Below are 1,153,433 nucleotides of genomic sequence, written 5' to 3' on the forward strand. Positions count from 1 at the left end.
AGTCAAGTCTTTATTTTCAGTTTCTACAAATAAGGCACAATTAAAGCAAAGTATTTTTATATCCAGTTATTTCTTTTTTATCTTTTGAGCAAAATAAGTCTAAACACTAGTAGTATGCAATCTTGCATTAAACCAACTACCATCATTATGTGTTAGGAATGCTTTTAAATCCACTTTAGTCTGAGATAATGTTAAAAAATGTTTGTCCAAAATAATTTAATTGTATGTAGGGGAATTCCAAAATATATGGCCTAGCACAATGAAAATGCAATTATTTTAAATATGACTTTGTTTGAATTTTTTATATGTCTTGTTTATCATTTTACAGTATTTTGGGAGTTTGTTGGTTATATTCTGTGTGGAATTGGCCAGTGGTGTTTGGACTTACGAACCAGATAATGTGGTGAGTCTCTGTTTTTTTATTTCAAAATATCATATTTTTCATTCTTATTGTGTAAAACCTTGGATCAAGTAAATTATTTGATGTGCATCTATGCTTTTTGTAGCAGCTGCAACATATAAAAAAGTGTTGGATTGAGACTGTTAAGGGAATGCTGCCACATGGCTGCCATTGTAGATTGTTGATAGCAAACTTCATTTTATACCTATGTTTTAATTACATATGATGAATGTTATTTTGTTATTAAATATATCACAAAATACATTTATTGAAAGACTGTAAAATAAAAACACTGAAATATACTGAGCAGTTACTGTAGAATTAGATTCAATTTTCTGCACTGCATATTCAGCACACATTTGTTTTGAATTGTTGCTATGGATGAAAGCATGTGGGGGAAGTAGAGATGGTACAACTGTTGTTGTCTAATATTTTCAGTCAATGCAACCTTCTCACATGCGTAAAACAAGAGATAAGAGTCAAAAATCAGATAATCAGATTGCATTTAATCAAATAACATTCTTATGCCTGCTTAACCCATTCTAGTTATGTTGCTAATAAAATATAAAGTATGTAGAAAAAGGGATCTTTCTTCACATAACACATGTCCTTGTTTGATTTGTAAAGCTCTTTGTGAAGGTGAGCATGTTATATAAAATAAAGATAGATGGATATATAGAGAGAAGCAATAAATCAATCCATACATTCTTCCATTCATATATTCATTTTCCAAATCATGTTTACAATAGGGCGGCACGGTGGCGCAGTGGGGTAGCGCTGCTGCCTCGCAGTTGGGAGATCTGGGGACCTGGGTTCGATTCCCAGGGTCCTCCCTGCGTGGAGTTTGCATGTTCTCCCCGTGTCTGCGTGGGTTTCCTCCGGGTGCTCTGCTTTCCTCCCACATTCCAAAGACATGCTGGTTAGGTGGATTGGCGATTCTAAATTGGCCCTAGTGTGTGCTTGGTGTGTGGGGTGTGTTTGTGTGTGTCCTGCGGTGGGTTGGGCACCCTGCCCAGGATTGTTTCCTGCCTTGTGCCCTGTGTTGGCTGGGATTGGCTCCAGCAGACCCCCGTGACCCTGTGTTTTGGATTCAGCGGGTTGGAAAATGGATGGATGTTTACAATGTTTTAGAGTTACAGGACTTGGAGCTGGTGCCAGAAGCATTGGGCACAGGGCAGAAATCAACCCAGGATGAAGTACTTGTCCATAGCCGGGCTTACTCCCTGACAAATTCACTCTTACTCAGTCTGGACCAGTCCAGAGAAGGCAATATAACACATACATTTCTGGGCTGTGATTGGGAAATGGAGTACCCAAGAAGATGTTCACACAGCCAAGACGATGATATGTAAATTCCATACAAACAGTGACCGAACATGGTATTCAAATCCAGTTATAACCCAGGACTGTGGAGCAATGTAGTAGCAGAATGAAAGGTCTGCTGTAGTAATTGCATTAGTGCAGGTGATGCCAGAAAATTTCTTAAATTTATAAAAAAAACTCTGTCCTTGGAGTCAGCTTGACTCTATGGAGGCAATATTTGAAAAGGAACACTTAATAAAAGACTGGCCATCATAGACAGTCACACTCACTGTGTCTGTGTCGTAATGTCTAAACAGAGAAGTATCTTTGTGATAGTTCGGGTCAGCTCCATGCTTCCACTTCGGCTTTGGGAGCCTCTTGAACCCGACACCATCAATAGTCATGACTGGATGAGTCAGTGGATGAGGACAAACACATGAGTGTAAAAAGTGCTTTAGTACTTTTATTAAATATTCAAAATCAATCAGTGTACAAATAATAATGCAGTGTGTCCTTCCATAAATAAATAATCCTTTAAAGTGAACTGTGGAAGCTTAAATGCAAGAAAATATTCCCTAAACATGAGGTTAAAAACACAGGCAAGAATGTTCTTCAAAATATACAGTCCCTGGTGCTCCCTTTTAAAACTGACGCCTCTCCGGCTTAACCATGGAGAGATATCAACCAACAGAAGCAGACACCCTTTAGTCTGTGTCCCTGTTGCCCGATTCATGACTACCACGGGGAGCCACCAGGTCCTGCTCTGCTCTGCACTTACCGCTGCTATAGAACTCCACCTGGCGAAAGGACACTCCTGAATGTAATGATCACTCCTGCTCCCTAGTCTCTCAACAGGTGTGATCCCCAAGCCCCATCCAGTGCGCTGGCCATTTGCTTCTCTCTGGGGGTCCATTCCCATCCGCCTGCTTCCCTCTCGAAACACCAGCTCAGTCTCACTCCTGTCTGTCTCTCTGTCTCATTAATCTCTGATCTTCTCTCTTTGTTCTCCTTTCCTGGATCATTCTCTCTTTTCTTTTCTTTTCTCTTTTTCTCCGGATGACTTTTTTTCCCACGGTCCTCCTCTTTTTGCTCTGGGTCATTCTTTGTCTCAATTGTTCGCACCACAAGAAGCTGAAGAAGCAATTAAAACATACTGCATCCTCACGTGCAGGTGTATCTCACCCCAATCACTCAACAAACTCCCTACAGTTGCATGAGTACGCACACCCGCAGAGAATAAGCCAGCCAATCAATCATTTACTTTTTAAAAAACGGGCTCCTGATTATCAAGCTGCAGACCTGTCATACCGCAATCTTCAGCAACACACTGTCCCAAATACACTGCTGCTCGGGAGCGTTACTTGAGGTAATTTTTTCTAGCAGCCTTTAGCTATAATAAAACCTTCTCCTTGGGATCAATAAAGTTTCTAAACTAATCTAATTTAATCTTACTTTTTAAAATAATAGTTAAAGTCCATTCATCTGGAGTATTCTAACCTGTTAATCCAGTTCAGGATGGTGGGGAGCTGAAGCGTATGCCAGCAGCAATGGATGCAAGGAAGGCACACAACCCTGGATGGGGTGCCCATTCTCCATTAAAATGATAATTATTTATTTCTTGGTTTGACTGCAATCGAATATCTTTGCTGCAGAATGATTTTTTTTAAATGTTTATTCTTATTAATTATGTATTCATCAGTTCAATAGATAGAAACTGTTTTTGATCCGGTAAAGGCACTGTTAATGAAGTGTGGTGCAATACCCATCTTTTGATGCATTTGTCAATATTTGGAAATAGAGAAATTATTATGAATGCATTCATCACTCAGGATATAATTTGAAGGTACTTTTATTCTGCTTAATGTCAATATTTGAAAATATTTCCCCTAAGCCAGCACTCTTTCAGGCACTATGTAATGTTTTCTCTATGGAATGGGAGTAAACTCCCTTGGGAAAATATTGCCTCTGCTGCTGAAATTGATTTGCTTTTCATTAAATTAAACACTGAACCACTCACTCATTGCAGTTGCTCTCCTGTTTGTTTGATAAAACACTATTTTTAATTATTCATCCATCTATCTTCTCTACATACTTTCTGTTTTTTCAAGGTCACAGGCAGAGTAGAATTGGCTGAAACTGGAGTGAATGTTTCCTCATCTGTTGGAATACTCAGTGCAGAGCCACACTCAATCACACATGCTAGACAAATTTAGAGACACCAATTAAGTTAACATCCATTTTTTTCAAGTATGAAGAAACTGTAGTACTCTGAGAAAAACTGACAAAGACATATTTTCCTTGTTAAAGGGAAGTTGACAGTGTTGACAGCCAGCCCATTATCTGCCCACTCTACTTGTTGGCCAATTCACTTTCAGTCACTGCGTTAAAAGATCCAAATAAGTAATAATAAGATATAAATAAGGTATAACGTGTTCATTTATATATACATTATATAATTTATATATAACATAACTTGAGTTTTGACCTGTAATTAAAGAAATGTAACATTTTGAAATCTTCAGGGGTTGTTGACCATGTGCATGAAAGCGAGAAAATAAAATATGAGTGAAAGGTTCCATAACAAGCAAGACACCGCCACTATTAAAGAACATATTTACTATGACATCAGTTCACTGCTCAGTTATGTAATTTAAACAATCTAAAGTAAAGCCATAGCATATAAAATACATTTCTATAATGACAGTTTAACAAAGATAATTGTTGCTTTGAAACTGTGGCGCAGTGTCGATTTTAAATAAATAATTGCACCCTGTGTTTTCTCTATGGCTCTAAGTGGGTGTGAAAGTGTGTAAATGTGCTTAGCTCTGTGGTTAGCCGAGGCACTGTCTGACCACGCTGCATTCACACAACTGCAGAGGTGGGCAGATCAAGCAGGAGCATCCATGTGGCTGTGTAGGTAGCGGTTATAGGACAATAAAAGTTGAAAACAACAAGAAATACAAATTAATAACATATCAAAATGAAGCAAAAGCTTCAAAAACTAAAAATGCATTGTTGACAATGTACAACATTCTTCTGACATAATTAAACTGATAATTAAGATGGTTATAGATATAAGAAAAATGAATTGAAGAATGACAGAGGAGTTAACCGATACCAAACAGGACATAAAACATAAAGTGAAATACCAGACAAATGCCAGACTGTATGTTTTTTAAAGTGACACTAAAATAAAAATGCTTGAGTCTCAACTCAAAGATGCAAAAAACACGTTAACAACTTGCAGAGTGAAGAGAAGATGATAAAATGCCAAAGATGAAAGTATGACTGCCATGTAAAATGAATATAAAACACTTCAGGATAAATTAAGGAATTTGTAAGAGACAGCAAAAATAAAGGACATTCTTGGAAGGTTTGGAATGTGGAAATCTAAGGACATTTATTTGGTTTTACTTAGCTTATTAATTACCTGGTAAATGCTTTCTGAGGACTATCATTAAATTTGAAGAAAATAGCATATTATTACATGTTACAGAGATTAATATTTTCTCTTCAGTTTTCTGTTTTCTCTTTAAGTGTTGTCTTTTCTTTAATTTATTGTTCTGGGTGGATATTAGTAGAATTTTTTGAATGAGGTGTATAATAGTTTGGTTCAAAATAGTAAACCAAGATTATGTTATTTTGTCATGTTTACCTTCTTCTCTTCACATTGTGTTGCTTCTCTTTATTGTTTGCATGATTATTTTTATCTTTTGATGATTTACTTGAAATTTTTGTAATGATTTGTATATATTGTTATTTTAAGCAACTTATATTCTCTACTGTCTGTATGTTTTGGCCATGCCATATTTTATTTTTTCTTTTTGTGATTAACTGTTTATTTAACAAAGTCAAAAAGAAATCAACATGTCAAAATGAGAATAAACCCAAATAGTGTCCCTCATTCACCCCTTTCACCTCATCTGATGTCCTGTATCATACTACAGTAGCATCAGTAGCACCAACTGACCACACTAGTGCACTTGACTAAGGATTGACTGCATTAAAAGTCTGCATATAACAGACTTAACTCTAGAATTAGCAGAATCCCAGTTGTGAATATAGTCACTGAATGCTCTGTTAATTTGAGATCTAGACATCATGAGAAGAATCAGGCTATCAAAGGTAAACAGTCAGCATAATTAGATTAGGGGTCTTTTAGAGGCAAGCAGAAGTTTAGCAGCTGTTGTGCTTTAGGACAAAGTGGGCATAACACATTTTGCTAGAGGTTTTAGTGGCACAAAAGGCGTGTTAAGACAGCAGATTTAACAGCAATGCAGAAATTCAGCTGTGTCCATGTGAAGGTGCGAGTCCTGCTTCACACTCCTTCTTCTAGATTTGGGAGTCCTCAAACCCAACACCGTCGGTAATGTAACGAGATAAGCTGTTCTAATGGGGACAAATCAAACTGAGCAAGGGGATGGTGCAAAAGGTGCAAGTACTTTTATTCAATAAAACAAATCCAAACAATAGTGTCCAACTAAAGTGCAGTGCATCAGAGTTCCATAAATAAATAATCCATAAAATAAGTTAAAAAAAAATCCAAATGTTTAAAACAAGACTAAAACATGAGAATAAAAACCTGAAGCAGTCATTGGGGCCACACCAGCTAAACACAACTCCTTTCCAGTCTTTCCAGCTCACCCAAGGCTTCCTCAGCTCGAGAGACTTCAGCCGCTGCGGTCCTCACACTACCGGCCCCCGTCTTGGCTTCCTCCGCCGGTGTCTGCCAGACTGCTCGGGGTTGGTTGTCCTCCTGTCTTCCTTCTCATACACGCAGTCATCCCTCAGATCCCTAGGGAGTACTCCACCTTGATCAAGCCCACTCCTCACATGCAGTGGGTGCAATCCGTCCCTCGAGCGCCAATCCTTCGCTCCACACGGGACCCCTGACCATGTTGACCTCTCTCATAAGCTAGCTGGCTCGTCTGCTCACTTTCACTGCCCCAATGCTGCACTCTTACTCTCTAAGCCTTTCATCCCTTTTTCTTTTTTGTCCTCTTTCTCCCTTTTTTCCTCGTCCTATGCAAGCCCATACTTATACAGCTCTGTGGGTGCAGCTGCTCAATCACGCGCCAGAGGAAGCCAATGAAGCAATTGAGAAAGATCGCACCCTCACATGCAGGTGTGACTCGCCCCAGTTACCTCATCAACTCCCCATGGCTGCACAATCATGCCCACAAAGACTGACACGGCCCAATGGATTATTTAAAAAACTGACCTTTCATTTCAAGCTGCGGACCCGCTATATCACATTCCACCCCTTCTGCATTCCTGCATAAATGGATGAACTGCAGCTTGAAGCCAACCCTTTGGTCAGCTCCATACTTCATCTCATAACAAAGGTGCACATCAGAATTGACACCTTTACAGAGACTCCTGAAGACAAGAAAGCACACAAAAGGACGTTTATTTTAGGCTTGTAACCACTAATTGAACTATGACTAGATGTGATTAACAAAACTACACACTAATAAACAGGGGCTGGATATGTAACTGGAAGGAACTTTGATCCAATCACCAGAGGTTACACTTTCCTTCAAAACTAGCTGCATTCATCTCTTCCGTTCTCTTTGAGGAACTGAAAACTGATGAGCTGCTCTCTTTGGGTTGAGAAGCCATCCACTCTCTGTGGATTAAAAAGCTCACAAATTTTCTTTGGCCTGGAAGCCATAGAGCCTTTGAGTTGGACAACCTGTACTAGCTCTAGGATCCACACTACCAAGCCAAGCTCTGTGCTCAGTGACTAAGCCCTGTCTGACAAGACTGAGAAGCTGCATTACTTCAAGAAGGGAACAGCAAAGAGTCTAACAGTGATCTGAGGAAGGCAGCATCACACCATGGACAAAGGACCAGGAGACAAAGAGAAAGAGTGCACTCCAAAAGAAGAAGAGTCCTCCACTTGAACTTGCATCAACCCTGCTTAATTCCACACAGCATCGGACATCATCCTTGAAGCCTGGCATCGTAACACTGTTTATCTGTGCCAAGATAAATTAGAACTCTAAATTGCCAGTAAATAGCTAGCCTCTTCTGTGTTATGGGTTGTCTGTCTTGTATGTGTTGCATCCTATTTTCTTTGTAAATGTGTGTGTATTTATATGTGTATATACAGTATATGTGTATATATAACTGTATATATACAGTTATATTTCTATAATCCTTGTGTTTATCAATAAATTGAATTATTCTATTTCTTAAAACAATTGATATATTTGATATAAGTCTAACAGCTGGAGATCTCCTTACAGATAAAGGTAAGGAAGATAAAGTGGTGCCTTACCAAATTACTAGCATTGTCAAAGTCAAAATGGATAATAAATTAACTAATTGATTAACATCAATCAATTATTTTTCCCACATCCATACACCATTGTTCTACATTTATTTGGAGTCCCTGGGTGGGCAGAGACCTCCTTCACTCAGTTTTGCTACAGTAATTTGGCTTCCCTGGGTGGGAGGTGAAAGTGCCCAGACAGTAAAGAAATACCATATTTCATAGCATGTTAGAGAACAGGGTGTCTGAAGTGTTTGATCTTAACCTTGTTTAGGGAGGGAAAGAAGGAAAAGACAACAAGTTATACAGCATCTTATTCAATAGCGTGTCATTGCGAGATTTTGTTAAATGTTTTTTTGTGACATTTTTTAGCTGTGGACAAAGCAGAATTTTGCTGGAAAAAAAAAAATAAAACTTAAAAAGTTTTTTTTTCTGTTTCAAAAGATGATTTGAGAAAAATAAACATGATATATTAGTGGGGGCTGATTGAGAATCCAAGTTGTGCCCTTTGCAGAAGACCAGCAAGTCTCAAGCACACACTTTTAACTTGCCAGTCAAACCTTATGGATGGGAAGATTAGGTGGAAGCATGATGAGATCCTTGGCTGAAGTGGCAGTGGGCCTAGAGGAAGAGAGGAAGAAGAGTCGAAATAACATCAAACTAAAGGGGCCCTGCTTTATCAGATTTGCAAAACTAGACGAAAGCAAGCTCTAGCACAACATTAACCGCCACTGGAGTCCTGGCATCAGCAGCTGATTGAGAAATGAGAGTGAATCTCCCATAGGAGATTAGCAGCTCAATGCTCAGGCCAGATATAGTAGTATGGTCTAAACAAACTTGTGGCTAACATTACCAAATAAGCAGAGTTAGCATTGAGGTGGCTGTAGCTGACGTGCAATGAATACTGGAAAGAACACTCAGCAGAGAGGAGATACATAGAGTTGAATGGCTGTGATTGCTGTCAAGCACCCTGGAGGTGTTGTGGGCTTAAACAACTGAAACATCTGGGAAGGAGGGTGCCCACCTGATGACCCTCAGAAAGTTCCAATGGCCCACACTACAAAGCTCTGCCAAGAAGCAAACTTGGTTGCTTGCCATCCATCTCATGTAAGATACAATCAACTTCCCTGCTAATGAGATTGTAGTGTTGAACCCATTGTATTGTAGATATTATATATTATGTTTTAAGATTGAATATTTAAAGTCTGAATCCTAAACATACTATGAGAGGAAAAATGTTTCCACATCTAAATTCCCTATGTTCATTTAAAGAGTACAGTAAAAATAAATTTCAGTCAAAAAGAGTTTAGATTGTTCAAAAGTAAAAATTCTGAATCACAAAGCAATCACCTTGATAGCTGCTAGGATAATTGGAGACCCTTAAGGGCACTATATTATTGTGGTAGGAAAACTAAAAACTAAAATAATTCTGGTTAATGTATTTTCTCCAAATTCAGATGATAAGGAATTACTAGCTAGAAGGTTTATATTAAATCTCAGTATGAGTTCTCAATAAGTATTTAATGGCAGGTGATATATATCATGTGTTAAAATTAGATTAAGTTACAGCATGAAGTCAGCAATTGTAACTGCAGCAACTAAAATGGGGATTTTGCAGTGTTGTATTTTTCATTTTTGCCCTTTTTATTCAGTTCCATATTGATTTGGATTATTTGACAATTTTTTGTTGCTTTTTTCATTGATTTTTTGTGTCACTATTTTGTTTCCCAGGCATTGACACTTTGAATTTTTTGTTTGTTGGAAACAGCTCACTGTTGCTACCACATACTAGCTGAAGGTTGCATAGTGGGACATCAGAGGTGTATTGTCTGTGTTGTTTCTGTTATTCAAAAGATTTTGCAGTGTGCTGTTCTGTTTTTGTTTCAGAGTTTTTAATTTATTAACTTTTTTTGCCACAATTTGCACTTCATGGTTTAATTTGATACTTTTGGTTTTGATTTATTCCTGGTTTGATTCTTAGATGTTATTATTACAACATCACTTTTTTGTGATCTGGTCCAGATCAATCTTTTTTGCAGTCCCTCCTGAAAAAAATCCACATTTTATTAAGAATCATCATTTTTTCAGACCTATGTAGATTTCTGTACCTATACTTTAGACAGCATTCCTCTTTTTGCTGGTAATTTGTTCGGCCACCTGTAGGTAAAGGCAGATTTAATTTGCAATAAAACAATGAGACATAGACAAAAAGCCAGTCCATGTTCAATACCAAAAGATCAATAACTTGTGATGTCTAAATTCAAACACTAAACCAAAATTCTTTGCCAGGAAAGCACGAACAGAATTGTCTAGAAAAACAAGTAAAGAAAAAACCTCACTGACAAGTCTTACCAAATTTTATCTACGGTCTCAGACATCTGGGAACTATGCAACGCTGACCTTTATACCTTTGACCCGATGATGTCACATGCTACACACTTCCAGTTGACCTTGCCTGCAGCCATCAACAAAAATTCCTCAAAATGTTGGTGCCCAGAGGAAAACAAACTGCCATTGTAGGAGATTACTAAAATTTTTAATATAATTAAAAAAAAACAGTTCATCGAATACAAATAAAAAATGTCAGAAATAGATTCCTTGAGGCTCAAAACCCCACTACAACTTTTGATAAGAGCCCAAGGAAAATTCAGAAAAAATTAAATAAAGTAGCTGATGTTAACATACCCCAAGTCAAGTCAATTTTATTGTCATGTGTATGTCATAATTAACTATTTATTTTATTGATAACGACTTTTTGACTTTGCTTAAATATGAAGCTATTGTTAGTTTGGACCCCTGATTCTAATATTTTTGAAGTTAATTCATTACACTCTACTATTACTACTGTCTCATTAATATTAGTCAATTAGTGAAGACTTATGATTCTACACAAACTGATATTTTAAAGAGACAAAAGCACCCTCAGTGTTTGTGCTGAGGGTACAAATCTTTCAATATGCCTCACAAAAAATAAATTGCAAATTAGAAGGATGCCAGTACTAATTGCTGAGATTTCTAAATCACCTAATGATATGCTGAATAAAAATGATGCCTTTACAAACGGTACATAATCTTTTGACCACAAGAGAAACAAAGCAAGTAATATGTTAATCACATTAATCTTTTTCGGAAAATTGTTCCTCTCTAACGCAAGATGCTTGCTGCACCGTGCGCGACCTTCGATGAAATAATTTATTGCAGCAGTACTGTCTCTTTCAAATGTACTAACCCTCAATTGCTGCCCTTCCTTTTCTTTCTCCAAGTGCCCAATTACCATACAATCAGCTCTGTAATAGACATTAAGCCATCTGCAAGCTTAGAATGCCGATTCTTCAAAACCTTTAAGGAACATTGAAATATCTTCGTAGTACGTTTAATTATTCTATCCATCTATCCTTCCAGTGTCGTGCCAGCCCCAGCAAGAATACATCACGAGGCAGGAACAATCTATGAATGGGGCACCAGCTCCTTGCTAGCGCTGTGACACCGTGTCCTCACATGTTTAATTATTAACAATATAGATTATTTAAATGATGTTAACATTTTATGTGTATAAATGATATCGTCATCATATGTAAATACGCGCTTTGTAAAGTGGCTCAGGTTGTGCAATATTATAACTGTATCGCAAGTTTACAGTGAGGTAATTGTACTTATAAGTACAAAGCGTTCTACAAGGAGCACTTGATGAACTGATTGAGTGCATTTATAGTTCTTGGGATGAAACTGTTTCTGAACCGCAAGGTCTGTACAGGAAAGGCTCTGAAGCATTTGCTGTATGGGAGCAGTTCAAATAGACAGCATGGCCGAGGCAGCGTGTGCTTGATGCTGTATACTGATAATTCTTTTTCTGATCAGCTGCTGTAGAGCTGTGATTCCACACTCAGATACAGTGATATAAATACTCTGAATGGTATAGTGAGAGTAATATGGAAAAAGATGATCCGCTGTGGCAACCCCTAACGGGAGCAGCTGAAAGAAGAAGAAGAAGGTGCATTCTGGTATTTGGAATAGTTTGGCCATTCCGTGAACTATTATATCGTTACAGGTTAATTACAATCAGATGCCTTAAACTAATAAACAATATGCGGTTAATTTCAGTGTATATGATAAAGCCGCATCAGGGATGTGGATCTAAAAAAGAAAGGGAAACCACACAGGAACAGTAGCACTGCTTTGACACTGGGTGCCGTCAGTTTGGAATACCGAGCAGAGAACGCCAAGGACTTAGCTGGCGTGAAAATGTGTGTGGCTTTGTGCCAAGTTTAGTTTTTATACATCGCGATGTGAGCGTGGAAACAGGCATACGCAACATTTTTGTACGTACACACTGTTTATACATGAGGCCCCTGAAATGCAAGAATGGATGTATGTTAACAAATGAAATGAAATTGACCAGACAAAACACAAAATATCTTGGGTTCATACTGTCTGCAATGAAAAAAGCCAAAGTAAATTTAAGAATCACTGCATTTTTGTTTTTTTTAAATTTGAAATTTTCATAATGTTCCAACTTTTTCTGGATTGGGGTTGTATAGTATTATAAGTAGGCAATAGGAGCTTTGTTGAAAAGAGAAAAAGACAGATAAAGAAAAAGTAAAATAAATTATGCAACTCTCTGGTTTATTAGGCACTTAGATTAGGCAGGGTCAGTTTCCGACAGGATGACAAACTAGGCTGTCATAAAAAAAAGTTTGATTACTCATATATTTAGTAATATTTACTAATATATTTGAATATAGGTTAAAAGTCCACTTGTTTCATGCACATTTGTATTTTTGGTCTTTTTATATTTATACTATTTTTTCTTATAGTTCATTTGTAAAGCATGAAGTGCTTATGACTTTGTGAACTTTGGCTTAAAAGATGCACATGAAACTCGAACAAATCTGACACTTGAAAACACAGTCATCACAAAAATGTGTAAAAAGTGACATGATCAAAGAGAAGATGGAGCTGACAACGATTCATACAACCAGTAATGCACATTAGAAACCCTGACAAATTCACTTGAGAAACATGTTAAGTACAGTGACTAATACAGTATATATTTTTTTTTGAAGCTACAGTTCTTTATGCTCTTAGGTGCCAGAAAATATAATGTCACTGATTATATATAAATTGAGCATTTATGATTTCCACAACTGAGTGTATTAAATGGTGCATTTTAAAGATTTATTTAGCAAATGCTTTTATTTATAGCAATTTAAAATGAGTTTATCAGGAGACTACTACATTAACAAAAAATACAGAGGAAATGTCTAAGCAAAGTACAAAAAGAATAGGTAGTGAATTTGAGTGTGACCCAAAAACACAATCAAAAAATTCAAACATTTTTACAGTGTGCTCCATTCAAGATATCTTAACAAACATTGAATATTCTAGACAGCGTTCTTAAGATACTCCCTGTAGCTGCTTACATCCATACCAAGTAAAGAGGCAAAGAGAAGTGATCATGAGGGGTTGGTTTACAGAACCATATTGTGCTTGGTATTTTGAGTTACTGTATGTACGTGGGGAAGCTATCTGCACTAAATAGTCAGAAACTGACTTCTAGTGTTAGTTTGTTAATTCTTTACATACTGTACTTCCTTTGGTCATCCCTCCTTTGACTTTTAAGCTATAAAATCCTGATCTATCTATCTATCTATCTATCTATCTATCTATCTATCTATCTATCTATCTATCTATCTATCTATCTATCTATCTATCTATCTATCTATCTATCTATATACTGCATATGTAGGTATATCACTACATATATATATATATATATATATATATACTGTATATATATATACTGTATATATATGTATATAGTACAGTATGTACATCCATCCATCCATCCATTATCCAACCCGCTATATCCTAACTACAGGGTCACGGGGGTCTGCTGGAGCCAAGGCAAGGCAGGAAACAAACCCTGGGCAGGGCGCCAGCCCACCGCAGAGTATGTACATATATTGGTATTTTTTTTCCTCTTTTGGAAGATGCACAGAGGTGTCACCAAACTTTTAAACACAGCTGGTTAAGGGGATAACAAAATGTAGGCTCAGTGTCACACACAAATAGTTCCTTCTGGATTAAAAAATACATAACATCATAAGTAATACAAGTGAGTAACTGGGTATCATTGTAAACCATAGCAGTGTTATTATTTTTAGAATGTTTTTCTTAATTAATTTTCACAAAATAAACTAACAAAAATACCTATCATTTTTGTTTGCTCATTACTTACAGGTCCCTGTACAAAGGTCTGATATGATTAGTTTAAAGTCTCGAATGCACAGCTATGGCTTACCCCGCTACCAGTGGTTAACACATGCGTGGAACTTTTTTCAGAAGGAGGTAAGCAGAAATGTGTGTTGCAAAATGTTTCTCTATTAATGTCTATCAATCCATTTATTGAGGCCTGCAACTGTGCAGTGACGTGTAATATAAATAGTGAAAACATTAATTTCATTCATTCATTTTTCCATATGTGTATTTTCAAACTCTTCATCTTCATCTAAATGATTATGTTCACTTCACTAAACACTTAACCACTTGCCACGTAAATAACTATATTCTCTGACATGTGTACAAATATTGCCTGTTTTCATTTTACACAGCAGAATAATTATAACTCAGCTGGCACTGTACGATCAAGAATCAGTGAAGGTCTTAGGCTTTTGAACCCACTGGACATCCATTATTTTTTGTGACAGAGTGCTCCATATGCTTACTGTTCATTTGAGCCCCTACAGATAAAGCCTGGAACTTACAGTAAATACATCTAAACAAACGTGCCAGCCATGTTAGAATCGTCTCTAAAGTCACATGTACTACAGGAAATCAGCAGTTGTTGTAATTGGTGCCCTTAACATTTACATAAAGTTTATTTATTATTATGTACCTTATCTGAAAAGGTTACTTTTTATCAAAATAATGCTGTCCAGAGTGTACAAGCTGTGTTTTGTGAGTAACCAACAGCTCTTATTTTAATATTTTCAGTTCAAGTGCTGTGGAGTTTTATACTTCACAGACTGGCTGGAAATGACAGAGATGGAGTGGCCCCCTGACTCATGCTGCATGAAGGAATTCCCTGGGTGTGCCAGACAGGCGCACCTTGAGGACCTCAGTGACCTCTATCAAGAGGTAAGTTAATGCAAAACTGCAGAATGAACAACTTAGAAAAAGTAGGTTATCTCTGAGTTATTACCCTGTGGGCACAGGACATCTAAAAAGTAATCGTCATCTAAATTCTGTAACTAAACTGTCCTCCCCAAGAGCAGCTTTAATAGGGGAGTTAAGTGTAAAATAGCAATTCCAGCTAAACTCGTCTTATCTCCAGGGATATTTCTTTAGTCCCAATGTAAGAACAGATTAATGTCTGTGGATATTTCTAATAAGATTAAGCTATCTTCTCAAATTACACACATCTGAATTTGCACTTGCTTGTGTCTTTTTAATTGATTCAGAGCTTTGTTTAAATCTCTCAGTAGGTTTGACATATCTTAGGTAAATGTTCACTTTTCAGAATATAGCATCGTGCTACCCTCTTTTTTTCTTAAAATGACTGTGCCTCCTTGAGAATGTCTTGGTAAAAAGCTGGAGGAGAATTTAAATTAGTGTTGATGTTACTTAGTTTTTGTTGGCCATAAAGAACAAAAAAGTGAGGATTGTAAAACTCTTTGAAAAATATTGGTTTTCTATATTGATTTCATAAAATGTTCTCCTTTGTGAAATATTTACATTCAAAGAAAAATCTGATGCTAAAACAATAAATCCAATTTTAACTCTTTCAATTTTACTTTAGTCAAAAATTCAAAAATATTGAATTCTAAAGCAAGCAGTCTGGTAAAATGCAATACAGCTGTGATATGAAACAGTTATGTGTAAAATGACTTCAGTAATCACAAAAATATTAATTAGAAAGTCATAAAAATTTGGTTCACCAGTAGTGCCCAGTGTGGTTCTTCTTTTCCAACACAGGTTGTGCTGTGATCAGCTACTGCAGAATGACATCAAAGTGACCTAACCAAACCAACTGCATTTATCTCTCTACTAGAATAGATTCCATTGGCTTCTTGCTTGATACCATCTCACCTTTAAAACTCAGCTGCTGTTTTAGCAACCTTGCAATTCCAACAACTGCTCCAACCTGTCATCACTGGTTCCCTCATACTAACCAGCCTGACACATGTATTTTTATAATTTGTTTGAATATTTAGTGTTGGTTTTGTCAATGATATCACCAGCTTCCTTGTAGTAGCAGAAGGATCTTTAAGCTTAAATAAATTAAGAAAATTAAGAAAAAAGCTAGAACTTTTTTTCATCTTCAAGTTTTTTTTCCCTTTCAGTTTTAGCATACTGTATTTCTTATTTAGTGTTTGATATTTTCCTATTGCTGATTATGAGTTTCTCTACCTTATTTTTTATAATCTCTGCTACTCATAGATCATACATCATAATAGATCGCATTAAGTATATATGAAAGATCTATACAGTAATGAAACACTAAAGCCTACCATCTCACTATTCCAGTGACTCAGTGTGTAGCTTTTGGTCAGCACTCATTAAGCACCAGGTAATAATCTCTTTCACACATGCAGGCTATCCCACTGATCTGCTTTTATAATTCCGATTTAGTTACATGTGTCAACAAATACGGGTCCAGGATTTCAGAAAAGTTGACCTGGCAGTTTCCTGTGCCAAGAGATAGCATAACTCTAATAGAACTTATTGATTGGCATGTGTGTAAAAAAAACAGAAAACAAACAAAAAAACAAAAAAGATGGATAAAATGTAAGAGTGTCCTCATTTAAGATGTGCAAATGCCCATTTGAGTAAAGAGTAAAACATGATGGATATGGTGTGATGATGAATGTAATTCTTGCTCTTATGTTAGTATTTTGAAATAGGGAGGTTCCATCCAAGCCTAAGAAATAAAATTAAGCCCACTTACCACCTAACCCTGCCATGTATTTCCTTCAGAACTCTTGTTTTCCACTTGTGAAGAAGCGGTTAATGTGAGTCAGAGGGGTGTGTAGTGCTCAGCGCATATCTTGTAGACACTCGGTTTAGTGAAAGTAGTAATATATGTCATTCTATACTCATCCTCTTTAATAAAACCCCTATGTGCATCCAGTGTCCGTGTGTGTGTGTCTTCTGGTGAAGTGCGCATGCGCGGGGCATGGTACGATGCTTCAAAGGCTGCCTGACGCGTCACACAAGACAGAGAGGGCAGGAGCTATAAAATATCGCGCGGGCCGATCCAATCGGATTTCAGTAAATGAGGTAAGACCTAAAACATAAAACACGAAAAATCCAATCGAGTACTGAGACGCGGAGACCAGCTTCCCCAAAGAGGTGGGATTAGTGTTTGTTGTTGTGCAAGCGTTCACTCTGAGGATGTCAGATTTGCAATTAAGAAGCATGGCCCGGTAAAGTGTAAAGTGTCAGTCGTTGAAGGGGTTTTTCCTAAACATACGATTTTTCATGATATTACAATACGATGACTTTTAAAAGTAGATTTATTTTCGCACACATTACAACAGTTGCAGGGACGCATATTACGGACAGTAAAGCCAGTATTACTGTCAGAGAAAATTACAGGCATTTTATGGAAAAAAATTAAAGAGGTAAAATATCCCTTGCCATTTAATATAGACTGTTCCTACTAATGTTTATGGACTACTGTTCTAGCGGCCATTATTGTAACGGGCTTAATGACTAGTTGTTTTATATTTAAATTTGTTTTTTTAGTGCCTGATAAATAGTGTGATTTATTCCTCAAACACATTTTTATGATTCAAACACATGATATAAAATAAAATATAAAATAATAAAAATGAGGTCAGCATTTGAGCATTGTGGCCTCTTGCCAATTAAGAGGCCACTAAACTTTTCTGATACCCACCTCCTTCCATGGCAAGAGAGGATCATGTATCAACATCATAAAGCTGGAAAGGGCAAATCTTAGTAAATCATTATGATGGTTAACTTTTGAATGTCCCGGGTTGCATGGTCACATAAAGTACTTAATCTCTAGCCTGATGACCATTTTCCACTATGTGTTTAACGATATAAGCGGACTCTTGATGTAAATTCATAAATCTGTAAATTTATAGTTGAAGAGTGCCCAGTAGTCTGCTTTGGATATATTTCAGGTGGACAACAATACCTGGTGGGTGGCATAGTGACTGAGTGGCTAGCACTGCCTCATTATGGATTCACTATCCTGAGTTCAAATTCTGCACCTAGCTTCTATACGTGTGGAAATTTTGTATTTGCCTTTTATTCAGAATAATCCTGTTTCCTTCCCACATTCCTAAAGATGATTATATGACTGTAGCTGAATTGGTTGACTCTAAATTGGCTCTGCGTGGGTCTGTGCACAGGTGGGCACTGTACAAGGCTAGATTGTGTGTTGAGCCAGATGTTGCTGGTATAGCTTCCAGTCCCTTGCAACATTTCTTAAAGTTGGTTTGAAAATGTTAGGTTATATATTAACAATACAGACTGTAAGTGTAAGCAATACATGGAAGAATGTGTAACTCCAGCCATGTTTCTGGATTAGATCAGCTTCTATCAGCCACAACCTGACTAGGAAAAGGAGGTAGAATCTGAGAACTGGCCCATCCATACTGGACAGCACAGTGATAGTTCAGATGCATGATGCAGCAATCTACATGGCATTTATGTGACACAATAGAGGTTTATCACAAAGCAGAACAAAGAAGGGGTAGGTTACACTTTTTTTAGAAAGTCTAAAGTTATACAGTCTGACAATTAAAGATAGATAGATAGATAGACAGACATACAGTCAAATGGTAAGGTTAAAATCAATTAAAGAGACAAACGTAAGTATTCTACAATGAAAAAGTGAATATTGGAATGTAAACGTCCTTTCTCTTGTCTCTTGTATGACAGCTTTGTAAATTCACAATCAAAGGGTGTCTATTCAGTTATCCTTAAATAACGATTCTGTATTAGAAACAGGGCCCATGTAGACAAAGAACTCTGTCATGACTGGCTGCAACAGACACAAAACTGACCTGCTTTCGCTTATGTAAGTGTCCATCACATATCCAACTTTTTCCCTGGAGGGAGGGGGGACATTCGCCACTTGAAGGTTTTATGGAACATTACTTTAACATTTATTTGTCTTCCTAAAATTAAACTTTTCTTAAACAATTGCTTTGTGGCTAGTTAACTGTGTAAGTTGAGGTATGACAGATGTGTTGAAAATAATAAAAGAGAAATATATGTAATACTAGCTGTTATGTTAACATAAAATCTTACTCGGTTAGAAAAATAATGCAAAAGTTTGTTATATAAGAAATATTAAAACATGAAAATAAATGCCTAGTGAAATGGTACACAATAGTACATTACAAACATTCTACAAAAGACTCATGTAATTTCTTTTGGAGAGTAGGAAAAAAAGCATGAGTATCGATAGTGTATTTAAATGACTTTATAAGCTGACTACAAAAACACCACCTTTCTTAGACAACAATATTAAAGTGAGGGAGTGTCACGATAGCACATTGGTTAACTCATGGATATACTTGGTCATTTATTTTGTAGACATTCTTCCTGTGTCTATATAATTTTGTTTCAATCTATTCTGACTTTCCCCTCATATCCCCAAAGTTTTGTGCTAAGATATTAAGTCATTCTAAATTTGCCTCTCATTGTGCTCGTAGGCTTTAGTCCCTTACTTTCCAGAACTGAATTATGAGAGTTTAATAATGTATATATGTACTGTATGTATGTACTGCAGGAAGGGAGAGATGAAGGAAGAACACAAAACACAAAAAAACAAAAACAATGCCTAAACGACAAAACCTGCTGCCCCTGACTAACAGGATTTAAACTTTTATCTACTTGCTGGAGTGGTTTGCCACTTGTCCACTGCATTACTCCTCAAAGGGTCCCTTTCAGGGAGCACTCTTTAAACCATACTCATATTTTATTTCCAGCTAAGCTCCAGAATCACTTTTAAGGTCAGATTAAACCCTTATTCTTCCTTGAGGGGCACCAGGTCATAGTTTCCTATAGTGGCCCTGCAATCCTGAGCCTTCTATTATGCCTCCAACACAATTATCAAGCCTTTTACGTTAACATAGGAACCACAAATTAATATACATTGCCATTTAGGGCAACGTGCATTGTAGTGGTCAGCAGGTGTTGTCTATTTGTCGTTTACTTCTTGATCTCATTCTCTTTTCAAGGATACGGTCAAGCACATCTAGTTTGTCTGCTAGCAGCTCTGCAGCTAATATGCTGATGTTCCTCCCTAATTTGCTTCCAGGCATCTGCAGTGTTTTTCTTATTACCGGCTTGATACTGTTTTCTAGAGGTCCTGCATGGAACTACCCATAATCTGTGCCATCTTGGTGGTGCCCTTGCCCCTAATAAAATCCCTCCAGCCAGTCAATCCCCTCCTTGTATTTGTATGTAGATGATACATATCATTATTATAACATTTTACTTCTGAAAGCACACTAAATCTTAAATTTATTTACGTTTTACTATACTTAACCTGATTTGAATCTATCAATTTCTGGTTAATGTTTGAACATTAGAACAATCTAGACCAGAATAGGCCATTTAGCCCAACAAAGCTTGCCAGTCCTATCCACTTAATTCTTTCTAAAAAAAACATCTAGTCGAGTTTTGAAAGTCCCTAAAGTCTACCACACTACTTAGTAACTTATTTCAAGTGTCTATGGTTAAGTCCTGGTTTATTGATATAAGTCTTCAAAGAAGCTGTTGATCCACCTGGTAGGGTGTCATCTGCATGTTAATTTTACATAATTTGCATAATGAGAATATTTAGTTGTCATTATAGAAACAGTTCCCTGAAATTGCATTGATCATCTGTCTTTCCTTGGGCAGAATCAAATCCTCACATTTCCTCCCCATCTACAAGCCACACACTGTCCATTATAAGTTGCTTGTTATCATTATTTAGTGTCTGTAGACTCCCAGTGCTTCCTCTGCTTGGGAAATGCATTCCAGAAATTGTTGACCTTAACCTTTGAAATGAGATTTCCTCCCAGAGTACATAAGCATTGGCTGTGCATTGTTAAGCACATAGATTTTTTTTGGGCACCCAGTTTACATTTGTCATACTGAAATGCCAGTGTTGAAATCATCTCAAGCACACACGCAACCCATCAGTGTCACTCCCACAAATTAATGTGCAGCAGCTTTATAAAGAACTTGGCTAATGCTTTGGGATATGTCCGCCTGTGCCATAGCTTGCATACACATCATTTCTTGAAGTGTGCAAACAGTAATTGTTTCCCATAATTAATAATTAGCATGTCACTGGGTTGTGTACTTTAAATAATTATGCACACATGTATCTAATATATTTTGCTATATTTTTACAGATTTAGGTTATATTGTATAAAAATATTTTAACTTATACTGGGAATTTGAGACACAATACTAGCCACAGAGCTCGTAAAAATCTAGAGAGAAACAAGAAAACTAGACTAGAACTGAAGGCCTAGACATTGTCAGAGTTTCTGTTAACTGAGGTAAAGACTGTGGAGAAGGGGCACATATAGTACTGCATCCTTTAATGGGGAAATGTAAATCATTTTTAAATGATAAGAAGGGCAACTTTGACACTGGTGTTCTACTTGTCTCTATGGGAAGTAACTGAGTAATCCAGCCTTTGAACTCTTCCACTACAGCTTAGCTGGGCATACAGATCCTGAGTAAAAGAAATTTGCCTTGTTCCTTTGGTTTAGAGTCTGATGTTTAATAATGTTAGTGGTGTGCCTTCATCGATTTATTGCTTGAAGCATTGAAATTCCTCTTGAGCGGTATTTTCTTGTAGTTTTGCAGTCCACTGTCTGTTTTGAAGCGTGTGTAGCTGTGTCTTTGAGCCAACATTAGACCATGAGATAAAGGTAAAAGAATCTATTTTTCAGGCAGCATGTGTCCCACTCTACAAAGCACACAGCTAATGACTTCAACCTTAGCTTAAAATGTGATGATGTAGTGTCATTGTTCTTTCTCAGACTTTATCTTGACATTCTAAGTCCTTCGATAATAGACTTGAAATGCATTAAGTATCATAAATCAAGAGAGGACATGCTCTGTCATTTCTGGTCCAGAGTCTAGACAAATCCAAATGTAAATCCTGTTTTATAGAGATGGTGACAATGGAAATTCAAAAGCTGCAATCAAGCTCCAGCCTCATTGGGCCATATGTTTTGGGCGTGCACCAAATTAACATCATTCTGAACAAAAATCTTTGCATGCCTATCGGACAGCCTTGGTGTCACAATCACTACTATCCCATTAACAGCAGTGTTTGATGTTTTCCTGGGTGGGCTTAAAGTGGAGAAAGACAAAAAACTGTAATTGTCTCTAACTCTCACCTAGAATGTAGACTTGTCTTGCTCAACTCTAAGAATCCTGCCCCACCTCTTTTTAGTCAGTGGTTAACTGATGTCCTATACTATCTGAAATTGGAAAATATCAGATTCTTGCTTAGAGGATGTGTTTGAAACTTTTTTAAAGTATGGAAGGATCTAATCAATAACATTTTAAGACACCCTTCCTTCCTTGCTGCTTTTAAAGATTTGCCCTGGTTGTTAGCTCTCAAGTTTGATTTGATTGTATGGAATGATATTTGCTTGAAATAAATCAATTAAAAAAAAAGCTGTATTCATACATGTGACGATGTGGGTTCTGCTCCATGCTCCCCTCGTTGGTCTGGGAGCCCTTGAACCCAACATCGTCGGTAATGTCACCGATGAGCTAGACAGTGAGGCAATAACAATGAGTAAGGGGATGATGGTACAAAAGTGTGCAAAGTGCTTTTGTTAAAAGAATAATTCAAATCAAATCAGTGTTCAAAGTAAAGTGCAACAGTGCATTACTTCCAAATCTTCAATAAATAAATAATCCATAAAAAGAAATGTGTGGAGGTTAAAATACACAAAAACAATCCTTTAAAACGAGGTTAAAACGTTCATCAGGAAGCAGTCTTTAAAAACAAATGACAAGCCTGGTGCTTCTTTCCTGTTAGTGTTAGAGTTAGTGTTAGCATCTCACCTGCTTCTCCCATGTGGGCCCTGCAACAGGCGAGACGCTCTCAATGCAGCTGACCTTCTGCCTACTCCTCCTGCTACTACTGTCAGTCGCCTTTCCGATCCTTGGCTCCGGTCGGCTCCCCCTGACAGTGACCTGGGAATTCCTCCAACGGCCAAGGCTCTCACGTGGAGGACACCATATCCCAAATCCTGACTCCCACTGCCATCCGCAGCCTCATGCGGAGAATCATCCACCTCTGGTCACTCCCGTCCTTCCTGAAACAAACTCTGCGGGAGCGACAACTTCTACGCCCTGGGTGTTGGCCTAACACCCAGGCTGCCAGCTCAGCTGCCGCAAGCCTGTTCTCGCTGTTCTCGCCTGTTCACTCACTCTCTCGTACCAGCGCACTCTCTCTCTCTTTTGCTTGCTTGCTTGCTTCCTTCATTCCTTCCTTCTGTAACCTCCATCTTTCTTTCTTACTCCTCATTCTCTTTTTCTCACTCCCTCATTCTCTTTTTCTTTTTTCCTTCTAACCGTCTTGGGCTTCTCTATATATGCAGAGAGGACATGGCAGCTGCAGCACATTAGCCCCAGAAACAATCACGGATGTGGGCAGTTCCTTTACCTGTGCACTTAGGTGTGAAACGCCCACACTGCAGATCGCCCTGAGACCTGCTACAGCCACCATGCCCCCCCACTAAGCCGCGAGCGTGGTGATTATTTATTTAAAAACAAACTGGCCTTTGCTAAAGGAGCTGTGGACCCATAACACCACAGTACATTAACATTGTTTCACCATTAGTGACAGGCCTGATGTGAAGGAGAATCTAGTCAGAACATGGAGGTCATAAAATGCCCTGGCAGAGACTCAAATGGTATTGGCTACACTTGTGTCCCTACTTGTGAAACTGTAGTGTTTTATCCTGCAGTTATGTAGGATACCACAAGGGGTGTAGTACATTTTCCTGGATGGACATTTGACCCATTATGTAGCATGATTGGTTGATCCAGTGTGCAAGCAGTGGATGGTAGAAATAACCTTGGGAGTAGCCTTGGGGGTAATTTAAAATTGAAAGATGCTGGGGATAGTGTTGTAAAGGGCAAGGGTTCTCAAGACTGTAGTGGGCAAGAAACCAGGGGTTTTGTTTGGCCCTTATTAGAATATTGGCACGTGGGATGACATAGATACCTCTTGCTGCTTGAGGGAGCTCTGCAAGAATGATCCCAAGAATGGTCAAGGTCATTTCTGACCCTAAGATTTATCCTAGGGACATGCCAGAAAGCAGTTTCTAGCCAAAACCTAAAATCTCAATTTAGCCAGTTGAGCTCTAAACTTAGAGTTGGGTGATAGAAGCACAAACACTTGATTGATGGTGAGAATAGAGGCCAGAGATGGTGTTGAAGAGAGTAGTATGGAAAGTGAGGAAGAGGAGTTCTTGTGCAATACTTTTGGTCAGAAAATGCATAAGGCATCACACCTTTTAGACAGTGGTGCAAATCATGTGTAAGTAGACCCAGAAGAGCGGCAGTTTGTGTTCCTTTGCTTATTTTTTGTAGTGTATCTCTTACTATTCTATCCGTCCCTAGTGTAATTTGTTTTCATAATAAACATGCTGTAGCACCAACCCAGTGCTTGCCAGTGCCTACTAAATGTATTTTTGCTTTTTACATTGCTGTTTTAGCTAGTTCACTGTCTTTAGAAGGATAGCTAACTGTTGTACCTCTAGTTTGAATTCATACATATGTCTTTGGAAAGCTTGTCATTCTTATATCCTCCCCTGCAGCTGGCTCTGAAGCTGCTCATTTGCATATTGTAACCCTCCCCCAGGCTGATGTAGCTTCTCAGTAGTACCTTTTTTTGTATTTCATTGGTATTATATGGATTCATGGATGAACACCCCCTTACTGACCACACTGACAAAATCAGTAATAATCTTTATTACACTGTAAATGTTCTATAAAGTACATTTATAATAGAATAATTTGGTACATTACTGACATTTATATCAGCCCTGTCTTTTCTAACTAATGCATTCATAACCACTAATGTCTGAATCTAAACAATGAATACCTATAGTCATATACTGTATCTTTTATGTTAATGTACTTGCTGTGCATTTATAAATATGCACATATATGCTCACTTTGTCTATACTGTAAGTACCTCCAATGGATTTGTGCAAGTAAAAGCCTAGGATGGTTAGCCTCATATTAGCAGGGCTTCTTTTAAAGCTATTTTACAATGAGACACACTTATAATTCTCTTGACATTTTGCATTCTCAATATTTATTGCATGCAGTTGTCTCCCTGAAGGATTCTGTTTAAGGAAATAATAAGAGTGTTCCATTTCTGACACTCTGAACTATGCAAGCTTTCAATAAACTAAAATGTGAACTGCCTGACAATATAGCATATTATTTAGAGCGTATTCTTTTGAGAAATTCTTCTTAATGGGAGCATATAATCTTCTGTGCGATATAATTATCGTTTTATATACTTCAGTATTATGATGGTTTGCCCCCATAGATTTACCAAGTGGCTCACAAGCCAGTAAATCATCTTCATTTATTTGGATGTGTCATCTCTGCTGAATAATGCACAAGAAGAGATGAACAAAGGCAAAGGTACATGTACTCAATACAATCAAACAATGATGCATAGCCCTTTCTGAGGCATACCTGATACACTTTGAAGGTGAAGGTGCTTTGTTTGTTCACAGTACAGATAAGAAAAATTAGCATTTCTTTACCACCCATAGATTAGATCCTCCTGCAGCATTCTCCTACTCCTTAGAATAACATGAGAAAGCACTTGAATTAAACTAAAGTGTAATTGAATTCAATTGAAAACTTGTTGTGTAATCTATTTACTTGGAGTATCACTTGGTATTTCAGCCATTCATATACAAATAGGAATATCCCAATAAAGCAAAATATATAATACTTACTGTCACTGCACCATTAAAAAGCACAATAACAATGTTTGCCTCCCTGTCTGATTTTGATTGTTACATATTTGTCTGATGGCAAGGTGAGTTACAAAATCAGTCCTCACTAAAAGTGTCTACTCGGGTGATTTTGTGTGATTGGAGCTCAGGCAGGTCAAGTGATTTGCTCAGGGCAACATAGTGAGTTGGAGATAGGGGTTGAGATGGCAGCCTCGTGGATAAAGTTTTAATGGCATACCACTCCTTGACACCAGCATCTGTTGCGGCCAATTTAATTTTTATCAGCTAAGCCAAACTGATTTTGGAAAATGAAACATTTTTTAGGCATTTCACTTGTTTTTCCTTAAAAAACACACAAACAGCTGAAGAGCTATAAAAGAAAGCCTGACCTTATTATGAAGGAACATGAGACCTGTGTGGTTTCCACTGCTGTGAAATAATATATTAGTGTATTACTGTGTGACTTTGTGGCAAATTCCCTGACATTGCAGGTACTTTTGGTTTTTGATTGGCTTATGTGTTGATAGCAATGTTTTAAAACATGACGTATTGTTCATTTTCATGTTTCTGTCCTCACATCGCTTTTGAGTTATTGGCTATAGAAACCAAATACACAATGCATTGTAATTTGACTCATTTATCTTCCTCTGGTAACTGTAATTTTCAGCAATGTAATCTCTTAGTAAGTCAAATGCTCAGCTGCAAACACCTCACAGAATGCAACTCCACAAGACCTTTGCACGAGTTTTACTTCAGATATTCCATTTGATCTGACAGACTCATTAAAGTGCTATCATGGCAACTGAACTGTCTGCTAGAGCGGTAATGCTTAATTATTTATAACTGCAGTGCATTTGATTTATTTGTAATGTGTTTTTGTTACTGTAAATAGAGTAAATATATTTTAGTAGATGTATTACCAGACTACAACAGTGATGGCACTGTATAAAATCTGTAAAGCTTGTACCTTCAGACTTTCTTGATCGTGCTCTAGTCTTACAAATGGTCCAAATTTATAAAAGCATTTTCTTGACCCAGGACAGTTGAAGGATAGGATATATAATGTCATTGTTTTGTCCCTGTATACTGCAATTGTGTTTCTCTGTTTATATGAGATGCTGCTCTGCTGGGCCCTTGAGCAAGGCCCTTAACCTTCAATTGCTCCAGGGGCGCTGTACATTGGCTGACCTTGCACTCTGACCCCAAGGGGTATGAGAAAAACCAAGTGATTTCCTTCAGGATTAATAAAATATAATAAAATAAAAATTAATAAAAAATATTGCAACATTATGTTGTTTTAATATTATGTTTGTTGGTTTCGATTACTTTTGTAATCATTGTACATCATTCTGAACTCGTAAGTGAAGTGTAAGTAATGCCAATAAATTGAGAATTTAAATAATTAAATACAGTTTTGTCTTTTTCAAAGTGCAACTTAATGTACCCATCCATCTGATTTCTTAACCTGCTTACTCCAAAACTGGAGCAACAAAAACCCATCCAGGCACAAGGAGTAATCCACAAAGACAGATTCTGGGATAATAATCTCTCCATGTCTCTGGAGCTTTGAGACAGCAATACCAACCACTGCTTCACTGTGCTGCTCCAGAAAGCTGACTTTATATGACTACTGATGTGGATTCAGCTTCTAAGAGTATCTTTTCAGTAACTGCCCCATTTATTCTATTATTTTTTATTTATCTGCCTCTCTTCAACCTGCTGTGCAGTGTTTAATGCTCCTGCCACACAGCTCCAGAGTCGTGGTTTTGAATCCCTGTATGGGTACTGCCAAAATGGTATTTGTATACTGTCTACATGGGATTTTATCAGACATTCTAAAGTTGTGCTTTTTTGGTTACAGTAAACTGACTGTGTGTGGGTTTTTGCATGACTGATCACTGGACTTGCAGCCTGACCAGGGTTGGTCAGAAAACTGGATGAATGGATTTTCTTTGTGTCATCTGATGGATTTGTTGATTATTTAATACCAGTAACAGCGCACTGCATGATAACGTGCAGTGAATACACTTGACTTAAGCATTCATAGTTTTCGTTCTCTTTCTCTGTACGTTTAGCATTCGTTCACTCAGAGGTTGATGCACTTGCTGTTTCCTGAGCAGCTCTTCTTTCCTCAACCCTAGTGGCCCGCTTTTTCTCTTATTGTGTCAGCATCTTTTCGCATTAAAACTGATTAAGTCAGTGTTTGTGTTGGAATTACTTAGTACGTTTTCTTTAATTTTTCACTTAAGATGGCACTTAAGTCTTCAATCTGCCTCAAGAAGGATTTAAGATATGAAGAGGTAGGGGAAGTGAAGGCGACGGTGGTAGAGATGAAAACGGCGCCTATACACATGCGCCACACAACTGCCCTGCTGTCCGCTCAGTAATACAATACAATAAAATAAAAAAAAATATAAAGAGGAATAACCTTGGAGGTCAATTATCACCTTGAAAGCGACTAGTAGAGGTCACGTAGTATAGGTGTACCAAATTTCAGATCAATAAGTCAAACGGTTTGCAAGCTACAGGTAATTTTAAATCCTGGACAGACAAATGAACAGCCATGGTAGCGTATTATATATAAAGATTGTTTAGTACAAACTGTTTAAATTTAGTATGCAAGTTTAGTAAGTCTGAAATACATGCCGGGTGCTTTGTTGTCCATTAAAAAAAATTTGGCAAATATTTTATAGCTATAGTAAGCAAGTAAGTAAGTAAATTTTATTTATGTAGCACTTCTCAAGAAGAAATGTCACAAAGTGCTTTACACACATCGCAGACACTAACACAAAAGCAAGTTAATAAATTACAACCAGGACTAAAATGCATAAACATACACAATAAAACTTAGTAACTTACAAAAGCAAGCTTAAGCAAATTAAAACAATGAATATACATACACAAACACAATAAAACTTGAAAACACACAAAATCAAGCTTGAACAAATTAAGACCTGGAAAAAAAGACATACACAGTAAAACCCAGTAATGTTACGCAAAGGTGAGCTTGAACAAATGGATCTTAAGCTTGTTTTTGAAAATGCTACATTGTCTATTGATCTCACATCTACAGGAAGAGAGTTCCAGAATTTAGGGGCCACAACTGCAAATGCACATTGTCATTTAGTTTTACGTTTGGTGCGTGGCACAGCTAACAAACCATGATCAGAAGACCTCAAAGACCTGTGGAAGTGATATAAGGCATCAGTAGCTCAGTAATATAGGTAGGACTTTGACCATTTAGGCCTCTGAAAGTGAGAACCAGGATTTTAAAATGAACTCTGATTTTCATGGGAAGCCAGTGCAAAGGAATAAGGATGGGTGGGATGTGAGCTCTTTTATGGTAACAAAAATCTGTTGTAGTGAAATTCTTTACAAGGGAGTATCTCCCTCTCTACGCTTTGCACATTATATGATTCCTAATCCAAGAAGGTGTCAAACTTAACTACTGCAGTTGCTGGATCTCATTACTTTGAGGATGTCAGATTACCAAATAGGAATCTCAGGGGGTGACGAGTTACATAACTCCGTGCAGACTTTTCAGCATTAAAAATTTCCAAATTATCTCAAATGCACCACATTTTCAAAGCAAATAACATACTGCTCAACAATGATTCAACAAATACAAGATATCAGACAGATGACCCTCTCTTCTGTTTTGTGGTCTAAAACAGGGGTAGGCAATATTGGTCCTGGAGTGCCGCAATGGCTGCAGGTTTCCGTTCCAAGCCATTTGCTTAGTTAAAAACCAATCCTTGCCAATCTCAGACCTCTTTTAATTTCATGGCTTGTTAGTCTACAATGTTAGGTTCATATATTGTTGATTTTTTCGGTTTCCAAGGAAATCATTTAAATGATTTGAATCCTAAAACAGATCATTTTCAATCTGTCATTTTCAATCTGTCACATTTTTCTCTTATTTGTTTTATTAAATTAGATGCATGATGAACACACATATGTGTAAACAGAAACAAGTTAGAATGAGAACTGCTGGCTCCTTTGTGATTTGCATCTTATTGCTAATAAGGAGCCATTAAAAACAGTGATAGCAGCTGTTTAAGACTGAAATAGGTAATTAAGGGTGGGGAACCTTAACAAGCAAGACCACTAAAATGAAGCATAATTGACTTCTCATTAAAAAATTGGGGTCAAACAAAAACCTACACCATTGCAGGACCTCCAGGACCGACATTGGTTCTCCATCTAACTTGTTTCCATTTACTTGTTAACTGTGTGTGTTCATCATGCACTATATGGTTTAATAAAACACTTAGGAGAAAAATGTGACAAACTGAAAATGTAGGCTTCAAATCATTTAGATGATATCCTTGGAAAGGAAAACAATCTATGATACAAGAACCTAACATTGCAGACTAACAAGCCATAAAATTAAATAAGGTCTGAGACTGACAAGGGTTGGTCTCTAATTAAGCAATTGGGTTGGAATGAAATCCTACAGCCACTACGGCCCTCTAGCACTGACATTTCCTACCTCTGACCTAAAGTAACTCACAAAATAACATCCATCTGAGCTCCCAAGGTCTCCAATGTCCTACTATTTACTACCGTACATGGTGTTTTATTCTACATATCTATACTTCTCTGCCTAAAGAATAACTTTCAAATGTTTTTCAAGATTTACCCTTAACCGATTCCTATCTGCACATGAGTTCTTTCTGAAGAGTTAATTTTAAAATAACACCTGGAATCCACCGTTCTAATTCCCTTAATAGTTTTGAACACTCCATTGCTTTAAGTAAAGGATTCAGCTCTTTTAATCTGATCAATTTTGCTGCTGTCCACACAGTGTACTTTAATCTCCCACTTGTCTTAGTCTGATCACTAGCCTTTCGTGTGGTACAATATCAAAAGATTTTTGAAAATCAGGATAATTGATATCATATGCAACTCTACAGTCAAATGCCTTTGCTGGTTTGTCATAGAATCTGAGCCTGTTAGTGGAACACAATTACTACCATTTACAAATCTGTTGAGTGTTCTGAAATACTTGCAGTTCAACCCTGAATTCCTGGCTCAATTGTTAAAAGAAAATGCCTAGTGCAAGTGAGATGTAAAATTCCTAGTGGTTTGTTATCTCATCTATTTCTAAAATTATGGCTTAAGTGTGTTTTGATTTGATATCAGCACAATTTTCAAATTGCAGATATCATGGAATATACTATATGCTGTAGTCATCAACAGCGGAAAGACACCTTTTTGAAACTCTCTGATTGCTTTCCTCTTCTTAATTGCAATGATTAACTACTTCAATCAAAACTCCTCACTGAGATTTACATATATAAATACGAATGTCCTCATCGTGCAGTACTAGCTTACTGTAAGTGTTGCTAGCCATTATGGTAAGAAGTTAGTACTGTATAAGTAAAAAAAACAATGTGGAATTTGCCATGCAGTGGTGCCTGGGACTAGTTATAGAGTTCAAAATTATGTTTTTGTGACATTTTGGTTTAAAGTGACCCCAAATTCTCTATAGTGCAGTGCTGTGAATGTACATAGATTTCATTTAAATGTTTTATTGGAAGGTCAGTTTTTTTTTCAATATTTTCATTTCTTTTTTTAAAATTAGAAATGAATTCCATGTTTAATTGATAATTCATGATCATTTCTAATGCATACAGTGATCTTAAAAACAAACTGTTGAAGAATGTCTTTGGGAGTATTCGGGTCAGAGTGTGAAAGGCATTGTGGTGTACGTAACATTAATATTTAATTGTATTGCCCAGTGGATTTAAGTATACAGACTACATTTTTTCCATAATTTAATTTACCTTGAGAAGTGTTTTGCTGAAATGTATGCTTTCAAATTGACAGGAGTCTTTTCTAACAAGCACCAGATAGGTCTCAGAGGAAACTATTAACTCAGGTGTGAGACTTGCAGGAGGAAGTGAGGTTGCCCTTCATGACAAGCACTTTAAAATTCATCTAAAACACAGTGTGATGAATGTAGTGTTCATCAAAGTTATTAAGATAATAAAGGCACCGGAGACTGACAGGGTTGGGTTTAGCACTAGACATTATTGTATGGTAACCTGACAAGAATTGCTAATTGTTTTTGGAAAGAGAAGTTTATGTATCTATTTTTGAGTCACAGTGAAAAAATGTTTTACTTTTATTTATAATACAAGTCACAACTGCATAAATAGAAAATATGCTGGCCTAATGTGGTAGAATTTTACATAAGGTCCACATTTTTGCACATTGTTAAATTATTGGAGAATCTAGTTTATAGTTTATTTTTAAAAAGTTCCAAATTAACATTGTAACAAAACATCAGCTAACCCTTGTATCTGCCTAAACCTTAACTGAAATCCAGTCCTCTTGGTGTCAGATCTACAAGTTGTTATGCACACAAGTTGCTTACCAAGCTGAGCAAAAGAAGAACTAGTTTGAAATTTCCAACACTGTTGTTTTCTGAGGGTTCAGTGCTCTTGTAGTGTAACTGGTTTTCATGTTCAATACAGTTAAACTCCACACCACCAAATCAGCTAAATGTTCAGTTATCAACAAACAGTATCATCTTTTCTGATTCCAAATGAGACATAGTACCTTCTTAGCACCAACCCCAGCTTGTCTCTCACCTCGGCACAAATCCTTATGCTGTGTTTAAGACCTTTTTTGCAAACTACAAATAAGAATATATGAAAGATTTAGAAAAAGTGGTCATTTAGGCTATGATAGCTTGCTAATCTCCATTTACTCGTCTTTTGCAAGCGGTTTGGAAAATGGATGGATGGATGGATAAAGTCAAGGTTTAAAGGATCCCAAAGTACTATTTACTAGACTGCCAGATATCACATTCTATTGACTTATGATCATCTGTGTAAAGAAAATCTGTCTAATACAGAGAGAGAATGTGTCCTTTATATTCAAGTGACTAATTAACTAAACTAGAGAAGTGCAGTTAACAGTGCAGTTACAATAGATCATTGAAACTTTAAAACAACTGAGATGAGAAAAAGCCATTCAGCCCAACAGTCTTATCCATCCTATTCACCTTGATTGTCTAAAATAACATCTTGCAGAGTTTTAAAGGTCCTTAAAATCTCACTCTCTACCACACTTCTTGGTAATTTAATCCATGGTTCTTTGTATGAAGAAAAACTTCTCCAACATTTGTGCTAAATTTGCTTTTACCAAGTTTCCAACCATGTCTCTGTGTTCTTGTTGAAGAATTTATTTTAAAGTAGCAGCTGGGATCCACTTTATTAATTCCCTTCATAACTGTAAACACTTTGATCATGTCTCCTCATAATCTCTGTTTGCTTAAACTGAAAAGATTCTGCTCCTTCAATCTTTTGTAATAGCTCTTAGTTTCAGAATCAGCCTAGTCGCTCTTCTCTGAACTTCCATGAGCACTGCTTTATCTGTTTTTGTAATATGGAGACCAAACCTGTACACAGTACTCCATGTGAGGCCTCATTAGTGCCTTATATAACTTAAGAGTAACCTACCTTTACCTGTAGGAGCATCATAAACTAGACATCCACTATTAAGGATATGGATTGTGTACATTTTTGATAAATCAGAATTCTTGATTTTACCATTTGACTGTGAAGTTTAACTTACATTTCTTCTTATTTGTTATAATGTCTTATAATTACTAAATTATTTTCGGAGTTTCCCACGTATAGTTAGGTAAAGGTATATCATTTGTTACTGAGCATCATACAGATTGATGATAGTGTTGTAGTTAAGGTTCAGTTTTGATGGTTAAACTGAAACACTTTTAAATGATCTTTATCTGCAGAACTCATTAATCATTTGGAATTTTTTATTTTACATAGTAGGATGAGATTCTCCTGTTTACATATAATCTGTGTAAAAAATGTTAGTATGCTCTGTTGCAGATGTCTGGTTTTTCTACTTAAATTCCTTTTTTTGTCTTCTTCTGCAGGAGTTCCACACATTTTTCATATAGCTTGACCAACAATTCCTATCAGTAGCTGCCAAAGGCTGTTGTTTTCTCATCCAACTTGTACTAATGTTCTAATATTTAAATAGACAATTGTGGTCCTAGGAATGTTACTTTTTCGGACAGGGCAATCCTTGGTAGGAATTACATTATAATTTCTATACCATACTTAATTGAAAGGTAGTTTAGCTTTGTGGTGCTCCTGTAATGCTCCTTCAGTCTTTGTGTTTAATACCTAACTTACTCTCATATACGTTTGTTTTACATTACACAAGTGTTAAAACTATGATAAATTAGTTCATCTACTGTTTTCTTGATTTTATTTTGCATTTGCGCTATATATTTTTAACTCATCACTGTTGACCAATTTATTTACATTAAAGAAAATGGAAAGCAGTCCTGATTGATTCCCTAAAAGACAGATGTCAAGTTAACACATCTTATGCAACCATATTTTTTGCAAGTACTGTCAATCTTCCACTTGCTGTTGCACATTTAGACATTTAAACAATCTATATTTTGAAAAATGTCAAAAAGGAAAGCTTCTCTGTCTGTTACAGTCTTACTCATGTCATTAATTTTAAAATGTTAAGGCTTGAGATGCAGTGTTTGATTTGCCAATGGAAATGCACAGGGATGTGCAGCCAATTCAGAATAAATCAAGTGCACTAATCACACCACATGTCAATTTGTAGAAAAGTGGTGAAGGTGAAGTAGTTTATATACAAGCTTAAGATTTATAGAATGCTGTTTACTGTTCATATTTTGCTAATAAAACAATAACAGCATAAGAAAGGTGACAAATGTATGGACTATTAAGCCTATGGCATAAAGTTCCTGTATCCTTTCACATTCAAATTTCATTGCATTTAACTTGAGAAGTGTGATAGAACATCTATTTTAAATGATAATCATGAAATGAGAATTCACATTTTAATATGGCCATTTTAAAATTCTGTGAAGAAAATACATATATTTTTCCATTGCTCTGTACTGAAACTGAACATAAACTGAACCCTGTTTGATGCAAGATGTCTGGTCATCCTCCCTGTCATGCTGTACAGCTTTGATTACTGGCATTTTAGTCAACTCTCACCAGTAGCCCAACAGTGTAATGTTGTACCAAACTGCAATGTAGTGATATGAAAGTTCCCATGGATAACAACAATGAACAAAATCAATTAAAGAAAAAATGTTACATTATAAAAAAACTACTGGGTATAAATCTAGGGATATTATGCTAAAACATTATGATGTACTACTGAGGCCGCATTTGAAATATAGTGTGCTGTTGTGGTCATACTGAGCGGTGATGAGATGGACAACCAAGTCTAACGTCCCTGGAATAAAAGATGTGGACTTCTCTGACAGGCTAAGGGAATTATACCTTGCTACAGTAGTCCTGGATAAGGCTGCATGGTGACCTGATACAAAATTATAAAATGCATCAATAAAATTATTTAAGCAGAATTGTTCCAATTTAATACTGAATTATGTTCTCCAGGACATGTTTGAAGATTATAGGATGTGCAGTCAAGATGATGTCAGGATCACTTCTTCACATAAAAGATTGTTGAAATATGAAAAAAAAATTCTCAGTCATGTAGATAAGATTCTTTAAAAATGACCTAAAAATGAGGTTTGGCTATTGATTAACTAGAAGTGATAACATTTTTGAGATGCTTGGGGGCTATTGCTCTTTTTGGCCCTGTCAATTAAGTTACTGGTGTATCTGCTCTTCAGAAGTGTGATGAGGACCAATAACCAACAAATATCTTTATGTAAGACTCCCATAACACTTGGTGGATGGATGAGTGCTAGTGTAGGGCCACACACTTTCTTTTACTTTTTCTATATATATCTTCTAAAAGCTGCTCATAAATATTTTAATCCTCTTGCCTTTCATCAAAGGTTGAAAATCACAGTAAGGCCTTGGAACAGCAAGGGGCATCTTTTATTCCAGTATGTACAGGGCAGGTATCAAAGAAGTAAAGCTTGCATCATAATCATTAAAGAAAAGCAGTAAATGGTGACCAAATATAGTTCACAAAAAATCATCCAATAGGTTGCTTAAAATAGCACCAGCTTTCAAAACCCAAGGTAGAACTAAAAGTGCTCATGTGTCTGCATATGTGCACACTTGAGCAAAGGTATGCAAAGAGCACTTACGGTTCAAAAGGCCTGCCCAAGCAACCCAGAAAAGGCCAGCAGCACCAGAAACAGAAAATTTCACATACTCTTTTACATAAGAAATATTTTTCTTTCACACAAGAAATATTTTTCTAAATAAGAAATTTCATTGAGCGAAAAAAGGAAAATTGGAAGAATTTGATTATGTTGTCATGGTTGAGTTTACTTTGAAGATTATAACAATCTGTTAAATTGCTGAGGCAATTTTTCTACTTATTTAATTATGTATAAAATGGCCATCTTGGTTCTTGAAGACATACTCCACCCAAAAGTATTTTTTTATATGTTACTTATCCCATGTAGTTTGTAGTGATGGCTGAACAGATTTCGTCCATTGTTAAGAGCTGCTTTTTTCAGCTTAGACTGCTTACTAGAGTCAAACCATTTCTGGGGCACTCTGATTTGAAGAAGGTATGCCATGCTTTTATTATATCGCGCCTCGATTATTGTAATTCACTTTATTCTGGTATCAGTAAATTTCATCTTTCTCGGCTACAGATGGTTCAGAATGCTGCTGCTCGTTTTCTTACTGGGTCTCAGAAAGTTGTGTCCATTACTCAAATTCTAGCCTCGCTTCATTGGCTCCCAGTTGAATTTAGGATTCATTTTAAAATTTTACTTTTGGTTTATAAGTTGCTAAATGGTGTTGCCCCATCCTATCTGGCCGAGTTGCTGGTTCCATATGTACACCAGTCTGCTCTTTACGTTCCTCTCAACAATAATTGTTGGTTGTGCCAAAGTCTAAGATGAAGACAAGGAGTGATTGTGCCTTTTGTCGTACTAGCACCAAACTTATGGAATGAAATTAGGTTAGCTTCTTCAACTCAAATGTCTAAATCAAGACTTAAAACAGACTTGTTTTCGTTTGCTTTTAACTGTATATGAGTAACTCTGGTATCAATTTTATTAATAATTTGTTAATTTTTTCATATCCATTATTTTTCTGTAAATTATTTACCTTCTCATCGGTTCTTTTAACTTATTTGTTTTAGTATTTATGTCATTTTTGTCCTTTGTTTGTTTACTGATTTATTATTGATATTTTTTGATTTTGTTGTATAGCACTTTGGTTTACACTTATGGTGTTTTAAAATTGTGCTTTATAAATAAACTAGCAAAATACCCGCGCTTCGCAGCGGAGAAGTAGTGTGTTAAAGAGGTTATGTAAACATATATATACATAAACATATATACTTATATACATATGTACATATACACATATGTACATATATACATATATATATATATATACATATAGACATCCACATATATATACATATATCAACATATATATACACATACATATACACACATACATACATACACACATATATATATATATATATATATATATATATATATATATATATATATATATAAATATATACTGTATATACACATACAGACACATATATATATATATATATATATATATATATATAGCAAAATACCCACGGTTTGCAGCGGAGAAGTAGTGTGTTAAAGAGGTTATGTAACCATATAGCTACGCAAACCCAGGAAGACATGGAATCGTTTAAATCAAGTATCATTACATCTTCCTTTCTTAAAGAGAAGTAAGGCAGTACTTATAAGCTTACATATTTATATATAGACATATATATATATATATATATATATATATATATATATATATCTATATCCGAAGCCGTGCAAGCACACTCTTTTGAGAATGCAACGTATAGTTGTACAGAAGAAAAGCAATGTTGCCTCAAATGAATGGCAACCTTTTGTAGGTCTATGAAGTTAATTTAAACTTTAGGTTTACGCGGTGCTTTCTTTCCGAAGTACCTGCACTCATGAATATGTCTGTATGTGTCAGTCGGTCAAATCCACGCGCTTCGCACCGGCGAAGTACCGCTTTTAAATTTTTATTAAGAAGAAAATAAAACGTTTTTAAATTGAGGGAAAATATACAAATAACAGTTTGTTAAGGATCATTTTTTTTGTGAAGCTGCCTTTACTCGAGTGATCACTTCGAGCTGAGTTGGTGGCCAAGTGTAAGCGTTACCTGGAAGTAAGCACCCATACAATCAGATTGTGAATCAGACTACGAATGCCGTGAATGTAATTACACACTCACTGCACTTGCTTACGGTAATCGAACCTCAGACGTCAGCGCTACAGGGGCTTAGCAGCGGTGAAGTATTGGTTTTAAATTTTAATTAAGAACAAAAGAAAACCTCAGAGGTTCGATTCCCGAAAGGGAGTGAAGTGAGTGTCCGGCTACCTACCAGGTAAAGCTTATGGTCGGACAGCAAGTGACGTAACATCAGCCACGGTGCCTTCAGTTGTGAGAAGCAGATCATAGAATTGATATTTTTTGATTTTGTTGTATAGCACTTTGGTTTACACTTATGGTGTTTTAAAATTGTGCTTTATAAATAAATTTTGATTTGATTTTGATTTTGAACAAAACTTTGAATGTCATGTTTTCATGCAAAACAGAGAGAAAACTGTTTACTGTGTAAAAGAACCCAATGGTGACAAACAATGTGAAAAATGTCCATGAAAAAAAGAAAAAAAAATCTTGTGTTACTTGTGTCTCATAATCCACATGGCTGTTATCCAGTCAAGATGGATAAGATGAATTTGGCCAGCAAGAAACAGTAGTTATCTTAAAGACTCTGTTTAATGTGTGTTTTAGCATGATGCCAGCGAAGTAACAGATTCATGATGGAAGAGTAGTTCAACTTGATGCATTCCATGTCAGCTACACCACCTACTTTTTAAGGCTGCCCATGCTTCTGCCACTTACCTGACTAATGACTTAATTGTTGTATGTGGACAGAAAATGCGTTTTCATTGTCAGTCACGCTGAATGTGATTGCTTTCCATTTCCCACCAACTCTCAATGTGATCTGTGTGATTTATCACCAACATGTTTAAATCCATATTTTTAGTGTGGTCAGGTGTCATGATACATGTTAATGCGGGTGTAAATTAATATGCTTTGCTTTAAATATTCTCTTACGTACCCCGACTGCTGCTCTCATTCAATTGTATGTGCTGATGTAATTTTTTCACTCCATGGCTATTGGTTGCTTTCCTAGCCAGCCATAATGTCCAAGAAGAGAAAAGCTGGCAAAGAGGAAAGGCATGAAGCAGAATATACAATTGTGATGAGCAGAAAGATAACCATTTATCTTGTTTGTTAAGAAAATATGACGGTAGGTGTTTGTTGACATATCCCGGCCTCCATTGGTTATAGAGTGTTATTTTGGGCCCTTAATAAAACTGATTTGACACCTTAGTCTAGCTTGTGTGTTGTTTTTAGATATAAAATATCCAAATGGCAAAAAAGACTCTTTCAAAAGTGCATTGCTAATTTATGTAAGACGGTAATAGAAACTATAAATAACTGTTCTAATCAGAGACTCTAATATACAAATAATGTTCTGTTAGCAAGTGAGCAAATGTGCTCTTCTCATGAAATTATTCTTGATTGTCAGTTGCTATGGTATTTGCCAAGCAATAATAGTAATCTTCTCTGCAAAGTCAATTTTCATAATACGACAGTAATTTTCATAATTTACAGATTTCCAGGTGAAAACTAGAAAGTTATAAGCAGTTTTAACTGGGTGTTATGCAGTCTGTCAAAATACATAAAATGTATTAATACGTTAAAAGTGCAATTTGTGCAAATAATCTCACATTGTAACAACTTACCTAAGGTAAAGTTTTGGGTCACATTAAAAATTGAATTTACTTATTACAATTAATACTAATTGCAAACAAAAATTATCAAATGAATAATGAATGAATGACATGAATTTTTATTTTTCAGTTTGAATATTATTTTAGGGCGGCACGGTGGCGCAGTGGGTAGCGCTGCTGCCTCGCAGTTGTGAGACCTGGGGACCTGGGTTCGCTTCCCGGGTCCTCCCTGCGTGGAGTTTGCATGTTCTCCCCGTGTCTGCGTGGGTTTCCTCCGGGCGCTCCGGTTTCCTCCCACAGTCCAAAGACATGCAGGTTAGGTGGATTGGCGATTCTAAATTGGCCCTAGTGTGTGTGTGTGTGTGTGGGTGTGTTTGTGTGTGTCATGCGGTGGGTTGGCACCCTGCCCAGGATTGGTTCCTGCCTTGTGCCCTGTGTTGGCTGGAATTGGCTCCAGCAGACCCCCGTGACCCTGTGTTCGGATTCAGCGGGTTGGAAAATGGATGGATGAATATTATTTTAATTAATAGTGGAAATATCTGGTATAGTATAATTAATATATTATTTTTTAGTTAGTATGGAATGTTTGTACTTTCCCCTCGTTTCTCATTTTTCCCTGAATCTTCCAAAAAGGACAGCTCACCACACTCTTGGCCTAGTTTATACATTGTGTGGCCCCAAAAAGCTGTATCTTCCTGGCCATCTGATCAGCTTTTGTACCCACCAATACCCAATGTTTGCCATTTAAATTCTGATACATAAAGAATTACATTTCCAATTATGGTCAAAGAATTACAGCATTCTGCTGCTTCTGAGAAATAAGGCTGTTGATAAATTGACTGAAGTTGAAATAACTAATAATATTAATTTAATTTACTAGTTATATTACAGATCCCATACAATATTTAAAGGGTTTGATATTTGTTTAAATTTTGAGTTATAGTTCATGTAGTAGCAGGATGCAAAGTTTTATGGTGAAATAGGAAAAATTGGAGGCTTCAGGATGGTTTTCAGTGTTCTATCAAGCATGGCTACTTTCTTCAGAGTTCGGTATTGTACAATTGGTGGCACCCTCTTCTGCCTGTTCTGCCAAGTTAAAAAAGGAAGGTCAGTCAGGCTTTAAGTGAGAAATGGGTAAGTAGAAAATTAATAGTATGGATTTGAGCTCATAGACCAAAAATACTAATTGCACGGAATAGGGGCCTATGGCTGGGAAATTAGGCGCCAGTTTTAAATAAATAAATGACTAATTTTGCTGGCTCGATTTCCGTGGGTGTGCATGCTCATGCAGCTGCAGGAGGTTGGTGAGGTAATTGGTGCGAGATGCACCTACACCTGAGGGTGTGGTCTCTCAATTGTTTCATCAGCTATCTGTGGTGTGTGATTGAGGTGCTGTGCCCACTGAGGCATATAAGGGAAAGGCAGCATGAGAAAAAGGGGAAAAGATGAAAGGAGGAAGGATACACTGGCTAGTGAGAGAGAAGAGAGAAGAGAAAAGCAGGAGGTTAAAAGAAGAGGAACATAATAAAAAGAGAAAGAGAGCACCCATGCTGAACTGAGTTATGTAGGTGGATGGATATGAATTGCGGGGCTGTAGGAGACACAGGCTGAGGAAAATGCGAACCTACTGAGTGTTTGCCTGAGAGTGAGAGCAGCCGATATGCGGTGTTCCCACAGATGCCGAGGGACTATTGATGGGAGACGTGTGCAGCTGAGTGTAGTGCCCCGGGATTGCCGAAGGCTGGGTATTGGGAACCTGATCAAGGATACAAAGGTTCACCGTACACCAAGTAAGAAGGAAGGATTTGGGCTCACTTTTTTTAATGGACTATCTGTAGTTTTAACCTCAGATTTAAATGGATTATCACCTTCACCTTTGTCCTCACAGGTGGTGCAGTGGTAGTGCTGCTGCTTTGCAGTAAGGAGACTGTGGAAGATTGTGGGTTCGCTTCCCGGTTCCTCCCTGTGTGGATAGCGCTTTGAGTACTAAGAAAAGCGCTATATAAATGTAATGAATTATTATTATTATTCACCCTGTTTTTATTGGATTATTTATTTATTGAAGAATGTAGAGCCCTGCATTTTTGCACCTTTTTGCACTTTTGTGCACCTACCCCTTCCCTTGTGTGAGTGTCCTCATCTGCTGGCTCATCCCTCAGGTACGTTATGGGCAAAAGCAGGTTCAAGAGACTCCTTAGAGTAACTGGGAAAGTGGAGCCGACCTGCACATTCACAAACAGCAGTAAGATCAAAATCATTACACAGAAAGCACACAGTCAGTAAACATGCAAAATTCTAGCAGCTTCAAAAGATTTTTGAAATAATTAAACAAGCACACAAGGTTTTTATTTTAAATTCAAAAGCATGGGCATCAGAACTGATGCACCACCAACCATGCCAAAAATGTTAAAATGAAAACGTGAGGATGCCAGGTGCATAATGATAAATTATTATAACATTGCCAAAATGTAAGATTAAGGTAAAAAAAAAAAAAAAAAATAAAGCAAAATTACAAACACTCTGAATTATGAAACTGTTATTGATGACTGCGATAAAAAAACAAATTATTTTTATTAACTCAAAAAAAAAACTTGGAAAGGAATACATTTTAAGAAATACAGAGAAACAGATGGTTTTGATAAGGTAAATCTAAAAAAGCAAGGTCTTCCTTAAACATTTTGAAATAAAAACATAAATGACAAGTGTCAAGCGAATCCTTTTATAGAATGCTATGTGAATCTTATATTTTGATTTAATATTTAGAGATCTGTATTTCATTTATTAGAATATTAGAACAATTTTGACAAGGAAAAGTGATTCAGACCCACAAAGCTTACCAACTGTATTCACCAAATTTTTCTAGAAAAACATTTTTAAGTTCTGAAAGTGTTATGAACTAAAGAGTTCCCAAGCTCACGAAGTCCCGAAAATACTCAAATGCCCACTAAGGGGGTAGAACCATTGAAACCCAGCTAGTCACAGGAAGGGCAAAGAAGAATCTTTATATATAAAAGATTTATTTTTCAAAAAATGGTAGAAAAAGCAAAAGAAAACAAGTTCCAATCAAAAATCTAAAAAGATTAAAAAAACTCCAGAAGAATCACAAAAAGCACAGAAAAAAACACAAGAGAAACTTCACAACACCCTGAGCTCAGAAGCATGTACTATCAAATACTAGATTTTGTTATATTGAAAATAAAAAGGAATCAAATATAAAAGTCTATGGGGAGTCATAATATGCCATCTTTCTTTTTATTCAGAGAAACTATGCAAATGCTCAAACTGCCTTTATACAATATGCAGATCACACCTGACAGTGAAGAACTATTTGCCAAAAATTAATGAAGTTCTCTTTCATGCATTTTTGTAAGAATATGTTCCCTCTGAGCCCAGATTATACACATGCTTACTATTCAGAGTGATGAACTGATAACAATAAAAGACTACTTTCAACATGTCAACAGTCATTGTTGATGACATAAGACAAAAAATGAAAAAAGAATACAAAAAAACTAGACTGCAAAAACTTACTTTGCTCACTTTTTTTTCTTTTGTAGACAGTCTGAAAAGAAAAGAACATTTTAATAATTACTATCTGGCTCTTTTTTGAGATATCAAGAAATTGAAATGTTGAAAAAGAAATTGAAATGATTATTATACTTAAAGACAGAGAATTTTGCAGGACAAGTCATGAATGTTTTCTATAAGCCTTACTTAGTATGAGGGCGTAATCTTAATCCAGCCATTATGGTGTACTTGCATTTCAATGATTGCTTGACTGCAACTCTTTAACAGCTTTGGGTTGATGCTTACTTTTAAAAACACTAGTTAAAATAAACCTTTTCTGATTAATGCTGGGGGCCACATAGTGGTAAAGCATTTAAGGCTCTGCTACAACTCACCTGCAAACTGGGTTTGAATGCTGGCCCAGCTATGAAACATTTTGAAACTCTTCCCTTCTATATGCAATTTTCTCCAGATACTCCAGCTTATTTCCCACATCCCAAAGATGTGCAGGTTAGGTGGACTGGCAACATTAAGCTGGCCTAGTTTGAGTGAATGTGACTGTGTTTGAGTGGGCCCTGTGACCCTTGGAACTAGTGCTAGATCTTGGGTTGATGTTTGCCTGATGGTGCTGGAATAGATTTAGGCTTTCTTGACCTCAAATTAGACTACTTTAAAAATGATTGTTGGGTGGATGGATGGATGGATGCATCAGATGCTTGGGGTGGTTTTCACAAATGAGAAGATAAGTTGTTAAACTGAGTAGCTTTATAATCAGAGGTGCTTTCAAAAAGCAGGATTGTCTTAAGGCCACATCATATTTCACAACTGTTTCAGTCGTTGACTTCTTTTGCATGATCTTAGTGAGCTGGGCATAGTTGTGGCATGATCCCATAAACAGAAGTTATGTAGTATGATGTACCCAGTGACTCTTGTCCAACAAGCCTGTGACTAGTGCCAACCACATTAAAAAGGAAGCACAATGCTTATAATGTAGTGATGAGGAATAAGGAACATGGGTATTTTGGAACTTGCAAATAGGAAGCATCTGTTCTGACTAGAAACTGATTAATTTGACATCGTCTTTAGCTAAACCAGTTGTCATCCAGGTGATACACCTTAGCATGTAAAGGTAAAACTATTCATACCCAAATCACTTTCTCTCCAGAGAAGTGGAACCACATGAAAGTGATATTTAATGATAGATGATATTTTACATGAAAGGTGTGAAGCAGCACAAGTGACTGAATTTTCAGGGTCATTAAAGTGTCAGTAATTCTTCAGTGTTAAGTAAGAATTTTGAAATCTGTTCCACTTTACATGTGTTAAAGACCGCATGAATAATTAGGGTGTCCAGTTTGCTCCAGAAGAATACGGTAATTGTGCCTACAAAGAGCCTTTTTATTTTCAGCTGGAAAAAGATTCATTTTATAGATGGCTGATTGTGACAACGTGCACAATTCATTTTGGCATTAAACAACTGTTTGTTTTGTTGCATTTAAACATGGAATACTAGAGTCATCAAGCAGCTTTAGACAGTGGAAGAAACTGGGAAGCCCAGGCGGAAATATACATTCTTGTGGCTTGTAGCTAATCCTACTCTGCTAGAAGACAGGAATCAGCTGTGAATTGCATACAGTAACGGTTCACTTACCAAAGGCTAATGTAGGACCAACAGTTAACATTACATCTTTGTGTTTAGACTGAGGAAGGAAAGCCCTGAAGAAAAAACAGTAAGCAAAGGAAAAACAGTCCCACAGAAGGTCAGTTTCACTTGGAATGGAAAAGGGTGCTACCCATTCACTTAAATGTTGATTTATTTATTTTAACTCATGTTATATTCAGTAACACATCTTTTCCATAGATACAAATTTGAAAATTGAATTTGATTGGCAAGCTGCCATTTTATAGAGACAAACCTTCATTGAGCAATGTTTCTGGTGCTAGTCACCTCAGTGTTATCACAGTAAAACAATCAAAGGAAGCTACAGTTCCATGTTTCTTTAACACCACTGTGATCTTGTCAGCTGGAAATAGTAGCAGCCTCTTGTGACAGCTAAGCAAACTGCTACCACTTTTATTTGTTGTCTTGGATGCTGTCCCAGCTGCTAGTAAAAAATGTAGAATACCAGTTTGCCAGAGACTTTTCTAAAATAATAATTACATTTACTGGCCATCGGCTTACCTCCTACAAACATTTTTACTTTTAAAGATTTAAAGTATACAAAGGAGTTATTTTTGGTATCAGAATAACAAGTACATTAACCTGTTTGCCTTTAATATGAATTCACCGAAGATCAAATAATCAACATGTGATGGGTGCAAAAATAATATTAATTGATAAAAAAAATATGTATTTCATTAAATGTAAACTTGCTGAAGAGCTGTACTATAAACAATAAATTTGCTGGCACAGTTGCCACCATTGACTGAGTAAACTTTGAGAAAAGGTTATTATTTTTGCTGTAACTATAGAACTATAAATTTATTTATATTTGCTTGCATTGATTTGATGATTAAAAATATCAAGTGAAGGCAATCATTAAACATGAAATGGAAGAGACAAAAAATGTTAAACTTAAAATAAGCTTGCCAGATGTAATAATTTGGTTACTTTTAAACATAGTTGTTAGCATATGTGAGCCATGATTAAATTCCAGTTCAGTGGCCATGTAAAGGCTAATTAAACAATCTAATGCTACACAGATCATTAGCATTCGATTCAGTGAAAGTTTTTCGGCTTATGGGAAACATTAAGGGCTCCCCTTCTAAAGCTGCAAAATATAAAACTGAAAGCTAAAAGCATATACATGCTAGTTCCTCAGAAAAAAAGTTTCTTAGATGCAATACTTGCCTATAGATAGTAATGGCAACAATTTAAAGTGTCCATTTGTATAGATAGATAGATAGATAGATAGATAGATAGATAGATAGATAGATAGATAGATAGATAGATAGATAGATAGATAGATAGATAGATAGATAGATAGATAGATAGATAGATAGATAGATAGATAACACTGGTCTGCAATAAAATATTTTTTATTTGCTACTGAGAACTTCAGACCAGCTCTTTATTAAGTTTTTTACATTGATTTCATACATGAAATCAGAATTAAGCTAGCACGTCAGATTTTTGAGATACAGTACACATCATTGCTGTTTTGACACTTTTAAATATCAATATAAAATTTCAACACATTATCTGGAATTTGATCTATATCCCACCAAAATTGTTTTGATGTATTTATTCTGAAAACAAACCAGAAGATGATACCAGAGATACTTTAAAACAGATTTATGTCAATTTAAATCAATATAAAAGTGAGGTCAGCATGCTCAAAAGGTTTTGAGGCAATTGCTCTTGCACCTGTACTGCACTGTCTCCTTGCAAGAACCAACAGTAGTCATGCACGGAGTAAATTTTCCCTGATATCAGTTTTCCATCACCTTTATATCTTGATGAAATCTTTCCCCGTGCTCATTGCTGACATTGCTTAGATTTGGTTGAAAAAAGTCGAGATGAGAATATAAAAAATGCGTCTTCAGTGACATTCTGGCTCCCATAAGCTAATATACGTTCAGCATATTCTCCACAAGCTCAGCATAATTCTCTGCTCTGTGACTGTCAAGTAAATCCTGGACAACCTGCACGAATGAGGTTGCTTATTCAGTTGGCTTCAGTTTCCTTTTGAACTCATCATCAAGCATCAGTTCATGGACTTCAGGACCAACAAAAACACCTTCCTTAATTTTGGCTTCACTTTTCTTGAGACCAAACTTATTTCTTAAATGCTGAAATGCATCACTTTTACTGTCTAGTCAACCTAGTTGTCTAAGACCTGGAACATTATAACTAAAAAATGGGACGTGCGGGATGAAAATACTCTTCAGATTTGGAGTCAGCAAGTGAAATTTGTTAAAGTACAGGTGAAAGACTCCCAGTAGCAAAATGCTTGTTGACCACTGTAATCAAAAAGAGAAATTGTATTATTATAGCAGTCAGATAACATACAGTACCTGTACATACATTCTTCAGTCAGTAAAATTTAATTGTAACAATGTAGCCAATCCCAGCAGCATGGGGCACAAGGCAGTTCTCTAGAGTCCTGGAGAGGATATCAGTCCAACACTGAAAGTTCAAATCAGACAAATTACATAAAATATTTTCATAATCTACTTAATTAGCATATTAAATCTACTAAAATAGCAGGTAAATATTCTAAAGGAAAGGGAGATTAAATATTCTGAGGAAATGGGTCCTTAGCTTGCCACTTTAATGAAGAAGTGCTCTGGCATGCTTTTATTACCTTTCTTTCAGATTACTGCACATCAATTCAATCCCAACTGGTTGAAAACACAACTGTTCTCCTGTAATACATTTAGTTCAGTCACCCTATAATTCTTTTATTATGCTCCAAGTAGCAGGCAAGGGGAAGCTGGGAAGGCAGTTTTAGAGTTAAAGACATCTTTAATTGACTTCATTGCTGAACACAGGAGGCATGGCGAGCTAATAAAATCAGAGTAATCTGAAGTTGTTATGCTGCCATTAATTGCAAAGCAGGAAAGATGGAAGTAGAAAACTGGCTGACAGAAGCCCATTGGAATTGGGAAGAAGGCAACATACTATCTGCTGAAGAGCTGTCAATGAATTTTAAACAATGTGGCCCTATATACTGTAGAGGCCACATGTTAGAAATGAGTGGTCAAAGTGATCAGACAGATAGATTGATTGGTCCCCAAGGACAAATTTACTAGCTTCAGCATCAACATATAACCCATAGTCATTGGGCAAAAAAATAAAAAAATACTATATGTACAGCATGTATCCGATGTGTCCTTAAAGAAGTACTGATATTATGCCAGTGTGTACACTGTAACTTGCTAATGTGGAGATGAATATGATGGAAAAAGGACTTTCAGATGGATCCCCAGGTATTTATATGGCTGCGTATAGTTCAAAAATGAATTAATGGGCAGATACTACTTTGCTGTATTTATGTTAATGAATGTTAGTGAGTTGCTTCATTTCATACTTTCTCCTCATGATGATGGGAGGCAGGGTCCTTGGCATACCTGGAGTGCCTATTAACATGCTTGATTGCTTAGTCTGTATTGTGTTTTTGTTTCTTTTTAGAAAACTGTTTACTTGTGATTATGCATAATTTTCAGAAAATGCTCCTGCTATAAATTAGGATTGCAATACAGCCAGAAATGCTAAAAGCTCTCAGTAGTGTTGTGGTGTCTTCCTTAACATGTCTCTTCTATATTATGTATAAAACATTTGATGGTGTATCAGTATTTGAAGGACTAGGGTGATGATTACCATTTCTGAAAATGGAGGACAAGTGGGAGTGTCCCAGGTACTTGGAGATCACACTCATAATCCTCCCTTGAAGAGCAGTCAAATATAAGATTTAACAGAAAAAAATAGGATTCCACCTCAACTGTGGATCAGTGAAAAAGCTATAGCTACAGTCCATCCAGAAAGTATTCACAGCGCATCACTTTTTCCACCTTTTGTTATGTTACAGCCTTATTCCAAAATGGATTAAATTCATTTTTTTCCTCAGAATTCTGCACACAACACCCCATAATGACAACGTGAAAAAAGTTTACTTGAGGTTTTTGCAAATTTATTAAAAATAAAAAAAACTGAGAAATCACATGTACATAAGTATTCATAGCCTTTGCTCAATACTTTGTCGATGCCCCTTTGGCAGCAATTACAGCCTCAAGTCTTGTTGAATATGATGCCACAAGCTTGGCACACCTATCCTTGGCCAGTTTCGCCCATTCCTCTTTGCAGCACCTCTCAAGCTCCATCAGGTTGGATGGGAAGCGTCGGTGCACGGCCATTTTAAGATCTCTCCAGAGATGTTCAATCGGATTCAAGTCTGGGCTCTGGCTGGGCCACTCAAGGACATTAACAGAGTTGTCCTGAAGCCACTCCTTTGATATCTTGGCTGTGTGCTTAGGGTCGTTACCCTGCTGAAAGATGAACCGTCACCCCAGTCTGAGGTCAAGAGCGCTCTGGAGCAGGTTTTCATCCAGCATGTCTCTGTACATTGCTACAGTCATCTTTCCCTTTATCATGACTAGTCTCCCAGTTCCTGCCACTGAAAAACATCCCCACAGCATGATGCTGCCACCACCATGCTTCACTGTAGGGATGGTGCCAGGTTTCCTCCAAACGTGACGCCTGGCATTCACACCAAAGAGTTCAATCTTTGTCTCATCAGACCAGAGAATTTTCTTTCTCATGGTCTGAGAGTCCTTCAGGTGCCTTTTGGCAAACTCCAGGCGGGCTGCCATGTGCCTTTTACTAAGGAGTGGCTTCCGTCTGGCCACTCTACCATACAGGCCTGATTGGTGGATTGCTGCAGAGATGGTTGTCCTTCTGGAAGGTTCTCCTCTCTCCACAGAGGACCTCTGGAGCTCTGACAGAGTGACCATCGGGTTCTTGGTCACCTCCCTGACTAAGGCCCTTTTCCCCCGATCGCTCAGTTTAGATAGCCAGCTCTAGGAAGAGTCCTGGTGGTTTTGAACTTCTTCCACTTACGGATGATGGAGGCCACTGTGCTCATTGGGACCTTTCAATCCTGTCTCGGAGGTCTACAGGCAATTCCTTTGACTTCATACTTGGTTTGTGCTCTGACATGAACTGTCTATATAAGGTCCCACAGTTGACAGTTCATGGCAGAGCACAAACCAAGCATGAAGTCGAAGGAATTGTCTGTAGACCTCAAAGACAGGATTGTCTCGAGGCACAAATCTGGGGAAGGTTACAGAAAAATTTCTGCTGCTTTGAAGGTCCCAATGAGCACAGTGGCCTCCATTATCCATAAGTGGAAGAAGTTCGAAACCACCAGGACTCTTCCTAGAGCTGGCCGGCCATCTAAACTGAGCGATCGGGGGAGAAGGGCCTTAGTCAGGGAGGTGACCAAGAACCCGATGGTCATTCTGTCAGAGCTCCAGAGGTCCTCTGTGGAGAGAGGAGAACCTTCCAGAAGGACAACCATCTCTGCAGCAATCCACCAATCAGGCCTGCATGGTAGAGTGGCCAGATGGAAGCCACTCCTTAGTAAAAGGTACATGGCAGCCCGCCTGGAGTTTGCCAAAAGGCACCTGAAGGACTCAACAGACCATGAGAAAGAAAATTCTCTGGTCTGATGAGACAAAGATTGAACTCTTTGGTGTGAATGCCAGGCGTTACGTTTGGAGGAAACCAGGCACCATCCCTACAGTGAAGCATGGTCGTGGCAGCATCATGCTGTGGGGATGTTTTTCAGTGGCAGGAACTGGGAGACTAGTCATGATAAAGGGAAAGATGACTGTAGCAATGTACAGAGACATCCTGGATGAAAACCTGCTCCAAAGCGCTCTTGACCTCAGACTGGGGCGACGGTTCATCTTTCAGCAGGACAACGACCCTAAGCACACAGCCAATATATCAAAGAAGTGGCTTCAGGACAACTCTGTGAATGTTCTTGAGTGGCCCAGCCAGAGCCCAGAGTTGAATCTGATTGAACATCTCTGGAGAGATCTTAAAATGGCTGCGCACCGACGCTTCCCATCCAACCTGATGGAGCTTGAGAAGTACTGCAAAGAGGAATGGGCAAAACTGGCCAAGGATAGGTGTGCCAAGCTTATGGCATCATATTCAAAAAGACTTGAGGCTGTAATTGCTGCCAAAGGTGCATCGACAAAGTATTGAGCAAAGGCTGTGAATACTTGTGTACATGTGATTTCTCAGTGTTTTTATTTTTAATAAATTTGCAAAAACTCTCAAGTAAACTTTTTTCATGTTGTCATTATGGGGTGTTGTGTGCAGAATTCTGAGGAAAAAAATGAATTCAATCCATTTTGGAATAAGGCTGTAACATAACAAAATGTGGAAAAAGTGATGTGCTGTGAATACTTTCCGGATGCACTGTAAATATTATAATAAAAGAGAAAAAAAGTTGTGTGCGCAAATAAAAAAAAAGTTCAATAATATAAATTCCTGTGCAGCATTAAAATTGAGATATGGCTAGCTGACAAAAAAGTGAAAAATAAAACTTCTGTTAATAGCATTTCTTGAGAAAATAAATTCTTGGGGATCCACAATTCATTTATAGAGGCAAAGTCATAATTTTACTGACCTAGACCAACTGACCACTGACAACACTCTGCCTTGGATGGCAATCTCATTTGCTCCCACTATTTCCTGGACAGGGACAGCAGTTTGACAAAATACTGGCATCTGAGAGTAGAAGAGGGTTGATAATAGTTCATAACAAATTGTCAAGTGTTTATTTTATAGATTACCTGCCACGTAAAGACTGTTTGAAGAAAAGGAAAATATGCAAGCCTTGGGATATCATTGTTTTTATCGTCATGCATTTAAGACAATCTTAAGACAATTTTATAAGACAATCTTGATAGTTGGGTTTAAGCTATTTTTTTCAATCAAACTTGTTTCATGTTGTCTGTAATATATAGAGAATTACAGTAAAAAACAATTGGGTAAGGTTTCTGTGCACACCTAGTGCTCAGTTTGTATGTCCTTTGTGGTAGATCCCACTGCCCAATAGTAATGTTATAGCTTTTGCTATAAAACATTTTATTCTGAGTGTTCATCTATACATGTGATAAAGAGTGGATCTTTTATTCTTACTTTCACAGGGATGTGGGCCTAAAATGTTCAGCTTCATAAGAGGAACAAAGCAAGTCCAAGTCCTGCGTTTCCTGGGCATCTCGATAGGTGTCTCTCAAATCCTTGCTATGATTCTCACGGTGACTTTGCTTTGGGCTCTTTATTATGATAGAAGAGCTCAACAAATGGAGCAGATTATGCCATTCAGTAGTGATGCTTCTCAACACCTGCCCTGCCATTCAACAGAACTGCTTAAACCCAGCCTATCAAGAACCTTTGAACACGGGATGGCTCCTAACAACTTCAGCACCCAGTTTGAAATGCAGCAGCTTTCATAATGCAAAAACAACTAACGTTGTGTATTTTACATTTGCAAAAATGCAAGGTTATCCGTGAAGGTTAGTAAACCTGATGACATTTCTGCTCTCGGAGTTATGTTTTAATATTGCAACCATCTGGTGATGCAAGTTCTGTTCTGGTAATTGCACCCTTATTTAAAAACAAATGAAGAAACACTAATTAGAAACAACAAAATGATTAATTTTTATGCTTGTACCCATACATAATGATTATCATATGTCCTTTTTGTAAATAATCCTAGGTGTCTAATAGCTTTTTTAACCTTTTAAAGTTCTAGTATTTATTTAAGCTGTGGTTTTAAGTTTTAAAAATGTGTGTATAGTTATCATATTGCATAATTATTTTGCGGTTATAACAGGCAGCACATTGATGTGAGTGCTACTGTATCCATCTGACATTTCTTGGACTGCATTGCCAGCTAGACTCTCTGCTATGAAGACTTTGCATGTTCTCTCTTTGTTCTGATGGATTTTTTCCATCTGTCTAAATCATGCTGGTTAGGGGATGTTGAGTGTGAATGTGTGGGTCCTGAATTTGAGTAGCATCCAGTTCCAGGTGATCTCCTGCCTTATCAAGTCTTTTTTCAATTAGCGATTAAACGCAGCTTAAAGAAAACAAAAGAATATACATCATGGCAATAACTGTGTTAGGTTTGGCTGCTTCTGTAATTAAAATATCAATTGTGTTACTAGTATTGGTGATTGTTAGAACTAGCCAGAGCCTGGTTATTTATTTGGCCAATTACTTTAAATATAAAGTGATATTTCACACAAAACAAGGACAATCACCCGGTATCTCTTTTTTCAAACTGAAGCAGCATATGTATGTACATTCACAACAACAGGCTGGCATTTTCATTCTGATGTGTTCCTACCTCATGCCCTTTGTTCTTGAGATGAGCTCCAGCTTTCTGTGGATACAAACAGGATTTAAGAGGATCACAAAGTGAATGAAGGAGATGCTGACAATCACTGTATACAGTTCTGTTTGTATCTCATTTTAGTGAGCTAGGTTTGGTCACAAGGTTCTGGCACCTCATAAAATTACATTGTTCTTTATTTCCTGTATGAGATTTGCATAAATCATCAATTAAAAAAACACTGTTTTGCTGGAACATTAATTTAATATTAATTTTAATTTTACATAATGGAAAATGAAAGGAAGCACTTGAAACATTTCTTTGTATCATGTGGTGTTCCTGTGCCATATTTCTTTTCCAATAAATATCTTACAAATGCAAGGACTAATGCTACCTTAGTAAACAATCACAACAGGAAAGCAAGAGAAAAATTATTTAAATATCTTTATTTTGTATTTATTTTTTGAATGTACTGTAAGTTTCATTTAAAATATATTTTATTGTTTTGAGGGGTATTTTGGTATGAGAAATTCATGTTGTGTACTTTTGATTGTATTTTCTAATAAGGATTGTTTTAAACATTGTATAATTATAATGTTAAAAAATTTAATGATTACATTTAAGGCAATTAAATATTGTGAAAATCATCAAAGATATATTTTTCTTTATGCATATTGGTATCAAGGGACAGAATTGTTTTTAATTTTTTTTATGTCTTAGCTACTTTTAATGTAATGAAAATTATACCAGCATATAAGGGTTCATGTTTTAAATGCAAGATCAAAACATTTGCATCCCATAATTTGTTCTCCTCTTCTCAGGGTGCAGTGAACTCAGTACTGAGTCACAAATGAAAAACAAATGTCTTAGGTGTAAATAAGCTGAATGAGAATGTTTGTTGCGTTCTTACTTTGACAGTACCTTATTTTATCAAAGTAAATATTTAATCATCATGTGACATAATCTTGACTATTAAATACTTTTTAAAAATGTAAATAAATATAATTTGCTAATTATCTGATATGGTATTTTTAGGCCCATTTTTAAAATGGTTCCTAGTAATGTGTCAATACTCAAGGTGTCAAATATCAGAGGAAGGAGATTGTAAGCATCTATCTATCTATCTATCTATCTATCTATCTATCTATCTATCTATCTATCTATCTATCTATCTATCTATCTATCTATCTATCTATCTATCTATCTATCTATCTATCTTCAATACGATACATAAATAATTGAGATGTTATAAATTATATAACACTTTTTTACTAATTGATACATTTATTAAATTGTTGTTCCCAACCCACTTATTCCAATTCAGAGCTGCTGTAGCTTTAACATATTCGAACAATAGATGAAGCAACCTAGGCAGGGTATCAGTCCATTATAGAGCACACTCATTCATACCTAAGTAGTCACCACACAGTCTAACCTCTTTATTTGTGATATGTCGACAATAATCAGAAATTGTGTAGAAAACAAGTATGCAAAGCTAGAATGTGACTCCAGAAACTCTTGATCTATGAGATGGCAGTGATTAACACTGCACCTATATAATGCATATCTAAATGATTTATCCATTTAGAATTTTGTAAGTTTCTTAGTCAGTAAATATTTTACAGTATATGCATACACATCTGATAGTAAACCTCACAGACAAAGCATAAAGCAATTTTATCCATATTTCCGAGTGTCTAGTCTTTTTTTTATCATCATCTAACCTTAAAAGAGGCTTGGGGTCACCTAGGTGCTTCATGACAAATGAGACAAACACTGTTTGGTCTCTTGGTTAGTGGTATTGTCCTTGTTGCTGCTCTCCAGTGAAGTCCCTCTTTGCCCATCATCTTTATGACTGTTGAATCAGGAATACTAAACTTTCCTGAAGAATAATCTTGTAATCTTGCAATTTTGTCATGCTGGCCTCACCTGGGAAGATTCTGTACTATGTGTGGGGACCTAATTGAGGTCTTCAAAATCCTCAAAGTCATTAATAAAGTAAATCTAGCAAATTCTTTCAGTTTCAGGGTGAATCACATACTCAAGGACACCAGTGGAAATTAAGGGGATGTGCATTTAAAACTGAAGGCAGGAAGCACATCTTTATGCAAAGAGTTGTGGAACTCTGGAACAAACTACAGAGACATGCAGTTGAAGCAGAAACCCTGACAACCTTTAAGACGACTTTGGAAAAGATGTTGGGACAGTTTAACCGTTAGCTAAATAAACAAGCTTGAATGTTCTCCTCTCAATTGTCAGATTTCTTATGTTCCATTCCAGATGTTTTGTATTTGTAGATTGTCACTCTTCATCAGTGAAAAGAGCGATGTTTTACATGAAACTTTCTATTTCCTCAACTTGTTTTCATATTGCACACTTCAGTTCTGTTTTTTAATAGTTATATGTAGTTTATTTAGCTTTAGATATAGTTTTTCACTATATTTAAAAATGCTAAGCTGAGGAAGCCATTGCCTATACAAAGAAAGGTTGACTTCAGAACTGAAGAGAGTTGAAAAGTCACACGAAATGTTGTAAGATTAAGAACCGCTTTGGCTGAAACTCTTGTCCATCTCACAAAATATTTTCCACTAATAATATAAATATCGTATGGTTGAAAGCACAGTGGTGCCACACCTTAGCAGTGCTGCTACACAACTGCAGGAGACTGGGTTAGAGTCACAGCCTGGTCACTGTTTTGGGTTTGTATATTATCCTGTTGGTTGGGAGGGTGTTTCTCTAGGCATTCTGGTTTTCCTTTCACGTTCCAAAGACGTGATAGTTCGGTTAAATATTAACAACAGATTGTGAGTTAGTGGTCCTTGCAGGAGGCTGGCATCCTATTTAGGGTTGGTTCCTGCCTTGTGTCTGGTTCTGCTGGGCTAGGCTCTGGTCCCTGCAACCCTGAAGTGGATTAAGTGGTTTAAAAGAGGGAGGGAATGATGGATGGATAATAAATTGTTGTATGGAGTATTGTAAGTTACCTAAATCACACTTGATGATGGGTAAACAGACAGACTTCCTTAATGGGATAAGCAGAATGTAACTAGAGCAAAAGGTTTACATTTGGGAATCCGTGGCTTTTTCTATTCCTATAGAATCAACATTTCTGCAGAGTACTACATCAGTGTCTTATGATTTAAGTTGTGACAGCCTTATTTGTTTTACAAGTATAAAAAATGTTTTAAATCCTAGTAATGACTGTATGCTGGGAGAGTTCTAGCTTGATTAGACATACAGTTTTAGAGTAGGTTCTTTGCATGATACATTTCCATTTGAATTAAAGAAGGATCATATATGAGCAGTCATGGCGCTCATATTGGTGCTACAACCTCAAAGCTCCAGGAGACATAGCTCAATCACAGTAAGGAGTTTACTCACTGTGCTTTGTCTGCAGAGATTTTACTCTGGGTGCTCATATTTTCCTTTCTATTAAGTTAATTACTGGCTCCAAATTGACCTGGTGGGAGTGAGGTGTGGAATGAAATGGCCACCTATGCAGTGCTGGCTTCTGTTTTGGCTTCTGATTGTTAAGTCTACCAAAGGAAAGATCAGATTTTTAGAATAACAGAGGTGACCAAGAGAATAGATGTCAAATAATGCCAGCCAAAAGTTTGTAACCTTATCTACCATTAAGCCTAACAGTTAAACCAAAGCCAGAAAAGGGTCTAAAGCACTAACAGTGAATAATAACAACCATCACACAACAAACACTTTAGGTTTATCTGCAAACCCAAATGATTGGGAAGAGCATGGTGTCGACATTTTATCCTTTTGTGGTAATACCTCAGCACCTTATACTTCAGAGGGTTGTGGTATACTGTAGCAAAACTATAGCAACTAATGCATAAAATAGTGTAATCTAAGAATCAAACATGGTGTTAGTAAAAGTTGCAAACTATTAGAAAATGATTTTCAATCAGAAAATCGATGCCAAAATTAGGTTCAATGACCCCCCACAATATATTTTGATATAAAATGTAACTAACAGAGCTCATAAAATGAGAAAATAATTTAAAACATCCAAATTATAATACTGATGCTCTTGGAATAAACTTTGAGCTCCTACTACTCTAATACTAAATTAGGCAATTCAAAAAATGGATCAACACATGGTGCCATAGGTTAATGACTTTAAAAGTACATTACATAAGGTGATATGGCTGATAAATCAAGTATGGTGCAGTGTCACATTGAACTGTATATCTGCCTGAAATCTTCCATCAACCAATCTGGTCTTTATGAGCTAAAAGGCAAGTTCATTGTTAGGAGTTACACTGGACTCACAGGAGGAAGTAGTACAAAAGAGGTCACTAAGGAAGCTGCTGACTATTCTGGAAAATGACATTCACCCCATAATGGAGCATCTTACTTCAGGGATGCACTTTCACTTCTGGTTAAATTAATACATTCAGAGGAGTGGTTAATGTCCAGAAGAGGCAAAGTCTCTCTATAATTGTCGACCTATGTCCTTCTCTGCTTAAGGAAAACATGCTAGCAGGTATGTACTCTAACCTTAAATTAAATAGCTTTGCTCGTTATGCTCCAGCCACTTCGCATCTCTGCTACTCGCCTATGTGGATTTCACTTCCACCAAACAACAAATCTTTTAATTCTCAGGGATACGCCTCTTCATTGGGAAGAAAAACTACTTTTCCCTGATGGCAACACAAATTAGATGATTTACAAGTCTCCGACTTAAAGTTTAAATCCAAACAATACATTCAATCTCTTTTCGCTGTTCCATTATTTCACCAAGTAATATTTTCCATTTGTTTGCACTAATGTGATCTTTACTATCATTTTTTTGAGACTTTCGAATTTTAGTACTTTCATTATCTCTAACCTGCCCTGCATGTGTATCGCGCCAACGTTTTTGAATTCTTTACAACGTCTTTGTCTTTTATTTCCAGCCCTGGGCGCGGTTAAATCTCTTGGCACAAAGTCTCGTCTCACGGGACATGAAAGTATCTCTCTAAAAAAGTCATGTCTCATCCCAGGATTTTTTATTATAATAGAGAGATATTGTGCTACACACAGTATTATAGTACAACCATTTTGTGACCTCACCAAGATATGTTTAAAAGTGAATAGCAAATTTGCTTCCTTCCATTTGCTTGTGTGCTTTATACAGTATGGCTTATGGCAAAGTCATAAATTCTATGTTTGTTAGCTAGTAACTAAGCTGTCCTAATATCTCATTCAAGTTATCAAGGCTTCTGCTCCAGCTACATGAATTTGTAATTTAATTACAGATTCCCCTTTGTGTAATGATATGTTTTCTGGATTCTTCAGTACACTTCTTAATGTTCACCGGTTTCCTTGAGTATTTCATTCATTATTTAACTGAAAGAATGCTCCTGGGTCAAAGCGTTGATAAACACACAGGCCATACATTACCATGCAGTAGCCAGTTTGAAGGACTGCCAAGGATAGAAATTCAGTTTTATTTGAAAAGATCACATCTGGTACACAAAGGGATACCAGCTAACAAAAAGAGCTTCCTGTTTTATTACTTGTATTTTATTACCACAGCAATGCTTATCCTCGTCATCTTCTAATTAAATAGTAAACTGAGGTCACTGTCGATAACCTTTTGCCTCCTGATGTTGGGTGGAGGTTCTCCAGCTTTCTCTGGCACCCATTTAAGCCAACCTGTAACAACCCATATCTGTTATGATTTTAACTTTTCAAAATCTTGACTTTCTCTGAAACAGACCAATAATTACTGTAGAATGTTCGACCATTAGTTATTGTCTTTTCTGAACAGATCAATAACAACTTGTTCACAAATAACAATAAAGTAAGTGAAAACATTCAGTTTTCCTTTGATTTGGGCCCCTGACACAGGCTGCTCTGTTTGTGACAGAATATTTCAAATATATTTTAAGCCTGTTCTGTTAATGAGAACTGAATTAATTTAATATTTAAGTCAAGACGTTTCCAAACTGGGTGTTGATAAGTGTGCAGCTAGAGAGGTTTCATGAAGGAAATCCCTAATTTGTTTTAAATTTCAATTTCATCTTTAAATATAAAACAAACAAATCTGACATAGGGCTGTGGTATTAAGATTCAAATATTCATATTAAAAATACGCATTTATATGAACATAGCTTAAATATTCATGATGCTGTATATACATTTGTATATCATGGGAGTTGGAGTTTGGTGCAGATCTGCTAGGATCCGTGGCTGCCGCCAGGGAGTGCTGTAGCTGCTGCTGAGCCCTACAGAGCAGCTCTTCCACCACACCTGGAAGTACTGCTGGAAATAGGTCATCAAGGACCTGGAGCACTTCTGGGTGCAATATGAAAGGAGCCAGGAGCCACTACCCCGGGAGCCAGAGTCGAGAGGAGGGAGACAAAGCTTGCCTGGAGGAGTGGAGGAGAAAAAAGGAATAAGAGGAAAAGAATTGTGTTGTGCTGTGTGCTGGGGACTGTGTTTGGCTTGTGGGAAATGGGGGAAGGCGTTTCCCACAAGAGAAAAAAGAAAATAAATATTGTGTGTGCTTTGAAGCTGTGTCCTATGCCTGTCTATGTCGGGTTTAGCCTTTACAATATTTATATATATATTTAATTTACTGCGGTGGGCTGGTGCCCTGCCCAGGGTTTGTTTCCTGCCTTGCGCCCTGTGTTGGCTAGGATTGGCTCCAGCAGACCCCCGTGGCCCTGTAGTTAGGATATAGTGGGTTGAATAATGGATGGATGGATATTTAATTTACATGATTTAATGTACAAGATGGGCGGCACGGTGGCGCAGTGGTAGCGCTGCTGCCTTGGAGTTAGGAGACCTGGGTTCGCTTCCCGGGTCTTCCCTGCATTGTGTTTGCATGTTCTCCCCGTGTCTGCATGGGTTTCCTCCGGGTGCTCCGGTTTCCTCCCACAGTCCAAAGTTATGCAGGTTAGGTGCATTGGTGATCCTAAATTGTCCCATGTGTGTGCTTTGTGTGTGTGTGTGCCCTGCGGTGAGCTGGTGCCCAGCCCGGGGTTTGTTTCCTGCCTTGTGCCCTGTGTTGGCTGGGATTGGCTCCAGCAGACCCCTGTGACCCTGTAATTAGGATATTACGGGTTGGATACTGGATGGATGGATGTACAAGAGCTACTTTTCCTATAAACAATGTCTTCCATGTTGCCATAAAAATCCTAAAGAAAAAAATATGTAGTTTTCATCTACAAGGTTTCCAGTGAAAGCATGCAGATTTTTTTATACCATTTTCTTTATTTATCAGGACATTATTTATGTTAGTATTGTGCTATGTGAACTATTATTATAAAGGAACATCATTAAAAAAGAGACCTTAGTAAAGAAACTCAGGAAAATACACAGAAGAAATACATTTCATTTACAGTACAGATGCACTATACACAGATCAGCAACAGTTATTTCACAATCAAAAGCAGTAAAAATCGGCATCTACCTAAACAGTGAAACATTGTGTCCTAAAAATATGGGGTTTATTTTAATACAAAGAAAGGGGATAGAAAAAGCCATTTTAAGCAATTTACAAAAAGCTTTACTACTCTTAGACTATATAAAATGCATGGGCCAAGGCATTTGATGGGTAATTTTGAGAACTGACCTGTGTCACAATCAAGGGAATAGAAAGGGGTGGCAATTTTTCAACTTATCTGACTGGAAGACATCAAACAGCTTCTCAATCACTGTCATCATTTTGTGTTTGGTCAGTAGCATTGTTAAACAGCCAACTGAATATATTTAATCCAAAATATATGTTGTGGGAATATGAATCCCTGTCGACCCCTGAACCCGCAGACAACACGTTCTGACACCAGGTAAAATATTAGAATTAATTTTAATTCTTCCAATAATGTGCACAAAGCACCTCCTCCTCCACAATACACAAAATACTCAATAATAAATTAATAAACAATCACAAATCCTCCACTCCACCCAGCAGCTCTGTCGCATTCCCTCCCAACTCCGGCTCTCACGACTACTGGGGTTTCCCACAGTCCTTTTATATTTCTTGACCCGGGAAAGTGCTTCTGTCCCTCAGTCCATGTGATTTCATAGCACTTCTGGGTCAGATGAAAACATCTTCTTTTCTTCAGCCAGGAAGTACTTCATTCCTTCCGTCCCCGTGATTAGGGAGTACTTCCGGGCTATAATAAAAACATTCTTGCCTCCCTGCTTTGTCCCCTGGCGGCCCCCACGGTATCCAGCAGGGCTGTGAATCCAAATTCCATTGTCCATGATGCCCTGCTGGAATTCGGGCCACCTTCATGTTTCAGGGAAGACTCCATCTGGCGGTGTGGGAGTATTGGCCAGGATAAACTGCCAGCCATATATCACAATATATATATTGGATTAAATATTTTCAGTATTGTATATATGCTCAGCACTGCGGTGGGTTGGCACCCTGCCCAGGATTGTTTCCTGCCTTGTGCCCTGTGTTGGCTGGGATTGGCTCCAGCAGACCCCCGTGACCCTGTGTTCGGATTCAGCGGGTTGGAAAATGGATGGATATATGCTCAGCATGATTGGAAAGCATTATACGATGGTGTACCTCATTTCTTCCACTATTTGTTACTTCAGAATTCATTATTATTTTGCTCTTCTCTTAAATCTATGTAAAATAAGAACAGCAGGGAATTTAGTTTTTATGTATTTTCTCAGCAACACACTGATATTTGATGAAAAGACGGTAAGTTGTGTAATAGGAATGCTTGAGCTCTTGGGCTAGTCAATGAATCCAAGTTCAGACCCAGAAGCCTGAGAACAGCCAGTTCATGCACCTGTTTTCATAGCTACATTTTCTATATCCAATGTAGCAAGGAGCCGAAGCGGCCTCAGCAAACACACAGTAAGAGAGGAAGACTCCAACTAAAAATCAAAAATGCTGTCTAATCACATTGAGGCAGCAATCATTGCAGCATATGAAACCTTCATGTTGATCCATCAATTTTCATTTAATAATGTTCCATCTTTACAGTGCACAGGATCACTCTCTATGCACATCCTCCCTACTACTCTTTAACACTCAGCCTTGTCTTGCTTTACTCACTGCAATAATAAAGAATTACAGAGCCAAATCAGCCTGATCAGTGACTACCTACACAATAAAATCAACAGTGCAAAACATACAGTTACATCCTATCTATCTATCTATCTATCTATCTATCTATCTATCTATCTATCTATCTATCTATCTATCTATCTATCTATCTATCTATCTATCTATATACATTTTAACTGTAAGTTTAAAAACAGTGACTTTCCCATGTAGATGTTTCATTTAAATTTGCAATATTCCCTTTCAACAGTTCCATATGACTTTCATTATAAAACATAACTTATTTTCTGCTGTTATAGCTATCTTTTTAAAGGAAATCGCCCCCTCCTGTAATTTAACCTCATATCCCAATACTGAAAAAGCAATCCCTTAGTTGTACCCTAAAAAAATCAAGCTGCAAAATGGTAGAGTTGCATAGATGACCTATATGTTTGAATTGTAGAAAATTGTCCAAAAATATTGAAAACTGTTTTGAAGAAAGGATTCTTTCCATGAATATTAAATAAATGATTGTATTTAATTATCTTAAATTATTTTTAATTATCTTATTAATTATTTTTTTATTAAAAAAAAAATTATAATACAGACTATGTATTGTGACCCATTGGACAGAATTACAGGAGCCACTTCAAAATGTTGGGGCACCAACTGGGTGTCCCTGTTTAACTGATACAAAGTAAGAAATAATAACTGTACTTGATGGCACTAATGACAGAAAATCACAGCATGTTGGCCAAGTCAACAAAAAAGAGTTCTTCTTATGGAGGGACAGATTTTTCAAAGAAGCTTACAACAGGCCCAGTTCAGGTCCAAAAAGCAGACAACTGAAAACAGCAGACATTGGGTTTTTATAGAGTCCAAACCAAAGTGCCAGTCCAGTTCTGAGTGCTGCATTTGGGACATTTGCCTGGTGGTTTCTCAGGGCTGCAGGTGTAAAGTGGGAGATGGTTAGCATGAGTGCCCCATCCCATCCCATCCCATCCCATTGTGGTACCACTTATCTCAGCAGTTCAAGGAAGGTTATGCAAGACAATATGTTTATGCTTTTTTCCACATTTAGAAAGGTTAATATATTTGTCTATGTTAATTAATGTTGTCTTATTTTAATTTCTTATTTTGTCTTTTATTTTTCTTCTCTTCATTATGTAAAGCACTTTGAGCTACTTTTTGTATGAAAATGTGCTATATAAATAAATGTTGTTGTTGTTGTTACAGTTTTGATTTAAGCCTGAGCTGTGGCAGTGTCCTTCTTTTCTTTTTAACTTTCAATGGGAACAAAGTATTGAGTAAAATTTGTAACTGTGTTCTTTGTATTGTTTATTGTGAACTGTATTGGTAGTTGCCTTGTAATGGCACAGCACTTAAAAATTACACTCTGAAACTGGGTTGTTGGGCAGGAGTATGGGGGTGTTTTGGGACAGGGCCTGGAGTCTATCTTGGCAGCACTGGTTTCAAGGCCGGAATCTGCACTAAATAGGGTGCCACTTGATCACAAACCCACTCAGACACACATCTACTGTATACTCACACTAGGCCAATTTGAATTCACCAATCAAACATGCACTCTTTGGGATGTTGAGAGATAAGTAGAATACCTGGGGAAAATCAAACCCACTATGCTGGATATATACTGTAGTCAGTGCCCTCCATAGATTATAGCATAGTGGTTTATTCTTGCTGTAGGTGGTTAAGAGCCTTGGTCTGGATCACACAGAGAATTGGCGGGAGGGCTGATCTGGCACATTACAAAAATGCTAGCCAGTAGGCCACACATTAAAGAGCAATCTAACATCACCAAGTGAATCAAATTACTGTCACACCATGTATATATCTTCTTATGGCCTGAGTAAAAAGCCTTCAACACAAACAAAATCTGACAAAGTTGTACATTCCTTTTTCTAAAGAGCTGTACTGTAAACAATCAAATAGTAGAGTATGTCATTTCAGTTCCAAACAAGTAAAAGGTGCTATACTTAACGGTCACCGAATCCATTTCTCATGGTTTAATGATTGTGTTTGGTAATATTGTGTTATTCTTGCAAATAAAGGCCCCAGCATGTGGCAACAGGCTTCATTACATTTCACAAACACCATCTAATGAGTGAGACATCAAATGAAATGAAATGAAGTGGCACCATAATCACAAGCCAGGCTTTTGAAAATAAGTAAGTAAAGATATTACAAGCTAAATTAAATGTAACATAGTAAAACACAAGTAGTTCGACTATATTGAAATGGAAGTCATTTTTTGTTAATAGATTAACTGTATGAAATTGTGTGATGCATGATTTCAATTTTATCATATATGCAGAAACATACATGCATACGCACACACATATACAGTATATATATTGTGACAGATTGAGGGTCTCCGTGACCCCTTGAACCCTCAGACTAGACGTCAGACACCAGGTAAAAGTCCAAATAATGATTTATTAATAATAATAATTGTGCACAAAGCACCCTCCTCTCCACAATACTCAATAATAATAGCAATAACAATAATCCTCCACACTCCCAGACGCTTTGCCACCCTTCCTCCCAGCTCAGCTCAGTGTACTGGGCTTCCCAGAGTCCTTTTATACACCCTGACCCGGAGGTGTTCCCATTCAACAGTCCACAGTTCCTTTTCCCTTCCGGGTCAGGGTAAACAGTCCTTTTCTTCAACCCGGGAGCACATCGTTTCTTCCTGTCACGTGACCGTGACGTACTCCCGGGTTATAGGGCACATGCGAGCCTACGAGCCCCCCTACAGCGACGCCTGGTGGCCCCCAAGGTATCCAGCAGGGCTGTGTATAAAAACTACATAGTCCATGAGGCCCTGCTGGAACTCGGGGCATGTCCACGCTGCTGGGAGAGCTCCTCCTGGCGGCCTGGGGGTGAGGGCCGGAGTAGAAAGCCGGCAATATATATATATATACTGTATACATATGTATATATGTGTGTGTTATTTTTTAACATATTTTATATGTCATGTAGATAGTTGCGTCATATTACATTGCAAGTTCGTTTTTATTCAATCAATATTTGTTTTAAATAGCACTGTGTTACAAAGACAAAAAACAACAATTATCTTCCTAAGAAGACATTGTACAATAGATTTTTATTAACCCTAAAGAGAAATTTACTTGAAGTGCACACAAAAATCACAAAAAGCAAATGAATCACCCATCCAAATATCCATCTTTATTTAATGTAAATATCCTTTTACTGCAAGCACTGTCAACATGTGTTGTACAAATCAATTAATACTACATAAAGTCTGAATGTTTTCTACAACTAAAACAAGCATAAGTGGGCTTGACGGAATCCTCTGTAGGCTCCTGGTATGTCTTTTTGTAATCTTATTAAGTGGACACTATTAACATGCTTATCACGTCACTCCTTCTGACCTCTTGAGGATGCCTGTCATTCTGTCTTCCAGTGAGGTAATGGAATTAGTAGGAAATGTGTCCTTTCAGAGAAAACTGAAATGCATGTTAAGTAAAAGCACAAGTGTTTAAACTAGTTTTACAGAATGATGTCAGAGGTCACACTATTGTTTAACAGCAATCTGAATGCCCACTGGAAATAACTTTGCAGGTGGCATTGGCAATAGAAATCATTTTTGAACACTCTGCTTCTAAATACAGAAATGAATAATAGGTCACCAAAGTTAAATTACAGAGCCATATTCCCAAGTGACACAGTTATTCTTAAATGATTGACAGCTTGAGTGCAAACATTCCTTCAGTTGACATTGGGAAGCAATGTTACTATATAATTTTTCTTAGTTTTTTTCAATGAAAGAATATGATATAGCAGCTGATAGCTTCAGTTATATAATTTCACAAGCAGATATGGACAAAAAAGGCATTATTACTGTTAATAAATCATAATAGCCAAATGTGAATGTATCATATGTATACATAGACATTATTGCATGTAAGGACAAGATACTAAATAATGTAATGTAAAAGATTGTATTTGTGTGTATATCTATTATATAAAAAAATCCTGGGATGAGACGAGACTTTTTAGTCTGGGATGAGACATGACTTTTTCAGAGAGATACTTTCACGCCCTGCGAGACGAGACTTTGTGCCAAGAGATTTAACCACAACTGGGGCCAGAAATAAAAGCCAAAGAGAAGGACAACTGCTGTACAGGCTTTTAAACGTTTGAAGCACCATGCAAGATGCAGATCACGCAACACGGCAGTAGCAGCAAGCCAGAAGCAGAACGAGCAAAGAGGAGGTACAAAAAAAAACTATATTTGTTTCCCATTGTATCACCGTTTAAGAGGGGATTTCGGAGGAGCGACGGTGTCTCCTTGGGGTGCGCTCAGCTCAGCTCAGAGACATGAAGTGGCTGGCACGTAGTGCAGGCCGGGGGGTTGGCAAGCGAAGCGAGCAGGGGGGTACCCCCGGTATTCATATATACCTCATATATTTAGGTAGCAGAACACTGTTGCCAAGTGTAAGGAATGCAAGACAGCCTATAATTTGACTAAGAAAATTAATCTTCTCATAGTTTAGTGTTGCACTCAACAGGGTTTGCCAAAAAAATACTGTGTCTTTCTGGCCTTGAAACTTTATCAATGCTTTCATGACTTTGGAAATGTTTTCCTGACTAGAAGTCACCTAAGCAGGAGTGTTATAAACCTATTTCCACTAAGTATATAGTTTAAGAATGACTTGGGATAAGAGTTCACTGATGAGAGGAAGAGAGACCGGAATTGTGAATGAAAGAAAGAGATGGGAGATGAAGACCAACATGCTATTGCTGCTCCTGGAGTATGTGAATTTCCCCTTGTGGTGTTTAGAAGTGAGGAGGTGACTGAGCCTTCTTGCCTTTTGTATAGTGGCTCAAGATCCATTTAGGAACCCACAGAGAGTGAGCAGAATTTATCATATTGTCTGTTTAGCTTGTGGTTTTCAGTATCCTCAAATTTCTATGTTATCCAAACAAATCAACCACTTTTTTCCACTTTTCACAGTCTGGGAGTACTTTGTAAAAATCTTAAGACACCCTAGATTTTATTTTTCTGCAATTGTGTTTTTGGTGTTTGTTTTTTGACTTTTTCATTAATGTATCAGTAGAAAAGAGACAACTTTGGATTTGCAAACATTAATAATAAAGAAAATAAATGCTGCAGAAAAAAATTGTTTAAAAAGGAACATATTAAATAAAAAACTTCAAATCATCAATTCTTACACCATGTCAGAAGTAAGCATACAAGACACAAGGTGGTCATCCTGCATTAGCACAGTCTCACCCAAGCAGAAACACCATGACAGATAGCTTCAAGGTCTTCTGTCAAAGCCTTTTTGAAGAAACACAAAGAGGACTAGGAACACAACAATTGGCCATGGAAGCTGAGTACAGGAGATGATAGATACGTTGTACTACTGATGTTCCAAGAACTTCAGCAATGCTATCAGCTCTGAACTCACAGAAACCACTAGAACCAAGGAGTACCCTTCTATAGCCCTGAGGACTGTTTTCAGAATTGGTCAACATGAAGAAGCTTCTGCCAAAATGCTTCTCAAAATGGGAAAAAAAATGAGAGACTCATCTACACAAAAACTCAAGAACTGAAGTGCTGAACAATAGCAGCATGTGCCCTGGATTGCGGAGTCAAACTTTGACATTTTTGTTTCAAACAGCAAGCATTTGGTTCAATAAATGAGTTGAAAGGTGTTATATGGTGGGTTGTCAGCAGCCAACAGTGAATAAAGTGGAGGTTCCCTGCATGGCTGGAGGTAATCTGGTCAGAATTAATTAATGGTATTGTCAGTGCTGAGAAGTGTAAGCATTTTCTGGTCCAACACACAACAACACTAGGGATGCATCTAATGGGTAACCGCTTCAATATACAGCAGGCAAGTGACTGCAAACACAAAACCAAGATTATAAATGGTAAACTGGACTGGTCTGACAACACGCGGTGAAGGGTCAGAGCAGACTGTACTTCTTGAGGAGACTCAGGTCTTTTGATGTATGCAGCAAGCTGCTGGAAAGTTATATCAGTCCATAGTAGCCAGTATATTGTTCTATGCTGCAGTCTCCTGGAGAAGAAATTGGAGTTCAAAAGATGCACAATGCCTAAACAAAATTATTAAGAAAGCCCGGTGAACCCTGGAAGTTGTTGTGGGAAAGAAGATCCCTCTATGGTCTGCTCTCTTGAAGTGCTTTTTAGTCACAGGCTCATATACCTCCACGTTGTGCCATGAAACGCCTCTGGAAGTCTTTTTGGCCCAACGCTATCAGTCAATTCAATGCTCCCTCCTGATGCCCCAAACTAAATGCTGATAATCTTTAAATTAATTTTGTAATTTCTGCATAATATATAATTATCTATTTATTTATTAATTGATTGATTTTATTATTTGTCCTGTGAGTTTGTACCTTTGTTTTTATATTTCTGCTGCTGTAGGTATCTAACTTCCTTTTGGGATTAATAAAGTATGTAATCTGATCTAATCTTATCTAATCTAATCAAGGACTATTTTAAGCAAAAAATAACAAGGAGTTCTGCAACAGGTCACATGGCCTCTACAGGCCTCACCTTGACCTCAACATCATCGAGGCTGTTTGGGATTATTTGCCAGAGACAAAAGGAAGCAACACACCTAAAGTCTGCAGAAGAATTGGACAAATTCTCTATGGGGCTTGGAACAAAATTCTAGCTGATTAATTATTAACTATAATTATTAATTATAATTTAGTTCATGACAGAATATACAGTTTTAAAGACAATAGGTGATCACACCAAATATTGATTTGAATTAGTATGTTTACTGTTTATTGTTCTTTAAAGTAATTTTGATGCAGTGTTTTGATTATTTTTGAAAGCATCTTTGCATTATAGATTTTTCTTTAAGGACCTCAAACATTTTTGCATAGTGCTCTGTGTTTACGGTTTATTCATTTCTGAAGCCATATATTAAATATTATGCCAATCTTCTGACCCATTATAAGGACATGCCACTATTGGAGAAAGAACAATAAAAAAACTGCTGAGCTTATTCTATATGATATGATTAAAAATTGAAAGAGCCGAATCTTTTCAACCTACACAAATGTAGATTAAGGAAAGGCATGGGAAAACAATGATGATGAGTGTAAGTTGGGTGCATATTGTGACAAACAGACACATAGACACACTGTGTTGTCAAGAAAAACACTTTTACTCCTTTCTTTATATTGCTTATGCATACAGCTAACGCAGATAACCACTACAAATGTCACTATTCAAATGAAGTCTTCCTCTTTTGTCCCGATAACAAGAATGCACACACCAGTCACCATCAGTTAGTAGTGGTAGGGAATCCGAACCCCTCCCAACTTCAACAGAACACTCTCATTACCAAACAGTATTAAAACAAACTGTTTAAAGATGAAAATCAAACAAATTATAATGAAAAGTCTAGTTATTAGATGCACACTGCAGAGCATCCTGGGATGTTTTAGGTTGTTACGTTATCAGCTGTTTCTTTCATATAAGGTTTTCAGCAAGGACCCACGCACACGTTAGAGATAACAAGATGTATTTGGCAGAGTGGTCTGTTCTCTTCAGTTAATACACCAGTGGCACCAGTGTGATTCTTTGAGTTAAGGCCATTTTAAATATATATGCTGTTATAATAGTGTAGTATGTCATTATGTAACTTTGTAAAGTATTTTATGTTTGTGTGAAATGATAATCTCAGGAACATCCTGTATGTTGTAACTTTACAAAAGAAAATGCATGGTGAATGTCAACTCTGTATGAAATACAGTGAGCTAAATGCCAAAGCATTGGACATTAACAGCAGAGCTAAATATTATTTCATGCCATAAGCAAATGGAATTAACTTGCTTAGGAACATACAGTGAGCCCCGGTTAGAGATGTGCAACTGCATGTTTTCAACTCAGCCTGTGAATATACTGCCTTAATTTAAAAGTCAAAAATTTTGTTTTAGACAGATGATGGATTATAGTGAGTTTTAAAACAAGTTATACCCTTGAGAAGAATCATTCAATAAGTGGATTTTGTGACTTTTTTTTTGCATAAATAGTTGATAGCCGTTCTCCCTCACCAGCTCCAGAATGTGATTAAATTCCCAGCCTAGACACTGCACTTGAGGAGTTTGCATATTTTCCTAGTATATACAGTACATGTGTTTACTCAGTGAATTCCTGCATTCTCCAAAATATCAATGTTTTTCAAATTAAGTTAATTGACGATTCTTATTTGACCCTCCATATGTGAACCTATGTGGTCTGTGTCCCATTTGGATTACATGATTTCAATGACATAAGAACAGCTGAGGTAATGTAAGAATATTAAGAATATTCTTACTTCAAAAAAGCTCTCTGTTTTGAGTTTAACAAAAAAGGTCCACTTTTGTATATATTTATAATGTTGTGATTCAGGAGATTCGAAAATCATGGATTTTGTTAATGTATTTTTTTTTGGTTGTTTTCAAAAGATAGGCTGTAGGAAGAGCTTTTAAAATAGAGTGGATAAAGTTAAATATCTAGGATCATTGGTAGCCAGAAATGGAAAACTAGATGCAGAGATAAGCCACAGCATGGATGGAACAAATAGAAGAAGGTACAGTATCAGGAGTATTGTGTGATAGAAGAAATAAGGCAAAGGTTAAAGGCAAGGTTCTTAAGACAGTGGTAAGACCAGCAATGGTGTATGGATCTGAGACATGGGCAGTAATGGGAGTGCAGGAGAAGAACTTAGATGTGGCTGAAATGAGAATGTTGAGCTGGAGATGTGGAGTTGCAGAAAAAGGACAGAATAAGAAATGAGACAATCAGAGGTATAATAAAAGTGGGAGAGACATCTAATAACGTGCAATAAAGTAGGACATGTAATGAGGAGAGACAAAGAATATGCTGGCAAAAGTGTGATGGGAACGGTAGTACAGGGGAAGACAAAATGATGAAGGCCAAAGCAGAGTGGATGGATACAGTAAATGAAGAGCTGAAGGAAAGGAGACAGACTAGCAAGGAGGTGTAGGACTGAGATCTTAGGAGAAGGTTGATCAAGCACATCAACCTCACACAAAAGTGGGGAAAAGGTGAAGAAGAAGAAGAAAAAGAAGAGGAAGTAGAAGAAGAAGAACTCCTTTTGGAATTATTTGTCCAAGTTACATTGGTTATTCTTTTTTAGTTATTTTCATACTGACAGTTTGTTAACTGTGGGCGCCATCATATTTTTTTCATTGCTGCTGCCAAGTTATTGTTAACAATAGTGCTCCATTTCAACCATGTGCCAACAGAAAGTTGTGATGCATGATAACATCACTCAGAAAGAATTTAAGATGGCAGTTCACTAGTATTGACCCTTTTGCTAGAAGTAAAACCACTTTAAGGAGTTAGGTGTTTGCATTTATATTTTGTCTACTAGATAATATTTTGGCTCAGTATACTCCATGTTTTTTGCCTTTTGTCTCCTGAGCTTTTCTTCATATTTTTGTGGTAAATTCTACTTTGGCAAATATAAAGATGTTGAAAGGAAAAACAAACACAAAATCTGACAGCATCTTTTCACGTATTACTGCAAAGTGCCATTTACACAATTGCTAGAAACTGCTGTTAAATTCTTGGCATTCTTCTCACCTTAGACTTTTTCACATATTGTTTTGTTACAGCTTGAAATTTACACTTGTTTCATTTTCATTTTCTACTGTAAGATGCAGAACCTAGTACACACATATGAGGCATAGTGGTTGGTGGAGTTAAAAATAAAACCTGAAAGGTGTTAATTGGTTAAGTATTACCAAAGATATTTATAAAAATAACTCCTATCAGGATAGGCAGTCTAAAGCTGGTGTGTATTTCATTATTCACTCATATGGTCTGTTGCATTAACCCTGGCCATTTTTTTTTACATTTTTGTTCCATCTGTTAATCTTTTTAAGTGTTGACTGAGTTCTTCATATTTACCAGTACAGTCTAGCAATGGATGAAAAATTAGTGGAAAGTAGAACTGAGATATTTTTACCCTACCCACAACTCATTTAATGATTGTTTAATTTGTATTTGCATTTTGTTAATTTAGCTCTTAGGAACCTCTTTAGAGCCGCACTTGCAGGCTGTATGGTGGGTTTGATTTCTAGGATTGTTGCTTTTTACACCAAATACTAACTGAATACCTTTCTGTCTGAGAAATACAGACTAATGGATGGAGCAGATCTAAAGTCATTTCACAGCACTGAACTACAATTAAAACAAAGCATTAAGGATACATTGTGCCTTAATTTACATGCATTTTTCTTACAAATCTGTGAAAAAAATCTTCATAAACATGAATAAAGTCTATATATTAATTATGAAGATTATTATCTGCCAAAATGTTGCTGTAAATTTAAAGTGGGAAATAAAAATATTGTGTTTAGACCAGGTACGATCAGAGACTGCAATTTTTTATTTGAGATTAGACCCAGTTTTGGAGTTACAATTAAAGGAAATGGTTATAAGAATATGTTGTGAATACCACCACTTACACCACCATCACCACCCCTCTAATGCTTGTTTGATATTGCAGTATTTTATGACACTTGTCCCTCTGATAATTCCATATTTATATTCAAAGTTAGACTCACTGAATTATCCTCCACTTTTCATGAAAATTCATGCAGCTGGCTTTGGATAATGTCAGAACAGATATAAAACCTATCATATGTACAAACAGTTGCTAACTCAGCTCATTTTACATAGATTACATAATTATAAAAATGCATTAAATTAAGTTTGAGACTAGCAAACTAGAGATTCTTCAAATGTACCTCTTTTATATCTTTAATTTTTCATTTGCTCTAAACTAAATTTTTTCTGTTACTCCGTTTTGGTCATTTGGGACACTAGACATCAGGGAAATATCCATCCATCCATTTTCCAACCCGCTGAATCCGAACACAGGGTCACGGGGGTCTGCTGGAGCCAATCCCAGCCAACACAGGGCACAAGGCAGGGAACCAATCCTGGGCAGGGTGCCAACCCACCGCAGGACCAGGGAAATATCACATTTAGGTATTTTGTTTTTATTATTTAACTACAAGGAAAAATAATTTTTAATGTTATGTTTTAAGTTGTGGGCGGCATGGTGGCACAGTGGTAGCATTGCTGCCTCGCAGTTAGGAGACCTGGGTTCGCTTCTCAAGTCCTCCCTGCGTGGAGTTTGCATGTTCTCCCCATGTCTGTGTGGGTTTCCTCCAGTTTCCTCCCACAGTCCAAAGACATGCAGGTTAGGTATATTGGCGATTCTAAATTGTCCCTTGTGTGTGTGCCCTGTGGTGGGCTGTCGCCCTGCCCGGGGTTTGTTTCCTGCCTTGCGCCCTGTGTTGGCTGGGATTGGCTCCAGCAGACCCCCGTGACCCTGTAGTTAGGATATAGCAGGTTGGATAATGGATGGATGGATGTTTGAAGTTTGTTGCACCCCCATTTTGTTTGGTGCTTCAACGTGTAATGCTGGTATTGTCGATTTGCACTGTACTGTTGCTAGAGAAGATACTTCCAAGAGGCTTGATGCACCACATCACTAATGGAACGCTTTATAACTTTTCCTGCATTTAGTAGTGTCTTTTAGTTGTCAACCCTTAGCTACTCTTCTTGAATGTCTAGGTTCTTGTAATAGTGTGTGTTTTAGTTTTCAACTTTTGGAAATTCTCATGTTAATTTTGTCTATGTTTGAGTGCTAAGGTTTTGGCAACATTTTCTTCGATTCCTGATATTGACTCTCATGATGGTTTCTTTGATATACGCCAAACTCCCAGTCTGGTTCACCACATACTAGTGGGTGACCACATTCACTCTTGAAGGTAATTCAGGATGACCTGCAGGAGATAAAAAAACAGGTGGACAAAGCCTATGGTGCAGTTCAGCAGATTATTCTGGATAGCACGACTAGCACAGGACACTTGTGTCACAGAGACATAAATATTGTTCTTGTTATTATGTAATTTCCATATCATCCTCCTCAAGGCAAGTATGTAAACTTAATTTGTTGCTATTATGTACACACTTTAGGATGGCACAGTACTAAATTCAAATCTCGCACTTGGTCATTGTCTATGTGCAGTTTGCGTCGTTTCTCAGTATCTGCAAATTCCTGTCACATTCTCAAAGACATGATGTTGAGATTAACTGGTGACTCTAAATTGATCACAGTGTGGGTGCATACATGAGTGTACCCTTGGATGGAATGGTCTGCAGCTCAGGGTTGGTTCCTCCCAGTGAGCTTGTTGCTACCAGGATAGGCTCTAGCACCATCAGCAACTCCAAACTGGATTTTATCAGGGTCAGAAAACAGAAATTGATATTACGTTATGTTATACACGTGATTGGAAAGCAGGTGATGTGAGGTCGAGAAATGATCTGAAAATGTTGTTAAGCATTCACTAGCATTTCTATGCACATCATCTATATGCCAGTTTCCAACCTATTCTAATCTTATCTCGTGCAATAAAGTGAATAGAATCCGCCAGTGTCTGATTAAAGTGATTAATAAGATTTTCTTTTGAATACTTCTGTCTCTAAAAGATGGCAAAGTCAGGCAAGACATTCATAGCAAATGCTAGCATGACCTTCTAAGTGACACAAATGGGTTATACAAATCTCAGAAAAAGTTCAATATTAATGCCACCACCACCAAAAACCTACATGTCATCCTATCAAAAGCAGCTATGTTAAAGCAGCACTGGTCAGTGAAGACACTAAGTAACTTTAGAGTACAAGAACCTACCCTAACCCTAGCAATGACCCTAATAATAACTCCTTCATCCATATATGCATACTTTTTTGTAAAGTTTATCCAGTTCAGGGTTCAGAGATCAATGCCCATCTTAACAACATTGGATATATAGTATGGTGGGACACAACCATGAACAGGGCATCAATTAACCAAGACAGCATCCTTTAATTAATAATAATTCTCCTGATGTGTTTGAAAATCTGTGCAAGGAGCTTTCATACACAGGAATGGTTGCTTGTAGGACAAAACCCTTCTCTCTCACATTTCAAACAGAAATTTGTGTTTTTCTATTATACAGCAGATTTGTATTTACATGCATGTGCTTGAAAAATTGGCAATGAACAGTGAAAGAAAACAAAAGCCCTGTATAGACATGGAGAGAACATGTAAATTCTACATAGTTATTTAACAACAAAAAAAAAGGCCTGCATAAAAATGAGGCAATAAGGACTCTTTCTGGAAAAAAAAATACATGGAAAATTTCCTTACCCATCACTGAGACAGAAAGATCTGATGTTAGAAGAAAGTTCAACTACAGTTAAGTACAAAGTTACTGGTTCACTGATGTTGCTATGCATGATGGAAGTGCCATCAACTGTGGCAATGGACAGGGCAAGGAAAAAAAAAATCAGGACAAATATTAATGTGAGTTGATACAAAAGGGAGAATGTGCAAAGCCCACATAGAGGGGGGTCTAAAATCTTACCATGCCAGGCTTGGAATGCCTACAGTATTTAAGACATTTAATTTTTTTAAGTGGTGGTCCACAGTGAATACTCTCTTCAAAGCACAAAGTAAGTTGTATAAATAAAAATGCAATTTGCTTTGTCTAAACATCATGTTTTGACAAAGTAAACTTAGAACAATTCCGGTCACACTAAGAAAGATGTAATGAATAATATTGTTTATTCATGCTTTACTTTTTAATTCTCGTTTGAAAGGTCCATTGTAATTTAAAACTAATAATATACACTGCTACACCACTTCCAAGGATAGAGCAATTTAATGTAAGGAAAAATAGACAGTTCTTTGATCGTAAGGAAACCTAAAATACAGTACACCATAATGGATGACAGACAGAGCATGATCTAAACCTTTAAACTGCTGTCATGGCACAGATGTAAAGCTGTAAGTGCATTCAGCAGTGATAAACATATTATTAGAAACATGACAGTACAATTAGCAAACAGACTAAATATGAATTAACCCATGTTGTGCCGCTAACATTGCATTCATGTAATGGCAAAAACACAGGAAAAACTCTCCTTTGCACATGAAGATGATAAGAGTGTGGATTAAAAGTTAAAAAAAAAAATAGAGAGAAGCTCTTAACCACCCACTGGCAGATCTATGAAATCTCACAAGTACAGCTGTTCAGTTTTTGGCAAAGCCTAATGATGTTTCCATATTCGAAAATGATGCACATCACAATCTGTGTGACCTTACAGCAGAAAAGAAACATTTAATGGAGCAAATCCTTCACACACACACACACACACACACACACAGAGAGGCAAATGAATCATAACTGAGACTGCTAGAAAGAAACGAAACTAAGGAACAGTTACTTGGAGAAAAATTACATACAATTTTCCAAGCTACAGTTTGCTTCATGATTTCTCTTATTTATTAAGTGACTCTTTATGCCAGCATGGGACTAATGTGTAGAGTATGAAACAGAATGGCTAGTTAAAGAAAATGGAAACATATTCATTTGATGTTATTTTTGTTTTGTATAAGGAAAAACTATAATGATTTTCTGCTGACAAATAACATAACCTGGTAATTTACTTGCATGAGCTGTACATTATTTACATGAGTAACTCTCCTTAAACAAAATGGATGGTTAGTCGGCCAATGTTTTCACTGGACCATCTTATAACATTTTAACATAACTTTATAAACAAAAAACAATACTATTGCAGCTTCACAGGTTTTAAATAACTGGTGCCAAGAAATTAAAAGAATTTGTTGCAGATTAAGTGAACATTATTGGTACAATAAACAACTTTTTAAAATTTCCAATGTTGGATGGATATTGACACTCTACAAAACATACATCGAGATAAACAATAAGCCAAAAAACACAACAGGACACATAGTCTGTAATAAAACAGAACCCAATACAGCATTTTAGCTCCACACACTTTTCCAGTTCCATGTTATTTTAATTTTTCTAGTAGTTTTGAATGTCCTCAATGGAAATTTAAAGGAGGTAAAGGAGACAATGTGTGAATGAATACAGGTTTGCTGGAGGAGCAGCGACCAGCCCAGCTGTATATTTGAAACTGGGTAGATTATATCACTTGACTGGCTTAAGAAGGTTTTAGATTTCGCCAGGAAGATCTGGAAAATGTTGTTGAAGATAAGGTGGCCTGGCCTGTCCAACTCGTCAAGAACAGTAGATCAAAAGTGATGCGAAAGTTTAAGCAGCTTTCCTGTGGGCTTCAGAGAGGCAGCTGCATAGAAGTAATGCAAGAAAAGAATTAAAACTGAGAAAACAAAGGCCTGACTAGGCCTGAACAAGATGTGCTGTGCTGGTTAAGTTGCTGGGGGGTCATCTTTCCATTGAAATTTCCTTCTGTTAATGGAACATTTTGGTAAAGTTTGGGTAATGATGGCTGAGGGCACAAACATTATATGGAAACTTAATGAAGTTTTATTCATCAATAAACAATTATTAAAAATGGATTTAGGGGCACAACATGATTTTGCACAACACCAGAAAACACTTTTACTTTTTCATACCAAGATTTGTAACTATGAAACTAGATGTCCAGGCAGTGAATTTGAACCTTTAAGTTTTGATTTCATCTAATTTTGAAAACACTAGGTAGATAGCAATCGTCAAGCTACTATGCTCTCAGCTAAATAGTCAATATCTCATCTGTGGTTTTTATCTCAGTAAATCCAACGAAAGGTTCCACTGCAGTAGAATAAACAGAAAATAATTAGAAAGCAAGATATGTTAATCAGTAAAGCTTACACAGAAATTAATCTTTTCACTTATAATACAAAAAGCGCATGACGGGGAGGGAACTTTACAACCAGTGGTATTAACTTTAAATGATTTAGGTCAGGGGTAGGCAATGTCGGTCCTGGAGAGCCGCAGTATGTGCAGGTTTTTGTTCCAACCCAGTTCCTTAACGAGAACTCAATTATTGCTGATGAAGCACATATTGCTTAAGTGACATTTTAATGCTTCATTTTAGTGGTCTCGCTTGTTAAGGTTCTCCAACCTTAATTGCTTATTTCAATCTTAAACTGCTGCATTCAGTGTTTTAATTGCTCCTTATTAGCAATAAGATGTAAAAGACAAAGCAGCCAGCAGTTCTCCAGCTAGCTTTTTTCCAATTACATCTGTGTGTGTTCATCATGCACGGTTTGATTTAATAAAACACTTAATAGAAAAATGTGACAGACTGAAAATGATCTGTTTTAGGCTTCAAATCATTTGGTTGATATCCTTTGAAAGGAAAAAAATCTACGATATAAAAGCCTTACATTGCACAGACTAACAAGCCATAAAATTAAATAAGGTCTGAGATTGGCAATGATTGGTTTCTAATTAAGCAATTGGGTTGGAATGAAAACCTGTAGCCACTGCGGCTCACCAGGACCGACATTGCCTACCCCTGTTTTACATCTTATTGCTAATAAGGAGCAATTAAAACACTGAATGCAGCAGTTTAAGATTGAAATAAGCAATTAAGGTTGGAGAACCTTAACAAGCGAGACCACTAAAATGAAGCATTAAAATGTCACTTAAGCAATATGTGCTTCATCAGCAATAATTGAGTTCTCGTTAAGGAACTGGGTTGGAACAAAAACCTGCACATACTGTGGCACTCCAGGACCGACGTTGCCTACCCCTGATTTAGGTGAACTGCTATTGTTCATCCAGTCAAGGGAAAAATAAAAATAATCCCATAGGCTCTTTTTTAATGATCACATATTATAACATAAATCACTGCTTGTCCTGAAAAACAATAGAAAGAGAATATGATTTTTTTTTTTTTTTTTACTGTTTGGAACAGAACACATTTACAGTACATGCAGAAGTTACTTTTTGTGGTTTTGCCTCACCCTAGCTGTTTGACTCAATACTTCAGCTTCAACAAACAGCAGACATTAAAACATACAATTGTTTCACTCCATTTTCTTTGACACCAACTGAATTGGTTATCTTTTGAAAAGGTGTGTTGGCAAACATTTGAAGACAATCCAATACAAAAATGGAAAACTGGTGCCACTTCATTGAGATGTTCCCCCATTTAGAAATGAAGGGGCCAAAATGTATTTTAAAAAGTATCGGGTAGCTTTCAGCTTGGTTTTCTGAGAACTACTGAATGTAAGAATTACATATATACAACATGAAAAAAGTGCACCCAAGCCAGTAACAATAAACCTTAATAGAATTTGATAATGGCACAAAATAGCTTATCATCAAACCTTGATGGATCATGTCTTTCTAGAAGGAGTTACTCTCTCAGGTTCCATACACAAAGCACACACAAGGGTGCTCATTGCTGTAAAGTCCAAGAGTGTGCTAAATGGTTCACTTTATCTGATGATTACCATTGTAGACATTTTAAAACCTTACACTTGTTTTCCTAATTTACATTGGCTTTACTAATGCTTTTGTTACTTAAGACTTGATCCTTGTAAGTGCAGTTAACATAAAAGCAGAAAGCTTCATTGTTCACATTTTTTCAGATATGGAGAACTTGTTTTAACTACAGAGATGTTACCTCTTAGACATAAATGAAACAAATTAAAATTTTAACAGACAAATATTTACTTTCTAAATAAATTAACTCTCCACCTGGACAAGCATTTTCTAAATAAAAAGTCTTAGCATCTTCCTCACTTCTTCAACCAACCTTTCCACTGTCACATTAAAACTGGACAGAACCAGAGCATTGGTAAGCTTAGAGTCCTTGCTGTGCACCAATGACTAAGTTTATAAAGCGGACACTTTTACAATGTTGCTCTGGGAATAGTCTGGAGACTGTGATGTGTCCTCTTCAGGCGTGGTCACGGGAGGAGTTGGAATGCTAATTATTGCTGCCGTGACATACGGCTGGTCACAGTTTAACTGGGCTGTGTCTTCAATCTTCGCGTTCAAACTGGATCGACTAGAAGATAAAAAGAGAACCACTTGTAATTGTATGAAACGCTAGCGATCTGTACAGGTTATTTTCTCTACATGTTCATGGTTTGCAAGAGGCTACAGGAAAAAGACCCCTCCCCTTTCTCCCTATAAACAGAGACCATACTATGTGATGTATGCTTATTATCAGAAGCCAAACAGCAGCCATCTTGATATTGAAAATCATTACTAGGTATTTTTTTAACCTCTTTTACATTTCTGGGGCATTATATGTCAAGAAAGTGTAATTAGTTCACTATCTACTCCTCTTGATTGTGATCTGATTTTTAAGAACATCACATTTGCCTCTAGAAATCCCTGTCAACACGCATAATTCAGATTTGTGCATGGCCCGTATTTCACTCCCCGTAAATGTTTCGCTATGGGCCTTTCTAATGGTAACATTTGTTTTCGTTGTTCTTCTAAACCCACAGATTTGTTTTTACATATGCACTGGGAATGTCCTAAACTTTGTAGAACTGTGTTTCAGTTTCTTTCTTCTGTCCTCTTCCATAATATCCCATTTACGCCTCAAGTTTTCCTTCTCTTGGATCTTTCTGCTCTTTCTCTTTCCAGAAGAGACCTGGGATGAAAACAAGTGGACTATATGTAAAAAGGAGGTAATGATTAAGCTGAGAATTAAACCTAGATGTCTGAAACTGTGAGGACATTAATCATGATGTATTTTGAAAAATACTCCGTTTAGAAGGCATCACCACTTTAGGCAGTTGTGGCTATAATGTGACAGCTTGATGTTACAGGGTGCAATTCCAAAGGTTGCACTGTTTGACATTATTTCAGGGATGCATATATTCCCTAAAACTGTTTTTCATTAGTACTTAGTGTAAAAATTTCTAGTTTAGAAATTTTGTTTTTGACCTTTTATTTATGCATTGCCTCCAACAAATGATGCTTTATCGTTTTGGTATCAAGCACCTACTTTGTTTTCTGGATAATTTCATGTCCTGGTTCAATCTTCCCTCCAGGTGCCTGCCAAATTTCACACTGTGGCAGTATACCAAAGAGGAAAATTGTATCATGAAAATAAATAAAAATGAAAATAGTAGTAAAAATTAATAAAAAGTATAAAATAGACAAATAATTACAATTAGAGCACAATCCACCAAGTCTACATTTGGAATATTATGTGCACTTCCAGTCTGCTGTTCATAGATGAACAATCAAGTGCATCCCTAAAAGACTAAAGTGTATGTTCTACTGTGACAGACTAAGGCAATAAAACTTCTCTATACTTAAGAAGAGAAGGCTGCATGGGGACCTAATCCAGGTTTTCAATATTCTCCAAGGCTTTGATAATGGTGATGTAAGAGAATCCTTTCATTGAAGTAATGACTCATGTACTTGAGCGCCCAGATCTATTACACATTTTCATACACAGGATGTAGCTCAAAGTTCTTAACTAGATGTCAAAGAAATTCAGATGCAAAGAGAAAACAAATTAAATAACTAATGCACACTTAATATAGGATAATATAATTAATAGAAAAGTATAGTCGTTATATAGAAATGGTCTTTATGTTTGTAATAATGTGAACAATAAAGTCAGATGGCCAAGAAGACAGGAAAAAAAACTCCCTAGACTGAACTGAATGGGTACCTCACTGGCACAAAAATTAAGATTCTTTACGCCAATGGCATGATCCTCAAATAAAAAAGCTTTTCCATAACTTCCCAGTTGCTTGAGGCTATTTTATGCAGTCGGAGGTTACGGCATGCCAGCGTCTCTTTTGTTCTTCTAAAAAGATCAGTAGCAGCAGCCTAGGTAGGCAATGACTTCAACCCATCATCAACATAAAAGTCACTTTCAATAAAATCGTATTCCATCTGTGCTGTAATCCTGTTCTTCATCTTGAGCAGCAAGTTGAAGGCCATAGATAGCTACAGCTGGGGAAGGAATGTTGCCAAAGTTATTCACTTTCATTCTATAGTCAATGACTTGTTTATTGGGATTGTTGTCTTCATACCAAAAGAACCACAAGATGTTTTTGTCTTCACGTGTAATGACAAAACAATGAACATTTGTTGTATATCTGCCATGAAAGCAACAGTGTCCTTTCAGAAGTGGACAAGCACTTCATGAAGGCTGTTGTTTAGATAGGGGGCTATCAATAAGACATCATTCAAAGAAACTCTACCACATCAAGCATTTGGATCAAAGACCATTCTGATTTGGTTAGATTTCTTTTGATGGTAAACTCCAAAAATGGACAAGTACCAACACTCTCCATCCTTCCTTAGTGGAAGTGCTACCACATATGCTTTTATCCATTCTGCAATGTTTTCTCCATAAACGGGTTGAAGTGATTCTTTATCTCAGGTTTTGAGTTGAAGGATCGATGTAATGCCCTTAAGTGGCCCAAAACTTGAGCTTCTGCTATTGAGAAGACATTGTCTTTGCAGCTTAAATGGCAAAAGAACCACCCAGCTGTTCTGTCCATCTCTGTGAATATTATCTCTGCGCAAAGTTGCTGTCTTGTCATCATCCTTTGTCCTTCTAAATGCAGTGTATTCTAGATTATCTCCCATTTTCTCAAAGGTAAGTCTCTCTGCATGCAATGCAGTATGAAGGCTTGTTGGGAAAATAAATCATGTTGGAGTACAGGAAGCAGTTCACTACACAAATTTTTGTCAGAATCTAGAACAAATAACCAAGTGGATATTTCTTGCCATTATTCAGACATTCACTAGAAATATACATGCTTTACTGAAAACAGGGCAGATGGCCTTAGAAGCATATGTCTCGTGTTAAAGTGTGATATTAGTTCAAAATACTCATAAAAGACCAATTTGATCCATCTTTATTGCCAATTTATAAAGGTGAACCTCCTATTATATTTAGTACTCGGTTTTCTGCTCATATACTGCAATCCCTCATAAGTATTTTACTCATGGAATAACAACAATTGAAAGGGAAAATTTACTGCAATCAGATAACAGCAGTGATAGAGTAAATTGTATTATAAATGTTACCAGCAATGGCTTCCAGATGTAGGGTAGTGTCTCTTTTAGTTTATTACATTGATATGCATTTTATATCTGAGGAAACATTAGTGGTGTGTCAACTGGGGTTGCATTGACAAGAGTCATTACTTTCTGGATGCAACAGCAACCCTGAAGAGTGGATGTGCTATCTTGGAGTTAGAAGAAGGATAGTAGAAGTTGTTTTAGGCAGTGGGTTCAATGACAGTGTGGGCTAAATTCTCTAACTCTGTGTGAGTTTAACAAAAATATTTTTGCAGTACCAGAGTAACAGCATGTGAGGTGCTATTGATTTCCTGCTGTGATAGACTAAAGTTCAGGTACTGGTATCATGAAAGAGCCACAGACTGATGTATAACGTAAAATTAACTTGTACCCAGGGCTGTACTGGTTAAAATAACTTCTGGCTGCACAGGATAATGGCGAATGTACTTTACTGGTGATTTCAATTTAATTTATGGTTTAGCTTCTTGGATATTCTCTCATATTCTACAGTCACTGTGTCTGAATGAAAAATGTTTTGAAATAGAAGTGTTTTAAAATGTTCTTTATGTATTATGGCTTTTTTATAAATAATCTATGTACTTTTAAATTTCATTAAAAAAATACATCAAAGAGAAAGCACCCTGTGTATCAATTTCATTCCTAACTAGATGCATACTAAACTTGGTGAGAATGTTGATGCAAATGCAACTCCATTTCATTGTTGTTTTTACTCAGGATCTGGATCTATACATCAATACACCCAATGTGAGACAATTAGGGCAAAAATGAGATACCAGAGGATTGAGTAAAAAAACTCCTTACAGCACAATATGTAAAAAATGTCTTTTTTTCACCTGCATTATTATCATTCTTTAATTTAATATTATTTATTGTATCAGTATGCTGCTGCTGGAAAATGTGAATTTCCCATTGGGATTAATAAAGTATCTATCTATCTATCTATCTATCTATCTATCTATCTATCTATCTATCTATCTATCTATCTATCTATCTATCTATCTATCTATCTATCTAAATATGATGGTTAGCATAAACAAACCAAATCAAAGTCTGAGGGAAAATTCAGAATAAAGTGAAAAATTGTCATTGTTGAAGGAAAAATACATTTCCTTCATATTTATGTTAAAAGTATAAATTGTTGACTTTCCTCTATGCTATCATGAAATTTAAATTTATAAATTTAGAAGCATCATAATTAATTTTATTAAGGGTTCTTAGTGTTTATCCATTATGTTCCTCGCAGTAGACTTGCTCAGAAATGGGCAGTGACCTTAATGCTTTCTGAAGGGTTACAAAGTGAATACTGGCTCCAGCCATTAGAGGGGCATTGTAAAACAAGCCTTTTACTCATAATTATTACAAAAAGCAGGTAAAGCTTTAACTAAAAAGAAAGAAACAAACAAAGGAAAGAAGAACCGCATGGTAATTGGGAGTACACTGAAATCTTACCCTGGTAATCCCAACCAGTAATCACAGACAGCGGCCACTTTTAATGAGCCATACATACACACTTATACATACAACAAATAGTTGTTACATTATGCAAATTAAGGAAATATCATGCCACAAAGCAGTTCACTAATCTACCACTGTCTAGCACTGCACTAGTTAGGTAAAACAGTATTAAGCAGTATTAGGTTATATCAAGTGTAAAAAGGTTTTCCACTACAATTTCTGTCATTTTGTGCTGTACACTGTCACATTATTTAGCATAACTAAGACCAAGTCAAGCAATAACACTTCTATGGGGCTCTTATTATTTTCTATGAAAGTCTACTTCAGTATACCATAGAAACATCTGACAAAAGATCTAAAAACACTAAAGCGGCAAACTTTGTGAAAATTAAAATTTGTGTCATTCTCAAAACTTTTGGCCACGGCTCTAGTGTTTAGGAAATATGCACTAACATCAAACAGGATGTGAGTATGCTTGAAGATATCAATGACAACAGTGCTGGTATCTGTACCTAGGAACCCAGAGAACAGTGACTCTTGACAAATGTGCCAATTAAATAAACTTTTAACTAAATTCAAGCAGATAAATATCACAGCTTTTTGTCTTCCCACAAGGGACACTTTTGTTAAATATAAAGTTCTGCTTCTTCAAAAGAGGCCAATGTTACATTATTATTTGGGTTAGTTAATAAATTTTTCTTTCCTAAGTCACTGGGCTTTGTGAGGGAGTAAAAAAAACTTTGGCATATATTTAAAATATATTTAAAATTTCCTACATTGTCCCCAATGCTGATAAAGATACATCTCACATCAGATTACACTTTTGATTCTTCTGTGCAAACATGCTGTTAACTGCTTGTTATACTAAACTCAGTTTCTAAAATAGTAGCAAATATTCTCTAAATGCTTGATGGTGCTGTACTCTAACAGCAAAACCTGTTTCAAGACTTTAAAAAGAGTATTTAAGAAATTTTTAACAATTAAGTAGTAGAACAAGATTACCTATTAGACAAAGGTGGCCTCTCCCGGATCTGTATAGTGCTGAGCTCTTGCACACTTCCAGGACGGCTGCCAGACATGTTTGAGTTTGGAAGGCGGAAGGTCTTTTTGTTCCTTCGAGAGCAGCAAGTTGCTGTGAGACCGTGCTGAGAAGAAATTGATGAACTCCTGGATCCTGACTGGTTCACAGTAGAGACCTCCATGCAGCTCATCTCATATGTCTGTTCATCCACAAATTCATGATTCTGATTTGATAAAACAGAAAGAAGCAAGTAATCAGTCAGTAGAAAGTAAAATGCATTCATTTATCACTGCACTGTCCTACAAAACATGGGAATAGGAAAATTTGAAATTGAAATTAAAGACGATGTCATGAAATGACAGTGAATAGTGTCACACAGTAAATCAGTGGTGGGGAATGATCTGACAATCTTTGAGTTTAAAGTTCAATTACTTGACCACAAGATTCCATAGCCTAGTCCACAGGTGTCGAACTCCGGTCCTCGAGGGCCACAGTGGCTGCATGTTTTCATTCTAACCATCTTCATTAGTGAGCCGTTTTTACTGCTAATTAACTTCTTTTGCTTTAGTTTTTATTAACTTGACTCGGGCTCCTAAATTGTCTCTTTTTCCTTAATTAGTAGCCAAACAAGCCACCATATGACCAGCTCACCTGTGCCCATCACACAATATCTGAAAATAAAGAAAGGTGAAGGTCTCAGTAAGGTTGATCTTTCAGGTCACCAAAACATGTTGACGATGTTCTTAGAAAAAACAAAAAAAAAAATCGACAAATTTGGAAATTTCTGCTGTGGCAGAATGAGAGCAGCAACAAGCCATTGAATTGAATAACGAGCTTAATTAACAGAAAGAATCAGCTTCTCATTAAGAGACTGGTTGGAGTGAAATTGGTTGGAGTTTGAAATCCCAGTTTAGCTGGCCATCTGTTGGCTCGTTTCACGTTTCATTTCTGTTTGGCTGCCATTTAATGAAGAAGCAAATCAATTCAGAGGACTGAACCCTTAAAAACAGGGCTATTAAAATGAAGGGAAAAGGAGTTAATTAGCAGTGAAAACTGGTCGCTGATTAGGAAAAGGGTTAGAATGAAAACCTGTAGCCACTGCGGCCCTCCAGGCCTGGAGTTCGACACCCCTGGCCTAGTCCATGCAATTTCAGCAAGCTAAGAAGTCTTCAGACCATGGTGGGACTTTGTTATACATGAAAAAAAAATTAAGTACTATCACAATATATAAATTTTCTAGCAATTTTCAAATGAAGATTTAATTTCTATAAGAGGCAATCTCAGCTTACATGGAGGCCATCATGTAGTTTGACATTCCTAGCAACTCAGTCAGACCAATCAGTGACCCTCCTTTTGTCTTAACTTGAGCTCTTGTATGTGAGGAAGCCGATAACCAATAAGTACTCAACCGGAATTACAATGCAAACAATACAGCAGTGAGATAAAAAGGAGAGTGCGTGTTTTGGACCACATAACCAGAAGACAGACCCGACTGTCTGATGCCTCATGCTTTTTGTATCACAACAGAATTCAAAAAGGAAAATAAAAGGGCAGAGACTGCGGCTGAATTTGCCTTACCTGGAAAGCCTTTCTACAGGCAACTGTTCTGTTATAGAGCACACTATTGGCTGTCAGAAAGTGGCAAGCTTGTCATATTTTGGAAATGTGATTCATTGCTGACATGTCATCTTGGAGCGGCCTTCTCAAGGTGATACAATAAACAATTTCAATCATCAAGTTTGACATCCCCTCTGACTAGAAGTCGTGTAATGGCCTACCAGTTTTTCCCAAATACTAGGAGGTCCAGTCATCTCAGCCTTTAATGAAACTCACACCCAATTATTGTAAGTTTCAATTCTATATAGTAATTGGCCAATTTTTGGGAACACAAAAAAACTTTCCTTAAAAAATATATTAGAAATATTTTACAAGTTGTACTTAAAATTGTATAAGCAGCTGACTGATTGTTTCAAAAACTTTTTTTATTGCACACAATGCCAAAAGATTTTTTTCCTCCTCTGTGCCTCTAGAGTAAATCTAGTTGTTATTTAAGCTGTTTGTTTTCAGAGGCTGTGTAGAAAAATGACCCATTAAGAAGGACTTTTAGTTGTATACACTCTGGAATAGATGTGAATTGAAGAGAGGTAAAGCTTTTAGGTAAAGATTTGACCAAATAACAGTTGTTTGCTTCTTGGATGAGTGGCTATCAAAGTGAAAGGCTTTTAACAATGCAGAAGGCCACAAAATACATTTCTGAAAAAGAGATTATTCCAGGAGAAGTGTTTAAATGCACTAACTTGTTAAAGTGACAACAGAAAAGCCTTACTTAAGGCAAAACTGAAGCTCTTATTCTGGTGGGGGTTTGTGGTCCACTGGGAGACAAGAAAAAATGAATGAAATTTATAAAAACAATGAAATGCAAAATATTAAACATGATACCAATACTGAAACATTTATAAATATTCAATACAAAAAACAAGCTCAAAAACAAAACAGTGGCACACTGGGAAGGCAATACCAGTGTGCTTTGCACATCAAATAGCGCTGTAACTGAAACAATTAGCTGCAAAGAACTCAAAACATCAGTGGGAGAAATTTTATAGGTAAATGTGGAATCCTGCATCAAGCCACATTGCAGTACTTGACAAGGCAATATGATTTTGCATTTAGAATAAAAATGAGTCAAAGCTAAATGAAAATTCCCTGTATAAGCCACACAAACACAAAAGAACCTTGCCAAAGGAAATCACTGCTTGGAAGTTTGGCCTTGATCTGTTCCCATAACAAACTTGCTGATTTGATCAGGAAGTATGCTGAAATGTAAAATGACAGCACTGCCTTACTGAAAAATGAATGAAGCAAAACCAAAAGTGATTTACAGCAGTTTGTTTTAGCTGTCATTTACAGTATGTCTCATACAGTAGTTGACAAGTAAGCTTGCCCAGTTGATTGAGAACAAGCTCTTATTTTTGCATTTTAGTTTCCTATATACAAATCAGCATCTAATATGCTATCCATGTCAGACATTTTAATATAACCCTAATCCTAACCCTGCATAACCCAACCCTTAAGTACAGTATACTGTATATAATACAAAGACAATAATGTGATGACTTCAGGTTTTCAAAGGATTTAATATAAACATGTCAGGAATACATGTACATGACATGATCATTTTCAGAGTATGTTTCTCATTGTGTGTAAAGATACAGTAATAATAATAAGAGAAAGGAGAAGAGCACATCATAGTGTTGATCAATTCTTGGTGCTAGCACCAAAAGGATATACTCAAGGACAGAATTAGATAGCTAGATACCTGCACTGGTCAATGCACTGGTATTATCACTATAATCACCAGCCTAAAAAGGCTGTCAAGACGGAGTACGCCACCATTATGTGCAACATAGTTGTAAATATCTATTGTACAATTGGAGCCAACAAACTGGAAATCATTCTCCATGACTAGAGCAAGAAGCCATTGTCTACAAATTGATGTAACCATTCCAGATGATTTGAATGTCTCAGTCAAATACAAAGACCTGTGGAACTTAAAGGCTAATGTGATTCTGAATGTAATCGGAGCACTTGGAACTGCTTGACTAGGTCTCCAAAAATATCTTGATGAACTGCCTGGTAAAGGCAGTACATGTGATTCTCTGAGTTACTTACATTGCTGAACTGAGCTTTCTCCTCAAGACTTTTGATTTTTGGATATTGTTTTTGGGGTTGACAAAACATTGGTTTGACTTCCTGGTTAAGAATCTTGACTGTGTCTATCTTCTGGTCCTTTTCATTTAGAATTTTCCACTAGTTACACAGACCTCGGTTTGTTTCCCAGTCCAGTCTCTGTCTATGCATAGCTTGCACATCCTCCTGTTTCTCCAAATAACCTGGTTTTCCTCCGACGTTCCAAACACAGACATATTGAGTTATTCAGTGGTGCCAGTTTAAAAATCGTGCCAGTTTAAGTGAAACGTGATGTTGTGTGTGTGTGTTGGTGGAACCTATGATGGACTGGTATCACATATGAGGTTGTTTCTTGCCTTGCAGCCAGTTCTGATGGCATAGGGGTTCCATTAGCATAACTATAGAATGGAAAAGAATGGGTTCAAGAAATGGACGGATGGATTAGCTGCAATGTTTGTGATACACATAACACCAATTTCTCCACTAGTGAAAAACTGAAAAATGTATGGAGTATTTGTTCTTACTCTTCTGTTTTATGTTATTTTACCCACTTTATTTTCTTCCTTACCATTTTACATCTATCCATTCATCTTTTTCTCTACTAGCTTTTATCTTCCTCAGGATCATGAAGAACATCCATCGATTCCATTATCCAACCCTCTATATCCTAACTACAGGGTCACTGGGGTCTGCTGGAGCCAATCCCAGCCAACACAGGGCGCAAGGCAGGAAATAAACCCTGGGCAGGGCACCAGCCCACCGCACTTGGCGCGCACACACACACACACACCCACACACCAAGCACACACTAGGGACAATTTAGAATCGCCAATGCACCTAACCTGCATGTCTTTGGACTGTGGGAGGAAACCGGAGTACCCGGAGGAAACCCACGCAGACATGGGGAGAACATGCAAACTCCACGCAGGGAGGACCCAGGAAGCGAACCCGGGTCTCATGAAGAACAAGACCTTAAATTATCAACAACTAGCAAAATACCCGCGCTTCGCAGCGGAGAAGTAGTGCGTTAAAGAGGGAATGAAAAAAAAAAGGAAACATTTTAAAAATAACGTAACATGATTGTCAATGTAATTGTGTTGTCATTGTTATGAGTGTTGCTGTGTTTTATATATATAAAATACACACACACACATATAAACATATATATACATATACATATACACATATATATACATATCTACATATATATATATATATATATATATATATATATATATATATATATATATATATATATATATATATACATATACACATCCACATTTCAACATATATATATATACACATATATACACACACACACGCTTTATGGGTGATGATTGTTTTAGTCTTTTTATCTTTATTTTATTTTATTGTAGAATCAACTCCTATCTGCGCACAGCAGGGCAGCCGTGGGCGGATGCCTATGGTGTATTCACTCCATGTTATCGTGCATTGCGCTGTCAGTGTTATTTTGATAAAAGAATTTGAACAACATATAAGAAGCGTATAAATTATTAAACAGTAAAACATTAACATTTAAGAAGTAAAGTTACATGAAGTACTACTGCAGTGCCTTCGGGTATACCTCATTTTTTGTTTGCCCATTACATGCTTAAATGTATAAATTTTTTGGTGCACCTACCCGAGAACACGCGACATATAACCGAGCGTGGGAGAAGCATGGATTTTAAACACGCGTTGAGTTCATCTGCTGGTCTCCCTCGTGGAATAACTGGTAATGTTTGACTAAAATCTACAGCGAGTAAAACGACATTACCTCCTATTTTTTTTTTTACGATCTCTGAGATCTTGCTTTTTTCGGTTCAAGGCTTCATAAGCTCTTTTATGTTGTATGGTGTACTTATCCCAAACCATCATCTTTGAATGTTGCAAGACTTTCGCCTTGTATGTAGATCGGGGTAATTACATTCATTGCATTCCTAGTCTGAATCACAATCTGATTGTATGGGTGGTTACCTGGCACTGTAGGGTTGCCACCCGTCCTTTAAAATACGGAATCGTGCCGCGTTTGAGAATGAAATTGCGCGTCCCGTTTTGAATCAATACTGGACGGGATTTATCCCGTATTTTTTTTATCATTTTTTTTTTAAAGCAGCGTCTCATGCAAATCATCCCACACGCATTTTATGAAGATGCCTCCTTTCCTACTTTGGATTGGTAATACTTGATGTCATCGTTAGTTTGATTGGTGTTTTTAACTGTCCAGTGAGGAGGGCGTGTCTTTTAAGTACAGTCTGCAAAGTGTTGGCACTGAGATGTGGCGTCAGCGCCATAGTTGAAGCCCCTAACGTTGCGGTCAGCAAGTCGGCTAACATCCGCCATGTGCCGTCTTTCAGTTGCGAGAAGCAGATCATAGAATGGTTGAAACTGTTGCCCCTAACGTTGCGCCACGGCGTGTGGTTAGTTTATACCTCGTGTCTTCTCATTAAACTTTTATCTCGCGAATATGTTATTGCAATCCGCAGCGGGAGCGTTTTTATAAACTTAATTGAAACTTACGTTTTACACCGTGCTTTGTTTCCCTTATGAACATGCTTGTATGCTTAACTCGCTCCGTTCTCAATTGTTTAATTAATTTTTTGCTCTTCGCTGTTTGCGGCTGTTCCTCCATTTCCCCCTACTTCGTTCTTTTATCTCGCAAATATGTTATTGCAATCCTTAACGGGAGCGTTTCAATAAACTGATTGAAAATAGTTTTGCATTTACCTTTTTAGTAAAAGGCGAGCTTTTAAGCCTGAGAAATCACCCCGTAAATGCACACGTTTAATTGGACATGTGTTAATATGTATGGTTACACAGTATTAAAAGACAGTGAACAACGTCAGTTACCTTTCTTCCCGCGTTTGATAAAAGGTGAGCTTTTAAGCCTGAGAAATCACCCCGTAAATGCACACGTTTAATTGCACATGTGTTAATATGTATGCTTACACAGTATTAAAAGACAGTCAAAAATTAACGTCATTTACCTTCGTTCCCGCGTGTGACTCGTGCTGTAAATGTCTTCCTTGTTTTTAGTTCACGTGATTACGTAGGAGGCGTGATGACGCGATACGTGACTCCGCCTCCTCCATTACAGTGTATGGACAAAAAATATGTTCCAGTTATGACCATTACGCTTTGAATTTCGAAATGAAACCTGCCTAACTTTTGTAAGTAAGTTGTAAGGAATGAGCCTGCCAAATTTCAGCCTTCCACCTACACGGGAAGTTGGAGAATTAGTGATGAGTGAGTCAGTGAGTGAGTGAGTCAGTCAGTGAGGGCTTTGCCTTTTATTATTATAGATTAGTACCATTCACAGAGCAGCTCTAAATTGGACACTAGAATATATTGCAGCCTTGTCCATTCTCATATTATTAAATGTTTCATCTTTTAGGGCTTGTTTTCAGGCATATTATATACATAATCAAATTGATTACAACCTGCCCGAAGAAGGGGCCTGAGTTACCTCAAAAGTTTGTATATTGCAGTTGGTTCAGTTAGCCAATAAAACGTGTCATTTTGCTTGCATCCATAATGGCTAACACAGCACAACACCCTACTACTACTACTACTACTACAGGGCTTGTTTTTGAATTTTAGCAGTATTCCTACTACCATTTAGTTTCTCTTATATGATATTAAGTTTTTAAACAACTTCCCTTTCCACTGAAATGAACTTATTTGATAACACTTTGTAATGCTACACTGATATTCCAGTGTCAGCTCCCAAAGCTCTGCCTGTGATTCTTTCAGACAAAGAGAAAATGTAAAACATTATTTCATTCATCTTTATTCTTTTTCATGTCATTTTATCATAAATAATGCAGAACAAATTGTGCTTCTTCTTTATTGTAACCATCTTTTGCATGATTTAAAAGAACACTGTTTTTTTCCTCTTTAAATCTCCTGTTTGATTTATTTTATGATAAAACCCTTTTTTTCCCCAAAATATCCACAAGATTCTTTTTAGTAAAACATTTGTTTATTTGTATACTAAGACGGCCTGTTGTAGTTTCAGGTCTTCTTGTTCTAGCTTTATATACAATACACCTGAATTAAGGACAGAATCCCAGTGTTTTTCTCTCATTCAAGCAACCCCTAGTTGATCATCATCAGGGGAGGCTGGGACAATATCTGCCTAGCCTGATGCACACTAGGCCTCACAAAAGATGTTCTTTGCTTCAAATTACTATTCTTTTAAAACTCTTGTTCTCAGAGTCCATTAAGCCAGTTACTCACCAATTTTCTGAATGCACCTTTTCATTTTTACGCAGTCAAAGTCTAAATTATATAACACCATTCTCAAAGTCATTTAATACAACTCAGAATTGTTGTATAGCTGTCACAAGCAAGAAATTTTCAGCAAGGCTGAAATCTTCACACTGAAATTTTAGCTGAGGAACTTGAACTTTCAATTAAGTAAGCAGAAGGTCATTCAGTTGGGCTAAAGGGAACTCGCTCTTCCTGCAAGTGAGAAAGAGGGCTTCTAACTTTTACTGCATCTTTGAGGGTATCATATTGCTCAGTGACAGGCTCTCTCTCAACTTCACTGCCAGACCAGCTACACTCGCCTCTCCCCTGAGTGATCATGGACAACACCCCAAATATAACTGGCAAGAAATTGCTCAGAACTCCACACTTCTCAATCTCTTGTCCTCACACCCAGAGCATATCTGCAAACCTGGACCTGCAAGTTAGTAAGCCGCAGCATATCCAGTTGAGCTCAATGGGATTCCCTTACACTCGCTGGAGTCTCAGCCCAACTGCTTGTGTGAGGAGAGGTTTCTGTATATGGTCAATAACTGGAAGCATGATTTGAAAACAAGACAAATTATCCATGAACCCACAGATCTTAATCAATGCAGTACTATGTCACATACTCTGGTCTGAAAAATGTTAATATAAACTCCAATGCAGGAAAATTTTCTTTCTTGAAAGGGATTACATATATGTAGCATCTATGATTTCACTCACTTATAGTGTCATAATACAGCCTTCCATTTTTTACAGAGTAGGTAATTTGCATTCAACAGGAACTAAAACATGTTCTACTTTTACTACTTACTTCCATCCATCCATCCATTGTCCAACACGCTGAATCCGAACACAGGGTCACGGGGGTTTAAATACAAATAGTAATCTGTTAAAAAATATTATGCATAATCTCTAAATTGCATTAATTTAAAAATAAAATTCTACAAAACAAAAGTGGATAACAACTGATTGTTTAAAGTGATGAAAGGTATTAATCAAGATAGTCTAAAATATAAATGTATTCATTTGTTTTCTGAATGTTCATCTTCCATTACAGGCACAAGGGAGGCAAGAGTCCACCTAAGCAGAATTAGGTATGAGGCAGACACCAGTCTTAATTGTAGGCCACACTCATGTGACTTTACCCAACCACGGACACTTAAATGTCAATCATTTACCTAATATGCAGTCTTTGGGATGTCGGAGAGAACTGTAGTACCCAGAGTAAAACCAAACTGACAGAACAAGCAAGATCCACAGAGACTATGTCTGGTGGCACTTTAACCTACAGCAGTGCTGTCACAACATCATAATATCAAAAAATGGACAAATATGTATATATTCAAATACCTTAAAAATGAGTGGGTCTTTTTAAAGATATTAAAGAAGTGAACTCATACTTCTTAGTGGATATTTCATTAACCTACTGCAGTTCATATAGTTAACTTACCATATTTTTAAAATGTATGAGCATTACTTTATCACCTCAGTCAAAAATGTTGTATAGGGGTCAGTTTTCAGTGGAAGCAAAACATTTAATGATGAAAGGTGGAAAATCTATACCATGTGTAAGTGGTAAGCATTTACAGTATATGAAAATGACCAAGTTTATAAATTACATTTTTAGAAAAATTCAACAGAAAATGAATTAAGGTGATAATTACTATTGACTATCGTCCACTGCTAAAAATGTATTTGTATAAATGTATAATAGCTAAATATAGTTAATACTGTATAATTTATTTTTTATGGTGTGTGGGATGATTTTCTTCACCCCGCTGCCCACAATTAGATGGGTGTTTTAGAAACATGGACAAAGTAGGTTATTTCAGTGGTCACTTCACCATAGTCTTAGTTGAATAATATTTAGTAAAACTTGAGGTTTGGAATCTGTCCTAAAGCATGTAGGATTTTACAGAGGACAGTACTTCCAGCAATCATGGGGTGCTATATATCTCATGTCCATTCAAATGATTTACAGTATATGATTTAATGTAAATTGCGAAATATTCTTGTCTTTTAAATCTAGGTTTTATAGTGACAATCTGTTGCATCAGTGTTTGTGAAATTTTATAGATGGCTTTTTGATACCGTTAGACATTGAACACTTAATCCAAAATTCTTTTGTCAGGAGATGGAAAGTAATGCCATCCACCTAAGAAATTGTTTTTGGTGGTATTTGTGATAACAGCTACATTCTGTTTGATCTTGATTTTTTAAAATTTGTGTAAAATGCCATCCTTTTGCCACCCACTACTCTAGCTATTCACTTACAATTTTACAAAAAAGATATATCAAAGGGTAGTATCCCAGGCAAAGTAGAATAAAGAAAGAAATCTGCTTACCGTTGTTTTCTCCAGGCAGTGGAGTAAATGATGATGCTGTCTTTCAAAGGAAGAGCTTGTTTTGCTAACCAAAGCCTGTCCTGCTTCCTTTGATGCCTTTGAATATATGAGGAAACAATAAGAAACAATAAATAATTGGCATAATATAATATTTCTGCAGTTTATGATACGGGAAGACTCCAACTTTAAGGCTTGATTGATCAGTGAAATGTATGACCGTGTATGATGATAACAGATTCTAAATGGTCGATGCACTATAATACTAGAAAATATTTTTTAAAGCTATAAAACTCTCTTGATGTACAAATGACTATATGCAGTTTTAGGAATCCATATATCCATTCATTAACTCTCCAAAGTAGGAATCCAAACATTTTTTTGTTTTTTAAGCTTTCAGGACTAATTTATATTTTAAAATTTACTGATGTAGCATGACTGAACAGATTACCACATAAGTGTGCCAAGCAAGTCATTGGTCAGACAGAGAGTCTTATACGTATTTGCAAGCAAGATAATGAATGATATATACAATGCCTATTTCCAATTATTTTCCTCAGCAATGAAAACCTTTAATAATGCACTAGTGTTGGCTATAAACATTATTATGAGTTCCTTTCAGGTTCATCAACAAAGAATTTTTTGCAGACATGCAGTATAAAAAAGTAATGAGTTTTAAATTGTATAGTACAAGAACCACAGAAATATGTTTGAGATTTTTTCAACACATAAGAAAAAAGAAAGAAATAATGGAAAGAAACAGGAAACTGTCTTTAGAGAAATAGAAATGATGTAAGACAGCTGGAAGAGATGAAGGTTCCTTCTTGATCAGGGTTTTCCACTCCTTGCTCCACTGTTTGTCAGCATGCATTGTTTGGAGTGGGAAATAGCAAATGAACTACTCTTTTCACCCTACTGAAAGCAGGGCTTCTTTTTTATGAGGAGAACATCCACAAGGCTAAGACATGCAAGATCTGAAATCCAAGAATGTTTTGCTGGGTGTTTATTGGTTCTCGGAATGGAAACCAAAAGCGTTACAGGAAGGGAGAGTAAAGCAGTAAGGCCGCATGCGTTGCTGTACATAACACTATTGACTGAAATGTCCGAGAATCCTTCAAAAGTCACATGCAGCAGCTTACTGTGTCCACAAGCAGAGATTCCTCTATCAAGTGTGACCATTACCTGCTCAAGTGAATCGCTCAGCAAGCCATTGCGTTTGCTTTGAATATAAGCATTAGCACTTCCACTCTTCGCCACTCGAATTCTAGCAAGTCTGGCTTTCTGTTTGGAAAACACATGCCATTTAGCTTTCTATTCTCTTTACTACTGAAGTCTTCTTCATTTTTACCCAGAACAAATATTTTCAAAGTTAAACAATTAAATCACAGCGATTTCCTTTGATTTGAAGGCGAGGCTCACCCCAACAGTTTTTAATCCTTTCAAAATAATTTCAAATTAGATTAATTAGCCCTGATAGACACAACAGAATTTAAAATAATAACAAAAATGTATATTGTATAGACAGAGGCACAGAAAATGTCAAAAGTAGATTTCAGGCCATGTTTCCAAAGCGTTTTAAGGCAACAGCAATTTTTTTGACTGAGGTCTAGTGAAATAACCTTGTCAGCATTGTTCCACTTTAATCTGACTGTGTCATTTTCTGTCCATATTGTTGTAGACATTCATTGCTCCAGTATTTCCAGCTATGATAACCAGTCCGAGAAAAAGAATGAATAATTGCATGTCTTCTCATCTTAGTGGCTGTGCTTGCAGTAAAAAGAAATGTCACCCCTCATTTTAGAAATATGTGGAAGGTTGTTGTTCTTGATAAAGTTAAATGCCATTATTATTGTTAGAAGTATTCTACTGTAGATTGAGTTGTTCATATTAAATTATGTGCATATTTTACCACATACAACTTTCTTTGTAGTTTCTCCCCCACTTTTATAGTATGTTTTTCTCTGTGTGTGTGTGTGTTTGTGGTCATTCCCAGTTTGATGGACTTAAGATGTTGCTTATGGTCAGTCCAACAATTTTTTTAATTAAGCAAAGGAACATTTGTTATTATGCTCAGATGTGTTATGAGTAACATCATTACCAAGTAATTTGGTATCCTTATTTATTTACTTTAAATTATTTAGTCAAGAACTATTATATATTTAAGCCATAAATTTAAATATACAGCATTAAATTCACTATACTCTATACAAATATAGTTCACGAACATCTCAGTACACGTACAACTCAGTTTACGACCAAAAAGTTTGCCAAACTTTTGCCACGGTTCACAACCACACACTCGGTATACGAACAAGCCAGTTTCCCTTTCGGTTTGTGCGCGCCGATGATTTCCGCACGTGTTGCATTGTTCTCTGTGCGTGCGTGCTTTCGCTGTGAAGTGTTTGTGCTCTATTTCATTTCCCTTCTGGTTCGTACGCGCCGATTGCTGTATTTAAGCAGGTGTTCAGCCTCTCCCTGTTCATTGTTCTCAGTGAGACGTGCGTGCTTTACCTGTGAACTCTTTGTGCTCTACAGTATTTCGTGTGCTTTTGCAGTTAACCATGGCTTCTAAACAAGTGAAGAGTGATGAGAATTATTGAGACTTAATTATGAGAAGTGTTGCAATGTTACTTTTCTCTTTTTTGAAATGTTCATTTTTTTCCCTGTGCTTAAAACTCATTTAAAAAGAGTGTTTACAGCGATCAGGTTGTAATGCTATTAGCTTGAACTCCTGTAATGTTGCTTTCTTGGTTGGCTTTTAAATAAAGTTCAGATTTGTTCAAATGTTCCTTTTTTTCCCCCTGTGCTTAAAACTCATTTAAAAAGTGTTTATACAGCGATCGGATTGTAAGGCTATAGCGTGAACTGCTGCAATGTTGGGGGAGCGGTGTCACGTGCTGCTGAGAGAGAGCGAGCCTGCGCTGCAGCTGAGCAGGGAGCCTGGGTGTTTGTGTCAGTGTTATTCAATGTTTTTACATTAGTTTACTGTTACACTGTGCATTCTATGGTGTAATTAACTATATTTATGCTTAAAAATCTTTAAAAAAATATATTTACATACAGTTCGTATGGTCTGGAACGGATTAATTGTATTTACATACAATCCTATGGGGGGAAATTGCTTCGGTTCATGACCAAATTGGTTTACGACCAGAGGTTTGGAACGAATTATGGTCGTGAACTGAGGTTCCACTGAACCAATAATGACCCTATCAACCCATTTTTTTAAGTCCTGATACAATATGTATATTTTGGTTAGCTGGAGTACAACTCATATTATTAATACTTGCCGACAGCTATCTATTTGCACCCAGTACCATTCGACATCTCTAGGAATGAGTTGTTACTGTGGTTAGCACTTTAAATTTACTTGCTGAAAAAGAGAAGAAAAAGGCTACTAAGTATATGTTATCCAGACCTACCAAATCTACAAAGCTGGAAAACAGCAGTGGAAACATGGCTTTGTACTCTGTGGTGACAAGGAATGTAAATCAGATCCTTGACCCTGAGTCACTGTAATTCTCACCTGCTTGACACTTGCCAAAGCAAAAAAATCATTATTAAATCATTTGGATAAAAGAAGGCAGTTAATAATATGTTAAAGGCATTACCCTTCACAAAGCAGCTTGAACGTAATGTATCACAAAGTGGATTTATCCTAGCAGTCAAAGTATCTTAATGTATTACACAAATGAAATATTTCAGGCATCTGGCTTCTTCATTAAATAAATGATAGCAAAAGCAAACTTAAGACATGAAACTATTTTTAATCTAATTACTTTAATTATTCTTCTAAGGTTAAATTTAATTTGTCATACAAAACAGGTAAGAGCATACAAGTAGTTTTCAACATGTCACAAATAAAATTTATTGAACATTACATGCAACATAATTTAAATTGCCATACAACTTACTGGAGAATCAAATTCCCACTACAGAGGAAAACACAGCTCATTGCTTAATTTTTTGGATTACTTTAGTTAAGCCCCTAAGCGGACACGTTGACTGTACAAGAGCTGACACTGCCAATTTACACTTTTAATGTTAGTAAAACCAAACGAAAAAATGCACAGAAAAGCCTTAAAACATTTAAATATTGTTTTCATAAAGATGGTGCCTTCACTGGAACATGACATCTATGAAGTATAGGTTGACATTTTCTAGATAGCTTCTACCTCACTGCTGTCATTTTAATACTCTCCTTAAATGGGAACCATAGCCTGTTTGGCCTGGTAATGCGATTTTTATAAGAAGGCATGAGGGAAAAATAATGTGACTTTGTAATTGGATGATAATTTATAATGCAACCTTGGGTTATCTGTATTGGGGGTTACCTGTAACAGTGATGAAAATTAGCCAGGGTTATTGTCATGGGTAAGGGAATTGCTAGTAGCACAATCTTATTGTCCTGGGAGTGAGAATGAATTAGGGTCAATTATTCTGGAGGTGTGAGTTATCATATGTTAAGTGCTTCAGGTGTGGTGATTAATCCGCAAATTAGAATGTCACAGAAAGTTAGCTTGATTTTACTGGAAGGGATTTATGGCTTACTGGTGACATATTTCATTGGGAGGGAGGATTATTCAGAACTAACTCTTTTGTATCTGTGAGTTAGCATAGTTTATCTGTCTTATGAACAAATTAAAAGGACCCCCATGGGAGACAGAAAAAAAAACTTCTGGTCTAAATAAAGCAACAATGAAAATGATCCTAGGTTTATTTTCTATAAAGTGAGGATTGGAATACTCTTATGTTCCAGGAGTAAAGACTAATCAAGGCTAACTTTAATGATGCTGTGATTTAAAGGAGAACTGCTTTTAATGGAGAAAAAATATTCTATGCTAAAAGTTTAGTGGTAAAAGTAATAAGTTAACTGTCAAAGCAGGATATAACTAATGGTGGTAAATACCTGACTGGATATATAATAAAATGTAGTAACGAATTAAATGCAATAAAATTGCTTTGTCAGTCAGTCTGCTCTTACTGTCAGAATTTTAGCTTTCCCTGGACTAACAAGTAAAAATTACCCTGAGAATTAAAATTTGCTTTCTAGCTCCGGATCAAGGTTTTAAAACCGTACAAAATTAGGACAATGTTTGATGAAGATGTTTACCGCTTCTTGTATTATATAATGTTGGATTTACACATATCCCAGGTCACCTTACTACACAGATAGGACTAGATTACACACTGATAAACTCACAATGATTTTCTGCATTACATCATTAGTGTATGAACTGATTTTGCTTACCTGGAAGACACCTAATACACCCACCATACCTCAAAGGGAAGTGCAGTCAGTCATTTTCTAACCTGCTTTGTCCTGAACAGGGTGGTGGGAGTCTGCTGGAACCTATCCCAGCCAGCACAGGGTGTAAGGCAGGAATAACCCTGGACAGAGTGCCAGTCCATCGCAGGGTGAACACAAACACACATGCCAACTACACACCAGGGCCAATTTAGTATCATCAATCTATGTAACCTGCATGTCTTTGGACTGTGTGAGGAAACCAGAGAATCTGGAAGAAACCCACACAGACACAGGGAGAACATGCAAACTCCACACAGGGAGGACCTGAGACGCGAACCCTCGTCTCCTTATCGGGAGACAGCAGCGCTACCACTGCATCACCGTGCAGCCCTCATGATGTCTTATATTATTTTAAAATTAAAAAATCTAATTTTATTTTGGAAGAACAGTGCTGAGTGCTTCCAGAATTTAGTAAGAATTAATGTTATTCTATAATTAGTCTGCTGGGCTCCTGCCTTTGTTTCTGTTTTACTCCCAGTGCTATAATGTATAAGAGGAACTATTTAATAGTGGGTCGTTCTTTTCAAATGATTCTACAAACTGGGTTAGGTTAGGGGTTTATGATTCAATGCATTTTAAATCTCTCTTTGAAATGTTGCAATGATTCTACTAATGATTGGACTGTGCTTTATATATTGTAATTTGACCTTTATAACATTGTGTACCTGATTGCTTGGTTATACAGTATAACCCTTTAATTGTGGTACATATATTTTGAAACTTAATAAAAATGTGCTGTGGTGGGCTAGAGCCCTGCCCGGGGTTTGTTTGCTGGGATTGGCTCCAGTAGACCCCCGTGACCCTGTAGTTAGGATATAGTGGGTTGGATAATGGATGGATGGAATAAAAATGTGAGAGTGAATTAAAATTAACACAGTCTTATTGTTTGGGGAGTAATTTATCACTCAGTGATGGTAAGAAGCCTCAAGGTAGTTTACGTAGAAAATCTAAATTCTTCTTGCTCTAGGAGAGACAACCTATCAGAGCTTACTGTAAAAGGATATATGGAGAATGCAGGTCTGCCTCCTGTCTTCTAATCAAGCAACCATTATTCTATTTATCATTCTTCTATTTATTTAGTTGAATATTGCAAAATTTTATAAAGTATGGCTTTACTGTATAATATAACTGTTAAAGAATTCCTTTATATGTCTGGAGCAAACTGATTAATTCAGGGCTCAAAGGTAGGATCTGGTGTAATGGTTTTGTGGAATTATTCAAGGTCCGTGTACTGCAAGTGTGAGAAACCATGTGGGATGACTCAAAAGGGCTTAGAGTAAGTAACTGTAGTTATGTTGGAAGAAAGGTGCAAAATAAAGTAAACGTAAGGAGGAAATGTAGTCAAGGTTCTTGTGCTGCCAGGGCACTCCACTGGATTATGATAGTTAACTTAAGATTTAGTAAAATGGCACTAGAAATTATTCAAATGTGTTTAAAATTATGGTAAGAAGATTGCAGAATTTACCACCTCAGGGATGAGAGAGCAATGTCATGCTTTAGTATTAGTGGCATGGTAAAGAAATTTAAGTTAATGAACTGTAACATTTTTTAAATTACAAAATATAAAAAAATATGATAAATTGCATGCTTTATTAAAGTCAACAAGTAAAGAATTAAAGTGTGAAGATGGTCTAGTGAGGTTTTTAAGCTGTCTTTGTATCCTTTAAGGCTGAACTCTTCACACAATGCATTGTTGGATGTTTTCATTGAAAAGGCTGGTCAAATGTTTTAATATTCATTTAAGTTATAAAAAATTAAATTAACTAATCTTTTAATATCCATGTAAATTATCCAAAATTCAATTAACTAATCTTTTAATATCCATTTAAATGATCCAAAATTAAACTAACTGCATGTGTTATTATTCACTTAAACATTGTATTTTCCTTTGCTCGATTTTAAGATATCTGCCCTGCTTCCATTAGATTTTTTTAAGATTTAGATCTTTCTGGTATCTTTTTTTTCCTAAGACACAGTTAACTTAACTCAAAAAGCAGACTGTTGTTTTTGAAAGTGCTTTCTCCTGGTTTTGCATTTATCTCCCAGGATCCTGGCAGGGATATATATTCTTTCTCTTTGAAAAACCCCTTGTGAACTTTAGGGAAGAACTGTGCTAAATTAGAAGCTAGGAGCAAACTCTGACTTATCATATAATATTGAGTTCAAAAATAAAATATTGGAAACTTCTGTGGAAGAGACAAAATGTCAAGGGGGATTTTTTTCCTGGGTGCAAAATGTAAAGAGACCCCACTATTATACTGGCAATTGCAGTCTGTCATAATAAATGTTCTATAAAGCAAAAGCTTAACATTGATAAAATCCTTCAGTGACTTTGAGAATAAAGCCATTCTACACTCTACTGTATAACTCATGACAGGTTGAAAATTCCGTTAACCAAGACAGAGTAGTTTAGGGCATTTTAAGAGTAATGAAGAGAATTTCAATAAATAAAGAAATATAATTATAGTTTCCATAGATAATATTTTACCAAAGAGAGACCGACAAGCCATTTTTATATGATTCCAGGTTTTGGAGGTGTGTAAAGTACATTAAAATGATTGATGAAATTTTTTGTTGAAGGCAGCAAGCAATGATGCACAGCCTGAATGAAATCTTTTAGTAAATTGTAGCAGATGTCTCCTGACAGGCATACATATCTCATTTTTATCTAATGAGCTAGTGTTATTTCATGAAAGTGCCAGAAATAAAATAAATAAAGTGTTATACAGAAATGTCCATGTAAAGTATAGATCTACCTTGGCACAATAAAACGCAAAATGATGATTTGTGCATTTCATTGGTTTTGCAAGCCTTAAAGGGAAAATTTATAAAGCACAAAAGACATTCAAGAGAAAGCATTTGGGTACAAAAATTAATTTTTAGATTTTCATATATATATCTATAATATTTCATAATATATATATGTTCACATAGTTTTTTGCATCTTACAAACAGTTTATAAAAGCATTATATTAATTTTTCTGCTGATAAGATGTTTACAAAACTCAGAAAGCAAAATAAGAATACTTTTTAAACATTGTTAGTTTTTATAGCAGCTTTCAAATGATCTAATCTGCATAAATTTTGACACCTTTGTGGTGTTGATTCATGAACTCATTGTCACTTAATGATTTACATCCTATTTTGTATGCTTAAATGCCTTACTTAGTACCAGAAGCTAAACTTCCTGAAATCTGACAAATCCTGAAAAAAGAAAGCCATACTTTATTCTGTCAAGGGAAAAATCAATTTATAGCATCTCTCTTTTTTCTCAGACAATCTGACGTTATTCCAAATGCCTTAGTAAACAGCATATTTCAGCTTATTTTATGAAGGATCTTCTGTGTTAAAGCTAATATTCTTATACCTTTCTAGTCTCTGTCTCCAAGAAAGAGAGCCTAAAATGAAAACAAAACTTATATTTGTTTGGGGAAAACTGTTTTTGTGTGTATGCTTTAACCTAAAATATATGTTCAGCTGCATTCTTTTTTTAAATGGTGTTGCATAAAGTTAAACACTTTATACATTAACTATATCCATTCACTCTCACCAGGTATACCTGAAGATCAAAATCTAAATCTTAAAGACAATGTTTCTATTCAGTTCTTATGCTAGGTGTTTGAATGTTTTTCAATATCCCATAACAAAGTAAAGACCACACTTTGTGCACAAAAGAGAGAGGAAGGCAGACATACCTTCTGAGCCTTGCGTTTGTCGGCTCTTTGATTCTGATGATATATTCGACTGAAGTTGGAGACAATAACAGGAACTGGCAAGGCAATAACTAAGACGCCACTCAGAGAGCAGATTGAGCCAAAAATCTTTCCTGCTATCGTCTTGGGCACCATATCACCATACCTGAAAAAAAGAGTGAAAAAGGAGACTTTAGGATGTAAACTGGAACCTTCAAAATATAAATTGTATATCAGTGCTGATCTGTATATAGCCAATCATTATTTTTTAATGCAACATATTTTACTTTAATATTACATACATTATAATGTACTTGCATTAGTATTCATTTTCTACACAACTTCAAACAAATTTTGGGAAGTTAAAACAATAATTTAAAAAAACATGATTATTAAGTTTATTGTAATGCTATATAAATGTAATGAATTATTATTATTATTATTTCTTTCTTATTGTTACAATATCAAGCTGCTTTATATTCCAGTCAATACAAATATACAAAAACAGACATTAAATGAGTAAAAATGAATCTCAGTATACAAACACAGTGCAGTACATTAGATAAAACATTTAAAACAGCATTCATGTATGAACATACATTGTAGCAATTGTATTGAATGGAGGTATTAATTCTCGATGATAAGACCAGAATAGCATTCTGAAGTATAAATAATGTCCAATAGAGGGCAAAATCAAGCCACTTAAATGATCTGAAAGCTAAATGTGATCTAAGCAACAGCCTGACTTGCCTTTTTTAGGATAGTTGCCTTTTTATTATTAAATTCATTTTTATTCCTGAAATTCAGTTTCTTCAAGCTGTCTACAATAGTTATACCTGAAAATACTTGAATGCCACTTTCACTTACCTTGTACATATAGAGTCATTATCGATTCTTGTGTTGTATATAACTTTTGTGTGTATGCATGCAGTTCATACATAACAGAAAGTGTGGTGTAGTTTTTAAAGACTCGCAACAGTAGGGCAATGCCAACAAGTGGCACAATAATCTGGAAGGTTGCTGGTTCAAATCCCATTACTGCCAGAAGGGATCCTACTCTGTTGAGTCATTGAGCAAAGCTCTTAACCTGAAAATTGCTCCAGGGGCACTGAACAATTGCTGACACTGAGCCCTGATCTCAAAACATATAAAATCAAAATAAATCAAATCAAATAAAAAAAACAGATCATCTAAAAACTACATCATACACTGACTGTAATATATATATACAGGTAAAATTCCTTTACAACGAACTGCCAGGGACCTAAAAAATATTTTGTTGTAATGAAAATGTAATTGTAATGAGATTCTGTATTTGTCACTATAGTGCTTTCTTTAACTTGCGTCCAGGCGTTTGCAACCATTTCAATAGCTTCTTTCAGGTTAATTTTCATCTCCTCCTGTCTACAAGTTATGCTGATGAGAATTTTTCTCAGCATTTCCTTGTGATAATACACTTTCAGGGTGCGAATGATGCCTAAATCCAATGGCTGAAGCACTGCTGTGCAACTGGGTGGGAGGAATTCAACACGAACATTATCTAAATGCGGAAGCATGTTGTGGGCAGCACAGTTAACAATCAGAAACCGAATCATCCTTTTCTTCTTCTTCATATTGTGAGGTTTTTGAACTTTTTTGGGATCATCCCCAGACCGATTGCTGCGTCTGTGGAAGATTGTTTGTCTGTTGCCGAGGCAGGGCAACAGCAGGCTCACAGAGCTGCAGTGAAGTGCCACAGAAGCGAATCCTTAAAGAGCAAGGTCGCGCTATAAGTCCCTGTCTTACACCCCAAAACACGAGGCTGAGTCTTAGTACTTTAGCAAAACCAACTTCATTCAGCTTGAAACAGAAAAAGCATTGTTATTTATTGTAGTGGGATCTGCCACTATCCTATACACAGACACAGCAGTCAGGCAGGGATGTGGCTAGGTTAGTGGCCAAGTAATACTGTTCTTTGCATTTACAGTGTTCCTTGCATCACCCATCGAGATCTTTTCTGTATGCATCGGTGAAGAGCCACAGCAGAGCTGTGAGCCTGCTGTTGCCCCGGCAACAGATAAACAGTATTCCACAGACGAGGTGATCACACTTCGGGATGCTTTTCGGCATGTCGTCCAGTTGGGGGAGGTCCCTAGAGAGTTTAGAAACCTCACATTTTCTTGAATGAGTGCTGCATTAATAGGAATGTTTCTTGAACGAGCATCACTGATCCACATAAAAACGGCTTTTTCTGCATCTTCAAATACAGCAGTTCGCATACATTTACAATCTGAGATTTTTCTTCTTTTTTTTGCTCAGTCTTTCAAGAAAGTTGACAGTGTCCATTGTGAAATTCAGAATTCACCAGCAATGTCTTTTTTCTTTTTGCTGCAATCGAGAGCTGCAAAAATGTAAACTTTTTTTTTTCTAATATGAACTGTTATCGTTTTTTTGTGTCTGCCATTTCTATAGGAGGGTGACAATGAGTTAAATTCCAATGGATGTTTTTCAAATGTTGATGAGCAATAAGCAAAAGGTATCACTGAAAACCACAGAAAACAAAAACAGCAAAAAAAAAAAAAACAGTACAAGGAAAGTTTGAAGAAAGAAACATTTTTTTTACAATGTTTCTGTTTGGGGATCGTTGTGCGCAACTGAGCTGCGACCACAGAACTGACTGTTTTGTGGATGATTCATTCAGGCATTTCAAGGTTTTTTGGGCACTTTTGTTGTAATGAAAGTATCTGCTGAATGAGATTTCTTTAGACTCGTGTCATATGGGGAAACTGTCGGGACCATAAAAATACTTCACTGTAATGAAATTTTCATTGTAAAGATATTTGTTGTAACATTATTGCATATAATTCAGTTAATTCATTTAACTCATGAAAAGGACACTGGTAATATAAAGTAATGACGTGAAACAAGTATATTCACATGGAGAAAAGAAAATCACCACCTCTATGTGACAGCAATCACCAAAACTCTCTTGAAAAACAATTATTTCTTCAACTTCTTCAATAGTTTTTAAACAATTCAATAACTTCAATAACTTTAGTTTTAGGTTTGAAGGAAAAAGTCGCTACCATTAGTAAAACATTTAGAAACCTTGAAAGAAAATCTTGTGAACTGATGCATTTAAAAAAAGAACCAATCAGACTTTAATTATGCAAAACCACAGCAAAAGTGTTGGTATAACTGGTTAACTGTTTTTTACATTATGACCAGGCATGGCTATAACACAGAATTGTAAGATTTAGGCACATAATATGGCAAGTTCTCATTTGTATTTAGGTTGGTGTCCTGAGCTGGTCACACTGTGAGACCTCAAAGCTAAGATATTAAGCTACAGTTTGCTCCACTCATTAAACTGATATAATCAATCATAGTGGAAAATTGGAGGTGACATTTTTATCTGCTGAAAAAATGAAAAGTACAAATGAGTGAGAGAACTGAAATTATATGAAATCCCAAAGCCATTCGTGATGTGACTAATTGATGAATCCAAACGGGCTTCGTCAAGGTGTGTCGTGTGACAGACTGCCATTCTGTGCCGAATGGAGAGCCACTGACTGACTCTGTCATAGATAAAGTAATTTCAAGAAAATAGATTAAGTATGGGCCGAAGATGGTAAACATAGATTTAGGTACTCTGGTGAATAAATATCATCAAAAGGCACAATTTTGCTATTTTGTTAAGAAAAGATCATTCCAAATATCATTTGAGGAAGCAGATTATTTCCCAGAATATTTCATATACAAATTTTACATGATAATAAAAAAATGACACCTGCTGTGACTAAAATTGCAGTAGGTGGCAGTGTCAGACAATTCTAGTAACATCAGCAAAGGACAGTGAGAATGATTTGCAAATCTGAAAACACAATTTCTTGAAAAGTCTGCACTACCTTTTAAACAACCCTGATGGCACAAAAAAACAGATTTTAAAAATGTCTTGTTGGGAACACTATAAAGTTTTTAAAATAGGAAAATGAAAACAATTGGTAAAATACTAATTTTTATTTGAAAATGTGTGATCTTTCAGAAGTTGTCATCAAATTGCATTGTTTTGGAATAACATATCTCTACATTTACATATAGATCCATTTTAAAAATATAATATCTATATACACATTCTGAAAAATCTATATATTGCATTTTGAAAAACAGCATCGCCATTGGCTATAGAAAAAAATGAGCTTCACTTTATTCAACAATAGCTTGACTCCACTGGTTAATTTGCCTTAATTTTTTTTTTGCACTTTCCTTTTTGTTTTTTTAACTTCAAAAAGTGCATAATGTTGATCATAGATTGATATTAAAAGTTAACTACCATATGGAATTGGACAACAGTGTTAGCTTTTTCAAAAATACAAGATTTTGCACTGATAAAATAATGTAGTGCAATCAGTTTATCTCATACTAGCCGCCCCTGGTGCCTCCGCCCATGTAGTAGTGAAACAGGACAAACTTCCTGTTTGTCAATAAACAAAAGGTATTGCTAACGAAGTCAAGGCAAGGTACACTCCAAAACGCAGAGGTTGACTGACTCTCCACTCCTGATGTTGGGCTTCCCCCTCCCCTTGGCCCGCAGCCTCTGTCTCGGATTAGTGTGAATGTATTGTTCCTGCAAGCGAACTACGATTCTTAGCACAATGAGAGAAGTCGCAAAATCAACTAGAATGTTCAAGCAAATTATAGAAAAAAAAAAAGAGATCTAGACCTGTTAAGTAGTTCTCTCGTTCACAAGCTAAGAGGATGTAAATTACGCTCCATTTGTGAGTGCTGATGAAATCATGGGCAGCAGCACGCTGGCTGATGGGAATTGTAGTGCCAATTTCACAAAGTTACAGATAAGATGAAGGCATCCATCCATCCATCCATTTTCCAACCCGCTGAATCCGAACACAGGGTCACGGGGGTCTGCTGGAGCCAATCCCAGCCAACACAGGGCACAAGGCAGGGAACCAATCCTGGGCAGGGTGCCAACCCACCGCAGAAGATGAAGGCATGGTGGGGTTAAATATATTAAATACTTTTCTTACTGGATCAGTTGACTGTGCTCACAGCCACAGTGCTTGGCAAGCACTTGCTAAATGTGTCTTCTTTGAACTTTGCCGAACTTTCCTCCTTTCACTTCACTTCTACAGACAGCTTTCATTTACATAAAATGGCACGCCCCATTTTTCCATCAGATCTCTGTCAGTGCTGTGATGAAACAGGGGATTCATTGCATTAGAATGTGCCACTCACTAGAGCATTATTAATGACAAATATTAATAAATAAAAAAACATGTAGGTTAATTTTGTATTTTATACAATGCCCTAAAATTTTAATCAAAACTGTCAAAGCATTTTTGAGATTTTATGGTAGTTATTTTTCCTATTGTGAGTTTTTTTTATATATCAAAACTAATCACGCCGCTCGAGTTTTAAGCACAGGGAAAAAAATGAACATTTGAAAAATCCGTAATTTAATACCACCAAGAAAAGTAACATTGCAACAATGCACGCTACGAACCAACATACAATTGTCCGTGACTGAAAACTGGAGGACCGTCTCTCTCTCGTGTGTGTGTGTGTGTGTGCGTGGGCGTGTGTGTGCGTGCGTGTGTCTTTCTCGTGTGTGTGTGTGTGTGTGTGTGTGTGTGTGTGTGCATGTGTCTTTCTCGTGTGTGTGTGTGTGTGTGTGCATGCATGTGCGTGTCTGTCTCTCATTCTCTCGTGTGTGTGTGTGTGTCCCTCTCTCTCTCGCGCGCGCGCGCGTGCATGTGTCTGTCTGTGTCTCTCTAACGCTGCACAGGGAATGCACAGGGAGAGACTGAACACGTGCGGAAATCATCGGCGCGCACAAACCGAAAGGGAAACTGGCTTGTTCCTATACCGAGTGTGTGGTCGTGCACAGAGGCAATAGTTTGGGGATTTGTACGTGTTCAGAGATGTTCATGAACTGAGGTTCCACTGTATTAGGCTTGTAATATGTAAAATTATAACATAGTTTGACGTTTAATACACCTCCCATTATCCAACATTTTCGCTTATCTGACGTACTGCCGGCCCGTTTATGTCGGATAAGCGAGACTCTCTCTCTCTCTCTCTCTCTCTCTTCTCTCTCTCTCTCTCTATATATATATATATATATATATATATATATTTATTTATTTATTTATATATATGTATACGGTATATATAGTATATACACAGGTCAAACATCCCTAATCTGAAATGCTCCAAAATCTGAAACAGAAACCACCATTGTCCATTATAACAATGGTGTAGGGGTCAATATAAGGTTTGACAGGACTAGCAGCTATGTTCATAAAAACATGAATTACAAAATATATTCATTCAATGGTAACAATTTGTCACAACCCATCAAAAGGAGGTAAAAAGGACTACCGTGATGAGAGTTGATAACAAAATGTCACAGGAGATGCAGATTTCAGTATTTAAATCACTGAAGTTAGTAAATGTGCCTATGGACAGCACTGGAAGCACAGACAAGTCTGCACAGCATCCACCTTCTGACTGCACATCTAAACAAATAACTAAAGGAAGTTAACATTATTGTTTATTTGGAAAAGCAAATACATCATGCCAGAATATAGCTGCACTATGTTAACACATAGTATACACAGACCACAATGCTTATCTAAACTGTTCTTGATGCTGTTATGCAATATAGTGATGCAAATATAGTTGTAGTTGGTGTCTCTGAAGTTATTTAGAGCCCTTGAAAATTTGTCAGAAGGCATCAACACCTCTTCGCTGATAGGGGAGAATTTCTAACTCCATACCTAACAAAGTTAAGACACTATTGCACTTTTGACAGTGAGGGATGGACGGAATGGGTAGGAGGACAATCATTTCACTTTTGTCTGTCTTGTTGCAAAATATGCCCCCCAGCTGATCTGACTGCCTCTTCAAGATGTGCAGAACATAAGCTGTCTGGTAGACCTACTTTTTGTATTTCCCTGTATTTTTGAATCCACACAGTATTTCCATTCATTTATCAATAGGGATTAAGAGTACTGGAACACCAGGGGCTACTAAGTGGAGTTCAAGCCTGTCCTGCAGCTATCCTTAAGCACAATAAGTATCTGGGGATTGGCTACAAGGGATCACAGGAGGAAATTTAAAACCAACTCAGGCCCAAAGTGTCATTGAGTATTGGGTACTGGGTAAAGTTAGTGAAGGGTTGGTTGGTGGAAAGAAATGCAACAGGCTGACGGAAATATAGAGAGGAACTGACGAGGGATGTAGTGGCTTCATGTGGTACTGAAGAGATGGGCAAGTGAGTAAGACACTTCCCTGCACAGATTTTTAAGCTAATTTAGGAGAGCCCAGATACAGTAAATGTGACCTTTCTTGTTTTGTTGCATCTTTATGTTTCTTTCTCCTTATTTATTTCCCCCCACCATGCACTTTAATTTGTGTAATAAATGCAACAATTGAGATATTCTAGAATATTGGTCATTATTTTGGGTGTGGAGTGACACCTAGGTGTCTCTTTCTCTCCATTCATCTACATACTATTAAACATGTTATATGTTTATTAGTATGTAGTTAATTGGTATACTTATAAATATGTATAAGTATATATTATCTATAAGTACTGTATATATAATAAATATATACACATAACATGTGTATACAGCATGTAAAACAGTAAGTATTTGCATATCTCTTTGTCAAGCATGACTGCAATTTCAGGAGCACAAGTGGTAAAATGAAAATGTGATTGTTTGGCCTTATTGAAATATGGCTTTTGCCAGCATAATTAGAAAACAAATGAAAGTCATTCAAGTGCATCCTCAAGTGCTGGCATGAATATTTTTATAACCATATGATTAATATCTTCAAGGGTCAGGCCTGTCCTCATATTGATTATATACAAATTCATTGTCTTTCACCGCCCTAGGTCCAACAATTTATTCTTCATCCTGGCTTACAAAGCTGGCACTTGCACATCAGATAATGACTTAATTGCCCCCTTACCCCCTTCAACTTAGTGTGTTTCTGGATTAATTCTCACAGATGTTTTAAAAATTCACTTGTTTTAAATTTTCAGTGATGTCTTCCCTTGATAAAAAAATTATTTCACCCCTTTAGGTGAGAAAGTAAGAAAATGCCTTTGAGCAATCCTCTAATTTGCTTTCCTGTTGGTAATTTTACACTGCTGTTTGTCATTCGGTATTAAATATGACAGCAACCTAATTTACCTCACAACGTATGCAGTTTTCCGTTAATGCCTCAGGCTGTTTTAAAGAATGCATTTTTGTTCATGCCATTCTCTGTAAAAGCTATTTCTTTAAATAATTAAGGTGAGTAGAGAGGCTGATTTGTTGGTTGCATAACTTAAATAAGAAACAAATACAAATCAAAGACCCTTTGGTTTAGTGTTGTCTTACACGGTCACTACTACAGCTACTGTCTCCAGCTACATGTAAAGTTTTCTATAACACCCAGCAAGCAACAAGTGACCTATTTGCTAATCATCCATTGTTTAATGTGGCTTAAATGAAATTCTCACAGAGTCAATGCATTATAACCAATGTGCCTTTTTAAAGTCTGGAAGATACTGTAGCACTAGTGCATTCAAGCCAAGTGCAATATGATTACTTGGAATATACAATTAAGCTTAAAGGCAATTACAAGAACTACCTTGCATTTGCTGAATTTTTTCATTCATCAAATTCAGTTTTACATGAACTTCTAGAACCCCTGTACCAACAAGATGCTGCTCTTGACCCTTCTAACGACTAAACTCAACTGCTGTGAATCATTGGTTTAACATCCAATACCCGTAAGAATATTTTAATTCTGGTAATTAGGTGGTTTCACATGTTCTGAAAAATTATAGTAATACAAATATGGAGGTATACTGGTAGAAGAACAGCTCTGCAGTGGCCTATTTCTAATTAAAGCTTAGGGGGGTTCTGCTCAGTATCGTTAATTTGGATTTAAGTGCAATATATGAATAAAGTGAGCATATAGCTGTTATTTATTTCTATACTTAAAAAAGCTATTTGTCAATGGGGCAATGGCAAATGTATTAATATCACTGCCATGCTGGCACTTTAGACAAACAGCATGGGATGTCTCTTTTTAACATCAAGATGTCTGTCCATATGGTCTGAAACTACAATGTTATTAGGAAACAGAGAGGAGGATCAAACACTTTAGTAAAAACGCTGTCAACATACTGAAAATTCTCAAAAGTAATACATGGTTGCAATTATTATTCATCTATAAAGAATATGTGGGCAATACATTTAAAAATTAGAGGCCATATGGTTTGAAGCAAATCTAAATAATTTTAACCTATTTAGAATAATTACAGTTACAAATGCAATTCATATGAAAAATGATAACGTAACCAGTTTAACCCAATACAAGGCAGGAAGCAACTGTGGGCAGAATGCCAGTCCATTGCAGGGCTTAGCCAAGATGTCATTCACATTCATAAGGACACAAGTCCAATTTTGAGTCATCAGTTAGCCCGACATACACTTCTTGGAGGATACAGGAGGAAACACCAGCAGACATGCAGAGAGCATGCAAACTGAACACAGAGGACAACTGGAACTGAGATAAATACCCAGGTGACTTGGACATATAAGGCACCAGTGTTCATTAATCTGTGAAAACTAATGTTCAAAACTATTTAATTAATTTGGATATAGAGCTCTTCTCATTGCAAAGCTCAGAACTGTAATCTGTACATATTTACTAATTCACTTTTAGTTATTGATTTATTTCTTTACTATTCACTTTTAATTTTCATTCATTCACTTATTCTCCTTTTGCTTGGCTTAGTGTGGGTCACTTTGCAAATATACTGAGCTGGCTGGTCCAGAACACCCTGTGTTCAAATGTGGTGATCATGGCATATACTTAATGCTACGTCATGCATGCGCTTAAGGATGCTGTTGCTACGCAAGCAGTGTATTGTCTATACTTGCGCACATACTTTAATTAAATCTGGAGGATTCCACCAGGCGGTACTGTGAGATATCATAACAGTGAGAAAACAACGTCTAGTTTCCTGTGTTGTGAATTAAGGGACAAAGATGTTAAAAATAAAATAGTTTGCATTCTGATGCCGCTGCGAAGGTGCAAAAACAAAAAAAAAAAAGATGGCATAGTATATGAAACCTAAATTATTGCGTCATTAAGATGGGGAATATGTTATGCTTGTATTGCCTATGTGAGAAATGGATGAAGAAAAGCACATTTGCATGTCAGCATTTAATTTTGATGATTTGCTTCACTGCATCAAACCATTCATCAAACATGGAAGCATGCAGATTGATCCTGTTGGAGCTGCAATGTGGCTTGCCGTCACATGTTGATAGTAAACAATGACATCACATACAAAAACTTAATCACACACGCCACCCATATTTTTACCGGTACTGTAACTTGCATATAACGTCATGTTAATTTTTGATGACATGCTCTGAGGACACATCAGAACAACGCTGGGAGCATGTGGCAGCCATGATGTTTGCACTTAAGCGTTCTGAACGTGAGGTATAAACCAGCCCTATTGGCTGAACACTAAAATCTCACTCTGGTACTGTGGAGCATATAATAAGTTACTGTAGGCATGTGGAATGTTATCACATAGGATAGGTACGTCTTAATTAGACAAATTGCATCATACATGGTTACACAATCTGAAAACAAAAGTCACGATGGTTTGCACTTCTGACAAACATCACACATAAAAAACAGTTTTCATGTCACATTTGGAGCAGTAAACAGTAATGATGGCTATTTCATTATACAGATGAGATACTTACACGTTGCGGAAAAATTCACCACTCTGCCACAGAGTAGCACCATACCTCTAGTTTGTTAAGAAAATAGAAGGCAGAAGCAGGTAATTTTGAGTATAAAGCAGTATTTTCCATAAAAACTGGCAGTCTGTGTCACTTTATCACTATCCACCATTACACTATTCAGTATTGCTGAGACCAAGATAAGCAGTAATGGCAGTATGTGGCTAATCCTTGTAATTTTTCTTTGAAAAGTCAATGCTGTACTCTTCCTTGAATTTTCTATTGAGACTTGCCAAAGGACATGCTACCCTTCCCTGCTGGATGGGCTGCTACCACTCAAGCACTCCACCCAGCCTGTGAAGAGCTCAGAAAATTCTGCCTTCATTCAGTACCTGTGTATACCAGTTGGTGTAGGGCTGTCTGTTGGCTGTTACAGTACTTTCTTGCAAACCCAGTCATTTGTAATTTATAAACCCATAGCATGTTTTTAAAATGTATTTTCAGGGACACCCCTCTCAGCAATAATTCTGATTTTCAAACTTTCAGGAGGTCCAGTAGGGTTAATTAAGGCTGTCAGACCCTCCAGGATTCCCTCTATTTGGTAATTTAACCCAGTCCCTAAAATAAGTTTCTATGTTCTCCTGAGGTATTCCCAGAAGCTTTCAGACCTAATGAGAGGAGATGTGATCGCTTCAGTGAGTAGGCACGTGTTATCTATTATGTCTGTCAGCCTAAGTAAATGGTGATGTATGTTAGAGTATGTTTGTGGCAACACAAGAGCAAAAAGCAAAACTCCAGTTCACAAAAGACAAAATAAATCTGAGTAGACTCAGGGCTCATTGGGTAAAGCAAATTCAAGACAGAACTGATCTAAGTCAATTGGCCACCCACTTCCTTTCAAAGTAGATCTGATCTACAGTAGGTCAACTGTTGATTCACTTTCTCTTTGTGTATGGTACAACATACAGACAACTTGCAAAACTGTGCAGAGATGTACACCCTCTTTAGATTAAAATCCAAGATTAGCAAAGAGAACGATTCAAAGCAGCATTGCTCCTCTCATAAACAAATCTGCTAATCATAAAACCAGTTACCATTGGACTGAAAACTACTTTTTTAACCCACTGTGTTACTTGGACAATTAGTGGGACATACATAAGGAAAGATGTAAAGAACAAAATAACCTTTTACAGATCTTTTGACTTGAGCAGGTAGATTGGCCCTTAGAGATTTTCTTAGATAAACAAGCAGACATTCGAAGACTTAATATATTTTCAGTATGAAGTTTTGTTCAAAGGATATCCCTGTTCTAATGGCCCAAACAGTCAACTGCATATAAATATAAACTTTAGCCCCTAAAAATCAGGTTTACCCAAAAATAACTCAGTCCCAAGAATTGTCAGGAATATAAAAGGATCGTCTTTTTAGGGATTTCTGAATACATAAAATTAATTATTAAATACATTTTCTTATCTGGGTCTTTTTCAGGTTTTTTAAAATAATTTCTGTCTTGGCGGACCACTGTTTTTCTTTACCTATGTGTGCCACCATTTTGACCTGTATTGCTTGTGGTTCCTATGCATGCTGCTGCCATGTGATGACAAAGAGGTCACACCTCGTGATGTCACTAGTGTGATGGTATAAATGATGACATTGCACATCTCCTATTATCCAAGACCCTTGATTTGTAATAGCTTTGTGGCATCAAAGTTTGCTGTTATTTTCGGCTTTGATTCTTGCTAACGGATTGATTTAGGTGCACTAAATTGTTTTGACATCCCAGTCTCTAAACACTGCTTCATATTTTTCCACAGACAAGGAAAAGACAGATGAGTATGACTTTATGGACCTTTGCAGTGTACCTCAAATAGTATCGTACTCAAGAGCTCAAGAGCAGACTATGTAGTACAATATTAAGAGGTGATGATCCTCAGGTCTAAGTGCTTTTGCAGTGAACAGTGGAACAAGTTCAATACCAACTTTAATTTAGTTGCTGGTAGGCATGTTTTTACTTTGTAATTGAACTCAGTTTATTCAGCTGGCTGTCTAATTGCAAGTTAACAATGAATGTCTTGCCGTCTTTCACTTAATGACATGCCACTACACATTGTTCTCGATTTCAAGGGACAGAGCACAGGGAAAAGTTTGTCCTCAAATAAACTTATCAAAACATAATTCCAAACATTAAACTACATTAGATTGGCTGCCATTATTGTAAACATTATTCACTTCAAGTGTATGAAAAGGCATAGATATCCCTATATGGAGTGAAATGACTGCAAGAGGTACTCATTAGTGGAATCATATCTGAAGCATAACTGTCTCACTCTAACTCATGGACAGATCTACCATCAGGGTGACTTGGGTGCGTGCCCTGGAGCTCTGGCTGCCAAGGGCCCTCAGTATATTTGAGAAAAAAAAGTAATGCATGCATTTTACTGTTTCAATAGTGTCTTACGCTATTCCATGCAACACATGCACACAGTTACTTGTACATTATATTGATTCCTCTGCAATGTACAAGTGACTGCTTGTTTAAAGTATAAAGGAGAACCATTCCCCCTGCTCATTTTATATTAAATGTTATATCCATAGATTGTAAAAATATTAATCTGACACCCTGAGTCCTCTGGGTATCTTAATATGTGTTGCTATAACTCATGTTCAAATTATGTAGATAATACAGAAGATTTAATAATTGTCATTCACTATGCACACAGCTTTTCCTAATAGCCCAATTAATCCAACAGTCACCAAAGTGTATAAAATCCCTAGTTAGAGATGGGATAGTATTCATAAAGAATGTTTCATTACAGCACAAACTTCACAGTAGAGCCGAAGTTCTATGTAATACGAAGGATGTTCAAAAAGTTTCTATGCTTTTATATTTTCGTTGGAAACGGTGAAGGCAGGAGGAGTAATAATTGGACAAAATTGCATCGCAAACGAAGGTGATAATGTAGAAAAGTGATGTCATTTGTTTTTGAAATTCTTAATAAATAGAGTTAAAAAAAGTGTGGAAACTTTTTGAACGTCATTCATTAATCTTACAGGAGATCTCATTTCAGATTTGGAGGACATCCTCAAAGATGTCTCAACAACAATCTGAAGGAGTACAGTTTGGAAAAAATCAGCATGCACTTTCTGAGTCAGTGGCCAAGTAATTTAATTATGGACACCAACTTTGTGTCTTTTTACTGAAAATTAATGGTTAAACTGTATGTTAAGCCATATTTTTCTATTACTTATATTATGCAATATGAATATTTCCATGCATTGCTTGTCTTTGTCTGTAGCACTAAGTTAAATATATTTGAATCTGAATGAAATAAATTTCAGTATTTCACTCCAAATATAATTATAAAATTGATATCCATTTTTTTAATGGAATATTTGTGCTTTTTCATGTCTGTAACGGTCTCTTTTCTGATGCATGCTGAATTAATTTTGTAATATTACCAACTGCTCATGAGGTAGTATAGTGTACAACTTTGTTACCCGTCTCCAACTCCAAGAAGTACATTACAACACTACGTAGTCTTAGTCTTTGTCCACAGCAGCTGAGTCTGCACACTGCAACAGCTCTATACCCAACAGCACCAAACAAGATCAGCACGGGATCATCCTAGTTAATAGCACATTGCAGCTGACCCTATGATTATAGCTATAACCTACCCACAGTGATCACTACAGTTCAGACATCATTCCCAAGTAGTGTGCAGCTTTATACATATTATGGTGTGGTTTCAATAGATACTTTGCCCAATGCTTTCTGCAGACCACCAATTCCCATTACCTAACAACTTTGGGAAACTCTCAACCTATCGCCATCAGTTGTGGTAGATTCGGATGACTTACTCCTTCGGATTCCTGTGTTTACAGTTCTCAGGTGACTTGGGCTTGTTGCAGTGATACTACACTAAGGGAGGTAGAAACACGAGTTCCTTGACACTGAGATGGCTGAATAATGTTCTTTCTGCACTCTGTTGCTGATTATTTACATTGTATATTGCATATAACAATGGAATATGATGCCACTAATCATATTTCCTCTTTATTAGGATGGATATATCTGTTTTTGTTTTGCTCAGAGAAGAAATGCAAATTAGGATTCATCTGTACTGGTTATAAGTGACAAGACTAGAAACCTTCAATGAGGTGTTCAAACATATACTTCTAATTCTAATTCTGACACTGGATGGCATTACAAAGGAAGGCTTAACGATTATAATGTTATACTTTATATATTACTTTCATATGCAGTATTTCAAAGGCTCTTTGATGTTATCATTTAAGCGAAAAGTATATAGTATGCCATCCTTTGAATTATCCTACTGTAGAGTTTTCTGTTCTTTTCAAGAAGGTGTAAGCAGGAGTATAAAAAAAATAGCTCTTTTATTTGAAAACCCTTCTAAGGACAATAAAAAGTGACTAACAATCACACACATCTTGTCAGGAAATGCAGGTGCATCAGAAATTACATATGAGAAAAACAACAAGGTAACTCTAAAAACCAATGTAATGTCCCTCAGCCTACTGTCTTCAGACATAAATGCACCTCTCATCAAATACATAAGCAAAATGCATTATGAAAACTGGTACAAAAGAAACAACAAGAAGAATATTGAAAAAATACCAGTATAGTAATTACATGTTTGTATGTGTGGGTTTTTGTTAGTTTTTTTATCATTTGAAATTAATTTGTGGGAGTTGCTAACCTTTTTTGTTTGTTTTCAAAGTTTATTTTTTGTATTTTGTTTTGATCCATTCTTTTGTTTATGTGACTTGGGAAACATGTGACATGCCCATGATTGGAACATTTGTGATGTGCAAAGTAATGATGCTGGAAGTGTCCTTGGTTGGATAAACTTTAAAGATTTTTAGCAGTAGCTTGACTGCAACTCAAGTAGCTCACGGACTAGGTTTTGTTAAGGTTTGGGGTCTCCTTCTGACTTTGACTTTGATTTTTGGTTTGCCCCTCTGATGTATTCACTTTTGTTTCTTTTTGAACTCTGGGATTTGATTTTCCCTGGTTCTAACTACTTTTTTCATCTGATGTTATTATCTCCTGGTCATTTCTTGTATCTCACAATAATATTTAGAGACCAGGGGCCTCATGTATAAACGGTGCATACGCACAAAAATCTTGTGTAAGCCCATTTCCACGCTCACATCGCGATGTTTAAAACCTAAACTTGGTGTAAAGCCACGCACATTTCCACGTGGCGTAAGCAAGTTCTCCACTCGGTTTTGCAAACTGCCGGCACCCAGCGTCAAAGCAGTGCTTTTGTTCCAGTGTGGTTTCCCTTTCTTTTTCAGATCCACATCCCTGACACGGCTTTATCATATACACTGAAATTAACCGCATATTGTTTATTAGTTTAAGGCATCTGATTGTAATTAACCTGTAACAATATAATGGTCCACGGAATGGCCAAACTATTCCAAATACCATAGCTGCTTTACTGTTGTTACTCTCACTGCACCTTCTTCTTCTTCTTTCAGCTGCTCCCATTAGGGGTTGCCACAGTGGATCATCTTTTTCCATATTACTCCCACTGCACCACTCGGAGTATTTATATCACTGTATTTGAGTGTGGAATCACAGCTCTGTAGCATCTGATCGGAAAGAGAATTATCGGTATACAGCATCTAGCACACGCTGCCTCAGCCATGCTGCCTATTTGAACTGCTCCCATACGACAAACGCTTCAGAGCCTTTCCTGTACTGACCTCGCGGTTCAGAAACAGTTTAATTCCAAGAAGTATAAATGCAATCAATCAGTCCATCAAGTGCTCCTTGTAGAACTGTTTGTACTTATTAGTACAATTACCTCACTGTAAACTTGCGATACAGTTATAATTTTGCACAACCTGAGCCACTTAACGCGTATTTACATATGATGACGATATCATTTTTAGAATGAAATGCAGCAAAATATACTTATTACATTGTACAGATAAAATGTTAACATCATTTAAATAATCTATATTGTTAATAATTAAACATGTGAGGACACGGTGTAGCAGCGCTAGCAATGAGCTGGCGCCCATTCAGGGATTATTCCTGCCTCTCGTTGTATTCTCTGGCGTGACACTAGAAGGATAGATGAATAGAATAATTAATCATGTACTACGAAGATATTTCAATGTTCCTTAAAAGTTTTCAACAATTGGACCTCTAAGCTTACAGATGGCTTAACGTCTATTACTGAGCTGATTGTGTGGCGATTGGGTACTTGGAGAAAGAAAAGAAAGGACAGGAACTGGGGGTTAGTATGTTTAAAAGAGACAGTACTGCTGCAATAAATTATTTCATCGAAGGTAGCACATGGTGCAGCAAGGATCTTGCATGTGGCAGGAACAATCTCTAAACGAGGCACAACTTCATCACTATCACTGCACCACCGTGTTCCCATGTTTAATACATGCTTTAATTCCTATCATCATGAAAATAATATCAAGTATACATCTCAGTATTTAAATTATTCAGAGAGCTGTAATATCATGAATGTAATGGATGCTGTGTCCTGTCGGAGGAAGAGAAAGCCCGTTTAAGAAGCACGTAGTGATTCACACACATAGAGCACATAGAAGAACACATATAAAACAAAGCATTTGCTGTGCTACTTTAGTTATGATGGTATTTGAGAAACTAGTAAATGAAACAATTTTAAAATGAAGTTTATGATGATCTACTTTAATGACAAAATAAACTACATGATTAAAGTGGAAATTTCGAGATTAAAGTTTTTTTTTTTTTCTTTTCTCAGTACACTAATAAGCTTTCATATGACACTCAGACGGTAGGCTACAACTCGCCTTTTCACAGCGACTTTGATATCTGACAACTTTTTTATTTCAGGCACTGTGCGACTTTGTGAACTTGAGTTTGAGTTTCTCCGACACTCTATGTCACTCGATCAACTTCCTTTTGTTGTTTACACCACTGTTTAAACCAACAAATAGTACGTTTTTCCTTGCCTCCACTTGGTATTCGCTGAAATTCTTCTATTTTCCCTGTGCTTTTGCAGAACACTGAGCTTAAGCGCTATTTATATTGATTTGCATATTCAAAGAGGCGTAATTCTGGGAGGAGTTGGGGAGTGGTAACATGCACGTGCACGTGCACATGCATTACTTTTCACGCTGACCGGGATTTATGTAGCGGAAGAACGTGGAAGTTGCCGAACGCAGATTTATGCCTCTGGATTTTTTTGTGCATATGCACATTTCCGCTTTTGTCCATACACCATGTTTCAGTGTGAATTCTACGCACAGCGTTATGCATAAGGCCCCATGTCTCACAACAACCAGAAACTAACCATCTGATATGTAGATGGTTTCTACCTTATAATCGTGTGCCAGAATATTATTTTTACAACCCATAGTTTAATTTACAATGCAGATTAGCACAAAACACATTACAAAGCACAAACATTTTTTTTAATGTTTTGTAAGGAAAGAACAAAATGTTGATATACACCAATGATTACTTATTGTTGTTTGAACTGTTGTCAGAACTAATCAAATTAACTGCAAACTGTCTTTTTGAAAAAATGTCTCAATTCTGGATTTCCCAGCCACATGTTCTTTGCCACTTGCACATTGTATTGGAAGCTCATCTCACTGTACATTGTCAGTTCTTATACAGTAATGAGACAATAATCATGGCAAGTCTGGTATCAAAAACTTGGAGACAGATTATAGGAATGAGTCTTATCTGGTTCAAAGCACAGTAGCAATAATTCAATCCTTTTTGTCTTACCTTGATGGATTCTAACAACCATTGTTCCTAAATCTTTTTGTTTGCTATTGACAAGAATTATTAAACTTAAAGGGAGTTTGATGCACAGCAGCTGTTTTAGCTCGGTTCCAATAAAGGCCTGCACTTTGTCAATATATACAGTATTGTACTGGTAGGGTGAGCTCTCATTCACAGACAGCACTTTTGGAATTTAGGTGATGTTTTGATTCAGTGCTGACTGGAGGATTACTGAAAATAAATTTGTAGTTGATGTTCCTGCTTTTAGGATATTAGTAAGCTAAAGTAAGCCAGTTATATTTATGGCCATCATCATTCCACAAACTGAGTTATGATGAAAACGGTGGGATGAAAAGAGGATAAAACAACACTAGGAAAAATCTGGGGGCCTGAGAAGGGTGACAATCTGGAATGTGGGTTTTTAAATACTGTGAATTGGCTGCATGATAGCAGAGAATGATAGAATCTGGTAACAGGAGAGGTTTTAAAAATGCTGTTGTGAGACCACTAGGGGGTAGTCTGCCATGTAAGTGTGCTTTATCCCAGACCCATGTAATACCCCAGAACACTAGATGGCACGTGGCAATTGCCAAGTACATCTAGTCCAGTACCTGAAGGAAGAGTGAGGACAGGGGGTAAATGCCAGAGGTAAAAAACCTCCAGTGTAGCGGTAGGCCTAGGGCAGCAACCTTAAGGTTCACTCCGCATTTCCACACCTCTCGGCCTATCCCTTAGTTATGGGGGCTTTAACAGGCTTGGCTGCTTGTTGTAAGCTTGAAGCCCTTGTTGTCCTGTGCTTCACATCCTTAGTACTGTTTGAACTTTCAAAGAGGCACCCGCAGAACTTCTGAGACCAGAAAAAATAAAAATAAAAGCCAAATTTATGTTAAAAGTCAGATTTATTTAACTACATAATAAACTACAATAAAACATGACTAAACAAATGTAATTAAAAAATGTAACAAGCTAATTTATTTCCTATCTGAAGTATAACCTCTATAAAACAGTTAAAGAATGAGTGAAAAAGATACAAAAAGGACACAAAAATTTCATCCTTCTTGTCCATCTTCAAAATGGAATGCCTGCCTCAATCAGTCTTCTAGCTAAAATTCTGAACAAAAGTGTTTTTTTTTTAATTTCTAAATAATTTTACCCTGAAAAGAGCATTCTGTTCTTGATTCTCTAATTGCCTTTAGTAATTTCTTCCTTTTTTGATTATTCTTAAATTTATATTAACACACAAAAAACACAAGAAATACAGAAAATTTCTTTATAATTAACCTTTTTCCTGACATTCTCCTGCTTGTTATCCTAATTTTAGTTACAATTAACCAACAATCTCAAGCTTATAATTATTCTCAAAACCGTGTCAATTTATTATTTAATGAAATATTTTGGAACAGAGAGCTTTGCCTTTGACACATCACAGTTCAAAAGTTCATTTAAACTAAATGCCACAGAAGAGGATAATATCCCTGTGGTTTTACAGCCTTGCCCAAACCATTTGTTAGATATTTTTCTCAATTTTTTCAGCTTGGCTTTCTTGCACATTTTTTATTTTAATCTGTTTAATTGAACTGTCTATAATCAGGTCCTCCAACTTGCAGGGAAAACTTGAGGGTTGGTGGCAGGATTGGCACTCCAGCCACTTTAAAAAAACCTCACACTCTTTCACTCCATTCAAACTAGTGTGGTGCTAAGGTGTCACCCGTTGCATGGCTGCGCTCAGGTCTTAATGTGGGACCCTGAGGTGGTTCATCGTGTGGTGGGTACGACAATGTGCTGTATCAGTGCATGCTCCCAACCTCTGTCTCTACTTGAACAATCAAATGTTCACACTTTAACTTGTTATTTAGATCTTGCATATCATCATTCCATTCTGGACTTGAATTGGTTCTTGGCTAAGCTTTTACTAGCGGAACAAGGTTGTTTATTTTCTTATTTTTTGGCTTCTACAAAGCACACAGTCCCAAAAGGAATCTAAATGGACCACACTGTTGTTATAACAGGGCTGGCAGCTGAGGAAACTGATCCTTTAAGGGCAGAGAAAGCCTCAGGGCTGTAAACACTAGTAGACAATAAAGAAAGCTGTAATCTGTTGTTCCAAGAACAAAAAAAAATGTTATTACATGTAACAGAAACCTGTAAATATCAAAACATCTATATGAATAACAGTAGAAAAGGTATGACTAGAAATGCAGATTTTTTACAGTTACCAACACACAGCCTGACATTGCAATCAGGACAGTTGAAGCGTGTTTCTTTGCACACTTTTCTTATGATATTTTTTTCTGTTGCTTTTTCCTAAGAGTGTACAATGTTAGTTCCTGATCCGCATGGTCGATACACCACTACCACAGTGCAAGGCTTTGTGACTTCCACATTTGCCCTGACACGAAAATTGACAGTTGCTGCATTGTGAACAGTGCTTAGTTGTCCCTGCACTTGATTGCAATAATTTTGCCTTTTTTGTCATGCAGCTACTGTTGCATCATACAGCCACTGTGCATATCACAGTGGTTTGGTCATACAGTGCAGGATGCATCACTTCACTTCTTCTGTTCTGTGTATTGTATTGTATTGACCCCCTTCTTTTGACACCCACTGCACACCCAACCTACCTGGAAAGGGGTCGCTCTCTGAACTGCCTTTCCCAAGGTTTCTTCCATTTTTCCCTACTAGGTTTTTTTGGGAGTTTTTCCCTGTCTTCTTAGAGAGTCAAGGCTGGGGGGCTGTCAAGAGGCAGGTCCTGTTAAAGCCCATTGCGGCACTTCCTGTGTGATTTTGGGCTATACAAAAATAAACTGTATTGTATTGTATTCACTTCCTGATTCAACATCTGCTTAACGTTTACATCATCCTTGCTACTGCTCAACTGACACAACGGTTCAGTTTCATTTTGTTCTAAAACTGCCTTTAGGGATTTTTGTTTTCCACTGTTTATTTAATTGGAGGCTTCACCCAGCTCACGAATATTGATGAGTTAACCCAGAGTGACAAAACATATAGAAATACTCATGATTTTTTGCAGCATGATGTTATTTTATCCACTAGATGGCAGCAGAATATTGCCACAAGCATTATTAAGGTTTAAAAATTTAAAGTGGACTGTTACACATCACCCAGAGTCTAACTTGTGGTTAACCATAATTGCATAGAATTCAGAGCCCAAGACATGCTCAGAGTTAACTCCATGAAGGTTAAAGCGACCCTATGGTCGGAAGCTCATTGAAACTGTAACTGGGAGGAGAGTTGTTGACAAAGGCTCAGCTAATGGGAGGAAGACAGGCCATAATCTAATATCTAAGAGAGGAAGTTACAAGGGGAATGATTTGGCAAAGGACTGGAGAGGGACAAAGAGGGAAGTTAAACTGCTATATAGGTAGGTATTCAAAACCTGTTTTATCAGGCCAAGAGAGGCAGTTTTGTTTCATTTATGTTTGTTTTACTGCCTGGGATCATCCAAGTCTCTTCTGGGTTTTGATAAAGGTGCCATTTCATTTACTTTTGCCTCATGGACTTTGCCTGTGTGTGGAAGATGGCCACATGAATCCCTTTCTATCATAAGACTCGTGTTTCTTCCCCATTGGCTTTTCTAATCAGCTGCTCCCAAGAACCCTCTTAAGTCAAACTGATATATTTAATCAGTCGGTATTTGGTATGGTACAGTTTGATCTGCTTTACATGTTATAAAAACTGTAGTGGGCCATTTTAGAGAGATTGAGACAATATTATTTTTGGATAAGTCTGGAACCCTTGAACCTGAGAACTTATATTTTCCAGATCTGACAAAGGGGCCACATTGCCAGCAAAGTGACTGCCACAGTTTTTTACACCATAAGTTACATGTTCATGCTCAGTTTAAGTTTTCAGAGTATATTTTATTTAACATTTATTAATTTATATCATTCCTCATTTTCACTTCTATAATAATAATTTGCAAAGTTTGACAGTTTCTACACTAAATTATATTCTTCAGAATGTAACAGCAGTGCAGGAATGAAGTATTAGGAGGCTTTTTTACTTCTTTGGTTCCCTAGGCTATAGTGCAAGCTTATCAATTACTATATAAATTAGAAACCATTGGTCACTGTCCAAAGCTGAGATATCTAGCCCCCGGATCTGAACTTCTAGCTGTGAAATGAAATGGAAACAATTTATTTAGTCACAAAGCAGCTGTATATGATGTGGCTCTAATTTCCCTTGTTGAATTATAATAAAATAATAGCTGTAAGACCTTGAGCTTTAATTAAGCTGAATTTTCTACAATCAAACGCTCTTTAGATCAATTTTAATCCCTAACAACAGTCTACATGACAGTTTTTTGGCCTCATTAATTGCACAGTCACTGATTCTCAGGTCAAATGAAAAAAATGATCAACTTTGGCCTGATGCTTCACTTAACACGTGTTAAGCCTGTAATTATTAAAAACACATTGCAACAAACATAGTCAGAATTTAACAGGGAAATCAGGCAGCTTTCACTACTGAAATCTGTTTAGCTCTCTCTGAACATTATCTACAAATTTTACTTTTCTCTTTTGTCTGCTCTTAATCAGAAACACAACCTGAAGGTCCTGGTGATGCCCCTCTATTGGGTCACTCTAACAGGAGGAAATAAATCCTTACATTGTACAACGTGATTCAGCACTGTTTATCACAAATGGTTGCTTTGTATTTTGACATCAGATTTTTTACACCCTGTATATAACAGAGAGTCATTATTTTTTAAATGTTTGACCCAATGAAGATATTCGTCTGAAGATCTGAAGGAAAACTGCTTGACTAAGGAGGTGGTGCAGGACCAATGAGAAGGTTGATAAAAAACATCAACCCTGCATAGAACTGGGAAAAGATGAAGTGAAAGGTGAAGAAGAGGAACAATTCTGTACTAGTTTGTTGTTAGCACACATGGATATTTTAGAGCAAAGGACTGGCACCCTGACTAGATGTGTGGTACCATTAAACTACTTTCATTTGTATCAAATACAGACCACCCTTATCAAACAGACAGCCAGATAGATAGATAGATAGATAGATAGATAGATAGATAGATAGATAGATAGATAGATAGATAGATAGATAGATAGATAGATAGATAGATAGATAGATAGATAGATAGATAGATAGATAGATAGATAGATAGATAGATAGATAGATAGATAGAACGTTATTTGTCCCAATGGCAAAACCTGGCTATTTACAGAAGCTCAATAAATAAATACATCTGCTTTTGCAAAGTATGACATAAACATGGAACAAATTAGTTTTGAAATATGTTGTCATTTAGTCCCTACCTAACTAAAAATTCGAATCACAGGCTTAAATTACATTGTGCCTCTTTGATCTGAAAGATGTTTTCCCATCTGAACAGTATATTCCATATGGGATGAGATGATCAGTGAAGCCATTCAAGGATCAGTGCCAGGACTACTACTTTTAACAATTTATATTAATAAAACAGAATCATTCTGGTTACATTTACCTGTGCTGCCAAAATTTTAAGATGTGGCTGTAAAATAGTTTAGAAGGAGCAGAACAGTACTTTAAACTGGGAAAACAACTTGTAAATGTGACTTAATTTAAGTCAATGCAAAGTGCAAAATACATAATGGGTGGTACTGGCCTAAATGAAGCAGCCTCTGGAAAGGATTTAGGTTTTATGGTGATGCAATATTTTTATTTAAAAAGCAATGTATATAAGTAGAATGCAAATTATGAAAAGTATCATTAAAGCTGGTTCATCAGAATTCATTCAGTTGAACAGTAAATAATATACCTGAGGACACAGACAGAAAGTAAAAGGAAGCTCATTCAACACAGAAACTAGGAAGAACTTCTTCACACAAATTCACTGTGAGAATCTTGCTCAAACTCCTTAGTCTTAAAGTTAAAGCGGAGATCCCAACATCATTTATAAACTGGTTTGGTTGAGGTATTGGGACAAGTAGGTTATTAGATTACTAGATGCACTTGTTCTCCATTCTTTTGTTAAATTTCATGTGGTGCTATATTTTTCTTTCAAACAGTATTGGCTACAAAGTAGAAGAGTAATAAGTTTAAATTAAATATTGATAAACACCGCAACCAATATTGTTTGCTTTAAATCAACATTTACACTATAACACATTGCACAGCTCAGTGTAATATTGTGCTTTCAGGGTAGTCAATCACACAAGAGGGAATAGACATGCTTGAAGCATTGTGCAATTAGATAATAAGTTAGCTCATCTTCTCACTTTGTAATGCTGTGCTGAAACAAAGAAGCGATAAAGTAAAAGTATCAGATGTGACAAAAAATTGACAAGCCATTCTTGTTTAACCCGAGTTAAAATATAAATAAATAAATAATGCACTGTATTTAGTATATGTGAAGATAATTTTTCTGGTAATTACTTTCTGCTTTTCTCATAATTTAAGACTTATGCTTATCCACATGTGTATTTCTCTCTATCTTGCTACTCTGATTTTTCCTAAAGAGTTGTCTGAGAAGCATTCTGCACATAGAAAGCTCGGAGGCTTTCATCAACCGTAAAGATTACTTTACATTAGGGCTCTGAATAGCAAAGTGGTTTGCTTTCCAATCTTCATTTACTTGTGATTTATTGTGCTGTTTGTACTTTAACAAGGGTTCTTTTTCATTTTTTTAATGCTGTAATTGTAAGGCTTTGATTAAAGTAATTAGTCATGATGGCGATTAAAATACATAAAAAATACAATAAATAAAGTGACCACTGTCTTATACTTTAGGAAAAAAGTCAAACACAGTAATTCTTTCAGTCATTTTCTAAACCTGCTTTTCCCTTTAAAGAAGGAATTTGTCCTTCATGAGACACCTATCCAATACAGGGCAGTGGCAACAGGGCCATCTTAACAGCATTATAGGCTTCCAGGCAAAGCAGTGCACTTGGGCCCCTACCTACACAACCACTCAGCAAGTCACAACATACATAGATTAGCATGGGGCCCCTATGCTTGTGAGGCCCCCGGGCAACTGCCCAATGTGCCCATGCATTAAGATGGCCCTGAGTGGCACACGTTTACTTTAGAACTAATTAATCTAACTTGGTGGCACACTGGGTGGTGATCCAAGATTCTGGGTTGGAATCCCATGTCTGGGCACTGTGCGTGTATCATTTGCGTGTTCTGTCTGGGCCTGTGTGGGGTTTTCCTCCATGTACTTTTTCTTAACTCCCACATTCCTAATGCGTTGCAGTTTAGATTAATGGCTGATTTCTAACTGACTCTACAGTATGTGAAGTGCTTGTGCGAGTTGGTCCTGCGATGAACTTGTACAGTCTCCTGACTTGAATCTAGTGCTGCTAGCAGATGTTTTGGACCCCCATGACAGTAAATTGGATTAAATAAGTCTTAGAATGTTATGTGAATTAACTTAAATTGCAGTTTTTTGGGATGTGCAAGGAAATTCAAGTGTACTATTGGAAAGCCAGCAGATTCTTTGCAGATAGTAAATTGAGCAGGACTTGAACTCAGAAGTTGTGAAGCTATATCCTTAATCATTATTCTAATCCATAGCAAATCCCTTTCTACTTAATGTAATACCAGAGTGGTCGTTTAGAATGAGGTTGTACAAGTTTAACCAAAATACCCAGCAGATAAATAGAACAGAGATAAAATAAGGTTTAAGTCTGTTAGTTTTAAACATGATAACGTAACAATGCATTTATTTTCTTGTAAAGAGCATTTCTTAAAATATGATTATATATGTACAAGATGCTTACCACCTGCATAAATCATTTAACAGTGTGGGTGATGGGTGTGTGCATGAGCGCAGGCCCTGTGATGGACTGGCACCCTACTCAGGATTGTTTTGTGCTCCCTTTACAAGGTTAGGTTAGGTTCTGTCCCTGTGACTCTGATGCATTACTATAAGCTTAAAATGATCAAATATATAGAGAAAGCCTACAGTAAATTTCCTTTTTTATATAACCTTGTATTACAGTCTCTAAGATCACTGAATGTGAAAAATATACACCTTTTATTTAATACGAAGATTGTATGTAAGATGTGCAGACAGCACTGACACATTATATCACAAATGCAAGTTCAATAACATTCCCTTTATTGTTGTAAATATATATTTCAAAATAATTTGACACATGTAAGTAAAACTGAATAAATATTTGAGTTTAACAAACAGTAAATTATTTTCTGGTTGTACAAATTATTTTTATTTTCTTAAGAAAAGATGGTAGTCTTTCACAGCTTTTCCTCCTGTGGGTGAAGATGTAAAATAATGGGTTTTCTGTCAATTGCAAACAATATCTAATCTAACCTGCCCATTACTTTATTACATTAGAATGAGTAATAAAATAACAGAGGAGTGTTCTTCTGAAAAATTGGATTTTTCATGTCGAGTAACATGTTTGTCATACATATTTGTGAAATTGTCAATATGAATTTACTGTGCCAACTGCATTCTTTATCACTCTGTTCTTTGGCAGGGTGAAATTGATTGGGAAACAGACAACAATAAAATTTGTTTTTTATATAACAAGCAAAATATAATTTATAAACCGCTGACATCCCTCTAATATGAAGAGAATTTATTTTGTTTACTCTTCTACTGATAGTTGAGAATAATTTGAAACTTAAAACAGTTGGCAAGGGGGTTTTGATCTGTACCTACAAATGAGTTTTTATTGCCCTTTTTGAACTTTTTCATTGATGATTTGTAATAGAATTCATCAGCCTAGAAAATCTTTTCATCATCTCAGTGTGGTGTCTTATCTTAAGATGTATGGGTGTGATTTTTGTGTGCAGCCTATAATCAGCAGTTCATTGCTTCATATTATAATAATGCTGACATGGCTGTTTGACGAGAAAGAAAGAATTCATTCATACTCCTTCCTGAATCTACAGCAGCTTTACACAATTAGAAATTTATATGATTGATTATAGCATAGCACTCATTTAAAAAAACAAAACAAAGACACTACTTCAGTGCAGATGTAGTGGAGGGGCGACACAAACATAACAAAATGGGTGTGAAGATTTGAAAAAGTCTAAGACGCAGGCCTGGACCTTCACCAACATTCTCAGTTGTATAAACCCTGCAAAATACTCATAAAATATGCACTCTTCAGATGTCCAACTCCCGAGTCTTAACTATAAAGACCGAGGGTGGTCCTTCAGCAATGACATCACGATGGTCCTGCCTCTTGGTGTTCCACCCACAAAACAAAAGGAACATCCATCCATCCATCCATTTTCCAACCCGCTGAATCCGAACACAGGGTCACGGGGGTCTGCTGGAGCCAATCCCAGCCAACACAGGGCACAAGGCAGGAAACAATCCTGGGCAGGGCGCCAACCCACCGCAGGACACACACAAACACACCCACACACCAAGCACACACTAGGGCCAATTTAGAATCGCCAATCCACCTAACCTGCATGTCTTTGGACTGTGGGAGGAAACCGGAGCGCCCGGAGGAAACCCACGCAGACACGGGGAGAACATGCAAACTCCACGCAGGGAGGACCCGGGAATCGAACCCAGGTCCCCAGATCTCCCAACTGCGAGGCAGCAGCGCTACCCACTGCGCCACCGTGCCGCCCCAAAAGGAACATTTACACTTAAATATAAAATACATTAAAAATAATTAATAATACATGAATTACACAGAAACAAGAACAATATTGTAATTCAAAAACAATAAAAACAACAGTGCATATAAATCCTGGCTGTTACACAATAACATGATCCAAATGGCAGAATAAACAAGTTATCTATTGTTAGCCACTCTATATCTATTTTCCTTCTGTTTTCCATTACTTATTGGCAACACAGGGAACAATGCTTGAATCATCCTTAGATGGTGCACCTTCCAAACATTGGGTACACTCACCCACTTATCTGTCCATTTTATGAACCTATTAAATTCAGGTTCAGAATGCTAGTGGCCAGAGACTTAACCTGGCAATATAACAAAGAAGGCATTAGGTGTTCCTGGATCTGAAGCCTATTTATTGCAGGCTCACTCACTAACATACATGTTTAGTGTTGACACTTTATATAATTCACATATGTTTGTGATTTTAGAGAAAGATTAGTTCTGATAAAACTAACTCAGACACTTGAACAACACATAATCTCCACACAGACAGTGATGAGACCAGGATTCAGACTCAACTGTGAGGTAGCAGCTCTAGCAACTGTATCACTAAGCCCCAGTGAACAGCTGTAATGCCGTTATAAATATTATAATATGGGTTTAGAAACATTAAATTGACGATGTCAAAACTAAGAACAAATTGTGAGTTTAACTAGGAAATTTGTTGTAATCCCTCAGATATATAGTGTTGCTCAGATGAGCTACATAGCTCAATTTACTTTAGAAGACTCAACACATTCACTGTTTCATAAATTTTCAAAGCTCCCCTAAGGGAGGTGCTACAGAATACAGAGTGCAAAGACCATTTGAGTCTTTTATTCCATCATTTTATCTGAACTCTTGACAAGTCTTACTAAGCTGTATGAAATTTATAACTGGGCTAGCTGCTGAAGCTCCATTATAGTGGGTATGATTACATGTTGTATCAAGCTTAATCTCTTATTACTGTAAACGTTACTCTATACTGCTTTTCTTTTCATTCTAACACTTTAAAGGCTGTGGAGAGTAAAGTTTTCACTTTTCTATTGTTCTCCACCTAAGTGCAGTTGAACTCAGGTTGTTTTTGAATATACAGGGTGAGTCAAAATTATGTTAACACTAATGGATTATTTTTATCTCGACCACACCTTTCCAGGTCGATGGATAGGTTGTGGTGGACCATTGCCATGGCCTCCACACTCCCCTGATTTGACAGCCTGTGATTTGTGGTTATGGGGTATGGTGAAGGAGCGCATGTATAGCAGGAAAGTTCATGATATCAATGACCTGAAGGACAAAATACGGACTGTGGTATCACCTATTCCCCACGAAGTGTGTGCCCAGGCTTTAAATGGTACTATTGCTCGTTGGTTTTTGTGTGTTGAACATGATGGTGAACAGGCTGAGACATTCCTGTAAATCATCTTGCACATATGAAGTATATTTTGTGAATAAATTGTTTCCGCCATTCAAATATTAACATAATTTTGACTCACCCTGTATATTAGGGCTGCATGGTAGTGCAATGATTGGTGATGCTGCTTCCTGAATTCAAAATATTGTGTTCAAATCTCACACTCGGTTGTTGTCTTTGTGGATTTTCCATGTCATTTCCATGTCCGTGTGGGGTTATTTTTGAGGTGTTCCACCTCTTAATATCCCCAAAGACGTGTTCTTACTTAGTGTGTGTGAGAGGGCCTTGTCATGTCCAGGGTTGATTCCTGCCTTGTTCTGCAATAGGCTCCAGTCAGTCACCATCTTCGACTTTTTTTGGATTCACAGAAATGGGTTTACTTTACATAAGGATTTTTTTTTTCTGTAGAACGTGTTGATTTAAGTTTGAATGTTTCATTACAAATATATTGCAAAATTCTGTCTGGATAGGCAGATATAAAAATGAACTGAAGGATGACTATGCCACTTCCTTTAGTGTGAATTTACAAAAACTGTTTTGCATTGAATACTGTAAGAGTACTTCTGTGGTACTAAAACATGGACACAATCTAGTCAAGTACAGTGGCAGCGGTTGAAAAAAATTTGGGTGGGGGCACAGTTTTTGGGGGTGGGACAAACTGGAGCAGCACTTATCTATTTAATAGTGCCTTTCACACCTATCTATCTGGTAAACTTCATAGTGTCAATGGACATCTTGTTCTATCCTGTACCAGACCCCCACAAAACAAATTCAGGCTAAAATGTATTATACCCTTTCCACCATGCTTCCCAATCTGATGCCAGCTTTTCCATTTCTACTGTGTTCCAAAACTTCAGTCTGTGACATCCACAGTATTTTAATTCTTCCTATAACTTGCTGCATACGTAGATGTGCAAAGGAACAGGTACACCTGCCACCCATAGTTTATAATACACCTTTCTCTAAATTGCCCAATTCTCTGCTAAATTGCCCAGTTCCCCATTCTGCCAAAACCCACACCATAATGTCTGCTAGCCCACTTCCATAATCTTCCAATAACGTGGACTTCTGTCTGTCCTATAACACAACCATAGCATAAGTTGAATCCAAATCTTATTCTGCCTCTGCTAATAAAGTGTCCAGCCCTTGGCCATTTCCACTCTATTCCATAAATCCACATCATACAATCACTAGGTCTCTGATTTTCCTCAAGTCTTACATCCCAGTTTATAATTTAGCACACCCACAGAGTCATCCATCCATCCATTTTCCAACCCGCTCAATCCAAACACAGGGTCACGGGGGTCTGCTGGAGCCAATCCCAGCCAACACAGGGCACAAGGCAGGAATCAATCCCGGGCAGGGTGCCAACCCACCGCAGCCCACAGAGTCATTCCCACCCTAATTTTATTCTACACTTCCTACCAGTCTGCCCAGTCCTATGCAGATCTGCCAGGCTTACCTCACTTGTGCACAAATTCACATTGTAAGATCCACAGACACCCAAATCTTAAAGCATAACTCACCAACCAAACTGTCTTGTACTAGCATTTATAGTAAACATACTTAAATATTTACTTCAATGACAACCAACAGAAATGAACACAGTCTTTGAAGATCTGGCAATGTGGGCTCCATGAACTTTAGGGACCTTCAAATTGTAACTTGATATGGAGAATCTAGGTGAATAGGACTGGTGAACTTGTTGGGCTGAATGGCCTTTTCTCATCATCCACCCATCCATCAAACCCGCTTTATCTTGAAGCAGGGTCACGAGGGGGTAGAGCCTATCCCAGAAAGTACAGGCATGAGGCAGGAACAATCCCTGAACACAGCACATCCCAAGGTAAACATTCACACACACACACTTAGTCTTAGCCCTGTGGAGGAAACTAGATCACCCAGAAGAAACTCATACAGACATGGGGAACACATGCAAACTCTAGACAGGGAGGATCTGAAATATGAAACCAGTTGCTCTAAAGTTCTAATAGTATGACGGATACAAAGGAAAGCAGGAGAAACAAGTATGAACAGACTCCAATAGAGGGCAGCATTTCCTCCATTTCTTTGTAAGAAGCTCAGACCAGTGTCAGGTAAGGCAATCTAGATATAAAGTGAATATTCAGGAGCACTCAGTACTGCAATTTAGTACTGCCCAATGTATAAATCTGCATAATCCACCACTAGACGGATAGCCTAACACTGTCTGTTTTATATTTATGTGTACTATTCTTTTTATTTCCTTTTGTTCTTGTCTTTCAAAGTTATATTAGTAACACCATGGTCAGTCTAATGGAGCCTCTGACCCTCGGGCTCCTAACAAGCCCCATGCTGGAGGCAATAACATCTCTCAGTTCTTAAGAGGTCTTTCCTTGGATTTCTTAATACAGGGCTTATGGACACCTTATAGCTGTGAGGACAAAGTAGGCCATGATAAGGAGATGTATTCTGGTGCTCTTTATACTGTATATAAAGCCAGTTTTGACCCTAGAACATAAAAATCAGAGGGTTTTTAAAGTTCAGAAGTGAGCACTCCTAGGTGGTAAGGTGAAAGAGAGATAGGGGAAATGAAAGCTGAGACAGAGAAGTGTTTAATGTGTTACAAATATTGGAAAATAGACTAGCCACTAGATTTGGTAGGTAGTGTCACCAATATGTTTAGATATGCTCTTAAAGGAAGCAGGATTTCAGTTCTTTTCTACTTATTTTGTATTTTTGATACTCCTTTTCTTCATCCGTGCTTGTGTGCTTATTTGTCTAATAGACACAATGCCTTTTCTGTTCATTTTTGGCCTTTTCAGTACTATTTTGGGTTTGATGACTGCTTCCTCTATTGCATTATTGCATAAGCTGGACATTACTTTTGCTCATTACACGGCTTGTAAAAATAAAGAAGTAGAATGCTATGGTGTTTGTATAACTTCTGGACAATCCTGTTGGGTAATTCTTTGGGCTACAAATTGAAAAAAAAAAGCTTAAACCAGTTTTGCACATCAAGCTTGCATAAGAGATTATGAGAAATGGGTGGATGAGTGAATGCTAGGATAATTGCATATTATAAATTACTTTCATTCAGGCTAAGAGAGGCCATCCATTTCTAAGGATTAGCGAAGTAATTAATGACATCTCTGCAAGGAGCTACTGTCCCTATTTTTCATATTTTTAATTTGAAATAATTACATTTCATGAGTACATCTGTATAGGTTTGTGTCTAAACATTTAGAAGCATATACAGTACAATTAGCAGTAGTTCAAATCTTTACACATTACCTCTGCCTGAACACTTTTATTGATTAAAGCAGTTATCCATAGATAGAAGATGTCTGCTACTGCTCTGTGTTGGGATCTAGATTAAAATATTGAAACTACTACTACTATTGCTTTAGTAAAGTAAGTAATAATTATATTATGCATGTCCACACAAACATATATATATATATATATATATATATATATATATACACACATATATATATATATATATATATATATATATATATATATATATATATATATATACATATATATATATATATTAGTGGACCACCAGGGGGCGTACCTCTCCCCAACCCCGATACAGACAGGCTGAGACACAAGTCTTGCCAAATAGCACACCTTTAATTTAAGTGGGGAACCGTTTTTCTTTTGTCCCCTCAGTACACAACACAGTACAAAGCACCAAATAACACACAGTCCTTTCTTCTTCTTTCCTTCTCTCAGTCTCCATTCCTCCTCCCACAAGCTTTGTCCTCCACCTCCTGACTCTGGCTCCTCCATTTTTACAGCACCCCCTGGCAGCACCCACGGTACCCAACAGGGCTGAGATAAAGAACTCCAAGTCCCATAGTGCCCTGTGGGAATCTGGGGCTCTGCTATAATCCAAGGGAGCTGCCATCTAGTGTTTTGGGGGATGCAGTGCCCTAAAGAGGCTGCCTTCCCCCATCCTTCCACTTCTTTGGCGTCCAAGCTGGGTTGGGCTGCCAGCTGTTTGTTACAATATACGAGGGATGTTCAAAAAGTTTCTGTACTTTTTTTTAACTCTGTTTATTAAGAATTTCAAAAACAAATTACGAGCACTTTTCTACATAGTCACCTTCCCTTGCGGTCCAATATTCCCAGATATATGATATATATATGGTATGATGGTATGTGTGTAGGATAACAAACCATTCATAAATGGGCACCAGGAGCTTATTCCAGCAGCATCAAGCATATACAGCTATCAGCAACACTATGATGGGATGCCACTCCATCATAGGGGTCATACACATATCCACAGTCACAGTCATGAAGGCCCAATTTGTAAATCTTCTTAACCTAATATGCATATGTTTTGGGATGTGGGAAGAAAACCAAAGTACCTGGACAAAAACAATGCAGGCACAGGAAAATATATAAGCTCAACACATCCATTGTATAGGCATGGAATAATAATAAAGGCAGCAGTGCTAACCTGTGTGCCACCATGTCACCCAACTATATGCTATATATAATATCCATACTATAAGAATCTGAAAACATACATTTTTCTTTGGGTATGTCCATGTCAAATCATGATTTCATTTTTGTGGACCCTTTAATTGGATCAGTTTTAACCCACATGTTATCCTCTCTTTTAAATTCTTCACAAATGTCTCACTTTATATTTCATATCTAATGAACATTGCACACTGAACTGCATAATTATTTGCTATGTCACAAAACATTTCCTACTGCAAAGCTCTGTGCTATTTTAACTGTGAAAGATGACTGACCAGATGCTTTGCGTTTCTGTGAAATACTGTGTAAGCAGGCTACTGTCCAGCAGGTCTGACTGTATCATTTATCACTACAATCTATTGGTGAGGTGTCCATTTCTCAAGAGCAAATGCAACCTTCAGGCATCATTTAAATGTTTAAGTGCCACATATGCATTTGATGCAGTTCATTTTAAACATTGTAGAATTTTATAATAGGAGGCATTATGCTTTTTGGGTAATTGTCTACATTTAGTATAACTAATGAACTAATTATTAACATTAAACTCTCAAACCCACTTAATACCATTTAGAGTTATTAGAGGGATGAAACTATAATTATTAGTATAATAATAATTATTAAATAATATCCATCCATCCATCCATTTTCCAACCCGCTGAATCCGAACACAGGGTCACAGGGGTCTGCTGGAGCCAATCCCAGCCAACACAGGGCACAAGGCAGGGAACCAGTCTCGGGCAGGGCGCCAACCCACCGCAGTTAATAAATAATATTTAATATTTTAATAATTAAATAATATTAAACCTATTCATTGATTTATCTGTCTTACCCTGAAGTGATAGGTGTGTTACAGGGCACCTATACAAGCATTCATACAGGCTTAAATACCAACTCTCGCGCTGAGTCATTTTAACATGTAAAATGACCCTGAAAACAAGTCATTGGGCAGCTGGGCAGACAATAAGGCGTGCTATCATATCATACACAAAGGAGAGATTCACAGCTCTAAACCTAGAGGCTTGTCTTGGTGTCATGTCCCAACTGCTGCCACTGGCAAAATAGAATGCAAGACAAAATAATTTCTATATTCTGCAAACGTAAATTATAGTCCTTTTACTGAATGCAAATATTGCCTGCATAAATGATACCACATCATTTCATTACATTGTGTTCACATAAATGCATAGCTGGCAAACTGGGGGACATAATGCTTTTATTATCTAGTGGACTGATTTATCCAGTATGGCATATCTATGTTTATCACATTTTTATGCATATGCATTAGTATCAATACATTTTTCAAATTTAAACATTGGCAATACATGATGGGAAGTATACCGTGCCGTAAATGTAATTAATAAGTTTGTCACTTTGATTTATAGTTTAAATAGCTATGCAGACATGTATGTGTTTTTGCTGTGTTTACACATAGATTTAGCTTTTATGCATATATATATTTTATCTTCAATTAATCATTGCAGACACTTTGAGCTGAGAGACATTCTGATACAAACTATAAAAAAAGACAGAGCTAAAGATCATGAACACAATCTTTTATATAACTAAGAATATTCTGATTACAGAAAGAAGAAGAGGGAAGAATGGCATTGTTGGAATAATTTCTGCTTATGATATCTGAATAAGATGTGTCATGCATATGAGCTTTGTGATTACCCTACAGGGACCAATTTACGTGGACACGAGGGCAACAGGATAGAGGGTTGCATCTTTTATCTAAGCAATTGCCATTCATTTTCTCAGATCAGAAGAAGTCTTGCCCAGAGACTAATGTCATTTCTGGTCTCACCTTATGCCTTCCCTTCTGGTAAAGTCAGGATAAAAAGTATTGAATACAAGATGTTAGCATTTAATTGGCAATGCTCTTAAGGAACGCTAGGTCATATCACGCTGCTTATGTGATGCATTAAACATCTCATGTGTGTACTTAAAGCAACTTAGAAAAAAACTTCCTTTAAACAGAGTTTTACCTGCTATGACTCCAACCTTTTTTCATCTCCTTTTAATCTTTCATTATAGATGATTAAAGAGCTACCAAGACATCCTGCCACTTGCTGTCTTTGTCACTCTATGTTTTGACATCACAGTGCTATGCCCAGAATTTCCTCTAGCCTTCGGATATCTTTCCGCATGGCCAAAAGGGCACAGCTGAAGAGCCACACACTCAAAACTTGACAAGAAACCTGCCCATGACCCTGTAGTACCAGAGACTATTGTTCTGATAATAAGTATAATGACGTGACCCTTATCCATATGGCTGCTTGAGTTGTTAAATCAGCATTAAAATCAAGTGCTATTAATTCTTTAATGCTTGAGTGTTTTGTTCTTTTCCACCTATTTGGAGCTGTGTGTTTGTGTCTGTGGGCAGGAAATAGACTGAGATATAAGAACCAGATTTTAGTGAAATATAAACAAGTATGGTTTTCTATTCCTATTTCACTCCTGTTCATCTCACTTCATTATCTTCATAAAGGGCACAGCTAACGTTCATGCTTAAGTTCTGGGAGCTGCATATTATATATTCCTGCTGAGAACAGCAAGGTTTAATATCAACTTATGTGCCATTGTGAAAAAGGCTTATTCTTACAGAAAGTTTTTTTTTGTCTTTCAGATTTTTTGAAGTGTCCATACTTTCATGGGTTATGTTACTACACAGCCCAAAACTGGTGTGTAAATGCACATTTTGTTTCATTCTGGGGCTAGCTGGTAATTATATCAATCTCATTTAAAGAAATCCACAAAGGGAGAAATCATTCATTAATGATACCCATGACACAAGTCAATTCCCTTGAGGAGCAGGATGTACAACACTCACAAAAGCAGCAGCAGTGACAACATACAGCACTAGAACATGAACAGAGATGTCGCAGGTTCAAGTTACTTTGCCACATTACAAAGAATAGTGCATTAAAAAAATAAAAATAGCCGGCAGCAACAAAAGATGTTATTCTGCCAGAAGGCTAAAGAGAGAAATGATTAAAAAATAATGAACTAGGAGATGAATCATAGTTAAAAAGCCAGAGATGGATTACTTACTAAAAAGAATTGAATTCAGCTATTAAAGCCAAAATGAAATCCAAAAGACATAGTCAAAAGGGTAATTTAAAGAATTCAAAAACAAAAATACAAAAAGAAACATACAAAAGTTCTTTGTTTTTCATCATAACATCATATGCTGTGACATTTAAAACCATATCCCCTGGCAACTATGAGAGACATCAGGTACTCTTAACATTGTGGTGGTGTCCAAAAAAAAGGATTTGTAGAAGCTGTGAAACACAGTGCCAATACAAATGGTCAAAAGACTGAGCAAAAACCCAAAAATCAAAAATAATCAAAAAAGAAAAAAACACAAGAGAAATCACCATCTGTCTAGCGTATTCAATGAACTTCAAAGAACAGAAAAATCTTTATAGGGCTGATGGCAGTCCCCAGTGGCAATGGAGACCTCCCACAAAACAAAAGGAACACAGCAGAACAAACATTCACATATAAAAAGTAAGTAACCTGCACTGTTAATATAAAAAACAAACAAAACAGACAAAAATGAAACATCTGAACCAAGCTGGGGTGAAGCCCTGTTTGAAATATAATAGGCCTATAAGAACAAGTAGGCTGAATTGTTCCTTGCTATTTCCTGACAGACCGCACATAAAGGGTTAAGGTGGGCCCTCACATCTCCTCAGCCATCAGCATCAGCACTGGCTCTCCTCATGGGTGTGTGCTGAGCACCCTGCTCTTCACGCTGTACACACATGACTGCGCTCCCACCCACCACAGCAACACCATCGTCAAATTTGCAGACGACACCACTGTGGTGGGGCTTATCTCTGGGGAGGATGAATCCACCTACAGGGACGAAGTGGAACGACTGACAGTGTGGTGCACTGACAACAACCTTCTCCTGAACACAAGTAAGACCAAGGAGCTCGTTGTGGACTTCAGGAAATAGAAACAGACATCAAACCACTCTGCAGCAGAGGAGACTGTGTGGAGAAGGTGTCAGACTTCCACTTCCTGGGAGTCCACATCATGGAAGACCTGTCCTGGGGTGTGAACACAACTGAGCTGGCGAAGAAGGCTCAGAAGAGACTTTATTTTCTGGGAGTCCTCAGGAAAAAATAGCATCCCCCAAAAACTGCTGGTGTCCTTCTATCGCTGCTCTATCGAGAGTATCCTGTGCTACTGCCTCTGCGTGTGGTTTTCCAGCTGCACAACAGCGCAGAGGAAAACACTTCAGCAGATCTTAAAGACTGCTCAGCAGGTCATCAGCTGTTTTTTACCCTCTCTGAATGAACTGCACAGCTCTCAGGAAAGCGGAAAACATCTTAAAGACTCCTCACACCCCGCTCATGACATGTTCCAACGGTTGCCATTAGGCAAAAGATATAGGAGCATCAAAACAAAGACTAATAGACTGAATAACAGTTTCTACCCTGTTGCTATTAGGGCACTGAATGCCACCTAATCACCTCCAATGCAGCAGTGTAATAGATGACATCTTGTGCAATAGTGTTTCATGTGCAATTAAGGTCTTATGTTGAATGTTTGTGTTCTACCTCATTTCTTCTTATCCTTTCTTATCCTTTTTTTAATAATATTTTATTTATATTTTGACACCACAGGGACTGCACCTAATTTCGTTGCATTTGTTTGAATTCTGTATTAAACACTCCATATACTGTACCTATTGCAGGAAAGGTTCATTACACTCAAAATACACTTTTAAAATGTAAAAATCATAGCAGATAATGGATCTCACACTGTTCTACTGTAAGTACTAAGGTAAACAACTTTAGGACTTCCATTAACCGGTTCAAGATAATATAAAATGAAACTTACTGGATCATAATCAACATTATTGTAGGAATATATTTATTCCATGGTTTATGCTAATTTTGTATTTAATTGTGATTTTTGTTAAATTTGTATGATATCATTGTTTATCATGTCTATAATTTATTATGATTGGGTTGGGTTCTGCTAATTGTGTATCTATGTTTGTCTTAATGTTCTCTTCTCTTATGTCCCTTGCATTTTTTGGCGGGGCCACCCTAATGTCACTGTTGTTGAAACCTTACTCGACTCTATATTCTGCCATGGAAGAGGCCGCAACAGCGGCTGATTTAAGTTTGTTGGAGGCTACAAGTATTACTGTTTTACACTAGAATTTTCTGCTTAACTTTGATTATTTGCTCTATTATTGGTATTTTGAATATTGGGTTCTGTTGTCTTCTATGCAACTCCTTTTGCTGTTTTGAACCATTTTTTTGGGGGGGGGGGGGTTTATAAATAAATATACTGTATTAGTTTATAAAGATCTGTATTGGATTATCTATACAAGACATAGTATTTCATGGTTTCTCACTCTTGTCAGGTGTTTTGAACACTATTTTTTGGGCCTAGACAGGCTGAAGGTTGCTGATAGTAGTTGGGACTGAATACTTTCTGGGCTGGCCAGTGAAGTTCCTGGCCTGATTTTATGGTCTTTTTGGAGGCCTCATCACCACTTTCGTCATGATCCTGTATGTCCATTAAACTCAAAAGAGGTGTAGTAGTCAAAAGCAAAAGCCAAATAGCACTATACCATAGGTCTTCCCAAACAGCATGGCCCCAAACACAAGCTCACATGGCCAATAGTAGGGCTAAGGCTTTAAAGTCCACAATTTCACAAGGAAATCTGTAAAAAAAAAACAAAAAAAAAAACCTCTTGCGCAAGAAAACAAAATAGAGTTCCTTTAATATTTAAAGATTTAATCAGAATTCAAAAAACAAGTTCCAACCACACTACCTTTGAATAAAAGCCAAAGGTCAAAAAACAAGGAAACCCAGTAGCAAAATGCAAAAATTAAAAGCCAAAGAACAGGAGAGTACATCACTGCTGAAGCAGTCGTTTCAGAGCCTTATGGGCTGTCCCCTAGCTACAGCGTCAGCTAGTCCCACCACCTAAGGCTACATATAAAGAATACAAGAAACATTATTTAAAGGAATAGACACAACAAAATAATTAAAATGTTAAACAATACATACAACAAACAAAAGGAAACAAAAGTAAAATCAAAAATATTTACAAAAAAATAACAGAAAATAACAAATTGACATTGAGATGAAAGCACGGCTGTACACTGTGGAGGATTGCCGGCTTTCCAGTCCAGCCCTCACCCCCAGGCCGCTAGGAGGAGCCCTCCGGACAGCATATTGGTGCCCCGAGTTCCAGCAGGGCCTCATGGACCTTGTAGTTTCTGTACACAGCCCTGCTGGATACCTTGGGGGCCGCCAGGAGTCGCTGTAAAGGGGCTAGTGGGCTCTTGCATGCCCTGTAACCCGGGAGTGCGTCACAGTCACGTGACTGGAGGAAGCGACGTGCTCCCGGGATGAAGAAGAGGACTGTTTGCCCTGACCCAGAAGGAAATGGACTTGTGGGTTGTGCTTGGAACCACTTCCGGGTCAGGAGCTATAAAAGGACTAAGGAAAGCCCAGAACACTGAGCTGAGCTGGGAGGTAGGAGGGCGAAGTGTCTGGGAGTGGAGGATTGTGTTTATAGAGAAGAGTTATTGAATATATGAGTGTAGTGTGGAGAGTGCTTGGTGCACTGTACAATAGAAAAATAAAATATTGTTGTACTTTCACCTGGTCTCAAGAGTGGTACCTGAGGGTTCAAGAGGTGGACAAACGCTATATCTGCTACAACACACAGTTTAAAGGTGTCAGATAAAGAATGTATTTGTTCCAGTATGTAACTTGTTGTATTATTTATATATAAAAATAATTTGTTTGTTCTAGTATGTGACTTGCTGTATTATTTATACATAAAAAAAGAATTTGTTTGTTATAGTATGTAACTTGTTTTATTATTTATATATAATATATTCATCCATTTTTACACTTAATTAATCTAACTAAATGATCGCATGAGCCTATCCTGCCATCAGTCGGTGCAAAATAAATTCATTGGCTCCTGCCTTATGCCCAATACTGTCTTCATGAGCCATGACCCCTACAACCCTGAATTAGATGAAGCAGGTAAAAATATGGATGGAGCTCTAGTTATAGGATGGTAACAACAATTAGGGGGTGAATGGCATTTAAATGGGTCAAGGATAATGCACTTGTTTTTATAATATACAGTACATATGTCAAGGAATATGCAAATTGATCAGATAGATTAATAGAAAATTTCATTAGCAAGAAAACTACAATAAGATTAATAATGTGAATTAGGGCAGGAGAGGTCAGTAATTTTGCTGTCTGTTAGGAGGAATTACCACCCCTTTCCTTCCCCAGGATGGATAAATATGTCATTATTCATTTTCAAGTAATGTTACAAACCAGTGGTGCTAAATTTTAGGTCAGGCGTCTATGATGGTCCCCAAGTTAATATGCAATAATTAAACAAAAATGTTAAATACAGCATGCTGACATGGAGAATGTGAGCCTTTAAGATAAGGCTCATTTTCTAAATGGAGTTCGGGCACAACTTGAGTCTCAATTCACAGAAGCCATCAATTTCACTGACATGCTAGCGAAAAGTATGAATGGTTAGCAAATTAATGATTATGTTCTCTGGCTGGAATAAAGATTAAAAATTGATTAAGGCACAATGAGTATCGACTGGCTCAGAAATTCAGAAAATAATGTTAGTTAAGATATTCAGAGTGACCTTGCCTTAGGAGAATTTTCATTTAAGCAAGTCACTCGAAAAGCCATAAGTAAAAAATTGGCTGATAGGAAGAAAAACAAAGACCCCTTGGAAACAAAAATCAAGTCAGACATCCGCCATTCAGGTTACCTAAGGAAGTAAAGAATTCACTTGGTGATGTTGTTGAAAGTAGCTATTTATAGTGACTTGTACAGTAAATCAAAACAGTAATAACAGCATTATCAACAGTGAGAATTATCACAGTTTTGATGATTCAGTAGAATTAAGAGGAGAATCAGATAATAAATAGTCAAACTTTTTTAAACAATCCTTTTCCTTATTTGTGCTATATTTTTTAGTAGCTTTATACTTTGGTCTTTTAATATGACCTTTAGGGGTCAGAGTACAGGGTCAGCCATTGTACGTTACCCCTGGAGCAATTTTCAGGTTAAGGGCCTTACTCAACAGAGTAGGATCCTTTCCAGCAGTAACAGGATTTGAACTGGCAACCTTCTAGCTATTAGCATAGATCCTTAGCCACAGAGCCACCACTCTGCCCTTATCTCATATACTTTGGCACACAATAATCAGGTCACAATTATGTTGTTTTTTCTACTGTTGGATCAGTACTAAAATATTGACTTTAATATCATGAGTAGCTTTTGGATGACAATATCAGACTCTCCCCCACCCCATCTCACTCTAGCCTACCCGATAAACCTCTCCATCGCATGCTTCCCTGTTGTGCCACATAACCATCCAACTACTTGCCTTACTGTGCTGCACTCTTTGTAAATACAAGCAGCATTTCACCTTTAAAAAAGAAAGGTGAAGTGGTACAGTGTGTCAATGAGCAAGGTCAGGGAGGTGTGGGTTTTGTCCCCTGTGGAGTCTTCAGCACATTGGAAGAACAAATAGCTGAGCACAAGGTCTTTGAAAAGTACCATTTACTTCCAGTATCAAAATACTGTTACCATACCATTTCAAAAATTGTTTTTTTTTTTGTATTTCTTCAGTACCAGTATAGCATATTATTCTCATTTCTTCATATAATTAATTGCCAAGGGATCACAGGTTTGGTTTGTTTCATTAGTATTTTACCATCTTCATCCTTTTTTTCAAGTTTATTACCTTTTCTCTATATTTCTGTAAATAATAAAGTTCTGCCTTTTGCAAATAACACTCATAATAAATTAGTAGACATAAAAAATGTAATAAGATTAAAATCTTAACCTGAATTTGGTAACTGCCACAATAACACATATTTGTAAGAAAATTAAATAACCATAATTGATTCAATAACTTCTTTGCATCTTCACATGAGACCCAGATGGAAAAGTTAACAAACTATGATGCACATTATAATTTTAAAATCCATATGTTATACCAAATGCTTAGAAAATACCTATGTATAAAGTCAAGTGATTGTTGGATCCCACTAAAACTTTGCATCATTACAAGACAAATTTTAGCAACTTTTAATTTAGAGTTTGCTCTACAAATCCAGATTTGGTACATATCACCAAAATTATGTTCTGTGATTATAAAATGATTCACTCCCCTTTGACATTTTTTGTTATTTATAGCACTGAATCTAACACCGGGATGGCAGCAATGAGACAGACTCACCAAACATAGTTAAAAACCTGAATCGGGCGTCTTTATTACAAATTAGCAGTGCTGCAACCTAACACGTCTATTGTTGTTTAGGCGACAGGAAGTGCCTGCCAAAATAACAAATTCCAAATCGTAGCAATGTCACACTCACTGATTCTCTCACTCTTTAACACGCTTATTCCAAAGAAGAAAGTTATTTTTCATACTGGCTCCCACATATCCTTTTTTCGGTTGCAGACTCTGCCCGCCTTCCTTCGTATCTCTAAAGGTTCTCTGAAGAGCTTTCACCTCACCTGACTGCCTCACCTCTGTCAATCCAGTCCTCAGCACCACCCACCACTCCACCCCAACTGCTACACTATTAATAAAACACTTTACAGTTTTACAGATAGCCACATACCATTTTATATTGTCCATAAATACAACAAAGAAAGTAATTTATTTGAGAAACAATATTTATTCCAGAATTTTTCATTGGGGCCTTTCATTGGGAATTGGGGCCTAAATTGTTCTTAGTGTATGCTTGGTATGTGGATGTGTGTGTGCCCTCCGGCGGGCTGGCGCCCTGCCTGGGGATTTGTTCCGATGTTGCACCATGTGTTGTCTGGGATTGGCTCCAGCAGACCCCTGTCACCCTGTGTTAGGATATAGCGGGTTGGATAATGGCTGACTGACTGACAATGGGATTGGGGTGGCAGTGTAGCACAGTGGTAGCGCTGCTGCCTCGCATTAAGGAGACCAGGGTTAGCGTCCTGGGTCCTCCGTGCATAGAGTTTGCATGTTCTCCTCTGGGTTTCCTCTTGGTGCTCTGGTTTCCTGCCACTGTCCAAAGACAAACCAGTTAGGTGGATTGGCGATAGTAAATTGGCCCTAATGTGTGTGTGTGTTATGTGAGTGTGTGTTCGACCTGTGATGGACTGGTGTCCTGTCCAGGGTTTGCTTCTGCTTTGCACCCTATGCTAGCTGGGATTAGTCCCAGAACTTCCCGCAGCCCTTTTCAGGACCAAGCAGGTTAGACAATGACTGACTGACAATAAGATGGACAACATACATCGGATGGTAAAAAACTGATGGGGGTGGTACTGCCTACATTCTGGATGGAATTATTTCAAGACTACAGAGATAGTGACTGGCAGAATACAACAGGAATCTCCTGTTCAGAACAAGTTGGTCCCTGCTGTACAGGGCTTTGGACAAACTACCTAACTGGTCAGTAAGCCATTGAAAAGCAAGCTAAGGATCGTGGCTTCAGTTTTTATAGGACTAGTAGGTACAAGCCAGTCTTTCCAACATGGGTTTTTAGCACTTTAATTTACTCTTACTTGCAAGTATTGACTTTGATCATTCTAATAGCTCTACAGGGTGTCCCTAACCCTGAAACTAATTAGAAGTTATTATCCAAAAGTGATTGCTGCATGATGCTTAAAAGCCCATTCGAGGCAAGAGAGGTGAGACAAAGTGAGGTATGTAGTAAGGTCAGGGACTTGAAGAAAAGGGAATAGAAGTGCAATGTGGAGTATGTTGTAGTGTTACGAAAGTGAAAAATGGATCAGGGATTCTTAACTTTTATATAAGGCAACTGAGCTGCTTAGAAAAGCCCAGGTATCAAGCTAGGTGGTTTGTGCTTACTTTGTACTTTTGTCTACCTTCCACTTGTTCTCTGTTTTGTGTTCAATTATTTCAAATAAAGGCACCTTTTAAAACTTAACTTTCATTTCGGGTTCATGATGATAGAGGGAAATAAGAGGATCTGTGTTTCATTGTGTTGCTTATGTTTTTGTATGCTGAGCTCTCTGAAGTGAAACTTTGTAGATCTAGTCCTTGATTAGTCTTGAAATAGACCTGTGTGACTCATTTCTTAAGGTGTTTAAATCTTCCTGAACATTAGGATACTATATCACCAGTCTTACTATAATTGACCTAGATGCTTGTTTTTTTTTTTAAGTATTACTTTGTACAAGGTTCTTGCTAGCTGACATAGCCTTTCTGACCAAAATTGTACCCCTTACCTTAAAAATTTTGTATTGAACTAATACATCCAGGCCTTCATAGAAATAGTTAGTCCAATAATTTTTGAAAGTAAGACCCAATCGTAACTGTAATGATTGGTATTTCACCTGAAAGTGTGAGCTAATTTTAAAGGTGGAAAAACAGACATTTGGAGGTGGTACATGAAATTATCTTGCTGAGACTGTTTCAATTGGCATGGCACTGAAAGCCAAACTCATCTGAAAATCTGTGAGCTTTGCCAATAGGAATGACAAAAGTCTTATGCCTAAAATTATTATATAATTATTTATATAAGCGCCTCAAACATGGGAAAGGTGCTATATAAATAACATGTACTATTATTATTATTATAGCATTAAAAGTGGCCAGTTTTACAGGACAGAGGAAAACTAAATGAAATCTTAGATGAATCGTTCTCAGATGAATGACAGACTTAGAATCCTCAGGTCATATTTCACATATTCAGGCTGGATAAATAAGCTTTTGGTGATGAAAAGATGAAAACAAACTTAAAAGGGTAAAAGAAATAATCAGGCAACACAAATATGAAACAAGATAAACAACACCACAACATGTGGCACCCTTTAGAGAGTAACAATGATTACATGTTTTACAACTGTCTTCTCTCAGCAAATCAAAACACAGAAGTGAGAGTCTGTTGAGAGCCATAAGGAAAATAATGAGACTTCAACACACATTTAAACAGGACATCTATATGAGGGTGGGAGAAAACAGGAGTAATAAGAGTAAAAGCCATATATAAATATGGAGGGAATGTGCAAACTCTGCACAGACTGGGTCTGACTAGTGAAAGAAAATACATAGAAATAAATAACAAGTGGCCAAAAAAGCAAAAAGGACAAGCAGATTTCAAACATCAAAACAGGTAAACAGCTAAAGACATCTGATTAGACTAAATTACACATGTGCAAATATATAAACAATAACTGAACATAATACCATAAATTAGCTTAATGTTAAAATAAAGCAATACAGAATAAAGCACCAGTGATTTTGGCCCACTTTGGCAATTTTATAATATGAGTGATTTTCATTTTCACAAAATCCTGCCCCATAGAATGAGAAAAACACCCTTAAAGTAGTCTTAAATTCATCCAGCTAGACTCTCTACAGAGCTGAAAATTTACTGCTGAGTAGGATTTAGTGTTCACTTTTAATTTAACTGCAATTGTGACCTTTAATTGCAGATTTCAGCATAGCCTTTAGGTAAGCTTGAGGAGATCAGAAAATGAAACACAGGGCTTAATATTCATTACTAATCATGACAGAATTCAGAATGTCAATGCCATTACAGCGATTACAGCATACGGTAATTAGCAAAACTCAGAAATTATACACACTGTGTATGCAAGGGAACTGCATTTTGCTTGTATTTGCTTTCACATTTGTGTGTAGGTCATACAGCAAATGTTGCACTTTACAATGCTTTTGATTGCAAATTAGAAATAGACTTTAGAGAATCAATTAAAGGAAACAAGTTTTAACAAGAAAATGATGTTAAGAAAAAAACAAAACAAATGAACCTGAAAAGAGAGAAGAATTATGAGAGTTAGCTTCCTGAACTTCTTGTGGTTTCACACTTCAGACAATAACTATTTAGATAAGAATTAAAAACAGGAGTTTATTTCCAATTAATACATTGATTGTAATGTAGCCAACCTTCAAATTTAGAAACTTTATAAATCTACTGTATAACTCTATTCTCTTAGTTGGTAAATCCAATACAAAGAAGGCTGGAGCTGCTCCCGACTTCAGCACTATTAGTCTTGTACCAAAGAACCAGTCCTGGAAGCAGCACCAGTTTATCAAAGGTCACGAGCAACCAGAACAGACAAGCAGAATGTCGAGGAATAAAGGAGGGGCCATGGTGAGAGATTTCAACATGGGAGAACCACAATAAGGGAGCCAAAGAATGCAGTGGAAAAAAGTCAGGTAACGTCACAGCAAAGTAGTGTTCTGCTACAGTTCACAAGGCAGGAATATTATTATGGAAAAGGATCAAGGACATGGAAGAGACAAAATTTGCAGCTAAAATAGAAAAGAAAAGGTCACAACCAGAGTGTCAAACAATCGTGCATCTAAACTTTACAGATTGAGAATCTGTAATTTATCCCATCAAGCATAAGGCGTGAGGTAGGAACAAAGTGGTATCCCTAAATTCTCATTCTAACATAGAAACATTACAAAGTATCCACGATCTTGGACAACATCATATCTTGAGCCACGCCCCCTAGCAACAAATTAGTGTCATAGCAACAACACCACAAAATGATGACACCTGCTAGAAAACAAAATCAAAATACAATTAATGAAACTTAAAGAAGAATAGTCTTCAAAAACAAAAGTAAATATAAACTGGTTTTGTTTTAAAGACATTTAAAACCATATTTAAATTTTTTAAAGGACAAGAAAATGTTTTAAATGAATTATAACCAGCGGTTGTCTTTTAATAGCCCTTAAGTGATTGCAGGCCTAATGACAACAGACCCAAATCTAACACGAAAGGTAATAACACATTTTCGTAAACTGTTAAGTTGAACAAAGCAATTTAAGAGCAGTTAAATTGAAAGAGTCTTGGGTGTCTGTTCAGAAATTTCAATTGCCAACCAACTGCATCAAAACAGTATAACTAGAGAAAAATGGGATGGCACCACCTATTATAAATATGCATACAATAGTAACCTGGCAGCCATGGCTGTCTCTAGGGCTGAAGTAAACCCAGAGCAAGTTAGGCATCATACGCGTACTGTATTGATGCGATTTTCTTTTGTGGAGCGGAGTAGTACTTAGGAGAGAAAACAGCTATGCAAGTGACCAGCACAAGTGTTGCTAATACCATCAATACCTTCAGGTGTCTCACTAGCATCTGTGTTGTTGACATCACCACCTATGTGCTTCTCTTCTTTGTGCCTGGTTTTTACAACAAACCTTTCAAAAGACCCTCTATGAGCTAGATTGGCATTTTCCCTCTTTTGTTTCCTTCTTCTTTTCTTGCACTCACAGTAATGGGAAGCCAAGCAAAAATTACACTTTTTATTGGCTAACTGAACAGATTACAATATGCAAGGTTTTGAGGCAGCTCAGGCCCTTTCTTCACAATAGTAATTTGTTCCTATATCTGTTTGTGCGTTCCATTTTTCCTGAGCTACTTAGGTTTTGCTGCATTCTGCAATAACTTTTAACTAGAAACTGAAGTGCCTCCAGTTTTGAATAATGCAACTACCCTTCCACTTTTTTAGATTTCCTAAGAATTTTGTGTGTGGCTTTATTAAAATATTTAAACATGCATTAATATTTTATTCACATTTAATAAGGGATTGCAGATTGCAGAGACCCGTTGTTTGCACCATCTTTCAATTTTACTGGAGTTGACTGTCCCATATGGATAAAAATGATGCCAGGAAGGTGTTCATGTATCCATTTTATGCCTTCCTAACTAATAAAAGTTACAAGTTCACCTTTGGAAAATGAAGACATACTGTACATAGCAGCTACCAATTCATATTTAAATAGTGTTGGTTAAAATATGATTTTTTCCAAGAACAACAAGGTGCACATGCCATCAAATAAATAAAAGCAGCCTTTGCCACACAGCCAATGCAGAGCTTCTGTTTTCAGCAGCATAATAAATGAAATGAAGACGCCAAGATACCTAGAGTTCATCAGAGGGCAACACAATACACAACAGCTCAAAACAATCAACGAGATTTATTTCTGTAATATGCAAGGCTGGGAGAAGCAACCATGTAAAGTATAACAAGCACAGAAGAGGCTTCAGCATGATCAGTATTTGGCTGGAGTCCACAGAGGATGCATGTTAAGGTTATATCTTTTTCTGTTGCTGTGAGTCTATAAACAACTGTGGAAAGACTGAAGCCTACTGCTAACAGCATGTCCAAAGGTAAATTACCCAAGTGATTTCAGCCTGACTGAAAGTTAAACCGCAAAAGATGTAGCTGCTCTTGTAGTGAAGACAAGTTTCAATGCTGCATAAGATGTAAAAAAACAATCCTTTAAAAAATTGATTTGTTTTATATAACATGTAGTCTGATATAGTTAATAATATAAGAGGTGTGTATGTAACTCAGGGTTAATGTGTCTGGATTTCTTAGTTCAACTTTAATTCTACAGTAACTAGAGGTTTTCATTGCTGTCATTCTATTTTCATAGCTGAAATCCTTACTTTATTTTCTCAATGTCTGATTCAATAAACAATCATGATCTATCAAGAGAAACACAAAATATGTTACTTCACTTTTTTTGACATTGTATTTTTTCTATATTCTTTATAAAACCCATACTCTAAACACTAATGTTCTAACACTAACTTGTTCCCTAGATCCAGTGCCAACAAAACTAGTAAAAAGTGCAATGAATGTTCTTGCAGCGCCTATTCTAAACATTATCAGTAGTTCATTATTGCATGGCACAGTACCTGATACACTAAAAGTGTCAGTCATTAAACCATTACTTAAAAAGTCAGACCTAGACCCACACATACTAAATAATTATAGGCCTATTTCAAATCTACCGTTTCTCTCTAAAATACTAGAAAAAGTAGTCACCAATCAGCTTCAGTCACACCTTACGCATTACAATTTATTTGAGAAATTCCAGTCTGGTTTTCGCAATGGTCATAGTACAGAAACGGCACTAACGAGGGTTGTAAACGACATTCTGATATCCTCTGATGAAGGAAACTCCACTGTAATTATGTTGCTTGGACTTAAGTGCAGCATTTGACACCATTGACCATTCTATTTTACTACTCAGGCTAGAAAATGATGTTGGGCTTACAGGCACCGTGCTCGCTTGGTTTAGTTCTTATTTATCAAATTGATTCCAATATGTACAGAAATGTGCTGACAGTACTCCATCATTATACACAGAAGTTCAATATGGTGTCCCGCAGGGCTCAGTACTGGGACCTTTACTGTTTTCACTTTACATGCTTCCACTGGGATCTATCATTAGGAAACATAATGTTAATTTTCACTCGTATGCAGATGACACCCAGTTATACCTTTCATTTAAATCAGATGAAGTTTCTCCGATGTTGTCTTTAATTAGTTGTGTTAGCGAATTAAAGGAGTGGATGAATGAGAACTACTTGTCTTTAAATACAGATAAAACAGAGATGTTAATTGTTGGAGGGAATGACACTGATCATAACAATATTTTGTCAGCATTTAACTCAGTTGGAATCCCAATTAATTTTACTGAATCAGCCCGCAATCTAGGAGTTATCTTTGACTCTAGCATGTCATTTAAAGCGCATATTACAAAGTTGTCCAAACATGCTTCTTCCATCTTAAAAATGTTAGGAAATTAAGGTGCTTTCTAAATAAACAGGATTCTGAGAAATTAATTCATGCATTTATCTCTAGTAGGATTGACTACTGCAATGCGGTGTTCACTGGATGTTCAAACTGTTCTTTATACAGCCTCCAGTTAATCCAAAATGCGGCTGCAAGAATTATTACAAGAACAAGCAAATACGAACACATAACTCCAGTTCTTAAATTCTTACACTGGCTCCCGGTTAAGTTTAGGGCAGATTTCAAAATCCTTCTTTTAACATATAAAGCATTAAATGGCCGAGTTCCAGCTTACTTGTCTGAACTTATCATGACTTACAAACCAGAGCGCACATTAAGATCTCAAGATGCTGGTCTGCTTATGGTTCCAAGGATTAATAAAATAACAATGGGAGGTTGAGCTTTTAGATACAGGGCCCCTAAACTGTGGAATGGTCTGCGTGCTTCTATAAGAGATGCCCCTTCGGTCTCAGCTTTTAAATACCGGCTGAAGACTCACTACTTCAGTTTAGCATATCCTGACTAGAGCTGCTGATTAACTGTACATACTGCATCTCTGTTGTTAGTCATTAGCACTAAAACATAAGTAACATGATAGTTAGAATTGGATACTAACCTTCACCTATTCTGTTTCTCTTCTCGGTACTCAAATGTGGCACTTGGTGCCACGGCCCACCTGCCAAGTTGTTTTGCCTGCCTAAGGTAAAGTCATCCCTGATGGAGGATCACAGGAATCGTGAGAAAGAGGGGTCCTTTCATCGGATTGGCTGGCCCAACAGTGTTTCAGCTGTGGAATGGCCAAATGGGGGAGGCAGCTTGATGGATGAGGTCTCCAGGAGTCTAAAATTATCCAAATCTTATTATGTGATATCATCTACTGTTAAATTCTGCTCCGTACTTCTAAAAAATTATTATTTTTTATTGAGGATTTGTTCTGTTCTGTGTATTGTATTGTATTGACCCCCTTCTTTTGACACCCACTGCACGCCCAACCTACCTGGAAAGGGGCCTCTCTTTGAACTGCCTTTCCCAAGGTTTCTTCCATTTTTCCCTACTAGGTTTTTTTGGGAGTTTTTCCTTGTCTTCTTAGAGAGTCAAGGCTGGGGGGCTATCAAGAGGCAGGGCCTGTTAAAGCCCATTGCGGCACTTCCTGTGTGATTTTGGGCTATACAAAAATAAACTGTATAATGTCAGAGGGGGACATTTTTCTTGTACACTGGGTGGTTCCATTAGGCACCCATCATTGGGACTGGGGGTGAGAAGTTAAAAGGCAAATTTCCTGGGCAATCCCGTTACTAATTGTTATCATGGCTGTCTGCAGGATGTAGGTATTTGCTGTCTTGCAAAGGAATCACCGCTTTGAAGTTTTTGGCTGGTTGAGTATACAAACAATACAAAGTTGTGATAACAGAACTGCTCCTTCCTTGGAGGATGTTTGTATTTACCTGACTTGGAAATTAACATGTTTGACAATATTGGTTTCTAATCAGCAGATCTGTACTCATTAATGGTTGGTAACAATACATTTTGTTAACTTGTATTTTCATTAATTGTTAAACCCAGGAAATTTAGATGTGCCATTGTTTAAACCGATTGTCCAGGACTGACAACAGCAGAGACTGAAGGAGATTTAAACTCTTGGGCAGGAGAATGCAGGAGAGGGACGGTCCACTGAGAACGCTGCCAAGACACTCTGACAGAGCACAGGGGCTCGTAGGCAGACAAGGGTACCTGGCTGGCACGACGTGAGGCACAAGGACGGCAACACTTACTTCCAGGGAGGAAGAGACAGCTCCACAAGGAGACGCAGGTTGTGGGTCCAGCGAGAGAGGGAAGCTGCATGAAAGGATCAAGCAAAGCTGGTAGATGAGAAATGAGGTGTGCCTAGGTCACAGCAACACAAGGAGCCCAGAGTGGAAAAAAAGGAACAATGAAGAGACGCTGACAGGCATTCAATGATTTGAGAAAACTTCTGTTGGGAAACGAGTGTCCGGTGATCAGAGTGCATCTCTGGACAGTTAAATGATAAATTTTTGGGGTAACACAGTGCGTAAACTGGACTCTGTACCACTAAAGGTTGTATTCTCCAATTCTTGTTTTTAACTGACTTTTGGAGTGTGGACTGTGTGCTTTCCTTTTTTAAAAAAAAGGAATTTCGTACCTGATATTATTTTTTTATGTTTGTTTGTTTTTAATTTTCTTTATTATCTTGTGTAATAGAAGTTACTTTTTCTTTTCCTGAAATTACTGTTGTGTCTTTCATTGTGTGTTTACTCACCGCCCAATTTAAAGAACCATGTGTGCTATTTTCTGTAAATCTCAAGAGTTCCCAGTCTCTTAATAAAACTGGGTGGCGTAGTCGGATATTTTAATGGCGTCTAAGATAGATTACCTGTAAGTGTGACCAGACACCTGTCACACTAATGTTAAAAATGGAAATTTAGTAAGAACAGTTTATCTTACAGAACTTTGACACACATATACTCTGCCAACCAGAAGAAAGACTACAGCCATACACTGCACAACAAAGTTTTTTGCTTCTTGAACACTGTTGGGTGTTTCTTATAGATTTTTGGGTGCTGACCATGAATATCACATCAAAATTTACCCATCGTGTACCATTCCAGATAAATCTTCAGTTTTGCCATGATTTTTTCTTATATTTGTATCCAAACATTTTCGCTCCTGTAAGTGACTTATCAACGACGGTTTGTGCAGCCTGGGCATGTCTAGGCATAGACTCGGGCCAGGTTGGAAGCTGTTCTGTGGAAGCTGACATCTTGGGCAGGTCTGAACGAGCTTGACGCTGTCTCAGCATGCTATAAAGGTGGCTTGCATACACCGATCCTGCTCATTTGGTTAATATAGATAGTCAGTGTGTATGTATAGTATCAGAATAATAAAGTGTAGTATCTGTAGCAATATAACAGTAAGTAAGCTTGTTGCTATAGACGTTTTGGTGTTGAGCGATATGTCTCGTCAATGTCGTAACAGCCGTGATACATTCTGCTATATTTGTGGTGAATATACACTTCTGCCTCAGAGACTAAGGATGACTGCTGTTGTGAAGAAAGCTTATCATCTGTATTTCGGCTGCAAAATTGGTGATCAAGACAAGGAATGGGCAACTCACATTTGCTGTGCGACATGTGCTGTCAGTCTGAGAGCCTGTCTCAGAGGCACTCAAAAGACGATGCAGTTTGTTGTTCCGGTGATATTGCAAGAACAGAAAGACCATGTGATGGACTGCTACTTCTGTTTGACTAATGTGTCTGGTTTCTCTGCCAAAAACAAGAAGTCAATTGAATATCCTAACCTGCCTTTAGCAATGAGACCCATACCACAAGACAACAGTCTTCCAATTCTGAAACCACCAGAGGATTGCACCTTAGACGAACCAGATGAAGAAACTGCAGTGAAGGTTACTGACAGTAACATTGATCCGGATTTTGAACCGTGCTCATTGTGTGATTCACATCTGATAACACAGTCCGAATTGAACAATTTGGTCAGAGATTTCGATCTGTCTACATTCTAACCACAAACTACATTCAGCTGGTAGACAAACTTCTCAAAGCATACAAAACAATGAAGTGCAACATATCACTCAAGATTCATTTCCTCCACTCACACTTGGACTTCTTCCCCACAAATCTTGATGCGGTCAGTGATGAACACGGTGAAAAGTTTCACCAGGACATTGCTACGATGGAGAAATGATACCAGGGCAACTGGAATCCATCAATGCTTGCTGACTACTATTGGACACTGCAACGTGATGCACCAGACATTGAATACAAAAGAAAATCAGGAGCAAAACACTTTTAATTCTGTTGAATTTAATAGCTTATGTGAAACATAAACGTGACTAAATACGTTATTGTCAGTAAACATATAAATCTATATAATCTATTTCTCAGAGTTCCTACGTGATGCAGTGAAACCAAAGTTATATTTGTGCATACCCAGTAGGTACCTGCCACAATCAGCAAAAACTTATCAGGAAGCAAGACTTTTCAATAAAATTGTTGTGCAGCGAGATGTGTAACTGGCACTTAGTAGTCATAAGATGACACCATGGAGAAAATTATAATAATAATACAAGTAACTATACAAAAAGTTTTCTACTCCTTTTCAAAATCATACCAAGCTATTTCAAAACAAACTCTTAACATATACTTGGTCATCCATCCATCCATTAACCAACCCACTATATCCTAACTACAGGGTCACGGGGCGGTCTGCCGGAGCCAATCCCTGCCAACACAGGGCGCAAGGCAGGATACAAACCCTGGGCAGGGTGCCAGCCCACCGTAATACTTGGTCATCTCGAATAATTTTATCATCTTCAGGTTAGTTACAGAGTATTAAAATCAGGGTATACAGCCAGAACCAAATACTGAGAAAGTTACTGGTTGAAAAGAATCCTATCAAGGCCAGAATGCTATGATTTCTCTTTTCAGTGTGAACGTTAAACATATCAAGAAAACATATGTACTGGAGAAAATGCTAACTAAATCCACCTTAATGAAAGTATAAGTGCCTGTGTATCTGTGTGTCTATCCTGTTGCTATGTATCTTTCATTCCAACATATGGCATAGCACAAATATTTGTAGTAATAGAATGCATTATTATGCATTGCATTTGTCATTCCAACATATGGTGCATCACAAATATTTGTAGTAACACATTTTATTACTACAAATGCTTGTGATGTACCATCTCAGAATGAAAAATGAAATGTATTTAATTACTACACGCATTACAAAATACATTACATTGGATAATTCACTATAAACATTAATGGCAAGTTCTACATTGATTACTTAGATTTCAAACATATAATAACATAAGAGGTTTACCAAATTATAATACACTATTTATTTTGTTTGTTTTATTTGGTACAGTATCTCATTCAGATATTTTTTTAAATTGTCCAGGACTCTGCTTCAGCTACATAACTGAATTATTTAGTTCAGATTCCCATGAACCTTTCTATGAAGAAAAGCCTTCTGGATTTGTGAACACACTACCCCTTAATTTCCAGTGGTGTCCTTAAGTGCATGATTGAGTATTTTTCTGAATTAACCTTTGGAATACATGCTCATTAGTTCATTTAGTTGGCTGCTCTTTGCTGTAATTGATGAAGTTTGGTGAAAAACATTCTTTTTTTATGTGTGAATAAGTGTCAATTGACAAAAGTGCATGAGAAATACCATAAAACATAATTCTGAAAAATGCTATATAAAAGCTAGTGATTATCTCAACTGAATTCAGCTGCAGCTTAAATTAGATACACTATAGTATTGCTGTTGTGATCATCCAGATGAAGCAGGGGATCAAAGAAGAAATTTCAGGAAGAGGGAGACCAGGCAATGGTAGGGAAAAAGGAACAGACTGGGGCAAGAGTTAAACATATGGTCAAAGTTAAAGTTGTAGTCTGACACTGATGCTGTTTGATACTGTCAAGTATGGCATTCTACTACCCAGAATGGAGAACATGCTGGACATTGCTGACACTGCCCTCCAGTGGTTTAAGTCCTATCTGACTGATAGGCAGGACCAGCTCAGTGCCAGACACACAACGAGTTCCTTTCAGCCCAATTTCTCTTCTTTATCTACATGGTTTCCTTTAACCATATTGTTTCTAGCTTTGGACTTATCAATTATATGCGGATGACACTCAGATCTATTGCAGTATTAAACGTGAAAGTTTATCAGACTTTTCTCAGCTAACATCTTGCCTCAAAAAAAAAATAAAATGGAAATCTATACAACAAATCTATACTCAAAAAGTTGAGCTCCTTCTCAATCACCCTTGGCGATGACACCATCGGACCTTCTTCTTCTGTTAGGAAACTGGGTGCCATTTTTGATTCCTCCCTTTTTAATTCCATCCTCATTCATCACATTAAGAAACTTTCTTATTTCCATCTTTGTAACATATCCTGTGCTCACTTGTTTGTCTACTTTTCCAATGCTGAGAAGCTAATTGATACTTTTATTACATCCTCACTACTGTAACTTCCAACTGGCAAGTGCACCTTCTAATCTGTTATTGCAGCTCCAACTGGTTCAGAACTCTGCTGCAAGAGTCCTTACACAGACTCACAATAGCAAACACATAACACCCACCTTCGTCTGTCTTCACTGGCTCCCACAGTCTTATAGGACTGAATATAAAATTCAGTCACTGACCTATAAAGATTTAAATGGCCTTGCATTGAACTACATCAGCAACCTCCACCATCACTGTGCTCCTGTCCACTGACAAATGTCCACTAATGCTGGCAATCTCATTGTGCCTAAAACTACCCTGCACTCTGCAGGTGACAGGGCCTTTAGCTCTTCAGCACCCAGACCTTGGAATGAACTGCCTAAATTAATGAGATCAGCTGACTCAATTCATTCTTATAAAACACAACTTAAAACTCATCTGTTCAGGAAGGTATTTAACAACTCATCCGGATATTCTGAATTTTCTTTCACTTTAACCTTTCTGTCGAGATTATTATGTTATTTCAACAAAGTATACAGCAATTAAAAAGTAAGAGAAGCAATATGGGGGAAAAGGTATGCATCAGAAATAGAAAAGTGAGGAAGATATAGAATGATTCATTAATAGAAAGAAAGAAAGAAAGAAAGAAAGAAAGAAAGAAAGAAAGAAAGAAAGAAAGAAAGAAAGAAAGAAAGAAAGAAAGAACAGTTAAAAGTTATCAGAAATCAAACAGAAAACAATGAAAAACAGTCTCTCTTTCAGAACAGAAAGGACACTTATCACAAACCATAGGATCAATGAGACACACAAATGAGTTCATGGCAATGATCCCATGCAGTATCCTCCATTGCAGATCACCAGTCCTCTTTTATTCAATGGTGGCCTGTACAGACTGACCCAGACTGGACTGTAATTCCCTAATCCCCACAGTCTAAACCTCCAGGGTGTGTCTAGAGTTTTCCTCAGCCGACTTTGATGTCTCACCTGGACACACAGTATTTTAAAATCCAGCATGCATTCCATCTTCAGTTTGGAATCTTGAATTAACTAAAAGGTTTGGGAATGCACAAAGTGGCTCAGAAGTGTCCATATTCTCAAAATAGTCTTTCAGCATTTCTTTATCCACTTTTGGGAAGCCTGAAATAATTAGTCATAGCATTTTTTCAGCAGTACACGAAGAGTACAGCTTCAAGTCCTCCGTTCAGGAGGCAATTATTCAGCCACTTAGATGCTTGATTTGCAAAATGACAGAATTCAACATTTGTTGTTACATGGACAAAAAGTCTGTTGGGAGATAACTGAGTATGGGCATTTGTAAAACCCAGTACAGTGTAAGGTAATCTTCCTCAGAGCTTGCTGTTGTCAGCATCTTAAAAGACTCTGGTAATATTTTGGAAAACTGGCCAAAAAAAGAAGGGAACTGTCCATCAAAAACAGGGCTGTAAAGCTCCCACTTGATGAAGTAAACTACAAGCCAAAGGTGTCGAAAACAGCAGCCTATTACTATAAAGAAGCTTTTGCAAAGTCTGCATCTGAATTACAGATTTTGCGACTTTGAATGTCAATCAGTCATTGACCTCTCTTGTTCCTTGGAAGATAAAGAATGCTCCACCTTAGTCAGTGCTTTCCATTCCAAAAAAAGTTCAATGATTCCCTCTATACATCGGATATCATATCCTGAGGGGCTCCTAGACAAGCAAGTCTATGCCACAGAGCAGACATTTCCAGGTTATTAAAAATGAGGACACGGCCCCTGTAAGACAGTTGAGGAAATAACAAGGTCCATTGATTTAAATGATTCTTTACATTGCCTGTTGCTCCCTCCAAGTTTTTTTTCTCACTAGCTTCATCACCCAAATAAACACCAAGGTACTTAATACCCCCTCTTGTCCATCTCATTCCCCTGGTAGCTGGGGTTTCACAGTTTTCTGTATCTCCCCCACCCCCCACCCAAACAGTACTACAGAGCTCTTATTGCAGTTGAACTTAGCAGATGAGAGTTTCTGGAAATCTTCTAAGACAGATACCAATCTATCCTCATCTTCAGCGTTTCTGAGGATGACCATAATGTCATCTGCATAGGTGGAGATCTTCAGAGGTGCAGAACACTGAAGGACAGACAGCCCCCTATTGTCTTACTAAGTTTAACCAGCAGTGGCTTGATTGCCAGGGAGTACAACATCCTGGAAATAGAGCAACCTTGTCTAATCCCCCTTGTTACTTTAAATGGAGTGCTTAGGCCACCATTGATCTTTAGTAGACTCTGAATGTCACTGTAGAGTACTTTCACCATTTTAATAAAATCAGGGGGAAAGCCAAATCCTTCCATTACTTTCCATAAATAGTGATGCTCCTCTCTATCAAATGCCTTCTTCTCTTTATCTAAAGAGATTAGTCCGCCATGCAACCCAAACAGCTTACAGACTTCAAATATATCTCTTATAAAAAGATGCTATCATAAATGGATCTGTGTGGTACACAATAGCTTTGATCTGGATGAATCACATGCACCAACACCTCTTTGACTCTGTTAGCCAGTATTTTAGAGAAAATCTCATAGTCCATACAGAATAAAGATACAGGTCTCCAATTCTTAATTCCATACAGATCCCATTTCTTTGGAACAAGTGCAATGACTGTGTGACGCTATAGCTTCACCGTGACGTTAATACACTATAGTACAGATAGATACTGGGGCAAGACTCTCAATAAGTTTTAGGTATGAACCGCAATGAGCAATATACCAGCGAGTTTACAATGGAAAAAAAGAAAAAAAGTTTTCTTACTTTAACAATATTTTTGGACTTAACCATCAGGTCATTTGTTTTGTGTTTTGTTTTTTTTTTTTTTCTGATGTTCCACCATATATTTCAGGTGCAAGCCTTGCGCGTAACATACCACTTTTACTGACTGGTGTTTTAAAAGTGGTGCCGAAGCTAAACGCAGTCATGGATGCCTAGGAAGGTCAAAAGACAGCTATAGGAGGAGTCCAAGTTGGATTAGTAGTATACGTGTACCGTAATGTTTATGTTTGTATCTTAGTAACCTCAAGGTTAGGTATAAATGGTTTTGTTGTTTTGTTGTTTAGTATTTTATTATGTATATTTTGTTGTTGGATATTTTGATTTATACTTGAAGTGTAGGATTTCCCCGGCAGGCCTGAAATGGTATCTCCCTATGTTTAGGCAATCCAACCCTGGTAATGGAAAAAGCTTTTTAAGTGCAGTTATGGCCGCAAGAGGGGGACCAATCGGTCGGAGAGAATTAAGGAGGGTGAGGTAGTGCGAGGCACGGCAGACTTAATAGGTGCCTGGTGGCTGAGCTGCTGGTTGATGTAAAGGAGTGTGTTAGGCTCCTGAGGACCAAAAACGGCTCCTGGGATTTTTTTTTTAAGGAGTTGTACTTTTGACTGAACAGAGTCCAGTTTGGTTTTATTTTAAGGCTGCTGATGCCCTTACATGGACTGAAATTGACTGTATATATATATATATATATATATATATATATATATATATATATATATATATATATATATATATATATATATATATATATATTAGGGTTATTTTTTGTCTTCTTTTTTTTTCTTCATAATTAGATTTTGTCTTATCACAGGATTATTTATATGTTTTTTGTGCATCCTTTTACATCAGCAACTGTTTTTTTTCTCTATCGTGAAATAATAAAATTACCTTTTTTTTTGAACATCTGCCTCTCTTGTGCCTCTCTTATTACCCCCTCAGTCCTGGTCGGTCCCAAACTACTAGCAGGCCATCTGGTTTAGTAGACGGCTTGTGACAGACTGCTCTTCTACAACTTAGAAACAGCATTTCCTGCTCCAAACCTTCCTGAAGAACAGCTAACAGTTCATGTCCCAGTAATTCCCAAAACATTTCATAGAAACCAACTGACAAGCCTTATATTCCTTTTGCTTTCCCACGATTCAAGGTCTTCATGGCTTTTGTGAGCTCTTGTAAGGTTATATTACTTTTAACATGGACTGTTTTAGCTCTGGAATTTTAAGCAGTTCTGAAAGGAAATCCAAATTGTCATTTATCACCTCTGTTAACTCACTTGAGTAGAGTGGAGAGTAAAACTCCACAGCCCCAGCAATGATCTGGTTTATTCCTCTCAGTTCTTGACCAGATAATGAGCATAGGCAATGAATCATCTGGCTCTGACCCTGTTTTCCTTTCAGGCCAAAAAAAAATCTTGTGGGAGCATCACATTCAATCTCTACTTGAAAATGATATCTTACTAAAGCCCCCTGAACTTTATAATCTATCAGCTGCACCAATGCAGCTTTTTTTCAGGATTTCAAAGTATTAGTCTACATCATTTAAAGCCTCATCAAAGGTTTTTTTTTTTTGTTCTTTATTTAGCCTTATACAATTTCTTGTATTAGGAATTTGCTTAGTTTTTGCATACCCCTTGGGGTCAGAGTGCAGGGTCAGCCATTGTACAGCGCCCCTGGAGCAATTACTGGTTAAGGGTCTTGCTGAAGGGCCCAGCAGAGTAGGATTTCTTTTGGCAGTGACAGGGATTTGAACCGGCAACCTTCTGGATACCAGCACAGATCCTTAGCCTCAGAGCCACCAATCTGCCCCTGACAAGTCACCCTCCTCTCCACTATCAAAGCAGACAATTCTTCTGCATCCTGCTTGGCGGATGTCTCTGTTACACTGCGCTTCTTAGACACAACCTGCTCCTCAGTATTTCAATGCCTTTTCATGACTTTAGGGACTTCAATATTGCCACTGTGTTCCACAAGTTGCATTTCTGTATCTCACCATATACTCCCAACCTTTAATTCATTGTCATTCTCAAGTACGTCTGTAATTTAAACATTGCCATCTTCTTCCCTAAAGATTTCATCCCCATCTCCATTTACACTGTTGCTACTGTTATCACTCTGCTCAAATCCATTTTGAACCAAAACACCATTAGACATTCACCAAGGTTCATCCTGCTGTGAACCAGATGAATTTTTTTCTTTGTCTACTGTTACATCTCTTTCTATCTCAGGATCAGTGTCCACTCTTGGGCAGCTGTGAGTGATGCATCCAGTGCTACCACATTTTAAACATTTCATAGGTTCCAAAGAAGCAAAGATAACATATTCATAGCCATCTATTTTTAAACTTTAGAGTTATGTTTATCTCTTCATTTACTTCCTTCGGAATCATTAACACTTGTCTACAAAGACACAACGTGTTTCAGCTGAGGAGCTTTACATCCAATAGGGATTCTTTTTATCAAAGACAAAAGCTGTCTGTAATGAGAAAACTCCTTTTCCAGACTTCATTAGATAGAAACAATGGGACACTGGACACTGAACAGCAAGCCAACTCAGGTGTCAGTTTTACACTATTCCGTCTTATATAACCTTTTGGAATTCATAATTCCAAAGAGGGCCACCCACAGGGAAGGCCATACTGGCCATCCTCGGTGTACACCAATCACCAAAAAAGCAACTGACAGAAAACTACAGTAAGAAAATACAGTAAAGATGGACAACCCTTCAAAAACTCCCTTTCACTCTCCCATTCCTCTCACAAAATTCCACCCACTCATCACTCTCACAAGAAAGAAAGAAAGAAAGAAAGAAAGAAAGAAAGAAAGAAAGAAAGAAAGAAAGAAAGAAAGAAAGAAAGAAAGAAAGAAAGAAAGAAAGAGCCGACTACAAGGAAAAGCAAAGTTATGTTAAACAGTCAGAAGATAGCAGAGACAGAAACTTTATTGGAAAAGGTCCAGGGAAGAGTTAGTAGACTGCAGGATGTGAGCTATGAAGAAGAGGTGAATGAGATAAATTCTGTAATGATAAAAGAAACTTGATAGGTGTTTAAAATGATGATTTAATTTTACTGTTTACTATTTTATTGTAGTTTAATGCTTTCTGTATGACCAAATAAAACCTATAATTTGTCAGAAAATATTTCTTCAGAGTACTGTACATATAGAAGGTTAACTGGAAATGTATTTGAAAGTAGCACCATGAACACTTACTTTTAGATAGATAGATAGATAGATAGATAGATAGATAGATAGATAGATAGATAGATAGATAGATAGATAGATAGATAGATAGATAGATAGATAGATAGATAGATAGATAGATAGATAGATACTTTATTAATCCCAAGGGGAAATTCACTGGATTCAGTTTTATTTTCGGTATATTTGAGTATGAGAAATTGACAAACTTGCTTTGGCACCTTTTCCTACCTACATATAGTATATTCCCAAACTCACTTAATCCAAAGGCTCTAAATCTCTACAGAATGTCAGGTCATTGCAGGGCCTAGTCACACTGCAGACAAGGCCAGTTTGGAGCTGTGAATTAAACTAACACGTGTGAGTGGAAAAAAGGTATACCTGAAGAAAACTCACATGCACAAAGACTGGGATGGCTTCAAATGCAGGATGCTTGATGTGTAAAGTAACATCTCTAACCACCATGCAATTTCCCTAACATACAGTATTATCTATTAAGTATGACACCCACACAGTCAAATCCATTCTCTCTGCTCCAATTTAGTGTCACCAGTCAACTTCAGAAGTATCTCCGACTTTTACAAAGGGAATTTTAAATTGCAGCTTTTTGTGATTATGCATAGTTAAAGCCATTCTATTTTCAATAGCACCATCAGCCAATTAAGCAGAAAATCCTGTAAAAAAAAGCTTCTTTGTAACTAATAGAATAACCTAACTTCACCAATGCACTTTATTGTATGCAGAGGTACCAGATTTAGATGTTTGCTGTAACATGAGGCAAAGTCTTGGAGTTCTTTATGAGGAAAGATCTGATGGGAAGGCTTTTGATTATGTGGTTGTTAATTTCTATACAGATTTAAATGTTATAAAGGATGTAGTAATGACCCTCATTTGCATTCTCCACCATCGTGTAACACTTCAGTACTTTCCAGTGCCATAATAAACAAGAATTATTTATCATGTCTTTACCTTCTGCAAATTGGCAAAATTGAAGTGGTGATGCCTATTTCATATGTTGTTGTTCAGATCATTTTATGTTTTAAATGTAAAGACACCATAGACATTTACATTTCTCTGTTCAGTGAATTCACACACTGGGGAAGCAGCAACATAGCCCTAAAGTTTGAAGTGTCAACACTTTACAGTGCTTGAATGCCACTCTGATTCTGATCTACAATACTGTCTGTGACATATTTGCTTGCATTGCCTTCTGGCTTCCTTGAAAATACCAAGTGAACATTGATAGTCTTTTGACTTTGATTTGAATATAACCATTGCTGGGAAAGGCTTTCGCTCCCCATGTCCCTGTATCAGATAGATCAAATAGTAAGTCATTGGATTATTGCTTATCCTGATTGGAAATTGTTCTTTTTTGCTGAAGACACTATCGTAAACTGGAATGAACAACATCAAGACAGACACAACAGGCACAAAAAGTAGAGGAGAAACACAAGGAAAGGGATAAATCAGGGAAAAATTAGAAATGAACACACGGAGTGTGATGTTGGCCACTAGCAGCTCTGAAAAAATTATCTTTATATTCTTCTCTTCCTCTCAAAATGATTCAATTTGCCAGCTACAAAAGTCTGACTCTGAGGGCCACAAGGTGGACAAACATACTCATCTGACAGTTGCACCCAAATTATCAACTGACATATAAATGGCGTGTAAATGGTATGTTGTTTAAAGTTCCTGAGAGTCATGCACCAGTAGGCATAAATGGTGTGGGCTGTTTGACTTTTCTCACTGCTTCTTTTTATTAACTGTTCAAAGAGGAGAGCATATGTGAAAAAGAAGTCCAGTGTACTTGTGAAGTATGAAAAAAAGATTACAATTAAAGCTGAAAAAACTGAAAGAAGGAAGAGGTTGGGTTAGGTAGACCCTTATGCTACTGAAAGGTTTTCTAATGGCAGCAAAAGTTTATGATTGATCATACTGAAAGCACCACTAAGGTCAAGTGAAATAAGCAAGGAAGAACTGCCAGTTTCTGTACTGTGATATTATACAGCAGATTGCAGTGGCTCAAAAATATTATTAACTTGAAAATTGTACAGATTAAATATTAACCACACTTTTAAGAACCTTGATATAAAAAAAAGTTAAAAGACGAGTCTGGACTCTGCTAATTAGCATGAAAAGTAGGCTTTGTTAAAGAAGTTCAATAACCTCGTATCATTAAGAACAATACCCATGCTGGAACTGTTAATTATTTTTGTTATTATGAGCCTAAGGTCAAACAGATATGATTAACTAAAAAGAAGCAAGTCAAAAGCAGAAATCATAGAGTTTGCTCTGAAAAGATAATACCTTGCTCTTCAGCTAAAGTTTAAGTAATTGAAAAGTAGTACAGAGTAACTATTTTCAATTTTCAGAGAATAAATATATTAATTTTGTATACAAAGGACACCTCAATGGCTCCAGTATCACATATTCCCCAATCTGTTTAAAGAATAATAGAACTTAACAGTAAACCTGTATCTGCTGTAGTCATGGAAAACAGATAGTTCAAATACTGCTGAGATAAATGAGTAAACAGTACCATCTTGTTTTTACAAGAGTGAGATGATTTGAAAGATTAAACTGTGTATTATATTGCTTTGGCAAATTTGTCAGATTTGATCGTTAGTTGTTCTCTTTTTACAAAATAAGGTGGAAATTACATGTTTAAAACACAGGACATAAAGGGTGATTTAGGATGTTCAAAACAGAAAAAAAAAGTATAAAAAACAAAATTGAGGTAATTAGAATGTCCATATGTACAGTGTGTGCCACCACATTCACATTTCTTGCCATCCACAGCTTTCTAGTATTTCACAAATGCACTGGAAAACTGTCTCTACAGATAATATAAATGTTAAAACGTCGAAGGAGTAGAAATGTGTCTTCAGTTATTAGTATAAATCCCAGCTGCTCAGCCACAACAGATTTAAAAAGTACTTGGATGTGAAGGTACCAAAAAAGAAACTGATAGATATTATAAAGCAGGTATTCAAGATAACAGCAAAAATCAGCTGCGGGACTCAACATTTCAAAATTGAGCATTTGACTGAAGTTTCATTTAGTGAATGGATTAACTCTTGGGGGGCATATTTTTATGGGATGTTTATGTTAAAAATACATTTCTTATTGTTAAAAGATTCATTCCACAAACATGATTTGTTGTTTAAGGAGTGGAAATTTAAAAATAAGGAATTATCATTCGTACCCGCATCTGTGGATTTTTGTTGGGATTACGAGATCTGTATAATGTTCATGCCATTTTCCTTAAAGCCAGGAGCAAGCATTGTACTTAAGCCTGTGAGAGAAGACCACCTGACCAGTGTTCTTCCTACTTCCTAAAAATGTGTCTGTAAAATTAATTGGTCCCATGAGAATGCATGCATTGGTTTGATTAGGCACTGCAACATATATTGAACATAATGCTGTTGTGATTGGCTTAGAGTTCAGGAATTGGATTAGCTGAGACTGAGAGTATTATGTCATGTTATTATTTGTGCTTTCTAGTGCTCAGGAACATATATGGTGCAGAAAGACTCAAACCATGAAGATGTTTAAGGACCCAGTTGTTGAAAATGACAGAAGGTAGGAAGAAATACAAGAAATAAAAAATGAAATATACTTATAATGTGAAATATTAAAATATTTTAATTTGTGTGAGAAGTAGAAGCTAAAATACACACAAGTCCCTCCTAACTGGACTCCAAGCAGGCTAACAGAGAACAAAAAAAAAAATCCACCACTGTGTATAGTTTAAAAGTCATACATATGGACTGGATCATTCAATGATCTTAATTAATTTGCCAAATTTGTATATCTTTGGGATGTGGTGGAGTGAGGAAAACAGGATTACTTAAAGAAAACCAAGTGGATACACAGAGAACATACAAAAGGAACAGGAACAGTGACTGGCCAAGAACCAAATGTACAGTAGGCCTCTGTCATTCAACACTGCTAACTATGATTCACTCATATAGATGTGAACCCAACTTTATATATATATACATACAGTATATAGTGCATTTTACAGAGTACACCAAAGGAATGGGTAAACAAAAATGTTTCAAATAAAAACAAATACTATTTAATTGCATGATTGATATCCAGGTGTCATTTATTTTATATAAACAGTACAATAACATGCTTTACTTTGAAGTTTTAGTAAGCTTGGAATTCTTTTTTTTTTTAAATTATACCTTTTGAAACTTTTTATGATATAAGTGTTTTTGACATTATAGTGTTTAAGGCTTGGAGCAAGAGGGTTGTGTAGTACTACAAAATAACATCAGGGCATCAGAAAAAAAACTAAGGACTGTATACTGTCTTATAGAGAGATAGCAATTTTTTTTTAGGAGAGAGGACTGAGAGGTAAGTGTACTTAAACACTGGGCCAAAGTCACAACCATGAATTCTAACAGTACTGCCATCAAACCCTGAGCCCTAACCAAAAGTTGAAGTCTTAAAGCCGGAAGGAAATGTTGAGAATCCAAATAAATCTTAACTAGAAAGTATTTATAAAAAAGTTTGTCCAAATTTCAGATAATTATGATTGTTACGCATATGCAGATCTTTATACAGTCACTCTGGTGATGTCACACATAGTACATCCCCGTGATCTTCTGGGAAAGGTCACCATGAAAACAAATAACACGAAAGTACACAAAATGGTGGCACTCACAACAAAATAAAATGGTGATGCAATATAACAGTAAATAAAATTTCAAGTTTATACAGTGACTTTATAAGGGAAAAATGATACTATTGAATTCCAAGGGTATGAAAACCTTCAACTGGATGTATACCTTGTGATGCCCAAGGGCACGTACAGCTGCCCTAACCCCAACAAAGACAGGCAGGATACTAATTCTAGTCCACACAGCACATGGTTTATTTACATTTGCACTCCAAAACACAAGGTAAAGCACAGTTCCTTCTTTCAGCCAGTCCTTCCGCCTTCACTCCTCCTTACGAACTCTGTCCACTTCCTCCCGACTCAGCCATTGAGTGGTGGTGATTGGCTCCTTTCATAGGACACCCGGAGTCCAGGTGCCCAACAAACTTCTCTTCTGGGTGTGGCAGAAGTGGTGCCAAATTGGGCCCTGCAAGCATCCAGGCACCCCCTGGCAATGGCCACGGGCGCCAGCAGGTTTGAGCTTCCATGCTCATGACCCATGGCTCCATTAGAAACCAAGGGGGCTGCCCTCTACCGGTCAGGGGGAGAAACAGTCTTGAAAATAGTCTCTCCCCTGGTCCTTCCATGGTTGGGGCATCCCGGCCGTCCGCCACAACCTTTAATTAGTAAAAATTAAAGAACTTACCAGATCATAAAAGACTGATTCAAAATATAACAAGAAAGAACATGGTAACATCAGTCTTTTCCCTAAAATCAATGCAGTACGTGAATTAATATAGATAAAAACACACACTAGTTTTGGTTTTGTCAATAAACAACAATAAGAATACACAAATACATGACATTAAAGACACAATTCAAGACATTGCAGAATTCTAGCTGTAATATTGTTAAGTGATAAAAACATACACAAAGCCTTCAAAACCCCCAAATATTTGCAAAGAGTTAATAGATAACCTAACCAAGAAAAGAGTATCAAATATAATAAAGAAAATTATGTGAGGCCAAACCATTCCCTCTACCAGTATTACCAAAAGCCATTTCTCATTAATGTACAAAGCACATAATACTTCATGAATAAAGGTGACAGAATTAAGCTAAATCCCCTACATCTGACACACATTTGTAAAAGAACTAGAAGAAATATGACAGCTGTTCGAAACCCTGCTGCGTAGGTGGGAATTCATTGCTCAAGTCACATTATTATTAAAAAATGTGGTGCTACTTCAGATAAACACAGAAGGACTGTTGCATGAATATATATGTAGTTATTCACATCAACTTGTAGTTTTTCCTTTATTTCTCTTGAACTTTCTTTAACGATATGAGATGTCTACTTTTTCACCATTAAGTGAAATGACTATTTTTAAATGGATTTGGTTATTGAGCAGCTTAAGGGAAGAGGACTTAGTGCTGCAGCCTCTCAGCTCCAGGAAAATGGATTTACATCTTGGTCCAATCAGTGTCTGAGTTCATGTTCTTCTCGTGTAGGATTTTCCCTTTACATCTCAAAGATACAGTCTCAAACTGGGTTACTTCAATGAAGGCTGGCAAGGATTTTGGGAAAGAGGGGTGATTTGGGGTAGCGCAGCCTGTTCCAACTACATTGTGCACAAGGCAGAACCAGAGCACCAGCATAACACTGAGCTCACTTGTTTGCAATCACACTTATACTCAAAACTCTTTGGGGATGTGGGAGTAAAACCCGGGTAGACATGGAAAGAACATGCAGAGTCCACCTTGACAATGAACAGATGGAAGATTCAAACCTAGGATGCTGGATCCATGAATCATTGTCAGTAAACACTGTGTCACCGTACTACCCTATCCAAAAAGATTTAACAGTTAAGTTCTGCTCACACTACATTAATATGGTGTTTTGTACTGCCTCATACCTACTAATATATCTCATTTTCTCTTCTTGTAAATTATATCACCTTCGTTTGACTATTAATAACCCAATTATCTTAAGAGCACATTTATAATTTTGAAACACCGCAAAGTCATTGCTACCTTTAACAATAAATGATAGCCAGCCCTCCATGTTAATTTATATAAACATAAACCATAGGGACAACACACAGTGAGTCAAACTGCCCATTTGGGGCATAGAAAGCACTTGGCAGCGTAGACATATTGCATTTTATGCGAGGTCTATCCCCTCATATTTCAGAACTAGCATTCTAAATGTGACATGCTTCTGTACGTATACAGTATAAATAATGTTGATTCAGCTTAAGTCACCATGAATTAACGTCACAGGATATTCAATAAGGCAATTGAGAGCATCATTTTCCTGCAATGCCAGAAATTTTTTGATAGTATAATCTGTGAGAGACACTGTAAAAGATAAAGATCCACACATTAAGCACTTCCTTAACGTAGTTCAGGGTTGTTGGGATAAAATAAAGATGGCTTGAATAATTCTGAAGAACTGCTAAATATTGCTTAATTTTTACACAAAAAAATTAGTAAAAGCGAATGATGTCTTTTGTGTAGTTGGAATACTAATATTTTCTTATTTATCACTTGATACAGGGCTGCCATGAAAGGATTTGAGTGTCTCTTTTAGAAGTTCACTGCCTCCCAATTCGACAAAGAAGTGATGCGATGACAAGGGGACACAACCTTTAATGTCAAAATGGTGTTTTAAATGTGTAAAGTAATCGACTTATACTAATAATGCACACTGTAGCTACTGTAGTCTGTGTCTAGTGGATGAACTGCATGATATTTAGTTATTAGTTTCTTAATCTGTAGGATGCATTTGTTCAAAATTTCTTATTGTTGTATTTTGATTTTTAGATTCTGGAGGTGCTAATGCATATTAAAATGTACAATTTTAGCTCTTATGAGGGTCGACTGGCTTTCATTTAAGAGCCTGTCTTTTTAAAATGGTAATTCCTCTGGCTAACATTCACAAATTCTGTCCGCAAGTGAATACATTCTGCTCTCTCCTGACGTATTCACTGAAGAAAGGCAGCGTATCCCAGATGGGCTTTTCTTTAGGCTGCATGAAGGCAGAAGTATCACATCGGGAGGTTTAACATTGTTAAGCAGTGCAATGAGGATAAAATCAAAAAACTCATACCTTTCAAATAGAGAGGATCTGCCATTATGAGCCTGGGGATTAAGGGTATCATCTTAGCTTGCTGATGGTTTCTGAAGCACTTACACATGATATGAATACCAAAGTAGATCAAAAGGAGATTTTCACACATCAGCTTGCTTTGTTTGCTTGAATTAATAAACTAGTTTGGTAGCCAGAAGGAGGTTCTTCATCAGGAAGTGGGCTCAAACATACACTTCCTGCCATCCAGTGTTCTGTACTAATGTGAGACCATGCTAATCAGTAACAAATCAAACTGCTTCTTTACTTAGGAAAGACTTGAGCAAACAAACGGGAAGCCATGTGTAAACCTAGAAGGCTCTTAAGAGTAGGCCTGCTTGTGGAATAAGGATACATCAGTTGCAATAAATCATAGCCTGTAGCATGTTTGGAAAGCTGTGGAAGTACCCGCCTAATTATGCATCTCTAAAGATTTCATCTTTAAGGGCACCAGGAATTCAAATAGTGTCTCCACATCCCCAAATTTCCCTAGAGCATTGAGCATTTGTGTTCAGAGCTGAACTACATAGTAGCAGTTCGTGCCGTACTGTATGAATATAAATAACTCCCAGGTTGAAAAATGGACTGATGTAATTTTTGTTTTGAGACACACAATCTAATAAAAAAGGAGTAATCCATTCTTTTCATTTCCCATGATTTCCTTTGCTGGCAGCAGTACAATGATAGTGCCTCACTGCTCCAGCTTTCATATTCTGGCCTTCTCACTGTAGTACCTCAATTTTCTGTTGCATTCCAAAGATGTGTAAGTCAACTTGAGTAGTGACTCCAAATCATGTGTGGAGATTAGCAGTTATCTGGTCAGTTATCTTTGCCTACACTACAAAATCCTTAATTGGAATAAGCTAGTTCCGAAAATTAATGGGATTAACCTGACAGAATTGTTAAAGTGAGTCCTTATTTCTCATACTGAAGTGTATTCTAAAGTAGAATGCAGTGTAATTAGAGTTTGGGTATAGATTAACAACTTCTTTAATTAAATTCTCCACATTTGGAAGTACTTATGTTTCAGGGTAGACAAGTCTAAAACTTGAAGAATATATACAAAATATTACAAATTGCAAGAAACCACCCCCCACATATTTCAGTAAATTACCAGCTGGCTGACAATTTGAATAAATTTTACTGCAGGTTTGATAAGCCTCAAAACACAAACAACATTATCTCCAGCCCTCTCAGCGACTCCCCCCACCAACACATTCTCCAAGTCAACCTGCATTAAATATCTCTGAAGAGGATGTGTGTCAACTCTTCAAAGGACAGCAAGCTAAGAAATAACAGGTCCAGATGGGGTCTCACCCTCCTGTTTAAAAATCTGTGCTGATCAACTGGCCACTGTCTTCACTTGGATTTTCAACAAATCATTAGTACTGTGTGAAGTTCCTTTATATTTCCAACAAGCACCAATCATACCAGTCCGCAAAATATCCAGTAAAACAGGACTGAATGACTACAGGCCAGTTGATTTGACATCTGTGGTCATGAAGACCTTTGAGAGCTGGTGTTAGCTCACCTAAAGGACATCGCAGCTCCCTTGTTGGATCCCCTGCGTTTTGCTTATCAAGAGAACTGGTCAGTGGACAATGCAGTCAACATGGGTCTGCACTACATCCTGCAACATCTTCACAACCCAGGAACATATGCAAGGATTCTGTTCGTGGACTTCAGCTCCTCATTCAATACAATAATCCCAGAACTCCTCCATTCCAAACTCACCCAGCTTTCCCTCTCTGCCTTCACCTGTCAATGGATCACTAATTTCCTGATCAAAAGAAAACAGCAGGTGAAATTGGGAAAACTCACATCTAGCTATCACACAATCAACACGTGCACCCCTCAGGGATGTGTGCTTTCCCCACTGCTCTTCTCCCTGTACACTAATGACTGCACCTCTAAAGACCCCTCTGTTAACATTATCAAATGTGCAGACGACACAACCATCATTGGGCTCATCAGGAATGGTGATGAGTTTGCGTACTGACGGGAGGCTGAGCAGCTGGTCCTTTGGTGTAGTCAGGGAAATCTGGAGTTAATACTCTCAAAACTGCATAGATGACAGTGGACTGTAGGAGAGGTCCCACAATATTATCCCCCCTCTCCATACTTATTACTGCTTCGACAGTTGTGGAAAACTTCACGTTTCTGGGATCCAGAATCTCTCTAGACTTGAAATGGGACTCCAATGTAGGGTCCATCATAAAAAGGACACAACAGCGAATGTACTTCCTGTGACAGCTGAGGAAGTTCAACCTTCCACAGGAACTGCTGATTCAGTACACAGCAGTCATTGAGTCTGTTCTTAGCTCATCCATCACAATGTGGTTTGGATCAGTGACTAAACACAACAAAAACAGGCTGCAACAAATAGTCAGGTCTGCTGAAAATATCATTGGTGCCAGTCTGCCCACCTTACAGGACCTGAACTATTCCAGAGTCATGAAACAGGCAGGGAAAGTCATCACTAACCCCTCACATCCAGGCCACAACCTTTTTGAACCTCTTCCATCAGCCAGACGTTTAATATACACCTAAACAAGCAATTCACTTCAATTCAATTCTTTATTGTCATGTTTACAAGTACAAGTACCATGTACAATGAAATGCTTGCTTACATGTGCCCCCGCAGACTGTGAACATAGACAAAAAACACACAATGAATATAAATAAGTAAATAAATAAAACCAGAATCCTAGTAATAAATACAGGGTGGTCTAGATCTAATTATTCAATTATTACATTGCATTGCATTAAAAGTTGCATAGTTAGATCTGGACCACCTTATAGAGACAATGGCAGAAGTATATGTGCAGGTAGCAGTGGAGGTGACACAAGGTTACCAATTGTTCATGAGTCTGATTGCAGTTGGGTAGAAACTGTTCCTGAACCTGGAGTTGCGCGTCCGAATGGACTTTAGTCGCATCCCAGATGGGAGGAGGGTGAAAAGTGACAGTGCAGGGTGGCTGGGGTCCCGCCTGATACAGTTCACTTTCCTGAGACAGCATGTAGTGTGGATGTCATGGATCCACCTCTCTTTGTCCCCAGAGGAGACCAACCGATCAGCATGGTGGATAGAGAAGCCGTCTGGCTGGACAGCCAAATCCGGTGTGCAGGCGGTGAGCCATGTTTTCGTGAAGCAGAAAACACAACAGTCACGTAGATCTCGCTGGAAACGAAGTCTACCATGGAGATTGTCTAGTTTGTTGTCCAGAGACTGGGCATTGGCCAGGAAAATGCTAGGTAGTGGAAGTCGCAATCCTCTGCGTTTCATCCTCGCTTGGATTCTGGCACGCCGGCCACGTTTTCGCCTCCGCGTCCTCCGGACATGGTTGGGTGGGTCGCGTCCGCCACCTTGGTCTCGAGTTATTGTGGCGAGCAGACCCTGGTCGATAACTTCAAAGGTAGCAACTGGTGCCTTTGTTGCTCCAGTGTTTACCAATGTTGTATGGTCGTACTTAATAAAACTGAGACCACGCAGTACAAACAGCGACAATAACAAAAATACAGACACAAAAATGAAAAGTCTGCGAGGAGTGTCTGGCGCCATTATGTCAGATATAAGAACAATTTTTCTACAAAGGACATCTAACTCATAAATAGTTACTTCAGCTTAATCTGTCTGAACACTGCACCCCAGGCCTCCTAGGGTCTTACAATACTGTTTACATATTGTTAATACTTGTTTTTCAGTATTTATTTCAATATATATTTACATTCTCCATCTTGTCTTTTATATGTGTGTATGATGAGAATGTAATTTATACTTGGAGAGACATCAAAACTGGAGTTAGATTCCTTGTATATGTGCATACTTAGCAAATAAATGTGATTCTGAATTCTGATTTCATTTGACCACATCTTTATCTCTTTTCAACACGTTACTATTTAATACAGATATATTCAGTTCAGTTTCAGCAGTTTTTATATAAAAAATAAAAATGTTTTGATGACATCTACCTAATTTATGTCCAGCACACAAAAATGTTTACAGGTTGTCTTTGTCAGATATAAAGTCTGTATCCACATCGACTTCATGGTGAATATGAAACAAAGGCCATGGACTTTGATGGAAGGTAACATATAGCAGGTTCTGACAATTGTTTGAAAAATAAATTAATTTGTTTGTGATAAATGGAAAATATTTGTATGTTATATGCTAAAATTAAAAAAAAAAACAATAAAAACTGTCTAGAATAGAAATGCATTCTTAAATGAAGGGAAAACAAGTTGCTTGCTGCCAGTCAGGAACTAAAATCAGTAAAGAGTTTCTATGGTAGGTTGAAATGCAATTGCTATTCTTTTCTTCTTTTGTAAACTTTAGTTTAGCCAGAGTTTCAGCTAACAAAATTTGTCCTTCTTATTTTCTTGCAAGAAATTTATAAACCTTAGGTAAACTGTAAGGTATGCCCTTTCAACGGATTTTGAAAACAACTCCATTGTGCCTCTAGATACTAGCAACTCTTCTGCACAGTGTGCACTGTAAACATGACTAAATAAATAAATAAACAGGTACATGAGTACACAGATAGGTAGATAAATAAATAAATATGTTCATAAAGAAGAAAGGGCATTGCAAGACGTTTGCAACCTGACATTTCAGGAGGAGTTGATGTGACCTTAACCTTTAAATTCAGGCCCTCATCTAAATGAATCTGCCATGTCAGTTCCAGTGCTGGTGAACTTCCTCATTCAAGTGATACAGCAAGCAGAAGCTGGGAATTGCTTTACTTTCTTATAAAAGTGGGCAAGGTAACTAAAAGTGTGTGGAAGTGTCTTTTGCCAATGATTTTATAAAATTTGCCGGGAGGTTGAAAATATTTAGCAATAAGATTTATATGACCCTGAATATTTTTTTCTGGATCTTGGACCCTCTAATCTCTGAAGAATTACTAATATATATGCACGAAAGCCAGCAATATATGATAATGTATATTTCTTTGACTATCTCGTATTATTTTGCCAAATGTTCATACTAGAAGATAAGTAAATACAGGTTTCTATTGTCAAGGTCAGCACCTTTTTTGATTTAAAGAAAAGAATGCTAGAGTTATGCTGTCAGGTCAGGTGATAGTATTATTTTGTATGCTGATGGTAGTGTTCACAATCTTCACATTCAGTTACAGTAAAGATCTGTTCACAAACAGTTTTATATGCTCAAAATATATTCAGCAGCACATTATTTAGGTATTTTTAATTTCAACGTTTATTATTACTTTGAAACTACCTGTATAGCTCTTTTTTTGTTTTCCTTCCCTCTGATGTGAACTACCCATAGTCCATAGATCAACAATTAATTAATAACTGATCAATTTTGGGTTCCGTTTAAGTTAATCAGTATTCCTGTCTGTTTAAACAAATCGCTGAGCATGTGCACTCATTGCATCATTAGTAATTTATAAAAATGGTACTGGCATTTTACCTAAGAACCAGGCACACCACTCCGCATCTGAACTCAAAAAAGGATTGATTACCTTTATCCATTATGGCCATATGAAGGTTTTATCTGTAAATATGTGGCAGCAGGGAGGACCAGTATGAATAGTACAAAAGGCAGTAAACGCAAAAGCAGTCAGACGATCTCTGGCAGAAGATGTTTTTATTTTACAGAGGTGTTAATTATTTCTGAAGAACAGTAATATTGCATTGCATTGCAAGTCAAGGCTTCTTTAGGAAGAATAAGGAATCAAAACACTTGATTATAAATCTAAACTGACACATTCAGGTGCACAACTGTCGCCATTCAGGTTTGGTTCCTACATTGTACTTTTACTTCTTACATGCTTCTTGGAAAAAAATGGGTTCACAAAAGGAGATGAGATAGATGGACTAAAACAAGCAAAGCTTGGTGTGATCAATTTTTAATATTAACAGTTGCGACGCAGCCAAGGATCTTGCAGAAATGTAAGACACAGTAGAGCTAACACTCGAAAATAACAACAAATTGTCCACTGGGTTAGTCTGATGTTCATTTGAAAAGGTTCTAGAGATTCAATAAGACAGTGATGCAGCCCCAGTAGTGTTTCAGCAGCCATAAAGGCCAAGCTGGTGATATATTGTTACTTGTTATTATGAGACTGTGCTGTCAAGGGATTTTATGCTCATTTTGTGTGATTTGTTGGTATTTCCTTGTGTGTGTCCTTTCTCCAATCTGATTCTTCCCACTGATGCCTAGTCAGAAATCTAAGAACATGAACTGATTTTTCACTGTTAGAATATTATTTAATTGCCTCATACTCTTATTCTTACTGAGTATCTCCATTATAAAACATTACAAATAAGGCATTAAAGAGTCTCTTTATTAGCAAATTTAGCTCTGCCGTGAGCACAGATGATGTATCTATCATGAGTGAGAGAGCACAGCCTACAAACATATGAGCAGAGTATCTGTTTGTGTCACTGTAGTCAAATTACTGTCTCATTGATGTGGTAACACATCACTTACTTTGGATGACTTATCCATTAACAACAACAACAACATTTATTTATATAGCACATTTTCATACAAAAGATGTAGCTCAAAGTGCTTTACAGGATAAAGAAACAGGAAAAAAGACAAAATATAAAAATAAAATTAGGCAATACTAATCAACATAGAATAAAAGTAAGGTACAATGGCAAGGGAGGACAGAATAAACAAAAAAAAACTCCAGACGGCTGGAGGTAAAAACAAAATCTGCAGGGGTTCCGAAGCCACAAGACCACCCAGCCCCCTCTAGGCATTCTACCTAACATAAATTATCTCAATCAGTCCTCATGGTTTTCATGGTTTTAACTGAGAAAATGTCCCCAGTTCAAGAGAGTATGCCAGCTGCGGGAAACCCGGGCATCATAGTCAGAAAAAGATTCCAGCTAGAGTGAGGGAAATGCCTGCATTAGAAATGTTATGTTGGACGGCACAGCTTCTTTCTCCCTACATCAACCCTTCGCACTGAGCTTAAATCATATTTCTACAGATTTTTGGACTCCTATACATGTATTCCAGATGTGAGAAGTAGAACATTAGAACACTTTAGACAAGAACAGGCCATTCAACCCCAACAAAGCGTACCAGTGCTATTCACTTAACTGTGCTAAAATGGTATTTTCCTGATATCCATTTCCTTTACCTGCTGAATCTAATTTTTCATGTGAAGGATTGGTGTTCTGAGTCAGTTTGGTTTCTGCCTTGTGCCCATTGCTCTTAGGATACGTTCCAGATTCCATGAATCTGAACTAAATTAAATGACTTTCTCAATGAATAGATGAATAAATGGCCTAGTTCAGTTTTTGCAAAGAACTGGGTGCAAAGACAGAACCAATCCCAAATGATGTGCTAGTTCATTTTCTATTGGAAGAATAACAAATGAGCAGAGTTTTAATATATGGAAAAAGTATGCAAAGCAGCAAGGAGGGTGCAGATTGCTAATTCACTTTTACTTAATTTTGAAACTGGTAGTGTATGTATCATTGTAAACAGAATCCTCCATTACCTCTATCCAACATTTTTTTCACTTCTCTCTTCCACCCATGCTTTTGTCATCTCAGTTTTCATGGTCTTCATAACTGGAAAGCACACTAGCTGAACATAATGATTTTAAAGTATTTGTCTTTTAACAAGAAATTCCACCATTTGATGTTCTACAAGATGGCGCCGACTGGTGTGGCTGGCCGTCAGCTTGTCTTGCTAATCTATGTTTTAACTTCGTTTTTATGTGTTAGTTTATCTCAACGGCCACTGTCCTATGATCGTGATTTTTTACTTAACATATTTTCTTGCTTGTTTTCCTCTCAATTTTCATCTTCTGATGGGATATTACGTGAACCTACACCTTTGTTTTATTCATCTTCTGACTTCTTCACCTGGACGCCGGTGTTCACTTGTATCAGTGAGCTGAATGCCTCTTGGAGACTCAAACGCACCCGCCGCTGCCGTGGAAGAAGAGCCGGTATTGCTGTTAAACAATGCCGACTCACATCCCAGAGCTTGGATTCCCGATGCCTGCAAGTCGTCTATGACCCATCTTCTCCTGCACAGGACTCCATCCCTGGTCCTTGGGCGCTGGATGCTGGATTTAATTTCTCCATTTCAAGGTGGCCTCACTCCTCCTCGGTGTGCTCTCGGGGAGTAAACGCTGCTAATCTTCGCACGCTCACCCGTGCTCGTCCCGCAGCAAGCTCTTCTACTTCTATCAAGGCTGCTCTTTTGAAATTGAGATCAGTGTCTAATAAAACTTTTATTCTGCAAGACTTTATTTTCTCAAATAAATTGGATTTCTTTTTCATCACAGAGACCTGGATTGTAAATGGTGACTCTTCATGTTTTACTGACTTGGTACCATCAGGTTATTCATTTTTAAACTCTCCTCGGCTGACTCGTCACAGTGGGGGTATTGCCACTGTTTTTAATGTTCTTGTGTCGGAGCCTTACAAGGGGTCCATTTAGTAGCTACGAACTGCAACTTTCGAAGTGTGCAGCTCTATTTCTTTGTTGTTTGCTGTGGTTTATAGACCTCCTGTAATTAATGATATCTTCATTTCTGAATTCTCTGATCTCCTGGCACAAAGTATTTATTGTTGGTGATTTTAACATTCACATTTGTTGTCAATCAAAACCTTTGGTTAATGACTTTTTATCACTATTGGACTCATTTGATTTTATCCAGCATATTAATAAGCCAACTCACTCTCTCGGTCACACCCTTGATCTCGTTCTTACACCAGATATTTCAGTTAATAATATTGATTTATGCAATGTTTCTTTTACTGATCACTTTTCTATAATGGTGGATTTGAATATTACTGTTGATGTTCCTACTACTAGTTGTGCTCCACACTGTTCTCATTTTTTAAATTCTTCTATTATATCCGATTCTAAAACCATATTCTCTAGTCTTGATGTACATGTCCAATATGATGGTATCAATGATTCTGTTTTAGAAATTAATTCTTCTTGTAAAATGGTTTTAGACTCAATTGCTCCGCTCAAGATACGCTGTAATAAAGGAAGACCTGCTCCCTGGCTAAATGAAACTATGCGACCACTACGCTGCGCCTGTCGAACTGCGGAACGGCATTGGAAAAAAGATGGACTGATTGTTTCTAGACAGATTTTTAGGACTTCTCTATTCAACTTCCAGGTTGCAGTTAAGAAAGCTAAACATGATTTCTTTGCTGATTTAGTATCCCATCATTCTAAGAATTCTAGGGTCTTATTTAATTCAATTAATGCGGCCATTCACCCTCATTTTGTGATGGGATTAAACAGTATTGTTCTTTCATGTCAGCAGTTTCTTTTATTCTTTGTCAGTAAAATTGATACAATCTGCTATGGTATTGTTCCAACTGGCTATGAACTTCCTACTGTTAATCATGGCATTGTCTTGGAATCTTTTGATCTTGTCTCACATTCACAGTTAAAAAATACTATTGCCACCCTTAAACCTACTCTCAGTTCTCTTGATATTATACCACCACGCCTCTTAGTGGAAGCCTTTGATGTTTTGGGTCCACCTTTACTAGCCATTATCAATGATTCTATTAGTGAGGGGGTTGTGCCCTCATTTTTTAAACATGCTATGGTGCGTCCCTGTCTAAAAAAGGCAGAATTAGATCCTGGAGTTTTAGCCAATTTTCGCCTGATTTCCCAATAGCCATTTCTGGCTAAAATATTAGAAAAAAATATTTATAATCAATTGGTTGATCACCTTAATTTCAATAATTTATTGGAGATCTACCAATCTGGCTTTTCCTCCTTGAGCTGTCCACAGCCTTTGATGCCCTATACCTATAAATACCTGGGAGTGCAGCTGGATGATAAATTAGACTGGAATGCCAATACTGATGCTCTGTGTAAGAAAGGACAGAGCCGGTTATACTTCCTTAGAAGGTTGGTGTCCTTCAATATCTGCAATAAGATGCTGCAGATGTTCTATCAGACGGTTGTGGCAAGCGCCCTCTTCTACGCGGTGGTGTGCTGGGGAGGCAGCATTAAGAAGAAAGATGCCTCACACCTGGACAAACTGGTGAGGAAGGCAGGCTCTATTGTTGGCATGGAGCTGGACAGCTTGATATCTGTGGCAGAGTGACGGGCGCTAAGCAGGCTCCTATCAATTATGGAGAATCCACTGCATCCACTAAACAGTGTCATCTCCAGACAGAAGAGCAGCTTCAGCAACAGACTGCTGTCACTGTCCTGCTCCACTGACAGACTGAGGAGATCGTTCCTCCCCCAAACTATGCGACTCTTCAATTCCACCCAGGTAAACGTTAACATCATACAAAGTTATTGTCTTTGTCTTTTTTTACCTGTATTATTATCAATCTTTAATTTAATATTTTTTTTTGTATCAGTATGCTGCTGCTGTAGTATGTGAATTTCCCCTTGGGATTAATAAAGTACCTATCTATTGACCATGAGACATTGCTGTTGCAGCTTGAACATCTTGTTGAGCTTAAAGGGGCTGCTCTTAACTGGTTCAGGTCATATCTAATTGGTAGACACTTTTCAGTGACTTTAAATTCCTCTTTTTCATCTACTGCTCCTCTTAAATGTGGTGTTCCTCAGGGATCCATTTTGGGTCCCGTTTTATTCTCTATATACCTTCACCCTATTGGAGCTATTTTACCCTATTGGAACTATTTTCATACACAGGTTTATATTCCCGTCTGCAACTCTTCAATGAATCAACTGCACAACTGTCTTTTTGAACTAAGATCCTGGATGGCTAATAATTTTCTTGATGTGAATCAAAATAAAACAGAGGTGCTTATAGTGGGTCCATCAGCTAAAGCCCAAATTGGTCTTGGACTTCTCGGCTCTTTCTCTGTCTTTTGAAAACCTCAAGTCCGCAATCTTGGTGTTATCTTTGACCGTAACCTCTCTTTTGAGAAACAGATTAATTCTGTAGTTAAGAGTTGCTTTTTCCAGCTTTGTCTTTTAGGTAAGATCAAACCTTTTATATCTTCTAGGGATCTTGAGAAACCTACTCATGCGTTTATTTTTTCTCGCCTCGATTACTGCAACTCGCTGTATTCTGGGATTAGCAAATCCCTGATACGCAGGTTACAGTTGGTCCAGAATGCTGCCGCTCGCTTTCTGGTTGGGGAAAGAAAGTCTGATTTTGTTTCTCCAATATTAGCTTCTTTACACAGACTGTCTGTCAGTTTTTGAATTGATTTTAAAATCTTGTTGCTAGTTTTAAATCTTTACATGGGCTTGCTCCTGCCTATTTATCTGAATTGTGTGCTTTACACCAGCCATCTAGAGTGATTAGATCTTCTGGTCAGTTGTCTCTTGTTGTCCCTCATACCAAGTGTAAAACTAAGGGGGACAGGGCTTTTGCAGCTGTTGCTCCTCGCCTGTGGAACTCTTTACCTCATTACATAAAGGAGTCGTCTACAATTGAACTATTCAAAACAAGATTAAAGACTCATTTCTATTCACTTGGTTTCCGTGACCTTCAGTAATACTGATGGTTTCCTCATTGTGATTATGTAACTTTACTTCTATTTATTTTATTTCTATTTATGTTATTTATGTTAATTGTATATTTTTTTCTTCTTTTATTGTAAAGCACTTTAGCCACAGCATTCCTATGTTGTTTTAAATGTGCTCTATAAATAAATTGACATTGACATTTCAATTTACTTCAGTTCTGTTTATTTTTGTGCTGTGCTCCTCACTGAGTGCAGTTTTAAGGCACTGTAACAAGTTCACGGGTAAAATGCAGTTATTACTTTAGAAATTAAAAATTACACTTAGGTTCAGCCAATCAGTATGTAAGGTTTCTGCTTTTTTTAATGATCACTGCAACATCCAAGATTATTGTTAATGATCTTGGAAAAAGAGCAAAACAAACTAAACCAAACAGTCCAACTTCTACCCTTCTTTCCACAAGCTGTACAGGGTCAAGCCCGGTTCACTTCACTTAGGCTATCAGGATCTTGAGATTACTCTGTTGTTAACTCAGCTTCCATTTGTGTTGCAGTTTTTCGATTTAATCTCTGGCTGGATGTATTGCTCCTCAGCTGAGAATCCTCACATCTTAATTTTTATTTACCAATAGAAATATTAAATATTGATTTTTGCCAAGGCATGTTATTGATTCATTAGTCAATTACAGCTGCTTGAAACACTTTTCATATGCTTATGCATTGCTCTCTTTGACAAAGGACAAGTTTTAGATGTGAAGTAGCTTGCAAGTGGCCTCTCAAATAAATAAATAAACACAAACATTTCCAATAATCTCATGCACCAAGGATCTATTTATGTTTATTCAAGATGCAATGAAAAAGCACTAAGGAACAAAAAGCTTTGATAAATGAACAAAGATGGCAAGGGAAGGTGAATAATATACTAATACCAAATTATGTCTGGATTGAAATTGCTAGAAATGTCAATATTACACATTACAATTTTTCTTCAGCTATTCAAGTTATCCATTAGTAAAATAACCAGGCAATAAAAAAAAGTCCACACAGACTTAAAGCCTCTTATCATCACGTTTGTCATCAGTGTGTGGGACTCCTTGAGTACAGCAAGTGCATCACAGAGATTCTGGCCTACCACACTACAGATTATAAATCAACTGAACTGAAATCAGATGACAATACAAGACAGTAATTAAGCACTGCTTCTTAAATGGGGGCACATTATTACGTGTGCTACTGAATCCCCTGCACGCCTTCACACTGACACACAGATAATCCTCTAGCTGGATAATTCCACCATGAATATTCAAGAGTCCTTTGCAGATGCATGGGGCTCTGCTGCGTACGTCTATCTGTTAGAGTGAATAAGTGATAAATCTGCTGAGTTCATCTGTCAGCTCTGACAAAGGAGCCCTGTCTCTATTTTCCGTTGAAGTGATTTTCTTGTAGTTTTCTGTCTTCACTAGCAGGGATTACTGGGAAACACTGTCACATACAAATTTCAGGAATGCTACAGCTGCTATGAGCAAATCTCTTCATGACCAGAGACTGTGCAGTAACAGAAATGTTACTTGCAGCTTTCCACGAATGAGACAGATCCGTACATGTTTCAGTATATAAAACTGATGCCAGCAATCAGTAAGCTTTCAGATGCATCCTTTTACTTTGTGTAAGATATAAACGGACTCTGGAAAACATGTTGTTTAAGGAAGTGTAAACTCTTTGAAATTCATTGCTTGAAAAATAATAACATGTTGCACATTGTTGGCCTTTCACTAGGTTTCTCGTTTCATGGGATAGAATGCCAAGGTTAACAGGAATAGATGCAGCCATATACATGCATGCTCAACTGATTCTCATTCATAAGATTTAAGCAGAATATGTGATTAAAAACATCCACCCGTTTGGGTCTGGCTGGATAGATATGCTGCCTCCGAATGCCTTCACATTTGCCGTCTTGACAGTACAGAAGCCTTTAACTGCAGTGCATCCTCTAACATAGAATGTCTCAATGGGATGTTTTAGTCATCATCGAGATAGTAGCACTCACACATGCCCCCAAGTCTAAAGCTGCCAGCTCCAGCTCATTCTTTCCGTCTGCTCTGTCACAGACTCCAACGGAAAGCCTCAGGTCCTTTGCTGTGTGTAACTAACTGATCTGTGATAACTGTGGAATGAAAGCGTTCACTAACTTGAATGGGTGATGCCTTCTGTTTGTCCTGAGGGAACTGTGAATCTTGCATCACTTCCATTGCATCTGGCTCTTATGCTGCTTTTTATCTCTGAGTCAATCGATTAAAAAACACAAAAAAAAGAAAATGCAAGGGTAGATGTGGACATGTCATTTGCAGGCTGTTAGCTTGTGTATGGAAATGGAGAACGAGAAGAAGGGAAGCACTGTTGGGAAAGTTTGCATGTGATCATAACTGCTCTCTGTGTTTTATAGTGGGCGACATACATATAGCATCACTCCACATTCTGCCTCCAGGATGACGGAGAATGTCTGGTTAAACATGAGAAATTAAAGTTCAAATATTGTTACTGCATGTCATAATTATTAGGTTTGAGTTCATGTTTCTTTTCTTATTCAGTCTTGTAAAATGTACTCTTTTAAAAACTTGGAGGAGCAGCCAGGAGGGAAAACGTGTTATTAAAGGATTTCTTAGAAGATTCATATCAATTTGAACAGATGTAATTTATCTAATGCACTGGGACTGTTTTGGAACACTATCTGAACATTTTTATGGCTAAGACAGCAACATATTATTACTACAATGAACATTATTGTAGGTAGGTGTAGTATTGAAAAAATGAGTCTGAACTTGCCAGGCAGAAGTGTACACAAGGGTACTAAAAATAATTTTTGATGTTTTTAATGTCATCCACCTGGATGATATGCCGGCAGCCATTTTTGCTCCAATACATTCATCACACATTAGCTGTAAGGAGGTGAAGGGGTGAGAGAGAGTTAGCCAGTTAGAATCAGGGGCCAGAATGGACAAGGCAATGAACATTAGAAACTCCCTGTGCTTTTCAAAAGATGTCCAGGTATCATTTTTGACCACAAGGAGTCAGGATTTCTGTTTTATATCTCATCTGAAAGAGTACCATTTATACAGAACAGTGTCCCCATCACTCCACTGGGGCTTGGAAATCCACATAAACAACACAGGGTAAGCACACCCTGATGGCCTCAACAACATCTCCTCTAGATGTCTTTTTGAGTGTTGTGTTGTGAACTCCAAATTTCTCTTACTGTTCAAACAAACCATTTTATGATTATGAGAAATCTCAATTGTTTTTGTGTGCCCTAACAAAAGACTGATTTTCCAACTAGTTAGGCTGTCATTAGGTCAGTGGTTCCCAAAGTGTGGGTCATGAAACCATGGGGGGACTCGCAATAAAGAACTGGGGGGGGTTGTGACAAGATTTCAAAAATAAAAAAAATGCCTTATTAAGGTGTTTATTAACGCCTCATTATAAAAGAAGCATGGTGTTCAAGTATGAACTGGTGTCCTATCTATTGATTCAATTCGACAGTCTTAAGCCGGAGCAAGCCGAAGGACTTGCACCAAGTTTAATTATTGTTTGAGATGGAAACATTTGCACCAAAATTTGATTGTTATGCTGTATCTACTAGGCTGGCATCATGCTGGACAAGATGGCTAGCATCATTTGACTTGTTCGCAGATGGCAAAGGACTAATTTTAACAGATAATGTATCAGATACGACAAAACAATGAAGAAGGGTATTAGTTTTGCACCATGTGGGTCTGGATGTGCAGGATGTATTTTCTACATTGGAAAATACCGGTGAGCTCGCGGATTGCAACAGTGCATTAGCTGCATTAAACACTTACTTCACGCCCCACATAAACACGGCTTTTACAAGACAAGCTTTCTACCAGCAGACACAAAAGAAATGTGAGACCATTCAACAGTTTGTTATGTGGCTCAGGTAAGCAGCTAAAGACTTTGGTTTCAAGGGTGACAGAGACAATCAAATGATATTAAGCAAGTTTACTTCAGAATGCGTACAGAGAATTGCTAGAAGAGGGCTCATGCTAACATGGTCACTTGAGATAGCAGCACAGTGTGAGCTAAATTAAATTTTCCATGAGTTCTTGAATGCACTGGAAGGGATCAAATGTCTTTTTGTCAATTGAAGTCAACCAGAAAAAATAATAATGATAATAATAATAATAACAATATCTTCTGCCATGTTGTGTATTCTTCTTTGGATCACATTATTGGAGAAAGGTTTTGTTTTGAGCTTGCCAGCCTCTTTTTCACCAAGCATTATTTGCACCATATCAACAGCAGTAGGTAAAATCAAATTTTTACCAGTTGTAGGTGGCTTACTGGCTTTTGCAATGCAAAATGCAACTCAATAACGTGCTAGTAATGCTTCTTCATAAGTAGTGGTTGCCAAAGTAAAAATTGCTTGCTCCTTGTGAAGGTAGCTTAGCTATTTTTCAAAGAATTCCACAGGCTTGTCTTTTTTGTCTGACTGTTTGGTATTTAAATGTTGAAGTAGCTTTGAAGGCTTCATACTTTTTTTCGACAGCAATTCTCAACAAACTACACACTAGGGTTTATTGGAAATAACAGTAAAACCATATCTGAGATATTCATCGCTGTACAATCTATTTTACTTTGTATTCTTGTCACTACCAGATGTAGAAGGCTCCAATGATCTTTTTAAAAATGTATCTGTCTTTAACAAAATGAGTATACTGTAGTTTGTACATATAATTGATATTGTATTTGTCACTCAACAACACATCTTGGAAATAATGCTTATATAAATAAAGTTGAAATGAAATTCCAGAAGACTTCAATACTATTGAGCAACGATGCAGCAATTAAAAATAATTAGCACACACTTTCATGAACATGGTGGAAGGTCCAGGAAACATGAAGAACAAAGACAAATAAATTGCACTACTGGGTAACAGATGGCACCAGCATTTCTATTATTTGATAACTATTTTACTGACGGTCAGCTGCTGTTTGTTTACGAATAGGGTTGAGTATGGTAGTAGGGAGGTCTCAAACAAAATTCTTGCCCAAAAGTGGGCTATACCATAAAAAAAGTTTGGGAACCACTGACCTAATCAAAATTTCCACCCTTCAATAGATGTCATAGATGCAGCTATATTGTGAGCTTGACCTATGTTTACTGTTCAGAATCATAAAAATATCTCCAGGCTATTACAAGACCAGCCATCCTGTGCCCCAGTCATAACATCAGAATCTCACACTTCCTTCTTACTACTAATGCCATTTCAAGTCCTTCACTCATTGCCTGTGCGGTCTCATTTTCCATGAGACATTTGGGTTCTCAGCTGCCTACTATGCCACTAAGGATATTTGTTAATCAATTTCAGTGCTTGTTAATGTAGTTCTAGGGTGTTGTACCGTGTTAGCCATTATGAATGTAGAGAAAAGTCAAGCAAAATTACATCTTTTATTGGCTAACTAAAAAGATTACAATATGCAAGCTTTCGAGGCAACTCAGGCCCCTTCTTCATTCACATTTTGTATGCCTCCACCTTTTTCTCCTTTCTTACTATTTTCCCTTCTTCTGCTCTCAGTACAGAGACAGGCACAAACCAAATGACTAATTAAAGAAACTCGCATTACACCCTCACCCCTCAGGAGCCCTGCCTCTTAGAGTACTGTTTGTCTGGTTTTAATAGAATAAACATGACAAGCTTACTTGATGCATTAAAGTAAATAAAAAATAAATTAATAAATGTATGCTGTCAGAGCCTGGAACACTATAAGAATTGCAGTCCACTGAGACATATTTATTTCTAATTAAAATCTAATTAACCTAATTTGAGTCCTGTCTTTTCAGTGGTAATCATACATTTCAAATCTAAATATACTAAAGCACTAAGTAAAATTGTCAGCATTACGAGAAATAATTGGTTGGCCACAAATTGAGTAATTAGATCTTAACTGTTTAACTGGGGATGTGCTCTCGTAGTGGCCCTTTCAACCCAGAATACTGTAAAAGAGGTCAAACTATACCAAATTGTATACTTATTGAAATAAATGATTAAATAATAATTTAATCTTCTCTTTTATTTTGTGCTTTAGTAATAAAAATGAGTAATTTGTATGCCTACATGAGCACTAGAGCTTGTCTACCAGGTGGAGTGACTTATCCATGCACCCACCACTCTAGTAGTCCCAAACACTACTACTTCTTTTTCTGTGACTGTCACTACCCTGCTCCCCCATCTAACTTCCAACTGCCCCAGCTCCTCCTTACACTTTATACTCAAAGGATTCTGCTCTTAGGTTGCTTTAAACTGCCTTCAGAAGTGGGTATATAAAGGACATTGTGGGGACATGACCACTGCACACCTGAGCCTACAGCTCTTGAACCGGTCCTCATAGACTCTTTATCACCCTTCTCACTTGTAATGGCAACACAGTCCCATTGCCTGCAGTCACTGATGTGGGATAAAGGGAAACATTTGTCCTCCAGCCTGCCTTTCACATTCCCACCTTTTAAAGGATAACATGACCCGCATCCCTAGTTGGAATTATGTACTGTCCTAACCTAGTATCTGTCAATTTTGCTCTCCTTTCTAGCCACCCTTCATGGCTTCTTTTCCTCTCTCTGTCTTTCTGTGATTCTGTCAACCATGGATTACTTGCCCTGAAGTGTCTTGGTGAAACATTGTTCTTGCCTGAGTATGTTGTAATGTAATCTTGCTTGTATTGGTGTCCCTACCCTTTTGTTTTGGGGCACCTAATAAATGTATAAGACTAGCAGTGTTAAATGTTGCTTTTAATGCATAATGCTTTATGCATTGTCTGTATTTGTTTTCATTGTTGTCAGTATTGTGCTACTGTAACTAGTCTGTGGGAGACATTTAAGTAGGAATTTCATTGTACTGTGTACAATGATTGTACACTTGACAGTAAATTCAAACTTGAACTTAGTGTAGCATAATGAAATACATTGTTGCTGTCAGTTCATTGTTCTCTTTTAGTGCCTCACACAATTCTGTACCTCAGCATGACTACAGTTACAAGCTCATAGTTATGCTTTCAGATTTGTATATATTTTATAATTTTATATTTGCATATCCAAATTAAAATTTGCATGAGCTTTGCCTATTTTACAAATAGGCCAATTAATACTGTACATTTATTTATATAAGAATAACATGAAAAAAGATTTGACAACTCCATCTCGTTATTTGGATAAAAAAATGATCAATTATCAAAATGCATTCAGTCATTTTGTATAAATAATGACAGTACATCTGGTAGGACTGGACAGGTTTTTCTCAAGCTTCATTTACTTTTGTAGAAAGAAATGTTTTATTTTTTAACATTTTAAATTAATGAATCCACACTTAAGTTTAATGACTATGAACATTTTAAATTGATGAATCCATAGCTAAGTTTAATAACTATGACTATGTGTTTGACTATCGACATTAAATAAATCTTCTGTATTTTATTTATTACTATTATTAATAATATTCAGATTTTGAGTTTTTACCAATCCATCTTTAATCATTTTTTATCTATCGATCTATCTATCTATCTATGGCTTTGAAAAGTATACATATTACCAAAATTATTCTTTTGGATGATTATCTATGGCTGTCTAAAGAATGGGATGAGAAATTACCTGTTTTTCAACTTGCAACTCAGACATCTTTCCAGTGGTGATGAATATGTGGACAGTGCAGTGACTGAGTACCATTGCTCATTTCCAAGGCTGTTCACTGTTTATTTCAAGTTTGCATTTTTCAACCACCTGCAGATGTAGAGAGTAGGATGACTGTCTCTGTAATCTCATATGAGTGCGTGGTCGTGTGCACAATTGTGCCCTCTGTTGCACTGCAATCTTATCTAGGAATGATTTTTACCTTAGACCTAATTGTCCTGGGATGGGCTCCAGCTCATCATAACTCTATACTCAGGGAGGCTTAGAAAATGGGTGAATGAATCATAATTTCATAAGGGCAATGTGGGCAAAAGAAAAGAAAAGAAAAAAAAAAGAAAATGAAGATGACTATTGCAAGAAATGCCAAATAGCAGAATACAGCCTCACAGGCTAAAGAATTGTGGGGGGGCGGGGGGAGAGCTAAGTTAATGGAAATTAAGGGGTGTCCTTCTCTCTTAAATTTCTCATGCAGAGACTCACTTCAGAAGGATGCATTCAAGCTTGAGATCTGACCAGTGCTGAAATACCAAAGGCAGTCAGATTCATGTTACCATAGTGACATTATCACTATACACATTTCACGGTGATATTTATACTAGCGTATATTTCATGTCAGACCACCAAATTAAATTTAATAGCAGAAAGCAAGTGATTAATGCTATCTATAAAGGCAAATCAGACAGAATCAGCAGGTTGTTTTTTCTTCACATCAAAGTAATATGTGCTCTTGTACTTTATTTTGAAGTGTTTTCTTTCATAGGAATGCTGTTCAAAGTAAAGCAGCTTCTAGAATTTAGGTATCATTAATTGCTTTATATATATATATATATATATATATATATATATATATATATACATATATATATATATATATATATATATATATATATATATATATATATTGTGAGGGACAGCTGGCAGCTGAACCCAGACAACACACCCAGGATGCTAGATGGCAACTTCCCTGCAGCTTAGCAGTGCCCCAGATTCCCGCAGGGCACTATGGGAGATGGAGTTCGGCTTCATAGCCCTGCTGGGTACCATGGGTGCCGCCAGGGAACACTGCAAGGAGACACAGGGATTTCTGTTTCCAATATAGCCCAGAAGTACTCCCAAGTCATGGAGACAGAAGGACAGAAGTACTTCCAGGCTGAAAAAAGATGTAATTCTCCATCTGACCCGGAAGTGCTGACAAGTCACATGAACAGAAGAGGAGAAGCACTTCCGGGTCAAGAACTATATAAAGGACTAGTAGAGACCCAGCAAGAGAGCCAGAGTTGGGAGGGAGTGTGACAGAGCTGCTGGGAGGAGAGTAGGAGAATTATTGTGTTATTATTGTCTTTGTATGGTGGCAAAGGTGTTTTGAGGCACCACTATATTTAAACAGAAGGAATAAAAGATACTTTTGGTGCTTTTATCTGGTGTCTTGGGCATTTGTCTATTGGGTTTGAGGAGTGACAGCGCCCTCTAGTGTCACAATATATTTATATATATTTTTATATATATATATATATATATATATATATGTGTGTGTGTGTTAGAATGGAAGTGATATGGTTTGCATATTTGTAGCTAGAGATCCACAAAGGGAGAAAATGAGGAAAATGAGTCACGTATCTTAAAATAGTATTTTATTCCTAAGTTTTCGACAATCTGCCAGGTGTCATCATCAGAGGAAAATGATTAGACACATAGGAATCAAAGGCAATATATAGCCTGTGAAGGGTGTGGATAGAGAGGGAGGTTGTAAAGGATGGGTAAATTAGTAAAGTGGGGTTTGGAAGGTGTTGGTCATAAAGTCTTTTTTTTATTATTTAGATGTTGTTCTTTTTAAGCGTGCATATGCTGGGTTCAAATCCAACTGTCTGTCTGCCCAGAATTCTACGGCCTCCCAAAAATCCACAAGACCCCTTTAAAACTCAGACCTGTGATCAACCTAACAGGTGGACCAACTTACAACTTATCTAAAAGACTTTTCCATATCCTCAAACATTTAACATACAACTCAGAACGTCTAAATACTTTAAAAGACTTGCTATGACCAACACCTTTCAAACCACCCCCCCTACTTTCAACCTCCCTCTCCATCCCCACCCTTCACCAGCTATATATTGCCTTTAATTCCTGCATGTCTAATCATTTTCCTCTGATGATGACACCTGGCAGATTGTCGAAATCTTATGAATAAAAAGCTATTTTAAGATATGTGATTCATTTTCTCTCTAGCTACATATATATATATATATATATATATATATATATATATATATATATATATATATATATATATATATATATGATGGTTCATTTTGCAATATAAATGTTTAAAGCACTTGAATTATATTTTTGACCCATATTGGGTATTGATAAATTTTTTAAAAGACTTGAATACTATTATTAGCATAGTTGGTACATTGTTAATTTATCTTACAGTTACTAAAGCATGCACAGATTAAAACTGTGAAATCTGAATGAATAAACCCCACAGACTGCATAGAGTGTGCTGCTACAAATTCCATACAAATGTATTAATATGTCAGTCTACATGCATGTTGTAATATAGATAGGACTATACTGTATTTGTGCATGTTATCAGCTGATTTGGCTTTGTCCTCTTCAGTTTGATTAGGCAAATTTCTTACCGTTAACAATGACTGCAGGTTCATGCTAATGCTGCATGAAAAGGAAGAGTGAAAAATATAATAAACTGATCCGTTGGAATACGTACTGTTCGATTTTGAGCTCTGTTTCCCAAAGGGATTTTTCAGTTCTGTTTTGAAGAGAAGTGATGTTTTTCTTCAAATCACTTGTTCACTTTCTGTTAATGTTAATGTATTTCTGACCTCTTTATTGAAGACAGCTGATCACAAAGTGAGTGAACATATGCTCAGTGCAGGCCAGGCTCCAACAGCACATACGCTCCATTGAGATTTAAGTGCCACACTTAAAGTTGATAGTGACACACCTTTCAAAGAAATATTTAATAATAAAAGAAAAATATGTATGTTACACAAAAATTCATCAACTTGACATCTATTTTTGTAACCTGAATAACCTGTCCCAGGGTCTTAAGTCACTATTACGTAATTATGCATAGCAGTAACTCAGTCAAATCTATATGAGGTGAACATTGGACTCAGCATATGAAGGAGGACAAATTCAAGTGAATTGAGTCTCCATATGATGTCTGATGTTTTAAGGGAATGTAAGATATTCTGCAATGGATTAGACAAAGTCAGAGGTGGGTGATTCCCAATATTTGGGGTAAATTAAATTGTAAGCAGTGTTGACGTGTGGAAAAGGTGACTAGGTCTATAGGGTTTGGGACACACAGATGTTGAACTGGCCTATGGCATAAGTTGATTTATGTGTTGGTTTTATGTAAGACGTTCATGGAGAGGTTTGGCATAGAGAATCAAGAAAATCAAACCATTTAATTAACAAGAATGACACCTTAGCTGGTGCTGTTAATTTGAGACCATATGGTGCCAGACTTGGAGGTGATGGGCATTGGCTATATTAAAATTTCTTTTATTAAAGTAATGAAAATAGCAATATTTGACCAAAAATGTATGCTGCTTTCTAATAGAGTGCAAATTAAAATCCAGAATTGTATCACTTGACAAAGTTTCACCCAGGCTTGATTCAAAGCTGAGAACCTTTTGTACTGAAAACCACGATACACGAGATGTTTGAAAGTGATAATCTGTTGGAACAAGAGGATATGGAAATGAATACAAGGAGTGTTGCATTACAGTAGGGACTGGAATACCTCCATCCTACCTTTAATAAATGAATATGTACTTATATAACAAGGCTGATGAGTATGACACCTATTCTGTATTAAGTGAAGGCAATGCAACCTGTTTGCAGTTAAAAGCCTTAATGGCTACTTGAACTAAGTGTATTCTCCTTTAGTTCATCCAACTAAGGAGTAGCTTGTCATGCTCCAAGGGATGGGTCGGACCTGAGCTCTCAGGTTAAGGGTACAATCCATACAAAATTAACATTATTACATTGGCACTGTGATTTCCCTCACTCCGCAATGAATGCCAAAATTTGCCAAGGTAGTATATGAAAAGGCTCATTCGTATTAGCTTGTTAATAAAATGAAAGTGACATCACTTGAACCACGAATACACAGGTACTACACTGGCTTCAGTGAACGAACAACAGGTTTTCACATTCTAGGGATTTAAATTTAAAAAAGGTGGGAGTGCTTTCTGTGCAAGTTCTCTTTTAGATGAACCATCAAATCAGCTTGCTTTGGCAGACCATGGGGAGACAGGATCTCAGTACCGGAGGTGAAATGAGTAGGAGCAAAGGAATTTATATTGCATGTACACCCATTTCAGATATTTAGCCAGTTAACTTCTCTTGGTCTTCCCACTGATTTTAAAAAATTAAGATGTCAAGCTTGGTTTTGTATAAGGATAAAATCCCAACAGTGAACAATACAAATAATACATTCATCAGTATTTGAATATGGCAAACCCTGAACTGTGAAAACCGGAGTTGACTTCATACATTGTGGAAATAAGGAAAATGTACAGTAGTGAGTTGTGTTAAATAAAAAATAAGGAACTAAAAACAATTATGGGTGTTACTACGATCAGTATGCTGTATATCTCAATAACTGGTTGAGAGACAGTAGAACAAGATAATGATAAATGAAATATTAAGTTTGAAGGAAGAATAAGTAGGTACAGAAAGAGAGAGTGAGTGACAGGAGACCAAGGACAGGATAAAAGTTATGTACGAATATCATTACTTAATCAACTATGCAGTATTTGATTGCTGCATGCATGTTTCCAGGAGAACATTTGCTGCACTCACCAGCTGTGAGTCAGTGGTATTTCATTCAAAACATAATGTACGTTTTAACAATTGCACATTTAAAAAGGCGACATTTAAAAATGCTTGCTTTTATATTTTCTAAAATGACTAAGATTGAGTAATGAATGGCTGGTCTTTTCTTTAATAAACTGTTTCATCCATTAGGCACACTAGAGGGCGCTCTTTCATTAAAATACTTCAATTGTGAAACAAATGTGTCATAAAAGCTTCTTAAATCTGCTGAAAAGCTGGCACCAGATATTGGATTACATAAAATATATATATTTATATAATTCTCTTTTAAATGTATTGTCATTAGTTAGATACTATGGCAGGCATTGTAGAAATTATAAATTACTGAAAAGTACCCAGAAAAACAGAGTCAACTTCTTAATCTGCATTAAGTTTGCAAGGGTTATGGTCTATGTGGTTCAAAGTCACAAGACTTCTATCCATCCATTCATCCATCCATCCATCCATCCCAATGAAGCCATTTAAGGACTGTGGGGCGCCAGAGCACCAGTCCGCAGTAGTTCACCAAGAGTGCTACAACACATATGATTTCACTTTCCCTTCCCGCTTATTTCTTTAGTCACAAGGCTACAGCACCCAAACCATTTCTAGGAAATCTGTTGTATTCATGTTATGTCCGACAGTATACCTACCTGTCTTTATTCAACACTGCTTGAAGAAAGCTCCTGGTTTAAAATACAGTAGTGGTTGTTATTTGGTGCCTTTAACTGGCACCTGACAATCTGGAAATGTCATCTGGAAAAGAATTTTTAATTTTGCCAAAGTTATTTTACACAATTAAACAAGACAGCATAAAGCTGCAGCTTAGCATACCAGTGTGTGTTGTAGTCAACAGATCATACCAAAATCAGACAAAAGGCTTGATTTTTACATTCATTATTATAGACATTATGTATCAAATGAAAACACATACACAGTTGGTAGATGAGTACAAGCAACACCTGAGTCCATTCATTACCATAATTTAATTATTTAAAAAAATTTAAATAAATAATGATGTGCATATTGTGGGACAAAGTCAGAAGATCATGTCAGATTCATGCCTGCACAATTGCCTATTAGAACTGTAAATGAATAATTATGGAGCTGAACTTAAAAACCACAAGACCACAAGTTCATCTCTTACTAGCTTTATTTGCTTTAAATGTTTCAGGGCGAGTCACCCCAGAGACATGGCTGGAACAAAGTGGATGGGTGCCTAATCTGAAGGAGATTTAAACCTAAGTAAAATGAGAGATAGCCTCAGTCCAACTCAGGGAGTGTCACCCTCCATATCGGAGTAGAAGGTCCGGCAAGGGGTTTGGTGTTGGTCTGGCTGGATTACTTCTAGAAGGTGCTAACCCTGTATACATATTATTGAAGATCTAATCAAGTGAAATCCCTGAGAGCTTTTCCTCCAATGAACCAATACTAAATGGACTAATTTCTCAGAAAATGCAACAGACAAAGATACCCTTCCTCCAGGAGCAGTTTTTGAGATCCTCCTGAGAAATAAACAGATATTCCCAAGAAAGTTGAGACCTGTACGGTAAATGTATTAGTAAGTGCTGCGTCTAAGGTTAGGTCTTCTTTCAGACTTCAAGTTTTCTTGTATTGGCCATGTGTGGTACAACCTCTACTACCGACACCAACTCCTCTTGAGCTGGACAAGCAGAGATTCTATTTTAGTTTCTTCTGTACTGTTCACAGGAACACACACATTAATTTTTGTTTTAAAAGTTGAAAGGGATCTTTTCTCCTTTGTTCAACCCTCACTGAAAATTTACAACCTCTGTTCCCCAGCAAGGACAGGAATATATTAGAGACAGAGTGGTATAATTAGTTCTAAAATCACTGGTTGCCATTTTCTTTCATTTATCCAGAGTGAAACATGTCATTTTCATTTCCTAACCCACTTTATCCAGACCAGGGTCATGGGGGCTGCTGGAACCTATCCTAGCTAGGACAGGGCGCAAGACAGGAACAAGAGCTGGACAGGGTGGCAGTCCATCACAGGGCAACCACACACACTAGGGCCAATTTACAGTTGTCAGATCACCTAACCTGCAGTCTTTAGACAGTGGGAGGAAACCAGAGCACCTGGAGGAAATCCACACAGACATGGAAAAAACATGAAAACTCCATGCAGGGAGGACTCAGGGTGTGACCCTTGGTCCCCTTACAGTGAGGCAGCAGTGCTGCCATGTTTCACCATGCCATCCAGATTGAAACATAAAGCCTTGATTTCTTTTCAGACTCATCACACCCTACATACCCTCTGTATGAGCTTTATCAAACCATATTAATTACAACAAATTGTTATAGCAATAAAGGATTTACAATACTTCCGATCTAAACGGACAGTCATGGCAATCACAAATGCTTCTCAAAAATCCCTATTATTTCCACCTCCTGGAGTATTAATATGAGCCCCTGACATCAAGATCTATGGTTTATATTCTGACCACTGGCATAACAATAGTTACAAATATGTCTGCTACCCTGTGCTGCATTACTACAGTGGCCTCATACACAATGTGTGCATCATACATTGTACTAAGAAAGTAGGTGAGACTTTATGTTGATTTTAAAAGAGACATAGCTTTTAATCTTCTTTCTGTATTGCAGCATGTGCCATGTTCATTAATCAAGAACAAGTGCTGTTGTTATTTGAAAGCACAAACATGAGCTAGTGTGCCTTATAGCTTTGTTTTTCATGTTTTATAAGGAGCATAAGGGATATGTCTATAGAAGCAATGCTCCTTGTCTGGAACACAAAATGCCATCACTTATTAGTTCTTGGATGTCAACATTTTACCTTCTGTACAATCTAAAAAAGAAAGACATTTTAGTAACTATGCTCCTTCATCACAACTTATTAAAAGAAAATGCAAAGGTTCTTGATTCAAGCAGAGAAAATCCAAGCTGAGAAAGGAGGTTAAAAAGCCTTATAGTGCCGTTTGTTCCAATGACTCAATAGATACACTTTGAAGCAGTCTATAGAATGCATGAAGCAAAGACAATGAGACTAGAGGACCATGATGTTAACCCACCAGTCAGTGTAAACCTGGTAGGTGTTATAGTTTTGTGTGTCTGATTGTGTTTTAAATTCTTTGTTCACTCTTTGCTCGATTATTTTTGTTCTTAAAAGCTTAGACATGTCTATCACCTAGTAGGCCAAGAGGAGAGGGGTATAGACATGCCCTGTGTAGGTGGCACACAGGAAGGACAGGCATACCAACAAGGGATTGGGAAGATACCTTACCCAGATGGGAGGCCCCAAATAGGCAGAAAGGCTTCCTGACCAAGAGAAGGAAGGATATCGCACCTGGACAAGGCTTCCCTGATGGATGGGCGGACATCCCAGCCAGAAGAAAAGGTGGTTCCTTACCCAGGCAGGAAGTCTCAAACATATGGACAAGCATTCCAACGGGACATGTGTGTGGCACCTTCCCTGGCCGGGATAAAAAAGGAGAGCAGGGAAGTACTGTCTCTGGGGGGTGTTTATTCCCCCCAAACTCTAGATGGCAGTGGCCCATTTGGGAACCAGTGGGGAATGCCTGCTGCTGGGGTCCATGGCTGCCACAAGAGGGCAATGCAGGGAGATGCACTGCCTGTTATGTGGGACTTCCATGTGACCTGGAAGTGCTTCCTACAGGCAACAGCCAAGGCCCCCGGAAGTATTCCCAGGTCCTCAATAAAAGAGACCGCACTGCCTTGTCCAGGTGAGTCGGATCTTGGAGGAGAATGAGAGCAGTGCGGTGGGGAAAGGAGAAGTGATTGGAAGAGAGATCACTTATGCTTTGCTACTTTTTTTTGCTATTTTTTGGAGGTATTTGTGCAATAAACAACTGTTTGTTTGAACCCGGGACTGCCTTGGTGTGTTTGTGTTGAGGTTTGGGTGCCTTAACACCTGATATAGAAGACATAAACCACATTGTGATATTTTTATAAAATTTGTGGTTAAATGAACTACATAATTAAGAATGTTTTCACAATTTTTTTCACTGGAAAGTTCTACTAAAAATGTTTAATATGCTATCTTTGTGTAGCAGATTTGGAAGTAATTGACCTCTGCATAAAAGATCCTTCTTTAACTTACTGTGTGCAAACACTGAAATACCTCATGAAAATAATGAGAAATTAACTTTTTTCTCTCTCATTGGTGTCACCTGAGACTAGTTTATGTAAAAGGTCCAGATGTGTATTAAGTCAGCGCAATCTGTTTGTGATAAGCAGGAGTTATCTCAGATTGGCAGTCTGTCATCCAGCTTCAGCCAGGTGCTCTTCTACAATGTCATATCATTTCTACTTATGTAGATATTTCTATTTATAGCTGCATAATGATAAACAGCATGAATGAAATCAATGAGTATGAATACTTATTTGTGTTCTTTTCATTTTGTGGATACATCTGCATTGATTTTTTTTTGCCACAAATGAAGATTAATCCCTAATTGGAATTCAAATCTCTTCTCTGGGCAATGAGAAGTGGTTTTCTCTCATGTTAATTAATAATTTAAGTGGAGAATGTTTAAGTGCCCATTTATATAAAATAAAAAGACCCAAATTAATAAAATGAATGGCCTTTATATGTGGAGTTATGCTTTTGAAGATAGTACATGCACAAATGGCTGATGAGAATAACCACTTTCCACTGTTCTGTTTTGTTATGAAAGTCTCGCATCTTTTATTCCAATTTCAACACACTTTCTCTCATATGCAGGGCTTAAAACAATAGACAGCAGCTTAAGTACCTCGCACAAACAGAGTACACAGTGAGCCGGAAAGCAACAAAGCTTAGAGCTCAAATAACACCTATTGCTAAGAAAAAAATAGGCAGCAAATGATACTAAGCCAGACTGAGAGAAACACCACCACAAAGGATTCACTTACTCTAGGCTCAAGTTTAACAGAAATATGGATATTTTCTAGGGGAAAATGGAAATGTAAAATGTGAAAAATTGAAACATTTGACATGGTTATGTGTCTCCAGCCAAGAAGATATAGCACATACTGTGAACCAAGGGTGTGTTGATACAGACAGAAAGGAAGAGCATACAATGTGAGTGAAAGTCAGACAGGGAAGGAAAAGCTATTTAATGTTGCTGTCATGTCCAGCAGGCAGAAATAAAATATATATTATGATGTACTGGACTTGGCACAAAGAACAATAGGGGCACAATAAGGAAACAGCGTGTAGTGGAATAGTGGCAGAGAAGATCCTAACACTAGTCCAAGAATAAACAAAAAACACATAAAAAGACTATATATATGAATCTGCAAGAGGTTTATTAATTTATGTGTTCCTAGAAAGACAGATATGAGTGCCTGTCTGTAATAACCAGCCTCTAATAGACTATTATACCACCAAATAAAAGGAAAAAGGTAAAGCATAACACACAGATATACACTGTATGATGTAAAATGATAAGAAAAATACTGTAGGAGAAAGTTGGAACTCTGTCATTAGACAAGGAGAAAAGCAAGGGTGTGTTGTTCAGGATAATATAACAACTGACCCAGTTTTGGTCATCATAGTCATTTTTATTTCAAGGAGAATGGAAAAAGTAAATAGAGAGCAGAAACGCAGTGGGGTTAAGGTGTTCCTGGCAGAAAAGGAAAACAACAACTATATGAGTCGCTGTGCAACCGCTAAATCCTTCCCCAGTTTCCCTTCAACACTGACCCCTCTAAGGTCTGTGGTTGACTTTGAGGGGCTTCAAAAATGTTGTGAAAACAGAACTGATGGGGCCACTGTGAGATTACAAACATTTTTATACTCATGCATCATAATAGCTCTGCACTTGGTTATATGTCCCACAGCATCCTACAACTAAAAGAGGAACGCCATACCTGGTTCACCCAGCTAGCCCAAGCATTGCAGAACATGAGTCTTCACCAGACAGCCAAACATTTCTGATAATGGTTGCTACAAGGCAGATAGGATTTAAAACAGGGACCAGAAAAAGAATTGTGAGTCAGAAACCAAGCCAATTACGTAAACAGAAAATTCAGTTGATCTTTCATCAAATCAAAAACATAACCCTAAATTGTAGACAAAGTCCAAAGTCAATGATTATTTTAACCAGGAAAAAAAAACACCAGGCTGACCTTATAAACCATCACTACAGTGTTGTAATGTACCTGCAAAACGCAAGATGGTGATGGAAAAAGATGCAAATACATTTTAACTCCCTGAAAATTAAACTGAAACTTGACTTAAACTGAAACGGAAAAAGATGTGTCAGGAATGTGCAAAGCCATGGAAGTACATACTCCTGATGTTGTAATCGCACCTTAAAAATAATGCCGTGTAAATAATTGTCTATTTTGACACATACTGTAGATTTTGACAGCCAAAACTTTGGATTAATGAATTAGCTAAATGCAAAAACACACTCACAGATAAACTCAGGAGCATCTAGAACAGGGGTAGGCAACGTCGGTCCTGGAGTGCCACAGTATGTGCAGGTTTTTGTTCCAACCCAGTTCCTTAATGAGAACTCAATTATTGCTGATGAAGCACATATTGCTTAAGTGACATTTTAATACTTCATTTTAGTGGTCTCGCTTGTTAAGGTTCTCCAACCTTAATTGCTTATTTCAATCTTAAACTGCTGCAGTCAGTGTTTTAATTGCTCCTTATTAGCAATAAGATGTAAAACAGGGGTAGGCAATGTCAGTCCTGGTGAGCCGCAGTGGCTACAGGTTTTCATTCAACCCAATTGCTTAATTAGAAACCAATCATTGCCAATCTCAGACCTTATTTAATTGTATGGCTTGTTAGTCTGTGCAATGTAAGGCTTTTATATCATAGATTTTTTTCCTTTCCAAGGATATCATCCAAATGATTTGAAGCCTAAACAGATCATTTTCAGTCTGTCACATTTTTCTATTAAGTGTTTTATTAAATCAAACAGTGCATGATGAACACACACAGATGTAATTGGAAAAAAGCTAGCTGGAGAACTGCTGGCTGCTTTGTCTTTTACATCTTATTGCTAATAAGGAGCAATTAAAACACTGAATGCAGCAGTTTAAGATTGAAATAAGCAATTAAGGTTGGAGAACCTTAACAAGCGAGACCACTAAAATGAAGCATTAAAATGTCACTTAAGCAATATGTGCTTCATCAGCAATAATTGAGTTCTCGTTAAGGAACTGGGTTGGAACAAAAACCTGCATATACTATGGCACTCCAGGACCGACGTTGCCTACCCCTGATCTAGAAGACCTGAAGAAAGTAATCTAGGATGACATTATAATAAAACTAGCAAAACTGACTGTTTCACCCAAGTGTGTGCTAGATCAGGATATCTGGACATCAAGCTGTCCCTGGAATAATGTAAGATAATACCATTCAACAAAATAGTTGAACATTATCAATGAATCTATGACCCTTTTGACATTATATCCACAGAAAAGTTCCAATAGAAAACTAAGAAGATGAATAAACACCATAACAGGGTTCCAGTTATTATGGGTGACATTTTGGTCAAAGGATGAAAGTGTAATTTGGCGGAAACTTTTGCCTTGAATTCAATTCAGCTCAGACAGTGCACCATCCCACCATTGAAGTCATTTATTTTGGTAATTTTAAGTTCATTTGCATAAATGAAAAAGGACCTGTTGACATTGTTATTTGTGTGTGTTCTTGTGAAACAACTCTGCTCTCAGTGCACTGCATTTGTTCAAATTTGGTAAATATCAATTTTTGTTGAGATATCTCAAATAGAGCGCACTATATACATTTTCAGAATTTCAAAAACTCCAATTTACAAAGCACTGGCAAATTCTTAAAACAGAGAAAATATCCTGGGCGATTTCAGTTACTGATTAATTTACTTGGTCAAATTTACTTTGAGAATGGTTGCTTCAGTTTGTTGATTTCCCTCTTTCCTCCAATAACCACTCCTGAAGACAAGACAAATCTCCAATACAAGCTGTTGAAATAGCAGCAGAATGTACCATCCCTACCGCTAATTGTGCATGACTGAGCGGAATTCAACATAGATTTTTAACCCTCTATTGGAGACTTTTTCCAAAATTCCATGTTTAAGAAGTACAAACCACAGTTAGACCCTCCACAACCAACAACTAGCAATGGTATGTCAATTTTCACATCACCTAATTGGTCTCTGGTGTCTATGAAAGCTTTTTAGCCACCACAAAACCAATTTGACTCTTTTTTACTACAACATATTATACAATGCTACTTTAAGTTTTTTCTTATCTACTCCACTAATACATGTAATTCCACTCTATTACCATCCATCCATTGTCCAACCTGCTGAATCCGAACACAGGGTCACGGGGGTCTGCTGGAGCCAATCCCAGCCAACACTGGGCACAAGGCAGGAACCAATCCTGGGCAGGGTGCCAACCCATCGCAGGACACACACAAACACACCCACACACCAAGCACACACTAGGGCCAATTTAGAATTGCCAATCCACCTAACTTGCATGTCTTGGACTGTGGGAGGAAACTGGAGCGCCCGGAGGAAACCCATGCAGACATGGGGAGAACATGCCAACTCCACGCAGGGAGGACCCAGGAAGCGAATCCAGGTCTCCTAACTGCGAGGCAGCAGCGCTACCACTGCACCACCGTGCCGCCACTCTATTACCAATATTTTTTTAATTTGATTCATTGTTAGAAAAATATGTAGTAGAAGTAGTAGAAAATATAACATGAAGTACATAAAAAAAAAATTAATAGTGCTCCAACTTTCAAAACATTTATTGGTCGCCAAACACCACTGAATGTTACACTACACGTACATTTTCCAAGTTGTTTGATATGATCAAACCAGAGTTGATGATTTTGCGTCTCTGTGTTGCGAAGAGACATTTGACGACAAGGAAGAATAAGAATGAACACCTGATATGACAAGCTAATTGCTAAAGATTGTTCTGAGGCTACCCTTGGTCTATTCTCACTAAAGGTTCAGGTAACTTTTTTAGCATAACCAGCATGGACACAACATTCAAAAGTATGAAAGATTTGATTACTAATAAAACAGGTATGGTGCTAGCCTTCTTGACTAAAGGAGCTAAAGCTCTAGATAAATGCATGGTTATATCAACTAGGTGTTTTTCTCTAAAGGATGATAATATGGCACTCATTATATTGTTTTCAAGATATCATAACAAACAAAAACATAAACATAGGTTATTTTGTTTGGCCATAAAAATTGTCACAGAAGATCCATCACAAGTACATCTGTTTTTTGTGGATGTCACCTATGACCCAGTTGTGATTTCACTGCAGTATGGTCATGGAAGGTCCAAGTAATAATTCTTGATTTGTGATCTTATGGTTATCCATAAACTGAGTAGGGGTATTCATCCTGTAAATCCATTAGCAGACTAAGAAAACAGAGCTGGTGAAGGAACTGACATACTGGCAGCTTTGAAAGAAATTTGAGGAGTTATTGAAAATAATACAACATTTTGAGAAACCATACAATGCAGCTACCCTGAGAAGAGCAGGAAATGCCCTCAAAGTGTTACTAGAATTCTAGTATCCCAGGCAAAAAAACAGTCTTCAAACATTAGAAAATGAATCATTCCAGCTTTGTTCACACACATTAACCCTTTACAATCCCATGTAAATAAAGACTCAGCAACATAATATTCTTTTCTGGGTTGTGTAGACACAGGGAGTGATTGGAAAATTCTGTTTTAAATGTGAGATCTGTAACACTAAATGACCTATTGTAAATCACAATGTCCCAAATGTAACATGGTAAATAATAGCACCAAATCTGTTTATATGGAATATCTTAGAGACCCAACACTTATTTAATATAAGATTTGAATTCATTAGTCACTTGATTTGGCTTACAAGAAACTCTCATATCAGACAAAGGCAAACACATCAAATGAGTTTATGATTTTACTCAGTGAATGGGAATTAACATTCAAAGTAGCAATCTTGATGGCAAATATTTTCAGATTGTGAAGTCAAAGAAAACGTCACACTAAACCAAAAACAAAATAACCTTAGTGTTGCAGAATACTAAGTCATCACCAAGGTATTTGCCTACAAGGACTAAACTAGAAATGAGGAAGCACATGGAATTATGTAACAGAAAGAGCAACATAAAAAATGAGATTGACACAGACAAACAGACAGACAGACAGACAGACAGACAGACAGACAGATACTTTATTAATCTCAAGGGGAAATTCACATACTCCAGCAGCAGCATACTGATAAAAAACAATATTAAATTAAAGAGTGATAAAAATGCAGGTAAAACAGATAATAACTGTATAATGTTAATGTTTACCCCCCGGGTGGAATTGAAGAGTCGCATAGTGTAGGGGAGGAATGATCTCCTCAGTCTGTCAGTGGAGCAGGACATTGACAGCAGTCTGTCGCTGAAGCTGCTCCTCTGTCTGGAGATGACACTGTTTAGTGGATGCAGTGGATTCTCCATAATTGATAGGAGCCTGCTCAGTGCCCGTTGCTCTGCCACAGATGTCAAACTGTCCAGCTCCATGCCTACAATAGAGCCTGCCTTCCTCACCAGTTTGTCCAGGCGTGAGGCGTCCCTCTTCTTTATGCTGCCTCCCCAGCACACCACCGCGTAGAAGAGGGCACTCGCCACAACCGTCTGATAGAACATCTGCAGCATCTTATTGTAGATGTTGAAGCACACCAGTCTTCTAAGGAAGTATAGTCGGCTCTGTCTTCTCTTGCACAGAGCATCAGTATTGGCAGTCCAGTCCAATTTATCATCCAGCTGCACTCCCAGGTATTTATAGGTCTTCACCCTCTGCACACAGTCACCTCTGATGATCATGGGGTCCAGGAGGGGCTTGGGTCGTCTAAAATCCACCACTTGTTCCTTGGTTTTGCTGGTGTTCAGGTGTAGGTGGTTTGAGTCGCACCATTTAACAAAGTCCTTGATTAGGTTCCTATACTCCTCCTCCTGCCCACTCCTGATGCAGCCCACGATTGCAGCATCATCAGCTAACTTTTGCACGTGGCAGGACTCCGAGTTGTATTGGAAGTCCGATGCATATAGGCTGAACAGGACCAGAGAAAGTACATTCCCCTGCGGCGCTCCTGTGTTGCTGACCGCAATGTCAGACCTGCAGTTCCCGAGACGCACATACTGAGGTCTGTTTGTAAGATAGTCCACGATCCATGCCACCAGGTATGAATCTACTCCCATCTCTGTCAGCTTGTCCCTAAGGAGCAGAGGTTGGATGGTGTTGAAAGCGCTAGAGAAGTCCAGAAACATAATTCTCACTGCCTCTGTCCAAGTAGGAGAGGGATCGGTGTAGCATGTAGATGATGGCATCCTCCGTTCCCACCTTCTCTCCTGGTATGCGAACTGCAGAGGGTCGAGGGTGTGGCAGACCTGTGGCCTCAGGTGGTGAAGCAGCAGCTGCTCATGGTCTTCATCACATGTGACGTCAGAACGACAGGCCGGAAGTCATTCAGCTCACTAGGACGTGATACCTTTGGGACTGGGGTGATGCAAGATGTTTTCCAAAGCCTGGGGACTCTCACCTGTTCCAGGCTCAGGTTGAAGATACACTGTAGAGGACTCCCCAGCTCAAGCGCACAGGCCTTCAGCAGTCGTGGCGATACTCCATCTGGACCCAATGCTTTGCTGGCACAAAGTCTCCTCAGCTCTCTGTTTACCTGGGCTGCTGTAATTGTGGGTGGGGGGGGGGGGGGGACTCTCTCCTATGCTGGTATCAGTAGAAGGATGGGTGGAGGGTGCAGTACTCCGAGATGAGAGTGGGTTAGGGTGGTGGTCAAACCTGTTAAAGAAGTTGTTCATCAGGTTTGCTTTCTCCCTATCTCTCTCAATGGAGGCACCCTGCTTCAAGCTGCAGCCAGTGATGATCTTCATCCCATCCCACACTTCCTTCATGGTGTTATTCTGCAACTTCTGCTCCAGCATTCTCCTGTACTGCTCCTTCGCCGCCCTTATCTGGACTCGGAGTTCCTTCTGCATGCGCTTGAGCTCATGCTGATCACCGCCTTTAAAAACCCTTTTCTTCTGGTTCAAAAGGCCCTTGATGTCACTTGTAATCCATGGCTTGTTGTTAGCATAGCAGCGTACTGTTCTTACTGGAACTACAATGTCCATACAGAAGTTGATGTAGTCAGTAGTGCAGTCAACAACCTCCTCAATGTTCTCACTATATGATCCCTGCAGGATATCCCAGTCCGAAGTTCCAAAGCAGTCTCTCAGAGTCTGCTCTGCCTCAGGGGACCACTTCCTGAATGAGCGTGTGGTTGTAGGTAGCTCCCTCACTCTTGGTTTGTAGTGAGGCTGAAGCAGAACCAGGTTATGATCTGCTTTCCCAAGCGCAGGCAGCAGGGTGGCGCTGTATGCGTCTTTAACATTTGCATTCAGTAGGTCAATAGTCTTATTTCCCCGGGTGTTACAATCCTTATACTGGGAGAAGGTAGGTAATGTTTTGTCCAGCATCACATGGTTAAAATCTCCAGCAATTAGCACAAGCACCTCGGGGTGCTGCGTTTGCAGTTTAGTAACAGCAGAATGGGTCACTCGCTATCTCCATGTCTGCCCGAGGAGGAATGAAAACAACAACAACAATGACGTGTCCAAACTCTCTGGGCAAGTAATAGGGACGCAAACTTACAGCCCACAGTTCGATGTTCCTGCAGCAAGTGGAGATTTTTACGTTTACATGTCCAGAGTTGCACCATCTTGTATTCACATAGAGAGCAAGTCCTCCTCCTTTCTGCTTCCTGCAGGTATTTGCATCTCTGTCTGCTCTAACTGTGCTAAACCCGGGTAGCTCCACGTTAGTATCTGGGATATTAGTTGTTAGCCACGTTTCACAAAAGCACAACAAACTGCATTCTCTGTAGGTCCTGACATTTTTCACCAGCGCGGCCAGTTCATCGATCTTATTTGGTAGCGAGTTCACATTTCCCAGGATCACAAAAGGCACCGAAGGCTTGTAACGCCATTTTCTCGCAAGCCGCCTCGCCTTTAGCTTAGCTCCGGCTCTGCTGCCACAATACCGCCTTCTTACCTCATCAGGTAAATAGGGAACCACACCGGCACGGGCATTTGTTCTCAGCGCTTGAAGTTGACTACCTGAATAGACGAGTCTCGGCGTGTAAAAATCCATGTCCAAGTATTAAAAAGTAGTAAAAAGTGTCCAGGGAATGAGTCCACATAAAAGAAAGTGGTAGGAGTGATCAGTGAAATAGATAAAATAGATAAAAAGGTAGAAAGATAAAGTCATACACGAAGCTACTGGAAAGGCTGCCACTCGCGGCAGCACCTGAGTCATCTGAGACATTTAAGTGAAACCAATTTTGCAGCTATATGAAGGAGAAATAATCTATAGTGACATGATATTGAAACCCAGAAGATAATATACATCTGAAATTGATCAGAGATCATATTTTGTGTACATTACCAAAGGACTGGCAGGTACAAGCGCTATCTGCTCAGCACCAATAACAAGCAACAATACACAATATGACCGAGGGCTATATGGAGTACATAGCTACTGTACCACACACTCCTGAGCAGTCACAACACACATCTTGACATAGTATTTCAGATCAATTATAAACTGAACTCTGCACAACATGGCCAATTGCAGCTCTCATAATATCATTGTTCTTTTCTCTACAGTACAATCAGGTGAATTATAATGCAGATTAAAAGAGATTCATTACATAGAAGGCAAAATAGTTTAATTTATGCATTTGTTTCTCTAACCCAATAAATAGGCAATACTGGCAAACTTGTGCCCCAGAACTTGATAGATCTAGTAAGAAAACGGATCTAAGTACTGTATATATGCAGAGCAGCCACATAATGGTTAGCAGTTCAAAGGAACTGGGCTAAAAACCCAGCCCAGTGACTTTCTGTGTGGAATTCCCCCTGTGTTGGGATATATTTCCTCAGGTTTGCTACTAGATCCCAAAGACATGCATGTTAGGTTCATCGTCATGGCTTTAAATTGGCCTGGTGGTGGTGAGTGTGGCTTTGTATGTTGAGTTTGCTCACCAGTAGATTGGCACCTTGACAAGGGTTGAGATAGGCCGCACCTCCAAAAAAATAAATAGACTGATTAAATACAGAAGTGGATACTGAAGCACCTTTAAACCTGTAGATTCTGAGCCACAGTATCTGCTGGCTTGCCACTTGTGGAAAACACTTTTCTGAATAAGCCTCCCATAAGTCAAATCTTGTTTCTTTTTAATAATATTGGGCTTGCTACTGTATAGTAAAATGCTTTTGGGGTCCTCTCTGTAACATGCAGCCTTCCATAAATGGCAGCTCATTAGCACTGCTATAAATTATTTCCAATAAAGGGTCTTTAAAAATCTAGCACACAGTTGACTCTGCTATTAGCAGCGGCCTCTGAGACAGATAGTTAGTTGTAAGGGGTTTTCAGAAGTGAGATTCCACTAGAGGTAGGGTGAAAATAAAGCAGGGCTAAAAATACACTGTGTTATTCGGCAGGCAGTGAAAAACAGTGCATAATAAGTTCAGTTGCACGCCTTCGTTTCTAAAGAGCCATTAATATCTTCATGCTGCTGTACTGCAGTGAATACAGCAAGATTAAGATCCAGAATTCATAGATGGAAATATGATGTTAATCAATTTCAGATCATAAAAAGAAAATGGAAATTATTCTAAAATATTTAATTACAATACTCAGAAGGTATAATCTCAGGGGTTTTTGCTCTGAAACGATGTATAAAAAAATATTCTGCAAGACTAGTAATAGAAGGCGTAGGGGAATTGTTACTGCTAGACGAAAAGAAGGGAGAAATGAAGTAATGCAAATTTATTCTGTGCTGTCATGTCATGCATTAATAAGATCTTAAAATAGCTACATGTAAAATCATTTAACTGTCCAGAAAAGGAAGACAAAACACCACAGAGTAGCAAATATTATCAAGTTTACAATTCACTTTGTAATAGCCTGTTCTGCAAAGTTCAAAAGTCACTATGGTTTATCTGAACATCAAATGTAACAAGCATTGATCGCATTTTATCTCATTTCAAATGCTAAATAATTGAATGATTATCCAGTACGTCTGTATGTGTAACCTGTGTTGTACAGTGTCATCAATTGGAACTGAATACATTTTTATTTAGGACATTAAAAGCAATCAGTGAGTTGTACAAAAGCTGCCATTATATCTCTCCTTTTTAGCATTTAATACATGAATACAAGTAATATTCAGTAAAATGCTCTAAACAAAATATTGTCTTCAATCAAATAGTTACTAATAACAATTTTAAGGATGGCCAAGCATATCTGCCCTTATTTTAAGAACAATAATAATAATTAATAATAATTATTGCAAATATCTTTCCCAACAGTGCAAATCTATTAACAAAAATATTTTTTCCACATTTGTTGTAAGGTGTTTTATATCTCTGTTATATCCCATTATATCTTTATAACCTAGACACCTTTAAATTATGTCTCTATTGAGGGGATGGAGCAAAAAAAAAAAAAACCCTCATCTAGTGTGTTATGCTTAACACCCAACCTGACACTTGTCACATAATCAAGTAGGTGTAAGGGAAACAAATAAGAGCAGAGAAAGGAGGATGGCGGTGTAACAGATTGCCTTTGGTTCAGTCAAAGTTCAGATTCATTGTTTGATATTCATAATGCCGGGGCCGTTGTTTCAGCTATTCCACCACTTAATGTTTAGTGGAATTAACTAATTAGACGATATATGCTAATAAGGCTCTTAGTATTTCTACGCCGCTAATAAAAGAGCTGTTCACAGCTGCATTTAAAGAAGTAGATCTTCAAAATCCTAGATACAGGACTCATGTTCTGTGTTAATCATTTTGTATTTTTCAATTGAAACAAATTAACTCACAAACACAACATACTCTGTTTCCCTTAGGGAGATAAAGCCTTGTTAAAAATATTGGTTCCTAATCTTCTCACGGGATATGAATTGTAAAGCAGAATTGACTTTTTCTGTTGATCTTAATAACCTGGGAAAGAGCTCTTCTTGTTGCGTTTGCAATTCCATTCGTTCGCAAAATTGTTTACTCCAATTGAGTGAGAAAATTATATGTAAAATTGGAAAGGAGAAACTGTTAATCCATGACAAAAACAAGTTGTGTATTATTAAGAAAGCTAAACCTATCCATTCATTTTCTGAGTCTGCATTATCCAGTTGAGAGTTATTTGGAAGACAGAGCCTGGCAGTTAACTGTGGATGGGGTACCAGGATATTATCACATTCACAAAAAAGGCCAGTATGAGGTTATGAGTGCAACATGTCTGAATATATTTGTGATGTGGGTGGAAACTTTCATGGAAAGGATGTGGAAGCTTCTCAAAGACTCAGCTATCAAACAATGATCCTCTGTGCCATGAGGTAATAGCACTGTGACACACAGACTTAGAAAACCACAAGCCTTAAGTTGTCCAATTACCTACATTTTATACACATAACCTACACATTAAAAAACATACTTTAGGTATACAGAATTAATAGAATTAAAACATGTCATTCAGCTGCTTTTACCTTGAATTGGATTAAGTGGGTGTGAGAATGTAAGCGTTTACATAATCTTTCTATGGTGCACATATTCTCATCACAAACTGGAGATTTGTTGGCCACATTAATGATCAATGATCAAGCTGAAGTAACAAAGCATTTTGCATATCAAGGTACATGCACAACAATGATAAAACATTTCCAGTGACTGTAGTGATAGAAAAGATAGGACTTGCAGCTCCCATGGTATCTTGTCAAACACTACAGTCCACATATGTGCATTGGTAGCTGCATCAGAAGCTAAAAGCAAACAACTAGGCAGCAGATGTGTGCAAATGATACAGACATGGGAATCAATCCAATTAGGTTATTGTATCCATCATTCTCTGCTCCTCCAAGGAATATATTATTTTTCAAAGTAAATAGCAAGGCAGTACTATAGCTGATATTGATAACTGTCATCATCTTCAACATCAAAAAGTATAATTTAATGTAAATGAAACCTAAATATATAAAATATTTACAGCACAGATGTCTCTCAACCCAGGCAGACTAGTCTTGAATTTTGGCCAGGCACTACCTGTGTGAATTTTGCATGTTTTCTCCCAGATATTCTGTATTCTGGTCCTCTCACATGCCAAGGATTTGCACGTTAGATAAATTTCACTTGGGGTTGACATGGTGTATGCTCTACAATATACTGGAACTCCATTCAGATGGTTTCTACCTTTCTCCTAAAGTTGATAGGATAACTCAGTTGTCCCCAAGGCTAAGATTTGGATTAAGCAGGTCTGAGGACAGAAGGAGAGTAACATTTAGGAATGCTTTTAAAAAGCATCTGGATTAAATATTGGGACAACTTAGTTATTGGGTAAACAAATATTCATAAGGTTCATAAATTAGCAAAAGTCTATAATAACCCTTCCACTTTTCTCTGTTTTGGTTTGACATGGTAATAGACTTACTTTCACAAACAACCCTGACACGTTTGTTGAAATAAACAACATAATACAATTTATTTATAGCATAAGGATAATAGAAGATGGATATATGCAAGTATATATAGTATATATATTGTCACAAACTCCACAAAGAGCCATAGCAAGGTTTGGGGCAGCCGCCCGTATATTTGGTTTCCTGGCTACAAATTGCAAGTAAATGATAGCACTGATGAGCACAAACTGGAGTCCAAAACACAACTGAGGGAATAGAGGTGGAGGCTTTTAAAGGTCAGGGCAGGAAGTGATGTCAAAGGGTCCGGGATCGGAAAGGTCTTCAGCCATAGGCTCGAGCCCGGACGTGACATCAAGAGGGCCAGAGCTGGCAAGGCCTTCCTCTATAGGTCTGGACCCAGAAGTGACGTCAACAAGGCCAGGTGGAACTTCCCGTGAATGGTCTGCAGGAAAGCGAGAAGAAGAGTCAGTGAACTCTGCCACATCCCAGTCAGATTCGGAATTGCCCTCACTCAAGCCCTTTAGCTGCCTCCCATGTGCACGTGTGTGACAATATATAAGTATATACTGTATGTATATCAATATATAGATGAATGACAATAACACGCAATACAAAACATAAAATTACAAAAGCTTAGTTACTTAAAACATAGCTTAGAACGTTTTTTCTCTCAAACAGAGAAAGGAACATAGCTTATGAATTGTGGTCTTTCAATTCTTGTGTTCAAGATGGAAATGTTTTTTGCTAGTTAGTAAGCTTCTTGTGTTCTCTCTCTCTCTCTCTGTGCGTGTGTGTGTGTGAGTGTGTGGATGTAAGATGCTGCTTAGCACATTCTGACTGAATTTAGGATGTGAAAATCATAATAGCCAGAACTTATCTTTCACAAGGTCATTGCCTTTCAGATACAGTTACACTAGTATCATGATACATTAGCTGGCTTTGTCCTATCTATTAAATTACAAATAATGGATTTTGGAATTAAACTAGTAGTTATGGTTTGATGTGAGCAATGCTTTTTTCCTTTCCTGGTCAGCTTTCTTCAGAAACATGAAAGAATCTTCGGCACATTTCTTTGTTCAGGAGCTCTTCTACTTCTTTGCCTTTGGTCAAACCTTCTGTTTGTGGGAGGTACTACAGCTACTATTCAGGGGTTTTACACTCACGGTATCCTTGGTTGCTAGTAAAGTTATGCCCGTTGGGTCAGTTGGTGATCAGTCAGCTCCCATCGTTAGTAAACCAAGTGCATGGTTTTACATAAGGTTCGTCACTCTTGCTTGTGCACTTGCTATTCCTCAGCATCGTTGGACAACCTCATCTAAGGGCTCGTTTATACTTCACACTCAGAACCCGTATGTGCACACATCATGGCTGCCACGCGTTCCCAGCGTTCATTTGACGCATCCTCTGAGCAGATCCTCAGAAACGAACGCGACACGTGCGTGAGTTGCAGTACCAGCAAAATGTAGGGGGGCACAGTGTGATAAAAGTTGGAATGTGATGTCAGAGTCTCTGTTTACTATCTACATGTGACAGAAAGCCTCTATGCGGATCCTACGGGATTGATGTGGGCGCTTCGATGTTTGATGAATGTTTCGATGTGGTGAAGCAAAATGCCGACATACAGATGAATTCATGGTGCTTTTATATTCAAGCATCAAATATTCCCGATCGTAATGACACGATACATCTTAAAAGTCTCACAAACCATCTTTTGTGCTGTCTTTTTTTTTTGCAACTTCACAACAGCAACATATTGTACAGCGCTGTATTTGAGCCACAGATAAAAAAAAATTAAGGACATGGTGAAAAGGTGTATTTTGTGATTAAAGTGGAACTTTCGGCTTTAATCTCAAAATGTCCACTTAACCTTGTAGTTTACTTTATCAACCAGTCTGTTTATAGTGCTAACTATGATAGCGAGGATAATGTAAATAGTAAGGTGGAAAAATTTAATACTAAGGTGAGAGCTGCTGTTGACATAGTTGCACCTGAAAAGACAGTTAAAAAATCTTCTAGCATTGTTATACCATGGAAGACCCAAAGAGTGTCTGATTTAAAGGGAACATGCCGTAGAGCTGAACGTAAATAGAGAAAAACTAAACTAACTATCCACTATGACATATCCATCCATCCATTTTCCAACCCGCTGAATCCGAACACAGGGTCACGGGGGTCTGCTGGAGCCAATCCCAGCCAACACAGGGCACAAGGCAGGAAACAATCCTGGGCAGGGTGCCAACCCACCGCAGGACACACACAAACACACCCACACACCAAGCACACACTAGGGCCAATTTAGAATTGCCAATCCACCTAACCTGCATGTCTTTGGAATGTGGGAGGAAACCGGAGTGCCCGGAGGAAACCCACGCAGACACGGGGAGAACATGCAAACTCCACGCAGGGAGGACCCGGGAATCGAACCCAGGTCCCCAGATCTCCCAACTGCGAGGCAGCAGCGCTACCCACTGCGCCACCGTGCCGCCCACTATGACATATTGAAGGTTAAAATAACAGAATACAATAAAACAGTCTGTCTTGAGAGGTGCTGCTATTTTTCTAAGATTATAAATAACAATACTAGTAATCCCAGAGTCTTATTCTCTACAATTGATCGTCTGCTAAACCCAGGTAACTCAAAGGAATGCCTCCAAAATACTTCCAGTGAAACTTGTGAGGCTATTGCTGTATTTTTCAATCAAAAAATTAATGATATTAGAAATAATATAGTATATCTCCCCAACACTGCAGATTCTCTTAAGCCCCAATACTCCGTTATAAACAAATTAAATTCTTTCACCAGGATAGATTTACCTGATTTACATAAAATTATTTCTCAACTGAGACCCTCCACCTGCGACTTTGACATAATACCAAGAAGTTTTTTCAAAGAAGTATTGGGCGTGCTAATTGATAGTATTCTTGACATAGTAAACTTGTCATTAGATACGGGGGTCTTCCCAGACTATCTTAAGACTGCTGTAGTTAAACCCCTACTCAAGAAAAATAATCTTGACCCCTTTGGTTTTGAAAATTTTAGACCTATTTCTAACCTGCCTTTCTTAAGTAAAATTCTAGAGAAAGCAGTCATTATGCAGCTAACTGACCACCTCAATAAACATGCTATTCTTGATAAGTTTCATTTGGGTTTTAGAACAAATCACAGTACAGAAACTGCACTCGTTAAAGAAGTAAATGACTTACGGGTAAATGCAGACAGAGGCCATTTATCTGTTCTCATCCTCTTAGATTTGAGTGCCACATTTGACACCATTGATCACAATATTCTTAGAAATCGCCTTAGTCAATGGGTGGGCCTCTCTGGCAGTGTCTTAATTTGGTTTGAATCCTACCTGGCAGGTAGAAAATTCTTTGTTAGTTATGGTAATTACAACTCAAAGACACATGATATTCTATATGGTTTTCCACAAGGCTCTATCCTGGGTCCACTGTTCTTTTCGATCTACATGCTTCCGTTAGGTCAGATTATCTCAGGGCATAATGTGAGTTACCACAGCTATGCTGATGACACGCAGCTGTATTTATCAATAGCACCTGATGACCCCGACTCTGTTGTTTCACTAACACAATGTCCTACTTGTGTTTCTAAATGGATGAATAGTAATTTTCTCAAGCTAAATAAAGAGAAAACAGAAATTTTAGTGATTGGCAATAATGGCTATAATGAGGTTATTAGAAATAAACTTGATGCATTAGGATTAAAAGTCAAGACAGAGGTAAAGAATTTAGGGGTAACTTTTGACTGTAACCTGAATTTTAAATCGCATGTTAATCAGATTACTAGGACAGCATTTTTTCACTTAAGAAACATAGCAAAAGTTAGACCTCTTATATCATTTAAAGATGCTGAGAAATTAGTTCATGCTTTTGTTTTCAGTCGACTAGATTACTGTAACACATTCCTCTCAGGACTACCCAAAAAAGACATCAATCGTTTGCAATTAGTGCAGAATGCAGCTGCTAGAATCATAACGAGGAAAAGAAAATCCAAGCACATTTCTCCAGTTTTGATGTCACTACACTGGTTACCTGTGTCATTCAGAATTGACTTTAAAATACTGCTTATGGTTTACAAAGCCTTAAATAATCTCGCTCCATCTTATATATCGGAATGTCTGACACCTTATATTCCAAATCGTAACCTTAGATCCTCAAATTAGTGTCTGCTTAGAATTTCAAGAGCTAAACTTAAAAGAAGTGGTGAGGTAGCCTTCTGCTGTTATGCACCTAAAATCTGGAATAGCCTGCCAATAGGAATTCGCCAGGCTAGTACAGTGGAGCACTTTAAAAAATTGCTAAAAACTCATTACTTTAACATGGCTTTCTCATAACTTCATTTCAATTTAATCCTGATGCTCTGTATATTCAATCAATTATCATAACTATTCACGGTGGCTCTAAAATCTGTGCTAACCCCTACTCTCTCTTCTGTTTTTTTTTCCCGGCTTTCTGTGGTGGTGACCAGTGCCACCACCATCTACTCAAAGCACCATGATGTTCCTACATTGATGGATTAAAAACCAGAAGTCTACATGACCATCATCATCAAGTCCTTCCATGAGAACCCTAAATACAAAGAGGACTGTTCATTTATGTTAGGTAGAATGCCCAGAGGGAGCTGGGCGGTCTCATGGTCTGGAACCCCTGCAGATTTTATTTTTTTTCTTCAGCCGTCTGGAGTTTTTTTGTTTTTTCTGTCCTCCCTGGCCATCGGACCTTACTCTTATTCTATGTTAATTAGTGTTGTCTTATTTTAATTCTTACTTTGTCTTTTTTCTTCATCATGCAAAGCACTTTGAGCTACATTATTTGTATGAAAATGTGCTATACAAATAAATGTTGTTGTTGTTGTTCATCATTAAAGCAGACCGTCGTAAACATCATCCTAGTTTTTAATCGCTACGAGCTTCTTGGACTTCCTCCTAACCTGACAGCAGCGGCCAGCAGCAATAGATCACCACACAGAACACATTAAATGTATAATATTCCAACTCTCTGCAAATTTAGAATCTTTAGATTTATACATGATATCACTTTCATGATAAAATGCATTAAAGTATGTATGCTAAATTTTACGAAAATCGTTAATTTAGTTTAAATAATGAACACTGTTAATAATTACACACATGGGGGTGACACGGTGGAGGAGCGGTAATGCTGCTGTCTTGCAGGGAGTCACGTCGCTGATATTCCCTGCCTGGAGTTTACATGTTTTCCTGCTGGGTTTCCACAATGTGCTCCAGTTTCCTTCCAAAGATATGCAGATTTGGTGACACTAAAATGACGCTAGTGTATGTAAGTGCTTGTATTCACCTTGCGATGAGCTGATGCCCTGTCTAGGGATTGTTTAGGGATTCGTGCCCAATACTAGCTGGAATGGGCAAATTCCTGGATTGATGGATTTAATCATTAAACATCCTTTTCAGAGATATTGCGGCAAGGTGTCATCGGAATTTAATGGGTGTTCCAGGAAATTCACAACACAGTGAAGCTGAACCTGTTCTCACCGTGATGATATTTCGCACTGCCACCTGGTGTATTCTTCCAGATTTACGTAAAGTATGCACGCAAGTATAAACAGGAAAAACCCTTTCGTAGCAAGAGTGTCTTCTGCAGCATGCATCATGTCACGTGAAGTATAAACCCGGCCTAACTCCGTTACAGACAAGTATTCCTCCTTTCCAGTCCAGCAAAGATGTTCTTTGGAGTAAAGGGATGTCTTCAACCTCTGTTGCAGCCACTCCTTATACAGTAAGTTATGGGTTCTGGCCATTAAATGTAAAAGTTACTTTCAAGCTGAGCTGTAGCTTGATGAGAAGGGCAAACATTAGGGTAATTAAAGGGTTTTTAAGAAAGGAAGGAATAGAAGATTTGCCAATGGTTTCCTGCGGTGCACATGAGCCCATACATTTGGTTGACCATTGGTGCAAAAAGTTCTGTCCATCAATGTTACTTATCCTTGAGTTACATGCCTTTGTTTGAACTTACCCTGGAATTCATTCTTTTATCAGATAAGTCACGAAGCTGCATTCTGGTGAAGAGCCTCGCTTTTAAGCTAGGACCTGTGTTCTAGCCATTGCAAAAGAATGGATGTCAGTCTGTTCTACAATGATCTCCTCTTATATCTGAAAACATACTGATGCTCAGACTTGTGGCAAGTTCTTAGTGTCCTCTTCTTCTTATTTATTTTTTCCTGTGCCTATTGACGCATACGTTTCTTTGTCCAGTTCTTCTGTGAACTGTTTCTGCTCTTACAGCCTCTACCTGTTACTTACTAAATTTATGCTTTCTCCAATTATCTGTCTAAAATTCCAGATCCATATAAAATTCTTCAACAATCAAGACTCTTTGTCTGATCATTGAGATAATTCCCCTACACTGGTAGATGACCAATGGATGGTATTTGCAGGGCATTATTGCTGAAAACCATCTCAAACAACTTACAGAAGAAATATAAAGTTTCTAAATCTGTATTCTGATATATGTTCATCTTATGAAAAATGATTGATAATAATTTATCTTATGAGAAACAGGTTGATGAATATAATTCCATTGTCCAAAATATTCTTGTATCAGAGGATTATGGATGCCAAATAGAAAAGATTATGTCAGATATCTTCAAAGTCAAATGAAATATCCTGGGATAAGTTCCACCTCCTTGCAACCTTGAACTAGACAGGTACACTAGAAAGAAAGGATTATTATACAGCTCTATATCATCTATCAATATGTCACTCATACTCAAATTGGACAGTATAACCAAACAAGGATGAAAGCTCCTCAGCACAGGGATTAAAGTAAAGAAGAAATAAAGTATATCGCAACTGAGGAAGGGTGTGAAAAATAAAGTGTAACTATTGTGTTAAATTGTTCTAAGGTTCTGTCTCTTCTGTAAAATGAATTGTCTTGCTTCAAGGTTTAATTTTAACTTTGCTGGCTGGAAAGAACTTTTGACAAAGCTAAATGTTAGCTATTTATTTTCGAAAAACAAGCACTTGGCCCCTGTGAGTTGGCTCTGAATTTTATTGTATATAAGATCTCCACCAATTATTTCTTATTCTATAAATATAGACTGATTGAACATAGAAGCAGAACATCATTTATTAAAAAAATATAATATAAGGACCTAACATAATTTCAGTAGTATGAAAAATATTACAAGGTCACATGTCACACATTAAGTTACAATAAAAGCCTTTGTGAAGGTTTGATCATTTAAAGTAATTGCTGAGACATTCTTAATGGAGGATGCTTACAATAAATTGCTAACAGTTTTTTTTCTCTGTGAAAAGAGTTACAATAGGAGTTATAATATAAAACCTAAGCCACATTTGGATTTAATGTCTCTTTTCCAGGATTATGATTGTGATCGAGTTTGAATTCTGGAAGCTTTTTTGTATCATAATTCTAACTTGACACAGTAGTTATTACAGCAACACACACAACAGCTCATACAAAAATATTCTGGTCTCAGGAGCAAAGCCCACCTTCAGCTTTCTTTTCTTCCTTTTTATCTGTTTATCAGCATGCAATTCATGTGCTCTGTTCTATACTTTAACACGTTCCTTTGAAACCATGTCTCAGCTGGAGCAGTACACTGTAAATGTTTTCTGTCTCTGGTAATTCTAGATATCCACAGAAGCACAGGATGTATTTAAACAGTCCATCATTTACAGCTGCAGTGATCAGTAGCTTAAGGAAATGAAAAACTTTCTTTCACTGTATTTTATAAAAAGTCAGACCAGAATTATAAGTACTGTAAATCATGTAGCAATATTAACTGAAATATAGTACGAAATATTCATGTATGGTGCTGGTTGTTGATATCTATCATTTAATTTACCAGATTTATATAGGTTATAGTATGATTTTTAAATTCTAGCAATACAAAATAATCTAGATTCACATTCTCCCATAAAATACAGTTAAACATGTGTAATAGATGTTCTGCAATTCTGTAGTATATCCATCCATCTATTTTCTGAACCTTTTTTTTGCCATCACAGGTTTCCAAGGAGCCAGATGTTCTCCTTCCAGCTTCAGGTGTAAAGCAAGAAATGACCCTGTGAAGGGTGTCAGTCTGTCTCAGGGCCAGTTTAGAGTCACTAATAAATGACTTTTCTGGAGATCATTGTAAATCCTAGTTTATTAACGATGAAAACAAAAATGCTCAAAAACTGCTGTGTTATGAGTGAAGCAGTTGTAAATCAAACAATTTATGGAACCAGTTCACTTGTAAATTCCTTCTTTGTTGAAAACCTACCACATTGACACTCCGTTCATTCATGTTGCTTTTCATAATCATTTGCTCCCTGTGACCTTCATCCTACATGCTAGGATGCATAGCGAGAAAGCATACTCAAGAAGTAGTGCTAGCAATTTGTCGTCCCTTTTTTGATTCAATTACTGGAAAGAAACTGTTTATAATGGCATTCGAGTGAATAAAAGTACTGTGAAAAGCAATGTGTCCGTTTGTAACACATTCTAATCAAAAGAAATAGGCATTGAACTGAGACTTAGAGACACTGTAGCTCTTTTTTTCTTAGAAAAACAATAAAATTGAAACCATTAGATTTTGAGTTGATAAGGCTTCTAGTGGTGGGTTATGGGTTAACATTAAATGGATGAGATACAGACAGCAGGCTTAGAAGAGTGGACAAAAAAACAATTAAATTTTGATTGTTAGGGCTTCAACCTCTTCAGTTTAAAACATTTGTATTTGTCCGTGACACACTTTACACTCAAGTGACAGGTGGTGAAAACAACTGCTCTTTGTTTCATTTGGCAAATAATACATGATTACGCTTTCCCATTTACAAATTGTAAAAGATAACATCTGATAAGAATTCAAAAGTGCAGAGTACGAAATAGATTTACTTGGGAAAGTGGTGAACTGCTAATGCAACTAATAACTAGAACAGGGAGCAAAGTGTTTTATTTTTCCATTTCTCCCTGCATAAAGTATATGTATAATTTATAATGTGTGATTATATAGTCTAGCTGAGTTAATGAGATCTTCAGCTATAAGAGCTACAGTATATTCTGTCCACGGTGTGCCTAGTTTATTGTAGAAGGCTAGAATGAGAAATCAAACCAGCTCACAATGTGGCCTTGGTTATCTGGCCTGAGGGAAGGTCAATCTGAATCTCGGAATGTGGATGCACAATGAACTCTATATTGTTTTACATAGTGCAAACAACAAATGAAGGGATATCTGGTAGAAACAAACGTTTGAGGAAAACTATTGTGACAAAGTATAAAAAGAACAACACAATTTAATAATGGTCAAATCTCACTTGTTAGGGAAGATAATTCTTTTTATAAACACTTACAGACTCGTCATTGCGGGCAGGCCTTGTTATGCCCACCTGTTTAGCCACGCAATGTAAAAGTGACATGTTATGATCGTTAAAAGAAGAGATAATGTACAAGCTAAAAGCAAACAGTGTCAAAGCAAGAAAAATACTGGGTGTCAAATTTAAACATTAACCAAAAATCAAAAATCAAAAAAGAAAGCCACAGTCAAAAAACAGAATTTGAAACTAAAGTGAAAAGAGTAAGTATCAAAGAGCTGTTAAGAATTTCATCCACAATTTTGGATAAATAAAATAGTGCAACACAGGCTTATAAATTAAAGCAGTGATGATGTGGCTTGGCTTCCAGGATGTGCTCTCAAGAAACAGACACCTGCATCACAATAACAGCAAAAAATAAAAAAATATGCCAGTGGAACAAAAATTTACAAGACAAAACACTAACAAACAAGGAAAACAGCCAATTCAAACTATACCAACTAAACAATAACTCTGATGTTAAAAACACCAATACAACTGAATTTTTTTTGAATAACAGGCACTCTTAGACCTAGTGAATATGATTATGTTTCATATACAGATTAGCTGGTTAGTTAATGCAGGTGGTAATGGAACGTTGCCTTATGTTGCTCATATGTGTGTATTGTCACGCATGTGCGTTTGTGGATCATTCTCTGGGCTCATCTGAGGTATGTCCTATCACCCCAGGTCGAGAGGGGGTGCTGGTGCTAACTAGATCCTCTCTGTTGCCTCAACAGTACCAAGACGACGACCATTGAGGGCATTTAACTCCGCTCCTTCTGGTCCTCCACATATAAATCATGAATCCACTGGAAGGAAGTATCACTCTCTGAAAAGAGCACACCATGGGACAGAGCTCATATCTCATGACTAATCTAAACTCTGTTACAAAGCCTCACAGTTTCATTTGATTTCTGTTGACTTTTCTGTTACATTTTGAGTCACAGAGCACCTAATGTGTTTTTTTTTTTTGTGATTAAACAAGGATGACCTGGTTGGTGTGCCAACATTTCTTCTGTAGACTTGTCGCTTCTCACTCAACCACAGTATGTTCAAAGTTGTCAATGTAGATCACTAATAATTACCAAGCTGACATCATTTATGAAAAACTATGGTATGGGTATTAAAAATTGTTTACATTTCACCCTGCTACTTTAATAATAAATGAGATTGAACTATGCCATTAAAGTGGAAGAGCCAAACACTAATGGTGACATAAAGAAGTCAACAAGTGGTAAGAGAAGGGCATTCATTCCCATTAACCCCGAGCAAGGTGACAAGAAGATTCAGGCTGAAAAATGTGTGTCAAATTCATTCACTGTGGATGTAACCAAATTATACTGGAAAAATACTGCAGGAGCTGCATGCAAGGGAAGTTATTATTTTCCTCTGTCTCTCAATCTTTCTTTCTCCTTCTACTTTGCTACTTGTGTGTGTGTGTGTGTGTGTCCTCCCAGTCATTCATCTTCAACCATACAGGTATAAACTTAACCATTTGCAGTTATGAGTTCAAATGCTTTAATAATGTATTAATTTATTATTATTCAATATTTTAATTTATATTGACTAGTCACCTCCAATTAAATGCTAAAGCCCAACAACAGGCATGATCCCTTTTCCTTTACAAAAAAACCTGTTTTGATTGGCCTTGTGGTCTGGCACAATATTAGCAACATCTTGAGATGTGCCAAGGTGTGCCACTGTGATAATATATGCAAGGAGACTATCAGATATCTTAACCAACTTACCCTGCTGCTGTTTTTTTGATATTTTAGCCTCTTCTTTTAATTGTAATCAGCAACACACTGTCATAATTTGTTATGATTTTCGGCCCTTAAATGGCGCCATTTTTTAATTCCACTTTTAGGTCCACACCCAGGATTTCTAGGAGTGTGGTCTCTGAGGTCGTAACCCTTATGTAATCAACGCAACGGGATAAAAGGACGGCTTTGAGTTCAAGTCATTATCTGATACCAAAATGCTGAAGAACTCAAAGTTGTCCTTTTATCCCGTCTCATCGATTACACAAGGATCACAACCTGAGAGACCATACCCATATCAATTCTGGAAGCAGACCTAATCATGAAATTAAACAATGGTGGTGTTTGAGGGTGCAAAATCATACCAAATCATGACACAAACATAAGCAATTCAGGTCTAGGTAGGAACTGGCAACTTGAAATCTTTAAAAATTGAGAGCCTTCCTTGTTATAGATAAGTGGTAGTGAGCAGCGGCACCACATGTAGCAATTTTAAATACTACAACATTGCATTCACAAGTAAAATAGAGGGTATATCATATTGATCATACTGATACTGATACCTGGTGCTGAAACAAGAGCTAAACCCTTAGATGAATCTCTCCTTTGAGCTGTCTTTTGCATCATTCTTGCCTATAGATATGAGCATTAGGTAGTGACCTAAAGAAAATGAACATGAATACAAGCAGCTAAAATTACTTTAGTCTGAAAGGTTGTGGCTCAACAGTGAAGACTTTCAAATGGGGCTACTGCCATACTCTGAAGACAGCAGTTTGAGGTGGCTTGGGTTTCTCCTGAGGATGGCCTTTTGTTGACTGCCACAGACACTGAACACACCCACTGAAAGCGTAATTCTTCCAGCAGATCTTGGCTATCTTTCAATTTATTTGAGTATCCCTGAAGGAACCAGATGTGACTGTACAGGTGAGTAGAGTCAACCCAGCTTAGTCTATCTACGGAAAGTGGGAAATAAAAAGAGATTGGACGCAGAATAGACTGAAGTGGAGCATGAACATGTCCTCTACGGGAGATAGAAGGGGTAAAATTAAGAAAGAATCTAAAATTATGCTTTTTTAAAAATTTGGAGAGTTGGAAACATAAACACCTTTAAAAACACTGATAATATCCTATAAACTAGTGTAAGAAAAACATGTATTTGTTTATACAGAAAGTACAGAAAATGAGGCAATTGTCAATCATATGTATCGCCTCATAAAAACTGTTCAGCACACTTTAATGCCAAAAAAATTTTCAATCAAATGTATGCATTCAGCCAAGCAGAAATGAAACCATTGAAATACTTTTCTTGCAGATGTAATCTATCTTTATACAGCTTACCCTAACATATTTCAGCATTGTTCAGTTTCAGGAAAAGACCCAGGCTTTTGTAGGATAAGGTAAGATGAACACACAGCATAGTGTTACATTCAGTGTGAAACATTTGCTTAAACATTTCTATTTCTGTTGTTACAAGGTTTCATAATGTGGTTTTACAGAGGAATCCTCACATAAATTACTTCAGTGAGGGGTGGAGGGGGAGTTTATTAAATGTAAAAGGACGTAAAACATTGTAAAGTATGATATTGTCCATTAATGCTGGAGAAGCAGTTCTAGAAATCAAGCTTGAAGAAAGGAGTATGTAGACTTGAGTTAAATGTTAGCGAGGATCTATGAAATTAAAAAGAAGGTTCATCAAAAGTTGAGTAGTGAGGAAAGAAACAGCAGCATTAGCTGTATGAAAGGATTTTAATGGCCTCAAGTAGGTAAATGACATATGCATGTAAACTTAATAAATCCTACAGCCACCCCGCTGTCTGCGCTTGGGAAAGCAGATCATAACCTGGTTCTGCTTCAGCCTCACTACAAACCAAGAGTGAGGGTCCTAACTACAACCACACGCTCATTCAGGAAGTGGTCCCCTGAGGCAGAGCTGGCTCTGTGAGACTGCTTTGGAACTACAGACTGGGATATCCTGCAGGGATCACATAGTGAGAACATTGAGGAGGTTGTTGACTGCACTACTGACTACATCAACTTCTGTATGGACATTGTAGTTCCAGTAAGAACAGTACGCTGCTATGCTAACAACAAGCCATGGATTACAAGTGACATCAAGGGCCTTTTGAACCAGAAGAAAAGGGCTTTTAAAGGCGGTGATCAGCATGAGCTCAAGCGAGTGCAGAAGGAACTCCGAGTCCAGCTCAGGGCAGCGAAGGAGCAGTACAGGAGCAAGCTGGAGCAGAAGTTGCAGAATAACAGCATGAAAGAAGTGTGGGATGGGATGAAGATCATCACTGGCTGCAGCTTGAAGCGGGGTGCTACTATCGAGATAGATGTGAAGAGAGCAAACCAAATGAACAACTTCTTTAACAGGTTTGACCACCCAAACCCACTCTCACTCTCACCTCAGAGTACTGCATCCTCCATCCATCCTTCTGCTGATACCAGCATAGGAGAGACATCCCCACCCACAATTACAGCAGCGCAGGTGAGCAGAGAGCTGAGGACACTTTGTGCCAGCAAAGCAGCGGGTCCAGATGGAGTATCGCACGACTGCTGAAGGCCTGTGCATTGGAGCTGGGGAGTCCTCTACAGCGCATCTTCAACCTCAGCCTGGAACAGGGGAGGGTCCCAAGGCTTTGGAAAACATCTTGTATCACCCCAGTCCCAAAGGTATCACATCCTAGTTAGCTGAATGACTTCCGGCCTGTCGCTCTGATGTCACATGTGATGAAGACCATGGAAAGGCTGCTGCTTCACCACCTATGGCCACAGGTCTGCCACGCCCTCGACCCTCTACAGTTTGCATATCAGGAGAAGGTGGGAGCAGAGAATGCCATCATCTATATGCTACACCGATCACTCTACCACTTGGACAGAGGCAGTTGTGCTGTAAGAATTATGTTTCTAGACTTCTGTAGCGTCTTCAACACCATCCAACCTCTGCTCCTTAGGGACAAGCTGACAGAGATGGGAGTAGATTCATATCTGGTGGCATGGATCGTGGACTATCTTACAAACAGACCTCAGTATGTGCGTCTCGGGAATTGCAGGTCTGACATTGTGGTCAGCAACACAGGAGCGCCGCAGGGGACTGTACTTTCTCCGGTCCTGTTCAGCCTATATACATCGGACTTCCAATACAACTCGGAGTCCTGCCACATGCAAAAGTTTGCTGACGACACTGCTATTGTGGGCTGCATCAAGAGTGGGCAGGAGGAGGAGTATAGGAACCTCATCAAGGACTTTGTTAAATGGCGCGACTCAAACCACCTACACCTGAACACCAGCAAAACCAAGGAAATGGTGGTGGATTTTAGGAGACCCAGGCCCGTCATGGACCCCGTGATCATCAGAGGTGACTGTGTGCAGATGGTGCAGACCTATAAATACCTGGGAGTGCAGCTGTATGATAAATTGGACTGGACTGCCAATACTGATTCTCTGTGCAAGAAAGGACAGAGCCGACTATACTTCCTTAGAAGGCTGGCGTCTTTCAACATCTGCAATAAGATGCTGCAGATATTCTATCAGATGGTTGTGGCGAGTGCCCTCTTCTACACGGTGGTGTGCTGGGGAGGCAGCATTAAGAAGAAGGACGCCTGGACAAACTGTTGAGGAAGGCAGGCTGTATTGTAGGCATAGAGCTGGACAGTTTGACATCCGTGGCAGAGCAACGGGCACTCAGCAGGCTCCTATCAATTATGGAGAATCCACGGCATCCACTAAACAGGATCATCTCCAGACAGAGGAGCAGCTTCAGCAACAGACTGCTGTCAATGTCCTGCTCCACTGCAAGACTGAGGAGATCGTTCCTCCCCCACACTATGCGACTCTTCAAGTACACCCGGGGGGATGTTGGGGGTAAACGTTAACATTATTCAAAGTGTCTGTTTTTACCTGCATTTTTATTACTCTTTAATTAAATATTGTTTTTGTATCAGTATGCTGCTGCTGGAGTATGTGAATTTCCCCTTGGGATTAATAAAGTATCTATCTATCTATCTATCTATCTATCTAGTATATACCTTTTAAAGATAAGGCCTGACAAGAATAAAAATTAATGGAAATGTATTTGGATTGGGAGTGCAACAAAACAGGTAGTGCTGTTAGAATAAACGTACCAAAGAAAAGTGCAGTCTAGTAAGTTACTGTTGGGTGGCCATGTAAAAATTAAAAAAAAATAGCATTATTCTTTACAGAAGAATGTCTGAGAAAGGAAGCCTGTTATTTTTAAAATATTTTATAAAGCATGCCTAAAAATTGTCTCTGTATTGAAGTCAGTCAAGTGTATGTTCTTTCGATTGTCAAACGTGGTAGCTCTCAGGTACATTACTTAACATGTACACTGTACCTACTACATCAGGTTCTGTCTGTCTTTTATCAGCCATTATCTATGCATCTATTCAGACAGCTCAAATAATGAGTCAGTTTAAATGTGCTGTTCAAAGGCAAAGGGAGCTGCAACTTCTAACATTAGCTTATGAATCATGAATAAAACATAAAACTGAAACTAGATTCTCCACCTATCACTAAAGAAACCTTTTTTTAAAGACAGAGAGAGCTAAAGCTGACTATACAGTTTTTCATGCATTGTTCATTTTCCAATTTTTCACTAACATGTAAAGGCGAAGTTTCTGCATTGCAGTAATGTATTTATTGGTAAAGCTGTTAGTGCAAACCCTTTACGTTGTCCAGAAGCAGAATTAAATGGCACCAGTGAGTAATTTAAAAAATAATGCTTTTTATTTGTAAAAAAAAAATAAATAAATAAAATAAGTGATAGAAATGGAAAAAAATCACAGCAAAGCAATCATCTATTTGTGGCTATGTTTCATGCCTACCATTGTAGGTGCCAGTTTCCTTGAATTTCAGGCATTAAGCTGCCCAAAACATTGTTTTTATAGTTTGTGTTTGGACCCTGCTAGCATATAAATGATAAATTTTCTGCACGCCTCTGAGTTGCCTGGATTTTAATTGTGGCAGAGGTTTACCAAAAACAGCATGTGATGTAAAGCCCTAAAAGAGGGTAGTGCCAATCTGAAAACGATAGCAGCAGAAGATGCCTTATTGTGAAGCCTACATATGCTAGCAGTTTTTCTACAGTTGTAACTCAAAATGATAACAGAATGATTTGATCGCCTATTATTACAAATTATTTTTTGTAGTAATTACTTATAATCTTTGAATATACATTTAAATAACCTCCCTCTTAGCTTGATTTTACAGACTCATAATCACTGCTGGGTCAAGGTCTTTTTGTTTTATTTTCCTTGTGGGGTTGAGTTCATGCTAACATTCTGGCTGAGGAATGAACTTTTTATCTTATTGCCCTTGTTTTATTACCCTGTCTGGGTAATAAGGTTCCTAATTTCATTATACCTGCTAGTTAAAGAGCTTCATATCATGCCATCTCAACCAGGAAATTAACTTGTATTTTATGGACATTAAATGTTTGCTTTTCAACTGTTATGACTTATGTTTGCCATGTCTGAAAGCCACATCTTAAAGAGGGGTCTGTGCAGCTGAGGAGCCACCTTCAACCTTCCTATTAGACTGAGCAGCATAGATCCTTAAGAGTAGCATTGTGTTTTGTAGAGGAAATAATGTTGTAACCACGATTTGGATATTTCTGGTTTTTGATTATACAGTATTTGCTCAGTATTGTGGATATTCTAAAAGATACTTGTGCTCTTGTTCATCATGTTTTCTTTGGCATTTTGAACTTAGCATTCCCATTGACTTTGATTTTGGCATTCCCCTTTAATTAGTCCCATTGATAATCTTCACTTTCAGTTTCTGACCTTTGCTTTGACTTTTAACAACAACACATTTCCTGGTCCTCCTCTATAATATATTGTCTCCACCCCTACACAGCAGTTTCAAAACGTTGCCAAATAAGTTTTTAGTACTGTTTGAATGCTTTCTTTATACCTCATTATGATCCTTCAAGAGCAGGAATGATAGGTATTTCTAAGTCAAAATTGAGAGTAAAATGAAGTTATAGACTGACAACATCACAGATAATATAATAGGAAGGTTTATCTTGCAAGTAAGCAGGACATGGATTTACGTGGCAGCATCATATGTGGTGAGATTGCTACTTAAATCAAATAGATGGTTGATAATTTTTATGAATCATACCTTTTTTGAGGCAGCATCATGTTATAGTAGTTAGCACTACTGCTTCACAAATTCAGCATCCTGGTTTGAATTCAAATTCTCAACTGATCCTGTGTTAGCTATAGGCCCTTTAATGGACCAGTATGTTGTCCATTGATGCCACTTGCTTTATGCTCGATATCATAGGGGTAGACTCCAGCTCCACACAACCTTGAATTTACTTGAGTGAGTTTGACAGTTTTATAAGTTTAATTGATTCTGTCCTTAAGCAGGTAACTTAAAAAGATCAACATAAATAACAATTTTTAAAACTCTAACAATTATGGCAAAAGTTAGTGACTTACTAAGAGTCACTGAAGACGGATCCTGCTAAAGCATTGTTTAAAGTATAATCCAACTACACAATACCAAACAGATACCACAGCCCTATGAGTTCTTGGGATGAAACAGTTTCTGAACTGCGAAGTCTGTACAAGAAAGGCTCTGAAGCATTTGTCAAGTGGGAGAATTTCAAATAGACTGTGCGCATGGCTGAGGCAGCGTGTGCTAGAAGCTTTATCCCGATATTTCTCCCTGCTCTTGACATAATTTGCCGTAGAGCTTTCCGATCAGCTGCTGTATAGCTGTGATTCCACAGTGGGTTAAAATGTCTTAAACTAAAAAACGATATGCAGTTAATTTCAGTGTATTTGATAAAGCCACATCAGGGATGTGAATCTAAAAAATAAAGGGAAACCACACAGGAGCACTGCTTTGACGCTGGGTGCCACCAGTTTGCAAAACCGAGCCAAAAACTTGTGTATGTGAGAATGTGTGTGGCTTTACACCAGGTTTAGTTTTTATACATCGCGATGAGAGCATGGAAACAGGCATACGCAACATACTCTAAACAGAAGTATGGGCCAGAACACCACACAGACATAAACACAATAATCAATCAAAGTAAAACTGAGTCATTGGATGGTTGTAAATTGATATTCTGAAAATCTTTATTACATTTGTGGTCAATTGTGCTTCTCAAGTAATTAGACTTTTCCTTTTCAACAAAATCCAGATGACCTTCTCCAATACTGTTGTGACCAATAATGAAGCCAATGATGGAACTGATGCACAAAACTGAAGAAATAAAACAAAGTGAAGAATAACAAAATGTAATTCATAGAATAATGACTACATAGAAATATGAATAATCCAATTTACAATCTGATGTGTCTAGGATATGACCATCTTGCATAACAGGTGAGAATTTAATGAAGTGTGGAATGAAGTGAAAACATCATATCTTGTTCCAATATGTCTATTCCTCATACCAACATTTGTTGCACTTGGTGAACAAATATATTCAAAATACAAAACTATTAGTTCAGTACTTACAATAGACTGGCATCCTGTTTATGGTAGTTTTCTGGTTTTCTGCCTTGCTGGGATAGGCTCTGGCCCCTCATAACCCTAACCTGGGTTAAGTGGGTTTGAGAATGACATAACATTTCTGTAGAGCAAAATCTTCTGCATTGATCAGTCTCTTCTAGGATTTTGCAATGTTAATAGCAGAACATTGTTTCATTTAGATTGAACTATCATGTCCAACAGATTCACATTCTGATGCATAAAGACATGCAAACATCACCCCAAAAGTTGATGGAAAATTTCAAGGACTCCTGAAATGTTTAAATCTGTTGATAATTTGACAATTAAATTTTAATTCTATGACAATACTATGGGGTAAATCAGAATCTTTATTGACTGGCATACCTAGGCAATGCTTTCAATGATTTGTGCACACAAAAAATCAGGTGGTTTTGGCTTCCAAGTAGTTATGAATTTAATATGGTTAATAAAGTAGTGCTATTAGTTGTTCATGCATTCAACTGTGAAATAATAGTTTTTTTTCATGAATGTATAAAATGCCTCTCTGCTTCATTCCTTCAAATAAAGTTTATGTCATACACACTAGACAAAAATGTTTGCTATCCTCAGCTAATATTATGTGTGCTACAAGTAACCAATGGTAGAAGCATAAGGTGGGGAAAGTTACCATTCATTTTCTAAATGCAGCAAAAACATAAAGTATATCAAAAATAGACTTGATAGGTTTGTATTTTGTCTGACTGCTTGCAACTTTAATTCTAAAATTGTACAGTTAAATAGATTAGTATTTCAAACACAAAATCAAGGCTTCCAAATTTCTCCCCACAAGCACATATTAATCAGGGGTAAAATGATTGCAAAATGGATCAGATTTATAGTTCAGCATTTGAAATAAAAAACACTACATGATTATTGTATTACTGGGCAATACAAGGGAATACAGTGAGAAGGGGGTATTCGATTTCATGTTGCTTTAATGTGCATTTGTATTAATGAGCTCATTAATGAGATGTTATTCCCCAGGCTTAAAGAATAATCAAATCGAGCATGTAAGGAAACATGTTTCATCAGTCTCTGATGTTGGCTTTCCAGAGTACATTCACTGCTTGCAGCTGGGTCATCAAATTATGCATTGCAATTCAGATCAGTCATTACAAAAATTGATTTGAGGCAATGACTGTTTTTTATAGTTCTTACTTCTGAGTTTCAATATTTTGTACCTGGCCAAAGCAAATGGTAAGATATATTTTTCATCTCTATTAACTGCTCACACAAACAACTGCTTAATCTTGAATAATTTGTAATACATAAGTGCCTAGGCAACCATACCTGTTTCACAGATGAAAGGTTCAGTGTGGATAGGGTGAAAGCTCAGTAGTAGACCACTCACATATAAGAGTTTTTATTTTCATTGCTGTGTATTTATCCAAAAACAAGTAGATTACTGAATATGCATAAAAGCCTTGGGAACGTTAGTTACATTTTTAAAAAAATCCTTTTTATGTATTGGAGAAGCCCATAGCATGCCCCCTATTATGGATATAATAAACTTGGGGTTGTTGTCCTTGTAGAACTTTTTTTTTTTCTTTTCATTTCCTTATCCAGCTGAAAAAGTTTTACAACTGAAGGATGGAAGGAGACTCTCCTGGGGCCATGTTTACCCTCAAAAAAATAGGTGATACCATCTTTCTGGTGGATCTCCCATGTGCACATCTGCAAGGCTGCCTGGCAGCTATTTTCCCAATGGGCACACCTGATGGGTAGCTTGGGTGCCACCAGGAAAAACTGATGGGAGAGAACTTCTCCAATTTAAGAGGGTTCCACAAGACCCAGAAGTGCTTCCTTGGTGCAATGCTGTGGCAACAGAAGTACTCCCGTGTCTGGGATAAAAGAAGCCACACCACCTCAACCAGGCGAGTCGGAGTCAGAAGAAGAGGAGGACAATGCTCACTTGGGAGGAGTACAGGAGAAAGGAAAAAAGACAAATTGTATTGTAATTGTGCATGGTGGATTGTAGAAGAAGCCTGTTTTAAATTGTGCCTGTATGGTTGTGTCTGGTACACAACAAATAGATAGATATATAGGGTCTTAGGACCACAAGGCTTCTCGATCGGGACATGCCCCACAAAATCTTTTAAGTATTGCCTACACACTGGTCTCATTTGATAACATTCCTGTTTTATATCTGTTATTGTCTTTTATATATGTATAAAACAGACACCGAAATAAAAGCACCAGAGAGTTTTTATTCGTGGGAAACTCTTCCCACAAACGCAATAAGCAAAGCACACAGCAATATTTTATTTTCTTCTTTGTCTTTCTCTCTCTCTCTGCCTCCTCCACTCCTGGCAAGCTTTGTCCTCCACCTTCTGACTCTGGCTCCTGGAATTGAGGTAGGCAGCTCCTTTTATCTACCCCCCTGGAAGTATTAATAAAGTTTATACATTTAAGTGAAATGCTTATTAGGTGATGATAAGGGGTCTAAATCATTTTTTAGTTTTTTTTTCTGTTAAGTCATTGTTCGACTTAAGTCATTCCTTTTGTAACTAATTACTGACGTAGGATGAGATTTTACTGTATTGGTAATTAAAACCTGCTTAAATGTAAATATACCTGCACTTAAAGGTTTTAATCATTTTTAATCATTAATTACACTACAGCTTTTTTACTATTAAAGTATGCATTTACTATATTTATACAGGTTTTTTAAATTTAAAATTAAAATTACCATTTTAATAATCCAGTACTTCTTTCTTACCAAAACCTATACTATATGACACACAGCAACAAATAATAAACATAGTACAAATCTTTAAAATAGCCAGAAAAGTATCAAATGTTCATGAGTTGTTTATCAAGAACACACAAGACTATATGCTTAACAGGTTTATAAGTAAAAGACACATTTTGTTGTTAAGCTAACAACATTATTGTTAACTAAGCAGCAATTTCAAATTCATCATTATCTTTTCTTTTCTTTTTCCAATTTAAAACCTGAGGTACTTAAAACAAGTCTGTCCAAACTCAGATGGTATCCATTTTAATTGAAGGACAAGATAAACAGATCTGAATTCATTAAACTAGTTTTTCTTGCCGTCTGTTTAACTGCATGGGATGACTTCTCCAGTTCCTATTTCTCAGATTATTACTCCACTTTCATTAATGTACAATATCCGCAAGATCAGACCTTATCTGACAAATTATCTGACAAACTGAAATAAGTGGATAGTACTGGCGAGCTTTGTTGGGCTGAATGGCCTGTTCTCGTCTAGAGTGTTCTAATGTTCTAATTATGCCACACAGCTTCTGTTCCAGGCTTTGGTGTTGTCGCATCTGGACTACTGCAACTCATTCTGACTGGAGTACCCACTTGTGCTATCAAGCCGCTCCTTGACTCTTTTCCTGTGTAGTGCCTTGTTGGTGAAATGGGCTAGCCACTTCCATTCATACTGCTGGATCTTTCAGTGCATTTGAGAAGCAATTGAAGACCCATCTGTTCTATGAATATCTGTCTAATTGATATAAGAAAAAATAAAAACTATGCTCTATGATCTTTTATATTGTTGGTTAATTTGTTGTTTAAGTTTAATCACTTTATCTATTATAATATATGATTGTAAATTATTAGTTATTACACCTTCTCACTTGTGGCAATCAACTTTTGTTACCTGTCCTATTACGCTTGCTGAACAAACAGATCCTAGCCTAATGTTGCTTGATTATGTTTACTTCTGTTGTAAGTCACTTTGGATAAAAGTATCTGCCAAGCAAATAAATGTAAATGTATGTAAAGGTAAGTACTTCTGGTGTTCCATACACGTGGTCCAAAAGCACTTCCAGGTGAGGCGGAAGCCCATGAAGTAGAGCTCCCCAGTCCCTTTAGCACCCCCGGCAGCACCCATGGGACCTAATAGGACTGAGCTGACAAACTCCAAGTCCTATGATACTCTGTTGGAATCCATGGTGCTGCTGCAACCCAGGGGGGCTGCCCTCTAGTGTTCTGGGTGAGATAGTGTCCTGTGCATGCAGTCTCCCCTTGTCCTTCTATCTTGAGGGTGTCCTAGCCGGGTAAAGATCCCAGCTGTCCCTCACAGTATATATATATATATATATATATATATATTGTCACGCACGCGCGATTAGGGAGCCGCGGAACGACCTAAACTGTTGCGCGAAGACATATACCAGACGGGAATGGCGGAGTACTAACCTTTCTCTATTTATTTCCAAACAGAAAGAAAGACACAACACCGCCATGAACGTCTGAACATGGAATCTCAACACGCCACTTCCGCCTTCCCTCTGTCGCCTCCCAATGACGTCAGCAGTCCCATCATCCATCTCGGTTCCTTCCCAGCAGCGCTTCATCCATTTCCGGTCCCTCCCTCATAAATGTTCCCCCCGTCCGCCAGGATGGCGAACGGTGTTATGATAATTGTATTGAACATATTATTTGATCGCACTTTTCCCACAGTATACGGGGCCGGAAAACCCCAAACCTTTTTTGACTATTTGTGTCTTTTTTACAGTGGCGTAGTCGGCAGGAGAGAAAGGTTGTCCGAACATGACAGAAGGACAGGACCTAAATGAAGTGCTGACCGGGATGGCTGCCCAAATTCAGAATCTTCGGATCGCACACGCAGAAACAACGAGGGAGCTTGAAGCAACTAAGGCAAGGCTGACAACGGCAGAAGCGGTAAGACTGGAGCCCTCCAGACCTCCGCCTCCTCCGATGGTACCGTTGTCCGATGCCGACGATATGGAGTCTTACCTCGGCATATTTGAGAGGACCGCCTCTCGCAACCAGTGGCCGCGGGCGGAGTGGGCGTCCATTTTGGCTCCGTACCTGAAGGGTGCTGCGCAGCGGGCCTATTATGATCTCCCCGAGGAGGAGGCCGCAGATTACGACCTCCTAAATCCAGAGATCCTTAGTCGCTACGGCATCACTACGGACCAGCAGGCGAGTGAATGGTGAACCTGGCAGTTCAACCCCGACCACCCTGCCCGAGCCCAGGCTTTCGAGTTCTGGAGCAAGATGGGGCGTTGGTTAAGACCAGAAGGTCCCCAGGCATGAAAAGTCGTAGAGCAGGTGGCTTGTGAGGGCTTAGTAAACGCTATGCCGGGATATCTTGCCCAGCAGGTCCGTAGACACCCTTACAAAGACATGAAAGGACTCTTGGAGGTCCTGGAGCGTCAACTTGCGGTTCACCGAGCCGGGGGATCGGAAAAGTCGGCTCGTGGCGCCCGACAGGGACGGTCCAGTCACTCCGAGCCCACACGTCGCGCGGCGGAAGCACCGCAGAAAGCCAAGGACAGACCCGGGCCACCGCGCTGTTTCAAGTGCGGGGACCTCGGTCACCTGTTGTCTGCCTGCCCGTTGTATCAGCCACTCCAGGAGCCAATGGACTGCACTTGGGCCACCACCGAAAGGTACTGTGCTCTGTCAAACCCTCTGGCTATTCCAAATACGGGAGTGGTTTTAGTAAATGGTCATTCTGTGCTTGCATTGTTTGATTCCGGCAGTAACATTACCATTGTTGCTCGCCGTTATGTTTTACCACAACAATGGCGATACCAGTACGTTAGTGTAACTTGTGTACACGGGGAGACCAAGTCTTATAAGTCCGCAAAGTGTTTTCTGTCATGGAATGGTGGCTTGTCTCGATTAACGGTCGCAGTGTTACCCGAGCCACCTTTTCCTGTCATTTTGGGACACGACTGGTCCAATAGCAACAGCGGGAAACAATTAACCACTCCTAGGGCTAAGTTGGGTCTTGTTATGGGTACGCGAAGCACCACCCCCGCGGCTCCCAGGCCGTGCACACGGGCGACCGCCGTAAATAACAGTGACCGGGGGGAAGAGTCTCTAGCGTCGGACCCCGACCCGGAAGAAGATCCGGGCGAGGGCACGAGCCAAAGAGTCTGCAGAGCTCCCGTACATGCGGACCCAATAGACTCTATGATCAATCAGTTCCGGTCTACCCCCGCGTCATTTAAAAGGGAGCAATGGAATGATGATTCCCTAAAAAACGCCCGGAATGCAATTGTTTCAATAAATGACCATTTGTCTGATGATTCCTTGCCACCGGAGCCCTACTTTGTATTAGAACATGATCTGTTGTATCGAGTTGCGAGTCACGAAGGTGGAGCGCGGAAGTTATTGTTAGTGCCGCGAACCTTCCGGCGGGAGGTTTGCGAACTGGCACACTCCCACCTCCTGGGCGCCCATTTGGGAACCGAAAAAACGCTGGAGAGAATTAAACAGCGGTTTTATTGGCCAGGAATAAATGAGGAGGTCCGACGTTTCTGTCAGTCCTGCCCGGAGTGTCAGATCCGTCAGATTCCTAGGAGGGACCGTGCTCCTTTAGTTCCTATTCCCCTTATTGATGTTTCCTTCGAGAGGATCGGTGTTGATCTGGTAGGTCCCCTAGAACCTTCGACCCGTGGCCAAAAATACATATTGGTCATGGTAGATTACGCAACTCGATACCCAGAAGCGGTACCCTTACGGTCCGCTACTTCCAAGAATATCGCACGGGAATTAGTCAGGCTCTTTGCCCGAGTGGGAATACCTAAAGAAGTCCTCACGGATCAAGGTACTCCCTTTACTTCGGATACATTCAGGGAGGTTGCTAAATTACTGAAAATCAAACATCTGAGGACGTCGGTTTATCACCCGCAAACCGATGGCTTAGTGGAGCGGTTTAATCAGACACTTAAACAGATGTTACGTAAGGTAGTCAGCGCGGACGGTCGGAACTGGGACGAGCTTTTGCCCTTCGTGCTCTTTGCTTACCGGGAAGTCCCACAGGCCTCCACGGGTTTCTCCCCCTTTGAACTCTTATATGGACGTCAGCCCCGGGGGCTTTTAGATATATTAAAAGAAGGCTGGGAGGAGGAGGCTCTGCCTGGCTGTAATGTTTTGGAGTACATCGCGCAAATGCGCGATAGAATGAACAAAATCCGACCCATCCTAAAAGATCACATGACCCGTGCTCAAGCAACGCAAGCCCGGTCCTATAATAAAAATGCTGTCCTCCGGGAATTTCGCCCCGGAGACCGCGTAATGGTACTCGTACCCACATCCCATTCTAAATTGCTGGCCCATTGGCAGGGTCCCTATGAGGTAAAGGAGCGGAAAGGGCTGGTGGATTATTTGGTGAAACAACCAAATCGTAGACCTGCCGAGAGAGTGTACCACGTGAACTTGTTAAAGCCGTGGAGAGATAGGAACGAGGCTCCACCCTCCGGTACCGCCCTCTCCCTTTGCGCAAGTAAACTCACACTTAACCTCGGACCTGACTTAACCCCATCACAACGGCTGGAGCTGGAACATGCTATCCATGCCGTCCCCGAAGTGGTTAGCGAGGTACCTGGCCGTACTTCATTGATTGAGCACGATATTGTTACTGACCCGGGGGTGATAGTCAGGGAGAGACCCTATCGCCTCCTGGAAGCAAAGAGGACGGAAGTGGAATTGGAAATCCAAAGGATGCTGGACATGAATATTATTGAGGAAAGCTATAGTCCCTGGTCCAGTCCTATCGTCCTCGTATCTAAGCCGGACGGGTCCTGGAGGTTCTGCAACGACTTCAGGCGTCTGAACCAAGTCTCTAAGTTCGATGCCTACCCTATGCCCCGAGCGGACGATCTCTTGGAGCGCCTGGGGAGGGCACAATACTTGACTACCTTGGACATGACAAAAGGGTACTGGCAAATTCCCCTAACGGCATCCGCCAGAGAGAAAACAGCATTCAGTTCCCCTAGTGGACATTGGCAGTATAAGGTCCTCCCATTCGGGTTGCACGGGGCACCTGCTACGTTCCAGCGTCTGGTGGACAGAGTGCTACGACCCCATCAATCCTATTGTGCCGCCTACTTGGATGACGTAGTCATTTATTCCGGCACCTGGGAGGAGCATATACTGCAGGTGTATGCTGTTCTTGCCACACTAGCGAAAGCCGGCCTCCGCATTAACCCCCGTAAGTGTTACTTTGGCTTAAGGGAGGCCAAATATTTAGGCTACCTAGTTGGGCGGGGACAGGTGAAACCCCAATGCTCCAAAATAAAAGACATCTTAGAATGGCCCCGTCCGATGACCAAGAAACAGGTGCAGGCTTTCTTAGGGTTGGCGGGGTATTACCGCCGGTTTGTTCCCCATTTCTCTGAAAAGGCAGCATCCTTGACTGATCTGACAAAGAAAGGGTCTCCTGTCTATGTGGTATGGAACCAGAAAGCAGAACTGGCATTCAGTGACTTGAAAAAGGCCCTGACGTCGGCACCTATATTACACACCCCTGATTTCTCTTTACCTTTTCTTCTCCAGACCGACGCTTCGGACACAGGCCTGGGTGCAGTGTCGACGGTGCCGAACACCCCGTGTTTTACCTGAGCCGGAAACTGTTGGACCGAGAGACCCGGTACGCGGCGGTTGAGAGGGAGGCCTTGGCCATTAAGTGGGCGGTGACTCATCTGCGGTACTACCTGCTGGGTCGTGAGTTCACTCTGGTAACGGACCATGCCGCGCTGCAGTGGATGGCCCTGCACAAGGAGTCGAACCCTCGTGTCACCAGGTGGTTTTTGGACCTGCAGCCATACAAGTTTACCGTTACTTATCGCCGGGGTCCCCTTCAGGCCAATGCTGATGCCCTCTCCCGGGTTCACGACCTCTCGGTTCGGTCCACCCGACCCGGTGGGTCTGGGCTGAGGGGGGGGTCATGTCACGCACGCGCGATTAGGGAGCTGCGGAACGACCTAAACTGTTGCGCGAAGACATATACCAGACGGGAATGGCGGAGTACTAACCTTTCTCTATTTATTTCCAACAGAAAGAAAGACACAACACCGCCATGAACGTCTAAACATGGAATCTCAACACGCCACTTCCGCCTTCCCTCTGTCGCCTCCCAATGACGTCAGCAGTCCCATCATCCATCTCGGTTCCTTCCCAGCAGCGCTTCATCCATTTCCGGTCCCTCCCTCATAAATGTTCCCCCCGTCCGCCAGGATGGCGAACGGTGTTATGATAATTGTATTGAACATATTATTTGATCGCACTTTTCCCACAGTATACGGGGCCGGAAAACCCCAAACCTTTTTTGACTATTTGTGTCTTTTTTACAGTGGCGTAGTCGGCAGGAGAGAAAGGTTGTCCGAACATGACAGAAGGACAGGACCTAAATGAAGTGCTGACCGGGATGGCTGCCCAAATTCAGAATCTTCGGATCGCACACGCAGAAACAACGAGGGAGCTTGAAGCAACTAAGGCAAGGCTGACAACGGCAGAAGCGGTAAGACTGGAGCCCTCCAGACCTCCGCCTCCTCCGATGGTACCGTTGTCCGATGCCGACGATATGGAGTCTTACCTCGGCATATTTGAGAGGACCGCCTCTCGCAACCAGTGGCCGCGGGCGGAGTGGGCGTCCATTTTGGCTCCGTACCTGAAGGGTGCTGCGCAGCGGGCCTATTATGATCTCCCCGAGGAGGAGGCCGCAGATTACGACCTCCTAAATCCAGAGATCCTTAGTCGCTACGGCATCACTACGGACCAGCAGGCGAGTGAATGGCGAACCTGGCAGTTCAACCCCGACCACCCTGCCCGAGCCCAGGCTTTCGAGTTCTGGAGCAAGATGGGGCGTTGGTTAAGACCAGAAGGTCCCCAGGCATGAAAAGTCGTAGAGCAGGTGGCTTGTGAGGGCTTAGTAAACGCTATGCCGGGATATCTTGCCCAGCAGGTCCGTAGACACCCTTACAAAGACATGAAAGGACTCTTGGAGGTCCTGGAGCGTCAACTTGCGGTTCACCGAGCCGGGGGATCGGAAAAGTCGGCTCGTGGCGCCCGACAGGGACGGTCCAGTCACTCCGAGCCCACACGTCGCGCGGCGGAAGCACCGCAGAAAGCCAAGGACAGACCCGGGCCACCGCGCTGTTTCAAGTGCGGGGACCTCGGTCACCTGTTGTCTGCCTGCCCGTTGTATCAGCCACTCCAGGAGCCAATGGACTGCACTTGGGCCACCACCGAAAGGTACTGTGCTCTGTCAAACCCTCTGGCTATTCCAAATACGGGAGTGGTTTTAGTAAATGGTCATTCTGTGCTTGCATTGTTTGATTCCGGCAGTAACATTACCATTGTTGCTCGCCGTTATGTTTTACCACAACAATGGCGATACCAGTACGTTAGTGTAACTTGTGTACACGGGGAGACCAAGTCTTATAAGTCCGCAAAGTGTTTTCTGTCATGGAATGGTGGCTTGTCTCGATTAACGGTCGCAGTGTTACCCGAGCCACCTTTTCCTGTCATTTTGGGACACGACTGGTCCAATAGCAACAGCGGGAAACAATTAACCACTCCTAGGGCTAAGTTGGGTCTTGTTATGGGTACGCGAAGCACCACCCCCGCGGCTCCCAGGCCGTGCACACGGGCGACCGCCGTAAATAACAGTGACCGGGGGGAAGAGTCTCTAGCGTCGGACCCCGACCCGGAAGAAGATCCGGGCGAGGGCACGAGCCAAAGAGTCTGCAGAGCTCCCGTACATGCGGACCCAATAGACTCTATGATCAATCAGTTCCGGTCTACCCCCGCGTCATTTAAAAGGGAGCAATGGAATGATGATTCCCTAAAAAACGCCCGGAATGCAATTGTTTCAATAAATGACCATTTGTCTGATGATTCCTTGCCACCGGAGCCCTACTTTGTATTAGAACATGATCTGTTGTATCGAGTTGCGAGTCACGAAGGTGGAGCGCGGAAGTTATTGTTAGTGCCGCGAACCTTCCGGCGGGAGGTTTGCGAACTGGCACACTCCCACCTCCTGGGCGCCCATTTGGGAACCGAAAAAACGCTGGAGAGAATTAAACAGCGGTTTTATTGGCCAGGAATAAATGAGGAGGTCCGACGTTTCTGTCAGTCCTGCCCGGAGTGTCAGATCCGTCAGATTCCTAGGAGGGGACCGTGCTCCTTTAGTTCCTATTCCCCTTATTGATGTTTCCTTCGAGAGGATCGGTGTTGATCTGGTAGGTCCCCTAGAACCTTCGACCCGTGGCCAAAAATACATATTGGTCATGGTAGATTACGCAACTCGATACCCAGAAGCGGTACCCTTACGGTCCGCTACTTCCAAGAATATCGCACGGGAATTAGTCAGGCTCTTTGCCCGAGTGGGAATACCTAAAGAAGTCCTCACGGATCAAGGTACTCCCTTTACTTCGGATACATTCAGGGAGGTTGCTAAATTACTGAAAATCAAACATCTGAGGACGTCGGTTTATCACCCGCAAACCGATGGCTTAGTGGAGCGGTTTAATCAGACACTTAAACAGATGTTACGTAAGGTAGTCAGCGCGGACGGTCGGAACTGGGACGAGCTTTTGCCCTTCGTGCTCTTTGCTTACCGGGAAGTCCCACAGGCCTCCACGGGTTTCTCCCCCTTTGAACTCTTATATGGACGTCAGCCCCGGGGGCTTTTAGATATATTAAAAGAAGGCTGGGAGGAGGAGGCTCTGCCTGGCTGTAATGTTTTGGAGTACATCGCGCAAATGCGCGATAGAATGAACAAAATCCGACCCATCCTAAAAGATCACATGACCCGTGCTCAAGCAACGCAAGCCCGGTCCTATAATAAAAATGCTGTCCTCCGGGAATTTCGCCCCGGAGACCGCGTAATGGTACTCGTACCCACATCCCATTCTAAATTGCTGGCCCATTGGCAGGGTCCCTATGAGGTAAAGGAGCGGAAAGGGCTGGTGGATTATTTGGTGAAACAACCAAATCGTAGACCTGCCGAGAGAGTGTACCACGTGAACTTGTTAAAGCCGTGGAGAGATAGGAACGAGGCTCCACCCTCCGGTACCGCCCTCTCCCTTTGCGCAAGTAAACTCACACTTAACCTCGGACCTGACTTAACCCCATCACAACGGCTGGAGCTGGAACATGCTATCCATGCCGTCCCCGAAGTGGTTAGCGAGGTACCTGGCCGTACTTCATTGATTGAGCACGATATTGTTACTGACCCGGGGGTGATAGTCAGGGAGAGACCCTATCGCCTCCTGGAAGCAAAGAGGACGGAAGTGGAATTGGAAATCCAAAGGATGCTGGACATGAATATTATTGAGGAAAGCTATAGTCCCTGGTCCAGTCCTATCGTCCTCGTATCTAAGCCGGACGGGTCCTGGAGGTTCTGCAACGACTTCAGGCGTCTGAACCAAGTCTCTAAGTTCGATGCCTACCCTATGCCCCGAGTGGACGATCTCTTGGAGCGCCTGGGGAGGGCACAATACTTGACTACCTTGGACATGACAAAAGGGTACTGGCAAATTCCCCTAACGGCATCCGCCAGAGAGAAAACAGCATTCAGTTCCCCTAGTGGACATTGGCAGTATAAGGTCCTCCCATTCGGGTTGCACGGGGCACCTGCTACGTTCCAGCGTCTGGTGGACAGAGTGCTACGACCCCATCAATCCTATTGTGCCGCCTACTTGGATGACGTAGTCATTTATTCCGGCACCTGGGAGGAGCATATACTGCAGGTGTATGCTGTTCTTGCCACACTAGCGAAAGCCGGCCTCCGCATTAACCCCCGTAAGTGTTACTTTGGCTTAAGGGAGGCCAAATATTTAGGCTACCTAGTTGGGCGGGGACAGGTGAAACCCCAATGCTCCAAAATAAAAGACATCTTAGAATGGCCCCGTCCGATGACCAAGAAACAGGTGCAGGCTTTCTTAGGGTTGACGGGGTATTACCGCCGGTTTGTTCCCCGTTTCTCTGAAAAGGCAGCATCCTTGACTGATCTGACAAAGAAAGGGTCTCCTGTCTATGTGGTATGGAACCAGAAAGCAGAACTGGCATTCAGTGACTTGAAAAAGGCCCTGACGTCGGCACCTATATTACACACCCCTGATTTCTCTTTACCTTTTCTTCTCCAGACCGACGCTTCGGACACAGGCCTGGGTGCAGTGTCGACGGTGCCGAACACCCCGTGTTTTACCTGAGCCGGAAACTGTTGGACCGAGAGACCCGGTACGCGGCGGTTGAGAGGGAGGCCTTGGCCATTAAGTGGGCGGTGACTCATCTGCGGTACTACCTGCTGGGTCGTGAGTTCACTCTGGTAACGGACCATGCCGCGCTGCAGTGGATGGCCCTGCACAAGGAGTCGAACCCTCGTGTCACCAGGTGGTTTTTGGACCTGCAGCCATACAAGTTTACCGTTACTTATCGCCGGGGTCCCCTTCAGGCCAATGCTGATGCCCTCTCCCGGGTTCACGACCTCTCGGTTCGGTCCACCCGACCCGGTGGGTCTGGGCTGAGGGGGGGGTCATGTCACGCACGCGCGATTAGGGAGCTGCGGAACGACCTAAACTGTTGCGCGAAGACATATACCAGACGGGAATGGCGGAGTACTAACCTTTCTCTATTTATTTCCAACAGAAAGAAAGACACAACACCGCCATGAACGTCTAAACATGGAATCTCAACACGCCACTTCCGCCTTCCCTCTGTCGCCTCCCAATGACGTCAGCAGTCCCATCATCCATCTCGGTTCCTTCCCAGCAGCGCTTCATCCATTTCCGGTCCCTCCCTCATAAATGTTCCCCCCGTCCGCCAGGATGGCGAACGGTGTTATGATAATTGTATTGAACATATTATTTGATCGCACTTTTCCCACAGTATACGGGGCCGGAAAACCCCAAACCTTTTTTGACTATTTGTGTCTTTTTTACAATATATATATATATATAGATAGATAGATATATATAGTATATATAGATTTTTAATTTAACTAATTACTGTATGTATAATATAATAAGATCATATATAATAAATGCCATAACATTATGACATTTTGCTAGAGTATGTTACACTTTCTATAATACTAGTTTATTTTTAAAGTTATTTCCATTTAGCCATATAATGCTTAATATTAATGTTATTCTATTTAGTCTTATACTTCCTTTTCTATTTCAATATATTTCTTATTCTTTACTCTTTTTTTCATAATCTGAGTAGTGAACCAGGTTGAGATTTCACTGCACATTGTATCTATATAACTGTGTATGTGACAAATACATTTTGAACTGAATTGAACTTAAATTTAAATAGATACTGTAGATACATGGTATTAAGAGTGTGATCATTATCCTCACAAAAGTGGTGTTGGAAAATGATGAAAGTACTGCTCGTTTCTTTGCTCCTCCTTATCCAGTACACTGCTGACCTGAAAGAAGCGCTTCAACCCTGGCCTGTTTCTGCTCATAAAAGGGGTTGCCTTTCCTCTCCTTTTGAAGAGACATGCGTTCTAAGAAGACTGACAAGACAAAGGCTATTTGCCATACTGGCTGCAAACAGTCTGCTAACATTGCCTGCAGAAACATCGTTATTAAAAAGAATTTCCCAACGGTGCCACCACTTTTTGTTCACTTTTTCTATTTATTCATAATTTATTTAAAATGCATAGATAATGTACTTAAATTAGATCATGAAAGGTGCTATATAACAAAAATGGAATGGTTCCTGAAGCTTATGTATACCAATTTTGTTCACATGGCTTTTTTCCTAAACCACTACATACTGTATTTATGTACATAAGGAGTATACATGTTTAAATAGTGTTAGATAAATTAATTAAATTAGTTTTAATTTTAAAGTGTTAGGTTAATTACTAACTCTAAAAGGGCTTAGTCCCTGTGAAGACATAGAACCACAGGGAAGAATTCAATTTCAGAAACTCTGCTCTGACACCATGGCTCATAAAGACTACTAGTTAAATTAGGAGCATCAGGGACTGAAAAATATTAAAAAATGAATATTTAACAAGATGAAAGGAATACGTTAGAAGCTTGGCAGCATGGCTGATATCACAATTAATGATACTCCTCTGCATGCCTGAAAAGAAGGAGCAGAGAAAAACTATTAGAGATCTTTAAATTCTTTAAAGGTGTGAAGAAAATATGCTCTTTAGGAAACTGGAAACTGCAGAAAGTGAAATGGAGTTAAGGACAAGGAACCACAAATACGGTCCAAGCTGGAAAAGAAGCCATCTGTTTGTCAGTGACTCTTAGATGTTTTTCCCATTAAAAACCAAAATGTCTTTTTCTCACATACAGTACGGGGCTGGCTCGATGCTGGGGCAAGAGGGGGCAATGCCTCCTTAAACAAACATCCTGCCCCCTTAAATCAAACTTTTAGAAGTTGAGAAAGAAAATAATAGATTACCCACAAACTGAATATGGACAACATTTACTACAGTAGCTGAAAAATCACTGAAAAAGGCACAAATGAAATGATAGGTTTCACCTCTTGTTCGCTCTTTCCCTCTGTGCTCTGTTTGTGCGCAGGCTCACACAGCACTCGGCAGAGATCCCCCACTCACCCTCCCCCCCAGCTAAACATCCAATCACTGTTAGTATGCAAATGACCCGGTATCAGGCTTCTCAGTAGGCAGGGCAGAGCAAAATGAGCTGCGCAACAGCGGGAGGCTTTGAGGAAGCAGCAGATCTCTGTCGTCAAAATCATAGCGACTCATGAGATAATTAACAACAACTAAAAAAATACATCTATACATCTATAGTTGTACAGTCAATGGGGGTCTGGTCCATTGTTCTTCTCACAGTTTCAGTCTGGTACAGAAGTGTTTCTTTCCCGATCCCACAAGCACCACTGTGAGCCTGTCTGTCTGTCAGACCCCGACACAAAGCCCCATCCCAGCTTTCAACTCTGCACTCAACAGTTTTCTCGTTTCATATACTGATGTAATCACAGCGATTTTAGTAAAGCTTATTCACTTTCCACCCCAGCTTCCAGCAGCTCACAAAGAGAAAGATAATGCTGTGAGATACATCCTTTTTTCTAAGCGTTTAAAAAGTGTGGTGCTGCTCCTGCCTGTACCAATAGCAGTAGCAATGATGCTGCTGCTGTTACATCAGAGACAGCAGCTAGTGTGTCTACTCCTGTTACATCAACAGGCACTGCTTCTCCTGTACCTCTGCCAACACTTGCTGCCCCAAAGCAACCCGCTCAGCTACCCAGTGACTTAAATGGCAATACACCATCCCAGCTAATACTGGGTAGTTACCCCAAACGTGTATTTGGTGGTACAACATTAAGATCATTCAATCCTGCCTGGTACTGCATACGGCCATGGCTGGAGTACTCTGTTGTGCGGGAAGCATGCTTCTGTTTCCCCTGTCGGAAATATGGCAGCACTGTTAATGAGAGGGATGTAGTTTTTACCTTAACTGATTTTAACAACTGGAAAGCAGAACTTGATCGAGACAAGGGGCTACAGAGGCATGTGTCCAGCCACAACCATGTGCATGCTTCAACCATCTGGACTGAGCATAAAAGCAGAGAGGCCACAGGGGGGACTGTGGATTCAATGTTGGTTGGTAAAACACAACTTGGAATATACCTTAGAGAAGGACGAGAAGCTAGTAAGTATTGCTAAGGGTATCCCAAAACATGCAAAATACACATTGTGGGATATGGCCGGCCATTCATCCCGGCCAATACCCCCAGGCCGCTAGGTGGAGCCCTCCCTGTAGCGTGGAAGTGCCCCGAATTAGGGACAGTGGACTTTTAATTCACAGCCCTGCTGGATACCATGGGGGCCGCCAGAGGACACTGCAAGGAGGAGTAAGGACTATTTTCCCTACACCCCGGACGTACGTCCCAGTCACATGGGCAGAAGAAATGATGTGCTTCTGGGATGAAAAAGAAGAGTTTTGATCTGACCCGGAAGTGCTAAGAAGTCACATGGACTGAGGGTTCAGAAGCACTTCAGGGTCAAGGACTAAAAAAGGACTATGGGAAACCCCAGAAGAGGAGCTGAGTTGGGAGGCAGGGTGGCTAAGCGTCTGGGAGAGTGGAGGATTGTATTGATTATTGATTAGTGTATTATTGTGGATTTATTGAGTATTGTGGAGAGGAGAGCGCTTTGTGCACTTATTTATAATAATATATATTATTATTGGACTTTGATCTGGTGTCTGACGTGGTGTCTGAGGGTTCAAGGGAGCGAGAGAGCCCTAATCTGTCACAATTGGCGTAGTCTCGGCAGGATTCTCTGGCCGTCGGTTTGGCAGAGGACCTGTATTTAAAAAATTTACTGTGGACAGAACCCTAAGAAGGCAGCGTCACAACAGGCAGAGAAAAACCGCTGAACCTCACCTTTACCAAGGACATCATGGGGAAGAAAAAATTTAAGCAGAGCGGCAGCCCAAGTGGAGGTCCTGTGTTCAATATCGCCTATGCTCAAGACGAGTCATGGAGCGGCTACGTGTCTCGGGAGAAACATCCGGAAGAGGACGACTTCAATGAGGTATGTGCCAGGGAAGCGTTTGAAAACCTTTCTAAAATAACACATTTTGTCCCGTGCACATACCTCCCAAATGTCCATCCAGAGGCTCTGCGGAAGGCAGAAGAACATCCTGAAGACGGTTGTGTGCTCTCGTTAAGGCAGACAAACAAAACCAAGGACTTCCGCATGTCGGGTGCCAGCAAGGGACACGTGACCCATCCCGAAGGTTTGTGGGAAGGAGGAGGTCTGCGTCCGACTGCTTATGGCTTCACCCAGGAAAAGATGGACTTGGTTTTTCCGAAGGGGAAAGGGGAGGTGAGCGAAGCACCGCTGTCCCTACAAAAAGGTAAGGAGGTCCGGGAAATGACTGATCGGTCCATCAATAAATTAAGACAGACGGATCGCAGTCAGCCGAAAGTGGCACCATGAACCTCCGGAAGGAACTCTAAATCCCAGGCTCCCTTGCGGAACCCATCAGAGCACGTGCCAGGATCGGGCATGCTCATTGGCTCCCAGCCGGAGGGTAAGGCTAGTGATCTCCTGAGCATACCTCCGGCTGAATTAAATAACTTTTTGGATGTGTGTGAGCTGGAGAAGTTGCTTCAGCCCGTGCACAGTTTTTTGCAGATTGTCACTACAATAAAGAAGATCGTGGAGGAGCTGGGAGCAGCGGCTGAAGCACCGTTGAAAAAGGTAGACGAGTACCTACGGCTATTTAGTCGGGAGCCTCCTGTCATGATAAATGCGGTGGTACAGGTGAGTTCAACCGATACCGTATATAATGAAATAGGGGCGCAGTGTGAACCGGGCCCGCGATTACTTAGTAGCAGGTGCCAAGTCACCATGAGCCCTACAAGAGAGGCGGAAACGTGGACCGGGTGCTTGGTGGAAGGGTTGATCGAGCCGGAGCAACTAAATAGTACTGTCTACCGGAGCGACGTGACCCTGAAGACACCAACACCGGTCATATATAAATCAAAGGGGATTCAGACAATAAAGGGGCTTTCTCATACACATAGAGAGACCCAAACTGTGGATAAGCCCCAGATTAAACAGGAGATCCCAAAAATGAAGCGCGGATCTCCTGACAAAATAGAAAAGAGAACTGGTAAATCAGAGGCGGCCATAGAACCCTCCTTGGCAGGAAAAGGGGTGGAGCCAGAGTTTCCTAGGTGTTTCCAGTCTCACAGAGGGATACAAACGGGAGGGCAACGGCTATGCTACTACTGCCGCCGGCCGGGCCATGTATGGCGAAGTTGTCCTCGGAGGACAGGGGATCAGAGGGGATCCCTATACAACGTTCCCCCTAGGTTCTCCGGGGAGTCTTTACAACGTAGCCAAGGCCCGACCCATGGATCCTCCTGGAGGAAGACGTTCCTCACGGGGCTGGACGCTCCACCCCACTGGGCTTCACTGAGGGGAGGGAACTGTGGGATATGGCTGGGAAATTCATCCTGGCCAATACCCCCAGGCCTCTAGGTGGAGCCCTCCCTGTAGCGTGGAAGTGCCCCGAATGCCAGCAGGGAATTATGGACAGTGGACTTTTAATTCACAGCCCTGCTGGATACCATGGGGGCCGCCAGAGGACACTGCAGGGAGGAGTAAGGAGTATTTTCCCTACACCCCAGAAGTATGTCCCAGTCACATGGGCAGAAGAAATCACGTGCTTCCGGGATGAAAAAGAAGAGTTTTGATCTGACCTGGAAGTGCTAAGAAGTCACATGGACTGAGGGTTCAGAAGCACTTCAGGGTCAAGGACTATAAAGGACTATGGGAAACCCCAGAAGAGGAGCTGAGTTGGGAGGCAGGGTGGCTAAGCATCTGGGAGAGTGGAGGATTATATTGATTATTGATTAGTGTATTATTGTGGATTTATTGAGTATTGTGGAGAGGAGGGTGCTTTGTGCACTTATTTATAATAATAAATATTATTATTGGACTTTTATCTGGTGTCTGATGTGGTGTCTGAGGGTTCAAGGGAGCGAGAGAGCCCTAATCTGTCACAACATCTAAGGATATCCAAAATGAAATTATCCAAACACTGGCTGACATGATGCTTGGAGAGGTCAGGAAAAAATATGAAAGTGCTGATTCTGCAGGGTTTTGCCTCAAAAGTGATGGGACCAGGGATAGGTGCAATGTGGAAAATTTGTCTGTGATAATACCGTTTGTCAGAAATTCCATGCTAGAGGAGCATCTTATTGGGTTGCTTGACTTGCAACAGCTTGATGCAGAGTACATCATCTCTGAGATACTGTTACACCTTTCTGATGCTGGCTACAGTGCTGACAGTATACTTAGCCAGTGTTATGATGGGGCTTCGGTGATGAGTGGGGTTGGAGGTAGTGTACAAGCTCTGCTCCAAAAGAGGCTTGACAGATATGTCCCATACATCCACTGCTACAACCTCCAACGGCACTTAGTTATTGTGCATGCCATGCAGAGTGAGCTGTGTGCAAAAAGAATTTTTAACTTATCTAGTTCACTCTACAACTTTTTTCACCACCATTATGTGCTCAATAAACATGATGCACCTTGTCTAAAAAGGCTGCTTGAGATCAGATGGACAAGCCACTATGAGGAGACAAGGTGCACTGTGGACAATCAAGAACAAGTCCTTAGTATCCTATCTGAGATGACAGAGGATGATGATGCTGCAGTTGACCTGTGTACCGAGGCATCAGGCTTGCTATGCCAAATTAAGAGGCATCACTGCTTTGAGATTGGAAAGTTCCTAGTGCGGGTGCTTGGTGTCTTGAAACCAGCAAATGCTATTCTACAGTCTCAGTCAGTTGATCTGTGCAGTGCTTCTGAGGTTGTTAGTGCAGCACTGGACTCCTTAAAAAACATCTGTGAGGATGACTGTTGGGGAGTGTCATCTCCTGCTGAGGATGAGTCACATCCAACAAAGGAGAACAAAGAGCAAACACTTGGGTCAAAGTGTTGTGCTCTCAACTTTGGGCCGTACAGACTCTGGTGACCCTACCATTTCCCCCCAGTAGTCTCTGAAAAGATCCCTGCTCAACATCCTTGACAGGGCCATTTCAGAAATGGAAACTAGATTTTCACACAAGAATATTGACCTGATGAGAGCCATATCTAGTCTTGCACCCAAATCTAGCGCATTTCTAGATCCCACCCTGTTGCACCCTCTGGCTGTGATGGCTGGCACTGTAGCATGTGTTGTAAGTCTGAAAAATGAAGTTCTTGTGGCAAAACAGATGCTACTCAAAAAATGTTCAAAGGAAACAGACCTGTCCACTGTGTGTAAACTCCTGCAGGAGTACAAGGAAGCCTTTCCTGAGGTGCATAAATTATATGTAACAGCCCTGGTCATTGGTGTGTCTTCAGCATCATGTGAGAGTTCCTTCTCCACTTTGTCACGGGTCCTAACCCCCTATCGTCGCACCATGTTACATAAAAGAAAGAAGAATTTGGTGATCTTGACCCATGAGAAGTCCATAAAAAATAACTTGGATATGGATGAATTTGTAAGAGTTTTTGCAAAGGGAAACAGGAGACTGTTGTTGTAGAGTGGATTGAGGAGAAAGGAGAGTGGAGCTGTTCAGTTGCAAACAGAGAGTTCAGTTGCTTGCAAAACAAACAAGCTTAAAACAAGACAAAAAAGAAGAAAAAAGTTTGTGTTCTGTTCTAAATCTGTTGTGTTCTACAAATTAGTTTGAGAATTGTAGGAAAAGACATAGTGAATTGTTGTTTTTTTTAATTACTATGCCAACCCTTTTTAGTTTTGTAAATATTGGCTATATTGAGAGGTCTTATTTTAATCTTACTTTATTTTGCAAATTTATTTGAGAATTAGGCCATCCAATTATGATACATTTTATGTTGTTGGTTGTAAAGATCTGGATGGATATTTTATTTTATTTTTTTATTCTATTTTTCAGTTTTATTTTTCAAGACTTGGTGAATTGATTTTTTTTTTATAACTTGGCCTACCCTTTTTAGTTTTGTTAATACTGGCAATAGTGAGAAGTGTTATTGTTGGGTTTGAATATATTTAATATAGGCCATCCAATTAAGGTAAATGTCATGCTTTTAGTTGTTATAATCTGATGAGGAAGATTTTATTTTATTTTTTGTTGTTTTATTGTTCAGTTTTCCTCCTGAGGGATTGCCACCTTATTATGGTCAGGGGGTTTGTGTGCCTCAGTGACCCCAAGAGCTAGACCAGCAGAAGCTTAGCCTTCAGGTGGGACACCCAAGTTAGACAGGTCTTAGGGTAGAGGCCTGACAAAGTGCAATCCAATTACATGACAAAAACAGTTATCCAGAGCACCCCTACCCCACCCATTTCCCGCACCCGTCGCCATCATGTGCCCCCTTCACATTTCTGTTTGCCCCCTCATATATGCCTGTCTAGAACCGGCCCAGATACAGTACATGTTTCTGGCAGGTGCAGCACAATTAGTTGCTGAAAGCATAATCTGGATTTTACTAAGATAAAATGTAGTAAGTCTGCATGGACTAAATGGCTTTTCCTAACCTAACCAATATATGTGCTTTTTCTTTTCTGCATTTTGTATTCAAAGAGTTTCATTTGTAATAGCATTCACTCAATCACTTGATGGCAAGTACAACTCTAATAAATCAAGCAGTCCAAGCCTTCTGCTTTATATACTCAAAATATGCATGTTCGCATTAATGAATACAATCTCCACACAGTCAGCATTTGTCACTCTTTTCTGCTTGATGCTTAGCTTAAGCACTAAGAATAAACACCAATAATCATCTAGAAGTCAAACAATCTATCATAGATTCCACTGTGGCCTAGTTACCAAGTACAGGTCTATTTAGCATCCTGAATGCTACTCTACCCTTGGTATGTGGCGACACAAGTCACAAAGTGTTACAACTGTGAAATCCTATGACATTTTGCAGTGATTTTATGATTCAGGAAGTTGAAAATTAAAGTTAATGCCAATTATATTAAAAATAAAACTAAACATGATTGTATCTGTTATGAATTTACTGTAAAGGCTTAATTTTATATAACTTTCATGACACTGATTAACTTAAAACTGAATTACAAGATTCAAGTGGCACTAGATACAGCTTCAAGATCAAGATTCAAATCCCATCCTGTCTTTCTGGAGTTTGCATGTTCTCCCCAGCTCTGTGTTTCTATTTGTTTCCCCAGTAGATGCTTCTTATAACCTGTAATCCAAAAACTTGTATGTTAGGTTAATTATCAGAGTATAAAAAAACTGAAAATGAAAAATATTGTCTGAAAAGGGAAGCATGGGGTAAATCGGTTTAAAACACTTATTATTCTGAAGCAGTAGAGTGTAAGATGTTCATTTTCCATTTAAAGTGAATTAAAAAATAAAACCCTCAGGTAGATGTCCATCCGCCTCCAGCCACCTTTTACCACAACTTCACGCTATAACTTTTACCAAGAGAGGTAACTCCAAATTATTAATTTAATACTCCAGTCCAACTTAACAGAGATCTTGCTGCTCAATCCAATCAGTGCTGGGAAAATGGCCAAGCATAACGACTTGTTTTTCCTTAGGTAAATATAAAAATGCATTTATTGTTTGTAGTCTTCAATTATATTTTGAAGGTTGCCTCTGAACTCTAATGAAATAAGCAATGGATTGCACAATGAATGATAATGAGTACTCAAGTGAAGATGAGTGAATAGATCAAAAGGAAAAGGTGGATGCCTGTATCCCAACTGAGTCCTAACTGGAATTGCAAATAAGGTACATTCTTTGTACTGTCCTTGAGAAATACCTTTTGCAATTTTATGGAAGGAAAATCATTTTAATTCATATATTTCTGATATGTTGTTTCAAAGCCAAATAAAAAAAAGTAAACAAATCATTTTATTCAACAACTTTTTAAATAGTTTTATTATTATAAATATAAATTAATGTTAGAAGGTGCTGTTGAACCATTTGCAAGCCCAAATAATATTACCAAGGAGGCAATAAGTATAAAACAAGTAGTGATGTTATTATAAAGAACTGATTAAACAACGGGGGAACACAAAGTACAAAATAAACAGGAAAACAGCAAAGTCCTAATGCCCCAGTGGGCTTACCTATACATATGAATGTCTCCAACTACAATGTGGAATGACTGTCCCGCTTTTTCTCTGTTATATTACAGCCAGGGTGTATTCTCTGGTTTATATTTATTTTGTGCTTTATTTTCATTTTTGACTTATTCTTCTTAATGCTGTGGTGATATTTCTGTTTTGTGGGTGGAAACCCAAAAGGTAGGCCCACCCTGATGTTGAGTCCTTCCTGTAGTTTTATATATTGGTCAGAAAAGAAGATTCAGGGTTGATTCATTTTATGTGTCTTGTTGTGTAAGTATTGCTTTTCATTTGGATTTACCTTTTTTTCTACTCTGTCTTTGTATTTTTGGTAACTTATTGTGTATTGGAACTTGTTTCCTTTGAATTGCACACTTTGTTCATTTTGCTAATTTGATATTTTTCTCTATTTTGATAATGGACTCTTAATTTATGAAGAAAAGTCGCTGTCTTTTGTTTACAAGTCCCTTGTAAGGCATGTTCTGGGGCTTTATTGTATTTTTTTATTTTTAAGTTTTACAGCAAACATTTCATTTTTTAGGTTTATGTAGCCTACACCCTGCAGGTAGCAGTTTGGGGACTGGCTGCCTTGGGGAAAGCCTCTTATGGGCTTCTTTTTATGGCTTATAATGGAGGATGAAACCCTTCCTCCATTTTTGGAAATACAGATCATAACATCAACTAGTACTCAATAACATTTTGTTTACTTTACTTCACAGAAATAAAAAAAAAATCTTCCTTCCAACACTGAATCAGCATCTCAATCCACATTTAACATGTCATGTACTGAAAGTTGTGATCTTTCACTAGCTTGTTTCAAAGCAAATGCATTATCAACATCAAGTTTACCTTTATTGCATCATCTTATAACACCACTGTTTTACGAATTTGACAAATGTAGGCCACACTTGCCACTTGAAGACTACTGTTCATACCACTATTAGGAATCCAACTACTAAACAAAGTTCTTTCCAACATCCTAATCACACAATCTGCAATGCTATGTATACTTAGCCTCAGCACTTCCTATTCCGTGTCATACTAGCAAACCATTTTCATTTTATTACATTCTTCAATATCTTATTACAATTGTCACCAGCACCAATTGTCACCAAACAGCAGAGCAAGCTCTTTCTTCTGAGGAGACTTTATTAGTTTAACGTGGGTGGTGACATCCTTCACATATTCTACAGTTCTGTGATGGCCAGTATGATTTGCTGTGCTGTGGTGTGCTGGTCCAGTAACATCACTTTAAGAGAGGCCCATCGAATGAACAAGCTAATTAAAAGGGCTGGCTTAGTTATGGGACACACTCTGGAACCCCTGGCGGTCGCAGCGAAGGAGAGAATTAAAACAATACTTAGTGGCATCATAAACAATGCTGCACATCCTGTCTCTGACACCGAGGACTTTTAGCCAGCAAATTATTTAGCAAAACTCTACTGGGGCTCCTTCATACCAACAGAAATATGCCTACATAATGCCTCACTGGCTCTGTGACTGCCAAGTCAGAAGTTTTCTTTGTTTTTAATCTTCTTCCTTTCTAGTTATTTTAATTTGTGTACGGATCATACTGTCTGTCTGTCTATTTATCTGTAGCTTTAAAAAGTATAGATGTTATCAAAATTCAAAATCTATTTAATCAGTGTCTGCAAAAAAGCCAAACTTTTCCAAGGGAAAATATAAAACTAGCAACAGACTCAGAAAGGAATCCTTAAGTGCGACAAACAAGAGAAAGACAAATTTGGCTGGTTAACTAATAGCTAAGCTGAATCAAAATCTTATCCAAATATTTTTAAAGTTATCAAAGCTTTTACTTGATCAACATTACTCAAGGATTTCAGATTGTCCTGAACTTTTGTGAGAAGAAGCACTTCCTTTACATTTTCTTTTAATTTCCCCTCTTCTTCTTGAATTCTAGGTTCACAGTTCTGCTGACAGAATTCTGCTGGATAAATCATACTTATCCCTTTGACCACTTTTAATACCCGTATAAGGACTCCATGTAGACTTATAGTATCTGCTCAACACTAAAAAGGTTCCTTAGCCTGACAGTGTAAGACAGGACCTTTAATTGAGGGGTATATTTTTTGTTCTTTACTAGACAGCTTCTTGAACTGCTATATATTTTTTTGCATGGTGGCCAAAAATGTCACAATCTTACGAGCTAATTATAGCATATGTGCTTAAATCTAATTATTTCTTCCATCTGTTTACTATGTAATCAAACACTAAGGTCTGTGTGTCCGGTATCTCTGAGCAATCTGATTGGCCAGTTTGACTTTAGTATAATTGGTCAGTTTGGCTTTGATGATGCGACAAAACAGAAAGCGCAAGTGTGAGATGCACAAGGAGAAGTAAAAGCCTATACGGCATACTGAAAGAGTCGCCTTCAAAGACAGCAAATATAAAAATGAACTGGAGATGAGAAAGGTGCCTCGAAAATAATAACAGATCCTGAGAAGTTGACTTTACAGGAACACACATTATTTACTTCATAATTTTCATTATCTTTGTCTATTGTTCTATTTATCATTCATGCTTCATGATCTTCTTACATTGTCATCAATTAAGATATTTACTACTCATCAACACATTATTTTCAAACTTCTGCTTCACATTGGAACTGATAAATGATGGCATCAAGTAATCATTTGGCATCCCCATTTATGACAAACAAAATATGTTTCTGTTAATATGCAAGCTGAATGTGAAAGAGTACATCTTGTAGGCTGATCTGGCAATTGGATGAACCTTGAATTCAGCACTAGTAATGTATATATATATAATGCTTTATTAATGCTGTAATCTTGACCTGAGTGAAGTAGCCAAAAATTTTCTTTATTACAGCATAAGGTAATGTTGCCATGCCATGACATTTATGATAATTACAGTATATTCATCCAAAAGTGTTGAAAGTACACTAATCAATCTTCACAATAACAATGAAGCCCTTCAGTGACCTAAGTAATCAACGTATAACTTGTTGCTTCAGCTTTTAGAACAAGGGCCCAGAAGGACATTTATTAGTGTTTCATTTTTATCACATTCTGTTGTCTAAAATTTCATTACAGTAGAGCCTAAAAAATATAGATAGATAGATAGATAGATAGATAGATAGATAGATAGATAGATAGATAGATAGATAGATAGATAGATAGATAGATAGATAGATAGATAGATAGATATCCCATTTGAATTAAGTCCAAGGAAGACTCTGTTATTCATTTCCTTCAAATCATGATTGATATCACTGACAATGACATTTTATATTTTTTTTCAGAATGCACACAACATACCACAACTAAATGAGATATACTCTAACAAGAAGACAGTACTATTCTACATTCAGGATAATGTTTTAGACTACTTAAAATGTTTTTTTTAGTTTGTTCAAATACATTCTTTTAACATTTTAATGAAAGAATTCCAAAGACAGTTAATCACCATTTGCTAGTGAATGCAAATTAGATAATACATGGTGGACACACAAAAGGATTCTCTTCTCACTTTTGAAAGCACATTACTTGCAGGAGTCTGACGGTCTGTTAGACAGCAGAGATAAAGGAAACCTGGCACTGGGGTGGTCTGGCATGGCGACAAAGCGTGTGCAATTCCAAAGAGAGGGTTTTAGGAATTAGGTGTCCTGCAGTAATGGATTGTATACAAAAGCTCATTTACACAAAGTGGTCTTCAGGGTTCAACTGATTACACTGATCTCACTTTAAATGTCCTACAGACTATGCCAATTACACATTTCCAATACAAATAATTTGTAATATATCTCATATAGTGAAGCATTAGTTATTTTAGCATTTTTGGTTGTGTGTGTTCATTATAGAGGAACTGCTTAAATTGACTTGAAATGAAATAGAAGGGCAAAATCTTATGAAAAGCAGAGTCAGCTTCTAGTTTATATGAAACACCCTTGCACTCCAGTTGGCTTTCTCAGAAAAGCAGAACTCATCTGAGTTTGATTTGCTTGTAAGAATAAAGGCATAAAGGAGCAGTCAAATCAAACAAATGCTGAGTTAATGGCAGGAATTGACCTCGTAAGGTGGAAGAGTCATGTTGCTTCAGGGAATAGGACCTATTGAATTAAATGAAGAAGACTGAGTATAAGTAGTTGTCGCTGGTCAACAGTTTTTTGTTTTTTGTCATAATACCAACTGGCCCTCACGTTCAACTGTTTACATGTCAGTATTTCAGTTTAGTCACCACTTAACCTAGTAGACACATTTTTGTAAGATGAAAGAAAAATAAAAGGGACTCATGGAGGATGTGTGCCTAGGCTGATATTCAAACTAAGTTTTAGAAGCTTAGATGTATGTATATCATGTATGCACATTCATAAGTAGACTCCAAAACCCATTTAATCCAATTTGGGATTGTGAGGGTTCAGAGAATTTCCCAGAAGAAACAAGCAAAAAAGAAGAATACTCCAGACCAACAGTTCAACACAGAACAGATATGTGGACACCTACACTTATTAACTATGTGTTCAACCTGAAGACACCAGAAAAACTAACATCCACCTTTTTTGAAAAGAAAAATCCAGGTACCTCCACAAAGACATTCATATGCAGATTGCTGGATTTGTGATCCATCAGCATTAAAAACTGTGCCCATAACCACCTTACAATATTACCAATAAAGAGTGAATTATTATGTATATTATTTTTCACAAAGTTGACTATAGCCGAGTGCCTTGCAAAGAACATAAGACAACTTGCAAAACAGCATTACCAAGACCCAAAGTATATACAATGAAAAAAGGGAAATTATCAAACATTGGAAAGGGGCAAAAGAAGTAGAAATTAACTACTACTTAACTCACATAGTAGCAGCATGGCACTAAGTGTGGCTTGACAGTACAGTCAAATCAGCATTTGTACAGTAGAAAAAAGAGTCGGTTAGTATAGATAAGTAAATAAACACAGATATAATAGGACAGCGAAAAGGTGACAGTGACTTACGATTACTCCAAGGGAGAGAGTGAAAGTGAAGCTGTCAACAGTCAACAAACAAGATTCCGCATGTTTGCTTTGAATTAATATTTTGGATTGCCTGTCTTTGACTGTTTGCCTAATTCATTGCTCCTCAGTGCCTTCCTACGTGCAAGTTTCAATGTGCTCATAAGTTGCTCCCTTTGCATTTAAAATTTTTCAATTTGAAAATAAGTGTATTTCAAAAATGGATGGCTGTAATTGAAGTTTGAGATCATAATTGGTATGCATAATAGCATCTGAGTAAATGGCAATTACTGAGCATCTATTATTATGTATTTAAAATGCAAGCCTCTTATAATGATGATTAACATTAGTCAATGTTTATATGGGGATCTGTGGTGAAGCAGCTTAAATATGAAAATCTGCAGATTTGATAAAAGAAGCAGTACTGCCAAATTGTAACACAATCCAGATAACTTAAGGGACCTGATGTCTTATTGAATATGCTAATACAGGCCCAAAGGCACCGTAATGTTGCATCCAAGGAAAACGAAAATGGGGCATATTTATGATAATATTCTTTAGACACCACATTAAAAATTACTCTGTCAGACTTTCAGAAGAAGCATTTGAAATCCTTGACTGAAATGATTCCAGAAATATCTTGTTATTGATACCATTTATGCCAAAAGTAACCAAAACTAAAAAAAAAGTCTGCTGTTGTCTCATTGGCTTCTAAATAATTGAGTACTAAATGATCCTGCATCGCTAATAAACAAAGCAGTTCTATTAAGATATTCCTAAATGACTCCAATAACTAGAAACATAGATTTATTCTGTTGTTTCAAAATATGCTAAATGGAATTATTGTTCCTTAAAATTTGTATTGCATAGTTTCACAATTTTCCTCACTGTCAGAAGTTGTATTGAAATGGTAACATTTAGAGCAGCACCATAACCTCCATTTCGTCTGGATTAGCATAAATGCAATCAACTCTAATAAAATTCAAGTAATGTCATAAATTCAGACTAAAATAATAATGACATTTATTCCAAAATCTTCAGGAGACTTTATTTGTGTGAGTTTGGGCTATACAAAAATAAACTGTATTGTATTGTATATCAATATGTATTTGGTACTTGGTGCACCATGTTTAAATATGTATATCCCTGTTATGCTTTGTCTTCGACTGTAATCCACATGTGTTCTTTCCTAATTTCTAAAAGATATCTTTCCAAGATTTCATTGTTGTTTAGTGAATTCTAAAAAAAATAATAAAACCTTGCATAAGCAAAATTTCCAACAGGAAAAAAACAAAAAATGTACCAATGGTTTTCAATACTTGTTAATGAACACTGTTGGTTACTTTTGAGTTTTTATTTCATTTTTGATATATAGGGAATATTCATGCTATTTGTTATAAGGAAAAATATTAGTTCTTTGCTTGAAACATTGTAGTTCATAAAACAACAAAAACAGCAAACACAGCAATTATAATAGTAATAACTAGCCAACCCACGGCGTAGTACGGCCATGCAACACCACGCACAGAATCGAGAAAGAGCTATCAATCTGTCAATCCTCTCCGTATCCGGGCAGGGTGAGGTTTCCTGTGTTGAGTCAAATTAAGCAAGATTTGTGTGTGGTGAGTTGTTGCGTCCAGGCACATGAGCAGGCACTGCGAATGCCTTGAGAGTGTGGGTGGACGCGTGCCGAGGAATAATGAGTATCTATATATCTTCTTAGATATAGACTGCGTCTGATAGTTGTGATGGTTTTACACTCCAGTACATTGCGGTGAACGCTGGTAACAGGTGGGCAGGTGTATTAGAGTTGGTGCTCTTAGAGTTGGTGGGCGTGTCTCTCTATCGGTTCGAGTTGTTGGGCAGTGCTCTGTCGTTTGTATCCCACGGTCGGACGACTTGGTAGATTATATATGGAAATGCAGCCGAAACCGAAAAGAATAATGAAAAGTCAACGTGGTTTAGTGGTGCATGCGTACTGTAGCAGAGACGAAAGCGAGTTGGTTAGTTGTTGCGTCCGGGCATATGAGCAGGCACTGTGAATGCCTTGAGAGTGTGGGTGAACGCGTGCTCGAGTTGGTGGGCTGGGCTTTGTGAGTTGACTGACATGGCTATTTTTTGCGTATCCCATGGTTGTCTTCCGGCAGTGTGAATGCCTCAAGAGACAGGGCATCCTTGTTTGGTGAGTTGTTGCAGTTTGTGAGTTAAACGCTGCGATGGTTTCACACGTTTGGTGAGTTGTTGCAGTGTGTGAGTTAAAAGCTGCGATGGGTTTACACGCTGGTAACAGTCAGGCGGGCGGGCAGGCGTTCTCGTCCCATGGTCTTAGAGTTGGTGGGCGTGGCTCTGTGAGTTGTCGGCGTATCCCATCGTCTTAGCGTTGGCGGACTAAGAGTGGTTTATTTATTGTGCGTATCCTATGTTTTACACGCTGCATACAGCGATTCACATGCGCGATAAACATGCCTCTTCATAGATGGTCCTGCCGCATCCACCCTCGTTCTCGAAGCATACACACCGCCTGATCATGCACCCACTCGCAAGAGCAACTCATAGAGACCCGCCCACCAACTCTAAGACCATGGCGTGTAAAACAGTTTGCGATGGTGGACGCGGTCGTGCGTTGTAACCGAAAAGAATAAAAGTCAACGTGGCTCAGAGGTGCATGTGGACTGTAGCAGAGACAAATGCGAATGACGCCGTGTTTTGTGAGTTGCTGCGTCCGAGTTGGTGGGCGTGGCTCTGCGAGTTTTCATCATATCCAATGGTCTTAGAGTTGGTGGGCGTGGCTCCGTCCTGCGTGCTTTCATGGGTGTCTTGCTTGCGCTGGCGGCGGCTTAGTGAATTATATATATAGATAATAATACAGGTGCAGTAAAATAAAACAAAATGACCAAAACAACATGAATGCATTCCTAAAGATTGATTTAAACCAAAATATAAGGGTTGTCCAAATGGTCTCACATTAAAGCATATGTTTCATCTTGACAAACATTTTCTTTCATTGTTTTTTTTACCATATTTGAATTGGTTAACAACACTCTTCTTGTTAGTTGTTAGATCACTAAAAAGTTCTTTATAGCCACCTTTTCATTTGACGTGCAATGAGTGGATGGTGATATTGTGCTTGTTGCATACTGTATGTTGTTGTGGACACAGTAAACAGGACTCATAGGCTAGAATTTAATGATGAATATTCTATTATAAGTGGATGGAAGTTTATGATTTTATTAGAATAGTCCGTTTATTTTAAGAACCTAAATTAAATGCATATGTTTATGGGACATGTTTTTGTAAGAGTTTGATTTTGCTGTCACGGTTATAAGTTAAGCTGATAACCTCAGCCTTTATAAGTAGCATGTAGCAGTGTACAGACTCAAATGCACCTGACACAGACATTTAAATTTAATTTTACTATTCTGACTTTTCTCCAACTTCGTTCTGGAACTGAAGGGCCAACTGACCCAACGCCTAAAGGCCCCACATAGATGGTGCCTACAGACATGAATAATTCCCTAGTGTAGTAAGGAATGGTGGCACCAGGCATTCATAGATGTACTGTATTTTGTGAAGCACAGCTTTTGTCAGTCACTAGTGTATACTGTATAGTCTGTACATACTATACCATATTTGTGTGTTGTTTCACTGTAGTAAACCACTTGCAGCTACTCTAATGGCACATCTTCATCGTAATATCTACTTGTAATTGTCAACTCTGATACAATCCTTTCCACCCATTTTATCTATTTATGTGGCTCAAATTAAAGCTGTAAGTATTAGTAAATGTTCAAGATATTTCTTCTGTAGTTCACCGCTTTTTGAGTCTGTTTTAATGATAATGTAAATTATATTTTATATAGTATGGGGCTAAATGATTTTTATAATATTTTGGATGGTTATATACTTTACGCATAGTAATTCCTACCATACAGGGACATGCAGTCAGGGGAGGGAGGTGAGGCAGAGCCTCACTTGTCATCATGAAAAAAAAAAAAAAAACTAATAATGATAACATAAAATAAATTTGTACACTGGTTTGTGCTATAAATTTGTTTTCTGTATGATTCCAATAATTTTGTATATTTTTTTAGTCAAAATCGCTGACTTTGCGCATTTTCTGTTCAAATATAGTGGAGAAATGCGAGGTGCGGCAGTGACGAGCTGAGCCTTACCTCGGACTGCACTCTCCCTCAAACTGGGTTGATGCATGAAATTGGCGCGTGCCTGTTGCCTTCTCTCTCTGTATGTTGCCAATACAATGTTTGCAGTCATGTTTATTATATACCCTGACTTTCTACAGTATGGCTAATATCTTTAATGAATGTGTGTAACATATTTAGTCTTGCTGATTGGACATAAAACCACAGTGAAAAGGCACAAGGTAAGGCAGACAATACCGTGCCGCACTGAAGGGGGTACATGTGAGCCCAACGGGTGCTTGTTGCTGCTGTTCTTCTACACAGAGGCTCTAGGCGCCAATAAGTTAGTGATATCAGAAAGTCAAGTACACCACAGCGGTCTGTTTATTTTTAATTTTTATTCCAACTGACTGCCAAAATGGAAAATTAAGACTTCTAAAGCTAAAGGAAAATAAGGAGGACTTTTACAAGAAAGTGGTGGGATTTTCATGGAGAAGGATAGGCGCATGGACTTCATTTACAAATAAAGGTAAGACCATAAATGGTTTTCAATTTTATAAAAAATGGGAATCAGACTAAGAAAAAAACTATTTAAAAACTAAATTTTGACCTTAAATAAAATATTCTTTTGTTTTTCTTGTTGTCATGTTGTTGAACAGTTTGTATTAAAGTTGATTTAAGCATCAGAATTAAAAGCTATCAAAAACAACTAAATATTTCAATTAGGGTCAAAACTGAAATCTGTTTTTGTACACCACTCTATACTTTCACTTGTATTGAATGATTGTGAATTGTGAGGTTGCAACGGTAAATTTAGAACACACGGAGAGTGCAGAGTAAACACCCTTTTTCCACTGTCTCTTGCCACTATAAATGTAACATTCTTTCTTAGCCAAATATGCGCCTTACCTATGTGAGTGTAAAGAATGCTGATGAGATATGAAACATAACCAGTAGTCAATGTGCATGCTGGCTGACAACTGAAAAGTGAATAAGCTGCTCTTTGGGGTTCATGTATTTGTAACTCTGACTCTAAAGGAGTCACCAGCCATGAACTTTACCGCACGTTACTGCTGCCATACAATGTGTACTCTATAAGTTCAGTCCTTTTAAATAACTGATGAAAGGAGCATTCTGTGCATGATTATTATAGAACAAGAGTAGATCAAGTGAAATGTTTGACTCCACTGATGTAGGATTAAGTATAATAGTACACATTTTCTTATTCTGAATCTGTAAATATCAATGTTTAGCTATGTGACTCTTTATTCAAAGTTATAAAAAAATTTCTATTCTAAAAAATGGAAACAGTTATTCTATTTTATTGAGCCCTATTAACAAGATGCAAAGATGATTGAATTACACTATTGAATGCAAAGCTTATTGGAGTAATTAAAACAACACAACACACCCATCCTTCCATTATTCAATCTGTGTATCCAGTTCAGAATAAAAAAGACACTGACAAACACCAGGAAGACCTGGGAGGTATGCATGAGAAATGTTAATAGCCACTGTCAATGGAGGTTATGCTCTCAGGTCATGGAGAGCAGGTGCCTATTCTGGTTGGATTGTCAGTCCATTGGATACATACTCTTGCACACACTAATGCCAGTTTAGAATTGACAATCAATTTGACAGCATGTCTTGGAATACTATGGAAATCAGAAAGAAAATCCACATGATGATGAAGAGTACAAAGAGAGATGGCAACACAGCTTGGACTGGAACCAAAAGTAAATGATTTCCCCAAATTGTTGATAAAGATATTTTACCTTAAAATTAACTAATTTTTAAATTAGAGTATATTTCCATAAACAACAAGAATAATGCTGGGGCTTTTGGTGTCTGTTCTATTTGGCATATTATATGTTTTCTTTTGGCATTATACAAATTTGCAACACTACTTTAAACAGAGTGCTTGGCATTCACATCTGCAATTTTGTACACAAATTCTACACCATTTCAGGTATGAAATTGCACATAATTCTCTGAATGTTTCCTGTTTGTTAAAATTAACTGTATTCAAAATGCATATGGGCAGGGGAGGCTGCTGGGTAAAGAGCACAGACAGCATGTTTTTAATGTACTCTTCATTAGCAGCAGCCTTTCAATCTCTGTAATTAAATTCTTATTTATGAAGCATGCATGTTTTGTTTTTTCCTTACAAATGTGATATATTGAATTTATTAATAATGTATTTGGCCATTTCAATTCATATATTGTATTAAAATGTTCCCACCTTTATGTAAAAATTCATTAATCTCAGAATATATGGAATATAATGATGCAGTATTGCCAATTACTCTAGTGAGCAAGGTTTATGTATTCGCTTATTTCTAGGGACACAGCCATTGCCAAAACATCAATTTCACCTCAGTTTGAGTATTTACTTACCATTTTATCTTGTCAGTTATATTGAATGTTTCAGCAGTATTTAGTTATCAACAGAAAGGAAAAAAATAAATAAATAAGATGCAGAGCACATTCTTTATTAGACCGGAAACCTGAATAGCAGGGTAGAGCCCTCTGCTGAAGTTGGATCCAGAGCATTAATCTTTTTGATTGTTTCAATCTGCAGGACTGTAGATTAACATTGATTAGTCTGCAGGCAGTATCTTCTGTTCAGCTTTTTTATTTCATCTTAAGCTGGCACTCTTGCTTATTTCTACATCATCACAGAGAATAAATTAATTTATGATAAGCTAGATGCATTGATCGACACATTCTGCTTACGCACACCTCTAGCTCTCCATGAGGCAAGGCTAGTCACACAATGTTAAGTGGGGGACAATTGTTTATCTAAATGATTTGTTTGAGATTTATGATGAAGCATTTTCGTGAACTGTCATATACAATTCAACCTTTCAATGCTCAGGCTCATGACAGTATGCTCGTAAACTAATTGCAGTATGATCGTCTCTTTTAAAGAGGGAGCTATCATAACTGCCAGGCCATTAAATGACTGTGTTAATTATTTTGGTCCGCATCCCAGCAGTAGAAAGGAACACTCACAATTGCAAAAGACTTAATGTACATTTAGTTGAAAAAGATTGAGAGTTTACAGCACATATTCCAATTCTCATTAAAATGGAGTTAATTAAGCCTGGCATACATGAGACCTCAGTAAAATTGCTCTGGTATTACAATCTGGCTCACTAATTAAATTGTTTTTATTTCTAAATGTTTCATTTGTGTGTGTGTGTGTGTGTGTGTGTGTGTGTGTGTGTGTGTGTGTGTGTGTGTGTTTGTCTAGATCAATGTCATTGATTTTCATTTTAATTGTTATTAACAATGAAGAAAAGGTTGATGTAAAATACACTGTGGAGTGATTTTTTTGTTACTTTCCCCTTAACCTTTTCTGAAGCCATCTTCTGGGAATTGTAAAACACGAACAAGTGAACCCATGTAGTTGTATATAAGGAGTGTGTCACAAGTTTGTATCCCACCTCTTATTAGCCAACCAACCATAGCTGAGTCACTTGGCCTATCTACTCTCTAGTCTTTGCTGTCCTCTGTGATTCTAGACTTCCAGACTTATTTTCTAAGTATTCAAATGAGCTAGTGGTTAGGGGTCTAAAACCATTTAAGGAATCAAGTGTTAAGTAAACCTTACCTTAAAGCACTAGCAAAAGTAATGCAAAACAATTAACCTTGGGCAGACTTATCATACACTTTCTAAAATACTTTTCCATATCCAGTGCTACCAACAGAATATCAACCAAAGCACTGGTTGTATGTTACAAAGTGGTAATAGATACATTCACTAGCTTCTGGAGGGGTTCCCAGTGCATCTTCATTCAGGTTTCTGCCTTACTGTTTCTCCTGTGTCCTCATGCGCTCCAAGGCAGTGAATTAGCACTCTGTCACAGATGTTACTGCAAAATAATTGAGGCTGCGGGATATCACCTCTTCATAAACTCTTAAAAATAAAGGTGCCAAAGTAGTTCTTCAGATTGATGCCACTACTGCATACACAAACTAAGTTCAGGTTTTCCTGATCTGCTAGGTAGCCCACTATACATTACAAGATGTCTGTTTTGTCCACATGTAAGGAACCTTTTCAAAGCCCAAAGAAACAATTTCTAATGCAAAGAACCCTTTCCAGAATTAATTGACTGCTTGTCCAGCAATGGTTATACGAGGAACCACAAAATCCTTTTATTTTAAGATTGTAACCCCAGGAATACTTCTACTACTACTCAGAACACATAAAAGAGGCACAAATCAGTCCTTGGAGTAAACTCGTCACTTATTGCTACTGGTGACTTCTATAACAGAGAAAGTATAAATCTGACCCTATGCAAAGTATATTAATCTCTTTAACAACTTCAATTCAACCTCACAGGTACCAAATAGATAAAGAGTTTGGTAATCTTATTATCAAGCCATTTCCTTTTCCTGTTTGTTCACCTTGACGAGCACTTATCATTTTTGATTCTTCAGGCACAAATACACCTTGTTTGCTTTTGGCCTTTTATTTTGCTGACCATGACTATTTGATTTACATTTACTTATTTGGCTAACGCCTTTATCCAAGGTGACTTACAACATCTATGATACAATTGGTTATATTTCTTTTGGTTTTCCAATTGGAGCACAGGCAGGTTAAGTGACGTGCTTATTGTCACACAGTGTCAGTAGTGGGATTTAAACCCACAACCCCAAAGCTTTAACCACTACAGCACTCTGCCTGTCTAGTCTAAGATTGAAGTTAATGATATTGATCCAGCTGTTATGTTATGGTGTAAAGCACAGGTCACTAATAATCGAACCCAGACCCGGAACAGACATAGCACTGAGTTTTATTTAGTTTTGGCAGAGATTACATTTTTACCGGCAACTCTTTTGTGATAGTGTGTCTACACCGCTACTCAGTGAAAGGGACCTCCTACGTGTCTCTGATTGGCCAGTACTTGTTGCCTTCGTGGGTTCGAATTGATTGGGTTTAAGCATGAAGACTGATATTGGTCAAAGTGAAGGTAAGAAAGTCAGCCAATCACAGGCAGAATAGGGCGGGCCTTCACTGAATAGAGGAGCGGAAAACCTGCATTCTGAGTGAAAACAGCTGGCACTCTTGTGGCAGCGGCAGTGACATGGAGAGAAAAATATACAGGAGTGAGAAGACTAGACAGAGAAAACCGGCGAAGCATTCAGTGTGCCATGGCTTTTGCTAAATGGCGAAATCTCGACAATGAAAACCGGGCTTTTAATCCGGAATGGACCGAGGCGTTTATATTCATATTTTCCGTAGGAATCTTGAACCCGCTGTGTCTCATCTGCTCTGAGACAGTGGCAGTGGTTAAAAGCGGGAATGTGAAACACCACTATGAAACTAAGCACAAAATTACATTTGAGAAAAGTTACCCACAAAATTTGCCAGTTAGGCTACAGAAAATAAGTGATCTTAAAGCCAACTAACGATCGGTCAACGAGGATTTTAACACATTCACGTACTGGCCAACAACTCGCTAACGAGTCTTCCCTCAGAGATGCGTGGATTTTGGGACGTCACAAAAAAACATTCAGTGATGACAATCTTCACACATGCATGAGGATGGCACTGACACCATTCCAGCCCAGATTTAAAATCCTGGCAAACCAAGCAAGAGCTCATTTCTCTCACTGAACAAGAGAAAGTAGGGAGTGGGATACGAAGAAAAGGAGGGGAAGATAGGTTCAGTTATTTAAAGATGTTCAGATTTACTGTGAAACTGGTTATGCCTGTTCAGTTGTACAAATATTAAAAACTCATATATTCTTATTTTTATGAGGCCGTCTTTTTTTGTTGAAACGTTAAAACTTTTTCTTCTTATTATTAGCATTATTATGAAAGTACTTATTATTTATACAGTAATTCTCAGTAGAATGTCAGATTTACCTTGCTTTATCTTTTATTATTTATTTTTTCTTATTGTATTGTATGTAGTCCTCCAGAGTCCAGAGTTGCACTGAAAATAAATATTGTTGAAATGGCATTGAAATTTCTTCATTTGATTTGAGTCATTGACTTCACACAGTGCAGATGTTGATACAATGGCAATGCTACTTCAAAATATATAAATTAATTGTAATGTAAAAATTATAATGCAACTTAAACATGATGATGCTGCGGACCTGTACATGAGGAAATTTCCTCTATCTGGACCTCCTTAAATCATAATTGACTACCCCTGGTGTAAAGGGTAAAGGAAGCTGATTTCCCCAGCATTCTGGGAAATCCTGGCAACTGCTTTAGCAGTGGATACCCTGCTGAATTTTCAAGTTACTATTAAAGGCAGAAGACCTAACAATTATGAATGAAAGGACTTGTCTATATGTAGGATTAATCTGCACATTTACATGACAGTGATTGAGAAGGACTATTCTTACATTTGTTTTAGTCAGGACCCCAGTCATTATTACTCCTGTGTTTTAAACTGCCTCACGTTTGACTGACATCCTTACGTTTATTATTGGGATCACAAAGTGCCATAGTGGTTAGTGCTGCTGCTTCAAGGATGAAGCTTGTTGGGTTTGAATCCCATGACCAGTTGTTGTTCATTTATGGTGTGTATGTTCTCCCTGTGTGTGGACTTTCCTAAAAGAATTCTAATTTTCCTCCTACATTGGCAAAATCATGCCAGTTGGAATGACTGCGGAGACTCTAGATTCCAAACAGGCTAACTATGACTATGGGTGTGCATGTGTGTGTATGTGTGAATGGGCCTTGAAGTAAGGTGTTTTCCAGTCCAGGGCTTTTCCCAGCCTTGCAGCATTATTTTTATTTATTTATTTTGATATAATCTTTCCTTAGGTATTGCATTTATTCATGAGGTGAATCAGTGTCCCATTCAAAAAGATTTGTGTTTTGTGTCCATAGTCTAGAACTTAGGGTCTGCCATACTGAAGTACTCCTCCACCAAAGAGAAAATGCAGTTTGCTAAGTGAACACATCAATAAATCTGTTTATTCCAGACAATAAAATGAGTTTATGAAGGTCAGCAACCAATCATTAAATATATTGTATGTGACATGCACCCACATAGGTCATCAAAAGTGCAAAGTCTCGGTTTATTAGATACCAGTGATGCAATTACGTTTTCCTTTCAAATCTCCTATCTATCGATGTAATAGTTTTTAATTGCTGCTGCATCTGAATTAAATAGCTTTCTTTAACAATGCTCCTATTGGCATTTTCAATTATTCTTCTTTATGTGTGCACTTGTATTTTGAATTAGGTCTTTTAATTTCAAGAATGACTTTTATTGTAGCATTCTTCCTGTTAAGCTATCGAAGGAAATGACTTGCCGTCTCATTTGACTCCCTACAAAAGCGGACACTTGACCCTTAATAGTTCTTAGACTTGCAATAACTTTAGGCTACTGACTGAATAGCTCTATGTAATGTATAATGTACACAAACACAAGTAAATGAATAACACTGTCGCTCTCAAGGTGTGCCTACCGTATTACTGAGTCTCTGTTTAATAGGTGGGTTGTATTTCCCACTTTCCCACATCAAGTACTTTAAATTAATTTCACTTGCAAGCAAATTTCTTTGTTTTTTCCCCCCAGAAGTTTAGAAGACAGGAACACATATTTGAACCAGTGGTGTGGAAAGTTCAGTAAGGATCTTATCATGTAAGGTGATTTGTGTTTTCAATTAAAAAAAATGAATTATGAATTTCTAGTTTATAATGGTGCAGACAGAGTGGAGACATGTTGAATGTTGGTTAGACATACGTGTTTTACAAGATTACAATACTACTATGTCTTCTGTGGCTGCTGCTGATATGATTGCTATGACTGTTACTTCTACTACAACGACTATTACTTTACCAAATTGCTTGACTCACAACATCAAGTAAATTTTCCAAAATTTTCTCCTGACTCCACACTTAGCCTCTGCAGATGGGATATTTTTAAAGTCCATCAAAATAATTTTCAGCCAAGCCTTGGAATTAGTTATGTGCCCTGGGGAGACCTTATTTTTATAACTGGGACACTAATCTAGAGCTTCCTCAAAGTGTTTCCTGGTATCCCGGCACTTAGAAGCCCTCCATTTCCTGTTGCTGGCAGATTCTCCAAGTAAGCCCAACATCATTCCTGCACTTTTAGAAAGACAGTATGGCCATATGCTTTCTTTTTCGTACCAGTGTGCTCTCATAGTGGCCCAGAAGTGTAGCTACTTCTGGAATTTTCTTTTTTGCTTCTTGCTCTGTCACCTGCCCTCTAGTTTCTGGAAGGAATACTGCTTGCTCCTATGTCTTCCACCAGATTATTTCTCACTTTGTATGTGGCCTTGTCTGTATATCTTCAATCACTACCTACCGTTTGGCTCTGTCATGCTCCTACCTTGTATGGGACCGCACTGCTTGTAGTTCTCCTGTTCACCAGAACAAAAGAACAAAATAATTCTCTAATATGGCCTGTTATGAAGTAGAGTGAAGATGTGTTTTAACATACTAGTGACTAGCATCACATCCTAAGTTGTTTTCTGTCTTTTACCCAGGGCTGTCAGTACATGTCCCAGCAACCCAGGTAATGTTAATGGAACAACCAGATTAAGAAAAAAATTGACTTAAAATTTTAAATCAAATAAATGATAAAATTTGAATAACAATAACCAATTATACCACAATAGTGTCATTGTTATATATTTCAACAGTAAAAGATGATGATAACAGATTATTAAATGTTTTTATATTTAAGATATAGCTCATAAACCCATACTGTTCAACAGACAAAATAATGATATAGTGCAATAAACATGAAATTGCACAATATGGAAATATTCTATTAAAAATATATATATTTCAGTTTTTAGTTTTACTTTCAAAATGGAACACTACAACAATGACAGTGTGAATGACTGTCCTTAGCTGATTCAAGATTGGTTATCATTCTGATGTACTATTTTCTGTAATTCTCTAACACTTTCTGTGTCTGTTCATTTCATTCCTCTGAACCGAGGAAACATATTAGCATTGCTGTATCAAACAATATAACATTCATTGCTAATATTAACAATTAAACAGTCTGAATATATGTACTGTATATATAGTACATGTATCTATATACAGTAATCCCTCGCTACTTCGCGGTTCACTTTTCGCGGATTCACGACTTCGCGGGTTTTTAAATATAGCAGTAGTATTTCCTAGTCTAAGAACAACAAAACAAGTTCGGTGACTAAGTGCGTTGTAACACGGGCTGTGATTGTTACATGGGAGGGAGACGACAAATCACAGCTTCCCGCTTTCTAATCGGGCCTGTGATTGGTGCTTTGACTGATGCCTAGATCCCACAGTATCTCCCCTTAGGAGAGGCGTTAGGCAAGTGTAATTGAATAGCGGCGCTGCAAGTTTAGTTTCTTTTCAATAAAGTCAGGTGTTAGGCAAGTGTCATTGAATAGCGGTGCTGCAAGTTTAGTTTCTTTTCAATAAAGTCAGGTGTTAGGCAAGTGTTATTGATATATAAATGTATATATGATGTACAGTGGTGTGAAAAACTATTTGCCCCCTTCCTGATTTCTTATTCTTTTGCATGTTTGTCACACAAAATGTTTCTGATCATCAAACACATTTAACCATTAGTCAAATATAACACAAGTAAACACAAAATGCAGTTTGTAAATGGTGGTTTTTATTATTTAGGGAGAAAAAAAAATCCAAACCTACATGGCCCTGTGTGAAAAAGTAATTGCCCCCTGAGCCTAATAACTGGTTGGGCTACCCTTAGCAGCAATAACTGCAATCAAGCGTTTGCGATAACTTGCAATGAGTCTTTTACAGCGCTCTGGAGGAATTTTGGCCCACTCATCTTTGCAAAATTGTTGTAATTCAGCTTTATTTGAGGGTTTTTCTAGCATGAACCGCCTTTTTAAGGTCATGCCATAGCATCTCAATTGGATTCAGGTCAGGACTTTGACTAGGCCACTCTAAAGTCTTCATTTTGTTTTTCTTCAGCCATTCAGAGGTGGATTTGCTGGTGTGTTTTGGGTCATTGTCCTGTTGCAGCACCCAAGATCGCTTCAGCTTGAGTTGATGAACAGATGGCCGGACATTCTCCTTCAGGATTTTTTGGTAGACAGTAGAATTCATGGTTCCATCTATCACAGCAAGCCTTCCAGGTCCTGAAGCAGCAAAACAACCCCAGACCATCACACTACCACCACCATATTTTACTGTTGGTATGATGTTCTTTTTCTGAAATGCTGTGTTCCTTTTACGCCAGATGTAACGGGACATTTGCCTTCCAAAAAGTTCAACTTTTGACTCATCAGTCCACAAGGTATTTTCCCAAAAGTCTTGGCAATCATTGAGATGTTTCTTAGCAAAATTGAGACGAGCCCTAATGTTCTTTTTGCTTAACAGTGGTTTGCGTCTTGGAAATCTGCCATGCAGGCCGTTTTTGCCCAGTCTCTTTCTTATGGTGGAGTCGTGCACACTGACCTTAATTGAGGCAAGTGAGGCCTGCAGTTCTTTAGACGTTGTCCTGGGGTCTTTTGTGACCTCTCGGATGAGTCGTCTCTGCGCTCTTGGGGTAATTTTGGTCGGCCGGCCACTCCTGGGAAGGTTCACCACTGTTCCATGTTTTTGCCATTTGTGGATAATGGCTCTCACTGTGGTTCACTGGAGTCCCAAAGCTTTAGAAATGGCTTTATAACCTTTACCAGACTGATAGATCTCAATTACTTCTGTTCTCATTTGTTCCTGAATTTCTTTGGATCTTGGCATGATGTCTAGCTTTTGAGGTGCTTTTGGTCTACTTCTCTGTGTCAGGCAGCTCCTATTTAAGTGATTTCTTGATTGAAACAGGTGTGGCAGTAATCAGGCCTGGGGGTGGCTACGGAAATTGAACTCAGGTGTGATACACCACAGTTAGGTTATTTTTTAACAAGGGGGCAATTACTTTTTCACACAGGGCCATGTAGGTTTGGATTTTTTTTTCTCCCTAAATAATAAAAACCACCATTTACAAACTGCATTTTGTGTTTACTTGTGTTATATTTGACTAATGGTTAAATGTGTTTGATGATCAGAAACATTTTGTGTGACAAACATGCAAAAGAATAAGAAATCAGGAAGGGGGCAAATAGTTTTTCACACCACTGTATATAAAATCCCTATATGCGTCCAGGTGTCCGTGTGTGGGTGTCTTCTGATGAAGTGCGCATGCGCGATATTACTGTCAGAGAAAGTTAGAGGCGTTTTACGGAAATACAAACCAGTATTACTGCGAGAGGAAATTAAATGTACACAATACAGTGACGCATATTACAGCCACATACAAGCCAGTATTACTGGCAGAGGAGATTAAAGGCATATTACCGACGCGCACGCCTGTATTACCGCCAGAGAAAATTAAAGGTATATTACGGACGTACAAGCCAGCGGACGTACAAGACAGTATCCTTCAATAAGGGCACGCACAGGCATCCTTCAATAAGGGCGCGCACAAAAAGGAGCGCCTCAAAAAGGCGACCTCAATTGGGCGCAGCGAATAAAGGTGCGCGTAAATAAAGATCTGCACCTTTGTTGCTCTTCACATATTCCAGAGCCATTTGAACTAAATTATCTATGAACGCCTTTATTCACCGCACTCAATTGAGGTCGCCCTTTTGAAGCTCGCCTTTTTGTGCGTGCCCTTATTGAATAGAGCCGTACAAGACAGTATTACTGTCACAGAAAATTAAAGACACACAATACACGGCGGCAGCCCACGAAGAACGGTCAGCTCAGTAAGTAAACATCAACAAAAGAAAGGCTGAAAGAAAGAAAAATACGACCAACAAAAAGAATGAGGTCAAAGTCCCTTGCCATTTAATATAGACTGTTTCTACTAATGTTTATGCACTACTGTTCTAGCGCCCATTATTGTAATGGGCTAAATGACTAGTATAAAGTACATATATACACTGTATATATACCCGCACAGTTATATAACTATGTTGTATTTAATCTATAAAACTTCCCAAAGATAAAATACATTTAAACAAATTTCTTTTATTTACAATTTAATATATTTTTATATTTCCATCATCATTCGAATCTCACTTTTTTAAAAATGAATGTACACAATTTGATAAGTATTTATAATAAATCTTTTGAGGTTCAGTGGAAACATGTATGCTCAGTGGCCAAGAATAATTCTTCATTCATTCACTGAGAATTACAACAGATGAAAGAAAATTGATTTCTGTATTATTTTTTCCCCAACTGCTTCTCTATCATACAGCTGAGTTGCAAATGATGCATGAAACATTTAAATATTCATGAAATAGACCAATTGCATTGGTAAAGACAAGCTTCTGCGGTATAAAAAAAAAATTCTGTTTCTATCCAGCTACTTGATTTCAGCTGCAACACCAAGCAAGTAGACCAATCCAATCAATCCAATCCAATGAAAAATGAAGAAGAAGAAAAAAACAATCCACACTTAAGTTGATGTGGCTTAATTGCTTCTCATTTCCTACTAAATATAACATAACAATCTTAAATTTATTTATGTTGCAAAGCATCTTTAAAAGGGATTGTGTTAGTGAAATTAAAGGAAAGTTGAAGGAAGGGTGATGACCAAACACAAAGGTCCAGGCAAACTCAGTCTAATAGATAGATAGATAGATAGATAGATAGATAGATAGATAGATAGATAGATAGATAGATAGATAGATAGATAGATAGATAGATAGATAGATAGATAGATAGATAGATAGATAGATAGATAGATACTTTATTAATCCCAATGGGAAATTCACATTTTCCAGCAGCAGCATACTGATACAATAAATAATATTAAATTAAAGAATGATAATAATGCAGGTGAAAAAAAGACAATAACTTTGTATAATGTTAAATGTTAACGTTTACCCCCCCGGGTGGAATTGAAGAGTTGCATAGTTTGGGGGAGGAACGATCTCTTCAATCTGTCAGTGGAGCAGGACAGTGACAGCAGTCTGTCGCTGAAGCTGCTCTTCTGTCTGGAGATGATACTATTTAGTGGATGCAGTGGATTCTCCATAATTGATAGGAGCCTGCTGAGCGCCCTTCGATCTGCCACAGATGTTAAACTGTCCAGCTCCATGCCAACAATAGAGCCTGCCTTCCTCACCAGTTTGTCCAGGCATGAGGCGTCTTTCCTCTTAATGCTGCTTCCCCAGCACACCACCGCGTAGAAGAGGGCGCTCGCCACAACTGTCTGATAGAACATCTGCAGCATCTTATTGCAGATGTTGAAGGACGCCAGCCTTCTAAAGAAGTATAGTTGGCTCTGTCCTTTCTTGCACAGCGCATCAGTATTGGCAGTCCAGTCTAATTTATCATCCAGCTGCACTCCCAGATATTTATAGGTCTGCACCATCTGCACACAGGCAAAGGTCAAGATACCAAAAATGTATAAGTGCATGAGAAAAGACAGCTGTCAAATTTTAGAGGTCAATTAAAAACATTGTTGAAAAGGTCAAAATGAGACTAGAACATAAACTATGAGAAGGTGAGGTTTAGCCACATGCTACCGGGTCCTTCCGAGGAGACTCTTGAATCCGCTACCGCCAATAATGTACCTGAGGGACACTCACACAAAGCAAGGGGTAAACACATAAAAGTGCAAAAGTGCTAATTTGATCTTGTCTCACTTTCACAGTTAAAAAAAGTACTATTGACACCCTTAAACCAACTCTCAGTCCTCTTGATATTGTACCACCACGCCTCTTAGTGGAAGCCTTTGATATTTTGGGTCCATCATTACTAGCCATTATCAATGGTTCTATTAGTGAGGGAGTTGTGCCCTCATTTTTTAAACATGCTGCGGAGCATCCCTGTCTAAAAAAGGCTGAATTAGATCCTGGAGTTATAGCCAATTTTCGCCTGATTTCCCAATTGCCATTTCTGGCTAAAATATTAGAAAGAATTATTTATAATCAATTGGTTGATCACCTTAACTCCAATAATTTATTTGAGATCTACCAATCTGGCTTTAGGCGTTATCATGGTGTTGAGACGGCCCTCCTGAAAGTATTCAATGACATCTCTATTATTACTGACTCGGGTGGCGCTACAGTCCTTGTCCTCCTTGACCTGTCCGCTGCCTTTGACACTATTGACCATGAGACATTGCTGTTGCGGCTTGACCATCTTGTTGGGCTTAAAGGGGCTGCTCTTAACTGGTTCAGGTCATATCTAATTGGTAGACACTTTTCAGTGACTTTAAATTCCTCTTTTTCATCTACTGCTCCTCTTAAATGTGGTGTTCTTCAGGGATCCATTTTGGGTCCTATTTTATTCTCTATATACCTTCACCCTATTGGAGCTATTTTTAGGAAATTTAACATTTCTTTTCACTGTTATGCTGATGATACACAGGTTTATATTCCCATCTGCAACTCTGCAATGAATCAACTGCACAGCTGTCTTTTTGAACTAAGAGCATGAATGGCTAATAATTTTCTTTATCTGAATCAAAATAAAACGGAGGTGCTTATAGTGGGTCCATCAGCTAAAGCCCAAATTGGTCTTGGACTTCTTGGCTCTTTCTCTGTCTTTTGCAAACCTCAAGTCCGCAATCTTGGTGTTATCTTTGACAGCAACCTCTCTTTTGAGAAACAGATTAATTCTGTAGTTAAGAGTTGCCTTTTCCAGCTTCGTCTTTTAGGTAAGATCAAGCCTTTTATATCTTCTAGGGATCTTGAGAAACCTACTCATGCTTTTATCTTCTCGCCTTGATTACTGCAACTCGCTGTATTCTGGGATTAGCAAATCCCTGATACGCAGGTTACAGTTGGTCCAGAATGCTGCCGCTCGCTTTCTGGTTGGGGCAAGAAAATCTGATTCTGTTTCTCCAATATTAGCTTTTTTACACTGGCTGCCTGTCAGTTTTTGAATTGATTTTAAAATCTTGTTGCTAATTTTTAAATCTTTACATGGGCTTGCTCCTGCCTATTTGTCTGAATTGTGTGCTTTACACCAGCCATCTAGAGTGCTTAGATCTTCTGGTCAGTTGTCTCTTGTTGTCCCCCATACGAAGTGTAAAACTAAGGGGGACAGGGCTTTTGCAGCTGCTGCTCCTCACCTGTGGAATTCTTTACCTCATTACATAAAGGAGTCGTCTACAATTTTCCTCATTGTGATTATGTAACCTTAATTCTATTTATTATTTATTTTATTCATATTCATTTATTTTATTTTTATTTATGTTAATTGTATGTTTTTTCTTCTATTATTGCAAAGCACTTTGGCCACAGGATTCCTATGTTGTTTTAAATGTGCTATATAAATAAATTGACATTGACATAATAAAAATGAACGGTGTCTAAGTGGAGATTAAAAACAGTTCAACAAAGGTTTAAAAATAATCAGAGACCACTCCTTTAAAACTCCCAAAAGCAGTGCTACCTTCTGTCACAGGTGGCTGGGGGTGATACCCAGCAGGGATGCCCAGAAGGGCTTACGCCTCCCCCAGACCAAGTGGGGGCAACCTTCTTGGTGGCTTTGGGGACCACAGGAACAGAGCTTGGAAGCTCAACCCTGTAGGGGCCCGTGGTCAATGCCAGGAGGCGCCCCAATGCCTTGGGAGCCCTGGACCTCAGCACTTCCGCCACACTTGTAAGTGCTGGGGGGAAGAGAATCGGGGACACCCGGAGTTTTTCCGGGTGTGCAGCCGGCACTTCCGCCACACTGGGGAGTGCCTGCAGAAGATTGTCAGGAGGCACCTGTAGCACATCGGGGTGACTATAAAAGGGGTCGCCTCCCTCCATTTGATGCCCGGAGTCAGGTGGAAGAAGACGGAGCTCGGAGGAGAGGAGTGGAGGCGGTCAAGAGAAGAGAAAGGCATTGTGTTGAGGGCCTGGACTTTGGGGTGATTGGTGCTGCGGCACTGGGTTGTGTGTGTCATACTTGTACATATGGTTGTAAATAAACGTGTGTTGGGTGACAAAACGATATCTTCTTTTGAAAGTGTGGGAAAGAGCCTGGACACAGACAGGCAGACATCACCTCAGCATACCCTATATAGGATATGGCCACTGAGGAGATGTCCAACAGTCAGGTGAAATCATTAATTACTTCATAGGCCCGAGTCCCTATTGAGCCATGGCTCCCAGCGGGGCTCCCAATCCGAGCCTCCACATGTTCCCCTCTGCCAGTCCCTTTCCTCGTGTTGGCTCACCCTTATATGCCTTTGTGGGTGCAGTGTTTAAATCACACACCACAGGAAGCTGATGAAGCAATTGAGACAAACCGCACTCTCAAGTGCAGGTGGCCTCACCCTGATTACGCCTGCAGCTACGTGAGCATGCACACCCATGGAGATCGAGGCGACCATTCAATTATTTATTTATTTAAAAATTGGCCACCTTTTTCTGAGCCGCGGACCCACTATACCACAAACTGTCCTAACAAATATTTTCAAAAAGCAGTTGCAGTATGCATGGAATGTCCAAAAGACTGGAAGCAACTAATTCAGCATCTCCATCGTTTATAGGTGGGATGTAATGACACAACATGCTACATGACTCATGTGTCATGAGAGGGACAGTGGGCACAGTAACACTAAATAATGAAAACCATGAACAATGACCTGAATATTATGTCACCCATAAAACAAAATGGTTTTGAGGAAATGTCAGCAAACAAAATATTAAAAATGAATAATAACCTTAATAAGTTTATAGATATGTGAAAAAAATGAAACTGCATTCAAACCAACCAAAACTCATGACAGTTTAATCCAATACATGGTCATGGAGCCCAAAGCCTATCTCTGCAGCATAGGTCTGAAAGGCATGAACTAACCTTGGACAGGGTATAAGTTGTTCTCAGGGCCCTACCATGCATGCAGGGCAATTTGAGAAATACCTGTGAACCTAACATGCCAGTCTTTGAGACGTGGGAAGAGAACTGCAGTAACGAATGAAAAAACATACAAAATGAAAAGACACAAACTACACTTACAGCAACTGAGAGTGAGCTTTGAGCCCAGGATGCTGGATCTGTGAAGTTGTACAGTAGTTCTAATCACTAACAACATGGTGTACTAATTATTTACATTTCTCTATTTAAATATATATATATATATATTTACACACATTCAGCTGATCAGTCAGTGATCTTAATCATTTTATTATTTTTATTTTAGTGTGCATCATCAGGTAATCAGTTAATAAGATGCCAACACTGCAGATGTTGCACAAAAATACTAGCCAATATGGTAATATTATCATACTGCTATGAATAAATAGCTAACTAAATGTAGTTGTAGATATTGGGTGACTGATAAAAGAAACACAGCGATAATTAAACATGAAAAGGACTTGCATTATTGCTCTCTCTTATTTGTTCGATACAACACGCTACCCTTGTTGGAGGTCACTACTTCTTCGGGCATCAGTCCATGCACAGCTTAAAAGAAAATGGAAGTATGATCATTGTGACTTTTAGAACATTGCATGTGTGGTTATTTGGTTAACTCTTTTATTGTAATGCATATACAGTATTTTGAAACTAAATAAAAAAAGAAGTTTGATAGTTTCAGTAAAAAAAAAACCAAACAACTGTTTTAGATATGCTTGGCACCTTTTTCTTGCATTGCTTTAAAAAGTAAAATTAAAAATTTAAACAATTAAAGCATTTGCAATTAATGTGCTTACATTGCTATCACATAGGCCAGTGGTCACTAGTGTGAAAATTTATAACAATATAGATAAGAGAAGTCAATAAGTCAGCCCCATAAATTTGGTTTTAGAATTAACTCTGAAGGAGTGATCAGTTGGTCGGTTTGAAGTATAAATACCCTTTATTATATCAAAAAAGTAATTAATGTAGATAAAGTTGAACACGAGTAGTAGGGCAATGTTCAGACAATATGCAAGGTGCATACCAAAAATGTCAGGTCATAATGCTCATTTACCAAAGTGAAGCTTACTGAAAGCTCTGTTATGGTGAGGAATACATTTTCTTAACATAGTTGAAATCAAAAGTCCTCCTTAACAAAGTAAACACATTTATCCTGTTGGGCTAGCAACAGAAACTTTCAGGATGACAAAGCCCTGATCTAAAGTTAATTCATAATTTTGGTGGCAAACCATATACACTAGCACTTCCTTTCACAGATGTCAAAGCCATGCATGGAAGATTTTGGTGTGGTGATTTTCTTCACCTTCATCAAAACACCAAATGGTGGAAATTCTAATGGAAGAATAAAGTTACACCCTTATAATACAAATCCTGAATTTTTAAGAATCTATGCCAAGTTCTACAGAAACTGTTCTGGCAGCACAATGCCAATGACAATTCATCAATGCCACGGGAAGTGGCACTGGCTCTCCATGGCCATGAACTGGAGGGATATATGGGCAAATGTTTCCTTTTTATGTTATCCATACATTACCACAATAGAGTTGCATAAACAAGATTGTTAATAGGGAATGTGACAAATCAGAATGCTCTTATCATGTATTATTATTTTAAAAAGATTTACATGATAGGTTATATAAAGTTTGGGAGAAGCTATTGTAAAAGAATATTCTATGAAATCCAGTATGGTCACTAAATTATGCCACCATTACATTTTCAACAAACATATAGTTTATGCCTTTGACAGTCCTGAAGCCTGTTAATTAACTAGATTGCAAGTCTATAATTAAAGATGGTTGATGAACCATGCAGTCTAAGAATTTTACTAATTAATGATTTATCATATGGATTTAGGCCGCTTTCACGTTTAATTATTCAATTCAAAAGAAGTGATAAAATAAAATATAGTTAAAATAATAGCAAAATAACAGCACAATAGCAATAAGACCAAAATGAAACAGCATTAAAAAGGCAAGCAGTAGGATTCATGGTGATAACCTTAGCCAGGTAAAAATGTGAGGGTTTGAAACCAAAAAATAAAGTAAAAACTCAGGAAATAATTAATTCATCCATTTATCTATTTATTTCCTTGTCCATTTTGGAATTGCAGGGGCTGGAGCCTACTCCAATAACATTTGTCAGCCCTGAATAGGACATCAAAATTTCAAAGGAATCACTCATGGACTCAGCCACACTGTTTTATATCCCAGTCACCAATTAACCTGGGATGTGGGAAGAAACCCGGAGTACCAGGAGAACAATCCATGTAGACACAAGTCAAGTCAAGTCAAGTTGGGGAGCATGCACTGGTACAGTGCGTTGCTGCACCCACTACACAATGAAACAACTCGGGATCCCAGCTGACAACCCCCCCCAGGCAGAAACGCGGTGCGGTCCAGTCCCACCCTACGGAAATGACCCTCTATCTGCCGCAGCCAGGTGTTACGTGGGCGACCCCTTGGCCTGGTCCAGCCACTCAAGTCCCCAACAATGAGGATCTTATGAGCTGAATCACCCTCAGGGAAACGCGCCACATGGCCGTAGTGCCATAACTGACACTCCCGAATGAGGCACATTACCTGCATTGTGAGGGACTCCATGAGCAACCACTCATTCAACACAAAGTCAAACCAACAGTACTCAAGGATTTTCCAGAGAGATACAGTGCCAAAGGAGTCCAGTCTTCTTCTCAGGTCACTGGAAAGTGTCCATGTCTTGCAACCATATAGCAAGACATGAAGCACTAGGACTCTAAAGACTTGGACCTTTGTCCTTTTGCATAGATATCAGAAGCACCACACACCCCTTTCCAGCGACCTCATGACCCCCCATGCTCTCTCAATCTGTCTACTGACTTCATAGGATGAGTCACCAGAGACATGAATATCACTTCCAAGGTAAGTAAACCCCTCAACTAGGTTGACACTCTCCACAAACAGACGCACTGCTGATGGCTGTGCCCAAGAGGTCATTAAAGGCCTGGATCTTGGCTTTTATCCAGGACACTCGCAAGCCCAGACACTCAGACTCCTCACTCAGTCTCTCGAGTGCCCCGATCAGAGCCTCCATTGACTCCGCGAAGATCACAACATCGTCAGCAAAGTCAAGATCCTTGAATCTTTCTTCACTAACAGATGCCCCACAGCCGCTGGACCCCACGACCTTGCCCAACACCCAGTCCATACAAGCATTGAACAGAGCAGGAGCAAGAACACACCCCTGACAAACCATAGAATCAACTGGGAAAAACGTAGAGGTTCTGCCTCCACTGTGCACAGTACTCACAGTACCAGTGCCATGATATCCAGCAATCTCGAGGGGATCCCACGAACCCTCAGGATGTCCCACAGGGCAGCTCGATCAACTGACTCGAATGCTTTAAGAAAATTGACAAAGGCTGCAAATAAAAACTCTGCCAATATTTGTGTTTGTGCTCCATGAGAACCCTCAGTGCTAGGATGTGGTCGATGGTAGACTTCTTAGGCGTAAAACCAGACTGTTCCGGTGAGCAAGTGATCACGGATCCTATTGAGGACGACCCTAGCAAGGACCTTACCCGGCACCAAGAGCAGTATTATCCCCCTGTAGCTGCTGCAATCCAGGTGATCACCTTTCCCTTTCCAGATAGGGACGACAAGTCCTATTTTCCTGTCAGTTGGGATGATGCCAGTCTCCCAAATGGAAGCAAAGATTGCTTGCAATGCCAGGAGGACAGCCTTACCACCTGCCTGGAGAAGTTCACCACGGATACCACAGATCCCTGCAGCCTTTCCTCCCCTCAGCTGGTTCACCACGTGTGCAATCTCAGTGAGATTGGGTGGTTCACAGCTAATTGGAGGATCGGCCTCAAGGGCCGTGGACCCAGAGCGATTCGCAGCTCCTGACCTTTTGCAAAGTCAAGGAACATGGAGACTGTGCAAACTTCACCGAGACAGGACCTAAGAGCTGTGAGACAGAAGTGCTAACCCTGTGCCAGAAATAATCTTTGTATTATTTTCTGCAGCTAGATTCTGTTCAGAAATAGTACACTATGCCATGATAGTAGGCAAATAGGGGCAGGTTATTTACCTAATTTACATAGAAAAACACAAAATGTACTAGTGTGCCATTTATTGTAATGGAGAATACCTGACATAAAAAAACAGATCTTGAGATGTAGTATGGATGATTAAAAGTCACAAACACACTTAGAGAGACATAAGGGATGATGAGTGCAATTCCTTCTTTCAAAGCAATCATTAAACAGACAACTTCAATCAAATATGTAACTAATATTATACCTTAAATTGCAGAACATCCCTTTTTCATTATATGTGCAATCCAAGTGTTGATAGTTCTATCACTTTAAAGATTAGGTTGATAAATCACAATCCACTGGGTTTAATGACATCCAACAAAATACTCTTCTGCATGTCTAGTAGCTTCAGCAGCAGGATGTCAACAGAAATGTTTAATGTGGTTAGTATTTTGATGATTGCTGCTTAAGGCTTATGAGAAAATACTGGGTCTTCAAATTAGCATGTAAGATGTTAATTTAAAAAAAAACAAAAGACACAATATTTTAATTCATTTCATAGTTTCATAAAAAACTCAATTGTTATACTCTTATCTATATATTTATATATTTCACTTTATATATATATATATATATATGTATGCATATATAATTAAATTAGTATATATATATATCTATATAAATAAAGTCCACATGGCACTATCCATTATGCAGCTTAAAAATGTATCAGCATACTTTTCCAAGTGATGGGCATTACTTAATTTAGCAGATGAGTAGTTTAATTATTTATTTATTTGGTTTTTTATCTTTAAATCAAAACCATTAAAAGATAAATAGCAAAAGCACAAAGAAACTGTAATTCACTTCTTGCCATTTACATTTTGCAGACAACAATGTGCCCATAATTAATAGAAATATAAATGAAACACAGTGCCTTTGACAGTATCGTAATAACTGACATCCAAGATAAGTGGGTTCAACGTTGTTTTTGGATCAGACTAACTGTGCTATCTAATCCACTTTCCATTTCTCGCTCCATGTAGCAGAGGATGAAGCCTGAAATAGGCGAATATCGAGTCATCCAGCATATTATACTTGTTAACAAGGAGCCAAACTAAAATAGATCTCAAAGCCTCACAAAATACAATAAAGGTGTGCTTAATTTATAAACATCACTTTGACAACAAACAGCAATTTAATAAGTTTTAGGAGGAAATAAATTAAGTACTGTGCTAAAATTAAATTTAATTAAATTAAAGGCCCAGCTCTGTGCAGTGACTGCAGGAAAAAATATTCAGGTTTAAAGCTGTTTAATTTAAAGATCAAAAAGGGCTATGAATTTACAAAATATGATTGGTTTCAATTTATTAGTTGTTTAACTATGTATTTGATTTGATAGAAGGACATTTTCTCTGTACAATGCCTATAATTGGTATTATTATAGCAATGAGACTTCTAACTTTGCAAATCATTATGCAGTGCAGCGTCTCTGTATAAATGTCATTATCATTTTACTGCTTTCCTTATCCCTCTTGAGCTCTAAAATGACAGTTAAATTGTTATCTTTCCATTGCAACTTTGGTTTATTTAGAAATAATTGCAATATAGATCTGAAATCTTTACATTGTTCTTTCAGTGTCAGATACCTTTTTACACTGTTATAAGTGAGTCGGAGCAACATTAGGTCACCCTTATAATCAGACATGGCATGGTCTAATCTAACAAGCTGTAGATATGACCATTTGTGCAAACTTTACAATAGCATTCTGTCCTTGTTTTCATTTTTTTCCTGAGGAAAGAACTACACTTGTAAATAATGGAAACAGAAATAGGGGTTAATGTCACCTTTGTAATTCCTGTCCTATGCACACCTCCTGGTTACCTTTAATGTAAGGTGCCTACCCCTCACATTTCATTGGCAGCACTTTTCCCACTGTGTGTTGTGTCATTGACTCTGTGGGTTGCTGAGTGCACTCATTGCATTGATGTATACTTAGTGATGGGATGCATTGATTCAGTTGAATTCAGTGACAATAAGAGCCTCATTCAGTTTAACAGTACAGTACTAACTCCGTGTAGCCTTAGCCACACCTACATATTTTCACCATTATTACTTAAATACCATACCATTTTCGATCTCTGCTTAATCTTATGCAGGGTCATGGGGGGCTGAAATCTATCCCAGCAAGGACTGAGCGCAATCCCCTAACAAGACACCAGTCAATCGCTGGGGAACACACTAACGCACACACACCCACTCGGGCCAATTTAGCACTGCCAATCCACCTAACTTGCATGTCATATATTAAACTAAAACCTTGTAGTTTATTACTAGTTTTATGTAAAAAAATATCATTGAATTCAACTTCCAATTATTCTATATGTAAAGGTCAAAAGCATGGCTTAAATAAAAGACTAGTTAAGTTAACTAAAGTGTAATTCATTTACTTTTCTAAAATGCACTCTGAAAGTCTCACATATGCCATGATTTCTTCTATGTATTCAAAACTGACATTACATATTTCATTACTGATTTTAAGTATTCAGAATGTGACGTGTTTATGCATTTAGATATTCACTATATTATATTACATTATATTTTATTATATTATATTATATTTTGTCACACATGAAGAATACGACCTAGCAGTAACATGGGGGAAGGATACGAGTAAGGCACAGCTATCTAATAACCTTCTATTGCTAACAATTTTATCTTTTGTCTTAGCAACTTTGAGAGATGTTGTGATGCAGCACTAAGTGTTGTTATCTCAGCTTCAGAAATATGGGTTCAAATCTCAGAAAATGTGTGAATGTTTTACTTTCTACCTGTGTTCACATGGGATTTCCATGGGTACCCCAATGTATTTAAATATCATAATGCTATCCATTCATTGTACCTCATATACAGTATTATATATTGAACTTTCTATTATCGTTGTTATCTCAATATCAATGTAAAGAGAATTAATAGAGCATTTAATGGTAAAAGAGAGCTCAATATAGAACCATACATAAATATGTGCAACATGTAGTGTCATGTATGATGTACTGTATGACAGTTCCAATGTTAAATGACAGCAGGAAAACAATCATAAATAATGTGAAAAAAATATTTTAAACAATTTATATGACCTTTCTGTGCCTTCCTGGACTCTCTGTACTGTTATTTTATGTGTTCACCAGGGTGTTAAGCATGTTTCATCTATGAAGAAATAGGGAGATTAACATTTTTATTTAAAAAAACTGAGATTAAGAGGTGACATGATAGAAGTGTTAAAATTATGAAAGGAATTCCTAGTGTGAATTCCAGCTTTTGCTTTAAAATAAATTCTTCAGAATGGAACATATAAGCAAAATGGAAACTACGGGCATATTTTGTAGTAAGTTCAAAATGTGTTTTGTTCACAAACAGAACAATAGATACATGTACTGTTTCCTAGTCCATAGTATTTTGTGGATCTTCAGATGTTATCATGGCCAGAGTAGAGATTGGTGAGATATATTGAGCTAAATGACATGTTATTGTCAACTCTTTCTTATGCTCCTGTTTGACTATAATGATGATTTCACTCCTATTAGTTAGCTAGTGAACTAGTGATGGAGTAACAGTCAAAGCAGGCTAGATAAATATCATAGCTGGACTGGACTCAATTAGCTAATAAACATAACTGATACAAATAAATGTATTCAAATGATACCAGAAAATGTACTGCAATTATTTATTGTTTCTGAAAACATCCCAAAATCACACCCACAATTTCATTTGAAAAGATATGCCAACAGATTAATAATTCATGAAAAACTCTTTCCCTTTCATACAGAATATCAAACACCGGTTTTGCTGACTGCCTCAAAAAAAGCAGACCCCAATGCATGCTGATGCGCCCTGCTTGTTGTAGATTACACACAGGGAAATCAAAAGCTAGAAACCTAAAAGAATGCGGTTTACTGACCGAAACACTCATGGAGGTTAATGGCAAACAACTGAACATTAGGCGCAACATTGCAAAATGATGCCACCCGACGGAAATCATTTGACCATGCTTATCTTTATTTATAACACATTCATTAAAATTAGAAGAGTGGAAATTAACAGGAAATCTTCAAAGACTTGCAATCTAAATAATAGAATTCAAATCAATTTTACATTTATTTTAAGGAGCCTTGCATTTTTATGACAGGGCTCAGTATATTGCAGTATTATGACATAGTTTGCCATAAAATTATGCACTTTGTTCTGACACTAATTTAGACTACAATTTATTCATTTGTTCATTCCCCAAACTTGCTTATTTAAGCAGCATTAGATGCATGGCAAGAAATAACATTCAATAGGAAGTCAGTATGCATTCTTTAATGGATAGCTTTACTTAACGGTATAATGAATAAATATTCTTCATTTACAGTTATTTAAGTTTTAGTAATGTGGCATAGTTGATACAGAAACTCTAAGCCACTTTTTTTTTTTTTTACAGCTGGAGCACAAGAACCCGGCCACAGGGGATGCACAAGCTAGTGTGTTTCTTCATGTCGGTCTCAAGACTAGATAAATGGGGTGGGTTACGTCAGGAAGGGCATCCGGTGTAAAATTTTGCCAGATCAATATGCAGACAAAAATACAGATTTCCATACCGAATTGGTAGAGGCCCGAGTTAACAATGGCCACCATCAGTACTGTTAGCCAACATGGTGTTGGTGGAAATTGGGCTGCTGTTGGCAGAAGAAGAGGGGGAAAGCGCGTTCAGGGACAGGGGGAGAAGATGAAGGTAAAGAGAGTGGAAGTGAAGGTAGGAACTTTGTATGACTGGTAATGGGAAAGTTAGCTGATGTCATGGAGTGAAGGAAGGTTAATATATAGTGCGTGCAAGAGGCCAGGTGTATTGTAGGTGGGTTCAAATTGTCCTACCATGGTGTGGATGGGAAAATAAATGGGGTAGGGGTTATCCTGAAGGAACAGCATGCCAGAAGTCCACATGACCATCATCATCAAGTTCTTACATGAGAACCCTGAATACAATGAGGACTGATTAAGGTTATTTATGTTAGGTAGAATGCCTAGAAGGGGCTGGGCGGTCTTGTGGCCTGGAACCCCTGCAGATTTTTTTTTTCTCCAGCTGTCTGGAGTTTTATTTTGTTTTTTCTGTCCTCCCTGGCCATCGGACCTTACTTTTATTCTATGTTAATTAGTGTTCCCTTATTTTAATTCTTATTTATTTAGTCTTTTTTCTCTTTCTTCATCATGTAAAGCACTTTGAGCTTCATTATTTGTATGAAAATGTGCTATATAAATAAATGTTGTTGTTGTTTTGGAGATGAAAAGAGTGTCGGCCAGAGTGATGATTATGAAGCTGGAAACTGAAGGTTTGATGATGAATGTTGTTAGTGCATATGCCCCACAAGATGAGTGTGAAATAGATGAGAAAGAAGATTTCTAGAGTGAGTTGGATGAAGTGGTGGAGAGTGTACCCAATGGAGAAAGAGTGGTGATGGGAGTGGATTTCAGTGGACATATTGGTGAAAGGAACAAAAGGGATGAGAATGCAATGGATAGGTATGGTGTTAAGGAGAGGAATGAAGAAGGTCGGATGATAGTGGATTTTACAAAAATGATGGACATGGCCATGGTGAATACTCAAATTAAGAAGAAGGAGGAACATAGGGCGATGTACAAGAATGGAGGAAGATGCACACAGGTAGATTATATCCTTTGCCAGAGGGTCAATCTGAAGGAGATTGAAGACTGCAAAGTGGTGGCAGGGGAAAGTGTTGTTAGGCAGCATAGAATGGAGGTCTGTAAGATGACGTTGGATATCAAGAAGAGGAGGAGAGTGAGGGCACATCCATGGATCAAATGGTGGACGTTGGAAAAGGAAAACTGTAAAGCAGAGCTCACTGAGAAGGTAAGCTAGGCAATGGGTGGCAGTGAAGAGTTACCAGATAGCTAGGCAACTACAGCAGAAGTGGTAAGAGAGATAGCTAGAAGAGTGCTTAGTGTGACATCTGGACAGAGGAGGGAAGACAAAGAAAGATGGTGGTGGAATGGGGAAGTACAAAGAAGTATATAGAGGATGAAGTTGGCAAAGATGAAGTGAGATAGTCAGAGAGATGCAGAAAGTAGATAGGAATACAAGAAGATAAGGCGTAAGGTGAAGAGAGAAGTGACAAAGACAAAAGAAAAGGGTATGGTGAGTGGTGTGAGAGGTTAGACGCTAAGGAGGGAGAAATGGACCTGTACCAATTGGACATTAGAGGGTCTGCTCAGATTGGACTGTTGGGAGACAAAGTCAGAGAGGAGAGTTTGCGTTGGTTTGCAAATGTGCAGAGGAGAGATGCTGGGCATATTGGGAAAAGGATACTAAGGATAGAGCTGCCAGGCAAGAGGAAAAGAGTAAGGCCTAAGTGAAGGTTTACAGGTGTAGTGAGAGAGGGCATGCAAGTGATGGATGTAACAGAGCTAGATGTAGAGGACAGGAAGATATGGAAGAAGATGATCCTCTGTGACAACCCCTAACGGGAGCAGATGAAAGAAGAAGGAGAAGAATACAGTTGGGGCACAGGCAGATTCAAGGAGTTGCTCTGTGTCACTTCCTGTGTGACACCAAGCAAGTCACTTAACTCATATAAGCTGCGGTTGTTAAAAAATGTGTTAACAGTTCTGTTGTGTATCTGGACATTGACATGTAAAGTGCCTATGTGTGGTATTGGCAATAGAAAGGTGCTATATAAAATAAAAAAACTGTTTGCTTGTATTGCATTGTCACCAAACTACTGTGCACTGTTCATAGCACAATGGGATACTAAATAAAGTGGAACATTACACTCTCCTTGGAACGCAGTAAAGATGAATGTCACACAGCAGGCTATAAAAAAATGGGCCAGGAAAAGGTTAATGTTGTATCCTGAGAATGGCACAAAAGCCTTTTCATAGGGAACCACATGAAAGGTACTCTATATTTATTATGGCGCATGCAGAAATCTTCAAAGGGAAATAGTGTTTTACAAACCTGTGATGAAGTGAACAAAGTAATACCTACTGTATGACTGTATAGTCAGTGCATTTACCTTCTAATGGTAGCTTCTTGTTCTGTTAATGACTTTCGTTATTTAAAGTGCATAATTTAATATTTATTATGTATATATTGCCCCTAATATTGCCTGAAGTGGGTTATTCTACATCATTCTTTAAAAGCCTAGCATTAACTGTGACAGAGTGTCAGAGAGAAACATCATTAGCTATTCTGTGCAAAACTTGTGTATTGTCCACTATGTGGACTTTCATGTTGCACTAAAAGATTATGATCTGAAATATCACCAACACAGGTTCTATATACATATATTACAGAAGACAGTAACCTTGCAGGAAGATGATCTCATTTTTTCTAGGTAATATAATCTTCCCTGTGTTATATTTGTGGACATTCTAAGAGGTGTAAAAGCACCAAAAAAAGGGCTGCCTGTCTTATCCTTTCATTCAGAGACACATGTCCCTTCCTCGTTTTAATTCACCCTGGTTAAAATATACAATGCATAATATATTATGATGGAGCTAGCTGTGAGCAAAGGTTGAACAGCATGGTGTTTGCTTAGTACAAATGCAAACATGTAGGGGGATAGTGGGATAAAAACACTTTGAAACAATAAAATAAAAAAATACATAAAAAGCATTTCTTCTAGTTAGATTTACCATTGTACTTATATTGACAGGGCCAATGTCTTTTTTTCTGCACCTTATTCTTTTGTAAGTCTGGTTTTCTGTCAGTTTCTCCTGAATCTGCTAAAAAATTCTCTAATATTTGCAATAGCAGACAAGGATCAAACATTGTTTATACAGACTGACTCCCTGGGACTGCTGATTTTAGTCAGTTTCAGCAGCAGGTGACCATGCATTTTCTTGTAGGAATCCCATATGCATCCTACTGCACACAGAAAGGGATTTTGATTTGATTTATATGATACTGAATAATAATGCAGGGGAAATTGATATTTCTTTTGAAACTTACAACACAGCTATATCTCTACAATTTGAGCTCAGCAGTCTTACAAAAATAGGAAATACATGTTAAATTAACAGGTGGTTGGTGCTCCTATAGAGTCAGAGGTTCAGCTATGGGCCCAATGACTGTTTTTAAGGGTGTAAAATCTTCTTGCATCTGTGTTAGTTCTTGCATTTCATAGATATGTATGCTAGGTTAATCAATGACGCAGAACTGGTCCCATGTTTGTCAGTGCTGTCTGTCTCTCTAAGCCTGACACTATTGGTATAGACTCACACACACAGAACCCTGCAATAGAAGAGTGGATTAAAAAAAGTTGAAAACATTGAAATGTATTTTAGCAGTTAAATTGAGTTAAAGCACAGTGATCCATTTGTTTTCTTAATTTGCTTTTCCAGTCTCACAATGTCACACACACAATGTGTTAATTTATAGTTGATAAATCCCCCAACATTTGCTGTTTTTGATTATGAGAAGAAATTGAATAACTTGAGAAACCCCACAAAAACACAGAAGAAAGTATTTTTTTTTCCAAAGAGGGAATTCAATGTGACATTCATGCCTGGCCTATCACCGCCAGATCAGCCACTGGTTTCATCAGCATTCACAGCAGTGGGCTCTTTAAAATATCCTGTTTGAGGTTAATAAAGTAAATCTAATGCATCATGGTCAGAGTCTATAATCTAAAGTGAGTTAGTCCGCTTCAAAAATCATGTGTGATCAATAGGGTACAATGAAAGGGCACTCCCAACACTCAAAATAATGCCAAGAAAGCAAAAAGAAGTTAATTAACCAAAAAAGAATAATAAACAGAATGTCATGGAATAGAGGGACAAAAGATACAAGATATAAAAAGAAGCAAATAAATGGCCTCTCTGGGCCTTCCTACCATAGACCAAATCAGTCTGTTGGATAGGATGGCTGATCCACTTCCTACTTTTAACTTATTTTCCTTCCACTTGTCTCAGTTTCTGTTGTCATCTGGGCACTTGCCAATAACTCTCTCCAACTCCACACACGCACCTACTACAGATAGATAGATAGATAGATAGATAGATAGATAGATAGATAGATAGATAGATAGATAGATAGATAGATAGATAGATAGATAGATAGATAGATAGATAGATAGATAGATAGATAGATAGATAGATAGATAGATAGATAGATAGATAGATAGATAGATAGATAGATAGATAGATAGATAGATAGATAGATAATTTCTCCCCAGGTGGAAATTTGGCCAGCAATATCAGAAGAACATCTTTCATGATAAGGAGTAGCCATTGGAATTCCAGTGACCATTATCCTAGCACTCCCACTACCAGCCCCGGGTGTACCAGGAACTCTGAACATCTGCTCCTACTTACATGTAAAGGCTAGGAGATTTCCAGGTCACTTGTCCACTACAGTGGATCGCATTGAAAATAAAAGGCCTCCCTACTACCACTTATCTAAAATGAGGTCTCCCAACATATTACTTTTCATCCCCTACTAATCCAATTGATTCAAGCAATGGTGTTTTCTGTTACATCATATGAATGTGAGAGTTGGATAGTGTTAAAGCATGAGAGGAGAACTGATGCTTTTGAACTGTGGTTTTGGCAAAGAGTGTTATGCATACCATGGACTACCCGAAGAACAAATCAATCAGTTTTAGAAGGTGATACAACCAAAAATGTCTTTGGAAACTCAAATGCCCAGCCTTTGACTGTGATACTTTGGGCATACTATACCATGCAGAGAGAATGATCATTAGAGAAGGACATCATGCTTGGGAAGGTTGAATGACAGTAGAAAAGAGGAAGACCAGCATTCAGATTGATTGACGCAATAACAGCAGATGCGTGAATTGCACTATCCTGGTCAGCCGTTTCATGGAAGACCAGACCAAAAATTTTTCTAAAGAGCTATCCATGAGGTTGTTGACTCAGCATAAATGTTTGACTCAACATAAATTTGATGGCAATTATCTAGGTAATGCCTAAGAAATACCTGAATAATACTGCAGTAATGCACCTGGTTTAGACATCGTAGTTCAACTGGGATTGAGCAGCCTAGGATTCCTTTCCTGAATGGTGTAACAATGCCTGTAATCAGAACCAAACCAGGTCCTCCTGCATTCCTAATTAAATTTTATATATATATTTTTTTGCTCTTAATCACTTAAATTTCAAATCGTAGACCACATGCAAACTAAGTGTCAAGCTATAATTAAATATTACACTTCCCAAGCTGCTCTAAATACTGTTGGAACATTTTTGTTTGTGACTTAAAAAGCACAACACTTTCTGTGACCTTTCTGTGCTACTTTCATGAGCTTTTTATGCACAATGTACATCTATCTAGTCATAGGCCACATCCTTTCCTATTTGATAAATTAAATGCTGAGGAGTTTTCCGATCTGAAAAGCCCTTTTTATGGCCCTCCAAATAGTTATTCCAGAAATTCCCATTCATTATACACAAGCATGGTTCATTGCTTCTTTTGAGCTCTGCCAAGACAATGTTGGAATACAAGTCTTCCAATAGCTGAAAATATTCACAAATGTAAGCATTTTCCTTCTTAAAATGTTGTCAAAATTATTATTTGTAGCTATTCATCAATTTATTTTTCTTGCAAATTATGCACACCAATTGTATTTTGGTAGTTCACCAACTGACCAACACTGTGAAGAAAAGCAGCCCATCCATAAATAATGATATTGACATGTATGTCTGTCTCACTAGTTCACTTTTGCAGGATGGTGGACATAGATAAACGTGTGTTTGTGTGTACTGTACGTCTTTCTGGTTCTGAAGCTGTTAAACAGGATCAAATCCTTACAAACTTGCATCTCAGACTGAGATCATATAGAAATATTTTATTTCAGACATTAAAGAGAGATGTGTCCTGTAGCAGATCTTCATTTCTAATTATGTATGATGTTTCAAAAGTAGGTTCCATTCACCTCCCAAGGAAACACTCGATAAAGGTAATTGATGCCATAAGAAATTATTGAACAGTGAACACTGACAGTGAAGAACAATTCAGAAAATAATAAAAGAAATGTGAACAAGTAGATGAGAATAATGAAATTAATGAGTTGGTCCAGCTAAACATACTTGTCAATAGGTGAGCAGACCCCTCAGAAAGACAAGGAGACCATTTAAATAATTAAAACTACAGTGGTCTAAGCAGTTTTTCTTTTGTATTTGTATTGTGGGGCACTGTGCACTATTACATTTCTCATTTCTTGCAATCTGTACAATGCATACAAACACATTTAAATAAACAAAGGAGACCATTGGAATATATTTGCCTGCCACAATGACAAATATGCAATGTTGTCATATATGTACGTACGTGGTAAATGTATTTAAGAAAAAGCACAAGTAGTAAAAAAAAAAAAAATGAAGGAATGTTTTTTCCATTTATTAAATGAATTCTGTGGCACACTGTTCCAGATCAATACAGTTTGATGACTTTCCAAGCCTTAAATTATCAAGACAAAATTAAACTTGTCCTTCTCTGTGTCCCAAATAATAATATAGCTTGACTCTGTTGCTCTCTCATTTTTTGTAGCCTTTTCATTTCTATCATGAATAGCCTTATGAAAAATATAAAAGCCACAACTGACAGGGTAGCAGTGTAAAGCTGAAAACTGTGATACCAAGTTTGGAAAAGAACCCAAGGAATGATACCATTGGTTGTATACATTTTTTTTCATCGTTTACACGTGCTGCTGTTGTTATAAATTAAGAAATCCTCTAAACTACTAAGTAGTCAAATTTCACCTGAAAAATGTAAAACCACCATAGCCCTTGTAAAAGCAAGTATGAGGTAAAAATGTAATTTACATAGGATGGATTATAGAGAGAGAATAAGCAACACAGACCCAAAAGCAAGAGACAGAATGACAGTCAAAACACATACAGAGAAAGTTACCGGGGACATTAAGGGAATGTGCTGTAAGTGGCAAAAAGGATTAGAAGACAATCTCTATCTGTTTATGGGGATGACATCTCAACAGTATAAAATTTTAAACTAAATATATTTGTGTTTTGATTTTTTTTAAAGCTATGCCGATATCCATCCATCCATCCATTATCCAACCCGCTATATCCTAACCACAGGGTCACGGGGGTTTGCTGGAGCCAATCCCAGCCAATACTGGGCACAAGGCAGGAAACAAACACCGGGCAGGGCGCGCACACACTAGGGACAATTTATAATCACCAATACACGTAACCTGCATGTCTTTGGACTGTGGGAGAAAAACCGGAGTACCCGAAGGAAACCCACACAGACACGGGGAGAATACGCAGGGAGGACCTGGGAAGCGAACCCGGGTTTCCTAACTGCAAGGCAGCAGCGCTACCCACTACGCCACCCTATGCAGAGGGGGAAATATAATAAAACTGCACATAACTCAAGAACTGATCTTATCAGGAGATAAAAGGAGAATGAAGTGAAAGGAATACAAAATGTTTGACCATAAGGAATGAAATGCCAGGAGACATCAAAAATGTCACATAGTGTGTCAAGATCCTGACATGACCATGAAGAGTATCACCCAATCCTGGGAGCTTCTTTGTTAAGAATAGGAGTCTGGGAATACTAGGTCTGACAAGAACCTTGGTGCCACACGAAACAATGATGTGTCTGAAGTGCAGAGAAAGTAAGAGGATTGAATTTACAGAGGTGGGCCTTAATTTTTATGGAGAAAAAAAGGAAGGGGAAATAGGAAGCAAATGGAGGCTAAGTTAAGCTCAATAGGGAGCCAAGAAAGCAGATTAGAAGGAGGGACAGTTACTAATTAATATGCAGGGTAAAAATTCAGCAGTATAACTCTAAATGAGGCAAAATCCACCACTTCCTCACAGCTGCCTTGCTCGAGCATATAATATACTACCGTGGCTGTCCATTTGTCCGTCCAGGATTTTAAATCACCTGTAGCTCACAAACTGTTTGATCTTTTGAGCTGAAGTTTGGAACACAAATTCTACTTGATGTCTAATTTCCGCTTTCGGGGTGATGATTGACCTCCAAGGTTTTTCCTCTTTTTATTTTTATTTTATTTTATTGTAGAATCAACTCTTCCCCTACCTCTTCATATCTTAAGTCATTCTTAAGTCTTCAATCTACCTCAAGGTGCCACCTTAAGTGAAAAATTAAGAAAAACGTACTAAAAAAATTGCAACACAAACATTGACTTAATCAGTTTTAACGCGAAAAGATGCCAACGAAAGAAGAGAAGAAGCGGCCACTAGGGTGGAAAAAAGAAGAGCTGCTCAGGAAGAAGCAAGTGCATCAGCCTGTGAGCAAACGAATGCTAAACATACAGAGAAAGTATGAAAACTGTGTCTAGTTCAAGTCAAGTGTATTCACTGTACGTTATTGTGCAGTGCGCCTTTACTGGTGTGTATATATATATATATATATATTGTAGAAGATCAGCCTAGCTACAGACAGACACACAGACTCAGAAGTCCCATAACACACACTTTTATTTTGCTCCTTGTCTCTACAGCACACAATACTCTAATCAGCCACAATCACTCAGTCCTTTTTGCTTTTACTTTGGTGTGGCAGAAGTGCTGCATGGGCACCTGGAAGCACTCCGGGTGTACCTGGTCCCTGTTTTGGCAGCACTTCCTGCTGCAGTCCATGTCTCCGGAACTATCCAGGCACTCTTTGGCGGCCGGACATGGACCCCTACATGGTTGAGCTTCCAAGCTCCGTAGCCCCCATGCAATCTAGGGGGGCTGCCCTCTTGCATCCTGGGGAAGGAATTGCCCCTCTCCCGGTCCTTTGCTTCTCCAGGCGTCCCGGTCACCTGTCACAATATATATATTATATACACATACAACTGTAATATATCCTGATCTTGATGACTGGTTTAATCCTAAGAAAGGTGCACAATAAATCCCATGTATTATACCTTACACTTTTATTATTTGACCAGTAATTGTGCTATAATCTGGAAACAATGTATAAACTGGCCCTCAAGAGTTACATTTGTACATCCAAGACTTCGTTGGTTTTTTTTTTTGTTTTTTTTGTTGGTCAATCTAATTGAGATGGTTCATAATTAGTCTTGGACATGAAGAATTACTATGTGAAATCCTGGCACCTCTCAACTGTCAACACAAAAAACATTAAACATCACTAAGACTAAGAAAAATCAACAGCCATGGAGGGTTACCATTCTCTACATTTTCTCTAATGCCTACAATATGAATGTCATTTCTTCTGTTGTCTGTCTGTCAGATGATGGAGCTAAATCTATATTCTTGTTGCTGTAAGGCTTCTTACTTTTTATTCTAGCACTGAGACCTTCCCTCAACACCCATTCCATAAATCTGTTTCCACCAGTATTTCACAATATTTGAAGAGTCCAGGTTTTCAAAACATTCAGTTTATGATGGTTCACCATACTAATATTGCACTCCAAAAGCATTTTGCCATGGGTCCCTTCTGCTATGCGAGTATGTGAGATACTTTTTTTTTTTTTTTTACATGTTTTAGGAAAACCTCAAGTCTCAGTTTTCTGGATGCCTACTGCTAATTTTTTCTTGACTTACTCCACCAAATTGTACATTAATTGAACCTAATGTCCTCTACCTAACTTTCATCTAGCAGAAGTTGTTTTGTCTAGCGAAAATAGTTGCAAAGCTATCTTTAGCTTCTCTCCTGAAATACAATGTCCCTATCTCTTTTACATCTTGGTCAGCTTTATTTTTCAGCCTTATTCTTCTGAATCTCTCAGCAGAGTTAATCAATGGGTTATCTTTTTCATATATTACAGAATGGAGAATGGTCTACCCTAATGCAACTTCTTTGAAATCAGATGGCCTCTGATGGCAATCATTTTCTGTTTCTCTCTTCCTGTTCTCGGTTGCCTTTCCCTTCTAAGTTTTCCTCAGACAATTATCCTTTTACCTCTTTCAACAAGGCAAAGTTTGAAAGAGAGGTGGAGTATGGGTGGGGGTGAGTTTACCATTAATTGTTACCACAGCTTCTGGTGACCTTTTTTATTTTATAAGAAACCTGCTGACTATTGTATATGAATGTCAAAAAAAAAAAAAGCTAGCACTGAAATCTGTCTCTCAAGTGCTTTGCTCTGCTTATTGTGAGGTTCAGTTTCTTTGCAGTTCTTCTTTGTTAGTCTTTAACTTCATTTTATACTGTTTTTGGGTACCAAGCTGCTGAGCATCCAGAACCTTGTTCTGACAAAAACTACTTCTTGTTTTCAAAAAAATGTGCCATGTTAGAAGTGGCACCATTGGTACAATGAGCTTGCATCGCTAATCTACTTCTGAATGGGACCTCTACACTGAAGATGACGTAGGTAGTCCTAAGAAAAATGTTCATAGACAGTTGAATATGGATACTGGGAGGAAATAACTATCCAAAACATTTTATAACAAGCAGCCTCAGAGCGCCATCTTAGCACACATCCATCAGCTGCCACAAATTCCATGATAATCCATATTTTCTATTGTAATATCCCAAAGCTAATACAGGACTTTATAATGACAGAAGTCTAGTCTTGTCTCACTGTATTCCAAATGCATTAGACAGCGTTGCCAGCAGTTCCATTAGACAAAGACACTGAGCTATAGTTACATCAATGAATGAAATGTTGCCAGCATGAACTGTGACGCTCCACAAGAGGTTTAGATATTAGAGAGTCAGTTTACATGTGCACATTTTCAGCCATTTCATCTCCAGGCAACTTTAGTGAACATTTTCTGTACAGTGCTGGTGGGTAAACCATTTTTTTTATAAATTAGAATTAATTTCTCAAATTCAAATTAATAACTCCACCTCACTGCTTTATATATGTGTATTTCTGGTTTACACAGCTAAAATGTTAACTGCACTGCACATATGACAATGAGACACAGAGTCCACAATAGCTGTTTCAGTTTGCAGAGTAATTAAACTAAAATATAGTTTTTTACAATTTGCTAGAGCTACAGTGGCTGCTGGGTTTCCTTCCAATCAATTTCCTAATCGGAAGCAAATTTTTGTTGTTAACTTTATTGCATGCTAGCACTCCCATTCTGCTGCATCACTTTTTTCTGGTAATGTAAAGAGCGTCGTCACATCATTTTAAGAGTTAACATCTCTCTGTCCTTCACTGTTTTCTGTTATTGCTTTCCATATTTTTATTTAAACAGATACTTGTTATGAACATGCACAGATGCAAACAGAACCAAGGGAGCTAGCTGCTTTGCTGTTGATCCCCTTGTTATTTGCATCTCATTGTAAATTGGCAGCTAGATAAAAAAGAGAAGCAATTAAACACACTGAATGCAGCTGTTTAAGAGTTAGAGAAACAATTATGTATTCTGTATCTTAAGCAAGAGAACTAAGTGAAGCCAAAAAAAATCATGTTCTACAGAATTAGAAGCAATAATAAAAATTATTATTTATTTAGCAGATACCTATATACAAGGTGGCTTATAAAGCAAGTTATATAACACATACTAGAATGCTTAGAAGATTCAAGCATCAATAGCAACAGAGAACAAGATAAAAAAAAACAGCAATATAATTTTACCTGCAACCGGAGTAAGACAAAAATCAGTTTCCTAAACTTTTTATCAGAATAACATCAGCTATCCTGTGGAAAAGAAATGAAGCAGTTTCAAAATATTTAATTAGATAAAAGCCAAGCAAAATGACACCTTTTATTGGCTAACTAAAAAGATTATAATATGCAAGCTTTCGAGGCAACTCAGGCCCCTTCTTCAGGCAAGATGTAATGATTACATGTAAATGATTACATCTTGCCTGAAGAAGGGACCTGAGTTGCCTCGAAAGCTTGCATATTGTCATCTTTTTAGTTAGCCAATAAAAGGTGTCATTTTGCTTGGCTTTTCTCTACATTCATAATGGCTAACACGGTACAACACCCTAGTACTAAAAATATTTAATTAAAAGAGCATTTTTAAAAAGATGGCTAAACATGAGTAAATTGAGAGCTGTTTGAATAACCAAAGGAAGATCATTCCAGAACTTTGGTGCAAGAATGGAGAAGTTTTGTCCAGTCTTGACACATCTGGCAAGAGGAGGAGCAGGCAGCAGACAGGCAAAGGCAGAATGGAGACTTGTTGAAGGGGTATGTGGAGTGGTGGCTTTGAGGCTAGGGATCTGCATTGGCAATCAGAAGGTTGCCAGTTCAAATCCTGTAAATGCCAAAAGGGACTTTGCTCTGTTGGGCCCTTGAGCAAAGCCCTTAACCTGCAATTGCTGAGCGCTTTGAGTAGTGAGAAAAGCGCTATACAAATGCAAAGAATTATTATTATGTGGGGAGACCAAAGTCTGGAGATATCATTCAGGAAACTGTAAGTAATTAAAACAGTACTTGTTTTTAATAAAGAAACTAAACAGACTAAAATCTGTGACCACCATGACTGCCCAGGAACTGAGCATAACACTATGGCTTTAAAGTATCATCTGAGAATGTGTTTCTTATGATGAAACTTTTGAGATCTGAGACAGTTTGTTCACTAATAAATTAAACTTTAACCAACAAGGGTTTGGCTTTAAATACCTACCACCACCTCACTTAATGACCTTGAGCAATTTCCTTATTGTGTGAAAAATATATATTTACTTGTATATGTTGACAACAGTAATGTATCCTTGTCTTGTTAACTGCTTTAACCCTAAGAAAGGCACACATTAAATAACATATTATTCTCTTAATATTCAATGCCTGTGCAAATAATAAAACATTTGTCAAAACAATATTTTTTACTTCTAAAACTTATAGAGGCAATGTATAATTACTGTAAGAACAGTATATACACATTGGCTTGGGATTTAATTCATTCAGAATGGCTATCAATTTCTTGCCTCACATGTGGAGAACTCCTGGAGCCTTTCATTCTTCAAATGCCCACCCGTAAAATGTCTGAAGCACTGAGAACACTATGAGGGTCATTACTTTACACACTATGGTATCGACATTTTTATGTACAACTGCCATCTCAGAACTGCACACCTAAATAACATTTAGGAAGAGAGCAGTTACCACTCACAAATAGCTTGTTAAATAAAGTTTTAAATATATCAGTCAATTCAACTTACAATGCAGTGAAATGCAGTTGAGTCAATTTCAGTGGGTTAATGTCAGCAGAAACTTTAGCTTATATTTAAATAGTATCTGTGTTACCTGGCCTATTGGCTATAGTGGTGTTGGTTCATTAGATGTATCAAAGGTTCTATGTAAATGAATGATTTTCTGCATACAATATTTGTTACTTCTTTACCTGTGGTTAATATTATTTGTTCATGGGAGCTCCTTGCTCTTTTATATGCCACATACAATTGTCTAGGAGTAAAAAATTTGTGTCCAAGATCAGTTCCTGATTTTTCTACTGACTGACTTTAGCTTTAGTTGATGGTCATTGGAAAACACAATTTTACAGGAAAGTGTATTATTTTTAAATCAAATAAGGTAATTAGGAATAATGGGAATTTGGGGTATACTATAGATACAATTTCACCCTGTAGCACATCCAGTCAACATGGTAACTTTAATTGCATTCATCCAATCACTTTTGTCAACATATGAGCAGTGTGTGTTACTGACAAATGAGTGTCATTAATATGTGACCTAAACTGTAGAACTTGGTATTAAATAATTGAGTAAAAGCTTTTGTGTACATTGAAGAGTTAAAGAGCAGCAACCAAGCATAGAGCCTTGAGGAGCACTACTAGTTACAGAGAACAGTAATATAGATTCCCCATTAAAGAAAGGTAACATGACCAGACATACAGACACATTCAGATATAACACATTGCCGCTCTTCCAGCATACTGTAGCTTACCAAGCAGTTCAAAGTTAATAGTGTCAAAGAGCAGAAAGATTAGGGAGCACAAATGCAAAAAGGTGAACCAATACCATCATTTATGTGGTGGTCATTCATGATGCACTTCAAATCCCAGAGTTCACTTGATTTCTTTGCCTATTTTGGAACAGAACAGAAAACTTTTATATACTGTGAGTCAGACGCCCATGATGATTTGTATCATATGCTCACTAATTTTCATAGTTTAACTCTCAGATATTTTGAGATCATTCAATCTGTTTATAGACTTGATAATGAGATCATCACATTTTGATTTCCTGCTCTTTATTTTGACATTTTACCATCTTATTTTTACTATCTTCATATTTATTGCCCTTTCTTCTTGTTTCATGTTCTGTCCCAATACACAGGAGGATATGTAGTCTCCATTAAATCTGGTCCAGTCTGCTTTTGCACTCCAGCCTTCATAGTACAGGACTCCTGAAAATTGATCTATATGGAGGAAATCAAAATAACTGGATCCATTACCTCGGAAGCAGGATATGTTGAACTGCCTGTTTTTAAGGACCTTCAATCCCTTATACACTAAGCTCAATGCTTTGACTTCATCCCCTAATATATTTTTTATTCACTTATTTACCTAACCTCATATCATCAGATACAAAGAACAAGGACCAACCCTGGATCAGACAGCACACATTTGCACATCCCTGTTCTCACTTAAACCAACTTAGTATAGTTACATCTTATCTTTGAGTACTACAGCATGTCTCTCACTTTTCAAAGATGTGCATATTGGAAACACTGATGCCTCTGCACTGGCCCTGTGTGAGTGTGACTGTTGGTGAGTGCACGAATGAGCTCTGTGATGGACTGGCATCCCATTCAGGGTTGGATCCGGCATTGTTCCCCGAAATTTGTAGATTATATTCTCTTAATTGTTCCTTGTAAACTGAATCTCAATGTCTAGGTACACTGAAATTTTTCAGTTAATAACCTTTGCACCTTTCAGATAGTCATGGATCACTATTTCAATAACTGATGTACAGTATGCTTTGAGCCTGTTCTGTATTATTTATTATTTGCTGTTGTCAAGCTTCTACAACTTTTTCACAAAAATGACCATTCACATATTATATATTTTAAATTCTCTGTTTTTTGCTTTAAATGCAAAAGTACATCATTTAATTTTCCTCAAAACAACATGTAAATGACTTCAATCTGAGCCTTTCCAGTCAGGATCTTAAGTTCACGAGAGTAAAGTTTCAAACCATGATGAAACTGTACATACTTGTAAATGCTGACACTGGATCACCTACTGTGCATATTTATATTTGGCATCATTGACTGTGACCTCCTGCTGATGACTATAAATAACTGGAACCTGCTGACTGGAAAGTGCTCCTTTTGAATGTGTTCCCACCTTTCTAGACATATTTCCCATTTTCTTTGGAGGAAAAAGTTATTTTCTTCTCCTTGACATGCCAAAAACTTCTCAGCTTGGCCCTCTTTAATTGAGTGCCTCCTGCCTCCTCAATCACTAGCTTGATATCATCTTTAATAATAATGATAATTAAACTTTACACTAAAGTGAGAGCAATAGTGAACAGATAATATCTAAGGAAACACCCTACATATTTTAGTGATGTTAATACTTGAATACTCTATAAAGTTGAACAACTTCTTGTAACTACTTCAGAATAATTTAAGAACTTCATTTCATTCGCTGTAAACCTTATTATCTTCCAGCTACCCACATGCAGTTATTTCCCCAGCTTTGCAATTCTTAGTAGTAACTTGAACTAGACTTTTTTTATCTTGGCTCTAGTTAAAATTAAATTCCATTAAATATTACATTTCCATGGCCCCATGGTTCAAACAGTCCCTCTCATCTCAGATGCGGAAATAATATTAATTGGTCTCAAACTGCTTCTGCAGAAATAATATTAATTGCTCTCAAAATATTTTTGCACTTCTCCCCACCAAAATTATTAAAAGACTTCAGCTGATTCTATACTTTGCAAATGGTAGCACCACATACCCTCATTGTTGGTAGTTAAGCCCATCTATCTATACCCAAGCACAAAGAACCAGACCTATTCCACATAGTGTCTTATCAGAATATCAGTCTAGTTCTTTATAGGATATACATTTACCCACACATCCACACTCCATTTCATTTTACAGATATCCATCAGGCTAACCAGCACATCTTTGAGATGTTTTAGGAAATCACAATGCCCAAAGAGAAAAACAGCAAAGAGAACTTATAATCTTCATTCACACTTTGCCCAGGCCAAGAGTCACACCTACCTGCACTACTCTATACACATTTAATGAACTGACACTTTTTATTTATTTTTTGACATGTGTGTCTTTGTTGGTATTGTACTACTGTTAACTGTTCTGAGGAAACATACAGTACAATTAAGAATTCATTGTACTATGCATACATGACAATAAGCTTGAATTTGAAAATTGACTTGTAGAAAACCTAAGCAGTTTGGAAAAAGCTTTTTCTGAAAGGTGCTATAAAAAACTATGCTTCAGTAAGATTTTCCCAAAGATATGGTTACTCTTTTTAAAATTAAGCTTTTTTTAATCAGTTAGTCGTGAAAATTATGTGTGATGATATAAGATGAATAATAGGAGGTAAAACCAAACAAAAAGCGACAAACGGGCTAGTGAGCCGGCGTGTGAACTATAGGGCATACCATACATACTTTTATTAACAATGATACTGAGGACAGTTGCCAAGGAAACTGACAATCCAATTGAGTTTTATAGCATCTAGTGATAAACTGAAGCACTAAACTCACCCCGGTTTTTCAATTACATCTAAAATAAAAATCAATTATCTATTACCATAAGATTTCCTTCAGTAAAGAAAACATGCATAATCAGACAAAGCCGTTCTAAGCATAGAAGGTAGTGGGATATATGTTTTAAAGCATTATCATTAAAACTAAATGTGACAAAAAAAACATATTGTCATCCAAATATGTAATATATATAGTGTAAAATATATATAGTGTGTTCCTTATTATCCATAACATTTGTAAACAAAGCAACAAAACAAATTAAATGGTGGGTGAAGTCAAAGTGACACAGTAAATTCACTAAGTGATCAAGTGCAGTTCCTGGGTCTTAGTTAATTAAAAATTTCCTTTTCTCAGGCAGTAAAGACCTGGCACAGTTCATCAAGTGACAAAGCCAGGAGTCTTCTGAAAATGTGTTCATGAGATTATCTGTCATTAAGAACTAATGAAGTTGGTAAATCATTTTAGAATAAATGTGCTTTGCAGTTGCTCTGGTGGTTTAGGTCATATGAGGTTGGAACTAATCCAGGGTGCATGTCTTTAATTAGGCAAGATTTGATTAAATCCATCAATGTCAACACACATTATTTTTTAGCATGTTCCACTATCTTGTCATATTACAAATGTAACTTTTGCAAAGCTCTTCCCAACAAAACGCAGATTTTCAGGTGGTGATGTGTAGGAAATTCTACAGATTTATCCTGGCTTGGCCTTCAAAAGATCATGCTTTCAGAAAATAATACGTCAATCACATACCGAAGAACGTTAACAAGATGGTGAAATTCACCAATCATCTCTATTAATTGATTGTGTATTGCTTCTTTGAATGTCGACTTAACAAACTTTACTACACCTGCTAGTTTCAAGCAGCAAAATGATATACTATATCATTGAACTCTTTTAAATTAAACAAGCTTTGCTCGCTATCAGTGCACAGGTATATTCCAACACAGTCAAATCTCTGGTCTTGAGATTTATTTATAGCTATAGCAAATTCTAAAACTACTGGAAATTGTTGTCTACGTAAGATGAATGGTAATCTGCTTACTGAATATCACCAGTATCTAACTTAATACATGGAAGGAATACGACTTCTTCTGCATGATCACCAGCCATGATTTTGTCAGCAGTTGTTTATGTCAATGTTTATGCAGTTTTACAGTTTGCAAGTGTGTGCCATTACATTGGCTTTATTTGTCAACTGCTAACACACAACTGAACTACTGTTCTTAGCGGAGCAGATGTAAATGACTTGTTTTGTTTGACATATGAATGTTAAATTGGTTGTATTGACGTGAGAGTATCATTGTTATATTCTCCTAATGAAGATGAAAAAATTATATATAGAAGTATACTATATGACATACAGTTTTGAAGAAAAATGAGCATTGCATGAAAACGTCACATGAAAACATTGCACGATTTTGGTAATCTTTTTATATACAGTGCTGTGCAAAAGTTTTAGGCAGGTGGGAAAAAATGCTATAAACAAAGAATGCTTTCAAAAATGGAAGTGTTAATCATTTATTTTTATCAATCAACAAAACGCAGTGAATGAACAAAAGAGAAATCTAAATCAAATCAATATTTGGTGTGACCACCCTTTGCCTTCAGAACAGCATCAATTCTTCTAGGTACACTTGCACACAGTTTTTGAAGGAACTCAGCTGGTAGGTTGTTCCAAACATCTTGGAGAACTAACCACAGATCTTCTGTGGATGTAGGCTTCCTCACATCCTTCTGTCTCTTCATGTAATCCCAGACACACTCGATGATGTTGTGATCAGGGCTCTGTGGGGGCCATACCATCACTTCCAGGACTTCTTGTTCTTCTTTACGTTGAAGATAGTTCTTAATGACTTTGTCTGTATGTTTGGGGTCATTGTCCTGCTGCACAATAAATTTGGGGCCAATCATACGCCTCCCTGATGGTATTGCATGATGGAAAATTATCTGCCTGTATTTCTCAGCATTGAGAACACCATTAATCCTGACCAAATCTCCAACTCCATTTGCAGAAATGCAGCCCCAAACGTTCAAGGAACCTCCACCATGCTTCACTGTTGCCTGCAGACACTCATTATTGTACCACTCTCCAGCCCTTCGACGAACAAACTGCCTTCTGCTACAGCCAAATATTTCAAATTTTGACTCATCAGTCCAGAGCACCTGCTGCCGTTTTTCTGCACCCCAGTTCCTATGTTTTCGTGCATACTTGAGTCACTTGGCCTTGTTTCCACGTCAGAGGTATAGCTTTTTGGCTGCAACTCTTCCATGAAGACCACTTCTGGCCAGACTTCTCCGGACAGTAGATGGGTGTACCTGGGTCCCACTGGTTTCTGCCAGTTCTGAGCTGATGGCACTGCTGGACATCTTCCGATTTTGAAGGGTAATAAGCTTGACGTGTCTTTTATCTGCTGCACTAAGTTTTCTTGGCTGACCACTGCGTCTACGATCCTCAATGTTGCCCGTTTCTTTGGGCTTCTTCAAAAGAGCTTGAACAGCTAATCTTGAAACCCCAGTCTGCTTTGAAATCTTTGTCTGGGAGAGACCTTGCTGATGCAGTATAATTACCTTGTGTCTTGTTGCTGTGCTCAATCTTGCCATGACATGAATCTGTCTTCCACAACCTCACCTTGGTAGCAGAGTTTGGCTGTTCCTCACCCAGTTTTAACCCTCCTACACAGCTGTTTCTGTTTCAATTAATGACTGTGTTTCAACCTGTGTGTGACATTGATGATCATTAGCAACTGTTTGGTATAATTGGTTGATCATACACCTGACTAGAATCCTACAAAATCCCTGACTTTGTGCAAGTGTACCTATAAGAATTGATGCTGGTTTGAAGGCAAAAGGTAGTAACACCAAATATTGATTTGATTTAGATTTTTCTTTTGTACGCTCACTTTGCATTTTGTAAATTGGTAACAATAAACAATCATTATTTATATTTCTGAAACCATTCTTTGTTTACAGCATTTTTTCACACCTGCCTAAAACTTTTGCACAGTACTGTATGTAGCATAGATTAGCTATATGTTAGTGGAAAAATCAATCATGAATTAAGCACTTTTACACAGTGAAGCATGGATAATTATTTTATGCTTACTGTATATATTGCATTAATTGTACCTTCAAAAATGTAATAGTATTGAAAACTTTGAGTACAGCTATTACTGGAATATAACAGTGTTTGACATGCAAGCCTGTTACAATACCATCTCCTGACTGCTCTTACGAAAACCAGTTGACCCATGGTCAAAAGAACAGCATGAGAAAAGTATAGTTATGGAAACTGAGTGGTGTGGAACTACATTAGACTTGGTAGCAACAAAACAAAAATACAAGCCTGAGTCACACTGTATGTATAAGGGATGAACATCTTGCTTCTGGAAAATATAATATATGAATAGTTTTGGGGAATGATACTTTTAAAAATAGCATAGTTACCTTACTCATTACTTACAAAAAAGTAACTAAATATGTTATATAGTTACTTATTATAAAACAAAACACTTTAGAAAAAGTGCTTTTCTTTTCTATTACCTTTTCCTCTTTTGTCTGAAAAACTTCACATTTGATTGGCCAGCATTTATTAAATTTTAAGCCCAGATATGAACCTTCATGAAACTGGCCAGAAACACAACCAAATGTGATAATTTTCTTGTATGTTATAAGTACATTTAGTCCTTCATGTGCTGTGAAGTAAATAACATACTTCCCCTTTTTTCATCCTTACCCCTAGACCCCAAAGATACATTGTGTAAATACAGGGTGGTCCAGATCTAACTATGCAATTATTGCATTACATTGCATTAAATGTTGCATAGTTAGATCTGGACCACCCTATACTGGCTACTGCACCACCCAGTCACAGTGTTTCAAAATATCTGTAGAAAATAACTGGATTAAAACTAAACAAATAATTATTAGATTTCTATTAGTGGATTGAAAGCAGCATACACTTTTCTGATTGGATGAGCCCTGCAGAGAACCAGTATACCATCCACCATGTTTGCTTCTGGCTTTACACACCATCCTGCTATAGTAATCATTGGCCCCCAATGACCCTAAACTGGGAAGATTAAAATTTACCCTCAGCACATGCAGAATAAAATGTAAACATAACTTATGTTCAGTTCTTTTGACTTTATTACACTCTATGCAGCACATAAAATCTTTGTGAAAAACGGCAATACTTTTGCAAAATAACACATTATTTTCTTTTTTTGGAGTAGTGGGAATAAACATCTGTAGTAATGTACTAATGTATTTTTTAAAAGTATTTTTGCTTCAATAAATTAAACATTGGATTGTTATTTATTTCTTTAAAAAGTAATCTGACAACGTAACGCACGTTACTTTTAACACGTTACCCCCAACACTGTATACAGGTATATACTGTAAATGAACAAATTAATTCCATGCATTCCACATTATACCATTTTGCTTATACAGATTAACTATATCATTTAATTGGGTACTTTAAATTGGCTCCATATAAGTAAGTGCATGGGTCTGTTTAAGTGTGCCCTGCAATGAACTAGCATCCCATTCAGAGTTGGTTCCAGCCTTGCACCCAGTGATCCCTGTAAAGGTGCTGGTGACTCTACACTAGATAACTCGATTAGTAACTGGATAGAGTGATTACACTGTTCATCCATCAATCTATCCAATACATAGTTTTACATAATAGAAGTACCAATAGTTACAATAAAAACTAAATGAAGAAGTCCTTGCCAGAAACTCTTTCTCAGTTCTTAAATACTGTAGGGCTCAGACCTGCCATGTGCCCCCAGCAAACCAAAATCTATGTATAAAAGGTATTTCAGCAATCCAAGAGGACATTATGCATTTAACATATAATGTAATTAAAATATAAGGCTACTGTGGTGACTTAAGGAGCTATTATTGCAATTAAAGGTCGAACTCTAATGAAAGGACTATGCCATTTTCATAAAAGTCTGTTTCTGCAAGCCTTTCAATAGTGGGACCTCAAATACTTCACATGTTTAATCATCAGTGCACTAACCAAATACTTAATAACCTCTTTTCTTTTAAAAAATTCTAAAGTTGACTTTACTGTTTTGGAACTGTTGGTGCTCTGAAGGCATTGTCACAAAAACACTTTTATGAAATTTTCCCAAATTTGGCGTGCACGTGTGAACACAGAGACATCAACCAGCTCTCAAACATAGGTACATATGAACCTCAGGAATAGAATCCCTAAATGTACATTACAAGTTGGAGGCTATTTGAAGCAGTTCCCTGTTCTTTATCTATTAAAATGGTTGCGAGATGCCAAACATCTTGTTACTGAACATACTACAATATCCAAAGTTTGCCATTTCCCCAAAGCTACAGACAATCCTGAAACTTGGGTTAGAGGTCTCTGTGGTTTTTACTTAATCCAATTTCTGGCTGTTCCTACCAAAGTTCCATCCCACTCTCGACCATATTCACAATTTCCCCTCATAAAGGCGCTTGACTTGGTCGTGTACAGTAGCCAAGATAGATTTTTAAATCAGTAGAATCTGCAAGGAATGAAACATTGTATGGGTGTGAGTGAATCTGTTTATGGCTGTTTGTTGTTCATAATACAATCAATGGAGGCTTATTCCTATAATTTTCAAAACATCAATAGATAGAATAAGAGGCAAACAGTATTATTCATTTTCAGTAATTTTTTCAGGAGATCATTTACACTATGACTACATTACTTTTATTTATTTGGTCAATGCCTTTATCCAAAGCAACTTACAATGTTTGAGATACAATTGGTTACATTTCCTTTTTCCATTTGGGGCACAGGTGGAAGAAGCAACTTGCTCAGGGTTACACAGTGTCAGTGGGGGGTTTGAACCCACTACCTCAGAGTGTAAAGTCAAAAACCTTAACCACTTCTCCACACTCCAATTAACCCAATTAATTAATTAATGATCTGAATAAAGTCCATTTTAGTTCCATCCATCCATCCATCCATCCATCCTCTTCCGCTTATCTGAGGTCAGGTCGCGGGGGCAGCAGCTTGAGCAGAGATGCCCAGACTTCCCTCTCCCCGGCCACTTCTTCTAGCTCTTCTGGGAGAATCCCAAGGCGTTCCCAGGCCAGCCGGAAGACATAGTCCCTCCAGCGTGTTCTGGGTCTTCCCCAGGGCCTCCTCCCGGTTGGACGTGCCCAGAACACCTCACCAGGGAGGCATCCAGGAGGCATCCTGATCAGATGCCCGAGCCACCTCATCTGTCTCCTCTTGATGCGGAGGAGCAGCGGCTCTACTCTGAGCCCCTCCCGGATGACTGAGATTCTCACCCTATCTTTAAGGGAGAGCTCAGACACCCTGCGGAGGAAACTCATTTCAGCTGCTTGTATTCGTGATCTCGTTCTTTCGGTCACTACCCATAGCTCATAACCATAGGTGAGGGTAGGAACATAGATCGACTGGTAAATTGAGAGCTTTGCCTTATGGCTCAGCTCCTTTTTCACCACGACAGACCGATGCAGAGCCCACATCACTGCAGATGCCGCACCGATCCGCCTGTCAATCTCACGCTCGATTCTTCCCTCACTCGTGAACAAGACCCCGAGATACTTGAACTCCTTCACTTGAGGTAGGATCTCGCTCCCAACCCTGAGAGGGCACTCCACCCTTTTCCGGCTGAGGACCATGGTCTCGGATTTGGAGGTGCTGATTCCCATCCCAGCCACTTCACACTCAGCTGTGAACCGATCCAGAGAGAGCTGAAGATTACGGCCTGATGAAGCAAACAGGACAACATCATCTGCAAAAAGCAGTGACCCAATCCTGAGTCCACCAAACCGGACCCCCTCAACACCCTGGCTGTGCCTAGAAATTCTGTCCATAAAAGTTATGAACAGAATCGATGACAAAGGGCAGCCCTGGCAAAGTCCAACTCTCACTGGAAATGGGTTCGACTTACTACCGGCAATGCGGACCAAGCTCTGACACCGATCGTACAGGGACTGAACAGGCCTTATCAGGGGGTCCGGTACCCCATACTCTCAGAGTACCCCCCACAGGATTCCCCGAGGGACACGGTCGAACGCCTTTTCCAAGTCCACAAAACACATGTAGACTGGTTGGGCGAACTCCCATGCACCCTCCAGGACTCTGCTAAGGGTGTAGAGCTGGTCCACTGTTCCGTGACCAGGGCGAATTTATATTTATTATCATATAATTTATATATGTGTTATAGTAGGTTTTGTTATTAACTTTAATGTCACTGTTCTCTGTGCCCACTGTTATGGCCTCATTCATACAGGCAGACCAAGTATGGTACACAGGGGCACAGCATCTTCATTTAGAATTGCAGAGCCAAGCACAGGACTAGAGAGCCAAAGACAACTGGAGAATTGAATAGTCAGCCTAAAGACAGACTAGTATATTTCTGTCTTCTGTCAGCACACTATCCTTGTTGGGAGAATGAGAACTGTATGTAGGCATTGTGCTATTCCTGTATTTTTGAAGGTGGGATTTGAGTCCTTTCCTGTCCTTGCTTGGATCCAGAGAGGGAGCCTGCACATGGAGCAACCAGAATATAAGGATGGACCTACGGCCAACACTTTGAAGCTGCCGCGCGGAAGATTATGTCTTCCGTCCGAGATCGGGCGGAAGATTATGTCTTCCATCTGGTGAAAATCCTTTCAGCGTGGAAAACGAAAGATGGCAGACTGCTTTGATCAAGACACTCACATGCTTGATAGTCTGTCATAAGCTTCCCGTTTATGATATCCACATGAAACCGTCAATAAAGAGCTAAATTATCCTTTATGCTTCTTGTGTAATCTTGTAACCGTCATATTGCATGAGGGGTGGGGATAATACCTTTTTTATTTTATAATTATTTAAATTCAGGTTAATTAAAACGCCGCAATTCAAAAGAACACATTTCCAGAGAGCTAATGCCTCTTAAGGAAACAATATGGAACCATTTTAGTTCCACACTGCAAAACCTTGAGTTAGGCCCTATGAAATTTCCAGCTCATGTGGTTATATTCCATAATAAACATTTTAAAGTCTTTGGTCTGATTGTTGCAATACATTACTTCTACTTAGTTGTTTTATGTGACCACTAGTTGATGATTACACTTAGAAGCAATGTTCTGCAGTTGTATCATATGTGCCAGTTTTGCAGACCTAATTGCTACTTTTTCCACCATGGATAAAAGTTGTTTGCACAAGGTTATTATCAGTGATGAAGCCTCAATCATACTCAGACCTGCATTTAACAAATCTTAAGTAGACCAGCCTCCCATGGAAATCCTAATGTTCCTAGTAAAAATGGATCTCAAAATTAATTTTATGTCCTTGTTATAATATCCACATGAAAATATGGTGCTACACATTTGCAGAACAATTGTCAAAGTCAAATATTGTTTCTACACAAATATGAATGTTCATATTATAAAATAAAAACACTGTTGGCATGAAGCACAATATTTTTACTGTAAAGCATTTTAAACAAGTAGTTTTCTAGTGTGCTGAAAATTACTATTTGCATTAAGCGTACAAAACTACAAAAATTAAAGGATTAAGTGTCACAGTGTGAGATGGGTCTGATTGTAAAGTGGTAAAGTATTTCTTTTTTTCTGACCTAAATTAGCTTTACACGGTACCTGACATACAAAACTAATGCACCAACAACAGAAAAATAGAATGTGCATAGTCCACAAAGCGATTAGACTGGGATTTGAATAAATATTCCTATATTACATTATCACCTCCTGGAAAGGTGGAAAAGTCCTGCTAAAAACCAAAGCCCTTTCAAAATACAGACAGTGTAGATAGTGAAAAAAGAAAGAGAAACATTAGTGAGCGAAAGAGAGGGTAGATTTAGCTTGATTTCTAATTGTGGCTTACACTCCCAAAATTAAAACAGCTAAAAGAAGGCTATAGAATAGTACAATTTCATGTCACATAAAGGTCATTGACACTCTTTTCAGTAGAGAAGGAGGCACATCTTTCTAAATCTGACCAGAAGGGATGAATTGTTGGTCTTTAGGTGAGTTTTAAGTGTTTTAAGATTATATTAACACAAGAAAATGTGCCTATCTAACTAAACATGTGTTTGTCATCTCTCTATTGGTTGTAATCAGACAAATTGCCAATCTAATTTCTTAAGTGACCACAGGTACCCCTCCTGTACATATCAGAAAAAATGGAGTGAATTCCACATTCTTTCCTTTATTGGAATTCTTTGATGGGGGACTTTTTCTGTTCCCATCCACTGTTTCCCTACCAATAACTACTTAACCCACATAGCCTTGCATTCCATAACACAAGGCAAAGTCACCGTATAAACCAGATATATTATGTTGCAACTGGTGATACTGTGTAACTCTAAATTACTGCAAAAAAGTATTTCCAATCCCATAGAACACCAGGCCATTTATTTGTGCAGTAACCCTATCTACTTTATTTCTTGTAAAATGTGTGCAGTGATTTACTATATATGTGAAATATGGAGATGGTTTGTATACTGCTTTGGGGAGCACATCATAGCTTCCAGGATCAAACATTAAAACACTTCTTTAAGTCTATTTTGGCATATTTCTCTTTAACAAAGAAACACTGATCTGCCTCTGTGTGCAGGTGTCACAGTGAAAAAAACAGAACCTTTTTATACACACTGAAAGTCTTACTAATCTTTTAACCCATGACCACCTTTTGTATCCATTATGAACATCTAGCCTTTTCACAAACTCTGAATTTGTTTCCTTCCCTTACTTCACTTCTCTCTTACCTCTCTTACCTTATGTCTCCAATAAGCTACTCTCTGTCAACTGGAATATGGAAACATTGTTTCCCTAACTTTTTGAGTTTATCTTTCAATGCAGAATGCAGTATATTTTCCTTTTGCAGATGAACACTGGCAAAGCACTTCTCTAACTCATTTCGAAAAGATCACATCTTTGAAGTGTTTTATTTATTATAGTAAACACTGTGAAACCTTGATTATTCACAGCTATACGAGAGAGGGATTTGCTTGTTAAAGAAAATTCAAGCTTAATCAAGAGCAGTTTGTGATTTGATGAGTGTTTTTATCATATATGTCAAGTGATATTCATCCATTCAGTTGATGAAAGGAGTATCACCACAGTAACTCAGTTACTCTTAACTGAAAAATCCATCATAGTTAGAAAAATGACACTACTGATCAAGGTACCAGGATCAATCGATCACTTTGAAAAGAGGTTATTTATGTCCATCGGTCCTAAAATAAGTGAACTAGTAGGCACCTTTTGAGCCTAATGGAAGGAATAGCCTGTTTATTATCCTTTGTTCTATTCTTGTATTATCCTTTATTGTATTGTAGTATTAGTAGCAGTATTGTCAGATTTACTGAAATTCGTACTTACAGTACATGTCAGACCATCTATTCTTGGTAATCATGATTATCCTTTACTCTTTGTTCTATTGTATTCATGATTAAAACAACTTATTAGCAATGCACATTTAGGCACACACTTAAGGCTGTACACAATGAAAATAAGCATTTTATCCAGAAATTATTCCACTCCATTATGCAATGTATTTGTTTATCCCTAAATTTTGCAAAAATGAACACATTTTGTTAATATTGCACATTTGACTGAAGCTTTTAGCCAAGGTAACTTTTAATTACTTCTTATTTTTTTTGTAGGTAGGTGGGCAAAATATCATGCTCAGAGCCACACAGCAAATCAGAGGCAGAAACTGAACTAACAATTGTGCCTTAAATCCAAGTGCTTTACAAAATAAATCCCATTATATATCCGCTTTGGCTTTTTCTCTTATTTTTGCCGTATTTTTTTTCAGTTCATTAATTACCTTCATCCAGGCCTTTTGAGTGATGTCCTTCAGACTAACTAGTTAATGCCCGAAGGTTATGAGCTACAAAACCAGAAGAAGAAAGTTACTTTGTTAAGAAGTGTAGTATAAGCCCCTTTACTTAAAGTTATTCTCAGACGTGTTTGTAGTTGTTGGCCACCCTTGACCTGACACTGAAATAAGGAGGACAGAAAATGGATGGATGGAAAGGGTCTTTATCAGGAAAGTTGTCACTGGATGTCTAAATCTCACAGAGCATTTTTATTTGTTCGTTACCAGTTGAATTATTCTCACTGCACTCATTTCATTTTGTAGTTCGCAAAGTTTCAATAGGCAGCTATACCACCCTGATTAGTACACAAAAATACTTTATGCCCACCTCAATGCGGCTCACAAAAGACACTATATAGTTTCAAAGCTGCATGAGCTATTATTGTTCAACACCAATATGACCAAAGATATTATACACTGTGTAGCTCTGCATTTATTTAGTATGTCAGAAAATAAAATATAGCTGAAAAAACTGTAGACCAAATATGAAATTGTATTTTATATGAATATAAATTTGGGTTAAATTGCATACTGTATATACAGTACTTGCGTTTAAGTCGGGGCTTGATTTTACTGTATAATTTCCGGTATTTTATAATGTTGGTCGTATAAGTCAAATGTGGAAAACTCACTCTATTGGTCCAAGAGATTATGATATGCTAACGCCCACCTGAGAGAGAAACCCTGGAGCACACTGCCTTTTTTTCTATGTATTGTGCCTATGTGACCACACGGTAATACCTGAACTATTCCGAAGAGACGTTTGGGCTGCTTTGTGTTTTTTGTATCTCACACCCTCATTCACCTTTATCGTAAGAGCATCCCTTATCTACGATGGAGTGTTTGATCAGAAGAAAATATGAAGCTGGTTTTAAATTAAAAGCCATAGAAGTGGCAAAAGAAATTGGTAACTGCACTGCTGCAATAAAATTCGATGTGTCTGAGAAACTGGTGCAAGATTGGAGGAAGCAAGAAGATGTAAAAAAAAAAAAAAAATCAAGGGTCACATTTTTGAACGGGTGTATAAGTCGGGGTCTGATTTTGTGATTGATTTTTCAGGTTTCAAGACCCGACTTATATGCAAGTATATATGGTAATTAAAATGAAACAATACTTCTTTAACGAATGTATTTAGCATTTTAATAAATTAAGAATTTTTGTAGCATTTTACTTAATTAAAATATTGTTATTTAACTTGCAATAATGAAACTTTTTTAGTTGGGGACGCATGTATAGCACCTTAAAACAACTCCTGTTACAAACAGATAAAATGCAAAACTCTACAAATAGCATTTAGTTTATTCACCTTTGGCACCTTTACCATCATTATGAGTGCAAAACTTCTCATAAGCTGTGATCAGAGATGCACTGAGTACAGCAGGCTAACTTTGACAATAAAAAGTGTGAGCTGGGATAGGATCTGACTCCCTACAGCCACAGTGAAAATTCCAAAAGAATAAAAAACCTCCTTGATATTTTAGCCTATGCAGCAGTTGAAACAAATTTTACTGTATATTACTGTAGTTATCAATGTATTAAAACTATGTTAGTAAGCTAACAAACAAAATGAATTTCCATATACTTGCATTCCCTAAAATGTTTTTAATTGATTCCCATAATAAAGACAATAGAGAAATTTGTTTCACTGTTAAAGTAAAGAATGGATGAAAAAGTCAATTCATTCATCATCAAACACAATGGAACATGAGAGGTGAAGTTTAGAAATCAAAATTTTATATAGCTCCTTTCATATCAAGTACCTAATAAGATCTTTATTGTTACCGGTGGTTCATGATAATAATATATGTATAGTTAACCACTCAGAGTTACTTTTCAGTTTACCTTCCTAATGTTCCCAATACTGGAGTGAGGCAGGAATTCAGAGTCTGAAATGGCTTAAGGTACGAGTATAAGAATTAGGTGAAATCAAGAGTGGGATCTCAAAGAGAGCAGCGAAAGTATTTAGTTAACAGATTAAAGATAACATTGACTTGGGAGGTTCAGAATGAAGTGCATTGAGCATGGGAAAGGAGCTCTATAAGTAATATGTATTATTATTATTTAACTTTCACTTTAACATTTAGTGTTTATAAAGTTTTACACATAGGATGTCTACACACTGGAGCTGAAAAGTGCATCTTAATAGAAATAAATTTAATATATATTGTGTAATTCTGACTGCTTGGACCAATCAGCATTATAGAAGTATTATAAACACTTAATTTTAAATGTAATTTATTTTTCAGATTATCTTTAAAAACAGAAAACTGTTGAATTGCCCTGGCTAGGGTTAGATTAAGTTATGTAGAATTTTATTTTCTCACTAGTCATTTAGCCCGTTACAATAACGGGCGCTAGAACAGTAGTGCATAAACATTAGTAGGAACAGTCTATATTAAATGGCAAGGGACTTTGACCTCATTCATTTTGTTGGTCGTATTTTTCTTTCTTTCAGCCTTTCTTTTGTTGATGTTTACTTGCTGAGCTGACCGTTCTTCGTGGGCTGCCGCCGTGTATTGTGTGTCTTTAATTTTCTGTGACAGTAATACTGTCTTGTACGGCTCTATTCAATAAGGGCGCGTAGATAATTTAGTTCAAATGGCTCTGGAATATGTGAAGAGCAACAGGTGCAGATCTTTATTTACGCGCGCCTTTATTCGCTGCGCCCAATTGAGGTCGTCCTTTTGAGGCTCGCCTTTTTGTGCGCGCCCTTATTGAAGGATGCCTGTGCGCCCCCTTATTGAAAGATACCGTCTTGTACGTCCGCTGGCTTGTACGTCCGTAATATATGTCCGTACGTCCGTAATATACCTTTAATTTTCTCTGGCGGTAATACAGGCGTGCGCGTCGGTAATATGCCTTTAACCTCCTCTGCCAGTAATACTGGCTTGTATGTGGCTGTAATATGCGTCTCTGTACTGTGTACCTTTAATTTCCTCTCGCAGTAATGCTGGTTTGTATTTCCATAAAACGCCTCTAACTTTCTCTGACAGTAATATCTCGCATAGCACCGTGCCCTGCGCATGCGCACTTCACCAGAAGACACCCACACACGGACACCTGGACGCACATAGGCATTTTATATATATAGATTATTTGCCACAGAAAGTCCTAACAGAGAGATTAAAGCTTTAGAAGTTATAACAAACATGTTGAGAAGCATGGGATAATGGGGGAATAATAAATTATTGCTGTAGTACTGACAAAAGAAGAAAAAGTGAGAGTGTAAAACTATTTTGAATGAATGACTTAAAAACAGCATTTCCTTTGGATAGGAAAAATGTAGGGCAGGTTTAGGACAGAGGGCTGGTGAAACTATGTCACAGAGTCAGTTATTAACTGCTCAGATGATCTCTCTAGACAGGTTGGAAAATTATCTTGCAACAGAAAGAACTTATTTTTAGCTCCCAACCTGTCCATTAGATCTGAGCTCACAGATGTTTCTGAAAAGTGCTCCCCTTTCCTACTATCAACACCAGGATTATGCTATGTGTGAGTTCTTTGCCTGTTGTGATGTTGTTGCCAGTTTTAGTGACAGCCATTAGGCAGTCATGATGTGTCCTAATAACTAAAACACTGGACTTTGAGCCGGTTCAGTGCCTGCTACGACTTTTTGTGTACAGTCTGTGCTTTAATATATGCAAATAGCTTAAGTATACAGTATATCTCTTTACTGTTAAAACACATAGAAACAGTGATAGGCAGACACTTCACATAATCAGCCATATTTATATTTCATGATGTTTATTTCCTCATCTCATTTTTTTACCTGTCAATCCTCATTTCTGCCAGTTCTTCACAACTTTGACTAAAATTACAACAGTAAAAAGTTTGTTGATATTTTTTGAATTGTATTTAGGTATTTGTCATAAAATATATGAACACAACTTTTCCATATGTATAGTTCTATCTCATTTCATAGCCCAGATTTTGTATCTTTGGTCATGCAGAAGGTGGGACATTTAGATTCAAGCAGGTGGACGGACAAACAAAATAAGTCTATAGACATTTTGGAGGTAAAAAGGCTGACCTCTCATTCATACACACAGAGCTCCTACTGTAAATGTGATGCCATGAGTGGTGTTCTGAGATGTGACCTTATCATACCAGTCTTGCACAAGACTTTCACAGAGAAATTTGAACAAGATGTCCTCTAGCTTCTAATCATGCACAGTTTTTAAGGTATTAATAAATTCATAAGGATCCTATTATATAATCTCATTAGAAGATAAACCATGCCTTAAATGAAACTTATCACTGAAAGTTTTTTTTTAATAAAACCATTTTTAAAGAAAGTTGAAAGAAGATAAAAGATGCCACTAGATTCATTAATGACCCTGAAACTATCTTTGTATGTGTAATTGAAGGGGTGTTAGTGTGCCATGTTATTAACTGACAACTTGTTCTGGCTTGTGCTTGATGCCACCATAATAGGTTTTAGCCTACTAATAAAGTGGATACATGAATGTGTGAGTCGGCCCTGCAGTGGTCTGCTGTCATAATGAAAGGGTCAAACAAAGGCATTTTATTAAATAAATAAAGGGAGTGAGTGAGTTAGGGGAGAACAGAAAGTTAAAACAAAGAGACCACTTTCAATGCTCTGTCTATCTGTTTCTTTCTTGTCTCTCCCTCTCTCTCTGTCTCTCTCACTTCTTATCCCATGTATGTACAGCTGCTCCCATTTGAAGTGTCCAATTCCATGGGTCATTTGCACAGAGCTCCTCCAGGCAGCCCTCATTATCCCTGTCAGGCTCTTGGCCCTTAATCCAGGGGCTATAATACAGCCAGCCTTCTTCTGCTGCCCAAATAATGCAAGTTTGGAATGTGTGATCCTTTTTCACACACTCCCCACTATCCTCCTAATATGGGGCCTTTCCCCTATTATAAAGTGTGTGGAACAGTTATTGTCAGAACTTTATCTTTCTTTGGCCTCCTTGCTGGGGCAAGATAACTTTGGCCAATTCCAGGATTATCAATTTTAGCTCCAACCACCCATCTATTACAAGTTTTAAAGCAGAACTTTACTTTTAAAATTGTACATAAGAGACATAGTTGGAAGAGGATAATAATACCAGACTCTTTACTCTAGGAAGAATTTTGCAACAATGAACTCAAGACACGCAATTGAAGTAAATTAAAGCAGACAAATGCCAAGTGATTGCTGTTGTTATGTCATTTTTATTAAGCTACGTTAACATTCATACTCTAATCAGATAAGATGCAAACTTCTCATTTAAAGTGGAAGCTTTCAGTACTGGATGCTACATTTCAAGAGAGCTATAAGATATGCAGGGCCTCACAATTTTATTTTCCTCCACCCATGCACAACACCACTTCTCTTATTGATTTGCAGTACTTAAAGAGCTGACACTGTTTCAAGCTACTTTGTTAAACATAACAGATCAATATCTCTGCTAAAGAGGCAGCATGAGCTAAAGAGAAGAAAAGCCATGCTTAATGCTGAATTTTATATCAGGTCATAGCAAACCCAACTGTGTTGCAAGACATATTAGACTTAATTGAAGGATCCCGCATATGTTGCACATCTCTATGCTGGAGGTTATATGAAGAAATATGTAGAATAATTATATACTCTATTTCAAAACTGAAAGAGACATTTGTAAAAAAAAAGAAATGTATATATTATATATATAATAATTTAAAAACTTTTTAAAGTCACAGTCTTAGTGTTTTTAACAAGCTGAGCTTAACATAACAAATGAGTTTGGAATTAAGATCACTAACATTCAAAAGCAGCAACTGAGCAGCATTAATATGATTTCAAAAGACTTCTTTACCTTATTAAGACATTTACCTCCATCTGTTGAACGCGCTATGGCTTTGTTTTTATACTTTAATCAAAATAAGTGAATAACCTTAACAAACCAACTGTAAAAGGCCATCAGTTCATCCATTACTGAAGCTGTAGATTCTAGGTCAGGATCACAGAAGGCAGAGCCTATAGTAGGAGAATCAGGCACAAGGTAAGAACTAACCATAGACAGGATGGCAGTCCATTGCCAGGCGTACTGATGCTCACTGATATGGGCCCATGATACTTTCATGAACATTTACATGACCAAGGGCTATAACAGGGGTTATCAACATTCTACTCCTATCTACATTCCTAGAATTTCACAGAATGATGGAGGTGGCACACAATATTAGCATCACCTAGCTGCCTTCTGTTTAGGATGATATATATATATATATATATATATATATATATATATATATATATATATATATATATATATATATATATATATATTCTCACACACGTGCAAGTAGGAGGCAGCTGAAGTGCTTAAGTAATGGTAATACCACATCCAACCAGGGGGCAGCGGGGTGCACAAACTGTCTTTCTCAGTTCCCTGAATACCGTTCCCGAGAAATCCTGCCAAGTTCCAGTACCTCAGAAGATGTCACTTCCGGGCCCCTCAATGATGCAACTTCCGGGTCCGGGGCCCTCGATGATGTCACTTCCTATATGGGCCTTTAAAGCCGCCACCAAGAAATCAGTTCTGTTTTGGACTCAGTATTGCGAACATCTCTATCAATTCAAAAACCTTTTGCAGCCAGGGATATTATACGGGTGGCTGCCCCAAACCTTTTTATGATGTCTGGTCTGTCTTTTTATCACAATATTATATATATATATATATATATATAAAACACTCATTTACAAAGGCAAAGAGCATTATTAAAAGCCTCAGCCATTGTGCACAACTGTATTTGTCTCTCTTTTGCATTCAGTCATTAAAAAGAGTGTCCTCTGGAGCCACAACCCTTTATCAATATTAAAGGTTTCATCATTTTGCTAAAAAATTGGAATCCATTTTACAAACTGAGGCATTACATTTTCTTGATTGGCTATTTTTCTTCATTATATTAGATACATTTTGTAGGCAATGTGGTGTGTGACAACTGCATTAACCTCCTGACCAAAAAAAAGTCCACTTTTGCCTTTCATAAACTTATGCTATTTCCTCTCATATATAACCTAAGAAAATTACTTAGCCAAGGGACAGGAAAATTATCTTCTCATCCCATTAGAGAATTTCACACACTAAACGTGTCATAATTTTGCTAAACAAATTGGACACCCTTTTACAATCTAAGACACTATAATTTCCTGATTGGCTGCTTTTTGTGCATTGCATTGGCTCTGTTATATGCACTATTGTGGGTGTGGCTATAGGCAAATTATAACCAACCCATGGCCTATGCAATTTATTGTGTTGTTCTTGGCCTGTCATTTCCATCTAGAAAACCACCACACTATTTCCACAGTGAAATGCTGAAGAATATCCTTCTTAAAGAGTTTGTAAACCTGCCAGAGGGCATCTTACTGAGACAAGTGCACTGGATCCAGCCCTGAGGCAGAGTCTTTACATTGCCTGCAAGCAAATTTAAAATGATTAGCAGGATGGATATGGCTCATAGGTCAAATATTGTGCTCAACTGACTTAGACTAATATCAAAACAAAATTACATTAAAACAAACTTTAAAAGTTTTAAATGAACTAGATGAAAATAATCAAAGAGGAAGGTCAAAAAAGGTAACAGGATAAGATAAAGAACCCAACAGATAAAAGCCTGTAACCTGGTCTTTCACAGATGACTTCAACACATGCACATTTCTACTTCATCTATAAGCTCCAATGGCCTACACAGAAAGCATGATTTCTCTCTTTATGAGAGGAGAGAGAAAATTCCTTTTTAGATGTTTACCAAGTATTCCTATGGTTGACTTAAGGTGTGACATCTAAATAGTTTCTGTTGTAACTGAAATGTTTAAGCATGCAGATTAGTTAAAGGATCAGGTTAGTCCATTCTCCCAGATATTAGATGCCAGCTTTATGAAACCTCTGAGCTTGTTTTTGGTGGCCTTAATACCTCATTTAGAGCTTCTTCAATTCTGTTCAGCAGCCATGTCACATTTTCTCCATTTTTATTATGAGTACCATTAAACTATTTGTGGGGCTACCATGTTAGGAAAAGCTCTGATGGTAGAATAGAATGACAATCTGTTTCATCAGTGGTGTGGGGCTTTGTCAACTTCCTTAGCATTATGTTTACCCCAGAAAAATAAGTAAAAAATGTTATTTTTATAACCAGATGTATATGTATATATTGATATGTACATGTATAACAGAAAGATGTACATATCAACAAAAATACAGTAGGAAAGGTATGTCTTGTGTCCGTGGCTGCATTGATGCAGATTTTGTGGGATATGTTTTGAAACAGTCACCCATCTACAGATCGACGTTGCAATTGGGTGTGTTTGTTTGCACACTTTTTTTTATATTTTTTTTGTTGATTGTACATTAGAGGGTAGAATGACAGTACCATGTCCACACAATGGACAAGCCTGTTGTGTTAATGTAGGCGACCTCAGTGCAATGCTAAGTTTCTCCCACATTTCCCCTGACTTGAACAACAGTTGCTGCATTGTGAAGTTGTTAGGGGACTATTGTCGCTCTTGTCCTTCCACATGAGACAAAATGAACAGGCATGAGATTTATTGCACAGAGAGGATAGAAAATGTTTGAAGAAAACAGTGGAGCAATAAATCTGTATGGTGTTACTCCCTTGTGCTGAAGTAAAAAAAAAAAAAAGTTTGTTAAAAGCTTCAGAGCCTTTGATCATTGGCATTAGATTATGTGGAGTTAATTAGTTTCCTTAGAAAAAAAAAACCTCTGCGTCATATTTTGTGAAAAAATAAAACCCAATTAAAAAAACAAATGAACATTTAGTGTATTTAGTCCACATCAACTGTAAAAGTGCTTCAGATCATCTTGGCTCATGCTTATTGCTTACAGATGATGACTCCTGGCTTGCCTTAATTCCATCTGATATCTTGTCATCCAGACATAACTTATGCAGTAGGTTAATTTACCATATGTTGCATTTGGGATTTAACTTTATCAAATATAATATCATTTTTAGAAATGTGTTTAAATGAAAATCATAGAAAATGAGACACAGACTGCAAAAATCGCTCTTCTCAAGTGTTTTGTAATTACGTAAATATTTTAATAGCCTTGCAAAAGCTGCTATTTCCACTTCAGACCACAAAGCCACAAAGCACAGCAGCCAGATCAATAGACACAGACTTTATACATGGCTCTCTGCGGGCCAGCTTCCGAAAACAGAGCCAGACTTCCTTCTCTCTGTGGAATGACAGATGTGATTATTGTATTAAATAAATTACATCTTTTGTACGCCAGGTGTCAGTAATAATATATGGGATCATAACTTGTCTAATCTTTCTTTCTTCTTTATGCACTCAGTATGTTGAAACAGAAAAAAAGAATAAAAAAAACAGACAACAAAGCTCAAAACATTAAGGTAAACAACTTGCACAGCTGGGAAAGAAACTGCAAGAAGATAGTATTACATTCAGTACTTACGAGCACAGATTTAATTGAATAAACTAACATTTTACTCATGCTACTGGAAATCTATAAATATCCCTTTTATTGGTTTTGCAGCATACTTGCTGCTAAGAGGAATAAGCTACAGCATTGTGCACAAAGGATATGCCACACAAATGAACCCAAATTGGGTTGTTTATCACAAATTCATTATGGAATGAAGCTTTGTAAAGCTGTAACAAACAATTTTGGCATTAAGTGATTCTAAAGAGGTAACTGTACTTGTGGGTAACTTTTACATATCTTTATTTGCATTTCAAAGGGAAATATATTGTTTCGGATTGCAATGTTTATCTGTCCACCTTAAAACATAAGTGTTATGGTGACAGTGATACAGGTGCATTAATCACATTATAAAGTCTAATAAATCAATAGCAATTGGTATGACTGGGATGGTTAATGCCTTCAGTCAGTTGCTGCTTGCATAGGCTTAGAAATACAGTCAGAGAATATAATTTATGGAGTAATAATTATGTTTTTGTAAGTGGTGTTGGATAAAGGTGTCATTCAAATAAACCCTAGCATAACTATATTTCACGTGAACACAGTTCTTTAAGCTACACACTGAAAATAGTGAAGACCTGGATAAAAACACATATTCATGTTGAATATTTATAGAAATAAAAGAGATGCGAGACTTTGTTTGGACATGTGCAGGAGAGAGATGCTGGGTATATTGGGAGAAGGATGCTAAGGATATAGCTGCCAGGCAAGAGGAAAAATGGAAGGCCTATGAGAAGGTTTATGGATGCGGTGAGTGAGGACAGGATTGTGATGGGTGTAACAGTGTAAGATGCAGAGGACAGAAAGATATGGAAGAAGATGACCCGCTGTGGTAATGCCTAACAGGAGCAGCTGGAAGAAGAAGAAGAACTAAATCAGATATACTAATATATAGTTACATTCACAATTAGTTTTGTGTCAAAACAAGAAGACAGAAACTGTGATGTGTAACGTTTATCAAAACTAGAACCAAGGAACAATTTGCTTCTCCAAAGTAAGGGCTACAATTGGTGGGTGCAAGTCTAAACTCTTGCAACAGCTCTTGATGCATCGTGGCCTGCATTTTTACAGGAGACAAAAGATATTCAATCCCAAGGCATGTTGAGTCAACATTGTGTAACTTCTGCTGAAAGTTTGTAAATGTCTCACAGAAGCTGTGGAGCAGACTGCAGCTAGAATCCAAAAATGTCAAACACTGGAGCCAGGTCCAGGAACATGATCGACTAGGGTAGGTTATTTATGCCTTGTAAGCATTTGTGGAAGATATGATTGGGCATTGCCCTGTTGACAATCACCCAAGACAGGCCTACTGTGAAATGTTTTTAACTTGGAGGAAGGAATTGTTTAATCTATGGTTGTGTTTTTAAACTATCCCAGCTCACAGGAGAAGTAACCCTTTTTTTGCTGGCAATGGTGCTGTACACCATAATACCTACTATGCTGGCTATGCACCATTCAAGAATGCTATCTGATTACCAGATGCCAGTGCCCAGAGGTTAAGACTGTTGGAACTTGACAGTAGTCCAGATGCAACTGGTAATAGCATGGGATCAATGGTATATTGAAATCTCATCTCTGCATCTCTTTGCCCCATGGTCTGAAATACTAATATACAATTAATCATTCCTGATGGTGCATTTTTTGGCCATTCACATAATACAGTCCACTTATTGTCAATTCGGAGTCTCTCCTATAATTTCATGGTTAGCATTATCTTACTGTCACATCAATAAAGGCCTGATGCAATAGGTTGGTCACCCAAGCTCTTGAAATCTATGAATTCAGTGACTTTATAATTTACTAATTTATTTGTACTACTGATGAATGTGTCATCACCACATTTTTTTATTTTTTTTGCTGTAACCGCAGTAAATTCAGTAGTCATATAAGCATCTGATGGACATCTAAATACAACCCTGTCTATTTTCCCCCTTCTTATGACATGGCCAAAACACGGCAAACTAATACATTTACCTTTAAATTTGTGGTATTTTAGGTTCCTTATATATTCTCTTGCTTACCATTGTAACATTTGGAAATGCAGAAATAAATAAACAGAAAGAAAATCTATCCATCCATTGTTTCATAATCTTCTTATTTCAGTTTTGGTTAATGTGGCCTATAACAATAGTATCAGGCACATGGAAAGAACCAATTGAGTATAAGTCTATCATGGAGCATGCTCACAAACAGCTTTACTCAATCATGCTAGAACAGTTGTGCTTTGCTTATGAATGTAGTGCATAAGTCTCTGGGATGAGTGATCAGAAACAAAATAACTGGAGAAAATCCATATACTCAATGGCTGGCCAAAATTTTCAACCCAAACTGCTGCAGCCATGAGACAGCAACTCCACCAAGATAAATAGGTACACCTTTTTCATGCATTCATAGAAAATTAAACACATTCACAAGGTTTATGTGCAAAAATTGCAAAGGAACTTTAAAATATATTCGGCAAATTCAAGAGACACTCCAGTCCTTTGTAGCTATTTCTTATGTTAAACCAGTTCTAGCTTTGTATTCTATTTAAACGCACTGATATAACAAATTATATCAAGAATATCTCACAAAACCGAAATCCCAAATAAAACATGATGACAAAATGCAGACTTTCCCCAAACAGAGTTTTTTTTAAGTTAAACAAACACACACTATCATTAAGGGTGCTGTTCTGAGTCTTGCCTCCTCATGTTTATAGTAGACTATCTCCTGTCTTCATGTAAACATTTATTGGTCTCTTTGAAATTATAATATAATTTTGTTTATTTTACTCTATCCTTAATTCTAATGTGCCTGTTTCCCTTCCATCCTCATCTGCTCTTTTATTCTCTATCTATGCTCATCTTGCAGACTGACCTGTATGCATCTGCTCTCTTATGTGCCAACAAGGTAGACTTCTTTACTTTATCATTTGCCTTGGTTGCTTTTTTCTGCTTTGGAGAGAATAAAAAGACTACATCTGTGAAAGAAATCCATTGCAATCTAATGTGTAGAATCACTGGTGGCCAAGGAAACTACCTTACCTTTGGGATGAAGTGGGAACTTCTTCATTGAAGACAAACTTGAACTCTGAGCCAAGAGCAACAGAACTTGCTGCGCCAACAAACCATTTGATTATGATGCCGTAGTGTTGTTAATCTTATGATGCCACCTGTTACATTTACCTTTACCATATAACACTTACTCCACAAACATTATGATTCAGAGTCATACATTAAGACTCTGTATCCAAAATAAATCAATAGATTTCTACTATATGTTGACCCAAACTTTGACTGTGAACACATTATCAAGGAGGAGATACCTAAAACTTCGTACACCCGATCACACAATAGGGGCGCTTAACCCAATCTTTCATAAAGTTTACTTACTTGTTTTATGTTTAGTGTGTGTTTACTACCTGAAATGTGCAGCCAGCATTTATGTTTCCACATATGAGCCTGATAATATTTGTTAAAAAACTGATAACCCACTATAAATAAAACTGAGTAAAGTAGAAGATTGGAGATTTGGTTATAAGTAACAATATTAATTTCAAAAATTCTTTCATTACATTGCCTTTATGTGGCTAGGATACCATCAAAATGCACAACAAACAACTGCACTCTAAGAGCTGTTTATCTGTTCAATGCCACCCCAACATCATTTTTCAGGATGTGGATCACAGTGTCCATTATTACAGATATGAATGACCCACAGTCCCCTAATGTAAACAGCATAGCTGAGTGTCATGGTGGTGCAGTGGTCATGAATATCTACAGTACTGCTGTTTTTAGGATTTAATCTCTTATGTTGAAATAAAGCACCCAATTTTTGTCATTAAAGTTTTCCCAGTTTCTTTGTGTCTATGAGTATTTTCTTCTGGACATGCTGATTTATCTGTCACTTCAAAACCAGATACTGTATATCTTAAATGATCTAGCAACTCAGAACTGGCCCTGTGCTTGAGTATGCATGAGTGGGAACTGATATGTACTTGGGTCCAGCTCAGAATTGGTTTCTTGATTGTGCTCAGCGCTGGCACTCAGCGCTGGTGTTAGGTGTAATGTGGTATTATCTAAAGTAATAAAAAATGTGAATAGAGTCAAATAAAACAATAACACTGTGAATTTTATAGCTAGGTTCATTTATAAATTTGACATTTTGTCTTAGGACCTGTAAAAAGGTCCAGTGCTCCACAAATGTAAAGCAGTCAAAAAAGATATCTATCATTAATTTCCAAGAGTTAGTGCAGTTTACTTGACAAAAACAACATTGTAAATTTTTGTTTCAGCTGCAAATTTAAAACAAAATACATGGTACAATATTATAATTCTTGACAATCCAGGGCTATTTTGATCATCATTTACTGGTACATGTACAGTATAATCCTATCTTATATATAAACGTCTATGCGTGGAAGTGTGTTTGTGTCTGTCTGAAGCATGAAGCTCAAAGAAAGTGACTCTGTTGCGAAAGTGAAACCCGGAGAAAAAAAGAGAGAAACTCACTTAGCCGATAATACACAAGAGAGGCAAAACAAAACCTCCTAGGAGAGAGAAACTCGCTTAGCAGCTAATGCACAACCTATGCATTTGATTGATTGAAGTGCCAGAATCCATGATTTCTAGGAGCCCGGGCTTTTTACAGCTAGTGTTGTATAAGAATATTATCTTATTTGACTTCTTTTTACTGAAAAAATGAAAGAAATAATGGTTTGGATTGGGCAAACCATTAAGCAGAGAGGCTGCCTGATTCAAGTGCTGCCAAAGAAGAACTATAAAATCCACGTTAGCCACACACAGTCACAGCTAGTCACCTATAGTGACGGATCAAGTTGTCCTCTATAATGAGTTAAAAACCCCTAAAAAACTTTGGTTTCTATCATCAGATCTCTCTGTGCTTGTGCAGTTTACTGTTACTGTGTTTATTATTATGTTTTATATATATTGCATTATTTTATAGTGGAGTTAAACAAAACAGCCCTTTCTTTAAAATTTATGACTCATATTCAAAGAGCTTCAACAAGACACTTGATGACAAAAATGAGTGAATATAGCTAAGCAGCATAAATTCTGTTACACATTTGTGGAATTTAGCAGACAGTATGATTATAGTGTACTCTAGCTCTCCTAACAAAGCGTGAAGTAACAGTGCTAAATGTGCACATTTGCTATAATGTTCTTAACTAGGAGAAGAATGCTTTTGCTATTACAGTTTGTAAAGACAGTTGAGATACTGGTGAATCTTTTGGTGTTATTGTGTTGTTCATTTATTTTTTTAAATATATAGCCTACAATGGTAATTTTTTTCTCCAGCTTACAGTAATTAGTTAATTTAGATTGCCCTGTGCTGCTTTCATAATGGGAGCTCTCCCTCAGGATACAATCAGAAATTTCTCTCGAAGCTTGATGCCCTGTTGTTTGTATACAGCCACAGTTTATTGACTGTCAAGTTGCACTGCTGTTCCCTGATTAGAGAACTAAATAATATGCTCTGCTAGTTCATGGATGCTACCTTTGGGATTTTTCAATGTCCTAAGAATAAAATATTTAACAAAAACTACATGTTACATAATGTTTAGGACCTGAAAATTGACTTGTATAATACAGCATTGCAAAATGTAACTAAACAATACCCATCCATCCATCCATTATCCAACCCATTATATCCTAACTACAGGGTCACAGGGGTCTACTGGAGCCAATCCCAGCCAACACAGGGAGCAAGGCAGGAAACAAACCCCGGGCAGGGCGCCAGCCCACCACAGGGCACACACACCCACACACACACCAAGCACACACTAGGGACAATTTAGGATTGCCAATGCACCTAACCTGCATGCCTTTGGACTGTGGGAGGAAACTGGAGCACCCGGAGGAAACCCACGCAGACATGGGGAGAACATGCAAACTCCATGCAGGGAGGACCCGGGAAGCAAACCCAGGTCTCCTAACTGTGGGGCAGCAGCGCTACCACTGCGCCACCGTGCCACCTAAACAATACCCTTAATTCATAAATAAAAATGTGATCAGAATGCTCTTTTAATTTGTCCAACAGAGAAGCTAAAGTCTTTGTCCATCATCAATGAGATGTATATCTGTAATTTTTCATACTTATGCATACGGATGCCACCTCAAATTTCAGCTGACAGATTGGCATGTTGTGCTAATGTATTCAAAGCAAACAAACCAAAATGAAAATTTTGATTTTATTTAAAGTAGTACCTTTTCACATCAAATAGCAACCCATTGTATTACAAAGGAAGGACTGCACAAACTGTCAGTGCAGTCAGTAGTAAACCATGAAATTAAAATAAAATAAAAACAAAAAATAAAATAAAAACATGCACAGCAAAATTACATTACAGTTTTACTCCATTTGAAGTACAAGAGTCATGAATTTTAATAAGTATTCCAAACTGCAGCCAAATAGGGTTATCAAAGGTCATTAAGGCCAATTGATAAGTATTAAGTACACGGTCAAAATTATTTACATTCAAATAAGTAACCTTTAATTTATAACACACATTTGTGTAGTAAATGCCATCCAAAGGAACGATGCAGAACTACAGTACAATTGCTTAGAACTGGAGCATAGCTGAGAGACATGAGTCAGAGGTGGGGTTTGAACAAGTGGTCTTGTGGTTTAAAGGCCAAAGCTTTAGCTGCTAGGCCACTCAGCATTCAAAACCCATCTGTGGTCATCTGAATTATTTAGCAGAGGATATTAATCTAGCATAATAAACTGAAAATGATAGTGCAATTAAATATGGTTTTAAAATGTACTTCTCATTATTATACACCATTCATCCATCCACTGTTGAATACACTTATACCAGTTTAGGGTCATGGAAAGTATTATATATCTATAGCATAAATACTTACATTATTTTAGTGCTGTTTATTAGGCAACATCATCCAAAAATGTGTACCAATATATCTGGCTGATAAATAACATTGAGTACCAATTGAATACTGAGTAGAGTTTTGGGAAGAACGTGCAGAAGCATCAATGATAAAAATAGAGTAATTGATTTGTTAGCATTACTGTTTTTCATACTACATCCTGAACAACATCCATATAGCCATGTTTTTTAGTGTTTTGTTTGCAGGGAGTCAATACTTATTTTGGCTCAAATAAGAACACTTAACTTGCTTTTAAATTACACTGCACCTGCTACCAATAAATTATATAATCTACCAGGAAGGGACCTAATGTGATTCGAAACCAGCCCCAGACTAGACTGCTCGACATGCACAACTTCAGGATTATGAGAGACACCCCTAAGAAAACCAAAACAATCAAAAACAGAACAAGCAATCTACAGAAAACTATGAGGTATAAGGCACTATGCTTCCTTACTTCTTTCTGATAAAGGTTTGTGTTTTAAAAGGACATGTGCATATTCTTTCTTTTTATGGTAAGTAGAAAAAAAATGCAAAACTGGAGATACCATACAAAATTAATTCACATAATGAACAACTGCAGAATTGAAACTCAAGACATTATCTGTGTGGTAGTGTCAGTAATTGGCAAATTGGTAAATCATAATTGTTTTATTTTACAGCTGAGATTTCTTTGAGAGCACATTGAATAGTGTTGCTTCCTCACAGGCCCAGAATCCAGTCTGCTCACTGTATGTGTGCAGTTTTCATATTCTTATCATGTCCATGTGGGTTTTCTGCAGGTGTTTCAGACATGATTGCTAACTCTAAATTGCCATTGTGTCTGTGTGTTCTCTTGTGGACTGCCAATCCCCCCACCCCACAACCCCTGTCGTTTCCAACATTCATGACACTCACAGAATGAATAAATGGATGGGCATTTCATAGAAATCATTTTCTCTAAGCTCTGTCTTAATACATTTGCAATACTGTAGTTCAAAAGACATCAAACATTATATTAAAAATAACGAGAAAGGAGTAAATTCAGTACATTTGACAAGTAAGAGTACATTGAGTAGGTAAGGACAGATATAGACGAGGATAACATAGAACCAGAAAATTAAATGTCACAGTTAAAGAATGAGAATGTCAATGTTTAATACACAGCAGAGGAGATACGTACATGTTTAAAGTGGATTTCAATACAGGAACCAAAAATAAGTATAAAAAGACAGAAAAACGTGTTTTATGTTAATATTATGTACAGAAATAAATATGTATGGCATAACGTACTATTCCAGTAAAATGTTTTCTCTTTTTAACAGAGTAGCTGCTGTGCTGAAAAAATATAAAATTATTAAACCTAGCAAACATATTGTCCATAAAAGAGATAAAATTAGAATTACTTCTGTGAGATCTTCCCAGAAATATTCAAGGAGCTATATTTTGTTTGGATATCTTAGTTAATGTACATGCAATACTGCAAGAAAGGTGAAAATAGTTTCTTTCGATTGTCAGACTGAGATGGTGACTATGGTCACCTGCCCATTTTTACAAAAAAGCAGACTGCTGTATTAAATGATCATCATCCTTAGCTTTCTAAGGTAAACCTAAGCTAGCATAATCCCAAGCAGGCAGAGGAAAGATGACACGAGATTGTTACCTATCCAATGAATTTCCAAAATTGCTTATCTAAAATATGGCTACTGAGGCTGGAAGCCTAAGTCATTATTATCAGAAACAACAAGGGGGCAACTCTGGATGGGAAGCCAGTCCATCATTGGGGAAGTTATTGCATATACTCACACTCATTTCTGTTGGGATAATTTAGAACCTCTAATCATGCTAACACATACAGTATATCTTAGGGAAATTTCAGGAAAGCCAAGATATCTGAAGAAAAGTCATGTAGACACAGAAAAACGTGAGATGAAAAATTCTAATAAAAATTGTGACTGTGAAGATTTTAGTAAAAGAGTAAAATGTTAGACAAGTTATTAATACAATGCGTGGCTATTATAGTCTGTAAATATGGGTTACAAATACATATATATATTATGGCTGATGGCCAGGGCCCTTACCTGGTCGGGATGCCTCCATAAAGAAAGGACTGAGGAAAGAGATCTTGCACAGGGTATTATCTCCCACATAACGCTACATTGTAAAAATGAAATCTATGATTATTTAGCTTACTTTAAGAAATCTTGTCAAGTAAATTTTGCTTACACTATTGGCAGATTATTTTTTTGCTAAATAAAAGCAAAACAAGTCCCATCTTGTTTTTGAACATCCGGCGCCGCCGTGAGTGGCAGCCTTTTCAGCAGCTCCGTGTATGACTGTATATGTATGTGTACTTTTCTACTTTTATTTTTCTATTTTTATTTATTGATCACTCCTATTACTTTATTTTATGTGGATTCCTTCCCTGGACACACTTACTTTTACAACGTGGGCATGGATTTTTACACGCCGAGACTCGCCTATTCAAGTACTCAACTTCGAGCGCTGAGAACAAATGCCAGTGCCGGTGTGGTTCCATATTTACCCGACGAGGTAAGAAGGCGGTATCGTGGCAGCAGAGCCGGCACTAAGCTAAAAATGAAGCGGCTTGCGAGAAAGTGGCGTTTCAAGCCTTCGGTGCCTTGTGTGATTCTGGGGAATGTGAACTCAATCTCAAATAAGATCGACGAACTGGCTGCGCTGGTGAAAAATGTCAGGACCTACAGAGAATGCAGTTTGTTGTGTTTTTGCGAAACCTGGCTAAATAACACCATCCCAGATGCCAACGTGGAGCTACCCGGGTTTAGCACAGTTAGAGCGGACAGAGATGCAAGTACCTGTGGGAAGCACAAAGGAGGAGGACTCGCTCTCTATGTTAATACACGGTGGTGTAACTCTGGACATGTTAACGTCAAAATCTCCACTTGCTGCAGGGATATCGAACTGTTGGCCATAAGTTTACGTCCCTACTACTTGCCCAGAGAGTTTGGACATGTCATTGTTGTCATCGTGTACATCCCTCCTCGGGCGGACGTGGAGTCAGCGAGTGACATCATCCATTCTGCTGTTGCTAAGTTACAAACGCAGCACCCTGAGGCGCTTGTGCTAATCGCTGGAAACTTTAACCATGTGACGCTGGACAAAACATTACCTGCATTCACCCAGTATGTGAAAATAAGGGGGGAAATAAGACTATTGATTTACTGTATGCAAACGTTAAAGATGCATACAGTGCCACCCCGCTGCCTGCGCTTGGGAAAGCAGATCATAACCTGGTTCTGCTTCAGCCTCACTATAAACCAAAAGTGAGAGTCCTACCTGTAACCACACGATCATTCAGGAAGTGGACCCTGGAGGCTGAGAATGCTCTGAGAGAATGTTTTGGAACTACAGACTGGGATATCCTGCAGGGATCTCATAGTGAGAACATTGAGGAAGTTGTTGACTGCACTACTGACTACATCAACTTCTGTATGGACATTGTAGTTCCAGTAAGAACTGTACGCTGCTATGCTAACAACAAGCCATGGATTACAAGTGACATCAAGGGCCTTTTGAACCAGAAGAAAAGGGCTTTTAAAGACGGTGATCAGCATGAGCTCAAGCGCGTGCAGAAGGAACTCCGAGTCCAGCTCAGGGTGGCGAAGGAGCAGTACAGGAGAATGCTGGAGCAGAAGTTGCAGAATAACAGCATGAAGGAAGTGTGGGATGGGATGAAGATCATCACTGGCTGCAGCTCGAAGCGGGGTACCACCATCGAGAGAGACGGGAAGAGAGCAAACCAAATGAACAACTTCTTTAACAGGTTTGACCACCCTAACCCACTCTCACTTTCACCTCGGTGTATTGCACCCTCCACACATCCTTCTGCTGATACCAGCATAGGAAAGACATCCCCACCCATAATTACAACAGCCCAAGTGAGCAGAGAGCTGAGGAGACTTCGTGCCAGCAGAGCAGCGGGTCCAGATGGAGTATCGCCACGACTGCTGAAGGTCTGTGCATCGGAGCTGGGGGGTCCTCTACAGCGCATCTTCAACCTAAGCCTGGAACAGGGGAGAGTCCCGAGGCTTTGGAAAACATCTTGTATCACCCCAGTCCCAAAGGTATCACGTCCTAGTGAGCTGAATGACTTTCGGCCTGTTGCTCTGACATCACATGTGATGAAGACCATGGAGAGGCTGCTGCTTCACCACCTTAGGCCACAGGTTCAACACGCCCTTGACCCTCTGCAGTTTGCATATCAGGAGAAGGTGGGAGCGGAGGATGCCATCATCTATATGCTACACCGATCCCTCTCTCACTTGGACAGAGGCAGTGGTGCTGTAAGAATTATGTTTCTAGACTTCTCTAGCGCCTTCAACACAATCCAACCTCTGCTCCTTAGGGACAAGCTGACAGAGATGGGATTAGATTCATACCTAGTGGCATGGATCGTGGACTATCTTAAAGACAGACCTCAGTATGTGCGTCTTGGGAACTGCACGTCTGACATTGTGGTCAGCAACACAGGAGCGCCACAGGGGACTGTACTTTCTCCGGTCCTGTTCAGCCTATATACATCGGACTTCCAATACAACTCGGAGTCCTGCCATGTGCAAAAGTTCGCTGATGACACTGCTATCGTGGGCTGCATCAGGAATGGGCTGGAGGAGGAGTATAGGAACCTCATCAAGGACTTTGTTAAATGGTGCGACTCAAACCACCTACACCTGAACACCAGCAAAACCAAGGAGCTGGTGGTGGATTTTAGGAGGCCCAGACCCCTCATAGACCCAGTGATCATCAAAGGTGACTGTGTGCAGATGGTGCAGACCTATAAATATCTGGGAGTGCAGCTGGATGATAAATTAGACTGGACTGCCAATACTGATGCTCTGTGCAAGAAAGGACAGAGCCGGTTATACTACCTTAGAAGGCTGGCGTCCTTCAACATCTGCAATAAGATGCTGCAGATGTTCTATCAGACAGTTGTGGCGAGCGCCCTCTTCTACGCAGTGGTGTGCTGGGGAGGCAGCATTAAGAGGAAAGACACCTCACGCCTGGACAAACTGGTAAGGAAGGCAAGCTCTATTGTTGGCATGGAGCTGGACAGTTTAACATCTGTGGCAGAGCAACGGGCACTCAGCAGGCTCCTATCAATTATGGAGAATCCACTGCATCCACTAAATAATGTCATCTCCAGACAGAAGAGCAGCTTCAGCGACAGACTGCTGTCACTGTCCTGCTCCACTGACAGATTGAGGAGATCGTTCCTCCCCCAAACTATGCGACTCTTTAATTCCACCCGGGGGGGTAAACGTTAACATTTAACATTATACATAGTTATTGTCTGTTTTTCACCTGCATTATTATCATTCTTTAATTTAATATTATTTATTGTATCAGCATGCTGCTGCTGAAGAATGTGAATTTCCCATTGGGATTAATAAAGTATCTATCTATCTATCTATCTATCTATCTATCTATCTATCTATCTATCTAAAGTTATTTTTGTCTACATTTTGCATATGCATTTTTTACAGTATAAATGGCAGCCCTCCTGGGTTGCAGCAGCTCCTCGGATTATCACACAGCTACATGGGAGTTGGAGTTCGGTACAAGCCTGTTGGGGTCCATGGGCGTCACCAGGGTGTGCTGCAGAGACAGCAGAGCCATACTTTGTTGGGGTTCTGCCTCACCCGGAAATGCTTCTGGACCACGCTGACAGGCCACTGGAAGTACTCCCAGGTGCAAGATAAAAGAAGCCCGCTGCCACTGCTCCAGGAGCAAGAGTCTGGTGGGAGCAGACAAAGCTTGCTGGATGATGAATGGAGGATGAACCAGAGAGAAGGAGAGACAGAGACAGAAAGAAAGACAGAGAAAAATAACATATACACATAAACATACATACATATGTATACACACACACGCACCCACACACACAAATATATATTATGACCGGTGACGCTTGGTAGCTGGTCTGCTGCATATTCCTACCGCGTAACACCTGCAGCAGCACTCTGACACTCTATTAGTTGCTCACTGACTCTCTGTTAAACAGTAAACCAATGGCAAAGAAACACAGCTGCCCTTCAAAAAACTCCCTCTTAAACAGTATCTCAATGGGAAACAAGCACACTCTTAACTGGCCCTCTCCAGGATCAGCTGCAGGTTTGCAGGCTTGCTGCAAAATGATATTTAGAACATCTGAAAACTGAGCCACAACCAGCCAATTGCTCACTCTCCTGTCCTCTCTACTCCAAACTGTGCCTGCCCCACCTGCTGAATGAAGAAGACTTTGTGTTCTTTTAATCTGAAGAAGGGAGCTAGAGCAGGATGATTGTCTGTGTCGCTGTTTGTAACCTGTGTGCTTGTGTGCTGAAGAAAAACTCCTATTTTCAATAAAGCCTTGAGACTGTTCCTGCCTAGTCACAATAACGTTATTTTTCCTTGGAAACCTGGTCTCATCTTCCTGTCTGTTGTAAAACTCTGAAACCCAAGCTTGACAAGTGGTACCAGAAGTGGATCCTTAACAGCCACAGTACATTCAGCCTCACCACGTTCCTCTTTCATATGACCCAGAGGATGTGCCTTCAAGGGTTCTAGGCCCTAACTGTCCCAGGGATGTGATTGAGAAGATGACTGTTTTGGATGACCCTGTTTCCTTTTTCGCTTTCAACGCTCAGCCACATCGATATGCTGGGACAGGCGAGACTGGGCTGCCATTGTTGCCCTTTTTTGACCAGGGATGCTCTGAAGATTATGCAAAACCTCCCTCTTGAGAGACTTGATGATCATGATTTCCTGAAATAGCATGGCCTTCTTTATACTGCTATGAGTTCACTTGTCAAGGGGGTATAATTCTAGCTGTGACAGAGGCTGGGGGCAGTGGGGCTACCGTAGTCTGGCTCCTACTCCTCTCCAACCATCCCATCCCTGTCTGACAGCCAATTGTCAGAGCTTCTTACTTCATCTTCAGCCTCCGGCTCGTCCATTCTTTATCTCGGAGCAACTTATGATGCCAGCCAGTTTTCCGGTCTCTCAAGTTCAAGCCCAGGATCCTGGAGTCACTGGTGGGGACCGTCAGACTGGTGCACTGGGAGAAAGCTGCCATTGTGGAAATTCCACAGCTGGGACCGAGTGAAGTTGCTTCTACTGTGACCAGACTGGATATGGGGATAGGGAATGTTGCCTCTCACCTGCTCAGTCTGTGGAGATCAGTTTTGCCAAGGTGTGTTGCTCTCAGATCCCCTCTAAACCCTTGAGAAAAGATAACATTAGGGCCTCTATTGGTTTGGCTGGATGCGAGTTTCCTGCTCCTGCTGGACTCTGGTAGTGACCTCTGCGTAATCCGACACTACTTGCTTCGGGAAATTCCCTGCACATTTGCTGTGTTCTTGGAGATATTAAGGAATACTAGATTGTGTTACTTCCTCTGAAATATAAGGGAAGGAACTTTTGAGTTTGGATTGCCATGTTGGACTTCTCACCCTGGCCTCTTTATTAGAAAGGGAGGGGCTTGTAGCTGGCAGTGTCAGTCAGGAAACCAGGTTGGAAATTGAACCCGATTTTTCCAGTGTGGATTGGGAGGACAATCCCTCACCAGATTTTCTGAGATAGCTAGTTGGTTCTTTACAACAGGCACTTCCTTCTTCAGCCTCCTCAGATAAAGCTCCTGCTTCTGGCCCTCAGAAAGCATTGGCTAGCACACAGACAGAGTTTGTACGCTTGCAACAAGCTGTCAGCAGCTTAGAGTTTGTATTTAAACAAGCACATGTTACGGATGATTGGTATATAAGGGGCAGGAGGTCCCAAGTTTCAAAACTCTGTACTTTTTAGTTAAGAACAGCTTAACTATGCACAAAGCATACAATTATTCAACTAAAAATTATATATTGAGCACATCTGTCTTGCTTAAAATTGTCCAAAATGTTTCCAGGGCAAGATCCAACCTGCGAATGCTGCAATCAAGTTCCAGCCTCACTGGGTCACATGTTTTGGGCCTGCACCAAATTAACATCATTTTGGACCAAAATCTTTAAATGCCTTTCAGACAGCCTCTGTGTCACAATCCCTCCTAACCCATTAACAGCTGTGTTTGGTGTCCTTCTAGATGGGCTTAAAGTGGAGAAGGACAAACAAACTGTGATTGCCTTTACTACACTATTGGCACGTAGACTAATCTTGCTCAACTGGAAGAATCCTAACTCTCCCCTTTTAAGTCAGTGGGTAACTGATGTTATATATTATTTGAAATTGGAAAAAATAAAATTCTCACTTAGAGGATCTGTGCAGAAATTTTTCAAAACCTGGCAGGATCTAATCAATAACATTTTAGAATAAGCTTTTAAAGCACTGAGGAAGCAGATTCTCTTCAAATTCTCTTTTTTTTTCTTCTCCATTTATCTATATTCACTTATTAATTTATCTATTTACTTATTTTTACTAGGTTTAAGTTTTATTCTGTTGCCCATGCTGTCTTTCTCAGGGGTGGGGGTTGATTTGTTTTCAATCCTATTTTTGTAAAATTTATCTATTTGTATGGAATGTTGTGTGATTTCAATAAAATTTAAAAAAAAAATGAACAGCTTCCTATATCGGGTAATTTTCAATTGCATAGAGGGTGGTCTGATTGAGCAGTTGGTGGTCTGTATTTTTCAAAGAGAGGAAGTATTGAAAATCGCTCAATCACATGTCCTGTGAAGTCAAACTAGGGATCTTGTCTCAAAATGGTTTTACTGGCTGAATATGTGCAGAGATATGGAGCAGTTCTGTAAGTCTTGACCTGACTGTAATGTCATCTCCACTCATAGACCGTCTAGGGTTTCTCTTTCACTGATGCATTTTTTGGACGTCCCTTTTGAGAAAGTTGGCTGGGACATTGTTGGTCCTCTTCTGAAGACTATGAATGACTATCAGTATATACTCATGTTGGTTGATTACACAACAAGATATCATGAACTGGCAGCTTATAGATAGAGTTCAGGTCTTTTCCTTAGAACAGAATCCTGTAGCCTTTTCAGCTTTTCTAAATAGCATTGTTGGGTGACTGTTGGTTCCTGATCAATAAGTTCATGATGGAGTATACGGCCATTCCAGGAATTAAATTGTCACATGTCCTATGCAGTCTCTTGTTCTGTGGATTCCAGTGTCCAAAGTTAAAGGGGACAAGGGGAAGGAGATAGAGGCTCCACGTCAGCTTATTCATCCTTTGCTTTCATCCACAGCTAGGAAGATATTGAATAATTGGAGGACACATAACATCATCAGGCCTTTGCCTCCACTTCCACCACATCTTTCAAAAAATAGTGCAGCACCAGGAATAGGTCCTCATTTTGGGAAGCACAGGCAAAAGATACATTAGGTATCATTAAATCCTGTGTAGTGAACTGCAAAAAGGAAAGTGCAGCAAGACTGATTGTAATTAAGGGGCCACATTGTTAAGTAGAACTTTTCAAAACAACAAAGAAATGATTGTTTTAAGATATGAGGAATATCCACAATCTTGGACAACTGGGGAAAATGGAAAACTGACCTTTACACCGTTGTAATGATAACATCATGCATTACACACTCCTGGTTACCCTTAGCAAATGTCACCAATGAACACCAGGAAATGTAGGTATGCACCAAAAAAAATGATAGTATGACAGTAAACACAATACATTTTTAATATTGTTAAAAACAACTCAAAAAGAAAAAAAGAAAAAATAATTTCAAAACCATATCATGACATCCTATTCTCTAATCATATAAAGAGACTAAAAAATCTTCAATAAATAGAGCTGCAAGTGGTACCCCAACCCTTTTAACATGTTCTCTTGTCTTCTGGCCACAGGGTGTTTACAATATTACATAGGAATCACAAGCAGGTTAAGTGGTTTTTAGTGGGTCATAAAATTCGGAATGGACCTACAACATTATGCTTTAAAGTCCTCTGCTAGATGTTGGGATGCTTCAATAACTGTAAGTGGTAACCTCCCATTGAATTCTGAATTTATTTGCCATGTAAATGTGTGTAGGAGATGTGTTGTATACATTCTATGTCTGAGTGTAATTCACCAATGTAATTAAATTTATAAAACCAATACAAAAATACAGTACAATGCCCTATCTACTATGTCTTTGCATTTATGAAGTTTGGTGTCACTGCAGTGAATGGTGATCCCGGTTTAAAGAGATAATATAGATACAATAATGATCTCTTAATTGAAATATACAGTGAAACAGCAGGTAATATTACCACCTCAGAATGTGAGGATATTGGCTAAAGAGCTGAAGCGAAGACCGTGAGTCCCTAAAAGACTACATTGTAGTTAAATTAGTTTATTCAGAAATTACAGCAAAAAAAAAAAAAAATCAACGAACTTTAATAGAAAAATAATGAAGCAAAATTGGGCCAACAAGAAACATAAACCAGAAGTCAAAAAATACAGAAAAGACAGGCAAAAGGTCCACAATACTAAAAACCAAAATCCAAGAATTACAGTATTTATAAGGCAAAAAGGACAACCAATACAGAGGGAAAACTAAAGAAAGGCAGCAACTAAGCCCAGCTCTGAATTCAGCATTAAATAAAATGAGCACATGCTTAGGGCATCAAGGAAAGGTGGGCACCGTAGAGTTTTTTTCCCTACCTGCCCTTAATTCTGTCATCGCCACATTCCACTTAAGCTGAATTTTTTGTAATAATTCTTATTTGCTGTGCTCAAGATTAATATGCATTGTTAAAAAAATGTTTTATTTAGCATGGTGAAGAACTAAAGTTTAAAGGTTTGGTAAAAGGATGCTGTCAGATATCAAACTTGTTTCCATCTCATGGTGGAAGAGTATTACTTCTGTCGAGTGTAAGCCCAGCTGGACAGGTCTGGGTAGCAGTTAACTAATCTGCTTATTTGTGTAATGGACCCTAAGGCTCTATTTTATCTCTTTTACTGATTTTTCACATAGATAAGGCAACTTTTAATCTCTTATTTTATCTTCAACAGTTATTGAGTCTTAATGTCTTGTCACTAAAGCAATGGAAAGGCCAAGAGTGCACCATTGTTGGGCTGTGCTTAGGGCATCAGTTGGCCTTAATATGTGCCTGATTAAGTCAAAGTTGCTACCAACAATACACAACAATGTTACAAAAAGGCCAAAAAATAAAAACAGCACAGATACAAAAATATTATAAATAGGTAAACAGGCCAAATAGCAGAATACAAATATACTATCTTACTTTAACACATGAAAACAGAAAATTTCAGACAAGGGAAGTGAACAACAAAGAGAACAAATGTAATGCCCCAGCAGTAAGTGTAAAACTGTAAAAGAGGAGCTCAAATGGCAGACCCATTAGCTACACACCTCCGTAAATAGGAGGTCCACAGGCACAACATAAGGAATGGGGAGCGAGAAGAAAAGTAAAACAGAATAATTACAATCAATCAAAGAAAATGACAAAATCATTAACAATTAATTAAAAATAATTGGACACTAGAAGAAGGTAATTAATAAAAGGAATTACATTAAGAAAAGTAATAAAATAAGTTATAAAGGAAAAAAATGACATATACAATAGATTCCATGTACTAGGTCTGATTTCTGTGCCCGTTTTTTTTTTTTTTTTTTTTTTATCTGTATAGAATGTGCACATTTTCCTGACTGTATGGGTTTTCCTCTGGGTACTCTGATTTTCCTCTTAATTCCATGCTGGCCAAGTGAGAGCACAGCTATGAGTGAGTAGGCCTTGTGATGGACTTTTGCGCTGTCCACGGTGGTGTCTTGCCTTGGATTCAGTGCTGCTGAGATGTGCTTTGGCTTCTTTGCAAATCTGAGCAGGATTAAGCAGGTTTGAAAATGTCATGTTACGTTAATTGAAATATAAAGGAGATGCTATATGCAAAAAAGGGTCTCCCAATTAAAATATTCAGAGGCTGAGACAGCTGAAAGTATGATATTACTTTTGATGTCACGCAAAGATAAGAGATTATCATTTTTCTTCAAGATTTTGGTGTTTAATTGGAGGATTAATGCTCTGTCTTATTGTGTAGTCACATTACCATTTCAAGGCAGCCAATACAATTTACTGCAGAAAAATCAAACACCAGGGTGTTTACTGAATGGATACTATTACAGCTTGTATAAGTAAGAGTTTCACATTTCATGGGCAAGGGATTAGTCCAGTGTATTCAGTTATCTATTGGAGATGTGCCTGGAGGCAGTGGCAGATGTTGGCGGTGTTTGCTTATTTATATATAAGCATGGCACTTAGCATCCATCATACAGGTTTAAAACACAAAGGAGATTTAGGAATTGAATTGTTTATAATATTTTAGTCTTTCAATGAGAAAGTAATAAAGTCCTAAAACAGATGAAAACTAGCAATGTGCCCAAAGAGTAGATAAAGTGAATTTCTATCATTCTGTTAGTATTTTGAAATTATACCTCTGTAAGAAGCCAGATGTGAATGTGTTTTCCACATCAGTCACTGGCAAGTGGAATATGCTTAATAAACCCATGAGATATTAATAGATGTGTGTAAGCATTTTACAAGGCCTTCACAAGCTATTAAAACTGGAACAAAGGTGGGGGTGTAACCTGCTCCTGATCACCACTTTTGGAAGAGCTGGAGTTTCAAAAAGGTGATCTGATTAAAAATAGCAAAAATATATATATAAATAAATAAAAGACTAGAAGAAAGGAGAAGCCAAATGGGGATGAGCTTTACTGTCTTTACCAAATGACCTGTTAATAAACTCTTGGGGACTGCCAAGAAGCAATGCCTCAAGAAAAGAGAAAAAGGGTTTGAAGAACAGTTTTGGGCCTTCAAGTAAGTTGTGGGTACAGTTAAATCAGTACAACTCTTTATTTTCTGGAACTTGTGGAAGCTTTAGGAAGCCCAGGTCATCGCAATGCAGAACATAATAATTGGGGTGACATGGTGGCAGAAGTTAACACCCATTCCTTAGCTCCAGAATTCTGGATTTGAACCCTGGCTTTGTCACTGTCTGTGTGGAAACTGCACATTCTCATATCTCTTTGTCTCTAGGTATTCTTCAATATCCGAAATACCTGAATTTTGGGAAGACTGACACCTGTAAATTGTTTGAGTGTACTCTACAGTGGACTAGAATTATTTCCAGGGCTTGTTCCTGCTTTACAAGCAGTGCTGCTACGATCTGTCCCAGCTTCCAGCAAATCTAAGATTAGATTAAACAGGTTTAGAGAAAATATAAATGGATAGATTAGCTTGTTAAAAAAAGGTGACCAAAAAGGGACATGTAAATAGCTCTGATTAATACCACACACTGTATCATTTTGGGTGGTTTAGTAGGAAATTAACATGCAGTGACACAAGCATCATTAGGGTATAAAAAAACAGCCAAAAATACAGACTCCACATGAACAGAATGCATTCATTGCTAGCGCAAATTGCCAGGCTAAGGTTAGAAATGAAACCAGAGACTCAAAAATGTTTATCATGTAGTTTGGGAGATAGCCAAGAGTAAAAACACTTTCCAGGGGAATATTTGATCATTTAGGATAAGCCATTTCTTATTCGTTATCAAAGTACTATTTCATTATTGGCAGTATTTTATCAGTATGTGATAGTATGGGTCTAATGCATGAATAATTGTGTAATTATCTTCTCATTATAAGTAAAACACTTTGACCCAAGTTCAAGTTCAAGTGTGCTTATTACTCTTTTTGTAAGAGATCCTTCTAATTAAGGTATTATTTTTAATTAGTTTGGATTATTTCAGCAATTATTACATGTAGTAGTATGACCTCAGTGTGAAGTACACAGTCAGCTGGAGGGTTAGGCGAATGTATTGGACTATTTAAAAAAAGATAAACCATAAGACTAATTATGGTAAACTACCCTTCTTAAATAGCAAAATGTTTGATTCAATGAACCTGAGGTCTTGGTAACTAATAGTTATTATCTTTGCTTTTTGTCTTAGATTAATCTGAATCTTTTTTTTTATGTTTATTGGTTTTGATTTTTGTTACTGTATGTGTTTATACATTTTAGAAGTTTTCACTTTTCTTGAGTACACAGTATGTATCAACCACAATGAGTAAGTCATGGAGGAACTATTATTGGTTAAGTACAAAAGCAGCCCTCTGGCATTTATATTTACAGAATCATGCCACAGTCTGAAAAGGCCCTATCACTGCCTGCTGCCTGGGTCATGGAGATATATCACCAAAATAACAAAACAAGTTCATCTTCAGCCTGCTTATTTTTTTTATGTTTCTTCCACTCTCACTCCTCTCTTTTGCATGTTACACCCCTTTCCCAAACTGCCAATTGCTCCTGGCGCTTATGTACCTCTATTTAGCATGCACACTATCACGTCTTCCTATAGAGATGTGCCATTTACCCGCACAACAGGGTGGATCTCATCCCTGTTCTTCCTTCTACTTCCTAATTCTTCACATATGTCTGCATCATAATTAGTGATGAGCAAACCCTGCTGAAGCTGTTTGCCCTCAAGTTCGGCAAAACATTTGGGAACTGTGCTGCACTGAAGTCAAATGAAAAGAGAAACTGAACTAATTCTGAGTTAATTATAATGGTGCAATGGTCTTTAAAGTGTTCCTGATGGCTATGGAAATGTTTTATGCTGGACCAATTATTGTAGCCCTTACAGCTGAGCTGTGAGGTAGCAGTGCTAACCAGAGCACCACCATGCACCCAGGAGACAAAATCAATAGAATTAAACAGGATACATGTATTTACCAAGGCTTCACCCCTACAGATTTGATAGCACCTCACTCAAACTGAAATGTATGGTTTGGTTTTTTTTTCCCGTTGATTTTGTTCATTCACTGTCATTGCTACCAAATAAGCACAACACTAATGCATGTTGATTCTTCACTCCTTCCTGTTTTCATCAACCGCACAGCTGTCTGGGTAATATTATTAAAGGGGTAGGCTCACATCTTACACACAGGCAACACACAAGTCCATACAAAAAGAAATTAGTTTTAAAACACAAATATACTGAAATATTTCTAGTTTCCTTCTGCATGTGCATTTTGTGTTTAAACGTAATTGCAAGTTTTGCACTAATTTTTAGCCCACTACTAGGATAGTGTTATATTCTCAGGGGCTGTTCCATTCAACATTGTCTGCTGCAGCTCTATGGTGTGATGCTAGCCTCACAAAGCATCATGGGGTGCTGGGAAAAAAAGTCTAAGCCAGAAGCACAGCAGTTTTCCAGGAAAATATTTGGCTGACAAAGTCATTAGTGAACACAGCATATTCATTGCACAAAAAACTTTGGTGAATTTCACCCTGCAACGTTAAATACAGTATACTTTTTCTCTTCTGTCAAATTAAATATATTTTATTTCCTTTATGATAATTATGCAGCTTTATAATACTTATGGTCATTGGGAGCTGTGAACCTGTCTTGGAACCAACCCTGAATAAGATGCCAATCAAGTCTAGAATTTCAAATGACTTTGCACAATACAGTCAATACTAGCAGTGATCAATGAAAGTATTTAAAATATTTCATCCATCTGTCTTCTTATCCCCCACATTATATAGTATCAAGCCTGGTAATGTGACCAGTCCATCATAGGGTACATTCACTCATAATGAGCCATTTAAGAATAGATTTAAATTAACCTCTCATAACATCTCTGAACTGTCTCTGAAAAAAAAAACAAAGTCTTCAAAAGAATATGCTGTAAAAATGAAGAAGCATGCAAACATAATGGGTATGAGGCAGCAACGCACACCTACTGTGTCACCTTAAACAGTTCTCAGTTATGGTTATTTCCAAAGTAGAAAGCATACATGTAAGCTGACTGAGAAAATGACACAGAGTAACCAATGGCATGTACAGTATGTTGTATATACTTAGTTTTTAATGTTAAATGCAACTCTTAATAAAGCTTAAAGGAATTATTTCCTCTGGAATGTCTTGTGTGTTTAAATGCTTTTAAAGTAATTTTTATAAACATTTTCATAAAGCCTTTTTCCTTTAAGATGGTAGGTTATTTGCTCTTTGCTCAGATTTTGTAAACACACAGTACACCATAAAAAAATATTTATTAAGATCAGACGAAATGCAAAATCAAACCTTCAAGGTCTGCACTAAAATAATTTATTTAGTTAAATCATTGGTTGAATGAATAGTATTATTTTAGCATCATTCACCCTCAATGTTAAACTCAGCCTCAATAAGTTAAAACTGTTTTAACGTTGTATCAATTTGTACAGTATGTAGTAACTTTTAAATTTTCAGTCAATGTCTTCCAGAGTGTTATGTTTAATTGGATTGTTTACTAGATTGATTAAGTATTTAATATTACAATCATTAGCACAATCTCTGAAGAATAGCACGGATCCCAGGAGATTGAAGAATTCCCATGCATTTAATCAGTGTTATTGAGGTTTTGATTAAATTGTAACACCAGACCCTGCTATTAACTTACATGGCTGCCAAAACTAACTATCCAGAATACCTGCGAGTACTGCTTACACTGTTTAAATCCAGATCTGTTCCACCAGTTGTAACATTAAAATTAAATTTGAATCTCATCCTTTTTTCTTGCTCCACTAACTTCATGAAAGGAGCAGCTTTCCTTGTTTGAAATTAAGTCTCTATTTCTCAGTTCTATGTTCATGATATTTCTTGCTCATCCATGTATGTTTCAGAGCTACAATCTTGTTGTAACTCGTTTTACAGTTTCTTTTTTTTGTACTGCTTGTTTCATAATTTATTTTTTTATTTTGCAATATACACTAATGATTGATTGATATCTGTTTTCTATACTAATGCATCTATGTGTTTTTTAAATGTTCATACGCACATGCTACACTTTTGATAATGAATCTGTGAATTTTTTTTCTTTTTGTTATCACAAGGATGCCATATAAATGTGGAAGACATGTTTTCTTAAGTCGAAATCTTTGCCATTTCATAGTGGACGTATTCGGGTAAGTTTTAAGGCTTTTTTATTTAGCTATAGACCCTGTGTATCCTTTACTTTCATTGTAAGCTGCAAGAATGGATAGGGCATTTTAAAATTCATAAATTCACTTTAGAGCACAATTTTATGTGGCAAATTAATATGTACAGTATAATAATTACAAAAAAATAACTCACTTGAAAAATACTAAATTTATCCTTTAAGACCCTACTTGAAAATGAGCTATAATAGTCTTATTGAAAGGTCAAATAAACTGTCAAAAAATGATAAAGTTAAATTGTTTTCAGTGATATAACTACACAGTGGTTCTTGGAAAAGGACTATAAGAAATATACAGTATATAACATTGCCATTCCCAGAGTGCAGTGCTGATAGAATTTCCTCTTAAAAATAGAATGAACAGGTCCAGAAAATGGTTAAATGAACTAATCTGTATGGGCTTTCTTCCCATATTCCCAAAGACATGCTAGTTGGGGTCAATGGTGACTCCAAACTGGTCCAGTTGTAATTGTAAGTACAAGTGGAGAAGTGTGCGTAAGTGGGCCTTGTGATGAACTGGCACCCTGTCTTGGCCCAGTTCTTGCCTTGTGACCAATGCTAGAAGGATTACGCTAGGTGACAACTTTGTATTATTAAATATATAAACTTATAACAACATGAAATAAGAAATAAAGTGTGATTGAGTATTAATTAACCTACAGTATGTTACGTCTCCATTTGACAAATTAGCCTTTAACATATATATGAATCTTTTTCACAGATTTAAACAGATTCACTGAATAATTCCTTACATGTTCTCTACTTGTTACGCTACATGGTGTTGTTCTTTTAATTAACCAGGATCACTTTGGCTAAGTGTTTCTACTAGATAAGTAAATGTAAATGCAAATTTAGATCTTCATGGGTGGCAACATAAATAGGAAGAAAATCACTGCTGGGAAAAAAGCGATTTGCAGTTCATCACTATATGCCACACTTACTGTGATATAAGACATTTCATGTCCAAATGAACTTACTCAAAATCAATTCTACTCTTATCTGGTAGTACTTACTCTTTAAATTTCTGTCATCTAAGTTTCTGTCTCTAGTGACCCTCTGCATGACTGAAACTGAGCAAATCATAATTTATCACTGGTAGTTAGATTGCTTTCAAAACTTACTGTGAATTCTGGTTTACCTGCACATTCTAGTCGTTTATTTTGTAATAGCAATCAGAATTGCTATTACAACAGCCACAAAAAGAGTCTCATGTAATATGCCAAAACTAAACAGACATTAAATCTCTGGAGTGTACAAACATTTATACATTAAGGCAGACCTTCTGGATTTAAAAATGGATATACTGGAGCAACAACTGTGTTATTAGTATTGTACATGTTATTTCCTTTACCCTTGGGATAGCTGCTAAACTAAAATACTAGGTATGTCCCCTCATAATTTTGAAATTTAGATCACTTAAACTTAAATGGGGTTATTAGGTACATAGCGTACAATGTCAAGTAAATAGCCAAGAGAGGTTATTGAACTTTATGATGCACTTGTGAAGAAACATCTGAAACATTGCGTGCAATTTTCATTGAAAAATTACTAAAAATCTTTAAATAGTGCTAGAGAACATCTAAAGAAGAGCAATTAGATATATTCATAGACTGTGGCTACAAGGAAAAGGCTGAAAAAATTGAAAATTTTTGGTTTAAGGAAACAGATTAAAGAGGACAATGTTCTGAATTATAAAGGAAATTAGTATTGTAGATACCAGTAGCAAACTAATGCATTTTAATTTAAAATTAGTTCTTCAGCAAGAACATTGATAGAAGTAGGTTGACAATAAATTTTGCACAAACACTGTGACACTTTTCTTCACACGGCATACTGTACAGTATGTGTAATAAATTACCATGTAGTACGGATGGGACTTTCAAATGTCAACTTGATAATGTTTGGCAAAAGTCAGGTGTAGAGGGATTAACAAGATTTGATGGGCTGAATGACCTGATGTCATCAAAATATTCTGATAATCTTAAAGTCCTAAATCTAAAATTTAAATTCTTTAAATCCTTTAAAGTCTTAGATTACCTGTCTGACTGTCTGATTCACAAAGGGCAATGCCAAAAAGTACTCTAGGACTGCTATGGGGATGTTATTCTCATTAAATCTAAGCATGAAAATTATATTAATAACACTATTATACTAGCAGTGCAGATTTAGTTATGTGTGTTTTTTCTGCTATCAAGTAAGTCAGACTACTTAAGAAAAAGTTGTTAGAAAAATCTAACCTTCCATCACTATAGTGTCCCCTGGTTTAATGATTGCTTGCTTCTTTGCTGATACTATCTTCACTGCTAGACTTTCTGTAATCCACTAAAGATTGTGGTTTTCGTACACAGAAATCATTGAAATTGAGGTGGCAAGGTGGTATTGAAGACAACACTACTGCCTCATAGTTTCAAAATCCCAGGTTCAAATCCCTGTATTTGGATTTGAGAATTGAGCAGAGTGTCCTACTGTGATATCCATCCATGCTAGGATTATGTATTGTTGCCAGGATGGACTCTATCCTCCTGCAAATCAGGATTGAATGAAGCTGGAACAGATTCCTAAAGAGCATTTTTCTGAACAGTGAAATATAATTTATGTTCACTTAATTTTTGTAAGCCTTCCAAATAATAATAATACAGTAGTAGTAATACTGTAGTAATAATAATTCAAAAATGGCTTGAGTATGCGTAAGATAGGATCTCTTCACTGCAGAAAGCACTCTTTTATTACAGTAAAAAAGTCCCAAAATGGATATAATCTGACTTTGTAAAAATTTCTGTTACTACTGCATATGAAAATTAAACATCAAACATAGTAATAAGGTTTTTGTACTGAGATTTATAAGTTTTCTAACTCATAAAGTTAGGGCTAAATGTAACTAATAAAGTCCAGAATAAAATTACAAATGGTATACAAAATAGTGTGATTTCATGAAATTTCCTTAGCTAAAACTGTCCAGTCCAACAAAAGGTAGCATCTGAGCATATAATAAATAATCAGATGATTAATTTGTTAATGATCTTTTCTCAAATGAAGTATATTTTTTTCTATTAACCATATAAACACAATAAAGTTTCTTTCGAACATCCACAGCATGAACCATGAAATCGTGTGTAGCAGACCCTGCAAACCTAGCTAATGTTATTTCTTTTTCTTTTAATAGAAAGCCAATACTTTTTAGATTTTTGTTAGACATTTTTTTCAGCTGGAAAATATATAGAGCTGTATACTTTGTGTGTGGAAAGAACTATGACATTAATAACAATTGCATCTTCCACATCTAACCCTAATTTCCCCACTCTTTTCCTTAACAGCACTGCTGGCTACCAAATCTGAATCAATTGTAATTTAGATGTTCTAATTACAACCTTAAAATATGGCCTTTTCACTTATATGGTCACTTTCATGTGACACTGCATACAATATTGAAGGTCTGACTTCAGCATAACCTCTCCAGAGATCTGTTGCATACCAAGATATATAGTGTAATATACAACTGTATTTGTTTTTGTTATTTTAGCAAAGTGTTTAGCTATAGTCAGTGTTTATAACAATACAGGATTTCTTTAACTATACTCAAACAATTTGAGGTATATCCTTTAACTTTGTCATTTAGTCTGAACAACTGTTCGCCAATTAAAATTGTATGAAAAATGATGGCAGTGAAAAGGTAGGTTCAATAGGAGTGTTGTAAGTTGCCATCTTTAAATGTAACTGTCTAATTCTCATTGGCATGTCTGACAGCTCTCCAGTTACAACTAAACCATCTTTGCCTGCAGTCTGGCTTTGTATCTGAATAGTTTGCCAAATATTTAACTCATTACTGCTCCATATAAAATGTTCTTGTGTGTAGAGTATAAAGTAGTAATCTGTCACTCAAAATGTTATATTTTTGGTCTTCATATAATTACACACAATTACACATTATGTTTTGCTTTACATTAATATTTCATATAATGTTCCTTCACCTCCATACAGTCAATGCAAATGTTGTAGACTAGAAATTAATTGATCTAAGTTAAAATTCAGATATGAAGCTAAAGGTTCTGAATGCCATTATTGTGTTAGACTGAAATTATTTTAAAATGGAGTGTTCTTTATTCCTATATTCCTTGGCAACTATCCATCCATCCATTTTCCAACCCGCTGAATCCGAACACAGGGTCACGGGGGTCTGCTGGAGCCAATCCCAGCCAACACAGGGCACAAGGCAGGGAACCAATCCCAGGCAGGGTGCCAACCCACCGCAGGACACACACAAACACACCCACACACCAAGCACACACTAGGGCCAATTTAGTATCACCAATCCACCTAACCAGCATGTCTTTGGACTGTGGGAGGAAACCGGAGCGCCCGGAGGAAACCCACGCAGACACGGGGAGAACATGCAAACTCCACGCAGGGTGGACCCGGGAAGCGAACCTGGGTCTCCTAACTGCGAGGCAGCAGCGCTACCACTGCGCCACCGTGCCGCCCTTCCTTGGCAACTACCAAGGTTATAATGCTGTTAATTTTCATTTTTTTTCCTCAAACTGATAAAAAATATACCATTTCTTTGTTCTACAGTATGTCATTTCAGTTGCCATTTCTGATGCTTTATACTGGGAATGAAACCGAATTCCTTAACAAGACTGTTGATGTACTCCTTTGTTAATAAGTCTTGAATTTATCCTCATCCAAATCTGATCAAGCTTTCTGTGAGTTTCTTTCTGCACACTAAACCCTTTTGATATCTTTAATGATTGCAAGCTCTACATGCATTATTTAAACACTTATGTTTTCTTAACTCTGTACTGAGTTCATGCATGGTTTGCCTAATTATTGCACAGAGAATGGAATGCATCCCATACAGCATATGCTTTACCGTCCCACCTTTTTTTGGAATGTGTTGCATGCCTGAAATGCAGGAATGGATGTATATTAACAAATGAAAGGAAGTTGACCAGACAAAACATGAAACATTTTGTGTTCATACTGTTTGCAATGAAATGAAAAGTCAATCACTGCAGTTTATTTTTTATTTGCATTTTCCATACCATCTCAACTTTTTCTGATTTGGGGTTTTAGATAATGAGAGTAAAAATGGATTGATGCAGCCATTAAAATTTATCTTTGCATGTTCTGACAATTTTGCATTTTATCCAGCAGCTTAAAACACCTTAATGAATTTACGTAATATACTGTAATTTAAAATCCTAATTAACTTGCTTTTGACACATTTGTCTAAATTACCTGTTGTATGCAAAATACATAAAACAAAATGCACAAATTATTTCTTTGCATATAAATGCTACTGAGGATTTGTATTTAGAATGACATCTTTTGTCCTTTTGTTGTACTTTACTTTGTATTTTATTTGTACTATACTATATTTCTAATGGGGTGGGGGGAGGATAGAAAACTTTTAAATTGAAATGCACTTTGTAAGAATAAATTGAGCTGAACTGAGTTGAATTCAATTTCTTAACTAAGAAAAATCCCTCATCCTTTGTGCATACAAACAACCTGCATTCTGCTTTATACTTGTATATGACAGAAGCTGTAAATAAATGTGCTTCGTGCATTCATTCATTGTTTGCTTTTGTAAAAATCAAATGCAATGACAGCTGCTTATATTCACTGCACAATACTTATTGAATGGACACTAAACACCCAGAGATGATTGGGTTTTGACTGCTAATAGTTAATGACTAATATGGAACAAGTAGAAAAAATCCAACTGAAAAGTTCAGTTATTGTAGACTAATACTCATTTTCAACTTTCATTTACATGATTGAAATCAGTATCTTTTTTCTTACACAGATCTGCTGTTAAAAGTATAATTAATTATGGTTCATCATTGAAATCTCTCGTAAGATTCACTATTTGCATTTGGAATATGGAAGAACAATACTTTATTTTACATGTTTTATTTCACTTGGAGAGAATAGATGTTGATATCTTAATAGGCTGCATTTTTTAAAAGGTGAACTTTGATGTTCTAGGGCTAAAGTTGTTTGTTGGTTGTGTGTTTGATTAATAATAAGTTGTTTAATAATATATGTGTTTACCTTTACTTTAATAATAATGTTCAATCAATTTAAGAGTGCATATTTTGAAATATCCCTGTTATTGCTGTGTTACAAGCATAGATGAGTAAGACAAACACACGATGTTCACCTATTCATTTGAATAAACGGTCTTCAAGCAAAGAGCCTATTGCAGTGAACGCAAGTTGCCCATAGAATGGGTTAAAACATTTCTCAGGTAAGGTTTGATACAATAATTTACTAAATGTAGTCAAAGTATATGTATTGTACAGTGCTATGCTGTTGGTAAGAACAAATATTTTATATTTTAAGTAAGGATTTAAAGTTAATACATATTTTGTTAGTACACAGTACCACATGTCTGGTGGAAGAAGTGTCAAAATGTGACACCATACAGACAGCTAATAACAGCCAAAAGAATCATAATGGGACTCAGAGTGTATTATTCTGATAGGGAAAGTACATCTAAGTATCTTTTGTGTATATAACAACACAGGTAAAACAAGTTTTTATGCCTCTGAGAATTACAGTGTTGCATACTGCATATGGTGTTCATGACATAGTCTGCAAGATACAGTAAATGCAGTAATCATTCATGCCTTAAGCATATGTTACCAGGACTGAAAGCTGAATTGGGATGCAAATATAGAAGCCATACATAAAAAAGTCCAGAGTCGGGTATTGCCTGAGGCAGCTCAGGTAATTTGTTAGCGAAGGAACATTTCTGCATATGTTCCTTCAATTCTGCATATGTTTTGTCAAGCTGAGGCTGCAGGTGTACTTACTGATGCAGCAGTATGTTGGAGCACTAGTACGAGAATAAGAGATATACTTAACACTTTACCTGTCAATCTGTCTACCTGTCTAACTGGTAAAGTTTGTAGTTCTATTGTCTTCTCAACCTGTCTTACATATGCATTTGTTTTAGTTGTCTCTAGGCACGGTCAAAAATCAATGATGAAATCCGTTGAAGATCAATTGAATGTTGCATTTGAAAGTAGCTATAAAAACAGAGTTAATTAATTTACATGATTTTAAGAGAATACAGTAGGCTCTAATTAATGTTCTAGCAAAAATAAAACATTTACAGAACTCAGGATATGATTTTTCTGAATGGAAATAAAATGTACAAATGTTGACACTCAGTTTTGTCATTTTTTGGTTTAAACCTTTGAAACAGTAGCTTTAATTAAACATTTATTGCAGTTGAAGGCAAGAATGAGCAAGTTGCTTTTAACTATTTGCTGGCCACAAGCCTTTTCCACAAATAATGTATACTTCTATACTCTAAGCTAAGCTGGCCTTTACTAAGGGATAGCCATTGAAATCCCTCTTTCAGGACAGCAGGGTATGTCAATAATCACTTCTAGAGCTTCAAGTGTCCTATATAATCCAAGAGCTACAGGCAATCACAAACTCTGGTGATCCCTACAACGATAACATGGATGAACCCTCCACCAAATAAGCATACAGGCATCCATAGGATGATCTAGACTGCATGTCCTTCTGAGTTTTAGTCTGCTGCCATCTAAACATCTGGCAGCATGCTGTTGTCTTCCTCACAGTTCTCCACAACCTTTCTGTTCTTCTGGGGAATTCCTTTCTATGAAGTCCTTTTCAGTCACAGAACCTGCTGCTCCTTTTGCACTGTTGGTTTCAGTGCCACTGCCTAAATGACACATCTCAAATCCTTCCTTTAATCTTCTTCATGTTCATGTTTTTACTGTTACTGGTATGTCTTCTGGGCAATTAATTACAAGAAAATATCTAAAAAAAATGAACAAAATTTAATTTTTACACCAATGCTAATGGAATGAAAATAGTGTATGTGTCAAAATGAATAAACTGAAAGTATTTCTGAAATATGACGATCAATGATTTTTTTTTTTTTTAAGAACTCAAGCCAAAAATAAAGATTAATATCCGGATGTGTTATAGAGCTTCAGAAACTACAACTCTAAATGCACTGTTCTGAACTAAATATAAAAGAGAGTTTAAAATAAATTAGATTTGTAAAATCTTTCTTAGATTCCCCACCTCCTCTGTCATATAATATACCACTAATCCCATTCATTTTCTTCTTTAATACTTCAAAGGCACAAAGCATGCCTTCTTTACTTGTCTAGTCCTGTATATCCAATTAGAGTTAACTTTTTTATTCATTTTCTTTATGTTAGCACATCACGCATCCTAAAGCTGACTATATGCTAAAGGAATTACTGTATCTCACAGCGGTAATAAAACATGTATGTCTTTGGTCACTAATCTTGTTTGCAACATACATTAATATTTCAATGGGGGATAAGCAGATAGTTTATTGAATAAGGAAATGGACTTCGGCTGTTACATTTTTAAATCTAAAACACTGTTAAGGGATATTTCTCCAGTTTTATAAATAACAGTACCTGTATTTGCTGTATTGGACTGTGACACAATATTTTATGAGAAAGATGATTTCATTACTTTTACATTGTTTAAAAACAGAAAATAGCACATACAGTTCTATAGATGTATGTATCTTATTTTCTAAAAATACAGCTGGAATTAATATAAAATAATGTAGCTCTGATGTTTCAGCTTTAGTGGGTTACTGTATCTACTGAATTGTATAATATCCAGGTACCTAATTGCATATATTATTGAACTGTTAAAATGGTAATGTAAAAATAGTTCTGAAACAAATTCTACTGTATAACAAATGTCCTTTGAAGAAAATGGCCATTGTTATTTAATTACATTTGCATAAGAATATGTAACCATATCAAGGGATTACTTGTGTACTAAGCTGCTGTTGACTAGTCCTGAAACTAATTCCTTTATTTTTAAGTCAGTGTACTTCAAAACAGGCATCTGACCCTCTAGCCAGAAATATCACTTCACAGGAAAATTAAGCCTGTTTTTGAAAATCAGGAGATGACATTTTATACTAGTAAATCTTCCAGAAATCACATATAACCAAAACATTCTGATCACTAGTAATATCATATGAAGACTAGTTATAAAGAAAGCGTAGGCAACATCATTTCATTATATGGATTGTGAAAACACTAAATTTCAAAATAATTATCAAATGTTTCCTTGTCTTATGTGAACTGTTAATGTTGCCATTTCAGTTTAAACTAAACTGTTTCTTCCAGTCCAAGATGTTTCTATCACATTTTTGCTGGAGCAATTTTTATTATATTTGAATTTTTGATTTATTTCTTACAACTACAAGGTTGATCAAGTCTATTCACAAATTGAAAATTGATGAGAAAAATGTACAGATAGCCTCCTACAGTATGACCTCTACTTAAGATTCAAGCACACTATAGACATGATATTTAAAGCCTCTAACATTATTACCAAAGCTAATACCATTGATGGACCTAAGAGTGTAAACAAATATTATTTAAAATTTGTCTGCAACATTGTTCCATCAGAATGCATGCATAGTCAGGATCTAATACATAGTTTTCTAAGTGAATCTACCATTACAAGACTCCAAATACAAATAATAACTATATTGGATTAATTATCTAAAATCATTTGTGTTATAAAATTAATTCTAAACAGAAACTTGGCTGAATTTTATTTATAAAGATATATTAAAATATTACAACGTATGCTATAAATGATAAGAAAGATGTTAGTATGAAAATATTATGAAACATATTGCAGCTAGCTTGAATTCCTTAAAAAACGAAAAGTAAACTTAATCATTAATAAGTAAGATACAAAAAAAAACACCCATTTCTTTCTTCAATACTTTAATCAAAGCTCTGGGAAAGGCACTCGGTACCTGTCTTGATGTTCTTCAGTGATTTTGATAGATAGATAGATAGATAGATAGATAGATAGATAGATAGATAGATAGATAGATAGATAGATAGATAGATAGATAGATAGATAGATAGATAGATAGATAGATAGATAGATAGATAGATAGATAGATAGATAGATAGATAGATAGATAGATAGATAGATAGATAGATAGATAGATAGATAGATAGATAGATAGATAGATCTTATTGTTTAAGAGTTCTAAGTTCTAGAATGGCTTGGCTCTTTCAGAATTTCTCTTAGCTAACTATGCACAGAACATGTAGGAAAAGGATTCTGGCATGAACTTTACAATTTATCAGTCTGAACCTACACTGGTTACTTTGAAAATGAAGTCTAGTATCTCTCTCCATAAGAGCTTTAATGTGTGACCAGTTAACTAAAAATTGTTGCAATAACAAACATTCAGTGGTTCAAAATTCATTGCAAACCTACTACCAATGTGGTTGCAGTTTTTTATTTGCCATCATTACCTGAGTCTTATGAGAGCAATTCCTTTGGTTCTGTCTAATTCCTAGACATTTTTTTTAACAAACCCAAGAAGTCATATTGTGCACTTCTTTGTGAAAATGCTTGGGTTAGTTAGATTAAAAGAATATACCACCTTCATATTTAGTGTTTTCATGCAGAACGCAGATATAAAAATATTCTAATATAGTACAAGTCTATGATGACCAACAATATCAAAACCTCCATGAGAAAAATCTCACATTACTTGTGTCATGTAATCCACATGTGAAGGCATCCAGTTGTATGGTCACAACAACAAAACACCTGTATTTTTACTAAAATGTTGTTAAGTTAGTCGCTTCCAGAAAACATTCTTGTGAACTAAAATGGAACGTGCTCAGATGCAAACAAGCATTTGAATTCATGTCCTGAAATTACAGTATTTAGCAGCAGTCTGTGAAACTGTATGGGTGAATTGAACCTTTGCTTGTTGAAGCATTTCAGATTTGCACAATCCCAAAACATAGTCTCTTTTTGATAATGTTTTACTTACTTTTTTTACTTTTAATTGTAAATTGTACACATCTCTCAGTGAAGTTTGCAATGTTACTATCATGTGTAGCACAATGTTAGCCAGTGTGTATTTTCTGGAAGTGAGTTATGTAACAATATTGTAGTAAAAATACACATGTTTGGGACATTGTGAGTATATGAATGGTTGACTTGATTATGTGGATTATATGGCGCGAGTAGCAGATTTTTTAATAGACACTTTGACATTGTTTGCTGTTGTCCAGCATTGATTTTTTATCTCAGTACTGCATGAAAATTATTATGATTTTCAGTATTTATACATCTTTTGTATTTTTGAATTCCTGGTCACAAATATGTGTACTTGTTTGTTGACTCTGAAATTGTGGTGAGGTTTTGGGCTTTGAAAGATTTCTCTGATTCCCTGTTTTGACCTTGGCATGTTTTTGACAATTGCATCTTCTGGTCATTTTTATTTTTTGTCCTTTGGGCAGAACAGGACATTTTCATATTGTTTGTTCTTGCCTAACGTTGGTCAGTATTGACTTATGTAGCATCAGAAACTTTTATTAATCTCTGCATTGCATGAAAACATGAGATTAAAATTTTTTCTAGAACATCACAACAGACTACATGGGGTAAGTAGCATATAAAAAATGCAAACTTTAGGTGGCATTTTCCTTTAAATATAAATCAATATCTAAATGTCTTATTGATTTTGTTTTGCCGAAATCAGCACATTTTATACAAAGCTCATGACATTTTGTATTCTTAATGTGACATTAGCCAAGGCAATAGATCTCTCTGAAATATACTTGTTGATCACTGTACCAGAGAATGGCAACATATGGTGGCATGCAAGTAAGAATTTCACCACACTATCAACAGGACAATACTGCTGCATTGGCCCCATATTGCTTATGTTGTTGCATACCTCAAAAATACCTCAGAACAACACTTATTCCCCCAGCAGCTGTATGGAACATGTTAAAAAAGGCCAGGCCACACATTAACTCTAGAAAGGCTAATGGGCTTAGAGACACTAAATTTCTAGTGTATATAGTGGGCCTATAAAAGGTTAAAACTGAAAATCTCCAGGATAGATGCCATTAACAAATACCTCGGCCAATGACCAAAAGGCAAATTTAGGCTTTTTTGGCCCTTGCTGGTTACTATCGGAGATTAGTAAAACACTTGTCTGAAAGAGTAGTACTGAGTCAGATTGTTAACAGAGAAGGAAACTCTTGGACCAAAAAATGAGGTATGTTACTGTGGAAGGAGAATTCCTAACAATTTAGTGGACTATAATTCATGTTAGGTCCTAACTGTTAGTTTGAGAGTTCACCTTGGAAATCAATCATTATCTGCTGCAATGGATGGCAGCCCATAAGGAAGAGAATGCCTCCAGGTGGTTTTTAAACAGTCAGTTCCATACATTTCTGAGAGGAAAACTGGAAAGGGACACTCTAAAGCATGGGTGCCCACACTTTTTCGGCTTGGAGCTACTCTTAAAATGACCAGGTCGAAATGATCTACCTACATTAAAAATGCTATATATATATATATATATATATATATATATATATATATACTGTACAGTGATCCCTCGCTATATCGCGCTTCGACTTTTTAAATGTAAGCATATCTAAATATATATCACGGATTTTTTGCTGGTTCGCGGATTTCTGCGGACAATGGGTCTTTTAATTTATGGTACATGCTTCCTCAGTTGGTTTGCCCAGTTGATTTCATACAAGGGACGCTATTGGCAGATGGCTGAGAAGCTACCCAACCAGAGCACGTACTACGTATTAAATAAAACTCTTTAACGATATACGATATGCTTCCCACACAGTGCTTCGCATACTTGAAAGCCTGAACAGCACGTATTGATTTTGGATTGTTTGCTTTTCTCTGTCTCTCTCACTGTCTCTGACATACTCTGCTCCTGACGGAGAGGGTGTGAGCAGAGGGGCTGTTTGCACACTGGCCTAGAGGATACGGACGCTCCTCTAAAAAATGCTGAAAGACTACCTTCACATTGCTCCCTTCCTTGCAGCTGCTTTGTCTGGCGGTGTTTCGCATACTTAAAACCCCGAACAGCCCTATTGATTTTTGATTGTTTGCTTTTTTCTCTCTCTCTGACATTCTCTGCTCCTGACGCGCACTCCTTTGAAGAGGAAGATATGTTTGCATTCTTTTAATTGTGAGACGGAACTGTCATCTCTGTCTTGTCATGGAGCACAGTTTAAAATTTTGACTAAAGGGTGTAATTTCATGTCTAGAGGGCTCTAATAATGTTAAAAAAACGTATTTAGAAGGCCGTAAACAGGTTTTATATGCTCTAACTGCGAAAATATTCGATTTATAAATAAAGAATCCTACTTCGCGGAAATTCATTTATCGCGGTAGAGTCTGGAACTTATTAACCGTGATAAATGAGGGATTACTGTATATATATATATATATATATATATATATATATATATATATATATATATATATACATATATATACATACTAAGTATACTTTATACAAAAAATATATATTGTCGTACCTTGCATAACTGAATAACCTTTATGGCACAATAACAATTCAATACATTTATGGTCACTACAGTATTTAGATTTAATAATCTTCATGTGGGAAAAGGCTGACTCGCATAAATAAGTAGAGCCGAATAATGCAGCCAAGGAAGTAGCACATTTCCTCATGTTTGGGTACTTTTCCTCTGTGAGTAAGTTCCAAAACTGTCCAAGAGCCCCAAACTTCAGCTGAATGTCATCCTGTTGTGTCAAATTCTCATCCTCCACTGTAGAGGAGTTTTAGGTGAAACAGTGTTGCAATTTTTGATGCGGGTGAATCACCCTCAACATCTCCCCTAAACGGATAGCACATAAATGTAGCGATTGGCTCAAGTAAAGCTGAGTCTTGAAACTGTCAAAGTTTTGACACTGTCCTTTTTTTTCAGCTTTCATATTCTGTATCTGGCTCTGCATGTGTTTCGCACCTATGTTTTTTTTTTTTCAGTCTTTTGAATTCCAGTTTTCATTATCTCGAACCTCCTCTGCATGTGTTTGGCCCCTTTGGTTTGTAACCTCTTTATGACATTGTACTTTGTTTTCTACTCTTTGTCTTTTATTTCTGACCTCGCTTTATACTGCTTTTTTTTTTTAATGACACCTGGCCCGTGGTGATTATTTTCCGTTTTTTGAGTAATAATTTCCATTTGTTTGCGCTCCTGCGATCTTTACTTTCTTTTTTTTATACTTTGTAATTGTCCTACTTTCATATTCTTTAACTTTCTCCACATGTGTATCACGCCAACTTTTTTTTTTTTGAGCCTTTCGAATTCCACTGCTTTCATAATCTCTAACCTGCTCTGCATGTGTATAGCGCCAACGTCCGGATTAGTATAAGGGGCCAAACAGGCCATAAATCATATATTTCTGTGTGTAATCTATTGGTTTATGTGTGAACACTATTGGTTTATGAATATTTACTATCGGTTTGCGCGCATGCTTAATTGGTTTGCGTGCGTAAAATACTGATTTCATTCATATGAACTATATTGGTTCGTGTCCGCATATTATCGGTTTGTGTGTGAACTATATCCGTTTGTACGTGCATACCACTGGTTTGCATATGAACTATATTGATTTGCGTGTGTATATTACTGGTTCCAGTACGTTTGTTATTGGTTTGTAGATCATGTGAACAACCAATATAGTTCACATGCAGAACCAACATAGGGTGCGCACTCATAACCAATATGTTTCATACGCAAAACCAACATAGTGCACACATACAACCAATAGTGTTCAAGCACAAAATCGACAGGTTACCCACATGAAACCAGTATAAGACATGCATGAAACCAATATAGTGCATACGCAAATCCATTGTTAGACCGACACAGAACGCAAGCCAATATAGTTCATATGCAAACCGATAACATGCAAGCATAAACCAATGCAATTCACTCATAAACCAATAACAAATCATACTGGAACCAGTGATATACACACGCAAATCAATATAGTTCATATGCAAACCAGTGGTATGCACATACAAACGGATACAGTTCACGTACAAACCGATAATATACGGACACGAACCAATATAGTTCATATGAATGAAACCAGTATTGCACGTACGCAAACCAATTAAGTATGCATGCAAACCGATAGTAAATATTCATAAACCAATAGTGTTCACACATAAACCAATAAACCACATAAACACACAGAAATATATGATTTATGGCCTGTTTGGCCCCTCATAGATTAGACGTGCTTTTTTTTCCAACTCAGTTTCGTAGTTTTTATGAACAGTTCGAAAGTGCCTTTCCACTTTTTTCCTTCTTTGGAATAGCAATGATAGATTGACAGATCAGACAAATGCACTTTGATTGTGACATTGTGAGAAAAAAAATCCTCTTCCAATTCCACATCCAGCCCATACCCTTCCCAAACAATTCTTTTTTTTAAATCCCTCCTTTAGTCGATATAAATTGGAAGGCTAACTAGATCACAGCCAGAGTATTGCAGTAGCTTGGGTGTTTGATCGTGTGTGCGGGATGACCAGTGTGTTAGAAGAAAAGATGTCAGACTAGCCGCCCTGTATGTCAATCAAGTGACAAATGCCATAGGGAGGATATATGATAGACTAATGTTTAAAAAAAAATTTTTTTGAAAGCAACGCGATCTGCCTGCACTACCTTTGCGATCTACCAGTCGATCGTGATCGACGCATTGGGCACCCCTGCTCTACAGCAATACAGGTATACTCTTTTACATTCAGAGCATTGTAGCCTACCATGCTCTGAGCTTTAGAATAAAACTGCGGGGCGCTATCAGATCTATGAGTATAGAAAATACCCTGCAGGGGTCAGGGACCAATTAAAAGGGGACTTGGGGAACGATTTTGGTATTATACCTTAGCCTACCATTTTATCTCTTCTGACTCAAGTCAAGAAAATCCAGACCTGGTTCGCAACTGCTATAGTAATTTTCTGGTAAGTCATGATGCCCTTATTGGTTATCTCATCACCTCTTATTGTCTATTGTCTTTTGTCTTATTGTCATTTTGATTCTTTGTTTCACAACTACAGCTAGATTTTTTTCCTAGAAATCTACAACTTCCTTTTCTTGTAGCCAAAATGTAGAGGAGGTTTAATTCAGCTTTAGCTTTTCAGGATTTAGCCTATGTTGTCAGTACTGGGCACAAGACAGCCCTAGACACCAGTATGATCTTATCACAGGACAGGACACACTTATGCAATCATCCACATGACCTGATCTACAATTAACCTAATCTGCACATTTGAGAATAAAGGAAGATGACCAGAATACCTGAAGGAAAACCCATGTAGACATGGGTACCGCATTCAGTCACTACATAGACATTAACCAAGCACAGGATTCTCACTGAATGCTGGATCCATAAGTGGCTGCATTACCCCTCTGCACTACTGTGCTATCCATTTACATTAGCTATAGCAAAGTAATGCATGAACTTCCACCAGCTCTATGATGGTTCAAGTAGATTAGCTATATTACGATTAAAAAATATTTTTAGATTCACATCACATCACAATGATGCTTTTCTAGAAACATAGTTTGCTGCATAGAATGTGCTGTGCTCTACATAAATACTTCATACTACAACACATTAAAATGTTAAAATGTCCCAGTTGAGCATTACTACTTTTTTATAGCCTCTATTTTTTCATTGAAGATGCCATTCTATAGTGTATTACACAACCGTTATACCACAATTTGAAAATAAATATAATCTGGCATTTGAATTACAGCCAGTTTAAGTGAGGTGGGAATTAAACAAGGGTTCTTATAGATTCAGTTCTAACTCCTTAATCAATAGATGAGACCTTGTGCCTCAGTCTTCCTCCCAATGTATCATATATTTGCAACAAGAAAACCCCTGTGGTGGCATAAATGGGACATTGGCAGTAGGTTAAGTCTAAACATGTCATATTTTTATAGCTGTAGATTTTATAACATTATGATTCCAAACAAAACTAAAACTGGCTTACTTCCTTTGCAAGAGACAAGCTGTTGTAGGGAGCTGTTCCAGTCAGAACATAATAACTAGACAATGCCTATGTAATCCCTCATTCTCATGAGCTCCAGCCAGGCTGTCTACTGATGCACTTTAGTTTTCCTTCCACACACACCTCACTTTATTTCCATCCATTTTTCTGAAATCCGGAGTCCTTGAGACTCTTTTTTAAGCATTGCCAGGTAAAGCACTGTTTTAGTTTATCTTGATTTTCCATGTGAGTCCAACTTCAGGGCGTTCACTTTAAAGCACTTTTGAGGAATGAAAGCAGCATTGAGACACAATCAAGCACAACATTTACGACAGAAGTTAAGGTTAGGAAAGGCTGACAATCAAAGGGACCCTTTTTGTAACATCCACAGAAAAGTTTGGAAGTATGGTCCAATTCAATTTTCCAAAAACATTCTGGAGGCATTGATTCTACTTGTTTTTTATTCATCTCAAGTTATTTTACAGTATGGTATTGAAATCAGTTTAAAATCTATAAATATGCATTATACTGTAGACAGTGTTTTACATTTCATAGTACTTTCAAACAGCCCAGAGTTGATCTAAGAATGAGATTCACAAAGATGAAAAAACAAAAGTTAGCTTTTACAGAAATTCTGTACCTTTTTGTTAACCAGCTATTTGTTCACCTCGAGCAGAGATGTTAAGAAAGACACAGAAAAAGCAGAAGGTTCAATTATATTTTTAGAATTTAGATTATATCTTATAGAGACAAATCCCTGGCAAAAACAACAACATGCCCTAACACTAACCCTAACCATGCCCTTGTTTTAAGTAATATCAGGAAAGATATTACATTTCTGATATTTTAAAAATTGAACACATTTTTAAAACACCAATGAACATTAAACTGTATGTATTTATATATTTTGAAATATATAAATTAAAAATCCTCAAGTATTTATTCTATGGATCGCAATGTATTACGTTTTGTACAGCCTTCAAAAAGCCCTGTGAAAATCTAAGAAATGGATCCCTAAAAATTAAAAACAAGTCATCCATTCTATAGAAATTCTGCACTTTTTCATTTACTGAGTTATTGTTCACCTCCCAAAGGAGTTAAGAAAGACATCAATGTAAAAATTACAGAAAAGCTATCAGGGGCAACAAATTTAGATTCTGGCAAACTGCTATTTCACAATTGGAAACTGCCAGCAATTGGTGCTCCTCTCTTGATATAACATTTGTGTGAGGAAACTGAAAATGATTCCAACTGAATAAGCAACCAGACAGTCCAGGATTACTGTTTGTCTGCTTACTTCTCAAGCTTTATAATGCAAAAATACACAAGCAACTGTACATTTTTAAATGCATAATGTATTGTGGAAAGGTAAAATAGGAAAGAAAATGTTTCTGTGAATGAAGAAAAGTAAATCTCTGAACTACATTACTGCAATTGTCTCTGTAACAATGAGGCTTAGACTCTTGTGGAAAGCTGTACAAAGTGTTAAAGACATCAGCACAAACAGTCTTCCACAAGATATGCTGCTCTGCATATTTTTCATTATTTCCTCCTCTAATATATCTGTCCTGTTGAAATGATGAAAATATAATATGCTAGAATTGTTTTTCCAATTTTTCTAATGGAAATGTCAGGGCAAGACTTTGATTAACTTTAGCAAGGCTATTTGATGATAGCTCTTTAATATTACATCATTGAACAATTTTTCTCATTAAAAAAAACCAAATGATTCCAGGCATGAAAAGTTTTAAAATTATTTTCACTTGACAGGATCATAGGAATTTCTAATTGAAAGTTGTAAAATGCACAATATTCTATATAATTACATGTCATAACAAATAACCAGATGAAATGGGGGAAAATATCTTCCATAGATGGTCGGGTAAGTGTTCATCTTCCTCTAAATTAAATCACCGGTGCTACACACTGCATTTTGGTGAGTGATAAATGGTATAACGTGGGGTTTGATGTTTAACCAACATAGATAATGAATGACTCTAATTACATAATTTCTGTTCAGACATTTTGATAAAATCCGATTGAGCAACATTTTCCCATTTTGATGTAATTTACCTTCATTTAAGGGGTAGCCTGTCCTGAATTATTAAGAGATTTCAGTTTAATTATTACTTAAATTAGGTGTAAATGGTTGAGCTCGACCTCAGTAATACTTTCTGTCACAAGGTGGCAGTAATGTCAGGTCTGTTTCTGACTGACTTGAATGATGCAATGCAGGAATGCATATTTATTTTCTAAATGGTCAGAAAAAATAATTTTTTGTATTGCATGGTCCTGATTAAATGCAAGATTCACTTCTACTCACCTCCAGACTATTGAGTACCCTTATATTGTATTTCCATATACATGCTCCAGAATTTATCCTCCCGTTGAGCTACTTCCATGTGTCATTGGTTGTGGATTAAGAAAAAAGGACTGCAGTGTTGATAGACTGCTGCCCCCTACTGTCTATTCCTGCTATTGAACAGTACTTTCTGAGAACAGCATGCCGTGTATCATTGTGATCCTGGCAGGACTTCAATGCTATTCTTAAGTGTCTTAAACTGGGAAATTTTAAAATAATTATATTAACTCTGAGCAAAGGCTGCAGAAGGCTTCTTGTTGTGAGGTTCTGTACATTCTTTAAGCATTTGTGGTATTGTTTTAGAAGTTAATTTAGGTTTTGTTTTAGGTGTAGTGTTGTTTTTAGTGAATAACTAACTTATCATACACTTCTCGCTATTGTTACACATCCTTTGTAGTAGCCCATTTGGCTCCGAGCATGTGTTGACTTCCTAGTATTGGTGACAATTTTATATAAGAATTGGGATTAGTAATGTTCCTTCTATAAACTTTTAATTAAGAAAGGAAACACCTTTTTCTTTCAGTGTTAATTAAGAAAGGAAACACATTTTACCACCAGTTTTAAAATGTCATATTGTTTCATGCATGGACTGGTAAAAAATAATAGCCTGCTATGCCATGGTTTGAAGAACCTTCACACATTCTATGATATTTCCTCTATTTTAAAACATCTTCAGTAATCTGGAAATCTGGAAGTATTAAAATATTTTGACCAAGATATGGCATGTTAAGTTTATATTGCACAACAAAAAATGTATCAAAGAAACTGTAGGTGACTAGACACATTACTTCACTGAGTGAGAATTCCAGGCAACTCACTTTCATTTTGTGAAAGTGTAGTGAATCTCAGCTATCATTTTGCAAATGTGACTTTGTGATTGGCCAGACTAATGAAAGCAATTTCTCTCCCCAGTTTGACACTCTACATGAGTATAATTTAAGATGATTTTCCAGCTGCTTTGAGCATATACCATAGAGGCATACAATTCCACAATACTGACATATGATCTGCTGGGCTGCAGACAAATGATAATGGAAAGCTGCATGTTGTACCAGATGTAATAAACTACCGTGAAGAAGAGCTGTACATTTCTAAACAGTTTCTTCTTTAACTGTGCATTTATTATTAAATAAAAATTGATCTCTGATCACTAGAGATGTGATCAGGTCTGATAAAAACATCTACCATTAGAAATTAACAACAATAATAATACAAATATTTGAAACAGTTTCAAAACTTGCTAACAGGTATTCTTTAAATGATAATATCATAGCACCTGCTGTGTTGACATTATCACTGCACACATTATACAGTTTTATGTTTGTGAAAACTTGATGTGTCCTATTTCTTTAATTTGAATTAGTGATGCTAGATTTAAATAACTGTGTGGACAGCTGGCGTTTCAGTTAGGCCGGGACATCCCTCAACAGAGAAAAGGAGAAAAAGTAGCCTTTTCAGGGCACTGCATTCCCCAGGGCATTAGATGGCAGCTTCCCTGGATGGAAACGGTTCCCCAGATTCCCTCAGGGCATCATGGGACATGGAGTCCATTTCGTCAGCCCTGTTGGATGCCATGGGTGAGCCAGGGGGAGCTCACCAAGAACCTGGGGACTATTATTGGTACAACAATCCGGAAGTACTTCGGAGTCATGAGGACGGAAGCCGCAGTACTTCCAGGATACTTGAAGATTGAGGATATGGCGTTTGACCTAGAGAAGGAATACTTCCGGGTCATGGACTATAAAAGGACTCTGGGAATACCAGCAAGCGGAGCCGGAGTTGGGTGGTAGAGGAACGGAGCTGCTGGGAGTGGAGGATTTGTGTTATTATGATTATTGATTATTATTGTATTATTGGAAGAATTGTGGAGTGTGCACTGCTTTGTGCACTATAACTGAAGAATATTACTAAAGAAATTATTCTTGGTGTTTTAAACGTGTGTCTTGGACGTCTGTCTGGTGAGTTTAACTGGCAACAGCGCCTCTAGCGTCCACAATACATACTTTGAAAATAGAAGCCCAAAAAATAGAATATAAATGGAAAATAGCAAAGTTGCAGTTGTTCCAGTTGCATAGGCCAGAAATTATTAACAAGTATAAGAAAGCACTTTCTATTTTTTCTATTCAGGACTCCAATATTTGTCAGATTAAAACATAAACCATACACAAGATCTATGTAAAGCAATAGCTAAATTTGAAAAGCTCATTCAAGGCTGGCTCCTGTCTTACACTTGATGCTACCAGGAAAGGCTCTGGTCCCCTTGACTCTCGAATACATTAAGTAAGCAAGATAGTGCATATCCAGCCATGTTTGGCTAACCTACCGAAAAAGTATCTAACTAGATGACAGTATTTCACTTGATTTAAATAACAAAAAGTGTATGGATGTCTTTAACAGATTAGTTTGATAGCCACATTTCCGTCGTCTTCGATTCTGCATCATGTGCCACTTCTTCCAGGTTTCTTCCCCTTGCTCCTCTATCACCATATCTATTTTCTCTATCACCACTTTTTGGTCTTCCTGCTCTTTTACTTCCGACTGGAAACCATTCTTTCACTCTTATTGCTGTCCTTGAATCATCCCTGCACCATACATTTTCAATGTCTGACATTATTGGATCCTTGAATGTCTCGCCTTACCCTTCCCACCCAATTGATTTCTAAAATTACTTCCTTTACCTACCCCATAAGACTCACTTATAGTTGTTACTGAATATAATTATAACATCTTTACTGAATGGCATTGGTTGCAAACTAGAATTAGCTGGTTAATCGGCAGGGGATAGTAAGTATAAATATAAGAACAACACTCCACATGCAGTCTGTACTGGGACCATATTTGAAGTAATTTATATTAATGTCATATAGTCACACTTAGTGGGTAAACTTGGGTGATGTTTCATAGAGTTGAATGAATACCAAATACTGAGAAGACAGTAAAAAAAAGACCAAGACAATCTTTAAAAATGAGACAACTCTTGAAAAATATAGTCCAAAGTAGACAGTTTCAAAGTGATACTTATGGATAAAAAATGTTAATTTTTAAAACAAATTGGTAAAACTACCAACCAGAAGAAAACCTCTAAAGGTGTTTATGGATTTATGTTAATGGAACAACGTATTCATCCAAACAATGTACACAGGAAACTAAGATAAACAAAATACAATATATTACATCAAAAGTTCAGGAGTGACATGTGCACAGTGTTTTAGGACTACTGTGTGTAGTTGAGGTTATCACATGACAAAATAAATAGCAGGAGTAGACGCTGTGCAAATAAGATCAACCAAGTAAGTATATCAATGGACTAAAGCTCATCCAAGTTTGACAAACTAAAAGAACTAACTAAACCGCTTTAAGCCCAAACTAAGAAATATTTACAGGGGCTTAATCTAGGTCCACAAAGGTCTAACAGGCAATGATGACCCATCAGAATTCTTTTATTTAAAAAAGGAATCATATACTATTTAAATTACATGGGAATACCTTCAAGATGGACCCCCTTGTTCATGCAAAGGGATTAGGGAATCTGGACTAAACTACCTGCATACCTAAAGCATAAATGTTGATAATGTTTAAATGTTATCTGAATGAGAATTTGGGACAGCTAAGCTATCAGTTACTCAAATAAGCATAAAGGGGTATCCTCTTATGAGTACAGTTTCTTGATTTTTTTTCCATGTTAAATGGAGACATACTCATTTATTTATATTTTTCTTGGTATATTTGTAACTTTGTGACATGTAAACAACTTCTATCCCTGAAATATTTTAACTTCATTCCTAGAAATTCCATAAAGACAAACTAGAAATAAGAAACAGTTGTGTATCTCATATTTCTTCAAATCTATAAAAGCTGCTCTTGTTAAGGTTTTGAAAATGCACCATTGTCATTTCTATTGCATAAAAGTATTCTGGAACCTTGTTATTATGTCGATGGAAGTCAATTTTAAACAGATAGGTCAATCGTGCAGGTCACTGCTTCACGATTCTGTTTAGAAATGAAAGATGGGTTTAATTTCACTTGACAGAAAGAAGAAGACTTCATGGGTATGGTGTATGGAAAACAGGAGATCTCCACAGTTAGCAACTTTTCAACCTTATCCAATGTTATTCTTAGAAAATATTTCCCTTGCCTTCAGTTTAATTGCATTCCCAGTTTTAGAAGCTGAGGTAGTAAGCTAAAAGATGTAATTAGATTTTAAGAGCTGTTTGCTCACTGAGCTTCAGGGGCAAAAAGTCTGCCCTTTCACAGCTTTACTATTAAATTTGCTTTCACTTCACTTCTGAGAAATCCCTATTAGGTCTAGTTTAATAACTCACATGTCCATGAGCCATTGTCAAACAGGCTACTGTTTTATTTTTACTTATTTTTTCATCTTTAACATGTGCATTTGTGTTAATGTACTAATGTTTCATGAGTTTAGATTTTTGGCAAATGCTTTTGCTGACACATTCCCATTAGGTGCTTTTTAAGATGAGCATAGTGCTTAATGGATAACCTACACAATAGGAATCGGACTTAAAAAGCAGGAGTGCTTCCAAGTACAGATGCCTCCTGCATTGAATGCAGAAAGCCAAAAGTGTCTAGTAACATTATTACAAGAATAGGGTCCAACATGAAAAGGACGTGTTTAATTTAATTCAATGTAATGCTGCCATGTATTGAGCTGAAGTGTATTTTATGTTTTATTGTTTTTGAGTTGTTATATGTTTTATTTTCATGTATTTTTCTGTTATGTCTATAATTACATACTGTCTCATTAAATATGAGCCTGGTTGACAGGTGACTCCGCCTCATGAGGCTCCATCCACATGTGACCAGGAGCATGCTCACATTTAAAGAGAGAGAGGAGGTTAGGAGCACGTGCTGATACAGCACATTGCTGCACCCACCACATGACAAACCAACTCAGGATCCCAGATTAGGACCCGAGTACAGTCATGCAATGGGTGATACCTCAGCACCACACTAGTTCAGATGGAATGGAACCAGTGTGAGGATTTTTATGGTGGCTGGAGTGCCAATTCTGCCACCATCCCCCAGGTTTTTCCCTGCAGGTTGGGAAGAGGTTTAAAGAGACAGTATGTAATTATAAACATAACAGAAAATACATGCAAATAAAACACATAACACCTCAGAAACAACATAAACAACAATAAAACATAAAATACAAATAACTTCAGCCAAATGTGTTCTTCGACATCACTTTTCTCACAAGAATGGTTCAGAAAACATAATTACAAATAGAACAGAAAATCTAAATAATAAGCATATTTCAGCAAACATATTTTTAAATTAACAGAACACAAAAACCTGGATATCTGCACGTACATTGGTCCACAAAAATGGACAATTTTCTAAATAGAACTAAAAAAGGCGCTAAAAATGGTATTGGAAAAAGCAAACGTTATCAAAGGGAGAGTGTATTGCTATGGACTCACACCATGAACAATCTCAGTTTCAAGATTTGCTCAGTGGTGAACTACCAGTGGTCAACCGTAACCCACAATGCTTAGATCAGAACTGATCTCCTTACAGTGTGTGCTAATTGGAGAGCTCCTTGTCTCAGCCTTGCAGAAGCTGCTTCTGAACACTGCAAGCACAGCACTTCCTGGTGATGTCAGCCAATCTCTCTCTCTTCTTTAGCTCCCACCTTTTCTGTGCAACACTACCTCCATAGGTGGAAAAAAAATCAAGATAACAATGTTTCAGGGAATATTAAACATGGATGAATCCACGAGTAAACTCATGGCTGAGGAAACCCACGACAACTAACTGTCCAAAGCAAATCAGTTATTTGGTAATTATGTGCTAGTGCCAATACATGTAATATAATTTATACAATAGTCTGGTGCGAGAGATGCTTTGTTCTGTGGCCTGGAGGAATTGCTTGGCCACAATACTGGTGACACAGTTACCACAGCAGTAGAACTAAAGAACAGGAAAAGTCCAGGAACAGGCAGACATTCACCGATCAGCCACAACATTAAAACCACCTGCCTAATAATGTGTGGTCTCCCTCCCTCCCTCTGCCAAAACAGCTCTGACCTGATGAGGCATTGATTCCACAAGACCTCTGAAGCTGTCCTGTGGTATCTGGCACCAACGTGTTAGTAGCAGATTCTTTAAATACATGTAAGTTTCAAGGTGGGACCTTCATGGATCAGACTTGTTCTTCAAGCATACCCACATATGCTCAATTGGATTGAGGCCTGGATAATTCGGAGGCCAACATAACACTGTGAACTCTTTGTCATGTTCCTCAAACCATTACTGAACAAATTTTGCAATGTAGCAAGCCACATTATCCTGCTAAAAGAGACCACTGCCATCAGGGAATTCCATTGCCATAAAACGGTGTAAATGGTCTGCAACAATTGTATGTAGGTGGTATTGTCAAAGTAACATTCACATGAATGCCAGGACCCAGGTTCTCCTAGCAAAGCATTGCCCAGAGCATCACACTGGCTCTGCTGGCTTCCCTGTTCCCAAGGTCAATTGTGCACAGACACCCGGCCATCCCCATGATCTGAAAGAAAATGGGATTCATCAGACCAGGCCACTTTCTCTCATTGCTCCATGGTCCAGTTCTGATACTCATGTGCCCATTGTAGGCGGTGGACAGGGATCAGCATGGGCACTATGACTACACAGCCTCGTACACTGTGTTTTGATACCTATAGTTTTTCAGTAGTTTGTGCTATAGTAGGTCTTTTGTGGCATTGGACCAGACAGGCTAGCCTTTGCACCCCACTCACATCAATGAACCTTGTGTGCCCATGACCCTGTTGACCATTTGCCAGTCATCCTTCCTTGGACCAATTTTGGTAGGTACTAACCATTGCATACCATGAACATCCCACAAGACTTGTTGTTTTGGAGCTGCTCTGACCCAGTCATCTAGTCACCACAACACAGCCCTCATCATGGTCATTCAGATACTTACATTTGTCCATTTTTCCTGCTTCCAACACATTATCTATCTATCTATCTATCTACCTTCAAGAACTGAGGCATCACTTGCTTCCTTATATATTCCACACCTTGAGAGTTGATACTATAACAAGATAATCAATTTTATTCACTTAACCTGTCATTGTTTTTAAAGCTATGGCTGATCAGTGTAGGATCAAGTAATGACAGACATGGGTAAAAGAAGTAAAGGTTCAGTAAGCGGGTATACCGTAGAAACAAAACACAAAAAGCAATTAAGAAAGCAATTCAAAGCAGGAATAATATCTACAAACAATCAAAATTAAATACAGAATCACTAGACAAATAAAGTTGTAATATGATAGGATAGCAACCTTTTGGGACTAGAATAACACCATGAAGGCCCAATGTTAAAAAAAAATAATAATAATAATTTGTATAGGTTTATACGATTGTTATTGTCTTATATTCAGAGTACAGTGAAATTCTTAATTGAATGTGTTAATCAACATGCAACACAGCACCACTGTTTGGCACCATCATTAGAAAGAAGAACTAACTTACCATAAAAGTTATGTTTTTCTTATCTGAAATATGTTATCTGTCATTATAAAAATTGGTTGTATTGAAAATCTTTAATGTCATTGTTTCTAAGATGACACTGTGTGGCTGATGTGAGTGGTTCTGTAACATTGCACACTGCACATACTTGTGAGGGTTAATTTCACAGAGAAAAAAGAAAAAATGTGGATTCTGTAATGAACATGTCACATTCTCTTATGAGCAGTAAATATGCATAAGGGATGGCAAAACTGTGTAGTGGTTAATGCTGCTGCCATCTCACAGCTCTGGAGACCTGAATCTTGACACAGGCCCTATCTGTGTGGAGTCTGCTTTCTCCAAGCAGTCTAATTGTCCTCCCTGATGCAAAGGATGCATCTTAGATTAATTGAGTCATTTTATAACCGCCAATCTTAGGATGGAACTGATATTTAGTTTGAGATTGAGATTGTCTAATAGGCTTCTGTTTCAAAAAAGCTGAAATTAAGCTGATTTAATATCAAATAAATAATAAAATACTCATCATATCTATTTCTCTCTTTACCCTGACTCCTTCATCCTTCACATTCAGGCTTCAATCTTTACTCTCTTCCCACCTCAAGACTTAAAGTGACTCTCTCAGTGATGCTGTTTTAAACTGAGCTCACTTATGGCCAAGAACCACTTCTGTCGTTGAGCACTCTTCTAATTTTAATATTGGGACAGCAGGTTAAAACTTTGTTTCTGCAATCATTGGTCTTTAGTTGTTCTTAAAGGGAGCATTCATGCTGAATCCACTGTTAAAGCGACAATATAACCCCCCATCCTGCTTGGGACTGAGTGTGCCGTGCTACCCAAGAGGTCCTACCACCAGGTCCTTACTCTTTTGTCTGGCTTCTTTATGGCTTTCTTTCTGGCTTCATTCTTTCTTGGTCAACTTTCCTCATGAGGCATATAGAGAAATAATATTTACACCCAGGCTACAACTTCCTCTCTTGTCTGTACTGCTACCCCTAAATATTGTTCTTCCTGGACACCTAGCACAAAGCATATTGCTCTCTAGAAGCTTCTATATTTGCTGATGCCAGTGTAGTTTTCTCTTTTCCACGTACTACTTGAACACTAGTCATGGCTTGATCAAACATAGATGGATCGATCGCCTAAGCAGGGGTGTCTGATGATGAAAGACTCAAAATACCTTATGACCTCAAATTTACATCACTGTTAATGTGTTTATGTTCATTATGACATGTATTCCTAAAAAACACAAGTGAATTCCGCTTGTTCTTTCCCAGTCTAGTTATGCTCTTGCTTGTGGCAATTTCATGCCAAGTAAGAACCTCTTTATAGTAACAAACTAAAAAAATCAACTATGACAAATACACAAGGGAAAAAAAAATAATTCCAAAAGCCATCTAAAATAATGAGACCAATTAAATTCAAAGAAATATTGCTATCAAAATATTGCTGTCAAAAAAAGGTGCAAACAGAGACAAACAGGTGTCTCCCAAGGACTTTGCTTTACAAATTAACTTCACCCACCTTATTGTCCGGCTTGTGAATGTTATTTGTAGGTTCTAAAACTATCAATTTTGGCATCATTTTGAGTTTGTTGTGTTTACTTATTTTTCTTCTTGCACTGGTGACATCACATTGCTTCCATTTTTGTGAGGTTGTTTTCATTTCAGCTGTTTTCTTTCTTGTGCCTTGATCAGCCTGTTTTAGTGACATGACCCTGACCTTATGGCATCATTTACTCAAATATGTTAAAAAAACAGAGCTCTCTCGTTATCCTAGTTTTCGGATCTTCAAGACAAAGTGTGACTATGTGGTCACGTTAGGGAATTTATTTATGGTTAATTAAAACAGTCCTTTTTATCTCCCATTAACACTCAGACTCAGTCTGTCCCTTACAATAGGGCTTGAGCACTGCAGCATTTGTAAAAGTTCTCTGTTTCCAATTAGCTTATGGGAAGTAAAATTTGTGATTTTTGTGCATGTATATATTTTGCCTCTTTAAGCCAGTCTTGTTTTGGATTTTTAGTATTTTTTGTGACTGTGACTACAAGCTTGCTCTTTCTGAAAAATCTGACTCTCAATCTCTGTTTCTGCTACGGTTCCCATTTTTGCAATTTTCCAGATCACTCACTCAAACCTGCTCAATAACATGTTTGTCACACAGACCAGAATACTTCATACAGTATAATGTTGATATGCCCTCCAACCTCAAAGCTGGCTTTCTGCCTGGTGCTATATGCTGGTTGCTTGGCATGTCTTCAGTGAGTGGCTGGCCTGTGTAAGAGAATTGTCAGTTTTTACACTACTTAGTCTGATAACTGTGATGTTTGAGCATTAGTTCAAGGAACAAGACTAAACAGCTGTGCAACTTAGAAGTGCTAAATTTAGCCATGGAAAGGCAAATTCATCAAGAACAGTCCACTAAGAAAACTACAGAGCATGATATCTGAGGTAGGTTTTTGTGCACAAACCAATCATTCCTTCAACTTATATGTATTTATAACTATGGCAATGCAAAGGGCACAGGTAATAGACTAACTGCCATAATTCACACCTTCTTTTTTCACTTGCTGTTTATTTGTAATAATGAAATTTCTTCAACTCGATAGTGACGTTTCTCCAGCTTTTTGTGCCACCCATGTTAATGACCTCTTGTATTAGTTTTTATCACTATGATTTGCATTCATTTGTACGACATATGTTTTAGCCGATTTCTGATCTCTGTAACTGTGCAACACTCAAGTCATTCTAGTATTCTATTTCAGTTAAAGGTCACATCATAGCAGTAGGCCAACAAGTGGTAACAGATTTCTATTTCTGACAGGACTAAAATCTCCAGCAGTAAAATGGGTGGTGTTTATTAAAGGAAGTTCACTCACCTGATTTGTCACTTCAGAGAGTGAAGAATTCTATCCTACTTATCCATCCTCTCAACACTGGACCTGCTAAATTCATTTCAGGCTCATAGAGACCTGTGCGTGGTGCAAGGCAGGAAGCAAACTTAAACAATTTTGCAGTGGTATATGGTACATTTTTTTTGGAGAGGCTTAAGTGCTCTCATCCCCTTATGAAGTAAAATCCATCTGCATTAGCACATTTACAGATTTCTTTTTTTAACTCCTTAAGTGGATGTAGACTTTTAATCTTAGAAATGTATGGACTAGCTTTGACTAAGCAATGAAGAATGTATCATTTAAAGAACCATGATAGGTATTAACAAACATTCAAACAACATGAAACTTTATATTGTGGTCTCATAAGACATCATCTATAATCAGCATTTGTATGCTGGAAAGATACCAGAATTGCCTTCACCCCCTGAATCCACTCTCATGATCTTGAATTGGACTATACAGGTTTGATCATCTGCTCTGCTATGTTAACTTATATTGTTTAACTAAATATCTTTGTATTTGCTGTATTTCTTAACAAAGTCATACGAGAATCAGAAACTGATGAGCAAACTGTTGATGTTAAATAGACTAGTAAAATTAAAAGTAACCCCGGTAAGATAAATAAGGTAACTATAAGAAGCATGATATTTGGTATAAATGTCTAACTGGAATACAACTAAACTAATCACTCCCCAGAGTATGCATTCATATTAATATTTTGCATACCTTGAGCACATATTAAAAAAAGAAATGTTTAGTTTAATATGTGTTATGCCACAGGCTTTTGGCACAAGAATAAAAAAGGCAACTGGCAGGACACTAGGATTCAGGCATTTGGTTCTCTTTGTATCCTACTGTTCTTCAAGAAAAATGAATCATATATGGAGTACTGAGTATATATATATATATATATATATATATATATATATATATATATATATATATATATATAGTCTTTACTATTTTAAGACTTTCATTATTTGGTCATTTTGGAAGCTGAGCTATGAGATTTAAGCAGTATTAAACCTCAGCAAAATCATCAAAGGTGTTCTGTATTTTACATTTGTTTTAGATTGTTTTTATAATGCAAAATTATTTTTAAATCAGATTTGTTTTCCTCAGGTAGATGTTAGGCAGCATATCTGGATCTTCTTTAAGGAATAGACAGTTCCCCAGGAAAGTATAGTACTGGTTGCTTTTTGTTCATTTAGTGCTAAGAATCAGGATATTTTTAATTGCATTTTTAGAATTCTTTTGCCAGGGTTTGGTTCCTTGCAGTACCTTGCACTTTACACTACTTGGGGAAAGTTTGATTCCATGCAATTGTAAAAACTGGATTATACAGTAAATGGATGCATGAATTATTGTGTTAACTGTGTTGTTTTCTGTTACTTAGTGTAATATTTGTTTCATGTTGCTATTGTTTTTGTGTATTATATTCTTTCCATTGCTTGTGATACAAGCTCAACTATGAGTACGTAAATTACACTCACACTTTGTGCAGGCCTGTCTTGTTTGATTGCTGAAACAGGCAACGATTTTTTTGTTGCATGCTGACAGTGATTTTTAAATAAATAGATTAGCAGTGAGTATTTATGTAATTTTTTTTTTTTTTTTTTTAATTATTTTAGCTTTCTACCCATTGCTGTTACGGATCACTGCTTGTTAAGTTAATTAGCAGCTCAAATTGGTCCAATAGGAGACAGTGACACTGTGTGTTTCATTATATGAATGCAGAAAGTAGATAAAAAGATGATTTCATTTTTGAAGGGAAATATTGTTTGAATTGTACAGTATGTGACTAGATATGTGTGTATTTAAAACTAATGATTTTTAATTGATATTTGCAAGGTTGTTTTCTTTTCTTGTTTTGTTAGGCAGAAATTAAATTCAGTGCTCTTAATGACATATTTTTTAGAAGCTGTAAATATGCTGAAAGAGTGAAAATCAGTTATAAAATAAATTTATATGAGGCATAGCCTAAACAATATCTGTGTGAAATTGGAAAAGACGTGCAACGTATGGTTGCATGGACTTTCTTTAGATTTTTCAGTTTCCTCACATTTCATGTTTGTTAGCTTGAGAGGTGATTATAAATCGGTCTAGTAAGAGCGGGAGTGTGTGACTGTGAATGTCCACAGCAGTTAACTGGTGCCCATTCCATCTTTGGCTCTTACCTTGCACCACAATGGGCTCAAAATGTATGTCAAGCTATTTTGGAAAATCTAGATCAAGATGCTTATTTTTTCTTATTTATTTTGTGCAACTTCATTATTCTGTTGTTCTAAACTAAGCTATGGGACTTCCCTGACCCAAGACTATTTTAGGAAAGACCTACTTTTATCATTTTATTGATAGTACCCTTTGAAGTAAAAAAAAAATGGAAATGGTATAAGGCTTTTCTTGTTTATTTGAAATAGTTATGGAAGATCCTCTTTTTTAACTAGTCCTGACTTGAGAGGTTCCATTTTTAGGTGTGTGAGTATGTGTGCTATCTGCATATGCCACTACTGCCTCTCTGGGAGTTATGCTAACTAAACTAATAGCAGATATTTTATCACTTACACAGCAGCCACCTTAGAAGCAATTGGAGCATTCATTCAAAAATGAATTCTTGATGATAAAGAGGTTTTCTAACAACTATGTATTTGATTTTTATTATTAACTTGTTGCTTCTGGTCCTTTAAGTAAATAAGCTGTACATTTACAGAATGTTCCTAAACATGCATCTAACAGCAATTAAGAACAAGCCAAAGCATAAACCAGAACAAAATGCCTATAAAGGAAACCATCCATGCAACTAAACATTCTAATGTTATATTTAAAAATGTAGATGTTAATAGAAAGAGAAAATCTTTTAAATTGTGTATTAAACTGTAAACTACAGAGACTTGCATTTTAACTGTAATACAATTATGAGTACAATTGTTATTTCAACCTCATATGGAGCACCTGATAAAACCCCACTGACATAATATTATAATTTTTATAAGATAAACTCTTTCCTTCAACTCCTTAATGGAAAAACCAAGTTCAGTAAGTGGAATGAAGAATAATAATTTCTGGCACACCTGCTTTTTATATCCTTTCCCTAATTCTAGTAAAATCTTTTCCTTTAAAACTTGTTCAAATTAAATGTGACCGCTCCTCATTATTATGAATAGGACACATGTATGCAAATTAAAACACATTAAAATTGAATTATGGTATATAATAATGTATAAAAAGATGACCCTTTTTACAGGAAAAAAACATCAGTAGTACAAACATCATCTGCTTTGGTGATTATGTTAATTAGTGATTCATATCCACAACATGTTAATTGTCATCATTATCACTTCCCCAACATTAGCTGTGATTATGTAGGCATAACAGATAGCTGTTTAGGAGATGTCTCGGGCAAATGCTTATGCATAGTGGAAAATGATAAACTAACATTCTCAACAAACATTACAAAATTTACCAGACATTTTAAATCTTTAAAACTTGCCTTATTGAAAAAAATTGTGCTACTGCTTTATATATTATAATAATGCAGTAAATGGTGGCATGATGGTGTTATAAAACACAGTTTCCACTTTACACACTTTGATCCATTTTTCTGTACTGGGATGGGGCACCTTCGATTATACATATATAATGTGGTTCCTTGCCCAGAAGGAAGGCTGTAATGGAAGGACAGAACTTTGTCCCTTTGACTGGGATGAATTTTGGATCCTTACTGGAACAGGAGGTTGTATCGGAACGTTGAAGATGGAATGGCGTAATGACTGGGATGGGTGCTGGTTCCACACCAGGACTGGACACCTCCTACGAAGAACAGAAGATGTTTGTGGACCGGGAGAATGTGTTCTCCTAGTACACATGGTGACAGCATCCCACCGGGGGAAACACCAAACGACTACCCACAGGGCAGGTTGGGAATTGTAGTCCCGTGGGAGCATCCTGCTGGGGTTCTTGGGGGCTGCCAGGTAGTGCTGCCGGGGAACCTTGTCTCTTCTTTGATAACCAGATAACCTAGAAGTACTTCCAAGATGCAATGTTGTGGAGGCAAAAGTACTAGCAGGTCCAGCATTAAGGGAGCGAGTCTTCTCCTATAATGTAGTCAGAGCTGGTTAGAGAGTGGATATGTCTATGTGGGAGGTGTGGAAGGTGATAAAAAAACATTATTTTATTGTACTATTGTGAAAGAGGTTATGGAAGTCTGTGAAAGTACTGTAAAATAAAAAAAACATCTTGTGTTTGAACTCAGAACTCGGCCATGTAGTTGTGTCTCAGGTTTAGGAGCTCAGTGTTGCCTCCCAACTGGCCACAATCACAATAAAAATGTAAAAATAATTTGTTACTCCAGCATTTCTTTTCTTTAGTACTGTACACAAATAGCTTGAATTATGTATGGCTTATTCAACATGGTGGAATGGCAAAAGAGTTTCCTCCTTACACAGGCCAACATTCCTAATTTTTATGTGGAGCATTCACTTTCTTAGTCAGTTCCTGTGAGTTTTCTCTACTTTCCTCCTGCTATTATCTCAGTTTGAATAGTGTGCCTCTGTATGTCTGCTTCTGAGTACTCTGATAGGCTCCTATTTTCTGCTCTGCTACTGTGAAGTGATGGCCCAATATTTTTTTTCTGTGCAAAGCAATGTACAACTTTGGTAGTCTTCTATTTGTAATAAATGTAGAGAAAAGCCAAGCAAAATGACACCTTTTATTGGCTAACTAAAAAGATTACAATATGCAAGCTTTCGAGGCAACTCAGGCCCCTTCTTCAGGCAAGATGTAATACAGAAACTGGAGTTCCCTATGTTTATATACACACTCTAGGACAAGAAACAACATTGGTAAATCTTTAAATGAGAAATTTTAAATGTAAAAAATTAATAGATTCATTCAGGCTAGGGTTAATTTAACAAGAGAGAGAAGAACAATGTATGGTCAAGATCTCTGGATAAGATAACTGTCCAACAAAGTCTTTTGAAGTTTTGTAATGAGTTTTTTCAAAACAATGTAGATCTGTAGACAGGTTGTCTGTCATTCTGAGAGATGTAAACAATCCTCATATCTGACCATAAAACTCTTGTCTCTATTCAACCCATGTTGTAATGTATTAAATTTTAGCAGATGGATGGATGAGGTGTCCTAATTCTCACTACTGACAAATCATGTGTCTCTAACCAAATTTCTAAATTAAGCTTGTTGAAAAAGATGGCGAACTCCCTTCATTCACTTAACCCATTCAAGGTTACAAGGAGCAAAACCTTCAGGGAGTCAACTTTCAGTGGTATAGAGATGTTAAATTTTGATGTATGATATACAGATGTATAAAACTGAATTGCAACACTTAGAATCAGGATTAAACTGAAGTCAGATCAGTTCAAGGACTGCCTTGACATTTGCATTGTGTGCACAAAAAAACACTGATCAAGGTAAATGGTTTTTTCATGTTTAGTAAGAGCAAGATTTCATAATCACTATAAATGAGGTGTAGAAATAAGGCTTCTACATAATGGCGTTCAAGGCTGAAAACTATTTTCACAGAGGTTAAATTCTTTGTTTAAAACTAGGTTATACGAAAGGCACTACATTAACTCTTCTGCAGTTTAATGGTAGATTGCAAACTACTTTAGTTCAGTGGATTCCTCTGAGTAGACTGGTTTTCCTTCCCATAAACCCAAACATGTTCTGGTTAAGTTAACTGATGATTCTAAATTGGCTTCTATTAACTGTGAGCTGTGATGGAATGACAGACTGTCTAAAGCTGTTTTCTGCCTTGTACTCACTGCTGTTGGGGTGGGCTCTGGTCCCTCTTGAATCTGAATTAGATTAAGCAGGTTTGAGAATGTTATTTTACCTATTAATCAATACATGTATTTATTTTTTATTAATGTTTCAGTACCCAACAAACATTTTTATTAGTAAACAAAACACAGTAGCTATATTGTGCACAATGAAGGTACAATATATTTGTTGCTATTTACCAGAGCAAAGTATGACTAGTGACAAATGCCCCAGAAGCCAAGAATTACCCGATTATAAGGGAGTTGTTACTTTTCCTTGTGAGAACGTTTTCTGTGCAAGTCAATCAGCTTTATGCAGATGTCTCATTAAGAAACAAGTGTATCCATCAGGAGAGCAGAAATTCATACAAGTCCCATGGGCTAACTAGCAGCAAAGAGATAAATTGCTGGAGTTCCCAGTGCTGTTTCTGCCACAAATCATCCACATGTGGTAACTAAAACTGTTTCTACAATCTGCTTCAGGGCTTTATGAAGTATAAAGCACATTCACAGAAAGACAGTGTACGTCACTTTGGATTTGATATGTCACATCACACAATTACTTTTTTCTTATCTCAGACACATGACATTACTCCCACATAATACCCTCCTCTGCACTTTCAAATTTTGAAAATATGCAACATACTGGGTAATCACTGATAAGAGTATTTTGCATTTGATTTATTTTTGTTTTATATTCTCTAAAATTACACATTAAACATTTCTTGCATAAGGAATCCAGTTCCAAAAAATGAACTGTTCTGTTCTCTTCACTCTGAAGCTACTGATTTATGTGCTTTACTTTTTATGTTTAGCTTTTTTAGCAAATTATTTATTCCAACATTCTATTATACTTGATTTAATCATCTTTGTATTATTTAACCCAAAACTGTATTATGTTAGTTTTGGAACATAATGTACAACATCTGCAAGATCAGACCTTATCTGACAGAGTATGCAGTACAGCTTCTGGTCTAGGCTTTGGTCTTGTCGCGTCTGGACTACTGCAGCTTGCTTCTGGCAGGAGTACCCACTTGTGCTATCAAGCCACTGAAGACAGTCCAGAATGAGGCGGCCCATTTTGTATTTAACCAGCCGAGATGGGCACATGTCACTCCTCTCTTCAGGTCGCTACAGTGGCTCCCACTAGCAGCACACATTAAGTTCAAATCCCTGATGCTTGCATACAGAATAGTCAGTGGGTCAAGCACATGAGTATATGGAGACACTGATGAAGTGCTATGATCCTTTTCACCTACTCAGTTCTACAGCGTATGGAACAGCATCTGGTGATGCTGCCTCTATGTGGTTTCAAGTCTCAGTTCAGACCTGTGTAGTTCCCAATTTGTGGAACGGGCTACCCACCTCCATCCGAATTGCTGACTCCCTCAATGCATTTAAGAAGCAATTGAAGATATAGGTGTATATGTATGTATATATATATATATATATATATATATATATATATATATATACATATACAGTTATATGAAAAAGTTTGGGAACCCCTCTTAATCCTTTGAATTTTTGTTTATCATTGGCTGAGCTTTCAAAGTAGCAACTTTCCTTTAATATATGACATGCCTTATGGAAACAGTAGTATTTCAGCAGTGACATTAAGTTTATTGGATTAACAGAAAATATACAATATGCATCATAATAAAATTAGACAGGTGCATAAAGTTGGGCACCCCAACAGAGATATTACACCAATACTTAGTTGAGCCTCCTTTTGCAAATATAACAGCCTCTAGATGCCTCCTATAGCCTTTGATGAGTGTCTGGATTCTGGATGGAGGTATTTTTGACCATTCTTCAATACAAAATCTCTCCAGTTCAGTTAAATTTGATGGCTGCCGAGCATGGACAGCCTGCTTCAAATCATCCCATAGATTTTCAATGATATTCAAGTCAGGGGACTGTGACAACCATTCCAGAACATTGTATTTCTCCCTCTGCATAAATGCCTTTGTAGATTTCGAACTGTGTTTTGGGTCATTGTCTTGTTGGAATATCCAACCCCTGCATAACTTCAACTTTGTGACTGATGCTTGCACATTTTCCTGAAGAATTTGTTGATATTGGGTTGAATTCATCCGACTCTCGACTTTAACAAGGGTCCCAGTCCCTGAACTAGCCACACAGCATGATGGAATCTCCACCAAATTTGACAGTAGGTAGCAGGTTTTTTTCTTGGAATGCGTTGTTCTTCTTCCGCCATGTAAAGTGCTTTTTGTTATGACCAAATAACTCAATTTTTATCTCATCAGTCCAAAGCACTTTGTTCCAAAATGAATCTGGCTTATCTAAATGAGTACTTGCATACAACAAGTGACTCTGCGGCATGAGTGCAGAAAGGGCTTCTTTCTCATCACCCTGCCATACAGATGGTCTTTGTGCAAATTGCGCTGAATTGTAGACCGATGTACAGATACACCATCTGCAGCAAGATGTTCTTGCAGGCCTTTGGAGGTGATCTGTGGGTTGTCTGTAACCATTCCTGCACATATGCCGCTCCTGTATTTTGTTGGCCTGCCAGACCTGGGTTTAACAGCAACTGTGCCTGTGGCCTTCCATTTCCTGATTACATTCCTTACAGTTGAAACAGCCAGTTTAAACCTCTGAGGTAGCTTTTTGTAGCCTTCCCCTAAACCATAATACTGAACAATCTTTGTTTTCAGATCTTTTGAGAGTTGCTTTGAGGATCCCATGCTGTCACTCTTAAGAGGAGAGTCAAAGGGAAGCACAACTTGCAATTGACCACCTTAAATACCTTTTCTCATGATTGGACACACCTGTCTATGAAGTTCAAGGCTTAACGAGCTAATCCAACCAATTTGGTGTTGCAGGTAATCAGTATTGAGCAGTTACATACATTAAAATCAGCAAAATTACAAGGGGACCTACATTTTTGCACAGCCAGTTTTTCACATTTGATTATTTTTCTTTCAACTAAATACTGCTTCACTAAAAATCTTTGTTCAGAAAACACCCCAGTACTCAGATGTTCCTAGGAAATGAAAGACATACCACTGTTATCTTTTTTGTTAAAAGTAGAGTAAATTATTATGCAGGCTGGGAGGGGTTCCCAAACTTTTTCATATACTATATATACTATAGGGTGGCAGGTGGCGCAGTGGATAGCGCTGCTGCCTCGCAGTTGGGAGACCTGGGGACCCGGGTTCGCTTCCCGGGTCCACCCTGCGTGGAGTTTGCATGTTCTCCCCGTGTCTGCGTGGGTTTCCTCCGGGCGCTCCGGTTTCCTCCCACAGTCCAAAGACATGCAGGTTAGGTGGATTGGCAATTCTAAATTGGCTCTAGTGTGTGCTTGGTGTGTGGGTGTGTTTGTGTGTGTCCTGCGGTGGGTTGGCACCCTGCCCGGGATTGGTTCCTGCCTTGTGCCCTGTGTTGGCTGGGATTGGCTCCAGCAGACCCCCATGACTCTGTGTTCGGATTCAGCGGGTTGGAAAATGGATGGATATATATATATTTCTTTATTGGGCTGAACCATGAAAAATACTGGTGGCTATGGGAGTGTTTTTTCTAACAAAAGCTGCTTGACTGAAATCTGGTACTTAGAAGAATACTGTATATCATTCCTACTGGGAACGATCCAAAGCTTGTAGCCAAAAGCCCAGTGGAGAAGCTGAAACATAAAATGGTTGATGTTCTCTAGTGATTTAGTCAGAGCCATAATTTTATTCCAAGGGAAAATCTGTAGGAGAATTTGGCAGTTATTCTACACCTGCAGTACCCTTCGATTTTGAAACACATTTTGTAATTATGGAAAAAGAATGGGTAAAACCTTCACTGTCTACATATGCAATTGTGGCAGGTGCATTTGTCAAAATTATTAATGAGGGTGAATACATACGGATTCAATTTTTATCATTTTCTTTTCACATTGATATTAACATTTTCACATTGCTCAATGGCACAAAAATACCCCTTAGCTACTGTACATACATTAAGATTCCATGTTGTACTACTGAACCCTTTCAATAATTCCTAACAAAATAAATACTTTATATAAAAATTGCACAGGTAGATATTTTCAGGGGCAGCTGATCCACATATACCCTTCAGAATAAATTTTACCTCCAAACACACTTTTACACATTTACATATTCTTTCTCTTGATAGTAATTTTTTTTCCCCCATCACACCTCACTAGTGGGTATAACTGGAGAACATTTTAAAACAAGTCATGGAGGTTAGGGGGGTTTATCAAAAAGCCTGAAGGTTTTATTGGATATTAACCATATTGGACTCCATTACACCCTGGATGCTTATCTTTAATTTAAAATGTTTAACGCCTGAGGTTGTGTTTCACAAGCAGAACACTTCATGTTTTCTTGCTATGGCATACCAGATAGGAAGATTGTGCACACCATATATCGGTATATAGCAACTGCAGCTACAACTGCTAGTCATTCTGACAGTGCCATGTTGCTCTGTTTCACATGTGTCCAGTTTTCATTATTGAGTTGTGACTAAACTATGTTTCTACACATGTGTTGCTATGTTGACCCTTCCAAAATCTTAAAAAACCCAGAGCTGACCACTAAATTAGAGAAAAGATATTAAATCTTTCACACTTATTTCACCCATGATGCCCCATTTATTTTGTTATCTATATCAACAAGAGTGGTACTTTTATATTAATCAAGTTACAGTAGCTTGTAAGACACTGAAACTTGCTAATAGTCTAATATTACATCTAAAACATATTAATCGGAGATCATTTCATAGTTTGAAACATGAAAATTTAAAAATGCCTTAAATGGGAAATCAAAAACATATTTCTTTTACAAAGTAAAAAACCTGTAAATGACTGAGGTGTATATGGATCTTCAAGATCCAGAGGAGTCAGTTATGCTTCTTTTTAACAAATACAGGACGTGAAAAGCATTAGAGATGTGGACTCTGAGTGAACAAATTTGGAGGAGAAGACGATTTAATATCCCTTTTCACACATGTAGGCTGTACCAGGAATTTAGCGATAAATTGCTAGGTTGAGGGTATAGATGATCAAAGCCAGAATCAAAAAATCTCAAGAAACAGAAGCCTGCAATTTCCCAGGTGAAAGGATAGTATACAGTAATTCACTGGAATTTAGTAAGCTTGCATATGTGGGAACAATCCATATAATAGTTAATACTGACAAATGTCAAAAGAGATTGAGTGGTGATGTGTAAAGGTCTACAACAAGCTTAATCTTTCTCTACATGTTTATTTGTTTAGCAAGTTTTACTACTTGACAGGTGTTCAGAAATTAGTTTCTACAAGGGACCTCCTCTCTAACTGATGAGAAAACATTTGAGTCAAGTTGTAAAAGACAAAGTACACATTAGGTATCTGAAGGAAAATGAGCTTTATTAAACTTTTGGGAATATGAAAAAGAGAAGAATATGTCTGCATGTATGGTGTTAACATGACTCAATTATTTCTGTTCCCCATGTCACCCACTGCACTCGGGACCCAATCCAGGTGGTTTGTTGTGTGGTGGTTGCAGCAATGTGCTATCAGTGCATGCTCCCAACCTTCTCCTCCATCCAGATAAATGTTTATGTCAAAAATGCATCTTTGTGGTCATAGTAGATTTTTCTATAGAATACTTGTCTATAAAGTAGGTGCAGTATAATAAGAAGATCTTTCAGCTGTTGCTGTACAATGGCTGGCTTTAGTCAAAGCAACTGTGATGTTCATGTTTGGGGGCATCTGGCTGATTACTAAATTGCCTGAACTGTGAGGTCGAAATAATTTCAGTAAATTGCTGGGATGGTCAAATCTTTGAATTTTTAGGGTCTTATGTTTGAAAGGATCTATTAGGTTTCCCGTGTGTAATTAATGCAATATTTAAGAGGGATGGAAAGAGGTTCTAGAAAGAAGCGAAAATGATGATTACAGTGTGAGAGGTGCAACCACAATGCTGCAAAACTAGACTGGGTGTAAGAAGATACATTTTGTGTGTGCCATTTGAGGGGTGTTCAACAGATGAATGATGAGAGGATGTGATCCCTGGGTACAGTCAAAATAAGGAGGGTGGGCTTATAGTACTTCAGAATCTTTGAATATTCCACAAGAAAGACCAATTTAGATTATAATCTATGTGTTTTAATCTGTGTGTTTAAATTAATAAGCAGCCAATAATATACAAACAACCTGATATCTTCAGGATAATCATTTTTGATATTTGTGATTTTCAGAGCAATGAACCAATCTGTTTTAAACCAAGTAAGATGTTTTAGAGAGGAAAGACAAACTGTATATTTTGGCCAGAAAATATTCCTGTTTACCTGACGTTTCATTTCATGTCTTTTCTACCTCTGGCTTATTAGCCCTAATATTTTGAATGAAAAATAAAAACATTAGATACAACTTTTAACTGCTTGCATTGTGCAAATAACTCTTTATAAGCCAATTTGTGCATTTAACCGTGTGTTATTTATAGCTGCCCATGTATTTTCACTGTAAATGCACCAAAAGGAGATTTTATAGACAAAGGAGGATTTTTGACTCAGAAGCATATCAATCAATATATCAATCTATAAATCAATTATCCTTCACTGAGCCTTTATTTCATCACATGGTTAGACTGTGTCTATCCCAATAGCATTGGGAACCAGTCAAGAAACAGCCCTGAAAGTGATTTTCATATAGTATACGACATAACCACGCACAAATATCCACTCAAACCAGGAATATTTACAGTACATATAAAACTGACATAAAGGTCTTTGGGATGGATAGGAAACTGAGAAACACAAAGAAAAATTGTGGCGATTTTTCATCAAATCTGCTGGCATTGGTGTGTTTTCATTGTGATTTTTCTGTGCTTGGGTGAATTTCTGGATAGTTTTACCACTGTGCTACTATTCTTTGGGTTTATGTATAGGAACGTTTAGTCTCTGGATTGCCTTTTGATTTTTTAGACAACTCCTTTCCCGTTGTGCTCTTTGGAGCTTGTTTTGTGCTACAAATCATTTTTGTAAAGATAAATCTTTTTATTTACAATGATTTTACGTTGCCCTTTTTGCCTTTTTGTGACCAGCTGGGATTTGATGGTTGGACTTATTGTGCCAAAGAACCCCAGGTAGACACAACTTTCTAGTCATATTTGAGATGCTGGGGGTGTTCTAGTAGTATGATCCCATCCCCATTTTGACAATTATGATCACAATTTTGATGATTGCAATTCCAAAGATGCATTTGATACAGGAAAGACATTTGAAGCTCTACAGTGCTCTCAGAGTGAATCTCGTCAATCTCTTCTGCAGCAATCAAGGGAAAAGGTGTTTTTATTTAGAAGAGTCTGCTTTTTATTGTTTCACTCTATTAGGCAACGTTTAGTTTGATTATGTTAAGTTATCGGATGTCCATCCATCCATTATTCAACCTGCTATATCCGAACTAAAGGGTGACAGGGGTCTGCTGGAGCCAATCCCAGCCAACACAAAAACAAACCCCGGGCAGGGTGCCAGCCCACCACATAAGTTATCAGATGTGATTTAGTTAATGACAACAGTAAATTATTTTTTCAAAAACTACCTGTTCACATTGTTCTGTTAACATCTTTGTTTTTAATCTGGGCCAGGTTTGCATATTTTTTCCTATGTTTATAAGTTTCTACCCAATAAAACAGGGTATCCAGAATAAGTGGAAACACTAAAGTACTCTAGTGTCAGGCTGCAGGTAGGTACCTTACAAACCAATGAATAGAAAGCTTGACCTTGATGTTGCATAGTACATTTTGGAATAGAATTATTACCCCAATCATTACATCTTGCCTGAAGAAGGGGCCTGAGTTGCCTCGAAAGCTTGCATATTGTAATCTTTCTAGTTAGCCAATAAAAGGTGTCATTTTGCTTGGCTTTTCTCTACATTCATAATGGCTAACACGGTACAACACCCTAGTACTACCTGCATATGCATATTTATTTATTTAAACAGTTTTAGGGTTAGCCAGATTTCCCCCAGGGACGAATATCTATCTATCTATCTATCTATCTATCTATCTATCTATCTATCTATCTATCTATCTATCTATCTATCTATCTAATCTAAATTAAACAACATAACTTCACTAAGCTAAAAAATCAATATCCAAAAGCTCAAATGCTGTTAATATTATATTGCTCTGCACTAAATCTACAGCATGATATTATTCTTAAAATGTGCAGATACATGCTCATCTCTGGTTAAATGCAGAACATCTTATATCATAATTATAAGGAGGAGTAAGAGTGGAACAGGCCACAGAAACATTAGGCGATTTGATAGCAGCATCCTAATATCAGCAGTAGGCAATGTCTGCGTGTGTCAGTCTGGCCAAAAAAACAAAGAACATACTGTAAGAAAAGCTGTGGGCTGCTGCCTACAGTATGCTGCACCCAACCTGCCACTAAGCTGTTAGTTTTTTTATTTTTAGCCTCATGTCTGCATTATTGTCCCACACAGCCGTTACAGTGCTGAATAATTGAGATAAATGTTTTCTGAATATTATTTTCAAGCAAATCAGTACCTATAATTTATGGAACACTGCCTTGAACAAGTTCCAATTGGACTGACAGATACGGGAGAATTTTTGCATTGATATGAATGTTAAAAAGAAAAAGTACTTTAGCAGCAAAATGACAGAGATGAATGTGATAGGTAGCTTAGCTCTACCTTATTTATTTATTACCAATGAACGACAATGACTAGCAAAGGCCTGGGGATTTTTTTTTTTTTTAAATGATTATCTCTAGACATGCAGGAGCTTCAGATCTTACTTTCATGAAAGCAATTTACACTGCTGCTCAGTGATGACTAGAGCTGTCATGTAGCCAAGGAGCAGAAGGCCTCGAGACCTCGGGTTAAGCAATAGTTCTCTAAACAGCAGGTGATTATCGTGAAATCCAGAGGAAAAAGTATTAAACATTTCTGCAGCTACTTTATTATTCTAGTAAGTATCATATCTGTGAAAATGTGAAAAAAACAAAATTATTTCATGGTATTTATTACGTAATTTGTTCAATGCACACAGTGAAGCAATATGTTGTTGTGGTTAGTATTTCTGGTTCATGCCACAAGACACATGGTTTCAGTTCTCGTTCTGTATAATATCTGTATGGAGTTGTCACACAACTCATGGAGGAACATGACAGTCATCCCAAGAGTGAATTCAGTCAACAATATAAAAGTATAGGAAGGCTCTGCAGTTTCAGACTGAATGTACCCCACCAGACTAGCAGCGGCCTCATAACTGAAGTGGTCCATGATTCAATACTACCTGCTGTGCCACTCTCTAAGTTTAATTATGGTTGTTTTAAATATAATTCATGTCTTCAGGAGTTGTAGGATTATAGTAACCATCAAGAATAAGGAAGAAATAGATCTAAGGCTCTTTTTGTTACTTTTTCTGCAGGGTCTATGCTTCACTAATAAATTAAAACCAAATAGCAATGGCTGTGAATTAATTTTATTTTGTTGCATTTTATTGAGTTTGTTTTTTAATTGGAAGCCTTAGAATTCACTCAAAAACGCAAAACAAAAAAACTTGGTTGCTTAGCTTTCTGTAGTTACACAAATCAATTGTGTAAGACAGGGTCAGTAGGAAAGACAGAAATGTCAAAAAGATCTCATTTGAGAAATAACCAATGTATTAAGCTTTACAGCTGCTTATTCTTTTCTAAGCTGTTAGCTGCCAGTCTGAATTATGATGGCCATTAAAGACTCAGAGGCTGATTTTGACAGTAGCATCTTTCTTTCGTTCTTTGTGGAAACCTGAACAAACCTGAAGGCACCTTTTCATTATGTGGAAGTGCACTGTCTGCCACAAAAAAGCCAGCCTTAGAATCACTATTGTAATCTGACAAAAATAACAATAGTAGAGTGGACAGATTATATTTAAAAGTAATTAATGTCCTTAACAACACTTCTTACATTAGTACATGGGACAATATAGTAATACATTGCATTGGCATGTACCTGTAATTAAATTGTCCCTTTAAATGCGTATAAATAAAAAACTGGCTGCTGTTTATGCCATGCTTTGAGCTATGTTTAATGTGTTTGAAATAATATGGAAATTTTTACCTCGCTGATTGTCAGAAAAAAACAAAACTATCCAATTTCCACTACATAGTAGCTTTCCCTGGCTAAGTAGTATTACATGACTGCAGAGGCAGAAAGAGCATCAAGGCATGGCTGCAGATATGCTTGCAATAGGAATTCGATTTCCTCATTAACGGAAATAAGACAACAAGAAGAATTAGTGCTGGAGTCTCAAACTGCAGTCCTTGATTGCTGCAGGGTCTTCTGGTTTACATTTTAGCTGACACTCTCCATTACCTTAATTGGGGAATGCATTTTGTCAGTTGCATACCACTCATATTGTTTCATGCTTTTAGAGTTGATAGCTTTTTAAAATCGTTTTAAGAACAGATTCCAGTTTTAAAAACAAATCTCAGGCACAACAAAAAACTAAATGTGAACAATTTAATGAGTACCAGAAAATTAATTTACATGCCCAACCTTCACATAATCTTAAAAATTCCTTCAACTACCTGGGATATGAGGCAGTTTTGTTTCATCTAATTATCAATTCATTCATTTATATATTTTCCTAAATCTACTTTTTCTAATACATTATAGTGGGAATCCAGAATCACTCCAGACAGCACTAAGTATAAGATAGGAACAAATTATAGAAGGGATACCAGCCACTCTGTACAGCAATATGTCTCTAAATATATTTTTCAAAATTTAAATCTATCATTTTAATAATTTTAAAAGTTTACTTTTCTACTAAAATCACTATTTAAGTTGCTATTGCAGATAAGCAAGGGAAAATTAGTTTCTTATTCAACTACCAGATCTTTGTGGCATAAGCCTCAATCCAATCAGTCACAAAAAAGCAGCACAGTAAAATTTATTTGGTTTGGCCTTCATGATAATGCAGTATACAGAAAGAGCTTGGACTGCTTACACAAGCTGTTCAGTTTTACCAAATGCATATATGAACATATTTTACGTCATTAAAGGACACTCACGTCCAATGACCTGAGGTCTGCGTTCTCTCACTGTGTAATGTGATGAGAGATTAATGCTGATAAATAAGATGATAATTACAAGATGGCTATAATGTTCATCAATCCATTCACTAAGCCCAGGATGGATTCCTGCAGTTAAAGCTTGACTTTTTATTTTATTTTTATATAGCATTCTTCAATGAGTACAGGCTAAGACTGCATGCAGAAATCCACAATTATAATGTATTAATGGCAAATTGCTGAACCATATGACATTTAGGTACATTAAACATACTATAAAATAGAACTATACTTGACTCACATAAACAAATCATGACAAATCAATGTCTATTGTGATGCCCAATCTGACACAGACAGGCAGGACACAGGTTTAGCACAGAACACACGCTTTTATTTACAACTGGGGAGCACTTCTCTCTGCTCCCCAGAGCACAACACAGTACATAAAGCACCAACACAGTCCCTTTGCCGCCATCTTCAGTCCTCCACAAAGGCTTTGTCCCCTTCTTCCCAACTCTGGCCATTGGATGATGGCAACTGGCCTCTTTTTATAGGGCACCCAGAAGGAATCCAGGTGCCCAACAAGCTTCTTCTGGCAGCAATTCCGGGTGTGGCAGAAATGCTGCCAAATAGCGAACCACAAATGCCCACGTGCCCCCTGGCAGTGGCCATTGGCCTCAACAGGGTTGAGTTTCTATGCTCATGACCCATGGCCCCACTGGAAACCAAGGGGGCTGCCCTTTGTCAGTCCAGTGGAGAAGCCACTGGAAGAATTCTCTACCCTGGGCTTCCATAATCAGGGCGTCCCAGCCGGGTAAATACCCCGAACATCTGCCACACTATTAATATTACAATTGAAATATGACCAATTTGCAATAGAAGAGAGGAAAACAAAAATTTCACTTGACCATATTCATAGAGAAAATAAACCTTGGAGTCCTCTGTCTGTTATAACAAATACTGATACAATCTCAGGTATAGTCACATTTCTGGTTACTTATGCAAACTTACTTTTGTGCCACAAAATCACAAGTACATGTTAGACAGTATTAATAAAAGATTAAATCCTTTCATCATTGAAAATGAGTTGTTTTACAAGAGCAAACTGATTAAAGCTGGGAAGGGATACATTTTGTACATTGCTGCACACATTTGGAAGAAAGCTTAAGGGCTCAACTGACAAATTCTACTCTGAGCAACAGGTTTGCACTATATCTTACTCCCTCCACATTTCTCCCCTCTGTAGATAAGAAGATTGATGGCTGAAAGACTTATGACATCACTTCTGGTTTCCAATCTTCTGGACCCGCCCCATCCACTTGCTCTGCCTCATTACTGGCTCCACTGCCATCTGGAAGCATTCAGTTGAAGACTCATTTTTTCAGAATCTCTTTATATAAATATATAGATAAATATTATACATATATTGTATATTGTCAAGCTGCCTCCTCATAGAATTCTAGAATTTTGATAAAACGTGATCTCCCTCTTATGGAACCGATGCTGACTGTTGAGTAAAATTCCTGTTCTTGCCATGTGTTGCTCAATCTTATCTTATAATTAATAATTCCTTCCATTAATTTACATCTGATGTACGTTAAGCTTACTGGCCTATAGCTGCTTGGATCTGCCTGGTCACCCTTTTTATTTAACAAGATAATATTTGCCATTTTCCAGTCCTTCAGAATTTCCCCAGTGTGCAGTGACTTCCTAAAAATATGCATCAAGGATTTATATATGTACTCGCTAACCAACTTGAAGGTAAATATTACCTGGTCCTGGTAATTTGTTTGATTTCAGCCTATTTAATATAAGCAGTATTTCTCCCCATACAATTTCCAAATCCCTCAGTACCTCCACAATAGTCCCTTTTACCACTGCAAGGATATCTTCCTTCTTGACACGTAAAGACCTCAGAAAAATGTGAGTTGAAAGCATCTGCTATTTCATTGTCTGTATTTTTAAATTTCCCTTTATTATTCCTGATGCACTTCACCATCTCCTTGACTGTTCTTTTACTACTAAAATACTGAAAGAATCCGTTCGAATTGTCTATTACATTATCTGCTATATTACTCTCTAACTGCCATTTAGCCTTCCTAATATCCTTCTTAATGGTTGCCCTCATGTTCATATATGCCCTATGATTCACATTGGAGTTTTCAATGTTATACATCTTATACAGCTGTTTTTGTCTTTTGCAGTTTCATTTTCACCTATTTATAAACCCACTGAGATGTTTTTTTCCTACTAATTCCAAATTTTGGTATGTACCTCTCCTGTTTTATATGCAAAATGTTTAAGACCAGTTCCACTAGTCCTTGACTGTCTCCACACTTAAAAGCTATGCTCCTTAGACTTGGCCGCATTTCCTCAAAATTTGCCCTACCAAAGTTAAACTTTGGGCAGTCTGTAACACACTCCTAAAATAAGGCCTCTTTCCCTAATGCTTTCCAGACAAAGCCACATGTCCTCACTAAGATGGGGCTTATCGACCATCTGAAGATAGACTGCATTTAAATTCGGTTTGAAACCCACAGGTCGTGCAAATGCTCTTAGTTGTCTGAAAAGCACTCCATGTTAGTGTGTTAGAGAGAGGATGTGTGGCATTGTTCATAATGGTACTCAGTATTTATATACATATTTATATACATATACATATATATATATATATATACAATATATACACATACACATATACATATATATATATATATATATATATATATATATATACACATACACATATACATATATATATATATATATATACACATACACATATACATATATATATATATATATATATATATATATATATATATATATACACATACACATATATATATATATATATATATACACATACACATATATATATATATATATATATACACATATACATATATATATATACACATACATATATATATACACATACATATATATATATATATATATATATATATATATATATATATATATATATATATATATATATATATATATATATATATATACACATACACATATACATATACATACACACATATATATATCCATCAATTATCCAACCCACTATATCCTAACTACAGGGTCACGGGGGTCTGCTGGAGCCAATCCCAGCCAACACAGGGCGCAAGGCAGGAAACAAACCCCAGGCAGGGTGTCAGCCCACTGCAGGACACACACACACACCAAGCGCACACTAGGGACAATTTAGAATTGCCAATGCACCTAACCTGCATGTCTTTGGACTGTGGGAGGAAACCGGAGTACCCGGAGGAAACCCACACAGACATTGGGAGAACATGCAAACTCCACGCAGGAAGGACCTGGGAAGCGAACCCGGTTCTCCTAACTGCGAGGCAGCAGCGCTACCCACTGGGCCATATATATATATATATAGTGTAAGAAGGATGCTATATAGCGCCCAACCCAACACAGATTCACATGGGAGGCACGGGTAAAATAAATAAATTGTTTATTATTCTTCAGCTGGAGGGCACGTCTTCCCCGTAATCCCTCCAGCCACAACACAGTCCCAAACACAGTACAGTTAAACACAACAAGTCAACACACTCTTCTCCTTTTATCACCACTCCTACCTGGCAACCTCGTCTTCTTCCTCCCAATTCTGGCCGCTGAGTGGTGGTCGCTGGCTCCCTTTTATTGGGTACTCGGAAGTGCTCGAGGTGCTTGATTGGCGACATCCAGCTGCACTTCCAGGAAAGAGAAACCAGTGCCCAAAAGGGGACAAGCAGCTCCTGCTGCAGCACCCCCTGGCGACGCCTGCAGAACCCCACAGAGCTGCACAGAACTCCAACCCCCATGAAGCCCTTGGGGAGTCCGAGGCACCACTACAACCCAGGGAGGCTGCCATCTAGCGTCCAGGGGGAGATACTGGGCTTCCCACCCTTGTCCCCCTGGCAGATGTGGTGAAGGGGTGTCCCAGCCAGGCATGGACCCTGGCCATCTGTATATATAATATATATATATATATATGTTTATGTAGTAAATTACTAAGTACAGTACACCTTCAAATCTCCATTTATTTCAGAAACAGCAGGACAGTAGAAAAAAATAGCCATGCTGGGCTGAACGCCCAGTATAAGTTAAAAATTCTGTTATGCTCATAATTTAGTGAGGATGGCTCAACAGTTGAAATATTGTATTTTTATGTAAATACATTTTCAAGCCTTCTAATCTAATTTCAGGGTGGCAGGTGGGCTGAAGTCTCTCCAGTGCAAGGCAGGAAACAGCCCTGGACAATGTGGAATTGCACAGTATGTAATTAACTTTCCCTTTTGTTACTTTTGTCGATGTACACTGATAAAGATCACCACAAATTACTATGTGTTCTAGTTCTCATTTGCAGTCTGATGTTCTTCTTACTGAACTGATGTGCAAAATTGTATTGTGTGTTTGACCCACGAGTGTCCCAAAATAAAAAATACCAAATATAGAAAATGTTCTCTGTCATTCGGAGTATATGAAAAGGCCCTGGAAACTTGCATACTGTATTTAATAGGAAACCCTGCAGACACTGGGGGCTTACAAACCCAACTAATGCCAAGAAGGCATAAAAAATATAACAAAAGAGTGTTGGTTAACACAATTGGCATGCTAGAAAGGGGGAACTCAAAGTACAAAATAAACCAAAGTAAAGAATAAATCTGCTGCTCTTCTATGGGTCTGACTAACAGTTTTAAATCTCATGTCTACCAAATCAAATGCCTCACACACTTACCCTCTAATGTTCCTACTGAAATTATTCCTTTATTTACCCCTAACACATTTCTTTCCACAGTTCTAGCCTCGATTAACACTTAACCACAAGTCAAATTTTTGACTCGCACTTCTCCTAACTGCAAAGAATCTCAGCTTTTGTTATCTTAATAACTCGCTTCACTCGCCCAACCCGAGGCGCACTTCACGCTCACCACTTCGCATCTCTGCTGCTCGTGTTGTGAAGGGGGGGGCTGAACGCACGCTAAGGTGATGCGGAGGGATCAGCTGCTGGCTTGCAGCTGCTGCTACCAAGCTGTGTGTTCTGCATGTTGCGCTGCGCATTAATCATTTAACAGCCTGTACAGCAGCTGTCCTTTAAGCCAGCTGCTGCTTGTGCCGTGCTGCATGATCTGCATGTCGTGCTGCACGTCGATCATTTAAAAGCCTGTAGAGAAGCTGCTGCTGCTGTGCTGCGTGATCTGCATGTTGAGCTGCGCGACGATCATTTAAAAGCCTGTACAGAAGCTGCTGCTGTCATGCTGCATGATCTGCATGTCATGCTGCGCGTCGATCATTTAAAAGCCTGTACAGAAGCTGCTGCTGCCATGCTGCATGATCTGCATGTCATGCTGTGTGTCGATCATTTAAAAGCCTGTACAGCAGCTGTCCTTTTATCTCACTTCCTTGTCTCGCGGGACGTTAAAGTGTTTCCGAGAAATTGTTTGTAAGTAGGGTGTGACGTGCAAGTAGTCTCGCGGGACTTCAAAGTGTCTCTCCGAGATGCTCACGTCTCGACCCAAGATTTTTTTATATAATAGATAGATTACTTTGATTCATTTTTGAAATTATATCATTTTCTTCGGGTTGTTTGTACATTTTATCATTATTCTGATGACATCGTATTGTTTTTTGGCTTTGCAATCTGGAATTGTTTTTTGGTCACATGATTAGGAAGTCAAATGACACATTTTGTTATCACTCCCATCCAATTTAAGATGGCATTAGATATCCAAGATTTAGGATTCCTTCCAAACTACAGCTTTTTTTTTGTTGGAATGAGGGTGAAGGATTTTGAGCATTCTTAAACTTAGAACATTTTTGCAATATACAGTATATTTTTAATCCCTGTGGACATTTCAGGGTGACTACAGCACTGACTTCAAGGTTAATGGCCTTTTGACCAAGAGTTCTTTTTAAGCCCCAGTGCTAATGGAGACATTTCTGATCCCCTTGGAGACACTTCAGGGCCAGAGACCAGCCTGCCCTTGATGAGGGCTACCAAATCAAAGCACCCTATAGTGCAGTCTGTTGTCCTTGCAGCTTCATAGGGCTCTGTACATAATATATAGCACAAGTTAAGACTCTCTCCTGCCCCAAATTGCACTGAATGTCACAACCCACATTTCAACTATGATTAAAGTACATAAATGCACAGAATTGTTCCCAGTATATTCTCCATCCACAGTATAAGACACAATGATGGTGCTGAAAGTAAATTGTTAATTTCATGCTTAAGAGTGAAAGAAGGTAAATATGGCTGGGGGATGATGTGACACATATGTAAATTATGGGTAACTACTTCACATGTATCCTACATTGTTGCAAAGCCAGCTTTTTTATTCTTATTCCTACACTGGATTGATGAATATAATTCCTAAAATTTCTGTCTCATCTCTCATTTGATAATCCATTTTTTTCCATCTTGTTCTGTGTTTTTATGTCTGTAGTATTTAATGGAGAAACATGCTGCTCAGCAAACTCATTGTGACCCTTCTGGCAAAGCATTTGCTGTGATTTAATATAAAGACCCACCTCTGTGGACCATGTTGTAGAAAAAAGAGAGTCAGGCACTGTAGCCGATTCCAGTAATTCATCTGAACTAGAAAACTGGCATAAGTTGAAGATGAGGCGCACTTTGATGCAACATGAAAGTGAAACCTGGACTCAGGAACTCATAAAGAAACCCAGTGCTACTTGTTTAAATTAAAGACCCAACTTGGATGTGCCTTTCATAGAAAAAAAATCTTTACATTTTGTAACTGCATTGAAGATGTGGTTATGCTGTTTGCTGGGTAAAATGCACTTGCCTTCGATGAACATGTTCAGCATTTTTTAGTATTATGTACTTTAACAAAATTAATTTCTATTTTGGGCAAATGAAAACAAGAATAATTATTTGTTCTGTTGCTTGCCAACAAAGTTTGATGGCAATGATGGGTTGTACATTCTGATAACATTATAGCCCAATTTAATTTAAACAAAAGCTTCACAGAAGCCACCATAAATGTTTTATTGCCCATTTCTTTTTATATAGAATTGAACTTTGACCATTGCAATAAAAACAGAAGACTGAATAAACACCACAATCCTCACCAGGAAAGGTGGTTTCAGAAAATGGGATGAGCGAGAATAAAGTTGTTTTATGATCTGAAAAATGTATAGTTTAGTTGGGCTGGATTCCACAGTCTTTGGCACAGTTGTTAGTACTGCAGCCTCACAGCATCCCAAGTTCAAATCCCATACTTTGGTTGCTGACTATATGGTGTTTGCACAATCTCCCCATGTCTTGTTCTTTCCTCCAAGTTCTTCAGTTTTCCTCTCACATTCCAAAGACGTGCCTTACATTAGAGAAGCTAAATTGGCTCCATGTGCGTGTGGGTATGGATGTAAATGTGTTCTGCGATGGACTAGCATCCAGTTGACTCCTGTGTTGTGACCAGGTCATTCTGAAAAGGCTTTGAACCCTATAACTGTAAACTGAATTAAACTTATTAAAAATGTTATGCTATACTTTCAGAAGTTTCTTATTTTGTTTAGATAACATCTATGGATAACTTTAATTTCTGTTTACTAATCTAGGTTGTAATTGCAGACAAATTCTGAATTTCTCAATTAAAATTTCTATCTTGTTATTGTATAAAGGATAAAAAAATCAAAGTTATGTATAACATTCCAAACTTCCACACTATCTTAGAGACAGCAGTTAACACAGAAAGAACATACAAGCTCCACATTTGTAATGGACCAGTTGAGGCTTCAAACTCACAGCCACAAACCAACAGCACTTTTCATTTCATTACTGTGCATCTCTAGAATATGTTTTAAAGGAATGGCTCAACACATTTACAGCAAAAAACAAAGATCATAATATAGATTTATAAAGTTTTCCTTGGTAAATACAAGTTGTTTGACCCAGTGATTGCAATTGGGATTGGGCGCAAAAACACTAGATGGATTTATTAATATTTCATTCTTAGCATGTCTGTGGGTGAGCTCAGGGAAGCAAGGCGACAATATTATTTGTCCAGAATTGCTTTATACTGGTCGAATAACAAAATATGGCAATGAACTGCATTTTTTTTTTATTTTTGTGTCATTCTCTAAGGGTGTGTTTAATGGAGCAGAGGCCAGACCATTCTGACAAATCAGCAGGATGTTTCCTGCAGATGCTGCACTACTGCCAGTATGTCTGCTCTGTATGCATGATGTTCTTTTCCTGTGATTTGTTTATTTCAACATATATTGTATGGTCTTTTTAATAACAATCAAGGTATCAATTCTCCAGTCTTTTATATGATTCCTCCAAAGCTATTTCACTCTTAGATTACTGTAATTTGCACACATTTTACAGTAGCATTATTGTCAAATTCACAGGCACAGAAAGTATACCAAAGAATTGTCAGCAAAGCTCAGAAGAAACAGGAATTCCCAAGCTAAACAAAATTTCAAGCCACTGGCAACAAAATAAATAAAATAAAAATAGATAAAACACTGATCTGATGAAGTGTTTAAACGTAGGATACACTTTCTCAGTTTCTGTCAGCCTTACCTAGAGCACCACTGCTCATTTCAGGTTAACTGTGAGATCAGAGATCAAAATCCATTTCATACTCTGTTTAGTAGAGTAACATAGTAATGGAACTGAGCACATTCAGATGGCCCTCAACTGGAGCTGAAGTGGGGACCTTTGGCTTTCCAATCAAGCATTCAGCACACTAAGTTAAAAAAAAAAAAACAGACTGCTCTCTGCTTCATTAGTAAAAATAAATAGACTGGCCGGCACTGCTCTGTGTGCTGCATCATCAAGAACTGCAATCTGATCTCATAACTTGTGAAAACTTTCCTAAAGACAAACACACCTGAAAGCCTTTAAAGCACACCCAGCTGACACAATGCTTTCTTTTTAAGTGCCCATGGTACGTTGGTTTCTCTGTTGCTGTTAAAAGAGACTTTGATACCTAACGAATTAAAAATGTATAAAAGCTGATTGATGCAAGGATTTTAAAATTATTTATTTAAACAGATTCATGATGCACTTATGAAGAACAATGAAACATGATGCTTTTAAAATAGTTCAGTTTTTCCAATTCAATCAGCCACAAGTCTTTTCTGCTGACTTTTAATTAGAAATCATTAGCTTTACCTGAAGTAGCTTCAGATTCTTTGCATAATTCATAAATTTAGAAAACGCTGGCACAAGACATGCATGTAATGTTGCAATTCAAAACAAATTAATTTAAAAGTCAACAGAAAGATACCAAAAAAAGAAAACTGTGAATTTTCCTTTTATGTTTAATGCACAAAACAGCCATTCCGTAAAGTCGAGGAGCTAGAATGTTTGTGTCTCTAAAGCAAATAATTATGCTAACTAAGTGAAGCAATGTATTGTGTTGGACAGAGATCTTTTATTTTAATTTTTTTTACTAAATAATACATATTTATTGCTAAATGCAAAAATGATTTATTGTCCCATCAATTTTTATAATTTTGCGTTTCATTACTTGCTTCAGGAAGCCAATGTTTAACTAACACCATCAAGTGAAAGACAACACTGGATGGGTTAACACTCCATTGAAAGGTACACTCAAACACATACTGGTATAATTTAGTAAGGTCAAATAGCTTAATTTGCATCTTTCTGAGATGTAGGAAAACAACAGACTACCAGTATATTGTGGCCACTAGGGGAGGGTGCACCAGCACTCAAACTCCTGACTCTGACTTACTTTATGCCCTGCTTAACCATTCATCCATCCATCCATTCATTTTCCAACCCGCTGAATCCGAACACAGGGTCATGGGGGTCTGCTGGAGCCAATCCCAGCCAACACAGGGCACAAGGCAGGAACCAATCCCGGGCAGGGTGCCAACCCACCGCAGGACACACACAAACACCAAGCACACACTAGGGCCAATTTAGAATTGCCAATCCACCTAACCTGCATGTCTTTGGACTGTGGGAGGAAACCGGAGCGCCCGGAGGAAACCCACGCAGACACGGGGAGAACATGCAAACTCCACGCAGGGAGGACCCGGGAAGCGAACCCGGGTCACCAGGTCTCCCAACTGCGAGGCAGCAGTGCTACCCACTGCGCCACCATGCCGCCCCTTAACCATTCATTTCTTCTGAAAGATTGACAAAACCTCTTTCACTATGCACCTCATAGCAGTCACTATAGATGTTAATATTTGTTAAATAATGTTTTTTGATCTACGGTGGGTTGGCACCCTGCCCGGGATTGGTTCCTGCCTTGTGCCCTGTGTTGGCTGGGATTGGCTCCAGCAGAACCCCATGACCCTGTGTTCGGATTCAGCGGGTTAGATAATGGATCAATGGATGGATGTTTTTTGACTGATTATTTAAATAAAGCATATCTTATATTTTCTTGGAGCAACATATGATCCATATACAAATACTTTGCTCCATTATGCTCTGGCATTGTCCCTATTTTTGTTGTGTCCCTGTTCCTTTGACCCATTTTTGTTAATTAATTCCAATTTAGTGTGGACCCTAATGGGACTGGAACTCTACTTGCTCTGTTTTCCTCAGTTGCTGGTGCAATTAGTAGCAAAGCCACCTGAAAGAGATCCACAAACCAGCCTGACCACAGCTCTTTTCTGTTGCATTGCTGTTGGTCCTCTTCTCCATATCCTCCTCTTTCTCCCTCTATCTCTCTCTCTCTGATCTATGTAGGTGAATGGTTGTTATATATTATGTGGTTTAGTTTTTCTTTAACTTTTAAATGATTCCATACTGGTTTATTTTCTCTGGATTCGTGTTTCTCTGTTGTGACTTCTGGGCCCACAAAAACTCAAAGACAGGCCTGAAAATATAAGGTAGGCTTCAAAATACAAAGTAAATCTGGCTCTGAAAATCTTGGCCTGGCCTTTGGCTTGAATGCTCAAAAAGGATGAAGTCTATAATTCTCAGAAAGGAGGAGTGGAACCAAAACAATCCAGTCTCAATTAACTAAACAGTAATCCTTTAATAAACATTATTTGAAGAAAAGAGACAAAACACAGAAACTTTATTCAAGAAAACTGAAAGAAAACCAAATCCAAAAACTAATGAGCAAAATCTTTACAACAAGACAAAGTACAAAAAACAGAGAATCAAAATACAAATGTATAATAAACTTACAAAAATGTTCTCAACACAAATCCAAAATGAACCAAACAGCATAAGCAGGAGCTCATTTTCAGCAATAGGCTGAAGCATTGTAGGCCTTATATAGGTTGAGGGTTAGCCCCCCAGTTGCCCCACATCCTAGGGCTCAAAATATAAAAGAAAGATGACATATAACAACAACACAATAATTCAAAAACCAAAAGTCACACCAAAACAATAAATAGGAATTAATGAAAAAAAAAATCAAACATAGAAAAACAGCCAATGAAAAATAACAAAATAAACAAACTTAATTAAGGAGAACAGTGCCCTTGTTGCACCATAACATTCTCTTGATTAATTTTTTTTTAAAATTATTGCTGATTGTTTTTTGCGGTTTACAAAGTTTTAGTCTTTCCATTGCAAAGCTCATAACAGCTTCTTAAACATGCATGAAGATGAAGTCGGTCACCACAGCAGTAGTGGACATATGGTATGGACCAGCCCTTCACAGGATGCCAACCTATTTCTGATTTTGAAGCCTACACTTATATGCACTCCACATATAATTGCTCACAACAAGCCAATATAGAGCTGAACATCAAATTAATAGCATTTCTTTAGTTTGTTGTAGGAAAACAAAATTCTTTGAGAAAACCAAGTAAATGGCAGGAAAACATAGCTAAAAAATGTGACTGGGGTCCAAGTACCATAAAGAGGCATATAATACCATCCATCCATCCATTTACTGAAGCCACTTACTCCAGCGTTAGGACAGTGAGAAGCTGGAGCCTATCCCAGTAGCAATGGACACAGTCAGGAACCAAGTCTAACATGTTCTATTTCATCACAAGAATCAAAATTAGCCCACTCTTATTATTTAGTGTCTTAATTCAAGAGGTCTCTTAAACCTACAGTTCTTTATTCAAATCTTTTTTTTTTCTATTTCTGCTGAAACAATTTTCAAGTGTCGAAACTTTACCGTTGACCTTTTTTTTAAAAAAAATGTATTTAAGTCCTTCTGTTACAGAACTATTTTTTTCCAGTACTAGAGGTGTTTACACACCTACATAGCACTGTGTCAAAAAAGAACATTAATATTTATGATTCATAGTTCTTTCAGTTAGCTAGGAAACATGCATCAAAGTCAGATCTCAGTGTTGAAAGGCTGATTATTTCTTCAGGCATCCTTTAAAACCGTCTGATATATCCTATGAAATTTCATCCTACTTTTTGAACAAAAATTTCATAGAGGATAAAAAAAAAAGTCTTTTCTTTATCTGGAGGACAGCTGAGCCTACCTGTTCCTGTATGTGGCATAATGCCTAGAAAATGTTTTGATGAATTACAGGGAAGAAAGTGCAATACCTGGACCTTCTCCAAAATAAACTATGTTCTGCAATTATATATACAAATAAAAACACTCTGAACAAACATCAGCGTGGAATTGACATGATTTTTGTGTCACTCAAAGTCCATAAAACACAGATAATCCTACTAACATGTTGATTAGGCAAATGACATATGCTCATTTTGCCATGTTCATTATAAACCATGCAAACACCTTGAATGAATAAGTGTTTACACTTTTAAAATAGGATACATGCCCTAGATTTATTAAAACATTATATTTCATTATCATTGGCCACATCATTTCCATCTAAACATATTATTTATTATCACATTCATTATTATCCACTATTATATACCTCATGAAAGAACACACCCTCATAAATTACCATTATTTAAATTTCATACATTTTTAATTAAACTATCCTGCACATGGATTAATTTATTACAATAACAAATTCTGTATAAATTATACGAATATACTTGAAAGACTAAGATATAAACATGAACTGAAAAAGAGACTTTTTCTTTATATTTCCCTTTGAATTGCAGTTACATTACACTCCCTGGCCGTCACCCATGTCTATCACAGTAGGCCCTTTTAAAAGCGTAAATTATAACAAATATTCTAAAAAAATTAAAAATAGTATTAAAAAAATTCTAAAGCTGACAATTTTTAAATTTCTCCTGTGTGTTGCAGATATTGTTTTTATAATCAGGTTCTCATCACTCAGGCACTACTTCCCTCACACTTTGTCCCCATGGGGCTCCCAGAATACAAATCAGGGTCCACACTCTTAGCTAATCGAGTCAAAGGAGAACTCTGTCAGCTCAAGTGATAACTAGCCCTCTAACTACAAGATGTCTCTTCATTGTAGTGGGCTCATTACAGAATATTTCCATATAGTAAGATGTACATATTGTAAATAATCGTCATAGTTATACAGTCCTGTTCCTTTAAATAGAGTAAGGAAAGTTCATACATGTTTTTCCATATCCATTTATTCATTTCGCTCTCTCTATTCTGAAACCTTTACAACTCCACGTTGCATTCAGTGCAGAGGCCAAGATAACTAAGTATTCTTCACTTCGACAAGTTTGGTGTGTGAGCTTTTAGTGATAGTGCCATATGGTTATCCACAGTGGTTAAGATGTTCAACTTCAAACCCTGATGTTGTGGGTTCTGCTACGGACACTGTGTGACCATGAGCTAGTCACTTTACCTGCCTGTGCTCCATTTGGAAAAACAAAAGGAATTAATTGTTAATTAATTAATTAGGAACTAATTGTATCTCAAATGTTGTTAGATGCCTTGGATAAAGGTATCGGCCAAATAAGTAAATAAATAAATAAATAACTCTGAGCTACAGTACCTTCTCCCAGTTTCATATCCAGTGTAGTGTCTAGGTTTTGGTGATAATACATATTTTGGTAATACACGCCTGGGTTTTCTCCTTTCAACATCATCTACAGTTGTGTTTTAGCTTTGTCAATGGTTTCCCAGATTTTTCACAGCCCTCATTGCAGTTTCTTGAACCTAGGCACATCTCCCAGTCCAGTTAATTCTGTCCTAGCAGTTGGCCACATTCCCTTTTGCCAGCAGGCAATACAGGGTCTGCTGGAACTAAAAAAAGCAAAGGGGTGTTATCTACACTGCAGTCCAGGTGATTATCATAGATAAAGCAACTTGCAGAAACATACATAAGACTCACTTATTATTACTAATCCAATCCATAGTTGCCAATTAACAACGTGCATGTTTTGGACAATTATAAAGAAACTAGGATACTCACAATAAAAAATAGACTAGGGAAAAACATAGATTCTACACAGAGAGCGGCCAGGCGCCTTTGCAGCTGTTAGTCAGCAATAATAACTACTGCTTCACTGTGCTAGCAGATGTTTTTAATTAAAAGGTTTTGCCACATTACTTTTAGTAAACTTTTATTTGAATTAAAATTAATGTGGTGCAGTATATTCACCCATGGTCTTATATGAATTTTTTAACCAATTCTCAGAAGTAGAGGGCTGGAGTCTTTGAAAACTAAGTCATTGTTTAACTTCTTAGTTCTAGAAACGATATGAATGCTTTAGAAGAGGTGCATCCTCAGCATTTGGAAAATGGATTTGAACTCAGTAGGGTAAATGAGGCTGTGTTGCTCTCTGTTCTACCGTAACACATGTACCCGGCAGGATAGTACAGCTCGATAATTCTCAATTGCTTACACTGGATCAGTCCAGTTTAGTAGTTTTTAATGAACTTAGTTTTCATAAAGCTTTCATATCATTCCATTTTATTTGTGTCTTAATAAAGAAATAAAACTTAAATGGCAAAAAAAAAAACAATAAAGAAAAATAATACAATATTTCAGCTGCTGAACGCTTATCTAGTAAATCCAGAATCCTTTTCGCATTCTATTTTTCATTTGCATTTGGCATATCATTATTCCTGTAAGTTAAATCCTTCCAAAAATGTTAACTATTCAGCATATGTTCCAACAAATTCATAGTAAACAAACCTGCTTAATTTCCTTTCATCTTGTTTGGTTGTATCAACATTTCTTACCTAAGGGTGTCATGTAATGTACTGCATATAATGTAGATTAATAGATACCTTTTCATGGTTTTGGCAGTTGTTTTTAATAGTCATCTTTTCCATGTCCTTTTAACAGTTTTTTGTTCTACAACCCATTTTAATTACATTGCATAAATTAAATTATTAAAAATCTGTATAGCTATGAGGAGGTGCATAAAAGGAGTGAAAATAGTTTATAACTGCCCACAACTGACAAAGTTATTGTCACAAATAAAAATCAAATGTTATAAAGTACTGCTACATTGATAGTGAACACCAATGGCTACTTCTTTACATACAGTATAATGTACTAGATGATTTTTAATAGAGTGTGAGGGATGGCCGGCCATATATTCCGGCCCACACCTCCAAACCGCCAGGTGGAGCCCTCCCAGAAGTATGGTGGCTCCCCGAATTCCAGCAGGGCCTCATGGACCTTGTAGTTTTTTTTTTGGATATCATGGGGACCACCAGGAGCCGCTGCAGGGAGGCTTGGGGAGTGCTACGTGCCCTATAACCCGGAAGCACATCCTGGTCACATGGACAGAAGGAACGACGTGCTTCCGGGATGAAGAAAAGGACTTTTAATCTGACTTGGAAGTGATAATGAATCATGGACTGCAGGGTTGGAACCACTTCCAGGTCATGGGACATAAAAGGACCTTGGGAAAGCCCAGATGCTGAGCTGTGCTGGGAGGAAGGGTGGCTAAGTGTCTGGGAGAGGAGGATTGTGTATTGTTATTGATTCATTGGAGTATTGTTAATTGTATGAGTAGTGTGGAGTGGAGGGTGCTTAGTGCACATTATTATAATAAAAATAATGTCTTGTACTTTTACCTAGTGTTTGGCGTGGTACCTGAGGGTTCAAGAGGACGATAGCGCCCTCTACTGCTACAAGAGTTATTTATGTAATTAGCAGAATTTCTGCAATTGTTAATGAAACAGTGACAGCGCAGCTGTTGCATTCAAAATTAGCTGACTCTGACCTTGAATATATCAAAGAGGCCATAAAGCGAGGCAAAACAATATGTTTAAAATACAAAAGTGATACACAAAATAAAAGACAAGGTAAAACAATAAACCTGTGCACCTCTGGTCCTAAGCATCAAGTTCCCTGTCTCCTTATTAGAGTGGCTAGCTCTGTTTCTTACCTTTTGAACTCCTGCTTACTACTATACACGTTTCTTTGACATCTCTTCCTCTGACCAGGAAAGCCTTTGTCTCAACTACAGTGTTCCTCCCAACACAGCTAAGGTATGGAATGGCCTTTCAGACCCCTTTAGGAATTTCCTCCACTTTATGTTTTAGGACCACATCTGGGGTCAGGAACTCTTGAGGCTCGCTGGCTGAAGCTCTGCCTTGTGTTTCCTGATGTTCCTGTGGGTCTGGCTCCAAATTCCAATTTAAGGAGCTCTACTAACCCTGACTGATTTTTCATAGTGGCACTAAGCCATTCATAAAATAAAATAAAAGACATTAAAATAATCTCTACCAACTACTATTCTGAGGACTGGGACCATCACAGCATTTTACTACCTGACTTACATTATTCATACGGTTTCCTCCTCCACAATACATAGTATTATATATTTATTACATATTTACTGTTTAAGTATATAATATAAGCATATTATACAGTAATTAAAAAGTATAAATATATAGCATGTAACAGAGAAAATAAGTATCAATCAGACAGCAGACAATAACATTAACTGAAATATTGAATAGTCAGTAACCTTGAATCAGTGCTGCAAAATACTGAAAGTAAAAGTATTACAGAGTAACATTTTGTTCACATATCAAGATGGTGATTGTATGTAAGTTAATAGTTTAAAGCTTAGAGATAAAAATATTTTGTGAATCTGCTGGTACAACATCAAATGCCATTATATCATTTACCAGAGTGCTGGGGGGCAGGAAGTCTGCTGCTGGTGATAGGAGATCTAAGACAATATACTGTGTTTTATTCTGGCTTGTCTTGCCATAAATATCATCTGTTAAAGCGGGGTTCGTGCTAATGATTAAATCAGCTATTTGAACCACATGCTCCTTGAAATTGCTTTATACTCTCTACAGATAGCTGGTATATTCTTCACAGCAGATGTGTCAGGTAATAATTGCACGCACAGAACATCCAGCTATAACATGCACCAATATATACCTGTAGTCTAATACCTAAGCCGCTAGGTCACATCACAAGTTCATTTAGGCCTCTAAAAACTTAAGCAGTTATAGAAATGTATCAAAGAGTGAGGAAGGCATATCAGAATTACAAATGTCAGAAAGCATTATGAGCATTTATACAAAGAGAGTTAATATGATTGGTAATAAAGCTGCCTTGCGATCCACATCTTATTAATGAATCCAGTATAATGTATAAATGATGATGAATAATCAGCTTCCATTTTACTTGTAGTGTTTATCATATGTCCTGCCACTGCTGTACAAAAGAGATAAATAGTAGAAATTCCTGTTGGAATAGTAAGTACTAGGGGGCTCCGCCCCCTGCTCGCTTCGCTCGCCAACCCCTGGCGTTGGGGCATGACAAAGAGTGATATGTATGAATTAGATATAGAATAGTGTGCAGGTTTGGATGATGCCTATAGAAATAAAAAATAGAGTGTTTGGCATAGAGTAATGTTTTATTGGAATATTTCTTTGTATAAAACATTAGTAGTAAAGATGGTGTCTTGTCCTTGAATGAGTCTTCCTTGGCATGGATCATTTATAACTTTAACTTTAACGTCAGATGAACGTCGAACACGTGAGAAGGCAACATAAACTTGTCCATGTCCAAAAACGGGTTCAGAGAGGTAGATGCCAACCTTGTCCATGGTTTGTCCTTGTGATTTGTTGATGGTCATGGCAAATGCAGTTTTAATGGGGAACTGTCGGCGTTTCAATGTAAAAGGTAATTCTAGGTCCGAACTCGTAAGGTCAATTGTAGGAATGAGAACAGTATTGTTAGCATGTGATCCTGTAAGAACTGTTGCTTGAATAACATTGTGTGTCATGGTGTTGACGACTAACCGTGTGCCATTGCATAAACCCTGTTTAGTGTTAAGGTTTCTTAATAGCATGATTATTGTTCCGTTTTTAAGGGTAAGGTTGTGTTGTGGTCATCCGGCCGGGTTAATAGTGTTCAAATATTCTAAGGTGAAATTCAGATGTTCATTGTCGTCATCAGAATCAACTTTGTCAGAGCTTAGAAAGAGCCGTGTCTCTCCAGGAAGTAATGAAATGACCTGGTTATTAATGTGATTAACATTAATATTTTTTGGACATAATATAGTGCGTTGTGTTAACCACATATGCGAAAGCAGTATGGGCCATTGCCTTTTGGTGGCCTGATATGTACTCCGGTAGATGCAAAAGCAAATGAACTATTGTAGGATCTAATGCAGTTCATAAAGTTTTTACTTTCAGGCACATCGTTAGTTAGAAGCTTCTGTAGATATTCAGGATATGAATGTAAAAGAGGCAGTCTAATCTGCCCCTTTTGACAACAACGTGTAAATTCATTATTTGTATTGCCAGTTGTTTCTTCTGGGAAGTTAAGTGAATGACAATGATTGCAAATGACATTCATTAATCCCAATGAATTTTCCTCAATAGTGGACTCATTATTGAAGGCGTTGTCAGCCAACTGGCGTAAGTGTTTAGCAGGTGTCTGGCGTTGATGTCCGCGACAGGCATGTTTTGCTTGTGGCGTTTGAGTGCCGCGTTGTTGCATGTCCATTATTTGTGACGCGCTATTTTGGATTTTTAATTGATTCGCCTCCGCTTTGCGAAAAGTCCGTTTCAGTCTACGTCATGCATTGTTTCTATCGAGCCTTGTCCGTTTTTGTATGTCGGTCAGTTGAGCTTTCTGCTTTTGGAGTCTTGCTTGTTTTCTGGCAGTTCATATGCGCGTTGTACACGTCTGCATTCATTTATTCTGTCTCTTCGCTCCCTTTTTTGTATGTCTGATACGCGAGCTCTTTCGGTTTGAAATCGTGCTTGTTTCGATGCAGCACTTTGAGACGCGCGCTGTATGCGTCTACGTTCATTGTGTCTGTCCATTTGGGCACGTCTCTGTAACGGGATTACTTGAGCTTTGCGTTTTTTGATCTGAGACTTTTTTTCTCCCGGAGTTTCCGAAGCGTGTTGTATGCGCCGCCGTGTATTTTGTTGTTTCATTCGTGTTCGTGTGTTTGGTCCCGTTATCCGATCCGAATCGTTTTGTACCCGTGACCGTGTATTCATGACTTGTTTGTTCCTCAGCATGCGAAATATGGATAAGTAATAAGGAGGATCGCACTCACTGTTAATATGTAGCCTTTTCTGCAGTTGAACGGTTAATAGTGCTTTATTGTAAGGAGATCCACCTATGCTGACACCTATGCTGCCTAGTGTGAAGGTGTTGAGATGACGTATGTTTAATATGGACGTTTCCTTTAGTAATGTGGCTTTGGGTGTCCTTTCTTATTGATGTGTGTGTGTTGTGGGGGGGTTGGGTGAGGATTGTTGTTGCGCAAGTGTCTTCTTTCTTTTTGTGTTCCAGGGGCTTGTTGAATCCCCCTCTTTGTGTGTGTCCCGTCCGTTGCTTGTAGGGTGTGTGGGGTGGTTTTGTGTTCTTTTTTTTTGTGTTCCAGGGGCTTGTTGAATCCCCCTCTTGGTGTGTGTCCCGTCCGGTGCCTGTAGGGTTGGGGGGGGGCTTGCCTTGCTGTTGTGCGCGAGCGTCTTCTTTTTTTTTGTGTGCTAGTTTCGTGTGCAATGGGTTTCGTGCAGCGCCTGCGTTTGACTACTTTTTTCTGTGCCTTTTCCTTTTTTCTGTGCTCGCGGCGCATCATTTCTTTGACTCCTTTTTTCTGTGCTCACTCCTTTTTTCTGTGGTCTTGTCCGCCTCTCGCGGCCCCTCATCCGCCTCTCGCGGCCCCTCATTTCTTGTTGCGCCTGCGCAGTACGTCTTTTTGCGGCTACGGCCCATGGCCGGATGTCCCTGCGTCCATCCGGTTTAGCATTCTCGGTTAGTAATATGGATGATTGGCAAAAGAAATGGAGACATCAATACAGTCTGCTCTCACAAAATCATAAAACAGAACCAGTAATAAAAATTGCACTGGTATTGCAGAAGCAAGAAAGTGAATTTGGTAAATGTGTGTTCTCCTGCTGGGAGTCAAATGCATTGCAAAGATAAAACGATGCAAAGAAAGCCATACCATTGACAGAAAGAAATAAGCAGATGTTATGGTTAGTGAACACAAAATCAAGGAGGATGTGGTTTGAGAAGCAATATAAAATGGGTGCACAGTTCAGATAAACCTTTAAATGTGTTTATTGAATGCAACATCTTCTACGCTTCACAATTGTCCATTAAAAGGTATGCATTCACACTGCCAAAGAAAAATAAATATCCAATTCAACTTATAATCAGAACCGCATATTATTTACACGTTTTACAACTGGAGCTGAGGAGGGTTCAGACACTCGCTATGGAGTTACGCAGTGAGTCAGTAGTAAATGGGGATTGAACTGGCAACCTTGGGTTTTACAATCCATGTCATTCTTAGCCTATCCATTTTCTGTAACTGGAAACAGATCAATTAATGAAAAATGTGTTTTTGCAATGTGAAGGAGACAAGACCATTTGAGACAAAACACAAGCGAACATAAGGAGGACTTGTTAAAGACAGTCAGATATGAGGCATAAGCAAGAGCTGAGGTGCTACCCTAGATCACATATATATTTTTTATAATGTTTTATCAGATTTTTGTACATTTGATGAATGGACCTTAACAATAAACAAAAACTGTGCTCAACAGCACCAGCATCAGGAAATTATAGCATGTTGGTTGGCTTAAAACAAAAGAGTTTCTCTTAGGGAGGTTAAGGAATAGTGTAGGAGCCTGGTCCAGGCCAAGTTTGAATCCAAAAAGCAGACTGCCTCCATCAGGCTCTTATAGAGAACTAACCAGAAGGCGAGGCCAGCTCTGGACACTGCTCTTGGGTTAGTTGCCCATTTCTCGTCCCATCATGGTACCACTTACCTCAGCAGAGCCAGGAAAGCCATTCCCAAGTGCATTTGTGTGGCCATGTTTCATACTTATTCAACCACTTCATTACTACCAAAACTCTTTGGTATTAACTCTTGATAGAAATATTTATATCTGTTGAAACTTATTTAATAAAACAAATCAGATGTGCCAAAGAATCCAACAATACACACAAAAGTCATACCAGTACTGAGCACTGCTATAGAGTTCTTGGCTTGAATCACGGCTTGGGCACCGTCTGTATTCTCCACATATCTGTGTGGGTTTCTTTCCAAGTGTCGTTAGAGTTCCTTTATCCCAAAGAAATGTGCATTAGGCTAGCAGAGCATTTTAAATTGGTTTTAAGTGAGTAGTGAAAGATTAATATTCTTTCATGAACTCTGATGCAGATTTTATAGATTATGACAAGTTACATTCTGAATGATGTTGATCATTCTCTTACTATGCTTTGCTTTTGCTGATGAATAGTTGCTCAGACCATAATGATCTTTTAAAAACTGAATGTTTACGTAACTTCTATAATGCAGAACACTTTGAGAATATGTTATTTTCAGTCTCAAAAACCCTGAATAAAAAGTGGTTTATCTATCATGGTACACTTTCAAAATAGACTTTCAAAATCCATTTTTGACTGGCAGGGCTCAAGGGGGCCATATTAGCAGCAGAGTGCAATCTTCTCAAGTGAAGGCTATATTAGTAACAATGAGCAATCTCATCATGCAAAGGCTTCTCTGAAGCATTCTGTATTCATTATGTTCTTCTGAGGCGATGTTTGAAAACCTATTCGTTTATTAGGCATGATGCAACACACTACTCCATCCATGGGATAACACTATAGTACAAATCAGACAATATCATTCTAGTAGAGAGATGCACTACTTCAAAACTCTCAGCAAACAGCATGAGCTAAATGATTCTGAATGAATTGATGACAGCAGTCAATACATAAGTTATTTTAAAAACTTCTTTAAATATGTTGTGAAGAGGTTGAATTTGGTTGAAATTTTAGTTTTCTTTTCTTTTGGTTATGCATCACTCATTAATGATGTCACCAGCTTCTGTGTCAAGCACGGACATTGCTATGGCTGTTTGCTGTTTCCTACATGCACACTACGTGGCATCTAACATAACTGCAGCAATTTATATCATAGCAATCCATGTTGTCAAACACACAAGCATTTTATGGGTTTGTGCTGGACAAATACGGAAAAAAAATAAGTGTTACTAACTTTTGTTTAGTCTCCTTCCATCTGTTTTATCTTAGAGTGCAGGAAAAGTAACCAGTGGAAGACCACTGAGGTAATATCTGCTTCGCATGAGGCCTGGCCACTATTTAAATTGACGGAACACCAGAAGTCATGGACCATCTTCTAAGGACACTGAAGCACTGAAGGTTCCTTTACTAAAGACGGCAGACTGATTATTTTCTCTTTGGCATGATTATGCCCATTTGTCTTCCTCTGGATACTTTTATTAAATGAGGTTAACTTTGGAACTCCAAGCCTCATTATAAGAACTTAGTTTAAGCTTTACTTAAATCAAAAATTAAGAGAAAATTTTCATGAAGGAATAATTCTTTAGCAACTCAAAACAAGGAAAAATTTAGTTTGATTTTTGCCTGTTTGAATGACTTCAACTTTTTTTTGTTAAATGATCATTTTTTTTAATCTTGGTATTGAACTACTCTGTTCGTAAGAAAAAATTGATGACTGGACAGTATTTATATTCATAAAAAGATCTACATAGTTTTGACAAAATCTTCAGAGATACAGTGTCAAGAGATGTATCAATAATTGTGCAAAAACCAGGTAATGTCCAATTATAAATAGTAGTGAGATAATAGGGGGTAAAAAATCTAAGTATGCAAAAGGTCACAGTCACAGTCCTTAACAGGAATGTCAAATACAATGGTGGTATAGGGGCACATCAACTGCTCTTTGTTAATACTCACATTAGGCACAGAGTAGCACTACATAATTATTATACCAAAAAAAAAACAAGACGTTAAAGCTACAGTTGAACAAAAAATAATCAGTTAAAAAACATCAACTGGTTTAACTTTACAGATTGTTCCTCATTGTTCACAAATGACAGGTTCAGGGTATAGTAACAGCCACATAAGGTAATGGTTGCATTTTGCCAGTTGTCAGCACTATAGGCTCTTGATTTGATCTGCTCAATGATGTCATCTGATAGCAAGATAATATGTTATGTCGCACTGCAACAAATTAATAATTTAAAAATGATGCAGGGAACATACAGTGATTGCAATCATCCAGTCAATAAACTAAAATGAGCATATGTGGCATGAAATGAAACAATGCTCTTTACAGGTAGAATTGAGTAAACACAAATCTGAAAGACAAAATTTCATTCGAAGGGTCTCTAGGACACAATGGCAATGTGTCTTAGATGCTTTATCTTCCCAATGGCTGTTCCTGAAGCTAAATGAAAACTACTCATTTAAAGCTGAGTATACCTAATAAAACATCCATTGAGTATATGGGATTTTAGAAGACAGCTTCTTGACAAACTTTGCAAATACATCTGAAAATGTTACAATTTTACTCATATTAACTTACTCTTGAAGAAACAGTATCTACTAGATTTCAAGGAGTATACAGCAATCCAAATAATTGTAATGAATTTAAACAGAGAATTTAAAACACCAAAAATGCCAAACAAACATTGATGGCACATCTGACATTAAAGTGGAAAGTTTGTTTGTTTTTGTTGCTGTTTTCTTTTACTCTCATGTATTTCTTTTCCTCACCTTATCAATCTCTTTTCAATCCTAGGACACGGTCTTCTCACCCTCCTGATCAAATAAGATATTTTGTGTCTGTGGTCAAAAGTACCAAAAAAGTGCAGCACTCACAAGAAAAGCTACAAGCAGAAAGCAAATCCAAATTGAATGGCTTTATTTTGAAGATAAAGCTGAAAACTTAGATTACACAACAGCAAGAAAGACAATTACGGTACTAGGCTCAGGAGCTGAACCCCTAATAAGAACCCTGCTAGTGGAAACTGCTTTATATAAATTTTGGACCAGGGCATTTCCCAAAATAAGGCAAACCTTTACATTTCTGTAAAATACGTAACCAAAGGACCCTTCAATTTAAAATATGTTCAAGGAGTCCTGTACTACAATGTGGCTCCACAGAGGTCCACTTTGGCTGTGTAGAAACCCTTGACGTGAATGACAGAGAACAGCATGGCTTTATTTGTGTCCTGGCATGTGAAATAATGTGAAAGAACATATTAAGTTTTATGCAGCAAAGCTGGACTCTGTTAGCAAGCTCTATTGCTGTTTAAGAGGAGTGTTTTAGAAAAAGATGGCTATAGTAATCTAGAAATACTGTATAAAAGAATTAATTCACCAAGAGATGTGGTATGTTCATGATAATGCTGTAATATAATGTAGGATAATATAGTGCTTTTTGTATAGTATCCATCTGTCCATCATATAATGCTGTTATAAGGAGCCTTTCTCCACTTCAGTTATCTATCATTGAAGTTCTATTTATCTAGCTATCATATTGTAACTTTCACTCGTGTCTGTCCAACTGAACCTTCTCTGGGACTAGGTTGGTAGTGCGTTTTATGCAGAACATTATTCTTCCATTATCCATATTCACTTTTCATTCCTACTTACTCCAGTGACTTAGGGCTACTACCTCCCCAAGAAACCACTAGTTCAAAGCAGGATCCCAGTTTGAATGTGTTACATGACACATCCCTGGACATGGAATTCATCAGTTCAGTACATACTGTACAATCTTTCAGAAACATATATTTTAGTCAGTTCACAGAGTACAGTGAACATAGTGAGAACATGCCTTTGACACACACACAGTAGAAGTCATCCCAAACTATACAGAAACTATGTGGAAAAGAACGGTGAGATGTTAGTTAACTTTTGCTTAAGTAACATGTAAGTTGTAATGAACACAAAATGAAAGAATTACTTTAAGTTATGCACACATATTTGTTAGTTCTCATACTGCTTTGAATGCTAAATGCTCTGTCTATAATCTCTTGCTACAGGCAATTGTCGTTTTTGTTCTGACTAATCATTGGGCTTATATATTCTTTCCCCGACATCTTTGATCTGCTATCAAATGTGGAAGTTATCAACTAAATACATAAACAACCTAGCTTGCCAGTTTCTTTATATTAAAAAAAAAACATATGCTGGAGGTAAGCCATTTTTCAATATTGCATATAACACTGTTAATTTTATTAAAAGCAGAAATTGCACTTTATTTTTCTTAACATCCATATACTGTATATGTTAAGGCTGCTTTTGTAGGAAATATCTTCATTTTAAATTAAATAAAGGAACCAAACAGAAAAAAAATTGTGTCTTCTATGTGTAAACTTTAAATCTGGATAACTCATTGCTTGCTGTGTTAATTAAAGAAAAAGCAAAGATAGGGATTCTTTTGAAGAAAATGCCTCAAGTTATACATGTTTCATAAACTGTTGTTTGTTTTGTTGAGTGTAAGAAATATGACGGCCATAAAGGCATTTCTTCCAGAATTGGGGTAAGATATATATTTATGGTCAAAAATCCCCAGAAGGAAACATTTATATAGCATGTGAGCTGCAGTGTTCAGATGTGCTGAGAGATGAAGGTATAAATATTGGAGAGATGATCACCCCAGTAATCTCAGCACTGCAGGACTGCAGGTTTATTGCATCTTTCAGTACTTCAGTGTTTATGTGCTAATCTAGACATGTGACAGGTTCAGTTTTAAAGGAAATCATTTCAATTAAGGATTTTTCTAAAGACAAAGCAGTTACTGGTGGAGAAAAGACCACCACATCATTTTAACTACACACTGCATAATGTAGAATTTAGAAGTTGCTAGTTAGAGCATGAAAGCTATAAAGAGTCAAAATGTTAAAGCCAGGAAATAAATATATAAAATTGATTTCTGTTGAGAAAGAAAACAAAACATCTTTCATTTTTCATTTTACGATAGGAGCATAAAAGGTCAGTGAAGTTACCTGGTAATATATTCTAGTTACTAACCGATTTAGTTATTTCAGTTCTTCAAAAGCAGCCAGATAACCACTCAAGCAAATAACTGGGCAGTTTGCTGCAGCCCTCAATTGATTTGTTATCAGTTGGCTGAATAGATGTCATCAGTGTTCATCAGTCAGTAAGTACTCATGGAGTCTACTAGATTTAGCACATTTATTATCAGTGATCTAAGCAGCAATAATAACAACGTTTAAGCTTATTAGCATGCAGAATTTTGATTGTTGCAATGTGCCTATGCTGAAGCACTATTGAGTTAATGCATGGGTGTGAGTGATTTTGCTTTGGTAAATTATGATAATTATTACTTGCCCGTGAACCTGAAACATTTTAAGTGGGATTCAGAATGTTATGTCACGTCATTGCTTCATGTTTAATAGTATACCATGCATCACATTTTCAAAGAATATCCATCAATAGTAATATACTTTTACTGGTTTCTATATTTGTATTTATGATGATTCTGTGTTAATGGACATTACTTTTAAAATGAGTGATCAGCAGTATGAGAGCAATATCTAGAATGACAGCACTATCATTAAATACCATGCTTGGAAGGAGCACAGGACTTGCTATCACTCGTTAATAAGTGATAATGAACTTCCTACACCTAATTGTACTCTCAGCATACACCTACTAGACGCTTTTTACTGGACAGATAAAACCTGATAAGGCTCATATAAACCCAATGACTTGCTCTAGACACCTCTCTGTTGGCCTTAGTCATACCTATCCGATAAAAGGGTTAAGAAAATGGATGGACGGAAGGATGAATTGAAATAAAGAACTATATGTTGTACATAAACAAGAAAGTACAAGTTAAAATTGCAAATCCAAAAATCTGCTATCTGCTTGGATACTGTGTATAAATTTAAAATAAGAAATAATAAAACTGTGTATGTTTTCTTAGAAACTGCTCTCTTTGTATTACAAACTGTTTTAGTTTGGGAAAATGGTTCAAAGGTTTTAACAGAAAATAAGCAGGCAAGAATCAGAGAGGAAAGGTCCAATACTTCAATTGTTTACTTGTTCAAATATAATATCAGTTACATACAATATAATAGCAATATACATGCAGATATAGGAATTGTACTATTGACAAAGATATATGATTTATACTATTGACTTACAGTAATACAGATATGTGAATTATACTATTGACTTACAGTAATACAGATATGTGAATTATACTATACTTACAGTAATATCAAAAGATATATGATTTATACTATTGACTTACAGTAATACAGATATGTGAATTATACTATTGACTTACAGTAATATCAAAAGACCCAGAGCCATCATCCTAGACCAGTAGACTGAGGGAGCCCGCGTGTCAGTCTCGTCAGAGGATCAACTCGTGAGCCTGGTCCAATACCGGGCAGTGTGCACGTTCCCCACGGTTGAGCTTCCGAAGAAACTGAGGGCGGAACCTTCCCTTATATACTAATTGAGTGTCCTTACCCAAAATGGCTTACGTGTAAGCAGTGTATACAGAAGTGATCAGTTTCAGCACACACCCTTCCACGGGACGCAGTATTGTTTTTCTTCTACTTGGCCCTCACTGAGATGGTGCCTAGTATCAGAAGACACACAATAACAAGCGTTGCTTGCAATGAAGCCCCTCGAAGTGAAAAACAAGTACATGGCCTTGACTGTATTCCCATAACATTCTGAAACTCTTTATGAGAAGCAAGTTTTTGCACATTCTTTCGCTATCATCCCAAACATTCCAATCTTTGTAGCTGGTTTTGCACTGAAGCGACCAACCCCCCCCTTACTCCTTTATTTCATCCCTTCTCTTGTTACAGAGAAAACCTTTTTATTACACAAACTTATCTGACTTGACAGACTGAGATATTCAGTTTCGCTAAGGAAGCCAACATGTTCAGTGATCCTCAAAAGGTGATGACTGATGTACGGTATGAGTATCTAGCAGGCTCCAATACACTTATTTGTCACAATTTGTCTCAATGGATTGTGCCAGCTTGAAAATGAACAAAGAAAGATTAGAAGAACCAAGCAAAATCATTAATAATATCATTAAAACTATATTATTATCTATATTTTCTATATAAATTCTAAACATCCTAGAAATGAAATGAGGGCCTGGCATAATAATAATAACAATTATGATAACAATAACAATAATCCTTTTTATTTATATAGCATCTTTTCCAAGAAAGACGAATAGATTTATTTCTAAATCTGAACTACCTATGTTGTCTAAGAAAATGCTGTGACCATGAAAAACTGGCAGATTTTAAAAGCACTAGAAGATTTTAAAAGAACTTAAAAGTAAACAGCTTTTATTTACAACTGTCAACTTGGTGTGGCAATAAGGCACTGTAGTGAGCATGTTCTGTAAGCGGATATTGGAAGCGCACAGCAGACATTAATGAATGCCACAAGTGCAAGGCAATTTTCTCGTAGCTTTTAAATGGTAGTGAAGCAACACACAAAGACAACAGGTAGATTATTCAGGAAGAGCTGATGTTTCTTCTGTTGAACTCAGCTTTGTGAAATACCTGGCTCTTAGCCTCTTAAGAAACCATTTACACGAAGAAGATATTAAAGACACCAGCACATCCTGGCTTCGAGAAGGTAAATTGTTCCAGATTAGCTGCTATTGGATTGTGTTGCTTTTAAGAAAAAGCAGCCAAATGGTAGTCTATGCTATCTAGCATGGGTGTAGCAAATGTAGAAGTGAAGGTGAAAACCAGAAAGGGGTGAAAAGCTGCCAGATAGAGGTATAATGGGGCATTCAAGTGCTATCTGATAGATGGGAAATCTGAGTTTCTGTACTATTCACGTGAACACCTTATGAAGATGGAGCTCTCTTTAGGACAATTCGAATAAAACAGAGGTACCTGAATTCTCTGAGTTGTGATGTAACACTGACATTTCACCTCAATCCATTGTCTAAAATATAAAATATAAGCTGGTCAGCCTGAAATGGCACTTTTGTGGTTGAATTGCTTTTGGAGTTCATTTTGCTCTTTATTTTCATGAAAAAATACTGTGCATCATTTGTTTGTTGTTGATAACAAACAAGAACAAATCAACAAGTAACAAATCAAGAACAACCTTGTGTTTCCTCCAAAAATCTGAGTGAAAACTCATGTGAAAATACTGAAGTGGGAAAGTGAAGCATCACAAGTGAGAGCTCCAAAAACCCTAGTAGCACACGAACGCAGCATAACGGTATATAGTTGGTAGGACTTATCACAAGCATTCAAGTAGCAAGTGTTGGCTTGAATTTAAAGCATGGACTTAAGCAGAAGGAAATGGCAGGCACAGACGTTGATGGGTAAGCCAGGCTAAAGAGACTGATGGGGTGCACCACCGAACTGGAAGGCAAGACAATACTAGTCTATAACAAAGGTGATCATTTTGATGTTTTTGATTTCTTATCTTAATTCTGATTTTGGGGGCACCTCACATGTAGCCCCTTGTGATTGTAATACATATATTGTGTAAGTTTGTTCCCTGAGGCAAGAAATACCTACAGTATATATGAAATCATCACTTTTCTCAAAAAGTGTCACATTATTACATGGAAAAAAATGGAAGGAAAAATTAAAGCCTGAATTCTTTGGACATTTATAGATGACAACATGGTATTTAACAAACAAAAAGATAAATCACAGCATGGTGTATTATAGGAATTACTACTTTAAAAGTGATTTACCAGCAACACCAATTCTGGACCAGACACGAAAGGTTCCAGTAACTAGCATTAATGGATACACATTACCACAGTGATTAGCACTGCTGTCAATGTCTGTTTGTTTAATATATTCCTTCTCACTTTGTCTTTGTGAATACTTTTTTGGGTACTATCGTTTCTCTTCAGATACCCATGATATGCATATTTGGTGCATTGGAATTTCTAACTGGTCCCAACTGCCTGTTGTGTCCTATATGTCTGCCAACTGACAGCTTAGCCCAGACTCAAGGAGCCCATCACTCTTGTTTAGATTCAGTGTCCTGAGCAAGTAGTAGGAGGAATCTATGGTGTTTTGAACAGAAAACGTGGCCATGTGTTTGAGGAATCACAAGTGGCTAGGACTCCTATGTTTGTGGTTAAAGGCTTACCTGCCTGTAAATTAATTCTTTGGTTTCACTGCAGACCTGCGCTCCAACACTGATGGTCAAGACTTCCCTCAGTGTGTATTTGACCATTGGCAGATTCTGCCTGGTGACCCCTATGAAGCAGATTCCTGACCTGCTCAAGTTGTGGCAGAGACCCGTAAACGCAAAGGCTTAAATGAGGGCATTCCAGCCCTGGACAACTACCTGAACAAGCTGTAACTGAACTCTGGTGATAGGTACAGGTTCTTTGTGTTCTCTGCTCATCTAGTCTTGTGGACTTGTTTAAAAATTTGATTAAACATACCTTGCCAAAAAAAAAAAAATAAAGATTAAAGCTGAAAAAAAAGGAATTTCTAACTGGTATGAGGGAGTCTGGGTGTGGACATGATTATCCATATTACTAAACGAGAATGGTAAACTTGATATGGACGCAGGGACATGCCCGTGGACGCAAGCGCCACACAAAGCCCCCCCCCCATAGTGGAACAGGAGAGACTACGCACGTGCGCAGGCGCCACACAAAGCCCCCCCCCCCCCCCCCCAGCAACAGAGCAAAACGGGAGACACTACGAACCGTCAGAGTAGGAAACAAAGTAAAACGTCATAAAGAGGATAAAGAACAGGGACAAACACATGAAGAGCAGGTTACATAACAAAGCCCCCCTCCCCAGAGTACAACGACAGAGACTACGAACCGTCTGACATGCCGCAAGCGGGATAAAGCGAGGTCACAAATAAAACACAGAGTAGGAAACAAAGTAAAACTTCATAAAGGGATTAAAGAACGGGGACGAACACATGGAGAGCGGGTTACAGATAATGAAAACTGGAATGCAACAGCTACAAAAAAACCTAGGCACTAAACACATGTACACCGAGATACAGAATATAAAGGCAGAAACAACGACAGTTAAACGTCCACACCACACAGCGGATGCGGACCCTGAAGGTTCAGGCGCCTACATCGGGCATCAGAATGCCCAGTGAAGTACAAAAGGCAAATGCGCCTACACAGCATGGTAAGAACCGACAGAATACGGAATGCGCAGGCGTGCCCACCATATTGTGAGTGGCACTAATGCGTAGATCTAATGAACGTGGACTCCTACAACGCGTGTCTCAAACTGCATAAGCAAAGCAGGCACTGGTTCAACACGACACAGCTTGAGTGACCGAGATACAAACACGCGCCTGCCTGGATATAATTAATGATCGCAAGTGCCTACAACGTGCCTCTGAAATGACGCAAACCAGGCAGAGACCCCTCCAAAAAGAAACAGCTCGACTAAACGATATACGAAGTGAAACGGGAAACACTACAGAGTCCACAGTGCTCCACAATGCACCGCATAATAGTTCGGAAAGAGCTTCGTATTAACAGTGGAGAGACCCACAGTGACACGGGCGAATGCTCCGTATTAAACATACGTCATCCTCACACATCCAAACTATACGGCATAGGTGAATCACATTACAGTTATGCATTATTAACAGGACGATAAACATCACAGTATCGCAAACAAATGAAAATTATTACTCGAAAAAGGGAAAATATAATCACCACGGACCAGGTGTCATTATAACAAAAGCAGAATAAAGCGAGGTCACAAATGAAAGACAGAGTAGAAAGCAAAGTAAAACGTCATAAACAGGTGAAACGAGTGGACCAAACACATGGACAGCAGGTTACAGATAATGAAGACCGGAATTCAAAAGCTTCAAAAACAAGAGCTCGACTGACCGAAATACAAACTGAAACGGGAAACACTACGGGGTCCGCAGTACTCCACTATGCACCGCATAATGGTACGGACGGGGCTCCGTATTGACAGTGGAGAGCCCCAGAGTGACATGGGCGAGCGCTCCGTATTAAACATGCGTCATCCTCACACGTGGCTGCCCAGCGGGCACGGATTCAAAACGCCGGGGGTAGGTGAGCGGAGCGAGCAGGGGGCGAGGCCCCCTTGTATCTTATAACTGACTTGTGTCCCATCTAGGTCAGACTTTTCTTTTAAATCTGATGCTACATGCTTAAGTTCCAGTTGTTTACAAAACTACTTTTTTGGAATAAGAAGACATAGAAAATAAAGGAAGAAATCAAAAATCAGAGGGAATGTCTGAAATGACTGAAAGGCTGTGCTTTCGCTAGTTGAAAAAGGTCCTTTATGTGTATATTGCAATTCCTGTAAAATGTTGGAATTGTGATTGTTGGCTTTTGAATGTAAGAGAGAGCTGATCCTTAAGTACATTCAAAACATTACCTCCTGAATGGGAACATTTTAAAGGCTTGCTGCTAAGGGAAGATTTCTGGAGGTGCAGCCCTACATTTGATCTTTTAATATGACAAATTAGACATCAAATAGACAAATCCTTCAGTATTTTAATTCTTCCATCTTCTGACTCTAATGTTTTCATTAAGATTCTTTAAAGCAGGAATTAGTCTTGATTTAGATACACATGTGCGGAAACTCAAAAAACTGTACCAATCACACTAAGATGCTCATCCTTACAATGCAAGAGGATGCTGAAGAATACAGTGAGGGCCTAGGTAAGTCAAATCCAGCTTTCAGTGAGATAGAAGAAGGAGAGAAAATGACAATAGTGTGAAAATGTTTGTAAATTATCATGTGATAGCATGGACAGCCCAAACAGTTTTCAGAATTTCTATCACCTCGTTCAGACGGCTCTGTCAAAGGCAACAAAGGACTTGTAAAATTGAATGCTTGGGCAGTGTCCTATTACTCTTATTTTGCTGAATTTTATGAGAAGGCAAACACTTTGCTATTTAAAAACTATATACAGTAACAATGTGATTGTCAAAACATTACTCATTTTGGGGCTGATCGATTTCAAACACCGTGTTTCTGTGCCCAAGAAGGAAAAGTTCATTTTTATTGTGTTCTGAGACAAAGATCTCGGTGAATGAATGATCTTATCTGACTGAGATGACTGGACAGATGGATTTACTTTATAATTATAGTTAAGCAAATACAGCTAATGTACTGAGGACTCTCATCTCCAGGAATTATTAAGAGTAAAGAATAGACTGGGAAATGCAAACATGAGACTTGAATAAAGGTCAGGGGGAAGGCAGTGCAAAAACTAGAAAGGGCACCAACAAACTGAGCAAACGAAACACGTTGGTGAAACCAAGAATCAGGTGTCAGAACCGAAAGGAGATCAAAACTGTAAATGAATTCCTAGAACTTGACCTACTTGTTGAAAACCTAACTACACAAAAGGTTTGTTGTTTTTTGTAATTCAGTTGGGGGAATGATGCATTTCAGGGCTACTGCCATAGTTATACAGTCACTACAGGTGACGTCATGCATGCAACTCTTGTAGTCACTTGACATTTCTCCTGTGCTGCATAAACAAAGAGCAGGTTGAAGAAAAACAAAAATAAACTTTATCAAAATAAATTAAAATGGAAAAAAAACTGCTAATAATTCATTCTTTGTGATACAAAACCCCAAATAAAGGAAAAAATACAGTATGCAGAAAAATACGCAATTACTACAGTTAAAAATGTTTTATAAATATGAACTCTAGATTTAAAACACATGCACTGCAAGACAACGACCAATAGCTGATAAAAAGGAACTTGATCAATGTAAAAGCATTTAATCGCCGGCGAAAGCTATCAAGACCCAAATGTGCTCACAACAATATGCAAGATGGCTGCTTCTGCCTTAACGCAGCACTATTTGCAATAGCCGGAGTGAGCGCAGGTATATCACAATTATAAATTACTGCAAGTTTTTGAAAGACTTTTCAAGACTTTCATACATATTTAAGATAAACACAAAAATATTTCTCATCCAATAATAATGCAGCATAGCATTCCAAAACCCGCCTAATCCAATTTGGGGTCACAGCAGGCCAGAGCTTAGCCCAGTAGTAATGGGCTCAAGGCAAGAAGCAGCTGTAGACAGACTAAGCATGCACAAATATTTCAAGTTTTCAAATATGAAGTAATCATGTTCTTTTATGTGTTGGTGCAATAGTTCTTCAAGGATTTGAAGTGTTAATTTAATGTGATTATGTTGTTAAACATTTGAGAGCTCATCTACTCCAGTCTAGTTTTTGCATTACCTATCAGTGAAAGAGCATTTTTCAAACCTCACATGGCCTTCCTCTCAGTACTTCAGTATGATCATTCTACTTTGTTCTGCTAATTGGGCTGGCTAAGCAGTAGTGGTTGACTGACCACTCAAGAAAAAGCAATTTTCAGGGAATAGCTTTGTAGATATAAGAAGTACCTTATTTTACCAATGATGGAAAGCTTATAAGAACTAAATAAAAGAAAATAAATTATAGCAAGAGCTGAACAAAACTTGTTTAGATTGTGAAATTAGGTAAAAAAAAATTTTAAAAAGTTTGTCAAACAGTACACTGGCTGTTTGGTTGGACTGAGTAATATGCAAGTGCATGCTTCTTTAAAAAATTACATCCTATGATGGACTGACACACTGTCCAGATTGATTACTGCCATGTGCCGGATGCTATATTGGATTTTGGATTTGCGAATGTTATTTTACCTAGAAATGTTGATTATTATCAATCAATTGCAATATGCGATTCAGTGACTGGCTGCTTAATTATCAAAGTGCCTTTTGGAGTTAATATGAAAATCCTAGCAATATTACTTTGATCACAACACAAGGGTATTTTTGCACAGTTGGTGTCTTTTCCCCAGCAGATTTAAAAATACAAGCAATAAGTGATAGTTTCTGTTACAAAGTGTCCTTTCTCACTTTAACAAGAAACTGCTACAGGCATCAACACTGGTGAAAGACACCTGGGCTTCTTCAAAACCACCTTGCTTGAAGTAGATTCACTTTACTTATCAGGAGTCCATTGCAGTAACTCATTCCCTTTTCCCATAGCTGATTGAAGCAGCTTGTAGACACCACAGGCATGAATTTGATGCTACTGATGAAGTGCTTCGGGTCTGATGAGTATTCAGTTATGAAATGAATGCTTATTATCATTGCATTTTTATATATTTTTTACTTTCAAGTTTAGAGTGTATGTTCCCCAAAGAGACAGTTATGAGGAGGCTGACTGATTTGGATGACCCTGTCTACAGGTCCATTCCATTAATGATAATTTGAAAATTACTACATTTAGGTTCCCAAGAGGAACAGGATCTAGTTTTCTTTTAAAGGTGAACACTCAGAAATTTAAAATTCTTCCTTTTTATTTTTTTACAAAGCAATCTGATTCTAAAACATCTATTTATGATTCAGAACTTTAAGCACTCAAATTCATTCAAGTTTCTGTGACTGACTGGCAGTCATGCCAGAGCGTGTTCCCTCCATCAGTGCTTCCAGGTTAGGTGCCACCTCCCAGCACCAGTGGGTGCAACTCTCAGTAATCAGTCTCTATATTTTTCTTTGTGTGGTATTGGTAAAATAAGTGGATAGCCTTCCCAGTTTGGATTCTAACTGGTAGAATTATTGGGTGCAAGTGCTGCTTTAGGTAGCAAAGTATGATTTAGAAAGGACATATTGTGTCTGTGTAAAAGAAATCATGTTCAATCAGTACATGCATTTGCAATAAATTGCAATACAAGAAAACAGAATAAGCATATGTGTAATTAAAGACTAAGCATGATGAGCAAGGGCAGCTTTATTAAGAGTCCATTAACACAGTACATTTAAACCCTGTACGTTGTTGTTGTGGATTCATTTTTTTTCATTTCTCCCTATTTTAATCCATACTTCTGTTGTTTTGGAGACATTGACTTCAGACTTTCAATTACTTCAAGCTGGTATGCTGTGAAAGCTGAGAAATTCAAATTAATCAGCCAGTCACTTTGCTGGTTGAGCTCATTGTTCTTTGTCATTGAAAACAATACTTTAACTTACACTGAAATGAATGGCACTAACCATGTAACATTTTGTGAAACAATGTGTTAGCATTTTTGCTAAATTTGCTTCTTATTTGTTTTTAGCTTTTTGTAGTTTTTTTTCCTTGGAGTACTTGACCTTTCCCTATGCTTGTTTGTATAGAAAAATAGATTTGTTTTTTTTTTCAATTTATAGGGTCACTATTGTCACAGTCTTCTTTCATTAACTGGTGGAACAGAACAAGATAGTCCCAAAAATGTTCCATTTGATGCTGATCTGTGGACCTTGGGTAAAAGATTTGTACTTCATATAAACCTAGCATCAAACAATTAAAAAATATCTCACATATACTTTATTTATGCTCATTGGAAGGTTAAGTGGTTTTATTCAGCACACCATCTAACGTTTGTTTAATACTGTTTTAACTCATTGGTTTCACCTTTAACCATAAATTCCACAGCTCTAGGGTAAGAACATAGGTTTTAAATTACTTTAATAACCGCGATCACAATTCTCATAAAATATTTTAGATAGCTTAACATTATGTTAGACAACATAACATACAATTATATTAGGATCGAGTAGTGGACATAGCTTAACTCACATTCATATAGGAGCACACACTATCAGCCGTGCCACAGTGCCATCATAATATTAGATACTAAAACTGACTTAAGCACAACTATGTTACTAATTTACAGGTCCCCCATACCATAATCTATTTTTCTGTTGAGATAATTATATAATAAAAAGTGGAAAACCTATTTTGGCCATTAGAAAACTTTTTTGGTTTAGATTTTTTTTTTTCACTTCATGAGACTTTAACATTTTGAAAGCTGAATTTTCCAGCTTTATTTTCAGGTGTGTGTTTTAGTTTTGTTTCCTTGCCAGTGAAACATTTATATTTTTTATGTTTAATTTTCAAGTGAATTGCACCACCATTTGAGAATCTCTGCAGGAGGATAACGGGTTGTTAGGGGAACTTGCCTGGTTGCTATGGACCACCTCCCAAGAGGAAACATGATTCACGTCATAAAGAGTCATTTATAAATTCCAGCACAGCACCAGTAGCTGCTAGTCCAAGATTGTAGATATGAGCTGAGAACAAGTGTAGTTTAGTGATTTAGTGTCTGGCATTCTGGTTTATGACTCCTAGCTTCTTTATTTCAACTCACCTATTTCTCTTTGCATTTTAACTCCAGTTGAATAATAGTGGTCTAGTAAACGACTTCTTGCAACTTCTTCGTCATACTACGATAATGGTTTCGCCCTCTAGTTTGTAGCAAATTGTTGTCCAATAAGAAACTGGTTTTGTGTTTTGTCAAAAGATGGGCACATCCCCTGGTCTGATGCTAATTATATCTTAGTAGGTGCTCGCTCTCGCTCTCTTTTTGTCATCAGACTGTTTGAAGAGATCAGCTAAAGATAAAAAGGCAGGCGGTTAGCATCTGTGCTGTAGTTCAGCTTCGCTTCTTCGGATTTTCACGACTCACCTAAAAATATTTCAGAAAACTATACATTATGATCAAACAATATTGAAAGATTAACTCAATGTTCAAATACACATGGACACTCATATTCTCAGAAACATTTTCCCAAATTGTGTCTTTAAACCTATCTTTTCTCCAAGTTTAAAATGTAGTTGCAGTCTACAATTGTACTGTAGTTCTTTAATTATGTCTACCATAAATTTACAGGTGAAATACATATATGGTAGTAACTTACTACTAATTTTAATTTTATAGCTTAGATATTTAAAGCAAATGGGAAAAGACTCAGTAAAGAATTAAATTTGTCCAATCATCTATTTTTGAACCTGCATAATCAAGTCTAGGGTTCTAGGAGTCAAAGCCTGTCCCAGCAGCATTGGGTGTCAGGCAGAAACCCAAGTGGCACCAGTCGTGCAGTTTTCCTGAAATGCATATTCTGGGGAGGTGACAGGAAACCCCCATTTAGACACAAGCATAATGTGACAAAAGCCTCACTTGCAGTGACCGGGCCAACAACTATGAAACTTTTTAAAATTTAAACATTCTTAAAAATTGTAGCAGTTAAGACCTATGATGAAATTGACTTTTTGTTTTTTTTCCCAGGAGTCTTGTCTTGCTATAAACATTCACCGTCACTCACAGTTAGCTTTACCATTGTGTTAATTAAATGTAGTATGGGATTTTGTCGTAATTGTTATGTGGAAATTTGCTTTAAGTGAGAGCTGTCATGAAAATATAAAAGCCGAACTTCAGTGACTGTTGCTGTTCCTTACCAGCAATCTGTGTCAGGCATCTGTCTCATACATGCAATGATGACAGCATCTTCTCCCACTCATACTGTAAGTGGCTAATAAAATGTACGTATAAATAGACATAATTACTCAAACACCGTAAACCAGAGATCAAAGTAGAATCCTCCAAAACATTTGTGAAGATATTTACAGGACTTTTATCTTAAATGAACGAGATCTCTTTCCCTGAAGGCAGGACTTGTTTGATCTCTTAGTTTCTTCATCTATAATACTAATCACTGAAATGGACGAAGTGCTGCTGATTAGTATGCCTTTTTCAGAATTTTATAGCTCTTTTGACCCTGCTTCCCATTTTATATGCAGGCATGATTAGCTACAGTAAGTAATCTCTTCTGTGAGAATAACCCCTATTTATAGGCTTTTACATATTTTGAATATCACTGTAAAGCATGCATCCCAAATGATCACGGCCTTTGTGGTCATCTTATCTGAACAGGTTACTAAATGAGTTGCTACAGGTACAATAAAGTTCTCTCTGCATTAAAGACAGATTTTCTTAGTAGACACAATAAATGCCTAAATTGTTTATATTTATTTTTGTCCATACTTTTAATGAACAAAATACATAAAATTAAATTGCAGGGCTTCAAAGAATCAAAACATTACAAGTGGTATAAAAACTGTTATTTTATTTAAAATTCTGCATTGTTTTAATTACATCACATGTAATTACTTAGAAACCAAAGTGAATACTTAGGTTTCCATAGATGTAAAGGTATTAAACTTTAAGAATTTATTGCTTTTAAGCCACTGCTTCTCACTAGGAGGCAGAGCAACCGACAGAGAGCTAAATCACTGGCATATGTTTTCACTGAGTTGCACTTTTTAGACTGAAACCATCATTGTTATTACTAGATCGAGGTTGAGGTCTTTTATGGACAATACAAGAACAACAATCTGGACAAAGCAGGAGATGAATACAAGTGTCTAGGAATCAGCAATCAAAATGAAAGGCTGAGACCAGGGGTGTCCTCTCCAGTCCTGCTGGGCCTCAGTGGCTGCAGGATTTCATTCTAACCCTTTTCCTAATCAGTGAGCAGTTTTCACAGCAAATTAACTCATTTTCCCTTCATTTTAATATCCTTGTTTTTAAGGATTCAGTCCTCTGAATTGATCAGTTTCTTTATTAAAAGGCAGCCAAACAGAAATGAGATGTGAAATGAGCCAACAGATGACCAGTGTCACAGGCAGCTGGGGACCCTACCCAGCCGGGACGCCTGGACGGTCCCCGAGAGAGATGATACCTCCCCTGGGCCTCAAGAGGGCAGCCGCCCGGGTTTGCTTGTGGGCCACTGGAACGGAGCTGGGACGCTCATTCCTATGGGAGGACGTGTCCACCGCCAGGGGCGCCCGGACGGTTAGGGAACCCTGGATGGCAGCCACTGTGGCCCACTAGGACCGGAGTTGGACACTCCTGGCCTAGACTCAAAGAAGTAATCAAAAAATAAAATAAAAACAAACCTCCTTTGAAAATAAATTTCCTAAATGATTAATATTCTCAAGCTAAACCAATAGTCTTTTTTTAAAGGCAAACAATTAAGAAGCATGAGGTTTGCTCTTAAATAAGATGCCTCCAAAACCATGCGATCACACATACAGGAGATGCCTCGTGTGGATGGTGCCAAAGCAACCAAAAACCCAAATTACAAAACAATGACATTAAAATAAACAGCAAGACAACAGTGTGACACTTCTAAAGAATATGACCACAGAGGTGTACATATTATTCACCTTGATTTTCCAAAGGCCAGGTGAGAGATTAGGCCCAAAATCTAGAAATAACATACTTTCAGAATTGATTTGCTTCTTATTAATGTTTTCCAAACTAGCTTTGGTCCTCTTTGACTATATTTTTTTATTACAGATAAATGGAAAATTAAGTCCTTCGATAACTTTTCCAGTGATGAAATTTCAGGTCCCTGTTTATCAACATCAAGCATGCAATTAATTCCTCACAATAGATTATCCATGCATATAGATACCAAAGCATTAAAAGAAGACATACATACAGAGCAGTATTTCCCTTTTATCCCTGCTTTTTTTCTTCACTTCAAAATAAAGCTCATTTTGTAAATAAAAACACAACAGCTCTTAGCTAATTTATGTGGATGTAAATCCTTGTGTTTTTAATGAAGCAAATGTCATGGTATAATTTCTTTGTTTTTTCTCTTTGTTTGTTATTTGCCTCCTTAGTCTCTTTCTGTTTCACATACACAATAGAAAAGTATCAAATACGGGAGAAGGAATTTGTAAAAAAAAAAAAAAAAAAAAAAATATATGCATGGTGGCATATTAGTTACCGGTACTTCTACTGCCTAACACCTATAGAGAGCTAGGTATAATTCCTATCATAGTTACTGTTCTTGTACAGTTTTCATTCTCTCTTTCTCTCTCTGTGTCTCTGTGGGCCATCTCCTGGTATTTCACTCTTCTTGCACATCTAAAGATGCTCTGTGATGGACAGCACTCTCAACCAAATTTTATGTGTGCCTTATCTTTGATGCTGCTGAAAGTATATCTGATGTCCTGAGACACAGTAATGGAAAAACACAGTCAAGGAAAATTGATAAAACAGTTGATCTTGAAACTTGATTCAATTCATGTGACTAGATATTTGAATACATTTTTTTGTATATACCCTGACTGTTTGAGCTCCAAAACATGCCATGTTTCAGTGAACAAGAGATAAAGTAAAATATTTAGCGAGTTAGTAAAATTATTTTTTCATTTAAGATACACTGCAGGGTTACTGTAGGTTTTTTCAGTCTTCATTTAAAATGTTTCTGACCAGAGCTAGTTTAGTTCCCCTGTCATTACAGTCTGTAATCACTGGGAGAGGAGAGTGTTGCAATGACGTTGCTGAACAGATGGTTCTTCTTGTTTCCTTTGTACTGTCATTACAAAATTACTAGCACTCAAGTTTTTCAGCAGCGTTCTTTCTTTGGATTCAATTTTTCAATAGCTTAAATGCCAGTGGCTATGAAAACCAGGTATCAGGGCTATTAAATATTTATATGAGCAGGCAAGCTACCCTCAAGTAACTAGTCTATTGTGACTTAGAGTACTGCAATAAACTAAATTAAAAAAAACGTAAAAAGTAAACTAAAAAACAGACATTTAAAGTTTTCTGTAATGGAAAAAGTATATAAAACACTGAATGGATTGTTCACTTTAATCATTATTTACAAAATGTAACCTGCAAAACAGATGTTAAATTCTTAACTCTGCCATTATTTTATTATATAAATTCCAATTATGAAAGCATTTATGCAAAAATGTACCTGCAAATACAATTCTCTTATGAGATTTACAATACAATGTTAAAAATAATCCAGCATAATAATGTGTAAGAGATGGCATCCCGACTGTGAATGAACAGGAATCCTTATGAGAGGCCAGTATAACAGAAGGACTGAGAAGGATGATTTGTTCAAGACAATTTCTTCCTCCATATATTAGGTGGAAGCCCCCTTGGCTCAGGTTGCACACATGGATCCCCACACGGCATGCTGGGAGTTGTGCAGTAGAGCAGCTCTGTTTTGTGCCATGGGGGCCACCAGGGGGACCTGAAGGGGTTAATAATCTCTATTTCGTGGGACTTGTGATGGACATGGAAGTGCTTCCAACAGGCTATGCACTGGCACCGGAAGTACTCCTGGGTCCGAGATAACAGCAGCCACCCTGCCACATCCAGGCAAGTCAGAGCTGGAAGGAGGGAAGGCAACACTTGCAGAAGGGAGGTGGATATAGAGAAAGAAAAAATAGGCCAAAGAACTAGTATTTATATTGTGCATTGGCTGTTTTAATTGTCCTCTTAAGAGCAGTGTGCAATAAAAGTCCTTTTTATTAACCAGAGTGCTGTTGGGTCTTGTGTGTCTGAGGTCTGTGAGGCTGCAGTACCTACTACTGGTCATACTTATACATTTAATACTCATAGTTCAGACTATTTATTTTTTGTAAACTTCATTATTTAGAAAAGCTTATGTGTTTATTATCAGTCTCCACCACTCTCATAAAATACCTCACTAAAAGAATTAACAACAACACTTTATTGGCAAGTAACCTGAACCGTATGAAACTAACATAAGAAATCAGTAATTGATCATTAGCTTTTAATCAAGTGCAATAGTATAATATTAAAGTAAATGTGTTAATGTTTTGGCCAATAGCCATAGGAAGATGTTTCAAGTATTAAGGTGGCACATTCCAGAAAGACCAAAATATAAGGAGTGCTTCTTGGTATTTGGACTAAGGTACAGGGAGATGCCATTAACTGCAATCCTGTCATCTTAAAGAAAACAACAAATCAAAACCTAAAATTAGAAATCTGAAAAGGTATTGATCTGGGAACCAAATTCTGTGTTGCACCCATCCTCACCAGAATTGATGTTGTCCATTTGAGTATTCATTGGCATTGGCAGACTAGAAAGAATCCAGGGGACCCGCTCCACTAAAAAAGACAGACAGAATGCACCCAGGAGAAAGCTGCATGACTAATGCCTCCCTGTCAGTCCAAATTAAGCCATAGACAGTAGATCTGTCTGGCAGAAGGCCAATTCCATTGCCCTTTCCTTTTGCAATATATCACTGGTATCCTGGCAGGGAGTGCTGAGGTCTAATTGGCCATCCAAAGGCATCAGCAGATTAAACAGAATTCTGGGTGCTTGTCCCACTTAAAGGCAGTGTAAGCACAGTATGTATGTATGAGACAGCTAAATGACAAATTCACCCTTCTTCTGAAAAGGTTTAGATGAGTGACTGATGGTGCACTGAGTTTGTGGTAGTAGACAGAAAGGTTGTTTCAGTTTTTTAAAGAACTATAGTTGAAAATTTGTTTTATTATTTTCACTCATAGTGTGTTCTCTTGTTATTTCTGCTTATGAAAAAATGCAATATTACAGGCCAATTAGCAAATGTCTTTGTAGGTCAGGCTAAGATGGTAATCTGAAAAAGGAATATAAATTAAATGCTCGTTATCCTCATAAAAGGTTAAAAATGTTAGGTGGAATCTAATCTTTTTGTTTGAGTGTGTCCTGGAATCAAGGTTGTAATATAAACTTGGCCAGTCATAATTCAGCTAATGCTAATGAAAGCTTTAAGAAATATTCTCAAAAATGTATTTTAAATTAATGTAACCAAATGTTTATGCTAAAAAGTTAAAGTATATATGAGAAAAGGTACAAAAACAGAACTAATAAACCTTTGCTTCATATTATCCATATTATTAACTGAACTGATAAACCTTTGCTTCAATGTAAAAGATCTTACCTTGAAAAGGGGTTTGGGGGTGGGGGGGAGTTATGCAAAAGAAAAGTTAGAAGATAAAGGGAGAATGATTTCAATCTACTGCAATCTACTAATCAATTACATCATGTTTTTGAACCTCCTTGGCTAAAAGGTCCATTCCCATCTAAGGCAACACATAAAATGGATTGTCCATATATTCTATTAGGCATTCTAAGCCAATCTAGAAAATGAACTTTGAGAATTTCAACTAAGCAAATGGGTGTGTAGGTATAACTGAACTCATTTTGCTTTCTGAAATAATGACTAGCACTTGTGGGGAACAGCCTGGACACAGACAGGTAGACATGATGTTTAAACCACACACGTTTATTCACAACTACTGTTTACACTTATCGTGAGCACAAACTCAGTGCCGCAGCACCAATCACCCCTCAAGTCCTTGGCCACACGCACAATGCCTTCTCTCAGTCTCTCGTCCGCCTCCACTCCTCTCCACCAAGCTTCGTCCACTTCCACCCAACTCTTGCCCACGACTGGAGGGAGGCAGCCCCTTTTATTCACCCCGGAAGGACTCCAGGTGCATCCTGAGGGGCTCCGCAGCCACACCCCTGTGTGGCGGAAGCTCTGACGGTACATCTGGAAGTCCTTCGGGTGTCCCCAATCCTCTTCCCCCCAGCACTTCCGGGTGTGGCAAAAGTACTGAGGTCCAGGGCTCCCAAGGCATCGGGGCGCCCCCTGGCGGCGACCATGGGCCCCTACAGGGTAGAGCTTCAAAGCTCTGTACCCGTGGTCCCCAAGGCAACCAGGGAGGATGCCCCCTCGTGTCCTGGAGGAGGCACAAGCCCTCCTCCACTCCTCCTGGGCATCCCGGCCGGGCGACAAACCCCGCCGGGGGCCACACACTGTAGATAGTCAGAAGGTGCCCATCATTCACAAGACATTATTATAAACCTTATGAGTCAGTAATTTTGGAAATGGCTTTTGACCTTCACTTTATTTTACACTTACTACAAAAAATTAAGTTCTAGGATAAACCCTTAAATGGGGTTTTCACTTTAACGCACACAGGTCACAAATGTTGTAGTCAGTTGGATGGTGGAAACTTTCCACAAAACAGGTTAGCACATTAGTAGCACAGCATTATCTGGGGAAAGACAGAGAGAAGAGGCTCAAGAAAGTCTTGCAAGGTGAAACAAGTAGAAAAGGGTGCTGAGAAGAGGCTATGAGAACATTTAGGACCAAGGACCTTATAAATCTGTTGGATGAGAACTTGCAGGAGCAGAGCTAGAGAAAGCTGTAGGGTGTCAGCATGACACCTTAACAACAGGAAAACTCCAAGAAGTACTATCAAGGTAAATCTATCCTCTAAGAAGTCCAAAAAGGCCAAAAGATAAGCAAAGGATCTAAATGACATTTGCTCTGAACATGTAAGAGGCATTTTTGAAATGCTCCTCCAGAAAAAAACAGTGATTACTCCAATTGTGTGTTGTCACTATGCACGCCCGAGGATCACCTTCTGGGCTCATCAGAGGTATATAATATGTCTCCTTCCTCCTCAGCTCTGAGAGAAGACACCCAGTGGAGCAACTGACTTCACCCCTTTCTAGTCCTGAAAAACCAGACATTCCTTGAAGGAGGCATTTCACTTTTTTATGAGTCAGACTGGAAGACAGAGTTCCTCCATGACAGACTCGGTTAAAAGAAGGCTATAGTCCTTGTTTCGTTATTTGCTACTGTTATACTGTATTTTTGTTTTCAGTCTTTTTCTTTGATTACATCTTGCCTGAAGAAGGGGCCTGAGTTGCATCGAAAGCTTGCATATTGTAATCTTTTTAGTTAGCCAATAAAAGGTGTCATTTTGCTTGGCTTTTCTCTACATTCATAATGGCTAACACGGTACAACACCCTAGTACTACAGTCTTTTTCTTTGAAGTAATCAGGATGACCCAGCTGGCATTCCAACATTTATTCTGTTCCCTCTATTCCCACCTCACCACATTGTGTAAATTCTTTCATAGTGATAGACACTCCATTATTATTGCATAATATCCAATTGTTTAAACTGCACTCAATTATGGTGTGAATAAATTAATAAATTGCATATACAATTACACCAAGAAGTTTCATTCACGTTCATGCCAAAACCTATTGGTTAAGAGTCGCCATCTTTTACATCAATGCCAAATTCAAATAAAACTGGGAAAAAGTGGTCCAGAGACTTTGTGTGGATGCTCAACTTTTCCCCTTTCAAACAGTGAAATTTATTCCAGAGTCATGTTAAGATAATGCAGAAGGAAGCTGAAGGATGCTGCAATTGCAGGTCCATTGTGTGAAACACCTTTCATTCTGCTTTTCCAACTAACTTCTTCTTTACCTACTAAATTGGATATGTGTTCAGTTTTGGAGAAATAATAGCATTTTGCTGTCTGAACATAATACAAGATGTAGGAAATGCTTTACACAATTTAGTGACTAGAACACACACTAGTAGCACCCTCATACTCAGAATAATGCGAAAAGGCTAAAGATATACCGAATGGCGTCTTTTTTAGGTAAATAATTTTTCTTGCCGTGCTTTAACAAAAAAGAGAACAGACAACTGTAAAAGTAAGCATCTATATCTGAACAGGTCTTGAATCCTCTCTATTGGTGGGGGTGTCTCCACTTCTCATTCTCACTCTCTTTCAACCGTGGCTTTCATTCTGTTCTGAGTCTTTGTCCTAACTCTCCTTCCAACTTTGGACTCATTTTCCCTATATTCTGTGGCTATAGGCATGCCACCTGAGAGTGTTTACACTGTTCAGCCCTCCTTGAGTTTCTGAAAATCTGAAAGGTCTTGAAGACTTCTTCTAAGATAGAAAAGTCAGTGACTCCATACATATGTTTGGCCACCTACGCTCTAATGTCCTCCTGCTAACACAATCAGACTAGTATTTGCTATTGGAGGATGTACAATACATTCAGAACATTTTTATACTACCTGGGCATATCAACTTCTGGAAGTCCTGCCTGCTAATAGTGGCATGTACCAGGTCTCTACTTTTCCAATTTGGGTTTCATTGCTTAAGATGACATGCACTTAGTTGGTGAGGCCCTTATTTATGGCAACTCATCATTACAGACACTATGTGTGAATGTTGATAAATATCCAGAAATTTAAACACCACACAAAAGGGAGGTAACTGGAGTATGCATTGAAATTGATAATGACAAAAATACTGTTTTAAAGAAAAATAGACAGAAATACAATTAAACTACAACATTATTACAAAAGTGTTGTAGTTTAAGGTAATTATAGGACCAATATTTTTTGTAAGATGTATTTAGCAATTAAGTACTTGACAGTTTTAAATTAATGAACAATTTAAAACTTTTTGACAATCAAAATTACAGTCTAGTGATGATCTTAATAAATACATTGTAATTCATCTATGAGAGTGAGGGGTTTGAGGATTGAGATCCGAGTGCAGTGGATCACACCTCAGCACCACAGTAAAGAGTGTGAGGTTTTCCACTGTCGCTGGAGTGCCAATTCTGCCACCAGGTTTTCCATGCAAGTTGGATGACTTGCTTAAAGGGCTGGATGCAGATTAATGTCATACCCAAGACGGAGCAATTGTAGGATAACGGCCTTGCCAGAAGTGACTCTACTCCATTGGGCGCTTGAGCGTTTTATTAGGGACTCGAATGCCGGTGCAAATCCCTAGCCTCAGAGCCACCACTCCACCTACATAATTCAGCTATACCTTATTTATTTCGATTGGAGGTTGTGACACTCATTGCACATACATAAAACTTGAAACATTATGCCTATCGCATAATTGGAAGGAAATAATTATCTTTTGGTGTTGGGTGAATGGTTTATTAACATCAAATTTGAGTAATTAATTCTTTTGTAGAATGCTGACTTCTACAGTGTTTTCTCACTAATCCACTAAAGGTCAAAATGAGATGACAGAATGCAGTTAAGAATATTACTGCTTCTGAATTACAGTTATAAAAATATAATTATGACAGTGACAGCCATTTTATGAAATGCAGTATCAGCAGTAATTTCAATGATGATCTTCTTGTAAAACAAAAAAATATTTGCTGCTATTCTTTACTAGAAGATGAGGCAAATGTCTACAATTTTTAATTGATGAAGCCAGCTTCCATTACATTCCCATTACAGCAAAGTCTTCCGACTGGCACCCTGTGACTGGTGGTTCTACCTCTGGAGTGCAGCTTCTTATGCACATGCTGCAGTAACTTCTTTCAGTGCCTGACTGAAGCAACATCAGTGGCAAAGCTCATTAATTATTTCGATATTATGAAAATCATACTCTTTGGTATTTTCTAGAGTTTCGTTTTTTCCTCATAATCTGCCACATTGCTCTCATTATCTGACTTCCAAGATGATGAAAATCTTTCCTGTAATTTACTAAAATACTTTCATTTTCACCCTTCCGTGACACCCTCCATTTGAAATAATAATACAGACAGATGTAATAAGGCAAATGATATATGTTGATTAGATATTTCAGAATCAGCAGAGAGCAGAGTGCGCTTTTTTAACTGTATGATGCTAAAGGCAGATAAAGTGGATATGACTAAAAAGAAAGGTTCAAAGAAGCAATAAATACATTTCTAATTTGATTAAATTGCTACTGTATTAAAATACTATGGATACTGTATTTACTGTATTGAATTTTGCCTTTATAAATGTTAAATGCTCCATTGTCTGTGTGGAGGTGTCACATTCTGTACTGTTGATTTTTTCATGCATCCAGACTTCCACCCACATCTTCCATCACATATCCAGATTAGATAGATAGATAGATAGATAGATACTTTATTAATCCCAATGGATTAGGTAGTGTGGTAACTCTGAAATGATCCTGTAAGAATAAAGATGAGCCTGCACGTAAGTGCATCTTGCAGTGAGCTGGCAGCCTTGTCTTGGCCAGTGTTTCTAGAATTGGTAATCTTGTGTTGGAATATGCTCTCCGAAAAATGAATAAATAAATAAAAGTCTATTGAAAACAACACAATTTTGCTTTCCCTATAATACAACAGTAGTGAGGCTGGAGCAGTATACAGTAAATCACCATCAGAATTCACTTTATTGGCCAGGTACACTAATGTGTACTAGAAATTTGTCTTGATGTGTTTACAGTGTAATAATAAAACGTTAATCACTCGGCAGGACCTAATGTTGATACATTTAAACAGGAATATAGAAGAACAGAATAAATACAAACTTAAAATAGTTTGACCTCTTCATCAGCAAGTCTGTGAGAAGTCTTTTTGTTCAAAGAGTCATCCTCTACTGAATCAAACAATTTAGATGATCAAAAATACTTAAGATATTTAAATAGACATTAACCTACCCATCTAAGCCATGGGTTTCCAAAGTTAGCCCCACTGAAAGACTGACTTGCTTTTTTGCTCCAATCTATTACTGATTCAGCCATGAATTAGATTCCTTGTATAATTAGTCAGATTGCTTGTGGTGCTGACTAAGTAAAACCCGTAGTGATTATTGAACATTTGCTGTCAATTTAAAAATGTTACTAATTCACTTTCCTGTTAAGTGTTCTCTTCTCCTAAATAGTCAAAACTGATACAGTTAACAAAGAAAAAGGTGGATTCCTTTGATAATACATGAAAAACATTTAATTAACTACAAGAATTTTCTTATACATAATTCTGAACATGTTTTTTTCTTATAAAGTTGCTAATTTATTATGTAACTGACAATGAGGTATAAAAATGTAATACCAAAAAGAAACACATGGCAACCTGATCATGTTGCCATTTGTCAAAAAGGACAGTTTTGCCACTGAAGCAACAGCATAAAGCAAAATTTTACAATCATGATTTGGGGTTTTGAGATATGGGGGAAAAAATCTCTGCATGGAGATATGGGGTTTTGAGATATGCAGATTTCAGCTTTGCCCTTGCATTTTGTGCATTTGGCCATATTAACCTTGTACATTTTTTTATGATGATGTTTATTAAATTATCACATTACCATCTTAGATTGTAGTTCTGTATCGAGAGTGTTGCCATTTTGTGTATTTTTGTGTGACCGTGTCCGGATTGTTTACAGTTTATGGGCCACATCTGTTACAGGTTATGTGACCCCAGAGTCGCAGGATGTATTTTGTCATTGTTTCTATAAGATGGCCAATTGCTAGTCTTGATATCCAAGAGTATGGTTATTGTGATCAACCTTTACAGAACATTTAGCCATTGAAAAGCTTTTTTTAAGGAGTTAGAAGTTTGTATGTATTTCTCAATTTAGATGTTTTGGTTTTTGTATTGCTTTTTGGTATTTTGATTTTGGCCCATTTTGTACAATCAGAGTAAGCTTTGTGAAATACAGAACTATTCTGAAAAAGGTAGCACATGACCCCAACAACATAGCTACACGTAAATAAATGTTAAAAGATATGATAGACCTGGAATCTTCAGGTTCAGTTCTAGACGGCCACAGTGGCTGCAGGGTTTGGATGACCTGATGTTTTTGAATGAAAACACTAAAAAACCTATAAAATTAAGTAAGATCTTTTATCAGCTAGGGTTGGCTTTGACTTAACCAGTTGGTTTTGAACAAAAACCTGCAGTCACTGTGGTCATCCAGAGCCCAACTAGAGAGGCTTTGAATTCAAAGACAGACATATTCAGTGTAGCAAATGAAAACACTTAAACCGGCTGAATTGTAGGCAAGAACAAAAACATTTTCATATGTAGATATTCTGGGCTTGAAAGAAAAGTAAACATCCATAAAAATTAAAAGGTAAAGTAGATTTGATGCTTATACCAAAAGCAAATTGAGGAGTAATCAGAACAGTGCTGTCATTGTACAGCTGAAAAGCTCAAGGCTACTGCATCTCTTTATTAGTGAAATATGTTTAAAATGTAGACAAAAGGACATATACAAATGATAAGTAAGTTGATCAAGATGCTATGAAGCATCTCATTAGCAGTGTAAAAGAAAAAAAGATGAGACAGAGGATGATAAAAATATGGGATGTTTGCATCATTTGAAAGAAATAAAGAATTGTAAAGTAGAACAATTTATAGTATGCCTGATGGTGAATAGGAGAAAAGTACAGTTTGAAGTAGATAATGGTTGTGTAATGACTGTAATGAACAGAATATGCCAAACTCTGAGATAATACAAAAGCAAGAAAAAATAACCTGAAAAGGAAAATGGATACTTTAAGCTTGGCTAAAGTGAAATTACAGTAAAAAAAAAAGAAATGAAATAAAATTTTCCAAGCTGGGTAACAGTGCTACTTTATATTAAGAAGTAATATTTAAGACAAAACACTCTTTTATGTTAATGGAATAAAATATTTGTTAAAAAAAATAAAATATTTGTTTTGCCATAGTTGGTAAGACATGGATAGGTCACAAGGAGAAAGGACAAGAAAAAGGGAGCAGAAGATGAACACAATAACTGTGAAACAAGATGAGGTCAATACCAGAAAGATGACCAAGCTATTAATAAGAAAAAAAAAATCACTAATACAAATAAGAAGAAGCAAGTCAAAAGTCATAATGAGGAAAGTCCTACTCAAAGCAACACTTATTGGTTTGAATATCACTGACTTGGACCAGGCCCGGTCTTAGGTATTATGGGGCCCTAGGCGAAAGGGGGGTCCAGGGGCCCCCTGAGGGGGGCAGAGCCCCCCTGGAAGCTCTGTGAAATGCGTGAAAATTAGACCAAGGAGTCGATCCGGGGCCCCCCGGACGCCGGGGCCCTAGGCGGTCGCCTACTTCACCTATGCCTAAGGCTGGGCCTGATTGGGACAAATAATGCTGTAGTATATTTAAGTATATATGACAATTGCTCACTCGGACAATTTGTTTTGGGGGCCCCCAAGAAGGCGGGGGCCCTAAGCTATAGCTTGTGTAGCTTATACGTAAATCCTGCACTGACTTGGACAACCACAAAAAGCATGTTGCATTTAATATACCAGCTAACTTTTGACACCAAACACAGTGACCTGCAGGAGTCCTGAAATAGCAGGACATCTTTGCTGTAAACAAAACTCCCAAAATAGTGGTAACAATAACTAAAAGAAAAAAAAAGAAAGTCTTGCCATAATTAAAAAAACTAAGATTTAAAAAATAAAATCATGTATAAAACACAACCAAAACTATGACATGCTAAGAGAATCATGTTTAGAACATTACTAAACCTTGAACATACATACTAGGTCATACTTTCTGAGAACAACTATAAGGCTCCATCAGTCCTGTCGGCTCATAGGCCATTAAACACCTTCTGACCTTTTTAGGTCTCTTGTCTCTAATTTTTCACCTTGACTTGCCATTAAAGGTACACCTTCACTTTCAGCTTTCAACCTGGCTGCTTCTGCATGAGTATCAATCAAAAAATAACAATAATAACAATAGTAATAAATATAGTAATAGTAATAATAATAAAAATAACAACTAATAATTAATAATATGAATTGTGTTCAGGAGTTGTATACTTTTTCTGAAAAAAAAGCTTAAATAAGGAATATTTTAAAAGGAGCTTAAGGATGGAATTTATCCTTATCAAAGAACTACAGTATAAATAAGTAGGGTTAACTCATAATTTGAGATTTCATTTTAACATTACTTGTGGAATTTAAAGCTAAGCAATATTATTTACATGTACACAAATAGTGCTAAAACTTGTTTAATGAGCAATGAATCAAATCTAAATACAAACTAAACTTATGGTAAAAAAATTTATACATCTCTGAAGCATTATACAGAATGAATCATGAAGAGCAAAGCTCAGAACAGAACTGATACTGTTATTTTATTCAATTATATTCTTAAATTATCTTTTGAAATATTGATTGTACCGCCTCTCAAACAGTGTCTGTTTATTCACTCTTATCGTTGTTACTAGGTATCTGATACAAGCACATATTTGCTAATGTAGAACTTTCACTGTATCAGTTCCTTCAAAACATTTTCCACTAATCAGTAACATTCATCGAAAATAATTCTGAAATTTGGTTCTCTGAAACAGGATTTCATATTAAAAATATCTGAAATTTGTAGAGATATTTATCAACCTATGTGTAGAAAAACATTTACAAATGAAGGTCATCTGAAGCATTATTGTTGTTTCACATTACTCACTCAGACTTCATTTTCAACCATTTAGCAATATTTAGGTGTGTACCAATAGCACGCATTTAAAGGCTATTGCTCTTATTAGTCTAATATATGAAATCTGTTTTTTACTTATTAAATGGGACCTTTCATACTTAAATTATAACTGTATAAAGCATGTATTGCCTTACAGCTTAGCATCTTATTAGAAACTGCTAATTGGTCTAAAAACCACAGTAAACACTAACATTTACACATTGAGAGTTTCTTAGAAAAATCCTACCAGCATCAGGTTTTCCATTTATTCAAGCAGCTGCTACTTGATATGTTATACTCTGCTAGGAAAATGTGTCTAAAGTGTTATGCTAGCAATATATACACATTTTGACAAATTGTTACTTTCTACACCTGGATGCAAGCAAGTTAGGTTGCTTATTGCCTGTAAATTGGTCTGAGTGTGTGTGTGGTGCCCTTTCTAGGACTGACTCTTGCCTTGAGTGATTCATGTTTCTGACTCACAGTCCTAGGAAGCAGGGCTGAAACACAGGCCCCAGCACAATTTCTGTGTAGTCTGCATGTTTTCCCTGTATGAATGTAGATTTTGTACTACCTAATAATGTGGTTTCCTCCAAAATCTAAAAGTATTTCAAATTAGAAACTTGGAACTATGGATCAAAAGTTAGAGTCTTTTTCTGAGTGATTCTGACCAGTCATGGACTGATGATGGTTTTTGTGTTTGACTCTATATTGCCAGGATAGGGTGGCTCTCCATGATAATTTATTGGAATAAACAGGATTGGAAAATGAATGAATAAATAAATATTGCTCTCACAATGCATGTCTCAACATTCTATGTTATTAAGTTATGACATAAAGATAAGTACCTTCACTGAGCACAATTCAATCTATTATTTTCTAATCTTCATAAATATTACATGACTAAAATAATAAAATCTTTACTTGATGTATTCATATTACAATAGTTTATACATACATAAGACCTAATTCTGGCACAGGCATATTTTGTTTTCCAATCTACCCATTTTCTGAACTGCCTATTTAGTTTAGGGTCATGCTAATCTATCCCAGAGCCACATACATTATGGACATTATCTGTATTGTGGCTCCTTCACAAGTGCTGAAGTCTGTTATGATCATGTATGAGTGACTGTTTCTAATTTGGAAACTTAAAAATGCTGTATCACCATCTAATTATAAGTAGTAAATTGCTGTTAAATGTAGGGGTCAATTTTGCAACAAAACTGCAAAGAGGTGCAACGACTTAACTTATGAAGTGAGTAACCATTTTTTCTCCAAAGTTTGTGGGAACCCAACCCTGCTGGAACCCGTGGCCACCACCAGGGGTGCATGAACTTTTCCAGGGTCTAATTTGGCCACACTTCAGGCCCACCAGGAAGTGTGGCTGGAGGAAGCTCGTTAGGCACCTGGAGTCCTTCTGGGTGCCTTATAAAAGGGGACAGTCCCCATCTTTTGGGGGCCCGAGTCGGGAGGAAGAGGACAAAGCCTGAAGAGGAGTGGAGGGGGAGGGACTGGCGGCAAGAAGGAACTGTCTATTGTGTTGTCGGGTGATTGGTGCACTGCGCTGTGGGGAGCAGGGTGAAATGCTCCCCAGTTGTAAATAAGTGGGTGTTCTGTTGCAAAATCTGTCTCCTGCCTGTCTGTGTCCGGGTTAGGACAGCTGTACGCGCCCTGGTGGCTCACAATAAATATATTTATAGAGTGAGAGAGAGAGAGAGAGACTGACTTTTTTTATCTTTAGTAAGATCTTCTAACAGCAAAATGTTACAGAAAAACATTCACATCATGTTTAAAGATAGACTGCCTTTGCATGACCTCAATTAAATGATTCTGATTAACCCTGCATAAAACAATCCTCTCTTGAAGGTTATTTGGCTGTATAATGCTGGGATAACCATGGTCCACAAGTCAGTATCCTATCTACTTAGGCTTCTGAGGTATCATGAGATATCCTTAATGAATGATCCATTGAACCCCTAACCTAAGCACGTGAAGCTAATAACTTTTTCTGCAGACCCCGTTAATGATTCAGTACAGGTCAATACTCACCTACTTTGATTTGCTGACACTGAGGAACAAATGGTTGTTTACCCTCTGCCATTGTGGTAATTTGTCCCAGCACTGTTAAGTCATCAGCAGAATTCATGACAGAGTTTGCATCAAGTTGTCTATACTGTTGTAAGTAAAATGCTATCACTACTACTGCTATTAGTAGTGGAGAACAGCCGTGGGCTTTATAATGATTAGTGTGTGTGTACACTGAGTTATTCTATCTATTTACTGACCTTGATGACTCCTCAATGTGGTGGTGGTGATGCACCTACTGAGTGGCTTTAGATTGCATCTTAAAAAATGAGTCAATTCTCACAGTTCTGTATCCTCTTTTTAAATAATAACTTTAGTGGTTTGAATCTGCTCTGTTTTGTGTCATTCTCATTGTTTATGAAGTATAAAGTAAATAGGATACTGGACCAATTATGACGTGAAAGCATTTGCTGAGTATTTTCAATGTAATTCGGACTCTCATGTATAATGAAACTCTCCATATTAACTAAAATCAAAGAAATGAGTAGAAATGGGCATTCCTTGTGCTGTGGAAAATGAAAAAAAATAATTTAAAAAAAAGGATTAATAAAAACGCTTGGCACTGCTGCAGTTTTTTTACATGTCTACAATATGGTCAAGGTTGCAAATATCAATAATTTTCAATTGATACATGCATTACAGTAGAGATTGCTTCTTTGTTCTTGGGGGGTCCATGTGTTAGTGGAAAAGCAGTGTTTTTAGATACCGTTTTTCTACTCTTCAAATAAAAGCACAATTTACATTATTCAAAATCATATTGTCCCTTTTTTATTTTTTCATTTACATCCACATAACTAATGATGACTGGTGCCCTGTTCAGGTGTTGATCCTGCCTTGCACCTGATGATTGCTGGGATAGGCAGCAGCTGCACCTCAAGCCTGACCTACTGTAAATAAGCAGGTTTGGAAAACTAATGGATAACTAATGACTTCTTGTCTGCATTAGCCTGACTCTGAGGTCCCTTGAACTTTGAATTATAAAAGACCTCTTTTGACCTCATGGGAACAGTCACATGCTGTACACATGATAGAAGGAAGTCATAGGTCTTTCCTAATTAATAATCAGCCAATCCCCCTATGTTGGCACCTTGCACAGAGCCTTTCTTTGTTAAAAAATATGCTTGTTTCTTGGTAACTAGTGTTTAAATATGTCTAATTTCATAACAGCTGTATCCAAGGAGAGGAATGATATTTCAACAAAGACACAAGGTAAGCAGCAGCCATGAATGGAATGTCAGTTCATCATAGGATGTTAACAACATGACACAGAGGTCAATATCAGTTGACTGTCAACCCAACCATTGTAGATGGAAGCCATAATCACAGTGAGAAGTGTCACATTCTACACAAAAGTCACTACAGCTGGGAACTGAATCCAGGGTCCAAGTTGCCAACATGCCCACATAAAAACTGCTTATATGATATTAGTAAGCTTATGACTGCAAGATGAAAAGAGAACTGAATTCTGTAGGATGGTTTTTACCCACACACAGAAAATAGAACTGCCATAAAGCAAAAGCAAACAAATATTAAAAAGGCAAAATTGTATGTGTTTTTCCTTTGGTTTTCCTTTTACATTTGCTCTCCATTTACACAAGAAGAGAGAAAATGAACTGTATGTCATGCTGGTAGTAATAAAGGTTTATTGTACAGTTCACGGTAATTGCATACTATTATGTGAAGCAGGTAAAGAAAGAAATGCATTTTCATGTGAAATTGTTTTCTAAGAAGTGATCTGGAACACAAGTATTTGAGATAAATAATGTTCAACATTTCCAATGTATTGCATACAGTATGAGAAACTGATTTATTTGGAAATGGAGTAATATAAAACCAAAGTTTGGTGCTCTGCTGCTTCAGCAGATTAAGTGGAATACAGTAAATGTTTTTGTGGGCTGTAATGGTCTTCAGAACAGAGGTACTGCAATGACAAGATTCCACTCTGTCTCATATGATATGATTTTGGAAGGTCAAGAAAGACATCATCCACGTGTGCATACATTAGTGTAAAATTCAACATCCTCTTGAGGCTTAAGAGAGATTTAAAAGAGTATTGTATAATAAGCCAATATAACCAATCAATATTAAACTTAATACTTTTTTTCCATTCCTCTCTAAATGTTGTTAGGGTATGTCAACATGAATTAATACATGACATTTGGTTCTGTGCAGTTTCTTGCATACTTAGCTCTTAAAAATGCCTTTGAGGAGAGTCTTATTTGAAACAGTATCACTTATTAAAATCAGCTTTTGTGTCAAGTCATCATTGAGTCTTTAATTTTGTATTCAGCCTTCACTAGGAAGAAGATGAGCAACTAAGTTTGAAAATATATGTGAAATGTACTGTCCAAAAATATAGTTATGTTTAAAGAATGTATTTACATCTTCTAATTTGCCCATAATAATTAAAATTATAATGAAAATAATATGGTTTATTATCAGATTAGTGTGGCCTGTCCATAAAGATAACAGGAATGCCAGCCTCCTAAACTATAGGTGTTCCTCCTTAACTCTAATCTGTTTATTCCCTAGTGAGGCAGAGTGATGCTTAGGCTGGAGTTCAATACTAGATCAAAAATAAGCCATGTTGGGTATTAAAGATAAATCCAGTCTTATTTATAATGTTATTACAGCACTTGAAGAAAAAGATCTCCATGGCAGGATGGGGAAGTGGTATGAGAAATAGATATATTCAGTTACACTGTCTATCTAGAGGTGTTCATGAGAAATAAAATTTGTGAATAACAAATTAGTATATTATACAGTGAGACTGGTCTAACCATTATAAAATCTCCGGTGGAACCCAACGAACCTGCGTTGTGTGATGGTATATACCCATTCTATCACGTTGAAGTATCTCTGAGGGTACAATCCCCAGCCCAGGCTTTAATCCTCTCGCTCTGACACTACCCCTGCCTTCTGGTCTGTCATGTTGTCTACTTAAAGAATGGGCTATTTTGGGGCAAACTTGGTATTTTTAAGCTGTCCTTGGGGTGTACATTTTTTAAGGATCTGGTAACCCTGGCGATGAGATAAAAGGACAGATGTGAGTGTAAATCCTTATTCAATCTGTACATACCAAATCTCTGAAGTATTCAAAGTTTATCTTTGTGCTCTTTTCTAGTGTGCACTTTTGGATTTAACCCTTTTGTTCCCTCAACCAGTAATATTGTCAGGTTTCATTGCTTACAGAATAGTTTTGGGATTTTCATAATTATGGAAAGGGATATTAACATGATGTAACCTAACCTTCTCAAATCCAATTAATCCAATTCAGGGTCACTTGCTTTGCATTAGACACAAGGCAGGGACCAACCCTAGAATAGTCACTAATCCATCGTAGGGCTCACCTACACAAGCAGCCACTAAGAGCTGATTTAGAACAAGCAATTAACCTAACATGCCCATTTTTAGAATGTAGGAGGAAAAGTGAAGAAACCTGGGGAAAATCCAGAACACTGGATTTGTTCGTCAGCAGTGCTACCCACTGCACCAGTTGGTTATCAAAAGTGTGCTATATTTTTATGATTTAGCATTTATCAGCCAATTATTTCTTCTATGGAAAAAAATTTGAAAATTAGAACAATTTTGACGAGAACAGGCCATTCAGCCCAATATGCCTGCCAATTCGAAATAATTTATTTAAAATTAACTACATATACAATGTGGCAGCATTTTCTGTGTGGTAACTATATTTGCATCAATTCATAACAATTAATTTCTTAAATCTTTTGACATTGATGATATAAAAGTTTGAAAGTTGCTGACTTTTATATTATATCAAAGACCAACTAAATCAGGTAATGGTATCTTCAGTTATTATTCCTTGACTAAGCAGACGTAATTGTCACAATCTGGTACCCATCCCTGCATTAATTTCAAACAAGCAGCCTCTAGAATAGCTGGTACATCACATTTAGAAGTGCTTGTGCCAGCTAACAGACCTTTATTATGGTTTAATGACAGGTAAGCTGCCCAGCAGTCGACCATGTCATTTCAGGCTTTTTATTCGATTTTTTTGGTGTGTTTATTTCTTGACTCAACATGTTGCCCTGTGCAAGCCAATTCTAAAGACTAAGGCTTATCTGAAGGTGCTGGCAGCAATCATTTTCAATTTTTTGAAGGGAGAGCTCAGCTGCTGTGAGTGTGTAGAACCCCAAGCCCAAAGAAATCTTAGTCATGACAGCAAGTGACAGAGGAATTGTGGTTTTGGTTTATTTCTAGAAGGGAGAAAGACCAAATTTAACAAATCCGTAGCCATGAGGGCTATAGAGAAATCTAGCCAATAGATAAAACCCTTCTTGCTATTCCTTGTTATTTTTTGCACTTCTTTATTTTGACATTGTTGTAACTCCCACTCTTTTAGCTTTAATAAATTTGTGCTTAGAGACAAAACACAAGGCATATTTTTGAAGCAATGCCCTCAGTCTTCCTCGAATAAATAAAAATTCAGATTAGCTGCTACTGTATACAAGGCATGCATGGCAAGTCAGCCTGATCATATCACAGCCATGGACTTAACACAGGTTTACAGATAATACAACAGCTTTAAGATTACAATCTTACAACAGAAAGTCAGTAAAATGTGCCCTTTGGCTGCATGCCATAGTAAATGCTAAATGAAGCATCACACTGACTAGATGTTTGACATCAATAACATTTACAACCTGCTGCCCAGGGTGGGAAATTATATATATATATATATATATATATATATATATATATATATATATATATATGTATGACTATTATAATGGCTTATATTCATAGCGATTCATGATTTTGGTGTGCTTTGGGGGAGATGTGATTGGATTGCTTTAGCAATTACACATTTTCATTGTACTTTCATAACCAAAATAATGTTAGTACTAAACAGCAACATCTGGAATATCACAAAATATAATAGAGGAGAATTATATGACACCGTATTCACCCTCAAAACCATTTCCAATTACTTTACATGTTTAAACTGTCACCTTTGTCAGTTTAAATCCATTTTTGTCACCTTTAGAATTCTTTAGACCAATTGCTTTCTATTAAAAAAAATATTGATTTTGGCTCTGACATACAAAATATTATTACAAATAAAATAATTGAAATTTTATTGAACATAGTTGAGCAGAAGGGCAACAAGGTGGATAGCTCTGCTGCCTGATGGATCTGACATCCTGTGTTTGAATCCCATGTCTGGTCTTGTTCTGAATGGAGCTGGCACCACATCTCCATATCTGTGTGGGTTTCCTACCATCCCCATAGATGTGAGTGTTAGGCTGAGTGGTAATTTCAAATTGGCACCATGCAAGTGCTAGTGTTGGTTTGTGCATGAGTCTGTCCTTCAATGCACTGACACTCTATCCTGGGCTGATTTCTGGCTTGTGTCCACTGTCACAAGGATAGACTCCAGCCCCCTGTGACATTGAATTGGGCTAAACTCTTCGATGTTTGTGTAATTTCTCTGTGGATGCTTGTTTCCCCGCACAGTTCAGCAAAAATAATTTAAAACTTTACATTTGCTTGGAGTGTGTGAATGTGGGTGAATTGCAAGGGGAATTTGCAATAGACTGGTGTTCTATATAGGGCTAATTCCATTGAGGCTACAATAGTAAAAAACAACGAAAAGATTATGGCAAATATTTAATTTGTGGATGTACCACTGCATAAGACTGAATTATTAAACGTGTCACATGACGACAAAGTTTAATGAGGACTGCTGTCCACCACTTTTGCAGTTAGCTCTTCATTATATAATTGAGGTCAGTTACACAAGGTGCTGTACGGCAACATTATTACCTACAAAATACACTGTCAAATCCAACTTACGTAAGAAGCTGTCAAAACTAATCATTTATTAAATTACTCTATACCATTTCAGCATGTCTTATTAAAAAAAACACTTAATACTAATTTAAAAACAGAGCATCTGCATAAAAATGTTTATGCCTAAGGTTATGCATCTATTACATGAATGATTTTGCTGATTCAGCCTGCACAATTATGGTCTTAAACATCCCACAGCCAATACCAAAGACAGCTGTAAGAAACCTGCCATTCATATATAACAGAGATGCTTGCTTTTACTACCCCACAGTCATATCATTCATCAATTAAGAGTAAACTGTAGCTACGATTATATGATTTTGCAATTATTACCTGGCAAGTAGTTTGTACAATATTATTACTCCACGAATAGCCATTCAGGTTATTTTAACAAGCTCGATCAATATGTGGTGTGATAATTTAAGGTCTCTAGAGAATATGGTGGCTTCGAAGTGCAAGCAGCAGAAAATTAAAAGAAGTAGTGCATGCAGGATACGAGGGATGGCAACATTATAGCAAAGAATGGCTAGCAATGCTAACATGCATGCACTGGATAATGTTCTTAAATGACAGTCTATGATGGATCCTCAACTTTTGTTCCCTCTAGGACTGTTCCTGCCTCCAGCCTTTTTCTGCTTGGGAATCTGAATCTGAACATAGTTAGATGAATGCAAGCCATTACACATAAAGTTTGTGAAAGTTTTTTTCCAAATGTTTAATAGCATTCTATCTAAACATTGCATTTCTTAAAGTCAAAGTTAATGTCTTTGATACCATATTTTGTGGAGATACTTTATGAATTAGTCTATAAAAATTAGTTTTGTGGATGTAATAATGTTATGTATGTGGTCTGTTGTGATCTGCTGTACCTGAAAGCTGTTTCTTAAAACATGTTCTTGAATATTTAAGATGAAAATCCTGTTAAGTTCAAAGTTGAACAGTAAAAAATTCTGTTGTTATTATTTAGTAAGTAATTGAATCCATGTAATCCTGCTCAAAGTAGTGGGGGCTGGAATCTGTGCTTAATGAAGTGTCAGTCCATCACAGATCACCTTGATATTCATTCATACAGGACAAAATTACAGTTGACAATTCTTTGCATGCATATCTATGGGGAAAGGGAGGAAAACTTGTGTAGACAACAGGAGAGAGATACAGAAGCATCGCCCAGGCCAGGATTTGAACCTCTTGCCTGGTAATGAAGTATTTAAAGGTATTGTGCAGTTTTGACTCTTAATCATAACCAAGTAATTGGAGGATGTAACATTCTCTGACAAAGGGAATACTGATATTGATAGCACGTTATGCCCTATAATGATATAGGATATCACCAGGAAGGTAAACAATTTCCCAGTATGCTACAAGTCATCAGAAAGACTCGCTTTTATATACATGACTGCCTGCAATCTAGTATAATGAACAGGCAACATGGTGGTTGCCTACCTATTTAATGAAAAGGTAGGGACTCCCTGGGGAAACTAGAGATATCCAGCACGATAATCCAAGAGTGTTCCTAGGCTAGTTCTGCCCCAGAAGCTATTTGCAGTGTAGAGTATATTCAAAACTCTACCTGGCTGGGGCTTAAAAGCCCCTTTCTGAGCATTAGCCATTTTAAGTTGGAGTCAGAAGGAGAGATGGACAAGAGTTAAAGTGGTGGGAAGAAGAAAGGCCAATTGCTATAGAAAGAAGGTGTTGGAAAATGTTGGTAGTAGTTAAGGGCTTTAGACAGCCCTTCTGATAGTTAGGAAGCCTAATCTTGTTAAAAAACATGCCAGCAAGTAGTTTTGTTACCCCATTTAGTGTTTTTATTTTCACTTATTTTTCTCTGTTTATATTTATCTTTTATTCCATTAAATATCTTTGTTTAATCCTCTTTGGTCTTTGGGGTCATTCTGAGTTTCCCATACCGACCACTAGGTATATCGCCTATACAGTATAGTTTATGGATGAATTTTTGTATTAAAACAAATGAATGAGTGAGTATAGATGTTTATGCTTGACACATCTAGATAGAATCCTACTCACACAGCCTGAGGCCATGTGGGAGCCTAACCTTCACATTTAAATTCTGATAGGGAATCAATCTAGATGTTGCATCTTCCTTTTTCGGTATCATGACGAAAAGCCTGGTGTACTGTGGATTTGTTGGGAGGAAGGAGTGACAAGAGGCCGAGATAAGACTAAGCAATGTCTTTAGAAAGACCAACCTTTCTGCACTGATAGACACCATCGTGCAAGAGAAACTGGGGAAGGAATGGCTAAAGTTGCTTCAAAAAATGAAAAACAAAATGCAGCATTCCACCAGGTGCTATGGTTATAAAGTATAAAATAGGCCCCAGGTGCTGATGTAGGGTTGGAACACCTTCTTGCCAAAAAGAGTGCAAAACGTTTTCCTAGAGTAATGGAATGTAGGCTCAGTTTTTTTCATTGTTTTCTTTTGTTGCCATTAACATTTTTATATTTCTGATATTTTTACAAGTATATTAATAAATTTTAGTTAAATACATTGACCATTTTTGGTATCCAGTCTTAGAAAATATGCAAAAAGTCAGTGTTATGGAAAGCACAGTGTATAAGGCTCACATCAACCAGGAGCAACCAGAAAGACGGTCAACAGGATTTTCCTACAGCAGCTTTCATAATGCATAATGAACCATAAGAACTGGCAGCAGAATAATGCCCAATCACATCTGGCTAATACTGAAAGCTGAATTTGTGGTCCAATTCAGAATGAGCAGAAACATATGCAGAAAGTATGATAAGCCCAAAAAAATATTGTAGTGCTGTACTGTTGCTCGACCAATGGATGCTTACTCTTTACATTGCTGTTTGAGATAGCTCACTGTCCTTAGAAGGATGTCTCACTCTTGCTGTTCTAGTTGCAATTACTGTGACGGTGCAGGTCTCTTGTTTTAATGGGCTTCCCTGCTGCTGACGCTGAAGCTGCTTAACTGAATGATGGAATGCCAGCTCATGCTGTTTGTGACTCCTCCGTGGCTGAAGAAACTTGTCAGCGTCATTATTAAAATCTGTAATCCTTAAAGAGTTAACTAAAAACAAACATGAAATCAACACCCAGAAAGGCATTCAAAATGGCAATCGAAAGTAAAAAGAAAATGAACATAGACAATATTTCAAAAATACTAGGCACTAGATAAAAACTACATGGAAAAAAAGGCTGAGCTGGCTCAGTGCTCATCATCATCAACGGCCCCTCAGAATAAGAATGGTGCCTGCAATGGTGTTTTTTTGATCTTAGATGGCTCACACCTCCAATCCTCAAATTACAGATCGTTGAACAGTCAGACAAGTGGTTCTGTCTGTTTGAGAGCTGCTTCTCAAATCTCTCATTTCATTGTGGTTGTTGGGTTGTTTAATTTCTTCCCAGATCTGCTGAGGCCATAGAACCTTGTACAGTCCAAGGAAGACATTCAGGGACAACCTCGGTGCCTACCATACAAATGTCTAGAACACTTGCATGCCTGATGGAAAGCATACCAACAAAATGACCCTATGCTAAAATATTATTGAAAATCAGACACTCCATTTTTTATTTATCTCTCAGGTGTGCTGCAACATGATAGGTGTTGCCCATCACAACAACCATATCAACAAGGATGTTTTGGTGGGCTGGGCATTTTAGATCAGTTAGTAACTATACATTTTCCCAGTGTGAGTCTCGTATATGAATGTGACTTTCAGCCCATCCAAGGTTTTCACATGTCTTGTTTGTGATGCTGTTGGTATAGGCTCCAGCTCACCATCAGCATGCAATGGAAAAATGTAATTATTAATTAATTTTGTACACATTGGCACACATCTATTTGGAGACAAGCATGTTATTTAGCCTTTTTCATTTTACCAATATAGATTTTTTAATAGAAAATGGGGGGTGGGGGTTGATTTGTTTTCAATCCTATTCTTGTAAAATTGATGTATTTGTATGGAATGTTGTGTGAATTCAATAAATTCAATAAAAATTTAAAAAAAGAAAAAAAAGAAAGAAAATGTGAGCACTAACTGAAGAATGACAGCTCTGTGCAACAAACACAATCTCCTTTTTCACATATAATTTTCTGTACTTGCACTGACATCAAATAAAATTTAATTTGGTGATAGTTGGTTTCTCTGAAAATTTCAATAGAACAGCTATAATAACAGATGAGCCTTGAATAGATTGTTCAAGACAGATTTCAGAAGGGTTGGCATTGCTTGAACAAAAGTGAGGTAAACACAAAAATCTATCCCATCAGTGTTTGCTGGCATAAAATCAAGCCAAATATGTACTGTATAATCCCAGGACTTACCTCTTATTCTGTAAAAAGCCATTTTTTTTAAATGAGTAAATTTTTTCCTTGTCCTCAGCCGGATAATACAGTGTGATATTGCCTTGTTTATTAATAGAATCCAAAAGTCATGCTCTGTTCACTAAAATAGATCATGAGCCTACTGTGCAATTAGAATAATGTATGAAGTAATTTATGTGACAATTAACTTGACGTTAAAGTATTGTTAGCCCCAGCTAGTAATGCAGCTGCTATGAATTATACCCTATTGTAAACACATATGTCATGAGCTATTCCAATAATATTTCTATTGCTTCTTGTAATTCAGTTAGGGGCAAGTAAAACCAAAAGCAAACAGGGTGGCTAGTCATACTGCATATGGAGGAACATAAAAAATGTCTGACAGGCCACAGATCATCTGTCAATTGGCATTGCCAGGCTGTGTGATTCTAAAATCTGTTTGCTGTGTCAAAACATATTTTGAGAAATATAACCATAATTTAAACAAATGTAATAATTATTAATTAGTAGTCTTTAAATAGTCTTTCATCAGTGGTGACAACATTCTGTATGATATTGTTTGTCTACTTTTACACATACTAAGCCATTGATTCATTTGCAAATCTGATTCATCACATTCATGGTGATGGAATGGAAGAACCTTTTTCTTGGTAGCATCAGTTGGTAAAGTAAGAACCAACATTGGACTGGACATCATCAGTACAATCATCACAAGGCTAATGTACAATCACCAACTATCCTCATGTGCACATTTTTATTATGTGGAAGGAAAGTCAGAGCACCCAGATAAAAAAACACATATTTACTGTATATGAAGAGTCTACATGTATTCACTATAACAGAATTCAAACCAAGTCTCTTGGAGGTATGAGACAGTAGTCCTAACCACTCCACCACCACCATTTAAAGCTATTTCCATGGTGAAAAGAAAAGCAGGTAAGGGACGGCTTGTTTCAGATTACTTCATGTCTTGCATGCTATGCTGATGGAATAGACTTAAGCACTCAATGACCCAGTAATATACTGTAAAATGCAGGATCGAAAAATAGATAGATAAAATATATTTGGACAGTTATAAATAATATGATTTATTCACTTTTGTGAGAGTAAAATACAAGTTTGTGTTGCCTTAAACATTAGACCAAATAACAGTGAGATTTATAGTTAGGGAAGATGTGTGTATGTGTGCATAATAATATCCTTGAATCTATTTGATGACTTACGAAGTATTATAACTAAAAGTTGAACTTGCATTTGAATATATCATTTTTATAAACTTATCTGTAATATTTAGACAAGAGATACTTTTTTCTGTATGGTATTATTCACATCCAGTGGCGTGTTTGGCATGCAGATTCTGGTGGAGCCACATACATCCTGAAAGAGAGATCCTTACAGAAAGGGCAGAGCCATCCTGAGGAGCCAAAAGAGGGTATGCTTGGGTGTGAGTTGGCAGCCTGGTGAAGCAGCCTTTTGAAGTTATACACCAAAAAATCTGGAATGCCTTACCAAAAAAGCTACACCAGACTAATACTGTGGAACATTTAAAAAAGAAAATCTCCTTAAAGTACAAATTATAATTTGCTTTTGTGCACCACTTCTTACAGATTGCATATGGATCATATAGCTCTTTGATTTGGAATCATTACTAACCTCTACCCCGTGACCCTTTAGTTAGGATATTACGGGTTGGATAATGGATGGATGGACTAACCTCTAGTGTTCTGTTTCCTTTTACATTTTTCTATAATTTCATTTTGCACCACTGCCATCTGATCGAAGTACTCTATGCATTTCACCTGTGGTGTTAGAAGTAATGGGAATGCTCCCATTGTTGATGAGACCCACTGCATTGAATCTTACAGAATGAAGCATAAAAACAATAGAAACTACTAAAGCACCTTTATGTTTGGTAGAAAGTCCAGTGTTTTATTGTTTGTCCACACTGACCATCTGAACATGGCATCAGAGGTATTGTTATAATCATTAGAAACTTAAAAATGAATCTAACAATTTAATCCATAACTAAGGACTACTTTATCTGTTGTTTGTCTGCATATGAGTGTGTATTGATATTTGATATTTTTGCTATATGATTTTTTTCCATTTAATTATTTTCCTTTTTACTTACAGTTTTTTTTCTTAGTCATCTTGTAAAGAACTTTGACATACATATTTTGAGATAAAATGTACTAATGAAGCAAATGTTGTTGACAGAGAGAGATAGTTATGCGCTTAAAGAGCAGATTTACAAGACCTGCTTCTCTGCTTAAATCCATTGGCCTGGGTACATGGTCACCATTAAGCCTTGGGAATGATTCTTGCTTGGATCAGCTCAGAGAGCTGGGAGAAGTGAATGTAGATGGTGTTGTGTTTGACCACAAGTGAGCAATGTACAAACAAATCTGGTAAAATAAATGTGCAGGCAGGGAATGCAACCTAGAAAAGAGGAGACGTGGAAGACAGGAATGGCGTCAGTAGCATTAAAGGGGGTCCAAAGAAGAAGGCAGCCTCTAATGAATCTTGTGTGCAGAATGAGGAGGGGGGACACTGCATTTCACAATAAGTCTACCAACACCAGTGATAACATAATGCCAGCTGAATAATGCTATATAAATCCACACAAAATGAAGCTCGGTAAACATTATCATATAGTACAACCACCAATAAACCCTATTAAAAGAAATCCCCACGTCAACATTAAATGATCAGGGCTGAAAGTAGAAATACAAATGAATATACATAAAATGACCAATTTTTGTTCAGTTAGAATAATGCTAAATTAAGCTAAATTATTATATGTAAGTAATCAATGTGATTTGTGATAATGATGACAAGTAGTCCAAAATAGTGAAATGTGCAAGTTTACGCACCCTTTAAATTGCACAACATAAAATCAATCAATGGGTGGTTTAAGAGGGGCTAAAGCCTGCAGACCCCAAAGTGAAACTGAAATATTTGGGTTGCTCTTGTGCACACAGGAGCAAATGCATGCTGAGAACAATGCAGGGTAGAATGGCTGGCAACAGCAACCTGGAAACGGGCTAGCAGCACCAGTTATAAAGAAAACTTTACATACTCAGAAAATAAAATATTTTCTAGATAAATAACTGTTTAATTTGCTATAAACAGTTTAACAGTATGAATAATTACTGAGGCATTTTAAATACTTATTTTATTTGTGCACAACACTGCCATCTGCTGGGAGACAGAGGTGGCAAAGCTTCACTTGCCCTGTATGCAGAGATGCCACTGTTCACGTTTCTCTGCACAAATAGATTTCAAGGACTGCTTTCTTAAATAAAGGATAAAACAAAGTATCAAGAAGTCACTGGTCTGCTTTGGATGAACCTGAAATGCAGTCATTCCCACTGGGTGAGTAACAAAAGAGATGTAATCCTGAAAAAAATGCACCTGAGTTTTCTTTTTCAAGCATTAACATTTCAAACCTAATAATAATAATTCATAACAAAACCATTTTAAACACTTAAGAAGTTATCATATTTTCAATTTGATTACAATAATGTTAAATTGTTTTCATTATAAATTATAAATAGCAGTAAGAATAAAAATGATGTGACTCATACAATTAGAAGTATTGCTCATTCTCACACTGCTTATATCTAAACTTTATGAGAAATTGTATCTCCATGGTGAAAATCTGTGAGTTTGCAGAAAAGTAACACACCTTAAAACAATGTTATTTTTATCAGACAAACTAAAACAAACTGCTCTACTACTCCCACAGATCCCTGCATCATTAAGTTCATCTGTGAAGGAAGAGTTAAAGGCCTGTTATAGTTCTGAAATTAAAAGAAATTCATACGTTGAATTTGCTTATATAAAGAAAAACAGGAAAAGGCTTTTCTCCTTTACACAAAGAAGTCCAACATAACCCTGTTTAACATATTGTCATGCATGCATGTCAATGGGTGGCCTTCTGGGCTCAGCTGACATACATAAAATCCACCCTGAAGTGACAGGTGGTGCTGCTGCCAAGCTTGTTACTTGTTTCTACCTCCACAGCTCCATGAAGATGCCCAGTGAGGGTAATTGACTCCGCCTCTCCTGAGCCAAGTCCTACAAAGCCGGGCATCCATGGAAGGAGGTGTCTCACTTTGAGTCAAGCCAGCCCAGAGGACAGAGCTCCACAAGAAGTCTAGACCCATTTAGTCAAGCAACACGCTTAAAAGAAAGAAGGCTACTGCCTATTTTTTTCAGTTCTGTAGCTCCATTGTGCGCTTGCTTTGTTTTCCTTTATAAAAAGAATTAAATGGAACAACCTGGTTGATGTCCCAACATTTCATCTTGAACCTGGGGTTCAATAACGTTCAACAACAATATATTTATGAGAAGAGGGACTACAATAGTGCAAGGAGGATCCAGGAAAGAAACTGAATCCCCCTATCACAGGAATGACTCAGAGAATTATAATAATTAGTTATAATCATCCATAATACAGGGTACAATATTTGCAGCAGTGGTCACTTTGGTTGTATCACAGACTCAAGACATTAATACATATCTTTAGGTTGGCATAGATGGTTTTTAAAAATATCTGTGTTATAATTATTTTCTTAATCTCACATTCTAATTGTATAGTTTTGTACAGGTTAGTGCTGCTACATTCTATTTCTAGGGGCCCAGGGTTCAGCCCCAATCACATCAGTGTCAGTATGGTGTTTGTCTGGGTGTCACTTGCCAATCCAAAACTGGATCCTGTCTTACCCCCAGATGATGCCTGTCTCCCCACAACCTATTTCAGAAGAAGGCAAATGTTTTTTGATGATCATATTACAAATACAGTCTAGGGGCACAACCTTAGAAAGAGAAGGATCAACTGAATAGTCGGGTTGAAAGGACACCTCATTCCGGCACTGTTGCTCAGTGATCACAGGAAGTTTAGAAATGATGAAAATGTCACAATATTGTTTTTTATCCCAACTTTTTTTTTCAATATCAGAGCCATTTCATAAATGAGATTAACTGCAGGAAAAAATATAAAAAGAATAAAAAAAAAACAAATGACCTGAAAACACCGATGGAGTTAGTACAAAATAGCTTAAGGTAGTATTTCAAAAGAAAAGACACTGAGGGTAAACAGCGAACAAGCCGACTTTAAACAATTCCTCAGCAGAGCAGGTCTCTCTGCTTCTGTGTCTTTTTTTAGCTCAGGTCAAGCACTGTTTTACTGAAATCAATAACTGGGCTACTCAAAATTAATCTTGCTCTGATCTTTACTTTCTTGGAACTGCAGATGCTTTAAGAAATTAAATTTGTTTCTACATGGTCTCCGGCAAGCCATCTGTGGACAGCTGGGCAATATTCACTGCTGTAACACATTCAGATTGCAAGATCAAATGCAATGGCGGAGATTTTTGTTTTCCTCACTCAGCATCCACCCATGCTTCTATGCGTAGATATTTTCAGTATATTATCGTTTGTTTTGATAACTTAAGTGTGCTGTTTTCTTTGATTTTTTTTTAATTTATGTGATACATCTGGCTATGTCTGTACAGAATAAAGGGAAATAGCACTTAGGAAGACATTTAGATTTACTTTGCAAATTATATGCATCAAGTACTGTGGCTAATAGAGGAAAAGTATTGAGAGTTTCATTTGCTTTTTCAGTTTTTATTCCTTAGAATAAAAGACCTGCCAGCTAGAGAAGATGTGTTTTACTCCTGAAAAACTGCATCATTTGGTTCACTGAACTAGAATACTGACTTTCACTTGCATAGAAAGAGCAAATAAAATTGCTTAAATGGAGGGCAAAAGTCAGTAATGCTAAAAGGCTGGATGAAGTCTTTCAAGTGCTGAGGCTGAAGACATTTTATGTATGTCCCAGTACATTTATAATAGGCATCATTCACCTACTTCTTAAAATTTTTATGCTTTAAACCAAGCTACAAAAATCAAAAGGTCGAACATTTTCACTTAACGTATCACAATTAAATTGTCAGTTTCACCGAGACACAATGACAGAGTAAGCAGTCACACCAAGTCTCTGATGCTATGAGGCAGCACCTACAACCACCGTGGCACTGCACTGCTTACACAACTGGATATCATAATCATCATTTTCATTCTGCTTTTCCCAGTGAGGGTCAAAGTAATATAACAACACAGCAATGCTTTATCAAATTTTCTCACATTTGCACAACGTTGCTACACCTGCTCAATGTCAGCATACTTTATTTTCATCTACATGAATAAGAGCACATGTATGTGGAATGTAAATAAGATTAAAAGGACCATTATTATATAAATAACTAAACCATCAATAAAACTTTAATCTTGTGTATACCAAACAGTTTTTTTTTTTTTAAATTGTTTCTAAAACAAATTCTGTACCTGGCACAAAAACTCCTCACGTTCTGTATAATCTTTATCATTGCGTCTTTCTCCTTTAGAGATCTGTCTAATCTTCTTCTTTGTCAACATTCCTTCACCCCAGATTACATCCTGACACTAAGGTCAGCGGACTGTTATCTCTCAATTATTTTTATGCTCCTAAAATATATATTTTAAACAGTCACAAACACCAGATGTTGTTGAATTAAGACTAATCCAGAAAGTCATATATTCTAGCTGCCCCTGCTGCCACTTTTATTATTATACAAGTTTTCCTATTGCCATTCTGCACATTACACTCACTCCTTTGACACAGAAAGCTTTCGTTTTTTAAAAGCTCGATTGAAAAGCACAGGGTTTACAACCTTTAGCTACCTTCCTTATATTCTCACTGGCTATTGAAGAGGTTTTCCACCCATGAGTATCACCTGCTGCACACAAAGCTCCCTTTGTCTGCAATCTCTTTGTCCCCTCAGGTACAAAACTGACAAAGAGCATCTGCAACAATAGGTTTGTATTGCATTTTCACTACCGGGATATATATACCTTTGCCAAAACTCAAACTCTAAAAAGATCTGCCTGTAAAAAAAGAGGGAGGTTCCAATGGTTGCAGTGTACATATCAAGGATAAAGACTCTGCTTTAGCATAGCATATTGTTATAGATTTTGGTTCAGTAAATCAATGTGCACGATGCCTGTGAGTTAATTCCATAAAATTAAATTATAATTATTAAGATGGGTTATTAACCCTTTCCCATTCAATTTTTATACTTAGTGTTCTATATTAAATACCTCATCTGAATAATTAATCGACATGCTTCATATTTAAATTTGTGTTTATTTAATTGTATTCAAATGTAGGTCAAAAAGTCTGGAAGCTACATGTACTTTCTCATAAAGTGTACCTGTCACAAAAAAGTTAATTGTTTTCAGAATAAATTATTAAACAAGTATATTTTCATCAGATTGTGGCACAATTGCTAACCAACTTAAACATTCCTCAGTATTCAGAAAAGTTCTTGTAACACTCCTCATCTTCTCCATTTTTTGTATTTTTTTTTTCTTCTGCTCAGAGTCTGTTGCAGCTCAGTTGAGATTTAGACTGACATCAGGGTGAACTTTGGCTGGTCAAGACAGCAGCAAACAACCATGACTGATGTTCTTGCAGTTCACATACTTGTGAGTTCAGCCGTTATTGGAGAAATTTGGCAAAGGCTTCTTCAAAATTTTTCATGGACTGTTCATTAATGCATTTCTTTCTCTCCACTGGATCTACAACTGTTCTGTTCCTATCAATGATAAATCATCCACAGTTTTAGTTTTCATCTAGCCTTGGGACTAACTGTTGTACCAAACTTGTAGCATTCTACTTTCTGCTCTTGGAGAGTTGTTAAATTTATGCTTTCTCCCAAATCAATCCAGCCATTTTATGGAAATTTCTTTTGAAATTGCTTTAGATAGGAGTGCTGGGGGTGGCACGGTGGCGCAGTGGATAGTGCTTCTGCATCGAAGTTAGGAGACCCGGGTTCGCTTCCTGGGTCTTCCCTGCATGGAGTTTGCATGTTCTCCCCATGTCTGCGTGGGTTTCCTCCCACAGTCTAAAGACATGCAGGTTAGGTGCATTGGCGATTCTAAATTGTCCTTAGTGTGTGCTTGGTGTGTGGGTGTGTGTGTGTGCGCGCCCTGCCTGGGGTTTGTTTCCTGCCTTGTGCCCTGTGTTGGCTGGGATTGGCTCCAGCAGACTCCCGTGACCCTGTAGTTAGGATATAGCAGGTTGGATAATGGATGGATGGATGGATAGAAGTGCTGGTAACGTACTGTATATAATTACTGATAATAAATCATGTGCCAATTATTATAATATACCCATGAACCATTGGTTTAAACTGGACTATGAGGCTAGGGAGCTGCACTGGCAATCGGAAGGTTGCCGGTTCGAATCCCGTAAATGCCAATATGGACTCTGCTCTGTTGGGCCCTTAAGCAAGGCCCTTAACCTGCAATTGCTAAGCGCTTTGAGTAGTGAGAAAAGCGCTATATAAATGCAAAAAAAAAAAAAAATTATGTGGGTAGGTCAACAACTGTGTTTGTTTCAATTGCAAATAATTGGCTATGATGTCCATATATTTTGTTAGCTCTTGTATCTGCACATGCTCCCAACCTACATTTAGCTTATGCAGATAACATCTAAATAGTTATTATCACCGTTTATTGCATTTGCTAAATTCCTGGTGTAGTGTACTTTCATCACATTTTCTATTTCTAGTTAATAATTTCTTTTCAATAAAATGAAGTTTATTATGGTTTTAGAGAGTGTCAACCTGCAGTGGGCTGGCGCCCTGCCCAGGGTTTGTTTCCTGCCTTGCGGCCTGTGTTGGCTGGGATTGGCTCCAGCAGAATGACCCTGTAGTTAGGATATAGCAGGTTGGTTGATAATGGATGGATGGATGGAGAGTGGCAACATATTGCACGTTGATTTAAAATGTGGGTATGATGTGGGTAGAAGTGACATTACTACTACTACCCCTGCAATATGACATTTAGTTCATTCACATTTACTTTTATGAAATACAGTAAATTAACTGTTAGTGCTTCTGTTTACATAAAAGAGAAAAAAAAGCAATGACATTGTGTTCTCTCAGATGCTAAAACACATTAAGTGGAATTGCATACAGATTATCAACTGTGAGATTTATTAGACTGATGCCCTTTGATTTTGCCAGGGTTTCTTTCCTGTTTCACAGGTGCCCAACAGAATTCACAATCTGGTCATCAGCCGTCCAGCATGACGTTACTTTCCTTCAGCAGCCTCTCTCTAGGTCAGGTGGGTATTAAGGGACATTTTTCTCTGTATGTAACGATTTGTGGGTGGTTAAGTTGGTATATGGCTGTTCTATTGCACCCTTTTAGCTTTGTCCGTTTTTTTAAACTTTCAAGTATATTTTTATATCTGTTTTTCACCTCATATTATTTCTTTATACAGTTTTTATACAGAGACCTTCACCCAATATCTCACCAGTATCTTCAACAATTAAAAGCATTATAAAATAAATAATCTACTCATTTTTGAGACTTTTTTTTAATCTCCTCATGTTCTGAAATTAGAAAGGTACAAAAAGTTCTTAGTCACATGTCCTTATTTTATAGTTCTAGTAGTTGGGAGCTGTAGTCCTGCTTGAGAGCACAGTGAATTTGGAAAACAAGCAGCCACTTGGCCGAGACCTGGAATTCAAGTATACCTACAAAATTCAAAAAATAAATAAATAATACAAGATAAAGTAATTGTATTAAAACTTTGATCACTTTACCAAGACCCCACAATCCACAAAATAACTGCAAAGCACCTCCTGACTGTTCTGAACATGTTTTGCTCAATCATATAAATAGTGACTTTCCATATAGGGGTTGCAACACCTCAGAAATTTCTATTGGTGGTGTTCTGCTTCAACTGTTTATCTCTTTGTAATATTTGCTTGACTCTGCATATTTACACTCAGTTTCTTCTTTTTCTGTTTACTCATCCTTTTGTAAAACACTTCAAATAAAACACATCAGACCCCTTGTTTCTAAAAGAATGTGTGGTGATTAGGATGACTTTTATGCACCTCCTTACCCTTTTAATTCCATATCCTGTCTACTTGTCTCTGTTTGTGTCTCTTCTAGTATCCTGTTAAGATCCTGTTTTTCTTGATAATAAATTTATGAATTATTGTTTAAAACAAATTCAACAATATAATACTTTTCAATTAAACCTCATTTTTTAACTTTCACTGTTACCAGTCTTTAATGGACCACTTCATCACATTCAACTATATCTTCAGGTTTTGACTAAAGCCATTTTCTTTGGAGATTTACTAGGTCATTTGGCAATGTAATAGTCAAATGTTAAATTGATCCAGACATCATCCTAAGTTATTTATAGTATCTAAACAATTGTATATCTGGTAAATTTTCCTAACCTGTTCATCTAAAGTCATAAAATACTTGTCACCACTAAACCTTTGACATCACAGTGGTGCAGTGTTCACTTCAGCACTGTTGCTTCCTGGATCCAGTCCAATGCCTGGGGCCTCATGTATAAACGGTGCGTACGCACAGAAATGTTGCGTACGAACCTTTCCACGCTCAAATCGCGATGTATAAAACCTAAACTTGGCGTAAAGCCACGCACATTTCCACAGTAACTCATACCTTGGCGTACGCAATTTCTCCGCTCGGTTTTGCAGACTGGCGGCACCCAGCGTCAAAGCAGTGCTACTGTTCCTGTGTGGTTACCCTTTCTTAGATCCACATCCACGGTGGCGGCTTTATCAAATACACTGAAATTAACCGCATATCGTTCATAAATTTAATGCATCTGATTGTAATTAACCTGTAACAATATAATGGTCCACAGAATGGTCAAACTACTGTTCCTGTGTGCTCATCCTTTCTTTCTTAGCTCCACATTCCTGACGCGGCTTTATAAATACACTGAAATTAACTGCATATTGTTTATTAGTGTAATGCATCTGATTGTAATTAACCTGTAGCAATATAATGGGCCAGGGAATAGCCATAGTATTCCAAATACCATAACTGCTTTAGCGTTGTTACGCTCACTGCATCTTGTTCTTCTTTCAGCTGCTCCCGTTAAGGGTTGCCACTGCGGATCATCTTTTTCCATATTACTCTCACTGCACCACTCGGAGTATTTATATCACTGTATCTGAGTGTGAATCACAGCAGCAGATGATCGGAAAGAGAATTATCGGTATACAGTTTCAAGTACACACTATCTCAACCACGGCAAAAAGCGACAAAGCCTTTCCTGTACGGACCTCGCGTTTCAGAAACAGTTTCATCCCAAGAACTATAAACGCACTCAATCAGTCCATCAAGTGCTCCTTGTAGAACTGTGTGTACTTATAAGTACAATCACCTCACTGTAAACTTGCACTACAGTTATAATATTGCACAACCTGCGCTACTTTATAAAGCGCGTATGATGACAATATCATTTTTAAGATGAAATGCAGCAAAATATGTTGCTTATAGTATACAGATAAAACTTTAACTTCATTTAAATAATCTGTATTGTTAATAATTAAACATGTGAGGACACGGTGCCGCAGCGCTTAGCTAGTTCAAGGATAGCTCCTGCCTTGCGCTGTATTCTTGCTGGTGCTGACGCGACACTGGAAGGATAGACGAATAGAATAATTAAACATGTACTACGAAGATATTTCAATGTTCCTTAAAAGTTTTGAAGAATCGGCGTTCTAAGCTTACAAATGGCTTAACGTCTATTACAGAGCTGATTGTGTGGCGATTGGAGAAAGAAAAGTATGGACAGGAATTGGAGGTTAGTACGTTTGAAAGAGACAGTACTTCTGTAATAAATTATTTCATCGAAGGTCGCACATGGTGCAGCAAGCCTCTTGCGTGAGATATGAACAATCACTGCGCCACCGTGTTCCCATGTTTAATAACATGCTTTCATTCCTATCATCATGAAAATGATATCACGTATACATCTCAGTATTTTAATTATTCAGAGAGCTGTAATATCTCAAATGTAATGCATTCTGTGTCCTGTCGGAGAAAGAGAAAGAACGGAAGCACGTAGTGATTCACACACATAGAGCACATAGAAGATCAAACGCAGAACAAAGCATTTAACATGCTACTTGAGAAACTAGTAAAATAAACGATTTTAAGATGAAGTTTATGATGTTCTACTTTAATGGCAAAATAAACTACGTGATTAAAGTGGAAATTTCGAGATTAAAGTTGACATTTCATGCTTTTTTCCCACTGTGTGCCTATGTTTTTTGTTTGTACCCTAATATGCTTTCATATGACACTCAGACGGTGGGCTACGAGTTGCCTTTTCACGGCGACTTTGATATGCGATTTCTTTTTTATTTCGGGCACTGTGCGACTTTGTGAATTTGATCTTTCGAGTTTTTCCGACACTCTGTCACTCGATCAACTTTCTTTTGTTGATTATACCACTGTTTAAACCAACAAATAGTACGTTTTTCCTTTGCCTCCACTTGGTATTTGCTGAAATTCTTATATTTTCCCCTGTGCTTTTCCCATTGTCTTTTCACAGAAGGCTATTTATATTGATTTGCATATTCAAAGAGGTGTAATTCTGGTAGGAGTTGGGGCGGGACAGAAGGCGCGTGCACGTGCATTACTTTTCACGCTGATCGAGATTTATGTAGTGGAAGAACGTGAAAGTATGCGTGCGCACAGATTCCTGCATCTGGATTTTTCTGTGCGTACGCACAATCCCGCTTTTGTGCTTACGCCATGTTATAGTGTGAGTTCTACGCACGGCGTTATACATGAGGCCCCTGGTTCAGGAGGTTTGCATACTTTGTGTTTATGTGGTTTTCTTCTGGGTACTTCAGTTTTCTTCCTACATCCTCAAAGACATGCAGGTTTGGTTAATTGGTGATTCTTGATTAATCCATGTGTATATGAGTGGATCCTGTAATTTACTATTACCCCATCCAGGACTGTTTCCTTTCTTGCACTCAGTGCTGCTGGGATAGTTCTGGCTTCCCTGCACCCTGAACTGGATTAAGGTGGTTTATAAATGTCACAAATGTTGTGAGGTCACAGCAAGAAAATCATTAAAATCACAAAATCTTAGGCAAACTTTCCAGTTAATCCTAACATTATTGTCTTTCCTTTGATTGAACTAAGCTTGATTACCTGTGTAGGCCTGCCACTATCTCATATACTAATTGTACAATAACATCATCCCACATCCATGTAACTGGAAATCAATGCCTTTGCCACAAACAATATGCCCACTGACATGAAACAAAGGATGGAAATGACAACGCCTACTAGAAAGCAACACACAAAGAAACTGCACTGTGATAGCATCAATGAAATATTGGTAAAAGTTAATAACAATGCCAAAAACAAAATGCAAAATAAATTCAGGAAAAGACACTTATACACTCAATAAGCAACATCATGACACAACTAAGTCAATTTTATTTATGCTTTGGTCAGTCTTCCCTTTCAGCTGTACTTTCAAAGCAAATCTTCATGTGATCAGCCATTTTCTGAAAGTTCTGTGTTAAAGGAGCATGCAAGTCTGAATCAGATTTTTCTCTATTTCATGGTAATCATCAGTGTTGTTTCTGTGTATTAATTGATTACAGATAGTTTTGACTTGGTATACAGTATTAGACGTCTACAGTATATGTTGTTCCAGTTGTCTGAAGGTGAGAGCAGTGCTTCCATTTGCATACATTTTACTTTGAACAGGACTGTAATTGCATTTTTCTTCCCAAGAGATACTAGAGTCCATCCATCCATCCATTGTCCAACCCGCTGAATCCGAACACAGGGTCACGGGGGTCTGCCGGAGCCAATCCCAGCCAACACAGGGCACAAGGCAGGAACCAATCCCGGGCATGGGTGCCAACCCACCGCAGGACTCACACACAAACACACCCACACACCAAGCACACACTAGGGCCAATGTAGAATCGCCAATCCACCTAACCGGCATGTCTTTGGACTGTGGGAGGAAACCGGAGCGCCCGGAGGAAACCCACGCAGACACGGGGAGAACATGCAAACTCCACGCAGGGAGGACCCGGGAAGCGAACCCGGGTCCCCAGGTCTCCCAACCGCGAGGCAGCAGCGCTACCCACTGCGCCACCGTGCCGCCCACGATACTAGAGTCAACTGCTAAAATTAAACTTCCATTTTATTATTATTATTGTTATTATTATTGTCCTGCTGGTTTTTGTTTAGCCTGCCTGGTCTATCAGTTTAAAGGGCTATGTCATCTTAGATTATCTGTTCTTTTGATTTCTTTTAATTCTACTGTCACTTTACCTGACTGTCTAACAATTTCTTGTTTCTTAGATGCCTTTCGCACTTCTTTTAAGAGGCACCATTGGCATTTCATCCAATGTTTTACCAGTCTCCTTAGATGCAGTATAAGTTGAAAAGGACACTTTCAATAAATTTCTTCTGTTTTATTTTTTGTGTGATTAGGGAGTTCTGCCTACTTCTGGGTCACACAAGTCTACATAGTACCCTGGACAGCTCCAAGATGTATTTCTCTAGGCAATTATGACAGCCTTATCTAAACTGACAAAAATAACACAATGAGAATCAGAAAATTGATGGCTCCTTTGAAGATCTAGCCTTGAGAATCAGAACACTGTTTTTGTATGCCCATGCCCATGCTCTTCCCAATTGGGCAGCTTACCACAAATCAGGAACTGTAAAAGAATAATAATACATTTTATTGTGTAAGTGAACTTCGGAAATGCCGAACAATACTGTAACAATTATTTTACATGCATTTGTACCATACCACAAGTAAGTAATTATTGAAATGTAAAGCATATTTAATGTTAATTACTTGTGTTTGTAACTTTGCTTAACTTTGGATATTTAGCTCTTTGTATTTTGCAAATTGACTTACAATGTGCAGAAAGTCAAAGTATTACTAGAAATATATTAATGAGTAGGTATATAAAAAGACTGGCGCACTTTTTCTCTTTAATATCATGAAACACTCTGAGCTGGCACTCTGTTAGATAAAAGTCTGTTCTGTGTGGCTTGCCTGTGCTTTGTCATAAAAGCTGCCTGTGTTAGGTAAATCTCACTCTGCTGTTATACAATTCTGAGGGATTTAGCAGTGGATTACCAGAGTCCATGTCAAAGACTGCCAGCCTAGATGCAGTATTTTGTATATATTGTACTTTAGGACCTTATTCCTTTAACAGAGAGAATAAATTTGTCAAGAAAGGAAGGATTTCACATGCATGAAAACAGATTTGTTTTGTAATTCACTGCCTTTTCTGTAAAATTTTAATCATCCTAACTATGTTTTGTAATGCTTTTATTAACATATTACAATTATTGGTAAAAAAAAAAGGCATACAAAATATTTTGGTAGGTAATGCTTATTAATTTCATCTTGTTTGCAACTCAAGGCACGGCTTTACAGTACATTATTGAGTTTCAATAATAGGAATCTTTCATCCATTACAATATTTTGCAAAAGACGACACGAAAAAGTCCAAAAGTGTTTAAACCTTGAGAAGCTGGTATAATTAACTGCCTGCATTAATCAAACCACCATGATCACCAGAGCTGCACTTTTGGTCCCTTTTATCAGAGAAGTTGATTGTATGCTGTCTCACAAACATTTAGATAATCCTGCCAGATCCCAATTCACACAGAGCAATAATCTGCAATCTGTGAGAGGTATCTTTGCCATCACCCTCTTTCCACAGAACAAGAGCGTTGTGAAACTGTGTGCGTCTGTGTGTGTGTGTTTTCCCTACATCTTATACTTTTTTGTTTTATTTTTATTACTTTTTAAGTATAGTTTACTTGGTATGTAACAGAAATAAAGTTCAACGCACATTCACTTTGGTGGGATCCTGCAGCACAGCAGGTGGATAATTAAGATATTATTTTATTTTCTGAGATGAGTGGCAAGGTGACAGTAAATAACACTGCTGCCTCATGATACCAGTGTCCTTGGGTCAGCTCCCAGTCTAGTTATACCAGGTTCTGCTTACATGTAAAGTTATTTGATGTGTTGTTTTCTCATTTTTCTCAGCTTTCTTTCTTTGGAATTCATTTTATTTGTTTTTATTTTTTCTAACATTTTCTTTAAATCTATGATAGTATGCTTCTCTGTCCATTGTTTGGTTGCTGGAGGGGCCCTGTCATTGCCTGCTGACCATAGAGTATGCAGTTCATGACATTATAGGCACCATGTTATTTCTGAATGGGTAGCCACAGTAGCCACTTGACTAAATTTTACAATTTTAAAGAAGAAGGTTGCTTGCTTTTTATTAAGAAATATACATAAAGAATTTCAGGTTTTTGACTTTGACAGTCCTGATGTTGACGTTTTGGTTTGTTCAATTCATGAAAGTTTAACCAGTTGTTTTGACCAAATCCTTCTTGATGGTTCTGGTTTTTAGTATACCAATTTCAAACCACAACAAATCTGTTCTATAACGCTGTATTTTAATTACTTAGTGTCACATTTACTACCTGTTTGGAGGTCTACATTCTTCTTATGAGATTTTTCTGGTAGATTCAGCTTTCACCACAAATGCATTCCTGTCAGAATGCTTGGAAAACTACAGTACTTGGAATAGCACAAAACACAAAGAGAACATGCATATCCAACAATAACAGATTCTACCAAACTGCTTAGAGCCATGAAGCTGCAGTGCTAACCACTTTAGCAAATAGACATTTATAAATGAAGATTTTTATCCATTTTAAAGAAGCAATATTATGTGTATGGTATTCAGTATCCAATTGGCTATAATGATATATTTTCCTAATAAATACTTTCTAGTGAAAGGCAATTATTCCCCCACCAAGAGTTTTGATTGCATGTGTTAAATCAAACAGAGTAAATCACTAACATTATTCAAAATTACAACCTTCTTCAGGTGTGATGCCTTATTCTAACATTAACCCCTCGCAATTCAAAGTGCACATCAACAACAGTAAAATATGTATTCATTTTAATAGCCTATGCTTTTTACACAAAAGGTGACTTGCTGCAAGAGGTCTCACTGGCTGTGCTATCAATATGCCATATGTAATTGGCATCTAATACAAATAGTTCACGATACCAAACAGTTCTGAATTGCATCCATTATTTGTTAACCTTTCCCAGTTTTCAGTGATAGACATGACATATACAGCCTACATGTTTATTCTGACCTCTGCTTTTCTGTTTACTTTCTGTTTTGTAGCATTCATTCGTTACTATTAACTGTTCTCATAAACACAAAAATGCTGCAATGATGAAGATTGCTTTGTGAAATAAAACATGTTCCAGGCACAGCTCAACTTCATTAGGTATGAAAAACCACACATGCAAGACATTTCATATTATAGGTGACAAGAACACTGCAAGTCTGTCTTTTTTGTTTTATGAAAAAGAAACTCAGATTCACAAGATTAAAAAAATCACACGGACACTTATTTGAAGTAGATGCTGTTTTATAGCTCATCAAATTTACTGTCAGTGTATTTGCTTCTTGCTAATAAAGAAACCCTTCAATGATGATGAAAGGCCACAGTGAGTGAGACTAGAAGCAGACTGAAAAGCACAGGTAGCATTAAAAGATTAGATGGCTGTTTAGAGCTGGGGAATGTAAATCAAGTTTGAGAATGGGCTATGTTGCCTCCATATATTTCTGAGAATCCTTGTAAAATAAAATAAACAGACTGATCAAAGTCTATATGGCAAAAGCTGTAAAATATTAAGCAATGGGCTTGGAGAAGTTGCTTATCATAAAAGCACTGATGTATTCAATGAAAGTTTTATGCAGTCTTCTTTCTAACTGAACAATGTTAATGGCCAGATACTTTCCACAAGCAGTGTGGTAAATGAGGTTAGTAGATAATCATAAGCCATTCTGGCCAATAAATATAAATATTATGTTACTTTGGAACAAGAAACAGATGCTGGGGCAGTGCAGACTGAATAGCTCAAGAAAAGAAAATGCAGAACTTGAAGGCTTATTTTTCTTTTCATTTCACAACTTTCTGGACTAATCTTTTACCTATATTAGTAAGTAAAAGAAATGAAGGATGCTTAGTATTAAGAAGTAGCAGTACATACATACAAAGTATATTTTACCTGGTCAAAATTGGAGTCCAAAATGTCATTTATCACTGGCTCTTTTCCATTCTTAAAGACAGAAAGCATTTTGTCCAAATCAAGACTTTTTTTGTTTTCTGAGAGCTTTACAGTCACCCAAGGATTTCCAAAGGGCCTTTAACTGAGGCCAGTCCTGTTCAACGTTTATCTTTTTCCTCTTGGTAATATTTTCCACATTACTATGGAACTGAATACCATAGAAATGAAAATCTTTGCTATGGAACTGAACACCATTACTCTATCTATCCATCAACCCTACATGCACTTTTCCACCTGAGACACTTGCTTCTCATCTCCGGGACATAAGAACATTAGAACAAACTAGATGAGAACAGGTCATTCAGTCCAACAAAGCTTACCAGTCCTATCCACTTAATTCTTCTAAAAAAAAAAAACAAGTCGAGTTTTGACAGTCCCAAAAGTCCTAGGGCCTCATGCATAATGGCATGCATAGAACTAAAACATGACATACAGACAAAAGTCGAAATGTGTGTATGCACAAAAAATTCAGATGCAGAAAACTGTGTAAGCCAATTTCCACACACTACATAATCCCAGTCAGCGTGAAATGTAACACTCGTGCACGTGCCTGCTGCCCCTCCCAGAATTATGCCTCTTTGAATATGCAAATCAATATAAATATTCCCTTAAGTTCAGCGTTCTGTGAAAATGCAATGGCAAAAGCTTGGAGAAAAAAAGAAGAATATCAGTGAATGCCAAGTGGAGTCAAGGAAAATGTACTATTTGTTGGTTTAAGCAGTTGCATAAACAACAAAAGGAAGTTGATCGAAAGTTCAAGTTCAGAAAGCTCCACAGTGCCCGAAATAAAAAAGAAGTTGTCAGATATCAAAGTCCCAGTGAAAAGGTGAGTCGTAGCCCACCATCTGAGTATCATATGGAAGCTTATTAGGGTATCAGAGAAAAGAAAAAAAAATAGGGATACAGTGGGGAAAAAAACTCAAAATGTCAACTTTAATCTGGAAATTTCTACTTTAATCACGTAGTTTATCTTGTCATTAATGTAGAACATCATAAACTTAATCTTAAAATCTTTTAATTTACTAGTTTCTCAAATCCCATCGTAGCTAAAGTACCATGTTAAATGCTTTCTATTCTGTGTGTTCTTCTATGTACTCTATGTGTGTTAATCACTACTTGCTTCTTAAACAGGCTTTCTCTTATGCCGACAGGACACAGAATACATTGTATTCATGATATTACAGCTCTGTGAACAATTTAAATACTAAGATGTATACTTGACATCATTTTCATGATGAAACTAATTAAAGCATGTATTAAACATGGGGCCACAGTGGCGCAGTATTAACGATGAGCTGGCGACATGTCCAGAGATTGTTCCTGCCTTCTGCAAGATGCTTGGTGCACAACCCTGGATGAAATAATTTATTGCAGCAGTACCATCTCTTTCAAACATTCTAATCCCCATTTCCTGTCCTTCCTTTTCTTTCTCCAAGTAACCAATCACCACACAATTAGCTCTTTAATAATTGTCAAGCCATATGTAAGCTTAGAATGCCGATTCTTCAAAACTTTTAAGGAACATTGAAATATCTTCGTAGTACATGTCTAATTACTCCATCCAGGGTCACGCCAGTCCCAGTAAGCATACAGCGTGAGGCAGGAACAGCTACCGCTGTCCACTGTGTCCACACGTTTAATAACAGTATACATTATTTAAATGAAGTTAAAAATTTATCTGTATAATGTAATATATATACTTTACTGCATTTCATCTGAAAAATTATATCAAGAGCTCCAAGAAGATAGTGCCTGGAAATCTAAATCGACTTAGAAGCCAGTCATCATCATCTGTAAATATGCTCTCTCTTCTATTGATCTGAATTCCTTAATTGTTATTGTATGGTACAATGAGATTCAATATACAAATCGTCTATAAAATTATTTCCCTATAAAATGGTAAAATAACAACAAAGAATAACAACAAAGAATAATAATAATAATAATAATAATAATAATACAATAAAAAAGGAAACATATACAATATGAAAGCATAAATGGCTCAGGCTGTGCAATATTACAACTGTAATGCAAGTTTATTCAATCCATCCATCCATCCATCATCCAACCTGCTATATCCTAACTACAGGGTCACGGGGGTCTGCTGGAGCCATTCCCAGCCAACACAGGGTGCATGGCAGGAAACAAATCCCGGGCAGGGCGCCAGCCCACCACAGGGCACACACACACACACATTAGGGACAATTTAGGATCACCATTCCACCTAACCTGCATGTCTTTGGACTATGGGAGGAAACCCACGCAGACACGGGGAGAACATGTAAACTCCACGCAGGGAGGACCTGGGAAGCGAACCCGGGTCTCCTTACTGCGAGGCTAATGCAAGTTTACAGTGAGGTAAATTGTGCTTATAAGTACAAACAGCTCTACTGGGAGCACTTGATGGACTGATTGAGTGCGTTTAGAGCTCTTGGGATGAAACTGTTTCTGAACTGCGAGGTCCCTACAGGAATAGCTCCGAAGCATTTGCCGAATGGGAGAAGTTCAAATAGATGGTGCGCATAGCTGAGGCAGCATGTGCTAGAAGCTGTACCCCAAGAATTCTCTCCACTCTTGACAAAATCTGCGGTAGAGCTTTCTGATCAGCTGCTGTAGAGCTGTAATTCCACACTCAGATGCTGTGGGTTAAAATACTCAGTGGTGCACTGAGAGTAACAACGCTAAAGCAGTTATAGTATTTGGAATAGTTTTGTGCACCATTATATGGTTATGGGTTGATTACAATCAGATGCCTTAAATTAAAAAGCGATATGTGTTAATGTCAGTGTATTTGATAAAGCCACTTCAGGGATGTGAATCTAAAAAATAAAGGGAAGCCACCCAGGAACAATAGCACTGCTTTGATGCTGGGTACTGCCAGATTGCAAAACCGAGCCGAAATCTCGTTTACACTATGATTTGAGCTAGTGTGAGAATGTGCGTGGCTCTACACCAAGTTTAGTTTTTATACATTGTGATGTGAGCGTGGGAACGGGCATACACAACATTTTTGTGTGTACATACTGTTTGTACATCAGGCCCCTGCTGTCTACCACACTACTTGATAACTTATTTCATGTGTCTATGGTTCTCTGTGTAAAGAAAAAACTAATGTTTGTGAAAAATTTACCTTTAACTAGTTTCCAACAGTTTCTCCATGTTCTTGATGAGTAACAGTCTCGATCCACTGTACTAATTCCCTTCAGAATTTAAAATCTTCAATCAGGTCTCCTCCTAATCTTATTTTGCATTTTGCTTAAACTGCAAAAGCTCAGCTCTTTTAATCTTTCTTCATAATTCATTCCCTATAGCCCTGGAATTGCTCATTAAGAAACTGGGTTGGAACAAAAACCTGCAACCACTGCGGCTCTCCAGGACTGACGTTGCCTACCCCTGGCCTAGTTGTTCTTCTCTTGACTTTTTCTTGTGCTGCTATGTCCTTTTCATACCCTGGCAGCCAAAAGGAGTTGGATGACAATCAGTTTCTGTAAACTCAACAGCGGTAAAACAGAATTATTATTATCTCCTTTGATGATTCCATTTTCACTCATGTAAAGAGCCTTGGTGTAATTCTGGACAGCACTTTCTCCTTTGTCTGCCATATATATATATTACCTCCTGGACTGCCTTCTACCAAATTCGGAATATTGCCAGTATTCGTCCTGCCTTGATACAATGTAGCACTGAAGTTTTAGTCAATGCTTTAGTTATTTCTTCTCAATTTACTACATATAATCAAATCATTCATCTATTCATCAAAATCAACAGTTAATCTAACATTATAAACAAGTGAAAACAACATAAAATTAATTCATATTCAGTGGGAGGTCAAGCTTTTAGTTACAGGTCCCCAAAGCTGTGGAATGAATTGCCTTCTAATATAACAGATGCCAATTTGGTGTCAGCTTTTAAATCCAGGCTGAAGACTCACTACTTTAGATTAGCATACCTTGACTAGAACAGCTGATTAGCTGTGCATACTGCAAGTCTATTTATTAGTCATTTGTAAAAAAAAATTATAAATCTCTTTATCTCGAGGTGGCATTTGTTACCACTACTCTCCTGCCAGGCTTGCCTTCTGCATATGGAAAAGTCATCTCAGATAAAGGAGCATTGGAATCATCAGCTTGAAAGCTGGACTGTGAGTGAGTCCTGACTTTGACTTTCTCTCTCTTACCTAATTCATACCATTTGTTGTCAATTAATGGACAGATGTTGTTTTCTATTTATGTCAAACAGTTTCTACTTTGTTTTCTGTGTGCTTAAATAAATTTCTATCTTTTTATATGTACTATTTCTGTATTTAGTATAATCTGTGCTTGCATTAAAAGAGAATTTGTTCACAGCTGGAGCCTACACTCAGTGAAGAGCGCTAAGCAAAAATAAGCTATATTGTATTGTAATATGGAAATCCTAAAGACACTGCACTTGAGCACAAAGAACTACAATCAGAGTGGGCCTTGATTTGGAGTTGTTAAGTACAGCAGCAACCAATGTGCTAGAAACAGAGAAAGAGAGAGAGAGAGAGATAAAACAGTACAGACCATATACAATTGGGAGACGGATCAACTGAATTTTGCGAGTTTAGTTGAGAAAGTGTTAAACAGTGATCTAAATATGTAACAGCCTCAATTTGACCACATGATATACAGATTACCCTGCACAGGTTTTGACCAAGTGGCCTACATTGGATGATACTGCAATGCATCATGCTATTTATAGGCTGTTGCTGTCAAATACTGAAATAAAGTGCACAGAAAAAATGTCCTGAAAGACGAGTTAACTAAAGTACAAAACTAATATGAACATTAACAATGTAAAGTAAATCTGCTGAAAATGTTCAAGGTATTTAGCATCGTTGCATTTTCTAACCTTTTCAATCAGGTCAGAATTGTGGGGAGGAAGTCCTTAATCTGGCAGCACTGGTCATAAAGTGGTAATTTTGAACGGGAGTCCATCAAAGCTCACTTTTGCAAACATACCCACATTCTCTCAGTGAGTCAAAAATTAAAAGTAATCTGCACATATTTGGGGTCTAGGGAGGAATGCAAAGTACCTGCAGGAAAAAAAGAAGATGCAGATAAAGTGAAAACTCCAGAAATGCATTAGTTGGGATGTGATTTGAACCCAGGAGTCTGTGATTCTTCAGCAGTAACCACTGCAACACCATAACAAGCTCATCTTTATTAAACTGCAGTAGACTTTTATCCACATAAAGCACTGCCAACTGAACTTTACTAAATCTTTAATATATTTTTCAACATTGTTATCTAATTAACATTTTTAGTAAAGAGGTATTAATAGAATTCTTTACAAATTAGAACATTATTTTTTCATATTTTTATTTTTGCATTACATCCTGGTTACAACTGATAGGACTGTTCCCAGGTTTGGATTTTATCACACAAAAAAACAGAAAAACTGATAAAAATGTAAACATTTGCAGAAATTAGAGGCATTAAATGGTAAATATAGGTATAAGTCTGCATTGTTTCTTGATATTTTAAACATAAAAAAATTCCCTTTCCTTCTTAATGTTGGCGCTATGCTGTACTTGCTAAAGTGATGTCACTGGTGTCACACTATATCACTAAGAAGCTTTTCTGACAGGTAGCATAAGTAAGTGCTGCACTTTGCTGACCTGACCTATTCTATGTCATTTACAATCTACTCTAGTTTATTTTGATTGCTTTCAGTGTGGCTGTGAACAGTCTTTTTTAAGATGTAATTTATTTTTCTCTCTACTTTAAAAATAATTGTTGGCACATAAATGGGCATTAATGCACTTCCAAAAAGAAACACTTGTGTTATCACTACAAAAATACAAAGGACTCATTGACCATCACTGATTCCAATACACATTGGTTTACGTTCTAATTTAAAAACAGTAGTAAAACCTTTTGCTTACTATTTTTGCTTATCTGGAATATTAGTAGTATTTTCATACTTTCATAAATATAAGTAGAAAATCATATCAAGCATTACTAGATATGATTACAGATTATAAAATAATAACCACAAACATTCAATTCAAAATAAAGATTTAAATTGTTTTTATTTTTCCCTAATTGACGGTATTAATTTTGTCTGTTTCTCCATGTCAATGGCTCTTCATTTCTTTCCATAAATAAAGTCAAGTCCTTTTAGTTTTGTGTGAAGATAATTGATTTTGGTTGCCGATATGGTCTGTTTATCACTTCCATAAACGGTCCAAGCCATTTTTTTTATTGTTTGCATCTACAATGATGTCCAAAATCTTCCTATAATCTGCATATGTTTTTAAAATGTGTTTACATATAACCTCACTTCAAGTTTCTACATATCTACATTTCAAAAGCCTCTGCTTCTGTTTCAAAATTCATATTAACCTAAACAGTGAGTGTTATACTTCTAACTCCAGTCTTATTGATATTCACTTTACTCACACATTTACTTTATAGCATTGTAGTTTAAGATCATTATGATTGTACCAGTCAAGCTCTGACTTTTTAAACTTGAAATAATAGCCCACAGCATTGCACAGCTGCAGACTACAAGAGATAAATACTCTAATCCAAAAATACAACAAAAATGGAACTTTTCTTACTTCAAATTCAATAAAATATATATAAGTCAAGTTTATGTACATAGTGCAATGAACTCCTTACTTACTTGCTATACCCATATACACTGTACATTCAATAGGACCTCATTCTCTTGGAATTTACAATTATTGGTCAAGCAATTGGTAAAATTCAGAATAAGTAAAAGTGGACATGTTTATTAATTAGAATTATTACATGTAAAATTTTAGAACATTTAAACAAATATAAATATTCTATACACATACACATGATTTTATATGGTAGCAAACTGTGCTTTGTTTTACTCAAACCCCAAACCCTCAACTCCAAACTAAACTCTTAACAGAAAGAGCACGGACTATGAAAAATAGGCTTATAAAGAAGACATGCAAACATAAAAGTGCAGTGAGTCTAAACTATGAAACAATTTAGTTTCTTCTGTAAGTTAGTTACCCCTAACAGAAACCCCCATGTGTTTACCCATGGAACACTACTAGAAACAGTAATTTTCAATGGAAAAAAACTTTTGTGGTCTAATACCTTAATTTCATTATTTCAACTTCCATTATCTAAAAACAATCAATCGATAATTATAATAATGCTCCCATTTTTTAAAGCTCTCTCGATCGTTTCCTAAATGTGGACAATTTCATCATTGCCTTTTTGCCCGCATTTTTTAAAGGGGTATATACCTCTTTTTCCTTTCCTTTATTGACTTTTAAATAAAACCCTTTCCATCTCCAGGGGCCTCATGTATAATGCTGTGTTTATATTGCTCACTAAAAGATGGTGTATAGACAAAACTAGAAATGTGTGTATGAAAAAAAGAATTCAGATGCATAAAAGTGCGCATAAACAAAGTTCAACGCACTTCCCCTTTATAAAGCCCAATTAACGTGAACTTTAACTCACATACACATGCCTATAGCCCTGCCCCAACTCTTCCCAGAATTTTACCTATTTGAATATGCAAATCAGTATGAAATAGCCCCTTCCATTTAGTGGTTTGTTAAAAGAGAATGGCAAAAGTCAGTGTAAAAAAGAAGGATTTTCAGTGATTGTAAAATGATGGTCCTACTCAGTGAAGTGGACACAAGGAAAAATATACCAATTTGGTGGCTTAAGCAGTAGTATAAGCAACAAAAGGAAACCGAAAGGAGGGGCACAGTGTGGCTCAAAGTGCCCAAAATAAAAAAGAAGTGGTCTGATATCAAAATCAATGTGAAAAAGGCGAGTGTCTGAGTGTCACACGGAAGCATATTAGAGCCGCAAACAAGAAAAAAAAAAAATAGGGGATACAATGAAGAAAAAAATGGTCTATGTTAATGTTAAAGTCAAAATGATGACTTTAATCTCAAAATTTTGACTTTAACCTCATTGTTTGTTTTGTCATTAAAGTAGAATGCTGTAAACTTCATCTTAAAATTGATGTTTAATTTACTAAAGTTTCTCAAACTCCATCATAACTAAAGTAGCATGTTAAATGCTTCCGATTCTAAGTGTTTTCCCAACCCAGTTGTTACTCGCCACATGCTTCTTAAACGGGCTCTCTTATGCCGACAGAAGCACACAGGCTGTGACCACCACACAGAATATATTACATTCATGCTATTACAGCTCTCTGAACATTTTAGAATACTAAGATGTATACATGATATAATTTTCATGATTAAATACATTAAAGCTGTATTAAATATGTGGGGGAGCGATAGCACTGCAGCGCCAGTCCCAGCAAGCATTGAGTGTGAGGCAGGATCAATCCATGGAAGGAGCGCCAGCTCATCGCAGGATGAATACAAGCACGCAAATACACTAGTGACTTCAATTTAGCATCACCAAATTCCCCCATTCTGCATGCCTTTGGAAGGAAACCGAAGCACATGGAGGAAACACACAAGAAAGACATTCAAATTCCAGGCAGGGAACACCCGGGACAAATGTGCCCTTACTCCGAGGGCAGTAACGTTTCCACCACGCCATCATGCCCACACATGTTTAATTGTTAACAGTATACATTATTTAAATGAAGTTAACAATTTATCTGTAAAATGTAATGTGCTTACTTTAATGAACTTCATCATAAAAATGATATCAGGCATACATATTAGTATTCTAACAGTACACAGTTCCAAGAGGATAACTCTTGGAAATCTAAATCGACTTGGAAACCAGTCATCATCATCTGTAAATACGCTCTCTCTTCTAAGTCTTCCATTTGCAATGTCTTCTAACAACGCTAAAGCAGCAATGGTAGTTGGAATAGTTACAGAATGATTGCAATCAAGTGCTTCAAATTTGTAAACGATATGCAATTAATTTCGCTGTATTTGACGAGGCCTATGCTATGGATGCAAATATGAAAAAGAGAAAGAAACCACACAAAAACAGTAGCCACTACTTTGATGCTGTGTGCTGCCCATTCACAAAAACTGAGCAGAAACCTGCATGCGCATGGTGTGAGACTGACGTGAAAAGTGTGTGTGGCTTTACGCCAAGTTTAATTTTTGTACATCTCGATATGAAAGTGGAAATGGACATATGCAACAAATTTGCCATCCTTCAGGAGCTCAGCTCATGCCAGTTACTCCAATGACATCTTAGTTATGTTAATTTCTGAATACATCAAGAATAGCAATTGTAAAAGCATGCACCTTATCTTTGCCTCATAATCGATCCTAACAATAGGTGTTTGCTGTATGTAATGTGCCATCTATATCTCCAGTATTTCTGTGTTTTATCAAGTATGTTTGTAAATTTCCACCAGTTTACTTTGTCAAAGACATACTGTATTAATAAAGTATACAATATGCACCAGCATATTGTTCTTTTCTATTACAAACAATCGTGAATGTAGCCCTTGCTTCTTTTGTTCGACGTTTTCTCTAAACACCACATTGCACAGTATAAAAGAAATAACCTGTCTTTCTCTATATCATGAACCAACACCTCATGCACTAATGATCACTTAGTCTCACCTTCACTCTGTGATACATGTGAAGTCAGACTGGTTGTTCAATGAGGTGTACGTTTCCTCACTTTTTTCTCTCTCTCCTTGCAACAAAATAAGTGATTCATATAGTTAATCTTTCTACTGCTCTTTCCATTTCTATCACGCTAATAACTTCTTTATTTTGTCAAAGCTCTTTTCCCTTTAATAATAAAACTGAATCCCATAATAAATTTGTTAGGATGTAAAGCTTTTTTATTGACATAGAATACTACTGGTACAGTCCTCAGCAAAGACAAAAGCAGCTCCTAGAATATTCACAAAAGATGTTTCAGCTGCTATAGCTTAACCAGTCAGAATTTAATGGTAGCACACTCCTGTCTAATCATGTTAGAGTCAAATGCATAATATGTACTGCCAACTTGTACAATATATAAAAAAAATGGCAAATGGACAAATTATCAAAGACATCCTCTTTGGCCCATTGTGACAACTGCAAAACGTGTGACACATTGTCTCTAAGGTCTGGTGTTTGCCACATTGATCTTATCATTCATGATTAAGCAGCCTTTCTGTGCTTTAGCTTCTGTCAGCCTCACATCAAATTGACAAAGAGGCAAGCATCTGTGTGCTTAAATACCACCAGGAGCTGACAAGGAATGGTGTCTTAGTAACCTTTAAATAAAACCTCAATTTCCTTTCAAACTGAAAAATGCAATCGCAAGTAGAAAAATACATACAGAACAGTCATGAATTTATTAACAGCTTCTTTGTTTTCTGAGGCTGTAGATACCCCACAAGCACTCCACTGCTTGACTTTACACTTACTGCCTATTATCTTCTCATGTGGGATTTAGAACCTTAATGTACCATACAGAAATCTGAGGCCACTAGAAGATTAACTCTCTAAACAAGGAAGCAGGCTCTGGGATATTAGATAAGTTTGCATTTGTGTAAATCTGTAGCATCTAATCACCAGGGTGGCACCATTTGACAAGTCAGTGTTATTTGGGATTTTTCTGACTGTATTGCCAGGACATATGAAAATGTTCCGAATAGGAGATGAAATTCCAGGGAGTTCAGAGACTGCTTTTATTTGTTCAGCTTTCTTTTGTAAACACACTCAACCATCAGCTGTTCTGCCATAGAACAAGGCAAGAAATTTCTTATGGAAAAGGACCAGGTGATGATAGAGGTAAAATTCATCTCTCTATATATATGTAAAATATCCAACATCTGTCTATCTGTATTTCTGTCTGCTTTTCACGAGAGAACTTAACAAATGTAGATCGGGTTTTTTTCTATAATTTGCTTGAACATTCCAGTTGATTTTGCGACCTCTCTCATCGCACTAAGTATCATAGTTCATTTCCAGTACTGATTTATTCGCGCGAATCCATGATAGATGTAGTGGGCCAAGGCAAAGGGGGTGGGGCGTTCTTCACTCACTTGCCAGCCTTGGGGCGTATCTTACATCCGCTTACCTAGAAAACGAGAGAACTACTTAATGGATTTAGATCGAGCTTTTTTCTAGAATTTGCTTGAATATTCCAGTTGATTTTGCGACTTCTTTGCAGGAGTGATATATTCACACTAATCCAAGAGAGAGGCTGCGGGCCGAGGGGAGGGGGAAGTGTGGCGTCAGGAGTAGGGAGCCAGGCAGGGCCCTCCTCGCTGTTGTTTCACTTCTATGCGGGTAGAGCCGCGGGGCACGGCTAGTGATAGATAAACAAAGCAAAAGGTCAGAACAATCGTGCAACCCAAACTCAAAATCCTTTCAATGGTACTTAAAGATCATAACCTTATTTTCTCTTTTTAACACACAAACTTTTCAGAATTTTCTTGAAGTATCCACAATCTTAGATAATGAGAGATCCTCCAATCTTTAAACTGACGCTCAAGTGGCGTCATATGTTGAAACCACTGAAGCTTACTTACTTCATTTTACTAAATTAAGAGAAAATTTCAGAAACAGGATTAAAAAAAATCTCCAAATGAACCAACATTAAAAATAATATTAATTCCAAACAAAGAAAGGCAATTCAATATAAACAAAAACAAATCTGCTAATCAAAAATCAATCTGAAAAGCAAGATCAAAATTCCAAAATGAAAATGGTGAGGGCAAAACATTCTGTTATCATTTAGTATAATTTTACATTTCTTTTCCTCAACATTTTGAAACTTTATACCGATTATCCACAATATTAAAACCACTAATGAGTGAAGTGAATAACACTGATTATCTCATCACAATGAAACCTGTCTAGGGGTGGGATGTATTAGGTAGCAGTACAAATGGGGATGCATAAGGATTTGAGTGACTATTACAAGAGCTAAATTGTGATGGCCAAACAACTGGGTCAAAACTACTCCAAAATGGCAGGTCTTGTGTGTTGTTCCTGGTAGGCAGTGGTCAGTAGCCACAAAAAGTGGTCCAAGGAAGGACAACCAGTGCACCAGTGACAGCAGCATTGGCTCATTGATGCTCATAGGGAGCGAAGACTAGCTGTCTGGTGTGATCCCACAGAATAGCACAAATTGCTGAAAAACTCAATACTGGCCATGAGGGGAGCATTTTAGAACACACAGTGCATTTTAGCTTGCTGTGTATGCAGCTTCATAGCTGCACATCGATCAGCCTGCCTAACCCCTGTCCAATACAGACAGCACCTACAATGGGTATGTGTCAGAACTGGACTTTGGAACAATGGAAGCAGGTGGCCTGGTCTGATAAATCATTTTTCACTTAGATCATGTGCATGGCTGGGTGCATGTGCATCATTTACCGGGGAAGAGATGGCAGCAGGATGTACTATGAGAAGGAGGCAAGCCGATGGATGCAGTGTGATGCTCTGGGCAATGCTGTACTGCGAAACCTTAAGTTGTGGCATTCAAGAATTAAATGACCTGCTGGTGACATCTTACTGCAAGATACTGTACCACAGAGGTCTTGTGGAGTTCATGCCTCAACAGGTGACAGGTGCTTTGGGAGCATAAGGGGGCCTACACAATATAGGCAGGTGGTTTTAATGTTGTGGTTGATTGCTGTATTTCCTTATATAGTTTTTTTGCTTGCTTCTTTTTTGCTGTCTTCTTTTGACTATGAATTTGGTTTAGGTTTTTGGCATGCTTGCTTATTTGGTGTAAATTTCATCCTTGTTTTTATTTGGCCTGTTATTATATCTATGTTTTGTCTTCTAGTCCTAATAAAAATTCCAACTGCCTTTTGATCACTCTAGGCGGTACACTTACTGTTATGTTTTAGTAGACTATAACTTGAGGATTATTGACAGATGACAGGAGAAAAGTGACCCACAGATAAACAGAGAAAGAATAAGAGTAGAAACAGAATCAGACCTCTGCCAAGACTGAAAACAGAGAGTTGAAAGAGGATTGATGCATCAGTATTTAAGGAACAAAATAAAACAAAGCCAAGGATGAAGAAAGGTCAACAGCAAAAGAATCTGGTGCTACCCCTTCTTTAAAAGAAGCTACCCAATGTTAATAAGTAACATGATGTTATGTCCGGCAACAAACACTGTGGTGGCAGCACTGAAGGAAAAAAAAAACATTTAGGAAAAAAAGAACAAGCTGTGAAGATTAAATAAAATATTACAAATCTGTTGAAAAAATCAATACAAATAGCTTCTGCAGAAACTAATGACCTCAGAAAGTCAGAGTCTACATGAAATTAATGTAGATAAACCAACATAGCATTAAAAAGGAATAAAATTCCTAATACTTATGAACTCAAAAGAGAACACGAAAAGGGAGCCGGGCAACCCAAGCAGGCAATGTTAATGGCTCAGCTTTAGCCCGAGGCATACCAGGTATTTATATAAGCTCACACCACAGGCAGCTTCAACAGCAGCAGGAGGCCCTATCCCCCTAGGGTTCAACATATAAACTAAACATGTAACTAGCTAAATTAGCAGAAACAGAAGACAAAAGAAAACTTATAAAATGATTAATAAACATGATTGTACTAAATATAAAACAGTTTAATAGAAAAAGAAAAATTTAAAAACACATCTTTTAACAAAAATAATCACATAAAAACCAAAGGGGAAAAAAATAAATACAGGGAGAAAGCCCTGGCAGAACCATTAACACTAAAGAGGTGAGACAAATTAGGGAAAACTAATTTGGAAAAGAAAGACAGGCAGTCAAAAATGATGAAGAAAATTAACTGCAAGTGACAAAGGACCAGTTATACCCTTCAACAGACAGATGCTTAAAATTTGAAAGATGTAGGTCAAGAGTAGCATTGATATTTTATGTATTCATTTCATTGGGCTTTGGGTACTTCACTGACCTCTGTATGAGTGCATTTTGTGTGTTGTTATGTACTATACATGAGGTGTGCCTGTTGGCTAAAACTTTGTTCATAATATAAAGTAAGTTCTCTTTATGAGTAAGACTAGTTATTTTTGTTGGTTTGAGGCCACTACTGTCAATTTCCCACTTAACTTACATACTTGGACATAAATCTAGAAAGTACAAATCAAGGAAGCTATTGATTCATGAAAGGTTAGCAACAAGCAAGACTAAAGCACAGTTGAAAAGGAGAAGCAATGAATCAAAAATATTCAAAGAGCAACCACTAAAAACAAAGAGTAAAGCTCAAGTCCAAACCTTATTAGTAAGCAATGAGGCAACAATTTAAATTTGCATGGGTCATGATATTATTGTATTAACTGGGATTTATTTAATATTACAAGTAATGTGGGTGCTGTCAAAGTAAAAAAAAAAAAGAGAGATGCAGATACTAATAAATAAATAAAAAATACTACAAGATGCTCAAACTGAAAAAATTAATCAAAGTGAATTAGCAACATTACTTAAATTTAATTTACTGTGCACTTTGACTACAACAAATTTCCTTGAAGACAATAAAGATACTTGGTTCATTACTTGTCAAATTAAAAGGAAGATGATGGAGCATCAGTGTGTTTCAAGGTCACCATGAGCAAAATTTTAAATTTACCAAATTTGACTGTATAACAGAGTCAGGCAAACAAATACTGAAATTTATAAAATGTAATTTAAGCAGGCATAGGCTTCGAAACCCAGGCACAATAAGCTGTAATAAAAGGTTTTAGAAATGTGTGTTTGTTATAAAATAAATGATATTTAACCTGCACTGTGACTTCACAAAATCAAAAGACATTGAGCCTTCTTTGGTCAGTATTGATTTACTTAAAAATGTTATACATCTTCAGAAACCCTGACCACCTATCAGATAATTGCCTGTTTCAGGTCACCGGCATGGTATTGCAACAGCTACGACTTCTGCCTCCCAGATTCAGAACTTTTGCTTGAATCATGTACCCAATTGTTGTCTTAAGCGTCTTCATCTTCAAATGTCTGAGGGAATTTTCCTCTAAGATGTGTGTGTTTGGTTAATTGGCAGTTCTAAATGGGCTTCAGGTGTGCATGAGTGGGTCCTGCTTATGACTGGTGCCTTGTGTAGGACTGCCTGTCTTTTCTGTGATCAGGCATTGGCCTTCTGCGATGCTGAATTGGATTAAGGGAGAATGCTTTGTCAGGTAGATCACACACAGAAGTAACAATGAGTAAAAAAAATAGGATAACATAAATAGTACACAGAAAAATAAATAAAACTAACTGAAGCAGAATAAGGAAAGAGTGGGAACCATGTGCTTATTGCCCAGGTAGATGTTCATTTTTATTATACAATATTGTTTTAATTAAGAGTTATAGCACAAAACACAGCAATTAAGAATAATATTACAAAACAAAATGAAATAAATAGTGTACTGGATGCACACTGAATACAAAAAAGAGGCAATATAAAAATAAATCAGAAGAGTAAATCAAAAATTAATGAAAGATTTAAGTGGGAGTAGGAAATGAAAGCAAAACATAGAGATTATAAGGACTTGGTTCAAAGTATTTATGTTAAATACAGGAGAAAAAATGCTTTCCGATGCTTCAGAAACCAAAGGGATGATAATCACGTGGCTAATTGCCGAGTTATAAGAACAGAAAAAGGAAGAATCTGAGCTGCCGTAATTGGAAGCATTCATGCTCATAATAAGGTGAAAGCTGTGTGATACTGCAATAAATCATATTTTATGGACTACAGACAGAGAACAGGGGAGCAACAGAATAAAAGAAAAGGTTTCTAAAATTTGCATTTTTAAGAACACCAAAACTTTAATATTACAGGAAAAGCTTACACTGTCTATGAATTAGGTTCCCGGAAGAGAATCAAGTCAAGTGGGTAGTGATTTAAACCTTTCAGTTTCATAGACTTTCTATTCTGCAATATTTGTAATCTGTGTAGAGCACTGGAGTGATTTTGTTGCATTTTCTACTTGAGCATCAGTGCTGCAGCACATTTCTTGTTCCGTCCATTATATTCTTTATTTTCATTCTCCTTAATCCAATTCAAGATTAAAGGATGCTGAAGCCAATGCCAGCAATAATGGACACATAAAATATTCATATTCACAACTACAATCACACAGGGCCAATTTAGATTATTCAATTAACCCAAGACACACGTCTTTGAGATAGGGGAGGAAAATCATTTGAAGAATCCCATTGAAGCAACAAGCTAATTATTGGATGCACTCTTGATCTGCTGGAGGTAAGTAGTGGACGAGAGATGGCCATTATGAATAATGCTGACACACTACCATACCAATAGCATACCTACTGCAATATACCTTTATAATGCCCACTATGACTTTTTATGTTTAGCCAAGTCTGAAGTTTTCTTCTTGTTGTAATTCTTGTGTGTATTTGAAGGGAGTTGTTATAATTGTTGTATGTTATAATATTTCTTGAGCTTCTGTAAAAAGCTGAATTTCTCCTTTGGAAAAAATAAAGTACTATCTGTCTATCTAAAACTCAGGTAACCCTGAAAAGAGCCCATGCAGAAAGGAAGGCAACATATAAACTGCTCACAGATACTGATCAATGTACCAACATGCTGTAAATTTTTATTCCATTCACTTACCTACTCAACATACTGAACTCTTTATATTTGAAGTCTAAAGTGGCCCACTCTTAGACAATGTGAATGTTTTTAACTAGTGCCCAGCTTTCTCATTCTCTAAGAAAAGCACTATAGTTATGGGTTTGCTTCCCGGGTCCTCCCTGTGTGGAGAGCACTTTGAGTAGTGAGAAAAGCGCTACATAAATGTAAAGAATTATTATTATTATAGAGGAATAAATTCAATAGAAAACAGTTTGAAACAACAACATGAAATGTAAAGAACCTGAATGAAACAAATGGCATTTAATTACATTCAATCCTTCAGAGACTTTTTATGTTCAAGTATTGTAGTGTTCATGGACTCTAATGAATGTTTACATGCTGACTGACAGGTTTTGTGAAAAGAATCAAGTTGCAAAGTAACTTTCATTCATGTCAAATGAACATAAATAATCGTATAAGAAATTGAACACAACCTAATATTCTTAAAACTGTTTATTCCAATCCAGGGTGGTGGAAGACCAGAGCCTATCCTGAAAGCAATGGACACAAAACAAGAAGCAGTTCTGGATGGACCACCATTCTCTTGAAAATGTAGGCAATAAAGCAGTGCTAAATATAGACATATGATTAGTTCATCATGGAGTTAAGTATTGTGAGATTAATAACAAAAACTTTTGGAATTATGTTCCCGCAGCAAAGTTGGACAAACAGAAATAAAAATAAGCTAGTTTTATCATTGTGGGCAGTTTCGTTTTATGTATCCCTGTTACTACACTGCATGCACAATAGAAAAAAATACTGTTTTTTGAAATGAGCTTTTTATATGCACAGCTCAAGGGTATAGAAAACAGACCTAGGCATTTACCAGCTATTGCCATGGTTACTGCTCATCCCCTTACATGATTTGTATTGGTGTTAATTCTCCCAGAGGCTCTTACACTTATAATGATATTAGTTTCTTACCATATGAGAGTAACCATTCAATTTTTTTTTCAGAGAACAACACAATCATTACCAGAAAGTCATGCTTGTCTCAAAATGATTTTCTGAAATGAGATTTTGCACACTGGAAATTTATGTAAGTATCAGAGTTTCATAAAACTGAATCTACAAATCTATAAATATAGAAGAAAAAGTATTCCTGAAAATTAAAGACTGCAGCTGTCCATTGCAAAGGAAAAAAATATGGGTAAAAATAATTAGGTCTAAAATTAGGCTATATCCATCTGGTGATTTTCACTTCAAACACAGATTTTAGAACACATTTCTAAATAAGGAAACTGCTACAGTTAACTCTTTAATTTATTTGCAAAATAAGACTTTCCAGAGTTGACTTATAACAGAAATCTCATAGCTTTCTGGCTCAAAACTTAAGAGAACACTTCCCATAATGTTTTTACAGACCTAGAATGGTACGCATCAGTTTCTCAGTTGTCATTGTCTGACATGAATCCTGACCAGATACACATCATACGTCACTGGTTTGGAAGCAAGAAGTTGGAGTAATTATAAGTAGCTTGTTTGCGTAAGTAAAGTCAACTGGTGATTAGGGTGGCAGTACAGTAGATATACAGAGGATAAGAGGTAGTGGCTGTGGAAGTGCGACCTAATAGCTAGAATACTATAAACCATATAGCTTGCTTGTCCTATTACCACCACTGGTTTATTGTGTGGACCTACAGAGGTCTATTCATCTCCCACTAACCCTATTTAAGAAAAAAAAGAACTGTTATTGCAGACAAATTGATGCATGAGTAGACATTGTTGTCTCAAAGTTTGGGCTCAGTATCAGGCCCAATCTATGTGTAGGGTATGTATGTCCCATATCTATCTTTTTTTTTTGTCCTCTGTATCCCCAAGAGGGGCACAGCAGGTTAATTGGCAGCTTTAAATGGACTGTATGTGACCCTACGATGATCTGGCACCCCATCCGGAGTTCATTCCTACCTTGAATCTAATATTGTTGGGAGAGGTTCTGGCCCAATATGACTTAGAGCTTAGATTATGTAGATTTACAAAATGGATAGTTGGATGGATCCAACATATATGTAGAGGGTGAAACTAGTGTGGCAAACTGTCTTAATCACAGAATAAGAACACAAGCTATATATCTTTTTGGAAAGTAAAAAAATATATAAATTGAATTCCATCAACTGATTGCTTTGTGCTTTATACATGATTGGATATTAGTGGTCCTTCCTCTTGAACTTACTTTAACAAGATCCCATCAATTTTATGAGTTCAACGATGTTTCTTTAAGCTAGTGGACTAATTCACTGATGTGAAGGCAGATATAAACTTACTTTTTAAGGTCAAGACTGAGATTTGTATGGTGCCAAAATCAGTTTTTAACCCTATCATTGGGTGCACTTGTGGAAATTATACATTGGCAGCCAAGCATGAAATGGGATCTAATACAGAAACTCCCCCTGACCATTTTTTTTTATCAATACACATCTTCCTATCTGATTTCTGGTCCTGTTTCATCCAGTACCTACTGTAGTTTTCTGTGTTTTGGTTTAGTGCTGTTCTCGTACCTAAATCTTTTTTTATGACTGCCCTCTTCTCATTTTCCTTCAGTTGTTTCTCTCTACCTTGCTTTCTTGTTCTGATTAATCATGTAAGCATGGGACTTCCAGTTAAACTGTTTCCCCTTATGTGCTACAGCAATTAGGAATGCAGCTAACTGTGGCAGACATACAGTAAAAGCTTAGTCTGGTCCTAACAGTCCTTGCTGTGGCATTTTTTTGCTTTTACGGCTCACCTTCTTTGTACAAGTACATTCTAAAGCTCTTTAAGTAAAATTATAGTTTTAGTTGTTTGTGTCTCCCATTTGAAGATTTATATTTCTTTAGAACGTTACAACAGTTTTAATGAGAACAGGGCATTCAGCCCAACAAATCCTATCAACTGTATTCACCTGTTTCTTATTGTTCCTTTTCTTTTGAATTTCTGGCTTTCAGTTTAGCCATCACTCTTTCAAAGTTAAGGATTGTAATGCAGAATTTAATATGATTCTGTATCTTGAATTCTGGCATATATGTGTCACATTTCAGGAAGGGTTCCTCAGCTGGCTGGGTTTTAAAGTATTGTTTGTTTAATTTTTATTTCATTTATTTATGTTGAGGTTTCTTTTTTGTTTATTATCTGCAATGTGTAATATGCTTTGCTTTTGTTCCATTTGTTTTGTAGATTGTTACCCAAGGGGTTCATTTTGAATGGGCTAGTGAGTTTTGGCGAGTTCCTGTGTTTTGATGTGTTTTTGTAAAGTTCTGGATTTTTGACCCTCTTTGGCTCTGTTTGTTGACCATTCTCTGAATTTGTGATTTCAGACTTGTGTTTTATGCAGCTCCATTTTTACCATTTTGCTCTTCACGGCTTAACAGTATTACAGGGCCACTCTTGTGGAAATAAAACCTTTTTATTTTTATAAAGTCTCTGTGTTTGTCTTTTTATAGTCAGGTTTTGACACCGTAGCCCCCAAAGTTGGACATTTTTGGATGTGCTTTTTGAGATCTTTGGGATTCCCATTCGTAACGATAAGTGTTCTAAAGAAAACACTTTTTTTGGGCTGTTAAAATAAAATTTACTTCTCCTCCCACTATGACTATTATTTATTATCCATTTCTAGTTTTGCCTTGAGTAGGTTTATTTATTTATATCCATTTTTTATAAATATTTTTAAGTTTTTATTCTAATTTTCTGTATTTCTGTTCATAAAATTATTGTTAAATAATAACAAACTGTTACTTAATAATTTTTTGATGGTGTGGAGTTTTTGGGAGGGCATTTTAGATTTTGTCTCTCCCAATAGCACTAAACTATAACACCCAATATTAAAGAGTGATAAGCAGAAAACATCCCTGGACTGGATGCCAGTTCACCACTGAACACATTCGCTTACATACTCATACTCACTCCCTCTAGTAACATTGACTGAACAATTTGGTTTGAGAGAAAAACACATCATTAATGGAGGAAATGCAATTCAAACATTGCAAGAGTATGAAAACTCTACATTCGAAGGCACCCCAAAAGCATGTCAGGCTAAAAAAGTTCATATTGCACTTAGTTAAATCTCAGTTAAAAGGAAGACAAGAATCCTACGATCGTTAAATAATACCACAATTTTCTGTTCTCTTGTACAGGGATTTACAGATCATGAAGCTAAGCAACTAAATTCATTTACTAAATTAATTAAATTTGCGAATGTATGAATGCATTTATTGTATGTAAAGGATAATATGTCAATGAGAATGTCTTTCTTTGCCTAAACAGCATGTCTCCAGCATAGTTGGCAAATTTTGTAAAACAAACACTGAAATCAGAAGGTTAAGCCAGGCAAGGGTTGATTAGTTTTAAACATTCAGGCAAACTTTCTTATATAGGGTAAAAAAAAATCACTGTCAAGAGTGTAAAGTATTACTGTCTTAACCTTGGAGGGTTGGTGCTGGTGAAATGGGGTTATTTCTTTCATCAATATATTCTTGTGTGGTCACTTATATATATAGATTATTATCAATACAATGTATCATAAAAAGTCTAACTATGAATATTGGTTGTATTATTTAATAATAAAAGAGTCTTTCCCTTACTTTTATGTCAAGTACAGATGGTTAGTTCCAAAAGCACTAAAACTATGCCCATCTTGATTTTGCAATGTACCTTTTAAACATTACGTCAGGAGGTATGTGGACATAGGAATAACTCCACATAGAATTGGGATTACTAACTTTCTCAAAACCCACTTCAATTAATTAAGAGTTATGGAGCAGTAAGGTCTATCCCAGCAACACCAGGCACTAGGCACAAACCAGCTCCAGGCATAGCACCATTTCTCTGCAGGACCCATTTATATTTGTACTCATCGAAGTCCAATTTAGCTTTACAAATTAACCAAATACCTGTGGAAGGAAAATAAGTGTACACAAAGAATGGGGAGAAAGGGGCAGAACATTTCTGCCTAGGCAGTGACATGGCATGGAATTCATACCCTGTCCATTTACAATCGCTTATTTGGCTGATTCCTTTTTGTGAGGTGACTTACAATACCTGAGAGACTCAACTGGTTACATAAGGTTACTGCTTAAATGGTTAGTATGTTTAGCAACTACGTTTAAATTATTTTTTGAAATAGCAATGGAAAATACTTGGAAGATCTTTAATGTAATGATTGTAATGATTTTTTATTTTTTTTTGCAAGAACTTCTAAACATAGTGGCCTTGGAACATCCATTAAATGAGTATCACTTTGCTCTAGTGTCACTGGGGAAAAGGACACTTTCAGTATTAATTAAAATAAGAAAAATTACACATTAATTTTATTGCTCAAATCCTTTGAGTACACTATTTACTCTTTTCTTAATTAGATATTAAATTTTACTTAACATCAGGGTATCAGTGTCAGTGTAATAAGTCTTGGTTTCTAGTTTCAATATAAGCTAAACAGTGTCACATACTGAATATTACAGGGATTTGATACACTGTACGGCTGTATTAGTGGGTGTGTGTGTGTGCAAAGCCTTTCACAGGTTGTGTTGGATTTTGTTTTGTGCGTCTGTTTAGCACGTCCATCAGCAAAAAAATTCTAAATCCTGCAGCCACAAAGTAGAAAATAGAAGGGCGGATCACTCAGCACACACTGTATGATTGCAGTTCTTTCTGCAGGCTCACAAGTAGAGCAGGTGCATAGGAATAATAAGGCCATTATTATCAAGGACTCGTTGTAACTAACACAGGAAAGAAATTGTAAATATGTTTTTTTCCAAAATAAATATAGATTTATGTACACAATATATTTAAAGTTTGTGAGTTAAGTATCTTTTTTATTTTGATCAGTACACCAACCTGAGCTACAGGAGAGTACATCTTATTGTAAATTATCTAAAATGCATGGGCATGACACATTTAGAAGCTTAAGTTACTTCATTGAAAGCTAATGCTGCACCTATACATTGCCATTATTAGACCTCAATTAAGTGTATTCGTTAAACTTTAATGGAGAGGTTTTCTTACCAACAGAATTTACACTGAGGCAACATTAACTGAAGTACAATAATTCATTTTAGGAATTAAATCAGAGAAGTAATGTTTGAATTCACAATTCAAACAACTTTTAGCATAGCACACAATAAAAGGAAATCTAAAAATTCATAGCCTGAAAAAATGAAAAAATAATATGAAGAATGCAACAATACTTGCTATTGGTGAGAAGAAAGACTTTAAACTGTATTGCTTTCACTGCTGAGATACAAGAACTGTCATTGCAATGACTCACCTATAATTGGCTTCATCTGCTATTTATTCTATTAATGTAAAATGTAATGTTGATATTAATTGATATGCAATCAGCAAATTAAGTAAAGTTCACTTATGTGTTAATTAGCAGCCTAGTGATATTTAACAGATGGGCTGAGACTGATATGACTTAATAGCTGAGTACAGCAGTTTATACAGATTTCATTTGTTTTCAATAGCATGTGAAGGATATAAATGTTCAAATGCAGTTTATAACTGAATGACAACCATTTAGAGGAGGCAAACAATTTTATTTAAAAAAATGAATAACTGTGAGGGCGGCACGGTGGCGCAGTGGGTAGCGCTGCTGCCTCGCAGTTGGGAGACCTGGATTCGCTTCCCAGGTCCTCCCTGCGTGGAGTTTACATGTTCTCCCCGTGTCTGTGTGGGTCTCTTCCGGGCGCTCCTGTTTCCTCCCACAGTCCAAAGACATGCAGTTAGGTGGATTGGCGATTCTAAATTGGCCCTAGTGTGTGCTTGGTGTGTGGATGTGTTTATGTGTGTCCTGCAGTGGGTTGCCACCCTGCCCGGGATTGGTTCCTGCCTTGTGCCCTTTGTTGGCTGGGATTGGCTCCAGCAGACCCCCGTGACCCTGTGTTCGGATTCAGCGGGTTGGAAAATGGATGGATGAATAACTGTATGTGTCATATGTGTCAAGGCATTTTGTGGCTACCTACTTTTAAATCCACCCTAATTTTCTAGGCTGTATTGGTTTCAGCTGCAGAATCAACAACAATCCACTAAGTCTAGGATATCTTACTCTTCTTATATATTTCCTTTCTGACAATTATTATAGCACCAAGTTGCGAAAGTCTGTTTTGTCTTGCTCTCTCTATATGTTTTCTATTCATCCATTATGTGTTTTCAGAAATTCCTGTTTCCAATAAAATTTTACATGATGCTGAAGCTCGTAGAAATAGGCATAAGACAGAAAAAAGCCTTGGACAACTTGCAGAGTACATTCATACTGTACACTCAGTGATCACTCATATTGTAGTGTACTTTACTTTAATGTTGCCATGCAAGGCATGTGAAAATAATTTATAAGACAAAAATCGAGAACAAGTGGGAGCTTGCTTTATTTGAACATAGGAAAACAGTCTCCTGCCCATTTGATGCTCTTACCGTTATTTGCTCTAGTAGATTGAGCACTACTGTGTTACTACCAGTATATATGTTCTCCACACCAATACTATATTCCCATTGTTCTATAAAAGAAACCTGCATATACTGCATATTTTCAAACGCTGACATACAGCTAAGCATTAATCATGATGCCGATTTTTCTTGACCTAGAATGTGAACAATGCCAAATTGTTGTCAAACCAAAATGGAATAAGAGCCCATATTAAAGTCTTTGAATCTGAGAGTATTTTTTTCCACCAGCCTGCCATTTCTTGTATGGTGCTGTTTTTTGGTTTTTGCCCAACTCATGCTGCTCCTCTGACACAGGTATCCCTTTCTCCATGATTATTACAGCCTCACTATGTAGTGTCTGCTCATTCTTCTTACAGCCATCTCCTTCCTCGGTAACTGATTATTGCCAGGTCTTGGTTTCCACTATTTCCCCCATACCTCTTTCCTGTAGCTGTCAAAATATATTATCTTTTGTACTCCACAAGGTTCCCAGCCTTGGGTTGTTGATATTGTACATTGACCGGAGTTCCTGGCATTTGAGGACAGAGAGTGGTTTAGTTTACATCTTGTAGTAAGTTTCCTTGCTTCTGTTGAAGCTTGACAAGCTTTTTGTTTAACTTTGGTGGGGTGCTTTAGTTTCAACAGTGCACTGGCTGCTGCCTGGGTGTTGCTCAGGACATGGCCAATCAGGACTTCTTTAGCTGAGAATTCCAGTCCAGTCACAGGTGTATTTCTTAATTTGAGTAGACTTACGTGTGGATATGTCTTGATGTTTTGGGCTTTTTTGAGCATAGCTTTGATCATATGAATCATCTATTCTGCCCTCTCATTTGACTGTAGATAGCCTGTGCTTGAATATGTCCATGTTACTCCTCACTGTCTCACACACTGATGGACCTCAGCACAGGCAAATGACACATAATTACCCACTAGTTCTTTTGGTATACCCAGTCTAGCTGAAACAATCATCAGTATTGCAATTCCCATTTGTGCCCTCGTCTTAAATTTGCTGTACCTCTGCATATTTAGAGAGGTAAACCACTATGACCAAAAAGGGCCTACCTCCCAGCTCAAAAATGTCCATTCCTAATCTGAAACAGGGCAGATGTAGCAGGTCATAAGTTTTAAGTGGCTTCTTTTAACTTCTAGGTCAGCACTGTTGACAAGCTGAATAGTTTCCTATCATTTATGCAATATCAACTGACGTGCCTGGCCAGCATAAATATGTGTATGGCTTCTCTGTGATGTGTTAAATTCCATGATGTGCTATGTGTAACTTTTGCAACATTAGTTGTCTTAGTCTTCTTGAGATGATTATTCTGTCTTCTGGCATTATGACTTACCTCACAGACTCTAATGGTGTCCTGATTTGGCCAGTAAACCTTAAGTTCAGTGTTTAGTCACCCATTTTGTTGTAGCCAACCCTGCTGCCAGTTACAAAATAGCTTGATCAATGTTTCATAATTGCTTGTGGTTTTCTTTAGCTGCTTATGTATCTTTTCCCCAAGTGACTACTGTTATTCATCAGACTCCACCATATCGAGTGATCTAGATAATGTGTCTGCAATTAGCATTTCCTTGTCTGGAGTGTATTTCCATGCAGGTCATACCAATGCAGCCACAGAAGCATTCTTGTTGGGGCAAAACATAATATTGCTTCTAAAGCTTTATGATGAACTCTAGGAATGGATTGTTCGATACCAACCAGTCTGGCTTCAAGAGGAACTATTCAACTAAGACGTTACTTGTGATACTGGATGGCCATTCTGGTCAACTCCCTATCTCTGTACAGCTTGGTCACTGTCACTAACACCTACCAAGTCAGTGCATAACCTTGGTGAAGTGACTGATGAGCAGCTCTCTTCTTCTGACCACATTTCTGCTGTCTCTTGTTCATGTAGGTTCATGCTGTACAACATCTGCAAGATTCGACCTTATCTGACTGAGTATGCAGCCCAATTTCTGATTAAGGCTCTGGTCTTGTCATGTCTGGACTACTGCAACTGACTTCTGGCAAGAGAAACCACATGTGATATCAAGCCACAGCAGATAGTCTAGAATGCAGAGGTCCATCTTGTATTTAAACAGCCGAGATGGGCACATGTTACTCCTCTCTTCAGGTTACTAATTTGACTCCCTGTAACAGCACGCATTAAATTCAAATCCCTGATGCTTGTCTACAGAGTAGTCAGTAGGTCAGCACCTGTGTATATGGAGACACTGGTGAGGTGCTATGCTCCTTCTCACCCACTCAGCTGTTCCAGTGAACAGAGTCTGGTGATGCCACCTCTGCCTGGTATCAAGTCTCTGTCCAGACTCTTCTCCTGTGTAGTTCCTGGTTGGTGGAACAGGCTACCACCTCCATTCGTACTGCTGACTCCCTAATTTGATATTCTAGAAGCAATTGAAAACAGATTTATTCTATGAACATCTGTCACATTTATAGAAGAAAAAAACTTAGCTCTGTGATATTTTATATTGTTAGTTAATTTGACGTAAAATTAAGCTTAATTGCTTTATCAATTATAATCTATGATTGTAAATTTATTAGTTATTACATCTTTTCACTTGTGGCAATTAGCGTGTTGCTTGTCCTACTACACTTGCTGTACAAACAGGCCCTAGCTTAATGTAACTTGATTATCTTTACCTCTTTTGTAAGTCTCTTTAGGTAAAAGCATCTATCAAGAAAATAAATGTAAATTAATGAACAATGACTGGAAGACCAGACCAAGTAGCTCTTTTTTGATTTGAGTGTAGATGTGATCTTCTTTTAGCACCATTAATACATATATAGCTGGCCTCCCTTCTTTTAACAAACATTCACCCAATCTGTCTTTCAAGGAATCTGCCTGAAGGACAATCCACTGAGAAGGATCACAGAATGTTAGTACTGGAACATCCTTTAGTGTTTTCTTGTGGTTGTTTTAGTGCTGGTTCTTGCTCACGAGACCCAATCATATTGAATGTCCCCAGTACTCAGTAGCCAGTAAAATGGAGCAGTTATTTCAGCTTCTTTAGTATGTACTAGGTCATGCCCTAGAGCCTCTACAGGTCCATGTTACCACTTTTTCTTTGTCAGTCTGGACTCCTTCAGGTGTTACCACATAACTCATATACTTTACCTTTGCAATCTTCTACTGCACCTTGTCTTTATTACACTTCGTGTTCTTTTCTTTTGCTCTTTGCATCACCTTGTGTATAATCACTGCACGTTTTTCCCTAACAGCAGCAGCATTGATCATGTCATCTGCAATCACATGCACACCTTGAATGTCTTTTGAACAGCTGACATTTCTTTTGAACTTACTGGCAGACTTTTTACCAGGTGGAAACCTCTTAAAATCTGTAACATCCCAATGGTGTGTTAATGATGCAATATATTTTGAAGTTTTGACTGACTTGATTTGCCAGTTTTACTTTAAGAATTGTGAATAATCTCTTGCTAGCTAGCCAGCCTGGTTTGCAAATCTTCAGGATGGATTGTTGCATAGTGTTGCTACCTGATAACTGTATTTAATTAATTTGGATCTATACATAGTTGCAGGCAGATATTCTTTTACCTGTTATAACAGGATTATTGAACCATTTTATTGGCTCTCTAAGTGTCATAATCATACCACCATAGACAAGATGGTTTAATGATATTCTGTCCATAATTTCAGATGCAACCTTATTGCACTAATGAACCACATAAATAAAAGTTAGGTTGGTGTGCATGAGGTATTCCCCTAAGATTTCATCAAGCCCTAGAAAAATTTTTGGGTACTGAGATTCTAGCTCCTTTATTGTTGTAGGGCAGTGCCTGTTGATTTCATGACACTCAGCTCTTCATATGCAAGTACGGTGATAAAGAACTGTAAAACTGACTCGGTAAAATCTGTGGTGCATTTTAAGTAAACACATCCAATTAGTTTGATTTTAGCACCACTGTGTGCTACCAATATTGTCTCTAATATTGGGCCAAGGATGTACTTGACCTGGTAGCTTTATAACTTGATCCTGAGGCAGGACATCTGCACCTGCACCATATCTTTTATACAACATGATTTGGTTGACAGTAATCTTATTTTTGGGGTATGTAAATATACCCTTGGTAGTTTTATCTATTTTTTGTTCCCCTCATGTAGTACCCGTGATTGTAAGTACTTTAATTTCTTTCTTTATAGCCACCATCATGCTGATTTGTTCCTTAGCAATATCTGAGGCTCTGCAAATGTCAATGACCTTAAGTTAAAGCTTCATTTAGTTATCTTAGGTTTTCTATAATGTCTTTGTCACTAACATGAAGGACAATTTTGTCCATAATTATATCATCTCCTGTTGTTCCAAACTCACAGACTTTGCTTTTCTACTTTAGCTCTGCCAGAAACTTATAAATGTGCATTAATTTCTACATCGTGTGCATCTAAAACTGATGTCGCTCCAAAAAAATATTTTTCTTTGCCATTCAGTAGCTCCTGAAAGCATTCAATGTGGCTTATATTGTTATCTCCAGGTTATATACTTCTAATAATTATTTCCGTAACAAATGTAGCAAAATGACAACTTGTGCTTTCATATCTTGTTTATCAAGTTCAGCTTCCATAGTATGCTAATACCTCTGCTGCCATCTGTACCAGTTTTAGCTCAGGTTGCCCACAAGTGTAAAACAGTAGGGGGTGTTTGCTCCCTATTTGTTTCATTTTTTGTTACTTTTTTCTTTTTTCTCACTTTAGTCTTAACACTTGCCATTGATTGCTGAAACGACTACAGAGAGATAGTAAATGTTAAGCTCACCACTCCTATTTTGCAAAGTCTGTGTTTACTGGTATTTCTTTCACCTCTCATTTTCACAGCTGCTATCACTCTCGACTTCTGACACTATGGAGTTTTTTTGTTAACATTGTTGTGCACAGGCACAATGAAACAATTCACATTAATTAGAACAAGCAATAGCTTTCATTAATTGAATACAGGAAAACAGTCCATATACTACACATATCTGTCCAACTTCAAATCACTATTATATGTGTATGTATCATGGAAGAAAACTGTACCTAGAGAAAATACAAACAAATGTGATGTAATGGTAACCAAACTTCATGGACATAATGACAAGGCTACAAATACAACTAAGTTCACTAGATGTGTAAAGCAGTAGTGCAATTCTTAATAATTTCTTTAATTAATGATTTAATTAACTGAATAGCATTGTGTACCAATGAGATTGGATCAGGAATTGTTGGCTTTACAAAAACACAATGAAAAAACTTGTAATTTGTAAGCTTGTGGGTTGACACAGTATGGCATATTACATGGAAACCCATTCAACCCTTCTATTGTAATAGCCTTTAAGCAAATAACTGCAATAAAATGCCTGTTAGTACTCTACCGCATGCCACTTAAAACCTTTGATGGCACCAATTCTGAAAATGACTACCTTGAAATAATCATTGATTTAAAGATCTGTTTAAAGTTTTCTGGAGAACTGTGTTTACTCTGTTCTACTACCCTGATTTAAATTAGTGAATAATAACCTTCATTAATGCAAATATGCTGCTGAATATTTAGGGAAGTAATACCACATGCAGGCAGAACAATCTATGCCTGGAAAATTTTCTGAAAGAATTTTTTTAAATTTACGGGACACAGATCCTTTTGTTTTGGGCTGAATGTGCCTCAATACTTTAGAGTAAATACTCTAACTCAAACTCCAACAACTCAGCAGCCATAGCACATGCACTTCAGAACAGGTCATTCACCTGAAGCTAAGCATGTTCAGGCCCAGCAAGTACTTGAATGGGAGACCATTTATAAAAAGCTTGGGTTGCTGTTGGTGAGACCAGCAGGGGGCACTTACCCTGTGGCCTGAATGTGGATTTATGTGCAGTGATGGGGACACTGTGCTGTAAAAATTGTGCCATCCTTTGGGTGAGATGGAAAATCGAGGTCCTGAGTCTGTGTGGTCATAAAAAGTAGAGTGTATCCCTATGTCCTGCCTAAATTACTCACCACGGGCTAGTCATTCTAGCCCCCTAATCATCCCGTCTCCAATTGGCTAACTAACTATCTCTCATCACTCCACCACCTAACAGCTAATGTGTGGTGAGCATACTGGCGCAAAACTGGCAGCCATCACATCATCCAGGTGGATGCTACACTTTAGTGGTGGTTGAAGTGACTCCCCACTCACTGAAGCACTTTGAGTAATGAGAAAAGCACTATATAAATGTAAAGAATTATTATCATTATTATTAACCAGGTGGGGTACTAATGTACTGGGAATGATAGTTATAGTGTTGGCAGCATACCTTTCTAACACCTAAGAACAATTATGGGTGCAAAAGTGATAACAATCAACAAATATCAGATTAACACTGGTCATTGCATCTTTGACTCTTCAAGCACTAAACGGTTATTTTTGTTTGTTTTATTAATTATGTCTTGCAGTGAGTTGGTATTATTTTATACAATTACATAATTAAAAAAATAAATAATTGCAAGACAATGCACACTGAAACCAATATATTCCCAAATGATCTAGGGGAATATGTTTAAGTGCTACACCCAGCTGCAGTCTGTGTGGAGTTTACACATTCTCTGTGCAAATCTGAACACATGTTGCTCTGAGTCCTCTGGTTTCTGTCCTACATCCTAAAAATACAAAATAGACTAGCAGATGCCTCTAAATTAACACAGTATGAGTGAGTATGATCTGCAGTCATCTGCCTCTCAGTTCAGAAGTGATTCCTGCATTCAAATCTATACTTGGCATTGCAAATTAGTGGATGGATGTTTAATTGGGTTTTAATAATTATGGCTATTGTTGTGGTTGGCTGTTACTAAGTCTTCATTTTTTTCTTGCTGAACTTGGTGTCCAACTGTATCAGTGCCTTACTCCTGTTTTTTTTTTTTTTTTTTTTTTTTTTTTGGTGTTTTTGTTTTTCCATTCTTTGTTATTTTCTGCTATGGTCCACAACCCTCAGTTGTGCTACAAGTTTACAGAGGCTGGACATTGGATCTTGGATCAGGACTTCCAGGTGCTGTGGTTACAAGTATTAGGGCTGCATTTACCTGACAGGACTATATAAGACTCTCATATTGCTAGCCTTCACTTGTCGTCCTTCTCTTACAAATCTTGTGTTTTCAGCCTCTTCTAGGTGTTCTCAGTACTACATATTTAGCCTGTATGTCTTTCAGTTTTGGTTTTGACTTGATTAATATTAAGGTTTAGTTTTTCCCAGGGTTTTGTTTTTTTGGGTCTGATACATTTCAGTTATATGATTCTTGTTTTGGCATGTTCATTTTTATGTATACTTAAATTTCTTTAATTTTACTAATTATAGACTTATTACTTTATGTTCTTTTATTTGAAATTTACTTTAGTATAAAAAAGAGAGAGATTACAATGGTTTTACCCTTTTTGATTAAACACTGTTATTTGCAATGACCACCATTTTGATCTAATTATCACTCCTCACTTTGTAACCGGACTATGTCATCAGCAATTACACACATCACATCATACTTTTATTGTATTTCACAAAAATCATAACTAGGTACTTTTTTTCTGGAATGTTTTGAAAAGAGCTAGACAAGAAACTGACCAGAAACAGGTGAGATCTGCAAAGATAGGAATTTTTCTTTCTCTTCTTCATTGGCAGCTGGGTTTATCTTGGTAAAACATTTACGTTTCTAATATATTCATTACTATATAGGCATCCCACAAAGTTTAATTTTAGCAAAATCCATACTGAACTTTTTATGTGTTATTGCAAAGTAATCATTCTTAAAGTATATTACTTTATATTCAAAAACACGTACAGCATTCAGGGATTATAAATGAATGTAAAATATACAAGTAAATTAAACTGAATTGAATTTAAAGATAAAATTGTCTAAATATTTACAATACCGCTAAGCTATTAAAAACTGTTTATAAAGTGTAAACAGTAAAAAATGCAGCAAGTCCTAAAAGATATTCCCCATATATTTGATTTTGATAGTGTTTCATTGAGTGCTTTTACCAAGTCAATTATGAAAATATTTCAAAATGAATCACCTTATTTAACATTTCAAAACTGATGGGAAATTAGGCAGTAATGTAGATTTCTGTTTTGAAATATTGAATAACTGCACAAAGGTAAGTGCAAGTAATTACTAAATGTTGTGCTACTCTTGTCCAATCTAATTTAGAAATCAGAGTGCTTTTGTGAATTCATACTGAATTGATAACGTCTTTGCAATCGCCTATCATTCTTAATAAAAACTGCATACCTACTGAACTTCTGATTGGCTAACAGCACATCTTGACTGAACAGAATTATCAATAATTACTCCAACATTCAATTTTGTTCACCACTCATAATGTATTTATTCTGCCATTAACAGCAGCCCCAATCTTTCAGTTTAAAAAAGGGTTATCATGAAAACATTTTTAAGATCAATGATTAATTAATGCTTTCTGAACTATTTCATGAAACTAAATTGAAGACTCCAGGCAGTCAAAGTAAATTATTTTTAGTCTTTCGATTCAGTCTCGCACAGTAATGGTGAAGAACTCAAGTTATTAATGACAAAAGTGTGCTAACAGTTTGATACACTTCAGTGAGCTTCCTGAAAGTCCGTTTAATAAAACTCTTAAGAAGAGTTGCATAAGACAGCTTCAAACCATGTGAACAATGATGGAAATCTGTACATTTAAATAATAAATAAAAAACAAAAGTTACCTGTGCAATGGTAGATGTCCAACAAAATTTGTATTTTCATTATAAATACTCTATATATTAACACTATCCTCTTACATCTGCAACATATCATCTGTATATGAATTAATTTGCCTTTAAATGGTGACTGTATTTTTGAGCATATCGCTGCATAATGCAAAGCAGGCATTCGTAACCCTGATACCCTTGTCAAAAAGGAGAGAATCCCTTAAAAGCAAAGCAATCTACAGTGATCTGTTCATTAAGACATTTTATAAATATGCAAGATACTAAGAAATCATTCCATGTATTAATTTCTATTAGGATTGACTACTGCAATGCATTATTAACTGGATGTTCAAATTGTTCTTTATGCCGCTTTCTGTTAATTGAAAATGTTGCTGCAAGAATTATTACACAAACCAGAAAATACAAACCCATAACTCCAGTTCTTAAGTCCTTACTCTGGCTCTCGGGTAAGTAGGGCGGATTTCAAAATGCTCCTTTTAACTTATCAAATATTAAAAAGCCAAGGTCCTGCTTACTTATCTAAACTTATCATTACTTACGAACTAGTGCGCAAACTGAGATCTCAACATGCGGGCCATGTAAAATTGCAAGGATTAATAAAATAACAGTAGGAGGTTGCACTTTAAGTTACAGGGTCCTGAAGCTATGGAATGATCTGCCTTCTAGTTATGTTTAATCAATTTCTATATTGTTCTCTGTTTATTTTAAAAAAATTGATGTTATATGTTTACTAGTTCTGTGTTTAGTAGAAACATCTGTTTTTAGTAATTAGTTTAATCTAGACTTGTATTTTAAGTGAGAATTTTCCAGAACGCTCTGCACCTGCACTCAGTGAAGAGTGCTATGCAAAAAATAAGTTGCATCTTAAGAGGTTTGGCAATCAAGTATTTGTTTTTTAGTAGTCACAGTTAACTAACATATCGGCTGAAATTATCATTGTTTAAAGGCTGTTTTTAATCTTCTAACCCACACATAGATTTTTTTTACAAATCCATATTCTTCTGATTTTCTTCATTACATCATTACACTACACACTACTAAAGTGATAGGAGTAGAAAAAATGTTACAGCAAAGCAAACATAAACAAAACAAAAGTGTTTGTTCAGATGCTGAAATAGAAACAGAGTATGATGCACGCGTTTTAGGCTTAAAATATTGAATTAGGTCTTCACCCAGACATTCTGAATTACATATTATTGCTAGCCATAAAATATTTGGCAATGAATATTGTCCAACTCGGTATATTCTCAAATTCCAAAAAGTGCAGGCAAAACTGATAATAACATTTAAGATTTAAACATATGTGGGCGGCACGGTGGCACAGTGGTAGCGCTGCTGCCTCGCAGTTAGGAGACCTGGGTTCGCTTTCCAGGTCCTCCCTGCGTGGAGTTTGCATGTTCTCCCCGTGTCTGCGTGGGTTTCCTCCGGGCACTCCAGTTTCCTTCCACAGTCCAAAGACATGCAGGTTAGGAGGATTGGCGATTCTAAATTGGCCCTAGTGTGTGCTTGGTGTGTGGGTGTGTTTGTGTGTGTCCTGCAGTGGGTTGGCACCCTGCCCGGGATTGGTTCCTGCGTTGTGCCTTGTGTTGGCTGGGATTGGCTCCAGCAGACCCCCGTGACCCTGTGTTCAGATTCAGCAGGTTGGAAAATGGATGGATGGATGGATGGATTTAAACATATTATCCTCAAACCGGCGTAATCTAATTCAGGATCACAACATGTTGGAGCCCATTCTGACAGAACTGGGAGCGAGGCAGGAACCAGCCATGGACAAGATGGCAGTCTTTTATATAATTTCTAACATGTACCCAATTTTTAAAAGTGGATATGATATAAAATTAAAAGTGTGAAAGCATACAAGAAAAACATTGTTCCTGGCAAAAATATTTCAATACTGTATCTAGAAGTCAAATACAAAGCATGTGAATAAATAAATAAGACAAAACAAGGAGGTAAGTAAGGAGGTAATGTAATGAAATAAAGTAGGGAAAACAAGAATGGCCACATTGAGTATTTGAATGTATGTGTTGAGTAGTGCTGGACACTTGTGATTTCATAAGTGATAATGAAGCACATTTAATGACATGACATTCTCGACTATGGAATCATCCCAAAAGGATCAGCCAGATGTAAGAAAAATTTAAACAACATGTTGTGTACTTAAAAATTACTTGTAAAAGCTGTTTGAAGTTATATATATTTCTTTGACAAACAATATATTATGGATTATTGTGATAAGATAATTATAAGGCATTTTCCTGCCTATTAATGCCAATAATTATGTCAAAATGATCTCCTTTCTGTTACATTCAATTCTATGTTAAATTGACACATAATGATTCAAACATGGGATTTGAATTATCTATTAGATAGTCATCATTATATGGGCTATTGCATTGTGAGAATAATGTGGTGAATTTGGCAAACAATGACTTATACAGGCAATTAGATAAGGAGTCAAACATAAACCTTGTTAGCTTGAATTAGATTTTAATGGCAACCCCATGCAGAAGAAACATTGAAGTCAGAAATGAATCCAAAGAAGCCAGAGTTTTTTTAAATAAAGCTAGATAAAGTGAATGGTAATTCCAAAAATGCTGCCTAAAATTTAAAAAAAAAAATTTGCTATAGCATATAAGAAACAAACATAAATATCATTTTGCTGTACTGAAATCCAAAGCACGGTACTATACAAGTGCAGAGATATAGTATAATTGTTCTGCATGTACCTAATTATTTACAGTTTGTTGTTTTGTTTTTTTTTTTTAATTACTTGCTTGGTGTTAAGAAAACAACCAGCACCTTCGTCCTTTAAAGCCCAACACATTTAGCCACTAGTCAGAGAAGAGGCCATTTAAAAAGCATCAGATTTTGTTTAAGGAACATACATCACTTTAAGGTTAAGAGGGAACTTGTATGTGATTGATAGGAATAAAAACTGAAGGGCTTCAAAGACAAACATGGGATCTCTCTGTAGCCATTGTTGTCAAGACCCTTAAATACCGATGTCAAAGGTAAAACTGGTTCTAATCTAAACAAAAATAAAGCAAGAGATTGACAGTTTATTTACTTAAGAAAAAACCTGCCAGGTGAAATGGAAAGAAAGAAAATAATTACAGCAAACCGAAAATCATTAAAAATCCACAAGAGAACTGAAATGTTTGTTCAGATCTGAAAGCAGGGAATTATGCAAAAGAATCAATAATAGCTAGAACTTCAAAAATAGGATCAATGGATGTTTCCCAAAATTGAAAATAGCACTAGTCTTACCAAACTTTCTGAAATAGGTGATTAAGATAGAATTTTAATTTTAATCCATCATGGTGTATGAATGAACTAGTCCAGTAGTTCTTTCTCTAAATTAAAAGAATCCAGTGCTGTCAACTTAAACTAAGAGAAATTTACAGAAAGATACAAATGTAGCCTAACAAAAAACACATAGTTATTTTTATGACGTTATATTAAGCAATAATATTTTTGTTAATAAATATTGCAGATATGAATTATGACCTTTAAGAGGCACCAGAGTGCCCCAAACACCCATGACACAACTTCACACAAGTCATGGGTTGAAATAAAGAATATTTTTTATTATACTAAGTACCTTTGACAGAATGTTCTTTCAACTGGCACAATCCCAGCCCTAGTCACAATTCCTTTTTCCTTTATCCTCCTCCTCCACTCTCCTCCCGGCAAGCCTTGTGCACTATCTCCTGACTCCAACTCAATGGGTTAGACATGTGATGACCAAGAGAGCCTCACAAATAGGTTTATGTAGAAGGTTCAGGACAGAAGGTGTGGCAAAATTAAATTAACATTCCTCAAGAAAGTGAGCAGTAAGAAGATTATCTGTAGAACAATAAACAAGTATGACTTCAAAAAGACAAACGATAATCTCTATATTGATTTTAAAACTGGAACTTTAAAAATGACACACTGTGTCTTCTAATGAAATGTTCTACCTCTTTCTAAGGATGCCTATCATGATGCTTTTTGTTGGTCTGTTTCAAACTTTTGTTTTTTATATATTTACATGTTTCAGAGAAAATAATTACATCTGAGTTATACATGGCATGAGATTAACGAAGTAGAAGTTGTGAATCAGCTTCTTCTTTAAATTCCAGCAGAGAAGCCTTTATGAATAGTTATGAACTTCAGGGGTATATCTCCAGAACTGTAGAATGTAGATCAGTGGAATCAGTTATACAGCACATCAATGGTACCTCACTTGCACTGGTATTGTTTGATAGACAAGAGTGACATTGAAAAGTCAGCAATTCAAGAAATGTGGGTTCAGTATATTTGCTTAAAAACATAATGTGTTCAGTTTTTTAAAGAATAAAGACAAGTGAGGGTTCAGCGTAACAAAACCTAACATTTTCAAAGCCACTTAATCCAATACTATTCCAGCAGCACTGAGTACAAGGCAGGTAACAGCCCTGGATTAGCCACCACTCCATCCTAGGTCTGTTAACTTAACATGCATGTCTTTGGGTAGGTAGGAGAAAAAAAAGAGAATTGAGAGAAAAACCCATGCAGATAAAAGGAGAAAGAGCAAACTCTACATAGACTAAGCATAGTACTCAAACCCAGGGTGCTGGATCCATGAGGTAGTTGTATTAACCACTTCAATACCTTGCTTCCCCATGGAGAAGTTAATATACTATAAATCTGTGAATTTCTGAAAACTATTCTTTTATGGAATTTGGTACTGTACAAACTTAAAAAGGCACATTCAAGGCATACAGTCTTAAAAATACTGGTTCTTTAATGGCACTTTATGATTCTTTACTGGGTTGTGTGGTTTCTTGTAAAACTACTGCTTGACCAAGTAATATCTCATCATGGGATGGGTTCTTTGCATGTAAAGTTGGTTCCTTCTGCTTTCAAAGCTTAGAAAAAAATTAAATTTTTATGTATGGTATGCCACCTAGCAGGACACAAACAAATTAAGAAAACCTGGACTTAGCCTTGTGGTGGGTTGGCACCCTGCCCGGGATTGGTTCCCTGCCTTGTGCCCTGTGTTGGCTGGGATTGGCTCCAGCAGACCCCCGTGACTCTGTGTTCGGATTCAGCGGGTTGGAAAATGGATGGATATATGGACTTAGCCTGTGTCATTGTATGCAGCAAGAGTACTTTTAAAACCACAACTCATTGGTATTTTACAAACCTGTTACCATATATTCCTAGTTATTTACTGTGTGGAGCCTGTTATGGATCTAAATAAATAAAGGTTCTTTGTGGAACCTTCATGTGGACAGGTCTTTTGGGAACCAAAATGGTTTCCCTAAGGCAATACTCTGAAGAACTGCTCTGGCACGTTTATTTTAAGAGTGTAGAAACAGTAAAACCTCTTCACATTCAAAATAAATTAGAAATTAAGAACACATATAATACATTTTGAAGAAGAGGCTTGATTTATGGTTTGTACTCAATTATGGAAAGATACAAAAACTTATTCCTTGACTTTCAGAACTGTTTTTGCTTACTCACAGTGTTTTTTTTTTTTACTGTGTTTATATACCAAAATTGCACAATTTTTTAAAACTTTTAGACAGAAACATACAACTCTGTATGAGCTGAGTTGCCTCATTTTCCCATAATTACTAGTGTGATTGCTCAAATATTATTATAATATAACAAATTTAAGGAAACTGCTGACAGTGAAATATTACAACACCATAGGTGCAAAGAAATATAGTGAACTCAGTATAAGTAATTAGTTACTTATAAAATCAATTAGATATGACAGTGTGAACTATAACCACTGAGGCTTGTTTTGCCAGCAGAGTATACAGACTAATATTCTACAAAACACACCAAGCAATTTTTTTAAATAGCACTAATAAATTACATTTCGGTAGCATTCTGTTTCCCAACTTTTCTGAGCATGATATGAATACATTATAGGAAATGTGCATGTATTATGGTAGGAGGACCACTAGGATTTAATAAAGTATAAACTTTCTGAATTTCCTTATATATTCTGCACCACCACTGGGTAAAATGTAGGGGCGAATTTCATGTTGTAGGCAGTTCCTACACAAGCAAGATGACTAGGCCCTTGTCATTTCTTTATTTTATTATAAGTTATTCTTTTTTCTGGGAGTCTAATGCCATATACGTATGAAGTGTGCCACTTGCATACTAACCCATGACCTTTGCCTTTGATTTCAGATACGCCTGGTTGTCTTTGTGACAGTAGTAATTTACTAAGTAAAATTTTTATCAGTTCTCTTTTGTTAGTTTTATTACCAAATAATCTCTTTGTATCCATGACTTCATTATTTTAGAGCCTCACCAAGTTCAACATAATGACAAACACGACACAACTGCAAGGGCTTTATGTGATATTATCAAGTAGTTGCTTAATATATGCTTGTTAGGCAAAATGCACAGGAATCTGTGTATATCTTGGCTAATATACAAATTAAAAATAATAAAAAAATATGCACAAAGAAGTGTTAGCACATAAACCACCTCATAATGAGCCATTAAGAGGAAACCTTTGAACTTCAAAGTATCTGCTTGATTATGTTTTAGAATTACTGTGTGAATGGGTAACCACAAAATATTATAAGCTAGTGATCTAGTATCAAATTACTGTACGCAATTTATGCTGCAGTTTTTTTCCCCCTCTCTTTATAGGGCACATCTTTTCATTACCATGTAACTTTATTATTCTAGGATTGAATATCATTGCTAACTACAGTATATTGGCTTTCCTGATTAACTACATTGTTAAAAGTAGATACCGCTCTCATTTGAGAGCCCCATTAGTGGTAATAAGGCACTTCTATACATATCAATGAATATTTTTGGGTTATTGCTTTTTATTAACTGATAATAAAACAAAGGATCACTTACTTAGACAATGTACTTTATGAATTTTCTAACTGAATTTAAAAGTCAGTTGCTGTAATACATTTACGTTTATGGCAAAGAGGCATGCAATGATGTGAGTTTTTCCATTGCACTAACCAAGGCATAAGAGGCCTCAAGACTAATCAACTCTCTTTCTAGATAGTAACATGACTAATAAGTTAATATTCATTTTTTCTTTTCTGCAAACAAAACTGATGTGAATTTTCTTGTGTCAGATTTGCTATTTGATAGCAGTCTTTAGGTTCTTCAGTTAATGTTAAGGTAGTAGCATTACAGATGAGGTTTTTAAAAAATGGCAGTATTTTACAGTTCAGATATTTAAAGGGTGATGCAATATCATTGGGATGAGTGTGAGTATGTGACCCTTAATTAGCTAGTAAGCACTTTTGGGACCTTAAGTCTATCCAGCTGTTTGTTGCCCACATGACATTAACTTATTAGCCTTAAAAACACCAAATTATCTAGTATGTAATGTTGGAGATCATTATTCTTATTTTTTCATGACACTAATAGAGAAGCATTTAAATTCATAAAAGTATTTTTTAGGAGTTTTTGACATGTAAAAGGAATGTAATGTTTGAAGGAAAATTCTAGAAGAGATAATGCAGGCAAAAGAAATTTTTTAGTGGAGAGACTATATTCAGGCAGTTTCAATCCAAAAAATCCAAATTAATAGGATAAACCAACCACAAAAGGAGAAATCTGAAAAAGACTAGAATGGTGCTGCAGGCATAGACTCAAGGCCCCATGACAAAGAAGTGGTTTAAGCAATTCAGTAAGGGATAGATGGCTGGACAGAGTAATTCTGCCTGAAATGTTTTGTGTCATCACTTACAAATAGAAACAAAAAAACATTGTTATCTTTTTTATTTAGTTAGATAAAGGTAAAATGAATATACAAACGTTTGTGGTCAACAGATAAGTTAATGTTTAAGCAAGAAGATGACAACTACATGTGGAACAGAAACAAGGTTAGAGTATAATGGTTGTGACTAGGGAGGTCAACACGTGGGAAGGCCATGACAAATAACAGAAATAGTGTAACTAGGCCCAGCAGGGCAGAAACGTTCTATTATTTCCCTTCATTATTTTTGTTTTCCTTAACTTGGACCCTCTATTTTCTATGTATTTATATTAATACACCTTTTGTGATACAAGATTCCTGGTGCCCTACCAGAAGTAAGAGTACCACAGAACATCCATCCATCCATCCATCCATTTTCCAACCCGCTGAATCCGAACACAGGGTCACGGGGGTCTGCTGGAGCCAATCCCAGCCAACACAGGGCACAAGGCAGGAAACAATCCCGGGCAGGGTGCCAACCCACCGCAGGACACACACAAACACACCCACACACCAAGCACACACTAGGGCCAATTTAGAATCGCCACTCCACCTAATCTGCATGTCTTTGGACTGTGGGAGGAAACCGGAGCACCCGGAGGAAACCCACGCAGACACGGGGAGAACATGCAAACACCACAGAACACATATGTATAAATAAAAATCTCTACAATATTATCAAAGAAAAATCAACAGAGATGAGTTATCAATGGGAGAACATAATGTACCAAGTTAAATTAGAAATACAAACTGAATTTAGCTGCTTCAGTATGCCTGACTGTTGATATGCCAGAGTATGAAAAAGGAGACAGAATTTTATTAAGAATAGGACCAGAAGACACAAGAGAAACAAATTCTGGAATAGCCTGAGGTGAAAACCACAGAGAAACACCAAAACCCAAAACAAAAAAGAAAAATCTGTCTTATACTTGCTAGGTTTGGAAGTCTTTTAAAACCCATATATTCACTACAGCATTCCAGAATATGTTTGTTATTTATCCAGAAACCTACAGGCATCCCACTATTTGAAATAATGGACTTAGGAGGTCCAGGTTAATAAAACACTCCTCTAAGGAATAATGCCAATAATGTGAATAAAATTAACATTTTAGAAGAATCTGTCCACTATTGCAAGAATTTTAGTGAAGGTGTCACATCAGTAGCAAAATGTATTGATATCTCCTGGCATGAATGGTTTGGGTGAAGGAACTGGTTGAAGAAACCCCAAAAAGTAACAATATATCTCAAAGACCACTGAGGTAATTAAAAATTATTTTTGGTGCAACAACTTACATAAGGATGTCAGCAATGTTATTTTATTTAATTTTTTTTAAAGAGTTCAGGTCTCAGGCATTTTGAGTAAATTTGGGCCTTCTAAAGTATTTTAAAGTATCCAGGCCTCCTTTTGAAGTCTTTAGTTTAAACCATAAAAACACTCTACTTGTGACCTGCCTATGTCTCTCTAGATCAGTGATACCAATTGGACAATTAGGGGAATTCAACAGGAATTACTCCAGTTCAAGAAAACGTCTTTCTCACTATTTTTTTCCAAAACAAATATTGTGGGGGCACCATTTATCTGCCTCCTGGCAATTCAACATATACCAGTTATGAACTTGAGAGTCCCAAAGCACAGAACACCCAAAACACGTGCAACAAGGAATCTTTATAAAATATATATATATTTTTTTTAACAAGAGATCTATAGAACAAAAATAAGCTCTAAGGAGCACAAAGGCACAGATGGCAATAGCTTCCAAATGGCAATTCCAATAACAAACAAATTCCCAATCCAAAATCTAAGAATGGTAAAAAACATAGCACAGAGGTCAAAAATCCAGTAATCACAAAAAGCACAGAAATAACTCAGGAGAACTCACCACACTACACCCACATTTACAATAAATCACAGGGGACTGTGGGTAATCCCAGACTTTATAGGGCTGAGGACTGTCCCTTGACGGTGATGAGCAGGCGGTCACCCTCTTGGGGTACCACCTGTAAAACCCATGGCACATAGTAAATTATATTTAAACATAAACAAAATAAATAATCAACAATGTCAACATAAATAATGAAGAAGACATGAAAATGGCATTATAAGAAGGTCACCTTGCTGTGACCTTCTTACTTTGTGTTCCCTCTTAATGTCCCCACTATGTCCTGGCAACCTTTTTTGCAGCACCATAACAATCCATAGTATTTGTACATTGTATAGTTCAAGTTTAAGTTTATTGTTATGTGTACAAAAGCAATGAAATCCTTACTTGCATGTCTTTTCAGATATAAAGCATCAGTGTCCCAAAAGAAAATCCATGTCATTATCTGACTATCTACCAAGACATATTTAAGTTCACAGACCTATAAATGTTTTATTGCATTCTCATTGTCGTCTGCTTTTTAGGACATTGTATATTTCTGTCTGCCCTGTGTTATAAAAGTCTAAGTAGTCCATTGACGATTCAGATTCCCATGGTTCATGTTTCTGTATCTAGTTCGTATAAAACAATTTTATTTAATATTTATGCAGTACTTTACTTTTTTTATTCAATATACCTTAGGCTGATAACAGAATTGTAAATGTTTGAATAATATTAAGGATAAAACAGACAATTCTGTTTTGACTACAGTAACTGTAAAAGTTTCAGAATTCTGCCCATGCATTCATATATTCATCTATCATATATGCCAACATTTTCTTAGACAAGCTAATCAATGCAGCATACTCTTGTGCAAAAAGTGTAAAATAATCCTGGATGAATGCTAGTCCATCTAACTGAGCAAAAAAAAGTCACAAAAGTGTCACTAGTCAACTTTAACTGAACAGCAGACCAAATGTAATAAAGGATCTGTGCTATGAATCTTCATAGTCATATCTCCAAAAACTATTTCAGGTATTGACTGGTTCAGTCCAGTGCCTCTGCTGATGGAACAGTTACTTCAAACTTCTCCATCCATCCATTATCCAACCCGCTGAATCTGAACACAGGGTCACGGGAGCCAATCCCACCCAACACAGGGCACAAGGCAGGTACCAATCCCTGGCAGGGTGCCAACCCACCGCAGGACACACACAAACACACCCACACACCAAGCACACACTAGGGCCAATTTAGAATCGCCAATCCACCTAACCTGCATGTCTTTGGACTGTGGGAGGAAACCGGAGCGCCCGGAGAAAACCCATGCAGACACGGGGAGAACATGCAAACTCCACGCAGGGAGGACCCAGGAAGCGAACCCAGGTCCCCAGGTCTCCCAACTGCGAGGCAGCAGCGCTACCCACTGCACCACTGTGCCGCCTTCAAACGTCTCACACTGTCCAAATAAGAAATGCACCTTCAGTGATGCAATTCTTCTGCCACTTGTTGAATAAGGAAAAAAAAATGAAAAGTGCAGAAATTTTATTAAGACTTGAACTGAAGAAAGGATTATGAATAGACAGTCAGTAATACCAAAATATGATTGTACTTAAGAATAAATGGACTGTACTAGAGGCATAAATGCATGGAACGATTTTAAAGTTAGTGTTGGATAGTCAAACCCTGGTGTACCTTTTGAGAAATATGAGCAGAATATAAATTCATTCTTTTATTTATTTGATTTGTTTCTTGCAGATAACAGGAGTCATGAACAAAACTAAAGAATACTAAATACCTTATTTAGACATCCAAAAATTGGTGATCTCACATCAAACTGAACAATTATGTTCGAGCTTGAAGCCATAGATGCCAAAATTAACACAAGAAAGAGAATTACTACTGTTTCCCTTTTTAAAACTTGTTGTAAATTTAGATTCAAGCATTATAAATAAAATGGTCACATTACCTGATGATACCAAAATAGAAGAATTTACAAATATTAATAAACCAGTAAAAATAAATTATTCTACTTCATAAAAAAATCAATTCAAATTGCTTGTTACAAGCAGTCAGCAAGAACTTAAATGATGACTAAAAGATATGTAAATCCATCTATTTATTCATTGGATTATGCACATAATTTAGATAGGGGTCATGGGGATGGAGCCTATCCTCACAGCATCAGACACAAGGCAGGAAACCAAATCTGTCAATGACGGAGCACACTGAAAAGCATGCTCCCAAATTCACTTAGAGGTGCAATTTATACTTGGCAATGAATCAAACATGCAAGATTTGAAAAGAAAAACATGGTCCCAAAACCAACGGAGACACAAGGAAAATCTGACATTACTGTACTGTCATTGCTATGTGACCACTGGTATTGTTGTGAATCTGGTTTGTCAAAAGTAATAAATGCAACAGAGGGACACACCAGTCCTTCACAAAACAAACAAATTACAAGATGGGAGACAATAAACCAGGAGGTGCTATGGGTTCTAGCACCCTAGTTTTAAATTTTGTGCCCACTACTCATGCACGTTAAGCCTGCAGTTCTCTCCATTTCTAACTGGCTTGTCCTCAAAGACAAGAAAGTTAGGTTAAAGGATGATTTCAGATTGTTGGGATGTGTGAGTGAGTGGGCCTTTGTAAAAGAATGGAACCTTCTATGGACCTTTTTTCAACTGTGTTCCTAGTGCTGATGACATTGGCCACAACCCAGGAAAGTTTGGAAAATGAGATGGGAAAAATTAACTTTTAGAAATAAACACTTAAAACATGTTTGTGGTGTATGTTGTCATAATGTACTTTTCTTTTAAGTAGTGATCAGTAGCAAATAAAAAGGCAAAAAAAAAGAAATGTTTACTTGAATGATAGAACATCACTTAAAAGATATTTGACCCATATTATTATGCAATGAAAACTTATTAGAAAGCAGCTACAATTTTTTTTTAATTTGTTAAAATTCAGAATCTTACTATAATTTAGCTAGAAAGGTTTCCCTTTACATTTAACTTAACTTGACAGGTTTAATCCCATTATCAAGATATATCACATCTGTGGAGTGTGTAGAAATGAAGCCACTAAGCCGAACAATGTTGTAATGATAACCTCAAAGTCCCTTGAGGTGGATTTTTATCTTTTTAAATTATGACTTTTTTCCTTTACTTTCTTTGCTTCATTTGGTATTGTAGGACAGTGTAGTTCCCAATTTTCTTAAAAGCAAAAAAGAAGTTGCGTGAAAATGTCGAAAGACTAACCTTGAAAAATGTAGGTTACGTATGATGCCAAAGACGGTGGTATGGTGATGTAGTGATCATTGCTGCCTTACATCTTTGTTGGTCTGAGTTCAATTACTGTCACTATGGAGTCTTCCCTTTCTTCCCATGTTCACATTGTCCCAAATTCTTCTGGACTGGTGCGATTGAGTATGAGTTTGTGTCTTAATATGCCCATTCCAAGATGTTTCTTGCTTTACCTCTGGTGTTTACAGGAAAAACTTATACTTTCTGCATTGTTATAAAAAACAATGTAAAGAGGGAGAGTTGCTGGAATCAGCTGAATGGTGTTGACAGGTAAATTGGAAAAGCAATCAAGAAGTTAAATTTTTTTAGGTTTTTTATTAGTTGATCAGAAGGATTGTGCTCATTTATTATGGACAGTGTTCAGTCCAGTATGCACAGTGTTTGAAAAGGTGGACATTAACGTGGATAAAAGGCATCCACTTCCAATCAAAAAAGATGCAAGCTTGAAGGTAGCAAGAACTAAGGCATAATTAAAAGTGAAATAAAAAATACTTTAATCACTTTTTTTCTTTTTTAATTATTGCACTTCTTAATCATTCTAAATACCTTACAGCTGGCAAAATGTCTTCAGCACAGATTACTGTAGTTAATTGTCAGATATTAGAGGTACATCATAAATGCTAATCAAAGAGAGACGGAACAGTCATCCCTAGTTTAAAGTACAATATTAACATTTCTAATAGATGTTCCTAAAAAAATGTATTTGAGTCAGTTTGTCACTGAGTCAGCGCTACCATCTGGATTTGTTTTCTTCAAGGGAGAATGATATTGTGTGACACATCATGAAGTGTAATGTATGGGTCATCTAGCAAGAAAATTATACACTGCACATACACATATAGCCTGAGGCATAAATTATAACCGATGCCAGGTTTATATAGCTAAACAGATAGGCATTAAACACCTGTAAATACAGTTTATGTATGTTTCTAATGTGCATGCTGCAGACATGATAGAGTGACACAGTAATTAGCATACTTATGCCTCACAATACCACGTGTCTGGGTTTACCAAACCTAGCAGATTTTAGAGGTGCTCTGCTTTCCCCCACACAACTTAAATGTGTGTGCTAAGTTAATTAGCATTTGTAAATTTGAGCAGCGCACTATGACTGATATTTGTCAGGGGTCTGAATGTGCCGTGCAATTGACAGCCTGTTAGACTGATTGGTTAAATAAGTGGATGGGTATAATGTTACATTTTTAGGGTTAGACTGAGTTTACTGTGCTTAATGTTTTTGAGAATTGCTTCCTTGGTATTACTCAGTCTTATCTGGTTTTCTTTTTACATCTTTTTGTGTGTTTTTCCATGTGCTTTCCTACCTATTTCTGTGTCCTAGAATCAATTTTTGTCATTTATTTTCATGTTAGCCATTCTTTGAAGTTGTTAAAATGTTAAATTTTTTTGTGGTGCCATTTTGTTTTTTATGGGCACCATCATTTTGTTTATGGTTGTCATCCTGGTTGGTGCAAGGAACGAGAATAAAAAAAGATTGAAAACTGTTTAAAAAAAAAATAAAAACAGTTATGCCTAAGCCTCATTCCCTCCTACCCGTACCCCCAATCACAATGTACCTTACAGAAAAACAAAATTTCAACATACCATAGCTTACTTGTCAAATTCCAGGTTGATTCTATAAATTAAATTTGCACAACTGAATGAAATCAAGTATAATAACAATGCAACCTGTGACAGGCCCAGGTACTATGGGTTTTACAACGCTTCCTCACCAATTTTCTTCATTGATCAGAACATATTAATGCAGTAAGTGCTAATTTTGTAACACTGGCATGGAAGCAACAACTGCGTTATAGTCAAAAAAGCAAGCAAACAAAGTAGTGAGATGCTGTTGTGTATATTGTGGGTGTTCACACTAATCAAAGAATGGTCACAACTTTCTCAGCTTTAGGACACAATATGGTGAATACAATTAGCAATGTTGATAACAGTTGTCAGTATCAGTGAGATCCTTCTGCTTTAACTAGTAAAAGGGTATTACTTGCAGCTAGACTGCTTAGTCTGATTACAGGCATTTTGACAGGCTATGTGAGATGTCATTCAATGTTTTAGTTTTTGTAAAAGAAAGTAACATGAGTTTTTAAAATGTCGCATTTAATGTCAATATTGTGCTCTTACAGTTTTTTTTGCCTTTGTTCAAACTGGAACAGTGGCACGGTGGTGTCTTTCCAACTATGAGTGGTTTTTGTGTTATTTAATTTTCTTTTAAAGAGTAATTTACATCTACACTTTCATATTCTAGTCATTTAATATGACCTCACTCAGTACTCTTTTTAAATGTGTTGTAGTGGCATACAGAAGCATACCTCCATTTCAGGGTATGTGGAATCCCTCAGCAAAAGAACAATCGATATTTGTACAGTAAGTTGTAGTCCTTCCTCACATGGGTCACTTACTTCATGGCATTTGATATACTGTAGGGGAGGAGCACGCTGGGCCCATAAACTAAGAACTGTCATTCTCTGGTTTACATAAATCGTCCTAATCTAGCTAAATAAACTTTACCCTGTCCACTGTACAGATTTCTCTTTACTTTATTCCCATTTTTACATGGGTGAATTGGAATGGCTAAAAGGAAACAGAAACAGGCAGAATCAACTGCATGTGACAAGTGACCTTACAACCCACTTCACATCTGCCCTACCACTGAGTGAGTGAAAGTAAGATAGCGAGAGTGCACAGTGAGAAGGTAAGAACAAGAAAATGAGAAAGGTATTGTAATATCAAACAAGAGAATGCATGCAGCACGTCTGAAACCTCGGCTCTTAACATTTAAGCATAAACCACCTACAAATGGAAATGGAATAATCTACAGGGCCTTTGTGTCAGGGTAGTGGACATTCTAGAGGCACAGTGCGCTCACATGATCTTTCATTGCTGAACGGTATTTGGCAAAACGTAGACAAACATTAAATTCTGATTTGCTTTCATTTGACAGTAATAATTTTAGAATTCTGTACATATGTTTACATGGTTCTCACTCTTTATACAAAATGTTTACCAGATTTCTTGGATTTTAACATTCCAAGTTGCTATCAAGTGAGAGCAGGAATGATGTCATCATTGCCACAGTACAAAAATTTGTGTCATGCACTTCCTGATTTTTCAAATTTGTGGATAATTTCAAAAACATTCTGAAACATTTTGTTTAGGCTTCTCAGTTTAAAAAGAATTCAGCATTGTCTTTAATTTTGTGATTATTGTTCAGCACTTGACAGTCCTGCTTGAGTAATTAAAGAACTTTTAGCAACATAACATGACTTCAATTTCACTGTTTTTTGTGATTCAGGATTTAGTTGCCACTGCAGGCAGTACACTTTGTACTACTGTATATCTATACCTCGATAGTTAGATTTTTAATGTTTCACATAGTGGTATGTGACCAATGTGAAGACCATGTTTTATTCTTGCATTACTGTTCTTGTTTGCTATCTCAAGTTACTACCTTCTTCCCTTTTTCTGAATATGTCTTCACCTGCTTCAAACCTGTTATGATGAGGGGAAGAAATGAGGAAGTCTGACAACCATAACCATAGCAGTGGTTTATTTGTAACTCAGGACTCTGCTATATGACGTACTTTGATGCCTAACAAAATATAGCTCAACAAAAATATAACGCAACAAATTCTGACTTGTTATAAATTTAGTGTGTTACACAGCTATTTAAAAAGTATGAGGGGGAGAAATGAGGAAGTCTGACAACCATAACTTGAGCAGTAGTTTATTTGTAACTTGGGACAGAACATTGGTACTGTGCTATATGTCACACTTTGATGCCTAACAAAATATAGCTCAACAAATATTGACTTGTTATAAATTTAGTGTGTTACACAACTATTTAAAAAATATTTTATTTATTATCTACTCCAAGGGCGGAATCAATAAATAACAATGTGAAAGACTTTAAGCTTCTTTGAAAAAGGTAAACAAGATATTGTCCCCAGCACATCATCTCACATTTAATGTGCAAGGAATCCTGAACATTGATTCATAATACAATTATTCCTTGTTGCCTTTTTTTCTTTTTAAAGGAGGCAATGATAATACATTGCAGAAAGAAATACGTTTGACAGTAAAACAAAGTGCCCGTGCCACCAAAAGGCTTCATTCATGTCTGATTTATTCTTGTTAGACTGACATAATTAGATTTGCTGCCATGGCCGTGCTGTTTAAAATTTCTAAAAATGACTTAGCAATAAAGCACATTTATTACATCTTGCTCTGATTACTGCAGCTGTCTTTGCAGTGTTTCTTTTAGCCTCCATTCACGTTTAGACTACATTGAATACAAGCCACAATTCTCACATTATACTTCCAAAATCTAATGAACACACAGCGGAGCATCCTGCTAAAATATCCTTTTATGGTGCACAACTAAAATTAACTTGTATAACATGAGAATCTCATTGTCAGCCTTTAAAATGTATTACTCTTTGTGAATGGCGATTTGAAAATATTGAGTATACCCCAAAAAACTTGCAAATGTTTGTAAGCACTACGTGCCTGCACTCTGTGACCAGTATATTTAAAAATAATCAGAACTAAATTAAACGTCCATGAAACTATTCCTATCTGGAATCTTACTAAAGATGACCAAACGCAGGAGAAACATCTGTTTAGATGGTAGTATAGTTGTGGTATGAATGTGTTTATTTGCTTACCTCAGAGGATCAAGAAAATAACCCCAGACGACTGCAATAATTACAGCTGGCAACTCTTCATGTGACTGTTACTGTATATTGGTAGGAGACATTCTTGCTACTTTTTCAATCGACATTTGTTTGTGTTTATTCTGTTGGTGTTTTACATTAGTAAATACATACATAATGTCAAAGATAACCATCTTTGAAAAATAATTTTCTTGGGTGGCCTATGACCGTTGCACAGTACTGTGCATACATACAAACATTCACAGAGTTTACAAAACCAGCCAGATTATGCTCAGCTGGGAAGTATCTAAACAGTCCATCTGTACCAACCTGCTACACAGCTGCAAACCAGCAAGCACAGTAAACTGTAAAACTACGCTTAAAGAGAGAACGATAGAGTGCCAGCTCATCATTGTGACTTGTGAGGAACCTGAAATCCCTACAAAACAGGAACACTTTTGCTTTTAGAAAGATTCTGAGAAAGTCTCACAAAGCTATCTAACAAATGGCTCACAGACTGAAAAAAGGTTCTTTTAAAGTATGCAGTTAAAACTCAAATGCAGCATAAAGCTTTTACATAGTATGGCAAAACTTATAGATTCAAGGCAAAGAACAGAAATGAAATGACAATAACCAAAACTTGTTAGGATACCTTTTCCAAAGCCATTATTGTAAACAGCAGAATGGAACTGTGAAGGTTAGGTTGCATTCCACTTGTAAAAGATTAATCAATCAGTTTTTATTTTACTTTGTCCAGTATACATTATCACTAGGTTTTCTGGAGTGTAAACCTGATTACAATATATTATTATCCATCCAGGCATACACTACCAAACTACCAAACAGTTCGGGAACACAAAAGAATTTTCCAGTGGCATCAGTATCAAGGTGCGAGCCAGCCCAGGATAAGGAGCCAGTCCATTTCAGGGCACACTCGATTACAAAAACTGGAGCTTTTAACTCTGTAATTTATCAAGTGTACAAATTACTAGAATGTGAGAGGAAAAAACATGCAGAAAGGTACAATATACAAACTCCTTACAGAAAGTGACTGTCCTGACATTTGAAGGACTCTATTTGTGACATGTCAAGAACAAGCATTCAAGTTTTTTTGATCATATGTTTAAAATATTTAAACAAAGCTACAGTATGGCAAACATACAGATATAAAGTTGTAGTCCGGGGAAACAATTACATTCTTTGGTAGGACCTTTTTGGCTGTTAGCAATGATGATGCTGTACTATACTATTGCACATGAACTGGGACGAATAGGAAGAACTATATAGGCAATAATTAAAAAGCCACGGAAAACAGAGGAGTCTTCAATCTGGATCCAAATATCAACACAGATACGTCTCCGCAAAAGAACCTTGCGTTCCAGATAATAAGAGCAGCATAGAGTCATTTAAAGATGTTTTACATTAAAAGATCTCAAATATCTAACAGGTTTGTATGGCAGCATAAATAGGTTTCCCTTATTATTAGATCCATTTGGACAAACTGTGATAGACAGGCAGAAATGATGATGACAATAGGTTCTATCTATCCACATAAAACAACTTGACCCCTAATTGACTGATTTCCTCAAACACTAGTACACTTATTCTTCAAGGAATTTTGCCATGAACATTATATTTTTGGTGATACACCCTGAAATAAGCACATTATACATATTATTGAAATTTCAAAAGCTCTCATAAACTGCATTAACAACTTTTGGAAATTGCCATAAAAAACAGAGGAACATTCTGTGAGTAAAGTATTGTAACCCTCTCCAGCTGTTCTGTACACTACCTTCCACAAGACACTCTTTTTTAAAAATAGTACAGTGACAGTTAATAAGATTTTTGTTTTCTAGAATATCAGATATACAAAATTATATCGCTACTCAAAATTTTAGTTCATTTCTAGTAATGCATTGTGCCAGCATATTACAGTTATATTGCCAAATTTTTCTTGTCACTTTGCTGTACTTGTATTGGCTTACCGACTGTGACTATGATATGTGAAGTTCAATGAATTTATATTTGTGTTGATTGAACAAACAGTGGGGAAATTGCCTTTGCCTTCATGATGGTGCCAAATGACATGAAAGATGGTATTCCAGTTAAAATTATCAAAAGGTTTTTCAACAGCAAGGGAGAAGATTGTGAGTAGATTCATGATGCAACATTGGACATAAAGAAGCTAATCAGTTTCTGTTTGAACTTTTTAGTAAGCAAGAAACTATATATAAATCTAAAATAAGAACTTCTGACTTACAAACTCAATTCAAAAATAACTAAAAATATTTGCACATACAATTCTGTCAAAACTAGACTCAATGGGAACTCTGTCCCTCAGCCACACAGAATAACCTAATAAATGTCAACAATTTTAGCTTTCTTATACAGTGATAAAATTCTGTAGATAAAATTATCTAAGAAACAGACCGCATCCTTTAATGTGCAGTTTGAAGCACATAATATAGGTAAGCACTGTCTATATGATTTAAATTAAGCCCAAGCTATTCTTTGCACGTCTCAAATTATATGCTATTGCAGTATATACAGCAGGATTGATCCAAAGCCATAAGGAACACAGAGGCACAGTGTTTTGTGTCTCCATATCATAGAACCATAGAATCGGATGGTTTTTTTGGTAGGGTCAGTGTTTGTAAGGGGTGTGCCCATTCTCCCCTTGTTTGTATGCATTTAATATATGTATGTCCTTCCACATTCCAGAGTCATGCACAACAATGAGTTACAAAGTGGCTCTTGGACCATTATACTGGTATTTTTGAATGTGTCCTGCAATGTTTGATCTTTTACCTTAAGCTACAACAGAGGCTCTAATGCCCCAAGCTCCTGCAACTGGTAAATGCAGCTCCTGAAAATGGATACATGTATTAATTTGCAAATACCTCAACAATGTATTACTTTCAAAAGCTTCAGAAATATATCATGCAAAACTTTAGAAAAGTGGCACTTAAATGTAAAAATATTCCACATAGTGATGATAACAAAAAATAAGTTAATGTTCTTTGTTAAACAGTTGTATTTATTGTGATAGAACTATGGAATTACAACACAATATATTCAATCATTTATCATCATTCTACAACTTTCTATGGCAGAAAAATAAAGGTTTGAGAATGAAAGAACTAAAAAATGTTTTATTTGTAAGTGTACTTCCAAGGATAATTACCCACTGCATCAGAAGTGCTCAAAATATAGACAGCTGCCCTGGAGACTAAATTCAAACATTACAGCAAAAATCCTCTCGACAGAAGAAAAACTAATGATCTTGGCAGATTTTCAAACATTTGTTTTACATCTAAGATGTCAGGCTACCACATATTTTAACTAAAAATATTCTTGTATAATTTTTCCTACTACTGAAAAGAGCTCAGAAGGTACTGCCATTTTTTTGAAATTTTGTTAAGTAGGTAACCAAATGTGTTCTTTTTACTGTCTATATTTTAGGTGTTCCAGCAGTATAAAAGTAAAAAAAAAAAATGATATTGTTGTTTCATTTATTTTCATTTGGTATTTCACTATATTAAATCCAGTCTTAATACAGACAGAGAAGTAAATACCTGTTTCTCTACATTGCTGTTTGTTGTTTTGTATTTCCAGCTAAGATATCTAAAGCCTCATCAGCTACACGATGAACCCAGAACAGCCATCAGCCTAGTGCAGGGGTGGGCAGATTCAGTCCTTGAGGGCCGCAGGGGTTGCAGGTTTTTGTTCCAACCCAGTTGCTTAATTAAAATACAATCCTTGTCAATTATGTAATTTCATGGCTTGCTAGTGCTTTAACTCTGCCATGTCAGGTCATTCTCATATCCTAGATTTTTTTTCCTTTCTAAGGATATCATCCAAATGATTTGAAGTCTAAAACAGACGAGTTATTCTCAGAGCTTCACTTTTTTCTCTTCACTTTCCTTCCAAGTATTTAATTAAACCAAATAGTGCATGATAAATACACACAGGTGTAAATGGAGACAAGCTAAATGGAGAAATGCTGGTTTCTTTTGTAATTTGCATCTTATTGCTAATAAGCTTATTGCTTATTGCAATTAAAAACCAAGACTACAGCTGTTTAAGACTAAAATAAGCAATAAGGGTTCAAAATCTTAATAAGCGAAATGACTAAAGTGAAGCTGAAGTGTTACTTGAGCAATAAGGGCTTCTCATTAAGCATTTGGGTTGGAACGAAAACCTGCAGCCACTGCGGCCCTCCAGGACTGAATCTGCCCACCCCTGGCCTAGTGCTAGTGTCCTTTGTAGTACTGTCATTACAAGAAAAGATAAAGCACAGTATTTTATAAATTAAATATATGCTATCGTAACATCTCTGTTATAATACATTCAAAATATGACTGTGCCATGCCCCAGATGAGATGCAGAAACTCCACTCAAAAGCACACTATTAATATAACTTATTATTTAATATTACTTCCCAAGCAAAAAACATGCTCTGCACATCCTTTTGTCTCTTATAAGGTGCCTATGAAAAGCATTCACACCATTGGAGCCATAATTTGGATTTTTTGACATGGATCAACACAAAAAGATTCCTTAATGTCAAAGTGAAAACAAATCTCTGCAAAATCTTCTAAATTAATGACAAATATAAAACACAAAATAACTGTATTCACACACTACGGCTCAGTATTTAGTAGATGCACTACTGACAGCTATGACAGCCTTGAATCTGTCTCTGTCTATCAGTTTTGCACATCTCTACATGGCAATTTGTCTTCTTTTGCAAAACTGCTCAGGTTGTGTCAGGTATCATGGAGATCACGAGTGAACAGCCTTTTTCAAGACCAGATGGAAATTCTCAGTTGGACTGAGATCTGGACAATAACACTGTTGTTTTAAGTCATTCCTGTGAAGCTTTGGTTTTATATGTTTGGGTTTGTTGTTTTGCTGGAAAATAAATCTTCTCCCAAGGCACAGACTTCTTGTAGACTTAATCATATTTTTCCTCCAAAATTTCTCTGTATTTAGCAATGTCCATTTTACCCTGTACCCTCATAAGCCTTCCAGTGTCTGCTGTAGAGACTCCTTCAGAGTTATCATAGGTATTTTGGTGGCCTCCCCTGCTAGTCTCTTTGCATGATCACTCAGTCAAAAGGGCTGCTTTAGGCAGATTTACAGCTGTGCCACTTATATTACAATCAATTGAATCCTCTTGACTATAGACATTGATCTACTTATGCGATTTGTTAGACAAATTGGCTACACTAGTGATAAGTTAGATGTGCTATACTACAGGGGGCAAATAATTATTACTTACGCTATCAACTATTTTCGGTTTTATATTTGTAAGTACTATAGATTATTTTGCAGAAATCTGTTTTGACCTTGACATTAAAGAATCTTTTTTCTGTCAATCAGTGTCAAAAATGGCCAACTAAATCCTCTGTGATTCAATGTTGTATAACAATAAAATGTGAACACTTCCAAGGGGTGAATACTTTTTAAAGGCAGGTATGAAGCCAACTGTTGCTTCTAGAATAAGATGCCATGACACTACAGAATGATTAAGATGGGTTTGTTTTTCTGAAACTTCCCTTGGGATTTGTGTTCCCTACTTTTGAATCTAGAATATTCTATTACAAATATATTTCAAGCATTATTCTAATTTTGAACTTCACCTATGGTACAAAACCACATGAGAAAATAAGTGTGAAATATAAAAAGGAAATACAGCAACAACAGGAAAGGTCCTGCTTTAAATTAAAATCAAGAATTACAATTTAGTGAGATCAGTACACCAAAGTTTGCAAATGCCCAGAGTTGTTAAGGACTGAAAATTGGGAAGATCATTCAATGTGTGCTATTTTTTGACTCTTAACCTTTAACAGAAAATTTGAAGAGCACAGTATAGATTTTTAGACTATGTCTCATGCAGTACTTGTAAGTCACTGCCACTGCTGCAAAGGTACCTTCAAAAAGAGGAAAACCTACTGTAATGAAGTAAAATAAGTGGGAAAAAATTGGCAAGCAATCTATGACAGGAAACAACCTTGGATAAAAGTGTTAGTACATCTCCAGACCCTGCATCTCTGCATCATGCAAACCCCAGCACCTACACAGGGACATTTGGGTGTCAAAAACAAATAAAACACACTTTACACATATTTTGGATGGTGGAGAAAAATGGCAGTACCCAGTGAAAAATCCACATGGACAAGAAACCTGAATGCTGCACACAGAAAACAACCAGGAGCAGGAACTTCCATCTCTAAAAACAAGTGTGGCTGCTCACTACTTTCCCATCTACCTTTTTTTCTGATGAAACAAGTGTTTTCATTCAACAAACAAGGTCTGCACATCCATTTTCGTCCTCATAATGCCACTTTTTCATCTTATTCTTGCTCATCCGCAGCTGTATGACAGAGATCAACCAGACATTGACTGTTTTTTTTCACTAATTAATCTGAGGATGTTCCTTTAAAATTTTGTGTCTGTAGCTCATTCTATTACAGAGACAGACAGATTAAGAGAGTGAATACTGAATTAACTGACCTCAACCCAATAGGACATACATTTCACTTACTGAAGACAAAACTGATGGCAGAAAGGCCAGCGATGAAGCAACACCTGAAGACAGCTACAGTAAAGGCCTAGCAAATTATCACTAGAGTGGAAACCCAGCACTAGGAGATGGCCATGGCTTCCAGACCTCGTGTAGTCATTGACTGTAAAGGAATTTCAACCAAATATTGAAAATGATCATTATATTTATGATCATGTTAGTTTGTCCAAATACTTTTGAGCCCTGGAAATTGGGGTGGCTATGCAGAAAAATTTCTATCATTACTAAATGACTCATACTGTATATCTTTGGTAAACCCCTTTAATTAAAGCTGAAAATCTACACTTCAGTCACATAATGATTACTTTATTTCACATTCATTGTGGTGGCATACAGAGCAAAAATTATGAAACTTGTGTCACTGTCCAAATAGTTATGGACCTAACTGTATATAGGACTAATTAGAACCATCCTTTTTCCTACATATAATTCTGATGTACTTGCTGTGCTTGAAATTAGTGGGTTTAATTGCCAGTGGTATTCAGCTAAAGCCTTACTGATCAGTATGATATACACTAATCAAATGTGAGAAAGATCTTAGTTACTTTCTTTGATCAAACAAAATTCAATAGAATGTTATTTTCCTTGCGCTGACCTACTATGATTCCTGTTCTCTTTTTTGGTTTTAGTCACTCATTTTAAATGTGTGGGCAGTAATGTAATGGGAAGTTTTAAATCTCCTAAGAATCGCTGGGTTAAAGATTCCCATGTCTTCTAGATGATTCACTTTGATTGATCTGAAGCCATTGGCATTTTCATTCTTTTTATCATCCACTAACTAAAATATCAAATTCAACAGTTCAGTTCTTTAAGGTCAAGTGCAAAAGCTTAAGCTGTTGCAATGAAAGTTCCATGACTCAGCTTATCCTGAACAAGTTCTCTTTTGAGATAACTGCCCTTTAACTATGCTCACAGCGGCACAACATTTTCTTAGCTAACATTATAGGAGTGTTTTTGAAAGTGAAAACATTGGATTCAAGGCTATTGCAAAGTATAGAAGCAGAACATTACACAAAGTTTCTTATACCAGTCATGGTATTTATTTCAACGGCCTCTGTTTTTATTTATTTTAATTTGAGATAGATTACTTAACACAATGATAAAGAAATAAATATTTTCTTTACAAGTATTAGCTAATCATGCAACCATATGAACAGAAGTGTTGATATGGACTTTGGTGTAAAGTAATATCTCAGGCCTTATGGTCTCATTACACCTTTAACTAGAATGCTCACTTTATGGTTAATAGTTTGGACATGTGCAGAGGAGAGATGCTGAGTATATTGGGAGAAGGATGTTAAGGATAGAGCTGCCAGGTAAGAGGAAAAGAGGAAGGCCTAAGAGAAGGTTTACAGATGTGGTGAAAGAGGACATGCAGGTGCTGGGTGTCACAGAGCAAGATGCAGAGGACAGGAAGATATGGAAGAAGATGATCCGCTGTGACAACCCCTAATGGGAGCAGCTGAAAGAAGAAGAATTGTTGCAGAGTCACAGAAATTATCCAAAAGGAGATGGTTCAGCAAGCAGACATAAAACGTTCAAAAGCATACCCATAATAGAAAGTAACATGGCCCTTCTGAACAGAATTTAAGATCATGTCACAAAGTGATGGGAATTTTTGGTCTGGCGTATGTAATAGAACAGACTGCTTGAGATAATTCCACCAGCACAACAAATAAAGGACTGCCAGCAATTTGACACATTGTTCAGTCCGAAGTCAGGAGTTTCAAAAGGGTGTTAGAAATTTCTCCAGCAATGCCTTCCAGTAAACCCTGTGCTTCTAGGTTTTTTTTGTTTTTGTTTTTTTTTGTCATTTTCAGATTTCCCCCTAAATGAATAAAATATCCAGTCGATTCAGTGATGCTGTGTGTGTTCAGCACAGCATGATCTTCTAGTGGTTTGTGCTTAGTGGTCCAGTAGTTAAAATCCTGAATTTTGTCTGTGTGGTGTTTACACTTTCTCCCCATATCTACACAAACTCAAATGCTGTTTTCCTCCTACATTTCCAAAGAGGTGCAGTTGTAGCCTCTAAAGACACAATTCACATGCACTGCAGTGTGGGAGGAGGCAGAGTGACAGGGGAATAGGCAACAGTTGTATATAGTTAAAGTATGTTCAATAAAGAGTCAGTAGTTTTTGCCTGCATTAAGAAAACGTCTGTTGTGTTTTCTTCCCTTGCATGGCACTACAGTGGTGACCCCGACGCGCTTGGAAGATTCCAGAGTTTTGGGAACAGCAAGCCTCAGCATGGTCTGCCCAAGCAGAGGCATAGTTTGCGTTGCGGGACATTACTGCAGATAACACGAGGTATTTCTACGTCATTGCAGATCTCAGCTGCTATACAGCATCCATGGTGGTAAGTCTGCTGGAAAATCCCCAGGACACAGACAAGTATGTAACCCTAAAGGCATACCTTTAAGAGACATACAGCCTCACAGAGTCAGAGCGGGCATGGTGGCTACTAACATTGCCGGACCTCAGAGATACAAAATCCTCCGCATTGATGGACCACATGTTAGTTTTGCTAGGTAGTCCTAAGCCCTGTTTTATATTTAGAGAGATTTTTCTCCAACAGATTCCCGAACTAGTGCGCATTGCCCTGGCCAACATGTCCGTTATTGGCTACCAAGAGTTAGCCAATATGGTCGACAGCCTGCACTTTGTTTTGCAGAACTATCTATCACCTGCAATCCTCGTCAGTCCCATTAACAAGTCCGTGTCTCATACTGCTCATCCCCCTCCTGCCGTCATATAGACAACTGACCTGTGTTTTTACCATGCCCGATTCAGCAAGAACACAAAGAAATGTCACCCTCCTTGTAAGTTTAACCACCCGGGTCAGTCAACACTATCTCATCAGAACCTGCAGACCACCTACTCTTCATAACAGATGCCCAGTCTGACCGCCGTTTTCTATGTGATACTGGTGCACAAGTGAGCATGCTTCCCGCATCACCTATTGTTGTGGCTTCAGGGAGAAAAAGGCCCATTTTGGAGGCTGCTAATGCCATTAGGATCCCCACCTATGAAACGCAGTACACAACCTTATCTTTCAGTAGAAGGAATTTCACTTGCACATTTGTCTTGGCCAAAGTGGCCAGGCTGCTGCTGGGCACAGACTTCCTGTGTGCCAATGGGTTGCTGGTTGAAGTTAAGAACCGTTACCTTATAGATGCAAAGGACTTTGCCTCCCTTCCCTGCACACTCAGAAGTATCACTACTCCACCCTATACAATATGATAGCTACGATTTGCGACTTTGCCTGCCTTCTCAACGAATTCCCCCAATTATCAAAACCAACTTTTTCCACAGCAGAAACCAAGCATGGCATGGAATACTACATTTCTACTTCTGGTCCACTGGTCCACACCCACGCCCATCGGCTGGCCCTTGACAAGCTGGCTATTGCAAAGGCTGAATTTTCCGATATGGAGCGGCTAGGGATCGTGCCCCGATCCAACAGCTCGGGGACATCACCCCCCCATATGGTGCCCAAAGCAGGTGGAGGTTTCCGACTATGTGAGGATTACCACCGCGTAAACAATCACACTGTCCCAGACCGCTACCCAATTCCACACATACAAAATTTCTTGGCAAAGCTCTCTGGGAAAATAATCTTTTCAAATATGGACCTGGTCCGCGGCTAACACCAAGTACCTGTGCACCTAGCGGACATTCCCGAAACAGCAGTCATCACCCCCTTCGGATTATTTGAATTCCTATGAACACCATTCAGTCCTAAAAACGTCGCACAAACATTCCAGAGGCTGATGGACTCTGTCCTCAGCGATTTTGACTTCCTTTTTGTCTACCTAGATGACATTTTGGTTGCCAGCTCCTCCAAAGTGGAGCACCTCACCCATCTTTGAGACTTGTTCGAGTGCCTGAGCAAGCATTGGTTGATTATCAATCCCGCTATGTGTCTATTTGTGCCTGTCATAGATTTCTTTGGGCATTGCATTTCAAAAGAGGGTGTGATTCCTTTGCCTTCCAAAGTCTCTGATGTCACCGATTTTCCATAACCACACACCATACGTTTCCTCCAGGTATTCTTGGGCATGGTCAGTTTCTACCACCGCTTCATTCCTCGGGAAGCACTCATTATGAAACCTTTATATGAGGCACTACAAGGCCAGTCAGTGAATTCGGGGGGGACCTTTGTAGCGGCCTGGAAGTGCTGCACCTCTAAAGACACAATTCACATGCACTGCAGTGTGGGAGGAGGAGGGGGTGATGAGGAAATAGGTGACAGTTGTATATAGTTAAAGCACATTCAATAAACATTCAGTAGTTTTTGCCTGCATTAAGAAAATGTTTGATGTTTTCTTTCCTCGCAGGGCACAGCACAGTTTAGGTTACCTGGAGATTCTAAACTTTCAGAGTCAGTGTGGGTGTATGTATAAGTGGGCATTGTTTCCAGCTTGAATCCAGTGCTGCTGGAATCAACTCTGACTCTCATTGGGACCAAAAAAAAAAAGATTAAGCTGGTTTTATTATTGTTATTTTGTTCATAAGGTTAATTCTCTGGGATGCAGTCAGTATTTTTATCAACAAACAATTTACAGTTAGAAAGTGAACTACAAAAACACTTCATGGTGAAAAATATTTCTGTAAACACATTTCTGTAAATATTTTTTGCTAGCTTCACAAAACAGTTTACATAAATGCTCTATATTGTATTCGAAGTCAACTGATATATTAAATTCTGTCATGCCTAAGGGTCTGACTTGGTTTTGCACAGTCAAAATGACCAATACATTACTGTTTGAGTAATATAATATCCCTTGCAACACCTGCACACTTTTTCATTATGACCCTGTTTGTGTTGTGTAATATAATAAAGCTGAAATATACCATAAGGTGCATAACAAACCTTTAAAATAATGCACATCTGAAGCTTAGTACACAAAGTTTAATAGTTCATGGTGTACAGGGTTGTCTAAGGTATAGATGCTGTCAGCATTGTACCTCCTGACCTATAGCAAAAACAACCCTGACACATGTCAGAATGGACAGAAAGAAACCACTGGGGTAGTATATCCTGATGTACAGTCTCTTCACTGAGCTTGTTAGAGATTGAGAGATATAGATATATACAGTCAAGTACAGGCAACAAAAGACAGCGTACAACTGTGACAACTGGCATTCTCTACTGTCCTAAAAAATTGTAAAGCTATAGGCCTAACTCAATACGGCCGCACAGTAATGAGGGGTGCAGGTAAATAAAGTACTGCCAGAGAACATCATACTCTGGTGGGCCCCAGGAATGGGGTTTCCCATACTAATGAGCATTGTGTTTTCAAATTTTTAATTATTTCAACAGTGTATAAGTCACACTTCTGCCCTTCTTGACTTTTTTCTAAGTAGCCCTACTGCAAATGATATGTCATTATAACCAAAATGTCATTCAGAAAAAACAGAAAAATTATATTTTTCTTAAATATGTTTAAATAAAAATGCCATACTTCAGTCACTAAGATTGTTTCACTGCATGTGATGAAGATGATCACAGACAAATATTGAAACTGTCTGCATTACTGCTATTTAAGTTAGGTAAAAATGTGAATGAACCTAACTGAAATGCCACCATAATGTTTTTTTTTTTTTACACAAGTTAAACCAAAATATACACAGCCAGCATTAATTTCCACTTAGAGAAAAGAGAAGATAATTTTTGCATTTGATCTTAAATGGAGCAAATTACGGGTAAAATACTGGTAGGTGGCCTTCTCACATCATTTTCACTGACACAGCAGACCCAACAATATATACAAATGCAAGAATAAATGGGCATTTTTCTTTGCTTCTTTGACTTGAAGGTGTTGACACATACATGAGATTGTGCCAAAGTTGAAGTTAGAAGAACCATGGCAACATGGAACTTGACTGTATGTAAGGCACTGTTTAATCTCTTTAGCACTGCATTTTATTCCAAAAAAAACATTGCATTTTTTTGCCATTAAAAATTACATTTTTATTAAATCTCAAAAGTGAAATAATGATACAAATAATAATAGTAATGAAGAATAAAAATAATAATATGAAATGAACAACAAAAATAATAACAGTAATAATAATACTACTAATGATGCCAAAACAGTGTATTATCTCAAAATGAGATCCTTTGTGTGGTAAATCTTAAAGCACGGAGAAAGACATAATCCAACATTACAGTCGGGACAATAATAGTGTGCTTCTTTTCAGATTTTCTTTCCAGATTTATCAGTTTTTGAACAGCACACTGCACAGGTATGAGATGGATTCTGTTTTTTTCTGTTGGAGGTATATAATCAATAAAAAGTCTACAAATAAGATGCTCTGGATTGATCTGGGATGTCCTGGGTTGACAGCGTCTCTTTAGCGGTAGTGTGGATGGTGGATGTGCGCCAATGATTTGTTTTACAAGCTGGCATGTAAAGTTTGCAGGAGATACAGTTTTGCCAGCTTTTTCTTTGTATAAAATGAATGCATTCCAAATGCACCTTTCCACCAAATGATGAAATATCTTTCTGTAGTATTTCTTTTGTTGCCTCCGCATAATGGGATAGAAAGTCAATTCTTGATCCACACAATTTACGCCGCCCATGGTGCTATTGTAGTTAACCACAGCATAAGGTTTTATAACCTGTTTGTTGCCTTTTGCCTGTACCGTGACGTCAGCTGCTTTATGTACAATACTAAGATGTCAAACATCTTTCTTGTCCTTCCATTTCAGCACAAGCACTTTACCCTTTTGCCAAGCTATTAGCGCACTGTAATTTAGCTCTGCCAAAGTCTTCAGGCATGCCATGATGGTTATGATGCTCTGCTCCATATGTGTCAGTCTTTGCAGCAAGATATCAAATAGCTCTGGTGAAGCATAAAAATTGCCCATGGTTACAGAGTAACCTTGATCCAGCAGAGCATTTATCAAAGTCAGAATCAATGATGTAGCAAGACCGTACTGATTGTATTTTGGATCAAACATTGTCTCTTTCTCTGTGTACAGAATCGAATTCCAAATGTATCTTGTTTTAGATTCACAAAGCTTGTAAATCTTTACGCCAAATCTTGCTCTTTTTGACACAATGTACTGTATCCATGACAGTCTGCCATTATAAGCCTTGAGAATTTCATCGAAGCTGACATCACAGTCCGGAATGTAAACACTCCAAAATTTTGTTACAATGGCCTGCTGTACCTGGTATATCAGACTGATGTTGAGCGGTCTGGCTGGCACCCCTTAAAGACAGCTAAGACAGGGGTTGGATGGTGAGAACCGCAGCTGTTAGTGTCTCCACCAGCTAAGACAGCATTGGATGAGTTGGGGAGACAGCACACGAAGGACCCGATAACTGTTGGTTTACTCTCATTTTCAGTTCTGATTTTTAATCTCATTGATTGTCACCTGTTTTTTTTTTTTTTTAAGAATTATTAATTTATTGAAGAGAGCACTGCACTTTTTAGACACTGTTTTTGCTGGTTTTAATAAAAACACTGCAGCACTTTATATACCTACCCCTTGATATGTGTGTTGTGTCCTCATCCGCTGGCTCATCCCTTGGGTATGTTATCAGCAATAGCAGTATCAAGAGGCTCCAGGGATGCAACCGGTATGGTGAAGCCAACATGCACCGTCACACCACCCCAAAAAATGAGATATTACCATTACCAAAGAAAGTGGAGTATGTACTCCTCCAAATATTGTAGAGTGGGCAGTTTACAAACAAATCCCAGCTTTAGACTTATATTCAGTCTGGCTAGATATTCTAAAGTAAAATATTGTGTATTTTTTATTCTGTTTATAAAAGACAAAAATAATAATTTAAATGTGAAAAGCAATTGTTACAAAACTGCATAATGAAGAATTCATTATTAATGCAAACTCCTTATCACTCAGCAGTTTTGCTGATCAAAGACATCAGTAGTTGTATTTTAATGGCCTACTAATCAAAGCTACTGCAATTTTTATGAAATTCTATAATTTCATCAAAGGCACCTTACATTGCTTTTTGAGAAAACACAGAAAATGCTGTGTTTGACTAGAAAATCCTTTGAAAGGTACAGCATTTTTTATTTTAATAAACAGATGTCAGCTTAAACCATACTCAGCGTATGGATAATTATGCATAATTCCTGGCTTTCTGCTCAGTACTCGTTTACATATTACTGTAAGACATGCATAATTCTGTTTCCTTGTCGATTCTAGGACACAGCAGTAAATAATAGGTCACATTCAAGGTGGCAGTAATATGTGAATTTTTGATTTTTCCCAAAGTGATTTTTAATGTGTTCCCTTGGGGAAAGTTATGGTAAAAATCATATAATCTAAATGGCACCACAATCCATTTCTTTCTGCTTGCCAGCTTCAGTTATTTTATTTTGTAGAACTACACAAAAAATTACAGATCACTTTACATGATTTATTTGCCTCTAGCATGGTATGCAGGGTAAGGAAGGAAAATATAAGATTATTGAAGGTGTCTGCCATTCATTTACCTCCTATCTATCTTCAGGTTGGACTTTTTTAAATAATGCTTGCCCAGTAGGTGTGAAACATATTATATTACCTCCGTATCACATTTGAGAATACACTAATAAAACTAAAAAAAAAACAGGATTATTCAATACTTGCAGAAATTTTTATCTGTTTGTGCAGATGGAAAAAATAACTTCAGGGCTAAAGCCAATGCAGTATCTCTGCAATTTACATGGGAGCTTTAAGGTAAAAAATATACTGCAAGTTCTGCCATGAAAGATTACGCAAAAGTCCTGTCCCATTTAATACCTGCCATTAAAAATCAAACAGTTTGTCTTAAATATTATAGTTGAAACATGAACAGAGTCATAGGTTTCTGCAGACAGCCATTACAGTCCTTAAGCATTCCGCTCCAAACAGTGAATAAAAGCCAAATAGCTTTCATTTTCTGCTGTGAGGCTCATCCTGTACACACACACAAACATAATTAAATATTAGGTATAAGTACTAACATAAAATAACCACCTTAGCAACTCTAACCTCCTAAACTAGGAAGGTTTCTTCAGCTATGTCGTTATTATTGTTTACATTATCTTTGATTTAAAACATACCTACCTATCTGCATTAGCCATATAGGCTTCCTGCCAGCAGGTTCTAGACCTCAAGCACTCCACCTCCACAGCAACTTAAGTTTCATTGATTTAATTGTCCATAGTGAGGCATTTTTTGTGTATTATTTTAAGATCGTCCATCCATCCATTATCCAACCCGCTATATCCTAACTACAGGGTCACGGGGTCTGCTGGAGCCAATCCCAGCCAACACGGGGCGCAAGCCAGGAACCAATCCCGGGCAGGGCGCCAACCCACCACAGGACACACACACACACACACACACACACACAAAACCACACACCAAGCACACACTAGGGACAATTTAGAATCGCCAATCCACTTAACCTACATATCTTTGGACTGTAGGAGGAAACCGGAGCACCCAGAGGAAACCCACGCAGACACGGGGAGAACCTGTGAAGCAAACCCGGGTCTCCTTACTGCGAGGCAGTAGCGCTACCACTGTGCCACCGTGCCTCCCTATTTTAAGATCAGTTATTGAAAATGTGACTATGGTCATATGATGATGTAAAAAGAGAACATGCCCAAGAAAGCACTGCCTCCAACCAGCCCCAGCCATAACCATGTCCTTTTTCACTCGAGCTACATGTGCTCGGCTCTAACTTCAGGCCTTGTAAAGTACAGAACTGTTACCACCTGCCAGCTCCTTCTTTCACTCTGTTATCTTCTCATCAGCATGATGGTTTCTTTATTATAGACCACATGACCCTGCCTCTTGTCCTCCAGATAACCCTTTGTCGCTGTGCACACTGTGAGTAGACACGCATGCTGTGACAGTATCTATAAATTTAGGAGATGAACGGGATATCATTTAGTCTTCTTTCTGAGAAAAGCTACAGCATAGATGCACTGCCTGTGGCACACAGATATTTTTTGTTTCATTTTATGCGGCAGACTGTTTCAGAAAATTAGTTCTAAAATTACACAACCATCATTCTCAATTTCTTTGTCTTTACAGATCATCTTAAATGTTTTCTTGATATGGTGGGTCAGTTTAATCTGCAGTCAATTTGCCTTTCAGGAAGAAGAGTCCTTTTTAGTTTTTGGCACTGGGAGCTAATTTCAGGAGCGATTTATCAGTAGTAGTGTTCCAGTGTAACATCAGAAGATGCTTTGTACTGTAACTGAGAACAAGTTGTCTACAGACCAAGTGTAATTATCATTAAAAATGATAAAGATTTCTTTCAGTAGTTATTTTTCCCTATATCTGTATAAGATGAAGAGCTGTCATTTAAATTCATTATATACTGTATAATGGCATGGTAAAACTAATTAATTACATCAGGCACATTACTAACAGTAAAAAATAAAATAATTGCTCAGTACATTTTATAAAAATTTACATAAAAGATTATACATAAATTACATATAAAATTATATATGATTATATATACTATATGTAAATTTATACAGATTCACAAACCTACACAATGTTCTGTTTGTTATTTGTGTGCTATATAACCCTTACACAAAGTGTAAAGAATTGTAAGAGATATGTGAGAAGCACTAATTGTGCAATATGATCAAACAGTAATCAAATGAATTCACAGCTTGGGCTCTGCTAACAAGTTATCACGGTCAAAGCAAAATTTGGGTGAGAGTGCTCCTAGAGCCTTCATAAAGTAATTAGAATGAGTGCTTCAGAAAAAAAAAACAAGACTGAATTGTTTCCACCAGAGGAAAAAAACAATAACAAATAACATCTACCACATCCTTAAAAATGATAATCCTTAAAGCCATGCCATTCAATGCAGGTAGTATGCAGTCTGAAAAATGCAATGTATAATGTAAATTCCCTAACTTCAACAGTGACAATGAGGAGCGATAAGGAAACCTGTGCTGTTTTTTTAGTACAGAATAATAAAATATTTCAGTCAGTATAATTAATTAAATATTGAGAGTGGGTGCACACAGTCTTGGGGGTCATAACAGGAATTTACCTTTGGCGTATGACAAAGGTGCCCACGTGTATATTTCTTGTCAAACTAGAAAGTGCACTATATCTTGGAGTGCACTTTCTAGCCCTACACGCTAAGTTGTGATCTTAGATCTTCTAATGGTGGCCTGCTTATAATTCCAAGAGCCAAGCTTAAAAGATGTGGTGAGGTACCAAAAATATCGAATACTTTACCAATCGGCTAATACTGATTGGCTAATACTTTAAGAAACTCCTAAAAGCCCACTTTCCAATTTTGCTTCTCATAGCTTTAATTTAGTTCTACTCTTAATAACTCAGATATGCAAAGAATTATCTTTCACTTCATTGGATCTGCATTCATTAATCTATTCTCTGTTTTCTTTTCCAGTTCTTCTATGGTGGTGTAGACCCGGATCAAGGTTCTGTGCAGCCACTTGTGATGTCTAAATGAAAGCAGATAGCTCAACTTATCACAAGGCCCACTGTGTCGAATCCTCTAAGGCAAAGCCTATAAAAACAATAAAGAACTATTTGAGAACATTTATGTTAGGCAGAATGCCCACTGCTGGCAGGGTTTTTTCCACCTAAACTGCAGTTTTTTTTTCTGTCTACTCCAACCATTTGACCTAGTAATTGGTATGACATTTAGAACCTTAAAAAACAATTATATAAGGACTCTTTTTCCCTTAATTTATTTATCTTTCATATGTAAGTGTGCCTTATTTATTTATCTTTTGTATACTACTCATTATTATTCTTATCTAAATTTAAAATTGTTAGTCTTTGCATGTAACTAATTCTTTGAACTTTTGTATAACACATTGAGCTACATCCTGAAAATATAGAAATCAATGTTGTTGTTCATGGGCAGCTACTACTACTCTGACCATGCCAGTACACCCAGACCAGCAAAACGAGAACCCTGAGCCCCTTGTTAGCATAAACAGTCCCAAATAATGTAGTCTGGAGGTGACAATGGAAGGGTAATGGGTGATGCTAATTATTGGGACAAAAATTTCCCAGTTTTAAATATAGAAACAATAGCAGTGGATAGAACTAAGATTAGTAAAAAGGGTCATAAGACCTAAGGGTTGCCCAAACTTAGAAATCAAGAAAGTCGAGAATTGCAAGGACATCTTAGACTGCTAAAGGGAATGCTTGGAGGAGGAGGTTTTGTTAAGCTTAGTATTATGTTTTTACCAGGGCTCTGCTACTAGTCTCTGTTTAATATCATTGTGTATATTTTATGTTATTCTTTTTGATTATGTTTGGTTATTTTATAATATTAATGTTTTTCCTTGTTACTTAATAACAAGGTCTCCTTAATGTCTCCTCTTAGGCTCAGCTCTTTTAATCTTTCCTCATAATTCAACCCCTGAAATCATGAAATCAGCCTAGTTGCTCTTCTCTGGATCTTTTCTAGTGCTGCTATGTCGTTTTGTAGCCTGGAGATCAAAACTGCACATAGAACTCCAGATGAGGCCTCACCAGTGCATTATAAAACTTGAGCATAACCTCCTTGGACTTGTAATCTGTACATCGTGCTATATAACCTAACATTCTGTTTGCCTTCTTAATGGCTTCTAAACTCTTGTCGGGAAGTCGATAGCTTAGAGTCCACTATGACTCCTAACTCCTTCTCATAAATTGTACTCAGGATTTTCCGACTGCCCATTGTGTATTCAAACCTAATATTTTTACTTTCTATGTGAAATACTTCACATTTCGCAATGCAATCCCAGTAATCACCAACATGAACGGAGACGAAATCATTGACCATAAAAATATAATGCACACGTTTAGAGACTACTATAAATCCTTATATTCTACTGAGTTTAAAGAAGACAACACACAATCTAATGCATTTCTGGATACATTACAGTTACCACAAATAGATACTTTTAGTGCGGAGGAACTGGATAAACCTCTAGTGCTATCCTCCAATCTTCAACACCTGTTTAATGTAATATACTCACCAACAAAGTCAAACACCCCAGAAATAATATTATCATTGGATGCGCAAAAAGAATTTGACATGATTGAATGGAAATACCTTTTCACTACATTAGAGAAATTTGGGTTTGGCCCAAACATTCGTGCATGGATCAAACTACTGTATACCAATCCAGAAGCTTCAGTTTGTATTAACAACATTTGTTCAGACTACTTTAAACTAGAACGTGATACTAGACAAGGATGCCCCTTGTCACCACTGCTATTTGCAATCGCCATTGAGCCACTGGTGGTTCACTGTCAAAATGCTGATCAGATAAATGGGATTATCAGAGAAGGACTGGAACAGAAAATTTCTCTATATGCAGATGATATGGTACTGTATACATCAGACCCACAAAATTCTGTGAATGCAGTCTTAACAGCACTTACAGAATTTCAAAAGATCTCTGATCTCAGAATTAATCTGAATAAAAGTGTACTTTTTCCAGTAAATTCTCAAGCATATAATATTAGATTAGACACCCTACCTTTTATCATTTCAGATCAGTTCAAATACCTAGGGGTAAACATCACAAGTAAACACAAAACTCTTTATCAACAAAATTTCACCGTCTGTATGGAAAAAATAAAGCAAGACTTGAATAGATGGTCAACCCTTCATCTCACTCTAGCTGGAAGAATTAACATTGTTAAGATGAATATTTTCCTAAGCTTCTTTTTTTATTTCAAAACATTCCAATATACAACAATATATCATTTTTTAAGCAATTAGATTCAACAATAACCTCATTTATTTGGAACTTAAAACATCCACGTATCCAAAGTGCGACCCTACAAAGAGCTAAGGCAAAAGGTGGCATGGCTCTACCTAACTTTCAGTTTTATTACTGGGCAGCAAACATACAAGCTATAAAAACCTGGACACAAATAGATGAACATACACAGGCCTGGTCCGCAATAGAAGTAAAATCCTGCAGTACTTCTTTATATTCCCTGCCTTGTGCCCCAATAAATGCAAGGTATCGGCAATATACTAATAAGCCAATTGTGCTTCACTCACTCAGAATATGGAACCAATGTAGAAAGCATTTTAAGATGGAGAAGCTTTTATCTGTGGCACCTCTGCAAGAGAACCATCTCTTTCAACCCTCGCAAACATATGCAGTTTTTAATATCTGGAAAAAATTTGGGATTAAATTGCTCAGAGATCTTTATATAAACAACACCTTTGCATCCTACGAACAATTACATTCCAAACTTAACTTTCCAGCTACATATTTCTTTCACTATCTTCAAATTAGGAACTTTGTTAAACAGAACCTGCCCGATTTTCCTCATCTTGCACCCTCGTCCATGCTGGAAAAAATATTGCTCAATTTCAAGGACTTAGACATCATCTCTGCAATATATAAAATTATTTTACAGTCCCTCCCTTTACAAAGATCCAAGAGGACAATGGGAAAAAGATCTCTTAATCAATATATCAGAAAGGGAGTGGAAAGTAGCAATGCAGAGACTTCACTCGAGCTCCATAGGCACAAGGCATACAATTATTCAACTCAAAATTATATATCGAGCACATATGTCTCGCCTAAAACTGTCCAAAATGTTTCCAGGGCAAGATCCAACCTGTGAAAGCTACAATCAAGCTCCTGCCTCCCTGGGTCACATGTATTGGGCCTGCGCCAAATTAACATCATTTTGGACCAAAATTTTTAAGTGCCTTTCAGACAGCCTTGGTGTCACAGTCCCTCCTAACCCACTAACAGCTGTGTTCGGTGTTCTTCCAGATGGGTTTAAAGTGGAGAAGGACAAACAAACTGTGGTTGCATTCACTACACTTTTGGCACGCAGACTTATTTTGCTAAACTGGAAGAATCCTAACTCTCCTCTTTTAAGTCAGTGGGTAACTGATGTTTTATACTATTTGAAATTGTAAAAAATCAAATATTCAGTTAGAGGATTTGTACAGAATTTTTTTAAATCCTGGCAGGATATAATCAAAAAAAAAATTTAGAATAAGCGCTTAAAGCACCAAGGAAGCAATTATCTCCGCACTTCTTTTTCTTCTCCATTCATCACTACTGGCCTATTAAACTCATCAATTTAGGTATGTTTACAAGCCTTAAGTTTTACTCTGTTGGCCATGCTCTCTCTCTCAGGGGTGGGGGTCGACTTATTTTTCAATCCTATTTTTTGTAAAAATTGATCGATTTGTATGAATGATTACAATAAAATGAATAATTTTTTTTTAAAAAAAGAGAAATACTTCACATTTATTGACATTAAATTTCATCTGCTATAAATCTGCCCAAGCCTGCATTCTACCTTTTTAAAATATTAATCCACTGTGGAGTTTTTTTTTTAATATCCTGTTAATTCCAAATTTAGGTATGTATCTGTCCTGCATTACATGTAAAGCATTTTAAACCTGTTCCACTGCTCCTCGACTGTCACCACACTTAAAATCGTATCCCAGTCTATCCTCCTTAGACTTTGCCACATCTTTTGAAAATTTGCCCTACCAGAAGTTCACCTTAACAATTTTAGTCTTTGCATCTGCACTCTTACAAAATGAGAATTGTATTACATATATTATGGTCACTTGATCCTAGGGGTTCGATCACCCTCAATTCTATCTTGATTATTACAAAATACTAAATCCAGACAAGCTTTACCCAGTGTTGGTGCTTTAACATACTATGTTAAAAAAAGGTCACTGATTACTTCTAAAAACTCCTGTTCTTGTGCTCCTCCATCTGCAAGGTTATCCCAGTTAATATTTGGATAACTAAAGCCCCCATGACTATAATATCTCCCTGTAAACTTGCCTTTTTAATACTGTATTACTAAAAAGATGTGTGCTGAAATTACTGTCTGAATTGGGTGGTCTATAACACTCTTAAAATAAGACCGCTTTCCCAAATATTTTCCAGGCGAAGCCACATGTCCTCACTAAGATGGGCTCATTGTCCAACAGAAGAGGACTTACATTTAAATTCTGTTTGACATAAACAGCAACCCCACCCCCTTTTCTCTATCCCTCCTAAAAAATGTTTATCCCTCTATGTTACAGTCATCCCCATCTTTGTTATTTAGCCAGGTTTCTGTTATTCTGTTCTGTTATCTTCGTATATAATACGCTACTATGACTGTTCGTTTCTCTGTCCAGGATTTTAAATCACCTGTAGCTCGCAAACTGTTTGACCTATTGATCTGAAATTTGGTACACATATACTACATGACGTCTGCTATCTGCTTTCGGGGTGATGATTGACCTCCATGCGTACTGGCACTGTTCTCATTCCTACCACCTTCACCGTCACTTCCCCTACCCCTTCATATCTTAAATCATTCTTGAGGCAGATTGAAGACTTACGTGCCAGCTTAAGTGAAAAATCAAGGAAAACGTACTAAGTAATTGCAACACAAACACTGACTTAATCAGTTTTAATGTGAAAAGATGCAGACGAAAGAAGAGAAGAAGCGGGCCGCTGGGGAGGAGAAAAGAATAGCTGCTCAGGAAGCAGCATGGCATCAATCTCTGAGCAAACACATGCTAAATGTACAGAGAAAGACTATGAAAACTATGAATGTTCAAGTCAAGTGCAGTGCGCCATTACTGGTAATATCATAATTATGCTCTGCTACATACAGCTCCAATTCACTTACCTTATTTTTGATACTTCTAGCATTAAGGCAAGCTATTTTTAATGTGTTACTCCTTCTACATTTAAATGTTGACTTAGAATTTACATTACTACACATTTTTATTTCTACACCATTGTATGTTCCTCTATGCATAGATCTAAACCTGGTCTGTCTTAAACTCATTGACCCTCCATTCCCTAGTTTAAACAATCCTCGACTAGCCTACTCATACGCCTCCCCAATACATTGGTGCCCTCAAATTCAGATTTCACCCGTCACAACGGAACAGGTTCCATCTTTCCAAAAGCAGTACCAATGCCCCATAAACCTATACCCTTCTGCCCTGCACCAAGATTTGAACCACACGTTAAGCCTTCTAATCTCCTCAATCTTACCTGGACCGGCACATGGCACAGGCAGTACTTCAGAGAAGACTACTGAGAAAGCAGAAAAAACATTATTAACTGTAATGATTGTAAGTATCCATCCATTATCCAACCTGCTATATCCTAACTACAGAGTCACAGGGGTCTGCTGGAGCCAATCCCAGCCAACACAGAGCGCAAGGCAGGAAGCAGACCACGGGCAGGGCGCCAGCCCACCGCAGATGATTATAAGTATTTAACTCACAAATATCAGTGACTGTATTTTGTATTAATCATGTGGCAGAGAGCTATATGATTTATTATTTCTATATGAATTTGTTCTTCATTTAGGTAGAAAAAGAATTAAGCTTGTGCACAGAATTATATGATTAACTTACATTCTTTTATGTGAAAATGCTGACCTCTTGATACTAACAGAACACCCTGTGATATTATAAATTAATGTGATTGTTTCTTTACTCTTGTTTAAACATATAAGAAAACATGTCACTTATGAATTAATAAATAAGGATTATTAATCTAACCAAACAAATAACCCAATGAAGATATTAAAACTAGAAGTATGTAATCTCTTTATAACTAATGTAATGAACTATATGAAACTGCTTAAATTGGTCTTGTGTGTGTACACTGGTATACTCCTGTATGTAATAAATCATGATGTAACCATAACTTACAGCAATTTAAATATGACCTGAAAATGAACTGCTACGTTTTTTCTCTCTTTGTCTAATGAACAAGCTAGGTGATAAAAGAGAGAAAATTTTTTCTTTTGGCAGCAGTCTATCCATCCATCCAGTTTCCAACCCGCTGAATCCAAACACAGGGTCATGGGGGTCTGCTGGAGCCAATCCCAGGGCACAAGGCAGGGAACCAATCCCGGGCAGGGTGCCAACCCACCACAGGACACACACAAACACACCCACACACCAAGCACACACTAGGGACAGTTTAGAATCGCCAATCCACCTAGCCTGCATGTCTTTGGACTGTGGGAGGAAACCGGAGCACCCGGAGGAAACCCACGCAGACACGGGGAGAACATGCAAACTCCACGCAGGGAGGACCCGGGAAGTGAACCCGGGTCTCCTAACTGCAAGGCAGCAGCGCTACCACTGCGCCACCGTGCCGCGGCAGCAGTCTATCTGAACCCAAATCAGTTGACTGAGCTTTGGGGGGGCAGTCTCAAAGTCTTTTTAACTCACCAGGAATAAATAAATTGCTCTTTATTTTTGTTTTTTCTGTTGTTTTTCGACTTCAGCGTTCACACTACCCTTATGTATGTGATTTGTGCCAACATGAACAATGACAACTGGATCCACCCCCGCTCTGGCCAAGAGCCTATCCACCCTTCCAGGGAGGTTCCCCACTTGTGCACCTGGAAAGCAACACACCGTGTGAGATGATCTGTCTCTGGAGCACACCTGTGCTTCAATCCCCCTAATGATTTCTGTCAATTATGTTCCTTCTTATCTGTATGTTGAACCTAGGGGTCAGAGCCCCTTGATGCTACAGCAGGAAAATGACACCATTGCCATTTAAGAGCAAGTAATTCATGTAATGGTTGCTTCAAAATTGTAGTTAAACTTCAGTGCTTTGGCACTATTTTTATTCCTGTTTATGATGTTTTTATTTTTGATTTATGGAAATAGGCTTCATTTAAGATTAAGTTCTGGAAGTTTGGATTGATTTTGTTCTGCTTCTCTACACATTGGAAACAGTTCTTCAGTGGTTCCTGCATGATTATAAAAGAAGTTCTAGTGTGGAAGACCAGTGAAGGAAGCAAATTAGATACTGCATCTTTACAGTAAAATTCAATGTAGTATGTGTTAGTTACGTATACTTTATTAACTGTAACAGCAGGATACTGACAAAATTAACCAATAATTGTCCTTTCCATTAAAATTGCCATTGTGTTCTAAGACCTCCAGTACATGTTTTTGCCTTTAGCAAGTCATTTTGTGTGTGTATGTTTCAAAAAGTTAAATTAGCCTTTAAAATAGCTCCCATTATACCATACTTGTAATTGTAAATATTTAAAAGTACTGATTGCCTTATTTCCTTATTTAATTTTACAATAAAAATCTATGAATGTATTCTAGATATGTTAAACCTTACATGCACACAGATGATGTCAGATAATCAGTTGTAAACCCCTTGACATGTTTATTTACCTGTACTAAACTCCAGGATACAAGAATACTCCTGAAGTACTGTTTAAATATGCATCCATGTCATGTTGGATGAAATTACTGGTAATTTTCTTCAATTAGAAAGCTGTCTGCTTCAATTTATTCAATTATTTATCTCTTTGTTTCTTTGTTTTTCTATAGATTTCTAATGTACCTATGTCTTCAGTTCAAAAAATGAAATCTAAGCATATGAAAAGTTACATCTTTTCCTTATTGTAAAATGTATTGACTTTTCAAGAAATATCTATTTAAAATAATTTGGCTTATTTCACAAAAGCATGTCAAGTAAATTTTGTTTACCTCATGGGCACATTTTTTGCCAAGTAAAATAGTTGCTTTTTTATTTAGCAAAAAAAAAAAAAAAAAATTGAACAAGTGGATAAGTGAAATTTAATTGGCAAGATTTCTTAAAATAATCTAAATAATCTTACAACAAGAAAAACAATATTTAGTGGCTTAAAATAAAAACTTTTCACTTGCTTAAATTTTATTTTTTTGCAGTGAAAAATTGGATTTAAACTAATTATTTTTATGTTTTCAATAATTCATTTGATTAACAATTACACTCTCATATACCATATATAATATGCAGAAATGATTTAAGGATACATTACACTAGAATCATTCTTAATAATTTAGTAAATCCTATAAAAGTGCTAATTACTTCAGCACATTGGGAGCATTATAAATATTGAATCCCTTTATTGCATTACTAAGTAGAAACAAAAACATTTTGGGAAAGTTTATCTATTTTTTAGTCTGACATTTCTAGTACAATGTCATGGGAAAAACTAAGATTACCCCATCAACTCTGGGCAGCATTGCGGATAATTTAGAAACAAACCTTCAGTGTGGCACTGGTCCATGATAAGATGTTCATATTCATCAATTAACATAAGACACACATCTTCAGCATAACAATCACTTATTAAACTTGTGATATATTTTTAACATTATTTTTAAATGAAACATTAGAACATAAGATGAGGAAACACTAAAGGCCTTCTTAAGAGGACAGATTATCTCATATCTTTCCCACCGAAATAAATTAGAAACCAAGAAAGCGTCGGAGCTAAGAAGTGAAATTACTAGAATAGATAAAGAACAAGCCAGGCGTCCAAGTGAAGCTCTTCATAGGAAAAGGCAGGCTCTGCATACAGAACTCAACATCTTGACAACTAAAGAAACTGAACAACTTATTTATAAGTCAAGATATCATTACTATGAACACGGAGAAAAAGCTAATAAGCTTTTAGCTCAACAAATTCATAAACAAGAAGTTCGCAATGCAATCCCAGTAATCACCAACACGAATGGAGAAGAAATCATTGACCATAAAGATAAAATGCACACATTTAGAGATTATTATAAATCCTTATATTCCACTGAGTTCAAAGAAGACAACACACAATCTAATGCATTTCTGGATACATTACAGACACCACAAATAGATGCTTTAAGTGCCGAGGAACTGGATAAACCTCTGACCCTATCAGAATTACTAGAAGCTATAAAGTCACTTCAAAGCGGGAAATCAGCAGGCCCTGATGGTTACCCCATAGATTTCTATAAGAAATTCTCCACTCAGCTAGCTCCTCTCTTATTGGCAACATTTACAGAAGCTAGAGACAATCAAATTCTACCTCAAACTTTTCGTCAAGCATTAATCACCGTCTTTCCTAAACAAAATAAGGACTTGTTACAATGTGCATCATACAGACCAATTTCACTCCTGAATAATGATGTTAAGATTCTCCATCCTTCTAGCTATGATTTTTGAGAGTAAGTGCTGCCCTCAGTAATATCACAGGATCAAACTGGATTTATTAAAGGCCGACACTTATCTTCAAATCTCCGACGCCTATTTAATGTAATACAGTGGTGTGAAAAACTATTTGCCCCCTTCCTGATTTCTTATTCTTTTGCATGTTTGTCACACAAAATGTTTCTGATCATCAAACACATTTAACCATTAGTCAAATATAACACAAGTAAATACAAAATGCAGTTTGTAAATGGTGGTTTTTATTATTTAGGGAGAAAAAAAAATCCAAACCTACATGGCCCTGTGTGAAAAAGTAATTGCCCCCCTGAACCTAATAACTGGTTGGGCCACCCTTAGCAGCAATAACTGCAATCAAGCGTTTGCGATAACTTGCAATGAGTCTTTTACAGCGCTCTGGAGGAATTTTGGCCCACTCATCTTTGCAAAATTGTTGTAATTCAGCTTTATTTGAGGGTTTTCTAGCATGAACCGCCTTTTTAAGGTCATGCCATAGCATCTCAATTGGATTCAGGTCAGGACTTTGACTAGGCCACTCCAAAGTCTTCATTTTGTTTTTCTTCAGCCATTCAGAGGTGGATTTGCTGGTGTGTTTTTGGGTCATTGTCCTGTTGCAGCATCCAAGATCGCTTCAGCTTGAGTTGACGAACAGATGGCCGGACATTCTCCTTCAGGATTTTTTGGTAGACAGTAGAATTCATGGTTCCATCTATCACAGCAAGCCTTCCAGGTCCTGAAGCAGCAAAACAACCCCAGACCATCACACTACCACCACCATATTTTACTGTTGGTATGATGTTCTTTTTCTGAAATGCTGTGTTCCTTTTACGCCAGATGTAACGGGACATTTGCCTTCCAAAAAGTTCAACTTTTGTCTCATCAGTCCACAAGGTATTTTCCCAAAAGTCTTGGCAATCATTGAGATGTTTCTTAGCAAAATTGAGACGAGCCCTAATGTTCTTTTTGCTTAACAGTGGTTTGCGTCTTGGACATGTGCCATGCAGGCCATTTTTGCCCAGTCTCTTTCTAATGGTGGAGTCGTGAACACTGACCTTATTTGAGGCAAGTGAGGCCTGCAGTTCTTTAGACGTTGTCCTGGGGTCTTTTGTGACCTCTCGGATAAGTCGTCTCTGCGCTCTTGGGGTAATTTTGGTCGGCCGGCCACTCCTGGGAAGGTTCACCACTGTTCCATGTTTTTGCCATTTGTGGATAATGGCTCTCACTGTGGTTCGCTGGAGTCCCAAAGCTTTAGAAATGGCTTTATAACCTTTACCAGACTGATAGATCTCAATTACTTCTGTTCTCATTTGTTCCTGAATTTCTTTCGATCTTGGCATGATGTCTAGCTTTTTGAGGTGCTTTTGGTCTACTTCTCTGTGTCAGGCAGCTCCTATTTAAGTGATTTCTTGATTGAAACAGGTGTGGCAGTAATCAGCCTGGGGGTGGCTACGGAAATTGAACTCAGGTGTGATGCACCACAGTTAGGTTATTTTTTAACAAGGGGGCAATTACTTTTTCACACAGGGCCATGTAGGTTTGGATTTTTTTTTCTCCCTAAATAATAAAAAACCATCATTTAAAAACTGCATTTTGTGTTTACTTGTTTATATTTGACTAATGGTTAAATGTGTTTGATGATCAGAAACATTTTTGTGACAAACATGCAAAAGAATAAGAAATCAGGAAGGGGGCAAATAGTTTTTCACACCACTGTATATTCACCAGCAAAGTCAAACACCCCAGAGATATTACTATCATTAGACGCAGAAAAAGCATTTGATATGATTGAATGAACCATTAGTCAAATATAACACAAGTAAATACAAAATGCAGTTTGTAAATGGTGGTTTTTATTATTTAGGGAGAAAAAAAAATCCAAACCTACATGGCCCTGTGTGAAAAAGTAATTGCCCCCTGAACCTAATAACTGGTTGGGCCACCCTTAGCAGCAATAACTGCAATCAAGCGTTTGCGATAACTTGCAATGAGTCTTTTACAGCGCTCTGGAGGAATTTTGGCCCACTCATCTTTGCAAAATTGTTGTAATTCAGCTTTATTGAGGGTTTTCTAGCATGAACCGCCTTTTTAAGGTCATGCCATAGCATCTCAATTGGATTCAGGTCAGGACTTTGACTAGGCCACTCCAAAGTCTTCATTTTGTTTTTCTTCAGCCATTCAGAGGTGGATTTGCTGGTGTGTTTTTGGGTCATTGTCCTGTTGCAGCATCCAAGATCGCTTCAGCTTGAGTTGACGAACAGATGGCCGGACATTCTCCTTCAGGATTTTTTGGTAGACAGTAGAATTCATGGTTCCATCTATCACAGCAAGCCTTCCAGGTCCTGAAGCAGCAAAACAACCCCAGACCATCACACTACCACCACCATATTTTACTGTTGGTATGATGTTCTTTTTCTGAAATGCTGTGTTCCTTTTACGCCAGATGTAACGGGACATTTGCCTTCCAAAAAGTTCAACTTTTGTCTCATCAGTCCACAAGGTATTTTCCCAAAAGTCTTGGCAATCATTGAGATGTTTCTTAGCAAAATTGAGACGAGCCCTAATGTTCTTTTTGCTTAACAGTGGTTTGCGTCTTGGACATGTGCCATGCAGGCCATTTTTGCCCAGTCTCTTTCTAATGGTGGAGTCGTGAACACTGACCTTATTTGAGGCAAGTGAGGCCTGCAGTTCTTTAGACGTTGTCCTGGGGTCTTTTGTGACCTCTCGGATAAGTCGTCTCTGCGCTCTTGGGGTAATTTTGGTCGGCCGGCCACTCCTGGGAAGGTTCACCACTGTTCCATGTTTTTGCCATTTGTGGATAATGGCTCTCACTGTGGTTCGCTGGAGTCCCAAAGCTTTAGAAATGGCTTTATAACCTTTACCAGACTGATAGATCTCAATTACTTCTGTTCTCATTTGTTCCTGAATTTCTTTGGATCTTGGCATGATGTCTAGCTTTTGAGGTGCTTTTGGTCTACTTCTCTGTGTCAGGCAGCTCCTATTTAAGTGATTTCTTGATTGAAACAGGTGTGGCAGTAATCAGGCCTGGGGGTGGCTACGGAAATTGAACTCAGGTGTGATGCACCACAGTTAGGTTATTTTTTAACAAGGGGGCAATTACTTTTTCACACAGGGCCATGTAGGTTTGGATTTTTTTTTCTCCCTAAATAATAAAAACCATCATTTAAAAACTGCATTTTGTGTTTACTTGTGTTATATTTGACTAATGGTTAAATGTGTTTGATGATCAGAAACATTTTGTGTGACAAACATGCAAAAGAATAAGAAATCAGGAAGGGGGCAAATAGTTTTTCACACCACTGTATATTCACCAGCAAAGTCAAACACCCCAGAGATATTACTATCATTAGACGCAGAAAAAGCATTTGATATGATTGAATGGAACTACCTTTTCACTGCATTGGAGAAATTTGGGTTTGGCCCAAATATTTGTGCATGGATCAATCTACTGTATACTGAATCCAGAAGCTTCAGTTTGTATTAACAACATTTGTTCAGACTACTTCAAGCTAGAACGTGGCACCAGACAAGGATGCCCCTTGTCACCACTGCTGTTTGCAATCGCCATTGAACCACTGGCGGCTCACTGTCGAAATTCTTATCAGATAGAGGGGATTACCTGGATGGAACAGAAAATTTCTCTATATGCAGATGATATGGTTTTATATATATCAGACCCAGAAAACACTGTGCCTGCAGTTTTAACAGCACTCACAGAATTTCAAAAGATATCTGGTCTCAGAATTAATCTGAATAAAAGTATACTCTATCCAGTGAATTCACAAGCATATAATATTAGATTAGACACCCTACCTTTTACCATAGCAGATCAGTTGAAATACCTTGGGATAAATATCACAAGTAAACATAAAGCTCTTTATCAACAAAATTTTGCCATCTGTATGGAAAAAATTAAGCAAGACTTGCATAGATGGTTAACCCTTCATCTCATTCTAGCCGGAAGAATTAACGTTGCTAAGACAAATATCCTTCCTAAACTTCTTTTTTTATTTCAAAACATTCCAATATATATCAATAAATCATTTTTTAAGCAATTAAATTCAACCATAACCTCATTTATTTGGAACTCAAAACACTCATGTATCCGAAGAGCAACCCTACAAAGACCTCAGGCAGAAGGTGGCATGGCTTTACCTAATTTCAGTTTTATTACTGGGCAGCAAACATACAAGCCATAAAAACATGGACACAGAAAAATGAACATACACAGGCTTGGCCCGCAATAGAAATAAAATCCTGTAGTACTTCTTTATACTCCTGCTCTGCGCTCCAATAAATGCAAGTTATCCCAAATATACTAACAACCCAATTGGGCTTTACTCACTCAGAATATGGAACCAACTTAGAAAGCATTTTAAGATGGAAAATCTTTTATCTGTGGCATCTCTGCAAGAGAACCACCTCTTTCAACCCTCACAAACATATCCAGTTTTTAATACCTGGAAAAGAGTTGGGATTAAATTGCTCAGAGATCTTTATATAGACAATATCTTTGCATCCTTTGAACAATTACGTTCCAAATTCAACCTCCCAGCTACACATTTCTTTCACTATCTTCAGATTAGAAACTTTGTTAAACAGAAACTGCCCGATTTTACTCATCTCGTACCTTCCACCATGCTGGAAAAAATACTGCTCAATTTCAAGGAATTAGACACCATTTCCGCATTATATAAAATCTTATTACAGTCCCTTCCTTTCAAAGATCCAAGAGGACATTGAGAAAAAGATCTCTTGATCAATATATCAGAAAAGGAGTGGAAGGTAGCATTGCAGAGAATTCACTCGAGCTCCATATGCGCAAAGCATAGAATTATTCAACTAAAAATGATATATCGAGCTCATCTGTCTCGCTTAAAACTGTCCAAAATGTTTCCAGGGCAAGATCCTACCTGCGAATGCTACAACCAAGCTCCTGCCTCACTGGGTTACATGTTTTGGGCCTGCACCAAATTAACATCATTTTGGACCAAAATATTTTAAGTGCCTTTCAGATAGCCTTGGTGTCACAATTCCTCCTAACCGCTGTGTTCAGTGTTCTTCCAGATGGACTTAAAGTGGAGAAGGACAAGCAAATGGTGATTGCATTCACTACACTTTTGGCACGCAGACTTATTTTGTTAAATTGGAAGAATCCTAACTCTCCTCTGAAAAGTCAGTGGAAAACCAATGTTTCCCACTGAAGCACGAGCGTAGCAGCAAGCGGAAGCACTGAGCAGCGGCATCTCCAACAGGCACGTAGCCCTTCACAAACACCTGAGCAAGTTCATCTGAAGTAAAGCCAGCAGCTGACCAGTAGAAATAACAGTGAGAAACTAAAGTCGATCGCTCAGCGGGTGGTGGAAACTTAAAGCAGAAAGCACTTAAGTAACTACAGAAAACGGAGAAGATGACATCAATACTAAACGTAAGTTCTATCTGCTCTCTGCCCGTTGAGGGCACGTTTATATGTTGTGTGTCCTGCAGCATGTGCAGTTCAGGTTTTCCGGCCGACATTGTAGACAGCTTCACCTGCCAAAAGTGTTTAGTTAATTTAGAGTTGGTGGGGAAAATATGCGAATTGGAGGACCGCGTTAAGAATCTGATAGCGATTAGGCAAACTGAAAATTGGATCGACTCGGTTTGTTTAGACAATTCAGCTACTTCTGATTCGGCTTCAGTCTCTCCTGGTCCCACTGTAGTCAGTGCACGGCCAAAGTCAGCAGCACCAATTCAGCCACAGGGCGAGTGGGTAACAGTAAGACGGGGGTCTAAGAATCCAAAATGTAGTCCCCCGGCACCCAGGTCACCAATTCGGACCCAGAACAGATTCTCGGCACTCCGCAGTGCGCCTGTGGAAATTGAGAATAAGAAAGTGCTCATAATTGGCGATTCCATAGTGCGGAATGTTAGAATTCCAAACTGTGTTAAACCAGCAGTTAATGTTAAGTGCCTCGCAGGGGCCAAGATTTCTGGCATAGAGGCCGCATTAGACCGTGTCACCGACGATGAAGTATCTACCTTATTGCTGCATGTCGGCACTAATGATATTTATTCACAGCAATCTGAGGTATTAAAGAGGAACTTCATCTCTCTATGCATCAAAGCCAAAAGAAAATGTCGGAATTTAGTTGTATCTGGCCCCTTACCAAGATTACATAGAGGGGATGTGATTTATAGCAGATTGCATTCCCTTCACTGCTGGCTAGAAACCTGGTGTGCAAACAAAAGCATAGTGTTTGTGAACAATCGGGATGATTTTAGGGAAAGGCCTGGATTTTTTAGAAGAGATGGTCTTCATCCTAACTGGAGGGGATCTTATGTATTATCCCAAAATATGGCAGAAAAACTGCCTGGTTGACTGATTAGAGCACCATCAAGGCCGCAGTCATGTGATCTTAAATCACAGGCTGTTGTTTATCCCACCTGTTACTTTCCTGAAGCTGTTACCCATAATCCTTGTCATAGGGCATCCAGTAAATTTAGTCTTGATACAAACCTTAAATTAATTGATAATCAAAAAATAAGGTGTATAATTAGACCAAGGGATAAAACCAGACCCTCCACCAGGGGCATCTGTAATAGAAATTTACTTCAAATTAAAACAAAAAATATATCAGCAGTTCAGAAAGAACCATGCAGTTTTAAATGCTGGTTATTGAACATTCGCTCTCTTGGCACTAAAGCTGTTTTGGTAAATGATATTATATTAAGTACAAAATCTGATCTATGTCTTCTCACTGAAACCTGGCTTAGTAAATGTGACATTGTTCCCCTGGCTGAGGCGTCACCTGATGGCTACTCGTTCCTTCATAAGTCTAGAGATTTTGGTCGAGGAGGAGGCCTTGGAATAATTCATTGTAACAAAATGCAAATCACTTCTAAAAATTTAGGCAACTTTACATCCTTTGGGGCATTCATTTTAAATATTAAAACAGATTCCAACACAATTATAGTGCTAGTCTACAGACCAACAGGGCCGTATTCATTGTTCATGACTGAATTTAGCAACCTTCTATCTGATTTGGCTATAAATTATGATCATGTAGTACTGATGGGGGATTTTAATGTACACATTGATGTGGAAACTGACACTTTTAGCAAATGTTTTGCTTATTTGTTAAATTCAGTAGGATTTTGTCAGATTGTCAAAGGTCCAACTCATAGTCATAACCACTCATTAGATTTAATTATAACTTACAAAGTTGAAATTCAAAATTTAAATATCACTCCATTAAATGAAGTTATTTCCGATCACTACTTAATTACATTTGATTTAGTCCTGCCCTTGTCAACACACTCCCAGATTAAAACAAAGACAGTGCGACATCTAGATTGTAATTCTGCTTCAAAATTTATAGATACTTTGAGTAAGTCGACTGTAACTGCGGAAAACCATTCAGATCAGTTAACATCAAATGTAAACATGGAAAACAATTTAGATCAGCTAACATCACATTATAATGTGACCTTGAGAGATGCTGTGGACACAGTGGCTCCCCTTAAAACAAAAGTGATCAAAGCACATAGAAGCTCTCCCTGGTTTAATGAAAACACTCGAGCTTTTAAATTAGAGTGTCGAAAAGTGGCGCGCAGATGGAGAACAACAAAGCTACATATCTTTCAAATTGCATGGACAGAGAGTGTTAATAAATATAAAAAAGCCCTCTTTAAAGCTCGCTCAGAATACTATTCTACATTAATAGATAACAATAATAAAAATCCTCGGGTACCATTTAGAACAGTGGCTAAATTAACAAATGGAAATTCAGATCAACAGTGCAAAATACCAACAGATATTAGCAGTACAGACTATGAACTTCTTCAATGAGAAAATTAAAAATATAAGATCCCAGATCTCTGCATCGCACTACAAACCAAATACTGGCTTAGCAGACCCTGTCTCACATTGCATTGAGCACTTTAGTAATTTTAATCCTGTAACTGAGCAGGAAGTCTTAACTTTAATTTCTAAAATGAAGCCCACTACTTGTTCCCTAGATCCAGTGCCAACAAAACTAGTAAAAAGTACAATGAATGTTCTTGCAGCGCCTATTCTAAACATTATCAGTAGTTCATTATTGCATGGCCCAGTACCTGATACACTAAAAGTGTCAGTCACTAAACCATTACTTAAAAAGTCAGACCTAGACCCACACATACTAAATAATTATAGGCCTATTTCAAATCTACCATTTCTCTCTAAAATACTAGAAAAAGTAGTCGCCAATCAGCTTCAGTCACACCTTACGCATTACAATTTATTTGAGAAATTCCAGTCTGGTTTTCGCTCTGGTCATAGTACAGAACCGGCACGAACGCGGGTTGTAAACGACATTCTGATATCCTCCGATGAAGGAAACTCCACTGTAATTATGTTGTTGGACTTAAGTGCAGCATTTGACACCATCGACCATTCTGTTTTACTACACAGGCTAGAAAATGATGTTGGGCTTACAGACACCGTGCTCGCTTGGTTTAGTTCTTATTTATCAAATCGATTCCAATATGTACAGAAATGTGCTGACAGTACTCCATCAATATACACAGAAGTTCAATATGGTGTCCCACAGGGCTCAGTACTGGGACCTTTACTGTTTTCACTTTACATGCTTCCACTGGGATCTATCATTAGGAAACAATGTTAATTTTCACTCATATGCAGATGACACCCAGTTATACCTTTCATTTAAATCAGATGAAGTTTCTCTGATGTTGTCTTTAATTAGCTGTGTTAGTGAATTAAAGGAATGGATGAATGAGAACTACTTGTCTTTAAATACAGATAAAACAGAGATGTTAATTGTTGGAGGGAATGACGCTGATCATAACAATATTTTGTTATCATTTAACTCAGTTGGAATCCCAATTAATTTTACTGAATCAGCCCGCAATCTAGGAGTTATCTTTGACTCTAGCATGTCATTTAAAGTGCATATTACAAAGTTGTCCAAAACATGTTTCTTCCATCTTAAAAATGTTAGGAAATTAAGGCGCTTTCTAAATAAACAGGATTCTGAGAAATTAATTCATGCATTTATCTCTAGTAGGATTGACTACTGCAATGCAGTGTTCACTGAATGTTCAAACTGTTCTTTATACAGCCTCCAGTTAATACAAAATGCGGCTGCAAGAATTATTACAAGAACAAGAAAATACGAACACATAACTCCAGTTCTTAAATCCTTACACTGGTTCCCAATTAAGTTTAGGGCAGATTTCAAAATCCTTCTTTTAACATATAAAGCATTAAATGGCCGAGGTCCAGCTTACTTGTCTGAACTTATTATGACTTACAAACCAGAGCGCACATTAAGATCTCAAGATGCTGGTCTGCTTATGGTTCCAAGGATTAATAAAATAACAATGGGAGGTCGAGCTTTTAGTTACAGGGCCCCTAAACTGTGGAATGATCTGCCTCGCTACTATAAGAGATGCCCCTTCGATCTCAGCTTTTAAATCCCGGCTGAAGACTCACTACTTCAGTTTAGCATTTCCTGACTAGAGCTGCTGATTAACTGTACATACTGCATCTCTGTTGTTAGTCAATAGCACTAAAACATAAGTAACATGATGGTTAGAATTGGATACTAACCCTCACCTATTCTGTTTCTCTTCTCGGTACTCAAATGTGGCACTTGGTGCCACAGCCCACCTGCCAAGTTGTTTTGCCTGCCTAAGGTAAAGTCATCCCTGATGGAGGATCACAGGAATCGTGAGAAAGGGGGGTTCTTTCTTCGGATTGGCTGGCCGAACACTGTTTCAGCTGTGGAATGGCCAAATGGGGGAGGCAGCTTGATGGATGAGGTCTCCAGGAGTCTAAAATTATCTAAATCTTATTATGTGATATCATCTACTGTTAAATTGTGCCCCGTACTTCTAAAAAAAAATTTAATTTTTTTTATTGAGGATTTGTTCTGTTCTGTGTATTGTATTGTATTATATTGACCCCCTTCTTTTGACACCCACTGCACACCCAACCTACCTGGAAAGGGGTTTCTCTTTGAACTGCCTTTCCCAAGGTTTCTTCCATTTTTTCCCTACTAGGTTTTTTTGGGAGTTTTTCCTTGTCTTCTTAGAGAGTCAAGGCTGGGGGGCTGTCAAGAGGCAGGGCCTGTTAAAGCCCATTGCGGCACTTCCTGTGTGATTTTGGGCTATACAAAAATAAACTATTGTATTGTATTGTATATTATTTGAAATTAGAAAAAATCAAATTCTCAGTTAGAGGATCTGTGCAGAATTTTTTTGAAACCTGGCAGGATCTAATCAATAATATTTTAGAATAAGAAAAAATAATTATTTCCGCATTTCTTTCCCTTCTCCATTTTTTTATTTACCTATATATATTTTTTCCTTTCCTTTGTTTATTTTTGCCCTATTAAAAAGCCCTAAGCAATTCTCCTTTGGCCATGCTCTCCTTCTCAAGGATGGGGTTTGATTTGTCTTCAATTCTTTTTGTGTATAAATTGATCTATTTGTATGGAATGATTACAATAAAATTAATAAATAAAATTTTAAAAAAAGAACATAAGATGAGGAAAAGAGAAGAAACCATTCAGTACATCAAGCTTGTTTGATTAGCTTGAAGCTAAGTTTTCCGATGCTATTTTAACATTATCATGGCTCAGTAGTTTGTTCCAAATTACAGAACTCTTCTGTAAAGAAATACTTCTTGTCTGGTTTCAGTGTCAAATGCACCTCACCATAACTTCCACCAGTGTCCACAAGTACATGCTTAACCATATAATAGAAAGAACTCAGATATATAAACTTTATCAATTGGTCAGTGATGTCTGCACACAATTTCCTCTACTCAAGAATAAAAAGGTTTGATTCTCTGAGCTTGTTATTGTAGGAAATGTTCTTAAGTTATGGAGTCATTGATTGCTCTCCTCTGCACAGCTTTAATGTGTTTTTTGTAGCATGGTAACCAAATCTGCACCCAGTACTTCAGACACGGTCTCACAGCACCTTATACAGTCTAAGCATGATGTCCCTTGATTAATATTCAACAACTATTGTAATACACATATTAGTTGCCTTTACAATTGCTTCTACATTTCCTAGATGATGTGAAAGTTGCATCAATTTAAATACCTAAATGCTTTTCAAAAGATTTTTTTCTATGGAAACTGTTATCAATCCTGTATTTATATTTAAGTAGCAAAATATCCGTGCTTTGCAGAGGAGAAGTAGTGTGTTAAAGAAGTTATGATAAAGAAATGGAAACATTTTATAAATAACGTAACATGATCGTCAATGTAATTGTTGTAGGCTTATCTCAGTATTGAAAATGAATTTGATGATTGTAAAGAGTTTAATTTATGATTGTAAATGTTGTGTATGAGAAATGCACATTTTTAGGATAGAAGGATCTCTTTGTAAACGACGTTTGCAGTTCTGCTCTCGGGCTGTAAAATGACCAAGCTATCTGCTGAGCTTACTCTTGAGCATGCAACGTACAGTTGGCCAAATGAGAAGCAACCTTGTGTCAAGTCAATGCCTATCTTTTTTTTTTTTAGAGTCTGGTCCTGTGACTTATTTATTGTCATAGCGAAGCAGACACATACTGGAAATTAGTGGCGTTTGAATTGGAATGGGAGGTCAGAGGGTATAAGAGGGATGTGAAGAATAAATACTGAGCCAGTTTCCAGTGAAGACAGTTGCCTCAATGAGGTTCTCGTGCAGAGATTTGATCTGTACCCTGGTGCCGTTACAAAGTTTTGGTGGTTGTACGTTAAGATTAGTAAGATAATTGGTGCGCCGACTTTCAAAAGTAGAGTATGCAGAGGCATGCCTGGAGGATTAAGAGTGTGAAGAAACTAAATGAAAAGGCAACAATAACAGGCTTGAAGCGGTGGAGTAAAGAAGAAGGGAGCAGTGAGCAGGGAACAGCTGAGGAAAGTAAGGTAGCGAATGAGGAGGCACATGTGAGTGGGATGTCGTTAATGTATATAGGCAAGGAGCCAACCACGTGGTAGATGCGCGGATAGTGGCCGTGCGGAAAAAGGAAGGGGGACTGGGGGCGGCCCTTGTGCGTCTCTGTCATGAAATAAATCCTCTGTTAACGGAAATAAGGAATGAAGCCGCCAAAAGGAGAGGTCATTTCTGAAAGTTCCTTATGGCATAATGGTGGGACCTGCCAAAAAGAAGACATTATTTTCGAAAGTTCGTTACAGGGCACAACGCAAAATGAAACATACGTAACATTTGTAAGTACAGTGTAAAGGATGAGCATGGGAAATTAGGGCTACCTACGTATATTGGAAGTCACAGAAATAGTGAGGAGGGGTTTCCCCTATCTATATATACAGTTTAGGGGGTACACCCATTTCCTCCCCTTGGGTGTTGCAAAAGGACATGAAACATACCTAACTTTTGTAAGTACACTGCAAGGAATGAGCACGCGAAATTTCAGCTTCCCACCTATATGGAAAGTGGGAGAATTAGTGATGAGTCAGTGAGGGCTTTGCCTTTTATATGTATAGATGATCTCCAGTAAAATAAATTCTAAAAGTTCATTTAAAGTATTTCATTTATTTATTAATGAAATGCTGTTTTCCAGAAAGAACTGCTAGATGTACATTAGAGTTGAACAACCTGAAAACCTGCCTTAATGAAATCAGTGAATGCATGTCTGTTCTTGCATCTCAACACCCACCAAACAGAATCAGTCCTTGAAATACTCAAGTCACAAAACAAAAAAAAAGCAAACTTCAATAAGTATTCCACTGTCATAGTCTTGAAATCAGTGTTCTGTCTAGTATCCCAGCTCCAGTCAGCCTTCTGAACTCTGCTGGAGAGAGTCCTTAACTCTTTATTCCACTTGCATTATTGCATGTTGCTTCTGATATGGAATCTTTTGCAGGATACTAAAAGATTCCTTCCAAATATATCATCTCTGCTTGTATGGATTTACTACAATGATTTCCTTATCAATTATGTTCATTTCCAGCTCCTAAGAAATCATTATATCTTAACATCCTTAAAAAAAGTCAGAGTTTTCTTATCCTATAAGACCTTATAAGTCCCTATTTTAGATCTTCTGACGCCTGCCATATCAAAGCCTGCAGCATAACACCAACAGAATGCACATTTATATTTAGGACTGCGGCTCTCTCTATAAACATTCCTATTGAAGTAATTTTTTATAAGTGTATAAAGACACCTCTTCCCTCTCTTTCTCTCATATTTTTGATGTGAAACTCTGGTAATTTATTTATGAAAACTGAATTCATTATATGTTTTTTTGGGGTTCTGGCTACACTGATACATTGATTGACCAATGGGTAGCACTGAAATGTAGTGGATAGCATTACTGCTTTCCACTTCCAAGAGACTGACTCTATATTGTTCTTTGTTTGGGTGCTCTTGTTTCCAGATTTTCCAGGTAGATTAATTGAGGGCTCTAATCTACCCCGATATGACTGTGTGTGCTTGTGTGTGTGTGTGTGTGTGTGTGTGTGTGTGTGTGAATGACTCTGCCCTGCAAGTGCTAGTAGACTATCATTCTATTCAGAACTTGTTCTTGGCATTGCATCCTAATTTACAAAACCATGTGCAGAATATCCAATAAAATCAGGATATTTTGTTATTTTTTAATTCTTCCTTCTAAGCACTCTTTTTATAATTTACTTTTTTTTCCTTGTAACAGAATGCATATTTTACTGCATATTACGTATAAAAGAAACTGATTACAATATGTTCTTGCCATAAATCTACAAAGGTTACAGCATTCAAAATTCTACCCTGATTAGAGGAAATTAGGCTTTGACAGAATGCATGCATGCTGCTAGACTAAGTTCAGAAACAATCATTTACACTGGCAAATTCTGATTACTGTGTTGTGTTAACTCAAAAATACAGACTTGGAGAATGACACTGATGATTCTTGTTACGTCTGCACTATAGAAACTGAAAAGGAGATACAGTAGGATGATGCACATTAACCAAATATATATATTATGTCAAAAACAAGCAAATGGTCTGGACTACATAACAATTTACCAGCTCATATAACAATTAATTTACTGTACAAGGAATTAGTTGGGTATTAAATACAGGGTATGTTTGCTTAAAAATTCCTTTTAAAATTAATTTGTGAGTAATCAACCAACACACCTGCTGTTTCATTCTGACTTCTGAGAAGACTGTAAAATAAGTGTCACAAATATGCATCCAATACCAAAATTAATTTTGTCCAAAGTAGGGTTATGGAATCTGGTGTCTGTCCTGATTACATGAGATAAAATGCAAGAACCAACCCTTTGTGGGTTTGCAGGGCACATAAAAACTACATATGCACACTCAAAATCAAAATGGGTAGCCTTTAGGATGTAAGGAGAAAATGAAGTACTAGGAAAAACCCCACAAACTCCAAGCACACAGAAGCTGGACATGGAATTGCATCCATGCACTGGAGCTGTGAACATTCAATATCATTTATACCTTATGATTGCTCAGCTGTTTTCTTTATTTTGTCAGTTACTAGTGTCTCCATCCATATATAATCATTTTGCAGGTACTGTTGCTCATTTATTGCATTCATGTTTCATTATAATAGTATACAAAATTGTTACGACATAAAACTATGTTTTCAGTTTTATCATGTTGGCTGAAGGGTCAAAATGCTGCTTTAAAGATCTTTACAAGAACTATAAAGAATGACCACCTAATTCCAGTGCATAAGTCACCAGACCGGCTTCCAGTTACTGTAAGTTAAGAGCTTATTGCAAAATCCTCTTTCTTACATTTAAAGCTTTAAATTAACATGTTCCTAGTTACCTATCTAAACCAATCATTATATACTTTTTATTCCTGAGCATGAATTATGATCTGCTAAAGATTCTAAAGATTAAAAAAATAACAGTGGGAGATTGACCTTACATGATCCCAAAACTCAGGAACTATCTGCTTTCTGATATGAGAAATGCTCCTTTGGTCTGACATTTTAAATCCAGACTGAAGACTCAGTACTTTGGTCAGAATGTCCTGATGATTAGCTGTGCATATCATACAAAAAAATATATAAGTATTGCATTGAACAGTTATTAAACCTTGTCTATTCCATTTCTCTTCTCGATATCCTGCTGTGGTACTTGCGGCTACTGCTCTTCTTCCAAGCTGTTTTCCTGTCCATGAGAAGTGATCAGAAATGCTGGGAACCTTGGCATCAAAGAACAGAAAGATTCTACTTATTAGACTGCTGGGCAAAATCTTACTATACTATAGTATATGGAGGATGGGGTGGGCATCCAGTTGGCCTAGGTCATCAGAACTGTGACTGTTTCTGTCTTTATTTTTTAACCTTCAGTTATAACTGGAAGTGGATAACACCAGAGGTTTATATTCTTTAGGGATGCTGCTAGCTGGAATTTTTCTTTTCCTTTCTGCCATTGTCAAGTGATCAACGATAATCTTAATGAACATATACTGTTAGGATCCTTTTAAAATCAATCAGTTTGAAATTGCTTTGTTTTATTGTCTGTTTAAGGAAATGTGTATATTTATGTGTATGCATTATGTAATTAGTAATTACTAAAGTTTGTAATTGTGGTTTACCTGTTACAGCACTCTTAGAGTGCAATCAGTGAGAAACGCTTTACATAAACTGAAATTAATTGAATTGATTGTACCTGTGGAGTTTACACCTTCTAACCTTGTGTATACTAATATCCTCTAGGGCTACAAATTTCCTACTAAACCCTAAAGCCATGAACAAAATTGGTCCAGTAAGTGAAAAAATATGGTGGGCTTGTGAATATTGAAAGACTGGTGTCATATTTAGGATTCTACTAACCGAAAAATAGTTTCAGATAGTGGATGACATGTTATAATGCAAACTTTTCACCAAAGGCAATGAGCACATTCTGTACAATATCCCTTCATCTGGCTCAGCTGTCATTGCTGGCTGTATGGTGTCTGAGGAAACTCTCCTTCTGACTTGTTAAACAGAGGATTACAAAACCCAGGATTACTCGACATAAATAGATTAATTTTACCAGTTCTATGCTCAGCTGAGATCTTCATACACTGGCTATCGTAAAATGCAAAAGACCTGCTTTACAACTCTCAATAAGTTCTCATTAGGTTATGAGCCTCCTACACTATGTATAGGTCTGTTTGTGAGGATACATTTGTGGACTCATTCATACCGGATTTTAAGACTTACATCGTTTCTCTTTTCCTGCTTCTACCATATCGTCTCTCAGGATGTTCATCAACTCCACTTTTTTATTTATGCACTCTTGATTGTAATACATTATTGGAAGCTGATATTTTTACAACTGATTTCAACATTTATCCTTATTTGCCTTGTAAAATATTTTTCATAAGTGTTGAAATATGAATGATTTATCAGTTGACGGAGTTTGATGAGGAATTTTTTTTGCGAAATATAAACACTTTAATTTTCTTGTTGATTTTTTTAATATGTAAAATATGCATAATGGCGTATAACCAATTGCCAACTAATTTTTAATTTTACAGTAACTTATATTGTAGTAATCCTCTTTTTTAATTATTCAAGCCAAAATGCTGCGGCAAGAAACATACTAAATAAGCTTGGTAGTTTCATTTCATGTTTTAAATCCAGCTGAAATTATTTTCTATGTCAGCCTTAATATATAAAAAATACATTATTACAAGGAAGTAATTCAGAGTAATACACTGGACAAGTTTTATGCAGATTTGTTTTTTAATTCATTACTGAAGACTCATAAGAAACACTTTTATGTTGGATGTACTGTAAGTCAGATGTCAGAAAATACAAAATGTTCTGATTTCACTTCACAATGCTATGTTGAATGAAAGAGTTCCAAGAAATCTCAAATCCCATATGCAGTTTGAAACTAAGCGTTTAATTGATTCTAAAAACATTTGTCAACAATGTCTGGTAAGTTAAGATAAAACTAAAACTTTTATGTAAAATATATAAGGTGTAAACTAAATGCAGGGGTTTATCACTTTTGTCAAACCTGAAACTGGGAACTTTATCGATATTGAAGGCAAATTAGCCAAAAGAGTACGGTCAAAGCTTCACTGAACTACCTTAACAAGAACATCAGTTAATTTCTTTCAGTGACCATGTTAATCATGTTGACTGTAATACAAATTAATATAAGTGAAAAGGATTGAAAAATACTGCCTCTGATTAAACTTTCAAAGGTAAAGCAATTTTGTCTATACAAATAGATGTTAATTTAAAGCTGCCTGAATGAATAACTGAAATACACCAGGCTAAAACAGATGTGTGTTTATAACAAGATTTAATTCTTGGACTTTTTAAGAACATTCCTAGCAGCCTGGACAATAAGTTTTAAATTGTGAAAAAAGTTATTTGAATTAAACTGTTATGCAATCATGACATTTTACATTTTGACCAAATTGTAACTATTTTTGTTGATGAAAAATATTTACTACTGATGTTGTAAGTTCACAGAATATAAAATTATTTTCATTAAAGGTATTATTTTGTAAAGCCATGCACAAAATGCTCTTAACAAAAGATGTCAGAGAATAAAAAAAGTCAGTGATATACAAAATATGCTTACTGTATGTTCTAATATCTGATCATCCACTAAAAGAACCCACTCATCAATTTCAGGGTCACAGGGGACTAGAGTCAATTCAAGGATCATCAGGCACATAGTAGGAGGGGTTGCTAGACCATTGCTAGTGTTAAAAACTATGGACTTATGGCATTTTGAGTAAGTGTTAGTGTGAAATACAGAGGGATATTTAACCACACATCTGGGTATGTCAATTTGGAGAACAGTTGCCTGTGACTTATTTCAGTCTTTGTTTTTATTTTATCTAAGCTCACCCTTTAAATATCCATGTTTTAAGCTTCCTTCTATAAGCAGTTTCAAATTTTGCACAGCGCGATAATATTCAAAAAACACAGCCTTGTATTACCTAGCATGAGTTTTTCCCTGTAAAGAAACTAATGAAATACCCTTAATTTAACAAAGCACACACTTGCAGAAATGTAGAGTTCCATATTTTTTGTAAAATCTAATAGTTTTATTCAAATCAGTTTTTCGTGTCTTAACATTACTTTGTTGTAAGGTAAATAAAGGCAGGTATCTAACATCCAACAGCAGGACTAATGAGTCCCTCAGAGAATTAATTGTACTAGGCTGGTAAAATTGAATGTTTGAATGAAAGTCAATAGCAGAGTGTAATGATATCTGAAGGTTTGGGTCAAAGAGTTAAAAATAGTTGATAGTTGACTTCTGTGTAGTTTTCATTTTAAAACATTCAGTAATGCCTGATATTGCACTTTCATTTTTTTAAAACATTTTAGTCTTATTTTCATCAAACACACAATGCTTTCTAAATAGAGTATGGCATACAGTATGTGACTCTGTTATAAACAGTGGATTCAGAAAGTCTTCAGACTCCTTCACTTTCTGCACAATTTATTGTGTTGTAGATTTAATTTAAATGGATCCATTTACTATGTTTATCTATCACTCTACACTTAATAAGTCATAACAATAAAGTGAAATCATGTTTACAGAAAGGTTTGCAAATGTATTAAAAATCAAAAATGGAAATCTCTCATTCGTATAAATATGAAGACCCTTAATTCAGTACTTTGTCAAAGCCCCTTTGGCAGTAATTATAGTTCTTAGTCTTTGTAGGTAAGTATCCATAAGCTATGCATAACTGGATTTGGGTAGTTTATCCCGAATTTCATGGAAGATTCTCTCAAGTTCCATTAGACTGAATAGAAAGCATCTGTAAACTGCCATCTTCAGGTCTCTCCACAAATATTCTATGGCTTTGAAGTCACTCAAGGACAGTCAGAGACTTGTCTCAAAGCCACTCCAGCATTGTCTTGGCTGTATACTTCAAGTTATTATCCTGCTGAAAGGTGAACCGTCACCCCATTTGTTTATTCTGGAGCAGGTTTTTCTTCAAGGACCTCTCTGCATTTGGCTGTATTCATCCTTCACTTACTTCTGAATAGACTCCCTTTACCTGCCTTAATGGAACACTTCCATAACATAATGGTGCCACCACCATGGTTCACTTTAGGGATGGTATTAGGAAAGTGATGAGCAGTGCCTGGTCTTTGTCAGTCTTAGTCAGACAATGTACTTGTATCTTTGCAGAATCTCTTTCCTCATGCTCTAAAAGTATTTTAAATGCTTTAGGTGTACTACAAGTGTGAGTTAGCCACTCTATCATAAACACCTGATTGCCGGGGTGCACCTGAGATGGTTGTCCTTCCAAAACGGTTGTCTCATCTCAGCTGACTTCTGAAACTCTGTTAGAGTGACAACTGGTTTCTTGGTAACCTTCCTGACCTAGGTCCTTTTTGCCTTGTTACTCTGCTTGACTGGATGGCCATCTCCTGAAACAGTCCTTGTGGTTCAAAACTTCAATTTCGCAGTTATTGAGGTCACTGTTCTTCTGAGAGCACTCAAAGCTTTATAAATGGTTTTATACCCCTTGCTCTGATCTATGCCTCAACAAACTTTTATCACAGGAGTCTACAGATAGTTCCTTGGACTTTGTTACTTGATTTTTGTCCTGACATGCAGTGTTAATTGTGGAACCTTATATACAAAGGTATGTACCTTTCTAAACGATGTCCAGTCATTTCACTTTGCCACAATTGGACTCCAATCAAGTTCTGCACACATCTCATGAATAATTAAAGCAAGTAGGATGCACCTGACCACAAGTTGGAATACCACAGCAAAGGGTTTGAATATTTATAAAATCAGTTTTTGATTTTTAATACATTTGCAAACCTTTCTGAAAATACGTTTTCATTTCGTCATTATGGGTTATAGAGTATTGATTGAAGGTCAAAATGGCAAATTTATCCATTTTAACACATTAAATTGAGCAGAAAGTGAATGGGATCTGAATACTTTCTGAATTCACTGTATGTGGTTATATAGCTTAGCCCATTGCAAAATCAAATTTCTTGAACAGCTTTGTGAAGGGTATAACATACATTCTACAGTAACAATGTTTGGTAATAAATACGTAGTGGTAAACAATTCAATATTACCAGCTAGGTTTAGCTGAGCAGTTTTGATTAATTTGTAATCAGCTCATCCCAACCTGAATATGGCCAACATAAGTTCACAGTGAGAAAAGCACAGAGAAAACATTTGTACAGCAACAAATGTGCACTGCTAGTAAAAAGTCACTGTACTGTTCGATATACACTTTAATGAATAAAACTTGCAAAAAAAGGAGAAGAGGAACAGAATACACAAATAGACAGACAACACAAAACAATGTGAATTAAATAAAAACATTCTGCTATATATAGTGCCACATTATCTGCAATCCCTTGTAAAATTGTTCAGTCTGTCCCAAGGGTTTCAGAAAGTGCCACTGCAATGGAAATCATCCCACATTGTTTTTGTTCCAAAGATGACAGGCGCCTCTACACCCAATGACTACAGATCAGTATTTGACCTTTGAGAGGCTGTTCCTGGACTATGAATCCTCTTGTGGTAGAGCACCTGGACCCACTGCAGTTTGCCAAACAAAAGACTGGAGTGAAGGAAGCAATTATCTATCTGCTCCACAAGGCTGATTCTCACCTAGATAAAGCTAGTGGTACTGTGAAGATTATGTTTTTTGATTTCTCCAGTGCCTTCAATACTATCCAGACTTCCCTGTTAAGGGGTAAACTTGAATGAGCCTATGGTGTCCTGTATAATGGAGTATCTGTCAGGCAGACTGAAGTTTGTGAGACGCAAGGGCTGTGTTTCTGATATGGATGTGAACAATACTGGAGCACCACAAGGAACAGTCCTGTCTCCTTTTCTCTTCACTCTGTACACCTCAGTCTAAAAATATAACACCAGGTCATGTCACTTGCAGAAATTCTCTGATGATTCTGTGCTTATGGAGTGTATTGATAAAGGGGATAAGACAGAGTATAGGAGTCAGGTGGAAAAGTTTGTTTCTTGATGCAAAGAGAATTGTCTGCATCTTAACATCAGCAAAAACACGGAAATAGTCATTGACTTTTGTAGCACTGTCCGGTCACTATTCAAGGAGTGGATGTAGAGGTAGTCCACTCCTACAAGTACATCAATAAGGGGTTGGACTGGTCCTGAAACACAAAGGAACTATATCAGAAAGAGCAGAGCAGGCTCTTTTTGCTTAGGAGATTGTGTTCCTTTATTGTGGGAAGTGACATTCTTCACAGATATAATTATGATGGCTGGTGTGATTTTTGTATGCTGTGGTGTTCTGAGCCGGTAACATTACTTCAAGAGAGGCCCGCCGAATCAACAAGCTAATTAAGCTCATAGGACGCACTCTGGACCCCCAAGAGGTAGTAGTGAAGGAAAGAATTAAAACAAAACTGAGTGCCATTATGAACAATGCTGTATACCTTCTCTCTGACACACTAGCACTGAGGAACTTCAGCCAACGAATTATTCTACAGAAGTATGTCAAGAAATGCTACTTGGGCTCCTTTATACTAACAGCAATACATCTGCATAATGCCTCACTAAGACTGCGACTGCCAGGTCAGAATGTTTTATAGTCATTTTGGTGTGTGTTCAGACCAAAGTGTGTGTTTATATTTATTTATTTATGTACTTACTTCTCTGCCTTTGTGCATATTTATTTATATATTTACTTACTTATCTACTGTACCTATTTATGTATTTATTTCTTTAAAGAACTTCTGTAAAAAGTGAAATTTCCCACTGGAGACAAATCAAGCTTGTTCTAGCTTCCTATCTGTCTGTCTATCACGTTTAAGCACATATAAGATAATATTCAAATATGTCCTTTGACAGACTCATGACCCACTCACAGCTAGTTGTTGGCTTGTGCTTGATTATCAGAATTGGTTCCTGCTTCCCATGACCCTGTGAAGGATGGATTAATTCAATAAACAGATGGATACTTGCTGTATATGAATATCACAAAAGGGGCTTACAGTTAAATAAGCTGTATTCTCAGTTTAACACATATGAGTAAGCAGTAACTAGGTTGAAATCTGTGATTATTTTTTAAAATACAAACTTTCTAATACATTTTTAAACTGGACTATAGAACACTATGAATTAATAAACAGACAGAAACAGTACAGTTAATCAATAATTATTAGTCACATGTTTTCCACATTATTTCATAGTCATTGATGTGCTGTAAAAACACTGGTTCGGAAGCAGTGATTTCTCCAGCACATTTTACCTAGAAGAGCGGCCTGACAGCAAAGCTGTGTTTGATCTTTTATTTTCATACTCAATGGGTTTCTTTGCTGACAGAACATTTTCTTCTTCCCACACATCATATGCTTTCAGATATAATGATTAACTGTTGTATACTTATTTTTAACCAATCACACATAGCAAAGCATCCCCCTACCTTTTAGATGTGCACTGTGCTTTGCTACAAAATATTTAAATAATTTTATAAACATCCAATATATTCAGTTATAAATTGTGCAAATGTAACCTTGCAAAAGACGATGTAGTTCATAAAGGTTTTAAGGAGGAGGAACATTCTGGAAATAACAGATTCACAATAAGGCAGTCTGCTGAAATTCATCATCATGTTAGTGTTATTTGGAAAGGGAATAAGAAATGCATGAACTTTCCACTGTTTCTTTAATGTCAAACTATGTAGGCCTTGTTATAATTTTAAAAGGGATATGATATAATGGAATGGGCATGATGATTTTTAAATACTTGCCACAATCTCATTTTTAATGGTTTTTATCTATTACGTGGTAGATGGTTGTGCTATCTCTTCTACCCAGAGGGCTTGGACAAAACAGCTGCTTTTAGATGGTATGCATCTGAAAAAAGGCAGCAGACAGTATTTTTAAAAGATACAGTATGCAGCAGCTGTCACATCGAAATGGTATTAACTGGTGTACTGCAATACACACCTTTACTGGGGACTTTATTGAGTTATATCATACAGGTATTATCCAGGTGTCACACACGTGCACTTGGGAGTCAACCAGAGGGACCAGGAAACACCAAATTTATGCCAGGTCAGGGGGTGGTGGGGTGCACTAAGCCTCTCTCTTTTCTCTCCGCAGACCAACCAGGAGAAATCCCTCCTGTCCCAGCCCCGAGAACGTCATTTCCTGTGAATCACCTATAAAAACCCCTCATCCTCCATACTTAAAACAGTTCTGTTTTGGACTCTAACCTGTACACATTGTACACAAATTTAAGCCTTTTGCAGCCAGGGAAACTATATGGGCAGCTGCCCCAAACCTTTGTTGTGTGTCTGGCTATTTCGTTCACACAGGTCATTTGCCAAAATCTTAAGATTTGAGTAAATGCAACAATGTTTATTTACATTGTATACCTTCATCATTTAAAACGTATGCAATCCGCATTCAGAACAAGATGATGAATCTTCTATGGAGCTGGGAAACTACAGGTATACAATACATACAATGTCTAAATATATACAGCATTTAAATACATATTTGTTTGAGTGTTTGTGTAGTGCAACGTCAACGTACATGTGAAACATCTACACACAAAAACGAGAATCAGAAACATGGAGTGTAGGATCCTTTACAGTTGTATATAATATTCTAGGCTAAAAAGAACAAAATAGCACTGTTTGTTCTTGGACTCTTCAAAAGTACTTTGGGAAATAGTAAAAAAAAAAGACTACAGCTGAATATTATATCAGATAATTTATTTCAAAACTGTGCTAAACTAATTCATGTGGGAGCAAAAAAAGTAAGCAGAAAATTTTAATCTGTTGACATTTTGACCTAAGGAAGATTGCATTTCAATAAATATGTTAACAATTTGAAGAGAATGAAAATAATTTCCATTCCCATATGTATGAAATTATTTAAATTTGTGATTCTATTCTTTTTAGAAGTAAAAATGTCTGAAATAATATAGCCCATTTATTGTGTGTATGTTTCTTTATCATCCATTATCACATCAAAATATAAATCAAGAAATCCATTTATGTAAATTGTCTAACAATTTTCTGCTCTACCACAAAACAGATCTGAATCAGCATGCATTCAAAAGGTACCAAATAATTTACAGACCTCAATTCAATTCCATTATTTTTAAGAATTTAAACAAAATGTTCAGAAAGGTATTATATACCATACTTTGTCAGGTAATTTTTTTTTATTCAGGTTTGGGGTAGTTCTTACTTTTATGAAAGACAGTGGGGCATCAAGGTCATAATGAACTGATGGGGGAAGAATACATGAAGATGGCAGGTGATGGCCTTGCACGCTATACAACACTGCAGGTCTCAGCAACAGTGACTGAAATCTGTGGTGTGGGAAATGTCACCAGCAGCAGATATGGACTGAGGTTACCTTATCATCAGTGGTCTCACTGTGCTGGCACAGGGAAGACAGTCATTCAAGGAAAACATCAATCACAGCTGACCCAACATAAGAGAAAAATAAAGGATCAAAGTGAATTATTCATCATTTATATTCACTGACCGATTTGAACTTGTAAAAGCACATCTTGCAAATAAGCTCAAGTTCATCTTTAGCACTTGGCGGATACTGTTATCCCGAGCACTCTTGTAAACTAGAAACGACAGTGGCAAAATCGCAGGAAATAAAGCACTTTTGTTTTTCCAGGCATTCTGCTGATCTCATTACCCAAGAGTCCATTTTGCATTGGGACCAAGGATGTGATAACTGAAATTATATCACTACTTGGGGTAACTGGCAAGGGTTATTTGTAGTGAACCTAAGCTTGCACATACTAATTGGCTGAGCTACTGTAAGTAAAAGTGTATTTATTTCAGGTAGTTAGATTCTCTGCTTCATTTGGGAGAAAGTGCAACCCACTGATTACCCAACATAAAAACTGGACAGAAGCTACTTATAAAGATGACTGATTGGCAATACAAATGAAAATAAATTTAAGTGCTATGAATTACACAATGAAGTTTTCAGTTCTAATCAATTCAATACATACTCAGTGGCAGGTACCTATTAAACCCATTATGTGAATTAGAGGCTTAGTAATAGTAATTTAATAATTGATAAAAAAAAGTTCATTCATATTAACAGTAAGTAATCATTTACATTCCTATAAATGTCACCAACATAATTTGGTTATTACTCCCCTTACTGCACAATAAATATAACCAAATATTAAAAATGTTCCTGCGAAAATAAAAAAAATGTTCATTTTATTTATTTGATTTCTGAAAATATCCACAATTACATTTTACACTTGTTCATTCAGTTAATAATACTTCAAGTACCCTCTTGCTGTCTTGTGTTAATCTGTGTTAATTTACATGACTGCAGATCAATTATAAAATTACCAATCATCCTTGCAAGAGCAATAATTAAACCTGCATTACTGTTTATATTTCCGTAACCACATATTCCTTCTTAATTTGCAAAAGAATTGTTAACAAACATTGCCTAAATACAAAGACAATGAATTGGTAACATGACTACTACAACATTAATTATTAAATAGAATAGGATTTAATTTAAAATTAGCTGGAAGAGACAATTTTTCAAAACTTACTAATGATTAGTTATCAGGTCTTGCAAATAACAAATACAGAGGGTAACACAGGAAAAAAGAAAAAATGTGACAAGTATACTTATTAGGGTCTTCTTAACCTTGACCTGAACTAGGCGAACTTTAAAGTTTATCAGAAATGACAGTTGTAATAAAGCAAATGAGGAGTGAAAGAATGATAGAGAAGATAAAACATTAAAACCCAAGATGAAGCTTTTCAGTTCCATTTCACCTAGCTACCAACAGGTCAGTGTCTAATGAACTAGAAAGGGTTACTTCTAGGCTTGTTCTCATCCAAAATACCATAATCAGAATTACACTGCTTTTAATACTTCCTCTTAAGAATTTTCCTAGCTTCTATTGTTCCCTACTAGTGGAACCCTTGTATTTTAAACAACAGCCATTCAATCTCCTACTAGATTTTTTCTTAAGTCATTGTGATGGTGTTTCACAGCATAAAGAAGCAATGCAAAATGAATTCTGTCTTCCTATTACATGTACTACAGCCTTAAAAGAATTCTGAACTCACAGGTTGTTGTAACACTATGGAGAATTTCTTTTGTGCTATAAGAGGTAACGTTCATTTCTTGCCTAACTCTCTTGGTCTCTCCCTCACTCTACAGATTTTGGAAAACACTTGCCAGTGCAATTTCTACCTTGTAGCAGCTAATAACTCCCCCCAAGGGCACATGTAACTTCTCACAGTAAATAATCATTTATAATCAATACACACTTTTCGACTAGTGGCCAAGAACAATGAAAAGTTAATGTCACAAAAATGACAGAAGAATTTAATTTGGCCAATTGTTCTACATACTTTAATTTCAAAGCCACATTACTACTTTGTTCACTCCTGAACCACATCTTTGCCTGCTACTTAAATTTAGGCACTCAAACCTTTCCCAAGTAGGCAAGCTGCAAGAGAAATTAATTGCACAAACCTATCTAAGGAAATGAGGAGCTCAGAACGTTCACAAAAACATAGCACAGTAAAATATAGCAGATAAGTAAACATTAAACAGGTGTCACACATTTGAAAAAGGTTGCATGTGTTAATAAAATTGATTGAAATAACAGTCAAAAATGTTAGTTTTTTAAGGATAAAAAGAGAATATTGTTAAGAAAAGGCAATAGAAACAAAAAATAAAATGCAAAGAAAAATCTCCATACTGTGTGAAATAATGAAGTCAAATAAATACATATTGTATGCCAATAAAATCATATAAAAATTTAGAAATTTTGCACAATGTGTCTGCATATAGTACCCTAACACAAAATTAATGTGAATTGTGTGTGCGCATGTATCTGCTCCGCCCTTGCATCCAGCAACATTAGGCTCTGGGTCGCAGCAACCTTGAAATTAAAAAAGTAGTTATACATAGTGGTTAAATTTAGCTTTAGTAACAAAACTGCTAATACGTAATGACAATAATTATTTTGTCATACAGTTCATGGCTCCTGTCAAAATGTTAGTTCCTTTATGACTTTTTATATAAAGTTGTTATGTAAGTGCAAAGGAGATCAAATTATAAGCCAACTCACTCACATGGTTACCTTCTCAACACCTCCTTCCATCCCTGGCATACTACAAGCTTTCTGCACATTTCACAGTTCCTCAGACTCTACCACTTTTGCAGTGATGAGGCTTACTCCTGAAATGAAGTACATAGACTGAGGAGTTTCTTCATTGATGAGGATACCCTTTTGATATTGTGGAGAGGGTCCTCAGTTAAGCCAGGAGTACACTTCATAACACCCACTGCGACAGGAACTGCAATAAAGAAACCCATATCCCGCTGGTCCTCCCATTCTGCTCTAACACTCTCTGTCTCATACAGGTCATCAAACTAAAATTCCCTATTTTTCATGCTGACCCTTCCACATGAGCCTTTTTGTAACTGACCCTTCCATGATCTCCTTCTGTCAACCACCCAACCTATGCAAACGTCTCATCTGCACCTCACTTTAGAGAAGATCTGTAACAGAAGCTGCTGTGTCACCTGTAAATATGTCACAATAATACCCTTGTATCTGGTCACTCTGGTGAATAAAATATTTTTTTTGCCATTCTAAAAATCTTATTTACTGCGTTGTTTGCAGGAAGTGCCCATCCATCTACTGCACTTAAGTAAAACAGGGAAACGACTAGCAGAAAGTTTTAGGCAGCACATTCGAGCCATTAAAGCCAAAGTCCCTTAAAAAGCCTACTATAGAACACTTCACACCTCTTGATCATAGCCACACTGATTGTTCTCCTTGTGTTCTTTCAAAGGGCATCAAAGACACTTTTCAAAAAATACAGGGTGAGTCAAAATGATGTTAACACTAATGGTACTGCTATGTATGTACTTATATACAATTTTTGTGGACAATATATGTGCCACATATGGTTCATGTGTTGAACATGATGGCGAACAGTTTGAGACATTCCTGTAAATCATCTTGGACATATGAAGTATGTTTTGTGAATAAATTGTTTCCTCCATTCAAATGTTAATATAATTTTGACTCACCCCATATTTCTCCAGCTCTTAATGCCATATCGGTCCCTTCATCCTTTGTTTTCTTTTCACACCTCCTCTCACTGTTTTCCTTTCATCTCCTCTAGCTTTATTTGCTCCTTCCCTCCTGTATAACTTGCCCGCTCTTTTCTTGTCAGCTGCACACCTGATGAAGGCTATATAGCCTACAATCTTCTTTCCTTTTCAGGGTGGAGATTAACTTGAACCTTTTAATACCTTTTAAATGTTTAGTACATGTTACTTGTTCATTTTAATATTTTTATACATTCTGGAGTATAAATAACACAATAGAACAATAAATTCTTGCTTATAAAAGCATTTACATGCTACAATATAACAAATAGTAACACTGTTTATTTTGCTGGTTTGTCTATGAATTAGCATCAATGAGCAAAATATATAATTAAATATCAAACAATAACCTGAGGTGCCTGTGAAACAATTCAAGACACCCTGGGGTGCTATTGATGTCCCTTGCAAATAGGACTGACATCATTTGTGTGTATTGTACTGTTGCATACTGTATATGCAGCATTAAAAGGTATCATTTTTATATTTTATGTTACCATTGTGATAAATATATTGTAGACATAAGCCACAAGGGATAGGGGATTATATTTCACCTTTTACAAATTTGTCTCTGCATTTACATTTATTTATTTATCCATCCATTATCCAACCCGCTATATCCTAACTAGAGGGTCATGGGGGTCTGGTGGAGCCAATCCCAGCCAACATAGGGTGCAAGGCAGGAAACAAGCCCTGGGCAGAGTGCCAGCCCACCACAGTTTATTTATTTATCCCAAGCAAATTACAAATCATTATGACATAATACAGTCACTGCAATGTTTCATGCTGGAATCAGGAAGATAATGTTTTGTCCACACTATCAATACCCAGCCCACTGCCAGATTGTTCTCTGCATGATCTTAATTGTCAACCACAGTACAAACTTGCAAAATATTTAGAGTATTATATGTGTTTCCTGGCCTTTGAAGGTAAACAGATTCACAAGCTAGCTAGAATCTGCAATTGGGGAAATGGAGGTTTGGTCTGGTCTGTTCAGCTTGTTGCTACTGGGAGCCTAATTAGCCATGGTAAAATTAAATGGGTTCTAAGTGCAAATTTTAGTGTTGGAGTATAAATCATTTCCTCAGTACCTCACAATAAAAATCCCTTATCTTCTAAGCAAAAGTTTCCCCAAATTTGAAATCTAACTACATAAGGATAGAATCTTACTGATTTAACATGTAGTCCACATACAGCTAAATGGCTATACACATTAAAACATCCATGCCTTGCACTTCTGGAATAGAATGAGAGTTACTGTTTTGATTTTAATATGTTTATTAATTTTTTTTTTTTTTTTTGTTTTTGGATGTAAGATTTTCTTTGTTAAATCTATATGCATTTAACATATATGGACAGCTAAAATCAATTTTTCAGTAACAAGAAAAAGTGCTTCTTTAAAATATCTGACATCTGAGGCATTTGAAGTAAATAGAAAATGATTCTGAACCATGAAGTATGATGAAACTGTTTTACAAAGTGACAATCAACTTTCTAGGACTGTTGACTGCCTTAGGGTAATGATTTCCTTTATTTCTGCCACTATCTTCCCTTGATTTTCTTTCTATGTCTGTGGGTAATCTCCCAATTTTTTTATCATAGATTTGAATGCTTCTAAGGAACAGTCATAAAATCTGTCATGTAAGACACAATAATATGTTAAAGTCCATAAAAACTCTCTGTTCATTTAAGCTGTAAGGCTTGAAGTCCTCTTGCTTATTTTTTCATGTGTTTCCTTTTTTTGATAAAGAGATTTGTATTTAAGCCAATACAGCACCCAATCAATCATTTGAGGTGATGAAAAATATCAACATAGTTATAGAAAACAGAGAAAAGAATATGATAGATAACAGTTATACTGACAAAGAATAATCCCTTTGAAAAGAAATGTAATACTAAGAGAAATGGAACACTTTGTAATGATATATTGAGTTGGCGTATTCATTTCTCTGCTAGGAGCGCCCTAGGAACTTACATAAGACTGTAATCACCAAAATTATAAGTTTTGGGATTTTTGCAGCACTGTAAAATAAATATATATATATATATATATAATTTTTTCAGTATAGGAATTTCAAGTCAGTCTATTGGACTGGTAGATGCAGTACTGTGCAGATAACATAGAACTTACTGAAATGCAGTACCTTCACTTTTAAACTGTACTTTAGATGCGGCCAACAGTTTACTGCAGTGCTATACTGTCATTTAAAACAGATGTACATTATATGAATCCTGAATTAAAGTAATGCTATACAAAGGACTAGCCCAAATCATAGGTGCCATTTATTGAAGACTTTTGGTCGATTGTTGCCCTAATCCTAAATTGAGGCAGCAATGCCTTCCTAAAACCTGCAGCAATGCTAGAGAAAAGTCACGCTGGTAAAATTGAATCAATAAGTTCATATCGGATGTATGCGAGTCTGGATGTTGCTGCAGACAACTGTAAAGGTCAATCTGTACTGTGTTCATCAGCTCAACAAGTAATCTACTGTGACACTGGCTTCAAAACCATAATCTTATCAAAGCAGCCCAATAAAGCATAAACATACATAAACATACAAATGAAATAAACTGACTTGCCCAATATTATCACAAAATTTGATACAAGTGAAATATAACAATCATCCGTATGCATTACTCATGATTCCTATCTACTGTGCCATTGCCAACGAATGATGAGAGCCCAATGTCTACATCTGCTTAATGCATGCATGATGTCAGAGTTTTTCAAATAAAAGTCTACACATTATTATTATTACAACTACATTATCTGTCTATTATTATTGCTGTGGTTGTTTTTGTTTGATGAAATATGAAGCAGTACAAAAACAACTTTCAGCGAAAGCATGAATATCAAGAGCAATCTTGCCATTGTTCCAAATTGTATATTTTATCCAGAGTAGCCTACAATGCCTTTCAGCAAGTATTCATAACGTGCACTTTGTTGCTTGTCGAAGACTACTGTCCTCAAACACATTTGAGTTTTCAATGTATCACTCTTTTCTGCTGTTGAGCTTGTCAATACCAATGAATAATCTCTGAACTCAAGCAACAGGGGGAGTTGCGAATGGTAGGCTATTGAGGGCAAACAAATGGAATTATTATTATTATTTATGTTGTAGCTTATAATTGTTTTCTCACCCAAAGTTTATGACAAGTTGGCATCCATGGTCCAAACACCAAAAGTGATCACTAAAAAAAAAAAGACTTGTCAAGTATAGGTCAGTTCATGGCATTATTCAGTGTTAGGAGTTAGAGTGGCCTGAGAGGAAAACTCGCATCAAAAATGGATGTTGAAGTATTTTTGTGGGTTGTACGCCAACGCAGTCTTAGGTGAGGGTTGCAGGCACAAACAGATTTTCCTGAATTTCTACTTCATTAAATATTTAACTGGCTTCTGCATAAAAAGTTCAGTTACATGTGGGCATTCAGGAGGCAGCACCAGATGAAAGCCTCATGTACAGGAACTGCTCACACATTCGGTTTAATATATCACTTGATTGAACATGCTTTTAATAGTTTGAAGACATAAGACATCTTCTTTCTTGTAAAATGTTCTGAAGCTGGACATTGGAAAGAGAATAAGATTCGGAAGTTATTACCATACTTCAGAGAAGCACTTTATTGAACTCAACTAAAGCATGCATCTTCTGGCAATAAAAATAATACTAACAATATTAATCATCAGGACTTTTTTTCTAGCAGTGAAAGCATACTTCTAGTTGCCATCCTGAATTTTCTTGGATTTAATTCAGAAGCTGAAAATTCTGGAACATGACAGACAATTTAATGCAGAAGTATAATCTTTCTTTGGAGTGGCAAAGGCCAAACAAGAATAACAACAACATTTATTTCTATAGCACACTTTCATACATAGGATGAAGCTTTTATAAATGTTCTAGAAATAGTAAGAAGAAAGGAAAGACAGATTATATTAGGTAAGAATAATAATGAATAAGTAACAAAAAAATCAATATGAGCCTGCATAGCACAGATATATATTTAGTAGCAAAATAGTGTCTTTAGATGTGGTATCATATTATAAGTCTCTAAAGGTCAGATGGCAGAAAGGACAAAAAAAAAACTCCAAAATATCTTATTATAGTTTATATAATCAGGGCACTTGTCTAAGCACTAGGAAGTGTTGAATAAATGCTATACAGCCTCATATACTACCAGTGAGTGAGATATTGAATCCAATCTGTAACTCAAACATATCTAATAATCATTTGTACCTAACATTTCAAAACATAATCAACAGTATGCACTGTACCTCAATCAGACTCTGACTAGAATATTCACATAAAAAGCACAAGAAAATGAAGAGTACAAAAAAATCAGCAACAACACTTTACAATAAAGTCCATTTAGGTGGCTCTGGTACTCAATTAGTGCTACATAACAAGCTGTAGCACTTTGTTTACTCTTAAGACGACTTGTAAAGCATGAATAAAGGTTCTAAATAGGGGCTAGTTAGCATGTCTCTAAAAGTCACATACTACTATATAGGAAGACTTTAACAAAAGCTTTGTATTATGTAGAAATAATTAATAGGTGCTCTTTAGCATTCCATTAAAAACTCTATTCTAAAGTGTTAATAAATGAGCTGGTGACTGTAATTATATATATAAGGGGGAGATTACACTGAAAGTATTCTTGACTGCATTTATTCACTGAACAGTCCCCAGATGGTGGGAAATCTATATTAAAATCAGCTGAAAAGGGACCGTGGTCTCTATTGAATGATAACAGAACACAAACCACCCACAATTAGATTTCTAATAAAAGTATCAGATTATCATTGGTAGCGTGCTTTATACAGTATCTTGAGACTAATGGTCACTACACAAGTCATGTAATATGTTCTAGGGTATCTGTTCTACCTAGCTGACATGTTATCAGGTACTCATTTGCCTATTTTAGTAAAGCCAAGAAGCAGGAGGTAAAGTATTAACTTTTTCTCTTTTACTGTACTTAATGTTCAATCAAATGTGAAACTGACAATTTAACATTTTGACAATCAGATTTCCAACACATCAAGGACTACTTCTCCCTGATCAAATTAATGTTAAGAAAAGACAGTTCTGTTCACTAAAATTTACAGTAGGTTCAGTCTTTCTTAGGACTAAACAAGTATTGAGGTTTTAAATTAAGATGTTATACTATAAATTAGCCACCAAAAATACACTGCACACTGTAAGCATGGACCTCAGCAAGACGTTTTTGTTTGAAGAAATGTGATGAAAGATTTGTGAATTCTTGTTAAGTCTGGGCATTGTCTAATGTTGGAGCTCATGGAATTGTCCAAGTATATTAGTTACAATGTAAGGATTTACTCTAAATAGTAGGAAAATCCAACAGCTACCACTACTCAACAGATTAAAACATACACAGCAAATAGCCCCTTACTCAACTTTACATATAATGTACAGCATTTGTGTATTTATTTGGTTTTGTAGACAGCTTTACTCCCTTCTGTGTTTGTAGAAACTATAAGTTAAACTGCTTTTCTTGTATATTTTTAGCAATGTCACTATACACACTGGATAATTCTTAACTGTATAACTATAAAATATACAAAACTTTTTCTAATATACAGTACATTAATATTCAAATAGCCACAATTTCAAGCAGCCTAAAGTGGAGAGAGACAGGAACAAGGCCATGCAAAGTCCAAATAATTTGTGAACACGGCATTGACAAAACAAGTCCTTGTACCAATTCAATAGTAAGGACATCATCAAGGAATAGATGGTGTTATGTGTGAGACATCCTGGAAAAACTACAGGCAGGGGAACCACCACTGGATGTCCTAGAATAGGACAAAAGTATTAGTCCATAAGGTATGTTAAAAGGAAAGCATGACCCTCCAAGGCTCAGCAATGGCTCAGGCATGAAGGAATCCTTAGCTTTATAAACCTGGAACAAAAACTGAGCTTCCTCTGAGACTGGAAGTCATTTTAGAGTATGGTTAGACCACAGAACATCACCCAGGTTAGCTTGAATTTATAAGGATGATGGTTGGCAAGAGCTTGACTGGTGGAAGGAAGACAGGCAAGAGTCAGAGAGAGGGAGGAGAGAAAAAAGCTTTTTGGTAATAGCTGCTTGATGTAGGTAAGTGGGGAGGTGCACATAGTAAATAGTAATAGTAAAGGGCTTGAACCCATTCCAGGAAGGCCCAGAGCAGTACTGTGGGATTGTTGTGTTGCCTCAGTTACTTTGTACTATCTTTACCAATTTGTTTAACTCTCCATATCATAATTCACTTTATATAAAAATCTTCATACTTTGTTCTCTTTGGGGTCATTCCAGGTTTAGTGTAGGTACAAGTGTGCTGCCTATCTTTAACAGCAGCACTTTTTAATTGTGTGGAACAGCTAAAATCCACAGATGGCAGATCAGCAGTTTAGAATTCAAGTAACCTTGTGCTGAAGAAACAATCGTGTAGTTTTCTGACTCTCTCTTGCATTTTAAAACTCTAACATACAGCATAAAGTCTATATTATGTGACAATGTTCACACAATGGTTAAAACTCCAGCCATCAGTATCCTGGGTTAAAACTCCACGCTCAGTTTTTGTTTGTATGGAATTCTTCCCATGTCTCTTTGAGTTTTCCTCCGATTTTTCTGCCACATTCCTAGTGATGCCTGTGTTGGATTAATTAGTGACTCCTGGGCCTGTGTTAAGTGTTTCCTGACTTGTATTTGATGCTGCCAGACCCCTGAATAGGATTAGGTAGGTTTGACATGTTATGTTATGTTACATTATAAGACCTAATAATGATATGTAGCACTACTTTTAAAGAAATGTGAAAACTTACAGACTTTTAATGGCTGAACATATGTCTCATCAGTACTATAGTAGCTGTTGTACTAACCAGTTTTGCTTAATAGGAAATGTTTACTCTGAAGGAGACATCAAAGCACAACTGGTATTGAATATTTACAATCAGATTTGCTGTTGTTTTACTGCTGAACTGCATGGAGAGCTGCAAGATCATGTGGACTAAAACATGGGTAAGTTTTTCAGTATTAGAAGTACACTCTGTGTAATATTAATAACCCTTCTCAATTAGCTCCAAAGCTACTAATACCTTTAATCCATGTGCATAATGATTTCAGTCGCTCTCCCGGGTTACTGAAGATTTATAGGATTTTCAACAAAGGAAAGCAATTAGTAGAATTTAAGAGCTGGATATACAGTATATGCACTCTACAACAGGGGCGGGCCCTTTTGGCAATTGATCTTGAACACTTTACATACTTTTTAATGAGGAGCCACACAGGCAAATATTTCAAGTTTAACATGTCTGGAAAACATGGATATATATTGAATACGGGGTATTCGGACACTGACGTATACTTTACATGTAGTTTTGTATTTCTTTGCTGAATATACAGCTCAAGGGTATATTATGAAAAGTACTTTTAATATTTGAATTATACAATTAGACCTGGTGAACACAATGTCAGAAGGATGTACAGTTATTTAAATTAAAATAAACAAATACATTTATGAGAAATAGTTAAAACTTCTCTAAAATCAGGAATGTATTAACATTGTCTTCCCTTAAGCAAATCTTTTGAATACTGAGTAACTGCTTCATATTAAATCTTTCTTTTTCCATCCTCTAGATGGTGTGGGGAGTAACCAATCTGATTTGATGTATTATTGTATATTTTACTAATTTGTAATTTATTTGCTAATAAGAAATCATTAAAATCAATAAAATTAACTTACCATTGAATATGGAGTCTTACCATAAAGTTCAATATTTTGGTTTTCATTTCTTTCACTTAATACTTCCCACAGATGACTTTGGTATTGTGCCACTTTCGTGACCAAGTGTGAACATTTGTAACTATGTATTATTTAGCTAATATTTTCTTTATTCTCGTGTTTTTTTCTATTATCTGAGTAAACTTTTTAACCTTTCTTACTCTTATTTGAAAAGATAAGTGGAGGCCAATGTTATTTGTATGCTACGCAAGCCCTGGTCTCCTTACTGTATGTAGACAACTTGTGTGCAGTTTGTCTGTTTTCCTCATGTCTGTATAGGTTTTCCGAAGGTGCTCTGGTTTCCAACAGTATCCAGCTTGTGGCTGATTTCTGTCCACAGTCTGGTCTAAAGTGAGAGAATATGGGTGGAGTGTTTAGGTATTACTTGCAATGCAATGGCATGCTGCTCACGGCTGTTTTTTGCTTTGCACATAAGGCTGGCAGGAAACGTTATGCTCTCTGCATCACCGTAATAAAATAAGCAGCTCTGAAAAGAAATTTGGCCCACACCTGTACATGGAGAGCTTTTTTCAGTGTCCACTGTGAAGGCACATGGGAAGAAGGGAGAAAAAAATTATTCAGTCTCTATCAGGCTTTGAATTCTCATTCCAGGACTGAATAAGACGATGACTGGTGATAATTTGACCCATTACTTAATTCTGAGCCTCATATTATGTTCCTCAGCAAAACTGCATTCTTTCACCTCCATAACATTGTTTGTCTTCACCCATTTCTCACTAATACTGGAGCACAAACTTTGGTTCATGCTTTCATTATGTTGTGTATTAATTACTGTAATTTTCACTTCATTGGTCTTCCTGCAAAGTCTTTACAGAAGTTACAGAATATTCTGAAGCTAGAGTTCTCACCTATATGAAGCATTCTGCTCACATCAACTCCATTCCCTTTCAGCTCCATTGGCTACCAGTTCAGTAATGTATCAAGGTCAAAATCTTGCTTCTCACTTTCAAAATGCTGTATGACCTTGTTCCTTTTTACCTTAGCAAACTCTTGGTTTTTTACTCCCCTTCTTACTCTCTCAGGTCTTCTAGCCATTATCTACTTGCTGTCCCATGCAACCAGACTTTTCACCATTAGAGACAAGTCCTTCAGTGCCACAGCCGCTAAACTAAATTATCTTCCCTGATCTCTCCATGACTGTTCTTCCTTCCCTCTTCCTTCAAATCTGATTCAAAGACTTTTCTCCTCAGTAAACAATTTTTCTTTTAGAATATAAGAACAAAAACATTTTTGTTAAAGGCACTATATAAATATGACTTTTTCTTATTATTATTAAGAAAATTTATGTCACTTCTGCCTGGCTGCTAGTCCTGTCCCTTCTCACCCACCATGATTAAAGAATGTTGTGGTCCAGAAGTGGGTCATCATTGAACAATAACTTCATTAGAGGAAAAAATTCTGAAAAGGAGCAGTCAAACTGTTGCAATAGCCAGTGAACCTTGTTTTATTTATTTTTCTTTTCTCTCTTGCAATTAAATGGGGACTGCCCTTAGAATCACAATGTGTTTTTGTACTTTTCTGTTTTACAGAGTGCATATGTAAATGTTCCATAGGGCACCAGCAGATGATATATGTAGCAATTTTATCATACCAGATTGTGATTTTAGTATTTATAGCTTCTTCTATTGTCCTTGCTAAAATGTTTTATTCATTTTAAAATACAGAATGTTTACTAACAAATGTTTAAAAGTCTCTTGCTAAATTTTGCTGCATGTTTCAATATCTTTATCAGTATGCTGCTGCTGGAGTATGTGAATTTCCCCTTGGGATTAATAAAGTATCTATCTATCTTTTATTTTATACATATATCTTATATTTTTATACATATATACAGCATAAATCATACCCTACATTTTAGCATTAGATGAATAATTTCTATTGGCCATATTTCTGTAAAAACCTTTTAAGCTTTTCTTCTTTATTTTTATAAATAAATATTTTTCTTGATCCTACTTCTCATCTCATTATTTTTTGAAACATGTCTTTTATATTTTTCTTACATCATTTTTGTCTTGTCTTTGTCTTTCTATAACTTAACTTTTTATGCATGTCTTCTTTTTCTGCACTCTTCCTGTGCTCTTGCATGCACGTTTAATGTCAACAGTCTTTTATCTATTTCCCAACTGGCCCTGTGTCCCACTCTAAAAATCTGCCAACTCAATAGAAAGATGCCCTTGTATTTCCTATTGTTTGCAAATTCATTCAATTTTTCTACTTCATTACTCTCATTGTTTTTTTCCCTTTCATTCACCATTTCCTCTTTTTGTGCAGTGTGAAGTCAATTTTTACTGAATACGGGCGATTAGCTTGACAATGTGAACCCAGCAGAATTTGGGTAAGCAGATTATAAACTGAAGCACAATATGCTCGTGGTTTATGGCTCTTCACCCTAATGTTATTCTCAATAGTTCTTATTAAAAATGCATTCTGCTGTTAATCATATTTTTTCTTATTGTTTGCCACAAAGTACAGTGTTTTGTAAAGCCTGTTACTTTATTTCCCACTGAGTTTGATACTGTAATGAAACATAAATTCAAAAAGTTCGCCAAGTAATGTAAATGAAATAATTTGCCCTATGGTTATTTCAATTGCTGTTTCTGCACAACTAAACAGTTTTGCTTTTTGTATGCCTATTGTTATAAAATAAGTGGTCAGTTTGCTACTTCCACCTACCCGTCCCATACAAGAGATTGCTCAATCAGTGCAAACAACTCTGTATAAAAATAAAGTAGTTGTGTTCCAACGCACTGTGTGTCTATGCAGTCTGGATGAGAAATGGAATAAGCAAATGATTTAAATGTCTAATTGAACTAACAGTAACCCTTATGGAGGTTAAAAACAATAATGCACTAGGGTTTCTGAAGTGAGCTATCAATGGCATGCAGCCGACAGTGGCACTGTCTGCAAAACTGACCACTAATTAAGAGTCAAATGCATGGAAGAAGAAGTAACGTTTAATGAGTAACACCATTAATTCCACTTACTAACAGCAGAGTACAATAATGGTTCCAATCCATTTGATAAAGGATGAGAAGATATGGTCATAGTGGCCTAAGAAACGTGAACACTCAAGGATTGAAAAGATATTGCCCAGTCTGGTGAGGCCTAGTTTCTGCTGATTCACTTTTAAGATGTGACCAGGAAATGCTGAAAATTTCTTATGTTTATGAATCAACAGTGTACACTGATTTTGGTGACCTCATGGCATTCTCCTTTGATGTCAAAAGAACAGCACTTGAAACCATTCTGTTATAAGGATCACTGCTGATCAGCTATACCTCTTCCTGGAAACAGATTCAGGGTCCCATGTCAGAGAATATGCAGCAGTATTAACATTAAAAAGATTTTAATTAAAATTAAAAATTTGTAGATGAAGTTGGAAAGAGCAATTCAGAGGATAGTTTGCTAATTCGAAACAAATATCTACACATACTGTAGTCAACATTGGACAGCATCACTATATTATACATCAACAAGTCCAGGCACTGACAAATTTGTGCTGTTCTGAGGGCAAACGGAAGAACAATGCCCTATTTGTTTATGTATTTATTAGGTGCTAATTTACAATGTATAGTATTTTCCTTGAGGACTTCTTTTCATTCTGGTGCTTTTTCTTTCTATGTTATCTCTCACCTCCCATTGCCTCTTGCACTAACACTTGCCTAGATGGAGCACTTCCATTCGGTATAAATAGATGATACTTAACCTCCATTTCAAGTAACCTAACAGCTGTAATGTAATTTTACATTGTATATAGAGTAAGTTTTGGTTAACACAAAGAGATTTTTTTAGACTGAAAACACTGTATATTGTGACGGGTTGGGAGCAGGTTGTAGACAATTATACAGTATGCAGTACAGGACAGGACTTTGGCAGTAAAACACAATGGTGGAGAATACTTATCATTAAAAAAGGATGAATGTGGTACAAAACCACTGTCAGTAGGGAGATCTATGCCTATGGTGTGTGGACAAAATTCCGTAGTTAGTCACTCTGGAATTAACTAATTAGTGGAGGTGCAGGGAGTTATTGCAAGTAATGAGGTAGGAGTCCTCCAGACCTTTAAACTTTTAGTTAATTAGGTGAGCTTCAAATTGTATTACTTTTCACTCATGACTTAATTTAAACTATTGAGGTCCATATTTTTGTTATTCATTATGTTGTAGCTTGCCTTAATACACTCATCTCCTACGTGGTGTTTTCAAAAATAAACCTAGGAAGTATTACACAGTGATTTAGATTGCCTCTTATTAGTTGGACTGCAAAAGAAAATTTCCTCATACTAGGTGTGAAATTGAATTGGAGATGTCAGACTCTACCCTGCTTATGGACATGACAATAGAAACTTCTGCTATAAAATATTGCAAAAAGAACTGCAGAGACTGATAAGCTTAGAAGAAAAATAAACAACAATCAGTGCTCTGTTGTGGAATTCAGGTGATTTTATTTTTGAAAATGATTGAATTTCACACTGGTTGGCTTTGTTGGCTCCAATTCAAGGTGCAGTTGATAAAATGTTTATTGGAATATGTTATTCTGACTTGTAATAGAATTTAAGCCAAATAGATTTTGCCTAAATTGTAACTTCAAAAGATATATGCCAAGCAAATCCTATAGGAATTTATTTCTTTAGAAGAAATGCCATTTCAGGTATTTTGACAAATCCTAATTTACCTAGACATATATCAAAAGCCTAAGCAACCACAAGAGAGCAGATGACATTAAAACTATAGCTGAACTGACCAAGGACAAAGTTTCAAAGTGATGCCTGTCCAAACCCCAATAGGCCGTAACAACTTCCAGGTCTCAAGTTGATCCTCTCCTGCTAAGAAAACTCAAAATGCAACAATCTGATATATACACTCCCTCACTGTTTCTAAGACAGCAGTCAGATAAACACTGATAGAAAAGAAAGCTACATTTTGCAGAGCTCAGATCACAATAAAAAGCCAGCAAGTTTATAGCAATCAAAAGCATCTCACACTAAATGCCTTCACAATAACAGGGTAAAAGCAGCCAACCAGTTAGCAATAAAGTCTTAAATCACACAGCTAGACGACATATAGCAAAGTGTCGTACTTGACAAAACATTTTGCAAGAGTATTGCCCAGAGGATTCCTCCAATGTCAAACATGTAGTAATATCAACCAAACTGTGGATCATTAAAATCAAGAAGTGGGCAGATACGTTTCAACCTCTGGCCATTAATTTGATCATAATTAATCCACTACACTGAACTAAGAACCATGCACATCAAACCACCATCTTTGTTACATATCCTGTGGATGTATATATCAGTACTAACAATATTCAGAATATAATTTTTGGGTTTGTTGTGATTGCTTTAATGACTTGGAATTTAATCAATTAATTTGTAAATTTCAAGAAAATTTCACACACATTCTGTCAAAATGCTGCATCCAGTTACTAACTGACATGTCCTTGAATCATATGATTAAGCTTACTGATGTGGTTTTTCTTCAGCAACAAGAGGATTTCCAACGATCTTCTGAAGGCGGGTTACAGAGTAACATCAAAGGAATTTAAAGACAGTATTTACACAAAAAAATAGGTTATCTACAGACTACATTTATTTTTATTTTCACCAGGACAAATCTGGCACCACTGTAAGGATTATGCTTTTTGATTTCTCCAGTGCCTTCAATACAATCCAGTGGTCCCTGTTAAAGGGATAAGCTCAGAGATATGCATGTGATCTGCATGTGACACGTCATGGATATAAATCTAGAAAAGACCACAGAAACAGTAGCACTGCTTTGATGCTGGCTGCAGAAAAGTGTGTACACATGTTGTGAGGTTGCCATGAAAATGTGCATGGCTTTATGCAAACTTCAGTTTTTATACATCTTGAAGTGAGCATGGAAACAGGCATATGCGACATTTTTGTGTAAACACCATTTATACATGGGATGTTCAAAAGTTTCTGCAATTTTTAAAGGGTATAGGAGTCAGGTGGAGAAATTTGTTTACATATTTCACATCAGCAAAACTGCAAACTGGTTATTGACTTTTGCCATACCAAAGAACCTGTACGCCCAGTCATTAATCCACATCAATGATAGGTTGGACAGGTCTCATAACATGGAAGATGTTTATAGGAAAGAGCAGAACAGACTCTTTTTTCTTAGGAAAACTGTTCTCTTCAGTCCATACTGTGATGGCCAGTGTGATTCTATTGCACTAAGTGAAACATGGCTTAGCTCAGATGGCGCAGCTGTTCTAATCGAATCTGCGCCTCCGGATTACAGTTTTGCTTGAGCGGATCGCCAGGGAAAGAAGGGCAGTGGTTTAGCAAACATTTACTCAAGCCGGTTAAAGTGTAAAGATGTCAGTTTTGGTAAATTCAAGTCCTTTGAGTATCTTGCCATTGTTATTCATGGAGATTCTCACGTTCTAGTATTATCCGTGTATAGACCTCCTAAATTTAATGCGTCTTTCTTTGAGGAATTCTCAGACTTAATGTCAATTTTAATTACGAACTATGACCCACTCTTAATAGTCGGTGACTTTAACTTTCATATCGAAAATCAGTGTGACCAAAAAGTAAAAGAATTCATGAACCTCCTGGACTCTTTTGATTTGAGACAGCTCATTAATCAGCCTACACATAAACCAGGTCATACGTTAGACTTAGTAATTACCAAAAGACTAAAAGTTTTTGTAAAGCAGGTCATTGATACTGGTCTATCAGACCATTTTCTTTTACTATTTAATATAGAAAGAATGATAGAAAACATTCATAAGAAGCATAGTGTTAAAAAACGCTTCTTTGATTCATCAGCAGCTTTAAAACTTACAACCATTCTAAGCAATCAGTCCGTTTATAGTGCCAACTACAATAGCGAGGATAATGTAATTAGTAAGGTGGAAAGATTTAATACTAAAGTGAGAGCTGCTGTTGACATAGTTGCACCTGAAAGACAGTTAAAAAATCTTGTAGCATTGTTATATCATGGAAGACCCAAAGAGTGTCTGATTTAAAGAGAACATGCCAGAGTCTTATTCTCTACGATTGATCGTCTGCTAAACCCAGGTAACGCAAAGGAATGCCTCCAAAATACTTCCAGTAAAACCTGCGAGGCTATTGCTGTATTTTTCAAAAAATTAATGATATTAGAAATAACATAGTATATCTCCCCAACACTGTGGATCCTCATAAGCCCCAGTATTCCTTTATAAACAAATTAAATTCTTTCACCAGGATAGATTTAACTGATTTACATAGAATAATTTCTCAACTGAAACTCTCCACCTGCATCCTTGACCCAATACCAACACGCCTTCAAACAAGAATCAGGCGTGCTAATTGATAATATTCTTGGCATAGTAAATTCGTCATTAGATACGGGGGTCTTCCCAGACTGTCTTAAGACTGCTGTAGTTAAACCCCTACTCAAGAAAAATAATCTTGACCCCTCTGCTTTTGCAAATTTTAGACCCATTTCTAACCTGCCTATCTTAAGTAAAATTCTAGAGAAGGCAGTCTTTATGCAGCTAAATGAGCACCTCAATAAACATGCTATTCTTGATAAATTTCAGTCAGGTTTTAGAACAAATCACAGCACAGAAACTGCACTCGTTAAAGTAGTCAATGACTTGCAGGTAAATGCAGACAGAGGCCATTTATCTGTTCTCATCCTCCTAGATCTGAGTGCCGCATTTGACACCATTGATCACAACAAAATTGCCTTAGTCAATGAGTGGGCCTCTCTGGCAGTGTCTTAATTTGGTTTGAATCCTACCTAGCAGGGAGAAAATTCTTCATTAGTTGTGGTAATTACAACTCAAAGACACATGATATCCTATATGGTGTTCCACAAGGCTCTAACCTGGGTCCGCTGCTCTTCTCAATCTACATGCTTCCGTTAGGTCAGATTATCTCGGGGCACAACGTGAACTACCAAAGCTATGCTGATGATACACAGCTGTATTTATCAACAGCACCTGATGACCCCGATTCCCTTGATTCACTAACACAATGTCTTACTTGTATTTGTATTGAATGGATGAATAGTAATTTTCTCAAACTAAATAAAGAGAAAACTGAAATTTTAGTGATTGGCAATAATGGATACAATGAGGTTATTAGAAATAAACTCGATGCATTAGGATTAAAAGTCAAGACGGAGGTAAAAAACTTAGGGGTAACTGTTGACGGTAACCTGAATTTTAAATCCCATATTAATCAGATCACTAGGACAGCATTTTTTCACTTAAGAAACATAGCAAAAGTTAGACCTCTTATATCATTGAAAGATGCTGAGAAATTAGTTCACACTTTTGTTTTCAGTCGACTAGATTACTGTAACGCACTCCTCTCAGGACTACCCAAAAAAGATATAAATCGTTTGCAACTAGTGCAGAATGCAGCTGCTAGAATCCTAACTAGGAAAAGAAAATCCAAGCACATTTCTCCAGTTTTGAGGTCACTACACTGGTTACCTGCGTCATTCAGAATTGACTTTAAAATACTGCTTATGGTTTATAAAGCTTTAAATAATCTCGCTCCATCTTATATATCGGAATGTCTGACACCCTATATTCCAAATCATAAGCTTAGATCCTCAAATGTGTGTCTGCTTAGAATTTCAAGAGCAAAACTTAAAGAAGTGGTGAGGCGGCCTTCTGCTGTTATGCTCCTAAAATCTGGAATAGCCTGCCAATAAGAATTTGCCAGGCTAATACAGTGGAGCACTTTAAAAAACTGCTGAAAACACATTACTTTAACATGGCCTTCTCATAACTTCATTTTAATATAATCCTGATACTCTGTATATTCAATTAATTATAATAACTATTCATGGTGGCTCTAAAATCCGTACTAACCCCTACTCTCTCTTCTGTTTCTTTTTCGGTTTCTTTGTGGTGGCGACCTGCGCCGCCACCACCACCACCTAATCAAAGCATCATGATGCTCCAACATTGATGGATTAAAAGCCAGAAGTCTGCATGACCATCATCATCAAGTCCTTCCAGTGGGAACCCTAAAAACAAAGAGGACTATTTCATTTATGTTAGGTACAATGCCCAGAGGGGGCTGGGCAGTCTCATGGTCTGGAACCCCTACAGATTTTATTTTTTTTCTCTACAGCCGTCTGGAGTTTTTTTTGTTTTTTCTCTCCCCCCTGGCCATCGGACCTTACTCTTATTCTATGTTAATTATCCATCCATCCATCCATTATCCAACCCGCTGAATCTGAACACAGGGTCACGGGGGTCTGCTGGAGCCAATCCCAGCCAACACAGGGCACAAGGCAGGAACCAATCCCGGGCAGGGTGCCAACCCACCGCAGGACACACACAAACACACCCACACACCAAGCACACACTAGGGCCAATTTAGAATCGCCAGTCCACCTAACCTGCATGTCTTTGGACCGTGGGAGGAAACCGGAGCGTCCAGAAGAAACCCACGTAGACACGGGGAGAACATGCAAACTCCACGCAGGGAGGACCCGGGAAGCCAACCCAGGTCCCCAGGTCTCCCAACTGCGAGGCAGCAGCGCTACCCACTGCGCCACCGTGCCCCCTCTATGTTAATTAGTGTTGTCTTATTTTAATTCTTACTTTGTCTTTTATTTTGCTTTTCTTCATCATGTAAAGCACTTTGAGCTACATTATCTGTATGAAAATGTGCTATATAAATAAATGTTGTTGTTGTTGTCCTATGCTGTGGTGTGCTGGTAACATCATTTCAAGAGAGGCCCATCAAGTCAACAAGTCAATTAAAAGAGCAGGACTCTGGACCCCTCTGGAGGTAACAGTGAAGAGAGAGAATGAAAACAAAACAGTGCCATTATAAACAATTCTGCACCTCCTCTCTTTGACACACTAACACAGTGGACTTTCAGCCAACAAATCATTCAGCAGAAGTGTGTCAGGAAATACTACTGGGGCTCCTTCATGTGTTTGTGTGTGTATTATTTAATGAGCTTCTGCAAAAAGCCAAATTTACCCCAGAGACCAAATAAAGTTCTAACTATCCATCTACCTCACATCGCTGGTAATTTGCCAAGAATGAGCCTACTCATCAAACTCAGTTCATGCCAAAACAATATTCAGAATAGTCAACAAGAATGAAAGGTTAAGTAAAAACACTTTAAGCAATCTCTCACCAACTCTAGCTCAATCTCTCACAAACTCTAGATTCAGCCTTGAATCTGTGTTTTCAATTAAAAAAACACTGAAATATGGATTCATAAACCTTTAAACATTACTTAACTGTGAAATATTAAAATGATACAGTATATTTAGAATTAACTTCATGAAGTCAGAGACCTGTGCTGAAGTCCTGGCTTAGTCATTTTGTGCAGTTTGTATTTTACATTCTGCCATGGGTTACGTATAGCAACTTCCTCTCATAATCCTAAACTGAGCATTTTAGAATTATTGTCAAATCTAATTAAATTCTCATTGTTGATTATTTTTTACATTCTGATAAGGTTATCACCAAACTGCTATTTTGAATGGCTGATTGTTGTGGCTGCCACCATTTTGTGCTTGTTTGTCATGGCTGTGGCCATTTTATTTTTAGTTGTTTTGCCTGTTTCCAGTAATATGATACAATATTATGAGATGTCTAAGAGGACAGCCTTAGTTAAGGGTAACTCAAACAAAATAGTGTTAAGACATTTCACTACATACTTTTCTGACTACCTACATCCTTAGTTTGTGTTCTAGTTTTGACATTCAGTTCTGTAATCTTTCTCTTGGTTTTCATAATGCTACCTGCTCTTAGACTATGCTGTTTAGCTTCTCCTTCTTGCGGCTTTCATCACCTAGATTTTTTTTGTTTAAAGGAGACACATTTCCCTCACAAAGTGTCTATAACATCTATGAATGAATGGAAGTGTGGAATCAATTTGCCCTCCAATAGACTAAGATTCCATCCAGAGTTGCTTCATGCCTTGTGGAAAATGAATACACATTTTTGGCTATGGCCTAGTCATCACCAATTCCTAATAATTGTTTTGTTCTGACTATTCACACACTGGAGTTCATCTTTGTCATTATGCATTCAACAAAAAAATCATCCAGCATTCAATGTGGAAAGACATGAAATCCATAGTTCTGAAAACCTTCATTGAAGAGGTAATTAGAATCAGGTGTGTATGAATGGTTTGCTGAGCATCAAAATTTAATTACAAAAGTAATTAAAACACTTTTTGAAATTTTGTAAATCTGAACTTAGTTTAAGACATAGGGTATGTTATTGAGCTAGATCAACAGCAATCCATCACTGTATTATTAGTGTCAGAAGAATTATTAAACCATACCCTAATTTCACAGTATATGTCAATGCATTATAAGAAAATGATAAATCATACAAAAGAAAAAAAAATCTAGACTTCTCACAATTTACCCAGGAGCTGGTTTTTGATCAAATTCTACAAGCTGTGGTAGAAAGTCCATCCCAGTAGTCTCAAAAGCACTCCATGGCTGAAGTGAGAAGTCCACAGACCTTATTCATTGTGATAAACAAAAATGTTTATAAGAAACATATTTAGTAAGAATGGACTTCATTCTGTGTTCTCCATTGCTGCACACCTTGAATATACTAAATTGCAGTTGTAAGAAACACAAGATTCGGGGAGTAACGTGAATTTGACAAATTAATAAAATAACTGGACTTGTCTGGCAAATCCTAAATTCCACTTTTGACCAGAATAAGCACATACTGTAGACACTACATGTAATATTGGGGGGGGGGGGGGGGGATTTCTTGATCCTATTTAGTTGCCTCAACACACGGATTCTTTAATATCACAGAGTCTAATAAAAAATCCACACTACAGCAGAGTATCTTGTGTGATAGTTTGATAATATTTCAAACAGAACCAAAGTGTACATTCAAAACATCCAAGTATATCTACAACAGAAGAGTTCAAAATTTTGATTAATCTGTTTAATTAATAAATACCTATTATGATCTAACGGCTGAAGCACTGAGCCTTAAGCTACACGGTTGCATGTTGACTTTCTATTCCTGTTCCTGCTCTACTGCATAACCCTGAGCAAGTAAATTAACTGCTTGGTTTCCAGTTGTAAAATATCTGTAAATAGTTGAGAAGTTTTAAATCACATTTACTACACCTACAAAACATTTAACATAATCTGACAAGAAATAAACAAACTATTCAAATGGAGTCAAAGCAAGTACAGTTTACACAAGGTCACCTTTATGTGCAATCCCTTAAATCTGAAATGCTAAATGAAAGCACACCGTTTTCCACTAAGTTGCTCTTCTTTAAGGCCAAGCACATAAAACCAACATTATAATAAAATTCTAAAACTTTTCTAGTAGACTTCATTCAAGGAAAACTAGTTTTAGAACTTTAATCTCGGACCAGTGGATTCCATTAATCTTTCAGTCTTAAGCTCATGCCATAAAACTGCTGAATGGAGCAAAATAAAAATGCCATATCCCATTGCCTTATACTACATCACTATAGCCGGATGAACCCAGTGCATCTGATTTAAAAGGAAAACAAGCCGGGGAATTTTATGTAAGGTTAGAACAAAAAAAAAAAAAAAGAGAAAGCAGCAATAAAACAACTTGTGTTCTAAGTCTAGAAATAAACATGGGAACTGTTTTTGGAAATAAGCTTAAAAATGTGAAGATCAAATTAATTAAAAAAGAATAACACAATTAAATAAAGTGGCACATCTTTATGTTATGAAATATCTGCCAGATGCAGAGCTTGCATTCAGGAGTCCATTTAGGACTTACAGCAATTAATGCAACAGCCTAATTTTCTCTTTAAAAACCCACAGCTAAAGTTTGCCAAAAGTAAATGGATTGCTTAAGCTGGAATGGTCCAATTTAACAGCAAGGTTTTTTCTACAATTTATTTTAACATTTTGTATAGCAACTAATTATGGAGCATCTTGACCTCCTTAACAAAGCTCTAGCACTTTATTTTACTTGGAGCTACTGTCAAAACAGCGACTAAATTAATTCTTGACTAGAATGTGATTTTTCTGAGAAGGATCTTAATTAAACATACTCTTATAACTTGCAGATTCAATTGCATTGTTTACTGTTACATTTTGTGTGTTATTATTACGGTCCCTCCTTATATTTTTTTTACATTCAGCATTTAATTTTTTCAGTGTGTCTGATCCTATTTGATCAGATTCAATTCTTTCATTTTTTATATTGTTCTTATCTTATGCGCTTTTTTGTGTTATAGAGCAGCCTTCTCATGCATTCCTTCCACCTACGTTTAATGTTGTTAGGTCCTTTAGTAACTCCACATTTTTATCTTTGCTATATTCCTAGTTTTTCAGCTCTTCTGCTGTTTTTTTTGTAATTTTCATTATATCACTATACACTCAAATCTATTTTGCTAGGTTTCTCTAATGATTTCTGACTTGTGCGTTTTGCTTCCCACCAAAAGCTTTCTCATTTACTTTTCTAAATTCATTTTTTCCGTTGCAATAGTCTTGTCATTTCATTCTACAGCAATCAATATTTTCCTTCTTTTTCTTATCTGTCAATATGTATTTATTTAGCTGGTACTTTAATTTAATGTACACACAAGAACAGTGTTATAACTTACACTGTTTCATCAACTTGAGCTCAAGTAGGTTAAGTGATTTGATCAGGGTCACATTGTGCATGTCGGTGTTGAGAACTGAGCCCGAAAGATAAGCAACCACTGCCAGACTGCATTCTATCATTTTAGCTTTCTTTCTCCCTCAGTTTTATTATTTTGATTTTTATCATCTGCTAGACTCTTAATTTCCCCTAAAGCATTGTATCTAAAAACTTTTTCTATCTTATACTTGCACTTTTTTCTTTTTTTTATCTTTATGCTTTGTTTTATAGTGTATACTCAGCATTTTTTTTGAAGTCTCTTTGCTTTCTTTTTTGGCACCCTAAATCTATTCTTTTTTTCTGCCCCATTTTATTCAGCATTTGTACTGCTTCTTTCATTACAAAGTTGTGATCTGGCTTAATATCTGCTCTCCGGCAAATTACACTTTTGGACAATATATTCTACAATTGCAGCACTCTCACTATGACACCAGGGTGTAAGTGTAATGGACAATCAGTTTAAGGTAAGTAAACAATCAGAGAGAGCTGTTCACATGATTTGTTTATACAGAAAAAACAGTTAAAAAGTGAACTGAAGAAAGCTACTAGAGATACAGAGAGAGGAAGGAGAGGTTAGGAGCACGTGCTGATACAGAGCATTGCCACAACCACCACATGACAAACCAACTCAGGACCTGAGTGCAGCCATGCAACAGGTGACACCTCAGCACCACACTAGTTCAGATGGTGGGACCAGTATGAGGTTTTTTATGGTGGCTGCCAAATCTGTCACCAACTCCCCTCCAGTAGGCTGGGGGTCCATGTCATGATATTAATCATAGTCCCTAATTCTTCTGTTTTGCAATTTCTCTCCCCCCTCTTGGACTCACTTTGTCAGTCGCCCTATTTCACTGGTCTACACAAGCATCTTTAACTTTTAATCCTATAAATACTTCTTTACCAAAGCAATTTGGGATGGGGGTGATTTTCCACTCCTGTGGTGTGTTTGCCTAATCTTCAATATTATTTTATTTATGATTGTTGAATTGTGTTTTTAATTGAACTCAAAATTTTAAAAAAAATTAAAAAAGACCTAAAAAAGCCAGATGACTGCAGGCAAGAAATATACCATAGATATCAACTTGAAAAACACATACGTTTGCATTGTTCATCATCATTAACAGTTAAACAAATTGAGCAAACAAGCAAAGCCTGAAATTAGTTAGACAAGTCACACAGGTAATAGTCTTTAGATTGAATTGCTTTCTTTTAGCCATGAGCAAAATAGCCAAGTTATATTTTGCATGCAGTCTCTCAAAACGCAATTGCAAAGCTCAACCCTAACTGCAACCTAACTGAGCCTTTTTGGGGTTTTCAAGTTTTTTTTGTTGGAAAGCAAGGAATAATGCTTACTAAGGCTTACTATTTCCCCCCTCAGCCTTTTGCCGGGCATCCCTATGAATTCACTAATCCTTCGGTGCATCCCCACATGCTCTCATCTGTCTTGTCAACTGCCTACCTGCACATTCACACCACCACTTCTGCGTTGTACTGCTCATTTGGGTTCTGAAGTAACACTACTGGCACTCACTTTTCTCAGCCCCAAAAAATAATCTAAGCCAGGATCTTTTCAGAGACTCACCAGTGGCCACACAACCAGGCTATAGATTTGTACAATGGAGAAGCACCTCCAGATCTCTACAAGCTATGATAGCAACAGTCAGAGAAAGAGACAGAAACATTCACCTCCAGAAAAAAAAAAGAATTATAACCCAAAAAATACCAAAAGAAAAATAGGTCAAAACATTAAATAGAATCTAGTCGAACAAAAGTCTGAATGCCAAAAATATGAAATTAAGCTGAAATTAAGTATCTTGTTGGTACTGAAGAAAAGCAATAAATAGACCCATTTCTCAACACATATGTCAGTTTAGGTATAACAGTGTCATATTCCAAATGGGAATAATTTACTCAGCTGAATATAAGTGACCCTAGGCTGGAAAAGACTTGGAGGTTAATAACCAGGAGCGTTTTGCACATTTTGATGCTACCTGTGCATCCAGACGTTAATTTAATGTCAAGAAGCAGAACAGATCATTTACCTTGTTAAAGCTTTCAAGAGTCATTCTGTTAAGCCTGAAAATTCTGGATGTTTCTCCTCTAGGTAATCATTTGTCAAAAGTCCTTTTTTGTATTGTTTACTTTTTAATTTTATTATAATTCCATGGACCATATGGCCAGAATACAAAATACCCCTTAAAAGTGAAGATAAAAAAAAATTTAAATGAAATAGAGCTGGTAACTTGGTGTCAGAATACAGTATATTTTTATATTATATTAATTGGACTGTTTATTTTTATCAGTATAGCATGCTCACCTATAACCAAGCATGTTGTGTAGAAATTATAGAACTGATCTAAATGTACAAGAGTATTCTGTAACATCTTAATGTTCTATTACAAGCATTACAACTATAAGAAATTCAATCTTTTACATAGTTCTGAGAAAGAAGGTAGCGGCATTCTTCTGACTTAACCTTCAGACCCATTGGCATTTGCCTAAATGGCAGAATGCTATAAAAATTACTTAATTAGTTTACTTTTAACATGTTATTTTCCATTATGAAAATGTTGTTAAATATTGTATGAACATGCATATGCTTATGAATTTAAGCAGAGATCTTCACACCTCTTTTATCCTGAGTTCATTACAGTCTAGCATGCTTTCTATGTTGAGTTGTTTTACAAATCCTATTAAATCCTGTAATAAAATGGTAAGAAAATGAAAGGACAGATGGATGAGAGGCTGGATTTATGGAATTCCTTACAGGTAGCAAAAAACTGGACAGCATAATGAAACTCAGAGATCTTACAAGGATAGCACACCTCAATCAATAAAGCAATGGTTTCTTAAGTAGGGAAATATGGCTGTGAAAGTGGTACTCTAAAGAGAGAAAAGAGAAAGAAAATCGATACTTTTAATTGGTGGTACTTAAGAAGGTTACCACGTATAGCAAAATGTTAAAATTGAACACTTTTAGATCAGATTATACCCAATTTCACAATGAAATTATCTTTAAAAGTCTGAAGCAAAACTAGTTTAATCACATTATAAGAAAACAGGGTATACTGTGGAAGGCACTTTTCATGCTATAAGTCCACCTCAGCAGCACCTATGGGCACACAGAGAAGTTTGCCTACATAATAAATCAGTTTGGAAGAAAAATCAATGCAGGGGGCAATATAATAGATCTAAGAAAGAAGTACCCAGAAACTCATTAAATCATGGGCATCAAAGTTTCTTTGTCTTTTAGGATGGTTCCAAGCTATAGTTATTACAGTATAGCCTGTCTGTGATTTACCTGAAAGCCATGACCCTTTAAATAAGAGTTGGGATTTGGAAGTGCATAAAGACCTGGTGCAGTAGGAGAAAGTTCTGGGAATATGACCAAGGAATTCTTGAGACCAGAAGTGACACGAAATATACTAATTCAGAATAAGAGTTGAGTGAAAAGGCAAGAGGTGTACAGGTGTCAAGCTTTGAAGAGGGGAAGAAGCCAAGGTTTGGTGAGAGAAATCGCAGTGAGAGGTGCAGAGTCTTGGTGAGCCATAGGGTAAGATAACGCCAATTCCTGAAACCTAAGCAGCACTAGATTGATTCTTTTTCTGCTCTTTTGTGATAGTTTTACTGTCTTACTGTCTTATTATCTTTACTGTCTTACTGTCATTTGCAAATTGACAGTCCAATACCCTGAATGTATATGGGTCATAGAGAGCAGAAATGTTATCAGCTTTATCAGTATTAAGAGGAACTATTGAGTTTTATGAATCTCTAAACTCACAAATGTCAGGGCATGTTGGGGGAAGTTTATTTAGTATAAGCAGTGCTTTAAGTAAAAAATCCCTAAACATAGTAAGCCATTGTCCTTGAACATTAGCATACTCATTAAATGTCAAGAGTATCTTCTCTCAAGGCAAATCCATCTGTGCGCACAATTTGCTGAAGTAATATGTGGATTAAGCTCAGAATTATGGAGCAGAGACATTCAGCAGCTGGGCCAATAGGTTTAGGTAAAATTGCAGTAATTTACTTTTCTGTTGGTGCACCTGAGCCAAAGTAAGCTCTCACAGAACAGCTTGTTCTTTGCGGGGTATTTTTAATCAAGCAAGTTCTGAAGCATTCTCCACAAAACGTTATAGTACCAGCGACAGAAATGCAACCAACTGGCTCAAATACACATAACAATTTCATTTGTGAAGCATCACAAACAGAATGTTTATTGATTTTACCCTAACAACTGTTCAATATTCACTACCAAATAAAACTTGCTGCAGACCTTTGCTCTTTCACAGAATTAAATCATACCCATATTTAAGTAAATGATTTGGTTACTGTTTCCCCCTTGTTATATTAAGCTTCAAAGACAACAGATCCTTAATTTGCTATTGTAACTTTACAGGATAAACACAATTCACAGAACTGCCACAAGTACTCACTTTACTACCTGGTTGAGATGTTACATTTAAGTGTGTGAATGTTTACACTCACAAGACTCAGGGGGTTTGCAGGGTCAAGGAAAACATGGGCCTTGTGTTACAGTAGCTGCACCGTTTCATTTCAGAAATGGCCTTCATTCCTAAGATTTCTTTCATTAGGTCAGTCCTTCCATTTTTTTTAAATCTTTTGCCTGCATCCATAAAAAATGCCAATACAGTAGTGTAATTTTTATTTTGTATGAAACTTGGATGCTTTTTGTTTTCACATATTTTAGTGCATAATATGTATGCATTCTGCATAGCTATAAGCTTTATTTTAGCTTACTCAGTTTTTAAACATTTAAGTTGTCATTTGTACTTCTGTTTCTTTGACAGAAATTAGTTAACAATGCAGTCTTAATAAAGCAGTAGAACAGCTAACTAAATGATACTTCCATCAATGAATGTTTGCCTTGAAGTAAGTATAATAATACTAATATTAATAATACTAATAATAATATGACGAAGAAGAAGAAGACGACATTTTATTTATACAGCTCCTTTCCCATGTTCATGGCACTTATTAATAAAGTATTCAGGGAGAGCCAAGAACATTTGAACACTGAGGGGTACAAGTCTACTAGTACTGAATGAAACACATGCTTGTGAGAAACCAAATCAAGATTTAGTAGTTTTATTAAATTATATTTCATTAATAACTGGAATGGACTGCTGCTTCAGACTCTGCAATAAAAACCTAGGGCCTCCATGGTGCTCCAGGAGCTCAGTTGCATTCCACCCTAAATATTTCCAGCAGTGTTATGGTGAGAATTCAATGTTCTCATATCTTTTACTATATTCATGACTCAAAATTTTTTGAGCCAGCTTTTTGATTGGACCCAATTCAACCATTATTAAGTATACTGCTGGACCCTTTACACTGGTTACCAAGGTCTGACGTTTTTGGTACATTCAAACTGTAACTTTTTGGGGCCAAGCAAGTAAGACTTTATTCTGGCCATCCCCAAGTACTCTGGAAACTTTTTAATAGAGGACAAACAGACTTAAAAATATACTGTAAAGCATGCAGATTCTAATTTTTACACTTTCAGATAGAAAAAGAAAATATCTTGTCATACACACACTTAGGGGGCACCTTCACGGCTTTTGTAAGGTAAGCAATACCACCACAGGACAACGGGGGCGTTATGGCTAATTTCATTTTTGACCTGTATCCACAGCTTTGAAGGGCAGAACCAGAAAAATGCCTGACCACACTGAGCATTTCTGGGGAGAGTGTTATACTGTATATTCGGTCCAGTCACCAGAAGCAACCGATTCAGGACCCACATACAAGAGAGACAGAGCAGATATACTCCATGCATACTTTATATAATTCACAGCAGTGGCCTTTTTCTTTATTTTCTCAATCTTTAGCCCAGAATTAAGCAGGTTTTATGAAGGAGGTACCTGAGCCCTTGCTCTATGGTCTCTAGAGTTTGTGACAATGTGTTTTTTATTTGGGTTGAATAAATATAAAATAATTTTATTACATAAGTTAAATAACAGACATAACCTAAGTGTGAATAAACTGCTCTTTCTGCATAATATTTAAACTTCTACCAAGCAATGAAGATCATACCTTCATGCTACATCACTGAAATGTGGTTTTAGGCAGGCAAAAAGACAATATCAGAATTAAGCTTTTGTTACCTACTCAAAATGAGTTCATGTCATTGAACTTCAAATAAAGTTTAGATACGATAGGATTTTCAGGACAGTGTGTTTGAAAGTGCCAATCAATTAATTATTTTCTTTCCTTTTTTTCTGAAAGCACACTTTATCCTTTTAAAAATACTGTATCCTATTGTATTATCAACAATACAAACAATACAATGTACTCATACTGACTTACAATATTAAAAATCATATGCATAATTCAATAAAGCCCATTTTGTGTCTTTGTAGAAGCCACTTTGTTTTGAATATTTTCAAGTACAATGAAAGCGTTACATAATTCAAAAATAAATTCACTATTTTTATTTAAAATCAGGCAGTAGAAGCTGATCCATCAATTTATTTTTAAAACCAAAACAAAATCACATTAAGCTGGCAACACTGGCCATAAGTCAGTATGACAAAATGAGAATATTAAGTTGATAATATTTATGTCCCTTTATCAACACTATGTACAGTCTGCACAAACTGCACTGAGAAGTGTACAATAGCTCATTGACAGGTAGCCAATCCTACAACTGCCATTATATATATTATTACTGTTTAACCATCACCGTTTCTGAAATTATACTTAAAACATTCAATTTCTAGAGGAGTCAACTGTAATCTCATTTTGAGTTTAGCATTTTTATACACCATAATTTCTGGAATTCAGCTGTATGATCAAGTATATCACAAAATTTCTGTGATTTTTTAAAAAACATCATTATTATTGCTTCAGGACATATTATAGCAAGCTGTAGATGGTGCCTGAGACAATAGTAGTAGCCTATTGAGTTACAGAAATATACAGTATATTTTTAGTCATATAAAAATAAAAATATTGTAGTGAGAATGGTAAATTAACATACATTTTACTACAAGTTTTACTTAAGATAAATGATTTCTGTATAATAGCCATAATGACGGACAAACTTTAAAGAATTAACAATTTAGTATGCTAGTTGATATTAAGAAACATTAAACGCTGGCACATTGGTTTTTGAATGCCAAACATTTACTTTCTGAAAATACAAAATGTATCATCACTTATTTATCTTTAAACTTCACCATAATAAAGGCCATCCAAAAGTCAAGTCAAGTGAAGTTGGGGAGCATGCACTGGTACAGTGCATTGCCGCACCCACTACACGACGAAACAACTCGGGATCCCGATTTGCAAACCCTCAGGCAGATACATGGTCCAGTCCCACCCTCTGGAAATAACCCTCTATCTGCTGTAGCCAGGTGTTACGTGGGCGACCCCTTGGCCTGGTCCAGCCACTCGGGTCCCCAACAATAAGGATCTTACGAGCTGGATCACCCTCAGGGAAACGCGCCACATGGCCATAGTGCCATAACTGACGCTCCCTCACAATGCAGGTAATGTGCCTCATTCGGGACTCCATGAGCAACCGCTCATTCGATACAAAGTCAATCCAACGGTACCCAAGGATTTTCTGGAGAGACACAGTACCAAAGCAGTCCTGTCTTCATCTCAGGTCACTGGATAGTGTCCTTGTCTTGCAACCATATAGCAAGACAGGAAGCACCAGGACTCTAAACACTTGGACCTTCGTCCTTTTGCATAGATATTGGGAATGCCACACACCCCTTTCCAGTGACCTCATGACCCCCCATGCTCTCCCAATCCGTCTACTGACTTCATAGGAAGAGTCACCAGAGACATGAATGTCACTGCCAAGGTAAGTAAACATCTCGACAAAGTCAACACGCTCTCCGCAAACAGACACACTGCTGATGGCTGTGCCCAAGAGGTCATTAAAGGCCTGGATGTTGGTTTTTATCCAGGACACTCACAAGCCTAGACACTCAGACTCCTCGCTTAGTCTCTCGAGCACCCCAATCAGAGCCTCCATTGACTCTGCGAAGATCACAGCATTATCAGCAAAGTCAAGATCCATGAATCTTTCTTCATCAACAGATGCCCCACGACCTTGCCCAACACCCAGTCCATATAAGCATTGAACAGAGTAGGAAAAAGAACACACCCCTGACGAACCCCAGAATCAACTGGGAAAAACGCAGAGGTCCTGCATCCACTCTGCACAGCACTTACAGTACCAGTGTACAGGCCGGCCATGATATCCAGCAACCTCGAGGGGATCCCGCAAATCCTCAGGATGTCCCACAGGGCAGCTCGATCAACTGAGTCAAACACTTTGCGAAAATTGACAAAGGTTGCAAAGAAACTCTGCCGATATTCGTGTTTGCGCTCCATGAGAGCCCTCAGTGCCAGGATGCGGTCAATGGTAGACTTCTTAGACGTAAAACCAGACTGTTCCGGTCACTGGTAGGTGAGCAAGTGATCACGGATCCTATTGAGGACTACCCTAGCAAGGACTTACCCGGCACTGAGAGCAGTGTTATCCCCCTGTAGTTGCTGCAATCCAGGCGATCACCCTTCCCTTTCCAGATAAGGACGACAAGTCCCGTTTTCCAGTCAGCTGGGATGATGTCAGTCTCCCAAATGGAAACAAAGATTGCTTGCAAAGCCAGGAGGACAGCCTTACCACCAGCCTGGAGAAGTTCACCCCGGATACCACAGATTCCTGCCATCCAAAAGGTACTTTAAAATCATGTACCTTCAACCAATCTTCATTACAGTTAGCCTCTAATATCACAAAGCAAAGACCAGAGGGAAAGGCCAGTATATTCCCCCAGTGGAATAAAAAAAAATATATATATGTCTTTGAAAGGAAAAATTCTGTAATCATTTAAATTTCAAAACTCAGGTAGATTTTTGTAGGCTAATATTTAAGAATGTGAAATATTGTGCCTTGTGCATATAAACCCTGCTTTATGATCACTGGGGCTAACTTTAAAGTTTATTGGTTAAATGTAAATGATTATCCTGGGAAAACAATTTTAATGTGCATATAATTATAGCATTCAATGCATGCTGGGATCTTTCCCTCTAGATAAATGCCAGGCATATGCAGTTAAAACTATCTGACACTTCATACTGTAATATAGTGCTTTTAAATGCCATGAAACATGCAGACCATAAGGTGTGTAAGCTGATTTGGTATTTCTACCTGTGCATGAGTTGGATAGGACTACATTCATGAAACAATATTAATTTATCTAGTGTTTTGGAAGTGTTTAAACACAAGTTGGTTGTATTTGTTGTACAATATGTGATTACCTGGGGTTGTTGCTTTGAATTTTAATTTTTTTAACACGGCATAGTTATTCTTAGTAAACAAGTTTGGTTTGTTTCAATTATTTTTAAAAGTAGATTGAAAACCTAAAGTTAACTTAGAAAATTATTATTAATGTGCAACAATCTCAGACTCATTTTTAATCTGTCATTTTCTTAGGCTAATCAAATGGTTCCTGTTTAATTTCTAGGGAAGTTCTATGCTGCCTTTTCCATACATCATCTTCTCTGCTCCTTGTCCGTCTTGAACCTCCAATTTTTTTTTCTTCTGGGGCTGAAATTGCCCCTTTTATAGTGTACATTCTCCTTTTGCCCTTCTTGTGTGGTTTGTGTCCTATTTCCTTGAAGCTTTTGATAGATTGACTAAAGAAATCAGCCCTGGACCCTTTTGTTCTGATCAACATTATTTCTTATCAACGTATTGTTTTTTCTCAGCTTGGTCTCTATTACTGGCTATTAAAAGTTTACCTCAAGGATTGTAATTTGCAAACTAATTTGTGTTTTAAATGATACTTTTCCTAGTAATGATGATGAATCTCCCTCTGAATAACTAGTTTTTGGTAATACCCTTCTCTGAGAGATCTGAGAAATGACCGAAGGCTTAAAAAGAACTTTGGTAATTGGATGTCTACCTGACAAATACTACTAGAGATGCATTTTGCACACACAGTTGCAACTGACCTGCAAACAAAATTAATTGCGCAATTTTGTCTAACTAAAGTATGTACCAGTCCATCCACCAGTCACACTTCAATGACTGGGGAGCTAGTCAGATAACTGGAAAAAATGCTTGCTGCACTTTTCAGGTAATACATTTTAGTTAATACTGTTTAGATACAAAACTCACTTTAATGCATAAGCTGTGCAGAAGAGGTGTCCATCCTGGGTATCTCAATTGACTACTCAACATTTTTTTTTCCTCATGTAATGTTTGACACAGCTTATCTCTTGAAGCTGTACTTTGAGGCTGTTTTTATCACATTTTTTATGTTAATGTGAGAGCACAGTGCCATAGCTCTCAAATAATAATCAAGCTCCATAAATTAACTGTACAATATCACCAGTAGCTCAACATCAATTAATTTTATTTATATAGCACATTTAAAACAACAGCACTTGACCAAAGTGCTGTATAGTTTCCATAAATATACCAATAAATAAATAAATACATACATACATAAGTAAATAAGAAAACGGTGCTCTCATACAGTTTTAAAGAAACAGATTTCATATTCTACTAAATCCAAAGAGGAGATCCAAATAAATAAATAAAACTCTTTAAAAATATTATATTGATGTTTTGTTACCATATCTCTCAGGCTGAATTTCACTCTTTCCCTTACATATCAAATAAAAAGTTAAAGATTTTAAAATGAGTTTCAACATAAATGAAATGATCATTTAACAGTGTACTTAAATGTAACTAAACAGAAACAATGTGAAGAGATGGGAAATAAAATATTTGAGTCATTATGATAGACAAATAAGCTGGAATACAAATGATTTTCAATACAATTCACATGATTGTCTTCCATTTCCATAAAAAGAATGTATTTGGTTAGCGTTTAGAATGGTACTGCAGGTCATATAATACACATACTCCTTATACAACATCTAAAACATATTTGTTCATACACTCAGCCCCACAGCCTTGTATTTCCAAACCCAAACTGATTCTTTTGATAAATAGGATTATGATATGAAGCTAATTAGAATATCATATGGCAGATGTTTTGGTTAGAGGCTGTTCTGAGGAGGAGAACTTTTTGTTGGCTGCCGTTTTTGTTGTCAATGTTAGATTGCATAAAAACCTTCTTCATGTCTCACACTGACTTCATTAAATCAAAAGCTTCAGTATAAGGAATACTTACAGCTAATCACCAAGAACTGGAGGATTTTTGTTATTTTTTAAATTATCCTTTAGCTAGAAACAGGTCTCTTTGATAGATAGCTGCAGTAGAACTGCATCTTACAAGATATTAAATGTAAACGGCTATGATCAAAAAAAAGGACACATAAAATAGAAATACAGATTGATAAGAGTTATGATGCTATTTTTTAACATTATTAAGTTATTACATTTTAAATTATGAATAGAGTAAATAAGGCTGATATCATCATTAGGCTCTTCAACATCATGGCATAGATGGAAGGTGTTTAAAAGTAAATGAAAGAATTTTCTTTTAGGCAACAGAAAGCCAAAGCCATAGAACTCGGAAAATGTTGATGAGCAATATAGCTACATACTGTAGATGTGGTCAGTGAGGTAATACATTAAAGCAATCAACATTTCATTATTCTTACAGTCATGAGCAATAACACTGTAGAGAACCAGTAGATCACTATGTTGTCAGCAAAGGCTCAGAAAGACAATACTAATTTTTGGAGCTGGGTGTATTTAGTAGGGGCTTTAAGGATTTTGTTTTACAAAGAACAACGACTAAGGTGATGTTTACAGTGGCAACAGTGGACAAAGCTCTAACATTAATTTAGGATGCACATAAAAATCAGACAGACAACTTTTGGACTACAGACTTCTTCCTAAAATGGATGGAGGGATTTTATTTTTGAAAATTTTTTAAATATAGGGAAGCTGTGCTTGGATGGCAATGTATAACCCCTAAAAGTGTACCTTTTCTGTAACAGCATTACAAAGCGCACAAGTGGAGGTCTAGTAATTACAGGAAAAAGTCAGATCACTTATTTATTAAAATTTTTCTATGTGTACCACACCTAGTCATTGTCTTTGTCCACCCTATCTCTATGTCCGTGTGTTTTTGCTCCCACATCATGCATCGTTAAATTGGAAACGCTAAATTGACTCTTTTTAAGTGCCAATGTGTTTGTGAATGGACCCTTTGACGGACTGACACCTTATCCACAGTTTGTTGTTATGTTATGTTTGATGCTGCTAGAACAGGCTCTGAACCCCTATGACCCTGAATTGGAATAAGTGGCCGTAAAGTTTGTTATGTTATGTTTTAGATCTTATTATTAAAAATTAAATAGGTATTTCCTTTATTTTTTCACATACTCTACATAGGCATTTATTGCTAACAAAATACAGTTATCATAGTTTTTATTACAAAGAAAAATCATGTAAAAAGCAAATTTAAAATGTGTAAAAGTACTATACTAGTATTTCAATTGTATAAATGGCTCCAGTGATATATAACATACATATTATCCTCTGTGTATGTTGAATATTATTTTTTTTACAAATGTCTGGTCCATATTGAAATCAATAACATAAGACAACACAGCTTGTTCTAATCAGTAAGAAATTCAATTCTTCTAACAATCTAGCTCTAAGCTGATCAGCCTGAAGCCTTCTTCAGGTATAAAATCTTATTATTATTGATTCAGAACCCAAAGTGAATGCTTTTCTTGTTGTACCTAATAAGCTAATGTGCAATGGTAGACATTTAAATGGCAACAGAATTTTATGCTTGTATATTGTGGCCTTTCGTATAGTCAATAGATTGATCTGTTAAATGTGAGCAAAACACAATAAAGTACTTTTTACTGAATAATACTCAAATAATATGAAAAAGAATGGTTTCTTCAGAATAGTAAAAAGGATTAGATTTCTATGACAAAAATGGGTTTACACAGTGACAAGATGTTTTAGTCATGTAGTATTATTGATTTTTTTTTTTAACAGACAAAACTATTTGCTATAAAATAACCCCCCCCCCCCCTTTGCTTTCCTACTCTTAACTCTCACTGTCTAATCTGATCTTTATTCCACATATGTACTTGCAAAGACTGCGCCATCGCAAGGTACTTTACAATTAAATAATGAGATTTCAATACAAAACAAAAAGTATTATATGTAATGTATTTAATAATATATTGCAAAATAAAATAAAAAGATGACTTAGTTTTGCAGTGCAACAGGTGACCACTGAAAATTGTATATGTGAATCATTTGTTTTGGTGCAGATAGCGCATTGGTTCATATTTTCTTCGTGATCCTCTAAAACGATCTCCATTAAAGTAGCTAACTCTGTTCCCTTCAGACTCAGCACTTAATTAAAAGTATTCATAAGCTTGTAAAAACATAAAAATGATTTTGTACTGTTTTCATGCTTCCTTTCTACTTCATGCTAACTTGTTAGTTTTACTCTATTGTGTGCATGGGTTACGTGGTTCATTCTGCAGTGTAAGTATCATAAGAGAATGTTTTCAGTGGGATAAGCTGGCCCAGTTTTTTGGCTGGGAATATTTCTGTTTACATTCTTTAACAGACTGATGGAGAGTCTATGAAAAAGTGCCCTACTGAAAAATCATTCAACAGGCTTGTTTATCTCACAGCTAGTTTATATGCTGAGCTCCTGGTGCATATTTACTTCAGTTCATTTCTGCCAGCTACCTCAGTATAACCATTCTGATGTTGTAGCTTCTCCCCAGGTGGATTTATGGTGGACATGAAGTTTAGTTTGTGAATAAAAATAAAAGATATGTAAGATGTCAGAATATTAACATAAATTTTTCAGTAAACTTAACTGAAATAATCAAATCCAAGATCTCACACTCAAGCAGTTTCTTGCCTGTGAAATAAAAATTACATGTTTGATGTGTTTCTATCTACATCTAAAAAATAGTCTGCTCTTTTTTAAAACTACTTTTATTGTGTATAATATTCAATATTATAGCTGATATCCAGTAAACATTCACGGGTAAACGTTTCTTTTTACATAATCAGCAGAAATGGTGCTGTTGTTATTGGTTCTACATTTTCAGTGACATATAAATGTCTGGACTGTGTAGTTTGTTTAAAGCGTTTCAGAGCAAAAGTAAAGCACTTGCATTTTAGTTTTTCTTTAGAGAAGGGTATAACTAGGTTCCAAATTGATCACTACTAGAATAAATCTCGACAAAAGTCTAATTCTTTATTGAAAATTATTTGTAATTTATACAGTATGCAAAGAAACAGAAAAACATAAAAGGCATTGCTGTCAAAAAGCTGTGGATGATGATTAAGTGTTAAATACAAATTCACCTTTATTGCAGTATCTTTTTGTATGTTTATTAACATGATCCAAAACTTTATTTATAATTAACTTTAAGAAGGCTCTTCTCATGAGCTTTAAATCTTCTCTTGTACCAATCAGAGTTTTCATGACATTTCTGACTGCAGGCTGTTGAAACTGCATTCACATCAGACTTTAAGCAGAGCTGGTGGTGGTAGTTTTGTTTTTGTTTTTTTAGAACAAACAGTTAGTTTAATATTTCTGACTGTTGTAAACACATCAGTATAAAATCATCTATTTTTGTAACTTGCATTATTTTCTATGGGGGTTACAAAAAGCAGAAATCTATTCTGGTGGCACAGGGCAAAAGACAGGAAGGTGCCCTGGATGGGACGAATATGGGTGTGAATAATGCTGGGCATCACTTCTGCTTTCATGTCTGGCATAATCATGTTTAATACGATAATATATTTCATGCACAACATTGCATGGTTAAATCCTTGTACTGAAAGTGTTGTTGGTGATATACAACTAGAACTCAATTAACATATAATTTAAATGAAAATGTTATATCGCATATTAAATTGTGATGCACTTATTTTAATACAATGCAATGTTTACAAAAATCAAACTACCTGATTATTTGGTATAAGGAAAATGCCCATATTTGTTGACTTTGCAGGAGTTAAAGTATACTAACATTGCAAAAATTAATACTCGCATATTTTCTTTGTAATTAAAACATGCATTTTCCAAATATGTTTTCCTGAGAAAAGTATCTGAATGTATGTCCTTTTATTTTCAATGGTGGCGAGTATGCTATTGAAACATCAGAACAGCTGAAATAAAAGTTATTTTGAAGAAATGTTCAGATTAGTGAATGGATAATCTATTAATCAAGGGCTTAGAGAAGATTTATTTCCAAAAATAATTACATTTCATGTTTTCCTTTTAATAAACCTCTGGAACAGCTGCATTACAGGTAACTCTTTAGGACTTAACAAGGACAATGTTAATGAGTCTTTATCAATCAAATAGTCTTCACTTATATTTCATGGTCAAACTTTCAATTAAAGCTTGAGGTTTATATGTTTGCTATTGTCACATGTTGATAGGACAGTGAAATTATTACTTCCATGTTCTAATCAACATGCAACATATCTCCACTCTCCAGTGGCATGATCACCAAGTGTAACAAACTTATCTTAAAACGTTTGTCTTCCTTGTCTGAAAAATTAACCAGTGTCAGTTATGACAGTGCCAAATGAATATTATATATTAAACTATTCCATTATAATATATAAATACAAAAGTAATGTTCATGTATTTATTACATGCATTTATTATGCACAAGGACACACAGAATACCTTTAAAATGTAACTATTAAACAACAACAACAACAGCATTGATTTATATAGCACATTTTCATACAAAAAAGTAGCTCAAAGTGCTTTACATAATGAAGAAAAGAAAAATAAAAGACAAAATAAGACACATAATGTACTATTGGAGCATTAAAGAAGCAAGTGATAATCACTTTTTCATTTAAAACTACCCTCTCGTCTTACAAATTGAACTTTACAGTGTTGTTCTTTTTTTAAACAAGTGCATAAGAGAATTGTTATTTCTTAACTAAAATTAATTACAAGCAACACAAATAAATAATGTGCTCTCCATTAATAAACAAAATAGTCTATTAAAAATATTATTTTTAGTTAATGCAACATAAAAATCTTGAAAAGTGTGTGCGGCAATAAATGTGTATTGAATAGTTTGGGCAAAGCCAGGGAATAGAGTGACAAATGGATTGCCCTTCCAGACTCCCCATAGTGTGTCAAAAAAGAGCCTCACAAGGGAAATTAGAGGTTTGCACAGAGAGAAAAGGAATTCACCATGGACACTAATAATACACCAATGACAGCTGTATAAAAGTGTAAATACATACTATTAAAACAATAAGGAAAGATCATTAGAAAGCCAAGCTAAAAATTTTACTTTGGAATGGAATGGTTTAACCTGGAAGGTGCCTCTGGAGTTGAGATGGCCAGGCAATGAGGCAGGTAGTTGAGGAGCTTTCTGGGGAAGATTGTAGCTGTACATGTAACAGTCTGAAGGTTATGACTACATGTTACAAATGTCTATCTGAGGCTTCTTTCACTCAAAAAACAGTGGTAAAGGCAAACACAAGCCAGTTTGTATTCTGAATTTCTTGCTGAAACAGTCATTTTTAGTAGAAGGTAAAGTGAAAAGAGAGATGATAGAGAAAAAAAAGAAGAAGAGAAAAAGGAGGAGACAATAAGATTGGACAAGCCATAAGTGAGGTTAGCATCTCTTACCAGCAGGTTAACTGTACACTCCGCTAGTAGACTGTCCATTGTTTACTTTTAAGGCATACTGCTAATTTGACACACAGTCGCATTTTGAGAAAAAAAATCCTTTAACTCTGTTGATATCTGTATCCATTTTGCGACTCGGAAGAGGCCAAGAGGATTTGGGCTGTAATCACAGATAATTTTACCTTGCACTTATTCCCTTGAGGATTTTTTTTAGCATTACTTCATAATTTTTTTTTATTTCCAGAAGCATTCTTACCAACTTATCTTATTATTTAAATAATCCATATATATTTTGCTATAAATAAAATACAAATGAATGACTCACATTCACTGTAGCACATAATATTCACAAACCAACTTAATCCAATTCAGGGTCACAAAGGTTAGAGCCTATCTAAGCAACATCTGACGCAATGAAGGAACCAACCCTGCACTGGGGCAATTTAGAGCAGCCAATTAAAGAAGCACACATTTCTTTAGGGATGTTGAAAGAACATTGGAATGAAACTGGTGACACAGGCAGAATATGAAAACTCCACACAGACAACAGCCAAGCATGGGATCTGAACCCAGGATGGTGGCTTCATGACTCCATACTCCATACTATAACACATGGTCACTAAAATGTAATATTACATTAATGCCCATTGTCAATTAACTCTGAGTTTATTTTTTTTAATTATTTACTGTATCAATAATTTATTTACTTGTATTTAACAAAATTTACAATAAGAAAATATTACCTGTTTTTCATTCATCTCACTAAAAACAAGTGTTACTATTTTTATACTATACTTTTAAACTATATGCAGTACGTTGAAATATTCATTTCTAAAAATTAAACCAACCCAAATGAATAAATAAATTTAATGCACTTTTAGAATGTGATGGTCATGAATAAAGTAGGGATATTTGAAATAAACATTTTTGTCTTCTAGACAGTATACGGTATATAAAATCATAAAAAAGAGACATGTGAAATGCTTTGATAAACTGCATACAACAGATAAATATTCAAAAGAATATTTTTTTTCACTTCCTTTTGCACACAGAGTTATTGAATTACATTTTAAATAAATGAACTGAATGAGTGTATGAACTTTACTTAGTCATTTTCATACTTGCTTTGGTTTTAAGGGAATTAAAAATAAATTCTGTGTAATGATTTGAAAATGGTGGGATGGTCAAATGATGCATTTTATTTTATTTATAGGGCACTTTACATTAGCAGTAAATCTCAAAGTGCAACATAAAAAGTTTAAACAAAGGCAAGGCAATATTAAAAACAGAGATAAAACAACAGTAATTATAGCATTCTTGTTAATAAGCTTTCCTAAATAGAAAAGTCTTTAGCTGTTTTTTAAAACAGCCCACAATCAGCTGTGTTCTCAGGTCCTCTGGTAGGGCATTCCAAATGAAGCAAAATGTTGATGGCTTGGGTTACTTAGATCTCACCATCCAACCTTTCATAAGTAATTTGCAACTGAGTCTGTGCTGAAAACCTTAAAATTCATGCAAATTCTCTGATAACACCATATAAATGACAAGTGATAAGGAAACAGGTCTGATAAAAAGGTGGATTTCTTAAATATTACAATATAAATGCTCAGAAACACCCAGAAATAAAAGCTGACCATTCTAGAATTTTGTCTCATATTCATCTTTTCAACTCAAACCCAAAAGGCTTGTGTACTTCACAAAAAATAGTAATTTTGACTTCCTTCTTCCCATGCTTATAAAAGGCACTGTATTTCATTGTTTTAAATCTAACATTAGAAATAGAAAGCATTCAGTCTTATAACTGAAATATAATAAGCTTAATTGCATTGCATGAGCTAGAACAAGTGCACTTCTAAAATTCTGAATACAAGCCTACTGACACTTGAATACAGCCTACTCTTCATTTTGTTTTGTTGTTAATATCTGTTGTTACAGGATTTGAAAGAATAGCACTAAATGCTATAGTTGCTGAAATTGTGTGAAAATGATTCAGTGCGGTTTTGTTCTGATTTGAATGTTGAAAGCAATATCCAAATGAGTGCTAGCCACCCTCTTTATCTGGTCTGTGTGAAAGCTCCTTAATTTATGAAGGGCACAATGTCCTATATGTCTCACAGTTTCAATCTGAAAATATGAGCAAATCCTGGAAGTGCAGTTGTGGATTCCTAATTATTTTTAGCTGAACTAGACATAATTAGGAGAAAATAAATGAACTGGAAAAGATTGCACTCCCAGACAGCTCTGTTTCTTGTGGAATTAATGGCATGGTCAATACAGTTACAAACTGTTATCTGTATTTGCCCTTTAGTTTGACAAATCCTCTGACTTGGTTGTGCATTTTGCCTTGGTAAGCCAGAAGGAAATCATAAAGGGTGATGTTTGTTTTTCTGTTTAAATTTTACAGTAAGTAACAGGTACAGTGCATGCCTAGGCACTTCATCAATGCATCAGCTTTGCAGACCAAAAAGAAATAAAATACAAAACCACATCACATGGGAGCTTCTGTTTTAAAGAAGATTATATTGTGCTATTTTTCCTTACCTACAGCATGTATGCATGTCTCTTGCAATTTACTGCACTTTTCTTGATGACAGTATATATTCCTTTCATAAACATTATTATCAGAATGCTTTTCTTCCTTTTAATGTGTAGCTCTGAAAATTCAAATAAAACCATACTCAGATACTCAGGTAATGATATACACTGACAATCCTGACTTCTGTTATCAACACAAACAGGACATTGCAACTCAAGCTTATGCTAATTTTATGCACATGAAGTATTTTGATTGTTTTATGGATAAAGTGTTCTTTCATGACTCCCCCAATATAAATATCAAACAATCAATATGTTGACTTGAATCACAACGGATGGCATTTTACTTAGACATCAGTTTCCATGCAGTTTAAATATAAATAACTTTGCAGTGTAATGGCCGGGAACACTACGATACATTTTTATGATACTGGTGTCAAAATAGAATAACATTGTGATTTTTTTTAAAATATTTTGTGAAATAATTAGTATTTGAGATTCAACTCAACTAATTTCAAGTGTTGCTACTTCTTGTTCCTTCTCTTATTTGACTGATGTCAAAATCACATCACTATATACAAAAAAATGCCAATATGAATTCTCCTTGGCTCATTATATCTAGAAATTGAATTCAAGTGCCTCAGCAGTCTCGTTATGGTACGTAACACATGTCAGTATATCACCTAAACTTAATGCTGAGAAGCTCTTCAAATGAACCCCTATGTTTGCAGTACGGCTATTCATTGATAACAGAATACTTTGCATTTATAATATTCAAATATACAAATTGAACATTTGAATATAAACTAATTCACATTTGAAAAGCTGTTGCTACATATATGTAAATTGACATTTATAGTATACTGTATGTCTTTAGATATATATTTTATTTTAATTTATAATAGTCTATTTAGAATCCCAAGCACTGCTAACATGAGTGCCTTATCGTCTTTGGGAAAGAAGAGGCAATGCTTTTTTTAATGCAAATATCAATTACATGTGTTGCCTCAGAATTCACACAGATGGTCCTTTACTTGTCCTCAGGCTATCAAAGATTCATCACAATGAAAAAAAACTGCTATGCTCTATTATTATTTTGCCCCTCATAGCCCCATTTCCCCTTATGTAAGCTATAAATGAAGTAATAACACCATGTGAGTTGTGCTTGGTATACAATTAAAAAAGGAAAATTTTTCCGTTTTCTGTCAATGTAGTTTTTCAACTCTATTTTTAAAAACAATCAATTCTTTTGGATTTGCTGATTATAAGTTATTCTATCTTCATCTGTAAAGTAATTTAACATCAATGAATTTCTTTCAGATTTTGAGCACACAATTACTTTAACAAGTGTTATATCATTTGGAAATGACTGACTTATTCTAAGACTCTTTAAAACATATTAAACCTATTGTACACTTTGTGCTTTGAATTTAAAACCTGTTATCACAGACTTCATTTAAATAATATTGAAATAATGATAACAAGGCCCTAATCAATTTCAAAGCAATTGTATGAGAAGAACTGACTTTTCCACTACAGTAACTACCACTTAGTCAGGCTGTCATTTGTATCAATTCATTCTAAGGCATGATTTGTAAAAGAGGAAGACACGGTAATGTAACACAAGAAATATGAAAAAACGAAAAAGAAAATCTTGCTCTGCCATATAATGTAAGAGACTACTAAAAAGATTATAATGCATATCAACTATATGTGTGGCAAATATATAAATGAGTTTGAAATTTTACCCAAAGTAGTTTATTTATTTTATTAAAACTAATTCTACATCACAAAAGTATACCTCAATTCTTCATATATTTTTTACAGGTGGAACACTGGATGTTTAACTAGAATATAGTAATACTTTTAGTAGCAACACTGTATACACATGCAATATTTGGATTTTTATAGATAGTTGCTTTAGATTGGCATGTCCATATTATGTTTCCTTTTAAGGAGTTTCTAAAACATAACTGCTTTTTCACTGTAATAACAAAGACAAGTGGTCAGAGAATTTTAAAATGTGTATAAACTCAATTTAGTCAGAACTTACACTTCAAAAGTTTTTTTTCATAATATCCATAGCAAGTGACCTCATAGCTGTAACTTTCCCTAGTAAATCTCTCACGTGTACTGTGAGAGATTAAATGAAGCAATCAAATCACTAAAAACAAATGCATCACAAGTGTCACCATTTGGTTATTTTGCTGGACAAATACATGTACATATGTGAAATACACTTTCTGTGGTTACTGCTGTAATTTTCATGCAACAATAAGTCTAAACTGTCTTTCTTAGTTTGTGATCTAAAGCCTCTGTTGCACTGCCTAACATTTTGAAACATTTTGGAACTCAGTGTTACAAACATAAACTAACTGGAGTAATGACAAGTTATCGTAAAGTGAGAGCCCAAAAGTCCCATAAATACTGTACTTCCAAAAATTGCCCTCTTAGGGAGATTTTGTCAAAACCCCAACGAGAAACAAAATGTGCATTGAAAAATCTTTATAAAAGATTTGTTTTTAACAAAAATGACCAGTAGCAGAAGAATCTCCTTAGAGCAAAAAAGGAATTGCCTGAGAAGACAAGGCAATCAACAGCAAACAGTGGCAATACAGAATCTCAAGGTTAACTCAAGAATAGGCCACTAGTTCAAAAATACAGGAAATCACAATAAGGACAAAGCAAAACACAACTAAAGACTCCACTCCCTAGTGCATTCGAAATGAATTGCCAGGAAGAGTGGAAGGCCTCCAATCTATAGGATGGAGCATAGTTCCTGGCAGTGACTGGCAGGTGACCCCTTCTCTTGGGGAACCACCCCATAAAACATATGTTACCTGACACAGGCTACATATAAACATAAACAAAACCAAAAATAAAGAATAATCATTAAGTACATAAATTAACAAATCAAAAATGAACAAAAGTAAAATTAAACACAAACTTGAATCCCAGAGGAGGAACCTTGGTAGAGATATGACACAAGTTTTGAGAACACCTAATATTTATATGGTTTTTTCCCCAAAATCTTTTCCACCATTTCATGATGCCTTAATTTATGTTTCCTTATTCATACACAGGTAAAATCACCTTTTATCTTTGAAACACTGGTCTGTGAAAAATATCATGTCTTGCAACAAAGGTTCTGCAAATGAAAGTCATTAAAGTACACCTATGTTCCCATGCTTCATTGATCTCAGCAATGTTGCATCTGAAACTATGGACATTAGCATTGTTCTTTTGTGACAGATTCTGGACCAGAGATCAATCACAAATGTGAACACTAAGAAGATAATGTATCACATAAATACAGATTTCAAAATGGTGTCTGAGATTACTGCTCAGTCAGACATGAGGGTGTGCTTGAGTTATTTTTTTTAATCTACAGTTTAAAGCAAGAAGAATTGCTGACACAATCCTAAATTATAACTTTAATTAGAAAAGCGTTAAATGTTACTTTATGCTAAATTACAAAAGGAAACAATGAAAGCTGAGATTTATGTAAACTGTTAACTGAAATTAAATATTAATTATCAATATTTATTTTGCACTGTAACTCTGAATCATCATTTAAATTAAGAGTACGTCTACAGTGAAAAAAGTGAATGTCATTATTGAACAATTACAAGATAAGTATAAGTTAATTAGAAGTCAAAAAGAGGATATCAATGTAGCAAATATGGAAAAAATAGCAAATTAAACAAACTCAGTATTTTATATATAATAAATACAGTAAGCTCCAGAGTAACAACATTTAAACTGAACACAGCAGTAGACCAGCTAATGAGGCAGAATATTATTAAGTTTATTGACAAAGAGCCTGGGATAATGTACATAGGCAGAGCAGACACATTTGTATTTTTGATTTATTCTGCATGGCCCACAACTTAAATAAATGAATGTATTTAATTCTATGCATATCTTTCATTTATTCATTTTTTTAATCACCTTTCATAGTGAACATAATCACAAGTTAATTCACACTGTACTGCATATCCATCACTTGTACCAATTAATCAAGAAGAGTTGTGTTATATTATGTTTATAAATTTAAATGGCTTATTTTTAATATCAAACTTTAGCACAGAATTAATTTGCGATATCAAATACTGAAGTATGTTAGGTTCATAACAAGGATGAATCTAAATCAAGTGGTTTTAGGTTGGCATAAACTGTATGGTAGTGGTCTGTGGGACCCAGATTTTTGAAAGTCATAATACATCAAGAATGACTGCACTGTGAAAAAGAAAAATATATCATCACAAAGGGATTTACTCACATCTGGATGTATTTTTCCCCCTCGTAGATTCTACTGTTGTCACACTCCACTTAAGTTATCACCCCAATTCAAGTGCCTTTTAAAGGGGAAAGCAGAAATGCACCTGGAAGTAGAATGGAACCTTAGGTAGGTGTGCAAGTAAGTGGATGGGAATGGGTCAACACAGGATAGAATTTTGCAAGGATCAGCCAAGAGCGGGATGAAACCATGGCGAGAGTGGCCAGATGCAGGACTGAAAAATCATACCCAGCAGACCTGTGCTATATGGAACACATACACCCACACACAAACACCAATAAGGTACTCTCTGTTATACTCTTTTTCCAATCACCTTGCAATGTAGGAGCCATTAAAAATTCTTTCTAATGAGGAGTTCTGTCCAAGTGTGCACCAACGTAGACATGCATTAAATGATATATACTAACTATAACATGTTACAGATATTAAGAGCATATTGATTTCTTGATAATTTAAAATCAATGTAAGATATTAGAATTAATTCATACTCTATATTATTTGAATTCAGATTGTATTAATATAATGTATAATATTGCTTTGTATTTGCATATTATTGCTATATTTCATATTGGAAAATAACTATGATTTCAATGGTTTTGATAAACAAAAAACTACAGACCAGTGGCACATAAATTTCACATTATGAAGACCTTTGAGAGACTGGTCCTGGACTATAAGTCCTCTTGTGATAGACCACCTGGACCCACTGAACAAAGATTGGAGTGGAGGATGTAATTATCAGTTTGTTCCATTTCCATAAGACTTATTCTTAACTGGACAAAGCTGGCAGCACTGTAAGGATTGTGTTTTGATGTCTCCAGCACATTCAATACCATTCAGCCATCCCTGTAAAGGGGTAAACTCAGACATATGCAGGGGGATGAGCCTATGGTGTCCTGAATAGATAATGTACTATCTATCTAACAAACCACAGTTTGTGATATTCAAGGACTGTATCTCTGATATGATTGTGAGCAGCACTGGAGCACCAAAGGAACAGCCCTGTCTGCTTTTCTCTTCAGCCTGTACAACTTGGACTATAAATATAACACCAGGTCATGTCACTCGTAGAAATTCTCAGATGGTTCTGCACTTAAGGGGAGTATTGATGAGGAGGATGAGATAGAGCATAAGAGTCAGGTGGAAAACTTTGTTTCTTGGTGCAGTAAGAACTGCTTGCAACTTAACCTAAGCAAAACCAAGGAACTGATTATTGATCATCAGCACATCAAAGAGCCTCTATGCCCGGTCATAATCCAGGAAGTGGTGACAGGTTGGACTGATCTCACAACACAGAGGAACTATATAAGAAAGAACAGTGCAGGTTCTTTTTTCTTGGGAGACTGTATTCCTTTAATGTGGGTAGTGACTTCCTTCACATCCTCTATAACTCTGTGATGGTCAGTGCAAATTTCTGTGTTGTTGTATGCTGAGCCAGTAACCTCACTTCAAGGGAGGTCCATCAACCGAATAAGGCTGAATCAACAAACTAACTAAAAGGGAAGGCTCAGTTATGGGATGCACTCAGAGCCCTCCAGAGGTAGTTGCAAAAGAAAGAATGAAAAAAATCATCCAGTGAGTGCTATTAGAACAATGCTGCAAGTCCTTTCTCTGACACAGTAACTCTTTCAGCCAACAAATTATTCAGCAGATGTGTGTCAAGAAACAACACTGGGGCTCCTTTATACCAACAGCAATATGCCTGCAAACTGAAATGGTAACTGACAAGTCGTACGTTTTTTTTTTCTTTTTAACCTTTTTCCTTTTTAGTTATTTTGATATCTGTTCAGACCATAGTGGGTTTATAGTGTGTATAGTTCCCCCACGGACAAATAAAATTCTACCAATCTATGTTGTTTTTCCATAAGTTGTAAGAATGAGGGCTTTGATTCAGCATATGTTAGTCAAATCTTTATTAATTTAGGCTGCATACTCCCAGTTCCCTTTAAGAATCTTGTTTTATTAGATTTTAAACTGACTTTTTTTTTTAGAAAGTATTTTAACCTAAAAGTCAAAGAAAAAAAAATGTGACTTACCTTTATATATTTTAAATGATATTTATATATTTTATGCTTTGGGGTTCTTTACTTGATCCTAGAATACAATCATAGTTAAGATTATGTGTTCAAGAGAAAGTCACCTTTACAGTAATCCATAAATTGTAACAATTTTAACTTATGACAACATTTAAAATGAGCTTAAATCCTTAAGTATACTTACCTTATAATTTCAGCAAATTACTGACAGATTGCTGTGCGGTATGTATGTCATTAATGAACCAAAGAGGCATCTGTCAGAGGCAAAATGTTGGTGTCCTAGAGAATCATTTCTCTTAAACCCTTTTTTGTACATTTAGGGTTTAATACTCAGCCCTAAACTCATGTCAAGATGTCTTAGAGAGGTACTGCAGAGTGTTGAATTCCACAATGTGTAGAAATGATTTTATAGCTTGCTATAAACAGATAAGCACTTACAATCCTTTTGCTGAAAAACTTTCTGCTTTTTAAAATACTGGGAAACAGCTTGTTTCCTCAATAGTCATTAAATTAAGCAAAAGATCACACATCTTCGGATGCATAGCCATTGAAAATATACTGAATATACTTAAAGTAATCTTCTACAGAGGTTTGAATAAATCATTTGGCATTCATAACTAATGCTTAGTTTATATAATCTCCAGTAGAGTCAAAAATATCTCAAAAACAACTGCATATTGACCGCTCTAAATTTAGTCTTAAGCGTATTTAACAATCTCAAGTACATTGTCACTGTCTGCTTAAAAACACAACTCCTCTAAATTATTTGCAAAAGGTTTTTATTAGTGTCTACCATCATTACACTCAGGGTGTTGAGTAAAAAGGAGACGCTACAGTGGCAATAGCACCTGCTACTTTCCCCTCATTGCCTCAAGTATAGAATGGATTGTTTCTGAACAAAAGCATGTTTGTCTGTTTAGGTGTAAGAAACAGAGAAAATGTAGCTATAAACAACATGCTTATTAAACTTTGTTAGTTTACTATCCATATTGAAATACAACTTAATATACAATAATCACTGCTATTAATTGTGCAAAAATTGTATAATAAATACTTGTGTGCTTGCTGTGTTGGTTTGTATTTCGTCACAACACAGAAGAAATATGTAGTGTCTGTGCAGAAGCCTCACATATTCACATGCCAGCTTTTCCATTTGGCATGTTAGAGTTATCACCCACTCCTCACTGACAAAAAGTATTAGAGATTTATAAAACCACTGCTTTTCATAGAGCACATTAACACCAATAAACTAAAACCCAGTAAGGCACAATAAAACCCGCAAACGTCTGCATACAGTATGTGCATGCCTGCACAAAAGAGAGTGATTTTGGTAGCACCATTTGAGTTCAGCCATGTCAGGTATATTGACAGAACTGAGATTATTGAACTCTGCATACACCTGCCCAAAAATAGCATCCAAGCAATTCTGGGTATATCCACATAGTCTGATGCTAATTTAGTGTTTCCAACACTGTTTCAGTTATTTTCAATGCCACATTTTTTCTAAATTCAATTCATTTAAGCCCAAACTAAGAAATCCATATGGACAAGACAAGCTCTCTGCTCTTCTAATTTTGATAACAGCGATTTAACTAAAATAAATATGAAATCGTTGCAATTTATAAAATAAGTTGATGCAAAAAGATTTTGCTATAAAACTCTAAAGCTGTCCAGACATAGAAAGCAAAAGGGTATCATTTTTCTTTTGTTTTTTTTTACTAGGATATCTCAATAGACGTATACAATTATTTTACATTAAACTTCAAACCTCTGGATATTAATAATTTTACTTTTCATTGTTGAAAGTCTAATGTACAAAAAACAATGGTGATATATGATGCCAGATGATTAGTTCTACTGACTTCCTGAATATTTTACCATAGTAGGCCCTTTTAAGTAGAAATACATCTTTGATTTGATATGCTATGATATGAATTCTTGTTGTTAAGGTCTCTGTTATTTCATATTACTAGGTGGACATTCCTTATTTACTTTTTTATCTTGTTAAGATGTGTTGTATTAGGAAAATAAAGTATTTGTGTGGTAGAATGAATCTTGTGTCTTTCCTAGTAATCAGTCAGAATCAGTAAATCAGTTAAATAAACATGGGTCTCCACTAGATTTTATAAAATTTAGACACCTCAGTTGCTTATGCCAAGATATTATTAGTAGATTTCAGTTTTTTATTTAACACCATCATTCAAGAGCTTCTCTGCAGGAAACCTATCAGTATGAATATGGTTTATGTCAGACTTTCCAAGGGACAGATGTCAGACAGTGAAGATTGGAAAATATCAGTCAGGGCCCCTAACCCTGAGCACAAGTTCCCCTCAGGGATCTGTTCTGTCTCCTCTCCTTTCCTCTGTCTACAGCTCAAGTGACCAACCTGTTAAACTGCTGACATTAGATAATGACACCACCCTGATTGCTCAAATCACAGACGGTGACGAAGTACCAAATCGGAGGTAAGTGGATCAGCTGGCCAATGACTGCATCTTCAACAATCTTAACTTGAATACCTTAAAAACAGTGCAAATGGTTGTGGGTTTCATGAGGAACTCCTCACCTCCTACATTCCTAGTTATAGATGGTGTCACTGTGAACATGGTGGAATCTTTTTAATTTCTTGGTACAACTATGAATCACAGTCTGAACTGTCATGAAAACAGCTATCAAAAAAGCTCAGTAGTGCCTGTTGTTTTTTTTTTCCCCCGTCAACTTCATACATTTAACCTGCCCCAATCAGTGCTGACACATTGAAAGCAGCCTCTCTTTCTCTATAACAGTCTGGTATGGCAATGCATCTGCTCACTCAAAACATAAACTGCAGTGTGTTATTTGGAAAGCAGAAAAGATTGTAGACCTGAAACCTGCACTCCATTAAGGTGCTTTATACATCACGGGTCAGGAAACATGCTGGAAATATAATCAAAGACTACATTCACCCGGGCAACCATCTCTTTCAGTTATTACCATCAAGAAAATGTTACTGGACAATAAAGCCAAGAACTACTAGACATATAAACAATTTTTTTTTCACCACAGTCAAACACAGTCTGTGATTTATCACTCTCCTTTACGGAATTCTAAACTTCTCCTTCCAATATAAATATAAGCACTTACTTGATGTATTACTAGAAAGCAGTGCAATTCTATACTGTCATATTATTTTACATATTTGTTTTTTCATTACTACTGTATATAATATTGAGATGTTCTCATGTATTTTATATTGTATTGTTACTTGTATTTACCTTGTTATGGTAGATTCCTGTATAATGCCTAATGGTTAGTTCCCAGGATACAAAAATGCTTAAAGTATCATTGATTGACAGGGGCTTTCAGTACCATATATGCGTAAGGTACTGCCAGAATGCCATCAAGTTCTTAAAGTAGCACTAGGATGCAGAAAATTTGAATGGAATGACCAGTAGAGTAGTCATTAAAACAGGAAAGAGACTGTAACCAGAAAACAGAGAGAGAGAAACAGCATCACAAAATAGTACCCAAGGACAGTAATTGAAAACAGAAGTCAGGGCTTAGGAGTCCAAAAAAAAGGAAATTAAGACAGCAAACATGTAAGATTTTTATTCAAAATCTGTCACAATGTTCTGTTGTGGCAATCTTTACACCATCACACCAATGACATAATTTACCCAACTTCCAAGGCTGCTTTCCATGGAAACCACAGACACAAAACTGCTATAAGAAAACACAAAACGGCAATGACAGGTTGGCCCACCTTATTAGTGGGCATATGTTTGCAGGACCCCCAGTGAATATGCAAAAACCATGGAGGCTCAGGATTTATATATAAAAGCATAAAGACAATTGTCCACATGAAGTGAACACAAGGGCAGAGTGTTGGCTGGGCTTGGGTATGCCATGCCTCAGTAGTATCAGCCTGCACATGTTGCGTCTTTTGAGTATTTAGTGGGCAGCGCTGCACGTGGGAATTTCAAATGTTTTTTTTTTTTTTACTAGAATGTTCCAGATTTTTTTTATAATTTCAAACCTGCAGATAGAGGACTCCGACTGTATTTGTATAATCCTTAACTCATGTTATTTTTTTATTAATTAACAAAGATTACTAAAGAGATTAATAGACAAATTCATAGAAAATATCACTTTCTAAATCTGTTAACTAAAATAACTTCTTCTAACTCAATTCCATAAGGAAAAAAGTTACATTCAAATCAAAAATCAAAACGACTGTGCAGTAAAAACACACTACTTTTTCTTTTGTTAGACATATAACACCAGGATTTCTTCTAAGACATGAGGAGTTTTTTTTTTCTTTTTATAATAAACTAGAAAGTATTGAAATCGTCAAAAAAAAAAAAAACTGAAATGTAGAGATTGTAATTGAAAGGAACTACTCTGGGCATCTCTGTCCTAGGAGGATTTGTTTTACCGGCATGCTCGCCTCTCTTGTGTATTAGCGGCGGGAGGAAAAGTAAAAGGGACACAGTTTTGACGATGTTGGCAGCTAAGTGACTTTGTCTTTCTTCTGAGGTTTTGTTTTGCTGACGTGCTCGCCTCGCTTGTATTATTAGCGGCTAAGCAAGATTTTTGTTTCCTCGGACGTGGAGCCCTTACCCCGACTCCACCTCTCACTTCCGGGCTGGACAGACAGACACACACACTTACGCACGTACACATTTACATATAAGAAGGTTTACTCAAGGAATGATTGTAAACAACAAACTTGAAGCCTATGATGGAGTATGTAGTTTAGTCACAGTGAAAAACACAAATGAAATGAAAAAATATTCCAAAATGTAGAGTAAAAATGCTTAATAATGTTCTAAAACATTCAAATGTCATGGGATTGTAACATGTTATAATTTTTTTTGGCTAGTGACTGCTGTCATGGTGTGTATTGAAAATAAAACACATAATTCAAAACGCAAAGTACAAACTACCATGCCTGCATTCTTTAGTTGTTAAAATGACTGTCTTGAGGCAGTTCTCATCTAATGTCCCTCAAGAAGTGTACAACTGAACACACTTTCTCTTATCATTTTGACTGCAGGACAGCCTTTCATGACATATATAGTGAAGAGATGCTTGGTTGGCAAGAGGTTGTTGTGACACAAGATCACTTCCAGGATTGCAAAGGCCATGAGAAACGCTCACACACTGGGAGATGGGCAGTACAACACTGTCTCAGCAAGGAACAGCAATTAGAGCTAAGACCCTGCCATTCATGGTGCAATAAGCCTGTACAGCAATTTGAGAGAAAGAAAGAGATGTAGCACATTGCCTTTAGCTGGGAAAGCTGCAGCCAGGGGGAGTGGAACAGCTTTACCTGGCATCTTATTGAGACCCTTTGTCAAATGCTAACTATGCTTTTCAGTTATTTCAGCTTTAGAATATTCTTCATCTTGATCAGGAAAGCACAGATCTTTATGAGGTAGGCCTCAGAGCATTTAGATGTGTCCTTGATACATCCCAGTTGACAGGTTCTTCCCCAAGTCCAATCATTACACGCACACAAACATACCTCCTTCTAAACCACTCATTCTTAACCTTTTTTGAGTCACAGACCCCTTTACGAATCTAATAAAAGCTATGCACCCCCTTCCCCAGAAATATTCACATAAACACAACTTTGCATGCAATGAATATAATGTACCGATTAAAGTTTAATAATACTTTGTGTATGTCATATATGTATGAGTTAAAGTAAATCTAAAAAAAAAACACTCCTTTTCTATGCGAAAAGTAATGGCCACTCATTATAATTATGAAATACAATCCTCATGTGCAAATTAAAACTGATCTAATACTTCTACATTTTCTACTACCATTACTACTACAACTACTACTCTAAATCAACAGTACTGGGCTGTATAGTGAATACAAATATTAATTTTTATTTATTTAGACCCCCTAGGGGTACACGGACCTCAGGTTAAAAGCTCCTGCTCAAAACTGTGTCTTTTCTTTAACATAAGTTTTCATCATCAGAAAAGCAGATCTGTGGTAAAAGCCTTAATGTTAGGGTGGAAAAGTGCTTCTTATAGGAATTTACCAGTCTACAGCAATGACTCTGTTTTATTGTTGATGCATCAGTCACCACCACACTATTTTCAAAGATAGGTTTATACACTGATTATCCATTACTAAGCCATTACAAGCCCAGAAGATTCACATTCATAGTTTTCACAGCTATTTTCATCACTCTACACTTTTTCCATGGTTCCTCGAACTCATTTACTTCAGTTATGATAACATACGGTATATATTAATATAGGGCAGAACGGTGATGCAGTGGTGAAGCTGCTGCTTTGAAGTAAGGAGACCTGGGTTGGGGTGTTCTCCAAGTGTCTGTGTGGGTTCCCTTTAGGCACTCCGATTTCCTCCCCCAGTCCAAACACATGCAGGTTACGTGGACTGGAGATACTGAATTGATAATAGTGTGTGGTTGGTAGGTGTGTGTGTGTTCACCCCGGCAACATGTCCAAGGTTTGTTCCTACCTTACTCCCTATGCTAGCTGGGACTGGCTCCAGCACCCACTTCAGGACAAAGCAGTTTAGGAAATGACATGACATATTTTAATACAGAGGAAATTAAAAAATACTTTGCAATTTTTTTTAAAAACATTACACGAAATTGTGTCTCTAACAATTCAGTCATCACATTGAAGAATTGACATTGTCATTGAAGTAAATGAATCACACATAAGATGTCTTAAGTTCAAAGTCTGGGATGTGCCCACTCAAGTTCATTTGGTCTCTGCTCCTCATATAGTGGCCTGTGTGTCCGTGATTACATTCAGATATTCTTGATTGGTACCCTTTTCTTTATCTCGGCTCATATATTCTTACTATTGTAGCCACGTTGGCCACCATTCACTCATTCTGGTGATTACTTTCACCTTCACTCGTTATGCACCCCAAAACTTATTTTAGCTCTTTACTACAAATCATGTAATTCATATAAGTACCACCATATTATATTTTTACATTTTATGTTTCTTCAGCGTAAATGTTGACTTTTTTCATTAAATTCTGTACAATTCTATAGCAGATGGTCACTGTGTCTACTTTGGCACACGTTCACTAAATGGAAGTTTAAACATATAGTCATGTGAAAAAGTATAAAGGTATTCAGTTGTATGGTTTTACAAATGAGGCTTATTATTTTTTTTAATTATTAAATCCATCAATAAAAATAAAATCTGTTACATGTTATTTGTTACACGACATTAGATTCCTATGGCTTTAAAACCTAAACTGATGTTAACATTAACAGTTGGGAGTACTTAATTTTTCACACAACTTCTTATTTAAGATCATAATGAACCAACAGAGAATCTAACACAAAATTACTCAAAAATGAAGGAGAAGCAAATGGAAATAGATGGAAGTATTTCCCTAGAGAGGTTCATTTTATATTTCCTGGAATTAATTCATTCTTCCGTAATGTTTTGCCTGTGTTTATCTATTCATAGTTTTGTTTGTTTTCATAGTCATTTTAAAATTCTAAGCTTTTTAACAGTGTTTGGTTTTTTATGTGAATAATGGAATGCTATTCATTCACTGAAATAGAGGATTGTCTATGTCTGAACTTAGAGCAATGTTTGCTTTTGACCTTTGCGCTAGAATTATACCTGACTCATAGCAGAATATTTAATTCATTTTTTTAAGAGGAACTGAATGTTCATGTTTAGCGGATTCACTATACTTCTAGCTTCATTGTGTTATGCAGGCTTTTTTGCTTTAGATTTGTTTTTAAAGTAATGGCAACCAGGGCGCCTCCATCTGCAGACTTCTTTATTTGGAACCTTGTGCCACTCACTTTTAGTCGTTCCTGTAGCAGGTTTCCATTATCCTGTATTTTCATTCACGATCCCAAAAAATAGGGTGTTGTGTTTGTACTGTGTTTCATTGCAGAATGGGATAGTTGGGAATCTGGGACAATGAACCTTTTGACCTGTTATGAAACTTTTATTAGTATTTAAAAAAGACTGAACACAGATAGATAGGTAGATACATAGGAAGACAGTGTACTTTGTGAGAATTAATTCTCTGTCATGCTGATCTTTAATCTGCTTTGGGCTGGCTAGATGCCATTTTTTCCTATTCACCACTAATCTGAATGAGCAAATTCTGTTCCAACTATTTCTTGAACCAATTTATTGCTTTACAGGGTTGCAAAGTGGCAGAAATTACTTTTCAACCCTGCTTAACTTAATTATAGGGTCGCTTGGAGCCAGAACCAATCATAGTCTTATGTGACACAAGGCAGGTAGCAAACCTTGGTGGGACACCAGTCCATTGTAGAGCACACATACGGAAATCCACTCTCACTCACAAAGGGCGAAAGTGGCAGGAAGAATGAGACTAAATAAATTGTTAATTTTGAAATGCATGTAATTAGAGTTACCAATAATCTAAAATGCATATCTTTTGGATATGGGAGGAAAACTGATGCCTCCTGTGAAAACTCACAAAGTCATGATGGGAATGTGTAAATTCCACACTGACTGTAATGAAGCCAGGATTTGGACCCAGGCCACTCAGGCTGTAAGGCAGCAATGTTATACTCAGAGCTATTGTATAACAACTCCCAACACATTCTCAGATAAAACAGTAGCTCAAGTGTTGTTTATCTACACCCATGTATTCTAAGAACTAAAACTACTTCTGTCCATTTCCTCAGATTGAAGTTTACAGGAGTGTTTCCTTTTGAAGTATCTGATCTGTATAACCGTATAACTAAATACACTAAGACCCTTGATGTAAATGCTTTTAAAAAACAGAACACAATTGCCTAATGTGCAGTGATGGCAGAGCAATGCTGATCCAAGCTGGAATTCTGGGATGTCTTCCAAACTGCATGTATTATCTAACTGACAGAGTTGCCAAGCAATTCAGATAAGATAAGGCTTAAGGGGTGAATAAAATTTTCAGAACATTTGATTTAAGATCCTGAAACTGCCCATTATACTTGACAAAGTGTAGGCAGTTGATCTTTAATAAATTTCAACTTAAAATTGTATTGAATACTGTCATCTAAACTATTACATCTAGTCTCATGTACATAACTGAAGGACATCTAAAAGGTTTGCTTTGACAAGCATATTTCATGTCCTCCATTACATTTAATGAAATACACTGAAAATGGTGTTAAAAGTCAAAAAGGAGATTCTCCAAAGTACAGTAAGTATCTGATATTGAGACCTGATACACACTGGATAATGCAAAAATTCTCGTGAAGGGAAAGGGAGCCATCCTTGGGGCATATGATGTATTAGAATCTTACAGTATGGGTGCTGTTGGGTAGTATTTTGACAATTTATGAAATTGATGATTTTTACCACCATTAACATTTTTAAAACCCATTTTATTCATTTTAGGGTTGCAGGTCACTATAAACAGTTCATACAAATTAAATAGTTTAAATACCAATACCCTATTCCATTCATGTCCCCAAAGATGTATGTTAAATTATTCAAGTCTGCATGAATGTTTGGTGTGGGTGTGGGCACGAGTGAGCCCTGGCATTGATGAAAACCCTGTTCAAGGCTGGTTTCTACCTTGTGCCCAGTGGTGCCAAGATATGTTTTAAACCACCCGCCAATAAGTGAGCAGGTTTAAGAATCTTGCATCGTTTTGCATTTGTTATTACTCTGAATGCAGTGAGAATGCACACATCCATATCCAGCTCTGCCAGAGACAGTCAAACCTATCAAGAAGAAATGTAGTAGTTTATTCACACATAAATGAGCTACACTATGTTTAAATGTTTACTTTCCAAACAAATAGAAATAAATAAACAAAAACAGTAGAAGTGGCAAAAAATCAAAAAATAAAATGCAAATGTCAATTCTGTTGTAATGCTATCAGTTTCTTCACATCTTATATGCATTTCAGATTTTAAAATCTATTAACAATAATCATGACCCATACAAGTAGCAAACATTTTTCACCTTCTGGTTTTCCTACACTTAGCTGCACACTAACACTTTCTTTTAACTTTCACTTGACGTTGCTTGTCTCTTTGCAGGATGGCTTTATTGCTTTCATCAATGCATGAAGAGCAGCAAAAGCATGACTAATGTTGCATTTGTCATATTTACTTGTCTTCAGCTGCAAACAAATACATTCAGATGCCAACCATAAGCAGCACCTTCTCTGTCTTTCAACATGAAGCAACTCACAAATGAAGCACAGTGTTTTTTGATGCCAGCTGTGAACATTAAGAAGCACAGATGTAGTTCCTAATAAATGGTGAGCAGCAATACTCCTTTATCTATCCAACCATCCATTTTTAAAAGATTTCGCTTCAGGCTTTTAATGCTGTGGGTCTCTCAGTAGCAGGAGGAATGTGACTAAATAGTTCATTTGGAAATGCTACAAAATACATTCAAAAGCCATTTTCCTGTAAGTAACTAATACCTACATTTTAATTGTAGGAAAGATCATCAATTAAGTGACATTGTATTATTTATAAAACTACTTATACTTCACATAAAAGTATGTTTGGCATTAGCTTTAAAAAGCACAAAAAAATGTAGAAATAACTTGGTTACACCATTTCATCTCCAAAATATTCACATTTTTGTTTATATTGTGCCTGCATATGATTTAATATAAAAGTGGCATTCTTTATGTTTTCAGGAAACAGCAAGTATAAAAACCAAATATGATACAATTTGCTTTGATTATTTCAACAGTAATGGGGTTACTGTTATGGATCAGATAGATAGATAGATAGATAGATAGATAGATAGATAGATAGATAGATAGATAGATAGATAGATAGATAGATAGATAGATACTATACATACAGTGCTCTCACACAAAGTGTTAAACAATAAAAAAAGTGCAAACCAGTGTACAAGTAATGCAAAATACTAATCCTAAAGTGGCCCTAAAGGAATATTGTCCCCAGAGCAATATAGCTGTTATATATGGATATGCTAAAGATGTACAATGACATTTGTTTGCAGCTCAATTAAAATACACTAAATACAATAAATATACACACACATACACGCATATAATTTGCGCATGTCACATCTGCCGTGACCAATAAACTCCTGGGTTAATGCGTTGTTTTTGGCATCAAATAAGCTGATAAATGTTTCCGAAATGTTGATCATTAAAAATAACAGAAGTAGAGTTTGATACCTTTAAGCCATCAAGCCCAACACGACTGCTGTATTGCCTCTAAAGAAACATGCATAGTTCTTTAGGAATTTTCAGGGAGACCTTAAAAAAAATACGGTGGAATTAGGTAATTGTATAATCCAGCCAAGGATTGTTTTTGTTTTTTTCCACAGGACAATCAAAGTCTGTCAGAGGTAGGGCATTGCAATCATTATATTTAAGCAGGATTACTGTTATACAAAGAACAAACAGCTGTGCCCCATCGCTTTTGATTCTTGGTTTGCCCCTGAACTGATCTAGACCCTGTCAGAATACAAGCTAACTCTTTGGGTTCCTTACTGGTGGCCTTGATGACATTATATTTTCTTTCTAACCAGAGTACAGTATCATCGTTGGTTTCATCTTTCAGGTCTTCAGTGCTGTTTGGAATTACATCCAGTATGTTTCTCTTTATAAGCCACAATGTACAATACACAGGTTTTCCTGGTTTAATTACACTCCCACTGAAGCTCATCTATCACCTGTCATGAACTATTGTACCTTGACAGGCAGGCACATAGGTGATATATTGATTCCTTAGTTTTAATAGCAACAGCTGACACTTCCACTTTGCAGTCTTTTGCACAATTATTCATGATTATCTTTAGATAAAAACTTTCATTGGCAATAAAATGAACATACATTGCTTGTATTTTATGTAAAAAAGTCCATTAAACTGATTTTTGTGTTTGTTTGCTGGCTATTCTAAGTGCATTTGCACAGTTTAAATGAACGTGTATTAGACAATGTATCAATCCATTGTGCTTTAATTAAAAGAAAATACTATCTAAAAAAGAATCATTTGACTACTCTCTGGAATATTTACAGTGAACAAAATGCTACAGATCATGAGATAAAAATAAATAAACAAACAACCTCAAAGTTCTTTTTTGAATTTCACACCACAAATATTACAGAAGACTTTGCACTTACAACTGTTTTTAAGGCAGTTTATATTTACCTCGTAAATGCCTTGCAAATATGCAGCAATTTGTTTATGAACAGAGCACACTTTCAAATACCTTATTCACCCCACTTTCTTGTAATGTTACATGTAAATGCATTGATAACATGCAGCTTCAGTGTTAAATGCTGTATCTGTTTGTAAATACGTCTATGATTTTGTGTAAAAGCAGTTAGGGCAGAATATCAGATTTAACTTTGAAGATTAATTTCCTTTCAAAAATCAAATTATTCTTTAAGGAATCCAGAAGATATTTATTTTGTAAAAAAGTAATGACCTTGAACAGTATAAGAGATGCACTGCACAGATAATAAGCTGTATCTACTTTAACAAATGCTATTGAGCAGTTTAGTATTCTGTAAATAAATTCTGTAATTACTTTTCCCATGTTCTTCTGTAATTAACAAAAATATATATTGTAGAGTTTAACAGAGGTGATTCATGATAAAAACAGCTGGTATAATTTGCAGTGTAGATGAAAAATGTATTAAAAAATATAGAATTACATTTTAATTTATACCAAAAAAAAAGAAAAAAATCTGTGGGACTTTTATATAATTGTAACCATCCTCAAAATGGTGGGATACGGTTGCTTAGCAACCAGGAAGAAGATGCCAGCTAGAAGATTCAGCCGCTTTTAAACAGACACACATTGCCGTTTTGCAGATGATTCACAGTATAAGCTTCTTCCAGAAAGAAGTGTTTTATAAAGATTTGGAAAGGATTTTGCCTTTGAGCATGAAATGTATTCTTTTACAGAAGTGAAATATATTGAGAATTTTCAGTTTGAAGGTAACTAACTTTAATTGCTTAAATTTTTCTTCTCTCAGTTTTTGCTCTAAATTGAAAGTTACAAAATATTTTTTTATTAAAAATGAACTGCCCATATGGTAATGTTAATGTATTTCCTTACCATTTTATTTGCTTTATAAAAATTGCTAAAATGAAGAAAAATTACCTGTTGACTTTCACTCATAATATTTGAGCAATATTATGTAGAGAAAAGCCAAGCAAAATGACACCTTTTATTGGCTAACTAGAAAGATTACAATATGCAAGCAATATTATGCTAATGCACCTGTTTAGAATACTGCATTATGAGGCATGTTTATGATGAAACTCTGGAAAGAATTTTAAAAGATATCAAAACAGTTTTTCTCAGGTACAAAAGCATGCCAATTTTATGCAAAAATAATGTAATTCATTAATTTGTCAATGTGCACTAGTATAAGAGTGAATAGAAGGGTTCAGAGAGCATTATATTCACACAGTGTCTACCACCAGTCTCAATATTAGGAGCAGCATTAAGTATTATTTAGTCATTTTTTTATAAAAAAAAAAAAACAAAGCCATCGTAAGCAATTGCAAAATTAAGATTCTTAATGGAGATGTGCATTTTTGGCATAAATACATTCCTTTGTATACTTTAAGTGCTTGTTTGGCTTGAGATGGCAAGTTTCACTTACTGTATGTTTACTTTGAGTGAATATGGAAACTACTTCCAGTGAAGTGTGACCATTGAAGAACACACATGCACCAACCCACTGCAGGACACACACACAAACACACCCACACACCAAGCACACACTAGGGCCAATTTAGAATCGCCAATCCACCTAACCTGCATGTCTTTGGACTGTGGGAGGAAACCGGAGCGCCCGGAGGAAACCCACGCAGACACAGGGAGAACATGCAAACTCCACGCAGGGAGGACCCGGGAAGCGAACCCTGGTCCCCAGGTCTCCCAACTGCGAGGCAGCAGCGCTACCCACTGCGCCACCATGCCGCCCCTACTCCATAACCTAATAATTTCAATTATGCAATATAAGCCTCTCAACAATTGTGATTTTACCACTGAAAAGATTGTTTTATTTACTGCAAATAAATCGAAAGAAAGAAAATATGTCAAAACCCAACAGAGAAAATGTCAAAGGTAACAAGTATATGGAGGGGAAATCTTATGTTCAAATGAGAAGAACGAACATACAAGACAGTCTGAAACCAGAGCTGGGAAACTCTGACCACAGCACCAGAAAGAAGTATATATACATACATACAGTACATTTACATACTTATATATATATATATATATATATATATATATATATATATATATATATATATATATATATATATACACATACTTGCAGTTGGAGATCCACGAAGGGAGAAAAAACGAATCACGTATCATAAAATAGTTTTATTCCTGAGCTTTCAGCTAGGAGTCCAGATAACGGTGATCCCATTGGCATGCCTTCTTTCTGTGTGTAATACTTGCCGTTGAAATGAAAGTGCGTTTTTTGGCAAAGTGATATTAGGTGCATTATGTCTTTGATATACATAGGACAAACGTCAAAAAGAATCTCAACACGTATACGGGAACATCGCAACGCCGTCAGAAGAAAGGACGCACTCTCTTTGATATATGCACATACTAAATCGACAGGACACACATTCAACTGGGACAACGTAAAAGTAAAATTTAAGGCCAGTACAAAAAGTGCCAGAGAGTTGGCCGAGTCTTGGCTATCAGATGAAAACGCCATCAACAGACACTTGGACATAAATCCAGCATATGCCAACTTAAGAAGGACATGTACACAATAATTAAACTATACAACCCCCCCTCCCCCCCCTTGATCATACTGACTTAGTCACCTCCACCCCCCCCCCCCCCCCCCACTGAATGTGTTGCTATATATTGCCTTTGATTCTTGTAAGTCTAAGCATTATCCTCTGATGAAGACCCCTGATAGAGGTTGAAAGCTCAGGAATAAAACTATTTTATGATACGTGATTCATTTTTTCTCCCTTCGTGTATCTCCAACTGCAAATGTGCAAACCGTATCACAGACCTTCTCTTCCATATGCACATACATACATCGCTTGCTGCTTCCTGAGCAGCTCTTCTTTTCTCCACTCTAGCAGCCGCTTCTTCTCTTCTTTCATCTGCATCTTTTTGCATTAAAACTGATTAAGTCAGTGTTTGTGTTACAATTACTTAGTACATTTTCTTTAATTTTTCCAGTTAAGCTGGCACTTAAGTCTTCAATCTGCGTCAAGAATGACTTAAGATATGAAGAGGTAGGGGAAGTGACAGCGAAAGTGGTAGGGATGAGAATGGCGCCCATACGCATGCGCCGCACAGCTGCCCTGCTGGCCGCTGCCAAGAGTTGATTCTACAATAAAATAAAATAAAAATGAGGAATAACCTCTGAGGTCAATCATCACCCCGAAAGCAGATAGTAGGCGTCACACAGTATAGGTGTACCCAATTTCAGGTCAATAAGTCAAACGGTTTGCAAGCTACAGGTGATTTAAAATCCTGAATAAACAAATGAACAGCCAAGGTAGCATACTATATATATATATATATATATATATATATATATATATTATACACACACACACACACACACAGTCATATGAAAAAGTTTGGGAACCCCTCTCAGCCTGCAAAATAATTGACTCTACTTTCAACAAAAAAAGAGAACAGTGGTATGTCTTTCATTTCCTAGGAACATCTGAGTACTGAGGTGTGTTCCGAACAAAGATTTTTAGTGAAGCAGTATTTAGTTGTATGAAATTAAATCAAATGTGAAAAACTGGCTATGAAAAATTTGGGTACCCTTGTAATTTTGCTGAGTTGAATGCATGTAACTGCTCAATACTGATTACTTGCAACTTGCAAGTTGGATTAGCTCATTAAGCCTTGAACTTCATAGACAGGTGTGTCCAATCATGAGAAATGGTATTTAAGGTGGTTAATTGCAAGTTGTGCCTCCCTTTGACTCTCCTCTGAAGAGTGACAGCATGGGATACTCAAAGCAACTCTCAAAAGATCTGAAAACAAAGATTGTTCAGGATCATGGTTTAGGGGAAGGCTACAAAAAGCTACCTCAGAGGTTTAAACTGTCAGTTTCAATTGTAAGGAATATAATCAGGAAATGGAAGGCCACAGGCACAGTTACTGTTAAACCCAGGTCTGGCAGGCCAAGAAAAATACAGGAGCTGCATATGCGCAGGATTGTGAGAATGGTTACAGACAACCAACACATCACCTCCAAAGACCTGCAAGAACATCTTGCTGCAGATGGTGTATCTGTACATCATTCTACAATTCAGCGCAATTTGCACAAAGACCATCTCTATGGCAGGTTAATGAGAAAGAAGAGTCGCTTATTGTATGCAAATGCTCATTTAGACAAGCCAGATTCATTTTGGAACAAAGTGCTTTGGACTGATAAGACAAAAATTGAGTTTTTTGGTCATAACAAAAAGCGCTTGGAATGTGGTGTTCTTCTTCCGCCATGCAAAGAAAAACACCTCTACCTACTGTCAAAGTTGGTGGAGGTTCCATCATGCTGTGGGGCTGTGTGGTTGTGTGGCTAGTTCAGGGACTGAGGCCCTTGTTAAAGTAGAGGGTCGGATGAATTCAACCCAATTTCAACAAATTCTTCAGGATAATTTTCTAGCATCAGTCACAAAGTCGAAGTCACGCAGGGGTTGGATATTCCAACAAGACAATGACACAAAACACAGTTCGAAATCTACAAAGGCATTCATGCAGAAGGGAGAAGTACAATGTTCTGGAATGGCCATCACAGTCCCCTGACTTGAATATCATCGAAAATCTATAGGATGATTTGAAGCAGGCTGTCCATGCTCGGCAGCCATCAAATTTAACTGAACTGGAGAGATTTTGTATTGAAGAATGGTCAAAAATACCTCCATCCAGAATCCAGACACTCATTAAAGGCTATAGGAGGTGTCTAGAGGCTGTTATATTTGCAAAAGGGGGCTCAACTAAGTATTGATGTAATATCTCTGTTGGGGTGCCCAAATTTATGCACCTGTCTAATTTTGTTATGATGCATATTGCATATTTTCTGTTAATCCACTAAACTTAATGTCACTGCTGAAATACTACTGTTTCCATAAGGCATGTCATATATTAAAAGGAAGTTGCTACTTTGAAAGCTCAGCCAATGATAAACAAATATATATATATATGTGCAAAAATGTGATCTTTGTCCACTCAGGTAACTGCGTTTCACTGAAGAGCTAAGAAGAGTATAAGATTATTTATAACATAAAAAAACTGGAAGGGTAAATATTTTTTCACAATACTGTACATATCTTTATATATTTTATAGCAGACGGTAGGTTTTTTTGTGGCAGGAGTTTTCAAACTAGGCAATGAATAATTCCAGTGCCACTTTTATTGTTTGCTACAGTATTTCTTAAACAGAAGTCAATTTTTTGTTTTTAATTCAAGGCTATTTCAATTGGATGACCTTTTTATGTTCTCTGTATTTAGAATTTGTGAATGATACTCCCACAACTTTTAGTTCAATGGAGACTTGTCATCCTTCTAAATAATCTCAAACCACAATTACGCTATCTTCTGCAGTAGACTTGGTTGGTGCCTATATTGTATCCAGTACTACTATTATTATAGTCTCCACAGCTCTCATTTATAAAATTTTGTGTAGATTCAATCATGAAAATATGCCTACACCAAAAAAAAAAAACAGTAAAATGTGTGCACCAAAAAAAAAATCACAATCATCTTGTAAATGTCTGTATGTGAACACACCATAAACTCAGCCTAGCCATACATGGACTATCCAACGGTTCCCAAACTGTGGTCCCTGAAATTTAATTTATCTGTGCAAAACCCTTTATGACAAGTCTGTTGTGAGCAAAAACCAATGAAACTGTTTAAATACAATAATACGTGGATTCCCAAATTTAGTGTGGTGTGAAATTTCGTCATCTGAATAAATAAAACCTATTATTCGAATCAGTATTTAGTTCATTTAACGCTACCATAATTCCGTTTCGCGGAAGTCAACTTCTACTTCTTCACTGTTTGAGCTTTTGGTCACTAGATGAAAGCACAACGCCAACACTATTTAGTCTTCGGTAACTCTGCCTCATAGAAACCACTTGCGTTTGTTGTTATACGTGCACTGCCGCTGTATCGCATCGTAGTCACTAGATCTAAGCACAAAGCCGTTACCATTTCGTCTTCGGTAACTGTGTCACATACAGGCCGAAGGCAAGATTTAGTTTCGGGGCGGAATTTATCAATTTATGTACATGCACAAATTTTTTCATTAATTTTATGCATAATTTCTTCCAATTCTTTAACTTTTATTCAGATTTCGGGGCGGTTTAGACCCGAACTCCCCCGCCCCCCCTTACAGCTCTCCCTCCCTTTCAACAATTTTTAATAGCTTTTCAATGGACTAAAATAAGATGCAACAGTTACATATCAAATAATTTGAATTTTCTTAAAAAATGGATAAGTATTTAAATAAAAATCTTTCAAACGCTACCGTTTCATTATCCGAATCAATTAGTCCTAGTGACAAAGATACAGATACAACTGCAAATAAACCGAAAAAACAGAGTAAGAAAGATCTGTGTCGCAAATATGATAACAACTATCTAAAATTTGGTTTTGTTGCAACTGGCAATGAATTTGAGCAGCGACCTCAGTGTCTCATTTGCTGTGAGATTCTTTCAAATGCTAGTATGAAGCCGTCACATCTAAAGCGACATCAGGCTACGAAGCACAGAGAAACCGTGACAAAGTCAATTCAATATTTTGAAAGGAAATGTTTGGAACTGCAGGAACAAAAAAGCATCTTCAAGCAGCACACTACATTTAACGCTGTTTTAGCGAAGGCATCATTTAGTGTCGCTTTACGGATTGCTCGCGGTAAAAAGCCACACACACTTGCTGAAGAAGTCATCATGCCGTGTGTTGTCGATGTAGTGAACAGCGTACTTCGAGAACAAGTGGCAGGTAAAATTTGTGTGATTCCTCTTTCTAATAATACAATTACTCGCAGAATTGCTGACATGGCGGACAACGTACAGGAACAATAAATTGAAATGATAAAAGCAAACGGAAAATTTGCATTACAACTCAATGAGTCAACAAATGTTTCTGACTGTGCAATTTTAATCGTGTACATCCGATTTATTAACTTCAGTATTTCTTCTGTTCAAGAGGAATTTTTATTCAGCGACAAACTGCCTATGAGGACTACTGGCGAAGAACTGTTTCGTCTTCTCGATAAGTTTGTTACAAAAAAAGAATTGATGTGGAACAATTGTGTTGGTGTAACAGCAGACAGCGCTGCAGCTATGACTGGTAAAAATTCCGGTGTCGTACAGCGTATTAAAGCAGTAACGCCTTTGGCTGTATCGTACCACTGCATCATACATCGTGACTCACTTGCTGCAAGACACATAAGTGAAGAACTGCATGACGTCTTGTTAACCGCGATAAAAATTGTCAACTACATAAAAACAAGTTCACTGAACGCACGTTTATTTGAAATACTTTGTTCAGAAATGGGTTCAGAACATCAGCATTTATTGTTTTACACAGAGGTGCGCTGGCTGTCAAGAGGACACGTTTTGCAGAGATTTTTTGAGTTGAAAAATGAAGTGAGTGTTTCTGTTACAAAAGAACTTGGTAATGAATGTTGATCTATGTGACGCAACATGGCTTGTAAAACTGGCTTATCTCGTAGACATTTGTAATGCTCTCAACGATTTAAATCTCAATCTACAAGGCAGAGATAGTGACTTATTTAAACACATGGATAAAGTTTCAGGTTTTGTGAAGAAACTTAGCCATTGGAAACTACGTGTAGAACAGCAACGTTTAGATAAGTTCCAGTACTTCAGCGAGTTTGTTGCTCAAAATCCTGATTCCAGCATACAGGAAGATATTTCTAAAACTATTGTGAATCATCTGTGGAGACTGGCCCAGACACAGACAGGCAGACACGCTCATGTCACCCAACACACGTTTATTTACACTACTATTTACAATTATTGTGCCACAAACCCCAATCTTCCCCAAAGTCCAGGCCAACCACTCTGCCTCTTCGGACCGCCTCCTTCTCTCTTTCTAACACCTTGTCCTGCTTCCACCCAACTCCAGCCTCAAATGAAGGGAGGCAGCCCCTTTTATCTGTACCCGGATGTGTTTCAGGTGTGCACCGGCAATTCCGCGGACACGCCCCAGTGTGGCGGAAATGCCGGCTGTCCTCCTGGAAGCACTTCGGGTGTTCCCTCTCTTCTTCCCCCCAGCATTCCGGGTGTGGCGGAAGTACTGGGGTCCAGGGTCCTTCAGGCAGGGGGACGCCCCCTGGCGGTGACCACGGGCCCCTACAGGGTTGGGCTTCCAAGCCCTGTACCCGTGGCCCCCAGTACAACCAGGGCGGATGCCCCCTCGCGGTCTGCAGGAGGAATGAGTCCTCCTCCTGTCTTCCTGGACATCCCGGCCGGGCATGGACCCCGTCCGGGTTCCACACATCTAAAATTGCTTTAAGAAAACTTTGTTCATTATTTTCCCGAGGATAATGCGACAAAAGAAAGTGGTTGGATATGAAGTCCGTTTACAACAGATATAACCGGCTTGACTTTGACTGCTCAAGAAGAAGCAAATTTAATCGAACTGTCATGTGACAGCACGCTTAAAGCTTGATTTACTGAAAACAGTTTATTAAGTTTTTGGATGTACGCTCATGCTGAATATCCTGAGATTGCAAGCAGGGCAATTTCCGCATTGCTGCCATTCTCAAGTACATATTTATGTGAAACTGGCTTTTCTGCAATGACTGCTATCAAAACAAAATACAGAAATAGACTGGATGCTCATAACGACCTGAGACTTTCTCTTTCGACGATTCAGCCCAGAATTGACAAACTTGTAAATAGTATGCAGTCACATCCTATTCACTGATGAGAGATATCGCAAATATGGCAGTCAGACTGTCGTTATCAGAAATAGACAATTATAGTTACACTGTTTAAGTTAATTAAAATAATATGATTATACTGCCGTCTACACAGTTGTACTAACATAAATTCATTCAATATTGTAGTCAGTGTCGTGAATTTGCTGTATATTACCTAATTAAGAATCATTGCAGTACTTGCTTTTTAATTTTTTTGTTAAAAATTCAGGTGGTACTTGACGTCCAAGAATCTGGGAACCCCTGGACTATACTAATGAACCTCATACATATGCAGTCACGATGCTACAGAACTTCATTGGCTTGTAGAGCAGCCTCCATCCTGATGCATTGAAATCCTGCCACCTGCATTTGAGGAGTCTATGTTGGGTTAAGCAACTGAGCGTGCAAGAGCATGGGTGGTATTATAGTGCCTCTCATCTGCATTCTGGCTATTGGGGAAGGGTGTCATGTGCCAGCATCTGATCAGGTATCCATTGTTACCTGGTACATGTAATAACAATTTCTGTTACAATGAATAGTACAAGCCATATAAAAAACTGAAGCTTCAGCCATACACCTTACCAACAAGCCAGCCACCATGTACAGTACAGTCTCATCTTGGCATCACAGATGATTTGTACATTAATGGAAATTCACTGTTCATGGTTAAAAAATGTGCTTCATCCTCACTAGGTAAATTGCCCAGATTACTTTGGAAAAACTGGACACTGCTGCAAATTGCCTATTTGTGTTTACAGTTTTTTGTTTTTTTGTTTTTTTTTTTTTTATAAATGTTGGCAAAGACATGTTAGGTTTTATGCACATACAGTACACGCATACCATGTGAAACCTAAATGTAACGTTGGTTAATGGCTTCCAGCACAGGGGGCATGATGGAATGAATCTTGTCCTAGATATTCCTGACCTGACAATCAGTTCCCTGAGAAGTTCTCCAGTGCAAATACACAGCATTGGACCTCTTAGAAGGGAACTAAAATAGAAGCTGTACTTCATATTCATCACTTTTGAGGTTTAATATGTTTCTCACATCAACACACATTATAAAAACTGCTTGCTGATATGATTTACTGTCATTTAGCTGGTATGGCTTCATTTCCCTACTTGATCAAGGGCATTGTCATTTCCCACTTTCTCAGATTTAATATGAGCAGGTTCTCCTGTCAAGATTTTATTATAAATCCCGATATTTGAGTGGAAAGTTGTGTACGTACATTTTGGGCCTCTCTTTGTGTAAATGGTATGCAAGTTTTATAAATGTGACATGTGGTCCACAAAACTATGTACTGGAAATCATGGGTCAGAGAATGGATGGTTGGATAGGACCTTCCATCCATCCATTTTCCAACCCGCTGAATCTGAACACAGGGTCACGGGGGGTCTGCTGGAGCCAATCCCAGCCAACACAGGGCACAAGGCAGGGATGGATAGGACCTTGAATTAAAAAAAAAAAAATAATGGAACAGGAACTAACAGCCATACAGATACTCCAACATACTGCTCAGGAAGATTTAAGAAAATTTTACTTTATAAAAGGGAATCCTTGTGGGATATCTTTAGGATATTCTAATTTTTGTGCAAATGTATTGGTTAGGTTTATTGGAGATTCTACATTTTCCCTGTGAGTGTATATGCACGGGAGAGTGTGTGAGTTGGATCTCTGACTAGCCAGTTCACCTGTCCAGAGCAGTTTCCCACTTTGTACCCAATACTTCGGTAACCCAAATGTTGTAGAATATAGTGTTTAGTGCACTCTGTTATTACAAATGGTACATACCAAAAAAAAAAATCATACTCAAAAGATAGTTTCCTTGAAAGACTGACATTTTATACTTTTATAAATTTGTAGTCTTAAATCAGTTATATATAAATAACTAAATGTCAGACTAATGTTTTTACAAGTGTGATGACTTCTTTTTTCTTTTTGGATTTTTTTTCCCTTTGCACCATCTAATCTTTCCATCTATAGTATGTTTCTAATACACCTTTAACATACACCAATGACACATGTAAACACATTGAAAATTAGGGAAGTAATAATGCTGTCAGAAAACTATTTTGAAAGCATACTGATCCCTTAACGGTAATTTTTGTCCTACTTTCACTAATGCTCAAGAGGCATCAATTTTCTTTCATTTAATCTATCCAGCTGAGTTTGTTCTATGGTGCCATTCTGCTTATGGCAGCCTAAGTACTAAGTCTGTCGCACATTTGCAGGGTTCATTCTAACAAACATTTTGCATTGGTTCTCCATCTCTCTTTCTGCTGTCTAAAGAACTTATAATAATGTGATGTTTACTTCGCTTTGAAATTCAGAGACTCCTATGACTTTCAGTGCAGTGGAGTCTCATTTTTTTTACATTCATTTATCCACATTTTCTTTTACTTACTTCTCCGTAATTTTAGGTCTTTTATTCATTTATGTAGTCTCCCTAGCATTATGTTAACCCCCAGAAAAACAAGCCTAAAGTGTTGATTTTTTTTCAACTTGAAAAAATATTATTATTATGTGTAACAGAAACATGTTAATACCAAAACATCAACATAATTACAGTAAGAAAGGTATGACTAGTGTCCACTGCTGTAACCTTCACGTAATAGGCTTTGAAACAGTCACCAACAAACAGCCTAATGATGAAATGTTTGTGCACTTTTCTTATATTTTTTCTTTTGCTAGCATGTGAGAGGATAAAATGTTAGTGCCGGATCCGAAATGTACACTTTGTGTTATTGTAGGCCATCACAGCATGAGGCTTAGTGATTTCCACATTTCCCCTGACAAACATTGATAGTTGCTACATTCTGAATAGTACTTAGCAGGCTAATGTCTTTCGTATCCTTCCACTTGATTGCAATCATTTTCCCTTTTTGCCACACTGTAGTTTCATACGACTTCAGTAGTACATTGCCATACGCATCAGTAGAACTATCCATGTTAATGTCACATGACTAAGTTACATTGTCATCGTTCTCGCTTGATTCAACTAATGGTTCAATTTTAGTTTGTTCAAAAACTAGCTTTACAGGTTTTCATTTACATGCTGTAGCAGTTGAGGCTTTTGTCCACCTCTTGAACCCTCAGGTACCACTCTGATGACCAGGTGAAAGTATAATAACTATTTATTTTGTTATTAAACTGTGCACAAAGCACTCCACACACCACACTACTCATATAACAATTCTCTCTATAAATCACCAACCCTCCTCGCCCAGACACGTCGCCACCCTACCTCCCAGCTCAGCTCAGTGTCTGGGCTTTCCCATAGTCCTTTTATATCTCCCGACCCGGAAGTGGTTCCTGGCACAACCCACAAGTCCATTTCCTTCCGGGTCAGGGCAAACAGTCCTCTTCTTCATCCCGGGAGCACGTCATTTCCTCCGGTCACGTGACTGTGACGCACTCCCGGGTTATAGGGCACGCAAGAGCCCACTAGCCCCCCTACAGTGACTCCCGGTGGTCCCCAAGGTATCCAGCAGGGCTGTGTATACAAACTACAAAGTCCATGAGGCCCTGCTGGAACTCGGGGCACCATCATGCTGTCCGGAGGGCTCCTCCTAGCGGCCTGGGGGTGGCGACCGGAGTCTGTAGCCGGTCGTCCATCACAGTGCTGTTTGTGCTGGGTTATTTGAAGACTCCGTCCTACACTTGAATATTTATAACTTACCATGGAGTGGCAGAATATACATAAAAGTTCAGGATTTTTTTGCAGAATGACATTATGTCATCCACAATGGCAGCAGACTACTGCCCCAACCGTTATTTGGAACTTAACTCTTTTATATGTGATGAAATAAAAAGTCACCCAAAATGCATTTCAGGGTTTATCACATTTACATAGGATTCCACACCTCAGCGTGTCTCACCAATGAGGTTAAATTAACCAGAATACAAATAAAGATGAGTCAAAATTATATAAATCAATCAGATAGAACCCAATTTAGCATCAGCAACACAAACACACAGTTTACAATGGCCTCTTATCCTAACATACTTGTCTGGAACACCAAATTCCTTGAAAAAACCTACATAGACTCGGAGACAGCATGCAATGCAAAATTTCACACCGGCAATAAATGGGTATTTTTTATAACTACTGCAACCTCATGCTACCCACAAATATTAGAATGGAAAATAATAATAATAATTTTAACATTCACATAAATCTTGTCAGAAAAACACTTGCTAGTAATTATACCGTATTAGACATTTTACAAAGTGGCACATACAGATTATAATCAATATTCATTTATTTTATGCAGTCATTGTTAAAAAATGTTTTTTGACAATAATAATTAAAATTGGTAATAGGCTAGAACTAAACATAATCAAAATTAGTTTGCTAAAAATCTGTCATTTGTCTGTCTGTGTCATCTGTCATAGAAAGGTTTCTTGTACAAAAAAGAAATAAAATACAAGTGGCTTTTTTATTAATATTAATTGAAGGGATTGTTAATGTAAAAAAGAGCTGAAAATGTATCACTCAGGAAATTAAACATCACAAAACCAAAGTTAATCTTAAAAATGTCACTTTTGAATAGAGAGGAAAATGATTATAAGATCCTAAAGACTGATGACTATTCTGTGATATACAAGAATTTCATATTACTGTACTTTTGAATTAAACAGAGCAACTATTCCATCTGATGTAATTTTTTAACTTGATAACAATATATCTTCTCCTTCTTCTTGAATGCTGGCTCTACCACAAGGCCCGAAGGCTAAATTATCTTTTCACCATTCATTACCCTAATTTAAAGATATAGAGAGTACAGCTGTGGCCAATGGGAGAAATCAAACAATAGAACTGCTCTCTTTGGATGAAATTAAATTCTCATCAGAGGTAAAGGTAAAATCGTTTTAGGGCCAATTTTAGAGCCAAATGTGAAGGTGCATCAATAATTCTGAAACTGAAATATTAGTGCTTTATGTCTGAAATTCTTCTTTGTGTACCCAGACTTGACACACTTAAAATGCCCTTGTGGCAGAATGGTTTGAAGTAGAGTCTTTTAAGAGGAAGGTGCATCTCTCTGTTTCTCTGATATAAAGTTAAAGTTTCAAGCTACTAGATCTAAATCATTGATACATTGGGTAGTCATTTTTATTTCAGGGTTGAGGAAAAATTTAGTTTTGCTTTTCTCCTAGCATGATACAGACATATGGGGCAAACACTTTAAAATATAAAAAATTGATTTGAAATTTTATGTTAATTCCAGTGGAATAATAAAATTGTATACTTGATAGCTAGCTAGTCATTGGACCATAAAATGAAATACTGACCCCACAGGAACTTGTGCTACAGGGATATATAGATGTAAAATTGCCGCTCACTTCAAGTTTTATCCAAACTGAGTTCCCAAGGATGTAACAAACATTTCCACTGCATGCTTCTAATGTATAACCTTTCATGGCTGCTCATGACCCTAATTTGGATTACGAGGGTTTAGGAAATGGATGACTGAATGGATGAATGCTGAAAACATGCGATTTCTGCCTTTAGGTTTATTCTCCCCAAAAATGTTGCCATCATAACATCAAAATAATAATTCCTGTAATTTTAAACTGAAAAGTCTTACTTTCACATAAAATGCAAAACAGAAATTTGGATGAATGGCATAGATGCACCAGCCTAGTAACTTTAACTATAAAATATTTGCCTTATGTTAAACGTGAATCAAAATTCAGGTACTTTCTAAGCAACATTATGAGTGCAAAATATTTTAACATTAAACCAGTGGACATAGTTTTTTAACTGATTACAGTAAATGTACATTAAAGGGTTAGTACTCTTGTTGGAATTATCAGAAGCAGCTGAGGCACAGTGATTTATAGACCAGATTGAAATTCTTATGAATTCTAAACAATTTATTATATAACGTACAATGGGATGACATTTTGCCAGACACAACTTGTAACTGCATCTTTATATCAATTCCCTATCTATCTAATCTTTACAACAACATGAAAGTTGGTAAAACAGTTGAATGGTCAAAACCTTGTTGTAGTTTCCTTGACAACTTAATTGGTGTAGGCTGCACAGCAAACAACAAAGCAGCTTTTAACTTCCAGATCCATATTATATTAAGATTTTGTCATATTACATTTGCACTTTTTGTACACATCCTGAATCATTACTACTCATTGTCAGTGTATGCAACATACTTCCTGAGGGAAGTATAATTCTTAGGCATACTATAATGTGAATTTTTATTTCTATGCTGGAAACAGGCTGCTAAATCTGTCCATAAATCGAAACCTATTTAGAAGGTTAGGGTCTTGCTTCAGAGATGATAATGCCATAAGCCACTGATAATTTTCCAGTCTTAAATGATGATGAATGGAAATAATTCACAGACACAATAATGCAAGCAGCAAAATAATGACATCTAGTCTACAGTAAATGCCATTACATTCAGTTTTAGCACAAATAACATTCATATTGTGTCTGACCTTCTGAATGGTGATGTCTGATCAAAGCCTGTGTGCCTTCTCCTTGACCTTTGAAATATGAATTGCTTAACCCACCTCAAACTTGCATTTCTTCACTGACTTCATGATTAATGATGAATCCAGTTTTTCAAAGCTTTGCATGATGATTCTCCAGGTTCAGGGTCTGGTGATTATTCCACACTCCTTTTCAAGATCTACGTTATTCTTCTGGGTTACCTTATTTTACCTGCTTCACGCTTTAGTCATTCATTATTGACACTGAATTCATGCCTCAGTGACATTGGTTCTTGGAAGAATTCAAATTTTATTTAGCTAAACACAACTAAAGAAACACTTTTTATGTAATCTTCAGAACAAACAAGAAGTTTTAACTTTGTATTTTTGAACACTGTTTCACTCCGTCATGTACTTTAACGTACTACTACTTATCTACTTTCTGATTGCTTTAAAAGTAATCAAAATTCTAAATCGCACACCATAGTTAATGTTCTGTTCTCTTAGAAAACACCTGCAGAATCCATTGGATAGACCTATATGCCGAACATTTAAGGCTCATTGTCCAGTTTCATCAATGTTTGTTAGAATTAAAGCAATTCTGCCTTCAACAGTCCCACTTCACAAAATAAATACAGTAAATTTGGAAAATTCAGCCTCTTTGAATCCAAATTCCAAAAAAATACAGGAATAATGTTAAATCTTAACAAGTCTGACTGCACTGGATACCTGCCCTTAAAGCAACAGAATCAACTGCAGAACTCTGAGGAGTCTATGCAAATAATGTCTACTCCACTTAAGCCTAAAACACTAGACTGTGAGAGAGGCTTACATTTTTTTTCTTCTTCCAGCTGCTCCCGTTAGGGGTTGCCACAGCAGTTCATCTGTTTTTATATCTTCCTGTCCTTTGCACTTGCTCTGTCACACCAGCCACCTATATGTCCTCTCTTACCACATCCTTAAACCTCCTCTTAGGCCTTCCTCTTTTCCTCTTGCCTTAACATCCTCCCAACATACCCAGCATTTCTCCACTGTACATGGCCAAACCAACGCAATCTTGCCTCTCTGACTTTCTCTCCAAACCATCCAACTTGAGCAGACCCTCTAATGTACCCGTTACTAATCCTGTCCATCCTTGTCACACCCAATGTAAATCTTAACATCTTTAACTTTGCCAAATTCAGCTCTGTCTTTTTGTCAGTGCCACCGTCTCCAAGCCATATTACACAGCTGGACTCACTACCTACTTGTAGACCTTCCCTTTCACATTTGCTGGTACCAGTCTGCCACAAATCCCTCCTGATATTCTTTACTCAACCACTCCATTGTCTGTATTCTTTTCTTCACCTCTCTTCCACACTCTCCATTACTCTGTAATGTTGATCCCAGGTATTTAAACTCATCCACCTTCGCCAGCTCTACTCCCTGCATCCTCACCATTCCTCTGACCTCTCTCTCATTCACACACATGTATTCTGTCTTGGTCCTACTGACCTTCATTCCCCCCTCTCTAGAGCATGTTTCCGCCTCTCCAGGGTCTCCAACCTGTCCATCACCACTGCAAATAAGAAAGGGCTCAGAGCCATTCTCTGAAGTAATTCCACCTCACCCTTAAATGCATCCGTCACTCCTACTGCAGACGCAACCACTGTCTCACTTCCCTCGTACATATCCTGTACCACTCTTACACATACTTCTCTGCCAATCCCGACTTCCACATACAATACCACAACTCCTTTCGAGGCACCCTGTCATATGCTTTTTCTACGTCCAAAAAGACACAATGCCACTCCTTTCGGCCTTCTCTATACTTCTCCATCAACACCCTCAGAGCAAACATTGCATCTGTAGTTCTCTTTCCCAGCATGAAACCATACTGCTGCCCAGTAATCACATGCCTTCTTAACCTAGCTTCCACCACTCTTTCCCATAACTTCATGCTGGGGCTGATCAATTTTATCCCTCTGTAATTATTAAAGTTCTGCACATCACCCTTATTCTTAAAAATTGGTACCAGTACACCTCTTCTCCACTCCTCAGGTATCATTTCACTTTTCAAGATTGCATTAAGCAATTTGGTTAGAAACTCCCCTGCCATCTCTTCTAATCACCTCCATGCTTCCACGGGAATGTCATCTGGACCAACAGCCTTCCCATTCTTCATTCTCATCATAGTTCTCCTTACTTCCTCCTTGATAATCTGTTGCACTTCCTGGTTCACTATCTCTGCATCATCCAGCATTCTCTCTCTCTCATTCACTTCATTCATCAACCTCTCAAAGTACTCTTTCCATCTGCTCAAAACACTCTTCTTGCTTGTGAGTAGGCTTCCGTTATTATCTTATATCACTCCAACCTGCTGCTCATCTTTCCCAACTTGGTCCCGTGTCTAGCCAATCGATACAGGTCCTTTTCTCCCTCCTTAGTGTCCAACCTCTCATACCACTCACCATACACCTTATCTTTACCCTTTGCCACCTCTCTCTTCACCTTACACCTTATCTCCTTGTACCTCTCTACATTCTTAATCTCTCTGGACTATCCCACTTCTTCACTAAGCTCTTCCTCTGGACACTTTCCTGTACTTCCCCATTTCTCCTCCAGGTTTCTTTGTCCTCTTTCCTCAGTCTAGATGTCATACCAAGCACCTCTCTAGCTGTCTCCCTTACTACTTCTGCTGTAGTTGTCTAGCTATCTGGTAACTCTTCACTGCCACCTAGTGTCTGTCTTACCTCCCTGAACTCCGCATTACAGTCTTCCTTTTTCAACTTCCACCATTTGATCCTTGTTCTCCCCACCACAACTTTGCAGTCTCTAATCTCTTTCCGGCTGAACCTCCAGCATTGGATATAATCTACCTGTGTGCATCTTTCTTCAATCTTGTACATCACCCTGTGTTCCACCGTCTTCTTAAAATACATATTCACCACGGCCATGTTCATCCTTTTCGCAAAATCCACTACCATCGGGCCTTCATTCCTCTCGTTGACACTATATCTACCCATCACCTCCTCATCCCCACATCTGGGCAAGTCAGACCTGGGAGTAAAGAGGGCAACACGTGCTGGAGGGAGGTGAACAGAGAGAAAAGAGAGACCAAAGAGTAAGTATTCATTCTGTGTATTGGCTGTGTTAATTGTCCTCTTAAAAGCTGTGTGGCTTCGGAAACACTTACTGGAAGGGTTTCCCACAATAAAAATCATTTTATTGAACCAGATTGGTGTTTGGGGGCTCGGCAGCCTCCCTACTGTTCACTACATATATTGATTTCCAAAGCAGTAATTAAATGTTAAATTACTTATAATATATGGTATGCATGATTAGAAGCTCAGTTTGGTCAAACAAGCCTAAGCACAATAATTAGTATTTAGTTTATCTACCACATACTTGTACACGGTCTGGTATGGACAGGAAGACATACTGGATGTGTGTTTGAGGATTGGTATGCCATACAGCTTCTATATGTGACCGCTGGTGGTCTCTAGCAGACCAGTCAACATCTGACCACGTATCAGACATTCTCAATGGGTGAAAAAAATCTGGTAAATTTGTAAATTAAGCAAGAAGTGGCAAGCTGGGATTTGTCTGAACACACAATATGATGACAGCCATCCTTCCATTTGCAGCATTCTTGGCACCACAGTAGCCACAAATACACGTACTCAAGGGTTTCCGATGCAATAAGCAGTGAGTGAGATGGCAAATGGCATCAAGCAGTTTATGCACGTACCGTTTGGTATGTGACAGATTCCAGCTGTTGGGCTAGGGTCTGTGATACGGCTGTTCATGCATATCATTCCCATTCACTGGTGTGTTGGGGTGCTCCTAACCCTTTTTTTGGTGGTTCTGACTCTCCTCTACCCACTGATGCCATACTCCCAACACAAACTCCCAACATATTGAAGAAGATGGCGCCGACTGGTGTGGCTGGCTGTCTGATCGTCTCGCTAATCAATGTTTTATCTTTGTTTTTTTGTATTAGTTTATCCCAATGACCACTGTCCTACGATCGTGATTCTTTACTTAACATATTTTTTGCTTGCATTCCTCTCAATTTTCATCTCCTGTTGGGATATTATGTGATCCTCTACCTTTGTTTTATTCATCTGCTGACTTCTTCACATGGACGGCGGTGTTTACCTGTATCAGTGAGCTGAATGCCTCTCGGAGATGCAAATGCACCTGCCGCCGATGTGGAAGAAGAGCCGGTATTGCTGTTAAACAATGCCGACTCAAGTCCCAGAGCTTGGTTTCCCGATGCCTGCGAGTTGCCTACAACCCATCTTCTCCTGCACAGGAATCCATCCCTGGTTCATGGGCACTGGACACTGGATTTAATTTCACCATTTCAAGGCGGCATCACTTTTCCTTGGTGTGCTCTTGGGGAGTAAGCGCTGGTAATCTTCGCACACTCACCCGTGCTCACCCCGAAGCAAGCTCTTCTACTTCTACTGTTTTAATTTCCAGCAGTTTATGTGTGTATATATAGATACTGTATATATTAAGGAAATGTACATAAATATACATGAAAAAGTGAATTCTTAGACTTCTTACACTATCAGCCTTTATTTCAACATCAAACGAAATTCACAATATTAGTGAAAAATGAATACTTCTTTAACACTACAATAGTCAGCTAAGTAAACAAAAATGTAACAACAACATAAAGGTCAGTACATTCAGTTTATTCAAGATTAGTGCTCCCTCATGTTAGAAAAGAAGTCAGGATAATTCAGTCTTGTCTTACCTTGTAAAGTTGTTTTGTGAAACTGCGAATTAAAGTGTCCATGTTAAAAGTATTGTTCCATAACTGGTTCTGTGTGTCTCCTGGAACACACTAGTCCAAATTTGTCCCCATCCACAAGGAAGCAAACATGCAGCCTCAGGGAAACACACTGAAAGTATGACTTTAGAAACTGTGATCATATGCATTTTTTGGTGTGTTCATAGTTATAAACTAACTAAGATCAAAAAGGAATTACATGTTCCGAGATAATGATGTCAGTGTGTTAAGTTATGAAGTTATTCCATACCTCATATTGGAGGCCAGACATATTAACAGCTTTTAGATTGTTTCTAGTGAAAAACTATAATTCAGAAAAGTACACAAATATTTATTTGGCTATGTATGTAGTGTATGCACTTTCTGATTATTATTTTGATCAGTTAGTATGAGACTGTTACTTTAGTGAACACAGTGTGTGAATAAGCACATGTGTAGATTAAAAGGAGGCCTCCAGTCACTTCTAAAGATGTTGAATATATTCTTAAGAGACATGCAATAGATCTTTTCTGGCACATAGTTAGTGTTCCTACTCAGTTTTGTAGCATATAAATGTAGTGAGCCATTTATAGCCATGTTATAATTTATACTGTTTATTCCATCCATCCATCTTCCTAACCTGTATATATCCATTGTTATTTCAGAAAAACCACACACATGCATAAAGTGATAAAAAGAAACACCAACTCAATTGTTCATGTCTTGTCAGTTGAGTTGAGGGTTGAAAGGGCAATGATAATAAGACTTTTCATTGTCTCTGTATTATTCAGCCTGCAGTGGGTTCATCATTCCCCAATTCAGCATCACAATAGTGAAGTTGCCTGGGCACAACTCTTCAGTATATACAGTAGGTTATTTTTTTATGATCAATGAAGCTAAATTGATTTAAGCATCCTACAACAACACCTTTTTCAGGGCTTGAGCTAAACGGTGAAACAAGAAACCACCTGTTTCCTGAGACCAAGTGAGACTCAACGTCAAATGAAACCCTTTGTGGTTTCATCCAGTTATTTCCTTTTGTCTAAGCAATGTTGAGAGGCACACTTTGGTCAAGAGTTTTTCTGCCAGATTGAAGATCAACCATACACTCAACTACAGTTTAAAGAATTTTAACGGATGTTTGAACTAGAAGTATGTTCTTAGGCAATTTAGCTCTAATATGTTTGACCAAAACTTCTTTATTCAAAGCTTGTCTTGAACAAACTGGTATGTTCAGCTGTTTTGGTGAACACCAAAAACCAGAAACTGTTGTTCTAACCTAAATGTAAACTTTGGCTTCAAGAATTGTGCAACATGAACTGCTCATCCAAAATATCATTAGCACAAACAGATGTTGTTTGTGTTAATGCTAATACCGAATATAAGGAGAGAACTTCAAAGTAATGCTTCATACCATATATGGTACAGTAAAATGTACGGTGCCTTTTGTTAAAGCAAAATTAAATGCACATAAACAAGGAAGTTATGGCAGAAGCTTTAAAATGTACAGAGTAAATTTCAGCTCTCCTTAGTTCTTGAGATATCTGGTTTGGTCTACTTAATCACTTTTATATTTTTATTAAGGCTATTTAAATCTTATATTTTAGAGAAAATATCTGTTATAGGTCTTTACTTTATTATATTCTATGCTAGTTATATAGTTTACTTATTAAGGGAATACTTATACATGGGTGTGTGACTCCCTCCACCTCTTCTGGGATTTTATGACACATTATGACTCCTGTTTTTTAGTATTGGCTATAAATGACAATATATGTGGTTGTTTTTAACAGAGTATGAAAATGGATAAAAGAATACTTAGATAGGTGGTTATGTGACAGGTCAAACATTCTTGTCACTGTATTAACATTCAGAAATATGGAAAGAGAGACTATTAAAGGCATAAAATAAAATACCCGCAAGTAAATTACACAAAAGAAGTATTACAGAAAAGTACAAGAACTTGAGTTTATAAATGTAATGAGCTCACAGAGTTGTAACAAAGTCAACTTGCAATTAGCATGTATCCAAATAGGTCTGAGGATTAGTTATGCAATAAAAAAAAAAGTCTTCAGCATCAAAAGTTGGAAATAATTCCGATAAGTTTACTTTTAGTTATAGCACATATATTTGATGTATGTAATTTAATCGAAAAACATTAAAAGTCCCATCTTTTAATTACAGTGAATCATTAAAATGTAAATAAAACCTGCACGAGTAATACTGCATGTTTTTATTGAAACACTTTTTTTGTTCTAATAACTCACAGATAACCGGCATACTTCTTACTGTATGTTGTTGAGCTGGCCCAAGTTCACATCTGTTTATTTTCTTGTTCAAAGTAGTCTTACTGCTTTTCTGCTTTCCAGGTCACATAAAAAATATCCAAAACAACAATCCCAGTTATGACCAATTTCTTAATTTCCTGGATCACTACTTCTTCCTTAACTATCCTGTTCCTTATTGTCCATTTACATTGTCATTGTTCCTTTGCTACTGGTCCAACCAACCCTCTGTCCTTTTTAAAGAAACAGTTTATGGGTGTTTCCTACCTTCTTGACATACCAGTCCCAACAGCTTTATTGTCCCCTTTGCTCCACAACTCCCCACAGTTCAGTAGGTGACTGGCTGTAAAGTCAAAGAATCTCAATGGCACTTAATACACAGGACTCAACCTTAGTAGAAAGAGAAGCAGTAAATGAATGTGTAGTTTACTTATCTGGAACAGTAACTGAATCACTTTGTAGGCTTTAGATCATGAAACTGAACATGAAGAGATTTAGCTACCCTTCTCTGCATTTCAGCTAGTTACACTAAATTTAGCAAAAAATTGTTATTTAACAGCATAACCAAGCAACCAAGTTTCTAATTAAAGAATTCTACTTATGCATGAAAAATACCTTTTTTCTTCAGTCTCAAACAAACTAGCTATGATTTAAAGCAGTATACTAAATTGTATTTTCTCTGCTTACTGCATTTGGCAGTTATGGAAATATGATTTTAGTCCTTCTAAAAATCTTCTCTCCCAATGTTCGAAGGAAATGTATTCCTTTACATTTAAGATTATGATTTACCGGATCAAAGAGTTCAAGATTGCTTCTGTGTACATTTTTCTCTAATTGTTGCAAACAGTTACTTTATCTTCATTAACTTTTGCCTTGCTATAATTTCAAAATGTAACAAGGGCCCAATTCATATTCAAAAATGAATGTGTACAGTATTATGAAAATTGGGGTATACCTGCTAAAATGCAATGTAAATGTTCATCAGTAAATATTCTCAATGCTTCTTTTCTATGAAATATGTTTTTTTACTAATCAAAAAACTATGTATAATCAAATAATCAATAAAACTGTTAATTTATCAGATATGTACTGGATCCTGCCTTTTTCTACATGTATCATAATGTAATAGTATCAAATCGTATCAAGCAAGTTTAGGGCCACTGTGGGCAGAAGCCTATCCTGGCAACACAGGTCACAAGGAAAGACTCGGCCCTAAAGAGGTTACCCGCCTATTACAGGGCCTGCTCACACATGCATACCCATACTCACACAATGCATATTTGAAATGACCTGTTAACATAACCTGCATGCCTTTATTAGCATGGGAGGGGTAAGCAGATAATCAAGCAGACACTGGTAGACTTCAAATGGGCATGAGAATCAAACCCAGAAGGCTGAATCTGTGAGCATGGGTAATAGTTGCACCATCATGCCATTTCTCTATCTATAAAGATATCCATCTGGTGTCTGTGCCCCTGCCTGGGTGTAATGTTGTACAGCATCCACAAGAGGATGGGAATGTCTGATGAACAAAGACAAGTGACAAGATTGTAGGATGGTAAAATAAACCATGCAACATACGTTCGTGCGTCAGTTCATCCAGCGTCCATAATAGGGCTGGTATGTATCATGAAGAAAAGCAACAAAAAACACAATCGAAGAGGGATATAAGGGCAAGAAAGTCCAATGGGATGTAAGGCATATCCTTTGAACAGTCTGTTTATAAATGCAAATTGCAATCGAAATAGACAGACTTACCATTGTACCATTAAGCCCATTTTAATAAATGGCCATTTTGCTAACCTAGTATAACAATTATATATACCCAAACATCAAATCCTTGACACAACTATATAACAACCTATCACATGTTAAAATAACCTTTTATTTACAAAAGTACCTTTACTGATTTTTAGTGACACACAATTATCTTCCTTTATCTCAGTCCTCCCTTCCTCCACTCACTCCAGGCAAGTGTTATCCTCCTCCTCCTGGCTCTAACTTCCAGGGTGAGAAACAGGCCCATTTTATCCATAGCCAGGATCATTTCTAGTGCCAGGACATTGCATGAAACCCTTCCTAGTCAGGTGGAAGCCCCTCAGAGAAAGGAGAACCCTCTTCTGCAGCTGCCCTGATCCAGCCATTTATAGTCCTGTCTCGGAATAGAAACACTATCTGTTCCAGCCAGGACATCAATTCAGTGTAGTCTTCCATTACTATACTTTAACCATAGTCTCGAAGACTTGTGCATGAGTATCTGCTATCTAAAAAACACCAGTGTGGTATAATGGGTCCGGAGCTCAGAATAAGGTGGCCAGTTTTCAAATAAACAAAAAAATCTCCCCCGCTGGCTCAATCCTCGTGTACAAACACACATACATAACAAAGGGTCCCTAAAGCAACTGAGAGTGTGGAGCCGACCCAGTATCGTCAAAGCCAGTAAAAATAATTTGTTTCTACAAAACTCTTAATTTAACCTCCTGCAAACTTTTCAAATCAGTACAAAGATTGATTCATTCACTGACTGATCAAACTAGTAATAAAATGTTGAACTAGTCTAAAATGTGTTTAGTTTGCAGTTATTTAACTGGGCATTAATAATCCCATAAAATCCTAGTTTGAAGGTAGTAGAGTGATGTTATTAGTTTCAATTTAAATGACCAATTTACCTTAACTATAGGGGAGTAAAAGGTATTTGTTATCCCAAGAATTCTAAAAAATAAGCCTGAAAATGGTAAGAGTCTTACTCGTAGGTAACCTAGTCTAACAGTTATACATCAGCTGGCTCTGCTCAGATGAATGGCTTGTATCTTAATGCTGAAGCAATTATATCTTCTGCATACTTAAGAAGAACTATAATCAGAAAATTTAACATTGACTCTGAGAAAGCAGAAAAAACATTATTAACTGTAATGATTATAAGTATCCATCTATCCATCCATTATCCAACCTGCAGGGTTGCAGGGGTCTGCTGGGAACAATCCCAGCCAACACAGGGTGCAAGGCAGGGAGCCAGTCCACCGCAGATGATTATATGTATTTTAACTCACAAAATACCAATGACTGTATTTTGTATTAATCATGCTGCAGAGAACTATATGATTTTATACTTCTATATGATTAGATCTGCATTTAGGTAGGAAAGGAATTATGTTTATGCACAGAAAATGAGACTGATTTAATTCTTCTATATGAAAGTGCTAACCTCTTGATATTAACAGAACACCCTGTGATATTATAAATCAATGTGATCGTTTTCTTCACTCTTGCTTAAAAATATAAGACAAAAATTGTCATTTATGAATTAATAAATAAAGATTATTAATCTAATCAAACAAATATAATCTAATGAAGATATTAAAGTTATAAGAATGTAATCTTTTTAAAACTAATGCAATGAACTTTAAGAAAACTGCTTAAAATGGGTTTGTGTGTGTGTACTGAGAAGGGCACAGTCTTTAGAAAATGTAAATGCCTGGTACTGTTTTGTTTTTCTATACTCCTGTATGTCATAAATTAAGATGTAACCCTAATCTATGTATGACCTCAAAACGAACTGTTATGCTTTTTTCTGTTCTCTCTTTGGCTAATGAACAAGTTAGGTGATAAAAGAGAGAACAGTTTTTCTTTTTAGGCCCGTTTGCCCAAAGTCAAATCAGTTGGTTGAACTTGGGGGGGATGGATTGCAGTCTCACAGTCTCTCTAATTCACCAAGAATAAATATTAAAGAAATTGCTTTTACTTTTAAATTGGTGTTTATCTCGTTTTTCGACTTCAGTGCTCACAGTTTTGGTCCCCCATGTGAGAACAGAGACGGCCAAGCAACTCCTTGTGCGGGATCGTCCAGAGGACTGGTAAAAGGACCGACACCGGCTGGGTCGGGAGGACCAGCTCCGGGAAAAGTTAGGACTGGCCTGCCTCAGGCGAATCCTGCGTAGGGAGCCCTTGACCTCCTCTGATTCTTCCTGAAAGTCGAGTGAACTGGGAACTTCCAGACGGGAGCAAAATTCTTGGTGAGTACCTGGGGTTTTCTTGACTGGGAAAGATAGTCTTAGCCGATTAAGGCGCCTCCGGACGGAAATAAAGGTGCCAGAATAGTTGGTGAGTACACCCCTAGGAATTGAAAGAAATAATAAAGAAAGAAGGGGTTGGAAGAACAGAAAATAGAAAAGGAGCACTTTTGATCTGGGTGCCAAATAGGTGAGGTGTTGAGAATGCTTAGTTAGTACGCTCCCTGAAACGGGATGGAGTCTTTTACCGGCTCGGAAAAATAAATAAAATAAGGCGGGGAGTGGGAAGAATAGATAAGAGGGAAAACACCTCATGGGTGGGACATCAAAGCACTGTTGCGGGAGGGCGAGACTCTTTTGCCTCCATGGTCTGGTCATATTCCTGCTCCAACGGGTTAATCTGCTGTGGACACCATGAGCGGTAACCAGCTGTTAGACGACTGAAAAAGAGGTTGGCACTGAAAAGTCGAAGCCCCAGATGCAGTGGTCAACAAGACTGTTAGTCCACTACAGCCACGAAGCAGCAGATAGTGATCCGGGAAACGGAAAGGACCGGAGGCAGAAAACCGCAGGGGCTGTAACCTGATACCTTGCAGCATTGGTGCTATCCGATAATGGGAAAAACAAATAGTAAACCGGTCAAGATCCCTCTAGGAAATCAAAAGTCTCTGTTGGAAGTATTATTTTCAGAGGGCTTACCAAACCCCAGTAAGGGTCCAAAGGGAGGATCACCTAGAAAATTAGTGGAAAAGAAAACAGGGTTAGACTGTAAGAAAGCGTGTAAAAAATGGAATAAACAAAGCAGTGGTAGATGGCCACTTGAGGGAACTGGGGATATTTCAGAAATCCAAGAAATTAGAAAGATCCTATGCAGAAACACCCAAAGTTGTTGGCAAAGGGGTCCCTATAGGATGGATATGTTTGATAGATGGGATGAATCCTTGAATCGCAATAATCAGGAGCCCCAATTTTTAGAACAATGGGATTTATTAAAGACCGTTATTCAGGAAAATACAAAAAGGGAACAGACTGGTCACTCATATCGGCTGCCAAGCAGCGGAAAGATGAGACGGTCGATGAATGGGCTCACAGAATTCAAGACCTGATGGCTAATCATTCTGGTCTGCAAGAAAGCGAAGATCAAAACCACGCTGCCGTTCCCCCTTTCGTTTCAGGATTAAGAAGCGACATACAGAATAAAGTCCGAACATCCTGCATAGGCTGGGAAAGTGCTACTTTTGAGGAAGTGAAACGCCATGCTGATCATGCTGAGAGACAATGTAAACAAAAAGAATCTGATACGCAGACTAAACTGATAGCGGCACGGCTTCAGTATTACACTGGGGGAACAAGCAGTAGCAGAGGATTCCAAGGCTGTAACCGTGGCAATTCCTTTCGAGGGAGAGGACATGGAAGGAGACATGGGCGCCAGCCCTCCACGCCCACCAACCCGTTCACCCAGATGCCTAAATCATTAGAACAGTCTCACACACCTTACACCTGCTACAACTGCGGTGAGCATGGCCATTTCAGATGCAACTGCCCAAACAAGCGTCCACCCCCACCACCTCCGCTCCCGGAACCCAGTGATATTCCCTGGTCCTAGGAATTAGCAGGAACCCCCAGCCATTTTTTCCAGTTTCCCTTGCTCACCCGTCATGCTGATACAGACCCTTTACTGACTTTGATAGTGAATGGCAAGGAAACTGTCTTTCTTGTGGACACTGGAGCTACTCACTCAACTTTATCACTGTTGGAGTTCCCTGCCTCGAAAGACACTGTGAAGGTCCTCACTACCTCAAGACAACCTCATACTCTATCAGTATCCAAGCCTCTTCAAGTTCAACTTTCCACTGATAGTTCACCTTTGACACATCAATTCCTGTTAAATCATCTGTGTCCAGTTAACTTATTAGGAAGAGATCTCATGATTAAACTGACTGTTTCAATCTCTTTATCTGAACAAGGATTCTGTTGCTCCATTCCTAACATCCTGTGCCAAACTCTCCAACCCCCTCACCCATGTTTTGCTGCCTGGACCTTAAACATTTCCCCACACACCCTTCTCCTTAAAGCCCTCCACGCTTTCCCTTCCTGCCTTTTTCCCCACCTCCAAGTCCCCGACACTCTCCACTGTACTGCCCAATATTTCCCCACTGAAGTTGACATTCCTTGGTTAGAATCTTTTCTCTCCTCAGCTACTTGTCCAGAGAGTCTTTACATCCCTTGCATTTTCATCTCACCCACTAAAGCTGCTGCTTCAGTTCACCTCACACACTTACAGAACAATTTCTATCAAGGAGGTGCAGTCCCCCATGTTTCCCTGGCTAAGTCTAACACTGCTCACTGGGTTGAAATTGGGGACTGGGTTGAACAATGTCAAATTAGGACTGATTGGAACTTCGCCGCACCAGGAATATTTGACACCCCTGATCACCTGGTTACTAAGGTGTTCATCCAAATCGACCTGCCAGTCGTTCGTTCCCTCTGTCACTCGTCTCCTTCTCTGTATTCCTTACAAACAGACTATTTTCCTTGGCTGTCTACAATTCCTGACATTCTGTGGTCTCAGAGAAAAAACGATTTTGGCAGGATCGCAAATAGTGAACCCTTAGTGGTTTTCCCAAAGTCATCCTTCCGTCCTCGTCGTGCACAATATCCTCTTTCTCCCGAGGCTGAACTTGGAATTACTGCTGTACACAAAGACCTAGTTGAACGGGGAGCTATTATTCCAATTAAGTATTCTCCTGTCAACTCTCCCATTCTGCCAGTAAAGAAAGCGGATGGATCTTGGCGCTTCGTTGAAGATCTCAGACAAGTCAATTCTGCTATCTTTCCTAAAGCACCGATCATGCCTAATCCTTCCACTGTTCTGTTAACAATCCCTCCATCCGCACGTTATTTTTCAGTTATTGACCTCGCAAATGCTTTCTTTTCTATTCCTGTACACCCTGATTCGCAATTCTGGTTTGCTTTTACTTTTCAAAATCGCTGCTGGACCTGGACCGTTATGCCACAAGGTTATACAGAGGCTCCTTGTGTTTACGAACAGTCGCTTGCTCAAAACCTGGAAGGCTTCTGGCCTAACAGGGGAAGTGCATTAATACAGTACGTCGATGACTTATTGCTCTGTAGCGATACAGAGGAAGCATGCACACAAGATACGTAATTATTATTAAGATATCTTGCAGAAAATGGTCACAAAGTTTCTAAGACAAAGCTGCAGCTAATTCAAACCACTGTCAAGTACTTGGGGCATGACATCACTTGTGGTACCAGAGCTCTGTCAAAAGACCACATAACCAGCATCCAAAATCTTCCAAGACCGGTCACAAAACAACAGGTTATGTCTATACTAGGTATTCTTGGTTATTGTTGACAATGGATCCTAAATTTTTCTGAATGAGCACAGCCCTTACAAAATCTAGCTAACACTGCCAATCTTCCTCTTTCTGGCCACATACAGTGGAATGAGCAGGCTGAGAAGGCTCTATGTGATTTAAAAAGTGCACTACTTTCTGCGCCTGCTTTAGGACTCCCCATCTATGCTCGTCCATTCACTCTCTTCAAGGACGTAAAGGGGGGGATATATGAATGCAGTACTAACACAGCTCCATGGAGAAAAAGAGAGGCCAGTAGCTTATTTTTCAAAAAAACTGGATCCAGTGGCTACGGGACTTCCGACTTGTCTTAGAGCAGTAGCAGCAACAACGGAGGCTGTGCTGGCAAGCACGGATATTGTACTCATGAGTCCCCTGACAGTAAAAGTGCCTCACGCTGTTCACTCCATCTTAGTCCAGGCCAAAACCACATATCTCACTACTGCAAGGGCAATACACTATCAAAATACACTGTGTACCTTGTCAAATGTCACTATTGAAAGATACTCAACTCTGAATCCGGATACCCTACTTCCCACTGAGGGAGAAGGGGAACCACACAACTGCCATGATGAGATAACAAAGGTCCTGAAACCCAGGCTGGACCTCCAGGAAACCCCACTAGAATCAGGAGAAGTACTTTATGTGGATAGTTGTTCCTTGCGATTGGATGACGGGACACTCTCCACTAGTTATGCAGTGGTCAAAGGAGACCACTTACTTGAAGCAAATCGAATCTCTTCTAGTTTAAGTGCACAAGCAGTTGAACTAATAGCTCTCACCTGAGCTTGCCAGTTGTCCGAAGGGAAGGTCATAACCATTTACACAGATTCCACATATGCCTTTGGAGTCTGCCATGATCATGGGGCATTATGGAAATTAAGGGGATTCAAAACCAGTACTGGTAAGGCCATACAACATCAGAAATTAGTGGAATCCCTTCTCGAAGCTATAACAAAACCATCAAACCTGGCAATAGTTAAATGCCAAGCCCATACTGGGAAACGAGACCCCATCAGTCTAGGAAACAAACTGGCTGATCATTTTGCTAAACAGGCTGCCTATAATAACACACCAGTCTCTTTATTCCAACAGAAGAATGACAAAGACCCTGATAATCAAATTATTTCTTTACACAGCGCTGCCACTGACCGAGAAAGGATAAAGTGGTCCAGAGAAGGATCCCTCTCTGCTGGGGTTTGGACCCATAAGCAAACTAACAAACCTTTCCTCCCAAAAGCTTCTTTTCCAGGAATGGCAAAAATCGCACATGGCCTGGATCATGCAGGAAAAGACGCTATGATTCAGGATGTAGAGCGACATTGGGAAACTACAGGGTTCTCTGCGTATGCCGAACAATTCTGCAGACGATGTGCATTATGCCAAAGCTTTAATGTAGGTAAAGGTACCCAGGTAAGCCCCTCCGTCACTCCTAACCCAATGGGTCCATTCGAACACCTCCAAATTGACTTCATTGAACTAATGCCATCCAAAGGATATCGATATTGCCTTGTGATTGTCGATGTATTCTCCCGGTGGGTAGTGGCTTTCCCCTCTAAACATGCTGATGCAAAAACTGTGGCTAAAGCTTTAATAAAAGAAATTATTCCAAGATGGGGAATACCACAGAAACTGCAGACTGATAATGGTACCCATTTTGCGAATTCTGTAATAAATGAGCTGACTACTTGGCTCCAGATAGATGTACATCATTACTGCAAATACTACTCCCAAAGTGGAGGTATTGTGGAAAGGTGCAATGGCACCCTAAAATCAAAACTGGCAAAAATCTGTGAGCAGACAAACTTAACCTGGCCAGATGCTCTACCCCTGGCCTTGATGGGGTTGAGAGGAAGGACACATCGGCAGTTGGGACTGTCACCATTTGAAATTTTAACTGGATGTCCCATGCCTGTTGGCATGGTTATTGGAAATGTCACTTTGCATACTGTGGACAATGGTCTTCTCTCCAGTCTTACAGGTCTCCGAGCCTCCCTGAAGGAAGTCCACGAACAGGTTAACAAGGCTTAGCAGACCGGTCCCCCACCGACAGAGTTCCAGATCCCTCTTGGAACCTGAATACTGGTCAGAGACACCTGAAGGAAACATTGGCATCAACCTCGCTGGAGAGGACCATTCCAGGTGCTGTTATCTACACCGCACGCTGTTAAAGTCGAAGGACTTCCTGCCTGGATCCACATCTCACATTGCAAAAAATGGCAGTCTTAGTCCTGTTATTAATAACTTTTTCTGTCCCCTTGAACATGGAACAAACTCATGGGGACCTTCCCACACTAACTTTCCAAGCAGGGAAAACATCCTCAGTACAAGTTGATTTTTGCTCAGTTGTTCCCTGCTCACTGGACAGACAAGACAAATGGAGATGGTCTGAAAAATACGTTTGTGTGACTCGACCTGGGTATAAATCTGATTCAAGCTCCTCCTCCAGCCTGTCTGAATGTTCAAGCTGGAATGATGTGTTTGCAAACACTGGAAACCAGGACTGGGGGTATAATCCATGGGAAGCCTAGGAACATGATTTAAAAACAAGGTTTTCTATAATTAAATCAGGGTTTACTCCATTTCATGAATGTATGGTAGGAAATTGTAATCCTTTGATTATCACTCTAAAAGACCCCTTATATAATGATAAAGGAACATATATATTAGGGGCCCATGTCTCTGGGAAGGACCCACTAGGACAGTTCCATATTCATGTCTATTCTCCGTCTAAAAACGACACCTCCGCTTCCACCCTCATCTCTGATAACTCCCTACAAAACCCAATCAAATATCTTAACATTACCTCTCTTCCCTCCACCTTCACAGTCGAGACTGGATATGGTGATCAAAACCGTTGGCTACAGTGGGTATTGTACTCCGCCAGACATGTCAATCAGTCTAATTGCTATGCCTGTGTCACTGCTCGATTGCATCAGGCAACAACTCCATTTCCACTGACTGACCCCTCTGAACCTGCAAGTCTAACTTGTGTCCTACAGCTTTTTTCCTCCCCAACTCCCCCTGAAGATCCTTTATGTACCTCAATGCATAAACTTTTTTCCTCCTCTTCCTTCTATGAATCCCCCTATGTACCATGCTTACAAAGCAAACTATACTTGCTTTACCCGTACTCATGGATCCAATGCCACAAATTATCAAGGTGAGCTACCCACTCACTGGTGTCAAGAGACATTCGATGTCTCTGGCCATACTTCCAGTCACTCTCTAACATCTCAGTAATCTGGTTTACCTCCCAGAACACTTCCCTAATGACCTGGCAGAACTGAATTGCTTTAGATATGCTGTTGGCAGAAAAGGGGGGTGTCTGCGTGATGTTTGATGATGCTTGCTCTACCTTTATTCCTAATAACACTGCCCCTGATAGTTCTGTCACCTGTGCCCTAGCTGGTCTCACTTCCCTGTCTATAGAATTAGCAAAAAACTCAGGAACACCTGACTCTTTCCATGATTTCTTCCAAGACTGGTTTGGTTCTTGGGCTGGTTGGATTAAAACTATTCTCATAACTATCCTTATTTTTCTGGCAATTTTCATGCTGTGTGGTTGCTGCCTCATCCCCTGTATTCGCCACCTCCTTCAGAGGCTCATTAACACATCTCTCACAAAAGCCTATTTTCTCCATGCCTAGGACCCCAATTACAACCCTTAACTTCTGGAATCTTCACCTCCTTCTGAATATGATGATACTGCACCCGATGACTGGGTCTGATCATTTTAATGTGCACATTTTATGCGCAAAGGGGGGAGCTGAGAAAGCAGAAAAAACATTAACTGTAATGATTATAAGTATCCATCTATCCATCCATTACAGGGTGCAAGGCAGGACGCAGACCCCAGGCAGGGCGCCAGTCCACCGCAGATGATTATAAGTATTTTAACTCACAAAATACCAATGACTGTATTTTGTATTAATCATGCTGCAGAGAACTACATGATTTTATATTTCTATAGGATTTCTGCAGTGGGTTGGCGCCCTGCCCGGGGTTTGTTTCCTGCCTTGCGCCCTGTGTTGACTGGGATTGGCTCCAGCAGACCCCCGTGACCCTGTACTTAGGATATAGCGGGTTGGATAATGGATGGATGGATGGATGGATGGATGGATGGATGATTTGATCTGCATTTAGGTAGGAAAGAAATTATGTTTATGCACAGAAAATGAGACTGATTTAATTCTTCTATGTGAAAGTGCTAACCTCGATATTAACAGAACACCCTGTGATATTATAAATAAATGTGATTGTTTTCTTCATTCTTGCTTAAAAATATAACACAAAAATTGTCATTTATGAATTAATAAATAAGGATTATTAATCTAATCAAACAAATATAACTAATATCTTCATTAGATTATATGAATGTAATCTTTTTATAACTAATGCAATGAACTTTAAGAAAACTGCTTAAAATGGGTTCGTGTGTGTGTACTGAGAAGGGCAAAGTCTTTAGAAAATGTAAGTGCCTGGTACTGCTTTGTTTTTCTATACTCCTGTATGTCATAAATTAAGATGTAACCCTAATCTATGTATGACCTCAAAATGAACTGTTATGTTTTTTTCTGTTCTCTCTTTGGCTAATGAACAAGTTAGGTGATAAAAGAGAAAACAGTTTTTCTTTTTAGTCCAGTCTGCCCAAACTCAAATCAGTTGGCTGAGCCCTAGGGGGGGTTTGGGGGAGGCGGGGGGAATTGGGCAGTCTCACAGTCTCTCTAACTCTAACTCACCAAGAATAAATATTAAAGAAATTGCTTTTAATTTTAAATTGATGTTTATCTCGTTGTTTGTCGACTTCAGCGCTCACAACTGTTTACCTTACTAGCTTGCAATAATCCTACACTAAGCGATATTTGACAGACTCTATATGCCTGATTCTCCAAAGAAGTAGGATTTTGACTGTATCCCTCATCACATGTAAAGCATGCAAATGGAAAAGTAATTAAGGGTTGAGGTCACTCACGACAAATGACAAACCTACTATTAACCAGTCAGATGAAAAACAAAGATGACAATAGCTGCCACAATACGGTGAAGTGAGATTACTGTTAGTTTTTGTTATTCCATATCTGATATATGCAGCACATTCTTATAACAAAATTCAGCACTGCATAAAATGTCAGACAAAGTAACTAGTCATTCTATTATTGCTGGATCCACCTAAAATTAATCATTCCCTAACAGAAATGATAATGGTTGCACAAACTTAGAAGGATATCTATTCATCCTGTTTATAGTGTGTATGACTAACATAAATCCTTTCAGATAGCAGTTATAAACTCCAGCTGAATCCTTATGAGTCCACCACAGGTGGTTCTAGCACTTTTCAGATTTCACTTTTATATGACAAATGGTTCATAAGGAATGCAATGACAATGACATCTCCAGTAGCACTATAAAGCAATGTGCCTGCTGTTGATTAATGTAGTACAAATTAACTAACTGAAGCACTTGGAAAAAACGTAAAACCACCATCAGAATTAATAAACACAGCATGACTTCCTACAGCCCTATGTAGTAACACTTAACAAGATATTTTCAAGAAGTGACAGAAGCAAGGACATGACCACCTTGATATTTTACAGTTTAAAAATCACAGTTTCTACAGTGTGATGGACAGCAGGGTCCCTTTCCTAGCCAGGAGGCCGTCATAATGGAAGGACTGGAAGAGCAGATGTACACAGGGCACTGCCTCCCCCAGAGCACCAGATGGCAACCCCCCTGGGTTGCAGTGGCACCTTGGATCCCCGCAGGGCTCCATGGTTGTTGGAGTCTGGCACAGCCCTATTGGATTCCATGGGAGCCACTAGAGGGTGCTGCAGAGCCCTATTTTGTTGGGCTTTCACAGCACCTGGGAGTGATTCCAGACCTCCCCAATGAGCCACCTGGAGTACTACCAGGTTCAGCATAAAAGGAGCCACCTGCCTTCATTCAGGGAGCCAGAGTCAGGAGGAAGAGGGATGAAGCTGAAGTGGTGGGGCGGAGTGGTGGCTCTGAGGCTAAAGATCTGTGCTGGTATCCCGAAGGTTGCCGCTTCAAATCCCCGTCACTGCCAAAGGAGATCCTACTCTGCTGGGCCCTTGAGCAAGACCCTTAACCTGTAATTGCTCCAGGGGCGCTGTACAATGGTTGACCCTGCGCTCTGACCCCAAGGGGTATGCGAAAACTAACAAATTCCTAATACAAGAAATTGTATAAGGCGAAATAAAGAACAAAACCAAAAAAAAAGCTTGCTGAAGGAGGAGTGAAGGGGGAAGAACAAAGACAGAGGCAAAAAGTGCTATTTTGTTGCTTTCTTTTGTACTATGCTTGGTGCTGGTGGGAAACGAAAGGAAAAGCATTTCCCACTGAAATAAAGACGTGTGTATTGCCGGACTTGTGCCTGGTGGCTGTCTGTGTTAGGTTTGAGGAGCTGGTTCACCCTCTGGTGGCCACAACAGGAAAAACAGAGAGAGAGAGAGAGTCACAAGGGAAGCAGGAGAGGTCTAGATCATGCCAGCAAAGGCTTCTGGGAATGACTGATACACCATGTATATGGGCTGGGTGTCTCAGATATGCAACAGTTTAGAGACAAGTGGTGCCCACCTGAGTGGAAACATTCCTTTAAGGCTCTAGCAGACATCAGGAACTCTGGACTCTCTCTTTAATCAGAGATTTAGACCAAAAAGAGCATGAAAGAGGTTAAAGGACTTGCTGACCGACATGCATGTGACCACTATCTAGACACCAATAATCTGTCAACTATCTGTTATGGTGCAGCACAGAATGGTCAGTGAGACTCAGCCCATTAAGGACACATGAAGGTTTCGAGAGACAGGGGCACAAGGAGCTGCTAGACAGAATTCTAACTTGGTGCTGTTCAGGCAAAAGTAGCACTGCTCAAGTTCCAAGGCTTGGCTGAAAACAACCTCCAGGGTGGTATTTAAAGATGCCACAAGGCAAAGATGGGAAGACTGAAACAGAGTGAAAATTGAGGTGAAAAAGACAGTGCTGAGTACAAGTATGTGGCAAGTGGGATAGAAACTGCACCTAATAGACTGGGCACAACCTCATGTAGAGTTAAGATGCAGAGATGCCATTGGAGTTTCTTCTCTTTATTTGCTATCTTGGGTTTTCCTTTTGCATTTCCCTCCACCCTTGTTTATTTTCTTAATACAAGCACCATTTTTGCTCACATTGGACTTTTTAAAAAATATTATTTGTATGTGGAGAGTTAGTACCCCTTCTTTACATATCCTGTAATATTAAGTATGCAATGTAATTCTTTAAGGAACGCTAATGTGATTCTGAAAATCCTTATTTTTCATTTGTCGCAATCTTTTTTAGCAGGTAACACATTCACATATTGACAAATACACATGGACTTAAAACAAGTTACATTTAATATTTTATAAATATCTCCCAGTGAAATATTAAACTTTTTAAAATCTATTTCTCATAAATAAATATTACACCCAATATATATTGTGATAGACGGCCAGGGACCTTGCCCCACCGCGAGGCCTGGAGAAGCAGGGAACCAGGAAAGGGGCAATTCCTACCCCGGGACTCAAGAGGGCAGCCCTCTGGGATTGCATGGGAACCACGGAGTTGGGAACCCTGTGGGGATCTGTGGCCACTGCCAGGGGGTGCCGGAATGTTTCAGAAGCCATAGTATGCAACACCGCCACAGGAAGTGCTACAGGAAGGTCATCAGGGATCACCTGGAGTACATCCAAGTGTATTATAAAAGGGGCCACATCACTCTATTCAGAGAGCCGGAGTCGGGAGAAAAAGAACAGAGCTTACAAGTAAAGAAAGAAAGAGAGAGAAAGAAAGAAAGAACTGTGTTTATGGTGCATTGTGCTGTGTGAACTGTAAAATAAAAGCATGTGTTTTGATCAGATTGCCTCCGGCGTCTGTCTGTGTCGGGTAAATCGCTGGTATACCACCATCTATTGCCACAGTATCAAGAATCTTTATATATTTTATAGTTTTGCCATTGATTGACACTTAAACCTCTTTACAATCAAACTGAAAGTAAAATTCTACCACCTCACTTATTTTAAGTATAGAAGGCCATCTCCTTCATACAGCATACCTTTACTAAAATAAGATTTTTCATCAGTGCCTGCATTTGTCAAAAGTTCCACAGTTGATTAGATAGCTTATACTGAAGATTTAAAAATATCCAGCAGCATATATGGAAATGTTCTTAACTTGAAAATCTTTCAAAGTATAATAAAATGCTTTAAAAAGGTGGAGAAAATAAAGCACAACTATGAAATCTAGAACAGGACATCCACCATAAATGAAAGACCAATATGAGGAAATGGCAATCTAAATGAACTACAATATTACATGATTGAAATGGAATAAACTGTGCATACTGCATGGCAATAATAGCCCCTGTGCTAGATATTACTTGCAAAAAAAGTAAGCTATTGCTGAAAAAGCCTAATGACACAACTTGAATTCAGTTTTCCATGAGGCATGTGGGGGTCTCTGAGAGAACATAAAAATAGAAATTACCTAACATAATGGGACATTTTCTTTTGGAATGTAAGGCTTAACACCACACACTGTCAAGACCATGAAATTTTTACTCAGATTCATGGTGGTGGATGGGGTGCATCTCTTTTTTTGAGTTTGGAAGTACTGTAAAAAGAGTTGACAAAAATGAATGCTGCAAGGTAAAGAGAAATTGACTAGAATAACCTGCTGCAATCTTCAAGAGGACTTTGAAGATTCTACAAAAAAGTAACAAAGTATATGAACAAGGCCAAAGTCTTAACAACCCAAAAAAAATAAAATCAATAAGCCAAAATCTTGACCTCAATGCTCACGAGAATATATTTGCCAGGAGAAGTTCACAAACCTTAAGAAGGTTCCTTTAGGAAGAGTGTGCACATCCAGATGTGGTCATGCTAAAAAACTCACAGGGGTAGTTTTCAACCAGAAATGTTGCTGCTGCATTAAGACACATTTGGGACAATACTTCAAGAATTGTGCATTTTCCATATTCACTTTATAAAAATCTTTAGATTTAACAATGGCAAATACCCTAAGATTCCATACAGTATTATAAAAGAATAAAATGTGAAAAGTCTTACTGGATGAAAATCTTTTTCCAGCAGTTCCAAGATTTAAGTAAGACTACACCCTAAGTCATTAAATGGAGAGAACTTTTGTCTTGTATAAATTAGTGTAATTAATTATAAAATCAACCCTTAATACACAATATTTTTTAATTTTTCTCATACAATATATGATTCAGAACTATTATTAATAAGATTTAAAAAGCCAGCCTCTTGCTAATCTCTAACAGAAAAAGAAGGTTTAGAAAATGGGTGGGTGGATTGATGAATGAGTCATTCGTAAACTTCTTTTTTCTCCAATTAGTAACAAGAGCAGATATGCAGAATGATCTTTTTTCTACATATTACTATTAAAGGAAACGGTTTTATTTCTATTAAAAAATCAGTCTGATTTTTACAAAGCTCTAAAAACTAATATAAAAACATACATTTCTCACATTCTTCTATAAAGGTATATATTGTATGATTCAAGTTAGTTTAGGTCTGTGAAAAACATCAAACATCTTTGAAAGGGAATCTGTGTATTTATTTTCTCTTCCGGGAGTGTTAGTTAAAGTTTACAATTTAAAGACATTATCTTCATTTTGTTATTTTAAAAGCCACCTCTGAATTGGTATATGTTGCACAAATCCTCTGCCCCTTCATCTTGGCATACTTGTAACTCTAACTATTGACAGAATGTGAAAATGCAAAAGGATCACTGTTATCTCTAGACATCTTGATCAGCAAAAAAGTTTTTTTTATTTTTGAAGTGATGCATTTTTGAAATAGTCTTGCAATTATCATATCATGTGGATTTTAAAGTTAAAAAAATATGAATGTTTGTTACTGTGTATATTTAGATATAACAAATGTTCTTTATTTTTAATATCTGAAATTTTTATTGACCTTTAAGTCTTCTTTGTGTGAATAAAAATACCTCCACTTTACCTTTCGGGTTCAGGCTCCCTTGGCTACTCCAGTGTATCAGCAATTATGAGCACTGTTGCATCTCCATTAGTTTCAATTTGAATGCCAATAAGCCAATTAAAATACTGTTGATTAAATTGGCTTAGCACTTGAGAGGTTGTAAATAAGTCAATAAGGTCTGCCTTGGGGGATGTCAGGGTTAACATTACATGAAGCACTGATTCGGTTTCTAGATATGTTTTACATAATCAAACTAGTGCTGCTCAGTTTTCTTATTGCAATTATAGACATTTTGCCCGAGAGTTAAAACCATGACATGTTCAATAAATTGCTTCTGTCTAGTAATTGTTATGAAGTTCTTTTTCCCACAAGAGCATCATTGTGCATTGTATCTTCAACCTTTAGATATAACTTCTGGCCATTGGTCCTGGCATGAAAGTAATGAGGCATAAATAAGTAATTTGCACATTTAAAAATAGCCATATTCAATTTACAAGAGTGCTTTCTTGGATATCTTAGTAAATGACACACAGTCATCTGTCCACAGCCATTGTGACACAAGCAAACGTTTTGTCTAGATCTACGCAGTTCATACAGTTGAAGCAGGACTGAGAATACTTTTCACTCAGATACATTACAGTGTAAAAGATACGTGGATAACTGAAGTGCTGATAACCCATATTGATTCAGGTACAGTACTGTCTAATCTTTAACTGTGTAAGATGAGTTTGAGTTTACATATTGTCCAGGTTTACTGAAAAAAAAAAAAACATACAGAATATAACATCTGTAAATGAAATTTGTCTCCATAACTTTATACAAGTACCTATTTTAGAACAAAGAACAAACTAAGAACAACTAATCTCTTTACTTAACAGTGCATTTACATGTTCTTTCCAAACAAGTAATCTTTTATGTGCTCCTAAGTTGTATTTAACGGTTAATGCTGTTACTACAAGTAACAGAAGCACAATAAAAATGACAAAAAAAAGCTTGTTTTATAGGTCAACATAAAAGAGTTCCACTTCTTTTTGCTGGTGCATTTGTCATGCATGCACTGTACAGAATGAAAATGGAAAGAAAGTTTGCTTGACTTGGCATGCAAAGTCAAATGATGTTGATCGGTATTATAAATAAATGAGAGTATAAAAACATGTAATGAGCCTCCTTTCTACATTTCTGTAAAGTGGATGTGTGGTAAAGGAAACACAGTGTTGAAAGGATTCAGGCTTTCTCGAGACATGATTCAAATTCCCACCCAGACACTGCTGGATCTTGCCAGTTTTGCATTGTTTCCTCACAGTATATAACATTGACGGGTAGCTCTAAGCAGACCCTACATGGCTATGCATCCTGTGATTGATTGGCATCCCTTCCTTATGCATGATGCTTGCCAATAGGCTCTGGCACTCTAAGACTCTGAATTTTAATAAGTAGGCGCAGACAAACAGAGGAATAGACATGCTTAGTTAAGATGTGAGAGAGAAACTTTGCTTTCTGCGTTATATTAAGAGAACAGGAGCAAATTGTTAATATTCTTATAGTTGAAAAGGGTGGCATTTTAAATTATCTGGCTAGGTGTAATATAATCATTACTATGACATTTTCATTCATAGTAGAGTTGTTGCAGAAAGTCTAGGTAAGTTGATAAAAATTGAACTGTAAAACAGGAAGACTACAGGATCACTCCGTGCCACTAACTTATTCAGTGATTCTCAATGAGATACTTAACCATCCAGTACCACCTTTTAGAGCAATAGAAACAACCATACAAACTATGAGAAGTGGATTGTGATGCTGTCCACTTTAAAAATTCCCATCATATATTACTATATAAAATTCATATTCATATACAGTGCCTACAAAAAGTCTTCAACTCTAGGAATTTTTCAGATTTTATTCTTATACAACATTATAAAGCAATAGATTTAATTTGGCTTTTTTGAAACTGATTAAAAGAAAAAGTCGTTAATGTCATAATGAAAACAGATCTCTGCAAAGCGATCTAAAATAATTACAAATATAAAACACAAAAATAATAGTTATTCATTAAAGAAACAGATCCAATGTTTTAATGTCAGAAACGGTGTACTGCCATCTTATATTGAGGGATGACATGACAGGGTGTCATGTGATTTCTATGTCAAATTGGCCACCAATGGACACAGCATCTGTAAACAACATGGCCATCAAAAAAAAAAAAAAAAAAAAAAAAAAACAATAGAAAATGGCAGTGGCCATACTAAATCAAAAAACAAAATGGTGTCACAAGAACAAAAATAAAAATTTATAAGCAATCAGAAGAAAAAAAAAAAAAAAAAAAAAAAAAAAAAAAAAATCGCAAAAATGAAATTAGTCTAAAGTTATCCAAAACTCAAATTTATTACAAGTGATCTCTACTTTCAATGAGTTGTTTGCTTCTAGTGTTGCCCATCTGTGCTTCTTATCAGAGTGCACTATTCCTGCTGTTCACATGTGATAAAAGAGGCAACAGAAATGGAACATGAGCTAAGTTTAGTGCTCTCGCATTCTGTGACTTTAAACTCTAGGAATGCCACTCATTCTTTGTTTAAAATAGCTGTTTTATGGCTATGACTTTTGTTTATTATTCTGAATACTTGTTTGCTCACCTTTCCATGTTCTACTCTATTTACTTGTTTTTGGTTAATTGCTTTTTTATTGTGAACAATGAAAGCACAATGTCATCTTCTGCCTAGCTTTGTCTTGGCTCCTCTCTATGGACCTCCTTATACTCATTCATACCAATATTTCAGCTTGCCATGCCTCCATCACATTATGTTTTGTTTTAGTCTGAACCACAGAGACTTTGGTTATATTCCCCAGAAATGCTGCCTGAATGGCATGCTGAGCTGAATAACGACTAAGAGTATGATTGGCAGGCATGAGTCAAACACCTAAAGATATAAATTAAAAAGACATTGAGCCATTTCTGCAGAGTTCAAAAACATTTCACAAGTACTTAAAAATATTCAGAGGAAGAAGCATATGAGCAATCTCACTACAAACATAGTAATAGAAAGTTAACCAGAAAAAAATTTTGTTGCATAATGTATGTTGTATAATGATGTTCAATGTATAGATTGAAACCTTTAACATCTTATACATTTTCATATAAAAATGAAAACAGAATAATTTTGTTACTGTCCAGATATATCCTGTGCATTGTATTGACCTCACCAAACTGCTAATTAAAGCCTTAGAAATTTCAGTGCATGCTGGACCAAACCTCAAAAACTGAACTAAGGAAATAAATTAATCAATATAGGGAAGAATAAACTGGTGAAATTGTACTTCATAAAATAGATTGTTAGTATACCAATAATTTAATATTATTATAGAAAACGCATTTTGTAAATAATTAAAAAAAGAAAACAAAAATGTTGGGTCAGCCTTACACAGCCTAACTGTGATGCAATAAGTACATGTATTGTTAGTTTAGCTTCTCTCATATACCATTACACTCACATCAGGCACCCGACAGAATTTTAAACTTCACTTTAATTTTTAAATTTATAGCATATGAATAACCATAAATTCAAGATGTCTGTAGTTCAAGATTCAGTACTACTCGAAGCTTTCACACTTTGCAAAACAGTGTCCTTTTGTCAGCAATAATTATATACTGTTATAAGGATGTTTAGCATGTGGGTCATTTGCACTTGCTAATAGTTAACACAGTTAACCGCGCTGCTAGCCACCCTAATTGAAAGTACTTTCACTCAGCTCATCTGCAGCAACTTTCTTGAGTTCAAGGGTCTGGGTTTGATCTCAGATGAGGGATGAGCTGTAGAAGGCAATAAGGAAAATTTAGGTACAGGTTACAATTAAACTCAAATTAGATTTCCAAAATAATTACACTAATAAATTATTAGGAGAGTCAAGTATTAAAAAAATATTTCAATCTGAGGATGAATATTTTCTAAAATACAGCACTGATTATATATAATACTGTATATCCTGTTTATAAAATGTTGGACTACACTACAGTATGGACTACATTAATACAAGTTTGTAATAAAGGCACACATGGGTGAGGTGGCTTGGCCAAGGTAAAACATATAACTATGTCATTTCAAACCAAAGTATGAAGGCTACAATCACATAATCCTCTATTCATATACTACAAGGAATAGCCCTAATTATTCCTGAAAAGTGCTAGAAACATGCAGTCAATTAGGCACCTTAAGTCTTCCTTTTGGCCCTTTAAATGAGGGGCATATGTGTGATGTAAGACGACAGGAGAATAAAGAAGCTTGTTTGAAACAAAAATGGGCAACTCAACTTGGTATCACTGAGAAAAACATCTGAAAAGGGATGAATCCTGATAGTGAAGCTAAAATGTCAATATAGAACAGCCCCGCCAAATGAGCTTGAATTGGTAGGACAGAGAAAAATATACAGAAGCAAAATAGTGCTTTTATATTAAAATATTATAAATGTATATAAAGTATATTTAACACTGCCACCTCACAGACCCAAGATCCTGGGTTAAAATCTGTACTTAGTTGTCAATTGCTTGAATGTTGCACACTCTTTTTGACTGTGTGGGTTCTACTTAGAGTATTCTGGTTTCCTTCCTAAATGCTTAGGCTGGTTGACATTTCCAAAGTGACCCAGTGTAAGGGTGGGTTGTCAATGGGCCTGCAAAGGACTGACACCCTGCAAAGGCCATTTCTTGCATTGCACCCAGTTTTGATAGATAGATAGATAGATAGATAGATAGATAGATAGATAGATAGATAGATAGATAGATAGATAGATAGATAGATAGATAGATAGATAGATAGATAGATAGATAGATAGATAGATAGATAGATAGATAGATAGATAGATAGATAGATCTTTGCCTCCAGGTTACCAAATCTCATTAAATAAATAAATATACGGGGGACGTTCAAAAAATTTCTGCACTTTTTTTTTGTAACTATTAATTAAGAATTTTAAAAACAAATTACATCACTTTTTTACATAGTCACCTTCATTTGTGATGCAATTTTCCCATCGTTGTACCAATGTTTTAATGTCTATTTCTACTTCTCCCATCTCCAATAAAAATTTAAAAGTACGGAAACTTATTGATCGTCCCTTATGTCACACACACACACACACATTATATACACATATATATAATATACACATTATACATACAAACACAAACACACACACACCCTATGGTCTGAACACACACTACAGTAGAATGAGTGGACCTTGAGAGGGGTATTCCTTATGTATGCATGCATATTCAATAGTAACAGACTGGCTTGTACTAACAAAGAGACAGACCTGCAGAGGTTACAAAATTTAAAGCTGGTCGTGCTTGAGAACATCTGTTATATCATCAACTTTGACCCTCAAACAAAAAAAAATGAAAAAGTGAAAGCTTGAAATCAGTTCATTCATTCATTTAGACACAACTTCATTTTGTGGTTTGAACATGTGTTATACTTAACAGAAGTACATTATAATTAAAATACTACAGGACGAGTCAACCCAAGCTGAAAAAAAAACAAAAAAAAAAAAACCCAAAAAAACAAACATTAGAATGGTAGTAATTACAGGTTTACAGTATTTTACACTTTCAGATTGTTTTCTGTAGACTGTTCACTTTTAATCTTGTTAAAATGTCAAATGCTCAATGAAACCTGATAAATAAATACTACAATATTGATTCTCATGTATAAATTCTCTTGCTGCTTCAAGAAAATAGCACATTAAGTACACATGCAGTGCAAAACAGTAAAAACATGCTAACACATATCCAAGGATGCTGCTAAACACACTAAACACACAATATACCCAATACACATTTGATACACAGTGTGACAACCTGTGGCGAAGGCAGACTCAACAGAATGCATTATGGATTCTTCATTTGATGGCCGTGGGCAAAAAAAGAATCACAGCAGCACCTCTTAGCACACTGTTGGAGAATGAGCTAATGGAGCTCCATGTGTTGTAGACGGGATGAGCAGCATTCCACCTGGTGGCATCTAATTTTGCCATCATCCTCTGTTATCACACCATCTCCAATGAGGCCAGGGTCAGTTGTGTAATAGTACATTAAAGACCACTGTGGCCACTTTCCTACTGTCCACCACAGTGTGAATTGTATATATGCAAATTTAGATCATTCCGTCTTTTAGATGCCTTCTCTAAATGGTAAAGGATGATTTTCTTATTAATACATGTTTTACTGTAAACCGATCAGCTGAGTCTCATTAACATTGTTAATTTTTGAAAAACATTAATATGCGTTTCATAAAAAATATAGCTTAGTAACTACAGCTGGTATGTAGGTTTAACATCACTTTGAATTACTAATTTGTTTTTTTGTGCATACTGTATATATCACCATTTTTAGTTTAAATTGGCCTTTGGTTTGCATACTCAGTTTCTAAAAAGACAGCCTTTGAAAGCTAAGAGTGTGAATTATGCCTCATTATTTTAGTGTGATTAGCTTTTTTACATATTATGATTGAGTGTAAGAAGTAATAAGGAAAATACATTCTTTCAATGTCAGCCGTCAGAAGTGTTTAATGGCTCAAGTCCTGACAAGTGAGTCAAACACTGATTTTATAAACTATGTGGATTACAAGGAGCTACTTTTCCTCCTCCACAGCATAAGGGCAGGCAACTTTTTACCGATCAAATTTCTTCCCATGACTCTTGTATTTAAAAATGTGTTTCTGCAGTGCATAAGGAGGTTAAATTTTCACTGGACTATTAAACATTCACTATGGGGCATATTTATTTATAGGCATAGTGTTCATCAACAATCCTTCCTTAACTGGAGATTCAGAAAGTAAAAGGTGAACATACCCACACCATCATTAGTTAAACATAAATATACTGGAACAGGTGCCAACTGTAATTTTTTGTGAAATTTGATCATTTTGTTCTTAATTGCGTCACTCTTCTAGCTAAGAAGTAATGAAGAAGTGGCAAAACTCATTCTTTGCAACAAGAGAGTTATAGCATCAAGGATGTGAGAGTCATATACACCACTGCTCTTGGCTGTTTGTGGTCAAGACTTGACTATTACTTAACTGCAGGTACAATTAAACATACTAGCTAATTTCTAGGGAGGTTATTGTATTTGAAAAATTACTTATATTTTTATAATTGTGTATTTTTCAAAGACACTTATAAATATAAACACATATCGGTTTTACTTTAGTGCAGCACGTGGAGTTTGCATGTTCTCCCCGTGTCAGCGTGGGTTTCCTCCGGGTGCTCTGGTTTCCTCCCACAGTCCAAAGACATACAGGTTAGGTGTATTGGCGATCCTAACTTGTCCCTAGTGTGTGCTTGGTGTGTGGGTGTGTGATGTGTGTGTGTCCTGCGGTGGGCTGGCACCCTGCCCGGGATTTGTTCCTGCGTTGCGCCCTGTGCTGGCTGGGATTGGTTCCAGCAGACCCCCTGTGACCCTGTATTAGGATATAGCGGGTTGGACAATGACTGACTGACTGACTGTTTTAATTTCTAAAAGAAATTTTATATTTCCACAAAGACTTGCACTTTCACATATTACACATCATATTATACAGTATATATTTTTGGTTGATGAAATCTTACATTACTATAAACATTCACTGTACTTTCACTCAATAATTAATCATAGAATGTCTTTTGGGTTTATATGTTTAATATATAGTTGCTTGCTTCAAAGTCTTATCAACACATGTTGATTTTTAAAGTTTTTGCTAAAGATCACTTATGCAATAAGTGTTAAACATTTGTTTTGATATGAGAGAAGAATGACGTATGCGTGATTATCAGTGCTTAAATATGCAATACGGTTTTGATGCCTTAGATCGGGAGAGTACAAAATGTACTACTTGGGGTTTCAGCCAAAAGTTGATTTTGCCTTGATTAACAGTTGCACATTAGATATACTTGTAATAAGGTCAAAGCAGACTTTATTATACCAAGCATTATCTATCACTAATGCACTGCTTTATACTGTTTGCGAAAGTTACAGTGCAACTCAAGGCATTTTAGACTGAATGAAATAAAGGATGCATTAATGTTGGGGGTGAAAAATGGGAGCAACACAACCAAAGTGGAGGAAGGATGAGTTTGAGTTAACATCAAGAAAAACAATAATTATTAATTACATATACATACATACATACATACATACATACATACATACATACATACATACATACATACATACATACATACAGCACTTTTCTCACTACTCAAAGCATTTTCATTTCAACCACCACCAATGTGTAGCACCACCTGGATGATGCAATGGCAGCCATTCTTGCACCAGAATGTTCACCACACAATAAATATTAAGTGGTAAAGTGGTGAGAGAGATAGCCAGTTAGAGACAGGGGAAGATTAAGTGGCCAGAATGGGCATTGGGATACACCCTACTCTTTTTCGAAAAATGCCCAGGGATCTTTAATGACGACAGAGAGTCAGCACCTCACTTTTACATCTCATCCTTAGTACAGCATCATATTTACAGCACAGTGTCCCAGTCACTGTACTGGGGCATTAGGATCCACACACACAGACCACAAAGTAAATGCCCACTTCTGGTCTCACCTACACCTCTTCCAGCAGCAACCCAAGCTTTTCCTAGATGGCCTCCCATCCAAATACTGGCCAGGCCTGAACATGCTTAACTTCAGGTTGATGACCAGTTCCGAAGTGCAGATGGTATGACGACTGGCTTGACAACTGCAACAAAAAGAATCTAGGAAGAGATCAGTTTCCTAGGAAAGAGTGGAAAGTAATAAAGCAAACTGATATAAGAAAAAGGATTCTGAAATCCAACTCTCTCGACCAGTCAAAAATAATAAATTACAGTAGTGGGAGAAAACAGTGTTGGAACAAAAGAGAAAATGAGGAAATCAAGTAACCTTTCTAGAATTGGGGTCAATCACAGAAGAATTTAAGAATACTAAAAAAGATCAGCACAGTCAAGGTGATCTGTAAGGGTGTCTAGAGAGCTTCAGGGGGAAAAGTAAAAGAACTATTCAGTCCGAAGAGGAAAAAAAAAAAAAAGTATTTATTTTGGTGATGGGGTACACTGGCAATGTAATTTTGCTAAGTATGGCATAATGTAAGAACGGAAAGGAATCAGTAAAGGTGACCAGTGAAATCAATATAGAAAGAGAGTATACTGAATAAAATCAAGCACATATACAGTAAATACTGTAGATACAATATACCGTTAAGATGCACTTCAGTGGTAGTTTTTTTTTTTTTTTTTTTTTATTTTTGACAAATAAAAAATACGAGAGGTTGTTCCTACTACTGAAAGTTTAGGGAGAAAAAAAAAAAAAAACACCAGCCCTGTAAATGAGGTCACCTAGTAAAGGAAACATAGTATACCTGAGCAATCTTTAAAAAAAAAATGAGCCTTGCTAGTTTACTCTTATTGCCACATTTGATTAATAGAGGAACACATGGCTTTGCAATAGTGCTGCAAAATATCATCTATTTATTTAAGGTAATTAAAAACTGGTCTTCCTTTTACAGACTACGTGAAATTTTTCAGAATGCTATATTTATGAAGAAATAACTTACTTCACTTGGTGTAACTCCAGCCTTTCAGAAATAGTGTTATGGTGGCAGATCTGGAGGCTTATACTTATTTGTATCTGTATGCAAAGAATTATTATTATTATTATTATTAATACGGATCAAATAGTGGAAACATTAACATGGCTGTTTACAATAATATTTTATGTCAGATTTTTCCCTCCCGAGGGCTCTTAGTTACTTCTCATTGGATCAAAATTATTCTATTAGACAAGTTATAGGAAATACCAATTTTTGTGGCAGTGTAGCTTGTAATAGTAATTCATTTCTAAAGAAGCCAGCAATATGGTACTTTGGGCAGCACACAGGGACAACATTCTGATGCTTGGACCTCATGTCTAGTTCTGGGCCTATCATGTGAATTGCTTTGCCTTTGTTTAGTTAGACATTCTCCCATTCTCCAAAAACCTGTCATCTGGTTGATTGGTACCTGCAAAGGGCACCCGATGTGTGGACAGTGCAGTAGCCTACCATCAAAAGGACTTTGTAAAAGCATGAAACTGGTGCTTTATGATTTCAAGTTACCAAAAAGAATGGATGGAAGGAAGAAAATTTTTCAAACTCTTAGAACAAAAACCTGTATCCACTTAACTCTGCATACATATTGACTGCTAGTAATGAAATTACTGTAAATATATACAGTATATTATAGGAGGAATCTAATCAGTGATTGATGGTCTGATTCTCCACAACGAAGACCAGGGGCCTCATGTATAACGCCGTGCGTAGAACTCACACTATAACATGGCGTAAGCACAAAAGCGGGATTGTGCGTACGCACAGAAAAATCCAGATGCAGGAATCTGTGCGCACACATACTTTCACGTTCTTCCACTACATAAATCCCGATCAGCATGAAAAGTAACGCACGTGCACGCGCCTTCTGTCCCACCCCAACTCCTCCCAGAATTACGCCTCTTTGAATATGCAAATCAATATAAATAGCCTTCTGTGAAAAGACAATGGGAAAAGCACAGGGGAAAATATAAGAATTTCAGCGAATACCAAGTGGAGGCAAAGGAAAAACGTACTATTTGTTGGTTTAAACAGTGGTATAATCAACAAAAGAAAGTTGATCGAGTGACAGAGTGTCGGAAAAAACTCGAAAGATCAAATTCACAAAGTCGCACAGTGCCCGAAATAAAAAAGAAATCACATATCAAAGTCGCTGTGAAAAGGCGAGTCGTAGCCCACCGTCTGAGTGTCATATGAAAGCGTATTAGGGTACAAACAAAAAACATAGGCACACAGTGGGAAAAAAGCACGAAATGTCAACTTTAATCTCGAAATTTCCACTTTAATCACGTAGTTTATTTTGTCATTAAAGTAGAACATCATAAACTTCGTCTTAAAATCGTTTATTTTACTAGTTTCTCAAGTAGCATGTTAAATGCTTTGTTCTGCGTTTGATCTTCTATGCGCTCTGTGTGTGTGAATCACTACGTGCTTCCGTTCTTTCTCTTTCTCCGACAGGACACAGAATGCATTACATTCGAGATATTACAGCTCTCTGAATAATTAAAATACTGAGATGTATACGTGATATCATTTTCATGATGATAGGAATGAAAGCATGTTATTAAACATGGGAACACGGTGGCGCAGTGATTGTTCATATCTCACGCAAGAGGCTTGCTGCACCATGTGCGACCTTCGATGAAATAATTTATTACAGAAGTACTGTCTCTTTCAAACGTACTAACCTCCAATTCCTGTCCTTACTTTTCTTTCTCCAATCGCCACACAATCAGCTCTGTAATAGACGTTAAGCCATTTGTAAGCTTAGAACGCCGATTCTTCAAAACTTTTAAGGAACATTGAAATATCTTCGTAGTACATGTTTAATTATTCTATTCGTCTATCCTTCCAGTGTCGCGTCAGCACCAGCAAGAATACAGCGCAAGGCAGGAGCTATTCTTGAACTAGCTAAGCGCTGCGGCACCGTGTCCTCACATGTTTAATTATTAACAATACAGATTATTTAAATGAAGTTAAAGTTTTATCTGTATACTATAAGCAACATATTTTGCTGCATTTCATCTTAAAAATGATATTGTCATCATACGCGCTTTATAAAGTAGCGCAGGTTGTGCAATATTATAACTGTAGTGCAAGTGGGGTAATTGTACTTATAAGTACAAACAGTTCTACAAGGAGCACTTGATGGACTGATTGGGTGCGTTTATAGTTCTTGGGATGAAACTGTTTCTGAAATGCGAGGTCCGTACAGGAAAGGCTTTGACGCTTTTTGCCGTGGTTGAGGTAGTGTGTACTTGAAACTGTATACCGATAATTCTCTTTCCGATCATCTGCTGCTGTGATTCACACTCAGATACAGTGAAATAAATACTCCGAGTGGTGCAGCGAGAGTAATATGGAAAAAGATAACCCGCAGTGGCAACCCTTAACGGGAACAGCAAAAAGAAGAAGAAGATGCAGTGAGCGTAACAACGCTAAAGCAGTTATGGTATTTGGAATACTATGGCTATTCCCTGGCCCATTATATTGCTACAGGTTAATTACAATCAGATGCATTACACTAATAAACAATATGCAGTTAATTTCAGTGTATTTATAAAGCCGCGTCAGGAATGTGGAGCTAAGAAAGAAAGGATGAGCACACAGGAACAGTAGTTTGACCATTCTGTGGACCATTATATTGTTACAGGTTAATTACAATCAGATGCATTAAATTTATGAATGATATGCGGTTAATTTCAGTGTATTTGATAAAGCCGCCGCCGTGGATGTGGATCTAAGAAAGGGTAACCACACAGGAACAGTAGCACTGCTTTGACGCTGGGTGCCGCCAGTCTGCAAAACCGAGCGGAGAAATTGCGTACGCCAAGGTATGAGTTACCGTGGAAATGTGCGTGGCTTTACGCCAAGTTTAGGTTTTATACATCGCGATTTGAGCGTGGAAAGGTTCGTACACAACATTTCTGTGGGTACGCACCGTTTATACATGAGGCCCCAGGACAGATAAACTGAAAAAGTATCAATTGGATGCTTAAGCATAAACTTAAATTTAGACTTTAGACATAAACTTAGATTTTGTACTATACAAATAATTAAATTAACAACTTTAATGTTTTTATTTGTCTGTTTATTATCCTGTGTATTTTTCATTTTTGCAGTCTTTCTTAAGTGAAAGATTTGAAAATCAACAAACCTCTTGATTTAGATAGGGACTCTTGTTTTTTTCTGCATGAGTGATGAAAATCTAAAGTAGGGTTATACCATTTAAATACATAAAGGTTCTTTTTAATGTAAATAGGCATCAGCACTAAACACTTCTCACATTTATACACTGACAGACTATTTGGCACAGAGTACAAGAAGCATTTCCAACCTCTATTGTTGTATACACATGTGAATGAGACAGAAGAATTGCTTGTGTCATTTTAAGTCATCAGATAATCTGGAAAAACAAAACGAGCCTTTTATGGTCTGCAATAAAGTAGCATACCTAAGGCTACTACAAGCTGGTTTGTGGATCAGAATCTGTTTTCGGTATCTGCAGTACAAGCAGATCCAGGCTATTCCTAGGTTTACTCATTCAAGCAAATTTGAATTTTTGAGTGTTTGCTTTCAATAATAAATTTCCCGTCAGTGCAGCAACATGAAAGTTATAAATAAATCTAACACATCTAGACCAAAGGCACAAATGCAAGTAAGTTTCCTTAACTCCTTTTGTACTCTGTAATTAGTGGTTAATGGTCCACATTCATGAAAACATATGAAAATACTACTAATTTAAAAAATAAACCAAAAAAAAAAAAACAAACTAATGGGCACTTTCAAAACCAATGTCTAGTTAATCTAGTTGTTGTACATATGTACCAATTATATGGCATACATTTGCACTGTGGCAGGAGGCTGGGGGTCAGATCCAGCCGGGATGCCTGGAAGGACCAGGAGATAGACTATACGTTCCCTGGGCCACAAGGGGGCAACCGCCTTGGATAGTGCAGGGACCACAGGGACAGCGCGCGGAGGCTCAAACCCATTGGGGCCCATGGCACCGCCAGGGGGTGCCCCGAGCCCCATAGAGCCCGGGATATCTGCACTTCTGCCACACCTGGGAGGGTTCATGGAGTACCTTCCAGGGATGCCCGTAGTGCTTCCGGGTGCTCATGCGACACTTCCGCCACACCAGGAAATGCTGCCGGAAGGACGTCGACGAGCACTTGGAGCACATCGGGGCGATTATAAAAGGGACCGCCTTCCTACAGTCATGGAGCTGGAGTCAGGTGGAAGAAGGCAATGCTCGGGAGTAAGGAGGAAAGGCGGCCCAAGGAGGACCATTGAAAGGCCCAGGAAGTGAAGGGTGTTTTGGTGCTGGAGCACTGCGTGTGCGCGGGACTTGTGTCTTGGGGACCTTGTCTTTAATAAATGTGTGTCTGGTTGTATCCAGGCTGGTATCTCACAGCACTTAAATTATATTCATACTTTGCTTCAAAACATAAGTACATTACATATGCTGTACATGCATTAACAGAGTCATTACTATACTGTATTTTGTTTTGAAATGGGCTTTTAAAAAGAAAGCCATCGATCTGAATGTTCACTGCAGTACATCTTGTAATTTCAATGAATTCCTTAACACATGTACCATACTAAAAATATTAAATATTAAAGACCAAGAACACCATTTCTCTACTCATGAATCCAGCCAAAAAAGATTGTATCAACCAATTTCTCTCAAGTATTTCACCATGTTGGTATGAAATGCTTTCTAAGTAAATATCACATTGATATATACAAGAAAGCTAAAACCCATCATGAAAGTTTAGATTTTTTTCAACACTTTGTAAAATAAATGTTTTTCATTATAACTGACAGTTTTTTGCTGATCACTTCTATTGGCAATCCTCTATGCAACTTGCTCAGAGGTGCTCCAAAGGTTTACAAGAGAATGTGAGCTTTCAAAGAGGACTGATGTTTAATTATTTGTGAACAACTGCAGGGTTGCCCATATTGTATAAAACACAGTGATCACTAAGAAAAGGCTTGGATACTACATTCTGATTTAAAAACTACTGTTGTTACTTGTTATAATTATACTGATATATTAAATTATTGAAGTAGCAGTCTTTTTGATGACCTGGTCTCCTCCATATGGTGTAAGCAAATCCAGCTTAGAGCATTTCCACTCCAATAGCTATCCCCTACAGTGCTAAAATGTTGCAATTTACAGCATTGATTTTTTTTTCTACTACTTTAATCTTTCTTGACATAAATTTTTCTATTGACAATTCAGAACTGAAGACATCTCTTTAATAGAAATCAATTCAAAACTTACAAATATTTTCTCTATGAAGTTTTTGCTATCCTAGGTAAACTGTAAACTTCTTACTTTTTCCAAGGTATTGCAAATTCTGTTAACTCTCTAGCACCAATAAAGATTTCCAGTGGCATGCACAGAATTTTGATTAGATTCCTAAGCAAATGTGCAATGTTTATCACAACACTATGTCTCTGTATTGTGTTATCAAAAATAATTTTACAACTTTACAAAATATGACCTTTCCACAGTAACCTTTTTCTGTATACACCTCTAGTATCAGATGAGTTAAGTTGTGCAAGTATCTTGTCCACAGCTATTTGCTTAAAAGTATTGCTTTTTTTAATCTTTTATTGAATTTATTAAAAACATGTAATGTTCCATACAATCAAGTCAAACTTAACAAAACTAAATTCAGTTCAATGGCAGTCAACCAGCTATTATTCTTTACCAATATCCAGAGATAGAGCACTTAAATTCATCTACTAGGGGAAGCTGTTTGACTTTTACCTGGCAATGATAGTTCATTCATTTCCACAAAAAAAAGCAAAAAAAAAAACCATCAGCTCCCAGCTGAATTTACAGTTGTGTCATATCTGGCAAAAAATGTTTGAGATCATATTAAATGAACTGAAAGTCAGCATCTGCAAACATCAGAAATGCCTTTCTAACTTTTGAAAGTAGATACTCTATTTTTACCCCATAATAATGTGCTGCTTGCAAAACCTACAGACAAGTGAGTAGATGATGCACACATTGTCTGGTCCAAACGTTAACGTAAATCAATTTGACTGCAACAAGGACTGATAGCACATGACAGAGTCCTTATTATCACTTACTAATGCCATTACTTCCATACTACACTAACAGGTACAACAGTCATAAGCATTCTCTAAACTCATGATCATAAAAATATAACTCCTGCAAGCATTCCAATATCTTTGTAAATACAAAGTCTAATGCACCTTTCCATTGGAAAATTGTCATTTCTACTCTTAAATTTAATACTTGACTACTTTTTCTGCAACCTTAGGGAAAGATGATGAACATTATCTTTCTGTAGCCTGGAACCAACATCTAGTCTTTTTTTTTTTAAATAGAGACCACCATTCCATCCTTGCATGAATATTAACCTTTAATTGTCTAATACAGGGGTGGGCAGATTCAGTCCTGGAGGGCCGCAGTGGCTGCAGGTTTTTTCTCCAACCCAGTTGCTTAATTAAAAACCAATCCTTGTCAATTATTTAATTTCATGGCTTGCTAGCGCTTTAACTCTGCTATGTAAGGCCATTCTCATATCCTAGATTTGTTTTCCTTTCTAAGGATATCATCCAAATGATTTGAAGTCTAAAACAGACAAGTTATTCTCAGTGCTTCACTTTTTTCTCTTCACTTTCCTTCCAAGTATTTAATTAAACCCAATAGTGCATGATGAATACACACAGGTGTAAATGGAAACAAGCTAAATGGAGAACTGCTGGTTTCTTTTGTCATTTGCATGGTATTGCTAATAAGGAACAATTAAAAATCAAGACTACAGCTGTTTAAGACTAAAATAAGCAATAAGGGTTCAAAATCTTAACGGGCGAGACAACTAAAGTGAAGCAGAAGTGTTACTTGAGCAATGAGTGCTTCTTATTAAGCAACTGGGTTGGAACAAAAACCTGCACCCACTGCGGCCCTCCAGGACTGAATCTGCCCACCCCTGGTCTAATATCTTTAGAAATTATTTCTCATTTCTGCATGCTGGCTTATCACTAAGGACATTTGTGGCCTCTATAGTGAGCCCAACTACAAATATCTAACCACCTTTACAAGAGGTTTCCATCCCTGTCTCATAAGGAAAGATCTTATTTGAGGTGCCTACTTATTCCATTTACTCCTCAGTTAAGTTTTTGTCACATGTTGTTATCTAATAATTTACCACTACCTGTCTAAACCATCAAAAAGATTTTTCAGTTGTTTTATAAAATAATTTTCACAAAAAGTCAGCAGCAGATTTTCTGGCATATCTGTAACATCCCTCTGGGGACATTACCATTCCATGAGAAGTGGCTTGTAGATCTTCAAGATATATTTCCAGGAGCCCCATGTAGATTAACAACCCAAATGGAAAAGGTCGATTGGATTTGTCACAATGAAATTTAGAAAGTTTCTGATATATAATCAATATTTTTTCATACTTTTGTCTAGTTGTCTGTTTACTTTGATAAATATCACCACAAATACACATCTTAAGCTATATGTTTACAAATTACATTCAGAAAGGCTAAATTGAATGATCTTGGTCAAATGTGAGAAGTATGTATTTTTAAAGCACACAACAAAATATCCACTTATATAACTGAACCTTTAATAACCACCTCTATACCAGACTTTACACAGGCAATACTTCTTGCAATATCATTTAAATCAAAATTTAATAAAGGAGATTAGTAGACTGTGTTCCTTTAATGTGGGAAGTGACATCCTTCCACATCTTCTACAACTTTGTGATGACCAGTGCAATTATCTATGCTGTGGTGTGCTGGTAATGTCACTTCAAGAGAGGTCCACTGAATCACCAAGCTAATTAAAAAGGTCAGGTTCAGTTATGGGATACACTTTGGACCCCATGGAGATAGTAGCAAAGGAGAGAATTAAAACAAAACTCAGTGCCATTATGAACAATGTTGCAAATCCTCTCAATGACACACTAACACTGAGGGGTTCTTTATAGCAACAGCAATACAACATAGTACAGTAATCCCTCCTCCATCGCGGGGGTTGTGTTCCAGAGCCACCCGCGAAATAAGAAAATCCGCGAAGTAGAAACCATATGTTTATATGGTTATTTTTATATTGTCATGCTTGGGTCACAGATTTGCACAGAAACACAGGAGGTTGTAGAGAGACAGGAACGTTATTCAAACACTGCAAACAAACATTTGTCTCTTTTTCAAAAGTTTAAACTGTGCTCCATGACAAGACAGAGATGACAGTTCAGTCTCACAATTAAAAGAATGCAAACATATCTTCCTCTTCAAAGGAGCAAACTAATCAATAGGGCTGTTTGGCTTGTAAGTATGCGAAGCACCGCGGCACAAAGCTGTTGAAGGCGGCAGCTCACACCCCCTCTGTCAGGAGCACAGAGAGAGAGAGAGAGAGATAAAAAAATCAATACATGCCCTTTGAGCTTTTAAGTATGCGAAGCACCGTGCAGCATACTTAAAAGCTGCACACAGAAGGTAGCAACATGAAGATAATCTTTCAGCATTTTTAGACTAGCGTCCGTATTGTCTAGGTGTGCGAACAGCCCCCCTGCTCACACCCCCTACGTCAGGATCACAGATAGTCAGCGCAAGAGAGAGAGAAAGAAAAGTAAGTTGTGTAGCTTCTCAGCCATCTGCCAATAGCGTCCCTTGTATGAAATCAACTGGGCAAACCAACTGAGGAAGCATGTACCAGAAATTAAAAGACCCATTGTCCTCAGAAACCCGCGAAGCAGCGAAAAATCCGCGATATATATTTAAATATGCTTACATATAAAATCCGCGATGGAGTGAAGCCGCGAAAGGCGAAGCGCGATATAGCGAGGGATTACTGTATTCATGTGTATACAGTATAAATACAGGGGTGGGCAAAAGTAGGTTTACAGTTGTTAGTATGGAAAAGGCATGCAGGTTGTAATTATTACAATAGCTTTAACTAGCTCAATAAATTAACTTTATTAACCCAAAAGAATATCATAATGGCACAGTGTATTTAGGTACTATCACAGAAGTACTCAAATTGCTGGCATCATGTACTACTTTTGTCCACCCCTGTATGTGTATATAAATATATTTATCTATTTATGTATTTATTTACTGAAAGAGCTTCTGTAAGAAGCCAAATTTCCCCTTGGGGGAAAAATAAAATTGTATCTATCGAAAACCCTTGTTTTCAAAAATATATTCTAATGCTTAAGAAAATGTTCTCATACTGCAAAAGTGACTGTTAACAATGAAAAAGCCTTAAAAGTATATACATAATTTTTAGTAACATGGACTACAGTCCAAATAATTAATCTAATGAATCCAGAATTTAGATTTCAGTGCATTGGCAACTTATTATTTAATCACATTTTAGATAAAATGAATGAGTACAATTAAACACCGAAATGTACATCCATAATGTTTCTTATATTCTTATATTTCAGTACACTTACTTAGTTATCTGTCATGCTACTGGTGGATATACAAAGAAAAAAAAATCCCTTTGATAAATAAGCAAGGTGATGCATGCTGTTAAGCTACTGTACAACTCATTAATGAGATGCCCTACTGGATCATAACAGATACAATTCTAGCAGGACAGTCTTATTTTTTGTTTTTTTATGGCCTTCCAACTTGAAGGGAAAACTCAGGGGTTGGTGGAAGGATTGGCACTCCAGCCACTGTAAAACACCTCACAAGTTCAGTGTGGTGCTGAGGTGTCACCTGTTGCACGGAGTTGACAACTAATTGCCTCTTCATGCTGACATTATATAGCATGACATCTAAGACAAGACTGGAAGAAAAGTAACAAAACAGGGCTGATACACCATGCAGTATTAAGAAGTTTTGGCTTTTTTCAGTCGTTTACACAATGATCAGTTCTCTTTTGATCAAGTATTTTGAGAATTGCATAGAAATTAAACCCATGACTATGTATTATGCTTTTCTTGTAGGATCTTGTTATGCTCGTTTATCTTGTATGAGCACCTAAAGCAGAAATATCTTTGATTCCAGGGGTTTCTCATGATAATCATCAGGAAACTATGCTTTACCTTAAAAGTGGTCAAAGTGAAAAAAAGTCTATACTGTTTACTCAAAAAAAATGTGTGAACAAAATATTGTCTTTTTAACTTACACTGAACATGTTTATGCAAAGCCTCTAAATCCACTTAGCATGCTATCCTGTATTCCACACTTATAATTCTTATTTGTCCCCCATCTAAAATAAAGGAAATGTGTTTAACTTGGTGAGTTGTTCACTGAGCTAGTATAGGTATAAATGAGTTAATGAGTGACTGAGTGAGGTGTAGCGTGATCTCATACTGTGTCTACTTGACTAATATACGACTTCTTTGCCAATCGTGCACTTGTCTGCTGTTTATGTATAAAGGTTTTACCGCTGTGCTGGAGAACATGATTTTGTGCCATGGTTTGCTGCAATACTGTATATGGATAGTATGACAAAAAAGTCACTTGACTGTACCAAATTAAGAAGGCAGTTCTTTTGGCATTCTCACAAAAAAAGAGTGTTAAAGAAGAAAATTGTTCTTTAGTGAGAATACTATTCATTTTAAACCTGCTTAATGAGGATATCTATAAGCATTGAGTACTATGGAGCTTGCATTAACCGAGTTCCTTACAAACCTCAGCTTAATGTACTTGCGTCAAAAATATTTTCACTGACCACAAAATTTAAAGCAAGAATTATTTTTTTTTTTTTTAATTTACTTATTTGTCTGATGCATTTATCCAAGGTGACTTTAACATTGAATATTCAACTTCATACATTTCTTTAACTTTTCCAATTGGAGCACAGGCAAGGGAAGTGACTTGCTTATAGTCACACAATGCCAGTAGTGAGATTTAAACCCACAACCTCAGGGTCTGACGTCCAAAGCCTTAACCAGTAGAGCACACTCTCTGCCATATTTACGAATTTAGCCAATATTTGTTAAATCAAAATTTATAATCTTTAAGATTGCGGACTACATATGGGGAACCTTTACGTAAGCAAACTGATACATCGGCATTTGCATCTAGAAGCTTTGTTTTCTTCTCATAAAGGTACAAGATGTATGGTAATTTATTACTTTTCAAATAACCTGGAAATTGTTATACCATTTAAAATTATGTGAAACTTAATATTAAATCGCTTTGCCCATGAATAGTTATTCCTAGAATGCTAATAATTTGGCTTAATTTATAAAACACTACAGAAAAGTATTTAAACATATATTATCTGTACTTCTGTATTTGTTTATTTAAACAATGAAATATCATTGAGGAGTTAGTAATTCACTGTGTTTTGCTGTTTAGTATTTTACTTGTTAGTTTACTTTAAGCATGTTAGGATATAATAAGGGTTTCTTATTCCTCAGTGTATAACAGTATCAATAACATATCTTTTTCTCTTGATTCTAAGATGGATCATGGGGGACTGGAGTCTACACCAGGAACAATCCCCTGGACAGTGTGCAAGTCCACACACACCACACACTCACTTGGGGCAATTTCTCATCACCAATCCACCTAACCTGCAGGTCTTTGTACTTTGTGTGGAAACAGAGCACTCTAAGTGCAGACACCGGGAGAACATACAAACTCCATGGAAGAATGACCTGGAATGAGAACGCGGGTCTTTTTACAACAAGGCAGCAATGCCGCCACTTCACCACCGTGCACCCCCCTATACAATAAATTACAAATAATAACAAACAGCAAAAACAATTTACAAATTAAGAAAACTATTTAAAGCCTGAATGCTTTTTAAAGCTAGGGCATGGCCCAATTGTACTATAAGTAAAAGAGCTGTACTGTTTTCTCTGTAATAAACTTTAAACACTCTGTGTGCAACATAAATTCCATGAATAGATGAACACCCACACAGTCACATTTAGAATAAAAGCATACATGTGGCATTTATCCCCATAAGAATAACTTGAGGCTGAGCAACAGTTTGTAAATGTTGTAGTAGTTTGCTCTTATTAACTTCACATTTATTGTATTTTTAAAAGAACGACTCTAATATGGGTAAATCTTTTCAAGTGTCAATAGTAATATCACTGTTTTTATCACAGTATTTTAGTATGTTTGTCATTAATCATGCTAAATATCCATCCATCCATTATCCAACCCGCTATATCCGAACTACAGAGTCACGGGGGTCTGCTGGAGCCAATCCCAGCCAACACAGGGCGCAAGGCAGGAAACAAACCCCGGGCAGGGTGCCAGACCACTGCAGGGCATGCACACACACACACCCACAAGCAGACACTAGGGACAATATAGGATCGCCAATACACCTAACCTGCATGTCTTTGGACTGTGGGAGGAAACCAGAGCACCTGGAGGGAACCCACGCAGACACGGGGAGAACATGCAAACTCCACGCAGGGAGGACCTGGGAAGCAAACCCGAGTCTCCTAACTGCGAGGCAGCAGCACTACCACTGTGCCGCACATCATGCTAAATATTCACTTTATAAATAATTGTTTATAAACTTTTTAGTGGATGTTATATTTTAAGAATTACTGAAGAACATTTTTGCAATAAATTTAAATGATGCTTTCTTTTTAAAATTTTGACTGCCTGCTTTAAATGTACAGAGTGTATCTGATTTATTCATTAAAGCTGAAGATAGTGAAGCTACAAGTCTTAATTGAGTAAAATCTTTATTTTAAAGTGCACTTTATTAAAATTTTAATTAAAAGCAGCACTGAAGTTTCTCAAATTATAGCTTAAAGTCTTCCATGAAGTACAGACATTCTTGAAAATTTAACATAAATAACCTCTGTTCCTTGCATTTCCACGTGTAGTGAATTTCACCATTTGTCATTTATTGCAAGACAATGCATCCCGCCCAACAAAGTGGTCTTTGCACCTTACTTTGACACTTCTCAAATTTATCCTCAAATACGGATCACTAACTTTAAAATTGATATGTACAGTGCATGTTGTTCATATAAAAAACACCCAAAAATAAAAAACAAATGAGATTATAATTTCTGTAGGAAAGGAATTTGACATCCCAAAACAAATACCACACAAAATAGTAACTACCGAAAAGTCTTCAAAGCCAAACTAAGAACTTTTAAGATATGAAAATTTCCAAAATATGATGAGCACTGGTTCCATCTTCTAGGACTTAAAACTCACAAGTACATGTTAGAAAAGTGTACATACAGAATTTTTGTAACTGGAGAACTGTCAAATGAAGTATCTTGGACTTACTGATTAAGTCATCTTTTGGCATTGAACTTGTTTTATAGTTCAAAACTTTAGCCAGGAGGTTACACTGTCTGTGCAAATAATTTTGTTTGCATTACAATCATAAAATAGTTGCCCCATTACACTTGAGTTGACATTTGTTACTAAATAGATATTGGTTATAGAAAACATATCTAGAATAAAAGCAAAGTAATTATAGTAAAAAAGAATAAAGCCAAGGCTCAGGGAAGCAGTATGACAATATAAAGACTCCAATAAAAAGTAATTCTATTTCCTGTACGGACTGTTTTAATGTGTCCTCTTTGGGAAAAGTGATTTCAGCACCTTGGATAGCAACAGATTACCCGAATTATTACAAGCCAAAACTTCAGAATGCTCAGATAATAAAAGGCAGCCTAGTTTTCCACGTTTTCAATCCCTGCATGCATTTGGTGCTAGTATGATCATTATGCAACACGTGGGTGATGTAATATTTAAGGAATCCAAAAGTTACTTCGATCGACACGTCGAACTTAACACCATTCTGCCTGTATACACTCTACTGGAATCAACAATCAATCAATCGATCAATGAGTGCAATTTGGAAGTAAAAACTCAAGGACCTACCCGAGTGTCGTCATAGTAACGATAGTGTACCAGAAAGCCGCAGGGATACTTGTGAATTTGCTGGCAGTGGAGCCTTTCTCGGCGTAGAACATAACCGTAGCAAATATGATAATGGCCATAGTGAGTGAGAAGAGCAAGAATCCCAGCTCAGAAGCGCAGCTCTTTAAAGTGTAGCCCAGGATGCGCAGCCCCTGTGAATGGCGAGAAAACTTGAAAATTCGAAACACCCTGAATACTCTTAGGGTTACAAAAGCGCCACTTACGTCCTCATTATCAGTCATCACCAAACCAATATAATAGGGCATGATGGCAACAACATCAATTATGCTCATCACACTTCGAACAAATTTATAACGACTGGGAGCTGCTATCAAACGTAGCAAGTATTCGATAGTAAATATCATCACGCAGGCTGTATCCAAACAGAAGAAAGCCAAGGCGTAGCGCTCCCCACAGGGCAAGTCTTTGACTCTTCCAGGAGATGTCCCGCACGGTACAGTTTCTACCACATTAGCTATAACAGAAACAGCAATGAAAAAGCCAGTAACATAATAGAACACTAGCGCCAATGTGCTGGTATGTGGATTTTCAAAAGCACGCCACATAGTCTGGCGGAGGGTCATGTCCGGCAAAACTCCATCGTTATTATTCTCCGTATCGGCGTCATCCTGGAGTCTTTCGGCATTTTCTCGCCTGCGGTCCTTGTACTCTTCATAACAACAATCACCTATGATCTCGGGGATTATACCAAAAAAAGATAGCTCCTCGTCATATGCCGAAATGCATTCGTGTCTCGGGTAGTGAAGTTTACCTGTACGGTAAAAATTAAGTATATGCCTAAAGATGTCTGGGTCCCGGTCAAAGAAATACTCATTTGTTTCTTCGTTAAAAAAGAAATCTCGTTCCGTGCTTCCCAGCAGAGTGTCTGGATACCTTTCCAAAGTATTCCTCCAGGTTTGAAACTTGGTCCCACTTACATTCAAAATAATCAAGCCGTCCTGGGTTCTCCTTTTGTCTCTGGGGGGTGCTGGCATCGGGGCACTGGCCACGGGCATCCATCCTATAGCCGCCGCACGGGCGAACGGAAGCCAAGCAGCTACTCCCGCAGCCATTCCGATCTGCTGGTTTACACCTTACACCAGTTAAGGCAAAGCAGAAGACTGTTCTTGCACAATTACGCAAATTCAGGGTTTCGATGTTGGGACATCTGGAAAAAAAGTTGCGTGGAAAAGAAAGAACTGTTAGAAGGGCAGAGATTTCCAGTAACCACACGTTACATCAAATCCACAGTAAATCTAGTGTGCGTAAAGCTGCTTTTTACTAAACAGCCAGGCAATCACTTTTTATTTGTATCGTGGTCGATAAAGACATCTTTCTGTAATATTTAATGTAATAATGCATTACTTGCAAAATACGTACTACTAAAGAAATTAGACATTTTGAATGTCTGTGGTAAGCACAGATTTGCTACATCTTACCTGGTGATTGATAGATAGATACTTCTGCACTTCCTAGCATATTTACTAAACTATACAGTTTATTATACTGGGTAGTCAAAATAAAAGTGATTTAGGCTTCAAAATATATTTAGCAAAACGATAACGAGTACTCTTATAATAGAAAGAAAAAGAAAGAAACTACATAAGTTATATCATTTCAATATTACAAGGTAATAAATGACTTACCACTGCATAATGTCCATTCATACGAATAGGACGCATAGAGAAAAAAAATTCCAACAGTATTCACCGTTCTTCCTTGTATTAATTATATTTTCAAGAGATTCTGGACGAGGGAGGTTGCTTTTAATCCAAAGCTGCCGAAAATTGTTTCGGTTTCAGGAAAGCTGCAACAAGTTCAAGGGAAACCTAATTACACTCGATGCTTTAACGCTCGTTACGCATTGTCAACAAAGATCATGCCTCGCTCTTTCTTTTTTCTTCTTAGTTACATCAAAAGGATCGTGGTGGATGATCCACATTATGCTTTAGAAACTGAAGGCAGCGAGCTGCTGTCTGGAGAGCGCAATATTGCTCCACTCTCAGTGAATCAGACATCACCTCTTCAAAGGCTGCGGGAAATACAGGTTTTTACTTCTCTTTCCTTCGAAAAAGGTAACTGAAGCCTGCATCTGTAAAATTCAAGAATAATCGATTCGTGTCCTTCAAGTGCCTCGCGCGAATTAGAAAAATAGTTTGTGCATAGTTAGTAAAGCGTGGTGCATTCTTACATTTTCTCCTCCTTCAGAACGTCCAGGAGTATTGTGGTTAAGTTGAGCCATTTTCTCAAAAGAAAAAAAAACGGAGGCGTGTCTCTAGCAATGAGAATCTTTTAACTAACGTTGGCACACGGCTTCTTTTAAATCCATATTAAGATTTATATAGACCCTACTAAGCAAGAACATTAAGTCCGATCGCCAGCACGCCAATGCAAAATAAGAAATCAGTACGGCACAAGTCAAGCGTGATAAAGACTAAATTAGAGGGCAAAAAGAGGTTCTCACGCGCGCGGGTTATGTTTTGTTGATTGTGGGATAAATGTAAATGTGTTAATTCCAAAAAGGTGGGCTGGTTACTTCCAACTCAATCTCCTTGCTAAATTGGCAGACAGATAGAAAGCAAGTGCGAAGGAGAATGAGTGATCGGAAGCAAGAATGATAGGTGACGCATTTCAAACGCAAATCCTCTGTGGCAATGTGAGAAGAAATACTTTAATAAAAGAAAGGCATACACACGCGTACACATAATGATAAAAATGTTATATTGTTCCCCATGTGCTTTAGGCACGAGCGTCAGTAAAAGATGACAAGGGTCCCGACTAACTAACGTTGTGCCGGAAAAAAAGAGGTTAATCATCGCGTGGGGAGAAATGGAAATCGACATTCGTCTTTATTATATTCATAAAACAAACAGTTAATTGGGTGCAGTAATGTGTATTTTGACAAACTCGGTACTGTTAATATTCCGACCACGTCGCCTACACTCCTTCTTCCTCTTATTCTCTGAGCCCGTGAGTGTGCGTGTTATCTGTGTCAAGATAAAGTAGAGAGTGAAAGACAGGGAAGAAAGGAGGCTTGAAATGCGCCACTAGGTGGAGACAACAATTAATTTCCCAATGTCAGATGCACACAATAATTCTAAAAATAAACACATAAAAGGAATAAATATAAAAAAAAAACTTACAGAACGGACATCCGTGGCCTGCAGGTTGCATAATAAGTATAAGTTAAAAATAACTCAAGAAACAAATATATACGTGTAAAACATTACGTTAACTTAACAGACTTGACAAACTGAACGATGCAAAAGAAACACGTCATGTACAATAATGAAGGGTCAGATAATTTTCATAAAAATATTTTAATAAACAAATAATTTGAGATATGTTAATAAATAAAAACAGTTGCCCATGTCAGACTGATCCTTTTTCTCAGTTAAATTCAGTTCAATGTATTTTTTAGCACATTTCACAGTAGACAGCATGGAGTACACGGTGTTCACGTCCATATACACAGTTTGGTTTTGAACACAGGCAGATATGTTCTAATGAAAAATAATTTAATTTAACTGTCTAAATACAGTTTGTCACAAATGGATGGATAGTAGAAATAAATAAATAAAACAAAGTAGGATTTTTGTTTTAATGAGTTTTAATGCCTTGTATGTAAAGTAGTAGTAATACTAGTAAAAGCACTGTCCCGTGGACAAAGTCCAAGTGCAACCAACATGCAACACACTGCAGCCCCCCAGCACCATGATATCAAGAATGCATTAAAATACATAATTAAAAAAAAACTTTTTACTTTGTATTTTTATCTTTCTGCTATTTTCTCTGGATTTATTTTGAAGTAAATTGTTATAGCTGTTATGTTATTATTATTTGTTTGAGTAATATTCCCTTGCAATGTTCTGTTTTTCGAGACTGTTTTTTTTAAACGTAAAATACATACCATTTTTTTTATTAGAAAACTCCAATAAGCTTACCTTACCTGCACACTCTTAAAAACAAAGCTGCTTGAGTGCTTCTTCAGAGCGATGCCACAGGTGAACCATTTTTGGTTCCCAAAACACACCCATCCACATGAAAGCTCTAGAAAGAACCTTTATTTATTTAGAACCGTAACTGGCTCTATACAGTAAATATGCATGAATAGATGGTAACAGATTCATGAAATACTAATAAGCAATAATTTTAAAAGTACTCCTGCTACATAAAATAGCAGAGGCTAAATCCAGGTTTTTTTAATCTGTTAGGGTCCTGCTAGGTTGTGTGGACTCTAGGGGGCGCCAATGAGGAGACACAGGAGATACAACTACCACAGACACAGTGGTAGTTAAAAGTAAGTTATCTTATATACCAATGCCTTGACAGGCTTTTAGGTCAGTCCACACTGTATAATCCAGTAATTCAATGCCTTTCTGTCTCCTTCCACCTTTACATTGAGTGTCATCCTATTCCTCCCGACTCTGACTCATTTAAGTGAGGCAAGATGGCTCTTTTTAGGTTGGACCCAGAAGTACTTCCAATGTCCCAACACAGCATGGCGGAAGCACTTCCGGGTCATGCGGAAGCTCCCTAAAGTAGGGACATTTTTACCTGGAAGCACCATCTGGCTGCACCCAGGAACCCTGACAGGGTTGCTTTTCAAAATTACAAGTCCCATGGAACCTTGCAGGAGTCCAAACTGGGATTATACCAGAGTAGCACTACCACCTTTTGTCCTGGGGGATAAACTGTCCCTGAGAACCAGTCTCCCTCAGTCCATCCATTATGTGACCATCCCGATTTGGAATGGAACCTAAGACCATCTCGACTGGATTGCACTTCCACTTAAGTAGTCCATCCATTATGGCTCCCGGCTGGGCAAGGTATTGTTCCTCATCCTAGACGAGATGCCTGTGCATCCATTATGGCATCTACAATAGCTTATCATACATTAAAGATTTCACTTGTTTTCCACATATTAGGATGTTTTTCAAAGCACAAAGTACCAACTTCATATGCAAAGAACCATTCCCAGAATTAAATGGTGCTATGTCAAACAATAGCTCTACAAGGAACCACACAATCCAGTAAACTAATCATAACATGGCATTAAAGAACTATTTATTTTTAAGAGGGATTACTCCTTTTTTGTGTCCATATTAGCTTGCAGAAAAAATCCCTAAGGAAAACTGCAGTATAGTTAGATTTTCTGAAGTCTTGTAAAGTTTAGTTATAGGTTGGAGCATGTGCACGACAAACCACTTGGATTGGGACCCGAGTTCAGCTGGTGACACCTCAGCACCACACTGGAACAGTGTGAGGTTTTCTTAGAGTGGCTGGAGTGCCAATCCTGCCACCAACCCCCAAGTTTTCCCTCTAAATTGGAGGACCTGCTTGCAGGGCTGGATGCTGATTAATGTTACACCCAGGACAAAGCAAGTTATAGGAATTCAAATAATAAGAAGGAGTTTAAACTGATACTTCTGACCAAATGAATGTGACAACTTAGCAATTTAATTTATGTTAACACCTGTAAGATAAGAATGGGCATCCTGGCCAGGTAGGAGGGAGATTTATTACCCAGACGGGAGGCCCGTGAGGGATGGCAGATGGATTGAGTAGCTAGATGAAAATATAACTTTGTGCCCAGCCAGTGTATTAAATAATAGATGGACCAGTGGAAGCCAGAACTTGGGAACAGTTCTATCTTCCATATGGCAAGTGGCAGTGGCCCTCGTGTGGCAGCACAGTCAGGACACCTGCAGGGGTGCTTGGGACTTGGAATCCGGAAGTGCAGCCCTGTGTGGGTCCCAGGTTGTTGAAGTAACGTGCTGGGGTGGACCTCTCAGGGAGACACGGCATAACACCAGAAGCATTCTCAGGTCTGGCCTAAAAACAAGGCCACTGCCTTACATCAAGAGCTGGGAGACAGCGGGCAAAGCTCAGCTGGAGGACGGAAGAAGGAAGAATTGCTAAGTTACTGCTTGATTTATTGTATACTTGTGCCTTATTACTGGAGATAGGATTGTGAAGAAGTGCCTGGAGAAGAATTAAAATCCTTTATTTTATTCATATAGTGTTTGCTTTATTACTGCATCTGTGTTTTGGGACTCCCTGGTGTCTCCTTGTGGTTACACACCCTTACTTATTAAAAAGAACGGCCTCTCTTCACTTGCTAATATTCAAAAAATTTTAAAGTTACTGGTAATTTATTAGTATAGTATAGTATTATAGCTCATACCAAAACAAACCAAAAGCATACAATTTTATCTCTATTTCAAAAGAATCAGAGCACAGTAGTGTGAAGTCTGTGTGAAATACCCTGGAAGCATAATGCCTGAATCAGAAAGTGTAGCAAAGCTTTGCTAACAGTGCCATCTGCCAAGATAAGACATAATGTTCATTACAGAGGTTTATGAAGGGCACATGTTCCTACACATTTGTAAGTGACAGAGAAATCATGAGCCCTGCAATCAAATTTGAAGCACTGAAATTATTAGAAAAATTAGATACTTTACAAATATGTCTTTTTCTGATCCTGCATTTTTATCTAATGAAACCAATGCAACTGGTTGTTAATTTAATACTTGGGAATGAGCTGCAATTTTTAAAAATGTATTAGTAGCATGATGGATGCAATCTTATTTCATAATGTGGAAAGTTGTATGTTCAGGAAAAACAGTATGTATAATTTTATATATTATTTTTCTTTTATCATATTTTTTATCATCAACTGTGGGATATTATCATATAGAATTTATTTACAGTAAACATTTTAAAACAATTATACAACTCATAAAATATATATTATGCTGTCAGTTCTTAAGGACATCTGAAGCATTTTTTTTAAATGTCAACTCCCACAGTGCCATTTAACCTCAATAGCTGGTAGTAATGATGATATGGAATATTTTTAAAACTTCCTAATTTATATGATAAAGTATAAATATTCTGCAAGTAATACCACTTGCTGAAGATTGCTGGTCAGGTGGACAGATGTGCCAGTGTTCAACTCAAATTGGCCTCGCTTCTTTTGTCACTTATGCCACAGATCACTTACCTACCTACAAGAATGCATTCAAATGTTCTATAGTAAATTATGTTTCAATTTCCTTTAATTAAACCTTAAGCATTAACTTTTAAGGTAGCATGAATTCAGCTACACAATTGTTCCTTTCCTCATTAGCTACTTTTTTTATTAAGTATGCTCAAGAACTAGGAAGTTTTTCCCCCAAAAAAATCCAAATCCACAGAATTTTGTAATTAAATATTCTAAAACGTTAGTATAATTTACTTGGCCATTTTAATAATATATATATATATATATATATATATATATATATATATATATATATATATATATATATATATATATATATATATATACCATAAAAAAGGCATTATATATTTTAATGCCTTTTCTCCTCTCTCTACAGAACAATCACTTCCACCTGTTCCTGACCTCACTTCCATCTGAGCCTGACCACACTTCCAGCCTCCGGTGATGACATCACTACTGGCACCCTCAGATGACCTCACACCACTTCCTTCCTACAAACATGCCCCTCCTTTTCCTCTGCTATAAAAGCCTACTGTGTTCACATGCTATCAGTCCCAGTTTTTGGATTTCTGAGATTAGTCTCTATAGACAATTCTATATACTACACAATATATGGGGTGGATCCCCAACTCTTTTTGATTTGCTGTGCACTTCTTTTACTATATATATATATATATATATATATATATATATATATATATTGTCACGCACGCGCGATTAGGGAGCCGTGGAACGATCCAAAAGGTAACGCGACATCATATGCCAGACGGGAATGGCGGGGTACTAACCTCTCTCTCTTTATTTCTGCAGAAAGAAAGACGCACCGCTGCCATGAATCCTCCTGAACACTGCACAACAACACGGCATTTCCGCCTTCCCTCTGTCTCACCCCGATGACGTCAGCAGTCCCAGCATCCATCTCGGTTCCTTCCCAGCAGTCCTGTCATCCATTTCCGGTCCCGCTACATAAATGTTCCCCCCATCCACCATGATGGCGGACGGTGTTATGAAACTGTTGTACTTTTTGCAATTATTTTTCAGCACTTTCCTACAGTATACGGGGCTGGAAAACCCCAAACCTTTATGCACGTTTGTGTTTTCTTTACAGTTGCAAAGTCAACAGGATAGAAGAAGTGTCCGAACATGTCGGAAGGACAGGACCTGAACGACGTTCTGACCGGGATGGCTTCCCAGATCCAGAACCTCCAGATAGTGCACGCCGCGACAACGCAGGAGCAAGAAGAGACCAAGGCAAGGCTGACAGCGGCAGAATCGGTAAGACCGGAGCCCGCTCGACCTCCGCCTCCTCCAATGGTACCGCTGACAGATGCCGATGATATTGAGTCTTACCTCGGCATATTTGAGAGGACCGCCTCTCGCAACAAGTGGCCGCGGGCGGAATGGGCGTCCATTTTGGCTCCGTATCTGAAGGGTGCTGCGCAGCGGGCCTACTACGATCTCCCTGAGGAGGAGGCCACGAATTATGACCTCCTTAAGCTGGAGATCCTGAGTCACTACGGCATCACTACGGACCAGCAGGCGAGTGAGTGGCGAACCTGGCAGTTCAACCCCGACCAACCTGCCCGAGCCCAGGCTTTCGAGTTCTGGGGCAAAATGGGTCGCTGGTTAAGACCAGAAGGACCCCAAGCACGAAAAGTAGTGGAACAGGTGGCATGTGAGGACTTAGTGAACGCTATGCCAGGTTATCTCGCCCAGCAGGTCCGTAGACACCCATATAAAGACATGAAAGGACTCCTGGAGGTCCTGGAGCGTCAACTTGCGGTCCACCGAACCGGGGGGTCGGAAAAGTCGGCTCGACAGGGGCGGTCCAGTCACCCCGAGCCCACCCGCCGCGTAGCTCCGGTGAAACCCAAAGACAGGCCGGGACCACCGCGCTGTTTCAAGTGTGGCGATCTCAGTCACCTGTTGCCTGCCTGCCCGCTTTACCAACCGCAACAGGAGCCGATGGACTGCACCTGGGCCACCACAGAGAGGTATTGTGCTCTGTCAAACCCTCTGGCTATACCTAATACAGGAGTGGTCTTAGTGAATGGTCATTCTGTGCTTGCATTGTTTGATTCCGGCAGCAACATAACCATTGTTGCTCACCGTTATGTTTTACCGCAACAGTGGCTATGGCAGCATGTCAGTGTAACTTGTGTGCATGGGGAGACCAAGTCTTATAGGTCCACAAAGTGCTTTATATCAAGGAAAAGTGGCCTGACTCAGTTGACGGTCGCGGTGTTACCCGAGCCACCTTTTCCAGTCATTTTGGGACACGACTGGTCAAAAAATAACCGGGGTAAATGGAAAACCACTCCTGGGGCTAAATTGGGTCTTGTTATGGGTGGGTGAAGCGCCATCCCCGCGGCTTCCACGCCGTGCACACGGGCGACTCACGAAGACAATAGTGACCGGGGGGAAGACTCTATGGTGTTGGACCCTGACCCGGAAGATGATCCAGGCGAGGGCACGAGCCAAGGGACCAGCAGGGCTTCTACCCATGCGGACCCACTAGACTCTATGACTAATCAGTTCCGGTCTACCCCCGCGTCATTTAAAAGGGAACAGTGGAATGATGATTCCCTAAAGTTTGCACGGAATGAAATTGTTTCAGTAGATGGCCAGTTGTCAGATAGTTCCTTACCACTGGAGCCCTACTTTGTATTGGAGAATGATCTGTTATATCGGGTTGCAAATCACGAAGGAGGAATACGGAAGTTGCTGTTAGTGCCGCGAACCTTCCGGCGGGAGGTCTGCGAGCTAGCACACTCCCATCTCCTAGGTGCCCATCTGGGAACCGAAAAAACGCTGGAGAGAATCAAATTGCGGTTTTATTGGCCAGGAATAAACGAGGAGGTCCAACGTTTCTGTCAGTCCTGCCCGGAGTGTCAGACCCGTCAGATTCCTAGGAAGGACCGCGCTCCTTTGGTTCCTATTCCCCTCATTGACGTTCCCTGTGAAAGGATCGGTATTGATCTTGTCGGGCCCCTTGAACCTTCGAACCGTGGTCAGAAATATATATTGGTCATGGTAGATTACGCGACTCGATATCCAGAAGGCGGTGCCTTTACGGACCGCTAGGTCAAAAAATATCGCACGGGAATTAGTCAAACTCTTTTCCAGAGTGGGAATACCTAAAGAAGTCCTCATGGACCAAGGTACTCCCTTTACTTCGGATACATTCAGGGAGGTGGCTAAGTTACTCAGAATTAAACATCTGAGAACGTCTGTTTATCACCCACAGACCGATGGTTTAGTGGAACGATTCAATCAGACGCTTAAGCAGATGTTACGCAAGGTAGTCAGCGCGGACGGTAGGAACTGGGACGAGCTGTTACCTTTTGTGCTTTTTGCTTACCGGGAGGTGCCCCAAGCCTCCATGGGTTTTTCCCGCTTTGAACTCCTATATGGACGCCAACCCCGGGGACTTTTAGATATTCTAAAGGAAGGCTGGGAAGAGGAGGCACGACCCGGCAGTAATGTTGTGGAATATATCGCGCAAATGCGTGATAGAATGAACAAGATCAGGCCTATCCTAAAAGACCATATGACTCGTGCTCAAACAGCGCAAGCCCGGTGTTATAATTGGAACGCTGTCCTCAGGGAATTCCACCCCGGGGACCGTGTGATGGTACTCGTACCCACATCCCACTCCAAATTACTAGCCCATTGGCAGGGCCCTTATGAGGTAAAGGAGCGAAAGGGGCTGGTAGATTATTTGGTGAAACAACCAAATCGTAGACCGAGCGAGAGGGTGTACCACATGAACTTGTTAAAGCCGTGGAGAGACAGGGATGAGGCTCCTCCCTCCAGTACAGCCCTCTCCCTTTTCACAGAAAAAGCTGCCCTTAACCTTGGTCCGGACTTAACATCAGTACAACGGCTGGAGCTGGAACAAGCGATCCGAGCCGTCCCCGAAGTGGTTAGCGAGTTACCTGGCCGTACTTCGCTGATTGAGCACGATATCATTACCGACCCGGGGGGTGGTAGTCAGGGAGAGACCCTATCGCCTCCCGGAGGCAAAACGGACAGAAGTGGAGCTTGAAATCCAGAGGATGTTAGACATGAATATTATTGAGGAGAGCTATAGTCCCTGGTCCAGTCCAATCATCCTCGTTTCTAAGCCAGACGGTTCCTGGAGGTTTTGCAATGACTTCAGACGTCTGAACCAGGTTTCCAAGTTCGATGCCTACCCTATGCCCAGAGTGGATGACCTATTGGAACGCCTGGGTAAGGCACAATACTTGACTACCTTGGATATGACTAAAGGGTACTGGCAAATTCCCTTAACGGCATCCGCCAAAGAGAAAACAGCCTTCAGTACCCCTAGTGGACATTGGCAGTATAAGGTCCTCCCATTTGGGCTGCACGGGGCACCAGCGACCTTCCAGCGTCTGGTAGACAGAGTGCTCCGGCCCCATCAGTCCTATTGTGCCGCCTACTTGGATGACGTAGTCATTTATTCCGGCACCTGGGAGGAACATATACTGCAGGTGTATGCTGTTCTTGCCACACTAGCGAAGGCCGGCCTCCGCATCAATCCCCGTAAGTGCTTCTTTGGCTTGAGGGAGGCCAAGTATTTAGGCTACCTAGTGGGACGGGGACAAGTGAAACCGCAATGCTCCAAAGTAAAAGACATCTTGGAATGGCCCCGTCCGATAACCAAGAAACAGGTGCAAGCCTTCTTGGGGTTAGCGGGATACTACCGCCGGTTTGTTCCCAGTTTCTCCGAAAGGGCAGCACCCTTGACTGATCTGACAAAGAAAGGGACTCCTGTGTATGTGGTATGGAACAACAAAGCGGAACAAGCATTCAGTGACCTAAAGACGGCCCTAACGTCGGCACCTATATTACATACCCCTGACTTCTCTTTACCTTTTATTCTGCAGACCGACACTTCGGACACAGGCCTGGGTGCCGTGCTGAGCCAAAGTGTCGACGGTGCCGAACACCCCGTGATATACCTGAGCCGGAAACTGTTGGACCGAGAGACCAGGTACGCGGCGGTGGAGAGGGAGGCCTTGGCCATTAAGTGGGCGGTGACTCATCTGCGGTACTACCTGCTGGGTCGGGAGTTTACCCTGGTAACGGACCATGCTGCTCTCCAGTGGATGGCCCTGCACAAGGAGTCAAACCCCCGAGTCACCAGGTGGTTTTTGGACCTGCAGCCCTATAAGTTTACCGTCATTTATCGCCGGGGTCCCCTTCAAGCCAATGCTGATGCCCTCTCCCGGGTTCACGACCTCTCGGTTCGGTCCGCCCGACCCGATGGGTCTGGGCTGAGGGGGGGGGTCATGTCACGCACGCGTGATTAGGGAGCCGCAGAACGATCCAAAAGGTAACGCGACATCATATGCCAGACGGGAATGGTGGGGTACTAACCTCTCTCTCTTTATTTCTACAGAAAGAAAGACGCACCGCCGGCATGAATCCTCCTGAACACTGCACAACAACACGCCACTTCCGCCTTCCCTCTGTCTCACCCCGATGACGTCAGCAGTCCCAGCAACCATCTCGGTTCCTTCCCAGCAGTCCTGTCATCCATTTCCGGTCCCGCTACATAAATGTTCCCCCCATCCGCCATGATGGCGGACGGTGTTATGAAACTGTTGTACTTTTTGCAATTATTTTTCAGCACTTTCCTACAGTATACGGGGCCGGAAAACCCCAAACCTTTATGCGCGTTTGTGTTTTCTTTACTATATATATATATATATATATATATATATATATATATATATATATATATATAAATGGTCAAAAAATTAAAGGAACACTTTTTAATCTGAGTATAGCATCAAGTCAATGAATCTTCTGGGATATTGATCTGGTCAGTTAAGTAGCTGAGGGGGATGTTAATCAGTTTCTGCTGCTTTGATGATAATGAAATTAAGAACAGGTGCACTAGAGGGGCAACAATGAGACAGCCCCCAAAACAGGAATGGTTTAACAGGGGGAAGCCACTGACATTTGTCCCTCCTCATCTTTTTGACTGTTTTTTCATTAGTTTTGCATTTGGCTATGGTCAGTGTCACTACTGGTAGCATGAGACAATACCTGGACCCTACAGAGGTTGCACAGTTAGTCCAATTTCTCCAGGTTAGCACATCAAAACGTGCCATTGCCAGAAGGTTTGCTGTGTCTCCCAGCACAGTCTCAAAGGCATGGAGGAGATTCCAGGAGACAGGCACTTACTCTAAAAAAGCTGGCCAGGGCCATAGGAGGTTTTTAACCCATCATCAGGACCAGTATCTGCTCCTTTGAGCAAGGAGGAACAGGATGAGCACTGCCAAAGCCCTCCAGCAGGCCACTGGTGTGAAGACCTCTGACCAAACAATCAGAAACAGACTTCATGAGGGTGGCCTGAGGGCCTGACATCCTCAAGTGGGCCCTGTGCTCACTGCCCAGCACCGTGGAGCTCGACTGGCATTTGCCATAGAATACCGATATTGGAAGGTCCACCACTGGCGCCCTGTGTTTTTCACAGATGAAAGCAGGTTCACCCTGAGCACATGTGACAGACATGAAAGGGTCTGCAGAAACCGAGGAGAACGTTATGCTGCCTGTAACATTGTTCAGCATGACTGGTTTGGTGGTGGATCAGTGATGGTCTGGGGAGGTATATCCATGGAGGGACGCACAGACTTCTACAGGCAAGACAACAGCACCTTGACTGCCATTAGGTATTGGGATGAAATCCTTGGGCCCATTGTCAGACCCTATACTGGTGCAGTGGGTCCTGGGTTCCTCCTGGTGCACGACAATGCCCAGCCTCATGTAGTGAGAGTATGCAGGCAGTTTCTGAAGGATGAAGGAATTGACACCATTGACTAGGTCCTACATTCTCATGACCTAAATCCAATAGAACACCTCTGGGACATTATGTTTCGGTCCATCCGACGCCGCCAGGTTACACCTCAGACTGTCCAGGAGATCAGTGATGCCCTGGTCCAGATTTGGGAGGAGATCCTCTAGGACACCATCTGTTGTCTCATTAGGAGAATGCCCAGATGTTGTCAGGCATGCATACAAGCACATGGGGGCCATACAAACTACTGAGTATGATTTTGAGTTCCTACAATGAAATTTCGGTAAAATGGACTGGCCTGCTGCATCATTTTTTCATTTTGATTTTTGGGGTTTCTTTGAATTCAGCCCTCTGTAGGTTGATAATTTTCATTTCATTTCAAACGATGTGGCATCGTTTCGTTCCTAACACATTACCCAGCCCTTATCAGTATATATATCCAGCATGATTTTTTCCCATTGAGATCTGATGTGTTTTCAAAGTGTTCCTTTAATTTTTGAGCAGTTTATATATATATTTAGCTAGACAGATAGTTGACTAAGGGAACATACACCAAAGAAATGATGTGGCGCTAGCTGGATTGTCCTTTTTAATAATTAAATATTTCCATGAAATAAACTGGCACATGTTGGTGTGATTTAACAACAAAACAAAAAGAAGGCAGTATCACCTGGTCTGCTTAGAGTAATTAAGGCTCTGCAGAGCGGTCACAAGGTCAGGTTGGAGCTCTGTCCAGCAGTCAGCTTTTCCCAAAATGAGACCACCACTTCTGGGAGCATCTTGACTTATAGTCACAGGACTGGAAGGGGTGGAGTCAGAGGTGGAAAAGGAGACTATTGTCAGCAACAGAACGCTCTAATCTCCAGAGTGGTAGTGCATACCTCTGATGAGCTTGAAAGGCGACCCTCTGATGCACATGCATGTTTTTTCTCCACAGGAAAAATGAAAGCAAAGTGTCTCACTATTCCCAGGAACAGTATGTTCATTAACTGACACACAAATACTCATAAGGAGAACATAAACTATCAAAATAACAAGCAAAGCCAAGTAAAATCTGTTGCCCCGTAGATAGATAGAAGGATTGATAAAAAGATTTCTGGAGAAGCTCAATAAATACATCCATACATACATGATATAACAAACAAATCCAAAAAATAATTTCTAAAAAGAAAGAGTCTTTTATCTATTTTATTTATTATTTTGAGTCTTCATTACAGTCTTCCACCTCCATCTTTCTGGTGGGATGATCTAGCAACTTCCTCTCAATCGCATCTCTACTTCATTCCACCTCTACACCCTCAGTATATAACACCTCCTGACTCTAGTTTCAAATTCCTAAAGTTTAATACTGCTTTAAACACCAGCCTAGGGTTGCCTTCAGGGTATGAAGACACCCTGTCTGGGAACAGGAACACCAGACTACAATATCTACTAGCAGTTTCTGGTTTCTCTTGATGCCACTGTAACTCCCATAAAGAGCCACATTCTAATACAACTTCTATGCTATCTTTCTTAAATCATTAACAGTCCCTCATCCCAATCATCATGTGTGGAATAAAAGTGCTTGCTTTCTGACAGTGGTTCCTGATGCATATTTTGAGGCAAATATATGATAAGCTGGGTTGTTAGTACTCAAACACCCTGGGAAAGTATTACAGACTTCTTCCCAGTCTGCTATATCCTGTCAGTTATGAAGGTATTCCTGAAGGTTCACAATTCACATCCTACAATGACAAATCTGTTGCTCATTTGCAAGCTCTGCATTCCCAAACTGACATGGAATACTGCTGCATGCCTAGTTTTTTTCTCTAGGATGTCCCAGCTGAGACAATCACCAGTCACCTGTCCTATTTTCAGTATTAGTTTCTTTTATTGATTTGTTTTTGTGTAATGCTATTTGCTGAGTACAGGTTTATGTGTATACATAAACACAGAATTACAATAAATCAATAATTAAAAGCTAAAGTATGCAACATTTACATATATGTATACACAAACTATGTTAAACACAGAGTAAAACAGAGCAACATCAATCTGATTAATACAAACAAACCATAACAATATAAAGCCTATTAACATTATAATTAAGATATGACCAGTTGAAAATAGAAGACAGGAAAACAGAACCTCCAGTCAATAGCATTAGTGGAGAAAATAAACCTCTATGTGATCCACAGTCTATTATAACTGTCAAATTCACAGTCTAAAAAACAAAGTCACACTTCTGATGATCTAGGCCAAGTAGCCACCTACAGTATTTCCTTATAGCCATATACTATAGCATTAATGCATGCTGGACATTGTGTAAAAAGAAAAATAAATAATTCTTTACATTGTTAAACCCAAGGCTCCTTGTATCTCTGGTGTCATTTCCCATGGGGAGGAGTAGTAGCTTAAGACTTAGACTCCAAGTGCTACAGCAGGATGCCAACAGAATACAGAAAGCTGCACTTGTATTTTTATGCAAATGACCAGCAAACTGAGTTGCAACATGAACAGTTAATCAGCAGCTTAAACTAGACTAAACTAATGAGTCTGCTGCCTGGATTTGAATGCCAAGACCAATGGGGCACCTTACACAAGCAGGTCGATCATTGCACAGGTTTACTTTTATGAATTCTTGGAATTCACAGGAGACCTGTAGCATGAGACTATAATGAATGCAAGTTATGTATTGACTAGTTCTGTTAGCTAAATTAGGTTGAAGCCATTTAAAGCTATACGTATAAGAAAAAGAGCTTTGAGATAAGTCTTGAACTTTACCAGAAGGCAATGTAAAAACTTAAAAACAGGAGCTTTGTGGTTTTACTTCTTAATTTATCCAATGAACTAGAAAACTACAAATTAAACAATTTGTACACTCTGAGAATGACATATTGAGGTAGTTGATTCTACTAGAAATGAATAAATAAGCCACTGTATATATTCCATATTCTATCAAAACATTTTAAATTTTTTTTTTGTATTTAACTGGAAAAAGCAAAGTCTATATAGTTGTTTGTGGTGTTAAAAATACTGCAACACCTACGTTAAATGTTCATTCAGTAAAAGTAATGTCATGGCCTATTTTGTTAAAAACCAACATGACTGGGTCACAGTTTGTATAATTCCCACCATTTAATTTTTTGGATACAAAGAAATAGGTTTTGCTAATCCAATGTCCTAACTCATTAACACAATTAATTAAGGATAGAATAAAAGAAATGTTTGCGATTCTAAATTGGCCCTAGTGTGTGCTTGGTGTGTGGGTGTGTTTGTGTGTGTCCTGCGGTGGGTTGGCACCCTGGTTCCTGCCTTGTGCCCTGTGTTGGCTGGGATTGGCTCCAGCAGACCCCCGTGACCCTTTGTTTGGATTCAGTGGGTTGGAAAATGGATGGATGGATAGAAGAAATGTCATTTGGTCATTTGGAGTATCATGTGGATTTAGGGGTGCAACATGGAAAATGAAAATAGGAACAGTTCAAATACTGATACCTGAGGGATACCTTATCTAATTTCAGAATGCAATAACAGAGTATCGTCAACATATTTCTGTACATACTGAGATTAATTTCATAAATATGAATTAAACTACATACCTGAGAGCAGTATTCCCTCTAAGATGAGCAGAGTTTTCCTACACTTTTGAAGCTTCGCTTCACCCCTCACAAAAAGATCCAACTTTCAAACAAAATTAAACTGTAAAATTTAATATAAAATGAATTACACTAAATAAATTACTGAACCTGATTTAAGTGAATTTCAAACAAAATTGCGCTATATAAAACGGTCTGTTTTGTTGTTTCTTTATCACTTCCATTTTTGTTTCTTTGTCACATTAACCATGTCTAAGTGCAATGCTGATGAGAATTTAAGTAGTACATCAAAGAAACAGTGTTTAAGACAGAATGTTTTGCTAAACCAGATTTACCGCAAAGCGCCGGAAAGCACATGCTTCTTGCTTCTACTAGACAGTTGGTGTCATTTGCAAAATTTCTTTGAAAAAAAGTTCATATCAAACAGGTTATTTTTACTTTTGGACATGTGTGTCACATTCTAGGGATTAAGTGCTGACTGTGAAGGAGAGATTTAGTGTAATCAACAATAAAAAAAATAAATCTTGGACATTACTTAGATGCCATGTATTTGGAAAACTTGTGAGAATTCAGTTCCTAACACAATGTAAAATGCTGGCAAAGTTTATAACTAATAGAAGTTATATCAGTTCAGTTAATTTTTCGATACTTAACACTAATTATACAATATAGTAAATAATCATAAGTGAGATGTTTTTGATGCCTCTGTATGATAAGTGAAAAAAATAAACTAAATCTATACAAGTAAGTTGAAATGAGTAGGGTGAGGCCTGAGCAATGAGGGTACTCCATTTTCAAGTACTTTAGAAAGAAAGAATTTATTTGAATTTGAAAATATTAGATTTTTTCAATAATGTTCTGACAATCTGCTCTATTAGTACATTAGGAACTATGCCATTCAATAACTAAGTCTATTGATAAAAGATTGAGAGGTAACAGAATTGATTACCTACAGAAACTTTGTAATGGAAATTTAGGTAAGCAACCTCATAAGTTAGACTGAGATCAACGACCAATTACTGTATATTGTTCCAGATTGGTTGTAAGATTTTTCTTTGTCTTCTTTTTAGTTGTTTTTTGTTTTTCTTTAGTTCATCCCTTCTTATTGCATCCCTTGCTTATTTTAAAGTATTGGTTTTCCTGGCATTTATACTTAATGCAAAGATTTGTCACTTGCATCACTTGTAATTAACTGTTCTGGACTAGAATTCATTAAGATCATTGGACATCAGTCATAAACAATTATCTAATGGTCATTTAATTTTTTTATTTATTTATTAATTTTATTGTAATCATTCCATACAAATAGATCAATTTATAACAAAAAAAAAAATTGAAGACAAATCAAACCCCACCCCTGAGAAGGAGAGCTTAGCCAAAGGAGAATTGCTTAGGGCATTTTAATAAGGCAACAATAAACAAGAGAAAGGAAGAAATATATATAGATAAATAAAAAATGGAGAAGGAAAATAAATGTGGTAATAGTTATTTCTCTTATTCTAAAATAATATTGATTAGATCCTGCCAGGTTTTGAAAAAATTCTGTACAGATCCTCTAACTGAGAATTTGATTTTTTCCAATTTCAAATAATATAAAACATCGGTTTCCCACTGACTTATCAGAGGAGAGTTAGGATTCTTCCAATTTAACAAAATAAGTCTGCATGCCAAAAGTGTAGAGAATGCAATCACCGTTTGCTTGTCCTTCTCCACTTCAAGTCCGTCTGGAAGAACACCGAACACAGCTGTTAATGGGTTAGGAGGGATTGTGACCCCAAGGCACTTAAAAATTTGTCCAAAATGATGTTAGTTTGGTGCAGGCCCAAAACATGTGACCCAGTGAGGCAGGAGCTTGGTTGCAGCGTTAGCAGGTTGGATCTTGCCCTGGAAACATTTTGGACAGTTTTAAGCGAGACAGATAAGCTTGATATATAATTTTTAGTTGAATAATTCTATGCTTTGCGCATATGGAGCTCGAGTGAATTCTCTGCTTTGCTACCTTCCATTCCTTTTCTGATATATTGATTAAGAGATCTTCTTCCCAATGTCTTCTTGGGTCTTTGCAAGGTAGGGACTCTAATAAGATTTTATATAATGCGGAAATGGTGTTTAATTCCTCGAAGTTGAGCAGTATTTTTTCCAGCATGGTGGAGGGTACAAGGTGAGGAAAATCGGGCAGTTTCTGTTTAACAAAATTTCTAATTTGAAGATAGTGAAAGAAATGTGTAGCTGGGAGGTTGAATTTAGAACGTAATTGTTCAAAAGATGCAAATATGTTGTCTATATATAGATCTCTGAGCATTTTAATCCCAAAACTTTTCCAGGTATTAAAAACTGGATATGTTTGCAAGGGTTGAAAGAGGTGGTTCTCTTGCAGAGGTGCCGCAGATAAAAGATTTTCCATCTTAAAATGCTTTCTAAGTTGGTTCCATATTCTGAGTGAGTAAAGCACAATTGGGTTATTAGTATATTTGTGATAACTTGCATTTATTGGAGAGCAGAGCAGGGAGTATAAAGAAGTACTACAGGATTTTACTTCTATTGCGAGCCAAGCCTGTGTATGTTCATTTTTTTGTGTCCACGTTTTTATGGCTTGTATGTTTACTGCCCAGTAATAAAACTGAAAATTAGGTAAAGCCATGCCACCTTCTGCCTGAGGTCTTTGTAGAGTCGCTCTTCGGATACGTGGGTGTTTTGAGTTCCAAATGAATGAGGTTATTGTTGAATCTAATTGCTTAAAAAATGATTTATTGATATATATTGGAATGTTTTGAAATAAGATGAATATCCTTCCTAAACTTTTTTTTTTAACAACGTTAATTCTTCCGGCTAGAGTGAGATGAAGGGTTGACCATCTATGCAAGTCTTGCTTAATTTTTTCCATACAGACGGCAAAATTTTGTTGATAAAGAGCTTTATGTTTACTTGTGATATTTACCCCTAGGTATTTAAAGTGATCTGCTATGGTAAAAGGTAGGGTGTCCAATCTAATATTATATGCTTGTGAATTCACTGGAAAGAGTATACTTTTAATTCTGAGACTGGATATCTTTTGAAATTCTGTTAGTGCTGTTAGAACTGCAGGCATAGTGTTTTCTGGGTCTGTTATATATAAAACCATATCATCTGCATATAGAGAAATTTTCTGTTTCAGTCCTTCTCTGATAATCCCCTTTATCTGATAAGAATTTCGACAGTGGACCACCAGTGGCTCAATGGCGATTGCAAACAGCAGTGGTGACAAGGGACATCCTTGTCTGGTACCACGTTCTAGCTTAAAGTAGTCTGAGCAAATGTTGTTAATACAAACTGAAGCTTCTGGATTGGTATACAGTAGTTTGATCCATGCACAAATATTCGGGCCAAACCCAAATTTCTCCAATGCAGTGAAAAGGTAATTCCATTCAATCATATCAAATGCTTTTTCTGCGTCTAATGATAGTAATATCTCTGGGGTGTTTGATTTTGCTGGTGAATATATAACATTAAACAAGCGTCGGAGATTGGAAGATAGATGTCAGCCTTTAATAAATCCAGTTTGATCCTGTGATATTACCGAGGGCAGCACTTTCTCCATCCTTCTAGCTAGAATTTTTGAGAGTATCTTAACATCATTATTTAGGAGAGAAATTGGTCTGTATGATGCACATTGTAACAAGTCCTTATTTTGTTTAGGAAAGACAGTGATTAATGCTTGATGAAATGTTTGAGGTAGTATTTGGTTGTCTCTAGCTTCTGTAAATGTTGCCAATAAGAGGGGAGCTAGCTGAATGGAGAATTTCTTATAAATTCTACAGGGTAACCATCAGGGCCTGCTGATTTCCCGCTTTGAAGTGACTTTATAGCATCTAGTAATTCTGTTAGTGTCAGAGGTTTATCCAGTTCCTCAGCACTTAACACTAGAATTACCAGAGCCTACGAAAAAACTCGTAGATCCGGCCCACCTTAAATCGCTTCTTAAAACCTTTCTCACCTCTCCGCCAGCGTCTTTTGTCATCTAAATGTACTGATAAAGACAAGCTGCCAGCAGCCGGCTATTCCATCCCCCCAACGACTTAGAACGTAAACAAGCTTTTCCCAGCTAATGCCTTGATTGATTATCTGGGAGTGAAGTGGAGTTTTAGAGTAGAAATAATAAGATTGTTATTTGGAACACACGCATTTCATATGTGTTGCATTTCTACAGTAATCTGTGTAAACACATTGTTAAAACAGAAATGGTTTACAATATTCTAGTAGCAAATGACAAAATGTAGGCATAAACTATATAATGTATGAAGCCTGAAGTCCAAATATCAAAGAAACACTTTCACAAAAGGTACAAAAAAAGCCACCGCCAAAAAAACCCGTCTTAGTATGAGACATTGAGATGACTTTACTATCACTGCTTCTGTGGCGTAACAGTATCAGTCGCTGACTGGGAATCAGAAGGTCATGAGTTCGATCCTGCACAACTCCCATTTGAGAAGTGTTCTTATTTTCACTATTTTAGAATAAAATGATGCATTTGATTTCAGTCTGTAACAGCCGGTGTAATTTATGATATTTGTAAAGGTTAGCTTTATTTTTTTAAAATTCACTTTTCATTGTCTCAGTCGCGTTCAGGATCCATTACTACCGCCCCCCACCTGACACTGCTGTTTTTACATAAAGACGCGCTATAGTTCTGCAGTGTATCACGATACATACGACCGCGTGTTTTTTTCCCCCAGTATTGCCAGTCCCCACGTGTTCCTGTATGCTGTTTCTTTTGTACTCCAGGACATGCAGAGGAAAGCATAGTAAAGAGCAGTCACTTCAGCGCTATATGCAATCATCAGACACTCCCCATTTGATGCGGTTTTCACATAAAGACGCGCTAAAGCTCTGCAGTGTACTTGTGACTGCATTGTCGTACCAATGCTTGCGAACTGAAGTGTCTGCATGCACTTTTCGTGGCATTATACATGTATTTTTTGAGCATGCCCATGTAGCTCAAACACAGGAACATATGTTGATGTAAAAGTATAACAAAACAAGTACACTTTTATTCAAGACTATAACCGAAGAAAAAAGAAAGCAAGTTACAGTAGGCGGAATGCTAAGAACTGCTGATTTCCATTCTGTGCTATATAACTGTTAACATTTGAATCTGATGATTGCATATAGCGCTGTCTGTATTAGTGTGCGCAAGAACATGCAGGTGGCCAGTTGCTGAGTGCTACAACGCACATTTTAAAAAAAGAAAGAGACAAATATAGTGACGTTTTGAAGAAATCATTTTATGATGCGAATAGTACCAATCAGAAAACATCGTCGAAGTAATGCAATATTATTTGAAAACGAACAGCGTCAGGTTAGGTGTGAAGTTATACTGCCGCTGTTTGAGTCAGATCAGAAGCTGAATAAGCTGAAAAAGCTCCTGTTCTGACTCTAAGTAAAAAAGCATGAATTAATCAACAGAAATAACCGCGATTGACATTTTAAAGTTAACGATTTACAGTGCATACCAATTTATAAATTCAATGTCCGTTTCAGGAAAAAAAAAACACTTTCTTCAAAGCTGGGAATCGAACTCACGTCTCTTTGGCACAGTAAGGCAGTGGTGCTCCAAGTCAGCAAACCGTCCTTATAACTTATTTTTTCAAGATCCATAACACACAGACAGACAGAGCACTGCGTAATACAGAGACAGACAGGCAGAGATATACAAATAAACAGGGAAGGCACATGTACTGAAAGAAAAAAAAAATCAACATGTGCGTTGTTTGTGCAGCACTGAATAAGCTCACCCGCTCTAACATCACCCCTCCCCCGATCTGGCTCTCTAAGTAACAGCGCAAGTACAGACACAAATCAAGTGCATGTGTGTACTGTATAATATTAACAAAAAGAGCAGCTTACTACTGAAAACGGCAAATATAGGAGTGAGTGGGGATCGAACCAGGACTCTTGATTACACTTGGTTTGCGTCTGTACTTGCGCTGTTACTTAGAGAGCCAGATCGGGGGAGGGGTGATGTTAGAGCGGGTGAGCTTATTCAGTGCTGCAGAAACAACGCGCATGTTGATTTTTTTTTCTTTCAGTACATGTGCCTTCCCTGTTTGTTTGTATATCTCTGCCTGTCTGTCTCTGTATTACGCAGTGCTCTGTTTGTCTGTGTGTTATGGATCTTGAAAAAAATAAGTTATAAGGTCAGTTGTTCATGTTAATTGCAGTCTCAATTGTTAAAAAAATATTTTAAAAGGAGCATCCCACATGAAAATATAACGATCTCATTAACTGACAGTGCATACCAATTTACAAATTTTATGTCTGTTTGAGGTTAAAAAGAAAAAAAAGAAGTAACACTTTATCCCCAGCGGGGAATTGAACTCATGTTTGTGAGGCAGAGAAAAGCTACTCGGTCTGAGAGGCAAATCTTAGCGCGCTACGCCACAGAAGCTGTTATATGGGGTGTGAAGCTTTTGTGGAAGTGTTTATTTGATCTTAGGAACTCGGGCTTTACACATTCTATAGTTTATGCCTACATTTTGTAACATTTATTACTAAAATATGAAAAAGTTTCTGTTTTAGCAATGTGTTTACACAGATTACTGTAGAAACGGAACACGCATGAAATGCATGTATTCCAAATGGCGATCTATTATTTCTATTCTAAAACTCCAGCAGTTCAGTCACTCCCAGGTAATCAAACAAGGCATGAGCTGGGAAAACTTAGTGAACGTTCTGCGACGGTGGGGGATGGAATAGCCGGCTGCTCGCTGCTCCTCTTAATCGGCACATTTAGAAGACAAAAGAGAGGTGAGAACGGTTTTAAGGTGGGCCGCATCTACGAGTTTTTTCGTAGACTCTGGTAATTCTAGTGTTAAAGCATCTATTTGTGGTGTCTGTAATGTATCCAGAAATGTATTAGATTGTGTGTTGTCTTCTTTGAACTCAGTAGAATATAAGGATTTAAAATAATCTCTAAATGCGTGCATTGTATTTTTATGCTCAATAATTTCTTCTCCATTCGTGTTGGTGATACTGGTATTGCATTGCAAACTTCTTGTTTGTGAATTTGTTGAGCTAAAAGCTTATTAGCTTTTTCTCTGTGTTCATAGTAATGATGTTTTGACTTATAAATAAGTTGTTCAGTTTCTTTAGTTGTTAAGATGTTAAGTTCTGTATGCAGGGCCTGCCTTTTCCTGTGAAGAGCTTCACTTGGACGCCTGGCTTGTTCTTCATCTATTCTAGTAATTTCGATTCTTAGCTCTGACACTTTCTTGGTTTCTAATTTATATCTGTGGGAAAGATATGAAATAATCTGTCCTCTTAAGAAGGCCTTTAGAGTTTCCCAGAGTGTTCCTGCAGAAACCTCTGTGGGCGTGTTTGTCTCTAAGAAGAAGCTGATTTGTTTGGATATAAATTCTGTGCAGTTCTCGTCTGCCAATAGAAGAGGGTTAAGACGCCATCTGCGAGGTGAGTGTAAGGTGCTTAATGATTTTAGCTCCAAGACTAGAGGGGCATGGTCGGAAATAACAATTGTGTCGTATTTGCACAATTTAATCGTAGGCAGGAAATTATTATCTATAAAAAAATAATCAGTTCTTGAGCAGCTATAATGCACTGGTGAGTAGAACGAATATGTTCTTGAGTTTGGGTTAAGAAACCTCCAGGGGTTTGATAAGTTGTGGTCATTTAAAAACTGTGTAATTGTCTTTGCAGTGTTAGATGTCGTCCCCCTTGTCACAGGAGTCCTATCTAAGAGTGGATTTAAAACACAATTAAAGTTCCCAGCCATTATAATTTTATGAGTGTTCATATTGGGAATGGATGCAAATAGATTTTGCATGAATTCCTTATGATCAGCATTGGGTGCATAAACATTTATCAAAATCATTTTACTGTTAAATAAGTTGCCCATGACCATCAGATATCTCTCTTCAGGGTCCGATACTACATCTGCTGCTACAAATGGAACTGTTCTGTGTATGAGAATTCCCACCCCTCTAGTTTTCTTTATAAAGCTAGAATGAAATTTAATTAACTTACAATATATAGATACAAAATGATGCTGTATATGTATGCTTAAAGTGAGTATTATTTGCAAGATGATTATTTCATTGGCAATACAGTAATCCCTCCTCCTTCGCGGGGGTTGCGTTCCAGAGCCATCCGCGAAATAAGAAAATCTGCGAAGTAGAAACCATATGTTTATATGGTTATTTTTATATTGTCATGCTTGGGTCACAGATTTGCGCAGAAACACAGGAGGTTGTAGAGAGACGGGAACGTTATTCAAACACTGCAAACAAACATTTGTCTCTTTTTCAAAAGTTTAAACTGTGCTCCAAGACAAGACAGAGATGACAGTTCAGTCTCACAATTAAAAGAATGCAAACATATCTTCCTCTTCAAAGGAGTGCGTGTCAGGAGCAGATCATGTCACAGAGATAGAGAGAGACAAAAGCAAACAAATCAATAGGGCTGTTTGCCTTTTAAGTATGCGAAGCACCGCGGCACAAAGCTGTTGAAGGCGGCAGCTCACACCCCCTCCGTCAGGAGCAGACAGAGAGAGAGAGAGAGAGTTTGTTTTTCAAGCAAAAATCAATACGTGCCATTCGAGCTGACATGCAGCTGCACAAAAGATAGCCACGTGAAGATAATCTTTCAGCATTTTTAGACGAGCGTCCGTATCGTCTAAGTGTGCGAACAGCCCCCCTGCTCAATCCCCCTACGTCAGGATCAGAGAAAGTCAGCGCAAGAGAAAGAGAAAAGTGAGCCGGGTAACTTCTCAGCCATCTGCCAATAGTGTCCCTTGTATGAAATCAACTGGGCAAACCAACTGAGGAAGCATGTACCAGAAATTAAAAGACCCATTGTCCGCAGAAACCCGCGAAGCAGCGAAAAATCCGCGATATATATTTAAATATGCTTACGTATAAAATCCGCGATGGAGTGAAGCCGCGAAAGGCGAAGACTGCGTTTTTTCAAGCGAGATGGCCTGCATCCGAATAGCTTCGGCGCCCGGGTCCTCTCCGAAAACATATCCAAGGTAATTTGTTTATCTTGACTATCTATCTCTGCATTTAACCCCTTCCGAAATGCCACTCCTGTGCTTGGTCATGATAATTGTTTAATAAAATCTTCCATAAAAGTGCACAACATAAATACTGTAATAACCAATCTTAATGCACATGGAAAATCTAGGCAATACGGCATAAACACCAATAATTTAATTAAAGTTACTACTTTAGATGAACAATGTATTAAAACTATAAAAACATATCATAAATTAAACAAAAAATACATGCAGAGCGGCGCTAATAAAAATAACTTAATTCCTGTTCCATATATCAATAACGCACATAGTTTTCATCTCTGCTCCTCCGAAACATTGAATATGGCTCTATTAAATGTTAGAGCTTTAACTAACAAGACGTTTTTTATCAACGATCTTATTAGTGATAAAAAAATAGATTTTATTGCACTAAGGGAAACGTGGCTTAGCTCAGATGGCGCAGCTGTTTTAATCGAATCTGCGCCTCCGGATTACAGTTTTACTCGTGCTGATCGCCAAGGAAAGAGAGGTGGAGGGCTAGCAAACATTTACTCAAGCAGGTTTAAATGTAAAAATATCAGTTTTGGTAAATTCAAGTCTTTTGAGTATCTCGCCATTATTATTCAGGGAGATTCTCACGTTCTAGTATTATCCGTGTATAGACCTCCAAAATTCAACGCGTCTTTCTTTGAGGAATTCTCTGACTTGATGTCAATCTTAATTACGAACTATGACACACTCTTAATAGTCGGCGACTTTAATTTTCATATAGATAATCAATGTGACCAGAAAGTAAAAGAATTTATGAACCTCCTGGACTCTTTTGATTTGAGACAGCTCGTTAATCAGCCTACACATAAAGCAGGTCATACGTTAGACTTAGTAATTACTAAAGGACTAAAAGTTGATATAAAGCAGGTCATTGATATTGGTCTATCAGACCATTTTCTTCTACTCTTTAATATAGAAATAATGATAAAAAACACTCATGAGAAGCATATTGTTAAAAAACGGTTCTTTGACTCATCAGCAGCTTTAAAACTTTCAAACATTCTAACCAATCAGTCCGTTTATAGTGCCAACTATAATAGCGAGGAGAATGTAAATAGTAAGGTGGAAAGATTTAATACTAAAGTGAGGGCTGCTGTTGACTTAGTTGCACCTGAAAAGACAGTTAAAAAATCTTCTAGCATTGTTATACCATGGAAGACCCAAAGAGTGTCTGATTTAAAGAGAACATGCCGTAGAGCTGAGCGTAAATGGAGGAAAACTAAACTAACCATTGACTATGAAATATTAAAAGTTAAAATAACAGAATACAATAACACAGTCCGTCTTGAGAGGCGCTGCTATTTCTCTAAGCTTATAAATAACAATGCTAGTAATCCCAGAGTCTTATTTTCGACAATTGATCATCTGTTAAACCCAGGTAACTCAAAGGAATGCCTCCTAAGTACTTCCAGTAAAACCTGTGAGGCTATCGCTGTATTTTTCAATCAAAAAATTAATGATATTAGAAATAACATAGTATATCTCCCCAACACTAAGGATCCTCCTAAACCCCAGTACCCCATAATAAACAAATTAAAGTCTTTCACTAGGATAGATTTAACTGATTTACATAAAATAATTTCTCAAATGAAACCCTCCACCTGTGCCCTTGACCCAATACCAACAAATTTTTTCAAAGAAGTATCGGGCGTGCTTAGTGATAATGTTCTTGACATAGTAAATTCGTCATTAGATACGGGGGTCTTTCCAGACTGTCTTAAGACTGCGGTAGTTAAACCCCTACTTAAGAAAAATAATCTCGATCCCTCTGCTCTTGAAAATTATAGACCCATCTCTAACCTGCCTTTCTTAAGTAAAATTCTAGAGAAGGCAGTCATTATACAGTTAAATGAGCACCTCAATAAACATGCTATTCTTGATAAATTTCAGTCAGGTTTTAGAACAAATCACAGCACAGAAACTGCACTCGTTAAAGTAGTAAATGACTTGCGGGTAAATGCAGACAGGGGCCATTTATCTGTTCTCATCCTCTTAGATCTGAGTGCCGCATTTGACACCATTGATCATAATATTCTTAACAATCGCCTTAGTCAATGGGTGGGCCTCTCTGGCAGTGTCTTAAATTGGTTTGAATCCTACCTGGCAGGGAGAAAATTCTTTGTTAGTTGTGGTAATTATAACTCAAAGACACATGATATTCTATATGGTGTTCCACAAGGCTCTATCCTAGGTCCACTGCTCTTCTCAATCTACATGCTTCCATTAGGTCAGATTATCTCAGGGCACAACGTGAGCTACCACAGCTATGCTGATGACACACAGCTGTATTTATCAATAGCACCTGATGACCCCAAATCTTTTGATTCGCTAACACAATGTCTAACTTGTATCTCAGAATGGATGAATAGTAACTTTCTCAAATTAAATAAAGAAAAAAAACGAAATCTTAGTGATTGGCAATAATGGATACAATGAGGCTATTAGAAATAAACTGGATGCATTAGGATTAAAAGTCAAATCGGAGGTAAAAAGCTTAGGGGTAACTGTTGATTGTAATCAGAATTTTAAATCGCATATTAATCAGATCACTAGGACAGCATTTTTTCACCTAAGAAACATAGCAAAAGTTAGACCTCTTATATCATCGAAAGATGCAGAGAAATTAGTTCATGCGTTTGTTTTCAGTCGGCTAGATTACTGTAACGCACTCCTCTCAGGACTACCCAAAAAAGACATCAATCGTTTGCAACTAGTGCAGAATGCAGCTGCTAGAATCCTTACCAGGAAAAGAAAATCCGAACACATTTCTCCAGTTTTGATGTCACTACACTGGTTACATATGTCATTCAGAATTGACTTTAAAATTTTGCTTATGGTTTATAAAGCCTTAAATAATCTCGCCCCATCTTATATATCGGAATGTCTGGCACCTTATATTCCAAATCGTAACCTCAGATCCTCAACTGAGTGTCTCCTTAGAATTCCAAGAGCAAAACTTAAAAGAAGTGGTGAGGCGGCCTTCTGCTGTTATGCACCTAAAATCTGGAATAGCCTGCTAGTAGGAATTCGCCAGGCTAATACAGTGGAGCACTTTAAAAAACTGCTGAAAACACATTACTTTAACATGGCCTTCTCATAACTTCACTGTAATTTAATCCTGATACTCTGTATATCTAATTCATTATAATAACTATTCATTCAAAATCTGTACTAACCCCTACTCTCTCTTCTGTTTCCTTTTCCGGTGTCCTGTTGGTGGTGGCATGCGCCACCACCATCTACCCAAAGCACCATGATGTTCCAACAATGATGGATGGATTAAAAGCCAGAAGTCTGTATGACCATCAGCATCAAGTGACTCCGTGAAAAACCCGAACTACAAAGAGGACTATTTCATTTATGTTAGGTAGAATGCCCAAAGGGGACTGGGCGGTCTCGTGGCCTGGAACCCCTACAGATTTTATTTTTTTCTCCAGCCTTCTGGAGTTTTTTTTTGTTTTTTCTGTCCACCCTGGCCATCGGACCTTACTCCTTTCTATGTTAATTAATGTTGTCTTATTTTAATTTCTTATTTTGTCTTTTATTTTTCTTCTCTTCATTATGTAAAGCACTTTGTGCTACTTTTTGTATGAAAATGTGCTATATAAATAAATGTTGTTGTTGTTGTTGTTGAAGCGCGATATAGCGAGGGATTACTGTAAACAAAACTGGAAAACAAATAATTTTTCAGATCTGAACATAAATAATTCACAGATCTTTGGTGAAAATTATTTTTATGTAAATATCAAACAAATAGAGAGAAAGAGAGAGAGATAGAGGTTAGGAGCATGCACTAATACAGTGCATTGCCGCACCCACCACATGACAAATCAACTCAGGATACCATTACAACCTGTAAATGTGTGCAGTAACTAAAAATAATCCCAAAGGAGGAACAGACCAAAAGGTTTTGTGAAAAAAGAAACAGCACCAACATTAGAATTGTAGGACATAAAGCAAATTGTTTAAATTGGTATCACAAAGACCAATGCATTTCTTGAGACAGTTTTGTCTATGACAAGACAACAAGGAGTTGAAGCCTATTTTGCAGTAACCTGTCTTCCCCAGCATTACGTCAATTTGAAGATTCATCAAACAAGCTAACCTGGAAATGTGATCAAGTTGCCAGAAATAAAAAAACCTGCTTTTATAAAAAAAAATTATGCACATACACCAAGCTCATAAAGGAACCTATGTCCATGGAGCTGCAAGGTAGCATATCTAACCACTGTTCCACAATGTAAAATATGGAGTATAATAATTGTAACAAACAGAGAAAACACAGGTAAAGCATTGGGACACCATCTGATGAACCCTTTTTAATTGACAAATTGGTTTAGTCAAAAAATAGTAAAAGCTGAAAAAACAGAATTTCAGTCAGAGCTGCTCTGATATGTCTTTTTAGATGTGAGTCATAATAGTGACTGCTCCTTATATAGTCCTCAACCAGAAAGTGTGGGGCCTCCAGTGAAAGCAGAAATGACATCATGAGTTCTCAAGCCTCCTGTTTTCCATTCAGAAGGCAAAAGAAAGAAAGCCATAAATGACAGTGCCATCCTGAAGCTCAGGGTGGAATTACAATTAATGTCTAAGATTCCCCCTACTTATGTGTGTGTGACAAAATGTTTATAGTTCATGTGTTTTTTTGAATGTGTTACTGTTGTATACTGTAACGATCTGGGAAAGAAATTTCCACTGAGGCAGTGTGTTCTAAAAAAATTTAAAATAAAAAGGGGCTGCATGGAGTGCTGTGAAGGGGGGCGGGCAGAGGAGACACAACTGCCACTCTTAATAAGCAGCCTCTGGGGTGCTGGGGAGGAGGGACTTTGGAAAGGAGGTTCAGTGTGAGAGTGTGTTTGACTTGCTCTCGTGGGGTGGTTTTTGTTCAATGCCTGCTTGTTTGTCCTGACTACGTTGTTTCTGGCCAGTTAAGTCAGAAGAAAAGAAATAAAACCATTGTTTGTTTTGTTTTGTTTTTTTGACGATTACCGCCATTTTCTTGTGAGGTTTATTTGCCCGCCGGGGAAGGGATATTACCGTATTATTAAATATGTAAAAAAATTGTTCTTACCCAATACATTTTGGTATTTATATACTTTGGTCATTTTCTTATACATAAAATGCAAATGGAAGAATTTTGTGGAGTTTTTATTTCAAATCACCTTCTATAATGTACTGAATTTCATCATATCATAATTCTAAAGCCAGGCCAATAATGAATATTCTAATGAAAATGTACATGCTATTAATACCCCAACATGAATAATAATATTAAAGTCAATAATACAGTATTAACATTTTCTGGTAATTAATTATTTATATTATAAAGTTAAGCTTACTAGTTAGTGTTATAATAGAGACTAAATTATACTGTATGCAGTAGTGCCAGGCTAGAATTAAAAAGTCACAGTGCACTGCTTATATTATGTAAGGTGAAACATTTGCTTCATTTTCTGACTTCACTGTACTGCAAATTAAATTTGCCTTTTGTCAGTTAAACCTAAGCTATTATTTCAAGTTCTGTCTGCAGAACCTGTGTGAATATCTAACCATTTATGCTTCATATGTAAACATGCCCACATTAACAGATGGCCTGCATTAATTAGTCCAGCATGGCAATTTCTTATTTGGGTTTTGTAAACTGGCCCCGGCCCAATTCACAAGCTTTTAATATCACAAAGGCACCAAAATTTTAAGGTAAAAATCTTTGTTTCTAGCTCCATAAAATAATTTCTATTAACTCCTCAGAAGCAGACACTTTCACAGCTAAATGTAGTCTTAGACAGCACTTTATGAATTAAATTTAGTTTTACTCAGCTATTGCAAAATATAACTAAATAGTTTATTTCATAATATAAAAATGAACAGGAGTGGACTAGACCTTTGTCCTTAGCCCCTCATTTTCCGTCCTTTCCCGAAGACTCTTGTTATCAGTGTCCATAGCTTTGTACTTGTTTACCCTTAGAAAGTCTCTAGCTTACTTTCACCATTTTTTAAAATTTTTAAATTTTAATGTCTTACATCTTTATGATATTTTATTTATTTTATTCTTTTGTTCAATACTTTGGGTACTTTCCCTGATTCTGTGCCTCCTTTCTTATGTTTGGCCTCTGCCTGTTTTGGCTTGCTTTTTCAATTACTGTCACTAATCAGCAAAACCAAGGAACTGGTTATTGATGTTCGCCGCACCAAAGAAACTCTATGTCCGGTCACTATTCAGGCAGTGTGTGTACAGGTGGTTCACTCCTATAGGTACTTAGGGGTCCACATTAACACTAGAATTACCAGAGTCCATGAAAAAACTCGTAGATCCGGCCCACCTTAAAACTGTTCTCACCTCTCTTTTGTCTTCTAAATGTGCTGATTAAGACGAGCAGCAAAAAGCCGGCTATCCCATCCCCCACCATCGCAAAACATTCACTAAGTTTTCTCAGCTCATGCCTTGTTTGATTATCTGGGAGTGACTGAACTGGAGTTTTAGAGTGGAAATAATAGATCGTTATTTGGAACACACACATTTCATGTGTGTTCCGTTTCTACAGTAATCTGTGTAAACACATTGTTAAAACAGAAACTTTTTCATATTTTAGTAATAAATGTTACAAAATGTAGGCATAAACTATAGAATGTGTGAAGCCTGACGGCCAAACATCAAATAAACACTTTCACAAAAGGTTCAAGGATGTCACAACACCTTCCGTGGCGTAACGCTGAGATTTGCTGACTCAGAGCTATATTTTTTAATAAAAGCGCACTTGTTTTGTTATATATGTACCTTTCGTGAAAGTGTTTCTTTGATATTTGGCCTTCAGGCTTCATTCATTATATAGTTTATGCCTACATTTTGTCATTTACTACTATTTCTGTTTTAAAAATGTGTTTACACAGATTACTGTAGAAACGGAACACACATGAAATGCGTTATCCACTTCACTCTCAGATAATCAATCAAGGCATGAGCTGGGAGAAGTTCGTGCACATTCTAAGTCAGTGGGGGGATGGAATAGTCGGCTGTTTGTAGCTTGTCTTTATCTGCACATTTAGAAGACAAAAGACAATGGTTGAGAGGTGCGAACGGATTTAAGAAGCGATTTAAGGTGGGACAGATGTACGAGTTTTTTCGTAGGCTCTGGTAATTCTAGTGTTAAGAAGGGGTAGAGCAGGCTCATTTTCCTTAGAAGACTGCATTCTTTTAATGTGGGAAGTGACATCCTTCACATCGTCCACAACTCTCTAATGGCCATTGCGATTTCAACTCTGTGGTGTGCTAGGCTGGTAACATCACTTCAAGAATTACAAGCTAATTAAAAGGACAGGCTCAGTTATGAGACACTCTGGACACGCTGGAGGTAGTAATGAAGGACAGAATTAAAACAAAAATGATTGGCATTATGAACAATGTTGTAGTACATCCCCTCTCTGACACACTAACACTGAATACTTTCAGCCAACAAATTATTCGGAAGAAGTCTGTCAAGAAACAGCAATATGCTTGTGCAATGCCTCTCTGTGACTGACTGCCAAGTGAGAGGTTTACTTTACTTTAAAATTTTTCATTCTGGTGTGTGTTGAGACCATCTTGTGTGTGTGTGTATATTTATCTATTTATGTATTTATTTATTAAAAGAGTTACTATAAAAACAAACCTCCCCCTGGGGCAAATAAAGGTCTACCTAATCTGATAACATATATCAAATCTATACCTGTTTCTTATGGCTTCAGTCCTGTTTGCTTGTGTAGACTTGCATCCACACCTTTGTGCATTCTGCCAGCCTCTCTTTAAAGGGTAGTGTGCTTGTGCTTCAGGCCTTTCAGCCTGTGGAAGCCAGTGTTTAGGAGATGTGCTGCACCCATAACTACCTCTGTGGGGATCCAAATATCTAGCATACAAAGAAAGGAAAGGAAAGGAAAGGAAAGGAAGGAAGGAAGGAAGGAAGGAAGGAAAAAGAAAAGATAAATTCCACTGAAAAGTGCATCAATTTACAGTGCCTATAAATGTAGAGAAAAGCCAAGCAAAATGACACCTTTTATTGGCTAACTAGAAAGATTACAATATGCAAGCTTTCGAGGCAACTCAGGCCCCTTCTTCAGGCAAGATGTAATCAACATCTTGCCTGAAGAAGGGGCCTGAGTTGCCTCGAAAGCTTGCATATTGTAATCTTTCTAGTTAGCCAATAAAAGGTGTCATTTTGCTTGGCTTTTCTCTACATTCATAATGGCTAACATGGTACAACACCCTAGTACTACAGTGCCTATAAAAATATTCACCATTTGGAGGTTTTCACATTTTATTGTTATACAACATTGAATAACAGTGGATTTAATTTGGCTTTTCCGATCTGATCAACAGAAAAAGACTCTTTAATGTCAAAGTGAAAACAGATATCTACAAAGTGATGTAAATTAATTATTTTAATTTAAGCTAGTAAATGCCTTTATAAAATAAAAGCAACAATAACATCTGAAAACTTCCAAGTGGTTGAACACTTTTTATTGGCACTGTATCTTACAATAAAGATTATTGTACAGTATATAGCAATATTTACACTATACACAATATAATGTTCTAATGACCAGCCTTTAATAATGACCTCTGTATTATTTTGAATTGAATCCAAAATATTTAATCTCAGATAATCCCTTTAATTTTAAGTAAAGATGAGTTTCTTCACCATTTCTTTGGTTGTGTCAAACACTTTATAAAAAAGGAAGGCCAGCGTATAGCAAAATGTTAAACTTAAAAGACATTAAAGGCAGTGACTTAATATTTTCTTTGTGTCTAACCTACCTCTTTGTCCATTTTGCTGAATTCCCTGAGGTCTCTAAGATTCTCTGTCTATTATGGGATCGTTATAAATGGCAATCAAAAAGAAACTGAAAGGTATATTACATGATTTAGTTATAGGTTTTTTTTTTTTTGTAAATAGCTTACAGTCGAGGTTACATAGTGGTTAGCTCAAAGAGACTAAGGTCAAACCCTACAGTTTTTAAAGATTTTTCAAGTTGTCTCTTTGTTTCTTTGGGATGTTTCTCTAAGTACATTTGAAAGACAAGCAGATTAGGCTGATTGGCATCTCTAAATTAGCCCACTGTGACTGAGTGTTGGTGAATGCAGATGTCTGGCCTGTGACTGATTGGCAGCTTGTTTCTGCCTTACATTTGATGCCTCTATGATAGGCTCAGGCTCGTCATGTCCCTGAAATTAGATTAAAATGATTAACTGAAAGAATGGATAGGTAGATTACAAAGTTACCTAAGCAACTTGAAATCTTAATTTTCCTAATGAATGCTGTGAAAAACAGCTGTGCAAACAACACAGAGTTTAATTCATCTTTCTGCTGTTCTTAATGATAGCAAAGAATATACAGTAGTTTCAAGGTTTGTTATAGGACTTTCAGGTCTTTTCTGATGTAAGCGTTTGCATTTTGTTCATGCCTTCCTATTTATGAAAACAAAACCCATATCCAGTTATTGTGTTAATAAGAATTATTTATGACTTTTTTCCATTTTTTTGTCTGACACCTCCCGACTCACCGGTTCAAGAAACCCCTCCATGTATAATATCTTTATGTCTAGCTATGCAAGAATTTTTGCATTTTGGGGTTGCCCCCTATTTTTGGCCTTCTTGATCCAAAAGAACACCTGTACTTGTTAGACAAATTGTGGACCATATACTATGCAGGAAATTACATCCTTATGACAAAGCATAAACCAATAGGTATCTTGAGCAAAAAGAATCAGAAGAACTTGAAGTTGTACATACAACATCAACCAACCCCAGGAATATCCTAATGGGATTTGAGAATTCAAAAAGTTACTCCTCACAAAACTTTGAAAAAATTGTGATCAGTAATATAGAAGTGTAGAGAGTCATTTTATGTTATTTCAAGGTTGCTGATCATGAATACGATAATAATTTTTGATATTTAATTCTTCCAGGTGGTTCTGTCCCTCTATGGGCCATCACTAGAAGGTTAAAATTGACAAATTTCAATTATAAGCATGTGAAGTATCATTTTAGACTATTTCAAGGTTAGTGATTATGAATATGATGTCATTTTTGATTTTTTATCCTTTTGTAGTGAACTAGTCCTCAATGGACCTCTATCAGAGAGTGGAAATGACACATTTCTATTACCATCAAGAAAATTTAGATTTTGAACATTTATACTGAAGCATGCATTTTAATATTTCAAATATATGATGCAACTAATCTTGTTTATTATGTGCTTTTTTCCTCATGAATAAATTGTTACATTTCTTAAACACACCACAAGTTAGGGCAGCTTATATACTGCATTCTCTTATCTGTTTGTGGTTTTTATACTGAAATACATTCATTCCTTCTTTTCATTTCTACATTAAATATAGAGATATCATATATCTGAAATATTGTATGTAATGCAAAACAGTTTATGTGAAGAGATGTTTTAGAAAGACGTTCAAAAACTCAGAGTAAGTCATGAAACTGGAGGGAGGCTACTTGGAATGAAAAGGAACTTTGATAGAAAAGGTTCCACACAGTCACTCTTCTCAATTCACTATTTGGCTCATCTCCAATGAATGTAACAAAATCTCAGAACATTGTCAAGTAAATCCAGGTGGTAGTGCTCAGTAATTATTTTCCACTCCAATGCTGATTTTTTTGATCATCAAATAGGTTATTATGATAGCAATTGATGAAAAGAATTCATCATTAATTGCAGAATTATGGTATTTGAGGGTTCCTTTAGACTGCCTCTTTCTATTGCACAATTTGGCTCAAAAACTAATCAGCACATCATCATCATCATCTCATAACAGACTTAAGTTTCGAGTTTGGTATTTTTCCATCCAGCCATTTTAGTTGTAGACCATCCTCAACAAACAGTGACACTCAGACAAACACATACCCATCACCGAGATATCAATATTCTTGATATCTGGAAACCCTAAAATGTCTAGATCTATCAAAAACTGGAGATTCAAATTTCTGATGAATCTGAAGCTTTCGCTCCTCCCCCATAGAAGATAGGTTATGGTGGGGGAGGGCACAAAGCAATAAATCATTATATTGTGCAAAAAATGCAGCCATGAGGTTGTTTTTAGTGTAACACAGCAGGGATGTCATGAAATCCGAAATTTTGTATTCAATACCAATACCAGTGAAAATTTATGATACTCAATACAAACAGAAATCCTATTTCATTAATGTACCTCCATTTATTGAAGTGACCAATACTGTGCTTCTTCTGTAATACAGTATAAAATATAAATAAATGAATAAATACAATCAGTAATAACAGGTTCAAAATACTGGTACTGTATATTTATTAAGTTGTTATCTTCCTATCACCTAAGTAAAAAAGTATAGGCATTTATAAATGTCAAAATATAATGCAAGACTTCAATTTTAATGTGACAGAGATGGAGATCACACAGTGTAACAAAAATTATGAGAGTTTTATTATCTTTGGAGGATTTCAGCATATGGTTTATAAAATATAATATATCATGAACAGCCTAATTTATCATAGCTTGTGCACATTCTAAATTTATTCTCTGACATTTTCTGTTCAGTAACTTAAAACTACTTCTTAAAATCCATACTAAATATAAAAATTCAAACATTATTATATGTGCACTGATGAATTAGTGAATTCCAAGATAATTCCTGATATTTCCAACTCTTTAAAGCTGTTTTTGTAACATTTTTCTACAGCCTAGTTTTCCAGTGAACCAATAGGTTAGGTTTGTAATATGTGATATTATTTTTATATTTGAATAATTAGCTGGTTAAAAAATATTTCTAAAGAGTAATATTTAACAGATTAGTCAAATTAATTCAAATTTCAAATGTCAGAAACTCATGTTTTCATTTTTATTTGTTTTACTTTTTAAAATTTTTTTGTTTTAATTTTTTTGTCCTGAGTTTAAAACTTTGTGCGTGAAACCAAACTTGTGAGTTTTACATGAATCCTTTTTTTCAGAACTCCTGTTAAACAAAATTTGTTTCGCAGTTTTCAATGTTTCTTGCTTGAGTGATCAAACTTTGTTATTTCATATGCCTGTATAGAAGTCCTGAATTGAAAATTACTTGGGCTATCATTATCTGTACTCAACAAATGTATACTGTGAGACAGCATTACATACTTCAGCGTACCATTTAAATATATATGTGCTTTCACTTACAGGTTATACTAATGAATGGTAGTTTGCCTTCAAAAGCAAAATGAATGACACAAATTCAGTATTTGAAATTAAAATTTATCAATGAAGTATGCTGTTATTTGTTTTACCAACTGCCATCTCTGTTGACACAATACATGTCATAAGAAAGTATACCTTGTCCTTTGAAGTATTGAAGAATTAAATAAATTTTAATTTGGTATTAACACAGCTCATGTCATTGCCAGTGTAGACAAGCCAAATAACCAATTTGTTTGAATCTTACGTCCATATTTCTTCCTACAACTGTTGTTAGTGCTGGCAGTCCGCTCACATTCCATAGTCCTATGTGTGTAACTGTGGATGTGTGTAAGTTGTACTCCAGTGTGGCCCTGAATTGTATAAACATATTGGAAAATGGACAGATGCTGGATTGATACAAATCTGTAAAAGTGCTCATTATAATCAAAGAATGAATGCAAAGCCTCCATTCATTGATCAGCAGCGTGCAGGAGACTGTTTAAAATCAATTAATCTCGTTATTTTTTAATCTCTTTATACACATTTGTGTATTCATTAGTGATATTATTTTGCTCTCAAAGTACACACAAATCTGTTTTTGAATTAATGACATAATGGCATAAAAGTGACAATATCTCAACCCTGTGTGTATGTTAAGCTTCTTTTTTTTCTTTTTTACATTTTAGTTTAGTTACTGCAAAAATGCATCTATTCCTCATTTACTTTTATATTACAAGACCTTAACAAGTACTTCTTTGGATCTTCTTAACACTCACAAAGCATATGTAAAGTGTTTATTCATCTCTGCAATGTGACACACTAACAAAACTTCACTTTGGAGTGGTCTGAGGTGGCTAAACTGAGACACAGTTCTCTTGATGTCATATTTAGTATAAGAATTTGTGAATCCTTCATCGTAACAAGTAATTTTACCATCAAGTCAATATGCCAAACCGCACAGAGATGAATAACCTATCTACTGATGTTTATAAGTTTTATGAAGACCTAAAGAAGCCTGTGTTAAGGTCTTGTTCCATAGGAGTAAATGAGTAATAGGTGCATTTTTGCAGTACCCACAATGTTACTTTTTTTTTTAATAACATGCGATCCCCAGCACTTGCGTGCTGACATTTTCAGCACAAACACAAAAGCATTTCCAGCCATGCTGTTTTTCTTTTCGACATATGTTGATGCATTGCTGTATCATTACCACAAAGGGACACATTTTTATATGTAATTTTTAATTAGGTTTTCCCATGTATTATTGTGCCTTCCAGAGTAATTTGTCTACTTGCAGTAACCCCTAAGTGCAGTACTGACTTTCTCAGTAGTACTGATGCTGAAGAAAAGCTGGTACAGTTATGTTTTCAGAATTTTAGTACCGAATTATTACCAAAGTATCAGTTTCTATCACATCCCCATAATACACGGCAACCACCATCATGCAACACAGAAGCTGCAAGAAACTTCACTAAATGAAATAGCAAGAGAATACAGAAATCAACTGAAAATTTCCATTCATAATTTTCCAAGTTGTCAGATTTCCTCAGTTCTGATGAAGTCTGTAACTTCAGAGTTAAGGACAGGGGTGACTTTTACTCTGCTGTTACACTGTACTTCAGAAGTGAAATAAAGAAGTTGATAAAGAAGGATTCTTTTATTTATTTCTTGAGATCCTTGAGATCCTCCACCTATTTGTTTAATCTGTTATGGCATTTCTACCAATGTTAACCACTCCTGTTTGATACAGCAGGTGTTATCTTTGACAACAATCTATAATTTGGGACCCAATTAGTGTATTATCCATAACCTGAACTCTGCAAAATGCATTGAACTTAATAGAGAAGAATTAACTGAACTAATTTTGAATGGATTATAATGGTGCAATGGTCTTTTAAGTGTCCCTGAGGGCTAAGGATGTGTCTGCCAACTATGATGGACCACTTATTTTCACCAAAAATGAGATTTGTACGGTGAGGCAGCATTGGCAACTACTGTGCCACCGTAACTTAAATAACAAAACAGGCAGAATGAGCAGATAAAAAATAAAAAATAAAAAAAATGGTTACAAACTAGCAGTATGTGAATAAAATATTAATCACTGAACTCACAGAGTTCTGATTTTGGAGCACACATTGGCTGTGACATGAAGCAGCATTGTGGGATTGGCTTGTTCCACTGTTTAAAGTTGTGGATCCAGGCTCAGCTGTAACGTATTTTATGTTTCCCATATATCTGTGCAGATGATTCATAATTTCCATCAAGAAAATAGTAATAAATCTTTCAAAATTATTATTATTTCACAAGGTGGTTTCTAATGGGGGCCTCCTTTAAGGCTTGTTTTGACTCGCAGCTATGGCAAGGGGTTAAGTATGCATGCAAATTAGCCATGAGGTGCTGCAAGTGCACAATGATCAGAACTATACAGTATATCCAGTGACAGTACTATATTATTTTTATTATGGTCAGCTAATATAGCCCTCAAATGAAAATATTGCAGATTTGTCCTTTTTATAAACATATGCATAGTGGAAATCCACAGTACTGATTGGGTTGTGGCATCATGCCTGTATGAAGCAGATCAGCAACAATTATCAACAATCAGTATGAAAGTTCTGCATATGGCTGCAACAACTCTGTGATGTCACACTGGCTTCGCAAAGCTTCATGGGGTGCTGGGAAAAACTGTTACTTTAAGCCAGCCGCATGGCAAATTTCTACTAACAAGGTCAATATATTCGCTACAAAGAACCTTTGACAAATGTTGCCAAATAACACTACTGATAATGTGTTTGCACGTTTGGTACTATTAACCTCAAATTTTGTCTCTCAGGCATGCTGCTTTTCATCTATATACAGTATAAGGTAGAAACTAGTTAATAGTAACCTGCTCAACTTACCTGTTCTTTCAACTGTATTTTTCCCTGAGGTGATACAGTTTAGTGTGGGGTGGAGATTCAGATAGCATCTTGAGAGTATATCCAAACATTTTAAGCAACTTTTCCATTAACAATCTTAGTAAAGGGTATCTCTCAGTTAAAACTCTAGTTCTATATGCACCAAGCAAACCATGATTCATTCAACAATTTTTGAATATTGATTACTATTTTTCTATAAGATATGGTAGCAAGTTTCTTGCAAAGGCATAGCGTTGTATGCTGCTACTTTTTATGGAAGAAAAAAAATACAGTCGCCCAAAACAATATTTGTGAGAAGAAGGAGCAGTCCAGTGGCAAAATAAGCAGCCCATTTAAACATTTAACAAGTACACATACTGCCCAACAGAAAGATGTTTGTAAAATATTGAAGATATATATATATGAAGCAAAGTGATTTAGCTACAATCAGTGCCAGATAACAGATGTTGAAGGAGAGTTTTCAAAGAGGCATGAGAAGTTATCCAGGTAACTGCTGCTAGCAAGGGGTTTAAGACAGGGGTTTAAGTGAAGACTTTTCAGTTGAGTTTGACATTTTGCCATTTTCCACTCGTTAATACTTACGAAACATAAAGGCCGTTGTTAGCACAATGGAGCACACATAGTAGTGTAAACCATAACTGTCAGAGCATTTTGCAACAGGTTCTGTCTGTTTTGTTTTTTCTTCTAATTAAAATGAATGGTACAGCATAACTAATATAATGTAGATAAAGAGAATAAGAATGTTAATAATACTTAATAGCTATGACTAATCTGAAGATGAAAACTTTCACTGAAAGTAGTTTTATTTTCGAAATTTAAGTGCCTGAATAAATGTTAATAAAAATATTCATTATTTTGCAAGTTTAGTGGATATAAAAGTATTTTAATTAAATTAGTAACAGCATCTAGTATAATAAAATATAATTGTTCTACTTAATTTTGTATTGTTAAAATTGTATTGTACTCCTGTCTCCTTCCACAGTCCAAAGATAAGCAGGTTAGGTGGACTGACAATGTTAAATTGGCCCCTGATATGTGTGTTTACTCTGTAATGGGCTCTCACCCTATCCAGGGATTGTTCCTACCTTGCAACCACAGAGGCAAAATAGGATTAAGCGTAAATATGTCAATGCAATTTTTTTTAAATACAAATTTGAAACTTAATTAAATGTAAAGCTAATATGACAAAATCTTTCTCGATGAAACAGAAGGGCAGAATATAATGAAAAATGCAAGTACAGGAATTTTTTTTTGTAAATGTTAGTGTTCTAAGGGGATCAGTTTAAGTATGATACTTTTTTATGAAATGATTGTGTTTTATGTGTATTAAACATATAACCAAATCTTTATGAAAATGTAAAAGTTCAGATTATCATTAATACATTTGTATGTTTATTCTGGGTGGCATGGTGGTGCAGTGATAATGCTACTGCCTCGCCACAAGGAGATGGAAGTTTGAAACCTGGTTCCTCTCTGCATGGAGTTTGCATGTTTATCTGTGTAAGTTTCTTCCCATGGTCCAAACACATACAGGTTAGGTGAACTGGCAAAACTAAATTGGGCACAGCGTGTGTTTGGTGTGTTCACCCTGCAATTAAAGGGTGCCCTGTCCAGGGCTTGCTTTTGCCTTGCACCCTATCACAGCTGGGAAAGGCTCTGGAACCAAAACCCCAGACCCCCCTAGCGCTAGTCTGAAGTGTTAGAAAATGACATGACATTTTCTTTCTGTTGATATATATTTTGTAATAAATTTGTTATATCAGTTAATTTAAATGCAGACTGACCCATTAATATTAGCCATTTTAAAACACTATCATCATTTGAAAAAAAAATCCTACGCTCTTTAAAAAATACTCTGTATCAGTATCAGTATCGGAAATCTGACATAAATACTGGTATCAATTTCAAAAATAGTGGTATCACCCATCCCTAGTAGAGGTACCCAAGTCCTTCTTGGTTACATTCTTCTAATTCAAAAGTAAATTGTTCTGAACATTGTGCAAGTCTTTCATATGTGTATATGTCACAGTGACCTACCTGGAAAATGTCAGATTTAAGGCTATACATCTCTGGACTTGTTTAATCAGACATATTCGTTCCATTCATAGCACCATTCAAGACTTAGGAAGGCACACCTGCCTTTATGCATTTTCTTTAATCAAGAACATTAGAAAAAATGTTAGACAGCATCACATTATATGGTAAAAAAGACAAGAGTGTGAAAAAGTGTTATTCTGATCAAAAGGGGGAAGATAAACATAATGTATTGTAATTGACAGCAGCTGTGTTATCCAAGCCTGAATTTTGTATGTGTTTCTTTGAGGGGGGGTGTTGTTGTTTATTTTTATTATATTTATTTATTTGATTCTTTATAATAGAGAATTTGATAACAGGTGAAAACTGTAATACTTTTTGCTAAAATTCAAAAGCCATAAAATATTTAGAAGTTAGAAATATTGTTCCAATCAGAATTTCCAATACATAAGGAATATTTAAACTAACCAAAAAATATACAATTTTCCATAATGTTCCACTCAGCAAAAAGAAAATAAAACTCTTTAGAACCATATTTAAAAAAATGTTCTTCTCTTATTTTCTTTCTGATGTTCATTGCTGTCATTCTCCAGTAAGGACAGCCAAAAGAAAACCATTGGAAAACAGATACTGACAGCAAAGTCTTCATATTGTGTGTATGGGAGGCTGACATATTTCATATAACAGGACAAAGTCCTACAGTCCTGTCATTTGAAATATAAACTGAATGGCAAAGCAGGATTAAGAATATTTTACATAGTGTCACAGGAGGCTGGGGGTCAGACCCAGCCAGGATGCCTGGAAGGACCGGGAGGTGGTCTACGAGGGGGCAACCACCCTGAATGATGAGGGGACCACTGAAACGGAGCAAGGAGGCTCAAACCCACTGGGGCCTGTAGCCACCGCCAGGGGGTGCCCCGAGTTTCGTGGAGCCCGGGAGATCGACACTTCCGCCACACCTGGGAAGGTGGAGGAAGGACCTTCCAGGGACACCCGGAATGCTTCCGGGTGCAAAGGCAGCACTTCCGCCACACCAGGAAGTGCTACCGGAAGAGCGTCATCAGGCACCTGGAGCACATCCGGGTGGCAATAAAAGGGGCTGCCTCACTCCAATCGAAGAGCAAGAGTCGGGAGCGGGAGCAGGACGAAGCTCCCGTGAGGAGAAGAAAGGCGGCCCACGGACACTGAAAGAGAGGCCCATGTGGAGGGTGATTGGTGCCGGGAGTACTATGTGTTTGGCAGACTTTATTTATCGGAAAATAAACGTGTGTTTTTGTAAAGTGCTGGTGTTAGTCTGATGGTGTTTGGACCCGTGCTCACAATAGTTAGAAAGTGTGACTTCTGATCCCCAACCTTGATTTGGTGATAATAGATTAGTACTGTTTTCAGGATTTTGGGAAAATGTCTGCTCTGCTAGTGGAAAGAAAGACAGATGTGTGTGTTCATTTTGAGCACAAAGAGAGGGGAAGAGTGCCTGCTTTGCATGAGAGTCTTTTTCAAAAGGAGTTCTCTCAGTTTAATGATTTGTTGCAAAAATGAAACATTCAGATGTTTTCTTACGCATGTGTAAAAAGCTCAGTTCAGTTTTAAGAAATGGACATTTATAAGGAGTCCTTCAGCTAATACAGTAATCCCTCCTCCATCGCGGGGGTTGCGTTCCAGAGCCACCCGCGAAATAAGAAAATCCGCGAAGTAGAAACCATATGTTTATATGGTTATTTTTATATTGTCATGCTTGGGTCACAGATTTGCGCAGAAACACAGGAGGTTATAGAGAGACAGGAACGTTATTCAAACACTGCAAACAAACATTTGTCTCTTTTTCAAAAGTTTAAACTGTGCTCCATGACAAGACAGAGATGACAGTTCTGTCTCACAATTAAAAGAATGCAAACATATCTTCCTCTTCAAAGGAGTGCGCATCAGGAGAGAGAGGAAAGCAAACAAATCAATAGGGCTGTTTGGCTTTTAAGTATGCGAAGCACCGCCGGTACAAAGCTGTTGAAGGCGGCAGCTCACACCCCCTCCATCAGGAGCAGGGAGAGAGAGAGAGACAGAGAAAAACAAAGTCAAAAATCAATACGTGCCCTTTGAGCTTTTAAGTATGCGAAGCACCGTGCAGCATGTCGCTTCATGAAGCAGCTGCACACAGAAGGTAGCAACATGAAGATAATCTTTCAGCATTTTTAGACGAGCGTCCGTATTGTCTAGGTGTGCGAACAGCCCCCCTGCTCATACCCCCTACGTCAGGATCAGAGAAAGTCAGCGCAAGAGAGAGAGAGAGAAAGTAAGTTGAGTAGCTTCTCAGCCATCTGCCAATAGCGTCCCTTGTATGAAATCAACTGGGCAAACCAACTGAGGAAGCATGTACCAGAAATTAAAAGACCCATTGTCCTCAGAAATCCACGAACCAGCAAAAAATCTGCGATATATTTAAATATGCTTACATATAAAATCCGCGATAGAGTGAAGCCGCGAAAGGCGAAGCGCGATATAGCGAGGGATCACTGTATAGACAATTTGAGAGAAATCATAGTGCACCTTCATGGACACCTGTAGCAAAAAAATCTTTATTTTCATTTTTCAATTAAAGATGTATATAATCTTTAACTAAGGAACTGGACCATCTCTGAAATGTGATCTTGAACTAAATGAAGAATTTGGAACCCACTGAGGCTATATAATTCTTTGTTTTGGTTATATTTGCTATTAGTTATTATGCAAATAAATACAATTTTTAGGTAAAAGCTTAAAGTCAGTTAAGAATGGAGTGAGCTGAAGCAAAGCAGATATCTTTGTAACATTCTCATTTTCTGCTTGCTGTTGCTCTTTGTTGGTTTTCAGTATCTCACAATTTCACCCTGGGTTTTTAAACTTTTTTTAGGGTTCTTTGTCACAGAAACCTAAAAAGATGAATATTAATCTGGGCAAACATAATCACATTCTTGGAATTAGTAAAAGTGTCTGATTTCACTTTCCATGTGACTTAAAATAACTTCTGCTTCATTCTGACTGTAATTTTACACACTTTTTACATGATCCTGGCAACTTGTATCCCTGTCTCCCAGCAACAATTACATACACACACTCCTCCACTCACGCCTTTTTTGCTTTGTTACAATGCATTGTTTTCTATGAGGTTTCCACAGTGCTTCCCTATAACATTTGTGTAGATCACATTTATAGTTATTTATTACTTATTTTATTAAGAAGCTAAGTGCATTTCATTATTTATTATATACAAAATAAATAGGTAAAATTATGCTTACAGATCACAATGGCACATAAATTATTAATAATAACAATTACCATTTTGTTTTGGGCTAATACTCTAGGTACCGTGTTTTTGGAGCAGCATATATGCATATTATGATTAAAACCTCCACATTACTAAAACCTAAAGCAATCTTTTCTTGATAGAGACTCTAATAATAATAATGGTCCCTAGATGATTACAAAATTGCACATGAAATAATTAGCTCGTGCTTTCACAGAAGCAGCTCAGGTGCAAAAATGAAAACTCAAGTTAAACAGTGAACTTTAAAAAAAAGTGATTTACAAGTTAAGGGGTTAAATTGGATAAAATCTTTTACATGTATCAGTGCTAACTGAAATGCAATGCTGGAAGAGGAGAATTGACCTTTGTACTAAGGAGGATCAGGATTTAAAGGATGAAGTGGATGCGTTCACCCTCAGCCAATAATTCAGACAGAAGAGCTACTGTAAGTACATCTAATCCCAGCATGAATTGAGACAATAGAGTGGTGTTTGATGAAGGCTGGTCACGGTAACAATGTACTGTATATCTGGCATGGGGTTGTATATTCCACCACAGCACAATGTATGAAAAAACTAACTTTCCTAAGATGTAAGAGGAATGAAGAGACATCAGTGCAAAATGCTAGAACTTTTGGTACATGATCTGGATGCTGGTGCTGCTTTGGGATTGATCATTTAATCGCTGTAAGAATAGTAACAATAATCTTGAGAACCCTAGAAAAGGTGGAAATCTGCTCCAGACAGTACATTTGCTTAGGCCTACAAGGGGTTTGTAAAACAATAAATGTAGTCTGACCTAGCTGTCTGTCACCGCTGTCATGGCTGACTTTGAGGAAGGCCCAGTGTAAACTTGAAAGGGTTTAACTTGCTGGGTGGAACTGCTTCACAAATAAAGTACTGGCATGGGATAATAGAGATTTAGATTAATAAAAATACTAATAACATAAAATTATAATTTAAAAATCATAATGTGAATAAAGTATAATTAAATTACTATATAAACTAAAAAAATGTTGACAAATTATGAGGATGGCATGCAAATGTCCTAAACTCCTGCCAAATTAAAACAAAACCCATTGAAGGCATATAAGATTCAATTAGAATCCTGTGAAAAAATGAGACTGCTGTGGCAGTGTAGTACAAGGAATGTACTTTAAAAGGTTAAGCAAAAATGGGAACATTTTATTGCGCGGGGCAGCTGTTAGCCTTCATCGGGAATAGAAAGGTCTATTGGCAGAAGAATGAAACATCTGGTGCACTAATGCATCACTTTCATGAATTGTAGGCTTAGCCAGCTGACTGAGATCAAACTGAGCAGATCTGCTCCTTTAAAACACAAAGCAAACAAATAGTTATTGTACATGACTCTCTTAAATATCTGCTTAAATACATGTCTTAGAAAAGAATAATGAAATGCGGGGGAGTAAATTAGTCATTCTTACTAGGTCTTATGTTGACTCATTGTGCAACACATGAGCTCTTAAGCTGCACAACACTCATTTAACACCGCATAATGGTTTATTAAGATTACAAGTTCTACTGCATCATTTTATCTACTTACAAAATGAAGAAATGTTGCATATATATATATTATACTGTATATACTGTATGTATATATGGAGGAAATGAATTAAGCATTTTTCTGGAAAGGACAAACTGTAGATGTAGGTTTTGTACTTTCACAAAAGGCTGTTGCTTTAGCACTCTGTAAAAGCTGTGATGCTCATGTCATGAATCCCTGATCTTGTCCCACAACACGAAAGGTCAGTAGGTGTTCTTTCACATTCAACGAGATCCAGGTAGAACAATACCTGATAAGATCACATTTAAAAAAACCTCAATTCAAAGCTTAGGCCAATGCAGAACATTGCCCTCACTCTGTGCATTTCTTAATACCTTGAATGGCACCTGAAATGAGAGACAGAGAACGAGAGGAGGCCATTGGAATTCTGTAACCAGGTATTTCATGTTGTCAACATTGACAAAAACAATGAATTAAGCTGCTTCAGTGTGTCGTTGCTGCAAGCAAGGGTTTAGCAGACCAGCAGAACACACAAGTATCCAATAGCCAATCAACCTTAACATCATTATCAGCAAAGCAGGTTGGTCCATCTGAGATATTGTTTCAGATATATCTCTTGTATTGCTTATGAAACTGCTGGCAGACACTTTAGTGACACATCAGTGACAAAACAGTGAAAGGCCAATCCCATTCATCTGGTCTTGGATCATGGTGATATGTTGAAAGCACTCTGCTTACACCTCCTGGATATCTGACTTTACAGAAGAACAATGCCAGGACACACAAAGCTGCTCTGGTTAAAACTGTGCTGAGTAATGCTGGTGTGCAGGTGCTGACTTAGCCTGCCTTCTCTACCGAGATTAACGCTAATCAAACTGGTTTAGTCCACTTCAAACCGCCAGCTTAGTTGGCTGTGGTCCAACTTATGAAAGAGAAGGTTTATCCATCCGTCCATCCCCTTTTTATCCTACTTGGGCTACCGCAGGGTCTTGGGGAAGTGGGGCTATCCCAATGACACTCACACCAAGCCAATTTAGTGATGTCAGTTAGATGGGAAAACCCCACATTGACATGAAGAGAACATGCAAAGTCCAAATATACAGAAAGCAGACTGAGGATCAAAGCCATGTCTCTGGAGCATTAAGGCAGCAGTGATTCTCAAAGTGTCAAACTATTACCCATAAAGGAAAGGTACAAAATGAAAATTAATGTTATTTAAAAATGATTAATCCTTTAACTTGCCCAGTATTTGAATCCCAACAAAGACTCTGCGCAAAATATATATGTGTTAGGTTAAGTGGAATGAATAAATATGCCCTACAATGTACTGGTAATCCTGCTGGGGTAGGCAGGTTTCCCACAAACCCAAACTGGAAAAGTGGGTTAGGAAATGTATGAATGGATAATCCAAGAAGCCATATTGTGAATGAAATAGAAATCCTATTTATCTTTCAAATCAAATGTTCTTATGCAGGCAGTAGTTTTATTTATAATAATCTTTGTGCTTATTCTCCTTTTTGTATTTAAATTGATATTTTGTTTATGCATTGAAAGCATAGTATAGAAAAAGGAGTCTTTTCAATTAATAAAAATTTACTTTTATGGAATATAATTTTCTTAATTGAATTTAAATACCATATATTTCAATCAATTTAAATTGTGAATACATATGTAATATTTTCACTTGTCATACATTTTCCTAAAGTATACCACACACATTTTTATTAATATAACTGCTCAGTTGCTGTTTAGCTAAATTTACTAATCTAATTTTCACTCTTCTGTTTAATACAATTTGTCATACTTGTAGCCAATATCATTTGAATTATTACTTTCATTTTCTACCATTTTTTAAAAATTTGTTCTTTAACTATTGAATGATATATTACTGACCTGCAAATTTGTTTCCTTTTCACATTTATATTATGCAGGGAATTGTCAGTGATATATACAGTACTATCAGAAAAATAAATGCTACTACATCATTATTTGAAAATACAAATATAACAAAACACAAACATTTTACCACTAAAAGAACAGTCTGCTCAAAAATGATAAGCATGTGTATTTTTACTAAAATATTGTTAAATAAACTACTTTGGAAAATTCTTTTGTGAACGCAAAAAGAATACACTCAGAGATGTATGAGCATTTGAATTGAACACCCACCTTCCCCCTTATTCATTAGCCACAAGCCCAGCCTAGTAAAAGCTTATTTATTTGCTAATACTGCGCTTGACTTAATATCAAAATTGCAAACTGCACTGAGAGATGAGCGCAACTGAAGATTAAAAGGTAAAGAAAAGCAAGTGAAAACATTACCAAGAAGAGAATATGCCTTGGACTTGGGTATATCTAAGATGCTTCAACAAGCAGAAGGTCAGTTTATCCGTGCAGTTTCACTGACTGACGCAAAATAATTCCAAGGTACTCCAGTTGTGGATATGAATAAAAATGTAAGGATGGGAGGCAGATCTACAATTCAAGCACTCGTTCGCAAATAAACATGTTCCATTTTCTTTCACAATAGTGTTATATATAAATGTTTTATTTAACAATATTTAAGGAAAAATAAATGTGTTTGGGATGTCTTGAGCATACAGCTGGATGACTTCAGATGTGGATAATGTGAAATGAGTAACAAGGGATTTTTTCATGGATGTGTTTATATTGTTTGCTGTGGTCCAGTGTTGGTCACTGTAGACACCCATTCTATCAGAAACTCTGTTGTGTCCATTGTCCATGAAAACATGAGGTTACCATTTTTTCTTGGTAATCACTACAAATACATGGAGTAACATATAAAAAAAACATTTTTGGGTGGAATATTACTTTTAGTCATATGAACTGTCTGTATCATTAGGTGTGTGTTTTAATGAAGTATGGTGTTTTCAAAAGGAGGATAAATTTCATAACACTCATAACTACCTCAACATTGTAGTAAATCTGATTAAAATTGTCATGCTGTGATAACATAACAAAGGACAGGCCACATATATATGTAGTTGATGGGATCATTTTGAAGGGAATGAGGGAAACTGCTAAATCAAGGGAAACTGTAAGAAGAAAAAAAAAACTCAACACTGGTGGTGTCACACAAGTTCCTATTGACTCCTACCAAAAAGCATGTACTGAATAGTGCTCATTGGCAAAATTTGCAAAAGTGATTTTTCACAACGAATATACTGTATCTGTAGATGATCTTGTTCAAAGAATATTTTCCTGGAAATTCACCTTGTGGCAAGCTTAGCCCACCATGATGTTTTTGCAAGCCCAGCCTGAGATCACAGACCTGTAACAGCCATGCACAGAACTTTCATGCATGCGTACTCCATCTCACATTTTACATTGCTGCCCAACTTGCTTTCCAAATATGTGGTATCACTACTCCAGCAGGATTTTCACCCCTAATGTGGTTAAAAAAAAACAAAAAACCTTGTAGTATTTGCATTAGGGGGGTACCTTAGCTGAACATAATAAGAATATTATGACAATACTTTGCTGTTCTGTGCAGATTCTTTGTATGTGGTGTCTTCAATGAAGGATTAAGCATGTTGTGCTCCTCACTATGTATCGAAGATCAGGTATTGACAGGCACATCCGCCCCAAGTATGGAACGCAGATCCTTTACATCACAGGCTCTCTAGGTTTACCAGTACACGCTGGTATGCATACATTATCTGCTGGTACTCTGACACTTAAACAAGGAAGTGCTGGTAAGGAGAGGAGTAATGCAAACCAATCTTTGAATGTCAGCAGCCATATGCCTGGTCCATACAAGGGAGAGGGTGCAGGCTTAACACATACACACGATATAGCACAGCACCAAGTTAAACGAACCTTAAAGGAGCAATCCCACCCATCCCAAAGTCAGAAAACACATGAGACCCCATGAACTAATAATAACAAAATATTTATTACTACAGTCGACCCTTGATATACAACCAGCCTGACATGGAAACAACTTGGTTTACGACCAAAATTTTTGTTTTGAATTACGACCAATGTCTTGCATTACAACCCGAATGTGGTCACGTGTATCCACTTGTGCGATTGTAAACAAACAGCCGAGAGCGTTTGTAAGCGTCAGTCGGAGCCCAGATACATGTGTTTGTGGACATAATTTTGGTCAGTGCAGTGATTTATATAATTTATTTCGATAATTGCTAAGGAAGGAAGAGAAGGTAATGAAGGTAAAGAAAGCGATGACAATAAAAACAAAGAAGGAAATTGTGTGGAAATATGAGAGTGGCGTTTGTGTGACCGATCTCGCTAAAATGTACAGCATGTTGAAATCCACCATCTCGACATTTTACAAAGAAAAGAATTGTATAGCTTCGCCCAAACAATAACCACCTTCACATTTCATTCTCCTCCTCCCCCCTTCCTGCAAGCCAAAGATGTCAACTTAAATGGTGAGTACAGTATGAAATTGTTGTTTCTGGTAGGTGGGAGGTTCAGAACACATTAAGGGCATTTCCATTATTTCTTATGGGAAAAATAGTCTTGACTTACAACCAACTTCAATTACAACCAGCCCTCGCGAACGAATTGAGTTCGTAAGTCAAGGGTCCACTGTATTTGGTTTGTGCTATGTGCTTCATTTCGTGGCCTGTCAGTACCCTTAAGACTAGAACTCTGTATGTGCAATGATATATATTTACTTAATTCAAGTTTGTGGCCATTTGTCGTATTTTGCTTATGGTTATTGTTTCATCTGCATTTTGTGTTGTTTCTGGTATGGCGGTGCAGTGGTTAGCATTGCTATCTCATAACTCAGGTCACATTTTTCGCCATAGTACTCACTCCAGGAAAGTTGGCAGATGCTTCCCTAGCCCTCAGGGACAATTAATAGACCATTTCACCATTATAATCAAAATAGTTCAGGTATTCTTTCCTCTTTGACGTCAATGCATTTTGCCGAGTTTGGTGCCCAAAAATGTCTGTGATTTCACTGAACTCACAGCAAAGTTAACTCCGTGTGATTAGCTCATCACTAGTATTTAATCAGCAGCCTATTCAAGTGCCCAAAAGGGCTTGCTTCACTTAGTCCAACCTGTGACAAGAGAAATTAAGCATCTGCCTACAATAACTGTCTCCTAAGAGCAAACAAGAAATTATGAAAAATTAACAGAACAACTGAACACAAAAAAATACATTTGCAGAAGCCCAAATCAGAATGGCACACTAAACCAGAGTATTGGTAAAGAGGCAATTGCAACAATGAGGCGTTTCTTTCTACAACTGTCAAAGTCATCACAGCTTGCTTTGTGACCAGAACCTATTAGTCTTATTCTCACTCGTAACTTAACATGCCAGCACATGAGAAGCACATGAAGGCGTTAACAAAAATGGGCACTGAGGAAATGACCACCAGCTATAACCCTACAACTGAAACTTACGAACAAGTGGCTTAATTACTCAAATGCACCCAAAAAAGAACAAAAAAAGAAAAGGCACACGAGAAAAATGTAATTAAACAAATTCAGGAGGCAACTGATCTAGAAAATATGTTTTTTACTTGTCCAGTGTCTATTGTATTAGGTTTATATAAGGTGGTGATTAAGTACACAAACTGAAAAGTGGTTTGTTTTCCAATTCTTGTAAATGTTATCCTCATTTCAATACCATGAGGGTATCTTAATATAGGAAATTACAGAAAGTTGCATTTCACAATTATTCAGTCAACAAAAGCAGCACTTTGGTTATTTAATAGCAGTCTGTTACATTTTTTCAGGCACTGTATATTGCATTGATCCAGTGTTTTGGGTCATTGTCTAGTTGCAAAATCTGTTCTCAGTTTAGCATCTAAATTTTCAAAGGTGGCCCCTAATTCTAGTTAATTATTCTAAGGTACACTGTGGAATTCATAGTTCACGTTTTAAGCAACAGGCTGCCCAGGCCATGAAATGTGAAAGCAGCCCCAAACGATAATGTTCTTATCAGCATAATTAATTCTGTGTTTCTACACCCAGATAAAACCTGGGAGTTTAAAGTTTTTTGAGAACAAAGCTTTCATTAGTTTTGCCCTCCCCATGTATACCACTTTAATGCAATTTTGTGATGCTATATATCCTTTGATGTTATCCTCGCCTTCTTGAAGACTTCTTGAAGCATTTCTAGTTAGTATGTGAGCTGAATTTGAAGAGACATGAATGCCTTTGGTAGATTGCTAGTCAATTTTCAGTTTTCTGCTTTGTGGAGTAAAAGACTTCACAGGTTACCCAGGTGAGTGTGGCCTTTGATTGTACTGTCTTTTCATGTTTTGATCTGAGATGTAAGTCCTGCAGTATACTGTAGATAGTGTAGCTTCAGACCAAACATTTTAAAGGCAAACTATTATGAAGGAAGTGAGGACACATTCTATAACTGCCTTATAAAAACAGACAGACAATTATTGAGATTTCACACAACTTACAGGTTCTTCCACTCTTTCAAAAACCAGTATAATACTGTGATATTCAAAACCATTTCACCCATTATCAAAGATTTCAGTTTCAATTTTTTTTGAAGGTGTATCAAGTAATTTTCAGATCCACCGCCACCCAATCTGACATACTATATTATTTCTCTCTGAGATCAAGTTTAACAGAGTATGAGTCTTCTGAAAACCTTTGGTGAAGAAGAGATGGGCCAGTTGCTGATGGCAAACACCTCTTATTAAATATAAAATGTGGTGTAAGGGCTGAAATGGTCAGGATTATAATAGCATTTGATTAGGCACTCTCTTAAAATGTACTGGCAGAGCTGCCAGTAGAATTTCTGACAAAAAAGAAACAGTTCCAAGGATAATAACTGTCAGTGGGGAAGGAAACTGGCCTATGCCCAGACTTAGGGTTTAATATTTTCTGTGTATTTTTTGGCATTTTTGTTCCTCCACCTGCCCCTTTACCTGTAGTTTGTTAATAAATCACCTGTTTTTCTCTTTCACCTGGGGTTCCCTGCTGCTATTATGGATTCAGGGTTTCACACGACTACCCCTAAGGTATGTAAATGGATCGGTCATTTTTGGGAAATAATACAAAGGATTTTAGAAAGAGGGGGTGAAATGAGAATTTTTTTCTGTGCTTACTTTTCTACATTTACTTGTAGTTTCCATGTCAGATACTTTCACTTTTACTAGAGTAAAAGTAGATGGTGTGTAAAGTATGGCCAACTTTTATACAAAACATAATATGTAGTTTAATGTCTTAAATTATGTCTTAATGTGTCTTTAATTAAAGTCATGCTAATTGGTAATGAGTTCTTCCTGTGTATTACATGCATTCTGTGACACACTGTCCATTCTTTTGGTATCAGTTATTTATTAAAGATCCACTAAACTGCTGTCTGTCAAACAATTGTATACATGTGCACCAATATCTAATGACAAGTACACTATTACAGTTGACAATTTTGCTCTGCAGATTTGTCATGGTTCTTGATTCGTATACATATATCAGTAGTAAATAAATAAAAAAATACTCGTAAATTTGCATTTTAGTCACTAGACCTGTCTTGGTTTTTGCTCTGAAGTTTCAGTCAATGGCATTTTCTGCATAAAATGAGGCAGCTAATTAATGATCTTCCCCTGTTCAGTTAACTATTTGCCTCTGAGTCCACACTTACTGTTGTAGACATGGCACCTTACAGCTAATTAAAATGCAGCATTTTCAAAACAATCCCTGAGATGCACGCTGTTATGTTCTCAAAGTCTGGCACTACTTTTTTCTCTTGGAAGAAAACAACATGAATAAAACCAGGCACCTTTCACATGTACTGCGGCCTTTCTTCCACTCTCTCTAGCCTCTACAACACATTGTCTCTTAGTCCTTTTTAAGTACTCCATTATTAAGGAAGCTACATTCTAATTAAGCAGGTGATATGAACAAATTTTATTGGAGGAGCATAAAAATATTTCTTATATACTAAAAATATTATAGTTAAAAGGTTATAAGGATTCCACACTGAATAGTATACATTTGTCCTTGTACTCTTAATAATTTCCAATTTATCCTTTTTTAAACAAGCTTATTCCATTATAAGGTTGTTAAGTTGTTTTTATTGTAAATTTCTTTTTATTATTATAACACATACTGGAAAATCGTAAAGCAGCAGCTACAGCAGCACCTGATGTTACCCAGGTAAGTGCTTTTAATGCAAAACTAATTTCTATAACTTGCATTTCTTAAAGTGTATCTTCCCAAAGACAAATTAAATTAATTTAGTTTATTTTAATGCATTCTCTTTAAAACTCACTGAAGTAAAAAAAAATGTTGAATATAAATTACTTCCCCAAATGTAACCCCCATGGTAAAAATGTTGAATTTCTTAATACTTAATTTAAGTAGTTAAGTCAAATTGTTTTATTGTCATCCCATCCAGTCAGTGGGAGGTATTTTCTGCAGGAAATGTAAACTACAATTATAAACTAAAATGCAATCTCTCTTTTGCCTTTTATTTTTCATAGTCTATGTATAAGGATGCTTCAAAAATTAAAAATAAAGTGACGTAACAGTATCTACAGTTTCATTTTCCACATAGAGTTATTTGAGAAAAGTTGAAAAATAAAATGAAACCACTATTTTGTCATTTAATTTTCCCTTTTTTCTTTTCATTTTCCATACCCTGTCTTGTTGTGCCAGTGTCATCATTAAAATGAAAATGCAATTCCCACTTTAGAGTTGATTATTCTTCATAGCATGGATAATAACTGCAAAAATTAAAATTCAATATTTCCTTCGTATTTTCTTTTCCTTTAGGTTTGCAGTATGTACAGTATGTATGTGACAAAATTTAAGCAAAAACTCAAAATGGATAAATCACAAACTCCCCATTTGGATATCAATTTTCTGTGTAAATAGGAATAAAGTGAGAAAGGTTGGGACCATACACTGATTACAGCGCGTTGCTGCACTCACCACACGATGAACCACTTGGACTGGGATCCAAGCATAGTCATGCAATTGGTGACACCTCAGAACCACACTGGAACAGTGTGAGATTTTTTTTTTTATGGTGGCTAGAGTGCCAATTCTGCCACCACCTCCTGCTTGCTGGGATGGATGCAGATTAACGTCATACCCAGGACGCCGTAATTGCATGTTAAGAGCCTTGCTCAAGGGCCCAGCAGAGTAGAGTCACTTCTGGCATTTACGGGATTTGAACCTGTAAATTTGAAAATTGCCGATGCAAAAAAATAAAGCAAAACACAAATAAGGTCTAGCGCCACCTGCTGCTCACTGAATTTTCATATTCCACTTTTCATTTTCATTTTCAAGTTCCCAAACAAGCAAATATATTTTAAGAAGTGTTGATCAATGGGAGGGGTTAAGACTACACATACAGTTTAAAGGTGTGGTTTCTTAAACAACACCCCCCACTACACCCGATCTGAGACTGCTATTTAAACAAAAGTACAAAATATGGGGAAAAAAGAGTCTGCGAGTAAACTAGCACACACACCATGTAAAAGCAAGAAAAAAAAAAAAGGAAAGGTGTACAAGGAAAAAACTGCATCACAGAACAACCCCCAACCACCTCTTTACTAATTGAACATTGTGAAGCCAGTTCACATAGCAGAGCCAGAAGAATTGTTGATCCCGGATACAGAAAGTTGAGGAGGGACAAGATTGTAACATAAAGACTACCAAATAGCAGAAGAGACAAGGGCAGGAAATTTCCAGAGGCTAAAAGCAGTTTAGCTGCAATGGTCACAGTTATTAACAGCCACCGCAGGGAGAAAGAAGGAGAAAGTGAGGGAAGAGAAGAAAGGTCTAGGAGAAGTAGAAATTGAGGGGACAGAGAAATAGAGAAAGAAGGAATTAGTGAGTGATTCTGCTACATACCGCCAGAGGAAAACTGCTAGGGACTTTAAGAGGACAAAGGTGACATAGGGGATCTAATTCTACTCCCAATAGATGGTGTTTCTGGGGAGTAGGCTACACTTTGTGAACAAATTTAAATTGTGTGTGCTTACTGCTAATTAACATTTTTTGAATTAATTTTAATTGACTTGTTCTTAATGACTCAGACCCATCAATTGTTTCTTTTTCTTTAATTAGCAGTCAAACATTAATGAAATATATAATGAGCCAAAACATGACCAGCGAACTGTGTCCATCACATAATATCAGAAAATAAAGAAAGGTGAAGGTCTGAGGAATGTTGATCTGCTCAGGTCCACAAAACATTTTAACAGTGCTGCTTAGAAAAGAGAAAATCAACAATTTCAGAAATGTATGCCATTGCACAACAAGAGCAGCAACAAGCCATGGAATTAAAGAATGGGTTTAATTAACAACAATCGGCACCTAATTAATCAACTGGTTGGAGTGAAATTGGTTAGAGTTTGAGGCCCCGACTTAGTTGGTCTTCTGTTGGCTCACTCACTTCACATTTCATTTCTGTTTAGGTGCCATTTAAGGAATGAAATGAAGCAAATCAGAGGAACGATGGAGAAATTCATGGCAACAAACCTTAAAAAAAACAAGTCAATTAAAATGACAGGAAATGAGTGACCAATTAAGAAAAGGGTTAGAATTAAAACCTGCAGCCACTGCGGCCCTCCAGGACTGGAGTTTGAGACCACTGATGTAGAATATGGGGAAAGGTCTGTTAGCCAATTAGACATGATTGGAAGTGTTTAAAGGGAAGCTTTGCAGAGAAGGGAATAGAGACCAGATATTGGTTTGGAATTATGAGAAAGGGATAAAGCAAATGAGTACAGGTGATTCATTGGGAGACTCCACATGCCCTGAGCACAGACCTCAGCGGCAGATATTAAAAAACAGGAAGCGGAAGGGATAGGATGCCTGGCTCAAATAGGAAGGTATGTATCCAGCCCTAACTCATAAAAAATGTTTCCTAGCACAGATATACCAGACTGACACCAAGGGGAAGAGGAAACTGGACAGCCTCCAATATTATGGCAGAATTTCAAAATGAAGGATTGTGGAGGTGCCATCTTGGTAGCTGAGTCATCAATTTTTCAACATTTCTTCATGCCTGAAATGCATACGAGTCAATGGGGCCAACAGAATGGGAAAGGGAGTTTATTTAATTAAAAAGAACTGGAAAATGAAGTTGCACAATGTGGGAAAATATATGTTGTCTCTATGGGCAACCAGAAAGGAGGACACTGGGGAGAACAGACCCAGCTCCAGATTGGCCTTGGAGTAAAGGCAAGGTGGTACAGCTGAAAAACAGGAAGGGTGGCACCACCATCCAACCTGTCACGGATCAAAGTGAAGCACACGAAAAGGGAAGGAAATATTAGTGTTAGTAAGGATGATAGAAGAGGGGGATGAATAAAGCGTCTGGACTATTTTTATAAAGGCTGGGCCAAAGCCCAATCAACCTAGGACATTCCATAAAAAGGTCCAATTTACCTGTCAAATGCCTTCTCTGCATCTAAGGGAAAAATAGCAGAAGGCAAGGTAAGAATAGGGGCATGCAAAATATGAAGCAGTTGCCAAACTGACTTAATAAAGCTGGATTGATCAGGATGAATCAATTTAGGAATCACAGCCTGCAGTCAATGTGCAAGTACCTTTGCCAGCAGCTTGACATCAGAATTCATCAATGATAGTGGCTGATCACTAGAGCAATCGGTGGTATTCTTTCCATGTTTAAACAATAGGGTAATCAAAGCAAAATTAAGTAAGTAAGATTACAAAAGAGCAGAGTTAAGCATCTGGAATAGTATAACTAAGAGCTGCTTCGAAAAACTACACAGGATCTCAGAGATTTCCCAGAACTCACAGAGTCCAGGGCTTCTTTTAGTTCATTAACACTAGAATCCCTGAAGCACTGAAGCCATCCTTTGCAAAAGTGTTAATTTTATATTCCAGTAACCACTTGAATGAGATTGAATCTGTCTCTGCCTCTCTTGCGCACGTACACACACATTCATACATGAAAACGTCACTATTTGAAAACGCTATTCTATTTGAACATGAGTTGTCATTTGAACATTGCTTTTGTTTTTTTTCGACCTTGCCTGTACTATAATAAGTCTGTCTGCATTTTCAGTACCATGTACCATAAAGCAAAGTACAGGCAAGATCGAAAAAAAAACAAAAAAAAAATGTTCATATGTTTTCTTTACTTTGGTTATATTCTTGAATAAAAACACACATGTTTATTTGATGTTTGGACTAAAGTCTTCACACATTATACACTTCATGTCATTATTAGTATAACATGGAAAAAGTTTCTTCTTTAGGTATGTGTTCAGCATTTCCTTTCATGCTACACTTACCCAGATCTTAGTAGACACGCAACACACATGAAATGCATGTTTTCCAAATAATGATAAACTGTATTATTTACCCTGTACAACTCCAGGCACATGACACACAGATAAGGAGCCTTGGCTTGAGCAGGGAGAACTTTTTGCCCGAGTTGAGCTCCATCGGGCTGGGGATGGGACAGCAGGCTGCTTGTGCTGATCAACACATTTACAAAACAACGCTGATGGAGAGGTGCAAAGGAATTTAAGGCGGGCCGGGATTACAAGTTTTTTCGTAGGCTTCAGGGATCCTAGTTTTAAATGATAGGGGACTATCCACTGCAGAGGCCTTTGACTCTGACAGCTCAGAGAGGCGTAGGGATTATAGAAATGAGTCCACATCAGCAGGACCAGAGGGAGAGCATGCAGTGAACGGATCAGAAAAGAACTAAAAAAAACACTCATTGATTTTGACAGGATTTATAGGGAGACCTCCCTTCCTTGGTTTTTAAGGCCGGAATCATAACGAAGGAATCACATTTGCAAAGCCTGAGAGCCAGAAGTTTACTGGGTCTAGAAACATAGTAGCGTGTCCTGGTGCAGTGAAACAGGAATTCTGCACAAAGCAACAGCAAAGCATTCAGTTCCACCCTAGTACTAGCAATGAGTGTTTCATGGTATTTGTCCACCACATGGGGGCGTGAGCTCTCTAAAAGCGAGAGACAGTTTTCCATATGGGAGATCTTTTGATGTGATTTGTGGGCCAAACCACTGGCAAAAGCATTAGTGGTATCACTAAGGAAACCTTTAACAGCCATCCAGCAAACTTGGGTCTTGGGTTCACCCAGCAGTGATAGAAATAAATTATTTAAGCTTAGGAGTCAAATAAGCAAGGAATTTAGAGTTCTGAAGCAGTGATATATTAAATTTCAAATGTGGTGCTTTGGAGACCAGAGAGGGCAAAAACGTGTGTAACACAGCACACGATGTTAGATGCTGAAGGAGAGGAGACTAGCATTAGTAGCACCAGAAGCTGGAGAGCGAGAAACAACAATGTAATCAAAGTGAGACTTAAAGCAGTGAGAATAAAAGGAGTACTCTTTAGCAGAGGGGTTAATTAAACAATATGAGTCAATCAGATTAAGATCGGCAACATCCCATAGGCCGAAGGGATTGCTAGAAAAGTATCACAACTCTGCACTCCTGGATAGGGGCAGATGATGCTGAGAAAACCATATAACGTTTGGAGGCATCCCGTTTTAAAAAGTGAGTCTTAGTTAAGAAAGCAAAATCAATGAGGTGTTTATATAAAAAGTCTGTCACACAAGACCTTTTTTCAGGTGTTAGCAATGTTCTCACATTCCAACATAACATTAAAATGTTTATGGCAAACTCAATATAGCCATTAGTGATCTTTGGAAGGATCCTAGCTTTGATTCACTCAAGGAGGTGTGGAAGGTACAGTGCTCAGCATAAATGAGTACACCCCACTACATTTGTCACAAAACCTTTAGTTTCCTTTCAGTATCAACATTGTCTATGAGATACTGTACTACAAAATACTCCCACAAATGTGGGCCATTGATTGCAAACAAGATTTGTTAATTTGCACACACAAAAAAGTGATTATCCTAACAAATTCATTCAAGCCCATGTAGCAAAAATGAGTACACCCCAATTATAGTCTTAGGAGAAAAGCCACACTTAAGACTACAAAAGTCCAATTAACAGGCATTCAACCACAGGTGAGTCTAATGATTCATTTAAGAGGTGTCCAGCAGACAGGTTACTATAAAAGGGCAATACTTAACAAAGAAAAGCCGTTCCCATTTCATGCTGTCAGCAATGGCTCCACATGGAAAATCTGAGAAAGGAAATCATTACTTTACACAAAAAAGGTGAGGGCTACAAGAAGATCAGCAAAGCTTTACATATCAGTCAAAATACTGTAGCAAAAGTGATCCAAAAATTTAAGAAAGATGGAAGTGCAACCATCTTACAGAGACGTCCAGGATGTCCACAGAAGTTAACATCTCGACAGGAGCGTCTTCTGATGAGAAGGATTGAAGAAAATCGCCATGCAAGTTCACTGCAGTTAGCTAAAGCAGTAGAAAGCCAAACTGGAGTGACCGTTTCCCATGACACAATACGGCGCACACTGCAGAGGAATGGCATGCATGGGTATCATCCACGAAGGAAGCCTCTCCTAAAGCCCATGCACAAAAAAGCACGCCTAGAATTTGCTAAGGCCCATGCTGAAAAAGATGAAGACTACTGGGACTCTATACTCTGGAGTGATGAGACAAAGATCACTGTTTTTGGAACTAATGGTTTCAAAACTGTATGGCGTCGTAAAGGTGAGGATTTCAAAGAAAAATGCATGGTGCCTACAGTGAAACATGGTGGTGGCAGTGTCCTTATGTGGGGCTGCATGAGTGCTGCTGGTGTTGGGGAGCTGCATTTCATTGATGGTATCATGAACTCAACAATGTACTGCTCTATACTGAAGGAGAAGATGCTGCCATCACTCCGTGCACTTGGTCGTCATGCACTTTTCCAACACGACAATGATCCAAAATACACATCTAAAGCTACTGTTGCATTTCTGAAGAAGAACAGGGTGAAGGTGATTGAATGGCCAAGTATGTCTCCTGATCTGAACCCAATCGAACACCTGTGGGGAATTCTGAAGCTACAAGTTGAGCATCACTCTCCATCCAGCATCCAGGCTCTAAAAGAGGTTATTCTTGAAGAATGGAAAAAGATAGATGTTGCAATATGTCGCCAACTTGTTCATTCCATGCCTAGAAAACTTGGTGCTGTCCTTAAGAATCACGGTGGTCATATAAAATACTAGATGTAGTAGTTTTTGTTGCGGGGTGTATTCATTTTTGCTTCAACCAATTTGAGTGAAACTGAAGATTTTGTGATCTAAGTTATATTATTAACCTTAATTTCATGTTATGGAGCTTAACAAGTGTTCAATAAAACTCAGCCTTGTGAAAATTGTGGACATTGTTCTTTTGTTCATTGAGCTACTGATTAAATTCGTACTTTTTAAAGGGGGTGTACTCATTTATGCTGAGCACTGTACATACAGATGGTGTTGCCTCTGACCCAAAATGAGCAGTGTGAGGCTGAGCTTTTGGTGTTAATGTGCTGGCAGTAGACGTGGCAGAGCAAAGATTATTGGACGTATGGAAGGAGCCGTGGAATACCAGAGTGATGGAAGTGGTGTAGGATGGCAGCTAACAAAAGATGTGGCCTTCAGTAAACCTCCCAAGGGGGGAACGAGAGCCACTGAAACACACTCAAATAAATGGCAAAAAAATAAAAACAATCAAACAACCTGGTATAGTGAAAAATATATTTGTATTTGTTGTAAAAATGCAAACTCATGAAAAGTAACTTGAGTGAAAATGATAGTGACTTTATTTTTCTCAAGTAGAGATGTTTTCTGTTTCAATTGACAGCTTGGGACAGCACTAAGCATACACTTCCCCATATAGTCAGTTAATTAATTAGCGTAAAGAATATGATAATAAGTACAATAAAATGTAACATATAAAGAAATGGCAAATTGGATGAGATGCAATATTTTAAGAGTAGAAGAGTCTCTGAAATCATTACGCTAAGGTATTTGTAGTCGGCTCAGTGACTGAAAAGTTACTCATATTGTTTTCTACTCACATTTTTCTTACTGAGCAATTTAATCATAGTAAGGTATTGCTGCCCCTATTTGATATGAAAAATCACCCCAGCTATAAGTAATTGTTCACCCAGCATATGTGGTTTTCTGCAGTCCTGGACAGAATTTTGTTTCTGTTTTTATCCTTAAAATCCTGAGCATTTCTGTTCACAGACAGTAAAGCTTACTTTATTTTTTTTCCTCATCTTACTCTTGTTTCTCTGCTAAAGCCCATCATATCTGGCCAGAAATGAGAAAGGTAGTAAACATACACAGTAATTCCACCAAATCCTGGGGGACACATCAACATTTCTCAGCTTTCTTTTCATATTTTTGCTTTACTGACATGTTCTGTAGATAGAAGCATGTTTTCACTGAAATTCAAAATGCTGTCTGTGACAGCAGTTACTTAGACTACAGTTTCTCACCATTTCCATTTACTCACTATTTAGGATTAGCATCTGTTCTGAAATCAATGAGCAGTTTTTGTGTCCATCACAAGTAATTAAAACTCATTCTCCTAGAACCACCTCTGCACCTTCTTGGTCTGTTCCAAAAAGGAATGTGATGTTGTTGAAGGGTGAAATATTTCTGTCTTGACTGCTATGCAACTGTTGTCCAAGCCAGTCTAATTTTAGTATAAAAGCAGAAGAAAACAGGAATGAGAGTTGTACTTTGGGGGCCCCTGTAGATGAATATTGGAAAGCAAATAAATGATTGCTTGCCTTTACATACTACTATTTATTGAGGACTACAGTTGCACAGAATTTCATGATTCATGCAGTTGAAAGCTGATGAGAATAAATAAAATAAACCAACGTGGGAGTGTGGGTTTTCAAAGTGGTTATGTAGTGTGCAGAACAGTTGTGACTCCATGGAGTGATTCTGTGTTAACATAAATAACAATGATTTGAGAGATGGCCAAGAATTAGCCATTCCAAATGTTTGGCCTCAACTCATATTAATACCACTCAGAACCCATTTAATTTGTCCAAGATGCATATGATTAGAACACGTATAAGCATCTGACAACATTAGTGGAATAGATGGCTCAGTTGATCAACTAGCTCCCCACTGCATTCTCTCAGGTTTTTCCTCTAAATACAATAGGGTGCCTTGATGACTTCACACTCTTCAGTACTTACCTAACCTCTCTTATACAGGTTCTGAAATCATTGTATACAATGCTTTTGCTATTTCATTTTCTTTAGTATTGCTTTAGGCTTCATTTTTGTCATATAAAAGGCAGTAAAATGTACTAAAGTCATAATAAATTTTATTTTGCAAGTTGTGCCTTCTCTGTGTTACTCTTGATTATATTTTGCCTTGACTTGGTTGACAGGCTTTGTTTGGCCTTTCATACTTCCCCAGTGAACAATATTTATAACATTGCTAGACATTAATACTTTTATAATTACCTTTAAATGCAAAAAATTATACTTAAGTAGGTTATTTTGTAAACATTTAACATCACTACTTTTTTGTGGAAAGCTAGTGAGAAAGCACAACAGGTTTCATATGCAAAAAACAGAAGAAGGCCATGTACAGTTACATCTGTGATACCCCATGTTTACACCCCATCTTCCAATGGCTCCTACACAATGCATAAAGTAGTCATGTCTGAGCCTAAACCAGGGTGAGCCAGTGAAACACAGACAAGATGTCAAACAAGTATATATACAGTCCTTTATGAAAAGCAAGTGATATGAAAATATCAGTTTCGGTGTCTTACAAAATCATCGTTTGAACAAATAAGGTGCAAGCAGTGCAAAGTCCATATCTATGCAGTTGAAAACAATAAAAACAAACAAACAAAAACACTGGCACACTGGGCCTATTACCCCTTCTGTCCTTATTCAGGCTAATTAGAAAAGATTCTCTCAAGGCACTCAAAGTCCACTCCTACACACCACTCCTTTACCCCTTCATCATCTTTTCAGGTCTCTTCAGAGCAGGGATGGCTTACAACACAAAAAACAATTCACCAAAAGTCCAGCTCACCATTTATTCCCAAACTCCTGAAATAATCTGGGTAAATAAACTAAAAGAAGTGCATCTTTCCAAGCACTCATCACAGCCTTTCCAGAGATTCTCAATGCACTCTCCACTACAACAGCCACTTTCAAAGTTTGCGTGCTCTCTCTCCAGTTTAGTGCTTACCTCCCCGACAGCAGTCTTATACATCCTCCAGATTTCTGCCTCCAATCCTGACAGTTTCCTTTCCCCACTTTCACCAATCACCATGCACACCCCTTAATGTGTTCTACGTGCCATGATCCGGAAGCAACTTTATAAAGCCAACTGCCCTATACCTGCACGTTGTCACACACGTGCGATTAAGTGGCAGTAAAAAAGCCTAAAGGTGAGTGAAATATCGCGAGATGAGGGGTTGTCACGTGGTACTTACCTGAATCTCTTCACCTCTCAACAGAAAAACTGAAGAAAAATAATCGCGTCTACTTCCAGGTTCCAAAATGGCCGCCATGACGTCACTTCCGGTGACCTGATATGACATCACATCCGGCCATTCCGAATGACTTCACTTCCAGTTCCTCCAAAACTCCTGCATTCAACATCACTTCCTGCCAACCATTTCCTGTTCCCATAATTCATTTTTGTATAAAAACGCCATCTTGTTCCATAAACTTTGTCAAATGCTACAATACAGTATTTTGATCATTTATTTCGCTATTTTTGCTTTATTTTTGACCATAGGACAATATGTGGGGACGGTCCCCAAAACTTTATTTTTGTGGAGTTTCTTTTTTCCTGTGATATTTCCACAACGTGTATTCACAACTATCCACAACACGGCCCTTAGGACTTCCCGATTACTCTCCTAGTAAGCAATGACTACTCATTTCACTCACTTCCCTCTTATCTCTCTACACGAAACAGCACACTTTTTCATTCTTGTACGCAGCTAGGACCCTTGGCGTCTGGATGCGGTACACATTGCAGGTGGGTCTTCTTGTGTTGTGCACCACAAACGTCCTGTTTGCTGCTGAACGTACACCTCCAGCCTGTAGCCGCCTACTGTCTCCTACTACTACCGGAGCTTCGACCTCACCTAACCTGCTCAAGATAAGTGCCACCATGTAACTATTTAACCTACTATACCATGTTCTATAAACAGCTACACACACCTATTGTTCTCATTCACATGAACACACAAGCAAACACTGTCACCATAGCGCGACTTATCACAACATCACGTGAAAAATGTTAGGAGGTGTGGCTCAAGTGTAGGTATTTTTTGTATTTAGTGAGTACAAAAGTGTACCCAGCAAAAATTTTAAGAGATATTTAACACTTTTACATAATAAGTTTATAAGAGCAATTTTTACGAAAACAGACCCTTTAACACAACACAGCTCACTAATTTATATTCATGTAACTTTTGGAAAATGTCATAAAGTTATTCTGATGTTAGTCCTTATTTTGAACTTCTGAATGCTTTAAGTGTAGAGGCAGTGAGGCTGCTATCTAAGCACCAATTTAAAGGCTGCACAAACCTGAAAGGAAAGTACTCGAGCATTGAGAAGGTTTCTCTGTGTCATTAGCTTCTTTCATCTCTTCTTTTATTAAGAGTGGTTTCTGTGTTGTGTGTTTGTTATTTAATTTTTCAGGTTTTCAGTATCTTTGACTTTACATATTTTTGAGCATTTTGGGTATTTTTTTGGCCTTTTGGAAATTTTTATACTTTGAAGTTCTTGACCTTGTATATTTTTAAACTTTTTTGGTTGTTTGCCTGTTTTAGCTTTAAAACATTTTGAGGTTTTTTTTTAATTAGTTGATAGTGTTGTGTGGTGTATTGTTTGCAAATTATTTGGCCACAATTCCTTCATTATATTTTGTAATTATCTTGGACTAATAGAAGAGTGTTGTACAAAATATATTGAAACTAAAGGTTAATTTCAAGTGTTAACTATGCAGACCCCAATGTAGACAATTTAATCAGCGTTAATGGTTTGGATTTTTGGTGTCACAGTGGTTAGTTCTGTTGCATTACAGCATAACCATTTTATTCCATTAATTGTACACATAAAGTTTGTATGCTCTCTGTATATCTATGTGATTTTTCTCAGCATTCTGCCATTTATTCCTTCATCGTAAGGGCATGCATTTTAAATTTATTTTGTAGATGTGTATGTCTTTAATATTTTGTAAACAACAACAGTTCTACAGAGTGTAACATTATAACAAATATTGCAATAATTACCTCAAAATGACAAAGTTTAATTCTAATTTTTCTTAAGTTACAATCGTTTTGTACCTTGATTAAGAATTTAATGTAAAAAAGCAATATACTGGTAAAATTGTGAGCATGGGCGGCACGGTGGCACAGTGGGTAGCGCTGCTGCCTCACAGTTGGGAGACCTGGGGACCTGGGTTCGCTTCCCGGGTCCTCCCTGCTCCACGCATGTTTGCATGTTCTCCCCGTGTCTGCGTGGGTTTCCTCCGGGCGCTCCGGTTTCCTCCCACAGTCCAAAGACATGTAGGTTAGGTGGATTGGCGATTCTAAATTGGCCCTAGTGTGTGCTTGGTGTGTGGGTGTGTTTGTGTGTGTCCTACGGTGGGTTGGCACCCTGCCCAGGATTGTTTCCTGCCTTGTGCCCTGTGTTGGCTGGGATTGGCTCCAGCAGACCCCCGTGACCCTGTGTTCGGATTCAGCGGGTTGGAAAATGGATGGATGTTTACAATGTTTTAGAGTTACAGGACTTGGAGCTGGTGCCAGAAGCATTGGGCACAGGGCAGAAATCAACCCAGGATGAAGTACTTGTCCATAGCTGGGCTTACTCCCTGACAAATTCACTCTTACTCAGTCAGCGGGTTGGATAATGGATGGATGGATGGAATTGTGAGCATTTACAACTAAGATACTGTTTGTTTCCTTGAAAAGTATACTGGAGTATAAAAGAGAAATGATTTTTTGAGCTGCTTTCAGAAAAGTGACATAATGCATGAAATTGAAGTTAACTGACCTTAAATATCGTTGAAGCGGGTGGAAGGAAATAAAAGTGAGCTTTGATGAGTAACAGCTCTCATACAAGTTAATTTACAGTGAATGAGATTGTAGCAATTATTTTTAATAAAGAAGAAGTGATATCCGTAACAAGTACAGGGGACCAGTGAATCATGCATTAAGGGAAGAATAAAATGATGAACATGTTTATATGTGCTATGAAAAGAGTCATTTAAAAAGGGTTAAAGAAACAGGCTTTGTGATAATAATCTCTAACCAGGTTGCTTTACAGCAGAATGGAATAAAAGTGAAGGAACTATTAACTTTGAAATTAAAAGAAGAAATTGAAAGCAAGCACAATGTTGCATAATACCTCTGTAAACAAAATAGTATAATTATTAATTAATGTAGTTCTAGGTACCTGCATCTGTTGTATTTAATTGAAGCCGTTGTTTGATGTTCTGTTTCAGTTTTAAGCTTTGTATAGTAATAAATATGTGTATTTTTGTTAATTTTCCACTATCTAATTATCAAATCTTTCTGTTTGGTAAGTATAACTTAGTTTCAAAAGCCTAGGAAGAAAAACTCTGTCACAACAAAGCACAAAAATGGTTGTAGTTCTCATAATAACAGTCCTGCACCTCACATGGGACTAACCCCATGAAGCAGGTCAGCCTAGCCCTAACTCAACAGGCAGGCTTAGTCCCATCTGCCCAAAAATGGGACTAAGGATTCTTTAAAGTTCAAAGTCTTTAAATTTTCAGCATAGAGCAATTGTAAAACCACATAAAAAACATAAAAAAAGTATTTTTATAATTTAAAGAATTTATTTGAAGGATTCCAAAAAAGCTTGCAAAAAAAGGTTTGCCCTTAAGCAAACCAGTCCCATAAATCTAAAATCAAAAACAACTGTACCTTTTAAAAATCTTTAGGGGTCAATGCTAGGAACTCCAAATATCATAAACCAAAGGACAGCTTTGTGTTGTTTTTTTTCTTGATTTTATTAATTTTAAAAAACACTCCATACAAATAAATCAAGTTTTACAAAAATAGGTTCAAAACAAATCAACCCCCACCCCTTTAAGAAAGAGAGCTAGGCCAGCAGAGTAAAACTTTAAGCTAGTAAAGATAAGTACATAGGTAAGTTAATAAATGAATAATGATAAATGGAGTAAAAGAGGGGAGAGAACCTGCCTCCTCAATTTAAATGCTTATTCTAAAATGATATTGATTAGATCCTGCCAGGTTTTGAAAAAGTCCTGCACAGATCCTCTAAGTGCGAATTTCATTTTTTTCCAATTTCATATAGTGTATAACATCAGTTACCCACTGACTTAGAATAGGTGAGTTAGGATTCTTCCAGTTGAGCAAGATCAGTCTACATGCCAATAGTGTAGCAAAGGCAATTACAGTTTGTTTGTCCTTCTTCACTTTAAGCCCATCTGGGAGTAACACAGCTGTTAGTGGATTAGGAGGGATTGTGACACTGAGGCTGTCTGAAAGGCATTTAAAGATTTTGGTCCAGAATTATGTTAATTTGGTGCACACCCAGAATTTGTGACCCAATGAGGCTGGAACTTGATTGCAGCGTTCGCAGGTTGGATCTTGCCCTGGATACACTTTGGACAATTTAAAACGAGACAGATGTGCCCAATATATAATTTTAAGTTGAACAATTGTATGCTTTGTGCATATGGAGCTCAAGTGAATTCTGTGCATTACTACCTTTCACTCCTTTTCTGAGATGTTGAGTGAGAGATCGTTTTCCCACAGTACTCTTGGATCTTTGAAAGGGAGGGACTGCAATATGGTTTTATCCATCCATCCATCCATTATCCAACTTGCTATATCCTAACTACAGGGTCATGGGGGTCTGCTGGAGCCAATCCCAGCCAATCATCAAGGGCACCAGCCAACCTCAGAATATGGTTTTATATATTACGAAAATACTGTCTGAGTCCTCAAGATGGATCAATATTTGTTTGGGCTTAGAGGTAGGTGGGAGGTGAGGGAAACTGGGCGGGTTCTGTTTAGCAAAGTTTCTAATTTGAAGCTAGTGAAAGAAATGTGTTGCTGGAAAGTTAAATTTGAAGTGTGATTGTTCGTAGGATGCAGACGTTGTCTATGTACAGATCTCTAAGTGATTGAATCCCTAATTTTTCCCAGACATTGAAAACTGTGTATGTTTGAGAGGGTGGAAAAAGGTGGTTCTCATGCAGAGGTGCCACAGATAAAAGCTTCTCTATTTTAAAATACTTCCTACATTGGTTCCATATTCTGAGTGAGTGAAGCAAAGTTGGGTTGTTAGTGTATTGGCGATAACTTATATTTATTGGGGTGCAAAGCAAGGAATATAAAGAAGTACTGCAGGATTTTATTTCTGTTGTGGACCAAGCCTGTGTCTGTTCATCTATTTGTGTCCATGTCCATGTTTTAATAGCTTGTATATTTGCTGCCCAGTAATAAAATTGAAAGTTAGGTAGAGCCATGACGCCTTCTGCCTTAGGTCTTTGTAGGGTCACCCTTTGGATACGGTCATGTTTTGAATTCCAAATAAATGAGGTTATGGTTGAGTCTAATTTCTTAAAAAATTATTTATTGATGTATATTGGAATGTTTTGAAATAAACAAAGAAGCTTAGGAAGGATTTTCATCTTAACAATGTTAATTGTTCCAGCTAAAGTGAGATGAAGGTTTGACCATCTATGCATGTCTTGCTTAATTTTTTCCATACAGATGGCAAAAGTTTGTTGATAAAGAGCTTTATGTTTGCTTGTTATGTTTACCCTTAGGTATTTAAACTGATCTGCGATGATAAAAGGTAAGGTGTCCAAACTAATATTGTGTGCTTGAGAATTCACTGGGAAGAGCACACTTTTATTCAAATTGACCAGAAATCTTATGAAATTCTGTTAGTGCTGGCACACAGGCACAGTATTTTGTGGATCTGATATATACAGTACCATAGCATCTGCATATAGAGAAACTTTCTGCTCCAGTCCTTCTCTGATAATCCCCTTTATCTCATAAGCACTTCGACAGTGAACTGCCAGTGGCTCAATGACGATTGCAAAAAGCAACTGCAACAGCACCACAGCTGTTTAATCATGTGGCTCGCCTCTTTGAGCTCAACTTAAAGGCAGCAGATCAAACAACAAAAAACACTTAAGTATATAGAACATGAAAACAAAATAAAAAAATAATCAATTTAAAAATTATATTATATAAATTTAAAGACAAAATGAAAATCAAAACGAAAATTAACAACATTACATGAAACAGTATGTTTAAATTAAAAGAAAAGATTAAATAAATAACAAATAATAACAACCCTAGTTGTATCATAACACACAGATTCTTGTACTGCATTTTTTGAGTTGTTGTAAGCCATTGATATTTTGAATAAGTGACACCAGGGTTGATGTAACGAAATATTTTTAAATAAATGCTAACAGCATACAATTGCATTTTGTGTGATTTCAACATCAATTCAAGAAGACATGTCCATTTTCACAGAATACTGGACACTGTCAAATCATGCAGTCATTACCTTAAAAGAGTTCCACAGCTAAACTTGCCATTTTTCTACACATATTTCTGCTGTATTCAGAAATACATTTCACCACTTAATTTAGCACTTTTAGAAACCCATCCTTTCCCCTCATATCAAAAGTAGTAAAAGAAGTAATTTCTTACCACTTTTACAGATTACTGAGGTTCTCTCTTTGGACTTTTTCTCGTGCAATTTCAAAGATATTACAAAAGTTCAATGCAGCCTATACAATCTTGATTCAGACCTACAATGGTGACGACAACTACCTTTTCATGTTTTTTGTTGGATGCAAAATTGCCTAAAAAAACCCTCAGCATTTGACAGAACTAATCAATGCACACGGGCACCATAACTTGGGGAGACAATTCCAAGGCCTGATAAAGGCCTTGAAAAATATTGGAACATAAATGTATCAGTTTTTTTATTATAAGCCAGTTATTTGAATTGTATTACAAGATACCTTTTTTCAGGATTTTTTTTAACAAAAGCGACAATATGGGTTGTCTATACATTGTATTTCCCCCTCTTTTAGCCATAATGGTTCCACTCATAACCCACTTACTTGAATTGTAGAGTGGCAAAACACGCACAGCTGCTAGCAAACATTAGCTGTGCTTTCATTTTGCTTAAATTGAAATGCTGAAGCCAAATTCAGGGTTCAAGAAAATGAAGGGCATTAAACACTTAAAAGAGAAAAGAGAAGGTGAGAGTTGGTCACTCAGTTTTTCACAGATCAGTTTATTAATGTTAGGCGATTCCCCATATGTGGTTTCCAACAAATCATTTTACAGAACTGTTCAATCTAACCCATCAACTAAAAAATCAAACAATTCTAATTAGAAGCCAGTTCAAACAGTCTGTGCAGACATATGTTTATTATTAACTAATCCACAAGGAATGGGCAGTATCACAGTAAACAGAAAAGGATACATTTTTGTTGCTGATGGTTTTAATGCTAGACAGCTTTTTAATATTGTTAACTTAATGCTTTCCTGGTAAACACTCAAAACTCGTTTTACAGAATTTAAGGTATATACGTCTTAATAGTTTAGTGGATCAAAAATACACTTTAAGAGATATGGTGCTCTTAATTTTCTTATTTGGTGTAACTTTGAATGCAAAAGACTCTCCATATTTTTTGTGTCCTTTTATTCTATTGTAATATTTTAATATACCTTTTATTACAGTGCAACATTTCATATATTCAGTTACTTCATTTAGGAGACACAAATATAGACATCATCTTATTCAATTGAATCACAGCACCTTAATTTATATGAAAGAGATCATCTTCAGGCCTTAGCTGGAAAAAAATAAAATAAAATAAAGTCTGCATTTAGCTTGTTTAAGCATTCCTGGGCGATTTTGTCTGATCATACCAGTTATTATACACAGGTATTTTCAAGCGCCTCTTACATTTGAAGGCTGCAATATCTATGCAACATTGTCATAAGTGCTTCATATGAATTAAAAAAATCTGAATAATACTGCGGTGGGCTGGCGCCTTACCCAGGGTTTGTTTCCTGCCTTGCACCCTGTGTTGGCTAGGATTGGCTCCAGCAGACCCCCGTGACCCTGTAGTTAGGATATAGCGGGTTGGATAATGGATGGATGGATGGATGGATATGAATAATAATGTAGAGAATTTTGGTGAAAATGAGTGTGGCTTTTAAGGATTTAAACTACTTTTCTCAGCTGCATTAATGGCTCGCTATGCTAAAATGTTTTTGCAATACCTCTCATGGCCCAGGGGAGGTATTGTCTGTCTCCCAGTCCTTCCAAGTGTCACAGCAGGGTAGGGTCCCCAGCCATCCGCCACAATAATTACAAATAAATACAAAAAGCAGATAATGGAAAACTATTTTAAACACTCCAAAAATCTTCAAAAAAATTACATCGCCTACCATATACAAAAAAGTGCCGCTTGCAAAAAACCATGACTTCTCTGAGTTTGGCTCCTAATATAAGTAGCTAATACATTGCTAAAGTATAAAATTCCCTCTGAACTGAAGTGATATTTCTCAAAAAGATGATCATCCAGACAGGCTAAATGATCGTGACGATCACTCAAAACTCTCTTGACTTGAACTTCTGTTTTTAATATCTGTGCACCAATTGCAATTGGTTGCTCATCTACGAAGGGCGAGGCCATGGCTGAACAGATTTCTGTGCACGTAATCTAGTTAAGTGTGTGAGATAATCCTTGTTTACATAGAACAAACAAGCAGGTTTGAGGATTATGATTTGTTGCTGTGACGATACATCCAACAAGAGTTTTGAAATCATCAACAATTTAATCCTGCTAAACCGATAATCCACGTACGGAGAATACCCCCCTGGTAAAGTATCATGAGATTTTCATGTAAAATTTACTACGTTAACGTCCTCCCCAGCAATAAAAAAATTAGACATATAAATCTTTTGTACAAGAGTGCAAAATGTAAATTCTAGTTGCAATGCAGATGCTAAGCATGAAAATGTTTGGACATGCTTAATTACATAGTTTGCTGTACTAGTCCAGTTAATATCAATATTTATTTTAAATTATTACAATTTAATTATTATTAAACAGTACATTAACCTGAGGAAATACATTAATGTTGAAAGGACAAAAATTGTGAGACTCAAATATTCACACCAGGAGAATAAAAACACTTGGCTTATACACTTCTGATCCAGGTTAACTGGGCTAGTCATTTCTTTATTTACAGTGCATCCGGAAAGTATTCACAGCGCATCACTTTTTCCACATTTTGTTATGTTACAGCCTTATTCCAAAATGGATTAAATTAATTTTTTTCCTCAGAATTCTACACACAACACCCCATAATGACAATGTGAAAAAAATTTACTTGAGATTTTTGCAGATTTTTTAAAAATAAAAAAATGGAGAATGCACATGTGCATAAGTATTCACAGCCTTTGCAGTGAAGCTCGAAATTGAGCTCAGGTGCATCCTGTTTCCCCTGATCATCCTTGAGATGTTTCTGCAGCTTAATTGGAGTCCACCTGTGGTAAATTCAGTTGACTGGACATGATTTGGAAAGGCACACACCTGTCTATATAAGGTCCCACAGTTAACAGTTCATGTCAGAGCACAAACCAAGCATGAAGTCAAAGGAATTGTCTGTAGACCTCCGAGACAGGATTGTCTCGAGACACATATCTGGGGAAGGTTACAGAAAAATTTCTGCTGCTTTGAAGGTGCCAATGAGCATAGTGGCCTCCATCATCCATAAGTGGAAGAAGTTCGAAACCACCAGGACTCTTCCTAGAGCTGGCCGGCCATCTAAACTCAGCGATCGGGGGAGAAGGGCCTTAGTCAGGGAGGTGACCAAGAACCTGATAGTCACTCTGTCAGAGCTCCAGAGGTCCTCTGTGGAGAGAGGAGAACCTTCCAGAAGGACAACCATCTCTGCAGCAATCCACCAATCAGGCCTGTATGGTAGAGTGGCCAGACGGAAGCCACTCCTTAGTAAAAGGCACATGGCAGCCCGCCTGGAGTTTGCCAAATGGCACCTGAAGGACTCTCAGACCATGAGAAAGAAAATTCTCTGGTCTGATGAGACAAAGATTGAACTCTTTGGCGTGAATGCCAGGCATTACGTTTGGAGGAAACCTGGCACCATCCCTACAGTGAAGCATGGTGGTGGCAGCATCATGCTGTGGGGATGTTTTTCAGCGGCAGGAACTGGGACACTAGTCAGGATAAAGGGAAAGATGACTGCAGCAATGTACAGAGACATCCTGGATGAAAACCTGCTCCAGAGCGCTCTTGACCTCAGACTGGGGCGACGGTACATCTTTCAGTAGGACAACGACCCTAAGCACACAGCCAAGATATCAAAGGAGTGGCTTCAGGACAACTCTGAATGTCCTTGAGTGGCCCAGCCAGAGCCCAGACTTGAATTCGATTGAACATCTCTGGAGAGATCTTAAAATGGCTGTGCACTGACTCTTCCCATCCAACCTGATGGAGCTTGAGAGGTGCTGCAAAGAGGAATGGGTGAAACTGGCCAAGGATAGGTGTGCCAAGCTTGTGGCATCATATTCAACAAGACTTGAGGCTGTAATTGCTGCCAAAGGTGCATCGACAAAGTATTGAGCAAAGGCTGTGAATACTTATGCACATGTGATTTCTCAGTTTTTTTATTTTTAATAAATTTGCAAAAACCTCAAATAAACTTTTTTCACGTTGTCATTATGGGGTGTTGTGTGCAGAATTCTGAGGAAAAAATGAATTTAATCCATTTTGGAATAAGGCTGTAACATAACAAAAGGTGGAAAAAGTGATGCGCTGTGAATACTTTCTGGATGCACTATATGTTTTGCTTTTTTGTTAAAGGTGAGCAAAAGGATAGGCATTAGAGGCAGAGGTTGATACATTAGTGTTTTAGAGCAGCAGCCAAATATCTCATGCAAAACTAAACTTATCGTTCAAAATCAGAATAAAGTTAAAACCTGAATTTGAATTTAGTTGTTTTTTCATAACACCAAAGTCTTTTCAATAAACAAAGTTTAAATTTCAAATGCTGTTTAATGCACATGGCTATGTTTTGTAATACGGCTGCCATAGACTCATTGGTCACATAGTCTTTGCATCATGCGCTTAGCAACCACTTACCTCCATGTCAACCAAGCACACAAAATTTTGGCACTCATGAAAACTAGGCATTCTAAATGGAAGCAATCCATACTAAAACATACCAAAAATGTCAAAGTAAAAGTAAGGACAAAATGATGTCACCTAAATATGTTGTGTATGGGATTCTCAGACATTGCAACAGGTGGTGTGAGGCCTCCAAAATTAGCCACAAAGCCAGACAGGACCTTCACTGCTCTAAATGTAACCTCACCCATAGACAGCCATCCCCCTACTCCTACCTGATGACTTTGGCCTAAATAAACCCAAATTTTCCAGTTTAGGATAGGCCAGGTTTAGAATTGTACATGAAGGGGTGAATAGTAGTATAAAAACAAATAATGCATAGTAACTTAAATTCTAGTCCAAAGTTTAAGGGCAAATGTAAAATAAATAACATAGTAAAGATTGCTTGCTTTAATGCTGGAAGTATCCAAAAAAAAATAAAGGAGTTGGAGTAGTATGACGCTAAGCATAATAATGATATTATAGCAGTAAAAGAAACCTAGCTAAATAACAAAGATACAGATGAGTATAACATAGATGGTTGCATGCTTTTAAGAAGGATAGGTAAAAAAGTAAAGGAGACGGCTGGCATTTAGAAATAGCAAAATTTAAACACAAGTCTTTTTCAGTTGGATAATGAGTGACATCTTTGTGAGGACATTTAGAGTCAGCTAGAAAGCATTGAAGCCTTATTTTAGGAGTTTGCTATAGACTCCCCAATGCAGACAGTAATTGCAATGCACATCTTTTTAATAATCTTAAAAACACAAGTTAAGAGGGGGCTATTGTAGCCATGGAGGACTTAAATTAACCAAATATTAACTGGGGTAACCTTGTAAATAGCAGAGTACAAAGGCAGGAATCTAAACATATTCAGTTACTCTTTTATAACACAGTATGTTATAAAACCAATCCAGGGGGAAACCTGTCTAGAATTATTATTTTGTAATAACCAGTATAAAATATAGGATGTAGAGGTGATTGCACCACAAGGGTGAGTGACCATAATTTAACATAGTTCTCAGTGTTTTGGCAGAGTGCATATGCATAAATTAAAGCAGTTCTTTTGGGTTCCTATATTTGTAAATCTGACTCTATAGGAGTCAGTGCCTCACCAGCCATGAACTTCACCACATGTCACTGCTTCAGTACTGCCAGCAGAAATAGTCAACATACAGTCTGGTGGTGCCAGTGGCCGAGGACCTTGTCTGTGCACCTGCATTACAGGCGCTTGTCAAGCGAATATTTTCACTGTGTGGCTATCTGTGCAATGGACGTTGGTGCAACATGAACAAATCTCTCAAAATGCGTGCTTGTTTAAAGCTTAACAGAAGTAAATAAAATAAAAACTAAAATTTTGAACACAGAACTAAATAAAAATTGTTGACTCCACTCAAAACTAGAACAAAATAAAAATTAATTTTATAAAATAAAATAAAAACTAAAACTACAATTAATATCAGAACTGAAATATCACTGAGCAGGACAGGTTCATTCCATAATTTGGAAACAAAAAAATAAAATATATTTGCAGTGGATTAATAAAAGTTTGAAAAATGACCTGCAATAGGAAAAATATCTGTGTAAGGCATTTAAGACTGTACAGCATATGATAGCGTGAGGGCAACAATTAAGAAAGATATTAGGGAAGCTAAAAGGCCATTAGAGAGGAATTTTGATGAAAGGAAAAAGATAACCCAGAGAGATTCTTTCAGTATTTTAGCAAGGGGAATTAAAATACACAGACAGTAAAATAGCAGATGCTCTAAACTTGCATTTTTCTGAGGCCTTCAGATGTGAAGAAGTATAGCAGATAACCTCTCAGCGGTAGAAGGAACTACTAAGGAAGTACTGCATGATTTGGAAATTGTAGCAGGAGAAGAACTGCTGTGATTAAATAGGCTAAAATCAAACAAATCACCAGGACCAGATAATATTCATCCTCCAGTTCTTAAGGAGGTTATTGAGTACATATATATACCTTTTACAAATATTTTTAGGGAGTCAGTGTGCACTGTGGAAATTTCTAAGGACTGGAAAATAGCAAATATTATGCTGTTTTATAATAAGACCAATTGGGTAGATCCAAGTAACTATAGGCCAGTAAGCTTAATGTGCATCACACTTAAATTAATTGAAGGATTTATTAAGGAGAATTTTGAGCAACATATGATGAGAACAGCAGTGTAAATGTACAATCAGAATTGGCTGAGACAAGGACGACTGTGTTTTTATAACATGTTGGAATTCTATGAAGAAACAACAAAAGGATATGTTTAGAGTGGTGCATATTATATTTTTTATCATTACTTTCAGAAAGAATTCCGTAAGTCTCACATTGCAGTTTGGAAATCAAACTAAAAGAGGTGGGAATTTAGGGTGTAGTGTGTAGATGAGTGTAGAATTGACTAAAACCCAGGAAACAGAGTGTTATGGTACGAGGAACCTTAGCAGAATTGGGTAATGTTAAGAGTGATGTCCCCCAGGAGCTGGGATCTCTGCTATTTTTAATATATATAAATGATCAGGATAGAAATACAAATAACAAGCTGGTTAATTTTGAAGATGATACCAAGTGAGGTGGACTTGCAGATAATCTAGAATCTATTGAATCATTAAAGAAGGACTTGGACAGTACACTTGGGCAGATTTGTGGCAGGTGAAATTTAATGTAAGCAAAAATAAAGTATTACACATGGGAAGTAAAAATGTTAGATTTGAAAACAATGGACTTCTGAGAATTGAAAGTAAACCTTATGAGAAGTATTTAGGAGTTGTAGTGGACATGTCCCTATCAACATCCAGACAGTGCTCAGAAGCCATTAAGAAGGCTGACGAACTGTTAGGTTATATAACACAGTGTGTGAGTACAAGTCAAAATAGGTTATGCTTAAGCTTTATAATTCACTAATGAGACCATACCTGGAGTACTTTGTGCAGTTCTGGCCTACAAGCTACAAAAAGACAGCAGTGCTAGAAAATGTCCAGAGGTGAGTGATTAGGCAGATTCCAAGACTGAAATCATGGATGAATAGGGTATACAACAGGGGCTGAGCACACATCCCTGGGGGACACTGGTATTGAGTGTCAATGTGGAGGAGGTGACATTACCAGTCCTTACCACTTGTGGTCTGCCTGTCAAGAAGTCCAGGATCCATTCGCACAGGAAGGCACTGATACGCAAATCATGCAGCTTCATAATCAACTTGGAAACAATTATGGTATTGAAAACTGAGCTATAATCAATGAAGAGCATCTGCATATATGTGTTTTTCTGATCCAGACGGGAGAGGGCAGTATGCAGTGCAAATGCTATTGCATCGTCTGTGGATCTGTTGGGCCTATAGGCAAACTGGAGTGGATCAAGTGAAGTGGATAGTAGGGATGTGACATGATCTTTAATCTTTAATCATACGGTCAGAGCAGTTCATGACAATGGAGGTGATTGTTACTTGCGATAGTCATTAAGACAGCTCACATTTGGTTTCTTCGGGAAGGAGGAGGGAAAGATTATACTTTGTGAGTACATCCTCAGATATTGTCCAGTCCAGGAAGGTATAAACCACAGCACAAACGGTCTGCATATGATCATAACGTTTTCAAGATCAGGAAAGCATTCTGACAAAATTACCACCTTTATGCACATGCCACCTCGCTTGTACTTGCCTTTGATTTGTCTCAGTGATTAATGGACAAACCCTGAGGGACAGAGGGGTCCCGCTATGTCTCAATAAAAATCCCAATGAAAAGCCAGTCTGGCTCGTAGTTCATCCATCGTATTTTCCAAGGATTGGATGTTCACTAGAAAAACACTGGGAGCCAGGGAATGGTGTTGTCTGTTCCTCAGTCTGACTAGGATACCTGCTCTTCTCCCCCTTTTCTTCCAGCAGTGGTTCTGCCCAGGTAGTCAATGTAACACACCTCCATTCATATAACAGTCCATTGGTGTAATTCCAGATTGCGAATTTTGTCAAATGACCAGCACTGTCGTGCTGACAGTGTATGTGCCCAAACTTTACACCGGCTGTTACAAATTGAAATCAAAGGCTTCATCTTTTTGGGCGCATACACCATCAGCACGACGCTGTCAGATCTAAACACTAGCGTGGCGAATTGCTCGCGTACTGAAGTGACTTTAGGTGCAGGTGGGAGTCCCATTTTACTTTATAGTGCCAAGCACAGTGCATCAGTCTATTAGCCAGCGAAACCACTGTGAAGAAGCTGTCTGTTGCTACGGTCCTGTCTTTGTCAAATCTGATAGCGGTCACGAGACTGCTCTTGTGAAAAGATTGGAGATAAATGCCATCAAATCAGAGAGAGAGAGTCAAATTCGTTATACCACGTGAACGTCACTGAGAGAATAAAACTGAATAATAAAATAATAATAATAATAATAATCAAACAAGTGCTAACTTTACAAGTAGCCAAAATTTACACTGGGTGTCACACACTCAAATCAAATGTATGTTTTTATTATATTGTAGAAATAATAATAATAGCAGCTCACTAGTCAAAACATGGAGCGGTAGGTGTCAAACCCATAACCTTTGGGTTATAAGGCAGCAGTTCTTACCTCTGCACCATTCAAGAATATGTGTAAACTTCTTGTCGATTGACATTTGAGTTAGAGTTTTTAAGTCGACAGCCACATGTAAATCGAATGCTTTTTTTTCTTTGGTTATATTCTTGAATAAAAGCGCACGTGTTTATTTGATATTTGGACTAAAGTCTTCACACATTATAAAGTCATTATTATTAGAATAACATGGAAAAAGTTTCTGCTTTAGGTATGTGTTCAGCATTTCTTGCATTTCTCGAATTTCTTTTCATCCTACACTTACCTAGATCTTTGTAAACGTGGAACACACATGAAATGCATGTATTCCAAATAACAATATACTGTATTATATCGGGGGGATGGGACAGCAGGCTGCTCGCTGCTTTTGCTGATCAACGCATTTACAAAGCAAAAGACGCCGATGGAGAGGTGTGAAGGGATTTACGGTGGGCCGGGATTACGAGTTTTTTCGTAGGCTTCAGGAATTCTAGTGTTAAAATGTACTGAGTCACTATAATAGGGAAAATGTGATGCTTTTATTGCTTATGAGAGAAATAGATGAAGAAAAGCACCACAAATGCATTTGTATGTCAGCATTTAAATTTGATGATTTTCTTATCCACATCGAACCATTCATTAAACACTGAAGCACACACATTGATACTGTAGGATCTGAAAAGTGACTTGCTGTCACATGTTGATAGTAAACAAAGTCTCTGATGTCACATTCCAATTTGAACACACTGCACCCTCCAATTTTCTGATAGTAGTGCAAGTCACACATGCGTCATGTTAATTTCTGAGGACATGCTCAGAGGATGTGTCAAATGAACACTGGGAACGTGTGGCAGCCATGATGCGTGCACATACACGTTCTGAGGGTTAACTATAAAGCTCTAACACAAAAAAATAATTGTAAAAATAAACAATAAATTGTAAAACAAAAACGAAACATAGAGGGTCAGCTGCAGTGTGCTCTGAGCTGGAGATCATCCCATGCTGGTCTGGTCTTTATATGTATTTATAGTAACAAGACAGGTATCAGTGTGCCTCAGACTTGCGGACTAGCAACGAATAAAAACCAACACTAAAGCGCAGATGCTGTGTGCTTCTTGGAGACAGTGATAGGGAATAAAGTTGCATACTAACTTAGACCACCTTGTGAGCCAGGTTTAACGGACTTAGTACAGCAGCTAATTTTAAAAAATACAAATGTGAAAAAGCACAAATAATGCCATTAAAATATCAAAATATATCTTATATTTATATATGGACTGAAGTATGGTGTGAATCGAATATATATTTAAGTCAGTGCCAGAGAAAAGGACAAGCTATGCATGGAAATGTGTATATTGTGTAATATAAGAAGTAGAAAAATATGGATCAACATACATTTAACCATTAATCTTCAGTAAAAAGAGTCTGTGTCTCTAATTAAGAAACCACTCAGCCACTGGTTTGCACAGAGCACATTAAAAGATGCTGCTAGTTTCCTCCATACTCTATTCCTTCGGAGTATTGCAGAGGTGACTGTGATTTACTGTGAAGTTTGCACTGTGATGAGGAATTCTTTACAACTATTGTCTGGTCTCTGACTAGGTATTTTACACACTTTGGTGACTGTTAGATTAATTCACTTATTAGGAAATGCTGGGTACTTAATGAATAACAAGTGTTAACTCTTCCGTATTATCTACATAATTGAGAAAATGAGTTATAGCATTACCAAATTAAAATGCCATACATGCTCCAGGGTGTCACATTCATATATTTACACTCTATGTACATCGCATACAAAAATAAAGAGCACCATTGGTCTGCCTCAGAGATTTCTGTCACTCGTACTTTAGTTTGAAGAGTAGCAATATAATGTGTGAGTAACTACATTGCATGGAATGATGCAAAGTGCCTCTAAAACAGGAACATGCTGGTGCTACTGAGAGAGGGCAAAACTTGAGAAATTTCATGACTGTAGCTGCAACACAGCTACTTTTAGGAAGGAGTGAAATTTCTACGGTATAATCTACAGGTCATTTGGTGACAGCAGATGAAATCTGACATGATTCTGACCATCCAGTATGTAGTTAAGGGGAAGGGAATCATTTCGGCAAGGGTAATATCAACATCCTAAAATCCTGTTGCAGCTGCAGTCAAATAATATTGCCTAACGCTCAATGCAGTAACACACAAAATAGAAATAAATGTGATCTTAAGATTACTATAGGCTCTGATAATAATATGACACGATTAATCAATAACACATATTTACCTGAAGAAAGATAAAACAAAAGTCCCTATTGGCTTGGATGACATGCATTCACATGGGGAGTGAGGGAGGAGGTGATGTTTTTGGTGCATCACCAATGTCATGTCACCCTGCTATTAGATCATCATCCATTCATGAGTTACAGAGAAAATTCTTCTTCACATATGATTCAACTAACATTTACTTTTCATTGTCATTACTTTATATATACTTTCAATAGATTTCATTACATTTTCAGACACTCGAAGGGAATGTTAATTTACAGTAGTGATGACTCTTTCAATCTAATGTAACTTATTGATTTTATTAGCTTTTACATGAGGGTGAACTTTTTCCCTGTGTTCTGTTCCTGTTTGTTAAATCGAGAGGAATGTGCAGCTGCAAGTCGTTAATTGAGAGAGGGCAAGTCATTAATTTCAGGTGTGCCACCAACAGGGAATTTGGCGGCCAGCTGAGCAAGTCAAGGAGAAACAACGAAACAACAACAAAACTAGCCTCGTATTAGTTAAACTTGGTTTTGATCTTATTCCACTGTTCACTACAACATCACTTAGACCCGAAGATTGTCTCCTCTTAATTCTATACTATTTAGTCTGGTCTTGATCCGGAGTTAGTATGGTAGTATTTCAGGTACACTGACTCTACCTATTTGTGTGCTCATAACATTTCAACTGTTTTTATTAAATGTGCGATAAAAATATCCAAAATAAATACTGACTATAAGTTTACAACAAAGTTTCATAATTGATAGGGTGTTTTATGTGTGAGAAAATGTAAATATTTATATATCTTTATTTTATGGCAAAAATTGCATCATGTTATTATGCCATCTTCTGGTAATGCATAACATAATGGTTGTTTATTATGGAGTTGTCTTCTGTTCGACTTCTTTGAGGTAATCTGGTACTTGACTTAGGTGTGTTAGTTTAAATGGTAGCTATAAATATGCCAGCTATGACTTAGAGTGGATGTGTGTGTTTGTGTGAGAGAGAGAGAGTGTTCTACAATAGACTGGTGCCCCCATCTAGGGCTGGTTTCTAACTTACTTGTAATACAGCCAGGATAGTCTTTGACTCCCAGCAATCCTAAATTGGTTTAAGTGGGATCAAGATGAATGGATGGGTGAATGGAAGAAATATGTTTGTACTTCCTATAAGCCTCATTTATAAGTTTTATGGTAAAAAGCCCACCTTGGCGTTCCCGAGGATGCTTTTTCTATTCAAAATGGGTTTCTGCCTGAATAAATTTAAATCCACATATATTTATTCCTGTTTTATAAATACAGCGTTGTCAAAACAACTCTTCCTTCTTAAGTCAGCTTTTTGGCCAGCAAGTCCACCTTTCCCAGTGGTCAATAAGTACATTAAGCTGAGATAAGAAATCCATAAAACATTTGTGGGTAGATAATTCACTAAAGATTTGTGAATGAATAATGTTTCTTTGTTAAAAATGGATATAACTCTGGAAGAAAATCAGATTGTATCAGCCTTTGTTCTGTCTGTAGTGCACATTATTGTTTGTTAAGGTTGTTTTAGATTAGCTGAAAATCATCTTTTCATCCAAATGGTCTGATATTTGTTTGAAACGTAATCATCTTAACAATGGACAATGAAACAATATAATCTAACATTGTGATGAGTGCCAGCTTGTTATTAAATGTTTTCCACTGAATTTGTGTGCTTTGGGATTTTTCTAAATTGAAATGCAAATAACAGTGTCAACATAAATTGCATCTTTATGACTTTTTTTTTTTGTTTCCCATGCTTTTTTTTTTTTTTACAAAACCAAGCAACAATAACAATATTTGTCTTTAATATTCAGTTAATTGAAAGTCAACTTGTATTCCTTATAATGCAAGTTTCTATGTAATGTTACATTTTTTTTAACTATTTTTATTTTCTTTTGTCAATACTAAGAACATCTTAGTACACAGTAGTAGAAAGGCAAACTGTGCAATTTATGGGAATCATTCTGTTTGCATAATATCACAGTGATGTAAATGTATTCAATTTAATCTTTCTAAGTCTTTGTAGAAACTAATTTTAAAATATCCCTACGGGTATTTTAAAATGTATTGTCTCTAGCTAAGTATTGTTTTCATTATTTCCCCAATTATTAGTGTTTCTTCTTTTCCAATTTGAACATTCAAATTTTAATTGAAGACAAGACTATTCAAAGAAGTCAGCAATTTGAACATTTTTTCCCAGCATGTATGGAGATTCCTGTACTTTTGTGAGTTGCTTTTATGGTGTATATTAAAAAGGTAAAAGATTTTTCTTTATTCTAAATAATTTACAGAAAATAGCTTTTTAATTTTCTTTGCTATAAATCAACTTCCAGCCTAATCATGTCAACTCTCAAGAATAAAGCAAAAAAACACTCAGAAATTAGATTGTTGATAAAACATATTGTAACACCACTGCTCAAGAAGAGGACATTAAATATTTAAAAAAAATCCCTGGACAATAGGTACACATACAGTTTTCTCTACCTGTTTTTTCCATTCAATGTAAGCTGCATAAATATGATTTAAAGAGCACAACCTGGGCAATAAAGGGTTTTGCATTTTAGGAAAATTTAGCCACACTTTTTCTTTCTGATACAAACTAATGGTAGCTCAGCGGTCCATAGTTTGACTTCCAAGAGTGATTTTTTTTTGCAGTTCACTAACTCACTGCACCACATATACATTGTTCATCAGCATTACTATTTAATCCTGTATCTTTCACTCACTCTTCACTCACTTTTGGTTAATGTCGCTGCTCCAATTGTAAGGCTTTCAATAATCCTTTTGTATATCTTAAAGTGTTTTCACAGTCAGCCTGTTTCCTTTATACATAATGACGAGAAAATATATTATTTTGTTTCAATTCTCAGTTAGTTGAGTGCGTTTCACCCTGCAAACTATCAAGTAAACCAGAACTTAACAATAAATTAACCTGTGGGTGTGTCATGAACTTCTTTCATTAAACAGAAGCATTTTTTTCCCAGAAAAAGTAATCATGTAGTAATTTTGTGGTTTGTTTACCAAACACAGCTCTAAAAGCAGAATGTTTATTACCTTATAACTAGAAGAGTGTATTATTATGCACTACTTTGCATGCTACAAAAAGGACAGCATGTTTCACCTTGGTCACTCTACAGAAGATGGCATGCTCTGCTGAGGGCATAAAATGATATGTTTTAATTTAATTTAATGTATCAGGTGAGTTACTGTATGTCTGATAATGTTGAACATTTTCTCTTTGGTAGTCTTCTATATAAGCATAACCTCTATTTAGCTTATCTCAAATGTCATGTCCGGTCTCTTTAAGCCTGTAAATATTTCTTAATAATCTTTATTTTCAAATGTTTGATTAACATTTAATAATAGTATCATAGTTAATGTGTTTAGAGAGCAATTGCATTGAGAAAACAGTCAATCAATTAATATATCTACTGTTTTGTACTGCATCCTTTACCAACCATGCTATTGCAAACCCTCTACAATACATTATCACACACGTGCGCTTAGGAGGCAGTCAACAAGCCCTGAGGTGAGCGATATAATACCAGACAGGGGTTGAATTGGGGTACTGATGTCTCTCTCTCTCTGTCTCTACAGAACAAAAGAAGAAAAACAATAATAACACCCACTCACCAACAACACTTCCGGTATCTTAAAATGGCTCCATACAGACCACTCCTTCTGTGATGACGCCACTTCCGACACATCAGGATGATGTCACTTCCGGTCCCTCGATGATAATGTCACTTTCCAGCTCATTGTGATGATGTCACGTCCAGTCCATCAATGATGATGTCACTTCCAGCTCTGCAAGATGATGTCACTTCTGATCTCCGTTAACATCACTTCCGGGTTTTCCATCATTTCCTGTAGCCATTTTGTATGTAAATGATCATTCCACTGCTGTATACTAGATACTGTAGATAGATAGATAGATAGATAGATAGATAGATAGATAGATAGATAGATAGATAGATAGATAGATAGATAGATAGATAGATAGATAGATAGATAGATAGATAGATAGATAGATAGATAGATAGATACTGTCAACACAAATTGACCCAAATTCGCAGATATTATACGGGGCAATTCCCCAACTCTTATTTGCAATTCTGAGATTATTATTTCTTATCACAACATATAAGAATAACATTTGATGAAACAAAGAAAAAGTACCCAATAATACAAAGTTAAATGCAAAGTGCTTGAATCTTGGAATTCAGAACAAAAGGATGTGTCGGCATGGCCAGCTCACCTGAATGAAAAAAAACTGCCTTGGAAAAAATGTCTTAGCAAATACAAAAAAGTCTACACTGTACACATTGAAAACTGTGCACTGTGAAGATTTTGTCTTATCAGATTTGCTCACCTTGAGATTTAATTCAACACAAACACAGGGGCTATGAGAGCACTGAGAGTCTGAGACACCCTCTACTTAACTCTTTGGACTCTTTGAAATCCTTGAAAATTAGAATTGGGGGGATGTCTACAAATACAAGTACAAGTACTTTCTAAAAATATGTTATGGTGTTATACATCACTGTGCCCAGTACTGGATTTATGAGAAAAGTATTGTAGGAGTCACCAGACAGCTCCTCACAGGTTGTGAGTTATGTTCTGCAAGTAAGCAAGCTCTTCAAGATACGTGGGAATAGATGCTTGAGTGGCATTATCCTATTTGGCAGGAAAGGGAAGTGAAATGTTTGACAGGCCTTAAGGCAATTTGAGGAAGGCAGTAAAGACTTTCAGAGAGAAAGAGTAAATAAGAGCCTCCCACAGCCAATAGTGTTATGATTTAGACAGAAATAAATTTTTGGTACTCTTTATAAAATTTTGGTTCTGAGTTATTTGACATTTAGGAAGGTTCTGGAGATCAGATACTGTCTTGTATGGTTATCTTCATATATTATTGCACCCAGACATACTGTATGTTAAATATTATTTGAGTTATGTTTTTGCTTTACTACACCACCATTTTGGTTTTTGATGGGCACCGTAATTTTGTGGTTGTGTTGCTAATGATGCAAGGTGTGGTTGTTAAGTTGTGTGTCCCGGAAGTCGCATCATGTAATGTCATCGGCATGATTCTTTAAAAGTCAGGACTACATCTTCACTGACTTCCAGGAATATTATTGGTTAGTTGTCAATACATTTGACTCTTTTAAATGAATTAGAGTTTAAGAACCACAGCAAGAATTACGAGATTGCCTAGAATTCTAGTTTAAGTGGCAGATTTTCCTGAGCTTCTGGTTTTTGACTTTTCTTAAGTTTAAGGTTACAGTCCAAGTTCTAATACCATTTTGCCAGCTTCTTTTTGTAGCACAGAATTTTGACTTTAGAGTTATATTGTGATCCTACTGAACTGCCAGCTCTTCAGTCTGGCTTTTTCAAGAAGCAGTTTTGCTTATACTCTGCCTTTTTACAGTGGAGAACAGTTAGTGTTTGCCTTGTCTCAGTAATGCTGAACATGGATGAAAGTGCTGGTACTGTGATACAGACATTGTACACACTTCAGAGGTACTGTATGCTGCTTCACACTTGAAGTGGAGTACTTCTGTCTTTGGTGGTTTTAACTAACCAGAGCTGCAGCATTGCTCTGTGGCAGGGTGGTCAATTGGTTCACATCACACAATTACCTTAATTGATATGACAAAACAGCCATTTCACCTTTGCACACACACAGCATCTAAGCACATAGGTCTGTTGTGCATGATGTTGGTCAGAGGTACAGAGCTATTGTTCATAGATTGCATTTTCATGGATGACTTGATTTATCTGAATAAGATATGCATATTCTAACTGATAGCATTCTCTGCAAAAATTGTATTGTATAACCCAGGATAACAGAGAAAGAGTTCACTGTTCTGAAAACGTTATAGCACTAACTTACTGCAGGGTAAGAAACACACACTGGCTGTGAAAATGCTTTGGTAAGAAGGCATGATGACAAGCACAGTTACAGTAGAATGTTGTGCAAGTGTACAACTAATACAATTTATAACTTTGTTATTCCAAGTAAAAGATAAACTTTGACTTCTACTGTATCAATTCAGTTTATTTTTGTCTAGTGCTCCTCACTGAGTACTGGCTCAGAACATGATAACAAGTTCTCAGGTAAATTGCAGTTTCAGCTTACAAGATATTATTTAGATAATGCATACATATTAGGATACACATTTCTTTAAACACACAGTAAAACAAAGCCATTCTAAACTGATGATCATAAATGGAACATAACAAAAGCTTCCCATTAACATTATCGTTGAACTATGGCCAGTTGGGTTAGAGGAAAACAAAAAGTCCAATCACCAGCGATCACTGAAAAACTTCTGGGGGACCAGAAGACAGTTATAACAGACCAAATCAGAAGACATAATACATAATCTATAAGACACTATAGTTCTACCTTATAAAGTTGGACACTAGTTGTTAGCAATAACTAAAGGTGCAAATGACCTTTCTTCAACTCTTTCATATCCTAATAAAGCAATTGGTGTCAGTATTGAGATTTTCATCAATGTCAAGAACTACCATTTGTTTGAAATAATCAAAGAAAACTTGATTTTTATATTTGTGCATTGTGTTTTCATTTTGACCTCTATATAGTAGCATTTCAAAAAAAGTTACTAGACATGCCATTTTGTCAATGACAAAATTGGTGAAGCAATCCCTGTGCTCGAGCTGATTTTAGTGAAGGTTGGTGTCATGTATGTGCACAGATATAAAGACAACAGAGTGAATGATGCAGATATTCTCATGTGGGCCAACGGACATGTAGGGAAATTACTTTAAAATATTGATTTAAAATTCATGATTTGCACAGTCACCCATCATCTTAAGTGAATTGAAATCCATACCTCCAAAATCATGCATGGTGCGACCACAATGGTAGACATGGGCGCACTGGGAGGAAACTCACACCTTAGCCAGTTTATTGTAAAACAACTTTATTTTTTTTCCAAAGGGATTTTTGGTAGTCTTTCAAATTCAACAGTTCAATACCTAGGGTCTCTGTCCTACTGGACTCACTTAGAGTCCTTCATAACATTTAATATAAATTACTTTTTACTGCGGAGTGGCAATTAAAAGTACAGAGGTTTAGTATGACTGTTTAAAATGTATTCTTTACAAGTTCAGCAAAAATGAATTAAGTGACCATTTTTTACGACTACTGCTAGAATCATGCATAAACCCAGTTCCCATTAATTTTGCTTTGGCATGTAAATAAAATGTTTGATGAATGTATTTTACTAACAAAAATGTCTTAAACAATGCTTATTAGAGTGCTGATTTTTCAAAAGCAGAATAAAATGAAAGTCAATTAGAATGGGTGCTAAAGTGGATATGGTATGATATCCCTGGTATTCCTTCATGTGGAAGTTCATTTACCTGTTTTATTCTTTAACTTTGAAAGCATTTTGAGCTACATATTTAAAATTAAAAAGTGCTATAGAAATAAATGTTGTTACTGAAAATAAATTTGATCTGGCATGAAATGAGCAATTTCAAACAAGTGATATAAAGAGTGTGTGTCCTGATATCGGCTTATTTAACTGTGCTAACAGAACACTAGTGCCCTCCTCAGCCATAAAGCACCATTCTGTCTGTTAACTCTACAATGCCACAGCTGATGGGTCTGAGATATCTACTCCAAGGTTTTTTAACACTATTGTAAAATATCATCAGGACTGGTATCTTTATTATCACTTAATGTACCAAGAGGATCGAGTGCACTAACCTGTTCTATTTTATTTTTTTAACAACTGAAGATATTTTGAAGAGATATGAAACATATTAAAAATATGTGCTTCAGTGTTGTGATGAGGTCCATTGAAGTCTCACAGAAAGAGTGTTGCAGGCTTTGCTGGGTGATGTTCATAATCTATAGAATCTATATGCTGCCTCTGAGGCAACTAGCTATATATTTTTCAACTTTTCAAAAAGATGCTATCAAGCTATAAATGTGGTTCAAGCTACATGTACCATATGAGTTTTATTCATAAGCAGGAAAAGTTCCAGATTAATGGTTTTAAATAAAAAATAAAAATAAAAGAGCAAAATGAGGCTTAGCTTATCACTCACCAGTGAGCCCAGTTATTTATCAACTGCTACAGCTTCAGTTATGAATGATAAGCAGGGCACACTACACAAAGGATAATGGAGGTTCTGAAAGACTTGCCTTTTTTCTACTCACTAAATGGTTTCACTTTGCAAAAGCCTTTACTTTTGCCAAAAAGAAAAATATGATGTACAACAGCATTTACTACATGGTAACATGCCAATTTCAGAGAAAATTTAATAGCTGACAAGAAGTTTGCATTTCTGTAATTTAAACTGTACACTAGGAATAAGGGTGCAGTATGACAAAGGGGGATTTCTTAGGCTAATTGTAGCCCCGCACCTCATGATGCAAATGTTTCCCTTGAAAGTGAATTTCAGGTTGGATTAAAGATAATGCAAAAGGGAGGCACCTGCAAGGTGATAGGACAGCAATGTTGCTCCTACATTCTGGACACCTTTCAAAACATATCAGACCTGGCCAAAATTCTGCATGCAGTTGATCCAGTTCTTTGTTTCTGAATGGATATCAAGACTGAATTCTGAATGGTATAATAATTTTCTTTCTTTTTTGGTTAAAAGCAGTAATTGTTGCTTTAATAGCTTTTTTCATCATTATTCCTGTATTTTTAAATGCACTATGCAAGCTTTTATGTCACTTTTCACCAACCTCATGGTAAACATTTCTGCTTCCCCTCCTGAATTTGATTATGTTGCCTTATCACTTCAACTGGCGTATGGTAATGTAGGTCTACCTGAATCAGTTGGTTAAAGTAAATGCTTATTGATTATTGTTGTTCTAAAAAAACGAAAGGGGAGATTGCTGGAGTTGATTCCTATTGTTAAATATGATTTTCACTATTTGATTATCTATTGGTCATATTGAATGACTTATATCCTTGTTAGCTGAAACCGTTAACTATTAGTTGTTTTGCCTGTAGCATTCTGTGGTCAGGCAGTGGAAGGACAGACTGGAAACAGTCGGAATGTTGGGACAGCAACCGGGTCGACCCTTTTAATCGTCGCGAGATGAAACAAACAAAATAAACAAAAGCAACGAAAATGCTTTCGTTGCGCTATCCCAATCAGAGATTTCTTTCAGAGGAATAATCCTTTCGAGAGTCACGTGCTCCGCCATGCAGCTCATTCTAGTCTCCCGGCAAAAGACATCTTTCTCTTTGCTGGCGCTTCTTTTATAGCGGTAGTTCCGTAAGGGGCGGGGTTAAGTGCCCTTGCCAGGCAGCTTCTCAGAGCTGTGAGGGAAGAAGGACAGGATAAGGTCAGCTGTAAACCCACCCTTGTCTCGACGAGCTATTGTCTACCTTTCCGTGGCCCTTGGAGGAGTCTTCCAACACCTATGCATGACACACTCACTGAAAGTACTGTATTTTAATTAAAGCCTCTTCATCTGTGACCTAGTCCTGCTGCTACTTCTCTGCAAGGTTTAAGTATTGATAAGAGAACCAATATAATTTAGTGTTACTTGCAAGGACATGAGAAATAAAACTAGATAGATAGATAGATAGATAGATAGATAGATAGATAGATAGATAGATAGATAGATAGATAGATAGATAGATAGATAGATAGATACTTTATTAATCCCAAGGGGAAATTCACAGAAATTTGGGGAAATTAACATACTTCTGTATTTAACAGTGTATTTAAGAAGTGTAAACAACAGATGTACAGTAAGTCAGTCATCTCCTTCCTTGTATTGTGTGTCTCGTGCGCACGTCAAATAAATATATACTACTTATCCTGAACTGGTTTCATGAATGTGACTTTGACACAGCCGGATTTCCATTTTATCATCTGAAGCATAGCACATGTTAATTCAGTATTGGTGCAGCCTAGTGAGAAATTATATGGTGCAGTTTCAGCATGATGTCTGTTTACTTAAATCTTACCCTTTTAACTGATTTATGTAGGATGGGTTATTTTTGTTATGTTTAAATATATCCATTATGTATTTATTATAATCACAATTAAATAAAGATTTTCTTATTTTGCATGTGATATTATTACGTGTTGTCTTAATTTTCACTTTCATTATGACTTAATTGTATTTCACATTATTTCTAAAAACATAAGTCACGCAGCACTGACTCATGCAGGTTTAGTTTAAAAAAATCCTCTAAAATCAAACAGCATACTACAACATATTTTTATACTTAAACATGTTCAATGCTAAAATGCCCATTGTAGGTTTTATACCATGTACAGAATATGACCATTCATCTGGCCTTATGGGGACTATATTTAAAGATGGCACAAGGAAATGGTTTAGAAGTTCCACAGGAACTTTCATGTATATAAAACATTTTAGGGCACAATGGTATTAGGAGCTATCATTCATTTTCTAAACTTACTTAAATCAACTTTTGCATCACCAGAGATTATTTTTGTAGCATTGGTTACAAGGCAGAAATGAACACTCGACAGGGCCTCAGACTATCATCATCATGAATTTATAGGTGCTACTCATCATAATCGACACATCTTTGGATGGGTGAGAAAAGCTGCAGTGCCTGGTAAAACAAACTTTAGTTGGCACTAGGCTAATGTATGAATACCACACAGAGAGCTGGAGTTTTAACAAGGTCTTCTGTAGCCGTGAGGCAACAGCACTAACCACTGTGCAACTCTATCATCCACAATAATGGTTTAACTCATTTTGCTTTGACTGTTTTATTTTAAGATGGCAAAATACCACTGTAGTTGATCGATATCAGTAGCTAACCAAACAGAGTAGAGTCCCACCACCAAAGTTTGTCTTTTTTAGGAATGTTGTTACCTGGAGTTTTTGAAATTAGAAAGTAGACTTTAGAAAACATATATTTAATGTCAATTCTACTTAATGACTAATTTTGAAAACTATGATTTATGATTAATCTTTTGTCCCAGTTCAGAGTCTGTGGGTAAATTTAGGATGAATATTTTTTTGGGATACACAGGTGCATGGTCTTCAATTTAGTTTTACCCTGAATGTAACAGTACATTTCTTTTAAAATAGGTGAATGATCTGGAACTGGGTTCAGCAGAGCCAAAAATGAAAGAATGGAAGGATGAATATTTGGGAGAGTAATAGATAGAACTTTATTTGTCCTCAGGGTGAACTTTGGCTTTTTACAGCAGCTTTTTAAAAAAACAATTACATAAATATACTAGGGGGCTTACCCCCTGCTCGCTTCGCTCACCATCCCCCTTGCCTGCGCTACGCACCAGCCACTTCACGTCTCTGTCGCTCGTGTTGTGAAGAGGGGGGCTGAACGTACCCCAAAGAGACGCGGTTGCTCCTCCGAAACCCCCCTCTTAAACAGTGATACAATGGGAAACAAATACAGTTTATTTTTTACCTTCTCTTTGCTCGATCAGCTGCTGGCTTGCTGCTTCTGCTGCCGTGCGGCGTGATCTGCATCTCACGCGGCGCTTCAAACATTTAAAAGCCTGTACAGCAGCTGTCTTTCTCATCTACTCTTTGTCTTTTATTTCCAGCCCCGGGCGTTGTTATATCTATTGGCACAATGTCTAATCTTGTGGTATGTGAGTTCTTGATATTTTGTGGTTTATAATTTAAAAATGGAATAATAATCTGAAAATCTAACTACATCACACTAAAGTTCGATAAATTCTGAAAAGAATAATGCCAAACATATATATGTAAGTTTTAAAATAAACCTGATTTAAAGCGTGACTAAAAACGTGACATAAAATCTTTGCACAAAATCATTGCACTTTTAGGCTTAGGATTTTATATATAGAGAGTAGATAGTTATATATAGACACACAATGTGATCTGAATGTAAAAATATAATGTAAAAATATAAAAAGAAAGAAAACTTCTGACTTTGCTGTCACGGTAAGGTATTATACAGACATATTGCTGTTGGTATAAAGGAGGCCCAGTAGCGTTTCTTGACACACTTCTGCTGAATGATTTGTTGGCTGAACGTCTCAGTGTTAGTGTGTCAGAGAGAGGATGTGCCGCATTTTTCATAATGGCATTCAGTTTTGTTTTAATTTTCTCCTTTGCTACTACCTTTGAGCCTGCCCTTTTAGTAAGCTCGTTGATTCAGTGTGCTGCTCTTGAAGTGATGTTATCAGCCCAGTACACCAAAGCATAGAAAATTGCAAGGGCTATCATAGAGTTGTAGAACATGTGAAGGATGTCACTACTCATATTAAATGAACACAGTCTCCTAAGAAAAAAGAGCCTGCTCTACCCTTTCCTATATAGTTTCTCTGTGCTTTGACACCAGTCCAACCTGTTATTGATGTGGACCCCCAAGTACTTGTAGGAGTGCACTACCTCTACATCCACTCCTTGAACAGTGGCAGGACATACAGGCTCTTTGGTGTGATGAAAGTCAATAACCAGTTCCTTGTTTTTGATGATGTCATGATGCAGGCAGATCTCTTTGCACCAAGAAACAAAGTTCTCAAACTGACTCCTATATTCATCTCCTGTATTGATACACCCCATAAGTGCAGAATCATCTGAGAATTTCTGAAAATGACATGACCTGGTGTTACATTTACAGTTTGTGGTGTACAGAGTGAAGAGAAAAGGAGACATAGGAAGGTCCAGGTCAGTTCCATAATCCCTGGTTGCTTCCATGAGCCTCTTGAACCCCGACCCATTGATTGTCACTAACCAAGATGAGCTGAGCAAATGTGGACACACAATGTCAGCAAGGGCTTGGGGCTAAGTGTTCGGTGCTTTTATTAAAACCAATCCAAAGTATTCAAAACCTAGCGCAGTATAAAAAAAGATGCTCAATAAATAAATAATCCATAAAATCTAAATATGTTGAGTGGAGGTTAAAAACAAGCAAAAAATATATTCCGTAAAAACGAGGTTAAAATCCCAGGTGTGTTTCTCTATTAAAACAGTTATGTGTCTCCCTCTAAAATCTGGCATCTCCCCAGCTTATACCAGTAGGACCTTGCAGCATGAGGAGACACCTGCCAACAGGTGCAGTCATCCATTTAATCCCGGGTTTGAGGTCCTACCACCAGTCTGTTGGCATCCTTAGGACTCCTCACCGAACCCCACTTACATCTCCCTCAGCCAGTCCATTGGTGTCTCTAGGTAGACACTGTACCACAGGACCACTCCTACACCTCTTCATTGGCCTAAGGAGCACCCCTTCTCCCACCCACCCTGCATGCCACTCACTTCCTTAGGGGAATATTCCTGATGACCTGCCTCCTTTCCTCATGACAATGGCTCCTTACCCTTCTGTCTCTCTCACTTCCCGTAATCTCAGTTCTCTTTCATCTCATTTTCTTTTCTGATTTCTTTGTTCTTCCCCTCTCTGCCATGTAGGCTCCCTTATATACTTCCTGATTGGGTGCAGGTGCCCCACCTACTCATTGGTGTGAATGAGGAACCTGACTGAATAGCTTGCATTTGCATGTGAATGTGTGATCAGCTAAACACCCCAGTCAATCCCAGATTGGCACCATCATTCTTACACCAGCATCCATTCAGAGCCTGAACACTCCAGGACCTGATTATTTATTTAAAAATCATACTTCACCATGGACCTCTTATCACAAGACAGGACTGTTCCTTGTGGTGCTCCAGTGTTATTCACATCCATATCATAAATACTAATCTCACAACTCACAAACTGCGGTCTACCTGATAGACAGTCTGTTATCCAGGAAATATAGGCTCCCCCACCTGCATATCTCTGAGTTTACCCCTTGACAGAGATGGCTGGATGGTATTGAAGGCACTGGAGAAATCAAAAAACACAGTGCTACCAGCTTTGTCCAGGTGAGAATAAGGGTTGTGGAGAAGATAGATAATTGTATCCCCCACTCCAGTCTTTGTCTGATAGGCAAAATGGAGTGGGCCCAGGTGGTCTATCACAAGAGGACTCATCAGAATCAGAATCAGCTTTATTGGCCAAGTATATGTACACATACAAGGAATTGGACTCCGGTTTTACCTAGTATGGTCTCTGATGCTGTGAGATTGACTTAAGTGTTCATGAGAGTGATGGCCCGAGGGAAGAAACTGTTCATATGTCTGGTAGTTTCAGTGTACAGTGCTCTGTAGCGCCTACCAGAGGGAAGTAGTTGAAAAAGGTTGTGACCAGGGTATGATGGATCTGCAGTGATGTTTTCTGCCCGTTTCCTGACTCGAGATCTGTATAAGTCCTGAATGGAGGGCAGATCAGCATCAATGATTTTTTCTCCAGTCCTGACTGTCCGTTGTAGTCTGTTCCTGTCCTGTTTTGTGGCTGAACCAAACCAGACTATGATAGATGAACAGATAACAGACTGAATTACTGCAGAGTAAAATTGGATGAGCAGCTCCTGAGGCACGTTGAACTTCCTGAGCTGACGCAGGAAGTACAACCTCTGCTGGGCCTTTTTGACAATTGTGTCTATGTTTGGTGCACACTTCATGTCCTGGGAAATTGTGGATCCCAGAAACCTAAAGTTTTCCACAGCAGACACAATGCTGTTGAGTAGTGTGAGAGGGGGCAACACTGGGGGGCTCTTCCTGAAGTCCACTGTCATCTCCACAGTTTTAAGCTTGTTCAGCTCCAGGTTGTTTTGACCGCACCAGAGGGCCAGCTGTTCGACCTCTTGTCTGTATACAGACTTGTCACTGTCCTTGATGAGGCCAATGACTGTCATATTATCTGCAAACTTCAGGAGTTTAACAGACAAGTCTTTTGAGGTGCAGTCATTTGTGTAGAGGGAGAAGAGCAGAGGGGAGAGGACACATCCCTGGGGGGCGCCAGTGCTGACTGTTCATGTGCTGGATGTGATTTTTCCCAGTCTCACATGCTGCTTCCTATCTGTCAGGAAGTTTGTAATCCACTGGCAGATGGGAGCTGGTACAATGAGCCAAGTGAGTTTGTTGTGGAGGACTTCTGGAATGATAATATTGAATGCCGAGCTGAAGTCCACAAACAGGATCCTAGCATATGTCCCTGGAGAGTCGAGATGTTGCAGGATGTAGTGCAGTCCCATGTTGATTGCATCATCCACTGACCTGTTTGCTCAGTAAGCAAACTGTAGGGGGTCAAGCAGGGGGCCTTTAATGTCCTTCAGGTAGGTCAACACCAGTCTTTCAAAGGATTTCATGACTATAGACGTCAGGGCGACAGGCCTGTAGTCATTTAACCCTGCGATAGAGGTTTTCTTGGGAACCGGGATAATTGTGGAGTACTTAAAGCAGGAGGGAACTTCACAAAACTCCAGGGATCTGTTGAAGATCTGTGTAAGTATGGGGGCCAGCTGATCAGCACAGACTTTGAGACAGGATGGTGACACACCATCTGGACCTGGTGCCTTCCTGATCTTCTGTCTCCTGAAGAGCTGACTCACATCCCCTTCACAGATCCTGAGTGCAGCTATGTTGTCAGTGGGGAGGGGCAGGGGCATGGTAGTGGGTGCTGGGAGTGTATTGTGATCGGCGAGAGTGAGAGGTGTGAAAGAGGGATTATCAAACCTGCAGTAGAGCAAATTCAGCTCGTTGGCCAGTTGATGGTTCTCTTCAGTATGGGGGGATGATTTCCTGTAGTTGGTGAAGTCTTTCAGACCTCTCCACACTGATGCAGGGTCGTTGGCTGAAAACCTATTTTCCAGCTTTTCAGTGTAGCACCTCTTTGCTACTCTGATCTCCTTTGTCAATGTGTTTCTGGTCTGATTATACAGGATTCTGTCCCCACTTCTGTAGGCCTGCTCCTTAGCCTGACAAAGCTGCCTGAGTTTTGTAAACCAGGGTTTGTTGTTGTTGTATGTGCAAAAAGTTTTCATGGGCACACTCATATCCTCACAAAAACTGACGTAGGATGTCACAGTGTCAGTAAGCTCATCCAGGTCTGTCGCTGCAGACTCAAAAACACTCCAGTCAGTACAGTCAAAGCAGGTTTGTAGTTCCAGCTTTGCCTCGTTGGTCCATCTCTTCACCATTTTGACCACAGGCTTTGCAGATCTTAGGTTCTGCCTGTAAGTCGGGAGAAGATGAACCAAACAGTGGTCAGAGAGTCCCAGGGCAGCACGAGGGACAGTGCGATAGGCATCCTTTAATGTGGTGTAGCAGTGGTCCAGTATGTTTTTGTCCCTGGTAGGACACTTAATATGCTGTCTGAATTTTGGCAGTTCTTGCCTGAGGTTTGCTCTGTTAAAATCACCAAGAACAACGAGCAGGGAGTCTGAGTGTTTGTGTTCCATGTTAGTTAGCTGGTCAGCCAGGTGTTGTAATGCTTCACTAATACAGGCCTGAGGTGGGATGTAAACACCCACCAGAATAAACGAGAAAAACTCCCGCGGTGAATAGAAAGGTTTACAGTCAATGAAAATAGACTCTAAGTGAGGGCTGCATGTTTTGATTAGCACTGTGACGTCTGTACACCAACCTTCGTTTATGTAGAAACAGATTCCGCCTCCTTTTGTTTTCCCTGAGAGCTCCGTGACGCGGTCCGCAAGGAGAAGTTGGAAGCTCGGCAGGTATACTGCGCTATCGGGGATGTGCTCACCAAGCCAGGTTTCGGTGAAGCACAGGGCGGCAGATCTGGAAAAGTCCGTGTTTGTTCTGTTTAACAGTAGCAGTTCGTCCATCTTGTTGGCAAAAGAGCGGACATTTGCCAGGTGTATTGATGGGAGCGCAGTTCGAAATACCCGCTGGCGCAGTTTAACAAGCGCTTGCTTCCCTCGTCGGTGTCTTCTGCTAATTCCGTAAAGAGCGGCTGCATCTCTGACTAAAAGTTCTGTAAAGTACTCTGTTTGGGTGAAAGACAGTGAAAAAATTTCACAAGTGAATTGACCGATGTGTAAGAGTTCCTCTCTGCTGTATGTGATCAGAGGGGGACAACTTATCACTGAACAAACAAACAAAAACAGAGAAAGCACTAAGGAGCGCGGTACAGAGGCTGCCATCTGCAGCGCCATATAGTCCAGGTCCAACCTTTCAAAGGTTCTACATAATACTGCTTTTTGATAGTTAAGTTTACAGTATTAGTATCTACCATATGGTATAATTAAAGCATTTAAGTTGGCCTGTAACCAACATTTCTTCCATTAGCAATAGTGCCTTATCACCAGCTATTTTTTTCTTTAGTTTCTATTTTTCTGTCAACAAATTAATATGATATCCCTTTGTTTACTTAATGTTGTATTTTGATGTTTCCTAGTTTTCTTTAGTTGAAACTTTAAGGTAATCTATACTATCCAAAGTTTTGCTTCCTACTAGTTTCAAACTTTTTTATTATTCTATTATATCTGCAGCCCTGTATTGAGTAGATCATCTATGCCCTTACCAAATAAAAAATACATAGAATGGGACAGACTTTCTGTGCTATTTTGACATTTTAAAAATAAAAGAAAAAAACACTGAAATGTTAATATTTTTCTTTCAGGATGACAAATTCCCTGCCTTATCAGGGGACTATCATAAAACATGAAGGGGCCAGCACAAGCATGCATCAGTGCTCATTTTTTGTTTGTGTTCATTCCTAGATGGTTTTATCTTTCAATCAACACACTTTGAAATAGGCTATTGTTTTCTTCTTCTCTTTTAGGCGCAGGCATATACAGTTATTTCCCCTGAAAGTAAAACATTCAGAGAAAAAAGATAAAGTCAAAGCAACAAATAGCCATGGAGTTCCAGTTTGGTAAACCTGAAATTTTAAAATTAATTTGTTGTGTTATTCACAGAAGACCAATAGAGTTCACAGTACTAAACAATGTGTACTTATTCTTAAAATATGCTTTAGTTTGAAATTATTATTTAGATTGTGGGAATATTAGAATAACTGATTGATAAAAAATTCTTCCAGTGTAATTCTGGCCATTCCGTCCAAGGCTGGTACCTGCTTTGTATCGATTACTACCAAGTTAGGTATTTGCTTCCTACGACTATCTACTGCAAGAGTTATAGTAGGTGAGTGAGTTATATTTACTAGATTATTTATCCATCTAGCCCGTCATCAACCCACTCCCTTTTCATACCACTGAATTCAAAATACATCTCATTCAAACAGAGTCATAGACAGCAGGCGAAGAATTAAATTTAAAGTATTATGAGGGGCACTACTAAGGAACCTTACCCAGCAGGGATGCTCACAGCATTGAAGGACGGGTGAAGGCAGCTTACTCAGGGCATTGCCTCCCCCAAGCCGCTAGGTGGCAGCCCCCTGGGTTTCGGTGCCACTATGGATTCTTACAGGGCACACTGAGACTTGTACTTCATTGCCTCAGGCCTGTTGGGTTCTGTGGGGACCACCAGGGGGTGCAGAAGGGACTAGTGAGCCCTATTTAGTCAGGCTCCAGCCTTGCCCAGAGTGCTCCCAGGCCACAGCTTTGGGACTCCAGAAGTACTCCTGGGCTTTTGATAAAAGGACCAGCCTCGCTTCAATTAGGAAGCCAGAATCGGGAAAAAGGAGGACAAAGCTTGATATTGGAGCACAGGAGTCTGAGAGAGAGAGAGAGCGAGAAAAGATGATGGAGCTGTGGAAAACACTTAATGGGAAACGTTTGATACCAAATAAAATCCTCTTGTTTTTGGCAAACTTGTGTCCAAGTCTGTGTGTCATGTATCTGAGGATTTGCAGGGCTCCTTGGAGACCATAGTCTTTATTTTGTTTTCAGTTTTTAATTCTTGCAGTGTTGTAATGTTTAAAAACCTTTTGTATAACCTGTTTACAGACATTACTCTGATATCCATTCCTTACTGTAGGTCTGAGATTAAATGGCATCTGCAGGACATAGTGTAGATCCTCATGTCTAGATAACAAACTTTAAAATTTTATTAAAATACCAAGTTTCAAATAACCTATTGTGGTGGTGTGATTTGTTGCAAGTTGATGAATAAGATGATTAATGTTGTGTATGCCTTTATTTGTAGAAATAGCATTTTACTTGTTATAATGTTTAATGAGCAAGTAAAATGGACAAACCATTTTATTTTTTTTCTGTACCCCCAAAACTTTAGGAATTCTGGTTTTCACGATTCAATTTCTGGTGACTTGTGACAGAAATTGCTAGTTTTATTGCTTAATGACCTGCATTTCCTTTCTTGGCTGTTTGTTTGAAGGATGCTGACAAACAAAATTACCTGAGGTGGGGGGCTGTGCCAGGATTATTCCATTGGTGACTGGCCCAGGAAGGAGTGTGTGTCAGGATCTACACAGGGACAATAAAGAGAGAGACTTGCAAAGGCTTGTTCTCTCTCAAATCCATGTTGCATCCTGACAAAAGCAGACCAGATAATAACCTGAATAAAGCAGGCTGCTTGGGCCTGTGCAAAAAATGAGCTGACCAGGAACAATCCATCCATTATCCAACCCGCTATATCCTAACTACAGGGTCACGGGGGTCTGCCGGAGCCAATACCCGGCCAACACAGGGCGCAAGGCAGGAAACAAACCCTGGGCAGGGCGCCAGCCCATCGCAGGGCGCACACACACACACACACACACACACACACACACACATGCACCCACACACCAAGCCAAGCACACACTAGGGACAATTTAGAATCGCCAATGCACCTAACCTGCATATCTTTGGACTGTGGGAGGAAACTCACACAGACACGGGAAGAACATACAAACTCCACGCAGGGAGGACTTGGGAATTGAACCCAGGTCTCCTAACTGTGAGGCAGCAGCGCTACCCACTATGCCACCGTGCCACCCCAGGAACAATCAAATGCAACAATTAAGTTATTGTGCCACCTGAATTTACATATCTTGCATTATCAGGTCATATGGTCTTGGTTTACAAGCCACATTCTGTTTGTTTTTATGGCACTAGTTATAATAAAATTTATTACCTATAATACAGAGTTAAAAGTGTAGCTCTTTTTCCTGCCTATTTTTTCACTTTGTCTAATTACCTTTATAGATAAAGAAGGGAAGGGGGGAGGAAGTGCTGAACTGAAGTAGTATATCTGACCACACAGTGGTAAGCGTATGGGATTTGAGGCATTTTGGTTAAGTCTACACAATAAAGAATATAAAATGGAAAATAGGCTCACCATAGGACCCTACATGACAAAACACCTATACTGGAGCCAAGTCTTAATTTCAAAGTATATCTAAGCTGATTTGTATAGGTGTGCACTGTAACAACAGACATTCCCATCAATATATTTCCATGCTGTTTTTATCCATAGATTAGCAGATTAACTGGTAAAGCAGAAAGAAAGCACATCAAATGATTGCTTTATGTCACACGGCAAAATACATACCACACTTTGTAACTCCCTTTCTAATTTTCTCAACTTCCCAAGTGAGGCAGTGGTAACAACGAAATGGATTTCAGAGATTCAAACAGATGAGGATATTTATTTTTGCAGCAAGTCTATTCTATTTTCTTTTAATGGAGAACGACTTCAGAGCCCAGTGAAAATTGTAGTCTCTTGTAAATTAGACAGCACAAAGCCTGACTGCACAAGAGCAGTCACATCCCTGTTTCCTGCAGATACATCTAACACACTGATATGCTAAACACTGTTACTACACATTGTCAACATCATCAAGCAGTGGCTGCATTAGCCACAATTTCCCATCAGGGAACATTTGAAAATGAAAGCCGAGGAAGGCATGATTTACCAACATGTTTTTTATAGTTATACTATACAGGCAATGTTGAAAATGTTAATAAAAGTAACAAACATTATTTTTTTCAGAAACATTTTATCTCATTTATACACATGGGTGATTTATTTACTTCATAGCCCTTTTAAGTTGTTGGCTATATGCTCACAGCACAAACAATGCAAACATCCAATCACAAAATTTGATTTAATATGAAAAAAGGTTATTTTCCACCTAAAAAGTGCTTGTAAGTAGACTTCCCAGTTACTGTATGAAATAATTATAATAAGAAATTAGGGTTAAAAGTCCTTCATGAGCTCAGGAGCTTTTTAAAGAATGAGCAAAACAGGTTCTCATTTTAGAAAGAAGTGACAAGCCTGGTATAAAGCTTAAGCACGTAGAAAGCAGCCTAATGAGAAAATGCTACCAGCAGCTAAATAGACCTTTCTTGATACCATATGCTTAAATGTCAAATGTTGATTTTATCAAGATGAGATAGCTTTTATAATTTATTTGTCTGATAAACTGGTTATTTTTATTGTGTTGCCTTTCATATTTTTGTTATTTCTCTATAAAAACCATCAAATCTTTTTAAAGTTCTTAATAACTTGCTTGAATTTACATTGACAGAGACAACATACTGTGGTATTGATTTTATCTGTGTTCTGGTAGATTGAAATGTATTCTCTTGAAGAGTTCTCATCTCCTTAATAATGTGTGACTGATCTTTTTTTAACTTTGAAAGATGCAGTATAGGTCTTTTTTTCTCATCTGCCAAAAACTATTCTGCTTCAAACTTTCAGACTATAAAAGAGATACCTTTACGAAGAGTAAAATGATATAGGTTCATTCTTTAACCTCAGCAACACTACAATCTCCCACTGTATGTTCTGGAAATTAATTTCAACTTTCAAATGTCCGTGAACTTGCAAGTTGTGTTACCACCTTGTGAACTCTGTGTAAACCATACAATTCTCATTATCAACATGCTTAAATGTAGGCATTCCTTTTTTAGAAAAAACATTAAAGCTATGGTTCTTAAATAAGTAAAACAGGTACCATACTGGGATCCAATTAGACAGTTATTACCATTGTTACAGCAAAGCCATACATAGATATATAATAATGGCCATATAACAATATGCTTTCATTCAAGCATTTCTCTTATGAATATTTAAGTCCATCCATCCATCCATTGTCCAACCGGCTATATCCTAACACAGGGTCACGGGGGTCTGCTGGAGCCAATCCCAGCCAGCATAGGGCACAAGGCAGGAACAAACCCCAGGCAGGGAGCCAGCCCACTGTAGTGAATATTTAAGTGATAAGTGAAAATCAAATATATATGACTAGCTGTGCAGGCCTGTGCTGTAAAAAGCCTGGGCTCCTAGAAACTATTGAAATCGTCAGAAAAAGAAATGAAATGCAGAGTCGACGGCTTCATTTTGCATACATGCTCGCTCCCATTGTCCATCAGCAACTAAGCAAGTTTCTCTCTCCTTGGAGATTTCGTTTTGCCGATGTGCTCGCCTCGCTTGTGTATTAGCAGCTAAACAAGTTTGTCTTTTGTTGGTGGTTTCACTTTGGCGACGGAGGCACTTTCTTTCAGCTTCAAGCTGTAGCCTCGTACTTATTTCTTCTTCCGACTCGTTAACTTGGGGCTGCCTTGCCGGCTCTTTGAGCGTCATGCTGTAGCCTCGCATTTCCGGGCCGGACAGACAGACATACACACTTCCACATGTATAAGTTTAAATATAAGATATATTATATTCAATGTGTGTATTTATGTGTTTGTTCTTTATACAATTTCAATAAAATTTTGCACACATATCTCACTTTCTTAAAAAGAGACATTAGACTACGTTGGAATCCAGATTTTGCCCCTAGGGGTATCTTTGGGTGTAAGATTCATTATTGCTCCAGTGAGTTTAACTGAAAGTACCTTTTTCTGTATTTGGAGCTCTGAAATAAATTAATTTAGTTTAATTTGTCTCTGGGAGGGTACACTTTAAGAAAAAATATTTATGGAAGTTAGATAGTTCTGCCACCCTGTCAACTTTGGGTGCTTCTTCTAGTTGTTAATAAAACAAAAATTATCATTCAAAATAGAGAAAAGATTCTCGAGGTTTATCACTACCAGTATAAATGATTTGGAAATTCTCCTTTGTAGCAGTTTTGGCAGTAGGACATGATAATTCTCCATAGGATAGTATGGATTGTCACTTCACTTAATCACTTGACTATTGGCACCAGAAAGAGTTAACATGTTGTGCACCTCTCCTCGCAGATATTGGGGTTGTACTGAGTTAGAAAAGAAATATATTTGTCAAAAAAGTAATCATTGTTGCTTATTACCTAATTTTAACATCAGTGGCAATAACTCTGAACGTGACTTGAAATTATAGGCTCGGAATTCTAGGCAATTACAGTTATTTATGAGTGGGGTGGAACCTCCAATGAAAAATATAATTGCAAACAAAAATCCATTAAGGCAGTTTTTAGAATGAACTGAAATTGAACTACTGCTAGAATTAAGCAATAGGTGATGATGATGTGAATTGGTCATCGGATGTTGACACAGAAAGTGAAACTGATGCATGATATAGCACTGAACAACCCAACTGATATGCCCAATGAATTTGGTCATATGAAATTTCACAAGGGAATGACAGTAGCTGCTTGAAAAAAAGGCAAAATAATTGTGAGCTAGTGCAAGAACAGGCAAAACGTTAGCCCCCTAAGTACTTTTCACAATGCCACAACAAACAATGCTTGTGTCAGGTGAAATGTGCTCGTCAGCCTGCAATAACACAAAGGGTGCATCAATTGTGCAAGTCAGGCACTGGCATTCTACCATCTCACGCATGAGCAACAGAATAAATATTATTAGAAAAGTGCACAAACAAACAATCTTCTACCCTCTGGATTGCAGCATCAGGCTTTGCATACTGTAGATGACTCTCTCAAAACATATCATGCAAAGGATGTATATTAAATCTGCATCAGTACAGCAGTGGACATTGAATATACCATTTCTACTGTGTTTTTATGCTGAAAACAAATATATTTTTGGCTCAGTTTTCCTTGGGTAAATATACCGCTAAGAAGGCTACATAATGTAATTAAAAAAAAGTTTTTCAAATGAACTCCACTATTTTCCATATGCTGATTTTCATTTTATAATTAAATAAAGCTTGTAAAAAACTAAATTGCCTAATTAAATTGTTCTATAAAATTTTATATGCTATTTGAATTTTATATGGTTGTTTGGATAAACCGTGATCAAGAATTCAGCAAACAGTACAGTCTGAAATGTTTAATACTACTGACTGACATTGTGCTGAATGCTGATTCTTCAACACAAATAATTAATAAATAAATACAAATACAAAGAATGAAGAAATAGAAGACATGAGGACTCATACAATAAAACTAAATAATTGAAAAGAGTGAACTAAAGAAATAAAAGGTAAAGCACCGCTTCTGGTTAACAGAAATAGCCCAAAAGTTGATAGAAATCTATGTTTTGTACCTAATACTTGTATGCAAAATTTGTTTGACTCAAGTGTAAGTGTACTCAAGTTATCATGTTTACATACACACACACACACACACACATACAGACAGATACACAAACATAATTCAAAAAATGGTATTTTTGGACTCAGTGAGGTCTAAAACATTGGAATTCATCAAAATCTAAATTTTGGACGATTCTAATACTTTCCCTGTACTTTGTATACAAGACAGTCAGGGAGGTCTAAAACATTGAGATTCATCAAAATCTCTGCATTAAATCTTTGGACAATTACAATACTTTCTCTATACTTCATATACAAGAAAGTAAAAAATCAATTAATCAAAATACAAAGTGGCAAAACTTAGATTCCTTATATTGTGATTGTAGATATAAAGTGACTGAAAATCCAAAAAGCTAGCTCCCAAATCAGACAAAGAACAAAGTCAGTAATTCAAGAACCAAAGGAGTAAGTTGAGAAGGCAAGGAGCAGTAACACTAGTGGCTGTACTGGAGGGGTACTGCAGGGTGACAACATACAGTCACTCTGAAGGTTTGAGCAGTCCTTTCATTAGCTCTCAAATTGTTGTGAGTTAGACAACTTCAAAAATGTATTACATATCTAATAAATATGTTATTCATCCTTTGTTCTAAAGATTACCACAACACCATTTTGTCAGGCTATGGGTGCAGCCATTTTGTTGGTTGCTTCATGTAACATCATCGACTCAATGCTTTATAAAAAAAGAATGGAAGATCCTTTGATATCTGAGTTTGGAATAAAAAAACTAAGCTTTTGTGTGCACAATTTTGACTGTTCTGGTACTGAAAGCTTTAGAATCCCCATGGCAATAATTTTTGGTTAGCATTTGGCTTTGGTAAGTAGTATTGTGCTTTCCTGGTTAATAACTTGTCTCTGACTTCTGACTTTTTCTTCTCCTGTACACTGGTAGCTGCTGTAATAGGTAGCACAACTGAGGAAATAGCAGTGATTGGAGGCCAACTCCCTTGGGTTGAATTTATAAGAAATTTAATAGGAAAAAGAAACAAACAGAGGAACACACAGAAAAGTTTAAAAATCTGAAGCCGGGGCAGAGCTCTAGCTCTATGGCACACATCATTGTACTGGTCAATAAAAGAAAATGCAAAAAACAATACATTAAATTTACACCAATAATAAATTGCATATTAATTGTTACAGTAATGTAAAGTTAAAGAAACACATAACTACAATACAAATGATTTGTAGTTACATATTTTCAGACGTTAGAATTTAAATAAAGTCTTAAGATTTGAGATTTCAGTAATTTTTGAAAACTGGAGATAGATACAGCTGTTCTCAGAAAGTAATGGAATCAGCTCACTTGATTGTTACTGGTCCACATTGTAACACCAAATGCTGAAAAGCAGGTCAAAGCAGATATTCAGACCTTTAGCAGTATCATTACCAAATACATAATGTAGTCTATCTTAGAAATCTGTTTGTTATGCAAAATCAGATCTTCTGGGAGTTATATAAATAAAATAAGGCTTTTAAAATTCGCATAAGAAACTACTGTTGACCAGTGTAGAAACATATAAAGGCTTCTAGAAAGAGAACATACAGAGATTTTGTACTGTAAATAGGCTTATGCATTCTGATGAACTGGAGCAGTAAGAGGACCCAGCCCAAGAGTCATGTAAAGAGAAATGAAAGCGTTCACAACTGTGACTATTTTCGGTTCATTTCTAGTTGTCTACAGGACAGAGGCAGCCACTAACACCTGGGCATTAACATTCAATAATATCAATAATGACAGTTAGCGATAACGTTTTCAGGAGAATCATGACCCCTGGCCTTGAAAGTTTGCTACAGAGCAAGATGAGCAGCAACATGAAGTATATAGCCAGTCTCCTTTTAAAATGACTGATTTTTGCTTTTTTCCTTTTTAACACTAAAATTACCAGAGCCTACAAGAAAACCCGTAAATCCGGCCCACCTTAAATCCTTTCTCACCTCTCCGTCAACGTCTTTTGTCCTGTAAATGTGTCGATAAGCAACAAGCAGCTTGGTATCCCATCCCCCCGCCCACCGCCGCAGTTCAATTCGCAAAGAAGTTTCTCAGTGCTCAGTGTTTATCTTCTAGTGAAGTGCTGAAGCTTTATAGGGTAAATAAGTACATTGTCATTTGGAATACATACATTTCATGTGTGTTCAGTGTCATCAACAATCTATGTAAAAACGTCATTAACACAGAAACGTTTTTCATGTTTCAGTAAAAATTGACAAAATGTAGACATGAAATGTATAATGTGTGGAGTCTGAAATACAAATATGAAATAAACACTTTCACAAAAGGTACAAGTATAACAAAACAAGTGCACTTTTATTCAAGAATTTAACCGAAGAAAAAAGAAAGCAGGTTATGGTAGGCGGTTGATACAACAGCTTGCGTGGTGCAATGCTAAGAACTGCTGCCTTCCAATCAAGAGGTCGCGGTTTCGATATCAGCTGCTTCCCAAGTTTACCATTTTGAGTAGTGAGCTGATCTTATTGTTAATATCATACAATAAAAACATACATATGATTATAGGGAATTCTCATCCACAATTATTCCCAGTCAAGTACACGTCTTTATCTGAAAACAGCGTCAGATCAGAGGTTTGGGGGGGCAGGGAGGTGTTGTGGGAGTGTGAACGTGAGTGAGAGAATAAAACTGAAAAAAAAAATGTGAACTTTGACAAGTACTATAAATTTACAGTGGCTGTTACAGACGCAAATCAATATGTTTTTATTGTATAACTAGCCAACCCGCGGCGTACCATACACCGCATAATCGGGCCGCTTTTTTAATGATTTTTAAGCACAGGGAGAAAATTAACATTTGAAAAATCGGTAATGTAATAAATCACCAAGAAAAGTAACATGGATGGAACGGGAGGAGAGGGGAAGGAGGCCCATTCCGCCCCCTCCGTCATGCTAGTCTGCAGTATGCACTGCCTGCTCATGTGCCAACCCCCAACTCGTCACCTGACTCGTTTTCCTCTTTGCACAGTCCACATACACCTGTGAGTCACATAGACTTTCATTGTTCTTTGCGGTTTTGGCTGCTTTTCTATATATAATCCACCAAGTCACCCGACCACGGTAGTAGCGAGGGGAGGGGGGTGCGTACAAAGGGCAGGGACGTAATCAGTGCGAGCGTATGATGCGCACTTACTGGGAATTCCCCGGTTTGCAGCACAAATGGGGTTCAACGGCTTACCCACGCCTCTCTGTGCCGGGTAGACACACGTTGATCCATTCAGTGTAGCGCGCGTGCAGTTACTTGATGCAAGAATCTGTATAACATTGAAAGAAGTGTTGTTTCCATGAAATACATTTGAAGCGGTGGCCAAGGAAGGCAAATGAACAGTCAACGTGGCTTACAGCTGTATTGACACTGTGTTTTGTGGAGATCCATCTCACCTGTGAAGTCCTCGTTACAAAATGTGCAATTGAAGGTGAAAGTGGAATGAGTTCGTAAGTATTTCTTGAAAGCGCGAGTTGTTTTGAAGCATTGTTGGCAATGTTCACATTGCATAATTCGTTTAGTGTGTTTTTTTAAATGTGCGTTCAGATATCTCTGCACTCGGAAGCTTTTGGAACAAAAGGTGCATTGAAAGTCCTGTGTGGAATGCGTGTGTTCAGGGGAGTGTGTCTTTAAATGTTTTTCAGGAAGAGGAGAGTGGGCAGGTGACGTCACATTAGTGTGGCGAGCAAGTGGGTGTGCACATACCGACAGCATCAAAAGATGTCACCAGAAGGTTATTACGTGTGTATTTGAGAGGCATGAGAACCTCGTAATGCCCATGATCCAAAGGACCACTAAAGAGCAGGGATATGGAGAGACACTGGGCCGGATTGTAAACTCGAGGAGAGGCATAAGGACGTTCTTGGAAGTAAATGCTGATAGTAGCTGGAAGGATTTGGGACATTGCCACAATTTCTGCCTCGCCACCATAGACTCCGGACATATTCATGTAGTCAGCGTATTGTTGAGCAGACTGTATAACAATGCCTGTGTGACTAACAACAACGGACACCACGTCGCCAAAGTTATCCCAATGTTGGGAAACAAAGCCAACAGCCATGTTGCGAAGTTTGAAAGCAACAGTTTCGTCAATGACATTTTTCCAAAAAAACCCGACTGATAGAAACAAACAGTTACCTGATGCAGGAACTTCTATTACATTGAAAGAAGTGTTGTTTCCATGAAATACATTTGAAGCGGTAGCCATGGAGGGCAAAAGAACAGTCAACATGGCTCACAGCTGGATTTGGACAGCAGCACAGAGCAAAGCGAGTGAGTATGTATTTGATGAGCTGTTCGAGTTGGCGGGCAGTGCTCTGAAGTGCGTTCCCGATCACGTAGGAGGAGGGGTAGAGTTTCTGTGTGGGGCTTCGTTGTTTCTTTCCCATGGTTTTCGATGGTGGACGTGGTCGGGTGTCATAACTGAAAAGAATAATGAAAAGTTAACGTGGCTCAGAGGTGCATGTGGACTCCTAGCACAGACGAAAGAGATTAACTGGGTGGTCGGTGAGTTTTTGCGTCCGGGCACATGAGCAGGCAGTGTGAATGCCTAGAGAGCGAGGGTAGACGTGGGCCGTGGAAAAAGGAGTTTTGGTGGGCGGGGAAACGTCTTCCGTGTTCCTGCAGGACCATCTAAGAAGACGCATGTTTGTCGCGGATGCGAATTGCTGTATGTAACGTGTAAAACAGTTTGCTATGGTGCACGCGGTCATGCGTCGTAACCGAAAAGTCAACGTGGCTCAGAGGTGCATGTGTACTGTATCACAGACGAACATAAATGACGGCGTTTTTTCCCAGTCGTCGCGTCTGAGTTGGTGGCCGTGGCTCTGCGAGTTGTCATCGTATCCAATGGTCTTAGACTTGTCGGCGGCTTAGTGAATCCACACCCCTTCCGGCGTGCTTTTCATGGGTGGCTACTTGTCGGTGGCTTAGTGAATTATATATATATAGTTCTTAGCATTGCACCACGCAAGCTGTCGTATCAACCGCCTACCGTAACATGCTTTCTTTTTTCTTCGGTTATATTCTTGAATAGAAGTGCACTTGTTTTGTTATACTTGCACCTTTTGTGAAAGTGTTTATTTGATATTTGGACTTCAGGCTTTACACCTTATACACATATCGTAAATGTAGGAAGGACGGTCCTTGGGTGTGTGTGGGAACTGTTAACATTTGAATCTGATGATTGTATATAGCACGGAACTGACCTCTCTGTACTATTCTGTCCTCTGCATCTCCTGGAGTTCAAAAGAAATACCAACATGCAGCAACATGTGGACACTGGCCAAGATCGGGGAAAAAAAAAACAAACACGGTCACTGACTACAACCACATGAAGGTATGTAAATGAATATAATGTTGCATTAGTGCAACAACGTTTTCCGAAATGTACAATACAGGTCATAAAATGAATTATTCCAAATGTCATATATACCCAAGTCTCTCTTTTTTGTCAGTGACATCATGGATCAGAAGGTGCATACTAATTCAGCATAAGCAGGAACAATCAAGAATAAAACTGAATAAAAAAATTCACATCCACAGTCATTCTCAGTCACGCACACAACTCACCTCCATGTCCACAGTTTTCCCAGTCCCAGTCTTGTTCGCGCACAAGATCTGACATGATTTTCAAATAAAGAGGGGGTATAACAAAACAAGTTATACCACGTCTTTATCTGAAAACGGCGTCAGATTGGAAACTTGAACGTAAGTGGGAGAATAAAACTGAAAAAAAAACGCTAACTTTGTCAAGTACTCTAAATTTACAGATACAAATCAAATGTATGTTTTTATTGTATGATATTAACAATAAGATCAGCTCACTACTCAAAATGGTAAACTGGGGAGGCAGCTGATATTGAAACTGCGACCACTTGATTGGGAGTCAGCAGTTCTTAGCATTGCACCACTCAAGCTGTCGTATCAACCACTTACCGTAACCTGCTTTCTTTTTTCTTTGGTTAATTTCTTGTATAAAAGTGCACTTGTTTTGTTATACTTGTTCCTTTTGTGAAAGTGTTTATTTCAAATTTGTATTTCAGGCTTCACACATTATACATTTCATGTCTACATTTTGTCAATTATTACTAAAACATGAAAAACGTTTCTGTGTTAACGACGTTTTTACATAGATTGTTGATGACACTGAACACACATGAAATGTATGTACTGTATTCCTAATGACGATGTACTGTTTTATCCTATAAAGCTCCAGCACTTCACTCGAAGACAAACACTGAGCACTGAGAAACTTCTTTGCGAATTGAACTGCGGCAGTGGGTGGGGGGATGGGATACCAGGCTGCTTGCTGCTTATCGACAAATTTACAGGACAAAAGACGCTGATGGAGAGGTGATAAAGGATTTAAGGTGGGCCGGATTTACGAGTTTTCTCGTAGGCTCTGGTAATTCTAGTGTTAAAAGGATATAGGTACTCTGTTTTGCAATTTTTATGCAAACTCAAAAAGAAAGAAATCAATACTAATATTTCTGGCTTCAAAAATTGACATATACATGATGCTGTTTTTCATTTCATCCATTAACTCCATTATAACATGCAAAGTGCATGCTAGTAATCTGTTAAAATACATAAAATATGCCTCATTTTAGTATGCAGTTTCATGTGGCAGATTAATATATACAATGATTGTGAAGAACTAACTTTGAAAATACTGAACTTATTCTCTAATAAGCTAAATGTCAAATTCTGAATACTTACTGCAATGTTTAAAAGGCTTTGTTGATTATAATTAAGAATCATTATAAATTACTATAGAAAAAATTTAAAACAACATAACTATATTAAAAAATACACATATGTCTGCAAGAAGAAACATGCAACACATCATCACTTTCCAGCACAAACTGAACAAAAGAATACACCTGAAAAATCTAGCTCAGAAAGCAGGCGCAAGTTTAATTGTATGCATACTGTAAGTCTATATTCACACTAGAGAGATCCCACAGACAAATCCTTGTATTCTATTACAGTCCTGTTTCCTCTTTAATGTACTTACTGTAAAAAACTGTCACCAACATATCTCCATCTAAAACATCCCTTTATCTATGAATCATTTATTCTCATAACGTTTAAAACATCAGGCACAGTAGATTTCTGCCAATAATATAGTTTATATGAAGACTTGGACAGCTGCCCTTGTGTTCAGGTATGCATGTCTAGACTCTAGTTTGAGATTCAATTAATTACATTTGTAATGTACACTATACTGTATATCAAATCATATGTTAATCAGGGAAATGGATAAAAACAAAGCAACATTTAAAAGAAAGTGTGTCATATTGTGGAAAGTTTTAAAGTAAACTACTGCACAGGTATGCAAAAATCAGACAAGAGGAGTCTCTTCTGTCCCTTGCATAATGCCTGACTGTCAGAAGTCCTTTGAAGAGCCACACAAGGGTTGTCTTTGTCCTTTCAGCTATAAAACCCTGATGAGGTCCATAAAGATACTTTGCTCTACAGAGCAGACATATAGCATCTACAAAGAAAATCAAATTAAAACTAAAATAAATTTTTGAAAGCACAGGTTAACTGGAAAGCAACAGACAAGCAGGAACAAAAATAACCTTCAGAAACACAGAAAAGAATGACACACAGACAGCATCAAGTAGTTTGAAGAAAAGAACAGGGAAAGCTGGCAACACATGTAATGTATATCAGCTCTTTTAAACATCATCTGCTGTTATGTCACATGTAACATTAACAACAAGCACTGTAGAGTGCCTACACACATATGCATATACGACTTGCACCAGAGCTTAACAGCCACTGTAGTGATGAAATCAAATACAGCAGGAAGCAGACAACTGTCAGCAGTACACAATGATTAATGGAGAGAATACCAGAGAAGTGGAAGAACAATGTGATTGTACCCATTTATAAGGAGAAGGATGATATTCAGTACTGTGGAAATTATAGCGGGTTAAAGCTGATGTCACAAACAATGAAATTTTGGGAAAGGGTTATAGAGAGAAAAGGCTTAGGAAAGAGACCACCATAGGGAAGGAGCGGTTTAATTTTATGCCAGGGAAAGAAACAACTAATGCAGTCTTTTCACTGAGACAGGTCATAAAGAAGCATCAAAGAAAACAGAAAGGTTTGCATATGGTGTTTATTGATTTGGAGGAGGCTTATGATAGATTGCCACTTCAACAGGTGTGGCGGTGCATGAGAGAAAAAGGAGTGCTACAGAAGTATGTGAGGATTTTCCAAGATGTGCATGAGGGAGTGAGGAGCAGTGATGGTATAACAGACATGATCCCAGTTAGAGTAGGTCTGTATCAGGGATCTTCTTTAAGTCCTTAACAATTTGATCTGGTTATGGATGTGTTGTGCCATGGAGTTAAAGACCAAGCCCTCTGGTGGAAGTTTTTTGCTGATGACACTGTGTTTTGTAGCAGAAGAAAGCAGGAAGAATGGAGAACGTTATAGCTTAAGATGGAAAACTACATGCAGAGATAACTCAAGGAGTGCAGTGTGGATAGAACAATTGGAAGAAGGTATCAGGAGTATTGTGTGATCAAAGAATTAATGCAGAAGTTAAAGGTAAGGTTTTATAAGACAGTGCTAAGACCAGCAATGATTTATGGAGCTGAGACATGGGCAGTGATGGGAGTGCAGGAGAAGAAGTTAGATGTGGCTGAAATAAGAACGTTGAGATGGATGTGTGGAGTTATAAAAAAGGAAATAATAAGAAATGAGGCAATCTGATGTACAACAAAAGTAGGAGAAAACTAAGAGAGTACTGGAAAGTAAGTTGAAGTGAAATGGGCATGTGATGAGGACAGACAATGAATATTTGGGCAAAAAAGTGATGGAAGCTGAGGTACAGAGAAAAAGAAAGCGAGGAAGGCCAAAGATGGATTGATGGATAAAGTAAATGAAGTTCTGAAGAAAAGCTTATGATTGGGGAGGATGTGCAGGATCAGGTTTTTTGGAGAAGTTTGATCAAACACATCTACCCCACTTAGAAGTGGGAAAGATTAAGAGTAAGGAGAAGAAGAAAAACGTAAATAAATTGTGTTACATAAATACAGCATTCGACTAATGCTACCAACTGTGAAAGCTCACACTGCCTGTACATACGCGAATAAAAAAGTTCATCTGTAAAGCCTTATGGTGAACTAAAGTGAAAAAGAATACACTGTAAGGAAATGTAAATATGTAATTCTCATGACAGGTTAAAAGTTGTTTATGCTCTCATATCCCTCAAGAAAAAAATGTGAACAAAGAGAAATAAATAAAGATAGAACTTCGGCAAGTCACATTTTTGAATTTTCGAAAATAGTATTCATAAAAGTCTAAAAAGTCAGAGTAAATTAGTATTTTATTTCTTTACATAAAAAAGTCAAACTTCTTTCATTTATTCCCTCCATACATTCTGAAATTTTAGAACTGCATAAGCCACAAGAGGGCAGTTAAATGGATCAACAAATTCACTGATATAGTTAAGAGAGCTCATACAGTACCTCTCTTAATTGTGCCACTACAGCATTGTGGGCAGAATCTGGAATATCTGTCTGTTATTACAGTAACTACCCATTTCAAAACACCTCAAGGAATCCCAAGGTAGTCATTCAAAGTATATCAAATAAAGAATGCTTTGTCTGCCTCAATGTAGTAGAAGTAGCTAGCACCTGAAGATGTCAACAACACTCAAAGAACTGCATATATAAAATCATCTATTGACCCAAGACAGAAATAAAATGTTAAAGAGTTTCCCATTGCAGTTGCTTTTTTGAGTATAACAACATGGAAACACAATGTTACTACTTCTGTGAGGACAAATGAATACCACTTCACATAGACTGATGGAAGAAAAGAAGAATAAATATCTGGCAAGTGAATACTTTGGTATGAATGCTAAACCCATAGTTTCAAAGAATGTGTTTCTAAAGTAGGGCTTAATTTAAATCAGCTGAGCTCTCATTGTCAACCCACCAGAATAAGATGTTAATATTTCTAAAGAGAGACATAGATTTATAGGTGACAGAAGGGATTGTTGTAAGGTCTTCAGAAGTCACACACAACCTTTTTCACATAGTGTTTATTTTAAAATGTTATCACTAAAAACAACAAACAAATTTGTAGCATTCATAACATTTACCACAGCTGATAGTCAAGCATGTTATTTCAAACAATTATTACTGCTATGTGTTACTATTGTTGTAAACTGTCTTTCAACATGTGCCAAAATAAATGACAGATCTATAAGACATCATAGGGGAATGTGCTGAATATTTTTAAATGTTTATATCCATCCTTAGAATTTAAATGCAATCTTATTAGAATGTGGGAATCTTTAGACTTATTTCTAATTCTCTCCTCAGAACAATCCCCTGCAGGCACAAATATATGTAGTTTAAATGCTGCATAAAACAAAACTCAAAACAGTAATGACTGCAAGTAAAGTGTTCATTTTTAACTGTATTTTAAGAAATTATTTTGAAGAGTAAATTCTCATTATTCTCATTCTGAACACTGTCTGTGACCAAATTCTGAAATTTGACCTTTAAAGGAGAGCTGTTGTATGCTGACTATAAACGTACTAATTTATTCTCAAATTAGTTCATGATTATTAATCAACCTTAACATCTGTGTGGTATTTGTAAGAAAATGACACAGATTCTATAGAAGAATGCCCTGTAAGATTTATGGTAAAATAAGAATGCATTAATCCACATATGTAAGAAGATTTCCTTGAGCTAACCTGATTTAGTGCTTTACCAGTTTACAAAGTAACAGCTGCCTACCACAACGCATGAAAAAGCATTTGCTATATAACCAAACTTGATTTGCATTTCTAGAGCATAAACTATTTCTTGATCATATGCCAAAGCCACCTGGACATACTGCCTTGATAATGGGTGCAGCATTTCTGCATTATTCACTTGACGGGATACACATATTTAGTGTGAACTACAGATGCTCAGTGAGACTTGTATCTACAGACATTTGTGAAGATGCAACATATTTATGGGAGAAAAATCATAAACCTAACAGTTAAAGCAAAGTTTCATAACCTTGTCATCTGTGAATGCAACACCTTCATTAAGCAGATAACCCAGGCAATCGGTTACACATTCATATTTATTGAGATGGTCAAATTTGTTTATAGAGTTTTAAAAATACAAAAAGTTAAATAGACCTATATGCTAGATAATGTAGTTAGAATGTATAGTGTGTTTTTTCTTTAAATTTCAGTTACATCCAATTATGCAATTAATAATGGGAAAAGCCTCTGCAACTGTTTTTAAACCTCTGTTTAAAATCTGACTACAGTACATTTAGGCTTACACAGTTTTTACTTACTCTGTTGAATAGAAAATAGTCTTTATAAATGAGCAGTTCAACCACTTGATTAGGTATAGGAGACCCAGCAGAGCAGCTCAGTTTTCATTGACTCTCTTTTCATTTGTAATTTCATGTCTCTTGTATTTCTCTCCATTAAGTATATTATCCATCCATGCATCCATTATCCATCCTAACTACAGGGTCACGGGGGTCTGCTAGAGCCAATCCCAGCCAACAAAGGGTGCAAGGCAGGAAACAAACCCCAGGCAGAGCACCAGCCCGCACGCACACAGTAGGGACAATTTAGTATTGCCAATGCACCTAACCTGCGTGTCTTTGGACTGTGGGAGGAAACCGGAGCACCCGGAAGAAACCCACGCAGACACAGGGAAAACATGCAAACTCCACGTAGGGAGGACCCAGGAAGTGAACCCGGGTCTCCTAACTGCGAGGCAGCAGTGCTACCCACTGCGCCACCGTGCCACCCTAAGTATATTATTTGCTTTTTATAATGTATCTATAGCTTCCCATGCATTATTCTGAATGTGGAGAATTGCAATAAGGGTGCTCTTTCTGGTTGTACATTTATTTGAAACTTTTACTTAATTTCGACAACAACAGGTTTATAGATCTCTCACAAATAAACCTATACACAGCTTTGTATACTGCATTTAATCATTTATAAATCATATTTGAATTTTACTTATTTCCTTTAATTGTTTTACTTTTAGGCGTATAATTTGCCAATATCAAGTAAATTCTGTGTATTAGGCTTCTTTAAAAACCATCAGCAATGATATGATGCTTTTGAGTGGCATCCAAAAAGATACAGTATATTGCTTTCAACAAAACCTAAGTTTCTACAGTAATGAGGTGTAATATATAGATGATAAAAAAACAGAAAGTTGTAAAACATTAGAATACAATACAATATTTATTTGTATAGCACATTTTCATACAACTGATATAGCTCAAAGTGCTTTACAGGATGAAGAAAGAGAAAAAAGACAAAATATAAACCATAAAATTAGGTAATACTAATTAACATAGAATAAAAGTAAGGCCCGATGGCCAGGGAGGACAGAAAAACCAAAAAAACGGCTGGAGAAAATAAAAAAATAAAATCTGCAGGGGTTCAGAGGCCACAAGACCGCTCAGCCCCCTCTAGGCAGAGGCAGGTTTGGCAAGGGTAAGGAGTTCATTCAGTCCATCAAGATTGATTGCTTAGATAATATTGTAGTTATGTCGTTCCAGCATCTCATCCAGATTCTTTTTACAAGTTATCAAGATCACCACTTAAAATACTGTATATGACTCTGTAATTTGTCCTAAATTGCTCCAGCACTTTTTGTTAAGAATTTCTTCCGGGCCTTCATGTCAAATGCTGTTGCCCTTAATTTCCACCCTTGTCTTTCAGTGCATGATTTCCTTTTCATCAAAAGAACTGTGCTGGATCAACAACACACCAGGACATAGGGACAGTAGTTAGTGCTGCTGCCACACAGCTACAGAATCCTAGATTGGGGACTGTCCATGGAGAGTTTACTTGTTCTTGTGCCTACAGGTTTTTTTGCTCCCAGAACTTATATCATGTAGAGGTATGTGTGTATAAGATAATAGGAGATGGTGTTGGTGTATGGCAGTGTTCTGTAATGATGTTCATTTTGTTTAAGGCTGGTTAGTGCCTTTTACCTTATGCTGCCTGGATTGGCTCTGGCCACCCATTACCCTGGACTGAAACAAAGGTTAAACCATTCATCAGCCTACTGACTATTTCAAACAACTCCAAAAACATCTGTCTCCTTATACCCTATATGACCATTCTTGCTTCTGTCTCGATTAGCTTACTATTCTGCAGTATACTGTATTTCTGCATTATCTGTTCCACAAGAATTGTAATCAGAACTGGGTGTGGAAGTTACCAGGTCAGCATGCATTTTCCTTGTTTGTAAGAGGAGAAAAAAGACAAAGATATTAATTACAGAAAGCAAAATTAACATTATTGAACCTATACAGTAATATGTATAGTTTTTTTGTTCCAAGTTTTTTTTTCTTTTTAATATAAAATATTTTCTTACAGCAACTGTATCTCATGTACCAAATACACATTACTTAAAGTGACTCCTCCATTTCTTCTGGATGAAAAAGTGCTCACAAGCTTGCTAATGGCAATGTATTGGTCTGCTGTCACAGTAAATATTAGATCAATCAATATTTATCTTCTTTTGCTATCTTGCTAATGGATTTGCTGCAGTTCATACCGGTCTCTTTAGGTGTTTCCTTTTCCTTCTGAATTTTGTACTGTTTCCATAACATTATTACATTTAAGGAGCTTTCAATCATGTAGATAGAGTAATATTATTTAACTCGACCACTAGTTTTATTTTCTCATTTCCATTTTGGTTTTTTTTTTAAGGTTATTTTTCTGTTGCTCTAAAGTACATTTAGCACTAAGCGATAGACTGGCTATGTTTTTAGTACATTACAGTGAGGTGAAAAAGACTTTTACCCCTTCCTGATTTCCTCTATTATAATAAATTTTAGACAGTAAATACTTGCCAGTTTTCAAAAAAAATCTATATTACATAAAGGGCACATTTTTTAAACATATTTACTCACTATAATGAATCTAGCAAACACCAAATAGCATGAAATGGTGTGAAAAAATAATTACCCCATAGTTAAGTCAACCAAGTTAAAGAGTTAATAGGAATTAACTGTGCTCTGCCTAGAGATGAAAAATGGCAAATTACAAGGGTAGGGAACAATGGATCAAAAGATGGAACGAAACTCAGAAACAGGCAGAGTCAAAACCAGAAAAATAAGAAAAATCTTTCATCAGTGCCAAAATGTAAATCATAAATCAAGGTCTAAACAGCAGAGCTTTAGTTAGTTTGCCAGAAATCAAAAGTAAGAATTGCACTAGTTTATAAATTTTTGTGCCATTGATGTCTCATAATTCAACTTCCAGGGTGGCCCCTCTAGACTCTCGACAGTGTGTCATAGCAACAAGTTGTATAAAATAGCAGCATGCACAAAAAGCAAAAGGTTGATGTGGAAAATTACAACACATAACAATAAATGATATTGTGACACCCCACGTAGTTGGAAATGGGGGCACCAGTGTACAGGTGTCTAGTATACAGAACCGACAGTGACCAGGATGGTGGTGTAAAACAGGGAGACACAAACACAAAAGGGTTGGATTTTGCAAAAACAAAGTGAGATTTTATTTACAGTTGCACACAAAGAAAAATAAGTAAATGATGTCATGTGGAATATACAGTACATCTAAATACATAGTCCAATACAGCAAAGGACACACAAAAACAGTTATGAAACTGGGCCCAAAAATGATAAATATATACTCTATTCCAAATGAAAAAGAAAAATGCCTAAAAACTGGTGAGACCCATATATACACAAAAATAAAGCTGTCTTCTTCCACCGTAATCCAAGTCAGGAACCTGCTCCACCAAATAATGTACAGTACACGGTTTAACCACAAAAACATTCAAAATACAGAAAAAGGAAAATGTGTTTATACAAAAATAAACAGTGCACCCTTAACCTCAACACTATAAACACCTCCACCAAAGCTAATCAAGAGATTTTTCTCAAAGTATATACAGGAAAAAACAAATATTTACAAAAATCAAGGAACAAGCCACAGTGCTTGGTAAACTCACAATAATGCTCTACCAAGTACCACTCTCAGTGCACTGTAGCCAGAAGACCCCCTCTAGAGGCTGGAAATTCACCGGGACAACTGCCGATATAGGATTCCTTTATAAGCCGCGATAGGCCAATACTAACACGGTTCTCACTGTCTCTTGCCCTTCCAGCGGTACAAGGTCATGGGAGGCATGCACAAAACCTGCCACGTTGCTCCCCAAAAGCCACTCATATTGTCAGAAAAGATGTCCTTCTGCACTTTCTAAATGGACAGAAAAGGCAAGCGTTATTTCATATGTGTCCTTTTTCTCCCAAAACTAATGGCTCTCTTTCCACACTCCAAAGGAAGCAAAACTAACTTATTTGAACCGCTGGTAATGCCATTGAGGAACATTACCACAGATATTACTTAATTTTAATTCAAAAAACATGAAGAAAACACTGAAAAATTTAGAAAACCCAATATGCAAAATCTCCATAAAAACTGTTTTTTTTAATTAATAAAGTGTTACAAATCATGTCAAACTGATTGAACACAGCCTGCATTGTTTACAGCCAGTCCTAGTCAATATAAACCTCACCTATTCTGACCTTTACCATCAAAGTCAAATTGACAGCATTAAGATTCAGTTTGCAAATAATGCCACTATCAAAAGAAATTCTACAGAAGATCAGAAAATAAGTTAATGCTGTCTATCATCCTGGAAAGTGCTATATCTAAAAGTGTGAGACTCCAATGAACAACCACAAGAGCTATTATCTATCAACGGAAAGGACTTGGAACAGTGATGAATCTTCATAGGAGTTGTCGGCCTGACACCATTTTTCCTAGGGTGCAGTGTAAAATAATCCAGGAAGTTACAAAAGATCCAATAAAACATCCACAGAACTGCAATGTGATCTTGACTCAGCAAACCACAATGTTGATAATTCCATAATCATAAAGACACTGCTTCAGTGGAAAAAGTACACTACTAACCAAGAAAAAACAAATGTGTGCATCTCTCAATTTGCATGGAAGCACTTGGATAATTCGCCAGCCAACTGAGAGAATGTTCGAAGGACAGTTGAGACTGAAGTGTAACATGGGTCTCATCCTGTTTGGTGTAAAGCAAACACAGCATTCCAAAATAAGAACATCCAAACATGGAGATGTTAGTGTGATTGTGTGGTAATGTTTTGCTACCTCAAGACCCAGACCAATTGCCACTACTGAAGGAGCCACAAAGTCTGCTCTGCATCAGTTAAAGGGAATGTATGATCATCTCTCTGTGAGCTGAAGCTGAAGCATGCATAAGTCATGTGGTAAGACGACAATTAAAAAACAAAAGTAAGTTCACATCAGAATGGCTCAAAAGAACCATGATTAAATAGTGAACTTGCCTAGTCAAAGTCCAAACCTAAACATCAACATGTTGTGGGAGGACCTGAAGAGAATAGTTCATGCTTAAAACTTTCCTCCACAGGAATATAGAAGGCTGAAATAAAAATATACTATATAATTGTCATTGCAGATAAAGTTGACACAAACAATATGGGAGCTATTACCCTTTCACAAAGTGTCAGATGGTGTAAGATTAATTTGTTTGTTCAATAAATGACATAAGTGAAACATTTTCATTTATTCATTCAGATGCAATTTATCTAATCTGATATTTTGGTTGAAGTCCTGAAAGAATTTAGTGTGAACATTTTATAGTCTCCTTCTTCTTTCGGTTTCTCCCGTTAGGGGTTGCCACAGCGGAACATCTTCTACCATATCTTTCTGTCCTCTGCATCTTGTTCTGTTACACCCATCACCTGCATGTCCTCTCTTACCACATCCATAAACCTTATCTTAGGCCTTCCTCTTTTTCTTTTCCCTAGCAGGTCTATCCCTAGCATCCTTCTCCCAATATACCCAGCATCTCTCCTCTGCACATGTCCAAACCAACGCAATCTCACCTCTCTGACTTAGTCTCCTAACCATCCAACCTGAGCTGACCCTCTAATGTATTCATTTCTAATCCTATCTATCCTTGTTACACCCAATGCAAATCTTAGCATCTTTAACTCTGCCACCTCCAGCTCTGTCTTCTGCATTCTGGTCTGTACCACCGTCTTCATTACATATAATATATCTGGTCTCACTTCTGTCCTGTAGACCATCCTTTTCACTCTTGCTAATATCCGTCTGACACAAATCACTCCTGACACTTTTCTCCACCCATTCCACCCTGCCTGGACTCTCTTTTTCACCTCTCTTCCACAATCCCCATTACTCTGTACTGTTGTTCCCAAGTATTTAAACTCATCCACATTCACCAACTCTACTCCTTGCATTCTCACCATTCCACTGACCTCCCTCTCATTTACACACATGTATTCTGTTTTGTTCCTACTGACCTTCATTCCTCTCCTCTCCAGAGCATATCTCCACCTCTCCAGGGTCTCCTCAACCTGCTCCCTACTATCACTACAGATCACAATGTCATCAGCAAACATCATAGTTCACGGGGACTCCTGTCTAATCTCATCTGTCAACCTGTCCATCACAAATAAGAAAGGGCTCAGAGCCAATCCCTGATGTAATCCCACCTCCACCTTGAATGCATCCATCACTCCTACCGCAGACCTCACCACAGTCACAATTCCCTCGTATATATCCTGTACAACCCTTACATACTTCTGTGCCACTTCCGATTTCCTCATACAATACCAAAACTCCTCTCGAGGCACCCTGTCATATGCTTTCTCCAGGTCCACAAAGACGCAATTCAAATCCTTCTGGCCTTCTCTATACTTCTCCATCAACACCCTCAGAGCAAACATCACATCTGGTGCTCTTTCTTGGCATGAAACCATACTGCTGCTCACTAATCATCACCTCAATTCTTAACCTAGCTTCCACTACTCTTTCCCATAACTTCATGCTGTGGCTCATCAATTTTATCCCCCTGTAGTTACTACAGTCCTGCACATCTCCCTTATTCGTAAATATCGGCACCAGTACATTTCTTCTCCATTCCTCAGGCATCTTCTCACTTTCCAAGATTCCATTAAACAATCTGGTTAAAAACTCCACTGCCATCTCTCCTAAACACCTCCATGTTTCCACAGGTGTGTCATCTGGACCAAAAGCCTTTCCATTCTTCATCCTCTTCATAGCTTTCCTTGCTTCCTCCTTGCTAATCCATTGCACTTCCTGATTCACTATCTCCACATCATCCAACCTCTTCTCTCTCTCGTTCACTTCATTTATAAGCCTCTCAAAGTACTCTTTCCATCTGCTCAACATACTCTCCTCACTTGTGAGTACGTTTCCATCTTTATCCTTTATCACCCTAACCTGCTGCACATCTTTCTCAGCTCGGTCCCTCTGTCTCCCTAAACTCAACCTTGCAGTCTTCCTTTTTCAACTTCCACCATTTGATCCTTGGCTCTGCCCTCACTCTCTTCCTCTTCTTGATCTCCAACATCATCCTACAGACAACCATCCCATGCTGCTTAACTACACTTTCCCCTGCCACTACTTTGCAGTCTTCTATCTCCTTCAGATTGACTCTTCTGCATAGGATGTGATCTACCTGTGTGCATCTTCCTCCACTCTTGAACATCACCCTATGTTCCTCCCTCTTCTTAAAATACATATTCACCACAGCCATGTCCATCCTTTTGGCAAAATCCACTATCCTCTGACCTTCTTCATTCCTCTCCTTGACACCATACCTACCCATCACCTCCTCGTCTCCTCTGTTCCCTTCACCAACATATCCATTGAAATCCGCTCCAATCACCACTTTTTGTCCCTTGGGTACACTGTTCATCACTTCATCCAACGTCTTCTTTCTCATCCATTGCACACCCAACTTGCGGGGCATATGCACTAACAACATTCATCATCACACCTCCAATTTCCAGCTTCATAATCATTACTCTGTCTGACACTCTTTTCACCTCCAGAATACTCTTGCCATACTGTTCCTTCAGAATAACCCCAACCCCATTTCTCCTCCTATCCACACAATGATGGAACAATATGAATCCACCTTCGATCCACTTGGCCTCACTCCCCTTCCATTTAGTCTCTTGCACGCACATTATATCAACCTTCCTTCTCTCCATCATATCTTCTAACTCTCTCCCCTTACCAGTCGTACTGCCAACATTCAAAGTTCCTACCCTCAGTTCCACTCTCTTTACCTTCCTCCTCTCCTCCTGCCTCTGGACACGTCTCTCCCACCCCCCTTCTCCTTCTTCTTCTTCTTCAGCCAACAGTAGCCCAATTTCCGCCAGCACCCTGTTGGCTAACAGTACTGGTGGCGGTTGTTGTTAACCCGGGGCTCGACCGATGCAGTATGGAAATTTGTATTGTTGTCCGCATATTGATTTGGCAAAATTTTACACTGGATGCCCTTCCTGACGTAACCCTCCCAATTTATCCGGGCTTGGGACTGGCACAAAGAAACACACTAGCTTGTGCATCCCCTGTGGCTGGGGATGAACTTAAGTGTGCACATTTTACAGTAAAAGAGGAAATCAGAAAGGGAGCAAATACTTTTTAATGGCACTCCATGTGCTGTTCTTATAAACAGAAAATATGTTTGTTACACTAGTCAATACTGCATTATAAAACATGACAATAAAATGAAACAACTGCAATCATCAATTAATATAATGTATATTAAAAAGATGTATTGTATTTGACATTTTGTCCAAAAGAAAATTGTATTTTAGCAGCTACACTTATTCTCAACTGTTTGTTCAAATGTTCAATATGGTTGAAATGATAACTGTTTGTGAAATTACCACTACACAATCACCTTCACTACCTGTATAGATCTATGTGATATCATATACGTATACTAGTATCAAGGTATTTCCTAGGAAAAGCTAACGAAAAGTCTTAAAAAGAATAAGCCATTTTATTCCAACGTACGTCATTACTGATATTTACCTTGTCTTGTCTAAAATACTGTAAAAAGGTGAAAATGGCATTTCAAATCCCTGTACCATTTTTTAAGCAAGGGCACCCTGTAACAATGGATTGTGCTAATTGGAAGGAATGTTTGTTCGTTTATGTGGTATCTAAAATACTCCCATAGATCTAGTGCCCTATTTTAAAAACTCTGCACCTGGCATCTTTATGCATGGAATGTATACATGTTACCAATGTCTGTAGGGGTTGTTTTCTGGGTACTGTGCCCTCTAACATTCCCACATTAATGAATGTTAGGTTGATTGTCAACTGAAGCTGTCCCCAGTATGTCTAAGTGTGATTGTGTGTGGCCCGCACTGGCCAAGCATCCTGTTTATAATTGCTACTTGTTTTGCACCTAGTAATGTTAGGACAGCCTCTGGCCCCCTGCAACACTAACTTAGATTAAACAGGTTTAAAAAATATGTATTTATGTATGTAATATGGCCCATTTGGTGTGTGTGTGTGTTTGTGTGTGTACTTGAGTATATCTTGGGGTATCCTGTCTAAGGAGCAATTTAATTTCCTGATGAGACAGACTACTAGTTATGATACATTCTTAAAAATTCAAATAACAGTACAGCAGATATAAACACTCGTCCCAGAATCCAGCTATCTTAGGTCACGCTCTTACCCATCCCCACTATTAGCATTTCACAATGCGGTACTGAGCCTGGCAGAAGAGGATGGACTTCTAACACTGTCATCCTCAGCAATGCCACATCTGCTTCAAACTCCAGTTTTTTTTATAATATAATCACATTCCATACTGCAATCAAGTTGAACTTATACAATGAAGAAAATAACATTCAATACAATCATGTTGAACTTATACAAAAAATTACTTCACAGTCATACTAGAAAAAAAGACAAAAAAGAAAAAAAAATAGAAAGCTATAAAAAGAGGAACAAAAAGAGAATAAACTGAACAAAACAGAATTCAAGAAGTGATAATGTAATCACAATGGCAGTAATTCCATAATGCAAACTTGAGATTAGAGATCCCCAAAAATCAGTATCAACCAGTCAAAAAGATGAAAAAGATTTTTAGATTTATTTATTTATATATTTTCACTTATAAGTGCATATTAAATATTGTTTGTGTTAAGAATTATAATTATTTATGAAGTGATTTGGGTTTTAAATATACTGTGTATGACACAGGATACTTGAGTTGTTTTCCTTAGTAAGAAAAAATGAAATTGAAATTAGGGGTCATAAAAATATTTCAACAAAACGGACACACTGTGGATTGCTTTTATGGAACTTTACAATAATATATATAAAAAAGATTAATAAGAGAAATTTTTTTTTTTTACTTGCAGGAAGCAGCTCTGAACAACATAATGGATTATTTCTGAATAAAGGCAAATTCAGCACGTGCGGCATTTTCAAACTGAGATTTGTTATGTTTTAAATTATTTTGTACATTTTATTTCATACATATATTTTGCAGATGTAGGCATTTTTTATATCTAACTATCTAAAGAAAGTTGATAGGGTGGTGTGTTTTAGAATTTGTACTCTATCATAGATTCAGCTTTGGACTTTTTTTTCATATAGACTGAAAGGAATGGTGCAAAATGCATTAATCAAACAGAAATAAATCAAATGAAATGTATGATGCACTTACTCATAGTCAGAGATCTTATTTCATCTAGTCTGCAATTTTCCTCTGTTAATCAATGTTCATTTTATACAGTGTTTCATAGTGACTAACCATGGACACAAAACTTATATAATACACAGAATTGCAATAACCTCCATTCCTTTAAAAATGGCCCTTTCTCATTCCTATACACAATGGTAAATATTCAGTTAGATTTAAAATGAAAATGATACATTACAAGCTTAATGAGTTACAGTCCAGAGTTTTATGGATATGAGCCCTAATCATTTCCATACATGGCCATTCTGACAATCTCCTGAGCTGGTTTTCATTGAAAATTAACCACCATTTCAGAATACAGCTACCCTTTTTAAGTGTATAGTTACTGTATTTTACTGTTTAAGTCGTTATTCTGCTGTTGGACTCCACCCTTTTGGCCTGAATTATTTTCTCTCTAGAAAATGTATTTTACCTTTTGCCTTTTTCTTAACATTAGTCAGTATATATCTCTACATTTATAGGGAAGGCTATCAAAATGTTTTCTTGCTCTGAGCCTCAAGACATAAGAAACAGTGCTGGTTACTTAATAATAATAATACATTTTATTTATATAGCACCTTTCCCATGCTCATCAGTTCCTTTAATGTTTTTCCAAAAAGTTCTTCATGTCACAATCACGTAGTTTTACATAAATTTTGACTTGTGGTCATTTATTTGAGTATTTTGGTGCCTTGTAATTTTTGCTGAGGAAATGAAAGTTCTGTGTGCCTACTATATATTTTTAAAAGGACTCTGAGTCAACTCTCAGATGTTTAGATAATCATCTGGTGAGGCAGAGGCATTCACATCAGGATCTCTGCCAGACAGACTTGGGCACTGTTCCTTCAGCCTTTAAATACTCAAGAGATCTCCCTTTACTACTCCATTTGTATGCAGGATTTAGCTCATCAGACAGTTCTAGCTCAGGAATATTTTACAAGATACCTTGTCTGGTTACTAAATGGCTGTACTTGGTATATATTTACCAAGACCTTAAATAAGTAAATAAGTAAACACTGGGTTAAACATTTATGGTGATATTAAATGACAAGATGTACATTACCTTTAGATTTTTTGTGCTGTTTTGGTAAAGTTAGTTAGTGTGTGGTTCCCTATTTACCCGACGAGGTAAGAAGGCGGTATCGTGGCAGCAGAGCTGGCACTAAGCTAAAAATGAAGCGGCTTGCGAGAAAGTGATGTTTTAAGCCTTCGGTGCCTTCTGTGATTCTGGGGAATGTGAACTCAATCTCAAATAAGATCGACGAACTGGCTGCGCTGGTGAAAAATGTCAGAACCTACAGAGAATGCAGTTTGTTGTGTTTTTGCGAAACGTGGCTAACTACCACCATCCCAGATGCTAACGTGGAGCTACCCGGGTTTAGCACAGTTAGAGCAGACAGAGATGCAAGTACCCGTGGGAAGCACAAAGGAGGAGGACTCGCTCTCTATGTTAATACACGGTGGTGTAACTCTGGACATGTTAACGTCAAAATCTCCACTTGCTGCAGGGACATCGAACTGTTGGCCGTAAGTTTGCGTCCCTATTACTTGCCCAGAGAGTTTGGACACGTCATTGTTGTTATTGTTTACATCCCTCCTCGGGCGGACGTGGAGATAGCGAGTGACATCATCCATTCTGCTGTTGCTAAGTTACAAACGCAGCACCCTGAGGCGCTTGTGCTAATCGCTGGAGACTTTAACCATGTGACGCTGGACAAAACATTACCTGCCTTCTCCCAGTATGTGGACTGTAACACCCGGGGAAATAAGACTATTGATTTACTGTATGCAAACGTTAAAGACGCATACAGTGCCACCCCGCTGCCTGCGCTTGGGAAAGCAGATCATAACCTGGTTCTGCTTCAGCCTCACTACAAACCAAAAGTGAGGGTCCTACCTGCAACCACATGATCATTCAGGAAGTGGACCCCGGAGGCTGAGAATGCTCTGAGAGAATGTTTTGGAACTACAGACTGGGATATCCTGCAGGGAACACATAGTGAAAACATTGAGGAAATTGTTGACTGCACTACTGACTACATCAACTTCTGTATGGACATTGTAGTTCCAGTAAGAACTTTATGCTGCTATGCTAACAACAAGACATGGATTACAAGTGACATCAAGGGCCTTTTGAACCAGAAGAAAAGGGCTTTTAAAGACGGTGATCAGCATGAGCTCAAGCGCGTGCAGAAGGAACTCCGAGTCCAGCTCAGGGCGGCGAAGGAGCAGTACAGGAGAAAGCTGGAGCAGAAGTTGCAGAATAACAGCATGAAGGAAGTGTAGGATGGGATGAAGATCATCACTGGCTGCAGCTCGAAGCGGGGTACCACCATCGAGAGAGACGTAAAGAGAGCAAACCAAATGAACAACTACTTTAACAGGTTTGACCACCCTAACCCACTCTCACTCTCACCTCGGAGTACTGCACCCTCCACACATCCTTCTGCTGATACCAGCATAGGAGAGACATCCCACCCATAATTACTACAGCGCAAGTGAGCAGAGAGCTGAGGACACTTTGTGCCAGCAAAGCAGCGAGTCCAGATGGAGTATCACCACGACTGCTGAAGGTCTGTGCATCAGAGCTGGGGGGTCCTCTACAGCGCATCTTCAACCTGAGCCTGGAACAGGGGAGAGTCCCGAGGCTTTGGAAAACATCTTGCATCACCCCCGTCCCAAAGGTATCACGTCCTAGTGAGCTGAATGACTTCCGGCCTGTTGCTCTGAAATCACATGTGATGAAGACCATGGAGAGGCTGCTGCTTCACCACCTGAAGCCACAGGTTCAACACGCCCTCTACCCTCTGCAGTTTGCATATCAGGAGAAGGTGGGAGAGGAGGATGCCATCATCTATATGCTACATCGATCCCTCTCTCATTTGGACAGAGGCAGTGGTGCTGTAAGAATTATGTTTCTAGACTTCTCTAGTGCCTTCAACACAATCCAACCTCTGCTCCTTAGGGACAAGCTGACAGAGATGGGAGTAGATTCATACCTGGTGGTATGGATCGTGGACTATCTTAAAGACAGACCTCAGTATGTGCGTCTTGGGAACTGCACGTCTGACATTGTGGTCAGCAACACAGGAGCGCCACAAGGGACTGTACTTTCTCCGATCCTGTTCAGACTTCCAACACAACTCGGAGTCCTGCCACATGCAAAAGCTCGCTGATGACACTGCTATCGTGGGCTGCATCAGGAGTGGGCAGGAGGAGGAGTATAGGGACCTAATCAAGGACTTTGTTAAATGGTGCGACTCAAACCACCTACACCTGAACACCTGCAAAACCAAGGAGCTGGTGGTGGATTTTAGGAGGCCCAGACCCCTCATGGACCCCGTGATCATCAGAGGTGACTGTCTGCAGATGGTGCAGACCTATAAATACCTGGGAGTGCAGCTGGATGATAAATTAGACTGGACTGCCAATACTGATGCTCTGTGTAAGAAAGGACAGAGCCGGTTATACTTCCTTAGGAGGCTGGTGTCCTTCAACATCTGCAATAAGATGCTGCAGATGTTCTATCAGACGGTTGTCGCGAGCGCCCTCTTCTACGCAGTGGTGTGCTGGGGAGGCAGCATTAAGAAGAAAGACGCCTCACGCCTGGACAAACTGGTGAGGAAGGCAGGCTCTATTGTTGGCATGGAGCTAGACAGTTTGACATCTGTGGCAGAGCGGCGGGCGCTCAGCAGGCTCCTATCAATTATGGAGAATCCACTGCATCCACTAAACAGTGTCATCTCCAGACAGAAGAGCAGCTTCAGCGACAGACTGCTGTCACTGTCCTGCTCCACTGACAGACTGAGGAGATCGTTCCTCCCCCAAACTATGCGACTCTTCAATTCCACCCGGGGGGGTAAATGTTAACATTTAACATTATACAAAGTTATTGTCTGTTTTTACCTGCATTATTATCAATCTTTAATTTAATATTGTTTTTTTGTATCAGTAAGGTGCTACTGGAGTAAGTGAATTTCCCCTTGGGATTAATAAAGTATCTATCTATCTATCTATCTATCTATCTATCTATCTATCTATCTATCTATCTATCTATCTATCTATCTATCTATCTATCTATCTATCTATCTATCTATCTATCTAAAGTCCTCCTGAGTTCTACGGAGCTACATTTTCAACTACATGACTTTGTTAAAAAAGCATGTATTTAATATACTGTACTAACATGTCATTGCATTCTGTTATCAATGTTATTTTTGCAGATGACTCATTGTTACAACAATACTTAATAAACAAAAATGTGATAATTGACTCTTGGATAAAGTAACTAAAAAATGTGAAATGCTCCAACTGATAATTAACATATCAGTTAATTTTTGAAACCTGGAAACCTATGTTTGTGGCCAAACAATTAATCAAAGAATCACATATTTCTCTATTTTTAAGTTATTAGATTTCATATATTTTTGAAATTATAACTATTAAATAATCTCTAAATTATAAAAAAATCCATCAATAAATATGATGTCTCTGAAGAACAAACACATTAATACAGTGAGTCAAGTCTGTCAAAAAATTAGAGGAGTGCAGATATTTATTAATAAAACATACTTGTTCTCTTCTCTAAGGTAATTTCTGTCTCACAAAGCAATTATATTATAGAAGTGGGAAACCTGAAAGAAACTAGACAAATCATGGTTAATGCATATGATCCTAACTGGCATAAAAAGGAATTTATAGTAACGTTTTCTTTGGTCTCCAATACGGATACTCACAAACATACAATGGCTGAAGATTTTGTGTGGTACACCTTGCTTTACATTACTCACCTTTAATTGCACATTACTTAAAACTGCATCATAAACTTCAAGATCAATAGAGTTTTCTACACTCAGTTTTTTGTTTTTTCTCTCTCTCGCTCTGAAATGTATTATGTGTTACCCACAAAGTGATTACTTACATGATAATACAGTATTTGGGTATTCTTTGTAATTATCTTGGAATTAATACAAAATTGTCATCTCTGACCTTGCTCTACTGATTTTGTCATTTAGAATATCCAGTTATATAGATCTTTTTAAAAGTAGCAATTTTATTTATTATTGTAAATAGATAAAAAAATAATTAAATATCTGTGCACAAATTGATATTTTTGTTGAAACCAATATGTCTCTGGAGATACTTGCCAGAACTCTCAGGGAGAATCTTAAACCATATTGGAAGTGTGAATAATTTCTTATGCTTAACATAAAAATAAATTGTAAACCAGAAGGATAACAGAATGAATCAATTATATGTTAAAAATAAATGATGAATTTGTAAGATTGCAACAGATCTTTTAAAAAAGACTGTCTTTACTAACAGAACTCAGTTTACTGACAAGAGAACTAATCAACAATTAATTAAATCATATCATTCTTATGACAAATATTGAGAAAAGATGCCAGCTCATCAAATATATAAGAACTCTGCCTCAGAGATCCACGTAATGTTGCTGAAACCAAAATTATTAAAATACATAGATAACTAGTATATTGAAGGATATTATCAGATGCTTTACTCAGTACAGTGTAATGAAAATTAAGCTAATTAAATGGTTTATTTTAAGATAAGAAAAATACCTCAAGCCATCATTTAAAAGTAAATAGGGTAAACATTAACAGTCTTAGACTCTGTTAATTGTCCACAAAGTAGGAGAGTTGCAGGTCCAGACTGCTATCCCACAAAAGTTTATTGAAAAATAAAATTCCGTTAAATTAGGTCTCTTATTGTTAATATTATCAAAAAAAATCTATAAAGAAAAATCCAGTTGAATGTTAACATTCTGGCTAAGGTTGTTGAAAGAATGTACTTCCTTCTATAATTACCATTACTAAGATTTAACCTGATATATTAAAGACAGATGATGACTTCTCTGATGTATTTTCAACACAATATAATCTAGCAACCACAGAGTTCTCTGAGGACACCTTTGATGCAGAAAAAGACTTTGGTAGAGTTAAATGGGATCACATAATATAAATTTTCTCTTTCTCTTTTATACTTTCTCATATACGAAGTATAGGGAAAGTATTGTAATAGTCCAAAGATTCGATGTCGAGATTTTGATGAACCTCGAAGTTTTAGACCTCCCTGACTTTCTCATATACGAATTATAGGGAAAGTATTGGAATCCTCCAAAAATTCCATTTCAAGATTTTGAGTCCAAATATGCCATTTTTGGAATTATGTCTCTGTGTGTGTGTGCGTGTGTGTGTGCGTGTGCATGTAAACATGATTACTTGAGTACACTTTCATTTAGGTCAACAAAATTTTGCATACAAGTATTAGGTACAAAATGTAAATATCTATCAACTTTTTTGGGTATTTCTGTAAACCGAAAGTGGTACTTTACCTTTTATTCATGCAGCTGCAAAGTTCAATTTATTCAACTTTACTTTTATAATAATTATTCAATACATTATTAATATGATTTGATTTGTTGTTGATGGTTCTTTAATGTATGTAATATAAAAATATAATCATTGTCTTGTGGTTTACTCCTAAAATATCCATCCCTATATCTGAGAATACAAGAAAGTCTAGGGGAGACCACTCCTAGTTTTTTATTTTAGAAACAGGATTACACAGGAAAATCCAACCATCTTCTACACAACTCTAAAGGTACTCAAGGAATGTTATAAAAATGTCACACGTCTGCATTTCTGGATGAAAAGCATATTAAACTAACACTTAAATTTTACAACTTTAGAAATTTTGCCAGTTTTCCTTAACTGTCTAATAAGGTTTCACCTAATCATAAGCTCTTATCACTTCCAAATTAAAAACTATTCAAATATAACTTCAATGGTCTGTTGGAAGTTGTTAAAAACAACCTTTTCAACTTGTCATGTCTTCATTTTACTCTAACTAGAAGTATTAATTGTTAAAATAAACTTCCCTCCAAATTTTATATAGCAAGAAATCCTATATAGCAGTGTTGGTAACAAACACTTTAAATTAGATTTTCAGATACTGAATGAAAGTGACTTAAAAACAAAATACATTCTTCCTCAATGTATGAAAATAAGATCTAACTCAGAATTATTCATTACACAAACAGACATCATTTTCTCTTCAGACCATCTGAAATACAAGTAGTTCCAAGAATTTGTGTGACCCAAACTGCTTCCCTGATTCACATTTTGAGAAATTTTTCTGCTTTTTTAAATAAAGACACTTTGAGGCACTGAGCAGCCACCTGTGCTGAAATGAAGGTGAGTGCCTCAGCTGTCCACGAGTCCCACTGCATCGAATCCTTTGGGAGGGAGACTGGAAACGATGAGGAATGACTTAAGCACATTTATGTTAGGTAGAATCCATATTTGGTGCTGGGCATTCTTTTGGCCTTGGAACACATGCAGATTTTGGTTTTGTTTTTTTATTGTTTTTTTTTTCTCCATCGTAACTGGAGTTTTTTGTTTTTTCTGTCCTCCTGGTCATCTTCCCTTATTATTGGATTTATCAGTAGAGACTTACAGAATGCTATTTTTTTTATTAATTATATACTGTATCTATGTAACTAAGCTCATCTATATAAACTGAAATGGATGTGTTTTTTGTCACTATTGTTCTAATCTCATTTTATTATTTTTCTGTTTCTTTGACATCTTATGAAGTACTTTAATCTACATTCAGTCTATCTTGATTGTGCTCTATGTGTATCAAGTGTGCTCTATGTGTATCAAAATGTGCAAAATACAGTATGTTGTTGTTGTAAAATATTTGGTTATTCATCATATCATTTTGTAATTACAATAATCCCAGATCATCTAACATCTCATTTTAGATTAACACCAGATGGGACAGTATAGCTTAATGACCAATCTACTGTAATAACTGTCATGACACTCTACAGTTAGAGTAACAGTATCCACATATCATAACACGATGGAAAAACAATATGCTATTTTATTTAAAACTAAATAAACAGATATTAGGAAATCTTGAAAAAGTTTGTCTTTTAACATGCTACATTATTATAAAGCTTTTGCATTTTTCAGTATGTGTTTAATACATTGTGGCGGACGGCCGGGACCCATGCCCGGCTGGGACGCCCCTTTGTCACTGGATCCAGGGGAGCAGCCATGGGAGCCACGCTACATCCATCGGAACCTTTGTTGGCAGCCCCCCTGGGTTGTGTCGGGGCCACTTTGTGGAACACCACTGGTCAGTGGGCGGTGGAGGAGTGAAGAGACCTCCCCATAGCAGGTAAGGGGGTGGAGGGTGTGTCGGCTGCCCACTGATAAAAGTTTACAGGCAGGAGCAACAAACCTCCACCCCGGCTTTGAGAATCACCCGAGGGCGCCTGACTTGAAGGAGCAGGGCCTCAATGTAAGGTAAGTCCTGATCCACCGCCGACCGAATTTAATTTGCTGTTGGCTGTACAGGAGCGGGAGGAGCTCCTCTGACCCGTACGGTCTTTATTTCAGATCGTGGGACTGCTCCAAGAGTCAGTGGAAAGGCAGGAGAAGAAGTTTGGCGTGCCGTTAGGAGCCATACTGGGTTGGCTGAAGCGCCGCGACACTGGATTCCCCAGCCTGTGTGATGCAGCGGTACAGGTAAGTGACACCTATACCGTAAAACAAGGAATAGGAGGGCCAGGCAAAACAGCAGTAGTATATGTCAGTTTCGCTTGCCAAGTAGCTGCATCTCCTACAAGAGACGCAGCTGTGATGACTGGTTGCGCGGCAAAAGTGCGTACAAGGAGGCGGCTGGTGGATGCTGGCTGCCAAACAACCTTGTCCCACCTGCTGTCATTGGTCTCACAGGCGTCTACCGGGGTGCAGACGGCAAGGGGTCTCTTTTTTTTCCATAAGGCGACCCAGGCCATCGGTGTGCCCCAGAGCAAGAAGAGGACCCGGAGGAAGAAACGGGAGACTCCTAATAGTGCGCAGCGTTAGCCCGTCTGCTCAGAAGCAGTGGAGGACTGCGCTACAAAGGGGCGGAGATGCCATGTACTCTCAGTGGAGCAGACGAGGGAGCAGGACTTTCCATCCTGCTTCCGTTCCCACAGGAATTGGACTGGAGGGGAGTGGCGTTCTTATGAGTGCGGCCGCTGTGGCCGCAGCTAGCAGGGTTGTCCCTGGAGGATATCCAGAGTGCGTAGAAATCAGGGCAATGCCCCCAGACCTGTTGTTTTTATCTCCACAGGACAGAGCCATAGACAAGATGACGCCAACTCCCCATCCTGGAGTGGACCAGCCCTTGTGGGATGTGCCGCTGAGTCCCACAGGGCTTAGCTGTGGTGGACGGCCGGGATCCATGCCCCTTTGTCACTGGATCCGGGGGAGCAGCTATGGGATCCACACTACGTCCTTCGGAACCTTTGTTGGCAGCCCCCCTGGGTTGCGTCGGGGCCACTTTTGTGGAACACCGGAGCTCATCCTGGTTGGGCTCCATGGCCTCCGCCGGGGGAGCTGCATGGCTTAACGAGCCCGTTTGAGCAGGAGTGCAGCCACACCCAGAAGTGCAGCTGGAAGTAGGTCAATGGGAACCTGCAGCACTTCTGGGTGTGCTATAAGAGGAGCCTCCAGCCACTACTCAGGTCGCCAGAGTCGGGAGGAGAAGGACGAAGCTGCCAGGGAGGAGTAGTGGAGGAAGACAAAGAGTGTGATTTGGGGTGATTTTTCTTTGTGTGTTTCGGGGACTGTGTAGGACCTGTGGGACACAGGGAAGACGTGCCCCACGGCTGAAGAAAAAATAAATAGTTTGTTTATTTTACCCGTGCCTTTGGTGTCTGTCTGAGTCAGGTCGGCACCAATAAAGCACCTTTGCCACAACATACTATATGTTTTTCTTTCCCTTCTCTCTAGGCTTTTAAAAGTGGAGTTTCACTGATCAGTACTACTTTGTGTTTCATTGTTTTGTAATGTATGTTTTATAATGAATCCTTGGAATTAATAAAATTAATTAAAATGAAAAGGTGGGCCTTTACTTACTCTGAGAAGTTTTGTTCTTGACTGTCAGCATTTTTACGACCTAGTGTGAATTAATGCATTCTTTCATTCTGTTGTTAGTCTTTGTTTTAAGCTAGTTTCTTTTCTTTGTTGTTCACTTGTATTGACTACCAACACCTGCAAGCATTAATATGCCACATAGACATCACAGCATCAGTACCATAAAAATTAGTTTCCTCATGCTTTGTTAGTCTGGTGACGGTAGAAGAAGAGATTGTTTCCATATATATTGTGGGGAACAGCCTGGACACAGACAGGCAGACATCGGCTTGTCACCCAACACACGTTTATTATACAACTATTTACAAAGTCTTGTGCCACACAACCCACAGACTCCCCCAAAGTCCAGGCCAATACCACAACGCCTTTCCTTCAGACCGCCTCCTTCTCGCTCCTTCCAGACCTCATCCTCTTCCACCCGACTTCAGCCTAGAATGAAGGGAGATGGCCCCTTTTATTCATACCCGGATGTGCTCCAGGTGTGCACCGGCAATCTTCCACCCGACACGCCCCAGTGTGGCGGAAGTGCCAGCTGTCTCCCCGGATGCACTCCGGGTGTTCCCTCTTTTCTTCCCCCCAGCACTTCCTGGTGTGGCGGAAGTGCTGGGGTCCAGGGTCCATCAGGCACGGGGACGCCCCCTGGCGGTGGCCACGGGCCCCTACAGGGTTGGGCTTCCAAGCCCTATACCCGTGGCCCCCAACACAACCAGGGCAGACGCCCCCTCGTGGACTGGAGGAGGAATGAACCCTCCTCCTGTCTTCCTGGGCGTTCCGGCCAGGTGCCACAATATATATATATATATATATATATATATATATATATATATATATATATACGTGTATTTGGCCTGGAAAAATTAACACATTCATTTTTGTGATTAATGTGGCCTGTCTAATGTGTTAAAAATATTGTCATACTCACATGCCTCAGGGAGTGCTTTAGTCAGGGTGGTATTTTATTTTATTTATTTTTTTTTACATTACGAAACAGTAAAAACCTAAAGAATTAGAATTACATACACATCCAGTACCATATTTATATACTACTTTTAAAAATGGTAAGAAATACAATTTTCCCTCAAAGGTTTAACATTTCGCATTATGCGGTTCACAACAATACATGTCAATACATAGCTCTTGATTTTTACATACAGACGTAGGTGCAGGGGAGTGGGAGGAAAGAAGGTGGGGAGGGAGGTTTATGACAGTCCTGGTGTAATTCTAGAGAAAAGTCGCAAAAATAAAAATTACGCTCTCTCTCTCTCTCTTTTTTTATTTCATGTTTCTGTAAGAAGATTGAATCAATGTTGTATCATCTAAGTGCTAAATAAGTTATCTTTGAGTGGCACTAAAACCAAAATAAGTTTTTAATACCTCTTTATTTTACTCACCAGTCTGCCAGCCATTTTACAGTGTTGAGTGCCCTAATATAATGGCAAAATTGTACAAAATAGAAATGAAATGATAATACCTACCCATTATTCAAGTTTGCGGTATCTTTGCTAATTTATGCAAAGAACACAACATAACCATCCAAGTAATGCAGTGTTAGTTTTTAAGTGAGATAGCAACTACAGAGATCTTTTTTTAGCATGCCAAGAGCAAAGGTATAGGTATAGCAATGTTTCCAACTGTTTTTCTGTGGTACCACACTTTTTGTAACCCAAAAAATCCCAAGGCACACCACAACTCTACCAACCACAAAAGCATTAAATCTATACATTTACTAAACTGTATGGGGGGGTTGTGGCAAAAAAAAAAAGCTAGGAGATTGTTGATCGCAGACACAGGACTTAGTGAGAACTTTGGATGTATTTTCCAGCTGCTTCATCCTTTTGCTCGCTTATACAGGTGGTCTTCTCTCTGCCTCACTCCACTGACCCGGGGCAAGATGCAACTCATACGCCACTGTCTCTTGGCTCTGAAAGAGTAGCTGGCAAACATGCTTTCAGGCAGATGGACTTGTGACATGTGTACCGGCAGCTTAAGTGCTCTCTAAGTGCTGTGTCTGCAAAAATGGCAATCACAGAGCTGCTTTTATGCCTGCTTCTCCAGGTAGTCCCATCGTTCTCAGACATCCTTCTCAACCACTTCAGGAGCATGTCTCTTATGTAAGGTTGCAGGGGTTCTACACAGTTGCTTCCACGGCGCACCAGTTGCAAAACAATTGTGCAGAGTATAATTATCAAGCTGTTAATGATGATGAACAGTTGAGGATAGTATTAACAGAGTTGTAACAAAGGTTTAACATATGTCCATTTAAGAGATGCTTATTCTTTCAAGTAAATCAACCTTCTGCAGTGGATTCAAAGTTAAAAGTCATTTTGATAGTTTAATTTTTATTTTTGACATGTATGGGTCTCATAAACTATGCCAATTTGATAAGTTCAGATTTAAGGTCACTGTTGAAGTTTAAACTATGGCATTATTTTTTTTTAATTCTTTTGTGTTAATTCCACATTAAATTTGTGATTCACTGTGTATTTACTTCATGATTTATGTATTAATTTTATAATTACATGTTTTGTTAGATGTGATTAATCATAACTAATTATATACAGTTATACAATTTTCACCAGCCCTAAAAATATATATATTGCTTGACTGGTGATTCTTTACATGTGGCCAAATTAAGTACAATTCATGTAAAGCTATCTATCTTTTGCTAAGCAGTGACTGTACTTTATGTCTCTATTGCGCCAGCCACTAGGATGGCAACAGACTGCTCATTTTTCAGTTCACCATCTCCCCAACTTACAGCTATTTTGTTTCTGCCTAATTGCTCAACCAATTAAAGGAAACGGCTGTCTAGTTTCTGTTCTGTCTGCCCATCTGGTTACCCTACAATCCAAGTGACATTTGTATTGTCACTTCCTAACTAGCAGTTCTACAGTAGATGGAACCTGTTTTGTCTCTATGTAGTTTCTTGACCACGAAAGATGGTGTCTTTCCTTCATCTGGTTCCAGGTGACCTGCTAAGTAGCTGTTTTGCTTTGTAAGGAATTCTGAGTTTTGACTGTAGCACCTGTAGGATTCAAACATTTCTCATATTTTTTGTATATTAGGTTAGGATAAGTAATTAAATTGGTTTCAGTCCCCACTTATGACTTTATCTAGCACATAATTAGCCTTTCCAACAGTAAAATAAATGGTTTAGTGGTCAACAGTAAACAATTTATTTGACTCTTGAAGCTCATCTGACTTTGCTAAAGATTGTATTTAAAGAATGCATGGACTTTGACCCTAGCATTGCCTGATGAAAAGATTTGGTCAATGCCCAAACTGATGAGTTAGATATAATTTTCATATATATAATATATGTGATATTTAAGATATAATGTTTTATTTATTGTGGTTATTTGTTTGGTCTCTTGTTGGTATTGTATGACTTTTAATAGTGCAGTCTCACCAAAACTGGACAGTAAAAGACTGGAAAAACGAATCTGTTCTGATGAATATTGATTTCTGATGTGGCACACAGATGGTAGAATTAGAATTTGGCACCAACAGCATGAATCCATGCACCCATCCTGCCTTGTGTCAAAGTGTGTCCTTGGCACACTTTGGGCCTGTTAATGCCAATCAATCATCACTTGAATGCCATAGCCTATTTAAGTATTTTTGCTGACAATGTCCATTCCTTCATGGCCACAATTTACCCATCTTCCAATGAATACTTCCAACATGATAATGTACCCTGTCACAAAATAAAAGTTGTTTTAAACTGGTTTCATGAACATGACAATGAGTTTAGTGTTCTTCAGTGGCATACCCAGTAACTATATATGAATCCAATAGAACATCACTGGGATGTGGCAGTCATATACCAGAATCTCAAAGGAATAGCATCTTGTAGAATCCATGCCACAAAGAGCTGAAAATGTTTTGAGAGTAAAAGGAGGCCCTGCCCAGTATTGGTATAGTGTTACTAATAATTTAATTAGTACATCTTTACATTTCAGTACTTGAGTTTGTTTTTGTATGCTTTACTGGTTTTGATACTTGCTTTGAAATTTTGATCATTATTATATCCATTGTTTAGGTTACTTATTCTCTGCCAGAGAAAAAAGAATTACCCATTAAGCATTGTTGATATGACGAGATCAGTATATTACGTTAGGTATATATTGTAAGTTGTCAACCTTTTAATTCTCTAGAGCTCAAAAAGTTAAAGATTACATGGGGACTTTAGCTCCTAAAGAAAAAAGAATAAATACAAATAAGTCTTGAAAAAAAGAATATTCTGTGATAATATTTTGGCTTAGTATGTAATTTGACTGAAATGGTTTTTCACATTTTTCATTTTTTTTAGTCAATATTGTGAAGTACCCTATTTTGATCTTGTCAACAGATATTGATCAATCCCGAATATGGTATTTTTTCAGAGCTAAAAAAAAAAAAGAATACAGGAAGCCAGGTCACATACCAAGTACAATTTCAGTCCCATCATCTGAGGCTCCCTTAATAGTATAGATGTCAATACACTTCAGTTTAATTAAACAGAGAGGAATTGCAACATGCCTGTGCTCAAATATGTTTTCAGTACTGCCTGGACACTATGAAATGATAAGCATTAATCATATATATTAATGGGTTAATTTAGATTTCTGCGTGCAAATTAAGACGTACCCCAAAAATACCTTCAAATACTGTATTCCCTTAGAAAAACCCAAATCTCAACAGCATTAACTAAATGCATTATTTAATTGTAAATAGCACATTTACTGTATACAAGTACTTCTGTTCTGCTAGATTTATGAACAGTTTGCTGCTTTTGCTCAAGTGTTAGGCTCCATGGCAGAAAGTGCTATATGCCTGTGCATTTACATATATGGCATGACTGAAAATGAGCCATATTATTTTAAAAGAAATGACTGAATCTTAATAAAAACAGAAAGCAATGTGATATTTTCTACTACAAATAGGTCATGTCAAAAAATAAAATGAATACTAAATATTATGTTAAAACAAATGTGCAAGAAACATATATTATTGAATTTAAATTTCCCACTGGTGGTTCTACTACCATATAAGCAATCAAAAAGAAACTAGTCCGTGAGTAGGTGATATGAGTATTTTATGTTTTTTTTCTATTTTACGGCCAGAATAATAACAATAATTTGTAAAGACTGCAAACATATTTGAAAAAAAGAAAAATGTACTCTGCTACATTCAGACAAAGATGATTTATTCTGAAGACCAAATGCTTTGTGGAATCCATTTGGAAACATATACAACTGTGTGTTTGCTACTGCTTCTGATAACTGTGCAATCACTATGGCAACCTATAGTGCAATTGCAGTGAAAGACAAAGGTTTTTTTTTTTCTAAATTGGTCATTTACCACAGATCCTTTTTCTGCATGTGGCTGCTTTCTCAACACTGGAAGTCATTTTCTTATGCTTTATATAATATATAAACTCAAAGGCTTGTTTATGTAAAACTCAGCTAAAAATATAAATGAGTGTGAATTAAACAAAAATATAAATGCACACTTGTTGAATCACAAAGATTGGGCAATGTTTTGATTAACAGGCCTCCTTCTATCAAGTATGGTTATGCTTCATACCCAGAATGAGTAATCGTCACTGGTGTTAACTCAGTGTTAGTTTAGGAGGAAGCTTGTTTGTATGTCCAAAGTTGTTAATGTAATAGCAAATCAGACTGCATCATTTCAGAAAAAATTAACAGTATTGATATTAGAAAATGGTTTAAATTGAATCCCAGCTGCTTTAATTGTAGACAAACATGGAAAGGACAAAATAATGACAGAATGCAGCTAACAATGAAAAAGGTTGAACACAAAAAAGCAACACTTTATTCAGCATTACTTAAGGAGCTCCATATAGGAAGTGTTATTATTTCTGTCTCTCTTCCTTACATTGTTGTGGGCGTACATGTTCCAAACCCATATATATTGCTATACTGTCCGTCTGCCATGTTGTTGCTCTGTTCTGATAAGGAATGTATAATTAATATATCCTGTACCATTTGATTGAAGGATAAATTCTGTATTTTTCAAGTCAAAATGATTTGTTCACAAACATAGTAAATATACATTTGCCATTTGAAATTGAATTCTGAAGTTAAGCATTTTCTATAAATTTTAAAAAGCATCTTGCCCTCACTGAAGTTTTACAATAGACTAATAGGGCATGGGGCAGCACCTGAAAATAAATGCCTAAAAACTTACTGATGACGTGGAAAAATTTTAAAACAAAAAAAAAATGCCTTCCGTGTTTCTGACATATGTAAGTGACAACCAAAGGGAATTTGGAAATAATCATTTTATCATATTTTACTGGTACTATTTTTTTTGTGGTAACGATATGTCTTCTATTTGCACGTGTGCATTGTCCCATAACTACAACAGTAAATCAAAACAAAACAAACTACATGGCACAAAAAAAGTACTGTGAATTGGTCTTTCAAAAGGAAATCATGCCCGGAGGCGATGCAAGATTAGATAGATAGATAGATAGATAGATAGATAGATAGATAGATAGATAGATAGATAGATAGATAGATACTTTATTAATCCCAAGGGGAAATTCACAATCAGATTATTACTGAAGAAGAATAATACTCATATGGCATTCACAGCTAGTCTTCTTTGAAATGGCAGAACCTCATAATAGTGGTGTTTTTTTGTTCAAAAATTACATATATTGACTATTTTATAATGTGTGTAATCACAAGATGTGGATCATAATTGAACAGCTATAGAGGACGTATTTGGTACATTTTTGAGCATTTATTTTACAGTGATGCCCCATGCACCATTAGCCTCCATTGTTAGGTGCCAGAAAGGGCAAGATATTTTTTTAAATTGACCGATAAGCTCTTGTATTATGTCTGTACAACCACTGTAATGTTCAAAGCTTTAAAAAACAAACAAACAAAAAAAAAATATATATATATATATATACATTTAAGGACACTATCTAAATTATGTAGCTGTCTTGTGTTATTGTGAATTATTTAATTTTTGTATACTAGTTATGCATTATTTTTTTTATCTAAGTTTTATTTATTTGTTTATTTTGCATTTAACTGTGCAATATAAATAAACATTATTATGCATTTTTTGATGGCTGAATATTTGTCTTGGTAACTTAGTTGTAATGCAGTTTTTTGGTTAACTCTTGTTTGGCATCTCATTGTCTGTTCTGTTGATGTTAGTGGATCTGTTGGAGTATAAAATGTCTGCAAATGGTGACACTAACTTCTCTTCAGTCTAGTGCTTCATTGACTAGTGCATCAGCATTGCCACCACTCATTTAATTTAAATTCTTTTTGCAATTAATAATTTATTAAAATGCTTTTTGGAATCAAGACTGACATTAACTTGTTTTTACAAGGAATCTAAATGTTCGGCTTAAAATTTGGTTTGGGTGTTGTGTCTGATTACAGCAATAGTTAACTTGTTATATTTCTTACCTTTACCAATAAGTACACAAAATATTTGTTAAAAAATACATAGAGTGAAGCCCATTACTTCTCTTTTTTTTCCACTTCAAACACTGTGGTAAAAAGCTGTGTTTTCCAAATGTATCTATAAACATGTCACATATCATCCATTTCCCATCTGATCATGTCATTTGCACCTCTATTCTCAAACCAAACAGTAAAATGAAATCAAGCAAATGCCTCAAACAGTGCAAAACATGCAAATAAACCTCAAAATCCTGTCCGATATCAACTTTCAGTTACATCACCAATGCACTTCTCAATACAAAGGAAAGCACTGAGCTATATGCGTTAAATTCTAGCTCAAATAGAGTATGTGTCTTAATCTAAGAACAAAACTCACTTGAAACTTTCTCAGCACCTAAATTCTGTAACTATCATGTAAAGAATTATGCTGATACTGTTATTAGGAAAACAGCAGAAGGCTAAAAAAAAAAAAATTCCTCTATGTACAAAAATTGCCCCGTACTGTAACTGGGATGCCACTTAGTGATGTATATTGTGTGGTGTAAATAGGGGTGACACCAAATAAGCCATCACAATAAAACAAAGCCTGCTTAAGGTAGGTTAACTAATAAAGTTTCTCTATCTATTTCTAAATAATATGTTGTATATGAAACACTATATATATATACACACAACAGAAAATAACATTCAATGAAAATAAATTGACAGAAAACGGACAAAATGAAGAGATTAATTAATACTCTGAATTCAAGAATATTTTGGAAATAAGCAGACACATATAAAGGTGGCAGCTTGAAAACAGTACAATAAAAAAGGTTAATACGGTGCAATAAACAAATTGAAATGAATGATAACTAAACGTAATTATACACTAAAACAAGTTTAGAAGAGTTGGAACTCAAAACATATAAACACAGAAAAATTATCTGAAGAAGTGTAACCTAAAAATTCCTAATGATTAAAGAGTAATATTAATGGATTGAAATAACATAACAGAAAAATTGTAAACAGAGATGATATATCCAGAGAAATACAAATGACAGGGTAATAGCGAATACAAATAATAGACAGATATAGAGTATATCCCTTCCAAATTATAAATATTATTTGTGTGGAGTTTGAATGTCCTTGGATTTCGTAATAACAAAAGTTATTGAATATTTCAAATTTCAAGAAGGGGGCCAATGCATTTCAAGGGCAATGTCCTCTTTTTCAGGGCCACTGGTTAAAAAAATCCTAAATAAAGAACAGTGAAAAAGAAAAAAAGTGAAGGGACTGTGTATGATGTGAATGTACAAAAAGGAGAAGGAAAATTAGAAATGGATTTCTGTTGTACAAAAGATAAATCTTGCAAAAAGTACTACCAAACCAATGGTATTAGAAGGATAGGTTCTAAGAAAATTAGTACATAAATAATAATTAGTGGTTAATAAGCAAAAGAGAAGAAAAAAAGTTAAAGGAAGGCACCTGCCTCTGTGATCAAATTACACTGAAGACTAGTGAATATTCAATTGAATGATCAAACTACATACTGAAAATAACAGAAAGGCAAAAGAAAATAAAAAATAGTTGCTATGGTGGCAAGAGTCAGGACAACAAAAAAGTGACAAGCAAAGGATGAGGTAAAATAGGAAAATCAGACAAAAACGAAACAATGTCCTTACCAGTTAATATAACTGTGGAAGTGGCTTCTTCAGAATAGTATCTAATCAGATGTTTACAGGGAAGCACAGGAAGAAGAATTTAAAAAAACTCGAAAACTGGTGAAAGCATGTGTTTTGTTCAGGCCAATCAAGTATAAAGAGTTAGGTTTAAAAAATCCATGACGAAGGAAAAAATTTTTGAAATAGTCCTGTTGGCAGTGTGTTCTGAAATAATTATTATTATTCTTTACTCTACTGCTCATATTTACCATCACTGTTAATGTACACATTTGGTGCCACATTTTTTGTAAAGAGCTCAACGTCAATTTCAAGAAACTATTGGCTAAACTAATGCACCTAATGTGCATGTTTTTCCACTGTCTTCTGTTCTTTTCCCTTGGCAATCAAACCTATTTAATGCATTATTTACATTTTTTCAATATTCTGTAAGTATGTTAAACCAGTCCTCCATTAACTTAGTCATATAATTATCCATTTTCAGTGTTTGTTCCAATGTTTTTTTTTCTGGATTCTGTGAGAGTATGTCACTAACCTGGGGTCTCGTGTATAACGCCGTGCGTAGAACTCACACTATAATATGGCGTAAGCACAAAAGCAAAAAAATCCAGATGCATAAATCAGTGGGAACGGCAACTTCCACATTCTTCCGCTACATAAAACATACTATTTGTTGGTTTAAACAGTGATATAAACAACAAAAGGAAATTGATCAAGTGACATAGCGTGTCGGAGAAACTTGAAAGCTGAAGTTCACAAAGTCGCATAGTGGCCGAAATAAAAAAGAATTTGTCACATATCAAAGTCGTCATGAAAAGGTGAGTCGTAGCCCACTATCTGAATCTGGTTCTGAACCGTGAGGTCCATACAGGAAAGGCTTTGAAGCATTTGCCGTGTGAGAGACAGTTCAAAAGACAGCATGGCTGAGGCAGCGTGTGCTTGATGCTGTATACCAATAATTCTCTTTCCGATCAGCTGCTGTAGATCTGTGATTCCCCACTCAGATATAGTGATATAACTACTCCAAGTGGTGCAGTGAGAGTAGTATGGAAAAAGATGATCCGCTGTGGGAACTCCTAACAGGAATAGCTGAAAGAAGAAAAAGAAGGTGCAGTGAGAGTAACAACGCTAAAGCAGCTATGGTATTTGGAATACTTTGGCTATTCCCTGGACCATTATATTGTTGCAGGTTAATTACAATCAGATGCCTTAAACTAATAAACAATATGCAGTTAGTTTCAGTGCATATGATAAAGCCGTGTCAACAATGTGGATCTAAAATAGAAAAGGTAACCACACAGCAACAGTAGCACTGCTTTGACACTGGGTGCCGCCAGTTTGCAAAACCGAGTGGAGAACTTGCGTACGCCAGGGTTTGAGGTAGAGTGAAAATGTGCGTGGCTTTACACCAAGTTTAGGTTTTATACATCGCGATTTGAGCGTGGAAACGTTTGTACGCAACATTTTTGTGCGTACGCACCCGTTTATACATGAGGCCCCTGGTGAAATAAATAAATAAGTTTGCCTAAATACCCATCTTTGAAACCCACTTATTCAGAGCCAGGTCACGAGATTTACCTATATATTTACCTGTTTTCCTTCTACTTTCAGACATTCATTTATTTGTTAGTTTTTAATTGTGTATCTGGTTATTATCATAAGCAACTGATAAGTCTGTGTACTCTTATTAATATATATATATATATATATATATATATATATATATTGTCACACACGTGTGAGTAGGAGGCAGCTGAAGGACTTAAGTAATGGTAATACCACATCCGACCAGGGGGTGGCGGGGTGCACTAACTGTCTTTCTCAGTTCTATGCAGACCGTTCCCGAGAAATCCTGGCAGGTTCCGGCTCCCTCGATGACGTCACTTCCGGTTCCGGCCCCCTCAATGACATCACTTCTTATATGGGCCTTTAAAGCCGCCATCTTACCACCAAGAAATCAGTTCTGTTTTGGACTCAGTATTGCGAACATCGCTGTCAATTTAAAAAACCTTTTGCAGCCAGGAATATTATACGGGTGGCTGTCCCAAACCTTTTTATGATGTCTGGTCTGTGTTTTTATCACAGTGGCATAGTTGGCAGGATTTTGTCCCAGAAGAGACCGGGACAGGACCTAAACTTCAGCCAGGTAGGAAAGGTGGGGAGTTCATCCGATAGTCAAGAAAGGCTCAGTACAGGCTCAGTTCCATAATTGCAACCCCGGGCTAGTATCTTACCAGAAGGAGAGTGTAGAGGAGATATATAGAGTAGGCTGGTGTCTGGGAATGAAAGAAAAAGGGCTTATTATGTTCTCTCGGATTAGAGAGCTGAGCTGTCCGCTGGGACCAAGGACCCAGCTAAAAATGGGTTAGCCCCAGACCAGCATGCAGGGAGAATAAAAGCTTGGAAATTCGATCCTAAGGGATCAGTTCGGGGGCAAGCTATGGCACTCTGGGAACAGGTGTCTTTATGGCTAAGGCCATTTGAATTAACCCCCTTTCAAATAATGCAGCAAGTAGCCTGCTTTATTTTTTTTACAAGGCCTTCCCCATCACTTTGCCCAGCCGGTCTGGGGAGAATTCCATTCAATGGAAGAGCTGGTACGTCTCATAAAAAAACGTAAATCAGCCTCGAAATCTGGGAGAGCAGAACGGTCCTCTAGTGGATTCCCTAGAGATTACGTCCTACACCATAAGTCTCTTCCACATAAACCGGAGCCTGTTCCGAAGTCCCCGGGCCGCTTGGCGGATAACCTATCTAACAGCGAGGTGGAATGCAGGCGGAGGTCAGAGAGCGCTTTGTGTGCCCTTGCTAATCCCCTGATGGTTTCCCATACGGGACAAGTAGTCATAAATGGTTATAATCTCAACACATTGTTTGACTCTGGCAGCAACATTTCCATTGTTGATTGCTGATATGTCTTGCCGCGACCTTGGATGAAAGTAAAGACCAGTATTAAATGTATTCATGGAGAAGTCTGTACCTATAAATCCACCCTAGTTTTCATTTCTCAAGGAGGATCGCTAAAAAAATTCCCTGTAGTGGTCCTCCCCGATCAACCTTTTCCAGTAATTCTGGGGTGTGACTGGCCTAATAATAAATGTGGTGAGCTACAGGTTACTCCCAATCCACACTTGGGCCTAGTTATAGATGAGGATGATTCATCTCAAGCCGTCTCCATGCTGTGTATTCAGCCCGCAGAGAGAGGTACGGAAGAGACTCCCGGACCATCGCAGGTGTAAACGTCATCCACACACGCCTCGACAACTCGGGACAAGTCTCTGCCGCTTGAGGTTAACCCGGATCCTCTCTCCCAAACTCATTTTCAATTTAGAGAAACTCTGGCTTCTTTTAAAAGGGAGCAATGGAATGATGACTGCCTTAAATTTGCAAAAAACGCAGTTGTTCTCGTTAATGGCCAATGCACGCATCAGTCCATGCCACAAGGACCTCACTTCATAATAGAGAATGACTTATTATATTGGGTCACCGAGCATGAGGGAGAGGTCCAGAAATTGCTGTTAATCCCACAAACCTTCCGGCAGCAGGTTTGTGAATTGGCCATTTAGGCCCCAGAAAAAACTTAGAGCGGATCAAGGTCAGATTTTATTGAACAGTAATTAACAAGGAGGTTTGCCATTATTGTACTTCTTGTCCGGAGTGTCAATTAAGGCAAATTCCTAGGAGGGACCTGCTGCTCTCGTTCCCCTTCCCCTAATTGACGTTCCCTTTGAAAGAATAGGGGTCAATATAGTGGGACCCTTAGAGCCCTCATCCCGAGGGCACAAATATATATTAGTCTTCATGGATTATGCAACCCGATACCCGGAAGCTGTTCCTTTTATCTCAGCTACGTCTAAAACAATCACGCGGGAACTTGTAGGGGTCTTTGTGCGAGTCAGCATCCCTAAAGAAGTCCTAACGGACCAAGGGATGCCTTTTACCTCAGAAACGTTCAGGGAAACGGCCAAGTTCCTGAAAATAAAGAACTTAAAGACCGCAGTATATCATCCTCAAACCGACGGTCTAGTAGAGAGGTTTAACCAGACTCTCAAGCAGATGCTTCACAAGTTGGTCAATGGGGATGGGAGGAATTGGGATCAACTCTTCCCTCTCATTCTATTCACATACCAGGAAGTCCCACAAGCCTCTACAGGGTTTTCAGGTTTTGAATTGTTATACGGTCGACAACCCCAGGGTATATTATATATTTTGAAAGAAGGCTGGAAAGGAGAGGCTCTTCCCTCTACAAATATATTGGAATATATCGTGCAATTACGCGATAGATTTGGAAAAATTCGGCCTATTCTAAAAAGTCAAATGGAAAAGGCGCAAGCAGCACAGGCCCATTATTATGACCGTGGCACGACGCTCCGAGAATTCCATCCGGGGAATTGTGTCATGGTGTTGGATTCCACCTCCCATTCCAAATTACTCACCCATTGACAAGGCCCTTATGAAATTAAGGAGAGGAAAGGACTGGTCGACTATTTGGTGAAACAACCCAATCGTCGACCAAGCGAGTAAATTTATCATGTAAGCTTGCTGAAGCCGTGGAAGGACAGGGATCCCGATCCCTCCTCCGCTCAGCCACGCTCATTCTTTGCTCTAATAGACACCCTTAATTTTGACGAGGAATTAACTTTCAGAAAGAAACAGGAGCTGGAGTCAGCTATCCTGTCTGTTCCAGAGGTGGTGAGTGAGAAACCCGGAAGGACCTCTCTCATTGTGAATGACATATTGACAGAGCCTGGGGCTATTGTCCGGGAGCGCCGCTATAGACTCCCGGAGGCAAAGAAAGTAGAAGTGGAGCTGGAAATCAAGCGAATGCTGGAACTAGGACTAATAGAGGAAAGTTTTAGTCCCGGGTCCAGTCCAATCGTCTTGGTTACTAAACCTGATGGCAGTTGGAGGTTTTGCAATGACTTCCGCCGGCTTAACCAAGTCTCCCAATTTGATGCTTATCCCATGCCTCACATGGACGACCACACTTGACATGACAAAGGGGTACTGGCAGATTCCTTTAACGGATTCCGCAACGGTGAAGACGGCGTTTAGCACCCCTAGTGGACACTGGCAGTATCATGTCCTTCCATTCGGGTTACACGGGGTTCCTGCGACTTTCCAGCATCTGGTGGACAAAGTGTTCCATCCCCATAATGTGTATAGTGCTGCCTATCTGGATGATGTCATCATCTATTCCAGCACATGGAAGGAACACGTACAGCTTCAGCCTCACTACAAACCAAAAGTGAGAGTCCTACCTGTAACCACACGATCATTCAGGAAGTGGACCCCGGAGGCTGAGAATGCTCTGAGACAATGTTTTGGAACTACAGACTGGGATATCCTGCAGGGATCACATAGTGAGAACATTGAGGAGGTTGTTGACTGCACTACTGACTACATCAACTTCTGTATGGACACTGTAGTTCCAGTAAGAACTGTACACTGCTATGCTAACAACAAGCCATGGATTACAAGTGACATCAAGGGCCTTTTGAACCAGAAGAAAAGGGCCTTTAAAGACGGTGATCAGCATGAGCTCAAGCACGTGCAGAAGGAACTCCGAGTCCAGCTCAGGGTGGCGAAGGAGCAGTACAGGAGAAAGCTGGAGCAGAAGTTGCAGAACAACAGCATGAAGGAAGTGTGGGATGGGATGAAGATCATCACTGGCTGCAGCTCGAAGCGGGGTACCACCATCGAGAGAGACGTGAAGAGAGCAAACCAAATGAACATCTTCTTTAACAGGTTTGACCACCCTAACCCACTCTCACCTCGGAGTACTGCACTCTCTACACATCCTTCTGCTGATACCAACATAGCAGAGACATCCCCACCCACAATTACAGCAGCGCAAGTGAGCAGAGAGCTGAGGAAACTTCGTGCCAGCAAAGCAGCAGGTCCAGATGGAGTATCGCCACGACTGCTGAAGGTCTGTGCCTCAGAGCTGGGGGGTCCTCTACAGCGCATCTTCAACCTGAGCCTGGAACAGGGGAAAGTCCCGAGGCTTTGGAAAACATCTTGCATCACCCCAGTCCCAAAGGTATCACGTCCTGGTGAGCTGAATGACTTCCGGCCTGTCGCTCTAACATCACACGTGATGAAGACCATGGAGCGGCTGCTGCTTCACCACCTGAGGCCACAGGTCCAACACGCCCTCGACCCTCTGCAGTTCGCATACCAGGAGAAGGTGGGAGTGGAAGATGCCATCATCTATATGCTACATCGATCCCTCTCCCACTTGGACAGAGGCAGTGGCGCTGTAAGAATTATGTTTCTAGACTTCTCTAGCGCCTTCAACACCATCCAACCTCTGCTCCTTAGGGACAAGCTGACAGAGATGGGAGTAGATTCATACCTGGTGGCATGGATCGTGGACTATCTTACAAACAGACCTCAGTATGTGCGTCTCGGGAATTGCAGATCTGGCATTGTGGTTAGCAACACAGGAGCGCCGCAGGGGACTGTACTTTCTCCGGTCCTCTTCAGCCTATATACATCGGACTTCCAATATAACTCGGAGTCCTGCCACGTGCAAAAGTATGCTGACGACACTGCTATCGTGGGCTGCATCAGGAGTGGGCAGGAGGAGGAGTATAGAAACCTCATCAAGGACTTTGTTAAATGGTGCGACTTAAACCACGTACAACTGAACACCAGCAAAACCAAGGAACTGGTGGTGGATTTTAGGAAACCCAGGCCCCTCATGGACCCCGTGATCATCAGAGGTGACTGTGTGCAGAGGGTGCAGACCTATAAATACCTGGGAGTGCAGCTGGACGATAAATTGGACTGGACTGCCAATACTGATTCTCTGTGCAAGAAAGGACAGAGCCGCCTGTACTTCCTTAGAAGACTGGCATCCTTCAACATCTGCAGCATCTTACTGCAGATGTTCTATCAGATGGTTGTGGCGAGTGCCCTCTTCTACGCAGTGGTGTGCTGGGGAGGCAGCATTAAGAAGAAGGATGCCTCACGCCTGGACAAACTGGTGAGGAAGGCAGGCTCTATTGTTGGCATAGAGCTGGACGGTTTGACATCCGTAGCAGAGCAACGGGCACTCAGCAGGCTCCTATCAATTATGGAGAATCCACTACATCCATTAAACAGTGTCATCTCCAGACAGAGGAGCAGTTTCAGCGACAGACTGCTGTCACTGTCCTGCTCCACTGACACATTGAGAAGATCATTCCTCCCTCAAACTATGCGACTCTTCAATTTCACCAGAGGGGGTAAACGTTGAACATTATTCAAGTTATTGTCTGTTTTTTACCTGCATTTTTATTACTCTTTAATTTAATATTTTTTGCAGCTGGAGTATGTGAATTTCCCCCTGGGATTAATAAAGTATCTATCTATCTATCTATCTATCTATCTATCTATCTATCTATCTATCTATCTATCTATCTATCTATCTATCTATCTATCTATCTATCTATCTAGCAGGTCAGAGCGGTGTTGCAGACACTAGGAGAAGCTGGGCTCTGAATCAATCCAAATAAATGTTTCTTTGGACTGAAAGATGCTAAATATTTGGGCTACCTGGTGAGTCGGGGCAGCGTGAAGCCACAGTGTTCAAAGATAGATGCCATTTTGAAATGGTCCCGTCCGCGAACCAAGCAGCAAGTCCAAGCATTTCTCGGATTAGCTGGGTACTATCGCCGGTTTGTACCTCCGGTTTTCTGAGAGAGCGGCGCCCTTGACTGATTTGACAAAGAGCTCCAAACAGCGTGGTATGGACTGACAAGACGGAAGCTACGTTCTGTGACTTAAAACAGGCTCTTACTTCAGCACCTGTATTAATAGCTCCTAATTTTTCTCTCCCGTTCATTCTCCAGACGGACGCTTCGGACACAGGCCTCGGTGCCATGTTGAGCCAAAGTGTCGATAGTGTTGAACACCCCATCATGTACCTGAGCCAGAAACTGCTGGATCAAGAGACCATTTATGCGGCGGTGGAAAGGGAAGCCCTGGAGATTAAATGGGTGATTACGCAGTTGAGGTACTACCTTTTGGGCCGGCAGTTCACTCATGTCGGATCATGCTCCTTTACAGTGGATGGCCCTTCACAAAGAGTCGAATCCACGGGTCACTAGGTGCTTTCTTGACCTACGACCTTACAAGTTTTCGTTCATTCATCGTAAGGGCTCTCTCCATACCAACGCTGATGCTCTCTCTCATGCTCACGACCTCTCTGTGCAGGTCGCCCGATCCGATGGGTCTGGGCTAAGGAGGGGGGCCTTGTCACACACGTGTGAGTAGGAGGCAGCTGAAGGGCTTAAGTAATGGTAACACCACATCCGACTAAGGGGCAGCGGGGTGCACTAACTGTCTTTCTCAGTTCCCTGCAGACCGTTCCTGAGAAATCTTGCCAGGTTCTGACTCCCTCGATGACGTCACTTCCTATATGGGTCTTTAAAGCCACCATCTTACCACTAATAAATCAGTTCTGTTTTGGACTCAGTATTGCGAACATCGCTGTCAACTTAAAAAACCTTTTGCAGCCAGGGATATTATACGGGTGGCTGCCCCAAAACCTTTTTATGATGTCTGGTCTGTGTTTTTATCAATATATATATATATATATATATATATATATATATATATATATATATATATATATATATATATATATTATCTACTTTCTATATATAAAATCCTAAGCCTAAAAATGCAACAAAGACATTGTTAATGTCATGTTTTTTGTCACACTTTAAATTGGGTTTATTTTAAAACCTACATATATATGTTTGGAATCATTCTTTTCAGAATGTATTGAACTTTAATGTGATGTTGTTAGATTTTCAGATTCTTATTCCATTTTTAAATTATAAAATAAAAAATATCAAGAACTCACGTCTTGCGAGACAGGACTTTGTGCCAAAAGATTTAACCATGCACGGGGCCGAAAATAAAACACAAGCAGTAGGACAGCTGCTGTACAGGCTTTTAAATGTTCGAAGCGCTGCACAAGATGCAGATCATGTAGCACAGCGGCAGCAGCAAGCCAGCAGCTAATCGAGCAAAGAAGAAGTAAAAAAAAAAAATTCCTTGGGGTGCATTCATTTTTACACGAAATGAGCAAAGGGGAACATATACACTTGACCACCTGGTTCCAATTGCACTTCTGGGTGGGGTTGAAGAGTTGTCCAGCTGGGCTGTGGAATCCATGCAGCACCCCCTGGCGGCCACCCCAGCTCCCAACCGGGCTGTTGAGGACTCCATCTCCCATGGAGTCCTGCGGGAGCTTGAGGCATCACCACCGGCCAGGGAGGTTGCCACCAAGTGTCCCAGGGGAGGTATTGAGTTGCCCATGGTTGCTCCCCCGGAACATATGCAGCAGGGGCGTCCTGGCCGGGCATGAAACCCAGCCGACCGCCACAATATATATACTGTAATGTAAATACTGCTGTTAATATACATATGCCCAGTATGAGTTGAAATGACTGCCAAAAACAAATTTGTACTAAACATATACAGTAGCTTTAGCACAAAACTGTTTCATTACTAGCCAAAAAAAAAAAAAAATGAACTGAAATTCTGGCAGATGTTTTTTTTATTACTGATTTCATGTTTACAGCCTTGAGATGATAACCAAGGTATTCCTAATACTGCTTGGAAATTCACTTGATCCCTACAACCCTGAGCTGGAAAATGAGTGAAAAGAATAGATGAATGGGTGGATTAATTAGCACAGGGGTATTTTTTGCTTTGATGAGAAGATATTTATTGAAAAACAGTATCAGGTATCTCAGATATTACTTTCTAACTGATTTACTGTAAGTTGTCACATACACTCCACAATCGGTTGCAACTGGCATTTGACAAATTAGTACATTTTGTAATGTAATTTTTTAGCTCACCAAAAGTGCAAATAAAATTGTTTGCCCAATTAAGAAACCTTCATTTGGTCATTGCCTTTCATAGTGGGTAATATGATAAAGTTATCCGTTGCACTGAAACTAGAAGCAATTGTCAGCTTCTGAAATTGAATTACAAGATTGTTAATGGGCGAAAAATAAAGAAATAGTGTACACATGTGTCAAATTTAATAATAACAACCATAATAGTTATAAGATATATCTTCCTTGAGTCTCTAAATTTTAATGCAATTCCATCTTTTTGTCTCCTGCTGTATGCTGTGAGAGAACACTGTGTTCACTTGACTGCCACTATTTAGGAGTTTTCTGTTTTACAGATTTTGATGTCTTATTTTATTTTTTGTTAAAAAGGAGATAATTTTATATTTACCTTTTTTGTGGACATTGTTGGTTTTGACCTGCTTGGCTGATTTGTGGTTGCTAGACTTTATGATGCAAACTGTAAAAAATTGTGTCTTTGCTACTACCACTCTTCTGATCATTATTTTTTACAGGATTATTTGTGCATTGGAGATATTCAAGCTGGTTCTTTAATTAATTTGAATCTATGATTGTGGTCTGCTGGTTACATCAATTTGTGTCATACATTTTATTGACTCGGTTACTCTTTGTGACAAGTTGCTTGCCATCGGCGTTCCACTGAGACCTGTGAAGACCTGAAAAGTTGTGCTGCTATCTGGAGTCAATCAGATCTGACTGGTCATATTAGCCTCTCTGTCTCGTGAAGTCTGGACTGTAATCTGTAGATTATCTGTACGGTAAAAATTGTGAGCCTATGCAACCACTACAGGTTAGTTCCAACTGTTTATATTGTGTCCGTTTCACTCAGTATTTCCCCACCAATCACTTTAAATGCATCTAGACTTCTAGTGGCACAGGACAATTTTTCATACTACCAATAGCTGACATGTGAGTTTTCACTCCTTAGAACAACATCCTGCTAGTGCTAATTCCTTTAACCTCTGAAAAGTCTGCTTCAGCAACACATCCAAATTCACTTGTTAGTTCTTGAATAGTATAAAAATCTTATAATAAACTTTACTTGTTTACTCAGACACTCAGAGTTGTAAATAAAGTAGTTGTATATTTGAGTAAAACTGCTAAAAACTGAATGTATTTGTCTAGATGCAGTACTTCTATTGCCTTTATTCATAGAACTAGTTATAAAACAGACCATTTTAATTTAGCTTATAATTTTTCTTTAGAGACTTGTGTTTTAATTAGCCTTTCAAATTCTCACCACCTCCTATACTATACTTGCCACCTTAAATCAACTATTCACTTTGATACTGAGTGGTCATCTTTACTTTCTTTTCTTTTTGCCATGTAGACCAATATAATGATAGTGGGTGATTGTACTGTATATGTGCAGTTCTCTTACACTCTTCTTGGTATATGCAGTACCAGGCTATCTCTCAACATTATCATTTTGGCATCTCACAAGAAAGGGCACAAATTTGACTGGGTTTGCTTTTCAGTTCTGTGTTCTGTGGGTTTCTTTCTATTTTTTGTCAACAAACCAATTTTCTTATTTCTTAATGTAATTATGATTTTTTGTGGTTTAATTAACTAAAATGATGCATAGGTGTATTATTACACACTGTTTTGTAAAATCTCTAATATCCTTTAGGATAAATAAAGTACTATCTATCTATCTATCTATCTATCTATCTATCTATCTATCTATCTATCTATCTATCTATCTATCTATCTTATTCCTTTAATTAAAATAAATACTGGCTCAATTGACTGCTTTTTATAATTAACAAGTACCTCATTTTCTGCATACTCTTGTAGTGTACACTTTTCTTAAATCACAGTGTGCCCTGGAAATACTTGTAGAGCCCCATCTTTTAAAAGCAGTTGGATGTTGTGCATATTTAAGCCCAGCTAGTCAGCTAACTAACACAATTCTGTTTACTGGCAGTGTATGTTCAACTCTTTCTTCACTAGGGCTGGCTAGAGAAATCCTAATATTATTTTCTTTACAGATAATGACATTTTGCAGTACAAAGTTAGTGCTTCTTTTTATAGTTTCTGCTTAACTTTGCTGGTTTGTTAACATTGTGCCAATCTAAACCAGATGCTGTTCACCAATATCTAAACTCTATACCCCTTCTTTTACTCCCATCTTAAATGCATTTTTCACAACTCACAACTTATTTATCCGAATTTCTTCTAGTTAACAGTTTTCAGCATCTCTTGTTACAGAGATCACAGTTGATCCATAAATTTAGTTTATTCACATGTGAGCTTGACCCATTCTCACTGTATATTAAAAGCTTGTTTAACCCATCTTCATTGTCTTCTTTACTGCTCGGACTAATTCTCATCATGTTCCCTATCAAATTGTCCTAAATAGTCCCATCTGTTAACTTTATCAAAAGTTACATCTCTCACAGTTTACAATTGGTACATTTCTCTTTCTCTGGATATTACTAGTCTTGTTTTTTTTCATGGTTTCAATTACATTTGATTAATTGATTTAAATTCAGTCCTAATCTGCCTGCTATTGTTTGGAGCCTGTCATAACAGAGAAATGGACTATTTTAATTAAGTCATTAGAAAATTCATATTGTTATTCGTCCCTCAGTATATATGTAATTTCCTGATTGATTTAGTGTTTTAAGTTTTTATTCTTATCACTAACCTTGTCCATCCTGATTCAACAACGCTTCATTATGTTATTCAATTTCAATGTGTGTTTCTGAAGATACCACTTTTTTTCTACTAAACCTTCTGAAACATCTTCTTCCCTTCTTTCTGATTAGTCTACCTTTTAAGACAATAGGTGGTACCATTTCCAATCATCCATCTAATTTCTTAACCTGCTTATCCAGGGTCTATCCCAGCAAGAATCATGACCGGAAAAACACCTGGGCAGGGAGCTAGTCCATTACATAGTGAACACTTACAAAGACACACACACACTCACAATAATTTTCCTATCACAATTCATCTAACCTGCATGTCTTTGGACTGTGGGAGGAAGACAGACAATCAAGAGAAAACCCATGTAGACACAAAGAGACATGCAAACTCGCCCCAGGGAGCAACCAGGACACAAATCCATGTACCCTTATTGTGAAGCAGCAGTGCTACCACTGTGCCATCATGCCACCCCAGCACCCTTTCAAATACTGGATCCAATCACTGTAAAGGGCTGAATACTCCAATTTTCTGTTCAGTGAATGTATATAAAGAACAGTCAAGGTGACACTGAGGTATCTCTCTCATCCACAGGAAGAAAATCCAACTGGATGTTACATGTCCCAGTACACTCCTGGGGCCTCTCCAGCATTACTATTCCCAATTGGAAGGAAAGACCCTTGATCAAGAACTTTGGTTCCGTAGCCAGTGATGTGTTTAAAGGTGAGTTGACATACCTAGTCAATATTTCTCAACCTCCTGAATGAGTACCGGATTCTTCCCTGTCAAAGAAGTTAATTACCCCTTCCCAGGAGCCAGTTTCTTTCAACAAGGGTGTGTATGTCCAGCTCTGTCTCAATCTGGCCTGTTGCCCAAATGGCCCAAATCATCCTTGTCCTTCCCCTTGTGTGTCCTACAGCCACCAGGCACTCTCAGGGGGAATACACTCCCATGCCCACCTCCTGGAGGAAGTGCTGGTTATTCCTATTACGGGCGTAGTTCTCTGTAACTTAATTGCAACCCCTTCATGGCATTCACTCATAGATAGTTCTTTGTCTGACCTCTCCCCTTAAACCAGTCCACCATAAGTATCTCTAGAAGGAGCATATATATCCAAACAAAATGCTGTAGATCTAAGATCACTGTGGCACAAAAGACCACCCCAAGGTTTCAATCTGAGTTGAAAGATGCAATTGAACAAAATGTATTTTTAAACTTTATCCAGCAGGATTCATTCAGTTACCTGTAATTCAAACACTCCCAAACTATCCAGTTCAGGGTCATGAGAAGCTGATCCGATCACAGCAGTATTGCATACAATGTAGAAATCGACCCTTTACAGGGCTGTATAGTCCATTGCAAGGCGCACTCGCACATGAACACTCATACTTTTTCCAGGTTAATTTGGAATGAATAAAAAAATAAAAGCAAACACTGCTTTTCAACAGAAGAAAGCACTGGAATATCATGCAGGGTTATAGTGTAAGGAAAAAAAGTGCCTGATAGTGGTAGGGAGGCATGATGATTTGTGTTTGCCTTGATGTTTTGGGACCTGGATATTGTGCTATCATGAAGATTACCAAAGGCTCCAAACCAAGCAACAGTACTTTAGAAAGAAATGTTAAATCATGCTCCCAATAACAAAGCTGAACTGAAAGTTGATCATTTAAAAAAACAGTGGTGAGCTACTACTCCTGGCCCATGGAATGTGACACTAGAGGTCCTGGGTGTCTTGGGAGTCACTGATGAGAGGATTTCATTTTCTTGATGTTATTATTAGACTGCCCAGCACATACTGTACTTATAATATTGTAGAATTCCCAGGAGGGGGAGAGCAGCCAGTCAGCTTAGGTCATCAGAACTGTGAGTTTCTCTGACTTTGACTATGACTTTTAACTGTTACAACTTGCTTTGGAAACCCACAAAGGTTTATTTTCTTAGGAATGTTACTGTTTCTTCTTCTCCTTCTCTGTAAAATGGTCAAATCTAAATTATATTGTTAATGAATTTATGTTTTTATGATTTGTATATGTTAATCAAACTGTGTGTTTAACATAGTACGCATTATGTTATGTGTGTGTATGTTCATGTGTGTAATGCAGTAAGGTTTGTCAATATAGGGTTAATGCATTATATCCATAATTGTGTGCCTGTACTTAGTGAAGAGAGACATATAAAATAAACTCAACTGAATTCAATAGAATATGTTGTAGTTGTACTCCGGTTTCCTCCCACAGTCCAAAGACATGCAGGTTAGGTGCATTGGTGTTTCTAAATTGTCCCTAGTGTGTGCTTGGTGTGTGTGTGTCCTGCGGTGGGCTGGCACCCTGCCTGAGATTTGTTCCCTGCCTTGCGCCCTGTGTTGGCTGGGATTGGCTTCAGCAGACCCCTGTGACCCGGTAGTTAGGATATAGCGAGTTGGATAATGGATGGATGGATGGATGTTGTGGAATGCACAAGCAAATCTAACCCTAATCAGAATGACCAAATTAGCTAAAATTTAGTAGATCTATTTACCAAGTTATAGTCTAGCCCTAAACTGTTCAAGGATGTCAAAGAGCTAATAAGTCCACAAACATTAAGTACAGTAGTGGCCAGTGCCAGTGTAAATGAACAGTGGTTTCTTTTCCTAGGACACACAGCAACAGGAGAAGTGGACAATGGCCGACTGTGAGGTGCAGGCCTCTGGGCCCTTGAAAACCAGATCCAGCAACTCCTAGACAGACTATTGCACCTGAGGGAACTGAAGGCTTACCTGCTAAAAGAGACTTCTATGGCAGCTAAGATCATCATAAGTTGCCTTCATTCAGCAACTGTAACCCCACGCCGTGCTGTGCACTCACCTGGCCAGGTGAGTTTTACCACTGCGTCCATCTGAAATATTGACGATGATGAGGGAAACTGGTTGTTTCAGCTGTGCAGGTCGGGGGCTTAAGGCAAGGTCACCCTTGTTGGCTCAGGCAAGCATCGCGTCCAGAACCGCTTCGAGCCTCTCTGCTCCCCCACCATGCTGGCAGTCTCTGGTGATGTGTTTGCTATTGAGGATTCAATTGTTCACAACCTCAACATTTCTTGCTCTAAAAAGAAATCTTTTGTTTCTTGTTTCCTCAGCACATGTGTACAAGATATTACGAGAAGAGTGCCGACAGTCTTCGAGAAGCATAAGGGGAGGGCTGTTGGAACCATTGTAATAGATGCTGGAGTAAACGACATGTAATATCAACAATCAGAGGTCCTTAAACCAGATTTTACATCGCCCATTCAAGGCAAAAAAGAGAGGACTCTGGGGATGAGAATCTTCATTTCTGATCCTCTCCCTCTAGGTTGAAGGTCTGGTGAATACTACAGTCGACAGCTAGCATTAAACAACTGGCTGAGAGGCTTCTGCAAGGGACAAAATATCAGGTTTGTGGATAACTGGGATCTCTTCTGGGAGAAACCGTATTTCTTCAGGTGAGATAGTCTGCATCCAAACAGATTCGGAGCTTGGGTCTTCTCTGAAAACATCTCAAAGGTAATCTGTCTTTTCTGACTACATCATTCTAATCCTTATGCTTTCTATTATGCCTTGCTAGTATGTGATAATCCTGTAGTTAGGGCATCTTTAGACTCATCTTTTGCTCATCTTTAGAGCACACTGTATTAACACTATAATAATGAACCATAGTTTAAGTAATAAACTGGGACAAAACAGTATAAATGCAAATAATTTTATTTACATTTCACCTCTAGATGTGCATTGTATTAGAACTACAACTACATATTATAGATTAAGTAAAAAATCTGCACATAGCAGCAATAACTTGAATAACTTAATTACCATTTCAAGCTGTTGTAACACTCCGATTCAACTCTGCTCTTCCAAGACCTTATATTTGGCCTTACTAAATGTTAGAGCATTAAGCAGCAAGACCTTTTCCAATAACAACCTTATTAGTGATAGGAAAATTGACTTTTTTACATTAAGTGAAACATGTTTTGACTCTGATGGTGCCGCAGTTTTAATTGAAACTGCACCTCTGAATTACAGATGTACCCATGCGGTTCGCCAAGGCAAAATAGGTGGTGGCTTAGCAAATATTTTCTCAAGCCAATTAAAGTAAAGATGTCGACTTTGGTACATTCGTGTCTTTTGAGTATCTTGCCATTGTTATTTGAGGTGTGTCCTAGGAACTCATAATGCCCAATTATAGACCTCCTAAATATAATGCGTCCTTCACTGAGGAATTCTCAGATTCAGTATCTATAATAATAACTAACTTTGATAGGTTCCAAATTCTTCCATGTGAACCCTGCAAACCATGAGGACTCATTCAGAACATCTATGTTAGGTAGAATGCCCAGTGAGGATATATGATATAATATGATATAATATAATATTATTGCCTAATCTAGTTTGTTTATGTTTTATATTAACTTCTTTTTTATTTCATCTTGTAAAGCACTTTGAGCTGTATTGTTGAAAATGTGCTATGTAAATAAATGTTGTAGTTGATACAAAACTCTGTAAAATATGCTGTGGCGTACTTTAAATAGGGAAGCTGTATCAGAGCCCACTTTCTTGCCACTAGAAAGCCTTTCCTCCACCCTGTGTCCATAGTTTGAGTTAGGGAGAGGATAAAAGGAACTATATGTGCCACAATCTCTGGTCTTCGAAGAGAGGTTATAGAAAGAAAGTGAGGACAAACTGAGGGCAAAAAGAGAGAACAGAGTTAGGTAAGTGTAAGGCTTTCACATGAGCTGAGGATTATTCAAGGGATTTTTTGTTTTGTAGGAACTGTGATTGAAAGCGAAAAAGAAGAAGTGATCTACTTGTTGACAGTTTGGACATATCTGCTAATCCAGTGTGATTCTAATGTTTGTCATCATTTTTAACAATCACATTATACTCATTACTCTATGCTTGTTTTATTTTACCTTGTTTTTTTTCTGTTACAATATGCTTGAAATGTTAAAGCAATGTCTCTTAATTAGAAATATTCAACTTTTATTTTGATTATGTATTTGACCTTTAAAATACATAGCTTTATGTTGTGTATTATGAAGCTCTATATTTTTTCTAATTTATAACCCAATAGCTGCTTTTATGTAGTAAATGTTTAAATGTTACAACAACATTGAGAAGTAAGAACAAATTATGCTTAATGGTTCTTTGTTGTTATTAGCCATGTCTCAGAATTCTGATTTGATCTAATTGAAACAGGTGGTGTGAAATTTTAAACAGAATGTACAATTCCAGCATCCCTGGTAGTCTGCATTGGCAGGATTCCAGAGCTGAATGGTAGAGGGCATGAAAAGGATGTAAAAAAAGGTATGTGATGCTCCCGTTTTCTCTACTCACTAAGGCAGCCTATCTAGGGTAAATGTCTTAATTTCATGGCCACAACACTGGCACATCCAAATTAAAGCGACAAAGCAAAGAAAAAAAATGTTTAAAAATTGACTGTTGTGTGTATAGTATAGTGGAAAATCAATCTCTTTAATAAAGAAATAGGAAAATATGGTCTAGTCAGATAACTGAAAAATTAAGCAAACTGGCTTAACAGTAAATACTGTACAAAACCCTCAGTGTTTCCCAATACACTCTGTTCTTTCAAAGAAGTATTATATATGCAAAACAAATATCCCATTTATCCTTCTGGCTCCGAATTTCACGGGAAAAGTTCTTCTTAATTATAATTAGAAGGGGGAAGGAAGCATTGCAAAGAAAAGCAGGATGTGGCAGTTGAAAAAGGCTGCAGCTGTTTCAGCATATTAGCAAACTAGCCAAGCTAGAAATAGTTGGACTGAGGTGCATAAATCTAAAATAAAAAGATCTTTGACTGAAAATGAACATGTCAAATCAACTATAAGGAAGGTGAACTCAAGTGAACAGTTCACACTTTAATAGACACATCTATTCAAGCAGACTCAGTTTTGATTGGGATTTTCCACTTTCGATACAAATGTTTGATTATACATACAGTACATACTAAATTGCTATCAGAAAGAGGCATCTTCATGGTAGGTAAACACAATATATTTTCTGTTACAGTGAGTTTTATTCATTGAATGACACCTCTCTATTAGAGCAGGGTGGGCTTATAAAGAAGACAAACTGCGCTGAAAAAAATATAATTGGCAATTCTTACTACAGTATCACCTGCAAGACTAGAAAAGAAATATTTGGTGAACAGTTAAAATGTTATTTAAAGCATGTTTACATTTCCCTGAAAATAATGTTTATGGTATATTTAATGTCCAAATCTGCAGAATACATAAAGAAAATGGCAAGTACAGCTGTGATAGTCCATATAAGTGGTCCTGCCACTCTTTCGGAAAAATGTAAAATGAGTAATTTAACTAAAGTGATTTTTATGATTTTAAAAAAACTATTCCTTATGAAATGCTAAAACCTAATGTATGCATATTATCATCTTTCAAATTAGTTTTTCACCAAAAACAGAAGGAAACACAGATAGATGTTGGCTAAGAGTAAATATCGCACAAACTTTGGAAACTATTCTCCACAGAGTGAATATACTTACATAGAATTAAACTTCTAACTAATGTACTACATTGGGCTTAGATGGAGAAGATCACTGATAGGCTGAAAATCTATGAGGGAGCAACAAAATATCATATGCATCGCTCTGTTTCTATGGTTAATTGTCTTGCTTTTCAGAAAGCTTTTGGTAAGATTCCACATGAGGGACTTGTGCTCCAACTCCAAGATGTGGGAGTTCAAGGCATACTGTGCAGATAGATACAAAATTGGACTTACATACTGAAAACTGTGTGAGGTACATTTTAAAAATTAGATGATGTTAAAAATTCTGTTCTCAGTGATTTTTTTAATACAAATATGTTCTGGTTAAAAATATAAATAATTGTGGTGTGGTGGATGGTAGAACAATCTTTAAAACTCAACCAGATTTCATTTTGGAAAAATTTAGATTAATAGGATTGACAGGCTTTGAGATGCTAAATGTGTTCTTTTCATTAAAACATTTTCTTATGTTCAATAATATTTTGAGAAACATCAAATCTTGAATTGGTAATTTTTTGAAAGAGGTTTAATGGAGACTGACAAGGTTTGAAGGGTCGGATAGCACATTCTCTTCAACTTTTCTTATGTTTTTGTAGTATAATCATATTTCTACATAATACTTTGTGTCAATTTTAATCATAATCATGCTCACATTATAGTGCCTCATATGCGTAATACTCAGTGTCATGTTTAATAAGCAGAGCTCTTTTTTACTTGCGAAGTACTTGGTTAGGTTGCTTAACAAAGAGTTCTAAATCAAAATACACACTTTCTGCTCATCAACAATTAACCATATTTAGTGAGCAGGGGTCCATACTCTGTAATATCATATTCTTTACACTCTTTTGTGCTCCGCTTATTTTTCATCAAGTAGCCTTTTCTTTAATGACACCTTATGCTAGCCCTCTTATGCTGAATTATTACCTGTATAACAGAGTTCCTGACCAAGATAATGGAGAGCATTTGTTACTTGCTTTGATCTTATACTACACCATGTTTCCACAGAGTGAAGTAAACTCTATAATCTTTCTAAAAGTGTAGGTTGTTGGTTTAATTGGAAATCCTTGAAACTAAAGCGTATTATTTAATATTTTGTCTGACAGCAGGCATTATAATATATAAACTAGTTTTCTTTGGTGCCTCAGAAATTCTCATGGAAACATGAAACATGTGGCAGTTATAAATCCTATAATCGAAACCATCCAAAGCCTGAATGCCATTATAAATGTTACACGGTGAGATTAATCTTTGCTACCTCATGAAAACAGTAATCTTTCCAAAGAATTAGGTGATCAACAAAATTACAGTCTCTGCAGCTTAAATGCAAGCATTCGTAAGTAAGTAGGCAGATTAATTTTGAATATTGTATTTTGTTACTAAGAAAAATATAACAATGCTGACAAAAATAATTCAGTTAATAAAACAAAAATATTCAACAATTAATGGTTCCAGGATACACTCTGGCCTCTGTGCCTCTGCATTGGCTGCATTGGAAGAAGCAGTTTTGAGAATGTAATGTTTTGTTACTATTGACTATATAGTGTTGACCTAGTATTCCATCCTTAGCAGGTATGGAAAATGGATGGATGGACCCTGATTAGTTTAAAAATACTTATATATTATTTTACAATGCAGATAGTTATTGCATGCCATGTAAAACAGCTGTAATTTGAAATATTACTTTCCTCTTCTCCAGTGTCAGCTAGACAGAAACATTTTATTGGGTAACACACTACCAGCAACCACTAAGTGAAAATGTGCAGTGTAAAAATAGATAGAGGCATAAAAGATATTTATGTGAAGAGAAGAAATAAAACATAGACAATTCTGTACACAATGAAATGTTATTATAAATCAGATGTTTTTTTTATTTATTCAGTTAGTTATTTTACACTTTTGCCTTGAAAAAGTCAGATAACAAAATGCTTTCTTAGGAATATTGACAGTTAAAGCTTCCCATAACAAACAAAGGTTTTCTTGGTAGATTAACATGACCAAGCAATTCATTTTTCTTGTTGATTTGTCCTCTAAAAGTTCAGTCTCCTTATATAACACACACATCTAGAATCTTCATGGCATATTGTGAATTTTCTGAATCATTCAGGTGTAACTACAAGCCATAATTCAATTTGTATCCAATTACAGGCACTTTGGAGGAAGATAAGAAAAGTATGAGGATCAAACTGCAGCTAGAATGATAGCATAAATAGGGCACATTTCATGGTACACCCCATGAAATCGCATTTATTTTATAAATCGGTTGAAATTTTTTGGTCCTCAAAAGCAGTGGTGTGAAATAAAAATATGAATGATGGCAGTGATACTAAACTCACCCAAATATTCATATAAGGCCATTGCTAGAAGCCCTGCACTTTCCCGTGTATTGTTTTTATCTACTTTTTCTTTAGTTGACTGTAACATTTTTTTAAACTTTTTTTTAGTGCAGTCTCTGTATTGGGACTATTGTGGGTGCTAAACAGCCATACCACATGCACTTCAGAACAGGTCATCCACCTGAAGCTAAGCATGTTTGGGTCCGACCAGTACCAGGAAAAGCTAATGGGAACACTGTGCTGTAAAAATTATGCCATCCTTCATGTGACATGTAAAATCGAGGTCCTGACTCTCTGTGGTCTCCAAGATCCCTGGACATCCTTCATAAAGAGTAGGGTGTATCCCAATGTCCTGGCTAAATTATTCACCGTGGCCTAGTCATTCTGGCCACCTAATCAACCCCTGTCTCTAATTGGCTAACTATCTCTCACCCCTTCACCACCTAACAGCTAATGTGTGGTGAGCATCTTGGTGCAAAAATGGCTCCCATCGCATCATCCTGCACCATGCAGCACATTGGTGGTGCTTGAAGTGGCTCCCCACTCATTAAGTAAAGTTCTTTGAGTAGTGAGAAAAGTGCTATATAAATGTAGAGAATTATTATTATTATTAAGAAGACTTCAAGTTGGACCTCTTTCAAAATACCTGCACTCACATGCTTTCTTTCAGACTTAAGAACAATTGTGAATGGCAGTCACTAAAACTGGCACTTTACAATAAAAGAGAGCTTTCTTTCACAGACAGGACCCAGTATAATTTAAACACTAGTTCAGAATCATTGTCATCCTAGTCCTTGGCCATCGCCTTACCCACTGCTTCCAGAAAAAGACAAAAAAAAAAACAAAAAAAAAAACAAAGATTTTTAACATAAAGGCAATCATATGGGAGCATATTTTCATTTCTGCTACTTTCCAGTTATGTCTTACTTTTTTTTTATTTCAATTAGTTTCTTTTTAACTGCGTTTCCTAATAGCTTCCACCCCGTATAAGGACAACAACTTGAGACCATGATAGCAGAAGCTGCATCATTTAGAGCACTAGAGCCATCTGAAGGGCATGTATTGTACTTGTTTAGCTTCTCCAGGATAACAAGATTCGAATTTATAGAACCAAAAACAAATCTTGGGCAGAAAACACTGCATTTTACATTACAACACAAGAGTTTGATATTATTAACCCGATCATCAACGTCATGAAATAAAATCAAAAAACAGTATGCAATGAAACTTCAAAACAACACACTAAGCAGAAAACAAAATAATTGTAAGCATTGTATCCTAAAAAAATAAAAATACAAAATAACATGCATAAAGAAGAAGTAGAACCTGATGGTAGAATGACACCATTTTTCTGTATTTACTCATTTTATTTGTTTAATTCATACTACCATTAGCTGTATAGCACAATACTTAATTTTTCTCAGCTGTTCAGGTACTTATTTATTTATTTGGATTTAAAGCGTATGTCTGTGAGCTTAAACCTCACAAAAGATTATCTTGCAGCAGGCCCCAGCAGAATTCAGTTATACTGAATCACTGGTAACAGACTTAAAAGTCTTGCAGGACATGCACCTTCAGTCAATAATGATAGAAGCCTTCCTATAGATGAAGAAGTTCTCCTTTACTCACAATGTTATGCGGCTAAAGTCTGGAGAGAATGAAATCACTGAATCGTTTTACAGCTTAGTGGTGGCACTGTAGGGTTTGTAAATTCGGTGTGCATTATTTATTAGGGTCAAGTTAAAGTTAGTAGGATTTTCATTTGTTAACTTAAAAATGAGGAATTCTTCATCATAACTACACATACTGTATATCCCTCAGTCTCCATTAATTGAATCAGCAGGAAGGGAAGTGACTGCTGTCCAGTACTCCATGTTATTCACAATAGGAGTGGAGTACTTGCTAAATTTAATTGCTACATTCTGACTGACTGGCCTTAAATTATGCAGTTCTATTTAATAACATAGTCTCTTTACCCTCCCGCAACTAACATATTCACAACATAGTATCAATGTGATTGATACTAGTTTAGCCTACTGTCAAGAGTAAAATACCTTGTTATATTATTAAATATTTTCTCTTATATTATGTAGCCTGATTGACAAGACAATATAAGGGGCAAATATGCCACCAACATGGCACAATAATAAGAACAAGCTCAATATGAAATCTGTTGACAAACAGGCATAGAAAGACAAGCTTACATTGGAGTTCCTTTGTCTCCAGTATGGATAGACAGGGACTGGTAAAGTTCACTTAAATGAATCCCAAGGTCCCCAGAGTGAGAGAATAGTCATGGGGAAGTCCCATAAGCTAACTGAAGATCCACTAGGGCACAAAGGGACATCAAGTATCCCACTTGCTGCATCTTTGACTGGGATTTAAGCATCCTGTTGGCACTGGTTTTCATGTTGCCTCTAAGCTGGTTGCTTCTGGTGGTGTTCAATGCCTGTTTTCTGCAGAGAATGAGGAGCATTAAGCAAGCAGCAAACATCATGCCACCTTGTTTTAGCTATTTCATAACGTCATTCAAATATTTTCAAAAGGTTAATGCAATTAAAATGTACAAATGTTTTACTTAACACAGGTTACAAACAAATGTCTCCATACAGTTTGTCATTTCCTTTCCCTCTTTTTTTTAAGGAATTTCTAGATGAAATGTTTTCTATTCTCTCACACAGTTTTGGTTGCCACTGCTAAAATCACACCTTTTGCTCAATATAGCATCTGCAAGTACCATTTTTACATCACAATATGTTTTTACATATACTTTATATTTTATTTGCCAAATCAGTAAATCAAATATCTTTGTTCTCTAGGTAAAACTTATGTTTGTATTTTTTGTTTATCCCCCTTCAGTATTTTGCAGCAAAATGGTATATTCTGTACCTGCCTTTCAGTGTACTTTAACTGCATTCCTAAGAGGCGAAACATTGATCAATAGTGAGCCCATAGCATGCAAGTGGTGTTTGACCTATGAATAAAATACAGGTGGAGCGCATATTCTCTATCAACCTTTTCCCTAAGAATGTGGGCAGCACCATTTAGAAACTTCTAATGGCTTGGTTGGAGCCACGACATCAGGGGCAAAGGATATTCCATCAATTCAGTTTATGACTGAATTTAGATTTGATTTAAATTGTTTTGAATTTAGATTAGTGGGCACAGTCAAGCAAGTATTTATAATTCAATCCCATTCTTAACAATCACCTCTTTCAGAAATTTAACCCTGGTTCCTGAGGCTGAAAGACTACAGCATTAAAATGTGTTGTGTGCTGTTCTACATACAAAATTCTTTATTATTCATTTTCTTCCTATAGGCAAAAGCATATAACTGCTGTAACACATTGTTTATTTTGGTAAAATGAAAATGAAGATGTGTCCCAAACAAAAGTGATCAAATGTAATATTGATTTAAATACATGTAACATGTTTTCTATGTGTTGCTGACTTTCTAATTTGAGTTATAACTGTGGCACTGTTCCATATGCACCTTTTTAATCCCCAAAAAATAAATCATCATTTCAGAAAACAAATCATCATTTCCCTCCATCCATTCATTTTTCTGAACTTGCCTTTCCCATCACTTTATTGTATGAGGTAGCAGCATCATGTGTGAACCAATCATTATGGGGCACCAGTATGCCCCATAGAAAACTTAGGGACACGACCAAACTTATTCACATCATTTCAATTTTGAGTTACCATTTAAGCGAACATTCATTCAGTATCTTCTAAACAGAGAATGAACCCAGAGTACAGGAAATAAAGCCGTGGAGACAGAGAATATGTAAAATGAATGCAGACATTGTTGGGGCTGCAGTCTGTAATTTTGAGGCAACTGTGCCAAACACTATGCCACCATGATACCCAATCCATGTTATTCACCATAGGATAGATGTTTTAAACAACAGTGTTGCTTAGACCTTAGTGTGTGTATGTATATATTTATTTATCTGTCTATTTATGTATTTATTTATTTAGTGCTTCAGTAAAAAGACAAATTTCCCCCTGGGGGCAAATAAAGTTTCATCTTCTCTAATCTAATATACACATATAACCAACAAAGCAAACAACATTCATCAAAATGTTCAGTTATTCTGAAATGTTTGGAACTATAATTATAGTAAAATGATTTACCTAGAGAACATTGCATATAAGTCCAGTCCTTAGGCAGGAAACAAGCACATGATGCATTTATGTCATCTTAAATGCCCTTTTTTATTGAATATCTTTAAAGCTGGCAGCCTTAGAGATGAGGACAAAGCATTGTTTACATGAAATATTAGTCAAACGCAAGGCAACCACAGATAGATCCTTATTTTGGAGCAATGGAAAGCTGCCAGTCCGCTTGAAGGTATCAATATGTTTTTTTTCATGAAATGCTGAATTAAACAAGGAGCTCTGCACAAAAGTGGTCCCATCTAAATCTAAAAAGGCACAGAGGCTGTCGGGGAATCCATCACCATCTATATAAAGATATTAAAAAAAAACACACAAAAATGCCCCTACACAGCTTGCTCAAATTATATGAACCACTTCTACTTGCTACTGCCAGAACAATTTTTCTTGCACATTTCAATATATTGTATGTAAAGTATTGCAAATCTGCAGAAAACCAAGGTTACTAAAAATAAAAATATGTCCACTTGCCTAATAACTGGTGGCACAAATATTTTCAAGTAGTTCCAGAAATTCCTATATTTTCTTATGTACACAATTTAAATACGGATTGCTTTTAGTAACACCTCCATAACCTTTCAAAACAAATATGCATATCATAAAACCTATGCTTTGCTAACTCTTTGAACTGCGATATTACATATTCTACTTCCTACTCACTTGGGACCTTAACAGTATCCATTGATTATTTTGAATATAAGCTTCAGCATATTGCATATAAACTCCCAGGTCTCTTTGAGGAATCTAGTTAGCAACCATGCAGGAATAATCAATTCTGAATACTGCCAGCCTTTTGAAAAGTTTTCTTTTACTAAATTAAATTTCTGCGAGTGCCTGGTCTAGTGTTCAAATCATCTGTGCTTAGGGAACACACATATATGCATTCTGCTGCCTTCTTCCATTCCTTGCAGCTAATTTCCCATATTAATGTCTCCCATTTTATTTAATTTGTTTTATGTTTTTGTTGAAAACTAATAATTTAAGATTTCATTTCTACTGCAGGTTACTGCATATTTTAAAGAAAAAAGGTTTATCTTCATTGCAGTTCTTTCTAAATCTCTTCATTAGTGTGCAATTTGTCTGACTCATTCCTTAGTTTCACACTTGCTTTTTGCACCTATCACATCTGTACTGATCCTTCTGCAAAAGATACTTTCTGTCAATCTAACGCAGGATCCTTAGTGTCATTCTGTCTTTTGATGTGAAAAGGTTTCCCTCTATTGTTCTTTGAGAGGTTACACTGCCTCAAAAATTCTACCGAAGTACCCTGCTCCCCATTCCACTAGTAAGTCTTCTACAGTGTGTGGGGTAAATGTTTGTAATGCTAAAATATTTTATATTTACAATATAAATAGCATAGCACTTAAAAGAGCTGCTCATTTAAGGAAGGAAATTGGAAGAAATTCCAGTCTGTATTGCAGAAAAAAATAATCATGTTATTCTTTGTTATTAAATCAAAATCCCAAGGTCCACTAGCAGTTCAACCCCTCCTTCGACATTCTGCAAGGTAGTGTAGTGCACAATAATGAAAGTAATTACAGTGGAATACAACGAAGGTCCAATCCTGGGCTTATCATTGTTGATGACATATCCATTCCAAAGTCAGGACGGATACGTTAATTATACCTGTTTCCATAATTACTATATGAGCATCATCACCAGCTCATGCAATAATAATAGGTTTGCAACTTTGGTTTAAAGGCGAGGACTGATGGAGCATCTCTTATTTTGACAGATAGATTATTTCTGAGTATGGAGCATCTATAGCTAAAGATTAAATCTCCTTTAGTATGTCATGAATCGACAGGTAAGTAAACGAAAAAAAATGGGACTCACAAAATGTGCCTTTTTGTTGCCTTTCTTGTTGCTGTGACACAGGGAGTAAACAAAGAAACAGGAAGGGGTGTTTAAATCTCTGGAAATCCATAGCACTGGATTGGGAAAAGAAGCTAATACCTTTATGTTTAGAAGTAAAAAGAAATACCACAATGCTGATAGAAAAGGAAGAAGTAAAACAAAAAATACATTTTGCTCAAAAGGTGTGAAACACAAATATAATAACATTTTTAATAATTAGCAACATGTAATAATGTGGAAATGACAGCATCTTGCTCTTTAACAAAGATTAGGAAAGGTGATAATTTCCATGCTTCCATATACTGTACTATTTATTGGAAACAGTTGCAGTGATGTGGCTCACCAGCACATTTGCTTTTGTGTTGTGCATTGAGCATGAAAGCAACAGTCACTGAGCCAATTTTGAAGATCCACATAACAGAAGATGAAAACATTGGGTGCATTGCCACAAACCTCCCAAGTTAGTCCACGGCTGAATTGTAAGTTGTGGACTAGCAAGTATGATACTTTCTGGAGATCTTCTCCCACTGAAATATATGTGAAACAAAGTTTAAATTCCAGCTGTCATGTGTAGTTTGATTTCAAGGGTTCTTTGTTTAATGAGATACTCCAGGATGAACAAGCAGACCCGTCTTACTAGTCAGAAAAGACGCCTCCTGCTGACGTTATAATTACATGAGATTTCTAAAAGAAAAGGAAATTTAAAAAGTATTGTTCCTCTGATCTTGTAAGGATTTTAATTTTATTCCTTTACCATGCTTTACATTTGGTTTACTTTTTTTTCTGTCTCTCTCAATCTTGATTTTATGAGCTTTTTTAATGGAGTTTCTATGACACATATACTGGCACCATAACTTGACATCTTTGTAGAAGTTAAGCTACAACAATAAAATTACCTGTGCTTGAAGAGTACAGTCCGTCTGAATTACATCTTGGCAATATCACAATTTATATAATCCAATTCATTGCATGCAGCAAATGGGAGTTTAAAAAATGGTACAGGCTTCCAAGGAACAGCGTCAGAAGATTAATTCAAGTACTGCAGCATCATTTGTGATCAAAGAGAAAAGGGAGCATTTGCTGGACGCCACACATCACCTATTATTAAGACTGCATTTTTTTGTAACTGGATCTTTTTTCATTGTGGTGGTATGTGAAAAAAACACTTGTTGCACTGTTCACAGAGATGCTATATGCATTGTGTCTCTGCATGAAACCTATACATTTTGCAAAGACATGAAAAAGGCACAGAGAATATTTTTGGGATGAATCAAGAAATGGATAGACCAAAAATCATGGGTGCTGACAAAAATAGTAGGTCAAAAATACAAAAGAAAATGCAACAAAAAAATGCTGAAAATATTATCTCAATCGTCTTTGATTCATACTGTTAGCTGCCCTGACTGGGCTCTGCACATCTTTACCAAACCTTATGATTGTTGTCATAGACTGCAACTTTCTTTCAATATGTTCCTAGGTTGTTGCTTCCAGTACCTTGTCCATATCCTTGTTGAACTGTAGCCAGGCTCTTGAAATATAATATAACAATGTTTAGAAACTTCAACATTTAGTGAAAACTTAGTAATCAAATTTACTGTAGATTGGGACAGGGGAAGTAAAGACTATATGATAATGCCAATTTGATGCATTTTACCACAATTGCATCACTGATGCTACTACTCCCAAGATAAGCACACTAAATAAATTTCTGCAGCCCAGAGTCATGGTGGGATGTATTAATTGCTGTGTATATGCTGTGTGGGGTATTTTAGGTGAGCTATTAGAATTACTAATAGTGGATTTACCAAGCTTCATATGAACATAGTTATAGTCTCATCACTTATAGTTCTAGCATGCATTAGTCTTTATAGAAAATCTATACACCATGATGAACATAACACAAAGACCTGCTTTGAAACTTATACTTATTTGTTTCTAATGTTTCTAAAATGTCATTCTTAATTAATGATGTTCATAGTGTGGCGGATGGCTAGGGATTCTGCCCAGCTGGGACGCCTGGAAAGTGGGAGGACCGGGAGAGGGACAATACCTTCCCCGGGCCAGGAGATGACAGCCACCCTAGTCTGCATTGGGGCCATGGGATCAGAGTTTAGAAGCTCAAACCTTTTGGGGCCCATGGCACACTTTACAAGTTCATGCATGAGTTCTAATGGTGTCATTTCAGTAAAATGCATTCATGTCACTCAAGATCCCTGATGTTTTATTCTAGTGTGTCACATTCCAGCTGGGAAACCCAGCACAACACAAAGCAATATTGTGATAAAAAGGTGTGAATCAGAATTACAAATCATACAATTATTAATTTTAGGGAAGTAACCAGAATTCATCATCAACAAGGACATGGGCCATAAACCAGAGGAATATGCAAAAAGTCAAGACATTGTAAAGTAAAATGTACCAGAATCTTGATCAAAGGATATGCAGGGGTTAAAATAAAGACTACAGATCATCAAAAGGCAATTATGAGGTGAGCAAGGATGAAGACAGCTACTGGAGCACCATTTAGCTTAAAGAACTGTTTACCAACAGTTTACTTGTAAGTTTAACACCACGGGTATCTTGTGGGGTGCTCACAGGTATGTGTAAAAATATTACCATACCCTTGAGGTAAAATATATTGCCAACATGAGCCACTACTAACTGTTTTATAGATACAGTACAAGCAATTTTGGGTACAAACAGCAGAAGGTGCAGGGGAGATTTGGTTGAAGTGCAAAAGGTGTGGTGGTTTTTAGTTTTATTTTCAGTTACCAGTGCAAGACTCTGATTTAAGAAAGCCAGCGGCTTGCCTTCAACTGGAGGTAGTCTGGACAGATATAAGGAAGCTTTCAACTGGGTGGGGTCTTCTGGCTGTGCAAATACAATGGAGAGGTGCAACAACCACCATGTACACTGTGGATTAGATGCAGATACAAATACAGAAGCCAGGGCTCCAATGTTGACAGTAGTCCAGCCGCACAGACAAAACAAAAACAAGGGAGCCATCTTTGGTTTTGCCATCAGGAAAAATGTAGTCTTGCAGAGTTAAATGTTATTCTTGAAAAAAAATACACATCTGGGGACAACTTGTTAAAAATGTATAGTAAATAGTGTCAAAATGTACTGCTGATGTCCACATGGTTTCTTCCTAAAAGCCCGCCCTGATTTGTCCAGTCAATGCACATTAAATGGCTGAGTTTGCAGAGAGACAGCAAGAGAAACTGAACAAATGATGACACTGAGAGAAAATTAAAAGTTAAATTGCTGTTGTCAATTAAGGATATCAGTAGCACACGGTACCTGAAACATAATGATTAATTTGTATGTTGTAATGAGAGCTGCAACAGAGGATACAGATCCACACATGTCTAATAAGTGTTTCTATCTACTACAGTACCTTTCTGTCATTTTGACTACAGCATCACTATATGGCATAACAACAGTAAATAGAATTTAGATAAGCATTGTGGTTGGTATGTAATATGTGTTAAAACGCTGCGATTATATTCTTCTGGTGTGGCATTTTTGCATTTTCAGTTAAACAATAATGTTCATTTCCTTTACTTATTCATTTAGCTGTGCAATCGGAAGATGGATGCTGTGTAGTCTCGTCCATGCTTCTACTGGTGTCATTAGGCACACTTGTTGATTTGGGTGCTTTGAGTAGTGAAATTTGCATCTCCTGTGGCTCTTCATTTTTAACTCTCTTAACTACCTCCCTTTTCACCTCCTTTTGATGAGGTGTGACCACCCTGTTTCCTTCGAACAAGAATTACACTCGTTAATATAAAATATGACCCACAGAGCGACTTTGTAACAATGATTTATGAACCAGGTTATTGTTTTGCACAAGTAATTTATTTCAGTCAAATTATGCTAAATTATTTCTTTTACTGCTTAATACAGAATATAACAAGCCAAATATAACCATAACCCACTTATGTGAGAATATACACACATATGAAATACAATACAATAATATAAATAATGAATTCTCAACACTTAAACAAACAAATTAGGCAATATCCATGTGCCTAAAGTCATAAATCAAAATCTCCAAGTCACAGCATAATGTCCAGAAAACAGATAGATCCACTGCTTGAACAAATCAATGCTATCTGGCTGACATGTTTCAGGAAATCTACCCTTCTTCAGAGCCCCGGAAAGCATCTTAAACAAAGGCTTACATCCAACATTGCAAGCACATAGTTGATAACAACATTTAAACTCAGTGGATACGGGAATATGCAGATAATGTATAAAAATATACAAAAAGTATTCTAAGAAAGGGAAAAGCATTATTTATGTGAGGTAGATATCGAAGACAATGATAAGGATAAAATAACAGTGGGTATTACCAAAACATAACCTGGAGAATGTCCAGCATCAAATCTAGTGAACAGAAGTGATTGTTAGAACTGGCAAATAGCTAGATGTGGAACTGGGTAAGATTATTGAATAGAATTATAGAATAGGAAAATAGCCCACTTCATTTAAGTTGTTCAAGCACAAACCATTACATGAACCAAGTTTATATATCCAAAACACAATAACCCGCTCCCGTAAATCACTGTTGATTTCAAATGTATATTTTGCAATTCATATTTTCAAGAACATACCTGCCATTTCTTTCAAACTTACATTAACTCTTGACGCTTTCGTTGTAACTGCGAAGAACAGAGAGCACATACAACACTTGCGAAAAACATATCACTCACATTTGCCATTGAGGTCTTTGAACTACAATGTTTAATCTGATGTTACAGAAAGGTTTTTCACTTGCAACAGGTTATTTTTATTTTTAACACATTGTGACATGTGTGTCCCTGTCTTGCACCCCAAAACACGAGGCTATCAGTATTTAGCAAAGCCAGCTTTATTCAGCTTGAAACAGGAATAGCACAGTTATGTATTGTAGCCAGATCTACCCCTCTCCTATACATAGACACAACAATCAGGCAGGATCGTGACCAGGTTAGTGGCCAAGTAATTTATAATGTTCCTTGCATCACCCATTGATGAAATAGATAGATAGATAGATAGATAGATAGATAGATAGATAGATAGATAGATAGATAGATAGATAGATAGATAGATAGATAGATAGATAGATAGATAGATAGATAGATAGATAGATAGATACTTTATGACACTCATTTAACTGTTCCCACCCCTTTAAAACCCAAATTCACTTGTAGTAGTCTCCAGACATCTGCTGGACATGTGAAGAAACAGAAAGAAAGCAGCCAATGACGTGCTGATTAGCCTTTAAAAAGGTATAACAATCATAAGTTGGAGAAATACAACCAGCTGAACTGGAACAAGACAAGGGCAGCTAAAGATGAGAAGCTCATCTAAACTGGATCAAAACTGATAGAAAACGAATAAATACAATCAAAAGACACTGAAACACAGATCCTACTCAAGCCAGAAACACAGATCCCCAAATACTAAAAAATAATCATTTTTCACCTTGGTAATAGACATGTTCAGGCTGTTAGATAATGCAAACCTTTTTTTGTTAATTTTGTTTTGTTTTTTGGAAACTGGTTATCTTAGGCTTCTTTTTTATTGTTCATCTCTCTTCTTTTGACTACAATTTTTCCTGCTCCCAAGAAAATGTATTTCCCTATCAATAATCACAATCCTTTTTACAGTGTAAATCAAGTTCTCCTCTACAGTGAATACTGTCTATTCACAATAACAGTGTTAAATATACAAAGTACAAAATCAGCAATCATATGATAATAAACAAAGCCATAAATCAATTAATGCTTCAAGTGTAAAAAAAACCCCAATATATTTAGTAGTAAACCAGCCAGGTGGACTCAATACTCACTCAGCAATTACAACAAGAAACAATAATAGAAAACTACCAGACAGGGACTGTCTTTAGTAAATTGTAAATATGCCAGTCTAAGTATTTAAATTTGAGCAGCTTCAGCAGCAAGCGCCATCGCCAAACAAACCTTTTTTTTAGCAAGCAATAGCGCACATCATATTCCAAAACTGCATTGTGAAGTGATTAGACACATGCACCAACTTAGTATAAATGTCACTTAGGTCAAGATACCATGCTAATGCAACTGACAGCTAGAGAGTAAGAACTGTTTTGAAGCCTGGTTTTCCCACCCTTAACAGATTAAAGCCCTTACTAGATGGAAAGAGAATGAACAGCTGGTGAGTTTGTGTGTATTTCAAGTGCTGCTGTTTCTTGTCCTTGGCAAAGATACTACATGGCCCAAATGCTGAGAGAGAAGGTCAAACCACTTTAAAATGTCAGACCTGTAAATAAAAAAAAAATCATTTCTTCATGTGACTCTTCAAGCTCCTTTAAAGATCTCAGCAATAATAGCTTCTACTGTTTTTTGACCAAAAACGATGTGCAGAGATTTCAAAATAAATTGTTGAAAAGTGTGTCCAGGAACCTGCAATTTTCTACCAACTTTACAACCCGGTCATTGATATACAGAATAAAAGATGTTTTTTTACTTAAACCCTACTACTAGCTCTTCTGCTTTTATGACTTTTAGTTCTACATTACGTAGGCTACCATACAGTATTTTAATATTTTGGTTCCTTTGTTCCTGTATGTGGTCATTATAATCTATGATAAGCTCTACAGGAGTGTTTCATCACCAAACCAGTCTTATATGATTGTTCATGTACAAGAAATAAAAGAATGGTCGTAAGATACAATCCTTAGAGACAACCATTACTCTGGGTCCAGGACTTAAAGACAGTATACTTCAGCTATAGCCCGAATTATTTCATAAAGAATAAGGAACAAAAATGTGAAAAGGATGACTGTGTTTAAAGTATATCTGTAATTATTAAAGAGGATTTGGATATGCATACTAGGTGATTTGAGGTGTTCTAGATGTTGAAAATATCATAAAGCCAAGAGACATTGTTTTTCCAACTAATGTGTTTATATAGACATGTGATGATTGCAAGTGTGCATTAGGCAGGAGTATAGCTATAAGAATCTGTGCTGACACTGGTGTTTTACTGGGAAGCAATGCTGCTTCACTGGGCTACAATGAAACTAGTGCTTATCTGAACTTTCAACTATTCCATATACAAAATGCTAAATTACTGTAGACCAGATACATAACATTGGGTCCCTTATGATTGAGAGTGAATATATTTTATAAAAATGAAGAAGTATATATTTTTGATGCACCATTTTCATTAGAGTGAAGTATGTTTTTATAAGTTGCAAAGAAGATCTTAATCATTGTGTTTTGTGCATTTGTATTTCTCCTAATTTCAGCTTTTTTCTCACTTGCAAAAATCAAACAACAGCTTCTTAGCAGTAAAGAATTAAGAACAAATCAGTGAATCAGTATAATTAATACAGTTCACATACAGAATTTCAATAGTAATATTCATAAAACTTTCAATTAATCATATGAATGTCTAATTCAGAGAAAAAAAATACTTTGGAATCTGAGAACTGATTAAAAAAATGCTTTGTTTCTCCACAATAAGGACAGAGCATAAACAAAGACAGAGTTGATGTTTTTAAAAGGTTGGACAGGTGCTCATTTTACACCAGTTCCACCTCTCTGGATGCTGTTGGTCTACTACCAACAGAGTAAAATCACAAGGTCAGTCTGAAAGGCCTTCACAGTTGGCTTTTCCATTCTTTTTCCGGAATGAGACTTACAAATTGTATTATCCTTTCTGTATGTTTTTTTTTCCAAGTCATGGCCAAGATCACAGCATGCAAACTTTTCATTTACTACATCTCAAAAAACTGCTGTGAGTGATTATGACTTTCTACCACTAACTGTGTGTGGTTTCAAATATAATTTGCATATTTAACAACAAAATGAGACTCCTGTGATAACTTAAGAAGCTGGTTACAAGTAACTACTCTTATTTTAAGAGCTTCAAAAAAATGAATGAATTCTCTAAAAAAAAAGCAAACTGTAGTAGCACAGCATCCCTACAAAAAGTTAACACCATTCTCGCTATGGGAAATTCAGCATAAGTCACTTTTAACTTTTTCAAAATCAAAGAGAGAAGTCTAAAACTCAAAAGAATAAACATTTTTTTGAGAAAGTACCAACAAACCGCTGCAATGAAGATTTTTGAAAAAGTGACAAGCTTCAGTAGATGGGCACTTTAATTTGAAATTTAGGGCCAAATCTGTTTGGTGTGTTTGAATACATTTTGGCTGAGCCCTGCTGTAATAGACTGTTGATAGATTACTCTTTCACATAAAGTATATAATGTACTATATAGGCAGTTAATATGGAAGGAAGAAATCAGAAAGAAGTGAGGCTGGTGCAGTATTGATTAGGTTCACCAAATGCAACATTACTGAACAAACCAATTATGAAGAGAAATTCTAGAAGCAATGTAAATACAACTTTTAGTCTGTAGTATATTCAGAATCAGAATCACGTTCAATCTGAATCACATGCTGTATTTATTCCATGCATACAAAGAATTTCACTCCATTTTTCTTTTTGGCTCCCCACAAATGTGACAAAAGTGTGACAATAATAGACCATTTTTAAGAATATACCTGAAGAAGATACAAAACACAGAGTGTAAACATATGCCTGCATAGTGCAAGGCAGTGTAGGAAACACTGAATGAATACCGAGTTAAGCACTAGCTGTACAATATTGCAAGATATTTGGGCACACTGAGCAAAGACAGCTGAATTAACCACTTATGAGCTTGATTGCCTGTGGATAAAAACTGTTCCTCTATCTGCTTGCTCTGGAGTAATTTAATCTCTACCAGCTGGCAGAAGGGAGACGTTCAAAGAGATTATGGCCTGGATGTGAGCAGTCAGTGATTTTCATGGCCCCTATCATAACTCTGGAATAGTACAGATTCTGCAAGGTGGAAGACTAATGCCAATGATCTATTTGGCAAACACGACTATTCCTTGTCTCCAGTTCTTGTCATATTTAGATGCTGATCCAAACCACACTGTGAGGGACGAGTTTAAAACAGACTTTATGATTGTTGTATGCAAATGAATCTAAACCTGCAGTGTTAGTTTTACCTCAGCTGTTGAAGGAAGTACAACCACTACTATGCCTTTTTTAATGGAATCTATGCTTGTCCTCCATTTCAAGTCCCATGAGAGTATGGATCCCTGAAACTTGAAGGTTTCCACAACTGACACATTATTATTAAGATTCCCCAGTGTGCCTATTTAGGCTTTACCAGGATTCAGGGACATGAAGTATCTGGAACAAGAGTCAGTGGAACAATAAGGGAGGCAGACACAAGATGATACAAAAAATAAAAATGTGCATTTCTTGAAAAAATAAACTTTCATAGAGAAAATTTAAAAAAAAAGACACACAAGGAAAGCATTAATGAATTAAGAAGAAAAACAAAATTTATACTCATCACATGGCATGCACCTTAAAAAACGCACCCCAATCCCAAAACAAAAAAAAAAACATCAATCCCCTTTTTCAACAAGCTCTGAAGACGCAGACCTTCAGTATAACAATGTTTAGTCTGCTTTCTCTCCCTATCCAAAAACACATATTTTTGTAGAATATTGCTCTGGCACACTTGTCAGTGTTCTAATACATGTTTCTTCTGTAAGTAAATACTTGTTAGTGTATCCACTTCTCTATTATTATTTTAATGTCCATAGCTAGTCAGTGAATAAAGCATGTGATATTCTGCTATCTACATGTGGATGGTCAAGACATGAATGTAACACAAATGCACCACAGTCATTTATACAAATGTGTCAGTTCAAATCAATGGTTGGAGATTTACTATTTATAATAATGTAATATAGCCTTCATACAATGGCAAGAAATTGGTGTAAAAAAGGACAAATATTTATAGTTATTTAATTCTGTATAATTTTGTTTAATACTCTGTATGTATGTTGGGATAAACTCAATATTAATCACTCATGGATTATCCTGGGGAAGATCAGGAAGAATACGGACGGTGCAGGTCAGCTCCATGCTTCCACTGTTGTCTGGGAGCCTCCAGAACCCAACCACCATCGATAATGTAACTGGATGAGCTTGGCAGATGAGGACAAAACACACATAAGGCAAGGTGAAGGTAAAATAGTGCTCAGTGCTTTTATTAAAATAGTTTTATTTAAAAAAAACATCTCTAGCCCTCAGCAGACATATTTTATGCTACCAAGAGAGGATTGTAACTGAAATAAAGACTGACAGTGCAAGGTGTGACTAAACCAAAAGACCTGGGCAAAGGAACACAAAGTGCTCTGATGATCAAGACCTCTGGACAAAGCATCACTTCCAGCACATGAGATGATAGAAAATGGACAAAGACTAAGATTAATTACCACTTAGTTTTTATGGTTCGGAGTAATGCATGTAATTACATGCCTAGGGCTAGGGGTGTGTCTGTAGACATTCATCGTATTCAAAAAAATACCAGTTATACCAGTATTGTTCAGAAGTGGGTTGGGGTGTTATAAGATAATGTCACTTTTTTTTTCTTTTCTCATTCAAACAAAATGTTTTATATCCATTTTTATTTAATAAAAGTACATATTTTTATATGAACAAACAATGCAAATCACTTGACAACCATCAGCCAATAAATTAGATGGAAGTACAAGGGACTTTTTCTTTTTTTTTTAAAACAACATTTACCTTTAAGCAAACGCTACACAGCAAACAGTAGCCTATAAATAAATAAATAAATAAATAAGAGACTACAAGTTATATGCTTAGAAAAATGGTTCACAACAAAATAGTAATTTGACATTTTAAAAAACAAAGAGGTGGTAGAACTACGCTAGTAAGCCCAATACGTTTTATTTTTTCATTTTAATGTGGATCTCGGTGCAACTACAATGTTCTCAGCCATATTGAACATGATTTCAGAGGGAGCATTGGTGGGGCAGTTACATGTTTATTATTTACAGTCTATTTTTGCTTTCCTTCTACCAAAGAAGCAGGTCATCTGCTGTATCCTTCATTCTCGTATAAATATTTTACACATTCATTACTTGTATACACTGTTGAATTCTGGGGTACACTTCTTTCAGAACATACAAAGAGAATTCTTTTTGGAACATGTATAAATTGTCAATTGTTCTTTACTGAGGTTCCTAACGATGTGCCATCTTTTTTTCAAGGTAGTTGAGACAGAACCCTATTAAACTTTACTAAGTGCAGAAACTATTTAGCCACCATTCAGAAGAACAATGTCCAAGGATACTGGTTTTTTGAGCTTTGGAAAGCAGGTGGAGCAAATGGTCCCAACTTTGAAGGTCATGATTGTTCCATCCAGGTAGAGCTGGTGACACTTAAGGTATGTTTAGGATTGTAATGTTCATTAGAGATATATTCTTTAACCCATGCTCATTAGAAAATACTACAAATTGTAGATAAATCAGATTTTACACAAATAAGGGACATATCACCATAGTGAGCCAATTACCTGTTTATAAGCAGAGGCCTACCTGGGCAAAATTATTAAATATGTTAGAATATGTATTCATAGTTTTTGGTGTTACTTGAAATGAAAGTTATCACAAAATGTGCATTGAAAGAAATCTGTGAATTTAAAAAAAATTTCATGAATTAAGATTCATCTTTTTTTTCCATAGTAAAGCTAGATGTTTATAAACTATTCTATTTAAATTACACGCATTTAAAAGAAATCATCTTTCCTTGTGGTAGTGTGATGTGCAGCTTCTCTCTCCTTCACAGCTATGATTTACATCAAAAGATAAAGCAAACATTGCCTGTAATGTTACTCAAGAGTTGCCAAAAGGGAGAAAGAAGTTAATTTCTAAATCTGACACTGATCACACAAAGTTTTTAAGCTGATTATACTAAACTCATCTATCTAACTGGTAAAACCAGAAAGTCTGTAGTAACATTTCATAGCCTATTTGGTGTTGTTGGAGTTACTTAGCTTTTATCTATATTTTGTCTATTTTGTGTATTCAGATGCAAATAATTACAATTCTAATCTTCATTTCTTCATAAGGTGAATTATTCTGTTTCTAAAAGTGTGATTCAGTTACCTTTAAATCATTTCTAAAAGTCAAAAAAATTACTTCTAAGGGACAAGTTCTTAAGTTTTGCCAGAGTTACTCAATTTATTGGCTATGGCAAAGCAGAGTCTATAATATATATATTTAATGTTTCCAATACCATTTTACAGAAAATTTACATACGTGAGACCCATTGCAAGTGTCTCAATAATGTTCTAATAAACTAATCTTTGACTCTAAAACAAACGTTCCCGGCTTCAACTAAAACGTACATACTGTATATGTCCTATGTACTGTGGAAAAATGTTAGGAAATTTAGAAACTTAAAGTACACAAATTATCACATGATTCAAGCTACATATTGTTTTAGGTAAGGCTGAAGGAAAACCTTTATTCTATAATAGCAGAATATGTGAGTTTACATATACTGTATATACAGTAAAACTTGTTATATACAGTATAACAATATAAAAAATATAAAGAAGCGATTCATAAAAAAATTCCTTCACATTATCAGTTGAAACAATTTAATATAATAAAATAACACTGACTATATCAATAACATAAAGAAAATATTCATCTTAAACTAGACAAATTTACAGCATTCTCCTAAAAAACAATGCCAATGCAGCTTAATGTATTAAAGCATCAAAAAGGTGTTGCACCCTTTGACTGTCCTGCCTCACCATTGATTTTTCTGAAACAAAAGATATAAAAAAAGTAAAACAAATTCAAACTGTCTCTCCTTTATAGAAATGCCCTTAAATGTCCACATGAAAAACGACTTAGTTAAAACTCCATCCATCCATCCATCCATTTTCCAACCCGCTGAATCCGAACACAGGGTCACGGGGGTCTGCTGGAGCCAATCCCAGCCAACACAGGGCACAAGGCAGGAACCAATCCCGGGCAGGGTGCCAACCCACCGCAGCTTAGTTAAAACTGACTTCTTTAAAGTTTCTTTAGGAGAAACTAAACAAAAGTGTAAAGAGAATCTGATGAGTGAATCAGTGCCTCTTTGCCATTTCGAGATGCAGCATAGCTTTTAATACCTAAACACCCACCACACCCTCCCAGTTGATAAGAGCAAAATAATTACTTTTTCCTAAAAACTCTCAAATCTAAATTATATTGGGATTCAAAGCTAGACCACAGCCAGACTAATGAGCGGAGTCACTTAAACATATCTGGGCCAACCCCCAAAAGGGAACATCCTTCAATAAACAATTTAACAGTCAATGATTTCTTACACAGTTGCAACTTTAATTTGTCAATTTTAATATTTCTTCAAAGTATTTTCAAGTCTATTGCTCTTGTGGAGTCTAAACATAATTAAATAATTCACTAATGTATTATTTCATTGCATATAACTAAATTCAAAGAAATATCAATAAAACAAATCAGAATAATCTAATCCAGTGTCCTGAATAACATTGGATGTTTCCACATAAATTTAGATTTATGTATACTTTACTGTACCTTTGACATCTAAACGTTTTAAGATTTTTCACATAAAGCACTATACAGATTGCAATAATCCACTAATTTAATTGCTAGTAAAGCTTGTGACATATAGGGGTCTTGAAACAACTCACTTTTTACTGTTCTCTTCAGTCCCAAATTATTGTAAATCTGAAGGAATTATCCGAAAAATAAATTTTTGCGGTCCCAAAAATACCTTGCAAAAATAACTATAAAATTAGTATGACTTGTTCCTGTTATTATTTGTGCACTTTGAGATTTTTTTTTATCTCTTAAAACATTTTAATAAACAATATATTATGTGGGAATTTGGGCTGCTTTTTCCCTAGCACCTTTCTGTGAGGTTCCTTCACAGTTATATGTTTACTGAAAGTAATGATTATTTATTTACAGTGCCTCTGTGTCATTTTTTTTTTATACAGTCAGACACCACTGTATTATTATTCCTGTTACTGGTATGAAACTCCCGAAAGGCATGGAAGATGCATAGCATGACGCCACGCCTTGCATCATCAGTACAAGTCCTGTGCAAATATTCATTCAGCATTCATGTTTGAGATAAAATATCTATAAAACAAAATGTATATTCTTTCTCAGCTTTCTCGTTTTTGACCCTTTCTCTAACTAACTTTGATTTCTGGTTTGCAATGAGGCTTTCTTATATAGAGTTAATCTTTATGGTTTTGACTTGTTTTTGGTATGACAAACATATTATCTACTGGAACTCTTCTTGTCTTTGGGCAGAAAAGTGGTTATATTGCAGTATACTATAAAAGATATACAGTGTCTGAATTTGCTACATGAAAGCATGATTGTAATAATTTACTTTAATGGTGCAAAATGCTGTAGTGCTTTACTCTGGCAAGCTGCTCTCCCTAGTCTGCTAGGTGGGGAGTGCTTAGCATTCAGCTACTACAGATTAGTTACATATCAACAAGGCATGTGATAAGGCCTGTCATGATTTCAAGTGTTTGAAATTTTTTAAACAGTTTTTTTTAAATCCCTTGTTAATTTTGAATTCCCATTAAGTTAAAAAATATTAAAAATTATTTTGTATCATTTTCATCACCCTATTGTTTTTCTTGGATACTGCCATTTTGTGATGCCATCATCATAACGCACCAGTGTTTGCTAGAAGCAGGTTAGGTCAGGTTGGGGAAGCATACACTGTTACAGTGCGTTGCCACAACCACCAAACAATGAAACAGCTCAGGATCCTGGTTGGCAACCACCCAGGCAGACATGTGGTCTAGTCCCACCCTCCAGAAATGACCAGCTATCTGCCACAGACAGATTTTATGTAGGCTTCATATTGGCCAGGCCCAGCCACTCAGGTCCTCAACAATGAGAACACTGTGAACTGGACCACCCTTGGGGAATAGCGCCACATGTTCGTAGTGCCTTAACTGATGCTCCCTCACAATGCAGGTAATATGCCTCATTTGGGACTCCATGAGCAGCGGTACCCAAGGATTCTCCAAAGAAAAACAGTACCGAAGGAGTCCAGTCTTCGTCTCAGGTCACAGCATAATGTCCATGTCTCTAGAGAGCACTGTCTCAAAAATGATGCAATTGATGTCATCCAAATTTCTGAATTATCTCAAATAAGATGCATGTGTGTAGTAGTGTTAAATTTCCCGGTTCCTGATTTTTCACTTCTATTTCTACTACAATTCTGCGATGATGTTTTCTGATTGGTACTATTCAGGTCATATGATTTCTTCAAAATGTCACATATATTTGTCTCTTTCTTTTTTCCCTGGTGCTGCATTGACATCATGCACCAGAAGGTGTGAGCTTATTCAGTGCATTCAGGAGCACGCGGGTGGCTGGTTGGTTGTGCTACAACAAGCTTGACCTGGTGGCGATCAACACACATGTACTGTGCAAGATAGGCACAGGTCTGCTGATAAAAGAAGAGTATTCTTTGCTCACCTTGCAGAGGAGCTTCATCGTCACTTCTTACAAGAAAAAGCGAAGGAAAAAGTAAAGGAGGATGCAACATTGACAAGCTTCTGTTCCAAGACCATCGCTTCCCCCAGGAAAGCAAACTCAGTCAGTGTCAGGTGCCCCTTCATTGTAATAGTATCCACAGCATAGAGAGAAGTGTGTACATTGCAACAGGTACACATGTCATAAATGTAGAGAGTGTAGGAACTGTTAACATTTGAATTTGATGATTGTATACACCATAGAACTGGCCACTCTGTACTATTCTTTCCTCTGCATGTCCTGGAGTACAAAAGAAACAGCACTATGCACCAAAATGTGGAGATTGGGCAAGATCGGGGAAAAAAAACACACGGTCACTGATTACAACCACAAGAAGGCATGTGAGTGAATATGAATAATGTGAATAATATTGCATCAGTGCCACAATGTTTTCCGAAATGTACTATACAGGTCATAAAATGAATTATTCCAAATATCATATATACCTATGTCTCTGTTTTTTATCAGTGCGGCTTTGACATCATGGACCATAAGGTGCATACTAATTCAGCGTAAGCAAGAACATTCAATAAACCTGAATAGAAAAAATGTGACAATGACATACCAGAAAGGCATGATACATCAGCATTTGTGTGTCAGCTTATATCACTCCAGATCAGAGAATTTCCAGTTCCATTGTCTCAAAACACCTCTCACATCTACAGTTATTCCCAGTTTCAAATAAAAATTAACAGCTTCAGATCTGGGTTGGGTGCGGTAGTATGTATCGTGATCGTGACCGAGAGAATAAAAGTGAAAAAAAAATGCTTTTACAAGTACTATAAATTTACACCGGCTGTTACAGACACAAATGTATGTTTTTATTGTATAATATTAACAATAAGAGCAGCACAATACTCAAAACGGTAAATTTACGAGGCAGTGAGGATCGAACCAGGGGACTCTTTATTACAAATCAGCAGTTCTTACCACTGTGCCACGGAAGCTGTTGCATCATCCTTATACCTATTGTGAAAGTGTTTATTCGATCTTTGGACTTCACGCTTCACATATTATACAGTTTATGTCTACATTTTGTCATTTATTACTAAAATTTGAAAAACGTTTCTGTTCTAACGATGTGTTTACATAGATTGTTGTAGATAGATAATGTATGCATATTAAAAAGATCAGTAACCCCAGTAATAATCCCTAAGGGATGCCATGTTTAACATCACATAATTCTGAAAAAGTTCCTCCCATTATAACCCTTTTCTTCCTGAGTTACACTAATTTTGCAATCATTTTCATATGGAGTCTTCAGCTAGCTTTTTGAAAATTTGTCTTGTGAGACCTTATGAAACGTTTTCTGAAAATTAAGATATAATGTCACCTGTCTGATCATTTTGCTGTTCTGTTTAAATGCATATTGACTAATACAGCACATGTGGCTCAGTCTTTTACTTAGAAGTTGCTTCAATTTAGATTACCCATAATGCATATTAACTTACTGGCCAATAGTGATTTGGATAAGTTTGGTTACCCTTTTCTTTATAATGGCACAAAATTTAGTAGCTTCTAATATGTATGATTTTTCACATATGCAGTAATGTTTGTTAAATATGTGTGAAAGATTTACATATACACTCACTAACATCCTTAAGTACTTGTTTTGTCTTGGTAGAGTAATATGTTGCTCTGCTTTCCCCTATTGTATTATTAATAAGTAGCCTTTGTCAGAATGCCTAATATCACAGACTTACCACTGTTTATAAGGTATTATTGTATATAACTTATCCCCACCTTCCCTTCTATATCTATAACCTCAGGCAATGAGGTGTAGTAAAAAGACAAGCAGGAGTTAAGTCACACATAAAACAATGTATTATTGATAATATTCATAAATAATAACAATATGCAAATTACATTTGAATATTGGCAACCATACAACCTGATTAAATGGTGATGTGTAGTTTCAGGCAGCACACAGACTTGTAGTTATTTAAAATGTCTCTAGTTAAGGCATCATTGGTGCTTTCTTCAGAACAGGCCATAAGCCTGTTCAAATATGGCTGCCAAGCTGTGGTCTCTATTGTGTTGTCCTTTCAGTTCATCAGTTTGGTCTTCATGATCAGAGGTTAGCAAGTGAGAGAGAATGTGGTTGAACAAGCAGATTTATAGATTCTTTGTCCAACCCCTACAGCCAATAGGACATCATGGTACTTAAACGCTTGATAGAAGTCAACTCCAAACAGCCATGCTTCAGACCAATGGGGCAAAGACAATCTTAACACCTGCCATCACCCAAAACCATATGGCAGCTTGGCTTCCTTGTGGGGGTTGAAAGACTTTAGCAGAGAAACACTCGCCAAACTGCTTTAAAGCACATCCTCCCCCAACTATGTCGTAAAATTCAGAGAGACCCATTCCTAAAAGGGGGGGGGGGGGTAAACACTCACTAATGTAACACTAAATTACATTGCTTTGCCTAAATTACAAATAAAGACATGCAAAATATTTATCAAGTTATATGCAAAATCTTACATCACAACAGTACTCCAGGATAAATGTTATCTGGTTACAGCGAATTGTTTGAATTCAACCTTTTTAATCCAAGCAAAAATTTTCTTTCTGCTACAGTATCTATAAATCATGGAGTACATCCTTAATGGTCCCAATGACTGCTGGGTGGTTATTGACTTGTTCATATACAGTATGAAGATATCACAAAAATGAGAATTTAGAGTACTGCTCTTGCTATTTCACTATCTGCCTTTACCATTTCTAATACACTTCATTTCCAGCTTGACCATTCCTGTATTATCCCCTTGGGTTATCTTTCACATTTTCTGCCACATTTCTTTCCAAATGCCTTTAATTCTTGTTATGTCTAAATTTTGGAATGAACTTCTCCTGCGTTGCATGTAAAATGCTTTTCAAACTTTCCACTGCTCCTCAACTTTGTCCACCCTTTGACTCAGTCCATAGAGGGTTCTCCTTTATCTGTGCAGGCTGGAGTCAAGCATTGTAGGTAATTAGCTATGCTACCTGTCTAAGACAGGTTGAAAACTAAGTAATTAATGTAGACCTCAGAATTAACATTTGCAGTGCACCATACAATGCATGTCTCTGTTAAGTGCCATTTGGTATGGGATTTGTAAAAGCATGTTAATATTTGTGATTAGAATGACAAAGACATAACCAGATGGACACATACACTTATCCTTTAATTAAAGTGAATTATAACAATTTTAAAATCATTATCATTTGATTTTTTCATGGAAGAACATTTTTTGTGAATCATGGGGTAGAATGGTGTAAGTTGTAAAATATTTGTTTTCATATGCATTGTTAATTCTTTGTAAAATACAAAATTATGTTTTGTTTGTTAATTCTATGATACCAAGAATGTGCATTTATGTTTCAAAACATTGCCCTGACAATGCAAGGCTTGTAAATGTTTAATATGTGTATAAGGTAGATTTGGAAGTCATGATCATCCCAATCCTCATCTAGAAAATGCACTCTACAGCTCCTCTGTCTCTGAAGACTTCTATGCTGACCTACTATTTTAATACAGTAAAAAATTTATTCTAATTTTTTTTCTGTCTAGACCTCATTGTGGTATTTTTATACACTATTTGAACCTTAACAAATGAAAAAAAAAAGTTTTGATTTTTCCAATGACAGTTTCATAAATAAAACTATTATAGAAAGTAACACAATCTTCAATCTCTAATTTATCATCCCAGAAGCATAACGTTTCAAAAACAAAATTATTGCTGACTGATTTGCATTTACAAAAACAATGGAAAATTTTAAACTCAGTCTGCCCCATATTCAGGTCTGTAGAGCAGCAGTGCATCTTTCTTGTTGCAATTAAAAGGTGAAGGCACAAGGGGTTTCCAATGCCTTTAACTGTAGCCCACTTGTCTTTATTGCATAAACCCCAATTCAACAGGACATGCTATACAAAATTTTGTTACCAGCATCAGCTTCTGAGTGCTTCTTTTCTATCTCTGTCTTTCCAATACTATGTTAATCTTTCCATCACACTACTGAGATAACCCAGTATTCTCCTACAACTATGAAATCTACTTCATCACTACAATTAAGGCCTACTAAACCAATATACAGTATAGTGTAAAAAATCATTATTCCCAAGCCCTTTAGCCAAGTATTGTTGCTAGCATATTAAAGTCACCACAATGTTATAAATATCTGTTTCATTAGCTGCTGTAAGGCAGAATTGATAAGAATGCCATTTGTTTTCTGCTGCTATTTGTAGCATACTCACATAATCACATATTTAAAAAGGATAATAAAAATGATAGATAAAGACGTTTATGGAGAAAGGCTATTATAATGAAGTGTTTACACATTTAATGTGGTTTGTTTAAAGTGATGTGTAAGCTGATGTTAAACATAGATATTGATTAAAATGGCTGAAGTGATCTCAGAACTAACAATATGGTTGTACCCTATTCATAACATGAAAATAAAATAATGGTAAGCATATGCAGAACCAATATATTATCTACATTATACTAGAAGTTTAAATACATTATTTTCTTTCTGCTTTATAATGTCAATTACTCAGCAACAGGAATCATGAAGCTTTACAAATAAGAAATCTCTCTATATATAAAATCCAACATCTGTCTGTATGTCTGTCTGCTTTTCAAGAGAAAACTATTTAATGGATTTAGATCTGGTTTTTTTCTATAATTTGCTTGAACATTCTGGTTGATTTTGCGACTACAGTAATCCCTCCTCCATCGCGGGGGTTGCGTTCCAGAGCCACCCGCAAAATAATAAAATCCGCGAAGTAGAAACCATATGTTTATATGGTTATTTTTATATTGTCATGCTTGGGTCACAGATTTGCGCAGAAACACAGGAGGTTGTAGAGAGACAGGAACGTTATTCAAACACTGCAAACAAACATTTGTCTCTTTTTCAAAAGTTTAAACTGTGCTCCATGACAAGACAGAGATGACAGTTCCGTCTCACAATTAAAAGAATGCAAACATATCTTCCTCTTCAAAGGAGTGCGCGTCAGGAGCAGATAATGTCAGAGAGATAGAGAAAAGCAAACAAATCAATAGGGCTGTTTGGCTTTTAAGTATGCGAAGCACCGCGGCACAAAGCTGTTGAAGGCGGCAGCTCACACCCCCTCCGTCAGGAGCAGAGAAAGAGAGAGAGAGAGAGATAGAGAGAGACAGAGAAAAACATACAATCGAAAATCAATACGTGCCCTTCGTGCTTTTAAGTATGCGAAGCACCGTGCAGCATGTCGCTTCACGAAGCAGCTGCACAAAAGATAGCAAATGAAGATAATCTTTCAGCATTTTTAGACGAGCGTCCGTATCGTCTAGGTGTGCGAACAGCCCCCCTGCTCAATCCCCCTATGTCAGGATCACAGTCAGCGCAAGAGAGAGAGAGAGAAAAGTAAGTTGGGTAGCTTCTCAGCCATCTGCCAATAGCATCCCTTGTATGAAATCAACTGGGCAAACCAACTGAGGAAGCATGTACCAGAAATTAAAAGACCCATTGTCTGCAGAAATCCGCGAACCAGCAAAAAATCCGCGATATATATTTAAATATGCTTACATATAAAATCCGCGATAGAGTGAAGCCGCGAAAGGCGAAGCGCGATACAGCGAGGGATTACTGTACTCTCATTGCGCTAAATATCATAGTTCGCTTTCGGTACCAAATTATTTGCGTGAATCCGAGAGACATGCAGCGGGCTGAGGGAAGGGGGGAGGGGGAGGGGGGTCCACCTCACTCAGGTGCCAGCCTCGGGGTGTGTACCTTACCTCCGCTTAGCTAGTGAATGAGAGAACTACTTAACTGATTTAAATCTGTTTTTTTTTCTATAATTTGCTTGAACATTCTGGCTGATTTTGCGACTTCTCTCAAAATGCTAAGAATCATAGTTCGCTTGAAGGAGCAATATATTCGTGCTAATTCGAGTTAGAGGCTGCTGGCCGAGAGGAGGGGGAAGTGTGACGTCAGGAGTAGGGAGATGGGTAGGGCCCTCCTCACTCATGTGCCAGACTCAGTTCCAGTCATTCTACTTCTGCGTTATGGAGCACACCTTGCCTCCGCTTAGCTAGTGATATCTGTTTGTTTATTGATTTTTAAAGTTTGTCCTGTTTCACTAATATGCAAGCGGCACCGCAGGGGACGGCTAGTAGTTAATAATATTGTTAGATAACCAAGGAAATTATTAAATAGTTTAAAAGACAGAGGAAAACCAAAATTTCACACTTTTTTCATTTTATGTATTTCATGTAGTCCAAAATAATATCCTTTTAGATGATGCTATTCCTCCCACAGTCCAAAGACATGCAGGTTAGGTGGATTGGCGATTCTAAATTGGCCCTAGTATGTGCTTGGTGTGTGGGTGTGTTTGTGTGTGTCCTGTGGTGGGTTGGCACCCTGCCCGGGATTGGTTCCTGCCTTGTGCCCTGTGTTGGCTGGGATTGGCTCCAGCAGACCCCCGTGACCCTGTGTTCAGATTCAGCGGGTTGGAAAATGGATGGATGGATGATGCTATATGGATATCTTAAAACCCCAAAAGCTGCTTCTCTGTAAGAGTTTGTAGGTTTTACATTTCTGGTGTGAACATAAATTGATTTTCTTGGCTATTCTTGTAAATAACTTCAGGAATGTGGCAATCAGGACTTGTTTTTTTGTCCCACCCAGTGTTTTTGGATAAGACTTTTCTTTTCTTACTCATACCTGACTTTTCTGGAATTTATCACGGAAGAGACCAGAACAGTCTTTTAGTATCTTAATCTGCTATACACATCCCACTGTTGCATTACTTAGGGTCCTAGGCATGTTGCTGAAAGAGGCAGCATGGACTGTGATCATATATCTAGTAGATTGTCTTAGCCCTGGCTCTGTAAATGGAAAAAAGGTAATACCTCTTAAGTCAGAGACAGAAAATGAGTAAATTTTCCAATAAAACAAATTCAATCCAATCTTACCATTATGTGGCAAATTGCCAACATACTTATGTACCATGAACTCATATGTTAAATATGACTCTTTAAGAGCCTTTGATTTTCTTTAAATATGCCACTCACAGTGTACTATACGTCAGAAAGTTGTTCTTGACTTTTACTCTTTCAAGCTCAGAACTGAAGCTAAGGACTATTAAAGAAATCTGACAGTGATTCCATTTTACATTCTTTTGTTCTATAGTATGTGAAATGAGTTTTGTCATTATATGCCCCATTGGGGTTTTGCCTAGGTACCAATGATTGCTTTTCAGTTTTGCTGTTCCTATATATTATGCATGGCATGAGGCATTTCAACATTTATATAGAGATTACAGTTTAATGTCTTGACAGTAGAGATATTCCCCCAAGGTTATGATTTTAGATATCCACTTTGCATTTAAGAAACCTTCATATGTGAAACTCCTTCAGGGAGCTGTGCTCAACAACTCCTTCCCACAAGACATACGTTGTCTAAGAGCAAAGCAGTTCCTCCTAACCTTTTGAGACCTCATACTCTGTCTGCGCCAAAAGGGACCATCATCAGTGTAATTTAAGAGAGATGTTGCTTGATTTGTTCAAAACAATCTAACCAAATTTCTCTAGAAAATGTGATTTATGTAAGTCTTGCATAAGATGCTGAATATTTGCATTTATTTCAGAGTCCAACTTAACCATTAGGAGAAAAATTAAAATGTGCCTAGCTTAAAAAGGAAGAAGAGTAGGTAGAAATAGAGGTGTTTTACTGCTTGTGAAGTCCAGGTGTATAATTTATTTCTTGAAAGAATTTTCTTTATAAAAATTTATTTTAAAACTTGTAACACTATCATTTATTGCTCATAATTAAACACATTGTAGACACATTATTATGTATATAAACCTTAAATACATCACCAACAACCTTTATTGCTGACCTTCAGATGGATGCATGGGTTTATAAAGTTTTCTTATATTCTCTTTTGTGTATTAGCAAATAACAGGAGGAGGAGAGCATCCAATCATGCAATGATTTTTCCAGTCCTCCAGTATTCACAGTCCTAAACTTCCTTCAGCCACCGCTTCTAGTGTTCACTGAGAACTGGGTCACTGCCTGTCATTAAACGCCTATAACAAGGTAAGACATGTTTGAGGTTCTGAAATGCCACACAACTCTTCTACTCATTAGTTTCCTAACTGACTGTAACCCATCTCTTACTCTGCGTATGTTAAATAGCTCCGTTTCTGGGGTTTGTTTCTGCCCACACCTCCAGGATTAGTTTGATAAATATATTTCTGATACACCTGATGCTTCATACTCAAAAACCCAAGCAGGGTTATTGCCCATGCTGTACTCATAATGGTCTATTTGCTGTACATTACCAAGTCACATTCAGGACCACACATCATAAGAATTACACACATTTTAATAAGAATGAACAGGAGATATCAAAGGTTTGGGAAAGCCATTAGTATAATATACCCTGGCTGCAAATGGGTAAATTTGGTTGACTTGTGTTCAGCTCAAAGTTCAAAACAGGACTGTCTCATAGAGGTTGAAGATGGTGGCTTTAAAGGTTGAGATCAGAAGAGATGTCATCATGGGCGCTGGGACCAGAAATGACATCATTGTGGGCGCCAGGACTGGAAATTATGTTATCATGAGCCCCGGAACCAGAAGTGACATCTTCATGTGTGCCGGGTGGGATTTCCCATGAATGGTCTGCAGAGGATTGAGAGAGAAAGTCAGCGCATCTCACCACCCCCTGGTCTGGTATGGAATTATCACTATTCAGGCCCATTAGCTGAGCTCTTAGTTATATAGGAAGAAAGCTACAGGACATAGATAAACACATGTTGGAACAATATTCGTGGAGTTTTCAAAATAATTTGATTTCCCATGTGCATGTGTGTGTTTGCCCTGCAATGGACTGGCACTCTTTCCAGGGTCTGTTCCTGCCTTAGGACCTGTGTTAGCTGGGATTGGCTCCAGCAGATCCCTGCAACCCTGTTCAGTGGTTTAAACAATGACTGACTGACTTTACGATTCTTTTTGGACCACAATCATTCTTAAGAAGAATATCTATTTCCTGTATCTTTTCATCCTTAAGGTATAAATTCATTTCAGAAAAGGTAATCCTACAAACAGTTTTGGGCTTCCATTTTAAAAATCAACAGCATTTAAAAAAGGTGTACATAAAGAACAAAAAGAATGTATCTAACCAGCAGAGTGCAAATTAGTGGCATTTCTGAATCATATAATTGTCACTGTGGGCTGTGGTTTCATGTTCAGTATGTATGCAATGCTATTTTACCATATAATCTGAGCACAAAGATTTGGTACTTCTGGATCCAATCTACATAATGTTAATATGGTTTTAGGATGGATATTTGGCCAGTAATATGAGTAAAAAACATAAAAATTTGGATTGATTAAACATACCAACAGCACTGAACTTTCTAAGCTGGCACAACAATGTGGAAAATAAGTTAAATCTAGAAAAAAATCTCAATATGAGCAGGGCATGTGTTTGTGCAAATGTTGACAAGTAAAATGTTCAAAACGATGAAAATGAAATTTTCACTAATACAGTTTGGCAACCACGCATTGATAAATGTAATATACGTAAGGAATAAAGACCTTACTGATCTACCATTCCTTCCTTTCAGTGGAAGTAAAAGAATGTACTTCTGTAAAAGAGTCTCATTGGAGACCTGGAGAGCTTTGGTACAACAATGTGGCTAGATAAAGCTTACAGTACATACGACTACAGGAAACTCATAATAAACTGAAACTGAAATGAACTGCTTTAGCCAATTCTAATTTCAATTCTTCCTTCATCATGCAAGCCAAGTGATTCAACTGACTAGATTATATAAAATCATAAAGAATATTGCAAATAGGAGTTATTCAACAGTAACCTCAAGAGATGTGCACATTTCTTGCAATGATTGCAAAGCTTGACAGACCCTTCCAATTATGCATTGATTTTTTTGAACCCAAGTAAAATATCAGTTTCCTTTTAATGCTTTTATGGTTGAGTAAGAACAGTTTTAATGGTTCTCACAAGATATAATGATATTTGATGATGAGGCATGTATATAAAAAATATTAGCAATTAAATAGCACTGCTAACACAATAAATCAGGATAAATCTGTGCTTTAACCTGAAGCAAAAAGTATTTACTGGCATTATATACAAAGTGTGCTTAAGGCAACAGATGCTTCCACTAAATAGTAAGCAAAACTATTTATAATTTAAAAGAAGTACTGTAGTGAAACTCAACATCTGTTAATATTGCATTATTCCAAATGCATCATTCATGAATAAGACTTGTTTTAGGAGATATAATTAACAAATTATAAATGTACTCAATGGATATTAAAACCACAACTCTTTAAAATATACTTTTTTATGTTATTCTAATTTTCTCACAAAGTTTAAGAAAAATAGTCTGAGAAAACAACAAAAAAAGTTTGTTGTAATGACAGATTCTAAACAGCTATCTTATTATAAACAGTCTGGCGTTATACATGTTGTGCACCTTCATTGTTTATTCTTAAGTGTCTTTTCTGTGTGCTATTAGATTAAAAAAAGGATGCTGGTCTGCTATGCCATATTTGTAAAAAGGGTGAGAAACTGTTTTGCTTTGCCAAATTCACTTGGGAGTTGTAAGCAATCTAGCAATGTTCTGCTTATTTCTCCAAAGGTAAATAAAATAACACCATTCTGTATGTTTTAACACAGACTGGAGCCTAGTTCTTTCCATAGCTACAGTATCAATATTAACTTCAAGATATTAATTAAACACCCCCTTTCATTTTAAAGCATTAATTCCTAACTTTTTAGATAATGACAAAATGCAGCTGCGCCAAGTTAATTATGCTGCATTTAGACTTTCATTTTATCTTAATTCCTTGATTAGTTTGATTCAGTTCCATTAACTGAATTAAAATTAAAAAAAAAAAAGTTGTGTTGAGTTATTGATTCAACTGAAACAGACATAGTGAATGCAAATCAGTAAATGTTTTTTTTTTTTGCTAAAATGAACGAACAAAGCCTGCTTTGCCCTGGGAATGTACATTGTAAAACCAACAGGAGGTAGACATTTCTATCAGTTAACTGTAGACTACTTGAATAACTTCTCTATTCCATGAAGTTTTGTTTAGAACAATACTACTGTAAATAAAGGGCAGCACGGTGGTGCAGTGGTAGCACTGCTGCCTTGTAGCAAAGAGACAAGGGTACACCAGGCTAACACTGTGGAACATTTTTAAAAAACTGCTAGAATCCTATTGTTTTAATTTGGCTTTTTTCACAGCTACATTTTGGCTACTAGTTTAGTACTCTTATATAGGCACAGAATTATCACATCCTTCAGGGATTTACAATCTTTACTAATCTCTACTTTTCTTCTCAGGTTCTTCTGTGGTGGTGTGTTGTGCCACCACAAGCCCCTGATCAAGGCACTGAGCAGCCACCAGTGATGCTGGACCAAAAGCAGGTGCTCCAGCTGTCCACGAGACTGACTGTATCAAATCCTCTCAAACAAAACCTGAAAACAATGAGGAATGACTTAAGAATACTTTTGTTATGTATAATGCCCAGTGAGGATTGAGTGGTCTTTTGGATTGTAGATTTTCTTTTTTCTTTTTCCAGCTTATCTTGAGTTTTTATTCTGCTTTTTCTTGCCTCCCAGCCATCCGACCTTATCACTGGAATCATCTTTAGAGACTCACATCATGACATTGTATATAAGGATCCTGCCATTCTACTAATTATATATCTTTTATAAGATCATTTAGGTTTATTTTTTCTTTGTTATTTATTAATATTCTTACCTAATCTGATTTGATTTTCTTTTCTTGTAACATTCTCTTTGACATCATGTAAAGAAAGCACATTGAGCTACATTGTTTGTATGAAAATGTGCTATATAAATAAATGTTGTTTTTCACATCCGAGGTCGTCCTTGTGCGGAGTTTGCATGTTCTCCCCATGTCTGTGTGGGTGTCCTTGAGGTGCTCTGGTTTCCTCCCACTGTCCAAAGACATGCAGGTTTGGTGAACTGGTGATGCCAAATTGGCCCTAGTGTGTGCTTATGGCGTGTGTGTGTTCGCCTTGCAATGGACTGGCGCAATGTCCAGGGTTTTGTTCCTGCCTTGCACCCTAAGCCAGCTGGGATAGGACTGGATTAAGTGGGTTATAAAATGACATCACATGACTGCTGTAAATACAGAAATAAATCTTATAGTGTTTATGTGGCAAATTTATTGGAAGAGAATATCCACACCTTTAAAAAAGTAAATGCCTAAAATGCCTAAAACTAATATAACATGCATTTACAATGATCATAATCTTACAAAAATTAAGATTAATAAATATAATAGTCTTTTGATAACTGCTTTGTGTTAAGTTATTTAATGTGTTTATGCAGAAGATGCAGACGAGCAGTGATACCCAAAAGCTTCTTAGCAGAACTCCCCACCAGCTCCCTCCTCTCAGCTTGCTTTCATAGGGCCATCGGTAACCTTCAGAGGTAAATGCATTTTTCATTTATGTCACACAATCCAATCCATTTTTCTAGAGCTACGTTACACCTATTTGGTTCATAGTGATTGTCCGCTCTCACTAAGTGGTCCAGTTTCTCTGGTGGTATTACTCTAATAGACTAACCCAGCCAAGACGCTTGCTGGGAGCTCTTTCCCAATGTTCTTTAGTTTTTTCAAATTGGCAAGTTGTGAAAATTTTGTGTTTTATGCTTTATCTGTCCTGTCTGTACATTGTTTGTTTTTTTAATACATCTGTCATCAGCTCTCTCCACCCTTTCCTTTCTTTTTAACTAGCTAATTCCAGTCTTAAAGTGATTGTGATCCTAGTTCTTTTCTTAACTGGAGCGTCCTGATGAGCAAACAGTTAATAATTGAACTCTTTTTATCTGTCTGTGCAAATGTCCCATCCCATCTACCATTAGCTGCCTATCCGCTGTCTTGTTCTTGCAGCAACACCTATTTATCTGCACAGCCTACTGATTTTGAACAGCTCACCAGCTCATTTTTCTTTGTGACCAACTGCTTCTCCTCATCGGTGATACTTATCACCTGGGCAGCAGTAACTGCATGAAACAGTTTTTGAAATCTGATTATATTCCTGTAATAGGTTCAGATGTTACACTATGTTTAAAAATTCTTCTTCACACCTAGTTTTAATAGTGTTTTTCTAAACCTGGGTTTTTGTTCTGTTTCTTAAATAATGTTTCAATGTTTTGCAAAATATTATTGACAATATACCCTACTTCAATTACTGACCACAATTCTGTGTATGTTCTCTGTCACAAATATAAAATAACAGCGACCCAGCTGGTGTAAAACAAGTGTTGTTTCTGTTTCTTTTTTACTTGGATAAGTGAATAATATAATAATCATAGATACAAAATGTCATTTTCTAACTCACTCAGTCCTATGTCACAGGAGCCTATCCCAGCTAGCATAGGACACAAGGCAAGAACAAATCCTGGACAGGGCACCAGTCCATTGCAGGGCAAACACACACACGGGCCCTGACTAACCTGAATGTCTTTGGACTGTGGGATGAAACCCACAGTTTATACGTTTCCATTAGGTCAAATTATCTCGGGGCATAACGTAAGCTACCACAGCTATGCTGATGACACACAACTGTATTTATCAATAGCACCTGATGACCCCGACTCTGTTGATTCACTGACACAATGTCTTACTTGTGTTTCTGAATGGATGAGTAGTAATTTTCTCAAACTAAATAAAGAGAAAACTGAAATTTTAGTGATTGGCAATAATGGATATAATGAGGTTATTAGAAATAAACTTGATGCATTAGGATTAAAAGTCAAGACGGATATAAAGAATTTAGGGGTAACTGTTGACTGTGACCTGCATTTTAAATCACATTTTAATCAGATCACTTGGACAACATTTTTTCACTTAAGAAACACAGCAAAAGTTAGACCTTTTATATCATTGAAAGATTCTGATAAATTAGTTCACGCTTTTGTTTTCAGTCGACTAGATTACTGTAATGCATTCCTCTCAGGACTACCCAAAAAAGACATAAATCGATTGCAACTAATGCAGAATGCAGCTGCTAGAATCTTAACTAGGAATTGAAAATCCAAGTACATTTCTCCAGGTTGATGTCACTACACTGGTTACCTGTGTCATTCAGAATTGACTTTAAAATGCTGCTTATGGTTTATAAAGCCTTAAATAACCTCGCTCCATCTGATATTTCGGAATGTCTGACACCTTACACTCCAAATCGTAACCTTAGATTTTCAAATGAGTGTCTGCTTAGAATTCCAGGAGCTAAACTTAAAAGAAGTGATGAGGCGGCCTTCTGCTGTTATGCACCTAAAATCTGGAATAGCTTGCCAATAGGAATTCGCCAGGCTAATACAGTTGAGCACTTTAAAACACTGCTAAAAAAAATTACTTTAACATGGCTTTCTCATAGCTTCATTTTAGTTTAATCCTGATGCTCTGTATATTCAATTAATTATCATTATTATTCATGGTTGCTCCAAAATCCGTACTAACCCCTACTCTTTCTTTTGTTCTTTTTCCGGTTTTCTGTGGTGGCGATCTGCGCCACCACCACCTAATCAAAGCAACATAATGTCCCTACATTGATGGATTAAAGACCAGAAGTCCACATGACCATCAACATCAAGTCCTTCCATGAGAACCCTGAATACCATGAGGACTGATTGATGTCATTTATGTTAGGTAGAATGCCTAGAGGGGGCTTGGCAGTCTCATTGCCTGGAACCCCTAAAGATTTAATTTTTTCTCCAGCCATCTCAAGTTTTTTTTGTTTTTTCTGTCCTCCCTGGCCATTGGATCTTACTTTGATTCTATGTTAATTAGTGTTCTCTTATTTTAAATCTTATTTTCTCTTTTTTTCTCTTTCTTCATCATGTAAAGCACTTTGAGCTACATTATTTGTATGAAAATGTGCTATACAAATAAATGTTCTTGTTGTTGTAAAGAACAAGCTAGCTCCATATAGGAAGGACCCATGACACAAACACTGGTCTAATTACTGCAAGACAGAAGCACAATCACTGCACCATCGTGCCGCCCTGACACAAAATGTGAAAAAAGATTTTCAGTTTTCATCCCGATAAAGCCTAATGAACACACAAGAGTCTTCACCTGACATATAACATTCACATTAAAACTTCTTCTTTTGGCTGCTCCCGTTAGGAGTTGCTACAGCAGATCATCTTTTTCCATATCTTTCTGTGCTCTACATCTTACTCTGTTTCACCCATCACTTGCATATTCTCTTTCACCACATCCATAAACCTTCTCTTAGGCCTTCCTCTTTTCCTCTTACCTGGCAGCTCTATCATTAACACGCTTCTCCCAATATATCCCGCATCTCTTCTCTGCACATGTCCAAAGCAATGCAATCTCGCCTCTCTGACTTTGTCTCCCAACCTTCCAACCTGAGCTGACCCTCTAATGTACATATTTCTAATCCTGTCCATCCTCGTCACACCCAATGAAAATCTTAGCATCTTTAACTCTGCCACCTCCAGCTCTGTCTCCTGCTTTCTGGTCAGTGCCACCATCTCCAACCCATATAACATAGCTGGTCTCACTACCATCCTGTGGACCTTGCCTTTCACTCTTGCTCATAACCGTCTGTCACAAATTACTCTTGACACTCTTTTCCAACCATTCCACCCTGCCTGCACTCTCTTTATCATCTCTCTTCCACAATCCCGTTACTCTTAACAGTTGATCCCAAGTATTTAAAGTTCTCCACATTCGCCAACTCTACTCCCTGAACCCTTACCATTCCAATGACCTTCCTCTCATTTACACACAGGTATTCTGTCTTGTTCCTACTGACCTTAATTCCTCTCCTCTCTAGAGCATATCTTCATCTCTCCAGGGTCTCCTCAACCTGCTCCCTACTCTCGCTACAGATCACAATGTCATCCGCAAATATCACAGTCCATGGGGTCTCCTGTCTAATCTCATCTGTCAACCTATCCATCACCACTGCAAATAACAAAGGGCTCAGAGCCTATCCCTTATGTAATCCCACCTCCGGGGAATGCATCCGTCACTCCTACCACCAATTTTGCCATTGTCACACTTCCCTCATACATATCCTGTACCACTCTTACATAATCTCTGCCACTCCCGACTTCCTCATACAATACCACAACTCCTCTCGAGGCACCCTGTCATATGCTTTCTCCAGGTCCACAAAGACGCAATGCAAATCCTTCTGGCCTTCTCTATACTTCTCCATCAAAACCCTCAGAGCAAACATTTCATCTGTGGTGCTCTTTCTTGGCATGAAACCATACTGCTGCTCACTAATCATCACCTCCCTTCTTAACCTAGCTTCCGCTACTCTTTCTAATAACGACGTGCTGTGGCTCATCAATTTTATCCCCCTGTAGTTACTACAGTCCTGCACATCTCCCTTATTCTTAAATATCGGCACCAGTACACTTCTTCTCCATTCCTCAGGCATCTTCTCACTTTCCAAGATTCCATTAAAAAATATGGTTAAAAACTCCACTGCCATCTCTCCTAAACACCTCGATGTTTCCACAGGTGTGTCATCTGGACCAAAAGCCTTTCCATTCTTCATCCTCTTCGTAGCTTTCCTTACTTCCTCCTTGCTAATCTGTTGCACTTCTTGATTCACTATCTCCGCATCATCCAACCTTCTCTCTCTATCATTCTCTTCATTCATCAGCCTCTCAAAGTACTCTTTCCATCTGCTCAACACATCTTCCTCGCTTGTGAGTATGTTTCCATCTTTATCCTTTATCACCCTAACCCGCTGCACATCTTTCCCAGCTCGGTCCCTCTGTCTAGCCAATCGGTACAGGTCCTTTTCTCCCTCCTTAGTGTCCAACCTCTCATACAACTCATCATACACTTTTTCTTCAGCCTTCTCCACCTCTCTCTTCACCTTGCATCGTATCTCCTTGTACTCTTGTCTATTTTCTACATGTCTCTGACTATCCCACTTCTTCTTTGCCATCCTCTTCCTCTTTATCTCTCCTGTACTTCTCTATTCCACCACCAGGTTTCCTTTTTCTCCTTCCTCTGTCCAGATGTCACGCTAAGCACCCTTCTTACTGTCACCCTTACTACTTCCACTGTAGTTGCCCAGCTGTCTGGTAACTCTTCACTGCCACCCAGTGCCTGTTTCACCTCCTCCCTAAACTCAACCTTGCCATCTTCCTTTTTTAACTTCCACCATTTGATCCTTGGCTCTGTCCTCACTCTCCTCCTCTTCTTGATCTCCAACATCATCATACAGACCACCATCCTATGCTGTCTATCTACACTTTCCCCTGCCACTACTTTGCAGTCTTTAATCTACTTTAGATCGACTCTTCTGCATAGGATGTAATCTACCTGTGTGCATCTTCCTCCACTCTTGTATGTAACCCTATGTTCCTCCCTCTTCTTAAAATACGTATTCACCACAGGCATGCCCATCCTTTTTGCAAAATCCACTATCATCTGACCTTCTTCATTCCTCTCCTTGACACCATACCTACCAATTACCTCCTCATCTCCTCTGTTCCCTTCACCAACATGTCCACTGAAATCCGCTCCAATCACCACTTTCTGTCCTTTTCACATTGAAAACTTTTGTGACTAAAGTAGTTAAAGGACATATCTATACTAATAAAAGGCAAAGCCCTCACTGACTCACTCACTGACTCACTCATCACTAATTCTCCAACTTCCCGTGTAGGTGGAAGGCTGAAATTTGGCAGGCTCATTCCTTACAGCTTACTTACAAAAGTTAGGCAGGTTTCATTTCGAAATTCAAAGCGTAATGGTCATAACTGGAACATATTTTTTGTCCATACACTGTAATGGAGGAGGCGGAGTCACGTATCGCGTCATCACGCCTCCTACGTAATCACGTGAACTAAAAACAAGGAAGACATTTACAGCACGAGTCACACACGGGAACGAAGGTAAATGACGTTAATTTTTGACTGTCTTTTAATACTGTGTAAGCATACATATTAACACATGTGCAATTAAACGTGTGCATTTACGGGGTGATTTCTCAGGCTTAAAAGCTCACCTTTTATCAAACGCGGGAACAAAGGTAACTGACGTTGTTCACTGTCTTTTAATACTGTGTAACCATACATATTAACACATGTCCAATTAAACGTATGCATTTACGGGGTGATTTCTCAGGCTTAAAAGCTCACCTTTTACTAAAAAGGTAAATGCAAAACTATTTTCAATCAGTTTATTGAAACGCTCCCGTTAAGGATTGCAATAACATATTCGCGAGATAAAAGAACGAAGTAGGGGGAAATGGAGTAAGAGCCGCAAACAGCGAAGAGCAAAAAATTAATTAAACAATTGAGAACGGAGCGATTTAAGCATACAAGCATGTTCATAAGGGAAACAAAGCACGGTGTAAAACGTAAGTTTAAATTAAGTTTATACAAACGCTCCCGCTGCGGATTGCAATAACATATTCGCGAGATAAAAGTTTAATGAGAAGACACGACGTATAAACGAACCACACGCCGTGGCGCAACGTTAGTGGCAACAGTTTCAACCATTCTATGATCTGCTTCTCGCAACTGAAAGACGGCACATGGCGGATGTTAGCCGACTTGCTGACCGCAACGTTAGGGGCTTCAACTATGGCGCTGACGCCACATCTCAGTACCAACACTTTGCAGACTGTACTTAAAAGACACGCCCTCCTCACTGGACAGTTAAAAACACCAATCAAACTAACGATGACATCAAGTATTACCCAATCAAAAGTAGGAAAGGAGGCATCTTCATAAAATGCATGTGGGATGATTTGCATGAGACGCTGCTTTAAAAAAAAAATGATAAAAAAAATACGGGATAAATCCCGTCCCGTATTGATTGAAAACGGGACGCGCAATTTCATTCTCAAACGCGGCACGATTCCGTATTTTAAAGGACGGGTGGCAACCCTACAGTGCCAGGTAACCACCCATACAATCACATTGTGATTCAGACTAGGAATGCAATGAATGTAATTACCCCGATCTACATACAAGGCGAAAGTCTTGCAACATTCAAAGATGATGGTTTGGGATAATTAGTACTTATTAAGTACACCATGGCACATAAAAGAGCTTATGAAGCCTTGAACCGAAAAAAGCAAGATCTCAGAGATCGTAAAAAAAAAAAAGGAGGTAATGTCGTTTTACTCGCTGTACATTTTAGTCAAATATTACCAGTTATTCCACGAGGGAGACCAGCAGATGAACTCAACGCGTGTTTAAAATCCATGCTTCTCCCACACTCGGTTATATGTCGCGTGTTCTCGGGTAGGTACACCAAAAAATTTATACATTTAAGCATGTAATGGGCAAACAAAAAATGAGGTATACCCGAAGGCACTGCAGTAGTACTCAATGTAACTTTACTTCTTAAATGTTAATGTTTTACTGTTTAATAATTTATACGCTTCTTATATATTGTTCAAATTCTTTTATCAAAATACCAGTGACAGCGCAATGCACGATAACATGGAGTGAATACACCATACGCATCTGCCCACGGCCGCCCTGGTGTGCGCAGATAGGAGTTGATTCTAAAATAAAATAAACATAAAAAGAGTAATACAATCATCACCCATAAAGCGGATAGCAGACGTGATGTATTATATGTGTACCAGATTTCAAGTCAATAGGTGAAACGGTTTGCAAGCTACAGGTGATTTAAAATCCTGGACAGACCAACGAAAAGCCACGGTAGCAAATTATAGAAGAAGATTTTACTGTTTAATAATTTATATTTATATGAAATGTGCTTCTTATATATTACTTCATATTCTCATATGATAATGATGTTAATGTTGTTTATATTGATTTCTATGTTATTGTAAGTGCATCTATGTGTGTATATGTATGTATGTATGTGTGTATATATATATATATATATATATATATATATATATATATATATATATATATATATATATAAAAAATATATATATAAAAAATATATGTGTATATGTATATATAATATATCTGTATATGTGTGTGTATATGTGTATATGTATATATATATGACAGCAACACTCATAACAATGACAACACAATTACATTGACAATCATGTTACGTTATTTTTAAAATGTTTCCTTTACTTTTTCATAACCTCTTTAACACACTACTTCTCCGCTGCGAAGCGCGGGTATTTTGCTAGTTGCATATAAAATAAAGTGCTTTGTTTTGCACAACAAAACAAAACTAATTTCCACTCTTAAAAGTAAATTAACTTCAAATTATCAAGATACTATATCTACCTTAAACATGCTACACAGTTTAAAAAATCAGTAAAATTTATTTGAAGAGTTTTTCCTTTGAATTAATCAATTGTTTAAGAGAGTACAAAAGAAACATGAGATTATTACAGTAGATGTACTGCATCTGCACAATGTTTTGATTTGATGAGTGTATTGTCATCAATTCATTATTTCTAGTAATATACTACAATACGGAATACTACATGAATGGAGGGAGTAGAGTGTGGATTGTTTTTGGCCTTTTTAGGTGTATTTCCAGTTCTTCTTTTGTTAGTTCTCTTTGGTCATTTGGCCAGAAGAAAGAGAAAAAAAATACATTTTCGCTAGATTTCTGCTGGATCATTATTTTTTTGAATGGCTTAAGTGAAATATATAATTGGCAGACAGCGCTGTTTTCAGGAAATAAAGCAGGAGTTATTGCCAGAAAATCTTTCAATAGCAACTATTACATGAGGGAAAACCAGGAATCTGTCAAAGAAATTGTGGGTCAAAACCAAACTTTACAAAGGAAAAAGAATGTCAATTGGAAGAAAACCAGAGTCTCTAATAGGACTTCCTACAGCGAGAATCACAACAACTTTATATTTAAAACAGCAGCAAGGACCAGACAAACTGGCTGACTCTACACAGGTGTTTATCTCTCCCGTGAAAAGAAGCAGGCAGGCATGGCAGGTAAGCTGGGGGAAAAAAGGAAGAGGAAACAATTACTTCTGGACAAAAATAAATACCAAAGCCCACAAGCACAGTAATTGGCCAGTAGACACAGAAACACCAGATCTGAGGTCCAGCAAACAACTAAGAGAAAACAGTGGCGGTTGGAAATTCACTGGCCCTCAGACTAACTGACAAAGAGAGAGAAAGAGAAGAGCTGCTGTCTCAAATGAACTGCACTAAAATTGTTCAGAAACATGTGCAGTAACAAAAAAATAGACTGATATATGCCCTCCAGGAATCAAAATAAAATGACAGGTTGCATCAAGAAGAGAGGCTAACTCAACCTGAAAGAAATAAGAACAAAACTCTTGCACTAGTTATTTCCTTCAGACCCTATGACTAAAATAAAATAAATATCTCCTTTTTTGTTTCTTTTGTTCAGTTCATTGTTTTTTTTTTTATTCAGCACTTTCAGCTGAGTTCCAGACAAGCACTTTTTATTAATGACATGGGTGTACGCACATGCACAGATGCTGAACATCAAAATACAATACAAAAGAAAAGTAATAAGTAAATATCACAAAGAATAACCAGTACAAAAAAATGAACAAACACATCCAGCATGCCCATATTTCCAAAGCTCTACTTTGTATTTGTTGTCATGCTGGCAGCTGTTGAACTAGCAGGCACATAAATGTAAATAAAAAAAATGGTAAAATACTGAAATATACAATAAATGTTGCAGAGTCACAAAGATTTTCACATTAACAGAAACAAAACACTATGTAGCATGTGGTGTAAAAGATGTAACAAAAATGTTAAAGACCTGGCTGGTTTTGATTTCAGCTATCAAGTGTACTGTATCTCTGCTACAGCATATTTTGGGATGACGTTCATTATGGAAAAGTCCTATTTAAAATGGAGTGTTTCTTTCTAAAATGAGGAAGGTACTTACAAATTTTTATAATAATTGCTGTGTTGATTAAATAAGATACTGACCTTGTTAAATATTTAGGCAATGAATAAGTTATTAAATTATTAAGTGTACATCAGTTTTTTTGTCTTGTTTTGAGGAACGTAAAGCTGTTTGCTGATAGGATGAGATAATTACAAATGGTATTTAAGTTTAGATTTATTGTTATGTGTACACAGTACCAAAGAGATTCTTTTTCAGAATGTCTCCCATAGCAATAGTAGTATAAAACCAATAACACCCAATGAATGCAATGCTGCGCATTAAGTGAAATATCAGACAATATACAGTATACAAGAAACCCACCTCAGCCATGCTCGTGTAGTTGTTAGTATGTGTGGGTTTTGAGCAGTGAAGTGAGTGCTGTATGGACCTGTAAAGTTTTCTAGAATGAAAGAGGGATTAAAATCACTCTGTAAGATGGCCAATGTCCTTAAACAACTCTGCCTTTCATGTGAGATATATACATTATGACCAGTGGTGGGTACCAAAGAGCCCTAAACCCAGAACCAATAACACAGTCATGGGTTCAAATAATGAATTTTTAATCCTCCCAACACCCTGTACAACAAAGCACAGCCAATTATCATACAAAATCAATGAAACTCTTTCTTCTCCTTTTGCGTATGGACTCTGAGTCCCAGAGGTAAGGCAATGGGCTCCTTTTATGCTGGACAGAAAATTGCTTCCACTGACCCAGCATGACTTGTGGGAATCACTTCTGAGTTGTTTGAGAACCAGGACAGTCTTCCCATGACAGCGCCCTTCTGTGCTACCCAGGGAATTTGACAGGGTTGCACTTCCGGACCCCAGTTCCCATGAACACCTGCGGGTGTCCAAACTGAGATACCTCCAGTGGACCACTACCCCCAAACATATCAGGGATGGCACCTTAAATCTTGTCAAAAGGTCATGCCATTGACCAGCTAGGATGCCCATCTGTACTCCATCACTCACAGCACATATATACATATTGTATATGTATATATATTGCCTGAGCAGAAGGGAGTTATGTTTTAGTAATATTCTCAGCTGACTTCACCGCCAACTGGTATGCTTGCAGTCTTGACCTGTGCTAAGCTGCTGCTGTAAAAGGGTGTTAAATAGCCTGTGAGGACAGATTCAACTCTGCACCTATGAAAGCCATTAGTGTTGCCGATTCCAAGAAATTTAATGCTCCTGACTCTCAGAACATGCATTCCTCTGAGGTCCTGTAAATGTGAGTATGGTGAGCAACCTAATTCCTGAAATCCATAGCAAGCCCTTTGAATTTTTTGAATCTAAGGAAGAAAATGTTGTTATAGCGCCAATATGTCAGAAGACAAATTTTGATTCTGCAAGCCATCTCATCGCTGTTGGTGATCACGCCTGTGACAGTTGAACTGTCAGCATATCAAAGATGAATTTGGAGCTATGTCTGGCCAGACAGTAAATAAGTTTTAAGGTAGGGAGCTCAGTGCACTATATTGAGGGTCATTTTGGAGACAATACATCAAGCTGGAATCTACCATTAGGAAGTCCAACATTCCGTAGTTTATTAACCAGTAATTCAAAGTTTTTTATAAATTGCAATGAATACTGCATTTTCTGTGGACCAGTGGTGGCACTAAGCAAACAAGAATTCTTCCAGTCTATTTGGCATATTATGTTTAATGTGTTCCAGCGCCAGTCACTCAAAGAATTTCATTACAATGGAAGATTGTCTTTGTTAGTAATCAATAAAACAGCATACTTTTGCTTTCTTTGATACAGAAATAATTTTTGTCATTCTGAAGAAGGTGGAATCCATAGAATCTATATATGAGAAACTAAAAATGGCCATAAAAATGTAATGTAATTGGTTGCTATAGGTTTTTAAAACATGCCATTAGACTGTTGGAACCATTTGCTTTACTGATTTGGATTTGTTTAAAAATCCAGCATATGTCATTTATAGAAACAGATAAGGCAGAGTCATGTGGTATTGCAGGAAATGGCAGTGAAGACACCTTTTTGTTGTGAACAAAGCGAGCATAGGAAACATTAAAACATTGAACATATAAAGCTTTAGTTTGTAATCTGTAAGCACATGCATCTCACATGCATCATGGGTCAGGCTGTATATAGTTTTCAGGTTATACTGGTATTGAATTTTAACTTTGTTTTCTTGAGCTCATTTTTGACAGGGCCTTTTATGTATCTATATTTTCAAATTTAAATGTGTTAGTGCAAGATGTTTGTTAAATTATGCATGTAACTGATAATCTACGGTTTCCTAGTAGAATTTTGTTCAAAGTCACATAATCATCCACTCATTTTCTTGTCTATGTGATGATGACAATTGCATCTTTTTTCCCCAATCTAAATATTCAAATTAATCCTATCATTTTTCATCTGCCTCTTTACTGTAGTATTATAGTTCTTTTGTTATTTGTTCCATAGGCTTCATTCTCCACTTGTAAACAAGTGTCAACAGTACTGAGAGATACTCTGACTGTTCAAGATGAGAATGGAGTAGTAGGAAATTAGGGTCTTTGATCTAGATGCAACTATCCTTGGTGGAAGGGTGAAATTAGTAGTGTACTACTACTGAATGTGCCTAATAAACTTACTTAATGCAGTAAATATAGACTGTGAAGGATTGTCGGCTTTTTACTCCGGCCCTCACCCCCAGGCCGCCAGGAGGAGCTCTCCCAGCAGCGTGGACGTGCCCCGAGTTCCAGCAGGGCCTCATGGACTATGTAGTTTTTATACACAGCCCTGCTGGATACCTTGGGGGCCACCGGGAGTCGCTGTAAGGGGGCTCGTGGACTCTTATGTGCCCTATAACCCGGGAGTACGTCACCGTCACGTGACAGGAAGGAACGACGTGCTCCCGGGGTGAAGAAAAGGACTGTTTACCCTGACCCGGAAGGGAAAAGGAACTGTGGACTGATTGGACAGAAACACTTCCGGGTCAGGGGATATAAAAGGACGATGGGAAATCCCAGACGTTGAGCTGAGCTGGGTGGAAGGGTGGCAACGCATTTGGGAGTGTGGAGGATTATTGTATTGTTATTGATTTATTATTGAGTATTGTGGAGAGGAGGGTGCTTTGTGCACTTTATTATTATATTAAATATTCATATTTGGACTTTTACCTGGTGACTGACGTTTAGTCTGAGGGTTCAAGGGGTCACGGAGACCTTAAACTGTCACAAGACTCAAAATTAATTGGAATATTTAGACATTTAAAAAAATGATATGTGAATATATCACCTATACTTAAAATTTACCTAAACTTAATTTTGCCTACCAATACCAGCAGATAGCAATAATGCATTAGCTAAATTAGTAATGTTAGCTACCAATAAAATTAACATATGTCAAAGCTACTTGCATGGTGCCTTTCCACAGTTCAGCCAATAACTAACTAGTATATAAGACAGCTGGTGTGTGTTGGTGAAACTTACAAATGTGTCCTCAATTCAACAATACTCAAAGCACTTAATATGTCAACTAACGTTAGCAGTCTTTAACAACATGTGTAGGTCTATATATGGCGGTAATGAGTAACCCTCAACCATGTGTCAGCTAGGTACTGTAACATCAGATAATATCTGTTTAACATTAAATTACGCTACTACTCATAATGGTACTCCATTGTTACTCCAGTAAACAGCTACCTTTAGTGTAGTGGAAACTGATGTAACGTTAACTTGTTTACTAGCAGATCTTAGATATCTAAACCCAGCTGCAAGTGCAGATGAGCTGCTTCTTCATGCTTTAGTTTTTTTTTTTTTTTGTTTCTGTGCTCCAGGCTAGTGTTTACTTGAAGCCACTTCTCTGCACGTTAATGGAAAATTATCACAACAGCTGACAATTCTTGAAACAGCTATAACTCCGATAGAGTCAAGCTGCAGACCTCCAGAGCTCCAATGAGGAGATTGTTGATTTGCATTATACTTCAGTGATGTTACATAATACTGCGGATGGAGTTATCTGACTCAAGTCAAGTAAGCCAAGTGACAAACACATGCAATCCAATTGACTGTTCAGTGGAACTCCAGAATCACAGAGGTCTGCAAAACCTCAAAACTCCAATGGCCCCTCACATGGGTCCTTTGATCACTGGCCCCACTAACAGCTGTGTGGTCTGCATATAAGAAGGGAAGGAGAGGCTCTGGGTGAAATTCTTAATATATCTAGGGTATATGTGTGGTGTAGCGGGTCCACAGCTCAAGTCAAAAAGGCCACTTTTTAAATAAATAGTCACCGCACTCGCGGCTTAAAGAGGGGGTGTGGTAGTGTGGCTGGAGCAGTTCCCCGGTAGAAACACACATCTGGCTTTAGTTTTAAAGAAAGACTGCTTCCAGCCGTTATTTTAACTTTGGTTTTTAAAGGATTTTTTCTAGTGTGTTTTTAACCTCCACAGTTCATTTGTTTTTATGGATTATTTATTTAATGACTTATTTGAGAGATACTGCACTATTTATTTGAAGATTTTGATTTTGTTGCTTTTTTTAATTAATAATAATAATAATAATAATAATACATTTTATTTATATGGTGCCTTTCCCATGCTCAAGGCACTTACAGAATATAAGAAAGAACGGCAGGGTAATACAGTATATAGCATTGTACAAACCAGATAAATAAATAAAGAAGATTACAACAGTGAATTCAGAGAAAAAACAGACAACATAACCCTCACCCTAATAAAAGCACTTCACACTTTTTGCACCATCCCCTTGCTTCATGGTTGATGTCTTCACTGCCTAGCTCATCGGTGACATTACCGACAGTGTCGGGTTCAAGAGCTCCCAGAAGCTGGATGGGAGCATGAAGCAGAACCTGCATCATCACAATATGTTCTTAAATCTGCTTTTGAAATCCCAAGTAGCAGTATATACACCATATGAAAAAGACAGTTATCAATGCTTATCACATTAATTATTACTTGAAAATCTATTTTCATAATTATGGTGCAACACTAAGTTGTAGTACTGGAAAAAAACAAAAGTATCAGTACTCGGTTTATGTTAGATAGATAGATAGATAGATAGATAGATACTTTATTAATCCCGATGGGAAATTCACATTCTTCAGCAGCAGCATACTGATACAATAAATAATATTAAATTAAAGAATGATAATAATACAGGTGAAAAAAAAACAGACAATAACTATGTATAATGTTAAATATTAACGTTTACCCCCCCCTGGTGGAATTAAAGAGTCGCATAGTTTGGGGGAGGAACGATCTCCTCAATCTGTCTGTGGAGCAGGACAGTGACAGCAGTCTGTCGCTGAAGCTGCTCTTCTGTCTGGAGATGACATTATTTAGTGGATGCAGTGGATTCTCCATAATTGATAGGAGCCTGCTGAGCGCCCTTCGCTCTGCCACAGATGTTAAACTGTCCAGCTCCATGCCAACAATAGAGCCTGCCTTCCTCACCAGTTTGTCCAGGCGTGAGGCGTCTTTCCTCTTAATGCTGCCTCCCCAGCACACCACTGCGTAGAAGAGGGCGCTCGCCACAACTGTTTGATAGAACATCTGCAGCATCTTATTGCAGATGTTGAAGGAAGCCAGCCTTCTAAGGAAGTATAACCGGCTTTGTCCTTTCTTGCACAGCGCATCAGTATTGGCAGTCCAGTCTAATTTATCATCCAGCTGCACTCCCAGATATTTATAGGTCTGCACCATCTGCACACAGTCACCTTTGATGATCACTGGGTCTATGAGGGGTCTGGGCCTCCTAAAATCCACCACCAGCTCCTTGGTTTTGCTGGTGTTCAGGTGTAGGTGGTTTGAGTCGGACCATTTAACAAAGTCATTGATTAGGTCCCTATACTCCTCCTCCAGCCCATTCCTGATACAGCCCACGATAGCAGTGTCATCAGCGAACTTTTGCACATGGCAGGACTCCGAGTTGTATTGGAAGTCCGATGTATATAGGCTGAACAGGACCGGAGAAAGTACAGTCCCTTGTGGCGCTCCTGTGTTGCTGACCACAATGTCAGACGTGCAGTTCCCAAGACGCACATACTGAGGTTTGTCTTTAAGATAGTCCACGATCCATGCCACTAGGTATGAATCTAATCCCATCTCTGTCAGCTTGTCCCTAAGGAGCAGAGGTTGGATTGTGTTGAAGGCGCTAGAGAAGTCTAGAAACATAATTCTTACAGCGCCACTGCCTCTGTCCAAGTGAGAGAGGGATCGGTGTAGCATATAGATGATGGCATCTTCCGCTCCCACCTTCTCCTGATATGCAAACTGCAGAGGGTCAAGGGCGTGTTGAACCTGTGGCCTAAGGTGGTGAAGCAGCAGCCTCTCCATGGTCTTCATCACATGTGATGTCAGAGCAACAGGCCGAAAGTCATTCAGCTCACTAGGACGTGATACCTTTGGGACTGGGGTGATACAAGATGTTTTCCAAAGCCTCGGGACTCTCCCCTGTTCCAGGCTCAGGTTGAAGATGCGCTGTAGAGGACCCCCCAGCTCCGATGCACAGATCTTCAGCAGTCGTGGCGATACTCCATCTGGACCCGCTGCTTTGCTGGCACGAAGTCTCCTCAGCTCTCTGCTCACTTGCGCTGTTGTAATTATGGGTGGGGATGTTTTTCCTATGCTGGTATCAGCAGAAGGATGTGTGGAGGGTGCAGTACTCCGAGGTGAGAGTGAGAGTGGGTTAGGGTGGTCAAACCTGTTAAAAAAGTTGTTCATTTGGTTTGCTCTCTTCACGTCTCTCTCAATGGTGGTACCCCGCTTCGAGCTGCAGCCAGTGATGATCTTCATCCCATCCCACACTTCCTTCATGCTGTTATTTTGCAACTTCTGCTCCAGCTTTCTCCTGTACTGCTCCTTCGCCGCCCTGAGTTGGACTCGGAGTTCCTTCTGCACGCGCTTGAGCTCATGCTGATCACCGTCTTTAAAAGCCCTTTTCTTCTGATTCAAAAGGCCCTTGATGTCACTTGTAATCCATGGCTTGTTGTTAGCATAGCAGCGTACTGTTCTTACTGGAACTACAATGTCCATACAGAAGTTGATGTAGTCAGTAGTGCAGTCAACAACTTCCTCAATGTTCTCATTATGAGATCCCTGCAGGATATCCCAGTCTGTAGTTCCAAAAAGTTCTCTCAGAGTATTCTCAGCCTCCGGGGTCCACTTCCTGAATGATCGTGTGGTTGTAGGTAGGACTCTAACTTTTGGTTTATAGTGAGGCTGAAGCTGAACCAGGTTATGATCTCCTTTCCCAAGCGCAGGCAGCGGGGTGGCGCTGTATGCGTCTTTAACGTTTGCATACAGTAAATCAATAGTCTTATTTCCCCGGGTGTTACAGTCCACATACTGGGAGAATGCAGGCAATGTTTTGTCCAGCGTCACATGGTTAAAGTCTCCAGCGATTAGCACAAGCGCCTCAGGGTGCTGCGTTTGTAACTTTGCAACAGCGGAATGGATGATGTCACTCGCTGACTCCACGTCTGCCCGAGGAGGAATGTATACAATAACAACAATGACGTGTCCAAACTCTCTGGGCAAATAGTAGGGACGTAAACTTACGGCCAACAGTTCGATATCCCTGCAGCAAGTGGAGATTTTGACGTTAACATGTCCAGAGTGACACCACCGTGTATTAACATAGAGAGCGAGTCCTCCTCCTTTGTGCTTACCACAGGTACTTGCATCTCTGTCCGCTCTAACTGTGCTAAACCCGGATAGCTCCACGTTGGCATCTGGGATGGTGTTATTTAGCCAGGTTTCGCAAAAACACAACAAACTGCATTCTCTGTAGGTCCTTACATTTTTCACCAGCGCAGCCAGTTCGTCGATCTTATTTGAGATTGAGTTTACATTCCCCAGAATCACAGAAGGCACCGAAGGCTTGAAACGCCACTTTCTCGCAAGCCGCTTCTTTTTTAGCTTAGTGCCGGCTCTACTGCCACGATACCGCCTTCTTACCTCGTCGGGTAAATATGGAACCACACCGGCACTGGCATTTGTTCTCAGCGCCCGAAGTTGAGTACTTGAATAGGCGAGTCTCGGCGTGTTAAAATCCATGCCCACGTTGTAAAAGTAAGTGTGTCCAGGGAAGGAATCCACATAAAATAAAGTGGTAGGAGTGATCAATAAATAAAAATAGAAAAATAAAAGTAGAAAAGTACACATACATATACAGTCATACACGGAGCTGCTGAAAAGGCTGCCACTCTGTGAGCAATCTGTGAGCAAGTCTGTGCAATACCATTCTATTACATTTAGTAATGATTGTATATGCAAAAAATTTAACTTGGGAATCTTGGAAATCTTGATTGATCTTATAATTCATAGTTTATGCAGAAGGTTTATGGTATGTCAGGATGAAGCAGTGTCAGATATTTGAGCATCCTTAGACACAAGTTGTTGCTAAGAAGCATGTTGAAATTAGAAATGAGATAATCTGGTTTATGCTGGAAGTGACTAAGGGCCTCATGTATAGCAATGTGTGTATAATTCACACTAAAACATGGTGTATGGACAAAGGTGGAAATGTGTGCATCCACAAAAAAATACAGATACTCAAAACCATGCGTAAGCTAACTTCCATGCACTTCTGCTCCATAAATCCTGGTCAGACTTTCTCGTATATTATGTACATTAAAGAACCATCAACAACAAATGAAATCAAATAATATATTGTATTATATAATATTGATAGAAATCTACGTTTTGCACATAATACATGTATGCAAGGTTTGGTTGACCTAAGTGAAAGCATACTCAAGTTATCGTGTTTACATACACACACACACACACAAAAATTCTGAATGCATTCAGAGACTAGTTATACTGTATATTCTGCTAAATAATAGGTGTATTTTGAGTTTCACATCATGTTGGATTTCAAGAGTTTATGTATTGCTTGGTGACATTAAATATAAATATAGAAATGACTGACTGTCAGGCTTCCACAAACAGGCAAGGCTTTAGTCTATTTCACTGGTATTTGGCACATTCATAAGGCAGCTATAGTGGTAACGACCTGCAGCAGGTGAAGATCATTAATTGCAAAATTGTAATCAAAATTCTTTATGCCTACTGATTTTATGAGTTCTGGAGATGTATAATGGAATTGCACAAATATGTTTTATGTTCATTTATAAAGGACACTAATAATCATCATCATTACAATTAAAACATTTGAAATATGGCCAAAACAAATCCATTTTAGCATACAGTAATTAGCTAGATTGTTATGACCATGTTTTCTGAGCTACAAAACCTAAGTGGTTTCTACAGAAACTGTTTGTAGACTTGTTTATTTATTGCAAGTTCCAGTCCAGTCAGTTTTTTTTATCTTTATTTTTAATCATTTATCAGGTTGTATTTGTATGACATCTACTAGATCTTTGATCAATTTCACTTTGAAAGGATGACCTTGCTAGTATACTAGCTCTATAACTGGAGACTGGTTCTATAACATGACCATATGGCAGGAATTCACAAACATCTGCCCATGATTGTACAGATTAGCAATCTCTAAAAGTGTGACCAATTTTTTTCAAAATAGTCCTAGTGCTGAGCAATGTAATCAATTCTCTTAATTTGGGTTTTTCAATGCAAGGTTGATGACTCCTAGACTAAATTTAGCATATCTCAAAGCTATCGCCTACAAAACAGTTTCAAAGGAGAGCATCTAGCAGAGACCCGAGACACCATAGCAAAAGAAAGAAAATGAAAGGGAGAATAACATTTCAGTCTTTTTTATAAATTGCTAAGAATTTGTTCAGCATCTATTTTAGGCTTTGATTAAAATATTCTAACAAAATCAGCACACTGTTGGATATTCAGAAGTGTGAAAATGCTCTATTAATAACAAATGTATCATATGATATATGCCGACCGAAGTTAGCAAATCCGAAAACGTCTCTTCCAATAGCTTTGTCACTTGTGGTGCAAACTGGGATCACTTCCAGATATTGAAAGCCATAGTCTACTCTAACTGGAATATATATATATATATATATATTATTATATATATATATATATATATATATATATATATATATATATATATATATATATATATATAAAATATATACAGTATATATATATTTATATATATATACTGTATATATTATCCAAATATAAAGAAAAGCAATATTTAATAATAACTAATGTGAATGGTTATGCCCTTCAACATTCAGGCTTACATCAAAACTGATTATTATGTAAACCACAATATCCACAATATCTTCAGTCCTTAAAATGTAAATATAATAATTAAAATTACGGACACAATTTACTTTTCCCTTTTAGATAAAAAATTATTTGCTTGTTTATAGAACTTTTCCAACATATTATACTTCATACAAATATTAAATACATTTGACCTTTTATTTGTACTTTTTTTATTATCAGATTTATTATTAGTGAAATGGACATTGTGATCACAACAGACCACAATAAATTAGTTTATGATATAGTAATAAAACACCTTCCCTATGATTACCAACACACTCCCACCCATGGCCTCATTTGAAGAAAGATAGCCCTGGAGTGGAAGGCACTACGATATCAAGGGAACACAAAAGGGATGGAAAATTAAACAAACAAACCAAAAACTATGTGGATAATGGATTACAGACTGACATTTTCATATTTGGTGCACTGTATTAATAACCAAAAGGGAAATTGTCTTTTCGCATGACCTTTGGTGGCCAGAGCGCAGGATCAGCCATTGTAAAGCATGCCTGGAGCAATTCTGAGGTGCAGGGCCTTGCTCAAGGGCCCAACAGTGTAGAATCCCTTCTGGTAGTAACAGGATTTGAAACGGCAACCTTCCAGATACCAGCACAGATCCTTAGCCTCAGAACCACCACTCTGCCGGTATTTTAAAATACAGATTCTCAGATTCTCTTCTGGATTTTGGCTACAGATATTTACCAGACTTTAAAAGTGGCACTGCTAAGCAGGAACAGGATTGATTACTGAACAAGTTAAGGAAAGAATAGCTGACTTGAACCAACTGATTTGTAAACAGAATTAGACATGTAAGAGTCATATAAGTTAAGGAAATATGAGGAATCAGAAGGGTCGTCATCCAGAAAAAGCATAATATTATCAACATAAAGCACAACTTTTTGGGGTGTTCAGTTCAAGAAGATGGAGGAGATGCTGTTTTAATCATTAATATCAATTACTAAAGTAAGCAGCCCTCTCTTGCTCCTTTTTGAAAAGATTGAGACAAAACTGACTTCATGAGAACAATACCTGGCATAGATGAGTAAAGTGCCTTAACCGTATCTATGTAGGCCTCCTCAAACTCCATTCGATACCTGACTTGCCACAGAAAAGAACAGTTTATTTGGCTGAATGCCTTTTCAGCATCTAAAGAGAGTGCAAAGCTGAATCCTGGGAGTGACATTTCATATTGTCTGTTGCCTGGGTAGTGCGAATAAAGCTAGCCTGGTTGGACAGAATTAACTTAAGGAAATTATACTAAACTAAAAGGTGGCGTCCCAAGAGTTTAGCAAGCAATTTTGCACCAGGTTTCATTAAAGAGATGGGGGAGGAATAAACACTGGAGAAAAATGGCAAGGTTAGTTGCTTCCAAACCAGAAAACTTTCAGATAACAACCCTTCTGACTCAGGTAATTTCCCAGATCTCATAGAGTCGAAAGCCTGTTTAATTTCAGCTATCAGTAATGGGTGCATCAAGAGAAGAGGAATCATCTTCTGAAAGTTTAGGGAAGGCTAGGTTGAATAGGAAGGAGTCTATTTCACATAGGTGAGGTTGGAATGAAAATAAATTAGTGAAATACTTGTCTGTTCATTTTGATCATATTATTAGTAATATGCCCAGCCATATTCCCAATACAGATTAAAGTAGCAGACACTTCACACTTCCACAGTCTAATTACTATTAATTTATTTGGCTTGACTCCAGCAACTTAATATCTAACCTGTGTCTGGTGGAGGTACGATTCATAAACAAAAAACGATCATAAACAAAAAAGACCTGCCAGCTGTGCCCAATCTATCTGTTCAGATACTTAACACTTAGGTTAATACATTGATTAGCACTGCTGCCTCACAGCTCATAACACATTTTTGGCTGCAGAAATCTGTCCAGCATAGTTGGGAGATGTTTCTTGTCTCACCCTCAAGGACACTTATAAACCACTCAAAAGTATTTCCTTTTTCCCCATTAACTTCAATACATTTTGCCGAGTTTGGCACAGTTCCCAAATATGTCTGCAGGGTTTGTACATCACTATTCATAAATATTCCGACCCTTAATTCAGTACTTAACTTCAGTATTTAACTACATTCATCCTTCCCTCAATTCAGACCAGCCTCTCTATCCCTGCCGCCGAGAAGTACCCCCATAGCATGATGCTGCCATGCTTCAGCTTCTGACAAGTTCTCTCATCTCAGCAGGGAACTTCGGAAACTCTGTTAGAGTGGCCATTGTGTTCTTGATCACCTCCCTCTGTTTCTCTATCACAATGTTCTCCTGGTATCACTGCCAGATTTAGATCCTTGCCCTTATGTGTGCAAGCATCTGTACAGCTAACCCTAAGCCTAACCCTAACGGTGCCAGGGCATCCTGTGTTATGACAACAAGACAAGTGAATAGACATAATTTTGAACTGATAATTTCCCTTCTTTTTCTCTTTCTAAAAATTCTGAATAAGTTACCACTGAGGAAGCATAAAAAATGTGAAACGTCTGGTGCTAAAGTTCCATCCATCCATTTTCCAACCCGCTGAATCCGAACACAGGGTCATGGGGGTCTGCTGGAGCCAATCCCAGCCAACACAGGGCACAAGGCAGGGAACCAATCCTGGGCAGGGTGCCAACCCACCGCAGGACACACACAAACACACCCACACACCAAGCACACACTAGGGCCAATTTAGAATCGCCAATACACCTAACCTGCATGTCTTTGGACTGTGGGAGGAAACCGGAGCGCCCGGAGGAAACCCACGCAGACACAGGGAGAACATGCAAACTCCACGCAGGGAGGACCCGGGAAGCGAACCCAGGTCCCCAGATCTCCCAACTGCGAGGCAGCAGCGCTACCCACTGCGCCACCGTGCCGCCCGGTGCTAAAGTTATTTTAGTTTATTCTATCTTTAAGTTCTTTTTCCTTTCTCTCAAGAACTTTTCTGTCCGCTTTCATAAAGAGGGAACCTCGTTCATACATAGTAGTAGTGCTTTGCAAAAAGGATAATTTTTTTTTGCTGAAGAAGTCATGGGTGGGGGACAGGAAGAAAGAAGAATTTTTATGAAACAGAGGAAAAAGACCCTTTTTGTGTGGTGAATAGAATAAAAATAAAAAGAATTTCATCCTGCGAGTTGTACTAAGATATTTGACTGTATGTTCCAAAAGAACAAAATAGAAAAGTGTATATATTAATATAATATCTGACAATTGTATGTAAATACATCTTAGAGAGAATTTTATTTTGTGAATTATCTTAAGATACTTGACTGTATATTACAAAGAAGAAAAACATAAACTTGTGTAGAACAACATATAATATCTGGAGACTGATTATGAACCTTTGGGTCACTGTAAGCAGGTCTTTTTACTAAGGCCAGTTTTCTGGCCTAACGACCGCAAAGGGTTAAATCATACTTTAGGAGCTTGTTAAAGTAAGAAGGCACTCACTCTGACTTGTATCTAGAGAATGTGGATGAAGCAAGGTGTTTTGCCTTTTATTTTTTAAGAACAATAATAAAATGTGGAACAAACCTCTTCTTGGTGCCCACTCCTCCTGTTCTTCTAAATCCTGTGGTGGAAGCATTTGAAAAAGAAACTCCTTATAATTAAAAGATTGAGTTTTTAGAAACCGGACTCTGAACCAGAAATATCATTTTTTACAGCTCATTCTGCTCCAAATGATAAAAAAGAAAATTGGACAGAGCTTAGGGTGTTTCCTCTTGTAGGCTAGGACCTTCTTTGCCTCTTTTGACCTTAAGGAAAACAAACTCCATTGCACGTTGGTGAAAGAAGGAGAAGAGTGGTCCAAAGGGAGGAGTATTCAACAAAGGAGGGGAATTTTGTGTCAGTGGATAAAATATTAGATAGACAATATTAAATAGCCAACCAAAATGTGAATATCAATGGACATGGGTCTCTAATGTTTCTGCCTGTATATTGAAACTAATGTCAAATTATCTGAACACTAGACAGATGCTGATCTGTAAAGGGAAACACACTTGCCCTAACTAAATTTGTTTTTCTATGTCTTTAATCTGTCTGCTTCTCCTAATTCCTCTAGATCAATGTCTCAAACTTCTTGTGTAACTATCCAGTCTTTCAGCTGTAAGATGGCTCTCTCCTAAACCTGGTAGTTAAAATGGAGTATACCTGTAGGTGCTTGCCTCTGCTATGAACTGGTTAGGATGCTGGAACTCATAATTTGTTATATCACTAGGTTGCTTTTTCAATTTGCTTCACAATGTGCTCAGCCAGTCTTCCGAAGCTTGACCTTGTTGTATGCCTGGCCTACCCAAAGTAGTACAATAGTGCTTTTATGAGAACAGAAATAGCCAGCTGTGTTTAACAACCTCTTTGCCTAAGCCCATTTGTCATCTGTCGCTTGGGTTATTTCAAAACATTCATAAAAAATTAATACTGGGGAAAATAATGGTGCAGAACATAATAGCATTATAGGGCAAGGAATTCTACTGTAAATTCCCAAAGAAAACATTCTCTGAACATTAAAAAAGTAAACTAAAAAACACACTCAAATTCATAATGGACCTTCATATTCTTTTTCATAACCAGTGGGTTTCCATTATGTTTGCCAAAGAACCTGATACAATTTTCTTGGATGAAGTATGATTTGTGTTGTTGCAGTAGAGCATTTATTGCAAATAATAAAAAAAACAGTAATTTCTATATAGATGTGTGGGCAAGTGTTAAATGTAACCTGTGAGGATTATTTCTGCACTGTAAAGATCTGCACTTTTGGTGGCCAGAAGTTTATTTGTACTCCTGCACAATTACACACAGCTTGTGTATTGAATGGACATACTGGTAAGCCCACCTCACTACCTTAGTATATCTATTAATAAGAACAGGTTTGTGTAGTCTTTATGTCATGAATATGAACAATTTTTATTTTTGTCCATGATTAATCAACTTTCCACAATGTTTTCTTCTATCAAGAGGTCTCTGGATACATGATATGCAATTTTGTAATTGGCTTAATTATCCTGTATCATTTTCAGTTTGTTTAAAATATTTTGCATCTTGGCGTGCCAGCATTTTGAGCTACATTAAGCATCTGATTCTTCAAAACACTAGCATGTGTTTATTCTTTAGTAATTTTTCTTAGCAAGAACTCTTTAATCATTTGATTTATGACAATAATTTTGGTTAACCTATTGGTTTCACATTAATAACTTTAGCCTTTAGTGGTTTCACTTATGTCTCCTGTTCAGTTAGTACCTTTGTAGAGCAGTACACTAGTGGATTGATATTTGCTGTATAAGAAGGTGAAAGTCTTTTCCTTCAAACCCCTGTATTTTACACATTTAGCAAATAACAATACTTTGTGCTGTACTTGCTGCTACCACTGAACTTTGGGTAATTGTATCAAGTTAGAGAATACCGTAAAAAGAGAACAGTAGGCAGGCAAATGGTTGTGAATAGAAATTTTCATCTATACATGTCAATAAGATAATAAATACAATGTTTAACACTAGAATTCCTGAAGCCTACAAAAAAGCATGTAATCCCAGCCCACCTTTAATCCCTTCGCACCTCTACCATCAGCATCTTTTGTTTTGTAAATGTGCAGATCAGCACAAGCAGCAAGCAGCCTACTGTCCCATCCCCCCTCTTGATGGAAATCAACTCGGGCAAAAAGTTCTCCCAGCTCAAGCCAAGGCTCCTTATCTGCGTATGATGTGCCTGGAGTTGTATAGGGTGAATAATAAAGTATATCGTTATTTCATGCGTGTTCCGTCTCTACAAAGATCTGGGTAAGTGTAGGATGAAAGGAAATGCAAGAAATGCTGAACACATACCTAAAGCAGAAACTTTTTCCATGTTAAATTAATAATGATGAGAAGTGTATAATGTGTGAAGACTTTAGTCCACATCTTAATACATAATTCGCCTGCCTCCTCACTCACTCACTCACGTTCGTCCGAAGCCAAATGTGCAGTCGCCTTCTGTGTACATCCGAAGCCGAATGCGCAGTCGCCTGAAAAACCTTACGAGACTGACATCCAACCCCAACATCGCAGCAGGCAGCGGATTTACGGCCGCAAAAATTCAAAGAGAAAGGCGACTTCGATTAAAGCTCTAGAGGCCTGAAAGACGATATTGTGATGAGTTTTTTTTCCCAGACACATTCAATTTTGTCTCATAAACCAGCTTATAATAATTGTGGATATGTAAACCCAGAGTTAGCAGAGTTAGGCTGTTTGATCCCTCTCACTTTTCCTCTCCCAACCTCAATCCACTTCAATCTTGATTTTCAATCAATTTTAATATTGATTTCATATATGTTATTAAAATTGTTTTTGCAGGTTGTTAAGAGGACCAACCAGCAGGTAAAACAGTTGGAATGTGGTCTTAAGGAAATAATGCTCTGACCCCTGCTGACAGCTAGGGCATATGTTGTCCTACCCCTGCTGACAGCTAGGGCAGATGTTGTCCTCTTGATGTTCCCCAGGACAAAAGACATGGAGTACATGCATTAGGCAACCTGCTTGCACCATTTATAACTTTTTCAAAGTGTGAACTTTTTGTAAACGATTTAAACCTTTTAAAATTTAAAAGTAGGAATATTAAAAGCTATCTGGCAACTGACTAATTACTCAACTCATCAGTTTTGATTTTCATTTTGTCTAAATCTTTAAAGAGGATTCTTGAAAGATTCAAATAGATGACAGATGTTTGCAGTGATGATGACAATGAGAAAGTATGTGTCAAAACTAATTATGAGGTTTCTGCAGAATTCTTGAGAATGTTTATTGAAAATGCTCATCAAGTACATTATTCTTATCCTGAGAATAATTAAGATTTCATCTTATATCTCATATATTTTCAGCATCATCAAGAGAGTTGGTTTACCTCCTGAAATTTTGGGTGGGATGTGATGTCTGAAAAAAAAGCTTAATGTGAAACTTTTGACCAGTAGCTGTTAAAAGTAGGTGAAAACTACAATTAGAATGAATGTACCTGCTTAGTCTGATGTTTGAATAGAAACATTTCCCCATAAACTTAAACCCTAACCAGGAACTTTAACCCAAAGCTCAGACTGTACTAACATCTAACTGACCCCCAACATAACCAAAGTAAGAAAAACTAAACACCTAAGCTTAACTAAATTAGGGAAAAAATAATCCTCATGATATCTAACCCTAAACTCACAACCTACCTAAATCAGATTAGTCAGTCAAGTCCCACCCTTTTTTCTTTTAAAAGAAGAGAAGACTAAAGATCCAGTAGTCAGTTTACTCTGTAAAGCAATACTAAGAGCTCATAAATGGATGGAAGGATGGTGCCTTTCCCTTTCTTTGGGGTAAGGAAGTATTCTGACTGGAAAGTGCCTGAAAAAACCACAGAAATGGTGCAACATTGTGCACCACACTGTTTCCCTCTTTTCGCCATGAAGAAAGGAAGAGAACACAAAGGAGAAAATATTTTAAAAGATTCTGACAAGCTAAAATGCATCAACATAACCACTTAAAGATTTCAAAACATTTCAGACAAGCAAATAGACAAGGTGCTACAGAAAATCTGAAAATCTGCAAAGTTTCCTTTACAAATAACATTATTCTAGTAGGTTTAGAGAAATCAAGTGAAATATATTGCAAACGCCCTGCGGTGGGCTGGTGCCCTGCCCGGGGTTTATTTCCTGCCTGTGTTGACTGGGATTGGTTCCAGCACACCCCCATGACCCTGTAGTTAGAATATAGCAGGTTGGATAATGGATGGATGGATATATTGCAAACTCTATGAAACCTGTAAACTCATCTTGAGATGACATGAAGAAATGTCAAGGACACTGGATAGGCCTTTCAAAAAGCATAAAAATGGGCAAGGAAAAACGTTGGTTGCAAGCTATATAGCATGACACCACGAAAGCAGTATGCAAAACCATCACCAGGTGAGACAGAGGGCGGAAACAAACACACAAAGGATGCAACACTTCAATACCTAGGAATAATCCATGTGAGCTTCAAAGACAACAACAAAGACGATCACAAGAAAAGCAGCAGCAAACCACCTCTAAGACTGCTAGGAAATGAAGAACAAGGACAGAAACCTTAACAAACCACAGAGAAAACGTGGTGAGGAGAGCACAGGTAACAACACTTACCACACTTAGTTGAAAAACCTCAGAGATGAAGACAAACCAATGCTACAATGCAGAACATGCACACTGAAACAGACAGCACTGAGAACTAAAAAGCGGTTGCAGAAGCAACCCACATCAACCCATCAAGAGGAGTCTGTCAACATGCCGGCCTATCAATGAATGTTTTCAAAACCCTTCATCACAAAAACACATAGAGGAAGAACTCTTACCATCAGGAAGAGGTTATTTCTCCTCGGAGACTTGAATCTCATCTACGTACAGAGTCCAGGGGCCTCATGTATAAATGGTGCGTAAGCATAAAGATGTTGGATACGTCCGTTTCCACGCTCACTTCAAGATGTATAAAAACTAAACTTGGTGTAAAGCCACGCACATTTTCATGGCACAGTCCCCCCTTGCATATGCACTTTTCTGCTTGGTTTTTTAAACTGATAGCACCAGTGCTTCTGTTTCTGTGGTCTACTTTTCTTTTTTAGATTCACATCTATGATGCAGGTTTTCTGAAATGCACCAAAATTAATTGCATATCGTTTACAAATATAATTTACTTGATTGTAATGATTCTGTAACAAATTAATGGTGCATGGAATGGCCAAACTATCCCATCTATCAGCACTGCTTTCTCGTTGTTAGTAGACATCGCAAATGGAAGTATTGGAAGAAAGCACATATTTACAGATGATGTTGAGTGCCTTCTAAGTAGATTTCAATTTCCAAGAGCTACCTTCTTGGAGCTGTGTGCTGAATTGGTGCTGGCTTTACAAAGACAGACTTTGAAGAATTGTGCTGTACCTGCTCCTCAAGTTTTTAGCCTCAGGAGCTTTTCAACATGAACTTGTTGACTGATCGGATATTTTACAATTATCACTGAGTCGTGCCATGCCAGCTGTATATAATGGTAATATCTGCTTATTATTCAGATAAATAAGATTTCCTTACACTGTGGTTGAACTGGCAAACATAAAAGTGCAATTCACAGCAACGTCTAAATTTTCCAAATGCGATCGGAGTGGTCAACTGCACCCAAATTGCTATTGCAATGACACCAGACAAGTTGCATCAGCTCTCCGTCAGCATCTTTTGTGTTGTAAATGTGTTGATAAGCACAAACAGCAAGCAGCCTACTATCCCATCCCCCTGCCCACCGCTGCAGTTCCATTCGCAAAGAAGGTTCTCAGTGTTTATCTTGGAGTGAAGTGCTTGGAGTTGTAGAGGGTAAATAATACATCACCATTTGGAATACATACATTTTATGTATGTTCCATATCTGCAACAATCTATGTAAACACTGCCTGGGTGTAAAATTCGCCGAAGATTCTCACCTTGAAAGAAGGCTCTAGGAGTCGCAGGATAGGCAGACAGAGTAATTAGTTTTATTGCAATAAACAATAACACAGACTCAACCCAATTAGGCCAAACTAAGCTGAGCCCTGAACAAGCCAAAAATCACAGTTTATATAATCATTCTTATCATCTTGACCTTGTTTGAAACAATTCATTCGCTCTTTATCCTGACTCCCTACTCCAGCTGGCTTCTCATGAGCCCTTTCTTGGCTACCAATATTTTTCTCAGCTTATCATTTGTCTTCACTTTTGGCTTCCCTTATTTCCTAACTGGCCTTCAAACAACCGGTCCCCCTTCTATGACCTTGAGCAGTTTCTGTTCGTCATTCTTCCTTTTCTCTCTTTCTTAATTACTAAATATTGGTGATTTCTCTCCAAGCTTAACTAAAAAAGAAATCTGGCAAATGCCTTTATTTAACTATTTACTTGACATACCTAATTCACACTACGTTTAATGTTTACAGAAGTTCTTACTAAGTTTACATTTATCCATGCCAAAACATGAATTTGAATTTTCTGTAACACATCGTTAAATCAGAAATGTTTTTCATGTTTTAGTAACAATTGACAAAATGTAGACATGAAGTGTATAATGTGTGAAGCCTGAAGTCCAAATATCAAATGAATACTTTCACATAAGGTACAAGTATAACAAACACAAATGCACTTTTATTTAAGAATAACAAACAAACTTGTTTTGTTATACCACCTTTTTATTTAAAAACAGAGACTGGGACTGGAAAAACTGTGGACGCAGGTGTGAGTGGTGTGCATGGTTGAGAATGATTGTGGATGTGAATTTTTTTTATGCAGTTTTATTCTTAAGTGTTCCTGCTTACGCTGAATTAGTATGCACCTTCTGGTCCATGATGTCAAAGCTGCACTGACAAAAAAGAAAGACATAGGTATATATGATATTTGGAATAACTTATTTTATGACTTGTATAGTACATTTCGGAAAACATTGTTGCACTAATGCAACCTTATATTCCTTCGCATACCTTCATGTGGTTGTAGTCAGTGACCGCATTTTTTTTGTTCCCGATCTTGCCCAGTCTCCACATTTTGGTGCATGGTGGTGTTTCTTTTGTACTCCAGGAGATGCAGAGGACAGAATAGTACAGAGAGGTCAGTTCAGCGCTATATGCAATAATCAAATTGAAATGTTAACAGTTCCCACACACCCAAGGACAGTCCTTCCTACATTTACAACATGTGTACCTGTTGCAATGTACACACTTCTCTCTATGCTGTGGTTCCTATTACATTGAAGGGGCACCTGACATTGACTGAGTTTGCTTTTCTGGGGGATGCAGCGATCTTGGAACAGAAGCTTGTCGATGTTGCATCCTCTTTTTCTTTTTCCATTGCCTTTTCTTGTAAGAAGCGACAACGAAGTTCCTTTCTCAGTGGACCCCGTGCTTGCCTTGTACAGTACACGTGTGTTCATTGCCACCAGGTCAAGCAAAAGTTTTTTTTTTCAGTTTCATTTTCTCAGTCACGTTGACGCTCCCACATCCCCCCCACAACGATCTGACGCTGTTTTCAGATAAAGGCGTGTACTTGACTGGGAATAATTGTGGATGTGAGTAGTGTTTTGAGACAATGGAACTGGAAATTCTCTGATGTGGAATCAGTTCTGTATGGTTATACATTTGTATTTTTTTGTGTGTACGTACATTTCCACATTTGTCCATACGCCCTGCTTTAGTGTGAATTCTATGCACGGCGTTATACATGAGGCCCCAGATGATTAGCTATCCAGGAGCAATCTCCCAGTATGCAGAGACAATACTAAAAAAACAAATGATTAACAGTGAAATACAAATTGTCATCCTTTTATTTGAAACAGAGAACATAAACCTAACCAATATGACTTCAATAAATTTTAACAACTAGAAAGTAAAAGTTTATTGGTTAGTTTTACTCCCTAAATAAGCCATCCTCAGTCTTTCCTAACATCATATATGCACTCTTACTGCATGCAAAAAAATTAAAGGAACACTCCAGGAACTGCCTGCATACTCTCACCTAATGAGGCCAGGCATTGTCATGTACCAGGAGGAACCCAGGACCCACTGCACCAGCATAGGGTTTGACAATGGGTCCAAGGATTTCATCCTGATACTTAATGGCTGTCGAGGTGCAGTTGTCTAGCCTGTAGAGGTATGTGTGTCCCTCCATGCATATGCCTCCCCAGACCATCACTGACACTGAGTGATGTTACAGGAAGCATAACGTTCTCCATGGCTTCTCCAGACCCTTTCACATCTATTACATGTGCTCAGGGTGAACCTGCTCTCATGTGTGAAAAGCACAGGGGGCCAGTGGTGGACCTGCCAATTCTGGTATTCTATGCTAAATGCCAATTGAGCTCCACAGTGCAAGGCAGTGAGCACAGGGCCCACTAGAGAACGTCGGGCCCTCAGCCACCCTCATGAAGTCTGTTTCTGATTGTTTGGTAAGAGACATTCACACCAGTGGCCTGCTGGAGGTCATTTTGTAGGGTTCTGGCAGTGCTCATCGTGTTCCACCTTGCCCAAAGGAGCAGATATCGGTCCTGCTGATGTGTTAATGACCTTCTACAGCCCTGTCCAGCTCTCCTAGAGTAACTGCCTGTCTCCTGGAATCTCCTCCATGCCCTTGAGACTGTGCTGGGAGACACAGCAAACCTTTTGGCATTGGCAGTGCTGGATTAACCAATGGGCACATGCAGCATATGCTACGGGCCCCGCAATATCGGGGGCCCCCAAATGGTGGACCCAATATTTAATGAAAAAGTGTAGCATTGAAAAACTGGTCTTTAAAAATATTATCTTTACGTTTTTAAACTGTAAATTTCTTACACAAGAAAACTTTAGGGGCCCAACACATAAAATTCACATAAATATTATAAGATTCTTATTATAATCGAGAGTAAAATAATTATTTAGTCCGGTTTGAACTGTTCAGAATCTAAACTTCAGATGATGCAGACCAAAAGGGCCCCCAAATTTGAAATGTGCTACGGGCCCCCAAAGCTCTTAATCTGGCCCTGGGCATTGGCATGTATTGATGTGCCATCCTGGAGAAGTTGGACTACCTGTGCAACCCCTGTAGGGTCCAGGTATCGCCTCATGTTACCAATAGTGACACTGATCGTAGCCAAATGCAAAACTAGTGAAAAAACAGTCAGAAAAGATGAGGAAAAATGTCAGTGGCCTCCACCTGTTAAACCATTCCTGTTTTGGAGGTTGTCTCATTGTTGCCCCTCTAGTGCACCTGTTGTTAATTTCATTAACACCAAAGCAGCTGAAACTGATTAAGAACCCCCTCTGCTACGTAACTGACCAGATCAATATCCCAGAAGTTTCATTGTCTTGATGCTATATTCTGATTAAAAAGTGTTCCTTTAATTTTTTGAGTTGTTTATATTGTGGCAAGCGGCTGGGAGTGCTACCCAGCCAGGATGCCCAGAAGGACCAGAGGAGGGCATATGCTTCCTCCAAACCATGAGGGGGCGACCGCGCTGGTAGCTTTGGGGACCACGGGAACAGAGTTTAGAAGCTCAACCCTATAGGGGCCTGTGGTCACCACCAGGGGACACCCCGATGCCTGTGGAGCCCTGGCCCTCAGCACTTCCGCCACACCCGGAAGTGCTGAGGGGAAGAAGACCAGGGACATCCAGAAGGTTATCGGGAGGCACCTGGAGCACATCCGGGTGGGTTTAAAAGGGGTCGCCTCCCTCCATTCGATGGCTGGAGTCGGAAGTGTAGAAGGACACTCAGTTATGCAATACTGAAACTTAACATTTCATACCATGTCCACAATGACCTGTTTAAGTATTAAAATTAATATTTATTTCATATTGTAGCCTAACAAAACCTTTTAGTTTCCTTTGAATTTTCCATTGCCTTCTGCTATTTTTTGTAATTTAAATGAATTACATTATCAACATCACTTAAGAATTTAGAACCTTTGCTGTCTTTGTTTATCCTGCATTATTTATTAGTTCACATGTCTGACTTGGTCCTGCATAGTTATTTATTTAAAATTATCACTCCTGTTAAGGAGTAAATCAGTAGTACTCTAAACATTTCTCTGTGCAGAAAATTCAAATCGTCATTACAATAAAGTTATACCCTGAAATCACTACAAAGTACACCTTAGAAGAAAGCCAATGAAGCCCTAAAGGAGTTGTCAATCTCATTCTCCTGAGGTGCATATACACTAAAATAAACATAATATTAAACATATAAATAAAAATATATATAAAATAATATGTATTGAATTTATTCTACAAAAATATTCATTTTGGAATATGTGAAATTTTCTTTGTTCCTGGAGCTGCAGGTCTGTTTCCAGATTGCTTGGGCTGGCACTTGGACCCTGCAATGTCCCAGAAATACATTTGTTCATGTGTGTGCTTGAGCAACCTGAACTTTTCAGTTCCAACTTGGGTCTTGAAGGATAGACCTATTTAAATGGTGGTCCATTGGTAGATTTTTAAAGGTGCAGTTTAAAGTATGGATAAACAAGTATACAGTAGACCTCCGCAAAGTTGCGGTTCAGAGTTCACGACCTCAGTCATTCGCGGATTTTTCCATAGAACCTATCTAATAATTATTAGTGGAAGCCACAAATATCCTCCACAATTTGTATGGCTTTTTTCATGGTAATACTGTAATGTAGAGAGAACAGGAAGCAATTGTAGAGGAAATGCGGCTTGAGATGGTGAAAGTAGCCAACAGAATTTGAAACTGCGACTCCCAGCCATCCCTGCAGTGGCTCTGATTGGTCTTCTGCTGAGGGTGGCTTTTAAAAAGGTGGCCGGTGACCAAAAGCAAAAAAAAAGTTTTTATAATTTGTGTTTCAAGTTCCTGTCTCTCTGCCTGCCTTCTGTTGGGTTACCTGTACTTTTTCATTTTGTCCTAGATCGTTTCGTGTTTGGCGTCTGCATTGTCTGCCGTCTGCCTGTGTACATGAGGACTGTAAGTGGATTCATGGCCATCCTGCAAAAAAAGAAGCTCTCCTGCACCCATCTTCACCATTTCAGGAATTAACGGTAAGACTATCTTTACATTCCCATTCAACGTGCTGATCTCTGGACTATCTATTTTCATCATTACATTTCATACCCTGAAATCACTACAAAGTACACATTAGAAGAAACCCAATGAAGTCCTAAAGGAGTTGTCAATCTCATTCTCCTAAGGTGCACATACACTAAAATAAACATAATACCATTAATAACAAAATATTACAATGGTAGGTCATAAAGCTCACTGAATTATAAGTCAAATGTCTTTACACTCACCTTGTACAAGTGTAGTGCACCAGGTCACAATATTTGAAGGTTACATTTTATTATTCCAAGTATTTCCTGCAAGACTTGGTATTAGTAATAAGAAAGGACTGAATGATTTAATTGTGCTTATGTTTAAGAGATGCCCAGCTGGCAAGAAATTGCAAAGGACAAGAAAGAAGAAGTCCTTGAAGAAACCTCCCTTGAAGACAAACTAAGAGGCTGGTATTCTTTAATACATTTGTGCCAGGTTTGGGAGTGCAAGGTCCATTAGGAGGCCGGTATCCGGTGGAAGAGCAGGAGGCAGGGGCATCACGTCAAGAATGAGAGAGAGAGAGAGAGAGCGAGAGAGTTGTGACTTAAGCAGGAATGTACAACATTTTACCAGGACATATTAGAGGGCAAGTGACCCAGTGGTTTCCATGATCACCACCTGACTCTCTCCTTAAAGAAAGGAGTGAGACCAAGACAAAAACGGTAAGCTGTTGCAAGATCACTTGACCTCTTGAGACTACACGATTCCAAGTGTGAACCTATGGTAAGTTCAAGGAAGCTGCCTGTGAGTACTGACACTTTAAGACATTTCAAAGCTGTGGGACAGCAGGAGCCACTTGATGGCATTCTAGCCTGGTTTCCCTGGAGCAAAACTTCAAATGTTAAAGATCCAGAATTGATTTTTGGGCTTATCTAACATTAAATCAGGTTTGAAGCCTGCTCATGACCAAAGGCATACTGAGTCTTGAACAGGTTTTAGGATAAAGGATCAATTGTCAGGAAGAAGAGAGACCAGGGTCGAGAAAGATAAAGAGATACAGATAGAAAGAGGAAGACCTGGGAGAGAAATTGGAGATGAGAAAGAAAGTGCTTGAGTATAATGTTAAGGCGGGCAACTAAAAAAGCCACCCTACAACGTAGGCAGGTGTTAAAAGCAGGTAAGAATTATACCCAACAGCAGCAGTAGCATATTTATGACTTCTTGTTTTACTTTCTTTCTTTGAACATCTGCAGTTTTGTGATAAAAGATCCATTTTTTGCTCCTGGATATTATTCTTAATATTCTTATTATTCTTTATTTTTTTCTCTAGCCGTCTGGAGTTTTTTTTTTTTTTTTCTGTCCTCCCTGGCCATCAGACCTTACTCTTATTCTATGTTAACTAATGATGTCTTATTTTAATTTCTTATTTTGTCCTTTATTTTTCTTTTCTTCACTATGTAAAGCACTTTGAGCTACTTTTTTGTATGAAAATGTGCTATATAAATAAATGTTGTTGTTATTCTGGATATGATGGTCTGCCACAATGGCCACCTCTTTAAGAAACATTGAGATTAACAGGGGAAATTGCAAGAATAAATCATTTCAGTAGTGCTTATTATGCTGATTCTTTAAATGCTACATGAATGCACAAATAGCTGTTGCCTAAAAGCAAACATTTCAGATAATCTTATAAAACATTTCTTCACATAGACAAATATTCCACTTTATGGAATATGCATCTGTACTTATAAAACATTATCTGTGCAATAACTGTCATTTGTACTTGCTGCTCATTCAACTCATATTGCTCTATAACGTCTTTTAAAACATACACATTTTATTTTATATGGCTTGTCTTTTTTTCTTTTTTTTAACTTTTAATCTTTTTTTAAGCTTTATTGGATCTAGGCTGAGTGACTTGTATTTCTCGTCATACACATTTCATTGTATGTTGACCCTGTGTTAACCTATATATGACAAATAAACCTAAACCTAACCTAAACCTAAACCTAACCTATAGATACCAGGAAAGAGCATGTTGAAGAATTGACAAAATAGAAAATTCAGTTTACAAACTGCTAAACAATAACCTAACCTCAGTAACATAATTATTGATACAGAAAATAAATTGGAAAAATCCTAAATATTATATAGGCTAAAATGTACAAACTATAAGGTAAGGTAAGGCTTTACAATTTACTAAGTTAAAATTTGATGAATAATGGATAAGGAGACATATCATCCCAATGTTTTCGAAAGTAACAAATGGATACATTCCTGTTGTCTTTTTTCTGTTTTTGAAATGACAGTATTGCTGTTTATTCTCATTATCATTGTTTAACTAAGGTCTCTGTAAAAGAAACATTTTTAGTCATACTAATTAACCAAAATTAACTTTATTGACTAAGAGATACAAGGAAGAATTAATTGCTTGAGCTTGTCAAAAGCATCAGTAAATAGAAAATAGACGATCAAGATGAGTCTACAGGGAGATGACTTCTGATAGTAGTGAAGTTAATTTGAATCACAGTTTATAAACAGAGGAGCAGGCAGGTATTGGTTATGTAATGATTATAAGGTGTGATGTAAACAGACATACAGTAGGTGTTTTTTCCAGATGAGTTAAGAACTTGTCCAACATTTACATTTTTTTTTAACAAAGACAAATCCAGAATTCAAAGGAGTAATTGACTCCAAATTCTCTTATAGAAAACCTATAGTGGAATTCCTTCTAAATGATATTACATGCCTTTTGAAAATTATTTTTCTTTCTCAATATTGCTGGACAATGCAGAAGATCATGGAAATTCTAATGAGGCCTTAATAGAATGGAATCAATGAAATTACTGAAAATAATCTTTTTTCTGGGCATTTTACAGTTTATAGAGATTGGAAAAGGAAGTCAATTGCCCCCTTGCAATTATGTCAGTAAAAGGAGAAATTATTTTTCTTCTGCCAGAATTAACAAAATCCACATTTTTATTAATTATCAAATCAGAAGTCTACCTGATTTTAGTTAAAAGGCAAGGGAATTTCTGACTAAAATCTGATAAATCTTTAAAGCATGTATCCAAAAAGGACTACATACAAGGATTTTTACAGCTGTTGTATTTTTTATTTTAAATAATAACTAACAAATGTTTCTGTAGAAATAAATTATAAAAGAATTTTTCATCTACAAATTAACATATTTAATAATGTTTGATATCACAGTTTGAAGAAAATACAAGATTTAAGAAAAGTATGGTTCACCCAGTGGTGTCTCTACATTTAGGGCTGTTATGTAATAATTTAAGGCATTACTAAAATTATTGTGGAAAACTTAAAGCAGTTATCCAAGTCACTTTTTTCCAATTTTCCATGATCTGTTCACTTGAATTTATTCTACAAAAATATTCATTTTGGAATTTGTGAAATTTTCTTTGTTCCTGGAGCTGCAGGTCTGTTTCCAGATTGCTTGGGCAGGCACTTGGACCCTGCAATGTCCCAGGCATACATTTGTGCTTCTGGAACCTGAACTTTCCAGTTCCAACTTGGGTCTTGAAGGATAGACCTATTTAAATGGTGGTCCATTGGTAGATTTTTAAAAGTGCAATTTAAAGCATGGATGAACAAGTATACAGTAGACCCCCACGAAGCCGCCGTTCAGAGTTTGCGGCCTCAGTCATTTGCAGATTTTTCCTTGGAACCTATCTAATAATTATTAGTTGAAACCGCAAATATCCTCCGCAATTTTTATGGCTTTTTTGTGGCAATACTGTAATGTAGAGAGAACAGGAAGCAACTGTAGAGAAAACGTGGCTTGGGATGGTGAAAGTAGCCAACAGAATTTGAAACTGCAACTCCCAGCAGTCCCTGCAGTGGCTCCGATTGGTCTTCTGCTGAAGGTGCTGGGGCTGTTGGGGTCAAAGGATGTCAGCGCGGCTTTTACAAAGGGGGCTGGTGACCAAAAGCAAAAAAAAGTTTTTGTAATTTGTGTTACAAGTTCCTGTCTCTCTGCCTGCCTTCTGTTGGGTTACCTGTACTTATTCGTTTTGTCCTGGATCGTTTTGTGTTTGGCGTCAGCATTGTCTGCCGTCTGCCTGTGTACATGAGGACTGTAAGTGGATTCATTGCCATCCTGCAAAGAAAGAAGCACTCCTGAACCCATCTTCACAATTTCAGGAACTAGTGGTAGGACTATCTTTACATTCCCATTCAACGTGCAGATCTCTGGACTATCTATTTTCATCATTACATTTCATCCGTTGCCATTTTTCATGATTTACTGTGTGTGTTTTGTTGGTGCTTTGTTGTATTTAATGTGTAATCGCTGTAAGGGGAATAGGGGTGGTATTGTTTTCATTTATTTCATTTGTTTTCATTACATTGTTTATTTGCTGTTTGATTACCGGATTGCTTTTTTGTCTCTGTTTGTGTGTGCGTGCGGGTTGGGTCAAGGCTGGGTGCGTCCCTGGAATCTCCACCATAACAATAAATAAATCACCGTCTTCTCGACGGTGTGAATCTTAGCAGCACCGGAATGCTGCAGTGTTATTCATTTCTCCTTGCTGCTGATTGACTGTGATGCATCTCCAGCTGAGTGTTCTTGTGTTTTCCGTTTTGTTCCTGTTAACCCTTAAACCGCCACAACCAGCTATAGTCATTTCCCAGTGCCATTTGTGAGCACGCAGGAGCTGACTTAAAAGCCTGAACAGTGCCTGTCCTTTTTGGCTGATTGCTTTTTTCTCTCTCCTCCCCCAGATATCCTCTGCTCCTGTTGGGGGTTGTGTTCCCCTATGATGTTTGTCTATTCTTTAATCGATAACTAACTGCTTACTGAGCTCGTTTTACTTCTGAAAGAGAAATTTTTGTTTGTTAGAAGTGTTTGAATAAAGTTCCTGTCTCTTCAATCTCCTGTGTTTCTGTGCAGTTCTGTAACCCAAGCGTGACACACTGCAGCCTCACTGTCTCTGGGATTGAGACAGCGTCAGCGTTTACCTCTGTGTGTTTGTGTGCTGCCAGTTGAAGCGCAATTGGCTCGGTGATTTACTTAATTTCATCCATGGCATCAGTTGCACTTTGTACATATTGTACATATTGTTCCAGTAGTTTTTAAAATAGTTTTTACAGTTCAGTAGCAGTGTGTAAAATGATCAGTGTTGCAATAATTGTGATGCTTTTTGCATGGAACAAAATTTTTTCTATTAAAATTTCGCTTTTTCTTTGTGAATTGTGACATTTACTTAAAGTGCAGCAACAAAGTATTTGGCGTCTAGGGATGCATGAACCCACAAGTATGTGGCAGTTTAAGGGTTAACGCCCCAAGATGCTGCCGAAACGCCCTGCACCTTCTAAGGCTTCTAAGGCTTCTGGCAATGAAAACGCGCTTGCATGAACTACAGTACATATAGTGGTAACATCGGTATTTTACATTCTAGCATTGCGGGAGACATAGCAGTACAGTATACAGGTTTACCTTTACATTCTTTTTTAGGTAATGTATTAAGTTGAGTTTGAAATTAAATTAAAGTGTTTTGGGGGCATATTTAGGGTTTAAACTATAAAAATAGGCATTTTTTTAACCACATCCAAAATTCACGGTTTTTCACAATTCGCAGGTGCTCTAGGAATATAACCCCCGTGGATTTTGGGGGTGTACTGTATATCTTACTATTTTGGAGTAGTTGTCATCATTAACATGAATCATGTTGATTATTCATGTGCAGCCCAATTTAGCATGTTGCCCACTGAACAAAATGGGAAAAATTTCTTCATCGAGTATTTGATGTTGAGATATCTTTTAATTAATTGTTGTAGTTTATGAAAAATATGTTGATACAGCCCTTTTAATGGCATTATTTGGCTGAAATTTTATCATTACTGGTGACAGTATCATAATGCATTATTAACACTAAAGATTATGAAAAAAGTTGTAATCCCGGGCCATCTTAAATTCCTTCGCACCTCTCCATTAGTGTCTTCTTTTTTTTGCAAATTTGTCAAGCAGCACAAACAGTAAGCAGCCTGCTATCCCATCCACCCACCGATGGAGCTGGGTGTGAGGTGCCTTGAGTTGTATATGGTAAATAATATATCATTATTTGAGATATATGCATTTCATGTGCGTTCCGTGTCTATAACGATCTGTGTAAATGTAGGATGACAGGAAATGCAAGGCAAGAAATACTGAACACATAAATAATACAGAAATTTTTCCATACTATACTATTATACTATATTATACTAATAATTACGTGAAGTGTACAATGTGTGAAGATCTGCAAATATCAAATAAACAAGTGTGCTTTTATTCAAGAATAAAACCAAAGACAAAAAAAAACATTCAATTTACATGTTGCTGACAATGAGTTGAAAACCCAAGCTCAAAAGTCAATCGACAGGGAGTTGATACATATTCTTGGATGGTACAGGGGTAAGAACTTCTGCCTTCAGGGTTCGAGTCCAGGCAGTCCGCGTTTTGAGTAGTGAACTGCTAGTATTATTACTATAATATAAAAAGATAAATTTGGAGTCTGTAAAACCCAATGTAAATTTTGGCTTGTGTTCTAGTGTTAAATACCATGCCTCTACAACACTCACTAATGGTCTTTTTATCTGAAATCTCCAATGTCAACACATTCATCATGATGATGATGATGCAACCTTGGGATCAAAGACAACATCATCTACACCAACTTTCCACAGCTCTACAACTGAGCTGATCCAAGTCAGGATCCCTTTAAAGATGAGCAGTGGCCACAAACCAAGGCCAACAGATTCAAGTAGAGGTGCAGGTTTTGTAAGTTCTGTTCTTTAAGTGGTTGATCCTCTCGCTCTCTCTCTCTTTCTCTCTCTCCCACTATATCTCTCACTAATACACATTTACACATACACACACATTTCTCAGGATAGCATTGCCCCTACTGACAGTGTCTCCCTCCCACATTTGCATGGCCTCACCAGTTTTCCTCAGCAAAAAAATGCCACCAGAAACAATCATTCTTCCTTGTGCTTTATTGTTCTCCAGAGAAGAGTTTAATGGCAAGGTTTCTTCCTCTAGTTAAATTTTCTACAAAAAAATGAAACCTTTTTATATGGTAATTACCATCATGAAGTTTGTAGTGATGTTATAGAGAGAAAACATTAATGTTTGCATGGAGAATGGATATAACAAAGTTTCTGATAGAATTGGTGTCTATAGTCATAAAAGCTGTACCAAAGCAAACAATATGAATACCGTACTTCCATGAAAAATCTTTACATTACTTGAATGGCATATTCCATAAGTTAAGTGATCCAGCTGTATGCCCACAACATACAAATTCTTTTTTTGCTAAAGTATTGTTAAATATATACAGTTAGAAAATCAGTGCAGTGTACAGAGAGAAAGCAAGTTTACTTAGAAATGAGCTTCTAAATTGAGGCCCCAGTTTCCCCCATCATTCACTGGGTCAAGAGTTTTCTCGCGCAATGAAGAACAAACTCAGTGGCCCAGTAGTTAGACTGTTGCCTGCAAAATCATCAGGTAGCAGATCTGTTAGCTACAGCTTTCCATAAATTGGGAGCCCCCCACCAGCTGCAAAATGAAGATGATAGGGTAATAGGCAAACTAAAAACAAGAAACAAAGAAGAATTTTACAAAATAATTTAACACAAAAAATAGGAGGAAAAAAAATAATAAAATTACATAAACTAACAATAGGAAGAAAACAATTTACAAAGGAAAAACAATAAGCAGCACTAAAGCCAGGGACTGCAGTATTTTGATATTTTCTGTGAAATCACAGGTTTCATAGTTGTCTTTAAGTATGTTATTTCCTTGTGTTCACTCATTTTAGTTCCCACTGTATTAATTTCTGCCATTACATTTTGAACTGCATTATTGAGTTAAAATCTCATCAGCATTTTTTTTTGTGTTCATAATAAGAATGTTTCTAATCCTAGCCATTTCTTGTAATAAAACAGAGTTTTGGTCATCCTACATGTATTTTCTTTACATATATTATACTTTCAGAGAGCACAATAATTAGTTCTGATGTGGTTCTGTCATTTACTTTTACCCAAAACATATGAAATGGTTGCTCTGTTGCATACAGTCTGAAAATTTCCCAAAGTTATCCAGCAGATATCTCTAGAGATAAACTGGTCTATATAAAAATAGAAGTATTCATTAACTAGTATCATTGAGTTGTGTCACCAATTTCAGTTTTATTGATGTATAATGATTTGAGTATCAGAGTAAAAGGAACATGGTCAGAAATTAGAAATTAGAGTAATTTTTTTTTTAAATACAAAAGTAGTCTATTTGTGAGTAGCCAAGATGGACGCAGAAATAAAAGGATCATTTTAATACATGTTGATAAATTTACATGGGTTCATGTAATCCTTCACAAGATTTTAAAGAGGAAGATTTACATGTTCTGTAGTTGCAATTGTTGCGCACTTATTTAAAATCAGGGGCAAATGCACAACCAAAATCTCCCGACATTATATGTTTATGATTGTTAATATTGGAAATTAACACTTTAATCAAGAATTCTTTACAATTTAAACTTGTTCAACACATATGAACCAGAATTTGTTTGGTTTAATTAAGTTTCCTAACAACCGTATTATAGCACCATTTTAACCCTTAACTGCTTACACCATTTCTCATCTCATAAGTACTGACACAATGTACTTTATACAGCAGTGTTAAAATGACTGTTTATATACACACAGTAAGTTTGTAATATAAAATATTGCAATCATTTTACATTGTGCATGTTTTTAATGTAATTTAATACCATATTGCTGTATAGTATGACACAGTCTAGGACTATCTGAAAATAAACCTGATCCACTTGTCCAATGTTTATTCGTCACCATTCACGCTTTCATCCACTGCAGGATTTGCACATGTATCACATTTCACTTCAGTTGTTGAATGTTCTTTGCAGACAAAGTCATTGCAAAAAGAACATCTCATCGTTGTCATACATATGTAAGTACCCATGCAGTGTACCAAATGCACCATATGGAACTTGCGACTGTGCATCCACTCATAAAACTGATTGGTGGCTCACTGGATGGAAACTATTGCAGCACTGTACTTATAGTGAATCAAGCTGAGGATAGTTGGCGGATGCTGCCGGTAGGTTCAAGTAAATGGATGTTGGACAATAATAATTGAGGTTGGTGTACAAAATGCATCAGCATGAGTAGTTAACGGTTAAGGTCTGATATTATCCCAGCAGGTATAAACAGATTAGTTTTGTGAAACAAAATTCATACTCTGTCTTTTTACAATAGTTACAGTGGAAAAAAAAGCCTGGACTGTCAATCTCTTTGTTACCTAGGTTAATCTTTATTACTTAAATGGGCAAAATGCTATATCTGACCAAAAGTTTAACATTTTTGTTCAAATACATGATTGAAATCTTTAACATTACCACTTACATATTTTAATGAATTATCAATATATGAATAGATATATACAGTATAAATACTGCATACAGTACTACATACTTCTGTCATATCACTCATGTCCATATATTTGATCTCATTTTGCTATTCCTTTTTTCACCGAGTAATAATTTCCATTTGTTAGCACTAATGCGATCTTTACTATCAGTTTTTTGAGACTTTCGAATTTTAGTACTTTCATAATCTCTAACCTGCTCTGCATGTGTATCACGTCAACGTTTTTGAACCTTTATACAACATTTTACTCTGTCTTCTACTGTTTGTCTTTTATTCCCTCTGCTGCTCGCGTATGCGGATTTCACTTTCACCAAACAACAAATCTTTTCATTCTCGCGGATACGCCTTTTCATTGGGAAGAAACACTACTTTTCCCTGATGGCAACACAAATTATACAACATGTCTCCGACTTAAAGTTTAAAGCTGAACAATAACTACATACTTCTGTCATATCACCTATGTCCATATATTCTATCTCTTTTCACTGTTCTAATGCAATCTTTATTATCAGTTTTTTGAGACTTTCGAATTTTAATACTTTCATAATCTCTAACCTGCTCTGCATGTGCATCGCACCAACATTTTTGAACCTCTTTACAACGTTCTACTTTGTCTTCTACTCTTTGTCTTTTATTTCTGACCCCACTTGGACCTGAAAGCGCAGGAACTGTGTCTGACAATAGCATTCACATGAATGAGAAGTGATTGGACCGTGGATGTGGTTATAAATGTTGAGAGGAGTGCAGGACATGGCAAAATCTCTTGGCATAAAGTCTTGTCTCGTGGGACGAGAAATTATCTCCAAGAAAGTCTTATCCTAGGATTTCCTTTTATAATATATATATATATATTATACTAGATTTAGTTTTTGACATAGAAAAAGAAAAATATTGTTTAAATATTTTAACTTTCAATTGAAATTCTACATTTTGTTTGCCTTCTTGAAATTTTTCAGTTGTCAAGCTCTGCAACCTGTAATGTCCCAGACTGACAGTGTGGGCGTAGAATAAGATATGTATGACTTGCTCTCCCTTCTTTACCCACTTCACCCATTTTGACATCGAAGGAGGCTAAAATCAAACAATTCAAAGTCCATGTCCTCAGACATATCTAGAAGCACAAAATGCCGAAAAGACACAGATTGTTCTAAAATGACAACAGCAAAATGATAAGTTGTACAACATGGGCTATTAATTGGAAGTAAATTAAAATATATTGCAATCATATGTTTCACTATATTTAAAAGAGAAAAAAGAAGAAATATAGAGAGAGGAAAAATGGAAGATATAAAATATTATTGCTAAATAGAATTTTGTAATTATGTTGAAAATTATGTTGAAGGCACATTACTGAAAATTAAATATATATATCAATATATATTGTATACTGTAGTAAGAGAACAGAAAAGCCACAATAAACAATTGGAACACCACACTGGAATGCAGCAAATGCAAAAGAAACATGCAATAATTGTGAAAATGTCTTTCCAGATGTGAGCTCCTAAATGAAATGATTCAAGATGGCAGATCTTCTGGCCTTAAGCCCTTCCAGGTCTGCAGAAGGAGGAAGAGAAAAGGAATTAGGACACACCACTAACCTCTGGAGTGGTGGGAAATTACAATCAACAGAGCCCTTAAGCTTTATATATTATCAAATATAAACTATATATATGATGTTAATAGTGGAAATGCTTTTAATATACCAAACTAGTATTTAAACTAATAATACAAAAATAATAAATAATTTGAATAGAGAAAAAAGTGGAAATGGAATACAAGACAAAATGTTAATTAAAACAAAACGAAGTGAAAAAGGAATTAAGCGGGCATAAACATTAATACGAGGGTAAATAAAATAAGTGAATTAAAGGACTTTTGTAATATAAAATTTACATTACCAATTAAAAATTAAGATTATTTTCCACATTCAGCCCCTTTAGGAATTCTAAAAATTCAAACTTTTTTCCTTGTTCTTGCTATATCTTCAGAATCTGTTACTTTATTCCAAAGGGTTTTACAGTACTTTTTATGGTACACACCCTTTCATCTATCATAGCTGGAATTTGTTGCAGCTCTTCAGTATAGGATGTTGAGTTTTTCATGTTGCTCTGACTCTGTAGAAAGAAGTATTTTTTTAGCTGAAGAACACATTGTCCACTGTGCTGTATGAGACATCACCGGGAATACAAAAATGCAAGATATCACAAATAATTGACAATTATAAGGTACTGCTGCCAGAGGAAACTTGTCTTGACAGGCGGATTAGACCAAAAACATTTAGTTAGACTGCCCAGCACACACTAATATTGAAGGATAGTCAGTGTCTGGAACATATTATTAAATAATGTTTGATGTGTTAGTTTTGTTATAATACTTTGTTTCGTTCATTCTCCTGCCAACCATCATGGAAACATTAGCCTTTTGCTAAAGTATTAATTGCACAGAGCACTTCATTTGTTCTGTTAAAAATATTACAAGGAGGGGGTGGGCAGGCAGTTGGCCTAGGTCAACAGAGCTGTAACGTCTTCTGAATCTGATTGTGGCTGTGTCTGTTATAACCAACTATGAACTCCTAAAAATAAATTCTTAGGTTGTTGACAGCAGTTTTTGTTTTCCTACCTGAGCCATATTTTAATTTAAATTTTAAAGGAGTTAGTTTGTCAAAATTTGTTTATGTTAATTGAATTGAAATTGCTTTGATTTGGTCTGTTTTAATTTAATTTGTGTAATTATGTGTAAATTATATATTAGTTATCCTCTGTCTATCATTGCATTACAATGTAACTGTAGACTTATATAACTGCTCTGATCATGTACTCTTTAAAGAATAGCATATAAAAATAAACTGGCATAGTGCAGTCTTGTCCTTTTTAGTGTTTTAAAGACCCATTCATTGTTAAATGCCACGGGATGGGGCGATGTTCCCCTTGGATAATCATGACTAATCATTTGTCATTAAGGCAAGAGATTCACGGACAAGAGCATCCCTTATGAATAACCTGGGTGATTGTCAGAACTGCTGTGGATGGGGGCACTTGGAGAAATGTTGTTTCATTCAAACAATCTTGAATGTTCAACTGATGCCGACCCATAACAAACCAATGCAGCATACTCCCCAAACCATACACAACCAATTCCAATTGATTAAAACAATGAATGATGATCCAACAACGGCAATCCATTGTATAAGAAACCCTGCTGTAAAATGTTTATCTGTAGAAGTCAGTGAAGATCTGCAGGTGAAAATTCAGCCTGCTCAGAAAGTGAAGGCATTAATGTGAATAGGTACATAACTCCTTTAAGTCTCTTGAAGTCTTTGTAATTTGGCATCATTTTGGTGGAGACTTTATTGTTATGGTAGAATTTATCTACAGTGTTTTAAAATTGCTGGAGAATTAAATATACAGCAAGAAATGTTAGAAAACAGTTGTCAACTAACTGCAGCGTGAGTCAAAAATAAACAGAACCTGAAATCAATACCCAATACAAAAAGGAACATGCAAAAGTCTCGGTTCTGTAAGTGAATTTTCAATAACTAAATTCACCACAAAGATTGCTTTTAGAATTCAGAAATTTTCACATCAGTATTAGCACATTGGGATCATTTATAGGCAGAGTGGTATGGTGCATGTCAGAGTCAGTGGCATTTCGTGTGTAATAAATAAATAATAATGGCGCGCTCAGGTGCTGTTTGGGTGCAGCTGCATGTGAGTTTGTGCATGAGCGGCCCGAGGCTTAATGGGTGAGGCTTAACTGACTGGCCATGCATCCACATGCAGATGTGTGCGGTTCAGTCAGATTCGTTGTTAGTGCTCTGGGTTTCATGATTATAGCACCTGCGCAATGATTGTTATTCACAAGGAACCTGAGTAAAGAGCACGAAGGAAAGAACAATACAGAAAGGATGAGATCAAAAAAGAGGGTAAACAAAGAAAAGAATGAAAGGTTAAGTTGAAACTGAAAGTAGAACAGGATAAGGCAGAAGGAGAGGAGCCAGCACAGTAGAGAGGAGGCAGTCAGCCAGGACAGTGAGCTCCACGGAGGAGCATGTGGCTGAAGCTTGAGAGGACTGAAGAGGATCATTCCTGTTGAGCGTACCTCAGTAGTGGAACCATTATTCAGGAGGGCTTCCACCAAAGAGGTGGAATGGATATCAAAGGTGAGAAACAAAGGAGCAAGGCTCGGTGCAGCGCCCTGGGGTGGCAGGAGAGACCCAAGCCTGAATATAAATGGTTGGCTGTGCCTGCTGGGTGACGTACAGTACCTCAGTTTTTAGATTTCTGCCTTTAAAGAACTTTAACCTAATTGTTATGACTTATGACAATCAATGGTTCTGGGTTCAAGAGCTGTCAAGGACCATGGAGCCAACCCAAGGAATGAAGACTCAGAATGTCTTATGGTCTGTCAATGAGCATAATATCACAAACTCCACAAAAGAGCCATAGCAAGGTTTGGGGCAGCCACCCATATATTTGGTCTTCTGGCTGCAAATTGTCGTAAATGATAGCACTGTTGTGCACAAAACTGAGTCAAAAACAGAACTGAGGAAATAGGGAAAAGGTGGAGGCTTTTAAAGGGGAAGACAGGAAGTGAGGTCAAAGGGGTCGGGCTCATAAGGTTCTTCAACCATAGGCTTAAGCCTGGACGTGACATCAGAGGGGCCGGAGCCAGCAACATCTTCTTCCATAGGCTCGGACCCAGAAGCGACGTCAAGAGGGCCAGGTGGAATCTCCCATGAATGGTCTGCAGAAAGGGAGAAAATGAGTCAGTGCACTCTGCCACATCACTGGTCTGATTCGGAATTGCCCTTACTCAAGCCCTTTAGCTGACTCCCATGAGCACGTGTGTGACAATAACAACCTGTAAGCAATATGGCCACCACCACACAGGCAGGCATGAAATGGTTGTGAGCCTCCAAAAAAAAAAAAGAATACAAAATTGAGTTATGATAAAAAAATGACCACCATAAAACTTAACCAAAGATATAAAATATGTACATAAATAGATTCTGCATGGTCAAAAAATGTAAAATTTTAACACAGAGGATGCTGTGACTTTACAATGCAGGAGTTTTTAAAGTATTGTTTGAGATTCAAATACATTTCGCAAAGCCAAGACAAAAGCCAGAACCTTCCAGCAGGCAAAAAGAAGACCAGCTAACTCATTCTGCATGCAAAGTAACCGGCACAGACGGAAGGCTGAGCATCTGCAAAAAATAGCATTAATTTGATTATTCTGGTCTTATCTGACACCTGTATTATCTGCATGATAGTTTCTAGTTTATTACTACATTTAGTAAAAGAAAAAGTATTTTTTTATGTTTAATTTATGTTTGAATCTGAGAACATTTAAGATCATTCTATTTCATTTTTTTTCTTATTGTCAGTAATATATGGACACTGACACACACTTTTACACTGTTTTCCGTTTATAAAATAATTAAATGATGTGTATGAAATATCCATTTTAAGCTGCTTCATACCATCAGAATGCTGTAACATACAGTAACAGTTTTATGTTTATTTACCTTAATGTAAGAAATTACAGTGATTATCAAATGTTGCACATTTTAGGATAAATCATTTATCTGACTTTGCTTTCTTCCCAAATGGGCTCTTTGAATAAAATATATTGTGACGATGCAGGTTCCGCTCCATGCTCCCATCTTGTTTCTGGGAGCTCTGAACCTGACACCGTCTGTAATGTCACCGATGAACTGGACAGTGAGGCACAACAATGAAGCAAGGGGATGGTGCAAAAAGTGCAAAAGTGCTTTTATTTAAAACAACAATAATCAAAGAGAAAGTGTCCAAATAAATAGTGCCGTGCCTCTTAAATCTTCAAATAAATAATCCAATAAAAACAGGTGAAAGGGTGGAGGTTAAAACACTATAGAAAAAATCCTTTAAAAACAACGAGGTTAAAACAATGGCTGGAAGCCGTCCTTTTAAAAACAGACCCCGGTGCCTTTTTACTGGTGACTCCCCTGCCTCTCCCATCCAGGTTATGCATCAGGGGAGCCACCTTACCTGCAGCTGACCTTCTTTCTGCCTTCTACTGCTGGTCTGTTCGCCTTTCCGATCCCTGGCTCTGGTAGGCTTTATCAGACCGTGACTTGGGCTCCCCAGTGACCAGGGCACTCACGCTGGGGCTTTCACTTCCCAAGTCCTGACTCCCGCTGCCTTCTTGGCCTTAGGTGGCAAGCCATCATCCTTCCGGTCACTCCTGCTCCTTACTAATGCTCAGTGGGAGTGACCACTACCGACTGCTCCTGGGGTGCTGGCCAAACACCCAGGCTCACTACTCAGCTGCACCTTCGCTCGTTCACACACCGGCTTTCTCCTCACTGCTTCCTGCCTCCTTCTTCTCCTGTAACCTCCGTCCATCTTTTATCTTCCTCTCTCTTTGTTCTTTTTCTGTTCTCTCCTCCAGCCGCCTCGCGCTTCTATTATTTATCACTGGGACGTGGATCAGGTGTGGCAATTAGCAGCTCCCGGCATGAATTACGGATGCGGACAACTCCTCACCTGTGCACTTAAGCGAGGACCGCCCACATCTCGAATTCACCCGGGAACCTGCTCTGGCAACATTACCATGCCCCCTCTCTAAGCTGGGAGTGCGGCGATTATTTATTTAAAAAGTGGCCGTGTTGACCCGCTACACTACATATATGTGTCATGATGTTATGCCATCCATACAGTTATGCTTTAAAATCTATAGTATCTTATTTTTTGCTGGAGGTTGATTTTAGATACATGAACTGCTAAAGTAATATATTCATTCATTATTGTGTAAATGTAATTGCAGTGCAGGAATAAAGAGAGCTGGGAACACTTGACTGTCCTGTACAACACAGCAGAAACCCAGCATTGAGGTAAACTTCAGATTTTACCCATGTACAGAGGAAGGGAGTATTCTTTAGCTGTGAGAAAATGGATTATTTGAAGATGGTACCAATTTTAATGTCTGCTTGTAAAAACACTTTAAGATCCTACAGTCTGAGTATTGGACTTCATTTGAATCCTTCTGTATACGTGAAAAGACTTTTCAGATTTATTATTGGCATAATTTTTCTCTACAATTATAAATTCAGTGTTGTCTTTCATTAAGCATAAGGAAATTACCTGTCATCCAGCATTTTGTCTGTTCATTGCTTCAAGCTTCTTCACAGATGACACGTAATTAGATTTTTACAGATATGTATAATTGTGTATTATCAGCATGTCATACTGACAAACAACATAGCCAGTTGTGAGCCTTGTCATGGATGTGATGTTACTTTTTCTATTGTGATTTGTTTTGGTTCAGTGTGTTTCGGCTGTTCCATGGTTTTCTCCAACTTTCCTTTTCAATTCAATTAGGAATGTTTGTAGTGATTTTAGTTCAAAGCAGATCGAGTCACATATGTATAATAATAAATAATAGTACATTTTATTTATATAGTTAATTTCCCATGCTCAAGGCGCATCACAGAATCTAAGAAAGAACAGCACGGTTTAGGTAACATTGGATACAAATATTTTCTGCATACAATACTAAAACAGATAAATACAGGATATACAAAGCATTAAATAGAGTAAAAGTCAATAAACCAGTTTAAAATACTAAATTCAATACTAGAAGAGAAGTCTGAACAAATAACATGATTTGTGATATAATATACACATACACATTTTCATGAGCATCTGGACAAAGAGGTAAACTGAAAGAAGGGCAGAATGTTAGGTTAGTTAAAACAGATGAGTTGTTTTTTAAAAGAATGAATGGAGTCAGCTGATCTAATTAATTTCAGGAGGTCATTCCAAAGTCTGAGCATTATACACCTAAAGGCCCTGTTACCCATATAGTGCAGGATAGTGTGGGGCACAACAAGATTGCCTGAATCTGGGGACCTTAGTGGGCATACAGGAGCAGAGTGACGGAGAAGGTCACTAATGTAGTCTGGTGCGAGGCCATTTAAAGCTTTGTATGTTAGTAATAGAATTGTGTATTTGATCCTCTAAGACACATGGAGCCAGTGAAGGCAAAGCAGGATGGGTGCTGTGTGTGCACTATTGCTGGCTTGAGTAAGGACTCTTGCAGCAGATTTTTGAATCAATTGGAGCTGTGATATAAGATTTGAAGCAGCACCCGCCAGTAGGGAGTTACAATAATCAATGCAGGATATGATAAAAGTGTGGACAAGTTTCTCAGCATTACAAAGGAGAGGAATGGGCAAGCACAGGACATGTTATGGAGGGGAAACTAAGAAAGGTTTTAATGTGGTATATGTGGTTGAAATAAGAAAGGGAGGAATCAAAAATGACACCAAGAATCCTCACTTTAGAGGAAGGTTTGATGAGATCATCGTCAAGAGTGATTGAAAAGGAGCTCATTTTCTTAAGTTGTGCTTTAGTGCCAATTTAGAGGAGTTAAGTTTTGTTGCAGTTTCATTTTAAAGAGTTCTACTCCATCCAGGTTTTAATTTCACTGAGGCAAGATGTAAGCTGAGAAAGCTCTGATGAAGATTCACTTTTAACATTGAAATAGAGTTGAGTATCATCTACATAAAAATGATAACCCAGTCCAAAGCTACAAATAATATGGCCAAGGTTTAAGCATAGAGATACAGAAATTCAGGGTGCCAAGGACAGAGCCCTGAGGAACTCCTTGTGTGACTTGTGAGACTAACAAACTCCTGCCTATCAGTCAGATGGGACTTAAACCACTGGAGAACAGTGCCAAAGATACCCAGAATATTCTACATTCTGGCCAGTAGAATGCCATGTTGGACAGTGTCAAATGTGGCACTGAGGTCTAACAGAATTAATTTGATTTGCTGATTTGTCTGCTGCCATAAGCAAATCATTGGTTACCTGAAGCAGAGCAATCTTAGAGCTGTGCTGAGCTCTGAAACCAGACTGAAAGGGTTTCATCAGTTTATTAATAGTTAAGTAATTGGTGAGTTGGGAAGCTACAACATACTTAAGAACTTTTTGACAGAAAGGAAAGGGAGAAATAGTCCAAAAATTGTCAGCATCAGGACCAGACTTTTTTAACATAAGGGTTTTTAAAGCGATTTTAAAAGTGGCTGGCAAAAAGCCAGTGTCAAGGGATGTGTTTATTATTGTTGTAACAGTGGGGATTATGGTATGAAGGCAGGAATTAAGATGTGTGGTGGGAATTGTGGAAGACAAATTAGACTTAGGGGTCACATAGTCATAAGATACTTTCCATATTAAGGTAACAGTAGTCAAAAATTTTGGTTTGCATTACACAGCGAAATATATAAGCATTTGTATTTCTAATGTCACGAAGAGAGTGCTAAAATGGTCAAGTAAGCAAGCAGAATGCTCCAGAATGTTTTTTCATACACCTAGTAAGACTTGCTAGTTTGCACATATACAGTTTTCATAACAAAATAAGACCTGAATTCAAAAGATAGGTTTGTTTTTTTAATTAAAATGTTTGATTTCTACTACATGATAGTGTCCAGTGCACAAGTAGTTGGCTTCATCTTACAAAGCAGGTTATTAACAAATGCAGTTGTGACTGGTAAAAATTTAGAAAAGGAGCTGGATGAAGTGGAAAGACAGGGAAATTTATAAATGGAATATGGATTTGTGTTAGTTGAATTAGTTAGATTTTTAATTTTATTTAAAAAAAATGTAGGAATTTTTCACACACTTAGAGGGGGTAATTGGGCCAGATGCAATTTGAAGTATTAACTACAGAGAACAAAACCTTTGGGTTATCATGGCCACTTTCTATTGAACTTGCTGTAATGCAAGTTCATAGCTGCAGTTAGTACATCTCTGTAAGCATTTGCATAGAGTCATAGAGAAAGTCTGGACGTGCACTGTGAGGCCAGCCTGATGTGACATTCTCTCAAGGCATCAGCCAGCTGCTTTCATAGACCGTAAACCTAAATTGTACCATGGAGCCGAGTGCCTAAGCGAAACCTCCTTATGCTTTAAAGGAGCTGTTTTATTTAGTGCTGAATGAAGGGGTGAGTTACAGTATTCAGCAAGACTATCTTAGTGCAGATGGAATAGGGGAAGACAAAAAAAACGGAAATGGATCCAGCAAGGATAGAGGGACAGATATTTTTAACATTTCTGAAAGAAATTTCACACAAGAAATGTTACAGTTTGTTGGGGTACCAGCCTGGTAACCTTGTTTATTAATATGAGGCAAAAAAAGGGAAAACATCCATTGGGCAACAGATCGGTCAGCTTCACTGAGTCTTAGATAAGTCTGACTCATGTTGTTGGTTTCATGGTCATAAAGGTGACTGATAGGAAGATAGCAATACAGGGGAGTTTTCTTCAAGAATCAGGTCTGTGTCCACATCTTTGTGACTGGAGACAAAAGGGACAAATGCATAAACTGTAGTGTAATATCAAAATCTTCCCCCAGATTCACAGTAAAAAGGTCTCCATAAAGTTCATGCTGCATTGTCACATTTAATACACAGTGGCTCATGTAATGGGTTATGGAAAGATACTAAAGCTCTAAGAATATATTACAGCTTTGTTCATCTGGTTTCCAAAATTTCTGCAGCATCTTCTTCTCAAGGGGTACAGGCAATGAGTGTGACTCGCTGACATGTATGCATACACAGAATTCCACAACTCAACTGTCTTTGCTATGAAAGTGTTAATAAAAATGCAAAGCAAAACAGTTTACACAAAAAAGAGAAAAACTGATAACACAAAAGAAAAGTTCTTACATAAGATGCTTCTGTTCTATTATATCTTGTTCTATTTCATTGAGTTTCTCTTATAAGGTCTTTATATAACACAGTCATATGTTAATATGTCAAACATGCAGATGTGTAACATGAATGGCTTTGTTGCTAGCTAACTAAAGACTCACTAAAATTCTATTATTGGAGTTAAGTTTAAGCTGAGCACTAAGGAAGTTCCATTACAAATTAGCTTTAGGGGTTAAACAGAAATGTCCATTATGTATTTAGTTATGCAAAACTCACGTTCTAAACAAATTAATGCAAACAGTTAAGTACATTGTCAACATAAGCTAATAATCCACAATATAATTTGTATCAAAAATATAAATCAAATTGATTATCAAATATTAAATTAGCTTTTAAAGTGTTTCTTTTTTTTAAGAATTTTGAATAAAAAGTCATCTATATAAACAAACAAATTTTTTAAATGGTAACAAATATCCATTCAAGTCAAGTCAAGTTGGGGAGTTGGGGGTATGCATTAACAACTGCAGTACTACTGCACTACTTACTCATATATTTGGGCCTCACTCTTTCCACACTCCATTCCAGCATTCCCACATCAGTTTTCTCATGGTAAGAAAACTGCTTCATTAACTGCCATTAATAAAATGAAATGTCCTGAATTTTCTGCCGTGTATTTTTGTCTTGCCTTAGCTGATGAATTCCTGTGTTTCGGGTCATCTCTAAGGCATGCTTACTGATCACAACAGCAAACACAGTGCTTGTGCAGTTCATTCCGAAGATGTAGAAGCAAAATCTCCGCTAGATATGCCACTCTTTCAGTAAATCTACCTGAATTTATTGTAAAACACATTGTCCAGAGGAGATGACAGTCAGAGCGCCAGTGACACTCAGAATGTGTTTTGGTATAATGTTATATAAACTCTTTATCTGGGAGAAGTGTTACATTTTGTATGATTTGAGTTTATTATATTGTCACGCTTGGGTCACAAAGTTGCACAGGTTTATTCAGGGTTTTCAAGAAACAGAAACTTTATTCGAATACAGCATAATAAAGCATAAAGAATAATGACATGCAGAACAAGCAGCACGGCAGCAAGCAGCAAGATAGCAGCTGATCCGCAAAGAGGAGATGAAAAGCTGTGTGTGTTTGTTTCCCATTGTATCAATGTTTAAGAGGGGGGTTTCGGAGGAATGGCCACGTCCTCTTGGGGCCGCGTTCACTGTGTTCACAATATCTTTATCAGACATATAGTTATGTAATTCATATGTCACATTATACTAGTATGGAATAAGAGCGTAGAATCTGATATTGTGGAAAGGATTAAACTTGCACATGAAGTCTCTTGGATCATGGAATTATTTGACACAAAATGTATTCCTTTATTACTCCAACAAATACCCTTCACCAGCTCTTAGCTGTGTTATGTATACAACCTAAAAGAATAAAGCTTATGTTTCCTATCTTAAAACTAAACTTTTATATGTTTATATTACTTGTGAATTATGTAATAATATAACCAAACACTTACAACTGAAACTCCAGTGGGAGTATCCGTTCTGAGCAATCTGTACTGTTGTTTCTATAAAGGAGTTTAACTATGAATAAGTATCAACCTTACTTTTAATGGCAAATTATGTTCAATGTAAATGTAGGCACTGAGCAATCACCAAATGTATTAACACACTAACATCTCCAAACACTTGTATAGGGTATAGCAGAGATTAAACATGGTTGCTATTGACTAGCTAATTATATTCCTACTAGACAAAGAGCCCGTTTCAACAACGTAAGATGAAACGGGCACGAGTTTGTGTCAGCAGTGTATAAAGAACAAATGATAAGTAACGAAGAAGTTGTTTTGTAATGATTGTAGTCCGCTTTACTCATTACTGTTGTGGAAGATGAATGTTCTCTTCGTTCCCTTGTACTATTCCTTGTCTAAGAAGTTAAGCAGAAGTAAGCTTTAAAAACATGCTTTGCTGAGCAAACAGAAAAATATTTGTCCAACGGACTCAAGGTATAAGCATTCCAAACATGAGTCTGCCTTATCCCGTTTCCTCTTATCATGAAAATCCTGCGCCTGCTTACTTTATTATTTTTCTCTTTGCAGCTGCAAGCCACCAATATCTTTCTGCAAAGCATAAAACTTCAGTCAAGGACACGGTGTACTTTGAGAAGGCTAAGCAGATCATTGTTTTAGAAATGAAGCTGCTTGAAACTTCAACCTTGAGAGATGACTGTTGCATTCCATAATGATATTAAATCACGCATTCTAGGGGTATAAAACTTTGCCCCACCCGACAGACAGGGTTCAGAAGAGCCCTGATGCTGTCATGTAATATTGATTGCCTGCCTTTCTGAAACTCTGCTCACTGTGATGCTGAAAAATAAAGCTGCTATATAACCACACCTGCTGTCTTGTATGAAGTCTTCGTCCACACTGTACAGGCTTGTACTGTTAGTTGATGAATTTTCCAGGCCTATAGTATAATATTGAATGATGAATGTTCAAGTACAATATGGAATAGTAATAAGTATAAGCACCACAAACCTGTTATAGGTGTATTGAATGAATGCGTAATTGAATCAGAATGCGTAATTGGGCCTCGAGCTGTAGTCAAAATCGCCTTTCAGACCTCTAGAGCTTTAATCAAAGTCGCCTTTCTCTTTGAATTTTTGCGGCCATAAATCCGCCTCCTTCCATGATGTTGGGGTTGGATGTCGGTCTCATAAGGTTTTTCGGGCAGCTGCGCAGAAGGCGACTGCGCATTCGGACATGCGCAGAAGGCGACTGCGCATTCGGCTTCGGTCGGACGTGAGTGAGTGAGTGAGTGAGGAGGCAGGCGAATTATGTATTAAGATTGTTATCTTTCAGGAATGGTGGGTTGGAGATCAAATTCCTTTTTTATGTATTTGTTTTTGTTTCTTTTGTTTATATTAATATTATTGCTCATTTAGTTTCTGTGTATCTATATATCTTCTGCTGTGTTCCGTGTGTTAGTGCCACGTGCCTACCACTGTTCAGGACCTGCCCTCAACCCTACGAAGGCTGAGGAAAAAAGCAGTTCCTTGCGGTTCATTTGAATGCATTTGGTGGTTTTGTTTAGTTCTGGTGTTTATTTTTGTTATTGTTGTGTGGATTAACAGGATTTTGAACACTTGCTGTGTTTTTTGACCTCTCTTCTGGATTTGTGTTTTTGGGATTTGTTTGCTCTGAGACTGCCTATTTTAGGCAACTCTTGCTGTGCCTTTTACACTCCATGGAGCTTTTGTAAAGAAGAACATTTTTTTGCAATAAATGTTTATGAAGAATCTATATCTGCCCTTTAATGTTCGCAAACTGTAGGTTGACAGATCCTTCTCCTTGTGGGGTGTTTGTTTATTGATTTCAGGATATTTTGCTAAGGTTCTCTCCAAGTTCATGACACCTATTTAAATCAACCCATCAGATGAGGTACTGAAAGTTCAACCACAATTAAAATTGATTAATAATACTTTCCAACATATCCTTATTCAAATTTTCCATATCCATAATTCTGTGATCAGAAATGTCCATTTCTTTTTGGGAAGGAATTTCTAAAATTTACAGTCCCTGGAAGGGTCAAGAGAGCAGTCATCAGGTACTGCAGATAATCAAAATTACTCTGAAAGGAAAAAAGAATTGGTAGCACAGCTCCAGAATGCAGTCTTTATAATTAGACTTTCTATATGTGTACACAGAACAGTAAATCAGAACTTGAACCTAAAGTGATGAAGTAGGCTGCCCTCTTCCATAATCTTATTCAGTTGTGCTTTCCATTGTGCAAATTAAGAAGGCCCCAGCTAAAGCCATTGACCTAAGGGAAAAGCTAGCTATTGCTATGAAAGGCTTGATGGCGAATCTCCAGAAATCTATTTTATTGTTAACAGCAGACCTTGATTAAGGTAGGCTAAAGAGCTATTTCCTTTTTCTCCACATTCTTGTTTATTTCTGCTATTGTCTGTGTTCCTTTGATAATCATAATATACCCATTTGAAGTGATTCTGCATTCTTTGATTTTTGAGCATACAGGACACAAATTTCTTCTCCCTCTTACCTGTTGTTGAATCTCAAACATGGAAAAAATTACCATGACGTCTCGAAAATATAGTCACAGAGCAGGCCAGGATCTTCACTGGCCAGCCCAGGAAAGACTCACCCCAGACCAGCTTGCCCCAGACTACTAGCTGCCAGCTTTGACTTGACTATGCCCAAACTGGGGAAAACTGGCTTAACAGTTCAAAGTATCAATAAAGTCCTACAGGAGGGGGGAATGACCATAAACCTCCAGTTTGAATAGAAAAGGGTTTATTCTTCTGGGCGCTGTGTCATGCAGCAGCATTTTTACAGAATCTCCCTCTCTCACTCTTCTCATTTTTTTCTTTTTTTGACAAACTTTGTTTTTGAATGAATGTTATTAATTAATAATGTTAAGATTTGGCCTATGGCTTGTTACTATAGCTTTTTAAAATTGATTTTGCAATTGAATTAAAGATATGTTGCTGTCATCACAGCTGCGGCCCATCTTAACTGCCTTTTAGACAAGCCTTTTTGGACTTGAGAGATGTCACAAGGTGAGCATAGTGTATCAAAGGGTGCTTTATGTCTACAACATCTGAGTACGTAAGAGCCTCTGAGGAATGTAATCTGGAAAATATTAAATATTCCAATATTCAGCTGGAAGAACTGCAATCTCTACTGCCAAAGGAGCTATCTCAAAGCTTGTCAGAGAATCACCTCTCCTGAGGATGTAAAGGGCCAAGATCCAAAATGAGGATAAAAGTAAAGTGGAAAGAATTTAAAATTGACCAGCTTCCATATAATGAGGAATGTTATATTGTTTATTAAGTTGATAAATATAAATAGAAGATAAATAGCAGCAAATATAAACAAATGAAAAACTTCGACAACCTGGGTGAGTTCATGCAGTCTTCATAAAGTGTTCACTCATTCCCAGATGACATTTCCCAGATCGTATAGTTCCTTAGTTAAAGATCATATATCCTTAAGCGCAAAATGAAAAGAAATATTTCTTGCCAGAGAGAGAGCTCCTTTCCTGAAAGTCCAATTGAAACACAGCAGACAGAAAGTGTCGTGTTTTACAACTGTGCTGAACTCTTTACCAAAGTGTCAGAAAACGGAATTAAAATGTTACATGATTGCAATAAAGTGGCTACTGAACTAAACTAAAAACTGAGATAACTCTTTCTGAAAAAAACGGTCTAATAAATTGTAGTCACACTCTCTCCTCCTTACCTACCCAAATGAAGTGCATACATCTAGCTTTCTTTCTCCAAGTAAAGCATGTGACTTTTTCAAAGTTTTCTCAAAGCACAGGATTGTTACAAAGTCATTATCAAACAAGCTAAGGTGTATTCTTATGGGAATCGAAAGCTGCACTTTCTAACTTAGGAAAATACTCAGAATCTGGAATTGCCATTCAGCTGTACCAGAATATACTGTACTTCTGTCCACTATGATGAGATTTTCAGGCTACAACTATTTACCTGTCAGTTGTTAGTTGAAAATCTGTCAGATGAAAAGGAAAGTATCTCCTAATTTCCTAACTGTGTAAAATTTATACCCCACCTTGGGTCTAACTTCTGATTTAGCCTGAGGGTTAAAAATGTCCATAGAAATTCCTTCCTTCCTCTGCTACCCCTAAGCTAACCTGATTTTCTGAGCACAAATTTAAACTTAAAGGACCAGGTGTCTTTGGTGTTTTCTTCATCATCTATTCACCTTAAAACAATGCAGGGCTCAATGTGGGAATGATGTGGTACTACTTGGCAATTTTGTGAATCTTTCCCTGTAAACATCCCAACATTTTATGCTCACTGAATACCTATGGATCACTCTAACATCCTTTAAGGCTCACAATCTTGTGTTAGCTGCTTATCCATACTTTTAACATCATGAACACCTCTTATTTTAAACCTGCAAGTTGCACATCCCTCTAGCAGCTGGGTGTACCCTCATTCTCAGTCTTGGAGGATCAAGTTATATGATACAGATCATCACATTGCTAGCCCAGCCCTATGTCACAGTTCCTGTTTTGTTAATTTGTGCTGTCTGTAATTCAGATAAATCACAAATTGGAAAGTAATCATTTTAAAGTGTGGTATGAGCTTTGAAAGTATTATCCAATTAATTCCAGGAAGTGTAAACAGAATTTATTGAAATAATTTATGAAATGAAGGTTGTAGGAAATCAGTGAGGGATCTCTTTTTCATGACATACTCAGGAACACTAAAAACATGTAGGAAAATGTGTAATGGGATGAGAAAAATTATTGATTGATATTAATCAATCAGTTAGTTACCAGTTTTGCAACCCAGCCACAGGGGATGCACAAACCAGTGTGTTTGTTCGTGCCAATCCCAAGCCCGGATAAATGGGGAGGGTTACATCAAGAAGTGCATCTGGTGTAAAATTTTGCCAAATCAATATAAGAATAACAATACAAATTTCCATACCGGATCGGTCAAGTCCGGGTTAACAACGACCACCACCAGTACTGTTAGTCAACAGGGTGCTGGCAGAAATTGGGCTACTGTTGGCTGAAGAAAAAGGAGAAGAAGAGGGGGGAGACATGTCTGGAAGTAGGAGGAGAAAAGGAAAGTAAAGAGAGTGGATCTGAGAGTAGGAACTTTGAATGTTGGCAGTATGACTGGTAAGGGGAGAGAGTTAGCAGATATGATGGAGAGAAGGAAGGTTAATATATTGTGCGTGCAAGAGATGTAATGGAAGGGGAGTAAGGCCAGGTGGATAGGAGGTGGATTCAAATTGTTCTATCATGGTGTGGATAGGAGGAGAAATGGAGTAGGGGTTATTCTGAAGGAACAGTATGTCAAGAGTGTTATGGAGGTGAAAAGAGTGTCAGACAAAGTAATGCTTATGAAGCTGGAAATTGGAGGTGTGATAATGAATGTTGTTAGTGCATATGCCCCGCAAGCTGGGTGTACAAAGGATGAGAAAGAAGATTTTTGGAGTGAGTTGGATGAAGTGATGAACAGTGTACCCAAGGGACAGGAAATGGTGATTGGAGCGGATTTTAATGGACATGTTGGTGAAGGGCACAGAGGAGACGAGAAGGTGATGGGTAGGTATGGTGTCAAGGAGAGGAATGAAGATGGTCAGGGGATAGTGGATTTTGCCAAAAGGATGGACATGGCTATGGTGAATACGTATTTTAAGAAGAGGGACGAACATAGGGTAACGTACAAGATTGGAGGAAGATGCACACAGGTAGATTACATCCTATACAGAAGCGTCGATCTGAAGGAGATTGAAGACTACAAAGTGGTGGCAGGGGAAAGTGTAGTTAAGCAGCATAGGATGGTGGTCTGTAGGATGATGTTGGAGATCAAGAAGAGGAAGAGAGTGAGGGCAGAGCCAAGAATCAAATGGTGGAAGTTGAAAAAGGAAGACTGCAAGGTTGAGTTTAGGGAGGAGGTGAGACAGGCACTGGGTGGCAGTGAAGAGTTACCAGACAGCTGGGAAACTACAGCAGATATAGTAAGGGTGACAGCAAGAAGGGTGCTTGGCGTGACATCTGGAAAGAGAAAGAAGGAAAGGGAAATCTTGTGGTGGAACGAGGAAATACATGAGAGTATACAGAGGAAGAGGATGGCAAAGAAGAAGGGATAGTCAGAGAGATACAGAAAGTAGACAAGAGTACAAGGAGATAAGGTACAAGGTGAAGAGAGAGGTGACAAAGGCTAAAGAAAAGGTGTATGATGAGTTGTATGAGAGGTTGAACACTAAGGAGGGAGAAAAGGACCTGTACCGATTGGCTAGATGGATGCAGCGAGTTGGTAAAGATGTGCAGTAGGTTAGGGTGATAAAGGATAAAGAGGGAAACATACTCACAAGCAAGGAGAGTGTGTTGAGCAGATGGAAAGAGTACTTTGAGAGGCTGATGAATGAAGTGAATGAGAGAGAGAAGAGGTTGGAGATAGTGAATCAGGAAGAGTAATGGATTAGCATGGAGGAAGTAAGGACAGCTATGAAAAGGATGAAGAATGGAAAAACCGTTGGTCCAGATGACACACCTTTGGAAGTATGGAGGTGTTTAGGAAAGATGGAGTTTTTAACCAGATTGTTTAATGGAATCTAGGAAAGTGAGAGGATGTCTGAGGAGTGGAGAAGAAGTGTTCTGGTGCTGATATTTAAGAATAAGGGAGATGTTCAGGACTGTAGTAACTACATGGGGATAAAATTGATGAGCCACAGCATGAAGTTATGAGAAACAGTAGTGGAAACTAGGTTAAGAAGTGAGGTGATGATTAGTGAGCTGCAGTATGGTTTCATCCCAAGAAAGAGCACCATAGATGCAATGTTTGCTCTGAGGATGTTGATGGAGAAGTTTAGAGAAGGCCAGAAGGAGTTGCATTGCATCTTTGAGGACCTGGAGAAAGCATATGACAGAGTGCCTCGAGAGGAGCTGTGGTATTGTATGAGGAAGTCGGGAGTGGCAGAGAAGTATTTAAGAGTTGTACAGGATACGTACGAGGGAAGTGTGACTGTGGTGAGGTCTGCGGTAGAAGTGACGGATGCATTCAAGTTGGAGGTGGGATTACATCAGGGATCAGCTCTGAGCCCTTTCTTATTTGCAATGGTGATGGACAGGTTGACAGACGAGATTAGACAGGAGTCCCCATGGACTATGATGTTTGCTGATGACATTGTGATCTGTAGTGATAGTAGGGAGCAGGTTGAGGAGACCCTGGAGAGGTGGAGATATGCTCTAGAGAGAAGAGGAATGAAGGTCAGTAGGAACAAAACAGAATACATGTGTGTAAATGAGAGGGAGGTCAGTGGAATGGTGAGGATTAAATGGGGAAATTCAAATGCATAAAGCAGAATAACAAAGAAAATAATAATAATAAAACCTAAGAGACAAAAAGAAAATGAAAACATTAAAATTTTTTAAAAGGGAAAATAAAAAACTACTGCTAGGAAGAGAGAGAGAGGTTGGGAGCAGATTGGGATTAGGATTGGGATTACAGCAAATTGCCGCACCCACCACACGACAAACCACCTGGATTCTGATCAGAGTGCAGCCATGCCACGGGTGACACCCCAGCACCACACTGAACAGTGTGAGGTTTTTTAGAGTGGCTGGAGTGCAAATCCTGCCACTATCCCCCGAGATTTCCCATCAATTTGGAGGAGCTGCTTGCAGGGCTGGAAGAAAAAAGGAAAAAATTGCATCTAGAAGAATGAAAGAACCAATTATTGTTTTACAAAATAGGTAAAGAAAATAAATAAACCAGTGAGATACAACATGAACAAAAATATATAGGTAGATAGTGTGGGCATGTGGAGGAATGACATTCTACTGGAACAAAAATTTGGGGTGCCAACCTGGTCATTCCATGTAATGCAAAGTCAAAATAAAGAAAAGAAATGCTCCATCTCTGGGCTGCAAATTACAAACAAAAGCCTTGGCTTTTTAGCCATTCTTTAGGGTCAGTTTGCTTGGGAGCTCCATCTGGCGGTTTACTCTTGCCAAAATGACGCCTCCTTCCAGGAAGCCTGAGTTCTTACAGGCGGTCTCTCAATGCTGCGGGTAGAGAAGAAGACGATAATGTTAATGATGCCGCTCCATTTCATTGTGGCAGGGTATTACATACCTCGACAGAGACTAAAAGGAGACCCTCCAATGTGCATGATTGACAATAGATACTATTTTTTGTCCCCATTTGAGAAGTTTCCTGTGGACATAACAATAGGAAAATGATCAGTCTGTAGAGGCAATTAGAGTATGGTTTTGCTGTTCATTATTGTTAAATATGTTACATTGAACCAATACTCAACATGTGCCTCAGTCCTTTCATCTCTGTGTTTGCTACATTATGTATGTACATGCATATACAGTGTGAAATACGGTATAATTTGAAATGAAATAATACAAACTGAATTTGTTTAGTTACTACTTTTATGTCACACTTACTAATAATGAACTCATAGAGAATGTGAAATGCCATTTTCTTTGTAGCTTGTATATGTCTGGAATGGTGATGAATATATAGTACATATAGCTGTAAACAATTACAATAAAGAAGCACCAAACATACTATACCATATCATATTCTAGGCATAATCCTGAGCAGGGCCACAGATGGCAGCACCAAATGTGATAAATGTAATTAGTCCTTGTGAACTGATCATTTAGGCAGTTAGATGCTACAAAAAAGGGAACAATAATTAAGATTTGAATGTTAAGAATCAGAAAATCAAAGGACATACATAATTTTAAATGTAGAATAATTATATGGTTTAAAAATACAGTATGTAAAATTATATTCCTAACCAAATTTTTGAGGAAAATGTTTTTCTTAATTTGGAATTATGTTATAGTCTTTAGAAACTGCTGAAAAAAAAATGAATTCAGTGAGGTTTATTAACAAGCTCACAGTACCACCTACGTAGGTTGTCATATTCCAAGGGTACACACACTATATAAATAATATACTACTGTGGTACTGCCAGACAAAACACCTACAATTTCAGCAGGGTCAACAAAACAGTAACTGTTCAAAGTGGACAGGGGACTTATGCTCTCCTTTCGTCACAGTGTGATGCAGTCTGCTATCACTTTCAGCCCCACTCCCTGGATTTTAGTGGTCTGACAAGTAAAAACTAAAGAGAAGTTATTAAAGGTTTCCAAACAGGCAACTAAAATCATTACAGCTCATAAGGGTGACTTGATAATCATGTGACACAGGGCAGTGCCGAAGGACCCAGGAATCATTTTAGCTGATGACATACATCCTTGGCCTTCAACAAATCAGAGGGGATTGTCACCTGAAAGACCCAGACAGACAGGAATGTTGCAAAATGATTTACAGAGAGTTGCTACTGACATAATGTACATTTGTGACCTCATAACAAATTATTATACATGTCAGGCATGTGTTGAAGAAGTCCACACATCATACTCAGAAATATGACTAATTAATAGTGTATTGTTTTTAAACAAACTTGTTTAAAGAGAAAATTAACTAGAAAGCACAACAACTGCAATGCAAGATCATGAAAAACATAATTACTCCATATTTAAGAAAAATAAAAAATCATTAATACTGTAGAAGAGAACAGCCACAGTGCCTACATCTGAGCATTATTACAGAAAATTATTGTATGGTGGCAAAAATAAAATGAAAGTGATGTTTAACTTGAAATGGTTTCAGATCTTTTTCTCTGAATTTTATGATGTCCTTCTGTGAAAATGGCAAAATGCCTTTGATTGGTGGTGCTGATGTTATAACTTAAATTGTCATTTTTTTCACATCCCTTGAGATCCAGTATTGTTCATGTCCAAGATACATTCAGCAATGTCAGATTCCTTTTATTGCAGCAAATGGCTTCAGATTCAGTAATCAATACGTAAATTGATACATTTATTTGAAACAAATTTAATACATTTCTGGTGAGTATCCATTTTGCACATCTAGTATGTTATGTAGCTACTCAGATGCACACCGAGGGCAATGGTTGGCTGTTTTTGAGACATACACACACACACGTATGTGTGTGCATGTGCATAAATACATTCGAATATATTAAAAAAGACAACTCAGTGCCTCTTACCAAAATAACCTGTCAACAGTTTTTAATTAATTTTTAATTATCATTTTTGCATTCCTGAATTTATGCACACTAACTGCTGTCCCATAAGACTTTTTAATAAACAATATCACATGTAGCAAAGTATTTGGAGCATAGAGAGTGTCTTCATAAGTACAGTGCACATTTCTAGGTGAATCCTTTGTCAATTTTCAGAAAAACAAAGTTATCAGTTGTCTGAATTCTGTGAAAATGTATTTGTTTTATTTACAGTATGTGCTTTTTGTTCTTGTATCTGTAAGTGCACCTGAAGGTAAACTGTATGATTGCATGTATAAAATAAGTATCAGTAAAGGGGTGTTTAGAGGGAACTTGGCAAATTTTTCATAAGTTAATTTATATGTGAACAAATTTAAAGGCGAAGCATTTACTCGTTCACTTTTTCAATCTTAATGACAAAATACTAAAGCATTTGTAATATTTTGGATACATTGTCAAACTCACTTCATCCAATTTAGTGTTGCGATAAAGTAATTAAATATATGCTAAGATAAAACAAAAAGTTAAAACTCTGTTTGCAGCAGTGAGCGCCTTCCTCAAAGTGGTACAAACAAACAGCCTACGAGTAAGAGTTAAAGTGGAATGTTTTGCAATTCTGGAGTTTATGTTTTGAGGATTTAACTTTCATGCTCAATTTATGAAAGTAATTTTGAAAACACTATTTGCACACTTTTCCTTCCTAAGAATTTGGTGGACATCTTTATATAACAATACAGTTAAACCTTGGATTGCGGGTAACTTGGTCTGCAAGTGTTCTGCAAGATGAGCAAAAATTTTTAATAAATTTTAACTTGATAAACGAGCAATGTCTTGCAATACGAGTAGTACATATATGCTTTGTCTGCCGAGCATCACGTGATCACAACTGAGCTGATGGTTCTTCTCTCTCTCTCTCTCTCTTTCGCTGCGGGATTGTGGGTAATTATCTCCCATACTTGGTCTCAGTCGGCATGCCTCACTCATATAGTCAACATCCGTACAATTGCATACTGTTTACTATAGCATTGTAACCACGTGTGTGTGCTTAAGCATTTTTTTATTTTGTGTCCAAGTGTAGTGACTGTTCTTTAGTAATTATACTAGATTAAGGAGATGTGTAAAATGTGGGAAAGAGTGCAAAATTTTGTAGAAAAGCACCACCCAAATAAGGCTGTAGCAGTGCGAAATTCTCAAACGGAAGCAAAAGCAACTGTCATTGGATAGGTTCCTTGTTAAAGTCACAAAAAAAGAAAAAGATTCCAGTGAGCCAACAGATAGCAGTGATTCTGTTATAGTGAAAGTCATCCTACACAATAACCCTCCTCCTCCTCTCCTCTCTCTAGTGTCCCTCACACCAGCCACGATTCTTTTCAGAGATAAAGTGAAGGTTAATTTGTTTTATGTATGTTTACTTTATATTTTGTATTAATCATTTTCATATGAATATTTTTGGGTTGTGGAATGAATCATCTGAGTTTCCATTATTTCTATTGGGGAAATTCGCTTTGATATACGAGTGCACCCACTGTATGCTGCAATTGGGGCCATGGATTGAGTGACATCCTAGCTGGGTTGGTTGGTTTCTTACTCAGCTGGGAGAACCTCATAATGTATGGTTCCCATGAATGGATGAGCATCTTGGCTGCAATGGTGGGTGGTCCCTTTCCTGGTGAGTACAATATTATAATGGAAGGGTGGACAGAGCTTCCTAAACACAGTGGGTGGCAGCATCCCTCTGGCGGATCTTCCACATGCACACATGCAGGGCTACATGAGAGCGCATGAGACCTGCTGGGTTTTCTGGGATCCAACAGGGAGAGCTTGAAGGAGGGGATTCTCTGTTTTAAGAAGCTTTCACCTGTAAGAGAAATGCTATGTGGCTGCAATGTAGTGGCAGCTGAAGTACTTCCAAGTCTGGCTTAAAAGAAGCTGCTCCACTTCACCCAGGCATGTTAGAGTTGAGAGAGGCTGAAGGTATTTCATCAAAAAAAGTTTTTACTCAACTCCCACCTCCGGCAGAACTTCGACCACATCCCGAGGGAGGTGGGGGACATTGAGTCCGAATGGGCCATGTTCCGTGCCTCTATTGTTGAGGCAGCTGACCGGAGCTGTGGCCATAAGGTGGTCGGTGCCTGTCGTGGTGGCGAACCCCGAACCCGTTGGTGGACACCGGCGGTGAAGGATGCCGTCAAGCTGAAGAAGGAGTCCTACGGGACCCTTTTGTCCTGTGCGACTCTGGAGGCAGCTGATAGGTACCGGCAGGCCAAGCGGAATGCGGCTTTGGTGGTTGCTGAGGCAAAAACTCGGGCATGGGAGGAGTTTGGGGAGGCCATGGAGAACGACTTTCGGACGGCTTCGAGGAGATTCTGGTCCACCATCCGGCGTCTCAGGAAGGGGAAGCAGTGCAGTGTCAACACTGTATATGGTGGGGATGGTGCGCTGCTGACCTCGACTCGGGACGTTGTGGGTCAGTGGGGGGAGTACTTCGAAGACCTACTCAATCCCATTAACATGCCTTCCAATGAGGAAGCAAAGCCTGGGGACTCAGAGGTGGGCTCCCCCCTCTCTGGGACTGAGGTCACCGAGGTGGTCAAAAAACTCCTTGGTGGCAGGGCCCCAGGGGTGGATGAGATACGCCCAGAGTTCCTCAAGGCCCTGGATGTTGTAGGACTGTCTTGGTTGACACGCCTCTGCAACATCGCATGGACATCAGGGACAGTGCCTCTGGATTGGCAGACCGGGGTGGTGGTCCCACTCTTTAAGAAAGGGGATCGGAGGGTGTGTTCCAACTACAGAGGGATCACACTCCTCAGCCTCCCTGGAAAAGTCTATTCAGGGGTCCTGGAGAGGAGGGTCCGTTGGATAGTCGAGCCTCGGATTCAGGAGGAACAGTGTGGTTTTTGTCCTGGTCGCGGAACAGTGGACCAGCTCTACACCCTTAGCAGGGTCCTGGAGGGTGCATGGGAGTTTGCCCAACCAGTCTACATGTGTTTTGTGGACTTGGAAAAGGCATTCGACCGTGTCCCTCGGGGAATCCTGTGGGGGGTACTCCGGGAGTATGGGGTACCGGCCCCCCTGATAAGGGCTGTTCGATCCCTGTATGATCGGTGCCAGAGCTTGGTCCGCATTGCCGGCAGTAAGTCAAACCCGTTTCCAGTGAGAGTTGGACTCTGCCAGGGCTGCCCTTTGTCACTGATTCTGTTCATAATTTTTATGGACAGAATTTCTAGGCGCAGCCAGGGCGTTGAGGGGGTCCGGTTTGGTGGGCTCAGGATTGGGTCACTGCTTTTTGCAGATGATGTTGTCCTGTTTGCTTCATCAGGCCGTGATCTTCAGCTCTCTCTGGATCGGTTCGCAGCCGAGTGTGAAGCGGCTGGGATGAGAATCAGCACCTCCAAATCCGAGACCATGGTCCTCAGCCGGAAAAGGGTGGAGTGCCCTCTCAGGGTTGGTAGCGAGATCCTGCCCCAAGTGGAGGAGTTCAAGTATCTCGGGGTCTTGTTCACGAGTGAGGGAAGAATGGAGTGTGAGATCGACAGGCGGATCGGTGCGGCATCCGCAGTAATGCGGGCGCTGCATCGGTCTGTCGTGGTGAAAAAGGAGCTGAGCCGCAAGGCGAAGCTCTCAATTTACCAGTCGATCTATGTTCCTACCCTCACCTATGGTCATGAACTATGGGTAGTGACCGAAAGAACGAGATCACGAATACAAGCGGCTGAAATGAGTTTCCTCCGCAGGGTGTCTGGGCTTTCCCTTAAAGATAGGGTGAGAAGCTCAGTCATCCGGGATGGGCTCAGAGTAGAGCCGCTGCTCCTCCGCATCGAGAGGAGTCAGATGAGGTGGCTCGGGCATCTGATCAGGATGCCTCCTGGACACCTCCCTGGTGAGGTGTTCCGGGCACGTCTAACCGGGAGGAGGCCCCGGGGAAGACCCAGGACACGCTGGAGGGACTATGTCTCCCGGCTGGCCTGGGAACGCCTTGGGATTCTCCCGGAAGAGCTAGAAGAAGTGGCCGGGGAGAGGGAAGTCTGGGCATCTCTGCTCAAGCTGCTGCCCCCGCGACCCGACCTCGGATAAGCGGGAGACAATGGATGGATGGATGGAAGTTTTACTTGAACCTGAGACTCGTGTCTGTGCGGTAGTGTCTGAAGTTTATTTATTATTTTGTTTTTTTCTCCAGCCCTCTGGAGTTTTTTTTGTTTGTTTGTTTTGTTTTCTGTCCTCCCTGACCTTTATTCTTTGTTACTTTGTATTACTTACTTACTTAGTGTTACCTAAGTTTATTTTTATATTTTCCTTTTTTCTTTCTTCATCTTGTAAAGTACTTTGAGCTACATCATTTGCATGAAAACGTGCTATATACATAAATGTTGTTGATGTTGTTGAGACTCCTCCTGAGTGACCTCAATACATATTTACTTTACATAAGACTATGTGATGTTGAGGGACCTGCTAATTTGGAGGTTGATCTGATTTTACCTATATAGCAAAGCAATACTTATCTTCTTCTTTCTTATTATATGGAGGGCAAAACTTTCTGGATTCAGTATATTCACTTAAATTATCAGATTTTATCATTTGTAAGTAGAAATATGCTAGTTTTTCATAATTGTATTATACTTCTACAGTATGCTAAAAAATAAAGTGGAACGGTGAATAAAATATTCAATACCAAGAACAACAAACTATTTAAAATTAAATTAATAAAATTAAAATTAAAATGCATTATTGAGACCAGTTACCCTGGTGACTGGCGAGCTGGATTTTAAATCATACAGTGGCCAATTAAGTTGTCATCTTAGTCTCACATCAAGCTTTTCCCCAGACATGCCAGCACTGTTATACAGTATTCAAGAATAAATTATAAAATATATTTGGTATGGAAAAAAGGGAATAAGTTGGAGCGATGATCAGGTCAAACGTGGAGGGTTTGGAGGACAGTTGGCGTTACACACAGGTTAGTCTTCTCTAAATACTTGCGTAGCTGGTAAACGTCGCCACCTCAAACTACCCATAAATTACAAACACTAAGTGGCTTTTCTTCATATTACTTGGCAGCACAGTTTGTGATCAACATGCCATTAATGAAGTTGGTCTTTTGAGATGGCTATTGAAAATTCTTTGCTATGATGACATTCAGATATACTTCTTAGGTCTTTTTTAATCTTATAGTGGCCGAAAGTGACACTTTCTTTAGGAGGCATTTGGGACACATTATTCATGTTTATTCAAACAATAGTATCTTATTTTTCTCCCCAACATACTGATTATGAAGACATTTGTTTAACAAGAAACTAATTTTAACTACAGTTGTTTTATATTCTTGATAAGTGCTATATTCTGTGTTGCACATGAGTTACATACCATAATAAAAATCTAAGTTGCAGCTCTGTTTGAGAAAAAAAAAAACATTGAGTCAAACTATATCTTTATTTTCAGAATTTATGTCAAGAAACTGTCTCTTTGGCACTTTCATGTTGTTTATTTTCTGTTCGTTCTTTCTCTAGTCTGATAAATTTTTGATCACAATAATGTGTCACTAAAACCACTTTACAGTGCAATGATTTGATAGCATTTCTTCATATTACTTTCACTTTCAATTTTGAAATCAAAGCAATCACACTGTTGAAAATGTGCAGAAATGTGCTGGGTTTAGTTTATTTGCCAATAATAAATGGACTTTCACAGTTCCTACTGGAATGAAACAATCACGTTCAATCATTGCACAGACATTGCACTCCAACTTTAATGATCAAATGTGGCAGAAACGTTACAATATAAAAAAAGTGATAAAATAAACTTAATTTAACTGGGCCAAAATGGATTCTGAACCATAAGCATGTAAATGTCTTTTTAAGTTTGTATATGTGCCATTAATTCATTCAGTACTTTGAAGTTCTTTGCTAATTGTTTAATGTAGTTTTGTAAAGATAAAGAAATTCTGTTAAGTCAATAAATCTTAACAGTGCCCAATGCATTTTCTTTGCTGATCCGTTACCATTATTTACTTTTTGAGTTGTGATCATTTTTTTTATTCAGTTGAACAAATACAAAAGACAAATAAACAGGAAAATGGATACCGATAATGCATGTAAAGTAAGGGCCATAGTCCAATGATTGGGCCAAAACTGAAAGGTTAGAGAGTCATCCTGTCTTTCTTACCATTATAATAACCCACATTTTAAGAAGTATTCAAAGATGTCACTTCAGAAGAGCATTACTATATATTTAAGTCTAACCTTTCTAGATGCACTCTGCACAGTGACATGAAATAAAGACCTCATTAGATGCCAGGATATTCGCTGTACTTAATGTCGTAATATTGCTCAGATCACCATTTATTAATTAACCTTAGTGCACTGGTTCCTCAGTTAATGTTCTTTTGGTACAACACAAATTGCTACTTTGCTCTCCAATGGTATAACTTTAGTGTTTAATATCAAATAAGCCTACCAAGCCTTAAAGACTCATACATTCTGTCATGTGCAGACTTCTGACTATTCACATCTTTACAGGAATTTTTTATGGTACTTTTTGTGCCAAAATGTTTGTGAGGAAGGCACCTCAGTAAGCAATGCATATCACTCAAAATAAATCCCAAGAAAGTGACAAATAATGCAAAATCCTGTCTTTATTGTGAATAAATCTGCACAGGAAAGGAGAAAGCAAAGGGAGAAAACAACACATAAGTAAAAAGAAGACTAATCAAAACAAAATGCTGTGCCATCATGCAGTAGTATTCACAACCTGTCTAAATAGTGGGATGGCGTATCCTCTTACTTGCTGCAAAAGTACTGTCAAAAGCGTTTCCACTGTCATGTCCTTTCTTCCGCCACCTCAGTTTATCTGCTGATCCTGCCTCTCTTTATTTGCCAGTGAGCCCCTGAGCAAGTCAGTTCCCAGCTCACCACTTAGTGGGACTAAAGCTTATTGTGTCTTTGAGGCCTGCGGTCACGTTTAGCTTAGCTCGAGAATAAAGGCTCTTCTACAGTGCTGGTTTTGAAAATGGTAAAATGATTAGTCCCTGTGTACTTATAAGATTTTTCCAGCACTTCTATTTTGAACTATATGTTTCTAGTTTCAAAACCAATTCAATTCAGATACTGAAAATTGAAAATCAAGTATAACATTATCATTGAATTTTTAACATGCCTATAAAATTCACTCTCACTTAGCCAATGTTTACCAGAATCAAGACAAGGGGCGCACAAATCTGCTATGATGGGGTATACTGTATGCCAAAGCTGACCTATGGGCAGGTTGGCCTTCACCAGAAAGTGTTGCCAACCACAGAGCAAATTGTAATGGAGAATTAATGCGTGATAATGCATGAGATTGCAGAAAATACAGGGATTTTTTATGGGTCAGCTGAATCCATTCTTTCGGGTGTGACCAGACAACCCACTCATTACTGGTCACACAGCGTAAGTTTACAATTGATGTTAACCTGACATGCTCCTGTTCTAGTGATTAAGGAGAAAACCAGAATATCCAGAGAAAAACTCAAAAAGGCGTAGGGTATCACAACCTGACTTGTAATTTAAAATTTTCCTGTTTGTTCCTTGTTCTCCCAATTTTCTTTCAACATTGTTTTCTGGGTTTTGGCAACAAAGAAATCCACTGGTTATTTCTATTTTGGGTCTCAACACATTTCTAACAATGGTAAAAATTAATACTGACTTCCTGTGACACCATTTTGTTTTTCTTATGAGCAGCACAATTTTCTGATCCCATTGTTATGATGGTATGGCCAGTGGTTAGGAGCCGTGTCCCATAAGTTGCATCATATGATGCCATCTGCATGATCATATTTAAGCTGGCTTTGCTCTTGGACCCTTCATCCAAGATAGTGGATTCATCCTAAACCCATACCATTCATTTTTGGCTATATTTTGACTTTTTCTGATTACAAAATTTATCCCATTTATTGACTATGATTTAAGACTTACAATTTGCCCCTGGTTATGTGTTCATTTATGCATTTTCACACTCTTTCCCAGCTATGACTTTTCTTACATGTGCTAAGCTTTGTTTGTTTGAGTTTTGTCTTCCTGAAGATGACTTTTGGCTTGTTTTTTAAATTTTGAAACATCTCCTAATTCCATTTCAGTTAGATCTGCTGTAGTTGATACGGTGGGAAATTGGAAAAAATCCATATGAACAATGTGAATCTTGTTTTGTAAATAAATTATACAGGAAAGGAAAAAGCAAACAGAGTAAATATTTCAGGATCCATTTCATCAGTGTCTGTTGATGAGCTGTTTCTCTTTGTGAGTGCAGTCTATCAATGTTTGTGATAAGCTATAATTATTTCTGGGACCAATAATACACTAAAAAATAAGGTAAACTTACAAAGTATACTTGTTGCTTTGGATTATCTTTGGAATTACTGAATATAGCATGGATAGATATATAATGTAATGTGTGTAAGTAGCCATACTTGTTTCAGGAAAGGCAGAAAAGGTAAAAAAAAAAACACAGAAAATGAGAAGTTTGACAAATGAGAAGAGACCATTAAGTCAATCAAGGTCATTTAGTTACCTAGTAGATACATTTTCTCAGAATCTCATCCTAGTACTTCTTAAAGGTTCTCAGGGTTTCTGCTTCAGACACTCTGTACTCTGTTTCACAAATTGCTTTCTGACTTCAGTCTTAAATATAATTCCACTAATGTCCTAAAAAGTACATGATTCACTATTTAGTTAAAATGAATCTTCTGGATCAACTTTATAGATGGCCTTGAGAATTTTGAAAATCTGAATTAGGTCTTTATGTTGCCTGCTCTGCTTGAGACTAAAGGAAGTTTATCTCCCCGAGCTTGTCAGATTAGGACATGTCCTAAGGTCCTGGGTTGCACTTGGGTGCTCTCCTCTACACATCTTCAGATGCTGTTTTGTCTTTTTGTAGCATGTTGACCAGAACTCCACAAAAGACTGCAGATGCGGTCTCAGTAGTGCATTGTATGGTATGAGCAAAACACTCATTGATTTATATGTACCAGTTGTTAAAATATAACCTAACATTCCATTTGCCTTTTTAATTGCTTCTACTCATTGCTTACACAGTGAGAATGTTGCATCAACATAACTACTTAAATCATTTTCAGAGGTTGTTTCCTGTAAGAATAAAGGCACTGAATGCTAAGACTAGCATTCAAGTTCAAAAGATCAGCACAGAAGAAGAAAACATGTCAGAAACCCTTTGGATAAGGTTAGTAAGGAAGTTGTCTACAAATTTAAAAATTAAAGTTTTCTACAGGATAATAAATGATATTTTAAACAGTGCAATATTGTTTAAATAAACAAGACATATGTACCACAAAGACAATGTGGTAATAATAATGGATTTTTCTTTCCAAACATAAATTGGGAAACTACTTTTGTTAAAAACGGACAAGAAAATTGAAAAGAGTACCATGACAGTACCTGAGGGGCAGCACGGTGGCGCAGTGGTAGCGCTGCTGCCTCGCAGTTAGGAGACCCAGGTTCGCTTCCTGGGTCCTCCCTGCGTGGAGTTTGCATGTTCTCCCCGTGTCTGCGTGGGTTTCCTCCGGGCACTCCGGTTTCCTCCCACAGTCCAAAGACATGCAGGTTAGGTGGATTGGCGATCCTAAATTGGCCCTAGTGTGTGCTTGGTGTGTGGGTGTGTTTGTGCGTGTCCTGTGGTGGGTTGGCACCCTGCCCAGGATTGGTTCCTGCCTTGTGCCCTGTGTTGGCTGGGATTGGCTTGAGCAGACCCCGTGACCCTGTGTTCGGATTCAGCAGGTTGGACAATGAATGGATGGATGGATGGACAGTACCTGATTCCTTGCTTAGTTTGTTGCAAGCCAAACTTCTTCTTAAGGAAGCTGTAATATGCTTCATCGATATCTTGTAGTCAAAATTTTACCGAAAGTCATCACTAGGACTTATTTACCCAAACCAGAAACCACAGGCAGATAAAACCATTCATGATGCACTAAACGCTGAGTACAGGTTACGGCTTGCGTCTGGGAATATGTACAATTACAGAGCTTCCTCGTACAATCAAAGGAGAGTCGCGAAAATTAATCCTGATTGATCCTAGGCACATATGGCAAGGTCTGTGGAAAGTAACAGACTATAAAGCACCTGCACTCACCACAACACTGACTACTCTCTGGCAGACGATCTTAATATCTTCTATGTGCTTCAGTGGGAATGCTGCTAATGCCACTCAGTGGTACAACACATTTGTGGTGGTAGAAATGCTCATTGAGGAAATATGACATAAGGAGAGCTTTCAGGAACTGATCACGATGAAGGCAATATGTCTGGATGATACTGCTAGACATGCTTTTAAGATCTGTGCAATTCACCTTGCACCAGGGTTCATGGTAATATTTAAAATCTCTCTTTAAACCAGTCTGTCAAATTGACATGTTTTAAAAGATCCCCTTTGTCCCAGTATCTAAAAACGTCCAAACTATCTGAATGACTATTATCCCATTGCCCATAGCAATGAAGTGTTTAGAGAGGCTAGTCAAAAATGAAATATGGTCTTGTCTGTCGAAAGAACTGGATCCATTATAGTTCACATATCGCTGAAGTAGATCCACAGAGGATGTCATTAGATTAGATTAGATTAGATTAGATTAGATTAGATTAGATTAGATTAGATTACATTTGATTAGATTAGATTAAACCCAAGGAGAAAATTACATGAATATAGCAGCAGAAACATAAATATAAGGATATAGATTCACAGGACAGATAATACAGCCAATCAATCAATCGATATGTAAGTAAAAATAAATAAATAAAAGTATATTGATCAGATATTTCAAAATGGGGTTTCAAAATAAACTTAATGAGTGCCTTTGGAGGAGGCATTGAAACACCTGAAAGCACTGGGCAGAAAAAAAACCCCAGAAGCACTTCTTAGCAAAAAGTGGTGGAATGAACCTGTGGCTAAACGTGATCGAAGAGAGCACTTCCTGGAGGGGATGGAGGATATTTTTCATGATGGTATCCAATTTTGCCACCATCCTCTTTTCTACAACACCGTCCAGTGTACCCAGGGTCCGTCTTGTGATGGTGCAGGCTTTCCTGATACGTTTATTGAGGCACTATCCTTCTTTCAAGCTGAGGTTGCTTCCCTAGGAGACCACAGCGTAGACCACCATGCTAGCTACTATGGACTAATAGAACATTTCCAGTAGCTTGCTGCACACATCAAAACTACCTGAGTCTCCTTAGCAAGTATAGTCTGCTGTAACCCGGCACTACCGTGTTGTCAGATTATCACCTTGATCCTGCATGCTGGACAAAAAGAGAGGAAATTATGTATGCCTGCTATTTTTAGATTATAATTCTGTATTTAAAGACAATAAACCCCTCTAAGCTCATTGCCAAGTTTGCTTATGACACAGCCGTGGAAGGCCTAATATCTAACAACAATGAGAAGGCTCATCTGGATGAAGTGTAGAGTCTGTCACACTGGTGTCAAAACAACAGCCTACTTCTAAATGTCAGCAAGACAAAGGAGCTGATTGTGGTCTTTGGGCGAAAACAGAATAGGCACTACTATCCCCTCAGTGTTAACAACACTCAGGTGGAGAGGGTGGACAGTTTCAGGCACCTTGTGTTCACATTACAGAAAACCTGAGTTGGTCCAAACACACTGATGCCTTGGTGAAGATGACACAATAATGTCTTTACCATCTCAGACACCTCAGGTATTTTAGGCTGCCCTCCCAGTTACAAAACGAATACACAATCACCATTGACACCATCCTGACATGAACGTAGTATTGCCTGGTTTGAAAACAGCACACAGCAGAACTGAAAGGCACTGGGTCTGCAATCCCCAACCTTCAGGACATTTAAACCAAGAGATGTTGGACCAGGGCAAAGAAAATTATTAGTGATACCAGTCATCCCAACAACAGCCTTGTCTGTGTGCTGCAGTCAGGAAAATCGGTACCACTGCCTAAAGTCTAGTTCAGGGAGATGGAGGAGAAGCTGTTGTCCTAAGTCCATCCACATCTTTAATGAGGAAAGTGTCGAGAAATACATCATGCCCTATTTTTAACTCTCTTTGATTAAGTTATTTATTTAGTTATTATTTATTACATATTTTTATAATTCTATTATAATACATACTATTGCATTTATTTAACACAATGATTTCTAGTTATATTTATACAGTCATTTATTATTGTTACTGTTATTTTATAGTGTTCTTAAATGTACAGTCTAGCAGTTATTCAACTAAGCATTTCACTACATATTGTACTGTATGCATAATTTGAATGTGACCAATAAAACTTTTTTTGCTTTGATTTGATGTGAAGAAATTGCAGTCAGAGAAAGAATAGGAAAATTAAAACATCATAATAAAAACAGAAGATGTCACTTCAGACTTATTCTGATCCAGATCCAAAACAAAATATTTTTAAAAACGAATAAAATTTAAACACAAACGAAACAGCTTAAATGGGTGTAGGTGGTAATTACTAAAATTGTTATAAAAATTTAAGACTGAAAATGTCATTTTAAAACAGGATTTAAAAAAGAAAAAAAATGACTTAAAGATAATATGTAAATGCAGCTAGGAAAAAAAAATTAAACGTTTAAAAGAAAATCAAAGAAGGGAATTGCTTTTGAGACTAAGACAGACAGAAAACAATTTGTCCAGTAGTGCTTCCGCAAAAAGCAGTACAAAAAAAAAAGTCTAGAATCCTCAGTTAACCCTGCAAATAAATGAGCAACATATGTATTCTTTATAAAAGATTGAAACAGTAAAAGGAATCTCTCTATACTGTTACCGTCTACACCTTTATTTTAGTTTACATCAACTTTCCAAAAGAATGTTGAACTGCTTTGCACGAAAGATTAATCTTGAAGCTTGTGGCCATTAGAATCAGAGGTAACTTTTGAAACTGGATTTTAAATTGATTAATAGCCTGTAGGCAAACAGTGCATTATCTATTACCCAGCAACAATGACAGCACTCCTGTGTGTCCACCTTGTTATAACTGCAGAGCTCCAGAGATTTATGACCGAACAAGGTCAATTGTATCCATCAATCATTACTTAAAGGTGCACAACTTCCATTCCACTAACATGACAATTTATAGATCCCGTTATCGAGAATCTTATGTATTCATTTTTTATTATTTATATATTAATTTTTTTAATTAATTGAAAAATTAAATATTCATTCTTTATTTTTGTTAGTTTTTAATTTTTATTCTTACCTATTTTAATTAGTTTTTCTTTTCTGGTAACTTTTTCTTTGACATCTTGTAATGCACTTTGAGCTACATCCTGTGTATAAGAACATGCTTCAGAAATAAATAATGTTATTGTTGTTATCAATAAGCAGTTCACTGACTCCACTGCTACTGTGGATCAGGGTTGAACAATTTGCTGCTCCTTTTGATTTCAAGCAGCATCATATTGACATTGTAGGTCTACGTGCACCTGCCCTGGCATTCATTGCTATTCAAAAGCTTCAAAACATGATGTGGTAGGCAGAGTTGTAGAAAAGTTATAGAAATATTTTTTTTAATACAATTGCAAACACACCTAATTAGGATTAAGAAGCAATTTAACTTATGATGTTGAAATTGCAAAAATTCAATTTATGGCTTTAATGAGATAACAATGAAACAATATTTTTATGCAATTACTTGAAATGCAGTAGCATGCCAATTGATTGCCTTATTTGCCTTCCTAAATAACCAGCTCCTAAAAACTGAGGGCAGCTATCTATTTTCTAAGCCTACGTCTCTCGCATTTTATAAACTGATTTGGCAAGTAATGTTTTCAATTAGGGTAATCCTGGATCATTAAGAGCTCAGTTTCTAGAGCAAAGTATTTTTAAATTACTTAATTTAACTGCTTTCAATTATAAATAGTTTTCACTAGAATCTGAATTCCTTAACAACAAGTATGGTCAGGCATAGTTAGTAATAAACTTGACTTATGTGTTGAAGTATCACCTTATGTGTTCATGCTGAAGTTCTTGTTTGTAAACTCTAACCAACTTGTTTCATTTCAAATTAAAACATGTTTAAGGCTGCTTTGCAAAATGTGATTCATGTATATTGTTAACAGCCTCTGACAATTGTAGTTTCTGCTCACATCTTCAATTTTCTTGTCTTCAAACATGATGAAGTGAAAGCCTTTAAACCTTTGTAAAAGCAATTAATCCACGATCAGTCAAAAGACAAAGAACAAGATAATGAGCATGTTCCTGACATTGACAAGGGACAATCTGTCCGCCATGGTTTATTCATGTTAACCTTTTGCCGTTTTGTTCAGTTTTAGTATTAAATCACATACAGTTCTTTTATATTTCTACCACATAATCTTGTCTATAAGTGGAGCGTAATAAATTTACTGTTGATAATTAAAGTTGATACAAAACATCAAGAAATACAGTATACCATTCTGCAGCTGGCAAAATCAAGGAAAAACAGTTTATACAATCTCTTACAACACAGTGGAATGTTTGATGAATTAAAAGCTGCTTATCTACTCACATTTCAAATGGGAAATGTCAAGGTTGTAGAAGATCATACCACCCTTTAAGAAGTATAATAAAAGATATTTTATAAAGTGGATTTTTTATTTTAGATGAAGGCATGTTTTCAAAAATCTGTTGTAATCTTCCATAACATACTGCTTGCACAAAGACCCAATGCACATTTTATAATTCTGTGGGAAAGTAATGTTCCATATTATTATCAATTGGAAAAAAATAAAATAATCAATATATACCGACTGCAGTGGGTTGGCACCCTGCCCAGGTTTGGTTCCCTGCCTTGTGCCCTGTGTTGGCTGGGATTGGCTCCAGCAGACCCCCGTGACCCTGTGTTCGGATTCAGCGGGTTGGAAAATGGATGGATGGATATATACCGAAAGAAAGCATTCTGGGCCTGCCCTCAACCTTTTGTTTTATCTTAATTGCTATTATACTCTGTGTAATGAACTATTTTTGCCAGGGCGTCTTCACTGGGTGGGAGTTGTTTGCTGATTTTCATGGAGTGTCTTTGGAGTATCATATTGTACTGATTAATTTGTTTTCACTTCGCTGAGTTGCGCTTTGCTAATTCTATACAGATCTTATGTTCAAACATCCATTTTCTGAAGATCATTTACGATAAAAATTGTTACATTTTACTTTTAAAAATATTATTGTCACTGAGGTATTGGTCATCATGGGATTCTTGAAGAAAACAAATGATTCTGCACTATTTTATGAACATCAGTATTCATATTAGATATTAAAGACTTGAAGCCAATATAGGTTAAAAGCCATTTAGTCAGGCTATTATTGGATGAAAGGTAGATGAGATAGATATAGGTATATGAATGTACAGAACTTTGTGATCAGAGTCAGACCATGATGTAATATACATAAAAAAAGAGTGTAGTGGCACACTGTAAGCTAAAAAGGCATCATCATATCTCACCAACTTGTAATTATGGATAGGTTAGGTCTCTGTCTGTTGAGAGTACATTTACATGTTGTATGCCCTGCAATATGTATAAATTAACTGTTTCAACTGACAGCAAACACAGCATTACCAATCAACACTGCACAGTTAACTTACAGTTGGTGTGAAACATATATGCCATCCGAAATAGCTGTTAGAAAACCTAACATTGCAATGACTTCATTTGCTTTTACAACCAGCTTCAGTCACCTTGGAAATCATGGTGCGAAGTATAGTGCACAAAAAATATCTGAGAATGATAAAAAATTATAACTTTTCCAAGAACACGTTTATGGACAAATTAATATTGAAAATTAATTCTCTGTGTAGAAGCACTTTTAAATTGGATGCAAAAGGTTTAAAAAGCATTCTACAACTTCTACAAAAAATTCAATTAAATTTCATAGATCATAACACTTGACTAATGGTTAGTGACTTAATGTACAAAGAAAGGTTTAATCTTTGTAAATAAGCTGAATGAATGATTTTTATAAAAGGCCTTGATTTTTTTAATAGAATCTTCACAGTTTTCATCCTACATGGTAGATGTTGTTTATTTTTATCCCTAACCATGGCAGCAAAATTGCCTGGCTGACTGATCAAAGAATCTTTTTGACTTTTGTGCTCCACTCAAACTAAAACAGAACACTAAGAAACTCCTCCTGGCTTAATGAGATATCTTGTGCCCCTAAATTAGACTGCTATAAGCTGGAGAGTAGCTAGGGAGTGACAAAGTTGCAGGTCTTTCAAACTGCATGGACACACAGTGCTACAAGGCATAAAAAGATCTCTTTTTTCTGGTCTGTTTATGAATGCTTTGTCAAACTTATAGATGGAAACAGAAGTGACCCTCAGGTACTGTTTAGAAAAGCTGCTAAGTTGACAAACAGGAAAGCACAGCTGCTGAGCAAAATCCCTACAAGTATCACCACTCCAGATATTTTGAACTTCTATAATGATACAATTACTAATGTAATACCCCTGGTTTTCAAACCTATTGAGCAAACATTATTATGGTGTCAAATCCTAACTCCTTGTGTACACCTGATTAGTAATGCTAACTTTATCAGAGACTACAAATCATGACTTTAATTCCTAAAATTAAATCCACTACCTGTTGCTTAGAATCCAGTACTCCAAAATATTTTAAAACGTCTCTTCTGGCCACATATATTCTCCACTCTACAGTTCCAGTTCCTAGTAAATCAATTGCTGAGACAGTAAATCTAATTAATAATATTTCACTGTGAAAAGACAAGTAGTTATCACCTCATCCAATCTTTTAAGTCATTCATACTTAAGGGCTAAATAGGAGAACATAATTTGGTCTAATGGAAGCACTTTAAGTTTCAAAACCTTTCTTCTTACATATACTGTACATACAGGCCATTATTTAAATGTCTTACTAAATTATCTAATCTTATTGTTACATACATTCTAGTATGAAAATTTAGATTTTGAGATGTTAGTTACAGAAGATTCCAAGAATCAAATAAAACTAACTTTTGCCTACAGGGTCTCAACACAGTGAAATCATTTGTTTTGTAAGAGATGCCCCTTTGGTTTCAGCATTTAAATAAAGACTCAAGACTCACTACTTTAGTTTACCATACCCTGATTAGAGCTGCTGATTAGGTGTGCATATTTATCAGTTTGTAAGATATCTACATTTGCTAGTAGTTTGTACACACAGCTGAGCTTGATAATAATTGGGAATAGTTTCTAACTCTCCTCTATTTTGTCACACTTCTTAGTATTCAGTTATGGTTCCTGATACCGCTGCTGTGTCAGTCAGTTACTCCTGTGCATACTTACAATAGCGTGGAACGCCCAGATGCTGGTGAGAAGCTAGTTGACCTAGGTCACTGCAACATTGACTTTGTCTGTTAAAACTGATTGCCCTCCATAGGTTATGTTTTTGATGGGAGTTTTTCTTCTCCACTACTTTTCTACATTTGTTTATGTTAATCAATTTACAATTGGTTTGTTATATGTTCATTTAGGTAAATAACAACAACATATACTTGTATAGGACATTTTCATACAAATGATGTAGCTCAAAGTGCTTTACAAGATGAAGAAAGAAATGTTTCTAAAAAAATAAAAATAAGATTAGGCAATACTAAGTGACAAAAAATAAAGTAAGGCCTAATGGCCAGGAGGACAAAAAAAACAAACAAAAAAACCCAACAAAATCTGCAGGGGTTCCGAGGCCACGAGACCACCCAACCCCCACTGAGCATTCTACCTAACATAAATGATTTAAATCAGTCCTCATGGTTTTCAGGCTTCACGTTGAAGAATTAGATGATGATCCATCAATGTAGGGACATCACAGAAAACCGGAAAAAGAACATCAGAGAAAATAGGGGTTAGTACGGATTACAGAGCTATGATAAAAACGATAATTCAATGCATATACAGTATATCAGGGTTACACTAAATTGTAGCTATGAGAAAGTCATGTTAAAATAATGTTTTTTTAGCAGTTTTTTTAAAGTGCTCCACCGTATTAGCCTGGCGAATTTCTATTGGTAAGCTATTCCAGATTTTAGGTGCATAACAGCAGGAGGAAGCCTCACCACTTCTTTTAAATTTAGCTCTTGGAATTATATGCAGATACTCATTTGAAGATCTAAGGTTACAATTTGGGATGTAAGGTGAAAGGCATTCCGAAATATAGGTTGGAGTGAGATTATTTTAGGCTTTGTAAACCAAAAGCAGTAGTTTAAAGTCAGTTCTAAATGGCACAGGTAACCAATGTAATGACATCAAAACTGGATGTGCTCGGATTTTTTTTTCCTATTTAAGATTCTGGCAGCTGCATTCTGTACTAATCACAACCAATTGATGTCTTTTTTAGGTAGTCCTGAGAGGAGCTCATTACAGGAATCTAGTCGACTAAAAAAAAAAGTGAAGTAATTTTTCAGCATCTTGCAAAGTTATAAAGGATCTAACTTTTGCTATATTACTTAAGTGAAAAAATGTCCTGGTAATCTGATTAATATGTAATTTAAATAACCCTAATTTCATTGTATATCTCCTCCAAATAGTAGTATTGATACAATATTAACAAAGAAACACACACAGAGAAAAGCAAACAGACTGAAACAATTACAGTATATCCTATATACAGGTCAAATCCTGTTAGAATGAACTCCATTTTAATGAAATCCTCATTTTGAATAATTTTTTTTTATATTTTAGCCAATTTCCTATAGAACTAGTGTTCAAAAAACTCATTGCAGCAAAGTCAAGATTTTTCTGCAAAATTCATTATAACAAATTAATTTTTCATGAAAAAAGCAGCAAAACTTGCGTATTCTTCTGAACTTGGCCTAAAAAACTGTACTTTAGGAGTTTCGCTGAACAGCCAGTTAGACTGCACGTTATGTCACTTGGTTTAATCAACAACCACCATACTGTTGCAACGGGCAAGATAAGTGTCAATCAAATTTTACTTCAGCTGTACTTACAGAGCTCTGGTGGTCCATAGATAGATTCTGTGAATTCATTTTTGGCTCACCCTGGTAGGACAAAGTGTATGTTGCCCATTCTGCTAGGCTCTCAAGGGAACACTGAGGAAATTCTCTGTGGTGCTCTGCTCTCATTTTCCAAAATGTCCTCTGTCTGAAACTAAAACACTGATGAGCCACTGTTTGTTCTTGGAGCTGGAGGCTGACAATCTCTTGTCTTTGTGGCCCTGAAACCTGAGACCTACTTTGCCAAATTGAGAAAAAAGGAAACTTAAGCATCTAACCTCTTATGCCAGAAAGAATAATGCTTTTCCCTATGAAGTTGCAGATGACACATCAGAAAGCAAGCTGGAAAAAATGTAGACCTTTTTATTTACTCCAGGAATTCAGGTCTATTATTATCATTGCCCTGTATGTACCACCCCGGATGCAAACACTAAGCTTGCAATTAAAGAAATACATGCTGCTATTAGAAAACAAATGGCACATCCAGATGGAGATTTCATTACTGCGGGCAATTTCAATCATTGCAACTTTAGAACTGTATTCCCCAAGTTTCTTCAAAACATCTCCTACCCTACCCGAGGGGACAGAATCTTAGATCATGTGCATACCAACATTGCTGAAGCCTACAAGTGTTTTCTGCTCCTCAACACTGGACAATTAGATCACCTCTTCCTGCTCATCCTCCCCAAATACATACCATCAGTTGCGTGAGATCTTCAGTGAGGATGGTGAAAGTCTGGCCTGAACAGGCAGACTCTGCTTTCCAACAGAAGTTTCAGTACACAGACTAGAGCTTGTTTGCCACCAATGCCACTCTGGACTTGGAATTGACCATTGAAAGGTATAACTCTTCTGTCCTAGATTACGTCAATATGAGCATTAATGATATCACAAAATGCAAAGAGATTTAGACCTTCTCTAACCGGAAGCCTTGGATGAATAGAGGTTAGACTCTGCTGAAAGCACGAAACGCCACTTTCAGATCTGGCGACACTAACAGCTATAACACATCCTATTTTGCAGAGGCCGGCCTCCAGAAAGCAATCAGTGAATCAGATGCCTGCCTCATACCTCGGCAAGATGGCCGCGATACCCAGAAGGCAAGCCAGGCTAGGAGTCGGCAAGTAACGAGCCCATACGTGGAAAACCACCACATGACCTCGCGCGATGGATGCCAGGATGGAGAAGGTCATTTTGGATCCTTAGGTGAGGTCATACATTCCCCGAGGGTTCTGAGCTCCCTGAAAAGGAAGGGGGAGGCGAGCGAAGCAGCGCCAAAATTAAATAAAGAGAAAGAGGAGCGGGATGTGCTCATTGGCTCCCGGCTGGCAGGTAAGGAAAATAAGGAAGCGAACTTACCTCGGGCCGAATTAAATAACATTATGGACATGTGGGATCTCGAGAAGTTGCTCGAGCCCGTGAATACTTTCTTTCAGGCGTTAAAGGAACTGAAGGAACGTGTCGAGGAGCTGGGAGCTACAGCCGAGGCGCCGCTAAAAGGACTACAAGAATACCTGCGGCGATTAGGCTGAGAAGCCCCGGTCTTGGTGGATTCAGCGGTAGAGGTAAGCCTAAGCCGTACCGAACATAATAAAGGGACACAGTGCGATCTGGCCCCGCGGTTAATAAGTAGCGGGTGCCAAAGCGCTGTGTGCCTGACAGGAGAGCGTGGCATGGTAACCGAAAGGTCGGGGGAAGGAACGAACGAGCCGGGGCATGGGTATGACGCGGCCTCCCGGAGCTAATCGAACCTCCAGACCCCGGCCTGTGTGTTGAGCAAGGTGTCGCTGGTAACCGGAGGGGCGGGGAAATTGCCAATCGCACTGGTACAGCTAAACAGTGCTGTTACCCGGAGCAATGCGGTGCTGATGACGCCGCCTCGTAAAAAACATAAATCAACGGGCGTGCAGACAGCAAAGAGGCTCTCTTTTACCAATAGAGGGACTCAAGCTGTGCACAAGCCCCAGAATAAGCAGGAGATCCTCAAAGTAAAACGCGGGTCTCCTGACAAGGTGGAGATATGGGTTGAGAGCAGCAGGGCGGCCATAAAACCCTCCTTGGTGGAGAAAGGGGCGGAGACGGAGCTGACGGAATTTCCAAGATGTTTCTGGTCTCGTAGAGGAAGACAACCAGGAGGACATCGTCGGTGCTATAACTGCCGTCGGCCGGGCCACGTGTGGCGAAGTTGTCCCCGGAGGACAGGAGAGCGGTGGGACAGAAGATACACCATTCCCCCAAGGTTCTCTGGGGGGCCTAGACAACACAGCCAAGGTCCGACTGACGTGTCCTCCTGGAGGAGGACGTCCCTCACGGGGCTGGACGCTCCGCCCCAGTTGTCGTCGCTAAGGGGGGTGAACTGTGATGGATGGCTAGCTTCATATTCCGACCCTCACCCCCAGGCCACCAGGAGGAGCTCTCCCGACAGCGTGGACGTGCCCCAAATTCCAGCAGGGCTTCATGGACTTTGTAGTTTCTACACACAGCCCTGCTGGATACCCTGGGGTCCACAGGGAGTCGCTGTCGGGAGGCCCGTGGACTCATATATGCCCTATAACCCGGAAGTGCGTCATAATCCCGGGACAGGAAGAAACAACGTGCTTCCGGGGTGAAGAAAAGGACTGTTTACCCTGACCCAGAAGGAATAAGGAATTGTGGACTGTTGGGCAGGAACACCTCCGGGTCAGGGTGTATAAAAGGACTCTGGGAAAGCCCAGACACTGAGCTGAGCTGGGAGGTAGGGTGGCTAAGTGTCTGGGAGAAGGAGGAGAGAGTTTTGTGATTAGTTTATTGTTTATATGAGTAGCGTGGAATGGAGGGTGCTTGGTGCACTGTATAAGAAGATAATAAAAGAGTCTTGTACTTTCACCTGGTGTTTGGAGTGGTACCTGAGGGTTCAAGAGGTGGAACGACACCTCTACAGCTACAATATATATATATATATATATATGTGTGTGTGTGTGTGTGTGTGTGTATATATATATTATATATATATATATATATATATATATATATATATATATATATAATTTGCAGCTGGAGATCCACAAAGGGAGAAAATGAATCACGTATCAAAAGTAGTTTTTTATTCCTGAGCTTTCAGCCCCTTTCAGGGGCCTTCATCAGAGGTTAATGCTTAGACTTGCAAGAATCAAAGGCAATATATAGTAAAAAATTACGTGGGGGGTGGGGGGGGTCAGTGTGAGTAGGAGGGGTGGTATTGGGTGTACAGTTTATTTATTATGAACATGTTCTTCTTAAGTTTGCATATGCTGGATTTATGTCCAAGTGTCTGTTGATGGCATTGTCATTTGATAGCCAAGATTCGGCCAGCTGTCTGGCACTTTTAGTACTGCCTTTAAATTTTACTTGTACATTTTCCCAGTTAAATGTATGTCCTGTTGATTTAGTATGTGTGTAGACCACCTGGCACACACTCCCTTATCACCACAAGGTGTCTGAAGGTGCAGCACACATCCTGGCCAAGTCAGGCGTCAGAATAGCACACAAACCCACAAACAATCTACGCACGGTCCTCTTTAATGCTAAAAACAAGAAATCGACAGCAGAAACACAAAATTCAGTTTATAGCATTCCATGCAGTTTTTGCCCAACGGTATACATAGGACAAACATCAAAAAGAATCGCAACATGTATATAGGAACATCGCAACGGCGTCAGAAGAAAGGACTCACGATCACTGATCTACACGCATACTAAATCAACTACTCCTCAGGACCATGAGAGGGCAGCCGTCCTGCCTGGTTTGGGGGCCACGAGGTCTGAGCATGGCAGCTCATCCCTGTAAGTGCCCATGGCCACTACTAGGGGGCGCCCAGTTGATTGTGGAGCCTCGGACGGTAGCACTTCTGCCACACCTGGAGGTGTTGGCTGAAGGAATACTGAGGGCATCCGGAGTGCTTTCAGGTGTTCATGCGGCATTTCCACCACACCAGGAAGTGCCGCAGGAAGTCCATCAGAAAGCACCTAGAGTACGTCCGGGTGGATATAAAATGGACTGCCTCCCTCCAGTTGGCAGCTGCAGTCGGGAAGAAGAGGACAGGGCTCGGTGGAGGGGAGGCGGTGAAGGACCTTTGGAAAGGACTTGAAAGAGGGTGATTAATGCAGGGGCACTGTGGCTGTGAACCTTAATATGAATAAATGTGTGCCTTTTGTAGACATCCCAGTGTCTGTCTGTCTGGGTCCAGGGCTGGCTTCCACAATATATTATATTATATATATACAGTATGTGTGTGTGTGTGTGTTTGTGTGTGTGTGTGTGTGTATACTCTACTATTTGCACTCCACTCTCTGGACATTGGTTTAAGGCAGTGTGTTTTATATGCTGTTTATAACACACGTATAGATACAAAATTGAGGTTACAGTCAAGAAGTAAATAAAGTATAGAGAAAGAGTTCTTTTGCACTGGATCCAGACATAATGGAGTGTGTAATACAGTCACAATAAGATACAAAACATAATATGGTGATTACAATAAGCACTGTTTATTACTGTGTCCATATATCTATATTATCATACATACAGCTTTATGCTTAATCATTATAAGCATTGATGTTGTATCTTGCAACTGGCCTGCTTTTTCTGCTTAAAGGTATACAGAGCGTTATGATATTCAATATCTGTGAACATCATTAAAGCTGCTATACGCAATCTCAAGTTTTCTACTAGTAATGATGTTTAGCCACTTTAATTGCTTATCTTTACATTATTTGTTTGTTTTCATATCATCGTCCTGAAATGTATTGCTGTATGACTACAGTACATTTCGGACATAACCAATGATCTATCGTTTCTTATTAGAGAATATGCAGATTTATTTAATGTGACAATCAGTCATCCACACGTTTTTGATTAATCAGGTTATGTCATTTGCATCCTCATGCAGATGTGATAAGGAATCTCTAACCATGTCCCTGTTTACAGAATAAAAGCAGCCTGCTGTTTTTTTTTCCCTTCTTTTTAGTTCAGCATGGGGCCTCTTTTCTTATCAGCTACTCAAGCTTCACTTTCTTCTCATAATCTAGCAGCAGGATCACTTGAAAGTGATCATACTAAGATGGCGGGGCTGTAGCAGGTGGTAAGCATCTTCTATCTGGGTGTAGCAGTAATCCAGAGTATTAGCACCCATTTTTGGCCTGGTGACATACTGATGATAATTAGAATAAACATTCATTAAATCTACTTTATTGAACACCCCCACAACAATAAATAATCCCTCAGGATGTAAATATTCAAACTGCGTAATAACTGCGTAATAAAATAAATATTGTAATCACATTTCAGTATTGGCTTTGTGGAAGAACATGAAAAGCAACTAGAAAAACACCACAGGACTTTTGACATTTGATCATTATATTTCAGATCAGGTGAACAGTTTTTAAAAGATGATTTAAACATTTGTGCACCACATATTATTTACCATAAAACACATACCACCTTATCTTCTTTTACGTGATGGATCACTCTGATCCATGCAAAGAACAAAAAAGCCACTTCACTGTTTTTCAACATCTGGTGTCTCAGAGTAACATAAAAAAGAGTTTTCTATAGGTCATCCAGCTTATTATCTAGTGACTGCACATTGGTCAGATAAAAGCTGGGCAAAAAAAGGTTGTTTACAGCAGTGTTTTACTCTCCCCAGAACACAGTCTCTTCATCATCATATCCTAGCTTTCTTTGACCGGTTGCTCCAACTTGACTCTTGCTGGTTGTATTGGCTGTATATAGCTGATGTCAGTGGTTCATTTTTTAACAGGGCAAAAATATACTTGCTCCAATGTTTATATAGGTTTGTCAATCATTAGGAATAATCTGCACGAACGATTAATGAAAAAACAAACTTATATACAAAAAATCTAGAAGTCTATGATGAGAAACATGCAACGCAGGTCAGGTCAGGTTGGGGAGCATGCACTAATAAAGCGTATTGCCGCAACCACCACATGACGAAACAGCTTGGGATCCTGGTTGGCAACTCCTTAGGCAGACACACTGTCCAGTCACACCATCTGGAAATGATCATCTCTCTGCCATAGGCAGGTGTTATGTAGGCATGCCTTTGGCCTGGTACGGCCGGACAGGTCCCCAACAATGAGGATCCTGTGAGCCAGATGACCCTTGGGGAATCTCACTGCATGGCAGTAGCACCGTAACTAATGCTTTCTCGCAGTGCAGGTAATGTGCCTCATTCAGTACTCCATGACCAACCGCTCATTTCATACAAAGTCAAACCAGTGGTACCTAAGGATTCAAAGAAAACTGCAATCCTATTTATTGTGAAATAATTAAATAAATATATGTCTCTCTCTGTTTTATATAAAGTTCTGAAATCAGATTTTGGACTGGTGGAACTGTTCTCTCACCATTCCCCCACCCCTTTTTGCTGTGCCCCACATTGGACAACAGATAACTGAAATTTTAGTTCCCAGCAAACAAAAGGCATTTCTGATGTGATTCATCTGTCAAGTCTAGTCAAGTCTATGAAATAAGATGGTATTTCTAACAAAAATGAAGCATCATTGCTTTGGCTCGAAATGCCAAACATGGGACTCAACAACAGACTGTCACTTCTTTTCAAATAAACAAGCACCTGGGAAACAAAGAAAAAAAGTTACATGCTCTCCCCAAATAAAAAGGCATCCCTTGGTGTGCTTCAGCTCAAACAAAATAAAAGTCAGTGAAATAAGACAGCATCCATGCTTTGGCTCAGTATGCAAAACATGCAACACGACAACAGGCTGGCACCTCCATACAAATAAAAGCAGCACAATGGAGACACTTTGGCTTTAACTGGTAACAGCCCATAAAAGCCTTATACTGTAAATAAAGAAGCACCGCAGATGAACTTCTGGTACAAAAGCAAAAGGCCATATGAGAGCAAGTAGTAAAATCAACATACGTGATGAATACATGGATGGATTGCTTGTGTTGTACAGGCATGGAAGGTTTGCCTCTATCTCCTCCAACAGTCACCATTTTTTGTAGAAATCTAAGAAATGTTGTTCTGAAATTAAAGAAATTGCTAGAAAAAGAGTTTTCTGCAAACAGAGAACACTGCCTGCTGCTCGCACAGCTTCGTACTTCAATATGGAGATACATCAATGTGTAAAATACATCATCTGATTTGTTGAATTTTGGAAAAAAATCTAATTGTCAAAAATTGCCACCATATTCAAATATGATTAAGATTGCTGCCAAAAAATGGGAAGGGCATTCCTGAACATGGTGATTTCCAGTGATGGGTGAGTCACACATGGAATGGTGAGGCATATTATCAGAAAGCTTTGGATGCTTACTTTTACCGAGGCTTTCTTCATGTCTCCAACCAATTTGAATCTGAGAAAGACATTTATCAAAATACAAAGCCATATCGATCACCAACAAATTAGAATATATATTCTATATATAGATATATATGAATATACCTTCACCTTATTGGAGCTATTTTTAGGAAATTTAACATTTCTTTTCACTGCTATGCTGATGATACTCAGGTTTATATTCCTGTCTGCAACTCTACGACAAATCAGCTCCACAACTGTCTGTCTGAACTAAGATCCTGGATGGTTAATAATTTTCTTGATCTGAATCAAAATAAAATGGAGGTGCTTATTGTGGGTCCATCAGCTAAAGCCCAAATTTGTCTTGGACTTCTCGGCTCTTTCTCTGTCTTTTCTAAACCTCAAGTCCGCAATCTTGGTGTTACCTTTGACAGTAACCTCTCTTTTGAGAAATAAGTAAATTCTGTAGTCAAGAGTTGCTTTTTCCAACTTCGTCTATTAGGTAAGATAAAGCCTTTTTTTATCTTCTAGGGATCTTGAGATAGCTACTCATGCGTTTATTTTTTCTCGCCTCGATTACTGCTACTCGCTGTATTCTGGGATTAATAAATCCCTGATACACAGGTTACAGTTGGTCCAAAATGCTGCCGCTCGCTTTCTGGTTGGGGCAAGAAAGTATGACTCTGTTTCTCCTATTTTAGCTTCTTTACACTGGCTGCCTGTCAGTTTTCGAATTGATTTTAAAATTTTGCTGCTAGTTTTTAAATCTTTGCATGGGCTTGCTCCTGCCTATTTATCTGAACTGTGTGTTTTACATCAGCCATCTAGAGTGCTTAGATCTTCTGGTCAGCTGTCTCTGGTTGTCCCTCGCACCAAGTGTAAAACTAAGGGGGACAGGGCTTTTGCAGCTGCTGCGCCTCGCCTGTGGAACTCTTTACCTCATCACATAAAGGTGTCATCTACAATTGAACTATTCAAAACAAGACTAAAGACTCATTTCTATTCACTTGCATTCCATGACCTTCAGTAATACTGATGGTTTCCTCTTTGTGATTATATAACATTACTTCTATTTTTTATGTATATAACATTACTTCTATTTATTATGTATTTTATTTTATGTTCATATATTTTTTCTATTTATGTTTTATGTTAATTTGTTTTGTTTTTCTTTTATTCTATTAATATAAAGCACTTTGGTCACAGCATTACTATGTTGTTTTAAATGTGCTATATAAATAAATTGACATTGACATTGAATAACTAACCAAGCACCTAAACCAAAAATATAATTCTAAATTCATAGTCAGAGAAAAGAACCATGTACTACCCAAAAACTTCTCACACATACAGTTTGATTTTTTGGTGGAATCCACAATCTTAGAAAACACAGGAGTGCCTGATACTGACTTTTATACAGATTGTCCTTTGACACCATGTGTTGCGTATCTTTGGTCATCCAAACATCAAAACTCATTGGCAATTGCTAACTAAACAACCACAAAATGGCAATACTCACACAATCTGAAAATATTTTATCACCTTCAAAAAAAGGTTAAACATGACCTAAAGTGTCTGGATGCAGTGTTCAAAAAACCTTTCATGGGAGTCTGGTAAATCAAAATAATGGTAAGAAATATAAAAATAAAATTTTGAACAAAGGCAAATCATAACACTTTTAAGTTAGCTAAAAAATGAAAAAATAAGTTTGGTTAGTTTGTAATAAAAACATAGTCAAGGGCTCAAATCCTGTGATATATGAACTCATAATCCCCACACCACCCTCCTCAGTTCTTATAAAGCTGTGGTATGAACAGGCTGCTATGCAAATAAAGAGAAATGGCATCTCTGCTTTAATTGGTGCAATAGTTCTCTCTTAATGGCACGATAACACCTTGACTTTGCTTCAGTTAAAGTTGTTTCATAACTTACAGGAACTGCCTTGAGTGGAGAAAAAGGACTCCTTGTAGAATTTTATTTCTTTTAGTTCAAATGAAATGGGAGAGTGTTTCTAATTATTTCAAGTTACGGTATCAAAGGTTTAAACTGTGTTCACAGAATTCAATTACACAATATGCCACACTTTCCTAGGTGTATCAAATGCAATTTTCACTTACATCCTCTTCTTGTATTCTTATCAAATTATGAGGCTTAACTGTTTGCATGTCACCTCTGCAGACTGATGAATTGTGCACATCTAGTATCTTCACCATCTTTTTCCTAGGGAAATGATAAAAAATCTCTTCTGCTTTATACAGTATATACTGTAGCAATATGAGTGCCTCCTCATTTGTCGTTCTCATTCATTAATATATGGGTTAGGCTCCCCTGGCATCTCTTCAGTCAACTGCTCTCTAGTATCCTGGAAAAGCATTGCATGTCTCTGCTCAGGCTGCAGTATTTCTACTTTTGACTGGTGCACTGATTGAGACTAGCTATATACATACAAAGCTAACTGCATTATGACACTGGCATGTCTGGTTGCTCAACAGCTAACATTATGAGTACTGTATCAATATATCCCTCTTCCTCTCTCTGTCTAAAGAAGGTTCTACTGTGGGACTTTCCCTGCCTATACCATCCTGGTGGCACAAATCAGTAATGCCCACTAATACCTAGAAGTAACATCTAAGTTAGGATTCAATCAACCTGTTGCCACAGTTTGACTTCTCTGTTGGCTTAGTTGCTGTGTAACACCTGACTTCTGTTTTCTGATTGCTGCAAGTATCAAAGAGAATACTGTAGACTGGAATAGAGCATTTCATTGTCACATTCTGCTTCTGTGCATTTGGGATTTGTGATATGGTTTTCCTTTTTGTTTCATTAGTGTTATAAACATTTTCTTTGAACCTACATTATATTTTAAACAAACCTTACAGATTTTAACTCTTATTTGAACATAATAATCACAACAAATATATTACTTATGTATTAGTGTACCAATCCCTTAAATTCTGGCAATAATTTTGTCTACACAGTTCAAGGAATTTGATCTAAAAGTAATTTGTGATGTAGAGATCAGGAGATCACAACAATATATAGTAAATTCAGGCAGTAATCTTAATGCAAGAGTGAAAAAGCAAACAATGCTATTCAGCTGTTATATGTTTATTATTTAAGTTTTGAAGTTTTATTATCTATTAGTTGTTAAGAAATATACTGTTAATCAATTACTCTGTAAAGCTGAATGTGAATGGAGAAAAACTAAACTCATAGTCCACTACGAAATACTGAAGGCACAAAAAACTGAATATAACATCACAGTCCTTAAGAAGCAGTCCCGTTTCTCTAAAATTATAAATCATAATGATGGTAATCGAGGACTTGTATTCTCAAGTATTGTCTTCTAAACCCAGCTCCCTCAATGCAATGCCTCCTAAAAACTACTAGTGAATGTTGGGAGGCTTTTGCTACATTTTATAAGTACAAAATAAATGATATTATAAATAATATAGTACATTCCCCCAAAGTTAATCAGATTGAATACCAGCATTCCCTTTTAAATGAGTTAAATTCTTTCACTGGAACAGATCTACCTGAACTACATAGAATTATTTCTCAACGGAAACCCTTTACCTTTACCCAATAGCAACAACCTTTTTGAAACAAGTCTCTGATGTGCTAATTGACAGTGTACTTGACATAGTGAACACATCATTAGATATGGGGGTCTTCCCTGACTGTCTTAAGACTGCAGTTTTTAAACCCATGCTCAATAAAAATAATCTCCTCTCCTCTGTTTTTGACAACTTTAGACTAATTTCTAACCTGCCATTCTTAAGTAAAATTCTAGAAAAGGCAGTAATTAAGCAATTAAATGATTGCTCGATTCAATATTCTTTTCTTGACAAGTTGCATTTGGGTTTTAGAACAAATCACAGTGCAGAAATTGCACTGGTTAAAGTAGTAAATGATTTGTAGGTTAATGCAGACAGAAGCTGTTTATCTCTTCTTGTTCTCTTAAACTTGAGTGCACATTTGACATCATAAATCACAGTATTCTTATAAATCCCCTTAGACAATGGGTGGGGCTCTCTGGCAGCATCTTAAATTGGTTTCAGGCTTATTTACTACTTAGACAATTCTTCGCTACTTGTGGTAATTGAGACCAATGATATTGGGATCTATTCAGGGTCCACTATTTTTATTCAATCTACATGCTTCCATTAGGCCAGATTATCTTGAAGCACAAGGTAAGCTACCATAACTATTCAAATGACACACAGCTTGATTTATCGATAGCGCCTGATGACCCTGATGCTGTTGGCTACCTGATCCAATGTCTTAGCAGTATATTCGATTGGATGAGTAGAAACTTTTTCAAACTAAATAAGCAGGAAACAGAAATCTTAGTGATTGGCAAACACGGAAATAGCGAGGGCATTAGAAATAAACTTGATCCCTTAGGCTTAAAAGTAAAGAACTTATTTATTTATTTATTTTTTAATGTTATTGTAATCATTCCATACAAATAGATCAATTTTTACAAAAGATAGGATTGAAAACAAGTGGCCCCTCCATCCCTGAGAGAGAGAGCATGGCCAACAGAGTAAAACTTAAGGCTTGTAGACATACCTAAATTGATGAGTTTAATAGGGTAATAGAGATAAATGGAGAAGAAAAAGAAATGTGGAGATAATTCCTTCCTCAGTGCATTAAGAGCTTATTCTAAGATATTATTGATTAGATCCTGCCAGGTTTTGAAAAAATTCTGTACAGATCCTCTAACTGAATATTTGATTTTTTCCAATTTCAAATAGTATAAAACATTGGTTTCCCACTGACTTAAAAGAAGAGAGTTAAGATTCTTCCAGTTTACCAAAATAAGTCTGCGTGCCAAAAGTGTAGTGAAGGCAATCACAGTTTGTTTGTCCTTCTCCAATTTAAACCCATCTGGAAGAACACCAAACACAGCTGTTAATGAGTTAGAGTAAGTAAATAAGTAAAGAATTTAGGGGTAAATATTAACTCTGACCTAAACTTTAAATTGCATATGAACCAGATTACGAGGTCTGTATTTTTTCACTTAAGGAATATAGCAAAAGTTAGACCTCTTATAACTTTAAAGATGCTGAAAAATTAGTTCACGCTTTTGTTTTAAGTCAACTAGATTACTGTAATGCACTCCTAGAAGGACTACCTAAGAATGACATCAATTGGTTGCAATTAGTGCAGAATACAGCAGCCAGAATCTTAACTAGGAAAAGAAAATTTGATCACAATTCACCAGTTTTATCGTTATTACGTTGGTTCACATGTCATTAAGAAGTGACGTTAAAATACTACTACTGGTTTAAAGGCCTTAAATAATCTGGCTCCTTCCTATATTTTTCAAATGCCTATGTCCCTACACTCTAAGTCATAACCTTAGATCTTTGAATGGAGGTCTGTTTATAATTCAAAGTGGTGAGGCGGCCTTTTGCAGTTATGCACCCAAAATCTGGAATACTTTACTGGCAGAAATTCGTCAGGCTAGCACTGTGGAACATTTTTAAAAACTGCTGAAATTTTATTAAAATCAAATAACATTCCATACAAGCAAGTCAAGTTTAACAAAACTAGGTTCGAAACAAATCAATCCCCACCCATGAGAAAGAGAGCTAGAACAACAGAGTAAAACTTTAAACTAGTAAAAATAAGTAAATAGATAAATTAATAAAAAATAAATACAATAAAAAAGGGGGAAAGGAATCTGCTTCCTCAATTTAAATGCTTATTGTAGATTGTTATTATTAGATCCTGCCAGGTTTAAAAAAAGTTTTGAACAGATCCTCTAAGTGAGAATTTGATTTTTTCTCAATTTCAAATAGTATATAACATCAGTTACCCACTGACTTAACACAGGTGGGTGAGGATTCTTCCAGTTGAGCAAGACGAGTCTACATGCCAATAGTGTAGTAAAGGCAATCACAGTTTGTTTGTCCTTCTCCACTTTCAGCCCATCTGGGAGTACACCAAACACAGCTGTTAACACTAGAATTACCAGAGTCTACGAAAAAACTCGTAGATCTGGCCCACCTTAAAACCGCTGTCACCTCTCCGCCAGCGTCTTTTGTCTTCTAAATGTGCTGATTAAGACGAGCAGCAAACAGCCGGCTATTCCATCCCCCACCGCCGCAGAACATTCACTAAGTTTTCCCAGCTCATGCCTTGTTTGATTATCTGGGAGTGACTGAAGTGCTGGAGTTTTAGAGTGGAAATAATGGATCGCTATTTGGAACACATGCATTTCATGTGTGTTCCGTTTCTACAGTAATCTGTGTAAACACATTTTTAAAACAGAAACGTTTTTCATATTTTAGTAGTAAATGACAAAATGTAGGCATAAACTATATAATGTATGAAGCCTGAAGTCCAAAGATCAAGTAAACACTTTCACAAAAGGTTCAAGGAAGAGACAGCAGCTTCATTGGCATAGCGGTAAGATTTGCTGACTTGTAATCAAGAGTCCCTGGTTCGATCCCCACTCACTCCTATATTTACTGTTTTTAGTAGTGAGCTGTTCTTTTTGTTAATATTATACAGTACACACATACATTTGGTTTACGTCTGTAACACATGGTGTGCATTTATAGGACTTGTAAAAGTTAACGTTTTTTTTAACTTTTATTCTCTCTAAATCATGATCACGATACATACTACTGCCCCCCCACCCAGGGATCTGACGCTGTTATTTTTCATTTGAAATGGAATAACTGGAGATGTGAGTGGTGTTTTGAGACAATGGAACTGGACATTCTCTCATCTGGAGGGATTAAAGCTGACACACAAACGCTGGTGAATCTGCCTTCTTCGTATCTCACCATCACTTGATTTTTTTTTATTCAGTTTTATTGAGTGTTCCTGCTCATGCTGAATTAGTGTGCACCTTATGGTGTATGATGTCAAAAAAAAAAAAACACAGACGTAGGTATATATGATATTTGGAATTATTCGTTTTATGACCTGTATAGTACATTTCGGAAAACTTTGTGGCACGGATGCAACATTATTCATATTATTCATATTCATTCGCATAATATCTTGCGGTTTGTAATCAGTGACTGCGTGTTTTTTTTACCCGATCTTGCCAGTCCCCACATGTTGTTGTATGCTGTTTCTTTTGTACTCCAGGACATGCAGAGGATAGAATAGTACAGAGCAGTAAGTTCAGTGCTATATGCAATCATCAGATTCAAATGTTAACTGTTCACACACACGCAAGGATCGTCTTTCCTACATTTACAACGTGTGTACCTGTTACAATGTACATGCTTCTCTCTATGCTGTGGTTTCTATTACACACCTGAAAGAAAGAGACAATATATGTAAAAACATCATCGCACTAATGCAATATTATTTGAAAACAAACAGCGTCAGATCGGGTGTAGATTTATGCTGGCGCTATAAGAAAAAAAAGATCAACATGTGCGTTGATCCTGCAGCACTGAATAAGCTCACGCGCTGTAACATTACCCCCCCATCTGACTCTAAGTAACAGCACAAGTACAGACGCAAACCAAGTGTGATCAAGAGTCCCCAGTTCGATCAACACTCACTCCTATATTTGCTGTTTTCTGTAGTTAGCTGCTCTTTTTGTTAATATTATACAGTACACACATACACTTGGTTTGCGTCTGTACTTGCGCTGTTACTTAGAGTCTGATCGGGGGGTGGGGAATGTAATGTTAGAGCGTGTGAGCTTATTCAGTGGAGCAGGATCAACACACATGTTGATCTTTTTTTTCTTTCAGTACATGTGCCTTCCCTGTTTATTTATATATCTAGTGACTTTTCTGCCTGTCTGTCTCTCTATTACGCAGTGCTCTGTCTGTCTGTGTGTTATGGGTCTTAAAAATAACAGTTATAAGGACACATGTTCATGTTAATTGCAGTCTCAATTGTTAAGAAACATTTTAAAAGGAGCATCCCACATGAAAATATAATGATCTCATTAACTGACAGTGCATACCAATTTATAAATTTTATGTTCATTTAAGGTTAAAAAGAAAAAAAAGAACACTTTCTCCTCAACAGGGAATCGAACTCAGGTCTCTGATGGACAGTAAGCCTGCTGCATGCTGACACAGCAAATCTTACCGCTACGCCACAGAAGCTGCTGAATTGTTTTTGAACCTTTTGTAAAAGTGTTTATTTGATGTTTGGACTTCATGCTGCTTCACAAATTCTACAGTTTATGCCTACATTTTGTAACATTTATTACTAAAATATGAAAAAGTTTCTGTTTCAACAATGTGTTTACACAGATTACAGTAGAAACGGAACACACATGAAATGTGTGTGTTCCAAATAACGATCTATTATTTCCACTCTAAAACTCCACTTCACTCCCAGATAATCAATCAAGGCATGAGCTGGGAGATGCTCGTTCATGTTCTAAGTCGGTGGGGGGATGGAATAGCCGGCTGCTTGCAGCTTGTTTTTATAGGCACATTTAGAGGACAAAGGACGCTGGCGGAGAGGTGCGAATGGTTTTAAGGTGGGCCGGATCTACGAGTTTTTTTGTAGACTCTGGTAATTCTAGTGTTAATAGATTAGGAGGGATTGTGACACCGAGGCTGTCTGAAAGGCATTTAAAGATTTTTGTCCAAAATTATGTTAATTTGGTGCAGGCCCAAAACATGTGGCCCAGTGAGGCTGGAACTTGATTGCAATGTTTGCAGGTTGAATCTTGCCCTGGAAACATTTTGGACAATTCTAAATGAGACAGACCTGCTCAATATATAATTTTAAGTTGAATAATTGTGTGGTTTGCGCATATGGAGCTCGAGTGAATTCTGTGCATTGCTACCTTCCACTCCTTTTCTGAGATGTTCAGTGAGAGATCCCATTATTTTAATATGGCTTTTTCATAGCTACATTTTAGTTGTATTCCTGATAGACTGAATGGGCATAGAATTATATTCTTCAGGGATCCATAGTCTTATTAATCTTTACTATTCTCTGCTATATGTTCCTATTCTTCTGTGGTGGCGATCTGTGCCACAACCACCTGATCAAGGCACCATTCAGCCTCCTGCACTGATGGATTGAAGGCAGGTGTCCCAGCTGTCTACAAGAACATCATCAAATACTATCATGTGAAGTCTGAAGAAAAGAGCACTGATTTAAGAACATTTATGTTATGTAGAATGTCCAGTGGGGGTTGGGCAGTCTTTTTGGCATTTGAACCCCTGCAGATTTAGTTTTTTTTTTCTACAGCCTGTTTCTTCTGTCTTCCAATCCATATGACCTTAACTTTTTCTTTGTTACTTATTCTTTAATATTATTGTCTAGTATTATTTGTTTATTATTTTACATGGCTTTCTTTGTGTTGTCTTGTAAAGCACATTGAGCTACTCTGTTTCTATGAAAATGAGCTATATAAATTAAAGTTCTTGTTGTCCAGTCATGTCTCTTCTTAATCTTTTACTTAAAACAGCTGAAGAAAAGCCAATTTTATTCTTACCTGTTAACCACAGGAAAAACTACAAAACAAATAGATTTTGTTGTTAGGAAGTCCTGCCACTTTTTATGTGTGACCAAGTTTAATCAATTATTTCCCAAAGAAAAAATAGTCCAACCACTGTACAATAATAAAAAAAATACTTTCCCTGTAATGATAATAAGACACCATAGTGAACCCTGCATTAGTAGCATAATTTTCAATGGAGATTCACCACAGAATCAGGATATAGAGTAACAGTTGTACGATGTTCAGTACTAACAATGTGACATAAGTATTTAGTTAAGCTGACCTAACAATTTGTTAAACATTTTTTTTTTATTGCAGAGGCAGAATTTGATGGGTTAATAATGAAATAAGAAGGTACTTCAGTTAACATAATGTGAAATTTGATCAGCAATTAAATATCAACAAGTACTCCTACACATTTTATACAAAACGCAAATCTTGTGAAAAAAATTATTTATCAGAGGCCTGTATGACTCTTTGAATTATTAGAAAATTTCAAATGATGGAAAAGTTTATAATGAGAATCTGGTTAACTACACTTACTGTATAAAGAAAAAGAGCTTACAAACAGCGGGTGAACTTGAACACACTGTTATATTTTTTACAATTACTGAGAAAATGTCAGATTAAATATTTGAAATATGGCTTAACCATAGCTGTTTGCTACTCTTAAACTTTGAAACTATGCAAGTGGTAATAAGATCAACATGCTATTAAATTTAAAATAATTTTTGCAGAATTTTAGCCACTGAGCATTTTAATGACTTTAGGCAGGTAGTGAAACATATGACATACTCAGGAAATGGGGAAACATATAATAATGAGTCAAACCATTATTTACTTTTCTTCTAATTTGTAGAAGACACTTTTAAAATAACTAAATTGGCACCTTACAATTACATGAATGACATGGCGGTAAAAATTTTCGACATTAACTAAGAAAGAGAAACCTTTTAGGAACAGAACATCAACAAATTATTTTCTGACACCAATTACATGTGTCAAGAGGCTGAATTGCTCCCAAATTAAAGCTGAAGCTGGGTAAGATATCAAATGGATTTTACAAGTGACAACTTTAAGTTTAAGATGAACAATCTAAAATCCAGACTGATACAAATAAACATTCAAAGAGAATGATTGTAAAAGCACCTGTTGATGCTGCTGAGATAGGCTCTGACAAACACAACCCTAAATAAAATTAAAACAGTATGAAAATAAGTTGAAGATTGTCTTAATTGAACATAGTCTCCATTTACAAATGCAGTAATTTATGAATAATAAGATAATTTTCTTTGTAATTATATTTGTTTTGCTCATTAATCTGAAATTGTTTTCCATAGCGTTAGGTTATATAGTATGACCCTCTAGAACAATCACATGCCCTATTAAAAAAAACACTATATGATCAATCTGTTATTTCCTGTTGTGATAAAACAAAATCACAGAGACACAAATTAAGTGTTGGAGAGCCTCCCCGTATACTGGCTGTTGGTTCCAGTTCAGTCAATCAGTCAAAAAACAAATCACACATTCAACAAAATAACATGAATTCTCCAAGCTTTTATGGAGTCGATGCCGGATGTATAATTAACAGGGAGGAAGTGAATAGTGGGGCATTGTAGAATTCAGTGGCCGCAGATGACATCCGACGCAGAGGGACAGAACTAAGGTCAACTGAGGAGGAGACTGGAAGTGAGGTAATTCCATGGAGCCAGAAGAGAAGTCTTCTATACTGTCTGGATGGAGGTGGATACTGGGTCTGTCTATAGTTATGTCCAAGGATGAGCTGAGCAGTGAGGACACAGGCGGAGGTGGTGCAAAGTGCAACTGGAGCTTTTAGTTCAAAATCAACCAAACTGATGTGCAAATTTGCAGAGCAGTATCCTCTTTAATAAAATCCCTGTGTGCGTCCATGTGTCCGTGTGTGTGTGTCTTCTGGTGCAGTGCGAATGCACGGGGCCAGAAGCAATGCTTTAAAGGCCACCTGACGCGTCACACAAGACAGAGAGGGCGGGACCTATAAAATATCGCGTGGCCAATCTAATCGGATGTCGGTAAATGAGGTAAGACCTAAAACATAACGCATGAAAAATCCAATTGGGTACTGAGACGCGGAGACCAGCTTCCCCAAAGAGGTGGGATTAGTGCTTGTTGTTGTGCAAGTGTTCACTCTGAGGATGTCAGATTTGTGATTAACAAACTTGGCCCGGTAAAGTGTAAAGTGATTTCCTAAATATACGAATTTTCATGATATTACAATAAGATGACTTTTAAAAGTAGATTTACAGTATTTTCGCGCACATAAAAACCGTTGCTGGGGAGTTGCCATACATACAATAATCAGCTGAACGCCAGCACAGATTAAAATACTTGCTGGAGAGATGTATTACTGTGAGAGAAAATTAAAGGCACACAATAAAGTGACGCATATTAAAGACACATACAAGCCAGTATTACTGTAACAGAAAATAGACGGTCCTTTGCCATTTAATATAGACTGTTCCTACTAATGTTTATGCACTACTATTCTAGCGCCCGTTATTGTAACGGGCTTAATGTCTAGTCCTAAATAAATAATACAACAATAAAAACAGCGTTATGGTGGAGGTTAAAAACAGTCAATGACTAAATAATCCAAATTGTTAAAATCCTCAGGGCAAAAACACAGTCAGGATCTTCTCCAAAACCTACACTGAGGACTAGTACATCAGTCTAAAACCATGTTTCTGCTGCTCATCCAACACTGTCTGTTCATTCAGCAGATATGCATGATGACGTGCAGTCAACAGTTCAACCAGCTCGAGTCCTTCAGTGCCATTCCTCAGCATCTGCAGGAGTCCCTCCCAAACACAGCTTCTTTCCCCCATTGTCATTCCCCAGCATCTGCAGGAGCCCACTCAAAGTGGTTGGTCACACCATTTCCTCGGGTGCACAGTAGTAGCAACCCTGCCCCCTGAAGTGCCAACCGTTCGTTCCTCTCTGAGCCATTCCTGACCAATTTCCCCCATGTACATGCCTAATCACGCATCCCACAGTGCTAATGATCGAATTTGCTAAACTGCATGCATGCACATGTGAAAAATTACTCCACCAATCCCACCAACAACACCTCAGGGCCTCTCTTCCACATTACCACACATACCAATGCCTGCCCCAAGTCTGACAGCACTGTTTTTATTTTAAAATCTGCACACTGCCACAGACCCCTAATGCATCTTACCACATACCTCTCCTCCAATTTAGTATCTCCAGTCTATTTACATGGTGTTCCCCAAACAATTTTCTTAAAAATATCTTCTCTGATCTTCCTCACATTTTTCACTTGTTCAAGTCCTCAAAGGCCCTTTCAAGTTATAAAATAAATTGATCCAAAACTTCACTCTTGTCTTTGAATTGCCTTAGTCAATGTGATGTCCCATTCCTTCCCTAATTCCATTAACCAATAAAATCAAATAACTCTGAATAGACATTGCCAGCTTAACGCAAGATATACTGTAGTTAGTTCAAATGATGTTGCTGTTAAAAGTATCAAATTTGCACTATACAGCTAGTCCCAATCATTACTATCTCTTTGTTAATGTTTAGTTGTTATTAAAATGACTGTTGTTTCCTTCATAAATTTCAGCTGTTCCCTTTTCCTCCACCTGGCATATTTATATTTTTGTGAAAGGATGTGAAACATTTTCACATTGCTCCACTTTGGCCTGCCCCTGCCATACTAGGAATTCTACCACTGTGATGATGTCCTTTGTATACTATGGAACTAAATCTTCCCTCCTATGTTTCAACCTTCCTGGTTCCATACTGAAAAAATCTGGTCGCTCCACTCCAATTGACTACTGTTCCTTTGACCTCTCTAAAACTATAGTTTTACATTTTAGTACCAGAGGTGAGGTGTCTAGGCCCTAATCATGGTCAAGCAACAAAGGAAAGGGTTATAAACAGAAACTCATTGAACATGTTTATGCCTTTAATAGAGTTCAGGTCAGGATAAATCAAATATTCTTGATTTTTGTACCATAAGATTAATACGGCTTAATAGTGTTGTAAACAAAGAGCTGAGTGTGCACAAATAGTGAGTGAAACTTAAATGGGAAAGGAAAAAGAGAAATGCGAAAAATCAGAGAGGCAGTCAAAACCATTAATTCAAAACTGTATGTCATAAACAAAAAAGCTGGCTAAAATCAAAGTCCAAGCACAAAATGCAAAAAAAATGTTACTGATACAAGTATATTCCTAACAAAAACTCTGAAAATTTCTCTTTAACTGTTTTTGATCTAACAGGATCTGCAAATAAATTGCTGAGACAGTAAAAAATTATGATAATTAATAAAGCAAAATGGTAACAACAACAAAAATGTCTGAATTAGCGTAAATTGCCTTAATTCAGGGTGTTCATAATAAATGTAATGATTTACTTCATTAGGTAGACGTTCAGAATAAGCAAGAGTAGTTCCATCAGATAGCTGAAATATCAAATTGTGTGCTTCAATTTAAATGTTTAGTCTAAATACTCTCAATTGTAATGAAACTTTGTGATTTCACACGCTCTGATAGATGTCCATAGAGGGTATGATCCCTAATAAATGATCAAAAATCAAAAATAACATCATATATGTAATCACAGATCTTGAAAGAGTCTATAATGATACCCAACATGCCAATCTTTGAAATTTATCATTTTTAATCAAATATTAAAAATATTACCATCTTCATGATCAGCTACTTCAAAATGGCATAAAATGACACTCCACTTGCCAATGTCACTGATTTCGATTTTTTGAAGTTTTTGTGAAAAGGAGTAACTTTGACCCCTTAGAGGGTCAACCCCTGGGTCGGGTGATGTGACATGCACAACTTCATATCTTCTGATCGCTATGGCTGAAAACACTCATTGGTTTACCCTTTACCATAAGGGTGTCATTTAATGCACAAAATTTGGTCCAAAAATACCCTAATAAAAAATACGGTGACATCTTGAAAAACTAGACATCAAGATGAGTGGAATGGTATATCAAATGTGAGGGTTTCTCATAGCAGTATTTCAGTAGGCACCAGACCAAAAAAAATTCAAAGCTTTCTTAATTCTTATTATCACAATATTAGAAAACATATTAACATAATAACAGCAGTTATTCAGCATGAATGGTTTCTTTATTAGAACAGGAACCAAATAGCAAAACAATGACAAAGAGCCCAGAAAATGATACTTGATTTCCTTTCAAAATCTCAGGCACAAAAATCCTAAGCAAATCATATGAAGATTCATTCATTTTTTTGCTGAACAAATATTAAGAGCAAAGTTGTCTTCATTTTTCCTTTGATTTCTCTGTATTTTTATAAAGCTGCAAGAATACTATATTTAGCATGTGCATTAATGTTAATGTAACATGAAGCCACCATATGGCAAGCGGCATTGTCTGATAATGCTATCAAAATGCAACACAGCAAAAACCATACCTTGTTGGTCCTTCTCAACAAATAGGACTACATAGATTAGGGTGGCCTTGAGAATGAGGGCATTTGGTTTGTTATAAGATGGGCAGTTATCTGCAACAAAATAACTGCCTGTTTCTGTACTTAAAAAATTCCAGCCACCATGCAGCCGTTGAGAACAAAAAAGTGGCCTCACCTGTAATGAGAACAGTGGAGACCATAAAATAAGGTTAACAATTCCAAAGTTGCCCCTTAGCTGCATTTTCCCATTGTGAACTTTAAAAACTTTGAAAGTCAAACATTGTGTTGATGGTGGTACCACTGCCATCACATGAATCTAGCATGTTTGGTTTGAATCTGTCAGGTGGTGTTTGCACATTCCTACTGTGTCGACATGAGTTTCCTCCCACATCTTGAAAGACATGCTGGATAAATTACTTGTCGATTTCAAATGCACTCCTGTTCAGGATTGTTTCCTGCCCTGTGCCCAATGCTGCTGGAATAGGCTCAAGTCTCCAACCACCCTGAATTAGATTAAGGGGGGTTGAGACTGTTTAGTAATGTTACATCATGCAGAGGCCAGGGAAAATGTGTGGCTGATTAAATACTGAAGTTTAGTTGTTTTTCTTAAACAAAGTGAATGCCAATGTAAATTATCTTTCTTTATAAGAATGTAAAAGCACCAGTGAGGATGATTAAATAGTTTTATTGACATGTTAAGTACATTTTTAATTAATGGTAAAATAGGTTGGACAACATCGTTATATTCTATTTTTATGGTGCTTTTTTAGTTAATAACTCCTATAAGTTTTTGTTTCTGCCCATTTCTTTCTGGGTGCTTTGCTCTGTGAGTCTACTCCGTCTTTCTGCTGCACAGACAATGTTTTCCCAAATGTATATTATTTTCCAAACTCACCGTCTGCTCTGCCAACATAATTATGCTTTTTGGAAAGATTTTTTTTTTATGTATAAATAAACAAATGGGGAGCTCATTTAAATTGTATATTTTATAATTTGAAATTTCAGCACCATAATAGAATATACTAAAATCATCATGCCATTGCAGTGTCAGTCCTACTGCTACTTCTTTACCGTAATCAAACTCAATTTTCGTTAGCAATGCAGTATGCACTGTCAATATGTTTTTCAGTTAAATTGCTATTATTTAACTTGCAAAAAGCACTTATGTTGGTTGATGCCAGAGTAAATGGTATAAAGACGGAAGACTGATTTTATTATTTTTATTTATAGGGTTCAGACATGTAAACAGATTATAAAAGAAACTAAACATACTTATCTAGGTGACAGCAGATTTAGTGACTTCATTAAACAAACATTTCTGCAAAGTATAACTGAAGTATGTCATCACTAGGCAGATTCTTAAATGTTATTTTAGTGCTAACAAAGTCTGGCAACCTACAGCCACTATTTCACTTTCCTTTTCTCTGTAAGCTTTTACCAATTATCCTTTAAAAATATAGTACTGATACTAATTTGTTATTCTGTTTAACCACAATGCTCATATGTCACTGTCTGGAAAAAAAAGGGGTATATCCGATAATTTAAAGATTGAAATAACAGTAACTCACTTACTCATTTAGCACAATACCTGTAGTTATTAACTATGGACTACTTACTGTTGCCCTGTAGCACTCATACCAGTCTTTGGCTACCTGAAAACCAGACTTCCCACATAACATTACCCGCTCCAGTTTGCCTATTGCCTAAACCGTTCCATCTGTTCCTGTATCATCTGAAAAAAAAAAAGAAAAAAAATTAATGCTAGCATGCTGTTCATAGACTTCAGTTCAGCATTCAATATCATCATCTCTCAGAAGCTGATAGGGAAACGGAGTATGGTAGGCTACAACACTTCCCTGTGCAACTAGACCCAGGACTTCCTGACGTAGAGACCCCAGACAGTCCACATCAGTAACACCATTTCCAGCGCCATTATGCTGAGCACTGGTGACCCCCAGGGCTGTGTACTCGGCCCAGTTCTAATTACTCGGCTGACTCACAACTGCATGGCTGAATGCACTGCTATCACCAACATTAGGTTAGCTGTCAGCATAATAGTGGAGGTTCTCGTCCAACGACTGTCAGACTAGTGCAACTTGATTCTTAATGTGTGCAAAATGATTTTCGACTTCAAGAAGGCCCATTCTGCCCACATCGCACTGCACATCGAGGGCTCATTGATGGAACTGGTCAAAAGCAACAAATTTGTTGCTATTCACCTGGCACTTGGCCTTACCTGGACAATTAACACCATCTCCATAGCTAAGAAGGCACAGCAATCTCTCCACTTCCTTTGGCGACTGAAGAAAGCAAGCATACATCTCCACATCCTCACTCCAATGTACAGGGGCATCATCGAGAGCATTCTGACCATTGCATCACTGTATGGACTGGAAACTGCAGTATCTCTGACCGAAAAGTCCTACATCAGAAAAAGATCATTGTGATCTCTCTGTTCTCCATTAAAGACGTCTTCATCAAGTGTTTTATCTGCAAAGCCCATTGTGAAAGACTCTCTCATCATTCCCATTGTCTCTTTGTCCTACTTCCATCTGGCAGAAGATACTATAGCATTCAAAATAGTTCTGCCAGGTTCTGCAACAGCTCCTACCCTTTGGTTGTCCAGACTGTGAACTCTGTGTTGCCCCCCCCACCGTGCCTCTAAATACAGGACATTTGTTACTACTGTTGTCTTATTAGCTGTTGAAGCTACATTATGTATTTGTGATTAGTTATTATTTATCTATTAAAATTGAATTTAATTGTTTGCTTGAATTTATTACTGCCTATTCATTCATTATTTATTTACTTAACTATTAGTTTAGTGTAGTACAGTTTAGTAGAGTATAGGATGTCACAATTGGATGTAGAAGGACCTCTTCACAGGCTCAGTTGAGGTATGCAGTAACCTGCCCAGATGAGAGGGGGTGCTGCTGCTAATTTTTTTCTTCTCCTCCTACCCCACAGCACCGAGAAGCCACCCCTTCTGGACTGAGCTTCACTCTTTGTTAATCATAGCCCGATTATGGGACACACACCATAGAGCCTTACTTCTGTTTCAGTTTTTTCTTTTTCATTGTTCGTGGATAATTAAAGGGATTACCCAGCTGGCACCCCAAACTTTTCTTGGCTGTCTGGAAACACTGTCATTACTGCTCCTGGCCAATGGCATTTTTCTTATTTGTCTTGCATGGTCTTGTATTACGTTACATATGCATTATTTGTGTATATGTTGCACCAGAGTCCTGGGGAACATTATTTTGTGATACTGTATACTGTGACATTGTGAATGGATGGTATGACAATAAAGCCAATTGATTTGACTTTGTCATGCATGCGAGTCAAAGGATCTCCTTTCAGACGGTGTTGAGGTATCGTGAATATTATTATCTCCTATTTTTTCCACAGTGCTGAGAAATTGTATAGTGAGGGCAACTGACTACGCCCTTTTTGGTTCACCTTCTGTTAAAGCTCTGGTTTCCCGGAAGGAGATGTCATTTTAAGAGATACCCAAATACTCAAGATCTCCTGAGAAGACTGACCTAACTTGTGGCTAACAAGCCTATACCTTTTGTTTGTTTTCAGCCTAGAACCTGGTAGGGCAAATATGCCAGAGTGTTTCTTTTGTTTGAATTGTTGGACATTAAATGGGACGACTAGGTTGGTGCCCCAAATTTTTCCTTTTGTGAGCTGACATTCCTGCATCCAACCACAACTTGTTAGACTAATTGTGATGTTGATTGTCAATACATGGAAATGATTTTAAGAAAATTAGCTGTCCCTTGGAATACATTTTTTAGTGAATGTGATAAAAGTAAAATAAATATGTTTAAGGGAAGCACAAATTGTAAGAATGGAAAAGAAAAAACAAAGGTCAGTAATCACTAAATGCAGTGACTTCTGGTCCTGCTCTTATTAATGTTTTTGACTGTAAGATCAACCTTAGTTCCCATGTAATGCGGTAAGAAATGCTACATAGGTAATTGGTTTGCTATGCCTCAACTAAAACAAAATATCACAGCAGACTTATTCTGACCAAAAGCATTGTGCTATGATTAAATAAATTTAGCTACAAATGTATTTAACAGCACTTTAGTTTACACTTAAACATAGCTTACAATTTGTACAGACTAATTAAAATTTAATGTTGTAATCACCACCTGACCATATATGTCCACTGAACTGTCTCCTCTAATGGTGGGCAGTATTTGCCTATGAAGATAAAGTTTTGCCAGTGTTTCCAAAGTTATCTTTTTGATTTTGTTTTAATTCAAAGGTATAAGTAATATTGTGAGGTACCCATGCTGCAAGAATTTGCAAAATGGGAGAAATCTTTCATTTTCCTGTCATTTTATTATTTACCCTAAAATGCATAAGATTTGCAACTAAATAATTTAATCCATGCTGACTGAATTAGTTTCATGAGTATGTTCTTGAGTCACTGCTTTCATTCCAGACACAATGAAAAACAACATTTTTATTTTTTATATTCATTATAGACATATAAACAGAAACTCCTCTGGAGAGTATTATTGTCTAAATAAGGTCAGAAGAGAGCCTGACGTCTTCCTTTTACTTCAAGTGACAATTATTTCAGGTGTCGAGCCAAATACAGTATGAAGAATTTGCAGAATATGTAGGAGGATAAAAAGCAAGGAAATCCATTTATATGAATCAAAACATACTGCTACTGCACTTAATTTTTTAACCTATTCAAATCATATATTGCTATACAAATATTTTAAAACACTGCTGCAAGCATCATTAACTTCAAATAACAATTACTATCAAGTGGTACAAGTCCAGTTCTTAAGTCCCTATTTTTGCTTCTTTTTAAGATTCTGTTTTTGCTCCCAGTTAAGTGTGAAGCCAAATTGAAATCTTCCTGACAAATAAATCTTTACATGGAAATACCAAATCTTATTTTAAGAGCCTATAAAACGAATGACTCCAAAAAATCTTTAATATATTGAACCATTAATATCTAGTCTTGTTACATTTCAGTTAGGGTCTCATCTCAGACTCAAGTATATTTTACTTTTATTTAACTTCCATGTTGTCTTTTGAATATTATTTTGTATATTGTATTATGAATTATGTAATTGATTTTGTTTTTTTCTGTGTTTAACTTATTTAATATTGAATTGTTTAGTAATTACTGAGTTTCCTTCTATTTTGGCAATATATGAATTTGTTCTCTGTCCTGTTGACTTTATGTGGAGCCTCACTAACTTTGGCTACTTAATCTTGCAGCTTGGGGACCACCCCCTGCAGTTATTATGGAGAAAGAGCTGCTAACATGCCATTGCAATTATTCCTGTCTTTTGGTTTGTGTTTCTTTCTGAATATAAATTTTCTGGTTTTTGACGCCATGCTCTTGTTATAAGGTTTTGCTTCTGATCTTTAAAATTTGGATTGTTCACTTCATTAGCGTACTAATGAAACATGGAAGGTTTCTAATTAGCGCTCCAGACAGGCACCCATTCACACCATAAAAGGAAATGAAAACAAACATTTTCTGAGATGTCACCAATGGCAGCATTTCCTGGCACTTTTTGTTTATTTGTTTTATATTGTCACTCATGTTACACTGTTGACATTTTCCTGCAACATAATGATTGTCAGGTATTTGTCTGCTGCAAGGCATGTGTTTGTGTGTGTGTGTGAGCCTGTGGGTGCTTGACTGTGCTCGAAATGTTTGTGCTGTGTGTGATGTTACAATGATTACTGTTTAAAAGAGGCAGACCCGTGGCTAGTGAGCTGCTAGCTTTATTGAAACCATTAGATGTTGTCACTCACATGTGCATTGGAGGCAGCTAAAGGGCTTGAAAGAGGGTAATACCATGCCAGACCAGGGCGTGGCAGAGTGCACTGACCCTTTCTCTTGTTCTTCTGCAGACCAATTATGGGAAATTCCACCTGTGCCAGATGACATCAGAACCCGATGAGTCACTTCCAGTTCTGGGCCTGATGACATCACTTCCGATTCAAGGCCCGATGACATCACTTGCTCTATCCAGCTTTAAACACGCCATTTTGTTTGTTACAAGTCAGCCCAATTGTGGACTCAGCTCTGTAAAGAGATACTGTTGGTTTTTTCTTTGATTTCAAACCTAGTCTTCAAAGGGGAGGTTACCCCAAACCTTTTTGTGGTGTCCTTCGCATCATTTGACAATGCTTTGCAATGACTGTTCCTGTTACTTACTGTTTTTTCTCACATACTCCTCCTGCTTGTCTTTTGTTTAACATCTATCTTGCATTTTGGTTTTCATTCCTCTTCAGATTTTCTGTATGAAGGGTTTTTTTGCTCCTTGAAGCAAATAAATTGGAGTGTGGCTTTGTTCAGCTGAGGTGTTTAAGGAGACCCTTGTGATTACTGTATATACTCGTGTTTAAGTTCCCCCACGATAAGTCGGGGCTTGATTTTACCGTATAATTTCCGGTATTTTATAACGTCAGTTGTATAAGTCAAATGTGGAAAACTCATGCTATTGGTCCAAGAGATTATGATATGCTAACACCCACCTGACAGATTAACCACAGAGCACACTGCCTTTTTTTTCCTATGTATTTTGCCTACGTGACCACATGGTGATACCCAAGCTCTGTTTTGTGTTTTTTGTATCTCACACCATCATACACCTTTATCGTAAGAGCATCCCTTATCTACAATGTTAGTTCAGAAGGAAATATGAAGCTGGTTTTAAATTAAAAGTTGTTAATGATAATGATAAATTAGACTGGACTGCCAATACTGATGCTCTGTGTAAGAAAGGACAGAGCTGGTTATACTTCCTTAGAAGGCTGGCGTCCTTCAACATCTGCAATAAGATGCTGCAGATGTTCTATCAGACGGTTGTGGCAAGTGCCCTCTTCTATGCAGTGGTGTGCTGGGGAGGCAGCATTAAGAAGAAAGACGTGTCACGCCTGGACAAACTGGTGAGGAAGGCAGGCTCTATTGTTGGCATGGAGCTAGACAGTTTGACATCTGTGGCAGAGCGACGGGCGCTCAGCAGGCTCCTATCAATTATGGAAAATCCACTGCATCCACTAAACAGTGTCATCTCTAGACAGAGGAGCAGCTTCAGTGACAGACTGCTGTCATTGTCCTGCTCCACTGACAGACTGAGGAGATCGTTCCTCCCCCAAACTATGCGACTACTCTTCAATTCCACCCAAGGGGGGGGGGGGGTAAACGTTAACATTTAACATTATACAAAGTTACTGTCTATTTTTACCTGCATTATTATCAATCTTTAATTTAATATTGTTTTTTTTTTTTTTTTTGTATCAGTAAGGTGCTGCTGGAGTAAGTGAATTTCACCTTGGGATTAATAAAGTATCTATCTAGCTATCAATCTATCTATCTAATGTGGTGAAAGAAATTGGTAATGGCGCTGCTGCAGCAAAATTCAATATCTCTGAGAAACTGGTGTGAGATTGGAGGAAGCAAGATGTGGAAAAAAAAAATTAAGTGCCGTATTTTTGAACAGGCATATAAGTTGGGGTGTAATTTTATGTTCGATTTTTCGGGTTTCAAGACCCAACTTATACATGAGTATATACGGTAGATCACACACACAGTATACTGGATTAGTTAAGAGATGCTAGCTAACCTTAAAATCTTTTCTCTTGAATATCTAGAGAAAGCCTATGCAGACACAAGGACAATGTGCAAATATCTGAAAAACAATGTTCAGCTCTGGAATCATGCCTATGTATTTTTGGCTATGAGGCAGCAGAGTTAACCATTGCACCAGTGTGCTCTCCTATGAAGCACAAAAAAGGAAATATTTCATCAGACAAGTTTTACTTGTTCTTTTATTTGCACTAAGCAAACTATAATTATACTGTGCTCAGTTTCTACCACTAGAGTATTTATGCTTCTCAAATATTGCACAAAATTACATCTTGTGAAATGGAAGATGTATGGAAATCTTTTAAACTTTTGGAAATGAAAATGTTGAAAAAATTAAATTATTTGGCAATTGCTCTAAATGGTTGTGAAATGGTTTCTGCCTGTAAACTTTAAGATTTTAGGCCAAGTTAGATTAGACTAGGTAGACATATCATCCCAGCGGGAAATTTTGATGCAGCAAAAACATACAAAACTTAGGACACTGTTATACAGTGTCACACACGTGCGTTTAGGAAACAGCTAAAGGGCCTGGGGAACTGCAATACCACACCAGACCAGGGGGGTGGCAGAGTGTACTGACTGTCTCTCTCAGTTTCTTGCAGACCATTCCCGGGAAATCTCACCAGGTTCCGGCACCTCCAATGACGTCACTTCCAGCTCCTTTGATGACGTCACTTCCGGCTCCGGCACCTCTGATGACATCATTTCCATCCCCAGCCCTTAAAACCGCCATCTAACCTCCAAATATTCAGTTCTGTTTTGGACTTTGTCTGGTGAACATCTCTGTTCAAATATTACAAAACCTTTGCAGCTGGGAAATAATATACAGGTGGCTGCCCCAAACCTTTATGATGTCTGAAGTCTCATTCTTATCACAGTGGCGTAGTTGACAGGATGGTGGTTCCCGAAAGAAAACGGGACAGGACCAAAGAATTAATCAGGTGAGAAAGTACTGGGGCCGAGTTTCCTGGTGGGGAGTTTGTTCGGGGATCAGGAGTAACTTGGTGCAGGCTCTGCTTCCTAAATATGAAAACAGACTAGTATTTTGGAACTTGAAATCAAGCCTATGCTGGAACTAGGAGTAATAGATGAAAGTTATAGTCCCTGGTCCAGCCCAATTGTATTGGTTACTAAGCCTGATGGGAGTTGGAGGTTTTGCAATGACTTCTGTCGGCTTAATCAAGTATCCCAATTCGATGCTTATCCAATGCTCCGAGTGGATGACCTCCTCGAAAGGCTTGGCCAAGCTAAGTTTCTGACCACACTTGACATGACTAAGGGGTACTGGCAAATTCCTTTAACGGACTCCGCGAAGGTTAAGACCGCGTTTAGTACTCCTAGCGGTCACTGGCAGTATCATGTCCTTCCATTCGAGTTACACGGGGCACCTGCAACTTTTCAGCGTCTGGTGGATAGTGTGCTCCGCCCCCATAATGCGTACAGTGCTGCCTATCTGGATGACATCGTCATCTATTCCAGCACATGGAAGGACCATGTACAGCAGGTCACTGCGGTGTTACGGACGCTAGGAAAATCCGGGCTTCGAACTAATCCAAAGAAATGTTTCTTCGGATTAAAGAAAGCTAAATATTTGGGCTACCTGGTGGGTCAGGGTACCGTCAAATCACAGTGTTCAAAGATAGAAGCCATAATACGAGGGCCCTGTCCGCGAACCAAGCGGCAAGTCCAAGCCTTTCTTGGACTAGCCAGGAACTACCGCCAGTTTGTCCCCTGGTTTTCAGAGAGAGTGGCACCCTTGACTGACTTAACAAAGAAGAGGGCTCCTAACAATGTGGTTTGGGATGATACGATGGAGGCTGCTTTTAGTGATTTAAAACAGGCTCTTACGTCTACATCAATTCTGAAAGCTCCTGATTTCTCTCTTCCTTTCATTTTCCAGGCCGACGCTTCGGACACAGGTGTCGGTGCCGTGTGGAGCTACACCAGACCAAGGAATGGCAGAGTGTGCTGACTGTCTGTCTCAGTTTCTTGCAGGCCATTCCCGGGAAATCTCACCAGGTTCCGGCACCTCTGGTGATGTCACTTCCGACTCCGCCGCCTCCGATGACATCACTTTCGGTTCTGGACTAGATGACATCATTTCCTTCCCCAGCCCTTAAAACCGGCATCTTACCTCCAAATATTCAGTTCTGTTTTGGACTCTGTCTGGTGAACATCAATATATAGAATACAATACAAATATTACAAATCTTTTGCAGCTGAGAATTAATATACGGGTGGCTGCCCCAAACCTTTATGATGTCTGAAGTCTCATTCTTATCACAACAGACACAAAAAATAAGCCAAGAGACAGCATATAACCATAACTGTTACAATCAGTATACACATGTAGAAGATTTCTACAAACAAGAATAATTAACTTTAACAATGCACAATAATAATTCAGGTTTCATCAGAATCCTAAAAATTACAAGAGCTCCTGTGCACAGTCTGTCTTTGTGGAGTATGAATGTTTTCACCATGTCTTCATGCTTTTTTTTCATATACTAATACATACATGTTAGGTTAAAGGGTGGTTCCAGATAGGAATTCTTGTGAGTGTGGTTGTGGTGTGTGCATGAGTGGGTCCTGTGATTTACTGGAACCCCGCATAGGGTTGCGCCCATTGCTGCTAAGATTGCTGCCTTCTCATGGCCTTGAATTGGATTTAGCACTGTCACAATTGTGCAATTTGAGGACAGCCAAAGGGTCCAATTCAGGACATGAAAACACCTGACAAAGGTTAGTAAAACAACACTACAGTAATCCCTCCTCCATCGCGGGGGTTGCGTTCCAGAGCCACCCGTGAAATAAGAAAATCCGCGAAGTAGAAACCATATGTTTATATGGTTATTTTTATATTGTCATGCTTGGGTCACAGATTTGCGCAGAAACACAGGAGGTTGTAGAGAGACAGGAACGTTATTCAAACACTGCAAACAAACATTTGTCTCTTTTTCAAAAGTTTAAACTGTGCTCCATGACAAGACAGAGATGACAGTTCTGTCTCACAATTAAAAGAATGCAAACATATCTTCCTCTTCAAAGGAGTGCGTGTCAGGAGCACAGACTGTCAGAAACAGAGAGCAAAGCAAACAAATCAATAGGGCTGTTTGGCTTAAGTATGCGAAGCACCGCGGCACAAAGCTGTTGAAGGCGGCAGCTCACACCCCCTCCATCAGGAGCAGACAAAGAGAGAGAGAGAGACAGATAAAAACAAAGAGTGAAAAATCAATACGTGCCCTTTGAGCTTTTAAGTATGTGAAGCACCGTGCAGCATGTCGCTTCACTAAGCAGCTGCACACAGAAGATAGCAACGTGAAGATAATCGTTCAGCATTTTTAGACGAGCGTCCGTATCGTCTAGGTGTGCGAACAGCCCCCCTGCTCACAACCCCTACGTCAGAATCAGAGAAAGTCAGTGCAAGAGACACAGAGAAAAGTAAGTTAGGTAGCTTCTCAGCCATCTGCCAATAGCGTCCCTTGTATGAAATCAACTGGGCAAACCAACTGAGGAAGCATGTACCAGAAATTAAAAGACCCATTGTCCTCAGAAATCCGCGAACCAGCAAAAAATCCGCGATATATATTTAAATATGCTTACATATAAAATCCGCGATAGAGTGAAGCCGCGAAAGGCGAAGCGCGATATAGCGAAGGATCACTGTAATACCTTCTCTCTTTCTTCCTATAGAACCTTGGAATATTAAGCAAATTTTCCTCACTTTTGTCCCTTCCAGATGACCTCACTACCATCTTAACCTGAAGACCTCACTTCCTGATGACATAATTTCCAGCCCGCCTCGATGTCCTCACCCAACTTCTTGCTGCCGTAACATAAAATCTAATTATTTTTTTCATTGTTTTTTGTTGTTTTACAGCGCATCAGACCAGTATTAGTCCTTTGTGATTACTCAGTACTACAATATACAGGGTCATTCCCCAACTCTTTATTTTTGTGACGTGTATTCTTCCTACAGCACGTTTGAAAGTCTTATGATATGTATAACCTTCTTTTGTGCTATTCAGAATGACATTTACAGATATTTTTTAATCAATATAACAGCAAACTATAAAGTATTAAAAACATAATTATTTTAAAAGCGCTAATAGGAATTACTCTGGTGAATATTTTACAGGATGCCAGTATACAGTAGTTGACTAGGATTTCATAATGACATCAGGAAGTATTGATAAATTTGAGGATCTTTAAACAATTGAATTTTTCTTGAAAGAGTTACTGTATTGATGCTGGCAATAAAGATTCCTATGTATGAATAGCTTCAGTAATTTGTGAGCTGTCAAACTCAGTTGGTTCCTTACCATGGAATAAAGTGTTTTTGGTAACATTCAGACATTAACACATTTTGAACTACTGCACTATCAATGTTGTCTTACTTTTCTTTGAGTAAAGTAATGGAAATGTGTTTAATTTGCTAGTGTCAAACTTTTTCCAGACGACTTTGATTTTGATTAGTCAGGTTAATTAAAGTTGGCCATTTTCCATGAAGAAAGTAACTGAGGTCATTAAGCCTGTCACTTGCTAAAAATGTAATCCAAGCAAAGAAGATATTTTTGTCATTGACTTTTTACTTAGCACAGTCATTTCTTTTTACTTAACCAAACTAATTTTCTTAAGACTGGAAAGGTTTAAATTCACATTCAGCACTCACATCATTGAAGAACATGTGAAAGATATAGCTATTCAGACCATTCAGTTTAATTACGCTTACTGCTTACACTGCATGATGACCTTTGTCAAGACAAAACAGAAGCTTAATATGACAATAAAGCTTTGAAAAGAAATGCAAAAGAGCCTACCCAATTTCTAAGAGTGGTTTAAATTGAAAAATGCTGATGATTTTTATCTTTCAAGTAGGAACTGTTAAGATTAATTGTTAATTATTTTAAAAAAAGGTCAGGTTGCAAAAATATCTCTATAATCCAATCCAAGGCAATGTTTAAGCTTTTTTGATAAAACATTTACTTTTATGTTTTAAAGTCACAGTTCTTACAACCCCATCACTTGCCCTATATAAGATAAAACTTCTTTGAAGCACGGTGCCAAAAAGAAAAAAAAGAAACTGATTGAACATTTAAAGTGAAGTAAGTGCCAAGTTACAGGGCCTGGACAAATTTATAGTCTTAATGAATACAGCCTAATGTTATGGAGTAGATAAGGCCAGAGGACTGTCATAAGCACTCTACATTTATAATACATATGAATTATTCAATAACCATGTAAATGATACAAAGAAATAATACAACATCAGGCTTGACAGAGTGTGTGGGTCATCTCCCATATTCATGAGCCTTGGAGCTTAAACAAGGGAGGCTCCTATAACTTTCCTTGGTAAATTATTTGCATTTCATTTTTTTACCAAGGAGGCACAAATTAGTGAGGAGGCAATGTGGTAAATGCACATGAAGGTACAATGTATCATATTATATGTCACCTCTCAAACAGTTTCATAATGTTATTTTGCTGATTTCCCTGCTTCATTTAACATATTGGTTGGTCCATTCCTTTTCTTTATCTATGCTTTGATGCTAGCATTACTGCGTGTTGATGACGTTGTCAGATGTAGCATGTACCACTGTTTGCTAAGCAGGGTTCATCATTATTACACTAATATCAGAAGTGTACACAAGTACCCAAGAAAGCAAGCAGAGCTTACTGTTAGTCCATTGGTGCAGGAGGAAAACAATATAGTGAAAAACAGATTAAAAGAATGATAGTTAAAAAGCAAGTGGGCCAAAACTAAAAAAGAGCAAAAAAATTAAAAATTATACATTTAGTATAATAAAAGTTGGCCTGCTAATACCTACACTTTTAATACCATCCAATTAATAAAAACCTCTTCCAGAAAAGAGCTGAACTACTAAAGCAGAAGTTTACATAACTGCTGTGTGTCAAATATAGCAATGCTAGAGCACGATGTAGAGCAGTGCTTCTCAAACCTGGTCCTGGGGACCCACTGTGGCTGCAGGTTTTTGTCCCAACCAGCTTCTGTTTTTAATTGGACTCCTGGACTAATTAAGTGAACTGTTATTTCCCATGATTCTGTGTTTTGGGAACAATAAAGAAATGAGAAAACTAAATTTGGTAAAATATATTATATATATATATATATATATATACACAGCATATATATATATATTAAAATGTCCCAAGCAGTTATAGGGGAATAATGTATTTTTCTTTTTAACAATATTTTCATCTTGATTTTCATTCTACTTTTCCAGTAATTATTTACTAATTAGTGGGTCTGACACTAAAGTAGTTGCAAACTTTGATTATTCAGTGTTGTTTGCCTGGGTTTCTGCTCTGCTCATTTTTAATTATCATTAATAAGATACAACGAAGGGGGAAAACTGCACAGAGAAAGGGCAACATATAATGAAATCAACAAAAGAGAGTTAAGCATTTAAAACTATAGCAAAAGCAGAAATATTTCTAAATGTCTTATAAATGTACAAATCAAGCTACTGTGCTTTTCTGAATGTAGAATAAGAGAAAAAATTCCAGCTAATGAGCTCAGTGTTATCAGGCATTGTCCCTGATTATGAATCTGGTTGGAACAAAAACCCCCAGGACCAAGTTTGGGAATCCCCAATGTAGAGCAACATTACAGACTGTAAAAATTGGTCAGATTTGGTTCTTTTTAGATTAACATAAGATGCAGTGAAAGATCAAATGATAAAATTAAAACATTTTTTTTTTATTTCAGTTCACTTAAAATGTTAAGTTCTATACTTTTAAAATCATATCCACAGATGCTGATATTTTGACAGTTTGCACAGAAAAACATTACATAGCCAAACCACACTGGAAAAACAAACATGCTTTCCCTGAAAAAAAAAAATCTGTACTGACAACCTGCCATTTGCTCTCTGCTACCCCTTCTGATCATGTTCCCCCAGCAAGAGATGTAACACTCACAACTCCCTCATTACCGCACCCAAGAATGCCAGCTATAAGTCAGACCATTGTGAGGGATCGGCTTAGATTGGTAGTAAGTGTGTGGTGTACTGTTTTCACAAATCTCTTCATTTTCTTAGCTTCTGACCATTTCAGGCTGACACTATCCTCCACCTAAGATAATTATAATGAACTTCAGTCCTGCCAGTTCTGAAAAGAAAACGTGAATTTAGTAGTGTAGAGATATATATGTACAGCAACATCATCTAACATTCAATATGATAAGAGGTGAATACTGTCAGTTCCAAACAAATGTACAAGTAAACAGCCATTCAACTTTCTGCAATTGGTGCCCACCAACTTTAATTTTTATTATTATTCTTTATTTGGCTGATGTCTTTACCCAAGGTGACTTACAGGCGCAGGACACTGTATGCATTTTCAGCTCCAAAGATATGCCAGATCAACTGAAAGGCCACATGGGAGCTACTATACATATTCCAAGACTGCAGGCTATGAGCTACCATATGAAGAATTATAGAATAAATTAAGCTGACAAGATCTGAGGAAATGAAGACACAATATACATACATTTATAAAAATTATAAAAGGAATAAGTATGGTTGATGCCACCTGTTCTTTTCAATTAAGTTTTTTTTTTTCTGTGATGAGAATAGGGTACAGATGGCAGTTTTTTGAAAGTATATTTCTCACAAATGTAAAAAATGCAAATGTCACAGAAAATGCATGAAACAAATAAGAGTGCAGATGAAAGGAGCAACTGGAAGACCTTCATGTTATTTTGACTGATTAGTAGCAACTAATATCATCCACCGTTTTGGGCTTAATATGTATTGTTAGAATATTCGGTGGTTTCAAAGATCTAAGATGTAGATGGACATATGTGAATAGAAACTGACAAGCTATACTGAACAGAATGGACTTTTCTCTTACAAGTTCTAATCTGTTATTTCAATGTTATAAAAGGCAATTTGGGTGTACTAATCAGCACCTCACATTATCAGCTAGAGCACACTTTATTCCAGTGTAAGATATTGGTATTATACATTCTAAACTCTGTCCTTGAATATGATTTCTGTTGGACAGACTTAAAACCATACAGTATTTGAAATATCGAAACTAAATACTCTCCAAACATCACTCAGTTAAAAGCTAAGAAATATTCTCCCCTAAAGCACATGTCATAAAACCTATTACTACATAAATATGAAAGAAGCACATGCGGACATCAAGAAGCCAAAGATCCTCTTTTCATAGGTCAATAATTCAAAAAAGGTACTGCTGTATATAAAAACTCACCCTTATAAACCAGCATACGCATACACAGATATTTTTCATGCCTATACATGTATATTACATAGTATAGTTGTTTCTTAGTTTTTGTATCTCAATCTTGGATACAAAGCTCTGGACGAGCACTGTCTGGTAGTAAATGTAGCCTGAAAATTGACTAAATAAACATCAAAGTCAGTGCCATTTTTGACATGAAACTTTTGATGAGTTTCCGATATGCGTGCAGACTTCTCATATGTCAACATCAAACTTACCTAAATTTTAATATTTACTATTCTTTTGTGAATGACTAGTGAAACATGGTATCTGGTCTATTCCCATTAGCATCACGTGATTTTAATACCATCCGATACTGTTATCATCTGATAGAATGTAGCCAGTTAGATTTAAATGCTATAAAAATATAAACAAATATAATTTTTAAATATACTGGTGACTCACAAAGCCAGCAAGCAAAAAAAAAATGATTTTGTACATGCATACATGTTCATCTCCATACCATGAGTTTCCATTTCTATGAAATTGGAGCATCATACTGCTGGCTTCTTTCCTACGAAACGGAAGGGGCACACTTAGGCTTTGGCTTTTTCAAATTTTAGTGTGGCCCTCCTCAGCTATGAGTGAAAATCAATATACAGTGTGTTGTGAATGATGCATTCCTGATATTGATCTCCTTTTTTTCAAATTACTGCGGCTACCTTAAAGGGAGAAAATGATACTGGACTTCTCATACCACTTCATTGGTGTGTGCTGCATGGCCTCACCTGAGAAAAGCTCAAATGGGAAGTGCAACTTCATAATTCAAAAAGCAACAATAACAGACAGTCTTAATTTTATTACAGATAATGACCTTCAAGCCCTTTTACTAAACTGGCAAGTTCAGGATACACAAGCACACTCAGGCTTGACACACCTAGCATGAAGACAATTTCAGACATTACAAGAAGCAGTATTTGTCTAGATAAGAAATTACATTACACATATGACAGAAACTCATTAAATATTTGTCTTCTTAAGCAATTTATTTCTAATTTAAAGTACTAAGGAACCCTTTTACTTTTTTGCACAACTTCTGGTGGGCCTGGACCATTTATGCAGAAATTACATTGGTCAAAGTGTACAACAAATTGACAATAAAGCATTAGAGAGGACTGGAATGTATTGGGGGTTGTTTTCTGCTACAATTGGATGTAATTACCACTTTTCTTTTCCTCTGTAAAACTAACCTGATGAACGTTAAAAAAACGTTAATTTGACTTGTCATCTACTTTGTTTATTTCAGCAGCCACATGCAGACAATAGATGACATTGGTATTAGTCAGCTAGAGGTGATGTTTCATTGCATTCACATTTTCTGATTCATTCTCTTACTGAGGCTTAAATCTTGATATTCTTTTTCAGTGACAGGGGTACAAAGGCATTATTCTGCATTGTAATATCAACTGAGCCCAAAGCTTCAGATAGAATGTGTGCCACCATGTTAGGCAGATTAGCGTTCTGTGCCTCAAGCAGCTATTCTATCAATGGAGCCAACTCCTGTGCTGGAAATGGCTATTTGATTCTTTTACCCTGCAGAATTACTTCTAAGAAGACATATTAAAATTGCTGGACTTGCAAATCCAATGAAGAAAGGTAAGATAACTCTTTAAGAGTGTTACTTAGGGGCAAATAGAAAGAATCTAGAAATTTGTTTAAAGTATACTATTGTACTCGATATATATTTTTAAATATTAATAATAATATATAACTACTAACTAATAACTAATATTCTAATATCCAATACACCCCCATATCCTAGGCTTACTTGTCAGAGAATAAGGACCCCTAAGATGCATTGTGAAATGACTTAAAAATGTAATCCTGGTACTGTTGGTTGATATAACACAATGGTAATTCTCTAATTAGTTATGCAATATAATAATTATAATAATCATAATAATCACAATAATAATAATAAGGTTGGCACCCTGCCCAGGATTGGTTCCTGCCTTGTGCCCTGTGTTGGCTGGGATTGGCTCCAGCAGACCCCCGTGACCCTGTAGTTAGGATTCAGTGGGTTGGAAAATGGATGGATGGATGTAAATATTATGGTAGTTGTGACTTAGAGTCTTTATTTGATAAGTTAGGCAGAATAAATAAAATGTAATAATTACTTTTTATAAAAAAAACTTTAGCCACTAGTCACAGAAAAAAAATATCACTGTACAGTACAATTGGTGCGTTCATTAAAACAAAATCTCAAATATTAGAGGAAGAAAATTGTTATCAACAAGTAAAAATATAATCCATCCATCTATATCTTTGCTGAATACACATAATTTAACCTTATTTTATATAATGTGTAAAATTCATAATACATTTTGGTGATGGAAAAGTTTAAGAAAACAAATATTTTCAATTTGCAACCATAACTTTATCTGTGACAAGTGGCTGGGTGCCATGACTGACATATGAATTGTTTGATTGACAACCTTGTCCAAATGGTTGACACCAACATAATATCTATTTTTAGGCAGACACTGCACATAAGTCTTATAAAAAGCAGTCAAACAATATTGGCATAAAATAGAATATTTTGATTTTAATTACATAACATTCTATATTAAAACTTTAAATTTAAAAAGTTTTTTTTTTATTTTTACATACATTACTTTTATAATCAGTTATCATCTCATGACCAAATGCTATAAAAAATCATCTGAAAGTGTGAAATTATGCTACTCTGTGTAGATGATTGTCCTTAATGACCATTTGTTGCCTTTCCTGGGTGTAACATCACTCTTATGACTAATTGGAAGGATGTACTGTAGCACTTAGTACCTCAAAGCAGGAAGAAGTACTTATAAAAACAAATGGATGAATAAATGGCTGTAATTTCCACAGATAAGAAATCACATATTCATGTCATAGAAGTAAAATGTTATGTCATAGAAAAAATAAATAAATAAATAAAATAAAATATCCAATGTCAAAAAAGTACCCATTACATATAGGTGTCTAATCTAATTCTTTTTGCTAAATACAGTAATTTAATAATAATATTTATGTAGCACCTTTCTAATGCGCAAAGGGCTTGATCACATATATTCTGAACACATCTTTCCCTTTCATTTTATATTTTATGTAACAGTAGTGTTTACTGAACACAAGGTTGTGCTGGTTTAGCTGGTCATGCTCTATGCTAAAGCACCTCATGTCTTTTAACCAATCAGAGTATGATATATAAGTATTAATTCAGCACCGTTATGAAAATTCAATTGTCTATAAATATAACCCTCTACCTGTACTTTTTGACCATTCTGACCATGCAGTAACAGACTGCTGTGATGAGTGCTCCCTTTTCAGCATTCACTGTAATAGACCTCCTCCTGCCTGATTATTGACTTAAAGAGGTTTTATCAAACTTGTCCTAGTTTCATTAAGATGTTGATTTTGACTACAATTGCACTTCAAACGAGTTACAAGCAGTGTAGTAAATAGTAGTTGGACCTTCAAAAGTGAACTTGAGGATGAATTTAAAAAGTCTCTTCAATTGGGGTTGACAAGCTATTTTTGCCTGAATAGCTTTGCCTCATACAAAAATCTATTATGTTTTAATATATAAAGAATATAAATCAATTGATCTATTTTCTAACCTGCATATCCAGCACAAGGTAACAGGGTGTTGGTATCTGTTTCAAAAGGCAGCAACCATCACAGGACACACACACACTTACTCATTTGTGGTCTTATAATGTGAAGATGCCAGTCCACTTAACCTGTACACCTTTTGTAGCAGAGGGGTGACTATAAAAGCTTAGAGACGAGGCAAAAATTCCATAATACAGTGCCTAGTCTGGGGTTTCAAACAAAGGGCTCTAGAGCTGTGAAGGTGTTGCACCATTTAAGATATAAACTATAACTTCAAATGCCTACAAGTAATTTTTAAATTACATCCAAGTGATAATTGACACTGCTAAGATAATGTGTCAGTCTTATCAAAAGCAATATGTAGCAAATGGGGGGCGGGGGGGGTTGTAGGTTTAAGAATAAGGATAGGTTTGGAGGGTGTTGGTCATAAAGTCTTATTTAATATGTGGATGTTTTTCCTTTTAAGCCTCTATGTCTAACAATGTTCCTCTAATGATGACTCCTGGTAGGGTTTGAAGGCTTAAGAATAAGTCACTATTTTAAGATTTGTGACTCATCTTCTCCCTTTGTGGATTTTTAGCTACAAAGATGCAAACTGTATCACAGACCTTCGCTTTTATTAGAATGTAGTGTGTACACATTCGTGGAAAGCAGCGGTTTCTGAAATACTGGAGCCACCACATCTGGTACTAACAATCACACCACAGTCAAAATTATTAATGCAACTTGCAATACTAATGTTTGGTTCAACAATAACAAAACTTCTTTACCATTCCTACATGCTACTGTATATACAGTATATTAAGCATTTAACAAGCATGTGTACCTAATAAGTGTGGTAATCTCACTTTGAAAAGTTTAAGATGTACACAAAGCTGTTTAAGAAAACAGTCAAGCTGTGACTGAGTCCTTTATAAATTTAATCCTGTAAGAATTCACAAAAACAGGTTGCAAATCACCAAGAAATGTGTATTTTCTGATAGAAATAGGAAACATTTTTATCAAGGTAACAATAAATTGATCTAAAAATATAGTCAAGATATTATTAATGTTGCAAATTGGTATTATTGCTTGGAAAGGTTGATTTATAATTTGTTATTCACATATGAGTACAAAGCCCCTTTTTGGCAACTATTGCTCCAATGTCCTCCTGGCAAACTCTCTTAGTTCATCCTTATTTAATCATGTTTAAATTCTTATTCGTTATTTATGTTGCTGATTTATATATGCTTCCAATTTCAATGCTATGCTGATATACAGCTGTACCTGTTGTTCCCTCTAGCTAGAATCTTGGCATGTCTTACTGTTTTTTCATCTTCTTCAGCTCAGGCTATCAAAGACTGAGGTCCTTAATATCCCAGCCAGTCTGTCGATTCAGCATCCTAGTTCTTTAAAGCTCTATTCTTTATCACTAACAACTACCAAGTTTGTACATAACCTTGAGGTGATGATCACTGAACAGCTATCCATAACTGACCACACTGCAACCGTGTCCCATTCATGCAGATTTAATCTGTATAACATCTGCAAAGAGCACAGCTTCTGGTCCAAGTATTGGTCTTGTCACGTCTTAGTTCACTCCACTGGCACCCACACCCAGTAACAGCAAATATCAAGTTTAAATCCTTAATGCTGGCCTACAGAGTAGTCATTAGATCTGCACTTATGTATATGGAAGCATTCACAAGGTCCTATGCTTCTTCTCACTCACTCAGGTCTGCAGGTGAACAGTGTCTTGTGATACCACATCTTTGTGGCATCAAATCTCAATCCAGACTCTTCTTCTGTGTAGCTGCTAGCTGGTGAAATAAGCTGCCTACCACCATCTGAACCACTTAGTCTCTCACTGTATTTAAGAAATGTTTGAACAGTCTCTTATTTTGTGACTATCTTTCAAATTGATAATGGTTTTGATGCTAGGTTCTTTTTAGCTAAGAAAAGAGTAACTAGTCTTACAGTATGTTGTTATGTTTAGTATAGAGCTGTTCACTTGTGGTGATCAGTCTAGTAAGCTTTTTCTGTAACACTTCTTTTCAAAAAAGTTCCCATATTGATGGTTACTTGATTATGTTGACCTCATTCGTATGTCATTTTGGATAAAAGTGTCTGCCAAATAAGTAAATTAAATGTAATAGCAGACACACAGTGACATTAAGAAGATTGTTTACCTGAGTAAACTGTATTAATCATAGATTGTGTTACTTCAAACAAAACATTTTTCCACTGTACATATAATTAGTTATTGGGTATTATTATCCAGGTCCAATAATAAAATCAAGTCCCATTCTAATCTAAAATACTGCAAAAATATTTTAAATGGTCAATGTAACTCTTTTTCACAATATTTGCATATTGCACTCCACGCAGCATTAAATACAGGAGGTGTTGACCAGGTGTGTACAGTCTGCGCATTAAAGTCAGCTTCACAGTAAAAGAGCAGGTGTTATATTATTAATGAAATCTAGTTCGACAACCTTTCACACTTGCAAATAATGTAAGCAAAAACATACATTATCAAGCTCATTTTTCCTATTGTTTTCTAAACATATATTTGGTCATATCTAATGTTTTTTTTTTTTGTTTTTTTTATATAATCGGTGATAATGCAGTTGTCTTATACAGTATATCATTGCCTGTTAATACAAGCTATTAAGAAAGGCTCATACAGTTTAAGGACAGTTTATTTTATTCTAAGTGAATATATGTGAAATATGAGAAACAATATATGCAGTGCATCCAGAAAGTATTCACAGCGCATCACTTTTTCCACATTTTGTAATTCCAAAATGGATTAAATTCATTTTTTTCCTCAGAATTCTACACACAGCACCCCATAATGACAACGTGAAAAAAGTTTACTTGAGATTTTTGCAAATGTATTAAAAATAAAAAAATTGAGAAAGCACATGTACATAAGTATTCACAGCCTTTGCCATGAAGCTCAAAATTGAGCTCAGGTGCATCCTGTTTCCCCTGATCATCCTCGAGATGTTTCTGCAGCTTAATTAGAGTCCACCTGTGGTAAATTCAGTTGATTGGACATGATTTGGAAAGGCACACACCTGTCTATATAAGGTCCCACAGTTAACAGTTCATGTCAGAGCACAAACCAAGCATGAAGTCGAAGGAATTGTCTGTAGACCTCCGAGACAGGATTGTCTCGAGGCACAAATCTGGGGAAGGTTACAGAAAAATTTCTGCTGCTTTGAAGGTCCCAATGAGCACAGTGGCCTCCATCATCCGTAAGTGGAAGAAGTTCAAACCACCAGGACTCTTCCTAGAGCTGGCCGGCCATCTAAACTGAGCGATCGGGGGAGAAGGGCCTTAGTCAGGTTCTCTGTGGAGAGAGGAGAACCTTCCAGAAGGACAACCATTTCTGCAGCAATCCACCAATCAGGCCTGTATGGTAGAGTGGCCAGACGGAAGCCACTCCTTGTAAAAGGCACATGGCAGCCCACCTGGAGTTTGCCAAAAGACACCTGAAGGACTCTCAGACCATGAGAAAGAAAATTCTCTGGTCTGATGAGACAAAGATTGAACTCTTTGGTGTGAATGCCAGGCGGCACGTTTGGAGGAAACCAGGCACTGCTCATCACCAGGCCAATACCATCCCTACAGTGAAGCATGGTGGTGGCAGCATCATGCTGTGGGGATGTTTTTCAGCGGCAGGGACTGGGAGACTAGTCAGGATAAAGGGAAAGATGACTGCAGCAATGTACAGAGACATCCCGGATGAAAAACTGCTCCAGAGCGCTCTTGACCTCAGACTGGAGCGACGGTTCATCTTTCAGCAGGGACAACGACCCTAAGCACACAGCCAAGATGTCAAAGGAGTGGCTTCAGGACAACTTTGTGAATGTCCTTGAGTGGCCCAGCCAGAGCCCAGACTTGAATCCAATTGAACATCTCTGGACAGATCTTAAAATGGCTGTGCACCGACGCTTCCCATCCAACCTGATGGAGCTTGAGAGGTGCTGCAAAGAGGAATGGGCGAAACTGGCCAAGGATAGGTGTGCCAAGCTTGTGGCATCATATTCAAAAAGACTTGAGGCTGTAATTGCTGCCAAAGGTGCATCGACAAAGTATTGAGCAAAGGCTGTGAATACTTATGTACATGTGATTTCTCATTTTTTTTATTTTTAATAAATTTGCATAAACCTCAAGTAAACTTTTTTCACGTTGTCATTATGGAGTGTTGTGTGTAGAATTCTGAGGAAAAAAAATGAATTTAGTCCATTTTGGAATAAGGCTGTAACATAACAAAATGTGGAAAAAGTGATGCTCTGTGAATACTTTCTGGATGCACTGTATACACTGTGGCAAGCGGCTGGGAGTGATACCCTGCCGGGACACCCGGAATGACCGAAGGATGGATTATGCCTCCTCCGGAACACAAGGGGGCGACTGTCTTGGTGGCTATGAGGACCACAGGAAAGGAGCATGGAAGCTCAACCCTATAGGGGCCCGTGGTCACCGCCAGGGAGCTCCCAGATGCCTGAGGAGCGATCGATCTACACGCAGGTTTATGAGGTCTGGGGCAAAGTGGGCCGTTGGCTAAGGCCAGATCTGTATAGCACCCAACGTATGGCCGAATTACTGACCATGGAAACCTTTATAAATGCTCTCCCTGAAAAACTCGCCCAGCAGGTTCACAAACAGGAGGTAACCTCCATGGATAGCCTCATGAAAGTAGTGGAGCGTCATTGGGCAGTTTGCAAATCAGAAGGATCAGAACGGTCCCCTCTCCTAAACCAATAGGTTCGTGTGCCTTTTTCTGAGCCCAGCCGTTCTACTAATGAAGTCTTTCCTCGAAGAAAAGAAAAACCGAGCTACTCCCTGCGCTGTTTCAAGTGTGGGGAGTAGGTCATTTATTTACTGCGTGCCCTACTCCAGAGCCTATGGACTGTTCTTTGGGAAAGGGAGAGAGGTACTGTGCTGTGATCAATCCTTTGTCTTGTCCTTATACAGGAGTAGTAGTGCTTAATGGTAATAACGTCACCGCAATGTTTGATTCCGGGATTAACATTTCTATTGTTGCTCACCATTATGTTTTACCGCAACAGTGGCTACCTAATAAGACTAGTATAAAATGCATTCATGGAGAGACCCGTTATTATAAAACCGCCTCTTGTGTCATCTCGGTGGATAGCGTCAGCATAGTCGTGGCAGTGATGCCTGATCCACCTTATCCAGTGATACTAGGATGGGACTGGTCTAATAATAATAACTGCGGTAGAAACACTGCTGCTCCTTTATTAAAAGAGGGCTTAATTATGGATGATAATAGTCCAACTGCCTTCACACCGTGTATTAGTTCCAGTAATCCCAATATAGTTAATTTAACTGACAGAGATGAAAGTCCATCAGGCGCTGCAAGAGGACCTGAACAGACTGTAACTCCGCCCCCGAAAATTGCCCCGATCCTATTATTTAAATTTACTTCCTCTTCTTTTAAAAGGGAACAATGGAACGATGATTCCTTGAAATTTGCAAGAAATGCTGTTGCTTCAGTAAACGGACATGCCTTCGTGAATCCCACACCACGAATGCCCTACTTTGTAATAAAAAATGATTTATTATATCGCGTGGCTGATCATGACAGTGAAATAAGGACATTGTTGCTAATACCCCGCACGTTTTGTCGTCAAGTGTGTGAATTAGCTCATGCCCATTTACTCGGAACCCATTTGGGGACCGAAAAAACTTTAGAACGTATTAAGTTCAGATTCTATTGGCCTGGAATAAACAAGGAGGTCCGTCGTTTCTGTATTTCTTGTCCAGAATGTCAGATTCGCCAGATTTCTAGAAGGGACCGTGCTCCTCTTATTTCTCTACCCCTAATTGATATCCCATTTGAGAGGGTCGGGTTTGATCTTGTAGGACCTCTGGAGCCCTCTCTATGTGGTCATAAATATATATTAGTAATGGTTGATTATCCCACGCGATTTCCTGGAGCTGTTCCTTTATGCTCAGCGACTTCTAAGATAATTGCATGGGAAATAGTAGGAATATTTGCTCGTGTTAGGATTCCCAAAGAGGTGTTAACAGACCAAGGAACTCCTTTCACGTTGGAGACGTTCAGGGAAGTTGCTAGGTTACTTCAAATTAAACATCTGAAAACATCGGACTATCATCTGCAAACTGATGGATTGGTAGAACGCTTTAATCAGACACTCAAGCAGATGTTACACAAAGTAATTAGTGAGGATGGGAGAAACTGGGATCAGTTACTGCCCCTCGTACTGTTTGGCTATTGGGAAGTCCCTCACACCTCAACAGGCTTCTCTCCTTTTGAAGTCCTGTATGGAAGACAACCCAGAGGTCTATTGGATATGCTAAAAGAAGGTTGGGAAGAGGAGGTCCTCCCATCCTCTAATATTTTGGAATATATCGCACAGTTACGTGATCAACTGAATAAAATTAGACCCGTGCTCAAAGAACATCTAGAAAAAGCTCATGCAGTGCAGGCGCGATATTATAATAGAAACACCACCCTCCGGGAGTTCCACCCGGGGGATCATGTTATGGTGCTCGTTCCGACTTCCCATTCCAAATTATTGGCACATTGGCAGGGGCCATATGAAGTTAAAGAAAGAAAAGGGCTCGTCGATTATTTGGTTAAACAACCTAATCGTCGACCGAGTGAGCGTGTTTATCACATCAATCTGCTGAAACTGTGGAAGGATAGAGAGGCAGAGCCTCACTCTGGTCAGCCACGCTCCCTTTTCATTGAATATCAACCCCTTAATTTCAGATCAAATTTGTCTTGGAAACAACGACAAGAGCTGGAATCTGCTATCTTGTCCGTTTGGGAGTACTTGGCGAGCAACCAGGTCGCACTACGTTGATTGAGCATGATATAATTACTGACCCCGGGGTGGTTGTATGAGAATGCCCCCGTACCGACTTCCTGAGGTAAAGAAGGCTGAAGTGGAATTTGAAATTAGACGGATGCTAGACATGGGCAATATTGAGGAAAGTTTTAGTCCTTGGTCTAGTCCAATCGTCTTAGTTCCTAAACCTTATGGTTCATGGAGGTTCTGTAATGACTTCCGACGACTCAATCAGGTTTCCAAGTTTGATGCTTATCCCATGCCTCGCGTGGATGATCTCCTCAAAAGACTGGAAAATGCTCACTTTCTAACTACACTTGATATGACGAAAGGGTACTGGCAAATTCCTTTAACATCCTCCACTTGAGAAAAAAATGCCTTTAGTACCTTTCCTTTGGTTTGCACGGGGCACCAGCAACTTTTCAACATCTGGTGGATACACTGTTACGGCCCCATAATTCCTACAGTGCCGCCTACCTGGATAATGTAGTTATCTATTCCGGCACATGGGATGAGCATGTACAACAGGTTGTAGCGGTTCTTACCACACTAGTTCAGGCCGGGCTGAGGATCAACCCGAAGAAATGTTTCTTTGGGTTGAAGGAAGCCAAGTATTTAGGCTACTTAGTTGGGGGTGGTTGAGTGCAGCCCCAGCGTTCTAAAATTGATGCCATTACAAAATGGCCCTGTCCGATTATGAAGAGGCAAGTACAGGCTTTCTTGGGACTTGCGAGCTACTATCGTCGTTTTGTTCCTCGTTTTGCCGAGAGGGCTACGCGTCTATTTAATTTAACAAAGAAAAGGGCTCCCCTTAAAGTGGTGTGGGATGACTCTATTGAAGCCGCATTTTGTGACTGGAAACTGGCCTTGACTTCAGCACATGTATTGAGGTCCCCTAACTTCTCTTCTCCTTTTATTCTCCAGACCGAGGCATCGGACACAGGATTGGGTGCCGTGTTGAGCCAATGCATCGACGGTGCTGAACACCCTGTGATGTACCTCAGCCAGAAACTGTTGGACAGGGAGACCAGGTATGCGGCGGTGGAACGTGAGGCTTTGGCTATTAAGTGGGCTGTGACACAACTTCGTTACTACCTGCTGGGGAGGGAATTTACTCTCGTGACGGACCATGCCGCTTTACAGTGGATGGCTCTGAATCGGGAGTCTAATCCTTGTGTCACTAGGTAGTTTTTGGAGTTACAACCTTTTAAGTTCAAGGTCACTTATCATCGAGGTTCTCTTCAGGCCAACACTGATGCCCTCTCCAGGATCCACGACCTCTCGGTTGTGGCCGCTCGACCTGATGGGTCTGTGCTGAGGGTGGGGGGGGGGGTCATGTCATACACGTGCACTTAGGAGGCAGTCAACAAGCCCAGAGGTGAGCGATTTATTACCGGACGGGGGATTAGATTGTGGTACTAATGCCTCTCTCTCTACTCTTATAGAACCAAGAAAGAAAAATAACCCACTCACTTCATCAACAAATCCCATCCTGGAAAACAAATCCACTTCCGGTCCCATTTTTATGACGCCACTTCCATCCAGCCCGAATGACGCCACTTCCGGCTCCTATTTTTTGATGATGTCACTTCCGGTCCCATCTTGATGATGTCACTTCCGTCCAGCCAGAATGGCGTCACTTCCGGTCCCTCGCTGATGACATCACTTCCTGCCACATCACCTTCAGTGGCCATTTTGTCTACTGTATAAAAGCTCTCACTCCTGATGTGTTTTTGTCAAATCTTTGATTTAGTTTTGAATCATTTTTGACCATCGTTTGCATCAAAGCAATATACGGGCCAATCCCCAACACTTTATCTTTGTTTGGTGATCTTTTCATCACAATTGCTAAACATATTTTATGAAATTAAGACCAACATGTTTTACAGATTATTCTAGTTTTAGATGACTTATTAGGTCTTCTTGCAAAATGTGATGTGCTTGCAAGTTCTTTTTAGCTTTCTATCCTGCTTTCTGTCCTACCATAAAACTTCACAGCTCAGACTTGGAGAATATGGAAAATGGTTGTGATAGTTAGGGAGTGGCCAAAGAACTTCTTTAAAGCTGCTGTTGGCTTTTCGTTAGCCTCCATGATACATTTTCCCCATGTATGGCCATTGATTTTGAAGGTTTATCTGAAATATTGTAATGCCATTCTGCTTCCACATTGAAACAGAGAAGAGAAATTTCCTCTGCTTCTTAATGAAGTTCTTCACAATCTAATGCCTTTGAATTTCTTTTGATATATCTTGTCTGATCTGTACTCCTGAACAATAAGATCCTGTAGATTTTTTATTATCTCTGTGCAGACTATTATTAAGTCTGCACAACACAAATAAGAATTCATCAGGGAAATCCCACAAGGACAGGTTATTCTATTTAGAGCTAATCAAACTCATCTCATTTTATGTCAGGTGAAGGCAAATTACTTTTGTACATGATCTGAAATTTAATTGGCTAAATTTCAGTATGGCTGCAGTCACTATTACAATGGGTGTGCACACTCATGCAGCTAAAGCATTCCAATTTTTTGTTTTTTATTTTAAAAATTGTTGGTCAATATTTCGAAATGAGATCTAAAAGAAAAGACCTGACATGGTGTGTCAAGATTGGAGTAAAGCTCAGATTTGAATAAGAGTTATTAGATAGTCACCAAATGCACACAAATTAAATTGAAATTACAAAGACAGTTTTATTAGTGAAATGTATAATATCAGTTTAGTAGTCAGTGCTGCTCCAAAGTAACGGATGCAAGCTGCAATATGAGCAGTCTACCTATATGTGGTGTTTGCTTATTTATTCTGCATCTTATGTGGGTGTTTTCCAGTATGCCAAAGACCTGCAGTGGCTGTTTAAATTATTCCACTGTGGGTTTAAGGCAGTAAATGTGTCCTTTACTGGAATGGAATCCCATTCAAGGTTGGATCCCTCATTGTAGTCAAGCGGTTGGGATACAAGATGACCCATTGCATTCCTGTATTGAATTTATTGGAATATGTTTGTTTGAAAAAGGAGCTAATAAGGATGTTGTTTTGTAGGGAAGAGTTATCAAGTATAGCAATATTATTTTGTAAATCGATACAGTATGAATTTTAACCAAACTGTCGACTTTTCTGCTATTAAAAAACCTAAAGAACAGTAAATGCAAATTTGAGAATTTTTAATGATCATTATCTTGAGACTGAACTTGAGAATTCAGCTTTTCTGTCTTGCATATTACACCCAATATGTTCCCCCTATGTTCAGTTACCTTAGACTGGCTATTTTGTACTTAAGCAACTGAGTGCTTAATGATTTATTTAAACCTTTTCTAAAGACCATTAGTACTTAGTAAAACTATGTTGATAGTTGTGCAGAATATGAGATGAATATGGAAAAACCACGAAGAAGATGAAAATGTAGTAGAGGAAATGTAAGAGAAGGAGATATTTGCAGGGATAAGACCTTAGAAATTGGGAAGACCTGGTGCTTAGACAGTAGTAATACTAAACTGGGTAAGTATGAAATAATTTGGGAAAAGGGAAAATACTGTAATCATAAATTGCTGCAGTTGAAGGGCAGTCAATAAGCTGAAACCACTAAGATTATGAATTTTACACATTCTGCTACAGTGAAAGTAGAGTGATTCAACTGAGAGTTTCCAGCTTTAAGTTTCTAGTAGTCACCACCTCAGAGGACCTGTTCTGGGCTGACAACAACTTGGCTATAATAGGCAAAGCAGAACAATGCCTCTATTTTCTCAGGAAGCTAAGGAGAGCTGACCTCCTCCAGAAGCTGCTGGTTAATTTCTATAGATGAACTATAAACAGCATCTTAACTAACTGCATGATGGCCTGGTACAACAGCTGAACCAAGGCTGCTAAGGAAGCCCTGCAGTGGGTCATAAAAACAGCAGAGGCCATTATTGGGAATGAACTGCCATCACTCGAACTCTCGTAGAAGACTCGCTGTGTGAGAAGGGCCAAAAACATTCTCAAGGACAAAATTCATCCCAGAAATTCTTTGTTTGAGCTCCTACCATCAGGCAGACACTTTAGGTCAATCTGTGTACACACAAACAGACTAAAAAATAGCTTTTTTCCCAAATCTGCCATAAACTTTCTGAACTCTGAATCTCCTCAGTCTGAGATCATTTTTAATTGAACATGTGCAACAAGCTATATTGGTAATGTGCAATATACTAATGTAATGCAACATATAATATGTAATGTACTATTCATTAACAGGTGCAATAACAATTTATGCTGCTGTACTATGAGCAATAAAAATTTGTTCTGGTTACTTGATCACTTAACATTGTATATGACATATTTGGAATGATTTGACTTTTCTTTAAATGCACCTTGGGGCTGTCACAAAAAGTAATTTTGTTGTGTTACACAATTGCAATAAAGTGCTTGAACTTGAACTTGATGAAGGAATACATAAAATGAAGATCACTACACAGAAGATATAAAATATAGGAAATTTTAGTAGTAAAGTTTTCAGAGAACCAAAAAAGGGAGAAGTGAAGTAACTGAAACAGAACAACTAAATGATACATCAATAGTGCTTCTACCCTTCTACCCCAGCCATTCAGATATCAAATATCAAGAAGGATTAAGTCATTTGAATTCCAAGTCAATGTTCCAGTGTTCTGCTATTAAGTGAATATTGAGGTAAGTTAAGTAACATTAAGAAGATATTTAGATAATAAGGTAAAAAACGTGGTTATTGGATGTCTGTTAAAATTAGGCATTTTTGTAGTGGTTCTGTCTGGAAATATGGTGTAATTATTAACGCATTAGCAGCAAAAAATAAACATTTCAGAATGTTTTTACTATTTAACACATTCACCTGTAGCCAAAGTTTAGGTAAATGTTTCCTAAAATTTGCACCTTTCTTGTGACACATACCATGCTGTTCCTAACTTTCTGTTATTGCATTTCAAAGTTGTTAATCGTTTTTCCATTCTGTCCAAATATGCTTTCCGTTTCTATGCCCACACTATAATTTATTTTTCCAGGTGGATGAATGATGACATATTGTAGCAAGAAGAATATGGAATGGTAACAAATGTAGTGTACAATAGGTATTCAACATTTTCTGTGTTGTATTGTTCATTAAGGACATAATAAAGTGTTTTAACAAGAACTGGACAGTTATTCATGTATTACTTTGTCAAATCCTATTAATGAAGTGTCTGCACATAGTATCAGGTCAATATTCTATTCTGGTCTCCAAGCTTTAATACTTCATAAATCATTGTAGGTATAGTATCTCCTCATCTTTTGTATGAATGTATGTGTATAAAAAAATTGCATTTCTGTTAACCACACTGTGAAAAACTAATTAGAAAAAGTAACTGCTGCAGACAAATAGAGGTCATGGCTGAAAGTGCTGTTGCATAAAGATCAAGAGGACTGTGTTGGAATACTACTCCCAGTTGCTGTTGACATATTCTCCCCAAGTCTGAACAGATTTCTATTCCACATAGGAGTTAGTACAATTGGTGATTCTAAAGTGTGCCTGAGTGGGTGTTTACATAAAAGTGCCTTACGATGATTGGCAGCTACTTCAGAGTTAGTTGTGCTCTCATGGCTGATACTGCCAAAAAAGGCTTTAGTCCCAAAGAGCCTCAATTAGATGAAGTGGGTTTGAGAAAAGTTTATGTTCTTATTCAGGATTTAATACTTAAACATATCAACATTTGTTGAAAATGGCTAATGTGGCAGATTACAGCACAAATGAGACATTGAATTAAATCACACAGAATGGTAACATAAAAACATGTGCATAGAGTCACACAGGGGTCTTAAAGGATTCAGTTATGGAAGCAGTGAGGGAACTCACTCACTCTAAAGCATTACATCTCTGGGGCAAACCAGTGGTTATGAATGGGTGGAAATACCGTTGAAAAAGTAGTAGAGATGATCTCCTGTAATTGCTTTGCACATGCCTTACCAGGTCTGACCGGTACAAAGACATTTATGTGCCAATATGGAAGGCTTAGTTGAAATTGCAGAGAGACATACCACTCTACAGACAAAAACCAGTCATATTTACTTCAGAAAGATCCCTAGAGATCAGAGCCTGATAGAAAAGCACTGGATCCCAAAGCGAAAAGAAAAGAATAATTGTCTCCTCACTTATGGTGCTACAAATGTGGAGAGATAGGTCACATCATGCCTAGTTGTCCCTGATGAACCCAAAGGACTGTAGGTGGACAAACAGATTCAGGTACTGTGCTGTGGCCAGGCTTAACCCTTTCTCTCTTTCTTTTACAAGCTTAATAGTAGTTAATGGGTATAAAGTCAAGGCAGTAATAATTTCCTGCAGTAACATTGCTATTGTAGCTCCTTAGATTACTTTGTTGCAACATTATGACAGGAAGAAGACTAGGGATGGGAATTGATAAGATTTTCACGATTCCGATTCCATTTTCGATTCTGTTTAACAATTCGATTCTCCTATCGATTCTTATTTTTAAAAAAGGAGAACACACAGGTCGATTAGCTTAGAACTTTGTTTTATATCTTATCTTTGAACAAGACAGAAATTTAGGAGTAGCATGACCTTACAAACCCAACAGTGAGATCTTAAGAGATTCACAGCCTACGGCTCCTCGATGGGGTGCCACGGGGTCCCCAGAATAAAATTTGTAAATATAAAATAATAATACTATTCTTCTGTAGCAACAACAAAGTATAACATAAATAATTCTGTGGCAATTACACAAGAATGTCCAGTAACATTTACACTCTCCTTTTTAAAAGTATATATGAGCTGAGCACTCAAAAATAAAACTACATCAGCCAGCAACAAATACAATCAACTCAAGTCCAATGGAACTGTGCACTGTGCAATTCTGCAACCATCAACTATGGAGAATTAACAATTCTTTTGCAGAAATATAAGCATATCTGCTTTTTCAGGAAGGAATTTTTACTTTTCCCCGCCTCTGTGAAAGGAGAAGCTACCGGTAGACTGCAGCGAGAACTGCCAGCATCTAAGCCAGCCAGACCCTGTCTGTCTCTCTCGTCATGGTCATCTAAATGCAATGCACAGTAATAGCAGGTTTTGCAATAAGGCAAATCACGCTAACATAATATGCAATGTTAGTTGATTACCTGCCGTATTAACGGGAGAGGACGTGCAAACATTACCACTGCTGCTGGGTTGAGATTCACTAGTCCGGAGCGGATCAAAAACACGACATTCATTTAAGGTTATCGCGTGAGCAAATGCTTTTGCATATTCGTAGTGTTTCCTCCCTTTGATGAAATATCTACTTTGCAAGTATTGCAAGTTGCCCTGTTGTCATCCTTTCTCGTAAAGTATAACCAAACTTTTGAGTGTTTGTGCCGCTTAGGCGCCATGTTTCCTGCTGGGTAAATGACGCTACGCAACGTGGTGACGTCATTCGAGGCGACTGGAATCGATAGGGGAATCGTTTGCAAAAATGGCAAACAATTCCATGGAATTGAAACAGTGGGAACCGGTTCTCAACAAGAACCGGTTTTCGATTCCCATCATGAAAGAAGACTAGTCTTACCTCTGTCCACAGTAAGACACATTAGTTTGAAACCACTTGTATAGTGTTTTGTCAGAGCATTGTTTTGGGTTATGAGAGTGACTGTTCTGTCAGCTTCCTCCTACACCATGATACTGAGCTGAGACTGGTCCCATAATAATTGCAATAAAATCCTTCTACATCCTAAAGAAAAGAGGAGCCTGGTGGTGAATGAATATTCATTGTATTATATTCACATGACAATAAACTTGAATTTGAACATATAAATTACACTAAATTAAAAGGTCATTTGGAAGCAGACTAACTGCCTCCATGTTTTAAGGAAGGTGATAACAAGACAAAGAGGGATTTATTTTTGCGTCTCTCTCTGTGTTGAGCTATTGTGTTCAGGATTTAAGACTGTAATTTTACAAACAGCCCTAATTTTGAAGAATGATAGAAAATGTCTATTTATTTACTCCCTTACTGCAGTAACAAAAAAATAAAATCTGAGTGAGAAAGTAGAGTGGAGTATGTCCAAATACCAAAAGTATTTTAGAAAAACACGAACTGAAACCCAGGTTAAATATATTTTGTGTACATAGTGATCCTTTGTGTCCTTTATGCCATATTCTGCCTCTCAAGTTCTTTATCTTACTAACTGCATGTATAATTTACATAACACATTGATGATAATACAGTTTCAGACACCTTTGACAGCCAGTAGATAGTTTGCATGAGAGATATTATAACATGGAGAAAACTCTGTCAACAAAGCACAATAGAATAAAAGAAAAACAGTAATAAGAATGGCAGTTAAACAATGATCGGAAACTTGGCTGCTATGCAAGTTGTTGACATTAACCAAACACAGCATATTAAAAGCGGTTATGGTTTTAAATAAGTGTTTTAATAAAGTACTCTAATATATAAAAGCTACAAACTATTGAAATAATTTTAATAGAATATCCATTGGTAAAAGCAGTTAATAGGGATTTTTACACTTAAGTAACTATAGCAATACTTTTCTACTTGAAAAGAAAAAAATTATATTTATGGAATTTACCACTTTGTTGTCTTCTTTATTCATAAATAAAAGAGGGCCTAATTTACATCTAGGATGTAATGCTTCAAAGAGAAAACTAAGCTAATCTGCAGTCTTCAATAGTATTATTCACTGTTTTAGTTTATAGCACTTTTCCTAAAAGCTGCAAAGTAAATACTAGGTTGGCATTTATTGTTAATAAATGTATCATTTTTATACCTTTCAAATTCAGCATTAACATTTCACATTATGCTGATATTCTCAAGCAAGTACAGCTATTTACCAACTATTTTTAAAATTATTTTCGAACATTAATAATACACATTAAAATGATAACCTTATTTTGGCTTTTGGTCTTCTGGTTTTCTTATAAATTGTCCTTGGTTATGCTAACATGTAAATGTACATTTCTAGATTGTCATTAAGATAACCAAATGTTTTTAAATGTTGTAGTTCAGAACCTCTGAGAAACTCTGATGTCTGTTGTAATGTAAGATTATAATGCATTCCACCTACATTCCAGCGTGAACACTACAGCAAATAGTAAAATGCAGCTGTACCAAAATTTTGGTCAGCTATGATAGCAAATAAAACATAGTTGAGCTGATATGTTCAAAAAAGACTACTTCTGACAAAAAGCTGCCCAAAAGGATATTCATTTAGGTTTGTAACCTCAAACTGAACTCTGGCTAATGGACAAAATAATGTACCTATGAGCAGGCACTGAATCTGTAACATAATGGAACCTGGATCCAATTACCAAAACATAAGCATACACTTAGTTTTAAAGAAATGTGTATCTTCTGTCTCAATGGACAAGGAAGCTACCCACTGTCTATGGCACAGAAAGCTCTCAAACGTTTTTTTTTTGGTCTGGAAGCCTTAGAGCTGGATACCCTGAACTAGCTCTAAGATCCACTCTTCCAAGCCAAGCTCTGTGACAGTAGGAAGACTGAGGAGCAGCAATACTTCAAGAAGGGAACATCAGTGCCCAGTCTGTTGTGGTAGAAAGAGTAATATTTTTCCTTATGAAGTTCCAAAGGACATAGCAAACAGCATAACAGCAAACCATGAAGGCAACATCACACCAGACAAAAGACCACTGACCAAACACATAGAGTGCTTCACCTGAACTTGGAGAAAAATGATACTCTACACAGCATCAAACAGTAGAGCATTTGAACAATCTAGACGAGAACAGGCCATGCAACCCAACAAGCTCACCAGTCCTACTCACTTAATTCTTTCAAAATAATATCAAGTCTCGTTTTGAAAGTCCCTAAAGTCTTACTGTCTACATACTACTTGGTAACTTGTTCCACGTATCTGTGACTCTCTGTGCAAAGAAAAACATCCTAATGTTTGTGTGAAATTTACCCTTAACAAGTCTAAAACTGTGTTCCCATGTTCTTGCTGAACTCATTTTAAAGTAACAGTTTTGATCAACTTTTGATGAAATTGAAAAGGCACAGCTCCTTTAATATGTCCTCATAACTCACCACCTGTAGCCCTGGAATCAGCCTAGTCACTCTTCTCTGGACTTTTTCTATCACTGCTATGTCTTATTTCTAGCCTGGAGACCAAAATTGTACACAATACTCCAGATGATGTCTAACTAGTGCATTACAAAACTTAAGCATAACCTCCTTGTGTTGTGTATTCAGCCAGTAGAAACAGCACGTAGTCTCCTTTACCAGAATCCTTTTATTGACCAACTCCACCTCAACCCAACGATCATCTCCCTCCTTTTCCTCCTCTCTTCACCCCCTTCCCTCCATGCATACTGCCCTCTACTGAACACAGCAGGAACACCACACCTTGGGCTTGTACTCTATACATCATGCTATATAACTGAGCATTCTGTTAGCCTTCTTAATGCCTTCTGAACATTATCTGTCTGACATTTGACAGTGTCGAGTCCACTCTGACTTCTAAATCCTTCTCATAAGGTGTACTTTCAATTTTCAGACCTCCAGCTGTGTATTCAAACCTAACATTTTTTTCCTCTTGTGTAACACTACATTTATTTATATTAAATTTCATCTGCCACAAATCTGCCCATACTTGTATGCTGTCCAAGTACCTCTGTAATGATTCAATGGTTCTGAGATTATCTGCCAACCAACCTAGTTTGGTCTCATCTGCACACTTAACCAGCTCATTACGTATATTTCTATCCCTCTCATTTATATTTATTAAAAAAGAAGCAGCCCTAGTACTGACTAGTGAGGGATACCACTCTTAACGTCAGCCAATTCTAAGGTTTCTCACACCATAACCCCCTGCATCTTGTGTCTGAGCCAATTTTGCACCAATCTACACAACACCCTGGCATTCCACTCATGTGATACCATAGCAAATGATTTCTGAAAGTTAAGATAAATAATATTGAAAGCACCACTTTAATTGTATCCCTGTCTTGTTCCTTATAGAATTCCAGCATGTTAGTAAAACATGAACTACTTTGTCTGAATCCATGCTTATTGCTCAGTAAAACTACTGTTCTTACTATGTGTTGCTCAGTCTTTTCGTTAATAAATAAGATAAATTCCTTAAAGGCTTGGTATGCTAAAACTGTATCAGTGCTTAGATAAATTATACCTCAAACTAGCTAGTGAGCAGCCAGCTAAAGACCTCCTTTCCCATGTTTGATTTTTATTGTGTAACAAGCTCATGACAGTCTTGGGTAAACATCTAGCATTTACAAGCTTATAACTACATTGGGAAGAAAAGCCTTGATCTGTAACATAACAGTTTCACTTTCTCTATATTCTATAAAGCTTATGAAACCTAGACAACATGGAAATGAGCTAAGAATATCCCGTCTCCTCTATGTTATATGTTTGTCTGTCTTGTCTTTCTTGTATCATGTCTTCTATGTTAATACATGATTAGTTGTATATAATCCTTGTGCTTAACAATGCTTTGTATTACTCCATGTAATCACTGGCCTTGTCAAAGCCAAAACTGATAATTAGCTAATTTAACATCCACTAAGCAATTATTCTCACAGCAACAGTGCCAAATATAAAATGTAATCATTCATATACGTCACCATTAAAGTAGTATTTGCCACATTTCTGATTTCCTTTACCATTGCAAATTTTGGACACATCTTTAACCAAAATATTACATGATGGGCACCAGAGTGAACCAATGAAAGAAGCAACTGATCTAAAATCAGTCTAATGAGTACAGCTATCGAATACCAACTGTCACTGTCCTGGGATGTCCTCTGCGGCAACTCATTAGGTTTAGCTTCAGTGATGATTTAGAAGACGGGATTAATTAAAACATACACAGTGAGTAATGCAAAGTCATACTCTACTTTAATAGTACCAATAAGTAAGATCATCACCTTCTCTTCACTTAATTAAAAAAGATGTAACTACTTTAATTATGCGACATTAAAAATGTTTAAGATGTCTTACAGCACTGGTATTATCTGATGAGACAGTTATACAGTATAGAGCTGTGTCTCACCAGCATGCCTATGCAAGCGGACTCAGTGGTCCTAGATATTCTGATCCAATGGCAACATATACAAAGAAAGGAGAACAGGACCATGTATCAATCCCTTTGGAACTCAGTGAAAAATAATATGCCTTTCTGAGACCTTGGTGCCAATCCTAATAACATATTCTCTTCAACATAAATATTTGGAAAATCACATACAGTATATGATATTGATACATTTTGTATTTTGGGTTGCAGTGATTCTGAAGTAATGGGAATATACTGCACAATTATGCAAACAGAACCCTATCTTTTGTTGAGTATTGTCTACCATTTCTGATTGTGAACCCTAAAATGAATTAAGATAATAAATATACATAATTATTATAGACCTTTCCAATTAAACCAATAAAGAGCTAATAACCACAAGATGAGTGGTCAAAAAGAGAAAATAACAAAAGGAAATGGCTACCTGCACACACATTTGTGACTGTACTGTAAGTGCCTCTCTAAAGTCTGCAGGTCAGAGCTTGACAGGAACTGATCTGTTTTATTTTATGCCTCCATGGTCACATCCACTATCTGTATTCTTCACATACTGTCAGTTTTCAAATACTGGTAAACTTCAGTTCTCTCAAAAAGTTTGTCAATAACAATTGTCAAAAATACTGCAGTTCACTATGACAGAAAATTGCAGTATATTGTTATCTTTCCCAATTGTGCCTACAATAATTAATCACCACTAGCATTGTAAATACAGATTATTTCAATCACAACACGACTGGAATTTTTTTGTTTATGGACCTTTCAGAGACCATGATTGTATGAGATGTATTTTAGAATTTTATACACTGCATATGCTAACAGTGAGAAAGAAAGCTATCAGATGTTTTGTATTTCCAATAAACAGTAATTCTAACTGTGTCTGTATTTACCAATCTAAAAGACTTTATTAATACTGACACATCCATCGAAGTAGTATAAAGTGCTCTTTTTATTATTAGACCTAAATGAGCTCCGTCAGATTTACATACAGGTGTCTACATACTGTCAAATTGCTGAACAATATAACGACTGATCAAAATGCCCTGCTATTTACAAGGTGCACCTCTTTGGAGAGATTTTCTCTTTGATGGCCATCAGTCTGAGTCATAAAATCTCATTGTAAACCTGAAAAGCTGCCAAATTGCCATCATACACAGACTGAAAAATTAGTGAGTCTTGTCACAATAAGAAAGATTTGCAAAATGTTGAATGGTACCTGCCATTGCTCTTTATATATGAAAGCTTAGCCAGTGCCAAGATTTAGTGTACATGGGAAAGGGATATTGAATGTGTCTAAAATCCACATAATTGTATTATTTAAGTATAATCTATTAAAAAGACGATGAGTGAGTACAAATTTAGATTAAACTGAACTTTATGGCTTTGTTTTATGGAATGTCTGCTGGTTTATACATGTCAGTTTATCTTTTTTTATACCAGCTTTTCATAGACAAAAAATAAGTATAGCTTTTCCTGAGAATTACACAGTGATTTTAAATTAAACATTTATAAAATAACAGTTGAGCATATTGAGACATTTATAAGCACCTGGACGTAACAAACATAAAGAGATTCCAGCAACTTAATTTTTATATTTTTCAAAAATTAAAAATCTTTTACTTTATAAACTTTTATCTAATTTATTTAGTTTAATATGTGAAGTAGAGCTGATTTAACTTTGTGTACTGTCTAAAAATATTCCTAAATTAATTTTTGTACAGGACTGAAAAAAGTCACTCAGATCGATGTAAAGACCTTTCTGGCTTTTAACAAGTGTCGATTACCTAGTTTGGGTAGTTAAAAGGTATAGGGTAAGAGCTCCTTTCCTCCATTTTCTTTTCCTGTTAACTAACCAATCACCATTTTCTAAGATTTAATAGTTAAAAGTTTAAGTCCCTGTGGTGGGCTGGTGCCCTGCCTAGGGCTTGTTTCCTGCCTTGCACCCTGTGTTGGCTGGGATTGGCTCCAGCAGACACCCGTGACACTGTAGTTAGGATATAGTGGGTTGGATGATGGATGGATGGATGGATGGAAGTTTAAGTCCCCTTTGTGATGAACCTTGCTTTGAACCCTGGGCATCTTGTACTTCATGACCAGCCAGAAACCAGTAGTGAGTGAGAGACATGGACAAGATTTGAGGTGCAAAAACAAAATCTATGTGTATAAATACATACTAATACTAATGCCTGTTCAATCATCATACTGTATGATTATTCAGGATGCTTGATCTTAATTGAAAGTATATGATCTGATAGGTTCTAGAAATTCCAAAAAAAAGGTAGCAGCGACCTATTGGGCAGAAACGTTTACTGTAAATAAATCATAGTCCCCACAAGCTCATCTACTGATAATCACCCCCCAGGACATAGTCAATACTTTCTTTTATTTTGCATTTAATTAAGGAAACATTTGGGTCATCTGAAAGTCTGAATTAGGAAATTAAATAAAAAGCAATGTCATCCTTTGCACTAAGAACAATAATTGCTTTGACATTATTAAGTGCATGATATAAGTCATTGACTGTAACAGAAGAGGGGACACTGGCGCACGCATGCTGTTGCCACTCCTCCCTGTTAACAACACTATTCATAAAATTTGCCTCAATCCTGCACTTTTTTACGCTTGTTTTATTTCTTTATTGTACATATAGTTTGTGGATGCAGCTGACTCGAATTGTATGGTTTTGGATTGATTTTTTACGGACTTTATGGACTTTACCTTGACTGGGAACAACTGAATCTGTGGATCACGGGACGAGACCTATGAACATTTCTTTGTACCAGGCGATCTAGGAGCCTGGGATGATACAATACAATACAATACAGTTTATTTTTGTATAGCCCAAAATCACACAGGAAGTGCCGCAATGGGCTTTAACAGGCCCTGCCTCTTGACAGCCCCCCAGCCTTGACTCTCTAAGAAGACAAGGAAAAACTCCCAAAAAAACCTAGTAGGGAAAAATGGAAGAAACCTTGGGAAAGGCAGTTCAAAGAGAGACCCCTTTCCAGGTAGATTGGGCGTGCAGTGGGTGTCAAAAGAAGGGGGTCAATACAATACAGTACAGTACACAGAACAATTTCTCAATATAGTAAGAAATAAAAAAAAATTAAAAAAATATATAAATTTTAGAAGTACAGAGCAGAATTTAACAGTAGATGATATATCCCATAATAAGATTTGTATTTGTATAGAGTCCTGGAGACCTCATCCTTCAAGCTGCCTCCCCCATTTGGCCATTCCACAGCTGAAACAGTGCTGGGCCAGCCAATCCGATGAAAGGACCCCTCTCTCCCACGATTCCTGCGATCCTCCATCTGGGATGACTTTTCCTTAGGCAGGCAAAACAACTTGGCAGGTGGGCCATGGCACCAAGTGCCACATTTGAGTACCGAGAAGAAAAACAGAATAAGTGAGGGTTAGTATACAATTATAACTGTCATGTTACTTATGTTTAAGTGCTAATGACTAACAACAGAGATGCAGTCTGTACAGTTAATCAGCAGCTCTAGTCAGGATATGCTAAACTGAAGTAGTGAGTCTTCAGCCAGGATTTAAAAGCTGAGACCGAAGGGGCATCTCTTATAGTAGCAGGCAGACCATTCCACAGTTTAGGGGCCCTGTAACTAAAAGCTCGACCCCCCACTGTTATTTTATTAATCCTTGGAATCATAAGCAGACCGGCATCTTGAGATCTTAATGTGCGCTCTGGTTTGTAAGTCATGATAAGTTCAGACAAGTAAGCCGGACCTCGACCATTTAATGATTTATATGTTAAAAGAAGGATTTTGAAATCTGCCCTGAACTTAACCGGGAGCCAGTGTAAGGATTTAAGAACTGGAGTTATGTGTTCGTATTTTCTTGTTCTTGTAATAATTCTCGCAGCCGCATTTTGGATTAACTCTGTCTCCTTGATTATAGTTGCTATGCTGGTCTGCTCTTGATTAATTTTATTGTGCTTTATGACTAAGAACTGATCTGATGTTCACACCACCTGGCTTGTGGCTCTGGGGTGATCACGCCTGTAATACCCAATGTTACTTGTTTGTGGCTGTATGTTGGAACCTCCAAATCCTGCTACCTCCTCCTGCTATGCTTTCTGCTGCTTTGCTATTGCCGCTCATCTGCGCTACCGCACCCACTCGTCTCACCGGCTCCACTGTGCTGTGCTGCTTCTCCATTGATATCATGTAAGTATTGCTCAGTATCATGCTGACTCCTTCATATTAAACAGAGCAAATGGTCTGACTGGAATATCCTAAAAGACAACAGTATTTTGCGGCGCCCGAAATATGTACATCGCGGGTCAGGTCACCGCCGGGCTGCGAATGAAAATATCTTAGGCAGCATTTGCTCAGGAATATGCCGTCCTACTCATGGCCCTGGAAATAGAAGTGTCAGTGTGCCAAATTTACAGTATATGAAAATAAACTCTGGCCACAGCTTTGTGCAAAAACAAGCCTCATTAATTAATATTGCATTGTTTCATTCAAATTCTCTTAATGGCAAAGCATTGGTGCTGTCAGAATTCATCAGACACCAAACTTGATATACTGTGTATAACGGAGACTTGGCAAAAACCGAATGAATTTACGTCTCTCACGGAGGCGGCACCACCTGGTTACACTTTCCTCACAGAGCCTCGTTGCTCAAGACAAGGCAGAGGACTTGCAGTAATTGTCAGAGTTGAGTTAAACATCAAAAGAATTCCAATTGATTGTCCATTGTCTTTTGAGTGTCTGGCTCTTAAACTAATAATGGAATTAGGTCCTGTCTTACTCATTGTTCTTTATTGTCCTCCAAAATACAATGCATTCTTCTTATCTGATCTGACTGAACTATTAACCCACTTAAGTTCCTTTTCCCAGAGAGTCATTCTTCTTGGTGATTTCAACATCCATATTGACACCCCCACATCTAAACTGAGAAACGAATTCCTACCCTTACTGGACTGTTTTGACTTGACACAACATGTTGATTTTCCCACCCACTCTGGTGGTCATATACTGGATCTGATCTGCACATCTGGACTATCTGTTGCCAACACTTACAGCACTGATTTTGGACTCTGACCATAAAGCAGTGCTTTTCACGGTCTCATTACTTCTCCCTCCTCTTACCTGTAAACGACAAATTTCTTATAGAAACCTTAAAAATATCTGTCCCTCTATCCTTCCTGGATCCATTTCTGATCTTTTACTGTCTTCATCTATTCCATCCACGCTAGATAGTCTTGTTGACCACTATAACACAGCCCTTCATTCAGCATTAGATAAAACAGTTCCTTTAAAACATAAGGATGTTTCCTTTAAGCGTTCAGCTCCTTGGTATAATTCGGAATTGCGATCTATGAAAGCAGCTGGCCGACGCCTTGAAAGAATGTCACGCAAGTCAGGTCTCACCGTACACATCCAGGCTTTTTCTGACCACCAAAGAGCCTACAGAGAAGCACTAACTGCTGCTAAGAACACCCATTATGGCAGAATAATAGAAAGTGGCCACAATAACCCAAGGGTTTTGTTCTCTGTAGTTAATAAACTACTTCAACCTGAATCTGGCCCAACTACCTCTTCTACTGAAGTCTGTGAGAAATTTCTCCACTTTTTCCGTAACAAAATTAAAGATCTAAATAATTCAACAAACATAAATACATCATCTATTTATATCTTTCCGTTTTCCTGCTCCATCCAGCTCCTTCTCTAAGTTCTTGTTAATGACCTGCTTTGTAAGACGAGGCCAACTACTTGTGTACTGGACCCCATCCCCAGCACACTACTGAAATCCTGCCTTCATGCCATAATCCTGACTATTACAACAATAATAAACTCATCCCTTGACACTGGCTTTGTGCTGCTCACTTTTAAAACCGCTTCTGTAACCCCAATGTTAAAAAAATCTGGTCTCGATGCTGACAATCTTAACAATTTTCAGCCTATTTTCCACTTACCTTTTCTATCAAAGGTTCTTGAGCGTGTTGTAGCTTCCCAACTCACCAACTACTTAACTTCTAATAATTTGATGGAACCCTTTCAGTCTGGTTTCAGAGCACAGCACAGCTGTGAAATTGCTCTGCTACGGGTAACCAATGATTTGCTTATGACAGCAGACTCTGGACAAACCAGCATATTAATTCTGTTAGACCTCAGTGCAGCATTTGACACTGTCAGACATGACATTCTACTGTCCAGAATGGAGAACATTCTGGGTATCTCTGGCACTGCCCTCCAGTGGTTCAAGTCCTATCTGACTGATAGACAAGAGTGTGTTAGTCTTGGCAACAGCAGGTCCAGCGCAGCGCCAGTCAAACAAGGAGTTCCTCAGGGCTCTGTCCTCGGCCCTCTGCTTTTCTGTATTTATATGATTCCCCTTGGCCATATTATTCGTAGCTTTGGACTGGGTTATCATTTTTATGCAGATTTATAATGAACTCTGTTTCCATGTTAAAAATGGAACTTTATCAGAGCTATCTCAGCTCACAACTTGCCTTAATGACATTAAAACCTGGAAGATGCTAATGTGGAGCTACCCGGGTTTAGCACAGTTAGAGCGGACAGAGACGCAAGTACCTGTGGGAAGCACAAAGGAGGAGGACTCGCTCTCTATGTTGATACACGGTGGTGTAACTCTGGACATGTTAAAGTCAAAATCTCCACTTGCTGCAGGGACATCGAACTGTTGGCCGTAAGTCTGCGACCCTATTACTTGCCCAGAGAGTTTGGACACGTCATTGTTGTCATCGTGTATATTCCTCCTCGGGCGGACGTGGAGATAGCGAGTGACATCATCCATTCTGCTGTTGCTAAGTTACAAACGCAGCACCCCGAGGCACTTGTGCTAATCGCTGGAGACTTTAACCATGTGACGCTGGACAAAACATTACCTGCATTCTCCCAGTATGTGGACTGCAACACCCGGGGAAATAAGACTATTGATTTACTGTATGCAAACGTTAAAGACGCATACAGTGCCACCCCGCTGCCTGCGCTTGGGAAAGGAGATCATAACCTGGTTCTGCTTCAGCCTCACTACAAACCAAAAGTGAGAGTCCTACCTACAACCACACGATCATTCAGGAAGTGGACCCCGGAGGCTGAGAATGCTCTGAGACAATGTTTTGGAACTACAGACTGGGATATCCTGCAGGGATCACATAGTGAGAACATTGAGGAGGTTGTTGACTGCACTACTGACTACATCAACTTCTGTATGGACATTGTAGTTCCAGTAAGAACTGTACGCTGCTATGCTAACAACAAGCCATGGATTACAAGTGACATCAAGGGCCTTTTGAACCAAAAGAAAAGGGCCTTTAAAGAAGGTGATCAGCATGAGCTCAAGCGCGTGCAGAAGGAACTCCGAGTCCAGCTCAGGGCGGCGAAAGAGCAGTACAGGAGAAAGCTGGAGCAGAAGTTGCAGAACAACAGCATGAAGGAAGTGTGGGATGGGATGAAGATCATCACTGGCTGCAGCTCAAAGCGGGGTACCACCATCGAGAGAGACGTGAAGAGAGCAAACCAAATGAACATCTTCTTTATAACAGGTTTGACCACCCTAACCCACTCTCACCTCAGAGTACTGCACTCTGTACACATCCTTCTGCTGATACCAACATAGGAGAGACATCCCCACCCACAATTACAGCAGCGCAAGTGAGCAGAGAGCTGAGGAAACTTCGTGCCAGCAAAGCAGCAGGTCCAGATGGAGTATCGCCACGACTGCTGAAGGTCTGTGCATCAGAGCTGGGGGGTCCTCTACAGCGCATCTTCAACCTGAGCCTGGAACAGGGGAAAGTCCCGAGGCTTTGGAAAACATCTTGCATCACCCCAGTCCCAAAGGTATCACGTCCTGGTGAGCTGAATGACTTCCGGCCTGTCGCTCTAACATCACATGTGATGAAGACCATGGAGCGGCTGCTGCTTCACCACCTGAGGCCACAGGTCCAACATGCCCTCGACCCTCTGCAGTTCGCATACCAGGAGAAGGTGGGAGCGGAAGATGCCATCATCTATATGCTACATCGATCCCTCTCCCACTTGGACAGAGGCAATGGCGCTGTAAGAATTATGTTTCTAGACTTCTCTAGCGCCTTCAACACCATCCAACCTCTGCTCCTTAGGGACAAGATGACAGAGATGGGAGTAGATTCATACCTAGTGGCATGGATCGTGGACTATCTTACAAACAGACCTCAGTATGTGCGTCTCGGGAATTGCAGATCTGACATTGTGGTCAGCAACACAGGAGCGCCGCAGGGGACTGTACTTTCTCCGGTCCTGTTCAGCCTATATACATCAGACTTCCAATATAACTCGGAGTCCTGCCACGTGCAAAAGTTTGCTGACGACACTGCTATCGTGGGCTGCATCAGGAGTGGGCAGGAGGAGGAGTATAGAAACCTCATCAAGGACTTTGTTAAATGGTGCGACTTAAACCACGTACAACTGAACACCAGCAAAACCAAGGAACTGGTGGTGGATTTTAGGAGACCCAGGCCCCTCATGGACCCCGTGATCATCAGAGGTGACTGTGTGCAGAGGGTGCAGACCTATAAATACCTGGGAGTGCAGCTGGACGATAAATTGGACTGGACTGCCAATACTGATTCTCTGTGCAAGAAAGGACAGAGCCGCCTGTACTTCCTTAGAAGACTGGCATCCTTCAACATCTGCAGTAAGATGCTGCAGATGTTCTATCAGATGGTTGTGGCGAGTGCCCTCTTCTACGCAGTGGTGTGCTGGGGAGGCAGCATTAAGAAGAAGGATGTCTCACGCCTGGACAAACTGGTGAGGAAGGCAGGCTATATTGTTGGCATAGAGCTGGACGGTTTGACATCCGTAGCAGAGCAACGGGCACTCAGCAGGCTCCTATCAATTATGGAGAATCCACTACATCCATTAAACAGTGTCATCTCCAGACAGAGGAGCAGTTTCAGCGACAGACTGCTGTCACTGTCCTGCTCCACTGACAGACTGAGAAGATCATTCCTCCCCCACACTATGCGACTCTTCAATTCCACCAGAGGGGGTAAACGTTGAACATTATTCAAGTTATTGTCTGTTTTTTACCTGCATTTTTTTATTACTCTTTAATTTAATATTTTTTGCTGCTGGAATATGTGAATTTCCCCCTGGGATTAATAAAGTATCTATCTATCTATCTATCTATCTATCTATCTATCTAAGAATCAGAATTCTTTAAAATTAAATTGCAACAAAACTGAACTCCAGCAAATTGGGACTAAAGTGAAGTTTAATAAAATGAGCTCCTTCCCAGTCAATCTTGGCAGTGATCTCATCAGATCTGCCTCTACTGCAAAGAATCTTGGTGTCATTTTTGATTCCTCCCTCTCTTATTCCGCCTACATAAATCTCATTAAGAAACATTCATACCTTAACCTCCGTATCTTATCACGTGTTCGCTCCTTCCTCTCCTTTTCTAACGCTGAGAAACTTATCCATGCTTTTATCACATCCTGCATCGATTACTGTATTTCCCTACTGGCAGATGCCCCTTCTAATCTTATATCACAGCTCCAGCTTATTCAAAACTTGGCTGCAAGAGTCCTTACATGGACCAGCAGCTGCGAGCACATTAACATCCATCCTGCTTCGCCTTCACTGGCTCCCTGTGTCTTACAGAATTGAATATAAAATCCTAGTAATAACCTACAAAGCCTTAAACGACCTTGCGGCAAACTACATCAGTGACCTTCTCCATCACTATGTGCCTGTCCGCCCATTAAGGTCCTCTGATTCTGGCAATCTTGTTGTACCCCACACTAATCTACACTCCATGGGTGACAGGGTCTTCAGTTGTATAGCGCTCAGACTCTGGAATGACCTACCAAAATTAATTAGATCAGCTGACTCCATGAATTCTTTAAAAAAACAACTCAAAACTCATCTGTTCAGGAAGGCTTTTAGCTCTACCTGACTTTATTACCCTTCTTTCAGTTTACCTCTATGTCAAGATGCTCATGTAACCTGTGTGTGTGTTTACTAGACCATCAATTATATTGTCTGCTTTTTTCTCTGAATTTACTATCTTACTCTTCTTTATTTATTTATCTGGTTTAGTACAGTGCTATAACCTGTATACCCTGTCATTCTTTCTTAAACTCTGAAGTGCCTTGAGCATGGGAAAGGTGCTATATAAATAAAATGTATTATTTATTATTATAAGAGCTGATGAAAGGTGAAACAAAGAACATACTTTAGTACAATTAGCATTAATTCTGAACACAAAAATGAGCAACTTAACTTCCTCGTTGAATTAATTAGTTAACCTCAGGACTGCCACCTCATAAGCTAACTCTTAAAGAAAGAACGATCGTTGTGGTTCTTAGAAACCTTAATGGCAATGAAGGAATAGTCAATGGCACCAGATGTGGGGTAATGAACCCTCTTCAAAGAGTAACTGAAGTTGAGATGATCGCTGGAACTTTCATTGTTGAGAATATTTTTTTTTACCTTGCAAATATCTGGAATTGATCTACTGAAGACCAAACAATGCCTTTTAAAATTAAGAGAAGGCAATTTCCGATTCACCCAGCCTTTGCAATGGCTAATAATGAAGCTTGAGGGCAAACAATCAATAAAGTTGATTAACATTAACTTAATGATAAAAGACACTTCTCTTTCTGTGTTTCTTTGGCTTTCTTAATAATATTATTTCTATTAGTTTATTTAGCTAATTATTATTTTAAGTAATGTATATTTATTATTTTATGTTGTATTTTTAATATATTTTAAGTTGTTTCAATAAAATAATTACATTTTATTTTTAAATTGATTTTTATTTATGTTATGTTTTTTTTTAGCTCATAGGTGTTTCACTACTAAACAAAAACCAGAAAGCTGGGTTATGTACTTATATCAAAAACAGTGTAAACAGTAATGACATGCAAAAAGTGAAAAATGAAGACTATTTACAACTGCATCTTCCAAGTGCTATGTAGAGATAAGCAAAAAGGAAAGATTTTATTCTGCCAAAGAATATTCAGGACAGTCCAGGAAGATATCCCAAAACAAATCAAAAAAAATCAAATTGTCAAATAAGCAAACAGTTCACCACCTTCCTCCCAGCGATCACCTTCACTAGTAATATTAACTCAGACGTCTAATCTGATAAGCACACTGCTACTCAAATTCTTAACAATGGAAAGCTTTCCACACAGCAGGAAGAGCAGGCATTTTATACATTTTCTCCACCAATCCTCATGGATGCTCTCTGGAGACTCCCGATTATATATCAAATTGTGATGTCAGCTACGCAACATGTCTCAATTTAGTAGGTAATTACTATGACTATTCCAATACATGCATGCAAGGTTTCTCTCTCCACTGTTTCTAAAGGTAAATGCACCATTTACAAGGTGATATTTTAGCCATAAACAGTTAAACTTGTTAAATTATCTACAGAAATATTATTCCTTTGATACATGCTGTCACAAAAGAGTCTAAAAGACATCAAAAAGGTTTGGAGCAGACACCCATATATTGTGCCTGGCTGCATATGGGTAATTTGTATGAAGTTCTTAACAGGTTTAAATCCAAAACAGAACTGACTCAAGATGAGAAATATGGTGGCTTTAAAGGCAGAGAAAGGAAGTGACGTCATCCATGGGGCCAGAATCGGAAGTGCTGTCATCTATGGGGCCCGGAAACCAGAAGTGACATCATCCATGTGGCCGGAACTATGTGGGATTTCCCGTGGATGGTCTGCAGAGGATTGAGAGAGAGAGAGAGTTAGAGCAACTCGCCACTCCCAGGTCTGAAATGGATCTACTATTATTCAGGCCCTTTAGCTGCCTCCTATTCACATGTGTGTCACAATGCATACACACATATACATTTATATATCACTCACCGGCAACTTTATTAGGTACACCTGTTTAACCTCTTGTTAATGCAAATATCTAATCATCAACTCAATGCAATTAGGCATGTAGACATTGTCAATACAACCTGCTGATGATTCAAACCGAGCATCAGAATAATGAAGAAAGGTGATTTAAGTGACTTTGAACATGGCATGGTTGTTGGTGCCAGAGAGACTGGTCTGAGTATTTCAGAAACTGCTGATCAACTGGGATTTTCACACACAACCATCTCTAATTATTAGGGTTTACAGAGAATGGTCTGAAAAAGAGAAAATATCCAGTGAGCACAGTTCTCTGGGTGAAAAAGCCTTGTTGATGCCAGAGGTAAGACTAGAAGGCCAGACTGGTTAGAGCTGATAGAAAGGCATCAGTAGCTCAAATAACCACTCGTTATAACTGAAGTATGCAAAATAACATCTCTGGAAGCACATAACATCAAACCTTGAAGCGGATGGGCTACAGCAGCAAGAGACCATGCCAAGTGCCACTCCTGTCAGCTAAGAACAGGCAACTGAGGCTACGGTTTGTACAGGCTCACCAAAATTGGACAATAGATTTCTGCCGTGACATTTGAATGATAACATGAAAGCATGGATCCATCCTGTCTCGTATCAAAGGTTCAGGCTGGCGGTGGTGTTATGGTGTAGGGGCTATTTTCTTGGCACACTTTGGGCCTATTAGTACCAACTGGGCATAGTTTAAATGCCACAGCATACCTGAGTATTGTTGCTGACCTTGTCTATCCCATTATGACCGCAGTGTACCCATAATCTGATGACTACTTCAAGCAGGAAAATATGCCATGTCACAAAGCTCAGATTATCTCAGACCAATTTCTGAAGCATGACAACGACATGACATGATATTGAGTTCACTGTACTGAAATGGCCACCACAGTCACCATATATCAATCCAATAGAACATCTTTGGGATGCTATCGAACAGCAGATTCACATCAAGAATGTGCAGCCAACAAATCAGCAGATATATTTCTATATATTGTAACAATAGCGCTATATAGCACCTGACCTGCCACAGACTTACACGGAGGCACGTATAAAAACACAAAAATGTTTATTTTCTTCACCTGTGGGGCACGTCTTCCCCGTGAACCCCACAAGTACAACATAGTCCCAAAATAAGCACAAAACCAAACCAAAAACATGCCCTTCTGGCACCACCACTCCTCCCTTGAAGCTTCGTCCTCTCCTCCCAACTCTGGCTGCTGAGTGGTGGTGGCTGGCCCCTTTTATAGCCTACCTGGAAGTGTTCCAGGCGCTTTACCACCTGGTTTCAATTGCACTTTCGGGTGGGGCTGAAGATTTGTCCAGCAGGGCTCCGGGACCCATGCAGCTCCCCCTGGTGGCCACCCCTGATCCCAACAGGGCTGTGGAAGACTCCATCTCCCATGGAGTCCTGCGGGAAACTGAGGCACCATCGTCAGCCAGGAAGGCTGTCACCAAGCGTCCTGGGGGAGGTATTGAGTAGTCCATGGTTGCTTCCCTGGAACATGTGTAGATATATAGATAGATAGATCAGTTGAGATACATTGATTTGAATATGTACATTGGTTTGAATACATCTATTCAGATTTATATTTTGGCAAAGATATATACATTGGTTGGGATACATTGGTTTATATATATACATTGCTTTGAATACATCCATTCAGATATATACATTGGTTGAGATACACTGTTTGAGATACATGTACATTGGTTTGTATAGATTCTTTCTGATATGTATACATTGGTTTGAATACATCCATTCAGGTATATACATTGATTGAGATACATCCGTTTGGATATATAGGTCGGTTCAGATATATACATCGGTTTGAATAGAATGGTTAGGATTTACGGGCATGCAAAGCGTGGCCACCTAAGTTTTGCTTCATCATTGCTTCAACATCATCAGTCATTATTGTACATATTTTATACAAAAAGCATATGCCTGTAGGTCACCTTTTATTTCATAAGCCATCTTGGATGGGGGTCCATGACTCCAAAGCCCCTTTCTTCTTCTTTCAGTATTTAAAACAGCAGCACTGATACCTGCCTCCTTTCTCTGCACCATCCTGCCCTGGCTCACTGCACCCACCCTCTTGTCTCTTTTATGACAGATTCTTCTCAAAAGCGGAGTTATCAAAAAGCATTGATCACAGCCTCAGTATGTGCCATTTTTTCACCTCATGAAACGTTTGTTTGTCGTTAACTGAAAGCTGCATGATAAATCTGGTATTCCTTTCATTAAAGGGAGTTCTACGTCAGGAAGGATATGAGTCCCGGGCTGAAAGAAGGAAAACACTGGAGTTGTGCTGTTTCTTCTCAATGTTGATTAGGAATCAGAATGATGAGAATATTCCTGCTTCACAAATAGCCAATGTTTAACTCTTTTTATAATTAAACTGCCATAAAATGTACACACACACACACACACACACACACACACACACACACACACACACACACACGCACACACACACACACACACACGCACACACACACACACACACACACACGACTGAGTGCACACACTACTGATTAAGTGTGTAATCTCCTGTGTTAACATTAGAAAGGACTAATACATACCCTGGGCATTTACTGTCATTTACTTGCAAGGCATGAGATTACAAGAGAATTCAGTCTCAGGTGAAAGTTAGCCATAGTCAATGGATTTCACATACACATATATCTTACCTTAAGTGCAAACTTGATTAGGAAAAATATAAAAGGTATTACTTGTCAGAATACTTTTTGAGCATAGCATACAATGGATACATTAGCCAATTTTTCAATTTTTATTAACTTCAGCTTATAGTTAAAACACCCACCCCTTGCTTAAAACCTGTTACTGTATTTGTGAAGCAGTAATATTCTCATCATTTTGTATCCTTGATCACTGATCATCATGCAAAAGAAACTGCACAGCTCCAATGTTCTCCACACAAAGATGGTCCATCCTTTACTCCTTCCTGATCTGGATTACTCTTAAATGAAATGGATACAAATACACTGATCAGCCACAACATTAAAACTGACAGGTGAAGTGAATAACATTGATTATCTTGTTATAATGGCACCAGTCAAAGGGCAGAATAAGGTGCTGTGTTGGAAACAGGAAAAATGGGCCAGCATAAGGATCTGAACAACCTGGACAAGGGACAAATTGTGATGGCTAGATGACTGGATCAGATTATTTCCAAAACAGCAGTACCTACCAAAAGAGGTCCAAGGAAGAACAACCTGTGAGCTGGTAATGGGGTCATGAGCGCTCAAAGATCATTATTGCATGTGGGGAGCAAAGGCTGATCCAATCCTACAGGGAAGCTACTGTAGCACAAATAGCTCAAAAACATAATGCTGGCCATAAAGGAAATGTGTCAGAACACACAGTGCATTGCAACATGCTACGTAGCCTTGGACTGGTAAGAGTGCCTATGCTGACCCTGTCCACTGCCGAAAGTGCCTTGCTAATGTCTTGGAGCCAGATATCACAGGAGAACTTCAGCGGTCTTGTATTAAAAGCAAGTTTAGTGCTGCTTAGAATTTCATACAGTAAAAATCAATTGGTAGATACAGAACACATTTTCTTAAGCACATAAGATAGTGATAAAAAAATACAGTACTTTCTACTCTTGAACGTTGTTGTCAATTTTCAGTATATACTAGGAGAAAGCATACTGCCTGACAATTTTGTGCATCTTACAGAATATTTTGTGATCCAGGTCATGCAAGAACTCATTTTGAGCGAGTACTCTGTAGCCTGCACTCAGTTAAGAGGGCTATACAAAAATAAACCGAATTGAATTGAATTGATGGACAGTGCACTGAAATAAGGTCCTTGACCCAAAAATCATATTATCACTTATTACTTTACTGACACTGCTATTCACTGAGCATTTGGTTGTTCTTATTGTATATGGAAGGGCAAGGGGAAAAAAAAATTGTAAGCCAACTTTTTGTCTGACAGCTTTTATTGTATTAATCATCTCCACAGCAACCAAGCCTTTCACTACAAGAAAAATACTAAAGGGAAACATAACATCAAATGTGTCTATTGTGAGTATTTTTGTCAAAAATGTAAAAATTCTACATTTTTCATGAATGAAATGATGTTGTTACTATTATGTTTCCACTTGCATAGAATCTAATAGATAGATAGATAGATAGATAGATAGATAGATAGATAGATAGATAGATAGATAGATAGATAGATAGATAGATAGATAGATAGATAGATAGATAGATAGATACTTTATTAATCCCAATGGGAAATGCACTTAACTGCAGGTTGTATTTTAAAAGGTAATTCAAATTAGAAAAAATTAATCAAACTTTGAGCCAGGAAAATGAAAGGTAATAATTCTAATACAACAATGACAATGTGATCAGTCATATGTTTAATACAGTAATATAGGGTATTTGCTCAAATGAATTAATAACCGAGTTGGCAGTGTCAAAAGGTTTAAAGCTGAATGACAGATAAAACATAAATGGTTAAAGAAATTTTATGAACTGACCAAGTTCAAATAAATCAAAATGGTAAGGTGTTGAAATGTAGTGATTTTTAGAGGAATTTACAAGTAACAATTCTTTAATGAGTACAAACTGAATAATTTTAAAAATATGTTAGAGAAATATAAAGATGTAATTTAAGAGCAATTATTGTATCTCAACGCTACAGACATTCTATGTTGGAGTGCATTTTATAAAATATAAATCATTGCACTGCATAACAGTGATTGTTTAGAGCCATGGCACTGTAATTGTTGGGGACGAAGTAAAATTATATTATTCATTCCAGGTTGGAAAGACATCCCTGCTTCTAGTATGTGACAATGTCTTGTGGTTTTGTTTCCAGCTGTGTTTCAAATTACTACATAATCCCTTTTAATTTAAATAATTAATTTGCATATTAATTTTAAACTGTTTCTAAATCCCCTTTGATATGTTATGGTAAGTGGATTATTTCATTGTTTCCTTATATTGTAATTGGCATACAGAGTTGGTCATGGTATTGCTGCATTTGTTAATATAATGTAGAATTCATTGATCAATAAATAAAATCATGGTTTGCAGAGTATCAGTATCTTTAGATATTTTTGTATGTATATCTAAAAATCACAAAACACTATTAAACTTTTAAGACATGTTATATGTACTGTATATTAAACTATAGGCATTGACAAATAATGTGCATTTCAATTTAAAAAAAATACTGCTTAAAGGTTACTTATATATTGTCACACACGTGTGCAAGGGAGATGGCTTACGGGCTCAAAATATAAGTGTTTCTCAGCTGAGCCAGGGGTTGGCACCATCCTCTGATGCTTTCTCCTTTTTTACCCCCTCTTCTGATGCAGACCATCAGAATAGCCCACCTCCTAAGACTTCATAGTCTGATGACATCACTTCTGGTTCAGGTCCCCCCTCTTCCCATTTACTCCACTGTAAATCAGCTGTCTTACTTATGGTATTCAGTTCCACCTTGAACTCAAGTCTGTAACACAATAAATACATATATTTTAAGTTCTGTTATAGCCCCTGTGAACTGAAGAAACAAAACAGTTGTGGCAAAATCTTTTGTGGCCTCTGTGATCTACAAATCTAAAATCGCAGCGCATAAGATTACTTGAGACAGAAGATGCAACGGCACCCTGTTTGAGGTTGGTTCATGTGTTGTGCCTGGGGCTGCTAATTGTATTCCGACAACCTGCAACCAAAAAAAATAGAAAAAAAAAAAAAGAGTAATGTGAGTTTGTTGTTTTTCTTTGTTTTGTTTTTTTAATATTGCATATTAGATTGTCGACTAACTAGATTTAATATTTTACAAATAAAGGCAGAAACTCTGGTAGTAAGAAGTAAAAAGAAAAATGTAAAACCTTCTTGAGAGGTGAAATGAAATTTAAATGAAAATAAAGATCCAAAGTTAAACTTTTCAAATATAAAATTCTCATAAACTGAAAAAAAAATTCAAAACACAATACATTTTTAAACTGATAAATTGGGCTTCCCAATTCTTACATAAAGTATGAAAGGCAACAAAATCAGATAATGAGATGAACATCAGAGTTACAACTGTTATGACTGCTACATTTCTTGTGCTTTTTGACTCATTGATATTCAAAAATATTCTGGTTAAAAAATATAAATGATTAAAACTAAAAAACTGACGTAAGAGGGTAACTGATACTACTAACAAGGGAAGCACATCAAAGTTTAGTACTCTATCGAAGTAAATAAAAAAAAATGTCATTTGTAAAATTATAAATGCTCTGCACACACTCTATAAACTTTGATTTAGTATTATAATATTTAGTTAATTTGCTTTGTGAGTAACTATCCAGAGGATAGTCTAAAAGATAACAGACAGTATTTCATAGCTTAAGAGAGTAGCATGCAGAAGGTTTTTAGAAAAGGAAATGTCAACCAAAATACTTTGGTATTAACATCACCTTATGCTAGTTACCCCATTTGCTAGAAATAGACAGTTTTAAATTATTGAAGGAAAAGTTTCTAGATTATGTTCAGTGATGTGCAAGATGTCCAATCTCAGCAATAAAGGAGGAGGTTAAAGAAATGAAACAAGGAAAAAAGTATACTTTCCAGTTTCTTATACATTTATGAAGAAAAAGTTGAAGAGTGTAAATGTGTATGAAAAAAAACATAGTAGCTGACCTCGTACAGTAGCATTACATTTTGCTTTCACTCTATGATAACTACCATTAACATCTCTTTCATAAGAAAAAAAAAATCCAAAAAACAGAGTGGAGGACAGAGCACCATTAACAAACTCAAATTCAAAGTGAGAAAGAATATTTAGAGTTAAGGAGTTGCAGAGTTCCTGAATAATTAAGTGTGGTACTAATAGAATTATAAGAGTATGTCACTTATGCATTAAATAAGGATGTGTTAAACTAACTGATCAAATGTAATCTAATGCAGATACTAAAGCTATAAGAATGTAATTTGTGTAATTAATGTAATATACTGAACTAACTTTTATCTAACCTTTGATGTTGTATAAGCTATGTGCGAAGAATAAGGAAATAAGTATTGTCTGGTCTGCTGAAGTTGCACACACCCTGTGACAGTTAGGGGTCTTGTGTGTGTGCGGTACTGACAGGGGCGTACTGTTCGAGGTCGTGGGTGTACTGACAACTACTTTATCTATAAGAAACACTGTGCGCTCCTGCACGTACCAATCTAGGGTGTGACCACAAGCTATAGCAATCTATGTATGACCTCCAAATGAACTGCTGCGCTTCCTCTTATTAAAGTGAACCAGCTGGGTATAAAACAGGGAAACTTCCTGCGGACTGCGGCCTCCTGCTCGCCAAGAATAAAGAAATTGCTTTTTACTCTACATTGGTGTCCATCTCCTGTCGTTCCTGACTTTCAGTGACCACAAAAGTAAACATTTGAAACTCCAGAAACTCTAAAGTTGTGCAAGGCAAAATTATGCTGGTAATTAAAATATTGTCAGAAATGGGGCATGGAACAGAAACAGCAAAAAAGTAAAAAAAAAAAAAAAAAGCAACTGTTCTGGAGAGTTCAAAGCCAAAACAAAAGTAAAAACATATGGAGTACAATTGTGGGCTGGTGTCTTCAATGGAAAAAGCTGAGACTGGCAAGTAGTGATAGCAATAAGGCAGAAGGAAGCAGCCGGATGAAATAGGAAGGGCTAGGTGTCTCTTCAAGCGTAAGTGATGAAAGGGTGGTCAGAAAATTAAGGGACAGGACAGCGCCTTGTATACAAGTCAGAGGGAGTGGTCCTGACATTAGCAGAAGCCCTGCAGGAAGGTTGCAGTGAATACACAGCATTACACAGAATGAGGGAGAGCCAGGCCATGACCACTCTACAGACTTTTGCATTTACTGGACTGGCATTAAAACCAGGAAGCTTTGATTGAGATAAAGACTGCAAAGTTTACAGGTTACTGCAGACAATATGATAAAGAAGATGTGAAAAGGATGAAGCCTCCCCGGTGGTCCTTGTACAAAATGGACAGCAGCTGACACTTTGTTGACCATTAGAGACTAAATTCTGCCACCATGAAGGAGTCATGCCGTCTTCGTCATACTGATGTGTCCCTTGATTAGGTTACAGAATCTTCCTGGTTCTCACCTTTGGATCTAAGAAGTGGCTACCAAAGGCAAAAACTGCTTCTAGGACAGACTGGCATTATCCATTTCTCCAGGCTGAACCACAAGTGCTGGCTTAGTAAGCCACTGCCAGACCCTCTTAATATCAGTTTCTTTTTCAATGGGCCTCTCTTTGGAATGTAGTCTCTTAGGCTTATCTGATAAAATGATCAGTCACCAAGTGACATCTCACAGCCACTTTCTAGTGGTACCAGTTAAACATTTGGCTCAAACAAAGAGCTACACTGCAAAAAAAACTTAGCTTAGAAATAAGATAAAAACACTAAATTTCAGGAGAAAATGACTTATTAGTGAAATTATCCGTCCATGCAGCAAGATATTTTAAGATTTCTTGGCAAGTAAAATTAAGTTAGTTCCAGTCTAGAAATAAGAAAGCTCTGATAGGTGTTCAAAGGTTTGAAATAAGTAGAAAATGCTGTTTTTTAGAACAAATTACTTGAGATTAGACTTTCTACGGTGGAAATACACTGAATATTAGAAAATAATTTTTAATTCAGTTGTTTTGCATTCTTAATTTTAGCACACTGAAAAATGAAGGCTAAGGAACAAGAGAATAAATCACTAATATAAGTGGAAAATTCTTAATACCAGTGGAGAAAGAAAGTCTTGTTACTTGAAACAAGTTAGCTCATCTTGAAATAGGTAGTCCAATATTTAATCTCAGAGCATATATCTTAAAACAGGAAAATTATATTACAAAAATCACAGAATAAGAAAAAAATATACGATTATTAAGAAATACAGTAAATGCTTGAAATAAGCAAAATTATATGCCAATGGGGTGAGATATATTGACTTGGATTTTTAAAAAATCCTGAAAGTAGTTAATTTCAACACATACTAAGCTATATTTGCATGATATATACAACAAATTTCAGTCCACCTACAAAAGAATAAGGTAAAAGTAGCACAGTGCTCTCATTTTAGGATGGTCTTCATTTCAAATTGAAACCAAATATTTTAGCAGAGGTTTGAATTAGGAATTCATTCCTACATTCAAGACACATTATTCATATATAATTTCCTGATATATGTTGGCTTCCTGAATAGATAAAATAACTTACAATAAAGACATAATCATTAGCATTGCTCTTCATTTAAGTATTACATCAGTATCCAACAGCACTACTGCTGTGTTTACAATACAGAAAAAGAAAAACATAAGCACATGAAAATTAGTTGACACAGGAAGATTACCGTGTATATAACACAAGTCATATTCATATCATTCTTGTACATTGTAGTTCAGGACTGTCTCATCTTGTCACAGTCAGAAATGCATAACAAACTTAATTACATAAACAAAATTTTAACAGCAGTATCTTTGCCAAAAAACAGGACAAAGAAAATACAACCTAATGTTAAAATCCACAAAATATCAAATTATCTACAATTTATCTAATTGATTTTCAAATATGGTAATGGTAATTATATACAGTACATCATAGACATGCATTTCCTGTTCTACATTTGGCTCACAGAATTTTTCTTCTAGCATATTTGTATTTTCCCTTAAAATTGTGTCCAGTAATATTTCAGTTTGAATTGCAGAAAGGACAGCGGCAATGCACTTAGGATATGTTAGATGTAGTGCATAATAGTATGCCATAAGGTACATGATACCTTCCTGCAACATTTCTTGAGGGAAAGTTGTGACAGGCTCACTTCCAATAGCTAGCATGCAGTTATCTTGGTGTACAATAAGGGCAGCGCTAGTCAGTGGTCAGTCTTTGCTGTAGAAAGACGTCAGGATTCTCGGAGGTCTTCAAGACAAGCAAAAACCAACAAAGAAAATAGACTGAATTTATTTTATCCTCTGTAGTACTATTCAGATTTATTATACATTTACTTATTTATAATACTGAATTAATGTGCTAATTTTAACAGAAGCAGTTATACACAGCTTGTAATTGAAATAGCAAAGAAATCACAAAAAATTGAAGATTGTTATATTCTGTTGAGCCCTTTTAATCAAACCATTAAATGTATTATGTCATTCCTGTAGCTAACATTAAAAACAACCCTGAAAATTGCTGCCAGTCACAGATGGATAGAATTGCAGTAACTGTCTTTATTTTTCCTTTAAGCAATGTAAAAATGCAAAGTTTTACCTTAAGGCCATGAACTAATGTTTTGTTTCCCAGCATTTCTGGGGGTAGAGAAAGTGAAGGAAACATGGATGGCAGAGCTCTAAACATGGCGATGGCATTTTTCACTAATGAAAAAAAAAAAAGTCTTATTAAATATCTTTCGCATTATGTTCTAATATAACTCAAACATTCTCCTTTTAATGAAAAAAACAACATACACCAAGCTTTAAATTGAGAATGACTTATAACAAAAATGATATGATGTCTGGTATTATTTTTACCTACTAATATGCTAGAACATGAACGAACAATTGAAATGAACCTTACATAGATCATATTTAAAGTTTTAAGTATTCTTTAAAATATTCCTATATATACATACATACACATTTTATATATATATATATATATATATATATATATATATATATATATATATATCTATATATATATATATCTATATATTGTCACAGATAAGGCCTTTGTCCACCTCTTGGACCCTCAGGTACCACTCCAGACACCAGGTGAAAGCACAAGACTCTTTTATTGTCATATTGTACAGTGCACAAAGCACCCTCCACTCTACACTATTCATATAACAAATAAACTCTCACAATAATACTCTCCTCCTCGCCCAGACACTTCGCCCTCCTACCTCCCAGCTCAGCTCAGCATCTGGGCTTTCCCACAGTCCTTTTATACACCCTGACCCGGAGGTGTTCCTGTCCAACAGTCCACAGTTCCTTATTCCTTCCAGGTCAGGGTAAACAGTCCTTTTCTTCAAGACGTACTCCCGGCTTATAGGGCACATAAGAGCCCACGAGCCCCCCTACAGCGACGCCTGGTGGCCCCAAAGGTATCCAGCAGGGTTGTGTGTAGAAACTGCATAGTCCATGAGGCCCTGCTGGAACTCGGGGCACGTTTATGCTGTCCGGAGAGCTCCTCCTGGCGGCCTGGGGGTGAGGGCCGAAGTAAGAAGCCGGCAATCCACCACAGTATATACATACATATATATATATATATATATATATATACTAGCCATGTGCGCCCAACTACATTGCGCGTGTTAAAGTTGTCTGTGAAGGGCTCCCTGTTTAAATGCGGCTGCCAGTCATGAACTGGGCCCTTCGTTGCACAGCATTATGATTTTTTATAAGGGAAACAAAATTACAAAACAAAACCCTTGGACATTGATTCGATAGGAACGCCCTACTCGGAATCACTGTCCGAACAGTAATTATGTGGTGGTGTAGGAGCATTTCTGCTTCTCTCCGTTCACAGTCCGTCTCGTTTTCACGATGCTGTCGTTTCCTCTCACGATCTCTTCTCAACCTTTCTCCAATCTCGCAGGTTGCTTTGTGGCAATCCAAAGAGTAAGGCAATATACACGGAGCAATGGTTATAAAAGGGGGACACATAGGTATCCAGGCTCTTTAAAGCATAAATAGGGATCACTTCACTGACATGTGAGCAAGCCAGGGTACAACTGTGAGACGAGCAGCACTCGCCGGCTGCAACGTAACAATAATAATTTCCGGAATGTGCTGTTACGTTGTCATTCATTTTACCCACTGTCTTTCTTTCATTCATATGTTACGTAGGCACGTACCTTTTATCTTCAGCAATCTCATTCTCTAACCAGGCCTCAGGAGCTAACCAGCGTAACACTGTCCACCACCCCTTTCGTTATTCCGGCACACTGTTGACATCCGTGAGTAACAACAACATACTAAACTGGAAGGTGGTCTACGCAAGCATGGAATTTGCGGACAAACAAAGATCAAAATCCAAATGAAGATTATATATAAAGATTACTTAATTTAAAGCACAACAATTTGTTTAGTTTGAATGTCTGTGTTTTGAGGTGTGACTGGAGTACTACAGTCTTTAGTAGTATATGCCTGGAGGAGATTCTTAATGCAATGCCTATGTTTTAGCTGTCTCTCTACTGCCATCTAGTGCTTCTTCTTCTAATTCATTTGCGGACAAACAAAGATCAAGATCCAAATGAAGATTATATATTATATATATATATATATATAAGGAGAGTTGGGATCCGAGAGACTGTTTGTGGAGGGATGAAGAGTTAAGGCGGGTGTTGGAGTCACGTGATCATCTGCCCTCCCATTCACCTCATTTCATTCACTTCATTTCGCTCCGAGCTGAGCTCCGCAGCTGATGCGGTCTTGCCATTCTTTTTCCTTAGTGTTTAGTTGTTTCTCCTTTACTGATTTACTGTTTAGTTGATGCGCTACTTACTGAATAGTATTTTTTCCTTTAGTGTTTCTACTTAGTGTTTCTTAGTGTTTAGTAGACACGATGTGTGAAAGGAGAGTTGGGATCCGAGAGACTGTCTTTGTGTGTTTGTGGAGGGATGGAGAGTTGGGGGGGTGAGGGAGTCACGTGATCATCTCCCCTCCCATTCACCTTATTTCATTCACTTCATTTCACTCCGAGCTGAGCTCCACAGGTGACGCGGTCTTGCCATTCTTGATTTGCTTTACACATGGCCAACTATACGTTGCATGCTCAAGAGTAAGCTCAGCACACAGCTTGGTCATATTACAACCGGAGGGGTGAACTGACAACATGGTATACAAAGAGATCCTTAACAAATAATTATTGGTAAATTTTCCCTCAGTTTATTATTTTAAATTTTAAAGCAGTACTTTGCCGCTGCGAAGCACGGGTATTTTGCTAGTACCTAATAAAAGATAGTGTCAGTCAGTTTATTATTCTGTTGTGTCTTAAAAAGATGCTAGACAAAACTATTTACAATGCTAATAAATAGCGTTTTAAAAACAATTAAAGGGAAAAATTTATTTCAGAATAACACAATACAACTTTCTAATACAATGAAGAAAAGGGAACCTGGAATTCACAAATCAATAGTTACTGGCAAAGAGAGCAGTAATAGTATTTTGCATGAAAATTTCTCAAAGTTTGGCTTACTATAATATAGACTTGGTCTTTATGGAAAAAATGGCATAAAAAAAAAAGTGCAACCCTTTTGAGCATCAACTGCAAAATATCATAGCTTTAAACAACTTCAATTTGACTTTCATTTAGGCCTATCATGCTGCAACACTGAGTAAAGTGCATAACTAACTAAAATGAGTTTGAATAAAATATGCATGACAAATGTTACCATCATTGTGCATATGTGGAGGCTTCAGGATCTTCTTCATTACTCCATACAGCTGTGCTTTTCCATAAAAACTGGTCCATCTGTTCTTAACTTCTGTGATGTAGTTAAGATTATTCCAACTAAGAATACAACGCATTTGATCCATTACCTACTATAAAATAAGCACACTCTAAGTCAGCACATATTTTGTTTTAAGAAACCATTTTAAAAAATATTTCAGTCAAATGTCTGTGTTTTATGTACTTACATAATCCAGTTCTTTAAAGCATGGGTAAGCCTCCCATATAATCTATAAATTACCTCTGTGCATTAAATTCATAATCAAGGAGCTGGGTAACTGCAAATTTATTTGGCTTTGGCTTCTTGTAAAGGTCCTGTAGTGTTTTGTACTGCCTGGCCTGTATTTAGTGGCTGTCAACTATTGTGTCAACAGCTGCAAAAATATAAATGAATAATCAAATCAGTTGTGTTTTCTAAACAGTCTGAACTAAGAGGGGAGATGATCATCTCTATTGTGCACTTACCAGACGGTTCACATTCTTTCTCTGCTGTAACTTCTTGGGTACGACTAGAAGGTGACACGTTAACAGGCGTCGCTGAAGCAATAGAATTCCCCGAAGATGCAGTGGAGTCGGCCTCGCCTGAATTCTCGACTTCAGCAGCATCAGTCTTGTCAGTGGTGATGCCGAGACATCTATTTATTTATTTGAGGCATACAGTCCTGTCGCTTCTGAGGTGTGCAGATATTCTGTAGCTTTTCCAGGAGTTGTTTAAACACAGGTTCCTGTAATGAGATTACACTCTTTTAAAAAGTGTGCAAATGAATACAAGGTGTGACTGCTCAGTCTAAATCCCCAATAAAAACTAGTTATTTACACCCACCCATGAATTTTGATCTTCAGCTGCACATAGCTTTGAATAATACTTGACTATACATTTTGCCATTGAAGAAACCTCATGTTTGGAGGTATATTTGTCTTCCCTTGTTGTTGTCCTCATTATGGGCACTATGTTGGTCATTGTAGTTCTAATTAATCTACAGCGCAGATCCTTTGAAAGAATACAATGCTCCTCTTTCCCTATGCACTGTAGTGTTTTCTGACCTGCTCCAACTCACTGTCACTATGAAGTATGTATTCGGGGCTTGGTAGTTGAGTGATTTTAGAGGGGCTGGCTTCTCTTCAAAGTTTTCTGGAACATCCTTGCTCACTGGATTGATGCGTAGGTGAAAAACTGGCATTCTTAAGAGTATTGCATTCAGAAGAGGAGGGAGATGTACAGCGATCTTGTAAGTTATCTTGCTGCACAGAAAACTGCAGCTCCTGTTAAAAAAAAATACAGGAAAAGGACATTGAAAATAGTCACCAGTTATCAATAAACTGTTTATGAATTATGAAACTTGATGAAGCCTGACATAAATGGAAATATTTACTTTTATTTAACGTAAATGAAATTAGTAATCAAAGACAGCATTGCTCAAATAACTGACTGCTTATATTTTCATTGTTAAAATTTTTAGGTAACTAAAAACAAGATAGTAGTCATCTTCTTTACTTCCGGATAAAACACAGAAACAATATGTGCTCAGTTATCTATTGATATGGAGTATTTTCACAATATGATGTATTGAACTAAATAAGTGCTACATGAGTGCTGTGAAATTCTTACTTCTGTGTGCTAATTAACATGTAACACGCTATCATTCTCTGGCGCCATGATAAAGTTTATCAAAACATTTGTAAATCAATATAGACTTTGTATAAATTACAAACATACATAAATATGTGTTTACACACAAATTCATATGGTGAGGTGAACATGTTGGGGCAACAGCCTTGATGGATGCATGAGCTGTCCTGTTCTCAGGTGTGACATTTCAAACTGCTTTTATTGAATTATGGAAATTTTTAAATTGAGAAGGACAAAGCCCAAGTTTCTACTCTTCAAATTTCCACATCTATAAATATATGTTTACTAGCAAAATACCTGCGCTTCGCAGCGGCGAAGTACTGCTTTAAAATTTTAAATAATAAACTGAGGGAAAATGTACCAATAATTATTTGTTAAGGATCTCTTTGTATACCATGTTGTCAGTTCGCCCCTCCGGTTGTAATATGACCAAGCTGTGCGCTGAGCTTACTCTTGAGCATGTAACTTATAGTTGGCCATGTGAAAAGCAATCTTGCCTCAAATCAATGCCAACCTTTTGTAGGGTCTGTCCCTGAGACTTATTAATTGTCATTGCGAAGCAGAGCCTTACTGGAAATTGGAGGTGTTTGAATTGAAATGGGAGATCAGAGGGTATAACAGGGATGCGAGGAATAAAAACTCTCTCCCCTGAGCCACCGCCAGTAAAAATAGTTGCCTCAATTAGGTTCTTTTGCAGGCATGTGACCTGAAGTCTCGTGCCATTACAAAGTTTCGGTGGCTGTAAGTTTCTCAGTAACATTATTGGTGCCCCAACCTTCAAAATTAGATTATACTCAGGAGTGCCTGGAGTATTCAGAGTGTGGACTGAGCTGCAGGCTATGGACGTATATATGTACGTAAGTAGGATTCAGTTAGCGTTGGGAACCTGTGTATCAAATTTCTTGAAGATGGGCCCATTAAGTAACAAAGACCATTGGAAAGTTCAATATGGCGGCCGACAGTGGTGTCATACCACCGAAATAAGTACGTACATCGGTTTCGGTTAGCGCAGGGAAGCCGCCTACCAAATTTCGTGAAGATGGGGCCATAAATAAGAAACTTTAACATGGCGGACGTTGTCGATTGTTACGTGTAGAATTTCAAAATGAAACCTGCTTAACTTTTATAAGTAAGCTGTGAGGAATGACCTTGCCAAATTTCAGCCTTCTACCTACACGTGAAGTTGGAGAGTTAGTGATGAGGGAGTCAGTGAGGGTTTTGACTTTTATTAGTGTACTAGCAAAATACCCGCGCTTCGCAGCGGAGAAGTAGTGTGTTAAAGAGGTTATGAAAAAGTAAAGGAAACATTTTTAAAATAACGTAACATGATTGTCAATGTAATTGTGTTGTCATTGTTATGAGTGTTGCTGTCATATATATATATATATATATATATATATATATACACACATATATTATATACTAGCAAAATACCCGCGCTTCGCAGCGGAGAAGTAGTGTGTTAAAGAGGTTATGTAAACATATATATACATAAATATACTGTATATACATAAATATATACATATACACATCCACATATATATACATATATCAACATATATATACACATACATATATATATATATATATATATATATATATATACACACACATGCAGACACATATACATATATATACACATACATATTTGTATATCTACATATATATAAACATATATACATATATATACATATTTGTATATCTACATACATACACATATATCTATCTATCTATATATATATATATATATATATATATACACACATATATATATACACATACATATATATATATATATATATATATATATATACACACATATATATATACACATACATATATATATATATATATATATTATATATATTATATATAGCTGATTACCGAGTGGATTCGCTCACTGAGTGCAAGAGAAAAAAATAAAATGTATGTATAAAATAAGTTTAATTGCCAAATTTATTTTTCCACAAATAAAGAGCACTTGCAATAACATAGAAATCAATATAAACAACATTAACATCATTATCATTTGAGAATATGAAGTAATATATAAGAAGCACATTGCATATAAATATAAATTATTAAACATTAAAATGTTCTTCTATAAAACAGTACCGTGGCTATTCGTTTGTCTGTCCAGGATTTTAAATCAGCTGTAGCTCGCAAACCGTTTCACCTATTGACTTGAAATTTGGTACACAGATACTACGTCACGTCTACTATTCGCTTTCCCACACATATGAACACATATATATATATATATATATATATATATATATATATATATACACACATACATATACACACACATACACATATATACATATACATACATAGTGCGTTGCAACACGGGCTGTGATTGTTACATGGGAGGGAGACGACAAATCACAGCTTCCCGCTTTCTAATCGGGCTTGTGATTGCTGCTTTGACGGATGCCCAGATCCCACAGTATTTCCCCTTAGGAGAGGCGTTAGGCAAGTGTAATTGAATAGCGGTGCTGCAAGTTATTACTCTTTTTATCTTTATTTTATTTTATTGTAGAATCAACTCACAGCTGCGCGCACCAGTGCGTGCGTGGTGGATGCGTAAGGCTGACGTTTTCATTGTCTACCACCTTCGCTAATCATTCTTGAGGCAGATTGAAGACTTAAGTGCCAGCTTAACTGAAAAATTAAAGAAAACATACTAAGTTTTAAAAAAAATCAGTTTTAACGGGAAAAGATGCCGACGAAAGAAGAGAAGCAGCGGGACGCTAGGGTCAAGAGCTGCTCATTAAGCAGCAAGCGCATCAACCTCTGAGCAAACGAATGGTAAACGTACAGAGAAAGAGGATAAATACTATGAATGGTCATGTCAAGTGTATTCACTCCACGTTATCGTGCAGTGCGCTGTTACTGGTATTTTGATAAAAGAATCTGAATAACATATAAGAAGCGTATAAATTATTAAACAGTAAAACATTAACATTTAAGAAGTAAAGATACATTGAGTACTACTGTAGTGCTTTCGGGTATAGTACATTTTTTGTTTGCCCATTACATGCATAAATGTATACATTTTTTGGTGTACCTACCCAAGAACACGCGACATGACCCCGGCAGTTAAAAATTTATCGCTCCAGCAATTTTAACTGTGTTACAAAGTCATCTAATATGGTATTGCAAACGGCAGCGGGAGCGTTTCTATAAACTCAATTTAAACTTACTGTTTACACCGTGCTTTGAAGATGCATAGTATGCGACACGTGTTTCGCCGTAATTGTGGGCTCATCAGGAGTACACAGTCACTGCACTCCCTTACGGGAATCGATCCTCGGACGTAGAGGCGAAGCCCCTAACGTTGTGCCACGGCGTGAGGTTCGTTCATTTGACAGCATGTAGATCGGGGTAATTACATTGCAGGCATTCGTAGTCTGATTCACAATCTGATTGTATGGGTGGTTACCTACCAGGTAACGCTTGTGGTTGGTGAGCAAGTCGGCTAACTTCTGCCACGGTGCCCTCTTTCAGTTGTGAGAAGCAGATCATACAATGGTTGAAATAGTTTAATATATATAGCAAAATCACCGCACTTCGCAGGGGCGAATATGGTATTGCAAACGGCAGCGTTTCTATAAACTTAAAGTTACGGTTTATACCGTGCCTTGTTTCATATTCTTTTCCTACCTTATCAATTGTGTAATGTGTTTTTTTGAACAGGTTTGATTCATGGAAGTGATCACTCCTGCTGCGTTCAGTCACTTCACGTGAGCCACTCTCTTGTGTGATGTTGCGATGTCCACGGGTTTATTTAATGTTAGCTAAGACCCGGCAGTTAAAAGTTTCTCGCTACAGCAATTTTAACTCTGTTACAAAGTGATGCAAACTCTCGTTTATACCTCGTGTCTTCTCATTAACCCCTTAACCGCTCTCTGCCGGATATATCCGGCACCGTTGTTTTATTGCTAACGCCATACTGCCGGAATTATCCGGCACATTTGCCTGTGGTTATATGAATGCCTGGCAAGTAGTATAACTGACGGTTTGGCGTGGGTATTATTACTACGTTGTATTTCGACAAGTCTGTGGTTGTTTTGGCCGGTCATGTGACGTGATTCGCATGTAACAGCTGTGAATATGGCGAAACGTAAACTGACTTCAAGTGAGGCTTTGCAGGCGATTTTGGACAGTTCTGATCATGATTGTAGCAGTTCTGAAGAAGATTTTAGTGACCGTGATGAGCAGCAACGTGCGCTGCATGATACTGTGAATGAAGAGGCATCGGATGACGGCGCTGAGTGGGTGTATCCCCAGCATCTCAGCTGGGCTGCTGCCCGTGGTGAACTACCTTTTCTGCATTCGTTTGAGGGAACGTGTGGCTTTATTGTTGATGTAAACAATTACACTGCTGAGCAGTTTTATGAGCTGTTTGTGTCACCTGATTTGATCAGACATTTTGTTCATCAGACAAATCTGTATGCAGCACAGTTTATTGAGAAAAATCCCAATTTACCTCCTCATTCCCGTGTTCGTGCTTGGTTTGACACTGATGAAAACGAAATGAAAAAATTCATTGGGATTTTGATATTGATGGGAATAATCAGAAAACCAGATATTGAGATGTACTGGTCTACAGATCCTATGTATGCAACACCTATTTTTGCAGCTGTCATGACACGTAACCGATTCTCTTTGCTGCTGAAATTCTTTCATTTGAATGACAACAGAAACGAGCCAGATAAGAAAGATCCAAACCGCGACCACTTGTTCAAGCTACGTCCTTTGATTGATCATTTATTTGAAGCATTTCAGTTGCCCTACATGCCAGGACCGTCAGTTGATGAAAGTTTATTGTCGTGGAAGGGCCGCTTACAGTTTCGACAGTATCTACCATTGAAAAGGGCACGGTTTGGTATCAAGATGTTTTGCTTAGCTGAGAATTCAGGTTACATTTATAGATTTCGTGTATACACTGGCAACTTGCACAACATTTAGTGGTCAATACTGCTTGAATAAATGTAAAAAATGTAAAAAAAATGTAAAAAAGTAAAAAAACGAAAATTGTTCAGATTTCGCCTGGCGTGGGGAATATTTAGGGAGTTGGCGGTTAAAGGGTTAAACTTGTATCTCGCGAATATGTCATTGCAAATGGCAGCGGGAGCGTTTCTATAAAGTTAAGGTTACGGTTTACACCGTGCTTTTTTATACCTCGTGTGTTCTCATTAAACTTGTATCTCGCGAATATGGTATTGCAAACGGCAGCGGGAGCGTTTCTATAAAGTTAATTTAGACTTACGGTTTACACCGTGCTTTTTTATACCTCGTGTCTTATGAAGATGCTTGTATGCGTCACTCACTCGCTTCTTATTGTTTCGCTGCCTTGTCAATTGTGTAATGAATGTTTTCTTCTGCGCTCTTTGGGGCTCCTCCTTCTTTTCTACGTACTGAGTTCACAGTCAGTTCACGTGATTACGTGGGAGGCGTGATGACGCGACACGCAACTCAGTCTCCTACGGCCATCTTGCTGCCTACCATTACAGTATATGGACAAAAAAGAGGTTCCAGTTATGACCATTACGCGTATAATTTTGAAATGAAAACTGCCTAACTTTTGTAAGTAAGCTGTAAGGAATGAGCCTGCCAAATTTCAGCCTTCCACCTACACGGGAAGTTGGAGAATTAGTGATGAGTGAGTCAGTCAGTCAGTGAGTGAGTGAGTCAGTCAGTCAGTCAGTGAGGGCTTTGCCTTTTATTATTATAGATATATAATTATATATGGTTTTGTATATAGTATATATAGTGTAGTACAGTATTTATATATATATATATATATATATATATATATATATATATATATATATGGTTTTGGCAGCCAAGTGCTTTTTTTCCAACCTAGAAGACCTCTCTTGAGATCCGTTTAATTGCCTTGTTGATTGCATGTCTTCCAAGGTAGTTTCAATACTCATTTCCTGCACCGAGTCATCTCCCCTTTTATGAGTGACTTTGTTAGTGGCCGTACTTTGTACAGGTCTTTGAACACACTGAATACTTGTAACTGGTGTCGCCCGTCGGCTACTTTCGACAGGGAATGGAAGCAATTGTCGAGTAACAAAAATTATTTGTAAGTGATTTCGCTTTGAAGAAATAGTAAAAACTTGATTACTTGGGTCAATACCTAAAGAAATACACACAGCAAATGCAACTGAGAATACACCAGAATCTGTATGATTTAATTGTTGCTGTGCGTCTTCATAGACTATGGGAGGTTTGTAAGGAAACAAAGCATGAAGGAAACGAAGCTGCTCTTCGGTGAGGTTGAATTTTTTTTATCAGTGTATACACTGTCATAGACATGAATTACAGCACCATCATAATAGGTACTCACCCAGTGAGTCACTCGTTCAGTATCTGCAGAAGGTAATATTTGAATATGTTTTGTATTTTGTGGAATGGGCATTATAGGTATGTCAGGAGTCCACATTAGCAAAACCTCTTGAGGTTGGGAAATTGTATGCGCAGGTAAAATTTCGTTGAATTTGCTCATGTGATCTGTTGATAAATAATCATTATTTACCAACTCATTCATTGCAAAATCTGACAATGGTAAGATCACTCCTTCCGTAACACCAAACACAAACACTAAGTAGACACTAACACTAAAAAACGGCAACACCGCCGGGAAGAACACTAAATGAGATAAAGTAAAAGTCTACTAAACTTCTTTATTATAACTGCTTTATTTTAGCAGGGGAGGGGACGCTGGGGCATGCTTGTTGTTGCCGCTCCTCCCTGTTAACAACACTTTTCGCAAAATTCGCCTTAATTCTGCACTTTCTTACGCTTGTTTTATTTCATTTATTGTATGTATAGTTCGTGGATACAGCTGACTCGAATTGCATGGATTTGGCTTAATATTTACAGATTTTATGGACTCCACTTTACTGGGAAGAGCTGAGTCTGTGGATCACGGGACGAGACCTACGAACATTTCTTTGTACCTGGCGATCTAGCACGTCGGGATGATCTGTCTCCGTGATTATATTTGCTATGCTGATCTGCTCCTGTTTCATCTTACAGTACTCTACGACCGGGAACTGATCTGATGTTCATACTAACCTGGCTTATGGCTCCGGGGCGATCACGCCTGAAATTACCAAGTGTTACTGTTTATGGCGGTGTATTGGAACATCCAAATCCTGCTTCCTCCTCCTGCTGTGCTTTCTGCTGCTTGCTATCGCCACTCACCTACGCTACCACACCCGCCTGTCCTACTGGCTCCGTTGTGCTGTGCTGCTTCTACACTGCTATCAGCTAAGTATCACGCACTATTTTAGCACGTTGAGTACTGAGAAAAGCGCTATATAAATGTAATGACTAAACACTAAGGAAAAAGAATGGAAAGACCGCGTCAGCTGTGGAGCTCAGCTTGGAGCGAAATGAAGTGAATGAAATAAGGTGAATGGGAGGGGAGATGATCACATGACTCCAACACCCGCCTTAACTCGCCATCCCTCCATAAACACAGTCTCTCAGATCCCAACTCTCCTTTATATATATATATATATATATATATATATATACACACACACAAAATATATATGTTGTCATCACTTTCATATCATAAACATCCTCCTTTTTCCTATTATCATTTATATTTCTCCCCTGCTTGATCTCAAATATCATCAGGACATGGACACTTCTGTAGCAACTTTTATGTCAGAAGCCTTTTCTCTCAACAAAAAGAACATAGCAAAAGTAATAATAACTACATTGTTTGCTCAACAATATTTCTTAAAATAAATAAATAATGCTGAGGTTTTAGGCAAGTAGAGATATCCTACAGTGTTGCCTGATCAAGGACACGATACATACAACTTACTAACTTAATTTGTGAGTGTATAAAATTAGCAGCGTGTTAACATTTCACTCAGACTGGGGCCTTCACCTGTGCCATTAAAGTAATAAAGAGCACCGTCTCACTCAGGGCTGACTCTAGAATACTGTATTGGTGAAGCTGTACAAGTTGCGCCCAAACCTTCGATTTTTTTTATATGACGCGCTCATGTATGGTATTGATAACGAAGTTAAGGGGGATCGGTGCCCTCCCTTGCAGTTTCAAGTGCAGCAATCTTTTATATTCAAGCAATAAGCTTACAATTGTGGATACCTCAAAATCGACAATAATTTTAAAATACTGGCCTCTAAATTTTAAAATCTTTCTTTAAAGGTATCTCAAATAGAAGTGACTTGGGTCGTGTTCATTTTTACTACCAATAAGAGCATGAGGCGCATACAATGCAGTTAGAACTTGGCACATTTTTAAAAGATACATTTCAATTTATTTTTAAGCAAGCAGAAGTCTGTATCAGAACATCTTTAACAACTTTTTTTAATAAATCACTAACAAATAAATCAACGACATTTAACTAACATTTATTTCATAATAACTCTTTGTATATATGAAATCTAACAATGATGGCGCTCGAAAAAAGAGTCAAGTGTTGCTGTGCAGCCTCAAACCACTCATTAATGCCTAAAATGGCAAGAGAAGCACTAAATGTACCAATATGTTCGAATGCAAGAACTGCATGCAGTAGAAGTTATAATTCAGGCCAGTGTTTGCAGGATAAATTGCAAAGGTGAAAACCAAAAATGAAAAAATAAATATTTATAACATAAACACCTGCATGTATTTTTAAAATTTTATGTAATGGTTACACGAAACTAGCTTGCCCCACTACTTCTGTTTTGTGTCGTAATGATTCTAGGTATCAATGTGGACAGGTGAATTCTTGTGGATTCATAAAAACAGAATGCACTGCAGCAACAGTAAATGTCAATTAGAAACTTACCTTTTAATATTTCCAGTGTGACTTCATCAAGTGAATCCATTGGTTTATATGCATAAATATGTTACTTATCAGCTGCAAAGAGCAAAGCAGTATTTTAGCTATCTATGTAACGTTATTAATAACCTTACGGTGAAAACGTTTTGAAATGTAACATCTGATGCGCGGGAAAGCTAAGGACGCTTCCCAGGGAACGCGTTTACGCATGCTCAAAGAAAGGTATGTTCCATTACATGACAAAGAAGGGGTCAAAAACAGCGCTGGATATTATATTTGAAAAAATAAAAATAAAAAAAAATAAACGTATTTGTAAAAAAAAAAAAAAAAAAACCAATTGGACACTGCAAGGAAACTAATTATACCGTTAGCTTTTCATATACTCAACAATGTCATTGACATAAATAATTTTTTTTCCTAAAATAATGGAACAATCCTGTATATTACATCACATAACAGCTACAGTCGCTTAGCACTCGCGCTTTTTGCTGTTTAAACACCAAAGATGATTTGGCATTGTTTTATTTGCTGCTCGTTTGTGGCTTTGAGTTTAAAACGATTTTTGAACCATATCAACACTACACATTATATTGTTTGGAGTTTCAAGTTCATGATGCTGTGTCTTTGACAGAGATGTTTTGTCATTTGAAATTAAAATCCCTAACCTGGATAAATCCACCCGTTTTGTTGATGCTATGAAGCTGGTTAATTTTAATTTCAGTGAGACTATATGACTGAAAAACAAAATATATATTCTTGTGAAGTACTATCATGGGGATATCATTGAACTATATAAAACTTTTAAAGATTCCTAAATTTTTGAATTTTTCTTTGTATGTTAATAAATTCCAGCAACACTGTTTGGATTAAGCCATTTATTTGACACAGTGAAAAAACTCTTGCATCAAACCACCAGACACATTTTGTATACAAGGGTCATTTATTTTAAAATGTGGAATCCATTTTGATTTGAAGAAAATATTACCATTTGAATATAATAAAGTACTACCCTTTGCAGGGAATACAGCTGTTAAATCATACTAGTTACAGAGAAAGGCCACTGAATTAGGTAAGTGTTAATCTGAAATGGCATAGTTGTTAACAAAATCAAGGTTGTATTCTAAAACCTTTCTGGAATAAAGAGTTTAATTTAAGTCTCGGGGTTGTGTCCTACTCATTTCTTAAAACAAGACAAACCTAGAAAGTTTTGGTTCTTGAAATAAGAATACATGTCCTGCTATGCTCATCGCTGTAGTTGATGAGCAAACAGGCTTTTCTCTCACAGTTGTGCTTTTTTAAGTCGAAATTGTCTTGGAATTACACTTTTATATCTAAGTCAGATAGTTTAGGACCAGTTATCTTGAATTGAGCAAAATAATCTAGCAAGTATCATTGCAACATGAGATATTTAATCTCTTGGGACAAAATATTAGATATATTACCTTAAAATAAGAAATTTTTACTTAAGAAAAATGTTTTGCAGTGTATAAATCAAGGATTGACTACATTTAGGGACAGAACTTTGTCCCAATGGTCAACCTAATGGCAAGATTCCCACTAAAAAAAAGGAGACAACCTCCTCAACTAAAGAAAGAAAGTGTGCTAAAAATCCTTTCACATGTCTGGAGAAACTCAACCATGAAAAGAATATGACATCGCTTACACCAGAACTATAAATACAGTACACCTATTTGATTCTTAGAACTGTTAATTGCAAGTTAGTAATTAGGATAAAGCCAGAAAATGTATTGTAGCATTTGTGTCACTATACCTGCAAGGTAAAAATCTATAATTGTGAACGATAACTTCTACCTGAATTATAAGTCTTCCTAAATCCAATAAGAAAGTGCAGAGTAGCAACTCACACCCACAGAAACTGTTTTCACACAGGAAAGGTTTGTTTGCGTCCAATGGTCAGAATGAGGTGCCCCATTTGCAATGTTCTATTGAATAAATGGTACTTGAAATACCATATCAACCACAAACAAACAGCATCTAGCATTGATGTCTTGTGTTTTTTGCTCTACCTTACCAGCCAATGCATTGATGTGAAAAATGCTACTTTTGCTGTTTTGAAGTCATTTAAAGGGCATAGCATACCACTTCACGTACAGACTCAAACATGGGGGGGGGGGGGGGGGGGGGGGGGGGAATACATAGTGTGCTATGTGAGTCAAGTGAATGATAGATCAACATGGAACTAGCACAAAAGAGTGGCCTTGTATGTTATCACTGTAGACACATCAGGTCAGTTAGCTACTGTCAGTCCACACAACAATTGAAATACCACAAACAAAAAAGTATATTTCAGTCTATGAGCCATCTATGTTCTACTATAGCCTTGGTAAATGTCATTGCTGTCTATGATACAAAGTTAAATACCTGGCACTGCACATGTGCCAGATTAAGGTGGTCTGGCATTCACAAATATATTGCCAAATGGCACTTGTTTGAGACCCCACAAAAACCTTTTCTGGACTATCATTAGTACAGAGGAAGCACAAAAACTGCAAACAAATGAGCATCTTTGTTCTACTGAGGAAAGGAATATGAAATATGACCATTCTGTTTAATCCTCCAAAAAGTGTGGAACTAGAGAATATAGTGACATATGTTCTGCCCTGTCAAAGAATTTGTGTGGGCCAACAGCTTTTCAAGGAACCTTTATCCTTAAAAAACAATGTGTCTGAGATGCCCCAGCACTGTCTCAGTGACCCATTGCTCATTACACAAAAGGCAAAAATAATGACTAACTGGTGGATTATTGAAAACAAGTATTAAGTTCCAATTCTTTTACAACTTACTTTTTGTAAAATTTTGAATGCTAAAAATATTTAATGCTTTAGATATTGCCATGTTCTACAAGCAGTGCCCCCAGTGTGGAATGTTCTATCATTACCAAGAATGGAGAGATTACATTATTCTTGACTTAGCCTTGTGGTTGACTTTAAGAAACCTTTTCCAGGTGACCTTGCCTTTTAGTAGTTATGAAATCTGTAAAGTAACCAAAACCTGTGTACCAGTTTTATAGTTGCTTTGATTGTTTAACTGATTTTCATTTTATAACACACATGACAAGCTTTGCCATGTGTAACCTTTAATTCATGATATTATTGTCTCTAAATGTAATGAAATGTATACAATGAAAGATACATATCGAGTATTTAAATCAGTTATAGAATAAGGAGTCATTTTAAATTTCCTATTTTAGGTCCATACTGCAGTGAGCAGAGCTGTTCAATATTTACAACTCATGGCAGGTGTGCGGTTTCCATCATCAGAGACATTGCTGCATGCCTATTTACATTTTGAGGCCCTTACGGATCATGAGTAGAAGTACTCATGTGTTATTTGTGGTGATCATCCCCCAGCTGTAATAATGGATTTGCACAGAAAGGGTATTACTGTTTAAATGTTAATTCACAGCATGAATACAAAACTACACCTAAGCCATTATTGACTTGTCCAATTAAAACATAAATTCTTTGTTTTTAGTAAATGATATCAAAAAACACCACAGAATTTCAGAGGAAGGTCAATTTGAAAACATTTTGGGAGGCATTATCCAAGGAGATGATTTGTTGCAGATTAGTAGCAAGTAAGTATGTTGTCCTGTTCATATCATATCAAATACTAGAGTAAACTTGGCACTTGTTTGCTATCCCACCTATTGGATATCTTTAATACAGTACGTCTGTTTTAGACGGAAGATGCAATACCTTTGCAGTACCACCAAGTTTTGACTTTGGGCTCCTTGGATCGGCAGGAGGACCCGGTACTCGAATGTTGTGCTGAGGACTGACTTTGAAATAGTTAATTCTCCAAAGTCTTTGTCAGCAGTTACTGAAATTTCAGTTTTCAAAAATTTTCATTTTCAAATATTTTTACAGGTTAAACACTAATAAAGTATCTTTAAAAGGTTGAAGTGCTGAGAAAATTATGTAAAGAGTGTGGATTGGATTCCAGTGGATCAGGTAATGATCTGCTACTTAGACTATCCAATGAAATGAAGTCTAGGCAAATGTATGACAAAATATTTCAGAAACTCTGGGCTGTCTCTGGTAAGCTTTATATCTAGCGTAGTCTTATTTCTTACATTTAACAGAATAAATTAACTCTGAAATAAGTTTTACTATGTTAATGTTGAATGTAGTACATTTTATTGCCTCGAATGCAAGGAAATTGCTGTTAACAACATTGCACCTGAAAAAAAAAAAAAACATTTACCAGATCATCAAGAACTTCAAGGCAAGAGGTTCAGTTGCGGTGAAGAATCCTGGTGTTTCCAACACTGTAGAGCTTACTCAATATTGGCAGCAGGTGGGTGTGAGTTTTTCTGCACGCACAGTGCGGCGAAGACTTTTGGACAACCGCCTTGTGTCAAGAAGGACCGCAAAGAAGCCACTTCTTTTCTAGAAAAACATCAAGGACAGACTGAAATTCTGCAGGAGGTACAAGGATTGGACAGCAGAAGACTGGTGAAAAATTATTTTCTTGGTTGAATCCTCCTTCAGACTGTTTGGGACATCTGGAAAATCAATTGTCTGGAGAAGAAAAGGTGAACACTACCATGAGTCCTGTGTCGTGCCAACAGTGAATCATCCTGAGGCAATCCATGTGTGGGGTTGCTTCTCATCCAAGGGATGAAGAATGTCTTTCAACAATCCAGGCACAATTTGGTGATGATCTGTGTATTTCCCAGCATGATGGAGCACCATGTCACGAGACAAAAGTGTTAACAAAGTGGCTCAGAGATCATAACATTGAAATTTTGGACACGTGGCCATGGAAACTCCCCAGATCTTAATTCCAATGAAAACCTATGGCTAATTCTCAAAAAGCGGGTGGACAACCAGAAACCCACAAATTGTGGTCAACTACAAGCAATAACAAGGAAAGAATGGATCATCATCAGTCAGGATTTGACCCAGAAGCAGATACTAGCATCCCAAAGCAAATTGCAGAAGTTATGAAGGAAAGATCAACACTGTAAATATTCACTCTTTGCATAAATTTGATATAGTTGCCAATTAAAGCCTTTGAAACTTATACAATGTTTATAGTTGTTCTTCAGTATACCCTAGAAACATGTAAAAAATAATCTAAAAATGCTGAAGCAGCAAAGTTTCGAAAACTTTAATGTCACTGCCAAAAAACTTTTTGCCAATACTGTACTAATCTCACGTTATCACAAAAAGCTATCCTTCTCTCCATTTGAAGGATGTTTTGCTGAACCTACTGAAAAGAAATTAGCACTGGGCACACGCGGAAAGCTGAAAGTGCCCCTACCTGGGCTGGACACTAAAGATAATAGTAGCTGCAGATGGTCACCACACAACAGGTTCTTCTGCTCATTATGACTGATATCACGAGACAAGCCAAAGACCATAGGAATATTGTGAGAAAATGCACCTTGGTACCCCAGCTAGCTGGGAAAGTGAATAGTCAGGTCAGGTTGCTGAACAACTGTTTGCTTAGATGTCTTAAATATGACAATGCTATCAACCCATCTCTTTCAAATAAGGAACATAATTTATCACTATGATCAAAACAAAAACAGCAGATGCTGTGCAGGCTAAAGACGAGTTTTAGATCTGAGATGGTGATGAATGTGCACAGATAAGGCATGTTGGGTTACATTGTTTTTGACATGTTTTTCAATATGTAATATTACTGTGAAATGTGTGCCGATTTATTTTAAAAGTTTAAAAAACAGCCATTGGGTGCTCCTTCTGTCCAGTTTACTCACATTGTAATGTATGTACTGAAAGAGGAAATCCAAATATGCTTCCAGAGAAACCAAATACTGATATGGTCGAAAACTCTTCCCTTGCTAATATTGCAACAGTTAGGCGGTGTGTTTTTGCTGCTTATCACAAAATGTAAATTTATCTCCTGTTTCACATCTTTTTTTTTTTTTTTTTTTTTTTGATTATTGGAACAAAATCAGAGGAGGACCCTGCTCTTATAAATGTTAAGACCACCCCAACTAAAAGGTAAGTGTTTCTACAAAATGTAATGTAACTTGAAAAAAAAGAAGAAAAAAAATATACGTATTTTGCATTAAAAATGATTGTCCAATTATCTGTCACAACAGAAAATCAAACTGTGTATCAGATTCAAGTCCCGTCTGCCAGTAGTACCTGCTGGGATTGTCAGCTAAAAAATGAACAAATAAAAATTGTATGTTCTACTACACATTATTAATTCAATACTTTGTTTAATGCATTTATACTCAATCCATTTTTGTGTCAATTATCTTTTTTTTGTCAGTGTTTAAGCTTGATTGGATTTTGGCTAAATTTGAAAATATTACTCTCCAGCGAAAGGATTTCTGGACCATGGGTCATAATGAAGAACTAGAGGCAACTGTAAGCCTACTCTATAAATAAAGGTTATAGAAATGTTTATGCATGCAAATATAACACCAATATATTACTTAACTATCCCATATTGCAAATAGCGGTCTGTAACCAATCACTTTGGTGGCTGATGTAGAGGTGGGTTGTAGTTAACAATCAGTTAGACACATACAGTACACGGTATTGCTTTTGTGAATGCTGAAACATGTGGTATTCTTTAGGGGTAGGATGTCATAAGCAGTTGATGGATATGTTGTGATTACATGGCTACCTCCACTAAATCAAGACCCTTTTTAATAATTTCCAGTAAGTTAACAAACACATTCTGCATCAACCAACAATAAGGCATGAGCAAATAGCTTGTCAGGAACATTAATTTCATGTTTTAAATGACTTTCAGAGTAATATTGTGCTCAAGGACTATCTTCTTTTTCCTACTTAGCATCCAGTGACCAGGCTTCTATGTGTATGTATTAACTTCTTCATATAATGTGTAATTATGTTTGTGGAGATCAATGTTTATTCCCCTCTGAAGTGCTTAATTCTCAATTCAAAAATATTCAAACTGTGTTTCACTGGTCATGAAGCCTAAAGACAGGCAAATGCACTTTCTTTATTCAGCCAAACCTTCTGCTTTGGTAGATGGTCAATACTTGACACTTTCGGTTGCTTAAGTTTTATAGTTGGGAATCTGTTCAAGGTTTGGAGTTTGCATGGAGTTCAAATTTACATTTTTTTTGTTTCGCATGAGGTCCCTAGCAGTTCTATGTTTTTGTGTGTGTATAAACACATATTGCATAAATAAATATATTTGCAGGTAGACAGTATTTATGCATGTACAGTACAGTGATCCCTCGCTATATCGCGCTTCCTCCTTCGCGGCTTCACTCCATCGCGGATTTTAAATGTAAGCATATGTGAATGTATATCGCGGATTTTTCACTGCTTCGCGGATGTCTGCGGTCTACAGTACGTGCGCTTCCTCATGATTTGCCCATTTGAATTCAAACAAGGGACGCATTTGACTTCAAACAAGGGACGCTATTGGCGGATGGCTAAGAAGCTACCCAATCAGAGGACGCGGTTAACCTCCTTGGTGCTGACTGGCTCAGCGACAGGGAGCGCAGAATTCGATTTCACTTAAAGCCGGCATCTCATCTCACTCATTCAGCATCATCGTTTTGCTTTGTGCGTACTGTAGTCAAGCTCTTCGTTATGTCTACAAAGCGATCTTCTCCTGCTACTGGGGCCGTGCCGAAGCGCCAACGGAAGATGCTAACAATTGCTGAAAAGGTGAAATTGTTGGACATGTTGAAGGAAGGGAAAAGCTACGCCGCTGTAGGACACCACTACGGTATCAACGAGTCCACGGTTCGTTATATTAAGAAGGAGGAAAAGAACATATGATCTAAGGCTGCAGTGTCATTTAACCAGGAGGCGAAACGAAGTGTAAGTGGACGTAGTAAGGCGGTAATCCGGATGGAATCTGCGTTAGGGATTTGGATCGAAGACTGCCGGAAAAAAAACATCCCCGTGGACACCAATATCATCCGACAAAAGGCCAAGCAACTTTATGATAGGTTTGCAGATGCTGGAGATGCTCCAGACGATGACGATGACGACCCTCGACCTGGAACTTCTGCTGAATCCCCCAGCGAGAGCCGTGAATTTACTGCCAGCAAGGGCTGGTTTGAAAAATTTAAGAAAAGGTTCAACTTGGCCAGTGTTAACCTGCAAGGAGAGGCTGCCTCCGCAGACAATGCCGCAGCCGAGAAATTTGTCGCCGACACGTTCAAGACGATTATTGAGGAAGGCGGATATCAGCCTGAAACCGTGTTTAATATGGATGAGACGGCCCTATTTTGGAAGCGGATGCCGTCTCGTACTTTTATCTCGAAGGAAGAGGCAAAAGCCCCGGGGTTTAAGGCACACAAAGATCGCATCACGCTGGTCATGTGCGCCAATGCTGCGGGCTTTATGATAAAGCCTGGGCTCATTTATAAGTCCAAAAACCCCCGAGCCCTGAAAAATAAGAATAAAAACCTGCTGCCTGTGTACTGGATGCACAACCCGAAGGCGTGGATTACGAAACGCCTAACGTCGGATTGGTTTCACCAATGTTTCATCCCGGAAGTAAAGATCTATCTGGTAGATAAAGGGCTGGATTTCAAAGTCCTTTTACTTCTGGACAATGCTGGAGGTCATCCCTTGAATCTATCCTACCGAGGTGTAAAAATTGAGTTCTTGCCACCAAATACAACATCACTGATTCAGCCAATGGATCAAGGAGTTATCCGGGCTTTCAAGGCATTGTACACAAGGAACAGCCTGCAACACATGGTCGAGGCAATGGACACGGACGATGACTTTTCCCTGAAGGAGTACTGGCGTAAGTACATGATCACATAGTGTATGGTGAACGTGCAGAAGGCCCTTAATGATATGAAGAAAGACACGGTTAATGCCTGCTGGAAGAAATTGTGGCCAGAAATTGTGTGCGAAAAGAAGGGCTTTTCTGCAGAAGAAATTCATTACTCAGCGGTTGACAAGGCAGTCACGCTGGCAAAACTGCTAGGAGGAGAGGGATTCAATGACATGACCAGTGATGACATCAATGAGCTGCTCGATGCCCACTCCGAGCTGCTCAGCGATGAAGATTTGGCCGAGATGACCAAGTCAGCGAGCGAGGAGGAAGATCAAGACGACCCGGCAGAGGAAGACGCAGGCCTAACTCTCGAGCGTCTCGCGACCATTCTACGAATGGCAAAAGATCTGCAGACATCCGTTGAAGAATGGGACCCGCAAATGATTCGTTCTCTGCAATTTAAAAATGCTCTTGATGGCGCCACGGAAGTGTATAGGAACCTCTTTACACAAATGAAAAGGCAGCGCCAGCAACTGCCCATCACGATGTTCCTTACACGTAAAACACTGCCTAGTACGCCTTCAGTGGAAGAAGACGACGGCGCTGCTACACAGTCACGTGAAGAGGCTCCTTTACAACAGCTGTGACAGTGCAGTAAATGTCATCGTTATCTGACAAGTTGGTGAGTACCCAAAACTATTTTTCTACGTACTTAGTACAGTACATGTATGTACGTTTATTGTAACTGTGCATTCATTTTATACAATTTTTTGCATTGCATTTTTTTTTTTGCATTGTAGGTATTTATTGCCGGTGGCCTGGCTGTAACAAATGTGATATCGGAGACGCTCTACAGTTTCTTTAAAATAGCATTTTGGTTTTATGTACAGCATTTACATGTTAGATTTTTCACGTATTTTTATATCACCTACTCAATTACAATATGTTTAAAACTGTTATGTATTAAATAAAACTCCTCAATGATATACGATATGTATGTTTGTGAGTACTGTAGTATATAAACTGTGTTTTCATACATAATTTCAACGAATCTTACCTAATAACTAAGAGAATATAAAGGGTTTATGCTGTATAACTGTACGGGGAATATTTATAAACCATGTGGGAGAGTTTATAAGGACTTAAAATATATAAAAATAACCATATAAACATATGGTTTCTACTTCGCGGATTTTCTCACTTCGCGGGTTGCTCTGGAATGTAACCCTCGCGATGGAGGAGGGATTACTGTATATATATAGCACTTATGGCGGACAGCTGGGACCCTTGCCCAGCCGGGACACCTGAAAAACGGAAGGACCAGGGGAGAGGCATTATCTTCCCTGTGACGCAAGAGGGTAGCCCCACTGGATTGCATCGGGGCCATGGGAATGGAGCTTGGAAGCTCAACCCTGTTGGGTCTCGTGGCCACTGCTGGGGGGAGCCCGGATCATTCCAGAACCATGGACTGCAGCACTTCCACCATGTCAGGAAGTGCTGCAGGAAGTTCAGGGTGCACCTGGAGCATATCCGGGTGCAACATAAAAGGGGCTGCCTCACTCCATTCAAGGAGCTGGAGTCAGGAGGCAGAGGACAGAGCTTGCAGGAGAGGAGCGGAGGTGGCAAAGGCAAAGGCAAAGAAAAAGAAAATAAAGAAAAAGAAAAGGAAGGAAAATGACTGAGCTATTTATGGTGATTTGTGCACTGTGTGATAAAAGAAAATGAAAAGCATGAGTTTTGTTAGTGTGCCTCGTGTCTGTGTGTTGAGTTGGGCGGCTGGCACGCCCCTTTGAGTTCTCACACACTATAGAATTTCCCAACATTTATGCAAAAAATGTTCATATTTTGTTTAAAAAATATATACAGTATATATTTATGTCTTTGGCACAGTACATGTTTGTGTGTGTGCTCTCTACATGGAGTTTGTATGTTCTCCCTATTGCTGTATGGCTTTCCTCTTTTTCTATCACAGTTGAAAGTCAAGAGATTGGTGTGTGTTTGTGTGTGTGTGTGTGTGTACACATGCGTGAGCTCACCCTGCAATGGATTGATGCCCCGTCCAGAGTTTGTTCCCGTCTTTTACCCCATGCTTGATGGGATTGCCTCCAGATCCACCAGAACCCTGTTCACGATAAAGTGGGTTTAGAAGATTGATGTATGTGTAATGTGTGTATGTGTGTGTGTGTGTGTGCGTATAATATACAGTGCATCCGGAAAGTATTCACAGCGCATCACTTTTTCCACATTTTGTTATGTTACAGCCTTATCTCAAGTAAACTTTTTTCACGTTGTCATTATGAGGTGTTGTGTGTAGAATTCTGAGGAAAAAAATGAATTTAATCCATTTTGGAATAAGGCTAAGGCTTCTATCAGGATTTCCATACACTACTACTTATTATCAGCACATATTGGATGTTTACATTTAATGTGTAAGACTTGTTTGTATTTGTTTTGGAAAGATAACAAAAAGAATATCTTCAGGAACATGGATACTAATTAAAAACAAGGTTAGTCTTATAGGGATGTCATTGGGAGGACTACAAATAATGGCCATCCTTTTGTAACTTGCAGTAGGTAATATGATTCCATTTCAATTTTAGAATCTTCTGCAACAGTTGGTTGGGTCAGTGGATTGGGGAGTATTCATGTTGAAGAAATTTATTTAATTTCCTCACCATCTTTAGGTTGGAAATACTTTAGATCCTCTTCAAAGTTTGCCCAACCAGTCCATATGTGTTTTGTGGATTTGGAGAAGGCATTCTACTGTGTCCCTCAAAGCATCCTGTGGAGTGTGTTGCAAGAGTACGGGGTACAAGGCTTGTTGTTACGAGCCATTCAGTCCCTGTACAGGAGGAACAGGAGCTTGGTCCGCATTGCCAGTAATAAGTTGAACTCGTTTCCTGTTGAGGTTGGACTCCGCCAGGGCTGCCCTTTGTCACCAATTCTGTTCATAAGTTTTATGGACAGAATTTCTAGGAGCAGCCAAGGAGAGGAGGGGGTCTGGTTCGGTGACCTCAGAATCTCATCTCTGCTATTTGCGGATGACGTGGTTCTGTTGGCTTCATCGGACAGTGACCTTCAGCTCTCACTGGAGCGGTTCACAGCTGAGTGTGAAGCGGTGGGGATGAGAGTCAGCACCTCTAAATCCGAGGCCATGGTTCTCTGCCGGAAAAGGGTGGAATGCTCTCTCCGTGTTGGGAACACATTACTGTGGAGGAGTTCAAGTATCTCGGGGTCTTGTTCACGAGTGAGGGAAGAATAGAGGGGGAGGTTGACAGACGGATCAGTGCAGCATCCGGAGTAATGCAGGCTCTGCAACGGTCAGTCGTGGTGAAGAGAGAGCTGAGCCAAAAGGTGAGGCTGTCGATTTACCAGTCGATCTACGTTCCTACCCTCACCTATGGCCCCGAGCTTTGGGTAGTGACCGAAAGAGTAAAATTACGGATACAAGCGGCTGAAATGAGTTTTCTCCGTAGGGTGGCTGGACTTTCCCTTAGAGATAGGGTGAGGAGTTCAGTTATCCGGGAGAGACTCGGAGTAGAGTCGCTGCTCCTCCACATTGAGCGGAATCAGTTGAGGTGGTTCGGGCATCTGGTCAGGATGCCCGCTGAACACCTCCCTAGGGAGATCTTCCGGGCATGTCCTACTGGGAGAAGGCCACAGGGCACACCCAGGACACGCTGTGAGGGATTATATATCCCGGCTTGCCTGGGAACACCTCGGAGGTCCCCCCAGAGGACCTGGAGGAGGTGGCCGGGGAGAGGGAGATCTGGGCTTCCCTGCTTAAGTTGCTGCCCCTGCGACCCGACTTTGGATAAGCGATGGACAATGGATGAATGGATGGACTTATTTTATTGCACATTCATGTTCTGTTGATTACAGTTTAGAATATGTTGATTTTTAGCTTTCTTTTGATGGTGGATATTTTTTGAAAATATAAAAAAATGTAACTGCAAGTCTCTTTTTGCTTCTGCCTCTCATTATGAAATATGATATTAGTTCTTGTTACTTATGTTAGTAGTTTTAAAGTTCACTTAGTACTAATAAAGGCTCTTTTAAAGGATTATTTCATAACAGAATAAACATTAGTTTATTAGTAGAAATGGCTCCTTTTGGAAAAAAAATGTGGGTTTTCTTGGAGGGCGGAACACTATTTTGGTACAGGACTAAAAGATTTGAGGTCTTGGACATTAATATTATTTTATATTTTTTTGTGGCTTTATAGGTCACTACACATTATTCAAATACATTCAAAGATAGTTTTGGATAGCCTCACACTTCTGGCCTTCACAAATGAAAAGCATAAAGTTAATTGTCTTCTCCCTCAACTTATGATTACATTATTACTAAATATGTATTTTTGAGAGATTAGAATAATTATATATATATTATATATATATACACATATACAGTCATCCCTCACCTATCGCGGGTGTTACGTTCCAGAGCCCCCCGCGATAGGTGAAAATCCGCGAAGTAGCGACCTATATTTATTTTATTATTTATACATATTTTAAGGCTTTATAAACCCTTCCCACACTCTTATAAACCTTTCTCACTCTCTTGTTAACCTTTCCCACACTCTTATAAACACTTCCTATGCTCTTAAACACTTTCTACATTCTTAAACACCGCAGACCAACACTGCACACTGCATGCAGCGATCAGACGTCGATGTGTCTGCACTCGCTTTGTGAAGGGGGGCAGCTGAACTCACGCTGAGCAGAAATGGACTTTGTGCTGCTTGTGCCAAAATGCCTGCTTGTCGCTCTGCGCGTTCGGAAGGAGGAGGAGGAGTGGGGGTGTGTGAGGGCTGAACGCACGTTCGCTCAAACCCCCCTCCCCGGAGGCACAGTACGCTCCTGCCACTTCGCATTGTCAAGGGGGTGGGGAGCTGAATGAATGCTAAGGAGAAGTGGACTTTGTGCTGCTTGTCGCTCTGCGTGTCAATAATTTAAAAGCCTGTACATCACCTATTTTCCTGTCCCACTGTCTTGTCTTGCGTGAAGTTAAAATGTTTTATAATAGAGAGATGTTACTCCTATCCTTAGCCTGACATCCACATATCATATGTGTTAACAAAGTGTGTTTTATAAGTTTACATGTGTTTAAAGCATGTGGGATGGGTATTTTAAGGCTTAAACTATAAAAATGTTTATTTATATGGTCTTTCTATATCGCGGATTTTCTCCTGTTGCTGATGGGTCTGGAATGTAACTTCCGCGATAGGCGGGCAATCACTTGTATTTAAAAACCCGCAAAGTCGTGAATCCGCGAAAAGTGAACCGCGAAGTAGCAAGGGATTACTGTATATATTATATATATATGTAAGCTTAACAGATGGTGACTTTTTTTAAAAAAAAGCAATGTAAATAACCGGTTTGCTCTTTACCCTCAGATAGATCACATTCTATTTGTTATCAGGCAGAACAGAATATTTTGATTTTCTACACAACACTAAGTACAACTGTACATACCTTTAATTGTACAGTTCAGCAGGCTAAAATAAGACAGTGAGACACCCACAAATACATTCATCATGCATATGTACTACTGGTGCTGCCATTGGTTCCTTTGTGGATTGGACTGGTGGGGCACTAGCATCTTCCTGTTGAATCTTCACAATGGCTGCAGAGGCCGAGGTCTTTGGCACATGTTGTCCCAATTGTATGCGAGGTCTTTCAATGATTTGCCCTGCTCCTCAAGAAAGATCTGTCTATGAAATTGCTCCCTGTTCCAGTCTGGGGTCACGTTTTTCCAGATTACAAAAGCACTATTTTTGGAGATGTTCAATATTTTGAAAAAATTGCCTGAGGCCAGCAACCAGCGTAATGTTTTTCTTTTGCAGCTGTAGCAAGTCTTCATCTTGTCCAAATTCTCCACTCCTCCTTTTGTAGCATTGTGCCAATTATCATTTTCTGGCAAAAGATTCTCCTATCCTTCTGCAGCATACTCAAGATTACATTGTGTACCAAGGACATGTCATGTGGTGGACATGTTGTGTGCTATTTTTCTTTGTTTGTATATGCTTTTACAAATCCTTAGCTAGACACACTCAACAGTCAATGTAAGCGAGCAAAGCAAACCCTTGCAGGCTTGACAGCAAGGCCTTTAAAGTTAAGTGATGGAACCGGTTGGGGCTTTTAGCACAAAGTCTTTTAATCTTTTGTTTCCCCGTCTCTTCTAAAATGCTTTGAAACTCAACATCACATTTTTATGCATAATATTTTTTACATTATATTTGTAAATGTGTATTTTTTTTGTTGTAATTTAAACAATCAGATATGAAATTGTAACAGTTCATCCAAATAACAACAAAACCAGACATTCTAATGATTTTCGGAGTGCTACAAACACCGAAAAGCCTCCCTGCTAACAATAAACATCAGTATGCTACAAAGTGACAATTCTTATGATTCTTATATGATCACATACAATCTTTGAGAGAAAAAAAAAAAAAAAAAAAAAGACCGTGATAAAGGCCATAAAGCCTTCAAATTGTTGTAAGAAAAAACTGATCTCTTTAAATGATTCCTATTCAAGGGGAAATGGTAAGTATCAGCAGCCCATTGTGTTTTTTGTCTGTTACCTTGGTTTTGCTGCGATGGCAATGTTTTTAAGCTTGTTGATTTACTTAGCAGGAGCTGTCATTTTGGTAAAGGAAATGTCGTACTGACCTTGGCATTTCTCATGACCACAGTTCTCGTTCCACTACTGAGTCATCCGCAATGTATAATTTGCCTTTTGGACCCCTGCTTTCCATGACAGATTTCTGATTTCCTCATAAAAAAAGAAAAAAGGTTTGAGCCATTTTCTGGTTGATTGCTAATTTTTTTGCTGACAAGAACTCTGTTTAGCGCTTAGGTACTTAAACTCAAAAATGTTCAAAAAATAGCATTAATGATTCACTGAGCTTAAATAAAAAAAAATAAAAATAAACCGTATATTTGTTTCTTTTTGACAAACTAGATTAAATCATACTCTATGTACTAACCATACAACATCTGTGCTCTGTCAGTTAATTACCAAAGATGCTAGATCAGAGGTTCCCAAACTTGATCCTGGGGACCCACTGTGGTTGCAGGTTTTTGCTCTAACCACAGTCACAATTATTGATAATGATTGATCTTATTTAATTGGCTGGTCTTTTTTCTCTTTTTTATTATGCATTCAGAAAAACACAACAGTATGGTTTTTACATTTAAAAGGATATTTAGTGAGAAGGGAAGCAAAATAACCTCATTTATTGACTAACTAAAAAGATTACGATATGCAGACTTTTGAGGCAATTCAAGCCTCTTCTTCAGGCAAGATGTAGTATTTAGAAATATTTATATTTTTGTTGTAGCTTTAAATGCTTAACTTTTGTTGTTTTCCTGTTTTGCCCCTTTCTGTGTAGTCTGCTCCCTTCATTATATCCCAATAATGACAATTAAAAACAAGCAAAGCAGACCGTTGAGCAAACACTAAATGATTAAAGGCTACATCTACTTCAGTATCAGATTCTCTAATTAGTAAATAATGGATTAAATATCCAGAACCCCTGTAACAAAAGAATGAAAATCAGGATGACAATATTGGTAAAAGATAAAATATACATATTTTTTTTCCATATAATTACTTAATACATTTTCATAAAAATCTACCAATTTTTAAAATTTTTCTACATTGACTTTAAAACACAGAAACTGGGAAATAACAGCTTACTTAATTAGGCTAGGAGTCCAATTAAAAACAGTTGGTTGGATTAAAAACCTGCAGCCACAGGGGGTCCCCAGGACCATATTTGGGAGCCACTGTGGAAGATGATTCTGTGTGTCACACATACATACATTTCAAAGCATCTGCACTAGTTAAATCTTGGTACATTCAATTCTTAGGGAACTAAGATTCCCCAGAAGTATACTAAAAAGCCAGACTTTGACAATTGAGGAATTTATATTCCATTGCCTATATTCAAGATATAGTTAAATTTGCCCACATACTGACACCTGATTTGCAAAACAATCATATTCTCAAACTCACTTCTGATAGGATATCTGTGTGAAAAGGCTACCTCTCTGTGTCCTTTAATAGATGTTCCTTCTGGTCACATCTTATAAATTCCCTGAAAAAATATCAATCTGACCCTGAAAAAAGGGCTGGTTGGCTAGTAGACAGCCGTGAAAAATAATGAAGGCTAGCCACTTAATGGCTGTATTTCTAACAGGAATCAGATCTGTCTGCGAAGGTGAACTGTTGTGATAGAACCCTGCTTTTTGCAATTTTATGCATACTAGAGGTGCTCATCAGATCAAAGGATATATGAGATTAAATGACAATGTACTTTATATGCTATGGAGAAAACACTAGAAACAAGTGGCACGATGTATAACAAAATGCCCAGTTCTGATCCTGTTTTGGGATATTTTTTAAGCTGCATACAGGTACAGGTGCAGTAAGTACTGCTGCTCTCACATCAATGTTTAGTGAATTTGGAAAATATAAAATAAATGTGTCATTTTGTCTGCAGAATTGTGTTAGGCAGCAGTACAGAAAAGATGGAGTAATATGTACTATTTAAGTAGGGGAGGGGGTTGATAAATTGATATATAATATATGTTGTTTCTCAGTAAATTCCTGCCACAGCGTGCAATCACATAAAAATACCATTTATCATGTAAGCAGTTACAGATCTATCAGTGCTGTTTGGTATCTGAAGAGGTACAACAAATGGACCCTGGTACAGCTCCCAGCTGGAGTGTCTTATGTGTGGTTTTTCCTTATTATGCCCATTTTCCCTTGGGTTTTACCTGACAGCTTGCAGGTTGTTACAAATATGTCTCAGTCATCAGGCTCAAAGGCCCATTGGAGCAGACTTGACTTCTATTGATCACAGCCATACTGATCTGTGTTTGTGCTCGTTCTTATAGATTCAGTAAGACCTACCTGTCATTATGTATTAAATAATATATACATATATTTTGCAGGTCATTAGATTATAGTTTAATAAATAATCTTACCATAAACCAAAGTCATACATAAAAGTCAAAAGTGGATGAAGTCTGAATAATAAGGAAATCAAGACATCTTAAAAGGCAGAATAAAGTTCAGGGTCAAGAACAAGCCAAGGTCAAATCTTTAAACAATATAACTATAAAGATTAATCAAAGTATATTTTTTGTTAATATTTTTCAGTGTTATTTATCATTTGTCACAAACTGCCAGTCTCCTGAAGAACACAAAAATAGCCCTGCTCTATTCCAGCTACCATGCACCTACACAATGGTGGAAGGCCACAGTGGCTAATGTGGTATAGCAATGCATAGGCCAGTTTAAATAGGAAGCACACAGAACAGTGCAAAAATGGTTTGATAGTGCCAGAATCAACTAGTGTTTGAGCAGCACATGGGCTAACCTTATTCTTATTATAAATGTGTTTCCCATACATTTCCTGCAGTGAACTACTAACCATTTGACACTAAGACATGGGGAACTCAAACCCTGTTACATCCATTCTTTATTTTTATTTTCAAAAAGCATAACATTACAATGGCATACTACTGAATCAAACTAATGTGGACGATCACTTAGACAAGACAGCAGGTGGGGTCATATAGCAGCTTTATTATTTTACATCGTCACAGTGAGCAGGTTTCAGAAAAGCAGGCAATCAATATTACATGACCGCGTCAGGGCTCTCTGAACAACTGTTTATTGGATGGGACAGGTTTTTATACCCCTAGAATGCGTGATTTAATATTCATTATGAAAATGCAACAGTCAACACTTTATTATACACAATCCTTGAGCCTCTTCAATGCTCCTTGTGCAACTTGATTCCTTGGCTCCTTGTTATGGCGTTCAGATGTAAACAAAGGGAGAACGTGATAAGGCAGTCTAAGTGTGGAATGCTTAGACCTTGAGTCCTTCTGACAAATATTTTTTCTGTTTGCTCAGCAAATCATGTTTTTAAAGCTTACTTCTGCTTAACTCCTTAGAGAAGGATTAGTACAAGGGAACGAAGAGAACATTCATCTTCCACACTAATATTAATGATAACAGATACAATTTACTTCAAAATCAATCCAGAGGAAAAAAATACCAACAGAAAGGAGAAAAAAAGCCAAGATTGAAATCCCACCCAAATTAAAGAGAAAATGAGGAGAGACGTGAGAAGAAAACTTTATAACAGGCCAATCAACAGCATAAGACCATCCATAATGTTTATTCTAAACTTATATTAAGTCTTTCAATGCTTTAAAAATGTTTTGAACATACAGTATTCTTTTAAAGAGAATATTTTTTTCTAATTTGAGATAATATAGAACATCTCTTACTAATCGAGTTACAGAAAGTGGGCTGGGATTCTCTCACTTGAGCAAGTTAAGTCTGCTTTCTAGTAGTGTAGTCTAGGCTATTACAACCAATTTAATAACCCCCACCCGGGAGTACACCAAATCTCTCTGTTAATGTGTTAGGAGTCACTGTGAAACAGACTGCCTGAAAACTATGTAAAGATTTTTGAGCAAAATGATGTTAACTTACTGCATTCCCAGAACATACAGCTTAGTGATGCTAGAGCCAGATGACAAAGTTTGCTGGTTGAATTTTGCTCTGGGGTCATTTTAGAGAATATTAACTACAAATATGTGACTGATGAAAGATTTTAGTTGAATTATGGAATACTTAATGCATACAGATCTAGTGTGTATTCTAAGTAAGGCAGAGAGCCACTCCTTTTCTGAGATGCTGATGGGAAGGTCCCTATCCCACTGTCATTTTTAAGTTTATCAGGCAGTAAGTATACCAGTTTGGGTTTCTGAAATACCAACATGGAAAGGGATTCTAGCACCTATTCCTATTTATGTGTTACACCTTACCATAAAATGCTGCAAAAATAGTACAAATCTGATGATTCCAAATGTAATGAGTATTTTTTTTTTTTAATCGGTGCAGTTGATATCTTAATTCAAAAGTACTACTGTTAGTTGCACCTTTACAAACCAATGGATGGGTTTCCTTTAGTTGTAATAATTTAACCAAATATTTTGAAAGCAGCATAATCATACATCATGCTAAATCTATTATTATAAAAAAAAAATCTTGGAAGGAGATGAGACGCGATTGTCTCAGACACTTTCACGTCCCGCGAGACGAGTCTTCGTACCAAGCGATGCAACCACACCTGGGGCCGGAAGCCCCACAAGACAAGAGCTTATGCAAAGAGATTTGGAAAAGTCCTGCGTGATTATGTCAGACACATTTCCTGTAGAGAAAAAGAAATGATATTCACTCACAGGCAGTTATATGTTGTGTTGTCACCAATCAAAATTCAATGAGATATTGATGAAAAGGTAAAAGCGAAAAGAGATCGAATATATGGACATAGGTGATATGACAGAAGTGCACAGCGCGAAATCATCAGCTGATCGAGCAAAAAGGAGGTTAAAAAAAAAATACAACTATATGCTTCCCATTCTATCACCGTTTAAGAGGGGGTTGCGTTGCGAGATTCTTTACACTCTTTGATCTCAGAAATTCTAGGGAACGGCATTTAAAAAGCATATTTTTAATAAAAGCATGCACTTATTCTTTCATATTGGCTTATTCTATTTTAAGGTTACAGGGAGTCGGACTCCATCCTGGCAACAATGGGCCCAAAAATGTAATCTACCCAGGAAGGTGAGCTGGTCTAGCAATGATAATATTTATACATCCACATTACTAATTTAGAGGAAACAGTCCTTCTTGCACCCAGAGAAGACCCATGTGATCACAGGGAGAACATGCAAACTCCACAAAGTACGTGTTCCAGCCTCAATTTTAACAATCAAGCTATGAGGCAGCAATTCAAACCATTTTGTTTAATAAATGGTTTACAAAAAGGATGGACCTATAAATTAAAACTAAATTAAAATGAACAAAAATAGACCTGCTGTTTATTTTTTGTGATATATAAAAATCTATTAAATTTATATTTTAAATTAACCTTAGTTACTAAGCTGTAAAATATTTAAATGGCATATCATACAATGTTTTATATGCTTACAGTAAAAAGTACTATGACCTCTGGTTTACATTATGCAAAGAACTTATTATAAATTAGTGAATTTTAATGCACAGCTTAAAATAAAGATTGTTTATTTTTCCATTCACTTTCAATGACAGATGGCGACAACAATGATTGCTTTTAGGTAATAAAAAGGAAAATGGCCCCAAGGAAAATTAATGTCTGATGAGTGATTTATTATTTATGTGAAAAGTAGATTACTGCAAAGCAGTATATTTAATACAACTCAACCTTAAGCCACCCTTGCCTATTATATATTTAACAAAAACAGATTTATTATACTAATATTATTAACTCTTTTGTGGTAGTAGCAGTTAACTCAGCCACCTGTTTGAGGGTCAGCATGACAATCCAAGAATGGCTGCAAGACGTTTGTGTTTCAAAAATGGTACCTTTTTCCTATCATGATATTTAAAACAGTTTAAAGTCACTTTCTATTTCAGTGATACCAAAGAGATAATTTTATTGTAACTTGGATATTCTTTTGTTATCTTTAATTACCAACCCAAATTAATTATTTGAACATTTTTATCAAGCAAATTAAAATTTATTCACAGTATTTTGTTTGAAAACTAAAATGAACAATGCCATATTCGAATTATATATTTAAGAAAACTGCTGAACAAACTAAAATGTGTGTTCACTTAAACCATGGAGAAAAAATATATATAAATTGTGTGGAACATACCGACTGCTGTAGCTTCAGCCAATGTCAGAAGCATAACTGATGTCATCAATATGTGTAATTTCTTGTAAAGAAGCAATTAAGTTAGATTTGATAAGCAAGCACAATTTTACCAACTCAAATACAGTATTTAAAGTAAACATTTTTTCCAGGTATTCGGGCCAAGCAACCAGTTGCTAGTGTCAATATTTTTAAGGTCATCAGAACACTTACATGCTAATGAACAATATTAGCAATATTACTGAGTTTGCTGTTAGGGTGCTGCTGTATTAGGAATTTCTTTTTAAACCTTTAATACTGTATATGGTGATTTAACTGTTAAAATATAGTTGTGTAAAAATAATCTGAATCAATATAAACTGTAAAACATCCATAACTGCTGACAGACTGTTTACCTACAGGCTCTTACTATCCCTTGTTGCCTTGGCATAAAGTAAAATTTAATTCAGGTATTGGTAAAGTATACTGAATTATTGGAAGGATATTTTTTAAAGCTGTATCTAACTTTCTGCAATGAACTGGTATCCCACCTAGCACTGGTCTCCTGCAACCCTGAATTGGAGTAAGCAATTCTGAGAAAGTATATACTGAATGAATGTATTAGCTGGCTTTAATTCAATACAAATATAGCAATTTTCTAGCAAAGAATATAACATACCATTCTGAAACCAATTTACTGTACATAAAACATTTTTAACCTTTTACAGTTTCTAAAATGAATAAATTGTCCATACAAAGATGATCATTAAAAGTTCAGTTTTTGGGGGTTTAACGTTATAGAGCTTATTAAGGCTCATTTACCATCTTCAACTCCTTATATTAAACATGACCATTGTCCAATTTTTTGTTTCTTACATGGTGTTTTTCTGAGAGACAGAATTGAATAACTCAACTGAAAACATCCATTCATTCATTTATTTTCTGGAAGCTAGAGTCTACCCTAAAAGCACTGGATATAAGGCAGGAGCCAACTGCATGGCACATTTGCATAGGCCCATTGTGGCAAATTTAGAATCACTAATTAACCTAGGAAGTATTTCTTTGGAATGTAGAAGGAAAATAAAGAGAAAACCCACAAGGATTTCCGAAGATAAAATGCAGATTCCATGCAAATAAAAATTGTGCCAGACATTAAACCAAGACTTCTGAAGCTATAAGAGAGCAGTACCAGCCACTACACAATGATGCCCCCCAAATATGACAAACCACAAAAACTAGGCAAAATATACATTGCTGTATATATTTTAAACATCAGACATTCTATACTTATTCTGGTGCAAGGCAAACTAGTAAATTGAGACAAATTACGATGTAGGTAGGAAAGTTTGGTCATTTGGCACTGGCAGAGAGGAAAGCAAAAATGCCAAAATGAGGCAGATCTTGTAGTAAAAAAAAAAAAAAAAAAAAAAAACACACACACACACACACTGGAACCTGGGTGTTCTTGGGAAAAGAAAAATCTAATAGAGGCCAAATAGTTGTCCTGGCCTTCACTCTGCAGGCTATGTGGCATATTTTAATTAATTTGGGCTAACAGGAGATAAAGTCTACTCCTTTTTCACTGCCACTGCTTTATTCCAGAAAAGGAATAAAAGAAAACTGCCTATGTGCAAAACAAAATTGTAATTGAAATGATGAAAATGACAAATTAGTTTTCTTTTTTATTATTACTTTGCAATTATTGCTTCATAAACATTCCACTGCCATCTTCCAAAGCCAGGCAGCACACAAGTGAAAAGTCTAAGAAGACGTACTTTATCTGACAAATGAGGAAGCATTTTATGCTACTGGTGGCACAGATATAAAAAGACAAACTAGGACAGAGCCAAAAGGGTTTTGGCTGGTTAGACAACCACAATAAGCAGCCTCCGTTTTACAGAAAGAACAACTGGACCAAGATCACAACAAATGAATTAAATGGCAGAACAAGCCAAAATCTAATATGGGCACTATTAATCTGAGACATATTTGGACTGGGATAAACTGAGGTATTGAAAGGCCTGACTTTCTGCTATTAAAAAACACACCAGGGGTATCAACCAATGCTTTATACAAGTAAATATAAATAAATGTTTAATTTTTTTCGAGGCTATTGTGCTTCAGCCCAGTGTATTCCTATGGCAGCCATGCACGTGGCCCAGCAACATACTTGAGATTGTTCTCTGAAAATACAATTTGATGTCATTATTCAGATTGCTACAGCAAACCCACAAGTGCAAAATGCACATTTAATAAAAATAATGCATATAACTATAGTCAGTTAGGAAATATATTCTTGTCTTTTAATGTTTTTTGTTTGATGTTAAAAGCTTTTATATTACTTATTCAATTTGTCTTAGACTTTCATATTTTCCTGGTCTCAGAAGGTCAGGTGTGAGTGGGGTTCAGCCTAGGGATTTTAATGAAGGCTAAAGCAGGTTTAGGGGTGTATACTCTAGGTCAACAGGCAGCCAAATCTGTTAAAATCCACCCCCAACGCCAGGTGCAAGACCCAGAGTTCTGGAACTGCTGGTTGAAATTTAAGGAGCCTAAGGACACTGCTGTCTCCAGACCGCTCATCCCTATGCCTGGGAAAGAGACACCGATATCCTAGAAGGAGGGAAACCTTATAACATTCTTGGACAAATTGTGACCAGTCATCTTTCTGGTATTGCTTGACACAGGATATTCAAGGCCTTTAATAATGCATTTTTACTTATGGTTTTGAGAAGCCAGGAATTCTACCAACCAGTTTAGATGGCCAACAAGTTTACCTGGTCGAGGACTATAGAATGTATACAGAGCAAGCTCAAAAGTTGTTGAATCCTGTTTGGACAAAGGTTCCTAAAACTGGTCTGCAACCTTTCCCTTCTACTCCTTCTTAATCAGAGTTTCTTGTGGTTCTGGGCATATCCTTTTTGATGTCAGAAAGCAGGCTGCAAAATATATTGATAACTTCCCACCGACTGGTGCATTTCCTGTGTAACAGGAAAATTGTTCTCCTATTCCATCAAATTATCAACTCCGTGAACTTAGTTACTATCAACTTCAGTTTTTCCCTTGACAATATAAATCACCTGGTTTAATAATGGTTTGCTGATTTTGGTAAATCCATCTATTTAACTTATTATATGGATCAACCAACCATTTGTATTGTATTTTTTACATCTGGCTAGGGCAGGTGTTCTGCTGTGAAGCAACTTGGGAGATCAGCCTTTAAGACCCAGGGACACAGAATATCTAAGGCCTTTTCCAGATCACCAGAACATTTGCCTGGATGACTGGTACACAATCAGGCATGAGAATATAAGAAGTTATCACTACACATCAGTTGATTATCTGGAAGATAGGCAAAGTACAGCTGTGTAAAAAAAAAAAAGGCTCATAACTTTTCATTAAACTGAATGGGCAAAAGAATTGTGTAGGTGCAGTGTAACTGTCCTGGCCGGCAGATGTCAGGTAGAAGCGTAGCTCAAGAGTGGTTCCTCATGCCATGGCAAAGTATTAAGGATTCTTATTTTGTAGATGTAGAGTGACCGCAGATAATCATTTCTGGTATTACAGGCTCCTAGGAGATTATCTTTTGTGCGTCGTTTAGTAGAACACAACAAGAGCTTGGTAAAAGTAAATGATGTGTAAATGCCTAGTGTATTCATCTTAGCTTAGGCAGATGTTGCTTAAGTAAGGAAGTTTCCCAGTTTTCTTCCTACTGCCTCTCACCTGATTCATAACATGCTTCATTTGCAATTTCTCGTAGAAGAGAGGAAAAAAAAAAAAAACCAACACCACCACCACACACTGGTTCCAGTTTTCTTTTTCTGTTTTAACACATTCAATCAGGCTGTCAAAGACGCATTAAATATTTTGTTGTAGCAGCACAGTTACCAATTTCTTTCGCTACTTCAACGACATTTAATTTAAAACTAGCTTCATATTTTCTTCTGATCAAACACTCCATCATGGATAAGGGATGCTCTTACAATAAAGGTATATGAGGATGTAAGATACAAAAAATACAAATCAGTGCTTCAGAATACTTTGGGTATTACCGTGTGGTCACGAAGGTACAATACATAGAAAAAAAGGCAGTGTGATCTGTGGTTACTCTCTCAGGTGGGCATTAGCATATCATGAACTCTTGGACCAATAGTGTAAGTTTTCCACATTCGACTTATACGACCGACATTAAAAAATACCAGAAATTATACGGTAAAATCAAGTCCCGACTTATCCGCATGTATACGGTATCTATAAAATTCTTTATCATCTCAGTGGGGTGTGCATGTTAGCCCAAATTAGTCTAGTTTCATTCAGTTTTCAAAGTAGAATAATATAGTGACCTTTATTTTGTTGCCATCTGATGTAATTTGATTCCAGATTATTGATTCATAAAACATTCCTACTTTCTAGTGTTTGGAGTCCACTACAAAGAAATGCTTATGCATTTACAATGCTTGAGCTCTCCCACAGTTTTCACACACCTCTCCTGACAGTACACTCCTCATCTGATTTAAAAGGTCCTCCAATGCTTTATAAAAATTTGTCTTTTTTCCCGAAACCAATAAATGACTTGTGCATTAAACCTTTTGATCTAGGGAAGTTTTATGACTTTGAAGAGGACAATATTCTCAATATCATTTGTTGTTTGTGCTACAATAGGATCCCCAGTTTCACTCAAAGGCTAGGCGAGTACAAACAAACATTTACTTTGTATCATTTTCTAATATATTTTTCTCTTTTCTAGTATTCTGCCTTCACTTTTGAGTGCTCTTCCTACAATGAACAATAGCAAAGAGAATTTTACTTGTTATTAATCTGTTTATAACTACAGTTTCAAGAAAATAAATAATAATTCTTTGCATTTATATAGCGCTTTTTTCACTAGTCAAAGCGCTCAGCAATTGCAGGTTAAAGGCCTTGCTCAAGGGCCCAACAGAGCAGAGTTCCTTTTTGGCATTTACGGGATTCAAACCAGCAACCTTCTGATTGCCAGTGCAGATCCCTAGCCTCAGAGCCGCCACTCCACCCTCATTTGGTTCCATACAACTTACAATAACGTGATTATTCTTAATTTAATTTGCTGTTCTTTTCTACAATTATTTCTTGGATATTTTCTAAAGCACTTTAAGCTACATCTTGTGTATGTGCTATAAAAAAATGTTGTTGTTGCTAAATATAGGACATGTTGATTTTATTCTCAGGGTAAACATAGAAACAACTGACATATGCAAATATTAACATAAGGACTTACAAATCAACCTGTGATTCAGACGTCACAATAACTTGGAAATAATAAAAGCAACAATATTAAATAAAAATTATAAAATACTACATAATGGTATGACTGTACTTCTTTAATTTAAGGGAATGCTCTTTCAGGCTGGCTTTCAGTGTATTATTTTTACACAGAACTGACAAACTTAATTTCACATTCTAAATATGGTAGCAGTATAATAATTTATTAATGTACTATGTTGGATAATAATGGGCATCCCAACCAGGGAGGCGCACAGGGTATTACGTGGACGGGAGGCCCAAGAGGAACGATGGATGGATTGGCTGGCTGGGTGGAAAGATAACTCTGCCCAGCCAGTATAAAATAATGGACCAGTGGGAGTCAGTGTGCTAGGGGCTAATGGTCCTCGTATGAAAACCCGTTAAGGACACCTGCAGGGGTGATAGGGAAATGAAGTCTGAAAGTGTAGCCCTGTAGGTGTCCCTTGGGATCAGTAGAGGGCTCTACTCTGTGGCCCGGAAGTGCTTCATAGAGGAGACAGAATGACACTGGAAGCATTCCCTGGTCTGACATAAAAGACCACTGCCACACAGGGACTGATAGACAGAAGGAGGAAGATTAAGTAATATTTGTGATTTTATTTGGGTGTTGGCTGATTGTTGGAAAAAGGTTTGTGGTGCGAGTCTATAGCTTGGGGCTCTCTGGCTCCCCCTTGTGGTATACAATTATCATGCTCTCAACACATCTGTTTCATAATTAGAGATAAATGTGATCATACAAATTAGCCTTTTTAAATTTTTAAGTGTATGAGATTCCATCGTAAGAGGTCAAAAATTAATTATTTGAATTAAGTAAATTTACTCTCAATGATAATTCTGCAAATTGTGGTTTATAAATATTGTTGAATGTTATTAAATATAAAAGTTTAACAGTTGTAAAATATTTTGCTCTATTTTTCTAAAGGCCTTTTTTCATTTGCATCTGCAGGTTTCCAATGTGCTACTTTCAATGTACAAAAATAAAATCTGATTCAATGTAAAATTATGTATTAATGTGTAAAGTAACTTGACAACAAAGCAGTCTTATCAATATTTCTCACAACCTTGGCTGGGAATTAGATTACTGAAAGAGATTGCCAAAGTCATATAGAAGTAAAAAATAAAGAGAAAAAAAAAATCTGTCTAGTGTTACCTGAACTACTAATTTTTTAAAGCAAAAAAAGAAAAAAAAACAAGGATTCCAAAAAACTCAAAATAGGCACAATAGTAAAATATATACACCGTATCATTGTATCTTCAAACACAAAACAGATTTAGGTTTTCATTATTTTCTTATTAAGACATAAGACATATTTCTTTATATTGATTTTTGAGTCCTTTTCCATTTATAAAAGTAATTTCTCTGAGAAAAGTCCTTTAGGGGGTTTATAAAGGAAATATGAGTATCAACAGTACAACAACTGATGCATCAAAACTGTACTTGCATTGTGATTTAACCCAATATCTTAAAATTCATGTAAAAAGTATCCCTTTAGCTTATCTCAAAAATGCTTTAGGAGGTTGTGGAATGGTATCTGAATGATCATTTTGTAAAATCTATCATAAAGTGCCAAGCAGGATTCTCCAAGATATGAAAAAAATGGTGCATAGTATTTGTTCTGGTCGCTGCACTGTTGCAGTCCTCTCAGTGCATCTCTCTGTGTATTGTGCCTGTTTTTTGTTCTTAAATCATGTAAAATCACTTTTGTTTTCTTTTAATAGTTTGTAAGTATTTATTTCTATAAAATACTGTAAAACATTTGGAAAAGTATTTTACTGTTGATAACTATCACCTTTGGAATCCAACAGCACATTTACACTCTACCTGCACAAGGAACCACAAGTGTGGGCGGTGCTGCTCATTTACAGCCGAGATGTGCTGCGATCACTGAGACCAGCTACCAGGTACTCTCAGTGTACTACTAATATACCGGACAAATGAAAACCTTTGAAACCCAGAAAGCAAGGAAAAAAGAGGTGAACTCAGAGTACATCGGAGACAGAAGTTTTAAAACACCTTTGCCAACTATCATCATAAGCAATGAACAGTCCTGAGGAATAAATTGGATGAGCCGAGAACATCTGCGCGATACCTCCATGAGTACTGAGAAAGCTGTCTGATGTGCTTTACAGAGGCCTGGTTTAAGAATACTGACTCAGATACAGCTGTTGAAGTGGACGGATTTGATTGTGTACAGCAAGACAGAAATCCAGCTTCTGGTAAGCAGACAGGCAGTGGGGTCTGCCTTTACATTAATAAAAGGTGGTGCAAGAATATCACTAAAAGAGTGCATTTGCATGCCGAATATTGAGCTACTCACAATTGGACTTCACCCATACTATATACCATGAGAGTTTAATCAATTTGTGATAGTAGCTTACATACCGCAACATGCTGATGTGGGAGCTGCAGCTGAAACGATTCTAGAAACCAAATCACCTGGCTCTTTCAAACTTGTGATGGGTAATTTTAATTTATGCAATCTGGAATCAGTATTACGACATTACCATCAGTACGTGAATATTAATAGTACAGGAGAGAAAACACTAGACAAGCGTTATGGAAATGTCACTGGTACATACATATCACATCGTAGAGCAGCCCTAGGTGCGTCTGACCATGTTGTTATTCACCTATTACCAAAGTACAAATAGAAACTGAAACAAGAAAAACCAGCCATATGAAAAAAACAAAACAAGTGCAAGGACAGTGTACAGGAACTGCAGGAATGCTTCTCCTGTACTGACTGGGATATGCGGACATCCTCAGAGTCACTGAATGAGGCCACTTTCACTGTAAGTGAATATATGAAATTCTGTGAGTCTATGGTCATTAAGGAAATAATTGACAAGGTGTACCCCAACTGTAAGCCATTCTGAAAGGCTACACTTTAATAAAATTATGCTTCAGTGTAAAATGATCTGAAATTAAGAAATGGAAAACATTTTCTAAAAAACAAAATATGAAAAATTTAACAATTAAAGAAAAGAATACCTGTTACTATTTTTCCTTTCTTTATTTCTACTATTCTCTTCTTCACTTTACCACCTGTGAACGGTTTGACATAGATTTCTTTCATTCCGTTTGCTGCTGCTGAAAAATTATACATGAGAAGAATATTTACACAGGTCATTGGGTGTATTCTCCATATAAGTACGCTTGCATGCCTGAGCCACACTATTTTAAAACAAAAACCTGCATCTGCTCTAAGGATAACCCCCAGACCCCTTTACACACACCATACAACAAAGACAAGGAATTGGAAACTAAGACTGCAATGATCTTAGTATCCTAAACAGGTGGGTCAAACATGGTGAAAATATACTCATTAGCACATTTTGTTTGCTAGTTTTTATTTTGTGAAGACATTAAACAGTATGTCTTTTCAAAAACTGATTTTTATAAAATTTAAGCAGTTTTCTTCTTTATCATGTACAGATCCAATGGAGGTTACTCTTCACCTACCATTTTTATAAATTGTGTTGGAGTAAGGATTCCTTTTAAACAGCAAAACAGCAGCTTGTGCTTGGGTAAGATGCTAGAGCTTTTTTTTTTAAATTGAGCCATCTAGTTAAATAATCTACAAAATAAACTTTGCTCACCTTTGTGCACTACAAATCACTGTATTAGTATCAACATTACATCAAAGCTAAAGTTGGCAAACTGTACACTTTCTGTGTTAATGAGGTGGAAGGCAACTGGCAACCAATTGGATTACATAATGGCAAGTTTCAAAACAATTCATCTATAGTTTTCAGAATTCTATCAAAAATGACAACATAACATTCTCAAACCCACTTAAACTACTGAAAACAAGGCACATCACACATATCCATGTAGAATTGTCAGTTAACATAACCTGCATGTTTTTAGTGTCATAATTCTTTGCTTTTGTGTTCTTAGAAAGGTTTGGCACACTACTTATGTGAAATGAATACTCTGGGTTGTTATTCTCATTTTTATTGCCTTGTTGGTGACATCATTAGGGTTCCACTTTGAGTCTGCATACACTCCCTGAGCTATTTGTTGTTGACAACGCTGTTTGTCGCCAACCAGGTTACAGACACCAACAGTAAATTTGACATTGTAGTCGCAGATACTGTGTAATAAAATGTCATGATAATACTGCCGTCAAAGTTCCTGGATATTTTAAAAACAATACACGTGTAGGAGCCATTTTTTATTGAAAGAGTATTTACTTAGTTATGTTAAAATGTTTGCCTATATATTAATGCATAATCTATGGGAGTTTCTATTATATCCCCCACAAGTTAAATATTCTAATTATTTCTTGCCCCTCAGACTACAGATTAGTCCTAGTTGGTAAGGCATGGAGGGCAAACATTTTTTAAATGTATCTCAATAACGATAGTAGGAAGCAGGTTGAGGAGACCCTGGAGAGGTGGAGATATGCTCTAGAGAGGAGAGGAATGAAGTTCAGTAGGAACAAAACAGAATAAAATGTGTTAATGAGAGGGAGGTCAGTGGAATGGTGAGGATGCAGGGAGTAGAGTTGGCGAAGGTGGAGGAGTTTAAATACTTGGGACCAACAGTACAGAGTAATGGGGATTGTAGAAGTGATGTGAAAAAGAGAATGCAGCCAGGGTGGAATCGGTGGAGAAGAGTGTCAGGAGTAATTTGTGACAGACGGATATCAGCAAGAGTGAAAGGGAAGGTCTACAGGATGGTAGTGAGACCAGCTTTGCTACATGGGTTGGAGACGGTGGCATTAACCAGAAAGCAGGAGACAGAGCTGGAGGTAGCAAAGTTAAACATGCTAAGATATGCACTGGGCGTGACGAGGATGGATAGGACTAGAAATGAGAACATTAGAGGGTCAGCTCAAGTTGGACGGTTGGGAGACAAAGTCAGAGAGGTGAGATTGCGTTGGTTTGGACATGTGCAGAGGAGAGATGCCGAGTATATTGGGAGAAGAATGCTAAGGATAGAGCTGCCAGGGAAGAGGAAAAGAGGAAGGCCTAAGAGAAGGTTTATAGATGTGGTGAGAGAGGACATGCAGGTGATGGGTGGAACAGAACATGCAGAGGACAGGAAGATATGGATCAAGATGATCTGCTATGGCGACCCCTAACGGGAGCAGCCAAAAGAAGATCATCTTGTAATGTATCCCATATTGCATCATATTGAAAGTACTGATCATAATGAATATGCCATATGTATAGAATGTACTGAATGCATTAAGTATGTAAAGTATGCAAGTTTGCCGTAGAGAAATAACACAACCTTTAAATATAGAAAGCAACTGAAGCTTAGCATTTTTTGCATTTTATCCTGTGTGTGTAATAACTGTTTTGCTTTGAATTTTTACTAAACTTTTTTTTAAAAAAAAAAACAAATTTATTGGACAGAGAAATTTGTGTTACACATTTGATTATTGCTGGATTCTACCTTGCCAACTCAGTAGCTGCTCGATTTTGGGAAACTGGAAAAGACACAGCTGCAAAACAGACTACGTAAAGTTATTTAGGAAATGGAATTTGAGAATTTCTTGCCAAAGCTTTTCTAAGACACTAATTTTGTCTGCAGTTTTGTGTTTAGGACAAATATTTGAGTTCCTGGATTTGATCTTAGTCCGTTCATCTGACTATTCTGTTTTACCCCTCTTGGTACCTTCATTTCTTAAACCCCACTGAAAAAATGAGTACTTTAAGACCAGCTATTTCATAAGCTCACAAAAAACTTGGACCATGACGAAATGAGTGATCCCAAAATGTAGTGGGGGTCTTTAATGACAAGACTACAGAGAGAGACCAAAAGGCTTTACATAGACAGGTCAATGATATGCCTGCTTTTTTGCAACAAGCTTTAAAAAAAAAAAAATGTCTAAATCATGAACTCCACTGTATTGTCATATTGCTGTGTAGCGGGGCCACATAGTGTTAAATGTCAGTTCTGGGTGCGTCTCGTTTCATTGTCCCGTTTACTGTTTGTGCATCAGTTAATGCCGTCCCCGTAAAGGGGGACGGATGATGGAAGGAGACCACAGCCGCAAACCTGGAAAACACCTGTTTACAATCAAACACAGCCGTCGCAGGATTATTTAAGCCAGCAGGAGGAGAAGGAAGAGAGAGGAGAGAAGGAGATTTTTTTTCACCATCACGACCACACTGTACCTGTTCTTTTCCATATCGCGCTTAGCCATCCAGTTTGTTTTTCCATCTGCCGGATTTACTTCAAGGACCTCACCACGAGAGACCCCGGGGTAGGACTTAATCATCCACCACACACACACGAGGATTCACGGTGAGGCTGTTCCATTTTTTCCGGGGAGAATCAAACAACGCAATTTCAATAATTCAGTCATCCGCTTTCAGGACAGTTTCTTTATTACCGGACTCACGTTCTCATTCATTTTCAGTTTATCATTCATTGTTGTTATTCGTGTTGTGTGTTTATTTGTTACAGGGACAAGGGAGGGTTTTTGTTGTATATATATATATATATTTGGTGGTGTCTTGTTATTGCTGGGGTGAAGGGATATTTATATTTATATATGTTTCTATTTTTTGCATGTCTTATTTTACTTAATACATTTAATCCGTTTAAATTTTACATCCTGTTTTGTGTACTTATCTTTTCACCGTCGATTGTGGGGGAAAAGTTTAATTGGTAAGAAGTACGGCTTGATAGTAAGATTATTTCTCAGTCAATTATCCAAGCCACAGGCCTTGGGAGTGTAGCTGCCGGCTGGGTAAAAGGGGTCGGCCATTACAGCTGTTCCAAAAAATACTAGGGCTGATACTTAAAAGGAGAAATATACCACACAGTCGACAAAAGTAAATCACAAACCCCTAAAATTACTGAGGCTACTTAACACTGGTCTTCTTTTTCTGGGATGGTTTCCCCACTTCTTTATATCCACATATTGAGGTCAAAGCACAGAACCCTCTCTGTAAAATCTAACCTTTTTCTCCTACCAGGATAATGCTTCCCTTCTCAAACCCCTCAAGACTACATTCTCAACTGGGCATTTGTACTGAATGCTTGTTAAAGACATGGCCAGTGTTATTTTCAAGATTAGGAATGCCCTCTTTAGTGCTCCTATAGCCCCAATCACCAATTCACTATTAAAGAACCAGTCTGCCTACTTAACCGGTAACTCCGCATCATAAATTCCCAGTAAGAGCAACTCACACTCATAGGTTATAGGAACTCCCTGTAAATTCTACTCTTCTCTAAGAAAAATCTATTATGTCCATGGAGGAATGATGTCCGAGCCAATCTCCAAACATAAGGTCTGTTGCTCCTTTTGAGAGCTTAACTCCATGCCCATAGCATTAGTTTTCACATGCCACTAACTAACCATATACTGTATATACCCAGTCTACCCTTAACAGAGGGTGTGTAAAAGTTTTAACAAAAACAAATAAAATATATTTTTTTGTTTAGTCTTCTTCTCATTTTACGTCAAAAAGTATATTTAGGTTGCTCAGTTTTTGCATTATAGTCACATTTTAAAAAACTTTCCTGAATTGTTTAAAATGTTCATAAGCAGTTATTTACTGCATACTAATTACAGCAAAATTACACAATAACACAAATGTAATATAAATACTGTACATGAATAATGCAACTCTTAATGGTGTTTGAGCTGATGTGAAGAAAACAAAGTGGAAGAGAATAAAAATGCTTTTTAAAATGTTTGGCTTACTCAGTTTTAATAACACATTTACATGAAAACTCAAATTTAAAAGCCATCAGAAAAAGTACATTTTGTAATAATGAAAACATCTGCCATTCAGCTATTTTTTTGTAATCTCAGACAAGAAAAATTATTAGGAACAGTTTGTAAACTTCCCTGTTTTTAGGTTAAGCTTAAGAATATAACAAATTGATTTAAATTTGACACAAACAACTGTACCAATGCATCACAATTCCAGTGTCCCAAGTTCAAAACCAGCTCCTGGTCTTTGTCCATGTGAAGTTTGCATATTTTGCAATATGAGTTTACACACAACAGTAAATAACATGCTTATAAAAATTGTATTTATTCATAACACTAAATAAACAAAGATTAAAAATATAAAATACCCAATTACACTATACAGGCCTATAAGTAAAAGCAATACCTTGTTTTGCACTTCTTTAAGTTGAGGCACAAGGAAACTATGTTAATTACTCATCATACTTGCTGTCACTGAAAAAAATTAAACATTACACAACAAAAGTTAGTACTCATTATTCTTTTACTAGGTCTCCATGTATTTATTACATGAAGGCTACAATATAAATATCTCATCTGATCTCATTTTCTGAAATGGCTTTTCCTGGTGAGAACCGGGGTGGCAGAAGGCCAACATGCAGAAGCCACCTCAACTGGCTCTTCTCAATCTCAAGGAGCAGCAACTCTATTCTGGGGCTCTCCAAAATTGCTTAGCTTCTTATGCTATTCACCCAGCCACCCTGCAAAGAAACCTTATTCTGCCACATATACTTGTGATCTTGGACATTACCCACAGTTCATGACCACAGGTGATGACAAAGATGTAGGTTGACCAGTAAACTGAAAATTTTGATTTTTATACTCTGCTCACACTTTACCATCACAAACCAGTACAGCACCTGCAGATTTGATTTTCAACTTGACCTTGAGGCCATCTTGTGTAGTCTTGCAGACGAGCTCAATACTTTCTATGCTCGTTTTGATGCAGCCAACAAAGAACAGGTGCTATATCCTCAAGGGGGCAGTGAGTCTGTCACTCTGATCCTTGAAACGTCTGATGTGAGAAGGTTCTTCAAAAAGGTCAATCCTCGCAAAGCTCCGGGACCAGATGGCATCCCAGGCCGTGCCCTCAGGGCGTGTGCTGACCAGCTAGCAGGTGTGTTCACCAACATTTTCAATCTCTCCCTGAGGCAGTCAGTGGTCCCCACTTCCTTCAAGGCATCCACCATCATTCCTGTCCCAAAGAAACCGGTGGTCTCCTGTCTGAATGACTATCGCCCGGTTGCACTGACATCGGTCATTATGAAGTGTTTCGAGCAACTAGTCAAAGGTCACATCTGCTCCTCCCTCCCTGACATGCTGGATCCTCTCCAATTTGCTTACAGAGCAAACAGATCTACAGAGGATGCCGTTGCGCTAACAATAAACACTGCCCTCACCCACCTGGAAAGAGGAAATACATATGTAAGAATGCTGTTCATAGATTACAGCTCAGCATTCAACACCATCATCCCCTCAAAACTCGTCTTGAAGCTTGACGACCTTGGGTTGGGGACGACCATCTGCAGATGGATTTTCTCTTTCCTCATGAACAGGCCCCAGGTGGTGAGAGTCGGCAAACACACATCCTCATCACTCATTTTAAACACAGGAGCGCCGCAGGGCTGTGTGCTTAGCCCCCTCTTGTATTCCTTGTTCACCCATGACTGTGTTGCAAAACACGGCACAAACACCATCATCAAGTTTGCAGACGACACAACCATCATAGGCCTTATCACTGACAACGATGAGACGGCCTACAGAGAGGAGGTGCTGGCATTGAATAATTGGTGCCTAGATAACAACTTGTCTCTTAACGTCAGCAAAACCAAGGAGATGATTGTGGACTATCGAAAACAACAAGGCAGAGAACACCAGGCCATCTACATCAGCGGCATAGAAGTTGAAAGGGTTAACAGCTTCAAGTTCCTCGGAGTAAACATCACCAAGGATCTCTCGTGGACCCTTCACATAGACACTGTGGTCAAGAAAGCTCGCCAGCGGCTCTATTTCCTGAGGAGGCTGAGGAAGTTTGGCATGAATGCCAACATCACCTCAAACTTTTACAGGAGTGTGGTCGAGAGTCTGCTGACGGGCTGCATTACAGTCTGGTATGGGAGCTGCTCTGCCAGCAGCCGGAAATCACTACAGAGAGTGGTAAAGGCAGCAGAGCACATCACGGGCAAGAGTCTTCCTGCCATTGAAGACATTTACCTCCATCGGTGCTTGCGTAAGACAAGCAGCATCATAAAGGACCACAGCCATCCAGCACGCCAGCTGTTCTCTTTGTTACCATATGGCAGACGATACAGGAGTCTGGCTGCTCGGACTACAAGACTTAAGAACAGTTTTTACCACCAGGCCATTCGACTCCTCAACAGCAACACCTGAACACTTACATTCACTTACATTACATCTACATTGCATTACATCTACACTGCACTACTCACACACACACTGTACCTGCACACACTCTGAATACTGACTGGAACATGCATCTGCACTTGAAGTTACTATTGTAACTTCATAATAATGTAGCTTTAAGTGACGCAAAAGTCCAGTCCGTTACACTTCTGAATTCTATAAATATCAGAACAACAAATGGTACTTTGGAAACTTCAAAGCGGAACTACAGTGTTACTTTAATTTAAAGCAGAGACAATTTACCGATTATGCAGTGTCTCTACAAGTCATTCAGAGCTTAAAGATCTGCCAATTGCCGATATGGTACTGCAGCTCAACTCCATGAATCACTGAAAATTAATTACTTCACGCCTTATGGCTGAAAGTTTCTGATTTCTAAATGTTACAAAGTACAGTCCTTGTGACATTATTCAAAAGTCTAAATATAAATTATGTATATATTTTCATCCTAAAATTATATTGTGGATCTCTATAGTCCATCCATTTAGCTATGATGCTAGGACAAGGAGTTAAAGTCTCTATGGGGGCACTGGACACTGGACTTGCATTAATTAACTATTAATTTAATATTATGTTAATGCAACAATTTGTGTTTCACATAGGCTCAGAAGAAAAATTAAAATTTGTGTATAGGTTGTTTATCCATCCATTTATAATCCAACCCGCTATATCCTAACTACAGGGTCACGGGGGTCTGCTGGAGCCAATCCCAGCCAACACAGGGCGCAAGGCAGGAAACAAACCCAGGGCAGGGCGCCAGCCCACCACAGGGCGCGCACTCACACACACACCCACACATTAGGGACAATTTAGAATTGCCAATGCACCTAACCTGCATGTCTTTGGACTGTGGGAGGAAACCGGAGCACCCGGAGGAAACCCACGCAGACACGGGGAGAATGTGAAAACTCCACGCAGGGAGGACCCGGGAAGCGAACCAGGGTCTCCTCACTGTGAGGTAGCAGCACTACCCACCGCGCCACCCCATAGGTTGTTTAACATAGGTTAGAGGCATACATGTAATGCACTCTTATGTTGCCTGCATGAAGCAAATCTTCATATTTATAATCAAGTTTCTATGATAATATATCAATATTTGTTAAGTCTGTGCTACTGACGTCTTTATTTTGAATCATCGGGAATACTGTTAATCAGTATAAATTAATATATAGTAAGAAGGACTAATGAATAGTTGGCATATGCCATATAGGCAAAAATTATTTTGTCTCAATAGTGAGCATTGTACAGGGTCATGGCACTTCATCAGCACATTTAGAAACGTTTATTAATTTGATTTATGCAGAGTGACAATGCAAGTTAGAAGAGGAGACTGAACCTGCAGTTTTCTAGTTTATATTTCAATGGCTTAGCCCCTAGGCTACGCTTTCTAACTGAATAAGAAGTTTTAATAAATGGAACATTGAGATAAAAAAAATAAATTTATGTTTCACTGAACTCTGTTTCCAACATACAAAACACCCAGTCAATTGAGAAATGAACTTAATCTTTCTGAAAGATGTAATGAAAAGACATTATTCTTCAGAATATATATTTACAGCTAGCAAGTTTCATTTGTTATTATAGTTTATTCAAATCAATATCATTAGAACAGATTCACAACTTCTGAAAAATATCCAGAATTTTAAACTAATATAGGGTACTTTTATAATCTGACATTATTCTGTTAATACATAAGACATAAAAATGGATCAGCTTTAAAAGATGGATTTTTATGGAGAACACTTTTAAAATACATAGCATTAGTTAATTATTGTACATAAACAGTTTATAAAATACAAATCACTAGCTGGGCAATATTTGTTTAATGATGTGTTTCAATACATTTAATATAACAGGTGTTAAATTTTTGCACTGCCAGAGCCAATCAACAACACTGTTTATTCTCAAATGCTAGAAAATAAAAGCATTTTGGTTCCCTTGAGTCCCTATTCCCACCCTCTGATTTCACACACTATCAAGTTTAGATCAGATATGTAGCCTAGAGCTGATGTCTGGGTCTATGATGGATAACTACTGCCTGAAAGACTCTGGTCCTGAATCAAACCTGACAGTTGTGCTGGGGCTATTGCACTCCCCTGTAGACGTCAGTCAGAGAAATTTCAAGACACTCTTTGACGTAGCCTTTTTCATGAACAGGCTAGACATAAATTCAAAAAATGATTGAGTAAGTCCTTAAATTTAGATTATACATAGGCACTTAAATTATTAGCCTCTCAGGTGCACATGAATACACTGACTTTGTTAAATACATGTAAATTTCAAAAATTGGGAAAATCAACAAAAGAAATAAAAATACATATTATTCATTTATATTTGCAATTTATATTATATTTATACCTTTCAGTTCTTGATGATAACCAAGTCTGACTCAAACCTTAACCAGTGTTTTTATGTTTAAATGCCAATTCAAGTTTAAACTGTGCTCATACATTTAAAGTTAGTCCGGTTTTATTGAAAACCTATTTTACTGAAATATGGTTGATTAGTGGGGCAGGCAAGAGCAATTTTCTGGTGTGCAAGGTTTTAAAGAAAAGCACACAACCCATCAATCATTTTTACAAAAATAATAACAACATGTTTAAATAATATACCCCAAAAATCTTATGAATTGTTCAATCTATCAGTCAACAAATACAACATAACATTTCTTTTATCTGTTTTATCCAGTTCATGGTCACCAGGAGCTGGTGCCTTTGACTCCAGGGCACAGGTTCATCACAGGGACAACTCACACACACACACACAGAGTTTTGCACAGGGTCACCAGTTAATCTAATGGACACACCAAAGAGGATGTTGGAGGAAAACCCAGACACAGGCACACAGAGGTTTTAAAGAATTGTATGTATTCCCTGGCAAGCAGCAATGTTGCAATCAGTTAGTGTTGGAAGTGTTAGTGTTGGGAAAAAAAAAATGCACTTGGCTTTCCAGTCATTTTGATTTATTTACAATAAAAACACACTGAGGATGCAAAATTGTTATTTTGTTATCAAAATCTACATTAACATAAGCTATGATTGTTTATTCAGAAATTAATTATGCCAACAGCCTGTGGACAAAACATTTAACTGCTAAAGAATTACCTACATTGTTCTTTTAATACCGACGATAGCATTGTTTTGTTAAAAATAGGTTAACAATTGCAACCCCAAACGTAAAGAAAATGAAAACTGAAACAATAGGATACAGTAAGACCACCAAAATGTCAAAAACAAACCAAAGAACTGGGATGCTGGATCTTCAGCACCGATCATGTCAGTGGCACAGCGCCGGATGACCATCTGATGTGGGGTACACAATCTGTAAATTTTGTTCTGTATTTTCATTATATTTTGCTCAAGACAACACATGAACTAAATTCAGGACACATCAAAGCATATCCTCTTCCCAGTTGTACCTCACTTTTAAAATGGTTGTTCCAACAAAGAAAGGAACAAATGCTGGTGCCTAAGGCTATTGATTAGCTTATAACCTGGGCATCTGGGACAACAAGTAACTAAATTGGTTTAGAGCCTGGGAAAGGAAGACATGTCAGTAGATACTAAGCAACATAAAAAAAAAGTTTTATTATTTGGGAAAATGGACAGTGAATTAATTCATCATATTGACAGCCAGCCAGCCAGCCAGCCAATCAGAATATCTAACAATCACATATTGCAAAACCCCCCGGTAGAATTTTATAATATGCCTCATCCGAAGAGTGACATAAGAGGGAGGAAGAAGGGACGATGACGTCAGAAGAAGGGAACAGAGTGACATCAGTAGAGGGCACCGGCAATGTGCGGCCGTATCCATCTGATCGTCAGAAAAGCATCTCATGAACAACGAGTGCTAGATCACAACCCGCCTGCGACATTCATCCTTGTCATCCTTACTCTTTAAGCTTCTACTAAAGACTATATATATCTCCAGGCTTTACTATCAATCCTTTTTCTATCATTTTTTTGTTTCACTGGTATTATTATTCCTGTAATACCATGCTGCTTTTAACTTTAGACATTAAGACAAAGCATAGAGAGTGATTGAAGTAATAAGGTAGATTTCTTTGAGCACCTGGTGCAGCCCGAGGTTTGCCACAACCTCTGTGCTGCGAGGTTTATCAAGGGCCGAGGGCAAGAGCTTCACCCAAAATTTGGGAACAGTATGTAATGTAAGGCATTCTTGGCTGATAAATGGCCTATAGACAAGGATGCTGAGCCTTTGTATGTTTAAATGTATTCTTGTAGACAAAAAGTAATAATTAGATCTGGGAGATCTTTAAAACATCGTATGTTGTTTGTACCAATAATAAGTAAGTCTCTTGAAGTGCTGAAAGAGTGACAGGTTGTGTTATTCCTAAGGCACTTGTGGGGTTTAAAGTGCTAGTGGTTAACCAGCTGTGTGTGTGTGTCATTCATGGGGCACCGTTGTGGTTAGGGCCTGTGTGTATGTGTATGCGTATGTTAATCTTAAGGTGCAACAGTAGACCAACCCGGTAACGAATCTGGTAAGTAGAGGGAAATACCACGGTAATACACCATCTTGTGATGCTGAAAACACAACCAAGTTCTGGAGTAAATAACACTGTTGGAATATCTGGTACATAGAAGCAAGGCACCTAGAGGCTTAAAAAAAAAACAAAAAAAACACCGTAGTTAGCTTTGTAACAATACCAATTATGCCAATCAGACAGGCAGTTATAGATGAAGAGCTGGTAAAAAATGATTGCACTTTATTTCCAACTTTTCTATTATGACAGAAAATGACTTCATATAATGTACAAAATTCCTGGATTCATCATATGTGCTGCCTAACATGAAAACTCTCTCAAGGACCCACTTACCTCAGATGTACAGAAAGTTTGGACAAGAGATTATGTAAAATAAATAAAAAATAATCAGGAGTGGTCTCCCATAGACTTTCTTGTATACTTAGATATGGGGATGGATATTTGAGGAGTAAACTGCAAGACAATGATTATATTTTTACAATATTTGTATTAAAGAACCATCAACAACAAATTAAATCACATTAATAATATATTGAACAATTATTATAAAAGTACCACTTCCGATTAGCAGAAATAGCCCAAAAGTTGATAGAAATCTATGTTTTGTACCTAATACTTGTATGCAAAATTTGGTTGACCTAAACTGAAGTTGTGTTTGTGTAAACATGACAATTCCAAAAATGGTATTTTTGGATTCCGGGATGTGCAAAACGTAGAGATTTAAATTTTTGTAAGATTACAATACTTTACTTATACTTCGTATACAAGAAAGTAAAAAGTGAACAATGCCTCAGCTGTGTGTTTAACAGCAGACTGTTGGACTTAAATTGCTAAATCTAGATTCATGACAATCACCTGTCATTTCACTGATGACAAATTCAAATGATTACCTAGACTTTTAGCTTGCTTTTCATTTTCTGAAAGGGATACAGCTGACAATCTGGCAGGTGAACTGAAATGGACTGTGTATGAATGGGGTATTATTGACAAAGTAGCTGATATTGTGTCCAACAATGCAATCAATACTAAAGCTGCTATAAGAAAAACTAGATGGATCCATCTGCCAAGCTTTGCACAGACTTTATATTTGGTAGTAAAAAAAAGTTAAGACTACTCAAAATGTTGTGGAGACAGTTAAAAAAAAAACCTTGAATACATCCATCCATCCATTTTCCAACCCGCTGAATCAGAACACAGGGTCACGGGGGTCTGATGGAGCCAATCCCAGCACACACAGCACAAGGCAGGAACCAATCCTGGGCAGGGTGCCAACCCACCGCAGGACACACACAAACACCAAGCACACACTAGGGCCAATTTAGAAATCGCCAATCCACCTAACCGGCATGTCTTTGGACTGTGGGAGGAAACCCACGCAGACACGGGGAGTACATGCAAACTCCACGCAGGGAGGACCCGGGAAGTGAACCCAGGTCCCCCAACTGTGAGGCAGCAGCGCTACCAACTGCGCCACCGTGCCGCCCACCTTGAATACATACACAGAGGAATTATGGCTTTAAACTAAACTACTCTGAAACAACTGGGACTTCAAGAGCTAGTGCTAATGGAAGATGTGTGGCAATCAGATGGAGTTCAACATGCAGTTAAACAGAAGTGTTGATCAGAATGATGCCATTACTACTACTACTGATCTTGACAACCCCACTGTGACCAGTTTTTCCCTTGAAGAGTGGGAAATGCTGTGAAACTTTGAAACCCTTTGAAGAACTCAAATCAGTGCTGAAAGTTATGTTTAGTAGACATGTCAGTAATCCCGACATAAACCACTAATGAGTTTCTGGATCATTGTATGTAATCGCCATTATGTTATGTTCTATGCCTTCATCTTTAATAGACATGTGACCATATGAAAGGCTATTTTAATTGGAAAACGGGCTTAAGGGGAATGCTTCAGAGATGAGGTATTGGCTGAAGAAATGGGAAAATGTCTCCAAAAAGTGGATTTTTTAAGTGTTCTTGCAAGAGCAACACTACTTGTTCAAACAGTGTTCTTTATAAAAGAAAGGGTAGCAGATGAGGCTGCAAAGATTTTGCTACAGCTACCAGAGTGAAGTGCAGCAGTCAAGCTGATGAAGAAGTACAGGGTGATAATGTCATCCAAAGCAACATTCCTAAGATTTGGGAATGTTTTGATGAAAAAGTTGCTAGAACTGCAGGTGCAACTGCCAGGAACTCTACATCAGATGTTATTAGTGAGATGAGGAATTTCTTATTAGAATCATTGCTATCTAGATCTTCAAACCATTCAGTTAGGTTAAAAAGTCAACAAATGGTTTATGAGAGGCTAAACAATAAATATGAAGAAAATCTTTAAGACAGTTATAACATCTGACCAAAGAAACAGGATTAGTAAGGTACGGGAGCTTGCATTCTGAAATGAAAATCTTCCATGAAGTACCAACTTAAGCCACACGTTACTTATGCTATTTCAAGTGCAATGTTATATTTAGGTACATTTCAGTATCTTTACATCTCCATATATCAGTACTTAATCCATTTACTCATTACTGCTTGTGCTAAGTATTAATTGGTTACTTACTATTTATAAATTATCTTAACTCACCCATTTGTTTTTTGCTGAGCTTTGTGAATTTTATGTTTTAATATTTTACAGTTTTTGATGTTTGTTGTTAGCAGTTAAATTTGTCATATATATTATACACACACACACACAGTATATATACTGAGATATGGCCGGCCATTCATCCCGGCCAATATACCCAGGCCGCCAGATGGAGCCCTCCTTGCAGCATGGAGGTGCCCCGAATGCCAGCAGGGAAACATGGACAGTGGAGTTATAATGCACAGCCCTGCTGGATACCATGGGTGCCACCAGGAGTCACTGCAGGGAGGTCCAAGGATTTATATTTTCCGTATAGCCCGGAAGTATTTCCAACTCACGGGAACGGAAGAAATGATATACTTCCGGGCTGAAGAAAAAGAGAAGTTTTTACCTGACCCGGAAGTGCTGAATAATCACATGGCCTGAGGGCTCAGAAGCACTTCCGGGTCGAGGACTATAAAGGACTGTGGGAGATCCCAGACAGATGAGCTGAGCTGGGTGGAAGGGTGGCAACGCGTCTGGGAGTGGAGGATTGTGATTATTGTTTATTGATTATTGGATTTATGAGTATTGTTGAGTGGAGGGTGCTTTGTGCACATTATTATTATAAAATAAAGTCATATTGGACTTTTATCAGGTGTCTGGCGTCTCGAACAAGGGTTCAAGGGAGCGATAGCGCCCTCTGTTACAATACACATATACATATTGTAAAAAGGCGCTATATATGCACCCGACCCGACACAGATTGGACACAGAGGCACACGTATAAAATAAATTATTTTCTTCACCTGTGGGGCACGCCTTCCCCATAATCCACACAGGCACAACACAGTCCCAAGCATAATACTAAAGCGCTCTTTCTCTGCACCACCACTCCTCCCAGGCAACCTTGGTTGCTGCCTCCTTTTATTGGGCACCCAGCTGCAAGACTTAGAGAGAGAAATATAGCACAACTTAAAACAATTAAAACAAAAGTACCATGTGATGTGTTATCAGGTAATGATTCATTTCATAGATCAAATGAATGAGAACCATGCATCTCATTTAAAGGCAATGATTTAGATCACAAATCAAATGAAGGAGAATCTTGCGTCTCATTCTCACATAATGATTCCACTCAAAGTAGAAGGAATCAGCGAATAATATATACAGCATATGAGCTGGAAAAAAAAATGTTAAAGTAAAGCTGAAAGCAAATAGTTGTTAAAAATTACAATAATATTTATATTTTTGTTTGTCATCTTTTGCATTCAACAAATTAGTCACACAACATTCAAACTATGAATGAGAGAATCAGTGACAAAATTATCATTCACTGAATGATACAGTTCCAACTTGAAATAATTATAAGTGAACAGGAATCATGAATCAGAGGGGTGGTACTTGCACATGCACTTTAAAGATGTTGATGACATCACACATATGCTTTAGCACTCCCATTTCGCTCCATGTGCTCAACTTTTATGAATCACTGAAAAGGTTATTCAAAAACGAACAAATCCTTTGCAAAATATACATCCCTAATTTAAAACACTTGTTTTATCTTTAAATAATGACAAAAGTTATGTATATCTGAACTTCATTTAAAATTTGAAATATATTTTACATATCTTTAAATACACATGTGGTGATCTATAAACATTATTTATAAATCTCTAATATATTTCAAAATATATTGTGGCTGGGACGCCCCTTCAGTATATGCTCAGGGGGAGCAGCCATGGACTATTCAGTATCTCCCCATGGACGCTAGATGGCAACCCCCCTGGGCTGAAGCGGTACCTTGGTCACCCGCAAGGCTCCATGTGAATTGAAGTTTGGTGTAGCCCTGTTGGGTCCTGCAGGCGCCGCCAGGGGGTGCTGCAGCTGGGACTCCTGAGCCCTTATGGGCAGCGTTTTCACTGGGTGAACTATACAAAAGGGGCCAGCAGCCACCACTCCGACAGCCTGAGTTGGAAGGAGGAGTACGCCGCTTGTCGGGAGGAGTGGTGATGAAGAAAGTTGTGGTGTGCTTGGGACTGTGTTAGGGCTGAGGGACATGGGGAAGACGTGGACCTCAGCTGAAGAAAAAAAAAATATATATATATCTTTTGTTGATTTTACACATGCCTCCGTGTCACTCTGTGTCGGGCGCATATATAGCGCTTTTTACAATAATTAAGATTAAACATATATATTAAAAAAAAAAATTATAGATGATTTAATTATCAATGTATTTAAATACAACCTTACAGCATTCAACATCTTAAAATGTTTTTTTTAGAGATCTGCAAATAATATTTAAATCATTTAGTTTTAAAACCAAGATGGCAATACAGTCTGGCAAAAAACATCCAGCCATAGCCATTGAGATACACTAGCTGAGTGAAATGGACTTCCAGTTGGACAAACATAGTATTATAAACCACTGCTTTGTTGTGTAACAAATGAACAGACAGACTTGAGGTCAGGTTATTGCTAAACTTGGGAATTCACAGCTTCAAAGACAGATTAAATCTCACCACTTCTGCCATTTTGCTATGGGTGTGACAAGTCAGTACCAAAAATGCTTGTGGTATGCTATTTAGTAAACTTTATAGAAGAAGTTCAGTATTGAAGATCAGACACACAGTGCTTGAGAAACTAAACAAGCATAGGCTTTACAAGGCAGCCACATGCTCTAAGCACCAAAATAAACACAGACAACAACCAGTGCTAAGTGCTTAAATTGAATGGCTGAACAGAAACAACTAGAGAGAGCGGACAGGACACAAACAAGAACAAACACTCTGCACAGGGTATCCCCGAGTGGGCCCTACTCAGTTTAGGCCTGCAGGTCTTTCATATGTCAAACAAAAATAAAAGCCACTACTCCAACATATGTATGTATATTGTTTTTCAAAATGCTCAATAGAAAGTACTGAAAAAAAATAAAAAGAACTTTTATATATATATATATATATATATATATATATATATATATATATATATATGCAGCTGGAGATGCACGAAGGGAGAAAAAACGAATCACGTATCATAAAATAGTTTTTTTTATTTTATTCCTGAGCTTTCAACCCCTATCAGGGGTCTTCATCAGAGGATAATGCTTAGACTTACAAGAATCAAAGGCAATATATAGCAACACATTCAGTGGGGGGTGGGGTGGAGGTGACTAAGTCAGTATGATCAGGGGGGGGGGGGGGTTGTAGAGTTTAATTATTGTGTACATGTCCTTCTTAAGTTGGCATATGCTGGATTTATGTCCAAGTGTCTGTTGATGGCGTTTTCATCTGATAGCCAAGACTCGGCCAACTCTCTGGCACTTTTAGTACTGGCCTTAAATTTTACTTTTACATTGTCCCAGTTGAATGTGTGTCCTGTCGATTTAGTATGTGCATATATCAAAGATAGTGCGTCCTTTCTTCTGACGGCGTTGCGATGTTCCTGTACACGTGTTGAGATTCTTTTTGATGTTTGTCCTATGTATACCGCTGAGCAAGAATTGCATGGAATACTATAAACTGCGTTTCGTGTTTCGGCTGTCAATTTCTTGTTTTTAGCATTAAACAGGACCATGCGCAGATTGTTCGTGGGTTTATGTGCTATTCTGATGCCCCACTTGGTCAGGGTGCGTGCAGTGCCTTCTGACACATTATGGTGATACGGGAGTGAATGCCAGGTGGGGTGGGGGTTCTGATTTAAGTCGATTGTATGCCGATTCCTTTGGTGTCTGCTGTGTAGACTCCGATTAATGAATGTTTTTGAGTATCCGTTCGAGGTGAAAAGTTGGAGGAAATAGCGTCTCTCATTAATTTTTGTTTCCTTGGTATTGCAATGAGTGTGGACTCGTTTAACACTAGAATTACCAGAGCCTACGAAAAAACTCGTAAATCCGTCCCACCTTAAATCGCGTCTTAAATCCGTTTGCACCTCTCCGCCAGAGTCCTTTGTCATCTAAATGTGCTGATAAAGCTACTAGCAGCCAGCTATTCCATCCCCCCACCGACTTAGAATGAACTTCTCTCCTAGCTCAAGCCTTGCCTTGATTTGATTACCTGGGATTGAAGTGGAGTTTTACAGTGGAAATAATTCTAGCGTTATTTGGAATACACGCATTTCATGTGTGTTCCATTTCTATAGTTGGCTGTGCAAACACATTTTTAAAACAGAAACGTTTTTCATATTCTAATAGTAAATGACAAAATGTAGGCATAAACTATATAACGTATGAAGCCTGAAGTCCATATATCAAAGAAACACTTTCACAAAAGGTACAAATAAAAGAACACGTGCGCCTTCATTCAAAAAAAAAAAAAAAAGCCGTGTTAGCATGCCACATTGATACTTTTACTACAACCGCCGCAGTGGCGTAATGGTATCAGCACCTGACTGGGAATCAGAGGGTGGCGAGTTCAATTCCGCACGGCTCCACTTCGAGAAATTAACTGCTCTTATTCTTACAATTTTAGAATAACAATATAAATTTGATTTCAGTCTGTAACAGGCGGTGTAACTTATGATACTGGTAAAGGTTAGCTTTTTTTTTTTTTTTTTTTTTTAATTCACTTTTCATTCTCGCAGTCACATTCAGAATCAATCCATACAACCCCATCTGACACAGCTGGTTTCACATAAATAAAAGTGTACTTTTATTCAAGACTATAACCGAAGAATAAAGAAAGCAAGTTACAGTTGGTGGTTGATACACCAGCTTGCGTGGTGCAATGTTAAGAACTGCTGATTTCCGATCCGTGCTATATAAAATCATCACATTCAAATATTAACAGTTCCCACACACCCAAGGTCCGCCATTCCTACATTTACAACATTTGTACTTGTTGCAGTGTACACACCTCTCTGTGCTATGGTTCCTATTACAGTGAATGAGCACCTGACACTGTACTTTCTTCCCTGGGGGAAGCTGAGGTCTTAGAACGGAAGTTTGTTGACGCTGTATCATCTTTTCTTTTTCCATCGCCTTTTCCTGTAAGAAGCGACGACGAAGTTCCTCTGCAAGGTGAGCCATGAACACTCTTCTTTTCTCAGCGGACCCCGTGCATGCCTTATACAGTACGTGTGCGTTCATCGCTGCTAGGTCAAGGATGTTGTACAACACAGCAACCGGCCACCTGCGTGTTCCTGTGCGCACTGAACAAGCACGCGCCTTCTGGTCCATGATGTCAACGCCACGCTGGGGAAAAAAGAAAGACAAATATATGTGACATTTTGAAGAAATCATTTTATCACCAGAAGAGCACCAGAATACTTTGTCACACTAATATTTTTTCATTAGCATACCTTCATGTGGTTGTAGTCTGTGACCGTGTTTGGTTTTTTTTTTTTATCTTGCCCAATCTCCACATCATGGTGCATTGTGCTGAGAATGCAGACAGACTTCATCTTTTTGGGCACATACACTGTCAGCATGGCACTGGGAGATCTAAACACCAGCGTGGAGAATTGTTCGTGTACTGAACTGACTTTAGCTGCAGGTGGAAGTTCCCGTCGCACTTTATTCATGGTGCCAAGCAGAGCTGTATTGCGGTGCAGCAGTCTATTAGCCAGCGAAAGTGACGTGAAGAAGTTGTCTGTTGTTACGGTTCTGCCTTTTTGGATTGCGGCAGATTTGGAGACAAAGTACATGTGCAATGCCACTCCTTATTTAGGAAAAGATCCCAGTCGTCCCACGGGAGAAAGACTTTCCGAGTCTGTGGTCATAAAGCTTATGGAGCCATTTCTGGACAAAGGCAGAACCGTAACAACAGACAACTTCTTCACGTCACTTTCGCTGGCTAATAGACTGCTGCACCGCAGCGCCATTTTTTTTTTGAATGAAGGCGCACGTGTTCTTTTATTTGTACCTTTTGTGAAAGTGTTTCTTTGATATATGGACTTCAGGCTTCATACGTTATATAGTTTATGCCTACATTTTGTCATTTACTATTAGAATATGAAAAACGTTTCTGTTTTAAAAATGTGTTTGCACAGCCAACTATAGAAATGGAACACACATGAAATGCGTGTATTCCAAATAACGCTAGAATTATTTCCACTGTAAAACTCCACTTCAATCCCAGGTAATCAAATCAAGGCAAGGCTTGAGCTAGGAGAGAAGTTCATTCTAAGTCGGTGGGGGGATGGAATAGCTGGCTGCTAGTAGCTTTATCAGCACATTTAGATGACAAAGGACTCTGGCAGAGAGGTGCAAACGGATTTAAGACGCGATTTAAGGTGGGACGGATTTACGAGTTTTTTCATAGGCTCTGGTAATTCTAGTGTTAAATAGGGTTTTCACGCAGCTCCGTTTATGAGATACCAGGTGGTTGCTGGCGAAGTGTAGAATCTTGTCTGCGTAGTATTGTTTGCGGTAAACACTTGTGGTCAGGGTGGCGTCACTATTTCTTTTTGATGTAAATGTCCATTCGTACAACCTTCGGGCAAGAAGCCCTCCAATGTATTAGACGATGGGAAACCTCGGCAATCCGTGAAGCGCACAGCTATGAAAAACTCTTCTTCCTCCACAGTTGCATCAGGCACGATGTAACTCCGAGATGCTTACGATTCAAGCCACCAACGAACACCCCGAAAATGTCAACCATCATACAACAATTTACTAAACGAGTTTTGTATGAACTTATCACGGAAACACACCGCCAACGAAACTTTTACCGATCTGTAATTATGGAGCAACACGCTAAACTAATCACAACATGTGGGCAAACGGTTACGGAGGAATGGACTAAAAGGATCCAGGACACCGCTTCCAAAAACCGTATTTCTAAACGAAATACACTCAACAGAAAATGGGGTAAACTCACTGGAAATCAACATATGAACAACCCCCAATCCGGAGTACACAACCTATCCAAAAGACGGCTCTCCACCACAGAACACAATATTCTCTCCAGAGGATTAAAAATTCAATTACAAGGACGCATCTGACATGAACTTCCTCGGTTCGTTAGAACATATTTTAGTAACTGACAAAATACCAACAGAACAGGCACAAGAAATGAGATGCAACTTGCTACTCACAAGACAACCAACCACACGTATTCTGGCAAGTGAACAGAAAGCTCTAAGATCTTTACGGAATGACAACAGCATTATTATTACACCAGCTGACAAAGGAGGCGCAACTGTTATCCTAGACAGAGAACAATACTCCACAGCTATGGAAGAAATGCTTTCGGACACTAATACTTATCAACAGCTAAATAACGACCCAACAAAAACTACACAGAATAAAATAAACTATACTCTGACCAAACTCCGAAATGGTAACCGCCTGGATGTACAGAACTTTCACAAAATGAAATCTAATGATGCTAACTGCCCGGAATTTTATGGACTCCCAAAAATACACAAAACACCACTAAAATACAGACCAGTGGTTAGCCTAATAGGCGGACCATCATACAACTTGTCAAAAAGACTTTTCCAACTACTTAAACATTTAACTGACGACTCAGATTATTCCATCAACAGCGCGGAGTCGGCATTACAGCGCTTGAAAGACGTATCCATCGCCGAGGACAAGATCATGGTCTCGTTTGATGTTGTATCGCTATACACCATGATCCCGATCCAACTGGCCACAGAAACACTATTAATGAAACTGGATAGTGACCCCACCATAGAGACAAGAACCAAACTGTCCATCAAAGACATAATGCACCTAATATCACTTTGCCAAAAAACTCACTTTCATTTCAACGGCAAGTATTACACACAGAAAGAAGGCATGCCAATGGGCTCACCGTTATCTGGACTCCTAGCTGAACTGGTAATGCAACGATTAAAAAACATAGCTTTATCCCAGATTACACCCAAAATTTGGATAGGCTATGTAGACGACACATTCGTCATATTAAGAAAGAACCAGCTGAATTTACATCAAAAGAAATAGTGACGCCACCCTGACCACAAGTGTTTACCGCAAACAATGCTACGCAGACAAGATTCTACACTTCGCCAGCAACCACCCGGTATCTCATAAACGGAGCTGTGTGAAAACCCTATTTTAACGAGTCCACACTCATTGCAATACCAAGGAAACAAAAATTAATGAGAGACGCTATCTCTTTCAACTTTTCACCTCGAACGGATACTCAAAAACATTCATTAATCGGAGTCTACACAGCAGACGCCAAAGGAATCGGCATACAATCAACTTAAATCAGAACCCCCACCCCACCTGGCATTCACTCCCGTATCACCATAATGTGTCAGAAGGCACTGCAAGCACCCTGACCAAGTGGGGCATCAGAATAGCACATAAACCCACGAACAATCTGCGCATGGTCCTGTTTAATGCTAAAAACAAGAAATCGACAGCCGAAACACGAAACGCAGTTTATAGTATTCCATGCAATTCTTGCTCAGCGGTATACATAGGACAAACATCAAAAAGAATCTCAACACGTGTACAGGAACATCGCAACGCCGTCAGAAGAAAGGACGCACTATCTTTGATATATGCACATACTAAATCGACAGAACACACATTCAAGTGGGACAATGTAAAAGTAAAATTTAAGGCCAGTACTAAAAGTGCCAGAGAGTTGGCCGAGTCTTGGCTATCAGATGAAAACGCCATCAACAGACACTTGGACATAAATCCAGCATATGCCAACTTAAGAAGGACATGTACACAATAATTAAACTATATAACCCCCCCCCCCACCCCCCCCTTGATCATACTGACTTAGTCACCTCCAACCCCCCCCCCCACTGAATGTGTGGCTATATATTGCCTTTGATTCTAGTAAGTCTAAGCATTATCCTCTGATGAAGACCCCTGATAGGGGTTGAAAGCTCAGGAATAAAAAAACTATTTTATGATACGTGATTCGTTTTTTCTCCCTTCGTGGATCTCCAGCTGCAAATATGCAAACCGTATCACAGACCTTCTCTTCCATTCATATATATATATATATATATATATATATATATATATATATATAAATAAAAATTCCCAGACTTTGTATCTGTAATAGCTAACTATGATAGGTGATTTCATGTACATTTTGATGCCACAGCATGCCTGTAGGTTTAGTAATTTTCTGAATAATCATTCGGAATTTAGTGCTTGTCCTAAAACAGAAAGCAATGTTACCAGTAAAGCAGAGTACAGTGGAACCTCAGTTTGCGAGTAACTTGGTTTACGAGTGTTTTGCAAGACAAGCAAAAATGTTTAATAAATTTTGACTTGATAAACGAGCGAGGTCTTGCAGTACGAGTATTATGTATACGCTTTGTCGGCTGAGCGTCATGTGATCACAACTGAGCTCTTCTCTCTCTCTCTCTCTCGCAGCGGGATTGTGGGCAATCATCTCCTATTCTACGTCTGAGTCGGCGTGCCTCACTCATATAGTCAACATCCATACGAGCGTATACTGTTTACTACAGCATTAGCATTTTGACTGTGTGTGTGTGTGTTTGTGTATGTGCGTGTGTACTGTGACGTGCGAGTCCCCGTCTTGCACCCTAAAACACGAAGCTGAGTCTCAGTACTTTAGCAACACCAGCTTTATTCAGCTTGAAACAGCAACAGCATGGTTATTTATTGTAGCAGGATCTGCCGCTCTCCTATACATAGGCACAGGAGTCAGGCAGGGCCCTGCGCATTTATAACGTTCCTTGTATCACCCATCGACGGCAGGCGCTTATAGCATGTCCGCGATCTTTTCGGATTCACTTTTATAGTGACTGCTACAGCACTGGGAGACTGCGATTGCTTTGGGATGCTCTTCTGCGTGTCGTCCCGTTGGGTGCAATCCCACAAGAGTTTAGAAACTCACTCACACCAGCCATGATTCATTTCAAAGGTAAAGTGCAGGTTAATTTGTTTTATGTATTTTTACTTTATATTTTGTATTAATCATTTTTATATGAATAGTTTTGGGTTGTGGAACAAATCATCTGAGTTTCCATTATTTCTTATGGGGAAATTCACTTGGATATACGAGTGCTTTGGACTACGAGCACGTTTCCGGAACGAATTATGTTCGCAAACAGAGGTTCCACTGTATTTGGGAAAAAAATTGATAAGAACTCTTCTGGCACTCACATATGTTGGATAACTTGAGAGTGTCCAAAAATAAGAAACAAAATCTGTAAGGCAGAGCGTAAAATGAAAAAAAAAAAAAAAACTAAATTAACAGTTTACTATGAAATATTAAAGGTGTATACAACTGAATAAAACAAAGCCATCCACCTTGAGAGGCAGTCTTACTTTTCTAAAATTATAGTTAATACCAGAAATACGTCACAAAATATACAAAATTAGATTTAATATAATACATTACTCTAAAGTTAAATCCTGTTGAACTTCATCATCCTGTTTCTGGCAGATTCATTTACTGAAATAGGTTAACCTGAACTACATAACATTATTTCAACTAAAACCCTCCACTTGTGTCCTTGATCCAGTCCCAACAGGCTTTTAAAGAATTCTCTAACGTACTAATTGATAGTGTACTTCATATAGTTAACTCTTCATTAGGCACTGGTGTCTTCCCAGATTCTTGAAGTTAAACCCTTGCTCAAGAAAAATAGACTCCTCTGTATTTGACCACATCAGGCCAATTTCAAATCTGCCTTTTTTTAGAAAAAAAAAAAAGAAGCTGTTTTTTAGCAAGTAATGACTAGTTGAATATGTTCTTATTCTTGATAACTTTCAGTCAGTTTTTAGACGGGATAAAAATCTATTAGAGGCCACATATCTATCTGTTCTTGTTCTCCTAAATCTGAGCTTACAGTTTGACAATAGACCATTACATTCTTACAGATCTATTTAGACGATGACGAGTGTCACTGGCAAGGTCTTAAATTGGCTTTAGCCTTATTTAACAGATAGAAAACTTAGTTGTGCAGATTGTAGTTTGGGGATTCATGAGATTGTATACAGTACACCACAAGGATCTATTCAAAGTCTGCTATTATTTTCAATCTATATGGTCCCATTCGGCAAGGTTATATAGAAGGTGAACTACCCTACCACAACTATGCAAATGACATGCAGCTTTACTTATCTATAGCAACCATGTCGCAATTCAGCAGGAAAACAGGAGTGCTGAATTTGTGAGTAAACCATGAGGTGTGGCAAAACAAAAGAATATACTGTAGCAACCATATCCCACAAAAGAGGCAAATCAAAGTCACAAACAGGCAATAAGTTGTAATCAGGCAAACAATATCAAAATGTAAGTAAGGAAATTTATCCGCAGATCGGATAAGGTGCCTAGCAAAAGGCTAACGTTTTATGCCGGTTGTTAATCAAATCAAGGTCACATCCCCAGAGACCCTTCAGATGAGGGATGTGACCCTAACAAGGGTATGCAAATGGCTTCTCTTAAAGAAACAGGCTATGAAGCATCATTTTACAGCCTAAATCATGACAACCTCATGACACTGACACTCTGGGCCCTCTGATCCAATGTCTTACTTGTATTTGCAAATGGATGAGTAGTAATTAACTTAATCTAAATATGGATAAAACAGAAATCATTGTTGTTGGGGGGAAAAAAAAAGGAAATAGACGGACTGTGACCTAAAGTTTAAATTGCATGTTAACCATATTATTAACATTGTACTTTTTTCATTTAAGGAACATTTCAAAAGTTAGATGGCTTAACACTGCAGGATGCTCTTTTGTTTTTAATTGAATAGATTACTGTAAAGCCCTCCTAATTAGACTACCCAAGAAAGACATCAATTACTTTCAGTTAGGTGAAAATGCAGAAGTGAGTTCATTTAGAAAATGAAAATCAAACCACATCTATTTTTAGAATTGTTGCATTGGTCACATTTGTTCTTTAGAACTGAATTTAAAATAT

General features: G+C 37.5%; 2 protein-coding genes across 3 annotated transcripts in view; one reads left to right on the top strand and one right to left on the bottom strand.

Moving 5' to 3' along the window:
* Positions 1 to 54,150, top strand: part of tspan12 (tetraspanin 12) — a 92,239-nt gene extending 38,089 nt beyond the window's left edge. The window contains exons 4-7 of the mRNA XM_028813146.2: positions 329 to 403; positions 14,220 to 14,327; positions 14,973 to 15,116; positions 51,945 to 54,150. Of these exons, the coding sequence (XP_028668979.1) occupies positions 329 to 403; positions 14,220 to 14,327; positions 14,973 to 15,116; positions 51,945 to 52,253 (636 nt within the window). The 3' untranslated portion in view covers positions 52,254 to 54,150. The remainder of the gene's footprint in view (positions 1 to 328; positions 404 to 14,219; positions 14,328 to 14,972; positions 15,117 to 51,944) is intronic.
* A 24,781-nt stretch (positions 54,151 to 78,931) lies between these two features.
* On the bottom strand, positions 78,932 to 715,031 carry kcnd2 (potassium voltage-gated channel, Shal-related subfamily, member 2). Of its 2 annotated transcripts, XM_051920159.1 has the most exons (7): positions 713,583 to 715,031; positions 711,898 to 713,104; positions 104,826 to 104,988; positions 97,002 to 97,100; positions 95,823 to 95,918; positions 85,515 to 85,756; positions 78,932 to 80,037 (listed from the first exon to the last, which is right to left on the bottom strand). In XM_051920159.1, the coding sequence occupies exons 2-7, from the start codon at positions 713,007 to 713,009 to the stop codon at positions 79,863 to 79,865; spliced, it is 1,887 nt and encodes a 628-aa protein (XP_051776119.1). In that variant the 5' UTR covers positions 713,010 to 713,104; positions 713,583 to 715,031; the 3' UTR covers positions 78,932 to 79,862. The 2 variants fall into 2 exon arrangements, with proteins under 2 accessions (XP_051776119.1, XP_028668998.1); XM_028813165.2 differs by lacking the exon at positions 97,002 to 97,100 and having other exon boundaries at positions 713,583 to 715,030.
* Positions 715,032 to 1,153,433: the final 438,402 nt, after the last annotated feature.

This window comes from Erpetoichthys calabaricus, chromosome 1 (genome assembly GCF_900747795.2).
Source record: "Erpetoichthys calabaricus chromosome 1, fErpCal1.3, whole genome shotgun sequence".
Classification (NCBI taxonomy): domain Eukaryota; kingdom Metazoa; phylum Chordata; class Cladistia; order Polypteriformes; family Polypteridae; genus Erpetoichthys; species Erpetoichthys calabaricus.

Coding starts and splice junctions, on each gene's coding strand:
- kcnd2 (XM_051920159.1), bottom strand. CDS start 713,009: ATGGCTGCGGGAGTAGCTGCTTGGCTTCCGTTCGCCCGTGCGGCGGCT. Junction 104,989..711,897: donor GTTACTATGACGACACTCGG/GTAGGTCCTTGA, acceptor TCTTTTTTTCAG/GTATGGTGATATGGTGCCCA. Junction 85,757..95,822: donor ACTGCCTGGAGAAAACAACG/GTAAGCAGATTT, acceptor TTATCAAATCAG/AATCATGAATTTGTGGATGA.